Raw genomic sequence first — 1,153,433 nt, 5'->3', positions numbered from 1 at the left:
TTCTGCCACACCTGCATGCTTTCTCCCCTCAGGGTTTCAGGTGCTCATATTCTGCCACACCTGCATGCTCTCTCCCCTCAGTGTTTCAGGTGCTCGCATTCTGCCACACCTGCATGCTCTCTTCCTTCGGTGTTTCAGGTGCTCGTATTCTGCCACGCCTGCATGCTCTCTCCCCTCAGTGTTTCAGGTGCTCGTATTCTGCCACACCTGCATGCTCTCTCCCCTCAGTGTTTCAGGTGCTCGTATTCTCTCTGCTCTCTCCCCTCAGTGTTTCAGGTGCTCGGATTCTGCCTGCTCTCTCCCCTCAGTGTTTCAGGTGCTCGTATTCTGCCTGCTCTCTCCCCTCAGTGTTTCAGGTGCTCGTATTCTGCCACACCTGCATGCTCTCTCCCCTCAGTGTTTCAGGTGCTCGTATTCTGCCACACCTGCATGCTCTCTTCCCTCAGTGTTTCAGGTGCTCGCATTCTGCCACACCTGCATGCCTTCTCCCCTCAGGGTTTCAGGTGCTCGTATTCTGCCACACCTGCATGTTCTCTCCCCTCAGTGTTTCAGGTGCTCGTATTCTGCCACACCTGCATGCTCTCTCCCCTCAGTGTTTCAGGTGTTCGTATTCTGCCACGCCTGCATCCTCTCTCCCCTCAGTGTTTCAGGTGCTCGTATTCTGCCACACCTGCATGCTCTCTCCCCTCAGTGTTTCAGGTGCTCATATTCTGCCTGCTCTCTCCCCTCAGTGTTTCAGGTGCTCGCATTCTGCCTGCTCTCTCCCCTCAGTGTTTCAGGTGCTCGTATTCTGCCTGCTCTCTCCCCTCAGTGTTTCAGGTGCTCGTATTCTGCCACACCTGCATGCTCTCTCCCCTCAGTGTTTCAGGTGCTTGTATTCTGCCACACCTGCATGCTCTCTCCCCTCAATGTTTCAGGTGCTCGCATTCTGCCACACCTGCATGCTCTCTTCCCTCAGTGTTTCAGGTGCTCGCATTCTGCCACACCTGCATGCTTTCTCCCCTCAGGGTTTCAGGTGCTCGTATTCTGCCACACCTACATGCTCTCTCCCCTCAGTGTTTCAGGTGCTCGCATTCTGCCACACCTGCATGCTCTCTTCCTTCGGTGTTTCAGGTGCTCGTTTTCTGCCACGCCTGCATGCTCTCTCCCCTCAGTGTTTCAGGTGCTCGTATTCTGCCACACCTGCATGCTCTCTCCCCTCAGTGTTTCAGGTGCTCGTATTCTGCCTGCTCTCTCCCCTCAGTGTTTCAGGTGCTCGCATTCTGCCACACCTGCATGCTCTCTCTCCTCAGTGTTTCAGGTGCTCGCATTCTGCCACACCTGCATGCTCTCTTCCCTCAGTGTTTCAGGTGCTCGCATTCTGCCACACCTGTATGCTCTCTCCCCTCAGGGTTTCAGGTGCTCGTATTCTGCCACACCTGCATGCTCTCTCCCCTCAGTGTTTCAGGTGCTCGCATTCTGCCACACCTGCATGCTCTCTCCCCTCAGTGTTTCAGGTGCTCACATTCTGCCACACCTGCATGCTCTCTTCCCTCAGTGTTTCAGGTGCTCGCATTCTGCCACACCTGTATGCTCTCTCCCCTCAGGGTTTCATGTGCTCGTATTCTGCCACACCTGCATGCTCTCTTCCCTCAGTGTTTCAGGTGCTCGCATTCTGCCACACCTGCATGCTCTCTCCCCTCAGTGTTTCAGGTGCTCGTATTCTGCCTGCTCTCTCCCCTCAGTGTTTCAGGTGCTCGCATTCTGCCACACCTGCATGCTCTCTCCCCTCAGTGTTTCAGGTGCTCGCATTCTGCCACACCTGCATGCTCTCTTCCCTCAGTGTTTCAGGTGCTCGCATTCTGCCACACCTGTATGCTCTCTCACCTCAGGGTTTCAGGTGCTCGTATTCTGCCACACCTGCATGCTCTCTCCCCTCAGTGTTTCAGGTGCTCGCATTCTGCCACACCTGCATGCTCTCTCCCCTCAGTGTTTCAGGTGCTCACATTCTGCCACACCTGCATGCTCTCTTCCCTCAGTGTTTCAGGTGCTCACATTCTGCCACACCTGCATGCTCTCTTCCCTCAGTGTTTCAGGTGCTCGTATTCTGCCACACCTGCATGCTCTCTCCCCTCAGTGTTTCAGGTGCTCGTATTCTGCCTGCTCTCTCCCCTCAGTGTTTCAGGTGCTCGCATTCTGCCTGCTCTCTCCCCTGTGTTTCAGGTGCTCGTATTCTGCCTGCTCTCTCCCCTCAGTGTTTCAGGTGCTCGTATTCTGCCACACCTGCATGCTCTCTCCCCTCAGTGTTTCAGGTGCTCGTATTCTGCCACACCTGCATGCTCTCTCCCCTCAGTGTTTCAGGTGCTCGCATTCTGCCACACCTGCATGCTCTCTTCCCTCAGTGTTTCAGGTGCTCGCATTCTGCCACACCTGCATGCTTTCTCCCCTCAGGGTTTCAGGTGCTCGTATTCTGTCACACCTACATGCTCTCTCCCCTCAGTGTTTCAGGTGCTCGCATTCTGCCACACCTGCATGCTCTCTTCCTTCAGTGTTTCAGGTGCTCGTTTTCTGCCACGCCTGCATGCTCTCTCCCCTCAGTGTTTCAGGTGCTCGTATTCTGCCACACCTGCATGCTCTCTCCCCTCAGTGTTGCAGGTGCTCGTATTCTGCCTGCTCTCTCCCCTCAGTGTTTCAGGTGCTCGCATTCTGCCACACCTGCATGCTCTCTCCCCTCAGTGTTTCAGGTGCTCGCATTCTGCCACACCTGTATGCTCTCTCCCCTCAGGGTTTCATGTGCTCGTATTCTGCCACACCTGCATGCTCTCTCCCCTCAGTGTTTCAGGTGCTCGCATTCTGCCACACCTGCATGCTCTCTTCCTCAGTGTTTCAGGTGCTCGTATTCTGCCACACATGCATGCTCTCTTCCCTCAGTGTTTCAGGTGCTCGTATTCTGCCACACCTGCATGCTCTCTCCCCTCAGGGTTTCAGGTGCTCGTATTCTGCCACACCTGCATGCTCTCTTCCCTCAGTGTTTCAGGTGCTTGTATTCTGCCACACCTGCATGCTCTCTCCCCTCAGTGTTTCAGGTGCTCGTATTCTGCCTGCTCTCTCCCCTCAGTGTTTCAGGTGCTCATATTCTGCCACACCTGCATGCTCTCTTCCCTCAGTGTTTCAAGTGCTCGCATTCTGCCACACCTGCATGCTTTCTCCCCTCAGGGTTTCAGGTGCTCATATTCTGCCACACCTGCATGCTCTCTCCCCTCAGTGTTTCAGGTGCTCGCATTCTGCCACACCTGCATGCTCTCTTCCTTTGGTGTTTCAGGTGCTCGTATTCTGCCACGCCTGCATGCTCTCTCCCCTCAGTGTTTCAGGTGCTCGTATTCTGCCACACCTGCATGCTCTCTCCCCTCAGTGTTTCAGGTGCTCGTATTCTCTCTGCTCTCTCCCCTCAGTGTTTCAGGTGCTCGGATTCTGCCTGCTCTCTCCCCTCAGTGTTTCAGGTGCTCGTATTCTGCCTGCTCTCTCCCCTCAGTGTTTCAGGTGCTCGTATTCTGCCACACCTGCATGCTCTCTCCCCTCAGTGTTTCAGGTGCTCGTATTCTGCCACACCTGCATGCTCTCTCCCCTCAGTGTTTCAGGTGCTCGCATTCTGCCACACCTGCATGGTCTCTTCCCTCAGTGTTTCAGGTGCTCGCATTCTGCCACACCTGCATGCTTTCTCCCCTCAGGGTTTCAGGTGCTCATATTCTGCCACACCTGCATGCTCTCTCCCCTCAGTGTTTCAGGTGCTCGTATTCTGCCTGCTCTCTCCCCTCAGTGTTTCAGGTGCTCATATTCTGCCACACCTGCATGCTCTCTTCCCTCAGTGTTTCAGGTGCTCGCATTCTGCCACACCTGCATGCTTTCTCCCCTCAGGGTTTCAGGTGCTCATATTCTGCCACACCTGCATGCTCTCTCCCCTCAGTGTTTCAGTTGCTCACATTCTGCCACACCTGCATGCTCTCTTCCCTCAGTGTTTCAGGTGCTCGTATTCTCCCTGCTCTCTCCCCTCAGTGTTTCAGGTGCTCGTATTCTGCCTGCTCTCTCCCCTCAGTGTTTCAGGTGCTCGTATTCTGCCTGCTCTCTCCCCTCAGTGTTTCAGGTGCTCTTATTCTGACACACCTGCATGCTCTCTCCCCTCAGGGTTTCAGGTGCTCGTATTCTGCCACACCTGCATGCTCTCTTCCCTCGGTGTTTCAGGTGCTCGCATTCTGCCACGCCTGCATGCTCTCTTCCCTCGGTGTTTCAGGTGCTCGTATTCTGCCACGCCTGCATGCTCTCTCCCCTCAGTGTTTCAGGTGCTTGTATTCTGCCACACCTGCATGCTCTCTTCCCTCGGTGTTTCAGGTGCTCGCATTCTGCCACGCCTGCATGCTCTCTTCCCTCGGTGTTTCAGGTGCTCGTATTCTGCCACGCCTGCCTGCTCTCTCCCCTCAGTGTTTCAGGTGCTCGTATTCTGCCTGCTCTCTCCCCTCAGTGTTTCAGGTGCTCTTATTCTGACACACCTGCATGCTCTCTCCCCTCAGGGTTTCAGGTGCTCGTATTCTGCCACACCTGCATGCTCTCTTCCCTCGGTGTTTCAGGTGCTCGCATTCTGCCACGCCTGCATGCTCTCTTCCCTCGGTGTTTCAGGTGCTCGTATTCTGCCACGCCTGCATGCTCTCTCCCCTCAGTGTTTCAGGTGCTTGTATTCTGCCACACCTGCATGCTCTCTCCCCTCAGTGTTTCAGGTGCTCGCATTCTGCCACACCTGCATGCTCTCTTCCCTCAGTGTTTCAGGTGCTCGCATTCTGCCACACCTGCATGCTTTCTCCCCTCAGGGTTTCAGGTGCTCGTATTCTGTCACACCTACATGCTCTCTCCCCTCGGTGTTTCAGGTGCTCGCATTCTGCCACACCTGCATGCTCTCTTCCTTCAGTGTTTCAGGTGCTCGTTTTCTGCCACGCCTGCATGCTCTCTCCCCTCAGTGTTTCAGGTGCTCGTATTCTGCCACACCTGCATGCTCTCTCCCCTCAGTGTTGCAGGTGCTCGTATTCTGCCTGCTCTCTCCCCTCAGTGTTTCAGGTGCTCGCATTCTGCCACACCTGCATGCTCTCTCCCCTCAGTGTTTCAGGTGCTCGCATTCTGCCACACCTGTATGCTCTCTCCCCTCAGGGTTTCATGTGCTCGTATTCTGCCACACCTGCATGCTCTCTCCCCTCAGTGTTTCAGGTGCTCGCATTCTGCCACACCTGCATGCTCTCTTCCTCAGTGTTTCAGGTGCTCGTATTCTGCCACACATGCATGCTCTCTTCCCTCAGTGTTTCAGGTGCTCGTATTCTGCCACACCTGCATGCTCTCTCCCCTCAGGGTTTCAGGTGCTCGTATTCTGCCACACCTGCATGCTCTCTTCCCTCAGTGTTTCAGGTGCTTGTATTCTGCCACACCTGCATGCTCTCTCCCCTCAGTGTTTCAGGTGCTCGTATTCTGCCTGCTCTCTCCCCTCAGTGTTTCAGGTGCTCATATTCTGCCACACCTGCATGCTCTCTTCCCTCAGTGTTTCAAGTGCTCGCATTCTGCCACACCTGCATGCTTTCTCCCCTCAGGGTTTCAGGTGCTCATATTCTGCCACACCTGCATGCTCTCTCCCCTCAGTGTTTCAGGTGCTCGCATTCTGCCACACCTGCATGCTCTCTTCCTTTGGTGTTTCAGGTGCTCGTATTCTGCCACGCCTGCATGCTCTCTCCCCTCAGTGTTTCAGGTGCTCGTATTCTGCCACACCTGCATGCTCTCTCCCCTCAGTGTTTCAGGTGCTCGTATTCTCTCTGCTCTCTCCCCTCAGTGTTTCAGGTGCTCGGATTCTGCCTGCTCTCTCCCCTCAGTGTTTCAGGTGCTCGTATTCTGCCTGCTCTCTCCCCTCAGTGTTTCAGGTGCTCGTATTCTGCCACACCTGCATGCTCTCTCCCCTCAGTGTTTCAGGTGCTCGTATTCTGCCACACCTGCATGCTCTCTCCCCTCAGTGTTTCAGGTGCTCGCATTCTGCCACACCTGCATGGTCTCTTCCCTCAATGTTTCAGGTGCTCGCATTCTGCCACACCTGCATGCTTTCTCCCCTCAGGGTTTCAGGTGCTCATATTCTGCCACACCTGCATGCTCTCTCCCCTCAGTGTTTCAGGTGCTCGTATTCTGCCTGCTCTCTCCCCTCAGTGTTTCAGGTGCTCATATTCTGCCACACCTGCATGCTCTCTTCCCTCAGTGTTTCAGGTGCTCGCATTCTGCCACACCTGCATGCTTTCTCCCCTCAGGGTTTCAGGTGCTCATATTCTGCCACACCTGCATGCTCTCTCCCCTCAGTGTTTCAGTTGCTCACATTCTGCCACACCTGCATGCTCTCTTCCCTCAGTGTTTCAGGTGCTCGTATTCTCCCTGCTCTCTCCCCTCAGTGTTTCAGGTGCTCGTATTCTGCCTGCTCTCTCCCCTCAGTGTTTCAGGTGCTCGTATTCTGCCTGCTCTCTCCCCTCAGTGTTTCAGGTGCTCTTATTCTGACACACCTGCATGCTCTCTCCCCTCAGGGTTTCAGGTGCTCGTATTCTGCCACACCTGCATGCTCTCTTCCCTCGGTGTTTCAGGTGCTCGCATTCTGCCACGCCTGCATGCTCTCTTCCCTCGGTGTTTCAGGTGCTCGTATTCTGCCACGCCTGCATGCTCTCTCCCCTCAGTGTTTCAGGTGCTTGTATTCTGCCACACCTGCATGCTCTCTCCCCTCAGTGTTTCAGGTGCTCGTATTCTGCCTGCTCTCTCCTCTCAGTGTTTCAGGTGCTCGTATTCTGCCTGCTCTCTCCCCTCAGTGTTTCAGGTGCTCGTATTCTGGCTGCTCTCTCCCCTCAGTGTTTCAGGTGCTCGCATTCTGCCACACCTGCATGCTCTCTCCCCTCAGGGTTTCAGGTGCTCGTATTCTGCCACACCTGCATGCTCTCTCCCCTCAGTGTTTCAGGTGCTCGCATTCTGCCACACCTGCATGCTCTCTTCCCTCAGTGTTTCAGGTGCTCGCATTCTGCCACACCTGCATGCTTTCTCTCCTCAGGGTTTCAGGTGCTCGTATTCTGCCACACCTGCATGCTCTCTCCGATCAGTGTTTCAGGTGCTCGTATTCTGCCTGCTCTCTCCCCTCAGTGTTTCAGGTGCTCATATTCTGCCACACCTGCATGCTCTCTTCCCTCAGTGTTTCAGGTGCTCGCATTCTGCCACACCTGCATGCTTTCTCCCCTCAGGGTTTCAGGTGCTCGTATTCTGCCACACCTGCATGCTCTCTCCCCTCAGTGTTTCAGGTGCTCGCATTCTGCCACACCTGCATTCTCTCTTCCTTCGGTGTTTCAGGTGCTCGTATTCTGCCATGCCTGCATGCTCTCTCCCCTCAGTGTTTCAGGTGCTCGTATTCTGCCACACCTGCATGCTCTCTCCCCTCAGTGTTCCAGGTGCTCATATTCTCCCTGCTCTCCCCCCTCAGTGTTTCAGGTTCTCATATTCTGCCTGCTCTCTCCCCTCAGTGTTTCAGGTGCTCGTATTCTGCCTGCTCTCTCCCCTCAGTGTTTCAGGTGCTCGTATTCTGCCACACCTGCATGCTCTCTCCCCTCAGTGTTTCAGGTGCTCGTATTCTGCCACACCTGCATGCTCTCTTCCCTCAGTGTTTCAGGTGCTCGCATTCTGCCACACCTGCATGCTTTCTCCCCTCAATGTTTCAGGTGCTCGTATTCTGCCACACCTGCATGTTCTCTCCCCTCAGTGTTTCAGGTGCTCGTATTCTGCCACACCTGCATGCTCTCTCCCCTCAGTGTTTCAGGTGCTCGTATTCTGCCACGCCTGCATGCTCTCTCCCCTCAGTGTTTCAGGTGCTCGTAATCTGCCACACCTGCATGCTCTCTCCCCTCAGTGTTTCAGGTGCTCGTATTCTGCCTGCTCTCTCCCCTCAGTGTTTCAGGTGCTCGCATTCTGCCTGCTCTCTCCCCTCAGTGTTTCAGGTGCTCGTATTCTGCCTGCTCTCCCCTCAGTGTTTCAGGTGCTCGTATTCTGCCACACCTGCATGCTCTCTCCCCTCAGTGTTTCAGGTGCTCGTATTCTGCCTGCTCTCTCCCCTCAGTGTTTCAGGTGCTTGTATTCTGCCTGCTCTCTCCCCTCAGTGTTTCAGGTGCTTGTATTCTGCCTGCTCTCTCCCCTCAGTGTTTCAGGTGCTCGTATTCTGCCACACCTGCATGCTCTCTCCCCTCAGTGTTTCAGGTGCTCGTATTCTGCCACACCTGCATGCTCTCTCCCTTCAGTGTTTCAGGAGCTCACTTTCTGTCACACCTGCATGCTCTCTCCCCTCAGTGTTTCAGGTGCTCGTATTCTGCCACACCTGCATGCTCTCTCCCCTCAGTGTTTCAGGTGCTTGTATTCTGCCACACCTGCGTGCTCTCTCCCTTCAGTGTTTCAGGTGCTCGCTTTCTGTCACACCTGCATGCTCTCTCCCCTCAGTGTTTCACGTGCTCATATTCTGCCTGCTCTCTCCCCTCAGTGTTTCAGGTGCTCGTATTCTGCCTGCTCTCTCCCCTCAGTGTTTCAGGTGCTCGTATTCTGCCACACCTGCATGCTCTCTCCCCTCAGGGTTTCAGGTGCTCGTATTCTGCCACACCTGCATGCTCTCTTCCCTCAGTGTTTCAGGTGCTCGCATTCTGCCACACCTGCATGCTTTCTCCCCTCAGGGTTTCAGGTGCTCGTATTCTGCCATACCAGCATGCTCTCGCCACTCAGTGTTTCAGGTGCTCGTATTCTGCCACACCTGCATGCTCTCTCCCCTCAGTGTTTCAGGTGCTCGTATTCTGCCACACCTGCATGCTCTCTCCCCTCAGTGTTTCAGGTGCTCGTATTCTGCCTGCTCTCTCCCCTCAGTGTTTCAGGTGCTCGTATTCTGCCACACCTGCATGCTCTCTCCCCTCAGTGTTTCAGGTGCTCGTATTCTGCCTGCTCTCTCCCCTCAGTGTTTCAGGTGCTCGTATTCTGCGTGCTCTCTCCCCTCAGTGTTTCAGGTGCTCATATTCTGCCTGCTCTCTCCCCTCAGTGTTTCAGGTGCTCGCATTCTGCCACACCTGCATGCTCTGTCCCCTCCGGGTTTCAGGTGCTCGTATTCTGCCACACCTGCATGCTCTCTCCCCTCAGTGTTTCAGGTGCTCGCATTCTGCCACACCTGCATGGTCTCTTCCCTCAGTGTTTCAGGTGCTCGCATTCTGCCACACCTGCATGCTTTCTCCCCTCAGGGTTTCAGGTGCTCGTATTCTGCCACACCTGCATGCTCTCTCCCCTCAGTGTTTCAGGTGCTCGTATTCTGCCTGCTCTCTCCCCTCAGTGTTTCAGGTGCTCATATTCTGCCACACCTGCAAGCTCTCTTCCCTCAGTGTTTCAGGTGCTCGCATTCTGCCACACCTGCATGTTTTCTCCCCTCAGGGTTTCAGGTGCTCATATTCTGCCACACCTGCATGCTCTCTCCCCTCAGTGTTTCAGTTGCTCGCATTCTGCCACACCTGCATGCTCTCTTCCTTCGGTGTTTCAGGTGCTCGTATTCTGCCACGCCTGCATGCTCTCTCCCCTCAGTGTTTCAGGTGCTCGTATTCTGCCACACCTGCATGCTCTCTCCCCTCAGTGTTTCAGGTGCTCGTATTCTCCCTGCTCTCTCCCCTCAGTGTTTCAGGTGCTCGTATTCTGCCTGCTCTCTCCCCTCAGTGTTTCAGGTGCTCGTATTCTGCCTGCTCTCTCCCCTCAGTGTTTCAGGTGCTCGTATTCTGCCACACATGCATGCTCTCTCCCCTCAGTGATTCAGGTGCTCGTATTCTGCCACACCTGCATGCTCTCTTCCCTCAGTGTTTCAGGTGCTCGCATTCTGCCACACCTGCATGCTTTCTCCCCTCAGGGTTTCAGGTGCTCGTATTCTGCCACACCTGCATGTTCTCTCCCCTCAGTGTTTCAGGTGCTCATATTCTGCCTGCTCTCTCCCCTCAGTGTTTCAGGTGCTCGCATTCTGCCACACCTGCATGCTCTGTCCCCTCCGGGTTTCAGGTGCTCGTATTCTGCCACACCTGCATGCTCTCTCCCCTCAGTGTTTCAGGTGCTCGCATTCTGCCACACCTGCATGGTCTCTTCCCTCAGTGTTTCAGGTGCTCGCATTCTGCCACACCTGCATGCTTTCTCCCCTCAGGGTTTCAGGTGCTCATATTCTGCCACACCTGCATGCTCTCTCCCCTCAGTGTTTCAGGTGCTCGTATTCTGCCTGCTCTCTCCCCTCAGTGTTTCAGGTGCTCATATTCTGCCACACCTGCATGCTCTCTTCCCTCAGTGTTTCAGGTGCTCGCATTCTGCCACACCTGCATGCTTTCTCCCCTCAGGGTTTCAGGTGCTCATATTCTGCCACACCTGCATGCTCTCTCCCCTCAGTGTTTCAGTTGCTCACATTCTGCCACACCTGCATGCTCTCTTCCCTCAGTGTTTCAGGTGCTCGTATTCTCCCTGCTCTCTCCCCTCAGTGTTTCAGGTGCTCGTATTCTGCCTGCTCTCTCCCCTCAGTGTTTCAGGTGCTCGTATTCTGCCTGCTCTCTCCCCTCAGTGTTTCAGGTGCTCTTATTCTGACACACCTGCATGCTCTCTCCCCTCAGGGTTTCAGGTGCTCGTATTCTGCCACACCTGCATGCTCTCTTCCCTCGGTGTTTCAGGTGCTCGCATTCTGCCACGCCTGCATGCTCTCTTCCCTCGGTGTTTCAGGTGCTCGTATTCTGCCACGCCTGCATGCTCTCTCCCCTCAGTGTTTCAGGTGCTCGTATTCTGCCACACCTGCATGCTCTCTCCCCTCAGTGTTTCAGGTGCTCGTATTCTGCCTGCTCTCTCCTCTCAGTGTTTCAGGTGCTCGTATTCTGCCTGCTCTCTCCCCTCAGTGTTTCAGGTGCTCGTATTCTGCCTGCTCTCTCCCCTCAGTGTTTCAGGTGCTCGCATTCTGCCACACCTGCATGCTCTCTCCCCTCAGGGTTTCAGGTGCTCGTATTCTGCCACACCTGCATGCTCTCTCCCCTCCGTGTTTCAGGTGCTCGCATTCTGCCACACCTGCATGCTCTCTTCCCTCAGTGTTTCAGGTGCTCGCATTCTGCCACACCTGCATGCTTTCTCTCCTCAGGGTTTCAGGTGCTCGTATTCTGCCACACCTGCATGCTCTCTCCGATCAGTGTTTCAGGTGCTCGTATTCTGCCTGCTCTCTCCCCTCAGTGTTTCAGGTGCTCATATTCTGCCACACCTGCATGCTCTCTTCCCTCAGTGTTTCAGGTGCTCGCATTCTGCCACACCTGCATGCTTTCTCCCCTCAGGGTTTCAGGTGCTCGTATTCTGCCACACCTGCATGCTCTCTCCCCTCAGTGTTTCAGGTGCTCGCATTCTGCCACACCTGCATGCTCTCTTCCTTCGGTGTTTCAGGTGCTCGTATTCTGCCATGCCTGCATGCTCTCTCCCCTCAGTGTTTCACGTGCTCATATTCTGCCTGCTCTCTCCCCTCAGTGTTTCAGGTGCTCGTATTCTGCCTGCTCTCTCCCCTCAGTGTTTCAGGTGCTCGTATTCTGCCACACCTGCATGCTCTCTCCCCTCAGGGTTTCAGGTGCTCGTATTCTGCCACACCTGCATGCTCTCTTCCCTCAGTGTTTCAGGTGCTCGCATTCTGCCACACCTGCATGCTTTCTCCCCTCAGGGTTTCAGGTGCTCGTATTCTGCCATACCAGCATGCTCTCGCCACTCAGTGTTTCAGGTGCTCGTATTCTGCCACACCTGCATGCTCTCTCCCCTCAGTGTTTCAGGTGCTCGTATTCTGCCACACCTGCATGCTCTCTCCCCTCAGTGTTTCAGGTGCTCGTATTCTGCCTGCTCTCTCCCCTCAGTGTTTCAGGTGCTCGTATTCTGCCACACCTGCATGCTCTCTCCCCTCAGTGTTTCAGGTGCTCGTATTCTGCCTGCTCTCTCCCCTCAGTGTTTCAGGTGCTCGTATTCTGCGTGCTCTCTCCCCTCAGTGTTTCAGGTGCTCATATTCTGCCTGCTCTCTCCCCTCAGTGTTTCAGGTGCTCGCATTCTGCCACACCTGCATGCTCTGTCCCCTCCGGGTTTCAGGTGCTCGTATTCTGCCACACCTGCATGCTCTCTCCCCTCAGTGTTTCAGGTGCTCGCATTCTGCCACACCTGCATGGTCTCTTCCCTCAGTGTTTCAGGTGCTCGCATTCTGCCACACCTGCATGCTTTCTCCCCTCAGGGTTTCAGGTGCTCGTATTCTGCCACACCTGCATGCTCTCTCCCCTCAGTGTTTCAGGTGCTCGTATTCTGCCTGCTCTCTCCCCTCAGTGTTTCAGGTGCTCATATTCTGCCACACCTGCAAGCTCTCTTCCCTCAGTGTTTCAGGTGCTCGCATTCTGCCACACCTGCATGCTTTCTCCCCTCAGGGTTTCAGGTGCTCATATTCTGCCACACCTGCATGCTCTCTCCCCTCAGTGTTTCAGTTGCTCGCATTCTGCCACACCTGCATGCTCTCTTCCTTCGGTGTTTCAGGTGCTCGTATTCTGCCACGCCTGCATGCTCTCTCCCCTCAGTGTTTCAGGTGCTCGTATTCTGCCACACCTGCATGCTCTCTCCCCTCAGTGTTTCAGGTGCTCGTATTCTCCCTGCTCTCTCCCCTCAGTGTTTCAGGTGCTCGTATTCTGCCTGCTCTCTCCCCTCAGTGTTTCAGGTGCTCGTATTCTGCCTGCTCTCTCCCCTCAGTGTTTCAGGTGCTCGTATTCTGCCACACATGCATGCTCTCTCCCCTCAGTGATTCAGGTGCTCGTATTCTGCCACACCTGCATGCTCTCTTCCCTCAGTGTTTCAGGTGCTCGCATTCTGCCACACCTGCATGCTTTCTCCCCTCAGGGTTTCAGGTGCTCGTATTCTGCCACACCTGCATGTTCTCTCCCCTCAGTGTTTCAGGTGCTCATATTCTGCCTGCTCTCTCCCCTCAGTGTTTCAGGTGCTCGCATTCTGCCACACCTGCATGCTCTGTCCCCTCCGGGTTTCAGGTGCTCGTATTCTGCCACACCTGCATGCTCTCTCCCCTCAGTGTTTCAGGTGCTCGCATTCTGCCACACCTGCATGGTCTCTTCCCTCAGTGTTTCAGGTGCTCGCATTCTGCCACACCTGCATGCTTTCTCCCCTCAGGGTTTCAGGTGCTCATATTCTGCCACACCTGCATGCTCTCTCCCCTCAGTGTTTCAGGTGCTCGTATTCTGCCTGCTCTCTCCCCTCAGTGTTTCAGGTGCTCATATTCTGCCACACCTGCATGCTCTCTTCCCTCAGTGTTTCAGGTGCTCGCATTCTGCCACACCTGCATGCTTTCTCCCCTCAGGGTTTCAGGTGCTCATATTCTGCCACACCTGCATGCTCTCTCCCCTCAGTGTTTCAGTTGCTCACATTCTGCCACACCTGCATGCTCTCTTCCCTCAGTGTTTCAGGTGCTCGTATTCTCCCTGCTCTCTCCCCTCAGTGTTTCAGGTGCTCGTATTCTGCCTGCTCTCTCCCCTCAGTGTTTCAGGTGCTCGTATTCTGCCTGCTCTCTCCCCTCAGTGTTTCAGGTGCTCTTATTCTGACACACCTGCATGCTCTCTCCCCTCAGGGTTTCAGGTGCTCGTATTCTGCCACACCTGCATGCTCTCTTCCCTCGGTGTTTCAGGTGCTCGCATTCTGCCACGCCTGCATGCTCTCTTCCCTCGGTGTTTCAGGTGCTCGTATTCTGCCACGCCTGCATGCTCTCTCCCCTCAGTGTTTCAGGTGCTCGTATTCTGCCACACCTGCATGCTCTCTCCCCTCAGTGTTTCAGGTGCTCGTATTCTGCCTGCTCTCTCCTCTCAGTGTTTCAGGTGCTCGTATTCTGCCTGCTCTCTCCCCTCAGTGTTTCAGGTGCTCGTATTCTGCCTGCTCTCTCCCCTCAGTGTTTCAGGTGCTCGCATTCTGCCACACCTGCATGCTCTCTCCCCTCAGGGTTTCAGGTGCTCGTATTCTGCCACACCTGCATGCTCTCTCCCCTCAGTGTTTCAGGTGCTCGCATTCTGCCACACCTGCATGCTCTCTTCCCTCAGTGTTTCAGGTGCTCGCATTCTGCCACACCTGCATGCTTTCTCTCCTCAGGGTTTCAGGTGCTCGTATTCTGCCACACCTGCATGCTCTCTCCGATCAGTGTTTCAGGTGCTCGTATTCTGCCTGCTCTCTCCCCTCAGTGTTTCAGGTGCTCATATTCTGCCACACCTGCATGCTCTCTTCCCTCAGTGTTTCAGGTGCTCGCATTCTGCCACACCTGCATGCTTTCTCCCCTCAGGGTTTCAGGTGCTCGTATTCTGCCACACCTGCATGCTCTCTCCCCTCAGTGTTTCAGGTGCTCGCATTCTGCCACACCTGCATGCTCTCTTCCTTCGGTGTTTCAGGTGCTCGTATTCTGCCATGCCTGCATGCTCTCTCCCCTCAGTGTTTCAGGTGCTCGTATTCTGCCACACCTGCATGCTCTCTCCCCTCAGTGTTCCAGGTGCTCATATTCTCCCTGCTCTCCCCCCTCAGTGTTTCAGGTTCTCATATTCTGCCTGCTCTCTCCCCTCAGTGTTTCAGGTGCTCGTATTCTGCCTGCTCTCTCCCCTCAGTGTTTCAGGTGCTCGTATTCTGCCACACCTGCATGCTCTCTCCCCTCAGTGTTTCAGGTGCTCGTATTCTGCCACACCTGCATGCTCTCTTCCCTCAGTGTTTCAGGTGCTCGCATTCTGCCACACCTGCATGCTTTCTCCCCTCAATGTTTCAGGTGCTCGTATTCTGCCACACCTGCATGTTCTCTCCCCTCAGTGTTTCAGGTGCTCGTATTCTGCCACACCTGCATGCTCTCTCCCCTCAGTGTTTCAGGTGCTCGTATTCTGCCACGCCTGCATGCTCTCTCCCCTCAGTGTTTCAGGTGCTCGTAATCTGCCACACCTGCATGCTCTCTCCCCTCAGTGTTTCAGGTGCTCGTATTCTGCCTGCTCTCTCCCCTCAGTGTTTCAGGTGCTCGCATTCTGCCTGCTCTCTCCCCTCAGTGTTTCAGGTGCTCGTATTCTGCCTGCTCTCCCTTCAGTGTTTCAGGTGCTCGTATTCTGCCACACCTGCATGCTCTCTCCCCTCAGTGTTTCAGGTGCTCGTATTCTGCCTGCTCTCTCCCCTCAGTGTTTCAGGTGCTTGTATTCTGCCTGCTCTCTCCCCTCAGTGTTTCAGGTGCTTGTATTCTGCCTGCTCTCTCCCCTCAGTGTTTCAGGTGCTCGTATTCTGCCACACCTGCATGCTCTCTCCCCTCAGTGTTTCAGGTGCTCGTATTCTGCCACACCTGCATGCTCTCTCCCTTCAGTGTTTCAGGAGCTCACTTTCTGTCACACCTGCATGCTCTCTCCCCTCAGTGTTTCAGGTGCTCGTATTCTGCCACACCTGCATGCTCTCTCCCCTCAGTGTTTCAGGTGCTTGTATTCTGCCACACCTGCGTGCTCTCTCCCTTCAGTGTTTCAGGTGCTCGCTTTCTGTCACACCTGCATGCTCTCTCCCCTCAGTGTTTCACGTGCTCCTATTCTGCCTGCTCTCTCCCCTCAGTGTTTCAGGTGCTCGTATTCTGCCTGCTCTCTCCCCTCTGTGTTTCAGGTGCTCGTATTCTGCCACACCTGCATGCTCTCTCCCCTCAGGGTTTCAGGTGCTCGTATTCTGCCACACCTGCATGCTCTCTTCCCTCAGTGTTTCAGGTGCTCGCATTCTGCCACACCTGCATGCTTTCTCCCCTCAGGGTTTCAGGTGCTCGTATTCTGCCATACCAGCATGCTCTCGCCACTCAGTGTTTCAGGTGCTCGTATTCTGCCACACCTGCATGCTCTCTCCCCTCAGTGTTTCAGGTGCTCGTATTCTGCCACACCTGCATGCTCTCTCCCCTCAGTGTTTCAGGTGCTCGTATTCTGCCTGCTCTCTCCCCTCAGTGTTTCAGGTGCTCGTATTCTGCCACACCTGCATGCTCTCTCCCCTCAGTGTTTCAGGTGCTCGTATTCTGCCTGCTCTCTCCCCTCAGTGTTTCAGGTGCTCGTATTCTGCGTGCTCTCTCCCCTCAGTGTTTCAGGTGCTCATATTCTGCCTGCTCTCTCCCCTCAGTGTTTCAGGTGCTCGCATTCTGCCACACCTGCATGCTCTGTCCCCTCCGGGTTTCAGGTGCTCGTATTCTGCCACACCTGCATGCTCTCTCCCCTCAGTGTTTAAGGTGCTCGCATTCTGCCACACCTGCATGGTCTCTTCCCTCAGTGTTTCAGGTGCTCGCATTCTGCCACACCTGCATGCTTTCTCCCCTCAGGGTTTCAGGTGCTCGTATTCTGCCACACCTGCATGCTCTCTCCCCTCAGTGTTTCAGGTGCTCGTATTCTGCCTGCTCTCTCCCCTCAGTGTTTCAGGTGCTCATATTCTGCCACACCTGCAAGCTCTCTTCCCTCAGTGTTTCAGGTGCTCGCATTCTGCCACACCTGCATGCTTTCTCCCCTCAGGGTTTCAGGTGCTCATATTCTGCCACACCTGCATGCTCTCTCCCCTCAGTGTTTCAGTTGCTCGCATTCTGCCACACCTGCATGCTCTCTTCCTTCGGTGTTTCAGGTGCTCGTATTCTGCCACGCCTGCATGCTCTCTCCCCTCAGTGTTTCAGGTGCTCGTATTCTGCCACACCTGCATGCTCTCTCCCCTCAGTGTTTCAGGTGCTCGTATTCTCCCTGCTCTCTCCCCTCAGTGTTTCAGGTGCTCGTATTCTGCCTGCTCTCTCCCCTCAGTGTTTCAGGTGCTCGTATTCTGCCTGCTCTCTCCCCTCAGTGTTTCAGGTGCTCGTATTCTGCCACACATGCATGCTCTCTCCCCTCAGTGATTCAGGTGCTCGTATTCTGCCACACCTGCATGCTCTCTTCCCTCAGTGTTTCAGGTGCTCGCATTCTGCCACACCTGCATGCTTTCTCCCCTCAGGGTTTCAGGTGCTCGTATTCTGCCACACCTGCATGTTCTCTCCCCTCAGTGTTTCAGGTGCTCGTATTCTGCCACTCCTGCATGCTCTCTCCCCTCAGTGTTTCAGGTGCTCGTATTCTGCCACGCCTGCATCCTCTCTCCCCTCAGTGTTTCAGGTGCTCGTATTCTGCCACACCTGCATGCTCTCTCCCCTCAGTGTTTCAGGTGCTCGCATTCTGCCACACCTGCATGCTCTCTTCCCTCAGTGTTTCAGGTGCTCGCATTCTGCCACACCTGCATGCTTTCTCCCCTCAGGGTTTCAGGTGCTCGTATTCTGCCACACCTACATGCTCTCTCCCCTCAGTGTTTCAGGTGCTCGTATTCTGCCTGCTCTCTCCCCTCAGTGTTTCAGGTGCTTGCATTCTGCCTGCTCTCTCCCCTCAGTGTTTCAGGTGCTCGTATTCTGCCTGCTCTCTCCCCTCAGTGATTCAGGTGCTCGTATTCTGCCACACCTGCATGCTCTCTCCCCTCAGTGTTTCAGGTGCTTGTATTCTGCCACACCTGCATGCTCTCTCCCCTCAGTGTTTCAGGTGCTCGCATTCTGCCACACCTGCATGCTCTCTTCCCTCAGTGTTTCAGGTGCTCGCATTCTGCCACACCTGCATGCTTTCTCCCCTCAGGGTTTCAGGTGCTCGTATTCTGCCACACCTACATGCTCTCTCCCCTCAGTGTTTCAGGTGCTCGCATTCTGCCACACCTGCATGCTCTCTTCCTTCGGTGTTTCAGGTGCTCGTTTTCTGCCACGCCTGCATGCTCTCTCCCCTCAGTGTTTCAGGTGCTCGTATTCTGCCACACCTGCATGCTCTCTCCCCTCAGTGTTTCAGGTGCTCGTATTCTGCCTGCTCTCTCCCCTCAGTGTTTCAGGTGCTCGCATTCTGCCACACCTGCATGCTCTCTCCCCTCAGTGTTTCAGGTGCTCGCATTCTGCCACACCTGTATGCTCTCTCCCCTCAGGGTTTCATTTGCTCGTATTCTGCCACACCTGCATGCTCTCTCCCCTCAGTGTTTCAGGTGCTCGCATTCTGCCACACCTGCATGCTCTCTTCCTCAGTGTTTCAGGTGCTCGTATTCTGCCACACATGCATGCTCTCTTCCCTCAGTGTTTCAGGTGCTCGTATTCTGCCACACCTGCATGCTCTCTCCCCTCAGTGTTTCAGGTGCTCGCATTCTGCCACACCTGTATGCTCTCTTCCCTCAGTGTTTCAGGTGCTCGTATTCTGCCACGCCTGCATGCTCTCTCCCCTCAGTGTTTCAGGTGCTCGTATTCTGCCACACCTGCATGCTCTCTCCCCTCAGTGTTTCAGGTGCTCGTATTCTGCCTGCTCTCTCCCCTCAGTGTTTCAGGTGCTCGTATTCTGCCACACCTGCATGCTCTCTCCCTTCAGTGTTTCAGGAGCTCACTTTCTGTCACACCTGCATGCTCTCTCCCCTCAGTGTTTCAGGTGCTCGTATTCTGCCACACCTGCATGCTCTCTCCCCTCAGTGTTTCAGGTGCTTGTATTCTGCCACACCTGCATGCTCTCTCCCTTCAGTGTTTCAGGTGCTCGCTTTCTGTCACACCTGCATGCTCTCTCCCCTCAGTGTTTCACGTGCTCGTATTCTGCCTGCTCTCTCCCCTCAGTGTTTCAGGTGCTCGTATTCTGCCTGCTCTCTCCCCTCAGTGTTTCAGGTGCTCGTATTCTGCCACACCTGCATGCTCTCTCCCCTCAGGGTTTCAGGTGCTCGTATTCTGCCACACCTGCATGCTCTCTTCCCTCAGTGTTTCAGGTGCTCGCATTCTGCCACACCTGCATGCTTTCTCCCCTCAGGGTTTCAGGTGCTCGTATTCTGCCACACCAGCATGCTCTCTCCACTCAGTGTTTCAGGTGCTCGTATTCTGCCACACCTACATGCTCTCTCCCCTCAGTGTTTCAGGTGCTCGTATTCTGCCACACCTGCATGCTCTCTCCCCTCAGTGTTTCAGGTGCTCGTATTCTGCCTGCTCTCTCCCCTCAGTGTTTCAGGTGCTCGTATTCTGCCACACCTGCATGCTCTCTCCCCTCAGTGTTTCAGGTGCTCGTATTCTGCCTGCTCTCTCCCCTCAGTGTTTCAGGTGCTCGTATTCTGCGTGCTCTCTCCCCTCAGTGTTTCAGGTGCTCGTATTCTGCCTGCTCTCTCCCCTCAGTGTTTCAGGTGCTCGCATTCTGCCACACCTGCATGCTCTGTCCCCTCAGGGTTTCAGGTACTCGTATTCTGCCACACCTGCATGCTCTCTCCCCTCAGTGTTTCAGGTGCTCGCATTCTGCCACACCTGCATGGTCTCTTCCCTCAGTGTTTCAGGTGCTCGCATTCTGCCACACCTGCATGCTTTCTCCCCTCAGGGTTTCAGGTGCTCGTATTCTGCCACACCTGCATGCTCTCTCCCCTCAGTGTTTCAGGTGCTCGTATTCTGCCTTCTCTCTCCCCTCAGTGTTTCAGGTGCTCATATTCTGCCACACCTGCATGCTCTCTTCCCTCAGTGTTTCAGGTGCTCGCATTCTGCCACACCTGCATGCTTTCTCCCCTCAGGGTTTCAGGTGCTCGTATTCTGCCACACCTGCATGCTCTCTCCCCTCAGTGTTTCAGTTGCTCGCATTCTGCCACACCTGCATGCTCTCTTCCTTCGGTGTTTCAGGTGCTCGTATTCTGCCACGCCTGCATGCTCTCTCCCCTCAGTGTTTCAGGTGCTCGTATTCTGCCACACCTGCATGCTCTCTCTCCCCTCAGTGTTTCAGGTGCTCGTATTCTCCCCGCTCTCTCCCCTCAGTGTTTCAGGTGCTCGTATTCTGCCTGCTCTCTCCCCTCAGTGTTTCAGGTGCTCGTATTCTGCCTGCTCTCTCCCCTCAGTGTTTCAGGTGCTCGTATTCTGCCACACCTGCATGCTCTCTCCCCTCAGTGTTTCAGGTGCTCATATTCTGCCACACCTGCATGCTCTCTTCCCTCAGTGTTTCAGGTGCTCGCATTCTGCCACACCTGCATGCTTTCTCCCCTCAGGGTTTCAGGTGCTCGTATTCTGCCACACCTGCATGTTCTCTCCCCTCAGTGTTTCAGGTGCTCGTATTCTGCCACACCTGCATGCTCTCTCCCCTCAGTGTTTCAGGTGCTCGTATTCTGCCACACCTGCATCCTCTCTCCCCTCAGTGTTTCAGGTGCTCGTATTCTGCCACACCTGCATGCTCTCTCCCCTCAGTGTTTCAGGTGCTCGTATTCTGCCTGCTCTCTCCCCTCAGTGTTTCAGGTGCTCGCATTCTGCCTGCTCTCTCCCCTCAGTGTTTCAGGTGCTCGTATTCTGCCTGCTCTCTCCCCTCAGTGTTTCAGGTGCTCGTATTCTGCCCCACCGGCATGCTCTCTCCCCTCAGTGTTTCAGGTGCTCGTATTCTGCCACACCTGCATGCTCTCTCCCCTCAGTGTTTCAGGTGCTCGCATTCTGCCACACCTGCATGCTCTCTTCCCTCAGTGTTTCAGGTGCTCGCATTCTGCCACACCTGCATGCTTTCTCCCCTCAGGGTTTCAGGTGCTCGTATTCTGCCACACCTACATGCTCTCTCCCCTCAGTGTTTCAGGTGCTCGCATTCTGCCACACCTGCATGCTCTCTTCCTTCGGTGTTTCAGGTGCTCGTTTTCTGCCACGCCTGCATGCTCTCTCCCCTCAGTGTTTCAGGTGCTCGTATTCTGCCACACCTGCATGCTCTCTCCCCTCAGTGTTGCAGGTGCTCGTATTCTGCCTGCTCTCTCCCCTCAGTGTTTCAGGTGCTCGCATTCTGCCACACCTGCATGCTCTCTCCCCTCAGTGTTTCATGTGCTCGCATTCTGCCACACCTGTATGCTCTCTCCCCTCAGGGTTTCATAATCTCGTATTCTGCCACACCTGCATGCTCTCTCCCCTCAGTGTTTCAGGTGCTCGCATTCTGCCACACCTGCATGCTCTCTTCCTCAGTGTTTCAGGTGCTCGTATTCTGCCACACATGCATGCTCTCTTCCCTCAGTGTTTCAGGTGCTCGTATTTTGCCACACCTGCATGCTCTCTCCCCTCAGTGTTTTAGGTGCTCGCATTCTGCCACACCTGCATACTCTCTTCCCTCAGTGTTTCAGGTGCTTGTATTCTGCCACGCCTGCATGCTCTCTCCCCTCAGTGTTTCAGGTGCTCGTATTCTGCCACACCTGCATGCTCTCTCCCCTCAGTGTTTCAGGTGCTCGTATTCTGCCTGCTCTCTCCCCTCAGTGTTGCAGGTGCTCGTATTCTGCGTGCTCTCTCCCCTCAGTGTTTCAGGTGCTCGTATTCTGCCTGCTCTCTCCCCTCAGTGTTTCAGGTGTTCGTATTCTGCCACACCTGCATGCTCTGTCCCCTCAGGGTTTCAGGTGCTCGTATTCTGCCACACCTGCATGCTCTCTCCCCTCAGTGTTTCAGGTGCTCACATTCTGCCACACCTGCATGCTCTCTTCCCTCAGTGTTTCAGGTGCTCACATTCTGCCACACCTGCATGCTTTCTCCCCTCAGGGTTTCAGGTGCTCGTATTCTGCCACACCTGCATGCTCTCTCCCCTCAGTGTTTCAGGTGCTCGTATTCTGCCTGCTCTCTCCCCTCAGTGTTTCAGGTGCTCATATTCTGCCACACCTGCGTGCTCTCTTCCCTCAGTGTTTCAAGTGCTCGCATTCTGCCACACCTGCATGCTTTCTCCCCTCAGGGTTTCAGGTGCTCATATTCTGCCACACCTGCATGCTCTCTCCCCTCAGTGTTTCAGGTGCTCGCATTCTGCCACACCTGCATGCTCTCTTCCTTCGGTGTTTCAGGTGCTCGTATTCTGCCACGCCTGCATGCTCTCTCCCCTCAGTGTTTCAGGTGCTCGTATTCTGCCACACCTGCATGCTCTCTCCCCTCAGTGTTTCAGGTGCTCGTATTCTCTCTGCTCTCTCCCCTCAGTGTTTCAGGTGCTCGGATTCGGCCTGCTCTCTCCCCTCAGTGTTTCAGGTGCTCGTATTCTGCCTGCTCTCTCCCCTCAGTGTTTCAGGTGCTCGTATTCTGCCACACCTGCATGCTCTCTCCCCTCAGTGTTTCAGGTGCTCGTATTCTGCCACACCTGCATGCTCTCTCCCCTCAGTGTTTCAGGTGCTCGTATTCTGCCACACCTGCATGCTCTCTTCCCTCAGTGTTTCAGGTGCTCGTATTCTGCCTGCTCTCTCCCCTCAGTGTTTCAGGTGCTCGCATTCTGCCTGCTCTCTCCCCTCAGTGTTTCAGGTGCTCGTATTCTGCCTGCTCTCTCCCCTCAGTGTTTCAGGTGCTCGTATTCTGCCACACCTGCATGCTCTCTCCCCTCAGTGTTTCAGGTGCTCGTATTCTGCCACACCTGCATGCTCTCTCCCCTCAGTGTTTCAGGTGCTCGCATTCTGCCACACCTGCATGCTCTCTTCCCTCAGTGTTTCAGGTGCTCGCATTCTGCCACACCTGCATGCTTTCTCCCCTCAGGGTTTCAGGTGCTCGTATTCTGCCACACCTACATGCTCTCTCCCCTCAGTGTTTCAGGTGCTCGCATTCTGCCACACCTGCATGCTCTCTCCCCTCAGTGTTTCAGGTGCTCGTATTCTGCCTGCTCTCTCCCCTCAGTGTTTCAGGTGCTCGCATTCTGCCACACCTGCATGCTCTCTCCCCTCAGTGTTTCAGGTGCTCGCATTCTGCCACACCTGCATGCTCTCTTCCCTCAGTGTTTCAGGTGCTCGCATTCTGCCACACCTGTATGCTCTCTCCCCTCAGGGTTTCAGGTGCTCGTATTCTGCCACACCTGCATGCTCTCTCCCCTCAGTGTTTCAGGTGCTCGCATTCTGCCACACCTGCATGCTCTCTCCCCTCAGTGTTTCAGGTGCTCACATTCTGCCACACCTGCATGCTCTCTTCCCTCAGTGTTTCAGGTGCTCGCATTCTGCCACACCTGTATGCTCTCTCCCCTCAGGGTTTCATGTGCTCGTATTCTACCACACCTGCATGCTCTCTTCCCTCAGTGTTTCAGGTGCTCGCATTCTGCCACACCTGCATGCTCTCTCCCCTCAGTGTTTCAGGTGCTCGTATTCTGCCTGCTCTCTCCCCTCAGTGTTTCAGGTGCTCGCATTCTGCCACACCTGCATGCTCTCTCCCCTCAGTGTTTCAGGTGCTCGCATTCTGCCACACCTGCATGCTCTCTTCCCTCAGTGTTTCAGGTGCTCGCATTCTGCCACACCTGTATGCTCTCTCACCTCAGGGTTTCAGGTGCTCGTATTCTGCCACACCTGCATGCTCTCTCCCCTCAGTGTTTCAGGTGCTCGCATTCTGCCACACCTGCATGCTCTCTCCCCTCAGTGTTTTAGGTGCTCACATTCTGCCACACCTGCATGCTCTCTTCCCTCAGTGTTTCAGGTGCTCGTATTCTGCCACACCTGTATGCTCTCTCCCCTCAGTGTTTCAGGTGCTCGTATTCTGCCTGCTCTCTCCCCTCAGTGTTTCAGGTGCTCGCATTCTGCCTGCTCTCTCCCCTCAGTGTTTCAGGTGCTCGTATTCTGCCACACCTGCATGCTCTCTCCCCTCAGTGTTTCAGGTGCTCGTATTCTGCCTGCTCTCTCCCCTCAGTGTTTCAGGTGCTCGCATTCTGCCTGCTCTCTCCCCTCAGTGTTTCAGGTGCTCGTATTCTGCCTGCTCTTTCCCCTCAGTGTTTCAGGTGCTCGTATTCTGCCACACCTGCATGCTCTCTCCCCTCAGTGTTTCAGGTGCTCGTATTCTGCCACACCTGCATGCTCTCTCCCCTCAGTGTTTCAGGTGCTCGCATTCTGCCACACCTGCATGCTCTCTTCCCTCAGTGTTTCAGGTGCTCGCATTCTGCCACACCTGCATGCTTTCTCCCCTCAGGGTTTCAGGTGCTCGTATTCTGCCACACCTACATGCTCTCTCCCCTCAGTGTTTCAGGTGCTCGCATTCTGCCACACCTGCATGCTCTCTTCCTTCGGTGTTTCAGGTGCTCGTTTTCTGCCACGCCTGCATGCTCTCTCCCCTCAGTGTTTCAGGTGCTCGTATTCTGCCACACCTGCATGCTCTCTCCCCTCAGTGTTTCAGGTGCTCGCATTCTGCCACACCTGCATGCTCTCTTCCCTCAGTGTTTCAGGTGCTCGCATTCTGCCACACCTGCATGCTTTCTCTCCTCAGGGTTTCAGGTGCTCGTATTCTGCCTGCTCTCTCCCCTCAGTGTTTCAGGTGCTCATATTCTGCCACACCTGCATGCTCTCTTCCCTCAGTGTTTCAGGTGCTCGCATTCTGCCACACCTGCATGCTTTCTCCCCTCAGGGTTTCAGGTGCTCGTATTCTGCCACACCTGCATGCTCTCTCCCCTCAGTGTTTCAGGTGCTCGCATTCTGCCACACCTGCATGCTCTCTTCCTTCGGTGTTTCAGGTGCTCGTATTCTGCCATGCCTGCATGCTCTCTCCCCTCAGTGTTTCAGGTGCTCGTATTCTGCCACACCTGCATGCTCTCTCCCCTCAGTGTTCCAGGTGCTCATATTCTCCCTGCTCTCCCCCCTCAGTGTTTCAGGTTCTCATATTCTGCCTGCTCTCTCCCCTCAGTGTTTCAGGTGCTCGTATTCTGCCTGCTCTCTCCCCTCAGTGTTTCAGGTGCTCGTATTCTGCCACACCTGCATGCTCTCTCCCCTCAGTGTTTCAGGTGCTCGTATTCTGCCACACCTGCATGCTCTCTTCCCTCAGTGTTTCAGGTGCTCGCATTCTGCCACACCTGCATGCTTTCTCCCCTCAATGTTTCAGGTGCTCGTATTCTGCCACACCTGCATGTTCTCTCCCCTCAGTGTTTCAGGTGCTCGTATTCTGCCACACCTGCATGCTCTCTCCCCTCAGTGTTTCAGGTGCTCGTATTCTGCCACGCCTGCATGCTCTCTCCCCTCAGTGTTTCAGGTGCTCGTAATCTGCCACACCTGCATGCTCTCTCCCCTCAGTGTTTCAGGTGCTCGTATTCTGCAAGCTCTCTCCCCTCAGTGTTTCAGGTGCTCGCATTCTGCCTGCTCTCTCCCCTCAGTGTTTCAGGTGCTCGTATTCTGCCTGCTCTCCCTTCAGTGTTTCAGGTGCTCGTATTCTGCCACACCTGCATGCTCTCTCCCCTCAGTGTTTCAGGTGCTCGTATTCTGCCTGCTCTCTCCCCTCAGTGTTTCAGGTGCTTGTATTCTGCCTGCTCTCTCCCCTCAGTGTTTCAGGTGCTTGTATTCTGCCTGCTCTCTCCCCTCAGTGTTTCAGGTGCTCGTATTCTGCCACACCTGCATGCTCTCTCCCCTCAGTGTTTCAGGTGCTCGTATTCTGCCACACCTGCATGCTCTCTCCCTTCAGTGTTTCAGGAGCTCACTTTCTGTCACACCTGCATGCTCTCTCCCCTCAGTGTTTCAGGTGCTCGTATTCTGCCACACCTGCATGCTCTCTCCCCTCAGTGTTTCAGGTGCTTGTATTCTGCCACACCTGCGTGCTCTCTCCCTTCAGTGTTTCAGGTGCTCGCTTTCTGTCACACCTGCATGCTCTCTCCCCTCAGTGTTTCACGTGCTCCTATTCTGCCTGCTCTCTCCCCTCAGTGTTTCAGGTGCTCGTATTCTGCCTGCTCTCTCCCCTCTGTGTTTCAGGTGCTCGTATTCTGCCACACCTGCATGCTCTCTCCCCTCAGGGTTTCAGGTGCTCGTATTCTGCCACACCTGCATGCTCTCTTCCCTCAGTGTTTCAGGTGCTCGCATTCTGCCACACCTGCATGCTTTCTCCCCTCAGGGTTTCAGGTGCTCGTATTCTGCCATACCAGCATGCTCTCGCCACTCAGTGTTTCAGGTGCTCGTATTCTGCCACACCTGCATGCTCTCTCCCCTCAGTGTTTCAGGTGCTCGTATTCTGCCACACCTGCATGCTCTCTCCCCTCAGTGTTTCAGGTGCTCGTATTCTGCCTGCTCTCTCCCCTCAGTGTTTCAGGTGCTCGTATTCTGCCACACCTGCATGCTCTCTCCCCTCAGTGTTTCAGGTGCTCGTATTCTGCCTGCTCTCTCCCCTCAGTGTTTCAGGTGCTCGTATTCTGCGTGCTCTCTCCCCTCAGTGTTTCAGGTGCTCATATTCTGCCTGCTCTCTCCCCTCAGTGTTTCAGGTGCTCGCATTCTGCCACACCTGCATGCTCTGTCCCCTCCGGGTTTCAGGTGCTCGTATTCTGCCACACCTGCATGCTCTCTCCCCTCAGTGTTTCAGGTGCTCGCATTCTGCCACACCTGCATGGTCTCTTCCCTCAGTGTTTCAGGTGCTCGCATTCTGCCACACCTGCATGCTTTCTCCCCTCAGGGTTTCAGGTGCTCGTATTCTGCCACACCTGCATGCTCTCTCCCCTCAGTGTTTCAGGTGCTCGTATTCTGCCTGCTCTCTCCCCTCAGTGTTTCAGGTGCTCATATTCTGCCACACCTGCAAGCTCTCTTCCCTCAGTGTTTCAGGTGCTCGCATTCTGCCACACCTGCATGCTTTCTCCCCTCAGGGTTTCAGGTGCTCATATTCTGCCACACCTGCATGCTCTCTCCCCTCAGTGTTTCAGTTGCTCGCATTCTGCCACACCTGCATGCTCTCTTCCTTCGGTGTTTCAGGTGCTCGTATTCTGCCACGCCTGCATGCTCTCTCCCCTCAGTGTTTCAGGTGCTCGTATTCTGCCACACCTGCATGCTCTCTCCCCTCAGTGTTTCAGGTGCTCGTATTCTCCCTGCTCTCTCCCCTCAGTGTTTCAGGTGCTCGTATTCTGCCTGCTCTCTCCCCTCAGTGTTTCAGGTGCTCGTATTCTGCCTGCTCTCTCCCCTCAGTGTTTCAGGTGCTCGTATTCTGCCACACATGCATGCTCTCTCCCCTCAGTGATTCAGGTGCTCGTATTCTGCCACACCTGCATGCTCTCTTCCCTCAGTGTTTCAGGTGCTCGCATTCTGCCACACCTGCATGCTTTCTCCCCTCAGGGTTTCAGGTGCTCGTATTCTGCCACACCTGCATGTTCTCTCCCCTCAGTGTTTCAGGTGCTCGTATTCTGCCACTCCTGCATGCTCTCTCCCCTCAGTGTTTCAGGTGCTCGTATTCTGCCACGCCTGCATCCTCTCTCCCCTCAGTGTTTCAGGTGCTCGTATTCTGCCACACCTGCATGCTCTCTCCCCTCAGTGTTTCAGGTGCTCGCATTCTGCCACACCTGCATGCTCTCTTCCCTCAGTGTTTCAGGTGCTCGCATTCTGCCACACCTGCATGCTTTCTCCCCTCAGGGTTTCAGGTGCTCGTATTCTGCCACACCTACATGCTCTCTCCCCTCAGTGTTTCAGGTGCTCGTATTCTGCCTGCTCTCTCCCCTCAGTGTTTCAGGTGCTTGCATTCTGCCTGCTCTCTCCCCTCAGTGTTTCAGGTGCTCGTATTCTGCCTGCTCTCTCCCCTCAGTGATTCAGGTGCTCGTATTCTGCCACACCTGCATGCTCTCTCCCCTCAGTGTTTCAGGTGCTCGTATTCTGCCACACCTGCATGCTCTCTCCCCTCAGTGTTGCAGGTGCTCGTATTCTGCCTGCTCTCTCCCCTCAGTGTTTCAGGTGCTCGCATTCTGCCACACCTGCATGCTCTCTCCCCTCAGTGTTTCATGTGCTCGCATTCTGCCACACCTGTATGCTCTCTCCCCTCAGGGTTTCATAATCTCGTATTCTGCCACACCTGCATGCTCTCTCCCCTCAGTGTTTCAGGTGCTCGCATTCTGCCACACCTGCATGCTCTCTTCCTCAGTGTTTCAGGTGCTCGTATTCTGCCACACATGCATGCTCTCTTCCCTCAGTGTTTCAGGTGCTCGTATTTTGCCACACCTGCATGCTCTCTCCCCTCAGTGTTTTAGGTGCTCGCATTCTGCCACACCTGCATACTCTCTTCCCTCAGTGTTTCAGGTGCTTGTATTCTGCCACGCCTGCATGCTCTCTCCCCTCAGTGTTTCAGGTGCTCGTATTCTGCCACACCTGCATGCTCTCTCCCCTCAGTGTTTCAGGTGCTCGTATTCTGCCTGCTCTCTCCCCTCAGTGTTGCAGGTGCTCGTATTCTGCGTGCTCTCTCCCCTCAGTGTTTCAGGTGCTCGTATTCTGCCTGCTCTCTCCCCTCAGTGTTTCAGGTGTTCGTATTCTGCCACACCTGCATGCTCTGTCCCCTCAGGGTTTCAGGTGCTCGTATTCTGCCACACCTGCATGCTCTCTCCCCTCAGTGTTTCAGGTGCTCACATTCTGCCACACCTGCATGCTCTCTTCCCTCAGTGTTTCAGGTGCTCACATTCTGCCACACCTGCATGCTTTCTCCCCTCAGGGTTTCAGGTGCTCGTATTCTGCCACACCTGCATGCTCTCTCCCCTCAGTGTTTCAGGTGCTCGTATTCTGCCTGCTCTCTCCCCTCAGTGTTTCAGGTGCTCATATTCTGCCACACCTGCGTGCTCTCTTCCCTCAGTGTTTCAAGTGCTCGCATTCTGCCACACCTGCATGCTTTCTCCCCTCAGGGTTTCAGGTGCTCATATTCTGCCACACCTGCATGCTCTCTCCCCTCAGTGTTTCAGGTGCTCGCATTCTGCCACACCTGCATGCTCTCTTCCTTCGGTGTTTCAGGTGCTCGTATTCTGCCACGCCTGCATGCTCTCTCCCCTCAGTGTTTCAGGTGCTCGTATTCTGCCACACCTGCATGCTCTCTCCCCTCAGTGTTTCAGGTGCTCGTATTCTCTCTGCTCTCTCCCCTCAGTGTTTCAGGTGCTCGGATTCGGCCTGCTCTCTCCCCTCAGTGTTTCAGGTGCTCGTATTCTGCCTGCTCTCTCCCCTCAGTGTTTCAGGTGCTCGTATTCTGCCACACCTGCATGCTCTCTCCCCTCAGTGTTTCAGGTGCTCGTATTCTGCCACACCTGCATGCTCTCTCCCCTCAGTGTTTCAGGTGCTCGTATTCTGCCACACCTGCATGCTCTCTTCCCTCAGTGTTTCAGGTGCTCGTATTCTGCCTGCTCTCTCCCCTCAGTGTTTCAGGTGCTCGCATTCTGCCTGCTCTCTCCCCTCAGTGTTTCAGGTGCTCGTATTCTGCCTGCTCTCTCCCCTCAGTGTTTCAGGTGCTCGTATTCTGCCACACCTGCATGCTCTCTCCCCTCAGTGTTTCAGGTGCTCGTATTCTGCCACACCTGCATGCTCTCTCCCCTCAGTGTTTCAGGTGCTCGCATTCTGCCACACCTGCATGCTCTCTTCCCTCAGTGTTTCAGGTGCTCGCATTCTGCCACACCTGCATGCTTTCTCCCCTCAGGGTTTCAGGTGCTCGTATTCTGCCACACCTACATGCTCTCTCCCCTCAGTGTTTCAGGTGCTCGCATTCTGCCACACCTGCATGCTCTCTCCCCTCAGTGTTTCAGGTGCTCGTATTCTGCCTGCTCTCTCCCCTCAGTGTTTCAGGTGCTCGCATTCTGCCACACCTGCATGCTCTCTCCCCTCAGTGTTTCAGGTGCTCGCATTCTGCCACACCTGCATGCTCTCTTCCCTCAGTGTTTCAGGTGCTCGCATTCTGCCACACCTGTATGCTCTCTCCCCTCAGGGTTTCAGGTGCTCGTATTCTGCCACACCTGCATGCTCTCTCCCCTCAGTGTTTCAGGTGCTCGCATTCTGCCACACCTGCATGCTCTCTCCCCTCAGTGTTTCAGGTGCTCACATTCTGCCACACCTGCATGCTCTCTTCCCTCAGTGTTTCAGGTGCTCGCATTCTGCCACACCTGTATGCTCTCTCCCCTCAGGGTTTCATGTGCTCGTATTCTACCACACCTGCATGCTCTCTTCCCTCAGTGTTTCAGGTGCTCGCATTCTGCCACACCTGCATGCTCTCTCCCCTCAGTGTTTCAGGTGCTCGTATTCTGCCTGCTCTCTCCCCTCAGTGTTTCAGGTGCTCGCATTCTGCCACACCTGCATGCTCTCTCCCCTCAGTGTTTCAGGTGCTCGCATTCTGCCACACCTGCATGCTCTCTTCCCTCAGTGTTTCAGGTGCTCGCATTCTGCCACACCTGTATGCTCTCTCACCTCAGGGTTTCAGGTGCTCGTATTCTGCCACACCTGCATGCTCTCTCCCCTCAGTGTTTCAGGTGCTCGCATTCTGCCACACCTGCATGCTCTCTCCCCTCAGTGTTTTAGGTGCTCACATTCTGCCACACCTGCATGCTCTCTTCCCTCAGTGTTTCAGGTGCTCGTATTCTGCCACACCTGTATGCTCTCTCCCCTCAGTGTTTCAGGTGCTCGTATTCTGCCTGCTCTCTCCCCTCAGTGTTTCAGGTGCTCGCATTCTGCCTGCTCTCTCCCCTCAGTGTTTCAGGTGCTCGTATTCTGCCACACCTGCATGCTCTCTCCCCTCAGTGTTTCAGGTGCTCGTATTCTGCCTGCTCTCTCCCCTCAGTGTTTCAGGTGCTCGCATTCTGCCTGCTCTCTCCCCTCAGTGTTTCAGGTGCTCGTATTCTGCCTGCTCTTTCCCCTCAGTGTTTCAGGTGCTCGTATTCTGCCACACCTGCATGCTCTCTCCCCTCAGTGTTTCAGGTGCTCGTATTCTGCCACACCTGCATGCTCTCTCCCCTCAGTGTTTCAGGTGCTCGCATTCTGCCACACCTGCATGCTCTCTTCCCTCAGTGTTTCAGGTGCTCGCATTCTGCCACACCTGCATGCTTTCTCCCCTCAGGGTTTCAGGTGCTCGTATTCTGCCACACCTACATGCTCTCTCCCCTCAGTGTTTCAGGTGCTCGCATTCTGCCACACCTGCATGCTCTCTTCCTTCGGTGTTTCAGGTGCTCGTTTTCTGCCACGCCTGCATGCTCTCTCCCCTCAGTGTTTCAGGTGCTCGTATTCTGCCACACCTGCATGCTCTCTCCCCTCAGTGTTTCAGGTGCTCGCATTCTGCCACACCTGCATGCTCTCTTCCCTCAGTGTTTCAGGTGCTCGCATTCTGCCACACCTGCATGCTTTCTCTCCTCAGGGTTTCAGGTGCTCGTATTCTGCCTGCTCTCTCCCCTCAGTGTTTCAGGTGCTCATATTCTGCCACACCTGCATGCTCTCTTCCCTCAGTGTTTCAGGTGCTCGCATTCTGCCACACCTGCATGCTTTCTCCCCTCAGGGTTTCAGGTGCTCGTATTCTGCCACACCTGCATGCTCTCTCCCCTCAGTGTTTCAGGTGCTCGCATTCTGCCACACCTGCATGCTCTCTTCCTTCGGTGTTTCAGGTGCTCGTATTCTGCCATGCCTGCATGCTCTCTCCCCTCAGTGTTTCAGGTGCTCGTATTCTGCCACACCTGCATGCTCTCTCCCCTCAGTGTTCCAGGTGCTCATATTCTCCCTGCTCTCCCCCCTCAGTGTTTCAGGTTCTCATATTCTGCCTGCTCTCTCCCCTCAGTGTTTCAGGTGCTCGTATTCTGCCTGCTCTCTCCCCTCAGTGTTTCAGGTGCTCGTATTCTGCCACACCTGCATGCTCTCTCCCCTCAGTGTTTCAGGTGCTCGTATTCTGCCACACCTGCATGCTCTCTTCCCTCAGTGTTTCAGGTGCTCGCATTCTGCCACACCTGCATGCTTTCTCCCCTCAATGTTTCAGGTGCTCGTATTCTGCCACACCTGCATGTTCTCTCCCCTCAGTGTTTCAGGTGCTCGTATTCTGCCACACCTGCATGCTCTCTCCCCTCAGTGTTTCAGGTGCTCGTATTCTGCCACGCCTGCATGCTCTCTCCCCTCAGTGTTTCAGGTGCTCGTAATCTGCCACACCTGCATGCTCTCTCCCCTCAGTGTTTCAGGTGCTCGTATTCTGCAAGCTCTCTCCCCTCAGTGTTTCAGGTGCTCGCATTCTGCCTGCTCTCTCCCCTCAGTGTTTCAGGTGCTCGTATTCTGCCTGCTCTCCCTTCAGTGTTTCAGGTGCTCGTATTCTGCCACACCTGCATGCTCTCTCCCCTCAGTGTTTCAGGTGCTCGTATTCTGCCTGCTCTCTCCCCTCAGTGTTTCAGGTGCTTGTATTCTGCCTGCTCTCTCCCCTCAGTGTTTCAGGTGCTTGTATTCTGCCTGCTCTCTCCCCTCAGTGTTTCAGGTGCTCGTATTCTGCCACACCTGCATGCTCTCTCCCCTCAGTGTTTCAGGTGCTCGTATTCTGCCACACCTGCATGCTCTCTCCCTTCAGTGTTTCAGGAGCTCACTTTCTGTCACACCTGCATGCTCTCTCCCCTCAGTGTTTCAGGTGCTCGTATTCTGCCACACCTGCATGCTCTCTCCCCTCAGTGTTTCAGGTGCTTGTATTCTGCCACACCTGCGTGCTCTCTCCCTTCAGTGTTTCAGGTGCTCGCTTTCTGTCACACCTGCATGCTCTCTCCCCTCAGTGTTTCACGTGCTCCTATTCTGCCTGCTCTCTCCCCTCAGTGTTTCAGGTGCTCGTATTCTGCCTGCTCTCTCCCCTCTGTGTTTCAGGTGCTCGTATTCTGCCACACCTGCATGCTCTCTCCCCTCAGGGTTTCAGGTGCTCGTATTCTGCCACACCTGCATGCTCTCTTCCCTCAGTGTTTCAGGTGCTCGCATTCTGCCACACCTGCATGCTTTCTCCCCTCAGGGTTTCAGGTGCTCGTATTCTGCCATACCAGCATGCTCTCGCCACTCAGTGTTTCAGGTGCTCGTATTCTGCCACACCTGCATGCTCTCTCCCCTCAGTGTTTCAGGTGCTCGTATTCTGCCACACCTGCATGCTCTCTCCCCTCAGTGTTTCAGGTGCTCGTATTCTGCCTGCTCTCTCCCCTCAGTGTTTCAGGTGCTCGTATTCTGCCACACCTGCATGCTCTCTCCCCTCAGTGTTTCAGGTGCTCGTATTCTGCCTGCTCTCTCCCCTCAGTGTTTCAGGTGCTCGTATTCTGCGTGCTCTCTCCCCTCAGTGTTTCAGGTGCTCATATTCTGCCTGCTCTCTCCCCTCAGTGTTTCAGGTGCTCGCATTCTGCCACACCTGCATGCTCTGTCCCCTCCGGGTTTCAGGTGCTCGTATTCTGCCACACCTGCATGCTCTCTCCCCTCAGTGTTTCAGGTGCTCGCATTCTGCCACACCTGCATGGTCTCTTCCCTCAGTGTTTCAGGTGCTCGCATTCTGCCACACCTGCATGCTTTCTCCCCTCAGGGTTTCAGGTGCTCGTATTCTGCCACACCTGCATGCTCTCTCCCCTCAGTGTTTCAGGTGCTCGTATTCTGCCTGCTCTCTCCCCTCAGTGTTTCAGGTGCTCATATTCTGCCACACCTGCAAGCTCTCTTCCCTCAGTGTTTCAGGTGCTCGCATTCTGCCACACCTGCATGCTTTCTCCCCTCAGGGTTTCAGGTGCTCATATTCTGCCACACCTGCATGCTCTCTCCCCTCAGTGTTTCAGTTGCTCGCATTCTGCCACACCTGCATGCTCTCTTCCTTCGGTGTTTCAGGTGCTCGTATTCTGCCACGCCTGCATGCTCTCTCCCCTCAGTGTTTCAGGTGCTCGTATTCTGCCACACCTGCATGCTCTCTCCCCTCAGTGTTTCAGGTGCTCGTATTCTCCCTGCTCTCTCCCCTCAGTGTTTCAGGTGCTCGTATTCTGCCTGCTCTCTCCCCTCAGTGTTTCAGGTGCTCGTATTCTGCCTGCTCTCTCCCCTCAGTGTTTCAGGTGCTCGTATTCTGCCACACATGCATGCTCTCTCCCCTCAGTGATTCAGGTGCTCGTATTCTGCCACACCTGCATGCTCTCTTCCCTCAGTGTTTCAGGTGCTCGCATTCTGCCACACCTGCATGCTTTCTCCCCTCAGGGTTTCAGGTGCTCGTATTCTGCCACACCTGCATGTTCTCTCCCCTCAGTGTTTCAGGTGCTTGTATTCTGCCACTCCTGCATGCTCTCTCCCCTCAGTGTTTCAGGTGCTCGTATTCTGCCACGCCTGCATCCTCTCTCCCCTCAGTGTTTCAGGTGCTCGTATTCTGCCACACCTGCATGCTCTCTCCCCTCAGTGTTTCAGGTGCTCGCATTCTGCCACACCTGCATGCTCTCTTCCCTCAGTGTTTCAGGTGCTCGCATTCTGCCACACCTGCATGCTTTCTCCCCTCAGGGTTTCAGGTGCTCGTATTCTGCCACACCTACATGCTCTCTCCCCTCAGTGTTTCAGGTGCTCGTATTCTGCCTGCTCTCTCCCCTCAGTGTTTCAGGTGCTTGCATTCTGCCTGCTCTCTCCCCTCAGTGTTTCAGGTGCTCGTATTCTGCCTGCTCTCTCCCCTCAGTGATTCAGGTGCTCGTATTCTGCCACACCTGCATGCTCTCTCCCCTCAGTGTTTCAGGTGCTCGTATTCTGCCACACCTGCATGCTCTCTCCCCTCAGTGTTTCAGGTGCTCGCATTCTGCCACACCTGCATGCTCTCTTCCCTCAGTGTTTCAGGTGCTCGCATTCTGCCACACCTGCATGCTTTCTCCCCTCAGGGTTTCAGGTGCTCGTATTCTGCCACACCTACATGCTCTCTCCCCTCAGTGTTTCAGGTGCTCGCATTCTGCCACACCTGCATGCTCTCTTCCTTCGGTGTTTCAGGTGCTCGTTTTCTGCCACGCCTGCATGCTCTCTCCCCTCAGTGTTTCAGGTGCTCGTATTCTGCCACACCTGCATGCTCTCTCCCCTCAGTGTTTCAGGTGCTCGTATTCTGCCTGCTCTCTCCCCTCAGTGTTTCAGGTGCTCGCATTCTGCCACACCTGCATGCTCTCTCCCCTCAGTGTTTCAGGTGCTCGCATTCTGCCACACCTGTATGCTCTCTCCCCTCAGGGTTTCATTTGCTCGTATTCTGCCACACCTGCATGCTCTCTCCCCTCAGTGTTTCAGGTGCTCGCATTCTGCCACACCTGCATGCTCTCTTCCTCAGTGTTTCAGGTGCTCGTATTCTGCCACACATGCATGCTCTCTTCCCTCAGTGTTTCAGGTGCTCGTATTCTGCCACACCTGCATGCTCTCTCCCCTCAGTGTTTCAGGTGCTCGCATTCTGCCACACCTGTATGCTCTCTTCCCTCAGTGTTTCAGGTGCTCGTATTCTGCCACGCCTGCATGCTCTCTCCCCTCAGTGTTTCAGGTGCTCGTATTCTGCCACACCTGCATGCTCTCTCCCCTCAGTGTTTCAGGTGCTCGTATTCTGCCTGCTCTCTCCCCTCAGTGTTTCAGGTGCTCGTATTCTGCCACACCTGCATGCTCTCTCCCTTCAGTGTTTCAGGAGCTCACTTTCTGTCACACCTGCATGCTCTCTCCCCTCAGTGTTTCAGGTGCTCGTATTCTGCCACACCTGCATGCTCTCTCCCCTCAGTGTTTCAGGTGCTTGTATTCTGCCACACCTGCATGCTCTCTCCCTTCAGTGTTTCAGGTGCTCGCTTTCTGTCACACCTGCATGCTCTCTCCCCTCAGTGTTTCACGTGCTCGTATTCTGCCTGCTCTCTCCCCTCAGTGTTTCAGGTGCTCGTATTCTGCCTGCTCTCTCCCCTCAGTGTTTCAGGTGCTCGTATTCTGCCACACCTGCATGCTCTCTCCCCTCAGGGTTTCAGGTGCTCGTATTCTGCCACACCTGCATGCTCTCTTCCCTCAGTGTTTCAGGTGCTCGCATTCTGCCACACCTGCATGCTTTCTCCCCTCAGGGTTTCAGGTGCTCGTATTCTGCCACACCAGCATGCTCTCTCCACTCAGTGTTTCAGGTGCTCGTATTCTGCCACACCTACATGCTCTCTCCCCTCAGTGTTTCAGGTGCTCGTATTCTGCCACACCTGCATGCTCTCTCCCCTCAGTGTTTCAGGTGCTCGTATTCTGCCTGCTCTCTCCCCTCAGTGTTTCAGGTGCTCGTATTCTGCCACACCTGCATGCTCTCTCCCCTCAGTGTTTCAGGTGCTCGTATTCTGCCTGCTCTCTCCCCTCAGTGTTTCAGGTGCTCGTATTCTGCCTGCTCTCTCCCCTCAGTGTTTCAGGTGCTCGCATTCTGCCACACCTGCATGCTCTGTCCCCTCAGGGTTTCAGGTACTCGTATTCTGCCACACCTGCATGCTCTCTCCCCTCAGTGTTTCAGGTGCTCGCATTCTGCCACACCTGCATGGTCTCTTCCCTCAGTGTTTCAGGTGCTCGCATTCTGCCACACCTGCATGCTTTCTCCCCTCAGGGTTTCAGGTGCTCGTATTCTGCCACACCTGCATGCTCTCTCCCCTCAGTGTTTCAGGTGCTCGTATTCTGCCTTCTCTCTCCCCTCAGTGTTTCAGGTGCTCATATTCTGCCACACCTGCATGCTCTCTTCCCTCAGTGTTTCAGGTGCTCGCATTCTGCCACACCTGCATGCTTTCTCCCCTCAGGGTTTCAGGTGCTCGTATTCTGCCACACCTGCATGCTCTCTCCCCTCAGTGTTTCAGTTGCTCGCATTCTGCCACACCTGCATGCTCTCTTCCTTCGGTGTTTCAGGTGCTCGTATTCTGCCACGCCTGCATGCTCTCTCCCCTCAGTGTTTCAGGTGCTCGTATTCTGCCACACCTGCATGCTCTCTCTCCCCTCAGTGTTTCAGGTGCTCGTATTCTCCCCGCTCTCTCCCCTCAGTGTTTCAGGTGCTCGTATTCTGCCTGCTCTCTCCCCTCAGTGTTTCAGGTGCTCGTATTCTGCCTGCTCTCTCCCCTCAGTGTTTCAGGTGCTCGTATTCTGCCACACCTGCATGCTCTCTCCCCTCAGTGTTTCAGGTGCTCGTATTCTGCCACACCTGCATGCTCTCTTCCCTCAGTGTTTCAGGTGCTCGCATTCTGCCACACCTGCATGCTTTCTCCCCTCAGGGTTTCAGGTGCTCGTATTCTGCCACACCTGCATGTTCTCTCCCCTCAGTGTTTCAGGTGCTCGTATTCTGCCACACCTGCATGCTCTCTCCCCTCAGTGTTTCAGGTGCTCGTATTCTGCCACACCTGCATCCTCTCTCCCCTCAGTGTTTCAGGTGCTCGTATTCTGCCACACCTGCATGCTCTCTCCCCTCAGTGTTTCAGGTGCTCGTATTCTGCCTGCTCTCTCCCCTCAGTGTTTCAGGTGCTCGCATTCTGCCTGCTCTCTCCCCTCAGTGTTTCAGGTGCTCGTATTCTGCCTGCTCTCTCCCCTCAGTGTTTCAGGTGCTCGTATTCTGCCCCACCGGCATGCTCTCTCCCCTCAGTGTTTCAGGTGCTCGTATTCTGCCACACCTGCATGCTCTCTCCCCTCAGTGTTTCAGGTGCTCGCATTCTGCCACACCTGCATGCTCTCTTCCCTCAGTGTTTCAGGTGCTCGCATTCTGCCACACCTGCATGCTTTCTCCCCTCAGGGTTTCAGGTGCTCGTATTCTGCCACACCTACATGCTCTCTCCCCTCAGTGTTTCAGGTGCTCGCATTCTGCCACACCTGCATGCTCTCTTCCTTCGGTGTTTCAGGTGCTCGTTTTCTGCCACGCCTGCATGCTCTCTCCCCTCAGTGTTTCAGGTGCTCGTATTCTGCCACACCTGCATGCTCTCTCCCCTCAGTGTTGCAGGTGCTCGTATTCTGCCTGCTCTCTCCCCTCAGTGTTTCAGGTGCTCGCATTCTGCCACACCTGCATGCTCTCTCCCCTCAGTGTTTCATGTGCTCGCATTCTGCCACACCTGTATGCTCTCTCCCCTCAGGGTTTCATAATCTCGTATTCTGCCACACCTGCATGCTCTCTCCCCTCAGTGTTTCAGGTGCTCGCATTCTGCCACACCTGCATGCTCTCTTCCTCAGTGTTTCAGGTGCTCGTATTCTGCCACACATGCATGCTCTCTTCCCTCAGTGTTTCAGGTGCTCGTATTTTGCCACACCTGCATGCTCTCTCCCCTCAGTGTTTTAGGTGCTCGCATTCTGCCACACCTGCATACTCTCTTCCCTCAGTGTTTCAGGTGCTTGTATTCTGCCACGCCTGCATGCTCTCTCCCCTCAGTGTTTCAGGTGCTCGTATTCTGCCACACCTGCATGCTCTCTCCCCTCAGTGTTTCAGGTGCTCGTATTCTGCCTGCTCTCTCCCCTCAGTGTTGCAGGTGCTCGTATTCTGCGTGCTCTCTCCCCTCAGTGTTTCAGGTGCTCGTATTCTGCCTGCTCTCTCCCCTCAGTGTTTCAGGTGTTCGTATTCTGCCACACCTGCATGCTCTGTCCCCTCAGGGTTTCAGGTGCTCGTATTCTGCCACACCTGCATGCTCTCTCCCCTCAGTGTTTCAGGTGCTCACATTCTGCCACACCTGCATGCTCTCTTCCCTCAGTGTTTCAGGTGCTCACATTCTGCCACACCTGCATGCTTTCTCCCCTCAGGGTTTCAGGTGCTCGTATTCTGCCACACCTGCATGCTCTCTCCCCTCAGTGTTTCAGGTGCTCGTATTCTGCCTGCTCTCTCCCCTCAGTGTTTCAGGTGCTCATATTCTGCCACACCTGCGTGCTCTCTTCCCTCAGTGTTTCAAGTGCTCGCATTCTGCCACACCTGCATGCTTTCTCCCCTCAGGGTTTCAGGTGCTCATATTCTGCCACACCTGCATGCTCTCTCCCCTCAGTGTTTCAGGTGCTCGCATTCTGCCACACCTGCATGCTCTCTTCCTTCGGTGTTTCAGGTGCTCGTATTCTGCCACGCCTGCATGCTCTCTCCCCTCAGTGTTTCAGGTGCTCGTATTCTGCCACACCTGCATGCTCTCTCCCCTCAGTGTTTCAGGTGCTCGTATTCTCTCTGCTCTCTCCCCTCAGTGTTTCAGGTGCTCGGATTCGGCCTGCTCTCTCCCCTCAGTGTTTCAGGTGCTCGTATTCTGCCTGCTCTCTCCCCTCAGTGTTTCAGGTGCTCGTATTCTGCCACACCTGCATGCTCTCTCCCCTCAGTGTTTCAGGTGCTCGTATTCTGCCACACCTGCATGCTCTCTTCCCTCAGTGTTTCAGGTGCTCGCATTCTGCCACACCTGCATGCTTTCTCCCCTCAGGGTTTCAGGTGCTCGTATTCTGCCACACCTGCATGTTCTCTCCCCTCAGTGTTTCAGGTGCTCGTATTCTGCCACACCTGCATGCTCTCTCCCCTCAGTGTTTCAGGTGTGCGTATTCTGCCACGCCTGCATCCTCTCTCCCCTCAGTGTTTCAGGTGCTCGTATTCTGCCACACCTGCATGCTCTCTCCCCTCAGTGTTTCAGGTGCTCGTATTCTGCCACACCTGCATGCTCTCTCCCCTCAGTGTTTCAGGTGCTCGCATTCTGCCACACCTGCATGCTCTCTTCCCTCAGTGTTTCAGGTGCTCGCATTCTGCCACACCTGCATGCTTTCTCCCCTCAGGGTTTCAGGTGCTCGTATTCTGCCACACCTACATGCTCTCTCCCCTCAGTGTTTCAGGTGCTCGCATTCTGCCACACCTGCATGCTCTCTCCCCTCAGTGTTTCAGGTGCTCGTATTCTGCCTGCTCTCTCCCCTCAGTGTTTCAGGTGCTCGCATTCTGCCACACCTGCATGCTCTCTCCCCTCAGTGTTTCAGGTGCTCGCATTCTGCCACACCTGCATGCTCTCTTCCCTCAGTGTTTCAGGTGCTCGCATTCTGCCACACCTGTATGCTCTCTCCCCTCAGGGTTTCAGGTGCTCGTATTCTGCCACACCTGCATGCTCTCTCCCCTCAGTGTTTCAGGTGCTCGCATTCTGCCACACCTGCATGCTCTCTCCCCTCAGTGTTTCAGGTGCTCACATTCTGCCACACCTGCATGCTCTCTTCCCTCAGTGTTTCAGGTGCTCGCATTCTGCCACACCTGTATGCTCTCTCCCCTCAGGGTTTCATGTGCTCGTATTCTACCACACCTGCATGCTCTCTTCCCTCAGTGTTTCAGGTGCTCGCATTCTGCCACACCTGCATGCTCTCTCCCCTCAGTGTTTCAGGTGCTCGTATTCTGCCTGCTCTCTCCCCTCAGTGTTTCAGGTGCTCGCATTCTGCCACACCTGCATGCTCTCTCCCCTCAGTGTTTCAGGTGCTCGCATTCTGCCACACCTGCATGCTCTCTTCCCTCAGTGTTTCAGGTGCTCGCATTCTGCCACACCTGTATGCTCTCTCACCTCAGGGTTTCAGGTGCTCGTATTCTGCCACACCTGCATGCTCTCTCCCCTCAGTGTTTCAGGTGCTCGCATTCTGCCACACCTGCATGCTCTCTCCCCTCAGTGTTTCAGGTGCTCACATTCTGCCACACCTGCATGCTCTCTTCCCTCAGTGTTTCAGGTGCTCGTATTCTGCCACACCTGTATGCTCTCTCCCCTCAGTGTTTCAGGTGCTCGTATTCTGCCTGCTCTCTCCCCTCAGTGTTTCAGGTGCTCGCATTCTGCCTGCTCTCTCCCCTCAGTGTTTCAGGTGCTCGTATTCTGCCACACCTGCATGCTCTCTCCCCTCAGTGTTTCAGGTGCTCGTATTCTGCCTGCTCTCTCCCCTCAGTGTTTCAGGTGCTCGCATTCTGCCTGCTCTCTCCCCTCAGTGTTTCAGGTGCTCGTATTCTGCCTGCTCTTTCCCCTCAGTGTTTCAGGTGCTCGTATTCTGCCACACCTGCATGCTCTCTCCCCTCAGTGTTTCAGGTGCTCGTATTCTGCCACACCTGCATGCTCTCTCCCCTCAGTGTTTCAGGTGCTCGCATTCTGCCACACCTGCATGCTCTCTTCCCTCAGTGTTTCAGGTGCTCGCATTCTGCCACACCTGCATGCTTTCTCCCCTCAGGGTTTCAGGTGCTCGTATTCTGCCACACCTACATGCTCTCTCCCCTCAGTGTTTCAGGTGCTCGCATTCTGCCACACCTGCATGCTCTCTTCCTTCGGTGTTTCAGGTGCTCGTTTTCTGCCACGCCTGCATGCTCTCTCCCCTCAGTGTTTCAGGTGCTCGTATTCTGCCACACCTGCATGCTCTCTCCCCTCAGTGTTTCAGGTGCTCGTATTCTGCCTGCTCTCTCCCCTCAGTGTTTCAGGTGCTCGCATTCTGCCACACCTGCATGCTCTCTCCCCTCAGTGTTTCAGGTGCTCGCATTCTGCCACACCTGCATGCTCTCTTCCCTCAGTGTTTCAGGTGCTCGCATTCTGCCACACCTGTATGCTCTCTCCCCTCAGGGTTTCAGGTGCTCGTATTCTGCCACACCTGCATGCTCTCTCCCCTCAGTGTTTCAGGTGCTCGCATTCTGCCACACCTGCATGCTCTCTCCCCTCAGTGTTTCAGGTGCTCACATTCTGCCACACCTGCATGCTCTCTTCCCTCAGTGTTTCAGGTGCTCGCATTCTGCCACACCTGTATGCTCTCTCCCCTCAGGGTTTCATGTGCTCGTATTCTGCCACACCTGCATGCTCTCTTCCCTCAGTGTTTCAGGTGCTCGCATTCTGCCACACCTGCATGCTCTCTCCCCTCAGTGTTTCAGGTGCTCGTATTCTGCCTGCTCTCTCCCCTCAGTGTTTCAGGTGCTCGCATTCTGCCACACCTGCATGCTCTCTCCCCTCAGTGTTTCAGGTGCTCGCATTCTGCCACACCTGCATGCTCTCTTCCCTCAGTGTTTCAGGTGCTCGCATTCTGCCACACCTGTATGCTCTCTCACCTCAGGGTTTCAGGTGCTCGTATTCTGCCACACCTGCATGCTCTCTCCCCTCAGTGTTTCAGGTGCTCGCATTCTGCCACACCTGCATGCTCTCTCCCCTCAGTGTTTCAGGTGCTCACATTCTGCCACACCTGCATGCTCTCTTCCCTCAGTGTTTCAGGTGCTCGTATTCTGCCACACCTGTATGCTCTCTCCCCTCAGTGTTTCAGGTGCTCGTATTCTGCCTGCTCTCTCCCCTCAGTGTTTCAGGTGCTCGCATTCTGCCTGCTCTCTCCCCTCAGTGTTTCAGGTGCTCGTATTCTGCCTGCTCTCTCCCCTCAGTGTTTCAGGTGCTCGTATTCTGCCACACCTGCATGCTCTCTCCCCTCAGTGTTTCAGGTGCTCGTATTCTGCCACACCTGCATGCTCTCTCCCCTCAGTGTTTCAGGTGCTCGCATTCTGCCACACCTGCATGCTCTCTTCCCTCAGTGTTTCAGGTGCTCGCATTCTGCCACACCTGCATGCTTTCTCCCCTCAGGGTTTCAGGTGCTCATATTCTGCCACACCTACATGCTCTCTCCCCTCAGTGTTTCAGGTGCTCGCATTCTGCCACACCTGCATGCTCTCTTCCTTCAGTGTTTCAGGTGCTCGTTTTCTGCCACGCCTGCATGCTCTCTCCCCTCAGTGTTTCAGGTGCTCGTATTCTGCCACACCTGCATGCTCTCTCCCCTCAGTGTTGCAGGTGCTCGTATTCTGCCTGCTCTCTCCCCTCAGTGTTTCAGGTGCTCGCATTCTGCCACACCTGCATGCTCTCTCCCCTCAGTGTTTCAGGTGCTCGCATTCTGCCACACCTGTATGCTCTCTCCCCTCAGGGTTTCATGTGCTCGTATTCTGCCACACCTGCATGCTCTCTCCCCTCAGTGTTTCAGGTGCTCGCATTCTGCCACACCTGCATGCTCTCTTCCTCAGTGTTTCAGGTGCTCGTATTCTGCCACACATGCATGCTCTCTTCCCTCAGTGTTTCAGGTGCTCGCATTCTGCCACACCTGCATGCTCTCTCCCCTCAGTGTTTCAGGTGCTCGCATTCTGCCACACCTGCATGCTCTCTTCCCTCAGTGTTTCAGGTGCTCGTATTCTGCCACGCCTGCATGCTCTCTCCCCTCAGTGTTTCAGGGGCTCGTATTCTGCCACACCTGCATGCTCTCTCCCCTCAGTGTTTCAGGTGCTCGTATTCTGCCTGCTCTCTCCCCTCAGTGTTGCAGGTGCTCGTATTCTGCCTGCTCTCTCCCCTCAGTGTTTCAGGTGCTCGTATTCTGCCTGCTCTCTCCCCTCAGTGTTTCAGGTGTTCGTATTCTGCCACACCTGCATGCTCTGTCCCCTCAGGGTTTCAGGTGCTCGTATTCTGCCACACCTGCATGCTCTCTCCCCTCAGTGTTTCAGGTGCTCGCATTCTGCCACACCTGCATGCTCTCTTCCCTCAGTGTTTCAGGTGCTCGCATTCTGCCACACCTGCATGCTTTCTCCCCTCAGGGTTTCAGGTGCTCGTATTCTGCCACACCTGCATGCTCTCTCCCCTCAGTGTTTCAGGTGCTCGTATTCTGCCTGCTCTCTCCCCTCAGTGTTTCAGGTGCTCATATTCTGCCACACCTGCATGCTCTCTTCCCTCAGTGTTTCAAGTGCTCGCATTCTGCCACACCTGCATGCTTTCTCCCCTCAGGGTTTCAGGTGCTCATATTCTGCCACACCTGCATGCTCTCTCCCCTCAGTGTTTCAGGTGCTCGCATTCTGCCACACCTGCATGCTCTCTTCCTTCGGTGTTTCAGGTGCTCGTATTCTGCCACGCCTGCATGCTCTCTCCCCTCAGTGTTTCAGGTGCTCGTATTCTGCCACACCTGCATGCTCTCTCCCCTCAGTGTTTCAGGTGCTCGTATTCTCTCTGCTCTCTCCCCTCAGTGTTTCAGGTGCTCGGATTCTGCCTGCTCTCTCCCCTCAGTGTTTCAGGTGCTCGTATTCTGCCTGCTCTCTCCCCTCAGTGTTTCAGGTGCTCGTATTCTGCCACACCTGCATGCTCTCTCCCCTCAGTGTTTCAGGTGCTCGTATTCTGCCACACCTGCATGCTCTCTTCCCTCAGTGTTTCAGGTGCTCGCATTCTGCCACACCTGCATGCTTTCTCCCCTCAGGGTTTCAGGTGCTCGTATTCTGCCATGCCTGCATCCTCTCTCCCCTCAGTGTTTCAGGTGCTCGTATTCTGCCACACCTGCATGCTCTCTCCCCTCAGTGTTTCAGGTGCTCGTATTCTGCCTGCTCTCTCCCCTCAGTGTTTCAGGTGCTCGTATTCTGCCACACCTGCATGCTCTCTCCCCTCAGTGTTTCAGGTGCTCGTATTCTGCCACACCTGCATGCTCTCTCCCCTCAGTGTTTCAGGTGCTCGCATTCTGCCACACCTGCATGCTCTCTTCCCTCAGTGTTTCAGGTGCTCGCATTCTGCCACACCTGCATGCTTTCTCCCCTCAGGGTTTCAGGTGCTCGCATTCTGCCACGCCTGCATGCTCTCTCCCCTCAGTGTTTCAGGTGCTCGTATTCTGCCACACCTGCATGCTCTCTCTCCCCTCAGTGTTTCAGGTGCTCGTATTCTCCCTGCTCTCTCCCCTCAGTGTTTCAGGTGCTCGTATTCTGCCTGCTCTCTCCCCTCAGTGTTTCAGGTGCTCGTATTCTGCCTGCTCTCTCCCCTCAGTGTTTCAGGTGCTCGTATTCTGCCACACCTGCATGCTCTCTCCCCTCAGTGTTTCAGGTGCTCGTATTCTGCCACACCTGCATGCTCTCTTCCCTCAGTGTTTCAGGTGCTCGCATTCTGCCACACCTGCATGCTTTCTCCCCTCAGGGTTTCAGGTGCTCGTATTCTGCCACACCTGCATGTTCTCTCCCCTCAGTGTTTCAGGTGCTCGTATTCTGCCACACCTGCATGCTCTCTCCCCTCAGTGTTTCAGGTGCTCGTATTCTGCCACGCCTGCATCCTCTCTCCCCTCAGTGTTTCAGGTGCTCGTATTCTGCCACACCTGCATGCTCTCTCCCCTCAGTGTTTCAGGTGCTCGTATTCTGCCTGCTCTCTCCCCTCAGTGTTTCAGGTGCTCGCATTCTGCCTGCTCTCTCCCCTCAGTGTTTCAGGTGCTCGTATTCTGCCTGCTCTCTCCCCTCAGTGTTTCAGGTGCTCGTATTCTGCCCCACCTGCATGCTCTCTCCCCTCAGTGTTTCAGGTGCTCGTATTCTGCCACACCTGCATGCTCTCTCCCCTCAGTGTTTCAGGGGCTCGCATTCTGCCACACCTGCATGCTCTCTTCCCTCAGTGTTTCAGGTGCTCGCATTCTGCCACACCTGCATGCTTTCTCCCCTCAGGGTTTCAGGTGCTCGTATTCTGCCACACCTACATGCTCTCTCCCCTCAGTGTTTCAGGTGCTCGCATTCTGCCACACCTGCATGCTCTCTTCCTTCGGTGTTTCAGGTGCTTGTTTTCTGCCACGCCTGCATGCTCTCTCCCCTCAGTGTTTCAGGTGCTCGTATTCTGCCACACCTGCATGCTCTCTCCCCTCAGTGTTGCAGGTGCTCGTATTCTGCCTGCTCTCTCCCCTCAGTGTTTCAGGTGCTCGCATTCTGCCACACCTGCATGCTCTCTCCCCTCAGTGTTTCAGGTGCTCGCATTCTGCCACACCTGTATGCTCTCTCCCCTCAGGGTTTCATGTGCTCGTATTCTGCCACACCTGCATGCTCTCTCCCCTCAGTGTTTCAGGTGCTTGCATTCTGCCACACCTGCATGCTCTCTTCCTCAGTGTTTCAGGTGCTCGTATTCTGCCACACATGCATGCTCTCTTCCCTCATTGTTTCAGGTGCTCGTATTCTGCCACACCTGCATGCTCTCTCCCCTCAGTGTTTCAGGTGCTCGCATTCTGCCACACCTGCATACTCTCTTCCCTCAGTGTTTCAGGTGCTTGTATTCTGCCACGCCTGCATGCTCTCTCCCCTCAGTGTTTCAGGTGCTCGTATTCTGCCACACCTGCATGCTCTCTCCCCTCAGTGTTTCAGGTGCTCGTATTCTGCCTGCTCTCTCCCCTCAGTGTTGCAGGTGCTCGTATTCTGCGTGCTCTCTCCCCTCAGTGTTTCAGGTGCTCGTATTCTGCCTGCTCTCTCCCCTCAGTGTTTCAGGTGTTCGTATTCTGCCACACCTGCATGCTCTGTCCCCTCAGGGTTTCAGGTGCTCGTATTCTGCCACACCTGCATGCTCTCTCCCCTCAGTGTTTCAGGTGCTCACATTCTGCCACACCTGCATGCTCTCTTCCCTCAGTGTTTCAGGTGCTCACATTCTGCCACACCTGCATGCTTTCTCCCCTCAGGGTTTCAGGTGCTCGTATTCTGCCACACCTGCATGCTCCCTCCCCTCAGTGTTTCAGGTGCTCGTATTCTGCCTGCTCTCTCCCCTCAGTGTTTCAGGTGCTCATATTCTGCCACACCTGCATGCTCTCTTCCCTCAGTGTTTCAAGTGCTCGCATTCTGCCACACCTGCATGCTTTCTCCCCTCAGGGTTTCAGGTGCTCATATTCTGCCACACCTGCATGCTCTCTCCCCTCAGTGTTTCAGGTGCTCGCATTCTGCCACACCTGCATGCTCTCTTCCTTCGGTGTTTCAGGTGCTCGTATTCTGCCACGCCTGCATGCTCTCTCCCCTCAGTGTTTCAGGTGCTCGTATTCTGCCACACCTGCATGCTCTCTCCCCTCAGTGTTTCAGGTGCTCGTATTCTCTCTGCTCTCTCCCCTCAGTGTTTCAGGTGCTCGGATTCGGCCTGCTCTCTCCCCTCAGTGTTTCAGGTGCTCGTATTCTGCCTGCTCTCTCCCCTCAGTGTTTCAGGTGCTCGTATTCTGCCACACCTGCATGCTCTCTCCCCTCAGTGTTTCAGGTGCTCGTATTCTCTCTGCTCTCTCCCCTCAGTGTTTCAGGTGCTCGGATTCGGCCTGCTCGCTCCCCTCAGTGTTTCAGGTGCTCGTATTCTGCCTGCTCTCTCCCCTCAGTGTTTCAGGTGCTCGTATTCTGCCACACCTGCATGCTCTCTCCCCTCAGTGTTTCAGGTGCTCATATTCTGCCACACCTGCATGCTCTCTCCCCTCAGTGTTTCAGGTGCTCGCATTCTGCCACACCTGCATGCTCTCTTCCTTCGGTGTTTCAGGTGCTCGCATTCTGCCACATCTGCATGCTCTCTTCCTTCGGTGTTTCAGGTGCTCGTATTCTGCCACGCCTGCATGCTCTCTCCCCTCAGTGTTTCAGGTGCTCATATTCTGCCACACCTGCATGCTCTCTCCCCTCAGTGTTTCAGGTGCTCGCATTCTGCCACACCTGCATGCTCTCTTCCTTCGGTGTTTCAGGTGCTCGTATTCTGCCACGCCTGCATGCTCTCTCCCCTCAGTGTTTCAGGTGCTCGTATTCTGCCACACCTGCATGCTCTCTCCCCTCAGTGTTTCAGGTGCTCGCATTCTGCCACACCTGCATGCTCTCTTCCCTCAGTGTTTCAGGTGCTCGCATTCTGCCACACCTGCATGCTTTCTCCCCTCAGGGTTTCAGGTGCTCGCATTCTGCCACGCCTGCATGCTCTCTCCCCTCAGTGTTTCAGGTGCTCGTATTCTGCCACACCTGCATGCTCTCTCTCCCCTCAGTGTTTCAGGTGCTCGTATTCTCCCTGCTCTCTCCCCTCAGTGTTTCAGGTGCTCGTATTCTGCCTGCTCTCTCCCCTCAGTGTTTCAGGTGCTCGTATTCTGCCTGCTCTCTCCCCTCAGTGTTTCAGGTGCTCGTATTCTGCCACACCTGCATGCTCTCTCCCCTCAGTGTTTCAGGTGCTCGTATTCTGCCACACCTGCATGCTCTCTTCCCTCAGTGTTTCAGGTGCTCGCATTCTGCCTGCTCTCTCCCCTCAGTGTTGCAGGTGCTCGTATTCTGCCTGCTCTCTCCCCTCAGTGTTTCAGGTGCTCGTATTCTGCCACACCTGCATGCTCTCTCCCCTCAGTGTTTCAGGTGCTCGTATTCTGCCTGCTCTCTCCCCTCAGTGTTGCAGGTGCTCGTATTCTGCCTGCTCTCTCCCCTCAGTGTTTCAGGTGCTCGTATTCTGCCTGCTCTCTCCCCTCAGTGTTTCAGGTGTTCGTATTCTGCCACACCTGCATGCTCTGTCCCCTCAGGGTTTCAGGTGCTCGTATTCTGCCACACCTGCATGCTCTCTCCCCTCAGTGTTTCAGGTGCTCGCATTCTGCCACACCTGCATGCTCTCTTCCCTCAGTGTTTCAGGTGCTCGCATTCTGCCACACCTGCATGCTTTCTCCCCTCAGGGTTTCAGGTGCTCGTATTCTGCCACACCTGCATGCTCTCTCCCCTCAGTGTTTCAGGTGCTCGTATTCTGCCTGCTCTCTCCCCTCAGTGTTTCAGGTGCTCATATTCTGCCACACCTGCATGCTCTCTTCCCTCAGTGTTTCAAGTGCTCGCATTCTGCCACACCTGCATGCTTTCTCCCCTCAGGGTTTCAGGTGCTCATATTCTGCCACACCTGCATGCTCTCTCCCCTCAGTGTTTCAGGTGCTCGCATTCTGCCACACCTACATGCTCTCTTCCTTCGGTGTTTCAGGTGCTCGTATTCTGCCACGCCTGCATGCTCTCTCCCCTCAGTGTTTCAGGTGCTCGTATTCTGCCACACCTGCATGCTCTCTCCCCTCAGTGTTTCAGGTGCTCGTATTCTCTCTGCTCTCTCCCCTCAGTGTTTCAGGTGCTCGGATTCTGCCTGCTCTCTCCCCTCAGTGTTTCAGGTGCTCGTATTCTGCCTGCTCTCTCCCCTCAGTGTTTCAGGTGCTCGTATTCTGCCACACCTGCATGCTCTCTCCCCTCAGTGTTTCAGGTGCTCGTATTCTGCCACACCTGCATGCTCTCTTCCCTCAGTGTTTCAGGTGCTCGCATTCTGCCACACCTGCATGCTTTCTCCCCTCAGGGTTTCAGGTGCTCGTATTCTGCCACACCTGCATGCTCTCTCCCCTCAGTGTTTCAGGTGTTCGTATTCTGCCATGCCTGCATCCTCTCTCCCCTCAGTGTTTCAGGTGCTCGTATTCTGCCACACCTGCATGCTCTCTCCCCTCAGTGTTTCAGGTGCTCGTATTCTGCCTGCTCTCTCCCCTCAGTGTTTCAGGTGCTCGTATTCTGCCACACCTGCATGCTCTCTCCCCTCAGTGTTTCAGGTGCTCGTATTCTGCCACACCTGCATGCTCTCTCCCCTCAGTGTTTCAGGTGCTCGCATTCTGCCACACCTGCATGCTCTCTTCCCTCAGTGTTTCAGGTGCTCGCATTCTGCCACACCTGCATGCTTTCTCCCCTCAGGGTTTCAGGTGCTCGCATTCTGCCACGCCTGCATGCTCTCTCCCCTCAGTGTTTCAGGTGCTCGTATTCTGCCACACCTGCATGCTCTCTCTCCCCTCAGTGTTTCAGGTGCTCGTATTCTCCCTGCTCTCTCCCCTCAGTGTTTCAGGTGCTCGTATTCTGCCTGCTCTCTCCCCTCAGTGTTTCAGGTGCTCGTATTCTGCCTGCTCTCTCCCCTCAGTGTTTCAGGTGCTCGTATTCTGCCACACCTGCATGCTCTCTCCCCTCAGTGTTTCAGGTGCTCGTATTCTGCCACACCTGCATGCTCTCTTCCCTCAGTGTTTCAGGTGCTCGCATTCTGCCACACCTGCATGCTTTCTCCCCTCAGGGTTTCAGGTGCTCGTATTCTGCCACACCTGCATGTTCTCTCCCCTCAGTGTTTCAGGTGCTCGTATTCTGCCACACCTGCATGCTCTCTCCCCTCAGTGTTTCAGGTGCTCGTATTCTGCCACGCCTGCATCCTCTCTCCCCTCAGTGTTTCAGGTGCTCGTATTCTGCCACACCTGCATGCTCTCTCCCCTCAGTGTTTCAGGTGCTCGTATTCTGCCTGCTCTCTCCCCTCAGTGTTTCAGGTGCTCGCATTCTGCCTGCTCTCTCCCCTCAGTGTTTCAGGTGCTCGTATTCTGCCTGCTCTCTCCCCTCAGTGTTTCAGGTGCTCGTATTCTGCCCCACCTGCATGCTCTCTCCCCTCAGTGTTTCAGGTGCTCGTATTCTGCCACACCTGCATGCTCTCTCCCCTCAGTGTTTCAGGGGCTCGCATTCTGCCACACCTGCATGCTCTCTTCCCTCAGTGTTTCAGGTGCTCGCATTCTGCCACACCTGCATGCTTTCTCCCCTCAGGGTTTCAGGTGCTCGTATTCTGCCACACCTACATGCTCTCTCCCCTCAGTGTTTCAGGTGCTCGCATTCTGCCACACCTGCATGCTCTCTTCCTTCGGTGTTTCAGGTGCTTGTTTTCTGCCACGCCTGCATGCTCTCTCCCCTCAGTGTTTCAGGTGCTCGTATTCTGCCACACCTGCATGCTCTCTCCCCTCAGTGTTGCAGGTGCTCGTATTCTGCCTGCTCTCTCCCCTCAGTGTTTCAGGTGCTCGCATTCTGCCACACCTGCATGCTCTCTCCCCTCAGTGTTTCAGGTGCTCGCATTCTGCCACACCTGTATGCTCTCTCCCCTCAGGGTTTCATGTGCTCGTATTCTGCCACACCTGCATGCTCTCTCCCCTCAGTGTTTCAGGTGCTTGCATTCTGCCACACCTGCATGCTCTCTTCCTCAGTGTTTCAGGTGCTCGTATTCTGCCACACATGCATGCTCTCTTCCCTCAGTGTTTCAGGTGCTCGTATTCTGCCACACCTGCATGCTCTCTCCCCTCAGTGTTTCAGGTGCTCGCATTCTGCCACACCTGCATACTCTCTTCCCTCAGTGTTTCAGGTGCTTGTATTCTGCCACGCCTGCATGCTCTCTCCCCTCAGTGTTTCAGGTGCTCGTATTCTGCCACACCTGCATGCTCTCTCCCCTCAGTGTTTCAGGTGCTCGTATTCTGCCTGCTCTCTCCCCTCAGTGTTGCAGGTGCTCGTATTCTGCGTGCTCTCTCCCCTCAGTGTTTCAGGTGCTCGTATTCTGCCTGCTCTCTCCCCTCAGTGTTTCAGGTGTTCGTATTCTGCCACACCTGCATGCTCTGTCCCCTCAGGGTTTCAGGTGCTCGTATTCTGCCACACCTGCATGCTCTCTCCCCTCAGTGTTTCAGGTGCTCACATTCTGCCACACCTGCATGCTCTCTTCCCTCAGTGTTTCAGGTGCTCACATTCTGCCACACCTGCATGCTTTCTCCCCTCAGGGTTTCAGGTGCTCGTATTCTGCCACACCTGCATGCTCCCTCCCCTCAGTGTTTCAGGTGCTCGTATTCTGCCTGCTCTCTCCCCTCAGTGTTTCAGGTGCTCATATTCTGCCACACCTGCATGCTCTCTTCCCTCAGTGTTTCAAGTGCTCGCATTCTGCCACACCTGCATGCTTTCTCCCCTCAGGGTTTCAGGTGCTCATATTCTGCCACACCTGCATGCTCTCTCCCCTCAGTGTTTCAGGTGCTCGCATTCTGCCACACCTGCATGCTCTCTTCCTTCGGTGTTTCAGGTGCTCGTATTCTGCCACGCCTGCATGCTCTCTCCCCTCAGTGTTTCAGGTGCTCGTATTCTGCCACACCTGCATGCTCTCTCCCCTCAGTGTTTCAGGTGCTCGTATTCTCTCTGCTCTCTCCCCTCAGTGTTTCAGGTGCTCGGATTCGGCCTGCTCTCTCCCCTCAGTGTTTCAGGTGCTCGTATTCTGCCTGCTCTCTCCCCTCAGTGTTTCAGGTGCTCGTATTCTGCCACACCTGCATGCTCTCTCCCCTCAGTGTTTCAGGTGCTCGTATTCTCTCTGCTCTCTCCCCTCAGTGTTTCAGGTGCTCGGATTCGGCCTGCTCTCTCCCCTCAGTGTTTCAGGTGCTCGTATTCTGCCTGCTCTCTCCCCTCAGTGTTTCAGGTGCTCGTATTCTGCCACACCTGCATGCTCTCTCCCCTCAGTGTTTCAGGTGCTCATATTCTGCCACACCTGCATGCTCTCTCCCCTCAGTGTTTCAGGTGCTCGCATTCTGCCACACCTGCATGCTCTCTTCCTTCGGTGTTTCAGGTGCTCGCATTCTGCCACATCTGCATGCTCTCTTCCTTCGGTGTTTCAGGTGCTCGTATTCTGCCACGCCTGCATGCTCTCTCCCCTCAGTGTTTCAGGTGCTCATATTCTGCCACACCTGCATGCTCTCTCCCCTCAGTGTTTCAGGTGCTCGCATTCTGCCACACCTGCATGCTCTCTTCCTTCGGTGTTTCAGGTGCTCGTATTCTGCCACGCCTGCATGCTCTCTCCCCTCAGTGTTTCAGGTGCTCGTATTCTGCCACACCTGCATGCTCTCTCCCCTCAGTGTTTCAGGTGCTCGCATTCTGCCACACCTGCATGCTCTCTTCCCTCAGTGTTTCAGGTGCTCGCATTCTGCCACACCTGCATGCTTTCTCCCCTCAGGGTTTCAGGTGCTCGCATTCTGCCACGCCTGCATGCTCTCTCCCCTCAGTGTTTCAGGTGCTCGTATTCTGCCACACCTGCATGCTCTCTCTCCCCTCAGTGTTTCAGGTGCTCGTATTCTCCCTGCTCTCTCCCCTCAGTGTTTCAGGTGCTCGTATTCTGCCTGCTCTCTCCCCTCAGTGTTTCAGGTGCTCGTATTCTGCCTGCTCTCTCCCCTCAGTGTTTCAGGTGCTCGTATTCTGCCACACCTGCATGCTCTCTCCCCTCAGTGTTTCAGGTGCTCGTATTCTGCCACACCTGCATGCTCTCTTCCCTCAGTGTTTCAGGTGCTCGCATTCTGCCACACCTGCATGCTTTCTCCCCTCAGGGTTTCAGGTGCTCGTATTCTGCCACACCTGCATGTTCTCTCCCCTCAGTGTTTCAGGTGCTCGTATTCTGCCACACCTGCATGCTCTCTCCCCTCAGTGTTTCAGGTGCTCGTATTCTGCCACGCCTGCATCCTCTCTCCCCTCAGTGTTTCAGGTGCTCGTATTCTGCCACACCTGCATGCTCTCTCCCCTCAGTGTTTCAGGTGCTCGTATTCTGCCTGCTCTCTCCCCTCAGTGTTTCAGGTGCTCGCATTCTGCCTGCTCTCTCCCCTCAGTGTTTCAGGTGCTCGTATTCTGCCTGCTCTCTCCCCTCAGTGTTTCAGGTGCTCGTATTCTGCCCCACCTGCATGCTCTCTCCCCTCAGTGTTTCAGGTGCTCGTATTCTGCCACACCTGCATGCTCTCTCCCCTCAGTGTTTCAGGGGCTCGCATTCTGCCACACCTGCATGCTCTCTTCCCTCAGTGTTTCAGGTGCTCGCATTCTGCCACACCTGCATGCTTTCTCCCCTCAGGGTTTCAGGTGCTCGTATTCTGCCACACCTACATGCTCTCTCCCCTCAGTGTTTCAGGTGCTCGCATTCTGCCACACCTGCATGCTCTCTTCCTTCGGTGTTTCAGGTGCTTGTTTTCTGCCACGCCTGCATGCTCTCTCCCCTCAGTGTTTCAGGTGCTCGTATTCTGCCACACCTGCATGCTCTCTCCCCTCAGTGTTGCAGGTGCTCGTATTCTGCCTGCTCTCTCCCCTCAGTGTTTCAGGTGCTCGCATTCTGCCACACCTGCATGCTCTCTCCCCTCAGTGTTTCAGGTGCTCGCATTCTGCCACACCTGTATGCTCTCTCCCCTCAGGGTTTCATGTGCTCGTATTCTGCCACACCTGCATGCTCTCTCCCCTCAGTGTTTCAGGTGCTTGCATTCTGCCACACCTGCATGCTCTCTTCCTCAGTGTTTCAGGTGCTCGTATTCTGCCACACATGCATGCTCTCTTCCCTCAGTGTTTCAGGTGCTCGTATTCTGCCACACCTGCATGCTCTCTCCCCTCAGTGTTTCAGGTGCTCGCATTCTGCCACACCTGCATACTCTCTTCCCTCAGTGTTTCAGGTGCTTGTATTCTGCCACGCCTGCATGCTCTCTCCCCTCAGTGTTTCAGGTGCTCGTATTCTGCCACACCTGCATGCTCTCTCCCCTCAGTGTTTCAGGTGCTCGTATTCTGCCTGCTCTCTCCCCTCAGTGTTGCAGGTGCTCGTATTCTGCGTGCTCTCTCCCCTCAGTGTTTCAGGTGCTCGTATTCTGCCTGCTCTCTCCCCTCAGTGTTTCAGGTGTTCGTATTCTGCCACACCTGCATGCTCTGTCCCCTCAGGGTTTCAGGTGCTCGTATTCTGCCACACCTGCATGCTCTCTCCCCTCAGTGTTTCAGGTGCTCACATTCTGCCACACCTGCATGCTCTCTTCCCTCAGTGTTTCAGGTGCTCACATTCTGCCACACCTGCATGCTTTCTCCCCTCAGGGTTTCAGGTGCTCGTATTCTGCCACACCTGCATGCTCCCTCCCCTCAGTGTTTCAGGTGCTCGTATTCTGCCTGCTCTCTCCCCTCAGTGTTTCAGGTGCTCATATTCTGCCACACCTGCATGCTCTCTTCCCTCAGTGTTTCAAGTGCTCGCATTCTGCCACACCTGCATGCTTTCTCCCCTCAGGGTTTCAGGTGCTCATATTCTGCCACACCTGCATGCTCTCTCCCCTCAGTGTTTCAGGTGCTCGCATTCTGCCACACCTGCATGCTCTCTTCCTTCGGTGTTTCAGGTGCTCGTATTCTGCCACGCCTGCATGCTCTCTCCCCTCAGTGTTTCAGGTGCTCGTATTCTGCCACACCTGCATGCTCTCTCCCCTCAGTGTTTCAGGTGCTCGTATTCTCTCTGCTCTCTCCCCTCAGTGTTTCAGGTGCTCGGATTCGGCCTGCTCTCTCCCCTCAGTGTTTCAGGTGCTCGTATTCTGCCTGCTCTCTCCCCTCAGTGTTTCAGGTGCTCGTATTCTGCCACACCTGCATGCTCTCTCCCCTCAGTGTTTCAGGTGCTCGTATTCTGCCACACCTGCATGCTCTCTTCCCTCAGTGTTTCAGGTGCTCGCATTCTGCCACACCTGCATGCTTTCTCCCCTCAGGGTTTCAGGTGCTTGTATTCTGCCACACCTGCATGTTCTCTCCCCTCAGTGTTTCAGGTGCTCGTATTCTGCCACACCTGCATGCTCTCTCCCCTCAGTGTTTCAGGTGTGCGTATTCTGCCACGCCTGCATCCTCTCTCCCCTCAGTGTTTCAGGTGCTCGTATTCTGCCACACCTGCATGCTCTCTCCCCTCAGTGTTTCAGGTGCTCGTATTCTGCCTGCTCTCTCCCCTCAGTGTTTCAGGTGCTCGCATTCTGCCTGCTCTCTCCCCTCAGTGTTTCAGGTGCTCGTATTCTGCCTGCTCTCTCCCCTCAGTGTTTCAGGTGCTCGTATTCTGCCACACCTGCATGCTCTCTCCCCTCAGTGTTTCAGGTGCTCGTATTCTGCCACACCTGCATGCTCTCTCCCCTCAGTGTTTCAGGTGCTCGCATTCTGCCACACCTGCATGCTCTCTCCCCTCAGTGTTTCAGGTGCTCGCATTCTGCCACACCTGCATGCTTTCTCCCCTCAGGGTTTCAGGTGCTCGTATTCTGCCACACCTACATGCTCTCTCCCCTCAGTGTTTCAGGTGCTCGCATTCTGCCACACCTGCATGCTCTCTTCCTTCGGTGTTTCAGGTGCTCGTTTTCTGCCACGCCTGCATGCTCTCTCCCCTCAGGGTTTCAGGTGCTCGTATTCTGCCACACCTACATGCTCTCTCCCCTCAGTGTTTCAGGTGCTCGCATTCTGCCACACCTGCATGCTCTCTCCCCTCAGTGTTTCAGGTGCTCGTATTCTGCCTGCTCTCTCCCCTCAGTGTTTCAGGTGCTCGCATTCTGCCACACCTGCATGCTCTCTCCCCTCAGTGTTTCAGGTGCTCGCATTCTGCCACACCTGCATGCTCTCTTCCCTCAGTGTTTCAGGTGCTCGCATTCTGCCACACCTGTATGCTCTCTCCCCTCAGGGTTTCAGGTGCTCGTATTCTGCCACACCTGCATGCTCTCTCCCCTCAGTGTTTCAGGTGCTCGCATTCTGCCACACCTGCATGCTCTCTCCCCTCAGTGTTTCAGGTGCTCACATTCTGCCACTCCTGCATGCTCTCTTCCCTCAGTGTTTCAGGTGCTCGCATTCTGCCACACCTGTATGCTCTCTCCCCTCAGGGTTTCATGTGCTCGTATTCTGCCACACCTGCATGCTCTCTTCCCTCAGTGTTTCAGGTGCTCGCATTCTGCCACACCTGCATGCTCTCTCCCCTCAGTGTTTCAGGTGCTCGTATTCTGCCTGCTCTCTCCCCTCAGTGTTTCAGGTGCTCGCATTCTGCCACACCTGCATGCTCTCTCCCCTCAGTGTTTCAGGTGCTCGCATTCTGCCACACCTGCATGCTCTCTTCCCTCAGTGTTTCAGGTGCTCGCATTCTGCCACACCTGTATGCTCTCTCACCTCAGGGTTTCAGGTGCTCGTATTCTGCCACACCTGCATGCTCTCTCCCCTCAGTGTTTCAGGTGCTCGCATTCTGCCACACCTGCATGCTCTCTCCCCTCAGTGTTTCAGGTGCTCACATTCTGCCACATCTGCATGCTCTCTTCCCTCAGTGTTTCAGGTGCTCGTATTCTGCCACACCTGTATGCTCTCTTCCCTCAGTGTTTCAGGTGCTCGTATTCTGCCTGCTCTCTCCCCTCAGTGTTTCAGGTGCTCGCATTCTGCCTGCTCTCTCCCCTCAGTGTTTCAGGTGCTCGTATTCTGCCTGCTCTCTCCCCTCAGTGTTTCAGGTGCTCGTATTCTGCCACACCTGCATGCTCTCTCCCCTCAGTGTTTCAGGTGCTCGTATTCTGCCACACCTGCATGCTCTCTCCCCTCAGTGTTTCAGGTGCTCGCATTCTGCCACACCTGCATGCTCTCTTCCTTCAGTGTTTCAGGTGCTCGCATTCTGCCACACCTGCATGCTTTCTCCCCTCAGGGTTTCAGGTGCTCGTATTCTGCCACACCTACATGCTCTCTCCCCTCAGTGTTTCAGGTGCTCGCATTCTGCCACGCCTGCATGCTCTCTTCCTTCAGTGTTTCAGGTGCTCGTTTTCTGCCATGCCTGCATGCTCTCTCCCCTCAGTGTTTCAGGTGCTTGTATTCTGCCACACCTGCATGCTCTCTCCCCTCAGTGTTGCAGGTGCTCGTATTCTGCCTGCTCTCTCCCCTCAGTGTTTCAGGTGCTCGCATTCTGCCACACCTGCATGCTCTCTCCCCTCAGTGTTTCAGGTGCTCGCATTCTGCCACACCTGTATGCTCTCTCCCCTCAGGGTTTCATGTGCTCATATTCTGCCACACCTGCATGCTCTCTCCCCTCAGTGTTTCAGGTGCTCGCATTCTGCCACACCTGCATGCTCTCTTCCTCAGTGTTTCAGGTGCTCGTATTCTGCCACACATGCATGCTCTCTTCCCTCAGTGTTTCAGGTGCCCGCATTCTGCCACACCTGCATGCTCTCTCCCCTCAGTGTTTCAGGTGCTCGCATTCTGCCACACCTGCATGCTCTCTTCCCTCAGTGTTTCAGGTGCTCGTATTCTGCCACGCCTGCATGCTCTCTCCCCTCAGTGTTTCAGGTGCTCGTATTCTGCCACACCTGCATGCTCTCTCCCCTCAGTGTTTCAGGTGCTCGTATTCTGCCTGCTCTCTCCCCTCAGTGTTGCAGGTGCTCGTATTCTGCCTGCTCTCTCCCCTCAGTGTTTCAGGTGCTCGTATTCTGCCTGCTCTCTCCCCTCAGTGTTTCAGGTGTTCGTATTCTGCCACACCTGCATGCTCTGTCCCCTCAGGGTTTCAGGTGCTCGTATTCTGCCACACCTGCATGCTCTCGCCCCTCAGTGTTTCAGGTGCTCGCATTCTGCCACACCTGCATGCTCTCTTCCCTCAGTGTTTCAGGTGCTCGCATTCTGCCACACCTGCATGCTTTCTCCCCTCAGGGTTTCAGGTGCTCGTATTCTGCCACACCTGCATGCTCTCTCCCCTCAGTGTTTCAGGTGCTCGTATTCTGCCTGCTCTCTCCCCTCAGTGTTTCAGGTGCTCATATTCTGCCACACCTGCATGCTCTCTTCCCTCAGTGTTTCAAGTGCTCGCATTCTGCCACACCTGCATGCTTTCTCCCCTCAGGGTTTCAGGTGCTCATATTCTGCCACACCTGCATGCTCTCTCCCCTCAGTGTTTCAGGTGCTCGCATTCTGCCACACCTGCATGCTCTCTTCCTTCGGTGTTTCAGGTGCTCGTATTCTGCCACGCCTGCATGCTCTCTCCCCTCAGTGTTTCAGGTGCTCGTATTCTGCCACACCTGCATGCTCTCTCCCCTCAGTGTTTCAGGTGCTCGTATTCTCTCTGCTCTCTCCCCTCAGTGTTTCAGGTGCTCGGATTCTGCCTGCTCTCTCCCCTCAGTGTTTCAGGTGCTCGTATTCTGCCTGCTCTCTCCCCTCAGTGTTTCAGGTGCTCGTATTCTTCCACACCTGCATGCTCTCTCCCCTCAGTGTTTCAGGTGCTCGTATTCTGCCACACCTGCATGCTCTCTTCCCTCAGTGTTTCAGGTGCTCGCATTCTGCCACACCTGCATGCTTTCTCCCCTCAGGGTTTCAGGTGCTCGTATTCTGCCACACCTGCATGTTCTCTCCCCTCAGTGTTTCAGGTGCTCGTATTCTGCCACACCTGCATGCTCTCTCCCCTCAGTGTTTCAGGTGTTCGTATTCTGCCATGCCTGCATCCTCTCTCCCCTCAGTGTTTCAGGTGCTCGTATTCTGCCACACCTGCATGCTCTCTCCCCTCAGTGTTTCAGGTGCTCGTATTCTGCCTGCTCTCTCCCCTCAGTGTTTCAGGTGCTCGTATTCTGCCACACCTGCATGCTCTCTCCCCTCAGTGTTTCAGGTGCTTGTATTCTGCCACACCTGCATGCTCTCTCCCCTCAGTGTTTCAGGTGCTCGCATTCTGCCACACCTGCATGCTTTCTCCCCTCAGGGTTTCAGGTGCTCGTATTCTGCCACACCTACATGCTCTCTCCCCTCAGTGTTTCAGGTGCTCGCATTCTGCCACACCTGCATGCTCTCTTCCTTCGGTGTTTCAGGTGCTCGTTTTCTACCATGCCTGCATGCTCTCTCCCCTCAGTGTTTCAGGTGCTCGTATTCTGCCACACCTGCATGCTCTCTCCCCTCAGTGTTTCAGGTGCTCGTATTCTGCCTGCTCTCTCCCCTCAGTGTTTCAGGTGCTCGCATTCTGCCACACCTGCATGCTCTCTCCCCTCAGTGTTTCAGGTGCTCGCATTCTGCCACACCTGCATGCTCTCTTCCCTCAGTGTTTCAGGTGCTCGCATTCTGCCACACCTGTATGCTCTCTCCCCTCAGGGTTTCAGGTGCTCGTATTCTGCCACACCTGCATGCTCTCTCCCCTCAGTGTTTCAGGTGCTCGCATTCTGCCACACCTGCATGCTCTCTCCCCTCAGTGTTTCAGGTGCTCACATTCTGCCACACCTGCATGCTCTCTTCCCTCAGTGTTTCAGGTGCTCTCATTCTGCCACACCTGTATGCTCTCTCCCCTCAGGGTTTCATGTGCTCATATTCTGCCACACCTGCATGCTCTCTTCCCTCAGTGTTTCAGGTGCTCGCATTCTGCCACACCTGCATGCTCTCTCCCCTCAGTGTTTCAGGTGCTCGTATTCTGCCTGCTCTCTCCCCTCAGTGTTTCAGGTGCTCGCATCCTGCCACACCTGCATGCTCTCTCCCCTCAGTGTTTCAGGTGCTCGCATTCTGCCACACCTGTATGCTCTCTTCCCTCAGTGTTTCAGGTGCTCGCATTCTGCCACACCTGTATGCTCTCTCCCCTCAGGGTTTCAGGTGCTCGTATTCTGCCACACCTGCATGCTCTCTCCCCTCAGTGTTTCAGGTGCTCGCATTCTGCCACACCTGCATGCTCTCTCCCCTCAGTGTTTCAGGTGCTCACATTCTGCCACACCTGCATGCTCTCTTCCCTCAGTGTTTCAGGTGCTCGCATTCTGCCACACCTGTATGCTCTCTCCCCTCAGTGTTTCAGGTGCTCGCATTCTGCCACACCTGCATGCTCTCTTCCCTCAGTGTTTCAGGTGCTCGCATTCTGCCACACCTGCATGCTTTCTCCCCTCAGGGTTTCAGGTGCTCGTATTCTGCCACACCTGCATGCTCTCTCCCCTCAGTGTTTCAGGTGCTCACATTCTGCCACACCTGCATGCTCTCTTCCCTCAGTGTTTCAGGTGCTCGTATTCTGCCTGCTCTCTCCCCTCAGTATTTCAGGTGCTCGTATTCTGCGTGCTCTCTCCCCTCAGTGTTTCAGGTGCTCGTATTCTGCATGCTCTCTCCCCTCAGTGTTTCAGGTGCTCGCATTCTGCCACACCTGCATGCTTTCTCCCCTCAGGGTTTCAGGTGCTCGTATTCTGCCACACCTGCATGCTCTCTCCCCTCAGTGTTTCAGGTGCTCGCATTCTGCCACACCTGCATGCTCTCTTCCCTCATTGTTTCTGGTGCTCGTATTCTGCCACGCCTGCATGCTCTCTCCCCTCAGTGTTTCAGGTGCTCGTATTCTGCCACACCTGCATGCTCTCTCCCCTCAGTGTTTCAGGTGCTTGTATTCTGCCTGCTCTCTCCCCTCAGTGTTTCAGGTGCTCGCATTCTGCCACACCTGCATGCTCTCTCCCCTCAGGGTTTCAGGTGCTCGTATTCTGCCACACCTGCATGCTCTCTCCCCTCAGGGTTTCAGGTGCTCGTATTCTGCCACACCTGCATGCTCTCTCCCCTCATGTTTCAGGTGCTCGCATTCTGCCACACCTGCATGCTCTCTTCCCTCAGTGTTTCAGGTGCTCGCATTCTGCCACACCTGCATGCTTTCTCCCCTCAGGGTTTCAGGTGCTCATATTCTGCCACACCTGCATGCTCTCTCCCCTCAGTGTTTCAGGTGCTTGCATTCTGCCACACCTGCATGCTCTCTTCCTTCAGTGTTTCAGGTGCTCGTATTCTGCCACACCTACATGCTCTCTCCCCTCAGTGTTTCAGGTGCTCGTATTCTGCCTGCTCTCTCCCCTCAGTGTTTCAGGTGCTTGTATTTTGCCTGCTCTCTCCCCTCAGTGTTTCAGGTGCTCATATTCTGCCTGCTCTCTCCCCTCAGTGTTTCAGGTGCTTGTATTCTGCCACACCTGCATGCTCTCTCCCTTCAGTGTTTCAGGTGCTCGCTTTCTGTCACACCTGCATGCTCTCTCCCCTCAGTGTTTCAGGTGCTCATATTCTGCCTGCTCTCTCCCCTCAGTGTTTCAGGTGCTTGTATTCTGCCAAACCTGCATGCTCTCTCCCCTCAGTGTTTCAGGTGCTTGTATTCTGCCACACCTGCATGCTCTCTCCCTTCAGTGTTTCAGGTGCTCGCTTTCTGTCACACCTGCATGCTCTCTCCCCTCAGTGTTTCAGGTGCTCGTATTCTGCCTGCTCTCTCCCCTCAGTGTTTCAGGTGCTCGTATTCTGCCTGCTCTCTCCCCTCAGTGTTTCAGGTGCTCGTATTCTGCCACACCTGCATGCTCTCTCCCCTCAGGGTTTCGGGTGCTCGTATTCTGCCAAACCTGCATGCTCTCTCCCCTCAGTGTTTCAGGTGCTCGCATTCTGCACACCTGCATGCTCTCTCCCCTCAGGGTTTCAGGTGCTCGTATTCTGCCACTCCTGCATGCTCTCTCCCCTCATGTTTCAGGTGCTCGCATTCTGCCACACCTGCATGCTCTCTTCCCTCAGTGTTTCAGGTGCTCGCATTCTGCCACACCTGCATGCTTTCTCCCCTCAGGGTTTCAGGTGCTCGTATTCTGCCACACCTGCATGCTCTCTCCCCTCAGTGTTTCAGGTGCTTGCATTCTGCCACACCTGCATGCTCTCTTCCTTCAGTGTTTCAGGTGCTCGTATTCTGCCACACCTACATGCTCTCTCCCCTCAGTGTTTCAGGTGCTCGTATTCTGCCTGCTCTCTCCCCTCAGTGTTTCAGGTGCTTGTATTTTGCCTGCTCTCTCCCCTCAGTGTTTCAGGTGCTCATATTCTGCCTGCTCTCTCCGCTCAGTGTTTCAGGTGCTTGTATTCTGCCACACCTGCATGCTCTCTCCCTTCAGTGTTTCAGGTGCTCGCTTTCTGTCACACCTGCATGCTCTCTCCCCTCAGTGTTTCAGGTGCTCATATTCTGCCTGCTCTCTCCCCTCAGTGTTTCAGGTGCTTGTATTCTGCCACACCTGCATGCTCTCTCCCCTCAGTGTTTCAGGTGCTTGTATTCTGCCACACCTGCATGCTCTCTCCCTTCAGTGTTTTCGGTGCTCGCTTTCTGTCACACCTGCATGCTCTCTCCCCTCAGTGTTTCAGGTGCTCGTATTCTGCCTGCTCTCTCCCCTCAGTGTTTCAGGTGCTCGTATTCTGCCTGCTCTCTCCCCTCAGTGTTTCAGGTGCTCGTATTCTGCCACACCTGCATGCTCTCTCCCCTCAGTGTTTCAGGTGCTCGTATTCTCCCTGCTCTCTCCCCTCAGTGTTTCAGGTGCTCGTATTCTGCCTGCTCTCTCCCCTCAGTGTTTCAGGTGCTCGTATTCTGCCACACCTGCATGCTCTCTCCCCTCAGTGTTTCAGGTGCTCGTATTCTGCCACACCTGCATGCTCTCTTCCCTCAGTGTTTCAGGTGCTCGCATTCTGCCACACCTGCATGCTTTCTCCCCTCAGGGTTTCAGGTGCTCGTATTCTGCCACACCTGCATGTTCTCTCCCCTCAGTGTTTCAGGTGCTCGTATTCTGCCACACCTGCATGTTCTCTCCCCTCAATGTTTCAGGTGCTCGTATTCTGCCACGCCTGCATGCTCTCTCCCCTCAGTGTTTCAGGTGCTCGTAATCTGCCACACCTGCATGCTCTCTCCCCTCAGTGTTTCAGGTGCTCGTATTCTGCCTGTTCTCTCCCCTCAGTGTTTCAGGTGCTCGCATTCTGCCTGCTCTCTCCCCTCAGTGTTTCAGGTGCTCGTATTCTGCCTGCTCTCTCCCCTCAGTGTTTCAGGTGCTCGTATTCTGCCTGCTCTCTCCCCTCAGTGTTTCAGGTGCTCGTATTCTGCCACACCTGCATGCTCTCTCCCCTCAGTGTTTCAGGTGCTCGTATTCTGCCACACCTGCATGCTCTCTTCCCTCAGTGTTTCAGGTGCTCGCATTCTGCCACACCTGCATGCTTTCTCCCCTCAGGGTTTCAGGTGCTCGTATTCTGCCACACCTGCATGTTCTCTTCCCTCAGTGTTTCAGGTGCTCGCATTCTGCCACACCTGCATGCTTTCTCCCCTCAGTGTTTCAGGTGCTCATATTCTGCCTGCTCTCTCCCCTCAGTGTTTCAGGTGCTTGTATTCTGCCAAACCTGCATGCTCTCTCCCCTCAGTGTTTCAGGTGCTTGTATTCTGCCACACCTGCATGCTCTCTCCCTTCAGTGTTTCAGGTGCTCGCTTTCTGTCACACCTGCATGCTCTCTCCCCTCAGTGTTTCAGGTGCTCGTATTCTGCCTGCTCTCTCCCCTCAGTGTTTCAGGTGCTCGTATTCTGCCTGCTCTCTCCCCTCAGTGTTTCAGGTGCTCGTATTCTGCCACACCTGCATGCTCTCTCCCCTCAGGGTTTCGGGTGCTCGTATTCTGCCAAACCTGCATGCTCTCTCCCCTCAGTGTTTCAGGTGCTCGCATTCTGCACACCTGCATGCTCTCTCCCCTCAGGGTTTCAGGTGCTCGTATTCTGCCACTCCTGCATGCTCTCTCCCCTCATGTTTCAGGTGCTCGCATTCTGCCACACCTGCATGCTCTCTTCCCTCAGTGTTTCAGGTGCTCGCATTCTGCCACACCTGCATGCTTTCTCCCCTCAGGGTTTCAGGTGCTCGTATTCTGCCACACCTGCATGCTCTCTCCCCTCAGTGTTTCAGGTGCTTGCATTCTGCCACACCTGCATGCTCTCTTCCTTCAGTGTTTCAGGTGCTCGTATTCTGCCACACCTACATGCTCTCTCCCCTCAGTGTTTCAGGTGCTCGTATTCTGCCTGCTCTCTCCCCTCAGTGTTTCAGGTGCTTGTATTTTGCCTGCTCTCTCCCCTCAGTGTTTCAGGTGCTCATATTCTGCCTGCTCTCTCCGCTCAGTGTTTCAGGTGCTTGTATTCTGCCACACCTGCATGCTCTCTCCCTTCAGTGTTTCAGGTGCTCGCTTTCTGTCACACCTGCATGCTCTCTCCCCTCAGTGTTTCAGGTGCTCATATTCTGCCTGCTCTCTCCCCTCAGTGTTTCAGGTGCTTGTATTCTGCCACACCTGCATGCTCTCTCCCCTCAGTGTTTCAGGTGCTTGTATTCTGCCACACCTGCATGCTCTCTCCCTTCAGTGTTTTCGGTGCTCGCTTTCTGTCACACCTGCATGCTCTCTCCCCTCAGTGTTTCAGGTGCTCGTATTCTGCCTGCTCTCTCCCCTCAGTGTTTCAGGTGCTCGTATTCTGCCTGCTCTCTCCCCTCAGTGTTTCAGGTGCTCGTATTCTGCCACACCTGCATGCTCTCTCCCCTCAGTGTTTCAGGTGCTCGTATTCTCCCTGCTCTCTCCCCTCAGTGTTTCAGGTGCTCGTATTCTGCCTGCTCTCTCCCCTCAGTGTTTCAGGTGCTCGTATTCTGCCACACCTGCATGCTCTCTCCCCTCAGTGTTTCAGGTGCTCGTATTCTGCCACACCTGCATGCTCTCTTCCCTCAGTGTTTCAGGTGCTCGCATTCTGCCACACCTGCATGCTTTCTCCCCTCAGGGTTTCAGGTGCTCGTATTCTGCCACACCTGCATGTTCTCTCCCCTCAGTGTTTCAGGTGCTCGTATTCTGCCACACCTGCATGTTCTCTCCCCTCAATGTTTCAGGTGCTCGTATTCTGCCACGCCTGCATGCTCTCTCCCCTCAGTGTTTCAGGTGCTCGTAATCTGCCACACCTGCATGCTCTCTCCCCTCAGTGTTTCAGGTGCTCGTATTCTGCCTGTTCTCTCCCCTCAGTGTTTCAGGTGCTCGCATTCTGCCTGCTCTCTCCCCTCAGTGTTTCAGGTGCTCGTATTCTGCCTGCTCTCTCCCCTCAGTGTTTCAGGTGCTCGTATTCTGCCTGCTCTCTCCCCTCAGTGTTTCAGGTGCTCGTATTCTGCCACACCTGCATGCTCTCTCCCCTCAGTGTTTCAGGTGCTCGTATTCTGCCACACCTGCATGCTCTCTTCCCTCAGTGTTTCAGGTGCTCGCATTCTGCCACACCTGCATGCTTTCTCCCCTCAGGGTTTCAGGTGCTCGTATTCTGCCACACCTGCATGTTCTCTTCCCTCAGTGTTTCAGGTGCTCGCATTCTGCCACACCTGCATGCTTTCTCCCCTCAGTGTTTCAGGTGCTCGTATTCTGCCACGCCTGCATGCTCTCTCCCCTCAGTGTTTCAGGTGCTCGTAATCTGCCACACCTGCATGCTCTCTCCCCTCAGTGTTTCAGGTGCTCGTATTCTGCCTGTTCTCTCCCCTCAGTGTTTCAGGTGCTCGCATTCTGCCTGCTCTCTCCCCTCAGTGTTTCAGGTGCTCGTATTCTGCCTGCTCTCTCCCCTCAGTGTTTCAGGTGCTCGTATTCTGCCACACCTGCATGCTCTCTCCCCTCAGTGTTTCAGGTGCTCGTATTCTGCCTGCTCTCTCCCCTCAGTGTTTCAGGTGCTTGTATTCTGCATGCTCTCTCCCCTCAGTGTTTCAGGTGCTTGTATTCTGCCTGCTCTCTCCCCTCAGTGTTTCAGGTGCTTGTATTCTGCCACACCTGCATGCTCTCTCCCCTCAGTTTTCAGGTGCTCGTATTCTGCCACACCTGCATGCTCTCTCCCTTCAGTGTTACAGGAGCTCGCTTTCTGTCACACCTGCATGCTCTCTCCCCTCAGTGTTTCAGGTGCTCGTATTCTGCCACACCTGCATGCTCTCTCCCCTCAGTGTTTCAGGTGCTTGTATTCTGCCACACCTGCATGCTCTCTCCCCTCAGTGTTTCAGGTGCTCGCTTTCTGTCACACCTGCATGCTCTCTCCCCTCAGTGTTTCACGTGCTCGTATTCTGCCTGCTCTCTCCCCTCAGTGTTTCAGGTGCTCGTATTCTGCCTGCTCTCTCCCCTCAGTGTTTCAGGTGCTCGTATTCTGCCACACCTGCATGCTCTCTCCCCTCAGGGTTTCAGGTGCTCGTATTCTGCCACACCTGCATGCTCTCTTCCCTCAGTGTTTCAGGTGCTCGCATTCTGCCACACCTGCATGCTTTCTCCCCTCAGGGTTTCAGGTGCTCGTATTCTGCCACACCAGCATGCTCTCTCCACTCAGTGTTTCAGGTGCTCGTATTCTGCCACACCTGCATGCTCTCTCCCCTCAGTGTTTCAGGTGCTCGTATTCTGCCACACCTGCATGCTCTCTCCCCTCAGTGTTTCAGGTGCTCGTATTCTGCCTGCTCTCTCCCCTCAGTGTTTCAGGTGCTCGTATTCTGCCACACCTGCATGCTCTCTCCCCTCAGTGTTTCAGGTGCTCACATTCTGCCACACCTGCATGCTCTCTTCCCTCAGTGTTTCAGGTGCTCGCATTCTGCCACACCTGTATGCTCTCTCCCCTCAGGGTTTCATGTGCTCGTATTCTGCCACACCTGCATGCTCTCTCCCCTCAGTGTTTCAGGTGCTCGCATTCTGCCACACCTGCATGCTCTCTTCCTCAGTGTTTCAGGTGCTCGTATTCTGCCACACATGCATGCTCTCTTCCCTCAGTGTTTCAGGTGCTCGTATTCTGCCACACCTGCATGCTCTCTCCCCTCTGTGTTTCAGGTGCTCGCATTCTGCCACACCTGCATGCTCTCTTCCCTCGGTGTTTCAGGTGCTCGTATTCTGCCATGCCTGCATGCTCTCTCCCCTCAGTGTTTCAGGTGCTCGTATTCTGCCACACCTGCATGCTCTCTCCCCTCAGTGTTTCAGGTGCTCGTATTCTGCCTGCTCTCTCCCCTCAGTGTTTCAGGTGCTCGTATTCTGCGTGCTCTCTCCCCTCAGTGTTTCAGGTGCTCGTATTCTGCCTGCTCTCTCCCCTCAGTGTTTCAGGTGCTCGCATTCTGCCACACCTGCATGCTCTCTCCCCTCAGGGTTTCAGGTGCTCGTATTCTGCCACACCTGCATGCTCTCTCCCCTCAGTGTTTCAGGTGCTCGCATTCTGCCACACCTGCATGCTCTCTTCCCTCAGTGTTTCAGGTGCTCGCATTCTGCCACACCTGCATGCTTTCTCCCCTCAGGGTTTCAGGTGCTCGTATTCTGCCACACCTGCATGCTCTCTCCCCTCAGTGTTTCAGGTGCTCGTATTCTGCCTGCTCTCTCCCCTCAGTGTTTCAGGTGCTCATATTCTGCCACACCTGCATGCTCTCTTCCCTCAGTGTTTCAGGTGCTCGCATTCTTCCACACCTGCATGCTTTCTCCCCTCAGGGTTTCAGGTGCTCGTATTCTGCCACACCTGCATGCTCCCTCCCCTCAGTGTTTCAGGTGCTCGCATTCTGCCATACCTGCATGCTCTCTTCCTTCGGTGTTTCAGGTGCTCGTATTCTGCCACGCCTGCATGCTCTCTCCCCTCAGTGTTTCAGGTGCTCGTATTCTGCCACACCGGCATGCTCTCTCCCCTCAGTGTTTCAGGTGCTCGTATTCTCCCTTCTCTCTCCCCTCAGTGTTTCAGGTGCTCGTATTCTGCCTGCTCTCTCCCCTCAGTGTTTCAGGTGCTCATATTCTGCCTGCTCTCTCCCCTCAGTGTTTCAGGTGCTCGTATTCTGCCACACCTGCATGCTCTCTCCCCTCAGTGTTTCAGGTGCTCGTATTCTGCCACACCTGCATGCTCGCTTCCCTCAGTGTTTCAGGTGCTCGCATTCTGCCACACCTGCATGCTTTCTCCCCTCAGGGTTTCAGGTGCTCATATTCTGCCACACCTGCATGTTCTCTCCCCTCAGTGTTTCAGGTGCTCGTATTCTGCCACACCTGCATGCTCTCTCCCCTCAGTGTTTCAGGTGCTCGTATTCTGCCACGCCTGCATGCTCTCTCCCCTCAGTGTTTCAGGTGCTCATATTCTGCCACACCTGCATGCTCTCTCCCCTCAGTGTTTCAGGTGCTCGTATTCTGCCTGCTCTCTCCCCTCAGTGTTTCAGGTGCTCGCATTCTGCCTGCTCTCTCCCCTCAGTGTTTCAGGTGCTCGTATTCTGCCTGCTCTCTCCCCTCAGTGTTTCAGGTGCTCGTATTCTGCCACACCTGCATGCTCTCTCCCCTCAGTGTTTCAGGTGCTCGTATTCTGCCACACCTGCATGCTCTCTCCCTTCAGTGTTACAGGAGCTCGCTTTCTGTCACACCTGCATGCTCTCTCCCCTCAGTGTTTCAGGTGCTCGTATTCTTCCACACCTGCATGCTCTCTCCCCTCAGTGTTTCAGGTGTTTGTATTCTGCCACACCTGCATGCTCTCTCCCTTCAGTGTTTCAGGTGCTCGCTTTCTGTCACACCTGCATGCTCTCTCCCCTCAGTGTTTCACGTGCTCGTATTCTGCCTGCTCTCTCCCCTCAGTGTTTCAGGTGCTCGTATTCTGCCTGCTCTCTCCCCTCAGTGTTTCAGGTGCTCGTATTCTGCCACACCTGCATGCTCTCTCCCCTCAGGGTTTCAGGTGCTCGTATTCTGCCACACCTGCATGCTCTCTTCCCTCAGTGTTTCAGGTGCTCGCATTCTGCCACACCTGCATGCTTTCTCCCCTCAGGGTTTCAGGTGCTCGTATTCTGCCACACCAGCATGCTCTCTCCACTCAGTGTTTCAGGTGCTCGTATTCTGCCACACCTGCATGCTCTCTCCCCTCAGTGTTTCAGGTGCTCGTATTCTGCCACACCTGCATGCTCTCTCCCCTCAGTGTTTCAGGTGCTCGTATTCTGCCTGCTCTCTCCCCTCAGTGTTTCAGGTGCTCGTATTCTGCCACACCTGCATGCTCTCTCCCCTCAGTGTTTCAGGTGCTCACATTCTGCCACACCTGCATGCTCTCTTCCCTCAGTGATTCAGGTGCTCGCATTCTGCCACACCTGTATGCTCTCTCCCCTCAGGGTTTCATGTGCTCGTATTCTGCCACACCTGCATGCTCTCTCCCCTCAGTGTTTCAGGTGCTCGCATTCTGCCACACCTGCATGCTCTCTTCCTCAGTGTTTCAGGTGCTCGTATTCTGCCACACATGCATGCTCTCTTCCCTCAGTGTTTCAGGTGCTCGTATTCTGCCACACCTGCATGCTCTCTCCCCTCAGTGTTTCAGGTGCTCGCATTCTGCCACACCTGCATGCTCTCTTCCCTCGGTGTTTCAGGTGCTCGTATTCTGCCACGCCTGCATGCTCTCTCCCCTCAGTGTTTCAGGTGCTCGTATTCTGCCACACCTGCATGCTCTCTCCCCTCAGTGTTTCAGGTGCTCGTATTCTGCCTGCTCTCTCCCCTCAGTGTTTCAGGTGCTCGTATTCTGCGTGCTCTCTCCCCATAGTGTTTCAGGTGCTCGTATTCTGCCTGCTCTCTCCCCTCAGTGTTTCAGGTGCTCGCATTCTGCCACACCTGCATGCTCTCTCCCCTCAGGGTTTCAGGTGCTCGTATTCTGCCACACCTGCATGCTCTCTCCCCTCAGTGTTTCAGGTGCTCGCATTCTGCCACACCTGCATGCTCTCTTCCCTCAGTGTTTCAGGTGCTCGCATTCTGCCACACCTGCATGCTTTCTCCCCTCAGGGTTTCAGGTGCTCGTATTCTGCCACACCTGCATGCTCTCTCCCCTCAGTGTTTCAGGTGCTCGTATTCTGCCTGCTCTCTCCCCTCAGTGTTTCAGGTGCTCATATTCTGCCACACCTGCATGCTCTCTTCCCTCAGTGTTTCAGGTGCTCGCATTCTGCCACACCTGCATGCTTTCTCCCCTCAGGGTTTCAGGTGCTCGTATTCTGCCACACCTGCATGCTCCCTCCCCTCAGTGTTTCAGGTGCTCGCATTCTGCCATACCTGCATGCTCTCTTCCTTCGGTGTTTCAGGTGCTCGTATTCTGCCACGCCTGCATGCTCTCTCCCCTCAGTGTTTCAGGTGCTCGTATTCTGCCACACCTGCATGCTCTCTCCCCTCAGTGTTTCAGGTGCTCGTATTCTGCCTGCTCTCTCCCCTCAGTGTTTCAGGTGCTCGTATTCTGCCTGCTCTCTCCCCTCAGTGTTTCAGGTGCTCGTATTCTGCCACACCTGCATGCTCTCTCCCCTCAGTGTTTCAGGTGCTCGTATTCTGCCACACCTGCATGCTCGCTTCCCTCAGTGTTTCAGGTGCTCGCATTCTGCCACACCTGCATGCTTTCTCCCCTCAGGGTTTCAGGTGCTCGTATTCTGCCACACCTGCATGTTCTCTCCCCTCAGTGTTTCAGGTGCTCGTATTCTGCCACACCTGCATGCTCTCTCCCCTCAGTGTTTCAGGTGCTCGTATTCTGCCTGCTCTCTCCCCTCAGTGTTTCAGGTGCTCGTATTCTGCCTGCTCTCTCCCCTCAGTGTTTCAGGTGCTCGTATTCTGCCACACCTGCATGCTCTCTCCCCTCAGTGTTTCAGGTGCTCGTATTCTGCCACACCTGCATGCTCGCTTCCCTCAGTGTTTCAGGTGCTCGCATTCTGCCACACCTGCATGCTTTCTCCCCTCAGGGTTTCAGGTGCTCGTATTCTGCCACACCTGCATGTTCTCTCCCCTCAGTGTTTCAGGTGCTCGTATTCTGCCACACCTGCATGCTCTCTCCCCTCAGTGTTTCAGGTGCTCGTATTCTGCCACACCTGCATGCTCTCTCCCCTCAGTGTTTCAGGTGCTCGTATTCTGCCACACCTGCATGCTCGCTTCCCTCAGTGTTTCAGGTGCTCGCATTCTGCCACATGTTAGGCAGAAACCTGTGCAGTTCCCTTGGGGAACACTGCAAAAGATTTAAGACTACAGGTATAGCAGTAAACCCACTTGGTAGCAGTCTGCACCACCCAGATTTACCTGGTAGCTGTGGCTGAGCAGTCAGACTTCCCTCAAGAAGAGTTAGGCAGTATGCAAAGTATACACAGTATGTACTCAGACACAATAGCACAAGCAAACACTGACCAGAGCTTGGTTTCAAAAGTATATAGTTATTTATTTTCAAGAACACATAAGTTGAAAACACTCTAGCAAAATATAGTAAAACACTCTAAACACAGTTATAAGGAAAGCAGTCCTAATCCTTATTCCTATCTAGACAACTCTAAGTTAACACCACATAATTCAAACAGAGGTGAGTGCTTAACGTTAGATGTTAGAAGTAAAAAATAGGGAGAAGGAGCAGAATTAGGATAAACACACCACTCTAAGGTTAAGAACACTTTTTGTAAGCTCAAAGAAGCACAAAGTCACAGGTGAGCAAAAGTCACTCAGCAGGGCACACTCTTAGAGCAGACAGAGCGAAAACGTGCCCAAGATCACACAGTTGGTAGAGATTCAGAGTCTTGCAAAAGAGTTCGGAAAGAGTTAGAGAGGCTTAGAAAGTTTAGCCAAAGTGTCCCAGGCAATCCCAGGATCGAAAGCCGGGGGCTAAATCTACCCCGTACAGTCGGTGGCAAGGGAAGCCAGGCGGAACACGGTACCTTAAGCGGAAAGGGTCCTCCAGCGGGGGCAGTTGTTCCAGGCAGTGGCAGCAAGGCTCGACGTCGGTCAGGGGAGAAGAAGTTCTCGCTGAAGAGCAGAAGAAGAAGGTCGTTGCACTGCCCGGGAAGAAACCAGCCGCGGAGTCCTCCGGTTAAAGGGTTGTACCGACTTTCGTGGTTGGGGTAAAAGTGGTGGGGTTCCGGTTGCCGGGGTGCTTGGGACTGGCAAGGCGGCCACGAGATACCTCGAGAAGCGAAAAGAAGGCGAAAACTGGTTGTCCCCACCAGTCAAGGGAAGGAGCCACTCCGTTAAGAGTTCTCCTCGGTCGTCGGGAAAAGTGGTGAGACGGTTCAGCAGGGCTCCACCGGGTGGTGTCGTCGAAGCAGGTCGGCTCAGCTCTTCCCTCGTCGGATTCTTGGTCCTGTGGCGACTTCTGAAGTTCCAGTCCCCAAAGCCCTGCTTTTATGCAGCAAACCCCCATTCACCCAGCCTAGCTGTCACTCAAACATGCTAAGTGGTGAGCCGGCCGGCTCACCACTTGGGCCAATCAGGACGGAGTGCGACTCGAGTTACCAAGGTAACTCAGTCCAGGGTGCCTAAATCCCCCTCCACCCCTCCTAAGTACCCCAGACAGAGTGGCACCACTTTGGAGGGCTTCTGTGGAGAAGCCCGCCAAAAGTGGAACAAAGGGCTCCACTTTGGGTCAGAGTTACAGAGGCGAACGCCAACGCCATTTTAGAATCAAGTTTTGGCAAAAAGTCCCAACCGGAGTTATAATAATAAATATATAAACCGGCGGTATGTTTAAGGCTACCGTAAATAAATAATTAAATGTGTTAGCCTAAAACAATGGGAAATCCCATAGGAAAATATTCGCGGTCGAATATAAAACGTAGTTTCCACTGCCACCAGCCAAAACTCGATCAGGGGGGACGGAGACGTGCCCCCTCGACTAACAGACCCTGGGGCAATCGAATTGCCCCAGCCAGTACGTCCACAATATGATGGTTTGTACTGGTTCTGTTCAGGATTTAAGACTAGTAAAGTCTTTGGTGACTTTACATGTCCTGGGAGACAGTAGTCAGTCCCAGGGCATGGAGTCTATGTTGGGGAGTCCCTAGGACACCCCTGGGTCACGGCACAGAGGGTGCTGGGTAACCCACATCACAAAAATACATGAGGCCCTATGGAGTAAAAGACCCCATAGCCCATTCAACACAAGGTTTAACCAAGAAAACACACTTCAACATGTCCAAGAGTGAGGGTAAAAGAGTCTCACTCTTGGCAGGAGAAAAAAAAGAAACCCCTGAAATCCAGCAAAGCTGCTGGGGGACTCACTAGGTAGGGAAATTCAGCCTAAACAGAGAATTCTCCCTAACACCACACCTGCATGCTTTCTCCCCTCAGCGTTTCAGGTGCTCATATTCTGCCACACCTGCATGTTCTCTCCCCTCAGTGTTTCAGATGCTCGTATTCTGCCACACCTGCATGCTCTCTCCCCTCAGTGTTTCAGGTGCTCGTATTCTGCCACGCCTGCATGCTCTCTCCCCTCAGTGTTTCAGGTGCTCGCATTCTGCCTGCTCTCTCCCCTCAGTGTTTCAGGTGCTCGTATTCTGCATGCTCTCTCCCCTCAGTGTTTCAGGTGCTCGCATTCTGCCACAACTGCATGCTCTCTTCCCTCAGTGTTTCAGGTGCTCGCATTCTGCCACACCTGCATGCTCTCTCCCCTCAGTGTTTCAGGTGCTCGCATTCTGCCACACCTGCATGCTCTCTTCCCTCAGTGTTTCAGGTGCTCGCATTCTGCCACGCCTGTATGCTCTCTCCCCTCAGGGTTTCAGGTGCTCGTATTCTGCCACACCTGCATACTCTCTCCCCTCAGTGTTTCAGGTGCTCGCATTCTGCCACACCTGCATGCTCTCTTCCCTCAGTGTTTCAGGTGCTCGCATTCTGCCACACCTGCATGCTTTCTCCCCTCAGGGTTTCAGGTGCTCGTATTCTGCCACACCTGCATGCTCTCTCCCCTCAGTGTTTCAGGTGCTCGCATTCTCCCACACCTGCATGCTCTCTTCCCTCATTGTTTCTGGTGCTCGTATTCTGCCACGCCTGCATGCTCTCTCCCCTCAGTGTTTCAGGTGCTCGTATTCTGCCACACCTGCATGCTCTCTCCCCTCAGTGTTTCAGGTGCTCCTATTCTGCCACACCTGCATGCTCTCTTCCCTCAGTGTTTCAGGTGCTCGCATTCTGCCACACCTGCATGCTTTCTCCCCTCAGGGTTTCAGGTGCTCGTATTCTGCCACTCCTGCATGTTCTCTCCCCTCAGTGTTTCAGGTGCTCGTATTCTGCCACACCTGCATGTTCTCTCCCCTCAATGTTTCAGGTGCTCGTATTCTGCCACGCCTGCATGCTCTCTCCCCTCAGTGTTTCAGGTGCTCGTAATCTGCCACACCTGCATGCTCTCTCCCCTCAGTGTTTCAGGTGCTCGTATTCTGCCTGTTCTCTCCCCTCAGTGTTTCAGGTGCTCGCATTCTGCCTGCTCTCTCCCCTCAGTGTTTCAGGTGCTCGTATTCTGCCTGCTCTCTCCCCTCAGTGTTTCAGGTGCTCGTATTCTGCCTGCTCTCTCCCCTCAGTGTTTCAGGTGCTCGTATTCTGCCACACCTGCATGCTCTCTCCCCTCAGTGTTTCAGGTGCTCGTATTCTGCCACACCTGCATGCTCTCTTCCCTCAGTGTTTCAGGTGCTCGCATTCTGCCACACCGGCATGCTTTCTCCCCTCAGGGTTTCAGGTGCTCGTATTCTGCCACACCTGCATGTTCTCTTCCCTCAGTGTTTCAGGTGCTCGCATTCTGCCACACCTGCATGCTTTCTCCCCTCAGTGTTTCAGGTGCTCATATTCTGCCTGCTCTCTCCCCTCAGTGTTTCAGGTGCTTGTATTCTGCCAAACCTGCATGCTCTCTCCCCTCAGTGTTTCAGGTGCTTGTATTCTGCCACACCTGCATGCTCTCTCCCTTCAGTGTTTCAGGTGCTCGCTTTCTGTCACACCTGCATGCTCTCTCCCCTCAGTGTTTCAGGTGCTCGTATTCTGCCTGCTCTCTCCCCTCAGTGTTTCAGGTGCTCGTATTCTGCCTGCTCTCTCCCCTCAGTGTTTCAGGTGCTCGTATTCTGCCACACCTGCATGCTCTCTCCCCTCAGGGTTTCGGGTGCTCGTATTCTGCCAAACCTGCATGCTCTCTCCCCTCAGTGTTTCAGGTGCTCGCATTCTGCACACCTGCATGCTCTCTCCCCTCAGGGTTTCAGGTGCTCGTATTCTGCCACTCCTGCATGCTCTCTCCCCTCATGTTTCAGGTGCTCGCATTCTGCCATACCTGCATGCTCTCTTCCCTCAGTGTTTCAGGTGCTCGCATTCTGCCACACCTGCATGCTTTCTCCCCTCAGGGTTTCAGGTGCTCGTATTCTGCCACACCTGCATGCTCTCTCCCCTCAGTGTTTCAGGTGCTTGCATTCTGCCACACCTGCATGCTCTCTTCCTTCGGTGTTTCAGGTGCTCGTATTCTGCCACACCTACATGCTCTCTCCCCTCAGTGTTTCAGGTGCTCGTATTCTGCCTGCTCTCTCCCCTCAGTGTTTCAGGTGCTTGTATTTTGCCTGCTCTCTCCCCTCAGTGTTTCAGGTGCTCATATTCTGCCTGCTCTCTCCGCTCAGTGTTTCAGGTGCTTGTATTCTGCCACACCTGCATGCTCTCTCCCTTCAGTGTTTCAGGTGCTCGCTTTCTGTCACACCTGCATGCTCTCTCCCCTCAGTGTTTCAGGTGCTCATATTCTGCCTGCTCTCTCCCCTCAGTGTTTCAGGTGCTTGTATTCTGCCACACCTGCATGCTCTCTCCCCTCAGTGTTTCAGGTGCTTGTATTCTGCCACACCTGCATGCTCTCTCCCTTCAGTGTTTTCGGTGCTCGCTTTCTGTCACACCTGCATGCTCTCTCCCCTCAGTGTTTCAGGTGCTCGTATTCTGCCTGCTCTCTCCCCTCAGTGTTTCAGGTGCTCGTGTTCTGCCTGCTCTCTCCCCTCAGTGTTTCAGGTGCTCGTATTCTGCCACACCTGCATGCTCTCTCCCCTCAGTGTTTCAGGTGCTCGTATTCTCCCTGCTCTCTCCCCTCAGTGTTTCAGGTGCTCGTATTCTGCCTGCTCTCTCCCCTCAGTGTTTCAGGTGCTCGTATTCTGCCACACCTGCATGCTCTCTCCCCTCAGTGTTTCAGGTGCTCGTATTCTGCCACACCTGCATGCTCTCTTCCCTCAGTGTTTCAGGTGCTCGCATTCTGCCACACCTGCATGCTTTCTCCCCTCAGGGTTTCAGGTGCTCGTATTCTGCCACACCTGCATGTTCTCTCCCCTCAGTGTTTCAGGTGCTCGTATTCTGCCACACCTGCATGTTCTCTCCCCTCAATGTTTCAGGTGCTCGTATTCTGCCACGCCTGCATGCTCTCTCCCCTCAGTGTTTCAGGTGCTCGTAATCTGCCACACCTGCATGCTCTCTCCCCTCAGTGTTTCAGGTGCTCGTATTCTGCCTGTTCTCTCCCCTCAGTGTTTCAGGTGCTCGCATTCTGCCTGCTCTCTCCCCTCAGTGTTTCAGGTGCTCGTATTCTGCCTGCTCTCTCCCCTCAGTGTTTCAGGTGCTCGTATTCTGCCTGCTCTCTCCCCTCAGTGTTTCAGGTGCTCGTATTCTGCCACACCTGCATGCTCTCTCCCCTCAGTGTTTCAGGTGCTCGTATTCTGCCACACCTGCATGCTCTCTTCCCTCAGTGTTTCAGGTGCTCGCATTCTGCCACACCTGCATGCTTTCTCCCCTCAGGGTTTCAGGTGCTCGTATTCTGCCACACCTGCATGTTCTCTTCCCTCAGTGTTTCAGGTGCTCGCATTCTGCCACACCTGCATGCTTTCTCCCCTCAGTGTTTCAGGTGCTCGTATTCTGCCACGCCTGCATGCTCTCTCCCCTCAGTGTTTCAGGTGCTCGTAATCTGCCACACCTGCATGCTCTCTCCCCTCAGTGTTTCAGGTGCTCGTATTCTGCCTGTTCTCTCCCCTCAGTGTTTCAGGTGCTCGCATTCTGCCTGCTCTCTCCCCTCAGTGTTTCAGGTGCTCGTATTCTGCCTGCTCTCTCCCCTCAGTGTTTCAGGTGCTCGTATTCTGCCACACCTGCATGCTCTCTCCCCTCAGTGTTTCAGGTGCTCGTATTCTGCCTGCTCTCTCCCCTCAGTGTTTCAGGTGCTTGTATTCTGCATGCTCTCTCCCCTCAGTGTTTCAGGTGCTTGTATTCTGCCTGCTCTCTCCCCTCAGTGTTTCAGGTGCTTGTATTCTGCCACACCTGCATGCTCTCTCCCCTCAGTTTTCAGGTGCTCGTATTCTGCCACACCTGCATGCTCTCTCCCTTCAGTGTTACAGGAGCTCGCTTTCTGTCACACCTGCATGCTCTCTCCCCTCAGTGTTTCAGGTGCTCGTATTCTGCCACACCTGCATGCTCTCTCCCCTCAGTGTTTCAGGTGCTTGTATTCTGCCACACCTGCATGCTCTCTCCCCTCAGTGTTTCAGGTGCTCGCTTTCTGTCACACCTGCATGCTCTCTCCCCTCAGTGTTTCACGTGCTCGTATTCTGCCTGCTCTCTCCCCTCAGTGTTTCAGGTGCTCGTATTCTGCCTGCTCTCTCCCCTCAGTGTTTCAGGTGCTCGTATTCTGCCACACCTGCATGCTCTCTCCCCTCAGGGTTTCAGGTGCTCGTATTCTGCCACACCTGCATGCTCTCTTCCCTCAGTGTTTCAGGTGCTCGCATTCTGCCACACCTGCATGCTTTCTCCCCTCAGGGTTTCAGGTGCTCGTATTCTGCCACACCAGCATGCTCTCTCCACTCAGTGTTTCAGGTGCTCGTATTCTGCCACACCTGCATGCTCTCTCCCCTCAGTGTTTCAGGTGCTCGTATTCTGCCACACCTGCATGCTCTCTCCCCTCAGTGTTTCAGGTGCTCGTATTCTGCCTGCTCTCTCCCCTCAGTGTTTCAGGTGCTCGTATTCTGCCACACCTGCATGCTCTCTCCCCTCAGTGTTTCAGGTGCTCACATTCTGCCACACCTGCATGCTCTCTTCCCTCAGTGTTTCAGGTGCTCGCATTCTGCCACACCTGTATGCTCTCTCCCCTCAGGGTTTCATGTGCTCGTATTCTGCCACACCTGCATGCTCTCTCCCCTCAGTGTTTCAGGTGCTCGCATTCTGCCACACCTGCATGCTCTCTTCCTCAGTGTTTCAGGTGCTCGTATTCTGCCACACATGCATGCTCTCTTCCCTCAGTGTTTCAGGTGCTCGTATTCTGCCACACCTGCATGCTCTCTCCCCTCTGTGTTTCAGGTGCTCGCATTCTGCCACACCTGCATGCTCTCTTCCCTCGGTGTTTCAGGTGCTCGTATTCTGCCATGCCTGCATGCTCTCTCCCCTCAGTGTTTCAGGTGCTCGTATTCTGCCACACCTGCATGCTCTCTCCCCTCAGTGTTTCAGGTGCTCGTATTCTGCCTGCTCTCTCCCCTCAGTGTTTCAGGTGCTCGTATTCTGCGTGCTCTCTCCCCTCAGTGTTTCAGGTGCTCGTATTCTGCCTGCTCTCTCCCCTCAGTGTTTCAGGTGCTCGCATTCTGCCACACCTGCATGCTCTCTCCCCTCAGGGTTTCAGGTGCTCGTATTCTGCCACACCTGCATGCTCTCTCCCCTCAGTGTTTCAGGTGCTCGCATTCTGCCACACCTGCATGCTCTCTTCCCTCAGTGTTTCAGGTGCTCGCATTCTGCCACACCTGCATGCTTTCTCCCCTCAGGGTTTCAGGTGCTCGTATTCTGCCACACCTGCATGCTCTCTCCCCTCAGTGTTTCAGGTGCTCGTATTCTGCCTGCTCTCTCCCCTCAGTGTTTCAGGTGCTCATATTCTGCCACACCTGCATGCTCTCTTCCCTCAGTGTTTCAGGTGCTCGCATTCTTCCACACCTGCATGCTTTCTCCCCTCAGGGTTTCAGGTGCTCGTATTCTGCCACACCTGCATGCTCCCTCCCCTCAGTGTTTCAGGTGCTCGCATTCTGCCATACCTGCATGCTCTCTTCCTTCGGTGTTTCAGGTGCTCGTATTCTGCCACGCCTGCATGCTCTCTCCCCTCAGTGTTTCAGGTGCTCGTATTCTACCACACCTGCATGCTCTCTCCCCTCAGTGTTTCAGGTGCTCGTATTCTCCCTTCTCTCTCCCCTCAGTGTTTCAGGTGCTCGTATTCTGCCTGCTCTCTCCCCTCAGTGTTTCAGGTGCTCATATTCTGCCTGCTCTCTCCCCTCAGTGTTTCAGGTGCTCGTATTCTGCCACACCTGCATGCTCTCTCCCCTCAGTGTTTCAGGTGCTCGTATTCTGCCACACCTGCATGCTCGCTTCCCTCAGTGTTTCAGGTGCTCGCATTCTGCCACACCTGCATGCTTTCTCCCCTCAGGGTTTCAGGTGCTCGTATTCTGCCACACCTGCATGTTCTCTCCCCTCAGTGTTTCAGGTGCTCGTATTCTGCCACACCTGCATGCTCTCTCCCCTCAGTGTTTCAGGTGCTCGTATTCTGCCACGCCTGCATGCTCTCTCCCCTCAGTGTTTCAGGTGCTCATATTCTGCCACACCTGCATGCTCTCTCCCCTCAGTGTTTCAGGTGCTCGTATTCTGCCTGCTCTCTCCCCTCAGTGTTTCAGGTGCTCGCATTCTGCCTGCTCTCTCCCCTCAGTGTTTCAGGTGCTCGTATTCTGCCTGCTCTCTCCCCTCAGTGTTTCAGGTGCTCGTATTCTGCCACACCTGCATGCTCTCTCCCCTCAGTGTTTCAGGTGCTCGTATTCTGCCACACCTGCATGCTCTCTCCCTTCAGTGTTACAGGAGCTCGCTTTCTGTCACACCTGCATGCTCTCTCCCCTCAGTGTTTCAGGTGCTCGTATTCTGCCACACCTGCATGCTCTCTCCCCTCAGTGTTTCAGGTGCTTGTATTCTGCCACACCTGCATGCTCTCTCCCTTCAGTGTTTCAGGTGCTCGCTTTCTGTCACACCTGCATGCTCTCTCCCCTCAGTGTTTCACGTGCTCGTATTCTGCCTGCTCTCTCCCCTCAGTGTTTCAGGTGCTCGTATTCTGCCTGCTCTCTCCCCTCAGTGTTTCAGGTGCTCGTATTCTGCCACACCTGCATGCTCTCTCCCCTCAGGGTTTCAGGTGCTCGTATTCTGCCACACCTGCATGCTCTCTTCCCTCAGTGTTTCAGGTGCTCGCATTCTGCCACACCTGCATGCTTTCTCCCCTCAGGGTTTCAGGTGCTCGTATTCTGCCACACCAGCATGCTCTCTCCACTCAGTGTTTCAGGTGCTCGTATTCTGCCACACCTGCATGCTCTCTCCCCTCAGTGTTTCAGGTGCTCGTATTCTGCCACACCTGCATGCTCTCTCCCCTCAGTGTTTCAGGTGCTCGTATTCTGCCTGCTCTCTCCCCTCAGTGTTTCAGGTGCTCGTATTCTGCCACACCTGCATGCTCTCTCCCCTCAGTGTTTCAGGTGCTCACATTCTGCCACACCTGCATGCTCTCTTCCCTCAGTGATTCAGGTGCTCGCATTCTGCCACACCTGTATGCTCTCTCCCCTCAGGGTTTCATGTGCTCGTATTCTGCCACACCTGCATGCTCTCTCCCCTCAGTGTTTCAGGTGCTCGCATTCTGCCACACCTGCATGCTCTCTTCCTCAGTGTTTCAGGTGCTCGTATTCTGCCACACATGCATGCTCTCTTCCCTCAGTGTTTCAGGTGCTCGTATTCTGCCACACCTGCATGCTCTCTCCCCTCAGTGTTTCAGGTGCTCGCATTCTGCCACACCTGCATGCTCTCTTCCCTCGGTGTTTCAGGTGCTCGTATTCTGCCACGCCTGCATGCTCTCTCCCCTCAGTGTTTCAGGTGCTCGTATTCTGCCACACTTGCATGCTCTCTCCCCTCAGTGTTTCAGGTGCTCGTATTCTGCCTGCTCTCTCCCCTCAGTGTTTCAGGTGCTCGTATTCTGCGTGCTCTCTCCCCATAGTGTTTCAGGTGCTCGTATTCTGCCTGCTCTCTCCCCTCAGTGTTTCAGGTGCTCGCATTCTGCCACACCTGCATGCTCTCTCCCCTCAGGGTTTCAGGTGCTCGTATTCTGCCACACCTGCATGCTCTCTCCCCTCAGTGTTTCAGGTGCTCGCATTCTGCCACACCTGCATGCTCTCTTCCCTCAGTGTTTCAGGTGCTCGCATTCTGCCACACCTGCATGCTTTCTCCCCTCAGGGTTTCAGGTGCTCGTATTCTGCCACACCTGCATGCTCTCTCCCCTCAGTGTTTCAGGTGCTCGTATTCTGCCTGCTCTCTCCCCTCAGTGTTTCAGGTGCTCATATTCTGCCACACCTGCATGCTCTCTTCCCTCAGTGTTTCAGGTGCTCGCATTCTGCCACACCTGCATGCTTTCTCCCCTCAGGGTTTCAGGTGCTCGTATTCTGCCACACCTGCATGCTCCCTCCCCTCAGTGTTTCAGGTGCTCGCATTCTGCCATACCTGCATGCTCTCTTCCTTCGGTGTTTCAGGTGCTCGTATTCTGCCACGCCTGCATGCTCTCTCCCCTCAGTGTTTCAGGTGCTCGTATTCTGCCACACCTGCATGCTCTCTCCCCTCAGTGTTTCAGGTGCTCGTATTCTGCCTGCTCTCTCCCCTCAGTGTTTCAGGTGCTCGTATTCTGCCTGCTCTCTCCCCTCAGTGTTTCAGGTGCTCGTATTCTGCCACACCTGCATGCTCTCTCCCCTCAGTGTTTCAGGTGCTCGTATTCTGCCACACCTGCATGCTCGCTTCCCTCAGTGTTTCAGGTGCTCGCATTCTGCCACACCTGCATGCTTTCTCCCCTCAGGGTTTCAGGTGCTCGTATTCTGCCACACCTGCATGTTCTCTCCCCTCAGTGTTTCAGGTGCTCGTATTCTGCCACACCTGCATGCTCTCTCCCCTCAGTGTTTCAGGTGCTCGTATTCTGCCTGCTCTCTCCCCTCAGTGTTTCAGGTGCTCGTATTCTGCCTGCTCTCTCCCCTCAGTGTTTCAGGTGCTCGTATTCTGCCACACCTGCATGCTCTCTCCCCTCAGTGTTTCAGGTGCTCGTATTCTGCCACACCTGCATGCTCGCTTCCCTCAGTGTTTCAGGTGCTCGCATTCTGCCACACCTGCATGCTTTCTCCCCTCAGGGTTTCAGGTGCTCGTATTCTGCCACACCTGCATGTTCTCTCCCCTCAGTGTTTCAGGTGCTCGTATTCTGCCACACCTGCATGCTCTCTCCCCTCAGTGTTTCAGGTGCTCGTATTCTGCCACACCTGCATGCTCTCTCCCCTCAGTGTTTCAGGTGCTCGTATTCTGCCACACCTGCATGCTCGCTTCCCTCAGTGTTTCAGGTGCTCGCATTCTGCCACATGTTAGGCAGAAACCTGTGCAGTTCCCTTGGGGAACACTGCAAAAGATTTAAGACTACAGGTATAGCAGTAAACCCACTTGGTAGCAGTCTGCACCACCCAGATTTACCTGGTAGCTGTGGCTGAGCAGTCAGACTTCCCTCAAGAAGAGTTAGGCAGTATGCAAAGTATACACAGTATGTACTCAGACACAATAGCACAAGCAAACACTGACCAGAGCTTGGTTTCAAAAGTATATAGTTATTTATTTTCAAGAACACATAAGTTGAAAACACTCTAGCAAAATATAGTAAAACACTCTAAACACAGTTATAAGGAAAGCAGTCCTAATCCTTATTCCTATCTAGACAACTCTAAGTTAACACCACATAATTCAAACAGAGGTGAGTGCTTAACGTTAGATGTTAGAAGTAAAAAATAGGGAGAAGGAGCAGAATTAGGATAAATGTTAAGACGGATTTCTGAACTCTGTCCTGGTGGCGCAGAAGTTCAGAAGGCCAACCTAATTACTTGGAACAGGGTAACCTCTGGACAAGCCAGACCAATCAAGGTAGCGATCGCGGCGGTCAAGACTAGGTCTCAAGAGGGGTGAGGGTGACTGAAAGCCCACAGTGAGCACACAAAGCAAGAGCGCTTACAAACTACTCCAAACAGTTGTTTATATCAAAAATAGATACACATTTATTATAAGGCCTTGAAACTAATAACCACAGTAAAAGCAGCAATATACAACGATATTAAACCAACACATACACTATCCACCCAATATATATACAGAATACACAGTTTCACAGCATTAGCAGCACGAAATATGTTATCCACCTGCAGGGGAAGGAAAACAGGCAGTGCGAACCAATGCGAGTGATATGTCCGCCTTCTGAGGCCCCTAACTGGATGGTAGTCCAATCCCTACGAAGAGTGGAGCCTAGCGCTCAAAAGTACCTGCACACGCCGGTGCCAATGGGCAGAAGGTGAAGCTCTTCGGAGGACGTTGAACAGCTCTGTAGGGAGCTCTAATGAAGGAGAACACGGTCCGCGACTCTAGCGCAGCCTCCACTGTGAGGCAGAAGCAGGGCGCGAGTACGGACAAGGGGTGCTGTATTTACAGCGGGGAAAAGCAAGGGGCACTGCAGGAGGGCGACCAGATCCTAGCTAATCTACTCACCGGTCCCCGAAGCAAGCAGGCCCGAGCTTCTCCTCGATAGATGCAGCTTCTGGCAGGTTCTGAAGAGCAGGGAACGTCTCGTCGTCGTGCCGAGTAAAAAGACGTCCCAATCGAAGAAACAAGCACAGTTTTGTCGCCACGGCAGGGCAACGGAACGGCCGGGTGTATTCAAGCCAAACGAGCACTGCCCACCTCTAGCTTAGGACTGCTAAGCAAACGAAGCGTGTGAGCATGCCCCGGACTCAGAATACCACCCAACCTGTCGGCGATTACAGAGCAGGACTCCTTAGTAAGCTGGTCAGTCAACTGGATGGCCCAGAGACACTTCCGAAGGCTTACGGCAGGAGTTGATGAAGGTGCCGGGAATAGCTGATCCTGCTATTCCAATAGGTCGAAGCGCCAGTACAGGCCTTCTTGTTCGATCTTAGGTGGAAAGGGCTTCACCGGACGACAGCAATGAGGAGCAGAAGTTCTTCAGGGGGTCCCCAGTGATTCCTCGGTCCAGCCTCGTGTTCGCAGGATACTTGGCTCCTGTATCCCTGGGTTCGTAAGAACTCAGGAGATCGACATGGCAGTGGTGTTTCCAGCTCCCTCTTATCCACGGTTCCCTTCGCGCCAAAACGGAGGGGAGCCAATGGGAGATCCGCTCATCAACACACATACCATACGTGGACCAATCACGGACCACAGTGGTCCCAGGCATTCACACCACCCTAGACTCTCTGGCACCCAGGATGTGTATTGGGACCAGACAGCCCAGCCCACATCCTGGGGGCACTCAAACGACATGTAGAAGCCCGCGAAAGCAACCGTGTTTCGCGGGAAACTACATGCCCAAATAAGGAAGGCCCCGGGTCGCCTGACCCGGGGGAAGGTAAAGGGAGCAAGACGGACAGTGGACGAGACAAAGGAGCCTCGTGGTCCGGCCATTTTGGGTAGCCGGGCCACCCTTTTGTGTTCGCGGCAAAAAGGTGCTCAGAACGGCAAAAGGAGCTCAAAATAAACCAAATGATCGCTGCCACCAGCCCAGTCCCTGAATGACTTGCACCGATCCAAAAACCATCCTACAAGAGTGTCTAGGGTCTGTAGAAGGCTAGAGACCCAAGAGAGCTGTAACTTAGCTTACAGTGCCCTCTTGTGTCGTGTTGCACTAAAATGGCGACACGATAAAAGAAACTACGGGAAACAGCGTTCCCCGGTACTGACTGTCTTAAGGGCATGTCAGTTTCCCCGTAAGAAAGGAGCGAAAGCCCAGAGGAGTACGGCAGAAGGCTGCACTTCTCTGGCAAAGTCAAGAAACCAGGTTGAAAACAATAGCAACAAGTTTAGGGGTTGCCACATGGAAGGAAAGTTCCCTACAATAACGAAATCTTTCCTAACAATAAACACACCACTCTAAGGTTAAGAACACTTTTTGTAAGCTCAAAGAAGCACAAAGTCACAGGTGAGCAAAAGTCACTCAGCAGGGCACACTCTTAGAGCAGACAGAGCGAAAACGTGCCCAAGATCACACAGTTGGTAGAGATTCAGAGTCTTGCAAAAGAGTTCGGAAAGAGTTAGAGAGGCTTAGAAAGTTTAGCCAAAGTGTCCCAGGCAATCCCAGGATCGAAAGCCGGGGGCTAAATCTACCCCGTACAGTCGGTGGCAAGGGAAGCCAGGCGGAACACGGTACCTTAAGCGGAAAGGGTCCTCCAGCGGGGGCAGTTGTTCCAGGCAGTGGCAGCAAGGCTCGACGTCGGTCAGGGGAGAAGAAGTTCTCGCTGAAGAGCAGAAGAAGAAGGTCGTTGCACTGCCCGGGAAGAAACCAGCCGCGGAGTCCTCCGGTTAAAGGGTTGTACCGACTTTCGTGGTTGGGGTAAAAGTGGTGGGGTTCCGGTTGCCGGGGTGCTTGGCACTGGCAAGGCGGCCACGAGATACCTCGAGAAGCGAAAAGAAGGCGAAAACTGGTTGTCCCCACCAGTCAAGGGAAGGAGCCACTCCGTTAAGAGTTCTCCTCGGTCGTCGGGAAAAGTGGTGAGACGGTTCAGCAGGGCTCCACCGGGTGGTGTCGTCGAAGCAGGTCGGCTCAGCTCTTCCCTCGTCGGATTCTTGGTCCTGTGGCGACTTCTGAAGTTCCAGTCCCCAAAGCCCTGCTTTTATGCAGCAAACCCCCATTCACCCAGCCTAGCTGTCACTCAAACATGCTAAGTGGTGAGCCGGCCGGCTCACCACTTGGGCCAATCAGGACGGAGTGCGACTCGAGTTACCAAGGTAACTCAGTCCAGGGTGCCTAAATCCCCCTCCACCCCTCCTAAGTACCCCAGACAGAGTGGCACCACTTTGGAGGGCTTCTGTGGAGAAGCCCGCCAAAAGTGGAACAAAGGGCTCCACTTTGGGTCAGAGTTACAGAGGCGAACGCCAACGCCATTTTAGAATCAAGTTTTGGCAAAAAGTCCCAACCGGAGTTATAATAATAAATATATAAACCGGCGGTATGTTTAAGGCTACCGTAAATAAATAATTAAATGTGTTAGCCTAAAACAATGGGAAATCCCATAGGAAAATATTCGCGGTCGAATATAAAACGTAGTTTCCACTGCCACCAGCCAAAACTCGATCAGGGGGGACGGAGACGTGCCCCCTCGACTAACAGACCCTGGGGCAATCGAATTGCCCCAGCCAGTACGTCCACAATATGATGGTTTGTACTGGTTCTGTTCAGGATTTAAGACTAGTAAAGTCTTTGGTGACTTTACATGTCCTGGGAGACAGTAGTCAGTCCCAGGGCATGGAGTCTATGTTGGGGAGTCCCTAGGACACCCCTGGGTCACGGCACAGAGGGTGCTGGGTAACCCACATCACAAAAATACATGAGGCCCTATGGAGTAAAAGACCCCATAGCCCATTCAACACAAGGTTTAACCAAGAAAACACACTTCAACATGTCCAAGAGTGAGGGTAAAAGAGTCTCACTCTTGGCAGGAGAAAAAAAAGAAACCCCTGAAATCCAGCAAAGCTGCTGGGGGACTCACTAGGTAGGGAAATTCAGCCTAAACAGAGAATTCTCCCTAACACCACACCTGCATGCTTTCTCCCCTCAGCGTTTCAGGTGCTCATATTCTGCCACACCTGCATGTTCTCTCCCCTCAGTGTTTCAGATGCTCGTATTCTGCCACACCTGCATGCTCTCTCCCCTCAGTGTTTCAGGTGCTCGTATTCTGCCACGCCTGCATGCTCTCTCCCCTCAGTGTTTCAGGTGCTCGCATTCTGCCTGCTCTCTCCCCTCAGTGTTTCAGGTGCTCGTATTCTGCATGCTCTCTCCCCTCAGTGTTTCAGGTGCTCGCATTCTGCCACACCTGCATGCTCTCTTCCCTCAGTGTTTCAGGTGCTCGCATTCTGCCACACCTGCATGCTCTCTCCCCTCAGTGTTTCAGGTGCTCGCATTCTGCCACACCTGCATGCTCTCTTCCCTCAGTGTTTCAGGTGCTCGCATTCTGCCACGCCTGTATGCTCTCTCCCCTCAGGGTTTCAGGTGCTCGTATTCTGCCACACCTGCATACTCTCTCCCCTCAGTGTTTCAGGTGCTCGCATTCTGCCACACCTGCATGCTCTCTTCCCTCAGTGTTTCAGGTGCTCGCATTCTGCCACACCTGCATGCTTTCTCCCCTCAGGGTTTCAGGTGCTCGTATTCTGCCACACCTGCATGCTCTCTCCCCTCAGTGTTTCAGGTGCTCGCATTCTCCCACACCTGCATGCTCTCTTCCCTCATTGTTTCTGGTGCTCGTATTCTGCCACGCCTGCATGCTCTCTCCCCTCAGTGTTTCAGGTGCTCGTATTCTGCCACACCTGCATGCTCTCTCCCCTCAGTGTTTCAGGTGCTCGTATTCTGCCTGCTCTCTCCCCTCAGTGTTTCAGGTGCTCGTATTCTGCCTGCTCTCTCCCCTCAGTGTTTCAGGTGCTCGTATTCTGCCACACCTGCATGCTCTCTCCCCTCAGTGTTTCAGGTGCTCGTATTCTGCCACACCTGCATGCTCGCTTCCCTCAGTGTTTCAGGTGCTCGCATTCTGCCACACCTGCATGCTTTCTCCCCTCAGGGTTTCAGGTGCTCGTATTCTGCCACACCTGCATGTTCTCTCCCCTCAGTGTTTCAGGTGCTCGTATTCTGCCACACCTGCATGCTCTCTCCCCTCAGTGTTTCAGGTGCTCGTATTCTGCCACACCTGCATGCTCTCTCCCCTCAGTGTTTCAGGTGCTCGTATTCTGCCACACCTGCATGCTCGCTTCCCTCAGTGTTTCAGGTGCTCGCATTCTGCCACATGTTAGGCAGAAACCTGTGCAGTTCCCTTGGGGAACACTGCAAAAGATTTAAGACTACAGGTATAGCAGTAAACCCACTTGGTAGCAGTCTGCACCACCCAGATTTACCTGGTAGCTGTGGCTGAGCAGTCAGACTTCCCTCAAGAAGAGTTAGGCAGTATGCAAAGTATACACAGTATGTACTCAGACACAATAGCACAAGCAAACACTGACCAGAGCTTGGTTTCAAAAGTATATAGTTATTTATTTTCAAGAACACATAAGTTGAAAACACTCTAGCAAAATATAGTAAAACACTCTAAACACAGTTATAAGGAAAGCAGTCCTAATCCTTATTCCTATCTAGACAACTCTAAGTTAACACCACATAATTCAAACAGAGGTGAGTGCTTAACGTTAGATGTTAGAAGTAAAAAATAGGGAGAAGGAGCAGAATTAGGATAAACACACCACTCTAAGGTTAAGAACACTTTTTGTAAGCTCAAAGAAGCACAAAGTCACAGGTGAGCAAAAGTCACTCAGCAGGGCACACTCTTAGAGCAGACAGAGCGAAAACGTGCCCAAGATCACACAGTTGGTAGAGATTCAGAGTCTTGCAAAAGAGTTCGGAAAGAGTTAGAGAGGCTTAGAAAGTTTAGCCAAAGTGTCCCAGGCAATCCCAGGATCGAAAGCCGGGGGCTAAATCTACCCCGTACAGTCGGTGGCAAGGGAAGCCAGGCGGAACACGGTACCTTAAGCGGAAAGGGTCCTCCAGCGGGGGCAGTTGTTCCAGGCAGTGGCAGCAAGGCTCGACGTCGGTCAGGGGAGAAGAAGTTCTCGCTGAAGAGCAGAAGAAGAAGGTCGTTGCACTGCCCGGGAAGAAACCAGCCGCGGAGTCCTCCGGTTAAAGGGTTGTACCGACTTTCGTGGTTGGGGTAAAAGTGGTGGGGTTCCGGTTGCCGGGGTGCTTGGCACTGGCAAGGCGGCCACGAGATACCTCGAGAAGCGAAAAGAAGGCGAAAACTGGTTGTCCCCACCAGTCAAGGGAAGGAGCCACTCCGTTAAGAGTTCTCCTCGGTCGTCGGGAAAAGTGGTGAGACGGTTCAGCAGGGCTCCACCGGGTGGTGTCGTCGAAGCAGGTCGGCTCAGCTCTTCCCTCGTCGGATTCTTGGTCCTGTGGCGACTTCTGAAGTTCCAGTCCCCAAAGCCCTGCTTTTATGCAGCAAACCCCCATTCACCCAGCCTAGCTGTCACTCAAACATGCTAAGTGGTGAGCCGGCCGGCTCACCACTTGGGCCAATCAGGACGGAGTGCGACTCGAGTTACCAAGGTAACTCAGTCCAGGGTGCCTAAATCCCCCTCCACCCCTCCTAAGTACCCCAGACAGAGTGGCACCACTTTGGAGGGCTTCTGTGGAGAAGCCCGCCAAAAGTGGAACAAAGGGCTCCACTTTGGGTCAGAGTTACAGAGGCGAACGCCAACGCCATTTTAGAATCAAGTTTTGGCAAAAAGTCCCAACCGGAGTTATAATAATAAATATATAAACCGGCGGTATGTTTAAGGCTACCGTAAATAAATAATTAAATGTGTTAGCCTAAAACAATGGGAAATCCCATAGGAAAATATTCGCGGTCGAATATAAAACGTAGTTTCCACTGCCACCAGCCAAAACTCGATCAGGGGGGACGGAGACGTGCCCCCTCGACTAACAGACCCTGGGGCAATCGAATTGCCCCAGCCAGTACGTCCACAATATGATGGTTTGTACTGGTTCTGTTCAGGATTTAAGACTAGTAAAGTCTTTGGTGACTTTACATGTCCTGGGAGACAGTAGTCAGTCCCAGGGCATGGAGTCTATGTTGGGGAGTCCCTAGGACACCCCTGGGTCACGGCACAGAGGGTGCTGGGTAACCCACATCACAAAAATACATGAGGCCCTATGGAGTAAAAGACCCCATAGCCCATTCAACACAAGGTTTAACCAAGAAAACACACTTCAACATGTCCAAGAGTGAGGGTAAAAGAGTCTCACTCTTGGCAGGAGAAAAAAAAGAAACCCCTGAAATCCAGCAAAGCTGCTGGGGGACTCACTAGGTAGGGAAATTCAGCCTAAACAGAGAATTCTCCCTAACACCACACCTGCATGCTTTCTCCCCTCAGCGTTTCAGGTGCTCATATTCTGCCACACCTGCATGTTCTCTCCCCTCAGTGTTTCAGATGCTCGTATTCTGCCACACCTGCATGCTCTCTCCCCTCAGTGTTTCAGGTGCTCGTATTCTGCCACGCCTGCATGCTCTCTCCCCTCAGTGTTTCAGGTGCTCGCATTCTGCCTGCTCTCTCCCCTCAGTGTTTCAGGTGCTCGTATTCTGCATGCTCTCTCCCCTCAGTGTTTCAGGTGCTCGCATTCTGCCACACCTGCATGCTCTCTTCCCTCAGTGTTTCAGGTGCTCGCATTCTGCCACACCTGCATGCTCTCTCCCCTAATGTTTCAGGTGCTCGCATTCTGCCACACCTGCATGCTCTCTTCCCTCAGTGTTTCAGGTGCTCGCATTCTGCCACGCCTGTATGCTCTCTCCCCTCAGGGTTTCAGGTGCTCGTATTCTGCCACACCTGCATACTCTCTCCCCTCAGTGTTTCAGGTGCTCGCATTCTGCCACACCTGCATGCTCTCTTCCCTCAGTGTTTCAGGTGCTCGCATTCTGCCACACCTGCATGCTTTCTCCCCTCAGGGTTTCAGGTGCTCGTATTCTGCCACACCTGCATGCTCTCTCCCCTCAGTGTTTCAGGTGCTCGCATTCTCCCACACCTGCATGCTCTCTTCCCTCATTGTTTCTGGTGCTCGTATTCTGCCACGCCTGCATGCTCTCTCCCCTCAGTGTTTCAGGTGCTCGTATTCTGCCACACCTGCATGCTCTCTCCCCTCAGTGTTTCAGGTGCTCGTATTCTGCATGCTCTCTCCCCTCAGTGTTTCAGGTGCTCGCATTGTGCCACACCTGCATGCTCTCTCCCCTCAGGGTTTCAGGAGCTCGTATTCTGCCACACCTGCATGCTCTCTCCCCTCAGGGTTTCATGTGCTCGTATTCTGCCACACCTGCATGCTCTCTCCCCTCATGTTTCAGGTGCTCGCATTCTGCCACACCTGCATGCTCTCTCCCCTCAGTGTTTCAGGTGCTCGCATTCTGCCACACCTGCATGCTTTCTCCCCTCAGGGTTTCAGGTGCTCGTATTCTGCCACACCTGCATGCACTCTCCACTCAGTGTTTCAGGTGCTCGCATTCTGCCACACCTGCATGCTCTCTTCCTTCAGTGTTTCAGGTGCTCGTATTCTGCCACACCTACATGCTCTCTCCCCTCAGTGTTTCAGGTGCTCGTATTCTGCCTGCTCTCTCCCCTCAGTGTTTCAGGTGCTTGTATTTTGCCTGCTCTCTCCCCTCAGTGTTTCAGGTTCTCATATTCTGCCTGCTCTCTCCCCTCAGTGTTTCAGGTGCTCGTATTCTGCCACACCTGCATGCTCTCTCCCCTCAGTGTTTCAGGTGCTTGTATTCTGCCACACCTGCATGCTCTCTGCCTTCAGTGTTTCAGGTGCTCGCTTTCTGTCACACCTGCATGCTCTCTCCCCTCAGTGTTTCAGGTGCTCGTATTCTGCCTGCTCTCTCCCCTCAGTGTTTCAGGTGCTCGTATTCTGCCTGCTCTCTCCCCTCAGTGTTTCAGGTGCTTGTATTCTGCCACACCTGCATGCTTTCTCCCCTCAGGGTTTCAGGTGCTCGTATTCTGCCACACCTGCATGCTCTTTCCCCTCAGTGTTTCAGGTGCTCGTATTCTGCCACACCTGCATGCTCTCTCCCCTCAGTGTTTCAGGTGCTCGTATTCTGCCACGCCTGCATGCTCACTCCCCTCAGTGTTTCAGGTGCTCGTATTCTGCCACACCTGCATGCACTCTCCCCTCAGTGTTTCAGGTGCTCGTATTCTGCCTGCTCTCTCCCCTCAGTGTTTCAGGTGCTCGTATTCTGCCTGCTCTCTCCCCTCAGTGTTTCAGGTGCTCGTATTCTGCCTGCTCTCTCCCCTCAGTGTTTCAGGTGCTCGTATTCTGCGACACCTGCATGCTCTCTCCCTTCAGTGTTTCAGGTGCTCGCTTTCTGTCACACCTGCATGCTCTCTCCCCTCAGTGTTTCACGTGCTCGTATTCTGCCTGCTCTCTCCCCTCAGTGTTTCAGGTGCTCGTATTCTGCCTGCTCTCTCCCCTCAGTGTTTCAGGTGCTCGTATTCTGCCACACCTGCATGCTCTCTCCCCTCAGGGTTTCAGGTGCTCGTATTCTGCCACACCTGCATGCTCTCTTCCCTCAGTGTTTCAGGTGCTCGCATTCTGCCACACCTGCATGCTTTCTCCCCTCAGGGTTTCAGGTGCTCGTATTCTGCCACACCAGCATGCTCTCTCCACTCAGTGTTTCAGGTGCTCGTATTCTGCCACACCTGCATGCTCTCTCCCCTCAGTGTTTCAGGTGCTCGTATTCTGCCACACCTGCATGCTCTCTCCCCTCAGTGTTTCAGGTGCTCGTATTCTGCCTGCTCTCTCCCCTCAGTGTTTCAGGTGCTCGTATTCTGCCACACCTGCATGCTCTCTCCCCTCAGTGTTTCAGGTGCTCACATTCTGCCACACCTGCATGCTCTCTTCCCTCAGTGATTCAGGTGCTCGCATTCTGCCACACCTGTATGCTCTCTCCCCTCAGGGTTTCATGTGCTCGTATTCTGCCACACCTGCATGCTCTCTCCCCTCAGTGTTTCAGGTGCTCGCATTCTGCCACACCTGCATGCTCTCTTCCTCAGTGTTTCAGGTGCTCGTATTCTGCCACACATGCATGCTCTCTTCCCTCAGTGTTTCAGGTGCTCGTATTCTGCCACACCTGCATGCTCTCTCCCCTCAGTGTTTCAGGTGCTCGCATTCTGCCACACCTGCATGCTCTCTTCCCTCGGTGTTTCAGGTGCTCGTATTCTGCCACGCCTGCATGCTCTCTCCCCTCAGTGTTTCAGGTGCTCGTATTCTGCCACACCTGCATGCTCTCTCCCCTCAGTGTTTCAGGTGCTCGTATTCTGCCTGCTCTCTCCCCTCAGTGTTTCAGGTGCTCGTATTCTGCGTGCTCTCTCCCCATAGTGTTTCAGGTGCTCGTATTCTGCCTGCTCTCTCCCCTCAGTGTTTCAGGTGCTCGCATTCTGCCACACCTGCATGCTCTCTCCCCTCAGGGTTTCAGGTGCTCGTATTCTGCCACACCTGCATGCTCTCTCCCCTCAGTGTTTCAGGTGCTCGCATTCTGCCACACCTGCATGCTCTCTTCCCTCAGTGTTTCAGGTGCTCGCATTCTGCCACACCTGCATGCTTTCTCCCCTCAGGGTTTCAGGTGCTCGTATTCTGCCACACCTGCATGCTCTCTCCCCTCAGTGTTTCAGGTGCTCGTATTCTGCCTGCTCTCTCCCCTCAGTGTTTCAGGTGCTCATATTCTGCCACACCTGCATGCTCTCTTCCCTCAGTGTTTCAGGTGCTCGCATTCTGCCACACCTGCATGCTTTCTCCCCTCAGGGTTTCAGGTGCTCGTATTCTGCCACACCTGCATGCTCCCTCCCCTCAGTGTTTCAGGTGCTCGCATTCTGCCATACCTGCATGCTCTCTTCCTTCGGTGTTTCAGGTGCTCGTATTCTGCCACGCCTGCATGCTCTCTCCCCTCAGTGTTTCAGGTGCTCGTATTCTGCCACACCTGCATGCTCTCTCCCCTCAGTGTTTCAGGTGCTCGTATTCTGCCTGCTCTCTCCCCTCAGTGTTTCAGGTGCTCGTATTCTGCCTGCTCTCTCCCCTCAGTGTTTCAGGTGCTCGTATTCTGCCACACCTGCATGCTCTCTCCCCTCAGTGTTTCAGGTGCTCGTATTCTGCCACACCTGCATGCTCGCTTCCCTCAGTGTTTCAGGTGCTCGCATTCTGCCACACCTGCATGCTTTCTCCCCTCAGGGTTTCAGGTGCTCGTATTCTGCCACACCTGCATGTTCTCTCCCCTCAGTGTTTCAGGTGCTCGTATTCTGCCACACCTGCATGCTCTCTCCCCTCAGTGTTTCAGGTGCTCGTATTCTGCCTGCTCTCTCCCCTCAGTGTTTCAGGTGCTCGTATTCTGCCTGCTCTCTCCCCTCAGTGTTTCAGGTGCTCGTATTCTGCCACACCTGCATGCTCTCTCCCCTCAGTGTTTCAGGTGCTCGCATTCTGCCACACCTGCATGCTTTCTCCCCTCAGGGTTTCAGGTGCTCGTATTCTGCCACACCAGCATGCTCTCTCCACTCAGTGTTTCAGGTGCTCGTATTCTGCCACACCTGCATGCTCTCTCCCCTCAGTGTTTCAGGTGCTCGTATTCTGCCACACCTGCATGCTCTCTCCCCTCAGTGTTTCAGGTGCTCGTATTCTGCCTGCTCTCTCCCCTCAGTGTTTCAGGTGCTCGTATTCTGCCACACCTGCATGCTCTCTCCCCTCAGTGTTTCAGGTGCTCACATTCTGCCACACCTGCATGCTCTCTTCCCTCAGTGATTCAGGTGCTCGCATTCTGCCACACCTGTATGCTCTCTCCCCTCAGGGTTTCATGTGCTCGTATTCTGCCACACCTGCATGCTCTCTCCCCTCAGTGTTTCAGGTGCTCGCATTCTGCCACACCTGCATGCTCTCTTCCTCAGTGTTTCAGGTGCTCGTATTCTGCCACACATGCATGCTCTCTTCCCTCAGTGTTTCAGGTGCTCGTATTCTGCCACACCTGCATGCTCTCTCCCCTCAGTGTTTCAGGTGCTCGCATTCTGCCACACCTGCATGCTCTCTTCCCTCGGTGTTTCAGGTGCTCGTATTCTGCCACGCCTGCATGCTCTCTCCCCTCAGTGTTTCAGGTGCTCGTATTCTGCCACACCTGCATGCTCTCTCCCCTCAGTGTTTCAGGTGCTCGTATTCTGCCTGCTCTCTCCCCTCAGTGTTTCAGGTGCTCGTATTCTGCGTGCTCTCTCCCCATAGTGTTTCAGGTGCTCGTATTCTGCCTGCTCTCTCCCCTCAGTGTTTCAGGTGCTCGCATTCTGCCACACCTGCATGCTCTCTCCCCTCAGGGTTTCAGGTGCTCGTATTCTGCCACACCTGCATGCTCTCTCCCCTCAGTGTTTCAGGTGCTCGCATTCTGCCACACCTGCATGCTCTCTTCCCTCAGTGTTTCAGGTGCTCGCATTCTGCCACACCTGCATGCTTTCTCCCCTCAGGGTTTCAGGTGCTCGTATTCTGCCACACCTGCATGCTCTCTCCCCTCAGTGTTTCAGGTGCTCGTATTCTGCCTGCTCTCTCCCCTCAGTGTTTCAGGTGCTCATATTCTGCCACACCTGCATGCTCTCTTCCCTCAGTGTTTCAGGTGCTCGCATTCTGCCACACCTGCATGCTTTCTCCCCTCAGGGTTTCAGGTGCTCGTATTCTGCCACACCTGCATGCTCCCTCCCCTCAGTGTTTCAGGTGCTCGCATTCTGCCATACCTGCATGCTCTCTTCCTTCGGTGTTTCAGGTGCTCGTATTCTGCCACGCCTGCATGCTCTCTCCCCTCAGTGTTTCAGGTGCTCGTATTCTGCCACACCTGCATGCTCTCTCCCCTCAGTGTTTCAGGTGCTCGTATTCTGCCTGCTCTCTCCCCTCAGTGTTTCAGGTGCTCGTATTCTGCCTGCTCTCTCCCCTCAGTGTTTCAGGTGCTCGTATTCTGCCACACCTGCATGCTCTCTCCCCTCAGTGTTTCAGGTGCTCGTATTCTGCCACACCTGCATGCTCGCTTCCCTCAGTGTTTCAGGTGCTCGCATTCTGCCACACCTGCATGCTTTCTCCCCTCAGGGTTTCAGGTGCTCGTATTCTGCCACACCTGCATGTTCTCTCCCCTCAGTGTTTCAGGTGCTCGTATTCTGCCACACCTGCATGCTCTCTCCCCTCAGTGTTTCAGGTGCTCGTATTCTGCCTGCTCTCTCCCCTCAGTGTTTCAGGTGCTCGTATTCTGCCTGCTCTCTCCCCTCAGTGTTTCAGGTGCTCGTATTCTGCCACACCTGCATGCTCTCTCCCCTCAGTGTTTCAGGTGCTCGTATTCTGCCACACCTGCATGCTCGCTTCCCTCAGTGTTTCAGGTGCTCGCATTCTGCCACACCTGCATGCTTTCTCCCCTCAGGGTTTCAGGTGCTCGTATTCTGCCACACCTGCATGTTCTCTCCCCTCAGTGTTTCAGGTGCTCGTATTCTGCCACACCTGCATGCTCTCTCCCCTCAGTGTTTCAGGTGCTCGTATTCTGCCACACCTGCATGCTCTCTCCCCTCAGTGTTTCAGGTGCTCGTATTCTGCCACACCTGCATGCTCGCTTCCCTCAGTGTTTCAGGTGCTCGCATTCTGCCACATGTTAGGCAGAAACCTGTGCAGTTCCCTTGGGGAACACTGCAAAAGATTTAAGACTACAGGTATAGCAGTAAACCCACTTGGTAGCAGTCTGCACCACCCAGATTTACCTGGTAGCTGTGGCTGAGCAGTCAGACTTCCCTCAAGAAGAGTTAGGCAGTATGCAAAGTATACACAGTATGTACTCAGACACAATAGCACAAGCAAACACTGACCAGAGCTTGGTTTCAAAAGTATATAGTTATTTATTTTCAAGAACACATAAGTTGAAAACACTCTAGCAAAATATAGTAAAACACTCTAAACACAGTTATAAGGAAAGCAGTCCTAATCCTTATTCCTATCTAGACAACTCTAAGTTAACACCACATAATTCAAACAGAGGTGAGTGCTTAACGTTAGATGTTAGAAGTAAAAAATAGGGAGAAGGAGCAGAATTAGGATAAACACACCACTCTAAGGTTAAGAACACTTTTTGTAAGCTCAAAGAAGCACAAAGTCACAGGTGAGCAAAAGTCACTCAGCAGGGCACACTCTTAGAGCAGACAGAGCGAAAACGTGCCCAAGATCACACAGTTGGTAGAGATTGAGAGTCTTGCAAAAGAGTTCGGAAAGAGTTAGAGAGGCTTAGAAAGTTTAGCCAAAGTGTCCCAGGCAATCCCAGGATCGAAAGCCGGGGGCTAAATCTACCCCGTACAGTCGGTGGCAAGGGAAGCCAGGCGGAACACGGTACCTTAAGCGGAAAGGGTCCTCCAGCGGGGGCAGTTGTTCCAGGCAGTGGCAGCAAGGCTCGACGTCGGTCAGGGGAGAAGAAGTTCTCGCTGAAGAGCAGAAGAAGAAGGTCGTTGCACTGCCCGGGAAGAAACCAGCCGCGGAGTCCTCCGGTTAAAGGGTTGTACCGACTTTCGTGGTTGGGGTAAAAGTGGTGGGGTTCCGGTTGCCGGGGTGCTTGGCACTGGCAAGGCGGCCACGAGATACCTCGAGAAGCGAAAAGAAGGCGAAAACTGGTTGTCCCCACCAGTCAAGGGAAGGAGCCACTCCGTTAAGAGTTCTCCTCGGTCGTCGGGAAAAGTGGTGAGACGGTTCAGCAGGGCTCCACCGGGTGGTGTCGTCGAAGCAGGTCGGCTCAGCTCTTCCCTCGTCGGATTCTTGGTCCTGTGGCGACTTCTGAAGTTCCAGTCCCCAAAGCCCTGCTTTTATGCAGCAAACCCCCATTCACCCAGCCTAGCTGTCACTCAAACATGCTAAGTGGTGAGCCGGCCGGCTCACCACTTGGGCCAATCAGGACGGAGTGCGACTCGAGTTACCAAGGTAACTCAGTCCAGGGTGCCTAAATCCCCCTCCACCCCTCCTAAGTACCCCAGACAGAGTGGCACCACTTTGGAGGGCTTCTGTGGAGAAGCCCGCCAAAAGTGGAACAAAGGGCTCCACTTTGGGTCAGAGTTACAGAGGCGAACGCCAACGCCATTTTAGAATCAAGTTTTGGCAAAAAGTCCCAACCGGAGTTATAATAATAAATATATAAACCGGCGGTATGTTTAAGGCTACCGTAAATAAATAATTAAATGTGTTAGCCTAAAACAATGGGAAATCCCATAGGAAAATATTCGCGGTCGAATATAAAACGTAGTTTCCACTGCCACCAGCCAAAACTCGATCAGGGGGGACGGAGACGTGCCCCCTCGACTAACAGACCCTGGGGCAATCGAATTGCCCCAGCCAGTACGTCCACAATATGATGGTTTGTACTGGTTCTGTTCAGGATTTAAGACTAGTAAAGTCTTTGGTGACTTTACATGTCCTGGGAGACAGTAGTCAGTCCCAGGGCATGGAGTCTATGTTGGGGAGTCCCTAGGACACCCCTGGGTCACGGCACAGAGGGTGCTGGGTAACCCACATCACAAAAATACATGAGGCCCTATGGAGTAAAAGACCCCATAGCCCATTCAACACAAGGTTTAACCAAGAAAACACACTTCAACATGTCCAAGAGTGAGGGTAAAAGAGTCTCACTCTTGGCAGGAGAAAAAAAAGAAACCCCTGAAATCCAGCAAAGCTGCTGGGGGACTCACTAGGTAGGGACATTCAGCCTAAACAGAGAATTCTCCCTAACACCACACCTGCATGCTTTCTCCCCTCAGCGTTTCAGGTGCTCATATTCTGCCACACCTGCATGTTCTCTCCCCTCAGTGTTTCAGATGCTCGTATTCTGCCACACCTGCATGCTCTCTCCCCTCAGTGTTTCAGGTGCTCGTATTCTGCCACGCCTGCATGCTCTCTCCCCTCAGTGTTTCAGGTGCTCGCATTCTGCCTGCTCTCTCCCCTCAGTGTTTCAGGTGCTCGTATTCTGCATGCTCTCTCCCCTCAGTGTTTCAGGTGCTCGCATTCTGCCACACCTGCATGCTCTCTTCCCTCAGTGTTTCAGGTGCTCGCATTCTGCCACACCTGCATGCTCTCTCCCCTCAGTGTTTCAGGTGCTCGCATTCTGCCACACCTGCATGCTCTCTTCCCTCAGTGTTTCAGGTGCTCGCATTCTGCCACGCCTGTATGCTCTCTCCCCTCAGGGTTTCAGGTGCTCGTATTCTGCCACACCTGCATACTCTCTCCCCTCAGTGTTTCAGGTGCTCGCATTCTGCCACACCTGCATGCTCTCTTCCCTCAGTGTTTCAGGTGCTCGCATTCTGCCACACCTGCATGCTTTCTCCCCTCAGGGTTTCAGGTGCTCGTATTCTGCCACACCTGCATGCTCTCTCCCCTCAGTGTTTCAGGTGCTCGCATTCTCCCACACCTGCATGCTCTCTTCCCTCATTGTTTCTGGTGCTCGTATTCTGCCACGCCTGCATGCTCTCTCCCCTCAGTGTTTCAGGTGCTCGTATTCTGCCACACCTGCATGCTCTCTCCCCTCAGTGTTTCAGGTGCTCGTATTCTGCATGCTCTCTCCCCTCAGTGTTTCAGGTGCTCGCATTGTGCCACACCTGCATGCTCTCTCCCCTCAGGGTTTCAGGAGCTCGTATTCTGCCACACCTGCATGCTCTCTCCCCTCAGGGTTTCATGTGCTCGTATTCTGCCACACCTGCATGCTCTCTCCCCTCATGTTTCAGGTGCTCGCATTCTGCCACACCTGCATGCTCTCTCCCCTCAGTGTTTCAGGTGCTCGCATTCTGCCACACCTGCATGCTTTCTCCCCTCAGGGTTTCAGGTGCTCGTATTCTGCCACACCTGCATGCACTCTCCACTCAGTGTTTCAGGTGCTCGCATTCTGCCACACCTGCATGCTCTCTTCCTTCAGTGTTTCAGGTGCTCGTATTCTGCCACACCTACATGCTCTCTCCCCTCAGTGTTTCAGGTGCTCGTATTCTGCCTGCTCTCTCCCCTCAGTGTTTCAGGTGCTTGTATTTTGCCTGCTCTCTCCCCTCAGTGTTTCAGGTGCTCATATTCTGCCTGCTCTCTCCCCTCAGTGTTTCAGGTGCTCGTATTCTGCCACACCTGCATGCTCTCTCCCCTCAGTGTTTCAGGTGCTTGTATTCTGCCACACCTGCATGCTCTCTGCCTTCAGTGTTTCAGGTGCTCGCTTTCTGTCACACCTGCATGCTCTCTCCCCTCAGTGTTTCAGGTGCTCGTATTCTGCCTGCTCTCTCCCCTCAGTGTTTCAGGTGCTCGTATTCTGCCTGCTCTCTCCCCTCAGTGTTTCAGGTGCTTGTATTCTGCCACACCTGCATGCTTTCTCCCCTCAGGGTTTCAGGTGCTCGTATTCTGCCACACCTGCATGCTCTTTCCCCTCAGTGTTTCAGGTGCTCGTATTCTGCCACACCTGCATGCTCTCTCCCCTCAGTGTTTCAGGTGCTCGTATTCTGCCACGCCTGCATGCTCACTCCCCTCAGTGTTTCAGGTGCTCGTATTCTGCCACACCTGCATGCACTCTCCCCTCAGTGTTTCAGGTGCTCGTATTCTGCCTGCTCTCTCCCCTCAGTGTTTCAGGTGCTCGTATTCTGCCTGCTCTCTCCCCTCAGTGTTTCAGGTGCTCGTATTCTGCCTGCTCTCTCCCCTCAGTGTTTCAGGTGCTCGTATTCTGCGACACCTGCGTGCTCTCTCCTCTGTGTTTCAGGTGCTCATATTCTGCCACACCTGCATGCTCTCTCCCCTCAGTGTTTCAGGTGCTCGCATTCTGCCACACCTGCATGCTCTCTTCCCTCAGTGTTTCAGGTGCTCGCATTCTGCCACACCTGCATGCTTTCTCCACTCAGGGTTTCAGGTGCTCGTATTCTGCCACACCTGCATGCTCTCTCCCCTCAGTGTTTCAGGTGCTCGCATTCTGCCACACCTGCCTGCTCTCTTCCTTCGGTGTTTCAGGTGCTCGTATTCTGCCACGCCTGCATGCTCTCTCCCCTCAGTGTTTCAGGTGCTCGTACTATGCCTGTTCTCTCCCCTCAGTGTTTCAGGTGCTCGCATTCTGCCACACCTGCATGCTCTCTCCCCTCAGGGTTTCAGGTGCTCGTATTCTGCTACACCTGCATGCTCTCTCCCCTCAGTGTTTCAGGTGCTCACATTCTGCCACATCTGCATGCTCTCTTCCCTCAGTGTTTCAGGTGCTCGCATTCTGCCACACCTGCATGCTTTCTCCCCTCAGGGTTTCAGGTGCTCGTATTCTGCCACACCTGCATGCTCTCTCCCCTCAGTGTTTCAGGTGCTCGCATTCTGCCACACCTGCATGCTCTCTCCCTTCGGTGTTTCAGGTGCTCGTATTCTGCCACGCCTGCATGCTCTCTCCCCTCAGTGTTTCAGGTGCTCGTATTCTGCCACACCTGCATGCTCTCTCCCCTCAATGTTTCAGGTGCTCGTATTCTGCCTGCTCTCTCCCCTCAGTGTTTCAGGTGCTTGTATTCTGCCTGCTCTCTGCCCTCTGTGTTTCAGGTGCTCGTATTCTGCCTGCTATCTCCCCTCAGTGTTTCGGGTGCTCGTATTCTGCCACACCTGCATGCTCTCTCCCCTCAGTGTTTCAGGGGCTCGTATTCTGTCACACCTGCATGCTCTCTTCCCTCAGTGTTTCAGGTGCTCGCATTCTGCCACACCTGTATGCTCTCTCCCCTCAGTGTTTCAGGTGCTCGTATTCTGCCACACCTGCATGCTCTCTCCCCTCAGTGTTTCAGGTGCTCGCATTCTGCCACACCTGCATGCTCTCTTCCCTCAGTGTTTCAGGTGCTCGCATTCTGCCACACCTGCATGCTTTCTCCCCTCAGGGTTTCAGGTGCTCGTATTCTGCCACACCTGCATGCTCTCTCCCCTCAGTGTTTCAGGTGCTCGCATTTGCCACGCCTGCATGCTCTCTTCCCTCATTGTTTCTGGTGCTCGTATTCTGCCACGCCTGCATGCTCTCCCCCCTCAGTGTTTCAGGTGCTCGTATTCTGCTGCACCTGCATGCTCTCTCCCCTCAGTGTTTCAGGTGCTCGTATTCTGCCTGCTCTCTCCCCTCAGTGTTTCAGGTGCTCGCATACTGCCACACCTGCATGCTCCCTCCCCTCAGGGTTTAAGGTGCTCGCATTCTGCCACCCCTGCATGCTCTCTCCCCTCAGGGTTTAAGGTGCTCGTATTCTGCCACACCTGCATGCTCTCTCCCCTCAGTGTTTCAGGTGCTCGCATTCTGCCACACCTGCATGCTCTCTTCCCTCAGTGTTTCAGGTGCTCGCATTCTGCCACACCTGCATGCTTTCTCCCCTCAGGGTTTCAGGTGCTCGTATTCTGCCACACCTGCATGCTCTCTCCCCTCAGTGTTTCAGGTGCTCGCATTCTGCCACACCTGCATGCTCTCTTCCTTCGGTGTTTCAGGTGCTCGTATTCTGCCACGCCTGCATGCTCTCTCCCCTCAGTGTTTCAGGTGCTCGTATTCTGCCTGCTCTCTCCCCTCAGTGTTTCAGGTGCTCGTATTCTGCCACACCTGCATGCTCTCTCCCCTCAGTGTTTCAGGTGCTCACATTCTGCCACACCTGCATGCTCTCTTCCCTCAGTGTTTCAGGTGCTCGCATTCTGCCACACCTGTATGCTCTCTCCCCTCAGGGTTTCATGTGCTCGTATTCTGCCACACCTACATGCTCTCTCCCCTCAGTGTTTCAGGTGCTCGCATTCTGCCACACCTGCATGCTCTCTTCCTCAGTGTTTCAGGTGCTCGTATTCTGCCACACATGCATGCTCTCTTCCCTCAGTGTTTCAGGTGCTCGTATTCTGCCACACCTGCATGCTCTCTCCCCTCAGTGTTTCAGGTGCTCGCATTCTGCCACACCTGCATGCTCTCTTCCCTCAGTGTTTCAGGTGCTCGTATTCTGCCACACCTGCATGCTCTCTCCCCTCAGTGTTTCAGGTGCTCGTATTCTGCCACACCTGCATGCTCTCTCCCCTCAGTGTTTCAGGTGCTCGTTTTCTGCCTGCTCTCTCCCCTCAGTGTTTCAGGTGCTCGTATTCTGTGTGCTCTCTCCCCTCAGTGTTTCAGGTGCTCGTATTCTGCCTGCCTCAGTGTTTCAGGTGCTCGCATTCTGCCACACCTGCATGCTCTCTCCCCTCAGGGTTTCAGGTGCTCGTATTCTGCCACACCTGCATGCTCTCTCCCCTCAGTGTTTCAGGTGCTCGCATTCTGCCACACCTGCATGCTCTCTTCCCTCAGTGTTTCAGGTGCTCGCATTCTGCCACACCTGCATGCTTTCTCCCCTCAGGGTTTCAGGTGCTCGTATTCTGCCACACCTGCATGCTCTCTCCCCTCAGTGTTTCAGGTGCTCGTATTCTGCCTGCTCTCTCCCCTCAGTGTTTCAGGTGCTCATATTCTGCCACACCTGCATGCTCTCTTCCCTCAGTGTTTCAGGTGCTCGCATTCTGCCACACCTGCATGCTTTCTCCCCTCAGGGTTTCAGGTGCTCGTATTCTGCCACACCTGCATGCTCTCTCCCCTCAGTGTTTCAGGTGCTCGCATTCTGCCACACCTGCATGCTTTCTCCCCTCAGGGTTTCAGGTGCTCGTATTCTGCCACACCTGCATGCTCTCTCCCCTCAGTGTTTCAGGTGCTTGTATTCTGCCACACCTGCATGCTCTCTCCCCTCAGTGTTTCAGGTGCTCGTATTCTCCCAGCTCTCTCCCCTCAGTGTTTCAGGTGCTCGTATTCTGCCTGCTCTCTCCCCTCAGTGTTTCAGGTGCTCGTATTCTGCCTGCTCTCTCCCCTCAGTGTTTCAGGTGCTCGTATTCTGCCACACCTGCATGCTCTCTCCCCTCAGTGTTTCAGGTGCTCGTATTCTGCCACACCTGCATGCTCTCTTCCCTCAGTGTTTCAGGTGCTCGCATTCTGCCACACCTGCATGCTTTCTCCCCTCAGTGTTTCAGGTGCTCGTATTCTGCCACACCTGCATGTTCTCTCCCCTCAGTGTTTCAGGTGCTCGTATTCTGCCACGCCTGCATGCTCTCTCCCCTCAGTGTTTCAGGTGCTCGTATTCTGCCACGCCTGCATGCTCTCTCCCCTCAGTGTTTCAGGTGCTCGTATTCTGCCACACCTGCATGCTCTCTCCCCTCAGTGTTTCAGGTGCTCGTATTCTGCCTGCTCTCTCCCCTCAGTGTTTCAGGTGCTCGCATTCTGCCTGCTCTCTCCCCTCAGTGTTTCAGGTGCTCGTATTCTGCCTGCTCTCTCCCCTCAGTGTTTCAGGTGCTCGTATTCTGCCACACCTGCATGCTCTCTCCCCTCAGTGTTTCAGGTGCTCGTATTCTGCCACACCTGCATGCTCTCTCCCCTCAGTGTTTCAGGTGCTCGCATTCTGCCACACCTGCATGCTCTCTTCCCTCAGTGTTTCAGGTGCTCGCATTCTGCCACACCTGCATGCTTTCTCACCTCAGGGTTTCAGGTGCTCGTATTCTGCCACACCTGCATGCTCTCTCCCCTCAGTGTTTCAGGTGCTCGCATTCTGCCACACCTGCATGCTCTCTTCCTTCGGTGTTTCAGGTGCTCGTATTCTGCCACGCCTGCATGCTCTCTCCCCTCAGTGTTTCAGGTGCTCGCATTCTGCCACACCTGCATGCTCTCTTCCCTCAGTGTTTCAGGTGCTCGCATTCTGCCTGCTCTCTCCCCTCAGTGTTTCAGGTGCTCGTATTCTGCCACACCTGCATGCTCTCTCCCCTCAGTGTTTCAGGTGCTCGCATTCTGCCACACCTGCATGCTCTCTTCCCTCAGTGTTTCAGGTGCTCGCATTCTGCCACACCTGTATGCTCTCTCCCCTCAGGGTTTCAGGTGCTCGTATTCTGCCACACCTGCATGCTCTCTCCCCTCAGTGTTTCAGGTGCTCGCAGTCTGCCACACCTGCATGCTCTCTTCCCTCAGTGTTTCAGGTGCTCGCATTCTGCCACACCTGCATGCTTTCTCCCCTCAGGGTTTCAGGTGCTCGTATTCTGCCACACCTGCATGCTCTCTCCCCTCAGTGTTTCAGGTGCTCGCATTCTGCCACACCTGCATGCTCTCTTCCCTCATTGTTTCTGGTGCTCGTATTCTGCCACGCCTGCATGCTCTCTCCCCTCAGTGTTTCAGGTGCTCATATTCTGCCACACCTGCATGCTCTCTCCCCTCAGTGTTTCAGGTGCTCGTATTCTGCCTGCTCTCTCCCCTCAGTGTTTCAGGTGCTCGCATTCTGCCACACCTGCATGCTCTCTCCCCTCAGGGTTTCAGGTGCTCGTATTCTGCCACACCTGCATGCTCTCTCCCCTCAGGGTTTCAGGTGCTCGTATTCTGCCACACCTGCATGCTCTCTCCCCTCATGTTTCAGGTGCTCGCATTCTGCCACACCTGCATGCTCTCTTCCCTCAGTGTTTCAGGTGCTCGCATTCTGCCACACCTGCATGCTTTCTCCCCTCAGGGTTTCAGGTGCTCGTATTCTGCCACACCTGCATGCTCTCTCCCCTCAGTGTTTCAGGTGCTCGCATTCTGCCACACCTGCATGCTCTCTTCCTTCAGTGTTTCAGGTGCTCGTATTCTGCCACACCTACATGCTCTCTCCCCTCAGTGATTCAGGTGCTCGTATTCTGCCTGCTCTCTCCCCTCAGTGTTTCAGGTGCTTGTATTTTGCCTGCTCTCTCCCCTCAGTGTTTCAGGTGCTCATATTCTGCCTGCTCTCTCCCCTTAGTGTTTCAGGTGCTTGTATTCTGCCACACCTGCATGCTCTCTCCCCTCAGTGTTTCAGGTGCTCGTATTCTGCCTGCTCTCTCCCCTCAGTGTTTCAGGTGCTCGTATTCTGCCTGCTCTCTCCCCTCAGTGTTTCAGGTGCTCGTATTCTGCCACACCTGCATGCTCTCTCCCCTCAGGGTTTCAGGTGCTCATATTCTGCCACACCTGCATGCTCTCTTCCCTCAGTGTTTCAGGTGCTCGCATTCTGCCACACCTGCATGCTTTCTCCCCTCAGGGTTTCAGGTGCTCTTATTCTGCCAAACCTGCATGCTCTCTCCCCTCAGTGTTTCAGGTGCTCGTATTCTGCCACACCTGCATGCTCTCTCCCCTCAGTGTTTCAGGTGCTCGTATTCTGCCACGCCTGCATGCTCACTCCCCTCAGTGTTTCAGGTGCTCATTTTCTGCCACACCTGCATGCACTCTCCCCTCAGTGTTTCAGGTGCTCGTATTCTGCCTGCTCTCTCCCCTCAGTGTTTCAGGTGCTCGTATTCTGCCTGCTCTCTCCCCTCAGTGTTTCAGGTGCTCGTATTCTGCCTGCTCTCTCCCCTCAGTGTTTCAGGTGCTCGTATTCTGCCACACCTGCATGCTCTCTCCTCTGTGTTTCAGGGGCTCGTATTCTGCCACACCTGTATGCTCTCTCCCCTCAGTGTTTCAGGTGCTCGCATTCTGCCACACCTGCATGCTCTCTTCCCTCAGTGTTTCAGGTGCTCGCATTCTGCCACACCTGCATGCTTTCTCCACTCAGGGTTTCAGGTGCTCGTATTCTGCCACACCTGCATGCTCTCTCCCCTCAGTGTTTCAGGTGCTCGCATTCTGCCACACCTGCCTGCTCTCTTCCTTCGGTGTTTCAGGTGCTCGTATTCTGCCACGCCTGCATGCTCTCTCCCCTCAGTGTTTCAGGTGCTCGTACTCTGCCTGTTCTCTCCCCTCAGTGTTTCAGGTGCTCGCATTCTGCCACACCTGCATGCTCTATCCCCTCAGGGTTTCAGGTGCTCGTATTCTGCCACACCTGCATGCTCTCTCCCCTCAGTGTTTCAGGTGCTCGCATTCTGCCACATCTGCATGCTCTCTTCCCTCATTGTTTCAGGTGCTCGCATTCTGCCACACCTGCATGCTTTCTCCCCTCAGGGTTTCAGGTGCTCGTATTCTGCCACACCTGCATGCTTTCTCCCCTCAGTGTTTCAGGTGCTCGCATTCTGCCACACCTGCATGCTCTCTCCCTTCGGTGTTTCAGGTGCTCGTATTCTGCCACGCCTGCATGCTCTCTCCCCTCAGTGTTTCAGGTGCTCGTATTCTGCCACACCTGCATGCTCTCTCCCCACAATGTTTCAGGTGCTCGTATTCTGCCTGCTCTCTCCCCTCAGTGTTTCAGGTGCTTGTATTCTGCCTGCTCTCTGCCCTCTGTGTTTCAGGTGCTCGTATTCTGCCTGCTATCTCCCCTCAGTGTTTCGCGTGCTCGTATTCTGTCACACCTGCATGCTCTCTCCCCTCAGTGTTTCAGGTGCTCGTATTCTGCCTGCTCTCTCCCCTCAGTGTTTCAGGTGCTTGTATTTTGCCTGCTCTCTCCCCTCAGTGTTTCAGGTGCTCATATTCTGCCTGCTCTCTCCCCTCAGTGTTTCAGGTGCTCGTATTCTGCCACACCTGCATGCTCTCTCCCCTCAGTGTTTCAGGTGCTTGTATTCTGCCACACCTGCATGCTCTCTCCCTTCAGTGTTTCAGGTGCTCGCTTTCTGTCACACCTGCATGCTCTCTCCCCTCAGTGTTTCAGGTGCTCGTATTCTGCCTGCTCTCTCCCCTCAGTGTTTCAGGTGCTCGTATTCTGCCTGCTCTCTCCCCTCAGTGTTTCAGGTGCTCGTATTCTGCCACACCTGCATGCTCTCTCCCCTCAGGGTTTCAGGTGCTCATATTCTGCCACACCTGCATGCTCTCTTCCCTCAGTGTTTCAGGTGCTCGCATTCTGCCACACCTGCATGCTTTCTCCCCTCAGGGTTTCAGGTGCTCTTATTCTGCCACACCTGCATGCTCTCTCCCCTCAGTGTTTCAGGTGCTCGTATTCTGCCACACCTGCATGCTCTCTCCCCTCAGTGTTTCAGGTGCTCGTATTCTGCCACGCCTGCATGCTCACTCCCCTCAGTGTTTCAGATGCTCATATTCTGCCACACCTGCATGCACTCTCCCCTCAGTGTTGCAGGTGCTCGTATTCTGCCTGCTCTCTCCCCTCAGTGTTTCAGGTGCTCGTATTCTGCCTGCTCTCTCCCCTCAGTGTTTCAGGTGCTCGTATTCTGCCTGCTCTCTCCCCTCAGTGTTTCAGGTGCTCGTATTCTGCCACACCTGCATGCTCTCTCCTCTGTGTTTCAGGTGCTCGTATTCTGCCACACCTGCATGCTCTCTTCCCTCAGTGTTTCAGGTGCTTGCATTCTGCCACACCTGCATGCTTTCTCCACTCAGGGTTTCAGGTGCTCGTATTCTGCCACACCTGCCTGCTCTCTCCCCTCAGTGTTTCAGGTGCTCGTATTCTGCCACACCTGCATGCTCTCTCCCCTCAGGGTTTCAGGTGCTCATATTCTGCCACACCTGCATGCTCTCTTCCCTCAGTGTTTCAGGTGCTCGCATTCTGCCACACCTGCATGCTTTCTCCCCTCAGGGTTTCAGGTGCTCTTATTCTGCCACACCTGCATGCTCTCTCCCCTCAGTGTTTCAGGTGCTCGTATTCTGCCACACCTGCATGCTCTCTCCCCTCAGTGTTTCAGGTGCTCGTATTCTGCCACGCCTGCATGCTCACTCCCCTCAGTGTTTCAGGTGCTCATATTCTGCCACACCTGCATGCACTCTCCCCTCAGTGTTTCAGGTGCTCGTATTCTGCCTGCTCTCTCCCCTCAGTGTTTCAGGTGCTCGTATTCTGCCTGCTCTCTCCCCTCAGTGTTTCAGGTGCTCGTATTCTGCCTGCTCTCTCCCCTCAGTGTTTCAGGTGCTCGTATTCTGCCACACCTGCATGCTCTCTCCTCTGTGTTTCAGGGGCTCGTATTCTGCCACACCTGTATGCTCTCTCCCCTCAGTGTTTCAGGTGCTCGCATTCTGCCACACCTGCATGCTCTCTTCCCTCAGTGTTTCAGGTGCTCGCATTCTGCCACACCTGCATGCTTTCTCCACTCAGGGTTTCAGGTGCTCGTATTCTGCCACACCTGCATGCTCTCTCCCCTCAGTGTTTCAGGTGCTTGCATTCTGCCACACCTGCCTGCTCTCTTCCTTCGGTGTTTCAGGTGCTCGTATTCTGCCACGCCTGCATGCTCTCTCCCCTCAGTGTTTCAGGTGCTCGTACTCTGCCTGTTCTCTCCCCTCAGTGTTTCAGGTGCTCGCATTCTGCCACACCTGCATGCTCTATCCCCTCAGGGTTTCAGGTGCTCGTATTCTGCCACACCTGCATGCTCTCTCCCCTCAGTGTTTCAGGTGCTCGCATTCTGCCACATCTGCATGCTCTCTTCCCTCAGTGTTTCAGGTGCTCGCATTCTGCCACACCTGCATGCTTTCTCCCCTCAGGGTTTCAGGTGCTCGTATTCTGCCACACCTGCATGCTTTCTCCCCTCAGTGTTTCAGGTGCTCGCATTCTGCCACACCTGCATGCTCTCTCCCTTCGGTGTTTCAGGTGCTCGTATTCTGCCACGCCTGCATGCTCTCTCCCCTCAGTGTTTCAGGTGCTCGTATTCTGCCACACCTGCATGCTCTCTCCCCACAATGTTTCAGGTGCTCGTATTCTGCCTGCTCTCTCCCCTCAGTGTTTCAGGTGCTTGTATTCTGCCTGCTCTCTGCCCTCTGTGTTTCAGGTGCTCGTATTCTGCCTGCTATCTCCCCTTAGTGTTTCGCGTGCTCGTATTCTGTCACACCTGCATGCTCTCTCCCCTCAGTGTTTCAGGTGCTCGTATTCTGCCTGCTCTCTCCCCTCAGTGTTTCAGGTGCTTGTATTTTGCCTGCTCTCTCCCCTCAGTGTTTCAGGTGCTCATATTCTGCCTGCTCTCTCCCCTCAGTGTTTCAGGTGCTCGTATTCTGCCACACCTGCATGCTCTCTCCCCTCAGTGTTTCAGGTGCTTGTATTCTGCCACACCTGCATGCTCTCTCCCTTCAGTGTTTCAGGTGCTCGCTTTCTGTCACACCTGCATGCTCTCTCCCCTCAGTGTTTCAGGTGCTCGTATTCTGCCTGCTCTCTCCCCTCAGTGTTTCAGGTGCTCGTATTCTGCCTGCTCTCTCCCCTCAGTGTTTCAGGTGCTCGTATTCTGCCACACCTGCATGCTCTCTCCCCTCAGGGTTTCAGGTGCTCATATTCTGCCACACCTGCATGCTCTCTTCCCTCAGTGTTTCAGGTGCTCGCATTCTGCCACACCTGCATGCTTTCTCCCCTCAGGGTTTCAGGTGCTCTTATTCTGCCACACCTGCATGCTCTCTCCCCTCAGTGTTTCAGGTGCTCGTATTCTGCCACACCTGCATGCTCTCTCCCCTCAGTGTTTCAGGTGCTCGTATTCTGCCACGCCTGCATGCTCACTCCCCTCAGTGTTTCAGATGCTCATATTCTGCCACACCTGCATGCACTCTCCCCTCAGTGTTGCAGGTGCTCGTATTCTGCCTGCTCTCTCCCCTCAGTGTTTCAGGTGCTCGTATTCTGCCTGCTCTCTCCCCTCAGTGTTTCAGGTGCTCGTATTCTGCCTGCTCTCTCCCCTCAGTGTTTCAGGTGCTCGTATTCTGCCACACCTGCATGCTCTCTCCTCTGTGTTTCAGGTGCTCGTATTCTGCCACACCTGCATGCTCTCTTCCCTCAGTGTTTCAGGTGCTTGCATTCTGCCACACCTGCATGCTTTCTCCACTCAGGGTTTCAGGTGCTCGTATTCTGCCACACCTGCATGCTCTCTCCCCTCAGTGTTTCAGGTGCTCGCATTCTGCCACACCTGCCTGCTCTCTTCCTTCGGTGTTTCAGGTGCTCGTATTCTGCCACGCCTGCATGCTCTCTCCCCTCAGTGTTTCAGGTGCTCGTACTCTGCCTGTTCTCTCCCCTCAGTGTTTCAGGTGCTCGCATTCTGCCACACCTGCATGCTCTCTCCCCTCAGGGTTTCAGGTGCTCGTATTCTGCCACACCGGCATGCTCTCTCCCCTCAGTGTTTCAGGTGCTCGCATTCTGCCACATCTGCATGCTCTCTTCCCTCAGTGTTTCAGGTGCTCGCATTCTGCCACACCTGCATGCTTTCTCCCCTCAGGGTTTCAGGTGCTCGTATTCTGCCACACCTGCATGCTCTCTCCCCTCAGTGTTTCAGGTGCTCGCATTCTGCCACACCTGCATGCTCTCTCCCTTCGGTGTTTCAGGTGCTCGTATTCTGCCATGCCTGCATGCTCTCTCCCCTCAGTGTTTCAGGTGCTCGTATTCTGCCACACCTGCATGGTCTCTCCCCTCAATGTTTCAGGTGCTCGTACTCTGCCTGCTCTCTCCCCTCAGTGTTTCAGGTGCTTGTATTCTGCCTGCTCTCTGCCCTCAGTGTTTCAGGTGCTCGTATTCTGCCTGCTCTCTCCCCTCAGTGTTTCAGGTGCTTGTATTCTGCCTGCTCTCTCCCCTCAGTGTTTCAGGTGCTCGTATTCTGCCACACCTGCATGCTCTCTCCCCTCAGTGTTTCAGGTGCTCACATTCTGCCACACCTGCATGCTCTCTTCCCTCAGTGTTTCAGGTGCTCGCATTCTGCCACACCTGCATGCTCTCTTCCCTCATTGTTTCTGGTGCTCGTATTCTGCCACGCCTGGATGCTCTCCCCCCTCAGTGTTTCAGGTGCTCGTATTCTGCCGCACCTGCATGCTCTCTCCCCTCAGTGTTTCAGGTGCTCGTATTCTGCCTGCTCTCTCCCCTCAGTGTTTCAGGTGCTCGCATTCTGCCACCCCTGCATGCTCTCTCCCCTCAGAGTTTAAGGTGCTCGTATTCTGCCACACCTGCATGCTCTCTCCCCTCAGGGTTTCAGGTGCTCGTATTCTGCCACACCTGCATGCTCTCTCCCCTCAGTGTTTCAGGTGCTCGCATTCTGCCACACCTGCATGCTCTCCTCCCTCAGTGTTTCAGGTGCTCGCATTCTGCCACACCTGCATGCTTTCTCCCCTCAGGGTTTCAGGTGCTCGTATTCTGCCACACCTGCATGCTCTCTCCCCTCAGTGTTTCAGGTGCTCGCATTCTGCCACACCTGCATGCTCTCTTCCTTCGGTGTTTCAGGTGCTCGTATTCTGCCACACCTACATGCTCTCTCCCCTCAGTGTTTCAGGTGCTCATATTCTGCCTGCTCTCTCCCCTCAGTGTTTCAGGTGCTTGTATTCTGCCTGCTCTCTCCCCTCAGTGTTTCAGGCGCTCGTATTCTGCCTGCTCTCTCCCCTCAGTGTTTCAGGTGCTCGTATTCTGCCACACCTGCATGCTCTCTCCCCTCAGTGTTTCAGGTGCTTGTATTCTGCCACACCTGCATGCTCTCTCCCTTCAGTGTTTCAGGTGCTCGCTTTCTGTCACACCTGCATGCTCTCTCCCCTCAGTGTTTCAGGTGCTCGTATTCTGCCTGCTCTCTCCCCTCAGTGTTTCAGGTGCTCGTATTCTGCCTGCTCTCTCCCCTCAGTGTTTCAGGTGCTCGTATTCTGCCACACCTGCATGCTCTCTCCCCTCAGGGTTTCAGGTGCTCGTATTCTGCCACACCTGCATGCTCTCTTACCTCAGTGTTTCAGGTGCTCGCATTCTGCCACACCTGCATGCTTTCTCCCCTCAGGGTTTCAGGTGCTCGTATTCTGCCACACCTGCATGCTCTCTCCCCTCAGTGTTTCAGGTGCTCGTATTCTGCCACACCTGCATGCTCTCTCCCCTCAGTGTTTCAGGTGCTCGTATTCTGCCACGCCTGCATGCTCTCTCCCCTCAGTGTTTCAGGTGCTCGTATTCTGCCACACCTGCATGCTCTCTCCCCTCAGTGTTTCAGGTGCTCGTATTCTCCCTGCTCTCTCCCCTCAGTGTTTCAGGTGCTCGTATTCTGCCTGCTCTCTCCCCTCAGTGTTTCAGGTGCTCGTATTCTGCCTGCTCTCTCCCCTCAGTGTTTCAGGTGCTCGTATTCTGCCAAGCCTGCATGCTCTCTCCTCTGTGTTTCAGGTGCTCGTATTCTGCCACACCTGCATGCTCTCTCCCCTCAGTGTTTCAGGTGCTCGCATTCTGCCACACCTGCCTGCTCTCTCCCCTCAGTGTTTCAGGTGCTTGTATTTTGCCTGCTCTCTCCCCTCAGTGTTTCAGGTGCTCATATTCTGCCTGCTCTCTCCCCTCAGTGTTTCAGGTGCTCGTATTCTGCCACACCTGCATGCTCTCTCCCCTCAGTGTTTCAGGTGCTTGTATTCTGCCACACCTGCATGCTCTCTCCCTTCAGTGTTTCAGGTGCTCGCTTTCTGTCACACCTGCATGCTCTCTCCCCTCAGTGTTTCAGGTGCTCGTATTCTGCCTGCTCTCTCCCCTCAGTGTTTCAGGTGCTCGTATTCTGCCTGCTCTCTCCCCTCAGTGTTTCAGGTGCTCGTATTCTGCCACACCTGCATGTTCTCTCCCCTCAGTGTTTCAGGTGCTCGTATTCTGCCACACCTGCATGCTCTCTCCCCTCAGTGTTTCAGGTGCTCGTATTCTGCCTGCTCTCTCCCCTCAGTGTTTCAGGTGCTCGTATTCTGCCTGCTCTCTCCCCTCAGTGTTTCAGGTGCTCGTATTCTGCCACACCTGCATGCTCTCTCCCCTCAGTGTTTCAGGTGCTCGTATTCTGCCACACCTGCATGCTCGCTTCCCTCAGTGTTTCAGGTGCTCGCATTCTGCCACACCTGCATGCTTTCTCCCCTCAGGGTTTCAGGTGCTCGTATTCTGCCACACCTGCATGTTCTCTCCCCTCAGTGTTTCAGGTGCTCGTATTCTGCCACACCTGCATGCTCTCTCCCCTCAGTGTTTCAGGTGCTCGTATTCTGCCACACCTGCATGCTCTCTCCCCTCAGTGTTTCAGGTGCTCGTATTCTGCCACACCTGCATGCTCGCTTCCCTCAGTGTTTCAGGTGCTCGCATTCTGCCACATGTTAGGCAGAAACCTGTGCATTTCCCTTGGGGAACACTGCAAAAGATTTAAGACTACAGGTATAGCAGTAAACCCACTTGGTAGCAGTCTGCACCACCCAGATTTACCTGGTAGCTGTGGCTGAGCAGTCAGACTTCCCTCAAGAAGAGTTAGGCAGTATGCAAAGTATACACAGTATGTACTCAGACACAATAGCACAAGCAAACACTGACCAGAGCTTGGTTTCAAAAGTATATAGTTATTTATTTTCAAGAACACATAAGTTGAAAACACTCTAGCAAAATATAGTAAAACACTCTAAACACAGTTATAAGGAAAGCAGTCCTAATCCTTATTCCTATCTAGACAACTCTAAGTTAACACCACATAATTCAAACAGAGGTGAGTGCTTAACGTTAGATGTTAGAAGTAAAAAATAGGGAGAAGGAGCAGAATTAGGATAAACACACCACTCTAAGGTTAAGAACACTTTTTGTAAGCTCAAAGAAGCACAAAGTCACAGGTGAGCAAAAGTCACTCAGCAGGGCACACTCTTAGAGCAGACAGAGCGAAAACGTGCCCAAGATCACACAGTTGGTAGAGATTCAGAGTCTTGCAAAAGAGTTCGGAAAGAGTTAGAGAGGCTTAGAAAGTTTAGCCAAAGTGTCCCAGGCAATCCCAGGATCGAAAGCCGGGGGCTAAATCTACCCCGTACAGTCGGTGGCAAGGGAAGCCAGGCGGAACACGGTACCTTAAGCGGAAAGGGTCCTCCAGCGGGGGCAGTTGTTCCAGGCAGTGGCAGCAAGGCTCGACGTCGGTCAGGGGAGAAGAAGTTCTCGCTGAAGAGCAGAAGAAGAAGGTCGTTGCACTGCCCGGGAAGAAACCAGCCGCGGAGTCCTCCGGTTAAAGGGTTGTACCGACTTTCGTGGTTGGGGTAAAAGTGGTGGGGTTCCGGTTGCCGGGGTGCTTGGGACTGGCAAGGCGGCCACGAGATACCTCGAGAAGCGAAAAGAAGGCGAAAACTGGTTGTCCCCACCAGTCAAGGGAAGGAGCCACTCCGTTAAGAGTTCTCCTCGGTCGTCGGGAAAAGTGGTGAGACGGTTCAGCAGGGCTCCACCGGGTGGTGTCGTCGAAGCAGGTCGGCTCAGCTCTTCCCTCGTCGGATTCTTGGTCCTGTGGCGACTTCTGAAGTTCCAGTCCCCAAAGCCCTGCTTTTATGCAGCAAACCCCCATTCACCCAGCCTAGCTGTCACTCAAACATGCTAAGTGGTGAGCCGGCCGGCTCACCACTTGGGCCAATCAGGACGGAGTGCGACTCGAGTTACCAAGGTAACTCAGTCCAGGGTGCCTAAATCCCCCTCCACCCCTCCTAAGTACCCCAGACAGAGTGGCACCACTTTGGAGGGCTTCTGTGGAGAAGCCCGCCAAAAGTGGAACAAAGGGCTCCACTTTGGGTCAGAGTTACAGAGGCGAACGCCAACGCCATTTTAGAATCAAGTTTTGGCAAAAAGTCCCAACCGGAGTTATAATAATAAATATATAAACCGGCGGTATGTTTAAGGCTACCGTAAATAAATAATTAAATGTGTTAGCCTAAAACAATGGGAAATCCCATAGGAAAATATTCGCGGTCGAATATAAAACGTAGTTTCCACTGCCACCAGCCAAAACTCGATCAGGGGAGTCGGAGACGTGCCCCCTCGACTAACAGACCCTGGGGCAATCGAATTGCCCCAGCCAGTACGTCCACAATATGATGGTTTGTACTGGTTCTGTTCAGGATTTAAGACTAGTAAAGTCTTTGGTGACTTTACATGTCCTGGGAGACAGTAGTCAGTCCCAGGGCATGGAGTCTATGTTGGGGAGTCCCTAGGACACCCCTGGGTCACGGCACAGAGGGTGCTGGGTAACCCACATCACAAAAATACATGAGGCCCTATGGAGTAAAAGACCCCATAGCCCATTCAACACAAGGTTTAACCAAGAAAACACACTTCAACATGTCCAAGAGTGAGGGTAAAAGAGTCTCACTCTTGGCAGGAGAAAAAAAAGAAACCCCTGAAATCCAGCAAAGCTGCTGGGGGACTCACTAGGTAGGGACATTCAGCCTAAACAGAGAATTCTCCCTAACACCACACCTGCATGCTTTCTCCCCTCAGCGTTTCAGGTGCTCATATTCTGCCACACCTGCATGTTCTCTCCCCTCAGTGTTTCAGATGCTCGTATTCTGCCACACCTGCATGCTCTCTCCCCTCAGTGTTTCAGGTGCTCGTATTCTGCCACGCCTGCATGCTCTCTCCCCTCAGTGTTTCAGGTGCTCGCATTCTGCCTGCTCTCTCCCCTCAGTGTTTCAGGTGCTCGTATTCTGCATGCTCTCTCCCCTCAGTGTTTCAGGTGCTCGCATTCTGCCACACCTGCATGCTCTCTTCCCTCAGTGTTTCAGGTGCTCGCATTCTGCCACACCTGCATGCTCTCTCCCCTCAGTGTTTCAGGTGCTCGCATTCTGCCACACCTGCATGCTCTCTTCCCTCAGTGTTTCAGGTGCTCGCATTCTGCCACGCCTGTATGCTCTCTCCCCTCAGGGTTTCAGGTGCTCGTATTCTGCCACACCTGCATACTCTCTCCCCTCAGTGTTTCAGGTGCTCGCATTCTGCCACACCTGCATGCTCTCTTCCCTCAGTGTTTCAGGTGCTCGCATTCTGCCACACCTGCATGCTTTCTCCCCTCAGGGTTTCAGGTGCTCGTATTCTGCCACACCTGCATGCTCTCTCCCCTCAGTGTTTCAGGTGCTCGCATTCTCCCACACCTGCATGCTCTCTTCCCTCATTGTTTCTGGTGCTCGTATTCTGCCACGCCTGCATGCTCTCTCCCCTCAGTGTTTCAGGTGCTCGTATTCTGCCACACCTGCATGCTCTCTCCCCTCAGTGTTTCAGGTGCTCGTATTCTGCATGCTCTCTCCCCTCAGTGTTTCAGGTGCTCGCATTGTGCCACACCTGCATGCTCTCTCCCCTCAGGGTTTCAGGAGCTCGTATTCTGCCACACCTGCATGCTCTCTCCCCTCAGGGTTTCATGTGCTCGTATTCTGCCACACCTGCATGCTCTCTCCCCTCATGTTTCAGGTGCTCGCATTCTGCCACACCTGCATGCTCTCTCCCCTCAGTGTTTCAGGTGCTCGCATTCTGCCACACCTGCATGCTTTCTCCCCTCAGGGTTTCAGGTGCTCGTATTCTGCCACACCTGCATGCACTCTCCACTCAGTGTTTCAGGTGCTCGCATTCTGCCACACCTGCATGCTCTCTTCCTTCAGTGTTTCAGGTGCTCGTATTCTGCCACACCTACATGCTCTCTCCCCTCAGTGTTTCAGGTGCTCGTATTCTGCCTGCTCTCTCCCCTCAGTGTTTCAGGTGCTTGTATTTTGCCTGCTCTCTCCCCTCAGTGTTTCAGGTGCTCATATTCTGCCTGCTCTCTCCCCTCAGTGTTTCAGGTGCTCGTATTCTGCCACACCTGCATGCTCTCTCCCCTCAGTGTTTCAGGTGCTTGTATTCTGCCACACCTGCATGCTCTCTGCCTTCAGTGTTTCAGGTGCTCGCTTTCTGTCACACCTGCATGCTCTCTCCCCTCAGTGTTTCAGGTGCTCGTATTCTGCCTGCTCTCTCCCCTCAGTGTTTCAGGTGCTCGTATTCTGCCTGCTCTCTCCCCTCAGTGTTTCAGGTGCTTGTATTCTGCCACACCTGCATGCTTTCTCCCCTCAGGGTTTCAGGTGCTCGTATTCTGCCACACCTGCATGCTCTTTCCCCTCAGTGTTTCAGGTGCTCGTATTCTGCCACACCTGCATGCTCTCTCCCCTCAGTGTTTCAGGTGCTCGTATTCTGCCACGCCTGCATGCTCACTCCCCTCAGTGTTTCAGGTGCTCGTATTCTGCCACACCTGCATGCACTCTCCCCTCAGTGTTTCAGGTGCTCGTATTCTGCCTGCTCTCTCCCCTCAGTGTTTCAGGTGCTCGTATTCTGCCTGCTCTCTCCCCTCAGTGTTTCAGGTGCTCGTATTCTGCCTGCTCTCTCCCCTCAGTGTTTCAGGTGCTCGTATTCTGCGACACCTGCGTGCTCTCTCCTCTGTGTTTCAGGTGCTCATATTCTGCCACACCTGCATGCTCTCTCCCCTCAGTGTTTCAGGTGCTCGCATTCTGCCACACCTGCATGCTCTCTTCCCTCAGTGTTTCAGGTGCTCGCATTCTGCCACACCTGCATGCTTTCTCCACTCAGGGTTTCAGGTGCTCGTATTCTGCCACACCTGCATGCTCTCTCCCCTCAGTGTTTCAGGTGCTCGCATTCTGCCACACCTGCCTGCTCTCTTCCTTCGGTGTTTCAGGTGCTCGTATTCTGCCACGCCTGCATGCTCTCTCCCCTCAGTGTTTCAGGTGCTCGTACTATGCCTGTTCTCTCCCCTCAGTGTTTCAGGTGCTCGCATTCTGCCACACCTGCATGCTCTCTCCCCTCAGGGTTTCAGGTGCTCGTATTCTGCTACACCTGCATGCTCTCTCCCCTCAGTGTTTCAGGTGCTCACATTCTGCCACATCTGCATGCTCTCTTCCCTCAGTGTTTCAGGTGCTCGCATTCTGCCACACCTGCATGCTTTCTCCCCTCAGGGTTTCAGGTGCTCGTATTCTGCCACACCTGCATGCTCTCTCCCCTCAGTGTTTCAGGTGCTCGCATTCTGCCACACCTGCATGCTCTCTCCCTTCGGTGTTTCAGGTGCTCGTATTCTGCCACGCCTGCATGCTCTCTCCCCTCAGTGTTTCAGGTGCTCGTATTCTGCCACACCTGCATGCTCTCTCCCCTCAATGTTTCAGGTGCTCGTATTCTGCCTGCTCTCTCCCCTCAGTGTTTCAGGTGCTTGTATTCTGCCTGCTCTCTGCCCTCTGTGTTTCAGGTGCTCGTATTCTGCCTGCTATCTCCCCTCAGTGTTTCGGGTGCTCGTATTCTGCCACACCTGCATGCTCTCTCCCCTCAGTGTTTCAGGGGCTCGTATTCTGTCACACCTGCATGCTCTCTTCCCTCAGTGTTTCAGGTGCTCGCATTCTGCCACACCTGTATGCTCTCTCCCCTCAGTGTTTCAGGTGCTCGTATTCTGCCACACCTGCATGCTCTCTCCCCTCAGTGTTTCAGGTGCTCGCATTCTGCCACACCTGCATGCTCTCTTCCCTCAGTGTTTCAGGTGCTCGCATTCTGCCACACCTGCATGCTTTCTCCCCTCAGGGTTTCAGGTGCTCGTATTCTGCCACACCTGCATGCTCTCTCCCCTCAGTGTTTCAGGTGCTCGCATTTGCCACGCCTGCATGCTCTCTTCCCTCATTGTTTCTGGTGCTCGTATTCTGCCACGCCTGCATGCTCTCCCCCCTCAGTGTTTCAGGTGCTCGTATTCTGCTGCACCTGCATGCTCTCTCCCCTCAGTGTTTCAGGTGCTCGTATTCTGCCTGCTCTCTCCCCTCAGTGTTTCAGGTGCTCGCATACTGCCACACCTGCATGCTCCCTCCCCTCAGGGTTTAAGGTGCTCGCATTCTGCCACCCCTGCATGCTCTCTCCCCTCAGGGTTTAAGGTGCTCGTATTCTGCCACACCTGCATGCTCTCTCCCCTCAGTGTTTCAGGTGCTCGCATTCTGCCACACCTGCATGCTCTCTTCCCTCAGTGTTTCAGGTGCTCGCATTCTGCCACACCTGCATGCTTTCTCCCCTCAGGGTTTCAGGTGCTCGTATTCTGCCACACCTGCATGCTCTCTCCCCTCAGTGTTTCAGGTGCTCGCATTCTGCCACACCTGCATGCTCTCTTCCTTCGGTGTTTCAGGTGCTCGTATTCTGCCACGCCTGCATGCTCTCTCCCCTCAGTGTTTCAGGTGCTCGTATTCTGCCTGCTCTCTCCCCTCAGTGTTTCAGGTGCTCGTATTCTGCCACACCTGCATGCTCTCTCCCCTCAGTGTTTCAGGTGCTCACATTCTGCCACACCTGCATGCTCTCTTCCCTCAGTGTTTCAGGTGCTCGCATTCTGCCACACCTGTATGCTCTCTCCCCTCAGGGTTTCATGTGCTCGTATTCTGCCACACCTACATGCTCTCTCCCCTCAGTGTTTCAGGTGCTCGCATTCTGCCACACCTGCATGCTCTCTTCCTCAGTGTTTCAGGTGCTCGTATTCTGCCACACATGCATGCTCTCTTCCCTCAGTGTTTCAGGTGCTCGTATTCTGCCACACCTGCATGCTCTCTCCCCTCAGTGTTTCAGGTGCTCGCATTCTGCCACACCTGCATGCTCTCTTCCCTCAGTGTTTCAGGTGCTCGTATTCTGCCACACCTGCATGCTCTCTCCCCTCAGTGTTTCAGGTGCTCGTATTCTGCCACACCTGCATGCTCTCTCCCCTCAGTGTTTCAGGTGCTCGTTTTCTGCCTGCTCTCTCCCCTCAGTGTTTCAGGTGCTCGTATTCTGTGTGCTCTCTCCCCTCAGTGTTTCAGGTGCTCGTATTCTGCCTGCCTCAGTGTTTCAGGTGCTCGCATTCTGCCACACCTGCATGCTCTCTCCCCTCAGGGTTTCAGGTGCTCGTATTCTGCCACACCTGCATGCTCTCTCCCCTCAGTGTTTCAGGTGCTCGCATTCTGCCACACCTGCATGCTCTCTTCCCTCAGTGTTTCAGGTGCTCGCATTCTGCCACACCTGCATGCTTTCTCCCCTCAGGGTTTCAGGTGCTCGTATTCTGCCACACCTGCATGCTCTCTCCCCTCAGTGTTTCAGGTGCTCGTATTCTGCCTGCTCTCTCCCCTCAGTGTTTCAGGTGCTCATATTCTGCCACACCTGCATGCTCTCTTCCCTCAGTGTTTCAGGTGCTCGCATTCTGCCACACCTGCATGCTTTCTCCCCTCAGGGTTTCAGGTGCTCGTATTCTGCCACACCTGCATGCTCTCTCCCCTCAGTGTTTCAGGTGCTCGCATTCTGCCACACCTGCATGCTTTCTCCCCTCAGGGTTTCAGGTGCTCGTATTCTGCCACACCTGCATGCTCTCTCCCCTCAGTGTTTCAGGTGCTTGTATTCTGCCACACCTGCATGCTCTCTCCCCTCAGTGTTTCAGGTGCTCGTATTCTCCCAGCTCTCTCCCCTCAGTGTTTCAGGTGCTCGTATTCTGCCTGCTCTCTCCCCTCAGTGTTTCAGGTGCTCGTATTCTGCCTGCTCTCTCCCCTCAGTGTTTCAGGTGCTCGTATTCTGCCACACCTGCATGCTCTCTCCCCTCAGTGTTTCAGGTGCTCGTATTCTGCCACACCTGCATGCTCTCTTCCCTCAGTGTTTCAGGTGCTCGCATTCTGCCACACCTGCATGCTTTCTCCCCTCAGTGTTTCAGGTGCTCGTATTCTGCCACACCTGCATGTTCTCTCCCCTCAGTGTTTCAGGTGCTCGTATTCTGCCACGCCTGCATGCTCTCTCCCCTCAGTGTTTCAGGTGCTCGTATTCTGCCACGCCTGCATGCTCTCTCCCCTCAGTGTTTCAGGTGCTCGTATTCTGCCACACCTGCATGCTCTCTCCCCTCAGTGTTTCAGGTGCTCGTATTCTGCCTGCTCTCTCCCCTCAGTGTTTCAGGTGCTCGCATTCTGCCTGCTCTCTCCCCTCAGTGTTTCAGGTGCTCGTATTCTGCCTGCTCTCTCCCCTCAGTGTTTCAGGTGCTCGTATTCTGCCACACCTGCATGCTCTCTCCCCTCAGTGTTTCAGGTGCTCGTATTCTGCCACACCTGCATGCTCTCTCCCCTCAGTGTTTCAGGTGCTCGCATTCTGCCACACCTGCATGCTCTCTTCCCTCAGTGTTTCAGGTGCTCGCATTCTGCCACACCTGCATGCTTTCTCACCTCAGGGTTTCAGGTGCTCGTATTCTGCCACACCTGCATGCTCTCTCCCCTCAGTGTTTCAGGTGCTCGCATTCTGCCACACCTGCATGCTCTCTTCCTTCGGTGTTTCAGGTGCTCGTATTCTGCCACGCCTGCATGCTCTCTCCCCTCAGTGTTTCAGGTGCTCGCATTCTGCCACACCTGCATGCTCTCTTCCCTCAGTGTTTCAGGTGCTCGCATTCTGCCTGCTCTCTCCCCTCAGTGTTTCAGGTGCTCGTATTCTGCCACACCTGCATGCTCTCTCCCCTCAGTGTTTCAGGTGCTCGCATTCTGCCACACCTGCATGCTCTCTTCCCTCAGTGTTTCAGGTGCTCGCATTCTGCCACACCTGTATGCTCTCTCCCCTCAGGGTTTCAGGTGCTCGTATTCTGCCACACCTGCATGCTCTCTCCCCTCAGTGTTTCAGGTGCTCGCAGTCTGCCACACCTGCATGCTCTCTTCCCTCAGTGTTTCAGGTGCTCGCATTCTGCCACACCTGCATGCTTTCTCCCCTCAGGGTTTCAGGTGCTCGTATTCTGCCACACCTGCATGCTCTCTCCCCTCAGTGTTTCAGGTGCTCGCATTCTGCCACACCTGCATGCTCTCTTCCCTCATTGTTTCTGGTGCTCGTATTCTGCCACGCCTGCATGCTCTCTCCCCTCAGTGTTTCAGGTGCTCATATTCTGCCACACCTGCATGCTCTCTCCCCTCAGTGTTTCAGGTGCTCGTATTCTGCCTGCTCTCTCCCCTCAGTGTTTCAGGTGCTCGCATTCTGCCACACCTGCATGCTCTCTCCCCTCAGGGTTTCAGGTGCTCGTATTCTGCCACACCTGCATGCTCTCTCCCCTCAGGGTTTCAGGTGCTCGTATTCTGCCACACCTGCATGCTCTCTCCCCTCATGTTTCAGGTGCTCGCATTCTGCCACACCTGCATGCTCTCTTCCCTCAGTGTTTCAGGTGCTCGCATTCTGCCACACCTGCATGCTTTCTCCCCTCAGGGTTTCAGGTGCTCGTATTCTGCCACACCTGCATGCTCTCTCCCCTCAGTGTTTCAGGTGCTCGCATTCTGCCACACCTGCATGCTCTCTTCCTTCAGTGTTTCAGGTGCTCGTATTCTGCCACACCTACATGCTCTCTCCCCTCAGTGATTCAGGTGCTCGTATTCTGCCTGCTCTCTCCCCTCAGTGTTTCAGGTGCTTGTATTTTGCCTGCTCTCTCCCCTCAGTGTTTCAGGTGCTCATATTCTGCCTGCTCTCTCCCCTTAGTGTTTCAGGTGCTTGTATTCTGCCACACCTGCATGCTCTCTCCCCTCAGTGTTTCAGGTGCTCGTATTCTGCCTGCTCTCTCCCCTCAGTGTTTCAGGTGCTCGTATTCTGCCTGCTCTCTCCCCTCAGTGTTTCAGGTGCTCGTATTCTGCCACACCTGCATGCTCTCTCCCCTCAGGGTTTCAGGTGCTCATATTCTGCCACACCTGCATGCTCTCTTCCCTCAGTGTTTCAGGTGCTCGCATTCTGCCACACCTGCATGCTTTCTCCCCTCAGGGTTTCAGGTGCTCTTATTCTGCCAAACCTGCATGCTCTCTCCCCTCAGTGTTTCAGGTGCTCGTATTCTGCCACACCTGCATGCTCTCTCCCCTCAGTGTTTCAGGTGCTCGTATTCTGCCACGCCTGCATGCTCACTCCCCTCAGTGTTTCAGGTGCTCATTTTCTGCCACACCTGCATGCACTCTCCCCTCAGTGTTTCAGGTGCTCGTATTCTGCCTGCTCTCTCCCCTCAGTGTTTCAGGTGCTCGTATTCTGCCTGCTCTCTCCCCTCAGTGTTTCAGGTGCTCGTATTCTGCCTGCTCTCTCCCCTCAGTGTTTCAGGTGCTCGTATTCTGCCACACCTGCATGCTCTCTCCTCTGTGTTTCAGGGGCTCGTATTCTGCCACACCTGTATGCTCTCTCCCCTCAGTGTTTCAGGTGCTCGCATTCTGCCACACCTGCATGCTCTCTTCCCTCAGTGTTTCAGGTGCTCGCATTCTGCCACACCTGCATGCTTTCTCCACTCAGGGTTTCAGGTGCTCGTATTCTGCCACACCTGCATGCTCTCTCCCCTCAGTGTTTCAGGTGCTCGCATTCTGCCACACCTGCCTGCTCTCTTCCTTCGGTGTTTCAGGTGCTCGTATTCTGCCACGCCTGCATGCTCTCTCCCCTCAGTGTTTCAGGTGCTCGTACTCTGCCTGTTCTCTCCCCTCAGTGTTTCAGGTGCTCGCATTCTGCCACACCTGCATGCTCTATCCCCTCAGGGTTTCAGGTGCTCGTATTCTGCCACACCTGCATGCTCTCTCCCCTCAGTGTTTCAGGTGCTCGCATTCTGCCACATCTGCATGCTCTCTTCCCTCATTGTTTCAGGTGCTCGCATTCTGCCACACCTGCATGCTTTCTCCCCTCAGGGTTTCAGGTGCTCGTATTCTGCCACACCTGCATGCTTTCTCCCCTCAGTGTTTCAGGTGCTCGCATTCTGCCACACCTGCATGCTCTCTCCCTTCGGTGTTTCAGGTGCTCGTATTCTGCCACGCCTGCATGCTCTCTCCCCTCAGTGTTTCAGGTGCTCGTATTCTGCCACACCTGCATGCTCTCTCCCCACAATGTTTCAGGTGCTCGTATTCTGCCTGCTCTCTCCCCTCAGTGTTTCAGGTGCTTGTATTCTGCCTGCTCTCTGCCCTCTGTGTTTCAGGTGCTCGTATTCTGCCTGCTATCTCCCCTCAGTGTTTCGCGTGCTCGTATTCTGTCACACCTGCATGCTCTCTCCCCTCAGTGTTTCAGGTGCTCGTATTCTGCCTGCTCTCTCCCCTCAGTGTTTCAGGTGCTTGTATTTTGCCTGCTCTCTCCCCTCAGTGTTTCAGGTGCTCATATTCTGCCTGCTCTCTCCCCTCAGTGTTTCAGGTGCTCGTATTCTGCCACACCTGCATGCTCTCTCCCCTCAGTGTTTCAGGTGCTTGTATTCTGCCACACCTGCATGCTCTCTCCCTTCAGTGTTTCAGGTGCTCGCTTTCTGTCACACCTGCATGCTCTCTCCCCTCAGTGTTTCAGGTGCTCGTATTCTGCCTGCTCTCTCCCCTCAGTGTTTCAGGTGCTCGTATTCTGCCTGCTCTCTCCCCTCAGTGTTTCAGGTGCTCGTATTCTGCCACACCTGCATGCTCTCTCCCCTCAGGGTTTCAGGTGCTCATATTCTGCCACACCTGCATGCTCTCTTCCCTCAGTGTTTCAGGTGCTCGCATTCTGCCACACCTGCATGCTTTCTCCCCTCAGGGTTTCAGGTGCTCTTATTCTGCCACACCTGCATGCTCTCTCCCCTCAGTGTTTCAGGTGCTCGTATTCTGCCACACCTGCATGCTCTCTCCCCTCAGTGTTTCAGGTGCTCGTATTCTGCCACGCCTGCATGCTCACTCCCCTCAGTGTTTCAGATGCTCATATTCTGCCACACCTGCATGCACTCTCCCCTCAGTGTTGCAGGTGCTCGTATTCTGCCTGCTCTCTCCCCTCAGTGTTTCAGGTGCTCGTATTCTGCCTGCTCTCTCCCCTCAGTGTTTCAGGTGCTCGTATTCTGCCTGCTCTCTCCCCTCAGTGTTTCAGGTGCTCGTATTCTGCCACACCTGCATGCTCTCTCCTCTGTGTTTCAGGTGCTCGTATTCTGCCACACCTGCATGCTCTCTTCCCTCAGTGTTTCAGGTGCTTGCATTCTGCCACACCTGCATGCTTTCTCCACTCAGGGTTTCAGGTGCTCGTATTCTGCCACACCTGCCTGCTCTCTCCCCTCAGTGTTTCAGGTGCTCGTATTCTGCCACACCTGCATGCTCTCTCCCCTCAGGGTTTCAGGTGCTCATATTCTGCCACACCTGCATGCTCTCTTCCCTCAGTGTTTCAGGTGCTCGCATTCTGCCACACCTGCATGCTTTCTCCCCTCAGGGTTTCAGGTGCTCTTATTCTGCCACACCTGCATGCTCTCTCCCCTCAGTGTTTCAGGTGCTCGTATTCTGCCACACCTGCATGCTCTCTCCCCTCAGTGTTTCAGGTGCTCGTATTCTGCCACGCCTGCATGCTCACTCCCCTCAGTGTTTCAGGTGCTCATATTCTGCCACACCTGCATGCACTCTCCCCTCAGTGTTTCAGGTGCTCGTATTCTGCCTGCTCTCTCCCCTCAGTGTTTCAGGTGCTCGTATTCTGCCTGCTCTCTCCCCTCAGTGTTTCAGGTGCTCGTATTCTGCCTGCTCTCTCCCCTCAGTGTTTCAGGTGCTCGTATTCTGCCACACCTGCATGCTCTCTCCTCTGTGTTTCAGGGGCTCGTATTCTGCCACACCTGTATGCTCTCTCCCCTCAGTGTTTCAGGTGCTCGCATTCTGCCACACCTGCATGCTCTCTTCCCTCAGTGTTTCAGGTGCTCGCATTCTGCCACACCTGCATGCTTTCTCCACTCAGGGTTTCAGGTGCTCGTATTCTGCCACACCTGCATGCTCTCTCCCCTCAGTGTTTCAGGTGCTTGCATTCTGCCACACCTGCCTGCTCTCTTCCTTCGGTGTTTCAGGTGCTCGTATTCTGCCACGCCTGCATGCTCTCTCCCCTCAGTGTTTCAGGTGCTCATACTCTGCCTGTTCTCTCCCCTCAGTGTTTCAGGTGCTCGCATTCTGCCACACCTGCATGCTCTATCCCCTCAGGGTTTCAGGTGCTCGTATTCTGCCACACCTGCATGCTCTCTCCCCTCAGTGTTTCAGGTGCTCGCATTCTGCCACATCTGCATGCTCTCTTCCCTCAGTGTTTCAGGTGCTCGCATTCTGCCACACCTGCATGCTTTCTCCCCTCAGGGTTTCAGGTGCTCGTATTCTGCCACACCTGCATGCTTTCTCCCCTCAGTGTTTCAGGTGCTCGCATTCTGCCACACCTGCATGCTCTCTCCCTTCGGTGTTTCAGGTGCTCGTATTCTGCCACGCCTGCATGCTCTCTCCCCTCAGTGTTTCAGGTGCTCGTATTCTGCCACACCTGCATGCTCTCTCCCCACAATGTTTCAGGTGCTCGTATTCTGCCTGCTCTCTCCCCTCAGTGTTTCAGGTGCTTGTATTCTGCCTGCTCTCTGCCCTCTGTGTTTCAGGTGCTCGTATTCTGCCTGCTATCTCCCCTTAGTGTTTCGCGTGCTCGTATTCTGTCACACCTGCATGCTCTCTCCCCTCAGTGTTTCAGGTGCTCGTATTCTGCCTGCTCTCTCCCCTCAGTGTTTCAGGTGCTTGTATTTTGCCTGCTCTCTCCCCTCAGTGTTTCAGGTGCTCATATTCTGCCTGCTCTCTCCCCTCAGTGTTTCAGGTGCTCGTATTCTGCCACACCTGCATGCTCTCTCCCCTCAGTGTTTCAGGTGCTTGTATTCTGCCACACCTGCATGCTCTCTCCCTTCAGTGTTTCAGGTGCTCGCTTTCTGTCACACCTGCATGCTCTCTCCCCTCAGTGTTTCAGGTGCTCGTATTCTGCCTGCTCTCTCCCCTCAGTGTTTCAGGTGCTCGTATTCTGCCTGCTCTCTCCCCTCAGTGTTTCAGGTGCTCGTATTCTGCCACACCTGCATGCTCTCTCCCCTCAGGGTTTCAGGTGCTCATATTCTGCCACACCTGCATGCTCTCTTCCCTCAGTGTTTCAGGTGCTCGCATTCTGCCACACCTGCATGCTTTCTCCCCTCAGGGTTTCAGGTGCTCTTATTCTGCCACACCTGCATGCTCTCTCCCCTCAGTGTTTCAGGTGCTCGTATTCTGCCACACCTGCATGCTCTCTCCCCTCAGTGTTTCAGGTGCTCGTATTCTGCCACGCCTGCATGCTCACTCCCCTCAGTGTTTCAGATGCTCATATTCTGCCACACCTGCATGCACTCTCCCCTCAGTGTTGCAGGTGCTCGTATTCTGCCTGCTCTCTCCCCTCAGTGTTTCAGGTGCTCGTATTCTGCCTGCTCTCTCCCCTCAGTGTTTCAGGTGCTCGTATTCTGCCTGCTCTCTCCCCTCAGTGTTTCAGGTGCTCGTATTCTGCCACACCTGCATGCTCTCTCCTCTGTGTTTCAGGTGCTCGTATTCTGCCACACCTGCATGCTCTCTTCCCTCAGTGTTTCAGGTGCTTGCATTCTGCCACACCTGCATGCTTTCTCCACTCAGGGTTTCAGGTGCTCGTATTCTGCCACACCTGCATGCTCTCTCCCCTCAGTGTTTCAGGTGCTCGCATTCTGCCACACCTGCCTGCTCTCTTCCTTCGGTGTTTCAGGTGCTCGTATTCTGCCACGCCTGCATGCTCTCTCCCCTCAGTGTTTCAGGTGCTCGTACTCTGCCTGTTCTCTCCCCTCAGTGTTTCAGGTGCTCGCATTCTGCCACACCTGCATGCTCTCTCCCCTCAGGGTTTCAGGTGCTCGTATTCTGCCACACCGGCATGCTCTCTCCCCTCAGTGTTTCAGGTGCTCGCATTCTGCCACATCTGCATGCTCTCTTCCCTCAGTGTTTCAGGTGCTCGCATTCTGCCACACCTGCATGCTTTCTCCCCTCAGGGTTTCAGGTGCTCGTATTCTGCCACACCTGCATGCTCTCTCCCCTCAGTGTTTCAGGTGCTCGCATTCTGCCACACCTGCATGCTCTCTCCCTTCGGTGTTTCAGGTGCTCGTATTCTGCCATGCCTGCATGCTCTCTCCCCTCAGTGTTTCAGGTGCTCGTATTCTGCCACACCTGCATGGTCTCTCCCCTCAATGTTTCAGGTGCTCGTACTCTGCCTGCTCTCTCCCCTCAGTGTTTCAGGTGCTTGTATTCTGCCTGCTCTCTGCCCTCAGTGTTTCAGGTGCTCGTATTCTGCCTGCTCTCTCCCCTCAGTGTTTCAGGTGCTTGTATTCTGCCTGCTCTCTCCCCTCAGTGTTTCAGGTGCTCGTATTCTGCCACACCTGCATGCTCTCTCCCCTCAGTGTTTCAGGTGCTCACATTCTGCCACACCTGCATGCTCTCTTCCCTCAGTGTTTCAGGTGCTCGCATTCTGCCACACCTGCATGCTCTCTTCCCTCATTGTTTCTGGTGCTCGTATTCTGCCACGCCTGGATGCTCTCCCCCCTCAGTGTTTCAGGTGCTCGTATTCTGCCGCACCTGCATGCTCTCTCCCCTCAGTGTTTCAGGTGCTCGTATTCTGCCTGCTCTCTCCCCTCAGTGTTTCAGGTGCTCGCATTCTGCCACCCCTGCATGCTCTCTCCCCTCAGAGTTTAAGGTGCTCGTATTCTGCCACACCTGCATGCTCTCTCCCCTCAGGGTTTCAGGTGCTCGTATTCTGCCACACCTGCATGCTCTCTCCCCTCAGTGTTTCAGGTGCTCGCATTCTGCCACACCTGCATGCTCTCCTCCCTCAGTGTTTCAGGTGCTCGCATTCTGCCACACCTGCATGCTTTCTCCCCTCAGGGTTTCAGGTGCTCGTATTCTGCCACACCTGCATGCTCTCTCCCCTCAGTGTTTCAGGTGCTCGCATTCTGCCACACCTGCATGCTCTCTTCCTTCGGTGTTTCAGGTGCTCGTATTCTGCCACACCTACATGCTCTCTCCCCTCAGTGTTTCAGGTGCTCATATTCTGCCTGCTCTCTCCCCTCAGTGTTTCAGGTGCTTGTATTCTGCCTGCTCTCTCCCCTCAGTGTTTCAGGCGCTCGTATTCTGCCTGCTCTCTCCCCTCAGTGTTTCAGGTGCTCGTATTCTGCCACACCTGCATGCTCTCTCCCCTCAGTGTTTCAGGTGCTTGTATTCTGCCACACCTGCATGCTCTCTCCCTTCAGTGTTTCAGGTGCTCGCTTTCTGTCACACCTGCATGCTCTCTCCCCTCAGTGTTTCAGGTGCTCGTATTCTGCCTGCTCTCTCCCCTCAGTGTTTCAGGTGCTCGTATTCTGCCTGCTCTCTCCCCTCAGTGTTTCAGGTGCTCGTATTCTGCCACACCTGCATGCTCTCTCCCCTCAGGGTTTCAGGTGCTCGTATTCTGCCACACCTGCATGCTCTCTTACCTCAGTGTTTCAGGTGCTCGCATTCTGCCACACCTGCATGCTTTCTCCCCTCAGGGTTTCAGGTGCTCGTATTCTGCCACACCTGCATGCTCTCTCCCCTCAGTGTTTCAGGTGCTCGTATTCTGCCACACCTGCATGCTCTCTCCCCTCAGTGTTTCAGGTGCTCGTATTCTGCCACGCCTGCATGCTCTCTCCCCTCAGTGTTTCAGGTGCTCGTATTCTGCCACACCTGCATGCTCTCTCCCCTCAGTGTTTCAGGTGCTCGTATTCTCCCTGCTCTCTCCCCTCAGTGTTTCAGGTGCTCGTATTCTGCCTGCTCTCTCCCCTCAGTGTTTCAGGTGCTCGTATTCTGCCTGCTCTCTCCCCTCAGTGTTTCAGGTGCTCGTATTCTGCCAAGCCTGCATGCTCTCTCCTCTGTGTTTCAGGTGCTCGTATTCTGCCACACCTGCATGCTCTCTCCCCTCAGTGTTTCAGGTGCTCGCATTCTGCCACACCTGCATGCTCTCTTCCCTCAGTGTTTCAGGTGCTCGCATTCTGCCACACCTGCATGCTTTCTCCACTCAGGGTTTCAGGTGCTCGTATTCTGCCACACCTGCATGCTCTCGCCCCTCAGTGTTTCAGGTGTGAGTTTACTGATTTGAATCTTGCGGCCGCTATATTCTGCCCTCCCACTATGGCTAACAGTGCCACAATTAAAGGCTCCAACAAATCAGACACTACCCTTACATGACGCCACCTCCCGTCCAACCTAGCGCTCATGAGAATCCACAACCTCTGCCCCCCACCTAGGCTGCCTTCCCGGTTCTCTCCCTCCCACCAGGCTTACCCCAATTCTGACCACGCTACTCCCACCCCCGTCCGCCCTCCAGCACAACGGCAAAGAGTACAGGCTAAGGGCAGCTTCCTTAGGGCACCCACCATCCCTGCTGGTCTGGTGCCCCTGGCCCTGCATGACTCCACGCTCTCCTTCAGCAGCTACTTACAGGCAAGGGACGTCTTCATTGAATCTTACCACTACTGTATTTTGCCACTCCTACGTAGTGCTCCCAGGGTGTACATGGGGGGTTGGTTGCATTGTATCTGGCCACTGTTTGTATTTTGCCACTCCTATGTAGTGCTCCCAGGGTGTACATGGGGGGTTGGTTGCATTGTATCTGGCCACTGTTTGTATTTTGCCACTCCTATGTAGTGCTCCCAGGGTGTACATGGGGGTTGGTTGCATTGTATCTTGCCACTGTTTGTATTTTGCCACTCCTACGTAGTGCTCCCAGGGTGTACATGGGGGTTGGTTGCATTGTATCTTGCCACTGTTTGTATTTTGCCACTCCTGCGTATTGAGCCGAGGGTGTACATGGGGGTTGGTTGCATTGTATCTTGCCACTGTTTGTATTTTGCCACTCCTGCGTAGTGTGCCGAGGGTGTACATGGCGTTGGTTGCATTGTATCTTACCCCTACTGTATTTTGCCACTCCTACGTAGTGTGCCGAGGGTGTACATGGGGTTGGTTGCATTGTATCTTACCCCTACTGTATTTTGCCACTCCTGCGTAGTGTGCCGAGGGTGTACATGGGGGTTGGTTGCATTGTATCTTGCCAGTGTTTGTATTTTGCCGCTCCTGCGTAGTGTGCCGAGGGTGTACATGGGGGTTGGTTGCATTGTATCTTACCCTACTGTATTTTGCCACTCCTACGTAGTGTGCCAAGGGTGTACATGGGGGTTGGTTGCATTGTATCTTACCACTACTGTATTTTGCCGCTCGGGTTGGTTGCATTGTATCTCGCCACTGTATTTTGCCACTCTTACGTAGTGCAGTGCTCCCAGGGTGTACATGGGGGTTGGTTGCATTGTATCTCGCCACTGTAATTTGCCACTCTTACGTAGTGCAGTGCTCCCAGGGTGTACATGGGGGTTGGTTGCATTGTATCTCGCCACTGTAATTTGCCACTCTTACGTAGTGCAGTGCTCCCAGGGTGTACATGGGGGTTGGTTGCATTGTATCTGGCCACTGTTTATGTTCTGGCACACTTGTGTTGGCTTCACCATTTGTCACAGCACCCGTCCCACAGCTGAACTGCTGTGAGGGACCTCGCCATTACCTACATACCTCCGATCAGTCTATGAACTCAGACTACGGTCTTCCAAAGGGCGTTCATCCTCACAGCGCTTTGAAGCCATACCAATGGCAGTAGGCGCTATAACAATGCTGAATGACATAAATTGAAAGCAGGGGACTAAAGGGACGGTGGTGGTACGAAGGAGGCGGGGAAGGGCTTGTGAACTGAACTGAACGGAGGCGTATGTTGGTCTTCTGCTCTTTCAAGCAAGTGAACTAAGCAGCGCAGCACAGCGCCGAGGCAAGCTTTAGCCCCAGCCTCGCGTCTGCCAGGATTTAAGCAAGTGAACTAAACAGCGCAGCGCCGAGGCAAGCTTTAGCCCCAGCCTAGCGCCCGCCAGGATATAAGCAAGTGAACTAAGCAGCGCAGCGCTGAGGCAAGCTTTAGCCCCACCCTAGTGCCCGCCAGGATATAAGCAAGTGAACTAAGCAGCGCAGCGCTGAGGCAGGCTTTAGCCCCAGCCTAGCGCCTGCCAGGATTTAAGCAAGTGAACTAAGCAGCGCAGCACCGAGGCAAGCTTTAGCCCCAGCCTAGCGCCTGCCAGGATTTAAGCAAGTGAACTAAGCAGCGCAGCGCTGAGGCAAGCTTTAGCCCCACCCTATCGCCTGCCAGGATTTAAGAAAGTGAGCTAAAAAGCGCAGCGCTGAGGCAAGCTTTAGCCCCAGCCTAGTGCCTGCCAGGATTTAAGCAAGTGAACTAAGCAGCGCAGAGCCGAGGCAAGCTTTAGGCCCAGCCTAGCGCCTGCCAGGATTTAAGCAAGTGAACAAAGCAGCGCAGCGCTGAGACAAGCTTTAGACCCAGTCTAGCGCCTGTCAGGATTTAAGCAAGTGAACTAAGCAGCGCAGCACCGAGGCAAGCTTTAGCCCCAGCCTAGCACCTGCCAGGATTTAAGCAAGTGAACTAAACAGCGCAGCGTAGAGGCAAGCTTTAGCCCCAGCCAGGCGCCTGCCAGGATTTGTGCAAATGAACTAAGCAGTGCAGTGCTGAGGTAAGCTTTAGCCCCAGCCGAGCACCCACCAGGAACTAAGCAAGTGAACTAAGCAGCGCAGCGATGAGGCAAGCTTTAGCCCCAGCCTAGCGCCTACCAGGGTTTAAGCAAGTGAACAAAGCAGCGCAGCACTGAGGCAAGCTTTAGCCCCAGCCTAGCGCCTGCCAGGATTCAAGCAAGTGAACTAAGCAGTGCAGCGGCAAGCTTTAGCCCCAGCCTAGCTCCTGCCAGGGTTTAAGCCAGTGAACAAAGCAGCGCAGCGCTGAGGCAAGCTTTAGCCCCAGCCTAGCGCCTGCCAGGATTCAAGCAAGTGAACAAAGCAGTGCAGCGGCAAGCTTTAGCCCCAGCCTAGCACCTGCCAGGATTTAAGCAAGTGAACTAAGCACCGCAGTGCAGAGGCAAGCTTTAGCCCCAGCCTAGTGCCTGCCAGGATTTAAGTAAGTGAACTAAGCAGTGCAGCGCCGAGGCAAGCTTTAGCCACAGCCTAGCGCCTGCCAGGATTTAACAAGTGAACTAAGCAGCGCAGCACTGAGGCAAGCTTTAGCCCCTGCCTAGCGCCTGCCAGGATTCAAGCAAGTGAACCAAGCAGTGCAGCGCCAAGGCAAGCTTTAGCCCCAGGCTAGCGCCCACCAGGATTTAAGTAAGTGAACAAAGCAGCACAGTGCCGAGGCAAGCTTTAGCCCCAGCCTAGCGCCTGCCAGGATTTAAGCAAGTGAACTAAGCAGCGCAGCGCCGAGGCAAGCTTTAGCCCCAGCCTAGCGCCTGCCAGGATTTAAGCAAGTGAACTAAGCAGCGCAGCGCCAAGGCAAGCTTTAGCCCCAGCCTAGCGCCTGCCAGGATTTAAGCAAGTGAACTAAGCAGCGCAGCGCCGAGGCAAGCTTTAGCCCCAGCCTAACGCCTGCCAGGATTCAAGCAAGTGAACTAAGCAGTGCAAAGGCAAGCTTTAGCCCCAGCCTGGCACTTGCCAAGATTTAAGCAAGTGAACTAAGCACCACAGTGCAGAGGCAAGCTTTAGCCCCAGCCGAGCGCCTGCCAGGATTTAAGCAAGTGAACTAAGCAGCGCAGCGCGGAGGCCAGCTTTAGCCCCAGCCTAGCTCCTGCCAGGATTTAAGCAAGTGAACTAAGCAGCGCAGCGCGGAGGCCAGCTTTAGCCCCAGCCGAGCGCCTGCCAGGATTTAAGTAAGTGAACTAAGCAGCGCAGCGCCGAGGCAAGCTTTAGCGCCAGCCTAGCGCCTACCAGGATTTTAGCAAGTGAACTAAGCAGTGCAGCACTGAGGCAAGCTTTAGCCCCAGCCTAGCACCTGCCAGGATTTAAGCAAGTGAACTAAACAGCACAGTGCAGAGGCAATCTTTAGCCCCAGCTAGGCGCCCGCCAGGATTTATGCAAATGAACTAAGCAGTGCAGTGCTGAGGTGAGCTTTAGCACCAGCCTAGCACCCACCAGGATCTAAGCAAGTGAACAAAGCAGTGCAGCGCTGAGGCAAGCTTTAGCCCCAGCCTAGCGCCTGCCAGGATTTAAGCAAGTGAACTAAGCAGTGCAGCGGCAAGCTTTAGCCCCAGCCTAGCACCTGCCAAGATTGAAGTAAGTGAACTGAGCAGCGCAGCGCCGAGGCAAGCTTTAGCCTCAGCCTAGCACCTGCCGGGATTTAAGCAAGTGAACTAAGCAGCACAGCGCTGAGGCAAGCTTTAGACCTAGCCTAGCGCGTGCCAGGATTTAACAAGTGAACTAAGCAGTGCAGCACTGAGGCAAGCATTAGCCCCAGCCTAGCGCCTGCCAGGATTCAAGCAAGTGAACCAAGCAGCACAGCGCCAAGGCAAGCTTTAGCCCCAGCCTAGCGCCTGCCAGGATTTAAGTAAGTGAACTAAGCAGCGCAGCGCCTAGGCAAGCTTTAGCCCCAGCCTAGCGCCTGCCAGGATTTAAGCAAGTGAACTAAGCAGCACCACACTGAGGCAAGCTTTAGCCCCAGCCTAGCACCTGCCAGGATTTGAGCAAGTGAACTAAACAGCGCAGCGCAGAGGCAAGCTTTAGCCCCAGCCAGGCGCTTGCCAGGATTTATGCAAATGAACTAAGCAGTGCAGTGCTGAGGTAAGCTTGAGCCCCAGCCTAGCACCCACCAGGATCTAAGCAAGTGAACTAAGCAGCGCAGCAATGAGGCAAGCTTTAGCCCCAGCCTAGTGCCTACCAGGGTTTAAGCAAGTGAACAAAGCAGCGCAGCGCTGAGGCAAGCTTTAGCCCCAGTCTAGCGCCTGCCAGGATTCAAGCAAGTGAACTAAGCAGTGCAGCGGCAAGCTTTAGCCCCAGCCTAGCGCCTGCCAGGGTTTAAGCAAGTGAACAAAGCAACGCAGTGCTGAGGCAAGCTTTAGCCCCAGCCTAGCGCCTGCCAGGATTCAAGCAAGTGAACTAAGCAGTGCAGCAGCAAGCTTTAGCCCCAGCCTAGCACCTGCTAGGATTTAAGCAAGTGAACTAAGCACCGCAGTGCAGAGGCAAGCTTTAGCCCCAGCCTAGCGCCTGCCAGGATTTAAGTAAGTGAACTATACAGCGCAGTGCCGAGGCAAGCTTTAGCCCCAGCCTAGCGCCCACCAGGATTTAAGTAAGTGAACTAAGCAGCACAGTGCTGAGGCAAGCTTTAGCCCCAGCCTAGCGCCTGCCAGGATTTAAGCAAGTGAACTAAGCAGCGCAGCACTGAGGCAAGCTTTAGCCCCAGCCTAGCACCTGCCAGAATTTAAGCAAGTGAACTAAACAGTGCAGCGCAGAGGCAAGCTTTAGCCCCAGCCTAGCGACTGCCAGGATTTAAGCAAGTGAACTAAGCAGCGCAGCGCCGAGGCAAGCTTTAGCCCCAGCCTAGCGCCTACCAGGATTTAAGCAAGTGAACTAAGCAGCGCAGCACTGAGGCAAGTTTTAGCCCCAGCCTAGCACCTGCCAGGATTTAAGCAAGTGAACTAAACAGCGCAGCACCGAGGCAAGCTTTAGCCCCAGCCTAGCGCCTGCCAGGATTTAAGCAAGTGAACTAAACAGCGCAGCGCAGAGGCAATCTTTAGCCCCAGCAAGGCGCCCGCCAGGATTTATGCAAATGAACTAAGCAGTGCAGTGCTGAGGTAAGCTTTAGCCCCAGCCTAGCACCTGCCAGGATTTAAGCAAGTGAACTAAACAGCGCAGCACAGAGGCAATCTTTAGCCCCAGCCAGGCGCCTGCCAGGATTTAAGCAAGTGAACTAAACAGCGCAGCGCAAAGGCAAGATTTAGCCCCAGCCTAGCGCCTACCAGGGTTTAAGCAAGTGAACAAAGCAGTGCAGCGCTGAGGCAAGCTTTAGCCCCAGCCTAGCACCTGCCAGGATTCAAGCAAGTGAACTAAGCAGTGCAGCAGCAAGCTTTAGCACCAGCCTAGCGCCTGCCAGGGTTTAAGCAAGTGAACTAAGCAGCGCAGCACTGAGGCAAGCTTTAGCCCCAACCTAACGCCTGCCAGGATTCAAGCAAGTGAACTAAGCAGTGCAGCGGCAAGCTTTAGCCCCAGCCTAGCACCTGCCAAGATTTAAGCAAGTGAACTAAGCACCGCAGTGCAGAGGCAAGCTTTAGCCCCAGCCTAGCGCCTGCCAGGATTTAAGCAAGTGAACTAAGCAGCGCAGCGCAGAGGCCAGCTTTAGCCCCAGCCTAGCTCCTGCCAGGATTTAAGCAAGTGAACTAAGCAGCTCAGCGCCGAGGCAAGCTTTAGCCCCAGCCTATTGCCTGCCAGGATCTAAGCAAGTGAACTAAGCAGCGCAGCGCTGAGGCAAGCTTTAGACCCAGCCTAGCGCCTGCCAGGATTTAAGCAAGTGAAATAAACAGCGCAGCGCCGAGGCAAGCTTTAGCCCCAGCCTAGCGCCTGCCAGGATTTAAGTAAGTGAACTAAGCAGCGCAGCGCCTAGGCAAGCTTTAGCCCCAGCCTAGCACCAGCCAGGATTTAAGCAAGTGAACTAAGCAGCGCAGCGCCGAGGCAAGCTTTAGCCCCAGCCTAGTGCCTGCCAGGATTCAAGCAAGTGAACTAAGCAGTGCAGCGGCAAGCTTTAGCCCCAGCCTAGTGCCTGCCAGGGTTTAAGCAAGTGAACAAAGCAGCGCATCGCTGAGGCAAGCTTTAGCCCCAGCCTAGCGCCTGCCAGGATTCAAGCAAGTGAACTAAGCAGTGCAGCGGCAAGCTTTATCCCCAGCCTAGCACCTGCCAAGATTTAAGTAAGTGAACAGAGCAGCGCAGCGCTGAGGCAAGCTTTAGCCTCAGCCTAGCGCCTGCCAGGATTCAAGCAAGTGAACCAAGCAGCACAGCGCCAAGGCAAGCTTTAGCCCCAGCCTAGCGCCCACCAGGATCTAAGCAAGTGAACTAAGCAGTGCAGCGCTGAGGCAAGCTTTAGCCCCAGCCCACCGTCTGCCAGGATTTAAGCAAGTGAATTAAGCAGTGCAGCGGCAAGCTTTAGCCCCAGCCTAGCGCCTACCAGGATTTAAGCAAGTGAACTAAGCAGTGCAGCACTGAGGCAAGCTTTAGCCCCAGCCTAGCACCTGCCAGGATTTAAGCAAGTGAACTAAACAGCGCAGCGCAGAGGCAAGCTTTAGCCCCAGCCAGGCGCCCGCCAGGATTTATGCAAATGAACTAAGCAGTGCAGTGCTGAGGTAAGCTTTAGCCCCAGCCTAGCACCCACCAGTATCTAAGCAAGTGAACTAAGCAGCGCAGCAATGAGGCAAGCTTTAGCCCCAGCCTAGCGCCTACCAGGGTTTAAGCAAGTGAACAAAGCAGCGCAGCGCAGAGGCAAGCTTTAGCCCCAGTCTAGCGCCTGCCAGGATTCAAGCAAGTGAACTAAGCAGTGCTGCGGCAAGCTTGAGCCCCAGCCTAGCGCCTGCCAGCCTTTAAGCAAGTGAACAAAGCAGCGCAGCGCTGAGGCAAGCTTTAGCCCCAGCCTAGCGCCTGCCAGGATTCAAGCAAGTGAACTAAGCAGTGCAGCAGCAAGCTTTAGCCCCAGCCTAGCACCTGCCAGGATTTAAGCAAGTGAACTAAGCACCGCAGTGCAGAGGCAAGCTTTAGCCCCAGCCTAGCGCCTGCCAGGATTTAAGTAAGTGAACTAAGCAGCGCAGTGCCGAGGCAAGCTTTAGCCCCAGCCTAGCGCCAGCCAGGATTTAAGCAAGTGAACTAAGCAGTGCAGCGGCAAGCTTTAGTCCCAGCCTAGCGCCTACCAGGATTTAAGCAAGTGAACTAAGCAGCGCAGCACTGAGGCAAGCTTTAGCCCCAGCCTAGCACCTGCCAGGATTTAAGCAAGTGAACTAAACAGCGCAGCGCAGAGGCAAGCTTTAGCCCCAGCCAGGCGCCCGCCAGGATTTATGCAAATGAACTAAGCAGTGCAGTGCTGAGGTAAGCTTTAGCCCCAGCCTAGCACCCACCAGGATCTAAGCAAGTGAACTAAGCAGCGCAGCAATGAGGCAAGCTTTAGCCCCAGCCTAGCGCCTACCAGGGTTTAAGCAAGTGAACAAAGCAGCGCAGCGCAGAGGCAAGCTTTAGCCCCAGTCTAGCGCCTGCCAGGATTCAAGGAAGTGAACTAAGCAGTGCTGCGGCAAGCTTGAGCCCCAGCCTAGCGCCTGCCAGCCTTTAAGCAAGTGAACAAAGCAGCGCAGCGCTGAGGCACGCTTTAGCCCCAGCCTAGCGCCTGCCAGGATTCAAGCAAGTGAACTAAGCAGTGCAGCAGCAAGCTTTAGCCCCAGCCTAGCACCTGCCAGGATTTAAGCAAGTGAACTAAGCACCGCAGTGCAGAGGCAAGCTTTAGCCCCAGCCTAGCGCCTGCCAGGATTTAAGTAAGTGAACTAAGCAGCGCAGTGCCGAGGCAAGCTTTAGCCCCAGCCTAGCGCCAGCCAGGATTTAAGCAAGTGAACTAAGCAGCACAGCGCTGAGGCAAGTTTTAGACACAGCCTAGTACCTGCCAGGATTTAAGCAAGTGAACTAAGCAGCGCAGCACTGAGGCAAGCTTTAGCCCCAGCCTAGCGCCTGCCAGGATTCAAGTAAGTGAACTAAGCAGCGCAGCGCCAAGGCAAGCTTTAGCCCCAGCCTAGCGCCCACCAGGATCTAAGCAAGTGAACTAAGCAGCGCAGCGCTGAGGCAAGCTTTAGCCCCAGCCTACCGTCTGCCAGGATTTAAGCAAGTGAACTAAGCAGTGCAGCAGCAAGCTTTAGCCCCAGCGTAGCGCCTGCCAGGATTTAAGTAAGTGAACAAAGCAGTGCAGCGCTGAGGCAAGCTTTAGCCCCAGCCTAGCACCTGCCAGGATTTAAGCAAGTGAACTAAGCAGTGCAGTGGCAAGCTTTAGCCCCAGCCTAGCGCATGCCAGGATTTAAGCAAGTGAACTAAGCATTGCAGCGCAGAGGCAAGCTTTAGCCCCAACCTAGCGCCTGCCAGGATTTAAGTAAGTGAACTAAGCAGCGCAGCGCCGAGGCAAGCTTTAGCCCCAGCCTAGCACCTGCCAGGATTTAAGCACGTGAACTAAGCAGTGCAGCTGCAAGCTTTAGCCTCAGCCTAGTGCCTGTCAGGATTTAAGCAAGTGAACTAAGCAGCACAGCGCCGAGGCAAGCTTTAGCCCCAGCCTAGCACCTGCCAGGATTTAAGCAAGTGAATTAAGCAGCGCAGTGCTGAGGCAAGCTTTAGGCCCAGCCTAGCGCCTGCCAGGATTTAAGCAAGTGAACTAAGCAGCACAGCGCTGAGGCAAGCTTTAGACCCGCCTAGCGCGTGCCAGGATTTAACAAGTGAACTAAGCAGTGCAGCACTGAGGCAAGAATTAGCCCCAGCCTAGCGCCTGCCAGGATTCAAGCAAGTGAACCAAGCAGCACAGCGCCAAGGCAAGCTTTAGCCACAGCCTAGCGCCCACCAGGATCTAAGCAAGTGAACTAAGCAGTGCAGCGCTGAGGCAAGCTTTAGCCCCAGCCTACCGTCTGCCAGGATTTAAGCAAGTGAACTAAGCAGTGCAGCGGCAAGCTTTAGCCCCAGCGTAGCGCCTGCCAGGATTTAAGTAAGTGAACAAAGCAGTGCAGCGCAGTGGCAAGCTTTAGCCCCAGCCTAGCGCCTGCCAGGATTTAAGCAAGTGAACTAAGCAGCGCAGCGATGAGGCAAGCTTTAGCCCCAGCCTAGCGCCTACCAGGGTTTAAGCAAGTGAACAAAGCAGCGCAGCTCTGAGGCAAGCTTTAGCCCCAGTCTAGCGCCTGCTAGGATTCAAGCAAGTGAACTAAGCAGTGCAGCGGCAAGCTTTAGCCCCAGCCTAGCGCCTGCCAGGGTTTAAGCAAGTGAACAAAGCAGCGCAGTGCTGAGGCAAGCTTTAGCCCCAGCCTAGCGCCTGCCAGGATTCAAGCAAGTGAACTAAGCAGTGCAGCGGCAAGCTTTAGGCCCAGCCTAGCACCTGCCAGGATTTAAGCAAGTGAACTAAGCACCGCAGTGCAGAGGCAAGCTTTAGCCCCAGCCTAGCGCCTGCCAGGATTTAAGTAAGTGAACTAAGCAGCGCAGCGCCTAGGCAAGCTTTAGCCCCAGCCTAGCGCCAGCCAGGATTTAAGCAAGTGAACTAAGCAGCGCAGCGCCGAGGCAAGCTTTAGCCACAGCCTAGCGCCTGCCAGGATTTAAGCAAGTGAACTAAGCAGTGCAGCACTGAGGCAAGCTTTAGCCCCAGCCTAGCACCTGCCAGGATTTAAGCAAGTGAACTAAACACCACAGTGCAGAGGCAATCTTTAGCCCCAGCCAGGCGCCCGCCAGGATTTATGCAAATGAACTAAGCAGTGCAGTGCTGAGGTAAGCTTTAGCACCAGCCTAGCACCCACCAGGATCTAAGCAAGTGAACAAAGCAGTGCAGCGCTGAGGCAAGCTTTAGCCCCAGCCTAGCGCCTGCCAGGATTCAAGCAAGTGAACTAAGCAGTGCAGCGGCAAGCTTTATCCCCAGCCTAGCACCTGCCAAGATTGAAGTAAGTGAACTGAGCAGCGCAGCGCCGAGGCAAGCTTTAGCCTCAGCCTAGCACCTGCCGGGATTTAAGCAAGTGAACTAAGCAGCACAGCGCTGAGGCAAGCTTTAGACCCAGCCTAGCGCGTGCCAGGATTTAACAAGTGAACTAAGCAGTGCAGCACTGAGGCAAGCATAAGCCCCAGCCTAGCGCCTGCCAGGATTCAAGCAAGTGAACTAAGCAGTGCAGTGGCAAGCTTTAGCCCCAGCCTAGCGCCTGCCAGGGTTTAAGCAAGTGAACAAAGCAGCACAGTGCTGAGGCAAGCTTTAGCCCCAGCCTAGCGCCTGCCAGGATTCAAGCAAGTGAACTAAGCAGTGCAGCGGCAAGCTTTAGGCCCAGCCTAGCACCTGCCAGGATTTAAGCAAGTGAACTAAGCACCGCAGTGCAGAGGCAAGCTTTAGCCCCAGCCTAGCGCCTGCCAGGATTTAAGTAAGTGAACTAAGCAGCGCAGCGCCTAGGCAAGCTTTAGCCCCAGCCTAGCGCCAGCCAGGATTTAAGCAAGTGAACTAAGCAGCGCAGCCCCGAGGCAAGCTTTAGCCACAGCCTAGCGCCTGCCAGGATTTAAGCAAGTGAACTAAGCAGTGCAGCACTGAGGCAAGCTTTAGCCCCAGCCTAGCACCTGCCAGGATTTAAGCAAGTGAACTAAACACCACAGTGCAGAGGCAATCTTTAGCCCCAGCCAGGCGCCCGCCAGGATTTATGCAAATGAACTAAGCAGTGCAGTGCTGAGGTAAGCTTTAGCACCAGCCTAGCACCCACCAGGATCTAAGCAAGTGAACAAAGCAGTGCAGCGCTGAGGCAAGCTTTAGCCCCAGCCTAGCGCCTGCCAGGATTCAAGCAAGTGAACTAAGCAGTGCAGCGGCAAGCTTTATCCCCAGCCTAGCACCTGCCAAGATTGAAGTAAGTGAACTGAGCAGCGCAGCGCCGAGGCAAGCTTTAGCCTCAGCCTAGCACCTGCCGGGATTTAAGCAAGTGAACTAAGCAGCACAGCGCTGAGGCAAGCTTTAGACCCAGCCTAGCGCGTGCCAGGATTTAACAAGTGAACTAAGCAGTGCAGCACTGAGGCAAGCATTAGCCCCAGCCTAGCGCCTGCCAGGATTCAAGCAAGTGAACCAAGCAGCACAGCGCCAAGGCAAGCTTTAGCCCCAGCCTAGCGCCCACCAGGATCTAAGCAAGTGAACTAAGCAGTGCAGTGCTGAGGCAGGCTTTAGCCCCAGCCTACTGTATGCCAGGATTTAAGCAAGTGAACTAAGCAGTGCAGCGGCAAGCTTTAGCCCCAGCGTAGCGCCTGTCAGGATTTAAGTAAGTGAACAAAGGAGTGCAGTGCAGTGGCAAGCTTTAGCCCCAGCCTAGCGCCTGCCAGGATTTAAGCAAGTGTCCTAAGCAGCACAGCACTGAGGCAAGCTTTAGCCCCAGCCTAGCACCTGCCAGGATTTAAGCAAGTGAACTAAACAGCGCAGCACAGAGGCAAGCTTTAGCCCCAGGCAGGCGCTTGACAGGATTTATGCAAATGAACTAAGCAGTACAGTGCTGAGGTAAGCTTGAGCCCCAGCCTAGCACCCACCAGGATCTAAGCAAGTGAACTAAGCAGCGCAGCGATGAGGCAAGCTTTAGCCCCAGCCTAGCGCCTACCAGGGTTTAAGCAAGTGAACAAAGCAGCGCAGCGCTGAGGCAAGCTTTAGCCCCAGTCTAGCGCCTGCCAGGATTCAAGCAAGTGAACTAAGCAGTGCAGCGGCAAGCTTTAGCCCCAGCCTAGTGCCTGCCAGGGTTTAAGCAAGTGAACAAAGCAACGCAGTGCTGAGGCAAGCTTTAGCCCCAGCCTAGCGCCTGCCAGGATTCAAGCAAGTGAACTAAGCAGTGCAGCGGCAAGCTTTAGCCCCAGCCTAGCACCTGCCAGGATTTAAGCAAGTGAACTAAGCACCGCAGTGCAGAGGCAAGCTTTAGCCCCAGCCTAGCGCCTGCCAGGATTTAAGTAAGTGAACTATACAGCGCAGTGCCGAGGCAAGCTTTAGCCCCAGCCTAGCGCCCACCAGGATTTAAGTAAGTGAACTAAGCAGCACAGTGCCGAGGCAAGCTTTAGCCCCAGCCTAGCGCCTGCCAGGATTTAAGCAAGTGAACTAAGCAGCGCAGCACCGAGGCAAGCTTTAGCGCCAGCCCTGCGCCTGCCAGGATTTAAGCAAGTGAACTAAGCAGCGCAGCGCCGAGGCAAGCTTTAGCCCCAGCCTAGCGACTGCCAGGATTTAAGCAAGTGAACTAAGCAGCGCAGCGCCGAGGCAAGCTTTAGCCCCAGCCTAGCGCCTACCAGGATTTAAGCAAGTGAACTAAGCAGCGCAGCACTGAGGCAAGTTTTAGCCCCAGCCTAGCACCTGCCAGGATTCAAGCAAGTGAACCAAGCAGCACAGCGCCAAGGCAAGCTTTAGCCCCAGCCTAGCGCCCACCAGGATCTAAGCAAGTGAACTAAGCAGTGCAGCACTGAGGCAAGCTTTAGCCCCAGCCTACCGTCTGCCAGGATTTAAGCAAGTGAACTAAGCAGTGCAGCGGCAAGCTTTAGCCCCAGCGTAGCGCCTGCCAGGATTTAAGTAAGTGAACAAAGCAGTGCAGTGCAGTGGCAAGCTTTAGCCCCAGCCTAGCGCCTACCAGGATTTAAGTAAGTGAACTGAGCAGCGCAGCGCTGAGGCAAGCTTTAGCCTCAGCCTAGCGCCTGCCAGGATTTAAGCAAGTGAACTAAGCAGCACAGCGCTGAGGCAAGCTTTAGACCCAGCCTAGCGCGTGCCAGGATTTAACAAGTGAACTAAGCAGTGCAGCACTGAGGCAAGAATTAGCCCCAGCCTAGCGCCTGCCAGGATTTAAGCAAGTGAAATAAACAGCGCAGCGCCGAGGCAAGCTTTAGCCCCAGCCTATTGCCTGCCAGGATTTAAGCAAGTGAACTAAGCAGCGCAGCGCTGAGGCAAGCTTTAGACCCAGCCTAGCGCCTGCCAGGATTTAAGCAAGTGAAATAAACAGCGCAGCGCCGAGGCAAGCTTTAGCCCCAGCCTAGCGCCTGCCCGGATTTAAGTAAGTGAACTAAGCAGCGCAACGCCTAGGCAAGCTTTAGCCCCAGCCTAGCACCAGCCAGGATTTAAGCAAGTGAACTAAGCAGCGCATCGCCGAGGCAAGCTTTAGCCACAGCCTAGCGCCTGCCAGGATTTAAGCAAGTGAACTAAGCAGGGCAGCGCCGAGGCAAACTTTAGCGCCAGCCTAGCGCCTACCAGGATTTTAAGTAAGTGAACTAAGCAGCGCAGCACTGAGGCAAGCTTTAGCCCCAGCCTAGCACCTGCCAGGATTCAAGCAAGTGAACTAAACAGCACAGTGCAGAGGCAATCTTTAGCCCCAGCCAGGCGCCCGCCAGGATTTAAGCAAATGAACTAAGCAGTACAGTGCTGAGGTAAGCTTTAGCACCAGCCTAGCACCCACCAGGATCTAAGCAAGTGAACAAAGCAGTGCAGCGCTGAGGCAAGCTTTAGCCCCAGCCTAGCGCCTGCCAGGATTCAAGCAAGTGAACTAAGCAGTGCAGCTGCAAGCTTTAGCCCCAGCCTAGTGCCTGCCAGGGTTTAAGCAAGTGAACAAAGCAGCGCAGCGCTGAGGCAAGCTTTAGCCCAAGCCTAGCGCCTGCCAGGATTCAAGCAAGTGAACTAAGCAGTGCAGCGGCAAGCTTTATCCCCAGCCTAGCACCTGCCAAGATTTAAGTAAGTGAACTGAGCAGCGCAGCGCTGAGGCAAGCTTTAGCCTCAGCCTAGCGCCTGCCAGGATTTAAGCAAGTGAACTAAGCAGCACAGCGCTGAGGCAAGCTTTAGACCCAGCCTAGCGTGTGCCAGGATTTAACAAGTGAACTAAGCAGTGCAGCACTGAGGCAAGAATTAGCCCCAGCCCAGCGCCTGCCAGGATTCAAGCAAGTGAACCAAGCAGCAAAGAGCCAAGGCAAGCTTTAGCCCTAGCCTAGCGCCCACCAGGATCTAAGCAAGTGAACTAAGCAGTGCAGCGCTGAGGCAAGCTTTAGCCCCAGGCTACCGTCTGCCAGGATTTAAGCAAGTGAACTAAGCAGTGCAGCGGCAAGCTTTAGCCCCAGCGTAGCGCCTGCCAGGATTTAAGTAAGTGAACAAAGCAGTGCAGTGCAGTGGCAAGCTTTAGCCCCAGCCTAGCGCCTGCCAGGATTTAAGCAAGTGAACTAAGCAGCGCAGCACTGAGGCAAGCTTTAGCCCCAGCCTAGCACCTGCCAGGATTTAAGCAAGTGAACTAAACAGCACAGCGCAGAGGCAAGCTTTAGCCCCAGCCAGGCGCCCGCCAGGATTTATGCAAATGAACTAAGCAGTGCAGTGCTGAGGTAAGCTTTAGACCCAGCCTAGCACCCACCAGGATCTAAGCAAGTGAACTAAGCAGCGCAGCGATGAGGCAAGCTTTAGCCCCAGCCTAGCGCCTACCAGGGTTTAAGCAAGTGTACAAAGCAGCGCAGCGCTGAGGCAAGCTTTAGCCCCAGTCTAGCGCCTGCCAGGATTCAAGCAAGTGAACTAAGCAGTGCAGCGGCAAGCTTTAGCCCCAGCCTAGCGCCTGCCAGGCTTTAAGCAAGTGAACAAAGCAGCGCAGCGCTGAGGCAAGCTTTAGCCCCAGCCTAGCGCCTGCCGGGATTCAAGCAAGTGAACTAAGCAGTGCAGCGGCAAGCTTTAGCCCCAGCCTAGCACCTGCCAGGATTTAAGCAAGTGAACTAAGCACCGCAGTGCAGAGGCAAGCTTTAGCCCCAGCCAGGCGCCTGCCAGGATTTAAGTAAGTGAACTAAGCAGCGCAGTGCCGAGGCAAGCTTTAGCCCCAGCCTAGCGCCTGCCAGGATTTGAGCAAGTGAACTAAGCAGCACAGCGCTGAGGCAAGTTTTAGACCCAGCCTAGTACCTGCCAGGATTTAACAAGTGAACTAAGCAGCGCAGCACTGAGGCAAGCTTTAGCCCCTGCCTAGCGCCTGCCAGGATTGAAGTAAGTGAACTAAGCAGCGCAGCGCCAAGGCAAGCTTTAGCCCCAGCCTAGCGCCCACCAGGATCTAAGCAAGTGAACTAAGCAGCGCAGCGCTGAGGCAAGCTTTAGCCCCAGCCTACCGTCTGCCAGGATTTAAGCAAGTGAACTAAGCAGTGCAGCAGCAAGCTTTAGCCCCAGCGTAGCGCCTACCAGGATTTAAGTAAGTGAACAAAGCAGTGCAGCGCTGAGGCATGCTTTAGCCCCAGCCTAGCACCTGCCAGGATTTAAGCAAGTGAACTAAGCAGTGCAGTGGCAAGCTTTAGCCCCAACCTAGCGCCTGCCAGGATTTAAGCAAGTGAACTAAGCACCGCAGCGCATGGGGCAAGCTTTAGCCCCAACCTAGCGCCTGCCAGGATTTAAGTAAGTGAACTAAGCAGCGCAGCGCCGAGGCAAGCTTTAGCCCCAGCCTAGCCTAGCGCCTACCAGGATTTAAGCAAGTGACCTAAGCAGAGCAGCGCAGAGGCAAGCTTTAGCCCCAGCCTAGCGCCTGCAGGATTTAAGCAAGTGAACTAAGCAGCGCAGCGCCGAGGCAAGCTTTAGCCCCAGCCTAGCCTAGCGCCTACCAGGATTTAAGCAAGTGAACTAAGCAGCGCAGCACTGAGGCAAGCTTTAGCCCCAGCCTAGCACCTGCCAGGATTTAAGCAAGTGAACTAAGCAGCGCAGCGCCGAGGCAAGCTTTAGACCCAGCCTAGCGCCTGCCAGGATTTAAGCAAGTGAACTAAGCAGCACAGCGCGGAGGCAAGCTTTAGCCACAGCCTAGCTCCTGCCAGGGTTTAAGCAAGTGAACTAAGCAGCGCAGCGCCGAGGCAAGCTTTAGCCCCAGCCTAGCCTAGCGCCTACCAGAATTTAAGCAAGTGAACTAAGCAGCGCAGCACTGAGGCAAGCTTTAGCCCCAGCCTAGCGCCTGCCAGGATTTAAGTAAGTGAACAAAGCAGCGCAGCGCCTAGGCAAGCTTTAGCCCCAGCCAGGATTTAAGCAAGTGACCTAAGCAGCGGAGCGCCGAGGCAAGCTTTAGCCCCAGCCTAGCGCCTGCCAGGATTTAAGCAAGTGAACTAAGCAGCGCAGCGCCGAGGCAAGCTTTAGCCCCAGCCTGGCCTAGCGCCTACCAGGATTTAAGCAAGTGAACTAAGCAGTGCAGCACTGAGGCAAGCTTTAGCCCCAGCCTAGCACCTGCCAGGATTTAAGCAAGTGAACTAAGCAGCGCAGCACCGAGGCAAGGTTTAGCCCCAGCCTAGCACCTGCCAGGATTTAACCAAGTGAACTAAGCAACGCAGCGCTGAGGCAACCTTTAGTCCCCGGCTAGCGCCTGCCAGGATTTAAGCAAGTGAACTAAGCAGCACAGCGCTGAGGCAAGCTTTAGCCCCAGCCTAGCGCCTGCCAGGATTTAAGCAAGTGAACTAAGCAGTGCAGTGGCAAGCTTTAGCCCCAGCCTAGCGCCTGCCAGAATTTAAGCAAGTGAACTAAGCACCGCAGCGCAGAGGCAAGCTTTAGTCCCAGCCTAGCGCCTGCCAGGATTTAAGTAAGTGAACTAAGCAGCGCAGCGCAGAGGCAAGCTTTAGCCCCAGCCTAGCACCTGCCAGGATTTAAGCAAGTGAACTAAGCAGTGCAGCTGCAAGCTTTAGCCTCAGCCTAGCGCCTGTTAGGATTTAAACAAGTGAACTAAGCAGCGCAGCGCCGAGGCAAGCTTTAGCCCCAGCCTAGCACCTGCCAGGATTTAAGCAAGTGAACTAAGCAGTGCAGCTGCAAGCTTTAGCCTCAGCCTAGCACCTGCCAGGATTTAACCAAGTGAACTAAGCAACGCAGCGCTGAGGCAACCTTTAGTCCCCGGCTAGCGCCTGCCAGGATTTAAGCAAGTGAACTAAGCAGCACAGCGCTGATGCAAGCTTTAGCCCCAGCCTAGCGCTTGCCAGGATTTAAGCAAGTGAACTAAGCAGTGCAGTGGCAAGCTTTAGCCCCAGCCTAGCGCCTGCCAGGATTTAAGCAAGTGAACTAAGCAGCACAGCGCAGAGGCAAGCTTTAGCCCCAGCCTATTGCCTGCCAGGATTTAAGCAAATGAACTAAGCAGCGCAGCGCTGAGGCAAGCTTTAGACCCAGCCTAGCGCCTGCCAGGATTTTAGCAAGTGAACTAAACAGCACAGCGCTGAGGCAAGCTTTGGCCCCAGCCTAGCGCCTGCCAGGATTTCAGTAAGTGAACTAAGCAGCGCAGCGCCTAGGCAAGCTTTAGCCCCAGCCTAGCGCCTGCCAGGATTTAAGCAAGTGACCTAAGCAGCGCAGCGCCGAGGCAAGCTTTAGCCCCAGCCTTGCGCCTGCCAGGATTTAAGCAAGTGAACTAAGCAGGGCAGCGCCAAGGCAAGCTTTAGCCCCAGCCTAGCCTAGCGCCTACCAGGATTTAAGCAAGTGAACTAAGCAGCACAGCACTGAGGCAAGCTTTAGCCCCAGCCTAGCACCTGCCAGGATTTAAGCAAGTGAACTAAGCAGCACAGCGCCGAGGCCAGCTTTAGACCCAGCCTAGCGCCTGCCAGGATTTAAGCAAGTGAACTAAGCAACGCAGCGCTGAGGCAACCTTTTGCCCCAGCCTAGCGCCTGCCAGGATTTAAGTAAGTGAACTAAGCAGCGCAGCGCCTAGGCAAGCTTTAGCCCCAGCCAGGAATTAAGCAAGTGACCTAGGCAGCGCAGCGCCGAGGCAAGCTTTAGCCCCAGCCTAGCGCCTGCCAGGATTTAAGCAAGTGAACTAAGCAGCGCAGCGCAGAGGCAAGCTTTAGCCCCAGCCTAGCCTAGCGCCTACCAGGATTTAAGCAAGTGAACTAAGCAGCGCAGCACCGAGGCAAGGTTTAGCCCCAGCCTAGCGCCTGCCAGGATTTAACCAAGTGAACTAAGCAACGCAGCGCTGAGGCAACCTTTAGTCCCCGGCTAGCGCCTGCCAGGATTTAAGCAAGTGAACTAAGCAGCACAGCGCTGAGGCAAGCTTTAGCCCCAGCCTAGCGCCTGCCAGGATTTAAGCAAGTGAACTAAGCAGTGCAGTGGCAAGCTTTAGCCCCAGCCTAGCGCCTGCCAGGATTTAAGCAAGTGAACTAAGCACTGCAGCGTAGAGGCAAGCTTTAGCCCCAGCCTAGCGCCTGACAGGATTTAAGTAAGTGAACTAAACAGCGCAGCGCCGAGGCAAGCTTTAGCCCCAGCCTAGCACCTGCCAGGATTCAAGCAAGTGAACTAAGCAGTGCAGCTGCAAGCTTTAGCCTCAGCCTAGCGCCTGTCAGGATTTAAGCAAGTGAACTAGGCAGCGCCGTGCCGAGGCAAGCTTTAGCCCCAGCCTAGCGCCTGCCAGGATTTAAGCAAGTGAATTAAGCAGCGCAGCGCTGAGGCAAGCTTTAGACCCAGCCTAGCGCCTGCCAGGATTTAAGCAAGTGAACTAAGCAGCACAGCGCGGAGGCAAGCTTTAGCCCCAGCCTAGCTCCTGCCAGGATTTAAGCAAGTGAACTAAGCAGCTCTGCGCCGAGGGAAGCTTTAGCCCCAGCCTATTGCCTGCCAGGATTTAAGCAAATGAACTTAGCAGCACAGCGCTGAGGCAAGCTTTAGACCCAGCCTAGCGCCTGCCAGGATTTTAGCAAGTGAACTAAACAGTGCAGCGCCGAGGCAAGCTTTAGCTCCAGCCTAGCGCCTGCCAGGATTTAAGTAAGTGAACTAAGCAGCGCAGCGCCTAGGCAAGCTTTAGCCCCAGCCTAGCGCCTGCCAGGATTTAAGCAAGTGACCTAAGCAGCGCAGCGCCGAGGCAAGCTTTAGCCCCAGCCTGGCGCCTGCCAGGATTTAAGCAAGTGAACTAAGCAGGGCAGCGCTGAGGCAAGCTTTAGCCCCAGCCTAGCCTAGCGTCTACCAGGATTTAAGCAAGTGAACTAAGCAGCACAGCACTGAGGCAAGCTTTAGCCCCAGCCTAGCACCTGCCAGGATTTAAGCAAGTGAACTAAGCAGCGCAGCACCGAGGCAAGCTTTAGACCCAGCCTAGCGCCTGCCAGGATTTAAGCAAGTGAATTAAGCAACGCAGCGCTGAGGCAACCTTTAGCCCCAGGCTAGCGCTTGCCAGGATTTAAACAAGTGAAATAAGCAGCGCAGCGCCGAGGCAAGCTTTAGCCCCAGCCTAGCGCCTGCCAGGATTTAAGCAAGTGAACAAAGGAGCGCAGCGCCGAGGCAAGCTTTAGCCCCAGCCTAGCGCCTGCCAGGATTTAAGAAAGTGAGCTAAGCAGCGCAGTGCCGAGGTAAGCTTTAGCCCCAGCCTAGCACCTGCCAGGATTTAAGCAAGTGAACTAAACAGCGCAGCGCAGAGGCAAGCTTTACCCCAGCCTATCGCCTACCAGGGTTTAAGCAAGTGACCTAAGCAGCGCAGCACCGAGGCAAGCTTTAGCCCCAGCCAGGCGCCCGCCAGGATTTAACCAAGTGAACAAAGCAGCACAGTGCTGAGGCAAGCTTTAGCCCCAGTCTAGCGCCTGCCAGGATTTAAGCAAGTGAACTAAACAGCGCAGCGTAGAGGCATGCTTTACCCCAGCCTAGCGCCTACCAGGGTTTAAGCAAGTGACCTAAGCAGCGCAGCGCCGAGGCAAGCTTAAGCCCCAGCCTAGCACCCGCCAGGATTTAAGCAAGTGAACTAAGCAGCGCAGCGCAGAGGCAAGCTTTAGCCCCAGCCTAGCGCCTGCCAGGATTTAAGCAAGTGACCTAAGCAGCGCAGCGCCGAGGCAAGCTTTAGCCCCAGCCTAGCGCCTGCCAGGATTTAAGCAAGTGACCTAAACAGCGCAGCGCAGAGGCAAGCTTTACCCCAGCCTAGCGCCTACCAGTGTTTAAGCAAGTGACCTAAACAGCGCAGCGCCGCGGCAAGCTTTAGCCCCAGCCTAGCTCCTGCCAGGCTTTAAGCAAGTGAACTAAGCAGCGCAGCGCCGAGGCAAGCTTTAGCCCCAGCCTAGCACCTGCCAGGATTTAAGCAAGTGAACAAAGCAGCGCAGTACTGAGGCAACCTGTAGCCCCAGCCTAGCACCTGCCAGGATTCAAGCAAGTGAACTAAGCAGTGCAGCGGCAAGCTTTAGCCCCTGCCTAGCGCCTGCCAGGATACTTGATGAGGGTGACTATGCATTGAGTGCTAAACCACGTGAAATGGCCCTTACTGCGACCGACCGTGGTAAATAAACAGATGGCCAGAGTCCATTCCTGTAGCCTCAAGGGTACTATTAACCGGTTCCATGTGTTAATATCCCCGCAAAAATATCGTGTTACAAAATTATCACCATATTTTTGCGGCGATATTGACCCATGGACCCTGCGAAGGATACTCCTGCAACCCTCGCTCCCACAAAATATCCTCCCCAGAAATATCGCCTATGGCGAGACAAACGGCCATATGTACGGCGATATTTTTGGTGGGGATATTTTGTAGGGATACCGTTTAACCATAGTGGCAATTATAAAAGTGTATTGCTCATAGGATATACCAGTGTATAGTTGCACATGTGTGCACGCACGTCTTTAGTGATATGCTGTGTAGATATTCCTTTGTGTCCTTCTGTGAGTGTAATAACACCCCTTGCTTGCTCTGGCAGCTGCCACTAGGACTCTGGGGTACCCTCTGCAAACCCTGCCCAGCACAGCTGGCCAAGTCCTCGCCAGCACACCCTGCCAGCACAGCTGGCCAAGTTTTCACCAGCACACCCTGCCCAGCACAGCTGGCCAAGTTTTCACCAGCACACCCTGCCCAGCACAGCTGGCCAAGTCCTCACCAGCACACCCTGCCCAGCACAGCTGTCCAAGTCCTCACCAGCACACCCTGCCCAGCACAGCTGCGTGGCCGTCCAAGTCCTCACCAGCACACCCTGCCCAGCACAGCTGGCCAAGTCCTCACCAGCAAACCCTGCCCAGCACAGCTGGCCAAGTCCTCACCAGCAAGCCCTGCCCATCACAGCTGGCCAAGTCCTCACCAGCACACCCTGCCCAGCACAGCTGCTTGGCCGTCCAGGTCCTCACCAGCAAGCCCTGCTAGACACAGCTGGCCAAGTCCTCGCCAGCACACCCTGCCCAGCACAGCTGCTTGGCCGTCCAAGTCCTCGCCAGCACACCCTGCCCAGCACAGCTGCTTGGCTGGCCACCTCCTCCTCCTCGGGCGACTTGCCAGCGACACACAGACACGTGCACAGCCGGACTGCCAGGTTCCTCTGTCCAGTAAGACTCCTGGGTGCCCAGTCTACCTAGACACACCGGAAACGACCATCTTGCCAGAAGAGATGGCAGACTGCCCCCAGCCTCACGAGATGGAGCCGCAATCAGAGGCTGCAGGCGAGGAGGCAGCCCAAGGGTGGCAGGGAGCGTGGGCTGCGTTCCAGACCCATAGTCCCCCCTCCAGCTCCCTGGGTCCCTCTCAGGACCCCACCCTCCTCTCCTGCCCATGCCATGGGTCTCCCCGCCATAGTCCCCCCTCCAGCTCCCTGGGTCCCTCTCAGGACCCCACCCTCCTCTCCTGCCCATGCCATGGGTCTCCCCGCCATAGTCCCCCCTCCAGCTCCCTGGGTCCCTCTCAGGACCCCACCCTCCTCTCCTGCCCATGCCATGGGTCTCCCCGCCATAGTCCCCCCTCCAGCTCCCTGGGTCCCTCTCAGGACCCCACCCTCCTCTCCTGCCCATGCCATGGGCCTCCCCGCCATAGTCCCCCCTCCAGCTCCCTGGGTCCCTCTCAGGACCCCACCCTCCTCTCCTGCCCATGCCATGGGCCTCCCCGCCATAGTCCCCCCTCCAGCTCCCTGGGTCCCTCTCAGGACCCCACCCTCCTCTCCTGCCCAGGCCATGGGCCTCCCCGCCATAGTCCCCCCTCCAGCTCCCTGGGTCCCTCTCAGGACCCCACCCTCCTCTCCTGCCCATGCCATGGGCCTCCCCGCCATAGTCCCCCCTCCAGCTCCCTGGGTCCCTCTCAGGACCCCACCCTCCTCTCCTGTCTCTCCTGTCCATGCCATGGGTCTCCCCGCCATAGTCCCCCCTCCAGCTCCTGTCCATGCCACGGTGTCCATGCCATGGGTCTCCCCGCCATAGTCCCCCCTCCAGCTCCCTGGGTCCCTCTCAGGATCCCACCCTCCTCTCCTGTCCATGCCATGGGTCTCCCCGCCATAGTCCCCCCTCCAGCTCCCTGGGTCCCTCTCAGGACCCCACCCTCCTCTCCTGTCCATGCCATGGGTCTCCCCGCCATAGTCCCCCCTCCAGCTCCCTGGGTCCCTCTCAGGACCCCACCCACCTCTCCTGTCCATGCCATGGGTCTCCCCGCCATAGTCCCCCCTCCAGCTCCCTGGGTCCCTCTCAGGACCCCACCCTCCTCTCCTGTCCATGCCATGGGTCTCCCCGCCATAGTGTCCCCTCCAGCTCCCTGGGTCCCTCTCAGGACCCCACCCTCCTCTCCTGTCCATGCCATGGGTCTCCCCGCCATAGTCCCCCCTCCAGCTCCCTGGGTCCCTCTCAGGACCCCACCCTCCTCTCCTGTCCATGCAATGGGTCTCCCCGCCATAGTCCCCCCTCCAGCTCCCTGGGTCCCTCTCAGGACCCTACCCTCCTCTCCTGTCCATGCCATGGGTCTCCCCGCCATAGTCCCCCCTCTCAGGACCCCACCCTCCTCTCCTGTCCATGCCCTGGGTATCCCCGCCATAGTCCCCCCTCTCAGGACCCCACCCTCCTCTCCTGTCCATACCCTGGGTATCCCCGCCATAGTCCCCCCTCCAGCTCCCTGGGTCCCTCTCAGGACCCCACCCTCCTCTCCTGTCCATGCCATGGGTATCCCCGCCATAGTCCCCCCTCTCAGGACCCCACCCTCCTCTCCTGTCCATGCCCTGGGTATCGCCGCCATAGTCCCCCCTCTCAGGACCCCACCCTCCTCTCCTGTCCATGCCCTGGGTATCCCCGCCATAGTCCCCCCTCTCAGGACCCCACCCTCCTCTCCTGTCCATGCCCCTGGTATCCCCGCCATAGTCCCCCCTCTCAGGACCCCACCCTCCCCTCCTGTCCATGCCCTGGGTATCCCCGCCATAGTCCCCCCTCCAGCTCCCTGGGTCCCTCTCAGGACCCCACCCTCCTCTCCTGGCCATGCCCTGGGTATCCCCGCCATAGTCCCCCCTCCAGCTCCCTGGGTCCCTCTCAGGACGCCACCCTCCTCTCCTGTCCATGCCCTGGGTATCCCCGCCATAGTCCCCCCTCTCAGGACCCCACCCTCCTCTCCTGTCCATGCCCACCCTCCTCTCCTGTCCATGCCCTGGGTATCTCCGCCATAGTCCCCCCTCCAGCACCCTGGGTCCCTCTCAGGACCCCACCCTCCTCTCCTGTCCATGCCATGGGTATCCCCGCCATAGTCCCCCCTCCAGCTCCCTAGGTCCCTCTCAGGACCCCACCCTCCTCTCCTGTCCATGCCATGGGTCTCCCCGCCATAGTCCCCCCTCCAGCTCCCTGGGTCCCTCTCAGGACCCCACCCTCCTCTCCTGTCCATGCCATGCCACCCTCCTCTCCTCTCCTGTCCATGCCCTGGTACCCCCCTCCAGCACCCTGGGTCCGTCTCAGGACCCCACCCTCCTCTCCTGTCCATGCCATGGGTATCCCCGCCATAGTCCCCCCTCCAGCTCCCTGGGTCCCTCTCAGGACCCCACCCTCCTCTCCTGTCCATGCCATGGGTATCCCCGCCATAGTCCCCCCTCCAGCTCCCTGGGTCCCTCTCAGGACCCCACCCTCCTCTCCTGTCCATGCCATGGGTCTCCCCGCCATAGTCCCCCCTCCAGCTCCCTGGGTCCCTCTCAGGACCCCACCCTCCTCTCCTGTCCATGCCATGGGTCTCCCCGCCATAGTCCCCCCTCCAGCTCCCTGGGTCCCTCTCAGGACCCCACCCTCCTCTCCTGTCCATGCCATGGGTATCCCCGCCATAGTCCCCCCTCCAGCTCCCTGGGTCCCTCTCAGGACCCCACCCTCCTCTCCTGCCCATGCCATGGGTATCCCCGCCATAGTCCCCCCTCCAGCTCCCTGGGTCCCTCTCAGGACCCCACCCTCCTCTCCTGCCCATGCCATGGGTCTCCCCGCCATAGTCCCCCCCTCCAGCTCCCTGGGTCCCTCTCAGGACCCCACCCTCCTCTCATGCCCATGCCATGGGTCTCCCCGCCATAGTCCCCCCTCCAGCTCCCTGGGTCCCTCTCAGGACCCCACCCTCCTCTCCTGCCCATGCCATGGGTCTCCCCGCCATAGTCCCCCCTCCAGCTCCCTGGGTCCCTCTCAGGACCCCACCCTCCTCTCCTGCCCATGCCATGGGTATCCCCGCCATAGTCCCCCCTCCAGCTCCCTGGGTCCCTCTCAGGACCCCACCCTCCTCTCCTGCCCATGCCATGGGTCTCCCCGCCATAGGCCCCCTCCAGCTCCCTGGGTCCCTCTCAGGACCCCACCCTCCTCTCCTGCCCATGCCATGGGTATCCCCGCCATAGTCCCCCCTCTCAGGACCCTACCCTCCTCTCCTGTCCATGCCCTGGGTATCCCCGCCATAGTCCCCCCTCTCAGGACCCCACCGTCCTCTCCTGTCCATGCCCTGGGTATCCCCGCCATAGTCCCCCCTCTCAGGACCCCACCCTCCTCTCCTGTCCATGCCCTGGGTATCCCCGCCATAGTCCCCCCTCTAGCTCCCTGGGTCCCTCTCAGGACCCCACCCTCCTCTCCTGTCCATGCCATGGGTATCCCCGCCATAGTCCCCCCTCTCAGGACCCCACCCTCCTCTCCTGTCCATGCCCTGGGTACCCCCACCATAGTCCCCCCTCTCAGGACCCCACCCTCCTCTCCTGTCCATGCCCTGGGTATCCCCGCCATAGTCCCCCCTCTCAGGACCCAACCCTCCTCTCCTGTCCATGCCCTGGGTATCCCCGCCATAGTCCCCCTTCTCAGGACCCCACCCTCCTCTCCTGTCCATGCCCTGGGTATCCCCGCCATAGTCCCCCCTCCAGCTCCCTGGGTCCCTCTCAGGACCCCACCCTCCTCTCCTGTCCATGCCATGGGTCTCCCCGCCATAGTCCCCCCTCCAGCTCCCTGGGTCCCTCTCAGGACCCCACCCTCCTCTCCTGTCCATGCCATGGGTCTCCCCGCCATAGTCCCCCCTCCAGCTCCCTGGGTCCCTCTCAGGACCCCACCCTCCTCTCCTGTCCATGCCATGGGTCTCCCCGCCATAGTCCCCCCTCCAGCTCCCTGGGTCCCTCTCAGGACCCCACCCTCCTCTCCTGTCCATGCCATGGGTCTCCCCGCCATAGTCCCCCCTCCAGCTCCCTGGGTCGCTCTCAGGACCCCACCCTCCTCTCCTGTCCATGCCCTGGGTATCCCCGCCATAGTCCCCCCTCTCAGGACCCCACCCTCCTCTCCTGTCCATGCCCTGGGTATCCCCGCCATAGTCCCCCCTCCAGCTCCCTGGGTCCCTCTCAGGACCCCACCCTCCTCTCCTGTCCATGCCATGGGTATCCCCGCCATAGTCCCCCCTCTCAGGACCCCACCCTCCTCTCCTGTCCATGCCCTGGGTACCCCCGCCATAGTCCCCCCTCTCAGGACCCCACCCTCCTCTCCTGTCCATGCCCTGGGTATCCCCGCCATAGTCCCCCCTCTCAGGACCCAACCCTCCTCTCCTGTCCATGCCCTGGGTATCCCCGCCATAGTCCCCCTTCTCAGGACCCCACCCTCCTCTCCTGTCCATGCCCTGGGTATCCCCGCCATAGTCCCCCCTCCAGCTCCCTGGGTCCCTCTCAGGACCCCACCCTCCTCTCCTGTCCATGCCATGGGTCTCCCCGCCATAGTCCCCCCTCCAGCTCCCTGGGTCCCTCTCAGGACCCCACCCTCCTCTCCTGTCCATGCCATGGGTCTCCCCGCCATAGTCCCCCCTCCAGCTCCCTGGGTCCCTCTCAGGACCCCACCCTCCTCTCCTGTCCATGCCCTGGGTATCCCCGCCATAGTCCCCCCTCCAGCTCCCTGGGTCCCTCTCAGGACCCCACCCTCCTCTCCTGTCCATGCCCTGGGTATCCCCGCCATAGTCCCCCCTCTCAGGACCCCACCCTCCTCTCCTGTCCATGCCCTGGGTATCCCCGCCATAGTCCCCCCTCCAGCTCCCTGGGTCCCCCCTCCAGCTCCCTGGGTCCCTCTCAGGACCCCACCCTCCTCTCCTGTCCATGCCATGGGACCCCACCCTCCTCTCCTGTCCATGCCCTGGGTATCCCCGCCATAGTCCCCCCCTCTCAGGACCCCACCCTCCTCTCCTGTCCATGCCCTGGGTATCCCCGCCATAGTCCCCCCTCCAGCTCCCTGGGTCCCTCTCAGGACCCCACCCTCCTCTCCTGTCCATGCCCTGGGTATCCCCGCCATAGTCCCCCCTCTCAGGACCCCACCCTCCTCTCCTGTATCCATTCTGCTGCTCCTTTCCCCTCCTAGTCCCAGAAGTGGCCATGTTGGTTTGTAGCCCCTCTCCCCGAGGAGCCTTTCTTTCTCATTGGATCTATCCAAGGAGCCGTGCCGTACTTGCTCCCCCCCCCCGACCCCCACTGAGCCGTCGCGTGCTTTACTCTCCAGTCTGGACCATGCCAGGCAGCTGGTGCCTGCGGCCTCCCCCTGGCACACGCCCCACGATGGGACATGGAGAGGTTCCTCCTGTTCGCCCTGGTCCCCCTGTGAGGCTCGTGCTTATTCATTCCCTCTGCTTGCATTAAGTGGAACCAGGCCACACTTTGGAAACACCTGCAAAATAACAGGAACAACCCTCCCCCCCACGGGGCTCGGCCTTTCTGTTAGGGAGAATTCTCTGTTAAGGCTAATTTCCCAAACCTAGTGAGTTCCCCAGCAGCTTTGCTGGATTTCTGGAGTTTGTTTTTTTCTCCTGCCAAGAGTGAGTCTCTTTTACCCTCACTCTTGGACATGATTTGAGTGTGTTCCTTTGACTCTAGATGTGTTCTATGGGCTATGGGGTCTTTCACTCCATAGGGTCTCATGTGTTTTTACTATGTGTGTTACACAGCACCCTCCGTGCAGTAACAAGGGGTGTCATAGTGACTCCCCAGTATAGACTCCATACCCTGGGACTGACTACTGTCGAGTTTCTGGCTGGTGCAGTGGATACCACGCGAAATATTCCACCAGAATATTTCCTATGGGATTTTCCCATTCATTTTAAACGCACCACTTTTTGGTGCAATGTTAAAGATACCGCCGGGTTATTTATTCAATATTTATTCCCCGGTTGGGTCTTTTTGCCAGGACTCGGTTTTAAAATGGCGTTTGTGTTCGCCTCTGAAACTCTAACCCAAGTCGAGCCCTTTGTTCCACCTTTTGTCGGGCTTCTCCACAGAAGCCCTCCAAATTGTGCCACTCTGTCTGGGTCTACAGGAAGTGTGGGAGGGGGGGGTTTAGGCACCATGGACTGAGTTGCATTGGCAACTCAAGTCACACTCTGGTGTGATTGGCCCAGTGGTGAGCTGTCCGGCTCACTACTTAGCATGTTTGAGTGACAGCTAGGCTGTTGAATGGGGGTTTTTCTGCATAAAAGCAGGACTTTGGGGACTGGAACTTCAGAAGTCGCCACAGGACCTAAAGAATCCAAAGAGGGGAGAAGCTGAGCCATCTACAACGACAACACCACTGGTGGAGCCCTGCTGTACGAACTCACCACTTTCCCGACGACGGAGACAGAGGAGATCTTCTTCCAGGATAGTCTTCTTCCCTTTGAGCTGGTGGGACCAACCAGTTTGCCTTTTTCACCTTCCTGGATCGTCTCGTGGTCGAATCGCGCCTGTGCCAAGCACCCCGGCGGCCAGATAGCCACGCTTCACCACTACCACGAATAAAAGGGTAGTACCTTTTAACCGAGAAACTCCGCGGCTGGTTTCTTCCCTGGCAGTGCAACGACCTCCAGCTTTCCTCCACGTCGAGATCTACTCTTCCCCTGGACAACGACGAGACTTGCACCCACTGCCAGGAACAACTGCCCCCGCTGGAGCTTTCTCACCATTTCAGGTACTGTGTCCCGCCTGGTCTCCCTTGCAACAGACTGTCCAAGGTGTCCCGTAAATCCTTGACTCTCTATCCTGGGGTGACCTTGGACCTGCTAACATTACCTTTCTGACTCGATCCAACCTCTTTTGACTTTTCTGCAGAGACTTTGAGTGCATTTCCACTGTGTGATCTTGGGCACATTCCGCCTTGCTCTCTCCAAGAGTGGGCCTGGCCTATTAACTTTTTGCTCTACAGTAGACCCTGCCTTTCTTGACTTGCTGTGGTTCCTTAAAAGTGTTGGTACTGTGTGTTTTCCTATTTCTGCCTTTTCTCTCCCTTTTTAAACAAATTATTGGAGTGCCATCTATGGTTACGCCCTCACCTCTGTTTTGCTAAATAAGTGGTGTCTTAACCTAGACTTGTCAAATAATTAATTAGGGAGGTGTATATACTTCTAGTGACTGTGTTTGAACTTGCTTGACATATTAGTGCCAGTGTATTTTTACAAGTGTGTTTTTAAATAAATAATGATATACTTTTATACCAAAGCTCTGGTCAGTGTTTGCTTGTGCTACTGTATCTCTGTACCTATTGTGTATACTCTGTATACTGCCTAACTCATCTTGAGAGAAGTCTGACTGCTCAGCCACAGCTACCAAGTGAATCTGTGTGGTGCAAACTGCTACCAATTGGGTTTATTGCCAAACACCTGTAGTCTTAAATCTTTTGCAGTGGTCCCTAAGGGAATTGCACAGGTTTCTGCCTAACACTTTCCAAAACACCTGTTGCAGCAGCGAACCTCACTGTGTGCACAGGGCAATGCCGCAGGCAGCCCAGCAACAGGGTGCAGGTAACCCAGCAACAGGGCAATGCCACAGGAAGCCCAGCAACTGGATACAGGCAGTCCAGAAACAAGGCAATGGCACAGGCAGCCCAGCAACAGGGCGCAGGCAGCCCAGCAAAAGGGCAATGCCCCAGGCAGCCCAGCAACTGGACACAGGCAGTCCAGCAACAGGGCAATGTTGCAGGCAGCCCAGCAACCGGGTGCAGGCAGTCCAGCAACAGGGCACGCCAGACTTCTCAACACCCAGGGGTGCTGCTTACTGGCCATGCTGCCGGTTCCTGCCTTCCTGGAAGAACTCTCCCCAGGGGGGCACACATTAGATTCATGGCCACTGAGGCAAAGGTCCCTATTCCAGCCGGTGCAATGGGAACCCCAGGCTTTTATAAACCAGAGAAACACACAAAGTTGTGCGGCTTATTAAGTCCCCCCACCCACCCAGGCCAGGCGAGGTTCCAGTTTCTGCTTAGCTAAACCTTTGAGAACGCCCCACGGGTTGGCCCTGCCTGAGTGAGCTTTAGTGAAGCCGCACGCACTGGCCCAGCCTAGTGGAATGTCCTACAGCACTATAACAGGGCCTGCGACATTCCTCCCCAGTCGGGTCACGCCCGCTGCCTCCGCTGCCTCCTCTACTGCAGCACGCCCACGGCTTTAGCAAGGCACCGAACACACAATCCAGATTTGTACTGCAGAGTACTTCCTCGTCGGGCCACTGAATCTTGCAGGTGAGGAATCTGTCCATAAGGGAGTCAGTGCCCGTCGTCCGAGTCTGGCCATCGGGAAACCTGCCCACGGTTCAAGCCGTGGCGTTACTCTCCTCCCCGGCTAGGACTGCCCCAAACTCTGTCATGCTTTGAGGGTGCCTCTCCCCCGCTGCCCCCAATGCCCCTATGCTCCAAAGCAACTTACCATTGTTCTAGCTGCAACCGGCCGTTAAGAGGGACCCCAGAATCGCTGTGAGGAACAGGTCATTCCCTTTATCCGACAGGTGCACCCTGTCTGTCGTATAGTGGGAAGGGAGCGAATTTAGGCAGGTGTGTCTTACAAAACCAAAGCCCTCAGCTCTTGTACATTTTTCAATCCCTCTGTTGAGCCTACGCCTGGATTTCTCCATGCCCGTGTGCGAGTCCGTCCCGCTCCATTGCAACCTTGACACCACCTCTGGCCAGATAATGTTGGTTCACAGCAGTTCTTGTGCCAGTGCGCATAGACCTACCTGGATCTGAGCCCATAATCGGCTCCTTCCCATGGTGTCAAGGTCATTGCCTCCCAAATGCACCATCAGCACCCTGGGCACAGGCCTCCACTGCCTCTGTCTGTGCACTGCTGGTAAAAATGAGTGCCACCTCATACCTGATGCCCCCAACCAGACATCCCTGTTCTTTTCCAATCCTAGGTTGGGGCCCAGGTGCCATCGCTGAGCCACTACCTCTGCCTGCATTATAAATAAATGGTCTACCATCCAAACAGCCTCATCTGTTGGTACAAAATATTGGATTTTAGAAAAACATTTTGAGAAACATCAGGTATGACCACCATCAAATCAGTTTGTTCTGGCATGCAGAAAAAACACACCCTACGTCCCCCCTGCCACGGACTCTATAGCCTCCTGTGGCCTTACATAAAGCTGAAAGTGGTTTGACTGCCACCTCCCTATCCTTTGAATTGCAGGTGCCGGCATGCCCTGCAAAAAGGCTGCTGTGGCAGCACCTATCCGGAAACTGTGGTAGGACCATCCCGTCCCCTTAATCCCCACTGCCCCCAGAATCTTCCTAAACCGGTACCTGGTGAGTGGTGTCCCACTTAAATGCACCAGGAGGGGGCCTGGCTGCTGCGATCTCAAAGTCGGGTACCCTTTTAACAAACTGACCGGGCAACTGCTTCTGTGGCTGGATTGGTGGAGCACCACCCACTTCCCCTTTCCTCCTTGGTCGGTCTTACAGAGGCGCAATTTAATTGTCAAAACCTCCCTGTCCGGCTTAGGACAGAACTGCACATCCCACAAAGCTAGAGCCCGACCAGCGAGATCCCCTTTGCCCGCTGCCACTAATTCGCAGATGCTAAAGGCCCCAAAAAAGGACAGTGAAAACGCTGCCCTGAGCAGTGCCACCTCAAAACCATTAAATCATATCCCGGGCAATGCACACAGCAGTTTCTCCAGCAATTCGAAGTCGATGGGCTTCCGGGTGTCCCGCTTGGGTCCCTCCACCCGGCCTCATCCCTTCAAAGCCGTGCGTACCAAAAACCCTTTGCTAGGGTCCCCCAACCCCTTCAACTTGCAATGGAATGCAATGGCCACCAGTTGATCCACCGCCCAACTCCTGTTCTTACCGTTACCATGTGTCCAGACAACAAATGCTGGCACCTGTTCCTCCAATGAACCTACAGATATTTTCTGTGTCTGAATCATGCAGACAAACTTACCGTAGCCCTGCCGGTACCGGGATCTAATGCCTGGTGTGAGCGAGCGTTCCCCCAAGTTCCAGAGCGCCTGGTCCACGTCACCAGTTGCCACCACTCGCTCCTGAACGCCATCCCCTCCTTCCTTGCATTCGGGTGTGCCGCCCGGGACTTGCGCCACTGAAAACGAGAAAGCATCATTCACCACACTTTGTACATGCCGTGCCCTGAATTCGAAATTACCTCATAGGCACACCTCCACCAACCTCCTGAATAGGCTCAATAGGCTGAAGAGGCTGACTGCAGGTTAAAGGTCTGAACCATGGCCTTGTTGTCACACCAGAAGCGCACCCACTTGTTACACAATTCCTTGGGCCATAGTGTGAACACAAGGATAATGGGAAATAGCTCTAACGCCATCATATTCTTAGTCATGCCCTTCCTGTGCCACTGCCCCGGCCATTTCTGAGCGCACCACTCCTGCCTCAGTATGACCCCAAAACCTTCACTCCCTGAAGCATCAGAGTATAACTGCAGTTCCTCACAGGACTGCCAAGAGCCCCTCCACAGCAGAGAAATGCCAGCCACATGTGCAAATCCTCCTTTAAACCCGCCCCTAGGCAGACGTGCTGGTGGGCCACTGTCACCCCTGCTGTTGCCCTTGCCAACCTACGGGCGAATACCCTCTCCGCCGGGATGACATTGGCTGCAAAATTCAATTTCCCCAACAATTGCTGCACCCCTTCTAGTGTGGTCCTGTCCTTCACCAAAGCAGCCTCTATTTCCTGGTTCAGTTCAGACACCTTCTCCTGGAGCAACCTGCATGACCCCTTTATGGTGTCTATCTCAATACCCAGAAAAATCAACACTTCCGTGTGTCCCTGCTTTTTCTCTGGTGCCAGTGGGATACCCATCCTGGCCATCAAACTTTGAAATGAAGATAGGGCAAGCCCACAATCGCCGGAGCCTTCCTGTCCCATGAGCATGACGTCGTCCAAATAATGGATGATGCCTCCCCGTGGTTCCACCTTGCGAGCCGCACACTCGAGAAATGTGCGAAAGGCCTCGAAATATGCACAAGAAACTGAGCAACCCATTGGCATGCATTTATCAATGAAACCCCCAACAAGTGAAAACTGTCTGGGTGGACTGGCAAAAATTGGAATGCGGACTCAATGTCCACTTCGGCCAAGAAGGACTGTCGCCCCGTGGCAAAGACCATCAGCATGGCTTGGTCAAATGAGGCGTAGTGCACTGAGCACCGGTCCTGGTCTAGCCAGCCATTTACCCAATCCCCTTTCGGGTAGGACAGGGGGTGAAGGAATCTAAACTTGCCCCTCTCTTGCTTGGGCATGATCCCAAGGGGGGAGACAATACAATTGGGAAGCGGGGGCGGGGAGAGGGCCCGGCACCCTGACTACCCCTCCTCCAACATTTTCTCTGCCCAGTCCTTTCCCCTTTTGCGCATCTGTTCCTGAAACCATGCAAACAACCTGGCCTCTTCCTCAAATTCATCGCAAGAACTGTCCAAAACGATATCAGTCCCAGAAAACATGTCTGGTGATCCTAACTGAGACTTGTCCAGCAACGTGCAGTTGGGCAAAACAAGCAGTTAATCCATGTGTTTTATCCCTCCCCCCACTGCCCACCTATTGACTAGTAGGTGCCTCAGCTGTATTTTGTCTTTTAGTCTCTCCTGTTATGGGGTATTTGGAGAATACATTCCGTTTAACCACTTCCCCAATAACAGCTCTCCATGGTCTGCCATGCAACCTTGCCCTCCCTCTCCTCTCTTATGGCAAGTTAATCAAAGCTCTCTGTGGTTTGCCCTGCCACATTGCTGCCCTCCATGGCCAGTTACATGCAGTGCAATCCGTCAAATGAACCACCAGACCGATGAGTCTGCTCTCTCCACCATACCTTGCTCCTTTCCACACAAGCACTCTTTTCAGGTGGCCTAAAAACCTGTTTGAGGGTGGCGAAATTGGCAAATTATTACTTTCCAACCCTAGTTAAAATTAATTATTAGACCAACCTTTTTCCCACTGGACACCGCTAAATAGCACACCTCATTGCTCTGTGTCGACCTGTTTCCAGAATTTGGCACGCTTTGACGCTTGCAAGCCGCCAGCGTAACCCTTTTCTCTTAACCATGTGAGGACTACTCTGTTGCTCTGTGTCATCCTGTTTCCAAGATCATCGCCAACTTCACGACATTACCCTAGCTTTGCTTCATACTAGTGTTGCAGCATGCGGGCCTGAGGCCCCCCTCCCTTCCAGCCCTTAATTACGTCAATCATGAGCAAATTGCAAAGCTACTGGCCGCTGAAAAAGCTAGCTTCAATCTAATACAACGCTCAATTTCACCAAGGGGAGCCTATTGCGCAATGCTGATGGACGCGGTAGTGCTAATGGGCGAAAATGGGGTCTCTTGTAGGGTCTGTAGCAGCTCAGGAAGGTGGGTGAGGTGATACAGAATAGGTTTGCACTGTTTGTGGAGAGTCTCTCCGTGAGGACAGAACAGGTTCCAGAAGTTAGGAATAGTGTGATAGCTCAGGCTATCTGTGGAAAAGAGAAGGGCCCCTGAGGGGCCACTTATGCATAAAAAAGGATGGATGCACTAGGGGGCCACCGGTAAGGGTTGCAATTACTCACCGAGACCTGGCGCACTCCGGACCAAACTTCGGCAGTCGAGTCCAATTCGGTTGCAGGTTCAAATGCAGCAATCGCATGTCTATGTGGCTTTCAGCGATGAAGTTACATCGTTGATTTCCAAATGGGACAGTGACGATTTTGCTGCTCCTGGTGGATGGATCAGGCCAGTTTTACTGTAGCAGGCTCCAGGGCACAGAGGGGCACAGCTGCAAGGCACCTGCAAAGTTCATCACCACGGCTGGGCGACATGGTAACTGCGTGTACTCTGGTTCGGGCACTCTCTCTTTACTCCAGATCTGGGAATGGCAAGTGTACGAAATTTGCTGTGAGAGTCCCGTGAACACAGAGCTTGCAAGGTACTAAGTTTCAAGGGCCTCCTTGAAACGGTGGCAGCATCAGAGCAAAGGTCCTGCGCAAGCTGGTCAGCCCACTGGTTAGCCCAGGGATACTTCCGAGAAGACTTACTTGCAGGGTGTCATGTGCCCTTCCTGGAAACTATGGGACTACTGGAGGAACCAGTGCATGTTCCATCACGTATCCAGCCGTTACTTGATTAACGGTCTAGTTGTCAACACCAAGATGGCCGCCGCCTCTGTATACGGACTCCCTTGCTGCTGCCCGGTGCGTTGCACCTTCGGAAATTTCTCTTGTAGGTACGCTAGTTTTCTTTCTTTCTTGAGCCAACACTTTGTGTTTAATGTTTAATCCACACCCTTTGGTTCTCCCCTTTTCGGGTGTCCCTTTGCCTGATTTCAGTTTCTTTTCCTCTCGCTTCGTGCAAGTATTTCCAGCTCCCTCTCTCACGCGCGTCTGTGCGAGTGTTCCGGCTGCTTTTCCTTCTCGTGTGTGTGCGAGTAGCTTGTTTCTCCTTTTGTTTCGAGCCTGCCTTTTGTTCTCTTGTTTTCTTCTCATTCTGCTTCCTGTAAGCCTTGGATTCTTGCAGTCCTGCACTGCCACTTTTCATGGCACAGGATTTCCAGAGACGTGTATTCTGATCATTCCAAGATCTACGATATCGCTGCATCACTACTGTATTACCAGGCACAGCTTGGGAGCTTATCATTCAGGAAATCTGCTACTGCAACTTTGGTTTAGAAACTCAGCTATCTCCTCATATTGGAAATCCTTCAACTGGACTCTACCACTTTTTTTTTTTATCCGGAAGGCTTTTTTCCGTTCAGAGGCTTTGCTCCGGGGTTACCCCATGGTCAGTTGTGCCAGTACATCAGACAACGTGGCCTCCAACGGAGCACATCCATATCTTCACGACAAGAAGACAAAGACCAAGAAGAAGCATAGTGAAAAGCATACCCGTAGAAGAAGGAAGACAGAAACTCAAGAAAGCTCTTCTAAAGATCAAGGTGAGGGGAGTGGGGGAAAGGTACCTTGAAGTTTGACACAGGGTTTTATGAAGGTGCTGAGAATAGTTAGACACACTATTCCAATGGGTCGAAGCGTGTTCGCAGACCTTCTAGTTGGATCAGATGCAGAGAGGTCCAGCGGGACGACAGTGGGCTCAGGGCGCCAAACCTTCCAGCGGGTCACCAGCTGTTCCTTGACTCAGCTTCTTAGTTTGAGGAGACTTGGAACCTATCCTTCGTTCAGTGTGAACTCAAGAGATTGACCTGGTAGGAGTGTTTGGAGCTTTCTCTTATCCAGAATCTCCTTCGTGCCAAAACAAAGAGGACCCAATGGGAGATCTGCTCACATACACGCACACCATACGTGGACCAATCATGGACCAGGGTGGTCCCAGGCATCCACAGCACACCAGACTCTCTGGCACCCAGGATGTGTATTGGAACCAGACAGTCCAACCCACATCCTGGAAGCACACACACAAGGCATGCAGAAGCCTGCGAAAGCTTGGCGTTTCACAGGAGAATGCATGCCCAAATAAGGACTGACCTGGGTCGGCTCGACCTGGTGAAGGGGCAAGATGGGCAAAGAACAGGACAAAGAACCTCATGGCATGGCCATTTTGCAGCCAGGCCACCTAATTGTGCCAAACGCGGTTTACCTGGCAGCAAAGGGTTAAACATATTTGAAGAGAGAAGCTGCCACCAGCCCTTTCCAAGGCACATCTGCACTTCTCCTAAAAAAATTCCTTTGACAGTGTCTAGGGCCTTTAGAAATGACAGGAAGACCCAAGGGCATGGTACTGTAAGGTACATTGTGCACTTGCAACTTTTCACCAACATGTTGCAACATTGACAAGGACTAAGGGAAACAAAGTCTCTCACTACTGACTGTCTTTAAGGGCATGTCAGTTTCCCCATAAAAAGTGAGCTAAAGCCCAGAGGAGTGCAGCTGAAGGCTGTGCTCCTCTGGCAAAGTCAGACTATGGTGTTAAACAGCACCAAAAAGTTGGGGTGGGGTACACAACTAGAAGGAAAATTTCACATAATTGGGAATCTTTCCTAACACTCACCCCTCCCAGACCAAGGACAGGGGGAATTAATCCACCCCTGGATGAGTCTCATGTTCAGGTCGGTTAAACATTCTGGACAACCCATCAGCATTGCTATGTTGGACACCTGGCCTATGCTCAATAGTGAAGTCAAAGCCTTGCAGATTTATGGACCACCTGAGCACCTTTGGATTCTCCCCCTTCATGTTCATTAGCCACTTTAAGGGCTTATGGTCAGTTTGCACAGTGAAGTGGGTCCCATAGAGGTAGGGCCTCAGCTTCCCTAGGGCCCACACAACAGAGAAACATTCTTTCTCTACTGTGGACCATCTGAGCTCTCCGTCCTTAAACTGGCGACTAATGAAGCCAATAGGGTGTCCCTTACCCTTCTCATGTACTTATGATAGTACAGCTCCTATCCCAGTGTCAGAGGCATCTGTCTGCACAATAAAAGGTCTTTGGTAATCAGGGGCCCTGAGCACAGGGGCCTGGCACAAGGAGTCTTTTAAGCCATTGAAGGCCTTCTCACACTCTTCAGTCCAAGTTACCTTCTTGGGTTTCCTTGGAGTGGTGAGAGCAGTCAGAGGGGCAGCTATGGTGCCATAGTCTGCTATGAAATTTCTGTAGTACCCAGTGAGTCTTGAAAAAGGCTCTCATTTGGGTTTGTTTAGTGGGGGTAGGCCAGTTTTGTACTGCTCGTACTTTACTGGGTAGAGGCTGTATCCTCCCTCCACCTACTTCATGTCCAAGGTAGACCACTGATCCTTGTCCAATCTGGTACTTACTGGCCTTTATGGTCAAGTGGGCCTTCTGAAGAGCCTGTAACACAATCCCGAGGTGTTTCACATGGTCTTCCCAGGTGGCACTGAAAACTGCTATATCGTCCAGATACGCAAGACAGAATTCATCCAACCCATTCAACACATGATTCACAAGCCTTTGGGAAAGTGGCAGGGGCATTCTTCAACCCAAAAGGCATTACCCTGAACTGGTAAAGACCCTCTGGTGTTGAGAAGGCTGTCATCTCCTTGACATGTTCTGCAAGGGATATTTGCCAATAGCCTGCAGTGAGGTCAAATGTGCTGAGGTATCTGGAGGCACCCAAAGTATCCACCAGCTCATCTGTTCTAGGCAAGGGGTGTGCATTTGTCTTGGTGACAGCATTTAGAGCCCTGTAATCCACACAGAGCCTCAACACAGAGGCACCTGTCTTTGGAACCAAAACCACTGGGCTGGACCAAGGACTACTAGAGGTAGATGACCTCTGTTTTAATGTAAGACCTTACCTTGTCTGACATCCTGTATCCCCTACTTTTAGTAGGTACACTATGTCCTGTGTCAATGTCATGTTTGCATCAAGGTGTCAAACCAGCAGCTTGTGAGAACAAGGGGGAAAACTGCCTGAGCAAACTTTTCACCTCAGCTTGTTGATCAGAAGTCGGGTGAGGGGCCACTTTAGCACCCTCCATGGAGCTATCTGAAGGACTGCCCTGGAGCAGGTCAGGGAGAGGTTCTGACTCCTCATCCTCAACATCTGAAGCCAGCAGCAGTGCAGCGATTTCAACTCTTGGGATGAAAGCCTTCAGCCTATTCACATGGAACACTTTTGGAGACTGACCAGCACTTCCAGGGTCCACTAAATCGTTAACCTCACCCAGTGACTCCACCACTGTGTAAGGGCCAGACCATTTGTCCTGTAGAGCTCTAGGCCTTAAAGGATTCATGATCAGACTTGCTGACGTGGTGTGGAATTGATGAGGGCAGCCTTCTGGTCATACCAATGTTTTACCAGTGCTTGCCCTGCCTTCAGTTTCTCACTAGTCAGACCCATCAGGAGTACCATCCTCTTTCTGAGTCCTAGCACATAGTCTATTACATTGGTGTGATAAGGGGAGTGGGCAACTCCCACCCCTCCTTGACTATTGCTAAGGGTGCCCTCACATGGTGACCAAACAGAAGTTCAAACGGGCTGAAGCCAACACCCTCCTGAGGTACCTCTCTGTAGGGAAACAGTAAGCATGGTTGTATAAGATCCAGTTTTCTTCTTTGGGGCTCATGTTCTTTAAGGTTCTGTTAAACCTTTCCAAGAGACCATTGGTTTGTGGCTGGTATGTGGATGAAAACGTATAGGTGACACCACATTTCTTCCACATGGCCCGCATATACTTTGACCTAAAGTTGCTGCCCCTATCAGACACAACTTCTTTAGGGAAGCCAACCCTAGTAAATATGCCAAGTAAAGCTTTTGCAACTGACTTGGCAGTCAGTCTTTAATAGGATGGTGTCAGGATACCTTTACTTTAATTTTCACTTTAATCAATTTATATTGTGCTGCCATGAGCCCTGAGGCATGAGGGTGCATACAAGACAAACAAGCTCAATAAACAAAAATGGTCAGAGTCATCAGCAAGTGAAGAGAAAGGGCAGATAAGTGGTGGGTATAAAGGTCAGAGGTCAATAAAAGAGCCAGGTCTTAAGGGCCTTCTTGAACGTCGTGATGGAGGAATGCTGTCTAAGGGTGTGTGAAAGTGAGTTCCAGAGCTTAGGTGCAGCAATGTAGAAAGCCCCATTCTCGACCTTCTTCAGTTTGCATTGCGCGAGTACTAACAGGCTCTGGTTGCTTGATCTTAATGCCCTACTGTTGACCTTATCTAGGATGTGGTCTTGCAGATATTTGGGCATTATGCCAAGTCTTCATTTGAAGACTATCATCAATAGTCTGAATTTAGAGCGTGCCTCGACAGGCAGCCAATATAAGGTACGTCGGGAAGCTGAGACATGATCCCGCCTGGCTAAACCCGCTGTTACTCAGACTGCTCCATTCTGAACTACACAGGGTCTGTTGGAATCAGCTGTACACAGACCGACAAGGAGGCTGCTGTAATAGTGTATATTTGCGCCAACTATGGCTCTGGCAATGGTTTCAGTGTTCGCTTGCAAGATGAGGGGTCTCAGATGGGCTAGTAGTTTCACATAGTAGAAGGAGGCTGAGACGACGCTGCTCACATGTGCTCTCATATTGAGGGACTGATCCAATACCACGCCTAGTATTTTGGTTGAGGGAGAATTTCCACTAGTTCTAGCATGAATAATTTGTAAGTGGTCGACCAGCACCAGGATAAACCTATTTTGTGAGGATGTTTGGGGGTCAAGGGGACCAACAATGTCGATACCTACCCTCTCAAATGGTACCCCCACAACTGGAAGTGGTACCAATGGAGCTTGGATTATTGAGCCACTCTTACCAGATAACTGGCAGGAGGCACAACTCCTGCAGTGGCTTTTTATTTGCACCCCTATCTTGGGCCAGTAGAAGTGCACGGATAACCTTTGCTTGGTTCTCTTGATGCCAAGGTGACCAGCAAAGGGGACTTTATTTGCCACCTGCAAGAGGAAGGGTCTGACAGCAAGGGGAACCACCAACCTCACATGGTCTCCTTCTGTAGGTTCACTGTAGAAGAGCCCACCTTCCCAATAAATCATATGCTTCCCAGTAGGTTCACCCTCAAGCTGGGAGCAGGCCTGTCTCCTTAGGCCTTCCAGAGATGGGCACTCACGTTGCACCTTACTGAATGCATCCCTCTCAGGACCACCTTCGACTAACAAACCTTGTAGTTAAGGATGGTCATTGGGATCAAAGATTTCAGGTAACACCTCTTTCTCGTCGTTGGTTGGCTCCTATGTAGATGGAATTGAAATAGCCCAACCTGGGCAAGAGGAGGGCTTTGAAAGGGGAACTCACTAGACCCTGCTCCAAAAACAGAGAATGTTGTATCCCAAATCTGTTATATATTCACTTGCAGTGAGCAGTCCTGCCGGACAATGTTTCTGCCCATGCTGAAGAGGTTGTGTCCACTCTGCTACAATATGAGTGTCAACGACAAGGTCCTCACTCACAGTGATTACTGTATTACTGTATTATGAACTGTGTATACCAGCAATGGGAGTCTGGGCTCTACAATCAATCCTCTCGCCTAAACCCTAAGATTTCCATCTTCATTCCGTTTAATGCAAGCGTTCAGGTGTTGACATACTACCTCCACCTCAGTGGTAGGTGAGTTAGGGGGGATACTCCCTTTCCCTCTTTTGTCTTTCTTGACTCATTTAGCCTTGGATTTCCCCTTTGGCTTGGGCTTGGCCTTGGACTTGGCCAATGCAGCCCTTGTTTGTGTCATGAACTGTTGCCTATGTCCCTTTTGGACCTCGTGGTCCCTGACCCATAGAGCACTGAATGCAGTAACCCTCCCAACATGGCCGTCGAGTACGAAATGCAGCTTGCCAGCCTTTACGTTCCACGCTCGGCGCACTACTAAACAGACACACCCCCGCGGCTCTGCGTGTCTCAAAGCTACTGCTCGCCGTAAGTGGACGTGTACTGCCGGAGTTCGCTCGGGGATATTTTCTTGAATTCTCTATTCCCGATTCCTTGATTCCTCCTCCTTTCCTTTCATCCTTCAAACTTACCGAACTTTCCTGGATTTTCGCCCGCGCTCGAGTCATGACTTCCGTGCCTCTGCGCGTGGACATTGTTCCTTCCAGGTTCCGTCCTGGACAATCTGAACGAAGCGCGCTGGAATCCGAAGATCCACGCACAGGCTTATATAAATCCAAGACCGTGCAGAAGAAGACACAAAAGAAGGTCGCACGCAAACAGGAAAAACAGGTGAGAAGGGGAGAGACTTGTGATAGATTGAGATGCCTAAAAATCGATACGGATACAGGGATGGAAGCCGCGGTTCAAGACCTCATGCGAGACATGCAGGAACTCACCACAGAAGTTCAAAACCTTAAAGCTGAGAACGCTGCCTTAAAGCAGTTGGTATTGTCTCGTGATTCTGCTACCAAGGAAAGTGTGTTATTGGGAGGAGTGATGGACAAATATGATGGCTCTCCAAAGACCCTTCGTGCCTTCCTAGATTCATGCTGGGTGCATTTCACCTTCAAGCCCTACTACTTTTCCACCCCTAGAGCAAAAGTAGGGTTTATGATATCACACCTCACTGGCAACACATTAACCTGGGCAACTCCCCTAGTCAATTCAGGTGACGCCCTCCTGGATGATTACAATGGATTTGTGGAAGCCCTAAAGGCCATGTTTGATCGCCCAGAGCAGGTTTACAGTGCTCCTTGATTTTCGACAAGGATCCCAGGATATGTTTACCTACGTCACCCGTTTCAAACAACTTATGAAGGAAGCTGATTGGTCCCAAGAGGCTAGCTTCACTCTCTTTCGCAGAGGGTTGAATGAAGAAATAAAGGACGAGCTAGCCAGGGTAGCTCGCCCAAATTCCTTCCAGGCCCTCTTGGAACTTTCCTTGCAAATTGATTTTCGAATCCAGGAAAGAAAGGCGGAGAAAAAGAAGTCGAAATCATCATTCCCAAAGGCTGTCATAGACCACCCTTCTAGCCCAGAACCCGCAGTTTCTCCGACCTCAGATCCAGAACCCATGCAACTGGGGGCATTCCGTGGACCTATTACCCCACAAGAAAGGATGCGCTGGATTCACACCGGTCTCTGCATGTATTGCGCCTCCGATAAACATCTTGTCAGAGAGTGCCCTATTGCTCCTCCACGGCGTTCGGGAAACGCCAGCTCCCGATCCTAGATGGGGCACAGTTTCGGGAGAATGATGTCTGCTCCACATCAATTCCTTCCTTGAACGCTCCTGGACAAAATAACCTTCTGATTCTACAGACCTTTTGTTAACTTAGTCAAATGATACACTTCTGAGATTTCACTTGATGATAGGTTTATTCAGGATAAGATACATCCAGGAGAACGGCCCCCAGCAGTGGACCTATACTCTCCTTCAGCTCTCAACCTCCCTCTGGAATCTGGAACCCCTGCTGAGTAAACACAGCCAAGGTTCTCTTGTAGCTAAGAATCACACTGTCATTAATGACAACAAAATTGCAAAGGAATTAGATCTCAAGTTGCCACTAAGCATCTCCTAACATCATTCTTTCGCCTTCCAAGAAAGAATCCTACCCCATCCTGGCATTAGTGGATTGCGGAGCCATGGGCATATTCATAGATCATGATTGGGTCACTGCTCACAACATTCCACATGAAACTCGAGAGACTATGCAACCTGTAGAGGCTATTGAGGATAGACCCCTGTCTTCAGGACCCATAACCCTTCAAACTAAAGAGATCTTACTCTCTATAAACCACCATCAAGAGAGGATCAAATGTGACAATATAAGATCTGCCCACTATCCAATGGTTCTAGGCATGCCCTGGTTACAGAAGCACAATCCTTATATCAAGGGCAGCAGGCTCTCTATTTCTTGGTTCGGAACATTGTATGTCCCACTGTTTGTCCTTGAACACCTTACCAAAAGCCTCTGAAGACTTCCAAAAAAATCAACAAATACCAGTCACCGTCTCTAACGTCATCCAGATTCTCAGGGCCTATCAGGCGTACACAGATGTGTTTTCAACAGCCCTATTTCAAGCTCTACCACCCCACAGACCTGAAGATTGTGCCATCGATACTGAACCTTCAGCAGTAATTCCGTTTGGAAGAATGTTTATCTTGTCAGAACCTGAAAAGAGGGCCCTCCGGGAATACCTGGATACCAATCTGGAAAAATGAACTATTCGACCATCCAAGTCCCCGGCGGGCGCCTCCCTATTTTTTGTTCCCAAGAAGGATTCCAAGGAGCTTAGGCCATGTCTCGATTACCGTGGTCTTAATCAAAGCACTCTTAAGGACCGTTATCCATTGCCTCTCATCTCAGATATCCTGGAAGCCGTCAGAGGTGCTGTCATCTTCACAAAACTAGACCTCAGGGGCGCCTACAACCTTATTCGTATAAAGGAAGGTGACAAATGGAAGACAGCCTTTAGAACACCCTTCGGCCATTTTAAATATCTAGTCATGTCCTTTGGACTTGCTAATGCCCCAGCAGTCTTCCAACGCTTCATGGATCGGGTATTTTCTGATATGCTGTTCCTCTTAGTCATTGTATATCTAGACGACATACTGATCTACTCCAAGGACCATCAAAAACATGAAGAGCACGTAAGGGCAGTTTTACAACGTCTACGGGAACATAAACTCCTGGCCAAACCCGAGAAATGCCTTTTTCACATGTCTACTGTTCACTATCTCAGATTTGTTCTTAGCCAAAGGGGATTGGAATGGACTCTTCGAAGGTTGACTTCATTCTATCTTGGCTTGTTCCCACTAGCGTAAAGCATTATCCAAGCCCGCATCTCTGAGGCATCTAACAACTCGGCCGAACTCTTTAAAATCTGCAAGGAGCTGGCCAACCCTGCTGCAGTCTCTACCTCTCCTGTCCCCTCCCAGGCCCTCTGCACTGCACTGGCCTCGCACTTCATCTCAAAAACTCAGGACATCCTGTCCTCGCTCTCCTCCTCTCTCCTCCCTCCCTCTCTTCCCGGCTCTTCCTCTTGCTCTCTTGCAGCCGCCCCTCCACCCTCCTTCTCTGCTTTTCCACCTTTTTCTGCTGATGAGGTTTCCAGACAAGTCCGATCTATGAAAGCCTCGTCTAAACAGGTTCACCCCTGTTCCTCCAAAACCATCAAGGACCACATCGACTCCCTGGCTCCTGCCCTGGCTGACTTTTGCAACCACTCATTCGCCTCTGGAGTCTTCCCATCCCCCCTCAAGCACTCCCTTGTGCACCCCCTCCTCAAGAAACCCTCTGCCGACCCCTCCTGCCCGGCCAATTATCGCCCAATCTCCATTACTCCCTTCCTGGGTAAGCTCCTGGAGAAACTGGCCATCTCCCAGCTTAACCTCCATGCTGAATCTGTTGGTAATCTTCATGACCATCAATCCGGCTTCAGAGCGGCCAGAAGCACGGAAACTGCTCTCCTGAACATCCGTGAGGACCTGCTCCTGAACCTCGATTCCAACACTCCCTGTGTTCTCATTCTGCTCGATCTCTCCTCTGCCTTTGACACTGTCAACCATGCCATCCTGCTCAACTGTCTCCGTGATAACCTGGGTATCACTGGTCAGGCTCTGGCCTGGCTGACTTCTTTCCTCTCCGGTCGACCCTCCCAGGTCCAAATGGGCTCCTTCCTCTCTGACATCTTTTTCTCCACCTGTGGTGTCCCCCAGGGATCCAACCTCTCTCCCTGGCTTTTCAACCAGTATCTGGCACTCCTTGCTCACCGCATCGCCGCTCTCTGCCCCTACTTCCAGTGCTATGCAGACGATACCCAGCTCATTTTCAGGCTACCCTCGGCCTCCTCCTCTCCTTCCCTCATCTCCGACTGTCTGTCTGCTATCCAGGAATGGTGTGCCGCCAATGACCTCTGCCTCAACGCCAGTAAGACTGAGATTCTACTCATCGGCACACCCACTCCCTCCTTCCCTGCAGCTCTCTGGCCGGCCTCCCTTGGCCCCCTTCCTGCCCCTACCTGCAAGGTTAAAAACCTCGGGGTCATCTTCGACTCCACACTCTCCTTCTCTCCTCATATATCTGACGTCTCTAAGAAGTCACACTACCAGCTGCACCTCCTCAGAGGTATTCTTCCCTTCCTCTCCTTCCCCCAGAAGCTCACTGTCTCCCGAGCCCTGGTTCTCTCAAGGCTGGACTACTGTAACAGCCTCTATCTTAATCTGCCTGCCTCCACTCTCCGCCCTCTGCAACTTATCCAGAACAGAACTGCGAGACTTGTCCTTGGCCTCAAGCCCAGGGACCGTATCTCTCCAGGACTGAAATCTCTTCACTGGCTCCCAGTGGCTGCGAGGATTAAGTTCAAAACCCTCTGCATTGTCCACAAGGCCTTCTGGGGCCTGGGACCTAAATACCTTCAACTCTCCCTAAATATCTTCCTTCACGAGCCCTTCGCTCATCCGTCTCCAACTCCCTCATGGTCAGCCGCTTCTCGAAGCAACGAGCTGGGGGTAGATCTCTCTCCGCAGCAGGGGCCTCCCTCTGGAACAGCCTTCCTGCCTCCCTGAAACTTGAGGAGAACCATCTCCGGTTCCGGAAGCACCTCAAAACCTTCCTCTTCGCTTCTGCCTTCTCTCTCCCTCTCCCCTGCTAATCCTGCTTAACTCCCCACTGAATTCAGCACTAAACCTGCATCTGGGCCACTCTCAGCAACCTCGGTCCAGGGCCCAGCCACTCTCCACTTGCACTGCCTCCCTGGCTCCCCCTGCACTGTGGGACTGTCACTGTATCCCTACAGCCCCCTTCCCAGCACTTGCTCTGCACTTACCTCGCACTTGCCACCAGCTGGCCCTTTTTATTTATTATTTATTATTTATTATTTTTTACGCTACTTACCTTGTACTGCACTTCCCCCCCACCTCCTCCCCCTGCACTTCCTCCTTTTCCCCTTACCTCTGCACTTGCGCGATCTGAATGACACCTGGCCTAGTAGGATCGTTTGTCTGTCTTCCCCTTGTTTCCCTCCCTCCCTGCCTCGTCGCGCCTTGAAACACTTGTGTATAGGCGCGTTACAAATACCATATCATATCATATCAATCCTTCCTGCGGCTTGCTAACTTCTACAGAAAGTTTATTCCAGCATTTTTGGAAATTGTTAATCCTATTGTTACATTGTTAAAAAAGGACACCCCCTTTCAGTGGACCTCAGTCCAAGATTCAGCGTTTCAACGATTAAAGTCGTTTACATAAGCTCCCATCCTTCCTCAACCTGACACAGACAGACCCTTCATTGTCAAAACTGATGCTTCCAACTACGCCATTGGGGCAGTCCTGAAACAGGAACTTGGAGACAAACTAGAACACCCCATCGCCTATCTCTCCTGCACCTTGACTCCCAGTGAAACCCATTATTCCGTCCTGGAGAAGGAATTGTTAGCCATCCGTCAGGCCTTCACTGATTGGGGTCATCTCCTTCTGGGAGCTAAACACCCGGTTCAAGTTCGCACAGAAAATCGGAATCTCTAAGTACTACAATCCCTAGAATGTAGAAACAGTCGCCAAGCCCGCTGGGCTTTCTTTTTTGCCCAATACCAATTCCAAATCCAACACTTCCCTGGAACACATAACATTATAGCCGATGCTTTATCCAGGCGTCCTGACTATGAACCCCTTGAGGATCGGACCTTTCCTAAGATGTTTCCCCACACAATATTTGTTGCCCAAGCAATTACTCTCCTAGAGGATATTCGAATTCAAACCCAGTCCTCTGAACCTTGGAAGGAGTTTAAGAGAAACAATCAATGGAATCTTAAAACTAAGGACGGATATCCATTCAAGGACAATCGCTTGGTCATTCCCACTCCTGGACTGAGACAAAAGATCCAAGCCTATGTCATGATACTTTCCATTCAGGACACTGTGGCATCACCAACACTCTCTGTCTAATACAAAGACAGTTTGGTGGCCAAAGATGAAGGATGATATCAAGATCCATATCCAGACATGTGCAGTCTATAATCAGAACAAACATAACAAAAGACCAGCAGGTCACCTGCTCCAACCGGCGATACCAACAAGACCCTGGGAAATCATTGCCACGGATTTCATTGTGGAATTACCTCTTCCAGGGGCTACACAACTATAATGGTTACCATTGATTTGTTCACTCATATGGCTCATTTTACACCTTTATGTAAACTGCCATCCTCATCTGAACTTGCAGGAATTTTCCTGGAACACATATTCCGGCTTCATGGGCTACCTTCCAAGATCATTTCTGATAGAGGGCCCCAGTACATATCCCAGTTCTGGAAACAGTTATGTCGTATACTGGGAATCCAGCGTGCTTTGTCTTCGGGTTATCATCCACAGACCAATGGAGCTACTGAGCGGGTAAACCAAACTCTGGAACAATATCTTCGCTGCTTCGCCACCAGGGTCCAGGATGATTGGTCACTCTTAATACCTGTGGCCGAATTCACATACAACAATTCGGATCATTCAGCTATCAAAACCATCCCCTTTTTCTGTAGTCAAGTATTTCATCCTTCAGTCCTACTGCCCATTCTTCCACATTCAACCCCAGATCCTACGGTTGATTCCTGGATTGAAACGCTAATCAATGTACATAAAGAAGCTAAAGAAAACCTAGAAAAGGCCTGAAGAGACGTGAAACATCATGCTGACTCCAAAAGAAGACCAAGGCCTTCCTATTCAATAGGCGATAAGGTCTGGTTATCCTCAAAACTCCTCCCACGTCACCTACGACCAAATAAATTGGCCCCCAGGTATTACGGTCCCTTTACTATAAAAGAAATCGTCAATCCAATGGCCTTTCTACTCCGACTACCAGAATCATGGAAAAGGATCCACCCAGTCTTCCATACTTCTCTGTTGAAACCATATTTACAACCCTCTCGAACTGCTCCAAGATCTACTCCAGTGATTGTCAATGACCAACTCGAATACAAGGTCTCCAGAATTTGTTATTGTAGGTACCGACGTGGTCAGCTGCAATATTTGGTCGAATGGAAAGGATATCCACCTAGTGAGCGCACCTGGGAACCCATATCAAACATGAATGCCCCCAGGCTGATTCGAAGATACCACCTTATCCATCAAGGCAAACCCGGAGGAGCTGGGCTTCAGAGGAGGCATGCTGTCATGAACCGTTGCCTATGTCCCTTTTGGACCTCGTGGTCCCTGACCCACAGAGCACTGAATGCAGTAACCTTCCCAACATGGCCGTCGAGTATGAAACGCAGCTTACCAGCCTTTACGTTCCATGCTCGGCGCACTACTAAACAGACATACCCCCACGGCTCTGCGCGTCTCAACGCTACTGCTCGCCGTAGCTGGACGTGTGCTGCCGGAGTTCGCTCGGGGCTATTTTCCCGAATTCTCTATTCCCGGTTCCATGATTCCTCCTCCTTTACTTTCATCCTTCAAACTTACCGAACGTTCCTGGATTTTCGCCCGCGCTCGAGTCACGGCTTCCGTGCCTCCGTGCGCGGACATTGTTACTTCCTGGTTCCGTCCTGGACAATCTGAACGAAGCACGCTAGAATCCGAAGACCTGCGCACGGGCTTATATAAATCCCGGACCGTGCGGAAGAAGTCACAAAAGAAGGTCGCAAGCAAACAGGAAAAACAGGTGAAAAGGAGAGAGACTTGTGACAGTTTGTGACCTTGTGCAGGGTATCTCTGCTGTGTCTCCCACAAGCCCTAAAGCTCTGAGATCAATCCCCAGCAAGACCTTTCCTGGGACATCTCTCTCAAAGATCACTGGAATCCTGACCACTGTACCATTGATAGTAAGATTTACAGGTATAACTGGGAACTTGAGAGGTGGGCCATCAGCCAAAGTAGTGAGTAACAGAGGAGCTCTGGCAACTTTCTTTGGGTCTACCAAGGTAGAATCCACTACAGGTCTGCTGCACCCACTATCCCTAAGGGCAAGAGTATCTACTCCATTAATCTGCATACTGTCCTTAAAGTAGTGCTTGGTATTATCAGGAATCTTAGCATACACCTTTGAGACCTTAGGCTCCCAGAAACCCAGGGAAAAAAAGACTACCTCAGCTTCTATCCCACTGGGGAAGAAGTCTGAGGCGAAGGATGTTCCTGTGATCTCTTCCTCTTCATAAGAGGAGAAGGCCAGATTAGCAGAGTGGACCCCCAAGGTTTTGACCTTACATCTGGGGTCCCCTTCACATGGTCTGTTGCTACACAAGCTACACAAGATCCACTGGGTCTTGGGACATAGTGAGGCTTACTGTAACTAGAGTTCTGTTTAGGAGGATAACCTCCACCACCCTGTGTATTCTCTTGTGACTTACCCTTGCATTTATTTTCGTGGCTCTTTTGGCAGGACATTTTATCAGACCCCCCACCCTCCTTATCTGTGGGCTTTTTCCCCTGCTCCTGCTTACCAGGATGAGTCATGTCCTTATGGGACACTCTATGTGACACCCATAAATCTAATGCAATGCCTAGCTTCTTAGGATCTAACTCCTTTGAATCTGCCAAATGCTGCTTATGCTCAGGGGAACAAGATGCAAAGATATGTTCAAGCATGACTAGACATATCATACCCTCAGAGGTGGAGACCTTATAGCCTTCGACCCAGCCAGTCAGGTTTTTTAAAGAGTCAGTCACATATGACACCCAAGTACTTCCTTCTTTCTATTTATACTCTCTGAACCGTTTAAGGTATTGGGCAGTAGTCTTCCCAAATTTCAAAATGAGAGTTTGCTTTAACATTGCAAAATCAACTCTTTCAGCTTTGGACATCTCCATAACGGCGCTGCAGCCAGAATGGGGCAGTCTGCTGAGTAACCAGGCAATCTTTTCAGAATTTACAACCTCTTGAACTTCACATGCATTCAGCCAGTCCATAATGTCATTCTTCTCATCATACACACTGAGCAGACCTTTAGGAAATCTTGCATGAGAGGAGGCCCCAGACCCATGTCCACATCCCCTGGATCCTGGTGACACTTGAAGCTTGACCAGTTCCAACTGGTGATCCCTGTCGTTCTGTTTTTCTGCCTGCTCTATCTTCAGCTTAGCTCCTTCTGCCTAAACAGCAGCACTTGCTTCTTGAATTCCTGCATGGCCTCAGCATCAACACTTGCAGAGGAAACATTAGACATTACATCATCCACATCCTCATGGGCACCATGAATGAGGGCAGCGGCAGAACTGTCAGTTCTGCCAGTGGGAGCAGCCCCACCTCCTTCTGCACCTTCATCAGAAGCTATTGCCCTGAGTTGCAACTCTTGCCATTCCATGACTCTCTGGATCATTTCCAATGTTGTGCCTTGAGCAGGTAAACCCTTCTCAGTACACATCTTTCTCAATGTTACTGATCTAGAAGCATTTAAGGTTATAAAGGTAGTTGTTTTCATTATATTAGATAGGTCGATTGCCTTTACAGTTATCACTATCAAGCCACTATGTGTCCTGGGTAGGAATAACTTGAAATGCCTTTACTAGTGTGCGACACTGGATACCTTCAGTCCTATCCCACCGCTGTACACCAATTTGTTAAGATGGATTTCTGAACTCTGACTTGGTGGGCAGAGGTTCTGAAGGTGTCACGCCACTTACCTGGAGACCGGGATCCTCTATGCCAGTCCGCTCCGCTTCCTCTTGGCGGCTCTATCTGCGCTTTCGCACCTGGGGGTCTGCCACTGGGAGAGTATCGGGGGTCCGTGCTGGTGTGTCTCTGCGCATGCGCGGACGACCATGTTCCCGGCTCCGCGCATGCGTAGTAGACTGGGCCCTCGCTACTGCTGCAGCTTGCGTTCCAAGCCTCATTTTGGGTTCGCCAATACCAGGCAACGAGACGGCTTGCGCCTCAAGCCTCTCGGTTCCTGACGGCCCATAAGAGGAGTCGAGATCGAGAGCTAGTTGCGTCTCAACGCGGTTTGTTTATCGCGTTGCTCGCTCGACCTTCAAGCTGTTCCTGCTCAGTTTCCTGTTCCCTGCCTTGTTCTTGCTTGGGTCCTGGTTGTTGTCCCGCTTGTCCTCCTTGCTTGCCTCCCTTGTGGGTTCCTTAGGTCTCCCACCTTGGCTTCCTCCCGGGGGTCTTTTCCTCAGTCCTCTTGGGTTCTTGCTGGTTCTCCCTTCTCCTGAGTCAGTTCCTCGCCCTCTTGCTTGTCAGCCTGTACTCCTTGGACTCTCCTCAGGCTGCCTCCCTTGGCCTGACCAGACCTCTTCAGCTACGTTTGCCTTGGTCTTCGTTGGATCTACGACCATTCCCAGCATCAGTTCCGTTGTTTCCTGGACTTGCTCTGCTGGACATCCCACTCCGGCAATCAACCTCTTCGGACATTCAACTACACAGAACATCTGCCTCTCCTGTCAGTGCTTGCACTGTCCTGACGTCACGCTAATCAGGAGAGAGCACCCCGTGACGTTGGGAGTCGGTCCATCTTTCACCCAGTACCATTTTGGGTGGTGGAAGGGTCAGTTCCTCGCGTCATACGTCCGTCTGGAAACATATGTCAGTCTGGCTGCCACATCAAGATCTACAACCAAACCAACAGGTACTCGAATTTCTCGTGATAAACACCATAAAAGAAGGCCAGCTTAGTTTCTTGGAACAAGGTAACCTTCTGGACAAGCCAGACCAATCAAGGTAGCATTGGCGGCGGTCAAGACTAAGTCTCAGGAGGGGTGAGGATGACTGAAAGACCTCAATGAGCACAAAGAGTAAAGGACACTTACAAATCACTCCCAGTCAGGTGTAGATATATTAAAAATACAAATACATTTATTTCAATGCCTTTGAGTAGTTTCAATACAATAGTTATTAACAGTAACACTTTTAAACCAACACAATCCTACTAAAATACATATTTACAAAACCAAGGGGCCTAAAGGGTTAATGCACGAAATGGGTCCACCACCTAGAAAAGGGAAGGAAAGGTAGTGCAAAGAGTCTTTAAGCAATTTCTGCAGTAATCCTAATCCTAACTGAAAGGCAGTCCAGTCACTAAGAAGAGGGGAGCCTATTGCTCAAATGTACTTGCAATGCTGGCGCACGAGGTAGTGCAGATGGGTGAAACGGGGTCTCTTGTAGGGTCTGTAGCAGCTCAAGAAGGTGGGTGAGGTGATGCAGAATAGGTCCCCACTGTTCGTGGAGGGTCTCCCCCTGAGGACAGAACAGGTTCCAGAAGTTGGGAATAGTTTGATAGCTCAGGCTATCTGTGGAAAGGAGAGGGGCCCCTCGTGCAAAAAAATGGATGGATGCACTAGGGGCCACTGGTAAGGGTTGCAATTACTCATCGAGCTCTGGCACACTCCGGACCAAACTTCGACAGTCGAGTCCAATTCGGTTGCAGGTTCAAATGCGGAAATTTCGTGGCTATGCAGCTCTCAGCGATGAAGTTACAGCGTTGATTCTCAAATGGGACAGTGGCGATTTCTCTGCTCCTGGTGGATGGATCAGGCCAGTTTCACTGTAGCAGGCTTCAGGGCACAGAGGGGCACAGCTGCAAGGCACCTGCAAAGTTTGTCACCACGGCTGGGCGACGCGGTAAACGCGTGTACTCCGGTTTGGGCGCTCTCTCTTTACTCCACACTTGGGAACGGCAAGTGTACGAAATTTGGTGTGAGAGTGCCGTGAACACAGAGCTTGTAATGTACCAAGTTTCAAGGGCCTCCTCAAAACGGCGGCGGTATCAGAGAAAAGGTCCTGCGCAAGCTGGTCAGCCCACTGATTGGCCCAGGGACAGTTCTGAGAAGGCTTGCTTGCAGGATTTGATGAAGGTGTCGAGAATAGTTAGTCCCACTATTCCAATAGGTCAAAGCGTCTTCGCAGACCTTCTGGTTCGATCAGTTGCAGAGGGGCCCAGCGGTACAACAGCGGGCTCAGGGTGCCAAACCTTCCAGCCGGGTCACCAGCTGTTCCTCGACTCGGCTTCTTGTTGCAGGATACTTGGATCCTATACTTCGTTCAGTGAGAACTCCAGAGATCAATATGGTATTTGTGTTTGGGGCCTTCTCTTATCCATAATCTCCCTCGCACCAAAACAAAGAGGACCCAGTGGAGATCCACTCACATACAGGCACACCATACGTGGACCAATCATGGACCACAGTGGTCCCAGGCATTCACGGCACTCCAGACTCTCTGGAACCCAGGATGTGTATTGGGACCAGACAGTCCAGCCCACATCCTAGAAGCACACACACAAGGCATGCAGAAGCCTGCGAACACTTGGCGTTTCATGGACGAATGCATGCCCAAATAAGGACTTACACATGAAATGAAAATCTTTCCTAACTACAGTATGCCTACTTTCCCCGTGCCATTTCCACCCCAGCCATGGCTCACACCTGATCTCCTTTCTCGTTGATCATTGCTACGGCATACCTCCTTCCCCCGTGCCATTTCCATCCCAGCCGTGGCTACACCGGATCTACTTTCTCGTTGATCATTGTTATGGCATGCCTACTTCCCCCGTGCCATTTGCATTACAGCCATGGCTCACACCGGATCTCCTTTCTCATTGATCATTGCTACGGCATGCCTACTTCCCCTGTGCCATTTGCATCCCAGCCAAGGCTCACACCGGATCTCCTTTCTCGTTGATCATTGCTACGGCATGCCTACTTCCCCCGTGCCATTTGCATCCCAGCCATGGCTCACACCGGATCTCCTTTCTCGTTGATCATTACTACAGCATGCCTACTTTCCCTGTGCCATTTCCACCCCAGCCGTGGCTCACATCGGATCTCCTTTCTCGTTGATCATTGCTATGGCATGCCTACTTCCCCCGTGCCATTTGCATCCCAGCCATGGCTCACACCGGATCTCCTTTCTCGTTGATCATTGCTACGGCATGCCTACTTCCCCCGTGCCATTTGCATCCCAGCCATGGCTCATACCGGATCTCCTTTCTCGTTGATCATTACTACAGCATGCCTACTTTCCCTGTGCCATTTCCACCCCAGCCGTGGCTCACACCAGATCTCCTTTCTCGTTGATCATTGCTACGGCATGCCTACTTCCCCTGTGCCATTTGCATCCCAGCCATGGCTCACACCGTATCTCCTTTCTCGTTGATCATTGCTACGGCATGCCTATTTCCCCCGTGCCATTTCCATCCCACTCGTGGCTCACACTTGATCTCCTTTCTTGATGATCTTTGCTATGGCATGCCTACATTCCCGTGCCATTTTCTTCCCAGCCGTGGCTCACACCGGATCTCCTTTCTTATTGATCATTGCTACAGCATGCCTACATCCCCCATGCCATTTCCATTCCTGCCATGGCTCACACCGGATCTCCTTTCTTGTTGATCATTGCTACGGCATGCCTACATCCCCTGTGCCATTTCCATTCCTGCCATGGCTCACACCGGATCCCCTTTCTCAATGATCACTGTTACAGCATGCCTACTTCCTCCGTGCCATTTCCATCCCAGCCGAGGCTCAAATCTGATCTCCTTTCTTGTTGATCATTGCTAAGGCATGCCTACTTCCCCCGTGCCATTTCCATCCCAGCCGTGGCTCAAACCGGATCTCTTTTCTCATTGATCATTGATACGGTATGCCTTCTTCCCCTGAAGAACGATGGTCGGGAGGGTTGCCCAGAGCAATGCCAGAGGTTAAGATTGATTCTAAACCTTCCAGCCATCACCTCTTTTGTTTTGCCATTTCTATCCCAGCCATGGCTCACACGTAATCTCCTTTCTTGATGTTCATTGCTACGGCATATCTACTTTCCCCGTGCCATTTCCGTGTCAGCTGTGGCTCACACCTGATCTCCTTTCCCACTGATCATTGCTACAGCATGCCTACTTCCCCTGTGCCATTTCTATCCCAGCCGTGGCTCAAACTGGATCTCTTTTCTCATTGATCATTGGTACGGCATGCCTTCTTCCCCTGTACCATTTTTATCCCAGCCGTGGCTCACGCGTGATCTCCTTTCCCACTGATTATTGCTACGGCATGCCTACTTCCTCTGTGCCATTTCCACCCCAGCTGTGGCTCACAGCTGATCTCCTTTCTCATTGATCATTGCTACGGCATGCCTACTTCCCCTGTGCCATTTCCATCCCAGCTGTGGCTCACACCTGATCTCCTTTCTCGTTGATCATTGCTATGGCATGCCTACTTCCCCTGTGCCATTTCCATCCCAGCCGTGGCTCACACCGGATCTCCTTTCTCGTTGATCATTGCTACGGCATGCCTACTTCCCCAATGCCATTTCCATCCCAGCCGTGGCTCACACCGGATCTCCTTTCTCGTTGATCTTTGCTACGGCATGCCGAATGATGTTGGGAAAAGTTGCACTTGTCTGCTGGTCTTATCTACCAATCTGATCTACACTCCTATGTCTCTGGACTCACTGCTGCAAAACACTGTACTGCTCACTCCCCTCATCCCTGGTGCCTTCTCTAACTAAATTACCTCCTCTCACCCCTTATGCCCAACACCTCTGTCTTCTCACCCCCCCTGACTACGAGCCTGTCTCCTCCAGCCCCAAATCTCCTGTGATCCTTCTTCCTTTAGTCTCTTGCTCTTATTTCTTTCTTCACCGCTCGCCGACTCCGATACAGCTTCCTTTCTGTCTCATGCTCAATCCACCACCTCCCCTGCAATCCCTTACCTTCCGTCCATCATCATCATCATCACGCTTCTATACCACAACTAATCACCAAGGGCATCTAGGCTCCTTATTCCTTAAGTCTATCCCCACCCTCTTCCCTTCCTGACCACACTCATTAACATGTCTCTTTATTTGGCGGTCTTCCTTCTGGACTGCAAACATATGGTAATACTCCTAATTTTAAAGACACTGTCTCTTGGTCCTTCCCTCCTGCACAAGTTCATTCCATCTATTTTCTACCCTTTGTTTCTAAAATCTCAGAATGTGTTATCTACTCAGAGACTGCTTTATATCTTCTTCCCCGCTTCCTGAACACCAATCTGGCTTTCGTCCTCTCCATTCTACCAAAAAGGCCCTTCTCTCTAATTCACTTGCTCGACATTCCAAACTTTCTTTTATTCTGAATCTTCTGGATCTTTTAGCCACTGTTGACTTGGTTGATCACCGCACTCTTCTTTGCACTCTTTCTTCTGTGGGGCTTTCAGGGACTGCTCAGCAATGGTTTCAGTCTTATCCAACTGAGAGTTTGTTCTCCATTTCCTGGGCAGGTAAACGTTCCTCCCACTTTCCAGCTAGAACATACCATCCCTGATGGTTCAGTCTTAGTTCCTGTTCTCTTTTTCGGAATAGAGTGCCCTTCCTTGGTTAAAAAATCAACCATTACAAGAATGGTGGTACACCCCTGAGCCTACGGAAGGTCAACTCCAAGATCTGGGATAAAGAATACCAAGGACGCGTGTTACTAGGTTTGCAAAAGATCTGGGGCTACGCTAATGTCGGGACTGTCAGGACTCGGGGCTAGCTAGCATTTTGGATGTAGCCCCTGAGCTATCGGGGCTTTCAACCGAAAGATCAGGGGCTATAGCCCCCTCAGGCACCCCCTAGCAATGCCTCTGCACGTGTGGACTAGGCAAGGGTTCCAAAAATACTGCTGCCCCCTACAGCCTTAGACCTTGCACAAACCTCAAAGGTCTTCACAAAATGTAATGCATCTTCTCTCATTGTTTTCCACCTGAAATTTCTCTGCACCAACTCCAAAGTTTTCCGGAAACCAGGATGTCCAGCCAGGACTGATTCATGACATTCTCTGAGGACTCTTTCCCACAGACATTCCTCTGGAAGAAACAAACTGGTGTCCATGTCAGGTAAACCTTCTGAAATAGATCGAGCTGGGTCCTGGCGTGCCTATTCCTTCATCTGATCCAAAGACATACTCTGTTGAATCTCACAGAACAAGACATTATCCTTTGTGGTACTGACAGAAACAAAATGTTCTTCCTAGATCAAAGGCTTTGGGCACAATTTAACCTCTTGTTCACATCCAAAAAAACATTCTAGATAGAGCGTCTGCCTTTCCTTTCAATCATCCAGGCCTGAAAGTCACAATGAAATCATAATCAGCAAAAACACGGACCAACGCAATTGCCTTGGGGATAGGGTTTTGGTTGACCTTCGGATTACTATGATCCGTAAGCTCTGACTGTATGCTGAACTCCCATAAGCTAGTGTCGCCACTCGGCAAACGCAGATTTAATGGCTAGCAGTTCCCTGTCCATAATAGTGTAATTACATTCTGCTCCAGAAAATGTTCTTGAAAAATAGGCCACAGGATGTGATATATGATTGGTTATTTATAATGCGCTTAATACCCAGAGGTTTCTAAGCGTGGACCCGGGGATTGAACCCCTGTTGCTCCGTGTCGTCTTTCTTCCAAGGCGAGCATATTGCTGCTGAGCTATCCTCCCGAGACAGTTGACCCTTGATGGAGTTCACCCTTCTCACCATGCTGTTGCAACAAAAGTGCTCGCATCACTGAATTCAAAACATCATCCTCAATAAAAAAGACTTTAATGGGATCCGGATGAAGCAAAATTGCTCCTGAAACAAATCTGTTTGAAAGGCTTTCTCCACCTCCAGACTCCAAATGAACGTAACCCCCTTCTTAAGAAGCTTAGTGATGGAAGGTATGATCCGTGAAAATCCTTTGATGAATCGCCTATAAAAATTGGCGAACCCCAAAAATCTTTGAACTTTGTTTACCCGGGTGGGAGCTGGCTTATCCTTCACAGCCTGCACCTTCTTCGAATCCATCTCTATGTTAGGAGTCCTAGCCATACAAGGTATGCCCCCGCTCCTGCCAGGCAGCCTGTAGCAGCCCTGATGAACTTGCCGCTATATTGCAGCCCTTGCTAGGTTTACCCGTTGTTTGATAAATTAACAATGTGCCACCTCCAAGATGGCCGCCAGGTCGGGTCGTAATACCCAACCCAAGATGGCTGCCGCAATCATGTCTCAGCGTGCAGCAGCTGCCAGCAAGCCGACATCATAAAAGCAGGACAGCCGCCGGATGCAGTGTTGCCAACGTGGCGACTTTCTCCCTATATTTAGCGAGAAAGCACAGCCCCTGGCGACTTTTTTTGGAAAAAGCGGCTAGCGAGAAATCTAGCTACTTTTTTTTATTGGTTTGGAGACTTGTGTCATTTACACAAGTTTCCAAACCAATTTTAAAAAGTGGGGCCGTGCTTTCTTGCTAAATACAGAGAAAGTCGTCTTGCTGGCAACACTGGTTATATGGCCTTGCATGTGTGCAATGGCTGCTTGTTGTTGCTTTGGCTCATCTTGAAGGCTTTCCCGCTCTGACCAATAGGAGAATGTCCTTGCCCTGCACCTTACTCTGCATTCATAGATTTGTCTGCTAATTTTTTCTTTGTTTAATAATAAATATATTTTCTCTAGACTTGTCAAACTAATGCAATATTGTGACAATGTGTTTACATATGTAGAATAGCTGGATTATAAAATACTATCGTATTAAAAATGGCAGTACACGTTTAAGAAGCTACAACAGAACATGCATTCCATTATATTAATAACAACCAAAATACTACTGCATTAGCATGTCCATGTATGCATATGGATGTAATGAGTTTGCATCTGTGCATTCAGACTTTTATTACAAAAAAGGGGTGGGTTCAATGAGAGGCTATAACAACCATGCCCTTGGCAATCACCCATCATGCACCTGGTAAATTATGCAAATTGGGTAATGACGTCACTTAGCTACTTCTAGCTACTTTCTGGACGGCCAATAGCTACTTTTCTTACTGAGGAGTTGGCAACACTGGCCGGATGCAGTGTATTTAGCCGCTCTTGTTAACACAGACCACTTCCCTGTGACTCTGTGCCTTGTCCATGCTAACTTGGGTCCTGTTGGTCCAAGAATCCCCATATCTGGAAATCAAGTCAAAAGTCTTTTAAAGGCACAGCTCTCAACCATTTGTGTCGCAAAGGCGGGTGAAAACACCTGATTTTAGTTTTGGCGGGTGAGAGGCCCATTGAAACGAACGGGCGTGCTGGAGGCTTGGCGGGTGAGTCAGCTGTTTACAAGGCGGGTGACACCCGCCAGAAGCGTGTGAGTTGAGAGCTGTGTAAAGATGCCCTTCTGGTCTATGCTCCAAGACTGGAGCTTAAGGTAAAGCTGTTACTTTAGGGAGGGGGAAAAGAAATGAAAGATGCATAAAAGAGTACTGTTACTAAGTGGCTATTGTTGTTCCCACTGCTCCTGCTTGAGGTGCCAGAGTACCTGCATGAAGCGCCTGTTCTAAGTCGCCTCTATTTTGAGTCACAGTCACTTCCCTGTCCATACTCGTAGCAGGGAGTAGTCTCCGACTTCCAATAAGGACTTGACCCTTCCTTGTGACTCCCAGGAGGACTTTGCTTCTTGGCATAACCTACAGTCCTGATAGATTGCAAGACCTTGTTACTTCTCTGGGTTATGGAGGAAGTAGTAAAAGAATTAGCTGCAGCCCTACAGAAACTATAACCTGCTGCTGCCTGTAGGCAGGAAAATGCAATGTCGTTGTTCCAAACTATGACTACCATACAGGGTACAATGGAGTCTTGGAGGCCTAAGTCTCCAGCTGTGGGAAATCCTTGGGGCATTAAGGGTGGAGGGATGGCAGGACCTTCCAGGCCACAAGTCGCACAATCTCATACTCGCCCCATCATAACACCAGCCATATTACCACACCCAGCGATGCGCCCGTACATTCCCTCACCCCCCTATGCCCACTAAGTTTGGAGTTCCATGTGAATTCAAAGCCTTCTTAACACAATGCAGAATTCATTTTCTAAATCGATCTACCCTGTATGCCTCTGATCAAGCTAAAGTCCTTTTCCTGTTACTAAATTTCGATAAGATTGCGTTAGCCTGGGTTACTCCCTATGTAGATAACAATGATAGAATACTCCAAGACTAAACAGCCTTCTTGCATGCTTTTTTGGGCATGTTTGATAGGCAATAGGCCACCCAAAGAGTACGCAATGACCTTGTGGAAATAAGACAAGGTAGTAAAGATCTCCTGGTGTACATAGCCAAGTTTAGGAAACTTGCAGCACAAACTATGTGGGTGGATGCCGTGCAGTTTACTCTCTTCTACAGAAGACTCAGCATGGACGCCATGGGCCCGGTAGTGACACCTCTTTGTCTGCATAGACCAACACATGGGAGAAAGGAGAGGATCCCCTATCTTGGTTGTGTCCTACCCCTGAAGAAATAGAGTTGGATCCCACTAAAATTGTTGCCATCCTCACATGACCTGTAACCCGAGGAGTTCTTGGGATTTGCCAATGTTCATAGGCGATTCATCCCTGACTACTCCTGGGTACTTGTCCCTCTCAGTCACTTGCTCAAGAAAAACACCCTTTTCTTTTTGGACCAGAACACCCAGCAGGCCTTTTCAGAACTCCTAGGTCAATTCACGTCTGCCCCATCTTGCTCCTTCCGATCCTAGTTTCCCATTTGGAGTGGAGGCAGATGCATCTAATTCGCTATCAGAGCCTTACTCTTACAAAGAGACCCTGAAACAGGACTGATATGCTATATGATATGGCATTTGCAACGCGCCTAAACACAAGTGTTTCAAGGCGCGACGAGGCGGGGGGGGGGACAAGGGGAGACAGACAACGATCCTACTAGGCCAGGTGTCATTCAGATCGCGCAAGTGCAGGGGTAGGGGGGAAGGGAAAAGTGCAGTACAGGGGTATTATCATACAAGATAAATAACAAGGGCCAGCTGGTGGCAAGTGCGAGGTAAGTGCAGACAAGTGCTGGGAAGGGGGGCTGTAGGGATGCAGACACAGTCCCGCAGTGCAGGGGTTGCCAGGGAGGCAGTGCAGGGGAGAGTGGCTGGGCGAGGACCGTGAACGGTGGGTGGCCCAGTTGCAGATTCAGTGCAGTTTCAGTAATTTTTGCAGGGGAGAGGGGGGGAGAAAGTGGAGGCAAAGAGGAAGGTTTTGAGGTGCTTCCGGAACCGGAGATGGTTCTCCTCAAGTTTCAGGGAGGCAGGAAGGCTGTTCCAGATGGAGGGCCCTGCAGCAGAGAGAGATCTGCCCCCAACTCGTTGTTTGGAGAAGCAGCTGACCCTGAGGGATTTGGAGGCAGATGAGCGAAGAGCTCGAGAAGGAAGATATTTAGGAAGAGAGAGTGGAAGGTATTTTGGCCCAAGGCCCCAGAAGGCCTTGTGGACAATGCAAAGGGTTTTGAACTTGATCCTCGCAGTCGCTGGGAACCAGTGTAGTGATTTCAGTCCTGGAGAGATACAGTCCCTGGCCTTGAGGCCAAGGACAAGTCTTGCAGTCCTGTTATGGATGAGTTGCAAAGGGCGGAGAGTAGAGGCAGGCAGATTTAGATAGAGGCTGTTACAGTAGTCCAGGTTCGAGAAAACCAGGGCTCTAGAGACAGTGAGTTTCTGGGGGAAGGAGAGGAAAGGAAGGATACCTCTGAGGAGCTGTAGCTGGTAGTATGACTTCTTAGAGACATCGGATATGTGAGGAGAGAAGGAGAGTGTGGAGTCGAAGATGACCCCGAGGTTTTTTGCCTTGCAGGTAGGAGCAGGAAGAGGACCAAGAGAGGCCGGCCAGAGAGCTGCGGGGAAGGAGGGAGTGGGTGTGCCGATGAGTAGAATCTCAGTCTTACTGGCATTAAGGCAGAGGTCGTTGGCGGCACACCATTCCTGGATAGCAGAAAGACAGTCAGAGATGAGGGAAGGAGAAGAGGCGGCCGAGGGTAGCCTGAAAATGAGCTGGGTATCATCCGCATAGCACTGAAAGTTGGGGAAGAGAGCGGCGATGCGGAGGATGAGAAGTGCCAGATAGTGGTTGAACAGCCAGGGAGAGAGGTTAGATCCCTGGGGGACACCACAGGTAGAGAAAAAGATGTCAGGGAGGAAAGACCCCAGTTGGACCTGGGAGGGTCGATTGGAGAGGAAAGAGGTCAGCCACGCCAGATCCTGACCAGTGATACCCAGGTTATCACGGACACAGTTGAGCGGGATGGTGTGGTTGACAGTGTCAAAGGCAGAAGAGAGGTCGAGCAAAATGAGAGCACAAGGGGTGTTGGAGTCAAGGTTAGAGAGCAGGTCCTCACGGATGTTCAGGAGAGCAGGTTCCGTGCTTCTGGCAGCTCTGAAGCGAGACTGATGGTCATGAAGATGCATCCGGTAGCTTACCATACTCACTTTCCCAGGCTGAACAGAACTATAATATACTTGAAAAAAGAACTCCTTGCTATTAAAGATGCTTTCATTGTGTGGAGGCATCTGTTGGAAGGGGCTCGACATCCTATCACGGTTCTCACTGACCATAGAAACTTGGAATTCCTGAGGACCGCCACAGCAATGAAGACCGAACCGCTTGATCCATTTTTTCTCACATTTTGATTTTGTTGTCACGTACAAACCGGGCAACACCACCACAAAAGTAGACGCTCTGTCCAGATACTATGCCATAGAACAAGAGGAAACTAATGGTGTTCCGTTTGTTTCACTGGACAAAATACTCATGCTCGCTATAGGACCATTTCTGTTATGGGAAGAAGAGCTGAAGATGCTTACTCACAGAAGGTGGGAGAGGAGTTCCCAGTGGCTCATCCCTCTCTTTATCTGAGACAAGGGCTGTTCTTCAAGGGGAAGCAATTATGGCTACCCACAAAAAAATACCATTTAACCGCACTCTGTTGGTGTCATGACCTACCTTGTGCAGGGCATTTTGGGATCGCCAAAACCCTGAAAAACGTGGAAAGATACGTATGGTGGGATAGTATTTGATGTGTGGTCATCGGGCCAAGAACACAGGCGGGGCCCGGATGGACACAGTCCTGGCGCCTTTGGCGCCAGGCTCATAAATAACAGTCAACAAGAACATTTATTCGGGAAAAAATGCTTTTATTACAATCATAGCACCTCATTCCGGGTGCAGGGTGCATTCAATGTGGGAACTTCCATCACTTAAAGCAGCCCCACGTGTACTCTGGGTGGGGCCGATATTACTAGGTTGCCTGGCACGTGCTGACTCACTAGGAGTGGCAGGGTGTGGCAATGCTCACCGCCACCTGAGATTAAACCTTACCTTGGAAATCCTGCTTCCTGCTTCCATACTTACCATCTGGGGAATCTGCTCTCACCTGTGCGCATCTTCTTCAAATCTTCCGGGGCGCCCCCATCTTCATCTTGGCACCGCAACTAACCTTCAAACCTTCTGCAGCGCTGAGCTCTTCATCCGGGGACCGCAGCTCATCTTCTCGGCTTCGAGGACGTTGAAACCACCTTCTTGGCACTGCAGCATTACGCGCTTCGTCCGCGACCGCAGCGCCTGCAAGTAAAAGCAAAAGGCAAGGTTAGACATCAAAAAGACATTCAGTTTAAGGTCGCGCTGCCACCGCATCTCGCGCTTTTCCTTAAACCATCACTCACCTGTTGTCGGACATTGCGGTTCCATCTATCTTCCTCCCGGCCGCATTCCACACCTCCACAGTTTCCGTTGAGCTGCAATTCAATCTATTGGGAAGGAAACAGAAGAGAAAACGTTATTCAGGAATTAACAACAAATCGAAGCAAGAATACAAGACAGAAAGCGAGAAGGGGACAAAACAGAAAGAGGAAAAGACAAGAGACATTGAGAAACACTCACTACCAAACAAGAGAAGAATAGTCACAGCTGGACTAGACTATTACTCACCAGGGATCAGTGAAGGAATTAGATCCCATTGACAAGCGCCCCTGCCAGAAGTAGCAGGACAGAGAGCTCACCATCAATAATTAACAGGTGAGCCTTATGGGCAGGTAGTACATGCCCACAGAAATCGCACCTTGGGTAGAAGGGTTTGAGAGGGACCATAGTCACCCATCAGCGCACTCACGTTTTCTCATATCCGCGCAGGAGCAGTGTCACCAATTGTTACAACCCACAGCCAGTCCGCAGGGGGAGAGATCCAATGGGGGTGATCAAATTCCTGGGAGGGATGCAACCGTGCCCCAACGCCTCTGCAGAGACCAGGTGAGCGTAACAGTCAAATTTCTTTTCTGCCTTTTGGAAAGCTATCGCAAGGGCATTGACAATATTCCTCCTTTTTACCTACACCTATCATCCCCAAGGAGATGGACAGACTGAAGGAGGCAATCAGACCCTAGGCTAATACTTACAGTGTTGCCCCACGAAACATGAAGGGAACTGGATCTCGTTCTTACACTTGAAAGAGTTTGCATATAACAATGCTTTCCACACAAGACACTTCTTTTCATGTATCACGAGGCTTACACCCCATCTCCCTTCGTTTAATCACCCATATACCACTGCTATACCAGCTGCTCAAGGCATGATCCTTCTATTAAAAGCTGGTCACAAAGCCACATTACACCATCTGACACATGCACAAAAAGAGATTAAGAAATATGCAGATAGAAAGAGAAACGTGGGCCCTACCTATCCACCAGACATACTGGCATTTCCGCTTAAACCAAAACCCTGTTTTCTTGGACCCTTCCCAATTAAGAAGGTAATTAACCCAGTGGTAGTGCAGTTGTCACTCCTGGATTCTTACAAGATCAACCCAGTGTTTCACATATCACTGCTGGAACCAGTGAGTCATTCTGACTCTTTCCAGACCGACTACACCCTGATACTCCAGCAGATGGATCAGACGAAGAATATGAGGTCTCTAGATTATTGGATTCCAGAATGTACCAAAATAGGGTGGAATATTTGGTGGACTGACAAGGCTATGGCCCAGAAGACAGATCATGGGTACCTGCCATAGATCTTCATGCCCCAAGACTCCTTCGACAGTTCCACAAGGCCCGCCCAGGTAATCCAGGGTGGTATACTATTCCTTCCCAAAAATGAGGCCCTAGAAGGGGACGTGCTGTTAGGAATCCTATCCATACAAGGCATACCCCACTCTGGCAGGCCACCTGTGGCAGCCCCAATGGACTCGCTGTTATATTGCAGCCCTCTCTAGGTTTCCCTGTTTTTTGAGAAATGAACAACATGCCATCGCCAAGGTAGCTGCCTGTTTGGTCATAGTACCCAACCCAAGATGGCTGCCACAATCACATCTCAGCGTGCTACAGCTGCCAGCAAGCCAACATCATAAAAGCAGGACAGCCGTGTGATGCAATGTCTGGCAATGCAGATTCGGAGAGATGGCCTGCGTCTGAAACCATAGGTATTTAGCCGCTCTTGTTAACACAGCCCACTTCCCTGTGACTCTGTGCCTTGTCCATGCTAACTTGGGTCCTGTTGGTCCAAGAATTCCCTAATCTGGAAATCAAGTCAAAAGCTGTTAAAAGGTTCCCTGGTGGTTTATGCTCCAAGACTGTCCATACTCATTGCGGGAAGTAGGCTCCGACTTCCAATCAGGAGTAAACCCTACTTCGTGACACCCAGAAGAACCTTGGGGAAAAAACTAATATATTGTCTATGTATACAACGACAAACATTTCTTAAAACTCCCTGAGGAAATAATTTATAAAAAACTGAAACGCTACGGGGGTATTGCACAAACCTAACGGCATCACCTGATATTCAAACAACCCAAATCTAGGTTTGAACGCACTTTTCCATTCATACTCTGACTCTGACCAAATGATAAGCTTCCCTCAAATCCAACTTAGAAAAAATGGTTGCTCCTTGAATTTGGTCTAGAGTTTCAGAAATCAATGGCAGTGGGTAACGGTTCTTGGTGGTGATCTTATTTAAGGAACGATAGTCAATGCATGTCCTTTCTTAGGGACAAAAAACAAAGGAGAGGCTACAGGAGACTGAGAATGTCTCATGAAGCCTTTTGCTAGATTTTCTGCTAGGTAATCTTTAAGATAATCATTCTCCTTTTCGGTTAGTGTGTATACCCTACTACAAAGCAAGGAAGCCCCATCCTCCAGATCGATCTTGCAATCATATTACGTATGTGGGGCTATCTCCCCTGCCTCCACCTCATCGAAAACATCCCTGAATTCCCTGTAGTACTCCGGTAAAACTCCTAACACAGCCCCTATGGAATGACCTGGCCCTCCTCCATGCACCAAAGCTAGCAACCTTTTCTTCTCATCCCAACTAAGTTCTTCTGATTCCTCAAATATAAGACCATGCTCCTTGCAGAAATCCGACTTAAATTCCACCACCCTCCTGCACCAGCCAATTACAGGGTTATGGAGGGTTAACCAAGGCATTCCAAGGATGATCTGCAGCTGAGGTGCATCGATTAGTTCAAAAACAATAACCTCCCATGATTCCCCACCATGGTCATAACCAATGGAGCGGTCTCATGATAATGGGTCCTGAAGTCAGAAGAGAACTATCCAATGCCCTCACCTGTCCTACCATCTCCTTCTGAACTAGAGGAATACCCTAGGACTTAGCCAACCCTCAGTCCATGAAGTTCCCAGTTGTCCCTGAATCAATCATCACTGGACCCAGGACCCTTCAACATACCCCGTAAATGGAAGGATATGTCAATAGTGATGTGAGGCACTGCAGCCTGCAGCGTGTTGGCAACCTGCTGAATTATGTTGATGGACGACTAACCTTTTTGGAGTATTCTGACAGTTTCCCAGGAAATCCCCACTCCTTCCACAGCACAAATATGAATGTTTTGCTCCACGCCTGCCTTTCTCCTCTTTGGAGAGCAGACCCTGAACCTTCCCAACTTGCTCCACTACCATACCTCTCTCCTCTCTGCTCGCTGTATCCAACTTAGGTTTATCTATCCTCTGAGGAATCTTTACGTCACTCTCACCCCTCCTGGGCTCACTCTTCCTTTCTCATAGACGAAAATCCAACTGCATTACTAAGTCGATTAAAGTATTACAAGAAGTTGGTCGATCAACAATTACCACCAGAGCATCCTTCAAATAATCCCTCAAACCTCAATAGAACAAGGAAGCCCTCTTTTCTTCAGGCCCCTGACTCACAAGAACCAGGGACCTAAATGGTGTGATATAACTCAATAATTCCCTGTTACCCTGTCTCAATTCAAGTAATTGCTCATCTACTTCCAAAGAAATCTGTCTCTTGTCGAGCATCTTTTTGAACTCTTTTTTAAACTCGGTGAAACTCCTCAAAACCGGACTTCTCTGACCGACCAGCAGGACTGACCAAACCGGTAGGAGAGTACGAAAGCTACCGTGACTGCCTCATTTGGAAATCCCTCAGGTCTACCGAGAAAATGCAACTCATCTTTTCGGATCCCCATCAAAACGTTCCAGAGGTGCTAATGGGACGGACACTTGGAAACCTCCCTGACCACCTACCAGTGTCCGAATCTTCCCTAACTCCTTCTCTAACCAACAAGGTTGGTTCCACCTAATCTCCACCCTCAGGTGGTAGTTGCAGTCTAAGTGTCCCCTGCATTCGAGACATTTTTTCCCCAAAATGTTCGACCTTCTTATTCAACTTAACATTCTCCTGGTGAGCTGCTCTCAACTCCTCCCTTAACTCCTTAATCTTGGCCCCCAACCAAAGATTCCATTGTAACTTCTGCAGGGTTCATAAGCTCAGGCAGATTTTACATTAATGGCCTTTCATTCGGTCCGGTCCTGAATACCTTGTTCCGCAGGAGCTGTAGAACCTTGCAGACCCTCAAAGGCGTTTGGTCAACAACTCAATCTACTACAGCTGAAATACAAAACACCCCTGAGGGAAAAGGGAAGTGGAGAAAATAACAAACAACAGATTTCTGTCTTCAACTCTCATGGAAATATGCAGGGGGTGAGAAAACACAAGGCTCAAGGATTATTTCTATTCTCTTTCTCAGGTCCCTCCTACCCAAATCCTAGTCACAGCAAATACCTGAATTGCCTCCTCAAAGAGCTGGAAGGAATGAATGACTTCTTGTCTGATGAGAGTAAACTCCTAGTAAACTTTTCAGAGGTTTTATACGTTTGATTGCTGAAGAGTCTTTTAAAACGTGCTTTATTGAAGAGTTAACCTTGAAGAGCTTTATCTCCTTGGACCTATCTAAAACCTACTTATGAATATTTACAGACTAAGGTGAGTTATACACTATAGTTGGAGATTTTAGATCTGATTCTTTATTTGACCACCTTAAGTTCATGCCCTTTCTAGAGGACTACCCCTTCTGAGTTGAGTTTGTTACAAAACATTGCCGTACACTTAGAAGAGCTGGAGACACGTTTCCTTATTGCCGTGACTGCTGCCTAATATTGAAGCGATGCACTCCTCCCTCGCGGACTACAGTGCTCTAAACAGTTACAAATCTTTTGTAATGCAGCGCGTTTGTGCGAGCTGGAATACTGATCTCGCTCAGCGTTGAAAGCAGTCTTCCTTCAAATTGCGAAAGCATGGTACACTACTAGTACTGGTAACACTGTTCACTTCCAGGGAATACGCATGGAGTCCCTTAATTTCGGAGACACTGATCTCCTCGACAATGCGCAATCAGTCACAACCTACTGAGGCACTGGTCTCCCTGTTAATGCACGGGCGAACAAGACACTGGTCTCCCTGTAAATGCGTGATCAAATGAAGCCTTTTGAACGTCGCTTGGCCTCCTTGCAAAACAGTCCATGAGAGAGTGTGCAAGCTAACAAGAGAAATTATTTTTCTGTACTGAAATCTTTTCAGAACATTTAACAACTATACAAAACAAAATGGAAGTCCAACTGGGACATAATAATACTCTGAGAATCCCTCTCAATCCTAATACAGTCACTAAACTCTGATTTGGGAATTCTGCACCCCCACCTTAAATCTTAATGTCCCACGTACAAGTAGACGGTTACTCAGGCAAGTCTTCCTTCTTAAATTAACTCCTACCACTCCTGAGTTTAGACCTTGAAACTGGAGCATCACCAAAACAGGACCTTTCTGCTGAAAATGGACAGGGCTTCAAGAGCTGACGCCCCACCAATTAGCTCACAGTTCCATTGCCTCCATGATGGTTTGGGAAACTCTCCTTCTACAGAGAACAAAATTAAAGCCCAAACAAGAATAAGCTCCAAAGAACATAACCAGTGAATAAATGAATGAATAAACAGAACACATTTGCTCAGATGGCAAGTCATTTGCCACGATGGAGCATGATGTGGAAGGACTGAAATGGACAGTTTTGTGGCAATTAGAAAATACCAGTAATAGTGAGGTTGATTTGAAAAAACTACAGTATAAAGAACAATGGTTGATCTTTTTAACAGACTCTGCAACAAAGGGGCTTAATGAACAAGTCAATTGGAAACATTAGCTGTACATCCTATAATTGTTATGTGCAACGTTATGATGTACTTACTTGGTGTGAATGAAAGTCCTATTTTTCTGATGGATGGTAACTTTGTGAGGCATCGGTTGCTGTAGGTTGTGACTTTGGAGCTTTGACAGAAGTATGTCCGTGCAGGCTAACAGGCAGTAGCGTGTCCATACGATATACAGAGCAGGCATAGTAGTGAGCTCCGGATAAGTAAGAGTGAACATCCTAATACACGATGGAAACGTGATACGTAATGCGTGACTAGGGCAGTTTGTTACAGTCACGTGATGAGACACACGGAAATTACACACTGATGTGCGTGAGCCATAATAACAACAATGATTGAAAAAGGCATAGGTGCGAGTCCCAGGTACAAAAGAGTTAACGTTCTGATGCACGATTGACACGTGATACGTAACACGTGACCAGTACGTTTTGGTTATAGTTACGTGAAAGGACTCACAGGAGATGCGAAGGAGCTGTGATGACAACAACGATCGTATTGGCATTCAGTAGGAGAGCTATTCGAAATACAGTGAGTCCATTGGACCTATATGCAGAGGTATATAGCTGTAATTAAACAGGAATTGAAGCCGCTGGTGGCACAGTGATTAAATGTGCTTCCATTATGATATTTCAGAAATTCGTTAAGTTAACAGTACAGCGATTCCAAGTTAACAGATCGACATAAAAAGGAGTAGGGATTTGTTGATTGCCAAAATGCGGGTGTATGCTGAAATACACATTCCGTAAAACGCCAGCAGCAATGAGCCAGAGATATATAATGACCCGGAAGTAGGATACCGTTCAGTGTAAATAGTGGAATGGATCATGTATCATGGAAACAGTAATTTGAACAGAGGACGAGAACTATCGACAGTAAAAGTTTGTTGTTTTTGATGACGCATAGATGACATATATTAATTAATTCTGACTCAAAGAATGTGGAGTGTTTTTGTCTAGTGATAGAGACAAAGATAGGCATGAATAGGGCAAAATGACTGTCTTCCTCCCCCGATAACATACCCTCTCAGTTTGTCTTCCTCTTTTGTGTTTTTCAGAAATTGAGTGGTCCGACATAGGTGTTGTGACTCTCCCCTAGAACTGTGGTCAAGAGACTATGTTGACTTGTAGTACACGGTAAGCCTTAGACTGGCAGATAAAGGTGCCTACTAAGTAGAGCAACAGTATGAGACATTTACTGACTGTTGTTTTTTCTGTTTTTTTCCCTTGTCTGTTTTCCTAGGTCGAAAGTTGTTTTGAGTGAAGTTATACTTTACAGACTTGACAGTACACTGAGTTGTGTTGTGAGCAGTGTTTACTCACCCTATCAACAGGATAGTTGTAACAAGGGTACATATTTTCCCCCTGATGAAGTTCAGAATAGCTGTGTAAAACAATATTTTGATGAACGAAACATGTTGGGTTGTTGAGATATGGTATTATGAGTTGTTAACAAAACAGTAGATTAACATATTCAGTTGGAATAAACCCCAGGGTGCAAGAAATGGGGATGATTATTACTCTGATCATGGTAAGATAAATGTGAGGTATCCTGAATAGAAAGGAACCCCATGAGCTACCGACCATTGTGTTACTTTATGTATGACTAATGTGGTGTATAGTTTTGTATAGGCAGGGTGTTAAAGGGTGTAGCACGTTAAATGTTTTTTTTAAAAAAAACATATTTTTGTTTTCCACTATTGGTGATGTACTTAATTTTAGAATTTTTTGTAAATGTTTTAAAAGCATATGAAGTTTTACACATGTTTTACCTAAATGTATGAAGTTGGTGTATGAGTGGTTTATTTGTAATTTATATGAAATAAAATTGTAAACATATATTTGTGTTGTGATTATTGTTTGTTGACTTAGTACTTATTTGGTCTATGTACTAAGTCACCTACGCCTAGGAGACTACAAAAGGGAAAACCAAGTGGACGTTTTTGTTCTTTTGTTTAGTGATTGTCCGTAACTGGTTCGAAGGCGCATGATCTAAAAATGTCGATAAACAGCTCCTTGTCTCTTTCTGGGTTTTGTAATAAATGAAGTGTAACCTGGCCCCTGCACATAACCGGGGATGCAATGAAGTGTAATGTACTGTGAGGGGCCATTCCTGTGAGGCGGACAACTTCTTGAAGTTTTCTCAAAATATGACATTTTATTAAAGTAAACCTTTTCAAACAAAGCCTTGCTTGCCATACTCTACCGAGGGATCCCCTACCTAGTCTAAAGGCTAAGGGAACAATCTCTAACATGGGTTAACTGGCCCTCACTCTAAACGACAAAACATACAAAGAAAATGATATAGCAATACAATGCAATGACCAATGTTAAACAACATCTGAACGGCCTTCACCTGTCGTGGGCAAGAGCCCTTCCCCAGGCTTTAAAGTCAGCTTCAAAACGTTCAAAGAAAAAGAAAAGCCTTGAGCCAATTCTTGGCAACGCCAAATCAAAGAAAATGTTCATCAAACAACAATCCACTGGTAACACGCCTTTGTTCCTGGATGAAAAGATCCCGTTCCAATTTCAAGTAAAGAAAATAGCACCAATGGTAATCCCGGTTGTGATGATAAATTGTCTCTTCTTAAAGATCATTTGTCACAGTTCAAAAGACGATGCAATATTTCTAAAATGACAATAATACACAGTTCTTCAGAACCTCTTCAATTACCACTTTACATTTGGTTAGGACTTATTCAGTATAGTTGGTATATTTGTCAGGATGCTTCTCTTTGGCCTTCTGCTTCCCTTTCAACAACCACTCGTCTGCTGTTGTTACTATGATAACAGTCACCTTTGTCCCACAGTACTTTGCAACTTCAAACCACTACAATGTGACTGTTAGGCAGAATCCTGTGCAGTGCCCTTAGGGACCACTACACACAATTAAGACCACAGATGGCAATACAAGTTTTACTTTTGGTACAAGCCTGCACTACTATGTCAGAGTGGTAGCAGTGGCGGAGCAGCCAGGCTTATTTCAAGAGTATTTGAGCAGTAGCAGAGATTACACAAAGGGACCACAATTACTGTGACTCAAGCAAACACTGACTCAAGGTTTCAGGTAGAAAAATATAAGTACATTTATTTTTAAACCATTCATTATAAACACAACACTTCTATAAAACTTAAACAAAAACCACACGTTAAATATACTACACCTAACCAATTCACTTTGTATAGTAAGTCTCAAGGTAAGTACCCTGTGAACCGGTGTTACGAACAAAACACGTTACTGCGAATATGATTGCGATCACTTTTTGACAGTTCGGTCTACTAAATAAACACGTATACGTGACATGAAATGCTACCGGGGAAAAACACACTTAGCACCTGGGATACCCAGAGGGAGTTGGAGGCAAAAATCACAGGCAATATTTTGGTTAGGCAGGCAGAATCAAGAAACACCCAAAGACAGGAGTTCAAAAGTCAAAGGGCCGGAGCCAGGGTCGAAAGACGCCAGGGCCTGTTGCCGAAGATCACACAGTCAGACAGTTCACGATTCAACGTAGCCAAAAAGTACTTCGATATTGTCAGTGTTCTGAAGCAAAAGTTATAAGAAGGAGGGAAGACACGGGCAAGCCTTGGAAATGAAGAAAAGGGATTCACCCAGTTTCCTCGAGTAGAACACAGTACCTTACTTCCACAATGCAGCTGGTGCCCTGGCAGTTGTTCCTGTTGGTTCCTCCCGGCAGCAGCGATGAAGAATAAAAGGTGTGCTCCTTAAAAACAGGAGAGGCTCTTCAGATGGCTATTTGGACCACTACAGCAGCGTGCAGTGATTTCGACCAAGAAATGGGTTCCTTTGGCTGTAGAAGATGAGCTGGTTGTTCCCACCAAGCTCAAGGGAAGAAGACTCCGGACTGGATCTTCACTAAGTCGGTGAAGGGAAGATAGCTCAGGACTGCAGCAGGGCTTCACCGGGACGGGGTAGTTACAGCAGCCGTCGTTCTCTCTGCTTCTCTTCGGTTCCTTGTAGTTCCAGTGGCGACTCTCTGACTTCTAGCCCAAGAGACCTTTTTTTATGCAAAACCCCCCCATTCACACAGCCTGGCTGTCAATCACCCAGCAGGGGTGTTGTCCAGTCCGGAAAACTACCCTGGCCAATCATGACAAAGTGTGACTTGGGTTTCCTAGGATACTCTGTGCAGGGGGTGACTACACCCCTCCCTCACATTCAGCCCACCTAGACACCCAGGTGCCTTGAGGAGGGCTACTGAGCAGAAGCCCGCCAAAAGACAGTGAACAAAGAAGTCAAACCTAGTTTGCCGCGCAAAGTAAAAGACAAGAAGGACTTTAACAAAAAGAAATGGTGAATAAACCCAACCGGAGCCAAAAGAAAGACGATTTGGTCAAGCGGGTTTATGTTCGAGGCTAATATAATAGGCAAGAACAGTACCACGTTTAAATAATATGATCGCGGTAGAAACGTTAGGGTAGATACCACTGCCACGTCTAAATGTTAAGAGTGAAACAGTGCTCTAGGAGGTGCAGATACAAAGGGATACAACTTAACCCTTTCCAGTACTCCATGGAAGATGGGGTGTACTGGATCTGTGGTAGATTGACTAAGAAAAGTTAATGGTAACTTTACCCTTTTCTGGGGGACAGTAGTCGCCTCAGAAATGGGGTCGAGAGAAGTCTCAAAGACAACCCTGTGCCACGGCACTGAAGGTGCTGTGTGACCCACAAAAAGAAGGTGGCTACTGAAGTAGTGTACTTCAGAGTCCACAATCACAAAAACAGGTAGAAACACATAGCAAAAACACAGGTAAGAGTGGGGGGAAAGCTCTCACTCTTACCAAGTGGAAAATAATAAACTCCAGAAGTCCAGCAAAGCTGCTGGGGGACTCACTAGGTGAGGGAAATTAGCCATAGAAAGAGAATTCTCCCTAACAGTGACATCCGCTGACAACTTAATATACCACCACAGTTCAAGTACTACTAGTTCGTACTTTTGAGTTATTAGGAAAAATCTGATAAGACGCTTTGACTTCTTCAGGTAGGCAAGGCACTCTATCTTTTAATGACTTTCTAAAAATGGGCAGCCCCTTTGGGTCTTCTGTCTGTCTGACGGCCACCAGAACAACCTGCTTCTGCCACAAGACGTTCTTCTCTCTATCGTCAGTAGTCCTAAGCCCCACGGGATGTAATTTACTTCTGCGTGTTCTTCACAAGCGTTATGCTCCCCTTCCCCAGCTTTACTCACACCTCTTCTGCCCATGTAATCACCCAGAAGCTGTAGTACCACTCTTTCAGCTTCAGGTGGCAAGGCCACACTTGTATCGTAGGCCACTTGACTGCTGACGGCTTCACAGCGTAGCTCGTTAGCAAGCACACAATCACACGGTACACCTATTTTAGAGAGCGGCACAACTCTGTATAAATAACAAGGGAAGACGTCCCTCCCCTTCTTGTACTTTGAATCTGTTTGATGCCACGCCTTCCTTACATTGTACACAAGTGTTTCTGTGCTATTTGGTACCTTGCCTTGAATGCACGCTCCCATGATGTATAATCATTATTTTCACACCGTTAACATTGAGGTTGGTTTTGTACTTGAAAAACACACAGCCTCATTATGAGTTAGGCGGCAAGTGATAAAATTGGCGGTAAGTGAGTTACTGCCAATTTAACCACTATGCCAAATTATGAGGTTGGGTTTTGAGTGGAGGATTTCCCTCTAGAAAAACCCTGGAGGGAAATCTTCCCACTCAATTCCAAAAAAATCGGCAAAATTAGTGGAATTATTGCCAATGAACCCGAAATATGTGGGGAATTTCATCGCCGCCGCCATTTGTAATCAGGTGGAAATTCTGCGTGACGAAGTGGTGGTAACAGTAATTTCATAGGGCAATTTTTAGGTAGATTTACTGCCAAATGTCCACCTACATTGTGATGAATGAAGTGCCCCTGATGAAGGGATCTGGCATGCCGAAACGCGCTGTGCTGACGACCTTGAATACGAAGAGACAGACCTCATGGGATTACTGATATTCTGCTATTGAGCCTGTAGGCCACAGGCCACGTATTGTTTATACAATGTTCTGAATGTTGGTCATTCTCTCAGCATTCCGGCACCCTTCAGTTGCCTCTGATATCCATCCTCGTGTCAAGGTTGTGTTATCTCCTCTGCGCCCTTAACTACTCCTGAGACTGTACTAGAAAGAAGGGGCGCATGTATACCACGTGGATGCTCAGAGCCTGGCAGCGACAGTGTGCTGCGTGCACACGCTGCCGCTTCTCTCTGCATCACGCACCCACACGCCCGTGTAATGCACCCTCCTCCCCCCTCACACTGAGGGCAGAGCCCCCTCCCACGGTCACGGTGCAGTGCAGGGGCTGCTTGAAAGTGAAGGAGGCGTGTGCTGGGAGACGTTCGGTGTGTCCCACCTCCAGGTTCACCCCCGGGGCTTCTGGGTGCTAATTGCAAGAGCTTAGCCCAGCTGCAGGCGCTGTGCTCCACACACAAACTCAAGGGGAGACAGTTTGTGCCCCTATTCTTGGTTCTGCAGGCGCAAGGCAGAAAAAAAGCAAGGGGCCTTGTCCCCCGGGGCTCAGCAAACCCGGTGCCAGCCCTGTGCAAGGCCAGGGGTGTGTTGCTACCCAGCCTCTCCTGGACCAGTGGGGGCCTCCATCAGTAGCTCCCCCAGTCTCACACACCGTGGGGGGTGGCGGGGTCATTCCACTGCACACTGCAGCCATGATGCACGACGAGCCACATGATCCGATGCGAAGTGGCGCCACCGAGGACCACTCCCATGCGAGCCACCAAAGCCCCCAGGGCCAGGGGGCGGGGGCGGGGACGGGAGGGCTGCACTGGTGCTGCTCATCGGATCTAGTACCAGAGACGTGCGGTGTGGTGCAGCCGAGCCTATCTGCACCGTGCACCCCCGGTCTCACGCTGCCCTTCTGCGGAGGGTCACGCGGGAAGCGTGCAGCTGCTCCGTCTAGAAACGTCCCAGGCCAGACCTGAGTAAATAGACCCCAGGTGCCATCCCACCCACAACCCCTTTCATAGACTCGGAAACGTTAGCAAAGGAAGTTTTATTTACAGACCCATATTGGCTTTATCAGAGATTGATCACATACTTAGACCCAGACGAAAGCCCTCAAGTGACTCACCCACTCGTACGTACTGGACGGACCATACCCAGACCGGCAAACGCATTTAGACAGAAGTGGGAATATTAGCACGGCCACACTTAGATGGAGTTGTGGATATTAGCCTGCGTCGCATGTAGATGGGATTGATTGAAGGACAACATGCCCGCGCCTAGATGAAACTTGAATTCTAGCAGGTGCCACACTTAGAATTGTGAACGCCAGCCTGAGTAGCATCCAGATTAAGTTATGAATGTTGGCATTCCCACACCTGGACAGATTTCTAGACGCTAGCCTGCGCCGCACCTGGAAGGGTCTGTGAATATAGGCATGCCCACATGTGAAGGCCAACAAGTGCCACACTTACTCAAAACTGTAACTGTTAGCAGGTTAAAGGTCATGTAACCCACTAACCAATATAAGCTCAAAATCTGCATACTTATCTCACTCAAAAAACTCACACAACCATCTCTAGCACAACAAGCCGCACGCACTTCACAATGCTACAACAACACATAAGCTGCACCAACAGCACACGCGGACCGACACCGATCCAATACCCGCACCAAAGCTCAGCACCCGCTGTATACCGAGTTGAAGCTGCCAACAGAACACCACTCCTCTCACTATCCTACTCTCTCTTCACCTTACTAACCCATCCCACCGCCCCCTTATCGTTTACAGATCCGCCAGAGCGCCTGGGGACCAATTCTGTTGGTGACGGTACGCGGTACAAATACCTTTAATACTTAACATTACTGAAATACAAATAATTATAAAAGCCCGAAGACATTTCCCCAAATCATATACCATACATGCTTTTTAAATCTTGGAATGGAACGATGGAAAGCTGAGCTGATTCTGACAAAATGGATGCAATGATGCCAAGCCAGGCCTGCTGCCTACAGGGGAAATCAGATCCTGGCACACCTGGCACAGCTGATGGGTCTTACACAGTCTGAGGGTGAGCAAGGGTGGGTATAACACAACACATGCCAACATCTGTAACTATCTATTGAAAAAGTAACACTCTTCCTCTGTTTGATGTACACACAGAACCTACGTCTTGGACCTAAGATGTGCCAGAGATAAGGCACACAAGGATGAACTGAGTTACCCAGGATCACACCTTGTAGTTAAAAGATGAAGCTAGGATTTGAGACCAGTCCCCACTGAGGGACTTGACCTCATATTGTACGAGCAAGATGGGAACTGAGCTGCTGAGCTGATGACTCTGCTTTGCACAGGTTCGACTCCCGACTGGGGATCCACGCATTATAGCTTAATCCCCTACCCCACCCCCTGAGATGGCTGCACTCGCCAGAAATCCATAGGTCTCTCCCTCTCCCTGGAGAACGTCTGGAAACCCCAGAGTCTCCGGGTCAGTCCCGGAGGTTAGGCAGCTCTGTACCAAGTTGTTCAGATTTTATCAAGATGTGCATTAACCCACTTGTCTATCTTGCAGGATCAATACATGGCACTGATCATTTCATTTCTAACACAATGTTATTGGTTCTAGAAGCAGCTGTAAAATCATTGCTAGGAGCTTTATGTTAAGCTTTGAACGTCAGAAAATCCTTAGAATAGCTCAGTGGGCTACGAACCTGCAGCACAGATGTAGCTGCAGGTTTCAGAACCCAAAGCAGCTGACACGTTAATCTACCAATCCTACATTCCAAAAGAACTTCATGGGGAGAAAAGTTTCTTCAACCATTTTATAAAGCGCACGTCCACAGCAGAATGGTCTGTTGAAGATGTTAAGAAATATTATCCAACCAAATGAATGTTACAGGAGCAAGAACGTTTCAAAGCTGATTTGGGCGCAGGTAGCATTAAGCAGACTCTTCTCAAACCCTACCAACCCTTAGAGGTAGAGGCCAGTCATACAATCCTGCTAGAGAATATTTCTACCAGAATCTATTCATTTTGTGAGATGAGATAAGAGGCTGTGCCGGGGACACTGACTTGTGAATGGCTCTTCCTGTTCTACCTAGACTTTCCTTGAACAAATTGGCCTTTTATTAAATCTTCCCATTTTATCTTTGTTGTTAAACTTGTCAATCATATGTATCCTACAGAGCGATGCATAGAAAGCAGTGCTCCCTTACACAACACTGGCGTTCATTTTCTCAAAGGAAACACAGGTCTACACGCAGCAGCTTAAAGGCTGATGTGCGCCTGGTGCCATGAATGCTGGAACTCTCACTAGACATTAGTTAGCTTGATAATCCTACAGCAGTGCTCTGTAACCTCTGGACTACAACCCCCATCAGCCCCAGCCAGCATAGTCAATGGTGTAGGTTAGTGGAATTTGGAGAGCAGCAGGTTGCATACCCCTGTCAGCTTCTTTGCCAGCGTTGCCTCCATGCTCTGTGTGGTGGTTGTGGGACAGAGATGTGTATTCCACCGCACGCACGTGTGAGTAGTGCATCCTGTATTGAGGGTTTGCATTCTGATTGGTCGTCCTTTCTTTTCTTTTGTTATTGCAGAGAAGTAATTAACACAATACGAAAAGGAGCCAGGCCTGGATGCCCTATTTGTGGTGTCACGTGTCCCGGAATAGCAGGGTCACGTGACACTACGGGCGGATGCGGAAATAAAGGCATCACCGGAACTGGCGTCGGAACGCCAGTCCGGGTGTAGGCATCGACACCTGTGGTCCCGTGTCCTTATTGCTGCGCAGCTCCCGCGCCCCGCGACAGCCTTACGACCACGGAGCGAGAGCCCCGCTCCGTGTCAGTCACGCCGGCTAATCCTGCAGGCTCACCATCACACTGGCGACGAGGCGGTGAGTGGATTGCGAGCCCCGACAGCTACGGAGGCCATCGCACCCACGGATCCGCGTGTGTACGATCACGGAGCCGGCACAACAGCAACGCCGGCCCCGCCCACCATCACGTCCTACTCCCGTTGGCGGCGGAGAGTAGGCCCAGTGCCCAGGGCCCCAACAAGGAAAGAATAGGCCCAGTGCCCCAGGGCCCCAACGAAGACAAAAAAAATAAATAAATAAATAAATAAAACTTCAGCATTTCTGGTAACACCCCAGGCAGCAACCCCAGCCCTGGCAGCTGCATCCAACAGAAACCACTAACCCATGACAAGTGGAAAAAGGCAATCAACACAGGAAAACCCACGGCCTACCCTGCCAGGGCGCCGCACGTGGGACCACGCGCTGCACGCTCACCAGGCCCAACTGCCAAAACACGGTAAGCCGCAACACAGCACAACACACCATGTCAGACCCGACATCCAGCCCATCAGATACCAGCGCCAGGTCCACGTCAAGAAGGAGCCTCACCGAGGAACGCGCCGACCCCTCGCTAACCACGTTCATGCCGCCTTTCGACCCGTTTGCCAATGGAGCAGCCATCAGATGGGAGATATGGTTACAACAGTTCGAGATGCACCTCGACGCAAGAGATATCACTACGCCCAAAAAGATGCAGACTTTTCTCCTCCTCAACATAGGATCTGCCGCCCTGCGCTTATTTAACGCCACACCAAACAGAGGTACTGATGCCAACTACGCCGCAGCCAAAGCTGCCCTCTCCAACATGTTCAAACCGGACCTCAACCCCGACTATGAGAGGTTTCACTTCTGCATGGCGAGGCAACGGGAAAAAGAGACAGTGGACAAGTTTCACGCTCACCTTCGCGAAATGGCTGTAGGCTGCGAATTTCCAGACGAAGAATTCGCCATCCGCCTTCAGATTATCAACGGTATCTCGTCCGAGAAGCTGAGTAGGGCGATACTATCAGAGAAGAATGTAAGGTTATCACGCATCCTCGAGATGGCAAGACTCCGTGAGCAAACGGAGGACCAAGTAGCAGTAATGGAAGCAGCCATTCAGAGACTACCGCTTGACAACCCTGGACCAACAGAAGAGGTAGCGGCCATCTCCCGACACCAGGGCACCCGCCCGAAACAAAACACAAGAACACAACCACCGCAAAGGCGCGACCAATCGTGTAAGTGGTGCGGAGGCCCATGGCATAAAGGGGATTCCTGCCCAGCGTGGGGATCAACATGCAGAAAATGCAACCGCCTGAACCACTACGCCGCAGTCTGCCTAAATCCACCGAACAAGAACGACCGGGACGCAGACTCGCGGCCACCACAAGAACCACGCAGGAGATTCGCGCCCAAAGAGCCCCGCCAACCAACGCGGAGAGGAAAAGCTAGGGCAGTCAACGAATCACACAGATCCCAAACCACGAGCGAAAGCGACGAAAGTAACAGCGACTCATCCCCCGAAAGGCAAGACAAAGAAAGGAGGAAGAAAGGGAAGAGGCGAATACACCGAGTGCACCTAATATCGGCAGTGGACCCACGGAAATCACGACAGAAGAGGAGACCAACATGCACCATCCTCTCCAACGGAGACCCACTGAAAGTTATCATTGACACCGGTGCCACAGTAAATGTTATGCCCGTGACTGCATTCAACAGTCTCAACCCCAGACCAGAACTCTTGAAGAAGAAAGTCAGGCTATACGCCTTTGGATCAAAGAAACCCCTACCTGTGCGAGGATCATTCAAATCCAATTTCGCTCACAGTAATGCCAGCTGCCGAGCCCGAATCTATGTAGTGGACGCCGGGTGCGAAACCCTCCTAAGCTGTAAAACAGCCGAAAAGCTGGAGCTGGTACACTTCGCCTTCAGTGCACAACACGATGAACTACACGACTTCCTAGGGCGACATAAAAAGCTGTTCTGAGGCATCGGACGCCTCAAAGGGAGAACGGTCAAGCTGCATATAGATCCCACCATCGAACCCAAAGCTGTGCGGCACAGGCGAATCCCATTCCACCTGAGAGAAGCCGTGGAAAAGGAATTACTCAAGCTCGAAAACACAGGGATCATTGAGAAGACGTCTGGACCAACCCCGTGGGTTTCGCCGAGGGTAGTGGCTCAGAAACCAAAACAACCAGGTGCAGTGAGGATTTGCATCGACATGCGACTCCCCAACATAGCTATCGGTCGTGAGCGCCATGTCACTCCCACCATTGACGAGCTCATTGTAGATCTCACAGGGGCGACGGTCTTCAGCAAGCTCGACCTCCGGTCCGGCTATCATCAGCTGAAACTATCAAAAGAGTCCAGATACATCACAACATTTTCATCCCATCTTGGCCTGATGCGATACAAGAGACTCAACTTCGGGATATCCTCGGCGGCGGAAGTATTCCAGCATGAGATCCGGAAAGTCATCACAGGCCTCGAAGGAGCAACCAACATCAGTGACGACATCCTTGTTTATGCGTCAAACAAAGACGACCACCACCAACGCTTGGCAGCAGTCCTAAAGAGGCTCGAAGAGGCCGGTCTGACCCTCAACGCAGACAAATGTGAGTTCAACAAAAAAGAACTCTGTTTCTTCGGATACATCTTCAGTGCGGCAGGAGTGTCCCCAGACCCATCAAAGGTACAGGACATAAAAGAATTCGAACCACCACAATCAGCCTCAGAGGTGAGAAGCTTTATGGGAATGGCCACATACTGTGCCCGATTTATCCCTGATCTTGCAAGCATCGCCAGCCCACTCAGGGAGCTAACCAAGAAAGATCAAAAGTGGGAGTGGACGGAGGTCCACCAACAGGCTTTTCAACAAATAAAAGACTCCCTGTCCACCTCCACCACCATGGCGTTTTTCAACGTAGACCGACAGACCGAACTTCTTGTTGACGCCAGCCCAGTTGGCCCAGGAGCCGTACTGACCCAAACAGATAAAGATGGCACAATATTTCCAATCGCGTTTGCCAGCAGAGCCCTCACCAAACCGGAACTAAATTATGCCCACATCGAGAAGGAAGCCCTAGCCATTCTGTGGGGATGTCGCCACTTTAAGGTCTACCTGTTAGGAAAACAGGCGAAAGTCTTCACCGACCACAAACCCCTTATCCCGATATTCCGAGGCTCCGCCCCACATCCGCCCGCCCGCATTGAGAAGTGGATGTTGCAGCTTCAACCCTACAACATTGAAGTAGAATACCGCCCAGGTTCGGATAATCCGGCGGACTACCTGTCCCGCCACCCGCGGCCAGCCACTGACAAAGAACAGCGCCACGCAACAGAAACGGACGAACACGTCTGTCACGTGATAGCATGCGCCGACCACGAGCTTTGACACTGCAGGAAGTGATACAAGAAACAGCGGAGGACACCGTCTTAAAACATACAGCCGCAGCCATACAGTCAGGCAACTGGAAAACGTACCTCATGTCAATGTCCCACCGAACAAACACTGCCCAAGCCAAACTCAGAGCCCTGTTCGGCATCAGACATGAACTATCGGTGGCCCCTGAGGGAATAATACTGAAAGGACACAGAATCATATTACCAGAATCCCTTGAGGACAGAGCGCTCAAGCTGGCACACAGCGGACACCAAGGAATTGTCAAGTCGACCGCCTACCTAAAGTCCCGTATGTGGATACCAAACATGCACCAGAGAATTACGGAACTCGTAGAATCCTGCACGGCATGCCAAGCCTCACGGAGACCAGCAAACCCAGAACCACTCAGCTGCGCCCCCCGAAGCCAAAGACGATGGGAGGCCGTCAGCATGGACCACTGCACCATCGCTGGAGAAGGATACCTGCTAGTGGTGATAGATGAGTTTAGCAGATACCCAGAAGTAGAGCATGTCGCCTCGACGAACGCAGAAACCACCATCCTCACACTGGAGAAAATATTCGCCACTCATGGCATTCCCAAGAAAATAAAGAGTGACAATGGCCCATCGTTTGTCAGTCAAGAACTAAGGGAATTTTTCAAAGAGGTCAACGTCAAACATCAACGCATCACCCCAAGATGGCCTCAGGCAAACGGTGACGCAGAGCGCTTCATGGGATCCCTGAACAAGATCATCAGGATCGCAAAGGAACAAGGGCACCCCTGGCTGAAGGCTGTATATCGGTTTCTGAGGACACACCGACAAACCCCACACACAGCCACAGGAGTCAGCCCGGCGGCCCTCATGTTCGGGGTTCCCATCCAGGCAGAGCTACCGATACACCCAGACTGGACAGCGCCAGACCCCGATATCATCGGGATGGAAGCAAGACGGGAAAGACACAATGAGCGAGAAAGCATTGCTCGACGAGCACACCACAGAGACATAAACCCGGGAGACACAGTCCTCGTCAGAAACCGGGCACCACCGAAGAAAATGTCCCTCAACTTCGAAGCGCGCCCGTGGACTGTCGCGACCACTAACCACAGCATGATTACAGCAACCCGCGGAAAAGAGACAGTAACCAGGAACGTCTCCCATTTCAGGAAAGTGCCCCCAGAAATGTGGGAAGAACAACGGTCACCCCAGAGGGAGGAAGTAGTACACCCACCTCAAACACCCACGACACCGCAGACCCTCGAAGTACCGGAAGGAGGAAGTGGTGAAGGGGAGGCCGCCACGGAAAACGCGCCACGAGAGAGAGGCACCCGATACAGTCTAAGAGAAAGGCCCAAACCATCTTCCCGCCTTCAAGGATATGTGGTAGACGAAGTATACCAAGGAAGACGACAGCAGAGGCAGAGACATTCACTCACCCAGAAGTAAGACTCTATGTAAAATGTTATGTTAACTCATGGGAGTCTCACCTCCAATTTGGGGAGGAATGTGGTGTCACGTGTCCCGGAATAGCAGGGTCACGTGACACTACGGGCGGATGCGGAAATAAAGGCATCACCGGAACTGGCGTCGGAACGCCAGTCCGGGTTTAGGCATCGACACCTGTGGTCCCGTGTCCTTATTGCTGCGCAGCTCCCGCGCCCCGCGACATCCTTACGACCACGGAGCGAGAGCCCCGCTCCGTGTCAGTCACGCCGGCTAATCCTGCAGGCTCACCATCACACTATTCACACGTGACACTGCCACAACGAGGAGGCTGACGTCTGCTGTGGGTTACTTCTATTATTAATAAATGGTTTTCATTTTTGAAAACTGGGGCTCAGCATATAGTTTTGCTTTCGAACAAGCAGGAAGGCTTAAACCTACAATTGACCTTGTGTTTTTCTGTAAAGCTGTAGATCCAGCGCTGCCAAGGGGGGGCGCACGTAGCAGTTGCGCAAGTAATGTGGTGAAGTCACAAGTAACGTGGTGGGTGACATTGGAGGTGAGGACATCATTGAATGCAGCACTGCTTGCATACAATGACATAGAATTAGGCGCAGCACGAGAAGTCCCGGGGTGGAATTCAAGGAGGGGTGGGCACTTTGGGGGCAGTACGGGGTAGTCGCACAGAGCGGGCACAGGGTGGGGATGCAAGATGTTGATGGGGCTTACAGTATGGGGGCCTTTCTTTGAGCAATATGTGAACAGTAGAGAAGCCATTCTGTTCATGGGCCCATGTTAAGGAAGCATTTCTCAGAGACAGCTCATAAGCAACGAGCTGCAGCTGCATGTCCTTGTGTAAGCAACGAGCCGCATGCCCTTGTGTAAGCAATGAGCCGCATGCCCTTGTGTAAGCAACGAGCCGCATGCCCTTGTGTGACAGTAGAATGTATTGTTTGCTGCAATGATACATGGCGGAAGGTTCCCAGGAGAAAGCAGCCGAGGCAAACTTATTCTAAATGATACTTTCAAGGCCAACGAGCCAGGTACCTGAGTGTGCAATAAAATCGGCAGAGAAATAGAAATGAAATACTGTTATTTAAACTCCAGCCACGGTGTGGTCAGACTACACTTTCCAGCAAGAAGTGAGCAGGAAGCTGGGGGCGGGAGGCACAACATTTAGGTTTGTGGTGCTGCCCCGTGTGGGACGCGCACGCAGCGGCGTGACGTTGCACGCAGCCGCATGCTGTATAAATAAACGGGGCATTCCCGGCCGCCGCAGAGCGACCGGGAAGCCGAACTTGAAGGACGTGTGAGCAGTGTGGTCCTTTCAGGGTGGGGGCTTGTGGGCACGCATGGGTCAAGGACAAACCCAGAATTTTTCCCTGAAACTGAACATTCTGATGTTTCGTTTCACGCTGTGGCTGCGGATCGTACACGCGGCTGGCGGCCATTTTGTCTCTGAGGCCGTGGAACTTTATCAGGCTCCGGTTTGGAGGGTGAAGGTGATCCAGGTCTAATTTTTTGATATTCTGCTTGCAGGCAGACTAACCTGCACACCCATGCCTGGTTTGTGAATTTTACTCCAGTTTTGGGACTCCTACATCGAGTGAAAGCTAGGGGAAGGACTAACATGGCAGGGCCTGTCTAGTCCACTCCACAATTGTAGCTTAATTTTTGGAACATCCACACCCCTGTGGACTACGGCAAGGTGGAAACACAGCGTTTTTCTTTGTCCCCTTCATCATCAGGACGCTGTGGCTTCTTCTTTGTCCCCTTCATCATCACGAGGTTGGCTGCAGTGGGTGTCTTCTTCTCCTCCGGTGGTCTTGTGGCTGGAAACTGTCCCAGGTGAGCGAGGAACAAGTCACCACCGCCTCTCCCCCAGGTTGGACAGTTGCTGTGCCTGGAAGAGGGGGAGGGGGCTCTTTGTCTGCATGGTGGTGGTGGGTGGTTGAGTTGCGGCCCTCAGGACACTAGGTGGGGGTGCCTGTGCGCTCAAGCCCATGATTGACATTGATGATCAGGCGGGTGAGGCCGCCGTAGCTGCACAGCTTCCTCAGGATGGTGGCCAAGCGGCGCAACATCAGCAGGTTTTGCAGCCCCCAGTGCTTCCAGTTCAACAACCAGCGGCGGCTCTACAGCTGCCCTCACAAGTAGGTGTTCAGGCTCCTGTACCCCAGGTGCTGCCGGTGGCCCAGCCGGGTGCTCAGCAAGGACTCCCTGTCATGGCTCAGGCACGAGCCAAGGCTGCCCTGCAGCCCATCCCCGAATTTGATGCATCTGGCCCATCTTCCAGCATGGGGCCCCGGTGGAGGAGGTGGGTTGGCCGCCTGGACATGTATTTTAGGGCTGGTCAGGTGACGGACGACGACAGCATGGTGGCCACTATGCTGTACTCGGCGGGTCCTGCGGTCCAGGAAATTTTTTGAGTCGCTTACTCCGGTGGACCAATCCTATGAGGCGGCCAAGGCGGTGATCCTTGCGCACTTTCTGCCCCTTGCCAACGTGGACTATGAAAGATTTGTCATGCTGTCGGCCAAACAAAAGGACGGTGAGACACTGGACACCTTTTATGGTCGCCTGCGCCACCTCTCCCTGGGCTGTGCATGGGGGGATGCGGAGGACATGATGCGCACGATGCTGATTCAGGCATGTTCCTCCGGCAAGCTCAGGAGGCAGGTCCTGAGAGAGCCGGGCATCACTCTGCCCCGCATACTGGAACTGGGACGATGTCATGAGGTGGCAGAGGCTCGCGCGAGCAAGATGGAGGCGGGGTCCCGCTCAATAAAGTCGGAGGAGGTGTGTGCTGTGTGGCAAGGCGACAGAGGAATGAGAAGGCCGGGCGGAGGACCCCGGGACAGAGCAGGAAGATCAGGGGAGTCGTGCCAGAAGTGTGGCTATGACCTTCCCCACCCGACGGAGTGCCCGGCAGCGGGAAGGACATGTGGCAGGTGCGGCCTGCCTGACCATTTCTCTAGAGTGTGCAAGGCGGCCCTGCCCGTGATGGTACCTAGAGGTCCAGCCCAGACATGGACTCCGCGCCAGAGCCGACCACCAAATGTGGCCCAGGTGGAGCAAGGTGAAGAGGAGGCCCAGGTGGACGAGGCAGATGAGGAAGAGGAAGAGAACATCTTTTTTGTTTCGAGTGTGGAAGTCCTGAAGGGGAAGAGCAGGAGGCAGCCGAGGTGTGTGGTGGAGGTTAACCACTCTCCGGTCCCGGTGCTGGTGGACACGGGTGCGTCGGTCAATGTAATGGCCAGGGGACACTATGACGCCCTTGACCCGCCCCCGGACTTGGCTACGCCGAGAGCCTGCATATTCGCTTTTGGAGGACTACAACCAATACCGCTGGACGGTGCCTTCATGGCAAGTGTGGAGCATGAGGGCTCCCGGATCAGGGCTCAGTTCTATGTGACCCCTTTGAGTAACAACACTCTCCTGAGCTGTGCTGCTTCCGAGGCTCTCGGAATTGTCAGTTTCGCATACACGGTGTACTTGGAAGACATCAATGACCTCCTGGACAAGTATGCTGCCCTCTTCAACGGCATTGGAAAGATGACCGGTGACCCGGTCCGGCTGCACATTGATGACTCTGTACAGCCCATTGCCCTGAAGCACCGCAGGGTGTCGTTCCATCTCAGGGAGCAGATGGACAAGGAGTTAGACAACCTGGTGAATCTGGACATTATCGAAAAGGTCAAGGGCTCGACGCCCTGGGTGTCCCCCATTGTGGTGGCTAGAAAACCTAAACAACCTGACTCTGTCCGGATTTGTCTGGACATGAGTCTACCCAATAAGGCCATTAAGAGGGAGCGGCATCTCACCCCTACCATCGACGACATTATCGCTGAAGTACAAGGGGCCCGTTTCTTCTCCAAGTTAGACCTCCGAGCAGGAAATCATCAGGTTGTCCTCTACCCCGAGTCCTGGTACATAACAACGTTTACCACCCACCGTGGGCTATGCAGGTACAAGAGGTTGAGTTTTGGGGTGTCATCGGCTGCAGAAGTATTTCAGAACATTATACGGGGCGCCCTAGCAGATCTGGAGGGCGTCCTTAATATCAGCGATGATATTTTGGTGTTCGCTAGGACAGAGGTGAACCATCTGAGGAGGCTTGGAAAGACTTTTGAGAGGCTGCAGTCCCTGGGCCTCACCCTTCATAGGGATAAATGTGAGTTCCTGCGCCCCTCCATCGAATTCTTCGGGTTCGTGTTCAAGGAGGGGGGGTGTCGCCCGATCCGAGGAAGGTTCAGGACATTAAGAAGGTGCAGCCCCCCGAGTCGGTGCCCGACATGAGGAGCTTCCTTGGTATGGTGACATACTGTGGGCGCTTCATCCAAAATCTTGCGTCAAGGTCCAAGCCGCTCAGGGCGTTGACGAAGAAGGAGTTGACCTGGCAGTGGGGCCCACTTGAGCAGTCGGCTTTTGAGGACATTAAGAGCGCCTTAACAGCTGAGGACACCATGGCATTCTTCGACCCGGCGCTGGCGTCCGAGATCATTGTGGATGCCAGTCCGTTCGGCCTGGGGTCTGTACTGACTCAGGTGGACCGGGACGGGAGCGTCCGCCCAGTGGCATACGCCAGCAAGGCGCTCTCGGAGACAGAGCAACGATACTCCCAGATCGAGCGGGAGGCGCTGGCGGTCCTCTGTGGTTGGAGACATTTTCGACTCTGTCTTGGGGCGTCCAGTGACCGTGGTAACAGACCACAAGCCATTGCTTCCCATTCTGGCTGGGTCATCCTCGAAGCCCCCGGCTAGGATTGAGAGGTGGATGCTTGCCTTGCTTGAGTATGGAGAAACCCTGGTGTGTCGGCCCGGGGCCAATAACGCAGCAGACTACCTCTCCTGGCATCCTGGAGTGCATGGGGGAGAGGAGTACGACCATGTTCGAATGGTGGTGGAGGGAGCCACGCCGAATGCAATGCCCCTGTTGGACCTGGAGGCGGCCGCGGCCGAGGATGAGTGCTTCCAGATCCTAAAGCACTCAATGCAGCACGGCTCCTGGAAATCCTTCTTGGAGGCTCTGGCGGGGCGGACCCAGGAGGCGAGGACAGGGCTCGAGCAATTGTGGAAGGTCAAGGACGAGCTGTCCTTCTCGGAATCGGGCCTCCTACTCCGAGGTGATCGCATAGTGGTCCCCCAATCCAAGATAACGGAGGTAATCACCTTGGCCCACCATGGACATCAGGGCGCCGCCAAGACCAAGGCGAGGCTGCGGCTGAAGGTCTGGTTCCCGTAACTGGAGAGAAGGGTGGATGACTTTGTGGCGGCCTGTGTGTGGTGCCAGGCGGCTTCTCCCATGCAACGAGAGCCGGCCATCGAGGCGATGCCCCGGGGGATCCGGTCCTGGGAGGTCATCCATGCAGACGTCCGTAGGCACCCATTTTCTCGTAATCGTGGATGAGTACTCACGATACCCGGAGGTGGAGTTTGTGGATTCGGTGGCCTTCGAGCACGTGGTCGTGGCCGCGGAGAAGGTGTTTGCGGCCCATGACTTCCCCATCACTTTGTGCTCGGACAATGGGTTGCCATTCCAAAGTGAGCGGTTCTCGGAGTTCCTGGAGAGCTGCGGGATTCAGCACAGGAAGATATCCCCGCTGTGGCCCCGAGCTAATAGTGACGCTGAAAGACTGATGCGGACACTCAATAAGACCTTCATGATTGCCCATGGATAAGGGCAGCCACTCCAACGAGCCCTCTACCAATTCCTGCAAGTGTACCGCACCACCCCACATGCCTCCACGGGGGTAGCCCCGGCGGAGGCTCTGTTCAGGCGATGTCCCCGGGGCCTACTGCCCGAGGTCCGGGAGAAGGAGCCGGGAGTAATTGACAACCAGCAGGTTGAGGCCGACAGGCGGGTCAGGATTGATCAGGAGTACTTGCGAAGGGGTCTTCGCCCCCAGCAGCTGGAACCGGGAGACGAGGTGCTCATTCGAAGCCGACATCCCCATGGGAAGCTCTCCCTCCCCTATGAGCCGTAAAGGGGTCCATGGTGACGGCCTCGGATGGAAAATCTGCCGTCACCCGAAACATCAGTTTCTTTAAGAAGCTGGATGATCCACGAACTGAACCACCACTGGACCCGGATGTGGCGGAGATGCCGGAGGACGCTGGAGGTCCCTTGGGCACACCACATTCCCCTGTCCGGGGAACTGCTGCGGAAGGACTTCCCGTGCCGGAGGTAAGCGAGAGGTACCCCCAGAGGGCTGGGCGAGGGAAACCCGCTTACCTCAGCGAATACGTGCTGGGACATGTGGACAGTATCCCCGGCTAAGGGGGACCCGGGCGGCTGACAATAAAGGGGTATGGGCGTAAAATGTTATTGTTATTGTGTTGTGTGGTTTGTAGTGTTTAGTAATAAAAGCAGTTGTGTGTCCTCCCGAAAAAGGAGGAGTGTGGCGCTGCCCCGTGTGGGACGCGCACGCGGCGGATTGACGTTGCACGCAGCCGCATGCTGTATAAATAAACGGGGCGTTCCCGGTTGCCGCAGAGCGACCGGGAAGCCCGAACTGGAAGGACATGTGAGCAGTGTGGTCCTTTCAGGGTGGGGGCTTGCGGGCACGCATGGGGCCAAGGACAAACCCCCAACAGGGTTGGGGCTCTGGGGCCCAGGACAGGGAGCCAGTCAGCGGACGCAGGCAACATTGTGCAGGCTCCTCGCTGATGTCCGTGGGACACAACAAACAAACAAACATCACTGATCAGCATCTCACCCCATGCCATCTCAAACTATTTTCGATATTGGACATTGACAACCAATGGCAAATGAATATTTTTTGACTGTTCAGCACAATCACGTAATTGAGGGGCGGTGTGTGAAAGGTTGTGTCATTACCAGGGGTGTTAAAGTAACTGAGTACAAAAGTTGTAGCAACCCCAATTAGGATCATTTAACATATATCTGGATACAGTGGCCTATCATAGTCCCACCATTCAACTCCTGTGGCCTGCCTTAAAAATGTAACCAAAATGTTGTATGATCATTTCGACATTTTGTATAAAAAGTCCAGCCGCAGTGGGTGGCGTTGACAGCTCATCTCATTCAGTTCACTTGCACAGGGCTGTCTGAACCAAGCTTCCCCATTCAGTTCACTTGCACAGGGCTGTCTGAACCATGCTTCCCCATTCAGTTCACTTGCACAGGGCTGTCTGAACTGTGCTTGCCAGCTGTTTGGGTCCAAATAATTTGCGTTACTTCTTGCTTGGTGTACGCTGATTTTGTGGATTACTTTTTCTTTTGTTGAATTACTTTTGACGGAGGTCCCCTAGTACACTTTCACAAACAAAACAAATAGGCTGGGAGACCTGTTGTCTGGACTCGTCTTGAAAATGCAAATAAGCTTTCAACATGAACAGTCCTAACGTTAGCACTTTACAAGCAGAGTTGGAGTTCTGCCCATGAAAGGGTCACTGAAGGCAAATTTGCCACCACAACCAATTTTACATGAATTGATGCCGACTGGCTGTTACACACTTAAAAGAACACAGGACGCTCCTGCTGAAACCTCAGCTCTGGCTGGCACACACCTAAAAGAGCACAGGCCGCACCTGCTGAAACCTCAGCTCTGGCTGTTACACACTTAAAAGAGCACAGGACGCTCCTGCTGAAACCTCAGCTCTGGCTGGCACACACCTAAAACAGCACAGGACGCTCCTGCCGAAACCTCAGCTCTGGCTGGCACACACCTAAAAGAGCACAGGCCGCTCCTGCTGAAACCTCAGCTCTGGCTGGCACACACCTAAAAGAGCACAGGCTCCTGCTGCTGAAACCTCAGCTCTGGCTGGCACACACCTAAAAGAGCACAGTCCGTTCCTGCTGAGACCTCATCCCTGTCTGGCACACACCTAAAAGAGCACAGGCCGCTCCTGCTGAAACCTCAGTTCTGTTTGGCACACACCTAAAAGAGCACAGGCCGCTCCTGCTGAAACCTCAGCTCTGGCTGGCACACACCTAAAAGAGCACAGGCTGCACCTGCTGAAACCTCAGCTCTGGCTGGCACACACCTAAAACAGCACAGGACGCTCCTGCCGAAACCTCAGCTCTGGCTGGCACACACCTAAAAGAGCACAGGCCGCTCCTGCTGAAACCTCAGCTCTGGCTGGCACACACCTAAAAGAGCACAGGCTGCACCTGCTGAAACCTCAGCTCTGGCTGGCACACACCTAAAAGAGCACAGTCCGTTCCTGCTGAGACCTCATCCCTGTCTGGCACACACCTAAAAGAGCACAGGCCGCTCCTGCTGAAACCTCAGCTCTGTTTGGCACACACCTAAAAGAGCACAGGCCGCTCCTGCTGAAACCTCAGCTCTGGCTGGCACACACCTAAAAGAGCAGAGGCTGCACCTGCTGAAACCTCAGCTCTGGCTGGCACACACCTAAAACAGCACAGGACGCTCCTGCCGAAACCTCAGCTCTGGCTGGCACACACCTAAAAGAGCACAGGCCGCTCCTGCTGAAACCTCAGCTCTGGCTGGCACACACCTAAAAGAGCACAGGCTGCACCTGCTGAAACCTCAGCTCTGGCTGGCACACACCTAAAGCAGCACAGGACGCTCCTGCCGAAACCTCAGCTCTGGCTGGTACTGTTACGCTTACCTGGCTCCCACAGGGGCATCGATCTGAACTGGACAGCTGCGGTCTCCACCAATGTGACGCGTAGTGCCGAGATGACGGACTAGACTGGCCCACCTAGCTTCGTTTGTTTGGCCCGTAGGAATATTCTTCTGCAAATGGAGAAAGGGAATTAACCACCCATGGAGTTGAGCGTTAACCCTCCCCCACTCCCGCTGTTCTCCCCACTGATCACCTTTGATGTCCCCTCTTATAGTCTCACCTGATGGTTTGGAAAGATGAGCTCTCCATCCTGCATTGAGCGCAGGGGCGTGTTGATAACCAGTTGCTTCACTGGCTCGAAGGAATTGGTGAGTTCCAGAACAATATTGACTCTGAGATCCCCGGCAAGACGCCGTACGTATTTAGTTCGTAAGAGTTCAAATGTCTGACTTTCACTCTTGTCCGATTCCTTGCAGGTTGCAGCTTGACCCTACTGAAGAGTTCCTCGTGGCAACCGGTAATATTCAGGTAAGGATTTGTATTATCCAACACGGTTCGATAAAATAATGTCAATATGTAACCTGTTGCTTTCTCCCTTATTCAGGTGCGAAAATATGAAGTCTCGGTGAATAATGCCTCCGGCGGTAAAATCAGGAAAGTCTATTATTGTGAGGAGGTTTCCCCTTGTTTGTCCCTTTGTTTCACCTTGCTGTCCTTTTGTTTCCCCTTAGGGGCCCGGGTTCGGCGAGGATGCAGTGGAAGCTGCGCCGAAACGTGAAGAGAAATAGTACCCCCGGTGGTAAAATCAGGTAAGTCTATGGGGGGTAACTAATATTGCCTCTGTGTATTCTCTTGGCTCACCTTGCTGTTCTTGTCTTCCCCTTAGGTGCCGGAGTGCGTCGGGAGCATGCAGAAGGATGCGGTGGAATGTGAAGATGCTGCGAAGGCTGGTGAGTTCAGCGCGGCGCTGCTGCTGGCGAGGCGACGCGCATGAAATAACTTCTTTCTTCCAGCTGGAAGGCGCGATGGATCGGGAATTCAGGTAAGGATCAAAGGTATTGCTCTTGTTCTAACGTTTTCTCCTTCTCTCCCCTTTTTCTAGGAGCTCTGGACTCGAGGTGGGCGTGGCAGAAGACTGGATGCAGACTTGCAGGCACAGTGAGCGTTACGCTGCTGGATGCAGAATAACGCGAGCTGTGTGCTGCTCTTCGGGTGTGGTTTAAATAGCCTCCAAAGTAGTCCCAGGTAAGTATTCCTCCCCAGCCCCACCCAAGTAAAAATAATAGTCCCTTAGGTAAAGTAGTCCCTTCCAAGCCTCCTTTGGCTTGGAGCTCTTGCAGCATGGTCTGCATCAGGTGAGTTTGCAGCATGGTCTGCATCAGGTAAGTTTTAATCTATGAGCCTGGCGCCAGGACTGACTCTCCATATGAGCCTGGCACCATAGACGCCAGGACTGCACCCAAATAGCCCCTAGCAGGGGTTGTTGGGCTTGCTTGGAATAACTTGATGCCTGCTTCCGGGGTTGCTGGACTTGGTCTGGGTCCCCGGGGGTAGGCATCATGACAGGTACACACCTAAAAGAGCACGGGCCGCTCCTGATGAAACCTCAGCTCTGGCTGGCACACACCTAAAAGAGTGCAGGCCGCTCCTGCTGAAATCTCAGCTCTGGCTGGCATTCACCTTAAAAGAACACATGCTGCTCCTGCTGGAACCTCAGCTCTGGCGTACATTCATCTTAAAAGAACACATGCTGCTCCTGCTGAAACCTGAGCTCTGGCTGTCACACACCTTAGAGCACCAGCCGCTCCTGCTAAAACCTTAGCTCTGGCTGGCACACACCTAAAAGAGAAGAGGCTGTTCCTGCTGAAACCTCAGCTCTGGCTGGCACACACCTAAAAGAGCACAGGCTGCTCCTGCTGAAACCTCAGCTCTGGCTGGCACACACCTTAGAGCACAGGCCGCTCCTGCTGAAACCCCAGCTCTGGCTGGCACACACCTAAAAGAGCACAGGACTGCTCCTGCTGAAACCTCAGCTCTGGCTGGCACACACCTAAAAGAGCACAGGCTGCTCCTGCTGAAACCTCAGCTCTGGCTGGCACACACCTAAAAGAGTACAGGCAGCTCCTGCTGACACCTCAGCTCTGGCTGGCACACACCTAAAAGAGCACAGGCCACTCCTGCTGAAACATCAGCTCTTACTGGCACACACCTTAAAAGAGCACATGCCGCTCCTGCTGAAACCTCAGCTCTGGCTGGCACACACCTAAAAGAGCACAGGCTGCTCCTGCGGAAACCTCAGCTCTGGTTGGCACACACATTGGAGCACAGGCTGCTCCTCCTGAAACCTCAGCTCTGGTTGGCACACTGCTGCTGATACCTCAGCTCTGGCTGGCACACACTTTAGCACAGGCTGCTCCTGCTGAAACCTCAGCTCTGGCTGGCACACTCCTGCTGAAACCTCAGCTCTGGTTGGCACACACCTTAGAGCACAGGCCCCATCTGCTGAAACCTCAGCTCTGGCTTTCACACACCTAAAAGAACGCAGGCCGCTCCTGCTGAAACCTCAGCTCTGGCTGGCACACACCTAAAAGAGCACAGGCCGCTCCTGCTGAAACCTCAGCTCTGGCTGACATTCACCTTAAAAGAACACATGCTGCTCCTGCTGAAACCTCAGCTCTGGCTGACATTCACCTTAAAAGAACACATGCTGCTCCTGCTGAAACCTCAAATCTGGCTGACACACTCCTGCGGAAACCTCAGCGCTGGCTGGCACACACCTTAGAGCACAGGCCGCACCTGCTGAAACCTCATCTCTGGCTGGCACACTCCTGCTGAAACCTCAGCTCTGGCTGGCACAGACCTTAGAGCAGAGGCCGCTCCTGCTGAAACCTCAGCTCTGGCTGGCACATTCCTGCTGAAACCTCAGCTCTGGCTGGCACACACCTTAGAGCACAGGCCGCTCCTCCTGAAACCTCAGCTCTGGCTGGCACACTCCTGCTGAAACCTCACCTCTGGCTGGCACACACCTAAAAGAGCACCGGCTGCTGCTGCTGAAACCTCAGCTCTGGCTGGCGCACACCTAAAAGAGAGCAGGCCACTCCTGCAGAAACCTCAGCTCTGACTGTCGCACACCTTAGAGCACAGGACACTCCTGCTGAAACCTCAGCTCTGACTGGCACACACCTTAAAAGAGCACATGCCGCTCCTGCTGAAACCTCAGCTCTGGCTGGCACACACCTAAAAGGGCACAGGCTGCTCCTGCTGAAAACTTAACTCTGGCTGGCCCACTCCTGCTGGAACCTCAGCTCTGGCTGGCACACACCTTAGAGCACAGGCCGCTCCTGCTGAAACCTCAACTCTGGCTGGCACACTCCTGCTGAAACCTCAGCTCTGGCTGGCACATTCCTGCTGAAACCTCAGCTCTGGCTGGCACACACCTTAGAGCACAGGCCGCTCCTGCTGAAACCTCAGCTCTGGCTGGCACACTCCTGCTGAAACCTCAGCTCTGGCTAGCACACACCTTAGAGCACAGGCCGCTCCTGCTGAAACTTCAGCTCTGGCTGGCACACTCCTGCTGAAACCTCAGCTCTGGCTGTCACACACCTTAGAGCACCAGCCGCTCCTGCTAAAACCTCAGCTCTGGCTGGCACACACCTAAAAGAGAAGAGGCTGTTCCAGCTGAAACCTCATCTCTGGCTGGCACACACCTAAAAGAGCACAGGCTGCTCCTGCTGAAACCTCAGCTCTGACTGGCACACACCTTAGAACAAAGGTCGCTCCTGCTGAAACCCCAGCTCTGGCTGGCACACACCTAAAAGAGCATAGGCTGATCCTGCTGAAACCTCAGCTCTGGCTGGCACACACCTAAAAGAGCACAGGCAGCTCCTGCTGAAACCTCAGCTCTGGCTGGCACACACCTTAGAGCACAGGTCGCTCCTGTTGAAACCTCAGCTCTGGCTGGCACACTCCTGCTGAAACCTCAGCTCTGGCTAGCACACACCTTAGAGCACAGGCCGCTCCTGCTGAAACTTCAGCTCTGGCTGGCACACTCCTGCTGAAACCTCAGCTCTGGCTGTCACAAACCTTAAAGCACCAGCCACTCCTGCTAAAACCTCAGCTTTGGCTGGCACACACCTAAAAGCGCACAGGCTGCTCCTGCTGAAATCTCAGCTCTAGCTGGCACACACCTAAAAGAGCACAGGCAGCTCCTGCTGAAACCTCAGCTCTGGCAGGCACACACCTAAAAGAGCACAGACCGCTCCTGCTGAAACCTCAGCTCTGGCTGGCACACACCTAAAACAGCACAGCACGCTCCTGCCGAAACCTCAGCTCTGGCTGGTACTGTTGCGCTTACCTGGCTCCCACAGGGGCATCGATCTGAACTGGACAGCTGCGGTCTCCACCAATGTGACGCGTAGTGCCGAGATGATGGACTAGACTGGCCCACCTAGCTTCGTTTGTTTGGCCCGTAGGAATATTCTTCTGCAAATGGAGAAAGGGAATTAACCACCCATGGAGTTGAGCGTTAACCCTCCCCCACTCCCGCTGTTCTCCCCACTGATCACCTTTGATGTCCCCTCTTATAGTCTCACCTGATGGTTTGGAAAGATGAGCTCTCCATCCTGCATTGAGTGCAGGGCGTGTTGATAACCAGTTGCTTCACTGGCTCGAAGGAATTGGTGAGTTCCAGAACAATATTGACTCTGAGATCCCCGGCAAGACGCCGTAAGTATGTAGTTCGTAAGAGTTCAAATGTCTGACTTTCACTCTTGTCCGATTCCTTGCAGGTTGCAGCGTGACCCTAGCGAAGAGTTCCTCGTGGCAACCGGTAATTTTCAGGTAAGGATTTGTATTATCCAACACGGTTCGATAAAATAATGTCAATATGTAACCTGTTGCTTTCTCCCTTATTCAGGTGCGAAAATATGAAGTCTCGGGGAATAATGCCTCCGGCGGTAAAATCAGGTAAGTCTATTATGGTGAGGAGGTTTCCCCTTGTTTGTCCCTTTGTTTCACCTTGCTGTCCTTTTGTTTCCCCTTAGGGGCCGGGGTTCGGCGAGGATGCAGTGGCAGCTGCGCCGAAACGTGAAGAGAAATAGTACCCCCGGTGGTAAAATCAGGTAAGTCTATGAGGGGTAACTAATATTGCCTCTGTGTATTCTCTTGGCTCACCTTGCTGTTCTTGTCTTCCCCTTAGGTTCCGGAGTGCGGCGGGAGCATGCAGAAGGATGCGGTGGAATGTGAAGATGCTGCGAAGGCCGGTGAGTTCAGCGCGGCGCTGCTGCAGGTGAGGCGACGCGCATAAAATAACTTCTTTCTTCCAGCTCGAAGGTGCGATGGATCGGGAATTCAGGTAAGGATCAAAGGTATTGTTCTTGTTCTAACCTTATCTCCTTCTCTCCCCTTTTTCTAGGAGCTCCGGACTCGAGGCGGGTGTGGCAGAAGACTGGATACAGACTTGCAGTCACGGTGAGCGTTACGCTGCTGGATGCAGAATAACCCGAAGCATGTGCTGCTCTTAGGGCATGGTTTAAATAGCCTCCAAAGTAGTCCCAGGTAAGTATTCCTCCCCAGCCCCACCCGAGTAAAAAAAATAGTCCCTTAGGTAAAGTAGTCCCTTCCAAGCCTCCTTTGGCTTGGAGCTCTTGCAGCATGGTCTGCATCAGGTGAGTTTGCAGCATGGTCTGCATCAGGTAAGTTTTAATCTATGAGCCTGGCGCCAGGATTGACTATCCATATGAGCCTGGCACCATAGACGCCAGGACTGCACCCAAATAGCCCCTAGCAGGGGTTGTTGGGCTTGCTTGGAATAACTTGATGCCTGCTTCTGGGGTTGCTGGACTTGGTCTGGGTCCCCGGGGGTAGGCATCATGACAGGTACACACCTAAAAGAGCACGGGCCGCTCCTGATGAAACCTCAGCTCTGGCTGGCACACACCTAAAAGAGTGCAGGCCGCTCCTGCTGAAATCTCAGCTCTGGCTGGCATTCACCTTAAAAGAACACATGCTGCTCCTGCTGGAACCTCAGCTCTGGCGTACATTCATCTTAAAAGAACACATGCTGCTCCTGCTGAAACCTGAGCTCTGGCTGTCACACACCTTAGAGCACCAGCCGCTCCTGCTAAAACCTTAGCTCTGGCTGGCACACACCTAAAAGAGAAGAGGCTGTTCCTGCTGAAACCTCAGCTCTGGCTGGCACACACCTAAAAGAGCACAGGCTGCTCCTGCTGAAACCTCAGCTCTGGCTGGCACACACCTTAGAGCACAGGCCGCTCCTGCTGAAACCCCAGCTCTGGCTGGCACACACCTAAAAGAGCACAGGACTGCTCCTGCTGAAACCTCAGCTCTGGCTGGCACACACCTAAAAGAGCACAGGCTGCTCCTGCTGAAACCTCAGCTCTGGCTGGCACACACCTAAAAGAGTACAGGCAGCTCCTGCTGACACCTCAGCTCTGGCTGGCACACACCTAAAAGAGCACAGGCCACTCCTGCTGAAACATCAGCTCTTACTGGCACACACCTTAAAAGAGCACATGCCGCTCCTGCTGAAACCTCAGCTCTGGCTGGCACACACCTAAAAGAGCACAGGCTGCTCCTGCGGAAACCTCAGCTCTGGTTGGCACACACATTGGAGCACAGGCTGCTCCTCCTGAAACCTCAGCTCTGGTTGGCACACTGCTGCTGATACCTCAGCTCTGGCTGGCACACACTTTAGCACAGGCTGCTCCTGCTGAAACCTCAGCTCTGGCTGGCACACTCCTGCTGAAACCTCAGCTCTGGTTGGCACACACCTTAGAGCACAGGCCCCATCTGCTGAAACCTCAGCTCTGGCTTTCACACACCTAAAGGAACGCAGGCCGCTCCTGCTGAAACCTCAGCTCTGGCTGGCACACACCTAAAAGAGCACAGGCCGCTCCTGCTGAAACCTCAGCTCTGGCTGACATTCACCTTAAAAGAACACATGCTGCTCCTGCTGAAACCTCAGCTCTGGCTGACATTCACCTTAAAAGAACACATGCTGCTCCTGCTGAAACCTCAAATCTGGCTGACACACTCCTGCTGAAACCTCAGCGCTGGCTGGCACACACCTTAGAGCACAGGCCGCACCTGCTGAAACCTCATCTCTGGCTGGCACACTCCTGCTGAAACCTCAGCTCTGGCTGGCACAGACCTTAGAGCAGAGGCCGCTCCTGCTGAAACCTCAGCTCTGGCTGGCACATTCCTGCTGAAACCTCAGCTCTGGCTGGCACACACCTTAGAGCACAGGCCGCTCCTCCTGAAACCTCAGCTCTGGCTGGCACACTCCTGCTGAAACCTCACCTCTGGCTGGCACACACCTAAAAGAGCACCGGCTGCTGCTGCTGAAACCTCAGCTCTGGCTGGCGCACACCTAAAAGAGAGCAGGTCACTCCTGCAGAAACCTCAGCTCTGACTGTCGCACACCTTAGAGCACAGGACACTCCTGCTGAAACCTCAGCTCTGACTGGCACACACCTTAAAAGAGCACATGCCGCTCCTGCTGAAACCTCAGCTCTGGCTGGCACACACCTAAAAGGGCACAGGCTGCTCCTGCTGAAAACTTAACTCTGGCTGGCCCACTCCTGCTGGAACCTCAGCTCTGGCTGGCACACACCTTAGAGCACAGGCCGCTCCTGCTGAAACCTCAACTCTGGCTGGCACACTCCTGCTGAAACCTCAGCTCTGGCTGGCACATTCCTGCTGAAACCTCAGCTCTGGCTGGCACACACCTTAGAGCACAGGCCGCTCCTGCTGAAACCTCAGCTCTGGCTGGCACACTCCTGCTGAAACCTCAGCTCTGGCTAGCACACACCTTAGAGCACAGGCCGCTCCTGCTGAAACTTCAGCTCTGGCTGGCACACTCCTGCTGAAACCTCAGCTCTGGCTGTCACACACCTTAGAGCACCAGCCGCTCCTGCTAAAACCTCAGCTCTGGCTGGCACACACCTAAAAGAGAAGAGGCTGTTCCAGCTGAAACCTCATCTCTGGCTGGCACACACCTAAAAGAGCACAGGCTGCTCCTGCTGAAACCTCAGCTCTGACTGGCACACACCTTAGAACAAAGGTCGCTCCTGCTGAAACCCCAGCTCTGGCTGGCACACACCTAAAAGAGCATAGGCTGATCCTGCTGAAACCTCAGCTCTGGCTGGCACACACCTAAAAGAGCACAGGCAGCTCCTGCTGAAACCTCAGCTCTGGCTGGCACACACCTTAGAGCACAGGTCGCTCCTGTTGAAACCTCAGCTCTGGCTGGCACACTCCTGCTGAAACCTCAGCTCTGGCTAGCACACACCTTAGAGCACAGGCCGCTCCTGCTGAAACTTCAGCTCTGGCTGGCACACTCCTGCTGAAACCTCAGCTCTGGCTGTCACAAACCTTAAAGCACCAGCCACTCCTGCTAAAACCTCAGCTTTGGCTGGCACACACCTAAAAGCGAACAGGCTGCTCCTGCTGAAATCTCAGCTCTAGCTGGCACACACCTAAAAGAGCACAGGCAGCTCCTGCTGAAACCTCAGCTCTGGCAGGCACACACCTAAAAGAGCACAGACCGCTCCTGCTGAAACCTCAGCTCTGGCTGGCACACACCTAAAACAGCACAGCACGCTCCTGCCGAAACCTCAGCTCTGGCTGGTACTGTTGCGCTTACCTGGCTCCCACAGGGGCATCGATCTGAACTGGACAGCTGCGGTCTCCACCAATGTGACGCGTAGTGCCGAGATGATGGACTAGACTGGCCCACCTAGCTTCGTTTGTTTGGCCCGTAGGAATATTCTTCTGCAAATGGAGAAAGGGAATTAACCACCCATGGAGTTGAGCGTTAACCCTCCCCCACTCCCGCTGTTCTCCCCACTGATCACCTTTGATGTCCCCTCTTATAGTCTCACCTGATGGTTTGGAAAGATGAGCTCTCCATCCTGCATTGAGCGCAGGGCGTGTTGATAACCAGTTGCTTCACTGGCTCGAAGGAATTGGTGAGTTCCAGAACAATATTGACTCTGAGATCCCCGGCAAGACGCCGTAAGTATGTAGTTCGTAAGAGTTCAAATGTCTGACTTTCACTCTTGTCCGATTCCTTGCAGGTTGCAGCGTGACCCTAGCGAAGAGTTCCTCGTGGCAACCGGTAATTTTCAGGTAAGGATTTGTATTATCCAACACGGTTCGATAAAATAATGTCAATATGTAACCTGTTGCTTTCTCCCTTATTCAGGTGCGAAAATATGAAGTCTCGGGGAATAATGCCTCCGGCGGTAAAATCAGGTAAGTCTATTATGGTGAGGAGGTTTCCCCTTGTTTGTCCCTTTGTTTCACCTTGCTGTCCTTTTGTTTCCCCTTAGGGGCCGGGGTTCGGCGAGGATGCAGTGGCAGCTGCGCCGAAACGTGAAGAGAAATAGTACCCCCGGTGGTAAAATCAGGTAAGTCTATGAGGGGTAACTAATATTGCCTCTGTGTATTCTCTTGGCTCACCTTGCTGTTCTTGTCTTCCCCTTAGGTGCCGGAGTGCGGCGGGAGCATGCAGAAGGATGCGGTGGAATGTGAAGATGCTGCGAAGGCCGGTGAGTTCAGCGCGGCGCTGCTGCAGGTGAGGCGACGTGCATAAAATAACTTCTTTCTTCCAGCTCGAAGGTGCGATGGATCGGGAATTCAGGTAAGGATCAAAGGTATTGTTCTTGTTCTAACCTTATCTCCTTCTCTCCCCTTTTTCTAGGAGCTCCGGACTCGAGGCGGGTGTGGCAGAAGACTGGATACAGACTTGCAGTCACGGTGAGCGTTACGCTGCTGGATGCAGAATAACCCGAAGCATGTGCTGCTCTTCGGGCATGGTTTAAATAGCCTCCAAAGTAGTCCCAGGTAAGTATTCCTCCCCAGCCCCACCCGAGTAAAAAAAATAGTCCCTTAGGTAAAGTAGTCCCTTCCAAGCCTCCTTTGGCTTGGAGCTCTTGCAGCATGGTCTGCATCAGGTGAGTTTGCAGCATGGTCTGCATCAGGTAAGTTTTAATCTATGAGCCTGGCGCCAGGATTGACTCTCCATATGAGCCTGGCACCATAGACGCCAGGACTGCACCCAAATAGCCCCTAGCAGGGGTTGTTGGGCTTGCTTGGAATAACTTGATGCCTGCTTCCGGGGTTGCTGGACTTGGTCTGGGTCCCTGGGGGTAGGCATCATGACAGGTACACACCTAAAAGAGCACGGGCCGCTCCTGCTGAAACCTCAGCTCTGGCTGGCACACACCTAAAAGAGCGCAGGCCGCTCCTGCTGAAATCTCAGCTCTGGCTGGCATTCACCTTAAAAGAACACATGCTGCTCCTGCTGGAACCTCAGCTCTGGCGTACATTCATCTTAAAAGAACACATGCTGCTCCTGCTGGAACCTCAGCTCTGGCGTACATTCATCTTAAAAGAACACATGCTGCTCCTGCTAAAACCTTAGCTCTGGCTGGCACACACCTAAAAGAGATGAGGCTGTTCCTGCTGAAACCTCAGCTCTGGCTGGCACACACCTAAAAGAGCACCGGCTGCTCCTGCTGAAACCTCAGCTCTGGCTGGCACACACCTTAGAGCACAGGTCGCTCCTGCTGAAACCCCAGCTCTGGCTGGCACACACCTAAAAGAGCACAGGACTGCTCCTGCTGAAACCTCAGCTCTGGCTGGCACACACCTAAAAGAGCACAGGCTGCTCCTGCTGAAACCTCAGCTCTGGCTGGCACACACCTAAAAGAGTACAGGCAGCTCCTGCTGACACCTCAGCTCTGGCTGGCACACACCTAAAAGAGCACAGGCCACTCCTGCTGAAACATCAGCTCTTACTGGCACACACCTTAAAAGAGCACATGCCGCTCCTGCTGAAACCTCAGCTCTGGCTGGCACACACCTAAAAGAGCACAGGCTGCTCCTGCGGAAACCTCAGCTCTGGTTGGCACACACATTGGAGCACAGGCTGCTCCTCCTGAAACCTCAGCTCTGGTTGGCACACTGCTGCTGATACCTCAGCTCTGGCTGGCACACACTTTAGCACAGGCCGCTCCTGCTGAAACCTCAGCTCTGGCTGGCACACTCCTGCTGAAACCTCAGCTCTGGTTGGCACACACCTTAGAGCACAGGCCCCATCTGCTGAAACCTCAGCTCTGGCTTTCACACACCTAAAATAACGCAGGCCGCTCCTGCTGAAACCTCAGCTCTGGCTGGCACACACCTAAAAGAGCACAGGCCGCTCCTGCTGAAACCTCAGCTCTGGCTGACATTCACCTTAAAAGAACACATGCTGCTCCTGCTGAAACCCCAGCTCTGGCTGACATTCACCTTAAAAGAACACATGCTGCTCCTGCTGAAACCTCAAATCTGGCTGACACACTCCTGCTCAAACCTCAGCGCTGGCTGGCACACACCTTAGAGCACAGGCCGCACCTGCTGAAACCTCATCTCTGGCTGGCACACTCCTGCTGAAACCTCAGCTCTGGCTGGCACACACCTTAGAGCAGAGGCCGCTCCTGCTGAAACCTCAGCTCTGGCTGGCACATTCCTGCTGAAACCTCAGCTCTGGCTGGCACACACCTTAGAGCACAGACCACTCCTGCTGAAACCTCAGCTCTGGCTGGCACACTCCTGCTGAAAACTCACCTCTGGCTGGCACACACCTAAAAGAGCACCGACTGCTGCTGCTGAAACCTCAGCTCTGGCTGGCGCACACCTAAAAGAGAGCAGGCCACTCCTGCAGAAACCTCAGCTCTGACTGTCGCACACCTTAGAGCACAGGACACTCCTGCTGAAACCTCAGCTCTGACTGGCACACACCTTAAAATAGCACATGCCGCTCCTGCTGAAACCTCAGCTCTGGCTGGCACACACCTAAAAGGGCACTGGCTGCTCCTGCTGAAAACTCAACTCTGGCTGGCCCACTCCTGCTGGAACCTCAGCTCTGGCTGGCACACACCTTAGAGCACAGGCCGCTCCTGCTGAAACCTCAACTCTGGCTGGCACACTCCTGCTGAAACCTCAGCTCTGGCTGGCACATTCCTGCTGAAACCTCAGCTCTGGCTGGCACACACCTTAGAGCACAGGCCGCTCCTGCTGAAACCTCAGCTCTGGCTGGCACACTCCTGCTGAAACCTCAGCTCTGGCTAGCACACACCTTAGAGCACAGGCCGCTCCTGCTGAAACTTCAGCTCTGGCTGGCACACTCCTGCTGAAACCTCAGCTCTGGCTGTCACACACCTTAGAGCACCAGCCGCTCCTGCTAAAACCTCAGCTCTGGCTGGCACACACCTAAAAGAGAAGAGGCTGTTCCAGCTGAAACCTCATCTCTGGCTGGCACACACCTAAAAGAGCACAGGCTGCTCCTGCTGAAACCTCAGCTCTGACTGGCACACACCTTAGAACAAAGGTCACTCCTGCTGAAACCCCAGCTCTGGCTGGCACACACCTAAAAGAGCATAGGCTGATCCTGCTGAAACCTCAGCTCTGGCTGGCACACACCTAAAAGAGCACAGGCAGCTCCTGCTGAAACCTCAGCTCTGGCTGGCACACACCTTAGAGCACAGGTCGCTCCTGCTGAAACCTCAGCTCTGGCTAGCACACACCTTAGAGCACAGGCCGATCCTGCTGAAACTTCAGCTCTGGCTGGCACACTCCTGCTGAAACCTCAGCTCTGGCTGTCACAAACCTTAGAGCACCAGCCGCTCCTGCTAAAACCTCAGCTTTGGCTGGCACACACCTAAAAGCGCACAGGCTGCTCCTGCTGAAATCTCAGCTCTAGCTGGCACACACCTAAAAGAGCACAGGCAGCTCCTGCTGAAACCTCAGCTCTGGCAGGCACACACCTAAAAGAGCACAGACCGCTCCTGCTGAAACCTCAGCTCTGGCTGGCACACACCTAAAAGAGCACAGGCTGCTCCTGCGGAAACCTGAGCTCTGGCTGACACACACCTAAAAGAGCACAGGCAGCTCCTGCTGAAACCTCAGCTCTGGTTGGCACACACCTTAGAGCACCGGCCGCTCCTGCTGAAACCTCGGCTCTGGCTGGCGCACACCTAAAAGAGAGCAGGCCACTCCTGCTGAAACCTCAGCTCTGGCTGTCGCACACCTTAGAGCACAGGCCACTCCTGCTGAAACCTGAACTCTGACTGGCACACACCTTAAAAGAGCACATGCCGCTCGTGCTGAAACCTCACCTCTGTCTGGCACAAACCTTACAAGAGCAGATGCCGCTCCTGCTGAAACATCAGCTGTTACTGGCACCCTCCTGCTGAAACCTCAGCTCTGGTTGGCACACACCTTAGAGCACAGGCCCCTCCTGCTGAAACCTCAGCTCTGGCTTTCACACAGCTAAAAGAGCACAGGCCGCTCCTGCTGAAACCTCAGCTCTGGCTGGCACACACCTAAAAGAGCACAGGCCGCTCCTGCTGAAATCTCAGCTCTGGCTGGCATTCACCTTAAAAGAACACATGCTGCTCCTGCTGGAACCTCAGCTCTGGCGTACATTCATCTTAAAAGAACACATGCTGCTCCTGCTGAAACCTGAGCTCTGGCTGTCACACACCTTAGAGCACCAGCCGCTCCTGCTAAAACCTTAGCTCTGGCTGGCACACACCTAAAAGAGAAGAGGCTGTTCCTGCTGAAACCTCAGCTCTGGCTGGCACACACCTAAAAGAGCACCGGCTGCTCCTGCTGAAACCTCAGCTCTGGCTGGCACACACCTTAGAGCACAGGTCGCTCCTGCTGAAACCCCAGCTCTGGCTGGCACACACCTAAAAGAGCACAGGACTGCTCCTGCTGAAACCTCAGCTCTGGCTGGCACACACCTAAAAGAGCACAGGCTGCTCCTGCTGAAACCTCAGCTCTGGCTGGCACACACCTAAAAGAGTACAGGCAGCTCCTGCTGACACCTCAGCTCTGGCTGGCACACACCTAAAAGAGCACAGGCCACTCCTGCTGAAACATCAGCTCTTACTGGCACACACCTTAAAAGAGCACATGCCGCTCCTGCTGAAACCTCAGCTCTGGCTGGCACACACCTAAAAGAGCACAGGCTGCTCCTGCGGAAACCTCAGCTCTGGTTGGCACACACATTGGAGCACAGGCTGCTCCTCCTGAAACCTCAGCTCTGGTTGGCACACTGCTGCTGATACCTCAGCTCTGGCTGGCACACACTTTAGCACAGGCCGCTCCTGCTGAAACCTCAGCTCTGGCTGGCACACTCCTGCTGAAACCTCAGCTCTGGTTGGCACACACCTTAGAGCACAGGCCCCATCTGCTGAAACCTCAGCTCTGGCTTTCACACACCTAAAAGAACGCAGGCCGCTCCTGCTGAAACCTCAGCTCTGGCTGGCACACACCTAAAAGAGCACAGGCCGCTCCTGCTGAAACCTCAGCTCTGGCTGACATTCACCTTAAAAGAGCACAGGCCGCTCCTGCTGAAACCTCAGCTCTGGCTGACATTCACCTTAAAAGAACACATGCTGCTCCTGCTGAAACCCCAGCTCTGGCTGACATCCACCTTAAAAGAACACATGCTGCTCCTGCTGAAACCTCAAATCTGGCTGACACACTCCTGCTCAAACCTCAGCGCTGGCTGGCACACACCTTAGAGCACAGGCCGCACCTGCTGAAACCTCATCTCTGGCTGGCACACTCCTGCTGAAACCTCAGCTCTGGATGGCACACACCTTAGAGCAGAGGCCGCTCCTGCTGAAACCTCAGCTCTGGCTGGCACATTCCTGCTGAAACCTCAGCTCTGGCTGGCACACACCTTAGAGCACAGGCTGCTGCTGCTGAAACCTCAGCTCTGGCTGGCACACTCCTGCTGAAACCTCACCTCTGGCTGGCACACACCTAAAAGAGCACCGGCTGCTGCTGCTGAAACCTCAGCTCTGGCTGGCGCACACCTAAAAGAGAGCAGGCCACTCCTGCAGAAACCTCAGCTCTGACTGTCGCACACCTTAGAGCACAGGACACTCCTGCTGAAACCTCAGCTCTGACTGGCACACACCTTAAAATAGCACATGCCGCTCCTGCTGAAACCTCAGCTCTGGCTGGCACACACCTAAAAGGGCACAGGCTGCTCCTGCTGAAAACTCAACTCTGGCTGGCCCACTCCTGCTGGAACCTCAGCTCTGGCTGGCACACACCTTAGAGCACAGGCCGCTCCTGCTGAAACCTCAACTCTGGCTGGCACACTCCTGCTGAAACCTCAGCTCTGGCTGGCACATTCCTGCTGAAACCTCAGCTCTGGCTGGCACACACCTTAGAGCACAGGCCGCTCCTGCTGAAACCTCAGCTCTGGCTGGCACACTCCTGCTGAAACCTCAGCTCTGGCTAGCACACACCTTAGAGCACAGGCCGCTCCTGCTGAAACTTCAGCTCTGGCTGGCACACTCCTGCTGAAACCTCAGCTCTGGCTGTCACACACCTTAGAGCACCAGCCGCTCCTGCTAAAACCTCAGCTCTGGCTGGCACACACCTAAAAGAGAAGAGGCTGTTCCAGCTGAAACCTCATCTCTGGCTGGCACACACCTAAAAGAGCACAGGCTGCTCCTGCTGAAACCTCAGCTCTGACTGTCACACACCTTAGAACAAAGGTCACTCCTGCTGAAACCCCAGCTCTGGCTGGCACACACCTAAAAGAGCATAGGCTGATCCTGCTGAAAACTCAGCTCTGGCTGGCACACACCTAAAAGAGCACAGACAGCTCCTGCTGAAACCTCAGCTCTGGCTGTCGCACACCTTAGAGCACAGGACACTCCTGCTGAAACATCTGCTCTTACTGGTACACACCTTAAAAGAACACATGCCGCTCCTGCTGAAACCTCAGCTCTGGCTGGCACACACCTAAAAGAGCGCAGGCTGCTCCTGCTGAAACCTCAACTCTGGCTGGCCCACTCCTGCTGAAACCTCAGCTCTGGCTGGCACACACCTTAGAGCACAGGCCGCTCCTGCTGAAACCTCAACTCTGGCTGGCACACTCCTGCTGAAACCTCAGCTCTGGCTGGCACACACCTTAGAGCACAGGCCGCTCCTGCTGAAACCTCAGCTCTGGCTGGCACACACCTTAGAGCACAGGACGCTCCTGTTGAAACCTCAGCTCTGGCTGGCACACTCCTGCTGAAACCTCAGCTCTGGCTGGCACACACCTTAGAGCACAGACCGCTCCTGCTGAAACCTCAGCTCTGGCTGGCACACTCCTGCTGAAACCTCAGCTCTGGCTAGCACACACCATAGAGCACTGGCCGCTCCTGCTGAAACTTCAGCTCTGGCTGGCACACTCCTGCTGAAACCTCAGCTCTGGCTGGCACACACCTAAAAGAGCACAGGCAGCTCCTGCTGAAACCTCAGCTCTGGCTGGCACACACCTAAAAGAGCACAGGTCGCTCCTGCTGAAACCTCAGCTCTGGCTAGCACACACCTAAAAGAGCACAGGCTGCTCCTGCTAAAAACCTGAGCTCTGACTGACACACAACCTAGAGCACCGGCCGCTCCTGCTGAAACCTCAGCTCTGGCTGGCGCACACCTAAAAGAGAGCAGGCCACTGCTGCTGAAACCTCAGATCTGGCTGTCGCACACCTTAGAGAACAGGCCAGTCCTGCTGAAACCTCAACTCTGACTGGCACACACCTTAAAAGAGCACATGCTGCTCGTGCTGAAACCTCACCTCTGTCTGGTACACACCTTACAAGAGCAGATGCCGCTCCTGCTGAAACATCAGCTCTTTCTGGCACACACCTAAAAGAGCACAGGCTGCTCCTGCGGAAACCTCAGCTCTGGTTGGCACACACATTGGAGCACAGGCTGCTCCTCCTGAAACCTCAGCTCTGGTTGGCACACTGCTGCTGATACCTCAGCTCTGGCAGGCACACACCTTAGCACAGGCCGCTCCTGCTGAAACCTCAGCTCTGGCTGGCACACTCCTGCTGAAACCTCAGCTCTGGTTGGCACACACCTTAGAGCACAGGCCGCATCTGCTGAAACCTCAGCTCTGGCTTTCACACATCTAAAAGAACGCAGGCTGCTCCTGCTGAAACCTCAGCTCTGGCTGGCACACACCTAAAAGAGCACAGGCCGGCTCCTGCTAAAACCTCAGCTCTGGCTTACATTCACCATAAAAGAACACATGCTGCTCCTGCTGAAACCTCAGCTTTGGCTGGCACACACCTAAAAGAGCACAGGCTGCTCCTGCTGAAACCTCAGCTCTAGCTGGCGCACACCTAAAAGAGAGCAGGCCACTCCTTCTGAAACCTCAGCTCTGGCTGTCGCACACCTTAGAGCACAGGACACTCCTGCTGAAACATCTGCTCTTACTGGTACACACCTTAAAAGAACACATGCCGCTCCTGCTGAAACCTCAGCTCTGGCTGGCACACACCTAAAAGAGCGCAGGCTGCTCCTGCTGAAACCTCAACTCTGGCTGGCCCACTCCTGCTGAAACCTCAGCTCTGGCTGGCACACACCTTAGAGCACAGGCCGCTCCTGCTGAAACCTCAACTCTGGCTGGCACACTCCTGCTGAAACCTCAGCTCTGGCTGGCACACACCTTAGAGCACAGGCCGCTCCTGCTGAAACCTCAGCTCTGGCTGGCACACACCTTAGAGCACAGGACGCTCCTGTTGAAACCTCAGCTCTGGCTGGCACACTCCTGCTGAAACCTCAGCTCTGGCTGGCACACACCTTAGAGCACAGACCGCTCCTGCTGAAACCTCAGCTCTGGCTGGCACACTCCTGCTGAAACCTCAGCTCTGGCTAGCACACACCATAGAGCACTGGCCGCTCCTGCTGAAACTTCAGCTCTGGCTGGCACACTCCTGCTGAAACCTCAGCTCTGGCTGGCACACACCTAAAAGAGCACAGGCAGCTCCTGCTGAAACCTCAGCTCTGGCTGGCACACACCTAAAAGAGCACAGGTCGCTCCTGCTGAAACCTCAGCTCTGGCTAGCACACACCTAAAAGAGCACAGGCTGCTCCTGCTAAAAACCTGAGCTCTGACTGACACACAACCTAGAGCACCGGCCGCTCCTGCTGAAACCTCAGCTCTGGCTGGCGCACACCTAAAAGAGAGCAGGCCACTGCTGCTGAAACCTCAGATCTGGCTGTCGCACACCTTAGGGAACAGGCCAGTCCTGCTGAAACCTCAACTCTGACTGGCACACACCTTAAAAGAGCACATGCTGCTCGTGCTGAAACCTCACCTCTGTCTGGTACACACCTAAAAGAGCACAGGCTGCTCCTGCGGAAACCTCAGCTCTGGTTGGCACACACATTGGAGCACAGGCTGCTCCTCCTGAAACCTCAGCTCTGGTTGGCACACTGCTGCTGATACCTCAGCTCTGGCAGGCACACACCTTAGCACAGGCCGCTCCTGCTGAAACCTCAGCTCTGGCTGGCACACTCCTGCTGAAACCTCAGCTCTGGTTGGCACACACCTTAGAGCACAGGCCGCATCTGCTGAAACCTCAGCTCTGGCTTTCACACATCTAAAAGAACGCAGGCCGCTCCTGCTGAAACCTCAGCTCTGGCTGGCACACACCTAAAAGAGCACAGGCCGGCTCCTGCTAAAACCTCAGCTCTGGCTTACATTCACCTTAAAAGAACACATGCTGCTCCTGCTGAAACCTCAGCTCTGGCTGACATTCACCTTAAAAGAACACATGCTGCTCCTGCTGAAACCTCAACTCTGGCTGGCACACTCCTGCTGAAACCTCATCTCTGGCTGGCACACTCCTGCTGAAACCTCAGCTCTGGCTGGCACACACCTTAGAGCAGAGGCCGCTCCTGCTGAAACCTCAGCTCTGGCTGGCACATTCCTGCTGAAACCTCAGCTCTGGCTGGCACACACCTTAGAGCACAGGCCGCTCCTGCTGAAACCTCAGCTCTGGCTGGCACACTCCTGCTGAAACCTCAGCTCTGGCTGGCACACACCTAAAAGAGCACCGGCTGCTGCTGCTGAAACCTCAGCTCTGGCTGGCGCACACCTAAAAGAGAGCAGGCCACTCCTGCAGAAACCTCAGCTCTGGCTGTCGCACCCCTTAGAGCACAGGACACTCCTGCTGAAACCTCAGCTCTGACTGGCACACACCTTAAAAGAGCACATGCCGCTCCTGCTGAAACCTCAGCTCTGGCTGGCACACACCTAAAAGAGCACAGGCTGCTCCTGCTGAAAACTCAACTCTGGCTGGCCCACTCCTGCTGAAACCTCAGCTCTGGCTGGCACACACCTTAGAGCACAGGCCGCTCCTGCTGAAACCTCAACTCTGGCTGGCACACTCCTGCTGAAACCTCAGCTCTGGCTGGCATATTCCTGCTGAAACCTCAGCTCTGGCTGGCACACACCTTAGAGCACAGGCCGCTCCTGCTGAAACTTCAGCTCTGGCTGGCACACTCCTGCTGAAACCTCAGCTCTGGCTGTCACACACCTTAGAGCACCAGCCGCTCCTGCTAAAACCTCAGCTCTGGCTGGCACAAACCTAAAAGAGAAGAGGCTGTTCCAGCTGAAACCTCATCTCTGGCTGGTACACACCTAAAAGAGCACAGGCTGCTCCTGCTGAAACCTCAGCTTTGGCTGGCACACACCTAAAAGAGCACAAGCTGCTCCTGCTGAAACCTGATCTCTGGCTGTCACACACCTAAAAGAGCACAGGTCGCTCCTGTTGAAACCTCAGCTCTGGCTGGCCACACCTAAAAGAGCACAGGCTGCTCCTGCTGAAACCTCAGCTCTGGCTGGCACACCCCTTAGAGCACAGGCCGCTCCTGCTGAAAGCCTGGTTCCGAGACTTGAGACTCAGACTGTTGTCCCAGGAGCAGTGCTTTAAGTGGGCCGTGGCCTGCCGGGGCAGTCTCCAGAAAGTGGGGCAGAGCTGGGGCCCTGCCCGGGGCCCCCAGTCCCACACAACATTGGCGGGACTCATTATCCCGCTGCAGCCCCAATGGCAGATGCGCCCGTCATTATGGCGGGCAAGCTGACAGAAGTGCCAGCCAGGGTCATCAGAGGAAGTTACTGTCCCTTTGTTTGCACCTCCCCAGGTCACTGACCCTCGCGGGCTCCCTCAACACTGGGCCGCAGGTTTGCAGAGGGTGAAAGGCGCCCCGGGCTCAGAGAAGAAAGATCACGGAGCACGAGGCGCCTTTCTCCGCTGGCAAAGCTTTATAAAAGATGCCTTGCACTGTGAACGTTCCAGCCATCTTTTATAAACGTAGCAATATATTACAAATGTCTATGGTTATAAAAGATGGCTTGAAAAGTACACAAACCATAGTAGTACGCATACAAACATATAAATGCTCACATAGATTTATATATTTGTTTGCGCACCTTACTATGATTTGCGCACTTTAGGCCACGCTCACAATGAAAGCCACGCCCCCGAACGAGGCCCCCCCTCAATTTCTTACCCCACTTAAAGCACTGCCCATGAGACTGATAACATCCGGATGTATTGTTTGTAAAGCTGACTGAGCTCGAAATAACTCATGTATCCCACACTGCATTCCCTGCACCCATGCAGCAGTGTCTGTGTGTGTGTGTGTGTGGGGGGGGGTGCTTCACCAGGCCCCATAGGTCCTACCTGCTCCAGTGGAGGGTGACATAGGCACAGCCCCTATCCACGCCACTAAGAGGAGGGGCCCCCAGAGCTCCTATCGACTCTAGTGCTCAAATAAGAAGGGGTAACTCCGCAGCCCTTGCCCAGTACAGGGGGTGGATGTCTGCAGAGGGGGGGGGGAGTTCCTAATCGCTCCAATGAGGGGAGGGGGCCCTAGACCAGGGGGAGTGCACCTTTGGGTCTTCAAAGAGCCACCTACCCCACCAAGAAGGGGGCGCGCCCTGGAGCGTCGCGTGCACCTGTAGGACTGGGGGCAGGGGGGAGGTCCTGTCACAAGGCCATGTGCCCTCCTCTCTGTTTGTGAAATTACACAGCGAATAACCTTCGTCCTACCTGCCCCTCCCATGGCACCCGCATGTCTGTGTGTGTCGTGGGGGGGGGGGGAGGCGAGCGGGAGGGGGTAAGGGGTGAGACTTGCACTACACACAGTGACTGGCACATGCTAAGCATTCTTTCTCACTGTCCCAGCGCCGCACACACCTTCCCTGGGGCTGCAGCCAGCTGGTGCCATCCCAGGGCACCGCAGCTTTCAGCGGAGGCTCGGGTAGCCTGGCACGATCACTGGCAGAGCACGTGTCTGCCAGCACTGCAGGGGGGCAGCATGGGCACGGAGGCAGGGAGCTGCTGGCAGGGAAGACGCTTCCAGGTAGGGGCACAGGTAGGGGGTAGGGGGTAGTGGGGGCGTGCCTGGGCACATGATTGCCGATGAAAGCATGGTGTATGGGCGGGCACTTAAAAGTAATAAGCAGGGAGCACTGTTGCAGACAGGAAGTCATGTGTATGTTAATTATTCTCTGTCTAAATGAAGAGCACCCGCTCTCTCTGCTCCCAGCCGAGTGTGCAGCTCAGCCAATCGCCGTGCTGCTCCCCAGAGGCCCGTCCAAAAGCTCCAGGGGAGGGAAGTGAGGGAGCGGAGACTTCAAAGCGCTATGGGGGCAGAGTAGCGAAGCAGGCGGTCCAGAGGTGAAGCAGCCATGTTGCCATACGCGGTAAGTACTTGCATCTGCCTCATGATGAGAGCCCCTGCGCACAGGATGACGAGATCTGGAAAGTGGCACGAGTACTCGGGCATATACTGGCATGGGCGGCCTAATGCTGTGGGTGCACGGCGGGTGCACAGCTCGCGTTCCACCTGCTCGCTGCCAGTAGGGCAGTGCCATGCGGGTGGGGGGTTAGACACTTCATCCTTCGAGTACCCCAAGTGGGCAACCACGAACCTGATTACTACGATATTAATCACCACATTCTCATTGCTGGGGTATTCATTGAGCGCTGACTAGCGCTGGGAAGCAACAGAGCGCTTTACAATCAATCTATTTTAGGGCCATCAAAGTACTTACGGATGCAGGACACAGAAATAGTTACAACACTTGTCACAGTCTAACCCTTCCAACAAAAAAACAAAACAAAAGGAAAGCCAATGACTGGAACCCAGGGCCCTTTCCAAGGGCACACACACACTCTAATCACTTGAGCAAGTGAGCGTCCCCTCCTCTGCCATTCACAGGTTCCCAGGACCCTTTCCCAGGCCCGCAAACACTCTAATCACTTGAGCAAGTGAGCGGCCCCCCCTGTGCCATTCACAGGTTCCCAGGACCCTTTCCCAGGGCACACAGACTCTAATCACTTGAGCTAGTGAGCGGCCCCTCCTCTACCATTCACAGGTCCTGGCACCCTTTCCCAGGGGACGCACACACTCTAATCCCTTGAGCAAGTGAGCGGCCCCTCTCTGCCATTCACAGGTTCCCAGGACACTTTCCCAGGGCACACACACACTCGTATCACTTGAGCAAGTGAGCGGCCCCTCCTCTGCCTTTCACAGGTCCCCAGCACCCTTTCCCAGGGCACACACACTCTAATCACTTGAGCAAGTGAGCGCCCCCCCTCTGCCATTGACTGGTCCCCAGGACCCTTTCCCAGGGCACACACACACTCTAATCACTTGAGCAAGTGAGCGGCCCCCCCTGTGCCATTCACAGGTTCCCATGACCCTTTCCCAGGACGCGCACACACTGTAATCACTTGAGCAAGTGAGCGACCCCAACTCTGCCATTCACAGGTCCCCAGGACCCTTTCCCACCAGGGCACACACACACCCTAATCCCTTGAGAAAGTAAGCAGCCCCTCCTCTGCCATTCACAGGTCCCCAGGACCCTTTCCCAGGGCCCGCGAAACACTGTAATCACTTGAGCAAGTGAGTGGCCCCTCCTCTGTCATTCACAGGTCACCGAGACCCTTTCCCAGGGCACACACACTCTCATCACTTGAGAAAGTGAGCGGCCCCTCCTCTGCCATTCACAGGTCCCCAGGACCCTTTCCCAGGACACACACATTCTAATCACTTGAGCAAGTGAGGGCCCCCTCTCTGCCATTCACAGGTTCCCAGGACCCTTTCCCAGGGCCTGCACACACATGCTAATCACTTGAGCAAGTGAGCGGCCCCTCCTCTGCCATTCACAGGTCCCAGGACCCTTTCCCAGGGCACACACACTCTAATCACTTGAGCAAGTAAGCGGCCCCCCCTCTGCCATTCTCAGGTTCCCAGGACCCTTTCCCAGGGCCCGGACACACTCTAATCACTTGAGCAAGTGAGCGGCCCCTCCTCTGCCATTCACAGGTCCCAGGACCCTTTCCCAGGGCACACACACTCTAATCACTTGAGCAAGTGAGCGGCCCCTCCTCTGCCATTCACAGGTTCCCAGGACCCTTTCCCAGGGCCCGGACACACTCTAATCACTTGAGCTAGTGAGCGGACCCTCCTCTGCCATTCACAGGTCCCCGGACCCTTTCCCAGGGCACACACACTCTCATCACTTGAGCAAGTGAGCGGCCCCTCCTCTGCCATTCACAGCTTCCAGGACCCTTTCCCAGGGCCCGCAGACACTCTAATCACTTGAGCAAGTGAGCGGCCCCTCCTCTGCCATTCACAGGTCCCCCAGGACCCTTTCCCAGGGCGCGCACACACTCTAATCCCTTGAGAAAGTAAGCGGCCCCTCCTCTGCCATTCACAGGTCCCCAGGACCCTTTCCCAGGGCCCGCGAAACACTCTAATCACTTGAGCAAGTGAGCGGCCCCCCCCTCTGTCATTCACAGGTCACCGAGACCCTTTCCCAGGGCACACACACTCTCATCACTTGAGAAAGTGAGCGCCCCCTCCTCTGCCATTCACAGGTCCCCAGGACCCTTTCCCAGGGCACACACAATCTAATCATTTGAGCAAGTGAGTGGGCCCTCCTCTGCCATTCAAAGGTCCCCCAGGACCCTTTCCCAGGGCGCACACACACTCGAATCACTTGAGGAAGTGAGCGGCCCGTCCTCTGCCATTCACAGGTCCCCAGGACCCTTTCCCAGGGCACACACACACTCTCATCACTTGAGCAAGTGAGCGCCCCCTCCTCTGCCATTCACAGGTCCCCAGGGCCCTTTCCCAGGGCACACACACATGCTAATCACTTGAGCAAGTGAGCGGCCCCACCTCTGCCATTCACAGGTCCCCAGGACCCTTTCCCAGGGCACACACACTCTCATCACTTGAGCAAGTGAGCGGCCCCTCCTCTGCCATTCACAGGTCCCCAGGACCCTTTCCCAGGGCCCGCACACACTCTAATCACTTGAGCAAGTGAGCGGCCCCTCCTCTGCCATTCACAGGTCCCCAGGACCCTTTCCCAGGGCACACACACTCTAATCACTTGAGCAAGTAAGCGCCCCCCCTCTGCCATTCGCAGGTCCCCAGGACCCTTTCCCAGGGCCTGCACACACTCTAATCACTTGAGAAAGTGAGCGGCCCCTCCTCTGCTATTCACAGGTCCCCAGGACCCTTTCCCAGGGCACACACACACTCGAATCCCTTGAGCAAGTGAGTGGCCCCTCCTCTGCCATTCACAGGTCCCCAGGACCCTTTCCCAGGGTAGACACACTCTCATCACTTGAGCAAGTGAGCGGCCCCTCCTCTGCCATTCACAGGTCCCCAGGACCATTTCCCAGGGCCTCGAAACACTCTAATCACTTGAGCAAGTGAGCGGCCCCCCCTCTGTCATTCACAGGTTCCCAGGACCATTTCCCAGGGCCCGCACACACTGTAATCACTTGAGCAAGTGAGCGGCCCCTCCTCTGCCATTCACAGGTTCCCAGGACCCTTTCCCAGGCCCGCAAACACTCTAATCACTTGAGCAAGTGAGCGGGCCCTCCTCTGTCATTCAAAGGTCCCCAGGACCCTTTCCCACCAGGGCACACACACACTGCAATCCCTTGAGAAAGTAAGCGGCCCGTCCTCTGCCATTCACAGGTCCCCAGGACCCTTTCCCAGGGCACACACACTCTCATCACTTGAGCAAGTGAGCGGCCCCTCCTCTGCCATTCACAGGTCCCCAGCACCCTTTCCCAGGCCACACACACTCTAATCACTTGAGCAAGTGAGCAGGCCCTCCTCTGCCATTCAAAGGTCCCCAGGACCCTTTCCCAGGGCACAGACACACTCGAATCACTTCAGCAAGTGGGCGGCCCCTCCTCTGCCATTCACAGGTCCCCAGCACCCTTTCCCAGGGCACACACACTCTAATCACTTGAGCAAGTGAGCGGCCCCCCTCTGCCATTCACAGGTCCCCGGACCCTTTCCCAGGGCACACACACACTCTCATCACTTGAGCAAGTGAGCGGCCCCTCCTCTGCCATTCACAGCTTCCAGGACCCTTTCCCAGGACCCGCACACACTCTAATCACTTGAGCAAGTGAGCGGCCCCTCCTCTGCCATTCACAGGTCCCCCAGGACCCTTTCCCAGGGCGCGCACACACTCTAATCCCTTGAGAAAGTAAGCGGCCCCTCCTCTGCCATTCACAGGTCCCCAGGACCCTTTCCCAGGGCCTCGAAACACTCTAATCACTTGAGCAAGTGAGCGGCCCCCCCTCTGTCATTCACAGGTCACTGAGACCCTTTCCCAGGGCACACACACTCTCATCACTTGAGAAAGTGAGCGGCCCCTCCTCTGCCATTCACAGGTCCCCAGGACCCTTTCCCAGGGCACACACAATCTAATCATTTGAGCAAGTGAGTGGGCCCCCCTCTGCCATTCAAAGGTCCCCCAGGACCCTTTCCCAGGGCGCACACACACTCGAATCACTTGAGCAAGTAAGCGGCCCCTCCTCTGCCATTCACAGGTCCCCAGCACCCTTTCCCAGGGCACACACACTCTCATCACTTGAGGAAGAGAGCGGCCCCTCCTCTGCCATTCACAGGTCCCCAGGACCCTTTCCCAGGGCACACACACATTCTCATCACTTGAGCAAGTGAGCGGCCCCTCCTCTGCCATTCACAGGTCCCCAGGGCCCTTTCCCAGGGCACACACACATGCTAATCACTTGAGCAAGTGAGCGGCCCCACCTCTGCCATTCACAGGTCCCCAGGACCCTTTCCCAGGGCACACACACTCTCATCACTTGAGCAAGTGAGCGGCCCCTCCTCTGCCATTCACAGGTCCCCAGGACCCTTTCCCAGGGCCCGCACACACTCTAATCACTTGAGCAAGTGAGCGGCCCCTCCTCTGCCATTCACAGGTCCCCAGGACCCTTTCCCAGGGCACACACACTCTAATCACTTGAGCAAGTAAGCGCCCCCCCTCTGCCATTCGCAGGTCCCCAGGACCCTTTCCCAGGGCCCGCACACACTCTAATCACTTGAGCAAGTGAGCGGCCCCTCCTCTGCTATTCACAGGTCCCCAGGACCCTTTCCCAGGGCACACACACACTCGAATCCCTTGAGAAAGTGAGTGGCCCCTCCTCTGCCATTCACAGGTCCCCAGGACCCTTTCCCAGGGTAGACACACTCTAATCACTTGAGCAAGTGAGCGGCCCCTCGCTGCCATTCACAGGTCCCCAGCACCCTTTCCCAGGGCACACACACTCTAATCACTTGAGCAAGTGAGCGGCCCCCCCTCTGCCATTCACAGGTCCCCAGCACCCTTTCCCAGGGCACACACACTCTCATCACTTGAGCAAGTGAGCGGCCCCTCCTCTGCCATTCACAGGTCCCCAGGACCCTTTCACGCACACACACTCTAATCACTTGAGCAAGTGAGCGGCCACCCTCTGCCATTCACAGGTTACCAGGACCATTTCCCAGGGCCTGCACACACTGTAATCACTTGAGCAAGTGAGCGGCCCCTCCTCTGCCATTCACAGGTTCCCAGGACCCTTTCCCAGGGCACACACACTCTCATCACTTGAGCAAGTGAGCGGCCCCTCCTCTGCCATTCACAGGTCCCCAGGACCCTTTCACGCACACACACTCTAATCACTTGAGCAAGTGAGCGGCCACCCTCTGCCATTCACAGGTTCCCAGGACCATTTCCCAGGGCCCGCACACACTGTAATCACTTGAGCAAGTGAGCGGCCCCTCCTCTGCCATTCACAGGTTCCCAGGACCCTTTCCCAGGCCCGCAAACACTCTAATCACTTGAGCAAGTGAGCGGGCCCTCCTCTGTCATTCAAAGGTCCCCAGGACCCTTTCCCACCAGGGCACACACACACTGCAATCCCTTGAGAAAGTAAGCGGCCCCTCTTCTGCCATTCACAGGTCCCCAGGACCCTTTCCCAGGGCACACACACTCTCATCACTTGAGCAAGTGAGCGGCTCCTCCTCTGCCATTCACAGGTCCCCAGCACCCTTTCCCAGGGCACACACACTCTAATCACTTGAGCAAGTGAGCAGGCCCTCCTCTGCCATTCAAAGGTCCCCAGGACCCTTTCCCAGGGCACACACACACTCGAATCACTTCAGCAAGTGGGCGGCCCCTCCTCTGCCATTCACAGGTCCCCAGCACCCTTTCCCAGGGCACACACACTCTAATCACTTGAGCAAGTGAGCGGCCCCCCCTCTGCCATTCACAGGTTCCCAGAACCCTTTCCCAGGGGCACACACACACTCGAATCACTTGAGCAAGTAGGCGGCCCCTCCTCTGCCATTCACAGGTCCCCAGCACTCTTTCCCGGGGCACACACACTCTAATCACTCGAGCAAGTGAGCGGCCCCCCCTCTGCCATTCACAGGTCCCCAGCACCCTTTCCCAGGGCACACACACGCTAATCACTTGAGCAAGTGAGCGGCCCCCCCTCTGCCATTCACAGGTTCCCAGGACCCTTTCCCAGGGCACACACACCCTCATCACTTGAGCAAGTAAGCGCCCCCCCCCCTCTGCCATTCACAGGTCCCCAGGACCCTTTCCCAGGGCCTCCACACACTCTAATCACTTGAGCAAGTGAGCGGACCCTCCTCTGCTATTCACAGGTCCCCCAGGGCACACACACTCTCATGACTTGAGCAAGTGAGCGGCCCCTCCTCTGCCATTCACAGGTCCCCAGGACCCTTTCCCAGGGCACACACACACTTGAATCCCTTGAGCAAGTGAGCGGCCCCTCCTCTGCCATTCACAGGTCCCCAGCGCCTTTTCCCAGTGCCCGCACACACTCTAATCACTTGAGCAAGTGAGCGGGCCCTCCTCTGTCATTCAAAGGTCCCCAGGAACCTTTCCCACCAGGGCACACACACACTCGAATCACTTGAGCAAGTGAGCGGGCCCTCCTCTGCCATTCAAAGGTCCCCAGAACCCTTTCCCAGGGCACACACACACACTTGAATCACTTGAGCAAGTAAGCGGCCCCTCCTCTGCCATTCACAGGTCCTAGGACCCTTTCCCAGGGCACACACACACTCTAATCACTTGGGCAAGTGAGCGGGCCCTCCTCTGCCATTCACTGGGCCCCGTAACTCTTTCCCAGGGCACACACACACGCTAATCACTTGAGCAAGTGAGCGGGCCCTCCTCTGCCATTCAAAGGTCCCCAGGACCCTTCCCAGGGCACACACACACTCGAATCACTTGAGCAAGTGAGCGGCCCTCCTCTGCCATTCACAGGTCCACAGGACCCTTTCCCAGGGCACACACACTCTCATCACTTGAGCAAGTAAGCGGCCCCCCTCTGCCATTCACAGGTTCCCAGGACCCTTTCCCAGGGCCCGCACACACTCTAATCACTTGAGCAAGTGAGCGGGCCCTCCTCTGCCATTCAAAGGTCCCCAGGACCCTTTCCCACCGGGGCACACACACACTCTAATCCCTTGAGAGAGTAAGTGGCCCTCCTCTGCCATTCACAGTCCCCAGGACCCTTTTCCAGGGCACACACACTTACTCTCATCACTTGAGCAAGTGAGCGGCCCCTCCTCTGCCATTCACAGGTCCCCAGGACCCTTTCCCAGGGCACACACACTGTAATCACTTGACCAAGTAAGCGGCCCCCCCTCTGCCATTCACAGGTCCCCAGGACCCTTTCCCAGGGCCCGCACACACTCTAATCACTTGAGCAAGTGAGCGGCCCCTCCTCTGCTATTCACAGGTCCCCAGGACCCTTTCCCAGGGCCCGCACACACTGTAATCAATTGAGCAAGTGAGTGACCCCAGCTCTGCCATTCACAGGTCCCCAGGACCCTTTCCAACCAGGACACACACACACACTCTAATCCCTTGAGCAAGTAAGCGGCCCCTCCTCTGCCATTCACAGGTCCCCAGGACCCTCTCCCAGAGCACACACACTCTCATCACTTGAGCAGGTCAGAGGCCCCTCCTCTGCCATTCACAGGTCCCCAGGGCCTTTCCCAGGGCACACACACTTGCTAATCACTTGAGCAAGTGAGGGCCCCTCCTCTGCCATTCACTGGGCCCCGTAACCCTTTCCCAGGGCACACACACACGCTAATTACTTGAGCAAGTGAGCGGGCCCTCCTCTGCCATTCAAAGGTCCCCAGGACCATTTCCCAGGGCACAAACACACTTGAATCACTTGAGCATGTGAGCAGCCCCTCCTCTGCCATTCACAGGTCCCCAGCACCCTTTCCCAGGGCACACACACTCTCTAATCACTTGAGCAAGTGAGTGGCCCCTCCTCTGCCATTCACAGGTCCCCGGGACCCTTTCCAACCAGGACACACACACACACACTCTAATCCCTTGAGCAAGTAAGCGGCCCCTCCTCTGCCATTCACAGGTCCCCAGGACCCTCTCCCAGAGCACACACACTCTCATCACTTGAGCAGGTGAGAGGCCCCTCCTCTGACATTCACAGGTCCTCAGGGCCTTTCCCAGGGCACATACACTTGCTAATCACTTGAGCAAGTGAGGGCCCCTCCTTTGCCATTCACTGGGCCCCGTAACCCTTTCCCAGGGCACACAAACACGCTAATTACTTGAGCAAGTGAGCGGGCCCTCCTCTGCCATTCAAAGGTCCCCAGGACCCTTTCCCAGGGCACAAACACACTCGAATCATTTGAGCATGTGAGCAGCCCCTCCTCTGCCATTCACAGGTCCCCAGCACCCTTTCCCAGGGCGCACACACTCTCTAATCACTTGAGCAAGTGAGCGGCCCCTCCTCTGCCATTCACAGGTCCCCGGGACCCTTTCCCAGGGCGCGCACACACACACACACTCTAATCGCTTGAGCAAGTGAGCATCCCCCCCTCTGGCTTTCACAGGTCCCCGGAACCCTTTCCCAGGGCCGCAACACACTCTAATCACTTGAGCAAGTGAGCGGCCCCTCCTCTGCCATTCACAGGTTCCCAGGACTCTTTCCCAGGGCCGCGACACACTCTAATCACTTGAGCAAGTGAGCGGCCCCTCCTCTGCCATTCACAGGTCCCCGGGACCCTTTCCCAGGGCACACACACTCTCATCACTTGAGCAAGTAAGCGCCCCCCCCTCTGCCATTCACAGGTCCCCAGGACCCTTTCCCAGGGCCTGCACACACTCTAATCACTTGAGCAAGTGAGCGGACCCTCCTCTGCTATTCACAGGTCCCCCAGGACCCTTTCCCAGGGCACACACACACTTGAATCCCTTGAGCAAGTGAGCGGCCCCTCCTCTGCCATTCACAGGTCCCCAGCACCTTTTCCCAGTGCCCGCACACACTCTAATCACTTGAGCAAGTGAGCGGCCCCCCCTCTGCAATTCACAGGTTCCCAGGACCCTTTCCCAGGGCCCGCACACACTCTAATCACTTGAGCAAGTGAGCGGCCCCTCCTCTGCCATTCACAGGTCCCCAGGACCCTTTCCCGCACACACACTCTAATCACTTGAGCAAGTGAGCGGCCCCTCCTCTGCCATTCACAGGTTCCCGGGACCCTTTCCTAGGGCCGCGACACACTCTAATCACTTGAGCAAGTGAGCGGCCCCTCCTCTGCCATTCACAGGTCCCCGGGACCCTTTCCCAGGGCCGCGACACACTCTAATCACTTGAGCAAGTGTGCAGCCCCTCCTCTGCCATTCACAGGTCCCCGGGACCCTTTCCCAGGGCCGCAACACACTCTAATCTCTTGAGCAAGTGAGCGGCCCCTCCTCTGCCATTCACAGGTTCCCAGGACCCTTTCCCAGGGCCGCAACACACTCTAATCACTTGAGCAAGTGAGCGGCCCCTCCTCTGCCATTCACAGGTACCCGGGACCCTTTCCCAGGGCCGCGACACACTCTAATCTCTTGAGCAAGTGAGCGGCCCCTCCTCTGCCATTCACAGGTTCCCAGGACCCTTTCCCAGGGCCGCAACACACTCTAATCACTTGAGCAAGTGAGCGTCCCCCCCTCTGGCATTCACAGGTCCCCGGGACCCTTTCCCAGGGCCGCAACACACTCTAATCTCTTGAGCAAGTGAGCTGCCCCTCCTCTGCCATTCACAGGTTCCCAGGACCCTTTCCCAGGGCTGCAACACACTCTAATCACTTGAGCAAGTGAGCGGCCCCTCCTCTGCCATTCACAGGTCCCCGGGACCCTTTCCCAGGGCCGCGACACACTCTAATCACTTGAGCAAGTGTGCAGCCCCTCCTCTGCCATTCACAGGTCCCCGGGACCCTTTCCCAGGACCGCGACACACTCTAATCACTTGAGCAAGTGAGCGGCCCCTCCTCTGCCATTCAAAGGTCCCCGGGACCCTTTCCCAGGGCACACACACTCTAATCACTTGAGCAAGTGAGCGGCCCCTCCTCTGCCATTCACAGGTCCCCAGGACCCTTTCCCAGGGCACACACACTCTAATCACTTGAGCAAGTGAGGGCCCCCTCTGCCATTCACAGGTTCCCAGGACCCTTTCCCAGGGCACACACACTCTAATCACTTGAGCAAGTGAGCGGCCCCACCTCTGCCATTCACAGGTCCCCGGTACCCTTTCCCAGGCCACACACACTCTAATCACTTGAGCAAGTGAGCGGCCCCCCTCTGCCATTCACAGGTCCCCAGACCCTTTCCCAGGGCACACACAATCTAATCACTTGAGCAAGTAAGCGGCCCCCCCTCTGCCATTCACAGGTCCCCAGGACCCTTTCCCAAGGCCCGCACACACTCTAATCACTTGAGCAAGTGAGCGGCCCCCCCTCTACCTTTCACAGGTTCCCACGACCCTTTCCCAGGGCCCACACACACTCTAATCACTTGAGCTAGTGAGCGGCCCCTCCTCTGCCATTCACAGGTTCCCAGGACCCTTTCCCAGGGCACACACACACTAATCACTTGAGCAAGTGAGCGGGCCCTCCTCTGCCATTGAAAGGTCCCCAGGACCCTTTCCCAGGGCACACAAACACACACACACACATGCTAATCACTTGAGCAAGTGAGCAGCCCCTCCTCTGCCATTCACAGGTCCCCAGCACCCTTTCCCAGGGCACACACACACTGTAATCACTTGAGCAAGTAAGCGGCCCCCCCTCTGCCATTCACAGGTTCCCAGGACCCTTTCCCAGGGCACACACACACTCTAATCACTTGAGCAAGTGAACGGCCCCTCCTCTGCCATTGACTGGTCCCCAGGACCCTTTCCCAGGGCAGACACACTCTAATCACTTGAGCAAGTGAGGCCCCCCCCCCCTCTGCCATTCACAGGTCCCCAGCACCCTTTCCCAGGGCACACACACTCTAATCACTTGAGCAAGTGAGCGGCCCCTCCTCTGCCATTCACAGGTCCCCAGCACCCTTTCCCAGGGCACACACAATCTAATCACTTGAGCAAGTAAGCGGCCCCCCCTCTGCCATTCACAGGTCCCCAGGACCCTTTCCCAAGGCCCGCACTCACTCTAATCAAATGAGCAAGTGAGCGGCCCGCCCCTCTACCTTTCACAGGTTCCCACGACCCTTTCCCAGGGCCCACACACACTCTAATCACTTGAGCTAGTGAGCGGCCCCTCCTCTGCCATTCACAGGTTCCCAGGACCCTTTCCCAGGGCACACACACACTAATCACTTGAGCAAGTGAGCGGGCCCTCCTCTGCCATTCAAAGGTCCCCAGGACCCTTTCCCAGGGCACACACACACACACACACACACACATGCTAATCACTTGAGCAAGTGAGCGGCCCCTCCTCTGCCATTCACAGGTCCCCAGCACCCTTTCCCAGGGCACACACACACTCTAATCACTTGAGCAAGTAAGCGGCCCCCCCTCTGCCATTCACAGGTTCCCAGGACCCTTTCCCAGGGCACACACACACTCTAATCACTTGAGCAAGTGAGCGGCCTCTCCTCTGCCATTGACTGGTCCCCAGGACCCTTTCCCAGGGCAGACACACTCTAATCACTTGAGCAAGTGAGGGCCCCCCCCTCTGCCATTCACAGGTCCCCAGCACCCTTTCCCAGGGCACACACACTCTAATCACTTGAGCAAGTGAGCGGCCCCTCCTCTGCCATTCACAGGTCCCCAGCACCCTTTCCCAGGGCACACACACTCTAATCACTTGAGCAAGTGAGCGGCCCCTCCTCTGCCATTGACTGGTCCCCAGGACCCTTTCCCAGGGAACACACACTCTAATCACTTGAGCAAGTGAGCGGCCCCCCCTGTGCCATTCACAGGTTCCCAGGACCCTTTCCCAGGGCACACAGACTCTAATCACTTGAGCTAGTGAGCGGCCCCTCCTCTACCATTCACAGGTCCTGGCACCCTTTCCCAGGGGACGCACACACTCTAATCCCTTGAGCAAGTGAGCGGCCCCTCCTCTGCCATTCACAGGTCCCCGGGACCCTTTCCCAGGGCACACACACTCTAATCACTTGAGCAAGTGAGCGGCCCCTCCTCTGCCATTCACAGGTCCCGGGACCCTTTCCCAGGGCCACGACACACTCTAATCACTTGAGCAAGTGAGCGGCCCCTCCTCTGCCATTCACAGGTCCCCGGGACCCTTTCCCAGGGCACACACACTTTAATCACTTGAGCAAGTGAGCGGCCCCTCCTCTGCCATTCACAGGTCCCCAGGACCCTTTCACGCACACACACTCTCATCACTTGAGCAAGTGAGCGGCCCCTCCTCTGCCATTCACAGGTCCCCCAGGACCCTTTCCCAGGGCGCGCACACACACACACACACTGTAATCAATTGAGCAAGTGAGCGACCCCAGCTCTGCCATTCACAGGTCCCCAGGACCCTTTCCAACCAGGGCACACGCACACACTCTAATCCCTTCAGCAAGTAAGCGGCCCCTCCTCTGCCATTCACAGGTCCCCAGGGCCTTTCCCAGGGCACACACACTTGCTAATCACTTGAGCAAGTGAGCGGCCCCTCCTCTGCCATTCACTGGGCCCCGTAACCCTTTCCCAGGGCACACACACACGCTAATTACTTGAGCAAGTGAGCGGGCCCTCCTCTGCCATTCAAAGGTCCCCAGGACCCTTTCCCAGGGCACACACACACTCGAATCACTTGAGCATGTGAGCAGCCCCTCCTCTGCCATTCACAGGTCCCCAGCACCCTTTCCCAGGGCACACACACTCTCTAATCACTTGAGCAAGTGAGCGGCCCCTCCTCTGCCATTCACAGGTCCCCGGGACCCTTTCCCGGGGCGCGCACACACACACACACACACACACACACACACACACACTCTAATCACTTGAGCAAGTGAGCATCCCCTCCTCTTCCATTCACAGGTCCCCAGGACCCTTTCCCAGGGCACACACACTCTAATCACTTGAGTAAGTGTGCAGCCCCCCCTCTGCCATTCACAGGTCCCCGGGACCCTTTCCCGGGGCGCGCACACACACACACACACACACACACACTCTAATCACTTGAGCAAGTGAGCGGCCCCTCCTCTGACATTCACAGGTCCCCGGGACCCTTTCCCAGGGCCGCGGCACACTCTAATCACTTGAGTAAGTGTGCAGCCCCCCCTCTGCCATTCACAGGTCCCCGGGACCCTTTCCCAGGGCCGCGACACACTCTAATCACTTGAGCAAGTGAGCGGCCCCTCCTCTGCCATTCACAGGTCCCCGGGACCCTTTCCCAGGGCACACACACTCTAATCACTTGAGCAAGTGAGCGGCCCCTCCTCTGCCATTCACAGGTCCCCAGGACCCTTTCCCAGGACTAACACACTCTCATCACTTGAGAAAGTGAGCGGCCCCTCCTCTGCCATTCACAGGTTCCCAGGACCCTTTCCCAGGGCACACACACTCTAATCACTTGAGCAAGTGAGTGGCCCCTCCACTGCCATTCACAGGTCCCCAGGACCCTTTCCCAGGGCACACACACTCTAATCACTTGAGCAAGTGAGGGCCCCCTCTGCCATTCACAGGTTCCCAGGACCCTTTCCCAGGGCACACACACTCTAATCACTTGAGCAAGTGAGCGGCCCCACCTCTGCCATTCACAGGTCCCCGGGACCCTTTCCCAGGGCACACACACTCTAATCACTTGAGCAAGTGAGCGGCCCCCCTCTGCCATTCACAGGTCCCCAGGACCCATTCCCAGGGCACACACAATCTAATAACTTGAGCAAGTAAGCGGCCCCCCTCTGCCATTCACAGGTCCCCAGGACCCTTTCCCAGGGCCCGCACACACTCTAATCACTTGAGCAAGTGAGAGGCCCCCCCTCTGCCTTTCACAGGTTCCCACGACCCTTTCCCAGGGCCCACACACACTCTAATCACTTGAGCTAGTGAGCGGCCCCTCCTCTGCCATTCACAGGTTCCCAGGACCCTTTCCCAGGGCACACACACACTAATCACTTGAGCAAGGGAGCGGGCCCTCCTCTGCCATTCAAAGGTCCCCAGGACCCTTTCCCAGGGCACACACACACACACACACACACATGCTAATCACTTGAGCAAGTGAGCGGCCCCTCCTCTGCCATTCACAGGTCCCCAGCACCCTTTCCCATGGCACACACACACTCTAATCACTTGAGCAAGTAAGCGCCCCCCCCTCTGCCATTCACAGGTTCCCAGGACCCTTTCCCAGGGCACACACACACTCTAATCACTTGAGCAAGTGAGCGGCCCCTCCTCTGCCATTCACAGGTTCCCAGGACCCTTTCCCAGGGCCGCGACACACTCTAATCACTTGAGCAAGTGAGCGGCCCCTCCTCTGACATTCACAGGTCCCCGGGACCCTTTCCCAGGGCCGCGACACACTCTAATCACTTGAGCAAGTGTGCAGCCCCCCCTCTGCCATTCACAGGTCCCCGGGACCCTTTCCCAGGGCCGCGACACACTCTAATCACTTGAGCAAGTGAGCGGCCCCTCCTCTGCCATTCACAGGTCCCCGGGACCCTTTCCCAGGGCACACACACTCTAATCACTTGAGCAAGTGAGCGGCCCCTCCTCTGCCATTCACAGGTCCCCAGGACCCTTTCCCAGGGCTAACACACTCTCATCACTTGAGAAAGTGAGCGGCCCCTCCTCTGCCATTCACAGGTTCCCAGGACCCTTTCCCAGGGCACACACACTCTAATCACTTGAGCAAGTGAGCGGCCCCTCCTCTGCCATTCACAGGTTCCCAGGACCCTTTCCCAGGGCACACACACTCTAATCACTTGAGCAAGTGAGGGCCCCCTCTGCCATTCACAGGTTCCCTGGACCCTTTCCCAGGGCACACACACTCTAATCACTTGAGCAAGTGAGCGGCCCCACCTCTGCCATTCACAGGTCCCCGGGACCCTTTCCCAGGGCACACACACTCTAATCACTTGAGCAAGTGAGCGGCCCCCCTCTGCCATTCACAGGTCCCCAGGACCCTTTCCCAGGGCACACACAATCTAATAACTTGAGCAAGTAAGCGGCCCCCCTCTGCCATTCACAGGTTCCCACGACCCTTTCCCAGGGCCCACACACACTCTAATCACTTGAGCTAGTGAGCGGCCCCTCCTCTGCCATTCACAGGTTCCCAGGACCCTTTCCCAGGGCACACACACACTAATCACTTGAGCAAGTGAGCGGGCCCTCCTCTGCCATTCAAAGGTCCCCAGGACCCTTTCCCAGGGCACACACACACACACACACACATGCTAATCACTTGAGCAAGTGAGCGGCCCCTCCTCTGCCATTCACAGGTCCCCAGCACCCTTTCCCATGGCACACACACACTCTAATCACTTGAGCAAGTAAGCGCCCCCCTCTGCCATTCACAGGTTCCCAGGACCCTTTCCCAGGGCCCACACACACTCTAATCACTTGAGCTAGTGAGCGGCCCCTCCTCTGCCATTCACAGGTTCCCAGGGCACACACACACTAATCACTTGAGCAAGTGAGCGGGCCCTCCTCTGCCATTCAAAGGTCCCCAGGACCCTTTCCCAGGGCACACACACACACACACACACACATGCTAATCACTTGAGCAAGTGAGCGGCCCCTCCTCTGCCATTCACAGGTCCCCAGCACCCTTTCCCAGGGCACACACACACTCTAATCACTTGAGCAAGTAAGCGCCCCCCCCTCTGCCATTCACAGGTTCCCAGGACCCTTTCCCAGGGCACACACACACTCTAATCACTTGAGCAAGTGAGCGGCCTCTCCTCTGCCATTGACTGGTCCCCAGGACCCTTTCCCAGGGCAGACACACTCTAATCACTTGAGCAAGTGAGGCCCCCCCCCTCTGCCATTCACAGGTCCCCAGCACCCTTTCCCAGGGCACACACACTCTAATCACTTGAGCAAGTGAGCGGCCCCTCCTCTGCCATTCACAGGTCCCCAGCACCCTTTCCCAGGGCACACACACTCTAATCACTTGAGCAAGTGAGCGGCCCCTCCTCTGCCATTGACTGGTCCCCAGGACCCTTTCCCAGGGCACACACACTCTAATCACTTGAGCAAGTGAGCGGCCCCCCCTGTGCCATTCACAGGTTCCCAGGACCCTTTCCCAGGGCACACACACTCTAATCACTTGAGCTAGTGAGCGGCCCCTCCTCTACCATTCACAGGTCCTGGTACCCTTTCCCAGGGGACGCACACACTCTAATCCCTTGAGCAAGTGAGCGGCCCCTCCTCTGCCATTCACAGGTCCCCGGGACCCTTTCCCAGGGCACACACACTCTAATCACTTGAGCAAGTGAGCGGCCCCTCCTCTGCCATTCACAGGTCCCGGGACCCTTTCCCAGGGCCACGACACACTCTAATCACTTGAGCAAGTGAGCGGCCCCTCCTCTGCCATTCACAGGTCCCCGGGACCCTTTCCCAGGGCACACACACTTTAATCACTTGAGCAAGTGAGCGGCCCCTCCTCTGCCATTCACAGGTCCCCAGGACCCTTTCACGCACACACACTCTAATCACTTGAGCAAGTGAGCGGCCCCCCTCTGCCATTCACAGGTCCCCAGGACCCATTCCCAGGGCACACACAATCTAATAACTTGAGCAAGTAAGCGGCCCCCTCTGCCATTCACAGGTCCCCAGGACCCTTTCCCAGGGCCCGCACACACTCTAATCACTTGAGCAAGTGAGAGGCCCCCCCTCTGCCTTTCACAGGTTCCCACGACCCTTTCCCAGGGCCCACACACACTCTAATCACTTGAGCTAGTGAGCGGCCCCTCCTCTGCCATTCACAGGTTCCCAGGACCCTTTCCCAGGGCACACACACACTAATCACTTGAGCAAGGGAGCGGGCCCTCCTCTGCCATTCAAAGGTCCCCAGGACCCTTTCCCAGGGCACACACACACACACACACATGCTAATCACTTGAGCAAGTGAGCGGCCCCTCCTCTGCCATTCACAGGTCCCCAGCACCCTTTCCCATGGCACACACACACTCTAATCACTTGAGCAAGTAAGCGCCCCCCCCTCTGCCATTCACAGGTTCCCAGGACCCTTTCCCAGGGCACACACACACTCTAATCACTTGAGCAAGTGAGCGGCCCCTCCTCTGCCATTCACAGGTTCCCAGGACCCTTTCCCAGGGCCGCGACACACTCTAATCACTTGAGCAAGTGAGCGGCCCCTCCTCTGACATTCACAGGTCCCCGGGACCCTTTCCCAGGGCCGCGACACACTCTAATCACTTGAGCAAGTGTGCAGCCCCCCCTCTGCCATTCACAGGTCCCCGGGACCCTTTCCCAGGGCCGCGACACACTCTAATCACTTGAGCAAGTGAGCGGCCCCTCCTCTGCCATTCACAGGTCCCCGGGACCCTTTCCCAGGGCACACACACTCTAATCACTTGAGCAAGTGAGCGGCCCCTCCTCTGCCATTCACAGGTCCCCAGGACCCTTTCCCAGGGCTAACACACTCTCATCACTTGAGAAAGTGAGCGGCCCCTCCTCTGCCATTCACAGGTTCCCAGGACCCTTTCCCAGGGCACACACACTCTAATCACTTGAGCAAGTGAGCGGCCCCTCCACTGCCATTCACAGGTCCTCGGGACCCTTTCCCAGGGCACACACACTCTAATCACTTGAGCAAGTGAGGGCCCCCTCTGCCATTCACAGGTTCCCTGGACCCTTTCCCAGGGCACACACACTCTAATCACTTGAGCAAGTGAGCGGCCCCACCTCTGCCATTCACAGGTCCCCGGGACCCTTTCCCAGGGCACACACACTCTAATCACTTGAGCAAGTGAGCGGCCCCCCTCTGCCATTCACAGGTCCCCAGGACCCTTTCCCAGGGCACACACAATCTAATAACTTGAGCAAGTAAGCGGCCCCCCTCTGCCATTCACAGGTTCCCACGACCCTTTCCCAGGGCCCACACACACTCTAATCACTTGAGCTAGTGAGCGGCCCCTCCTCTGCCATTCACAGGTTCCCAGGACCCTTTCCCAGGGCACACACACACTAATCACTTGAGCAAGTGAGCGGGCCCTCCTCTGCCATTCAAAGGTCCCCAGGACCCTTTCCCAGGGCACACACACACACACACACACATGCTAATCACTTGAGCAAGTGAGCGGCCCCTCCTCTGCCATTCACAGGTCCCCAGCACCCTTTCCCATGGCACACACACACTCTAATCACTTGAGCAAGTAAGCGCCCCCCCCTCTGCCATTCACAGGTTCCCAGGACCCTTTCCCAGGGCCCACACACACTCTAATCACTTGAGCTAGTGAGCGGCCCCTCCTCTGCCATTCACAGGTTCCCAGGACCCTTTCCCAGGGCACACACACACTAATCACTTGAGCAAGTGAGCGGGCCCTCCTCTGCCATTCAAAGGTCCCCAGGACCCTTTCCCAGGGCACACACACACACACACACACACATGCTAATCACTTGAGCAAGTGAGCGGCCCCTCCTCTGCCATTCACAGGTCCCCAGCACCCTTTCCCAGGGCACACACACACTCTAATCACTTGAGCAAGTAAGCGCCCCCCCTCTGCCATTCACAGGTTCCCAGGACCCTTTCCCAGGGCACACACACACTCTAATCACTTGAGCAAGTGAGCCGCCTCTCCTCTGCCATTGACTGGTCCCCAGGACCCTTTCCCAGGGCAGACACACTCTAATCACTTGAGCAAGTGAGGGCCCCCCCTCTGCCATTCACAGGTCCCCAGCACCCTTTCCCAGGGCACACACACTCTAATCACTTGAGCAAGTGAGCGGCCCCTCCTCTGCCATTCACAGGTCCCCAGCACCCTTTCCCAGGGCACACACACTCTAATCACTTGAGCAAGTGAGCGGCCCCTCCTCTGCCATTGACTGGTCCCCAGGACCCTTTCCCAGGGCACACACACTCTAATCACTTGTGCAAGTGAGCGGCCCCCCCTGTGCCATTCACAGGTTCCCAGGACCCTTTCCCAGGGCACACACACTCTAATCACTTGAGCTAGTGAGCGGCCCCTCCTCTACCATTCACAGGTCCTGGTACCCTTTCCCAGGGGACGCACACACTCTAATCCCTTGAGCAAGTGAGCGGCCCCTCCTCTGCCATTCACAGGTCCCCGGGACCCTTTCCCAGGGCACACACACTCTAATCACTTGAGCAAGTGAGCGGCCCCTCCTCTGCCATTCACAGGTCCCGGGACCCTTTCCCAGGGCCACGACACACTCTAATCACTTGAGCAAGTGAGCGGCCCCTCCTCTGCCATTCACAGGTCCCCGGGACCCTTTCCCAGGGCACACACACTTTAATCACTTGAGCAAGTGAGCGGCCCCTCCTCTGCCATTCACAGGTCCCCAGGACCCTTTCACGCACACACACTCTCATCACTTGAGCAAGTGAGCGGCCCCTCCTCTGCCATTCACAGGTCCCCCAGGACCCTTTCCCAGGGCGCGCACACACACACACACACTGTAATCAATTGAGCAAGTGAGCGACCCCAGCTCTGCCATTCACAGGTCCCCAGGACCCTTTCCAACCAGGGCACACGCACACACTCTAATCCCTTCAGCAAGTAAGCGGCCCCTCCTCTGCCATTCACAGGTCCCCAGGGCCTTTCCCAGGGCACACACACTTGCTAATCACTTGAGCAAGTGAGCGGCCCCTCCTCTGCCATTCACTGGGCCCCGTAACCCTTTCCCAGGGCACACACACACGCTAATTACTTGAGCAAGTGAGCGGGCCCTCCTCTGCCATTCAAAGGTCCCCAGGACCCTTTCCCAGGGCACACACACACTCGAATCACTTGAGCATGTGAGCAGCCCCTCCTCTGCCATTCACAGGTCCCCAGCACCCTTTCCCAGGGCACACACACTCTCTAATTACTTGAGCAAGTGAGCGGCCCCTCCTCTGCCATTCACAGGTCCCCGGGACCCTTTCCCGGGGCGCGCACACACACACACACACACACACACACACACTCTAATCACTTGAGCAAGTGAGCATCCCCTCCTCTTCCATTCACAGGTCGCCAGGACCCTTTCCCAAGGCACACACACACTAATCACTTGAGCAAGTGAGCGGGCCCTCCTCTGCCATTCAAAGGTCCCCAGGACCCTTTCCCAGGGCACACACACACACACACACACATGCTAATCACTTGAGCAAGTGAGCGGCCCCTCCTCTGCCATTCACAGGTCCCCAGCACCCTTTCCCATGGCACACACACACTCTAATCACTTGAGCAAGTATGCACCCCCCCCTCTGCCATTCACAGGTTCCCAGGACCCTTTCCCAGGGCACACACACACTCTAATCACTTGAGCAAGTGAGCGGCCCCTCCTCTGCCATTCACAGGTTCCCAGGACCCTTTCCCAGGGCCGCGACACACTCTAATCACTTGAGCAAGTGAGCGGCCCCTCCTCTGACATTCACAGGTCCCCGGGACCCTTTCCCAGGGCCGCGACACACTCTAATCACTTGAGCAAGTGTGCAGCCCCCCCTCTGCCATTCACAGGTCCCCGGGACCCTTTCCCAGGGCCGCGACACACTCTAATCACTTGAGCAAGTGAGCGGCCCCTCCTCTGCCATTCACAGGTCCCCGGGACCCTTTCCCAGGGCACACACACTCTAATCACTTGAGCAAGTGAGCGGCCCCTCCTCTGCCATTCACAGGTCCCCAGGACCCTTTCCCAGGGCTAACACACTCTCATCACTTGAGAAAGTGAGCGGCCCCTCCTCTGCCATTCACAGGTTCCCAGGACCCTTTCCCAGGGCACACACACTCTAATCACTTGAGCAACTGAGCGGCCCCTCCACTGCCATTCACAGGTCCCCGGGACCCTTTCCCAGGGCACACACACTCTAATCACTTGAGCAAGTGAGGGCCCCCTCTGCCATTCACAGGTTCCCAGGACCCTTTCCCAGGGCACACACACTCTAATCACTTGAGCAAGTGAGCGGCCCCACCTCTGCCATTCACAGGTCCCCGGGACCCTTTCCCAGGGCACACACACTCTAATCACTTGAGCAAGTGAGCGGCCCCCCTCTGCCATTCACAGGTCCCCAGGACCCTTTCCCAGGGCACACACAATCTAATAACTTGAGCAAGTAAGCAGCCCCCCTCTGCCATTCACAGGTTCCCACGACCCTTTCCCAGGGCCCACACACACTCTAATCACTTGAGCTAGTGAGCGGCCCCTCCTCTGCCATTCACAGGTTCCCAGGACCCTTTCCCAGGGCACACACACACTAATCACTTGAGCAAGTGAGCGGGCCCTCCTCTGCCATTCAAAGGTCCACAGGACCCTTTCCCAGGGCACACACACACACACACACATGCTAATCACTTGAGCAAGTGAGCGGCCCCTCCTCTGCCATTCACAGGTCCCCAGCACCCTTTCCCATGGCACACACACACTCTAATCACTTGAGCAAGTAAGCGCCCCCCCCCCTCTGCCATTCACAGGTTCCCAGGACCCTTTCCCAGGGCACACACACACTCTAATCACTTGAGCAAGTGAGCGGCCCCTCCTCTGCCATTGACTGGTCCCCAGGACCCTTTCCCAGGGCACACACACTCTAATCACTTGAGCAAGTGAGGCCCCCCCCTCTGCCAATCACAGGTCCCCATGACCCTTTCCCAGGGCACACACACTGTAATCACTTGACCAAGTGCGCGGCCCCCCCTCTGCCATTCACAGGTCCCCAGCACCCTTTCCCAGGGCACACACACTCTAATCACTTGAGCAAGTGAGCGGCCCCTCCTCTGCCATTGACTGGTCCCCAGGACCCTTTCCCAGGGCACACACACTCTAATCACTTGAGCAAGTGAGCGGCCCCCCCTGTGCCATTCACAGGTTCCCAGGACCCTTTCCCAGGGCGCACACACATACACACACACTGTAATCACTTGAGGATGTGAACGACCCCAACTCTGCCATTCACAGGTTCCCAGGACCCTTTCCCAGGGCACACACACTCTAATCACTTGAGCTAGTGAGCGGCCCCTCCTCTTCCATTCACAGGTCCCCAGGACCCTTTCCCAGGGCACACACACTCTCATCACTTGAGCAAGTGAGCGGCCCCTCCTCTGCCATTCACTGGGCCCCGTAACCCTTTCCCAGGGCACAGACACACGCTAATCACTTGAGCAAGTGAGCGGGCCCTCCTCTGCCATTCACAGGTCCCCGGGACCCTCTCCCAGGGCCCTCCCAAGTGGGATTGCATTGGCTCCAGACAGCAGCGGGGTGAACATTGGTATAAAGGGGTTGGGCACTAGTAGGAACTGTACTGCGTAGTGGTGGCCGGCGTCTCATAGCAATACCCAGTATACTACTGGCCACTCTCTGTTCCTTCAGTTCAATGGGTATAGAGTCAAAGGCATAGTGGTGCCCGTGCCATCCCCCAATGCCCACCTCCGTTTCTGGGGGGGCAAAAAAGACATCATGCACTAGCTATACCTCCTCAGAAAAATACAGACAACGGTTTATATTTGGAAACACAAGATCACATTTATTTGGGCAGACAAGAATACGGGGGGCAGTCCTAGCCCTAGGTAACTTCACATTTCAATTCCTTAGACTTCTAAGGTGTCCCATAGACCAGGAAATGTCATTGTCTTAATGTTCCTGGGGACACTTGTCACTTCTGGTCTAGCAGAGTAGTGGACATACGTCTCTGATTATAACTGTCAAGCAGTGCTTCATCGGGGCCACTGAATCTTGTTGACAAGGAGTCTCAACTGTCCCTAAGGAACTCGGTGCCCGTCGTCCAAATTTGGCTTGAGTGCGGCCATCGGGAAACTGCTCACGGCCAAAACCACAGTTTCAAACTCCTCCCAGGCTAGGACTGCCCCGAAACTCTGCCACACTTTGGGGGTGGTCCCCCCGCTCCGCCCCAATGCCCCCACACAACACTCCTACTTACCAAATGGTCTAGCTGCAGCCAGCCTTCATCCGTGCCCCCAGTATCGCTGTGAGGAAGAGATCCTTTCCTTTGTCAGATAAATGCCCCCCACCACCTCAAGTGGGAAGGGAGTGAATTCAGGCAACTGTGTCTAACATCCCAGGCCCTCCGCCTGGACTTTTCCATCCCTAGGTGAGACGCAGTCCCCCGCCACTGCAGCCTGGGCACCAGCTCTGACCAGATTATGTCAGTGCCAGGCAATTCCTGCACTAATGTGCGCAGGCCCACTTGTATCTCGGCCCATAGTCGGCCCCTGCCCCCGATGGCGAGGTCGTTAACCCCTAAATGTACCACTAAATCTCTGGGCGCCGTCATCCACTGCAGCTGCCTATGAAATGCTGGAAACAAAGAGTGCCACCTCATACCCGGTGCCTGAGCCAAACCACCCTGTTCATTTGTAATCCTAAATCTAGAGTCTGCATCTATTGACGGGCTGTGTTCTCAACCATATCGCATCATCTGTTGATATAAAATTGCATAGTTGAGAAATGTTTTGGAAAGCATATTTAGTCATAATCAACCAAGTCAGTGCTTTATCATGCTGAGACCTCCCTCAAATCAGTGCCTGAACTGGACTCAGGCTCGCCCTGTGGCCTAACATAAAGCTGGAAGCGGTTTGACTGCCATCTGCCTATTTTCTGAATTGCGGGTGCTGGCACGCCCTGCAGGAAGGCAGTTGTGGCAGCACCTATCCGGAAACTGTGGGAGCACCACCCCTTACCATGAACGCCCACTGCCCCCAGCGTGGTTGACATAATTCTTTCAAATTGATAGTTGGTCAGTGGGGCTTCGCTAGGCTGCATCAGGAGGGGGCCTGGCTGCTGGGCCCTCTTAGCCAAGGAAGCCTTCAAAAGCACAACTGGACAACTGTCGCTGGGGGTGGCTTTGTACAGTAGAACCCACTTCCCCTTGCCCCATGGTCAGTCTTGCACTGTCGCAACTTGATGTTCAAAACCCTCCTGTCAGCCCCTGACCCAGAATGCACATCCTTCCAGGCTACAGCCTTCCCAGAGCGGTCCTCCTTACCCGCTGCTACTAATTCACTGATCCGAAACCCCCCAAAAATGCATACCCTAGGAAACTCAAAGGTGAAGGGTTTCCAACCATCCTGCTTGGGTCCTTCTGACCGGCCCCATGCCTTTGCTGCCATGCGTACTAGAAAGTCTTTGGTGGAGTCCTTCCTTCCCTTTAATTTGCAATAAAAAGCATTGGCTGCCAGATGCCCCATCGCCCAGCTACCATCCCCATGTGCCCATGCCACAAACGCACACAACTGCTCCTCTAGTAAACAGTCTGTTTTTTGTAATGCTTCTGACACACTCAAAAACTTTCAGTAGCCCTACCGGTACCTGGACCTAACGCCTGATGTGAGTGATCGCTCCCACAAGTTCCAGAGCGCTTTGTCCACGACACCAGCTGCCACCAATCGGTCCTGAACAACGCCCCCTCCTTCCTTGCTGTTGGATGGGCCTCCCGAAACTTGGGCCACTGAAAACGAGAAAGAGTGTCAGCGACAACATTCACCACACCCTGTACATGGCAAGCCCTGAACTCGATATTCCTGTGTAAGCAGATGTCTACTAATCTCCTGAAAAGACTCAGAATCGCCGGGCACAATGCAGACTGCAAATTTATGGCCTGAACCACTGCCTTGTTATCACACCAGAAGCGCATACTCTTGTTTCCAATTCCCTGGGACACAATGTGAGCGCTGCGTCAATGGGGAAGAGCTCGAGTGCCATCATGTTCTTTGTTCTCCCCTTCCTGTGCCACTGGGTCAGCCATTCTTGTGCACACCACTTTTGACCCAATTTAGTGCACCTAGCCTAGGCCAAATGTGATACTTGCACCTTGACTGTGCTCCTTGCCCTGTTTTTTTGCACCTAGCTTAGGCCAAACGTGATACTTGCACCTGGACTGTACTGTTTACCCTGTTTTCTGCTCCTAGCCTAGGCCAAACGTGATACTTGCACCTGAACTATACTGTTTACCCAGTTTCTTGCACCTAGCCTAGGCCAAACGTGATACTTGCACCTTGGCTGTGCTGTCTACCCTATTTTTTGCACCTAGCCTAGGCCAAACGTGATACTTGCACCTTGGCGGTGCTGTTTACCCTGTTTTTTGCACCTAGCCTAGGTCAAATGTGATACTTGCACCTTGACTGTGCTGTTTACCCTGTTTTTTGCACCTAGCCTAGGCCAAACGTGATACTTGCATCTTGACTGTGCTCCTTGCCCTGTTTTTTGCACCTAGCCTAGGCCAAACTTGATACTTGCACACCTAGCCTAGGCCAAACGTGAAACTTGTACCTTGACTGTGCTGTGTACCCCTCTTTTGTGCACCTAGCCTAAGCCAAACATGATACTTGCACCTTGACTGGGCTGTTTACCCCTGTTTTTTGCACCTAGCCTAGGCCAAAGGTGATACTTGCACCTTGACTGGGCTGTTTACCCCTGTTTTCTGCACCTAGCCTAAGCCAAACGTGATACTTGCACCTTGACTGGGCTGTTTACCCCTGTTTTATGCACCTAGCCTAGGCCAAACATGATACTTGCACCTTGACTGTGCTGTTTACCCCTGTTTTTTGCCCATAGCCTAGCCTAGGCCAAATGTGATACTTGCACACCTAGCCTAGGCCAAACGTGATACTTACACCTTGGCTGAGCTGTTTACCCTGTTTTTGCACCTAGCCTAGGTACTTGCACCTTGGCTGTCCTGTTTACCCTGTCTTTTTCACCTAGCCTAGACCAAACGTGATACTTGCACCTTGACTGGGCTGTTTACCCCTGTTTTTTGCACTTAGCCTCGGCCAAATGTGATACTAGAACCTTGCCTGTGCTGTTTACCCCTGTTTTTTGCACCTAGCCTAGGCCAAACATGATACTTGCACCTTGACTGTGCTGTTTACCCCTGATTTTTGTACCTAGCCTAGGCCAAACGTGATACTTGCACCTTGACTCTGCTGTTTACCCCTGTTTTTTGCCCCTAGCCTAGGCCAAACTTGATACTTGCACACCTAGCCTAGGCCAAACTTGATACTTGTACCTTGACTGTGCTGTTTACCCCTGTTTTTTGCACCTAGCCTAGGCCAAATGTGATTCTTGCACCTTGACTGGGCTGTTTACCCCTGTTTTTTGCACCTAGCCTAGGCCAAACGTGATACTTGTACCTTGACTGTGCTGTTAACCCCTCTTTTGTGCACCTAGCCTAAGCCAAACATGATACTTGCACCTTGACTGGGCTATTTACCCCTGTTTTTTGCACCTAGCCTAGGCCAAACGTGATACTTGCACCTTCACTAGGCTGTTTACCCCTGTTTTTTGCACCTAGTCTAAGCCAAACGTGATACTTGCACCGCTCCTGGGCTGTTTACCCCTGTTTTTTGCACCTAGCCTAGGCCAAACGTGATACTTGCACTTTGACTGGGCTGTTTACCCCTGTTTTTTGCACCTAGCCTAGGCCAAATGTGATTCTTGCACCTTGACTGGGCTGTTTACCCCTGTTTTTTGCACCTAGCCTAGGCCAAACGTGATACTTGTACCTTGACTGTGCTGTTAACCCCTCTTTTGCGCACCTAGCCTAAGCCAAACATGATACTTGCACCTTGACTGGGCTATTTACCCCTGTTTTTTGCACCTAGCCTAGGCCAAATGTGATACTTGCACCTTCACTAGGCTGTTTACCCCTGTTTTTTGCACCTAGTCTAAGCCAAACGTGATACTTGCACCGCTCCTGGGCTGTTTACCCCTGTTTTTTGCACCTAGCCTGGGCCAAACGTGATTCTTGCACCTTGACTGGGCTGTTTACCCCTGTTTATCGCACCTAGCCTAGGCCAAATGTGATACTAGAAACTTGCCTGTGCTGTTTACCCCTGTGTTTTGCACCTAGCCTAGGCCAAACATGATAATTGCACCTTGACTGTGCTGATTACCCCTGTTTTTTGCCCCTAGCCTAGGCCAAACTTGATACTTGCACACCTAGCCTAGGCCAAACGTGATACTTGCACCTTGGCTGTGGTGTTTACCCTGTTTCCTGCACCTAGCCTAGGCCAAACATGATACTTGCACCTTGGCTGTGCTGTTTACCCTGTTTTTTGCACCTAGCCTAGGCCAAATGTGATACTTGCACCTTGACTGTGGTGTTTACCCTGTTTTCTGCACCTAGCCTAGGCCAAACATGATACTTGCACCTTGGCTGTGCTGTTTACCCTGTTTTTTGCACCTAGCCTAGGCCAAACGTGATACTTGCACCTTGACTGTGCTGTTTACCCCTGTTTTTTGCACCTAGTCTAGGCCAAACATGATACTAGAACCTTGCCTGTGCTGTTTACCCCTGTTTTGTGCACCTAGCCTAGGCCAAATGTGATACTTGCACCTTACCTGTGCTGTTTACCCGTTTTTTGCACCTAGCCTAGGCCAAACGTGATACTTGCACCTTGATTGTGCTGTTTAACCCTGTTTTTTGTACCTAGCCTAGGCCAAACGTGATACTTGCACCTTGACTGTGCTGTTTACCCCCTGTTTTTTGCCCCTAGCCTATGCCAAACTTAATACTTGCACACCTAGCCTAGGCCAAACGTGATACTTGTACCTTGACTGTGCTGTGTACCCCTCTTTTGTGCACCTAGCCCAGGCCAAATGTTATACTTGTACCTTGACTGTGCTGTTTACCTTGTTTTGTGCACCTTGACTGTGCTGACTGTGCTGTTTGCCCCTGTTTTGTGCACCTAGCCTAGGCCAAACGTGATACTTGCACCCTGACTGTGGTGTTCACCCTGTTTTTTGCACCTAGCCTAGGCCAAAGGTGATACTTGGACCTTGACTGTGCTGTTTACCCTGTTTTGTGCACCTAGCACCTAGGCCAGACGTGATACTTGCACCTGGACTGTGCTGTTTAACCTGTTTTGTGAACCTAGCCTAGGCCAAACGTGATACTTGGACCTTGACTGTGCTGTTTACCCTGTTTTTTGCACCTAGCCTAGGTGAAACGTGATACTTGCACCTTGACTGTGCTCCGTGCCCTGTTTTGTGCACCTAGCTTAGGCCAAACGTGATACTTGCACCTGGACTGTACTGTTTACCCTGTTTTTGCACCTAGCCTAGGCCAAACGTGATACTTGCACCTTGACTGTGCTCCTTGCCCTGTTTTTTGCACCTAGCCTAGACCAAACTTGATACATGCACACCTAGCCTAGGCCAAAAGTGAAACTTGTACCTTAATTGTGCTGTGTACCCCTCTTTTGTGCACCTAGCCTAAGCCAAACATGATACTTGCACCTTGACTGGGCTGTTTACCCCTGTTTTTTGCACCTAGCCTAGGCCAAAGGTGATACTTGCACCTTGACTGGGCTGTTTACCCCTGTTTTCTGCACCTAGCCTAAGCCAAATGTGATACTTGCACCTTGACTGGGCTGTTTACCCCTGTTTTATGCACCTAGCCTAGGCCACACGTGATACTTGCACCTTGGCTGTGCTGTTTACCCTGTTTTTGCACCTAGCCTAGGTACTTGCAACTTAGCTGTGCTGTTTATCCTGTCTTTTGCACCTAGCCTAGGCCAAACGTGATACTTGCACCTTGACTGGGCTGTTTACCCCTGTTTTTTGCACTTAGCCTCAGCCAAATGTGATACTAGAACCTTGCCTGTGCTGTTTACCCCTGTTTTTTGCACCTAGCCTAGGCCAAACATGATACTTGCACCTTGACTGTGCTGTTTACCCCTGATTTTTGTACCTAGCCTAGGCCAAACGTGATACTTGCACCTTGACTGGGCTGTTTACCCCTGTTTTTTGCACTTAGCCTCGGCCAAATGTGATACTAGAACCTTGCCTGTGCTGTTTACCCCTGTTTTTTGCACCTAGCCTAGGCCAAACGTGATACTTACACCTTGACTGTGCTGTTTACCCCTGTTTTTTGCACCTAGCCTAGGCCAAACGTGATACTAGAACCTTGCCTGTGCTGTTTACCCCTGTTTTTTGCACCTAGCCTAGGCCAAATGTGATACTTGCACCTTACCTGTGCTGTTTACCCCTGTTTTTTGCACCTAGCCTAGGCCAAACGTGATACTTGCACCTTGATTGTGCTGTTTACCCCTGTTTTTTGTACCTAGCCTAGGCCAAACGTGATACTTGCACCTTGACTGTGCTGTTTACCCCCTGTTTTTTGCCCCTAGCCTATGCCAAACTTAATACTTGCACACCTAGCCTAGGCCAAACGTGATACTTGTACCTTGACTGTGCTGTGTACCCCTCTTTTGTGCACCTAGCCCAGGCCAAATGTTATACTTGTACCTTGACTGTGCTGTTTACCTTGTTTTGTGCACCTTGACTGTGCTGACTGTGCTGTTTGCCCCTGTTTTGTGCACCTAGCCTAGGCCAAATGTGATACTTGCACCCTGACTGTGGTGTTTACCCTGTTTTTTGCACCTAGCCTAGGCCAAAGGTGATACTTGCACCTTGACTGTGCTGTTTACCCTGTTTTGTGCACCTAGCACCTAGGCCAGACGTGATACTTGCACCTGGACTGTGCTGTTTAACCTGTTTTGTGAACCTAGCCTAGGCCAAACGTGATACTTGCACCTGGACTGTACTGTTTACCCTGTTTTTGCACCTAGCCTAGGCCAAATGGGATACTTGCACCTGGACTGTACTGTTTACCCTGTTTTTTGCTCCTAGCCTAGGCCAAACGTGATACTTGCACCTGAACTATACTGTTTACCCAGTTTTTTGCACCTAGCCTAGGCCAAATGTGATACTTGCACCTTGGCTGTGCTGTTTACCCTGTTTTTTGCACCTAGCCTAGGCCAAACGTGATACTTGCACCTTGGCTGTGCTGTCTACCCTATTTTTTGCACCTAGCCTAGGCCAACCATGATACTTGCACCTTGGCGGTGCTGTTTACCCTGTTTTGTGCACCTAGCCTAGGTCAAATGTGATACTTGCACCTTGACTGTGCTGTTTACCCTGTTTTTTGCACCTAGCCTAGGCCAAACGTGATACTTGCACCTTGACTGTGCTCCTTGCCCTGTTTTTTGCACCTAGCCTAGGCCAAACTTGATACATGCACACCTAGCCTAGGCCAAACGTGAAACTTGTACCTTAATTGTGCTGTGTACCCCTCTTTTGTGCACCTAGCCTAAGCCAAATGTGATACTTGCACCTTGACTGGGCTGTTTACCCCTGTTTTATGCACCTAGCCTAGGCCGCACGTGATACTTGCACCTTGACTGTGCTGTTTACCCCTGTTTTTTGCATATAGCCTAGCCTAGGCCAAATGTGATACTTGCACACCTAGCCTAGGCCAAACGTGATACTTACACCTTGGCTGTGCTGTTTACCCTGTTTTTGCACCTAGCCTAGGTACTTGCACCTTGGCTGTGCTGTTTACCCTGTCTTTTGCACCTAGCCTAGGCCAAACGTGATACTTGCACCTTGACTGGGCTGTTTACCCCTGTTTTTTGCACTTAGCCTCGGCCAAATGTGATACTAGAACCTTGCCTGTGCTGTTTACCCCTGTTTTTTGCACCGAGTCTAGGCCAAACATGATACTTGCACCTTGACTGTGCTGTTTACCCCTGATTTTTGTACCTAGCCTAGGCCAAACGTGATACTTGCACCTTGACTCTGCTGTTTACCCCTGTTTTTTGCCCCTAACCTAGGCCAAACTTGATACTTGCACACCTAGCCTAGGCCAAACGTGATACTTGTACCTTGACTGTGCTGTTTACCCTGTTTTTTGCACCTAGCCTAGGCCAAACGTGATACTTGCACCTTGACTGGGCTGTTTACCCCTGTTTTTTGCACCTAGCCTAGGCCAAACGTGATACTTGTACCTTGACTGTGCTGTTAACCCCTCTTTTGTGCACCTAGCCTAAGCCAAACATGATACTTGCACCTTGACTGAGCTGTTTACCCCTGTTTTTTGCACCTAGCCTAGGCCAAACGTGATACTTGCACCTTCACTGGGCTGTTTACCACTGTTTTTTGCACCTAGTCTAAGCCAAACGTGATACTTGCACCGCTTCTGGGCTGTTTACCCCTGTTTTTTGCACCTAGCCTAGGCCAAACGTGATACTTGCACCTTGGCTGTGCTGTTTACCCTGTTTTTTGCACCTAGCCTAGGCCAAACATGATAATTGCACCTTGACTGTGCTGATTACCCCTGTTTTTTGCCCCTAGCCTAGGCCAAACTTGATACTTGCACACCTAGCCTAGGCCAAACGTGATACTTGGACCTTGACTGTGCTGTTTACCCTGTTTTTTGCACCTAGCCTAGGTGAAACGTGATACTTGCACCTTGACTGTGCTCCGTGCCCTGTTTTGTGCACCTAGCTTAGGCCAAACGTGATACTTGCACCTGGACTGTACTGTTTACCCTGTTTTTGCACCTAGCCTAGGCCAAATGGGATACTTGCACCTGGACTGTACTGTTTACCCTGTTTTTTGCTCCTAGCCTAGGCCAAACGTGATACTTGCACCTGAACTATATTGTTTACCCAGTTTTTTGCACCTAGCCTAGGCCAAATGTGATACTTGCACCTTGGCTGTGCTGTTTACCCTGTTTTTTGCACCTAGCCTAGGCCAAACGTGATACTTGGACCTTGACTGTGCTGTTTACCCTGTTTTTTGCACCTAGCCTAGGTGAAACGTGATACTTGCACCTTGACTGTGCTCCGTGCCCTGTTTTGTGCACCTAGCTTAGGCCAAACGTGATACTTGCACCTGGACTGTACTGTTTACCCTGTTTTTGCACCTAGCCTAGGCCAAACGTGATACTTGCACCTTGACTGTGCTCCTTGCCCTGTTTTTTGCACCTAGCCTAGACCAAACTTGATACATGCACACCTAGCCTAGGCCAAAAGTGAAACTTGTACCTTAATTGTGCTGTGTACCCCTCTTTTGTGCACCTAGCCTAAGCCAAACATGATACTTGCACCTTGACTGGGCTGTTTACCCCTGTTTTTTGCACCTAGCCTAGGCCAAAGGTGATACTTGCACCTTGACTGGGCTGTTTACCCCTGTTTTCTGCACCTAGCCTAAGCCAAATGTGATACTTGCACCTTGACTGGGCTGTTTACCCCTGTTTTATGCACCTAGCCTAGGCCACACGTGATACTTGCACCTTGGCTGTGCTGTTTACCCTGTTTTTGCACCTAGCCTAGGTACTTGCACCTTGGCTGTGCTGTTTATCCTGTCTTTTGCACCTAGCCTAGGCCAAACGTGATACTTGCACCTTGACTGGGCTGTTTACCCCTGTTTTTTGCACTTAGCCTCAGCCAAATGTGATACTAGAACCTTGCCTGTGCTGTTTACCCCTGTTTTTTGCACCTAGCCTAGGCCAAACATGATACTTGCACCTTGACTGTGCTGTTTACCCCTGATTTTTGTACCTAGCCTAGGCCAAACGTGATACTTGCACCTTGACTGGGCTGTTTACCCCTGTTTTTTGCACTTAGCCTCGGCCAAATGTGATACTAGAACCTTGCCTGTGCTGTTTACCCCTGTTTTTTGCACCTAGCCTAGGCCAAACGTGATACTTGCACCTTGACTGTGCTGTTTACCCCTGTTTTTTGCACCTAGCCTAGGCCAAACGTGATACTAGAACCTTGCCTGTGCTGTTTACCCCTGTTTTTTGCACCTAGCCTAGGCCAAATGTGATACTTGCACCTTACCTGTGCTGTTTACCCCTGTTTTTTACACCTAGCCTAGGCCAAACGTGATACTTGCACCTTGATTGTGCTGTTTACCCCTGTTTTTTGTACCTAGCCTAGGCCAAACGTGATACTTGCACCTTGACTGTGCTGTTTACCCCCTGTTTTTTGCCCCTAGCCTATGCCAAACTTAATACTTGCACACCTAGCCTAGGCCAAACGTGATACTTGTACCTTGACTGTGCTGTGTACCCCTCTTTTGTGCACCTAGCCCAGGCCAAATGTTATACTTGTACCTTGACTGTGCTGTTTACCTTGTTTTGTGCACCTTGACTGTGCTGACTGTGCTGTTTGCCCCTGTTTTGTGCACCTAGCCTAGGCCAAATGTGATACTTGCACCCTGACTGTGGTGTTTACCCTGTTTTTTGCACCTAGCCTAGGCCAAAGGTGATACTTGCACCTTGACTGTGCTGTTTACCCTGTTTTGTGCACCTAGCACCTAGGCCAGACGTGATACTTGCACCTGGACTGTGCTGTTTAACCTGTTTTGTGAACCTAGCCTAGGCCAAACGTGATACTTGCACCTGGACTGTACTGTTTACCCTGTTTTTGCACCTAGCCTAGGCCAAATGGGATACTTGCACCTGGACTGTACTGTTTACCCTGTTTTTTGCTCCTAGCCTAGGCCAAACGTGATACTTGCACCTGAACTATACTGTTTACCCAGTTTTTTGCACCTAGCCTAGGCCAAATGTGATACTTGCACCTTGGCTGTGCTGTTTACCCTGTTTTTTGCACCTAGCCTAGGCCAAACGTGATACTTGCACCTTGGCTGTGCTGTCTACCCTATTTTTTGCACCTAGCCTAGGCCAACCATGATACTTGCACCTTGGCGGTGCTGTTTACCCTGTTTTTTGCACCTAGCCTAGGTCAAATGTGATACTTGCACCTTGACTGTGCTGTTTACCCTGTTTTTTGCACCTAGCCTAGGCCAAACGTGATACTTGCACCTTGACTGTGCTCCTTGCCCTGTTTTTTGCACCTAGCCTAGGCCAAACTTGATACATGCACACCTAGCCTAGGCCAAACGTGAAACTTGCACCTTGACTGGGCTGTTTACCCCTGTATTTTGCACCTAGCCTAGGCCAAAGGTGATACTTGCACCTTGACTGGGCTGTTTACCCCTGTATTTTGCACCTAGCCTAGGCCAAAGGTGATACTTGCACCTTGACTGGGCTGTTTACCCCTGTTTTCTGCACCTAGCCTAAGCCAAATGTGATACTTGCACCTTGACTGGGCTGTTTACCCCTGTTTTTTGCATATAGCCTAGCCTAGGCCAAATGTGATACTTGCACACCTAGCCTAGGCCAAACGTGATACTTACACCTTGGCTGTGCTGTTTACCCTGTTTTTGCACCTAGCCTAGGTACTTGCACCTTGGCTGTGCTGTTTACCCTGTCTTTTGCACCTAGCCTAGGCCAAACGTGATACTTGCACCTTGACTGGGCTGTTTACCCCTGTTTTTTGCACTTAGCCTCGGCCAAATGTGATACTAGAACCTTGCCTGTGCTGTTTACCCCTGTTTTTTGCACCGAGCCTAGGCCAAACATGATACTTGCACCTTGACTGTGCTGTTTACCCCTGATTTTTGTACCTAGCCTAGGCCAAACATGATACTTGCACCTTGACTCTGCTGTTTACCCCTGTTTTTTGCCCCTGGCCTAGGCCAAACTTGATACTTGCACACCTAGCCTAGGCCAAACGTGATACTTGTACCTTGACTGTGCTGTTTACCCTGTTTTTTGCACCTAGCCTAGGCCAAACGTGATACTTGCACCTTGACTGGGCTGTTTACCCCTGTTTTTTGCACCTAGCCTAGGCCAAACATGATACTTGTACCTTGACTGTGCTGTTAACCCCTCTTTTGTGCACCTAGCCTAAGCCAAACATGATACTTGCACCTTGACTGAGCTGTTTACCCCTGTTTTTTGCACCTAGCCTAGGCCAAACGTGATACTTGCACCTTCACTGGGCTGTTTACCCCTGTTTTTTGCACCTAGTCTAAGCCAAACGTGATACTTGCACCGCTCCTGGGCTATTTACCCCTGTTTTTTGCACCTAGCCTAGGCCAAACGTGATACTTGCACCTTGACTCTGCTGTTTACCCCTGTTTTTTGCCCCTAACCTAGGCCAAACTTGATACTTGCACCTTGGCTGTGCTGTTTACCCTGTTTTTTGCACCTAGCCTAGGCCAAACATGATAATTGCACCTTGACTGTGCTGATTACCCCTGTTTTTTGCCCCTAGCCTAGGCCAAACTTGATACTTGCACACCTAGCCTAGGCCAAACGTGATACTTGTACCTTGACTGTGCTGTGTACCCCTCTTTTGTGCACCTAGCCTAAGCCAAACATGATACTTGCACCTTGACTGGGCTGTTTACCCCTGTTTTTTGCACCTAGCCTAGGCCAAACATGATACTTGCACCTTGACTGTGCTGTTTACCCCTGATTTCTCTACCTAGCCTAGGCCAAACGTAATACTTGCACCTTGACTCTGCTGTTTACCCCTGTTTTTTGCCCCTAGCCTAGGCCAACCTTGATACTTGCACACCTAGCCTAGGCCAAATGTGATACTTGCACCTTGACTGTGGTGTTTACCCTGTTTTCTGCACCTAGCCTAGGCCAAACATGATACTTGCACCTTGGTGTCACAGTTTAGACAAACTTTATAAAAGGATACAGCAGTGTAAAGGATACAGTCAGCATCCACTCTCGGGGAGCCCTTCCGCTCTGGGGTAGCTTGAACGTGCAGCGAACCAGATTCTTCCGGGACACCTTGCGCGTGATGCTAAACAAGACTTCCCCCCCAAGGGCATAGCCTGTAGGAAATTTAATAATAACTAACTGGCCAGGGGCTTGAGCGAAAAGGCAGTAGCAGCGACAACAGAGCTAAGGTAGCAAAGAAAACAATGATTCAATAGAATAACTAAGGTTACCCAAAATGCAGCGACCAGCCACCCACAATTACCCTCTCTTACCTGCTTAGCCAGAAAGATATCCCACAACCTTATGTGAGTCCAAACACACCACGGAAACCAGGTGATGCAGGAAGAAGGTCCCAGTTGGTAGAAGTTAGTGCAGAAATTCACCTAACCCGAACGGCACGAGGGCGCCGCTAATGTCCAAAAAGAAATCCCTTGTTCAATTCAGCAAAGCGTCCCTGAAGTGATGGTAAGCAATCCAGGTAGTGACCAGCAGAATCAGGAAAGCGTCCATATAGTCATGTTGATGCGTAGAGTGATGTGTCTTGTGACAAAATGAAAAGTACCATTAAACAATCCAGAATGCGTAGAATATTGAAGGGGAATTAGGAAGTCTGTGGAGATAGCAGCCAGAGATAAACAAAGCTTAATTGGAAGTTCAGTGATGAGGAAGCAAATCCGAAAGCGTCACAACAAACAGGAGCAGGAGAGAGCAATCCGTATACAAAGCCAGGGGTTCGATTACCAAAGGGAAAACAGTCGAGGGTTTTAGCGCCAGAAATGGTAAGGGAGGAGACGTATGGAATAGTCCTTAAAGCAAGAGCCGGGTCCAGGAGATTCAGAAAACAGGATAACGAGAATCGGGCACTTCAACTAACTGCTTAGTTTTAGGAGCACCCGTTGCCTGGACAATCTGAGTTAAGTACGAGTATCTTTCCCAGGACGTGAGACGCGTTGTCGGCGTGTCATGTGACCGCAAAAAGGGGAAATGCTGGGAAATGTAGTGCGGCGTGTCCCGCGGCTTGGAAATAGTCGCCAGGGCAACTTCCACATGGAAACGGATGACCCTAGTCGTCCGTGTGCAGGAACACGGGGCATGACAGTACCCCTCCGCAAAGAGCGACTACCCCTGCGGGCACGCAATCTTTCCAAAAAGAAGGCACGCAAAAGCCGGGGTGCATACACATTTGAGGCCGGTTCCCAAGTTCTATCTTCGGGGCCGTAACCTTTCCAATCAATCAGGTAAGATCGCACTCCGTGACGCAGACGAGTGTCCAGTATAGCATGCACTTCGTATTCGTCTTCCCCCAGCACATCGATGGGAGCGGGAGCAACAGAAAGCCGGGTACCAGGTACAAAGGGGCGGAGGAGGGAAACATGGAAAACAGGGTGAATCCGCCAATGAGATGGAATGTCCAAACGGATTGCAACAGGATTGAGACAATGCAGTACCTTATAAGGACCTACATAGCGAGGCAAAAGCTTTCGTTTACCCCGAATGTTAAGATGCTTGGTCGAGAGCCAGGCACAATCACCCGGTGCATAAGAGGGGGCAGGTGAACGATGCCTATCCGCTTGTTTTTTTGTCCGAGACTGCGCAGCCAGTAGATGAGACATAATCGAATCGCGGATAGCAACCAATGTGTCTCTTGTAGATTTTGCCTTAGGCGCCAGGCTCATAGAAGAGGATATGTGTTTAAGTGCTTGGGTGCACACTTACCTGATGCAGACCTTGCTGCTTCATCCAGGCCCTCTTGAGGCCTGAATGGGACTACTTAACCTGTAGGACTACTTCACCACCCGGGTGTGGTCGGGGAAGGATACATACCTGATTGGTGGAAGGATACATACCAGGAACTTCTTCCAAGGCTATTTAAACCTCACCCGAACAGCCACACATGCTTCGCGTTGTTCTGCACCTAGCAGCTGGACGCTCACCGTGTCAGCTCCTGCATCCTGACTTCAGCCACGCCTGCCAGCACCCTGGAACACCTGCAAGGGGAGAAAGGAAGAGAATAGGAGAAGAAAAGCCCTTACCTGCTAAATCTGCATCCCAGAGTCATTTCTCCAATGGCCCTGAAAAGGAAGACATCATTTTAAAGGCATTTCGTTTCGATCGCTGCAGCGCTGCATTTTACTCACTTTTGCAAGGCGCTTCCATCTTCAGCAGCGATCTTCCGGATTCAGCTACGCCCCGGCGCCTAGAGGAAAAAAGACAAGAACAAAGGTGAGAGGGAGAAAAGGAATAAGGAAAGCTCAGTTTCCTTTTAAGTCTTACCTGTTGGATTATTCCCACTGCATTTCGGGTCCTGCCGCTTCCTGGCATCTCCGGACCCCGGCCCCTATGGGGAAAAAAGACAAAGACATTGAATGAACGAATGCAAAGACATTACCTGAGCGCTCATCCAGAACTGTTTCACTTCGGGTCGGCGCCATATCTCCGGCACTCCGAACCCCAGCCCCTAAGGGGAAAAAGACATAAGCATTAGCGCTTGCTGCAATTAGACAACGAACATTATTATTAAGCTTGAACTTTTGAACAGAACTTGTACAGCGCCTTACCTGAACAGTCAAGCTTACCTGAACTCCCATCAATCCTCAATCCAGTGAAGTAACTGGGTTTCAACGCGCCCCTGCATCAGAAGCAGGATGGAGAGCTCATCCTTCCAAACCCTAAGGTGAGGCTTCACGGGGAATCGTGGAGGAGGTATCGTGGAGGGTTGGAAGGGAGTGGGAGGCTTGAGCATTGTTCCACAGTTGGTAATACTCCCTTTTCACGCACAGGAGGGTATCCAACGAGCCAGGGAAGCCAGAATAGAGGGGCCCTTCCTGTCCATCTTCAGAGTTCTGCGCCTTCGACGCCGCGCCTCCGTGGGAACCAGGTGAGCGTTACAGAACGCGAAGCCTTACCACAATTTCCCACCTGGGCGCTATGGAGACTTCCGAGACAGATCAGCTGGCCCATCTTTTAGGGGAATTACTGGCAGAAGTGCACTCAGCCCGCCAGGAGACTAATGCTCTCAGAAGGGAACTAATCCTATCCAAGGAAAGAACTGATGATCTGGCCAAAAGGTTATTGCAGGGCCAGGCAGAGCACACTCCTTTACCTGTTTCCGGAGATATTTCTACAACAATGGGTTCGAATAACCCGGTACAAATCAATCTACCTGGACACATGCCTTTGGCCCCGCCGGAACGTTTTGCGGGGGATCCCAAGAAATATGCCGTTTTTATGAACCAATGCCGTTTACACTTTTTATGCAGGCCCGGGGCCTTCCCCAACGACCAGACCAAAGTAGCCTTTGTACTATCTTACCTCAGTGGCTGTGCTGCCGATTGGTCTATTCCATTGGTAAATCAGGATGATCCCATTCTCTGGGATTTCCAGGGCTTCCAGGCCAGCATGGAAAGATTGTTCGCTCGACACTCGCAGGGACAGGCCCTTGACAACGAACTGCTATCCTTACGACAAGGTAATCAGGATCTTTTGTCCTATATCGCCACCTTTAATAGACTAGTTGTGGAAACCGGATGGCCTGAAAATAAAAGGATCACATTGTTTCATCGAGGCCTGCGCGGAGAGCTTAAAGATGTTATAGCTCAGATAGTAGATCCACCCCAGGCCTGCGCAGACTACATAGACTTAGTGGTTCAACTTGATCACAGACTTCAAAATAGAAAAGCAGATCGGCTCAAGTATGAAACCAGAGTACCTATCAAGACCCACGTTAACTCCAAGAGTACTGACGTTTCCGAACCTATGCAAATTGGCAGTGTTAAAGGACCATTAACGCAGAAGGAACGAGAGAGAAGGCGACAAATGCAACTTTGTCTGTATTGCGGAACTTCCGGTCACTTTCTTCAAAGTTGTCCAGTTATACCACCCAAGAAGGTGGTTGGAGCCACTGATAACGAGTTATTGACACCTGGTTCGGGAAACGACCTAGCCCGACAAGCGTAGGGGTCCGCTTGCCGAGCTTGAAAACAAACTCTTTGACCTCGCATTTTGTCATGCCAATGGTGCTTGTGAACCCAAAACAGCCTCAGCAGTTGCATTCTATAAAAGCATACATAGACAGTGGAGCTATTGGAAATTATATAGACCGTGAATTGGCTTCCAGGATTAAGCTTCCTCCCCGCCCGAAAGTAGCCCAAGATGTAATTACTACAGTTGATGGAACCGAAATAGCCTCAGGGCCTGTAACGCATTCCACAGTTGAAATCACTCTGGTGGGTCAGGACGGACATCGGGAAGCAATCGTGTTTGATGTGATCAAGGCCCCACAATTTCAAGTACTTCTTGGAATCCCTTGGTTAGAAACACATAATCCGAGAATAGACTGGCAGCAAAGAAGATAAGTTTTCCTGATTGTGAACCAACCTGTTACCCAAGGAATCCAGCTATGGGTCTAGCCTCTGTAACTTCCACCCCTGTACAGCTACCATCTGAATACCAAGAATTCCAAGACGTTTTTCAGAAAGAGCAGGCTAACACCTTACCTCCCCATCGATCTTACGATTGCCAAATCGACTTGGTACCCAATGCACAACTACCTTGTAGTAGGATTTATGCTCTTACTGAACCTGAGAACCTGCATTTGCGCCAGTATTTGGATCAATACCTGGCCAATGGTTTCATTCGCCCATCAAAGTCACCAGTCTCTTCCGCTTTGTTCTTCGTACCTAAAAAGGAAGGAGACCTTAGGGCCTGTATTGACTACCGCGCCCTAAATCAGATAACGATTAAGAATCGTTACCCTTTGCCCCTGATACCTGAGCTTATCGACCAAGTAAAAGATGCTCGTGTGTACACCAAGCTAGATCTCCGAGGAGCTTACCACCTGGTACGTATAAAAGCGGGCGACGAGTGGAAGACTGCATTCCGCACCAAATTTGGGCTCTTCGAATATCAAGTAATGCCCTTCGGTTTGTGCAACGCACCTGCCACCTTTCAGTACTTCATGAATGATGTTCTTCGGGAACTTATCGATGTTTGTGTCATCGTTTATATTGACAACATCCTGGTGTATTCCTCCTCAGAATCTGATCACAGAAACCATGTTAGGGCAGTTCTTGAGAAATTGCGCCAGCACAAATTATTTGCCAAGCTCGAAAAATGCGTTTTTCATACCACAGAAGTGGAGTTTCTCGGATTCATCCTGACACCTCAAGGAATCCGAATGGACTCGCGGAAAGTGGACGCCATTCTCAAATGGCCATCTCCTAGCTCTGTGAAGGGAGTGCAAAGCATGCTTGGCTTTGCCAATTTCTATTGAAGGTTCATCCCGGAATTTTCTCGAACTGTTCAACCCATCACAGCTCTCCTAAAGAAAAACAAACGCTTTGAATGGACTCTTGAGGCTGAACAAGCCTTTCAGGACCTGAAAACCAAATTCACCTCTGCACCTGTATTGAAGCACCCGCGCCCAGATCACCCTTACATCGTGGAAACCGATGCATCCAGTTCGGCCATGGGAGCTGTCCTGTCGCAAAGAGACCCAGAAACTAACCAACTACACCCTGTAGCCTTTTGGTCCAGAAAATTCTCTCCACCTGAACTCAATTACGCAATTACCGACAAAGAACTACTGGCTATTAAATCAGCTTTCAAGGCTTGGCGTCACTATCTTCTCGGTGCAAGACACACCATCACCGTAATTACGGACCACAGAAATTTGCAGTATTTAAAGACGGCCAAAGCTCAATCTTCGCGACAACTCCGATGGGCTTTATTCTTTGCGGAATTTGATTTTGTAATTACCTATCGCCCTGGCTGCAAGAATGTTAAGGCAGATGCCTTATCCCGGATAGGCATGGAAGAACCCAATTCGAGTTTAGAACCTGTGCCAATCATACCGGAACAAAGAATTCTGGGCTTGACTTCATTGCAAACCATTGAGGACATCCAAGCTCAAGTAAAACAGCTTTTTGACTCTTCTGCCTTACTGGAATGGAGTCAAAAGGGTCCTCACTACACCGTTAAGGATGATTTACCCTACTTCCAAGAGCGGTTATTTCTGCCAAGTAAAGAATTGCAGGAACTTGTCATTACCCGTCATCATGAATCATTAATGGAAGGACACCCCGGTATCGCGAAAACAGAAGAAAAGATCAAACGCCACTTCTGGTGGCCTTCTTGGAGAAAAGACATAAAGTCATTTGTGTTGTCTTGCGGAATCTGTGCCCAAAATAAGAGTCAACAGAAAAGGCCAGCCGGCCTACTTCAACCTTTGGACATTCCACCAGCACCTTGGCACACCTTGTCAATGGACTTTATAACTGACCTGCCTCCTTGTGGTGGTTACAACACGATTCTCGTAATAGTGGATCTATTCTCCAAAATGGCCCATTTTATCCCTTTAAAAGGATTGCCGTCAGCTTCCACCTTGGCCAAGGAGTTTATGGAAAATATAGTGCGGTTACATGGTTTCCCTTCCATATTAGTCTCAGACCGTGGAAGTCAATTTATCTCCCACTTTTGGAAGAAATGTTGCCAACTAGCACAAATAGACGTGCGGTTATCCACCAGCCACCACCCCCAGACCGACGGACAAACCGAGAGAACCAATCAGACTCTCGAGCAATATCTGCGGTGCATGTTACACCAATCCGAGTTGAGTTGGAAGGACATCCTTTGGATTGCAGAATATGCATACAACAATTCAGTGCATTCTGGAACCGCACAGACTCCTTTTTATACCCTGTATGGTCACCATCCTCGGACCTCTGACCTAGATCCACCTCTGACCCTGGAGATGCCTGCAGTAAATCACCTACATTCCACAATAACCCAAGCCTTCAAAGAAGCTACAGCCCACTTACAGCAAGCCAAGAAAAAGTATAAAGAAAACGCTGATTTGCACTGAAGTAAAACTCCTCCTTACCAAGTAGGAGATCCGGTATGGCTAGCAACTAAACATCTACCCCTCAAGGGTCAGTGAACTTTTAATCCCAGATTCATTGGGCCTTACCCCATCAAAGCTATTATCAACCCAGTGGCCTTTAAACTCGATTTACCATCCAACATGCGGATTCATCCCGTTTTTCACGCATCTCTTCTAAAACCAGTACAACCTGGAACCAGACTGTCTGAGCCCCCAGGCCCTGTCCAAATTGATGGAGAATTAGAATTCGAAGTGAAAGACATTTTAGATTCCAAGATAGTTAAGTCGAAACTCTTCTATCTTGTTGATTGGAAAGGATATTGACCTCAGGAAAGATCTTGGGAACCCAGTAACTTATGTTCACGCACCACGATTAATTCAAAGATTCCATCGAAGATTCCCGCACAAACCAAAACCTCCGGAGGAAAAGACCTTGGGAGGGGCCTTGAGGGGGGGTACTGTCATGATGCCTACCTCTAAGGAGCCAGGCCGGGCCCAGCAACCCCAGAGGCAGACATCATTTTCCCCAGGGAAGTCTCAGCGGGCCCAAGTCGGGGCCCTTTGGACTCAGTCCTGGCGCCTTAGGCGCCAGGCTCATAGCGGACCCCAGTCCTGGCGCCTTAGGCGCCAGGCTCATAGAAGAGGATATGTGTTTAAGTGCTTGGGTGCACACCTACCTGATGCAGACCTTGCTGCTTCATCCAGGCCCTCTTGAGGCCTGAATGGGACTACTTAACCTGTAGGACTACTTCACCACCCGTGTGTGGTCGGGGAAGGATACATACCTGATTGGTGGAAGGATACATACCAGGAACTTCTTCCAAGGCTATTTAAACCCCACCCGAACAGCCACACATGCTTCGCGTTGTTCTGCACCTAGCAGCTGGACGCTCACCGTGTCAGCTCCTGCATCCTGACTTCAGCCACGCCTGCCAGCACCCTGGAACACCTGCAAGGGGAGAAAGGAAGAGAATAGGAGAAGAAAAGCCCTTACCTGCTAAATCTGCATCCCAGAGTCATTTCTCCAACGGCCCTGAAAAGGAAGACATCATTTTAAAGGCATTTCGTTTCGATCGCTGCAGCGCTGCATTTTACTCACCTTTGCAAGGCGCTTCCATCTTCAGCAGCGATCTTCCGGATTCAGCTACGCCCCGGCGCCTAGAGGAAAAAAGACAAGAACCAAGGTGAGAGGGAGAAAAGGAATAAGGAAAGCTCAGTTTCCTTTTAAGTCTTACCTGTTGGATTATTCCCACTGCATTTCGGGTCCTGCCGCTTCCTGGCATCTCCGGACCCCGGCCCCTATGGGGAAAAAAGACAAAGACATTGAATGAGCGAATGCAAAGACATTACCTGAGCGCTCATCCAGAACTGTTTCACTTCGGGTCGGCGCCATATCTCCGGCACTCCGAACCCTAGCCCCTAAGGGGAAAAAGACATAAGCATTAGCGCTTGCTGCAATTAGACAACGAACATTATTATTAAGCTTGAACTTTTGAACAGAACTTTTACAGCGCCTTACCTGAACAGTCAAGCTTACCTGAACTCCCATCAATCCTCAATCCAGTGAAGTAACTGGGTTTCAACGCGCCCCTGCATCAGAAGCAGGATGGAGAGCTCATCCTTCCAAACCCTAAGGTGAGGCTTCACGGGGAATCGTGGAGGAGGTATCGTGGAGGGTTGGAAGGGAGTGGGAGGCTTGAGCATTGTTCCACAGTTGGTAATACTCCCTTTTCATGCACAGGAGGGTATCCAACGAGCCAGGGAAGCCAGAATAGAGGGGCCCTTCCTGTCCATCTTCAGAGTTCTGCGCCTTCGAGGCCGCGCCTCCGTGGGAACCAGGTGAGCGTTACAGCACAGACAACGAAGGTACTGCTCCATGGTGCCATTGGTGCGTTCGGTTTGTCCGTCCGTTTGAGGGTGGTAGGATGATGAAAGCCGTGCATCTATGCCCAAGGAATGGGTAAGGGCTCTCCAGAACCGTGAGGTAAACTGGGTGCCCCGATCGGAAATCATGATTGTAGGAAGACCGAAGAAACGTACCACATGATCGAAGAATAGTTTAGCCAACAATGGAGCAGTAGGTAGACCAGAACATGGTATAAACCGTGCCATCTTTGTGAAAACATCCACTACTACAAGCACAGTTGACATCCCCCTGACCAAGGGGAGTTCCACCACGAAATCTAGAGTAACCGTATGCCACGGATGTGGTGGGAGAGGCATCTTCATCAATAGACCGAAAGGTTTCCCAGGTTGTCTCTTGCATTGAATACACACCGCACACTTGGATACGTATGAATCAGAATCTTTCCTCATGCCCGGCCACCAGCACCATCGATGTAACAGGTCATAGGTTTTAAGCTGACCCGGGTGCGCAGCCAACGGGGTATCATGTGCCCATTCCAAGGCCTTCCGTCTGGTTTGGTCATCAGGTAAATACAAAAGCCCATGAACATAAGGAAGACCCGTAACGATTCGGGCATCCAAAGTATTGAGAAAAGAAGCATGATCTTTGGTCCACTGTCGTACTCGGTCAAGGAGTGAGGCGGAGACCGAACAGACACATACTACTGAACCCGAGGGCAATATAGGCGACACCGAGTCCTGGGTAATAAAATCGGTACTGACACGGGATAGGGCATCCGCCTTCCCATGTAGAAGGCCAGGGCGATATGTAACCGTGAAATCGAATAGTGTGAAGAACAAATGCCAACGTATTTGGCGGGCATTAGTACATTTTGCATGTGAAAGAGCTTGGAGGTTCCGATGGTCAGAGTACACCGTTATGGTGTGTCGAGCACCCAGGAGATGGTGCCTCCACTCCTTGAAAGCCGCTCGAATTGCCAGAAACTCTCTCTCCATAACGGTATAGTTGCGTTCAGCCGGGGACAGTTTTCGGGAGAAATAGGCCACCGGGTGCAACCGCTGCGTAGCAGGGCAGGTCTGAGACAGGATGGCCCCCACCGCTATTGCGGAGGCATCAGCCTCCATTATAAAAGGGAGAGAGGAGTTTGGGTGTTGTAGAACAGGAGCTGTGGTGAAGGCCTTTTTTAATGCCTCAAAGGCCGACTGGGCTTCATTGTCCCAAACAAAGGGGACTTTGGGACTAGTGAGACGAGTAAGAGGTGCCACTATTTCAGAGAAGGAGGCAATAAAGCGTCTGTAAAAATTTGAAAAACCCAGAAAAGACTGGAGCGCTTTTACAGAGTCCGGAACCGGCCAGTCCATCACAGCTTTGACTTTGGAAGTGCACATGAGCACCCCTTTTGCTGATATTTGGAACCCTAAGAACTCAACTGAGGCGGCGTGGAACACACCTTCCTCTAGCTTAGTATAGAGGGAGTGAGTACGTAAACGCCGCAGCACGGAGCGGACATGCTGGATGTGTTGAGTGAGTGAATCCGAGAATATCAGGATGTCGTCGAAGTAGATCACTACATAACAATCCAGCATGTCCCCAAAGATGTCGTTAACGAAGTGCTGAAAAGTGGCGGGGGCGTTACAAAGCCCAAAGGGCATGACACAGTATTCGTAGAGCCCAAACTTCGTCTTAAAAGCGGTTTTCCATTCATCACCACTTCGCATTCTAACCAAATTATATGCCCCTCTGAGATCTAATTTGGTATAAATGGTGGAAGATGTCATCTTGTCAAGTAGTTCCATTATGAGGGGTAGTGGGTACTGGTTTTTTATTGTTATCTTGTTCAAGGCCCTATAATATACGCAAGGGCGTAGGTCCCCCTCCTTTTTTGGCACAAAAAATATGGGAGAGGCAGCAGGGGACCGGGAAGGTCGAATATGTCCCAGACGCAATGCTTTATCCACATACTCCTTTAGATGTTCCTCTTCTTGGACGGTTAAGGAGTAGACACGACCGTGAGGCACCACTGCCCCAGGCACTAAGTTGATGGGGCAGTCGTAACAACGGTGTGGAGGGAGTTTCTCTGATAGTCCCTTGTCAAAGACATCAGAAAAGTCCTTGTATACCGTCGGCAGTTCGGACGTTGGATCACTCCGCGTGGCATTAATGGAGGGGACATTAGCCACCAAAGCCAAACAAGGAGAAACAGATGTCGTATCTGGGTTTTGAAGACAATGTTGGGTACAAAACACAGAAGAAAAATGCACCGTCTGTTGGATACAGTTTATTTCAGGGTTGTGAGTCCGAAGCCAGGGGAGACCAAGAATGATCCCAAACTGAGGGGCCGAAATAAGGTCAAACACTATATTTTCAGTGTGGCCTTCTGTGGTGGACATGCAAAGCGGGGTTGTCTGTTCCATTACCCATTCGGATACCAGACGAGAACCGTCTACAGCATGCACCTCCTCAGGTCTAACCTTAGGAACTACCATTAAACCATGGCACCGAGCCAACTGTATATCCATAAAGTTACCGTTAGCCCCCGAATCAATCATGACTGGATTGGTGAAAGGCTCCACACCAGGGATCACAAAATACATAGCCAGGTAGATGTGTGAGGAGGGGGAACGTTGTTCCGAGCCATCCGTTTGGTGACTCATCCTTAGGGCTCGGCTTAAGGACGAGTCTTGGCGTTTCCCGCCGTCTTGACAGGTCGCCTAGGGCATACACGGATGTAGTGGCCTGACTGGCCGCAATAGAAACATAGATTGTTAACCATACGCCGTTCCCGTTCGGCTTTGGTTAATGGACCTCTGACCGCTCCTATTTGCATCGGTTCGACCTCTCCAGGAGAGGCAGGAGAGGAGGTTTCTGACTTGGCTGGAAGACGAAGATCAGGGATACGTCGTTCGCCACGTCTCTGTCGTAGCCTAGCATCGACCTGTAAAACCAAGTCTACCAGTTCCGGAAAACTGGACGGTAGAGCCGGTACCACTGATAGAGCGTCTTTTAACTCTTCCGAAAGTCCCTTATAGAAGACGGCTGCTTTCTTCTGTTCGAGCCATGTAGTTTCCGCTGCTAACTGATTAAAGCGGGCAAGGTAAGATAAAAGGTCCGTTTTGCCCTGGCTGATAGCAAGGAACTCGAGGTCGGAGGTTTGTGCCTTGTAACGCATGTCGAATACTCTATTCATGGATTGAATAAGGGTATCAAAATCATACAAGGCTGGGCCGTTGGCTTCGAGTAACGGGTTAGCCCAAGCCGCTGCTGTTCCTCCCAAATGGGAAAGAAGGAACGCTGCTTTAGTAACAGCATCAGGAAATGCCAGTGGCCGACACAGAAAATGCAGACGGCACTGATTTATGAAGGTCTGATATGTTTTTGGATCTCCAAAAAAGCGTTCCGGAGGGGCCAAGGGGAAAGGTCCAGGAAGTACAATGGGGGCTGAAGCAGGAGGTTGAACTTGGGGTGTAGGAGGAGCTGCCGCTGCAACAGCATCATCAAACTCCTCATCGGGTGGTAGTGGCTGCACGAAACTCTGTAGTACATCCATGCGCTGATGGAGGGTCGCATGTGCTGATGCCATGTCGGTACGCAAAGCCGCAAAGGCTTGCATCAAAGTAGCCATTTGATCAGCTCCGGTGTCCTTGACCGACAGGCAAAATAGAATAGGCTCCTAAATCTGTCACAGTTTAGACAAACTTTATAAAAGGATACAGTCAGCATCCACTCTCGGGAAGCCCTTCCGCTCTGGGGTAGCTTGAACGTGCAGCGAACCAGATTCTTCCGGGACACCTTGCGCGTGATGCTAAACAAGACTTCCCCCCCAAGGGCATAGCCTGTAGGAAATTTAATAATAACTAACAGGCCAGGGGCTTGAGCGAAAAGGCAGTAGCAGCGACAACAGAGCTAAGGTAGCAAAGAAAACAATGATTCAATAGAATAACTAAGGTTACCCAAAATGCAGCGACCAGCCACCCACAATTACCCTCTCTTACCTGCTTAGCCAGAAAGATATCCCACAACCTTATGTGAGTCCAAACACACCACGGAAACCAGGTGATGCAGGAAGAAGGTCCCAGTTGGTAGAAGTTAGTGCAGAGATTCACCTAACCCGAACGGCACGAGGGCGCCGCTAATGTCCAAAAAGAAATCCCTTGTTCAATTCAGCAAAGCGTCCCTGAAGTGATGGTAAGCAATCCAGGTAGTGACCAGCAGAATCAGGAAAGCGTCCATATAGTCACGTTGATGCGTAGAGTGATGTGTCTTGTGACAAAATGAAAAGTACCATTAAACAATCCAGAATGCGTAGAATATTGAAGGGGAATTAGGAAGTCCGTGGAGATAGCAGCCAGAGATAAACAAAGCTTAATTGGAAGTTCAGTGATGAGGAAGCAAATCCGAAAGCGTCACAACAAACAGGAGCAGGAGAGAGCAATCCGTATACAAAGCCAGGGGTTCGATTACCAAAGGGAAAACAGTCGAGGGTTTTAGCGCCAGAAATGGTAAGGGAGGAGACGTATGGAATAGTCCTTAAAGCAAGAGCCGGGTCCAGAAGATTCAGAAAACAGGATAACGAGAATCGGGCACTTCAACTAACTGCTTAGTTTTAGGAGCACCCGTTGCATGGACAATCTGAGTTAAGTACGAGTATCTTTCCCAGGACGTGAGACGCGTTGTTGGCGTGTCATGTGACCGCAAAAAGGGGAAATGCTGGGAAATGTAGTGCGGCGTGTCCCGCAGCTTGGAAATAGTCGCCAAGGCAACTTCCACATGGAAACGGATGACCCTAGTCGTCCGTGTGCAGGAACGCGGGGCATGACACTTGGCTGTGCTGTTTACCCTGTTTTTTGCACCTAGCCTAGGCCAAACGTGATACTTGCACCTTGACTGTGCTGTTTACCCCTGTTTTTTGCACCTAGCCTAGGCCAAACGTGATACTAGAACCTTGCCTGTGCTGTTTACCCCTGTTTTTTGCACCTAGCCTAGGCCAAATGTGATACTTGCACCTTACCTGTGCTGTTTACCCCTGTTTTTTGCACCTAGCCTAGGCCAAACGTGATACTTGCACCTTGATTGTGCTGTTTACCCCTGTTTTTTGTACCTAGCCTAGGCCAAACGTGATACTTGCACCTTGACTGTGCTGTTTACCCCCTGTTTTCTGCCCCTAGCCTATGCCAAACTTAATACTTGCACACCTAGCCTAGGCCAAATGTGATACTTGTACCTTGACTGTGCTGTGTACCCCTCTTTTGTGCACCTAGCCCAGGCCAAACGTTATACTTGTACCTTCACTGTGCTGTTTACCTTGTTTTGTGCACCTTGACTGTGCTGACTGTGCTGTTTACCCCTGTTTTGTGCACCTAGCCTAGGCCAAACGTGATACTTGCACCCTGACTGTGGTGTTTACCCTGTTTTTTGCACCTAGCCTAGGCCAAAGGTGATACTTGCACCTTGACTGTGCTGTTTACCCTGTTTTGTGCACCTAGCACCTAGGCCAGACGTGATACTTGCACCTGGACTGTGCTGTTTAACCTGTTTTCTGAACCTAGCCTAGGCCAAACGTGATACTTGGACCTTGACTGTGCTGTTTACCCTGTTTTTTGCACCTAGCCTAGGTGAAACGTGATACTTGCACGTTGGCTTTGCTGTTTACCCTGTTTTTGCACCTAGCCTAGGCCAAACGTGCTACTTGCACCCTGTCTGTGCTGTTTACCCTGATTTTTGCACCTAGCCTAGGCCAAATGTGACACTTGCACCTTGACTGTGCTGTTTACCCTGTTTTGTGCACCTAGCCTAGGCCAAATGTGATACTTGCAACTTGGCTGTGCTGTTTACCCTGTTTTTTGCACCTAGCATAGGCTAAACGTGATACTTGCACCTTGACTGTGCTGTTTACCCTGTTTTTTGCACCTAGCCTATGCCAAACGTGATACCTGCACCTTGACTGTGCTGTTTACCCGTTTACTACACATAGCCTAGGCCAAATGTGATACTTGCACCTTACCTGTGCTGTTTACCCTATTCTTTGCACCTAGCTTAGACCAAACGTGATACTTGCACCTTGACTGTGCTGTTCATCCATGTTTTCTGCACCTAGCCTAGGCCAAACGTGATACTTGCACCTTGACTGTGCTGTTTACCCCTGTTATTTGCACCTAGCCTAGGCCAAATGTGATACTTGCACCTTGACTGTGCTGTTTATCCTGTTCTTTGCACCTAGCCTAGGCCAAACGTGATACTTGCACCTTACATGTGCTGTTTACCCTGTTTTTTGCACCTAACTAGGCCAAACGTGATACTTGCACCCTCACTGTGCTGTTTACCCTGTTTTTTGCATCTAGCCTAGGCCAAACGTGATACTTGCACCTTGACTGGGCTGTTTAGCCCTGTTTTTTGCACCTAGCCTAGGCCAAACATGATACTAGAACCTTGCCTTTGCTGTTTACCCCTGTTTTTTTTGCACCTAGCCTAGGCCAAATGTGATACCTGCACCTTGCCTGTGCTGTTTACCCCTGTTTTTTGCACCTAGCCTAGGCCAAATGTGATACTTGCACCTTGACTGTGCTGTTTACCCCTGTTTTTTGCCCCTAGCCTAGGCCAAACGTGATACTTGCACCTTTGCTGTGCTGTTTACCCCTGTTTTGTGCACCTAGCCTAGGCCAAACGTGATACTTGCACCTTGACTGTGCTGTTTACCCCTGTTTTGTGCACCCAGCCTAGGCCAAACGTGATACATGCACTTTTGCACTTTTCCCTTCCCCTCTACGCTTGCACTTGCGCGATCTGAATGACACCTGGCCTAGTAAGATCGTTGTCTGTCTCCCCTTGTTCCCCCCCTGCCTCGTCGCGCCTTAAAACACTTGTGTATAGGCGCGTTACAAATGCCTTATCATATCATATCATATCATACTTGCACCTTGAACGTGCTCTTTACCCTTTTTGTTGCACCTAGCCTAGGCCAAACGTGATACTTGCACCTTGAATGTGCTGTTTACCCTCTTTTTTGCACCTAGCCTAGGCCAAACATAGCCTAGGCCAAGTGTGATACTTGCACCTTGACTGTGCTGTACCTAGCCTATACCAAGCGTGATACTTGCACCTTTACTGTGCTGTTTACTCTGTTTTTTGCACCTAACCTAGGCCAAATGTGATACTTGCACCTTGGCTGTGCTGTTTACCCTGTTTTTTGCAACTAGCCTAGGCCAACCTGATACTTGCACCTTAACTGTTCTGTTTACCCTCTTTTTTTCACCTAGCCTAGACCAAACATAGCCTAGGCCAAGCGTGATACTTGCACCTTGACTGTGCTGATTGCGCTGTTCTCTGCAACTAGCCTATGCCAAACGTGATACTTGCACCTTGACTGGGCTGTTTACCCTGTTTTTTGCTCCTAGCCTAGGCCAAACGTGATACTAGAACCTTGCCTGTGCTGTTTACCCATGTTTTTTGCACCTAGCCTAGGCCAAATGTGATACTTGGACCTTGACTGTGCTGTTTACCCTGTTTTTTGCACCTAGCCTAGGTGAAACGTGATACTTGCACATTGGCTTTGCTGTTTACCCTGTTTTTGCACCTAGCCTAGGCCAAACGTGCTACTTGCACCCTGCCTGTGCTGTTTACCCTGCTTTTTGCACCTAGCCTAGGCCAAATGTGACACTTGCACCTTGACTGTGCTGTTTACCCTGTTTTGTGCAACTAGCCTAGGCCAAACGTGATACATGCACTTTTGCACTTTTCCCTTCCCCTCTACCCTTGCACTTGCGCGATCTGAATGACACCTGGCCTAGTAAGATCGTTGTCTGTCTCCCCTTGTTCCCCCCCTGCCTCGTCGCGCCTTGAAACACTTGTGTATAGGCGCGTTACAAATGCCTTATCATATCATATCATATCATACTTGCACCTTGAACGTGCTCTTTACCCTTTTTGTTGCACCTAGCCTAGGCCAAACGTGATACTTGCACCTTGAATGTGCTGTTTACCCTCTTTTTTGCACCTAGCCTAGGCCAAACATAGCCTAGGCCAAGTGTGATACTTGCACATTGACTGTGCTGTACCTAGCCTATGCCAAGCGTGATAATTGCACCTTTACTGTGCTGTTTACTCTGTTTTTTGCACATAACCTAGGCCAAATGTGATACTTGCACCTTGGCTGTGCTGTTTACCCTGATTTTTGCAACTAGCCTAGGCCGACCTGATACTTGCACCTTAACTGTTCTGTTTACCCTCTTTTTTTCACCTAGCCTAGGCCAAACATAGCCTAGGCCAAGCGTGATACTTGCACCTTGACTGTGCTGATTGCGCTGTTCTCTGCAACTAGCCTATGCCAAACGTGATACTTGCACCTTGACTGGGCTGTTTACCCTGTTTTTTGCTCCTAGCCTAGGCCAAACGTGATACTAGAACCTTGCCTGTTCTGTTTACCCATGTTTTTTGCACCTAGCCTAGATCAAATGTGATACTTGGACCTTGACTGTGCTGTTTACCCTGTTTTTTGCACCTAGCCTAGGTGAAACGTGATACTTGCACGTTGGCTTTGCTGTTTACCCTGTTTTTGCACCTAGCCTAGGCCAAACGTGCTACTTGCACCCTGCCTGTGCTGTTTACCCTGCTTTTTGCACGTAGCCTAGGCCAAATGTGACACTTGCACCTTGACTGTGCTGTTTACCCTGTTTTGTGCAACTAGCCTAGGCCAAATGTGATACTTGCACCTTGACTGTGCTGTTTACCCTGTTTTGTGCACCTAGCCTAGGCCAAACGTGATACTTGCAACTTGGCTGTGCTGTTTACACTGTTTGTTTGCTCCTAGCATAGGCTAAACGTGATACTTGCACCTTGACTGTGCTGTTTACCCTGTTTTTTGCACCTAGCCTATGCCAAACGTGATACTTGCACCTTACCTGTGCCATTTACCCTATTCTTTGCACCTAGCTTAGACCAAACGTGATACTTGCACCTTGACTATGCTGTTTATCTATGTTTTCTGTACCTAGCCTAGGCCAAACGTGATACTTGCACCTTGACTGTGCTGTTTACCCCTGTTTTTTGCACCTAGCCTAGGCCAAATGTGATACTTGCACCTTGACTGTGCTGTTTATCCTGTTTTTTGCACCTTGCCTAGGCCAAACGTGATACTTGCACCTTGAACGTGCTCTTTACCCTGTTTGTTGCACCTAGCCTAGGCCAAACGTGATACTTGCATCTTGAATGTGCTGTTTACCCTCTTTTTTGCACCTAGCCTGGCCAAACATAGCCTATGCCAAGCGTGATACTTGCACCTTTACTGTGCTGTTTACTCTGTTTTTTGCACCTAACTTAGGCCAAATGTGAAACTTGCACCTTGGCTGTGCTGTTTACCCTGTTTTTTGCAACTAGCCTGGGCCAACCTGATACTTGCACCTTAACTGTTCTGTTTACCCTCTTTTTTTCACCTAGCCTAGGCCAAACATAGCCTAGGCCAAGCGTGATACTTGCACCTTGACTGTGCTGATTGTGCTGTTCTCTGCAACTAGCCTATGCCAAACGTGATACTTGCACATTGACTGGGCTGTTTACCCTGTTTTTTGCTCCTAGCCTAGGCCAAACGTGATACTAGAACCTTTCCTGTGCTCTTTACCCATGTTTTTTGCACCTAGCCTAGGCCAAATGTGATACTTGCACCTTGCCTGTGCTGTTTACCCCTGTTTTTTGCACCTAGCCGAGGCCAAACGTGATACTTGCACCTTGACTGTGCTGTTTACCCCTGAGTTTTGTACCTAGCCTAGGCCAAACGTGATACTTGGACCTTGACTGTGCTGTTTACCCTGTTTTTTGCACCTAGCCTAGGTGAAACGTGATACTTGCACGTTGGCTTTGCTGTTTACCCTGTTTTTGCACCTAGCCTAGGCCAAACGTGCTACTTGCACCCTGCCTGTGCTGTTTACCCTGCTTTTTGCACCTAGCCTAGGCCAAATGTGACACTTGCACCTTGTTGGTGCTGTTTGCCCTGTTTTGCGCAACTAGCCTAGGCCAAATGTGATACTTGCACCTTGACTGTGCTGTTTACCCTGTTTTGTGCACCTAGCCTAGGCCAAATGTGATACTTGCAACTTGGCTGTTCTGTTTACACTGTTTTTTTGCTCCTAGCATAGGCTAAACGTGATACTTGCACCTTGACTGTGCTGTTTACCCTGTTTTTTGCACCTAGCCTATGCCAAACGTGATACTTGCACCTTGACTGTGCTGTTTACCCGTTTACTACACATAGCCTAAGCCAAACGTGATACTTGCACCTTACCTGTGCTATTTACCCTATTCTTTGCACCTAGCTTAGACCAAACGTGATACTTGCACCTTGACTGTGCTGTTTATCCATGTTTTCTGTACCTAGCCTAGGCCAAACGTGATACTTGCACCTTGACTGTGCTGTTTACCCCTGTTTTTTGCACCTAGCCTAGGCCAAATGTGATACTTGCACCTTGACAGTGCTGTTTATCCTGTTTTTTGCACCTTGCCTAGGCCAAACGTGATACTTGCACCTTACATGTGCTGTTTACCCTGTTTTTTGCACCTAACTAGGCCAAACGTGATACTTGCACCCTCACTGGGCTGTTTACCCTGTTTTTTGCATCTAGCCTAGGCCAAACGTGATACTTGCACCTTGACCGGGCTGTTTACCCCTGTTTTTTGCACCTAGCCTAGGCCAAACATGATACTAGAACCTTGCCTGTGCTGTTTACCCCTGTCTGTATTTTTGCACCTAGCCTAAGCCAAATGTGATACCTGCACCTTGCCTGTGCTGTTTACCCCTGTTTTTTGCACCTAGCCTAGGCCAAACGTGATACTTGCATCTTGACTGTGCTGTTTACCCCTGTTTTTTGCCCCTAGCCTAGGCCAAACGTGATACTTGCACCTTTGCTGTGCTGTTTACCCCTGTTTTGTGGACCTAGCCTAGGCCAAACGTGATACTTGCACCTTGACTGTGCTGTTTACCCCTGTTTTGTGCACCTAGCCTAGGCCAAACGTGATATTTGCACCTTGACTGTACTGTTTACCCCTGTTTTGTGCACCTAGCCTAGGCCAAACGTGATACTTGCACCTTGAACGTGCTCTTTACCCTGTTTGTTGCACCTAGCCTAGGCCAAACATAGCTTTGGCCAAGTGTGATACTTGCACCTTGACTGTGCTGCACCTAGCCTATGCCAAGCGTGATACTTGCACCTTTATTGTGCTGTTTACTCTGTTTTTTGCACCTAACCTAGGCCAAATGTGATACTTGCACCTTGGCTGTGCTGTTTACCCTGTTTTTTGCAACTAGCCTAGGCCAACCTGATACTTGCACCTTAACTGTTCTGTTTACCCTCTTTTTTTCACCTAGCCTAGGCCAAACATAGCCTAGGCCAAGTGTGATACTTGCACCTTGACTTTGCTGATTGCGCTGTTCTCTGCAACTAGCCTATGCCAAACGTGATACTTGCACCTTGACTGGGCTGTTTACCCTGTTTTTTGCTCCTAGCCTAGGCCAAACGTGATACTAGAATCTTGCCTGTGCTGTTTACCCAGGTTTTTTGCACCTAGCCTAGGCCAAATGTGATACTTGCACCTTGCCTGTGCTGTTTACCCCTGTTTTTTGCACTTAGCCTAGGCCAAACGTGATACTTGCACCTTGATTGTGCTGTTTACCCCTGTTTTTTGTACCTAGCCTAGTCCAAACGTGATACTTGCACCTTGACTGTGCTGTTTACCCCTGTTTTTTGTACCTAGCCCAGGCCAAACGTGATACTTGCACCTTGAATGTACTCTATACCCCTCTTTTGTGCACCTAGCCTATGCCAAGTGTGATACTTACACCTTTACAGTGGTGTTTACCCTGTTTTTTGCACCTAGCCTAGGCTAAATGTGACACTTGCACCTTGACTGTGCTGTTTACCCTGTTTTGTGCAACTAGCCTAGGCCAAATGTGATACTTGCACCTTGACTGTGCTGTTTACCCTGTTTTGTGCACCTAGCCTACACCAAACGTGATACTTGCACCTTGGCTGTGCTGTTTACCCTGTTTTTTGCACCTAGCGTAGGCCAAACGTGATACTTGCACCTTGACTGTGCTGTTTACCCTGTTTTTTGCACCTAGCCTAGGCCAAACGTGACACGTGCACCTTGACTGTGCCGTTTACCCTGTTTTTTGCATCTAGCCTAGGCCAAATGTGACACTTGCACCTTGACTGTGCTGTTTACCCTGTTTTGTGCACGTAGCCTAGGCCAAACATGATACGTGCACCTTGACTGTGCTGTTTACCCTGTTTTGTGCACCTAGCCTAAGCCAAACGTGATACTTGCACCTTGGCTGTGCTGTTTATCCTGTTTTTTGCACCTAGCGTAGGCCAAACGTGATACTTGCACCTTGACTGTGCTGTTTACCCTGTTTTTTGCACCTAGCCTAGGCCAAACGTGACACGTGCACCTTGACTGTGCTGTTTACCCTGTTTTTTGCATCTAGCCTAGGCCAAATGGGACACTTGCACCTTGACTGTGCTGTTTACCCTGGTTTGTGCACCTAGCCTAGGCCAAATGTGATATGTGCACTTTGACTGTGCTGTTTACCCTGTTTTGTGCGCCTAGCCTAAGCCAAACGTGATACTTGCACCTTGACTGTGCTGTTTACCCTGTTTTTTGCACCTAGCGTAGGCCAAACGTGATACTTGCACCTTGACTGTGCTGTTTACCCCTGTTGTCTGCACCTAGCCTATGCCAAACGTGATACTTGCACCTTGACTGGGCTGTTTACCCTGTTTTTTGCTCCTAGCCTAGGCCAAATGTGACACTTGCACCTTGACTGTGCTGTTTACCCTGTTTTTTGCACCTAGCCTAGGTCAAACGTGATACTTGCACCTTGGCTTTGCTGTTTACCCTGTTTTTGCACTTAGCCTAGGCCAAAGGTGATACTTGCACCTTGACTGTGCTGTTTACCCCTGTTTTGTACACTTAGCCTAGGCCAAACGTGATACTTGCACCCTGAATGTGCTGTTTACCCTTTTTTTGCAACTAGCCTAGGCCAAATGTGACACTTGCACCTTGACTGTGCTGTTTACCCTGTTTTGTGCAACTAGCCTAGGCCAAATGTGACACTTGCACCTTGACTGTGCTGTTTACACTGTTTTGTGCACCTAGCCTAGGCCAAACGTGATACTTGCACCTTGGCTGTACTGTTTACCCTGTTTTTGTCACCTACCGTAGGCCAAACGTGATACTTGCACCTTGACTGTGCTGTTTACCCTGTTTTTTGCACCTAGCCTAGGCCAAACGTGATACTTGCACCTTGACTGTGCTGTTTACGTGTTCACTACACATAGCCTAAGCCAAACGTGATACTTGCACCTTAGCTGTGCTGTTTACCCTGTTTTTTGCACCTAACCTAGGCCAAACGTGATACTTGCACCCTGACTGTGCTGTTTACCCTGTTTTTTGCATCTAGCCTAGGCCAAACGTGACACGTGCACCTTGACTGTGCTGTTTACCCTGTTTTTTGCACCTAGCCTAGGCCAAACGTGATACTTGCACCTTGGCTGTACTGTTTACCCTGTTTTTTGCACCTAGCCTAGGCCAAACGTGACACGTGCACCTTGACTGTGCTGTTTACCCTGTTTTGTGCAACTAGCCTAGGCCAAATGTGATACTTGCACCTTGACTGTGCTGTTTACCCTGTTTTGTGCACCTAGCCTACACCAAACGTGATACTTGCACCTTGGCTGTGCTGTTTACCCTGTTTTTTGCACCTAGCGTAGGCCAAACGTGATACTTGCACCTTGACTGTGCTGTTTACCCTGTTTTTTGCACCTAGCCTAAGCCAAACGTGACACGTGCACCTTGACTGTGCTGTTTACCCTGTTTTTTGCATCTAGCCTAGGCCAAATGTGACACTTGCACCTTGACTGTGCTGTTTACCCTGTTTTGTGCACCTAGCCTAGGCCAAACATGATACGTGCACCTTGACTGTGCTGTTTACCCTGTTTTGTGCACCTAGCCTAAGCCAAACGTGATACTTGCACCTTGACTGTGCTGTTTACCCTGTTTTTTGCACCTAGCGTAGGCCAAACGTGATACTTGCACCTTCACTGTGCTGTTTACCCCTGTTGTCTGCACCTAGCCTATGCCAAACGTGATACTTGCACCTTGACTGGGCTGTTTACCCTGTTTTGTGCTCCTAGCCTAGGCCAAATGTGACACTTGCACCTTGACTGTGCTGTTTACCCTGTTTTTTGCACCTAGCCAAGGTCAAACGTGATACTTGCAACTTGGCTTTGCTGTTTACCCTGTTTTTGCACTTAGCCCAGGCCAAAGGTGATACTTGCACCTTGGCTGTGCTGTTTACCCCTGTTTTGTACACTTAGCCTAGGCCAAACGTGATACTTGCACCCTGACTGGGCTGTTTACCCTGTTTTTTTAAAGTAGCCTAGGCCAAACGTGATACTTGCACCCTGACTGGGCTGTTTACCCTGTTTTTTTAAAGTAGCCTAGGCCAAACGTGATACTTGCACCTTGACTGGGCTGTTTACCCTGTTTTTTTAAAGTCGCCTAGGCCAAACGTGATACTTGCTCCTTGACTGTGATCTTTACCCCTTTTCTTGCACCTAGCTTAGGCTAAACGTGATACTTGCACCTTGACTGTGCTGTTTACCCGTTTACTACACATAGCCTAGGCCAAACGTGATACTTGCTCCTTGACTGTGCTCTTCACCCCTGTTTTTTGCACATAGCCTAGGCCAAACGTGATACGTGCACCTTGACTGTGCTGTTTACCCTGTTTTTTGCTCCTAGCCTAGGCCAAATGTGACACTTGCACCTTGACTGTGCTGTTTACCCTGTTTTTTGCACCTAGCCTAGGTCAAACGTGATACTTGCAACTTGGCTTTGCTGTTTACCCTGTTTTTGCACTTAGCCTAGGCCAAAGGTGAAACTTGCACCTTGACTGTGCTGTTTACCCCTGTTTTGTACACTTAGCCTAGGCCAAACGTGCTACTTGCACCCTGCCTGTGCTGTTTACCCTGCTTTTTGCACCTAGCCTAGGCCAAATGTGACACTTGCACCTTGTTGGTGCTGTTTGCCCTGTTTTGCGCAACTAGCCTAGGCCAAATGTGATACTTGCACCTTGACTGTGCTGTTTACCCTGTTTTGTGCACCTAGCCTAGGCCAAATGTGATACTTGCAACTTGGCTGTTCTGTTTACACTGTTTTTTTGCTCCTAGCATAGGCTAAACGTGATACTTGCACCTTGACTGTGCTGTTTACCCTGTTTTTTGCACCTAGCCTATGCCAAACGTGATACTTGCACCTTGACTGTGCTGTTTACCCATTTACTACACATAGCCTAAGCCAAACGTGATACTTGCACCTTACCTGTGCTATTTACCCTATTCTTTGCACCTAGCTTAGACCAAACGTGATACTTGCACCTTGACTGTGCTGTTTATCCATGTTTTCTGTACCTAGCCTAGGCCAAACGTGATACTTGCACCTTGACTGTGCTGTTTACCCCTGTTTTTTGCACCTAGCCTAGGCCAAATGTGATACTTGCACCTTGACAGTGCTGTTTATCCTGTTTTTTGCACCTTGCCTAGGCCAAACGTGATACTTGCACCTTACATGTGCTGTTTACCCTGTTTTTTGCACCTAACTAGGCCAAACGTGATACTTGCACCCTCACTGTGCTGTTTACCCTGTTTTTTGCATCTAGCCTAGGCCAAACGTGATACTTGCACCTTGACCGGGCTGTTTACCCCTGTTTTTTGCACCTAGCCTAGGCCAAACATGATACTAGAACCTTGCCTGTGCTGTTTACCCCTGTCTGTATTTTTGCACCTAGCCTAAGCCAAATGTGATACCTGCACCTTGCCTGTGCTGTTTACCCCTGTTTTTTGCACCTAGCCTAGGCCAAACGTGATACTTGCATCTTGACTGTGCTGTTTACCCCTGTTTTTTGCCCCTAGCCTAGGCCAAACGTGATACTTGCACCTTTGCTGTGCTGTTTACCCCTGTTTTGTGGACCTAGCCTAGGCCAAACGTGATACTTGCACCTTGACTGTGCTGTTTACCCCTGTTTTGTGCACCTAGCCTAGGCCAAACGTGATACTTGCACCTTGACTGTACTGTTTACCCCTGTTTTGTGCACCTAGCCTAGGCCAAACGTGATACTTGCACCTTGAACGTGCTCTTTACCCTGTTTGTTGCACCTAGCCTAGGCCAAACGTGATACTTGCACCTTGAATGTGCTGTTTACCCTCTTTTTTGCACCTAGCCTAGGCCAAACATAGCTTTGGCCAAGTGTGATACTTGCACCTTGACTGTGCTGCACCTAGCCTATGCCAAGCGTGATACTTGCACCTTTATTGTGCTGTTTACTCTGTTTTTTGCACCTAACCTAGGCCAAATGTGATACTTGCACCTTGGCTGTGCTGTTTACCCTGTTTTTTGCAACTAGCCTAGGCCAACCTGATACTTGCACCTTAACTGTTCTGTTTACCCTCTTTTTTTCACCTAGCCTAGGCCAAACATAGCCTAGGCCAAGTGTGATACTTGCACCTTGACTTTGCTGATTGCGCTGTTCTCTGCAACTAGCCTATGCCAAACGTGATACTTGCACCTTGACTGGGCTGTTTACCCTGTTTTCTGCTCCTAGCCTAGGCCAAACGTGATACTAGAATCTTGCCTGTGCTGTTTACCCAGGTTTTTTGCACCTAGCCTAGGCCAAATGTGATACTTGCACCTTGCCTGTGCTGTTTACCCCTATTTTTTGCACTTAGCCTAGGCCAAACGTGATACTTGCACCTTGATTGTGCTGTTTACCCCTGTTTTTTGTACCTAGCCTACACCAAACGTGATACTTGCACCTTGGCTGTGCTGTTTACCCTGTTTTTTGCACCTAGCGTAGGCCAAACGTGATACTTGCACCTTGACTGTGCTGTTTACCCTGTTTTTTGCACCTAGCCTAGGCCAAACGTGACACGTGCACCTTGACTGTGCCGTTTACCCTGTTTTTTGCATCTAGCCTAGGCCAAATGTGACACTTGCACCTTGACTGTGCTGTTTACCCTGTTTTGTGCACGTAGCCTAGGCCAAACATGATACGTGCACCTTGACTGTGCTGTTTACCCTGTTTTTTGCACCTAGCCTAAGCCAAACGTGATACTTGCACCTTGGCTGTGCTGTTTATCCTGTTTTTTGCACCTAGCGTAGGCCAAACGTGATACTTGCACCTTGACTGTGCTGTTTACCCTGTTTTTTGCACCTAGCCTAGGCCAAACGTGACACGTGCACCTTGACTGTGCTGTTTACCCTGTTTTTTGCATCTAGCCTAGGCCAAATGTGACACTTGCACCTTGACTGTGCTGTTTACCCTGGTTTGTGCACCTAGCCTAGGCCAAATGTGATATGTGCACTTTGACTGTGCTGTTTACCCTGTTTTGTGCGCCTAGCCTAAGCCAAACGTGATACTTGCACCTTGACTGTGCTGTTTACCCTGTTTTTTGCACCTAGCGTAGGCCAAACGTGATACTTGCACCTTGACTGTGCTGTTTACCCCTGTTGTCTGCACCTAGCCTATGCCAAACGTGATACTTGCACCTTGACTGGGCTGTTTACCCTGTTTTTGCTCCTAGCCTAGGCCAAATGTGACACTTGCACCTTGACTGTGCTGTTTACCCTGTTTTTTGCACCTAGCCTAGGTCAAACGTGATACTTGCACCTTGGCTTTGCTGTTTACCCTGTTTTTGCACTTAGCCTAGGCCAAAGGTGATACTTGCACCTTGACTGTGCTGTTTACCCCTGTTTTGTACACTTAGCCTAGGCCAAACGTGATACTTGCACCCTGAATGTGCTGTTTACCCTTTTTTTGCAACTAGCCTAGGCCAAATGTGACACTTGCACCTTGACTGTGCTGTTTACCCTGTTTTGTGCAACTAGCCTAGGCCAAATGTGACACTTGCACCTTGACTCTGCTGTTTACACTGTTTTGTGCACCTAGCCTAGGCCAAACGTGATACTTGCACCTTGGCTGTACTGTTTACCCTGTTTTTGTCACCTACCGTAGGCCAAACGTGATACTTGCACCTTGACTGTGCTGTTTACCCTGTTTTTTGCACCTAGCCTAGGCCAAACGTGATACTTGCACCTTGACTGTGCTGTTTACGTGTTCACTACACATAGCCTAAGCCAAACGTGATACTTGCACCTTAGCTGTGCTGTTTACCCTGTTTTTTGCACCTAACCTAGGCCAAACGTGATACTTGCACCCTGACTGTGCTGTTTACCCTGTTTTTTGCATCTAGCCTAGGCCAAACGTGACACGTGCACCTTGACTGTGCTGTTTACCCTGTTTTTTGCACCTAGCCTAGGCCAAACGTGATACTTGCACCTTGGCTGTACTGTTTACCCTGTTTTTTGCACCTAGCCTAGGCCAAACGTGACACGTGCACCTTGACTGTGCTGTTTACCCTGTTTTGTGCAACTAGCCTAGGCCAAATGTGATACTTGCACCTTGACTGTGCTGTTTACCCTGTTTTGTGCACCTAGCCTACACCAAACGTGATACTTGCACCTTGGCTGTGCTGTTTACCCTGTTTTTTGCACCTAGCGTAGGCCAAACGTGATACTTGCACCTTGACTGTGCTGTTTACCCTGTTTTTTGCACCTAGCCTAAGCCAAACGTGACACGTGCACCTTGACTGTGCTGTTTACCCTGTTTTTTGCATCTAGCCTAGGCCAAATGTGACACTTGCACCTTGACTGTGCTGTTTACCCTGTTTTGTGCACCTAGCCTAGGCCAAACATGATACGTGCACCTTGACTGTGCTGTTTACCCTGTTTTGTGCACCTAGCCTAAGCCAAACGTGATACTTGCACCTTGACTGTGCTGTTTACCCTGTTTTTTGCACCTAGCGTAGGCCAAACGTGATACTTGCACCTTCACTGTGCTGTTTACCCCTGTTGTCTGCACCTAGCCTATGCCAAACGTGATACTTGCACCTTGACTGGGCTGTTTACCCTGTTTTGTGCTCCTAGCCTAGGCCAAATGTGACACTTGCACCTTGACTGTGCTGTTTACCCTGTTTTTTGCACCTAGCCAAGGTCAAACATGATACTTGCAACTTGGCTTTGCTGTTTACCCTGTTTTTGCACTTAGCCCAGGCCAAAGGTGATACTTGCACCTTGGCTGTGCTGTTTACCCCTGTTTTGTACACTTAGCCTAGGCCAAACGTGATACTTGCACCCTGACTGGGCTGTTTACCCTGTTTTTTTAAAGTAGCCTAGGCCAAACGTGATACTTGCACCCTGACTGGGCTGTTTACCCTGTTTTTTTTAAAGTAGCCTAGGCCAAACGTGATACTTGCACCTTGACTGGGCTGTTTACCCTGTTTTTTTAAAGTAGCCTAGGCCAAACGTGATACTTGCTCCTTGACTGTGATCTTTACCCCTTTTTTTGCACCTAGCTTAGGCTAAACGTGATACTTGCACCTTGACTGTGCTGTTTACCCGTTTACTACACATAGCCTAGGCCAAACGTGATACTTGCTCCTTGACTGTGCTCTTTACCCCTGTTTTTTGCACATAGCCTAGGCCAAACGTGATACGTGCACCTTGACTGTGCTGTTTACCCTGTTTTTTGCTCCTAGCCTAGGCCAAATGTGACACTTGCACCTTGACTGTGCTGTTTACCCTGTTTTTTGCACCTAGCCTAGGTCAAACGTGATACTTGCAACTTGGCTTTGCTGTTTACCCTGTTTTTGCACTTAGCCTAGGCCAAAGGTGATACTTGCACCTTGACTGTGCTGTTTACCCCTGTTTTGTACACTTAGCCTAGGCCAAACGTGATACTTGCACCCTGAATGTGCTGTTTACCCTGTTTTTTGCAACTAGCCTAGGCCAAATGTGACACTTGCACCTTGACTGTGCTGTTTACCCTGTTTTGTGCACCTAGCCTAGGCCAAACGTGATACTTGCACCTTAGCTGTGCTGTTTACCCTGTTTTTTGCACCTAACCTAGGCCAAACGTGATACTTGCACCCTGACTGTGCTGATTACCCTGTTTTTTGCACCTAGCCTAGGCCAAACATGACACATGCACCTTGACTGTGCTGTTTACCCTGTTTTTTGCACCTAGCCTAGGCCAAACGTGATACTTGCACCTTGGCTGTACTGTTTACCCTGTTTTTTGCACCTAGCGTAGGCCAAACGTGATGCTTGCACCTTGACTGTGCTGTTTACCCTGTTTTTTGCACCTAGCCTAGGCCAAACGTGATACTTGCACCTTGGCTGTACTGTTTACCCTGTTTTTTGCACCTAGCGTAGGCCAAACGTGATACTTGCACCTTGACTGTGCTGTTTACCCTGTTTTTTGCACCTAGCCTAGGCCAAACGTGATACGGGCACTTTGACTGTGCTGTTTACCCCTGTTTATTGCACCTAGCCTAGGCCAAACGTGATACTTGCACCTTGACTGTGCTGTTTACCCTCTTTTCTGCACCTAGCCTATGCCAAACGTGATACTTGCACCTTCACTGGGCTGTTTACTCCTGTTTCTTTAACCTAGCCTAGGCCAAACGTGATACTTGCACCTTAGCTGTGCTGTTTACCCTGTTTTTTGCACCTAACCTAGGCCAAACGTGATACTTGCACCCTGACTGTGCTGATTACCCTGTTTTTTGCACCTAGCCTAGGCCAAACGTGACACATGCACCTTGACTGTGCTGTTTACCCTGTTTTTTGCACCTAGCCTAGGCCAAACGTGATACTTGCACCTTGGCTGTACTGTTTACCCTGTTTTTTGCACCTAGCGTAGGCCAAACGTGATGCTTGCACCTTGACTGTGCTGTTTACCCTGTTTTTTGCACCTAGCCTAGGCCAAACGTGATACTTGCACCTTGGCTGTACTGTTTACCCTGTTTTTTGCACCTAGCGTAGGCCAAACGTGATACTTGCACCTTGACTGTGCTGTTTACCCTGTTTTTTGCACCTAGCCTAGGCCAAACGTGATACTTGCACCTTGACTGTGCTGTTTACGTGTTCACTACACATAGCCTAAGCCAAACGTGATACTTGCACCTTAGCTGTGCTGTTTACCCTGTTTTTTGCACCTAACCTAGGCCAAACGTGATACTTGCACCCTGACTGTGCTGTTTACCCTGTTTTTTGCATCTAGCCTAGGCCAAACGTGACACGTGCACCTTGACTGTGCTGTTTACCCTGTTTTTTGCACCTAGCCTAGGCCAAACGTGATACTTGCACCTTGGCTGTACTGTTTACCCTGTTTTTTGCACCTAGCCTAGGCCAAACGTGACACGTGCACCTTGACTGTGCTGTTTACCCTGTTTTGTGCAACTAGCCTAGGCCAAATGTGATACTTGCACCTTGACTGTGCTGTTTACCCTGTTTTGTGCACCTAGCCTACACCAAACGTGATACTTGCACCTTGGCTGTGCTGTTTACCCTGTTTTTTGCACCTAGCGTAGGCCAAACGTGATACTTGCACCTTGACTGTGCTGTTTACCCTGTTTTTTGCACCTAGCCTAAGCCAAACGTGACACGTGCACCTTGACTGTGCTGTTTACCCTGTTTTTTGCATCTAGCCTAGGCCAAATGTGACACTTGCACCTTGACTGTGCTGTTTACCCTGTTTTGTGCACCTAGCCTAGGCCAAACATGATACGTGCACCTTGACTGTGCTGTTTACCCTGTTTTGTGCACCTAGCCTAAGCCAAACGTGATACTTGCACCTTGACTGTGCTGTTTACCCTGTTTTTTGCACCTAGCGTAGGCCAAACGTGATACTTGCACCTTCACTGTGCTGTTTACCCCTGTTGTCTGCACCTAGCCTATGCCAAACGTGATACTTGCACCTTGACTGGGCTGTTTACCCTGTTTTGTGCTCCTAGCCTAGGCCAAATGTGACACTTGCACCTTGACTGTGCTGTTTACCCTTTTTTTTGCACCTAGCCAAGGTCAAACGTGATACTTGCAACTTGGCTTTGCTGTTTACCCTGTTTTTGCACTTAGCCCAGGCCAAAGGTGATACTTGCACCTTGGCTGTGCTGTTTACCCCTGTTTTGTACACTTAGCCTAGGCCAAACGTGCTACTTGCACCCTGACTGGGCTGTTTACCCTGTTTTTTTAAAGTAGCCTAGGCCAAACGTGATACTTGCACCCTGACTGGGCTGTTTACCCTGTTTTTTTTAAAGTAGCCTAGGCCAAACGTGATACTTGCACCTTGACTGGGCTGTTTACCCTGTTTTTTTAAAGTAGCCTAGGCCAAACGTGATACTTGCTCCTTGACTGTGATCTTTACCCCTTTTTTTGCACCTAGCTTAGGCTAAACGTGATACTTGCACCTTGACTGTGCTGTTTACCCGTTTACTACACATAGCCTAGGCCAAACGTGATACTTGCTCCTTGACTGTGCTCTTTACCCCTGTTTTTTGCACATAGCCTAGGCCAAACGTGATACGTGCACCTTGACTGTGCTGTTTACCCTGTTTTTTGCTCCTAGCCTAGGCCAAATGTGACACTTGCACCTTGACTGTGCTGTTTACCCTGTTTTTTGCACCTAGCCTAGGTCAAACGTGATACTTGCAACTTGGCTTTGCTGTTTACCCTGTTTTTGCACTTAGCCTAGGCCAAAGGTGATACTTGCACCTTGACTGTGCTGTTTACCCCTGTTTTGTACACTTAGCCTAGGCCAAACGTGATACTTGCACCCTGAATGTGCTGTTTACCCTGTTTTTTGCAACTAGCCTAGGCCAAATGTGACACTTGCACCTTGACTGTGCTGTTTACCCTGTTTTGTGCACCTAGCCTAGGCCAAATGTGATACTTGCACCTTAGCTGTGCTGTTTACCCTGTTTTTGCACCTAACCTAGGCCAAACGTGATACTTGCACCCTGACTGTGCTGATTACCCTGTATTTTGCACCTAGCCTAGGCCAAACGTGACACATGCACCTTGACTGTGCTGTTTACCCTGTTTTTTGCACCTAGCCTAGGCCAAACGTGATACTTGCACCTTGGCTGTACTGTTTACCCTGTTTTTTGCACCTAGCGTAGGCCAAACGTGATGCTTGCACCTTGACTGTGCTGTTTACCCTGTTTTTTGCACCTAGCCTAGGCCAAACGTGATACTTGCACCTTGGCTGTACTGTTTACCCTGTTTTTTGCACCTAGCGTAGGCCAAACGTGATACTTGCACCTTGACTGTGCTGTTTACCCTGTTTTTTGCACCTAGCCTAGGCCAAACGTGATACTGGCACTTTGACTGTGCTGTTTACCCCTGTTTATTGCACCTAGCCTAGGCCAAACGTGATACTTGCACCTTGACTGTGCTGTTTACCCTCTTTTCTGCACCTAGCCTATGCCAAACGTGATACTTGCACCTTCACTGGGCTGTTTACTCCTGTTTCTTTAACCTAGCCTAGGCCAAACGTGATACTTGCTCCTTGACTGTGCTCTTTACCCCTTTTTTTTGCTCCTAGCCTAGGCCAAACGTGATACTTGCACCCTGACTGGGCTGTTTACCCTGTTTTTTTAAAGTAGCCTAGGCCAAACGTGATACTTGCACCCTGACTGGGCTGTTTACCCTGTTTTTTTAAAGTAGCCTAGGCCAAACGTGATACTTGCACCTTGACTGGGCTGTTTACCCTGTTTTTTTAAAGTAGCCTAGGCCAAACGTGATACTTGCTCCTTGACTGTGCTCTTTACCCCTTTTTTTGCACCTAGCTTAGGCTAAACGTGATACTTGCACCTTGACTGTGCTGTTTACCCGTTTACTACACATAGCCTAGGCCAAACGTGATTCTTGCTCCTTGACTGTGCTCTTTACCCCTGTTTTTTGCACATAGCCTAGGCCAAACGTGATACGTGCACCTTGACTGTGCTGTTTACCCTGTTTTTTGCTCCTAGCCTAGGCCAAATGTGACACTTGCACCTTGACTGTGCTGTTTACCCTGTTTTTTGCACCTAGCCTAGGTCAAACGTGATACTTGCAACTTGGCTTTGCTGTTTACCCTGTTTTTGTACTTAGCCTAGGCCAAAGGTGAAACTTGCACCTTGACTGTGCTGTTTACCCCTGTTTTGTACACTTAGCCTAGGCCAAACGTGATACTTGCACCTTAGCTGTGCTGTTTACCCTGTTTTTTGCACCTAACCTAGGCCAAACGTGATACTTGCACCCTGACTGTGCTGTTTACCCTGTTTTTTGCACCTAGCCTAGGCCAAACGTGACACGTGCACCTTGACTGTGCTGTTTACCCTGTTTTTTGCACCTAGCCTAGGCCAAACGTGATACTGGCACTTTGACTGTGCTGTTTACCCTGTTTTGCACCTAGCCTAGGCCAAACGTGATACTTGCACCTTGACTGTGTTGGTTACCCCTGTTTTCTGCACCTAGCCTAGGCCAAACGTGATACCTGCACCTTTACTGGGCTGTTTACCCTGTTTTTTGCACCTAGCCTAGGCCAAATGTGATACTTGCACCTTCACTGGGCTGTTTACTCCTGTTTTTTTAAACTAGCCTAGGCCAAACGTGATACTTGCTCCTTGACTGTGCTCTTTACCCCTTTTTTTGCTCCTAGCCTAGGCCAAACGTGATACTTGCACCCTGACTGGGCTGTTTACCCTGTTTTTTTAAAGTAGCCTAGGCCAAACGTGATACTTGCACCCTGACTGGGCTGTTTACCCTGTTTTTTTAAAGTAGCCTAGGCCAAACGTGATACTTGCTCCTTGACTGTGCTCTTTACCCCTTTTTTTGCACCTAGCTTAGGCTAAACGTGATACTTGCACCTTGACTGTGCTGTTTACCCGTTTACTACACATAGCCTAGGCCAAACGTGATACTTGCTCCTTCACTGTGCTCTTTACCCCTGTTTTTTGCACATAGCCTAGGCCAAACGTGATACGTGCACCTTGACTGCGCTGTTTACCTTGTTTTGTGCACCTTGACTGTGCTGACTGTGCTGTTTTCCCCTGTTTTGTGCACCTAGCCTAGGCCAAACGAGATACTTGCACCCTGACAGTGGTGTTTACCCTGTTTTTTGCACCTAGCCTAGGCCAAATGTGACACTTGCACCTTGACTGTGCTGTTTACCCTGTTTTGTGCAACTAGCCTAGGCCAAATGTGATACTTGCACCTTGACTGTGCTGTTTACCCTGTTTTGTGCACCTAGCCTACACCAAACGTGATACTTGCACCTTGGCTGTGCTGTTTACCCTGTTTTTTGCACCTAGCGTAGGCCAAACGTGATACTTGCACCTTGACTGTGCTGTTTACCCTGTTTTTTGCACATAGCCTAGGCCAAACGTGACACGTGCACCTTGACTGTGCTGTTTACCCTGTTTTTTGCATCTAGCCTAGGCCAAATGTGACACTTGCACCTTGACTGTGCTGTTTACCCTGTTTTGGGCACCTAGCCTAGGCGAAACATGATACGTGCACCTTGACTGTGCTGTTTACCCTGTTTTTTGCACCTAGCCTAAGCCAAACATGATACTTGCACCTTGACTGTGCTGTTTACCCCTGTTGTCTGCACCTAGCCTATGCCAAACGTGATACTTGCACCTTGACTGGGCTGTTTACCCTGTTTTTTGCTCCTAGCCTAGGCCAAATGAGACACTTGCACCTTGACTGTGCTGTTTACCCTGTTTTTTGCACCTAGCCTAGGTCAAACGTGATACTTGCACCTTGGCTTTGCTGTTTACCCTGTTTTTGCACTTAGCCTAGGCCAAAGGTGATACTTGCACCTTGACTGTGCTGTTTACCCCTGTTTTGTACACTTAGCCTAGGCCAAACGTGATACTTGCACCCTGAATGTGCTGTTTACCCTGTTTTTTGCAAATAGCCTAGGCCAAATGTGACACTTGCACCTTGACTGTGCTGTTTACCCTGTTTTGTGCAACTAGCCTAGGCCAAATGTGACACTTGCACCTTGACTGTGCTGTTTACCCTGTTTTGTGCACCTAGCCTAGGCCAAACGTGATACTTGCACCTTGACTGTGCTGTTTACCTTGTTTTTTGCACCTAGCCTAGGCCAAACGTGATACGTGCACCTTGACTGTGTTGTTTACCCATTTACTACACATAGCCTAGGCCAAACGTGATACTTGCACCTTAGCTGTGCTGTTTACCCTGTTTTTTGCACCTAACCTAGGCCAAACGTGATACATGCACCCTGACTGTGCTGTTTACCCTGTTTTGTGCACCTAGCCTAGGCCAAACGTGATACTTGCACCTTCGCTGTACTGTTTACCCAGTTTTTTGCACCTAGCGTAGGCCAAACGTGATACTTGCACCTTGACTGTGCTGTTTACCCTGTTCTTTGCACCTAGCCTAGGCCAAAAGTGATACTTGCACCTTGACTGTGCTGTTTACCCGTTTACTACACATAGCCTAGGCCAAACGTGATACTTGCACCTTAGCTCTGCTGTTTACCCTGTTTTTTGCACCTAACCTAGGCCAAACGTGATACTTACACCCTGACTGTGCTGTTTACCCTGTTTTTTGCACCTAGCCTAGGCCAAACATGACATGTGCACCTTGACTGTGCTGTTTACCCTGTTTTTTGCATCTAGCCTAGGCCAAATGTGACACTTGCACCTTGACTGTGCTGTTTACCCTGTTTTGTGCACCTAGCCTAGGCCAAACGTGATACTTGCACCTTGACTGTGCTGTTTACCCTGTTTTGTGCACCTAGCCTAAGCCAAACATGATACTTGCACCCTGACTGTGCTGTTTACCCTGTTTTTTGCACCTAGCGTAGGCCAAACGTGATACTTGCACCTTGACTTGGCTGTTTACCCTGTTTTTTGCTCCTAGCCTAGGCCAAACGTGATACTTGCACCCCAACTGGGCTGTTTACCCTGTTTTTTGCACCTAGCCTAGGCCAAACGTGATACTTGCACCTTGACTGGGCTGTTTACCCAGTTTTTTGCACCTAGCCTAGGCCAAATGTGATACTTGCACCTTGACTGGGCTCTTTACTCCTGTTTTTGCACCTAGCCTAGGCCAAACGTGATACTTGCTCCTTGACTGTGCTCTTTACCCTTTTTTTTGCACCTAGCTTAGGCCAAACGTGATACTTGCACCTTGACTGTGCTGTTTACTGCCTTTTTTTGCACCTAGCCCAGGCCAAATGTGATACTCGCACCTTGGTTGTGCTGTTTACCCTGTTTTTCGCATCAAGCCTAGGCCAAACGTGATATTTGCACCTTGACTGTGCTGTTTACCTTGTTTTTTGCACTTAGCCTAGGCCAAACGTGATACTTGCACCTTGACTGTGCTGTTTACCTTGTTTTGTGCACCTTGACTGTGCTGACTGTGCTGTTTACCCCTGTTTTGTGCACCTATCCTAGGCCAAATGTGATACTTGCACCCTGACTGTGGTGTTTACCCTGTTTTTTTCACCTAGCCTAGGCCAAACATGATACTTGCACCTTGACTGTGCTGTTTACCCTGTTTTGTGCACCTAGCACCTAGGCCAGACGTGATACTTGCACCTGGACTGTGCTGTTTACCCTGTTGTGTGAACCTAGCCTAGGCCAAACGTGATACTTGCACCCTGTCTGTGCTGTTTACCCTGTTTTTTGCACCTAGCCTAGGCCAAATGTGACACTTGCACCTTGACTGTGCTGTTTACCCTGTTTTGTGCAACTAGCCTAGGCCAAATGTGATACTTGCACCTTGACTGTGCTGTTTACCCTGTTTTGTGCACCTAGACTAGGCCAAACGTGATACTTGCACCTTGACTGTGCTGTTTACCTGTTTACTACACATAGCCTAGGCCAAACGTGATACTTGCACCTTACCTGTGCTGTTTACCCTGTTTTGTGCAACTAGCCTAGGCCAAATGTGATACTTGCACCTTGACTGTGCTGTTTACCTGTTTACTACACATAGCCTAGGCCAAACGTGATACTTGCACCCTGACTGTGCTGTTTACCCTGTTTGTTGCACCTAGCCTAGGCCAAACGTGACACGTGCACCTTGACTGTGCTGTTTACTCTGTTTTTTGCATCTAGCCTAGGCCAAATGTGACACTTGCACCTTGACTGTGCTGTTTACCCTGTTTTTTGCACCTAGCCTAGGTCAAACGTGATACTTGCAACTTGGCTTTGCTGTTTACCCTGTTTTTGCACTTAGCCTAGGCCAAAGGTGATACTTGCACCTTGACTGTGCTGTTTACCCCTGTTTTGTACACTTAGCCTAGGCCAAACGTGATACTTGCACCCTGAATGTGCTGTTTACCCTGTTTTTTGCAACTAGCCTAGGCCAAATGTGACACTTGCACCTTGACTGTGCTGTTTACCCTGTTTTGTGCACCTAGCCTAGGCCAAATGTGATACTTGCACCTTAGCTGTGCTGTTTACCCTGTTTTTTGCACCTAACCTAGGCCAAACGTGATACTTGCACCCTGACTGTGCTGATTACCCTGTTTTTTGCACCTAGCCTAGGCCAAACGTGACACATGCACCTTGACTGTGCTGTTTACCCTGTTTTTTGCACCTAGCCTAGGCCAAACGTGATACTTGCACCTTGGCTGTACTGTTTACCCTGTTTTTTGCACCTAGCGTAGGCCAAACGTGATGCTTGCACCTTGACTGTGCTGTTTACCCTGTTTTTTGCACCTAGCCTAGGCCAAACGTGATACTTGCACCTTGGCTGTACTGTTTACCCTGTTTTTTGCACCTAGCGTAGGCCAAACGTGATACTTGCACCTTGACTGTGCTGTTTACCCTGTTTTTTGCACCTAGCCTAGGCCAAACGTGATACTGGCACTTTGACTGTGCTGTTTACCCCTGTTTATTGCACCTAGCCTAGGCCAAACGTGATACTTGCACCTTGACTGTGCTGTTTACCCTCTTTTCTGCACCTAGCCTATGCCAAACGTGATACTTGCACCTTCACTGGGCTGTTTACTCCTGTTTCTTTAACCTAGCCTAGGCCAAACGTGATACTTGCTCCTTGACTGTGCTCTTTACCCCTTTTTTTTGCTCCTAGCCTAGGCCAAACGTGATACTTGCACCCTGACTGGGCTGTTTACCCTGTTTTTTTAAAGTAGCCTAGGCCAAACGTGATACTTGCACCCTGACTGGGCTGTTTACCCTGTTTTTTTAAAGTAGCCTAGGCCAAACGTGATACTTGCACCTTGACTGGGCTGTTTACCCTGTTTTTTTAAAGTAGCCTAGGCCAAACGTGATACTTGCTCCTTGACTGTGCTCTTTACCCCTTTTTTTGCACCTAGCTTAGGCTAAACGTGATACTTGCACCTTGACTGTGCTGTTTACCCGTTTACTACACATAGCCTAGGCCAAACGTGATTCTTGCTCCTTGACTGTGCTCTTTACCCCTGTTTTTTGCACATAGCCTAGGCCAAACGTGATACGTGCACCTTGACTGTGCTGTTTACCCTGTTTTTTGCTCCTAGCCTAGGCCAAATGTGACACTTGCACCTTGACTGTGCTGTTTACCCTGTTTTTTGCACCTAGCCTAGGTCAAACGTGATACTTGCAACTTGGCTTTGCTGTTTACCCTGTTTTTGCACTTAGCCTAGGCCAAAGGTGAAACTTGCACCTTGACTGTGCTGTTTACCCCTGTTTTGTACACTTAGCCTAGGCCAAACGTGATACTTGCACCCTGAATGTGCTGTTTACCCTGTTTTTTGCAACTAGCCTAGGCCAAATGTGACACTTGCACCTTGACTGTGCTGTTTACCCTGTTTTGTGCACCTAGCCTAGGCCAAACGTGATACTTGCACCTTAGCTGTGCTGTTTACCCTGTTTTTTGCACCTAACCTAGGCCAAACGTGATACTTGCACCCTGACTGTGCTGTTTACCCTGTTTTTTGCACCTAGCCTAGGCCAAACGTGACACGTGCACCTTGACTGTGCTGTTTACCCTGTTTTTTGCACCTAGCCTAGGCCAAACGTGATACTTGTACCTTGGCTGTACTGTTTACCCTGTTTTTTGCACCTAGCGTAGGCCAAACGTGATACTTGCACCTTGACTGTGCTGTTTACCCTGTTTTTTGCACCTAGCCTAGGCCAAACGTGATACTGGCACTTTGACTGTGCTGTTTACCCTGTTTTGCACCTAGCCTAGGCCAAACGTGATACTTGCACCTTGACTGTGTTGGTTACCCCTGTTTTCTGCACCTAGCCTAGGCCAAACGTGATACCTGCACCTTTACTGGGCTGTTTACCCTGTTTTTTGCACCTAGCCTAGGCCAAATGTGATACTTGCACCTTCACTGGGCTGTTTACTCCTGTTTTTTTAAACTAGCCTAGGCCAAACGTGATACTTGCTCCTTGACTGTGCTCTTTACCCCTTTTTTTGCTCCTAGCCTAGGCCAAACGTGATACTTGCACCCTGACTGGGCTGTTTACCCTGTTTTTTTAAAGTAGCCTAGGCCAAATGTGATACTTGCACCCTGACTGGGCTGTTTACCCTGTTTTTTTAAAGTAACCTAGGCCAAACGTGATACTTGCACCTTGACTGGGCTGTTTACCCTGTTTTTTTAAAGTAGCCTAGGCCAAACGTGATACTTGCTCCTTGACTGTGCTCTTTACCCCTTTTTTTGCACCTAGCTTAGGCTAAACGTGATACTTGCACCTTGACTGTGCTGTTTACCCGTTTACTACACATAGCCTAGGCCAAACGTGATACTTGCTCCTTCACTGTGCTCTTTACCCCTGTTTTTTGCACATAGCCTAGGCCAAACGTGATACGTGCACCTTGACTGCGCTGTTTACCTTGTTTTGTGCACCTTGACTGTGCTGACTGTGCTGTTTTCCCCTGTTTTGTGCACCTAGCCTAGGCCAAACGAGATACTTGCACCCTGACAGTGGTGTTTACCCTGTTTTTTACACCTAGCCTAGGCCAAATGTGACACTTGCACCTTGACTGTGCTGTTTACCCTGTTTTGTGCAACTAGCCTAGGCCAAATGTGATACTTGCACCTTGACTGTGCTGTTTACCCTGTTTTGTGCACCTAGCCTACACCAAACGTGATACTTGCACCTTGGCTGTGCTGTTTACCCTGTTTTTTGCACCTAGCGTAGGCCAAACGTGATACTTGCACCTTGACTGTGCTGTTTACCCTGTTTTTTGCACATAGCCTAGGCCAAACGTGACACGTGCACCTTGACTGTACTGTTTACCCTGTTTTTTGCATCTACCCTAGGCCAAATGTGACACTTGCACCTTGACTGTGCTGTTTACCCTGTTTTGTGCACCTAGCCTAGGCGAAACATGATACGTGCACCTTGACTGTGCTGTTTACCCTGTTTTTTGCACCTAGCCTAAGCCAAACATGATACTTGCACCTTGACTGTGCTGTTTACCCCTGTTGTCTGCACCTAGCCTATGCCAAACGTGATACTTGCACCTTGACTGGGCTGTTTACCCTGTTTTTTGCTCCTAGCCTAGGCCAAATGAGACACTTGCACCTTGACTGTGCTGTTTACCCTGTTTTTTGCACCTAGCCTAGGTCAAACGTGATACTTGCACCTTGGCTTTGCTGTTTACCCTGTTTTTGCACTTAGCCTAGGCCAAAGGTGATACTTGCACCTTGACTGTGCTGTTTACCCCTGTTTTGTACACTTAGCCTAGGCCAAACGTGATACTTGCACCCTGAATGTGCTGTTTACCCTGTTTTTTGCAAATAGCCTAGGCCAAATGTGACACTTGCACCTTGACTGTGCTGTTTACCCTGTTTTGTGCAACTAGCCTAGGCCAAATGTGACACTTCCACCTTGACTGTGCTGTTTACCCTGTTTTGTGCACCTAGCCTAGGCCAAACGTGATACTTGCACCTTGACTGTGCTGTTTACCTTGTTTTTTGCACCTAGCCTAGGCCAAACGTGATACGTGCACCTTGACTGTGTTGTTTACCCGTTTACTACACATAGCCTAGGCCAAACGTGATACTTGCACCTTAGCTGTGCTGTTTACCCTGTTTTTTGCACCTAACCTAGGCCAAACGTGATACATGCACCCTGACTGTGCTGTTTACCCTGTTTTGTGCACCTAGCCTAGGCCAAACGTGATACTTGCACCTTCGCTGTACTGTTTACCCAGTTTTTTGCACCTAGCGTAGGCCCAACGTGATACTTGCACCTTGACTGTGCTGTTTACCCTGTTCTTTGCACCTAGCCTAGGCCAAAAGTGATACTTGCACCTTGACTGTGCTGTTTACCCGTTTACTACACATAGCCTAGGCCAAACGTGATACTTGCACCTTAGCTCTGCTGTTTACCCTGTTTTTTGCACCTAACCTAGGCCAAACGTGATACTTACACCCTGACTGTGCTGTTTACCCTGTTTTTTGCACCTAGCCTAGGCCAAACATGACACGTGCACCTTGACTGTGCTGTTTACCCTGTTTTTTGCATCTAGCCTAGGCCAAATGTGACACTTGCACCTTGACTGTGCTGTTTACCCTGTTTTGTGCACCTAGCCTAGGCCAAACGTGATACTTGCACCTTGACTGTGCTGTTTACCCTGTTTTGTGCACCTAGCCTAAGCCAAACATGATACTTGCACCCTGACTGTGCTGTTTACCCTGTTTTTTGCTCCTAGCCTAGGCCAAACGTGATACTTGCACCCCAACTGGGATGTTTACCCTGTTTTTTGCACCTAGCCTAGGCCAAACGTGATACTTGCACCTTGACTGGGCTGTTTACCCAGTTTTTTGCACCTAGCCTAGGCCAAATGTGATACTTGCACCTTGACTGGGCTGTTTACTCCTGTTTTTGCACCTAGCCTAGGCCAAACGTGATACTTGCACCTTGACTGTGCTGTTTACCTTGTTTTTTGCACTTAGCCTAGGCCAAACGTGATACTTGCACCTTGACTGTGCTGTTTACCTTGTTTTGTGCACCTTGACTGTGCTGACTGTGCTGTTTACCCCTGTTTTGTGCACCTATCCTAGGCCAAATGTGATACTTGCACCCTGACTGTGGTGTTTACCCTGTTTTTTTCACCTAGCCTAGGCCAAACATGATACTTGCACCTTGACTGTGCTGTTTACCCTGTTTTGTGCACCTAGCACCTAGGCCAGACGTGATACTTGCACCTGGACTGTGCTGTTTACCCTGTTGTGTGAACCTAGCCTAGGCCAAACGTGATACTTGCACCCTGTCTGTGCTGTTTACCCTGTTTTTTGCACCTAGCCTAGGCCAAATGTGACACTTGCACCTTGACTGTGCTGTTTACCCTGTTTTGTGCAACTAGCCTAGGCCAAATGTGATACTTGCACCTTGACTGTGCTGTTTACCCTGTTTTGTGCACCTAGACTAGGCCAAACGTGATACTTGCACCTTGACTGTGCTGTTTACCTGTTTACTACACATAGCCTAGGCCAAACGTGATACTTGCACCTTACCTGTGCTGTTTACCCTGTTTTGTGCAACTAGCCTAGGCCAAATGTGATACTTGCACCTTGACTGTGCTGTTTACCCTGTTTTGTGCACCTAGACTAGGCCAAACGTGATACTTGCACCTTGACTGTGCTGTTTACCTGTTTACTACACATAGCCTAGGCCAAACGTGATACTTGCACCCTGACTGTGCTGTTTACCCTGTTTGTTGCACCTAGCCTAGGCCAAACGTGACACGTGCACCTTGACTGTGCTGTTTACTCTGTTTTTTGCATCTAGCCTAGGCCAAATGTGACACTTGCACCTTGACTGTGCTGTTTACCCTGTTTTGTGCACCTAGCCTAGGCCAAACGTGATACATGCACCTGGACTGTTCTGTTTACCATGTTTTTTGCACCTAGCCTAGGCCAAACGTGATACTTGCACCTTGGCTGTGCTGTTTATCCCTGTTTTGTGCACCTAGCCTAGGCCAAAAGTGATACTTGCACCTTGACTGTTCTCCTTGCCCTGTTTTATGCACCTAGCCTAGGCCAAACATGATATTTGCACCCTGCCTACTTGATATTAGACACTTGGTAGTTATCATACTACGCACACCTGGCCCACGCCCAGTCACTCAGCTATGCATATCAAACATCAACCCATCATCAGCCACCACAGGCAACACAACAACACCTCCTCTATCAATACCACTATCGCCCCCTCCATCCTACAGAGAAATGAAAGACTCAGTCCCAAAACTATTCATCATACTAAGAACACTCACCAACCCAAGGAAAGAAACCTTATCAAACCTATAGCAAACAGGACGCACAACAAGCCCCAGGAAACAAGCTCGCTCCCCGCACTCAAAGGAGGTCTCATTAACGCCCGATCTCTACCCGCGCACGCTCTAGATATATCCGACCTTATCACCGCCAACAACCTAGACCTCATTGCCATAACAGAAACCTGGCTACACCCAGCACCTGGCCCATCCCTTGCACCCGCCTTACCAGATGGCTACTCCATTATCAGAAGGGACAGAATCACTTCTCAGGGAGGCGGAGTCGCCTTCATCTCCAAAAAGAACCTAAGCATAAGAGAAATACCCAACCAAGCCCTTCCATCAGGAGAATTACTGACTGCTAAAATAACCCTCTCTGCTACAGCCTCTCTCCTTCGCCACCTAATCTACAGACCCCCTGGCCCTACCTCATCATTTGAAGAGGACATAGCCACACTACTACCATCAGACCTCAAACCTGCATCCCCGGCCATCATCCTAGGAGACTTCAATCTGGGTCTCACTGACAACAACGACACCGAAGCCATAGCTCTAGCCAACACCATAGATGCACTAGGATTCTCCATTCGTTCTGCAGGCCCCACCCACATCAAAGGCCGCACTCTAGATTGGCTTACCGACCACAACTGCACCATCAACATATCTAACATCGACCCCTGCCTGTGGTGAGACCATAAAACAATGTTGATTACCATCAACACATCCACCCACTCTAGCTTACCCACCATCTTGGCTCCAGCAAATCAAGTTCGCAACAACCACAACATCACACCTAGCCTAGGCCAAACGTGATACATGCACCTGGACTGTTCTGTTTACCATGTTTTTTGCACCTAGCCTAGGCCAAACGTGATACTTGCACCTTGGCTGTGCTGTTTATCCCTGTTTTGTGCACCTAGCCTAGGCCAAAAGTGATACTTGCACCTTGACTGTTCTCCTTGCCCTGTTTTATGCACCTAGCCTAGGCCAAACATGATATTTGCACCCTGCCTACTTGATATTAGACACTTGGTAGTTATCATACTACGCACACCTGGCCCACGCCCAGTCACTCAGCTATGCATATCAAACATCAACCCATCATCAGCCACCACAGGCAACACAACAACACCTCCTCTATCAATACCACTATCGCCCCCTCCATCCTACAGAGAAATGAAAGACTCAGTCCCAAAACTATTCATCATACTAAGAACACTCACCAACCCAAGGAAAGAAACCTTATCAAACCTATAGCAAACAGGACGCACAACAAGCCCCAGGAAACAAGCTCGCTCCCCGCACTCAAAGGAGGTCTCATTAACGCCCGATCTCTACCCGCGCACGCTCTAGATATATCCGACCTTATCACCGCCAACAACCTAGACCTCATTGCCATAACAGAAACCTGGCTACACCCAGCACCTGGCCCATCCCTTGCACCCGCCTTACCAGATGGCTACTCCATTATCAGAAGGGACAGAATCACTTCTCAGGGAGGCGGAGTCGCCTTCATCTCCAAAAAGAACCTAAGCATAAGAGAAATACCCAACCAAGCCCTTCCATCAGGAGAATTACTGACTGCTAAAATAACCCTCTCTGCTACAGCCTCTCTCCTTCGCCACCTAATCTACAGACCCCCTGGCCCTACCTCATCATTTGAAGAGGACATAGCCACACTACTACCATCAGACCTCAAACCTGCATCCCCGGCCATCATCCTAGGAGACTTCAATCTGGGTCTCACTGACAACAACGACACCGAAGCCATAGCTCTAGCCAACACCATAGATGCACTAGGATTCTCCATTCGTTCTGCAGGCCCCACCCACATCAAAGGCCGCACTCTAGATTGGCTTACCGACCACAACTGCACCATCAACATATCTAACATCGACCCCTGCCTGTGGTGAGACCATAAAACAATGTTGATTACCATCAACACATCCACCCACTCTAGCTTACCCACCATCTTGGCTCCAGCAAATCAAGTTCGCAACAACCACAACATCACACCAGCCAACATGCTCCCACTGCTCGCTACAATCACAGATTACAATGATAAGATGACCGCCACACTTGCTTGGTAGCCACCTACAATCAGACCATGGAGGCAGCCATTAACAAATTGGCCCCCCTTGGCACATGCAAAGCTAAACCCAGAGGCCACATCAATCATTGGTTCACCTCAGATCTTAAGAACATGCGCAACAAAAAAAGAAATGCTGAAGCCAACTGGAAAAAAAACCTAGCTACAACAACAAACTTCCTTTGGTCACCTTAGCCTCAGACTACAAAGAAGACACCCTCCAAGCTAAGAGCAACGCGTATAACAAACGCATCAAGAACGCCAATTCTGGCCCCAAAGAGCTTTTCTCTGTCCTCCGTGAATTAGAATCACCCTCCCAGGCCCCCGAAGGGTAACCAAAGATCAGGCGTGGTGCGAAAGCATACAAAAAGCACTCTTGGACAAAATCACCTCCCTACAACAGAAGATCAACCTAAAAAAAACAGAAACCCGCCCCCTCAGTCCAAACATATACTGCTGAACGCAACCCCCCGAAATTGCACCCCGGGATTGAATTTTCACCCATTATGGTAGATGAGACCATCAAAATCATAAAAGGCCTCAAACCCTCAAAATGTCAAGGAGACATCTGCCCGGCCACGCTGATCAAAGATTGTGCTGACAATCTAGCCCCTTTTATCACATCCCTAATTAACAACTCCGTTACCTCTAATAAAGTACCAGAAAACCTGAAGGAAGTTTGGGTACTTCCCCTATTGAAGAAACCCGCACTGGACCCTAATGTAACAACGAACTATAGGCCCATCACCACAGTGCCCTTTCTATTAAAAATCCTAGATAGAGTGGCCTATGTACAAATCCAGAACTACCTCGAAAAGCACAATCTTCTTGGCCTTCGCCAGTCAGGATTTAGACCCAGCCACAGCACAGAAACAGCCTTGGTAGATCTCAAAATCCAAATGGATCATTTCAGAGACAGAGGTGATCTTGCCATCCTCCTCCGTCTGGACCTCTCGGCAGCCTTTGATCTGGTGAATCATAACATCCTATGCCACCACCTATCCAGCGACGCCCACTTCTCTAATAATACCATAAACTGGATCTAATCATTCCTATCAAATCGCTCTATGAGTGTCTTCTCCCTGACAGCAGCAGCACCCCCCGCCCCAGTCACGTGCAGAGTCCCACAAGGATCCTGTGTCTCCCCCAGGCTCTACAACGCGTTCACGAAACCACTCTTCGACCGACTAGACAAATTGGGTGTCACATACACAAATTATGCTGACGATACTCAGATACTCATACCTATCACGGGCAATCACAACGCCAACTTCAAATCCCTGAACGCCATCTACTCTGCCAAGCCTGGATGACTCAATATGAACTCTGTCTTAATGACGATAAAACAGAGATTCTGATCATAGGCAGCCCATGCAGGCTGAAGAAACTCCCATCCACCTACATATCCTTTGTCATTGATGGGAACATAATCACAGTGGCCAAAGAGGTCAAAACGCTGACATGTCTGGAATCGAGCTGTAGTCAGTTAGATGCAATGACCTTGAAGTATCCTTTTAGCCTTTGTCTGCATCACCAGGTGCACATTAGGTTAGAGATACAGCACTTGTATCATTCAAAGAACACCTGAAAATAAAAACTGACAAACCACTCAACATCCTCAACTGCGAAACCATGGTAATACACCTAATAGCGAGCCCAAAAACCAACATCACATTCATCCTGGTATACAGAACACCAACATATGGTGCAACGTTCGTCGATAACTTCATAGAAGCCATCACCAATTTAGCCATCAACCACGAACACCTAATCATCCTGGGGGACTTCAACATCTGGTTTGATGACAGCCACGCCAACTCCCAAAACTCACTAATTGATCAACTCAGCACCATGAAACTACAACAACTAGTCAATGGAGCAACGCACTCGGCAGGACACACCCTAGAGCAAATTTTTGCCAAAGAAAAACTCATCACCATAGCACCTCTGATACAAATAGTATGGAGCGACCATCTCATCATCCCATTCGTGATCACTCTGCCTACCCAAGCCTACATCCACCATCCGAAACTCACAACCACCACCAAAAGAAACTGGAAACACGTCAAAGAAAGCAACCTATTCGAACAACTGGAATTAACTAAACCCTCAACTACAGAACTGGAGCTAGCTGACCTATACGGAAAAGCAGAGATACTGCACAAATGGATTGCAGATACTATAGACAAGAACGCCCCAGAAAAACCGTTCACCCCATCAAAAAAAAGAGCAATGGCAAAATGGTTCACCCCACTACTAAACGACATGAAAAAGGAAAACAGAAAGATGGAATTGGAATGGAGGAAAGAATACAACCCAGGGAAAAAAACACAGTACCAGAAACAAATCCGTGCATACAAGAAGGAAATTCAAAAGGCAAAGAAAAGACATTACGATGACAGAATCAACAATGCCACCAACACACAAAAAGAAATGTTTAACATCATTGAAGAAATGAGAAACCCACCAGGCTGCGATAACACCCCAACCCCCTCTGAAAAACTAGGCAACGACCTGGCAGATCACCAAAAAAAAAAATCAATGACATCAGTCAAACCATACAAAAGCGACCAACCAACCTCAACATACAACCCAATGAACCCAACTCGGAACCACAACACAAACTCCGAAGCTTTCCTGAAATATCAGCAGAGGCATTCGCAATGCTGGTTAAGCGAAGCAAGAAAGCGGGATCACCCATGGACCCATGTCCCCCAGACATCTACAAATCAATCCTCGCGCAAGGATCGCCAGCAGAACACTACAGAAACCTTCTAAATCTATCACTTTCAACAGGGACTGTACCAAAGATCTTCAAATCAGCATACATCAAGCCACTCTTAAAAAACACAAGTGGTGACGTAGATGACCTTTCTAACTACAGGCCGATCTCCAGCATCCCCTACCCAGCAAAACTTCTAGAAACCTATGTATATAAACTAACCCAAGAACACATGGAAAAACACCACCTGCTGGACCAAGCTCAAATTGGTTTCAGACCAGCGAGAGGAACGGAAACAGCACTACTATCCATCTGGGCGACCTCAAAACTAACGAAGACTCAAACACTACCTCAGCCCTTATTCTGCTCGACCTCTCCGCAGCCTTTGACACAGTTAGCCACGACACCCTGACCAAAAGACTAGAAGACATAGGCATAACAGACACAGCACTACGCTGGACCAAATAATTCCTAGCAGACAGAACAGAAACCGTATGGATAAAACCTTTCAAATCCCTCCACGAGCTAACGACTGTGGAGTGCCTCAAGGATCCTCACTATCTCCACTATATTTCAACATCTATCAGACTCCGGTCATCAGAATCTTCAAAAAATCAACTACGCAGATGACACTCAGATCATCTACAAAATCAAAGACACCGACCATTCAACCCTTACCGACTGTCTAAAAGAAGTCTTCAACTGGATGGATGCCAACAACCTGAAAATCAACCCAGGAAAGACAGAAATCATGATCGTATCCAAAGACCAAGAGAACGAAACCACCATCCCGTGGCCTACGGAAATGGGAAATGCACCAACCCCATTGAAGGTAGTAAAAAATCTGGGAGTCCTAATGGACAACAACCTAACTCTGGAACCACAAAATAATACAACAGTGAAGAAATGCTTTTCCCTCCTCCGCACGGCAAGAAGAATTCTACCTTTCCCCCCCTTCGCGCACAAAACACTCACTATCGTCGCCCTAATCATATCTAAAATCGACTATGCAAACAGCCTCTACCTCGGAATACCAGAATACTTCCTGAAGAAACTGCAACGGATCCAAAATGCAGCAGCAAGACTACTCCTCAAACCATCCAGAAGAGACCACATCACTCCAGCCCTAAAAACATTACACTGGATCCCAGTAAAACATCGCATCACCTTCAAAACAATGTGCATAACGCACAGGGCAATCAGCGGACAAGGAGCAGAATTCCTACAAAAGAAAATAACAGTCTACAAACCAACGAGACCCCTCCGATCAAGCAATGAAATCTGCCTGGAACTCAAACCATACCATAAGAAAAAACTTGGAGGCACCTCCTTCTACCACTTAGCCGCAAAAACCTGGAACAACATCCCAAAAGAAATAAGAAACACTGAAGATCACCTAAAATTCAGGAAATCACTAAAAACCTGCCTCTACAACACCACAGACTATACCACGAGACCAAAACTAGAAAAGGATGACTAAACCAAAAAGACACGGACATCCCAGACCCGAGAGAGTAACACCCACGGCACCTGGATGGGTGACACCGGCTAGACCGGAACACAGCCGATACGCACGCAGACTGAGTCAACTAACCCAGACAATCCCACCAACACTTTCGCCCGCCCCTTAATTATTTACCGCCAAGTACCACATGGGTGTGGAATTACCGAGATATTGGCAATCACCTCACTACCTGAGAGGTTGTCATTGGCAGGTGCAATGGCCACAGGAGTATGAATGGAAGATAAGGGGAGCTATGAGAGAACATGTTAGAGGCCTGAGCTAGAGCAGTAAGGAACCTGTATGCCAGTCAGACCCAGATCAGGACAGAGCCGCAACAGGGGAGACCACGCAAGCTGAGCGCTTCAATTCAGGACAGAGATGCAAACTAACCAACCCCTACTAACAATTTCCCCTTCTGCATACACCTCTCAAACTCCAAACCAAACACAGCCAAACCCTACAGCACAACAAACCGCACAAACTTCACTACACTGCAACAACAAAACAAGATTACACATAGCCTTGCACAACAGTACACAATGACTACCGGCCGCAAACACCCCAGGCCCAGCCAACGGACCCACTGGGCTGAGGCCGCCAACAGCACATCACTGCTCTCGTGCACTCTTCCTGCTTCTTCTCACTAACTCAACCTCCCCTCCTGTTTCAGAGCAGCCAGAGCGACAAAGGACCACTCCGGTGGTGATAGTGCGCGGTACAAATGTCCTTTAACATTAACATTAACATTGTACGTGATGATGTGCAAGGAGGAGCCCAGGTGGAAGAAAATGGACAGATGGGGCCGGGACCAATAGCCTGGCATCCCTTATGGAGCAAGTAGCCTATGTATCGGGTTGCACCAACCAGCCCTTTGGATTTGTACATTATGTAATTTACGTCACTGATGAGGCTGTGTGCCTTCATAAAGTGTTGCTCGTACTGAATTTTCCAGAACGTTCGGTGGCAGCAGAGTTTTTGCTAGCTCACTTCTATTTTTGTGGAATAAAACTTTGTTCTCCTGTTGCATTTTCTCTGGTGTGAGAGTTGAGGGGTATGTCTACATTTTTGGTGATACTGACGTGATGCCAGCAACCCCTGCGAAGACGGATGCTTCCAGGCTGCATCTTTGGAGGGGCAGCGCCCACCTACAATGACCAGTCCCAAGCGTGCAACCCTCAGTGGTGTACAGGAGCCGTTTTCACAGAATTCCTATCTGCTGTTTGGAGCGGGGCGCAGATCCTAGGAGAGTGCAGGTGCAAGAATGGGAGAACGAGAGAAGGAAATGGCTCAGAGATTGCAGGCCGAGGAAGCAAAACTAGTGCAGACAAAATTTGCTAAAATAGCACTTGAAGGGGTGGTAACAACAAGTACAGAGACTGATTCGGTGAAGCAGGCTGCAGCGCGCACAGATGTGCGGATAGCAGCGTTTTGGCCAGTCGGAGGACAGGGACTGTCGGGCGGCAGACCTCTGCATCAGTATCCTGAATGGCAACAAGGAGGTCATCAGTGAGGAAGGGGAGGATTCCAAGGGGGCAGAGGGGGCTTCGGTGGGATGGGGCCCAAGGGTGGTATCGGGTCATCCCAGTGTTGAAGCTGTGTTAAATGGGGTCATTTTGTAAGAGAGTGTAGAATTAGGCAGGGAGAGAGGTACTACCCATACAACCAACCTGCCCCTGCACCGCCACAGCCATGTACCCACCCACCTCTGATGTTTACCTCTATACCCATCGAAATACACCAAGCATGAATACAGTTGCCACCAAAATCCCCACACATCCAGCAACAAGTACTGCCTAATGTGCAACCGCACGCGGCTCAGCAGAACACCTTGTACAGAGGCCAAATGCCCCCTCCCAATGCAGTGCCAAATGGGACGGAAGCACCTCACAGAGGGGCCAGTGTCATGGGAGATAACCCCTTCATGTACTCAGGTACTAACACGTATCCTGATTAGGACAGCCCACAGAAAGCTCTTGACTACCCAGCCTGACGAGGAACCCTTGGTGGGCGCTGAGATCGGTAATAAGCAATTGATCTTTATGGTCAACACAAGTGCCACTAAAACATGCATCAGTGAGGGAGACTTTCCATTATCAGGTGAAACTCTTGACAAGCAGGGATTCTATGGGGCTGTCCCCCAGTTGCCCACACAGAAGAGGTAGCTATTGTAAGGAAGGCATGGTATCAACAGTAAGACAGACACAAGTAACCACACTTCAAGGGTGTTTATTGAACTTTCACACAGGTGTGATGAATGCCTATCTAAACCTACATCTACAGATGGGATCAAGCTACGTCCATCAAATAATAATAATGCAGTCCTACTGGTGTCTTGTCAAAATAAAAGGGCCAATACTAAAAAACCTATTGACAATCCTTACCTCAAAATACAAATAGTGTGGGAAACAATGTTATGCAAAAGAAAAGTGTTCAAGAAATGATATGGCAGGATATTCAAGCTGTTGGAGTGTTGGAATTGAAATAATATTATGCCTCCTATCGCAGTAATTGAATGTGTATTGGCCTACGCCAAGTTGTCTTAAATATCCTGTCAATAGATTCCGCGGCAAGGTCTTGACCTTAATGAAAAGCAATGTAAGTCGCTATCTTAGATTTAGCCGCCATTTTAGGTTCTCTTGTAATGTGGAAGTCACCCTGAACATCAAAATGGAGGCTGAATGACATTCTGAGTGAGATTTTGGCCGTTGTGACCTCCGCACACACGAATAATTTATATGCCTGCAGGCCACTTGTCGGGGTCGCGAACTGAGACCTTGTCCTATTGCTGACCTATGTGTAAATGAACAACTGTATCAGCGGAACTGATCAAAACGCATAAATTATAGGATTGACCTGGCAAGGAACTCTAGGCTTGATCTCAAGAATGGTTAACCCGCGAGGGGGTTGGCCAAGGGCTGGATAAAGGATATAAAAGCCCAAGTATTCCGAATGTACAGTCTCTCTACTAATGCATCGAACACTCGTTGAAGTTCGTTACGTTACTCTGAGAGGCGAATAGCTATCCGTTTGTCAATTGACTTTGGTAACTGTTGTAGCTTTTAAATAAAGCACTTGTATGTCCTTTGTAACCTGTGTTGGTGTGTTTCTTTCGGGCTTCCCAGCCTCATATCAATTTTTATGTTTTCACAGTTGGCGCCCGAATAGGAACCCTCAATATTGATGCCAGATCATTGAAGGTTGACGCAGACTATCGAACTGGGATCGGACGGTGTGATTATGCGGGCCCGACCGAACGAGACGCGATACCTCGGCAGCGCTGCACGATCCGATCCTTGGACGATAGTCGTGTGGTCTGACACGGCATCTTGACGAGGGTCCATTTTTGAGGCGGGCAGATTTGTCGAAACCACCAAACACAAGGTAAAATTCGTTAGGTAAGTTCTTTGATAAACCGTACGGTCCTCCTTAGGTTTGGTCAGGTGTAGTCATGACCCGGCTCTTAATTTAACCCTGACAATTTGAATTTGGCGTATTGTATCTGCAGACACAATTATTGACCAGGTAACACCAATTTTTTGTGAAATGCCTGGGAAATTGTCTAGCTGCTTTAGGGCTCTGTTCCGCAGCGATCAACAATCTTTGGAATTTAGCCGCCAGGCACCACAGGAGGGGTCGCCGGCATGTACTATGTACGGTAAGTATGGCATTGGTAGTATAGTATTTAATGATATTTGGCACAGACAGACCAGACATGCCTCCGAATTTCAGTGGCCAATCAATGGCAGTTTTGAGATTTCCCGTATTGAATACCTAGAATCGGTCTTGCTAAAAAAGAAGGCTAGACCTGCAGCCTTTGATGTTTTACAGAATTGGAAAAAAGAAGCGTTACAGCAGCTTAAAAGTAGGGATAAACATGCACGCCGTCATAAAACAAATGCCGAAAAGGCGTTGTTATATGATAAAGAAAAGCATTCAGAATCAGTTAAAAATATGGATAGGGCTTTTTCACTTGGAATCCAGAAAATGTACCCCTCTAAAGATTTTCATGTTTCCGAAGAATTTATTGAAAAATTGTTAAACGAACGCAGGCCTGGTGCCTCTGTGTCACGTCCTCGATCTTGCCCTCCTCCCGACACTTACCCGGCACCATCCGTTCCCGTACCCACCACCCACATCAACAGGGAAGACACGGCAGGCGGGATGTCCAAGGGGGCAGAACCACCTCTTTCCACCCATTTCCGTGTTGGCGCTTGCCCTGGCGTCTCATCCATGCCCGACGGCTCCGGTGTCGTCGGCTCCAGCTCCCGCGCACGGGGGAACCCGATCGCGTCTCGCTCAGACGATCACGTGACTAGTCACGGGATCATCTGTAGCCGATGCCGGCGTCCACATTGGACAAACACCAATCACTGATGGCGTCCGACCTCACGTGACGCTCCTGTGCGGTCATGTGCCCTGTCACGTGATCTAACTTTCCTTCAAAAGGAGCTGAGAGGAAACACTCAGTGCTTCACAGCTGTTTCTACCAGAGACCTGTTCGGCATTACCCTCTTTCTTCTTGCTACAGTTTGGAACTCGACCACGGAACGTTACTTGGACTTGTCTTGGATTTCCCTTTGGATTCGACGTATCTTCTGGACCCTCGGAACTCTTGACCCCCCTTTCTGGCCCTGGAATTGCTCTGGATTACCCTTTTGTCTTGGCGAACTTCTAACCACACAATTCCTGTCTATCACGTTTTGCCTCCTGAGTCATTTGGGGTTCACCACCTGGACCTTGGATGGACTTGCTATCTGGTCACGCTATGGCTATCGGTGTGAGTTGGAGGAACTGCAGTACATCCCAGCCTGCTGTTGGTCTTCCCTCGTTGTCTATTCAGGTTTCCCACCTGTCCTATCATCCCCAGGGTAAGCTTTGTCGTTTTTCCTTGTTTGCTTGCACTGCCATTATTGTTCAGAGTATACCTGATCCTAACCTTTGCCTTACAGCACTCAGGGGTCCTTCCGGTGTTCCCGGTATCTGACTGACGACGCCACTCATCACCTGTGGCCTCAAAGATTGCTAGGGCAGTATACTTTACCTGCTCGAGCGGTACTTGGGGACGGAGGTAGTTTATAGCTGCACGACCATCAAGGCGGATCACCAAGATCAGAACAGACTGTGAAGCCTATTGGTCGTCCAGCTATGGACACCTCAGCCGGGGACCCCGTGACGGCTTTAATGCAGGCAGTGACAGCACTCAGGGTCGACATGGCAACCGCTACTGCAACCCTACGCGCTCATATGACCGCTGCCACCACCGCATTACACCACCGCCTCGACACCGTACTAAGTGCACGCCATCCCTTACCTGCAGAAGCTGAATTTGATGAAGCCATTCCTCCCCAAAACCCTCCTCCTGTCATACCCCCTTCCTTCCCGGCCGCTCCTGTGGTGATCCAAAACCCTTTTCCCTTGGCTGCTCCCGAAAGATACCAGGGCGACCCAAAGAAATACCGTACTTTCATCAATCACTGTAAACTTCATTTCATGTGTCGTCCTCAGGCTTTCCCCGATTCCGTATCAAAAGCAGCCTTTCTTCTCTCCCATCTATCTGGGGTAGCCGCCACATGGGCCAATCCATTGCTGGAAAACAACCACCCTGCGTTGTATGATTTTGAGTTACTGACCCAAGAGATGGCAAAAGTATTCAACACCAGGCACAAAGCACAGTCTAGAGATATGGAATTCCTAGATCTCACGCAGGGTCGGTCAACCCTCATAGAGTACATCACCAGGTTCAATCAGTTGTCTGCTGAGACCTCCTGGCCAGAAAATAAAAAGGCTGTGGTGTATTACCGGGGTTTATCTGGGGTCATGAAAGATGCCTTATCTGTAGTGCCTACCCTTCCCACAGTATATGCTGATTTGGTGGACTTAACATTACAAGTCGATGCCAGACGATCGGAGCGACGCGGAGAAGGTCCATCCTCGTTCCCACTTCCATCCACGGCCATTGCTACTCCCGAACCCAAGCAGATAGGCGGGATCCGCAGCCCTATCTCACACGTCGAACGAGAGCGCAGGAGAACGGACAATGCCTGTTTTTACTGCGGTCTTAACGGGCATTTCGTAAAGGAGTACCCTCCCCATTCCAGACTTCTCCTCTTCCAACACCCCCGCCGCATCGGCTTGTGCCCGAGACATCGTATCTGTCCACGCTCATACCTTGGTCCACTTACGTGAGGCACAGGCTTCCATGAAGACGGCTGCTGACAAAAAAAGGGCTGTTCTGCCCGTTTACGGGGTGGGGGATAGGGTTTGGCTGTCCACTCGTCATCTACATATCCCTGGCTGCCGCAAGCTGTTGCCTCGTTTTGTGGGTCCTTATAGAGTGGTCAAGGTTCTGAACCCGGTGGCGTTGCGTCTGGCGGTACCCTCCGCCTGGCGGATCCACCCGGTTTTCCACGTTTCTCTCCTTAAGCCTTGCCTTGGCCCTACCCGTTTGGTTTCTCCTCCTGCTCCCGTCTCTGTCTCTTCTCCCGATGTATTTGAGGTCCGGGCTATTTTGGGTTCTCGTGTCCATAGGGGTGTCCTGCAGTACTTGGTGGACTGGTTGGGTTATGGCCCTGAGGATCGATCGTGGGTTGCTTCCCAGGATGTTCATGCCCCCCGTTTGTTGGCCCGTTTTCATCATGACCATCCTTCGAGCCCACGCGGTTGTGGGCCTTTGGGGGGGGGCTCTGTCACGTCCTCGATCTTGCCCTCCTCCCGACACTTACCCGGCACCATCCGTTCCCGTACCCACCACCCACACCAACGGGGAAGACACGGCAGGCGGGATGTCCAAGGGGGCAGAACCACCTCTTTCCGCCCATTTCCGTGTTGGCGCTTGTCCTGGCGTCTCATCCATGCCCGACGGCTCCGGTGTCGTCGGCTCCAGCTCCCGCGCACGGGGGAACCCGATCGCGTCTCGCTCAGACGATCACGTGACTAGTCACGGGATCATCTGTAGCCGACGCCGGCGTCAACATTGGACAAACACCAATCACTGATGGCATCCGACCTCACGTGACGCTCCTGTGCGGTCATGAGCCCTGTCACGTGATCTAACTTTCCTTCAAAAGGAGCTGAGAGGAAACACTCAGTGCTTCACAGCTGTTTCTACCAGAGACCTGTTCGGCATTACCCTCTTTCTTCTTGCTACAGTTTGAAACTCGACCACGGAACGTTACTTGGACTTGTCTTGGATTTCCCTTTGGATTCGACGTATCTTCTGGACCCTCGGAACTCTTGACCCCCCTTTCTGGCCCTGGAATTGCTCTGGATTACCCTTTTGTCTTGGTGAACTTCTAACCACACAATTCCTGTCTATCACGTTTTGCCTCCTGAGTCATTTGGGGTTCACCACCTGGACCTTGGATGGACTTGCTATCTGGTCACGCTCTGGCTATCGGTGTGAGTTGGAGGAACTGCAGTACATCCCAGCCTGCTGTTGGTCTTCCCTCGTTGTCTATTCAGGTTTCCCACCTGTCCTATCATCCCCAGGGTAAGCTTTGTCGTTTTTCCTTGTTTGCTTGCACTGCCATTATTGTTCAGAGTATACCTGATCCTAACCTTTGCCTTACAGCACTCAGGGTCCTTCCGGTGTTCCCGGTATCTGACTGACGACGCCACTCATCACCTGTGGCCTCAAAGATTGCTAGGGCAGTATACTTTACCTGCTCGAGCGGTACTTGGGGACGGAGGTAGTTTATAGCTGCACGACCATCAAGGCGGATCACCAAGATCAGAACACTCTGCGCCGCCTCCGTATGATCCTTTCTTGGGCGCTCTGCCCATTCCTGCTGTTGTTCCTGCTGTTATTCCTGTTCCCCCTGAACAACCTATTGTTCGTATTCCTTTAGTTGTTGTACCTCCACCTATCGCACCTCCCCTTCCTTCTGCGCCGATAGTTGCACCTTTATTAAATTTACCTGCACCTCCGCTCCCGAGTGGTCCCGTATTGACTGAAGTTGATCAAGGTGCAGGATCAAAGATCGTCACTCGTAATACTGTTTCTGCAGACAAGAAACGGGAATTGTTTGCATGGGCTAGACACTGTATGGAGAAAGGTGATCAAGTTAACGTTTTTTCCACATTATCTAATTTGAACAGTTTTCCCGAGAAAAATGTTTTTATCGAAGGTTTGGGGACTCATTTATGTGTGATGTGGGGTAGATTGCAAAATTCGGATCTTCCACAAAGGGTGAGAGATCTAACTGCTTTGGCACTTTCGAGGGACACAGAGCAGAAAGTACATGGTCATGTTGAAAGATTGTTTGAGTATAGGAGGGACTTTGAGAAATCACGAGATGAGGATGATGAAGACGACAGTATGTATGTACAGAAACGGTTCCTTCCTTGTCGTAGATCGGCACCTGAGGAAGTACGAATTTGTACCAAAGATGCGATTCGATGGATCGCGGATTCATCGATTCCGCCAGATGAAGTATATGACACGTATAGTCAGTATACAGTAGAAATGCAAAGAAAGGTAATTCAGGTAATGGTACAGTACCTGCAAGAAGAATGTGTAAGAAAGAAGGTTAGTTGCCCCATAGAATTGTTGGGGATTTGTAAAAGGGCTTTTTTGCCCGACACTTCATCGGCTGCCTTAGCGCTCGACCTGGCTCTGTTGCTTAGTAAGCGGCCGGAGGTACCTATATCTCAGTTGCCTATGAGAGAGGTTCCTCCGACCTTTGTCCCAAAAGTTGAGATTCCCGCCAACGCTGGGACTGGTGCCCCCGCTGTGGATATCCCTGCACATTATGTATCACAATTCGTTCACGTCCCGTTTTCACGACAGGAAGTGAACACTATTAGACAATCAGTTCCCGATATCAGGAAAAACCCGACAGGGTTTTACAAAGAGATAGAGTCCGTCTTGCAGTCCTCTGTGTTCACCTAAAGTGATATTGACTTGTTATTCCCTGTACTCCTACCCGTAGATGTATGGAAGCAGGTTCGGACAATAGACAATGTGCTAGGGTTGGGAGATACGTGGGCTAATATGATTAGGTTTGATGGGGAAAACCAGCAGGTGAGAAATCACCACAGGTAATACTTACTTTGCCTGATAGAATTGTCGCAAAATTAAAAACTATAATTCCAGAGAAAAGAATTATTTCGGACAAGCTTACGGCCTGTGTTCAAGGGAAAACTGAAGGCGCCACCGAATTCTTTAACAGATTCGAGCAGGTATTTTCTGACTTCAGTGGGCAGGATTTGGGTACAGAGTCTGGGAAAAGGTTGTTTGTGGACAAATTTGTACGTGGATTGTTGCCCGACATCCAGTCACAGATTATGTCCTCTGAGAGCGCTTGGCAGGCAAAATCTCAATCTGAGGTTTTGCACATGGCTCAGTATTATGAGAACCGTGTTAATAATGAGAAGGAGAAAATAGAAAAGAGGAAAGGAGATTTGAAAACCAAAGTATTACTACAACAAATTGTTGGAAACCCCAGAGGAGGCACGACACAGACCAGAGGTCAGTATGTCCCAAAAGGAAATGCTCCTTTGGGTCCTGTGAATATTAATCAATGTGCTTATTGCCGCCAGGAAGGTCACTGGCGAGCACAGTGCCCCGTCCTTCGACAAAGGTCAAACAGTGCGTTTGGGAGTATGGGTAGATGACCTAGGGGCCGCCCTGGAGCAGGGGGCCCTGATAGAGGTCAGTTTTTGCAAGATCCTCAGCAACCTTTTTCACGGGAAAATCAGACCTCGAGTGTGGACTCGAGGAACATATTTGATCACCCTTCTGCTGCCTACCTTTCTGAAGAGCTTCTTTCCGACGATACTCTATTTCATTAGGACTGCCCGAAGCAGGGTTTGGAACCTTCACCTATTCCCGTTAATCAGAAAGGCCCCTACGTTGAATTATTAGTAGGGAATAGGAAACACCAGTTTTTGATAGACACTGGAGCACAGAAGTGCTCCATTGACCATTCTCGGGTTCCAAACATTCCACTGTCAGGGCAAACAAATGTTTCCGTAGGGTTTTCTGGCATACCAATTGTCTGTCCGGTTTCTTCACCGGTGTCTGTTTCTTTGGGTCCCTTTACGGACCATTGCCCTTTTCTTCTCACTTCGAACTGTGGAGAGAATTTGCTGGGGTTGAATTTGTTAAAGAAATTGAATGCAGTAATTCATTGTTCCTCTGATGGAGTACGGCTGACGGTTTCACCACAGCAACTTCCTAATTCTCAGTTTCTGATTCGACCTTTACCTCCCGAGTTTAGCATTGTCCCGGAATGTTTATGGGCAGTTGACGACAATGATGTCGGGGTACTGCAGATTGAGCCCGTTAAGATAGTTTTGAAACATGGAGTTAAACTACCACGCATTCCGCAGTATAAAATATCAGTTGAGGGCGAGCGTGCTTTGAAATGCATTGTCTCCGATTTTGTGCATTGTGGGGTGATCGAGGAGATTACAGGTAGTTTGTGTAACAGTCCGATCTTGCCTGTATATAAGAAAGGCGACAATGCAATCCCATACTGGTTCATAATTGATCTTCGTGCTATTAACAGAGTTGTCGCCCCACAATTTCCAATCGTGCCTGATGTGATGACGATATTGACAATGATCCCTGCTACGGCTACGCACTTCAGTGTTGTGGATTTAAAAAATGCTTTCTTTAGCATTCCTATACATAAGGAAAGTAGATATTTGTTTGCGTTTACCTTGGGGGGACGCTCATTTACATTTACTAGGGCACCTCAAGGGTATACTGAAAGTCCAAGCATTTATAGTAGAGCTTTGAAAGAGCAGCTCGACACCCTTGAATTGCCACCTACTTGTACACTGCTTCAATATGTTGATGATTTGCTTTTGGCTGCAGACTCTGAGAGTGCTTGTAAAGAAGGCACTGTACTGTTGCTTGTTCATCTAGCCAAAAATTGTCATAAAGCTTCGCTCAAAAACTTTCAATATTGTTGTCAGGAGGTCGCCTATTTAGGGTACCTCCTGTCAAAGGAGGGGAGAAGATTGACACCTGAAAGAATAAAACACATTTCTGGCATGTCTGTTCCAAATACACAGAAGGAAGTCAGAGCCTTAATAGGTATGGCTTCTTATTGTAGGTTGTGGATCCCGAACTTTTCGCTAGTGATAAAACCGATGTTGGCTTTGACGAAGAAGGGCATTTCTCTGCCACTGCCATGGAAATCGGAACATCAACGATCATTTGAGCTTCTTAAAAACGCGTTATGCTCTGCACCGGTTCTGGGTACTCCAAATTATGACAAGGCCTTTGTGTTGTTTGTGCATGAATGTGATGGATGTGCTTTGGCTGTGTTAACACAGGAACACGGAGGGAAGAATAGGCCGTGCGGCTACTACTCCTCCGCCCTTGATCCTGTCGCATGCGCTTTGCCAAGATGTTTGCGAGCTGTCGCTGCTGCTGCCGCGTCTGTAAAACAGAGTGAGGGAATGGTCCTAGGCCATGATTTGATTTTGATGGTACCTCACTCTGTAGATATCCTATTGAACAAAACCCAAACGCAACACCTCACCTCTGCACGGTTAACAAGGTATGAATTAATTCTGTTTGCCCCTCACATTCAAATTAAGAGGTGTTGTGTTCTTAATCCGGCTGAACTCTTACCTTTCCCGCCAAACACTGTTTGCGGTGACGAAGAATTACATGATTGCCTGTATACCACTGAACAAGAAACGAAGGGCAGGATAGATCTTATAGATACTCCTTTGGACAATGCAGAAGGGGAGCTGTTTTGTGATGGCTCCTGCTTCAAACTTTCAGATGGTACATCTACAGCTACTTACGCAGTTACTACATTGAGTAAAGTTGTTGAAACTAAGAGAATTTCGCATAACTCCGCGCAGGCCGCAGAGATTATAGCATTGACACGAGCTTGTGAACTCTCCGAAGGGCGTATAGTAAATATATATACTTATAGCCAGTACGCCTTTGGGGTGGCTCACAACTTTGGGAGGCTCTGGTCGGAAAGAGGGTTCCTGACCTCACATGGGACCAAGATTCAGCATGGCCCCTTGATAGTGCAATTACTCTCGGCACTCTTGCTCCCTAGGCAGTTAGCGATCATGAAATGTGCAGCACATCGTAAGGTCATAGATGATGTGGGAAAAGGGAACGCCTTTGCGGACCTGATAACCAGGCAAATGGCCACAGACCTTAGCACAGACATGTATGCGCTAAGGGAAACAAAAGATGCCTATGTAATGGATGAAGGTATTGGGTCTGTGCGGGATATTCAAACTGATGCTACAGTAGAAGAATCTAAAAGGTGGGCCGAAGGAATGGGGAGACTAGATGATGATGGGTGTTGGGTAGATACATCTGAAGGAAAATGGTTGCTCCCTGATTCATATGTACTGGCAATGGTTACGATGGCACACAGTCCTACACATGTGTGTGCTCAGCAGATCACGAAAATGTTAGAACAAGTTTGGGTGAATAACAAGATTCCGGAGACTGCCAAACATCATGTTCGGAATTGCATGATCTGCTTACAGCACAATGTGGGTAAGGGGACCGTAACTCCAAGGGGAAGCTTTGGGCCCCCTTCTGTTCCCTTCGAGGTCATTCACTTTGATTTTATTGAGATGGAACGGTGTAACAATCTGAAATATGTTCTTGTAATTATTTGTGCCTTCAGTAAATGGGTCGAGACTTTCCCCGTTAAAAATGCTACCGCCATGACCACTGCAAAGATTATGGTAAAATAATTCTTTCCTCGATTTGGGCTCCCAAGGGTAATTTGGTCGGACAATGGTCCTCATTTTGTTGCAGCAGTAATTTTGCAGATATGCACAGCATTACACATTGAGAAACGATTTCACTCAGCTAGACATCCTCAAAGCGCTGGGTTGGTGGAAAGACATAATGGTATCTTAAAGAATAAGCTTGCAAAAACATGTGCCGATACCAAGCTGAAATGGCCAGATGCCTTACCTATTGTATTACTGGCTATGCGTACAACACCTCAAACTAAGACTCCATTTGAGGTAGTGATGGGAAGACCTGCTAATATTTGGGGTCTCCCAAAACCTAAAGCCCTGAGAGAGGTTGAAAATGTATTGCTTGTAGACTACTGTAACCAGTTAACTAAAAACCTGTATTTCATTTATCACCAGGTGTTTTCAGCTTTACCTGTACGGTTCACGGGCCCAGGACACGATATACAGCCTGGAAGTTGGGTCCTAGTGAAGGCCTACGAAAGGTCTTCCTGTCTCGCTCCTCGTTGGAAGGGACCTGTGGCGTTGGCCCTTTAAGGGTATGCACGCGACGGGGTGACGTTCACTCCGTCAGGTGCGCAGTTAAATAAACAGGGCATTCCCGGTGACGACACAATCACCGGGGAGCCCACACTGCTAACACCGTTGTCTCCGTGTCTCTGTGTCACGGGGGGTGGGGGGCTCACGGACGGCGGCATCCGGAGACCGCCAACAGGACCCTACCAGGTGCTGTTGGTCACCCGGACAGCAGTGCGGGTGGCTGGGAAGAAACACTGGATCCACGCGACGCACGTCAAGAAACTTCCTCACCCGACGCCACACGTTACAGAAGAAGCAGAACCCCTCGCTGATGCGACAGTCTCTGATCTTGGAGTAGCAAACAGCGCTGTGAGTACGTCAGAGAATTTCTCTGAGCCCGTGGAGCTTGGGGAACAGTCCATTTTGTCTCCGCACTCTCTTGAAAAATCACTTCCGGAAAACACTGTTTCGAGTTCTGCGACTTCCGTTGCCTTTGATACGTCGCTTCCCTCAGGAAGTGACGACGCCTTGTTTTCGGATCAAACAGTACTGGGTACCACCAGGTACAATCTTCGACGAAGAAAATAGAACTACGACACGGGTCTTTCCGTGCATTTGGGAAAGAGAAGTGATTGAAAGTTTTCTTTTGTATAAGAAAGTTTCTGTTGAACAACAGGAAGAAAAAGGGATTCTGCTGGCTAGGGTTGGGAAGGACTAAGAAATCGCGTGACCGTAGCGTTGCCAGCAACGAACTTTGGGGTCGTCGATTGAGGAACTACAATGCCTGCCACCTCCACTGCTGCTCCCCGCACTGGACTTGTGAATAAGGGGGTGACCAACTTGGACAATGAACAATGTGCCTGGGCCCCGAAAACGTATTGCTGTGTTTTGATAATGATAATTGTTATTTTTTCAGTTACTGCTGTAGGACTTTGGTACTTTGAAGAAATCTATCCTCTAAAACCTCTACTACCGACCGAAATTGTACCAACTGCTTTGACTCCCTCTGTACACCTTCACACTCTGTCCCCTAGAGACTCCCAACATAGACAAAAGTATCATAATAACACCTTAATGATAGTAATGAATGCAACGCATGCCATTTTTAATAAGAGTAATTGTTGGATTTGCACTCATTTACCGCAACATGGGAACAAGGGACTAGGATGGTATATTCACCCTTTACCTCTAACGACTGCTTGCTATGCCTCTCTAAGAGCACTATTCTTTGGCCGTTGGAATGATAGCATCTCAGGGAATTTTGATGGAACTAATTTGAATGATTTCGAGAAACGTGAATTAACTCCCCTGGGATGCTCGCTTTTTGCAAATAGAAGTAAACCTAATGTCGCTTCTATTAGGCCATCTGATAAACTATCTCTTCCCTTTCAAACTTTAATTTCCTTTAAAATGGCTCCGATAGGCAATAAGGACGCCGTGCCTCCTTCTTACTCTATAAATCAGAGCCCTGACTCGGTCCCCTTTTGTGTACAAAGAAATGGCACTCGGCCAATGGGAGATTTTGAAGGTTGTATGAACATTGTAAATCTGACTGGAGAAAACAGGCCTCTGTATGTAGGGGGGCCTGTTTATTTTGTTTGTGGTAGTTTAGCATTTCCCTGGTTGCCCAAGGATTGGCAGGGAACCTTTTATTTAGGAATCCTGTTATCCGTGGTATTTGTAGCTAGTACATTGGAGGTTTCTAAGGCTCGCCCACGGCGGGACAAGAACGGAGATACCCCTGGGCAAGTATTGGGAGATATACCAAAATCAGTTGTGTCCTTTTGGGTACAAATAACAAACTCTGAGAACATTAGGGGATTAGCAAGGGTACTGGAGAGAACGATCAACCGGACCACGGACATACTCTACAATATGACACTAGAACAAAAAGCAATAAGATTGGTAGCACTCCAAAATCGGATGGCATTAGATGTCATTTTGGCAGAACGAGGTGGAGTATGCAAATTGGTGGGGTCCGCTTGCTGTGTTTTTGTACCAGATTCCTCGCCGACAATTTTTAAAGCAATACAGAACTTGCATACTCTTAGTTCTGAAGTACATACCCCTGTAGGAGACTGGAATCTTAGCACCTGGTTCTGGGATTCTTTACGATCTTGGGGTTGGAAGGTGCTTTCTGTTATTCTGGTTATTTTGGGGATTCTGCTATTCCTTTGTTGCTGTTTTCAATGTCTTCCGAGTATATGTGGAATGCTAGGGGGATGTTGTGCCCAAGCAGTGAGCACAATAGGGCATAGAATGTATGCCCCAGATACAGCATCCGAAGAGTTTGTGTTACAAGAGGTTCTGATGAACGACCTAATGGCTATAGATATTACAGACAATGATTTGGGATGTATGGATGACAATACATGGAGCTATTTGCAAAAGTATTAGAAATGATATTAGCACTTGGCATAGGCCAAAAGGAGGGTCTGTTGGAATTGAAATAATATCATGCCTCCTATTGCAGTAATTGAATGTGTATTGGCCTATGCCAAGTTGTCTAAAATATCCTGTAAATAGATTCCGCGGCAAGGTCTTGACCTTAACGAAAAGCAATGTAAGTCGCCATCTTAGATTTAGCCACCATTTTAGGTTCTCTTGTAATGTGGAAGTCACCCTGAACATCAAAATGGAGGCTGAATGACATTCTGTGTGAGATTTTGGCCGTTGAGACCTCCGCACACACGAATAATTAATATGCCTGCAGGCCACTTGTCGGGGTCGCGAACTGAGACCTTGTCCTATTGCTGACCTATGTGTAAATGAACAACTGTATCAGCGGAACTGATCAAAACGCATAAATTATAGGATTGACCTGGCAAGGAACTCTAGGCCTGATCCCAAGAATGGTTAACCCGCGAGGGGGTTGGCCAAGGGGTGGATAAAGGATATAAAAGCCCAAGTATTCCGAATGTACGGTCTCTCTACTAATGCATCGAACCCTCGTTGAAGTTCGTTACGTTACTCTGAGAGCCGAATAGCTATCCGTTTGTCAATTGACTTTGGTAACTGTTGTAGCTTTTAAATAAAGCACTTGTATGTCCTTTGTAACCTGTGTTCGTGTGTTTCTTTCGGGCTTCCCACCCTCATATCAATTTTTATGTTTTCACAGGAGTCCCTTCCCCACATTTTCAGCACGGACAAGGCAGCACACTCGAGCTTAGCAGAGACTCTGGCTTCTCTAACACATGGTGCAGTTCAAAACTTCAACATCATGGGCTTCTGTGCCAAAGTCTCTTTGCCCTTCAGTCTCTTCTTTCAGAGGGCCTGATGCAACAAACAACCAAAGAAGTTCCTTTCCTTTTTGTATTTCACATATACACAATGTTCTTAGGTGATTTACCATTCACCTCTGCCCCTCCGCCCCCCGCCGGGTTCTGATCCACTTTAAGAGACCGTTCTCAGGATTTTCACGTATCCAATTTCTTGGGTGACTCACGGTTCACCCCGGATATTCCTCCGCCGGGCTCAGAGCCAGTTTCACACAAAATCTTCAATCAGGCTCAGACCAATTTATCTACTTTGCCATCAACTTTCTTTACTCTATCAACATTGAAGACTTTCGATTGTCTCAAGACATGAGAGAAAGGTACCGACACCCGCTCCTGAAACAACAGAAGCCGAATAAACTCGACCCTCCCACTGTGGTTGGCACGGGTTCCTGATGGTAGAACCTACAGGTGACCACGCGGCAGCCAATGGGGGGGAGGAGGGATTAGGGAGAGGGTGTGGATGGGAAGGGGGAGTTTAGTAACACCAGAAAGAGGTTGAGGTTAACCAGTTTGGATAGGTAGGAACAAGACATATCTTAATACATGTGAAACATTGTAACACATCCTGGAATACCTGACATAACGAACACTTACACTGCTTGATACCTCCTTCCTATTGTAATACTTTTGCCACCTGTCCCATAGAACCTCTGTCACCAGAACCCCAGTACACAGTATGCCCTAAGAGCATAGCATGAGAGATTGCAGATCCTGAGTCTTGCACATGGTAGTGTCCTGGCAAACGTTTAGCATGATACAAATTCAGGTGACCTGTGTAACAACATGAACACAAAGAACAAATGGAAGACACACATGGGAATCGCTTCCCAACATAAGCACTACATTCATGGACTGATACACAAAATGATGCATGAAAGACAAGCAACAAATACATGAAGCGAGCAAGCAATCTAGTCTTTCTGGCTGGAGCGCCTACAAGTGTTATGGTCTCACATGTTTTGCAAAGTAACCATGTTTTCACTCACCCCAGCATTCACTAGTTCACATTCATTGAGCATGGAACCCTGTGTTTGCCTTCATACAGATTTTCGCTTGTTCATACCCTTAGAGCGCATAACCCTGTGTTTCCCTTCACACCGAGTTTCATAGTTGTTCCAATCCCTTAATGCCAATGGCGCCGGTATCAAGGCCCACAACCCATTCTGAAACGTGCAGGTTTGACTGGCTAAAAAACAAACAAGACCAATGTATTGCACCAGAACACTTAACTGAAGGTCCAGGAGCCCTGTAAGTCACCCTAAGCTACATGCTGTCACCGCCCCTGGGATCAAGTCTCCTGCTGCTGCTCCATGCACACACCTCGATGCATCCCCCCGTGCTGTAATAATTTTCAATAAGCCGCACCTTGCACAGACGGATGTGTGCCCTATGATGCCCTTCCCAGGGAACCTGGGTAATGTAGTCCTGCTTTGGTCCAACCCCCTCCTGCACCGCCTGCTTGAGCCTCTCGGGCCCCAGCCTCTATACCTGAGAGATTGTGCGCAGGATTTTGCTTTTACCCATTGCAGGACCACTTTGCTTCACAATCCTTTGCCACTCTTTGCCACTCTTACACTTACTCTCAGCTGGATACCTTACAGAGACCTTCGATTGAGCACCCACGCAGCATTGGACCACTCTGTTAAAAGTATTGCATCTTGGTTTCAAAGTTCAATCACTAATCTGCAGTTCAACTCTACTCGTGTTGGTTATCATATGCATCTCATACAATGTTCGTTCCAGTGCTCGCCATACAATGTTGCTGCTTGCAACCTTGGCTTCAACACAGGCCGGTCCTGCATCGGTCTCCCCCACTCACTGGCTGTGTTGATCTCACTGACGCTGCTTTGTTGTTGGAGCCAAGGACAGTACCATGGTAGCTAGCGATTCTCCCTGCCTTGATTATCGACGTAGGAAGTCCCCGGGTACCTCTGACACACAATGAAGGATTCTTCAGCCTGGTCTCCTTGTCTTACGCTTTCTATTCTCAAGGCTTTGTCGAAAAGGTCAAGGGAACTTCCCTCCTTGCAATCCCCTTCTGTTTCGCCGTCAGTGTTAAACTGCCATCTTGGAACTGCTGTTTCCTTGTGTGCTTTGCCTCACTCAGAGTGTGCTCTCGTGCTCTGCCTTTCATCTGTGTGGTGAAGTGTAATGGAAGTCAGGTGTGTGTGATGGTCAGTAATTGCCTGACCATTGTATTGAGACACATCAGCTATACGGCTCGGGTGTTAGTCCGTTTTCTCTCATTGTAGGCTGTCTGTGAAAAAGCGTTTGTGTTGTAAAAGGGGGGGGGCGTTGATTTCCTAAATATCCTACCTGGTACAATGGGCTAAAGGTGTTACAGGGAAGGGGATAATGCAGCTCACCATCCAGTGTCCCACTCCCACTTCCCAAAGACGCCTCACCCAGGTGATCCTCCTGCACTGGTCCACCCCCAGGAACTGGATCAAAAGCGATGGCCGTGGCCTGCTGTCCTTGCCAGAGCCCAGGACATCGCCTACCAGAGAGTGGGGTGAGGCAAGCTGGATCAGGCTTCCACCATTACCCCCTCTGCATTCAGAGCAAGCCATCACTCCCCCTACACAAAAAGACATGTCACTGGACATTTTATCTACTCGTACCTCTCTGGTGTCAACCTTGCAATGCCGTCTGCCTGCACCAGCCCCGGTTACAGCACCAGTCAGACAACCTTGCACGCATATCCCTGGTCCTTTCAGGGAGATGGACGGCACCCCTCCAAAAGGGATAAACACCAAAGGGGTAAGCACAAGTCAGTGCTGCAGAGGATGTCAGATACTGGGACGGACACAGACCTCGACGACGGAGACGATGGGGCCTCCACGCACATGACCCAAACTGATGAATTTGATGATTTTTTGCAGCTGATGGGGAACCAGATGACGTTCCACTCAGGGACTCACCGCCTGATGCAGTGAGGGCCTTCCACACTCTCATGTCCAGCCGGCCACTAAGTTCGATCTTGCGCCGGAGGAACAGCAAAAGGACAGTGTGCTGTACCAGCGCAGGGAGCAGCGCAGGAAATCCGTCATGTCTATCCCGCTATTGCAAGATTTCAGGGACGAAGGCCTGATCATCGTAGCACATCCTGCAACTGCCCAGACAAAAAAAGACTGGTTTGACGAAAAATACAGAGCCCCACGAGCGCTGCCGCCTGCCTCCGCACTCAACCTACGCCAGACTCTGTTGTTTCAGCTGCGGCCAGGAAAAGGTCGGCTAACCCATCCTCATCCTGCTCTGTCCCCACAGACAAGGAAGGAAAATGCCTTGACACCTTTGGTTAGAAAACAATCACAGCCACAGTCATGACTATCAGGGCGGCAATTGCAATGGCCATAGTCGCACATTACGATTGCGAGCTGTTGGTCAAGTTGCATCCCTTGCTAGAGTGCCTACCAGATGACAAGAAGCAAGAGGCCTTGGACATCTTCCATGAATGTGAGTTGGCGTCAGACCATGCCATTACGCTCTCTGTGGACATCGCCGACACTGGTTTTTGCCAGCTGGGGAATGGAGTCGTCCTACGCCGGCAGGGTTGGCTCAAGGCTACAGATTTTTGATGAAACGTCCAGTCCAGGGTTGTAGATATGCCCTTCGACAGATCTGACTTCTTTGGGAAGAAGGTGGCCGAGGCCCTACAGTTCATAAAAATGGACACAGAAACCGCTCGCTCCTTGGACAGACTACAGCAAAGGCACCAGTCCTTTCTTTCAGGAAAAAGTCTCTTTGGCAGGACTTCGCAGGATAACCGCACCATGTACCATCTTCCTCCTCTTACAAAACCCTGTACTCATCAGGGGACCAGTACAGGAAAAGGTCCAAGTCTTACAGGGGTTCACGGCAACGCCGTGGCTCAGCCCAATCAATGGGCAAGTAGACATGACCAGCCCAGGGTCAGGCCCTCCGACTTCAGCACCCCAGTGGGAGAACGCCGATCAAGGTTCGTCAAAGAATGGACCCACATCACAACCGACAAATGGGTGCTATCCCATCTCCAGCAGGGCCACTTGCTGAAATTCGTGGACTCTCCACTGGACATACTTCCCGTGCACAAACCAGAACAATTGTTGCACCTCTTGCTTCAAGAAGTACGAACTGTGCATCAGAAGGGCACAGCGGAGTAGGTTCCAAGGGACGAGCTTGGCACAGGAGTCTACCTCTCCTGCTTCTTGTAAGGAAAGAATCACTGCACAACAGGTCAGGGGTTGGAGACCCATCTTAGACCTAAGGGTGCTCAACAAGCACAAATATTCTGCATGGTCACGCTACAGCAGGTGTTGTCCCAACTACTGCAAGGAGATTTCTTGGCGTCCCTCGACCTTGAGAACGCCTACTTTCACATCCCTATTCGCCTCTCACACTGGCGATACCTACTGTTAGGAACTCCTGGTGGCAACAGTAAAGACAGGCACATGTGATCACAGTTCAAGGGTGTTTATTAAACTGTATAGGTAGGTTGGAAAAAACACCTGATCTAAACCTAAATCTAAGATGCGAACAAGCTATGACCATCAAATAATAATAAGGCAGTCCCTGTGGCGTCTTGTCTAAGAAAAAGGGCCTATACTAAGAAAAACCTATTGCCAATCCTCACGCTAAACACAAACAAAGATGGTGGGATAAAGCTCACAAGAAAGAAAGACTGAAGTGTTCACAAATGATAAGCCAGGATGTGTTAGCCAGGAGTCTCCCTTCCCCACATTTTGAGCACAGGACAAGGCAGGACTTTCAGGGCACAGCACCCGCTTAAGCTTCACCCAGCACAACATGACAGTTCTGTTCTCAGCTATCAGGACCTTCGGTGGTTAAATCTCTTTTCTACAAAAAGTCTCTTGCCTCCAAGGACCTGATATGTTCCATATAATAAATAAAAAAAGAGTTCCTTTCTGTAGGCATGTTGGGTGATGATCTTTCAACCCTGGATCCCCCTCTTCCGGGCTCAGATCCACCAAAAAGTTATTTGCAATATCAGGGCCTTCGGTAGTTATGTTTCTTGCTTCTGAGAGCCTGAAGGGTTCAAAATAATAAATAAACGTTCCTTCCTGATTGAACTTGGGGTTATAATTCTTCACCAATTAACCAGAATCACACACACCCGATTGTCCTTTCCCTTCCCCACAGGTATAAAAGGTGGCGCACGAGAGCACAATACGAGCAAGGCAGACCACACAACGAGAGAGCTAACCCAGCACAGCAGTTCAAGAGAAGGACAAAGACGGTCTAAACCCAGGGGGTGACAAGGAGAGAAGTAACCTTCCCCTTTCCGAGCCAGGCCCGTGAAACCTCCACGGAAGGAATCGTTAGGCCGCAAGAAAAAGCCAGCGTGTGTTGCAGCAGATGTCCACGGTATACAGGGCCCTCCTCTGCTGATAACCAAGCCGGGGAGAGACGATTGTCCCTGTGGTACTGGCCTTCACTCCAGAGACAAGAAAAGCCAAGTGGTTCATCACAGCCGGTGAGTCGAGGAGAGAGCGGATAAGAAACTGAACTATGTTGAACAAAAGTAGCAAATGGCTAATGGAATAAATAAAAAGAACTGTTAATGTGTGAGGGGAAAACCAGCTACAGAGGAATCCGGCACCACGTAGGTGCTCAGGGAGGAAACTCTGGGCAATTACCCGATGGTAGAAACTACCATAGCCAGAAGCCCTTGGGAAGAGGCGAGAAAAGGTCAAAGTGGACATACAGGGGTCTTGTAAAATCCTCTGTACCATCGAAAGTCTTTGAGCGACAGATGATTGCGAAGAGGAGGGACATTAGTCCCACTTGGTGAAATGAGCGTATGAACAGTGTGTAGAAGTTGGCAAGAGTGAACCTGTCAGAGGGATGGTAACGAAAAGGGGTGAGGTCTGAAGTCCCTATGAACAGTGTGTTAACCAAAGTAATCCCGACCAGGCGGTGTCCACAGTAAACTGTCCGTAAAAGTTGGCGAGAGTGAACCTGGCAGAGGGAAGCCGACAAAAAGGGGCGAAACCTGAACAATTGTTTGAAAAGACATTAAGACTGGGGAAAGTAAGAAAAGCTGCAGTGAACCCGAAAGAGGGAGGCTGACGTTTGAAAGGGGTTTGAGCCCCGAAGATGGAGATCCAGGGGTAGAAAGTTATCACCCAAAGTTAATTGAAAAAGGAAGTGTTTAGCTAAGTTGTTGAATACGATTTGTGAAGGGTCAACGCCCGGAAGAGAGGGACCCAGGGGTGAAGCCATCACACAAGGTATATGTGAAGCAGAACTTTGTGCTAGTGGATACATCAGGCATCGAAGGCAAGAGACTTTTTGTTAAAAGAGACTTAACCATCAAAGAACCTGATAGCTGGTATAAGAACTGTCGGCTCGTGCTGGGAAAGTTCGAGCGTGTGCTGTGCTCCGAAGTCCCACCTTACCCTGTGCTCAAAACGTGGGGAAGGGAGACCCCTGGGTAAAGTCCATCCTGATTTATGACTTGAGAACACTTCTTACTTTATTGAAAATCCTATCCCATTCTCTTTCTATATTTAGCTGTAAGGATTTGCCAATAGTATTTGTTTATTATAGGCCATTTATTTTGAAAAGACGCCTCAAGGACTGCCTTATTTTCGTTTTGATGGTCGTAGCTTGCTCCCATCTTAGGTTTAGGTTAGGTGTTTTTCCACCCTGCATTTATAGTTCAATAAACACCCTTGAACTATGATCACTTGTGTCTGTCTTTACTGTTGCCATCATGAGTTCCTTACATATGGTGTCAGAGTGAGATTTGATTCAACTGATAAAAATTGAAACCATGCTAATAATTGTGGTACTTCCGGAAGGGGAAAATAAAATAGTTGACCTCATAGATTCTGACGGTGCATCCACCTTAAAAGAGGAGTTGTCCTCTCAGTTTCATGGTCCATCTAGTCAACAGGATCTGTTCTTTAAGACTCAAGTCTTACTAGATATCCTCCCACTCTCTCATTATGACATCCAATCATGGAGCAGTGCTCTAAATCCTCCTCCCACCAAGCCTTTTGTTTTCTCCATGGTATTCAGTATCGATCGGCAGAGGGACCATCAGGGTTAAAACCTAATCCCTCCCAGTCCACTCCTTCGACAGACTCAGAATCAGATGAATCCCAGGATTTTGAAACCCTGTCCGACGGGGTTGAGAGGTGTTCTTTTTCTGAGTCAGACGCCACAGGGGGAACCCTGACACCTCTAGAAGAAATGGACGATCTAGCCAATATCATTGCCCAATTGGAAGCCCATGAGATACAAGCCGAAAACAGACTCCAGGAAAATCTAAATAAACTAACTTATTTGCAAGCAAGGCCGTTACTACCACAAGGCGTACTCCAACCATATCGCTAAGGTGAAGATTTGGGAAATGTTTTCCTAAACTTCGAACGTCTGGGAGAACAACTTGGGTGGGGAGAGAACTTTAAGAAATGCTATTTGGGACCCTTGTTAAAAGGGGAACTCCAAACTTCTTATCAACTTCTCAACCTTGCACAGGGTGCCTCCTTCCTATCCATCAAGGAAGGCTTGTTGAAAAGAGTAGGGCAAACCTGCAATTTTTATCGTATGAAATTACGAGCCATTAGGTTGAACCCGGGAGAACATGCTTTAGAGATGGGTGAACAGATTAAAAACACAGTGACCCAATAGACTAATAATAAAACTGAACTAGATGATTACCTTAGAACACTTTATAAATTCCTTAACCCCTTTTTTGCAAAAATCTGTCCTTCAATTAAATTGGCCTACCCTAGACATAGCCATTGAGACTGCACAAAACCACTCGGATGCAGCTAAATACTTCCAGCCAGCCCATCGGTGGGAAGATCGAAGAGATCATAAACCCATCCATCGCCCTCCACTCCAGGGAATTGATAAAAATGGGGGGTCATATAGAGCCAAGGAAGGGACGCCTCGAGAGACTTGAGATTGAGAAACCTGATCTAAGACCTAAAGATGAAAGCAGAAAGGAGGAAGTAAAAGGAAGCAAACCACCTCCTCTGGTCTGTTTTTCCTGTAGGGAAACCGAATATCTAGCTAGACACTGAGATCAGACCAAACTTTCACCAAATTCAGGCAGAACTTAATCAAATGACTCATAGAGAAAGACAAGTAATATCTCCTTCCTCCACTTCCCCCTCTTGTACAAATATTTGCTTTGTTCGCATGTATCTTTGCATCCTCTAATGTATGCTAGACAATAGTCACAATAGTCACCTAGTATGCTTGCTATCTATGATTTGATGTCGACATGTGTATTGCCACCATACCTGCTTTGATCCTCAACCTTTGTAACTTTGAGGAAATTGTTTTAATTATGTTCCGCAACCTTTGTAACTAAACTGATACGTACTCTTATCGCCTGCGCCCTGATACCCTCGGGTCCGGCGCGCACAATAAATAAATAAACAAACAAACAAACAAACACTGTCCAAAGAATATAAAAGACAAACCTATGGAAATAGGCTGCTTGAAGGGTGAAGAGTGGGAACAGCTAGATACCTTTTGGCATCTGCTTATGGCAAACCCCTACCGAGTTCACTTATGGAAAGGCTTGGGTGAATGGGAAACAGGTAAAGGCCTTAACTGACTCAGGTAGTAGTCCAAACCGCTGTACAGGCCGATTTAGTTACACCACAAGACCTAAACCATGCAACCCTAGTCCGAGTAACTTGTGTACATGGAGACAACAAAATCTATCCTAAGATACCAGTACACATAGAGATCTGGGGCAAGACTTGTGAAATACCATCAGCTATAATTCCAGGACTCCCTGAGGAAGTTATTCTGTGGCGAGACTTCCCCATCTTCTCTACTTTCTTAAAGGAATCTCCACCCCCCTTCAGAGACTTTCTGCCCCAGAGGCCCTGGCAGAAAAGTCACGACTCAAAAAACTCTCCAGTATGGGATTGGGAAAACCAAAAACCCATGAAACCCAAGACAGCCTTTGAAACCCAATTTGTGGGTTATTGTAGATGTGTTCTGTGTTATTTACTCTACAGGAGTCCATGTGGAACTCCTGGCAGTGCCAGTGCCACTCTTCCTCTTTTTGGTTGTGGTAAACAGACACTTGGGATACCCTTATGGCACCCATGGGTGGGGGTACAACCCTGTACCCCTAGTGTATGGTTTCGGGCACCTGTGTGTGGCCCACAGAGCAGGGCATGGGCTGGTGGCAGCTCCATGCTGAATTTGCCAGGTGATCTGAGTATCCTCCATTTTGGGATATCCAGGCCCTGCCATTGGAATCAGTTGATTCCTGATAGGAGACAAGATGGCCCATGTGGCCTTTTGCTTTCTAATGCCTGTTACCTTGTTTTCCCAAAGTCCTGGGAAGCCCTGACTCTGTCCCTTCCCCTGACTGGCTGTTGGGTGGAAGTTCCATATATGGTATCGTGGGGCAGTCCAGGCCAGACTGGCTGAAGCCTTCCCAATGACAATATCTTGTGAGTACACCCTTGGGGTGGGCACTGGGTGAATGGAGTGCGTGACCAATATACATTTCATGTTATGGGTGTCTGGTTTCTGGTGTGTGACCAGAGGTGTTGCTAGGGGGCTATAACCCCTGGTCTTTTGGTTGTAGCCCCGGATAGAATCCCAGGAGCTACAACCAAAATGCTAGCTAGCCCCCAGTCTCGACAGTTAGGACATTTGTGTAGCCCCGGGTCTTTTCCAGACCTAGCAACACGCCTGTGTGTGACACAATGAATGAGACAGCCCTGCCAGTTGCAGTGTGGAGTGCTGAATGGCTGGGTGCTTAAACCAATCCACATTCCTTGTTGTGAGTGTCTGGATGAAGAAGAATGGCCTGAATGCACTGTGATCCTGATTGGCTGCCTGTCTGCTGAATGCTCTTTTGAATGATTGGCTGCCTGAGCCTGGCTCAGCAGTGTGAATGAGAGACAGAACAGTATATCGGGGGACCTCTCACTGACCAGAATCGTTCAGAAGCTGAAGTCAAAACTTGATGCTTAACCTTGAAGCCCAGCTGGAAGAAGAAGGCTTTGCTGCTGCTTTCCTTCGCCGCAATCCGAAGGATGTTGTGTCTCCAAGAACTGATCCAAGAGAGAACCTGGCTAGGAGACCTCTTCCCGAGCTACGAGGGAACATCATGCACCAGCTGACCTTCCCCAATGCTCCCTGGGAGATCAGCCCTCGAAAGGCTGCCGACCAGAGACGGGGACCACCGAGGATCCTGAAGCGAAGCACCCGGACATTGAAGTCCACCGCCGTCGACGACCATCATCGCCGACCTGAGCTGCAACGCTCCATTGCCTAAGACATTTGAATCCATGGGCGTAATTGTAGGGGGGGACTGGGGTGTTTGTCCCCCCCAACTTTCATGGCACACTATTTTGTCCCCATTCATTTGAATGGGGCACCTTTTCTTCAGAGGTCATGTCCCCCCCAACATTTTCAGCAAAGTTTCTCCACTGCTTGAATCAAGGACTCCCTTGCTCATCTCCGTTGACCGATTTGTCCCGCTGGAGAAAGTCACGGTTGCCGCCGAACCGAGGAGAATCCATCGGTGGGTTTTTCCCGCCACCTGAAGTCCTCAAAGACGCTGATGAAGATCCAAAAAGCCAGACGTGGTCGAGTCCTGATCGCTGACACCAAATGCTGACCACCCGGCGCCCGTGCTGGGCCTACGGTCTTCATTGACTCTTTGCAGCAACAAACTACCATCATCGAGGTGCACTGCATGCCTCATCTTCGCAGGATGTCCACAATTGATCATCGACGAGCACCGCCAGGACCGAAGTTGCCGCCTCGACAACGTTGTTCACCTCTTCTTCAAGGGATCTCGACGATCTGTGGCTCCTGCCTTAAAGGGATTTCACTCATGAAGGATCTGTCGATGACCTGACATTGACCTCTGCTAAACCAGGTACAATGGGGTAGTAGAACCTTTTTAGAAGGGAACAAGACTCTGCTAAACAATATATGGACTGAACTTGTCAATATACTTTATTTATAGGTTGCCCAGGTGGGGTGAGGGGGTCCGCACACAGGACTGTGTCTTTGGTAGGGACCCAGTATTCTGCCATTTGTTTAACCACTTGTTTCCCTCCTATGTCTGGTGTTGGTTCACATTGCTATTAGATTTGTATGTCGTTGTAACTATCAGCGGTTGGTGCATTTTAAAGGAGTCAAGAGTGAATTGTGGTACCACATAGATGTTGTACATATTTATCATTATAGTATTGCATGAGCACAAAGTGTGTTATTGTGTGTGTATATAACTTGAAACGTATTTATGTAAAGAACTGTGTTATCACTAACATAGTGTGTACACATTCCTTTGTGGGAGGTTGGGGACTACACTGTACTTAAGAACCACCCCCCCCCCCACACACACACACACACAAACACACACACACACACCGCTCCCCCCCCCCCTTGCCCACAGGGAAAAAAAAAGGTGGCGCACAAGAGCACAGGATGAGCAAGACAGAAGGCACGACATGAGAGCTAATTCAGCACGGCAGTTCAAGAGGAGGAGAAAGATGGTGCAGACCGAGGGTGACAAGGAGAGAAGCGACCTTGCCCTTTCCAACCAAGGCCTGTGAAACCTCCCTAGAAGTAATTATAAGTCCACAAACAATAGCTAGTGTGTGTTTCAGCTGATGTCTACAGTACGCAAGACCCTCCTGCGCTGATAACCAAGCAGGGGAGAGACGCTGGTCTCTCTGGTACCAACCTTGATTTGAAGGAGAAGAAAGCCAAGCAGTTGATCACATCCAGTGAGTCGAGGGAAGAGCTGATACGAAACCAAACTGTGTTGAACGATAAATAGCCAACGGCTAAATTGGAACTTTTTTTCAGAAGCTTAATGATACTAGTGAGAAAGGAAGGGGGTAACCAGCAACAGAGGAATCCAGCACCACGTGGGTGCTCAGTTAGGAAACTCTGGGTGATTACCTGATGGTAGAAACTACTGTAAGCAGAAGCCCTTGGGAAGAGGCGAGAAGAGGTCAAAGTGGTCATGCAGAGGCCTTGTAAAATCCTCTGTACCGTCAAAAGTCTTGGACCGACAGATGATTGCGAAGATGAGGGAAATGAGTCCTGCTTGGTGAAATGAGCGTATGAACAGTGTGTTGAAGTCGGCCAGAGGGATGCTAACAAAAAGGGGCGAAGTCTAAAAGTTCCATAGTGAACTGTTTGGTAAAAGTTGGCAAGAGTGAACCCGGCAGAGGGATGCTAACGAAAAGGGGCCAGGTCTGAAGTCCCTATGAACTGTGTGTTTACCGAAGTGAACCCGACCACGGGGTGTCCACAGTAAACTGTCTGTAAAAGTTGGCAAGAGTGACCCCGACAGAGGGAAGCCGACAAAAAGGGGCGAAGCCCAAAGAACTGTTTAAAAAGACATTAAGACTTGTGAAAGTAAGAAAAGCTGCAGTGAACCCGAAGGAGGGAGGCTGACGTCTGAAAGGTGTCCAAGCCCAAAAGAGGGAGATCCAGGGATGAAGCCATTAACCAAGGTATACGTGATGCAGAACTTTGTGTTTGTCTGTTGTATACATCAGGCTTCGAAGGCGAGTTACTTTTGTTAAAAGAGATTTTTTCGTTTTTTTAATTTGTTTTATTGTTTTTTTAAGAACAAACAAACACAATACAGGTTTAACTTGCGTTCCAACAACATTCTACTATAGTCCAGATGTTGTCTGCCTCCCATTCCCCCCAACACGCCCTCCCCTGTAACAGCCTACAATTCCTGTGTCTTCTATTAATCTTCCACCCATGGGTTAAGATTCCCTACTGGCAACCTGTGTACGCCAGACGCTTCAGTTGGCATCTCCCTCTGTTATAGTAGCTGTGCCCACTGCAGCGTGCAATTATTGTAGCAATTGTCTCCAGGAATTTAAATCAATGCTTTGTTCCCCTTGGTCCCGTCGGACAGCTTCCGGCCACACCTAGGTCTCCACTAGGGTCCATTTCTGGAGGTCCCTCTGCCACCCCCCAGCATCCAGTTCTTCCTGTGCCTTCCAGCTGTTCAAAGAGACTTAACCATTGGAGAACCTGATAGCCGGTACAAGAACTGTCGGCTCCTGCTGTCAAAGCTCCAGCGTGTGCTGTGCGGAGAAGTCCCACCTTGTCCTGTGCTCAAAACACGGGTAAGGGAGACCCCTGACTAAAGCCCATCCTGATTTATGATTTGAGAACACTTCTTTCTTTATTGAAAATCCTATCCCATACTCTTTCTATATTTAGTTGTAATGATTTGGCAATATTTTTTTTTAGTATAGGCCATTTATTTTGACAAGATGCCACAAAGACTACCTTATTTTCGTTTTGATGGGCGAGGCTGTTAGGCAGAAACCTGTGCAGTTCCCTCTGGGACCACTGCAAAAGATTTAGGACTACAGGTGTTTGGCAGTAAACCCACTTGGTAGCAGTCTGTACCACACAGATTCACTTGGTAGCTGTGGCTGAGCCGTCAGACTTCCCTCAAGAAGAGTTAGGCAGTATACAGCGTATTCACAATAGGTGAAGAGTACACAATAGAACAAGTAACCACTGACCAGGGCTTGGTGTAAAAGAGATATAATTATTTATTTAAAACCACATCTAGAAAAACACACAGGCACTAATAGTAAGCAATTCAAAAACACGGTCACTAAAAGATATACACTCCCTTAAAAGAATATTAGACAAGTCTTAAGTAAAGCCCCACTTATTTTCAGACAGCGGTGAGCGCTTAACACAGATGGCACTCTAATAATTCGTTTTAAAAGGGAGAGAAAAGCAGAAAATAAATTGAAATAGATCCCAACACTTTTTCACGAACACAACAAGGGAGGAAGGCAAAGTAACACTAGGAATTCGGAGTCAGTAGGCCGGATCCGCTTAAGAGGGTCCAAATGAAATGTGTCCGAGGTCACACGGTTGCAGTGCACAAAAGTCTTGTAACGGTTTAAAAAGGAGTTGGATCAAAGAGAGGGACCAGTTAGAGGGTCAAGGCGGCCAGCCCAGTCCAGAAGGTTAAGGGGTTATAATTACCTTGTAGCAATCTTTAGAAAGGGAGTCATGGTGGACATGGTACCTTAAAGTGGTGAGAACACTCCGGCGGGGGCAGTTGTTCCTGGCAGCGGATGCAAGTCGGTGCTCCGTCCGGGGGAAGAGAGGATCTCGTCGGGGAGGAAGACAGGAGTCCGTTACACTGCCAGGGAAGAAACCAGCCGCAGAGTTTCTCAGGTACAAGGAGCGGTCCATTGATTCACGGTTCAGTGGTGAGTGGCTATCCGGCCGCTGGGGTGCTTGGCACGGGCAGTTCGACCACAAACCAGTCTGGGGTGCGAAGGAAGAAGGTAAACTGGTTGTGCCCACCAGTCAGGGGAAGAAGCCTCTCCAGCCGGGAGAAGTGGTGAGTCGGTTCCGCAGGGCTCCACCGGTGGTGTCATCGGCGTAGGTCGGCTCAGCTTCTCCCTCATCGGATTCTCAGGTCCTGTGGCGACTTCTGAAGTTCCAGTCCCCAAAGCCCTGCTTTTATGCAGCATACCCCCATTCACTCAGCCTAGCTGTCAATCAAACATGCTAAGTGGTGAGCCGGCCGGCTCACCACTTGGGCATATCACACAAGAGTGCGACTTGAGTTACCAAGGTAACTCAGTCCAGGGTGCCTAAACCCCCTCCCACACCCCCTGTGGTACCCAGACAGAGTGGCACCACTTTTGGAGGCTTCTGTGGAGAAGCCCGCCAAAAAGTGGAACAAAGGGCTCGACTTGGGTTGGAGTCACAGAAGAGAACACAAACGACATTTTAGAATCGAGTCTTGGAAAAAAATACCAACCGGCGAATTAATATTAAATAAATAAACTGGTGGTATGTTCGAGGCTATGAGAATTAAATAATTAAAGTTGGTAGCCTCGAACAATGGGAAAATCCCATAGGGAAATATTCGCGGTCGAATATAAAAAGTAGTTTCCACTGCCACCAGCCAAAACTCGATCAGGGGGGACGGAGACGTGCCCCCTCGACGAACAGACCCCGGGGCAATCGAATTGCCCCGACCAGTACGTCCACAATATGATGGTTTGTACTGGTTTCTGTTAATAATTTGGGACTAGTAAAGCCAATGGTGACTTTACATGCCCTGGGAGACAGTAGTCAGTGCCAGGGTATGGAGTCTATGGTGGGGTGTCACTATGACACCCCTGTGTTACAGCACGGTGGGTGCTGTGTAACACACATAGTAAAAACACATGAGACCCTATGGAGTAAAGGACCCCATAGCCCATAAAACACATTAACAGTCAAAGGAACACCATAAATCATGTCCAAGAGTGGGATAAAAAGAGTCTCACTCTTGGCAGGAGAAAAAAACAAAATCCAGAAATCCAGCAAAGCTGCTGGGGGACTCACTAGGTTAGGAAATTCAGCCTAAAGAGAGAATTCTCACTAACACTCGCCCCCCCCCCCCAGACTAACGGACAGGAGGATTTAATCCACTCCTGGATGAATCGCATACCTCTAGTCGATGACATACATCCTAGAGAGACCATCAGCATTTTGGTGGTGACACCCTGACCTGTGCTCAATGGTGAAATCAAACCCTTGCAGGCAGATTGACCATCTCAATAGTTTTGGGTTTTCCCCTTTCATTTGCATTAACCATCTCAAGGGTTGGTGGTCAGTCTGAATGATAAAAGTAGAACCATACAAGTATGGCCTAAACTTCTTCAGAGCCCACACAATAGAAAAACACTCTCGTTCAATGGTTGCCCACCTTGTTTCAGGATCCTTCAGTTTTCTACTGATGAAGCAAATGGGGTGCTACCTACCTTTCCCATCCAGTTGACTGAGGACTGCACCTATTCCTACATTTGAAGCATCTGTTTGCACAATGAAAGTTTGGTGGTAGTCAGGAGCTCTGAGTACTGGGGCTTGGCAAAGAGCCTTTTTCAGGGTTTCAAAGGCCTGATTGCATTCCTCATTCCACCTAACCTTTTTAGGGAATTTTGGAGAGGTGATGACATTCAGTGGAGAAGCTATGGATCCATAGTTCTCAATGAAATTCCTGTAATACCCAGTGAGACCTAAGAAGGCTCTCACCTGGGTCTGAGTAGTAGGTGTTGTCCAATTTTGCACAACTTCAATCTTACTGGGCAAAGGCCTTATTTCTCCACCTCCTACCTCATGTCCAAGGTAGACCACTTGACTCTGTCGAATCTGGCATTTACTTGCCTTTATGGTCAGATTGGCCTTTCCAAGAGCCTGCAAAACATATCTCAGGTGGTCCACATGTTCTTCCCAGGAATTGCTGAACACTGCTATGTCATCCAAGTATGCCATGCAGAAGTCCTCCATCCCATTCAGAACCTGGTTTACCATCCTTTGAAACGTAGCAGGTGCATTTTTCAATCCATAAGGCATAACCTTAAACTGGTATAAGCCAACTGGGGAAGAAAATGCAGTTTTCTTCTTGGCATTTTCTGTCAGGGCTATTTGCCAATAGCCTGACGTCAAGTCAAATGTGCTGAGGAACTTGGCTGCACCAAGTCTATCCACCAACTCATCTGTCCTTGGCAAAGGGTGGGCATCAGCCTTAGTGACTGCATTAAGAGCTCTGTAATCCACACAGAATCTAAGTTCTTTAGATCCTGCCTTTGGTACTAATACAACTGGGCCAGACCATGGACTAGTAGAGGGCTCTATTACCCTGAGATCAAGCATCTTGTTGACCTCACCTTTGATGTGGGTTCTTACATTTTCTGACATTCGATATCCTCTGCTTTGACTGGCAGACAGTCACCAGTGAGTATGTCATGCTGTCCCCAAGGGGTCAAGCCTGGTGAAAGTGAGAACAGATAGCCAAACTGATTCAACATAGATTTGCACTCTTCCTGTTGCTCAGGTGTCAGATTTGAAGAGAGATTTACTCCTTCAATCTTTTCGTCTAAAGGTAAGCCTCTGAGGAGATCAGGAAGAGCTTCACTCTCTTCTTCTTCCTCTGATGTTGCTAGAAGCAAAGCTCCTACATCAGGTCTGGGGACATACGCTTTTAGTCAGTTGGTGTGGAAGACTGTTGGAGCCTCCTTGGGGTTGCCCAAGTCCACCAGATAGTTGACCTCTCCAAGTTTACCCACAACTTTGAAGCGTCCCATCCATTTGTCTTGCAAGGCCGTCTGCCTTGTTGGAATCATAACAAGAACTAGCTGGTCCTGAGTAAACTCAACCATGTTAGCCTTTTGGTCATGCCAGTGCTTGACCAATGCTTGTCCAGCTTTCAAGTTGTCACTTGCTTCTGCCATCATTAACGACATTCTCCTTCGGAGACCTATCACATAGTCAGTCACTCTGACTGGCTTGGGGGAAGGAGCACTCTCCAACCCCTCCTTGATCAGGGCCAATGGACCTCTGACCGGATGACCATAAAGAAGTTCAAAGCGAGAATAACCTACTCCCTCCTTAGGGACTTCTCTATAAGCAAAGAGAAGGCATGGCAGTAGAAGATCCCACTTTCTTTTAAGGGGGTCCTCTAAAGCACCTATCATGCTCTTCATGGTTCTGTTGAACCTTTCAACCAGTCCATTTGTCTGAGGGTGGTATGCGGTTGAGAACTTGTAAGTAACTCTGCAGGTTTTCCACATGGCTTTTATGTAGTGGGACATAAAATTTAACCCCCTCTCAGAGATTACTTCCTTAGGAAACCCAACCCTGGTAAAAATACCAAGGAGGGCCTTAGCCACAGCCGGAGCTGTAACAGTCCTCATAGGAATTGCCTCAGGGTACCTAGTAGCATGGTCTACTACAACAAGTATAAACCTGTTGCCTGAGGAGGTTGGAGGATCAAGGGGACCAACAATGTCAATCCCTACTCTCTCAAATGGGACTCCCACAACTGGGAGAGGCACTAAAGGTGCCACATTCTTGGAGCCAACCCTACCAGAAGTCTGGCAGGTGTGGCAGCTCCTGCAGTATTTATCTACTTCAGCCCCCATAGTTGGCCAATAAAAGTAAAGTAGAGTGAGAGCCTTTCCTTAGTCTTCTTGAAACTCAAGTGACCAGCCAAAGGAATCTCATGGGCTAACTGCAAGAACTGTGGTCTGTTCTCTTGGGGGTACTACAAGTCGTTTGTTGTCCCCAGGTGCAGACTCGGTTGGTTCACTGTAGAAGAGGCCATCTTCCTAGTGTAACCTATACTTCCCAGGCTCTTGCCCTTCAGCCTGAGCATCTGCCTGGTGGCGAAGACCTTCCAGAGTTGGACATTCTCTCTGTCCCTTACTGAAGTCTGCCCTGTTGGGTCCACCTTCTGCCAGTAAAGACTGCAGCTCAGGATGGTCAACAGGATCCAGATCTCCAATGAGTTCCTGGCCTTCCACTAGCTCTTCTTCAGAGTCTAGTTCAACCACACAGGGTTTTACCTCCTTCTCAGCCTCAGCTGGAGGGGGAGTTACTGGTGTAACTTTGGACAACCTAGGGGAAGTCCTTGTTGGCTGCACTGGAGTGCTGACTGCTGGTTTCTTGCTAGAAGTCTTAGGTTTCCCTTTTGCTTCTTGTTGCTTAGAGGCAGCAGCTGACATCTCCAGTGGAGTAGGAGTGATCTCTTTCTTCATCATCTCCTTGGGAGTACCTCTCATGGTTCTCTCCCTTGCAGGTCTGGTGAGTTCATGTAACCTTTTACTAGGAGGTCTGGGGGTATGTGACACTACTCCAAGAGTTTTCAAGTCATTACCCAGCAGAACCCTTCCTGGCACCTCACTTTGTATGCTGACAGGTATCTTAACAGTCATGTCATTACACTGGATGAGAACTGGTAATTGGGGAAGCATCTGCACAGGCCCTCCAGCTAACTTGGTGAGGCATTTGGGTGCCTTAGCAACATCCTCAGCCAGAAAAAACAATTTGTCCACCACAGTTATGCTGGTCCCAGTATCCCTAATGGCAGGAGTCTCCTGACCATTCACCTGGACACTGTCCTTGTAATACTCTTTAGTATTATCTGGGATAGAATTAAATACCTCTAAGTTCTGTTGTTCCCACAAACCCAGAGATACTAAAGAAACACTGGCCGAGACTCCAATGGGTTAATCAGCCAGTAATAGAAAGTTTCCACTTGCCATTTGTACTTCCTCCTCTGGAGCGAAGGCTAAGGAGACAAGCTGGACCCCTGTAGGTTTACCCTTACATCTGGGATCTCCTTTCACATGGTCAGTAGAGCCACAAACAAAGCATTTACCAAATGCTTTCTGGAATGGTGGCTTGTTCTGACCTCCTTCTGGTTTGGCACCAGGAGGTACACTAGCCTGATTTGGTTTCCCTGTGGCTTACCCTTTTGGTTCTGTTTGGGGCTCTCTTTGGAATTGGAATTAATTGAATTCTCTTTGGAGTCCTTTTTTGGCTGTTTTCCCTCATCCTTTTTCTGAGTAGCCCCAGAATCCTTGTGAGTGGCCCTGTTGGCAACCCACACGTCAGCAGCCTTAGCTAACTTCCTGGAATCTAATTCCTTTGAATCAGCCAAGTGCTGTCTGAGCTCAGGAGAGCAGGCATCATAAATCGACTCCAACATTACACGATTCTTCATTCCTTCATAAGTGTTTACTCTGTAACCCTTAATCCACCCCTCTAAGTTTTTCAAACTTTCACTCACCCAGGTAGCCCAGTGGGTACCATCATGCTTTTTGAGGGTCCTAAACCTTTTAAGGTACTGGGAAGGGGTCTTCCCAAATCTAGCTATCAAAGCTAGTTTCACACATTCATAATCCTTCTTATCCACCTCCCCCAACTCCATTACCACATCAGTTGCAACAGGGGGAAGCCTACAGAACAACCAGGGAAGTAACTCATTCCCTGTGATGTCCTGGAGCCCATGATTATACTCAAACATTTTTAACCAATCCAACACATCCAACTTAGGTTCATAGATACCCACTAATTCCTTAGGCATCCGGGGTCTTTTGGGACTGGAACTCCTAGAAGAACCAGAGGAGAGAGAAGCATTTTCCACAGACAACTTTTTCATTTCTAGTTCATGATTAAGCTCTATTTCTCTGAGTCTTAATTCAGCTTGCTTCTGCTCAGCCTGGGCATTCATTCCTCTGAACTCTAGCTCTTGGTTTCTTTCAGATTGAGCTAAAAACGTTTGTACTCTAATTCAAGCTTCATTTTTTCAAGTTCAAAATAAGCAGGGTTACATGTGGGACCTGGTATAGGCCCAGTAGGTACAGTAGGTAAGGCAGACAGAGGCTCAGAGTGGCTAACTTCATTAGGTTCACTGTCCTCTTCTGACTCATTATCAAGACTTTGATTCAGATCAATACCATCACTGTTTTCTACATTTGCTGGGAGGTAGATTCCTCTGTACCACCCAGACTTTGGTTTTCTAACAATCTTTCTATAAGTTCCATTTTCTTGCCCTTCTCAGAGAGATTCTTATGTCTACACAATACTTTTAAGCAATCAGCAGTTTTGGCAGACAATGATTCTAGGGTATAACTCTCCATAGCAGACATAGTTAGAAAATCAGCTTTTTAGTGCTAAACTCTGTGGTTAGTTGTCCTAAAGTGTTCAACAAGCACTCTAAAGTGTATACTCAATACAAATCCCACCGCTGTACACCAGTGTTAGGCAGAAACCTGTGCAGTTCCCTCTGGGACCACTGCAAAAGATTTAGGACTACAGGTGTTTGGCAGTAAACCCACTTGGTAGCAGTCTGTACCACACAGATTCACTTGGTAGCTGTGGCTGAGCAGTCAGACTTCCCTCAAGAAGAGTTAGGCAGTATACAGAGTATTCACAATAGGTCAAGAGAACACAATCGAACAAGTAAAAACTGACCAGGGCTTGGTGTAAAAGAGATATCATTATTTATTTAAAACCACATCTAGAAAAACACACAGGCACTAATGTTAAGCAGTTCAAAAACACAGTCACTAAAAGATATACACTCCCTTAAAATAATATTAGACAAGTCTTAAGTAAAGCCCCACTTATTTTCAGACAGCGGTGAGCGCTTAACGCAGATGGCACTCTAATAATTCGTTTTAAAAGGGAGAGAAAAGCAGAGAATAAATTGAAACAGATCCCAACACTTTTTCACAAACACAACAAGGGAGGAAGGCAAAGTAACACTAGGAATTCAGAGTCAGTAGGCCGGATCCGCTTAAGAGGGTCCAAACGTAATGTGTCCAAGGTCACACGGTTGCAGTGCACAAAAGTCTTGTAACGGTTCAAAAAGGAGTTGGATCAAAGAGAGGGACCAGTTAGAGGGTCAAGGCGGCCAGCCCAGTCCAGAAGGTTAAGGGGTTATTATTACCTTGTAGCAATCTTTAGAAAGGGAGGCCTGGCGGACACGGTACCTTAAAGTGGTGAGAACACTCCAGCGGGGCAGTTGTTCCTGGCAGCGGATGCAAGTCGGTGCTTCGTCCGGGGGAAGAGAGGATCTCGTCGGGGAGGAAGACAGGAGTCCGTTGCACTGCCAGGCAAGAAACCAGCCGCGGAGTTTCTCAGGTACAAGGAGCGGTCCGTTGATTCGCGGTTCAGTAGTAAGTGGCTATCCGGCCGCTGGGGTGCTTGGCACGGCAGTTCGACCACAAACCGGTCTGGGGTGCGAAGAAAGAAGGTAAACTGGTTGTGCCCACCAGTCAGGGGAAGAAGCCTCTCCAGCCGCGAGATCTTCTCTGTCGTCGGAAAGTGGTAAGTCGGTTCCGCAGGGCTCCACCGGTGGTGTCGTTGTGGTAGGTCGGCTCAGCTTCTCCCTCGTCGGATTCTCAGGTCCTGTGGCGACTTCTGAAGTTCCAGTCCCCAAAGCCCTGCTTTTATGCAGCATACCCCCATTCACTCAGCCTAGCTGTCAATCAAACAGCTGTCAGCCGGCCGGCTCACCACTTGGGCCAATCACACAAGAGTGCGACTTGAGTTACCAAGGTAACTCAGTCCAGGGTGCCTAAACCCCTCCCACACCTCCTGTGGTACCCAGACAGAGTGGCACCACTTTTGGAGGCTTCTGTGGAGAAGCCTGCCAAAAGGTGGAACAAAGAGCTCGACTTGGGTTGGAGTCACAGAAGACAACACAAACGCCATTTTAGAATCGAGTCTTGGCAAAAAAATACCAACCGGCGAATTAAAATTAATATTAAATAAATAAACTGGCGGTATGTTCGAGGCTATGAGAATTAAATAATTAAAGTTGGTAGCCTCGAACAATGGGAAAATCCCATAGGGAAATATCCGCGGTCGAATATAAAAAGTAGTTTCCACTGCCACCAGCCAAAACTCGATCAGGGGGGACGGAGAAGTGCCCCCTCGACTAACAGACCCCAGGGCAATCGAATTGCCCCAACCAGTACGTCCACAATATGATGGTTTGTACTGGTTTCTGTTAATAATTTGGGACTAGTAAAGCCAATGGTGACTTTACATGCACTGGGAAACAGTCCCAGGCTATGGAGTCTATGGTGGGGTGTCACTATGACACCCCTGTGTTACGGCACGGAGGGTGCTGTGTAACACTCATAGTAAAAACACATGAGACCCTATGGAGTAAAGGACCCCATAGCCCATAAAACACATTAACAGTCAAAGGAACACCATAAATCATGTCCAAGAGTGGGAGAAAAAGCATCTCACTCTTGGCAGGAGAAAAAAACAAACTCCAGAAATCCAGCAAAGCTGCTGGGGGACTCACTATGTTAGGAAATTCAGCCTAAAGAGAGAATTCTCCCTAACAGACGCTTGCTCCCATCTTCTATTTAGGTTTAGGTTAAGCGTTTTTCCACCCTACATTTACAGTTTAATATCACGTGTGTCTGCCTTTACTGTTGCCACCATGAGTTCCTTACAGTAGGTTTGAAAAATGCCTGATCTAAACCTAAAACTAAGTTGGGAGCTCAACCGCCGTGCCAACCACAGCCCTAGTGACGCCAGTCCGCAACTACAATTCCCTGCCGGGGATGTTATCATCATGCATCACGTTCATCTCCAACTGCCGATTACACATGAGACCAGTGCAGGAATTCCTGGCTAACCGGTGCGTCTAGTCCTCGGGGTCCTGGAATGACTACATTGCCCTAACACTGGGTTACAGACAGAGCCTTCGATGGTGGTCAGTAAGGGAACGCCTGGTACAGGACGCCCCCTTCAGAATGTCGGACCATCAGGCTACACTCACGACAGATGCTTCACTGGAGGGCTGGGGTGCCTTTGGTCGGAGGAGGAAAAGAGCCAGCATATCAACCTGCTGGAGCTACGAGCAATTTGTTGGGCCCTGTAAGCAAGGCATGGTATCAACAGTAGGACAAACACAAGTGACGACAGTTCAAGTGTGTTTATTGAACTTCAACAAGGGTATGATAAACGCCATCTAAACCTAAATCTACAGATGTGAGCAAGTTATGACCATCAAATAATAACGCTGTCCTAGTGGTGTCTTGTCAAAATAAAAGGGCCTATACTAAAAAAAACTATTGCCAATTCTTACCTCTAAATACAAATAGTGTGGGGGTAGTGTTTATGAAAAAGAAAGAAGTGTTCACAAAGATGACATGTCAGGATGATCAGGCCGTTGGCCTCCCTTCCCCACGTTTTCAGCATGGGACAAGGCAGTTCACTCGAGCGTAGCACAATCTCTGGCTTCTTCTGCACAAGGATACAGTTCACTCACTAGCATCAGGGCCTTCGGTGCCCAAGTCTCTTTATTCAGAGGGCCTGATGTACCAAAACAAACATTTCCTTATTTTCCTCTTGCAAGCACTCAATTCAGGTGATTCACTCTTCACCCTGGATCCCCTCAGCCGGGCTCAGATCCTTCTTATTACCCAATTAGTCTTCCTCAGCCGGGTTCGGACCAATTTCAGTTCGTATCAACTTTCGAATGTGCACAGTGTTTAGCTTGACCCGTTGCAGGACCACTTCGATTTCACAATTCCTTTTTACATTTGCAACCTCTCAGTTGGATATCTAACAGAAACCTTTGAATGAGCACCCAGGTGGCGCCGGGCCATTCTGTTTACGGTATCTGTCTTGGCTTCAAAAGTTCAGTCATTCATCTGCTGTTTAATTATTCACAGAGCTCGTCACATACGCTTCACACACCGTTCTCTTCAGTTTTCTCTATACAATGTTGCCGCTTGCGACCTTGGCTCTAACACAGACCGGTCTGGTATCAGTCTCTCTGACTCACCGGCTGTGCTGCCTTTACTGGTGCTGCTCTGTTGTGGGAGCCAAGCAAAGTACCACAGTGGCAAATGCTTCTCCCCTTCTTGGCTATCGATGCAGGAGAGCCCCGGGTACCTCCGACACACAATGCAGGTTTCTTCAGTTTTAATTCCAGGTCTTATGTGTCTTATTCTCAAAGGCTCTTGAAAGTAACAGTCTTTCTCTGAAAACGTCAAGGTCACTTCCCTCCTTGCAACCCTTTCTGGTCTTGCCGTCTTTCTCCTCGTATTATACTGCCACCTTGGAACTGCCGCTTCCTCATGTGCTTTGCCTTGCTTATAGTGTGCTTTCGTGCTGCGCCTTTTATCCGTGTTGCGAAGTGTGATAGAAGTCAGGTGTGTGTAATGTAATGATCAGTAATTGCCTGACTCTGCCTGACCATGGTGTTGGGACATGTCAGGTATACGGTTCGGGTGTTAGTCCGTTTTCTCTCACAGTGAGCTGTCCATGAGAAAGTGTTCATGTCAGGAATGGCGGGGGTAGTTGAGTTCCTAAGTATCCTACCTGGTAGGATGGGGAAAAGGTGTTAAAAGCAAGGGCGTACCGCATCTCAACCGTTGGTGTCCCACTTCCACTCCCCTAAGACCTATCATCCAGGTGATCCTCCTCTACTGGTCCACCCCCAGGAACTGGATCCAATAGCGATGGCCGTGTCCAGGCGACCTGGATGACAGATCTCCGAGGACTAGCAGGTTTCTCAGTGTAAGCCTGAACACCACATGGCGGGGGCGTGAATTAATTTCATTAGTGTTTAGATTTTGTGCAGCATACCATCATTGAATTTCAACTATTTCTATAATTGCAGATGTTCCATTATTTTATGTAAGTTATTAATAATTCCTTTTCTAACATATATGAAATAACTACAATGCTCCTTTAATAAACATATTTTTTGCAGCGCATATTGATATGTGTTCCATTAGGCAGCACTTGTTGGGAGGCAAATGTTGGTTGAATTGCCTAGGGCATGAGGCTTGGCCACACCGTCTACCCCACCAAACCACACTCAATAGCCACAGGAACTAGCCAAAGGCCTGGCTCAGTGTCCACTATACACCAATACTGGGAATGTTGGTCCCTCTACATGGCTTATGACCATGGCCAGTGGGTGCAATCCTTGGGGCATGGGCTTTAGCCATGTTTGTGGTCCCGCCAAACAACCCACAGTAGAGATTGGGCAGGGAAACCGAACCATAACGTCTCTTTTACTATGTTTTTCAGTGATTTTAAAATGTTTTATTACTGAAGATGTTTCATGCTGTTCCACCACTGTAACATACAGCACTTCTCTCTATGTGGGACGACCTAAAGGCCAATGCAGACTACAACACAAACTCGGCACTGATACTACTCAACCTCTCCACAGCATTCGACAATCAACTATAACATCCTCATCAAGAGACTGGAAGAAATAGGGATTGCTGACAAAGCGCTGCTCTGGATTTCCCCATCCTAACCTGTAGGATATTTAGAAGCTCTACATCCCCCCTTTTCCAACACAAACACTTCCCTACACCATAATAAACAATGGACCAACACACGGGGCAGGCAGAGCAAGACAATTGACAATAATCATGCACAGCTGATGGCCCTTTACCTTCCCCACAGGGATAAAAGGTAGAACACGAGAGCACACTATGAGCAAGGCCGAACGCACAAGGACACAGCTATACCGGACCGGCAGTTCAAACGGAGGACAAAGGCAGTGAGACCTGGGGGGGGCAACGAAGGGGGATCTGCCCTTGCCCTTTTCAACTCAGACCAGGGAAGCCTCCGAAGGGGAGATCCTAAGACCAGGACGTACAGCTGGCGTGGTGTTACAGGTTTCAGTGTCACACAGGGCCCTCCCGTGCTAACAGTCGAAGCGGGGAGAAGCGTTTGCCGCTGTGGTGCCTTACTTGACTCCAGAGGCAGGAAACTCCAAGAGTTCAGCACAGCCGGTGAGTCGGAGGAAGCTGATAGCAAACCAAACTGTGTTGAGGCCAAGGTTGCAAGTGGCAACATTATATGAACGCAAGGAACTTGAGGAGAAAGAACTTGTGTGTGTGTTTGAACTTTTGCAAAAGCCCAGACAAGGGCAAGCTGCAGAGTGGTCAGGTGAGGCAGAAGTGCTCTGGCCCCTTTTTATTTGAAACGGTAAGTACCAGAAGGCCCGAGGAAACGGCGGCATGAGGTGTCAGAGTGGTCCTACAAGGGTCACATCAAATCCCTTGTACAATCGTAAGTCTCTGACCCATTGCTGAGAGAAAGCTTGGGGCAGGGAACCACGCTTTCTGATAAAATTGTGAACTGTGGAATAAGGCAAGTGTGAACCTGACAGAGGGATGCCAAAAGAAAGCTAGTAGAATTGGAATTCCTCCCTGTGCATATAAAACTGATCCATCCTTATGGGCTGACATTCTCAAAGATAAATTTGATATCATTGTACAGTCAGGGAACACCCCAGCAAACTGGGGAACTTCTATAATTGTACCTGTCTATAAAAAAGGTAACCATAATGATCCTAATAACTATCATCCTATTTCGTTAATTGACAACGTTGCTAAAATATTTGCGATCTTAGTTCTCCATGACCTAGACAAATGTATCTCTCAGCACAATATCCTGTCCAAATTCCAAATAGAATTCAGGAGAGATATGGGTACTGCTCTGAATGCTACTGTAATGGCTCAGATCTTGTCAGGCACTAAAAAGAAGGCAGCATATCCTGTGTATGTGGATTGTATCGATATGTCCTCGGCTTTTGATACTGTTGTGAGAGATCTATTATGGATTAAAATGGTAGAAGTAGGAATTCCATTAGCTTTGATTTTCTGGATTGCTATGCTCCATAATCACACTGCTTATAAGGTTAGAATTACCAAGGAGGGCGCGACCACAGAGTCCATCAGAACACACATTTGTTTGAAACAAGGCTGCAATCTAGTAGCTACCCTTTTTAATTTATACTTATGTGAGAATGGGCAAGCTGCGGATGAATTGGCTCGCATTCGCCAATGATCTTATTATATTGGACTCCACCCCCGCGGGGCTCCAAGCTAAGCTCTACGCATTTGAGATATATGCCCATTCTTTCAATCTATCTCCTAATGTCACAAAAACAAGCATGATTGTGTTTGATGCAGAAAGGAAATTGAAGGTGATGAATGGAACCTGGGGGGTGCCGTAATTCAACAACAGCCTGAGATAATTTACCTAGGCTATTACTTGAGCAGCAACTCCTCTGTCAAGTTGTGAAAGAAAGGCTGACTCAGAAAACTCGGCCTCTGGCAAATCAATTAAAGCTGATTTTTGCCAAATATTGTCACTTCTCTTTGATTCCCTTACGTGAATTCCTAATAATGAAAGTCCAGGCTGTGCTAATTTACACTTAAGACATGTGCTTGTTTGACTTAATCAATGAACAGTATGCGATGGACCAGCGGAAGAGAGGGATGACATCCACTAATCAGTTTATCTTTTTATAAATACCGACAATTTTAATCAATACTTCATCAAATCAGTTTAATTAAAACACAAACATTTAAAAGCAACAACAAATTCCAAACAAAAATTGGTTCACAAAGAATTTCATTCCAAATCCCTATACATGTTCTAGGGCTGGGTACAGATACCCCAACTCACCATTCAGATCTTCTACCATTTATTCATACTCACTCCAACCTCACATCCATACTAATATGTCGTTCCTCTTTCTAACAGTTTAGGTTAGATAACCCTTTTCCTAATTACACAATTCTTTTGGTTCCTAAGGTCTGCTACTTGGTAAAGTATTCTGTGTAGTGCTAATCTCACAGACTTAGATCATCTACACGTGTTTCAGTTGTCTATGGACATATTGTTTAAGTCCCCCAGTACAGCAACCTTCTTCAGGACGGGGGAGACAAAGACCTCTCCGTGTCCTGTCTCTATAGGTAGGGTAAGCCACGGCACCTCCACTATATATTCGGTAGGGGTGGTTCAGACGTTAGGATGTATCTACATTCCAAAGCAGGTTACAAAACTCCCAAATCAGTCCGACTTAGAACAGCAGGTGTACACAAGACATCTACTTCATAGATCATAGAACCCTCCGAATAATTCTTCATATAAGGATTTGCAAGAAGTACTTGAGTCTAAATGTGTTGAATCACTTAATATATTTCAAAGACGCATGCAAAGGGTGCTCGATGATCTTGCTGTAACTAATAATGATCTTTGTTTTAGACCATCCCTTGTAAAGAAAAAACAGTTTGAGAGAGATTGAATTATCACACTTGATCAGTTGAAGAGTTATCGTATGTATTCTGATTACGCAAAATATATGCATAAAAGATTGCCTTGTTGTCTCTTTTGTCCCACACCTACCTGCCTTAGCCCCCCCCCCCCAGTATCTCCATCCTCTCCTCGCTTCCACCCCAATGTCGCTTTCTGTTTCTCCCATCTTTTCCAACAGCTTCTCCATTGACTATCCTTCCCTTCTCACTAAGTCTGGCAGGAAGAAGTTCAAAAAGGATATCTTGGCCTCAAATCCTGGTCTTCCTATCGCCGACACCTACTCCAATGCTTCCGCCGGACAGACCCTCACCGACATCCTCTTTGTCGTTCCTTCGCCAGATCTATGGACTCCTCATATGGTCTCTGTGCTCTGCCCTATTTCCTCCTCTCCCATTAATGGTGGCATTAGCTGGGAAGTTCTCATGGCTTCCTTCGACTCCTCTAAAGTCATCATTAATGTCTACCTAAATGGCGCTGTCATGGTCCAAGGCCCTCAGGCCAATCTCCTCCTCTTTGATAGGCGCTTCCCTCGCCTCATCAATTTCCTCTCATCTCCTGCTGTCCCCACCGCTCCCTCCTTAGCTACCTTGCCCTCTCTCTCCTCCTCCTCGTCTGCCCCTCCTAGGGCTCTTTCTCCTCCGCAGGGCGTAACTCTGATCTGTACCCCTGCCCGGAAGGTCTTTAAGGCTGGCAACCTTCTTCATATTGCCACTCTCAACTCTCGCTCTGCTGTCAAACACTCCTCTGACATCTGCCACCTCCTTGAAGAACTAGACCTTGATGTCCTTGGTCTTACTGAGACATGGTTCACGGCCAGCTCTGTCACAAGCTTTGACACACTCCTCCCTGATGGCTACAAGATCCTCTCAGCACCCAGATCCTCCCGGTCCAGTGGGGGGGGGTAGCCCTGATCTTTCCTGAGTGGATTCCTGCCTGTATCATTCCCACTCAGACCTACTCCTGTTTTGAAGGCCTTGACTGTAGGCTTTCTCTCTCGCCTACCAATTCTCTTACTGTGGTTACCATCTACCGGCCTCCCGGTCAAATCATCTAATTTCTCTCTGAGTGGGCAGACCTCTGCTCCTCCCTCCTGGCCTCTACCACTCAACTCCTCCTCCTTGGTGACCTCAATATACATTTAGACTCTCCTTGCTCCTCCTCTGTACTCTTCCGTGACCTCTGTGACTCCCTCTCCCTGTCCATCCTCCCCTCTGGCGCGACTCTCTGCAGGGCATACACTCAATGTCTTGATCTCCTCTGACCTCCCCCTCGCCATCCCTCTGACCACTCCTCTCTCCTGGAGCGATCACTCCCTCCTCTCCTCTCATCTCTCCCTCTCTTCCCCCCAAGCCAAGCCTACCCCAACACTGCCACCTACCTTCTCGGACATCCGGCCCATGAAATTGTGTCAGTTGAGACTTTTGCCACCACTTTCTCTCCCCCCACCCACCTTTGGCTGTCTCACATTCTGACACAGCCCTGTCTCTGCTCTACTCTTCAATTTCTAATATGCTTGATGCTCTTGCCCCTGTCATGAGGATCCATTTGAAGTCCAAAGCCAAGTGCAATTCCTGGTATGTCTCTGACCTAGCTACATTTAAACGTAAGTATAGGGCGGCTGAGAGGAAACGGAGGACTTCCTGTTCATCCTCTAACAAACTGGCCTGTCGCCTGCTACAAAGGCAATACCGGCTCTCTTTCCTCACCAAGAAGAGAGTCCACATTCAAGCTTGTGTCTCTGCGGCTTCTAACAACTCGGCCGAACTCTTTAAAATCTGCAAGGAGCTGGCCAACCCTGCTGCAGTCTCTTCCCCTCCTGTTGCCTCCCAGGCTCTCTGAGATGCCCTTGCCTCTCACTTCATTTAAAAAACCCAGGACATCCTGTCCACTCTCTCCCCTCCTCTCCCCTCTCCATCTGTGCTTGCTGACCCTCCTTTAGCCACCCCCCCACCATCCTTCTCGTCCTTTCCTCTTTTCTCCCCTGACAAGGTCGCTAGACAAGTCCAATCTATGAAAGCCTCGTCAAAACAGGCTCATCCCTGTTCCTCTAAAACCATCAAGGACCACATTGACACCCTCGCACCGGCCCTTGCTGAGTTTTGCAACCACTCCTTTGCCTCGGGATCCTTCCCCTCACCTCTGAAGCACTCCTTTTTGCATCCTCTTCTCAAGAAACCCACTGCTGATCCTTCTTGTCCAGCTATCGCCCAATTTCCGTTACTCCCTTTCTGGGCAAATTCCTGGAAAAGTTTGCCATCTCTCAGCTTAACCTTCATTCCAATTCTGTTGGCTGTCTCCATTACCACCAGTCTGGCTTCAGAGCTGCCAGAAGCACCAAAACTGCTCTCCTGAACATCTGTGAAGATCTGCTCTCCAACCTTGACTCTAACATTCCCTCTGTCCTCATCCTCCTCGATCTCTCTTCTGCCTTTGACACAGTCAACCATACTATCCTGCTCAACCGTCTCTGTGAAAACCTGGGTATCACTGATCAGGCTCTGGCCTGGCTGACTTCTTTCCTCTTAGATAGACCCTCCCAGGTCCAACTTGGGTCCTTCCTTTCATCTATCTTCCTCTCTACCTGTGGTGTTCCCCAGGGGTCTAACCTCTCGCCCTGGCTTTTCAACCAATACCTGGCAACTCTCGCCCACTGCATTGCCACTTACTGCTCAAATGTCCAGTGCTACGCTGACGACACTTAACTCATTTTCAGGCTGCGCTCTGCCACCTCCTCTCCCTCTCTCGTCTCTGATTACCTAACTACCATTCAAGATTGGTGTGCCGCCAATGATCTTTGTCTGAATGCCAGCAAGACGGAGATCCTCCTCATCGGCACACCTTCACCATCCTTTCCCCTCACTCTCTGGCCTGCCTCCCTTGTCCCTCCTCACACCCCCGCCTGCGAGGCTAAGAACCTCGGGGTCATCTTTGACTCCACCCTTTCCGCTCACATCTCTGAGGTCTCTAAAAAGTCACATTTCCTACTGCACCTCCTCAGAGGTACTCTGCCTTTCCTCTCCTTCCCACAGAAGCTCATGGTATCCCAAGCTCTGGTTCTCTCTAGCTTGGACTATTGTAACAGCCTCTTTCTAAATCTACCTGCCTCTACTCTCCGCCCTCTGCAACTAATCCAGAACAGTACTGCAAGACTTGTCCTTGGCCTCAAGCCCTGGGATCGTATCTCTCCAGCTCTGAAATCTCTCCATTGGCTCCCAGTGGATGCAAGGATTAAATTCAAAACCCTCTGCATCGTCCACAAGGCATTCTGGGGCCTGGGTCCAAAATACCTTCAGCTATCCTTCCGCAAATACCTCCGCTCTTTGCTCCTCTACCTCCAACTCCCTCAGGGTCAGTCGTTTTTCAAAGAAACGAGCTGGGGATAGATCTCTGTCTTTGGCTGGGTCCTCCCTCTGGAATAGCCTCACTGCCACTCTAAAACCCGAGGAGAACCATCTCCGGTTCCGGAAGCACCTCAAGACCTTCCTCTTTTCTTCTGCCTTCGCTCACCCTCTCCCCTGCTGATCTGTTCTCTCTTGGCACTGTGCACCTGGCCACCCTCTGTCCTCCGGGCCCAGGTACCTGCTCACCCTGCCACCCTCCCTCACTGCCTCCGGGCCACCCCTTGCACTGGGGTCTGTATCTGTACCCATACAGCCCCCCCTTTTTTCTTCCTGCACTTATCAGACCTACCCTGTCTGCTGCCTTAAACTTAGCACTTGCAATTTGCTGTCTGCACTACCACTGTTGGTTGTCTTTATTATTTATTTATTGTTATTTATCTGTTTCTCCTCTGCTTTGCACTTTCCACTTCTCCCCCCTTCCATGCACTTTTCCCCTCCCCCTCTCCCATGCACTTGCGCGTTCGCAATGTCACTGGGCCTCGTAAGATCGCTGTTTGGTTCTCCCCTGTTCCCCTCCCTTGCCTTGGCGCGCTCTGAAACACTTGTGTACGTGTACGAGCGCGATAGAAATAAAATATCAATATCAATATATTAGTATCTTTCCCTGCATGTATACACGAATGTATTTTATGCGTCTCAAACTCAATCAGTTTCGAACCAGGGAACGTTGTAAACACTGGGCTAGCAGCTCAATGAGTTTGCAACAGGTGAATTGTAGATTTTATCCCTGTAAAGAGTCTTTGGAAACCCTTAAGCACCTGGTTCTTGAATGTCCTCAATTCAGATCAGCTCGTACTGATCTTTTGATAAAATGTGTCCTCTCTAATTTCGTGGATTGTCTAGAATTCCTTTGGGAAAGGATGATGACTGGGGATTACAACCCACGTAATTTTGCATTGGTGCGCTTTTTAAGGATTAGCGAATGCGAGTTGATGGTAGTCTTGTAGATACTTGCGAAGGTATTGGAAGTAACATGTAAGAGTTACCCATATGAAGGATGCTATATTAACATACTTTGGTACTGTAGTAATGCAAATGTATATTGTATTGGACCGCAACTCCTAAATGGTGCAGTTAATGGGGAGCAACTGCACAAACTACTAGTTGGTTCTCCTCCCTTTTCTTTTTTTTCTCTTTTTTCTCTTTTTTTTTTGATAATGCAACGATTTATTTAATATGCATTGTTTTTACCACAAAATGATTTTTTTAATTGTCTGATTTTGTATAAATGCATATGTACAGAATTTTAATGTAAACTATGGAACTCTTTTGTAAAGGTTTTCACTAACCATATACACGTAAAATAAATAAAAAGCTAGTAGAAAATAACCACGCTTTCTGATGAAAATGAGCAAATCATGAAATGTGTTAGAAATTCATGAACTGTGTTAAAGAAGGCTGTAGTGAAAGCCCCCCACGGAGAGAGGCCTACTTTGCAAGGAGGATCCGAGCCCGGCAGATGGAGATCCCAGGGGCGAAGAGCAATCGCCCAAGGTGCAAGAACACTGAAGGAACTTTTGTTTGTTTGTTGTTTTGGTCCAGCAGGCCTTCTAAGGCAAGAGACTTTGAGGAAAGAGACTTGGCCCTAGAAGGTTCTGGTATCATGGAGTAGACTGGTGAACCTTGTGCTGGAGAGGCAGAGGAGTGTGCCATAGCTCTCAACCTTTTTTGTCAGCAAGGCGGGTGAAAACACCCGATGTTCTTTTTGGCGGGTGAGAGGCCCATAGAAGTGAATGGGCGTATGAGGGAATTGGCGGGTGATTCATCTGCTTTCAAGGCGGGTGACACCCGCCAAAAGCGGGTGAGTTGAGAGCTATGAGTGTGCTGTACTCAGGAATCCCATCTTGTCCCGTGCTAAAAATGTGGGGAAGGGAGACCCCGCCATACCGTGCTGACTTATGGTTTTTTGAACACTTCTTTCTTTTCTGACGAATATTATCCAACACCCTTTTTGTAACTTACTGGTAAGATTGGCAATAGTTATTTTTAGTATAGGACCTTTTTATTTGATAAGACGCTACTAGGACTGCCTTATTATTACTATTTCATGGTCTTGCTCCTATCTTAGCTTTAGGTTTAGATTAGGTGTTTTCCTCACCCATGCATACAGTTTAATAAACACCCTTGAACTGTGTTCACTTGTGTCTGTCTTTACTGTTACCACCATGAGTTCCTTACAGAGGCTCAGTCGACAGAGAAGAAGGGACAGTGCTAGAAACACAGGAAGCCTGGCACCTGAAATCACACACACACACACACACACACATCCAAAAGCCCTAAAACCAACACCAGAGTTGGGGTTGGAAGAGTATAAAAAGTCCTTTCAGACAGTCAGGCAGAATAATGAGAGCCACGGGATCAGTCTTCCGATGCTCCCCAACAAACAAATAACACAGTGTAGCGGGAGACGCGCCCCTGCTAAGAGGCAGGCAGTACAGTTCCCATGAAAATAAAGGTTCTGTGCTGCCTGCTATTCAGGCGAGGTGGCGGGCCTGCCACTCTGCAGGGGGGCCGCACCCCGCTACCCACAGTCGGGGGTGCCACTGGTGTTTGTGTCATGTTCAGAAAACTGTGCATAAAAGAGGGGAATGAAGTGATTTATTTTGTCTGAATGCTCAATTCAAAAACATATAACTAGGCATGGAAATAAATATAAACCTCTTATATATTATAGCCTTAAAGACTGAGGGAGGGGTCATTATCACAGGTTAATGGCCCACCACCAGGTTATAGCCAGAGGCTGCGCTTCAGGCTATATGTTGGGGAAGGGTCATTTTCCCAAGTGATAATGACCCCTCGCAAGCTCTATGAGGCTATTTGCCACATGTTTTGGTGTTTTGGTGGTGAAGTAAAAAATGTCACTTTAATAGTGAGTAAAGTAAATACAAAAAGTGAGTTAATAAATTAAAGGCGGTTTTATTTTGTAGTATTTCAATAACATGGTTGTCTTCATAAGTTAAGCATTTTAATTGTAACTTGGTTGAAGTGGAACAGGAGATGTCATGTACAACTATACGGATTTCCAATGTTTTAGCCTTCTCTTTCGTGTGTTCAATCGCATTTGCAGGAAAAGAAGCTCCTCCCAGAGAGGAAATGTCTTGCCTGGAAATTGCATTACTGTTTCACTTACTGCTTCTGAAGGCAAACGTTCACAATGCAGTCAATACCACAAGTTATTGACTGCACTTTAAACATTCTGATTGGCCGAGAGGAGGTCACTAACGATCTCAATGTGCTAATATTATCTACTGTTTAAATATTTATATAGTGTAAATGTTAGCACATGGGCCATGAAGCGCTGTCCATAACACACCATTCATTTCAATAAAAGGACATGTAGGATACATCTAAGAGAAGCAGCAAACATCCCTTCCCTCAGGAAAAAAAATAACAGCAGCAGAACCTGATGTATCGGTTATTATGACGCAGTCTGTTGCTTGAAAACACATGTCCTTAATCCCCTTCACAACAGGAGCATAGAGGGTGGGGACAGCTGCAGAGATGCACCAATACTAAGATGGTGTGGTGGCTTGACTGTGTGAACTGCTTCACTGTGTGCCCTGCTTGACCTGCGTGCCCTGCTTGGCTGTGTGACCTGCACACCCTGCGTGGACTGTGTGCCCTGCTTGACTGTGTGACCTGCTTGACTGTGTGACCTGCTTGATTGTGTGTCCTGCATGCCCTGCTTCACCGTGTTCCCTGCTTGACTGTGTGCCCTGCTTGACATGCCTGTGCTGCTTGACTGTGTTCCCTGCTTGACTGTGTGATCTGTGTGCCTGCTTGACTGTGTGCCCTGCTTGACTGTGTGACCTGCACACCCTGCGTGGACTGTGTGCCCTGCTTGACTGTGTGACCTGCTTGACTGTGTGACCTGCTTGATTGTGTGTCCTGCGTGCCCTGCTTGATCGTGTGCCCTGCGTGACCTGCATGCCCTGCTTGACTGTGTGCCCTGCTTGACTGTGTGACCTGTGTGCCCAGCTTGACCGTGTGACCTGCTTGACCGTGTGCCCTGCGTGACCTGCATGCCCTGCTTGACCGTGTGCCCTGCTTGATTGTGTGCCCTGCTTGACCGTGTGCCCTTCTTCACTGTGTGGCCTGCTTGACTGTGTGAACTGCATGCCCTGCTTGACCGTGTGCCCTGCTTGACTGTGTGTCCTGCTTGACTGTGTGTCCTGCTTGACCGTGTGCCTTGCTTGACTGTGTGACCTGTGTGCCCTGCTTGACTGTGTGCCCTGCTTGACCGTGTGCCCTGCTTGACTGTGTGACCTGTGTGCCATCCTTGACCGTGTGCCCTGCGTGACCATGTGCCCTGCGTGACCGTGTGCCCTGCGTGACCATGTGCCCTGCTTGATCGTGTGCCCTGCTTGATCGTGTGCCCTGCTTGACTGTGAGTCCTGTGTGACCTGCGTACCCTGCTTGACTGCGTTCCCTGCATGACTTGTGTGCCCTGCGTGACTTGTGTGCCCTGCTTGACTGTGTTCCCTGCTTGACTGTGTTCCCTGCTTGACCGTGCACCCTGCTCGACTGTGTGCCCTGCTTGACTGTGTGCTCTGCTTGACCGTGTGCCCTGCGTGCCCTGCTTGACCGTGTGCCCTGCTTGACTGTGTTCTGCTTGACCGTGTGCCCTTCTTCACTGTGTGACCTGCTTGACTGTGTGAACTGCGTGCCCTGCTTGACCGTGTGCCCTGCTTGACCGTGTGCCCTGCTTGACTGTGTGTCCTGCTTGACCGTGTGACCTGCTTGACTGTGTGACCTGTGTGCCCTGCTTGACCGTGTGCCCTGTGTGACCTGCGTGACCGTGTCCCCTGCTTGACTGTGACCTGTCTGCCATGCTTGACCATTTGCCCTGCGTGACCATGTGCCCTGCATGACCGTGTGTCCTGCGTGACATGCGCACCCTCTTTGACCGAGTTCCCTGCTTGACCGTGCGCCCTGCTTAACTGTGCGCCCTGCTTGACCGTGTGCCCTGCGTGACCGTGTGACCTGCGTGACCGTGTGACCTGCGTGACCGTGTGCCCTGCTTGACTGTGACCTGTGTGCCATGCTTGACCATGTGTCCTGCGTGACCAGTGTGCCCTGCTTGACCGTGTTCCCTGCTTGAACGTGCGCCCTGCTTAACTGTGTGCCCTGCTTGACTGTGTGCCCTGCGTGACCTGCGTGCCCTGCTTGACCGTGTGCCCTGATTGACCGTGTGCCCTGATTGACCGTGTGCCCTGCTTGACCGTGTGCCCTGCGTGACTGTGTGCTCTGCTTGACCGTGTGCCCTGCGTGCCCTGCTTGACTGTGTGCCCTGCTTGACTGTGTGACCTGCGTACCCTGCTTGACCGTGTGCCCTGCTTGACTGTGTGCCCTGCTTGACTGTGTGCCCTGCTTGACTGTGTGACCTGTGTGCCCTGCTTGACCGTGTGCCCTGTGTGACCTGCGTGACCGTGTGCCCTGCTTGACTGTGACCTGTCTGCCATGCTTGACCATGTGCCCTGCGTGACCATGTGCCCTGCATGACCGTGTGTCCTGCGTGACCTGCGCACCCTGCTTGACCGTGTTCCCTGCTTGACCGTGCGCCCTGCTTGACCGTGTGCCCTGCGTGACCGTGTGACCTGCGTGACCGTGTGACCTGCGTGACCGTGTGCCCTGCTTGACTGTGACCTGTGTGCCATGCTTGACCATGTGCCCTGCGTGACCAGTGTGCCCTGCTTGACCGTGTTCCCTGCTTGAACGTGCGCCCTGCTTAACTGTGTGCCCTGCTTGACTGTGTGCCCTGCGTGACCTGCGTGCCCTGCTTGACTGTGTGCCCTGCTTGACCGTGTGCCCTGCTTGACCGTGTGCCCTGCGTGACTGTGTGCTCTGCTTGACCGTGTGCCCTGCGTGCCCTGCTTGACTGTGTGCCCTGCTTGACCGTGTGCCCTGCTTGACCGTGTGCCCTGCTTGACTGTGTACCCTGCCTGACCGTGCACCCTGCTTGACCATGTGCCCTGCTTGACTGTGTGACTGTGTGCCCTGTGTGACCGTGTGCCCTGCTTGACCGTGTGCCCTGCTTGACTATGTGCCCTGCTTGACCGTGTGCCCTGCTTGACTGTGTGACCTGTGTGCCCTGCTTGACCGTGTGCACTGCATGACCTGCTTGATCGTGTGCCCTGCTTGACCGTGTGCCCTGCTTGACTGTGTGACCGTGTGCCCTGCTTGATCGTGTGTCCTGCTTGATCGTGTGCCCTGCTTGATCGTGTGACTGTGTGCCCTCCTTGACCGTGTGCTCTGCTTGACTGTGTGACCTGCTTGAGTGTGTGCCCTGTGTGACCTGCGTGCCCTGCTTGACCGTGTGCCCTCCTTGACTGTGTGCCCTGCTTGACTGTGTGCCGTGCTTGACCGTGCGCCTTGCGTGACCTGTGTGCCCTGCTTGACCGTGTGCCCTGCTTGACCGTGTGCCCTGCTTGACTGTGTGCCCTGCGTGACTGTGTGCCCTGCTTGACTGTGTGCCCTGCTTGACCGTGTGCCCTGCTTGACTATGTGCCCTGCTTGACCGTGTGCCCTGCTTGTCTGTGTGACCGTGTGCCCTGCTTGACTATGTGCCCTGCTTGACCATGTGCCCTGCTTGACTGTGTGACTGTGTGCCATGCTTGACTGTGTGCCCTGCTTGACTGTGTGCCCTGCTTGACCGTGTGCCCTCCTTGGCCTGCCTGACTGGGACTGCACGCTTGCTTCCCTCAGGCTGACTGAACAGGTGTCAAGCTGATCCCTTTGAGATCCTGGAGAGGTCTGAAAGTGACCACAACCCGCTTAGCCCTAGATTTCCTGGGAATGTGGCCCCCTGGGTTGAAGACTTAGCAAGAGCTGCTATTCAGGGTGCTATTCAGGATTCTCTGGCTGCTCTATGGGCAGAGGGGAGCCCCGCCTTGTAGGGTGTGCGGGAATCTGACCCCCTTTATCTCATCTGGCGTGGGGGGAGGGGGGGTTCAAGTAAAGAAAAGGTTATTACAAAAAGGCAGAGAAGCCAAACACAAAATAGAAGCCTGTGTCAGACACGGTTCCAAGGTAGATAGAGCCCACCTTAGACTAACTAGGGCTGATTGCGAAAGGCGTACCTGCTGTTAGAAAGAGCAGGGGACAATTCTTTCCAAAGCAGGTGCCCCATTTCCAAACTAGAAACCGGGGCAAAAGATGGATCGCAGATAAAAGGCCTTAGGAAAAAGAAAAGGAAAAAAAGGGAAGAGGGGGCGCCCCAAACTCCGAACAGATGGACTATTAGGCTTAGGGTGCACCTGGGTAACAGGGAATAAGACCCCCACTAGGAGGGGGGCCTTGGGAGTGGGCAGCAAATGGAATGAACAAGGGCAGAGAGGGTACCGCCACTGAAGAGACCTGTTGACGACCCACACCTCGGCACCCAATATAGGAGTGTTAAATGTTGCATACCACACTGTATAACAGGGGAGGGAATATGTGCAACAAGGAGTCGAAGTGGAGGGGGTAAGAAAGAGTACCACCACCACCAACCAAAAACCCTACTAAAAAAAACTCAACCTTCTGCATACGCCTCTCAAACTCTGAACTAAACACAACCATACCTCTACAGCAAAATTGTGGGGAGTGACAAACTTTTGGACTCGAAAGGCGCTGGTTGGATTTGATAGTCCAGTGTTTGTTCGTAGGCAGTTTGCACAAAAATAAATAAATGGTCCAGGTTGTTGGTGTGTCAAACACGAGATTTTTAGGTTTATTCCTTGTTGTAATCAGCACCAATGAAAGACATCATTGGATGTAAATGTAATATTCATAGCATGATGATATGTTACACAGCCGACGCGCGTTTCAACCTAAGTCTTTTTCAAGGCCAATTGGGTTTGATGGTTGGGTTTCCAGATGGAATGGACTGGTCCTCCCAAGTGTGGGTGCCAGAGGGCTGATTAGCCGTACTTGGCCGGGTTCGGCAACACGCATTGCCGAACCCGGCCAAGTACGGCTAATCAGCCCTCTGGCACCCACACTTGGGAGGACCAGTCCATTCCATCTGGAAACCCAACCATCAAACCCAATTGGCCTTGAAAAAGACTTAGGTTGAAACGCGCGTCGGCTGTGTAACATATCATCATGCTATGAATATTACATTTACATCCAATGATGTCTTTCATTGGTGCTGATTACAACAAGGAATAAACCTAAAAATCTCGTGTTTGACACACCAACAACCTGGACCATTTATTTATTTTTGTGCAAACTGCCTACGAACAAACACTGGACTATCAAATCCAACCAGCGCCTTTCGAGTCCAAAAGTTTGTCACTCCCCACAATTCTTCTAGACAGTAGGAACCTCGGAGTTGGTTCCTTGACAAACTATGACTCTGGCTGCAGGTCTAACTCAAATAACAACCGAATAAAGGGTGCGCAGGAGAGAGGGAGTCCCGCAACAAACTCCACTCTTCCAAAAAATACCTCTACAGCACAACAAACCACACAAACTTCACTACACCACCACAACAACGAAACAAACCACACATAGCCTTGCACAACAGCACACGACGACTACCGACCGAAGACACACCTACGCTCAGCGAACGGTGTAAACCGGCCTGAAGCTGCCAACAGCACATCACAGCTCTCTTGCTCCTTTCTACCGCTCAGTCCCACTAACTTGCACCGCTGTGCCCTATTGCTTTACAGATCTACCAGAGCGCCACGGGTGCGCGGTATAAAAACATTTAACATAACATAAAGCCCTCGATGACGGGGATAATGTACTCTTTTTGAAAATGATCACTGACCCAGAATTGAACAGGGACCAGACACTACATTGCTTTATCCCAAGTGATTCTTGGCGGTCTCCCTTTGCCCAATTATACAACGGGTTTAAACAGGAAACATCAAGCGTTACCAATGTGATGCCAGCACAGAGCAGGAGGAATTTATGCCAGAGTTGGAGACAGCACTAAGGTTGCAATACGGTGGGATGGCAGCAGGTCCAGACCTGGTCCCTATTGATCTATATCTGTGTAAGATATTTAATGCTATAGTATGTCTGGGGAAAATACCAAACTCCTGGCAAAAAGCTGTTCTCATCCCAATATATGAAAAAGGTGGTAGGGATATACCAGCTAACTAAGGCCCTATTTAACTACTGGAAAGCGCTGGCAATATCTTCGGGAAAGTCTTTTTGAAGCGTCTGCAAGAGTGGGTAGATTCCAATGCCATAATCGGGGTACTCCAAGCTGGCTTTAGGAAGAATAGGAGGAGAGTTGACCAGTGCTTTATGCTCTTCCTGTTGGTCCAGAAATGCACTGCACTAAAGCAAAGCAAACTGTATGCGTTTTTTCTGGACCTCAGGACCAATGGGGTGTCGAGAAGCATCTTACGGCGCATATTATTTGCTCGGAAAGACCCGATTATTCAGATGGTTTATTCTGAGAACCAAGCTGTAGTCCGGTTTGGTTTATGAGGAGCCGTGACACCCCCATTCGATGTCAATATTGGCGTGAGGCAGGGGTGTGTGTTGGCCCTCCTGCTTTTCAGCTTATATGTTCAGGAGGTCATTTGATGCATTATTGAAGGGGCGCTTGGATTGCCCGAGGATGGGTGCCGGAAAATATCCAGCCCTATTCTATGCAGGCAATGCTATGATCTTGGCCACCTCGCAACAAGGCCCCAAGAAACCTAAGTGTCTTCCTGAATAAGTGTAATGAACTGCACCTTAATAGGATACAGAGAAGATAAAAGGTGTTGGTCTTCAGGCCACGTCCTACTACTATTCGCTGCCCCCTGAAAACGAAATTCAATGAAACGACCCTAGAACAGGTCAAATCTTTTGACTATTTGGGGGTTAGATTTCAGGAGAATGGGGTTGGTCTCCCAGATCACAAAAGCAGGTATTACACCGGGTAAATACAGGGGGCCTACAATAAACAAGGCAGCGATGCTGTCCCCCCCGCGTTAGATGTGTCTGTCCGACATCTACTTATGGTGCAGAAATGTGGGGCTGCCATAGCAGCAGCGCTTCCGACACCCTGGAACGTATGTTTTTAAACATCTGCAAATACTTCAGCAGAGCTCCCCAAGCATGTTAGTCCACCTTGAGCCTGCTACCCTCCCCACTGGAGAGATAGTTGCCATGGTAGCATATGGCGTACAGAGGGCCTGGAAAAATATCGCGAGGCATTGATCCATTTAACGACCCTGTAATTGCTCTTGAGGAGGCCGGATACTGGGATCATCGCAGAACCGATGTCCAGCCCTCACTGAGATAAAGAAAGGCCATTTTATATTAGTGTTCAGACGGTGTGATGGTTCGGAGCATTTGTGGTCCTCAGTAGACGGGCCGGTACAGACGAGTTGGGGAGCAAAATCCAAACTGACGGCAGGAGCGGCAAAGCGGTGCTTCAAGGCGCTTCGCCCAGGTGCGCAATCCTAGAGGACAGAGCATCGATATCTCTTAGCTGAGGCTCTGCCCTCCTCCCGACTCCCTCCTCTGAATGTCGTCATTATCCGGCCGAGGACCTGCTGGTGGAGAAGGCATCTAAAGTGAAACTAGGTGCAGCAGAGCTTTGCTTGAAAGGTCACTGTTCATCCGCCTCAGGATGGGGACCTTGGCCCTAGCTTCTTTCACGAGGTCTTGGACTAGCACGAGCAAGGGGGAATGCCCCGTGTGTGAGGCGAAACAGTGATTCACTTTGCTTGTATATTGGGTTTTGACCATTAAACTGAGATGAGTCTATTTGAGACCAATTGTCAGGATGGCTGGGGTGTGTGCCGCCAGTGAAGCAATGAATGCCCTTATATACTCATTGGCACCGCGCATACTTCTTGCAGCTGGACGCCACCTGCACAGAGCCTGGCAGTTAAGAAAAGAGCTATAGAGTTGGTTGGCCCTGAAAGTGGGGGTGGCATATAGCAGTATGGTCTTCTCATTCTTAGACTGTTACTTTTTTAATTAATTTTTCGTGCAATGCTGCGAGATTTCTATCCTCACAAATGTGTATGTGTCTAGTACATGAGTGCTGTTTTTATACACAGCTTTTATGAAATGCTGAACAGTATTTTATTTATTAATGCTTGTTTCCTGTCCCATCTAATTTCTAACCCATCACAGCTTCTTATATCTTGTGCCCATACTGGAAACTGTAATGAACTGAATTGCTTGGGTTGTATAGTGTACTTGAAGGGTGAATACTGCATGAAGGTTGTGTGACTGGGGACAGCAGGGGTCTGGCCTGGGTGGTGGGTACCAGGCCGATGTACTTCCCACCTTGGGGAATGTTAAAGGACTTGCCTTCTTCCTGAGTCTGTGCCATCATTACATGACAACACGGTGATCTTCTGATAGGTCCAGGGAGAGCAGAGAGCTGTAGCTATGAGGCTGTGGACAGGCAAGCAGCAGACATGGGGACACTCTGGCCCCCAGGCGTAGCCCATCACTCCCCTGCCATTGCAAACCTCACCCCTAACGGTGCCCAGTCTCACACACTGCATTTATGCCCTAAGGGGTTGAATGTATCACCCTACATTGGTTTAAGGCAGGGGTGCACAACTGATTTTGACAGAGGGCCAAAAGTACCCTACATGATGGCTATAGTGGGCCGAAAAGTAAATGTGGGTGGGGCGGTAGGCGTGGCGTGGCTTTTTCAACCCCTAATTTTTATTAAACACTATCCCCTATAGCCCCCACCCCTCAAGCAAACACTATGTCCCATAGCCCCACCCCTCAAGCAAACACTATGCCCCATGGCCCCCCTCCCTCATGCAAACATTATGCCCCAAGGCCCCCACCCCTCAAGCAAACACTATGCCCCATGGCCCCCACCCCACATGCAAACACTAGGCCCCAAGACACCCACCCCTCATGCAAACACTATGTCCCATGGCCCCCACTCCCCAACCAAACACTATGCCCCATGACACCCACCCCTCATGCAAACTCTATGCCCCATGACACCCACCCCTCAAGCAAACACTATGCTCCATGGCCCCCACTCCCCAACCAAACACTATGCCCCATGGCTCCCACCCCTCATGCAAACACTATGCCCCAAGACACCCACCCTCAAGCAAAACCTATGCCCCATGACACCCCCTCTAAAGCAAACACTATGCCCCATGGCCCCCATCCCGCCTGCAAACACTAGGCCCCAAGACACCCACCCCTCATGCAAACACTATGTCCCATGGCCCCCACTCCCCAACCAAACACTATGCCCCATGGCCCCCACTCCCCAACCAAACACTATGCCCCATGGCCCCACTCCCCAACCAAACACTATGCCCCATGGCCCTCACCCCTCATGCAAACACTATGCCCCAAGACACCCACCCTCAAGCAAACACTATGCCCCATGACACCCCCCTCAAGCAAACACTATGCCCCATGGCCCCCACTCCCCAACCAAACACTATGCCCCATGGCCCCCACCCCGCATGCAAACACTAGGCCCCAAGACACCCACCCCTCATGCAAACACTATGTCCCATGGCCCCCACTCCCCAACCAAACACTATGCCCCATGACACCCACCCCTCATGCAAACTCTATGCCCCATGACACCCACCCCTCAAGCAAACACTATGCCCCATAGCCCCAACTCCCCGACCAAACACTATGCCCCATGGCCCCCACTCCCCACCAAACACTATGCCCCAAGACACCCACCCCTCATGCAAACACTATGCCCCAAGACACCCACCCCTCATGCAAACACTATGCCCCAAGACACCCACCCCTCATGCAAACACTATGCCCCATGACACCCACCCTCATGCAAACACTATGCCCCAAGACACCCACCCCTCATGCAAACACTATGCCCCAAGACACCCACCCCTCAAGCAAACACTATGCCCCATGCCACCAAGCATGCACCATGCATACATACTCATACAGACCCCAACCCCCACCCCTGCATACACACTAACAAGCATACACCATGCACCCATACAGACCCGAACCCCCCACCCCCAACTCAGCACACAAATCCACAAGCATACACCATGCACCCATACAGACCCGAACACCTCACCCCCAACTCAGCACACAAACTTACAAGCATACACCATGCACCCATACAGACCCCACCCCCAACTCACCATAAAAACTCACAAGTATACACCATGCACCCATACAGACCCGAACCCCCCACCCCCAACTCAGCACACACACCCACAAGCAAACACCATGCACCCATACAGACCCGAACCCCCTACCCCCAACTCAGCAGACAAACCCACAAGCATACACCATGCACCCATACAGACCCGAACTCCCCACCCCAAACTCAGCACACAAACCCACAAGCATACACCATGCACCCATACAGACCCCACCCCACCCCCAACTCAGCACACAAACTCACAAGCATACACCATGCACCCATACAGACCCCACCCCCAACTCACCATACAAACTCACATGCATACACCATGCATCCATACAGACCTGAACCCCCCACCCCCCAACTCACCAAACAAACTCACAAGCATGCATGCATACAGACCCGGACCCCCCACCCCCACACCTCAACATACACTGAACGTGCACACAACAAAAACAAACATTCAGGCAGACCCGACCCCTCCAACCTCCACCCCCCCCCTCCCCAGCATCTCAGCATACACTTCACTTGCACACAAACACATTCAGGCAGACCCGACACACACCCCACCCCCGCATCTCAACACACACTGCACTTTCACACCAACACATTCAAGCAGACCCGACACACACCCCACCACCCCATCTCAACATACACTGAACTTGCACACAAACACATTGAGGCAGACCCGACCCCCCCCCCCCCTCCGCATCTCAACATACATACAAAAACAAAAAACACAGTCAGGACGGACCCGAGACAGACACACACACACACAAACATACAGCCCCCCCACCATGTACTTACCCAGAAGTGCTGGAACGCTGGCGAGGCTTCTGGCACTACGGCTGGCGTGGCAAGCAAGGCTGAAATGCCTTCCGGCATCAAGCTTTACTGGCCACGCCAGCCGTAGTGCTGGCACTCCATTGGTGCAGCATACAGACACTACGTGACTCGTAGGAGCTGCGTGGTTCGTGTGCACTGAGCCAATGAGGGCCAGTGCTTTGTCCGGCCCTAAAGACAACAACGACTTTCCTAATGGAGGGCGGCCGATGCTGCTTGCGGGCCGCCCTCCATTAGGAAAGTCTTTGTTGCTGGCGGGCCGGACAAAACGGCATGGCGGGCCGCAACTGGCCCGCGGGCCGTATGTTGTCAACCCATGGTTTAAGAGAATAGGTTAGTGGCAACTGTATTTTAGTTTTGGCTCCACCAGGTGTGAAAGCCATTTTACCAAATTGGTAGCCCAATGTAGTTTTGGTAGCCACTGGGATGCCACCGTGTTTTTGTAATCCTGCTCCTGGCCATGTTGTTTTTGAGGGCTTGTTTTGTTCAGGGCAACCATGAGGTAGCCTTAAAAGGGCCGTTTTGGGCTCTTTGTGGCCCTACAATAGCAACCTCCATATTGGCCCTAACTAGTTTAGGCCACTATAAGTCCCTGCGCCCCCCCCTTTCACTTCCTGTCGAGGTGGTCTACACTGGGTTGCAGTCCTACTGATCAACTAGTATCGTTGGTCATCTGACCCTTTGTCCCCAGACTCCTTTAGTGATTGGTGGCCCCTTTTTGCTGTGGGCGTAAGGCGCTGCCTCGTCTCTGCTTCCCTCTCTTGCTGCTTTGTTCCGCTACATGGAGGAGGCCGGTCTGACCACCTGCTGAAGGAGCGTTTACCTGACCCTCCCTTGTTGCCAACTCAAACTACATTGCTCGTCTCATTGATCTCACCTGATAAAGTCAGTGCTACCCTCCAGCTCTAAGCAGGCTCGTCTGAGGACACAAACCTTACCTTCATTCCTTTCAGCTAATCACTTTGCCATTCACTGATCATCTAACATATCCAAGATTCATGACATCATAAGCCGCTCCCCATCCTACCTCCTCCACTCACCCACCCGTCAACCCACTACTATGTCTTCTACCTTCACACGTTGCCCACCTAACCTTTTGAACTGGCACTCATCCTCCTGTCATCCACCCCTTTGCAAGCTCTTGTCCACCCCATTGCTCAGAAAACTGTCAAAGAGCTCGACCAAATTGCCTGCTCCCATCTCTCATCCCTGTTCAACCTTTCCCTCTCTACTGGAACCTTTCACCACTTGCTTCAAGGTAGCCACATTGCTACCAATCCCCAAGAAGACCACTGTGGATCTTGACTGCCCTGCCAACGATATACTTGATGGTTCTCAGTGATTTCATTGCAAAGTGTTCAACACACACATTTTCTACAATGAAATTCATTGACCATGTACAAATGAAAAATGTGATCAATGATCCTGGAGTGTATTGTCTTCAAGAGGATCACTAACCACCTTGAGACTAATGATCCCTCTAATCCCCACGCCCTCAATCCGTATCCTACCGCCATCTCTTCAGTGAAACACTTGATCCACATTGGTGACATTTTGTAGCTCCTTCACTATTCCAAGCTCTCCTTCATCCACATTCTCTTCGATCTCTCTCCCTCTTTCAACACTGTTAACCATTCTTCTGTCCTGTAAACCCTCTCCAACCTTTGGCTCTCTCACTTGGATTTCCTGCTACTTTGATGGACGCCTGGTCACTGTATCCTGGATTGTGGATGCCTCCGATCTACAGCTCTTCCAGGTCCGAAGCTCCCCCACGACATCGCCTCGGAGGCCACTGCTACGAGGATCAATGTCCTCCCTACTCCCACGATCCGTCCCCTCCTCACCTCTCCTTCTGCAAAAACTCTTATCTCCACCCTGGTCCTCAGTCAGCTTAAGTAATGCGCGAGCCCGCTCTACTCCCCTTGACAAAATCCTCAACTTTGCCATCCGCTCCTCCCCCACCTCTCCACAAGTTCTGATACGTGTGGGCTCAATATCCATGAAAACGGTCACTTATAAAATACTTCTTCTTGTCTTCAAATCCTTTAATGGTTACCTCATCTCTGGCAACTCTCCAACTGGCTCCTTATGTTCTAGCACCCTCCTCTGGGAGAGAAGGTTTCACAGTGACAACATGCCATTAAATATTTAAGCATTAGGAAAATCTCATCTTTGGAAGAGGATGAATATCGCGTCTCTCCTAACAAAATCACGCTTTCTACTTTCCCTTGACAGCCGTCTCCTCCCATGTGATCCTCCCTCCTCATACCACCCCCAGGGTTAGGATCAGGTAGCGACGGCCTTACCCTAGCCATATGGGAGTGGACTTTAGGCATCACCCATAGTGTCAGGATCAGGCAGCGGCTGCCGTCCCCTGGCCACGTGGGAGGAGACTTTAGGCATCAACCCCAGGGTTAGCATCAGGTAGCGACGGCCTTGCCCTGGCCATATGGGAGGGGACTTTAGGCATCACCCCCAGGGTTAGCATCAGGTAGCGACGGCCTTGCCCTGGCCATATGGGAGGGGACTTTAGGCATCACCCCCAGGGGTTAGGATCAGGTAGCGGCTGCCGTCCCCTGGCCACGTGGGAGGGGACTTTAGGCATCACCCCCAGGGTTAGCATCAGGTAGCGACGGCCCTGCCCTAGCCACATGGGAGGAGACTTTAGGCATCACCCCCAGGGTCAGGATCAGGCAGCGGCTGCCGTCCCCTAGCCACGTGGGAGTGGACTTTAGGCATCACCCCCAGGGTTAGCATCAGGAAGCGACGGCCTTGCCCTGGCCATATGGGAGGGGACTTTAGGCATCACCCCCAGGGTTAGCATCAGGTAACGACGGCCTTGCCCTGGCCACGTGGGAGGGGACTTTAGGCATCACCCCCAGGGTCAGGATCAGGTAGCGACGGCTTTGCCCTGGCCACATGGGAGGGGACTTTAGGCATCAACCCCAGGGTCAGGATCAGGTAGCGACGGCCTTGCCCTGGCCACATGGGGGGAGACTTTAGGCATCACCCCCAGGGTCAGGATCAGGTAGCGACGGCCTTGCCGTGGCCACGTGGGAGGGGACTTTAGGCATCACCCCCAGGGTTAGCATCAGGTAGCGACGGCCTTGCCCTGGCCACCTGAGAGGGGACTTTAGGCATCACCCCCAGGGTTAGCATCAGGTAGCGGCTGCCTTGCCCTGGCCACATGGGAGGGGACTTTAGGCATCACCCCCAGGGTTAGCATCAGGTAGCGGCTGCCTTGCCCTGGCCACATGGGAGGGGACTTTAGGCATCACCCCCAGGGTTAGCATCAGGTAGCGGCTGCCTTGCCCTGGCCACGTGAGAGGGGACTTTAGGCATCACCCCCAGGGTCAGGATCAGGTAGCGACGGCCTTGCCCTAGCCACATGGGAGGGGAATTTAGGCATCACCCCCAGGGTCAGGATCAGGTAACGACAGCCTTGCCCTGGCCTCATGGGAGGGGACTTTAGGTATCACCCCCATGGTTAGCACCAGGTAGCGACGGCCCTGCCCTAGCCACATGGGAGGAGACTTTAGGCATCACCCCCAGGGTCAGGATCAGGCAGCGGCTGCCGTTCCCTGGCCACGTGGGAGTGGACTTTAGGCATCACCCCCAGGGTTAGCATCAGGTAGCGGCTGCCTTGCCCTGGCCACATGGGAGGGGTCTTTAGGCATCACCCCCAGGGTTAGCATCAGGTAGCGGCTGCCTTGCCCTGGCCACGTGAGAGGGGACTTTAGGCATCACCCCCAGGGTCAGGATCAGGTAGCGACAGCCTTGCCCTAGCCACATGGGAGGGGAATTTAGGCATCACCCCCAGGGTCAGGATCAGGTAACGACAGCCTTGCCCTGGCCTCATGGGAGGGGACTTTAGGTATCACCCCCATGGTTAGCACTAGGTAGCGAAGGCCCTGCCCTAGCCACATGGGAGGAGACTTTAGGCATCACCCCCAGGGTCAGGATCAGGCAGCGGCTGCCGTCCCCTGGCCACGTGTGAGGGGACTTTAGGCATCACCCCCAGGGTTAGCATCAGGTAGCGACGGCCTTGCCCTGGCCATATGGGAGGGGACTTTAGGCATCACCCCCAGGGTTAGCATCAGGTAGCGACGGCCTTGCCCTGGCCATATGGGAGGGGACTTTAGGCATCACCCCCGGGGTCAGGATCAGGCAGCGGCTGCCGTCCCCTGGCCACGTGGGAGGGGACTTTAGGCATCATCCCAGGGTTAGCATCAGGTAGCGATGGCCTTGCCCTGGCCATATGGGAGGGGATTTTAGGCATCACCCCGGGGGTCAGGATCAGGCAGCGGCTGCCGTCCCCTGGCCACGTGGGGGGGACTTTAGGCATCACGCCCAGGGTTAGCATCAGGTAGCGACGGCCTTGCCCTGGCCATATGGGAGGGGACTTTAGGCATCACCCCCAGGGTTAGCATCAGGTAGCGACAGCCTTGCCCTGGCCATATGGGAGGGGACTTTAGGCATCACCCCCAGGGTTAGCATCAGGTAGCGAAGGCTTTGCCCTGGCCATATGGGAGGGGACTTTAGTCATCACCCACAGGGTTAGCATCAGGTAGCGACGGCCTTGCCCTGGCCATATGGGAGGGGACTTTAGGCATCACCCCCAGGGTTAGCAGAAGGTAGCGACGGCCTTGCCCTGGCCACGTGGGAGGGGACTTTAGTAATCACCCCCAGAGTTAGCATCAGGTAGCGACGGCCTTGCCCTGGCCACGTGGGAGGGGACTTTAGTCATCACCGTCAGGGTTAGCATCAGGTAGTGACGGCCTTGCCCTGGCCACGTGGGAGGGGACTTTAGGCATCACCCCCAGGGTTAGCATCAGGTAGCGACGGCCTTGCCCTGGCCACGTGGGAGGGGAATTTAGGCATCACCCCCGGGTTAGCATCAGGTAGCGACGGCCTTGCCCTGGCCACGTGAGAGGGTCTTTAGGCATCACCCCCAGGGTCAGGATCAGGTAGCGACGGCCTTGCCCTGGCCACATGGGAGGGGAATTTAGGCATCACCCCCAGGGTCAGGATCAGGTAACGACGGCCTTGCCCTGGCCACATGGGAGGGGACTTTAAGTATCACCCCCATGGTTAGCATCAGGTAGCGACGGCCCTGCCCTAGCCACATGGGAGGAGACTTTAGGCATCACCCCCAGGGTCAGGATCAGGCAGCGGCTGCCGTCCCCTAGCCACGTGGGAGTGGACTTTAGGCATCACCCCCAGGGTAGGCATCAGGAAGCGATGGCCTTGCCCTGGCCATATGGGAGGGGACTTTAGGCATCACCCCCAGGGTTAGCATCAGGTAACGACGGCCTTGCCCTGGCCATGTGGGAGGGGACTTTAGGCATCACCCCCAGGGTCAGGATCAGGTAGCGACGGCCTTGCCCTGGCCACATGGGAGGGGACTTTAGGCATCAACCCCAGGGTCAGGATCAGGTAGCGACGGCCTTGCCCTGGCCACATGGGGGGAGACTTTAGGCATCACCCCCAGGGTCAGGATCAGGTAGCGACGACCTTGCCGTGGCCACGTGGGAGGGGACTTTAGGCATCACCCCCAGGGTTAGCATCAGGTAGCGACGGCCTTGCCCTGGCCACGTGGGTGGAGACTTTAGGCATCACCCCCAGGGTTAGCATCAGGTAGCGACGGCCTTGCCCTGGCCACCTGAGAGGGGACTTTAGGCATCACCCCCAGGGTTAGCATCAGGTAGCGGCTGCCTTGCCCTGGCCACATGGGAGGGGACTTTAGGCATCACCCCCAGAGTTAGCATCAGGTAGCGGCTGCCTTGCCCTGGCCACATGGGAGGAGCCTTTAGGCATCACCCCCAGGGTTAGCATCAGGTAGCGGCTGCCTTGCCCTGGCCACGTGAGAGGGGACTTTAGGCATCACCCCCAGGGTCAGGATCAGGTAGCGACGGCCTTGCCCTAGCCACATGGGAGGGGAATTTAGGCATCACCCACAGGGTCAGGATCAGGTAACGACAGTCTTGCCCTGGCCTCATGGGAGGGGACTTTAGGTATCACCCCCATGGTTAGCATCAGGTAGCGAAGGCCCTGCCCTATCCACATGGGAGGAGACTTTAGGCATCACCCCCAGGGTCAGGATCAGGCAGCGGCTGCCGTTCCCTGGCCACGTGGGAGTGGACTTTAGGCATCACCCCCAGGGTTAGCATCAGGAAGCGACGGCCTTGCCCTGGCCATATGAGAGGGGACTTTAGGCATCACCCCCAGGATTAGCATCAGGTAACGACGGCCTTGCCCTGGCCACGTGGGAGGGGACTTTAGGCATCACCCCCAGGGTTAGCATCAGGTAGCGACGGCCTTGCCCTGGCCACGTGGGAGGGGACTTTAGGCATCACCCCCAGGGTCAGGATCAGGTAGCGACGGCTTTGCCCTGGCCATATGGGAGGGGACTTTAGGCATCACCCCCAGGGTTAGCATCAGGTAGCGACGGCCTTGCCCTGGCCACCTGAGAGGGGACTTTAGGCATCACCCCCAGGGTTAGCATCAGGTAGTGGCTGCCTTGCCCTGGCCACATGGGAGGGGACTTTAGGCATCACCCCCAGGGTTAGCATCAGGTAGCGACGGCCTTGCCCTGGCCACGTGGGAGGAGACTTTAGGCATCACCCCCAGGGTTAGCATCAGGTAGCGATGGCCTTGCCCTGGCCACGTGGGAGGGGACTTTAGGCATCACCCCCAGGGTCAGGATCAGGTAGCGACGGCCTTGCCCTGGCCACGTGGGAGGGGACTTTAGGCATCACCCCCAGGGTTAGCATCAGGTAGCGACGGCCTTGCCCTGGCCACGTGGGAGGGGAATTTAGGCATCACCCCCGGGTTAGCATCAGGTAGCGACGGCCTTGCCCTGGCCACGTGAGAGGGTCTTTAGGCATCACCCCCAGGGTCAGGATCAGGTAGCGACGGCCTTGCCCTGGCCACATGGGAGGGGACTTTAAGTATCACCCCCATGGTTAGCATCAGGTAGCGACGGCCCTGCCCTAGCCACATGGGAGGAGACTTTAGGCATCACCCCCAGGGTCAGGATCAGGCAGCGGCTGCCGTCCCCTAGCCACGTGGGAGTGGACTTTAGGCATCACCCCCAGGGTAGGCATCAGGAAGCGATGGCCTTGCCCTGGCCATATGGGAGGGGACTTTAGGCATCACCCCCAGGGTTAGCATCAGGTAACGACGGCCTTGCCCTGGCCATGTGGGAGGGGACTTTAGGCATCACCCCCAGGGTCAGGATCAGGTAGCGACGGCCTTGCCCTGGCCACATGGGAGGGGACTTTAGGCATCAACCCCAGGGTCAGGATCAGGTAGCGACGGCCTTGCCCTGGCCACATGGGGGGAGACTTTAGGCATCACCCCCAGGGTCAGGATCAGGTAGCGACGACCTTGCCGTGGCCACGTGGGAGGGGACTTTAGGCATCACCCCCAGGGTTAGCATCAGGTAGCGACGGCCTTGCCCTGGCCACGTGGGTGGAGACTTTAGGCATCACCCCCAGGGTTAGCATCAGGTAGCGACGGCCTTGCCCTGGCCACCTGAGAGGGGACTTTAGGCATCACCCCCAGGGTTAGCATCAGGTAGCGGCTGCCTTGCCCTGGCCACATGGGAGGGGACTTTAGGCATCACCCCCAGAGTTAGCATCAGGTAGCGGCTGCCTTGCCCTGGCCACATGGGAGGAGCCTTTAGGCATCACCCCCAGGGTTAGCATCAGGTAGCGGCTGCCTTGCCCTGGCCACGTGAGAGGGGACTTTAGGCATCACCCCCAGGGTCAGGATCAGGTAGCGACGGCCTTGCCCTAGCCACATGGGAGGGGAATTTAGGCATCACCCACAGGGTCAGGATCAGGTAACGACAGTCTTGCCCTGGCCTCATGGGAGGGGACTTTAGGTCTCACCCCCATGGTTAGCATCAGGTAGCGAAGGCCCTGCCCTATCCACATGGGAGGAGACTTTAGGCATCACCCCCAGGGTCAGGATCAGGCAGCGGCTGCCGTTCCCTGGCCACGTGGGAGTGGACTTTAGGCATCACCCCCAGGGTTAGCATCAGGAAGCGACGGCCTTGCCCTGGCCATATGAGAGGGGACTTTAGGCATCACCCCCAGGATTAGCATCAGGTAACGACGGCCTTGCCCTGGCCACGTGGGAGGGGACTTTAGGCATCACCCCCAGGGTTAGCATCAGGTAGCGACGGCCTTGCCCTGGCCACGTGGGAGGGGACTTTAGGCATCACCCCCAGGGTCAGGAAGCGACGGCTTTGCCCTGGCCATATGGGAGGGGACTTTAGGCATCACCCCCAGGGTTAGCATCAGGTAGCGACGGCCTTGCCCTGGCCACCTGAGAGGGGACTTTAGGCATCACCCCCAGGGTTAGCATCAGGTAGTGGCTGCCTTGCCCTGGCCACATGGGAGGGGACTTTAGGCATCACCCCCAGGGTTAGCATCAGGTAGCGACGGCCTTGCCCTGGCCACGTGGGAGGAGACTTTAGGCATCACCCCCAGGGTTAGCATCAGGTAGCGATGGCCTTGCCCTGGCCACGTGGGAGGGGACTTTAGGCATCACCCCCAGGGTCAGGATCAGGTAGCGACGGCCTTGCCCTGGCCACGTGGGAGGGGACTTTAGTCATCACCGCCAGGGTTAGCATCAGGTAGCGGCTCCCTTGCCCTGGCCACCTGATAGGGGACTTTATGCATCACCCCCAGGGTTAGCATCAGGTAGCGGCTGCCTTGCCCTGGCCACGGGGGAGGAGACTTTAGGCATCACCCCCAGGGTTAGCATCAGGTAGCAACGGCCTTGCCCTGGCCACATGGGAGGAAACTTTAGGCTGGGATTTCGTGATGACTCTGCAGGAATCATCACACTATTCTGTGACCAAGTCTCCTGCATAAAGCTGGTGTTACCATGAGTGGTATCACAGGGCACCCACCCCGGGGCTCTGCAAAAGGCCAGACGTTTGTCACAATTAGCAGGACTAGAGTCCCACACGCCAATAGTAAATTGCTGTTGGACAGGCATATTAGGGAAATCTCACTGAAAGGTGCAAGTTGGGGGCGGGCGAGGGAGGAATGGGTGGATCTTCAATGTATCAATTTCATTAGTCGTATCATGTACTTAGTGGCTTCCCCTGACCCATGGAGCTCCTAGCCGCCCCCCTCTCCCGATCTCCACAAAGGTTACCGTCACACAGGGTAAATGTAAACACCTGCTTGATCTGGATTGATGAATCTTCTATTTCTTCGTGTTGAATCAAAGATCTAATTGCAATCTGTGACATAACAGCATTGTCAGAGGTTTTCATTTCCATAAAGTTTGTTCTACAAAAAAAAAGACCTTACAAATATATGTCTACAAATCAGAGTATGAGTAAACCCAAATTCTACTGTATCCTGCAACAATGCAGGCAGACCTGCACATCAGTCATAGGGAAGTGTGACTGACTATATTAATATGAAAGCACGAACATTTGGTTTGTGTTTTGTTTGTATAATGCTTATCTTTATAATAACCAGTACGTACAAATTCCCCATCTTGCAAAAAGACTCATCCGCCTTCCACCTTTTCTGCACACCACATTGCACGTGTAGTACCTTCAGAGAGATCAAGGACTTAATCTTGACAGCCTCAGTGTTGCAAGAAAATAACATCTTTTATGGATGGTCAAATCCACCTGGGACCCACCCACCCAAGCAAGAGTGAAGCTCTATTACCCATAGCTGAACTGGTAGGCCTACTTCAACATGTGCTCCCCCCACTTATGTTTCCAGAAATACACTTGATCTAATCCCCTTCTCCACCACCCTCCTGAACTGTGCTGACCCCATTGCTCCGGACTGGTCAGATCACGCGGTCATCCCCTTGTCCCCAATTCACATAGCAGCCCATAAGAACCAGGGTAAATGCCATATACTCGCCAAGGATCACTGAAAGCCTTCCTGGTATACAACATGGAAGAAATATTCTCTTAACTTTCCTTCCTTCTGGATGACTTTTGCCAAACCTGAAACTAGTTATCTGACACCTACGCACCAATCAAACTAAGCAGGGCCAGGACATAACCATCAATAAAATGTATGGCAGCGAGGAAGGGTGTAAAGAGACTTGCATTTCCACCGCCCCCTTTCCTCTTCGTCATACAAATGATCCAGCATTTGCACCAGCGTACATTGTCATGCCGGTGAAAATGCTGGAGATCCCTATGGGGTCCGCCAGCATTATGCAGCAACATAAAGCAGTCGGACAACATACGGATCTATTGTACATGCTCTCTGTCATGCTTGCATGGCAGGCAGTAGGTACAAGTACAATTAAACCCTGCCCGATATGCTTGCAACTAAAAGTAAAGCTGCCCTGTATTTATTCACGTTGCACAGCGAAGTGCAAAAGTGCAGTGCAAAAGGTGGTGTACAAACATGCCTGTCACCTTTCCCCCTGCCGTGCAAATGAAGAAAATGTGGGGGTGGGGAGCTGCCTTTGTTAAAGTTAACACGTAACGGCTCCCTAGTGCAAAATTACACTTTCAATGAACATGAGCTCCTGTGTATTTGGAACTATCTATAAATAAACATTAGGACACACCAACACATCATTTGAAGCATAAGGGGGCCATAGACAATGGACGAAATAGTAAGTTTGCCTTTTATGTGGAAGCTAGATTTGCGTGGTAGAGATCCTGGTCACTGGTTTATGCTGCATATCCAGATGCTGGTTTTCGCTCCTGTTTATGCAATCTTAATTTCAAACCCTAAAAACACCATGGCCCTCATTCTGAGTTTGGAGGTAAGTACCGGTCATTACCGGCATGGAGCAAATACTGTGTCCGAGCTGGTAATAGACCGCTAAAAGCAGCCTATTACGACTTCGCGGGTACGAGCTTTGTGCAATGCCGGTAATGTACCTAGCGCCATGCCGCAAAAGGGCCCCAAAAAGCTCTTACCGGCATGAAGCGCACCGTACATAACACTAACGCCATAGAGTAAAGCGGCAATAGCGGTGACTGTAAATTACGGCTACCGTAAATTATGGCCACCGCTAAATAGCGGAACCGGAAATAGCGTCATCGCACATGAACGGGAAGGAGCGTGGGGGCCATCTTTAAAAACACAATCCATTGCCATCCTCACCAGGCAGGACCCCTGGGAGCATTGTGAATCTTGGAAAAGCCTAACAGAAGCACCAGGAAAGCCAAAAGCACCCAAGAAAAAAAGCAGACCGGCTCCGCAAGGAGCGCTTCAGCCCCGACGAACTGCAGATGATGGTGGACACCCTCGAGGAGCATGCCGACATCGTCTTAAGCGGACACATGCGGAGAGGGCCGATGCTTAGGAAGAAAAACATCTGGCCACTAGTGGGCCAGAGGGTGAGCGCAGTCGGCAACAACCTCCACATCCCCCGGACTGCAGCAAGCGGTGGGACAACCTGCGGCTGAGGGTGCGGAGCATCCTCTCGGCAAACCGCAGCCAGGCCCAGGAGACTGGAGGGGGACCAAGTTCCCCCATTAAACTGATTCCGTGGGAGGAGACGTGTGCTGGCTTGATCGGCCAAGAATCAATTGAAGGGATCGACAACATGGAGTGTGGGGCAATGTCGTCCGCTGACAATGCCATGACATACACTTGAAAGGCCTGGCCAAGGAGTCACGGCATGGTGCCCCCCCCCCTAAATTCACGCCGAAGCAACTGCGACCCAAGCAAGTTCAAAGTGCAAGGGCTTAACGCACATTACACATACTGCACAAAGTGGCCTATCCCATGAGGCACACTGGGCAGTTGTTGTGGACAGTGTGCTAGTCAGACAGCACAGTACCCGGCCAACATGAGTGACACCGACACCTGCATGCATATCCCACCCATAAATTGATTGTAGTACCGTTGCATACCCAAATGCCCATAACCCCCAAATGACTGAATATGTGATTGTAGCCATGTATGAAAGTTGGCTCTCAAATCATCACTAATGCCGTCCCTCTCTTCTACCCCCACAGGCAGTGAGCATGACAGCGAGGACCAGGAGACCAGCTATCCCACCACCTCCAGGGGCAAAGGCAAGGTCCGCCGCATCCCAGCCAGGAAGCGCACACCTGGAAGCGCAACACCGGCTCCTGCAAAGCCCATGGAGGGTGCACCACCCCCACCCCTCCCTGCATTGGTGCCAGGAACATCGGCAACGCCAAGGTCTGAGGAGTCAAGCGTGGCTGGGTAGTTGGCAGCCACGGCCCCCCTGTAATCTGTAGACAGCCCCTTTTCCACCTGTGGAGCGGCAGAGGAGGACACATTTTCAGTCGTCCACACCCCAGAGGCCAGCTCTTACCCACAGGTCTCATGCAGCGACTCGGGCGAGACAGACACACCTGGCCAATGTGCCCGTGGACCATCACAGGAACAAGCCAGTTCTGTGCCCAGTCCCCCAGGCGAAGCCCTGGCAGGTCATGGCAACACAATCCCCTGCAGGGACAACACACCATCGGCTGACGCGCAGTGTGCAGCGCAGCTCACGCCCTCATCACTGAGCTGATGCAGGAAAATCGGCAGGGCAGGGAGGAGTGGCGGGAGGAATTAAGGGCAATGCGGCATGTGGTGACGGACAGCACCAACCATCTATGTGAGGTCCTCGGCCGCATTGCTGATGCCCTGGAGGCTGCACATCCTTCACAACAGGCCGAGCATGGGGACACCCCGTCGACCAGTAACTCGACACGGACGAGCCCACTGCGTTGGTCACTCCGTTCCCAGCACCGCCGGGACATGCCTCCCCCTGCCCCCGGGAGCGCAAAGTAACTTGCCTACCAGCCACATGTGGACTACGTGGACACCATGTTAGGAAAGATTTCGTAATTGTAGGTAATTTTCCTTCCATGTGGCAACCCCTAAACTTTTTGCTGTTGTTTTTCACCTTGTTCTTGACTTTGCCAGAGAAGTGCAGCCTTCTGCCGCACTCCTCTGGGCTTTCGCTCCTTTCTTACGGGGAAACTGACATGCCCTTAAGACAGTCAGTACCGGGGAACGCTGTTTCCCGTAGTTTCTTTTATCATGTTGCGGCTTTCGTGCAACATGACACAAGAGGGCACTGTAAGCTAAGTTACAGCTCTCTTGGGTCTCTAGCCTTCTACAGGCCCTAGATACTCGTTTAGGATTGTATCTGATCGGTGCAAGTGATTCAGGGACGGGAATGGTGGCAGCGATCGTTTCTTGTGTTTTGAGCTCCTTTTGGCGTTTCTCGCGCTTAACCCAAAATGGTGGCCTGGCTCCCAAAATGGCCAGACCACGAGGCTCCTTTGTCCTGTCCGCTGACCGTCTTGCTCCCTTCACCTTCCCCAGGTCGAGCCGACCCGGGGCCTTCCTTATTTCGGCATGTACTTTCCCGCGAAACACGGATGCTTTCACGGGCTTCTACATGTCTTGTGTGTGCCTCCAGGATGTGGGCTGGGATGTCTGGTCCCAATACACATCCTGGGTGCCAGAGAGTCTAGGGTGGTGTGAATGCCTGGGACCACCGTGGTCCGTGATTGGTCCACGAATGGCGTGAGTGTTGATGAGCGGATCTCCCATTGGGTCCCCTCCGTTGTGGCGCGAAGGGAACCGTGGATAAGAGGGGGCTGGAAACACCACTACCATGTCGATCTCCTGAGTTCTCACGAACGAAGGAATACAGGAGCCAAGTATCCTGCAACCAAGAGGCTGGACCGAGGAATCGCTGGTGACCAGCTGAAGGACTTCTCCTCTGCACTGCTGTCGCCTTGTGAAACCCTTTTCACTTTTGATCGAACCAGAAGGCCTGTACTGGTACTTCGACCCTTGGAATAGCGGGAACAGCTATTCTCGGCATCTTCACCATCTCCTGCCAGTAAGCCTTCGGAAGCGTCTCTGGGCCATCCAGTAGACTGACCAGCTTACACGGGAGGCTTGCTCTGTAACCGCCGCCAGGTTGTGTAGTATTTCGAGTCCTTGTCACTCTCACACGCTTTATACTCTTGGCGTTCCCAGGTCTGAAGTGAGTAGTGTACATTTGGCTCAGATACACACGGCCGCTCCGTTGCCCTGCTGTGGTAACAAACTGTGCCGGTTTCTTCGATTGGGACGTCTTTTTACTCAACACGACGACGAGGCGTTCCCTGCTCTTCTGAACCTGCCAGCTGCTGAAACTGACGCGGAGAAGCCTAGGTCTGCTTGCATCGGGGACCGGTGAGTAGCATAGCTAGGATCTGGTCGCCCTCCTGCAGGAGCCCATTGCTTTTCCCTGCTGTGTCAAACAGCACCCTTTTCCGTACTCGCGCTCTGCTTCTGCCCACTGTGGAGGCTGCGCTTGAGTCGCGGAACTTGTTCTTCTTCTTTTGTGCACTAAACTGAACTGCCTGATTTTCCTCGAAGAGCTTCTCCTTTTGCCCGTTGGCACCAGCGCGTGCAGGTACTTTTGAGCACAAGGCTCCGCTCTTCGCAGGGCTCGGACTTCCATCTAGTTAGGTGCCTCTGAAGGTGAACTGGGTCTAAGCATTATTTCGCACTGCCTGTTTTCCCTCCCTTTTAGGTGGACTCCACATTTTGTGCATATAACGCTTGAGACTGGTTGTATTTGTATATATATTGTGTTGATATGGTATGTGTTGGTTTACTATCGTTATATTGTGATTTTCTCGCTACGGTCATTGTTTTAAAGGCCTTGAAATAAATGTGTATATATTTTTAATATAACAACTGTTTGGAGTAGTTTGTAAGTGATCTTGCTTTGTGTGCTCATTGCGGGCTTTCAGTCACCCTCACCCCTCTTGAGACCTAGTCTTGACCGCCGCGATCGCTACCTTGATTGGTCTGGCTCGTCCAGAGGTTACCCTGTTCCAAGTAATTAGGTTGGCCTTCTGAACTTCTGCGCCACCAGGACAGAGTTCAGAAATCCGTCTTAACAAATTGGTGTACAGCGGTGGGATACGACTGAAGGTATCCAGTGTTGCGCACGAACTAAGGCATTTCAGGTTACTCCAACCAGGACACGTAGTGAATTGTTGTAGTATAACTTTAAAAAAGCCATAGTCCTATCTAACAGTATGGAAACAAATACCTTGTTAACTTTAAATGCTTCCAAATCAGAAACATTGAAAAAGATGTGTGCGGAGAGAGGTGTTTCCTCTCAAGGCACGAAATTGGAAATGATCCAAAGAATCGTGGCGTGGCAAGAAGCGCAGCTTGACGCTATAACTTCTGAGGACAGTGCGGAAGGAGGTGGGGCTGCTCTCACTGGTAGAACCGACGGTTCTGCCGCTGCACTGATCCATCGCGACCACGAGGACAGGGAGGACGAGATGTCTAATGTTTCCTCTGCCAGTGCTGATGGGGAGGCTATGCTTGAATTCAAGAAGCAAGAGCTGCGGTTAGGCAGCAGGAGCTTGAATTCAGCATAGCCAAACTAAAAATCGAACAGGCAGAAAAACAAAAAGACAGGGATCACCAGTTGGAACTGGCCAAGCTTCAGTTTGCAAATGGGTCCAAGGGTCCTGGACATGGGTCTGGGGCTTCCTCTCATCCACAGTTTCCGAAAGATCTGCTCAGTGTGTATGAAGAAAGGAATGACATTATGGACTGGCTGAATGCGTTTGAGTATGCATGCGAAGTTCAACAAGTTGACAATGCTGATAAGATTGCCTGGTTACTCAGCAGACTGCCCCATTCTGGCTGTAGTGCCATTATGGAAATGCCAAAGGCTGAGCGAGCTGATTTCGCAATGTTAAAGCAAACTCTCATTTTAAAGTTTGGGAAGACTCCGGCCCAATATTTGAAACGTTTCAGAGAGTATAAGAAAAAGGAAGGTGGTACTTGGGTATCTTATATCACTGAGTCCTTGAAAAACTTAACTGGCTGGGTCGAAGGTTATAAGGTTTCTACCTTCGAAGGCATGATAAATCTTGTCATGCTGGAACACATTTTTGCATCTTCTTCCCCGGAGCTTAAGCAGCATTTGGCCGATTCGAAGGAGATAGATCCTAAGAAGCTGGCCATTGCAGCAGACTTATGGGTGTCACATCGAGTGTCCCATAAGGACAAAACTTATCCTGGTAAGCAGGAGGAAGGGAAAAAGTCCAAAGATAAGGAGGGTGGAGAATCTGATAAATCTTCTTCTCATAAGGGCCACAAAAAGAAAAATAAGGGTAAGACACAAGAGAACTCACAGGGTAGTCGAGGTCAGCCTCCGAAACAGAACTCTGGTTACAATAAGCCTCCCTATGTAAACAGACCCAATGGATCTTGTTTTGCTTATGGAGCAACTGACCACGTGAAGGGGGATCCCCGGTGTAAGGTTAGACCTTTGGGGGTCCACTCCGCTAATCTGGCCTTCTCCTCCTACGAGGAAGAAGAGATTACAGGAGCATCCTTCTCCTCAGACTCATTTCCCAGCGGGATAGAGGCTGAGGTAGTTTTAGTTTCCCTGGGTTCCTGGGAGCCTAAAGTCGCAGAGGCTTATGCTAGGATTCCAGATAATACCAAGCACTACTTTAAAGACAGTGTGCTGATCAATGGAGTAGATACTCCAGCTCTTAGGGATAGTGGGTGCAGTCGCACTGTAGTGGATTCTACCTTGGTAGACTCAGAGGAAGTTGCCAGAGCTACTCTGATGCCCGCTAAGTTGGCTGACGGCCCACTCCGTATATTCCCAGTAATACCTGTAAATCTTACTTTAAATGGTACAGCAGTCAGGATTCCAGTGAGCATTCAGAGAAACGTCCCGGGAAAGGTCTTGTTAGGTAATGATCTCAGAGCTTTATGGCTCACAGGAGACACTGCCGAAAGACCCTACACACGGTCTCAAGCACGGGCAGCATTGGCCAAGACCAATACGCCGCCCCAGCCGAAGGTGAAACCCAAGGCGAAAGGAGTCGACAAGTCAAGACGAGGGAAAGAGAATATTCCCCCGAGCTTGCCTACCACTGCGGTGGAGGAAGTTGGTCAATCGCCCGGGCCTGACGAGGAGGTGGCGATGCCTGAAGTATTTGACCCCAACGATCATCCTGAACTAAAAGACTTGTTAGTTGAAGGAGGTCCTGATAGGGACGAATTAGTAAAGGCCAACGTGAGTGCCCATCTCTGGAAGGCCTAAGGAGACAGGCCTGCTCCCAGCTTGAGGGTGAACCTCCTGGGACGCATAGGATTTATTGGGAAGGTGGACTCCTGTATAGTGAGCCCACAGAGTCTACAGAAGGAGACCATAGGAGGTTGGTGGTTCCCCTTTCTGTTAGACCCTTCCTCCTGCAGTTGGCGCATGGTCACCTTGGTATGAAGAGGACCAAGCAAAGGTTATCCATGCACTTCTACTGGCCCAAGATGGGGGTGCAAGTAGAAAGTCACTGCAGGAGTTGTGCCTCCTGCCAGTTGTCTGGTAAGGTTGGCGCGACAATCCAAGCTCCGTTGGTACCGCTCCCAGTTGTGGGGGTACCATTTGAAAGGGTAGGGATCGACATCGTTGGTCCCCATGACCTGCAAACATCCTCGGGCAATAGGTTTATCCTGGTGCTGGTCGACCATGCAACCAGATATCCTTAGGCCATCCCATTGAAAACTGTAACTGCCAAGTCAGTTGCAAAAAGCTTTACTTGGCATATTTACTAGGGTTGGCTTCCCTAAAGAAGTTGTGTCGGATCGTGGCAGCAACTTTATGTCGAAGTATATGCAGGCTATGTGGAAAGAATGTGGGGTCACCTACAAGTTCTCTTCTGCATACCACCCCAGACCAATGGTCTGGTGGAACGTTTCAACAGAACGTTAAAAAGCATGATTGGGGCACTGGAGGAACCTCAGAGAAGAAAATGGGATCTTCTTTTACCATGCTTACTGTTTGCCTACCGAGAGGTACCACAGGAGGGTGTTGGCTTCAGCCCCTTCGAACTTCTGTTCGGTCATCCCGTACGGGGACCCTTAGCCATCGTCAAAGAGGGATGGGAGATGCCCACTCCACCTGTTACTACCAACGTAGTTGATTATGTGCTAGGGCTCAGGAAACGGGTGGTACTTCTGATGGGCTTGGCTAGTGATAAATTGAAGGCAGGACAAGCGCTGGTGAAACATTGGTACGACCAGAAAGCTTCCCTCATCAACTTTACACCTGGTCAGCAAGTCCTGATCATGAATCCCTTAAGGCCTCGGACTTTACAGGACAAATGGTCAGGCCCTTACACAGTGGTGGAGCCCCTGGGTGAGGTTAACTATTTGGTGGACCTTGGAAGGCCTGGACAGGCTCCAAAAGTGTTTCACGTGAATAGGCTGAAGGCTTTTGTCCCAAGAGTCGAAATCGCAGCACTGCTACTGGCTTCAGATGTTGAGGAAGAGGAGTCTGAACCTCTCCCCGACCTGTTCCAAAGCGGTCCTTCAGATAGCTCCTTTGAGGGTGTCCGAGTGGCCCCTCACCTGACTTCTGATCAGCAGGCTGAGGTGAAAAGTTTGCTTAGGCAGTTTTCCCCCCTGTTTTCACAGTCGCCTGGTTTGACACCTTGGTGCAAACATAACATTGACACAGGAGACAGCATACCTACCAAAAGTAGGGGATACAGGATGTCAGACAAAGTACGGTCTTATATTAAGACCGAGGTCAACAAGATGTTAGACCTTGGGGTGATTGAACCCTCTAGTAGTCCTTGGTCCAGCCCTGTGGTTTTGGTTCCAAAGGCAGGCACTTCTGAATTGAGGTTCTGCGTGGATTACAGGGCTCTGAATGCTGTCACCAAGACAGATGCACACCCCTTGCCTCGAACAGATGAGCTGGTGGATACTTTGGGTGCCTCCAAGTACCTCAGCACGTTTGACCCCACTGCTGGCTATTGGCAAATAGCTTTAGCAGAACATGCCAAGGAGAAGACAGCATTTTCTACTCCAGACGGCCTTTACCAATTCCGGGTAATGCCGTTCGGGTTGAAGAATGCACCTGCCACTTTCCAGAGGCTTGTGAATCATGTGTTGAATGGGTTGGACGAATTCTGTCTTGCATATCTGGACGATATAGCAGTTTTCAGTGCCACCTGGGAAGACCATGTGGAACACCTCGGGATTGTGCTCCAGGCTCTTCAGAAAGCCCACCTGACCATAAAGGCTAGTAAATGCCAGATTGGACAAGGCTCAGTGGTTTACCTTGGACATGAAGTAGGTGGAGGGAGGATACAGCCTCTTCCCAGTAAAGTACAAGCAGTACAAGACTGGCCTACCCCCACTACGTAAACCCAAGTGAGAGCCTTCTTAGGACTCACGGGGTATTACCACAATTTTGTGGCAGACTATGGCACCATAGCTGCCCCTCTGACTGCCCTCACAACTCCGAAGAAACCCAAGAAGGTAACTTGGACCGACGAGTGTGAGAAGGCCTTCAATGGCTTAAAAGACTCCTTGTGCCAGGCCCCTGTCCTCAGGGCCCCTGATTATCAAAGACCTTTTATCGTGCAGACGGACGCCTCTGACACTGGGATAGGAGCTGTACTATCACAAGTAGATGAGAAGGGTAAGGAACACCCTATTGGTTTTATTAGCCGCCAGCTTAAGGACAGAGAGCTCAGATGGTCCACGGTAGAGAAGGAATGTTTCTCTGTTGTGTTCCCTAAGGAAGCTGAGGCCCTACCTCTATGGGACCGACTTCACTGTGCAAACTGACCATAAGCCCTTAAAGTGGCTAATGAACATGAAGGCGGAGAATCCAAAGTTGCTTAGGTGGTCCATAAGTCTACAAGGCTTCGACTTCACTATTGAGAATAGGCCAGGTGTCCAACATAGCAATGCTGATGGGTTGTCCAGAGTGTTTAACCGACCTGAACAAGAGACTCATCCAGGGGTGGATTAGTTCCCCCTGTCCATAGTCTGGGAGGGGCGAGTGTTAGGAAAGATTTCGTAATTGTAGGTAATTTTCCTTCCATGTGGCAACCCCTAAACTTTTTGCTGTTGTTTTTCACCTTGTTCTTGACTTTGCCAGAGAAGTGCAGCCTTCTGCCGCACTCCTCTGGGCTTTCGCTCCTTTCTTACGGGGAAACTGACATGCCCTTAAGACAGTCAGTAACGGGGAACGCTGTTTCCCGTAGTTTCTTTTATCATGTTGCGGCTTTCGTGCAACATGACACAAGAGGGCACTGTAAGCTAAGTTGCAGCTCTCTTGGGTCTCTAGCCTTCTACAGGCCCTAGATACTCGTTTAGGATTGTATCTGATCGGTGCAAGTGATTCAGGGACGGGAATGGTGGCAGCGATCGTTCTTGTGTTTTGAGCTCCTTTTGGCGTTCTAAGCGCGTTTCTCGCACTTAACCCAAAATGGTGGCCTGGCTCCCAAAATGGCCAGACCACGAGGCTCCTTTGTCCTGTCCGCTGACCGTCTTGCTCCCTTCACCTTCCCCAGGTCGAGCCGACCTGGGGCCTTCCTTTTTTGGGCATGTACTTTCCCACGAAACACGGATGCTATTGCGGGCTTCTACATGTCTTGTGTGTGCCTCCAGGATGTGGGCTGGGATGTCTGGTCCCAATACACATCCTGGGTGCCAGAGAGTCTAGGGTGGTGTGAATGCCTGGGACCACCGTGGTCTGTGATTGGTCCACGAATGGTGTGAGTGTTGATGAGCGGATCTCCCATTGGGTCCCCTCCGTTTTGGCGCGAAGGGAACCGTGGATAAGAGGGGGCTGGAAACACCACTACCATGTCGATCTCCTGAGTTCTCACGAACGAAGGAATACAGGAGCCAAGTATCCTGCAACCAAGAGGCTGGACGGAGGAATCGCTGGTGACCCGCTGAAGGACTTCTCCTCTGCACTGCTGTCGCCTTGTGAAACCCTTTTCACCTTTGATCGAACCAGAAGGCCTGTACTGGTACTTCGACCCTTGGAATAGCGGGAACAGCTATTCTCGGCATCTTCACCATCTCCTGCCAGTAAGCCTTCGGAAGCGTCTCTGGGCCATCCAGTAGACTGACCAGCTTACACGGGAGGCTTGCTCTGTAACCGCCGCCAGGTTGTGTAGTATTTCAAGTCCTTGTCACTCTCACACGCTTCATACACTTGGCGTTCCCAGGTCTGAAGTGAGTAGTGTACATTTGGCTCAGATACACACGGCCGCTCCGTTGCCCTGCTGTGGTAACAAACTGTGCCGGTTTCTTCGATTGGGACGTCTTTTTACTCAACACGACGACGAGGCGTTCCCTGCTCTTCTGAACCTGCCAGCTGCTGAAACTGAAGCGGAGAAGCCTGCGTCTGCATGTATCGGGGACCGGTGAGTAGCATAGCTAGGATCTGGTTGCCCTCCTGCAGGAGCCCATTGCTTTTCCCTGCTGTGTCAAACAGCACCCTTTTCCGTACTCGCGCTCTGCTTCTGCCCACTGTGGAGTCTGCGCTTGAGTCGCGGAACTTGTTCTTCTTCTTTTGTGCACTAAACTGAACTGCCTGATTTTCCTCGAAGAGCTTCTCTTTTTGCCCGTTGGCACCAGCGCGTGCAGGTACTTTTGAGCACAAGGCTCCACTCTTCGCAGGGCTCGGACTTCCATCTAGTTAGGTGCCTCTGAAGGTGAACTGGGTCTAAGCATTATTTCGCACTGCCTGTTTTCCCTCCCTTTTAGGTGGACTCCACATTTTGTGCATATAACGCTTGAGACTGGTTGTATTTGTATATATATTGTGTTGATATGGTATGTGTTGGTTTACTATCGTTATATTGTGATTTTCTCGCTACGGTCATTGTTTTAAAGGCCTTGAAATAAATGTGTATATATTTTTAATATAACAACTGTTTGGAGTAGTTTGTAAGTGATCTTGCTTTGTGTGCTCATTGCGGGCTTTCAGTCACCCTCACCCCTCTTGAGACTTAGTCTTGACCGCCGCGATCGCTACCTTGATTGGTCTGGCTCGTCCAGAGGTTACCCTGTTCCAAGTAATTAGGTTGGCCTTCTGAACTTCTGCACCACCAGGACAGAGTTCAGAAATCCGTCTTAACACACCATGGGACTACTGTTGGGGAGTTGGGGGGGGGGGGGGGGTGAGGGTGTGTGGGGGAGTTGGGGGGGAGGGGGTGAGCGGGTGAGGGTGTGTGGGGAGTAGGGGGGAGGGGCGGGTGTGTGGGGGAGTTGGGGGGAGACGGAGAGCGGCGTGTGGTGGTGGAGGGTTTGTTATTCACTTAGGCATTTTCAATTTCAATACACCGTTTGTGTTGCAAAGGTAAACCAGTGTGGACATTCATTGTTGCGCATGTGTCTTTTGATATCTGACAGTGCATAGTGTACATGTATCCCCACACCCAGTGCCCTATGTCCTCATGTCATGACACCCTCTGCTGACTTGTGTGTCAGTAATATTGTCCAATCAATGATTGCCGCATGGCACGTCCCTCCTGTGCATCGGCACCATGATGCTGTCCTGCCCCTTCTTCCTCCTCCTACCCTTCATCATCATCTGGTGGTAGCAGTCCCATGTCGGGGGGTAGGGGCAAGTTCTGACTCATGCACATATTGTGCAGCATTACACATGCCATGGTGATCTTGGCCACCTTCTCATGGCTGTAGATGGGTGCCCCACCCGACCGGCTGAGGCAACGAAATCGTGCCTTCAACAGGCCACACGTGTACGGGTATGGGAACGATTGCAGTCCTCCTCGTGCCTGTTCTGTGGGTTTCAGACAGGGGTCATGAGCCACGGTGTCAAGGGATAGCCACCATCACCTGCATGAGAGGGGAATGAAGGTAAGTGCTTGTACATTCATGGACAACTGAACTAGTCTTACATGGCAGCAGGTGATTTCTGCCCATGCGCACATGTCCCTGGATGCATTGACCCCATTCCTGGCCCCGCTATGTGTCCTGTGAAATGGAATGATGGAGGGGGTAGCATCTTCAAGATGGTTTATGGTGTGCACTCACATCTTGTAGAACATGTATCGTATATGCATGCAGCAGTTTTGGGGTAAAATCATTGAAGTGCTGTGTTCTGTGAGATTTGGTAGTAGGGAGTGTTGGCTGTAGTCAGTAGCATATTCGTCATTCTGCACTGATCCGTACTATGGTGACTTACAGCACTCCTATGGGTGTGCAGTACCAGTGACACGCTGTGGTATCCCTGTTGGGCTCACATCAATGCACTCCCAGGGATGACTGTCCTGTGTGGTGATATGCTGGAGGCAGTGACATAGTGCATATGGAGTGGTATTGCTTGCGGTTGCGAAATGCCACCTCCATGGCATGTGGGACCACCAACTCCACGTGGGTGCAGTCGAGGGCAACTATACAATTTGGCATGCCTGCCAACTGCATGGAAGGCAACTTTTGTATCGAATATCTCCTGGGGAGTCCGTGGTGGGGATATGTAATCCCTTGTGTGCTTGTGTAGAGTATCCAGTACTTGGTTCAGTATCCGGGAAAATAAGGGTTGTGATATGCCATGCATGTGCCCCACTGTGTACTGGTAGGTGCCTGTGGCAAGGAAGTGGAGCACAGACACTACCTTCAGTAGAGAGGGGATGACGGTGCATATTTCTATGAGGCTCACTATGTTGTCATGGATCAGGTCCACTATGGTGGTGATGGTGTCACGGTCAAGCCGGTACAGGGTGTGCATCTGCTCTGGTGTTAGGTTGAAGGGGGTGACACTGATGCGAGGGATTGGGGGCTGCCGGCATGGTAACTGGGGCTGCACTGGTGGGGCATGCTGGGCCTGTCTCACCCTCCTTCTCCTCCTGTGTCTCCTCTGTGGTGGGGGCTGTGGTGGTGGTTGTTCTTCTTGCTGCCTTGCAAGCAGGGCCTCCAGCTCCTGTAATGCCACTATTGGTATCATCTTGGTGTGGGAGGGGTTGTGGTGTGTGGGTGTGCTCCTTTTGTGCTGTGCCAGACTCCATTGCCTCCACCTGTGCTGATTGTGTACACCTGTGGCTCTTGGTAACACTGCTCAGGGTTCTTAACACCTTCTCTGAGATGCCGGTATTTACTCCATGCCGGTAAGCTACTTTTCGGCCTTCTGTAGGCCGTTGTTTGCATGTCCGCAGGGCTTGTGATCAGCTCCGGTTTGCCGGTAATTGCGGCATGTTGTGTCGCGCGCGCGCATGGACCGCTATTTACGGCATCGTACTTTACAATGCAGTAAATAACGGTCTGGTTGGTCAGAATAAACCGTAGCGGAAAGCGATGCCGGTAATCCTTTACCGGCATCGTTTTTACCTTATCTCCAAGCTCCGAATGACCCCCCCATGTGACCCTGTTACAAATCCCCATATAGATGCTACACTGTCACATTTCAACTTGTTCCTAGTCCTTTGGAGACTGCTCTACACAGATCCCACATCCAAAATGTAACATGATTTACTCCATTTTGCCTCTTTCTATAAAACTATAAGAAATCCGCCCCTCACCCTATAGGGAAAATCCACCATTCTGCATAGGGACACAAAATATCTGTGCAGAAACATGTCGCTCTGCAAAGGACAAAGAACATCCCATCCCAGCCTTATGCATACATGCCAACCCCGCCCCGGATTATGGCAGGAGACTCCCGATTTTTATGTGAAAAATATTGCTATTTTTCACGGTCTCCCGCCTAAAATAACTGTAGCCCCCAATGCATTCCTATGGGAAAATATGCATCTCCCGATTTCCTTCTGGAAATCTCCCTCCCAGGGGCATCTGAATGTTGGCATGTATGCTTATGCTGTACAGAACACATCTCCAAATACCTCCGGAGGGCAGAGAAATCGAATCCTACTCCCTGCATCAAGCAAATCCTCTACTCTGTACCTTTGTAAAGTACGCCCGTCCCCTATGACAAATACACCTCACTGTGCACAGCACAAATACCTAATGTGCCACTGCAAAAAAACAATAGCCCCCTCTGCTACATATTACAAAGGGGCAAACACAGCATATGTATACAAAAAATTGCTTCTTTATACTGGCGCACAATCAGTCTGCCATGCTTTACTACCAAATGTGCCCCTTTGCACAGGCTTAGTGCTCCAAATTGCCAACCTGCAGGAGAAAACAATCCCATTTGTGTCACATTGGCGGGTGAAAACACCCGATTTTATTTTTGGCGGGTGAGAGGCCCATTGAAACGAATGGGCGTGCAGGAGGCTTGGCGGGTGAGTCAGCCCTATACAGGGCGGGTGACACCCGCCAGAAGCGTGCGAGTTGAGAGCTATGGCATAACCAACAGAACAAATTCCCCCATATACGCTAAAATACCCCTGCCTGGGAAAGGCCTTGTCACCACTCTCCAATAAAATAATAATAATTTCCAAAATACCCCCTCGCGGATTTGTGGGCCTTATCACCCCTCTCCACTAAAGTAACGACCACTGTGCGACATTTCACACTGGCTAGGTGAGGGGGGAATGGCCACGAGGCTGCGCCAGCCTTCCCGCTCACCACCGTGCGTAACCTCAGGCACGTGACTCCCCAGACACGTCGCAGCGTGCCCGAGTCACGTGATGACGAGCGGCGCGGCGTATCGCGCATGGCTGCGAGCGAGCGAACGAGACAGTGCCGAGCTAGTAGCCGTGTGACGCGAGGGGGGCGCGGCGGGCACGTGACTGCCCGGACGCGCCGCAGCGTGCCGGGGACACGTGATGACGAGCGGCGCGGCGCGGCGTATCGCGCATGGCTGTGAGCGAGACACTACCGAGCTAGCAGCCGTGCTGACGCGTGGGGGCGGGGCGGGCACGTGGCTCTGTGGGTGGGGGGCCGCCCAGCATGGCTCCCCGGCTCTGCGTGAAGCACGCGGCACTCCTGCTGCTGTGCGCGGGGAGAGGAGCGGGAACCCGGGGATACAGCAGCAGCAGCAGCCCGGCCGAGGCTCGGGCCCTCAGCATGGAGTACCAGGTGAGGGCGTCCGGGGCCTGGTGCATGGCGCTCATGCCGAGGCGGGAGCCGGCCTGGCAGGAGCACAGGCCCGGGGGCGTGTCCAGCCCCAGAGCATGCACACCAGAGACACCGCGAACCGCTCCTGGCTGCTCCCGTTGCATGCTGGGGCTTGGAGGCCCTTGCTTAAAATTGAACTTCAGTTCCCAGCATGCAACGGGAGCAGCCCAGGCCTGCTGTCTGTCTCACTCATGGCAGGCAACTTGAGAGTTATGCATGTACCATACTCCCACCCCAGCATGCAGTGCAGCACAGAAAGCACGTGACATATCCCCCCACAGTGAAACACAGTGCAGCACTATTACACGACTAGCCACAGCATGGTATCCCACCATGCTCAGATTAAACTGTGACTCACAAATAGAAGCAAGATCTTCGGAGGAACTGCCTTCTCCATTCTCATAGCCAACTAGCAACTCTATGAAACCTTCCGGAAGTCCATCTTAACAGATCCACAAGTACTACATATTGCCCCGGGCCCCCTCCGTAGTAAGGCCCAGCCCCCTGTACCTTAATGAGCATTCAGACACGACTGCTTGTTAGAGGATCCCGGCGGCAACTGCCTAGCACAGGCATCCCCTTTATCTAACACGCATGCGCGACCCTTGCCCAGGCGTCGTGCGTCCGTACGAACCCCTCACTCCGTAACATCCCTTCTTTTTCGTAACGAACAAACCTAGTCAGAACTTAACTTAAAACAGATGTCAACGTGACACACAAATCAGTACGCAGTATGTAAACCAACATAGGGCCCAGTGTAGCGGTTACCGTCCCATCTGGCGCGCAGGGATTCGGGTCCAGAATGTAGTCCTTGAACCTGGTCGGACATCTTAGGCCTATGCGGCGGGGGTAGCGTCACCCCTCTCTGCCCAAGTCACAGGAAGGTTCCTCAGGTGCCGGGTCCTTGGCGTCTTCTTCGAACCCCGGTTCTGTGCTAGAAGTGTGAGCAGGTGCCCCACACTTGCAAGGTTCATCCGGGGCATCTTGGGCGTCGACTTTCTTATAGAAACAAGATTTCCTAGTGATTGTCCCCTTCTGTCCGATGCCGCCACCATCGACCCGTTGGCATGAATCACACCCATGGGGGAGGGGTCATAGTTGAGGGACAACTTCCCTTCGGGATGTCGGTTTCACATGAGGACAGTGTCCTCCACAACAGTGCTTGCCAGCTTCAGATGTCTCCGGGTGTTTTCACGGTCATTGCGCACTCGCTGTTTTTCCAGGGTCCTTTGGTCCTCAATGACCCGGGAGGTTGTCCCTTGGCTCCGGGTGTCAAATCTCTCAGGCACTGGCTGAACAGGGCCTCCGCTGGGGCCACCCCTGTGGACTGATGGGGTGTGTATCGATACTCGCGGAGGGATTGGTACAGATTTTGTCTCAATTTCCCCCCCCCTTGGCCCTGAGTGATCCGGAATACCTTATTGAAAGTCTGCATGAAGCTTTCCACCTCCCTGTTGGCTCTCGGCCAGCCAGGAGTTACCCTCCTGTGTGTGACCCCGCATCCGTCCATGAAGGCGGCAAACTGGCGGCCATGAAATGGGGGAGCATTGTCCGAACACAACTCCCGGGGAAAGCCATGGGTTGTGAAGATCTTGTCCATCGCTTGAATGATTTGGTCACTGGAGGTGGACTCCACCAGCTCCACCTCTGGGTAGTGGGACCACTGGTCAATGAATGAGGACTAGAAAGTACATGCCTCTTTCAGTGGATCCAAAGTCTGCATGTACCGTACCCAAGGGCTTGTCGCTCCTTTCCATTGACTCGATGCATGGTTCTTTGATCACTGGTGCGGCAGCTTGACACCAGAGGCAGCAGTGTACATACTCATCGACCCTCCTTTCGAGGTCTGGGAACCAGACTTTGGCTCTCAGTCGTGCTTTAGTCTTGGCCGTGCCCTGATGGCCAGTGTGTGCAAGTTCCAACACCCTCTCCACCAATGTTCGCAGGATCACAATCTGCCTCCCCCTCAATAACGGGCCCTCGTCGGACACGGATAGCACGTGACACGCGTGCCACAGCGACTGTAGGTCCTGTGGGGCGTCTTTTGCTTTCCGGGGACATGTCTGCCAGGGTTGACTTCCAGTCCCCGCTGCCCATGGCGGTTTGGATCATCTGAAAACACCCATCGGCCTTTGAGGCTTTGGCCAATTCCTCCATCTTTAGAGCTATCGACATGGCTGCCTCCACCAAATGCCGAATGACCTCGGCACAGTCCCCTCCTGACTGACCTGTCTGCAAGCTGCTGCCCCCGGGATGGCGGGATAGGTAGTCTGCCGGGTTGTGTGTGCCTGGCCTGTACTGTAACTTCACACCGTATACCATGAGGGTGAGGACCCACCTCTTTATCCTCAGTGGTGGTTTGGAGGATGCCCCTGTCATGATGGGGATCAGGGGCTTGTGGTCCATGATGACAGAGACTGGTTTTCCTAGGATGTAAATTCAAACATGCATGCAGCCCCACAGTATGGCTATTGCTTCCCTTTCAGTTTGAGAATACCTTTGCTCAGTGTCCGTTAGATCTTTACTGGTGTATGCGATAGGCCGCATCTGTCCCTGGAGATCGGGTTGGAGTAGCACCGCATCGAGTCCCACGGGGCTGGCGTCTACGACCAGCTCAGACTCCCTCTTTGGGTCCAAAAAGGCCATGGTTTCCTCAGCAGTGAGTGCAGCCTTGATGGCATCAAAGGCCTCCTGTTCCTTTCTGACCATATCCAGGTGGCCTCCTCCTTCGTGAGGGCCCTAAGTGGCTCGGAGATTGAGGCAAGGTTCTTGATAAACCTCCTGCAAATAATTCACCATTCCTAGGAAGCTGGGCGCCTCGGACGGAGTGATGTCTTCGCTTTCTGGGGGTCTGGTGAGATCCCTCCGGAGTGGAAAATGAATCTAAAGAACTCAATGCTCTCCTTCAGAAACTTGCATTTCTCGTTATGCAGGGTCAACCCCAGATCACGGATCCTCTCCAACACCTTCTCCAGCCTGATCATGTGCTCAGTTTTGGACGTGGCATAAACCAGGATGTCATCGCTTAGGTTGATTACTCCTTTCAGTCCAGCGATGGCACCCCTGATAACGTTCTGAAACACCTCTGCAGCTGAGGAAATCCCAAAACATAGCCTTTTGTACTGGTACAGGCCGTTCTGTGTGGTAAAAGGGGTGATGTAATGGGAGTCTGGACGCAGCTCCAGCTGGTGGTATCCCGAGCGCAGATCTAGCTTCGAGAATACTTTGGCACCCTGCAGCTCCCCCACCACATTATCTAGCGTTGGCATCAGGTGGCGTTTCCTCTTGATGGCCAGGTTGGGTAGCCTCATGTCCACGCAAATACGTACCGCCCCTGGCTGCTTGGGTTTGGTTGCCACAACGATTGGAGACACCCACAGAGAAGGGCCCTCCACCCTCTCGATAATGTCTAGATCTACAAGGTTTGTCGGTGCTTCAACGCCGATGGGTGCACCGACTCGTTGATATGTAGGCGGCTGGGTTCCCCTTTCAGCTTGCCAACTCCTTTGAAGACGTCTGCAAATTGGGTGGTGATGCCTTGGATATAGGCTTGGTACAGAGAGAGCGCTAAGTGTACTATGTCCAGTGCCTCTGACGCGGCGCAACTCAGGAGCGAGTGCAGGATTACATTTGTCACAAAGAACCTAGCCTTGATCGATCGGTTGGCGTGTGTGATGGATTTTGTGAACACCCCTTGAAGTGGATGATCACCCCCAAATGTGTATATTCTAGCTTTGATTTCAGCCAGCGCTGGTGGTCCCCTGATTATCAAAGTGCCTCGTAGTGCCGTGTTGCCATCACAGATGCACCTGTATTGATTAGTACCGGGAGGGGGTGGGGGTCTCAGATGTCTGCCACACACGTTGGCTGGCAGCGCTTCTGGAGATGGAATTGATGTTTAATATGAAAAATACTACTTCCTCCTCCTCCTCTTCAGCAATGTCTAGCTCCTGGAGTCCAGTTCCACGGCGGCCACACTTTTCTGTTTGCACGGGCCACTGCTGTTCGATCTGCTCGAACCTCGCTAGATGATAACTGGATTTGCCGCCCGGCACATTCTGGAAAAGTGGCCTGCGGTCCTGCATTGCCCACATACCCTCGCTTTTGCAGGGCAGTTGCTGAAGTGCGGCAGGTCGTACTCCCATTTCTGACATTGCTGTGGCGAGTCAGTTTTCTTTTGCGTCCATCTCGGGCTTTGGGGCCCATTGTTTGCTGTCCGCCCGACGGCGTAGGCCTCCTCCCTCTTCCCCGATCGAGCTGCTGCATCCATCCTAGTGGCACAGGGGTTGGCCAGGGGTAGGAAACGTTCTTTGAGGGCGTTCTTCACCGTCTGGTGCGTAACCACTGGAGAGTTCAGCGACTTGAAGACCCGATGGACTTCAGAACCAGCAGTGTTGCCACCTTAGCATCGTCCTCCGTCTCCCCAGTGGCCCAGAAGTACATTTCTAGCTTCTTGACCCACAAGAGCCACCTTGGGCCCACCTTCGATGGAGGGCCCGACATGTCAAATTCTGGCACGGGAGCCAGCATGCCCTGTTGCCTGGGAATTGGTCTGACAGGAGGCTGCGCACCAACTGGAGGTGGGGCCCCTACTCCTTTGGCGTCACCAGCATTGTCAACCATGGCTGCGGCCCGCACAGGCACCTCTCACACCATCAAAGTCCGCAGCAGCGAAGATGTCCAGAAGCAGCAACAAGTTCTGGCGTAGTTGTCTGCACTAGGCCCAGTGCGAGGCGTGTCCCACCCTTGGCGTTGTGTGCAAGGATGATAGCGCAGCAAATTGTCCCTATACAAGGGTAAAGTTCACTCCCAGGCCTGCAGATGTCCCAACTTGCCCAGGAAGACGATGAAGAAACCTCGGCTCAGGACAAATGTGAACAGAAAGCACAGCATTGTACATAGTTTCCTGTTTTCCTCCAAACTTGCTGAAAACCCCCATGTAAGGGCTCCACAATAGCAGGGAGAAGGGAACAATTGTCTCTTTTAGTTAGAATCTGCACCAAGTGCATGCAAATGTTCTTGAAGTGTCTGTAAAGGCTCCCAAAATTGGAAAGGGTCTTTTTTTTGTTTTGTTGTTGTTGAATCTATTGAAAGGCCTGCCAGAGGCTCCAAAATTGCTCTTATATGGCGCACGAGCACCCAATGAGGGGCCACAACCGTCAGGCACACAAGATGGCGGTCACACTAGTGAGCGTGAGAAAAATGCTCTGAAATAGTCGGATAGATGGGCGGCGTCTCTCCCCAATCAGCGGCGTCTTCAACACCAGTGTTATAGGATAGAATATGCCCCGGACCCCCTCCATAGTACGGCCCAGACCCCTGTACATTAACGAGCACTCGGACACAGGTCTGCTTGCTACGGGATCCCGACGGCAACTGCAGAGCATGGGCGTCCCCTTTATTTAACATGCGTGCCCCTCGCCCAGGTGTCGCGCATACGCACGAACACCTCACTCCGTAACAGTAGCCATTGTACTCTACCACCCTCTCCCACCACACACAGAGGAGACTACTGAACCACCCTGCTAAAACGCCCACACCATAACCAACTCCATGCCAAAAAGCCTCCAACATCCAGCAAGACAATCGCTGGACGCCGCCCAGAAACAAACGTTGCACGCACAAACGCCAGTTACTTGTGGTCCTACATGCATCGACATATGAGCACAAAACATGTCTTAACCCTCTCTATCCAACGCACCCCACTTTTACCTTACAGAGCCACAACAGCAGCTGTAGACCATGGAAATGGCAGTTGTGTGCGGTATAAAGCAACTTAACGACCACCTCAGCACAGAGTACAGTACCGAAAGTACGTGTTAAACCTCCCCACTGTGGAACACTGAATAAATGATACTACCACTACAGCACACCATGTATCGCACCACTGCATCAGCACACAGTACCGGACTGTAGGCTTGCATTAAACACCATACAATGAGACACTGAGTACATAATGCCACCATCGGAGTGTATAGTGCCGCCCTGAGTATGTGAATCAGATCCCCACCTCAGCACACAGTACAACACTATTACACCAAATACAGCGAAGCACTGACTGCATGCCACTTCACCACTTCAGCACATAGTGCAGTAGTGAGAGCATGCATTAAACCACCATAGAGGGAAATGTTGTCTGCTTTTCACCACCACTTGAACACACAGTGCAGCCCCGGTTGTATTGGTCCTACACGCCACTAGCACAACAGAGTGCAGCACTGACTCAGCACACAGTGGTAGGGTAAGCTCTCTTATATAGTGCCCTTCTGCCAATAGTGATGTCCTCGTTGCATATGACCTTTTAAAAGTGTGGTAGAATAAGTTAGTCGGAAAGTGGCAAGGCAGATGCGAAAAACATGTGGTGCTGATGCGTGCAGGTCTGAAGTACCAGTTAACTACGTGGGTCAGATGGGCGCAAATCAGCCAAACGGCCAGTACCGAGTTGCGTAAGTGTCAATTGAGATTCAGATGGTTGTGGATAGACGCTTGGGTAGCATAGGCGTGTGTACATGAGACATTGTTGGTCGTTGTGAGTGAAGTGCTAGCTTGAAACCTTTAGTTATCAAGGAGGTAATTCAGGAATAAAAGGGTGGGTGTGCAGGGTTTTGCTGGTGGTGGATAAAGGAAGGTGTGACAGAATGCCATCTGGGGAGGGTAGGATATACCAAGGTTGTTTGATTTTTATTAACGCAAGATTATGCAAGTAATTCTGTTACTGAAAGGGTGGTATGGTAATTTGCCCCCCCCCTCCCCCTTGAAAATGCTCCATGCCAAAATGATTGTGCACACTTGTGTCTTCCTGTAGTAAACTGACATCTACAGTGCCAGCTCTGCAGTGGCACAGAGCAGGTTCAAACATCACATGCTTCCCTGGCAGCTGCTGGGTCACACATTCCCAGCTGGCAAAGGTGGCATTTAAATTCCCTGCACCTCTGATTTAAATTCAAATGATTGTGGAATGTGTTTATTTTTACATTTGTAGAAGCGTGCAAGCCCTTGGGCATCTAGGCACTGGTTACAGTCATGATAAATTCAACGGGTACAAACATCATTAGGTTAGTTGAACCAATATGTCTTGAGTGTTTTTCTGAACAAAGCGTGGGAAGGATCGGCTTATAGGTACAGTGGTAGATTGTTCCAAAGGTTGGCTGCCACCACCGGGAAGCTGGATCGCCTGGCTCTTTTGCATCTGAATCTTGGGATCGTGAGGCAGTGGCTGTGGGTGGATCTCCGGGGTCTGGAAGTTGTGCGTATGTCAAGTATCTGAACTAGATAAGAATGGGCTTTGTTTGACAGCAATGGTAATGTAAATACAGTCTGATGGCATGTAAATCTGTAAACAATTATACGGCCACAGAAATATGGTATCACACCAGTGTCTCTTCCTTTCCCTGTCCCCTTCCTTTCCCTGTCCCCGCCCTTTCTTTTATGCAAGCTACTCTGCGTGTGATCTCGTCGAGAAGCGCACCAAGCTCTCTATTTCTATTCCTGAGATTTAAGGGATGTTGTAGGGTGCAAAGGAGAAGAACAATCTTGACACTAGGTTGTATGATTAACTAGAAGAACAGCAGATGGCCACACACGTGTGGAACACTCCTGTCCCCGGCTCACCTGTTTGTATTGTAAACCAAACAATATATTTTTTCGCTTTCCTTTTGTTTTTCTCTTTCCTTCTTGAATAGGAAAGAAAAATAAGAACTTGTTGTAACAGAACCCTTGCAGCAGGCTTGCTTTTGGCAAATCCCATATGGCATTTTACCTTTCAAAGGAGAGGGGCAGCCCCTTGTTCTTTGCTTTAAGCTCTGAACTACCACAAGGACGAGAAGCATTAATCTGGACCTCTATTGGGGATACAGTCTATCCCAAAGTACGCATCGATGAAGGTGAAGATGGAAGCTATCTGAGAGCTCTTTTCCCTGGCAATCCCTAGGGAACATTGCAGGGTGATTGCTGCTGGACAAATACCTCTTTGCTGGCTATGCTCCTGCTTACTAGAGCTGAAGCATCCCCTGTAATTTGCCAGCCTAGTTCCCTGGAATGGGAGTACGACTGAAGGCCTTGCCATGGAGGCTCTGGATTGCAATTGGCAGCAACTGCAGGACCAAAAAAGCGACCTCTGGCTGCACCTTCAACACCGCCCAAGCTGTTTCATGTGAATGACCAAATGTATCCTTAACCTTGATGCTCAACTGCCTCTCCGAATATGCTCGACGCCGAATCATCTCCGAATTTGAGGTCAGTCGAGTCTTCTAGCATCCCCAACTCGACAGTCGCCGAGGCACCAGCTTTTTAGAGCTTTTAGCCTATGTCACTGCTTTACCCTGACTGTGTCGTGCCTGCTTGCCCCCAAACGCCATTTGAGACCACAGTGACTTTTAAGCCTCCATTCTCTACTTTTTCTGCAAAGACATAATCTTGAGCATTGACATTGTGCCAATAAAGTAATTCTTGGATTCCCTGCTGGCTGCTTCCACTTCCACAGACCCGGTTTTGGTGCTGCAGGGAACCATCATAGTGTGGAAACTTTCTTTTGCAGCAGAGGGATCTTCCTTCCACGGCAGGAGCAGTGGGCGATGTACATGATTTTATAATGGACCCATTTATTCACCAGCAGTCAGTGGAGAGAATGTAATGCTGGCGTAATATGTTCAAATGGTATCCAGTCATTGCATCGAATACAAAGCATTGAAGGCCAAAAGCATAGAAAAACATGCATAGAAAAAAAGCTTAAAATGCATTTTTTTCAAAGGGAAAGGTTTTATTTTTATTCTAATGGGGTTTAAGGGGTAAAAAACGGGTTGGGGGGACCCCCACCCCATTAAAGGAAAATGGAGAAAAAATGCATTCAATGTGTTTTTTTTTTTGTGTGCTTTTTTTAGATGCCAAAGCATTCGATGCAATCACTATAAACCGTTCATATCTCTTCATCCTGCGGAGTTAACTCGCTACTGCCTTTTTGGACTCTTAGTTTTCTCATCAGATAATCTGAGAGACCGAGATAGAGGCTGTTTGCACTTGCACTATCCAGATTAGATTATGCAATCATTGTTATGGCTCTGTTTGTGAATGTTAGGTAAGGCAGGATGTTGCGAAGAGTGCAGAGTTGGAAAAAGAAGGTTTTGACAAAGGCTTTGACCTGCTGTTCTCGTTGCGCAAACTCAATGACACCTTGCCTAGTAAGATCGTTGTCTGTCTTCCCTCTGTTCCCCCCCCTCCCTTGCCTCGTCGCGCCTTGAGACACTTGTGTATAGGTGCGTTATAAATGCCATATCATATCATGCAGTAAAGTACAGAGTATATGTATGACACAGAGTTTTATACCACCAGTTGTGTAAAGCACTGAGAGCAGGTACACCACCACCTCAACACACCGTGCAGCATCGAGTACATGCATTCCTCCACCACCTCAACACACAGTGCAGCATGGAGTACATGCACTCCACCACTACCTCAACACACAGTAAAACACAGAGTAAATGAAAGGCACAACCGCACCAAGACACAGAGCAACATTGAGTACACGTATGACACCACCACCTCAGGACACGGTGCAGGGCAGTGGACATGTTTTACACCACCTAAGCGCAATAAGATTACACTTTATTGCTGTTACCGCCTCCTACGTGTATAGACATTCCACTGACGACATAGACGTTTTTTTGTAACCGGGCTGCTAGTTATTCAGTGATTTACAAGCTAATTGTGGAATTCTACTTATCCTGTGCCAGATGAGACCTGCATCGGCATTTTCTTTTTTTAAGCTTCAGTAACACAATTCCCCATCACTCTATTCTGCGATGTTTAAACCTATTCTTTCTGCGGTAAGGTGCACATGTCGGCCACCATATTGATTTATATGTGGGTAACCCATTGGAATTGCTGTAGTGTCTGGCAGTGGTGCCAGCCTTCCTCTAGCTGTTTCCTTAGTAAACACTGGCTACACCTTATCTTGGTCACCATGTTTCTCATCTGTATTTTGAACATTTAAATAAGGTTTGCCTTCACTATAACCCTTGTACGGGATGCAGTCTTTTACCACTGATGATTGAGTCTTTTAGCTTTTTTTTGGTATACAGTGGAGAATTTTTTCATAGGAGTGATGTAAATGCTTCCCAGTAATGAGTGCGAGCGACTGACTTTAGGAAGGGAGGGGGTATCGTGTGTACTGTTGAGTGTACCTGTCTGCCCCTTCTGTGTGTCACCTACTATGCCCCTGCCCTCAGCAAGGGCTGTGCATCTCTCCTCTCTTCCACTCCCTCCTACTTCATCCTCGCAACCTCTATGGTGCTTTCCATCTCCCCTATCTTCTCTAACTGCTTCTCTATCTCCTAGCCTTCTCACTAAGTCAGGAAGGAAAAAGTTCAAGAGAGACATCCTAGTCTCCAACCCGCATCTCCCTATTGCTGATACCTACATCAGTGCTTCCTCCAGACAGACTCTTACCAACATCCTCTTTGTCGTTCTCTCTGCAGACCTATGGACCCCTCATATGGTCTCTGTTCTCTCTCCTTCTTCCTCCCGTCACATTAATGGGTGCACTCGGTGTGAGGTCTTCTTGGCCTCCTTCCTGTCCTCCAAAACCATCATTTATGTCTATCTGAATGACACTGGCTTGGTCCAGGGCCCTCAGCCCAGTCTCCTCCTTTTTAATAGTCATGTCCCGCGCCTTATCAACTCCTTGCTTCTAATGCTACTCCTGCCAGCACCTCTGTGGCTGCTCTGCCACTTCTTCCACCTCCCTGGTACCCTCCTCATCCTCTGACTACCTTGCCATCTCTTACCTCCTCTGCCCACTCTCCGGCCCCTCTACCCCCTACGCAGGGCATACCTCCAGTCTGTACCCCTCAACGGAACTCTTACAAATGTGGCAACCTGCTTTACATCACTGCTCTCAACTCCGGCTCTGCTGTCAAACATTCCTCTGACATCTCCTTGAAGAATTTGACCTGGATGTCCTCACTCTGTGAGACATGGTTCATGGTCAGCTCTGTCACATGTTTGACACTCTCCTCCCTGATGGCTATAATAGCCTCTCAAAACTCGGAGTTAACCGCCCTAGAGGTGGAGTAGCTCTGATCTTTCCAGAGTGGGTCCCTGCTGCTTTCATTCCTACGCAGGACTCTTCCTTTGAATGCCTGGTCTGCAGGCGCTCTATCTCTCCAGGCCTCTTCTGACTGTGGCCACCATTTACAGGCCTCTTGGCCAGGTCGCCCTCTTCCTCTCTGCGTGGGCCGAACTCTCTGCTTCTCTCCTTCTCTTTACCTCTCCACTTCTTCTCTGCGGAGACCTCAACATCCACCTGGATGCTTCGAATCCCTCCTCCCTATTCTGCAATACACTCTTTCCATTCTACCCTCTGGTCCGATGCACTCATCTTGGATGCTCTCATCTCCTCAGACATACCTATCATGGACTGACCACTTTCTGCTCTCCTCTCACCTGAAGCTCTCTGTCCCCCAGGCGAAGCACACCCCAGCACTGCCGCCTACCTTCTCAGTCATTCGGCCCATGAAGCGTGTGTCAGTGGATCCCTTTGCCTCCACTTTCTCTGCTCCTCCTGCGGCTGACTCTCACTCTGACACAGCCCTCTGTAACCTGCAGCTTTCTACTTTCAACACTCTGGATGTCCTTGCCCCTTTCATGAGAATCCGCCTGATGCATACCTCCAAGTGCAACCCTTGGTATGACTCCGACCTCTCCATCCTGAAGCGCAAGTGTAGCGTGGCTGAGAGGAAGCCAAGGGCATCAGGGGCATCCTTTGACAAACTGGCCTGCCGCCTGCTCAAGAGCAATACATACTCTGTCCTGTCCAAGAAGAGAGCCCACATCCAAGCCCGCATTTCTGCGGCCTCTAACAACACAGCCAAACTCTTTAAAATCTGCAAGCAGCAGGCCAATCTTTCTGCAATCTCCACCTCTCCTGTTACCTCCCAGGCCCTCTGTACGGCTCTGGCTTCTCAATTCACCACTAAAACTCAGCACTTCGGGTCCCCACTCTCTTCTTCTTCTACCTCTCTCGGCCCCCCTCTGGCCACCTCTCCCTCTTCACTCCGGTCACACCTGACGATATTTCTAGACCAGTCTGATCTATGAAAGTGTCATCCAAACAGATGCTCCCCTGTTCCTCCAGAACCATCCAGGACCACATTGACACTCTCGCTCCAGCCTTGTCCGATTTTTGCAATCACTCTCCCGTCTAGTTCTCCCTTGTGCACCCCGTCCTGAAAGAGCCTTTTGCTACCTGTCCGCCAAACTACCGTCCGATCTCCATAACTCCTTTACTGGGCAAACTACTGGAAAAGCTGACCATCACCCAGCTTACTTTCCACACTGAATCTGTTGGTTGTCTCCATGACCATCAGTCTGGCTTCAGAGCAACCAGAGGCACGGAAACCGCTCTCCTGAACACCCGTGAAGATCTGCTCACTAATCTCGATTCCAGCCTTCCTTCTGTCCTCATCCTCCTTGACCGCTCATCTGCTTTTGATACGGTCAATCACGCCATCCTTATTAATCGTCTCTGTGAGAACCTGGGCATCACGGATCAGGCCCTGGTGTGGTGGAACTCCTTCCTCCTGGACCGTGAAACCCCCCCCACCCCCGCCCACCCCGGTCCAAGTTGGGTCCTTTCTCTCCACCACCTCTGTCTCCCCATATGGTGTTCCCGAGGGCTCCAAGCTCTCATCTTGGCTCTTTAATGTCTATGTGGCCCCTTTGGCCCACCTTATCTCTACCTTCTCTAACTTTCAATGTTATGCAGATGACACTCTGCTCTCAAGTTCCCCTCAGCCTCCTCTCCTCTATCGCTTATTACAGATTGTCTATCCGCCATTCAGGATGGGTGCGCCTCCAGCGTCCTTTGCATTAATGCCAGTAAGACAGAGATTCTTCTCATTGTGACCGCTGCTCCCACTTTCCCTCTCACTCTGGCCACCCTCCTTGGGCCCTCTTCCTTCCTGTGAGGCAAGAAACCTTGCTGTCATCTTCGACTCCACTCTCTCCTCACATCACAGACCTTGCCAAGAAGGCCCACTACCAGCTGCACCTCCTCAGAGGTATTCTTCCTTTTCTCACTTCCCCCAGAAGCTCAGTGTCTCCAGAGCCCTGCTCGACTACTGCAACAGCCTCTTTCTTAATCTACCTTCCTCTAATCTCCGCCCTCTGCAACTAATCCAGAACAGGACTGCAAGACTTGTCCTTGGCCTCAAGCCCAGAGACCGCATTTCTCCAGCCCTGAAATCTCTGCACTGGCTCCCGGTAGCTGCAAGGATCAAGTTTAAGACCCTCTGCATCGTCCACACGGCTTTCTGGGCCGGGGCTCGCACTACATCCAACTCCCTCTTCTTAAACGCCTTCCTTCTTGAGCCCTTCGCTCAGCCACCTCAAACTCTGAGGGTCAGACGCTTCTCCAGCCAGAGAGTGGAGGGTAGATCTCCTCTGCAGGAGCCTCCCTCTGGAAGGGCCTCCCTGACCTTCTCAAACTTGAGCTGGACCACCTAAAGTTCCAGAAGCTGCTCAAGACCTTCCTTTTTGCCTCTTCTCTCCCTCTCTCCCCCCCCTCTCCCCTGACCTAACTGGTTGCCTGGCTTCCCTCGGAGTCTCATAGGGTACCAGGTTCTTACACAACTAGTAGCCCCAGCACTGCCTCTGGGCCTACCGCGCACTTAGGGGCTGTAACTCGAACCCTACATTCCCCTGCTTACTTGCACTTACCAGAGCTGCACCCCCCCCCCTTGCCTCCCCTGCACTTGCATGATCTGAATGACACAAGGTCTGGTAAGATAGTTTGTTTTATTCTCCCTCCCTTGTCTTGTCACGCCTAGAAACACTTATGTACAAGCACATTATACATGACTTGTTATATCATAGCTCTCAGCAGACAGGCCAACGTTTGATGTGTCTGCTTGATCTAGCTAGCTCAGAGTTCCCAGGACAATCTGGGAATGGCCATTTGGATTAGCATGGTTGTGGGGAGTCAATGGGTGGGTAACTAGCCAAAGAACATGCTCAAGGTGTGTCCCCCTCCTAGCAATACCAAAATGCAACAGTTTCAGTTTATATGTGTCACTTTAGTGCCACCTCATAGCCAAAACTAAAGTAAAAATACATGTGTTGATGATGGCACGTGTCCACGGCTTTATTGCTTCTGTAGTAACAAGTTTGTGTATTAGAGCATTGACAGGCTCTTTGGTGCAGCAGTGGCATGTTTTAATGCTGCTGCAGTGACTGGGCCAGTGTGTCCCAATTAAGCGCCCCTGCTCCCCCGATAGGAGATGTAGGCTCTTTTGGCCCATTCCAAGATGGCTGCATCGCGTAGAGGTGTGTGATGTCACAGCAGAAAATAAATGGTCACCAGGACCACTGCTTCCTTGCGTCTTATCGCTCTGCTTCTTCCAAACGGACTCCTTCCCCCCCCCCCCTCCCAAAGGGATCCTGTGTGTCGCTCTTCCTTCACCTTTCGCGCGCTCTCTCGCTCTCTTCACGCTGGCTGACATATCCTCACTTCCAGACAACTTTCTCAATACCACTTTCTGTACTTCTGCTACTGTACCTGTGTTTGTCCAGAGGAGATTTTTTCACGACATTCGTTTTTCCTCCTCCTTCCTGCGTTCTCGGGAGCTTACTTCGCCTTGAGTGTTCAGCTAGTCAATCTGACCGAAGTGGCTTCCTGGAGGGACAGGCCTTAACCTCAGTCAACCCCATTGTCATCCCCTACAAGTGGTAAGACCTGTCACTGACAGTATAAGACTCCACAAAACCCAAGCGATATGGACCAGTTCCAGGATTTTGTGGCCGCGGTACAAGGGCTCTCCACTGATTTTCAAGCGCCGAAGCTGGAGAATGCCTCTCTACAACAAGCTGTTGCTCAAGGGGTGCTGCTCCATCATGAGCCCAACCCGCCTCTGGCTATCGGAGCCTTTGATGGCAATCTTAAACGTTTACAGCAGTTCCTGCATGCCTGCACCTTCCAATTTACATTTTGTGCTATATCCTTCCCTTTGGATCGCAGCAAGGTGGGCGTCATGATCACCAACATGGCGAAAAGTGCCTTGTCCTAGGCCACCCAGTTGGTGAACGCCATTGGTGGACAACTGCGTGAGACTTATCAGTGCCTTGAAATGGATGTTTGGGCAACCCAATTTGACCTGTGAGGCCCAAAAAGCCTTGTTGGAATGTTCACAGGGCTCACATAAAGTTCTGGCCTATGTGACTAGATTCAAATTGCTTGCTACCGAAGCATCCTGGCCCGAGGATGTACAATATTCTCTCTTTCGCAGAGGACTGTCCAAGGATCTTAAGGACGTGCTACCTCATGTTCATAGACCTCCTACCTTGAAAGACTGACCACCCTTGTTCTGCAGTTGGAATATCGCTGGCACAAGTGTAGATTTGAAAGAATGAAGAACCAGCCGAGTGGGCTCTTAACCTTTCGATGAACAGTGAAGGAAAAAGAGGCGCTCCCTGAACTAGCACCCATCGGGCCTATGCAAATCTGAGCTGCTCGTCGTCCACTTATCTAGAATGAACGGGTGAGGTGCCATCAGCAGGTTTTATGCATGTATTGTGCTTCCTGTGACCACATAGTGTGCAGCTCTCCTATCGCTCCTCCAGGAAGATCGGAAAATGCTGCCACCCGCTTCTAAATGGGACAGAGGATAGGGTTAAACCTATGGGTCCTGTTCATCCTACCCTGTTTCATGTCGGTGTAATTTTTCAGGACCAGGTCTGGACGCAAGCTCCCTGTCTTCCTGCTGCTATACAAAGAACACCAGTCGCTTCAGTAGGAGTGGATGGATGCCCTCTACTTTTGAGTCCTGTCACCTATCGAACAGAACCTATAGTCGTGACCGTAGCTGCGCACCAGGAAACTCGTTTGACCTGATCACCATAGTACATTTCCCAATAATGCTCAGAATACCCTGGCTCAAGTATCCTAATCCCTACATCAACTGGACAGCTGAGACTCTTTCTGCGGTCCGAATGATGCACAGGATCTTGTACCTTTAAATGGATCTTTTGCCCACTCCGCCTACAATACAGTAACCAAAGCTAGCTATGCCGCAGTGTGGTTCCTGTCAAGAAGTAGTATGAAGAAATCTTCAAAGCGGAAGCTAGCAGGATGCCACCTTCTCATCTAGAGATGAGGAGGCGACTCTCACATTCTTCTTCCCAATCTTTTGACCTGTATAGATGAACCTGATGCCAGTGCTCTAACAGCCAACATCTTGGCTGCCTACGTCCACACACTGCCTCCTGAGCACCAGTAAGCTTTTTACTGACACTCCTACAGTGCACACCTCTGTGCACTTTAATAAAATCTGTTGGGAAGCTGTTTGATATGGAAACCGTCTCTCTTGTATCTGCAACGCTGTGCAGAACTATCATCCTGCACAGTCTCCCTGGTTCTCCTGGAATCCTTGCAAATTGTTCGGTGGCTACCTATTCTTGCGGACCTGCAAAGATGGCCGCTTCGTTTTGCTTCTACAATGCACTGCTGCCTACAGAGCCTGCACCCCCTCCCATTGGCTGGTTTGGTCCTTCTTTAATCAATCCCAGCAACCGGAAGGTGTGAGCCGGCCCAGTTCAACTATGGCCCAAAGCGAAGGCCCTGCCTGTCCCCTCTCCGTTGCCTGGCCAGGTCTGCGGGTCCTCTTCTACACCCCCCCCCACGTGTACATAGAGGCTGAGGAGAACCCCACACGTTCCAGACACATTGAATTATGGAGCTTCTGCATTTCTCTCAAGGTCAGTTCCCTCAACTAATTCTGTCGATCCTCTTCCTTCGCCCCTGGGACTGTCCCGCCTCTGACTCCATCCCATCTGGATTCCCACTAATTTGACTGTGCCCAGATGTTGCATGTGTTTTCACCTTGTCCTGCCTAAAGTCGAATTTAGCTCTGCCATCTGCAACCTCTAATTCCTGCCTTTGTTTTTCCTCCCCCTGACCCCCTCTGTCCCATCACACTTTCTATCCTCCTTGTATTGTTGGTGTATTGCCCCCCCCACCTCTGCTTTTAACCATCCCCCATCCCACCCTTCTTAACTTCTCGGAGCGTAGTTGGCCAGTAGTATACCCTTCCCACACGCCTCTTCCTTCCCCCTCATCCACTCACCCCCCTCCACTGTATTTTTGTCATGCCGCTATATAGTTGTACGATTACCATTGTATAGTAGCGTGTCTGTTCTACCCTGCCACCGCCCCATCCACCTTTGCCCTATTTGTGTAAGGCACTTTGAAAAACTAAGGACTGTTGTCAGACATGAAAGTTATCTTCACTGTTATATGTATTATTTACGCTTATTCCTGCACTTACCCTGCTTTGTGCAGGCCTGTGTCATTCAGAAAGTCAGGGGCTCTGAATGACTTGTATTTTCCCCACTGCCCCCCACCCCACCTGTCCGAGCGCTTTGAAACACTTCTTTGTGTATAGGCGCTATACAAATACACAATAAATAAAAAATAATAGAGGATGACTGTTGGTATCACGACCTGGGGAACTTGGCGTGTGTGGAACCGATGGAAACATCTGCCATTGAAGGTTCCATCGCGTACTACACAGCGTCGCGTACAGGTCTAGTTGTTTGTTGCTGCACGTCCGACGCCGGTTGTTATCTATCGTCACTTCCGGCTATCGGACGCGTTGCAACGCTCCTAGGTTTTCTGCCTGCCCGGTTGCCTTTGCTCTCGTGTTCCTTGCTCCCTTTTCTGAGTTCCACCCAGCCGTTTTTCCTCTTTTCTTTTTTTCTGTTCCTCCCTTTGAATTTACCCTTCCTCCTTTTTCGACTTCCCGTCTTTCGCCTCCCTGTTTCCTTTCCTTTACCTGTTTACCTGTTTTCCTCTGCATTTCTTTTCTGTTCCTTCCTTATCTTCTAGTCTCCCGTGTACCAACGCTTGGCCTGTCCTTGGATTGCCTCTGATATTCCATTGTCTTTGTTCGCCCATCCTGTGTACCTGACCTCGGCCTTCCCCCTGATTGCCCTCTCTGGATCCCTTGGTACTGTTTCCTGTTTGGTATACCTTTCCCGAACAGTCGGCGGATTCTGCTGATACTCCTTGTTGTTCTACTGATCTCCAGCACCTCTACTCTTGGCCGGTCCTCGTACTTCAGCCTTCTCACGTGGATAAGTACACCAGGATAGTCGGAACCCAGTTTCACCTTCGTCCCGCCCTGAAGACTCCGTTGGGGTTTTTTATGCCTCTGGCTTTTTCCCCACTTCGGCGACCACAGAGGATTGCCCACAGACCACCTATTAGGTGTCACTGTGGCGTCATTCCGTGGGCGCCCATATCTTCATTAAAAAATCAAAAAAACGATCCCGTCATCGAACGCGAACTGCTAGCTATGAAATTAGCCTGTCTTGAGTGGCGTCATCTGCTACAAGGAGGTGAACATCCCTTCACCATCCGGACCGATCACAAAAACTTACACGTTTTACATCAGTTTGAATGCCTTAATACCCGCCAGGCGAGATGGGCTCACTTCTTTGCCCAATTTCACTTCGACATCACCTACATACCAGGCGAACAGAATTTGATAGCAGATGCTCTTTCCAGACGCAGTGATTACACCTCCGAAGCCGACCGTGCCAAAGAGATGATGTTCCTAAAGACCAAGAGGATTGGAGTACTAGCCACATTCCTTCAGCAAGTAAGGGTCCTGAGGGCGCTTTGAGGTCGAAAAACACCATACTAATATCTATGATATCCAGGACGGACTGTACTTTGTTCAGGGAAAACTATCTGCCTACACAAGCTTTGAGGAAGACCGCCTTGACGTGGTGTCATGACTCCAAAATCGCAGGGCTTCGAGGCAACAAAGGAACCCTCGCCTATCTTCGAAGACACTTCTATTGGCCAGGTATGAGAAGATACCACCCTATATGTGCAGTCTTGTCCTACTTGCCTCCGCAACAAGTCACCTACTCAAAAGCCTTTGGGATTATTAGAGCCATGTGCCATAGCAACTAGCCCCTGGAGTACCATATCAACGGATTTGTTTGTCGAATTACCCAGATCCCAAGGGTGTACCTGCATAATGGTCGTGGTGGACTTTTATTTTTATTTATTTATTTTTTAAATTGGCAAACTTTTCACCTCTGCCGGGAATTCCCTCTGCTACAGAAATGGCAGAAGTCTTCCTGAAAGATGTGTTCAGACTTCATGGGATACCCACCAAGGTTATCTCGGATCGAGGTAGCCAACACACCTCCTGTTTCTCGAAAGCCTTCTGTAAAGGATTGGGAATAGAAGGAGCACTTACTTCCGGTTTCCATCCCCTGTCAAATGGATAAACCGAACAACTTAACTGCACCCTTGAACAATATCTTCAGTGTTTTGTTAATCAGCAGCAGGACAATTGGGTCAGACTCCTTCCCACTGCAGAATTCTCTTACAATACTCCATTCATTCCACTCTTGGGAGGAGTCCTTTTTTCTGTACTTATGGTTTCCACCCACGTTCGATTCTCCCCTTAGCAGGCCTTACGTCGAACGTTCCCTCGATTGATTCTTCCCTTGCACTCATCCAGGAAGCCCACAACAAAGCTGAGATGAGTCTCCAGGAGGCGCGAGATCGCAACAAGACTCACGCTGATAAACACCGTAGGCCGGTCCCAGATTGGGAAGTCGGTTCTCGTGTACTGCTTTCTACCAAAATTTTAGCACGCTGGGTTCGCCCTTCCAAGTTGTCCCCAAGGTTCATCGGGCCTTATAGTATCACCCATAAGATAAACCCTGTGGCCTTTCGTCTACAGCTCCCTGCGGGTCTACATACAATACACTCGGTTTTTCACACCTCACAGTTGAAACCCTTTCAGGTCAATAAGTGGGCTTGTGTCTCCCGTAACACCCCCTTATCCTCAGATGCATCCAGGGAAGAATACGAAGTAGCGCATATTTGTGACTCAAGATATCGTCGGAATGATTGGAGTATTTAGTACATTGGAAGGGATACCCTTGGTCAGAAAATTCATGGGAACCCAAATCCCATATCAATGCCCCACTTCTATTACATAAGTTCCACCGGTATCCGGGTAAACCTGGGGGAGTGAGTCACGGGAGGGGCCATACTGTCACGACCTGGGGAACTTGGCGTGTGTGGAACCGATGGAAACAACGTCCGCCATTGAAGGTTCCATCGCGTACTACACAGCGTCGCGTACAGGTCTAGTTGTTTGTTGCTGCACATCCGATGCCGGTTGTTATCTATCGTCACTTCCGGCTATCGGACACGTTGAAATATTCCTAGGTTTTCTGCCTGCCCGGTTGCCTTCGCTCTCATGTTCTTTGTTCCCTTTTCTGAGTTTCACCCAGCAGTTTTTCCTCTTTCTCTTCCAGTTTCCTGGTCCTTTTTTTTTTTCTGTTCCTCCCTTCGAATTTACCCTTCCTCCTTTCTCGCCTTCCCGTCTTTCGCCCCCCCCTGTTTCCTTTCCTTTACCTATTTTCCTCTGCATTCTTTTTCTGTTCCTTCCTTCTCTTCTAGTCTCCCGTGTACCGACGCTTGGCCTGTCCTTGGGTTGCCTCTGATATTCCATTGTCTTTGTTCGCCCATCCTGTGTACCTGACCTCGGCCTGCCCCCGGATTGCCCTCTCTGGATCCCTTGGTACTGTTTCCTGTTTGGTATATCTTTCCCGAACAGTCGGCGGATTCTGCTGTTACTCCTTGTTGTTCTACTGATCTCCAGCACCTCTACTCTTGGCCGGTCCTCGTACTTCAGCCTTCTCACGTGGATAAGTACACCAGGCTAGCCGGAACCAAGTTTCACCTTCGTCCCGCCCTGAAGACTCTGTTGTTTTTTTTTTTTTATGCCTCTGGCTTTTTCCCCACTTCGGCTACCACGGAGGATTGCCCACAGACCACATATTAGGTGTCACTGTGGCGTCATTCCGTGGGCACCCATATCTTCATTTAAAAAAAAAGGAGAGACCCGGGCCAAGAGGGAAAAAGAAACCGGCACTCAGGTGGATAAACAGAGGTGAGGAGGTAGGGGAGGCGGGAGACTCGGAGTCCTCTATTGAGGAAGAGGACATCACTGACTTGTGTGACAGTTTGTTACCAGGTGCGGCAGTACCTTTTATGCGCTTGTTTGCCTTGTCTGAACATTAGAAAAATGCCCTCTGGAAAAATCAGGATAACTTTGAGTTGGGAGCATTGCATTGGTTGTCGTCCCAAAAAAGGACACCACAGAGTTATGGGCCTGCTTGGACTACACAGGATTCAATCAGATAACTAACTATCCCTGGCCACTAATACGGGATATCCTTACCTCCATCCAGGGGGCCTCAATTTTTCCCAAGCTTGACCTGAGGGGAGCTTATCATCTGATCAGTATTCGCCTAGGTGACTTGTGGAAGTTGGCCATTTTGAGTACCGGGTCATGCCCTTTGGAATAGCCAATGAGCCAGCAGTGTTACAACTTAGTATGAACCATCTCCATCCCACCCTGTGGGTGCACACTACCATTGTGTACGTGGACGATATATTGATCTATTCCAAAGACCGACTTTTACACACCGAACATGTCAAGGAAGTTCTTCAAAGCCTCCAAGCTAACTGCCTATTAGTCAAATTGGGACTCCAGCTCCCTTGCTCTCCCTTTCTCCCTCCTACACTCTGGCTGCCCTCCTTGGGCCCCCTCCACTCACACTCCTGTGAGGCAAAAAACCTTGGTGTCATCTACGACTCCTCTCTCTCCTTCTCTCCTCACATCTTAGACCTTGCCAAGAAAGCCCACTTTCAGCTGTACCTCCTCAGAGGCATTCTCCCTGTCCTCTCCTTCCCACAGAAACTCAATGTCTCCAGAGCTCTGGTCCTCTCCAGGCTGGACTACTGTAACAGCCTCTTCCTCAACCTATCTAACTCCCCCCTTTGTCCCCTTCAACTAATCCAGAATAGGACTGAGACATATTCTTTGTCTCAAGCCCAGGGACTGCATCTCTCCAGTATATTATATGATTATATTATATGATATATAAATATCTCTCTGCTAGAGCCCTTCGGTCTTCTAGCTCCAACTCTCTGCAGATCAGATGCTTCTCCAAGCAGAGAGTGGGGGGTGGGTCTCTCTTTTGCAGGTGCCTCCCTCTGGAATGGCCTCCCTGCCCCGCCCAGACTTGATCCAGATCTCCTTCATGTCTGGAAGCTTCTCAAGACCCTCCTTTTCTCTTCCTCCTTCCCTCTCCCCTGATAATGTTCCACCTCTGGCTCTTGACTGGCTGCCTGGTTCCTTCAGATCAGATTCTTACAGGGCACCAGGCCCCTCCCCTACCAGCCTACCCCTGCTCTTGGTCTCCTCTGATTTCCCCCCCCCCCCATTGCCTTCTAACCGGCACTTGTCCTTCTGGGCTCCTGGCATTAGCCTGCCTGGGCCTGCACCCCCCTGAGCCCTTCAAGTTCCGTTCCTCGCACTTAGCATGTGGACCTTTCTACCCCTGAACTCTCAACTCCCTGGGCTCTGTTCACCTGGCCTTCCCTGGCACTCACTTAACCCTCCGCTCCCCCCCACCACCTTGTACTTCCGTTTACTGCACTTGTATGATCTAAATGTCACAAGGCCTAGTAGCACCATTTTTGATTTGTTATCCCTGCCCCCAATCCCTTGTCTTGTTTCTTCTTGAAACACATTGTTGATATGTGCTTTTATAAAAACCCAATAAATAAATAAAATTAAAATAAACTAGAAAAGTGTGACTTTGATGTTCCTTCTGTCTTATACCTAGGCTTCTGTCTGTCCAAAGAAGGGTCTAAGGGTGCAGTAGCAAGACGCTGACACAGAGGGGGTCATGGTGGTTGGCATAAACTTTGATTAAAGTGAAAAAATGAAAAGAAAATCCTCTCGCTCTAACAGGTTTTCCTGCCTCACCCAGAATTATGAATGCCACGGTCAGGATGTCAAAAGCAAAAGTCCCAATGTCTGAATCCTAGCTCTGCCCCTTACACTCTTAAGTTTAAGGACTTCCTAGCACAGTTTTGGCTTTATCAGTTCCTCAAGTGTTGGGGTAATGTCTCCCTTCCCCAGCCTTCCATAGGCTTGTATCACAGGTTAACAATTAGTGGGGAAGTTCCCCAATTGGCCCTTCTCAGGCTTCTTCTCTGTCTCTGGGGTCCCCGACCCTGATTGGCAGACCTGTTTTTTTCCCCCCAACAAGCACTGTGACAGAAGAGGAGTTTGGATGCTTCTCCAAGTTATGGTGGGTCCCGGACCCAGGTTGGCAGACCTGGTTTCCTCCTACCGAGCACTTAGAACGAAACACAGACTTGTTTACTCTCCTACCAAGCTCTGTGTTATTGTAAAGTAAGAGTTCAAACACTGTGTGGCCGACCTCGGGAACATGCCTCCCTTCCCATTTCTCAGGCTTTCAAAACAGTTTTTGCCAGGCTTCCCCAGTGCCTTTCAAGGGGAATGTATCCCCCTCCTGCACCCCCCTTTCATCTTTCTCAGGCTTCAGTCACCTCGCTTCCCCAGTCCGCCGGGTACTGTTCCTAATCTGGGCAATCTAGATGCTTGATGCTCTATGCGTGCGGGTACCATCTCGCATTGCGGGTTCTCGACCGTATCCCGCTAAACTTGGTTCAATATCCTGCCAAGTGTTGTTAGTTCGTTTAGTTTTCGAAATGTCTCTTGACATCCATCAAGGTCCCAGACCCAATCATGTAGTGTCTGTCAGTCTATAGGGGCCCCAACCCCGACGTGAAAATGTCCTTTGCAACAGTGACTTCTCCAACCTCTCCAACGGAAGCAAGAGCCGTAATTGTTGGGCCCGATGGGTTCAGAGCTCCCAGGTGTAGCGTGGGAAGTAATAGGAGTGAGGTTCCACCCGTTCCACCCCATAGCAGGACAGGGCTAGAAAGTCCTAGCTATACCTCTGCCATGCCTGTTTAGTGGAATTCTGACCAAGGACCGTCGGCTTCCCCTAGTGTGGTGGGATTGGGAGAAGTCCCAGAAATAACTTGGCTTACCTCAGTCTTTGCTTTTCTGGAGCACTTGCACTCATTTGCGGGCTTTGCAAAAACTTTAAACCTCCCTCACGCCCTCCAAGGTGCTAACTTTTGGGACTTGTGGCACTAGCGTGTAAAAGCCAGGGGCCCTATTGCGTAATGCAGCGCACACTTCTTCTGCAGCGTGTCGGCCGTGCGTAGCAGCAGCAGCACCCGTGGCGAATGTGTGAATCTGCATAGTGTGAATTCCGCGATATTACGTCATTTTCATTGTAAAAAGTGTGCCATGCCAAACAGTCCTTTTTATTTTTATACTTTACTATCTAACTTTAATGATTAAGAGAGCACGTGTCTCCTTGGACCATTTACCACCCCACACTCTCTCCCGAGGCTAGGCGCCACTGGTCAGTCGCCTATCCAGGTAGTTTGGCTAGGAGTCGTGCCTTTCCCTGTTCCCCAGACTAGGCTGTCCACACACGGGGCTGATTCTGAAAATCCACCTCACCTCCCTCGGATACAGACCCGTAGGCAGTAGTGCCCCTCCCCCCATACTCGCATGGGGACCAGGTACACACACAGATGTCACGAGCAGGCATGAAAAGTTGCCCCCTAGGTTTCGGACTACAGAAAAGATTGGGATCCATATAGCGGTGGCCTGATGCTTCGACCTTTCCGCCGTGCCCCTGCGTGCTTGCAGTATCGTGTGTCCACAAACCAAAGGCTTAAAGCACACGTTGCTTACATCCATGTTGGAAGATTTTTTTGTGTAAACTAAAGTGCACAGTGCATGCTGTCCCAGAACTCGTGTAGAGGGCACGTTGTTTGTTGGGGGGGATGGGAGGGAAGCCTGGGTCTTTGGGTCTGTGGGGCGCTGAATCCAGCAGCCCCAGAGGTTCTAAGAAAAAAAAGGGTGTTCGTCCAGTCCAAGGCACTAGTGAAGGAGATTGAGACCCACCCCGGGGTGCCTGTACCTCCATTGGCAGTTTACAAAGGGAGTCTGCAACAAGGAATCGATGCACTGCTCGGGTCACTCCCTGTTGGCACCGGAAATTCGTGTTTTTGCTTCTATGGGGGGAGAATGTGAGGTTGCATGTGCATCCGGGCGATAGACTGCCTGTGTGTTCCCCTCTAGAGCTTCACAAGAGCAGGGACTCCTGACCTATCCCAGTCTCTAACATAAGAGGTCGCCAGCAACCAGCGGGGAACATACTGGAGATGCCAACTGAAGAGGCGCAGGCGGCCAAGAAAAGTCAGAATGTGGAGGGAGGAACGGGCGAATAGGCAAGGCTATGGTGGGAAAAGGGAGAGGACGGAACCCACTCGAGGCTTGAGTGGGAAGGTGCGATTATTAGACAGGCAGAATACTCAAAGGCACCATAGCTAAAGGGGTACACGCAGATGGGAGACAGAATAAGCAAGCAAAGGGCTGGACGTGTCCTATACAAGTGGCCTCCTTCATAACATTGGCTTACTGTGCACTATGCTGCCCAGGCCAACGAATGAAATCATTGCTTTGGGTTTTAAGGATGACCTTCAGCCCAGTACAGACACTTCTCTAGTTTATAAATGCTTCTGAGCCCTGGGCGGACATTCCACTGATGTACCTGCAATGCCACTGTTGCAGGGTTCGAAATTGAGGGGAGCAGAGTTATTTAGCTCCTGCTTTAGACCAGAGGAACCTGATTAGTTGGACAGCAATAGCTACCAGGAGCTACATTTGACTCCCCTGCTGTCTGAAGCTGAGCAAACGCACCTATGCAAATTTAACTTTGTGTCTTTGCGACAATCTAGCCATAAGCATTAGGACACATCTATACAACATTTAAAGGGTAATAATAATTTGACAAAATGAGACATTTACATTTTATGTGCAGGTTAGATTTGTGGAGCTCTATGTACTAGCTCTTCATTCTCCAGTGGTCACTGGTTAATGCGGGATACCCAAGAGGTGCTTTTAGCTCCTGCTTTTCCAACTGCATTTGGCTCCCCCGATTCTTTTTAGTTTAGGCCATTAGGTGGCGCAACGCTTATAAGCCAAAACTATTGCATTGGGGTACTGCGAGATAGAAATGGAAAATGATGAGGGACAGAAAGCTTGTAGGTGTTAGGTTTTCTGCTAAACCCTATGGCCATTCCCACCCAGTTTCTGCCCCACCCCGCCCAAAGCACTTCCCCATTGGAATTCTTTGAGCTTTCTTTAATCAAGCTTTGCCATCAACCTTTGTACTCGGTGCCTAACAGTATTTTCTCAAAGCAGTCTTCTGAGAGTTAATGACTTAATTGGAGTTGTAAACGCACTACTGGTCTCCCCAGACTAGTGGGACGTTCAAGGCTGGTGCGTGCCTCTGATTCAGACTTCCTGGACCAGTGGAAAATGCATTGCTCGTGCACGCCACAGTGCCGAATTCCTAGACCAGTGCAGGGTCGGACTGGGACATGAAGTAGGCTCAGAAACCTAAACATTTAAAAAAAAAAAATTAAAAACTAAAATAAGTGGCCCATCCCTCCCCTCAAAAAGAGGGTCCCTCTAACCATCATCTGTGAATCGCGTCAATTTGCGACTTTGCATGCACCGGTAAGATAACCAAATGGGCGCCTACACCTGCTGCCGACATCTGTGGAGCCGTGTTATGGTATCTGGGGTGACCTGCCGCACAGAGGCATCTCGCATCCTGTAAGCTGGACTTGAGTACCTGACACACACTGCCAACATCTACCCCACTTCATGGATGCCACCTGTTACAGTTGGCGATCCCGCAACTCTCTGAACCTGCTGGGCATAGCTCCTGCAAGAACAGGTTATGCTTGATAGCATGCACCAGTATGATAATCCATTGGGTGAACACACTTGCTGCAGAAATCTGACGAATTAGGTTGTGTGTCGCACAGGCATCACCCGCTGTTACAGAAGAATCACAGATGCATCCCTTGTTCTGGATGCGAGTACCTGGGCTGGTTCACGCTGCCTGAATCTACCCCTCTCCATTGGTGCCACCGGGTACCCCAAGGCAGTCTGACGACTCACTCCCGCAAGAACAGGCTATGCATGAAAAGGAGTGGGTTAATGCATGTGATACAATTCTGGGGACTGTGATGTGTGCAGTGGTGGAAGTGGAAAAAAGAAACTAGTGTACTCTGACTGCATCCAAAAAGGAGGGAGTGGGCTGGCCAAACAGCTGGTGGAAGGTGTTGGGGGAATGTAGTAGGTGGATCACAAACTTAACTGAACAGCAAAACACCTCATATATAGACCCCCAGGCACCCCTGGGACCTTTGAAGAAGACCTCACATCCCTCATCCCCGAAAATTCCAAACCATCAGCACAAATCATGATCCTCGGAGACTTCAATCTCGGCTACCAAGACCCGAACGATGCACATGCTGCATCCCTAGCCAATGTCCTAACCGATCATGGTCTTAACTCATTGGACTCCCCACCCACCAAAAGGGCAGAACCCTTGATTGGGTAGCAACTCACAATTGCAACACAACCTGCAAAGACCCCCAACCTCTGGCATGGACCGATCACCACTTGATCCCTCTTGAGGTCAACACCAATCGGGCACTGCCCAATAAGCACTCCATGGCACCAGCATGTCCCACCAGGAATAAACGCAACATTACTGCTGAAGCCCTACTGCCACTGGTCTTACTACCCTCAATGCTCTCCCAGCTAACGCTGACTTAAACCTGCTGATCGACACCTTCAATAATTCCATGGCTAGAGCAATGGACACCGTTGCCCCCTAAAAAAAGCTAAACCTAAAGCTCATCTGAACTCGTGGTACACCCCTGAGCTCAAACTACTCGGGAAAGAGAAAGCGAAGGCCCATCACACCTGGAAGACTAACCCCACCGCGGAAAACAAATCCAACCTCACTAACTTATCCTCACTTTACAAAAGCGAGATAATCCGGACCAAAAAAGATGCATACAACACCAGGATCACCCAGGCAGGATCCTCCACTAAAGAATTATTCAAAATTCTGAAGGAACTAGAAAACCCTATTTCACCTCCAGAAACCTGCCTGACAAATCCTGGTGCACCAACATCCAGAACGCCCTCAACAATAAAACGTTAGGGCTCCAAACTAAAATCGAAGACAAACGGCAACAACTCTTCAACAATAAGGTCACCAACCCTAGCCCATCCACACCCAACAACACTAGCGCAGGCTTCTCGTTTTAAGAAAGTCACCATCCCGGAAGTTCAAAAAATCATCACCTCCCTGAAACCCTCTAACTGTAAAGGAGACGGCTGCCCGGCACAGATCACAAAAGATGCAGCCAGAGAGCTCTCCCCCTTCATCACCAAACTCATCAACCTATCCTTCACCAATAACTCCATCCCCAGTAACTTAAAACAATCATGGGTTCTCCCACTCCTGAAAAAACAATCCCTCGACCCGGCCATACCCACTAAGTACAGGCCCATCACCACAGTCCCGTTCCTACTGAAAATCCTGGTCAGAGTTGCCTACATCCAAATTCAGGAACGCCTGGAATCCAACCAACTGCTAGGAATACGTCAATCTGGCTTCAGACCTCAACACGGAACTGAAACCGCCCTTGCTGATCTCAAAAGCCAGATTGATGAAATTAAAGACAAAGGCAATGCCGCTATCCTACTCCTACTAGACCTCTCAGCGGCCTTTGACCTGGTCAGCCATGAAGTCCTCTGTAATCACCTTGCCACCGCAGCCCACTTCTCCTCCTCTGCCATCACATGGATGCAATCCTTCCTGGCAAACAGAACCATGCGAGTCTTTTCCACTACAGCTGCAGCAGACCCCATCCCCATCACATGCGGGGTCCCACAAGGATCCTGTGTATCCCCCACTTTGTACAACATATTTACAAAGCCTCTATTTGACCAACTGGGCCGTCTGGGGGTCACCTACACAAACTACGCAGATGACACCCAGATACTCCTCACAATCTCTGGTAATTACCAAGAAGACTCGGCCCGGATCAACAAAATATTCTCCATCATTCAGGCATGGATGGCCCCCCATGGTCTCTGCCTGAACGATGAGAAGACAGAGCTCCTAATCGTCGGCTCCCCCAACACTCTAACTAAACTTGACCCTAGCTATAATAACATCACCATCAATGGTCATGCCATCCCCATAGCCAAAAGCGTGAAAACCCGTGGTTTCTATCTAGATGCCAACACCAACCTTAGCAAACACACCAATATGACCGCCTCAGCCACTGCCTATACCGGCAAGCTCATTAGGGCCAGCAGACCTTTCCTATCACCCAACAGCTGCCTCACCCTTGCCAGGGCCCTAATACAATCCAAACTGGATTACTGTAACAGCCTGTACCTAGGTGCTAATCAATCCGTACTCCACAAGCTGCAGGTTATACAAAACGCCTTGCGTGCAGCCCTCAACATTCCCAGACAAGAGCATATCTCTGCTACTAGGAAAGCCTGCAAATGGCTCTCCATACGCCAAAAAATCGATCTAAAAACCATCTGCCTCACGTACAAATCCCTCAATCACCTAGCACCACCATATCTAGCTAATCAATTCACCCTGAAACCTGCCACCAGATCCTCCAACAATCTTTGCTTATCAGTGCCCAGGTTCCACCTAAAAGAGCCGGAGGGGTAAGTTTCACAGTGCTTGCCCCCCAACTCTGGAACTCCCTACCGCTTAACATCAAAACTGTCGAATCCTTCCAGATCTTTAGGAAGCAGGTAATCAGCTGGCTTCTAAACAAAGAATAACGCCATTAACACCAGACCCGTGCGGTAACTGGCTTAGACACTGTATTTATATTGAAAATTGTATATTGTACGTACTGCATATGCCTTGTTTATTATTCACTGTATATATATGTATATATTATAAACTTGTATGAAGTATGCAACACAATGATACTTCTCAACGCTGTAACCAAATTCTTAAGCGCGCTTCTACCTCTGGGTTTGGAGCACCATACAAATAAATAAAAACAAACAAACCACTCTTCAAATGTAATCGCATACCTTCCAAACTTGACTGGGTACAAATAGTTTGGATTTCAAGGCCTTCAGTAATAATGTTTTATAGCGTTTACTTAGAAAAAATAGAAATGGCATAATCGAGGCAAATTACAACATGTAAATCCTTATAGCAACATGTTAAGCCAAAAGAATAGGTGTCCAGTCATAATATCGAAAAAATAAAGTCGAATGACAAAAAAGTCGAATCAATAATGTCGAAAAAAAAAAAGTCGAATTTGTTTTTTTATTATTTATATATTTTTTTTGGGTTTGGTAAGTAAAAAAAAGGGGTAAAATAAAAAAAATAGAAAAAAAGGGGGGTTGGGGGGAACCCCCCCATTTCGAATAAAAAACGTATTAAAAAAAATTCGACTTTTTTTTTTTTTTCGAGATTATTTTTTCGACATTTTGACTTTCGATTTTATTGATTTCGATTTTATGTCTAGGAACCAAAAGAATATCATTGTGGCTTTAAATTTCACATCCTGAATTGTAAACTATAATTCCCAGAATGCAAGATAATGCCAACCTGAAAAATCTATGTAAGCGCACTGTACCTTCAGTGATTTAAGATATGCAATAAAATAATTTGTGTAATAAACTCAGATATGGAGATTCTTTATCATAAACCTCCAGCTCACGTCTGCCCATCCATCCATCCATGGATCCATTAATATATACACCAACCTATGCCGTCCATCCTTCCATTCATCCATCGGTCAGGTTTCTCCATAGCGCATAAACGAATTCAGGTGGTAATGCATGAACCTTGAAGAGCGTTTTCTTTTAAACTTGTGCTTTTGGTCGGTGAAACTCTGTTGCTGGCACACAGATAAGAGCAGGAGATTAAATATGTAAACTTAGTGCCTCGATGCTTCTGAGCTTTTCTCTGTTGACGGAGTCCACTTAATAAATGCATATAATTAGGATAACACATGCACTTCCAGGCTCCATATTTAGTCTTGTTCGCAGGATTGAGCAACATTTGCAATGAACTGCATGTACCTGCAGTTTTTGGGGAATTTCTGTGTAAAGTGCACTCACATGCTGAGCTGCGATGCATGGGGACTCTATGCCTGCAAAGTTCACATTGCCATCAACTCAGATCCTCCAGCACACAGCTGGCACTTGCAGCAGCAGTAGTGGTGAAAGAAGGGTGCATCACACTGGCTGTGAGGCCAAAACTGTGTGGATTGTGCTCAGCGCTGACTGAACGAGCCATGTTTCAAGACAGCTAAAACTGCGCAGATCTAATCTTTGGCCCTGCATTTGCATGCACTAATTAATTCAACTTATCTTTTCATCAGAAGCATGCACATTGAATTATCATTCTGCAATCTGCCTACCTACCCCTGGCGAACCACAAGGTGCTTTCCCCTTAGAACCTGACCTGATGCATCTGCAGATTAATAATTGCTGGAATGCCTCATCTACTCGTTGTCCATGAAGGTGATGTTGAAAACCTTTGATTAGCGACATAAAGAACTATCTTTTGTGCACATATCAAGATATTAGCAATCATGTGGAGCGTGTTGTGTTGCTGACCTCCACCGACGATGGTAGATCGGTGTCCAGTCAAAGGATCGATTACAAAAGGCTTGAATGCAAAAGGTGACCGTCAATAAGGTCGAAAACCAAAGGTTTGAATTTTTATTTTATTAATATATTTATTTTTTGGGTTTCCGTGTAGGTAAAAAAGTGGTTTTTGCCACAAAAACAGGGTTGGGGCGGGGGCCCCCCAAAAAAATATATACATTTCTTTTTTTTTTCTCCGAACCATTTGTTTTCGAGACTATTGACTCAAACCTTTTGTCATTCTACCCTTTGCAGTCGATCCTTTGACCTATAACCGTGAAGATCACCTCATGTAAAAGGGAAGTTTAGAAATTAAATGTTTGTATGCATTGTTTTTGTGTGCGTCTCAAATTGATCTCGGCACAGGGTGGAAGAGTCCCTCCAGAACATCTCTGCGGTCGGAGACCTGGTCTCGGACGATTTAAATGAACATGAAACGCCCCGATTTGTGGAGGCGTGTGGTCCGTTTGCAAACACTTCCATGTACTGCAAAATCGTACAGAGAGAGAGTTACAGAATTGGGCATAGCCAGCCGCACAATGGAACTTAATTGTTTTGAAAAGAAACTAGACTCGAAGCAGGAATTCTTGAACTACACAGAATGGAACAGACAGTGTACTAGATGTATTAGATCAAACGAATAATTGAACGCTGCCATGCGTACACTTTAGTGTATTCATTGTTAGAAATGTTGTAAAAGGGGTGGCTGCATGCGAGCAATCTCTGAAACGGTGGGATCCAAAATACCGCTAGATCCAAAAGTGATACTGCTTGGGATTTGGGGGGAGCTGGGCCTCACTAAATATGAAAAACTGTTTACGGCCTTTGCACTGGGTGTGGGTAAGAGGTTGATTGCTGCCAATTGGGGGTCCGCTGCAGCACTGAGCCTGACCCGATGGTCCAACAAAGTCACTAGGTGCGCTTCCTTGGAGAGGAGAATTTACACTGAAAGAGGGTGCCCACGCAAGTTTCAAAAGGTCTGGGGGAGATGGATGGACAATCTGTGAGACTCAGTCCCTTATACCCCCCCTTCCCTTATTTTTTTTTTATTTTTTATTTTTGCCCCCCCCCTGTTCTTGCTGCCCGAGGCAACCTATGTTTACGCTTGACGCAACACTGCATGTAATTTGGTTGTATGTATTAACGCATTTACTGCCCTTTACTCACCTCACCTCTATGTTTCTTGCACTTGTTAAAATTAATAAAATATGTTATATAAAAAAAGAAATGTTGTAAAAGATAAGGAAATGGGGTTTTAGGGCACATATTTTTTTAAGATATATAGATTGCTACTGGGACATTCTGTTAAAAAGACTGTTTAATAATGCCATGTTCCATTGAAGCATGTCTACATTGGGCAATTTGCCCGCTGGGTATGTCATTTCAGTCATACACACTATCAGGTGCTGAGATTTATTTTCTTGTTCATTCAGTTAACTTAATAGAGGTGTATTTTGAACAAATAAATATATTTTTTGACTTACCGGTAGCACTAGGAATACTAGTAACGAGAACAAAGGTGCATTGCAAAACTGCAAAATAAACCCTGTCCTCTTAGCGGCATACTACAGTGACTTCTAAAAGCAGCAATGCTACAACGGGTCTAGGGCATGGTTCGGTGCCCTGCTTTCTTTCTTCCTTTGACCCTCAGCACATCTGTCTGTTTTAAGGAGTAGCTGGGTAATTTCTATTTGTTTTAAAGAGGTTTTAGACTGGCCTCAAGCCGCCGCCGCAATCACTAGTTAATGTAAGTCGCTTTACAGCAGGGATAGGGATCTCTGCATGGAGTGGTTGTGCCTCGAGGACTGGGCTTGCACACTGTCTACAAGCCCAGTCCAGTCATCCAGAGATAAAAACGCTATAAAGTGTAGATGACCTGGCAGGCACCGGGCCCCTTCATTTTATGTTTTTATCTTGACTTACTTTGTGTGATCATGCCGGCTCTTGTACGTGCACAAATGTCTTCTGCGGTCCACCAGGCCTTGTCGTCGTCGCACTTGCAAGTTGCACGTGCTTTGCTTTGCCGCAGCCAGAGAGTCAGTGGCCTGCAGGCTGCTGCTCCATGTCAACAGTTCCTTCCTTGCTTCCTAAATGTGTGGGGGGTGTCGTGGTGAGTGACTGACTGCACCTGTACCCAGCACCACAACACACCATGCGCATGGGGCCTGCTCACCTGATTGGTTGCCAAGCCAGCCCAAGCCACATATAAACAGCAGGCCCCTGGCAGTTGCCTGGCCCCTGTTCCGAGGCTCAGTGTGAGGAGGACACTACTCTAGGCAGGCCACCCCGCCTGACGCCCTCCCCCAAAACAAACATGCACACAACACAGGACAGGAGCCGCCCACAGCAGGAGGCAAGCTCTCAGTTCACTCCCTCCCAACCCCTCAGGACAATACTTTACAATTTGTTGTTTAATCAAAGTGCAGTTGCCTCCTGGCGCCACGCCAGCAGTTGGCTGGGGGGGGGGTCGACACACACTGCCCAGCACGTCCTCTGCTATTGTGTGCATTCATCAAAGCAAAGTTAACACTTAAAGTGTTAACTTTCTTTGATGAATGCCTGCTACATACCATCCGCTGTGCAGCGGTGAGCAATAAGTTACGTTACCTAAAGTAACTTTAGTTACTTAATCACAAAAATGTTATGTTCTAAACCGGCCCCAGGGTGGCTTGTAAAACCGGCTCAGGCCATCCGAAGTCCAAATTGCATTCTGCTGGGGGCAGAACGTCCGATGGGGCCATCTGCCCCTGGACTAGTGGGACATGGAACGCTGGAAGCGTGCTTCTGATGCAGACTTCCTGGTCCGGAGGAGCATGAGGCTCCATTGCCTGTCTCTGGCGCCTGAAACCCGCGCTGCAGCCCCTGCCAATGAATGTCATAGCCAGCAACGTTCTCTACTTGGGACTCACTCAGATAATGATAGTGTTGTTTCAAGAATGGCTTTCGTAGGTAATACATCAGAGTGATTTCCGCTTTCTTTTTAGGAAGGAAACATTTTAATTCTTAAAGGGACAGCACTGCCTGTACATTGGCGAGCACAGCAGTGTGTTGAGGTAGGCCAGAATCAGGAGGCAGGCAAGGAGGCGACAAGGAGGCATGACTTTCACAAGTTTTATTCTTTCTTCAAAGAAAGATTGCCCTATCTTTCCCCCAGCTTGCGTTACCAATCCCTACTAAATACAAAGAAAGTAAAGAGGTGCCCTTTAAGATGGCTAAACAGAAATGTAGTCCTCTGTCCTGATTTTTATTCTAACCTGGTTTCTTTCCGTGCTTCTCAAAAAGAAAACTAAAACAACCAGGACATGCTTTAGGCCATTGCCCTAAAGGATGGCTTCTGACCCCCACCCTTGTGTCTTTTTAGCATAGGCCATTGCCTGTGTGAACAGTCCCCTGCGTGCAGTTTGTGTTTTGCTGGAGTGTCATCTCAGGTCTCCAGCGAGGTCTTTCTGTCTCTCAAATCAGTCTTTCTCCCCACTGCGGGGCTCTTCTCCTTTTCTCACGCCACCTTGGGGTTTCTTAATTCTTTCCCCACTATGCAGCTACACTCTTTCTCCCCACTGTGGGGTTTCTTGGTTCTCTCCCCCACATGGGGCGTGTCTGTCTTTCAATGGATTCCTTTCCTCCAGCAGATTCCTCATCTTAATAGATATCCATCATCCTGCTCTGCTGTTCTGAAACATTTCGACAGGAGGCGTAGTGGACCTCGGCTCAGTCGCCAACCCGCCTTGCTTGGTGCTCGATCGTTCGGTCTGGAATTGACGCCAGGAGTTATAACACGTCACTACGCACCATGCTTCACTTCCTTTTTTCTGCACACTTACACGCTGCATTGGGATCACGACTCGAGTTTACTCAACATTTTTTCTTCATTAAATGTTTATTTTTTTGGTAAAACCTCGACACGATTCCCACTCACGGTCTCAAGCTTTAAATGGTGCACCGATTGCGAGGCCAAAATGTTGGCAACCGACCTTCACAATGTTTGTCTCTGGTGTTTGGGTCCGACTCACGACACAGAGGTCTGTGTGTTGTGTGCTAAAATACAACCCAAGTCCCTGCGTCAGAGAGCCGGTAAACTGACTCTAGGCCGACCACCCTCAAAATCTCCTTTGCGGTCTCACATACGGTCTTCTGAGGCCGAAACTGAGGAGCTCACCCCCAAGAAAGGTGAAGACAGACCTCTGAAGAAAACTCAGAAATGGTCCCAATCTAGGATCCATTCCTCTTTGTCTTCCTCGCGGAAGAAGAATTGACGCCACCACCATCGGCGGGAATCAAGCTAGTCTTTGCAACGAGGTAAGCCCTCGAAGGGACGCACCACTCGCGAAGAGTTGGAATGTTTTAAACAAGAAATGCTTTCCATGTTGAAACGGGCGCCTGTAGGTGCTGTATCCCCCTCGCCCCCAACCAGCAGGCCTTGGCAGCAAAAGCGGTGCTCGGCAACTCCGACCCCACTCTAGCCACTAAATCGACGTTGTCAAGTTCGACAAAGTTTTCAGGCTTGACAAAAAAGGCGGCGGAAAAAATGCCTTCGGAAAACAAGCCAAAGGCTGCCTCCCACGGTGACCATCGTCTGTCGGAGCAGTCAGCACCGAAAACTATGCCGTCGGTGGCACCGGCCGTACTGCTGATGTTGCTTTGGGGGACAAACCCTCAAGGTTGACTAACGGTGACCATTCCTTTCAGCTGCTATCGGGTTCTTCGATTCTATGTGGTCAATCTTCGGTGTCGACCAGCCCAATGACCACGGTGACGTCGACCCAATTTACATGGGAGCCGGCGGTGTTGATTATTTCGATGATCAAGCAGATGTAATGGCACTAGCCCAAGGGCTGGAAGATGCCAGTGGTCTAGACATGTCCCCAGACCTTGATATGCAGCAAAACCAACCCTACACTCATGCTAATGTTAAGTATAGGGCATTGGTAGAGCGGGTTGTAGACACCCTTGGGCTGAAGTTGTCCACCACAAGGGGTACGACCGGACACGCATCCTTGATGACGGTCCGGCAGTGTATAGTAACATTTCTTTCAATCAAGCCATAGCAGACCCTCTGGCCTCCTTATGGCAACACCCCTGCACTTCTCCCCCCCCGTGAATGCCAATTTCATTGGGAAGTACAGACCGGCAAGAGGGATCCTTCTTTCCTCTCTTCACACCCTACACCAAAAGTGCTTGTTTTATTTATTTGGTAATGCGCACCAAACCCTTGGGTAGCCGAGCGCAGCAATATACACAAGTCTTAAGCTTAGTTACAGTACTTAGCACAAGTATATACAACAGAGATGCAGAAATGGGCCATTGTACAAGCTGCCACGATATCCACCAGACCCGTGGAATCCACGTAAAACCTTCTCTAGATAGGGAGGGAAAGAAGTTATATGCTTTAGCCAAGAAAGTTTTCACTTCTGGCAACATGGCACTTAAGGCCACAAACGTAGATTGCAGGTTCGTAAAATATTCCTATGGTTTGTGGAAAGCTGTGGAACATGCAGCAGAATACGTCCCTTAGGGTGCTATGTGGGACGGATTTATACAGTTGGTGGAGCATGGGAAGGAGGTAGCCAAGCAGTCATTGAAGAGGGGACTGGGCGTTGTGGACTGCATTGGCTGCTCAATGGGCTCGGTGGTAGTTATGAGGAGGCAATCCTATTTAACCTGTGGGCTTTTCCCTAATGTTCAAAACCGCCTACTGGACATGCCTTTTGAGGGAGATATGCATTTTGGACAAATGGCGGATGACTCTTTAGAAACATTCCAAGAGTCTAGAATTGCAGCTAAGTCACTGGGCCTAGCTGCTCAGCCGGTCAAACTTGCTTTCAGCTTTGCCTCAAGGGTCAGAGGCTATAGGTGCTATGTACCCTATGGAGGAAAAGCGCAGCTCCCGCAAGCCAGGTAAGACGCAGATGCGTTTCTTGCGTCTCGGAAAGGGGCAGAGGGGCTTCTAGAAGACAATAGGCAGCGACGGGGTGGCCACACCCTCTAAGCCACTTTGATTTTCCCCTCCCACGACTTACTGGGTGGTGGACGGTTGGCAGCGTATTGGCCCCTGTGGCAGGAGATTACCTTCGATGCCTGAGCCCTGCAAACAATTTGTTGGGGTTATTGTCTGCCCTTCTTAAAAAGGCCACCAAACGCACGCCCCATCCCCTAATCCAAACGGGATAGGATCTCCAGGAAGAACGGACAGCCTTGTTATCAAAGGGTGCTGTGGAAGAGATACCTCCCGAACAGAGAGGGTTGGGCTGGTATTCCTGGTATTTCCTGGTGCCCACAAAGGGAAGAGGTCTTTGTCCCAATCTGGACCTCAGGGCCTTGAACAAAAGTTCCTGAGGAAAGACAAGTTAAGGATGGTGATGTTGAGAGAGATTCTCCACGCTCTTGAACTTCAGGACTGGCTGGTGTCAATGGACCTACAGGACGCCTATTTCCATGTGCCGATGCATCAAAAGCAAAGGAAGTTCCTACGGTTCCTCATGGGGGACAGTCGCTATTAGTTCAAAGTGCAGCCCTTTGGGTTGACCTCCGCTCCAAGGGTCTTCACTAAGCTCATGGCGTTAGTCCCAGCTCACCTCAGGAGATCCGGGGTCCACGTATTTCTTTACCTGACGACTGGCTCATCCGAGGGAAGTAAGCAGGACAAGTTCTGTCTCACTTGGAGGACACCAGTCTGCTACTGCACAGGCTGGGCTTCTCTCTGAACTTTAAGTCCCAGGTAACACCAGTCCAGAGGCTCCAGTTCACCGGAGCAGTCCTAAACACTCGACTGGGGAAGACCTTTCACCCCGAAAAAAGAGCTGAAAGCATAGAGCCGATGGTACATTTGTTCCGGAACCACACCACTTCACCTGCCGCTTCCTTCCTACGCCTCATGGCCTACTGTATTTTTCTAGTGCCAGAGGCCAGGCTATGGAGGAGATCCCTTCAGTGGCTCTTACAAGATCAATGGTCTCAGTATCTGGGAGCCCTCATGGATCCTCTCCATGTGTCCAACCAAGTGGTCCACGACCTAGGCTGGTGGGACAACCGCAGCAACCTTATGGCGGGGGAACTCTTCTGGCCCCCTTGGCCTCAGACCTGGGTGGTCACGGATGTGTCATTGAAGGGTTGGGGGTGCTTGCTGTGTGGACTTGAAGGTGAGCGGCCTTTGGTCCACGACAGAAGCCAAGTGGCATATCAACAGACTAGAGTTGCAAGCCATCAGGCTAGCCTTGAGGGCTTTCGCCCGTCTCTCAAGGGGAAGCATGTCCTCATTCTGATGGAAAACACAGTGGCCACGCACTATCTAAATAAAAAAGGTGGCATTCACTCCTGTCACCTTTGCACAGAGGCAATGCTACTGTGGTTCTGGTTGCTAGAGAACACGATCTTGGTCTCAGCAGTTCATCTGGCAGGGACGGAGAAAGGTCTGGCGGATGCTCTGAGCAGGCAGTGCACAGTCTTGCATGAGTGGGAAGTATCAGGAAGTCCTGGAAGAGGTCTTCTCTCTGGGGTACGGCAGCGGTGATCTGTTCACCAGAGTCAAACAGGAAATGCAAACATTTGTGTTTGAGGGAATTCCCAGTGAAGGGCTCACTGGGGGATGAGTTTCTCGGGGATTGGACCTTCCCTCTCCACTACGCCCCTCTCACCCCCCGATTCCCATCATTCCTTGGGTTCTCATGAGGTTGAAGAGATTCCGAGCATCCATGATTCTGATAGCCCTTGACGGGGTGAGGAGAACGTGGTCTTCTGATCTCTTGGATCTGTCAATCTGTCCACCTCACTGGTTGTCTTCGCGCCGAATCTCCTGACCCAGTGGAAAGGTCGGGTACTCCACCCGACCCTGGAGTCCCTCAACCTACATGGATGGCTCTTGAGAGGATGAGGTATGATGACTGGGACCTCCCAGAGGAGGTACTAGAGGTGTTGCTGGCTGCACGCAGACGGTCTACAAAATATCTGTAAACGTGCAGGTAGCGAAGATATGAGGCGTTGTGCAGGGAACGCAAGATCAACCCCATCTCTTGCCCCACCACTACAGTGATGGAGTTCCTTCTGTCACTGGCCACAGCAGGCCTTCAGGTTACCACAGTAAAAGGGTATTTGGCGGCCTTGTCTGTGTTCAAAAGGTCCCTGGATCAGGGCTCCTTTACAATTCCGTTTGTGCTTCAATTCTTGAAGGGCCTTCTTAACAAGTTTCCACCAACCCCTTTTGTTGTCCAAGATCGGGACCTTAATCTGGTTTTGACCTTTCTGTTGGCGGTTCTGTTTTCGAGCTTATACAATCCTGTTCTTTGAGGTTATCCCTTAAAAACAGCTTTCTTGGTTGCAATCCAGGAGAGTTAGCGAACTGCAGGCGTTATGCTGCAAACCGCCATTTTTGCAGTTTATTAGAGAAAGTTTCTTTCAAAGTCAGGCCTGGCTTCCTTCCAAAAGTTGTTTTTGCATTCCACCCAATCCATTGATTTACTGGTGTTCTACACCCCTCGAAAGAGTAGGAACGTTTTCACTGTCTTGACCCAAAAAGAGCCTTGAGCTTTTATGTTGCCCGTACATCTGACTTCCGGAAGACGGAACAGTTGTTCATAACCCATTCTCTATCTCGCAAGGTTCTCACCATAACAAAACACACTTTCACAGTGGATTATTTTATGTATATCTGAATGTTACCAGTTGCAGTCAAATAACGTCCGCCAGGGATCTGAGCGCATTCAACCCGAGGGGTTTCAGCTTCCACAGCCCTACAAAAGGGGTGTTCCTGTTAGGCACATTGGCCGTGCTGTCACATGATCTTCTTTGCATACATTCCATTATGCTTTGGATGTTGCCCGCGGGACAGACACGCATTTGTAGGGCAGTTCTGCAGAACCTACTTGTTTAATACTTTCTGCCCTCCTCCTTTAGCCTAACCGCTTGAGGAGTCTATCAAGATGAGAAATCTGCGGGAGAAAAGCAATCCTTTGAAGGAGCAATTACTTACAGTAATGATCTTTTATGGATTCTTCATTCACAGTTTCTGAATCACCCCTCCCAGCGGTCCGTGCTCGGAAAGTGTTGTGGCTCAACGCTTCTAAGTGAGAAAGACGTTGGTGATGGCTCAGGGGTGTCTGTTCTCGCTCATTGTTCTAAAAATAAATAAACTTTTTTATTCTCTAATTATATGGGTTCACCGTTTCGGATGTATCCTGTATGTTTTTTGCAGGTTAGTTAGCCTCCTCCTGTTGGTCTTCCTCTGCAGCGTTCAAGTGACTGGGGGGGGGAAAGGGAGGAACTGAAGAATGCAGCGTAGTAACGTGTTATATATACAACGCCTGATGTCCCTTCCAGAGCCGACGATCGAGCACAGAGCAGGGCGGATCGCCAATCGACGGGCGAGTCGAGGTTCACGAACGCCCCCTGCCGTAAAGTTTCAAATGGCAGAGCTGGACGATGGATATCTCTCAACATGAGAAATCTGCATGAGAAGAATCCATAGAAAGATCATTCCGGTAAGTAATTTCTCCTCCTCCCCACTCTGGGGTTCCTCTACACCTTCCACGCTCGGGGGCTTTTCTCTGTCTGTTGCCTTACCGTTTGTGACGGGCATGCTCCCTTGGAGGCTAGTACGCTCTAGGCATTGCAGAGAGATGTATGGGACTCGTATGTTCCCCATTCGTCCTAGTATCGAAACTCAATGAAAGCATTCCGTTCTGTATGGTCTTCCACCGTCTCAACATCTCTAAATTTGATGCGTGTCCTATGCCGTGGATTGAAGACCTATTGACCCACTGGGAAATGCCTGATTTATAACTACTATTGCTCTCTCCAAAGGGTACTGATACCCCTGTGTCCGAAGGACAATGAGAAAACAGCGTTTGCGTCACCCGAAGGTCTGCACAAGTTCACTGTAGTCCCCTTCGGACTCCATGGAGCCTGCTACGTTTTAGAGATGCGTGAATAAAATCTTGAACGTCCACCAACAGTACATGGACGCTTATCTACCTAAATGGCATAATAGTCCACAGTGCATCCTGGGAAGAAAACGCAGACGTGTACCTCGATCGGATTTGCCATGCCCTGACCCCGGCCGGCTTACAGATCAATCTGAAGAAAACAAATATCTGGGCTAACACATCGGGAATAGGGTTCTGTGACCACAAGACACAGCCGAGGCCGTTAACCCATTCATCCCATTTCCTTCCTGATGACGCCAAAACAAATCGGAGCTTTTCTTGGATTTGTCAGGTACTACCGCCTGTTCATGCCATACTTTGCTAACTAGGCTGCTCCCTTGAAGAAGGGGCCTGCTACGACTGTACCAGGGAGGTAGCCTAGGGCTGCAGAAGCATTCATATCCCTGGAAGGTGCCTTGCCTTGGGAGGATAGCTCGGGGGCAACGTGCTTGCCTTGGAAACAAGACGACACGGAGCAACACAGGTTCCATCTTCGGGTCCGCACTTGGGTATTAAGCGTGCAATAAATAACCTATCATATCATGCAGTCCTACATTGCCAATACTTCTCGGGGCCTTTCTACTTGCATATGGATGCCTCAGGAACTGGCCTTGGTGCTGTTTTATCTTTAAAGGATTGATGGAGTGACCTGTGTTGTTCATTAGCAGAAAGCTACTCCCGCCTGCGATTGGGTATGCTACAATCGAGAAAGAATGTTTAGCTGTGAAATGGACCATTGAGTTGCTGCAATATTATCTATTGGGTCGTCATTTCACCTTGGTTACGAACGACACCCCCCTGGTTTGACACAAATGCCTGGAGTTTGTGTTGGTTTCTGTCCCTTCAACTTTTTTTGTTTACTCCTGTCCACCTTTTGGGCTGCCGGTTGATGCAGGCAGACTTCCTGTCTCGTTCTTCTGCCATGCACCGCCACGGCTCCAGCACGTTGTGTCTTCGGCAGGGACAAATGGTCAATGGACACCGCTGCAGCACCTCACTCCCCAGATGGGGGTCAGGCAGGGACCACAGAAGCACATCACTCCTCTGATGGGGAAGTCGAGGACGCAGGAGGACCGGCCCCGCCTAGAAGGCGGCTCCCACAACACGGCAAACACCTGACGAGACATACCAGGGAGAAGGACGCGCCAGGAGTCCATCGGAGACCAGGCACCAGGATGTGTGCAGAAACGTGATTGCCTTCAGAGGGAGCCAGGGTTGGGGCCTCACCACGTCAATGAACAGTTGGTGGGCAGGGCTTCTGGGAGAAAATCCAGGAAGGAAAGAATGCAGCTCTCTATTGGTTGGGGTGAACCAAGTGACCAATTGGGGTTAGCGGGTGAGATGGGGATAATGACTGGTCTTATCAGACGGATGGGAGGGGCATTCAAAGCAGGTAAACTAAACAGATGAGACACTTCTTGTCATTCCAGCAAGAAGATGAAGAGGAAGTGGAGATGGTCAGCAGCTAGGGGCTTTTTTTTGGATCAGCAGGACCTCGGTTTCAGCGCTTGGTAAGCAGCAGCACCTCCGTGGATACCGGTTGGGCTTCCTTCTATCCTTGGGTCCTGCACTCTGGTGAGGGGACTCGATCTCTGGCCCTCCTGCTTCAGGAGGGTCTTTGGGAGACTTCTGGAGCTTCTGGCTGGATTGCAGACGTTGCACTAGACTACAGATTTCTGGACCCCTGGTACTAGCTTCTTGCAGCAGCGAAGAAGTGCAGCCAATCAGGGAAGATGGCCCAGTGGCGTTACTCTTGGGGTTAGTTGGTCCCACTAACCCAAGTGAAGAAGTTGTCCATTCTGGAGCTTCTCTTATCGATCACAAAAAGGAGTTTCAGCACAGCAACAGGGCTTCGCCGGGCAATTCGAAGGTCCAGGAAGATGCAGCAAGCTTCGTTCACGGTTTCTTCGTCGGGTGTTTTGTGGTTGCCTCTAGTCTCAAAACCCTTGCCTTTTTAAGCAGGTTTCTCCCATTCATGCACAGCCTAGGCTGTCAGTCACACAGCAGGGTGGCTGTCCTAAAAGGACGTCCAGCCGGCCAATCAGGACTGGTTGCATTCATGCACTTCTAGGCGGGTTTGAAGACTGAAGCATGGCAAAGGCAAAAACTAACAAAGGGCTCAAACATTGAATGGTAGGAACATTAAACCACTGCCACCAGCCATTTAAAGTAGTGAGGGTAACATACATTTTTTTACATGAGAATGTAGGATAAAGGGCTACTAGGTAACCCCCCCAGCACTCCACGTAAAATTGTGTGTGCTGGACCTACAAAGAGAAAATGTAAGTAAAGTAAATTTCACTTACTATTCTTGGGAACTGTAGTTCACACAAAAGGTATTTCTCTGCGACACTGCATTGAAGGTGCTGTGTGTCACCATACAAAAGGTAGATGCCTATGGAGTTTGTAAGACTCCAAAAAAAGAGGAAACCTAATCCAAATCAGGTCAAAACACATAGTGAGCAAAAGGTCTCACTCACTCCAGGGTTGAAATTAAAGTCCTAAAGTCCAGCAAAAGAGCTGGGGGTCTCTAAGGTTGAAGGGAATTAGCACAGAAATAAGAATTCCCACTAACAAGGGACAGGAGGATTTAATCCACTCCTGGATGAATCTCCTAATCCAGTCGGTCATGCTTTCTGGAGAGACCATCAGCATTTTGGTGATTACACCCTGGCCTGTGTTGTATGGTAAAATCAAACCCTTGGAGGCTGATTGACCACCTCAACAATTTTGGATTTTCCCCCTTCATCTGCATTTACCATCTCAAGGGTTGGTGGTCTGTCTGGATAATGAAAGTAGAAAAATGAAAGTATGGCCTGAACTTCTTCAGAGACCACATAATGGAAAAACATGTACGCCCACCTTGTCTCAGTCCTTCAGTTTCCTACTAATGAAGCAGATTGGGTGTTGCCTGCCTTTCTCATCCAGTTGGCTCAAAACTGCACCTATCCCTTTGTTAGAAGCATCTGTTTGTACAATGAAGGATTGGTTGTAGCTGGGAGCTCTCAAGACTGGAGCTTGACAAAGGGTGTTCTTCAGTCCTTCAAAAGTCTTAGTGCACTCTTCATTCCACCTGACCTTCCTGTGGAATTTGGGTGAGGAGATCATTCAAGGGCGAGGCTATGCTCCCATAGTTCTCTATGAAGTTACTGTAGTACCCAGTGAGACCTAGAAAGGCACTCACTTGGGTCTGAGTAGTCGGGGTGACAGTCTTGTACAGCTTGTACCTTGCTAGGCAATGGCCTTATTTCACCTCCTTCTACCTCATGTCCAAGGTAGACCACTTTACTATGACCAATTAGACATTTACTAGCCTTTATAGTCAGATGGGCCTGTTCCAGAGCATGCGAAAAATATCCTTGGTGGTGAAGATACTCTTCCCAAGTGGGACTGAACACTGCAATGTCATCCAAGTATGCCATGCAGGAGTCCTCTAGCCAATTCAGAACTTGATTCAAAATCCTCTGAAATGTAGCAGGTGCATTTTTTTTAGTCCAAAAGGCATAACCATAAACTGGTATAAACCTCTTGGGGTGGAAAATTGAGCTTCCTCCCTGGCATGGTCTGTCAGAGGTATTTGCCAATAGCCTGAGGTCAGGTCAAATGTACTGAGGTACTTTGCTGAACCAAGTCTGACCACCGCTTCATCTGTTCTTGGTAAAGGGTGGGCATCAGTCGGGGTGACTGCATTACGAGCTCTTTAGTCCACACAGAATCTCAACTCTTTGGGTCCTGCTCTGGGCACTAGTACAACTGGCCTAGTCCATGGACTTGTAGATGGCTCCATTACCCCGAGATCAAGCATCTTCTTTACCTCTTTTTAATATGTGTTCTTACATGATCTGACATTCTGTAACCCCTGCTTTTGACAGGGAGACTGTCGCCGGTGAGCATATCATGCTGGCCCCAAAAGGTCAAGCCTAGTGTCAGTGAAAACAGGGAGACAAACTGATTCAACAGAGCCTTTCACTCCTCCTGTTGTTGCAGAGTCAAATCTGAAGAGAGTTTTACTCCTTCAATGGTCTCATCCGAGGGTTGTCCCCTGAGGAGATCAGGGAGAGGCTCACTCTCCTCCTCTTGATCAAAGGCTAGAATCAAAGCTCCTAGTTCTGATCTGGAAACATAAGCCTTCAGACGGTTAGTGTGATAAACCCTAGGGACCTCCTTGGGGTTGCCCAAGTGCACTAAATAATTGACCTCTCCAGGTTTACCCTCAATCTTGAAGGCTTCAATCCATTTTTCCTGTAAGGCCCTCTGTCATGTAGGTACCATAACCAAGACAAGCTGGTCTGGAGTAAAGTCCACCATGTTGGCCTTCTGGGGCCAGATTACAGAAACTTTGCCCCGGTGCAAGGGCAAAGTTGCACGGTATATTTTTAAAAACACTAGGACATATTAGAAAACTATTGCACTACTGGGGCCTGGGTCCAAAATACCTTCAGCTACCCCTCCGTAAATACCTCCCCTCTAGAGCTCTTCGCTCCTCTACCTCCATCTCCCTCAGGGTCAGTCGTTTTCCGAAGAAACAAGCTGGGGTAGATCTGTCTTCGGCTGCGGAACAGCCTCCCTGCCACTCTGGCGCTTGAGGAGAACCATCTGATTCCGGAAGCACCTCAAGACCTTCCCCTTTGCTTCTACCTTCTCTCTTCCTCTCCCCTGTTGATCTGTTTTCTCTCAGCACCGTGCACCTGGCCTACCATCTGACGCCCGGGCCCGGTACCTGCTCACCTTGCCACTCTTCTGCGCTGCCTCTGGCCACCCCTTGCACTGGGGTCTGTATCTGTACCCATACAGCACACCCCCGCCCCCTCATGCACTTATTGGACATACCCTGTCTGCTGCCTAAACCCAGCACCTGCCACTTGCTGGCTGCACTATCACTGTTTGTTGCCTTATTATTTATGATCTGTTTCTCCTTTGCTCCGCACTTACCAATTCTCCCCCCCCGTGCACTTTTCCCCTCTCCCATGCACTTGCGCATTCTCAATGTCACTGGGCCTAGTAAGATTGTTGTACCGTTTCTCCGTTTCCCCTCCCTTGCCTTGTCGCGCTCTGAAACATGTGTATGAGCGCAATAGAAAAAAAATATTCATTCATACTACCCAAACTTTGGTGATTTAACAATCTTGTAATCAATTCATTGTTTTCCTTTCAGAGTCGGGCCCCTGGAGTTACACGTCTTTCAGTTGATCTACTGTGAGACAGTCACGGTTGCCTCATTAAAGTTATCCATATTTGGCATGTTACAATTGCTTAACTTTGTGGCGGAGCTTAGCCTTGTGGATGATTTAGTTGTGCACAAGTATAGCAAATAGTCGCTGTAACCACTCTATGCCATTCCCACCGCCTGCCACCAGTGTTGGGTAAGAATTGGTGCAGTCACACTGTGTGAGACTATACAACACGTATCTGCTTGGTATTAGGTAACCCACCTTTTGGTATAGGTCTGTACTACACAAGTTGGTAGTGTGACTGAGCAGCCAGGCTTATCTCAAGAGGGGTAAATGTGAGCTGTAGCATTGAAATTCGCAAATACAAGTAACACTTGCACTCAAGGTTTCAGTTATAAATTATTTAACACCAATTTTTGAAAAAAGCGTTCTTTAAAAAGGGCAAGATGTGTAACAATCAAATATACTTTTCCAGAATCAGCAAAAGTTTAGTGGATACTCTTAAGAGATGCTTTTCACACTTACTACACTCGGAGGTGACTTCACAAGGACAGTAATGGCACTTATATATCACTGGTTATACTTTGCAGATTCGGAGGTTGCAGAAAGGAAAGTTTAAAGGAAGGGAAACAGTTAAACAGGTTCTCAGGGCACGTGAGTAAATCTTCCAATGAAGTCTCGACACAACCTTTCCAAGCAATAACCGTTTAAAAACATGTTACCACTTCTGAGGGACAGAAATATCAAACTCGATGGACTAGAAGAGTCTGCAGGGAGCCAGGACAGCCAAAGTCAATTGGAGCACAGTCTATGGAAAGTTAGAGAGTTTTGTAGAAATCACTTGTAGGGTCACAAGCTATTAAGCCTGTGAAAAGCAGAGTTAGAATCAATTCTAAGGGTAAGCCACTGCAAGTATCAACTGGGAAAAGCAAAGCTCAAGACAATGAGGTAAGTACCCCAAGTCTAAACAGGATCTCTGGTTTGAAGAAGTGGTACAGCTGGATTCAGTCCTGTTGCAGCGATGCAGATCCTGGGTTCTCCAGCATGGGTTCTGGCATGGATTCACATGCTCATGAATATTCCCTGTCGTCTGGCTGGGAATCCTCGGTAACAGAAAAAAACAGTTTCCATTTAAAACTTTCTTTCTCCTATAAACCAATCACTGAGCTCTGGGTCATACTGCCCCAGCCAATGACTGCCCTCTAACCAAGCCCCTCGTCTGGCAGCCGTCTTCAGATTTTTACCGCACGTTCAAGTGTTGAGGTGCTTTTTGCTGCATTTTTCACTTTAATAGAGTTAAACTCTATTTTTCGGTCCATCGGGCCCTTGTGCTCCATCGATCATCCTTCCGACTAACGGGGATCCTTTTTTTAAATTTTATTTTAGCGCCCATCAAGGGCTATTTTCGTCGAATATTCTTCTTGGAGGCTTCTAGAAGATTCTTCAGGACAGAAAGGAAAAGGCCAAACCAAACAAGGGACCCAGCCTTTCTGTGAAGGTCAGGTGCACCAAGCAAAATCGTCGCCCTCCATCGAGGTGGTGGTGGCGTCTCTTTCGAACGCCGTAGGGGCGGACCTGGCCCAGGGTACACAGACAGTCTGGGAAGCTCTTCCTCCAAGAAGGGAGACTTTGATCATGCGAGTTGAGAGACGACCTCAGAGAAGAGGATGCCAGACCTCAGTCCGAGACAGACCCCTCAGGACCTGAAGAAAGGGGACGGCGACGAAGGCCTCCAGGGCACAGACATTTCTTCTGCGATGACAACGAGGGGAACGCCGGGGGCAATGGAAGCTGGGTTACCATCTATGGAGGCAACAACGAGGGCCCTGAACCTAGTGCTCCTACACCCCAGACCTTTCACTGGACATCCTCTCGACCCACCACATGCTGCTGTCTGAGATACAGAGGAGGATGCCGGTGCCGCCACCTGCCGCTCCTCACGTGGTGCCAGTTCCGGCCACCCTATACACCGGGGGGACATGCCGGCCAAGAAGAGGCGGCACCCTATGCCTCCATGCCACCCATCACTCCCCTCTCTCAACTACCCCTCTCCCCAACCAAAGGAGACTGAGTCGGACACAGCGACAACAGGTACAGATGACGGCAGGAAGAACCCCTGCTACAGCCCCAGCGAAGAGAGACTGGCTAGAGAAAAAGTGCAGGGTGCCGGACTCTGCACCCAAGTGCTTGCGGTCTCAATCGTTGCTGGACTCGGTGGTCTCGGCGGCCGTCAGGAAGAAATAGTCAAGTTTAGCGTCCTCTTCTTCCTCTACCCCGCTGGAAAACGAGGTAAAGAAATTGGATTCTATGGGTAGAAAGGTTATCTACTTGGCAGTGACGACGGTCAAGTCTGCCAATGCCCTCGTGGCCAGATACGACCGGGAGCTCTAGTTCAAGTTGGCTCCTATACTGGACTTCGTCCCTGATGACAAGCGGGTTGAGGCTTTGGAGATCCTTCAAGATAGATGGCGTCGGACCACGCCATGACTGTGGCCCAGGACATTGCGGACACAGGTTGCTACCAGATGGGCAATGGAGTCTATCTTCGTTGTCGCTGGCTCAAAGTCACCAACTTTAGATGAGAGGTCCCGACAAGGGTATGGACATGCCCTTTGATGGGGACAACCTGTTTGGGAAGGCTGTGGATGAGTCTCTCCAGGCCATCAAGACTTGAGACGGCACGTGCCCTGGGCACTGTACAGCAATGACAGCCATCCTTTAGTTCCTCAAGAGGGAAGTCTATCCGTTCTTCAAAGGGTTTTGGCGGGGGCTCGTCTTCTTACCACAAGCCCTCCCGCTCCTTGACCGAGGAAGCCAACAGGGGTCGATCCAAGGCCTTCGGGGGTGGATGCCGTTGTTGTCCAGGGCCGCAAGGCAGCCAGTCTACTTCCAAGCAAGATTGAACTGGCCAGGACGTCAGGCCCCCACCCGCCCACCCCAGTTGGAGGCCGGCTGGCGATCTTCGTCGGAGTGTAGGAGACCATCTCCACCGGCAGATGGGTGCTGGACGTCTCTTGCCCACGAACACACCTTGCAGTTTCATTGAAAGTGTCAGCGAATATCACCGGTGGCCCGGCAGGAAAACTACGTCCCTCAGCTGCAGCTGGAGGTTTGGGCCATGTTACGAAAAGGGGCGATAGAGCTGGTTCCGCAACGACTTTGGGGCTCCGGAGTTTACTCGAGGTACTTTCTCGTAAGAAGACTGGGGGCTGGAGGCCAATTCTCGACCTACGACGGCTCAACAGAAAGTCCCAGAAGTCAGGATGGTCACACTGCAGCATGTGCTTGGCCATCTGGAGGAGGGGGACGCGTATTTCCATGTCCCCATACACAAAGGACACCGCATATTTCTGCACTTCGTCGTTCAAGGTAAGCATTATCAGTTCAAGGCACACCCCTTCGGACTGAAGTCGGCGCCCAGAGTCTTCAAGTGCTTGGCGCCGGTGGCGGCTCATCTATGACTGCAAGGGATCCACATTTACTCCCATCTGGACGACTGGCTCATCCGGGCCAGGTCGAGGGACATCGCCGTCAACCACATGGCATGGACCGTCAGTCTGCTGTTGGACTTGGGGTTCTCGTGAATTATGCAAAGTCCTTCACTCCATCACAGGACACTCTGTTCTTGGGATCCAGGCTCAGCACGGTGTCATGCCTGGCGTCGCCGTCGGAGGAAAGGATATCGGCCCTCTTGGGCAAGGTGCAACGGTGGTTGGCACTGCAGACTGCCACCGTGAGGACCATCAAGTCGCTGCTCGGCCTTTTGTCGTTGTGCATATACCTGATATACTCTGCAGGGTGCGGATGCGGCCGCTGCAGGAGTTCCTCAACACCCGTTGGGTCCAGTTGTCCGGAAGCTTCCAGGACCGGATCACGCTCGACGAGAGTTCTGCCGAGTGATCAGATGGCGGGGCGTATGCTCCAGTGTCACCGGAGGCACGGATTTCCAGAGCCCCCCCCGTACCAGGAGCCGCTCATGACGGATCAGTCTCTGGAAGGATGCTAAGCCCACACCGGACGTCTTCACGCCAGAGGCCTGTGGCTGCCGGAAGAGAAGACGCTACACAACGTACTGGAACTAAGGGCAGTGTTTTGGGCCCTCAGATACTGCCGTCCCTCAGATACTGCCGTCCCTCAAGGGCAAAGTGATGAGGGTCTTTACAGACCATACCACCATCATTTTTTGCATCCGGCAGCAGGGGGGGCACCAGATCCCCAGCGGCCCAGGGAGGCGTGGGACTTGTCCCAACATCCCCTGGCCATCGCCCAGGGGATGTTCCTCATTCCATTGCACCTGGCAGGAGTAAAGAACGCAGTCGCTGACTCTCTCAGCAGGGAGCTACGCTCTTGCCATGAGTGGGAGCTTCACCAGGACCAAGTGGACAACCTGTTTGACAAATGGGGCAATCCCCAGATCTATTTGTTTGCGACAACGATGAACACCATGTGCCAGAGGTTTCGCCAGCAGGTTTCCCCAGCCGGGAATATATTCTCATTCCCCTGGGACGGCCTGTTTCTGTATGCATTCCCTCTGTTGTTGCTGCTTTGAGTCATCAATCAACTCAGACGGTACCGGTTCAGGATGATCCTCGTCGCACCAGCGTGGCGAGGCAGATCTGGTACCCGGACCTTCTCAGCATGTCAGCGTCCCCTTCAGTAAAGCTGCCAGTGATGGCGGATCTTCTTGCCAGGGAAGGAGGCGCAATTCTGCACCACGATCCAGGATCGCTGAACCTGAAGGCCAGACTCCTGCAACGGTAGAGTTCGGGGGTTTTATCATCTTCCAGCGGACTGCAAGGAGGTTCTAGCCAAGGCCAGGGCATCATCTACTTTGAAATGCTACAGACACAAATGGAGGAGATTCCCAATTTGGTACCATTATCAGAAGATCGACCATCTGAGGGTTACGACCCCTCAAGTACTTCCATATTTTCTGTCATTAGCTAAATCAGGGCTAGCTCACGCCTCCATCAAGGTTCATCTGGCGGCTATCTCCCACTACACCAGGTCTCCGGGACGGTCCTCATTGTGGTCGCACTGCCTAGTTAAGGAATTAATCAAGGGGCTGTGCCACTCGTTCCTGCCGGTGAAGGTGCCGGCCCCGGTGTGGGAACTCAATGTGGTACTTACTAGGCTCATGGGAGCCGTTCGAGCCTATGCATTCTGTTCCGCTCAGGTTTCTGTCTTGGAAGACAGCTTTTCTCGTGGCCATCACCTTTGCACGACGAGTGGGTGAGATCCAGGCCCTATCCTGTAAACCACCTTACTTGACTTTCCACGAGACAATGGTGGAACTTGGACTTTCATCTAAACAAGCCCTTGGTGATGCCTGTTTTTTTTCTGACTCCTTCGTCGCCGGCTGAGAGGCCTTTGCACTCGTTGGATGTGGCTAGAGCGCTGATGTTTTATGTGGCCTGCACGAAGAGTTTCCGGAAAACTTCTCTGCTTTTTGTGGACTTTGGTCCTGTGAACCATGGGAAGGCCCTGTCCAAGGCTTCCCCATTTCCAGGTGGCTCTCCGGCTGTATCACTGTCACCGGTTGGCAAACCGACCGCTGCTTGGCCGTCAGAGCTCATTCCACCATAGCGATCGCTGCTACTACGGCGTTCCTGTCTGGTGCGCCCCTGCTCAACATCTGCAGGGATCGTACGTGGAGGTCGACGCGCACCTTCACGAGATTCTACTGCGTAGACAGGGATTCCAGGGAGGAGTCCAGAGTCGGCCAAGTAGTGCTGTGCAACCTGTTTTCTTGATGGTGAGCCTGGTGAGGAAGTAAGAGATGCTCCTGTTGAGCCTTGCCACCTCCCGTGGTTGTGCATGTGTTTACTGCTATGTATTCTTTATTCATGAGCATGTGAACCCATGCCAGACCGGAACAAGTTACTTACCTATAACTGTCGTTCTCCAACATGGGTCTGGCATGGATTCACATGTGAACCTGCCCCTCTGCAGCTCTTCTCTTGGTCCTACTGCCACTTTACGTTCTACCAAATCTGAAGATGGCTGCCAGAGTAGGGGCTTTGGTAGAGGGCAGTCATTGGCTGGGGGGTGGGGGGGGGGGGGCAGTATGACCCAGAGCTCAGTGATTGGTTTATAGGAGAAAGACAGTTTTGACACGAAACTGAAACAGTTTTTTCTGTTACCGTGGATTCCCAGCCTGACGATGGGGAATATTCATGAGCATGTGAATCCATGCCAGACCCATGTGGGAGAACAGCAGTTACAGGTAAGTAGCTTGTTCCTTCCTGAGCCTCCGTCGTGGAGACAAGAGGGAGGGCGTCTGGAGGACTCCTGCAGCAGCAAGTTGGAAGTTGGAGGTCGTCAGCAGCTACTGGCTCTTTTCAGATCAGCAGCACTTCGCGGTTTCCGCACTTGGTTAACAGCACCACAGCGGATCTCGGATACCGGCTTGGCTTCCTTCACTCCTTGAGTCCTGCACTCTGGTGAGGGGACTTTAGCTCTGTTTTATTATGGGTGTGGGAGGATGGTGGGACGTATGGAGGAAAGGCATCTATGGACTAGGAGTACTATGGTGAGTACCTCATTACCCCTTACTTTCTGTCTCCTTTCCTCCATACTGTATGGGCAAGTACAACTGAATGTAGCCCCAGGGTGGAGAGGTGCTCTCTTACGAAAACAAGTTAAGACTGCCTGACATGTAAGCAGTAGTGCTTGCTGAAGGCCAAGGCCGTAGCCCAGGTAGTCGCTTGCTGAGAACCTGCCATGGGACATTCCTCTGGATAGATAGGTTTTTGTTACTGAAAATAAGTCGATAACCACCACCATGCCACCTTTTGTGCCTGCGTCCTTCTTCACCCCTACCATGCCAGCTTTGCTTCCACGTCCTCCTTGACCCCCACCATGCCACCTTTGCGTCAGCATCCTTCACCCCCACCATGCCACCTTTGTGTTACAGTTGCCCCTGTGTATTAAGCATTAACCAGTAATGGGAGCTACACTGGGGAACGAGGTGCTAGAACAAAGCGTTCCACAAATCTAACTTCCGCATAAAATGGAAACATTTAATTTGCTCTATTAAGACCCTTTATGCTTTAAATGTCAGATTCCCAGACACACAGTTCAATTCACATTGGTCGGGGGGGTGTTAGTGGGGGGAGGGTGTGTGTGTGTGTCTGTGTCATCTGTTGGCCTGGCGAGCCAAAAGTATTTCCTGGTAGGCATAGGATAAATGGCTCCCAGCTCGCGTCAATTTCACACCCTGCTAATGTAAGTCTACAAAACATCTTTGCTGGGCCATGCCCACCTGCCCATATGTAGGCCAGTGTTTCCAAGTGAAAGGCACCTTGCCTTTCACCTATTTAATCGGGGTCAGGTCCAGCTTGGCGCAGTGGGCAGGTACTGGGGTAGTTCAGCCGGTGTCTTGGACACCACCTGCTGATTCTCGTGAGGAAGCTGAGGGCAGGATGCCCGTTGCATAACGTTGCCAAACAGATTGCTAAAGTTGGAAATGGGAGCCCTTATTCTTTTCTCCTATACCCTCTTGTGCGTTGATGCTGCAGAGCTAGAATCGAAAAACCATAGTCCTGCAGTTGTCTATTAGCTCTGATTTGACGAGCATCTTTAAATTGGGTAATACAAACTTCCATTTGCAGCCCTTAGAAGTGGGATCAGTCTGGCATTAAGCGCTATATTAAAACATACCGTCATCTATTCTGCCCACTAATAAACTCCTGTGCTGATGCTGGCCAGCATAGGCTTCAGGGGTTGCCACAGTTTTGGCTGTGTGTTTAGACGGACTGTACAGTGTGGCAATCATTGGTAGTCTACATGAAGAGGTAATGAGCAGCAGCGAGGAGCAGCTCCTGTGTATCCGGTGTGACTCAGCGAGAAGCAGCTCCTGTGTGTCCAGTGTGTATCAGTGTGACTCACCGAGAAGCAGCTCCTGTGTATCCAGTGTGACTCGGCGAGAAGCAGCTCCTGTGTATCCAGTGTGACTCAGCGAGAAGCAGCTCCTGTGTATCCAGTGTGTATCCGGTGTGACTCACCGAGAAGCAGCTCCTGTGTATCCGGTGTGACTCGAGGAGAAGCAGCTCCTTTGTGTCCAGTGTGTATCAGTGTGACTCACCGAGAAGCAGCTCTTGTTGATCCAGTGTGACTCAGCGAGAAGCAGCTCCTGTGTATCCAGTGTGTATCCGGTGTGACTCACCGAGAAGCAGCTCATGTGTATCCGGTGTGACTCAGTGAGAAACAGCTCCTGTGTATCCAGTGTGTATCCGGTGTGACTCTGCAAGAAGCAGCTCCTGTGTATCCAGTGTGTATCCGGTGTGACTCAGCGAGAAGCAGCTCCTGTGTATCCGGTGTGACTCAGCGAGAAGCAGCTCCTGTGTATCCGGTGTGACTCAGCGAGAAGCAGCTCCTGTGTATCCGGTGTGACTCAGCGAGAAGCAGCTCCTGTGTATCCGGTGTGACTCAGCGAGAAGCAGCTCCTGTGTATCCGGTGTGACTCAGTGAGAAGCAGCTCCTGTGTATCCGGTGTGACTCAGTGAGAAGCAGCTCCTGTGTATCCGGTGTGACTCAGCGAGAAGCAGCTCCTGTGTATCCGGTGTGACTCAGCGAGAAGCAGCTCCTGTGTATCCGGTGTGACTCGGCGAGAAGCAGCACCTGTGTATCCGGTGTGACTCAGCGAGAAGCAGCTCCTGTGTGTCCAGTGTGCATCAGTGCGACTCACCGAGAAGCAGCTCTTGTGTATCCAGTGTGTATCCGGTGTGACTCAGCAAGAAGCGGCTCCTGTGTATCCGGTGTGACTCAGCGAGAAGCAGCTCCTGTGTATCCGGTGTGACTCAGCGAGAAGCAGCTCCTGTGTATCCGGTGTGACTCAGCGAGAAGCAGCTCCTGTGTATCCGGTGTGACTCAGCGAGAAGCAGCTCCTGTGTATCCGGTGTGACTCAGCGAGAAGCAGCTCCTGTGTATCCGGTGTGACTCAGCGAGAAGCAGCTCCTGTGTATCCGGTGTGACTCAGCGAGAAGCAGCTCCTGTGTATCCGGTGTGACTCAGCGAGAAGCAGCACCTGTGTATCCGGTGTGACTCGGCGAGAAGCAGCTCTTGTGTATCCAGTGTGACTCAGCGAGAAGCAGCTCCTGTGTCCAGTGTGTATCAGTGCGACTCACCGAGAAGCAGCTCTTGTGTATCCGGTGTGACTCAGCAAGAAGCGGCTCCTGTGTATCCGGTGTGACTCAGCGAGAAGCAGCTCCTGTGTATCCGGTGTGACTCAGCGAGAAGCAGCACCTGTGTATCCGGTGTGACTCAGCGAGAAGCAGCTCCTGTGTATCCGCTGCAAAATGGGGAGCTAGTACATAGCGTGCCACAAAACTGGCTTCCGCATAAGATGCAAACTATACCATTTTGCCGTTTTATATATGCCTCCGTATGCTGTAACTGCCCTTTGTGTTTTGGTTTCCAAGGTGCGTTTCCATAACACGAGTTGGCTACGTTTCAAGCTAGCCTTGCCCTTCCTTCTAGGCTTCAAGCCGATGCCTACAGCCGGAAAGCGGCAATGTTCCCGAGTGTGCCCAACAGAACACACGGAAATGTATATAGAGCCGTGTCAGATAAGGTGTTGTACGAGAGACCAGAATAAAATACAATGCAGTTTGAGAACCAACCAAGAAGAGTCCATTTCTCATGCAGGCTGGGCAGACTGTGGCTGCCTTGTATCAGAAACGCAACGTTTACATAGAAACTAGAAGGTCCCACAAATCAGACCATGCGGGAACCGAAGACACGTGAGACTGCATATTTAGAATGCACACTGGATTGTAGATTGTACAGTGTAGCCTACTCAGATTGTGACATCTGTCTATTTAACGTTGACTGCAAACCAGGTATTTTGAAGATGTCTCCCTCAGATCGGAGTTGGTGGGTAACCCTAGAGGTTGTGTGTCGTCGACTCAAGAACATTGAGATTCGGGCCGATAAAGGGATCCGCATTTCAACAGAAAATGGGCCAAGCCCTCAGGACGAAAAAGGAACGAGTGAGGGCAGTAAACTGGGGTGCATCAGTCAATGTGGGTTGTCTGTGGTTCCCAGCAGGAGTAGACGAGCCCAGTAGAAAGTGTGGGTGTCGGGTCGCTCGAGCACAAGCACAATGTGGCAATATTTAACAGGCAGGACAGAGGAATAGAATGTCTGTAGATGAGGCCTCTACAGTTTAAATTAAATTTCTACAAGATGTGGGTGCTTTCTGCCTGTGCTGTTGGTAGAATCCCACCGACAAGCAGATGCTAAACGGCTCCAGGCAATCTTGAACTCTTCTTGTTGCCGGCACACTCCCACCCCTTTGAGCCCAACAAAGAATACACCCGAGGGATTGTTGTCGCTGAAATGAACCTGGAACTCCCCATTTCTGTGTCCTGTCTTAAGCGTATGTTCTGCCCTCTGGAATCCTGCCCCTCCCCTTTTCTCCTGCTCACACATTGCTATTTTGCTAGTAGTTCGTCTTAAGGCTTCAGTGCTGGTAACACCCTAGTCACACACCGGCCCACGGTGGGTTTTTCTAGAGGCCCTCTCCAGAACACCCATGCCACCACAGGCTTCTTCTGGAATGCTCCAACAGTCCCCCGAGGGTTTCGCCAAGTCCACTGAACACCTAGCACCAGGCACTGAGGCCCGGTGGGGAAGGGGTCCCAGGTCATGGAGGCGGACCCTAGAGTGGGCAGAGTTGCACAATGATGGACTTTTGGGCATAAATGCTGCATTTTGTAAAGTTTTTTTTTTTTTTTGTTTTGTTTTGTTTTGTTTTGTTTTGTTTTGTTACAGTTCTCGTGTTGGGGGGGGGTGGGTCTGGCTCTAGCTAGAGACAGCTGGCCCTCCTCGCAGGTTTTCCTGTCAATGGTGGCAATCGTGAATGATCGTGACCTGAAGCTAATGTTGGAAACGGTGGGGTTCAAGGCAGAGGGCAATGGCATGGGCAATGGAAGGGTCATTACAGGAGGTGATATCACAGGATCATTCCCACATCGGGCAGAACCATCTTCTGCATGTCCCCAGTGTTCTTAACCCACACACTTGAAATGTCATTGAACACCACAGGCTTAAAGGGGTTCACTTTTTAGTCTCAAAACCTACCACGGGTTATTTTTTTTATGGGTGCTGCTTGTGACCCTTGAAGGACCCCTCGGCTCTACCTCCCCACCTCCCCATCTCCAACTCCACAGGGCCCTGTGCAGGGCAATGAATGGAAACGGAATAAGGCCAGGATAGTGAGGAAGAAAAGTAGAGGAGGAGCAGGTAACCTGAACACTGGGACATGAAAGTGGAGAATGAAGGAGGGCAGAAGCGTGAGCGATCGATTGAGAGATTGCGATTGAGGGAAGGCAGGGGATAAGGTGATTGAAAGTGAGGGTACATGGGTACAGAGAAGGTACGACGAAAAGGAGAATGGGGCAATAGTTAATGAGGCAAATGAGTGAGGGTAAAGAGGATTAAGGGAGGGGTTCAGGAGTGTAAGGAGAATGGGGGAATAATTGAGGTCGAAAGACTCGGAGGAATGCAGAGTGAGGGGAGGGCAGGAGAAAAGAGCGGGGAGGTGAGAGGGATGGGGAATGGAGGGGCAGCAATCTAAAGGCAAATGGTGTGTGACATGGGTTCATGAGGGAGGGAAACATGGAGTGAAGCATGGCAGGGGAATATGCATATATCAGCACATGTGGAAGAGAGCAGGATATTTAGAACAAAGAACCTTTGCCAGAAAAGGAGAAAAAAAAGGCAGTAAAGATTAACGGCATGTGGCAAAAACGGGGTACATGTTTAAAAAGAGCAATAAATAGGATAGTAGAGGAAATTGCTAGTAAGGAAAAAAGAGGGGGGCAAAAAAAATGCTGTGTTAGGGAGAATTCTCTCTTGAGGCTGAATTTCCTAACCTAGTGAGTCCCCCAGCAGCTTTGCTGGATTTCTGGAGTTTGTTTTTTTTCTCCTGCCAAGAGTGAGACTCTTTTTCTCCCTCTCTTGGACATGATTTATGGTGTTCCTTTGACTATTAATGTGTTTTATGGGCTATGGGGTCCTTTACTCCATAGTGTCTCATGTGTTTTTACTATGTGTGTTACACAGCACCCTCTGTGCAGTGACACAGGGGTGTCATAGTGACACCCCACCATGGACTCCATACCCTGGGACTGACTACTGTCTCCCAGGGCATGTACAGTCACCATTGGCTTGACTAGTCCCAAATTATGAACAGAAACCAGTACAAACCATCATATTGTGGACGTACTGGTCGGGGCAATTAGATTGCCCCGGGGTCTGTTAGTCGAGGGGGCACGTCTCCGTCCCCCCTGATCGAGTTTTGGCTGGTGGCAGTGGAAACTACTTTTTATATTCGACCGCAAATATATCCCTATGGGATTTTCCCATTGTTCGAGGCTACCAACTTTAATTATTTAATTCTCCTAGCCTCGAACATGCCGCCGATTTATTTATTTAATATTAATTCGCCGGTTGGTATTTTTTGCCAGGACTCGATTCTAAAATGGCGTTTTGTGTACTCTTCTGTGACTCCAACCCAAGTCGAGCCCTTTGTTCCACTTTTTGGCGGGCTTCTCCACAGAAGCCTCCAAAAGTGGTGCCACTCTTTCTGGGTACCACAGGGGGTGTGGGAGGGGGTTTAGGCACCCTGGACTGAGTTACCTTGGTAACTCAAGTCGCACTCTTGTGTGATTGGCCCGAGTGGTGAGCCGGCCGGCTCACCACTTAGCATGTTTGATTGACAGCTAGGCTGAGTGAATGGGGGTGTGCTGCATAAAAGCAGGGCTTTGGGGATTGGAACTTCAGAAGTCGCCACAGGACCTGAGAATCCGACGAGGGAGAAGCTGAGCCGACCTACCACGACGACACCATCGGTGGAGCCCTGTGGAAACGACTCGCCACTTCCCGACGACGGAGAAGATCTCCCGGCTGGAGAGGCTTCTTCCCCTGAATGGTGGCCACAACCAGTTTACCTTCTTTTCTTCGCACCCCAGACCGTCTTGTGGTCGAATTGCCCGTGCCAAGCACCCCGGCAACCGGATAGCCACCTACCACTGGACCGCGAATAAAAGGACCGCTCCTTTTACCTGAGAACCCCGCGGCTGGTTTCTTCCCTGGCAGTGCAACAGACTCCTGTCTTCCTCCCCGACGAGATCCTCTCTTCCCCCGGACGAAGCACCGACTTGCACCCGCTGCCAGGAGCAACTGCCCCCGCTGGAGTATTCTCACCACTTTAAGGTACCGTGTCCACCAGGCCGCCCTTTCTAAAGATTGCTACAAGGTAATAATAACCCCTTAACCTTCTGGACTGGGCTGGCCGCCTTGACCCTCTAACTGGTCCCTTTCTTTTGGTCCAACTCTTTTTGAACCTTTGCAAGACTCTTGTGCACTGCAACCGTGGGACCTTGGACACATTTCGTTCTGATCCTCTTAAAGTGGATCCGGCCTACTGAACTTTAACTTCACGGTTTTATTTGCCTTCGTCTTGCTTTGATCTTACGAAAGTGTTGGGATCAGTTTCATATTCTCTGCTTTCTCTCCCTTTTTAGACAAATTATTAGAGTGCCATCTGCGTTAAGCGCTCAACGCTGTCTGAAAATAAGTGGGGCTTTACTTAAGACTTGTCTAATATTCTTCTAAGGGAGTGTATATCTTTTAGTGACTGTGTTTTTGAATTGCTTACTATTAATGCCTGTGCGTTTTTCTAGATGTGGTTTTAAATAAATAATTATATCTCTTTTACACCAAGCTCTGGTCAGTGTTTACTTGTTCTACTATGTTCTTTTGACCTATTGTGAATACTCTGTTACTGCCTAACTCTTCTTGAGGGACGTCTGACTGCTCAGCCACAGCTACCAAGTGAATCTGTGTGGTACAGACTGCTACCAAGTGGGTTTACTGCCAAACACCTGTAGTCCTAAATCTTTTGCAGTGGTCCCAGAGGGAACTGCACAGGTTTCTGCCTAACATGCTGTATGGGATAAAAATGAGGCAGGAGGGAAAGGTGTAAAAGGGGAGCTTATTTGATGTGCGGTGGGCAGGGCTTGCCCTGGTTGCTCACCTATACCTAGCTGCTCACCTATACGCAGTCACGTGTGCAATAGATAAATGAACGGGGAAACAATTAAAACACAGCTACTTGGGATAAGGTTGCATTGAAATGGGCCAACAAGATCCACATGGCTGACGAAAATCCCCTTTGTGCGAGTTCACAGTGTTTACCTTATGCCAAGTTGGCAGCTAAACAAGCCCAGATGCCACCCACGGTCTGGGAACAGGGCTGGGTGTGTCTGGGGGTGGCCAATCCTCCTGCATTTTGCTAGACTGTCCCAATTTCTTGAACCATGTCTCGCACACAGCCAGTTTCGATTAGGAATAAGCCCTGACTTTTCTCCTCGGAAGTAGTATCAGCTGTTCAAAGTCGTCCCAGCTCACCCTTTTCGTGTGACAGTTAAAAGGGCAGGGGAGCACATCACCTTTCCCAGTGCTCCACCAACGCCCCTAGGTTCAACTTTGAATCAACCTCATTTCAATAAACAGATTAGAGGTTGATGACCCAGACACAGAGGTGCTTGGGTTAGGATTGTTGTCCATTAAAAGGTACGATTGGAGTGCGATGATAAACGGGAGGGGAGTAGAATGCTGCATGCTGTGTACAATAATGGCTCAAGCAGATTCCGTTTTATTGCATACTCTTTCCCTGTGAACACCTTTTTTAAAGTAAATGGTATTGTTTTTAGGTCCACATTCCTGGCAGGCTGCTACTGCAATCTTGCATTCAGGGTGGTGAAAATAAAGCAATACATGGGCCTCATTACGACCCTGGCGCTCCCGGAATGAAGGGGGCCGGTATGGGACCGGCCCCCTTGATTACGGGAGCGCTGATTACGAGGTTCCCTTTGCGGGACCCGGATCAGACGTCTGGTAAAACCAGATGTCTTTTCCGGGTCCCACGAGGTGAAGAGGGAGGTAATAACGGGCCATTCTTAACGTGCACGTTGTTACCTCCCTCCCCATTCCCATTGAGCCCTATGGGGGCTCAAATGGGAATGGTTCCTGCAAGTAGGAATTACCGGGTCCCTCCTATGTCGGAATGAACCGGTAAGTCCCCATTGCAAGAACCCGGTAATGGAGCCTCGTTTGGAGGGCTGCCTCCAAACTCGTAATGAGGTTCCATGTCTCTTTTCTTGATCTAATTTTTTAAGTATGTATATGTCAGGTTGGTTTCTTATGATTTTGTTTATTTTTCAAGGCATTGATGGAAAAAGTAATTATTTCATTTTTGGAAACTCAAACCTTAAAAAATATTGATGAGGCCTATCAATGGGGATATGTGGTGAAGTGCTTAAATCGCAGCCTAGGTCCGAATACTGATTTCACCACTTTAACGAAATGTGTGATCCTGGACAAATCATTAAATCTCACTGTACCTGATCTGCTGACACTGAGTAATGCCAGAAGTGATTTAGTTTGCAATACACAACACCCTAGGGGGTGTTTCTCAATCTTGATTGGTCAATCTGCAGGCTATACAAACTGGTATAGCCCGCCGATTGATTACAGCCCGCAAATCTTAGACATTGGTATCAACGAATTTGCTGACCAAGCTGTTGAGCATGTTGCTATTCGGGGGCCAACGTTGTTTGACAATGCAGACAGCGTTGTCCATCAAACCTGCGACGCATCGTTGCCTGACTCTTCGTCGGATCTTATCAATTTAATTGATAGGTAGTCCATCACCAATGAACCCAAAGGTCATGCCCGGGTCTGATGACCGCTCCCCTGAGGTTGATCAACATGAAAATCGTGCTATGCATCATACACTCAGGGAAGTTGATGAAAGAATTTGTTTGACCCACCCGACGGTCTCTGCCCTTAATGTGGTTTTGAGTTCTTTTGTATCTCGCTATGACGATATCTGGACTGAGCTAAAGTCAACAAATTCCCTGATACCTGAGGTAAATGGTAAACTGGATTTTGTTGGATCCGAGCTGCGTTTCCATGCAATGGGATCTGATCTGAGTGCATTCAGAGTACCTCTTGGTGGGTCAAATACTAAGTGTGAGGTTGTGGAGGATATAATTGAAATAATTAAAATTTCAGATATTACTATTCCAACGGTTATTGAACAAACCCTGTTAACTTTATTCCTTCTGTGCCAAAGTTGTCTCACCTCGGACAACTTGCTCCAGAAAGGCAGTACAAGGGACACGCTAAGTATTGATCTGATGGATTAACCCTCTGTACCTGTGGAAGTTCCCTCTGTTCCTCTGGTTTCTGGAGCAGCTGATGTGGCTCCGCCCCCAAATTAACCCTTGCAAGGGAAATCATTTAAACGTATAAAAGACCCTTGCAACGAAAGCCTCTGCAAAATGGTGTGAGACTGAACTACAAGAACCAGCTTGCCTCCTCTTTTGAAAGAGGGCGCTCCATTAGATTTGGTGACAAATAAGGTTTTAACTGACTCCATAGCACAGACTGACCCGGTTCTTCCGGTTCCCTCTGTGCCTGTATACACACCCCTTCCAAATGGGGTTGGGGCGGCCTTGTCTGCTTCAACATGTATGAGGGTGGGAGCCTCTCGGGCGTCTGACATCTGCAGGGGCCCACTCTGGGGAATTCTGTTCATGCAGCAGCCTCCCCGCTGTTGCCTGTCACTCTCCTCCGCTCCCATCAATCAGGCTGGGGATTCCTGTATAATTGATAACCAAACTAAGGAAAGTGGCCGGAGTCTGTCTGGACCATGTCCAATTCTAAACCACCTTGAGGGAAGAGAGGGGTTCCGCCAAGCTGAAGGGATTTGCTGCTGAGATCTATCGGTCTTCCATCTATGGAGGAGATCGAGGTAGCTTTGAAACCAGCTGACCCATGCCCATGCCCAGGGCGCTGGGTTTCTGAATCTGAAACTGGGGCTGCTCAGATTCGGAGCAAATTGCCAACTAATCTTGACCCAACAGTAGCGACTGGTGTGGGCCACCTGCTGCAACGTTTGCATGTACCTACCACCAAGGTGCCATAGGATCGCTCTACTGAGTGGCCCGTCCCTCAACGGGGTAAGTCATGTAGCATCTTGCAACATGCTAGATGATCTGATGTAATGGAGGAGAGGTTTAATGGGAACCCAGGAGGGAGGACTAATTAATCATTTGTGGGCAAAAGGGAGCTCAGACGTAAGATGTTGTGTGTCCTTGGCTCTAACTTTCCCATTTGCCTTCATCAAATATCCTGTTGATTTTTGCTGAAATCCCAACCCTGGGCCTTTGCTCTTCAGATATTGATGGGGTGGCTTTCCCGGATAGGAGTCGCCTGGATACTAGCATTATCTACCTTAACTCCATCCTGGTAAAGGAACTTGCCCTTATCAGGTGTATAAATCGATGCAGACGAGGGGCAGTCGTGTCAATAGAGGGATGACTGCCTTCCTAGAAGACCAGGGAACATGGCATTGCAGACGAGGGGCACTCCGTGTCCAGGGAACATGGCAATGCAGACGAGGGGCACTCCGTGTCCAGGGAACATGGCAATGCAGGCGAGGGGCAATCCATGTCTATAGAGGGATGACTGCCTTCCTAGAAGACCAGGGAACATGGCAATGCAGACGAGGGGCAGTCCGTGTCAATAGAGGGATGACCGCCTTTCTAGAAGATCAGGGAACATGGCAATGCAGACGTGGGGCAGTCCATGTCTATAGAGGGATCTATAGAGGGATGACCGCCCTCCTAGAAGACCAGGGAATATGGCAATGCAGACGAGGGGCAGTCCATGTCTATAGAGGGATCTATAGGGGGATGACCGCTTTCCTAGAAGACCAGGGAACATGGCAATGCAGACGAGGGGCAGTCTGTGTCAATAGAGGGATGACCGCCTTCCTAGAAGACCAAGGAACATGGCAATGCAGACGAGGGGCAGTCCGTGTCAATAGAGGGATGACCGCCTTCCTAGAAGACCTGGGAACATGGCAATGCAGACGAGGGGCAGTCCGTGTCAATAGAGGGATGACCGCCTTCCTAGAAGACCAAGGAACATGGCAATGCAGACGATGGGCAGTCCGTGTCAATAGAGGGATGACCGCCTTCCTAGAAGACCAGGGAACATGGCAATGCAGACGAGGGGCAGTCCGTGTCCAGGGAACATGGCAATGCAGACGAGGGGCAGTCCGTGACTATAGAGGGATGACTGCCTTCCTAGAAGACCAGGGAACATGGCAATGCAGACGAGGGGCAGTCCGTGTCAATAGAGGGATGACCGCCTTTGTAGAAGACCAAGGAACATGGCAATGCAGACGAGGGGCAGTCCATGTCTATAGAGGGATGGCCGCCTTCCTAGAAGACCTGGGAACATGGCAATGCAGACGAGGGGCAGTCCATGTCTATAGAGAGATGACCGCCTTCCTAGAAGACCAGGGAACATGGCAATGCAGACGAGGGGCAGTCCGTGACCAGGGAACATGGCAATGCAGACGAGGGGCAGTCCGTGTCAATAGAGGGATGACCGCCTTCCTAGAAGACCTGGGAACATGGCAATGCAGGCGAGGGGCAGTCCGTGACCAAGGAACATGGCAATGCAGACGAGGGGCAGTCCATGTCTATAGAGGGATGGCCGCCTTCCTAGAAGACCTGGGAACATGGCAATGCAGACGAGGGGCAGTCCATGTCTATAGAGGGATGACCGCCTTCCTAGAAGACCAGGGAACATGGCAATGCAGACGAGGGGCAGTCCGTGTCCAGGGAACATGGCAATGCAGACGAGGGGCAGTCTGTCAATAGAGGGATGGCCGCCTTCCTAGAAGACCAGGGAACATGGCAATGCAGACGAGGGGCAGTCCATGTCTATAGAGGGATGACTGCCTTCCTAGAAGACTAGGGAACGTGGCAATGCAGACGAGGGGCAGTCTGTGTCTATAGAGGGATGGCCGCCTTCGTAGAAGACCAAGGAACATGGCAATGCAGACGAGGGGCAGTCCGTGTCAATAGAGGGATGGCCGCCTTCCTAGAAGACCAGGGAACATGGCAATGCAGACGAGGGGCAGTCCGTGTCCAGGGAACATGGCAATGCAAACGAGGGGCAGTCCGTGTCTATAGAGGGATGACCGCCTTCGTAGAAGACCAAGGAACATGGCAATGCAGTCGAGGGGCAGTCCGTGTCAATGCAGAAGAGGGGCAGTCCGTGTCCAGGGAACATGGCAATGCAGACGAGGGGCACTCTGTGTCAATAGAGGGCCGGCATTCCACTGGGGCAGGGGTAAAGGGAGAAGAGCAGTGGAAGCAGGGTCCCGTCAGGGGGGCTCAGGGCAATGGTTGCAGCCCTTCTATTACTGTTTATGATTGGTGGCATTACTTTACATCTGCCTGGAGTCTGTCAGGGGAGGGGGCGTCTGCGTATGCACTGCAGGGGAGAGGATTTGTGGGAGGCACATACCAAGCTGCTCCGCGGAACTGCAGGAGCTGCTGAAAGCAGAGAAGGCATGCAAATATACTAGGGAATGAGGATGGACCAGAATAAAGGGGCTACTGGAATAGGAAGAGGTCTCCAGGGAGAGCAGAGAAAACCACTGCATACAGAAGCGCCATGAAGGGTGCGCTGAAAAGCCTGTTGTGATCAATGTACGGGTAAAACTGGAGACCATATACTGGGACAGGGCTACACAGAGGTAACGGAAGTATTTCCGTTATCTGATCTTGGCAGAGACCAAGGCAGAGTTCATAGTTTATATGGAAAGAGCTGATGCGCAAAGTGGACACATTTGCGATGAAGGCCGAAAAACAGAGCGGATAGAAAGATCCAGGTAAAGGAAAGGATTGGCAGATAAAGGAAGCACAAAGCATAGACTAAGGCTGTAGATGTAAGCTATACATGTACTAACATAAAAGGCACAAGAGATGCTGGTACAGAGGAAGTACTGGCTCAAGAATCGGGGCAGGTCAGGAAAGCTGCTACCCAGGCACTCATACTATGGACTGAAGTCTAGTAATAAAGCAAAAGAAACTGGAAAGTAGAAGCGGAAGGTTTCTGTTAACTCAGCAAATACATGGAGTTTGAGGTCAGTCGAAATTGACAAAGGGAGAAACAAGGACCACAGAGAGAAAGAGAGGAAACAGCCTTTGAACAAACGAGGTGGGGGGTTTATGCTGGAGCAAAGTCATAAGAAAACGGGGTGCTTGAAGAAAGGCAGCACAAACGCATCAGAAAATGAAGTCTTTAACAGCAAACTAAATAGGAGCTGCAAAAGCAGGCAACAGTCAGCCAGAAGCAGGCTCTAAAGGAAAGGTTCAGCCTCTGCACACATTATTCAGTTGCGTACGAGAACTTCACGGGGCAATTGATTGCTTTGACGTCCCCACAAAGCCTCCCCCCTGGTTCCAACCAGATAAAGTAATCTTAACCGCAATATGCTCAATGGATCCAGGGCGCATGCTAACAGGGGTGACCTCTGTATTCGTGACAGGAAAAGGGTGTTAAGAGGTGAACTTAGATGTGCAGCTATGTCGCATCTAGAGCCCCACACTCGGGCAATACGCAGTAGGATTTAAAATCCTAGATCTAGAGAGTGTCTATGGAACTATACATGTGCTCAGCGCCTGGAACACCTGAGGAATTTGGTGCAGATATGTAATCGGAAAGATGCACCTTCATTCTAGAGTCTACTGAATGGTACCTCTGGCCTTGTCAAGCTGGCTATAGGTGCATCTAAGGAGTTTTGGGAAACCTTTATGAAAGATCCCCTCCGGCCCGCCACAAGAGACGGAGGCACGACCACATTCGTCATTCACGCATAAAGTGGAGGATTAGTAAGGATTCTAGAGCACCAGACTGAACCAGATATCTGGGGGCATTGGCACGACGTGCATCCTCCCAGAGTCCTGGAAAAACATCATTGCCATCTGTCTACAAACGCAGCCGCCATAGCGACCCAAAGAGCTACCGCATACTGGTGGTGCTGGAGAGTAGTACTCATGGGCCTGATGGACTGGGTTGACCAGAGGCAAATGTTGCCAATCAAGCTGGCTTCTGCAAATCCTACTCCACAATTGATAGCATCCCATCATTGGTTACTATGGTAGAGTGCTTCATGTCTCCTTGACCAAATGTTTTACGCAGCGCATATAGACTTCAGCGCTGCATTGGATACCGTGGACAGATACAAGCTTTGGCAAAAGCTTAATGAATGGGGTATGCCTAAAAGTATCTTTACTTCTATACCAAACCGCCTCCATTAGAGTAAGGCTGGACAGACATGAAGGGAACATTAACTGCCCCAATCTCAATGTATCCAGACCTAAAACAAGGCTGTATTTCATCTACACTTTTATTTGAGGTTTACTTTGCTGGAACACTTAATTAAGGTACAATGAAATCAAGCCAGAATGGGCAGCACTCAATGCTTTGGCTAGGATACCTTGATGACTTCCTACCCATTAACTTGACACCTAGAGGAGTGCGGCCCCTATTGGTACAACTAGCAGACTCTGCAAGCACACATAACCTGAAAATCAAGTCCTCGAAAACTAAGCTTATGACTTTTTTGAGGGGTTAGAAAAAACCTCACCAGCCTGTAAGGGCTTAGAAGTAAGACTGACATGGAGGGGGTTGTGGTGGTTGGCATACACCTTTTATCAAGTGAGAAAATTAAAAGAAAACCCTACCTTCCCTGAATTCTCAGAGGGTTTTCCCTGCCTCAACCAAAATTATTAATGTCACGGTCAGAATGTCAAAAGCATAAGCCGCAATGTCTGAATCCTAGCTCTGTTCCTCACACTCCAAGTACAAACTAAATACAAATTAGTTCTTCCTAGCCCCGAGCAATGACTCCCTTTCCCTAGTCCCTAGACAAAAGGACAGTGTTGGCTTTATCAGTTCCTCAAGTGCTGGGTTAATGTCTCCCTTCCCCAGCCTTCCTTAGGCTTGTATCACAGGTCACCAATTGGTGGGGAAGTTCCCCAATTGGCCCTTCTCAGGCTTCTTCTCTGTCTCTGCGGTCCCCGACCCTGATTGGCAGACCTGGTTCTTTTCCCACCAGGGACTGTGAGACAGAAGAGGACTTTGGCTGTGTCTCCAAACTGTAGTGGTTCCCTGACCCTGGTTGGCAGACCTGGTTTCCGCCTACCGGGCACTTGGTCCCAAACATAGACTTGGTTTACTCGCTTAACAAACTCTGTGTTAAAGTAAAGTAACAGTTCCAACACTGTGTGGACTACCTTGGGGGAAATGCCTCCCTTCCCCAGGCTTCCAAAATACAGTTCTTATCAGATTTCCTGGGTGTCTTTAATAACGTCAAGGGGACTGTCTCCCTCCCGCCTGGTCTTTCCCAGGGTGCAGTTACCTTGCTTCATGGATAGATTTGTACACAAGGTGCACTTTCAGAGTGACTTTTGAATGGAGAACCCTCCAGCATAGTCAGTGGTCTAGATGTTGGGGGAGGGGCGGGGGCAGGGTAGTTTGTAGAGGGTGCGAGTAGCATAACTGAGAACTTTATTCTGACCAGAGGAGTAGAAGGAGAGGCAAAGGAGTATGCCTGAACAGTAAGCCAGTTTGCTGGGCACAAGGGTATGTTATGTTATGTTTGGATTTGTATCATGCACTGCAACCGTTCTCATGGTCTCCAGGCTCGCTTGTGGATCTGTAGAAAGAAGAGGTAGGTGGGACGGTTAGGGGGTTGGCAGAAGACGTTGTGCTCAACCGTTGGTGTTAGTGGAGACATGAGAAACTGGCATCTGTGCTAGCGTGTCCTCTAGGTGGCTTGTGGTGTTTTTCCATTACGTATTTCTTTCCCTGTAGGAGACTTGAGGCTTGCAGGGCAAACTGTGCGTTTTTGGTTCGTTTTAGCAGTTGGGTTGAGAGGTGTAGCATTTTGACTAGGTTGTGATGGCCTAACGTGTATGATGTCGAATTAGTGTGCGTGTGCTGACTTGGGTGTTTAGGTGTTTGAAGAGTGGGGTTGTTTGTGTAGATCTGGTTGGCTTGGATATGTTATGTGGGGTCTTTGGAGTGTGTTTCTATTGGTATATTCCTCTATTTGTGCAGAGATGTGTGTTTTTTTATTTTAATGGGTTGTATATTAAGAATGTGTTATGTGCAGTGGTTGCCTTGGTTGTGGTTCCATGTATTTGAGTTATGGGTGTATTTCTATCTTGCTTTGTTGTATAGCCTGGTTTTTAGGAGTTTCGGGAACGCCAGATGGTCTTCCGTTGGCCTGATTTGGGATCGGTGCCATATTTTTGCTTTGGGGTGAAAAATGCAGTCCTTCCGTACTTGCTTTTCTCATATTGCCTTGATTCTAGAAGTATGTCGCTGCTTGATCTCCATTTTCTTCTCGGTTGGTGGAGGCTAATTTTTGAGAGAGGAGGCATTCTGCTTCCTGCTCATGTAGTGCCCTGTAAGCTATGAAGAGATTAAGTGTATTCTTTTCTTTACCTATAACCAATGTAGGCTTCTCAAGGCCGGGGCAATGTGTTCTCTCCTGTTTAGTCTTGGCAGACGTCTTGCTGCCCTGTTTTGGACATGTTGTAATTTCTTGATGAGGTAATCTGCGATTCCTAGTGTGATTAATACTTAGATGTTTTCCCTTCTCCCCTGTGGGAATCCCAGCCCATGAGGCCAGGGAGGTGATTCCGCTACCCGAAAGTTCCCCTGGGGGGGGGGGTACTCAGCAGGTGGATCTCATGGAGAGGGATTACCCCTAATGGCACTAAGGCTGACTGTCCAGGGAGAATGCAGTGTGCCCAGACAATAGCCCAACTTCCCTCATCCTATACAGGGTACCATAATTCCACACACTTCCATGTACTTGTGTAAGGTAGATAATTGGATCTCAAAAGTACTGCGACGAGGAAGAATAGGCACTACCTACGTGAGTCATATGTGGAAACTGGGATGAAGAAGAATCCAAGTGACCCAGTTAAGAATGATAACATCAGTACCAAGTTGAAGAGGCTGCAGAGTAATGCATAACACTCTGCAGAACCAAAATCGGCAATCTTGTCCACACTGACAATATGTAAGCCAGCGGAACATGAAAAGGGAAGGACTGAAGATGGCAAGCAGGTCGATGGTGCCGCAAAGTGAAGACCGGGGAACTTGAGACCCGAGGCGAGAAGATGTAAAGCCTCCGTAAAGGGTCAAGAGAGAAAGGACCTTTCTCCTGACTGGAAGCACGCTGCCGCTGCTGACGGAAGAGAAGGGACCACGCAGTCCACGTTGGAAAGGTAGATCAGCGTATAACAGCAGACGATGCTGAGTGTGGAAAGGAAGAGAACGAGATCTGGGACTGAACCGAAGCTCCCTGGCAGTAGGGACTTGCCGGGGCTAGCTGGTGGGGACAGAAGGGTGGAAGTACCCTAGAGCTGAGGGCTAAGAGGAAAGCCTGGAAAGAGACTTTGAACAAATAACTGCACCGAAAGTAAGGGTCTTGTACCCCCAATTACAGAAGTGTAACAGTTTTACAGACAATAGCATCCCCTGACAGAGTAGGGGTACCAGGTCTTCTATATACTCAGCAAAGAAGTCTGAGAGAGACACCAGGGGAAGGGAGTTATACGACCTGGTGTTACAGGAAGCTGGAGAAAAGCCAGAGAAAAGGGGAGTCATTCCCCCTGGCATTGTGCGAAACCTCAAGACAACCAGGGGAAGGGAGTCATTCCCCCTGGCGCCGTGGACAGTGTGAGAACAAAACCATACTTGGCAGGTTAGTGGACCAAGTTGGTACAGGTCTGGGGAAGGGAGATATTCCTCTGCAACTTGCGTGAACTGTGGCAAATGTTATGTTAGGTTATGACAATTTGTAAAGCGCAACATTCACCCGAAGGCATCTTGGAGCTAGACCAGAGGTAGACAGAAAAACAGGCTAACCGAATGGAGAGTTTAGAAGAGATAGGACTTCAGTGCACAACGAAAGGACAAATGATGTTCCATTTTACGCAGGACAAAACGTGGGGAATTCCATGCTCTCGATGCAGTCACAGAGAAAGCATGCCCACTAATATGAGAATGTTTACTCCAGGGAATTTGAATAGTCTGAGGTTTGAGACCGAAACGCTCTAGATGGAATATAGGGGGGACATTTGGCCTGTAGATATTCTGCCCCCTTCTTAGAAAAAGCTTTATGCACGATGCACAGAGACTTGAATAACACCCTCTTCTCAAATGGAAGCCAGTGCATTTGGTGAAGAATAAATGACATGTGAGCAACAAAAGGAGGGTGGACAAGTGCTCTCGCAGCCCTGTTCTGTAGCAGCTGGAGTCAATTTATAAAATAAACAGGTTGTGCTAGATGGAGCACATTTCAGTAGTTAATACCGCTCATTACCAAAGAGGAAACTACAGGAGCATGAAAATGTAATGGAATCCTGGGAAGAACCTTACGAAGAACCATGGCCTTTGTGGCAAATAGATGATACCTGATCAGACATTGAAAGAGTTAGAAATTTTAACACCAAAATCCTTCACTGCAGTGACCGGAGAAGGAAAGGAATCCAAACCAGAAGGCCAGAAATCGGGAGTCCAGAACAATAGAGGATCGGCTGTACCCACAACTAGCATCTCTGTTTTATCAGCATTTAGTTTCAGCCAAATCCCGGGCATCCGTCCACCCACAGCCTCCAGGCACCGCCTAAACCGAACGGCATAATCAGAACAGGACAGATCGTGCCGAAGGAGGATCTGTGTGTCGCTGGCATAGGAGTAACAAAGGAAGCAGTGGGACTGGATGAGACAGAGAAGAGGCTGGATATAGATGTTGAACAGACTAGGTGAAAATGCAGAGCCTTGAGGGACTCCTCAAGACCGAGGGGCTGGTTTGGATTTAAAAGGAGGAAGAGAAACATGAAAGAAAAGAAGTACACCACTTGAGCACTATGCCAGATAGACCAGCAGAGGAAAGGCGGTCAACCAGGGTGGGTGTCAAAAGCAGCTGATGGATCTAAAAAAAATCAGTAACCCAGCCCCACCCTGGTCCACCAACTGGGCCAGATCATCCACTAACGCCAATAGCACTGATTCAGTACCCTTGCCAGGGCGAAAACCAGACTGGAAGGGATCTAGAAAGTGAGACGATTCAAGAAAGGCACGGAGTAGTGGAGAGTCCATGGATTCAAGCACCTTCATAGTGAACGGGAGGAGAGAGAAACGAAAGTTAGAGAGAACTGCCGGATCCCAGAAAGGCTTTTTAAGTAAAGGAATTACAAGAGCGTGTTTTAGATCATTGGGAACATAACCTGAAACAAGAGACCAATGTCTGTAGAGATATCTTTCAGAATAGAAGGAGAAATGGGGTCAAGGGGAGAAGCAGACTTAAGCCCATTTATAGCAGAAAGCACATCTTGGAGGGAAAAGGTAGGAAATTATGACCAGTCCGCCATGGACCCAATGTCAGCATAGGACACATTCGGTAGATTAACAGGAGAACATACACTGTTAATGTTATTACGAATGGAAAGAATCTTCATCAAAAAACAAAGACCAGGAATCAGAGAGCTTGAGAAGATATGAGGTTAGAGTTTTTTGCGATGTGGATAATGACTTTGCTAACTCAGAGCTTTAGGTTGGTTAATGGCACCTGCAACATTCTCACTAAAGTAAGATTGTTTCGGCAAGAAAATTGCTTCCCGATATTTGGTGGAGGCTTGATGATGAAAGACTTAATCCGCTGGCTTATAATGTAGTCCATCTTCTTTACGCCTGCCTACGGAGAAGCTTTAGCGCTTTTAAATCTTCAGTATACCATGGTTCAGAAGGGCAAACTTTAGATACACAGCTTTTTAAAGGGGCAATGAAATCAGCCGCATTGCCAAAAGCCTGCAATAAGGTGGTTAATGTGCAGGGAGCTGCCCTGCCACAATGTAACTCAGTTTCAGTGCATAGATCTTGGTGAGGAGTAGAACGCCAGCCACGTTTCCACAAAACCTGTGTCAGTCGGGTTTCAGGGCAGAGCATCGCACGGATTGAGAAAGGAACAGCTTAATGATCAGACCAAGTGAGTGGTAATGCAGAAAAGATACTAATAACCTCATTAGCAGCAAACACAAGATCTAAGGTATTACCAAGATGGTGGGTTGGATAAGCAACTTGTTGCAGTAGGCCTAAATCCAGCATAGTGGCGAACTGTTAAGATCTCAAATGCTCACTGGTTCTAGTAAACAGAAGGTTAAAATCACCAACAATGAGCAAATTAGAATGCTTTAGTATGAGTTCAGAAACAAATGGGGAAATCAACAAAAAAGGAGCGGTCGTAGCCTGGAGGGCGATAAACCAATAGCAAAACTAGGGACATGGAGGCAGATACTGGAACACACACCAGTAAGGATTCGATTTTGATGCTTTGATCAATTTGCATAGGGGAGAAATTGGATGTAGATTTAAAAATCACTGCAATACCTCTACCTGAATGGGTCGACACTCGATCCCGATGGAGAATGCCATAATTAAAGGGGGTAAATCTAAAATTACAAAGGGGTCGGAGTGCTCATGCAAAGAGCCTAAAAGGAGCCTGGGGAAGGAAGTAATTCCCCCCCCCCCCTCACCCCTCAGCCTTCGGGAACTGTGGAAGCGCGCCTGAGAAGTGCCAGGGGAAAGCCGCTCCCCCTATTATGGTGAAACTACAAACCAAGAGAGATCATGGGCAGGGAGCTGTACCCCCTGGTGTTGTCTACTGCAAAGCCAAGAAAGACCCGGAGAAGGAGTCATTCCCCTGGCACTGTGAAAATACTGGGAACAAGATGCCTGTAGAAAGGAGTCCTTCTCCAGGGCACTGTGAAAATACTGGGAACAAGATGCCTGTAGAAAGGAGTCCTTCTCCAGGGCACTGTGAAAATACTGGGAACAAGATGCCTGTAGAAAGGAGTCCTTCCCCTGGCACTTGTGGTGAAGAACCACCACAACCAATAAGGAATGTTGATCTTTTGGAACACTGGTTTATAAGTGAACTGACACTTTCAAGCTGGGACTTTGTGTTGTGACTTTGAAAGGGCTTGCGACCTGGGGAACTGCATCATTCCCCCAGGACATACCACTGGCAGCGTAGACCACTCTCCAGAAGAAGGGAGCCATTCTTCTCCAACACGAAGACTCGCCAATTGTTTAGTTACAAGTGTAAGGGAAGGAAATGGGTTTTGACACGGGGCGTTGGATGTTAAGTTAGGGACATCCTGACACATCCTTAGTACTTGGTTAAGGCAGGGGCAACCCCTCTCAGAAGATAGGGAAAGTTGGGTTTTTCTCTTTATTTCTATGACAAAATAAGTAAGTCTGTAGCCATAAGAATGCCACCTGTTGGTCTGTTTCCTTCTTCCACATCCTTAGACTAGGTATAGAGTGTTGGTGTAATCTATTCTTGATGATTTTAGTGAGATTATCACAAGGGTTCGGTGTGGGAAGCTTAGGTATAGAAAAATGCACCTGATTGAGCGTAGTTGGTAAAAGCATCTTCGTACAATTGAGTTGATCTGCGGTATCTAGTAAGAAGTCTGCTGTGCATGTGTATTCCTATGTTTTGTGTTAGTATGGATGTTTCCGGTCTTATTTTCATTTGTTGTCTACCGGACTGAAATCTCTGGATGTTTGCCATTGGGTGGATTGATCGGTTTTGTTTGGGTTCATTTTCAAATTGTTGATCATTCAGAGGTGTATCTCGTTGAGGCCTTAGTTGAATGAGTTGAGTCCATGTTAGAAGCCATCTTGAAAATCGGTTGTCTGTGCAGTTGTAGTGTGTTAATTCATGTTTTTTGTTGTTTCATGACTAGGGTCATATATAAGAGAAGTGGGTAGAGGCTTGATCCTTGCGGGACACCACAGTTGCTGGTTGTGGTTGTAGAGGTGAAAAGGGATAAGAATATTGTTTTAGTTCTGTCTGTGATAAACTATTTTAAGCATTGGTGTGCCAGATTCCTGTAGTCTTTTGATTAATGTTGTGTGATTGATGGTGTCGAAGGCTGCTGATGCGTCTAGTAGAAGAAGAGCTGATTGTATGTGGTCCGCATTCATCTTAAGGTCACCCCATATGGAAAGGAGTGCTGATTCTCTTCCTCTCATTGGTCGTAACCCTACCCGGGATTTGTCTATTAGTTTTTTGATTCTACACGCTTAAGCATGGGTTTGCTTATGTGGCTTGCTAGGATTTTGGCCGGGTAGGGTATGTTAGCTGTGGCCCTGTAGTTTGTTGCATGATCTGTTTTTTCCACTTGGTACTTTGGGAGCGGTTTGATGGAGGCCATTTTGAAGGCTTTTGGTATGATCCCTGTTTCCAGTGATGATTGATCAATATTTGGAAGTAGAGGGCTGAGGTTTCTTTGGCGAGTAGGTTTTCTGGTGGGCGAGGGTTATTGGGTGACCCATACTTGTTGCTCTCCTTTACTAGCTTGTTCAACATGTCTTTTGAGATTGTGGGTATATAGTTTCCTGCATCTGGTGGGTTGGTGGTTGTGTTTGTAGTTGTTGCGTCGATCTGTTGTATTTTCTCTATTTTGCTTCTGAGGTGTACTGTACTATTGTCGCATAACTGGGTAGAGCGTTAGCCAAAATGTGTGTGAGGTGCAGGCCCATCTTCCTTATGTTGAGTAGGTTAATCCTGGCATTGCTTATAAAGAGATCCCCTAGGTGGCCAGTGTTTGGTGCTGGAGTGACGGAGTCTGGATGAAAGGTGATATTTTAGTGGGGTTAGCATTGGTGACTGGGAGAACAGTGACTTCGGTATTGAAGGAATCGAGCCTTAGCGAGTGTAAGGTCATCTAGTGAAGCATGGCTGTGAGGCAGCTTCTCATGCATTCTGAAATAGCAGGGGTGCAGGGGAGCAAGGGTGTTATTTGGGTGTCATCATTGAAGACGGGACACAATGAGTTTGCCTCTGGAGGGGGTTTAGAGAGTAAAGCAGAGTGGGTTGAAGACTGATCCTTGGGGGACTTCCATAGGTACGGGTACGCAGAAGGTGGTCTTGGAGTTCCAAGAGCTGGAGAAGCAGCTCAGAGAGAATGAGAACACCCCTCCTGCCCCCGTCAAGTGCAATGTCCTTGAAGCCAAGGATGGGTTTGAAGGAATGAGGGTCTACTGAATCAAAGGACGCAGAGAAGTCTGGTAGTAGGATGATGAAGTGGAGAGCTTGTGAATTGGCTAGAGACTTGGATACGTTGGTCTGGGCAGGTTCGGTGAGTGTTTTCTTCGGCAATCTGATTGTAAGGGGATTTAGCAATGCGTTTGCAGAACGATGTCTGGAGATTTTTGGTGTAGTGGGGATGAGGGAGACTAGTGCCAAGCAAAAGGTTCTTACCCTCTGGTTTTTTAACCCTGGGAATTATGCTGCCTACTTTGCAGTTGGCAGGGAAGAAGCCATTCAAGAGGCAGAAGTAGTGGGCGGGGATTGTTGCAAAGGGAGTCGTTGGGTAGAAATTTAGTGGGGAGAATGGAGAGCAGTGTGATAGTGAGGCAAGGGTGGGTATAACGGGAGGTGGTTTGCAGGCTCTCTCTCATTTTGATTAGGTTGTGGTTTCTGTGAGGAGTCGCAGCACTGCCAAAACCTCAAAAATTCAAATTGTATGTGGCTAGAGAATGGCTGGTGTAAAATGTGGTTTCTGTATTGCTAAATTCGGGGTCTTGTAAGGTTTTTTACATGCTGTTGGTGGGCGCCCAATCTGATGGAAGGTCTATGTGTGCCTTTGGGTGGCCCGAGGCAAATCCCAGAGGTATTCTGCTATTTTGGTGCCAAAGCTCCCCTAAGAATGTATTGTTCTCTGTCCGAAGGAAAAGTATACAAAACCATTTGCGACCTACATATGAGACCCAAGTGAAGGTAGATGCGCAATCTAAAAGAAGGTTGTGGTCAACCATATTGAAGGCAGCCGATTGGTCCACCATCCCCAAAAGTGCTAATGTTCCTTAATCTACTGAGGAGCAGTCTCCATTGACACCAGACTGGAGCAGATTGAGAATTCCTTGTCCCCCAACAAGCTGATTGTGGCGACCTTTTCCGATAGCTTAGCAGGCTTGTCTCCGGACTTATGAATCCAAATTTGGTTTCTTGAGGAAAGGTGTGGGGGTCGGGACTGGGAATCCCACCCATCCTTAGCGATAAGTAAATGAACAGTCATCATTGGGACAATGATGGAAGGATGCTGTTTATCTGCAATAGCTGGGAGAGCATCCAGCATGAGGCAGGCTGGGCGTAAAGGTTGCAAAAGGAAGGATATCCAGTTTTGAAGGGGTGGAAATTGAGTATTTTGAAATTAGTGTGTGGAATAGTTTGCAGGTCCACTTCAGGAGGCTGTCATGGTAATTCGCTATTTCAGCTTGAGTCGTCTTCACTTTATTAACGAATAATGGGTCCCGGTGAGTTGCTGCAAGCGCTCCAGTTTCTCTTGACTACGTTGGCGCTAGAACATTCTGCTAGTAGGGGTTTTCGAAGTCACTATCTGGGGTGAGACTTGTGAATAAACCTGCGGTTGACTTTTCCAACTCTTGTTGAGCAAAGCCACTCTCTTGTAATGTTGAGCAAGCAGCTACGCTGAGCTAAGGAGGAGGGGATACTGTCATGTAGTGTAGTTGACACTTTATAAGGAAAATACCTGCACATGTAGGTTATAACAATTGGCGTATTTACATTGCTACACTAAGGCACACTTTAAATATGTCGAGGTAAGTAAAAATACTTTAGTACATATGCACAACTCAGTTTGTAATGGATTACACACTATTTTAAAATCTGAATGCATTTACTAAAGTAGGGAGAACACATTTAAGCACACATCAATACACAGGCCTAATAATTATAAGACACCCAGCACCATATCGTATAACTTCAGAAGTGTAGCCCTAGCCTGGTTCCTGGGGGAAGAGGTGAGTAGCCAGGAGGATCCACTCAGCTAGTGCAAGTAAAGTATTGAAGTTCAGTTAGTGGAGGGCAAATGCAGCAATACAAAAAAGCGACTTGAGCGTGTTATGTCAAGTTACAGAAATAAGAGAAGCAACTATGAGCCCTGTGGTTCTTAAGGAGCACCCACAGAAGTACCTACACCAACATCCTGGGCCAGCCCCAGATAGCGCTACGGTGAGCAGGACTTCACATCCAATGCAAACCAAATGGGGAAGGGGGCGCTTCAAGAGATATAAGGGATTACTGGCTCCTTAGCACCTATAAAGTGAGAAACTGTCCCAGCCTACAGTACCAGGCTCACTGGTGTAGTCGATGTGCAGCAGCGTTTGGTCGTGAGTTCGAGTTTGTTCCCTGCGTTCGTCTTTTAGGTTCCTCTGGTGACCTCAGATTGAAGGGGGCGGGAGCACCCAGATTCGGTTCCTTGACAAAAGAGAGACTCTCACAGAGCTATTCACAAATACATTTCTTTTACTGGCCCAGTACGGATTCAGGAGTCATCGGGCAACTTGGCGGTTGGACTTCAGTCTTCCTGCAGGATCGGCAGCTCAGCAGATTTCCAGAGTCCTACCAGAGCCTCGAGGACACCCACTAAGAGCTCCAGCCATTTGGCCAGCTAGAAGCGCTTGCTACAATGAACAACTGATTTCGGATCTTGCAGAGAAGATGTGAATATGCAAGCTTGTGCGACCGAAAACTGATGTACATGGAGCACGACAGGTGACTGCTTGTCCCACGAGTCTAAGGGAGGGAGGCACATCGTAGGAGTCTAGAATATATATTTGAAGGTATAGGTTCGCAACGCAGTGGTATTGCCTGAGCCAATGCTGGTTTCTGCTGCAGTCCTCAGGTGTCCCTCAGTCGTCTTGTTCTTCGGGTCTTCAGCTCTGGTGTTAGATTTGGATTCTGGGTCTGGCTCGTCTCCTCAGAAAATGGGTTGCAGGCGACCCAAGCCCTCCAATAAGGATACTTTGCAAGATTGAAACTGGCAGGTGGTTGTCCAGTAGTGGAGAGCCAACCCTCCAGTATCTGCCCAGCAACAGCCACGCCCCGGGAAGGAATATGGATTGGGGAAGACCGCCCCTTCACTTCCTGCCAGCGCACATACAAAGGAGAGCCACCTTGGGCTTCTTGCAAGAAGCCTGCCAATGTGTATGAAGAAAGGAGCTTGAGACCTCTACTCTGGCTCCAATGGGTTTGTCCTGCAGGACGGCCGCAGCCCTACCCTTGCTCTGCTGTTCACATTCCATTCTGGTTTTGCAGACCCAAAGCTCGATACAGTTAAACTATTATCTGTTCGGCGTGAATGCCACTATTCTCAGTTTCACTACTGGGGCTTGGGAAAGGGAAAATGCTCCAACAGGCAAAACAAAATGCTAGGCCTCACTTCCAATATGGCGATGCTTCAGTATTTACTGCACCCAGGCACTGTGTCTACATCATCATCGTTTACACATTATATTTCGATACCGCTCCATAATATCACCCGTGCCCTACAGCTGGCCCGGCCTATGCTTCTATGACTACTTATAAAACTAATGCAATTTGTTGTTCTCATTTGCGCTCTCCACCCCCCTGTGGCCTTGCACCTTCACTTTCTAGTGCGCTGATAGGTTTTTCTAAGCCTGAATCGTTTGCGAGGGCATGGGAGCTGTGTGTGCATTCCAACAACCCTAATAGGACAAACACACATCATGATAGGGGGGAGAACACTCGCAACACCTAAAAATGAGATCTTGAAAAGGTGGTTGATGACTCTATAAATACTTTAAAAGTAAAATCCAATGTCCAAATAGCAAATCGACATGTCATTATTACAGTTTACATCTTGCCAACCACGCTCAGTATATGCATTTTGCCACTCTGTATACTTTAGCCTTATTGTCCGTTTGCTTACAAAACTCTTAACGCTGCAGAAGCCGAATGAATCCCAGCTCTTCTTAGGATTGGCTTTAAGTAAGTGCATCTGAGTGCTCTTAGACACAAAGAAAAAGGAAGTGAATTTCAGTTTCTTCACTGGTACCACAAAGTGGGCAAATATATGAATTATTAGCACCCCAGAATTGAGTAAAGGTATCTAGCATGAGGCTGCCCATCCTAAAATTTAAATCAAGTGCTAGTGCAAATGGGGGGTTTATAACGTCGAGACATTCTCTGAAACCAATTTTTTTTTTCTTTGCCAACAGGAGCCCAGGGTCAACCTTTCGCACGCATTCGTTATAATCTTCAGAGTATAGGATACTGACTTTTTCTTTTTGAAACTATTTGTCGCGGGCCTGGTTATACCTTCAGGATTTACCGACAAATCCTGCGCACGTTTCACAAAGAATTTATTTAACATGGGCCACCCATGGAAGCTTTGTCCACCTTCCAAACCGATCTGGTGCAATAACTCATTGCAAAATCTTGTAAGAGTTGGAAATTGCCATAAACGTAGCCAATACAGTACTGGTTTCAAAGAAGCCATCACATCGACAGGCCGGAGATTAGTTTCTAGATGTATTAAAAAGTATAAGGCGATGGCCTTAATAAATAGCGGACTCCAACAGCGTTTTAAGAGTTTTATTGAAATAGCGTACAGGTTTTGACTGTTAGTTTGGTCAATGAGTATATGCTCCTGGATAGAGACCGGGCAGACAGTTCAAGCAAAGGTGCTGGCCGAGATGAGGTTTGGGAACTGGTGCTAAGGCTGCCCCCCCCCCTTCCTGTCTCTTGTGGAACCTCCCACCCTGACCCAAGTGACAGGCCTGGTTACTACTACCAACCTGTAACCCTGGTTGTCTCATCTCTAGCTTTCTCTTGAAGGTGTCATGACTACACCACCCGGGCACCAATTGGCACTCATTGTGGAATATTTGGGACTCATTCATCACCATAATCCACCCTGGACAATGCCTATTAATATATTTTTTTTAACTTTCCGTTGCAAGATTTTGGTGCTTAATTTCACAAACTACATACCCCATAATGCACCGTGTGGCAGTTCTTATTCAATGGCTATTCCTATGCAGCAGTCTTAGAACTGCAATCCCCAGAAGCCTTCGAGATCAATGCTGCTTTCACTTTCCCAGCACCAGAGAGGGAGGAGGCAGATTACCTTCAGGTGTGGTTCTCCAGGTGCTGCTAACGAGTCTGCTTCCGCACAGGGCTGGTCTATATTTAAGCAGCTGCCTGCAGGAGCACAAGGCTATTGCATTGAGTTTGATCCTAGCACTTTGTGCTTTGATCCTTGGATTTCTGTTTCCTGTTGCTTCCAGAGCCTGCTCCTGTTCCAGTGCCATGTGCTCCCTGCTTTGCAGCCCTGCTACTCTGCCTACTCTCTCCTGCCTTCTGTCCTTCACCTCTGTGCTTCCTGCACTGCAGCCCTGCTCCCCTGCTTGCGATCCTCTGTCTGCAGCCCCTTGCTGTATACCACCACCAGTGATCTTGTTCCTTGCTTGCAGTTCCTTGTCCTATGCCTATAGCCCGTGTTAACTTGCTTTAGGGTCCAGAGGTTCCAGTCCTGACTTTCCTTGCTATCCGTCTGCAGTCCTGCCTTTGTTAGTCCAGTTCAGATTTACAGTTCCTTGAATTCTGTGTTACCGGTCTGCAGCTCAGTCCCTGTTTTCAAAGTTCAGAGTTTGTCTTCAGTATTCTTATTCCTGGTGTATAGTTCGATTACAGTCCTTAGTTTCTAGTCTGCAGTTTCAGTCTCCTGTACAATTGCCCTTATTTTCTTCTTTCTTTTCCTCTCTCATTGCTTGTCTCTGTCCTGAACCGTAATTACTTTGACTTCCTATTCTTCCCTGGATATTTCTGTTACTGTTCTTGTCCTCACTTGTGCCCTGTGTAACTCCTTTGTTCCCAGTTTGAATGCTGGGTTTCCCAGCAGGCAATCTCTGCCCCTTTCGTTTTTATTTGCGTTTCAGTATTGTCCCTTGTGCTATATTGTTAATAGTTTGCTGGTTCCTGCTTCAGGAGGCAGTCATTGTTCAGTTCCTGCTGGACCCGTACAGGCTTCAGTCTTGTTTCATTGTTCTTGCCTTAGGGTCCAGACACAGACCGCAACTGCTGCTCTTTTCTAGGAGCATTCAGAGTGGGGCCCTGTAATAGTAACCAGCTCAGAAGGATAGTTTCCCCAGACCCGGTGGGAAACTCTACCCCATTCTGTGTACACCCCGAGTGGAAACCTAATGGGGTTTCTTACTTGTACTCCCTGCCCCTTTCTGTTCACTGCCTTTGTTGCCTGTCTGTAGTTATTGCCTATCCTTTCTTGTGTGCAGGACTCCTTACACTCCTGTCTCTTGTGCACTTTTCTCTGCTTGACTTTTTGTGCACGTCATTGCCTGCAAGTCCCTTCCCGAACTGTGTGCTAGCTGATCTCCCTCAGGGACTTCCAAACTAGCCCTACGATACCAGTGGTTGGTGCTTGAGGATGGCGTGTGTGTGTGTGCGCGCGCCATTGGAGACTCAACCCCCCCAGATCTCCTTGTTTCTCTTCCCTGCTCCTAGTCGCCCCACCTTCTCTCTCAGATGTTTCTCCTTCTACCACCTCTGATGTTACTATCCCCTCTCTGATCTTAACGCCCCTTCTTCATACTACTTCACTCTCTGCATTGCATTACACTCCCCTCTCAAATTTAGGGATATGGTTCTCTGATTACCCTTCCACTACTCTTGTTCTCACTAATCTCGCCCCCTCCTTACTTCGCTCCTACACCCCTCTCTACTAGCCTCACTCTCTCCTAGCCTCACTCTCTCCTAACACTCCCTCTTAACAGCACACACTATCCTTCTCCTTTGCACCCTAGTTCCTAAACTGCACTTCACTTTACACAGCTGGTGCCACTCTCTCACCATTACCCAACTTATATTGAACTCTGCCATCAATCCCCCAAAACTCTGCTCCTCAATCCATCCTACGCCTGGTCTCTTGGTCCACCTTCACGTGTGACCGCACCAGAACAATCAACACCATGTCTCTCCTTCTGTCTCCCATTTATATCGTGGTTCTGTATCTCCCCCCCCCCCCTTCTCATTGGTTACAACACTCATCTGACTCTGCACCAATCGGTGCCTGCCTTTTCCACAGGGGTTGGATTACACAGTAAGCCCATCCCCCTTTTTGAAGCACGGTTTTGGAAATAGCCTCTGGTGGGTTAGCAGCCAGTGGCCCAGGCTGCTTGTTCTTCTGATGGCTTTCCTCTGATGTTGGCGAGTGTTTTTGTAATTTCGAGTTGGGGAGGGCCTCTTTTCACTCCAAGTTCAATTTCTGCAGATGTCCCATTGGCCTGGGGTATCTCTGGGAAGGTTGGTGTGGGTGCTGGCTGTCTCACGCGTGTTCAGTGAGAAGGTTCTCGGTCCATTCCCTGGTTTTGTTTGATTCTGCTCTCCTGTCTCAGTTCAGGATTTTCTGTATTGCTCTCATGGCAATTCTGGGAGTTGTGGTTCTGAAACAGACAAGAGACCTGGCCAGCAAATGTACTAGGAGGTTTTGGGAGATCAGTGGTACCACAGGTGACATTCAAGGTGCTTTAGGCGGGAGGGTGTTCGGGACTGGGGCCCCTCCCAATTCGTATATCTAGGGGAGGGTTGATTCTAGCTTTTGTCTGCGTGAGCCTTTTGCCTTACGTTGAGATGGGTCCCACTGCCCCTTAAGCATTTTGGGAGCACACAAATGACCACATACCTTTTGTTTGACAGAAGGGTTGTAAGCTTCAATCAGTAAATAAATAATGCGCCCTGGCCCAGCTGCTGATGCTGGCCCTAGATGCACGCATGTGAGGATGGAGTGGCATCATTAGAAAATGCTCTCATATGATAGCATTTGGTATTTATGACGCGCCTTTGCACAGGTGTTTCTTCTTGCAGAATGGTTACTGCTTCCCGGGATAAGGCTGGCTCTGCACATGCTCAGTTCCAATGCACAGACATCCCGAGCGGGATATAGTCAGTGAAAAAACGTTGAGACAGTTTGTGTGAACCAATTTATTGCAATCACCGCCCACTCTCACCCCTTTTAGTATCATGCATGATGTCATGTATGTGTCATGGGATGAGCCTCTGTCGAGGGGGGGGATGGGAAGGTGTAGCGAATGTTGGCTCAGTATTGGTTCAATGGTTTGCGTGGTTGGCTCGTGCCTTGACACGGTTCATTCTGCATGTGCCGCGATATAAATATGTATTACAGTTCCGAGTTAAGGTAATTGTCATTTACTCCACCTGCTGAATTTTATGTGTTTTGTTGCAGTAAAATGGTTCACTTTAACTGGCGTTTTGTCACATTTTTGAAGGGTTTATTAATCCTAAATCGTCTCCAGGACTAGTGGCCACGGTCCTTGTCCTGTGGCTGGCTCTTGTCCAGTGTGACTTCAACCCATCTTCAACATTCACTCTTCCTTTTGGGCGGGGCTCCTCTCCAAGCCAATCCCCTCGTTAGACGCAGAATCCTGTTCTCAGGACCGAATGTGGCCGGGGACAAGGTAGGAAACCTGCATCAGGGGCAACCGCTTACTCGCCTTTCTACTCCTCTGGCACCACCCCCAGACCAGGCAATACGTGCATCGAGAATAATCGTTCTTTCCATGGGCCTTGGGGGTCCTTTCTGCACCAGTGTGACGTTGCTGGAGCCCTTGGTGGTCCCTGACCAATTTGCACAGCAACCGCCCACCGCATCCTATTGCTTACCTGATCCTCCTGTGCTGCTGGAGAGTAGTTTCTTTGTACATTTCTTCATTCCTGGGTCCCTTCTTCATTTTCAAAGAACTCTTGAGGGCTCTCCTCCCACTGAGCGCCAGGAACTGCCCCTTGGGGCACGTTCGCACAAATGTAACTCTTTGCTGACAAATACTGCCCCTAGTCCCACTACTAGTCTGCCTTAGTCTCCTTTTTAACTTGCCAGCCTAAATAGAAAAACCTTTTATGTATCGGTTACTGGTGGTTTCTTTCTAGGAGGGGATCTGGTGACTCTAAAGAACTCTTACCCTAGACTGTATCACTACTTGATACATTAAAGCACTACCTTCTTTTTCACTGAGTGTGTTACCGGTCAGCATATTGCTTTTTACTTTGCCTTTTCTTACTTAATAATCTTTTTTTAAATAAAAAATAGTGTGTGTGGACATGTCTTACTTGGTATTAACGAAAGGTGTTTACTGTACCAGTGAGCCCCCTACTCCCCCCCCCCCCCCCTTCCTGGGAGTAGTTAGACCTGGGCTATGTCACGACTGCAAATTAGTGAGCCTGGTGAGCTTGAGGGAAACGATAGGAGTACCTACGTCGGGAAGATATGCCTACAAATTCTGACACGGAGGGCAAGGAAAATCTCCCTAAAATGTCTGCACATAAGGTGCTATATAACCCTCATGGTACTAAGAAAGGCGCATGCACTGCATGTTTAGAGACTGCGCCGCAGAGCACTGCACTGTACTGTACACTACTCGGGAGGGGACAGCGGGAAGACCACGCATGCACTGCATGTTTAGAGACTGCGCCGCAGAGCACTGCACTGTACACTACTCGGGAGGGGACAGCGGGAAGACCACGCATGCACTGCATGTTTAGAGACTGCGCCGCAGAGCACTGCACTGTACACTACTCGGGAGGGGACAGCGGGAAGACCACACATGCACTGCATGTTTAGAGAATGCGCCGCAGAGCACTGTACACTACTCGGGAGGGGACAGCGGGAAGACCACGCATGCACTGCATGTTTAGAGAATGCGCCCCAGAGCACTGTACACTACTCGGGAGGGGACACCGGAAGACCACGCATGCACTGCATGTTTAGAGAATGCGCCGCAGATCACTGTACACTACTCGGGAGGGGACAGTGGGAAGACCACGCATGCAGTGCATGTTTAGAGAATGCGCCCCAGAGCACTGTACACTACTCGGGAGGGGACAGTGGGAAGACCACGCATGCAGTGGATGTTTAGAGAATGCGCCCCAGAGCACTGTACACTACTCGGGAGGGGACAGTGGGAAGACCACGCATGCAGTGCATGTTTAGAGACTGCGCCGCAGAGCACTGCACTGTACACTACTCGGGAGGGGACAGCAGGAAGACCACGCATGCACTGCATGTTTAGAGAATGCGCCGCAGAGCACTGTACACTACTCGGGAGGGGACAGCGGGAAGACCACGCATGCACTGCATGTTTAGAGAATGCGCCCCAGAGCACTGTACACTACTCGGGAGGGGACACCGGAAGACCACGCATGCACTGCATGTTTAGAGAATGCGCCGCAGATCACTGTACACTACTCGGGAGGGGACAGTGGGAAGACCACGCATGCAGTGCATGTTTAGAGAATGCGCCCCAGAGCACTGTACACTACTCGGGAGGGGACAGTGGGAAGACCACGCATGCAGTGCATGTTTAGAGAATGTGCCCCAGAGCACTGTACACTACTCGGGAGGGGGCAGGGGGAAGACCACGCATGCAGTGCATGTTTAGAGAATGCGCCGCAGATCACTGTACACTACTCGGGAGGGGACAGTGGGAAGACCACGCATGCAGTGCATGTTTGGAGAATGCGCCCCAGAGCACTGTACACTACTCGGGAGGGGACAGGGGGAAGACCACGCATGCACTGCATGTTTGGAGAATGCGCCCCAGAGCACCGTACACTACTCGGGAGGGGACAGGGGGAAGACCACGCATGCACTGCATGTTTAGAGAAAGCGCCCCAGAGCACCGTACACTACTCGGGAGGGGACAGGGGGGAAGACCACGCATGCACTGCATGTTTAGAGAATGCGCCCCAGAGCACTGTACACTACTCGGGAGTAGGGATGTAACGGTATAACGGTATACCGTTAAAGATACCGTGAACCACTTAATTGAACAATAATGACCGTCACATTGTTTATACCGTTATACCGTAAAGTGTGCTTTTCAATCTGATTTGGAAAGGCTGCAGTAAGCAATTGCTGCGCAGTCTTGGTCTTGCACTGTTGGATGTGCCGTCTGCCAAGTAGTTTCAGTTGGAGCAGTTTTTAATGCCATTCCATAAACCACACGTGCCTTACACAAAATCAATATGTTAGCAATAGCAAGAATAGATACAGTGCCAAGAAGGAATAGGGTTTACTTTGGGGTGGCGGCTTTGGGGTTTATATATTTATAATGGATAATATTCTCTAAACATATGGCAATGGGGGATTTCCCTGGTTCTATCATTGAATTTACATGTAATAAGTCACACTGCGAAATTCACTCATCTCTGTGGGTATTCCCTGCTGCAATACCAAAGGGTAACATGTCAGTGGTGAGTGAGTGAGTGTGTGAGTGTGAGTGTGAGTGAGTATATATATATATATACACACACACACATATACACACACACTACCATCAGCCTCCATTGATCGGTGGCATGCAGGTTATCAAGATGGCAACATGTTCATCTTCACCAGTAGCCAGTGGGGAAGCAAAAAGCCTAAATGACCACTTAAGAAAAGCTATTCAGTTTGCTTTGCCAGTTGCAGCAGGCCTCCACCCCATCCCCTCCTCTCCACACGTGTGTTTGGTGCAAGCAAGGCATTTCAGTGGAAAGTATGTTGCAAAAAGCCCAATTCTGGCCCTGGGTGCCTGGTTTTGTTTGTGATGATACATCTGTCAATTTATGACCTTTTCGAAAATATTTGTTCAGATCAGTTAACTCCACCTGCTATACCGCGATAACCATGATATACCGTCATTTGGCAAGAAGGTTATCGTACCGTCATAAAACTAATACCGTGACACCCCTACTCGGGAGGGGACAGTGGGAAGACCACGCATGCAGTGCATGTTTAGAGAATGCGCCCCAGAGCACTGTACACTACTCGGGAGGGGACGGGGAAGACCACGCATGCAGTGCATGTTTAGAGAATGCGCCCCAGAGCACTGTACACTCCTCGGGAGGGGACAAGAAGACGACCACTCTTGCCAAAGCTGGAGGTACTCCCCAGGTTCAGCTGTTTCATGATCCTTTTCCTACAAGTCCTAGTGTTCCTAATACCAGCCTTTTTGTTTTTTCTGCTCCAGGATGCCATCCGGACTCTGAACACTCTGCAGACCAATGCCAGCTACCTGGAACAGGTGAAACGTGAGCGTGGGGACCCCCGGGTGCAGCTGGAGGCTATGGGAGGATTCCTGGAGAGGAGTGGCCTCAAGGTGAGTGGTCAGGGGTATGAAGGAGAGGAGATAATGTAGTCTAGGCCTCTGCAACACTTTAGAAAGGAGGTTGAAAAAACTATTGCTGCCTGGTACTTGACAGGGCTCTAGAGAGGTAGATGGATGGGGTAAAGTAGGCTGGGGGCTTGGCAGAGTTACCTAGAGAAGACTTGGGGGATTTAATCCTGCCTGGTGGCTTGGCAGACATCTGACGAGGTGGAAAGTAGGGGTATAGCAGGCTGGGGGGGCTTGGAGAGTTAGCCTTGGGAGGTAAGGCTGCTTGTGGGGCACAGAAGAGCTCCAGAGAGGTTGTAAAAAGGGCTATTGTTGCCTGTGGACTAGACAAAGTTCAGGTAATGATGATGGGAGGGGTACAAAAGGCTGGGAGTGTGGCTGAGCTATGGACAGGACGCACAAGGGTATAATGCTGCCTGAGGGCTCAGCACTCTGGAGGGGAAGGATGAGCAGGCCTTGGACTTTGTAAAGCTGTGTAGACTAGGTTTATGGGTGTTATGCTGCCTGGTGCCTCAGCAGATCTCTGGAGAGGTGGATGGAACGGCTTGTATGGAGAGGATGTTTATTTTCTGTTGCTTTGTTGCATGGTCTTCTGACCTGACAGCTTGTTCTTGGCAGGTTGAAGACTTGAACCAGTTGAACATTATCCATGTGACCGGTACGAAGGGCAAGGTAAGGAAACTGGATGTGAGCCCTTTCCCGCGTTCACTGCTCCATGCTGGAGTTGGCGATTTCCCAGGCTCCGCGCACCCTCTTTCCTTTTAAAAAAAATACTTATGTGCATCTTTATGAAAATGTCCAGAGAAAGGGTTTGAAACGGAGTCTGAGTTTTTAGACTTTTTATTGGAGTCACTGAATATAGTTTGCAGAGATGGTATTTCAATTAGCTTTCGAAGTCCCAGCTCTTCTTCAACAGATGGTGGTCTCAGATGAATTAGCAGCAAAGAAAATCATTTTTACATTTAAAAAGGACAAGGAATTCTCTCACTTCAAACTCCTTGGCCGCAGGAACAAGAATGCAAGGAATTCAGTCCTGCATGGCCCCTTTAGCTAAAGGGCCATAAAATGGAACGGAAGAGACATACTTGCACACAAGGAAGCCGATCTCCATGGTGAGGAATTACATTGCAAGCGGGGCCATGTCATTCCCCCCAATGTTTTGCACGTAGTCCGTAATGTGTCGACAGGGAGCCTAATCTGTGGAACCCAGTATGAAACAAACGGCTCTTGTCGAGAATTTCGAAAGGCTCACAGTTTGAGAATGCCCTTTCACACCATCCCCGCGCAGTACGTTTTTCACATCTACAGTGGTCTTCAATTTCAAGGAGCCTGACGTTTTTTAAACTACAGTGTGAGAGCATCTTCCTGGCAGGGCATTACTTGGCTGTGGCTGGCAGGAATTTAGTAATACCAGTCGGGCATTACACACAGTGAAACCAGTGCAAATGGTGAAATGAAGAAATCGCCACTCTAGAAGCTGCCACCCTCAATCCAGCCAGGAGAAAGAAAAGGCGCGTGAAAGAGGAAACCGCAGACATCCTACCTAAATACCTGAAGGAATAACTAGAGCTCGCACCTGGCGAGACCAGTGTGCTGCCAGTGTTAGTCCAGCCACCTAGGCCCTTCGCCAGGTGCCGCTATCTTGATTGTGGTGAGGAAATGGGAAGTCCCTCCACTCCTCCCTATCCCCCCCAACACATCCTGCACCCTTCTGCCACTCTACTCCCTCCCCACTTACCTGTTGGAGAAGAGGTGTGTGCCCCAGTCCCAGCGCTCTGTCCCATCCACAGCTCGCATAGAAATTAGCTATGGCAGAGGCCAGCTTGGAGTTTTTTTTTTTTTTTAACTGGACATTTGGCTCATGCAATGTGCACAAAGCGTTCTCCAATGATAAAATAGTAATCCCACCAGTTTAGGGCGGCACACAGGGTCGTATTGTTCCTTAGCCCTTGCTGAGCACTAAGCTGGAGTTTGCCTAGACACAGGCTGGCATGCAACCTCCCCGCCCGCCTAAGCAGGGCTGCTTGTTACAATCTACAATGGTGTTATGAAAGACTTTCTTTTTGCACCCTTCCCTCCATAGGTTCCTGCGAGACCCCCAGTATGTTTGCTTATTCTCTAAAACTGTCCTGATTTGTGGAGGTCAGTTAAGCTCCTGCTTTACTTCCCTTGCCTGTTTTGCTCATTCTTATGGGAAAACTGACTAGTCCCTAAGACTCTCTTTTGGAATGCCTGTATATTTTCAATTGCACACCTCACTATTGTAAGGAAGGCCTGGTATCTACAGTAAGACGGACACAAGTGACCACAGTTCAAGGGTGTTTATTAAGCTTCAACAAGGGTATGATAAACACCTGTCTAATCCTTAATCTACAGATGGGAGCAAGCTACGATCATCAAATCACGCAGTCCGAGTGGTGTCTTGTCAAAATAAAAGGGCCTATTCATAAAAACCTATTGCTAATCCTCACCTCTAAATACAAATAATGTGGGGGTAACGTTTATGAAAAAGAAAAGTGTTCACAAAATGATATGTCAGGATGTTCAGGCTGTTTGCCCACATTTTCAGAATGGCATAAAGCGGTTCGCTCTAGCGTAGCACAATCTCTGGCTTCTTTAGCACAAGGGTACAGTTCAACCATTCGCATCAGGACCTTCTGTACGCAAGTCTCTTTGCCTATCAAAGTCTCTTCATGCAGAGGGCCTGATGCATCAAAACAACTCCTTATTTTCCTCTTGCAAGCACTCAATTCAGGTGATTCACTATTCACCTCGGATCCCCCTCAGCCGGGCTCAGATCCCATTAATGCAATGTTCGTTCCCTTTCCCTCTCATTTGGGATCAGATCCTCTTTCACATGTTCGTAGGTTATTCTTTGTCAGGTGACTCTCTCAGCCGGGTTCGGGCCAATTCCAGTTAGCAGCAACCATCAAAGACTTTTGAATGTGCACCGGGTTTGCCTTGACGTGTTGCAGGACCACTTTGATTCACAATTCCTTTTGACATTTTCCACCTTTCAGTTGTATACCTAACCGAAACCTTCGAATGAGCACCCAGGTGGCACTGGACCACTCTGTGTACGGTATCTGTCTTAGCTTCAAAAATTCAGTCACTCATCTGCTGTTTAATGATATTTGCGTCTCTCGTTTCATACGCTTCACACAATGTTCTGTTCAGTTTTCTAATACAATGTTGCTGCTTGTAACCTTGGCTTTAACACAGACTGGTTTGGTATCAGTCTCCCCAACTCACTGGCTGTGCTGACTTTACTGCTGCTGCTTTGTTGTAGGAGCCAAGGACAGTAATCATGCGGCAAACGATCCTCCTCCCCGTGTTGGCTATCGACACGGGAGAGCACCAGGTACTTCCGACATACAATGCACATTTCTTCAGCTTTGGCTCCGGGTCTTCGGTTTCTTATCCTCATAGGCTCTTGAAAGTAAGTCTTTCTTTGAAAAGGTCAGGGACACTTCCCTCCTTGCAACCCTCTTTGGTCTTTTCGTCTTTCTCCTTGTGTTAAACTGCCATCTTGGAACTGCTGCTTCCTCGTGTGCTTTGCCTTGCTCAGAGTGTGCTGTCATGCTCTGCCTTTTATCCTTGTGGGGAAGCGTGATGGAAGTCAGTTGTGTGTAATGATAGTGATTGTCTGGACCTGCCTGAACATTGTATTGGGACATGTCAGGTATACAGCTCAGGTGTTAATCTGTTTTCTCTCACAGTGAGCTGTCCGTGAGGAAGTGTCTGTGTCCGAAAGAGGTCCGGGGGGCTGAGTTCCTAAGTATCCTATCTGGTAGGATGGGCAAAAGGTCTTGTTAGGAAGGGGATACCGTGTCTCACCTTCCAGTTTCCCACTTCCACTCCCTGAGGGCCCCCCCCATCCAGGTGATCCTCCCGTACTGGTCTTCCCCAGGAACTGGATCCAAAAGCGATGGCCGTGTCCTGGCCGCCTGGATGACCGATCCCCGGGGACTAGCGGGTGAGACACCTTCAGGCTTCTCGCACCTTCCAGCGTACTTCAGTTAGAATACTTTGCATCCTTCTAATTGTTTACCACTTGGCTTTTTGATTACTTTAATGATGTACCTAAGACAAGCTGGTGGCAGCTGTGTGATTTTTACAATTGTTCTGATATTTTTCTCATGTTCTTTTGCATTTACTGAGACTGGCTACTAAAGGTGGCTAGCACCCTAAAATGGCTGTGCCGCAAGATTTCTGCTTGTTCTTTGGCCATCTTGTTTTTGTTTTATTGGACATTTGTATGGTGCATATACAGTGTTTCCAGGCGCCATAAGGCAAGAGGGGAGGGGGTGGGGGTCTGAGCATGGTAAATCAAAGGAAAAAAACAGGGTGGGGGCGGGTAAGTGCTATTCAGGCCAGTGCGGCAAAGTGCCCAGGGAAAGAAGTGGGGAGGAAAAATGCAGTGGACAGGAGGACTGAGTAGGGATAGCCCGGGAAAGGACGCCTGGGGGCAAGTGCTGACATAGGAATCTGGCAGGGAACTGGTAGGTAGGGGTAGTCTGGTCCCTGTATGACTCTGAAGGGACCAGGCCCCAGTCGCAGCGGCAGGTGGATAGCTTGGCACGGGAGGGGGAGAGGGAAGGAGGAGGAGAAAAGGAAAGGAATGTCTTGAAAAGTTTCCGGAACTTAGTAAGATCCGGTTCATGTTTGTGGGGGGGGCTGTGCCAGAGGGAGGTGCCAGCCGAAGAGCGGGATCTACCTCCCACTCGGAGAAACGTTTGACCTGCAGAGAGTTGGAGCCAGAGGATTGAATGATTCTGGCTGTGGGGTATGTTAGGATGGGAAAGCTTGATGTAGAGCGGTCCCAGACCCCAGACAGCCTTGTGGAGGATGCAAAGGGTTTTGAATTTGATCCTTGCAGTCACCGGGAGCCAGTGGAGAGAATTTACGGTTGGAGAGATGCGGTCCCTGGTTTTGAGGCCAAGGATAAGTCTTTCAGTCCTATCTGGGATTAGTTGGAGGGGGCGAAGGGAGGAAAGAGGAAGGTTTAGGAAGAGCCTGTTGCAGTAGTCCAGCCTAGAGAGAACCAGGGCGCTGGAGACATTGAGCTTCTGGGGGAATGTGAGGGAAGGTAGAATTCCCCTGAGGAGATGAAGTTGTGAAATTGGACTTCTTGGCAAGGTCTGTGACGTGTGGGAAGCAGAAGAGAGAAGAGTCCAAGATGATCCGAGGTTTTTTTCCTCACAGGCGGGTGAGGGGAGGGGACCCAAGCAGTATGGCCAGAGAGTGAGGGGGAAACTAGGAGCAGACATCGCAGCAGATATGTATAAGGTAGGAAGAGGCGGAGGAGGAGGGAGGGGGAAGGCAGCCAGAAAGTGAGCTGTGTCGTCTGCGTAACAGTGGAAGTGAGGAGAGTGGGTGGAGATCAGGTGGGACAGAGGGGCCAGGTAGATGTTGAAGAACCATGGCGATAAGCTAGAACCCTGAGGGATGCCACAGGTAGAGAGAGAGGTGGGGGAGAGAAAAGGACCCATTTGAACCTGGGAGGGTCTGTTGGAGAGGAAAGAGGTAAGCCACGCCGGTGCCCTCTCTGTGATGCCTAGGGTATCACGGAGATGGTTTGAGGATGGAGTGGTTGATGGTGTCAAAAGCAGAGGAGAGATAGAGTAGGATCAGAACAGAAGGAGAGTCAAATTAGAGAGTAGGTCTTTTCAGGTATTCAGGAGAGCAGTTTCAGTGCCTCTGGCTGCCCTGAAACCAGACTGTTGTGAAGGGTCAGTTGGGGGATGACCAGCTTTCTCAAGAAAGGGGTGATAGAGGTAGGTTGATACTTTGCTGGGCCTGAAGAGGGGGGCGGGGTCTGCAGATGGCTTTTTTAGGACAGGGTGCACAAGGGAGTGCTTGAGGGGTTGAGGGAAAGAGCCTGTGGCAAAAGGGGCAAGAATGTCGATGTTGTCCTTGATGGTTCTGGAGGAGCAGGGTAGCACCTGTTTAGAGGAGACTTTCATAGAGCGGACAACTCTAGAGATCTCATCTGGTGTAGGGGGACAGTGGGGGGTCAAAAGAGGAGAAAGAAGGGGGTAGGTGGGGGTAAGGAAGCAGGTGACCGCGGACAGGATGTCAAGAGTTTTTGAGGCAAAGTGGGAGGCCAGTTTGGAGCGTAAGCCTGGAGGGAGAGGCGAAGACTGTGGTAGGATTGGCGAGTTCCTTGCATATTTTAAAGAGTTCAGTCGTGTTGTTAGTGGCTCCAGAGATGCAGGCTTGGACATGAGCCCTCTTCTTGGAGCAGATGGAGAAACGGTTTTGCCTTTGCAGTAGTAGACAGGTCAGTTTGTTAGAGGATGAGCTAGATGCCTGCCACTTCTGTTCTGCTGCTTTGCACTTTTCTTTCAAAGCGGCTAATTCAGAGTCGTACAAAGAGTTCCATTTGGAGGCAGGCTTCATGACGGAGCGGGCTTGTGGAGGGGAGGGGCAGGGATGTCCAGGGTGTTGGTGATAGAAAGATGGAAGTTAGAAAGTTCCTTGGCCCTCACTTGCCTTCCCAGGTCAGGAAATACCATACATTGCAACCCTTTATCAGTGAAAGCTGTTGCTTTCGTGGGCAAGTGGGCGTTGTGTGAGAGCCAGAGGTGGTGGCCTGGACTCTCTGGCCCCAGTCTACCTCCTCTGGCGCCCGAAGGTTTGTTGCTGGACGGATTTGATGATCAGTGGTTCTCCAGGATTGGATAACCATGGGCTATGTGAATGGTGCAGATCCTTTACCATTGGTAGGCTTGGGCTACTTCCCAGCCTGAATCTTGGTTAAAATGAGGACTCCTGCAGCTATTCAACAGATCATACGAACAAGAGCAGCCCACTGGCGATCCGAGGACGACTCCAGCAGCTCGACCAGCATGGACTCCAGTGATTGGTCCGGTGAAGCCCTGCTCCTCTGCCTGATCACATAAGAGCCTCGATCCTTGGACCGGAGTGAACAAGTGTATGAGGATGGGGCTATTGTGTGCTCTGGCTCCATATCCCAGGGTCATGGTTTTATGGGAGCGTCTGCAGGTGGTGCTATTGTGTGCTCTGGCTCCATGTCCCAGGGTCATGGTTTTATGGGAGCGTCTGCAGGCGGTGCTATTGTCTGCTCTGGCTCCATGCCCCAGGGTCATGGCTTTAGGGGAGCGTCTGCAGGTGGTGCTATTGTGTGCTTTGGCTCCATGTCCCAGAGTCATGGTTTTATGGGAGCGTCTGCAGGTGGTGCTATTGTCTGCTCTGGCTCCATGTCCCAGGGTTATGGCTTTAGGGGAGCATCTGCAGGCGGTACTATTGTGTGCTTTGGCTACATGTCCCAGGGTCATGGTTTTATGGAACTGTCTGCGGGTGCTGCTATTGTGTGCTTTGGCTCCATGTCCCAGGGTCGTGGTTTTAGGGGAGCGTCTGCAGGTGCTGCTATTGTTTGCTTTGCCTCCATACCTTATGGTGATGGTTTTGGGAGCATCTGCAGGTGGTGCTATTGTGTGCTTTGGCTTCATGTCCCAGGGGCACGGTTTTATGGGAGTGTATGAGGTTGAAACTTTACCTCTCGGCTGTATGGAATATGTTCGGAGTCCTGCATTGTGAAATTGGATTTAATCCATTATTCTAGAGACACATCAACATGCTTTTGTGCACTGTTGAATGCTTTCATATGCATTGTTTATTTTTTTATAATAGCCTTTTTTTTGTTGCCAAATGAACATCTCCTTTATTTGCAAATGGCAGAACCAGAAACCATCTAAATGTACAGACTGTTCCTGCCTCTGATGGCCTTATTATTCTGAAACCCAGGGCAATCACCAAAATAAAATCATCTGGAAACAAATCTGCTGCAATCTCATGATTATTGTTATGCTTTTTGAAACTAATAAAATAACTGGAATATGATTATTTTTCTTTTTTCCCCAGGGATCAACATGTGCTTTTGCTGAGCAAATTCTCAGAAATTATGGACTCAAAACTGGATTCTACAGGTATTCTTCTTGGTCTGGATTATGCACCGGCTATTTCAGCTTTTCTTTTCAGAGATTTCCTTGCTGGGATTGTGAGGTTCCCAGTGCGTAGCTTGTTTGAGCCTTGACTGTGACGGGCTTTGGTGTCTGCTGTGCCTGATCCGGGACTGGCCTGCAGTCTTGCTTGAGCCTACTGTGACAGGCTTTGGTGTCTGCTGTGCCTGATCCGGGACTGGCCTGCAGTCTTGCTTGAGCCTACTGTGACAGGCTTTGGTGTCTGCTGTGCCTGATCCGGGACTGGCCTGCAGTCATGCTTGAGCCTACTGTGACAGGCTTTGGTGTCTGCTGTGCCTGATCCGGGACTGGCCTGCAGTCTTGCTTGAGCCTACTGTGACAGGCTTTGGTGTCTGCTGTGCCTGATCCGGGGCTGGCCTGCAGTCATGCTTGAGCCTACTGTGACAGGCTTTGGTGTCTGCTGTGCCTGATCCGGGACTGGCCTGCAGTCATGCTTGAGCCTACTGTGACAGGCTTTGGTGTCTGCTGTGCCTGATCCGGGACTGGCCTGCAGTCTTGCTTGAGCCTACTGTGAGGAGTGAGTAATGGGAGGCGGACACACAGTTGTAATGTTTTGAACATAAGACATCTTTATTAAAATAAAATGGGTTGGATAATGGCCTTTCTATCCCTATCCTAAAGAGTTTCCCTACCTAGCACACCTAAACTAAAGATAAGTCTGTGCCTCGTCGTCAACCATATAAACTGTCCTTGTGTCCAAACCCATACTAATCTGACCCTCACATATAAATGATCAACTAACAGTGCAATGAAGTAACTTATGTTTGGCAAAAAGTGTTCATAATTAAAAATAAATAATTAGTCCAAAAAAAGTATTTTCTCCACGAATAAATCTTTGAATAGAGAATTTGGTTCCCTTCCCCTGGATATTTAGGCAGGATGTCAAAATGTCTCTTTCAAATAACAGTTCCTTAAAGATTACAAAAGGGTATTTTTCAAACAGTTCCTTGAAGATGGCACAACTGTCTTATCTCAAACAATGGTTCTTTTAGGGTGTCAAAAGTGTCTCTGGTGCACTTCTTTACCATATACTTAGAAAAATAAATGAGTTTCTTTATAGAACCTTTACTGGAACTCTTGGTACACTCCCCTGCCAGGAATCCTTTTTCTGGGTCTTGCACATCACCTGGTATACTCTCTTGCTAGGTATCTTGCCTCCCAAAGTTCATTGCGTAGTGTTACTTTTCACCACGACTACTTCTCGAGTTCACTGTTCTTTAATTCAGCACCGTTGTATTACTTCACTGTGCTCCGCTCATTGGCTTGAGGCTACTAGTTCCAGCTTTCCCCACACTGACATCTCATGTATGATATGATAGGTAATTTATTATGTGCTTAATACCCAGAGGTTTCTAAGCGCGGACCCGGGGATCGAACCTGTGTTGCTCCGTGTTGTCTTGCTTCCAAGGCAAGCACATTGCCCCTGAGCTATACTCCTGAGACAAATGGAGACTAGTTTTGCCTTTTTATATTTTCATTAGTATTCATTTACTTAGGGTAATACTTGATCCAACTTTCCCCATATTGATATCTTGAGTATGGAGATTTGTTGAAGGTCTATCTTTGTATTTCACTAGGTCGCTATTCAAATATCTTTATCTGCTTACATGCCTGTCAGTACGCCACGGGTCCCCAGTAGCTCTGGGTGGACTCACCGGTGTATTGCAGTATTTCCGACCCGTGGCACGTTGCTGCAGTAACGCTCCAGCTTCGGAATGGTCTTTCTCGCATTGCAGACCTCGTTCTAGCTTTCGAGACCACTTTGCGTTCACCCACCAGCACGACCACTGCGTCTCTACACAAACAGTTCCCGACAGCTCTGCAGTTGCTGCCAGCTCCTAGTCGTTTTTTTTCCCCAGTGCCTATGGTGTCCCTTCTGGCCTCGCACCACACTGGTATGTCTCTCTTGTGAGCAGCGGAGTAGAAGTTCCTGTTTTCACCAGCACAGTCCGTCGCCGGACTGCTGTCTGCATTGGCTCTGCTTCTCTTATCTACGGCTCTGCTTCCTTCTTCTCCGGTTCACCTGATCTGAATGCAGATATCATCTTCAAATGTCCCACTCACTCGGGCCTCCTCAAGACCAATAGTCTGCATGCTTAACTTTGTGTTTCTTCTGATCCCAATTAGCTCCTTTCTGCTCTTCCTCGTCCTATTACCTATGGTTTTCTGGGAATTTGAGTCCACAGTATTTCTATGATTTCCAATGTAATATTGTTCAGCATTTCTATTCAGAAACCCATTGGAGAAAGAAGAAGATGAATGTGTGTTAGGAGTATATGAGGTATGAATGTTGTTTGCCTACAGTGATTTTCAAGAAGGTGTTTTGGGGGTTTACAATGAGAAAGTCTTGTATAGTGACAACAAGCCATCAAGAATTTAGGAATAAGTCTTCTTCTCTTGGAAGGAAAGAATACTGCATCCCACCTGATAGGGTCACCACCTTTCCTCAACAGCCATCTCCTCCCCCTTGATGCCACCCCTAGGGCTAGGATCAGGTAGAGCCCCCTGCACACATGGGGGAGATCTTTGTTGAGGTGTCACTGATGACATGGGATTCATCACTCTAGCCTTTCGTTGGCTTCTTATCTCGTTGAACCTGGTCCATAACTGGGCTGGTGTGAGCGGTTCTGTGGCTTGCCTGGTAGGAGACTGGCCAAAGCCTGTTGCAGAGAATTCTCAGAAATGTGCCAATTCCCTTCTACCGTAGAGACCCCCAGCTCTTTTGCTGGACTTTAGTACTTTTCATTTTTATCCTGGAGAGAGTGAGACCTTTTTCCCTCTCTCCCATGTATTTTTCTTTGATTTGAACACTGTTTCTTTTGGTTTTGGTGTATGACAAACTCCATAGGCATAATCTTTTTACATTGTGACACACAGCACCTTCAGTGCAGTGGCACAGGGAGGTCTTTCAGATTTCCCAAAGGTTTAAAGACATTCTCTTGGTTAAACTACGCTTTCCAAGAGCAGTGAAGTGAAATTGACTTTACTTGCCTTTTGTAACTTTCTAAACCCAGCACACACTATCTACCATAGGGTGTTGGAGGGGTTACCTAGTATCCCCTTTGTCTTCTTCATGTAACATTTGTATGTTACCCTTTCTACAATTAATGGCTGGTGGCAGTGGTTTACTTTTTTCTTCCATACTGTGTTTTTACCGCGGACTGCGTTCGCTGCTGCAGTATAGCATACATAGGTGTCCATTTTGTCAAAATGTTCCTGGTCTTCTTTGATCACCATTTCTTGTTGGAAAGGTCATTCTTGAGATTTACTCTGCGCGCCAACCAGGTTTGGTCCCTTTGTTTGATTTGTCTTTGGCACGGTTAACTGGTGAAGCCCGCCTCTGGCTCCAGCGTGTCTGGCAGGGCAGAAAGCGAGGGAGGTTCCCAAAACTCCCTGTACTTGGTCTCCTTGGTCACAAAAATGCACCTAAACGTGATTGGCTGACTGGCTGTCCTTGCAGGACATCCAACCTCCTGTGTGAGTGACCGCTAGGCTGCAAATGAATGGGAGAGACTTGCATAAAAGGCGAGGTATTTTGCAAGGAAGGCAGAGTTGACCACTGGAGGAAGGAATCAGAAGAAGATCTTGGAAGAGAAGCTTGCTGCAACTCCTGGACATTTGGTTTGCCCGGTGAAGCCCTGCTGCAGTGGTAAGCTCTGAATTCGCATCGACTAGAGAAGCCCTACAAAGGACGACTTCTCCCCTTGGGTTGGTGGGACCATTCGACCCCAAGACTTAATTCATCTGGAAATCCTCTTTGCTGTCTGTACTTCCATTGCTGCTGCAAGAAACGAGTGCCGAGGGACAGGAACACCACAATCGAGTGCATTGTTTTTAGGCCGGACCCAAGCTCCAGGAAGATCCTCTGGACTCCCTCGAAGCAGGGCTGACCAAGCCTGAGCCACCTCAACAAAGTGCTGTACCCCAGAAGCAAGGAAAGTCCACAAGGTGTCCAAGAACCGCGATGGTGCTATTCGTGAGAAGCTGAAACCGCAAAGTGCAGCTGATCTGAACTTTGCCCATTGCTGCTGCCAACCTTCGAATCGTAGTGCAGGAGTCCCCAGACGTCCTCCCTCTTGTTCCCACAACTGAGGCCCAGGAACTGAGGCCATACTGCAACAGGAACAGAAGCCAGCTGGAACCAATTTCGTCAGATCTATGGTACTGTGAACTAAGGGGGTATTTACCTCTCGTTGTGTAGCTTGCTTCCTCTCAGTTGAGACTTGGATTTGCTGCCTTTTGCAGAGTTGCTTGCATCTTTGCCCTCCACAAGCCTCTCAGCTTTTGGCCCAACAGTGATTTCTTTTTCTACAAAACTCTCTAACATTGTGCAAGACTTTCTACTTACCTTCAAGAAGTGCCTTAGCTCCCCTAGACTTTGCTAAAGTAACATTGGCTGTCCCGGCTCCCTGAAGACTATTCAAACCTCTGACTTTGTGTTTTGATCGGTCCCTCCAAAAAAAGTCATACATTCTTTACTTGTATAGCTGGGAAAGGGTTAATCTACATTGCATTGGGGGTTCAAAAGTACCACTGTTTGAGAAACATGTTAATCGTCGTTTCCTTCCCTAACCTTTTCCTTTTTGACACCAACCTCAGTATTGCTCTAAATGTACCAATGATATATCCATGTCCACAGTGTCCTAGCAATTGAAGTCACCGGAGTGTGTCGGAAGTGTATGTGTGCCATCTCAAAAGGGTATCTACTGATTTATTGAAACAGAGTGTGTATTTAAGTGTTACATATTTGCTCCTTTCTAAAGAAGGCTTACTGAACTGACAGTTAAATGACTAAATAATTGTTTAATCAAGAAACCTTGAGTATAAGTGTTATTTGAATACTTGTCACTGTGAATCTCTATTTTGCAACGCTACAGCTCACACTGACTCCTCTTGAGCTAAGCCTGGCTGCTCAGTCACTCTACCAACTTGTATAGTACAGACTTGTACCAAAGGGTAGGTTACCTACTGCCAAGAGGACAAGGTTGGTGCAGTCTCCCACAGGGAGACTGCATACAATCTTGCCTAAGACTGGCTTGCTGTTTACTTGGTGCATGGCTCCCCTGGTGTCTTGTGGGATCCTAGTCAGTGATTGGCCAAGCTTGACATGGATTTTACAGCTCAGGGAACATGGCCAATCTTTGTCTCAGTACTGACCTGCTTGTCCTGGGACACAGTTCCTAGGCCGAGTTCAAGGGTAGTTGGGGGGGTGCCCAGGCATTTTGCTTTTTATTTTAGTTCTCCTTCGTGCGTGTTAGGGCAGAATTTCCTTTTTGGAGTTCTTGTTCCTTAACTTTGTAGGAGCCCTGCTCCCATCCATTCTGTTTCGGGCATTTATTTGTCTGTGTGGACCTTGAGGCTCTACCAGAATAGTTGTTTTCCTGACATAGGCCAAAGCCTGAACCTACAAAGGCACTGCCGGTTTAGTGTTGGGCCAATTCAAACTGCTTTAAAGTCCCTCAAACAACCCTGAACCACATCCAGCATGGTAGTCCCTTTGTGTTTTCCATTTCATATGGCCCACCTCATAGACGGTCCGCCAAACCCTTGGTTTGCTTCCTAGCGTGCAATTGGTAGGCTGGCTTTGGCCAGCCCCTGAATTGACTGTGCTATTGTTTGGATACTGTGCATTCCTCGGCTCCATTCCTGATCCTTACCTGAATACTGCTGTAAGAATGGCTGTTGACAGGGACCCTGGTTTGGCCATACTGGTTGGGCCCCTGCTCCTTTTTTCCTGTGCATTGTGTGAGAAACCAGAAGGTGTCTCACCCACTGGTCCCTGGGGATCTGTCATCCAGGTGGCCAGGACACGGCCATCACTTTTGGTTCCAGTCCCTGGGGATAGACCACTGCGGGAGGATCACCTCGCTGAGGGGTCTTCGGGGAGTGGGACACCGGCTGGTGAGAAGCGGTATCCCCTTCCCTGTAACGCATTTGCCCCATCCTACCAGGTAGGATATTTGACAACCAACAAGCTAAAGGTTGGGTGATCTGCGCACAATTTTTGCTCGAGGTGGCGAACCAAAAGGAGAGCACAGATGGTGCATTCAGGGAAGAATCCCCGGGGTAATGTGAATACAAATTCCCGACCGAACATAACAGCAAAGGTGGCGTTGGTGAACTCGCAGGGGGACTGGAGTTGCAGGCATTGTCTTTCCCGTAGTGAGGCCAAAGCGGAGTGCTGCAGCTGCTGTTTTGCCAGAACGCGGAAAGCCACGGCAACCCACTACCTATTTGATATACGGACCGCCAGCACTTGAGAGCAGACACTTGAGCACGGATAGTGCTCGTAAAGCAAGCCCACATTGGACACATGGTAAGCCTCAGGAAAGATGTGGGAACACCAGGGGCAATTGTGACCAGAGAACGGGTGGTGGTTCTCAACTGTCCTGAAAGCCGGAGCTAGGGAAGAGCTTTACCCAACGCACTGACTCGACAGTGGTTTAGGGGCTGAGAGGCCTGCTGACGATAGGACACAGACCATAGCAGCTGGTACTTGCAACACAGGAGGATGCAGCTGCTTTCCTGAAAACCGTCTGGAAACCGGTGAGTAACCCTGAGACATTGGTTGTTGTGGGGTAAGCTACAAAACTTGCATGAGAAAAGGTACGGCTGGGAGAGAGAGAGTGAGCCCTAAAAAGGGGATTGCATGGTAAAAAGGATGAACGGGACAGTAAACGGTCCTAAAGAGTGGTCTACTAGGGAAAACACATGTAGTTTAATATACCACTTGTTTCGGACCAGGAAAATAAATACATAGATCTGAGCAGGGAAGCACCAAATACCAACAACAGGAAAGTCCGGGGAAGGGCTTGTTCCTCTGACCTGGCATTGAAGGTCCAGGTAAGGGCTTGTTCCCCTGACCTGGCATTGTAGGTCCAGGTAAGGGCTTGTTCCCCCTGGCATTGTAGGTCCAGGTAAGGGCTTGTTCCCCTGACCTGGCATTGAAGGTCCAGTTAAGGGCTTGTTCCCCTGGCATTGAAGGTCCAGTTAAGGGGTTGTTCCCCTGGCATTGAAGGTCCAGTTAAGGGGTTGTTCCCATGGCATTTAAGGTCCGGGAAGGGCTTGTTCCCATGGCATTGAAGGTCCGGGAAGGGCTTGTTCCCATGGCATTGAAGGTCCGGGAAGGGCTTGTTCCCCTGGCATTGGAAGTCTGGGGAAGGGCTTGTTCCCTTGGCATTGAAGGTCTGGGGAAGGGCTTGTTCCCCTAGCAGTGAAAGTCCAGGGAAGGGCTTGTTCCCCTAGCAGTGGAAGTCCAGGGAAGGGCTTGTTCCCTTGGCATTGGAAGTCCAGGGAAGGGCTTGTTCCCCTAGCATTGGAAGTCCAGGGAAGGGCTTGTTCCCCTAGCATTGGAAGTCCAGGGAAGGGCTTGTTCCCCTAGCATTGGAAGTCCAGGGAAGGGCTTGTTCCCCTAGCATTGGAAGTCCAGGGAAGGGCTTGTTCCCCTAGCATTGGAAGTCCAGGGAAGGGCTTGTTCCCCTAGCATTGGAAGTCCAGGGAAGGGCTTGTTCCCCTAGCATTGGAAGTCCAGGGAAGGGCTTGTTCCCCTAGCATTGGAAGTCCAGGGAAGGGCTTGTTCCCCTAGCATAGCATTGGAAGTCCAGGGAAGGGCTTGTTCCCCTAGCATTGGAAGTCCAGGGAAGGGCTTGTTCCCCTAGCATTGGAAGTCCAGGGAAGGGCTTGTTCCCCTAGCATTGGAAGTCCAGGGAAGGGCTTGTTCCCCTGGCATTGGAAGGTCCAGGGAAGGGCTTGTTCCCCTGGCATTGAAGGTCCAGGGAAGGGCTTGTTCCCCTGGCATTGAAGGTCCAGGGAAGGGCTTGTTCCCCTGGCATTGAAGGTCCAGGGAAGGGCTTGTTCCCCTGGCATTGAAGGTCCAGGGAAGGGCTTGTTCCCCTGGCATTGAAGGTCCAGGGAAGGGCTTGTTACCCTAGCATTGGAAGTCCAGGGAAGGGCTTGTTCCCATGGCATGAGAAGACCAAGGAAGATGATCACTTCCTGGACAACAGTGCACAGTCATCACTGGGCCAAATAGGCAATGAGAGACCAAAGGAGAAGAACAGCTGGAGGAAAGCAGCCCGCGTATTTTTCCCTTATAGTAGTTTTGAGAGTGAGAGTCAGAGTACGTTCAGGATACAGGACTGTCTCATTGGTTAGTTTGGTTGAGGCAGGGAAACACCTCGTAGAGCTACTGAGGCATTATTCCAAACCCTCCATCTGTCTCCTTACTTCTGGTTCCTCACAGCACCCTGCTCCTCTTTTGCTTCTTGCCATCTTCCTAGCTGGTTTTTCTTTCAATCCGTGCTGGATGCTTCTTTGTCACCAGATGCAGAACACCTGGTGAGCACCTTCTTGCCCAAGTGCTTCTGGTAGGGGATCCCTCCTGTGTTTCCAGGCTTGGAAATCTTGAGTAGTTTGCTGCGAGACCATTCTCAGCAGTGTCTGGAACGTTGGGGCTTCTGATTGGTGTCCCTCAAATCCATAAACCAGCATGGAACCATACGAGGAAGGCTTAACAAAAGAGAAACCCAGAGAGATGAGACACGAGGTGAAGAGCTTGCCAAAAACAGCAACAGGAGCCCTGCAGGCCCCATCAAAGATTATCGATGGTTCAGGGTTCAAGTACTGGTTCCTTGTCTCAGCCTTGTAAAAGAAGCCCTGTACTTCCCAGGTTCTTCTAGCGTTTGAGGGAAACCCTCATTGACTGCCACTGTAAATACGTGTTGCTGGGTCTTGACCTATTCCTTGGAACAGTCTTTAAGCCCGGGAGTAGATGTATTTTACAGGCCCTCCTCTACTGTGGTTTACCATTAATTCTTATATGTTCAAAACCTGCTTGACATCCCTCCTTTTTCGGCTGGGTGGGTCTCGAACCTGCAGCTCTTTGGGAGGGGGGGGTTCCTCTGGTGTTCCCTGGTTTGGTTGCTTCTTTGTCTAGACTTGTCGGGCAGAAGGAGTACTTGCCTGGCCTTAATTCATAACTATGGCTTGCCTGTGGGCAATGGGATCTGTGTGATTTGTCCGCGGGTAAATTACCCATGACGGAAATGTTTGCATGGGAAATGTACGCAATTCAAAATGTTCGCATGGGAAATGTACGAATATTTCCATTACAAATCAACACTAAAACCATACTAACATACACCCCCACCCCAACATACCCCCACCTACACCCCACTTACCTGTCAGTGACGCGCTGTGTCCCTGTGGCGCCGGTTCCCTTTCCCTTCCCTGATCGGGAACCGGTGCCGCAGGGTACTTTTACTTTTTTTCTCAGGCAGCTGCGGGGGTTTACCCCTCAACCCCTGCTCACTATACTGTGTAGTATAGTGGGTGGGGCGTTGCGGAGGACACCCCCGCAGCCTGTTTTTTTTTTTTTTTCTTTGTTTTTTCTTTCTTTGTGGGGTGTGCTGCGGGTGTGTTTTTTTTTTTTAAACCGGCCTCACCAAAAGACCTAAACACACACCACAAAAAGTTCAAACTTTTCGTAGTTATACATTTTCGTGGTGTGTTTTAGGTCTTTTGGTGAGCTCGGCCATTTTGGGTTAGGTAATTTCGTGCAATTTCAGGCATTGCACCATAAATGTATTCCTATGGGGAAAAGTATCCAAACTTTTAAACTCCTGTAACTTAAAAAGGTACTTAACTGAACTTTATTTTTCATGGATTGCCCTCGAGTGCCTTTAGTTTTACACCAAAAACCTTTCTCATTTTTTTCTTCTACCTGTGAATTATTAGGGAGTTTAAAGTAATAAGTCTCTGCACTCCTGCTCATAGAAATCTTTTGAGGGTTACAAAAGCTAACTATGGCTATTTGTTTGTCCATTTACAGCAGCATATTGAGACCATGTAGGTGTAGTGTTAGACGTCTAACTTTATACTACATTTTCGTGGCCCTATGGTCATTGCTAAGATTGTTTAACCGCTTTACTGCTTTCTTTTAGGCACTACTCATGTGTAGGATTTGCTTCTGTGTAATGTTTTTTTCTGTGAACTAGAGGTGGAGCTAGTGAGGAACCTATGTGTATTGGCTTTTGTCCCGCTCATTTCTAGGGATCCCTTTTTCTCCCCACCCCTTAATATTCTAATAGCCTGGTTGGCCACCAGGGATAGGTCTGGTATTATCTATACGAGTGGCAAGAGTCTTGCACATCTAGTGGCTTGTTGGGTAACTAGTAAAGATGTAGATTTTGGATTATACTTGGGTGTAGTCAATTCTTTAGGTTGCTTATTGGGACTCGCTGTATCTGCCTACCTTTCTCCCTGCTCCTGACTGAAACAAGACTCCTCTGCTCCATTACCAATAGACAGAGTTCAGAAGGTTGTTGTGGTTACGCGGTGTGTCCCTTGGAGAAGGTTTCCCTCACTTTCACGCAGAGGGCTGTGAAAACCTCCCACTAACAAGTTGATATGTCGAGGATCACTCATGTGACGGGGTGTCCGCCACAAATAACCACTCTGACTCTCCAGTAAGGTTCAAAGGGTGTTTACTTGGTCAGTAAAAGTGTCACAAGAAGGCCTCCATCTGTGGCCACAGGTGCCATGCCGCTTCCTGTTGTGGGTCCGGTGCGTGACTGACTGCACCCTGCTGCGGCTCTGCAGTTCCTTTCGTCCCGCCACTGACGGTGACCAGGTTAGGTGGGGTTGGGAGGGGGTCCCGCACTCACCCTACAAGGGGCAGGGTTTGTGCTTCCCCCTCCCTCCCCTGACTGGGTTATGAAACTGGCCCTGTCACATACTGTTAAGCAAGATTGTATGCAGTACCCTTTGAGTGCACTACAATAACCTTGACCTCCTGGCAATAGGGACCCAACCTTTGGTATAAGTCTGAAATACACAGGTTGGTAGTGTGGCTGAGCAGCCAGGCTTACCTAAAGAGGGGTTAATGTGAGCAGTAATGTTGTGACACAGAGTTTTACAGTAGCAGTTATTTAAATAAACATTTGGACGCAAGGTTTCTTGATAAAAAAAAATGTATTTCAGTCATTTGTATAAGCCTTCTTCAGAAGAGAGCAATCTATGTAACAATTAAAATACACTTCAAAACACACTCATATTTTCTCTACCTTAGACGATACCCGTTGGGGACGGCACACACACTTCTACACCCTAAGGTGACTTAAATAGCTAGGACATTGTGGACATTGATTTATCACTGGTACATTTAGAGCAATACTGAGTTTGGTGTAAAAGATAGAATAGAGGAATAAAACAAAGGTTAACAAATAATTCATGAACAGTTAAGTACTTTTGAAACCTTCCAATGTTCAGTAAATTAACCCTTTCCCGGGGAAACGATAAAGCACGGAGTCAGAGGTTAGAAGAGTCACTCATGGAGCCAGGACAGCCATTGTTAATTGCACAATGTCAAGGGGAGCTGAAGATCTTCTTTGCAGGTAGGAAAAAAGTCTTGCACAATGTTTTTCGAAATGTTTGTTGAGAATAGAACACATGAAGGGCCGCAAGATGGGAGGCTTGTGAGGGGCAAAGCTTTCGCAACTCTGCCAGTTAATCTAATAAAACATACAGGTAATCCTCTTCTTCCTTCAAACCTTCGTCCTGTTTCTCTTCTACCTTATCTATCCAAGCTTCTGGAGCGCCTGGTAAACTCACAAAGCTCAACATTTGATCTATCTCTCCTTCCTCCTTCTCAGTCTGGCTTTTGTCCTCGTCACTCTACTGAGACGGCCTTAACCTCCTTACAGCCGGTTATTCTAGACACTCTTCTGTACTTATTCTTCTTGACATATTTGCAGAGTTTGACACCGTGGATCATTCTTTGCTTCTGCAATCGCTCTCTTCTCTTGGTCTCTGGGGGTTTGTTATATCTTGGTTTTCTTCTTACTTATCTAATCAAACTTTTTATGTCTCCTGTGGTGGCACGACTGCTGCACCTCTTTCTCTTGATCACGGTGTCCCTCAAGGGTCGGTTCTGGGCCCTTTTCTATTTTCTCTATACACTTCACTACTTGCTCCTGTAATTTTGGACTATCACATATTTTTTATGCTGACGATCGTCAGCTTTTTCTCTCGTTATCGTCTTTCACTCGTGATATTGATCACACTCTTTCGACATGTCTTTCTGCCATCACATCTTGGATGGCTTCTCTTTTCCTCACATTAAATGCAGGGAAGACTGAGGTCTTATTCTTTCCTGCTCACACTCTTCCTCTACACCCCCCTCCTCTGTCTATTTCTTTTCCTCTCTCCATTCTTCCTATTTCTCTTACTGTGCGTAACCTTGGTCTCACAAGTGACCACAAAGGTTTTGAAAAACGCCTATCTAATCCTAAATCTACAGATTGGAGCAAGCTACAGCCATAAAATATTGTAGTCCTAGTGGTGTCTTGTCAAAATAAAAGGGCCTATACTAATATGCCTATTGCCAATCCTTACCTCTAAATGCAAATAGTGTGGGAAACAAGGTTATGAAAAAGAAAGAAATGTTGACAAAATGTTGTCTGGATTTTCAGGCCATTGGCTTCCCTTCCCCAAGTTTTCAGCATGGGGCAATGCAGTACACTCCAGCTTAGCACAGTCTCTGGCTTCTCTAGCACAAGGATACAGTTCAATCATTGACATCCGGGCCTCCCGTGCTCAAGTCTCTTTGCCTCTCAAAGTCTCTTCCTTCAGAGGGCCTGATGCAACAAACAAAAACAGTTCCTCTTAGGATTCCACTAGTACTAAATTTCTCAGACGATTCACTATTCAGCTCGGATCCCCCTCAGCCGTGCTCAGATCCCCTTTAACACAATGTTCAATTAGTCTCCCTCCGCTGGGCTCGGACCAATTCCAATTTAATATTTTAACACAAACTTGCTTTAACCAAAAGCTCTCAGCTGATCTCCCTACGCCTTGCTCGCATCAACTTCAACCTGCTACTGATCGTTTTCGCTTGCTGTTCATGTATAATAATTGTACCTTTATTACCACTGAACCTGTATGATGAAATTATGTCTGTATGACTCTAGCTTGACTAGTAGTCTCTCACCTGCAATAGCACCTTAATGGCTCTGGGTTGTTTGCGCGCCATACAAATGAAATAAATAAAGAAATCTACTTTGTCATCAACTTTCTTTACGCTATTAACATCAAAGGCTTTCGATTGTGCACAGGCTTTTGCTTGACCCATTGCAAGACAACTTTGATTCACAATTCTTTGTCACTCTTTCAGTTGGATACCTTACAGAGACATTCGAATGCGTACGCACGCTGTGCCGGACCACTCTGTCTAAGGTATTGGTCAATCAATCATCTGTTCAATTTGTTTTGCGTAGATTTTCGCATACGCTTCATACAATGTTCGCTTCCGCGTTCACTGTAAAATTTTGCCGCTTGCAACCTTGGCTACAACACAGACCGGTCTGGTATCAGTCTCCCAAACTCACCGGCTGTGCTGACTTCATTGGCGGTACTTTGTTGTAGGAGCCAAGGACAGTACCACAGCGGCAAGCGTTTCTCCCCGCCTGGACTATCAACGCAGGAGTGCCCCGGGTATCTCCGACACACAATACAGGATTATTCGCCTTTGTTTCCTGGTCTAAGTTTTCTATTCTCGAAGGTTCATGAAAGTAACGGTTCCTCTTCGAAAAGATTAAGAGCACTTCCCTCCTTGCGATCCTCTTTAGTTTTGCCGTCTTCCGCCTTCTATTAAACTGCCATCCTGGAACTGCTGCTTCCTCGTGTGCTTTGCCTCGGTCAGAGTGTGCTCTCATGCTCCGCCTTTTATCCGTGTGGGGAAGTGTTATGGAAGTCAGGTGTGTGTAAGGACCATTGATTGCCTGACCCTGTCTGACCATTGTATTGGGACATATCAGGTTTACAGCTCGGGTGTTAGTCTGTTTTCTCTCATTGTGAGCTGTCTGGGAGAAAGTGTTTGTGTTGGAAAGGTGGTATGGAGTTCCTAAGTATCCCACCTGGTAGTGTAGAGGTGGAAACAAGTACACCCACCCAAAGCTCCTCCCCCGTGCTGCCTATAAGTTGGGAGCCAGAGTGTGAGGCACGTGCAGTACCAGTGAATACCCATAGCAAAGAGAAGCCTGGAAGTAAGGTTCTCATTGATGAAGCCATACATGCATTCACAACAATATAATATGACGGCCATTTGAATGAAATGCCGGAGGAAGTATGAAAACTGAGCAAAAGAGAAGATCGGTGATGTCATGAAAAGCAGAACTGACGCACCTATGGAAGAAGAAGAGGCTGAAGAGTATGGACATTCTATAGAAACAAAGGTGGAAGTGGTAAAGATGAGCAACATTTCAGGCTCGAGATGCTCATGCTACAGAAATAATGAAGATGTCAAGTCATTTTTACGATTGTACAGATGCAGTAATGCAAGTAGACCCTTGATCACTCCATCGCCTCTCCTCTCTCTGCCTCTGATCTTGCCACCTTCTTTTCTAACAGTCCGCCAAACTATCCTCTTCCCCTTCTTTTTCTCCTCCTCCTCCTCCGTTTTCCATGTCCTCATTCTCCCCTATCTCTCAATCTGAAGTTGTCCTCCTCCTCTCTAAAACTCATCCCACTGCTTCTCCCTCTGACCCAATCCCCACTGCCCTCATCCCTAAAATCTACCCCCTCCTCATACCCTATCTTACCTCCTTTTTCAACATCTGTTTATCCACATCCTCCTTCCCCACTCCTTTCAAGCACGCTACCATCATACCCATTCTCAAAAAACCTTCAGCTAATCCCCTTCTTGCCTCCAACTATCGCACCATCTCTCTTCTTCCCTTCCTATCTAAACTTCTTGAGCGCATTGTCTATTCTCAACTTTCCACCTTCATCTCCAACCATTCTCTCCTCCCCTCTACCCAATCTGGCTTCCGCCCTCTACACTCCACGGAAACCGCTCTCATCTCTGTCCTCAACTCTCTCCTTTCTGCCCGCTACTCTAAGCATTCCTCTATCCTCATCCTCCTTGATCTCTCTCCTGCCTTTGATACCGTCGACCACCCTTTACTCCTCAGATCTCTCTTCTTTTGGCCTTATAGACTCTGTACTTAATTGGTTCTCCTCCTATCTTTCTAACCGCTCCCTCTGTCTCCTGGGGTGGCCACACCTCCCCTAGCTTTCCTCTCAACCACGGTGTTTCCCCAAGGTTCTGTCCTTGGCCCCTTTCTTTTCTCTCTATACACTTCCTTCTTGGCTCCCATTCTCTCCTCCTTTGGTGTCTCTCACCATTTCTATGCTGACGATACACAGCTCTTCCTCTCTTTCTCCTCCTTCTCTTCTGACATCCATCATAAGCTTTCCTCTTGCGCCTCCGCTACTAAATCTTGGATGTCCTCTCACTTCCTTACTCTTAATTCTGACAAAACCGAAATCCTGTTCTTCCCAGCCAATACTCTTCCTGCTCCCTCCCCTCCTCCTTTTCTTCTCTTCCCCCCCTTCCCAATTCCCCTTCTCTTCCCACGCCCGCAACCTAGGTCTCCACATTGACTCCCACCTCTTCCCCCTTTCGCCGCATTTCTCTCACTGCTAGATTTTGCCATTTCCACCTCCATAACATTCGTAAAGTTCGCCCCTTCCTAACCTTTCACGCTACTAAACTCTTCTCCAGCATGGGGTCTGGCATGGATTCACATGCTCATGAATATTCCCCGTCGTCAGGCTGGGAATCCTCGGTAAAGAAAAAATCAGTATCAGTTTCGTTTCTGATCTGTCTTTCATAGTAGTAACCAATCACTGATCTCTGGGTCATACTGCCCCCAGCCAATGACTGTCCTCTCCCTAAGCCCCGCCCCTGGCAGCCATCTTCAGATTTTTACCGCACGTTCAAGTGTTGGGATCCTCGTGCTATTCTCTCGAGCGTTAGTGCTATTTTTTCACGTTTTTTCTCAAAAAACATCTATTTTTCGGTCAAAAGAGCCTCAAGCTCCACCGTTTCTTCATCCGATCAACGGGGACCCGTGTCGGATTCGTCTACGCCCCTCAAGGGTGAAGATTTCATCGAGCCACGCTTTTGGAGGACTCCAGAAGTTTCTCAGGCCCATCTCGGACATGGCCCAGGAGAAGGGAAGCTCGACGCCCGGAAAGCTGTTCAGGGTCTGCCCTGGATGCCAGCTTCAGAACGTCTTTAAGGAGGACAAACACTCCCTTTGTCTTTACTGCCTACATGAGGACAAGACGCACGTGGAGAAGGACTGTGCGTTTTGCGGCAATATGTCGGAGCGGACCATGAAGGACCGCCATCAACGTCTCGCCAACTGGCTGGAAGGGAAGAGCCCGTCAGGCGAGAAGAAGTCCGAGTGGTCTTCTAAGACCTTTGAGGACGCCCCGGCGACGGGTGTCCAACACAAGGCCAAGCACTGCGAGTCCGCTGGCACCGGGAGCGCCGAACGGTCGGGCTCTACGGGCGCCAGGCAGGGCGCATCCTCCCCGGCGCCATCAACCACGAGCCAACGCTCTGGTTCGGGTAAGAGGAAGGCCGAGCACCCGGCGAAGCTCCTGGAGAGACCCCGGTCGAGCTTGAAGGCCCCATCGGAGGGGGAGCGAGGCAGTGACCCTCCCCCCAAGGAGAAGGCGGTGAGGGCACCTAAGGTGGTGAAAGCCTTAATCCATCCGGCCAAGGCCTCTATCGAGACAGTCGCGGCGGCCCTGGCTCAGCCTGTGGAGGCTACACCAGTGGTGGCGACCTCGGGGCTCAGAGTCTCCCTGCCACCGCGTAGGGAGTCCTCTTTTATGCCCATCGACAGGACCCCTGTGAAACCTCCGACGGAGAAGAAAAAGGGGGCCAGGAGGTCGTCGTGGATTCGGCCTCAACCTCTGAGGAAGAGCTGATCGAAGTCTTAAGCCACAGCGTTGGCGTGGAAGAAGACCAGCCCGTCGGGAAGGACCCCGACGTAGGAGACGAAGAAAACCTCGAGGGTGCCGACGGGGCCCCTGACCGCCCGTCGGACTCCCCTCAACCAGTGCCGCAAGACAACTCGGCGGCCATTTTGTTGGCTATACAGTCCTTATGCTCGGAGATAAGGAAGAGACTGCCGTTACCACCAGCGGAGGAACCGCTCCTGACGGGGGACCCGGAGCCAGGCCCTTCTGGGAGCCCTCCCCCTAAGAGAAGGATTCATCCTCCACCTCCTTTTCAGCCATCGCGCCCTGTTCAGCCCTCCTCCCCGTCCACGACTCGTGGGGATGGTACGGGGACTGACACGGCTGCGACGGGTACAGACGACAAGGTCTACGACGAGGATCTGCCGCTGTCACCTCCCACCCGGGCTTCCCCGCCTGACGAGATTGGATCGTTTCACTCCATGATCGCCAGGGCATCCGAGCTTTTCCAGCTCTGCCCGGAAGAGGAGAAGAAGGAAGGTTTCCTTTATCAACGGCGCGAGGCCAAGAGGAAGACGGTCCTCTCTGTACCTCTACTGGACGATATTTAGGTTGAGGGCCTCGCCCTCCTCAAGAACCCATCCATGACGCCGGCTAGAAGGGATCGGTACGAGAAGAAGTACCGGGTCCCGGATGCGGCCCCCTTGTGCCTTCGGGCACAGCCGACCCCGGACTCGGTCGTCTCTGCGGCGGCCAGGAAGAAAGCGGGGGGGGGCGCGGCCTCTACGTCGACCTCCCCGCCGGACGGCGAGGGAAAGAAATTAGATACGATGGGACGCAGAGTCATCTCGTCTGCAGCGACGGCGATAAAGGCGGCCAACGCCTTGGCTATTGTAGCCCGCTACGACAGGGAGTTGTGGTACAAACTGGCCCCCCTGCTGGACTTCCTCCCGGACCACAAGAGGGCTGAAGCCCTAGAGATCTTGCAGGAAGGAGAGGTGGCGTCTGACCACGCCGTTACGATTGCGACGGACATCGCTGACACTGGATTTCGCCAGTTGGGCAATGGCGTGTGCCTTAGGCGGCGTGGATGGCTCAAGGCTACTGACTTCCGTCAGGACCTGCAGACCAGAGTCTTGGACATGCTGTTCGACGGAAACAACCTGTTTGGGAAAACAGTGGACAATTCCCTTCAAGCCATCAAGGCAGACAGAGACGGCCCGGGCTCTTGGGGTTCTCCAGCAACGGCGGCCGCCCTTTCGGAGCGGCGGAGGCAAACAGGGTGCCTCCAAAGGTTCCGGCGGTGGATTTTCCACCTACCGTCAAGCGGCCCGTTCGTTGTCGCAGGAAGCTTAGAGGGGACGAGGCAAGCAGGCGGACCCCGCCGTCGTCGCCAAGGAGGACAAGGCGGCAAAGCCTCGTCGAAGCAGGACTGAACCGGCCGTGGGATTGGGCCCCCACCGAAGCACCCCGGTGGGAGGCCGGCTGGCGAGCTTCGTCAGCGTGTGGGAGTCCATCTCCTCCGACCGTTGGGTGCTGGACGCCCTAGCTCAGGGTCACGCGCTCGAGTTTCTAAAGAGGTGCCCGCGCATCCCCCCTGTGGCCAGGAAAGAACATCACGTCCCTCAACTTCTCTTGGAGGTAAAGGCAATGCTCAAGAAGGGCGCCATCGAGCTCGTCCCAAAGAGGCTTTGGGGCTCCGGAGTTTACTCAAGATACTTCCTCGTGAAGAAGAAGACGGGAGGATGGCGTCCCATCCTGGACCTACGACGACTGAACAAATTCATCAAGGCACAGAAGTTCCGGATGGTCACCCTCCAACACGTCCTGGGTCAGCTGGAGGAGGGCAATTTCCTGTCGTCGTTGGATTTGGAGGATGCCTACTTCCATATTCCCATCCTAAAGGGACACCGAAAGTTTCTCAGGTTCGTGGTCCAAGGGCGTCACTACCAGTTCAGAGCCCTTCCCTTCGGACTGAGGTTGGCACCCAGGGTGTTCACCAATTGCCTCGCACCGGTGGCGGCGCAGCTGCGCCGAGAGGGGATCCACGTCTACCCCTACCTGGACGACTGGCTCATCCGAGCGAAGACGAAGGAGCTCGCCGTGGAGCACACGGCAAGGACCGTCCAACTTCTCACGGACCTGGGATTCTCCATAAACTACGCCAAGTCCCACCTGGTGCCCACGCAAGACGCACTGTTTCTGGGAGCAAAGCTCGACAGTGTCGCTTCTGGCCTCAACGTCGGAGGAAAGGACGAGGGCCATCTTGGGCAAGGTGCAGCGGATGCTGGTTGCGGACGCGGCCAGAGTGAGGTCCATCAAGTCCCTTACCTCATCCGCCTGTGCAGGCTCTGGATGCGCCCGTTGCAGGAGTTCCTGGACGTGCGCTGGATCCAGACGACCGGCAGCTTCGAGGAGAGGATCACACTCGACGAGAGTTTCCGACGAGCGATCCGGTGGTGGGGTACCCGCGCGCATCTGACGGCGGGCATGGACTTCCAGACCCCCGGCCACCAGGAGACAGTGACCACGGATGCCTCCCTGGAAGGGTGGGGAGCGTACACCGAAAATCTGAACGCGAGAGGCCTTTGGCTCCCGACGGAGAAGTCCCTCCATATCAACGTCCTGGAGCTCCGTGCAGTGTTTTGGGCCCTCGGGTCCTTTCTTCCGTCCCTCAAGGGCAAGGTGGTGAGGATCTTCACCGACAACACCACCACCATGTTCTACATCAGGAAACAGGGCGGAACCATGTCCCCAGCCCTGTCCATGGAGGCGCAGGATCTGTGGCATTGGGCCGTCGCCCAAGGGATGTTTCTGGTGCCGTTTCATCTGGCACGGATAAAAAACACCATCGCCAACTCGCTCAGCAGGGAGCTGCGCTCGTGCCACGAGTGGGAACTACGACAGGATCTAGTGGACCGCCTCTTCCGATGGTGGGGCACACCCCAGATCGATCTGTTCGCAACGGCGACGAACTCAAAGTGCCAGAGGTTCGCCAGCAGGTTTCCCCAGCCGAGGAGCATGGGCGATGCTTTATCGTTCCCCTGGGAGGGCCTGTTTCTATACGCGTTCCCTCCATTGCCATTGCTGATCCGGCTCATCAACCAGCTCAAGAGGTCTCGGTGCAGGATGATCCTCGTCGCACCTGCGTGGCCGAGGCAGATATGGTTCCCGGACCTTCTGGACTTGTCAGCCTCCCCGTCAATCAAGCTGCCAGTGGACGCGGATCTTCTCTCCAGGGAAGGAGGCGCCATCCTCCATCACGACCCGAAGTCGCTGAGCTTGCAGGCCTGGCTCCTGCAGCGTTAGAGTTTGGAGGATACGACATACCGGCTGACTGCAGAGACGTTCTTGCAAAGGCCAGGGTGTCCTCAACTCTTGAATGCTACGGACACAAATGGAAGAGGTTCTCTGTCTGGTGCCACGCACAGAAGATTAACCCTCTACGGATTATGGCTCCCCAAGTACTGCCGTACCTACTGACTCTGGCCAAAGCTGGACTGGCGCACGCGTCCAAGTTTCATCTTGCTGCGATCTCCCGATACACCAGAACCACGGGGCGGACGTCTTTGTGGTCTCATTGTCTGGTGAAAGAGTTCATGAAGGGACTGTTCAGATCGTCCCCGGAGTGGGAGCTCAACGTGGTGCTGACCAAGCTCATGGGACCTCCGTTCGAGCCTCTGCACTCTGCTCCGTTGAAGTTCTTGTCGTGGAAAACAGCGTTTCTTGTGGCCATCACCTTCGCACGACGGGTGGGAGAGATCCAGGCCCTTTCCTGCAAGGCCCCGTACTTGACTTTTCACGACACAAGGGTAGTGCTCAGGACGCACCCCTCCTTCATGCCCAAGGTGCCGTCGGACTTCCACCTCAACGAACCCTTGGTGTTGCCTGTTTTCTTCCCGTCGCCTTCGTCGCCGGCTGAAAGGACTTTGCACTCGCTGGATGTCGCTAGAGCGCTGAAGTTCTACGTGGACCGCACGAAGTGTTTTCGGACGACGTCACAACTCTTTGTGAACTTTGGACCTGTCAATCAGGGGAAGGCTTCCATTTCCAGATGGCTCTTCGGCTGTATCATGTACTGTCATCGGTTGGCAAACCGACCGCTGCCTGGCCGTCCGAGAGCCCATTCCACCAGAGCGATTGCAGCTACCACGGCGTTCCTATCTGGGGTGCCCTTGCTGGACATCTGCAGGGCTGCTACGTGGAGGTCGACGCACGCCTTCACGAAATTCTACTGGATTGATCGGGATTCCAGGGAGGAGTCCAGGGTCGGCCAAGCAGTGCTGCGCAACCTGTTCGCCTAAGGTGAGCCTGGTGAGGAGGTAAGAATTGCTTAATGTTGAGTTTGATGTAATGCTTAATGTTGAGCCTTTGCCACCTCCCGTGGTTGTGCATGTGTGTACTGCTATGTATTCTCTTATTCATGAGCATGTGAATCCATGCCAGACCCCATGCTGGAGAAGGAACAAGTTACTTACCTGTAACTGTTGTTCTCCAGCATGGGTCTGGCATGGATTCACATGCGAACCCTCCCGCCTACCCCTCTGCGGCTCTTCACTTGGTCATACTGCCACTTCACGTGCTACAAATCTGAAGATGGCTGCAAGGGGCGGGGCTTAGGTAGAGGGCAGTCATTGGCTGTGGTCAGTATGACGCAGAGATCAGTGATTGGTTACTTCTACGAAAGACGGATCAGAAACGAAACTGATACTGATTTTTTTCTTTACCGAGGATTCCCAGCCTGACGACGGGGAGTATTCATGAGCATGTGAATCCATGCCAGACCCATGCTGGAGAGCAACAGTTACAGGTAAGTAACTTGTTCCTTAGTCACCTCCCTTATCTTCTCCAGGCTCTTCTATTCCTCGACTCTTCTCTACGGACTCGCCTCCTCTCACCTCTCCCCCCTCAAATCCATCTACCACTCTGCCATCCGCTATCTCTGCCTTATCTCTCCTCATGATTCCATCTCCTCTTCTCTCAACTCACTTGGCTGGCTCTCTTTTCACTCACAGCTTAAATTTAATTTCCTCTGTCTAGTCTTCAAATCCCGCTACGCTCTTGCCCCTCCCTATCTATCCTCCCTTCTCACTTTTTATACTCCTTCTCGTTCTCTCCGTTCTGCTGATCGATCTTCTCTCTCCTCCTCCACCCTGTGCCCCTTCCCGCTTCCGCTCCTTCCAACTTCTCGCTCCCTTCCATTGGAACCGCCTACCCCTTCCTGTCCGTTCTATTACCTCCTACCCTTCATTCCGCACTTCTCTAAAATCTTCTCTTCCACTCACCCCCTAGCTTCCTTTTTTCCTCTCTCACTACTGACTCTACCTCTTTCCACTCCTCCCACCCCCTCCCTCACTTAGCCCCTCTCCTTCAGCGCCCTTCCAATCTATATTTGTAAATTGTTCCTTGTACTGTTCTCTGGTTCAGATTCAATTGTCATGTATTGCTTATTGTATTATGCTTGTTCCTCTTGTTAAGCACTTTGGATTAAAGCGCTATATAAATACAAAAATATACAGTGTTCTTAAAAGGCTAGCTATGTAGTGAATAGCTTGCGGCGATGCGCCAATGTACATGCATAGGAATGTATGGACTATGGATGATTCCACAACGCACTTTAGCAGAGCTGAATCCAGTGAAAAGAAAGGCCTTCAGTGTGTCGCAGTTGGGAAAGCAATCGACATTCAGAGGTGAATCAAAGGAAAGCTTGGCTGGCCTCGCTCCAGGAAGTCAAGGCCACTGTGAATCTGAATGTTCATGCAGTAGTTACAGAACGTGTGAAAAGAACAAAACTCCTGTCTTAGATGAGAAGTGAGAACATCAAAGACGTCAGAGGTTCATCATTTAATAGTATTTTAAATACAGAAAGGCTCTCAAACATGGCCTGCTGTCACGTGGTTGGATGAAAGTAGACACTGGACGAGCTGTATCGAAACCAAGAGACAGAGTTTGCCTATACTCCCTCTTGTTCCTGGGCGCAGAGAACATTTCCTAGGCCAATGTTCAAAGAGCTAATTGACTGGCAGACTGCAAGAATGATGATGGATGACAGGCTAATTGGTGGGAAGCTATGGTTATGACCAGCCCAACCAGCACCTGGATGTTAGCCTCTGTGCTGCTAGCGTGAGTGGAATATTACAGAGGGGTGCGAGGGTGCCAACCAATAATAGAGGGCCACGTAATAGAGAGCCCTATAGCTTGTATAACCAATGGGACGTCGTGTATTTGATGACGTTTGTAGTAACCTGCACTAGAGGAGGGCTTAGTTGCCCCACCTGATGATAGAGACACAATCACCATCCCGACCAGTATGGAACGTATACCTAGAGGTTCCCTGTAAGGCTATCACTTTCCAAGTAGATTTTTGTAGATTGACGTCAATGACAAGTTTTTAGTATATGTTACATTTTTTATGAAATCCGTTGAGTGAGAAGATTGACCTTGTTCGTTGATGTTCGTTATACTCCCTGTTTTAGATAATTGATATTAAAACAGACGCACTTTGCCAACTTCCTGAGTCCGTTTGATTATTGATGTTTTATTCTGCATCCCCATCAATCTCAAAGTATTGTTACCTTGTCTTAAAGGGCTTGTGTTGGGCACACAAGTTCAGTAGGATGGGGTAAAGGTATTACAGGGAAGGGGATACTGCATCTCGTCATCCGGTGTCCCACTCCCCGAAGACCCTGCATCCAGGTGATCCTCCCTCACTGCTCCACCCCCAGGAACTGGATCCAAAAGCGATGTCCGGGTCCTGGCCACCTGGATGACAGATCCCTGGGGACTAGCGAGCGAGACACATGCTGGTTTCTAACACCACCTACAATGAAAGAATCACCAATGCTCCAAACCCAGCTCTTGTGAACTTTTATTATCCGCGATCTAGAAACTCCCATCTCCCCTCCATCCTCTTTCACGAAAGACAATGCCAGGTACAACATGATCCAAGACACCTTCACAGATTAAATCACTCGCAATAGAAAATAAAAGCTAAACAAGTTTCCATATCAACTGCCTGCCACCCACCATCTCCAGCCGGTAGCAACATCCCTCTGTTCAAGTTCCAACGGATCAGCACTACCACCCTCGCCAACACTAGCACTGAGCTCAAACAATCCTGCTGTAAGGGGGGGGGACACATGCCCGGCCTCCCTGGTCAAGGAATGCGCTGATCCCTTACTCCCACTCATCGCCACCATCATTAACTCCTCTTTCACCGCCTGCATGGCCCCACCTGCCTTGAAAGAATCCTGGGTTTCACTGCTGCTCAAAAAACCCACCCTAGACCCAGCCAGCCCCACCAACTAGCGACCCATCACAACAGTTCCTTTCCTCCTGAAAATCATGGACAGAGTGTCCTACTTATAAATCCAGGCCTTCCGAGAACAACACAAAAAACGAGAGAATGGGGGCACCAGGTATGTTGAACTCCGGTCGTACGTGGTCCGCACCGGTGTATATATAGGGGTACAAAAGAGGCTGGAGTTGGTATGCTTCTGTGTTGTAAAATACAAGGTAACAAGACTGTCATAGACACATAATCGTGTGTCTAATCGATAACCAGATACCAACTAGATAGAACATGAAAAAATTCAATTACACATCCTGTAAGTGACTTATACAATAAATTTATTATTTTCATTAAATAATCCATTAATGGAATCTTAAAATGTCATACTTCAAATGTGGTTTGTCAAATACAAAAGTAAATATCCAACAAGCATCTATTTTTAAATAATAAATGTTTAGTACAATAAATGTCACGTGTACAGAAAAGAATAAAACTGCAAGCACCTCAAGAAAACTCTCATACACTCATCATTCACATGGCATATCCATACCAAACAATCAACTGAATCAAATTCAACAAAATAAATGGCAATTAAAAAATAAATCAAAAACTGGAGACTAGAATATGAATTTAATTGTTAACAAACTAAACATAATACTCCAGAAAAAACAAAAGTTAAATTCAATAATTCATTTGACTAGTCGATTGCTGTTAATATTAAGTCATGATTACTAAAATCGAACAAGAAAACCCAACATGCTGCTTTCCATATCCGTCATCATTTTCAATTGTGTGGAAATTCGTCTGGAGTTGGGTGACATAAAAGTCTTCAAGCAATGGCAATACTTAACTATTGCGCTGTACACCGTTATTCTGTACCTCGGATTTCACATTCAAAAGTCGTCACTTAAACCATATGTGTCACAATGGTTGATTCGTAATAACTTCAGAGCCGTAGGTTGCGGACATAAACTGCTGGTACGTCACCATTCGCAGTCCTGGTCTTGATCATGTATATATTGTGAATGGTATGCTGAGCCGGACAAAGAAGGAATCTCTGTAGTCCTGAATGTTTATAGAAACTAGAAATGTTTCACGTGTAAGTGCACCATGCATTCATGGACCATGAGTGTATTGTGAACACCGGCCTCGGTCGTTAATCCGTATCGGTCATAATAAAACCAACCACCTTCCTAGAACACCACCACATCTTGGGGGCCCGTCAGTCATGTTTCCTCCCAAAGCATGGGACTGAAACAACTCCCCTAGATATAAAAAAAACAGCTTGATTACGCCAACGACCTGGACGCCCTCTCGCTTCTCCTACTTCTCGACCTCTCTGCAGCTTTTGACCTCATGGACCACAAGATCCTCGGTCAAGCCCTTACCTCCTCAGCCTACTTCTCCACTGAAGCCACTAAATGGATCCCCTCATTCCTATATGACAGATCCTTGATAGTATTTGTTGGAGAGGCTGCAGCCACACGTATGCCTAGATCCTGTGGAGAACCCCAAGGCTCATATGTCTCCCCCACCCTGTACACTGTGTACACTAAGCCGCTGTTCAACTCTTTGCTGACCATGTCTCGCCAGGTCATCCACATTGCCTCCTCATCGGGCTATGCTATCAAGGTAATCAACGCCAGCAAACCCTTCCTCGCTGCTGTGAACCGACTTGAAGTGGCCTGGGCAATTGTAGGGTCAAAACTAGACTATTGTAACTCCTTGCTTTGCGGCTTCTCTGAAAAGAACCTGCGCAAACTACAAACCACCCAAAACAATGCCCTCAGCAAGGCACTCTACATTGGTTAACGGGACCACATCTCAAAGGCTAGACAAGATGCACACTGGCTCCCAGCCAATGACAGAATCCACTTTTAAGTTTTTGTCCCTCACCCATCGTTGTCTTTTCGAATGATGCACCACACTACCCAGCAGATAAGCTAAAAAAACACGCCCCAGCAAGGCCTACAAGGTCTGCCTACAAACATTGCCTGATCACGTCTAGGTTTAAGCGGTCCAGAGCAGGTGGCTCTAGCTTCCCGGTTCGCGCACCTACACTGTGGAGCAAGTTATCCCCCACCTGAGATATGAACACTCTTAAAACACCTTCAGAAAAGCAGCTCAAGACTTTCCTATTCAGCTGACATTCCCCAGCCCTTTTTTTTTTTTTTTTTTAACCACTTCACCACTTTTATTACACTGAAACTAGCGCCTAGATGCCCACGGGCTATGCGCATTGCTATAAATGTACGAATAAATATATCTCGTAGGAACTCTCCCAGGGTGAATTCCTAGACTGCATATAGGCATTACTGGTCATAGGTTGAAAAATCAGACCGGCAACTGTGGTTCTTGGTGGTAACTGCTTGAATGGATACTCCTGTGGGTGCGTCCCTCTGCTCTGAGTCGTCCTCGCACGACGTTGATGGGTGATTTCTGTATTGGGATCTAATTGATCCCACTTTGACTCCATAGTGGAGCCAGATGGCGGAGCCGTCTGAGAAGCAAGGCTGCTATTTAAGGCCTGTGTTGGTCTCAGCCGCATCAACAGCCCCTGAGCCCCTCCTAGGACCCCCCCCAGCCTGATGTTGATCCCCACTGCACACTGGAAGTGCAACAAAGCTGAATCCTTGGAGATGGCCGCTGCCCCACACGCACCGCAGACAGCAATCTTGCCTGGTCATGCGCTGCACCCTGATTGTGCAGAAGCTCCTCTCAAGGTAGAAGTGCGCCGGAGCTGGATGGTGGAGCCAGCTATGAAGCAAGGCCGATATTTAAAGCCTGCGTCGGTCTCCGCTGCACGAAGCCGCACATCACCATGCCTTCTATAGCCTACTTGGTTCCGCACCGTCTGCTGATACAGTGAAGGTAAACTGTGCAAAGTTTTGCGCATGACACTCCCTATTTCACCTGATACCAAGTTCGCAGTCATCAGCCTTGCAGAGGCCCCCACCTTAACCCTGCCACCGCCCAACCCTTCCTCATGCCGTTCAACTCCACTATTCAAGGAGGCATGAGAGACCCATACATAATCCGCAACCCATCCCTGACTCCAAAGGCCACTACGAGTGCCTAAGAAAAGGTTGGCAATATATTCTAACGCACTGAAGCGCTACCCTACTACTAAGGATCGCCTGTCTTCCTGTTGGCACACCCTGTACCGCGCTGAAACAACCGCCTGCGCACCTGGCCTAATCCCCCATACCTTTTGTCTGTCCCAGCACTGCCTTGACCACAGCCTCCCCTACCACAAACCCCCATATGAAATCACATGGCCAAAGCAGGATGCTGCTCTTGATGCTACGACCAACGCATCCAATCCATGTGCAACTATGATTGACTGTACCGTGCCCATGTACAGCGAGACTCCCATTGATGCTACTGAGTTTCATACATATGCCACTGTGAGTGAATGTATTGCGCCCATGCACCATGATGCTCTCAATGCTGCTGGGAATGTACTCCATCTCTATGCCCCCAGGTACCCTGACCCCTACAAGAGACTAGGTAACGCACCCAATCCTGCTGCCCTTCTGAGTGATGACCCCATCCCCACGCCTACCGTCTCAACCAATATCAATATTCACTCCAGCGGCCATTGCTCGCCGGCTAATCCGGACATTAGACCTGCATTCCCAACCCACGACAACTGCCCCGCTATTAACTCTTACCCCATACTAGAGACTCCACTCACTCCCAAAACGAAGGTAACCACCTTATGCTGTGCCCTCGTCAACACCCGCTCCATTCCCACACATGCTCTAGACATTGACAACCTCCTCACCAATAAAAACCTCGACATATATGGGGCTCACGGAAACATGGCTCCATAGTGCCTCAGGCGTCTTACTCTCCCTAGCGATACCTGATGGATACTCCATCCTCAGAAAGGACAGAACTAAGTTCAAAGGTGGCGGAGTAGCCATCATAGCAAGAGACACCCTACTCTGCTATTGATAACTGCGACATCTTATCCCTGAAGCTGACCGCCTCCCCCACTATCACCATCCACATCTACCGACCCCCAACCCCCACACATTCCTTCGAGGGAGACCTTCTCCTAACCATCAACAACAACCTTAAACTGCTCTCTAAAGTCATCCTCCTTAAAAACCTGAATTTGGGATTTAATGACCCCCATGACCAACAGGCCTTCTCGCTTGCCAACTCCTTAAATGCGCTAGGATTCAGCCACTGCATCAATGCCCCCGCACATGCCAAGGGTTGATCGCTAGATTGGATCTCAGACATGAACTGCCCGGGCTCCATCTCCAACACTCTATGCCCATGGTCTGACCACCACATTATTGCCTTCACTATCCCGCCAGGCCAAACCCCCCCCCCCCTCTTCACTGCCCCATCCATGGCCCACAGCTCATGCAAAGTCACCAAAGAGCGCCTCTCACCCCACCTTGCTTCCCTCAAACACGAGAACCTACATTCTACGGACCCAGATATCCTAGCTAACCTCTGACACTACACTCACCACTGTGGTCGACCTCCTCGCCCCACTCCTACCCAAAAAAGCCAAACCCACAGGCCCCACCAGTGCCTGATTCACCCCAGACCTACTTTACACTTACTGGAGTGGAAGTCTAGTGGAAACCAACTGGAGAAAAAAAAACCTCACGTCCTCACACTAGCATTCTCTAGAGTGGCCAAACAGTATAAACTTGCTATCATGCACACGAAAGCTGCGGCTTTCAACACCAGAATAGCCAATGCTAAATCCAATTCAAGAGAACTATTCACCATCCTCAAGGAACTTGAAACGCCCACTGCTCCTCCCTCTACCATCATCCAAGATAAAACTTGGTGCACAAACATTCAGACTGCGATGTCACTAAAAATAGACTCCCTACACAACAAAGTCAACAACTGGCCTTGAAACCCTTTGAACCGACCGTTACTGCCCCCACCTCACCGAACTCCAGCAGTTCCAAGAACCCCCTTTTTCGATTCATCATGGTCAGTGATCTAGAAACCATGGACATCTTGAAGGTCCTCACACACTCCCGATGCAAAGGTGATGCATGCCCAGCCCGACTCATAAAAGACTGCACAGAAGTGCTTGCGCCCTTCATCCCCACCTTCATGAACGCCTCCTTTCAGGCAAGCGCCACACCCTCCATCCTTCAGGAAGCTGGGTTCTTCCCTTACTCAAGAAGCAACTCTTGATCCGGCCCTGCCCAACAACTACAGACCAATCACCACAGTCCCCTTTAAGAATTCTAGGTCGAGCAGCGTATTTACAAATCCAGCGCCATCTGGAAGCTAAGCTAGTCTTAGGACCCCGACAATCCGGATTCCCCCCAGGCCATGCCAATCCTCAATCTGAAAAAACCAGATGGATGAGATTAGAGACGAAGGTAAACCCGCACTTCTCCTCCTCCTGGACCTCTCCGCCGCCTTCGACCTAGTTGACCACACAATCCTTTGCCACCATCTGACCACATCTGCGTCCTTTTCCCCTGAAGCCACTATGTGGATTACTTCTTTCCTTGATGGCAGCGTAACAAGTCTCTTCTCTGACCAAGCAAATGCCTCCCCCATGCCAATAAATTGCGGAGTACCACAGGGATCCTGTGTCCCCGACATTTTACAACATATTCACCAAACCCCTATTCGATCTCCTGGGCTTGCTCGGCATAGCATACACCAACTATGCCAACGAGACTCCTACTCCTCCCCCTCTCCAGCAACTACGTCAAGGACACTGAATCACTCCATAAAGTCTATACTACTGTCCAAGCCTGGTTGGCAATACACAGTCTCTGTCTTAATGAAGAAAAGACCAAATTCCTCCTAGTCAGCCCAGCAATGGTCCTAAAAACAGTTGACCCGCATTACGCCACTTTCAACATCGATGGTACCACTATCTCAGGCTCCCCGGCAGTAAAGACTCTGGCAGTCTACCTATACTCCACCCTATCCATGACCTACCAAGTCAACGTCATCTCCTCTTCAGCAGCATACACCGCCAAACTGATATGCTGCCATACCCTTCCTCTCCACCAAAATGTTGCCTCACAGTTGCCCCCACAGTGGTAGGTGCCAGGCTGGATTATTGTAATGCCTTCTTCGCAGGCACCTCAACACACAACATACGGAAACTGCAGACCATCCAGAAAACTCTCGGAGAGCTGCCCTGAGCATCCCAAAGCACAAACACATCTCGGCGACCCGTAGAGCTGTCCATTGGCTTCCCATCCAAAAAAGGATCAAGTTCAAGACCCTCTCGATCACGCACAAATGCAAATCCAACTCATTCCCACCATACCGGTCCCAGAAATTTACCAAGGCATCCTCCTCCAGACTCACTAGAGTGGCATACTTCCACCGGCTAGCCCAGCCTAGAGTCGACCGGTCCAAAGCAGGCTGCTCCAGTTTCCCATCCATTGCAGCCAAACAATGGAACAGCCTGCCACACGCACTTGGAGTGGAAGAATCGTATTGGACATTCCGCAAAGCGCAAAAAAACTGGTAGTTTAAGTAATACACCTGCCCTTCCACCACCTCCCCTCACCTGAGTGTATTCTCGGTCCCTATTACTCGACCACTGCCTATGGCTCCCAACCCCTTCACTCCTCCTCCCGCACGCCTGCTCCTTCCTAACCCATCCACTGCCTACCTAACTGATTTGATGCGATTTACTGTGTTCAAAGCACAATCATGTACTCTATATGTTATGTACTCCCATCTGACCCTAGGCCTAATGGCCAAATGTAACTGGTACCCTGTAACCGCGCCGAGATTCCTCCGGGTGTTGTGCATGTTATGAATGCAAAATTAAATAAATGTGATCGGTTGTCTGCCACAAATAACCACTCTGACGCTCTAATAACGTTCCAAGGGTGTTTATTGGGTCATTACAATTAGTTTGGGCCAGGTCCCTGTTACTGTCATGGCCACAGGCCTCAAACACAAAAACCATACCATCTAGTGATGGGGCAATGGGTCACTTGACTCACTTATGTCCCTTTGGGACCTATAAACACGGGCCCTGGCTGGACTCAGTCCTGGCGCCAGGCTCATATAGAGATGTGAGCAGGAACACTTTATTTCAGTGCACGAGTGCTTTTTACTTTATTTCAGAGCAGGAGTGCTTTTATTTTTCAAGAACTTTCCAGGAGCTGAAAGCCTTTATTCCAGAGAACATCCTCATGTGCTGACTCATCGGGAGTGGCTCCCTAGGCATGGTCTTCATATGCTGACTTATTGGGTGTGGCAGGCAGGCCGAACCTGGTGGGCGTGGCTTCAGAAGCTCCGCTATATAAGCTGCTCCGTCCTTAAGGCCGGTGCTTCGCGTTACTGTGCACTCGCGTGCAACGTGATGCTCACCGCCGCTTGGACCAGTTTACTTACCTTTGGAAACCAGGCGTTCTCCTGCATACTCACCTCCAGGAAACCAGTGCTTCATCGCTTCATCTGCAGAGTCATCTCCTGACATCCAGTGATCTTGATCCCGACACTGCAGAACTGCACTCCGCATCCACAAACTCGGACCCTGTGAAGAAGAAAGACAAGGTTAGAACATCCGTCCTAGGGCCGCGCCGCATTTGAACCCGCACGCCCCCTAGTTAACAACTTACCAGCTACTGTACTGCTGCAGCTTCGTTCCTCATTCCCTCTGGCTGTCGCCTTGAGCTCTGCAGCTTCTGCCGGGCCGGCATCATCACCTGCAAGGGAAGAAAGCATAAGAGCAAACATCAAAAGTGGAACGGATAGCAATACAAGACAACACACTTTACAATACAACAAAAACAGACGAGGAAAGACAAAGGCAAACAGGAACACTTACCTGAAGTATAGTGGCTTAGTCGCAGCAGGACTGGACTACCACGTGCAAGGGACCAGTGAAGGAACTCTGTCCATATCATACAAGCACCCCTGCCAGAAGCCGCAAGACTGGGTGCTCGCCAAAACTAATCAACGGGTGAGTTTTCCAGGGACAGCGCATCCCACGGGTACCACTGTTTGGGAGACTGGGTCTGGAAGGGGATCAGGCGCACAAGCTGGCATATTCACGCCCCCTATTCTCCACGCAGGAGCAGTCCCGCGCAGCATCACCACAGAAGCGCAGAGGGCGAAGTTGGATCTGAGCGACCTCACCCCCGGGAGGGCTGCAACCGTGCCCCAACGCCTCCGCAGAGACCAGGTGAGCGCAATAGGTACGCTCGCGCCAGAAAGAATACAACCCTCTAGGGAAAAAGGCCAAGAGATTGCTTGCAAGGCTAACGAGGTTTAATTGTACAAAAGGCAAAGGGTTCAGCAGAGGACTCTGCTGCTCAAGAACTTTCTAACTCCAAAAAAGATAATTAGTCCATTAGTCACTAAAGACGTCATACATAGGGTCGAAACCCGCACAGATGATTGGTGGGACAGTATACATGGTCCTGCTCCATAGGGGATGCCAGGCTATGATTGGTTCTCGCCTCCGCTGTCTGTCTCCACGTGGGTCAGCTGGGCTCATCTCTCCAGGGAAGGAAGGTCAGGATCTTCGCATATTGCTGTTCCAAGGCTACGATTGTGAGCGAATGCTACTACATTATTATGGCATGCACCTAGGAGGACTGGCACCAGGGGGAAGGGGAGAAATATAATCATGCTGACCCACACATCGTGTGGTACCTTCTCCAGCATGTGGTCTGGCATAGATTCACATGCTCCTGAATATTCCCTGTTGTGAGGCCAGGAATCCTCTGTAGAAGTAAAAACAGTTTCACTTTCACTTACAAACTGTCATTCTCCTATAAACAAATCACTGAGCTCTGTGAATCAATCCTGCCCCCAGCCAATAACTGCCCTCTCAGTAAGCCCTTCCTCTGGCAGCCACCTTTGGATTTTTATCGCACGTTCAAGTGTTGAGTCCTCTTGTTTTGCTCTGTAGAATGTTTCTGCGTTTTTTCGAGTTTTTTCTTAAAAATTTCCAGATTTGTCAAATAGAACCCTTGTGCTCTTTCGTGCTTTCGACTGGCAAACGGGGATCCGTTTGTCAGCATCTTTTGTCACCCATCAAGGACAAGAATCAACGAGTTTTCACTGAAGATTCCATAAGGTGATGAGGCCTACCCTGCACACCGGACCATGTTGGAGAAGGACAAAGGTTCTCTCTTCAAGCTCTGCACCAGCTGCGGACTAAGGAACGTATTTGTGGAGGAAAAACACTCTCAGTGCCTCTACTGTCTTCACCTGGATCGCAAAGAACCGGATTGCAAGCGGGTCGAGGCGCTGGAAATCCTCCAGGAGGGTGAAGTGACATCGGACCATGCAATCACCGTGGCCCTGGACATCGTGGACACAGGGTTCCGCCAGATGGGGAACGGTGTCTGACTCCATCGTCGTGGCTGGTTGAAAGCCACCAACTTTCGGCAGGAAGGTCAAACGAGGGTCCTGGACATGCAGTTCGACAGGGACAATCTCTTTGGGAAGGTTGTCGATGAATCGTTGCAAGCCATCAAGTCCGACACTTGAGACGGCCTGGGCCCTAGGCATGCTTCAGCAACACCTTCCTTTCGTGCCTCAGGAAGCAAGTCCGGAAGATCGTCAAAGGGTTTCGGCGGCGGATCGTCAACTCTCCCGTTCCACGACCCAGGAGGCCTACAGAGGTCATTTAAAGGCTTTTGGAGGTGGCTGCCGTCATCGCTCACAAGGCGGCACGCAGGACTGAACCGGCCTGGACGTCGGACCCCCACCCATGCACCCCGGTGGGAGGCCGGCTGGCGGGCTTCGTCAGCAAGCTGAAGATCATCTCCACCGACCAATGGGTACTGGATGCTCTCGCCCACAGACGCACTCTAGAATTCAAGCCAAAGCATCCGCAGATACCACCGGTGGCCCGGCAGGAGCAACTCATCCCTCGGGTCCTGCAGGAGGCACGGGCCATACTAAGAAAATGGGCGATAGTGCGTGTTCCAAAGCGACTCCGGGACACCAGGGTTTACTCCTGATACTTCTTAGCAAGAGAGAAGACCGGGGGCTGGAGGCCCATTCTCGACCTGCAGCGACTAAGTTCCTCAAGTCCCAAAAATCAGGATGGTCATGTTGCAGCACATGCTCAGCCAACTGAGAAAGAGGATTTCCTAACGTCGCTGGATCTAGGGGATGCTTACTTCCACATCCCCATTCACGAGAAGCATCAGCAGTTCCTGCGCTTCGTCGTACAGGGAAAGCACTATCAATTCAAGGCCCTTCCCTTAGGACTGAGGGGTCCAGGGTATTTACGAAGTGCCTGGCACCAGTGGCGGCCCATCTACGTCTGCAAGAGATACATGTGTACCCGTACCTCGACGACATGCTCATCTGGGCCAAGTCAAGGGAAATCGCTGTCGACCACACAGGCAGGACTGTCCGGCTGCTGACTGGTCTAGGGTTCTCCTTGAATTAGCCTTAGTCCTGCTTGATTCCTTCGCAGGACGCTCAGTTCCTCGGCTTCAGGCTCAACACGGTCTCCTGCCTGGCGGCCACCTCAGAAGATAGGATCGCAGCCATCTTGGGCAAGGTACAACAGCTGATGGCACTGAAGATCGGCATTGTGCGAGCCATCAAGTCACTACTCGGCGTGATGTCGTCGTGTATCTACCTGATCAGACTCTGTAGGTTGCGGATGCGACCACTTCAGGAATTCACGGACGCCCGGTGGATCCAAGTGTCTGGAAGCTTCACGGACAGAATTGTTCTAGACGAGGAGTTCCGTCTGGTGATAAGGTGGTGGGTCGTGAGCTCCAACATCGCTGGGGGCACAGACTTCCAGTGGCCCCCGTACCAGGAGACGGTCACCACGGATGCTTCACTGGTGTTAGGCAGAATCCTATGCAGTACCCTTTGGGAACACTACACTAAATTAAGACTAAAAGTGTAAGTACAATTTCACCTTTGGTACAAGCCTGTACTACACATTAATGTGGTAGCAGTGGCTGGGCAACCAGACTTCTCTCAAGAGTAAAGTGAGCAGTACAACAGATTACACAAAGGACTAACAAATACAATGATTCAAACAAACCCTCACTCAAGGTTTCTTGGTAAAAGAACATACATTTCTGATGCTTGTTAATCTGCTTAGAATCACATGCTGTGCATGGGTCCGACATCCAGTGGTCACTGCGGAGTATTGCATTTTGTTTTTCGTAGTCAAAAAGGGACGTCGACAAGGCGTGTCTGAAATAGTATCCCTATAGTGACGTGTGTTGTACCCACAATCCCTCACGCGTCGAGGTCCCTCAGATTGTTTTTTTCCGCCCAGCTACTGGTCGCCTTTACGCGGAGCTCCTCGAGAGACATTGCAGATTCCATCTCCTCGACCTTTGGTCGTTTTTTCCTGTTTAAAGATTTAATATATCGATCCCTCCCTCGACGCAGTTGTGAAGCTGTCTCCGCCGAGCAAGATCTTCGACGGAGGGGACGAGCGGAGGAGATCCTTCGGCGTTGCCGAACACGTGGCCTGGCCTCGCAGGCCAAATACAGTAGGGAGAGTGGGGTCGTGGGACATCTCTGATTCTTTTTCTGAGAATGCCTTTCCTTTTCCCCTTCCTTTCCCTTGGGGTAGTTATCACGGTTTATTGCCTCGGCTATGGAGAGGACACCCTTTAGGTTTTGCCCACTTTGTAAGGGCAAGTTTACTTGGAAGGACAAGCATTCACGGTGTAACCGCTGCTTGCCCCTCGATCACGTAGAGGAGGGTTGCTCGGCTTGTCGGCTTCTAAAGCCAAAGACTCTAAAAGACCGTAGGGTCAAGAGGTGGGCGGCCTACGCTATGTCAAAGGCCGGGTCTTCACCCGCCGCTGCTACCACCGACAGTGACGAGGAACGTGATAACACGACCTCCGCTACGGAAGTCGTACACCCCTCTAAAGAGCGTTCGCGCTCTTCTTCGTCTGTCCCCGGCCCCGACGGGCTTGGCTCACGCCCTGCTTATGGGGATGAACACCCCGGCGACACTGACGCACACGATACAACACATAAACACACAACCCATAGCTCTTCTTCGTCGAAGACGAAGAAAGCATCAGTGCCCAAGGAGACTCAGGTTACACCGGCGGCCTCCTCGGGCCGTTCGGGTTCAAAGCCCCTCTCGCAACCGCAGCCGCGACCAGCGACTGGGCTTTCGGCAAATAAGGGCGCCGCCCCCAAACAATCGGCCGGCGCGCACCAGCAGAGAGCGCACGCCGCCGTAAAATGTTCGATACCCGTAACGTCGAAACCACAGCCCTCCGCTGACAAACGAGTCACAGAGAGCTTGGTGAGGATCGTTGTGGCCGACGCCCAGAAGCGTACGCCGAAAGACACGTTGAGCGCTACGCAAAGGTCGAAAGACACGCCGAAAAAGCCCAAAGAAAAACAGGGACTACCCCCTTCAGTCGAGGGGACCCCCAGCATACCGGAAGGCTTTTCGGAGGGCGACGGGACACTTTCCTCGACGTTGTGGGAGAGGTCGAGCCGTTTTCAGCAAGATGACACTAATTTTCCCCCGCTAGACCGCTCTGGGGTACCCCATGAAACCATGGAAAGGCTCCATCTCTGCATGGAGAGAATGGAGAGGTTTATGAACACCCAGAACCCTCCCACTCCCAAGAGAAGGGCCTCAGGAGGACCCCCGGGCCAAATACCCGAGGCAGGACACACCCTTAGACTTCCATAATGTGTAGACCTCACTGGTGAGGAACAATACTTAGAAGAGGAGGATGATTTTGTGGACAATGAAGGACAGAACCAAGAGGAAGGTCTGGAAGACAGCCCAGACATGGTAGGAGAAGGCTTCGGAGAAAATCCAGAAGAAGGACCTTCTCGTCCCTGGCAATCCCCATCAGTATATTCGGACACTGATGTCCTGAACCTAAATCCTCCTGACAATTCACCTGTTAGAAACACGTCTCCCATTGATGATCAGCCCCCATTCAATGCCCTGTTGCGCAGAGCAGCAGCGCATTTCGAACTGGACACTGGGGAGATCTCTCCGGAAATAGACTTTGTGGAAAGAGTAATTAAGGAGAAACTCCCAGTCAGCCAGACCATTCCCCTCCTCGCTTCAGTGAAGAGAAGAATCATCCCTTCGCTATACACACCTGCACTAATAAGAGGAGTCAATCCAAGGATTGAAAAACTTTTCACTCCTTCACCCTCAGACCCGCTGTACATCAGGGGACATTCCATTCCGGATTCCCTTGTAGTAACTAATACAAGGAAGAGGGCAGGGGTGCCGCTGTCCACCAGTGAGGCACCACCTGACAAGGAGGGCAAGAAGTTATATGCCCTTGCTAAGAGTCACATCCTCGGCTGCCTTTTCGGCAAGAATTGCGAACGACAATTCTTTGTTAGCTAGCTACGCGGACGCGCAGTGGGCCAAACTGCGCAAGGACGCCGAAGAAGCGCCGGAACCATTACGTACACGCCTGCTTTCAACTATTGGCGAAGGAACCCAGGTCAACCAGAGTATTGTAAAGAACTCTCTGGATGCTGCTGAGACAGCGGGACGTTCCCTGGTTCAGGGAATACTCCTAAAACGCCATGTATGGCTGCGCAACTCAGGGTTCAAACCGGAGACACAGGCGTCTTTAATAAATAAACCTGTTGAAGACTCAAACCTCTTCGGGAAGGCGGTGGATGAGGCTCTGGAAATGGCTAAAAAAGAGTTTGATACTATCAAGACTCTTGACCAGATCTCTAAGCCCACTACCAGACGCGGCTATGGCAACAAACGCTTTTTTCGTGGCCAACGCCCACAGCAGAATCAGCAGCAACAGTACCCTGCCACCAGTTACCAGACCAATAGTAGGCAGTACAGCCAAAGAGGACAGCGCAGGGGCAAAGGGAGAGGGCGGGGGTCCACCCCCAGAGGCTCCCAAGCCCCCAACAACACCAAGTGACGCGAAGATTCACGTCCCCTCCCATGCAACACCGGTCGGGGGCCGGATAACATCCTTTCTTCCAGCATGGGAGGGAATAACGTCAGACCGCTGGGTACTTTCCACCGTAGCCCACGGATACTGCATCGAATTCAACAGTTCCCCAACATACAGACCCCCGAGGGGACGACGCATGACACCGGAACACCTTGCCATCCTTCTCCAAGAAGTACAACAACTGCTGGAAAAAGGCCATAGAGGTCGTGCCTCTATCTCAGGTAACGGAAGGTATTTATTCAGTGTACTTCCTTGTACCCAAAAAGGATCTAACCATGCGCCCTGTATTAGATCTGCGCCCAGCGAACAAGTTTATCAAACCCCAGAAGTTTCGTATGGTGACCTTACAGGAAGTGATCCCACTGCTATCACAGGGAGATTACATGACAACATTGGACATGAAAGATGCATACTTTCATATTTTAATGTTGCCAGCGCACAGAAGATACCTCAGGTTTATGATAGAGGGCAAACACTATCAGTTCAGAGTGCTACCCTTCGGCATAGCATCAGCACCAAGGGTATTCACGAAGGTAGTGGCAGCGGCCCACCTGCGCAGGTTGTCCATCCCAGTTTACCCTTACCTCGACGACTGGCTCATAACAGGGGATTCTTACGAAACATGCTTCTCCAATACCCAAAAGACTGTAGACCTTTTGTTCCAGTTGGGCTTCTCCATCAACGAAAAGAAGTCCAGCCTAGACCCCAGCCAAATCAAACAATTCCTAGGGGCTCTAATTCAAACAAAGGGCGGCCTCGTCTTCCCCTCCAACGAGAGGGTCCAAAACATGCTGTTTCAGATCCCTCAATATGTGACCGGTCGAGAGGTGACGGTACGCAAAGCAATGCGCTTGCTAGGCATGATGGCGTTGTGTATTTATTTGGTAACTCGCGCGCGCCTGCGCATGCGCCCTATGCAAGAGTGGCTCAACAGCAAGTGGTGTCAGGCCAGCGGATTATGGGACGATCCAGTGGTGGTCTCGCAGGCCTTAGTTCTCTCGCTACGATGGTGGACAAAGGAAAACCTGGGAAAAGGGAAACCCTTTGCCACACCCGCGGCAGAAGCCACTCTAACCACAGACGCATCCCTAACAGGATGGGGGGCTCACCTATCCCATCAGACTGCTCACGGAGTGTGGACTCCGAAAGTAACATCCAAACACATACATCTACTGGAGCTACTAGCTGTGTTCAAGGCGCTAAAAGCCTTCCAGGAACACCTACAAGGCAAAACTGTGTTGGTCCTTACAGACAGCACCACAGCTATGTACTACATCAACAAGCAAGGGGGCACCCACTCTCCAGGACTGTCCAAACTGGCCCAAAATATATGGAAGTGGGCTCTCAAACAAAACATGTTCCTACTGTCAGAACATGTACCAGGGGAACTCAATCTGCTGGCAGACAAACTCAGCAGATCCCCCCCTGCCCGAAGAGTGCGAATGGCGACTGCACGAAGACATCGTCTTCGACGTCTTCATACAATGGGGATTCCCAGAAATAGACCTGTTCGCAACCCTGGAGAACTCACAATGCCGAAGTTACCCCTCCAGGTACCCCCAGAACCAATCCAAGGGGAACGGTCTGTCGATGCAATGGTCAGGGAAATTTGTTTACGCTTTTCCCCCCCCGACTCCCCTTCTCAACAAGGTGGTGCACAAGATGCACCAGGAACAAGTAACCATGATACTGGTGGCCCCAATGTGGGCCCGACAGCCATGGTTCGCTCACTTGATGGAGATGTCTCTATCTCCCCCAGTGAAACTCCCCTGCCCGTACAACATGCTGTCACAAGACAAGGGAAGGACTCTGCATCCATGCCCCCAGAACATGAACCTAGCAGCTTGGCTCCTGAGATCATAGAATTTGGACATCTACAGCTCCTGCAGAGATGCATGGACATCCTCAGGGAAGCCAGAAAACCTAACACTCGCCACTGCTACTCTAGCAAGTGGAGGAGATTTGTCATCTGGTGCAGAGGAAAAAGCATCAACCCGATTGACTGCTCTCCCACACATATTGTTCTATACCTGACCCACTTATTGGATTCAGGTCTAGTGTTCAATTCCATTAAAGTCCACCTAGCGGCACTTTCTGCATACACCACTTCCCAACTCAAGGTGTCGTGGTGGAAGATCCCTGTTATAAAGGCCTTCATGGAGGGAATAAAGAGAATACACCCCCCGATAGCTGACCCAGCTCCCGGATGGGACCTTAACGTGGTACTTACCAGACTCACGGGCTCACCTTTCAAACCCATGCACAAAGCATCTCTTAAAGACCTCACTCTTAAGACTGCTTTTTTAATAGCTATCACCTCCATCAGGAGGGTAAGTGAACTACAGGCTCTTTCTGTTCTAGACCCCTTCGTTACAGTTCACAGAGATAAGGTGGTTCTACGCACGCACCCAAGGTTTGCTCCGAAGTTCATATCGAAATTCCACGTAAACCAGTCTATAGAACTGCCAACGTTCTTTCAAAATCCTTCCAACTTGGGAGAAAAAACTCTACACACACTAGATGTGCGCAGAGCGGTCATGTTCTACATGGAAAGAACGAGACCACTGAGGAAGACTAATCAGTTCTTCGTCTCGGTGGCAGCAGGAAGAGAAGGGGATGCAGTTTCAAAGTCCACTATTTCTAGATGGATTGTTCAATGCATCACTCTCTGCTATACTCTTGCTAAGAGAGAACTACCCTTTAAGCCTAGACCACACTCTACTCGAGGCACAGGGGCGTCCATAGCATTCATTGCAAATGTTCCCCTTGAGTCCATCTGCAAAGCGGCTACCTGGAGTTCTGTGCACACCTTTACAAAACACTGTCTAGATGCACACTCGAGATCTGACTCCCAGGTGGGTCAGGCAGTATTAAGACATCTTTTCTCTACTGTTCCTTCTCATAACCCACCGCCAACTCCGGGTACTGCTCGCTAGTCTATGCACAGCATGTGATTCTAAGCAGATTAACAAGCATCAGAAGACAATGCATTACTTACCCTAAAAGCATTTCTGATGGTTGTATCTGCTTAGATTCACATGCACCCACCCTTCCTCCCCGCTCGGATGGAAGGAACATAGACTTCCTTTTTATATCTCTCTTTTCTGTACTCACTCACGTCTAGAAGGCTCCCTCAGGGCAGAAAAATACAAACAGAGGGACCTCGACGCGTGAGGGATTGTGGGTACAACACACGTCACTATAGGGATAGTATTTCAGACACGCCTTGTCGACGTCCCTTTTCGACTATGAAAAACAAAATGCAATACTCCGCAGTGACCACTGGATGTCGGACCTATGCACAGCATGTGAATCTAAGCAGATACAACCATCAGAAATGCTTTTACGGTAAGTAATGCATTGTCTTATTTACACAGTCATATGGAAAACATTCCACTAGTAAGAGCAGCTCAATATCACCATCTAATATACTACAATACACAGCCAATCAGCTTCTGAACAAGTTCAGCTCCCCTGAAGTGGGAGCAAAATGGCACTTCAGTTACTTTAAAAAGGGGTAAAAAGACAAGGCTATAAGAATCAACAGCACAAATACTTTCATAGGCAGGGCAAAGGGTTTCAGTTCACTTCAACCAGCAATTCAATTCAATAGACCTCAGCCAAAGTCAATGGTTGAGTCTTGTATAGGAGAGCACAGTTCTGGTAGTAAACGGTTAAGTCTTTGCCACGGATCTTAGAAGAATTTGGTCAGGCGAAAAGTTAGATGTTGGTTTAGGGAAGGACAAGCCTTCAAAGTCGGGAAAGTTTAACAAACTTTCACCGCGGCCGAACTGAGTTCTCCACCGCACTTGCACAGTACCGTGTAAGTGAAGAAAAGCTGTAGCTGAGGCAGTTGTTCCTGGTAGTTCCTGCAGATCTCGCTGTTCCTGAGCTTCAGTCGTGGGGACAAGGACGTCAGGAATTTCCTGCACTTCCCTGGGAGGAGGCCACAAGCTTGGCAAAATGTTGGTTTAAGGTGTTAGTGCCTTAAAGTCCACGACCTGGTTTCCTTCCCCCTGGCTATCCGGTTTTCAACAGCACTCTGAAGAAAATTCGACCAGGTTGGGGACGGTGTCCAGGTGGCTTACGAGTTGGTTGTTCCCACCAAATTCAAGGGAAGAAGTTAACCTTGAAGGGCTTCTCTGTCGATGGAGTTTCAGGCAATTCAGACCTACAGCAGGGCTTCACCGTTAGACCAGGAGTTGCATCAGTCGTCTTCCTTCAGCTCGTCTTCGGTTCTTTCGTTCCAGTGGTCGACTCTGCTTTCCAAGTGCCAGAAGCCTGGTTTTAAACAGTTTTCCCCCATTCATTCTAGCCTGGCTGTCACTCACACAGCAGGGTGGCTGTCCTTGCCGGACAGCCAGCCGGCCAATCACACCAGAGTGCATTCAGGTCTCCTAGGAGACTAAGCACGGGGAGTTTCAGGCACCTCCCTCACATCCTGTCCACCCCAGACACTCTGGCGCCAGAGGAGGGCTTCAGCACTGAAGCCCGCCAAAGGCCAACAAAGGGACCAAACCTGGTTTGGCGCGCAGAGACAAACACAAGAAGGACCTTTCCAAAAAGAAATGGCGAAAAAAGTTGACCGGAGTCTGTTTTTACAGATAGGTCTTGGGTGCCATATTGGGGAAAAAAACATGGCTGGCCCGATTTTTAGCTACCGGTGTTCGCGGTCGGAAAGAATCATGGTAGTTTGTTTAAAACCACTGCCACCAGCCATTTCAAGTGGGAAAGGGTAACATTTGACTTTTACGTGAGTGTTTAGACTCAGGGGAAGCTATGTAACCCCTCTAGCACTCTATAGGAAGATAGTGTGTGCTGGGTCTGTAAATTTAAAAAGACTAGGAAAGTCAATTTAACATTACATGCTCTGGGAGACAGTGGTCAGTCCCAGAGAAGGTATTTAAATCTTGGGTAGTCTGAAAGACACCCCTGTGCCACTGCACTGAGGGTGCTGTGTGACACACAGAAAAATATGATGCATATGGACTCCATATCCAAAGAAAACGCACATCAAAATACATGAAAGAGTGGGGAAAACAAAAAGGCTCCCACTCTTTCCAGGTAGAAATTAAAATCCCGCAAAGTTGCTGGGGGTCTCAAAAGGTAAGGGAAATTAGCACATTCTTGAGAATTCTCCCTAACACCTGCAGGGCTGGGGAGCCCTCACCGGACTTCTCCACGCCAGAGGCCTGTAGCAGCCAGAGGAGAGGGATCTCCACATCAATGTCCTGGAGCTGCAGGCATTGTTCTGGGCCCTCAAGTCTTTCCCTCCGTCCCTCAAGGGCAAAGTGGTGAGGATCTTCACGGACAATACCTCCACAGTGTTCTACATCAGGAAGCAGGGGGGCACCAGATCCCCAGTGCTTTCCAGAGAGGAACAGGACTTGTGGCACTGGGCCGTCGCCTAGGGGATGTTTCACATTCTTTTTCACCTGGCGGGAGTCAAGAACACTGTCGCCGACTCTCAGCAGGGAGCTGCACCCTTGCCACGAGTGGGAGCTTCGGCAGGATCAAGTGGAAAAACATTTCCTCATTTGGGGCAGACCACAGGTCGATCTGTTTGCGACAGTGACGAACCCCAAGTGCCAGAGGTTCGCCAGCAGGTTTCACCAGCTGGGAAGCATTGGGGACGCGTTCTCCTTCCTGTACGCGTACCAGCCATTGCCTCTGCTACTATGAGTAATCAGTCAACTCAAACAGTGCCGGTGCAGGATGATTCTCATCACCCTGGCGTGACTGAGGCAGATTTGGTACCCAGACCTTCTCAGCCTGCCGACGTCGCCTCCAGTCAATCTACCAGTGGTCGTGGATCTGCTAGCCAGATGAGGTGCAATCCTGCACCACGTCCCAGGATTGCTGAACATGAAGGCCTGGCTCCTGCAGCCTTCTAGTTCGGTGGGTACGAGGTACTGGCGGACTGCAGGGAAGTCCTTGCCAGGGCCTGAGCATCGTCGACTCTCAAGTGCTACAGGCAAAAATGGAAGCGTTTCGCGACTTGGTGCCGGTCGCAGAAGATCAACCCTCTGAGAGCCAGAGCCTCTCAGATCCTTGTGTATTTGTCGTCACTGGCTAAGGCAGGGCTGGCACACGCCTCCATCAAAGTGCATCTGGCGGCTATCTGCTACACCAGGTCTCCGGGACGGTGTTCTGTTTGGTCACACCGCCTAGTGAAGGAGTTCCTCAAAGGACTGTTTCGATCGTTCCCACCGGTGAAGGCACCTGCCCCAGCGTAGGAACTCAACGTGGTACTGACAAGGCTCATGGGTGGGGCCCCCTTGGAGCCTATGCGTCAAGCTCCTCTCAAGTTCCTTTAGTGGAAGACATTTTTTTTATTCGTGGCATCACCTCTGCCAGAAGGGTAGGTGAGATCAAGGCCCCCCTGCAAGCGGCCTTATTTGACTTTCCCCAAGACAAGGGTGGTGCTGCGGACTCACCCCTCCATGTCAAAGGTCCCATTGGAATTCCATCTCAACAAACCTTTGGTGTTGCCTGAGTTTTGTCCGACACCTTAATCGCTGGCTGAAAGGACTTTACACTCGCTGGATGTGGCTCGGGCGCTGAAGCTCTGTGTGACACGCACAAAGACTTTACGGAAGACGTTGCAACTTTTCGTTTAGGGCAAATTCTCATAAATGGCTAATTTCCCTTACCTAATGAGTCCCTCAGCAGCTTTGCTTGATTTCTTAGATTTATTTTTTTCACCTGGTAAGAGTGTGAGCCTTTTTTCCGACTCTTACATGTGTTTTGCTGTGTGTGTGTTCACTTTTTGTGTGATCTTGAGCACTGGAGCCTCACCTACTCCATGGCCTCATATTAGTGTGTTAGTCACTTTAAACCACAGTCCCAGCACACCACATCTTACATGGAGTATTGGAAAGGGTTAATTCTTATCCCTTTTTGTCTGTGTCTCTTGGAGCCTCGTTTCGCTCCCTTTAGATCAAGACTTGGCTGGTGGCAGTGGTAACTACCCTAACTTTTCTACTGCGATTATCTTATATAAATGTGGTAATGTTTTAGGCTATTATATTAGCCTCAAACATAAACCTGCTTGACCAAATACATTTTATTTTGACTCTGTCTGGGTTTATTCGCCAATTCTTTTTCGTTAAAGTCTTGTGTTTTTCTCTGCGCAGAAGCCCTCCTTAAGGCGCCTGAAAGTCTGGGTAGGCAGGATGTGAAGGAGGGATCTTCGGACCCCTGCCATGGGTTCCCTTGGTAACCCAAGTCGCACTCCTGTTTGATTGGCTGAGGGGACTGTCCTTGCCAGGACAGCCACCCTGCTGTGTGATTGACAGCCAGGCTGTATGAATGGGGAAAACTGCATAAAAAGCAGGTCTCTGGAACTGTAAAGGCAGTGTCGCCACTGAGACGAAAAAACCAAGGAGGAACTGGCAGAAGAGGACCCCCTACAACAACTGAACCGCCCGGTGAAGCTCTGCTGCAGGTCCAAATCTTCAGAATCTGATGACAGAGAAGATCCTCCAGGAAACTCTTCCCTTGAGATGGTGGGACCAACCAGTTCGCCCAAACTGTAAGCCAGAACCCCTTCTCTGGTCGAATTCGCTGTACAGAGCTACAGTCTGGACAGCCAGGAAGGTCGGACCCTGCTTGGGTTTTAAGGAAGCGCGCCTTTTATTCATTGCTTTGCTATGCTGCTGGTTTCTTCCCTGGGTAGTGCAGGACCCTCCAGTCTTCCTACTTTGTGTCAGTCCGACAGTCGCTTCAGGAACTTTGAGCCTGCAGGAACTACCAGGAACGTCCACCTCCGCTACAGCTCCCTCTCCGTTTTAAGGTACTGTGCAAATGCGGTTGTTTCGTTCACCCGCTGTGAAAGTGTTTGAAATCTTTTTCCAATCCGTGGGCTTGTCCTTCTCTTCTCATTTGAACTAACTTTTCTCTCAACCAACCTCGTCCGGAAATCGTGCCACGAACTTTACCGCAAACTACCTGAACTGTGTGATCTTGAGCAAAAGACTTTGGACCTATTGACTTTGGCCTTAAGCCTTTTCTATCTGATTTCCTCGCTGTAGTTCCTCTTGTTCAATTGCCCTGACTACTTACCTGTTGGTTTGAGTTAATTTCTAAGAACTTTGTCTTTCCCTCCCTTTTAAATTGTTGGAGTGCCATTTTGCTCCCACTTCATTTTGTGAGCTTAACTTGTCTGGAATTTATGGGACGTGGTGTGGTGTATTAAGATTGTGATCTTTAACTTGCTTATAATAGTGTAATGTTATACAACTGAAGAGTGAAATAAATGTATATTCTTTTACTTGAAAACCTGAGTCAGTGTTTACCTGAATCATAGTAATAGCTGTCCTTTGTGTAATTTTCTGATACTGCTCACTTACTCTTGAGATAAGTCTGGCTGCTCTGCTACTGCTACCACTGTAATTGTGTAGTACAGGCTTGTACCAAAGGTGAATTTGTACTGTCATTTGTAGGCTTAATTTTGTGTGGTGTTCCCAAAGGGTACTGCATATAATTCTGTCTAACATTCGTGAACTTTGGTCCTGTGAACCATGGAAAAGCTTTGTCCAAGGCTTCCATTTCCAAGTGGCTCTCCGGCTGTATCACTCACTGTCACCGGTTGGTAAACCGACTGCTGCCCGGCTGTCCGTGAGCCCATTCCACCAGAGCGATCACTGCAACGACTGCATTCCTGTCTGGTGTGCCCCTGCTGGACATCTGAAGGGCTGCTACGTGGAGGTCCACGTACACCTTCTCGAGTTTCTACTGCGTCGACAGGTATTCCAGAGAGGAGTCCAGGGTTGGCCAAGCAGTGCTACGTAACCTGTTCGCTTGATGGTGAGCCTGGTGAGGAGGTAAGAGTAATTGCTTCTGTTGAGCCTTGCCACCTTCCGTGGTTGTGTATGTATGTACTGCTATGTATTCTTTATTCATGAGCATGTGTATCCATGCCAGACTCCATGCTGCAGAAGGAACAAGTTCTCCAGTCTTGGGGTCTAGCATGGATTCACATGCTCACGAATATTCCCCGTCATCGGGCTGGGAATCCTCAGTAAAGAAAAAATCAGTTTGTTTCATTTCTGAACTAACAACCAATCACTGGTCTCTGGGTCATACTGCCCCCAGCCAATGACTGCCCTCTACCTACGCTCCTCCTCTGGCAGCCATCTTCCGATTTTTACTGAAAGAGTTTTACTCTATTTTTTCATCAATCGAGCCTCACGCTCCATCGATCTACCTTCCGACCAGCGGCGACCTGTTTTTCGAATTCTTGAGCGCCCCTGAAGGGCGAATTTCATCGAGTTTCTTCGTGGAGGATTACAGAAGTTTCTTCAAGGCTTGCGCCGCGTGGACATGTCGTAGAAGAATGATTCAGCCCCCCTTTTCAAGCTTTGTTCCAACTGTGGCTTACGGAATGGGTCTTGGACGACAGGCATTCCAAGTGCCTCTACTGCCTGTACCCGGACGCAAGGCACGTGGAGGAAGACAGTGCATTTTGTCGGGAGATGGTGCCCCGCACACTGAAGGATCGGCATAGGAGGCTCACGAAGTGGCTGCACACTAAGGCCCCTGCTCAGGGTGGGTCCCATATGCATGCTTCCCTTGCTCCCAAGAAAGCCGAGTGGTCTTCTAAGACCTTTTGAGGGCGCACCTCCCGCAGGGGCCCAACAAAAGGCTAAGCACTGTGAGTCCACTGTCATCGGGCGCGCCGTTGCAACGGGCTCCTCAGCGATCAGGGTGAGTACAGCGTCTCCAGCGGCTTCGGTCACCAGCCAACATTCAGGATCTTCGTCGAAGAGGAAGTCGGACCATCCGGGCAAACTCTTGGAGCAGACCCAGTCCGGCCCGCTGGAGAAGGGGGAGCGGGGCTCTGACCCTCCCCCTAAGGAGAAGGGCGTGAAGGGCGTGAAGACCGTGAAGGCCCGGGTACATCTGACGAAGGCCCAACCTTCCATCAAAGGGGTGATAACGTCCCTCGTGAAGGCCGCCGTGGCGGATCCTCAGGGCTCATCCCCGAAGGCAAGAATGTCCCTTCCTGCAAGGAGGGAGTCCTCTTTTCAGCCCATAGAGAAGATGCCGGAAGAGATGATGCATATCATTTCACTGAAACTGCTCCCCCCCCCCTCCTCCCCGACCCCCTGGTTGTAGGGAGGTGGGGTGCACGGTGACCCTCCAGGGCACGGATATCTCCTCTGAGGAGGAGCTTACCGGTCTCCAGATCATCCAGGAGGAGCGGTGCATCCAGAGCGGGGATGAGGGCAATGATGTAGACGATGACGAATAGACCGACGAGGAACGGCAGGGTGAAATTTCAGTGGACATTATTTATTTCGGCGCCGGTTCTGACGGGAACCACCGGCCAAGAAGAGGAAAGTTCACCCTCCACCTCCTTGTCACCCCTCGCCTCCCTCTCCCTCCCCGAGGGATGAGACCGACCCTGACTGTGCGACAGGCACTGGCACGGAGGATGGCGGCGGCTTGGGGGACCTCCTGTCGCCACCTCCCAGATAGTCACCACCCAATTCATGCCATGATCACCAGGGCTTTGGAGCGCTTCCAGCTCGTCCGTGAGGAGGAGGAGGAGGAGAAGAAGAAAGAGGGTTTCCTAAACCAGTGCCGCGAGGCAAAGAGGAAGACCGTCCTTTCGGTTCCACTCCTGGATGACATTTGGGACGAGGGGTTGTCCCTCATGAAGAATCCTGCCTTGGCGAAGAGGGGCCGTTGTGAGATGAAGTACAGGGTGCCGGACTCTGCGCCCAAGTGCTTACGGTTCCAACCGTCGCCGGACTCTGTGTTATCGGCAGCAGCCAAGAAGTCGTCTTCAGGCTCCTCCTCTTTCAATGGCATCAACCCCCATAAACCAGCCCCCCCGGACAGTGAGCGGAAGAAGTTGGATGCCAGGGGATGACGAGATATCACATCATCAGCGGCTACTTCCATATCAAGGCCGCCAACGCTCTCCCCATTGTGGCGCATTACGACCGGGAGCTGTGGTTCAAGATCGCTCCCATCCTGGACTTCCTTCCCGACAAGAGGGCAGAAGCTTTGCAGATTCTACAAGAAGGTGAGGTGGCGTCGCACCACGCCATCACGGTGGCCAACGACATCTCCGACACGGGGTTCCGTCAGATGGGCAACAGTGTTTGCCTTCGGCGGGGCTGGCTTAGGGCCACCAATTTTCGCCAGGACGTTCAATTGAGGGTGTTGGACATGCCCTTCGACTGGGACAATTTGTTCGGGAAGGCTGTAGATGTGTCGCTTCAAGCCATCAAGACGGACACAGAGACGGCTCGTGCCTTGGAAACGCTTCAACAGCAACAGCTGTCATTTCGGACCTCCGGCGGCAAATTCCAAGGATCCTCCAAAGGCTTCAGTGGAGGTGCCTCGTCTTACCGTCAACCCTCCTGCTCTTCGGCCCAGGAGCTCCACAGGGGACCGGGCCAAGTCTGGAGTTGGACATCATCGTTGCCAGGGTCCCCAAGGCGGCGCTTCGATGTCCAAGCAGGATTGAACCGGCCGTGATGTCGGGCACCCACCTGTGCACCCCAGTGGGAGGCCGGCTGGCGAACTTCGTCACCGTGTGGAAGACCATCTCCACCGACTTTTGGGTGCTGGACGCTCTCATCCACGGACTGGAATTTCAACAGACGTGTCCCCATATGCCACCAGTGGCCTGCAGGAAAACCACGTCCCTCAGCTGCTGATGGAGGTGCTGGCCATGCTAATAAAGGGCTCGATAGAGCTCGTCCCCAAGAGGCTCCGGGGCTCCAGAGTGTACTCTCGTTACTTCCTCGTCAAAAAGACGACCGGCGGATTGAGGCCCATCCTAGACCTGTCGTCTAAACAAGTATCAAGTTCCAGATGGTGACTCTTCAGCACATACTCAGACAGCTGGAAGAAGGGGACTTTCTACCGTCGCTGGATTTGGCGGATGCTTACTTTCACATCCCCATCCACAAGGGACACCGCAGGTTTCTGCGCATCGTGGTTCAAGGGCAACATTACCAGTTTCGGATTGAAGTCAGCGCCAAGGGTTTTCACCAAGTGCCTGGCGCAGGTGGCGGCGCAGCTGCGTGTCTGCTAGGGATCCACATCCACCCTTACCTGGACTACTGGCTCATCTGGGCCAACGCGAAGGACATCGCCGTCGACCACACAGCCAGGACCATCTGACCCCTCACCTATCTGGGGTTCTCGGTGATCTATGCAAAGTCCTGCTTGACTCCATCGCAGGATGCGCTGTTTCTTGGATCCCCACTGAACACGGTGTTGTGCCTGGCTTCTCCATCGGAGGAAAGAATAGCGGCCATCTTGGGCAAGGTGCAAAGTCTGTTGGCACTGAAGGTCGCCACAGTGAGGACCCTCGGGTCTCTGCTCGGCATGATGTCGTCCTGCATCTACCTTATTCGACTATGCAGGCTGCGGATGCGTCCACTAAAGGCGTTCCTCGACGACCGTTCTATACAAGTGTCGGGAGGCTTCCAGGACAAGATCAAGCTCAACGAGGGCTTCTGTGGAGCGGTACGGTGGTGGGGAGTTCGCTCTTATCTGTCCGGAGGTGTGGATTTTCAGACCCCACCGCACCAGGAGATGGTCACGATGGATGCTTATCTGGAAGGTTGGGTTGCTCACACCAGAAGTCTTCACGCAAGAGAGGCCTGTGGCTGCCGGTGGAGAAGATGTTGTACATCCATGTTCTCGAGCTGCGAGCAGTGTTTTGGGCCCTCAAGTCCTGCCTTCCTCCCTCAAGGGCAAGGTGGTGCGGGTTTTCTCGGACAATGCCACCACAAGGTTTTACATCAGGAAACAGGGGGGCACCAGATCCCCCGGCGCTCTCCAAAGAGGTGCAGGACCTATGGCACTGGGCCATGTTCCTCATCCCGTTTCATCTGGCAGGAGTGAAGAACACACTGCGCTCTTGCCACGAGTGGGAACTTCGACAGGACCAAGTGGATCACCTGTCCCGCAAATGGGGAAATCCCCAGATTGATCTGTTTGCGACGGCGACACACACCAAGTATTGGAGGTTCGCCAGCAGGTTTCCGCAGCCGGGGGGCATGGGGAATGCATTCTCATTCCCCTGGGACGACATGCTTCTGTATGCGTTCCCTCCATTGCCGTTGCTTCTTCGACTCATCAATCAACTCAAACGGTCCCAGTGCAGGATGATCCTTGTCGCACAGACGTGGCCGAGGCAGATATGGTACCCGGACCTTCTGAGCATGTCAGCACCCCCTCCCCTCCCTCCCCCAGTCAAACTTCCAGTGTTTGCAGATCTTCTTGCATGGGAAGGAGGTGCAATTCTGCACCACGACCCAGGATCGCTGAACCTGAAGGCCTGTGTCATGATGCCTACCCCCGGGCATCCGGACCAAGCCCATCAGCCCCGGGAGCAGGCATCCAGGCGCTTATTAAAAACCCAGCAGCCCGGCTAGGGGCTGTCTGGGTACAGTCCTGGCGCCGTAGGCACCAGGCTCATATACATTACTTACCTCATGCAGACCAAGCTGCAATGAATCCAAGCCAACGTGTGGCCTGAATGGGACTACTTTACTTCAGGGACTATTTTTTTTTACTCGGGTGTGGTTCTGGGGGAACTTCTTACCTGGGACTACTTTGAAGGCTATTTAAACCACGCCCGACTAACAGCAGCTTCGCGTTATTCTGCTTCCAGCGGCATAGCGCTCACCGTGCCTGCAGTCAGCATCCAGTCTTCTGCCACGCCCGCCCGCCTCGCATCCAGAGCTCCTAGAAAAAGAGGAAAGAAGGAAAGGTTAGAACACGAACATTATTTTAATTCCTCACCTTATTCCGGATCCATCATGTCTTTGAACCTGGAAAGGACATTACTTCTGTACGTGTTGCATCGCCAGCTGCAGCGCCGCTCCATACTCACCAATACTCACAGCATTTTTCGATTCGGCGCTGCCTCCATCATTTTCTTCACCGAACTCCAGCATCTAGGGGACAAAAGAAATCACAATCTCTCTTTACCACCATAGACTTACCTGATTTACCACTGGAGGCATTATTCTTTAACACGCCATATCTTCCTAGGCCGCACCTGTAAGGAGAGAGAAAACAACAAGTTAAATACACGCTCGTTCTACCGGGCAGCGTTGGGTAATACAGACTCTTACCTGAAAGCCATCAGCTGCCACAAGACCATCCTCTCTTGGACCCAGCTGCAATACAAGGAGGGAAAAGGACAAGAGTGAACATCAGACATATTGAACTCTTTGAATTTACACACACAGGTCCCCGCCAAGATCCTTGGAGTCAATATCCATCCGGAACTCTTCCAACGCCTTCAAACCAGTGAAGTAACTGGTATCTACGCGCCCCTGCCTTCCACGCAGGATGGAGAGCTCATCTTTCAAAAACATAAGGTGAGATTACTGAAAGGGAATATCGGAGGTGATTAGTCGAACAGTGGGGTGCGATCACTAGAATCCACAGGTGGCTAAATCCCTTTCTCCACTTGCAGGAGAATACTTCTACGGGTCAAGCAGACGAGAGTAGGCGGGCCAGTCCAGTCTGTCATCTCTGCACTACACGTCACGTAGGAGACCGCAGCTGTCTGGGTCCAGGTGAGCGTAACAGCCTGGCTCCTGCAGCGTTAGAGTTCGGGGGTTACGATCTCCCATAGGACTGAAAGTAGGTGCTTGCCAAGGCCAGTGCGTCGTCTACTCTAAAATGCTATGGACATAAATGGAAGAGGTTCGCTGTCTGGTGCCATGCACAGAAGATCGATCCTCTACGAGTCACGGCTCTGCAGGTGCTGCCATATTTACTGTCATTGGCCAAGGCTGGACTGGCCCATGCCTCATCAAAGTTCATCTGGCAGCTATCTCCCACTACACCAGATCTCTGGGGCAGTCGTCATTGTGGTCACACTGTCTGGTTAAGGAGTTTGTCAAAGGACTGTTCCGTTCATTCCCGCCTGTGAAGGCTCCAGCCCCGACGTGGGAACTCAATGTGGTGCTGACTAAGCTCATGGGTCCTCGTTGGAGCCTATGCATTTTGCGCCACTGAAACTTTTGTCGTAGAAAACAGCTTTTCTTGTGGCCATCACCTCTGCACGACGAATAGGAGAGATCCAGGCCCTCACCTGTAAACCACCTTACCTGACATTCCACAAAACAAGAGTAGTGCTACAGACGCATCCCTCCTTCATGCCCAAGGTGCCGTCAGACTTTCATCTAAACGAGCCCTTGCTGTTACCTGTATTCTTCCTGACGCCTTAGTCGTCGGGCTGAGATGACTTTGCACTCGCTGGATGTGGCTAGAGTGTTAAAGTTCTATGTGGACCGCACAAAGAGTTTCTGGAAGATGTTGCAACTTTTTGTGTACTTTGGCCCTGTGTACCATGGGAATGCCCTCTCTAAGGCTTCCATTTCCAGTGGTTCTCCGGCTGCATCACCCATTGTCACCGGTTGGCGAACCGACCGTTGCCTGGCCGTCCGATAGCCCATTTGGCCAGAGCGATCGCTGCAACTACGGCGCTCCTGTCTGGTGTGCCCCTGCTGGGCATCTGCAGGGCTGCTATGTGGAGGTCGACACACACCTTCACGAGATTCTACTGCGTCGACAGGGATTCCAGGGAGGAGTCAAGAGTCGGCCAAGCATTGCAGTGCAACCTGTTCGCTTGAAGGTGAGCCAGGCGAGGAGGTAAGAGATGCTTCTGTTGAGCCTTGCCACCTCCCGTGGTTGTGCATGTGTACTGCTATGTATTCTCTTATTCATGAGCATGTGAATCCATGCCAGACCCCATGCTGGAGAAGGAACAAGTTACTTACCTGTAACTGTTGTTCTCCAGTATGGGTCTGGCAAGGATTCACATGCAACCCCTCCCACCTACCCCTCTGCGGCTCTTCTTTTCGTCCTACTGCCACTTTACATGCTACCAAATCTGAAGATGGCTGGCAGAGGAGGGGCTTAGGTAGAGGGCAGTCATTGGCTGGGGGCAGTATGACCCAGAGACCAGTGATTGGTTGTTAGGAGAAAGACAGTTCAGAAATTAAACTGATTTTTTTCTTTATCAGGGATTCCCAGCTTGACGGGGAATATTCATGAGCATGTGAATCCATGCCAGACCCATGCTGGAGAACAAAAGTTACATTAGTAACTTGTTCCTTCATCTCCATTGGGGGATAGGGACCATGTGGGGAATGGGGTGGTCGATTTGACCTTCTATCTCCCTTGTGCTACGAGGTACTTTTGGAATGCTAATCAACACCACCATCACTGAGCTATTAGGCACTGCAGAACACCGGAGACCCAACGGGCACGTGCAGAAGGTGACCAAGGCAAACACGATGATGGGCACCAGCATCTTCACCACTGTTCTGAGCCAGGACGGGGCCAAACTAAAAACAAGTGCGAACCAGTCTTCCTCCTGGACGCCAGCCTCCTTTTTCATCTTGGCTCCTACATCATGCACGGCACCTATTATGTGCGACAAAGTCCTATTCTCAGCATCTTCCGAAGGTACAAATGTGCAACATGAACTCCCCATCTTTTTGCACACATCGCCGTCAGCATATCCATAACTTATGTTTTGTATCATCATCAGCCTTGGGGCGCGCTGCTCGACCCTTATGACATTGAAACCTTTCTCAGTGTCGTTCGCCAACTGGACATGTTCCCAGCATACAATTCTGAGCCATTTGTCATTGGCCCGGGCTTGCACTCTGGGCAGCGATAAGGATGCAAAAAAATTATATTTGTCAGGTATTTGTTAGAGCAGTTTCAATGAGTCTTTCGTTGGGTAGTTCGGTGCTCTATTTTTTTTCTCTGCAGCTGGCCATACGGTTCTTTCTCAGGGAGAATGTGAAAGTCTGGGGTTGGCAGCGTATGTTGAGCTGCGATTGTTGTGGGCATTGTGGGTGCTTCGTTGGGTTGGGGCCTCCCTTTCAAGTGTTCTTCTGGGATTACTAACAGGGCCGAGTGTAGCGTAGCTAGCGAACAATAGCCCCTCGATGAGGGCAGGAGGTGCAAGTATGCATGTTGGCCACAGACCCAGTAGTAGTCCATCAGCGCTGCTGTGCCGTTCTTTACGTCTGGAATCAACACTGTTCTGTTGCATCGCTCATTGGAGCCGACAACGACCGTTCCTTCACTGAAAAAGCACAGTTCATAAGTCTTTTCTTGGTGCACTTTCACTGCCTTCTCCAAGACTGCAATCCATGTCTGTTTTGTAATGTGCTCTGTCCATATTTGTGCCCATGTTCGTTCCACGAGGGCCACAGTTTCTTCTGGAAACCCTAGAAGACCTTTGGTTCTGCAAGTGAGGGTCGTTTCTTGCCACTTGTTGACATATTTTGCTCCTTCGATCACCAAATAGGGTTGTTTTAGACAGTTGGTGTTGGTCAGACTCAGAAGAGAGACATTATTGCGGGCAGAAATTGGGGCAACATATAAAGACATTAAACAGAACAAACAGCATCACAAGAGCTCAAGAAAGACTTACCAATCATAAGGAGAAGCATAGTCGCAGTTGGACTGGACTAATCCTTATCAGGGACCAGTGAAGGAACTAGATCCCATTCGACGCGCCCCTGCCAGAAGTAGCAGGACGGAGAGCTTATCTTTCATAATTCACAGGTGAGTTTTATGGGCCGGTGTATGCTCACAGAAACCGTACTTTGGGGTGAAGGTTTCGAGAGGTACAACAATCGCAGATTGGTGCACTCACACATTATCTCCACGCAGGAGCAGTACCCCCACGTACCACCGCTCACAGCTTTTCTACTGAGGGAGAGGCCTGAAGGGGGTGATTCAAGTTCAGGGAGGGCTGCAACCGTGCCCCAACGCCTCTGCAGAAACCAGGTGAGCGTAACAGGGATATAGTATGGCATGTGCTCCCCGGACAGTAGTGGCATTCAAGGTTCATGTCGCAGCAATAGGCCAAACAATGGGATATCACCCCTGTTGGGCATCAGAGCAGAATTGTCCAAGGAGATGCCCAGTGCGTCAGTAGATCTGCAGGCTATAGGTCGGCTGCGATCATAGTATTTGGTTGTTTACTGCATGCAGTGATGTCCGGGCTATGCGGTTGATAGCTGAGTGGTAGTGGTAGAATGACTGATGCACGGCACAGTCTGCTGTGTTTTAGGCATTAGGGCCCCCGTACCTTGTATCCCGGCGCAAGGATGGAGCAACACCTTATGGCGTAGTCTTATCCTTACCCTCCTGGACGACATCCGCTCCAGCGAAGAGAGACCGGCTTGAGAAAAAGTACTGGGTGCCAGAGTCTGCACCCTCCACCGTCGCCGGACTGTCTCGACGGCCGCCATTCAGAAGTCATGAAGTTCGTCTTCTTCATCTGCACCCCCGGATAACGAGGGGTAGAAATTGGATTCCATGGGTGGTCTACTCGGCGGCGACTACGGTAAAGGCGGTCAATGCCCTGGCGATCGTGGCCAGATACAACCGGGAGCTTTGGTACAAGATGGCTCAGCTCCTGGATTTCCTCCCCAATGACAAGCGGGTCGAGGCCTTGGAGATCCTCCAGGAAGGTGAGGTGGCGTCGGACCACGCCATCACGTTTGCACTGGACATTGCGACAGGGTTCTGCCAGATGGGCAACATGGTTTGCCTTCGCCGTCGTGGCTGGCTCAAGGCCAAAAACTTCAGGCAGGAGGTCCAGACGAGGGTCCTGGACATGCCGTTCGACGGATACAACCTGTTCGGGAAGGCCGTCGATGAATCACTCCAGACCATCAGGACCGACACAGAAGACGGCCCTTGCTTTGGGCAACCTGCAGCAACACCGGCCGTCCTTTCGTTCCTCGGGAGGGGGGGAGGTCCAGCAGGTCTTTGAGAGGTTTCGGCAGCGGTTCATCCTCTTACGGCCAACCCTCCCGTTCCTCGAACAAGGAAGCCAACGGGTCGCTCCAAGGCCTTCAGAGGTGGCCGTCATCAAGGGCCCTAAGGCGGTCCGATGACCTCCAAGCAAGATTGAACTGTCCAGGAGACCGGGCTCCCACCCATGCACTCCGGTGGGAGTCCGGCTGGCAAACTTTGTCAGCTTGTGGGAGACCATCTCCACTGATCGATGGGTGCTGGACGCTCTTGCCCACGGACACACCTTGAATTTTCAACGAAGTGTCTGAGAATACCACCGGTGCCCGGCAGGAAAATGACATCCCTCAGCTGCTGCTGGAGGTTTGTGCCATGTTACAAAAAGGGCCGATAGAGCTGATTCCACTGTGGCTCCGGGTCTCCAGATTCCACTCAAGATACTTTCTTTCTCGTAAGAAAGAAGACTGGGGGATGGAGGCCCATTCTCGACCTACGATGACTCAACAAGTACATAAAGTCCCAGAAGTTCAGGATGGTCCCGCTGCAGCACATGCTCGGCCAACTGGAGGAGGGGGACTTTCTGTTGTCGTTGGATCTAGAGGACGTGTATTTCCACATCCTCATACACAAAATACATCGAAAGTTTCTTCCCTTCGCACTGAAGTCAGTGCCCAGAGTTTTCACCAAGTGCTTGGCGCCGGTGGCGGCCATCTACGACTGCAAATGATCCACGTGTATCCTTACCTGGATGGCTGACTCATCGGGCCAGGTCAAAGGACATTGCCGTCGACTGCTGACGGAACTGGGGTTCTTTGAATTTTGTAAAGTCCTGCTTGACTCCATAGCAAGACGCGATGTTTCTGGGATCCAGGCTCAGCCCGGTGTCATGCCTGTGGTCGCCGTCGGAGGAAAGGATATCGGCCATCTTGGGAAAAGTGGGCCCAGGTGTCCGGAGGCTTCCATGACACGATCACGCTCGACAAGGAGTTCCGTCGAAAGATAAGATGGTGGGGCGTGCGCTCCAATATTGCCAGAGGCACAGATTTCCCGAGTCCCCTGTACCAAGAGACTGTTACGACGGACGCTTCCCTTGAAGTACGGGCAGCCCACACCGGACATTTTCATGCAAGAGGCCTGTGGCTGCCAGAGGAGAAGACGCTACACTTCAATGTACTGGAGCTATGGGCTGTGTTTTGGGCCCTCAGGTCGTTTCTGCCGTCCCTCAAGCGCGATAGTGGTGAGGGTCTTAACTGACAATACCACCACAATGTTTTACGTACGGAAACTGGGGGGCACCCGATCCCCAGCGCTCTCCAAGGAGGCGCAGGACTTGTGGCACTGGGCCATTGCCCAGGGGATGTTCCTCATTCCGTGTCCCCTGGCAGGGGTGAAGAACACTGTCGCCGACTCCCTCAGCAGGGAGCTGCGCTCTTGCCATGAGTGGTAGCTTCGGCAGGATCAAGTGGACGACCTTTCCGTCAAACGGGGTAGTCCCCAGATCGATCTGTTTGCTACTGCGACGAACACCAAGTGCCAGAGGTTCGCCAGCAGATACCCCCAGCCTTGGGAAGGCATGTTTCTGTATGCGTTCCCTCTGTTGCCGCTCTACCTCAAGTCATCAGTCAACTCAGACGGTACTGGTGCAGGATGATCCTTGTCACACCAGTGTGGCCTAGGCAGATCTGGTACCCGGACCTTCTCAGCATGTCGGCATCCCCTCCAGTGAAGCTGCCAGTGGTTGTGGATCTTCTTGCCAGGGAACGAGGCGCAATTTTTAACCATGACCCAAGGTCTCTGAAACTGAAAACCTGGCTCCTGCAGCATTAGAATTTGGTGGCTACGATCTTCTGGCGGAGGTACTTCTGGAGGTACTTGCCAGGGCGTTGTCTACATTGAAATGCTACGGACACAAATGGAAACACTTTGCGACTTGGTGTCGGTTGCAGAAGATTAACCCTCCGAGGGTCACGGCCCCTCAAATACTGCTGTATTTACTGTCATTGGCTAAATTGGGACTGGCCCATGCCTCCATCAAAGTACATCTGGTGGCGATCTCCCGCTACACCAGGTCTCCGGGACGGTCTTCACTGTGGTCACACCGTCTAGTCAAAGAATTCATCAAAGGACTGTTGCTTGTTCACGCTGGGGAAGGCTCCGGCCCCGGTATGGGACCTCAACGTAGTGCTGACTAAAGCTCATGGGGGCTTCGTTCGAACCTATGCATTCAGCCCCGCTCAAGTTTCTGTCGTGGAAGACTGCTTTTCTCATGGCCATCACCTCTGCAAGAAGAGTAGGTGAGATCCAGGCCCTGTCCTGCTAGCGGCCTTACTTGACTTTCCACGAGACAAGGGTGGTTCTGCGGACGCACTTCTCTTTTATGCCCAAAGTTCCATTGGAATTTCATCTCAATGAGCCCTTGGTGTTACCTTTGTTTTTTCCGATACCTTTGTTGCCGGCTGAAAGGACTTTGCACTCGCTGGATGTGGCTAGAGTGCTGACGTTTTGTGGCCCGCACAAAGAGTTTCCTGACAACCTCTCAACTTTTTGTGAACTTTGGTCTTGTTAACTATGGGAAGGCCCTGTCCAAGGCTTTGATTTCCAGGTGGCTCTCCAGCTGTATCACTCACTGTCACCAGTTGGCAAACCAACCATTGCCTGGCCGTCCGAGAGCCTATTCTACCAGAGCGATCGCTGCTACTACAGCGTTTGTCTGGTGTGCCCCTGCTGGACTTTTGCAGGGCTGCTACGTGGAGGTTGACACACCTTCATGAAATTCTACTGCATCAACAGGGTTTCCAGGGAGGAGTCCAGAGTAGGCCAAGTAGTGCTGCGCAACCTGTTTGCTTGAAGGCGAGCCTGGTGAGGAGGTAAGAGTAATTGCTTCTGTTGAGCCTTGTCACCTCCCGTGTTTGTGTATGTACTGCTGTGTATTCTTTATTGATGACCATGTGAATCCATGCCAGACCCCATGCTGGAGAAGGAACAGGTTACTTATCTTTAACTGTTATTCTCCAGCATGCGTGAGGCATGGATTCATGTTCAAATCCTCCCTCCCCTCTGCGGTGGCTCTTGGTCATACTGCCACTTTACGTGCTACCAAATCTGAAGATGGCTGCCAGAGGAAGGGTTTAGGGAGAGGGCAGTCATTGGCTGGGGGCAGTATGACCCAGAGCTCAGTGATTGGTTTGTAGGAAAAATACAGTTTATAAACGAAAGTGAAAGTTTTTTCTTTTACCGAGGATTCCCAGCCTGAAAGGGAATATTCATGTGCATGTGAATCCATGCCATACCCATGCTGGACAGTTACATATTTCCTAGCTTTCCCTAACCTATCACGTTTAGTGCTTACCATCTGGAGTTAGCGATGGTGCCTCCTTTAACCTGGTGTCACTATCACTTCTCTCACACCCGCTCGTACCTATACTGGTCTCCAAGGTGTTCATCTTTCGCCGTCTGCTGTCCCTCGCCTCACACTCAGCCTACCTCCTCCCTTTGATATTTTTCCTCCTCCCGTTTCTTCCATCATCTACTCCTGTCGCCAGTTCCTAGTACCTCAGATGGTATCCTCTTCTCCCTCCTACACTACCTCGTTTCCTCTACTACTCCTCTGCTGCTATCACTTCTTCGTTCTTAACATCACTCCTTATTCCACTCACTGGTTCTGCCTCTCTTCTAGTCCTACTAGCTCGCACTACCGCTGCTCCCACTCTATTGCTACTACCACTTTGTTAACATCACTTTTACAGCACTACCTCGCCTCCCTCTAGACTTATGGCCTCTACTATCTACCTACCTTTCTCTATCGGCTACTCTGCAGCTGCCACTACAATTTCTTCTACTCCCAACTACTACTATTATTACCACCACCACCTCTTACTCTATTGCTGTTCCAAACACTCCTTACTCTCGCACACAACATTAGACTCCCTCTCTCCAATAGCCTCTGCACTCATTTTGCTCTTACTCTCCTCTTCCACCTCCTGTCCTCAACCATCTAACCCACACAAAACCACTCTCCTTCTTTTTTTTTTTTTTTTTTTTAAACTTTGTTTTATTAGCATTTTTTATAATACAACAAACGGGCTCAAGGCAAATTCAAAAAGAAATGCAAATAACTGGCCCAACAACCCTCCCCACCGTCCCCTCTCCCACCCCGAACAGGACCACCCCACCCCCCTGAAACCTTGACCCAGATGGGTCTCCTTGTTTGGGGAGACGCTGCGGTAATTTTATTTGTCCGGAGCACGCGAAAAAAGTAGTACTTTGACTATGTTTGTGGCTGCACATCGTCCACCAGTCCCCGGGCCGTGGGCGCCCGATCCCTCCTTCTTTCATCCTCGTGGGTCAATGAACGTCCCATCCCCAGGTCTGCTGTACCCCGAACCAGTTCGCTTGGAATGTGCCCAACTTGTTATTCATCATTGCCGTCAATTTGTCCATCAGAAACATGTTCTTGACTTTTTTCAACCAGACCTCCTTCGTTGGGGTCTCCGGGCTCTTCCATTTTTGTGCCAGGGCCACCCTCCCCGCCCTCAACATGGTTTCCCACATCCTTGGCTATCTGGATATGTCTGTGTCCTCTGGGGGGAGGCCCAGCAACATTGTTAGGGGGTTCTGGGGGAGCAGTTCCTCAGTGATTTCAGCGATCCAGCCCCGTACCTCTGCCCAATATGTCTGGACTTTCGGGCAGTGCCACCACATGTGACCTCTTGTGCCAACCTGATCACACCCCCTTGGACATGCGGGGGACACTCCCGTGAACATTTTCGCCAGCTTTGCAGGCTCCCTGTGCCATCCCTGCAGGATCTTGAAATTATGTTCCATGTCCGCTGTGAATAAATTCCCATGGAAAGCTATCTTAAATATCCTTGCCCAGGTGTCCTCAGATCTCCTCCCCCGCCAAATCGTTCCAGAAGGTGCGGAACCTCCTCCTCTCCCCTAGGTTGACAGTGTTCAATATTCTATACATCCCTGATGCCGCCCCCTTCCTAGAGGTCGCTGTGCCCACGCGTTTTTCGAAGGGGTCAGCTGCCTTTTCAAGTTCTGTCCCCAGGATTGGTCGCACAAGATCCCCTTCAGGCGGAGATATTCGAAAATGGAGAGGGTCCCCTGACCCAGGGCTTCTCTCATTTCCTCATAGGGGCGGAATGCCCCCTCCTTGAACATTTGCCCCGCCCATTCCATCCCCGAATCGGACCAGGATTGAGCGTTGCGAAACCCTCTGCTTCCCAGTCTAAGGGGGTGACCCCAGAGCGATGACATCGGTGACGGCCATGACTTTAGATGCGCTGTCTGGGGGCTTTCCCGCCAGATCGCCCAGAGGACTCCCAACGTTGGGGTGTGATCTTAGTCTGTTCGGAATGAATTTGCTTGGGGCCCACAGGAGGTCTCTGACTTTGATTGGGTGGGCGTCCATGTCCTCCAAGTACGTCCAGTATGTACCCATCCCCTCCTTCATGTGTTCGAGAAGTACGCGCAACTGGGCAGCGCGAAAGTAGAGTTGGAAGTCCGGCAGCCCGAACCCTCCCTCCCTCCCTCGGAAGGGTCAGGATTGCTCTAGCTGTCCTCGGGGTCCTACCCTGCCATATGAACTCACGCACCGCATTCTGGAGGACCCTGAAAGTTTGGTCGGGAACGCTGGTTGGGAGGGCAGTGAAGAGATATAGTAAGCGCGGGAGTATGTTCATCTTCACAGCCGTCATACGGCCGTACCAGGACAGGATCATTGACCCCCATCTCCTCAAATCCGCAGTGACCCTTGCCATTACGGGGTCATAGTTAGCTGGGGCGAGGCTGGAGAGGTCCCGGGTGAGGAAGACGCCCAAGTATCGGATGGAAGACCTACCCACTTTTATCCCTCCCAGGCTGGACAGGGGGTCCAGGGTCGGGTCCCTTGTTCTCATGGGGAGCAGGACTGATTTAGAGGCATTTATCTTGAGCCCCGAGAGGCGACCATATGCTGCCATCAGGGACATGAGGGGGGGAGCGAGGATCCCGGGTCCACCAAGTAGGCCAGGATGTCATCGGCAAACAGGGAGAGTTTAAATTCTACTTCCCCTCTCTGGATCCCCCCGATGTCTGGGTGTGCTCTGACCGCTATGGCTAGGGGTTCCATGGTGAGGACATAGATGAGGGGGGAGAGCGGGCAACCCTGCCGCGTTCCCCGTGAGAGGGGGAAAGGCTCCGACAGCCTGCCATTCACCTGGACCCTGCCCTTTGGGGCCCTATATAGCGCCGCCACCCAGCCCATGATGTGTGCCCCTAAGCCCATTTTCTGGAGGGTGAGTTCCATAAATCTCCACTCCACCCTGTCGAATGCCTTTTCTGAGTCGAGTGATAAAACGCACGCGTCAGGGTCTGACACCTGGGCGTAGTGGAACAGGTCTATAGTTTTTCGGATATTGTCAGAGCCCTGTCTCCCCCTGATGAACCCCACCTGGTCTCCGTGGACCAGCTTCGGAAGGACCCCCTCCATGCGCCCCCCGATCACCTTAGCCAGGATCTTTACATCGGTGTTCAGCAAGGAAATTGGACGGTAGGAGGAGCACTCCGAGGGGTCCCTGCCGTCCTTGGGGAGCACCACTATTATCGCCTCCATCATGGAGTCCGGCAGGGGTCCCCCTTCCAGCACTGCATTGAATACCCTAACCAAGTAGGGGGATAGGGTTGAGCAAAACCTTTTGTAAAAATAGACCGAGTAGCCGTCCTCGCCGGGGGAAGTACCCCCTTTCATCCCTCTGATCACGCGCTCCACCTCCTCCTCCGTTACCGGGCCCTCCAACCCCTCCGCCGTCTCTCTTGATAGGGCCGGAATCTGTATTGAGCTCAAAAACCCCTCAATCTCCGCCTCCCTCCCGTTGAATTCAGACGAGAATTCAGACGAGTATAGTTTCTCGTAGTATTGGCGGAAGGCCTCCCCAATGTTGGTTGTGTCGTAGCCTATCTCCCCCTCTCACTCCTGACCGCTTTCACTAATCTGCCCCTCTGTACCTCCCTCAGCTTCCAGGCTAAAATCCTGTCCGCCTTGTCCCCTTTTTCATAATACTTTTGTTTGACCAATTGGAGGTTTCTCTCTGTCTGGTGGAGGAGGAGGTCCCTCAGCTGGAGTCTACAGTCCTCCAGGGCGGTCACCTGGCCTCGGTCCAAGGGGACCGTGGAGAGCCCCCCCGGTTGAAGTTGGGCTATTTTCTCCCTCAGTAGTCTTTCCTGAGCCTCCCTTTCCCTCTTTTTCTGGGCACCCATTTTGATCAGGACTCCTCGTAGAGTGGCCTTAAACGCATCCCAAAGGCACCCCTACCTCCCCATTAACGTTAAGGTCAAAGAAATCCGCGATGGCCTCGAGAACTACCTGGGCTAGTACCTCCTTTAACAGGGAGTCGTTGCACTTCCACCTCCCCCTGCGTTCGCTTAAACCTCCCCTTGCTATCGTGATTCGGACCAGATCGTGGTCGGACCAGGGAATGGGGTCAACCCTATGACCTGAGGTGAATGGGTGCAGGATCTCGTCCACCAAGATATAATCTATCCTGGAGAACGATGCATGGGTGGCTGAGTAGTATGTGAAGGGGGGGGGGGGTGTTCGTTCTGGGGATCGGGATCGTATCCATCAGTCCCAAGTCTTAATTAACCCCTTGGAAGCTACGCGCCATGGTCTCGTCTGATGCCCTGGAGGGCTGCGGGCCTGTGCGTTTTCTGTCCCGGGTAGGGTCCAGGACCATGTTGAAGTCCTCCCCCCCCCCCCCCCCCCCACCACCACCGAACCATGGGCAAAGTGTTTGAGTTTGTCCCCTACCCTTTTCCCAAAATAGGGTCTGGCCTTCATTTGGGGCATAGATTACGACTAGGGTGAGTGGGGCCCCCCTGAAGGGACCCCCGTAACATCAGGTAGCGGCCCTCCGGGTCTTTCAACGTGGCCTCGTTCTCGGAGCCTGTATTCCTTGATACTAAGATGGCAACCCCTCTCTTTTTGCCTTTATGGGAGGCACTGAAGATCTCCCCTATTCCTCCTCCCCGCATTTTGGGCTCGTTACCCCGCGGCCAATGAGTCTCTTGCACAAAGAGAAAGTCGAGGTTGGCCCTTCTAAATTCCCTGCAGACCAGGGACCTCTTCGTGGGGGTGTTTAAGCCCCGTACATTTAGGGAGCCCACACCCAGGGGGGGCAGACTGTCGGCCATAATCTAAGACTTCCTCTCTCTCGGTCAACGTACTCGACATACTCTTCCTGACGTGCTCCCTTGGTTCGATTTTTGGTCCCCGAACTCCCCCCTCCCCTTCCCTCAGGGTGGGCCAAGAACAAAACCCCAACTGCCCCCCTTACCTGAACCGTAACTGAACAACCCCAACTTCGTGTCCCCCCTCCCCTGGCCAAATAGTTCTGCCATCCCTGGCTACTGGCCGAACCACCAGCTTACCCGCTGCAGCCGGGCATTCTGTGGAAAGCGTGTTTCTGTGAGCCCCCCCCCTCCCTCCTAGCCTTGCTGTCCCCTTCATGGCTCCCCCATACTTGCTGTTCGTAGGGACGCTGTTAATGATGAATCCGCTGGCTTTTCTTAATATCCCACATGACTCGGTGGGTTTCCCCAGGTCTCAACCCTCGGGATCGTTCCGCTCCCCCTCCTTGACTGGCGATGGGGTATTCATTTTCCTAGATTTCCTTGCTCCAGTTTTACGTCTCCTGTCCTTCGACGGGCCCGGGCTCCCCGGGGTCTCCCTCCCCGGCCCCGACGGGGCCCTCCTGGGATCCGAATCCCCAACATAGTCCTGGATGGCCATTCGTATGTCATCCTCCGTGGTCAGGGTTGACCGCTGGCCCATGTACTCAAAGGTCAGAGAGAAGGGGTAGCCCCAGCGGTAGCAGACCCCCTTTTCTTTCAGCAGGAGTGTTAGTGGGTGACACATCCTGCGTTTGGCCAGGGTGTAGGCGGAGAGCTCTTGGTAGATTGAGATCTGAGCGTTGTAAGTGATCTCCCGAGCCTTTCTGGCTTCCTCCAACACCTTTGTTTTTTCTGAGTAGTAGTGGAACCGGACCAGGACAGAGCGGGGGCCCCCTGCCCTCCCCCCAGCCCTGTGCACTCTATCGAATGTGGGTTCCGTGGTCATCTATTCGGCAAAGAGGAGGGTGATGTCTCTCTCCGTTTCCCCGACCTGTTCTGGTATCCCGAAAATTCTAAGATTGTTCCTCCTCTCCCTATTTTCGAAGTCGTCCATCTGCCTTGACCTTTCCTCCTCTTTTCGCCAGGGCCGCTATCCTAGGTCCATCTCTAGGGACGTCGATGATGTCTGGTTGGCCTCCACCTGCAACAGTCTGTCTTCGACCTTGTCCACTCTTCGATCTATTTTTTCGAATTTCTGGGCAATGTCCGATCGCATGTCCCTGATCTCCTGTAATATGGAGGCAAAACCTCTTTCCATGGCGGACGTGGGGGGACCTGGGGTCTCTGACTGTGCAGGACCCTTGGGGGGGGCTTAGGCTTCTATTGCTGGACGCCATCTCCTGAAAGCGGAATTCCTGTAGGGTTTGCCGCCAGTCCATCTAGCTTTCCCCCCTGGGTTCGCCAGCGGCCCCCCCCCCCTGGGGCTCTCAGATCGGGGGCGCAACGGCAGGTGGGGATGGAGCCCCAGGGCAAGGCGCACCCCTCCCTTACCGTCGCGTGCTGCTGCAAGGGGTCTACACCGGGCGGGCACACGCCCCACCGTCCCCAGGCGGGGGCCACACACCCGGGTCGAAGGGGCCGCAGTCCGCTTAGGCCGCCACTGGTCTTTATGGGCCAGGATACATGGGCTGCCCAGCTCCCAAGTGTGGGGGGGGGGGGAACGCTGTCGTCCCGGGCGGGCACACGCCCCACCAAGGTCTGGCGGGGGCCTCGCTCCCGGGGACCGTGTGTTGCTGCCAAGACTCCCCTCGTGGGGACGGCGGGGCTCCGAGTTCAACACGGGCGGAGCACCACACTTGCTCGACCCCGAAGGATCTTCCCACTCCGGGCCTTGCGTTTTCACGGCGTGCGGCCGCCCAGTGGATCCTCATCTGGGCTCTTCACGTTGTGGCGTGGGGTCGGTTGTCCTGCTGGGGGGGGGGGGGCGCGGGTCCGCTGTGCTGATCACTCCGACCCCCACAATCTGCCCCGGACCCAGTGCTCAATCGGGTTGAGGGGTCCGTTGAGGGGGCTGTCGAGGAGGGCGGCAGAGGAGGGCGCCCCCTCCGCTTGTGCGTGGCTTCCCTGGAGCTCCTCCACGCTTACTCGGCGCCGCGGTCGCCGAGACTTGGAGCGGCCTCGTCCCCGCCCGATACTGCGGGTCTCGTTCTCGCTGGTCCCGGGGGCCCCGAGCATCGCTCCTTCGCTCGATGGGTGCCCGGGGGGGGGTTCCTCGCGCCCCTCCGTCCTACTTCGTCTGCCTGGGGGGTATCGGGGGGGCTCAATCCCCTGTTACAGCCCAGCTACGGCGGGAGCGGCACAATCGGTCAGCCATTGCCTGCGCGCCCCCTGGTGGCCTCCCACCACTCACCTTCTTAAATAACCCAACCCCTCCCGGGATTGGATGCTTAACCTGTCCAATCACTTGTCTTTCTTGTGGGGGTGTGACAGGGGAAGGCTATGGGCAGGTTTAAAAAGGGATTGTAAGCCTCTGTACCCTTTCTTCATGGTTTGGCCGTGTTCTTAACATGGGCCCTGATGGGGTCTAGGGATGTTTGGTGCATCAGGACTTTTTGTAGGCCAAACGTTGACCCATATGTTCCTGGTGGGCCAGTGGAATGATAATGACCTTCATGGAGGCCCTAATTTGTCAAATATATTCCCTTCTGGATTACTGGACTTGTCTTTATTTAATACAAATAGTCCCTGGTGGTGTAGTGGGTGCTCTCCTTCGTGCAGGCTCCAGCAGATGTCTGCTGGAGCTGCGCTTGGTTCCACGATGCTTTGCTGGCCCAGGAAGCCTCTGCAATGTCAGTCTCTGCGGCAGCCAGTGTTGTGTTGGGGCGGTGCTGTTACTCTTGTTGCGTCCCCTCTGCTGCTCTGGTGTGGCCACAGCTGATATGCTGGGCCGCGCTGCCTTGCCCAGCCCCTATAGATTCCTGTTGTGGCCCGCCGTGGTCTGCCTGCACCATGCTGTGGCTCTACAGCTCCTCTTGTTGCAGCACCGGCACCGCTGTTGCCTTCTTCACCCGGGCGAAGCTGGGACGGCGACCAGCTAAGGAGGGTTTTGGAGGGAGTACCGCACTCGGGCACATAAAGGCACGTTGGGTTTATGCCTCTACTGTCTCCGTGAGGACAAGACGCACACGGAGAAGGACTGCATTTTGTGGGAACATGTCGGAGCGGACCATGAAGGATCGCCACCTCCGTCTCGCCAACTGGCTGGAAGGGAAGAGCGCGTCAGGCGAGAAGAAGAAAAAGAAGTCAGAGCGGTCTTCTAAGTCCTGTGAGGGCGCCCGGCGACAGGGGCCCAACAAAAGGCCAAGCACCGCGAGTCCGCGGGCACCGGGAGTGCCGAACGGTCGGGCTCCTTGGCTACCAGGCAGGGCGCATCCTCCCCGGCGCCATCAACCACGAGCCAACGCTCTGGCTCGGGTAAGGGGAAGTCCGAGAACCCGGCGAAGCTTCTGGAGAGGCCCCGGTCGATCTCGAAGATTCCGGCAGAGGGGGAGCGAGGCTCGGACCCTCCCCCCAAGGTGAAGGCCCCAGGCGTACAGAAGGTGACGATGGCCTTAATTCACCCTGCTAAGACCTCGATTGAGGATGTCGCAGCGGCCCTGGCTCAGCCTGTGGAGGCTACGCCAGTGGAGGCGACCTCGGGATCCAGAGTCTCCCTGCCACCGCGGAGGGAGTAGTCTTTCAGGCCCATTGAGAAGACCCCACAAAGTCCTCGTTGGAAAAGGTGGGGGAGGGGCAGGTGGCCATCGTGGATACAGACACGACCTCAGAAGAACTCATCGAAGTCATGGAAGAGGCCCAGCCCTTCGGGAGGGATCCCGACAAGGGCGACGACGAGAGCGACGGTGTCGCCGACGAGGTTCCTCAAGAGCCCTTGCGCCCGTCGTTTACGGCGCCGCAGGACACTTCGGCAGCCATTTTGTCAGCGATTCAGTCCTTATGCTCAGAGATAAGGACAAGGTTGCCCCTCCCCCCGACGGAGGTACCTGAGCCAGACCCGACGGGGGAACCGGAGCCGGGACCTTCGGAAAGTCCACCGCATAAGAGGAGGATGACGCATCCTACGCCACCTCTCCCACCTCTGTGGCCTGCTCTGCCTTCCCCCCCGGGCTACTACCCATGGGAATGATACAGGCACGGACACGCTACTACAGGTACAGATGACGACAGAGGCGACGACGGGACGTGTCCCCCGTGGCCCCCTGCTCGGGCATCCCCGCCCGACGAGATTGGATCCTTTCATGCCATGATTTCCAGGGCATCCGAGCTCTTCCAGCTCTGCCCAGAAGAGAAGAAGGAAGGGTTCCTTTACCAACGGCGCGAGGCTAAAAAGAAGACGTTCCTCGCCGTACCACTTCTTGATGACATCTGGGATGAGGGGCTCGCCCTCCTCAAGAACCCTGCCACGGCGCCGGCAAACAGGGACCGGTACGAGAAGTAGTACCGGGTCCCTGACGCTGCCCCCTTGTGCCTTCGGTTGCAACCTACCCCGGATTCGGTCATCTCGGCGGCGGCAAGAAAGCTGGGTGGGGGCATCGGCCTCGACATCAACTTCCCCGCCGGACAGCGAGGGCAGGAAGCTGGACACGATGGGACGAGGGGGTCATCTCATCCGCAGCGACGACTATCAAGGCGGCCAACGCCCTGGCTATCGTAGCCCGCTACGACAGGGAGTTGTGGTTCAAAATTGCCCTTCTGTTGGACTTCCTTCCGGACGCCAAAAAGGCTGAGGCCCTTGAAATCCTACAGGAAGGTGAGATTGCTTCGGACCACGCCATCACGGTGGCAACGGACATCGCCGACACCGGTTTCTGTCAGTTGGGCAACAGCGTTTGCCTGAGACGACGAGGATGGCTCAAGGCGACGGATTTCCGCCAGGACGTACAAACCAAGGTCTTGGACATGCCCTTTGACGGGAACAACCTGTTTGGGAAGGCGGTTGATGAGTCCCTTCAGGCCATCAAGACAGACACAGAGACTGCCCAGGCACTGGGAGTGCTCCAACAACGACGGCCGTCCTTTCGGAGCTCCGGAGGCAGACAAGGTGCCTCCAAGGGATCCGGCAGTGGCTCATCCACGTACCGCCAAGCGGCAAGATCTTCATCCCAGGAAGCCTACAGGGGACGCTGCAAGTCAGGTGGTCCCCGTCGTCGACAGGGCGGTCAAGGAGGCGAGGCGGCCTCCAAACAAGATTGAACCGACCGAAGCACCCCTGTGGGAGGCCTGCTGGCGAGGTTCGTCAGCGTGTGGGAGTCCATCTCCACCAACAGTTGGGTGCTGGACGCCCTGGCCCAAGGGCACGCCCTTGAGTTTCAGAAGAAGTTCCCTCGCGTTCCACCCGTGGCCAGGAAGGAAAATCACGTCCCTCAACTACTGTTGGAATTAAGGGCGGTGCTCAAGAAGGGTGCCATCGAGCTCGTCCCAAAGAGGCTTCGGGGCTCCGGAGTTTACTCAAGGTACTTCCTCGTAAAAACGAAGACAGGAGGATGGCGCCCCATCCTGGACCTGCGACAAACTGAACAAGTACATCAAGGCACAGAAGTTCCGTATGGTTCACCCTCCAGCACATGCTGGGACAGCTGGAGGAGGCGATTTCCTGTCGTTGCTGGACTTGGAAGATGGGTACTTCCACATCCCATTCTAAAAAGACACCGAAAGTTCCTCAGTTTCGTGGTCCAAGGGCGGCACTACCAGTTCAAGGCCCTCCCGTTCGGATTGAAGTCGGCACCCAGGGTGTTCACCAAGTGCCTCGCACCGGTGGCGGCGCGGTTGCACCTACAGGGGATCCACGTCTACCCCTACCTGGACGTCTGGCTCATCCGGGCAAGGACAAGGGAGATCGCCGTGGAGCACACTGCGAAGATCATCCAGCTGCTCACGGACCTGGGATTCTCCATCAACTTTCCAAAATCCCACCTGGTTCTGTCGCAAGTCGCCCTGTTTCTGGGAGCCAAGCTCGACACAGTGGCGCGGCTGGCCTCGCCATCGGAGGAAAGGACCAGGACCATTCTGGGCAAGGTGCAGCGTCTGCTGGCCACGGACATGGCCAGGGTAAGATCTATCAAGTCCCTCCTCGGGATGATGTCCTCCTGCATTTATCTGGTGCGCCTTTGCAGGCTTCGGATGCGCCCCTTATGAGAGTTCCTCTACACCCGCTGGGTCCAGTCGATGGGCAGCTTCGAGGACAGGATCTCTCTCAATGAGACGTTCCGTCAGGCGATCCGGTGGTGGGGTACCCGCTCTCATCTGTCAGCGGGCATGGACTTTCAGGCCTCCCTGGAAGGTTGGGGAGCGCACTCCGGAGATCTTCACACGAGAGGCCTTTGGCTCCCGGAGGAGAAGTCACTCCACATCAACATCTTGGAGCTCCGCGCAGTGTTTTGGGCTCTCAGGTCTTTTCTTCCGTCCCTCAAGGGAAAGGTGGTGAGGATCTTCACCACCACGATGTTATACATCCGGAAGCAGGGCGGAACCAGATCCCCTGCCCTATCCAAGGAAGCCCAGGATCTATGGAATTGGGCCGTCGCCCAAGGGATGTTTCTGGTGCCTTTTCATCTGGCAGGAATAAAAAAAACACGATCGCCGACTCACTCAGTAGAGAGCTGCGCTCATGCTACGAGTGGGAACTACGCCAGGATCAAGTGGATCGACACTTTCGACGATGGGGTGAACCCCAAATCGATCACTTCGCGACGGCGACGAATTCCAAGTGCCGGAGGTTCGCCAGCAGGTTCCCCCAGCCGAGGAGCATGGGCGATGCTTTCTCGTTCACCTGGGACGGCCTATTTCTTTATGCGTTCCCTCCGCTGCCGTTGCTGCTCCGGCTCATCAACCAGCTCAAGAGGTCCCGGTGCAGGATGATCCTCGTCGCACCGGCGTGGCCGAGACAGATTTGGTTCCCAGACCTTCTGGACTTGTCAATGTCCACACCAGTCAAGCTGCCGACGGACGCAGATCTTCTCTCCAGAGAAGGAGGCGCCATTCTTCACTACAACCCGGAGTCGCTGAACTTGCAGGCCTGGCTCCTGCAGAACTAGAGTTTGGAGGGTACGACATCCCGGCCGACTGCAGAGAGGTTCTTGCAAAGGCCACGGCGTCCTTAACTCTTGTGCTACGGACATAGATGGAAGAGGTTCTCTGTCTGGTGCCGTGCACAGAAGATTAACCCTCTGCGGATTACGGCCCCTCCAGTATTGCCATACTTACTGTCATTGGCCAAGGCTGGACTAGCTCACGCTTCCATCAAGATGCATCTGGCCGTCATCTCACGATACACCAGAACTACGGGACAGGCGTCCTTGTGGTCTCATCGACTGGTGACAGAATTTATGATCATTCCCGGAGGTGAAGGCCCCGACCCCGGCGTGGGAGCTCAACGTGGTGCTGACCAGGCTCATGGGGTCCCCATTTGAGCCTATGCATTCGGCACCGTTGAAATTTCTGTCGTGGAAGACAGCGTTTCTCGTGGCCATCACCTCCGCACGACGAGTGGGAGAGATCCAGGCCCGATCTTGCAAGCCACATACTTGACGTTTCATGACACGAGGGTGGTGCTGAGGACGCACCCCTCCTTCATGCCCAAGGTGCCGTCGGACTTCCACCTCAACCAACCCTTGGTGTTGCCAGTTTTCTTCCCGTCCCCTTCGTCTCCGGCTGAAAGGACTCTGCACTCGCTGGACGTAGCTAGAGCGCTGAAGTTCTACGTGGACCGCACAAAGAGTTTCCTGAAGACATCACAGCTGTTTATGAACTTTGGGACTGTGAATCAAGGGAAGGCTCTCGAAGACTTCCATTTCCAGATGGCTCTCCGCTGCATCATGCACTGTCACCGGTTGGCAAACCGACCGTTGCCCGGCTGTTCGAGAGCCCATTCGACCAGAGCGATCGCTGCTACCACGGCGTTCCTGTCTGGTGTGCCCCTGCTGGACATCTGCAGGGCTGCGACATGGAAGTCGACGCACACCTTCATCACAAGATTCTACTGCGTCGATCGGGACTCCAGGGAGGAGTCCAGTGTCGGCCAAGCAGTGCTGAGCAACCTGTTCACTGAAGGTAAGCCTGGTGAGGAGGTAAGAGATGCTTAATGTTGAGCCTGTTGCCACCTCCCGTGGTTGTGCATGTGTGTACTGCTATGTATTTTCTTATTCATGAGCATGTGAATCCATGCCAGACCCCATGCTGGAGAAGGAACAAGTTACTTACCTGTAACTTGTTCTCCAGCATGGGTCTGGCATGGATTCACATGCGAACCCTCCCGCCTACTGTTAAGCGGAAAACCTGTGCAGTTCCCTCTGGGACCACTGCAAAAGATTTAGGCTTGCAGGTGTTGGCAGTAAACCCACTTGGTAGCTGTCTGTACCACACAGATTCACCTGGTAGCTGTGGCTGAGCAGTCAGACCTCTCTCAAGAAGAGTTAGGCAGTATGTGGACTATACAAAATAGGGCAATTTACACAGTAGAACAAGCAAACCTGGAACAGAGCTTGGGTGTAAAGATATATAGGTATTTATTTATAACACATCTATGGAAAACACTCTGGCACTAATACGGCAAACAACTTCAATTACTATAAGTAAATCAATCCCCCTAACAATAGTTCGACAAGTCTAGGTTCAACGGCACCACTTATCTGCAGACAGAGGTGAATGCTTTAACCTAGATGGCACTCTAATATTCGTTAGAACGGGAGAGAAAAGGCAGGGTATGAAATCAACTCGGTACCAACACTTTTACGAACAAATGCAAGGCAAGTAAGGCAGGGTCTACTGTAGATCGCAGAGTTCAGAGGCCAGGCCCACTCGGAGAGAGGCAAGGCGATATGTCCCAAAAAGTATCACAGTGGAAATGCACTTTGAGTCTTTGTCGCAAATTGTTATAGAAAGATTGGACCAGTTCAGAACAGAAAGTTAACAAAGCTTGGAGGCGACCCACTGGAGAGGCGAGGATTAAGACACCTCACGCTAACCGTCACAAGGGAAGCCAGGCGGACATGGTACCTTGTATGTGGAGAGACAGCTCCGGCGGGGGCAGTTGTTCCTGGTGGTGGATGCAAGTCGGGGCTTTGTCAAGAGAAGATCTCGTCGTCGAAGGAAAGTTGAAGATCGTTGCACCACCAGGGAAGAGACTAGCCGCGGAGTGCTCCGTCACAAGGCACCACCTTTTGGTCGCGGTACGGGCTAGTGGCTATCCGGTTGCTGGGGTGTTCAGCACGGGCAATTCGACCACTATGTCCTGGAACGAAGAAAAAGCAAAGGGGACTGGTTGTGCCCACCAGTCAGGGGAAGAAGACTCTCCGGCTGGGAGATCTCCTCTGTCGTTGGGAAGTGGTGAGTCGGTTCAGCAGGGCTCCACCAGAGGTGTCGTCGTTGCAGGTCGGCTCAGCTTTACCCTCGTCGGATTCTTAGGTCCTGTGGCGACTTCTGAAGATCCAGTCCCAAAAGACCTGCTTTTATGCAGAAAACCCCCATTCATTCAGCCTAGCTGTCAATCAAAACACGCTAAGTGGTGAGCGGGGTGGCTCACCACTTGGGCCAATCACACCAGAGTGCGACCTGAGTTGGCAAGGCAACTCAGTCCAGGGTGCCTAAACCCCCTCCCACACCCCCTGTGGTACCCAGACAGAATGGCACCACTTTGGAGGGCCTCTGTGCAGAAGCCCGCCAAAAGTGGAACAAAGGGCTCAACCTTTGGTTTAGGAGTCACAGAGACGAACAGACGCCATTTTAAAAACCGAGTTCTGGCAGAAAATACCAACCAATAGATTTATTTAAGACAAATAAACCGGTGGTATGTTAGAGACTAACGAGAAAAAGTATTAACCTCCAACAATGGGAAGAATCCCATAGAGTTATATTCGGGGTCGAATATAACAAGTAGTTTCCACTGCCACCAGCCAAAACTCGACGAGGGGGGACGGGACAGTGCCCCCTCGAATAACAGACCCAGGGGTAATCGAATTACCCCTACCAGTACCTCCACAATAGGATGGTTTGTACTAGTTCTGTTAGTAAATTTAGGTCTAGTAAAGCCAATTGTGACTTTACATGCCCTGGGAGACAGTAGTCAGTCCCAGGGTATGGAGTCTATGGTGGGGGTCCTCTAGGACGCCCCGGTGTTACGGCACGGAGGGTGCGTTGTAACACACATGGCAAAACATATTGGACCCTATGGAGTAAAAGACCCCATAGCACACATTGACATCCAAAGGAATTAACCACATTCATGTCCAAGAGTGGGAGAAAAGAGTCTCACTCTTGGCAGGATGGAAAAAAACAAACTCCAGAAATCCAGCAAAGCTGCTGGGGGACTCACTAGGTTAGGAAATTCAGCCTAAACAGAGAATTCTCCCTAACGCCTACCCCTCTGCAGCTCTTCACTTGGTCATACTGCCACTTTACGTGCTACCAAATCTGAGGATGGCTGCCGGAGGCGGGGTTTAGGGAGAGGGCAGTCATTGGCTGGGGGCAGTATGACCCAGAGACCAGTGATTGGTTAGTACTAAGAAAGACAGATCAGAAACGAAACTGATACTGATTTTTTCTTTACCGAGGATTCCCAGCCTGACGACGGGGAATATTCATGAGCATGTGAATCCATGCCAGACCCATGCTGGAGAACAACAGTTACAGGTAAGTAACTTGTTCCTTCACACTGACTGTGACCTCCCTCTCCATTTAGGATTCCACAGAAAGCACTCCATCAAAACTGCACTCTTAAACTTTCTAAGCACTGCTTATCTCTTCAGCATTCTAATCCTACTTGATCTCTCTGCAGCCTTTGATGGCAAGGACCACCCTCTCTCCATCCTTGACGTAAGACACTGCACTTAACTAGCTACCTCTGACCAATCCTCGTGGAACTGTAGTACTTCCTACTCTGCACTTTCTACTCCTCTTCATCATGCTTCACCACCCCCTTGTCAGATACACCCCGTTAATGTCCAGAGGTTGTGTACCTACTAGCAGTTGAACTCGTTGTGTAGATGACAAATTCTTCCTGGCAATAAACTCTCAGGAATACAAAAGGACAGACTGAAGTCTATTGACCGATGGATGAACACCCCGGAACACAGCTTGCTGCCAGAAGAGATGCACACAATCAGCACCAAGAATAATACCAAAACAGGTAATGCAGATAAGAGTAGTTATGCTCACTTGTGAGTCAAGATAGGAGTCCCCTTGATAATCAGAATGGTATGGAATCCCTGTTCCCAATCAAGAGGGGCGTAACCCTGTAGGCAGATAAGGCAATCTATAAGCACCTTACTAACAACGGAACAAACAATGGGGCTGGTAGTCATTAATCCATATTTTGGGCAAGGAGATTGCTTGAATGGCTTACCAACAGGATGCATGCAGCAGAAGTGTAGACAAAGAGTTCTTGTGGAATCGAGGACTTGAAGAGACGTGAGGAAATCCCCTACCCCACCAGCACGAGGACGCCTGAAGCGATGACCAAAGTAACAGAGGTAATACCCAACACCGACGGCATGAGGGCGCCTAAGGTCCAAGACCAGTGCTCAATCCGGAAGTCTCTACTCCGAGCACGTACAGTACCAAGGTCTTAGATCAGCAATATACGAATGTACCAAAGGTTCAGTGAATACAAAGCAAAACTGAAACTATCCACGAGGCAAGAGGAGTCCCAAATCAATCCTGGTCGTAACGTCGCTTGAGGTAACAGTAACAAAAACAGATGGCACTAGCAGTCTGAGAAGGATACCGGGTGATGAGGTATTGGCTGACACAAAACAGGACGTAAGGCAAAGCGAATGCGAGAGACGGTCTGAGTCAATTAACCTAAGTTTCCGTAAAGCAGACAAGGACAAAATGAGGAGCAGAATCCGGTATGCAAAATAGATTTTAAAAAACCACAATATCAAAAAGATGCTTATAACAAGAACGCTGCTGAGTTTCAAATTCAGAAGCACTGTTGAATTGTTTGGGCGTAGCTTATATCTAGAATCACCTGGCCCGCTGTATGCGGCGCTGCCGCAGTTGCGTGCATGACAGCCAGTGTTCAGGGCACCACCAGCTCCAAGGCAACCCCCAACGTGCACGGAAAGACATGCTGCGCGTTGATGGTTTGCCGAGACTCATTTTAGCACGGAAACGTTTCCTTTTACCTCGGCAATAGGACAGGGACGGGTATAGCCACTTAAATGAGTGCGACGTGCCTGAAATGAGGATAACAGTGATTTCCTGACACCTCTGTTTTCCTAGATAATCTTCTCATTTCCATTCTTCAGCCCTGATCTCTATTTAATTTTCTTTTTTATAAAGCGCTTAATACCAGAGTTCAGTTTCTAAGCGCAGATCCAGGATTCAAACCTCTGTTTCTCTGCGTGGTCTTGCTTCCAAGACCAGCACATTGCCCCTGTGCTACCTCTCCACATCACCTTCAGTCTCTAGCCATCCAAGAGTGGATGGATCTATGCTGCCTGATGCTAAACATTTCCAAAACAGAAGTCCTTTTCCTACCTACCTCAAGTGCAAATCATAGTCTCCCACTGCCTATCTCCTTCCCTTCTGGGATGTTCTCACCAGGACCCAAGGCTCACAGCTTTGGTGTGTACGCCTCAAACATGAGCAGTTCTGCTGGTGTTAACCTCAATATATAAAATCTCCCCGCACTATCCCCTTCTCATTCAAAACACTAATCAATAATTATGCCCTTAGCAAACATGACTACCACTGTAGCTTACTTTTTGGTCTACCGATTACTCTCTCTCCATAAAGTCCTGACTTCGCTACTCAGACCTTCTAGAACTTAACCGCAATCATCCCCTAACCCTACATACCACCACAACGGTGGATGGCTCTTAATACAAAATTGCTCTTAAAATTCCTACCTTTCGTTTGCAAAATATTGCCCTCTTATACATCTGTCCCCCACCCCAACGCTGCTGAATGATCTCCTTGTAGTCTACGTTTCTCTTCTCTCCTGAGGGTCTTTCCCAAGCACAACCTATTTCCCCTCCCACTTCTGCTCCTTCTCCCTACTCTCCTCCCGCCACTGGAATGCCCTCTCCCTGTACAGCAAAGCATCCCTACTATTGAACAGTTCAAAACTAAACTAAAGCTCTACCTTCTGACGATTGAAGGGGCTTCTCCCTCCCTTCCCTATATCTGGCCCCAGTTCACCTCTCCCTTGTAGACCCCACTTCTGTGTCTGTTGCAAAAGTGTTCACTACATCTTCAATGGCTCTAGGCCTGTAGTGTTGTACTTTTCTGTTCCTTTGTGCAAGTCCCGGGTTTATGTCCCTTCACCCTTCCCCCATCACCAAACAGTTACTCAAACTGATATCCTGAACCGATTGTAGAGGGACTCTACCCAGGTTTTTCCTCTGCATTGTTTCCTTTGGATGTAATTTCTGTGCGAAAGCACACCCTATATTCAGTAAAAACAATACCACCTTATCCCAAGACGACACTGTGGAAGTTCTGCCGCAGCATTTTGCACAGGATCACACTCTGTAGGCAAAGCCCTGCTGAGATCGGTGGATTAAAGCCTTCTCCGCTGACCAGAGGTACCCAGGCTTGATGCGTATGCCCTATAACCCGGTGGGATCAGTTCAGGAATCCTCTGCTCTCAAAAGATGCCTTGCTGCTTGCCCTGCTCAGCCACAGTATCTGCATGCAAGAAACATTTACACAAGGCCATTGAGGCTCGAAGGAACTCCAGGCTATTCCCGGGACCCAAAGGAACTCCAGCCTTTCCCGATCTTCTTTTGCCAGGCTATTGGACCTGTGTTGCTGACTACTGGAGTCGTGCACCGTACTGGAGCATCAGATCCTACTAGCCTCTGACTCTGCAACACTTTGGGGAACTCGGAAGTCTCCCCCCCTTTCTCCTCACCACTAACAGAGGATGTCAGATAGTGGTGACCTTTTGACTTCCCAAATGGGTTGGAAACTTAAGACTCTGGTTGTATTTGGTGGGGGCTGGGAAGGCATGGCAGATCCTGTTACCTTGAGTCCATTTGAGGCGATCCTGAGGACTTTGGTACAGTTGGCAGTGGGATACTATGTGCTTGGGGTATCGGAACTTGGCTACTTTTTGGACAGGGGGGGGTCATTCTGGAGTCTTGGATACAAAGTTGTGTCCTGGGGACACTTGGTGTGGGACCTTGTGGCTTTGCATCCATTTGTTTGTTTTATTTATTTCTATAGCGCACCTTAACCCGCAGGTATCTGGGTGCATTTGACAGTTACAAGTGTTAGATATGCAAGGTCATGGAATACAAAAGTGTCCAGTCATAGGTTCAACATTGGAGGTTCAGGCATGAATAGTATACAGTAGGAACGGAGTTCTATTTTTGATGTTATTACTTCTCAGATTGATTTGAGTTCTATAGCTGTGCAGCCATAACTGGGAAACTACCCCCCCCCTTAATTTTGTAGGGGACTATCAAGCCGAAGGTGTTAGATGAACTGGTGACCTGTGTTGATGATCTGAAGTAGAACTATTCCCTTAAGTATCGAGGGGCTGCATGGTTCAGGGATTTATGCGTGAGGGACATAGTTTTGAGTTGGATCTTATCCTTGATCGATAGCCATTTATGTCTTCTTGTTTCAGATATGTGAGCTCTCCTTGAGATGCTCAGAGCAGTCCTAAGAGCGTTGTTTTTCAGAGTTGTTCATTTATTGAAACATATTTACTTGCTCCCAAGTAAAGTCTGTTACAATAATCCAACTTGGACAATATTAACGCTCTGGCGAGTGTAATGCAGTTCTCCTAATAAAGCAAAGGTTTGCATGCCCTGACCAATTTCCCTGTATAGGTAGTAGCCGAGGCCGTGGCGTTCACTTGTTTATGTACATTTAGTGTGCCGTCAAGATAAAAATCTAATGGTTTTTACCTCTTTAGCCACTGGGATCTTGTTCCCATCAATGTTGAAGGAGGCGTAATCTGTATTCAGTTTGTTCTGGTTAGCTGTAGATCCTACGATCAACAGCTCCGTTTTATCGTCATTCAGGCAGATGTTGTGAGAGTCCATCCATGCCTGAATGATTAGATACATTTTGTTCACTAGTAATACATTACTGTCATAAATACCCATCAGCGGAAGGTGGATTTGGGTGTCATCTGAATAGTTAGTGTAGGTGACACCCAGATGGTCCAGATCATAGAATAAAGGCTTTGTGAAAATGTTGTACATAGTGGGTGATACACAAGAGCCTTGCATGGGGTCAGCTGCTGCTAATGGAGAGAAGACTCAAGATTGTATCCAAGTAATGTCGTTCTGGGAGAAATGGGCTGCTGAAGCAAGGGGATTTCATAGTACTCTATGGTCAACCAGATCAAACGCCGCCGATCGGCCCAACAGTAGTAACAGGGCAATGTTGCCATTGTCTTTGAGTTCGTCAATCTGTGCGTTTAAATCCATCAACGCCTTTTCGGTCCCGTGTTGAAGTCTAAACCCAGATTGGCCAGTCCCTAGGAGGTGGTTAGTCTCTAAATATTCCTGGATCTGTAGGTAAGCTACTCAAGTCCAGTATCTTCAGTAAGAATGGTACTGTGGTAATTGGCCTGTAGTTTGTAGGGATGGTGGGGTCCAAGGATTGTTTTATTAAGGAGGGGTAGAACCCACAATTCCTTTAGGTCACTAGGTACTATACCTGAGGTGAATGTGTTGATTAGTTTTGATATGAAAGGTGCCAGGTCTCTAGCGGCATCTTTGATTATTTGCGCCGGGCAGCTCTCACCTTGACGGTTTAAGTGAGCACTTATTTTTTTGTACCTCCAGGACAGAGACTTTGGAGGATTTAAAGCATTGGGTTGGTTTAGTAGGAGGATTTGTGTTGTGGTGGAGGTTGCCTGAGTTTTGAAGGTTTAGAAGTTTTTCAGCAATTTTAGTTTGCAGTGTGGCTATTTTATTGGTGAGAGCATTCTGAATGTTTGTACACCAGAGTTTATCCTTTACGATCGGATCAGTGGGGGTAATAGGCATCTCCATCTCTCTGAGGATCACAAAGAGCTCTTTAGCACTAGAACTAGCTTGGTTTATTCTGTTGTTGTAAGACTCACATTTAGTACAAATTATTTCTTCCTTATATTTTACAGATAAGTTCATTAGATTAGTTTTGTTCTCTACGAAAGGGAGGTGTTTCCAAAGAGGTTCCAGTTTTCTTTTTTTCAGCACCTAAGGTTTTTAATTCTGGAGTGAACCAAGAGTTCAAGTGAGCTTTTGGTTTGCCTTTACATAAATTGAGGGGGGCGATGATGTTCCAGTGCTTTAGTCATAGAGGAATTATAGATTTCTACTAACTTGTTCGGGTCAGTGATTTCCTCTAAGGAATTCGGCGTTGGGATCACATGTGGCAAGATAGCATCCACTGTGATGTTTCGTTTGTTCCTTGTAGGACATGGAGGTGCTATCAGGTTCTGTTTAGATTTTAGAGCGTTTACTGAAAGGGTAAATGACAAGCCGGTCGGACAGCACAGCGAGTACAGCGCTCGCTTTCACATCCGCACATGAGCCTGCTGACGCAGGTTCAAATCCCGGCAGGGACAAACTCAGCCTTTCATCCTTCCGAGGTCGATGAATGAGCTCCACACACTGGGTAATAACAAGCAGCGCTCAGATGCCTCAGGGTTCGCAGCGCTATATAAATGCAAAATTAAATCTGTCTGCAATTGGGGAGTGATGGCAGTAATTTTGGTGTCCGTTATGGTCAGCTACCCAATCAAGGGTCCTGCCTTTGTCGTGAGTGGGTTGGGCGACTTTTAGGTTAAAGCCTTGATCTGTAAGGGTGCTGGCAACTGCTAGTGCTTGGTGATCATTCGGGTCGTTCAGTCCTAGATCGAAATCACATAGTACTAACATTTGAGAGGATGTTTCAGTGTTATCCGTCAGTAGCATCAGATCTTCCTCGAAGGTGCCAATAGGCCCTGGAGGTCTGTATACTAGTTGGACGGTTATGGTATGGGAATTGGCCATTGGTATTTTGGCTGTTTGCAAGATGAAAATGTAGGCGTAGTAGCTAAGATAAGGTCTAGGTTTGATTTTGCTATGATGGCGAAGCCGCCACCTCTGGCATCTACCCTGTCAGCTGTTAAAATGGAGTATTTGTCAGGTACAGCGAGTAGGAGCGAGGGTCCTGCTGTAGCATGCAGCCAGGATTCTGTAATGGCCAAGAAGTCTACATTTTCGGCTGTGATTAGATCAGCAATGTCGGTTGCGTGCACTACCTAGGATCTGGCATTAATTAATTCCTCGGTGCTAGGCTACTAGCAGCCTTTTCATCTGCCCATATCCGCTGGCAGGCAGAAGCGCCGGTTGCCACACAAAGGCCCATACTAAGCCCCTTGAGGCCCCAAGGTATGGTGTTATGGCACTCTGCTCATTCATGCCTACCATGCTCTAGGCATACAAAGTAAAACTCGGATCTGCCTATTGTGCTTCTCTATGTTTTTATAATACTTTGCTTACTTTGCACAGTTCCAAGGCCCAGCCAAAATCGAATCTGCCTATTGTGATTTTCAATGCTTTTATAATACTTTGCCTACTTTGCACACTGTGTTCCAGGGCCTATTTGGCCAAATCGATTCTGCCTCTTGTAATTTTCTATGCTTTTATAATACTTTTCCTACTTTGCACACTGTGTTCCAAGGCCTACTTAGCCAAAATCGAATCTGCCTATTGTGACATACTGGATCCTTATCGGATCCTATGACACTCTGTCTACCTGGCATATTCGGTTTAAGCCCGACAAACAAGTTATACGACCTCCTGATCCATGGCTAATATGCTAGGCCAAAGCATCCTTCTCCCCATCCGGGTATTAGTGGCTTTACAACTCCTTGCCAGTAGCACCATAGTCCATATTAACAATGCCATACTAGAAGAGATTAGATCCCACCCATCTAACTTGCCAATCATGGCTCCCAACTCTAGTAGCCTTGCCCTCTCTAATCGCCCCTCGTGCAAGTCTCCAGGAGACTACACCTCCGTCCCATGCACGACGACCAATAGAAATCTCAAACTGCGCGCTAGACTTCCTAAACTATACGAGCCTCGGACTAGATCCCTACCTCCCACCAACAGGGAAACTGTTACCGTCTCACGACATCCAATACTGCCAAATGGCTTTCCTCCCCACCCTACAAGTGACCCCTCTCTAAAGTTACAGCGCATACCAGCCTTACTCTACGCTCAACTACAACCAAAATAGACAATCGGCCCCTTCAAGGTGCCCTCCTTAATGCAAGATCTCTGGTAGTTCATGCTATTGACATAGCCGACTTAATCACAAAAGACAGCCTGGACTTCCTAGCCATAACGGAATCCTGGTTACACGATGCGGCAGGACCCGCACTCATGCTAGCCATCCCGGAAGGATATACCATCTCCAGACAAGACAGAGTTGGAACCCGAGGCGGTGGAATAGCTATCATATCTAGAGATAGCCTATCAATGAGAATAGTCCCTCCCCAAACTTTGCAATCCTGCAAATTCCTCTATCAAATTCCCATGAAACAATTCCCAATCACTTACCATGCATGTAATAGACCCCTGGGGCCTATTGGAAATTTTGAGGAGGACCTGCATAATATACTTGCCAGCAATCTCAAACCTACGTCCTAAGTATTTCTGCTTGGAGACTTTCATTTAGGTTTTAACGATCCTTTGGATAAATAGGCCCTTCAAATTGCTAACTCCCTCAATGCACTAGGAATAACGCAAAAAGTAAACGAACCCACCCACATCAAGGGCAGAATTCTGGACTGGGTAGCTGACTACAATTGCACAGCTACCATTACCTCCATTTCCAACCTCTCATGGACGGACCACTCCCTCGTGCCCATGACTCTCTCCACCACCAGACCAATAATTATAGCTCCTCAAGTAGCGCCACCTTGCCCAGCTAGAATGAAAAAGAACATCACAGTGGACAGTGTGATTCCTTATAGTCTACCTACCTTAAACTCTCTGCCGGATAATCTCGACCCTAGCACCTTGGTGCAGGAATATAATAAGATTATGCTCTCTACATTGGACAAAGTTGCACCCCTCAAACTGAGACCAAGCAAAGCCAAAGCACACCTCAACAAATGGTTCACTCCACAACTCAAGGACCTGTGACTACTAAAAAGAAAATGTGAAACCGCCTGGCGGCTTTGCCCCTCTAGCCCCTCTAGCGAGAACAAAAAGAAGCTAACTTCCACGGCATCACACTACAAAAATTAAATTTGTCTAGTAAAACGAAACTCATACAATGAACGTATTGCTAATTCCAACTCTAGTATGAAAGAACTATTCACAATACTAAGAGAACTAGAGTCCCCCATCTCCACACAAGAGATCTGTATTAAAAACAAGATCTGGTGTTCAGAGATCCAACAAGCCCTAACTGATAAAATAATAAAGACGCTTTGAATTTACCACAGCCAACCAACTCTCTCCCACTGAACAAAAAAACCATTGATCAAAATAACAGATTCTGTTTCACTAAAACTTCCATCCTAGGAGTTGAAAAAACTAGCCTATCACTTAAACCTTTCAATTGCAAAGGAGATGTCTGCCCAGCACATACCATAAAAGATGCCGCTAGAGACCTCTCTCCATTCATATCCAAGTTGATCAATGCCTCATTTGTCTCTGGCACCGTCCCAGTCAACCTCAAACAATCCAGAGTTCTCCCACTTCTGAAGAAGCAAACATTAGACAGACATATCGCCACTAATAACCGTCCCATCACAACGGTACAATGTTTACTTAAAATCCTGGACAAAGTTGCTTACTTAAAGATCCAAAAATACCTCGAGCTACACAAACTCCTAGGGGTCAGACAATCAGGATTCCGTCCGTTGGATGGGACAGAAACAGCATTGATGGACCTGAAAACACAGATCGATGAGCTGAGAGACAAAGGGAAGACGGCACTACTGTTGCTACTTGATCTCTCAGCTGCATTCGATTTGGTGGATCATAAAGTCTTCTGTAGGCATCTCGACTCAGCAGCCCACTTCTCCACAGATGCCGTCAAGTGGATAGAATCATTCCTGAGCGACAGAACCATCAGCGTATTCTCCAATTCAGCGGCGGACGATCCTACCCCTATCGTATGCGGGGTCCCTCAGGGCTCATACGTATCTCCAACTCTGTACAACATATTCACCAAGCCATTGTTCGATGATTTGGACCTTCTGGGAATCACCTGTACGAATTACGCAGATGATGCACCGATTCTCCTCCCACTTTTCGGGGATCATGGCAAGGACTTGACGCTGGTGAATAGGATCTACCTTATCATTCAGGCATGGATGGCGACACACGGCTTATGCCTGAATGATGACAAGACAGACCTGATAATTCTTGGTTCCCCTTCCAACATCTCTAAATTAGGTCATGAATATGCTTCTTTCATCATTGATGCCAACAATATCATAGTCTCAAAGGAGGTAAAAACCCTAGGTTTCTACCTGGACGCCACTATGTCTTTCAATAAACAACTGAAATCCCTGGCCTCCACAACAGCCTATACGTGCAAGCTTAGGAGGGCACGGAAGCCCTTCCTGTCCAACAACAGTCGCATTATACTGGCTAGAGCATTAATCTTGTCCAGAGTAGACTACTGTAATGCCCTATACAGTAGTGCCAACAAAGCTAGCATCCATAAATTACAAATACTACAAAACAACTCTCTTCAAGCTGTACTAGGCATCAACAAAAGAGTGCACATGACTGGAATCAGACGCCAATATAAATGGCTATCCACTCGTAATAAAATACAACTAAAAATCGCCTCCCTGACACACAAAGCATTACACAATGCTGCCCCCAGTTACCTAATTGACAAACTGTCAAGAAGAACCTCTAGTAGGCCTACCAGAGCTGTCAATACAAACTGTCTGGTGGTTCCAAGATTCAAATCCTCCAAGATCGGCGGCAATAGCTTCCCTGTGAAGGCCGCTAAACTTTGGAACTCTTTGCCACACGAGCTGAGAGCGGACCAACCCTTTCCACTTTTCAGAAAGAACCTGATCACCCACCTAAACCTGATTGAAGACTAGACTCAACTGAAACTACTGCACATGAGCACACCTCACCTCCCAATATTGTAAACTTTTGTATAGTATTGCACATTATGATGTAAATAACCTTTTTTGTTTGAAATCTACTACTTGTATATTCTGAGCCCTACATACTTTGTATTTCATGTGTCAATTTACTTTATTGTTTGCTATTATGTAACCTTGTAAGCCGTGTATAACCTTTTGCTGTGCCCTGCTACCCCTGGGTCTGGTGCGCATAAGAAATTCAATAAACAAACAAACAATTAGAGCACCCTTAATAGTCTGTGTAGAGACTTTGGTTGGAATGGTACTTGGTTTATTCTGTTTTGGTGTCTTATTATAGTTAGTATTTTTTGTTGCGACTTTCCTAGGTACAGTAAGGATTTTGGGGCTATTTGGCAGTCTAGCGCAGAGTCCGAGATTTCCCTCATATTGTTGGGTCAAGGATAACTTGAGGACACAGGCTTGATATGCGATCCATTTGTGTACAGGTTTGGTGAGGGAGAGTTCACGCCGCTCAGGGGACCTGTATATTGAATGTTAAGGTCTAAAATTAGCCTAGGTAAGAAGTAAGAAGTACCTTAGCCTAATGGTTGAATCTAGGAAGTTGTAATTGAACGCAGGTAAGAAGGGTGTGGCCTGGATTTCCTGAGAATAGCGATTCATGATTAGACACAAGTCGTACTCGGGCCAGGCAGCATGTGCAGTAGTAAAAAACTCGTTAGGCACAATGAATATGCCTACCAGTGATAGGAGCAGGACGTACATAATAGTTGGATAGCTAAAACGCTGTAGTATGCATGACTCGGATTAGATAAGATAGCGTCCGGAATCCAAGGTAAGGCGCAGGAGCAGACCTAATGCGGTATAATTCTAAGTATATTCAGGAAAGTAGTGGAGGAAGCCTCATTTTTAGTACGAGGTAGTAACGGGCAAAATGGCACTTGATGCAACTTTTAGCGATTATTGAATGTGTCTCTTGGTTTCGTTGGTACGTTGTTGGGGCAGGAGCTTTATGAATTAGGGTTTGAGGACCTTTCTTGCAGCTGGTTAGTTCTAACACTGTTCCCCTTCCACCTTCATGCAGTTCTCCACACTTGGTCCAGGTGAGAGAGAGAATCCGAATTAATGGGCAACCAATCGGGAAAGATCTGTTCAGCAAGTACTTCTGGCAGGTGTACAACCGCTTGGAGGAGACCCAGGTAACATCTTTTCAGAAATGTGGCCCTGACAGACAATGCCATGTATAACTAGTGTGTTCGGTGTGGGAACTGTTGGGCAGAGCCATTTCCTTTTATTATTGTGTATTAGTTTGCAAGCAAACCTTACACAAGATGCTTACAAAACTATGATACATTTAAACATGCCAACACATTTCATATTTAGTTGATCAAAACATAGTAAAAGGTCTCCTTTTTCAAATGAGTTGGGCAGAGATCTGGTTATCCTACTAGTGCTTCCACAGTAGGGCTAGCGCACGGCTGCCGCTACGCTTGCATGCCAACCACGGCTGACACTACGCTTGCATGCTAGCACACGGCTGTTGCTACGCTTGCATGCCAGGCTAGTGTAGGTTCTGTCCTTCTATTTCCGTTTCATTTTTCTTATTACAATTGTTGTCTTTATCCCTCTACTGTCCTTTCTATTTGTGTTTCTTTAAGTAACTGATGAGGCTGCATGTGGTGCCTAATAAATCACTCATGACATCAATGCACGCGGCACTGCAGAGCTAGGGCAGGTGCTGTTTATTCATGCCAGACACCACTGGCAGGGCTATGACACATGCTTTCCTAATAGGGCTGGGTTATTGTGGGTGCTGTCTTACTAGTGATGACTCTGCGGGGCTGGGTTAGTGTGGGTGCTGTCTTACTAGTGATGACTCTGCAGGGATGGGTTAGTGTGGGTGCTGTCTTACTAGTGATGACTCTGCAGGGATGGGTTAGTGGAGCTGTTGGCTTACTAGTGTTGGCTGTGGAGGGTTGGGTTAGTGTAGGTGCTGGCTTTTTAGTGATTTATTATTTAATGTTTGTATTGCGCAGCACGCCCGAAGGCCTCAGTGCGCATAAAGACAAGACCTGGTCAGAGAGAGAAAGGAGGTCCGAGCCGTGGGTTAAACGGACAGAAAGAAAGAACTAGTCGTTAGAGATGTGTTTTAGGCTCTCTTAAAACCTGAGACTCCAAAGTTTCCCCGGATCCAGGGGAAAAAAATTCCATACATTTGGAATTCAGGTGCCAAAATTCTTCAAATTGTGTCTTGGTACAAAATGTTCGTTGACCCTACTTGAGTGAAGAATGCACCCAGTTATTGCCTTACCTGGGAGCCTTGTGCGTCATGCATTTGTATGCTAGAGTGAGCATTTTATATGCAATGCGTTGGCTAGCTGGAAGCCAATGCAGCGCTCTCCTTGAATCAGAGACCTAGTCTTGTGGGTTAAGATGGCAGACAACTCTTACAGCCCCACTTTGGGCTGTTTGAAGACTTCTCAAATTATGTTTAGATCTACCTGCAAGGAGGCTATTGCAATAGTCGAGCCGAGAGTTAACAAGTGCTGTAGCCGGGGAAGAAAGATGTTCAGAGGCATATGTCGCCAGCACCTATTGTGGGTTTAAACCCATTCACAATATCAGTCGGGGGCTTTTGCGTAACAGAGCTCAGACTGAATTCAGTCACTGAGTGATTATTGGAGCTCTATTTCTAGACCTACTTTCAGTACTATGGGCTATTGCTAGCCTATGGCTGGCGATGGTGGGCTGCGTAATCTTTATTTTGGCGGAAAAACGGTCTTGGATTTCTTGACACCAAGAATCACTAAGATACACTTAGTTGGTGGTGTTTTTTCTTCTCCACCAATTCACACTAAATGAAAAAAAATGTTTTGTTTGCAGGGATGGGTTAGTGCAGGTACTGTCCTACTAGTGATGACTCTGGAGGGCTGGGTTAGTGTAGGTGATGGCCTAATAGTGATGGCTCTTGGGGGGATGGGTAAATATGGGTGCTGGCTTCCTAGGGATGTCTGTGGAGGGGTTGGTGTTAGGGAGAATTATCATTCTATGGCTAATTTCACTCACCTAGTGAGTCCCCCAGCAGCTTTGCTGGATTTCTGGAGTTTATTTTTTCCACTTGGTAAGAGTGTGAGCCTTTTTCCCACTCTTACATGTGTTTTGCCATGTGTATTTCTACTGTTTGTGTGATCTTGGGCTCTGGAGCATACCACTCCATGAGACCCACCATTTGTGTGTGTTACACATCACCTTCAGTGCAGTGACAAAGGGTTGTCCTTGAGACTTCCCACTGACTCCATTTTTCTGGGGTTGACTACTGTCCCCAGAAACAGGTAAAGTGTCATTTACTTAATGTAGTCATTTAAAACTACAGACCCAGTACACCCCATCTTACATGGAGTACTGGAAAGGGTTAATTCCTGACCCTTTTCGTCTGTGCCTCTCTGAGCTTTGTTTTGCTCTTTTAACATTTAGACTTGGCTGGTGGCAGTGGTATCTTTAACTTTTCTACTGCGATTATACTATATAAACGTGGTACTGTTCCAGGCTATTATATTAGCCTCGAACATAAACCCGCTTGACCAAATACTCTTTCGAAGGGATTGTGTCCTCCGACGTATTCCTCAACTTAGATATATCCTTCCAGCTCTGCTGGCCTCGGAAAATTTTTTTCTCTAGAGGGCGCTGCGCGTCGACGTCCCTCGAGTCGATGTCCCTCGACAGCCGCCGTATCGACGCTCGACGCCATCCTGCCTATAAAGGCCGCACGCAGCGTCCGTTTCTCAGGTCCGTTTTTCCGCGCTTACTCTGTGCCTCGGAATACCGTTGCTCAGTTCTTAGTCAGATTAATCCTATTTACCTCGAGTTATTCGATCCATACTCGATGGCTTCCTCGTCGGAACCGACAACTCCTCGATCCGGCTTCAAAAAATGTCGAGATTGTGGGAAAAAGATGTCGTTGACCGATCCTCACAGAAATTGTCTGTGGTGCTTGGGAGCTGAACACCATTGTTCGGAATGCGAGGACTGTATGTCCATGACTGCTAAGGCCCTGAAGGAGCGTAGGGGGAAGCTGGAGAAAGGTAAGACTTTTAAAGCTTCTTCTTCGTCGACGAAGTCGAGACATTCGTCTCCTCGTCACCATTCGCGCTCCAGGTCTCGGACTGGGTCTCATCACTCCTCGAGATCGAAGCATTCGAAGAGGAAGCGTCGAAGATCCCCTTCTCCGTCTTCCTCTTCCTCTTCCTCTGTTTCGCCAAAAAGAATCCCTTGCCCCACGAAACATAGTTCCCGGGCTGAATGGGAGGAATTCCGAAAGAATATGATGAGCGTCTTCGAGAAAGCGGCCTCGACCCCCTCGAAGACTGCCGAGAGCGATGCTCTGGTCGAAAGACCCGAAGGTCAAAAACGCCGCGAGTCGCAGTACCCGGCGAAAGAAACCTCTCGAGCGCATTTCGAACCCTCGAGCAGGACTATGACCTCCAAACCTTCCTCGAAGGTTCCGTCGACACCGTCGACGAGGGTCCCGTCGAGGTCGATGTCTTCGGCGCCGTTGTCGAGGGGACCTTCGACACACGGGTCTGTCGACTCGACGCCGGCCTCGACACCGGCGTTGACGCCAAGAAAAGTCACGGTGACCACACATCCAGTGACTATCCCCAGGCCCTCGACGTCGATGGCGTCGATATTGTCGAGTAGAATTCCAATTCTGTCGAGGTCCTCGAGGCCTCCACCTCTGTTTTCGACGCCACGCTCGAAGCCTTCGGCGTCGACGACATCGACGTTTTTTCGAGGCCAATAATGACAAGTTCGGCACCCTCTGCCTTGGAAATGGGATTTACTCCCTTTATGAGTTCAGAACAATTGAGAACTATATCCCCAATTGTGGAAGAGGGTGATTTGTCTGAACAAGACACATTTGAGTTACAGGGACCTGTAACCCCAGTTAGAGGAATTTTCCTCTGAAGAGCGCAGATTAAAGGATCTTCATGATTCTTTACATGAGGCAAGTGGGTTAGACACTTCCCCTGAGGTGGATTTTGCTAAGCCAGACCCGGGGGAGCATGCTGAAACCCCCTACAGAGCCTTAATGGCCAGGATTAGAGCTCACGGGGTGGTCTGCACCTTCACAATCTTTCCAGCAAGATGACCTCACGGATATTCTTGACAAAGGCCCACAAGAGGATCCTGTGGTGCCCTTTCATAAAGCTCTTCAGAGAAAGATCATGACAAACTGGGAAACCCCAGATGTAATCCCAGCAGTAAATAAAAAACTGTCTGCAAAGTACAGGGTATCTTCCACAGTCCCAGAGTTTTTGTCTAAACATCCATCCCCAGAAAGTCTGGTGGTACAAGCAGCATCCTCTACCGATGTCAAGACAGCTTATCCTACCGTCCCACAGGACAGGGACGATAAAAAATATGATGCTATGGCAAAGAAAGTCTTTTCAGCATGTAGCATGGCGTTAAAGTCTGTTAATGCTACTTGCACCCTTGCTAGGTTCAGCCATACACTTTGGGAGTGTGCTTCTACAGCGGCTGACTGCATCCCGGAGGGAGAAGAAAGGGATGCGTTCCTGAATATCATACAGGACGGTAAAGACGCTATGTGCGAATCCCTCTAGACGGGCATTGATTCAGCTGACAGTATCAGCAGAGCAATGGCGGCAAGTACATCAACCAGGAGATTCGCTTGGTTGAGAAAGTCTGGTTTTGCCCCAGATGTGCAAGCCAGGCTCTTGAACATGCCATTCGATGGCTCTTCTTTGTTCGGGAAAAAGGCGGATGACAGTTTAGAGAAACTGAAAACTTCAAAAGCTGCAGCAAAATCCCTAGGAGCTGCAATCCGTCAGACTCCTTTTCATCCCACAGGAACCTCTGCGAGGGGCAAGTCCTTTAGCTTCTACTCCGCATTCGGAAGAGGTAGAGGACGACCGGCTCAAAGGGGTCAAAGAAGAACTACCCGAGGTGGACGGGGTAGATATTCTAAAGCCGCAGCAACAGCAGGTGCCTCTTTACCATCAGCACCTGCATCAGCCGCCCCAAAACCACTCTGAGGACTCCCCTCACAGGACAACTGTAGGAGGCAGGTTGACTCAACATCTGACGGTATGGCAGGCTATCACGTCAGATGCTTGGGCATTGGAAACAGTCGCCCAAGGTTACTGCCTGCCTTTCCTACGTATACCTCAGTCATCCACCGGGGATCAGCTCTCAGAAAGCTCCAGATCCGCTCCTCTTGCAGGAAATTTTGGACCTGCTAGAGAAAGGTGCCATAGAACCGGTACCTGTAGCGGAGAGGGACAAGGGCTGGTACTCCCCTTACTTTCTCATTCCGAAGAAAGACGGAGGACTGAGACCCATCTTGGACTTGCGAGAATTGAACAAATTCCTCAGAAAAGACAAATTCAAGATGGTCACTCTTTCTCAGATCCTCCAGGCCCTTCAGTTTCAGGACTGGTTGCTATCTCTGGACCTTCAGGACGCTTATTTCCATGTGCCTATCCATCTCAAACACAGGAAATACCTGAGGTTCGCAATTGGCAGCTCTCACTATCAATTTCGAGTTCTGCCATTTGGGCTGACCTCCGCCCCGAGGGTCTTCACCAAGTTAATGTCGGTAGTGGCTGCAAGTCTAAGGAGGGAAGGGATTCACGTCTACCCCTACCTGGACGATTGGCTGATCAGGGATGTTTCTCCGGAGCAAGCTCAGATCCAGCTAAATCACGTGTGCCATTTCCTTCAGACTGGGCTTCTCCCTCAATTTAAAGAAGTCACAAATGATACCATCGCAGAGACTCCAGTTCATAGGAGCGATCCTGGATACTTCCCTGGGAAAAGCCTCGCCACCAGAGGTGAGGGCTCAAGATATTCTACAGATGGTTACCAAGTTCCAGCATGCCCAACGTCTCCCAGCCTTCGACTTTTTGAGGTTGCTAGGCCTCATGGCATCCTGCATTTTCCTTGTGCCAGAGGCTCGCCTGAGAATGAGATCCCTCCAGTGGGCACTGAGGACTCAGTGGTCACAATTCTCAGGGAGAATGACAGATCTTCTTCAGGTTCCCGGCAGGGTGGCTCGAGACCTTCAGTGGTGGGCCTGTCAGGAGAACATTCTGAAAGGAGAACAGTTTTGGCAGCCCTGGCCGGAGATAACAGTAGTCACGGATGCCTCACTCACGGGGTGGGGAGCCCACGCCAACGACTTGACCATCAGCGGTCGTTGGTCTCCATCGGAGTCCAGACTACACATCAACCTGTTAGAGCTGAGAGCCATCAGACTTGCGTTGAAGGCTTTCCTGCCAGCTGTACAAGGGAAGAACGTCCTGATAATGATGGACAACACGGTGGCCATGCATTACCTCAACAAAAGAGGAGGCGTAGCATCACTACCCCTGTGCAGAGAGGCGATGCAGCTCTGGTTTTGGGCAATCCAAGAAGGAATCTCTCTATCGGCAGTTCACCTAGCCGGAGAGAAGAACTTGACAGCGGACGCTCTGAGCAGGCAGAACACAGTCTCCCACGAGTGGGAGCTAGCTCAGGAAGTCCTTCAAGAGATCTTCACCCTTTGGGGAACCCCTCAGGTAGATCTGTTCGCCACCAGCCTAAACAGGAAATGCGACCTGTTCTGCTCAAGGGAATTTCCTCCGAGAGGAGCTCTGGGAGAAGCGTTCATAGTGGACTGGGAGTTTCCTCTTCTGTACGCGTTCCCACCGGTCCCTGTCATTCCTCAAATGATCAGGAGGTTGAGAAGATTCCGGCGAACCATGATCCTAATTGCCCCGGATTGGGCCAGGAGAACGTGGTACCCGGACCTTCTAGACTTGTCCATCTGCCCTCCAATTCGACTTCCTCTCAGAGAGAACCTACTCTCACAGAAGGGAGGTCAGGTTCTCCATCCAGACATCAAAACCCTCAACCTTCACGCTTGGCTTCTGAACGGCTGAGGTACAAGGATTGGGACCTCCCTGATAATGTTATGGAGGTGTTGCTTTCGGCAAGGAGGCCAGCAACAAAGTCTTTATACCGCTGCCGTTGGAACAGATTTTGCAGCTGGTGTAGAGAACAGAATATCGACTCATTTTCATGTGGTACACCAATGGTTTTGTCCTTCCTACTATATTTGGCAAATTCAGGCCTTCAAGTTGGCACCATTAAGGGCTATCTCGCAGCGCTATCCATCTTTAAGCGTACTGCGGAAGAACCATCCTATTTCAAATTACCCTTGGTAATACAGTTTCTAAAGGGGTTAACCAATGTTTATCCCCCAAGACCATTCCAAGTTCCCATATGGGATTTAAACTTAGTACTAACTTTCCTGATGGGTACACCTTTCGAACCTCTCCATTCTTGTTAGTTAAGATTCCTTACCCTTAAAACTGTTTTATTAATAGCACTTACATCTGCTAGAAGGGTGAGCGAATTACAAGCTCTTTCTTGTAAACCCCCTCATACAATCTTTCACAAAGACAAAGTTGTCCTGCAAGTGAAGCCTAATTTCCTCCCAAAGGTGGTTTCTGAATTCCATATCACTCTGAAGATTACCCTACCATCTTTCTATCCTCCTCCTCACCCGGGGAAAGAGGAAGAGAGGTTACACAGACTAGACCCTAGGAGGGCTTTAAGTTTTTACATTAGTAGACTAGCCAGGATAAGACAGGAAGACCAGCTGTTTGTAGGTTACGCAGGTCACAAGCTGGGGTTACCAATAACTAAGCAGACCATTTCCAGATGGATCATTCTTTCCATTCTGGAATGTTATAAACTGGCAGGGAAAGAGCCCCCTCAAAACCTTAGGGCTCATTCGACCAGAGGTATTGCAGCTTCATCGGCCCTCAAAAGAGGCGTGCCGGTTAAAGACATATGTGCGGCCGCTACATGGTCGTCTGTCCATACCTTTACACGTTTTTACAATCTGGATTCCTCCTCCAGTCAAGAGACTAGGTTTGGAAGGGCTGTACTTCATTCTATTCATCAATAGAAGACAGCGTGAAGTCAGTACTCCCTCCTCCGAATATAGAATACTGCTATGGGAGCCTATCTAAGATGAGGAATACGTCGGAGGACACAATCCCTTCGAAGAACAAGTTACTTCTTACCTTGTAACGTTCTTTCGACGGGATGTTCCTCCGACGTATTCCTCATCGACCCTCCCATCCATCCCCGCAGTTCTACTTCCCTTGTTGTTGCAGCTTATGCTCCTTCAGGGTGATTAGTCTAGTCCAGACAGTAATACTGTGGGCTGCAAAACGGAACTGAGCAACGGACGCTGCGCGCGGCCTTTAGGCAGGATGAGGTCGAGCGTCGATACGGCGGCTGTCGAGGGACATCGACCCGAGGGACGGCGACGCGCAGCGCCCTCTAGAGAAAAAATTTTCCGAGGCCAGCAGAGCTGGAAGGATATATCTAAGATGAGGAATACGTCGGAGGAACATCCCATCAAAAGAACGTTACAAGGTAAGAAGTAACTTGTTCTTCTTTTGGCTCTGGTCGGGTTTATTCGTCATTTCTTTTTTGTTAAAGTCCTTCTTGTGTTTTACTTTGCGTGGCAAACCAGGTTTGCCTTCTTTGTTCACCGTCTTTTGGCGGGCTTCTGCAAAGAAGCCCTCCTCTTGGCGCCTGGGTGTCTAGATGGGCTGTATGTGAGGGAGGGGTGTAGTCACCCCCTGCACAGGGTATCCTAGGAAACCAAGTTGCACTTTGCCATGATTGGCTGAGGTGGTTGTCTGGGCCGGACAACCCCCCCCTGCTGCATGATTGACAGCCAGGCTGTGTGAATTGGGGATTTTCCCATAAAAGGCAGGATTCTTGGGCTGGAAGTCCGAGTCGCCACTGGAACTACAAGGAACCGAAGAGAAGCAGAGAAGAAGACGGCTGCTGCAACTACCGAGTCCCAGTGAAGCCCCGTTGCAGTCCTGAGCTATCTACCCTTCAACGACCAGAGAAGATCCAGTCCGGAGTCTTCTTCCCTTGAGCCTGGTGAGGTCAACCAGCTCATCTTCCACAGCCAGAGGATCCTCTTTGTGGTCGAAATCGCTGCACACTGCTGTAGTCGTCCGGATAGCCATCTCAAGAGCATCTCCTTTTTTAAAGGAGCGCACCTTTTATTCACTGTCGCTGCTGCTGGCCTCATCCCTGGGTAGAAAATAGACAGGGTGAGGTGTGCCAGGGAGTGGAAGCGCTTGAGCAAATAAATCACATGAAAACCACTTTGTAATCAACAACAGCTAGCTGCTGCACTCTGATGAAACAGGTAGGCACCTCAAACCTACTCCGCGTAGAAAAGAAACAGTAATTGTTTCACCATGTGAATGCGCTGCCAGCTAACACAAAAGAGCAAATCCTTAAATAATAAGGTTCAAAGTCGCCAATAGTACAGGTGCTCAAAGAAGTCTCAAACATATATTTCAATGTTTAATTGTGTCCATTCAAAAGTCAGAGTTTTGTGCACACTTTTTTGTGTTAGCTGGCAGCGCATTCACATGGTGAAACAAATACTGTTTCTTTTCATCCCTGGGTAGTGCAGCTCACTCCAGACGTCGTCCTTCTTGTCCCCACGACTGAAGCTCCAGGAACTGTGAGTCTGGGAAAACTACCAGGAACAACTGCCGTGGCACCAGCTTCTTCAAAGAATAAGGTACTCTGTCCAGCTTCCAGGAACTAGGGTGAACCCTTTTCTCCTCACCCAAGGCTTGCCCTAGTCTTCCTTCCCTCTTATAACTTTTGCTTCTTCTGTTGACAATATCCAAGTACTCCTGGCAACGTTGAATCTTGATCTTGAACTTGAACTGCCTGTGTGATCCTCGACAACAGGAATCCGGTTCCACTTGACATTGGCGCAGGCCTATTGACTTTGATCTTCCTATCCGCAAGTGTTCTCTGATTCTGTCTGCCTTGACAAAAATATTGCCTAAGATTTTTGCCCCCAACTCTCTTTTGCTAGCTCAGGTGCTAAGTGTGTTTTTATCCCGGTAACATTTCTTTCCGCGGATGTGCGTATCTCTAGTAAGACCGAACTGTCATTCCTGTCAAAAAGTGCTTGCAGATGTATTCCCGGTAACGTCTTTTGTTTCACAACACCGGTCCGTCAAATCATAAGGTACTTACCTTGAGTTGTTCTGCACAAAGTTAACTGGTTGTGTGTAGTGTATTTTTTGTGTGGTTTTGATTTAATAGAAGTGAAGTGTTTTGTGAACAGATGGTTTAAAAATAAATGTACTTTTACTTTTTAACTAAAAAACTTGAGTCAGTGTTTGCTTGAGTCACAGTAATTGTGGTCTTTTGTGTAATCTCTGTTACTGCTCATTTGCTCTTGAGATAAGCCTGGCTGCTCCGCTACTGCTACCACTTTAACAGTGTAGTACAGGCTTGTACCAAAGGTGAACTTGTATTACCACTTGTAGTCTTACTTGTGTGTAGTGGACCCTAAGGGCACTGCACAGGATTCTGCCTAACAATGGGTTAGTGAAGGTGGCGGCTTACTAGTGATGACTGGCGGGAAGGGTTAGTGTAGGTGCTGACTTACTAGTGGTTACTCTGGGGGGCAGGGTTAATGTAGGCGATTTTGTTTATGGTTTATTAGAAAATTAAAACCTTTACGTACGATCCACATAGTAAAATGCATTCAGTATCTCATGGAGGAAAGTATCATCTTATACCCTTTACACAGTTCCATAAGCTTGCGTTCAAAGGCTCCTGCCATACCAGAGACAATTAACATCAATTTATCTTTAGCATCACCTGTGTAATGGAGGAAAACCTCCTTTTTAAAAAGACCCTCCAATGGAATGGTATCAGTCCGTTACCTATTTCCCCTCTCAAATTCCTTTTTAAGCTCCAATTCCACAAAAGACATCACCGCTAAGACTAGTCTAGTCTTACCCCCAAGGAGTAACCAATTACCATTCTTTGGCTGTTGGGGATTGGGCTTGCAGAATACATTTCCCCACAAATCGCCCTTGCACCTCTGTCAATGTCTCACAGTGTGTTACCAAATGGATGTCTCGCTCTCCACGGGGTCACCAAAGTATCTGCATCTAGCATCTGCTTCCATAATCTGCTTCCTAACTAGGAGCACCTCCTTTGTCGGCACAATATGTAAGCAGCATTGCATAAACAAAGCCCGATAATGGGCAGAGGGTAATTTTTGCAGGTATTCCGCGATTTGATTTCCGACCCCCACCTTTTGTCAGGAAGCACCATAGAGAGCCTAATGGAGTGTCTGATATGAGAAGTATTAATCCAGTCGAGCTCCTGTGTCCTCTTTTTAGCCTTCAATGGGTTGTTAATTAAAGTGTCTAGCGTTTTGTTACATTCCTTCAGATGGCTATCACATTTCTCTGTCCATCTTTGGAACCCCCTATCTGACCGGGCTGATTTCAAAGGGAGGGGTGTTATCTGAAGACACACTTCCTATATAGGGAGATGATTTTCCACGCCACTACTGACTCCAATAATTACAGTCCCATCTCATAGCGAATGCAAGCGGTTGAAAGCGAGTTTTGAAGTTGCTGGACCTTCCTCCGAAACCACCCTTCTAGGATCCCCCACTGTTTCCATGCTATATTGAAGATTGGCTCTGCATGATAGGCGAGTATCTGGACAACTTTGTTATAAAATATCGTCACCGGTTGTAACCAGCAGGCACTGAATTTCCTGTGCATCACAATCACCTGAGTCGCAAGTCACCCAACCTTAGCCTGCTGCTTTACTAGGTGAGCCCTTTCATCTAGGTTTTTATTAATGTTTGTCCCTAGGTATGTTATCACTTCTACCTTCTCTATAATCTCATGCTCCACTCTCCATGATGGACCTCCCTTGTAGGTTTTCCTAGCAGAGGACATGAGGACTTTCGATTTTCTAGCGTTTACCCCCATATCATTCATTTTAAGATGGGTTATAAAGCTATTTAGTCTGCGTTGAAGGCCAATCTGCATCTGGTCAATTAAGACTAAATCGTCAGCATACAAGACCCAAGGAAGCTCTATCTCCTCAAATTTGGGGTGGGAAGCACGGACCCCTTGTTGGGGCACCCTCAGATCTGACATATAGAGGTTTAAAAGGATCAGATCTGAAGAGCATCCTTGCTTTGTGCCCCGATATATTGCTGGATTTGTTCTGAGAGCAGCCCCCATGAGGAGAGCCTAAACTGGATCGATGTATCCGATTTCAGAAGCCTAATTGCTTCTTCCAGATCGGAAGGGCAGTTCCATGCTAGAAGGTTGTTCCAGAGCTGTTCACTATTGACGGAATCGAATGCTTGCTCAAGGTCCACGAAGTCCAGGTACATATTCCTACTGGTTTTAATCGATCTGAGAGTCAGTAGGTTTAGAATGAAAAGATTTTATGAAGTACCCACCCCCTTCAATAAACCCTGTCTATCTTGGGTCTAAAAGACCAGACTGGGCAGCCCACTGGTTCAGATCTCTGAATAGAAGGCCTGCAAATTGCTTTCCAAAGGTGTCTAATATGGCTCTGATTGCCTTTCTTAAAGATCGATATTAATATTGCCTCTTTCCAAGTTGAGGGAGGGATCTGCTTAGTTGCCAAGACTTGTGTAAAGATTTTTACCACAAGCTCTGCCCAGGCCCAACATTTTCCTTCAAAATATGGTTTGCCAGGCCATCCGGACAGTCCGCTCTCGAGGAACTTAACTTGCTGATCATCATTCTAACTTCTTCCATATCCAATTGAAATGCCCAGCTTCCCCTCAAACGTGAGGACACCTGTGGGGCACCCTTCTCCCCACTGGAGAAGAGCTTTGAACCGTGCGGGATACTAGTGATGTCCCTGAAGGGCAGGGTTAGTGTAGGTGCTGTCTTACTAATGATTCTCGAGGGCAGGGTTGGAGCAGGTGCTGTCTTACTAGTGAGGACTGGAGGGGCAGCGTTAGTGCAGGAGTGTTCCTTCTGATGCTGACTCCAGCGTTGGCGCAGGAGTGGTCCTTCTGATGCTGGCTCTGGTGGCAGGACTAGTGCCTAAACTCCAGTACATGGCTATTGCATGTGCTGTTCTTCTAATGCCAACACTGCCTATCAGGTCTAGTATAGATACTGCCTTGCCAATACCTTTCTATGGGGTGATGTGAGTGCAGGTGCTTTTCGGCCAGTGCTGACACTGTAGTTCAGGGCTAGTGCATGCTGCTTCTCCAGCATGGGGTCTGGCATGCATTCACATGCTCATGAATATTCCCTGTCTTCAGGCTGGGAATCCTCAGTAAAAGAAAGTTTGTTTTGTTTCTAAACTGTCTTTCTCGTATAAACCAATCGCTGAGCTCTGGGTCATACTGCCCCCAGCCAATGACTGCCCTCCTCCGGCAGCCATTTTCAGATTTTTACAGCACGCTCAAGTGTTGGGAGTCCTCACGTTTCGCGCTTCGAGCTATGTGTTTTTTCGTGTTTTTTGGTAGGAAATCTGTTTTCGGTTCAATTGAGCCTGTGTGCTCCATCGCTTATCCTTCCGATTAACGGGGACCTGTTTTCTGGCATCTTTCATTGCCCCTCAAAGGCAGAAAATGTTGAGTGTTCTTCTTGGAAGCTTCCTGAAGTCTTCAGGCCGACACTGTGCCGTATCATGTCGGAGGAGGAGGACGGAGCTTCTCTCTTCGCTGTGCACCAGCTGCGGTTTGCGGAATGTTTTTACAGATGACGGCCCTCCCAGTGCCTGTGTTGTCTACACCCGACGCATAAAGAAGATGGTGAGATCTGCCGTGGCTTCATCAAGTGCACAATGAAGGATCGACACGTCCGGTTGGCAGCGTGGCTCAAGACCAGGGCTTCTACCCCCGGTGATTAACAGGGGCATGCCTCTTCCGGATCCAGCCAAACTGAGCAGGCTTCTAAGTCATTTGAGGGCGCTCCATCCGTGGGGGCCCAACACAAGGCCAAGCACTGCGAGTCTGCATCTGCCGGGGTCGCCGTTTCAGCTGGTTCTGTGACGGTCAGGGCGCTTTCGTCTCCGCCTGCCTCAATCTCCAGCCAATGTCCAAGAGGAAGTCAGCTACCCAGGGGAAGCTGCGGGAGAAACCGGAGGACGCCAAGCAGGACAAGGTGTTGGTCCTTTCTGCTAAGGCCCTGCCGGTCCTGACCAAGATTTTCTCTTCCATCGAGATGGTTGCTATCACCCTCTCGAGGACGAGGGGGACCTGCGCGGTCCAGGGTGCCCTGGCTGCAGCCATAATGGTACTTCCTCCCAGGCGGGAGGCTTCAGCCAAGCCAGTGGAGAAGATTCCGAAGAGCTTAGCCCAGGACTGACCCCTCAGGACCCGAAGAAGGGGGCTCAGAACAACTCCAATGCATGACCATTTCTTAGACCGACAAGGAGGAGATACTTTTACTTTCTGTCCACACCATCCAGTGTGGTGACGGTGTCGATGATGGAAACTGGGGGTGTGGGGGCGCACCCGCCAGAGGCGATGTCGACGACATGGGCGCTTTGCCCAGTGACCCTGTCCCCAGGTGCCTCTGAGGGATGTATCGCAGGACATCCTCTTGACCCTCCACACGCTGGTGTTAGAGATTCAGAGGAGGATGCCGGTGGTGACCCTGTTGACACCAGGGCAACCACCGGCGAAGAAGAGTAGGAGGCATCCTACACCTCTGTTCCAACCGTCACTTCCCCACCCCCAGGGAGACGGGAACAGACACAGCGACAACGGACACGGATGACGACGCAGGGATGGGAGATCCTGCATCACCGCCGCCGAAAGCTACTCCACGCGATGAAGTGGAATCCTTTCATTCCATGATCACCCGTGCGTCAGAGCTTTTCCAGATCACCCAGAAAAGAAAAAGGAGGGCTTCCTGTAACAGCACCCAGCGGAAAAGAGGAAGACCATCTTGTGGGTCCCGATCCTGGACGACGACTGGGATGAAGGGCTGGCTCTGCTGAGGAACCCCACCTCATTCCCAGCAAAAAGAGCCCAGCTTGAAAAGAAGTGCAGCACCCGAGTGTCTATGGTGTCAGCCGTTGCCAGACTCGGTAGACGTCGCCGGACTTGGTGGCCGCCAGGAAGAAGTCATTGAGTTTATCGTCTTCTTAATCTGCACAAATGGACGACGAGAGGAAGAAATTGGATTCCATTGGTAGAAAGGGCATCTACTCGGCGGCGACAGCGGTCAAGGCGGCCAATACCTTAGCAATCGTGGCCAAATACGACCGGGAGCTTTGGTACAAGATGGCTCCACTCCTGGATTTCCTCCCTGATGACAAACGGGTCGAGGCTTTGGAGATCCTCCAGAAAGGCGAGGTGGCGTCGGACCACGCTATCACGATGGCCCTGGACATTGCAGACACGGGCTTCCGCCAGATGGGAAACAGGGTTTGCCTTTGCTGCTATGGTTGGCTCAAGGCTACCAACTTTAGATAGGAGGTCCAGGCGAGGTTTCTGGACATGCCGTTCGACAGAGACAACCTGTTCTGGAAGGCCATAGATGAATCCCTCCAGGCCATCAAGACCGACACAGAGATGGCCCGTGCCTTGGGCACCCTGCAACAACACCGGCCGTCCTTTCGTTCCTCAGGAGGGAAGTCTAGCAGAGTTTCAGTTGGGGCTCATCCTCTTATCGCCAATTCGCCCATTCCTCGACCCAGGAAGTCAACAGGGGTCTCTCCAAGGACTTATGAAGTGCGTGCCGACCGCCAAGCAGGACTGAACCGGCCAAGACATCGGGCCCCACCCTGATCCTCGGTGGGAGGCCAGCTGGCGCATTTAGTCAGCGTGTGGGAGACCATCTCCACAGATCGATGGGTGCTGGATGCTCTTGCCCTTGGACATACTTTAGAGTTTGAACGGAAGTGACGGCGAATACAACCCGTGGCCCGACAGGAACAACACATCCCTCAGCTGCTGCTGGAAGTTCGGGCCATGTAGAAAGAAAAAGGAGCTCCAGAGTTCCAAAGAGTCTCCGGGGCTCCAGAGTTTACTCAAGGTGCTTTCTCATAAGAAAGAAGACCGGGGCTGGAGGCCCAATCTCGACCTATGACAGATCAACAAGTACATAAAGTCCCAGAAGTTCAGGATGGTCACGCTGTAGCATGTGCTCGGCCAGCTGGAGGAGGGGGACTTTCTGTTGTCGTTGGATCTGGAGGACATGTATTCCACTACAAAAATACACAAAGGAATTTGCAAGTTTCTGCGCTTTGTCGTTCAAGGGAAGCATTATCAGTTCAAGGCTCTCTCCTTGGGACTGAAGTCGGCGCACAGTCTTCACCAAGTGCCTGGCTCCGGTGGCGGCCCATCTACAACTGCAAGGGATCCATATGTATCCTTACCTGGACGACTGGCTCATTCCTCGCCAATTCAAAGGACATCGCAGTCGATCACACGGCAAAGACCACTCCGACTGCTGATGGACCTCAGAGATTCTCGGTGAATTATGCAAAGTCCTGCTTGACTGCAGATCAATCTGTTTGCGACAAACACCAAGTGCCAGAGGTTCGCTAGCAGGTCCCCCCCCCAATCCGGTGAGCTTGGGGGACACATTCTCATGGGAAGGCCTGGTTCTGAATGTGTTCCCTCCGTTGCCGTTACTAGTACAAGTCATCAGTCAACTCAGACGGTACAGGTGCAGGATGATCCTCGTACCAGTGTGGCCGAGGCAGATCTGGTACCCGGACCGTCTAAGCATGTCAGCGTCTCCTCCAATCTAGCTGGCAATGGTCGCGTCTCTTCTTTCCAGGGAAGGAGACGCAATTCTGCACCATAACCCAGGATTTCTGAAACTGAAGGCCTGGCTCCTGCAGCATTAGAGTTCGGTGGCTACGATCTTCCGGCGGTCTGCATGGAGTTTCTCGTCAACGCCAGGGCATCATCTACTTTGAAGTACTATGGACACAAATGGAAGCATTTTGCGACTTGATGCCAGTTGCAGATGATCAACCCTCTGAGGGTCACGGCCCCTCAAGTACATCTGTATTTACTGTCATTGACCAAATTTGGGGCTGGCTCACGCCTCCATCAAGGTACATTTGGCGGCTATCTCCCGCTACACCACCGGGACGGTCTTCACTGTGGTCGCACCGTCTAGTCAAGGAGTTCAAGGTAATGTTCCGCTCGTTCCTGCCGGTTAAGGCTCTGGGAACTCAGCGTGGTGCTGACTAGGCTCCTGGGGCCCCCATTCAAACCAATGCATTCAGACCCGCTCAGGTTTCTGTCATGGAAGACCGCGTTCCTCATGGCCATCACCTCTGCAAGACGAGTAGATGAAATCCAGGCCCTGTCCTGCAAGCGGCCTTACTTTACTTTCCACGAGACAAGGGTGGTGCTGCAGACGCACCCCTCCTTCATGCCCAAGGTTCCATCAGAATTCCATCTCAACGAGCCCTTGCTGTTATCTGTGTTACTCTTACGTCCTGTCCCCTTTCCTCCACACTGCATGGGCGTCCCTTCCAAGGGCCCAGAGACTGAACCTTTTTCACCAGAAAAAACTTTCTTCCCCTTTTAAATTTAGTGGCGTTCGGCCCAGGGAACATGCGCTGCCCTGACTCCGCCCTCTGGCACCACACCTCAGTCCCCTTTTCCACACTGATGGGTATGGGGCAAATTCACCAGCGCTCCTGGGCTTGGCTTTGGCCTTGTAATTCCACGCGCAGATACTTCTGTCTTTTTTTGTCTTTTTTTATCATTCAAGTACTCTGTCCTCAGGCGCCACAATCCTCCCCGGCGCATGTAGGCTTCGCAGGGTTCAGCAGGTATCCATCCTGCAAGGGGCTCTTCCCAACTTCAGACCCCCACGGCCTCTACCTACGTTGCCTTAGCCCAAACGACGGTTGGCAAGCTTGTTCAGCGCGTGGCTCGCTGTCATCGAAAGCGCTGAACAGACTAGCCAGGTGGAGGGAGCTCTTCCAGATGTCGCCTCCAGAGGACCTCAAGAACTTCATGAAACACAGAGCCAGGGCCAAGGAAGGGCCGCTATTTTCCATCGCACCCCGCAAAGGAAACTCCTTCCTAAGGAGGGACCGCTCAGGTCCTTGTACCAGCACGTGCACCGAGGCCTATCCTTTTGCGCAGTGCAGCTTCCCACTGCGTCCATACGGCCAGGGTATGCCCCCGGCTACCCCGTTAGTACCCCTAGCCCCCTCAGACCAGTGAAGAGTGGTTCTTGGAGAGGTTCCTTGTGCTTATGAAGTTACCTCAGATGGGGGTTATCCTCAAGGACGCCATCAGGGAAGTCCTCCCGACTATGCTAGCGGCAGCACAAGTGCCTCCGCCGATGCCCCTGGCCCCAGTGCAGCCGCTGGTCCCGGCTCCCCAGCTGACTCCTCAGGCGGTTCTGTACCAGCCTCCTCAGCCCCGGCGGCGGTCCCTGTACCCCAGACTCCGGCTCCAACTACTCCTCCACCTTCGCAGGATCCTCCTGATCCGCAGGACACGGATGATGATGATGATGATGATGAGGAGGATCCGGACACACCATCCTCAGCCAGGGCCTTCCACAAACGTCTTGCTGGGCTGGCGGAATACCTGGGCCTACCCCAGCCCGAGGTCGAACAGCCAGCAGAGGGGGATCTGGCGAAAGTCCTCACGCAACGCCCCTCTGCCAAAACAGGGATTGCTCTGCAGAACGATGTAGTCTCCCTGGCCAAGAAGGGTTGGCTTAAACCCCACTCTGCCCAGCCGGTCAATCGACGCCTGGACTCCAGTACAGGCAGATGGAGGGGGATACACTCTTGCTTTCGGCCCATCCTCGACCACACTCCTCAGTAATCGCTGCAGCATCACTATACTCCAAGGCTCAGTCGTCCTTGGCCTCCTCCTCTGCGGCTCTACTAGGCAAGGAGGAGAAGATCTTGGAGGCGTACGGAAAGAAACTCTATTCCAGCGCGTCCCTGCACCTTCGTCAAGCCAATGCTGATGCCATGCTGGCTGCCACTAATCAGAGGTTATGGCGGGAAATTGCGGACTTCCTCCTGGAACTCCCTACGCAGAGCCAATCGCGTTTTAAGGTGGGGCTGGAGGAGGCCAAGCTGGTGGCGCATGACCTCATGGAATCCACCGTGGCCCATATCGACACCTCTGGCCGTGCCATCTGTTTCGCCACGGATATGAGAAGGACGGCCTGGCTCCAGGGCCACAAAATACATATTAGATCTACCGTTCGAGGTGGGGGGGGGGGACCTCTTCCACTCCACCACGGACAAAGAGCTGGACAAGAAGCAAAACCACTCGCAAACGGCAAGTCTTTATCCATCTTGACAAAGACCACGCCTAAGTTGTACACCCAGTCACAGCAGCGCTCCCACAGGGGACGTACGTATGGAGGGTTCCGCGGCTTCCAGGAACGGAGATCCAGGCAGCCGGACCGCTTTCCGTCTCAGAACCGGCACAAGCAACAAAAAGGAGGGGGGTGGGGAGTAAGGGCTTTTTCCAGTCCCCCTCCTCTGCGCCAGCCTCAGAGGGAAAGGAGGCATCACACGCCCCTTCGGGTCCACGTGTCTCCAGTGGGGGGGGGGGGAGGGATTGCTCTCCATGCACATTTCTGGCTCCAGAATTTTGTGGACCCCTGGATCCTCTCCGTAGTATCCAGAGGGTACCGCCTACCTATCCCAGCCTCCCCTCCCCTCCACTCCCTCATGTTGGGACAGCAACTCCTCTGGTGGAGAACCGGTTGTGCGTAGAGAGCCTGGCAGTGGAGGAAGTCCCAGCGAGGCTTTGGCTTTTACTCCAGGATTTTTGCCATTCAGAAGAACCAGGCGGGCCTGAGAGTTGTGCTGGACCTTTCCACCCTCAACCTCTCCTTACCCCTTCAGAAATTCAAGATGGTTACGCCAACTGTTATAGCGGAGACATTGTGCAAGGGAGACTGGATGTGCTCCTTGGATCTGAAGGACGCGTACCCATAAGTCCCGATTTGGCAGCCCCATCGTTCCTTCCTACGGTTCAGGATCATGGGCTACCATTTTCCATACAAGGTCCTTCCTTTTGGCCTCAATTCGGCCCCTAGGGTATTTACCAGGCTCATGAATACAGTGGCTGCCCTCCTCAGAGCGCAGAGCCTCCATCTACCCATACCTCGACGGCTGGCTCGTCAGGGCTACATCTCCGGAAGCGGTTCACCACTCTTCCCGTGCTCTTATGAGCACACTGCACAATCTGGGCTTCTTGCTCAATCTCAAGAAGTCGCAGCTGCAGCCCACGCAGACTCTGACATTCTTGGGCCTCATCTGCAGTACGTGTTGCGAGAAGGTACTCCTGTGGGAGGACAAGATCTCGGCCATCAAAAGGGCCACCACCCACTTCCTCAGCAGAGAGGTGACCTCGGCATGGTGGTACCAGCATCTCCTTGGTCTCTTGGCAGCGGTCCTATTAGCCGTCCCACACACGAGATTGAGGAAGAGGAGGATTCAGCTCACTTTGCAGCCTCATGGAACCAGGAGCGGGGCTCCCAATCCGAGATGATCAACGTTCCTCCATCTTTCCACCCGGACCTAACATGGTGGTCGAGGGACTGCAACCTACGGACAGGCAAGTCCTTTCGGCCCCCACCCGCAGGCCACCATCACCACAGACTCCTCGCTCGAGGGCTGGGGAGCCACTCTGGAGGATCTCTTGGTCCACGGCACCTGGACTAGACAGGAGCAGGAATACCACATCAATTGGTTAGAGCTGAACACCATCTGGCTAGCGCTCAGAGCATTACTACCACTTCTCAAGGGCAAGGTTGTCCTCATCCAGACAGACAATTCGACCAGCATGTACTACGTCAATAAGCAGGGAGGCACCAGATCACATCCTCTGTGCAGACTGGCAATCAGCATGTCGGAGTAGGCCCTGGAAAACGACATCTACCTCACGGCAGTCCACCTCCCGGGGGACTCCAATCTGGAAGTCGACTGGCTCAGCAGGTTGGGAGCGGACAATTACGAGTGGCAGCTAAATGACCTTGTTATTCAGGAGATCTGCAACAGGTGGGGTATTACGCAGAATTTTATGCAGTACCCTTTGGGAACACCACACGCAATTAAGACTACACAGTAAAGTGGTAGCGATGGCTGAGCAGCCAGACTTATCGCAAGAGTAAAGTGAGCAGTATCAATAGTTACACAAAGGACAACAATTACTATGGTTCAAACAAACACTGACTCAAGGTTTCTGACTAAAAGAATATACATTTATTTACACATCAGTTGTAAAACAATTCACTAAAGTAAAGCAGTAGAAAAATCACTCTTAATATACTACACACCACCCAATAGATTCTGGACAAGTTAAGCTCAGAATGAAGTGTGAGCAAAATGGCACTCCAGCAATTTAAAAGGGAGGGAAAGACAAGGTTGTACAAATTTAAGCAGCACCAACAAGTGAGTAAGCAGGGCAATCTAGAAAAGGCTACTACGGTGAGGAAATCAAATCAAGAGGCCTGAGCCAAAGTCAATGGACCAGAGTCTTTGCAGAGGATCACACAGTTCAGAGTAGTTTGCGGTTAAGTCTTTGCCAAGAGTTCAGAACGAAGTTGGTCGGAAGAAAAGTTACTTAAGAGTAGAGAAGGACAAGCCCTCGGATTGGCAAAAGATTTCAAACTCTTTCACTGTGGCCGAGCGGAACGAACAACCGGGTTTGAACAGTACCTTAAGTGAAGAAGAAGGCTGTAGCTGAGGCAAACATTCCTGGCAGATCCTGCAGGCTCACAGTTCCTAAAGCGACTGTCGGACTGACAAGGAGGAGGAAGACTGGAGGGTCCTGCAGTGCCCAGGGAAGAAACTGGCAGCAGAGCAAAGCAACAAATAAAAGGTGCGTTCCTTAAAACCCAAGCATGGTCCGATCCTCTTGGCTATCCGGTTCGCTGTAGCTGTGCACAGCAAATTCGACCAGAGGGAGGCCTGGCTTGCAGTTTGGCAAACTGGTTGGTCCCACCAGCTCAAGGGGAGAAGATTCCTTACAGATCTTCCCTGTCATCGAAGTTTGGAGATTCGGACCTGCAGCAGGGCTTCACCGGGAGGTTGTCATGGTAGAGGTCCCCTTCTGTCAGCTTCTCTTCGGTTCTCTCGATCCAGTGGCGACTCTGCCTTCCTAGTCCCAGAGACATGCTTTTTATGCAGTTTTCCTCCATTCACACAGCCTGGCTGTCAATCACACAGCAGGGTGGCTGTCCTGGCGGGACAGTCAACACAGCCAATCATACAGAGTGCGACATGGGTCTCCAAGGAGACCCTGTGCAGGGAGTCTCAAACCCCTCCCTCACATCCTGTCCCCCTCAAATATTCAGACGCCTAAGGAGGGCTTCTGTGCAGAAGACCGCCAAAGGACAGCGAACAAAGGAACCAAACCTGGTTTGGCGCGCAGAGTAAAACACAAGAAAGACCTTTACAAAAAGAAATGGCGAATAAAACCAGCCAGAACCAAATAATGGGGTCCAGCGGATTTAAGTTCAAGGCTACTAACTTAGCCTAAAACAGTACCAGGCTATTTAAATAAACCGCGGTAGGATAGATACCACTGCCACCAGCCAAATCTTAAAGAAAGGGGAACAAAATAATGTTCCATGAGAGACAGACAAAAAGGGATAACTATTCACCCTTTCCAGAACTCTATGTAAGATAGTTTGTACTGGGTCTGTGAATTTAAAAAGACTAATAAAGTCAATGGCAACTTTACATGTTCTGGGAGACAGTGGTCAGTCCCAGAAAATGGAGTTTAAAGTGGGAAGTGTGAAAAAAGACAACCTTGTGTCACTGCACTAAAGGTGTTGTGTGACACATAGTAAAAAGATGATGCCTATGGAGTAGGTGGGACTCCACAGTCTATGAACACAAAAATGTTAAACGCACAGCAAAACACATGTAAGAGTGGGGAAAAAAGGCTCACACTCTTACCAGGTGAAAAAAAGAAATCCTAGAAATCCAGCAAAGCTGCTGAGGGACTCAGTAGGTAAGGGAAATTAGCCATTCTGGAGAGTTCTCCCTAACATGGGGTCATCACCAGGTGGATCTCTTTGCCACCTGGCACAACAAGAAGTGCCCTCAGTACGCCTCCTGGCAGGGACAGAGCCCCGGATCCCTGGGCGACTAATTTCTGCTTCAGTGGAACGGCATTAGGGCTTACGCCTTTCTGCCCACACCACTAGTTCAGAGTGATTTGCAAGATCAAGGAGTCTCGCCAACTCAAAATCATTCTAATATCTCCATGTTCGCCGGCCAGGCCACAGTTTTCAGAGCTGCTCAGCCTCTCTGAGAGGCCTCTGATTCATCTCCCGACGGGCCCAGCACATCTTCTGGCACAGCAGGGGGCAGGGTCATCCATCCCGCACCACAGAAACTAGCCCTCACAACGTGGTACCTGAGCAGGTAATGCTGCAGCACCTCAGCCTCTCCCAGGCCAATCTGAAAATCATACAGGGCGCAAGGAGCAAGGCTACCAGGGTCCAGTATAAAAGAAAATTAACTAGATTCTGCCACTGGGCAGACTCCAGGGAAATCGACCCCCTGGCATGTACCTTGGACGACATGCTCTCCTTCTCGGCTCAGCTCGCCCTCTCCGGTGTGCAGGTGGATACCTGCCATACATACCTCGCAGTCATCGGGGCTTACAGAAAGTCAGTGGAGGGGACCTTCTCCTCCAATCCTATAGTCGAGAAGCATTTGGAAGGGCTTGCAAGGCTCTACCTGCCTGTTAAAAGGCTGCACCCCGTATGGGACCGCCACATTGTCTTGGGCCCCCTGGCCTACAAACCGTTTGAGCCAATGGCGTCCGTGGACATCCGGATGGTCACCTTCAAGACGGCTTTGCTAATCGGCCTCACCTCTGCTCGTAGAGTAAGCGAAATCCAGGCACTGTTCACCTCGGAACCGAATACTACCTTTCACACGGGCAAAGTATTTCTGCAGACACACCCAGCATTTCTGCCCAAGGTACAGTCTGCTTTCCACTTGAACGAGGAAATAGTCCTTCCTACGTTCTTTGCTGATCCGAAGGACGAAGCACAGAGAGTGCTGCACTGCCTGAGTGTCGGACGTGCCCTGAAATTCTACTTGGACAGGACCAAGGGCTTCTGCAAATCGGACGCCCTGTTTGTCATTTTCGGAGGACCAAGACCAGGCTATCAGGCCTCGAAGGCCTCCATATCCTGTTGGATGGTGCGGCCATCAAGGAGGCGTACGAGGCCCAGCACAAGCCGCTTCCGGCCAACATGCACGCCCACGCAGTCAGGGCCAAGGCAACGGCCATCGCATTCCGGCGCCATGTTCCTTGGCAAGTCATAAGCAGGGTGGCCACTTGGGCCACTCCCTCAGCTTTCTGCAAGTATTACTGTTTGGATGCCGGCTCTCGAGCAGGCGGTTCTCAGGAACCTATTTGCTTAAGGAGGCTCTCCTCTCCACCCTGGGGCTACATTCACTTGTAATCGCCCATGCAGTATGGAGGAAAGGGGACGGGACGTAAGAGTAATTATAAGTTACTCACCGTAGTGACTAGTCCTTAGTCCCCTTTCCACCATAGGTTCCACGCCCCCCAAGCCCCCTAATACTGGTGTCATTAGGCAATGTTAAATCTATTGTCGATGTGTCAATTTGGGGTGAGGTGTGGCGCCGGAGGGCGGAGTCTGGGCAGCGCATGCTCCCTGGGCTGCTCCCCCGCGCGCCTCTAAATTTAAAGGGGAAGAACGTTTTTTCTGGTGAAAAAGGTTCCGTCTCCCGTCCCTTGGAAGGGACGGCAATGCAGTATGGAGGAAAGGGGACTGTTAGTTACTACAGTGAGTAACGTATAATTTTTTCTGACACTTTCGTCAACGGCTCCTGGAGAAACTGGCCATCTCCCAGCTTAATCTCCATGCTAATTCTGTTGGTAGTCTTCATGACCATCAGTGTGGCATCAGAGCTGCCAGAAGCACGGAAACTGCTCTCCTGAACATCCGTGAAGACCTGCTCTCCAACCTTGACTCCAACACCCCGTGTGTTCTCATTTTGCTCGATCTCTCTTCTGCCTTTGATACTGTCAACCATGCCATCCTGCTCAACCGCCTCCGTGATATCCTGGGTATCACTGGTCAGGCTCTGGCGTGGCTGACCTCTTTCCTCTCTAATCGACCCTCCCAGGTCCAACTGGGGTCCTTCCTCTTTGACATCTTTTTCTCCACCTGTGGTGTCCCCCAGGGATCTAACCTCTCTCCCTGGCTGTTCAACCAGTACCTGGCACTCCTTGCCCACTGCATCACCACTCTCTGCCCCAACTTTCAGTGCTATGCGGATAATACCCAGCTCATTTTCAGGCTACCCTCGGCCTCCTCCTCTCCTTCCCTCATCTCTGACTGTCTGCTATCCAAGAATGGTGTGCCGCCAATGACATCTGCCTTAATGCCAGTAAGACTGAGATTCTACTTATCGGCACACCCACTCCCTCCTTCCCTGCAACTCTCTGGCCGGCTTCTCTTGGCCCTCTTCCTGCTCCTACCTGCAAGGCAAAAAACCTAGGGGTCATCTTCGACTCCACACTCTCCTTCTCTCCTCACATATCTGACGTCTCTAAGAAGTCACACTACCAGCTGCACCTCTTCAGAGATATTCTTCCTTTCCTCTCCTTCCCCCAGAAGCTCACTGTCTCCAGAGCCCTGGTTCTCTCTAGGCTGGACTACTGTAACAGCCTCTATCTAAATCTACCTGCCTCTACTCTCCGCCCTCTGCAACTCATCCAGAACAGGACTGCAAGACTTGTCCTTGGCCTCAAGCCCAGGGACCGTATCTCTCCAGGACTGAAATCTCTACACTGGCTCCCAGTGGCTGCGAGGATTGAGTTAAAACCTCTCTGCATTGTCCACAAGGCCTTCTGGGGTCTGGGGCCAAAATACCTTCAACTCTCTCTTCCTAAATATCTTCCTTCTCGAGCTCTTCGCTCATCAGCCTCCAACTCCCTCAGGGTCAGCCGCTTCTTCAAGCAACAAGTTGGGGGTATATCTCTCTCTGCGGCAGGGGCCTCCCTCTGGAACAGCCTTCCTGCATCCCTGAAACTTGAGGAGAACCATCTCCGGTTCCGGAAGCACCTCAAAACCTTCCTCTTTGCTTCTGCTTTCTCTCCCCCTCTCCCTGCTACATTCCTACTGAAACTGCACTGATTCTCCAACTGGGCCACTCTCACCGATCTCAGTCCTTGGCCCAGCCACTCTCCCCTTGCACTGCCTCCCTGGCAACCCCTGCACTGCGGGACTGTCTCTGCATCCCTACAGCCCCCCTTCCCAGCACTTGTCTGCACTAACCTTGCACTTGCCACCAGCTTGCCCTTATTATTTATCTCGTTATTCTTCTACCCCTGTACTGCACTTTCCCTTCTCCCTTTACCCCTGCACTTATCCCTTCCCCCCTACCCTTGCACTTGCGTGATCTGAATGACACCTGGCCTAGTAGGATCGTTGTCTGTCTTCCCTTTGTCCCCCCCCCCCTCCCTGCCTCGTCCCGCCTTGAAACATTTGTGTATAGGCGCGTTACAAATGCCATATCATATATACAGTAGGGAGAGTGGGGTTGGGGTGGACATTTCTTTTCAAACTGAAAATGCCTTTCCCTTTCCTTCCTCTTTCCCGTTTGGTCTTAGTCACTCTGTGTGCCCTCAGCTATCGAGAGGACTCCATTAAGATTTTTCCCTATTTGTAAGAGCAAATTCCCATGGAAGGATAAGCACAGACAGTGTAACCGGTGCTTGCCCCTCTGTCACAAAGAGGAAGGGTGGGCAGCTTGTAAGCTCCTCCGCCCCAAGACTTTAAAGGAGCGTAGGGTAAAACGGTGGCCAGCCTACAGTATGTCCAAAGGCGGGAATTCTCCCACTGCCGCTACCACCAAATGTGATGATGGCGAGAGTGACTATCGGGTCTCCGAACCGGAGGTTGTTGACATTTCCATGGAACGCTTGCGTTCTGCATCGTCTGTCCCCGGCCCCGATAAGCACGGCATAAACTCTGCAATGGGGGAAGTCCCACCCCGGCGACAGACGTGCAGGGCACTAAGCATACAACCACCAGCCTTACTTCGACTACGTCAAAGATGACTTCGGCGCCAACGGGTACACTGATGCCTCCGGTGATACCCGCCGACCGCCAGGATCGGCAGCCCTCCCCGCAGCCACATACGCGCCTAGCGACTGGGCAATCCAAGACAAAGGGCGCCACCCCAAAAATGCATACTTCCGTGACACCCATCACAAGAAAGCGTACGGCGATAAGGTATCAGCTTCGCCGAGAACTACTCAAGACAAGGCCTTAGATATGGGTGACCCTCAACCATGACAGTCCCCAGATCCACAAGATCCAGATACAGATATTCTGGCTTTGGAACCCCTCAAACCACCCCTACAATAAACCCCTCTCCAATTGATGATCAGCTGACGTGTAATGTTACGTAAGGCAGCTGAACACTTTAAGATTGCCACTGAAGAGGCAGCCCCTGAAGCCATCTTCAGATTTGGTAGCAAGTGAAGTGGCAGTATGACCAAGTGAAGAGCCGCAGAGGGTTAGGTGGGAGGGTTCCCATGTGAATCCATGCCAGACCCATGCTGGAGAACAACAGTTACAGGTAAGTAACTTGTTCCTTCTCCAGCATAGGGTCTGGCATGGATTCACATGCTCATGATTAAAAGAATACAGAGCAGTACACACATGCACAACCACGGGAGGTGGCAAAGGCTCAACATTAAGCATTACATCCAAAACCCAACATTAAGCAATTCTTACCTCCTCACCAGGCTCACCTTAGGCAAACAGGTTGCGCAGCACTGCTTGGCCGACACTGGACTCCTCCCTGGAATCCCGATCGACGCAGTATAATTTCGTGAAGGTGTGCGTCGACCTCCACGTAGCAGCCCTGCAGATGTCCAGCAAGGGCACGCCAGATAGGAACGCCGTGGTAGCTGCGATCGGTCTGGTGGAATGGGCTCTCGGACGGCCAGGCAGCGGTCGGTTTGCCAACTGATGACAGTACATGATACAGCCGGAGAGCCATCTGGAAATGGAAGCCTTCGAGAGAGCCTTCCCCTGATTGACAGGTCCAAAGTTCACAAAAAGTTGTGACGTCTTCCGAAAACTCTTCGTGCGGTCCACAAAGAACTTCAGTCTCTAGCCACATCCAGCGAGTGCAAAGTCCTTTCAGCCGGCGACAAAGGCCACGGGAAGAAAACAGGCAACACCAAGGGTTCGTTGAGGTGGAAGTCCAACGGCACCTTGGGCATGAAGGAGGGGTACGTCCTGAGCACTACCCTCGTGTCGTGAAAAGTCAAGTACGGGGGCTTGCAGGAAAGGGCCTGGATCTCTCCCACCCGTCGTGTGGAGGTGATGGCCACAAGAAATGCAGTTTTCCACGACAAGAACTTCAACGGAGCTGAGTGCAGAGGCTCGAAACGGAGGTCCCATGAGCTTGGTCAGCACCACGTTGAGCTCCCACGCCGGGGCCGGGGCCTTCACCGGCGGGGAACGATCTGAACAGTCCCTTAATGAATTCTTTCACTAGACAATGAGACCACAAAGACGTCCGTCCCGTTGTTCTGGTGTATCGGGAGATCGCAGCAAGATGAATCTTGATGGAAGCGTGCGCCAGTCCAGCCTTGGCCAGCGTCGGCAGGTACGGCAGTACTTGAGGAGCCGTAATCCGTAGAGGGTTAATCTTCTGTGCGTGGCACCAGACAGAGAACCTCTTCCATTTGTGTCCATAGCATTTAAGAGTTGAGGACGCCCTGGCCTTTGCAATAATCTCTGCAGTCGGCCGGTATGTCGTAACCTCCAAACTCTAACGCTGCAGGAGCCAGGCCTGCAAGTTCAGCGACTTCGGGTCGTGTTGGAGGATGGCGCCTCCTTCCCTGGAGAGAAGATCCGCGTCCACTAGCAGCTTGATTGACGGGGACGCTGACAAGTCCAGAAGGTCCGGGAACCATATCTGCCTCGGCCACGCAGGTGCGACGATCATCCTGCACTGTGACCTCTTGAGCTGGTTGATGAGCAGGATCAGCAGCGGCAATGGAGGGAACGCATATAGGAACAGGCCCTCCCAGGGGAATGAGTAAGCATCGCCCATGCTCCTCAGCTGGGGAAACCTGCTGGCGAACCTCCGGCACTTGGAGTTCGTCGCCGTCGCGAACAGATCGATCTGGGGTGTGCCCCACCGTCGGAAGAGGCAGTCCACTAGATCCTGTCGTAGTTCCCACTCGTGGCACGAGCGCAGCTCTCTGCTGAGCGAGTCGGCGATGGTGTTTTTTATTCCTGCCAGATGAAACAGCACCAGGAACATCCCTTGGGCGACGGCCCAATGCCACAGATCCTGCGCCTCCTTGGACAGGGCTGGGGATCTGGTACAGCCCTGCTTCCTGATGTAGAACATGGTGGTGGTGTTGTTGGTGAAGATCCTCACCACCTTGCCCTTGAGGGACGGAAAAAAGGACCTGAGGGCCCAAAACACTGCACGGAGTTCCAGGACGTTGATATGGAGGGACTTCTCCGTCGGCAGCCAAAGGTTCCTCGCGTGCAGATTTTCGGTGTGCGCTCCCCACCCTCCCAGGGAGGCATCCGTGGTCACTGTCTTCTCGTGGCCCGGGGTCTGGAAGTCCATGCCTGCCGTCAGATACGCTCGGGTGCCCCACCACCGGATCACTCGGAAGCTCTCGTCGAGTGTGATCCTGTCCTCGAAGCTGCCAGTCGTCTGGATCCAGCGAGCGTCCAGGAACCCCTGTAACGGGTGCATCCGAAGCCTGCACAGGCGGATGAGATAAATGCAAGAAGACATCATTCCGAGGAGGGACTTGATCGACCTCACCATGGCCGCGTCCGCAACCAGCATCCGCTGCACCTTGCCCAAGATGGCCCTCGTCCTTTCCTCCGACGGAGAGGCCAGAAGCGCCACTGTGTCGAGCTTCGCTCCCAGAAACAGTGCGTCTTGCGCGGGCACCAGATGGGACTTGGCGTAGTTTATGGAGAATCCCAGGTCCTTGAGTAGTTGGACGGTCCTCGCCGTGTGCTCTGCGGCAAGCTCCTTTGTCTTTGCTCGGATGAGCCAGTCGTCCAGGTAGGGGTAGACGTGGATCCCCTCCAGGGGCAGCCGCGCCGCCACCGGTGCGAGGCACTTGGTGAACACCCTGGGTGCCGACCTCAATACAAAGGGAAGGGCTCTGAACTGGTAGTGACACCCTTGGACCACGAATCTGAGAAACTTTCAGTGTCCCTTTAGGATGGGGTTATGGAAGTAGGCATCCTCCAAATCCAACGACGACAGGAAATCGCCCTCCTCCTGTTGACCCAGGACGTGTTGGAGGGTGACCATCCGGAACTTCTGTGCCTTGATGAATTTGTTCAGTCGTCGTAGGTCCAGGATGGGACGCCATCCTCCCGTCGTCTTCTTCACGAGGAAGTATCTTGAGTAAACTCTGGAGCTCCGAAGCCTCTTTGGGACGAGCTCGATGGGGCCTTTCTTGAGCATCGCCTTTACCTCCAAGAGAAGTTGAGGGACGTGATGTTCCTTCCTGGCCACCGGGGGGGGCGGGACGCGCGGGCACTTCTTTAGAAACTCGAGCGCGTGACCCTGGGCCAGGGCGTCCAGCACCCAACGGTCGGTGGAGATGGACTCCCACACGCTGACGAAGCTCGGCAGCCGGCCTCCCACCAGGGTGCTTCGGTGGGGGCCCGACAACACGGCCGGTTCAGTCCTGCTTCGACGAGGCTTTGCCGCCTTGTCCCCCTTGGCGACGACGGCGGGGTCCGCCCGACTTGCCTCGTCCCCTGTAGGCTTCCTGTGACGACGAACGGGCCGCTTGACGATAGGTGGAAAATCCGCCGCCGGAACCTTTGGAGGCACCCTGCTTGCCTCCGCCGCTCCGAAAGGGCGGCCGTCGTTGCCGGAGAACACCAAGAGCACAGGTCGTCTCCGTGTCCGTCTTGATGGCTTGTAGGGAATCGTCCACTGTTTTTCCAAACAGGTTGCTCCCGTCGAACGGCATGTCCAAGACTCTGGTCTGTACGTCCTGCCGGAAGTCAGTTGCCTTGAGCCATCCACGCCGTCTAAGGCACACGCCGTTGCCCAACTGGCGAAATCCAGTGTCAGCGATGTCCGTCGCTATCGTAATGGTGTGGTCCGACACCACTTCTCCTTCCTGCAAGATCTCTAGGGCCTCCGCCCTCTTGTCTGGTAAGAAGTCCAGCAGGGGGAGATTTTGTACCACAACTCCCTGTCGTAGCAGGCTACGATAGCCAAGGCGTTGGCAGCCTTAATCGTCGTCGCTGCCGATGAGATGACTCTGCGTCCCATCGTGTCCAATTTCTTTCCCTCGCCGTCCGGCGGGGAGGTTGACGTAGAGGCCGAGGCCCCCCCCCCGCTTTCTTCCTGGCTGCCGCGGAGACGACCGAGTCCGGGGTCGGCTGTGCCCGAACGCACAAGGGGGCCGCGTCCGGGACCCGGTACTTCTTCTCGTACCAATCCCTTCTCGCAGGCGTTGTGGATGGGTTCTTGAGGAGGTCGAGACCCTCATCCCAGATATCGTCCAGTAGAGGTACAGCGAGGACAGTCTTCCTCTTGGTCTCGCGCCGTTGATAAAGGAAACCTTCTTTCTTCTTCTCTTCCAGGCAGAGCTGGAAAAGCTCGGATGCCCTGACGATCATGGCATGAAACGATCCAATCTCGTCGGGCGGGGAAGCCCGGGGAGGAGGTGACAACGGCAGATCCTCGTCGTAAACCTAGTCGTCTGTACCCGTCGCGGCCGTGTCAGTCCCCGTATCATCCCCACGGGTCGTGGACGGGGAGGATGGTTGAAAAGGAGGTGGAGGATGAATCCTTCTTCTCTTAGGAGGAGGGCTCCCAGAAGGGCCTGGCTCCGGGTCCCCCGTCGGGAGCGGTTCCTCCGTTGGTGGTAACGGCAATCTCGTCCTTATCTCCGAGCATAAGGACTGTATAGCCAACAAAATGGCTGCCGTGTTGTCTTGCGGCACTGGTTGAGGGGATTCCGACGGGCGGTCAGGAGCCCCGTCGGCACCCTCTACGTTCTCGTCGTCTCCTACGTCTGGGTCCCTCCCGACGGGCTGGTCTTCTTCCACGCCAACGCCGTGGCTTAAGACTTCGATCAGCTCCTCCTCCGAGGTTGAGGCCAAATCCACGACGACCTCCTGCCCCCCCTTTTTCCTCTCCGTCGGAGGTTTCACGGGGGTCCTGTCGATGGGCATGACAGAGGACTCCCTCTGCGGTGGCAGGGAGACTCTGGGCCCCGAGGTCGCCAGCACTGGTGTAGCCTCCACAGGCTGAGCCAGGGCCGCCGCGACTGTCTCGATAGAGGCCTTGGCCGGGTGGATCAAGGCTTTCACCACCTTGGGTGCGCTCACTGCCTTCTCCTTGGGGGGAGGGTCACCGCCTCGCTCCCCCCCCGATGGGAGCGACTCTCTGATGTGGCCAATGTCTGTCATAGAAACCTCCGGTAGATATTTCTCATACATTTGAGTGGATCGGGGTAATGTTGTGGCTGCTGGGGCCCGTCTGCGGAAAAGATTACCAATCGGGCCATCTGCCTGGTGCAAGCTGGTTCCTGCCTGGTGCAAGCTGGTTCCTGCCTGCACTAAGGCACGCGCACAAATTCATGTGCCACATCTTTTTCCTCATCCCGTTTTCTTTTAAAACGCGTCAGTGTCTCTGTAAGGGACATTTGGCACAGACCACTCTCAAATTTTGGTGGATCTTTCAACCTTAAGTGGGTCTTTGAAGAAACATGCTCAGCGATTCGGCTTGAAGTCTTTCCTTTGACTAATACAATTGTTACTCTGCAAGCCTTGCAAATTAACAATTGTTTTCCGTTGTTTTCCTCTACTGTAAAATCTTTGTGTTCCCGGGCGTTATCCTCAGCGTTCTTGCTTTTGCGGGGCATTGCTCGATGTCTGAGAAGCCTATTGGAACAATTAAAAGAGGAGACTACTTACACATAGCAGAAGCATGACATTAACTGTGTCCTTCTGATTCAGTCTCGGGACCTTCCCCTGCAACATGTGGTCTTCAATTCACATTCTCTCACCCCATGCCCTGCGCTCTTAATTTTTGCAGGTGTTTTTGTACCAAAAGTGTATTGCTTTCCCTGTGATTTCTATAAATAATTAAATACAATGAATTAGAAAGACCTCAGCTACCTACATAATGTCACGTAGTGATGACACGTGACACCACTAATGTTCCCTATTTGGCTGCTGTCTTTTATGGCTAGAGAAGAGCTGCCATGCAGTAATGAAGATAACAGCGAAGGATATCACAACACAACAGCAAGTGCTCGGTCAAATGAACATGGCTGGGCAAACTTTCTGAGCCCTCACAATACACCCCCTTAACTGGTCCTGCCCTGTATGAAGACCCACTACCGACACATGACCACCTGTCAGCTGTCAGTGCCAAGAGGCTGTGAGTAGGAGATGCAGCGCTGTTATCTGCTATGTCATGCTATGCTATGATGTGTTGCTGTTTTGTCTGGAAAGGACCATTGGCCCAAAAGTGTTGCCTGGTGACCTTTCGGTGACCTATGCCTTATTATGAAAGTTAAACAACTTTATTCAGTGGCTGAACTGTACTTCTCAACTTGTTCATCTAACCGACACACATGCAACTCTACACAACCGGCATCACCTGCCAGCCACTCTCCATGCAACACACAAACCAAGCACTCGCTCCCCAGCTGCACCCCCACCCCCAATAAATACCCCAACTCCTAACGGCTCAAAAGACCACCTGCACTAACTCGCATGCAGGCACCTGGCTCTCGCCATCACTCAGCGAAAACTTGAACACACGATGCGCAGTCATGAGCCGGCAGTGGCAACTCCCTGCCTGCCTTACCTCGAAACATTGAAAATGGCGATCCCAATCCACACCCGCCCCCCTCAAAATCTATATTTTCACAAAAATGCGAGTAAAAAAAAACATGTTCTGGGAATTGCAGTAATGTGGTTGGATGTTTTGTTATGATACCGCCCAGCCAATCAAATCGCAAACATTTGGTCTGCTCTCACTAACCCATCCGCATCCCCATCCTTTTTTTTGTTTGTTCTCAAAGGGTCCAAAGTGCCAAGAGGCCAGGTAAATGGCAGAAAGGGCGCTATATTAAGAGTATTTAGATAACCTGCCGCAGTTTTCCAGGTGACGACCCTCGCCCGCTACACGCAGCTTGCATAGGTCGTGGTGTGCCCCCCTCGTCCCCGATCTGAAAGCGGGGCTGGGGAACTCTGGGCACACGGGGGCCTGGGGGCACTTTGGAGGAAAAACGCATGGAAGGGGGCTGGGGAGCTCGGGGCACACGGGGGTCTGGGGGCACTTTTGGAGGAAAAACGCATGGAAAGGGGCTGGGGAGCTCGGGGCACACGGGGGCCTGGGGGCACTTTTGGAGGAAAAATGCATGGAAGGGGGGTGGGGAGCTCGGGGCACACGGGGGGCCTGGAGGCACTTTGGAGGAAAAACGCATGGAAGGGGGCTGGGGAGCTCGGGGCACAAAGTGGTAAAAAGCGGAACACACATGACTCACTTACCTTACTGAAGATACTGAATGGGGGGGAGGGGGGCGTGTCGCGACTCCTGGGCAGGCTGCAGGCTGGATCCTCTGGGGACTGACGGTGATGCCGGGCAGGAGCAAAACAAAGAAGCTGGCTCAGGCTCACTGGAGACGGCAGACGAGTGGCAAGTGGCTGCTGTCAGTGCTCTCTGCTCTGTTAGTGACACTGGGGTGTTTTTAAGCGCTTTTTACGCGGGCAAACTGGTGCTGGTATGAATGAGTCAGAGTGTTAACTGAGGACAGTTGCACACCTGCAGAGAGGTAAAGCTGCCTAGAATGCAGGCCCACTCCCCATGCACCAGCACACCTCCCCTACCATTACAATAACAGCACGAAACCATTCAGTGACTAATGGCCCATCATTAGCAGTTTGGTGCTGGCATTGTAATGGGAGCGGCTGATCTTAGGTGCAGGGAGAACTGAAGTGTTCTTATTGTTGTGCTTATGAAGAAATAAGCATAACAATAAGCGACTAAAACACACGATAAGCGGACAAAACCCTCGACAAGCGACCTATGAAAAAAACACGCGACTTGCTTCAAAAACAAGCCCAAAGTTTGCAATGTGAGGTCCTTATGACCAGGCAGTCAAATCGGCATTTGGCCACAAGGTGGCAATATGGGATAATAAAAAATGATCATTGCAGCGTCAGTAGCAATGTCCGTTCCAATAGACAATGCTTTAACAGAGCTGCTAGGATAGCTCATTGGCAACGTGTGTGTCTTGGAAACAAGACACCATGGTTTCGAATCCCGCTCCCAGCACTATGAAATACGGGGTTTATCGGATAACCCTGAGAATTTTTAAATTTTAACGGGGGTCACATATCAGGCACTTTCCGGTTATCCCCGAAAACCGGACACCCTAATTATACTCTGCTACACTCTTGCTAAGAGAGAGCTGCCCTTCAAGCCTAGAGCACATTCCACTCGAGGCACTGGGGCGTCAAATGTTCCCCTCGAATCTATTTGCAAAGCGGCAACCTGGAGTTCTGTACACACCTTTACAAAACACTATTGCCTAGACACTCATTCTAGATCTGATCCTCAGGTGGGACAGGCAGTACTAAGTCATCTTTTCTCTACTGTTCCTTCTCATAACCCAACTCCCGGTACTGCTCGCTAGTCTATGCACAGCATGTGATTCTAAGCAGATTAACAAACATCAGAAGACAATGCATTACTTACCGTAAAAGCATTTCTGATGGTTGTATCTGCTTAGATTCACATGCGCCCACCCTTCCTCCCCGCTCGGATGGAAGGAACATAGACATCTTACTACTTTCTCTCTCTTTTCTGTACTCAGGCACGATAGTCATAAGGTTCCCTCTTGGCAGAAAAAATACAATCGGAGGGACCTCGACATGTGAGAGATCTTGGGTACACTACACGTCACGTAGGGATAGTTTTACAGACACGCCCATGTCGACATCCCCTTTCGATTCTCGAAAGACAAGATGCAATACTCTGCGGTTACCACTGGATGTCAGACTATGCAAAGCATGTGAATCTAAGTAGATACAACCATCAGAAATGCTTTTACGGTAAGTAATGCATGTCTTATTGGTCAGTTAGAATAAGCCTTCTTCAGAAGGGAGCAATATAACAGTAACGCCCAAATAGACTTCATGAAATACACACTCTAAATATCTCTAAATCAGTAAATACCCTTTTGGGATGGCCCACACAGACACTACCTACACCCTCAGGTGACTTCAATTGCTGGGGTGCTGGGGACATTAATAGATCCCTGTTGCATCTAGAGTCGTATAGTAATAAGTAAAAGGAAAAGATTATTTAGAACATACTAGAGACCACAAATATTCTTAAGCAGACGAATGCTTTCAGATCCCTCCAGAGTCATTCAGTCATTAGAAGTCTTTGAAGAAAAAAAGAATCCAGTATAGGACCACAAGCTGATTAGGCTTGTGAGTAGTAGAAGATGGAAGCAACTCTACAGTTAGAGGTAAGTTCTCTCAGACTTTACAGTACCTTTGTATTGAAGAAAAAGTGCAGCAGATGACTTCGGTTCTTGTGCAGCTCTGCAGATCTCACCGTTCTGGGCCTTGGACGTGGGGACAAGAGGGAGGACTACTGGGGACTCCTGCACCACAACGGGCAATCTTCAATTCAGTGGCTGTTCAGTGTTTCAGCACCTCGCGTCTACCGCAAGTAGTAACCCTGCGGTTCCTGTCTGTCGAGATGGACTTCCTTGCTTCTGGGGTCCCGCACTCTTTTGAGGGGGCTCAGGCTCGGTCAGTCCTGCTTCCTGGGAGTCCGGAGGATCTTCCTGGAGTTCTAGCCCAGCTTAAAAGCAACGCACACAATCTGGTGTTCCTCTCCCTGCCTATACGGTTTCCCGCAGTAACTCTGTGGATAGTCAACCAACTCCGAGATGGATGTCCAGGTGGCTTACTTTGGAGTTGATTGGTCCCACCAACTCAAGGGGAGAAGTCGTTGTTGCAGGGGCTTCTCTGTCGATACGAATTTGGAGTTTCAGCACAGCAGCAGGACTTCACCTGACAAACCAACGGTCCAGGAGTTGTAGCAGGTGTCCTTCAAGTTCTTCTTCTTCGGTTCCTTCGTCCAGTGGTTGACACTGCCTTCCAAGCCAAAAGCCTTGCCTTTTTCTCAGTGCTCTCCCATTCATTCCAGCATAGCTGTTAGTCACCCAGCAGGGTTATAGTCCTTGCCGGACAGTAAGCCGGCCAATCACCGCACAGTACATTTGGATCTCCTAGGATACTAAGCACAGGGAGTTTTGGGCACCTCCCTCGCTTCCTTCCTACCCCAGACACCCTGGAGCCAGAGGCAGGCTTCACTTGTGAATCCCGCCAAAGGCAAAGCGAACAATGGGACCAAACCTGGTTTGGCGCGCAGAGTAAATCTCAAGAATGACCTTTCCACAAAGAAATGGCAAAAAAGAAGACTGGGGCCATTTTGACAAAAATGGCACCCTTGGGTGCTTTACTGCAGCTGCAAACGCAGCCCGCGGTAAATGCACACCGCGATAGTTAAAACGAAACCACTGCCACCAGCTATTCAGTGAGAAAAGGGTAACATAACAATGTTACTTGAGAAGTTAGTCAAAGGGGATACTTGGATAACCCCTCCAGCACCCTATTGTAAGATAGTGTGTGCTGGGTCTAGAAAGTTACAAATGTAAGTTAAGTTAATTTCACTTCACTGCTCTTGGAAACAGTAGTTTATCCAAGAGAAGTTAGTTAAACCTTTGGGAAATCTGAAAGACTTCCCTGTATCACTGCACTGAAGGTGCTGTGTGACACAATGTAAAAGATGATGCCTACGGAGTTTGTCAGACTACATAACCAGAAGAAACAGAGTTCAAAATCACATTAAAATACATGAGAGATTGGGGGGAAAAAGGGTCTCTCTCTCCAGGTAATAAAATTAAGTCAAAATCCAGCAAAGTTGCTGGGGGTCTCTAAGGTGGAGGGAATTAGCACATTTCTGAGAATTCTCCTTAACGTAAGCCCCCTCAGGTACAGGCAGGAGTGGCAGGAGAGGATAGAGCAGTAGCGGGAAGCAGAAACGGAGAGTGCAAACTGGGAAGATAGAGAAGACGCCAGGACCATTGCGTGGCAGAAAGCAGCTGTTGGTCCTGATAGGGTCTGTGCCTCTTAAATCTTGAATTGTAGAGGCTGCGCAGCACGAAGTGAAGACCAGGGAAGTGTTCCCTTCACAGGTGACTTGGCGTGCACCAACCAACCACAGGAGCAGCGAAGGGGCCGTTTCCTCATGGCGTCAGTGGCGGTCATCTCGAAGGAAGGGTTTACCACCGCGTGAGAAGCCAAACAAAAATGAATTCTGCAAGCGGCGAGAGGAAGAGGAGAGCCTGCCTTAGCTAATGAGTTCGGAGCTTGCTTGTTACCACGGAGCACTCTTTCCCCGTCTGCATCTGTTCGGAAAGTGTTTTCATCGAATGAGAGACGCTTGCATGTGATTGAAGGAGACTGGAAGAGCACTTTTGAAACTCGTGCTATGTAAGCCAAGCGAAAGCTGTGTGAGGGAGAAAGCCTTACAAAGTACTTTTGAATACCAGAGTTCTAAAATGCAGCGAAACCACATCGGACAAAAGCCTACAGACTGATATTTTAAATGTGAGTTTATGGAAACCCCAACACTATAACAGGGTAACATGGCAAAAAGGCAACAAACATTGCCCAAGGCAAAAGCGAGCTAAAACCAGGCAATTTCCAAATAACCAGTATTGCCAATTGCAGAAAAGGGCCATTGAAAGATTGATACAGTGGCAAGTGTTGTTCATGTTATCCAACCTGTGGAGAAAGTTCGTTGGAACTCACTTTATCCAAGTCAAACAGAATGCAAGTACAAAGCCCTTTTCATATCTATCCTTGATAACTTGTGTGGTGGGGAAACAAGAGTGTCACAACGGCTACCCTTCTGAGAGAGCGATCCAGTGGGAGTGGATCATTATTGGGTACACTACACCTCACGTTAGGGATAGTGTTACAGACACGCCTATTCCGACGTCCCCTTTCGGTCCCCGAAAGACGAGATCCAATACTCCGCGGTTACCACTGCATGTCGGCCCATATGCACAGCATGTGAATCTAAGCAGATTCAATCATCAGAAAATGCTATTACGTTGAGTAATGCATGTCTTCACAAAGCACTAAAATAAGTCTTTATTTTCCCTAAAGAGTTGTTGGGAGTTTTTTTGGACGGTTCAACTTTAAGTTGTGGTTAAAGTTGGGGTTCAGTATTTTGGGGTTATACTGAACCCCAAAATCAGCAGTGGCTGTGAATTGCTGTTCAGGCAGGGGAGTAAACCTGAACTGCAAACTATTGAAGTGGGCCTGTCGTGGAAGCACGCCAGGAGGACGTGGAATAAGTGCTTAAAGGGGTGTTGACCAATGCCATCTATGTTGAATGTGAAGCTAAATGTAATTGTGACAAGTCATCTTGACTGAGATGCAATCTGTTGGTTGTGATACTAAAGGTAACCCAAAGTGAATGGCATCTGCCAATTAAGAAGCTGAAGCCGGTAAAGGGAAGCCAAGTTGAGTTCTGTTGACAAGTTACAAACTACTAAAAAGCTTGTGGCAAGTCATCCTGACCAAGGTCATTACTATGACCATTTATCCATCGAACGATTGTTCAAAGAACGAAAGAAACCTTCTATTTTCTGAGCTGAAGTACTCTGTTGATGAAGTGAAGTTAAACCAAGTGGAGTTGGAACTTCTGTTGACAAAGTGGAACTGTACCACACTAACTTATTTTTATTTATTTATTGAACACTTGTATGGCGCCTATACATCAAAAAGTGTTTCCAGGCGCCACAAGACAAAGTCGGGTTTAACAGAAGGGAGAAAATGACACTAACGGTCCTACTAGGCCTTGTGAAATTAGGATCGTCCAAGTGTAGTAACAACTTTGGAACTTTATATAGAATTGAAGTGGAAACAGATTGTGGTTGAACATTACTGTAAGTCGGAATGTCCTTGTTTTCTTTTCCAGAACTGTGAAACAAAGACCACGTTTAAACTTGAGGAAGAAGAATTCACCCACGTTACAAAACCAGACCGGTTACATCATTAGTATTTGTTGAGAATTGCTAACATTTCCTTGTTTATTTTCTGTATGTAGGAGGGCCAGATATCCTTTATTAAAGTGTTTCCTATAGTTATTGTAGGCGGGGAAATCCTCGGGGTAGGGATAGTGAGGCGTTCATCCAACCTAATTTGCAAAACAAATGGCATTTGTTAAGAAAACTTTACAAAGTTGTTCGCCTCATCTTTCTGACCCCTCAAATGATCACTCCTCGGAGAGGAGTGGAGCTCCCCCGTTTCCCACCACTGGTGATCTGAGAAAAGTGTCACTTTGGACCCACTGTATCGAGAGTACTTGTGGATGGGAGTCTCAACTAACATGACGTTTAATATCCCCTCAACTAGTTTAATGCATGCACCATTGTTTTTGTTGTTGCCAGGCAACTCTGCCGGCAGGCTGCACCTGCAAGACAGTTTTATTGCTCACTGTGCTTGGGGATGCACAGCTTCCACCTCAGTGGTGAGGCCCTACTAGGCCGAAACACGTGTCTGGGGTTGCTGTTGGTGCTCTTGTTCAGGGGAAAATCGCCCAGCATTTCAGTGCTGGACTGCCTAAGTGGGTGGGACCAGACTGATATGCAAATGGTTATTTCTCCTCTGAAAGGTACTCCCAGACCTTTCCTTTTTCCTCAAGGGAATACTGTGTGAGCATTTGAGTCTGCGTCACTGTGATGCTCAAGAGTTACTTCGAGAACCGCTTAATACTCCATGTTAGGGAGAATTCTCAATTCTGTGTTAATTCTCTTCTCCCCTTAGAGACCCCTAGCTCTTTCGCTGGACTTTAGGACTTTTAGTTTTTATCCTGGAGAGAGTGAGACCTTTTTCCCACTCTCTCATGTATTATTCTTTGATTTGAACCCTGTGTTTCTTTTGGTTTCGGAGTCTGACACAAACCCCATAGGCATCATGTTTTTACATGGTGACACACAGCGCCCTCAGTGCAGTGGCACAGAAAAGTCCTTTGGATTCCTGCAAAGGTTTAAATGCCTTCTCTTGGATAGACAACTGTTTCCAAGAGCAGTGAAGTGAAATTGACTTAAACTTACCTTTTCTCTTTCTAGACCCAGCACCCACTATCTTACCATAGGGTGCTGGAGAGGTTACTTAGTATCCCCTTTGTCTACCTTCTCATGTAACATTTTTATGTTACCCTTTCTATAATTAATCGCTGGTGGCAGTAGTTTTCTTTTTCCTACCATTGTGCGTTTTTACTGCAGGTGGCAATCGCAGCTGCAGTATTGCACCCATGGGTGCCCATTTTGTCACAAGGGCCCTGGTCGTCTTTTTTTCACTATTTCTTGTTGGAAAGGTCCTTCTTGAGATTTACTGTGCACGCCAAACCAGGTTTGGTCCCTCTGTTCGTTTTTTCTTTGGCGGGATTCACGAGTGAAGCCCGCCTCTGGCTCCATAGTGTCTGGCAGTGCAGGAAGCAAGGGAGGTTTTCGAAAACTCTGTGCTTAGTCTCCTTGGTTACAGGAATGCACCCAAAGGTGATTGGCAGGCTGGCTGTCCTGGGAAGACAGCCACCTGCTGTGAGTGACAGCTAGGCTGCGAATGAATGGGAGAAACTTGCATAAAAGACAAGGCGGGTCATTACGACCCTGGAGGTAGCCATGCCGCTACTTGCGGCATGGCTACCCCCATTCTGGGTACCGGGTTCCTGGAATGGGGAAATACCGGCCATTCCGACCTTGGAGGGCCCGGTATTTCCCCATTCCAGGAACCCAGACCCTGTACATCCCCTTTCCTATTGGAGCCCCCATAGGGCTCAATGTGAATGGGGAGGATGTAAACAATGGGCCCGTTAATGACGGGCCCGTTGTTTGCATCCTGGTCTGCTTGCGGGACCCACGTCCTTAGCGGGTCCCGCGAGGAGACCTTGTAATGAGGCGATAGGGGGTTAACGGGGGCGGCAGCTCTACTGGCCCTGTTAACCCCCCTACCGCCTTCCGTGTAATGGGGCCCAAGGTCTTTTGCAAGGAAGGCCGAGGTGACGACTGGACGAAGAAACCGAAGAAGAAACTGGAAGAGAAGCTTGATGCACCCTCCTGGACCGTTGGCTTGCCTGGTGAAGTCCTGCTGCAGTGCTGAAGCTCCGAATTTCTAATCGACTAGAGAAGCCTGGAAAGAACAACATCTCCCCTTGGGTTGGTGGGAACCAATCAGCCCCAAGACCAACTCGACTGGAACCCCTCTCTCCTCGGGCTGTACTTCTTTGCTGCTGCAGGAACTGAGTGCCAGGGGACAGAAACACCAGAATCTAGTGCATTGCCTTTAAGCCGATCCCGAGCTCCAGGAAGATCTTCAAGACTCCCTCGAAGCAGGACTGCCCAAGCCTGAGCAACTGTTAGGGAGAATTCTCAAAAATGTGCTACGTCCCTTCTACCTTAGAGACCCCTAGCTTTTTTTGATGGACTTCAGGATTTTTAATTTCTAACCTGGAGAGAGTGAGCCCTTTTTCTCACTGTTGTGTGTTTTTATTGTGATTTAGACTGTTTCTTTTAACTTTGTAGTCGGACAAACTCCATAGGTATCATCCTTTACATTGTACCACACAGCACCTTCAGTGCAGTGGCACAAGGAAGTCTCTTAGATTTCCCAAAGGTTGAAATACCTTCTCTTGGTGAAACTAGTGTTTCCAACAGCAGCAAAGTGAAATTGACTTTCCTTACCCTTTCTACAATTAATGGCTAGTAGCAGTGGTTTACTTTTTACTACCATTGTGTGTTTTTACTGCGGGCTGCGTTCGCGGCCACAGTAAGGTACCCATGGGTGCCCATTTTGTCAAAATGGCCCGGTCTTCTCTTTTCACCATTTCTTGTTGGAAAGGTCTTTCTTGAGATTCACTCCTCGCGCCAAACCAGGTTTGGTCCCTTTGTTCATTGTCTTTGGCGGGATTCGCGAGTGAATCCCGCCTCTTGCTCCAGTATGTCTGGCAGGGGCAGAAAGTGAGGAAGTTGCCCGAAACTCCCTGTACTTGATCCCCTTGGTTACAGGAATGCACTTGAAGGTAATTGGCCGGCTGGCTGTCCGGCAAGGACAGCCACCCTGCTGTGTGATGGACAGTTAGGCTGGAATGAATGGGAGAAACCTGCATAAAAGGCAAGGCTTTTTGGCTTGGAAGGCAGAGTCGACCACTGGACGAAGGAATCCGAAGAAGAACTTGGAAGAGACACCTGCTGCAACTCCTGGACCATTGGTTGCCCGGTGAAGCCCTGCTGCTCTGCTGGAGCTCCAAATTTGCCTCGATTAGAGAAGCCGTGCAAGGACGACTTGTCGAGACATCCTCTCGGAGTTGGCTGTACTTCTGCTGCTGCTGGAACCGAAGCACCAGGGAGAGGAACACCAGATTGTGTGCGTTGCTTTTAAGTCTGACCCTAGCGCTAGGAAGATCCTCCGGACTTCCCTGATGCAGGACTGACCAAGCCTGAGGCACCTCAACAGAATGCTGGACGCCAGAAGCAAGGAAAGTCTGAAGTGGTATCCGAGAACCGCAGTGTTGCTATTTGCTGTCGGACGCGAGAAGCTGAAACACTGAAGCACAGCTGAATTGAAGTTTGCCCATTGCTGCCGCTGACCTTCCCATTGCAGAGCAGGAGTCCCTAGACGTCCTCCCTCTTGTCTTTACGACTGAGGCTCGGGAACAACAGGATCTGCAGAGCTGTACAGGGACAGTAGCCAGCTGGAACCATTTCTTCCAACCAGATGTACTGTAAAGTCTAAGAGAACTGACCTCTTGTTGTGTAGCCTTGCTTGCTCTCAGTTGAGACCTGTCGTGGTGACCCTGCAGAATTGCTAAAGCTTTGCCCATCACAAGCCTCCCAGCTTGTGGCCCTTCAAGTGTTCTATTTTCTACAAACATTTCTAAAAACAAAACTTTTTACCTACCTGCAAAGAAGATCCCCCCCAGATCCCGTTGACATTGTGCAAATAACATTGGTTGTCCTTGATCCCTGAGAGACTCTTACCTTTGACTCTGTGCTTTATCTTTTCCCCCAGGAAAGGGTTAAACGTATTTGACATTGGAAGGTTTTTAAAAGTGCTTATCTGTTTGTGAATTATTTGTTAACCTTTGTTTTAGTCCTCTATTCTATCTTTGCACCAAACTCAGTATTGCTCTAAATGTACCAGTGATAAATCAATGTCCACAGTACCCTAGTTATTTAAGTCACCCGAGGGTGTCGGAAGTGTCTGTGTGCCATCCCCAATGGGTATCATCTAATGTAGAGAAACAGTGTTTTTAGAAGTGTATTATAAGTGTTATATATATTGCTCCCTTCTGAAGAAGGCTTATACAACTGACTGAAATAAATTAATAATTGTTTTATCAAGAAATCTTGAGTGTAAATGTTTATTTGAATAACTGCCACTGTGAAACTCTGTGTCACAACATTACAGCTCACATTGACCCCTCTTTAGATAAGCCTGGTTGCTCAGCCACACTACCAACCTGTGTAGTCCAGACTTATAGGTTGGGTCCCTATTGCCAGGAGGTCAAGGTTATTGTAGTGCACCGAAAGGGTACTGCATACAATCTTGCCTAACAGCCACCTCAACAGAGTGCTTGACCCCAGAAGCAAGGGGATCCCATAAGGTGTCCAAGAACTGCGGTGGTGCTATTCTTGGGAAGCTGAAACCGCAAAGTGCAGCTGATCTGAATTGTGCCCATTGCTGCCGCGGACCTTCAAACCGTAGTGCAGGAGTCCCCAGACGTCCTCCCTCTTGTTCCCACGAGTGAGGCCCAGGAGCAACAGGATCTGCAGGACTACAACAGGAACAGAAGCCAGCTGGAACATTTTCTTCAGAATCCAGGTCCTGTGTAACTAGGGGTACTTACCTCTGGTTGTGTGTAGCTTGCTTTCTCTCACTGGAGACTTGCATTTGCTGCCCTTTTCAGAGTTGCTTGCAGCTTTGCCCTTCACAAGCCTGCCAGCTGTGATTCGTTTTCCAACAAAACTATTTTACATTGTGCACAACTTTTGTGCTATCTTCGAGAAGTGCCTCAGCTCCCCTAGACTTTGCTCAATTGACATTGGCTGTCCTGGCTCCCTGAAGACTCTTCTTACCCTCCTGACTTTGTGTCATTAACTGCCACTGAAAACGTCATACATACCTTACTTGTATAGCAGGGAAAGGGTTAACCTATATTTCATTGGGGGGATTCTAAAGCACTTACCTTTGAGAACTTGTTAACCATTGTTTCCTTCCCTAACCCTTTTCATTTTTTCATAACTTCACTAGTGCATTTTAAGTGTGAAAAGTGATATATTAATGACCACAGTGTCCTAGCAATTGAAGTTACCTGAGGGTGTAGGAAGTATGTGTGCCATTCCAAAAGGGTATCTGCTTACTTTATTGAACTGAAGGTGTGTATTTGTTCAATTAATAAATAATTATTTTAATCAAGAAACCTTGAGTATACGTGTTATTTGAATACTTGTCACTGTGAATGCCTATGTTGCACCTCTACAGCTCACATTGACCCCTCTTGAGATAAGTCTGGCTGCTCAGTCACTCTACCAACTTGTCTAGTACAGGCCTATACCGAAGGTTGGGTTACCTATTGCCAAGAGGACAAGGCTGGTGTAGTCTCCCACAGGGTTACTACATACAATCTTGCCTAACACCCTTCCCCAAGTTCAAGGCAGTTCCACAAAGGCCTCGGGGTTCCCTTCCCCAAGGTAGCAACAAAGTTCAGAAAGTCTTAGGTTTCCACAAAGTCTCTGGGTTCCCTTCCCGAAGAGACAGCTTGCCAACTCACTCCCTGTCTCTCAATACTCAAAACCGGTTCCAGATTAACTTTACACTCCTTTCGATTCCTTAATGATTTACACAGATTGCTCTCTTCGTTCACTTCAGCAGTCTCTTTCATAAGTGAAGATCTGTATTTTCCTTGGCTTTCACAAACAGGGTATCCTTGGTCTAGGCGCAGTTGTTGGACCACACAGTCCACCCATTACAGGTCATGCAACCGATAACCCTAAGCTTTCTTGCCCACACAGATTTTCCTGTCACTGCACATGGGTTCTGATTCACATTCTTTTTTTAAAATTGTATTTATTTGTATTTGGTTTTAAAGGAACCTTTACAAACAGTTACTTTTCCTCAGCGACAACATACATTTACAGCTTTCACTGTTTAAAATTAATGTTTAAAATATAGAACATTCCTACTCCATTACGAGTGCCGTACAGCTTGATACTAGATCAAAACACCAACAGAGTTGGTTTTATCACAATATAAAAATCCGTTCTCCAGCATGGGGTCTGGCATGGATTCACATGCTCATGAATATTCCCCGTCGTCAGGCTGGGAATCCTCGGTAAAGAAAAAATCAGTATCAGTTTCGTTTCTGGTCTGTCTGTCATAGTAGTAACCAATCACTGATCTCTGTGTCATACTGACCACAGCCAATGACTGCCCTCTACCTAAGCCCCACCCCTGGCAGCCATCTTCAGATTTTTACCGCACGTTCAAGTGTTGGGATCCTCGTGCTATTGCTCTCGAGCGTTGGTGCTATTTTTTCATGTTTTTTCTCAAAAAACTTCTCTTTTTCAGTCAAAAGAGCCTCAAGCTCCACCGTTTCTTCATCCGATCAACGGGGACCCGTGTCGAATTCGTCTACGCCCCTCAAGGGTGAAGATTTCGTCGAGCCACGCTTTTGGAGGACTCCAGAAGTTTCTCAGGCCCATCTCGGACATGGCCCAGGAGAAGGGAAGCTCGACGCCCGGAAAGCTGTTCAGGGTCTGCCCTGGATGCCAGCTTCAGAATGTCTTTAAGGAGGACGAACACTCCCTTTGTCTTTACTGCCTACATGAGGACAAGACGCACATGGAGAAGGACTGTGCGTTTTGCCGCAATATGTCGGAGCGGACCATGAAGGACCGCCATCAACGTCTCGCCAACTGGCTGGAAGGGAAGAGCCCATCAGGCGAGAAGAAGTCCGAGCGGTCTTCTAAGACCTTTGAGGACGCCCCGGCGACGGGGGTCCCCAACACAAGTCCAAGCACCGCGAGTCTGCTGGCACCGGGAGCGCCGAACGGTCGGGCTCTACGGGCGCCAGGCAGGGCGCATCCTCACCGGCGCCATCAACCACGAGCTGACGCTCTGGTTCGGGTAAGAAGAAGGCCGAGCACCCGGAAAAGCTCCTGGAGAGACCCCGGTCGAGCTCGAAGGCCCCATCGGAGGGGGAGCGAGGCAGTGACCCTCCCCCAAGGAGAAGGCGGTGAGCGCACCTAAGGTGGTGAAAGCCTTAATCCATCCAGCCAAGGCCTCTATCGAGGCAGTCGCGGCGGCCCTGGCTCAGCCTGTGGAGGTGACCTCGGGGCTCAGTCTCCCTGCCACCGCGGAGGGAGTCCTCTTTTATGCCCATTGACAGGACCCCCGTGAAACCTCCGACTGAGAGGAAAAAGGGGGGCAGGAGGTCGTCGTGGATTCGGCCTCAACCTCTGAGGAAGAGCCGATCGAAGTCTTAAGTCACGGCGTTGGCGTGGAAGAAGACCAGCCCGTCGGGAGGGACCCCGACGTAGGAGATGACGGTAACGTCGAGGGTGCCGACGGGGCCCCTGACCGCCCGTCGGACTCCCCTCAACCAGTGCCGCAAGACAACGCGGCAGCCATTTTGTTGGCTATACAGTCCTTATGCTTGGAGATAAGGACGAGACTGCCGTTACCACCAGCGGAGGAACCGCTCCCGACGGGGGACCTGGAGCCAGGCCCTTCTGGGAGCCCTCCCCCCTAAGAGAAGGAGGATTCATCCGCCACCTCGTTTTTAGTCATCGCACCCTGTTCAGCCCTCCTCCCCGTCCACGACTCGTGGGGATGATACGGGGACTGACACGGCCGCGACGGGTACGGACAACGAGGTTTACAACGAGGATCTGCCGTCGTCACCTCCCACCCGGGCTTCCCCGCCTGACGAGATTGGATCGTTTCACTCCATGATCGCCAGGGCATCCGAGCTTTTCCAGCTCTGCCCGGAAGAGAAGAAGGAAGGTTTCCTTTATCAACGGCGCGAGGCCAAGAGGAAGACGGTCCTCTGTACCTCTACTGGACGATATTTGGGATGAGGGCCTCGCCCTCCTCAAGAACCCATCCACGACGCCGGTTAGAAGGGATCGGTACGAGAAGAAGTACCGGGTCCCGGATGCGGCCCCCTTGTGCCTTCGGGCACAGCCGACCCCGGACTCGGTCGTCTCCGCGGCGGCCAGGAAGAAAGCGGGGGGGGGGCGCGGCCTCTACGTCGACCTCCCTGCCGGACGGCGAGGGAAAGAAATTAGATAAGATGGGACGCAGAGTCATCTCGTCTGCAGCGACGACGATTAAGGCGGCCAACGCCTTGGCTATCGTAGCCCGCTACGACAGGGAGTTGTGGTACAAACTGGCCCCCCTGCTGGACTTCCTACCGGACGACAAGAGGGCTGAAGGCCTAGAAATCTTGCAGGAAGGAGAGGTGGCGTCGGACCACGCCATTACGATTGCGACGGACATCGCTGACACTGGATTTCGCCAGTTGGGCAACGGCGTGTGCCTTTGGCGGCGTGGATGGCTCAAGGCTACTGACTTCCATCAGGAGGTGCAGACCAGAGTCTTGGACATGCCGTTCGACGGAAACAACCTGTTTGGGAAAACAGTGGACGATTCCCTTCAAGAGACGGCCCGGGCTCTTGGGGTTCTCCAGCAACGGCGGCCGCCCTTTCGGAGCGGTGGAGGCAAACAGGGTGCCTCCAAAGGTTTCGGCGGCGGATTTTCCACCTACCGTCAAGCGGCCCGTTCGTCGTCGCAGGAAGCTTACAGGGGACGAGGCAAGTCAGGCGGACCCCGCCGTCGTCGCCAAGGAGGACAAAGCGGCAAAGCCTCGTCGAAGCAGGACTGAACCGGCCGTGGGATCGGGCCCCCACCGAAGCACCCCGGTGGGAGGCTGGCTGGCGAGCTTCGTCAGCGTGTGGGAGTCCATCTCCACCGACCGTTGGGTGCTGGACGCCCTAGCTCAGGGTCACGCGCTCGAGTTTCTAAAGAGGTGCCCGCGCGTCCCCCCTGTGGCCAGGAAAGAACATCACGTCCCTCAACTTCTCTTAGAGGTAAAGGCGATGCTCAAGAAGGGCGCCATCGAGCTCGTCCCAAAGAGGCTTCGGGGCTCCAGAGTTTACTCAATATACTTCCTCGTGAAGAAGACGACGGGAGGATGGCGTCCCATCCTGGACCTACGACGACTGAACAAATTCATCAAGGCACAGAAGTTCCGGATGGTCACCCTCCAACACGTCCTGGGTCAGCTGGAGGAGGGCGATTTCCTGTCGTCGTTGGATTTGGAGGATGCCTACTTCCATATTCCCATCCTAAAGGGACACCGAAAGTTTCTCAGGTTCGTGGTCCAAGGGCGTCACTACCAGTTCAGAGCCCTTCCCTTCGGACTGAGGTCAGCACCCAGGGTGTTCACCAAGTGCCTCGCACCGGTGGCGGCGCAGCTGCGCCGAGAGGGGATCCACGTCTAACTCTACCTGGACGACTGGCTCATCCGAGCGAAGACTAAGGAGCTCGCCGTGGAGCACACAGCAAGGACCGTCCAACTTCTCACGGACCTGGGATTCTCCTTAAACTACGCCAAGTCTCACCTGGTGCCCGCGCAAGACGCACTGTTTCTGGGAGCGAAGCTCGACAGTGTCGCTTCTGGCCTCTCCGTCAGAGGAAAGGACGAGGGCCATCGTGGGCAAGGTGCAGCGGATGTTGGTTGCGGACACGGCCAGAGTGAGGTCCATCAAGTCCCTCCTCGGAATGATGTTGTCTTGCATTTACCTCATCCGCCTGTGCAGGCTCCGGATGCGCCCGTTGCAGGAGTTCCTGGACGCGCGCTGGATCTAGACGACGGGCATCTTCGAGGAGAGGATCACACTCGACGAGAGTTTCCGACGAGCGATCCGGTGGTGGGGCACCCGTGCGCATCTGACGGCGGGCATGGACTTCCAGACCCCCGGCCACCAGGAGACAGTGACCACGGATGCCTCCCTGGAAGGGTGGGGAGCGCACACCGAAAATCTGCACGCGAAAGGCCTTTGGCTCCCGACGGAGAAGTCCCTCCATATCAACGTCCTGGAGCTCCGTGCAGTGTTTTGGGCCCTCAGGTCCTTTCTTCCGTCCCTCAAGGGCAAGGTGGTGAGGATCTTCACCGACAACACCACCACCATGTTCTACATCAGGAAACAGGGCAGAACCAGGTCCCCAGCCCTGTCCATGGAGGCGCAGGATCTGTGGCATTGGACCGTCGCCCAAGGGATGTTTCTGGTGCCGTTTCATCTGGCAGGGATAAAAAAACACGATCGCCGACTCACTCAGCAGGGAGCTGCGCTCGTGCCACGAGTGGGAACTACGAGAGGATCTAGTGGACCGCCTCTTCCGACGGTGGGGCACACCCCAGATCGATATGTTCGCGACGGCGACGAACTCAAAGTGCCAGAGGTTCGCCAGCAGGTTTCCCCAGCCAAGGAGCATGGGCGATGCTTTCTCGTTCCCCCTGGAAGGGCCTGTTTCTATACGCGTTCCCTCCATTGCCATTGCTGATCCGGCACATCAACCAGCTCATGAGGTCACGGTGCAGGATGATCCTCGTCGCACCTGCGTGGCCGAGGCAGATATGGTTCCCGGACCTTCTGGACTTGTCAGCGTCCCCGTCAATCAAGCTGCCAGTGGACACGGATCTTCTCTCCAGGGAAGGAGGCGCCATCCTCCATCACGACCCGAAGTCGCTGAGCTTGCAGGCCTGGCTCCTGCAGCGTTAGAGTTTGGAGGATACGACATACCGGCCGACTGCAGAGAGGTTCTTGCAAAGGCCAGGGCGTCCTCGACTCTTAAATGCTACGGACACAAATGGAAGAGGTTCTCTGTCTGGTGCCACGCACAGAAGATTAACCCTCTACGGATTACGGCTCCCCAGGTACTGCCGTACCTGCTGACGCTGGCCAAAGCTGGACTGGCACACGCGTCCATCAAGATTCATCTTGCTGCGATCTCCCGATACACCAGAACCACGGGCCGGACGTCCTTGTGGTCTCATCGTCTGGTGAAAGAGTTCATGAAGGGACTGTTCAGATCGTTCCCGCCGGTGAAGGCGCCGGCCCCGGCGTGGGAGCTCAACGTGGTGCTGACCAAGCTCATGGGACCTCCGTTCGAGCCTCTGCACTCGGCCCCGTTGAAGTTTCTGTCGTGGAAAACGGCGTTTCTTGTGGCCATCACCTCCGCACGACGGGTGGGAGAGATCCAGGCCCTTTCCTGCAAGGCCCCGTACCTGACTTTTCACGACACGAGGGTAGTCCACAGGACGCACCCCTCCTTCATGCCCAAGGTGCCGTCGGACTTCCACCTCAACGAACCCTTGGTGTTGCCTGTTTTCTTCCCGTCGCCTTTGTCGCCGGCTGAAAGGACTTTGCACTCGCTGGATGTGGCTAGAGCGCTGAAGTTCTACGTGGACCGCACGAAGTGTTTTCGGAAGAGGTCACAACTCTTTGTGAACTTTGGACCTGTCAATCAGGTGAAGGCTCTCTCGAAGGCTTCCATTTCCAGATGGCTCTCCGGCTGTATCATGTACTGACATCGGTTGGCAAACCGATCGCTGCCTGGCCGTCCGAGAGCCCATTCCACCAGAGCGATCGCAGCTACCACGGCGTTCTTATCTGGTGTGCTCTTGCTGGACATCTGCCGGGCTGCTACGTGGAGGTCGACGCACACCTTCACGAAATTCTACTGCGTCGATCGGGATTCCAGGGAGGAGTCCAGGGTCGGCCAAGCAGTGCTGCGCAACCTGTTCGCCTAAGGTGAGCCTGGTGAGGAGGTAAGAATTGCTTAATGTTGAGTTTGATGTAATGCTTAATGTTGAGCCTTTGCCACCTCCCGTGGTTGTGCATGTGTGTACTGCTATGTATTCTTTATTCATGAGCATGTGAATCCATGCCAGACCCCATGCTGGAGAAGGAACAAGTTACTTACCTGTAACTGTTGTTCTCCAGCATGGGTCTGGCATGGATTCACATGCGAACCCTCCCGCCTACCCCTCTGTGGCTCTTCACTTGGTCATACTGCCACTTCACGTGCTACCAAATCTGAAGATGGCTGCCAGAGGCGGGGCTTAAGTAGAGGGCAGTCATTGGCTGTGGTCAGTATGACGCAGAGATCAGTGATTGGTTACTACTACGAAAGACAGATCAGAAACAAAACTGATACTGATTTTTTCTTTACCGAGGATTCCCAGCCTGACGACGGGGAATATTCATGAGCATGTGAATCCATGCCAGACCCCATGCTGGAGAACGGATTTTTATATTGTGATAAAACCAACTCTGTTGGTGTTTTGATCTAGTATCAAGCTGTACGGCACTCGTAATGGAGTAGGAATGTTCTATATTTTAAACATTAATTTTAAACAGTGAAAGCTGTAAATGTATGTTGTCGCTGAGGAAAAGTAACTGTTTGTAAAGGTTCCTTTAAAACCAAATACAAATAAATACAATTTTAAAAAAAGAATGTGAATCAGAACCCATGTGCAGTGACAGGAAAATCTGTGTGGGCAAGAAAGCTTAGGGTTATCGGTTGCATGACCTGTAATGGGTGGACTGTGTGGTCCAACAACTGCGCCTAGACCAAGGATACCCTGTTTGTGAAAGCCAAGAAAAATACAGATCTTCACTTATGAAAGAGACTGCTGAAGTGAACGAAGAGAGCAATCTGTGTAAATCATTAAGGAATCGAAAGGAGTGTAAAGCAGCCAGACTTATCCTAAGAGTAAGTGAGCAGTATCAGATAGTTACACAAAGGACAACAATTACTATGATTCAGGCTAACCCTGTGTTAGGGAGAATGCTCTGTTTAAGCTGAATTTCCTAACCTAGTGAGTCCCCTAGCAGCTTTGCTGGATTTCTGGAGTTTGTTTTTTCTCTCCTGCCAAGAGTGAGACTCTTTTCCTCACACTCTTGGACATGATTTGAGGGGTTCCTTTGAATGTTAGTGTGTTTTATGGGCTATGGGGTCTTTTACTCCATAGGGTCTCATGTGTTTTTACTATGTGTGTTACACAACACCCTCAGTGCCGTGACACAGGGGTGTCATAGTGGCACACCACCATAGGCTCCATACCCTGGGACTGACTACTGTCTCCCAGGGCATGTAAAGTCACCATTGGCTTTACTAGTCCCAAATTTAATAACAGAACCAGTACAAATCATCCTAATGTGGAAGTACTGGTAGGGGTAATTCGATTGCCCCTGGGTCTGTTTTTCGAGGGGTTACTGTGCAGTCCTCCCTCTGCGAGTTTCTGGCTGGTGGCAGTGGTTACCACGCGGAATATTCCTTAAGAATATTCTCTATGGGATTTGCCCATGTATTTTAAACACACCCCGCTTTTTGGTGCAATGCTCAAGATACCGCCGGGTTATTTATTTAATATTAATTCACCAATAGGGTCTTTTTGCCAGAACTCGGTTTTAAAATGGCATTTTGTGTTCGCCTCTGTAACTCCAAACCAAAGGTCGAGCCCTTTGTTCCACTTTTGGCAGGCTTCTACACAGAAGCCCTCCAAAGTGGTGCCACTCTGTCTGTTTACCACAGGGGGTGTGGGAGGTGGTTTAGGCACCTTGGACTAAGTTGCCTTGCCAACCTAAGTCGCACTCTTGCGTGATTGGCCCCAGTGGTGTGCCGCCCCGCTCACCACTTAGCCTGTTTGATTGACAGCTAGGCTGAATGAATGGGGGTCTCTTGCATAAAAGCAGGGCTTTTGGGACTGGAACTTCAAAAGTCGCCACAGGACCTGAAAATCCGCAGAGGGAGAAGCTGAGCCGAACTGCAACGACGACACCACCGGTGGAGCCCTGCTGAACCGTCTCACCACTTCCCGACGACAGAGGAGATCTTCTTGCCGGAGAGTCTCTGCCCCTTGAGCTGGTGGGGACAACCCGTTCGCTTTCCTTTTCGCCTACCAGGACGTCTAGTGGTCGAATTGCCCGTGCCAAGCACCCCGGCAACCGGATAGCCACTTACCACTGAACCGCGAATAAAAGGACCGCTCATTTGAATCGAGAACTCCGCGGCTGGTTTCTTCCTTGGCAGTACATCGACATTCTGCTTTCCTCCCCGACGAGATCTTCTCTTCCGCCGGACGAAGCACCGACTTGCAACCGCTGCCAGGAACCACTGCCCCCGCTGGAGTGTTCTCACCATTTCAAGGTACTATGTCCGCCTGGCCTCCCTTTCTATAGATTGCTACAAGGTGACAGTAAATCCTTAACCTTCTAGACTGGGCTGGCCCCTTGACCATCTAACTGGTCCCTTTCTGTTGATCCAACTTCTTTCCGAACCTTCTCGAGACTCTTGTGCACTTTCCAACTGTGTGACCTTGGACACTTTTCGTTCTGATCCTCTTAAAGTGGATCCGGCTTTCTGAACTCTAACTTCACGGTTTTTATCTGCCTCCTCTCTTGCTGTGTTCTTTTGAAAGTCTTGGGATCTGTTTCAATGTATGCTCTGCCTTTCTCTCCCTTTTAACCGAATTATTAGAGTGCCATCTGCGTTAATCGCTCACCGCTGTCTGAAAATAAGTGGTGCTTTACTTAAGATTTGTCTAATACTCTTTTAAGGGAGTGCGTATATACTTTAGTAACTGTGTTTTTGAAATTGCTTGATATTAGTGCCAGTGTGTTTTTATAGATGTGTTTTTAAATAAATAATTATATTTCGAGGGGATTGGGTCCTCCGACGTATTCCATATCTATGACATGTAATCACCACAGCTGTGCTGCTTCGGAAACTTTTTTCCTGGCGTCTGCGTCCTGCGTTGATGACGTCGATGCGCCGTCGTCGAGGACCTCCTACGACGTCATCCGATGTGATGAGTAGGACGCACGACGCCCGTAGCCTCAGTTCCGTTTTTTCCGCGAACGTGTTGCTTTGTGTTTCTCGGTTAAACGCCTCGACTCTTTGGAGTTCTGTTCTTCTCGGTTCTTCGAACCTGTTCGCTTTGTGAAAATCCTTCGTGTGAAGATGTCTTCTACTTCGTTTTCGACCCCGCATCCGGGCTTCAAGAAGTGCGGGGAGTGTGGGTCCAAGATGTCGGTGACGGACTCGCACGACGCCTGCCTCTGGTGCCTCGTGGAGGCCCACGACACGGATGACTGTATCGACTGCCAGTCGCTCACGTCCAAAGCCTTATGCGAACGTAAGAAGAAGTTGTCGGTAGGTCGGGTGTCCAAGCCCCGGAAGTCGAAGTCTGCTGGGCTTTCGACGGATGATTCGAGGGGTGACTCTCCGCGTCATCGTCGGAAGTCTCGTGGGTCTCCTTCTAGGAGTCGGTCTTGCCACTCCTCGGCCTCTTCGAGGCATTCTCGGAAGTGCCGACACCGGTCGTCTTCCAGGTCCTCTTCGGAGCACTCTGCCCGGCACGTCGCTTACCCCACCAGCCGTGCGACGCCGGAGGAATGGGCTTCCTTCGGGAAGAAAATGCTGGCGATTCTTGAGTCGCAGGGTACTAAGCCGTCCGCGCCCCCGAGTGGGGTCGGCCGTGAGAGGTCGAGAGACACCGCTCGCAAGAGTGGTCGGCACGAGTCACGGGAGAGGTCCCGTTCGGACAAGGAGACTCGTTCTCGACATACCCGTTCCAGGTCCCGGTCCTCGACGCGTTCGAGACTGTGTGCACCTGTGAGGTCTTCGAGGATGACATCGACGTCTGAGGCGTCGAGGGCGTCGACAGGCTTTCTCGAGGCTCCGGCTCCAAGGAAGTCATCGAAGCCGTCGACGCTCAGGTCGTCGAGGGACACGCTCGGGGCTCCGGCTTCGAGGGCTGTCGACGCCGCCGATGCTGGAGGCGCTGCATCTGACGTCGACGCCGATCCTCTCGACGCCGCTCCTCTCGGTGCCGATGCCGGTTCTCTCGACGCCGGCGCCGATTCGCTCGAAGCCATCGAGGCCTTTCGTGTCGGAGGTACCCCGTGGCACGGGAGAACCCCCTAGGAAGGCTCTGGTTAAGAGCAAGCACTCTCGGGTGCCTTCTTTTCGCCACCTGGAGTATATTTCAGAGGCGGATGAGGATTCTGATGGCCTGGTTCCTAGTCAGGTTCCAGATGAAATTGTCTCGGGCCATAGTCAGTTTGACGATTTGAGGCAGTCACTGCATGATGCCAGTGGACTGGACACCTCTCCGGAGGTGGAGTTTTGTAGGCCTGAGCCTGGCTCTCATGCTGATTACTCGTACCGGCGCCTTATGGCTAGGGTTTCTGAGTACTTGGGATGGTCTGCTCCCCCAGGGGAGTTTGTGCAGGATGATCTGACGGACATCCTTGATGTTGGTCCCCCAACTGACCCGGTACTGCCGTTCCGTATGGCTTTACAGAGAAGGGTGGCGGCGGCTTGGACTGCTCCGGAGAGTCTCCCGGCGGTGGGCAGATCCTTGTCGCGAAAATACCGTTCAGCCAGTAGCGACCCCTGCTACTTGACCAGGCACCCCACTCCGGAGAGTTTGGTGGTGCAGGCGGCCACGGCCCCGGCAAAGCAGGCGTCGTTACCCTACCATCCCTCCTGATAGGGACGACAAACGTTTTGATGGCTGGGCGAAGAAAGTGTTTTCTTCTGGTGGTATGGCGCTTCAGGCGGCCAACTCCATTTGTGCCTTGTCTCGTTTCACGCACACTCTGTGGAACTGTGTTGCATTAGCGGCTAAACATATTCCCGAAGGGGACGAACGGGATGGTTTCCTTGCTATGGTCCAGGATTGTAAGGATGCCATGTCTGAGTCCGTTCAGTCGGATTTGGACTTAGCTGAATGCGTCAGTAGGTCCATGGCGGCGAGCACCGTGATACTGCGTGGTTGCGGAAGTCGGGGTTTGCTCCTGATGTGCAGTCCCGGCTCCTCAACATGCCCTTTGACGGTGAACACCTTTTTGGCAGCAAGGCTGACGAGAGCCTTGAGAGGTTGCAGACCTCAAAAGCTGCAGCGAAGTCGTGGGGCGCTGCAGTTCGCCAACATCCGCCTTTTCGTCCTGGGGACAGCAGTGGAGGGGTGGTTCCTTTCGCTATTGCTCGTCCTTCAGTAAAGCGAGAGGAGCTGGCAGTCAAAGGGGCCCACGCAGGGGTACCAGAGGTGGACGACAGGGTACCCGTGGTGCCAAGGCCGCTCGGGCAGTTGCCTCTTTGCCCTCAGGTAACGCCGCAGCCGCTCCCACTCAGTCATGAGGCCATGTACCATGGTTCGCCGGTTGGGGGAAGGCTGGCGCAGCATCTTGTAGAGTGGCAAGCCATTACTTCAGATGTGTGGGTTCTGGAGATCATAACCCACGGCTACTGTCTTCCTTTTCGGCACAGGCCTCGCGACAATCCACCGGGGAACCTCTCTTTGCAGAGTCCGGATCCGCTCCTTGCGCAGGAAATTCAAGCCCTGCTGGAGAAAGGCGCCATAGAACTGGTGCCTGTAGCGGAGAGGAACAAGGGATGGTATTCCCCTTATTTACTCCTCAGGAAGGACAAGTTCAAGATGGTTACTCTCTCTCAAGTCCTCCAGGCCCTTCAGCTTCAGGACTGGTTGGTGTCTCTCGACCTCAAGGATGCTTACTTCCATGTGCCGATCCATCCCAAGCACAAGAAGTACCTGAGGTTCGCGGTTGGCGACTCGCACTTTCAGTTTGGGGTCCTGCCGTTCGGATTGACCTCCGCCCCGAGGGTTTTCACCAAGCTCATGGTGGTGGTGGCAGCGCATCTCAGGCAAGGGGGGATTCACGTCTACCCCTACCTGGACGATTGGTTGATCAGGGGGAGCTCTCCCTAGCAAGTCCTGGATCATCTGTCCGTCACCTGCCACGCCCTTCACAGGCTGGGCTTCTCCCTCAATTTAAAGAAGTCCCATTTGACGCCAACACACCGGCTCCAGTACATCGGAGCAGTGCTCGACACTTCCCTGGGGCAGTGTTTTCCTCCCCAGGTGAGGGCTCTTCACATTCAGCAGATGGTGCACAAGTTTCAGCATGCCCAGACGCTCCCAGCGTTCGAGTTCTTGAGGTTGCTCGGCCTCATGGCATCTTGCATTCTTCTGGTGCCAGAGGCTCGCCTGCGGATGAGATCTTTGCAGTGGGCACTCAAGAGCAATGGTCGCAGTCTTCCGGCAGGATGTCGGACTCGGTTCAGGTGCCGCCCTCGGTCGCCCGGGACCTTCTGTGGTGGGCCGTCGAAGGCAACTCGATGAAGGGGGCTCCATTTTGGCTTCCCTAGCCGGAGGTGCGATCGTGACGGGTGCATCCCTCACGGGATGGGGAGCTCATGCCAACGGGCTGACAGCGGTCGTTGGTCTCCGTCGGAGTCCAGACTCCATATCATTCTGTTGGAGCTGAGGGCCGTCAGGCTAGCCCTGAAGGCTTTTCTGCCGACTGTGCGAGGAAAGAATGTCCTGATCCTGACGGACAACACAGTGGCCATGCACTACCTCAACAAAAAGGGGGGGGGGCAGAGTCACTTCCTCTGTGCAGGGAGGCGATGCAGCTCGAGTTCTGGGCCATCCAGCAGGAAGTTTCTATCTCGGCAGTTCATCTGGCCGGAGACGAAAACGTGATGGCGGACGCTCTGAGCAGGCAGAGCGCGATCTCTCACGAGTGGGAGTTGGCTCAGGAGATTCTCCTGGAGATCTTTGCCCTTTGGGGGACCCCTCAAGTGGATCTCTTCGCCTCCAGTGTCAACCGAAAGTGCGAAAGGTTTTGCTCGCGGGAATTTCCTCCAAAAGGAACCTTAGGAGACACGTTCGTGGTGGAGTGGTCATTCCCGCTGCTGTCCGCGTTTCCTCCAGTCCCCGTCATCTCACAAGTGCTGCGGAGGTTACGGAAGTTCGGTTCCTGGATGATCCTCATTGCTCCGGCGTGGGCTCGGAGGACGTGGTACCCGGACCTTCTCGACTTGTCCATCTGCCCTCCACATCGTCTTCCCTACCGAGACGATCTGCTCTCACAGGAGGGGGGGTCAGGTTCTCCATCCAGAGGTCAGATCGCTCAAACTTCACGCTTGGCTTCTGAAAGGTTGAGGTATGAGGATTGGGACCTCCCTGAAGACGTGATGGAGGTGTTGCTTTCAGCCCGAAGGCCAGAAACAAAGTCTCTGTAACGTTGCCGTTGGCGTAAGTTTTGCGACTGGTGCAGGATTCAGAATGTGGATCCTTTTGCATGTGACATCCCCATGGTTCTGTCCTTTTTACTTTCTTTGGCCCACAGGGGCTTGCAAGTGGGTACCATTAAGGTTACCTGGCGGCGCTGCCCATCTTTAAGCGCTCGTCTGAAGAGTGTTCTTACTTTAAAATCCCTTTAATTTCACAGTTTCTGAAAGGGCTCACTAATGTGTTCCCTCTGTCACCTTTCCTGGTGCCCGGTTGGGATTTGAACCTTGTTCTTAAGTTTCTTATAGGTGCTCCGTTTGAGCCTTTACATTCTTGCCCTTTGAGGCTGTTAACTCTGAAAACTGTGTGTTTAGTTGCGGTTACTTCCGCTCGCAGAGTGAGTGAGTTACAGGCACTTTCAGTTAAGCCACCCTTCACTGTATTTCACAAGGACACGGTTGTCCTTAGAGTTCGTCCTTCTTTTCTTCCGAAGGTAGTGACGGAATTTCATTTGGCCCAGAAGGTGGTTGTTCCGGCATTCTATCCTCCTCCGCATCCTGGTAAGGAAGAGGAGAGGATCCATAGGCTTGATCCTAGGAGAGCTTTAAGCTTTTATGTTTCACGCATGTCCTGGGTCAGAGTGGACGATCAACTCTTTATTGGTTACGCTGGAAAGCGTTTGGGGCAAGCTGTGACGAAACAGACTTTGTCTCGCTGGATTATTTTAGCCATCTCGGAGTGTTACCGCTTGGCGGGTAGGGACCCACCGGCTGGCTTGCGGGCCCATTCTACCAGGGGTGTGGCTGCATCTACTGCCCTGCAGAGGGGTGTTCCTATTCGCAACATCTGTGATGCAGCCACCTGGGCTTCAGTACATACATTTGTACGTCACTATTCCCTCGATTCCATCCGAGGGCAGGATCTGGCCTTTGGCTAGGCGGTCCTTTGCTCTGCTATTTGATTGGCTATTCTAAATTTTGATTCTAAATTCTTTCCCTCCTCCTTGCTCTGGTACTGCTTTGGGAGTCTGTCATAGATATGGAATACGTCGGAGGACCCAATCCCCTCGAAGAACAAGTTACTTTCTTACCTGGTAACTTTCTTTCGATGGGATGGTCCGACGACGTATTCCATATCGCTCCCGCCCTGCCTTCCCCGCTGCAGAATTTCTTTTGCGATTGCAGCTTACGTTCCGCAAGGCTTTGTGTCTGACTGGCAGTTGACTAATGTCACACGTTATGGGGGAAAAAACTACAACTACAACTGAGGCTACGGGCGTCGTGCGTCCTACTTATCACATCGGATGACGTTGGACGTCGGAGGAGGTCCTCGACGATGGCGCATCAACGTCATGGACGCAGACGCCAGGAAAAAAGTTTCCGAAGCAGCACAGCTGTGGTGATTACATGTCATAGATATGGAATACGTCGTCGGACCATCCCATCGAAAGAACGTTACCAGGTAGGAAAGTAACTTGTTCATCTTTTACACCAAAGCTCTGGTCAGTGTTTGCTTGTTTTACTGTGTTTACCTGCCCTATTGTGTATGCTCTGTATACTGCCTAACTCTTCTTGAGAGAAGTCTGACTGCTCAGCCACAGCTACCATGTAAATCTGGGTGGTGCAGACTGCTACCAATTGGGCTTACTGCTAACTCCTGTGGTCTTAAACTTTTTGCAGTGGTCCCTAAGGGAACTGCACAGGTTTCTGCCTAACACCCTGACTCAAGGTTTTCAAGTAAAAGAATATACATTTATTTCACTCTTCAGTTGTTTAACATTACACTATTATAAGCAGTCTAAAAATCACACTCTTAATACACCACACCACTCCCATATTCCATTCCATACTAGTTAAGCTCACAAAATGAAGTGGGAGCAAAATGGCACTCCAGCAATTTAAAAGGGAGGGAAAACAAAGTTATTAGAAATTAGGTTAAACCAACAGGTAAGTACTCAGGGCAATTGAACAAGAGGAACTACAGAGCTTGAATCAGGTAGCAAAGGCTTGGGGCCAAAGTCAATGGGTCAAAAGTCTTTTGCTCAAGATCACACAGTTCAGAGTAGTTTGCGGCAAAGTTCGTAGCACGGTTTCCGGACGAGGTTAGTTAAAGTTAGTTCAAAGAGTAGAGAAGGACAAGTCCTCGGATTGGAGAAAGATTTCGAACACTTTCACAGCGGTTGAACGAAACGGACAACTGGATTTGCACAGTAACTTAGAACGGAGAGGGAGCTGCAGCGGAGGTGGACGTTCCTGGTAGTTCCTGCAGGCTCACGGTTCCTGAAGCGACTGTCAGACTGACAAGAAGTAGGAATACTGGAGGGTCCTGCACTACCCAGGGAATAAACCAGCAGCAGAGCAAAGCAACAAATAAAAGCTGCGCTCCTTAAAACCCAAGCAGGAGCCGACCTTCCTCGCTGACCGGCCCACTGTAGCTCTGTACAGCGAATTCGAACAGAGGGGTCCTGGCTTGTAGTTTCAGCGAATTGGTTGGTCCCAACAGCTCAAGGGAAGAAGTTTCCTGGGGGATCTTCTGTCGTTGGATTCTGGAGATTCGTTCCTACAGCAGGGCTTCACCGGGCGGTTCAGTCGTTGTAGGGGTCCTCTTCTGCCAGTTCCTCGATGGTTCTTTCGTTCCAGTGACGACTCTGCCTTTCCAGTCCCATAGACCTGCTTTTTATGCCTTTTTCCCCCCATTCATACAGTCTGGCTGTCAATCACACAGCAGGGTGGCTGTCCTGGCAAAGACAGTCCCCTCAGCCAATCAAACAGGAGTGCGACTTGGGTTACCAAGGGAACCCATGGCAGGGGTCCAAAGACCCCTCCCTCACATCCTGCCTGCTTAGACTTTCAGGTGCCTTAAGGAGGTCTTTGACAGCGAACAAAGGAGTCATCCCCGGTTTGGCGCGCAGAGAAAAACACGAGAAAGACTTTAACAAAAAAAAATGGCGAATAAATCCAGCCGGAGCCAAAATAAAAAGTATTAGGTCAAGCGGGTTTATGTTTGAGGCTAATATAATAGCCTAAAACAGTACCACGTTTGTACAAGATAATTGCAGTAGAAAAGTTAGGGTAGATACCACTGCCACCAGCCAAGTCTTAATGTAAAGGGAGCGAAACACTTCTCCAAGAGGCACAGACAAAAAGGGATAAGAGTTAACCCATTCAAATAATCCATGTAAGATGGGGTGTACTGGGCCTGTGTTTTAAAGTGACTAAGGTAAAGTTAATGGCAACTTTACCCTTTTCTGGGGGACAGTAGTCGGCCCCAGAAAATGGAGTCGGTGGGAATTCTCAAAGACAACCCTGTGTCACTGCACTGAAGGTGCTGTGTAGCGCACATAAAAATATGAGGCCATGGAGTAGGTGAGGCTCCAGTGCTCAAGATCACACAAATTGAAAACACACACAGCAAAACACATGCAAGAGTGGGAAAAAAGGCTCACTCTTACCAGGTGAAAAAAATAAATCCCAGAAATCCAGCAAAGCTGCTAAGGGAAATCAGCCATTTATGAGAATTCTCCCTAACCCCCTTGCGCCGCTAAAAGTGTGCTTGAACATCACTAAGGTAATGATTGTCACTCAATTCTGGAGCAAGAGCGGACGACAGACTAGAACCGAGGGGGAGATCAGCCAGATATATATTATACCAGTATACATCCTCGCTTCACTCCCCTGGAAATCAAAAGAATTTCAGTCTTATTAACCGAGTCATCCAGTATCATGCGCCCCCCTGTATTATGGTGCAGGCCCTTCTGGACACACATGAGTCAGTTAGGGCAACCCCAACCTTCCATTTTCTTCCATAACTTTTCCTGATTTTTTTTTTTTATCTTATCAAAAGCTGCCCAAAAATCTACAAAAATAGTATACAGGGCCGACCTACCCAGTGCCGAAGCCCTTCAAAACAACATATCCAAGGCCCTCAGGTTGTGGGTGGTGGAACTGCCCGGAGGAAACCCAGTCTGTAAAAATTGCAGCAGCTGCTTATCCTCCACCCATGACTGCAGAGCCCTCAGGACAAAAGTTGAAAAGATTTCCCCGTTGCGTCCAAAAGGGACAGCCATCTATAAGTCTCTGGCATTAGCCTGTCTCCCTTTTTGTATACCGGAAGAAGCATAGATTGCTGCCATGACACCGGGATTTCCTGCGTTAGGCATACCATATCGAATACGATTTTTAAAATCTTTGCCCATCTACTAGGATCTTGTTTTAGGACAACATTAATAAACCCATTCAGGCCAGGTGCCCTGGAGTTCTTGAGTTTCTGAATTATTAATTGTAAGTCATCTTTACTGGCTGACAGAGGCCAACGCCCTGGTATGTTCTGCAAATCAGCCTCCCTTGTGGGAGTATGGTCTTTTTACTTTAAATACTTAAGCCACTTGTTTTCCTTAATAGGATTTAAGAAATGCGTCCTGCTGTCCCCCTTGGCCCTTGCTAAAGTCGACCAGATGTTTCTGCTTTTGCCACTTCTAAGAGCACCAATCATTTTTTGCCAATGGCGATTCTTGATTGAATATCTCGAGAGCTTAAGCCAATACTTGTATCCTCTTTTGATCACCAATGACTGGTGACACATCTCATGATCCGAGCAACAAGCACTACGCACCACTCTGTTTCTATTTTTGCGTCACATATATTGCTATCGAACTTATTGGCGTGCTTGTCCACCATCAGTAGATGTCCTTCTGAGATAGGTCGCGTTTTTTGGTGGCTCCATTTTTCAATCATTCTTAAATTCTGTTACCATTTAGCCTACCCAGCAACTCTATATCACTACCGGTAAGCTGTGCTAGGGATGCACACGCCTTTTGGATGTGCCGGGCTGTCCAGCATGGTTCAATTATATGCTAGAGCAACTGTGGGGCAGTTCTTCAGGGTTACCAATGGTAAGGGCCAATATATTGTGGTCACTATAATCATTCAGTGCCACCTTAAGTTCAACTGTAGCCATCAGACATAACCTATTCCCAAAGAAATAGTCCAAGGTAGCTATTTTTCCCGCCCCATGTATATCCCCCTTGGTTCTACCATTCAACTGTATGAGGTCCCAGTTTCTCAGGAAATTAACCCATGTGGCTCCCTCGCTATTACTGCTCTTCTGTACCATTTCACATTTTATTTATGACTATAGGTGGCACACTCTTGTTCATCAAAACGCTGTGCATTCAAGTCTCGGGAGGATAGCTCAGGGGCAACATGCTCGCCTTGGAAGCAAGATGACACAGAGCATCACAGGTTTGATACCTGGGTCCGCGCTTAGAAACCTCTGGGCATTAAGCGTGTTATAAATAACCTATCAAAACAATCCTAAAACAAGTAGCTGGTTATGGTGGGACCCTCACCATACCACAAAATGTCTTCCAAGTGTGCCTGTTATTTCTTCCGGGCATTTAGTTTCTGGGGTGATATATAAATTTATAATCGGTGCCTTCCCACTCTCTACCTAACATCGGGCCACAGATCAAGCGCTTGTACCATCCCACCGACCAATGGTAGCCCGACTTGTCGCGAGCCAATTTCCTAGCTCACACCAATAATCATATTCACATTAATTCACATTCACTTTGGCTTCTCCTTGTCAGGCTCTTGGCTTTGCCACAATGTGTTTCTCTCCTTGCCAGTATCTTGCTTTTGCCACAGTGTGTGCTTTTCATACAATTTACTCTGTGGTGTTCACTTTCCTTCACCACATTACTTTAACACTCTTCAGTAATGTTCATTACTTGCTTTACACTTTTTTCCACAAGATTGACTCTGTCCTTCAATATTTATCACATTTGCTTTGCACTTGCTTGTATGCCCTTCGTAGGCTTATCAAAGCTTCCTTTTTGTTTGGTATTCAATAATGCTTCAGTTACTTTCTTTCACTTACAGTTCAATTTGATCGTATTGTTCACAACAACACCTCGCTTTGGGTTCACTTTTCATTGCACATCTATTTCCTTTCATCCGGCCATCACATTTGCCCTGTAGTAGCCCCAGGCGCGCCCGATATGTGCGTTCCGTCTGTTTCACTCACTGCTCCATGGCGGCTCCTCCGGCAGTCGTCTTCTCTCATTTTCCGCTCAGTGCACACATCTGTGTAGCGTTGTGAGCCCCGCTCGCATATCGGAAATCTTTCTCGGTTGCCGGCAGCTCCGCCCGTCACTTGCGGACGCTGCTGCCCACAGCTCCGGCTGTGGGTACCCGAACAAGAAGGCTCTAATAGCTTTGAGCCTCTCACAACCCCCGCAGGCCTCAGCGTTGCAGTCTCTCCTTGATGATTGCCAGCATCTTGTCCTCCAGGCAGGAGCCTTCTCATCAGCCTCCTTCGTGACAGGATTTCTGTCCTCTCAGGCCGGCACCTCCCGGCTCGGCTTCTCTCCTGCTGGTCTCCCCTTCCTGACTGTCGGCTCCACCTTTTATACACCTGCAACCTATTAACAGGTAGCAGTTGTGAGTCCTGAATGCATTTGCCTGATCATAATCGCTGGTGTTTCCTGGACATGCCTGACCCTCACAAGGGTCTTCAAACGTCTTCCTTGTCGCAGAGTGGTGTATTTGCATGATAGTGTGTACTGCTCCTAGTCGCCTCTTCCTCTTCCCAGAACTAGCGTTCTGACTGAGGGAAGCTAGGCACACATCTTGGTAGTTTGTGTTCTTTTGGCCTGATGGTTTTCTGAAACATTAGGGGTGACGTGGTGGATATGTGTTCACCTTTCCTGGATAAAAAAACGTCTTCCTATTTATCCTTGTTCTAGTGCAAATACATTGAGGGCATTTTCCAGGATACTCTTGAAAGGTGGAGAATGAGAACGGATGACAATACCCCATAAAGGCTGCTGGGACTGAAGGTTCATCATGAAATGGAAATGGGGGAAACCATGTCTCACCCAAGGAAATCCCCCTTCCATTGCCACCTGAGCAGAGGATCTTGAGGAACAGGAAGTGAGAACACCCTTGGGTTCCACAGAAACACACCCCTTCTATGCAACAATATAGATTACAAATTTAAGAGGGTGTCTCTGAGTTAGGGATGTCCCTCTCTGCTGCCACTGGAGTGGGAGGAAGAGGGTAATACGGACACACCTCTTATACATATTTCTACAGCGTCGGGGAACGGAGGGAAGGGGGCCAGTTACTCCTCGACACCAGCAGCAATGGTCCATGAAAGATTTCAGGGAATACATGTGGTAAATTGTTTCTTTCATGAAACAACATGAATGAGCTGGAAACGGGCAACATGAATGAGCTGGAGACAGGCAGACAGTTCTGCCTCAAGGGCAACCACTGAGAAATAAATGGAGATCCGAGGACCAGCCTGACATTCATGCTGACTCTATACTTTGATCAGAACACAGGGGACACTGACTCACATCACCTCTGTCACAACTTTTGACACTGTCCTCCCTGATGGCTACAAGATCCTCTTTGTGCCCAGAACCACCGACCCTGAGGAGGAGTAGCTCTCATCTTTCCAGAGTGGGTTCCTGCCTCTATCATTCCTACGCAGGCCTACTTTTCCTTTGAATGCTTTGTCTGCAGGCTCTGTCTTGCTCCTGGCCTCTCTGACCTTTGCCACCATCTACAGGCCACCTGGCCAGGCTGCCCTCGTCTCCTAAGTGGGCTTACCTCTCCATATCTCTTTGCCTCTACCTAGCTCGCAACACCTGCTCCTTGGAGACCTCAACATCCAACTGGATACTACTGATCCCTCCACAGGACTCTTCCACAACCTCTGTGGCTCTCTCGCCATTCTACCCTCTGGGACGACACACACTGCCGGACACATCTTGGATGTTCTCATCTTCTCAAACATCCCTTTCTCTAATCCTCTGTTGGATTGACCACTTTCTTCTTTCCTCCCACCTGACACTCTGTTCCCCAGGCAAAGCCCACCCCAGCACTGCCACCTACCTTCTCCAGCATGGGGTCTGGCATGGATTCACATGTTCATGTTCGTCAGGCCGGGAATCCTCAGTAAAAGAAAAAAAAAATCACTTGCAACTGTCTTTCTCCTATAAACTAATCACTCAGCTCTGGGCCATACTGCCCCCAGCCAATGACTGCCCTCTCCCTAAGACCCTCCTCTGGCAGCCATCTTCAGATTTGTACTGCACGTTCAAGTGTTGAGAGTCCCTGTGTTTTGCTCTGAGAGGTTTTCTATGTTTTTGTGCTTTTTCGATATGAAAGTTCTTATTTTTGTCAAATAGAGCCCGTGTGCTCTTTCATTCCTTTGACCGGCAAGCAGGGATCGGTTTGTCGATGTCTTTCAACGCTCCTTAAAGGCAAGAATCGGCGAGAGTTTAATTGAAGATTCCAGAAGGCCCTCTGGCCTACACCGCACACCGGACCATGTCAGAGGAGAAGGAGGGAGGCTCCCTCTTCAAGCTCTGCTCCAGTTGCGGGTTGAGGAACGTGTTTGTGGAGGACAATCATCCCCAGTGCCTCTACTGTCTCTATCCGGACCACAGGGAAACGGATTGTGAAATCTGCTTTGGGTTCTCCAAGCGCACCGTCAAGGTTTGTCACAGGAGGTTGGCAGCATGGCTCAACGCCAAGGCCTCTTCCCCCCCCCCCCCCCATCCCCCCTTGCGGCAAGCAGGGGCATGGCCCACCCAGGTCCGGCCGGTCCGAGGAGCAGGTTTCTAAGACCTTTGAGGGCCCTTCATCCGTGGGGGCCCAAGACAACGGCAATCACTGCAAGTCTGTTTTCGTTGGGGTCGCCGTGCAAGCGGGTCCCATAACAGGCAGGGCGCGCTCATCTTCACAGTCTGCCTCCATCTCCAGTCATCGCTCTAGCTTCCCCTCGGAGAGGAAATCGGCTAACCCAGGGAAGCTGCTGGAGAAGACCCAAGGCGCAGGGAAGGGTGTCCGACCTGCCCCTGAAGGGCCCAGGTGGTCCAGACAAAGTCATCCTCGACAATCAAGCTGGTGGCGGATGCCATCTCGAAGGCGAAAGGGGCTGACACAGTACAGAGGACCCCGATGACGCCCAGGTTGACGTCGGCCAGCTGGTGGAGAAAACGCAAGAGAAGAGAATGCCACCCCTAAGCCCGAGACCAACACCTCCGGACGCAAAAAGGGTGGGGGACGGGAGTGGAGACCTCCACCGTGCTCCAGGGCACGGATATTTCTTCCTGGGTCAAGGAGAACCTGATGCCTGTTCACACGGTCCTGGAGGATGTGGGGAACGACGGCAGGAATGCCAACGACAATGTGGGCACTGGGCCCAGCAAGCCTACCCCTTCTCCACCAACGCCTCCCAGGGACGTATCGATGGACATCCTTTCAACTCTCATACACTGGTGTTGGAGATCCAGATGAGGATACCGACGGCGCCCCCGGCACCAGCCTTGGTGGAACTTGGCCCCGCCGCCGGCAAAGAGAAAACGGCACCGTACGCCACCTCATCAACTGCCGCACATGCCCTCCCCCCAGGGATACAGGGAGGGATACAGTGACTACAGACACGGCCGACGACGGTAGCGTTTCTCCGCCAGCGAGGGCTTCTCCCCCGGATGAAGTGTGGTCGTTCCACGCCATGGTCGAAGGCACGTCTGAGCTCTTCCAGCTGACGCCAGAAGAGACCAAGAAGGAAGGTTTCCTTAACCAACAACGTGAGGCCAAGAGGAAGACCGTTCTGGTGGTCCCTCTCCTAGACGACGTTTGGGATGAGGGCCTGGTGCTGATAAGAAACCCGGCCTTAGCCCCGGCAAAGGGGGACATGCTGGAAAAGAAGTACCAGGTGCCGGAGTCCATGCCGAAGTGCCTACGGTCGCAGCCTGGTGGTCGTGGAGGCTGCAAGGAAGAAGTCTTCTAATCCCTCATCTTCAGCCTCCGTTCCCCCGGACAGCGAGGGGAAGAAGTTGGACGCTGTGGGTAGGAAAGTGATCTAGTCAGCGGCAACGACGACAGTCAAGGCAACAAATGCGCTTTTGATCCTGGCCAGATACGACCGAGAGCTGTGGTATATGGTGGCCCCACTGCTGGAATTTCTCCCCGACAACAAACTGGTCGAGGCGCCTGTGATCCTCAGCGGCCCTGGACATCGCAGACGCAGGGTTCCGTCAGATGGGGAACAGTTTGCCTCAGTTGTCGTGGCTGGTTGAAAGCCACCAACTTTCGGCAGGAAGTCCAGACAAGGGTTCTCGACATGCACTTCGGGGACAACCTCTTTGGGAACGCCGTAGACAAATTGTTGCAAGCCATTCAGACAGAAATACACGGCACGTGCCCTTGGCACGCTTCAGCAACATCATCCTTCTTTTCGTGCTTCAGGAGGTTAATCCAGCAGGTTGCAAAGGGTTTCGGCGGGGATCCTCTTCGTACCGCCAGCCCTCTCGTTCTATGACCCAGCAGGCCTACAGGGGCCGTTCCAAGGCTTTCAGAGTGGGCCAGCGTCACTCCCAAGGAGGCACGCAGACCCAGAAGCAAGATTGAAGCGGCTGAGATGTCAGGCCCCCACACTTGCACCCCAGTGGGAGGCTGGGTGGCAGTCTTCATCAGCTAATGAGAAAAAATCCCCACCGACCGATGGGTGTTGGACGCTCTCGCCCACGGACACACTCTGGAATTCCAAAGGGTCCGCGGATATGCCACTGGTGGCCCGGCAGGAGCAGCACATCTCCCAGCTCCTGCAGGAAGTATGGGCCCGGCTAAAAAATAAGGGGGCGATGAGCTGGTTCCAAAGCGACTCTGGGGATCCCGAGTCTACTCCAGATACTTCTTGGTAAAGAAAGAAGACCACTGGGGGCTGAAGGTCCATTCTAGACCTGCAGCACTTAACATATACCTTGAGGCCCAAAAATTCAGGATGATCACGTTGCAGCACGTGCTCGGCCAACTGGAGGAAGGAGACTTCTTGTCGCTGGATCTGGAGGACGCATACTTAACGCATCCCATTCACGAGAAGCATCGGAAGTTCCTGTGCTTTGTGGTATAGGAAAGGCACTACCAGTTCAAGGCCCTTTCCTTCGGACTGAAGACGTGTCATGATCTCTGCTTCCAAAAGATCAGGACTTGCCCGACTCCCTTGGAAGCAGACCCATAACCCCGGTTCCGAGTGCCAGCCAGTCCCAATTGGGACCTTTTGGACCCTGTCCTGGCGCCAGTGGCACCAGGCTCATAAAGATGCCCAGTCCCAGCGCTGGGAGCGCCGGGCTCATAATGCTTGGGTGGACTTACCTGCAGCAGACCATGCTGCTTACTTACCTGCCAGTTGAACCCCTGATCCTCTTCTGTTCGGGACTACTTTTCCTGTTGGGTGGGGCAGGAGCCACTCCCTAGGTTCAGAACACTGGAACTGTTCTGGAAAGCAGGAACTCTTTTCTTACCTAGGCGTGGCTGTGGAAGGAGACACCTAAGCACTACAGGAGGCTATTTAAACCACACCCGATGGATGAATCTTGCTTTGCGTTATTCTGCATTCTCTGCAGCAGAACGCTCATCGTGTCTTCTGCTTCTGATCCTGGGCCTAAGGGAACAAAGGATTACCATCCTGGAATCCAGTCTTCAGCAGCACCTGTAAAGACAAAGAAAGAACAGGTTAGCACTACGGTCTTCAGTGGCAGCGCATCTCTTACCTGGTCCATCGGCTGTCACCAACGCCTCGCGCTGCATTCCGGCATCTGAAAGACAAAGGCTTACCTACTCTTCGCATGCTCCGGAGGTCTTCGCACTGCATTCCGGCATCTGAAAGACAAAAGCTTACCAGCTCTTCGCACGCTCCGGAGGCCTTCGGCGCTGCATCCCGCATCTGAAAGACAAAAGAAGGTGCGTTTAAAGATATTGGGCAACTTTATTACTCACGTGCCATTACTCCTTCCCACGCCGAATCCAGTGGGTATTCCAGCACCCTTCAGCTTCTCTAAAGCTCTGAACTTGTACCTGCAAGATAAAAGGGACAGTTAGTGCGCATCGTGAAGCAGGCTACAAGCGCTTACTTACGTGCTTCCAGGCGCTTCTATTCCTCACGCGGGTTCGATCCTCAACTCTCATCAGCCCGCCATCCGCCATCGCCAGAACCCTGCAAAACAAGAGATATCATTACAAAAGACTTTTAAGACATTTGAAGTGCCCAGAACTTACCGTTCGTGCAGTTAACGACGGACAGCAGTCCTCTGAGGTCAAGGCGCCTGCACCCTTATCCAGTGAAGAAACTGGTTACGGCACCCTGCCCCGAGGCAGATGGAGAGCTCGGCGTTCACTTACCTAAGGTGAGGGCGTTAACCTTTGGGGTTCTACAGGAGAAGAGAAAGGGAAGAGGAGAGAGGCACCCAATAACCCCAGTTCATTAATCCCATATTTTCTATCTGCAGACATCTTACTCTTCGAGTCAGACATACAGTGCACAGAGGTCCAGCCCAAAGAGCCAACCGTGTGTTACACATCACCTTTGAAGATATGGCATTCACCCAGTCAAGACCGGCGCCTCTGCGGGAATCAGGTGAGCGTTACAAGACGGCACCCAGAGTGTTCACGAAGTACCTGGCGCCAGTGGTGGCTCATCTGCATCTACAAGGGATACATGTGTACCCGTACCTCGACAACTGGCTCATCCGCGCCAAGTCCAGGACCAAGTCCACATAAGTAGCCGTCGAACACACGGAGAGTACCGTCCGGCTGCTGACAGATCTGGGGTTCTCTGTCAACTATCCAAAATCCTGCTTCATACCATCGGAGAACATGCTAGTCCTGGGGGCCACGCCCAATGCGGTCTCTTGCCTGGCAGCCCCCTCGAAAGAGGATTGCGGCCATGCTGTGCAAGGTGCAATGGCTGTTGGCACTGAAGACTGCCACGGTGCGGACCATCAGTGTTCTGGGCCCTCAAGTCGCTCCTTCCATCCCTCAAGGGCAAGGTGGTGAGGGTCTTCATGGACAATACCGCCACAATGTTCTACATCAGGAAGCAAGTAGGGATCAGATCCTGGCGCTTTTCAGAGAGGCGCAGGACTCGTGGCACTGGGCTGTCACCCAAGAGATGTTCCTCATTCCTTTCAACCTGCTAGGAGTCAAGAACACCATCACTGACTTCCTCAGCAGGGAGCTGCGCACTTGCCATGAGTGGGATTTTCGACATGATTAAGTGGACAGTCTCTTCCTCAAATGGGGCAAACCCCAGATCGATTTGTTTGCGACAGCGACAAATTCGAAATGCCAGAGATTTGTCAGTAGGTTCCACCAGCCGAGGAGCATGGGGGGTGCATTTTCCTTCTGTGGGAAGGCAGTTTCCTGTACATGTTCCCCCCCCGTTGCCTCTCCTGCTGCAAGTCCTTAATCAACTCAAACAGTGCCGATATAGGATGATCCTCGTCGCCCTGGCGTGGCCGAGGCAGATTTGGTACCCGGATCTTCTCAACATGTCAGCGTCACCCCCGGGCAAGCTGCTGGTGGTCATGGATCTGCTAGCCAGAGAAGGAGGCGCAATCCTACATGACAACCCAGGATCGCTGAACCTGAAGGCTTGGGGTCTGCAGCTTTAGAGTTCGGAGGGTACGAGCTGCCGGTCGGAGGGAACGAGCTGCCGGCAGACTGCAGGGAGGTCCTTGCCAGGGTGTCAACTCTCCAGTGCTATGGGCCCAAGTGGAAATGTTTCGCTAGGTGGTGCCTGTCTTAGAAGATCACCCCTCTGAGGGTCACGGCACCGCAGATTCTTGCCTACTTGTTGTCTTTGGCCAAGGCGGGGCTGGCGCATGCCTCTATCAAGGTGTATCTGGCGGCTAGCTCCCGTTACACCACCTCTCCATGACGATTTTCTCTTTGGTCCCACCGTCTCGTCAAGGAAATCCTAAAAGGACTGTTGCCATCTTTGCTGCCGGTGAAGGCTCCTGCCCCAGCGTGGGAACTCAACGTGGTGCTGACGAGGCTCATGGGAGCCCCCTTCTAGCCTATGCATCAGGCCCCTCTCACGTTCCTCTCGTTGAAGATGGCGTTCCTTGTGGTCATCACCTCTGCCAGGAGGGTGGGTGAGATCGTAGCCCTATCCTGCAAACAGCCGTATTTGACTTTACACGAATCGAGGGTGGTGCTGCAGACGCACCCCTACTTCATACCAAAGGTTCAGTTGGAATTCCACCTCAACAAGCCTTTGGTGTTACCTGTGTTTTTTTCCGAAGCCTTCGTCACCGACTGAAAGGTCCTTGCATTCTCTGGACGTTGCTCGTGCTTTGAAGTTCTACATGGCACGCACAAAGAGTTTTCGGAAAACGTCTCAGCTGTTCATTAACTTTGGTCCTGTAAACCATGGGCTGTGTCACACCATGTCATCGGTTGGCCAAACGGCTGCTGCCTGTCCGTCCGAGAGCCCATTCAACCAGAGCGATCGTTGCGACGACGGCGTTCCTATCTGGTGTGCACATGCTGGACATCTGCAGGGCTGCTACGTGGAGATTCACGCCTACCTTTGTCGACAGCGATTCTAGGGAGGAGTCCAGAGTCGGCCAAGCAGTGCTGCGCAACCTGTTCGCTTGAGGTGAGTCTGTTCCAGAGGTAAGAGTAATTGCTTCTGGTGAGCCTTGCCACCTGCTGTGGTTGTGTAATGTTGTACTTCTATGTATTCTTTATTCATGAGCATGTGAATCCATGCCAGACCCATGCTGGAGAACAATAGTTTCAGGTAAGTAACTTGTTCCTTATGCTCATTTGTACATTTTCTTGCAGTTCGGTATTTATAATGCATTTGTCATATATCATTTCAAGTTTCATCTCGTTTCGGTATTCAATAGACATATAGTGTACTTGTTTCGACGTCGAATGACACGCTCGGGGCTCTGGCCACGAAGCCGCTGTCGAAGTTGTCGGCACCTGTAACGATGTCGACGCCACTCATATCAATGCCCTCAACGCCTTTTGAGGAATTTTTGCTGGAGGTACCCCGGAGACCTGTAGAGCTCCTAGGAAGGCGCTCAGCAAGTCTGTGCTGCCTGTTCTCGACCCATACTCCTCCCAGGTTGGACTTGTTCCAACCCTTGGAGTACATTTCAGAGGTTGAGGAAGGGTCTGAGGATGAGGTGCCTCCTGAGGTTCCTGATGACCTGTTGTCTGTACATAGCCAGCTGGAAGACCTGCGTCAGTCTTTGCACGACGCCAGTGGTCTGGATACCTCCCCCGGAGGTCGAGTTTGGCAGGCCCGAGCCTGGTACGCATGCTGAATCATCGTACAGGCGCCTCATGTCCAGGGTGGCGGAGTATCTGGGGTGGTCTGCTCCACCTGTGATTTTCTGCAGGATCACCTGACAGATATCCTTGACCAAGGTCCACCCACTGACCCGGTGTTGCCATTTCATATGGCTTACAAAGAAGGGTGGCGGCAGCTTGGACTGCTCCAGAGAGTCTTCCGGCAGTCAAGAAGTCATTGCCGAAAAAATACCGTCCAGCTAGTGGCGTCCCCTGCTACTTGTCCACGCACCCCACTCCAGAGAGTTTGCTGGTACAGGCGGCTACTGCCCCACCAAAGCAGGCAGCGTACCCTACAATCCCTCCTGATGGGGACGACAAATGCTTTGATGGTTGGGCGAAGAAGGTATTTTCTTCTGGGGGTATGGCTTTACAAGCAGCCAACTGATTCACACACACTCTGTGGAATTGTCTTTTTGGCGGCTGAACATATTCCCTAAGGGGAGGAGCGGGATGGTTTTCTTGCCCTCGTTTCGGATGGCAAGGATGCCATGTGTGAATCTGTTCAGTCGGGTCTGGACATGGCAGACTTCCAGCCAGTCCATGGCTGCGAGCACCGTGATGCACAGGTTTGCGTAGTTGCGGAAGTCGGGGTTTGCTCCTGATGTACAGTCCCGGCTTCTCAACATGCCCTTGGATGGTGTCCATCTTTTTGGCAGCAACGCTGACGAGCCTTGAGAGCCGAAGTCGTTGAGTGCTGCAGTACTTCAACCTCCGCCTTTTCATCCTAGGGGACAGCAATGGAGGGGAGGTTCCTTTCGATACTACTCTTCCTTTAGTAGATCGAGGGTGGCTGCCAGTCAAAGGGGCCAACGTAGGAGTACCAGAGGTGGACGACAACGTACTCGAGGTGCCAAAGCCGCTCGGGCAGTTGCCTCTTTGCCCTCAGACGCTACCGCAGCCGCTTCCGCTCCATCATGAGGCCATAGCCCATGGTTCACCGGTTGGGGGAAGGCTGGTGCAGCTTCTTGTAGAATGGCGTGCCATTACTTCAGATGTGTGGATTCTGGAGATCATTGCCCGCGGCTACTGTCTTCCTTTCCGGGAGAGGCCTCGTAACAATCCACCGGGGAAACTTTCTTTGAAGAGTCTGGATCCGCTCCTTGCACAGGAAATCCAATCCCTGCTGGAGAAAGCCGCCATAGAACTGGTGCCTGTAGCAGAGAGGAACAAGGGATGGTATTATCCCGAAAAAGACGGGGGATTGAGAGCCATCATGGACTTGTGTGGCTTGAACAAGCTCCTCAGAAGGACAAGTTCAAGATGGTTACTCTCTCTCAAATCCTCCAGGCCCTTCAGCTTCAGGATTGGTTGGTGTCTCTCGACCTCAAGGATGCTTACTTTCATGTGCCGATTCATCCCAAGCACAAGAAGTTCCTGAGGTTTGCGGTTGGCGACTCGCATTTTCAGTTTCGGGTCCTGCCGTTCGGATTGACCTCCGCCCCGAGGGTCTTCACCAAGCTGATGATGGTGGTGGTGGCAGCGTATCTCAGGAAAAGGAGGATTCACTTCTAACCCTAGCTGGACGATTGGCTGATCAGAGCACGTTCTCCCGAGCAAGCCCTGGATCATCTGTCCGTCACCTGCCACTCCCTTCACAAGCTGGGCTTTTCCCTCAACTTAAAGAAGTCTTATTTGACACCTACCCAGCGGCTCCAGTTCATCGGAGCAGTGCTCGACACGTCCCTGGGGCAGTGTTCGGATCCCCAGGTGAGGGCTCACCACATTCTGCAGATGGTGGACAAATTTCAACGTGCCCAGAGTCTCCTGGCGTTAGATTTCTTGAGATTGCTCGGCCTCATGGCATCCTGCATTCTAATGGTGCCAGAGCCCAGACTGCGGATAAGATCTTTGCAGTGGGCTCTCAAGATGCAGTGGTCTCAGTTCTCCGGCAGGATGTTGGACCTAGTTCATATTCTGCCCTCGGTCGCCCAGGACCTTCTGTGGTGGGCCGTCGAAGGAAATCTGTTCAAGGGGCTCCGTTTTGGCAACCATGGCTGGAGGTGACGATTGTGACGGACGCATCCCTCACGGGGTGGGGGGGGCTCATGCCAGCGAGCTGACAGTCAGCGGTCATTGGTCTCCGTCGGAGTCCGGACTCCACATCAATCTGTTAGAGCTGTGGGCTGTCAGGCTAGCCCTGAAGGCTTTTCTGCCATCTGTGCGGGGGCAGAATGTCCTGATTATGACGGACAATACAGTGGCCATGCACTCCCTCAACAAAAAGGGGGGGGGTCCACTCCCACTGTGCAGGGAGGCGATGCATCTCTGGTTCTGGGCCATCCAGCAGGAAATTTCGATCTCGGCAGTTCATCTGGCCGGAGACGAAAATGCGGCGGCGGACACTCTGAGCAGGCAGAGCATGGTCTCTCACAAGGAGATCTTCAACCTTTGGGGGACCCCACAAGTGGATCTCTAACCGGAAGTGTGAAAGATTCTGCTTGTGGGAATTTCCTCCAAGAGGAGCCTTAGGAGACGCGTTCATAGTGGAGTAGTCCTTTCCACTGCTGTACGTGTTTCCTCCAGTCCCCGTCATTCCGCAGGTGTTGCAGAGGTTGCGGAGGTTAGGTTCCTGGATGATCCACATTGCTCCGGCATGGGCCAGGAGAGCATGGTACCCGGACCTTCTAGACATGTCCATCAGCCCTCAACGTCGTCTTCCCTACCGAGACGATCTGCTCTTACGGGAGGGGTGTCGAGTTCTCCATCCAGAGGTCCGGTCTCTCAGCCGCCCTGCTTGGATTCTGAAAGGCTGAGATATAAGGATTGGGACCTCCCTGTATTTTATGGCTAATTTCCCTTACCTATAAGAGGCCCCCAGCAGCTTTGATGGATTTGAAGGGTTTGGTTTTTTTCTCCTGTTAAGAGTGAGACTCTTAGGCATGTCTCCTATGTGTGTTCTAGGCTATTTGTTGTGTTTAATGTCTATGGGGTTTTTCTCACCCTCATAGGAACCATATTTATGCACATGTTACACAGCACCCTCAGTGTAGTAACACAGGGCTGTCAGTGACTCCCAAACATAGATTCCATAACCTGGGACTGACTACTGTCTCCCAGGGCATGTAAAGTCCCCATTGACTTTACTAGTCAATCTTTATGGACTAAACCAGTACAACCCATCTTACTATGGAAGTACTGGAAAGGGTTAATAGTTTTTCCCTGGTGTTCATTTTCAAGAGGGTACCGTACAGTCCCTCTCTCAAACGTTTGTCTGGTGGCAGTGGTTACTACCAAAAATATTGGACCGCAAATGTTTTCCCTATGGGATTTTCCCATTGTTCGAGGCTACCACTTTTACTGACAGCCTCTAACATACTGCCGGTTTATTTTTATATTAACTTTACTCCGGTAGGTTTTATTTGCCAGAACTTTTATAATAATTCTTTCTCGTGTCTTTCTCTGAGATCCTAACCCAGGTCGGGGATCCTTTGTTCGTCCTTTTGGATGTTCGTCCTTTTGGCGGGCTTCTGCCAAGAAGCACTCCTTTCTGTGCTACTGAGTCTGGGGTGGACCCATTGTGTGGGAGGGGGGGGGGGAGTAGGCCCCCTGGACAGGGTTGTCTAACCAACCCAAGTCGCACTCTGCCCTGATAACCTGGAGGGTCTCCCACCAGGATGACCACTCCACTGTGTGAGTGAGAGCTAGGCTGTATGAATGGGGGTCTTTCTGCATAAAAGCAGGGTCCTGAGGACTGGAAGAGCAAGACGTTGCCACTGGAACTAAGAAGCCGAAGAGCAGAGAAGCCAAAGACATCTGCAACAACTGAACTGAACCACTGGTGAAACCCTGCCACTCGCCACTTTTCTCCACACGACAAGAGAAGATCTTCATCTGCAAGAGCCTTCTTCCCTTGAGCTGGTGGGGCCAACTAGTTTACCAATCGCCTTCCAGGACCTGCCTTGGTCGAATCGCCAGTGCCCTGCACTCGGAGACCAGATAGCCAGGCACCCGTCCACCATGACTGCTATTTAAAGGAACGTACCTTTTAATCCGTTTCGGCATCACCACGGCTAGCTTCTTCCCTGGGCAGTGCAGTAACTCGAATCTTCCTCCACGACGAGAGCCTCTCTTCCTCTGCTGGACAACACGAACTGCAGGAACCACCGCCACCGCAGGAGCCGCTTCCACTTTTTCAGGTACATTTTCCCCCAGGCCTCCCGTTTCGCGCAGGGTACTGCTAAAGGTGTTTGAAATCCTTTATCATTATCTTTTACCTTCTGCACCCTCCTTTTGAATTGATAATCCAAAGTATTGACTGCAGCGACTAGAACACTTAGTGGTACAGGCCAATGTGCCCAGGATCAAACTCTGGCAAGGCCTATTGACCTTGGCTAAATCTGTTACAACTGCCTTCACTAGATTGCATTTCACCCTCAACTGTGTTGGTGCACCAGAAACTCTTATAACCACTCTTTTTCCCTCTTAAGTATTGTTGAAGTGCCATTTTGCTCGGTTTTCACCTATATATGACTATTGCTAAAGTACTACCTTGCCTAACTTGTTCACAATCCACTTGGGAAGTGTTGCTAGTATGTTTAAGAGGTTAACTCTGTATAACTTGTCCTTTCCCTCCCTTTTGAGAAATTGTTAGTGCCATTTCTGCTTAGTTTGCACTGTGCCATTTTGCTCAGTTTTCACTCTGGCTCAAACTTGTCTACAATTTAATTAGGGAGTTGTGTATACTTTTCTTGACTAATTGTAACTTGCTTTAATAACTGTGATTGATGTGTTGAACTAGAAGTGATATATATTCTTTTTAATACAAAGCTTTGGTCAGTGTTTCCTTGTTCCATAGTGCTGAAGCCCTAATGTGTAAACCCTGAATACTGCTCATCTCCCTCTTGAGATAAGTCTGACTGCTTAACCACAGCTACCAACTAAATCTTTGTGGTACAGACTGATACCATAGGGGATTTATTGCATGTACCTGTAGTCTTAATCTTCTGTAGTGCTCCCTAAGGGAATTGCACAGGATTCTGCCTAACACTTCCTGAAGACGTGATGAAGGTGTTGCTTTCGGCCAGAAGGCCTGCAACGAAATCCCTGTACCATTGCCGTTGGAAGAAGTTCTGCGACTGGTGCAGGGTACAGAATTTGGATCCTTTCCAATGTTCCATTCCTTTGGTTTTCTTTTTTGCTTTCTTTAGCCCACAAGGGTCTGCAAGTGGGTACCATTAAGGGTTACCTGGCGGCGCTGTCCATATTTAGGCGCTTGTCTGATGAATGTTCCTATTTAAAAATTCCTTTGATTTCTCAGTTCTTGAAAGGGCTAACATGTGTTTACACCGTCGCCTTTCCAGGTGCCGGGATGGGATTTGAATTTGGTTTTAAAGTTCCTAATGGGAGCTCCGTTTGAGCCCTTACATTCTTGTCCATTGAGACTGTTGTCCTTTAAAACTGTATTTTTAGTTGCAGTTACTTCCACACGCAGAGTGAGTGAGTTGCAGGCACTTTCCGCCAAACCACCCTTCACTGTGTTCCATAAGGACATGGTTGTCCTTAGGGTACGGCCTTCCTTTCTTCCGAAGGTTGTGTCGGAATTGCATCTGAGCCAGAAGGTAATTCTTCCGGCATTTGTAGGGGAGGAGTGGTCCAAAAGACCCCCCTTGCCTACACCTCCACCCCAGGTGAGGGCCATGGCTCATCGGGCGTCCCCTCCTTACCACCAGGGCCCAGGTGGTGGATGGCTCACCTGCTGAAGACATTGCCCGCACGTATCGAATTTAGCTAGGCCTCAGAAACCATTTTGTCTACTAAAGATGGTGTGAGCTCAGCGCACTGTAGCGCGGCCCCCACCCTCGGAGAGTTTCAGTTATCCCTGTCGCCGCAGCACCCTGGCAGATCCGCTGTGAGCCCGTTCCCACGAACAAGACGGACATGAGCCAGCATAAGATACTAACATTGTAACAGTTCACCTTCCGCAGTGTATCATCGCTCCCAGCATGACCCGGCCAGCCGGCCTGGGCAATGAAAAGAACAGTAAAATGGTCATCAGATGGCAGAAAGTCTCTACATATTAATGCCAAGACCACTTGCAAAGTATGCTTTTATCCACAAAATCTCTTACATTACAAAAACCTGTAAAATGTATAAACATAAGAAAGCATGCTTCCATGATATAAGCAATGGCGAGCCCACACCATTGCAGTTGGGTACTAATAATGAAGGAGCGTTCCAGGGATCTATTTGTTACGTGTATCACTGGGAAACCTACACTCCATGGTTCTGCGCCATAACCGAACTAATGCTGCTAGAGTACACGAGAAGACGAATGTAACCATACGTAAGGCTCATGTGTAGGATGCGCGAGAATGCACTCGTCATGTGTGTATGTCTAAGCCCCTTATGTACCACCACCGTCACGTACAGTGACGGGTCACCTTCTATGTACTCCACCAACCTCGCTACTACCTCACTTACTGCAAATGTATAGGCATATAACTAAATACTGTAGTTGTTAAAACATAGTGTACGAATAAGGTGCTCAGACTAGATATAATCGAGACACATCCAGCAAAGTTGAAATGCATGCTTTAAAGTGATTTGAATAAGTATTATAGAGTGTTCAAATGTTTGTGATGTTTTTACCTAAAGTCTGCAACACACGAGGGAGATACCTTTGTGAATATGTGCAAGGCCATTCCCCCTCCCACCCTGCGAAGACTGCCAAATATGAGAGCAGAGGCCCGCACCGCGCTGCTCCACCTCCCCCAACCAGACTGGAGCCGCTTCAAAGATTTGTAGCCCCCTCTGCAGCACCCAAGGCCGCGACCCGCCACCTGCATTATTTACAGCACAGCAGTAAACCTCTGCCTGAACACACACTTCCGAAGGCGCCCCCTCGTAAACCCCACAACCCACCGGATCATCTTAAACTTATGGCCCTGTGCAATCAGGACACCCAATACTTTGACAACACAGCGGCACACTCCTAACAACTTCTAACAAGACAGAAAGACCTGTACCGCCCGTCCCAGGCCCTGAAGCTTAGCACCTCGACCTATGGCCCCGGTCAACAGGACACTGGTAACCATGTCCTGACGTATTACCATCAGACCCCTCACAAGGTACATTCCTCCTGTGTTGCATTAATCTGTGGAATAACCTATCGGAAGATTTACTAAAGAAGATAATATTGCAATGACTGAATGACTGCGGTGTGCATGGCCCAGGGCAAATAAGTCAGGAAAAGACATTCATCTCTGACACTGGCCGCAATGGCACAACAACACCGCCCGGATGAACTCGGCCAACCTGCCAGGCCCAGCCCAACCCACGAGGCTAACCAGTGACGTCTTCCAGCCAAAGCCAACCGCATCGCAGCAGCACCTATAGTTAGTCATCGCCACCCAATCTCATCAAACTTGTGCCCCCTATAGTATGTAGGTTCTTATGACGTTTTTTGTAAATATATACGCCTGTCTTTGCTATTGTCAGACAGAGCGCTCTCGGAGTTTGCAGAGTTCTTTGCATGCCCTATTCTGATTGATAAACTCCCATTTAAGCTCACCCACACTCTGTCTTGGCTTTATTCCCGATTTGGGAGAGTCCATCATTGTCTCTCATTGCGGGGAGGATCGTGCTGGCTGGGGACGCTTGCCTTCACATTCTATCGTCCTCCACATCCTGTAAGGAAGAGGAGAGGCTTAATAGGTTGGATCCTAGGAGAGCTTTGAGTTTCTATCTCTTACGGATGTCCCGGGTCAGAGTGGACGATCAGCTCTTTATTGGTTACGCTAGAAAGCATTTAGGTCAGGCTGTTTGTAAGCAGACTTTGCCTAGATGGATCATTTTGACGATCTCTGAATGTTATTGTTTGGCAGGGAAGGACCCTCCTGTAGGTTTGCGGGCCCATTCTACTAGGGGTATGGCTGCCTCCACTGCACTGCAGAGGGGTGTTTCGATTCGCAATATTTGCGAAGCGGCCACATGGGCCTCTGTCCATACTTTTGTGAAACATTATTCCCTGGACTATATCCATGGGCAAGATTTGGCCTTTGGCAAGGCAGTCCTCTATTCTGCAATTTGATTGGGCCTTCTAACATTTCTAAATTCTTTTCCCACCTCCTTATGTTGGTACTGCTTTGGGAGTCTGTCAAAGATGTGGAATACGTCGGAGGAACAAATCCCCTCGAAGAACAAGTTACTTTCCTACCTGGTAACGTTCTTTCGATGGGATGTTCCAACGACTTATTCCACATCGAACCCTCCCTACCTCCCCCTCTACAGAATATCTTATGCGATTGCAGCTTCCGTTTCCGCAAGGCTTTCTGAAGTCATACTGGCAGACGATTGGTGCCTCACATTCTGGGGGAAAAAACTACAACTGAGGCTACGGGCGTCGTGTATCCTACTTGTAACATCCGGTGACGTCGACCATCAGAAGAGGTCCTCGAGGGAGTGTATCAACGTCATCGACACAGGATGCCTATGCCGAAAAAAGTTTCCGAAGCAGCACAGCTGTGGTGTAATTACCTGTCAAAGATGTGGAATACGTCGTCGGAACATCCCATCGAAAGAACGTTACCAGGAAAGAAAGGAACTTGTTCTTCCGTTCCGGCACCTCCCAATATTAGGTGGAAAGATCCCAGGTCAACAAGGAGCCTCTACCACAACTACTTCTCGTTCTCACACTCTTTATATTGGACAGAGAGACCTCAGGCCCACTAAATATACAGAGCCTCTATCTGTAATGTTTGCTCCATCACACAGCACTTTCCTCTTCCCTTGTAATAGGAAGGGTCTTGTTGCACCACAACCCTATATATTATAATCAAAACAACCTATGTACAATACCACATAGTCGTCTACACTTCACGCCCAATCCTCACACACTCCTCTTCCTTAACCCACTTGTTGTTTGCTGCAAAAAGGTGCACTTGCATCTAAGTGCTCCCCCAAAATCTGTCGTCACGGGGCCCCATCAACGGCCTGCACAATCCGGGGACAGCGCACTGCTCCAAAGAACAGACAGGAATAGTGATAAACACTGCTCCTGTAAACCTCTCCAACGTGCGTGCAAGCGGACTGGTCACTGCAGGTGGGCGCGGACCCGACTTGTGCAGCCAGGAATCCTCTGTCCTCGCCAGGGCGTCTGGGATCACGTCACGGGTCACCAATTTTGTAGGTTAAACCTCCAACAACCAGACGATAAATGACAACCGTCTAGGGTAAAAGACTCGGTGCACCCCTTTGTGAGAAGAACAAGAGCTTTATCTGTGTACAAAAAGGAAATGGGACAGGGTATTATAAGTCCTCTGCCGCAGAGCTCTCACTCTTCCTTAAAGCAAACAGCAAATTATAACTATAAAAATCATCTGTGACACACACGATATACAGTTCATCCCCCACCCTCATTGGCTACCACCTATACAAATACTACTTATTACATATGGTCCCCTTCATTGGCCACATCCTCTTCGACTCCCAACTTCTTCATGTGGGTTTCAATCTCGTCACCTTGGGTTACAGCTAGGTGATTGGTTAAGTTACTGAAGTCACTGCCCAGCCCTGAGGCCTAATAACGTGATGTGCACCTGGCCGTCAACATGAGCTCAGTGGATAACTTCAAGGTCAGTCTGGTCCTTGCAAATAAATCAACTCTTTTCTCATACCAGACACACCGACTCCCCCACCATTCCTCCCCGTCACATTCTTATGTGAGTTGGCATCACCCTTTGCTCTCCGTGATAAAAATCACAGCCCCAGTTCTCTGCTCCCTTATCGGCTACACCTCCCGACTGGGGTAGGCCTGGTTCTCCTGCGGGTCCCACTAATCAGTCTAATTTGTGAAGGATATTCGTGCTTTGCTCCGACATCTGGTAGTTCAAATGGGATGGTCATCATTCTGGTGGGCGCTGGTGTCCTAAATCTGGACTTATGTTTTGGCTGCTCAAGACCTCTGCAATGGCTCCCGTGGGTTTGTCCTTCACTACCAGCTGCACCCCTACCCGTTTAAGGCCATTCATATTTCTTTCTAATTTCGCAAAGCTCTAACAGAATACATGTGTGTACGTGTTCCATACATGTGTAAAGCGCTTTGGATTAAGGCGCTATATAAATAACACATCATTATCATCATTATACCTCGCCTGGTGTGGGGGGTGAAATATTGGCACGCAGGGTCTCGCTGTTCTGTATTCTCAACGTGGCCTGCGAGGACCCAGGCCTAACTTCGTGCATGTTGACACTTCTATATTTCTCATCAATGGATAGGGACGTGTAGCATATGTAATGTACACACTTGGTATATCTACTTGACACTCTATAGGGTTGTTTTTAATTTACCTTAAACCCATCTAATTTTCTACACTCAATGCACCCACACTACTTGATTATGCCCACAGAACTCCCCCAGGACCCTGTACCCGCTCATATTTATTTCCTGTGTATTCATATATTTTCTGCAGTCTGAATCATCTGGGAGGGGCTGGGATCTGAACGTGCATCCTAACACAAGCACAAGGTGGTTTTAAGAACTCGCCCTTGCTTCTCACCAAAATACATTTGGAAATCACAGATTTAGCTTTATTCGGATAATATGTATTTAAGTACAAAAACTATACAGTAATTTGACGAATATCACATTGTAATTAGCATACAGACACAATACAAGATATAAAACTAAGATAAAATAGTTCTGACTCTTTCATTACATTTTCTCCCCTTCTTAGGGCAGAATGCAAAAAAGAAACCAAAGTTCAGGCTACCCGAGGGAGTTTCAACCGACAACAGAAACAGTAGAGCACATCAGCATTGTGCAAAGTACATGTTCACCGTGAATCTAAGAAGTCACACCCCAGAAGATGAATATTATCTACCAAGTAATCATCTTTCTGTGGGTTGTATCTGCTTAGAATCACCCGCGCCAAACCCTCAATCCCCCGCATGGGGGCAATGAGACGGTAAAAGACATGAGAAACACGCCCAGTTAGATTCTCAACAATATACAGATGTCATGCCTGAAAAACAATCCGAAGACGTTGACACGTGAATGGTTGAGGGTCTTTGTACAGGTAGGATAGGGATAGTGCGACAGGAATGCATGCCCCTGTCGATACTGTTTTTGAATTCAACAAAATATGTAATACTCTGGGCCAAGCATTAGATTGCAGACTGTGCAAAGCAAATAACTCTAAGCCGGTACAAAAGACAGACCTTTACAGGGTAATATTTTCATTCTGATACAATGGATAACTGTGCAAAAAAAAAATCTATAATTGTGGTAGGACTAATATTGAAAAATGGACTCATTAAGGAACAAATTATATATTGTAAACAAGAGAATTGTTGTACATTGCCTTAAAGTGTGTTTACATGAAACACTGGATTGTTTTCTTATTAAACTGTGAAGATTCCATTGTTCCCTTTGTTCTATTTTTTTGTTTTTGTTTACCCATCTGTCGGAATACTTGTTACCAATTGTGGATCATTTTTGCTCATTGATATATCTTGCTATAGATGTCACAAAAAAGCTCGAGACACCCGAGAACAGTTCAGGGGTTTTTAGTAGTAATTAGTGGGCACGAGGTGTTAGTAAAGGTTCCTTTTTACTGCGCATTTCCTTCCATTTCTATGGACCCCCTAACTTTTTGCTTTTATTTTTGTCCGAACCTGTACTTTTTACAGTGCAGTGAAGCCCTACGCTTCACTGCACTGGCCTTTGCTCACATGTTATGGGGAAACTGACATGTCCTTCAGGCTGTTGGTACTGGGAAACCTTGTTTTGGCTTAGTCTAGTTACTTTATCATTTGTGGTAACTTTATCATTGTGCAGTGCAGTACGATGGGGGTACACTATTTGTTTTGCCCTAAATTAACACTCTGAAGATTTTTGGTTTCTCTAGGTGTGCCTAATGGACAAGCTGGTGGCAGCAGTGACTTCATACACATTTTTTTGGTGCATTTCATTTTAGCCTTCCCACATTTGGCTACCAACTGTGGCTAGTGACTAGACATGTTTATTTTTATATATTTTTGCATTTTTTATAGCGCACATACAGCCCAGGGGCATTGCGGCGCTGTTACTTGTGGCAGGCTTAGTTACATAATTACAGGGAATGCAGTACATTGCCATAGCATACTAGAACAGAGAATAAAACCGCACTGTTCATGCATTCTGACATCCCTCATTTATATGGGGATAAGTGCAGTTTTCTTTCCGGGCAGTGAATTTCGGGCAGGATTTAAATGAAGAGCAATGTTTTCATAGCTTTAGGGAATGCTATCCAACAAAAGAGAATAAATGAGGGTAGGTTTCCAACAAATCAATGATCAAAAAATCTCATTTAATAATTGCAAATTGCTGCAATTCGCTGGCTCCTACACAAACATGTTAAAAACTAATTGGTCAACACAAATTGCATACGACACATAAGGCATAGAGAAGAGTAGAAGGAATAGAAATAAAAGATGCACACGGTTTGGGAACAATACACACAAGTGTTGAAAACTAAATCACATCAATGTCATAAACAATTTAATGGGGTTCTGAACAAGATACTCCTCTTGATAAACAATCTAAACTGTGGTTGCCCAAATATTGGCAACCACAAAGATCCGCTGTAATGTTGTTGCCATCAATGGAATCCAAATGATAAAACATAAACAGAAATACACTCCTATGCAGTGGATACTGTCGTATGCAATCTACTAGGAGAGACAAAGTACAAACATTTAATTTACATCTTTGTCTTCATACATATTCAGGTAAAGTGCTAAAAAGTCCTAGTTTCAAATAAAGCCCTAGTTGGGTTAGTTTTCTTCAATTTTGGATTTCTTGTCTTTCATGGGATCTAAAGCAATGTGCAGGAATTGTCAGTGGGAGTACTGGGATATGATGTATGATATGGTATTTCTAACGCCCCTTTACACAAGTGTTTCAAGGTGCGACGAAGCAAGGGAGGGGAAACCGAGTGAAGACAAAGACAGCGATCCTACTAGACCAGGTGACATTAAGATTGCACAAGTGCATGGGAGGGGGGGGAAGTTAAAGGGGGGAGAAGGCAGGGCAATACATGGGATCAACAGTGAAAAGAAAAAAAATAGGTAAAAAGTGCAGCCAGCCTGTGGCAAGTGCAGGGGTAAGTGCAGACATAAAGTGTCAAGAGCTACTAGGGGACTGTATGGATACAGAAACAGCCCCCAAGTGCAGAGGTTGCCCAGGAGGCAGTGCAGGAGTGCAACTGGCAGGAGAGGGGACTTGGGCCCGAGATCAGAGGGTAGCCAGGTGACCAGTGCAGTTTCAATCAGGAGTTCAGCAGGGGAGAGGAGGAGAGAAAGCAGAATCAAAGAGGAGGGTCTTGAGGTGCTTTCGGAACAGGAGATGGTTCTCCTCAAGTTTCAGGGAGGCAGGAAGGCTGTTCCGGAGGGAGGCCCCATCTGAAGATCTATCACCAACTCGTTGCTTGGAGAAGCGACTGACCATGAGGGAGTTGGAGGTGGAGGAGCAAAGAGCTTGAGAAGGAAGATATTTAGGAAGAGAGAGTTGAAGGTATTGAGGCCCCAGAAGGCCTTGTGGACAATGCAGAGGGGTTTGAACATAATCCACGCCGCCACTGGGAGCCACTGCAGAGATTACAGTCCTGGAGAGATGCGATCCCTGGGCTTGCGGCCAAGGACAAGTCTCGCAGTCCTGTTCTGGATGGGTTGGAGGGGGCGGAGAGTAGAAGCAGGCAGATTTATAAAGAGGCTGGTAGTGCAACTTAGAGAGAACCAGAGCTCTGGAGACAGGAAGAGGGCCAAGAGAGGCCGGCCAGAGAGAGACAGGAAAGGATCACCCATGTAGACACGCCATGGTGACTGGAGGGTCCTGTAAGGCGAATCAGCTGTATGACCGGAGGTACACAGGGATAGTGAAAGCTGGCTAAACATGGCCATGCCACAAGATTTTCTGATTGTCCTTTGGCGATCTTGTCTTTTAGCCTTCTTCCTGGCCTGTGAGGCTAGGTAAATCCTTATATGGACTTCCAGTACCTGGGAAAGCAGGGGCCTTTGGTGGGCTACTGGAGCGCTATGGGTTTGTGCTGCCAGGAAGTAGGCTGGGACTGTCTGGTCCCAATCCACATACTGGTGCCAGTACCTGCCTCTACGCTCCGCCCTCTGCAACTAATCCAGAACAGGTCTGCGAGACTTGTCCTTGGCCTCAACCCCTGGGATCATATCTCTCCAGCTCTGAAGTCTATCCACTGACTCCCAGTGGATGCAAGGATTAAATTCAAAACCCTCTGCATTGCCCACAAGGCTTTCTGGGGCCTTGGTCCAAAATACCTACAGCTATCCCATCGCAAATACCTCCCCTCTCGAGCTCTTCGCTCCTCTACCTCTAATACCCCCAGGGTCAGTCGTTTTTCAAAGAAACTAGCTGGGGGTAGATCTGTCTTCGGCTGGGGCCTCCCTCTGGAACAGCCTCCCTGCCACTCTAAAACTTGAGGAGAACCATCTCCGGTTCCGGAAGCACCTCAAGACCTTCCTCCTTTCTTCTGCCTATGCTCCCCCTCTGCCCTGCTGATCTGTTCTCTCTTGGCACTGTGCACCTGGCCACCCTCTGTCCTCCGGCCCCCCTTTTTCTTCCTGCACTTATCAGACCTACCCTGTCTGCTGCCTTAAACCTAGCACTTGCAAATTGCTGGCTGCACTAACACTGTTTGTTGCCTTATATTTATTTATCTGTTCCTGTGGGAACTGCATTTTTGTGGCATTTGAACGTTAGTTTGCTGCTGCTGCCATCATCATTTCTGTTACCACAGCATTGCGAGCCGTAGGGGGCTTTTGCTGTGCACCGGCCGCTTCCTGGAGGAGGCGGAGCTTACTTTCGCCCACGTGACCAATCACGTGACTTCCTGGTCTACAAAGAGCAGACCCAACCACCCTTGCGGCGTTAAGCCCGACAGGAGTAAAGCCCAGTGACTGTTGAGCGATTGTTTGGCGCACTGGGGACGCAGCACATAGGCAAATAAATCCAAGGTACATTTATTCACCATCCTAACAACATTTTACAACCTACGCTTATAATGAGATTACAGAGTTCTCCTTCCGAGGAAGAGATGGCTACCCAGGATGGCTCATACCTGGAGACAGGGAGCGAGGCTGGGCAGGAGATCCTAAATGTCTCTGACCCTGCCCCAGCACAGCTGGATCCAACTGCCAGCCACCCACCCAGCCACACAAACAACCAGCAAATCCCTGAGGTGGCATTCCCAAATATCCATATTCAGAAGGGCTGGAAACGAGGGTTAGTGTACACCCTGACGACAAAGATAATTCAGAGCAGAATCAATGATCACTTCCCAGAAAAAGAAATAAGAGTGTTAATGACTTGGTCGAGATTATGGATACCATCTGCCAGCTACCTGACTATAATCACACGAATCTGGGAAATACTCCAACCATAGAGAGTTCCCAAGTTATCCCAATGACCACAGACACTATTCAAGAAAATAGGGCTAGCTCGCCTATTCCCCAAGATCAACAAGAAGGGCAAATGGCCTCCTTTCCTGACAGATCATCCTCAGCTAACGAAAGCACATTGGCAGCCCTGAGCTTTGTTCTAAACTCGCTGGTCTCCGTATTTGAGCTTCTAAAAACATAAGTTCAAAGTCAAGCAGGCCTGCTTTTGGAAATATCACACGAGATTTCTAAGAATGAATCTACATTGGTTGCCACAAATAACATCATGAATACTATTCTGATCCCAACTTTAAAAGAAACACAAATAGAGGGAGTTAAACAAGGCTTGGACATTGCCCAAATTTACAATCTTCTGAAAGGGGGCAAAAGGCAATATCACAACTCACGAGCTTCTAAAGAAGCTCCCTCTGGAAATCCAAAATCCTCAAAGCCAGACTGACACTCTGGAAGGAGAGTGTGCCAAAGACTGTTTTGATGACACCCCGCTCGCGGATTCAATCCTGGAAGAATTTCGAAGATTGGCAAATGTTGACATCGACGTAATTGAAGAAACTGAAGACAATAACCAAAAAATTCAAGGAGGAAATTCACAAGAGCATCCGACTAGTAGTTCGAGTCAGAATTCAGAAGCACTCCAGAAACCCAAGAGCAAAAAGTGGCAAAAAAGGAGTAAAGAGGGCAGAACAAAAAAGACCATCCTTTACACACAACTGGACAAAACTATGAAGAAATCGAAAAACCAGGTCCCAAAAAAAACAGGAAAAATTTTTTTGGGGGAAAACCTGACAACTCCTGTAAGTGATAAAATGGCTGACTCTTCTGTAACCGTATCCCCAGTCACCAATTCCTCGCAGACTTCAAACTCGACCGATCCCCAGGCCAGCAAGCGGGTACCTGGGGAAAAACGGGAAAAAGAAGGCACCCAAATCACACAAGGAGTGTTTCAGTGACACCAGAGTTCAAACCTCAAACTTCGGCATGCAAACCGAACCCATAATCCGGTTACCTGCTACTTCCAATAACTTAATCCAAAAACCGGCCCACACAAACATTAAGATTGCCCCAATATTTCTATAACAAAAATCGCACAAGGGGAAAACAATTGAGGCTAATGCGGAGAAAAAGCAAGTTGCCACAAAACTGGCACCAATTTTTTTAAAACCATTTGGGAAACCAGTTTCTGCATTACCCCCATCCAATGAATCTTCCCCATCAGTCCCTTGAGCTGAGACGCCATCAAGTTCCACACCAGTAGAAGAAGACTGTTGGAATGGGACAGGGAAATTCAAAAACCTTGACATACGTCCTCAGTATGGAGGTAGTGAGAAACTTGAAAGAAATCAGTATTATTCTGCCACAAACAAAGAAGAAACTGCGATGCCAAACTTTACAATTCCAAAATTATGGCTTAGATTAGAGACACAGAACAAAATGAAATCTCTCTATAGATCTGCTTTATTGTCGGAAATTAAAAGGAATTCCAACCTGTTTCTCTTTTCCTCAGAAGATATCGAGTACCTCTCCTTTCCGATAAGCGAAGACAAGTTCTTCGTGGAGATAGCCCTTACCTCAAGAAAGCCACAGCAGGCACTCATTTGCAACAAAGATGACCTGGCTAAAGAAGGCCTCTGGGTATATGAATCGGAGGAGGAAGGCAGGTGCGGAAATCGACTGGGCTCAATACACACATGGGGGGAGGACGTACCAACCAGTATGGCCATCGCCGGAACGTCCAGTGAGCTCCAAAGTTAAAGTTTCTTCTGGGTTTAAACTAAATGAAAACTTGATGACAAAACTTCCAGAAATCATTACTCAAATCTTTTTGAAACTTGGCGAGGAACAGACCAGTCTTTAGACAAAGAGGCCTTAGGCTAGTCTCCTGGAACACTAGAGGCCCGAGCTTCCTGAGGAAAAAGAAACTCAAAAACGATCTTTTTGAACATAATGATATTTTGTTGCTCCAGGAGACTTGGTTGGCTAACTCCATCGAGATAGAGGGATTTACAGTATTAAATCTCAAGGCCTCACAAAAATTAAAAGGGAGACCAGCAGGAGGCTTGTTAACAGTAATTAAAAACTCCAGTAGCAAAGAAATAGTTCCATTATGTAACACAATGGGCATTCAAGCCTGTAAAGTAGAGATGGGACAGAACTCCTCTCGACTTACTCTAATTGTGGTCAACATCTATTGGAATCCAGCCAGTTCGAAACTTCAAGACTTCATAGAAATACTTCATACCCTATTTTCAACGGCAAAGATCAACTACGAGGGAGCACAGATCATAGTTGCAGGGGACTTGAATACAGACCATATTCACCTAGAACACGGGAGAAACGGCCAAACCAAACATAGCACCATACGAAAAAGCAAACAATGGTGGGACTTTCTTCAGTCATGGGATCTAGATATGATAAATGGAAAAAACAGGTGCGGGGGGATGGCTGGGCCAACCTGGCGCCAAGGGGTGCGGCAATAAACTCTGGACTACTTTTTCGTCTCATCGTCCCTCACCCTGTTTTGCCCTGGTCTTACTCTAGACTGGGAAGGGGGAAGTGATCATGCCAGGTTGGAACTTTTCTTCCCTGAAATCCAGAGATCCTCCAACTCATACATCATACAGGTTTAAAGGGTAGACTGAAAGTGGTCAAATACAAACATGGGGGGAAAAAGCTGAACAACCTTTTGGAGGAAGTCCCCTCGTCAGTATGGGCCGAGGAAACCCATCCAGAAAAATTTGGAAAGTGTGTGTGGTCTATTTGCAAACCAAGTGAAGTAAAGAGCGGAGGGAAACAGATGCACCTCCATCATTTTGATGAGGAAACATACAATAAGAAAAGAATTCTGCGACAGACACTATGCCATATAAAACAGAATGCAGCAGAAGACCCCTTTGGATGTACGCAAAAAATTAAAAACGCCAAACCAGTCTACCGGAACTGGACAAAGAACCACAAACACCAAAAACTCCAAGAAGACTGGGAAAGAATGCTTTTTCTCCTCAATGCAAATAACTGCAAACATTTCTGGGCAGCATTAAATCAACTTGAAACCGGCCAAAACAGTTCCTTTTGCAACCTAGTCTCGGAGCGTAAGTGGGTAGACTTACCTTTCCAAAAACTTCGAAGCAACCGGCACAAGAGACTTTATTCTTCCCAACATCTCCTGGTCCCTGGCATTCACCGAAAAAGAAATCGAGGACCTCATTACATCATCTTACGCCTCTAAAGCGGCAGGTCCCAATGGCCTCACTTACCAGGTGCTACAAAACCAGCCAAAACTATGGGCTAAGTTACTCTTTCATCTGTATCAAGAAATTCTAAAGAATTCTTTTTTTCCATTTTTTAAGGGGGGGCGATAGGCTAAGCCCAGCATGTTATCGACCGATCGCCCTTCTGGATATAGATAGCAAAATCTTTATGAGAATATTACTGAAAGAACTTACCTTATGGGTGGACTCTAGACAGATTCTTCCCCCGCTCCAAACAGGCTTCAGGAAAGGTCTTTCTACCAGTCTTAATGGACTCATCCTGAACTTGCTGAGCAAAAGATCAAATGAGAAAGAAGGCTCACCGTTGTATGGGGTATGGGTCGATCTGTCCAAAGCATTTGATCTCGTGGACAGATCCATCCTCTGGCAGAAACTTCACAACTGGGGGATTCTGGCCCCTCTTCTGGCTATGCTCATAGAGCTTCATAAGAACAGTACCACCAGGGTGAGGTTGGATGACCTCGGCAACCTATCAGAGACAATCCAGGTTCTTAAGGGAGTACGACGAGGATGTTTGGGTGCACCGTTATTCTTCAACCTATTTCTATAAGACATTGGAGACTTTTTAGCCTCTGCATCGCTAATCTGTCCTAGGATTAATGGTAGAAAACTCTATTGGTTGGCTTACGCGGATGACCTAGTGCTCCTGGATGGTTCAGCGATAGGGTTGCAGCAACTCCTGTCCAAACTTAACGAATATGCCAAACTAAACTGTCTGATAATTAATCCATCAAAATCTAAGATCCTCATCTTTAAACATCAGAAAAAAAAGGTGACTTCAAGGAACTGGGTCTTGGACTGCAAAGTAATTCCACGTGTGGATGAACTGACATACCTGGGATATGAAATCCATGCTCACCCAACTTTTAACAAGGTGATACCTTCCATCCTTGGAAAGACCAAACATTATAGCACAAATGAAAAACCTGAATAGAAGATTCTGCAAGTTCTCAATACTTCCACTGAAGACGTTTTATATAGGCAAAGCAGTCCCGGTCCTCCACTATGGCCTTGAGGCAAAGCCCTTGCTGTGGAACTACGACTGGAGTAAAATTGAGGGCCTCTTATGGAAATCTTCGATTTATCTTCCAATGTGTACTCCTCTTGCAAGTCTGAGATTTGAATTGGGACTGATCTCTTTGAGCTGCCGTGCAGAGTGGAAACCTCCGTCCCTCTCTCACAACATAATCACAACCAGTATGCCTACTCTCTTCTTTGACATAAATCAACATCTAAAAGCGGCAACATCAAAGCAACTTTTAGGCTTAGAAAAGAAAATGGGACATATTTTGTACAGACTGGAACTAACTACAGAAACACTCATGCAGAATCCCATGAAAGTGAAAAAAAAACTAGAGACGACCGACTGGATCCAAACAATTGCTAGAGTCAGAAGTCTCAAAATCCCAAACCATTTCCTGAAAGAGGACAGAAAACTCGGCACCATCCCACGCTATTTGGAAAGGTTTCCTGATCAAAGAATAAGAAACAACTTCCTCAGACTTAGATTGAATATAGCCCATACTGGCGAAATTTTGACCCAAAGAAACCAGGGAGAGAAGGCATTGAGACTCTGCAAGATCTACCACTCTCCGAACTTACAATCTCTGAAGCATCTGCTGATGGAGTGCGAAGGTACATGGCCCACTAGAGTGTCACTACTGGGGAGATTTGTAACTAGAGAGGAGAGCTTAGTCCAAGATGCATTCTGGGATAGACTGATTTCTGGCCAAGAAGTCCTGCTCACTGCAGCAACAGTAAAAGTCTTGGAGAGACAGGTTAAGACAGTGAGCTTCCTCGGTTATTTTGGACCAGAATTTTCAGTTAAATCCCTGGTTTCTGTGCCTTGATTCTACTTTATTTTTAAATATGAAATGTAAAATCGAGTTTTTTTATATGAAATTTGTATCCTGATTTTCGCTTTGTAAAGGTTTTCTGGCAAAACCAAAAACAAATAATAAAAAATAAAAATATATTTATCTGTTGCTCCTCTGCTTCGCACTTTCCACTCCTCCCCCCTTGCATGCACTTTTCCCTTCCCCCTTTCCCAAGCACATGCGCGTTCTCAATGTCACTGGGCCTAGTAAGATCGCTGTTTTGTTCTTGCCTGTTCCCCTCTCTTTCCTTGTCGCGCTCTGAAACACTTGTGTACAAGCGCGATAGAAATAAAATATCAATATCTGGGTGGAATTAATTAGTTTTGCCGCCAGCGGTCCTGATTGGACCACTGCTGGGGTGTGTGGGTGAGCCAGATCTGTCATTGGTCAGTAGGGGCATCTGCTCTTTCCTGGCTTTTTGGATGAGAGGAGGACCCCTGAACCCACTCTAGAGAGATCCTGGAAGAAACTGAAGGGCACAAGACTCCTGTCCATCTACAAGACTTGCAAGGAGACCGTGGACCTGTCTGAAGGAGGCCTGGTGACCAACTTCTGCTGCTGCCCTGGTAGAGTCCTGTCATGTGGAAGATCTCCAGCAGTCCTGCGAAGGAGCTGCGACCCTTGGGAGTGGCGTTAACATCCATTCTCGATGTCAGCTCGGAGTCCTACGAAGAAGAGCCTTTGGAAGTCAATCAGGAACGCTTTGTTGCTGATCAGCTTTTAGTGTGGGCTACCATGCTGCAGACATCGCCGTTCTGAGTTGAGTCCTGGAACTTGGGGGGATCCTCAGCTTGTCCTATAAGATTTACAGCTGCATAATTTCATGGTCCTAGCATCAAGGGGACCCGAGATAGGAGGGAAAGTTCGACCGTGGCAGGGGAATTCCTTTGCGTCGCCGTGCATCAGTGGCCGTCCTCTGAAATTGCTTATCTGCTCCCATTCCTGTCCTGAGAGGGGCCCTGTATAGTGTTTTGCTGCATTCGTCCACTCAAAGTCCTTGCACCAGCATCAGACAATGACCAGAGATCTGCTCGAACCTGCAACCCAGGGGGAATCAAGGGTTGAGGCTGACAGCCGGAAAAGTGGCCTCGGACCTTCTTGAACCGACCTGCCAAGTCTCCTGAAGAATCGGAGTACGGTGGGTGAGTTATAGCGATACTTACCTGCCCCCTAAAACTCCCTTTAAAAGTTGACTAACTTGTATAAAACCTTTCTAACACCTTGGCATTGCCATTCCTTGTTCACACAAGCACTCCGGAAGTTGGGAACACGTTTGTTACTTAGATTAACTTATCCCTAACCATTCAAACTGTTCACTGTAGCCCAGAGACACTACCTTCATGTTTTCCAGCTTCACAAACTGTGTGGTAACTTTGCTGAACTTTTGGGCGAAAGGCCCCAGACAACTTAGGGTTGGACTTCTGAAGATGGGGGTTATTCTCTGTGGACTTGTAGTGCTAATACTAATCTGTACCTTCCTTTTCAGGGATTTGATATGCATTTTTCCCTACACCAGTATTTGTATATATGTATCTAATTTTAGCGTTGTAATATTACCTGTTAGTAGTCATTTCTCACTGTTATTTTGGCCAAAGTATTTTTATACCTGTTTGACTAAGTGTGTTCCTTGACATCTTTGTTGTGTGTGCTCATTGTGGAGCCCTTACAAGCTCACCGCCACTTGGGACTTAGCCTAGACCAATCGCCTTGCTACCTTCAACTGGTTTATCTACAGCTCCCCAGAGTTGTCCCTGTCACAATATAGGTTGGCCTTCTATACATCTGTCCACCAGGCCAGAGTATAGAAAATCAGTCCTAACACTAGGGCCATCCCTCTCTCCCTTGGGATCCCTCCCTCACTCAGACAACCGCAAGCCTTGGTTAGTGCTGCAGAACGGTAACTCTGGCCTAATTTGAAGCTTACACTACATAATTACTCCCTAAAATGCTGACTCGCTAACTCCTTAGTTCACTTTAAGCAAGGTCACTCGCGCACACCTCTCACGCTCTAATCCCACCCCTCTTCGAACTCCTCCCACCAATCCTCTCTTCCTTCGTTGTTTCACTTCTTGGAATTCTCGCTGCCACTGTTTCTTACCACTCTTCCCACTCCACTTTACTACTCCCCTCCTCGACCACTCCCACTGGTACTACTCTACTCCTCCCATGATGACTCTCCTCCCACTTTGACTCACCTCCTCACACTCTGACTCCATCTCCTACTCTCCTCCTCACTCGTACTCTCCTCCTCCCTTTACCCTTTACTTCACATCCACTCCCTACATTAAATCCTCACTTGCCAAACAAACGCTCATACTGCAGAACCCCTTTCACTCCTAAGACAATACTTCACCTGTGGCATAAATCTCCTCCACATGCTACCTGTCTCCTCCTGGTCCTCCACCTTCATCTCCACTGACCTCAGCTGGATAACCCACACGTCCTGTCTGTTCCCTGCTGTTAGCCTTTGTCCTCTCTTGGGATTGGACAGCTATCCCTGGCCAATCAGACCCAGTCGCCCCTTCCCTCGGTGTGAATACATGAGGAAATGGCATAATTAGGGGGCTAATCCCCACTCACTTCGTCCGTGCGTGCTTGCCGAATGTGATTCATGGTGGCCAGTAAAGTCCAAAGCATATGCCTGTTTGGGGCACTTTCTTGGTATGTAGCTTGGGGAAGGTGGATCCCTTTCTGCCTTTCGACCCTGATTGTCTAGGGGGCCTTTTAGTTCGCTAGCGGATTTCTCTGGTCCCAGCTTTTGTGTAGTGATTGCGTGCTGCTGCTGCTGCTGCAGACGTCCCCCTCCGATCACCCTGTGGGCCATTCTGGGTCTTGTTCTCACTGCCTTTCGCAGAGGTTGTACTTTGCATGTTGCTGCTGACTCCCTGCAGTGGCCTGGTGGACTCTGAGAATAAGCAAGAACACTGGAATGTTTCGGTTCCAGGAGGCACAGCTGGAGACCCGCGTTTGCAAACATAAATGTTGGCAATAAGGGAAGGGATAGAAACCGGGTTCCTCCAGCTGGCATTTTGAGAATCTGGACTGGGCCAAGATTACTTGGTGACAGGTCTTCCCCTCCGTCTCTTGGCAAGTTCATTGTCCTTACCTTGTCACACTGTGCAAAAATCAGTAATTGATATTAGGTTTGATATTTGGAGATGGCTCAGACATTCGTTCTTCAGGTTTTTCTTTTTTTAAATCGGTTGTATTTAGAGATAAAAAGGCTATTGCAAACCAAAGGCATCCCACCAATTAAGTTAAGAGAACTTGTAGGGCTTGCATATCGATATTTATAGCAATAAAAGGTCGACCCTGCATGGCCAAGAATGCACTTGGTAATTTCTAAATAACTAAAAATGAGAACATTTTGGGGCCCACCAGCCTAGACCTGTCGGCTCATCTGGGCTAATGCTGGTGCCTTGCTTAGTATGGCCTTCTAACCTTGCTCTGCTTTGTCTCCGCAGGATTCGGGTCATGCCACCATGCCTGCCTACTTCCGCTTCCTCACCATAATGGCTTTCCATGTATTTCTGCAGGAAAAGGTGGGTCTTTGTTTCCTGGATGGATCTTTGTGCCTCTTCTGCCCAAAAACCTCCCTCTGTCTATTCTTTAGGGCCTCTCCTGGCACCATGCTGTATTAGTTACAGCGCTGGGCTTGGTGCCCTTAGTGTACACAATCATCTTGGACTGGTCTGACCCGGTTAATTCCCCTCCTTTGTTTCACAGGTGGATCTGGCGGTTGTGGAAGTCGGTATTGGTGGAGCCTATGATTGTACAAACATCATCAGGTACTTCTCTTTGATGCGCTGGGATGTCTCACACCCAGAGAATGTCCAGATCCTGCTATTTATGTTTTATGCATGTCACACTACGCTCTGCTTGATAATTTGGTTATTTATAATGCACATTTCTGATGCTTGTTTATCTGCTTAGAATCAACATGCTGTGCATATGGTCCGACATCCAGTGGTAACCGTGGAGCATTGCATCTTGTCTTTCGGGGACGTCGGCATAGGCGTGTCTGTAACACTATCCCTATCGTGACGTGTAGTGTACCCAAAACCCCTCACGCGCCGAGGTCCCTCTGATTGTTTTTTCCGCCCAGATAACTGGTCGCCCTATAGCGGAGCTCTTACATAAGAGACACTGTTTATCCTAAACCGACTTGTCAGTTATTTTCGACACCAAGAACAACTTTGATGAAGACTACGGGGGACTTGTCTACAACGGTGGATTTTAACGCCTATGATCCGGCAGCTGAGGCATTCACGTGGCCGGGCCTTCTGGCCCGCCTTTACAGTAGGGAGAGTGGGGTCGGGGTGGCCATATTTCCGGTATGTCTTTCCTCTTTCCCCCTCTTTACCCTCTAGGTCTGGTCATCTTCCCCTTTTGCTATGGAAAGGACTCCTTTTAGTTTCTGCCCTAAGTGTAGGGTCAGATATCTTTGGAAGGACGAACACAGGACGTGCAACTCCTGTCTACCTTATATCATGACGGTGTGTGGCTTGTAAACTCCTTCGGCCCAAGACCCTTAAGGAGCGCCATGTAAAGCGGTGTGCTGCGTACGGTGTGTCGCGGGTGGATCTCCCTTCCCCCAAGCCATACCTGCCGAAAGTGATGAGGCTACCTCCAATGACCAAATATCTGTTGCGGATGTGATCAACCTCGAGGCGGACACTTCTGGGTCCGCCACGCCCGTTCCCGACCCTTTAAGGCCTGACTGGTCTTGCTTCAGGGACCACACCCGGCGACAGGGGCGTACAATCGCATTTCACTAAGCACACAACCCCTACACCTATTTCGACAGGTATGTTGAAAAAGGTGAAAGCGCCAGCAGGGCCGTCAAAAACCGGACAAACCTCAGGAAGCCCCGCATTTTACCCTCCAAGGGGTCAGCCGACGCGGCAAAGCCAGAGGTAGAGGCCCCAGTCCTAGAGGAGCCGAAGCCTCCGGTCAGAAATGTCCAGCAGATCCAGGACCCCTCCCATGTCGCCCCGGTCGGGGGGCGCTTAACATCTTTCTTCACGGCATGGGAGGGGATAACTTCAGACCAGTAGGTCATAAAAACGGTTACCCACGGGTCCTGCGTGGAATTCGCCCGACCTCCACAATTCAGTCCACCGTGCTCACGGCGCCTTTCACCAGACCATCTGGTGATCCCGAATCAAGAGGTGGAAGCGCTGCTGGGAAAGGACGCCATAGAAGCCGTCCCTATTCTTCAGGTAAACAAGGGTATTTATTCAGTGTACTTCCTTGTACCCAAAAAGGACCTCACCATGCGCCCTGTTGTAGACCTGCGCCCAGAGCACAAGTTTATAAAATCTCAGAAGTTACGCATGGTAACACTATAGGAGGTGATCCCACTGTTGAAACAGGGGGACTACATGGCAACATTGGACATGAAAGATGCATACTTTCATATTTCCATGTTGCCAGCGCACAGAAAATATCTAAGGTTCATGATAGAGGACGGGCATTAACAATTCAAGGTACTCCCCTTCGGCATCACCTCGGCGGTAAAGGGTGTTTACGAAGGTCCTGGCAGTAGCTGCAGCACACCTGCGCAGGTTATCCGTCCCGGTTTACCCTTACCTCGACGACTGGCTCATAACCGGGGACTCGTATGACACATGTTTTTTTGAACACCCAAAAAACCGTAGACCTTCTCTCAGTCTGGGGTTCTCTATCAACGAGAAGAAATCCAGTCTAGTACCCAGTCAAATAAAACAATTTCTGGGAGCTCTAATCCGGAAGAAAGACGGCCTCGTCTTCCCCTCCAACGAGGGGTTCAGAACATGCTTTTTCAGATCCCTCAATACGTAGCCAGTCGGAGGTGACGGTGCGCAAAGCCATGCGCTTGCTAGGAACAATGGCGTTGTGCATATACTTGGTTCCCCACGCGCGGCTGCGCATGCGGCCCATGCAAGAGTGGCTCAACAGCCAGTGGTGTCAGGCCAGCGGACAATGGGAAGGTCTGGTAGTTGTCTCGCCAGCCCTCGTTCTCTCTCTGCAGTGGTGGTCAAGAGAAAACCTTTCGAAGGGGACCCCTGCAGCCACTCTCACCAGACGCATCTCTCACTGGGTGGGGGGGCTGCCTTGCTTCAGCAGACAGCGCATGGAGTGTGGTCCCCACAAGTAGCGGCCAATCATATAAACTTACTGAAGCTATTAGCGGTGGTCAAGGCTTTTCAGATGCAACTGCAAGGGAAGACAGTGCTGATTCTAACAGACGGCACTACAGCCATGTATTACCTGAGCAAACGGGGGGCACTCTCCAGTGCTATCCAAGCTGTCCCAAAACATTTGGATATGGGCTCTGACACAAGATGTTTCGTTTCTGTTGTCCCAACATGTTCCAGGGGAACTCAATCGTCTGGCAGACGTGCTCAGCAGAGATTTTCCTCTGCCCGAAGAATACGAATGGCATTTGCACGAAGACATTGTGTCCAACATCTTTGCAGAATGGGGCTTCCCAGAGATCGACCTGTTCGCAACCCAGGAGAACGCCCAATGCCAAGACTACACCTCCAGGTACCCCCAGAACCGCTCCAAGGCGAACGGTCTCTGGATAACATGGTCAAGGAAATGTCTATGCTCCCCCCCCCCCCCCCACTCCCCCCCCTCCCCCCCCAGAGTCCCCTTCTCAACAAGATAGTGCACAAGTTGCACCAGGAACCAGTTAAAATGATACTGGTGGCCCCCATGTGGGGCTGCCAACCCTGGTTGTCCATCTGATGGAAATGTCCCTCTCCCCACCAATAAAACTACCCTGCCCATACAACATGTTGTCTCAGGACAGGGGGGAGACCCTACACCCATGCCCACAAACTCTGAACTGAGCAGCCTGGCTCTTGAGGTCACAGAGTTTGGACACCTACAGCTCCCTCAGAGGTGCATGGACATACCCAGGGAAGCCTGAAAACCTAACACGTTATTGCTATGCCAGTAAATGGAAACGTTTTGTCATCTGGTGTAATTCCATGGACATCAATCCCATGGATTGCTCACCCACACACATTGTGTTGTACCATACCCATCTGTTTGACACTGGGTTGGTCTTCAATTCCCTAAAGGTTCATCTGGCTGCTCTCTCAGCCTACACCACATCACAACAAAAAGTGTTCTGGTGGAAGATACCAGTGATTAAGGCCTTTATGGAAGGGTTTAAGAGGATTTATCCTCCCATTTCTCACCCAGCTCCTGGGTGGGACCTAAATGTGGTTTTGACCAGGCTCATGGAGCTCCCTTTGAGCCAATGCATAAAGCAAGTCTAAAAGACCGGACTTATAAAACGGCCTTCCTAGTGACTATCGCTCCTATCAGAAGGGTTAGCGAACTACAGGCTATTTCTGTTCTAGACCCCTTTGTACAGTCCACAGGGATAAGGTAGTTCTGCACACTCACCCCAGATTTGCACCTAAATTCATTTCGAAGTTCCATGTGAACCAATCGATTAAACTACCTACTTTTTTCCAGAATCCCACTAGCATGGCCGAAAGAAGCCTGCACACACTAGATGTGCGCAGGGCAGTCATGTTCTACCTGGAAAGAACTAAACCACTGAGGAAAACAAACCCTTTTTTGTCCTGTATTTGGTTTCCCATTTTCATTCCTGCTCTTTTTTGATGGGGAGGTCCATTCTTCTTCACTTTCCGAGATCGATGCTACGTATGAGCAATCCACATACTTTGGTATTTCTCTTGATCGAGTCATCAGGATTTCTTTCTCCATGATCTCTCTTTTGGCCGATGAACTCGTTTTATTTGATGGTAGTAAGTCTGTTACTTCCACCTCCTTATTACTTTGGGCTAAGTTTTCTGTATGTTTCAGCCCAGTTGTGGGCTGCCTGTTGGCGTTTTCCTGGGAGGGGCTCTTTAAATCTTCCACTTTGTTTTATGGATGTACCTCAATCTGCACATTGTTGCACTGAATTGGGTTTTTTGAAGCTTTTTGGCGGTCCGGGGAGTTTTCTGACTCCAGGATCTCCGGCTCGCAAGCAGCAGGCACACGGATGAAAACAGGGGGCTCTTTGCCCACTGTGCCCGCTGAGTCAGCTTTGATGGAGATGGAATTTCCCTCCCGCGGGAGGGAAATCCCTCCAGCTATCTCCTCTTTCTGGGCGGGCCCCGTGTTTTGGACCCTCCCTCCAACGTCCTCCCCATTCTGCTCACCCCGTGTGCTCGCCGGAGCTCCGATGACATCTTGGGTGTCTGGGGAATCTCGGGAGCTGCACCGACACCGGCAAGCAACCCAGGGAAGACACCGGTGCCCAGAACAGCAGGTAGGGAGTTTTCCGCTAACCCTTTATCCTCCGTGTTCACTGATGGTTCGAAACTCCTTTTCTTGGCAGCCAGCTGCTTTCTCCGCTGAGGGCTAGCCGTCTCATGAGGCTGACTCTGTGAGAGTAGCAGGGTTTCTCCCTCCGCGGGGTGGGGGTCGGGCAGCACAGCAGTTTCAGGCAGTTTATTCGAATCACCCTGTAAAAGCGGGAGCCCATTGGAATTTAAATTGGAATTTTCGCTTACTTAGATTGTTTCCGGATATGTCTGGACAATGTCTGCGCTTTCAATGCTTTCAATGCTTTCAATACTTTCAATGCTTTCAATGCTTTCAGCGCTTTCCGTGCTTCAGATTAGTAACGTACCTGTCTCCTCGTCTTGGGCCGGCATTTGCATACAGGTTGGAGCAGATGTCAGCCGCTTTGGACGAGAAGATGGTTTTAAGGGGCTACGAGGTTCCATACCCCAGTCTTCCCGTGATGGGCGGCTGCTCCGTAGCCATCTGTCGGATAGCTCAGACATTTCCAGGTGGTCGCACCGTCAGCGCACCACACCCTTAATGCCGTGGAATCTTGATGCCACTGACGACTGCAATTCGCTCCGCAATTCACTCCGTGGTCCGCTCTGCGGGGAAAGCAGCTTTAAAGGTTGCTAATGGGTCCTCCCACAACAATTGCCACTGAAAGCAGACTCTGGAGAGACTTGCTGTTTTTCTGAGGAAAAGTGGAGGATTTTCCTCTGTTAGGCAGAAACCTGTGCAGTTCCCTTTGGGAACACTGCAAAAGATTTAGGACTACAGGTGTTAGCAGTAAACCCACTTGGTAGCAGTCTGTACCACCCAGATTTACCTGGTAGCTGTGGCTGAGCAGTCAGACTTCCCTCAAGAAGAGTTAGGCAGTATGCAAAGTATACACAATAGGCACTCAGACACAATAATACAAGCAAACACTGACCAGAGCTTTGGTATCAAAGTATATCATTTATTTATTTAAAAACACACTGTTTGAAACACTCGAGCACTCTTATTGTAAAACACTCTAAACACAGTTACTATTATAATATATACAACCCTTATTCCTTATCAGATAAGTCTTAGTTAACACCGCTTATTTCCATACAGAGGTGAGCGCTTAACTATAGATGGCACTCCAATAAGTTTATGAAGAAGGGAGGGAAAAAGACAGAATATGTGAGGATACACCACTCTAAGATTTAGGAACACTTTTAGCAAGGCAGAAGAGCAAAAGTCACTGGTGAGCCAAAGTCCATAGGCTGGGCCCACTCTTAGAGAGAGCAGAGCACAAATGCGCCCAAGATCACACAGTTACACTAGGCTTAGAAAGTCTTGCAGAAAGTTCGAAAAGAGTTTAGAGAGGCTCAGAAAAGTTTAGCCAGGGTGTCCCAGGCTAGCCCAGGTTCGAAAGCCGGGGGCTAAATCTACCCCGTACAGTCGGTGGCACGGGAAGCCAGGCGGGACACGGTACCTTAAGTGGGAAGGATCCTCCAGCAGTGGCAGTTGTTCCTGGCAGCGGGTGCAAGTCTCGTCGTCCAGGGAAAGAGAAGATCTCGACTTGGAGGAAAGATGAAGGTCGTTGCACTTCCAGGGAAGAAACCAGTCGCAGAGTTTTCCAGTTAAAGGTAATACCCTTTCCCCAGCATGGGGTCTGGCATGGATTCACATGCTCATGAATATTCCCCGTCGTCAGGCTGGGAATCCTCGGTAAAGAAAAAAACAGTATCAGTTTCGTTTCTGATCTGTCTTTCGTAGTAGTAACCAATCACTGGTCTCTGCGTCATACTGACCACAGCCAATGACTGCCCTCTACCTAAGCACCGCCTCTGGCAGCCATCTTCAGATTTTTAGCGCACGTTCATGTGTTGGGATCCTCGTGCTATTGCTCTCGAGCGTTAGTGCTATTTTTTTTCACGTTTTTTGCTCAAAAACTTCGTTTTTTTGTGTCAAAAGAGCCTCAAGCTCCACCGACTCTCCATCCGATCAACGGGGACCCGTGTCGGATTCGTCTGCGCCCCTCAAGGGTGAAGATTTTGTCGAGCTACGCTTTGGAGGACTCCAGAAGCTTCTCAGGCCCGGACATGGCCCAGGAGAAGGGAAGCTCGACGCCCGGAAAGCTGTTCAGGGTCTGCCCTGGATGCCAGCTGCAGACCGTCTTTAAGGAGGACGAACACTCCTTTTGTCTCTACTGCTTACATGAGGACAAGACGCACGTGGAGAAGGACTGTGCGTTTTGCGGCAACATGTCGGAGCGGACCATGAAGGACCGCCATCAACGTCTCGCCAACTGGCTGGAAGGGAAGAGCCCGTCAGGCGAGAAGAAGAGGAAGAAATCCGAGCGGTCTTCTAAGACCTTTGAGGACGCCCCGGCGACGGGGGTCCAACACAAGGCCAAGCACTGCGAGTCCGCTGGCACCGGGAGCGCCGAACGGTCGGGCTCTACGGGCGCCAGGCAGGGCGCACCCTCCCCGGCACCTTCAGCCACGAGCCAACGCTCTGGGTCGGGTAAGAGGAAGGGCGAGCACCCGGCAAAGCTCCTGGAGAGGCCCCGGTCGAGCTCGAAGGCCCCATCGGAGGGGGAGCGAGGCAGTGTCCCCCCCCTCCCCTCAAGGATAAGGCGGTGAGCGCACCTAAGGTGGTGAAGGCCTTAATCCATCCGGCCAAGCCCTCTATCGATACTGTCACGGCGGCCCTGGCTCAGCCTGTGGAGGCTACACCAGTGGTGGCGACCTCGGGGCTCAGAGTCTCCCTGCCACCTCAGAGGGAGTCCTCTTTTGTGCCCATCGATAGGACCCCCGTGAAATCCCCGGCGGGGAAGAAAAAGGGGGGGCAGGGCGTCGTCGTAGATTCGGCTTCAACCTCGGAGGAGGAGCTGATCGAGGTCTTAAGCCACGGCCTTGGCGTGGAAGAAGACCGGCCCGTCGGGATGGATCCCGACACGGGTGACGACGACATCGTCGAGGGTGCCGACGGGGCCCCTGATCGCCCGTCGGATTCCCCTCTGCCAGCGCCGCAAGACAACTCGGCGGCCATTTTGTTGGCTATACAGTCCTTATGCTCAGAGATAAGGACGAGACTACCGTTGCCGACGGAGGAACCTCTCCCGTCGGGGCATCCGGGACCTTCTGGTGTTCCCCCGCCCAAGAAAAGGAGGATTCACCCTCCACCTCCTTTTCAGCCGTCGCGCCCCGTCCAGCCCTCCCCGTCCACCCGAGGGGATGATACAGGGACTGACACGGCAGCGACGGGCACGGACAACGAGGTATACGACGAGGATCTGCCCTCGTCACCTCCCACCAGGGCTTCTCCGCCCGACGAGATTGGATCGTTCCACTCCATGATCGCCAGGGCATCCGAGCTTTTCCAACTCTGCCCTGAGGAGAAGAAAAAGGAAGGATTCCTTTATCAACGGCGCGAGGCCAAGAGGAAGACTGTCCTCGCGGTGCCTCTACTGGACGACATTTGGGATGAGGGCCTCGCCCTCCTCAAGAACCCTTCCACGACGCCAGCTAGAAGAGACCGGTACGCGAAGAAGTACCGGGTCCCGGACGCGGCCCCCCTGTGCCTCTGGGCGCAGCCTACCCCGGACTCTGTCGTCTCCGCGGCGGCCAGGAAGAAAGCGGGGGTGGGGTGCGGCCTCCACATCGACTTCCCCACCGGACGGCGAGGGAAAGAAATTGGACGCTATGGGACGCAGGGTCATCTCGTCTGCAGCGACGACGATTAAAGCGGCCAACGCCTTGGCGATCGTGGCCCGCTACGACAGGGAGCTATGGTACAAACTGGCTCCCCTGCTGGACTTCCTACCGGACGACAAGAGGGCGGATGCCCTGGAGATCCTACAGGAAGGTGAGGTGGCGTCGGACCACGCCATCACTATTGCGACGGACATCGCTGACACTGGGTTTCGCCAGTTGGGCAACGGCGTGTGCCTTAGGCGGCGTGGATGGCTCAAGGCTACGGACTTCCGTCAAGACGTACAGACCAGAGTCCTGGACATGCCGTTCGATGGGAACAACCTGTTTGGGAAAACAGTGGACGACTCCCTTCAGGCCATTAAAGCGGACACTGAGACGGCCCGGGCCCTTGGGGTTCTGCAGCAACGACGAACGCCCTTTCGGAGCAGCGGAGGCAAGGGCGCCTCCAAAGGTTCCGGCGGCGGTTTCTCCACCTACCGTCAAGCGGCCCGCTCGTCGTCTCGGGAGGCCTACAGAGGACGAGGCAAGTCTGGCGGACCCCGCCGTCGTCGCCAAGGAGGTCGAGGCGGCAAAGCCTCGTCGAAACAGGATTGAACCGGCCGTGGGGTCGGGCCCCCACCGAAGCACCCCGGTGGGAGGCCGGCTGGCGAGCTTCGTCAGCGTGTGGGAGTCCATCTCCACCGACCGTTGGGTGCTGGACGCCTTAGCCCGGGGCCACGCGCTCGAGTTTCAAAGAAGGTGCCCGCGCGTCCCCCCCGTGGCCAGGAAAGAGCTTCACGTCCCTCAGCTTCTCCTGGAGGTAAGGGCGATGCTCAGGAAGGGCGCCATCGAACTCGTCCCAAAGAGGCTTCGGGGCTCCGGAGTTTACTCGAGATACTTCCTCGTGAAGAAGAAGACGGGAGGATGGCGCCCCATCCTAGACCTGCGACGTCTGAACAAGTTCATCAAGGCGCAGAAGTTCCGGATGGTCACCCTCCAGCACGTCCTGGGTCAGCTGGAGGAAGGAGACTTCCTGTCATCGTTGGATTCGGAGGATGCCTACTTCCATATTCCCATCCTAAAGGGGCACCGAAAATTCCTCAGGTTTGTGGTCCAAGGGCGTCACTACCAGTTCAAAGCCCTCCCCTTCGGACTACGGTCGGCACCCAGGGTATTCACCAAGTGCCTTGCACCGGTGGCGGCGCAGCTGCGCCGCGAGGGGATCCACGTCTACCCCTACCTGGACGACTGGCTCATCCGAGCCAAGACGAGGGAGCTCGCCGTGGAGCACACGGCAAGGACCGTCCAACTTCTCAGGGACCTGGGATTCTCCGTGAACTACGCCAAGTCCCACCTGGTACCCGCGCAAAACGCACTGTTTCTGGGAGCGAAGCTCGACAGTGTGCCTTCTGGCCTCCCCGTCGGAGGAAAGGACCAGGTCCATCCTGGGCAAGGTACAGCGGATGTTGGCTTCCGACGCAGCCAAGGTGAGGTCCATCAAGTCCCTCCTCAGAATGATGTCTTCTTGCATCTACCTCATTCCCATGTGCAGGCTCCGGATGCGCCCGTTGCAGGAGTTCCTGGACGCGCGCTGGATCCAAACGACGGGCGGCTTCGAGGAGAGGATCACACTCGACGAGAGTTTCCGCCGAGCGGTCCGGTGGTGGGGCACCCGCGCGCATCTGACGGCGGGCATGGACTTCCGGACCCCAGACCACCAGGAGACAGTGACCACGGATGCCTCCCTGGAAGGGTGGGGAGCGCACACCGAAAATCTGCACGCGAGAGGCCTTTGGCTCCCGAAGGAGAAGTCCCTCCATATCAACGTCCTGGAGCTCCGTGCAGTGTTCTGGGCCCTCAGGTCCTTCCTTCCGTCCCTCAAGGGCAAGGTGGTGAGGATCTTCACCGACAACACCACCACCATGTTTTACATCAGGAAACAGGGCGGAACCAGGTCCCCAGCACTGTCCAAGGAGGCGCAGCACCTGTGGCATTGGGCCGTCGCCCAAAGGATGTTTCTGGTGCCGTTTCATCTGGCAGGGATAAAAAACACCATCGCCGACTCACTCAGCAGGGAGCTGCGCTCGTGCCACGAGTGGGAACTACGGCAGGATCTAGTGGATCGCCTCTTCCGACGGTGGGGCACACCCCAGATCGACCTGTTCGCGACGGCGACGAACTCCAAGTGCCGGAGGTTCGCCAGCAGGTTTCCCCAGGCTAGTAGCATGGGCGATGCTTTCTCGTTCCCCTGGGAGGGCCTGTTCCTCTACGCGTTCCCTCCTTTGCCACTGCTAATCCGGCTCGTCAACCAGCTCAAGAGGTCACGGTGCAGGATGATCCTCGTCGCACCTGCGTGGCCGAGGCAGATATGGTTCCCGGACCTTCTGGACTTGTCAACGTCCCCGCCAATCAAGCTGCCGGTGGACGCAGATCTACTCTCCAGGGAAGGAGGCGCCATCCTCCACCACGATCCGAAATCGCTGAACTTGCAGGCCTGGCTCCTGCAGCGCTAGAGTTTGGAGGATACGACATACCGGCCGACTGCAGAGAGGTTCTTGCAAAGGCCAGGGCGTCCTCGACTCTTAAATGCTACGGACACAAATGGAAGAGGTTCTCTGTCTGGTGCCACGCACAGAAGATTAACCCTCTACGGATTACGGCCCCCCAGGTACTGCCGTACCTGCTGACGCTGGCCAAAGCTGGACTGGCACACGCGTCCATCAAGATTCATCTTGCTGCGATCTCCTGATACACCAGAACCACGGGGCGGACGTCCTTGTGGTCTCATCGTCTGGTGAAAGAGTTTATGAAGGGACTGTTCAGATCGTTCCCGCCGGTGAAGGCTCCGGCCCCGGCGTGGGAGCTCAACGTGGTGCTGACCAAGCTCATGGGACCTCCGTTCGAGCCTCTGCACTCGGCCCCGTTGAAGTTTCTGTCGTGGAAAACAGCGTTTCTTGTGGCCATCACCTCCGCACGACGGGTGGGAGAGATCCAGGCGCTTTCCTGCAAGGCCCCGTACTTGACTTTTCACGACACGAGGGTAGTGCTCAGGACGCACCCCTCCTTCATGCCCAAGGTACCGTCGGACTTCCATCTCAACGAACCCTTGGTGTTGCCTGTGTTCTTCCCGTCGCCTTCGTCGCCGGCTGAGAGGACTTTGCACTCGCTGGATGTGGCTAGAGCGCTGAAGTTCTACGTGGACCGCACGAAGTGTTTTCGGAAGACGTCACAACTCTTTGTGAACTTTGGACCTGTCAATCAGGGGAAGGCTCTCTCGAAGGCTTCCATTTCCAGATGGCTCTCCGGCTGTATCATGTACTGTCATCAGTTGGCAAACCGACCGCTGCCTGGCCGTCCGAGAGCCCATTCCACCAGAGCGATCGCAGCTACCACGGCGTTCCTTTCTGGTGTGCCCCTGCTGGACATATGCAGGGCTGCTACGTGGAGGTCGACGCATACCTTCACGAAATTCTACTGCGTCGATCGGGATTCCAGGGAGGAGTCCAGGGTCGGCCAAGCAGTGCTGCTCAACCTGTTCGCCTGAGGTGAGCCTGGTGAGGAGGTAAGATGCTTAATGTTGAGTTTGATGTAATGCTTAATGTTGAGCCTTTGCCACCTCCCGTGGTTGTGCATGTGTGTACTGCTATGTATTCTTTATTCATGAGCATGTGAATCCATGCCAGACGTCATGCTGGAGAAGGAACAAGTTACTTACCTGTAACTGTTGTTCTCCAGCATGGGTCTGGCATGGATTCACATGCGAACCCTCCGGCCTACCCCTCTGCGGCTCTTCACTTGGTCATACTGCCACTTCACGTGCTTCCAAATCTGAAGATGGCTGCCAGAGGCGGTGCTTAGGTAGAGGGCAGTCATTGGCTGTGGTCAGTATGACGCAGAGACCAGTGATTGGTTACTACTACGAAAGACAGATCAGAAACGAAACTGATACTGGTTTTTTCTTTACCGAGGATTCCCAGCCTGACGACGGGGAATATTCATGAGCATGTGAATCCATGCCAGACCCATGCTGGAGAACAACAGTTACAGGTAAGTAACTTGTTCCTTATTTCGCGGTCGTGGTAAAACATGGTATTCCGGTTGCTGGGGTGCTTGGCACAGGCAAGGCGGCCACGAGATGCCTCGGGAAGGCGAAAAGACGGTGAAACTGGTTATCCCCACCAGTCAAAGGAAGAAGACTCTCTGGCGGGAGATCTCCTCTGTCGTTGGGAAAAGTGGTGAGTCGGTCCAGCAGGGCTCCCCCGGTGGTGTCGTCGTGGCAGGTCGGCTCAGCTTCTCCTTCGGATTCTTAGGTCCTGTGGCGTCTTCTGAAGTTCCAGTCCCCAAACCCCTGCCTTTATGCAGAAAACCCCCATTCACTCAGCCTAGCTGTCACTCAAACATGTTAAGTGGTGAGCCGGCTGGCTCACCACTTGGGCCAATCAGGACAGAGTGCGACTCGAGTTGCCTAGGCAACTCGGTCCAGGGTGCCGAAATCCCCCTCCACCCCTCTTAAGTACCCCAGACAGAGTGGCACCACTTTGGAGGGCTTCTGTGGAGAAGCCCGCCAAAAAGTGGAATAAAGGGCTCAACTTGGGTTGGAGTCACAGAAGAGAACACAAACGCCATTTTAGAACCGGGTTTTGGCAAAAAATACCAATACCAACCGGAGAATTAATATTAAATAAATAAACCGGCGGTATGTTCTAGGCTATCGTAATTAAATAAATAAAGATAGTAGCCTCGAACAATGGGAAAATCCCATAGAGAAATATTCGCGGTTGAATACAAAAAGTAGTATCCACTGCCACCAGCCAAAACTCGATCAGGGGGGACGGAGACGTGCCCCCTCGACTAACAGACCCCAGGGCAATCGAATTGCCCCAACCAGTACGTCCACAAAATGATGGTTTGTAATGGTTCTGTTCAGAATTCAAGACTAGTAAAGTCAATGGTGACATTACATGCCCTGGGAGACCGTAGTCAGTCCCAGGGTATGGAGTCTACACTGGGGGATCACTATGACACCCCTGTGTTACTGCACTGAGGGTGCTGTAACACACATCACAAAACCACATGAAGCCCTATGGAGTAAAAGACCCCATAGCCCATTAAACACATCTAGATTCAAAGAAACACACTCAAATCATGCCCAAGAGTGAGGGTAAAAGAGTCTCACTCTTGGCAGGAGATAAAAATAAACCCCAAAAATCCAGCAAAGCTGCTGGGGGACTCACTAGATTAGGAAATTCAGCCTAAACAGAGAATTCTCCCTAACATCCTCCAGCTGTCTGCTGGGGGTAAATCATCCACTTCCACCAGAAACGGCAGATTTACCGCACAGTAATTCTGCCAAAAATTCCCATGGAGTCCTATGGACTTCAAAAGTGGGCAATTACCATCACTTGTAATCAAGTGGTAACTCCACGGGACCAAGTGGTAACAGTAATTTAGTTTGGCGCTATATCGACGGATTTACCACCAGACTACTGCCAATATCTTGATGAGGCCCATAGTCTCTCAGTACTGATAGTCTTATGGACTGATGAGTTTTGCCATAAGAATGAACAAAAGGGAAGTGAAGCAGAAGGATAAATTCAAAACAAGCAAAAGGAAAGGGTGTCCGTAGAAATCTATGGGAGGAAAGCAGCAAAAAGAACGTCTTTCCTAAAGCCACACAAGAAATCTGCAGATGGATATATTAGATGCAGCGCATCACTCTAACCCAAAGAAAGAGGAAGCCAAACAAATGGCACGCTGAGAAAAGCAGGTAGCGGAAACCAAATATTCCATCTCTGCTTAATAGCACAGTGGCAGGTGCTTCACAAGCACAGGGCCGGCAACCATTACATGACTCCATGACCATAAGTCTGATTAGAACATTGCCACCCCTCCCCAGTCGTGGGCCTGTTTCTTATTGCAGGTGCCTCACAGGCATTATTTGGTGGTCCTGCTTGATGGCTTCTGCTCAGACTTTGGGCCTGTTCATATCACATGGGTGCATGCAGTTCTACAGCCTTTCTGCCAGTGGTCTTGATTTTCATTGTTCTCTGACCACAGCCATTTTGTACCGGGCATGGCCAGCGTGACGGAGCTCCCATGCCTCTTTGTATATCAGTCTGTAGCCCTTTTGTTGGTCTTGTTTAGTTGGTAATGAGAAGCTGTGTGGGATTCTTGTGTCTGATGTACTAGTTAAGAATTGGTTATGCAGCACAAGAGCCTGATTTTCTTTTTTTTTATTCAACTGCTCTGCATAAGACTCATCACTGTTCACTCTCCTTAGGAAGCCTATCGTATGCGGAATCTCCTCTCTGGGCATCGACCACACAAGCATCCTGGGGGACACCATCGAAAAGATTGCCTGGCAGAAGGGTGGCATCTTCAAGGTAAGGCTTGAGGGAGACGGCACCAGAATGGTTATTGTCTATAGCAGGTAGGCGGGTGGGCAAGGGGGGCGATTTTCAGTTTGCGAAACTGGGTATCGAGACAAATGAGTTTGCTGTTTTCAGTAACTGTCAACATTGCAACATGCACTAACCACACCTTAGTCGTTGATTTGGCAGTCTAGCTGTGAATTAGGTTAGTGTGTCTTTCATGCTGGAGGAGTGGATTGCTGTGTTGCTCTCTTAAGGGAGGTGAAACATGTGACAATCGATTGAGGCTCTGCTCACAGAAACATTTGTGAGTGCAGGTGCTGCTGAGGAAGGGAGGGAGTATGGTTTGTGTATATCCCAGAGGTGGCACTCCAAGCATAAGGGTGGGGTAAGTACTAATAGACCAGCGTTGCTAAGTGTGCAGACTTCCTTGTCCCTGCCTAGAAATGTGGACTCCAGAGTGTGGGGACCACCCAGATGCCATAGGCAACCAAGGTTCATGGTCTCCATTAGTTTCACTGTTGCCTTGCGTAGTGCACTTAGCACCCAGTAGAGGCCGCCTCAGGACACATGCCCCTTTACTACATTAAGGCTGTTGAAGGATGAATTCACTTTTTTAAAAGAAATTTGTTTTTATTGCCATTTTCTTATACCTCAACATAATAATGCAACCCCACAACTCTCCTCCCAAGCCCCTTGTTCCCCCCACTCTCCCCAATGTGAGACCAACTCTCTTCCCCCCTCGTGCCCACCACTCTCCCCAGTTTGAGGGGGGATGTGATGCCTCGATGCGAATGCCTGCAATGCAAATGCCAGTAACTGAGTGAATCCCCAGTGCAAATGCCCGCAAGTATGTGATACTCCAATGCAAATGACAGTAAAAATGAGTGATGCCCTAGTACAAATGCATGCAATTATGTGATGCCCCAATGCAAATGACAGTAACTATGAGTGATGCCCAATGCAGATGCCCACTATTGTGATGCCCCCATGCAAATGCCTGTATCGAGTGATGCCACAGTGCAAACGCCCACTATGTGGTGCCCCAATGCAAATTCCAGTAACAATGAGTGATTTCTGTAAGGAAGGCATGGCATCAACAGCAAGACACAAGTGACCACAGTTCAAGGGTCTCCAGCATGGGGTCTGGCATGGATTCACATGCTCATGAATATTTCCTGTCGTCGGGCTGGGAATCCTCTGTAAAAGAAAAATCAGTTTGTTTCCTTTCTGTACTGTCTTTCTCCTAACAACCAATCACTGAGCTCTGGGTCATACTGCCCCCAGCCAATGACTGCCCTCCCCTTAAGCCCCTCCTCTGGCAGCCATCTTTAGATTTTTACCGCACATTCAAGTGTTGATAGTCCTTGTGATTAGTTCTGCTTTACTGTGATTTTTGTTTTTTGAAGTTATACTGTATTTTTCGGTCAATCGCGCCTGTGTGCTCCATCGTTACAGCCTTCCCATTAATGGAGGCCAGTTTTTCGGATTCTTCAGCGCCCCTCAAGGGCGGTTTTTCGTCGAGGTACTTCGTGGAAGCTTCCAGAAGATTCTACAGTCCTGCACTGTGTGGATCATGTCGGGCAAGGATTCCCTTTCCCTTTTCAAGCTTTGGTGGTAGCGTCCCTTTCGATGGCTGCAGGGGCACACCCGCAGGGTGCCCTTCCGACGGCAAGGGTGTCCCTTCCCCCCCCAGGAGGGAGGCTTTGTTTAAGCTAATTGAGAAGACCCCGGTGAATAGGCTGCAGGCATCTCCCGAGACCGTCCCCTCTGGATGCGAAGAAAGGGGGTGGGGGGAAGACGTTGAGGGCCTCCAGGGCACGGATATCTCTTCTGCTGAGGAGGATGAACTCGTTTTGTTGACGACGAGGGAGACGTCGGAGTCGCGCCCTACAACTAGGGCTACGAGGACATCGCAGAGGAAGGAGAGCCTCAGGATGATGAGGGCCTTGGCTCTGCTTCCGCGCCCCAGCTGCCTAGCCCTACGCCTCAGCTGCTACCTAGAGAACTTTCAATGGACATTCTCTCGACCCTTCATACGCTGGTATCCGAGATACAGAGGAGGATGCCAGCGACACCGCCACCCGCTCCACTGGCGGCGCCGATGCTGGCCGCCATGCTGACGACAGAGGAACTGCCAGACAAGAGGAAGAGGCACCCGCTGCCTCCTTGCTACCCTTCACCTCCTTCTCCGCCACCCGGCGCAGGTGAGATGGGGTCAGACACAGCAACGACTACGGGCAGGGATGACGACGGCGGGATGGGGCACCTCCCGTTGCCTCCGCCCAGACCCTCCCCGGCAGACGAGATGGGATCGTTCCATGCAATATCTCCAGAGCATCAGAGCTTTTCCAGCTCACGCCGGAAAAGGAGGGCTTCTCATACCAGCGCCGCAAGGCGAACAGGAAGACCGTCCTTTCAGTCCCGCTCCTGGATGACATTTGGGATGAAGGACTGACGCTCATGAAGAACCCTTCTACAGCCCCAGCAAAGAGGGACCACCTAGAGAAGAACAGGGTGCCGGACTCTGCACTTAAGTGCTTGTGGGCCCAACCGTCACCGGACTCTGTAGGTTCTGCAGTGGCCAAGAAGAAATCGTCAAGCTTGCCGTCTTCTGCAGCGTCCACCCTTCCTGACAATGAGGGGAAGAAGTTGGATGTGATGGGTAGGAGAGTTATCTGCTCTGCGGTGACGACCATCAAGGCCGCCAACGCCCTCGCTATCGTGGAGCTGCGGTTTAAGCTCGCCCCTCTACTGGACTTCCTCCCCAACGATAAGAGGGTAGAGGCTTTGGATATTCTACAAGAGGGCGAAGTGGCGTCAGACCACGCCATCACGGTGGCCACGCACATCGCGGACCTGGGTTTCCGCCAGATGGGCTATGGTGTTTGACTTTTCTGTCGTCGCTGGCTCAAGGCCACCAACTTTCGACAGGTGGTCCAGACAAGGGTTTTGGACATGCCCTTTGACAGAGACAATCTTTTCAGGGAAGCGGGGGATGAGTCCCTACAGACCTTCAAAGCAGACATGGAGACGGCATGTTCCCTGAGCACGCTACAGCTGCGACGGCGGTCCTTTTGGTCCTCAGGAGGCAAGTCTACCCGATCTGTGAGGGGTTTCGGCGGGGGCTCCTCTTCTTAACGCCAACCCTCCCGCTCCTCGGCCCAAGAAACCAACAGGGGCAGCTCCAAGGCCTTCGGAGGAGGACGCTGTCGTAGTCCTGGACTGCAAGGCGGCCCGTCGACCTCCAAGCAAGAATGAACTGGCCAGGACTTTGGGCCCCCACCCGTGCACCCTGGTGGGAGGCCGGCTAGCGAACTTCGTCACCGTGTGGAAGACCATCTCCACCGACCGTTGCGTGCTGGACGCTCTCGCCCACGGACACACTCTAGAGTTCCAACAAAAGTGTCCCCAAATACCACCGGTTGCCCAGTACAAAAACCACGTCCCTTGGCTTCTGGAAGTTTCGGGCCATGCTAAAGAAAGGGGCGATAGAGCTGGTTCCAAAGCGGCTTTGGGGCTCTGGAGTTTACTCAGGGTACTTCCTCGTGCGAAAGAACAACTGGGGCTGGAGGCCCATTCTCGACCTGCGGCGACTGAAAAAATACATAAAGTGCCAGAAGTTCTGAATGGTCACTAAACACGTGCTCGGACAACTGGAAGAGGGAGATTTTCTGTTGCCGTTGGATCTGGAGAATGCGTACATCCCCATTCACAAACTATACCGCAAGTTTCTGCGCGTCGTCGTTCAGGGGAAGCATTACCAATTCAAGGCCCTTTCTTTCAAGGGTGAAGTCGGTACCCAGAGTCTTCACGCAAGATCAAAAGACATCGCCGTCGACCACATGGCGAGGGCCGTCCATCTACTGACGGATCTGGGGTTCTCAGTGAATTATGCAAAGTCCTGCTCGAAAGAAAGGATAGCAGCCATCCTGGGCAAGGTACTACGCGTGTTAGCTCTGAAGATCGCCACGGTGAGGGCCATCAAGTCTCTGTTAAGCATGATGTCATGTATTTACCTCATCCGGCTCTGCAGGTTGCAGATGCGCCTGCTGCAGGAGTTCCTAGACACCCGTTGGATCCAGGTGTCCGGGAGCTTCCAAGACAGGATCGCGCTCGACAAGGGGTTCCATCGGGCGAGAAGGTGGTGGGGCGTGCGCTTGCATCTGACGGGAGGCGCAGATTTCCAGGCCCCACTGCACCAGGAGATGGTCATGACGGACGCTTCCCTGGAAGGATGGGTAGCCCACACCGGAAGTCTTCACGCCAGAGACCTGTGGCTGCCGGAGGAGAAGACATTGCACATCAACATTCTGGAGCTACGGGTGGTGTTTTGGGCCCTCAAATCGTTCCTGCTGTCTCTCATAGGCAAGGTGGTGCAGGTCTTCTCAAACGATACCACCACAATGTTTTACATCAGGAAACCGGGGTGCACCAGGTCCCCGGCGCTCTCCAAAAAGGCGCAGGACTTCACTGGGCCGTCCCCCAGGAGATGTTCCTCATTCCGTTTCATCTGGCAGGAGTAAAGAACACTGTCGCCGACTCTCGGAGCAGGGAGCTTCGCTCTTGTCACGAGTGGGAACTTCGGCAGGACCTAGTGGAGAACCTTCACGTCAAATGGGGCAATCCCCAGATAGACTTGTTTGCGACGGCGACAAACGCCAAGTCCCGGAGATTTGCCAGCAGGTTCCCCCAGCAGGGGGAACATGGGGGACGCATTGTCGTTACCTTGGGAAGGCCTCTTTCTGTATGCGTTCCCTCCGCTGCCGTTGTTACTTCGAATCATCAGTCAACTCAGCCGGTGCCGGATGATGCTAGTCGCACCAGTGTGGCCGAGGCAGATCTGGTACCCGGACCTTCTCAGCCTGTCGGGGTCCCCACCAGCCAAGCTGCCAGTCGTCTCGGATCTTCTCGCCAGGGAAGGAGGCACCATTCTACACCACGATCCAGGGTCTCTGAACCTGAAGGCCTGGCTCCTGCAGCACTAGAATTTGGTGGCTACGATCTCCCGGCGGACTGCAAGGAAGTTCTCGCATAGGCCAGAGCACCATCTACTTTGAAATGCTACAGAATCAAGTTGACGAGATTAGCTATTCAGTGCCGTTCCCAGAAGACCCCCTGAGGGTCACGGCCCCTCAGGTACTTTCATATTTGCTGTTGTTGGCTAAATCGGGGTTTGCTCACGCCTCCATCAAGGTTCATCTGGCTGTTATCTCCCGCTACACCAGATGCCCAGGACAACCCGCCTTGTGGTCGCACCAGTCGGTCAAAGGAATTCGTCAAGGGACTAATCCGCTTGTTCCCGCCGGTGAAGGTTCCGGCCCCGGCGTGGGAGCTCAATGTGGTACTTACATTTTGTTCCACTCAAGTTTCTATCGTGGAAGACTGCTTTTCTCGTGGCCATCACCTCTGCACGACAAGTAGGTGAGATCCAGGCCCTATACTGTAAGCCACCTTACATGGCTTTCCACGAGACGAGGATGGTGCTGTGGACGCACCCCTCCTTCATGCCCAAGGTGCCGTCAGACTCCTCTAAACAAGCACTTGGTGTTACCTGTGTTTTTTTCCGACGCCTTCATCACTGTGTTACTGCTATGTATTCTTTATTCATGAGCATGTGAATCCATGCCAGACCCCATGCTGGAGAAGGAACAGGTAACATACCTGTAACTGTTGTTCGAAGAGATTGTGTCCTCTGGCGTATTCCTTATCTTTGATATACGTTTCCAGCTTGCTGGCCTCAGACATTTTTTCTGTAGAGGGCGCTGCGTGTCGACGTCTGCCGAGTCGATGTCCCTCGACGGACACCGTATCGGCGCCGACCTCACCATACCCATAAATATACACGCGCTGCGTCCGTTGCTCAGTTGTTTTTCCGCGCTTCGTGGGGCCTCGGAACGTCGTTGCTCAGTTCAGTCAGGTTTATCTAAATCTATTTCGATGAATATTCCTTAACGTTCTCGATGGCTTCTTCATCAGAACCGACGACGCCGCTATCCGGCTTCAAGAAATGTCGAGACTGCGGTAAAAAAATGTCAATAACGGATCCACACAGGGTCTGTTTATGGTACTTGGGGTCCGAGCACCATTGTTCGGAGTGTGAGGACTGCATGTCCATGACGGCGAAAGCTCTGAAGGAGTGAAAGGGGAAGCTCGAGAGAGGTAAGTCAGCCAAATCCTCCTTGAAGGTTTCGTCGGCCGGGTCGAGGCATTAGTCTCCTCGCCGTCAAACACTCCCATTCCAGATCTCGAAGCAGCTCCCACCATTCGTCGGGATCTAGACACTCAAAAAAGAGACGTCGAAGGTCCCATTCCTCGTCTTCGGTGTCCCCAGAAAGAGATTCCTGTCCCACCAAGCACAGTTCTCAAGCTGAGTGGGAGGAATTCAGAAATAAAATGTTAACCGTCTTCGAGAACGTGGCCTCGACCCCCTCGAAGACAGCTGAGGGTGATACTCCGGGTGAAAAACCCAAAAAATCAAAACGCCGCGAGTCGCAGCACCCGGCGAAACATTGAAACCCGAGAGCGCCATGAGCCATCGGGTAAGAAGGCACCGTCTTCGTCGTCGAGGGTTCCTTCACCGTCGTCTAAGATTCCTTCGACGCACAGGTCGGCGCCATCAACGCCGTTGTCGAAGGGTTCCTCAACGCATCGGTCGATCGACTCGATGCCATCGTCGACTTCGATGAAAGAGAGGACCGAGGCTCCACAGCCAACGGTGTTTTCAAGGGCCTCTGGCACGACGCCGAGACCGTTGTCGATGCCCTCGAGTAGGATCCCGATCCTCTCGAATTCTTCAAGGGCCCCTTCCAGTTTTTTCAATGCAATTTTCGGAGCCTTCAAGGCTGGTTACATCGGCGTCGACGACTTCGACATTTTCTCGTCCAATAATGACGAGTTTGGCTCCTTCAGCCCTAGAAATGGGCTTTACTCCATTTCAGAGATCAGAATACCCTGGTCTTTCTTCAATTTATGAAGATAGAGAAGACTCTGACCAAGAAACTTTTGGTTTACAGAGATCGTCAGTGCCTGCTGCAGAGGATTTCACCTCTGAAGAAAGGAGGCTGAAGGAACTACAGGACTCACTTCATGAGGCCAGTGGACTTGACACTTCCCCCAGAAGTGGAATTTGTAAAGCCAGACCCAGGGGAACATGCCGAAACACCATATAGAACTCTGATGGCAAGAATAATTGAGTCTTTGGGCTGGTCTGCGCCTTCACCTGTTTTCCAACAGGATGATCTAATGGATATATTGGACAAAGGCCCACAAGAGGACCCGGTGGTCCCCTTCAATGCAGCCCTGCAAAGAAAAATTGCATCCAATTGGGAGACTCCCGAAGTCATCCCAGCAGTCAATAAAAGACTGTCGACAAAGTATAGGGTAGCGGCTGCTGACCCTGAATACCTGTCAAAACACCCGACCCCAGAGTGCCTGGTGGTTCAAGCGGCAACTTGATCCAGCAGTAGGACTGCTTACCCTACTGTCCCACAGGACAGGGATGACAAGAGGTACGACTCTATGGCAAAGAAAGTCTTCTCTGCCTGTAGTATGGCGTTGAAGTCCATCAACGCCACCTGTACGCTCGCCAGGTTCAGTCACAGATTATGGGAGTGTGCTTCATCAGCAGCTGACTGCATACGCGATGGAGAGGAGAAGGAAGCCTTCCTTAACATCATTCAAGATGGCAAAGATGCCATGTGCGAGTCTCTTCAAACCGGCATCGATTCCGCTGACCGTATCAGTACAACAATCCGCAGGCATACGTGGTTGCGAAAGTCTGGCTTTGCTCCAGATGTACAGGCCAGACTTTTGAATATGCCCTTTGACAGCTCTTAGTTATTCGGAAAAAAGGCTGATGACAGTCTGGAAAAGTTAGACTTCCAAGGCAGCAGCAAAATCTTTAGGAGCTGCTATCCGCCAGACTCCTTTTCGCCCCTCGGGAACCTCTGGGAGAGGAAAGTCCTTTCGCTATTATTCCGCATTCGGGAAAGGCAGAGGACAGCCGGCTCAAAGAGGCCAAAGAAGATCCACCCGAGGTGGACGGGTCAAGGGTACCAAGACCGCAGCAGCAGTAGGTGCCTCTTTACCCTCGGCATCTGCATCAGCCGCCCCCAAACCACTCTGAGGCCTTCGCACACGACACCTGTGGGGGGGGCAGGTTAACTCACCATCTGAGGGAATGGCAGGCTATAACGTCAGATGCTTGGGCGTTGGAGACAGTTGCCCAAGGTTACTGCCTACCTTTTCTACACATCCCTCAGTCATCCACCGGGGAACAGCTCCCGAAAAGTTCCAGATCCGCTCCTCTTGCAGGAAATTATGGACCTGCTAGAGAAAGGTGCCATAGAACCGGTACCTGTAGCGGACAGGAACAAGGGCTGGTACTCCTCTCCCCCCACCCCCCCTCTACTTTCTCATACCAAAGGAGGACGGAGGACTGAGACCCATCCTGGGCTTAAGAGAATTGAACAAGTTCCTCAGGAAGGACAAGTTCAAGATGGTAACTCTCTCTCAGATCCTTCAGGCCCTCCAGCTCCAGGACTGGCTGGTATCTCTGGACCTTCAGGATGCTTATTTCCATGTGCCAATCCATGTCGGTAGTGGCGGTGAGTCTAAGGAGGGAAGGGATCCACGTCTATCCCTACCTGGACGATTGGCTGATCAGGGCCGTATCTTCGGAACAGGCCCGGACCCAGCTAGATTGTCTGCCTCTTCCTTCACAGACTGGGCTTCTCCCTCAATTTAAAGAAGTCACAGATGATACCATCTCAGAGACTCCAGTTCATTGGAGCGGTCCTGGACACTTTCCTGGGAAAAGCCTTGCCACCAGAGGAGAGGGCTCAAGATATTCTACAGATGGTCACCAAGTTTCAAATTGCCCAACGTCTCCCAGCCTTCGACTTTTTGAGGTTGCTAGGCCTCATGGCATCCTGCATCTTTTTTGTGCCAGAGGGTCGCCTGAGAATGAGATCTCTTCAGTGGGCACTGAGGTCAGTGGTCACAATTCTCAGGGAGAATGTCAGACCTCCTCCGGATTCCGGACAAGGTAGCCCACGACCTTCAATGGTGGGCCTATTCAGAGAACATCTTGAAAGGAGAACTGTTTTGGCAACCATGGCCGGAGATAACAGTAGTCACAGACGCCTCGCTCACAGGGTGGGGAGCCCATGCCAACGACTTGACCATCAGCGGTCGTTGGTCTCCATCGGAGTCCAGACTACATATCAACCTATTAGAGCTGAGAGCGATCAGACTAGCGCTGAAAGCTTTCCTGCCATCAGTACAGGGGAGAAATGTCCTGATAATGACGGACAACACGGTGGCCATGCACTACCTCAACAAAAGAGGAGGCGTAGGATCACTGCCACTGTGCAGAGAGGCAATGCAGCTCTGGTTTTGGGCAATTCGGGAAGGACTCTCTCTATCGGCAGTCCATCTAGCCGGAGAGAAGGACGCTCTGAGCAGGCAGAGCACAGTCTCCCATGAATGGGAGCTAGCTCAGGAAGTCCTTCAAGAGATCTTCGCCCTTTGGGGAACCCTTCAGGTGGATCTGTTCGCCACAAGCACCAACAGGAAGTGCGATCTGTTCTGTTCAAGGGAATTTCCCCCGAGAGGAGCTCTGGGAGACGCGTTTGTAGTGGACTGGGAGTTTCCACTCCTACGCGTTTCCACCAGTTCCTGTTATTCCTCAAATGATCAGGAGGTTGAGAAGATTCCGGAAAACCATGATCCTAATTGCCCCGGACTGGGCCAGGAGGACGTGGTACCCAGACTTTCTAGATATGTCCATCTGTCCTCCAATCCGTCTCCCACTCAAAGAGAACCTTCTCTCGCAGAAGGGAGGTCAGGTTCTCCATCCAGACATCAGAACCCTCAACCTTCATGCTTGGCTTCTGAAAGGTTGAGGTACAAGGATTGGAATCTCCCTGATGACGTCATGGAGGTGTTGCTTTCGGCCAGAAGACCACCAACAAAGTCTTTATACTGCTCCCGTTGGAACAAGTTTTGCAGCTGGTGTAAGGAAGAGAATATTGACCCTTTTTCATGTGATACACCAACGGTGCTATCGTTTCTACTCTACTTGGCAAACTCAGGCCTTCAAGTTGGCACTGTAAAAGGCTATCTCGCAGCGCTTTCTATCTTCAAGCGCACTGCGGAGGAACCATCGTATTTCAAAATTCCTCTAGTGGTACAATTTCTCAAGGGTCTGACTAATGTTTACCCTCAAACTATTCCAGGTTCCATTATGGGACTTAAATTTAGTCTTAAACTTCTTAATGGGCACTCCATTCGAGCCACTTCACTCTTGCGCATTAAGATTTCTCACACTTAAAACTGTCCTACTTGTAGCACTAACATCGGCTAGGAGGGTGAGTGAGCTACAAGCTCTCTCCTGTAAACCCCCTCATACAATCTTCCACAAGGACAAGGTTGTCCTCCAGGTGAAGCCTAATTTTCTCCCAAAGGTGGTACTTAGAAAATTACCTTGCCTTCATTCTACCCTCCTCCCCATCCGGGGAAAGAGGAGGAAAGGCTACACAGGCTGGACCCTAGGTGAGCTCTCAGCTTTTACATCAGCAGAATGGCTAGAATCAGGCAAGCAGACCAGCTGTTTGTAGGATACTCAGGTCACAAGTTGGGACTACCCATAACAAAACAAACCATCTCCAGGTGGATTATCTTGGCCATCCTGGAATGTTATAGACTAGCAGTGAAAGAGCCACCACAAAACCTCAGGGCTCATTCAACCAGGGGTATCGCAGCTTCTTCGGCTCTCCAGAGAGGGGTACCGGTCCGGGACATATGTGCGGCTGCCACATGGTCGTCCGCACATACATTCACAAAATTTTACTATCTGGATTCCTCCACTGCTCAAGAGACCAGATTTGGCAAAGCCGTATTACACTCGGTCCATCCCTAAAGGGATACATAACACTATCCCTCCCTCCTCCAATTACATACCACTGCTATGGAAGTCTATCAAAGATAAGGAATACGTCGGAGGACACAATCCCTTCGAAGAACAAGTTACTTTCTTACCTGGTAACGTTCTTTCGATGGGATGTTCCTCCGACGTTTTCCTTATCGCCCCTCCCATCCATCCCCGCAGTGATAACTTCCCTTGTGGTTGCAGCTTTCGCTCCTTCAAGGTTACTAACCGATTCAGGCATGTCTTTCTTATACTACAAAACGGAACTGAGCAACGGACGCAGCGCGTGTCTATTTATGGGTATGGAGACGTCGGCGCCGATACGGTGGCCGTCGAGGGACATCGACTCGGCGGACGTCGACGCGCAGCGCCCTCTACAGAAAAAATTTCCGATGCCAGCAAGCTGGAAATGTATTTCAAAGATAAGGAATACGTCGTCAGAACATCCCGTCGAAAGAACGTTATCAGCTAAGAAAGTAACTTGTTCTTCTCCAGCATGGGTCTGGCATGGATTCACATGCAAACCTCCTGACTACCTCTCTGCGGCTCTTCTCTTGGTCCTACTGCCACTTTACGTGCTACCAAATCTGAAGATGGCTGCCAGAGGAGGGGCTTATGGCGAGGGCAGTCATTTGCTGGGGGCAGAATGACCCAGAGCTCAGTGATTGGTTGTCAGGAGAAAGACCGTTCAGAAAGGAAACTGAAACTGATTTTTTTTTTTACCGAGGATACCCTGCCTGACAGGGAATCTTCATGAGCATGTAAATCCATGCCAGACCCATGCTGGAGAACAGTATTTACAGGTAAGTAACTTGTTCTTTACGTGAAGACTAAAGCAAGCCACCAGGAGAAGGGAGTCATTATTCTGGTGAAGGAACTTTACTTTTGTTATATACTTTTGGTTCACGTGTTAGGGTTAGATTGCTAGGTTTCTGACAGAGGACGTAGATCATACGGTTTTTGGACAGGCATTCTGACTGGTCATTAGGCTGGGGCAGGGCCTTAGAAGTAGGGAGAGAGGTTATTTCATTCATAATAAAAGTATGAATCCCCAAACATGACCCGTCCTTGTCAGTCACCTTCTTCTACAACTCACAGCCTCCTAACACAAATTCCTCTAATTTGGACAGTACCGATCTCAGAAATCCATCTTGACCTGTATTTGGAGCATCTAGCGTTGCGATCGTAACAGTATGGTTCCCCAAATGTGCCCTGACAAATCGATACTGCCCCCCTTTGTCCTTGAGAATTTCTAAGCATTTTAAGTTTGGTGTATAGTAAGCATGCAATAAGAACCCCGCCCTCCCCAGTTTTATTCACTGCATGAGCTTGGTAGATATGTGGATGGTACCGCAGCTTCAATTTTCTTTTATCAAGTTTACGAATGTCTGTCTGTTTTAGCGCTACTATGTCTGGTTTTTCCCTTTGAAGAAATGATTCCCCTTTTTTCTCTTCATCAGGGAATTCATTCCCCGCATCTTCTAAGTTAGTGCTTTGAACGGCCCACCTCAGTATCCTCACAACCCTTCTTCCAGGTCACTACCCATCTACCCGGGTTCTCACGTGCCTCTGTTTCTGTGGGGGTATTTTAATGGCCCATCTGATGGTCTGAATAGGATCATCTTGTCAGCATTTTTGGATCTCCCCGTCCGAAACCCCAACCCCTTTTGCCTCTCCCGAACCCCCCCCCCCCCAAACAAACCAACGTAACATACCCCCTCCCTGGGTCGAATCAAAGTTCCTAGTGGCCCCACAGGTACAATACCCCTGGAATTGAGCAGATGGAATACCCTGCAAAATAAACTGTCGGTACTCTAAGACCCGCATCTTCGGTCTGGACCCCTCCCCACCCCCCACAGCTCGGGGCTTATTGCTTAAATAGACACTCATGAGTTCGATGACGACACTGATTTTGTCAAGAACATCCTCAATGAGAAGAAGCAGATAATACATCCCATTATTACAGACCTTCAAAAGACGTCTCATACCCTTACTTTCTACACCTGCTCTAATGAGAGAAGTCAACCCGTCCATAGAAAATAGCTTTAATCCTGCACCCACAGACTCCTCTTCAGAATCTGATTCCATAGTGGTGACTACCACCCGCAAAAGAGCCGGCATGCTGCTAATCACCAACAGATAAGGACAGCAAGAGAATGTATGCTCTTGGGAAGAAAGTTGCAACGTCGGCTGCTTTCCAGATCCATATTGCCAACAATACAACCCTTATGGCTAGCTTCAATAGGGCAAAATGGGATCCAGTAGAAGAACAAGTTACTTACCCCTGGTAACGTTCTTTAGACTGGATGTTCCTCCCACGTATTCCTCTTTAGAAATCTGCCTTCCAGAGTCAGCTGCTTCGGTAAAACATTTTCAGCAGAGTGCACTGTGCACTGCGTTGTCGTGTTAGACTCGGATGTTCCTCGAGGACCTCCATCTCAAGGTGGACATCATCGATAGTATAAATAGCACGGACTGTGCCCATTCCTACAGTTCCGGTTTTTTGCTTTCTTGTCAAAGGATAACCAGCATTATTGTAGTCAAATGAGATCGGACGCTTAAGGAACCCGAAGTGTAATGCACAGAAAGGAGAGCGGTGAGTAACATCAGTCGAAAGAACGTTACCTATGGTAAGTAACTTGTTCTTCAAATGGATTGTGTCCTCCCAACGTATTCCTCATCTTTGAATAACCTGCCAAAGCAGTATGAAAAAGGGAAGGAGTGCACATTTTCAGAAATTAATAATTCATTCCAGTGTTTGTCATGAATGGAGTATAGGACTGCCTTTTCCAAATCCTGCCTCCTGGCTTAAAGCAGGGTCTAAGCAATAGTAATTTGTGAAGGTATGAACGGACAACCAAGTGGCTGCCGCACAGATGTCATGAATCCGCACCCCTCTTTGTAAGGCAGAAGTAGTAGGCATGTCTCTTGTGGAGTGATGTTGTGAATCTACCAGCGCTTACTTCCCCGCTAGCCTATAACATTCTGTTATGCATAGAATTAGCCACCTGGAGTGTGTTTAGTAACTGTCGGACCCAATTTACGTACAGTGTAACCGACAAAAAATTAATCATCCTGCCTTCGTTTAGTAAGACTTGAGATGTAGAAGTTGAGAGCCTTTTTAGGGTCTAGTCTTTGCAGTCTTTCTTCCTCCTTACTAGGATGTGGAGGAAGGTAAAAAGTTGACATTGCAATTTTTTGCAAAATATGAAAATCTGTAACCACTTTCGGTAAAAAGGTAGGTCTAACTCTCAACACAACTTTGTCTTTGTAAAAAGGACATGATAAAGCTTGTAATTTGCTCACCCTGCGGGCAGATGTGAGAGCCATTAACATGATTGTCTTTAGTGTAAGTAGCCTCAAAGGGCAAGAATGAAGAGGCTCAAAAGGCGCACACATGAGTAACTTGAATACTCGATTTAAATCCCAGACAGGGTCCACAACTGGGACTGGAGGGAACACATTGGCGAGTCCCTTTAAAAATTAAATAATCAGCCACATCTTAAAGTAAGACATTTCTTCAGACGTGCGCTTAGAAATCGAAAGCGCCGCTAAGTAGCCCTTGACCATGCCAATTTGGAGCCCCAAATTAGCTAGATGCAGTAGGAATGAAACACGTGTGTCGTATTGAAAAGGATCCACAGTCTTCTCTCTGCTGTTATGGAGAATTCTCATTATATGGCTAATTTCGCTCACCTAGTGAGGCCCCCAGCAGCTTTGCTGGATTTCTGGAGGTTATTTTTTCAACTTAGTAAGAGTGTGAGCCTTTTTCCCACTCTTAGATGTGTTTTGCCACGTGTATTTCTACTGTTTGTGTGATCTTGGGCTTTGGAGCACACCGCTCCATGAGCCCCCCTTTTTTTGTTACACAGCACCTTCAGTGCAGTGACACAGGGTTGTCTTTGAGACTTCCCACTGACTCCATTTTTTCTGGGGCTGACTACTGTCCCCCAGAAACAGAAAGTGTCATTTAATTTATGTAGTCATTTAACACTACAAACGCAGTAACCCCCATTTTACATGGAGTACTGGAAAGGGTTAATGCCTATCTCTTTTTGTCTGTGCCTCTCTGAGCTTTGTTTGGTCTTTTAACATTTAGACTTGGCTGGTGGCAGTTGTATCTACACTAGCTTTTCCACCGCGATTATAATATATAAACGTGGTATTGTCCCAGGCTATTATATTAGCCTCAAACATAAACCCGCTTCACCAAATACTCTTTCTCCAGCATGGGGTCTGGCATGGATTCACATGCTCATGAATATATTTCCCGTCATCAGGCTGGGAATCCTCGGTAAAGAAAAATGAATCAGTATCAGTTTCGTTTCTGATCTGTCTTTCTTAGTAGTAACCAATCACTGGTCTCTGGGTCATACTGCCCCCATCCAAGGACTGCCCTCTCCCTAAGCCCCGCCCCTGGCAGCCATCTCAGATTTTTACTGCACGTTCAAGTGTTGGGAGTCCTCGTGCTATAGCTCTCAAGCTTTTTCTGCGTTTTGCGTTTTTTTTTAAAGCGTTTTATCTCATTTTTTTGGTCAATCGAGCTTCAATCTCCACCGTTTCTACTTCAGATCAACGGGGACCTGTTTCAGAATTTTCTACGCCCCTCAAGGGCGAAGTTGCATCGAGTTACGCTTCTTGGAGGATTCCAGAAGTTCTCCAGCATGGGGTCTGGCATGGATTCACATGCTCATGAATATTCCCCGTCGTCAGGCTGGGAATCCTCGGTAAAGAAAAAAACCAGTATCAGTTTCGTTTCTGATCTGTCTTTCGTAGTAATAACCAATCACTGGTCTCTGCGTCATACTGACCACAGCCAATGACTGCCCTCTACCTAAGCACCGCCTCTGGCAGCCATCTTCAGATTTTTACTGCAGGTTCATGTGTTGGGATCCTCGTGCTATTGCTCTCGAGCATTAGTGTTATTTTTTCACGTTTTTTCTCAAAAACTTCGTTTTTTTCGGTCAAAAGAGCCTCAAGCTCCACCGACTCTCCATCCGATCAACGGGGACCCGTGTCGGATTCGTCTGCGCCCCTCAAGGGTGAAGATTTCGTCGAGCTACGCTTTTGGAGGACTCCAGAAGTTTCTCAGGCCCAGACATGGCCCAGGAGAAGGGAAGCTCGAAGCCCGGAAAGCTGTTCAGGATCTGCCCTGGATGCCAGCTGCAGAACGTCTTTAAGGAGGACGAACACTCCTTTTGTCTCTACTGCTTACATGAGGACAAGACGCACGTGGAGAAGGACTGTGCGTTTTGCGGCAATATGTCGGAGCGGACCATGAAGGACCGCCATCAACGTCTCGCCAACTGGCTGGAAGGGAAGAGCCCGTCAGGCGAGAAGAAGAGGAAGAAATCCGAGCGGTCTTCTAAGACCTTTGAGGACGCCCCGGCGACAGGGGTCCAACACAAGGCCAAGCACCGCGAGTCCGCTGGCACCGGGAGCGCCGAACGGTCGGGCTCTACGGGCGCCAGGCAGGGCACACCCTCCCCGGCACCTTCAGCCACGAGCCAACGCTCTGGGTCGGGTAAGAGGAAGGGCGAGCACCCAGCGAAGCTCCTGGAGAGGCCCCGGTCTAGCTCGAAGGCCCCATCGGAGGGGGAGCGAGGCAGTGTCCCCCCACCCCCTCAAGGATAAGGCGGTGAGCGCACCTAAGGTGGTGAAGGCCTTAATCCATCCGGCCAAGCCCTCTATCGATACTTTCGCGGCGGCCCTGGCTCAGCGTGTGGAGGCTACACCAGTGGTGGCGACCTCGGGGCTCAGCGTCTCCCTGCCACCTCGGAGGGAGTCCTCTTTTGTGCCCATCGATAGGACCCCCGTGAAACCCCCGGCGGGTAAGAAAAAGGGGGGGCAGGGCGTCGTCGTAGATTCGGCCTCAACCTCAGAGGAAGAGCTGATTGAGGTCTTAAGCCACGGCCTTGGCGTGGAAGAAGACCGGCCCGTCGGGATGGATCCCGACGCAGGTGACGACGACCTCGTCGAGGGTGCCGACGGGGCCCCTTATCGCCCGTCGGATTCCCCTCTGCCAGTGCCGCAAGACAACTCGGCGGCCATTTTGTTGGCTATACAGTCCTTATGTTCAGAGATAAGGACGAGACTACCGTTGTCGACGGAGGAACCTCTCCCGTCGGGGGATCCTGAACCGGGACCTTCTGGTGCTCCCCCGCCCAAGAAAAGAAGGATTCACCCTCCACCTCCTTTTCAGCCGTCGCGCCCTGTCCAGCCCTCCTCCCCGTCCACTCGAGGGGATGATACGGGGACTGACACAGCAGCGACGGGTACGGACGAGGTATACGACGAGGATCTACCCTCGTCACCTCCCACCAGGGCTTCTCCGCCCGACGAGATTGGATCGTTCCACTCCATGATCGCCAAGGCATCCGAGCTTTTCCAACTCTGCCCTGAGGAGAAGAAAAGAAGGATTCCTTTATCAACGGCGCAAGGCCAAGAGGAAGACGGTCCTCGCGGTGCCTCTACTGGACGACATTTGGGATGAGGGCCTCGCCCTCCTCAAGAACCCTTCCACGACGCCAGCTACAAGAGACCGGTACGAGAAGAAGTACCGGGTCCCGGACGCGGTCCCCCTCTGCCTCCAGGCGCAGCCTACCCCGGACTCCGTCGTCTCCGCGGCGGCCAGGAAGAAAGCAGGGGGGGTGCGGCCTCCACATCGACTTCCCCACCGGACGGCGAGGGAAAGAAATTGGACGCTATGGGACGCAGGGTCATCTCGTCTGCAGCGACGACGATTAAAGCGGCCAACGCCTTGGCTATCGTGGCCCGCTAAAACAGGGAGCTATGGTACAAACTGGCTCCCCTGCTGGACTTCCTACCGGACGACAAGAGGGCGGATGCCCTGGAGATCCTACAGGAAGGCGAGGTGGCGTCGGACCACGCCATCACTATTGCGACGGACATCGCCGACACTGGGTTTCGACAGTTGGGCAACGGCGTGTGCCTTAGGCGGCGTGGATGGCTCAAGGCTACGGACTTCCGTCAAGACGTACAGACCAGAGTCCTGGACATGCCGTTCGATGGGAACAACCTGTTTGGGAAAACAGTGGACGATTCCCTTCAGGCCATTAAAGCGGACACTGAGACGGCCCGGGCCCTTGGGGTTCTGCAGCAACGACGGACGCCCTTTCGGAGCAGCGGAGGCAAGGGCGCCTCCAAAGGTTCCGGCGGCGGTTTCTCCACCTACCGTCAAGCGGCCCGCTCGTCGTCTCAGGAGGCCTACAGAGGACGAGGCAAGTCTGGCGGACCCCGCCGTCGTCGCCAAGGAGGTCAAGGCGGCAAAGCCTCGTCGAAACAGGATTGAACCGGCCGTGGGGTCGGGCCCCCACCGAAGCACCCCGGTGGGAGGCCGGCTGGCGAGCTTCGTCAGCGTGTGGGAGTCCATCTCCACCGACCGTTGGGTGCTGGACGCCTTAGCCCGGGGCCACGCGCTCGAGTTTCAAAGAAGGTGCCCGCGCGTCCCCCCCGTGGCCAGGAAAAGAGCTTCACGTCCCTCAGCTTATCCTGGAGGTAAAGGCGATGCTCAGGAAGGGCGTCATCGAACTCGTCCCAAAGAGGCTTCGGGGCTCCGGAGTTTACTCGAGATACTTCCTCGTGAAGAAGACGGGAGGATGGCGCCCCATCCTAGACCTGCGACGTCTGAACAAGTTCATCAAGGCGCAGAAGTTCCGGATGGTCACCCTCCAGCACGTCCTAGGGCAGCTGGAGGAAGGAGACTTCCTGTCGTCGTTGGATTTCGAGGATGCCTACTTCCATATTCCCATCCTAAAGGGGCACCGAAAATTCCTCAGGTTTGTGGTCCAAGGGCGTCACTACCAGTTCAAAGCCCTCCCCTTCGGACTACGGTCGGCACCCAGGGTATTCACCAAGTGCCTTGCACCGGTGGCGGCGCAGCTGCGCCGCAAGGGGATCCACGTCTACCCCTACCTGGACGACTGGCTCATCCGAGCCAAGACGAGGGAGCTCGCCGTGGAGCACACGGCAAGGACCGTCCAACTTCTCAGGGACCTTGGATTCTCTGTGAACTACGCCAAGTCCCACCTGGTACCCGCGCAAAACGCAGTGTTTCTGGGAGCGAAGCTCGACAGTGTCCCTTCTGGCCTCCCCGTCGGAGGAAAGGACCAGGTCCATCCTGGGCAAGGTACAGCGGATGTTGGTTTCCGACGCGGCCAAGGTGAGGTCCATCAAGTCCCTCCTCGGAATGATGTCTTCTTGCATCTACCTCATTCCCATGTGCAGGCTCCGGATGCGCCCGTTGCAGGAGTTCCTGGACGCGCACTGGATCCAAACGACGAGCGGCTTCGAGGAGAGGATCACACTCGAGAGTTTCCGCCAAGCGGTCCGGTGTTGGGGCACCCGCACGCATCTGACGGCGGGCATGGACTTCCAGACCCCAGACCACCAGGAGACAGTGACCACGGATGCCTCCCTGGAAGGGTGGGGAGCGCATACCGAAAATCTGCACGCGAGAGGCTTCTGGCTCCCGACGGAGAAGTTCCTCCATATCAACGTCCTGGAGCTCCGTGCAGTGTTCTGGGGCCTCAGGTCCTTCCTTCCGTCCCTCAAGGGCAAGGTGGTGAGGATCTTCACCGACAACACCACCACCATGTTTTACATCAGGAAACAGGGCGGAACCAGGTCTCCAGCGCTGTCCAAGGAGGCGCAGGACCTGTGGCATTGGGCCGTCGCCCAAAGGATGTTTCTGGTGCCGTTTCATCTGGCAGGGATAAAAAACACCATCGCCGACTCACTCAGCAGGGAGCTGCGCTCGTGCCACGAGTGGGAACTACGGCAGGATCTAGTGGATCGCCTCTTCCGACGGTGGGGCACACCCCAGATCGACCTGTTCGCGACGGCGACGAACTCCAAGTGCCGGAGGTTCGCCAGCAGGTTTCCCCAGGCGAGGAGCATGGGCGATGCCTTCTAGTTCCCCTGGGAGGGCCTGTTCCTCTACGCGTTCCCTCCTTTGCCACTGCTAATCCGGCTCGTCAACCAGCTCAAGAGGTCATGGTGCAGGATGATCCTCGTCGCACCTGCGTGGCCGAGGCAGATATGGTTCCCGGACCTTCTGGACTTGTCAGCGTCCCCGCCAATCAAGCTGCCGGTGGACGCGGATCTACTCCAGGGAAGGAGGCGCCATCCTCCACCACGACCCGAAATCGCTGAACTTGCAGGCCTGGCTCCTGCAGCGCTAGAGTTTGGAGGATACGACATACCGGCCGACTGCAGAGAGGTTCTTGCAAAGGCCAGGGCGTCCTCGACTCTTAAATGCTACGGACACAAATGGAAGAGGTTCTCTGTCTGGTGCCACGCACAGAAGATTAACCCTCTACGGATTACGGCTCCCCAGGTACCGCCGTACCTGCTGACGCTGGCCAAAGCTGGACTGGCACACGCGTCCATCAAGATTCATCTTGCTGCGATCTCCCGATACACCAGAACCACGGGCCGGACGTCCTTGTGGTCTCATCGTCTGGTGAAAGAGTTCATGAAGGGACTGTTCAGATCGTTCCCGCCGGTGAAGGCGCCGGCCCCGGCGTGGGAGCTCAACGTGGTGCTGACCAAGCTCATGGGACCTCCGTTCGAGCCTCTGCACTCGGTCCCGTTGAAGTTTCTGTCGTGGAAAACAGCGTTTCTTGTGGCCATCACCTCCGCACGACGGGTGGGAGAGATCCAGGCCCTTTCCTGCAAGGCCCCGTACCTGACTTTTCACGACACGAGGGTAGTGCTCAGGACGCACCCCTCCTTCATGCCCAAGGTACCGTCGGACTTCCATCTCAACGAACCCTTGGTGTTGCCTGTGTTCTTCCCATCGCCTTCGTCGCCGGCTGAGAGGACTTTGCACTCGCTGGATGTGGCTAGAGCGCTGAAGTTCTACGTGGACCGCACAAAGTGTTTTCGGAAGACGTCGCAACTCTTTGTGAACTTTGGACCTGTTAATCAGGGGAAGGCTCTCTCGAAGGCTTCCATTTCCAGATGGCTCTCTGGCTGTATCATGTACTGTCATCGGTTGGCAAACCGACCGCTGCCTGGCCGTCCGAGAGCCCATTCCACCAGAGCGATCGCAGCTACCACGGCGTTCCTTTCTGGTGTGACCCTGCTGGACATATGCAGGGCTGCTACGTGGAGGTCGAAGCACACCTTCACGAAATTCTACTGCGTCGATCGGGATTCCAGGGAGGAGTCCAGGGTCGGCCAAGCAGTGCTGCGCAACCTGTTCGCCTGAGGTGAGCCTGGTGAGGAGGTAAGATTGCTTGATGTTGAGTTTGATGTAATGCTTAATGTTGAGCCTTTGCCACCTCCCGTGGTTGTGCATGTGTGTACTGCTATGTATTCATTATTCATGAGCATGTGAATCCATGCCAGACCCCATGCTGGAGAAGGAACAAGTTACTTACCTGTAACTGTTGTTCTCCAGCATGGGTCTGGCATGGATTCACATGCGAACCCTCCCGCCTACCCCTCTGCGGCTCTTCGCTTGGTCATACTGCCACTTCACGTGCTTCCAAATCTGAAGATGCCTGCCAGAGGCGGTGCTTAGGTAGAGGGCAGTCATTGGCTGTGGTCAGTATGACGCAGAGACCAGTGATTGGTTATTACTACGAAAGACAGATCAGAAACGAAACTGATACTGGTTTTTTCTTTACCGAGGATTCCCAGCCTGACGACGGGGAATATTCATGAGCATGTGAATCCATGCCAGACCCATGCTGGAGAATAACAGTTACAGGTAAGTAACTTGTTCCATCTGAGGCCTACCTCGTGGATATGGCCCAGGACAAGGGAAGCTCGACACCCGGATCCAAGCTGTTCAGGAACTGCCCTGGATGCAGATTACTGAATGTTTTCAAGGAGGATGAGCTTTCGAGATGTCTCTACTGCCTTCACGAAGACAAGACGAACGTGGAAAAGGACTGCGTTTTGCAAGAACCTGTCGGTACGGACTATGAGGGATCGTCGGACCCGCCTCGCCAGCTGGCTGGAGAAGGGCTCAGCAGGTGAGAAGTCCGAGTGGTCCTTTAAGTCCTGTGAGGGCGCCCCAGTGACGGGGGCTGAACGGAAGGCAAAGCACCACAAGTCCGCGGGCACCGGGAGCGCCGAAGGGTCGGGCTCCTTGGCTGCCAGGCAGGGCGCACTCTCACCGACGCCATCAACCATGAGCTGACGCTCTGGCTCGGGGAAGAGACAATCTGAGAACCCGGTTAAGCTTCTGGAGAGGCCCCAGTCGATCTCGAAGGGATCAGCCGAAGGGGAGCGAGGTGGTGAGCCCTCCCCCAAGGTGAAGGTCTCAAGCATGTTCAAGGTGGTGAAGGCCTTGATCCACCCAGTGAAGGCCTCTATTGAGGGAGTTGCGGCGGCCCTGGGAATCCTCTTTTCAGCCCATCGATAAGACCCCGGTGAAAAAAAGGGGGGGGGGGGCGGTTACTGTCACGGACACGGATACAGCCTCTCACGAGGAGCTGGTTGAAGTCGTGAAGGGCCTCAACAAGAGGTTCGAGGAGGTCCGGTCCCACGAGGGGAACCCCGAGGAGGCGGACGAAGAGAGCGACGGTTGTGCCGACGCAACTCCCGTGGAGGAGGAGCGACTCGCACCCGTCGCAGCCAGTCCCCGAGCCTCAGGACAACTCGGTGGCCATTTTGATGGCAATCTAAACCTTATGCACGGAGATGAGGACGAGGTTCCCCCTCACCCCTACGGACGACCCGACAGAACCGGACCCGTCGGGAAGCCCTCCGAACAAGCGGAGGAGAGTTCACCCCCCCTGCTGTTCCAGCCATCGCGGCCCGCTCAGCCTTCACCTCCTTCCCCTGAGCTTAGGGATGACACGGGAACGGATACGGCCACGACGGGGACGGATGACAGCGGTGGTGACGATGGGATGGGCCTTCCATCACCACTCCCTTGGGCCTCCCCGCCCGACGAAATTGGCTCCTCCACGCCATGATTGCCAGGGCATCCAAACTTTTTCGGCTCTGCCCGGAGTAACAGAAGAAGGAAGGTTTCCTGTATCAGCGGCGCAAGGCCAAGAGGAAGACTGTCCTCGCGGTACCACTGATTGACGACATCTGGGAGGAGGGACTTGTGCTCCTGAAGAACCCGTCCACGACGCCTGCCAAAGGGGCCGGTACGAGAAGTAGTACCGGGTCCCCCATTCCGCCCCGTTGTGCCTTAGGGCACAGCCGACCCCGGATTCGGTCATCTCCGTGGCAGCCAAAAAGAAGGCGGCGGGGGCGTCCTCTTCAACTTCGACCTCCCCACCGGACGGCGATGGAAAGAAGCTAGACGCCATGGGACGACGAGTCATCTCGTCTGCGGCGACGACAATTAAGGCGGCCAGCGCCCTAGCGATTGTGGCCCGCTACGACAGGGAGCTGTGGTACAAAATCGCTCCCCTGCTGGACTTCCTACCGGACGACAAGAGGGCAGAGGCCCTGGAGATCCTACAGGAAGGTGAGGTGGCATCAGACCACGCCATAACGGTGGCCACGGATATCGCTGACACCGGATTTCGCCAGTTGGGCAACAGTGTTTGCCTTCGATGGTGGGGATGGCTCAAGGCAACTGATTTCTGCCAGGACGTGCAAACCAGAGTTTTGGACAAGCCCTTCGAGGGGAACAAGCTGTTTGGAAAAACAGTGGATGAGTCACTTCAGGCCATCAAGACCGACACGGCGACGGCTCGGGCCTTGGGAGTGTTGCAGCAACGACGGCCGCCCTTTCGGAACACCGGAGGCAGACAGGGGGCCTCCAAGGGATCCGGCGGCGGCTCCTCGACGTAACGCCAGGCAGCCCGCTCTTCGTCGCAGGAGGCCTACAGAGGACGCGGCAAGTCAGGAGGATCTCGTCGTCGCCACCTTGGCAAGGCTGCCTCCAAGCAGGACTGAACCGGCCGTAGCGTCGCTGGATGCCCTGCCCAATGACCGTTGGGTGCTGGATGTCCTGGACAACGGGCACACTCTTGAATTTCTAAAGAAGTGCCCCCGCATTCCTCCCGTGGCCCGGAAGGAAAATCGCGCCCTTCAACTTCTGTTAGAAGTAAGGGCGATGCTCAAGAAAGGTGCCATCAAGCTCGTACCGAAGAGGCTCCGGGGCTCTGGAGTATACTCAAGGTACTTCCTTGTCAGAAAGAAGACAGGCAGTTGGCGCCCCATCCTGGACCTGCGGGGGTTAAACAAATACATCAAGGCGCAAAAGTTCAGGATGGTCACCCTCCAGCACGTGCTGGGACAGCTGGAGGAGGGTGACTTCCTGTCGTCGCTGGACTTGGAGGATGCTTACTTCCACATCCCCATTCTAAAAGGGCATTGCAAGTTCCTCAGATTCGTATTCAAGGGGCCGCACTACCAATTCAAGGCCCTGCCATTCGGGCTGAAGTCGGCACCCAGGGTGTTTACCAAGTGCCTCGCACCAGTGGTGGCGTGACTGCGCCTGCGGAGGATCCATGTCTGCCCCTACCTGGACGATTGGCTCATCCGTGCAAGGACAAGAGAACTCGCAGTCGAACACAGAGACTGTCCAGCTTCTCACGGACCTGGGATTCTCCAACTATTCGAAATCCCACCTGGTCCCGTCGCAGGTCGCACTGTTTCTGGGAGCCAAGCTCGATACAGTGGTGCGATTGACCTCGCCGTTTTTATTTATTTATATTACGCAGCCTGCCCACGGGCATCAGGGCGCATGTTTGGAAAGGTAGTTACAGGAAAGTGTTACAGGGCAGTTGCAGATTACAGATTATATACAAGTATTGCGGATTATATATACAGAGTACAACAAATATATAAATTCATTTTACATGTGGAAGTCGGTCAGCTACAGTATCTACAAAGGTAATCGATAGGGCGCAATGGGGAGCAAGAGTTAGACGAGTGCCAGCACATCATCCGGCACATCATCGAAGGCCATCTTGAGCAAGGTGCAGCGCCTGCTGGCCACGGACGTGGCCAGGGTGAGATCCATCAAGTCCCTGCTCGGAACGAGGGGTTTTCCGCCAAGTGATGCGTGTGGGTGCCCCACCATCGGATCTCGTGGCGGGCAAGGACTTTCAGACCCCGGTACATCAGGAGACGGTGCCGACGGACGCCTCCTTGGAGGGATGGACAGGGCACATCGGAGATCTGCATGCGAGAGGCCTTTGGCTCCCGGAGGAGAGGTCACTCCACATCAACATCCTGAAGCTCTGAGCCGTGTTCTGGGCCCTCAGGTCGTTCCTCCCGTCCCTAAAGGGCAAGGTGGTGAGGGTCTTCACCGACAACACCACCACAATGTTCTACATTCGGAAGCAGGGAGGCACCAGATCCCCAGCCCTCCCCAAGGAGGCCCAGGATCTGTGGCACTAGGCTGTCGCCCAGGGGATGTTTCTGGTGCCCTTCCATCTAGCAGGAGTAAAGAACGTCATCGCCGACTCACTCTGCAGGGAGCTGCAGTCGTGCCACGAGTGGGAGCTGCGTCAGGATAAAGTGGATCGACTTTTCCAACGATGGGGCAAACCTCAGATCGACCTGTTTGCGACAGCGACAAACTCCAAGTGCCAGAGGTTCGCCAGCAGGTTTCCCCAGCCGAGGAGCATGGGAAATGCTTTCTCGTTCCCCTGGGATGGCCTGTTCCTGTAGGCGTACCCCCCCACCCCACCCTGTTGCTGTTGCTGCTCCGTCTCGTCAACCAACTCAAGAGGTCCCGGTGCAGGATGATCATCTGCGTGGCCGAGACAGATCTGGTTCCCGGACCTTCTTGACTTGTCAGCGTCCCCCCCCCAGTCAGACTGTCGACAGACGCAGATCTTCTCTCCAGTGAAGGAGGCGCCATCCTCCATCACGACCCGGAGTCGCTGAACTTGCAGGCCTGGCTCCTGCAGCACTAGAGTTTGGAGGGTAGGATATCCCGGCGGACTCGACTCTAAAGTGCTACGGACACAAGTGGAAGAGGTTCTCTGTCTGGTGCCGTGCACAGAATATTAACCCTCTGCGTATTACGGCCTCAAGTGCTACCGTACCTGCTGTCGCTGGCCAAGGCGGGGCTAGCTCACGCTTCAATCAAGATCCATCTTGCAGCGATTTCCCGTTACACCAGAACTGCGAGACGGTCATTCCTGTTGTCTCATTGCCTGGTGAAGGAATTTATGAAGGGACTGTTCCGATCGTTCCCGCCGTTGAAAGCTCCGGCCCTGGCGTGGGAGCTCAACGTGGGGCTGACCAGGCTCATGGGGCCGCCATTCGAGCCTCTGCATTCGGCACCGTTGAAATTTGTGTCGTGGAAAACAGCGTTCCTTGTGGCCATCACCTCCGCACGACGAGTGGGAGCGATCCAGGCCCTATCCTGCAAGCCTCCATACTTGACTTTCCACGAGACAAGGGTGGTTCTGAGGACGCACCCCTCCTTCATGCCCAAGGTGCCATCGGACTTCCCCCTCGACGAGCCCTTGGTGTTGCCAGTTTTCTTCCCGTCGCCCTCGTCGCCGGCCGAGAGGACTTTGCACTCGCTATAAGTAGCTAGAGCGCTGAAGTTCTACGTGAACCGCACGAGACATAACAGCTTTTTGTGAACTTTGAACCTGTGAATCAAGGGAAGGCACTCTCGAAGGCTTCCGTTTCCAGATGGCTCTCCGGCTGCATCATGCACTGTCACCAGTTGGCAAACCGACCATTGCCCGGCCGCCTGAGAACCCATTCGACCAGAGCGATCACTGCTACTACGGCGTTCTTGTCTGGTGGCCCCTGCTGGACATCTGCAGGGCTGCTACGTGGAGGTTGACGCATACCTTCACGAAGTTCTACTGTGTCGACAGGGATTCCAGGGAGGAGCCAGAGTCGGCCAAGCAGTGCTGCGCAACCTGTTCGCCTGAAGGTGGGCCTGGTGAGGAGGTAAGAGTTGCTTAATGTTGAGTTTATGTGATGCTTAATGTTGAGCCTTGCAACCTCCCGTGGTTGTGCATGTGTATACTTGTATGTATTCTATATTCATGAGCATGTGAATCCATGCCAGACCCCATGCTGGAGAAGGAACAAGTTACTTACCTGTAACTGTTGTTCTCCAGCATGGGTCTGGCATGGATTCACATGCAAACCTTCCCTCCTACCCCTCTGAGGCTCTTCACTTGGTCATACTGCCACTTTACATGCTACCAAATCAGAGGATGGCTGCCAGGGGCGGGGCTTAGGGAGAGGGCAGTCATATGACCCAGAGACCAGTGATTGGTTAATACTAAGAAAGACGGATCAGAAACGAAACTGATACGGATTGTTTCTTTACCGAGGATTCCCAGCCTGACGACGGGGAATATATTCATGAGCATGTGAATCCATGCCAGACCCATGCTGGAGAACAACAGTTACAGGTAAGTAACTTGTTCCTTCTTTTGGCTCTGGTCGGGTTTATTCGCCATTTCTTTTTGTTAAAGTCCTTCTTGTGTTTTACTTTGCGCGGCAAACCATGTTTGCCTTCTTTGTTCACCGTTTTTTGGCGGGATTCTGCAAAGAACCCCTCCTCTTGGCGCCTGGGTGTCTAGGTGGGCTGTATGTGAGGGAGAAGGGTAGTCACCCCCTGCACAGGGTATCCTAGGAAACCCAAGTCGCACTTTGCCATGATTGGGTGAGCCCCCCTGCTGCGTGATTGACAGCCAGGCTGAGTGAATGGGGGATTTTCGCATAAAAGCCAGGACTCTTGGGCTGGAAGTCAGTCGCCACTGGAACTACAAGGAACCGTAGAGAAGAGGAGAAGACGGCTGCTGCAACTACCGAGTCCCGGTGTAGCCCTGCTGCAGTCCTGAGCTATCTACCCTTCAACGACCAGAGAAGATCCAGTCCGGAGTCGTCTTCACTTGAGCCTGGTCGGGTTAACCAGCTCCTCTTCCACAGCGAGAGGATCCTCTTCGTGGTCGAAATCGCTGCACACTGCTGTAGTGGTCCGGATAGCCATCCGAAGAGCCTCTCCAGTTTCAAAGGCGCACACCTTGTATTCACTGTCGCTCCTGCTGGCTTCATCCCTGGGTAGTGCAGCTCACTCCAGACGTCCTACTTCTTGTCCCCACAACTGAAGCTCTAGGAACTGTGAGTCTGCGGGAAACTACCAGGAACAACTGCCATGGCACCAGCTTCTTCAAAGAATAAGATACTGTGTCCAGCTTCGAGGAACTAGGATGAACTCTTTTCTCCTCACTCAAGGCTGGCCCTTGTCTTCCTTTCCTCTTATAACGTTTGCTTCCTCTGTTGGAAATAACCAAGTACTCCTGGCAACGTTGAATCTTGAACTGTCTGTATGATCCGCAACAACAGGAACCCGGTTCCACTTGACATTGGCGCAGGCCTATTGACTTTTATCTTCCTATCAGCAAGTGTTCTCTGATTATGTCTGCCTTGACAAAAGTATTGCCTATGATTTTTGCCCCCAACTCTCTTTTGTTGACTCAGGTGCTAAGTGTGTTTTTACCCCGGTAACATTTCTTTCCGCGGATACGCATATCTTTAGTAAGCCCGAACTGTCATTACTGCCAAAAAGTGCTTGCATATGTATTCCCGGTAACGTCTTTTGTTTCACAACACCGGTCCATCAAATCATAAGGTACTTGCCTTGAGTTGTTATGCACAAAGTGAATTGGTTGTGTGTAGTGTATTCTTTTGTGGTTGTGATTTAATAGAAGTGAAGTGTTTTGTGAACAGATGTTTTAAAAATAAATGTACTTTTACTTTTTAACCAAAAACCTAGAGTCAGTGTTTGCTTGAGTCACAGTAATTGTAGTCCTTGGTGTAATCTCTACTACTGCTCATTTGCTCTTGAGATAAGTCTGGCTGCTCCACTACTGCTACCACTTAAACAGTGTAGTACAGGCTTGTACCAAAGGTGAACTTGTATTGCCACTTGTAGTCTTAATTGTGTGTAGTGGTCCCGAAGGGCACTGCACAGGATTCTCCCTAACACCTGCACAGGCTGCAGAACTTGTTCCAACGGCAGCGATACAGATACTTTTTTGCTGGCCTTCTGAATGAAAACAAAATCTCCATCACGTCTTCCGGGAGGCCCCAATCCTTGTATCTCAACCTCTCAGAAACCATACGTGAAGGTTGAGAGTCTTGACCTCTGGATGGAGAACCCGGCCCTCATCTTGTGAGAGGAGGTCCTCACTTTGTAGAAGACAAATTGGAGGGCAGATGGACATGTCCAGAAGGTCCGGATACCACCACCTCCTGTCCCAATCCGGAAAATCCATGATTCCAATTGCTCCGAACCTTCTCAACCGCCTGATGACTTGAGGAATGACTGGTACTGGAGGAAACTTGTACAGGACTGGGAACTCCCAGTCCACTAAGAACGTGTCCCCTATCAATCCTCTCAGAGGAAATTCCCTGGAGCAGAACAGTTTGCACTTTCTTTTGAAACTGGACGGCAACCAATCTACCTGAGGGGTACCCTAAAGGGCGAAGATCTCTTAAAGCACTTCCTGTGCTAGTTCCCAGTCTTGGGAGAATGTGCTCTCCCTGCTCAGAGCGTCTGCCACTGTGTTCTCATCTCCGGCTAGGTGAACTGCAGACGGGGAGATTCCTTCTTGAATTTCCCAGAACCAGAGCTGCATTGCCTCACTGCACAGTGGTAGTGACCTTACACCTCCTCCTTTTTTGAGGTGGTACATGGCCACTGTGCTGTCCATTTTTTTTTTATTTTTACAACAAACAAAACCTTACCATCACGCCCGACATTTTCGGTTACAAGCTTCCTTCGTATACATTTTCATATTGTTTGTCAGTCCCCCCCCCCCAAACCCCCCTTTAACTCGAGCTTCCACCTCCATTGGTCGGATTATCCTTCTTCTGTGGTTGATCCGTTTCACCGTCCTCGGACATGTCATATCCACTAGAATTGCCGTGGATGGGTCTCGACAATGTGGCTACCATTAGTCTCCATGCTATCAGAGGTTCCACTTCGTCATCTTCCCCTCTGCTGGCTCCCTCCCACCACACCACTATCTCGGCTTCTGCCCATTTCAGGAGGTCGCGCCACCATACCTCTAGTGTGGGTCTGTGGGCTGCTTTCCAACTCATGGCTATTCTCCTTTGGCCAGGATGAAGGTCAGGTCTTTGAGTTTGCAAACATGTTTTAGGTTACATGGTCTAGTAAATCCCCCTCAAAATGCATGCCCATATAGATTCCACATCTAGATTGATTCCCTTTTCAGTTAGTCGTAGCTTAACTTCCTCCCAGAATTTTCCCACCTCCAGGCACGCCCAAAACATATGAATCATCCCAGCATCCACCTCCCCGCACTTGGGGCATTTTTGTTCTTTACTTCAGAATCTGGCGATCTTTTGGGGGGGTCATGTATGCCCTGTGGGTGACATATAATTGTATCTGCTGCAGTCGGCTTTCCTAGACACCTTTTTGTGATATCTCTGGGATCTTTCCCACTGCCCGTCTTGCATAGGTTCACCCGCTTCCTCCTCCCAGTCCCGTCTCAGTTGGAGTAACTCCTTGCCCACTCTGGACATCACCAGTTCATAGATCCGGGATGTTTCGTGCACTCCCTCTGAGATATCCTACATCGTTTCTATGGCGGTGTCAGGTTGGTCTGCTAGTGTTATTTTGGACCACATTTCTTTGAACCGTTTAATTATTCTAGTATATGTGATATATTGCCCCATGTGTACTCCAGTCTCGTCCACTATCGTTTGGAAGTCCAATGCCTTCCCTTCTTGCCATATATCCCCCAGGGTCGCTAGGCCTACCGGCTCCCAGTATTTGCAGATCCCTCTCCGCAGCTGCTCATCTACCCCGCATAGCGCCACAAGTGGCGCCTGCAGGGGACATGGGGTCGGGCTTCCCATAGCTCGACACGCTTTGTGCCATGTTTTCCAACCCAGTTCCAGCAATCTCGATAGCCCATGCAGCTCTCATTTGTGTAGCCATATCATTAGGAAATAAGGGTCACATTCATCCTTCAGCAATCTAAATTCTTCTGTCTCATCTTCCAACAGCCACTTAGCGACATATTGTAACTACCCTGACAGGTGGTTTTTCTCAAGGTTCGGCACGTTTATGCCCCCCCTGCCATACGTATTCTGCAGTTTTCATAAGGCCACTCTATTTCTGGAATTGTGCCACAAAAAACCCCTACCCAAACCCTTGAGTTTAATGAAAAACTGTTTCGGCAACATGTGTGGGATGTTAACGAAAAAATGTAGTAGCCTAGGTAAAACCACCATCTTGAGCAAGGCCACCCTTCCTACCATGGCCAGGGCGAGCTTTGCCCAGAGTCCCATGCTGTTCTTGATTCCCTCCACTGCTTTCACCGTATTATATTTGTGCTCGTCTTTGATTGTGTGATATGTCAATCACCAGGTACCTGAATGTTTTGGTCTCCCAGGCTATCTGCAAAATCGGTAAGTTCTTCCGTGGGGCTCCCCTGTACCTCCCCAAGGGGAACATGCAAGATTTTTTGGGGTTCACCGATATGCCCGACAGTCGCGTAGTGCTCATCACCTCCAAGATGTATTGCATGTTCTCTTCTGGGTGCCTCAGGTATAGCAACATATCATCCGCATACAATGATATCAAGTGCGGTCCCCCCTTAGTATGTACCCCTATTTCTTCATACTGCTGTCTCAGATCGCTAATGGTTCTAGTGCGAGGATGTACAGCATCGGAGACCATGGGCAGCCCTGTCTTGTGCCTCTGCTAAGGTGCCATTTGTCTGAGATGATCGCTCCCGTTTTAGCCCTGGCTGTTGGGGAGCTATACGCCATTTTCATCCACCGCAGGTACCCTGGTCCCATCCCGTATTCTTTCAAGGCCGCCATCATCCAAGACCACCTTACAGAGTCAAAAGCCTTCACTGCATTTAGCGAAACTATTGAAATTTCACTTGGGTCACCCTCCACCTGTTCTATAACATGGTGGAGCCTCCTATGGTTATCGGATATGCTTCTGCCTGGGACATATCCAGTTTGGTCGAGGTATATGAGTTTATTTATTACCCTCTTCAGTCTATTCGCCAGTACGGCTGTGAGAATTTTACTATCCTGTAAGCATGGCTAGGGGTCTGTACGACCCACGTTCTGTGCTTGGCTTGTCAGGTTTGAGAAGCGGAATAATTACAGCTTCCGTCAGATTCCGGCAGTCTCCCTTTCTCAAAGGCCTTGTTTAGCTTTGCAATAACGGGGGGAGCACTTCTTGTCTAAACGTTTTATATAATTCACTGGGGAGCCAGTCTGTCCCAGGGGTTTTGCTCGTGGGTAGGTGTATTACCACTGTCTCTAATTCCTCTATTGTGATTGGAGCGTCCAGGTTCTCTCTGTCTCCCTCATTCAATTTAGGTAATTCTATGTCTTCTAGCGTTTCCTGAATCTCCTGCTTTGCATTCTCCCCTGCATCTTCATAGAGGTTTTTATAGAATCTAAGAAATCCCTCATTCACACTCTCTTGCGTGTTCCAGGCTTGGCCCGCTTCTCCCGTTATCTCCCTTATCGCTGATCTTGGTGTCTCGTTTTTCTATAGTCATGCAAGCAGCCTCCACGGTTTATCTCCCCCTGCGTGTTGTCTTTCAATGTATCTTTTGTAATTCAGGTTGCATAGCCTCTCCCAGAGCCCACTACAAGCCTGTTGCAATTGGCTCACCTGTTCGGCGTCTTCCTGTGAGGTACCCCCTCTTTTCATAATTACTTCTAGCTTCTTTTCTGTCTCCTGTAACTCACGCACTATACCCCTTGGAGCCCTCTAGATTTAGATCTGGCCGCCCCCCTCACCACCACCTTGAAGGCCTCCCACAGGGTTCCCTCTGACTCCACGCTTCCTGTGTTATTTTCAAAATACCCGATTTATCTCCTCCCTCAGGTCCTCTCGGAATGCAGTGTCCTTCAGTGCCTCGGCTCTAAGCCTCCATGTTAGGATTCTGGCTCTAGGGGGCTGATGTCTCTTCAGGACCAGAGTGGAGTGATCCGATAATATCCTTGCCTTATTTTCTTAGCCCGTAATTTCCCCAGCAAGTTCCGACATGGCGAACATATAGTCCAGTCTCGTGTACAGGTTGTGTGGGGCGGCATGGTGTGAGTACTGCCTATCATTCGGATGTTGCTGCCTCCATACATCTTCCAGCCCAAAGTCTCAGCAGAGCTTGTAGCGTTTTTGCTGCAGGGTTGGGCTCATCTAATTTAGTGTCTGACCTATCCATTTCGGGGTTCAGCGTGCAGTTGAAGTCCCCACCCCATATAACCGTTCCTTCTATGTGGGGGCTGATCTTACTGTATAGTGTCTTGAAGTAGGCCACTGTGTCTTGGTTAGGGGCATAAGTATTTATGATGCACAGTTCTCTGTTCTCTAACAGCCCTCGAATCACTACCATCCTCCCGTCTGGCTCCTCTGTGGCCTGTAGCATCTGGAAGGGCACATGTGGCGCCACCCAGGTGATTACTCCCCTCGCATATGCCGAATATGTTGCTCCTGTGGTAGTCCCCCTCCATTTCTTGCAATAAGGCTATGTCTACTTTTGTCTTCTCGGGTACATCATCACCTTGTTTCTCTTCAGTTAGCTGTTGAGACCTCTGACATTCCAGGTTACTATTCTAAGGTCGCCCATTGTCATCCATTTCCTGACCCTTCCCCCTCCCTCCTTGTCCTTCCCACAGAATAACTTGGCGTGGATGTGAGCTAGCTCCCTGTCTAATACCAACATAAAACCCCAACTACCCCTCCACCCCCCCAATTTCCCCATCTAAATGCACTGCACACCTCCCAACTCCCTCCCCTCCCCCGCACCCAACCCATTCCCAACTGTTGCCCAGCTCCATCCCTGGATCTTAGGCTATCACGCATTTGGTCCTTTCTCGGTGTTACCAATATTAGGATCTATCGGTGACCTAACTAAGCTATCTATGGTGGTGTGAGAGCGGGTTCATCGAGATTCCAGCATTTTTATACTTTTGCGCCATGCCCGGTCATATCTCCTAAATTAACCCAGCTCTTGTCTATCCCCGCTGGCTTCGCCCTGGTTTATATTCAAGTCCCAATAACTGGTCTTACAGCACCTCAATCACTGCCGTCGCTGCCTTACTTGTCTGATTCATCTTCTTTCTGGTTGTCTGTTTCCGATGTGCAGTTTTGGGCATCCAACCACTCTATCGCTTCCTGAGGGGTGTCAAAGAGCAGAACTCTGTTTTTGTGATACTTTCAGTCTCGCCGGATACATCAACATATATTTGTATCCCGCCTCTCGCAGTCTTTTCTTCTCAGACCTATAGTTCATTCGTCATCTTTGCACCAAGAGTGTGTAATCCAGGTATGCTGTAATGTTCGTAGAAGCTCTTTGTATCGTGCCATCCTTCCAAAAGTCTTCTAGGATCTTTTCCCTATCCCGATAATTCAGGATATTGGAGATTATTTGTCTGGAGGGGACGGGGGCTCCTGGCAGTGGCCTCCTTGTCAAGGCTCTGTGCACTCTTTCCACTGCAAATCCTTGGGTGAGCGTCCCTCCCCTATTTCTTGCAGCAACATCGTCTCGACATAGTCCATTGGGTTTGATCCCTCTGCGCCTTCTGGTAGTCCCACGATACGCATGTTATTTCTCTGAGCACGTCCCTCCGCTTCCTCCGCTCTATTTTCCAGGTTAACCACATGTTGTTTCAGGATGTGGCTCTCCGATGTGTGTGACGCACATGCAGCTGTATTTGGAGTCACTTCTTTTTCCAGTTCGCCTGTGCGTTCTGCTAGCGCTCTGACATCTTTTCTGAATAGATTAACTTTCTCCTGGACTGCACCAACTCTAAGTTCCAGTGCTGCCTTAAGTTCGACCATGGCTGACTCCAATTTAGTTTCCCACGTTAGTTTCAGGTCTGCGATCGCGTCCAGGATCTGCTGATCTTTGCACATCAGTGTGGTGTCCGTGGGAGGGATTTTCTCCTTGCTCCTTGCCCCTTCTGTCAGCTTCGTGTTCTTGCATATTCCTCCAGCATAGGTTGTTTACCTTTTGTTTTCGTCTGTTTACTCGCCATCTCAATGTTGGCAAGTGACTCAATTCGGGTTGTCTGGGGTGTAGTCTCCGGCTTTTCAGATGTATTATATAGTTAACTGTGGTTCATGGGGGTGGCTTGGGTTTAAGTCTGCTTATGCTTTTTGCATTGTCCCGCGAATGGGTTGTGCTCGCCCTCGTCTCCCAGCTGCTGCCACTACTATTGTCTCTGTATACCGGTCCTCATTGGGTCGTGTCACCACATCCGCACTTCTGGGTTTGTGGTCCTATGACGGCCTTGCGTCTGACCAGTCGGTTTTCGCGTGCCTCAGGGCATCTCTGCTGCGCTCTTTATTTTGCTGTAATGCTCACAAATCCATTTCCAGCCCCGGCACTAAATGTACCGTAATTGTTATACCATTTGCTGTGTGCGCTAGCACTGTCTTCTCTCTTTCAGCTGTCCCAGGTTGCGTCTGAAGCGTGCCGCAACTACACCTTGTCTGGCGAATTATAGTGGGTCTCTGGTCAGCAAGTACATTGGCTGTGTCCGTTTGTACGTCCTACCCCGTCTAGGGGAGTCAGATTGCAGGTCCGCTTACTGTTGGGGTCATGCCCAGATCAGCCTGTCCTGGAGTCGTAGGGTTCCCTGCAGGTTAGTGTCTGAATGTGGCTGCTAGGCAGAATCATCTGCACTACCCTTTGGGAACACTACAGACAATTAAGACTACAAGTGATAGTACAATTTCACCTTTGGTACAAGCCTGTAATATGCAGTAAAGTGGTAGCGATGGCTGAGCAGCCAGACTTAACTCAAGAGCAAATGAGCAGTAACAGGGATTACACAAAGTTAGGATTTGACAGATCAGTATTTGGAAACAAAGACATTACCGGCGGTTAATACGCGATCACTTTTGACAGTAATGACAGTTCGGTCTTACAAAAGGAAAGCGTACCCGTGGGAAGAAATGTAACCGTAGTCAAACATACTTAGCACATTGAATAAAACTAGGAAATAATGGATAAAAATCATAGGCAATACTTTTGTCACGGCAATACTTTTGTCACGGCAATAGAATCAGAGGAGGTTCTAGAAGGCAGATGAGTCAATAGGCCTGCGCCAGTGTCAAATGGAGCATGAGCTCTGTTGTCGAGGATCACATGGTGAGAACCGCTCAAGATTAACGTTGCCAGGAGTACTGGATATTGTCAAAGGGAAGCAAAAGTTATAAGAGTGAAGGAAGAAAGGACAAGCCTTCGGCAAGGAAAAGGGTTCACCCCGATTCCTCAAGATCGGACGGAGAGAACAACCAAATGGTCACAGTACCTTATTCGGATGAAGAAAGCTGGTGCTATGGCAGTTGTTCCTGGTAGTTCCTGCAGACTCACGGTTCCTGAAGCTTCAGTCGTGGGGACAAGGACAACGTCTGGAGCGATCTGTACTACCCAGGGATGAGGCCAGCAGCAGCAAAGCTACAATTAATAAAAGGTGCGCTCCTTAAAAACCGGAGAGGGCTCTTCTGATGGCTATCCAGACCACTACAGCAGTGCAGTGATTTCGACCCAGAAGAGGATTCTCTGGCTGTAGAAGGTGAGCTGGTTGATCCCACCAAGGTCAAGGGAAGAAGACTCCGGACTGGATCTTCTCTGTCGTTGAAGGGTAGATAGCTCAGGACTGCAGCAGGGCTTCACCTTGATCCAGGAGGTGCAGCAGCCGTCTACTTCTCCACTTCTCTTCTGACTTCCAGCCCAAGAGTCCTGCCTTTTATGCCAAACTCCCCCATTCACACAGCCTGGCTGTCAATCACACAGCAGGGAGGTTGTCCAGCCCAGACAACCCCCTCAGCCAATCGACACAAAGTGTGACTTAGGTCTCCAAGGAGATCCTGTGCAGGGGTTGACTAAACATTGAACCCGCCTAGACACCCAGACGCCAAAAGAGGGCTTCTTCGCAGAAGCTCGCCAAAGGACGGATAACAAGGAAACCAAACCTGGTTTGGCGCGAAAAGCAAACAACAAGAAATACCTTTCCAACACGAAGTGGCGACAAACCACGCTATGAGCCAAAATAAAAATATGGGTTAGCAGGTTTTATGTTCATGTCTTTAACCACAGCCAGAACACTAACACAGGAATCCATGTAAAAATGTTAGTTTCCACTGCCACCAGCCATGTCAAGTCGGGAAGGGGGGACACAAAGTGCCCTTTGAGGTACAGAAGGACAGGGGAAAGATATTCCCCTCCAGTACTCCATTGTAAAATGGTTGGTACTGGATCTGTATTTAAAAGGACTAGTAAAGCCAATGTTATTTGTATATTTTGTATTTGTTTATTTATATATGCGCAGCCTGCCCAAGGGCATCAGGGCGCATATTTGGAAAGGTGGTTACAGTAAAGTGTTACAGAAGGCAGTTACAGATTACAAATTATATATACATAAAACCTAAATACATACATATATTTACAAGGGGGTGTCAGTCAGATCCAATATATACAAAGGTAATCAGGAGGGCGCAGCAGGCAGCATATGTTACAGAGGGGTGGCCGGGGCATCGTCTTGCTCATAGAAGGATTGGAGGGAAGGGATATTCCTGAGATCATTGGGTAGGGAGTTCCAGAGCTTCGCTGCCAGGACTGGGAAGCTCGAACCTCTGGCAGTCTGAAGCTTGAAACTGGGAATGATGAGTGTGTGTGCTTGTGCAGATCTTAAAGGTCTGGAAGCTGTGTGTTGAGTGAAGCGCGTTGAGATGTAGGCCGGTGCCACATTGTTCTGTGCTTTGTGGCTTAGAACAAGTGTTTTAAGGGCGATACGCTGTGAAATGGGGAGCCAGTGTATGTTGCGTCTGGTGGATGAGACGTGGGCGCGCCTGGGTATGTTAAGAGCAGCCCTGATGGCATTATTCTGGGTTACCTGAAGTTTATCCATGTTTCTTTGGCTCGTTCCGAGGTAAACGGCGTTGCAGTAGTCAGTTTTAGATAAGATGAGGATTCTGGCGAGGATCAAGCAGTTGTCCATTGTTAAGGGACAGCAAGCAGTGATTAGTTTACACGTATACGCAGATGATGAGACTACTGAGTTGGTTTGTCTGTTGAGAGAGAGAGGGTGGAGTCTAGGTAAATTCCGAGGGTTTTAGTGACATTGGTGACCTTGATGATGTTACCATCAATGTCGAAAGCTTCATAGTTACTGTCAAGTTTAGAGAGTTTGGACTGAGAGCCTAGGATGAGTAACTCAGTTTTCTCATCGTTTAGGCAGAGACCGTGGTGGGCCATCCACGCCTGGATGCCGGTGTGAACTGCGTTGAGAGCTTTGACGTCGGTTACATAGTCACCAGTGAAAGGGCTGAGTATCTGGGTGTCGTCCGCATAATTTGTGTAGATAACACCCAGATGGTCAAGAATATCATAGAGTGGTTTGGTAAATACATTATAGAGCGTAGGTGATACGCACGAGCCTTGTGGGACTCCGCAGGGGACGTGAGCTGGGTCAGCAGCGGCAAGAGGACCCTCATGGATCTGTTAGCAAGGAATGAGCTGATCCAAGAGGTAGCTGCATCGGAAAAGTGGGCGGCCGTTTTGAGGTGCTGGCAAAGGATTTGGTGATCAACCAGATCGAAGGCGGCGGACAGATCCAGTAGGAGCGCTTGTTTGCCCTTGTCTTTCAGATCTTCAATTTGAGTTTTTAGATCTATTGGAGCTGTCTCTGTGCCGTGTCTCGGACGGAAATCAGATTGCCTAAGTCCTAATAGGTTGTTTGTATCGAGATAATCTTGAATTTGGAGATATGCAGCATGGTCCAGGATTTTAAGGAGGTTAGGCACTGTGGTAATAGGCCTGTAGTTGGTGGGATTGCTAGGGTCTAAGTTGGGTTTTTTGATTAAGGGGATTACCCAAGCATCCTTGAGGTTATTTGGTGCTATGCCAGATTTAAAGGAGGAGTTGATGAAGGAGGTGATGAAGGGAGCGAGGTCAGGCGCTGCTTCCTTTACGACTGGTGCTGCGCAGGCATCACCTTGACAGTTGGATGGTTTTAACTTCATGATGATATTTTCCACTTCCCTAATGGAGAGAGGTGAGAAGCTAAAAGGTTTGAAGGAGTGTTTAGGGGATGGGGATGTTGTAGGATTGGGTATTACCTGCTAAGTCAAGGAGATGGTTTTTTTTGGTGTTGATTTTAGCTTGGAGTGTAGTGATTTTGTTTAGTAGTGGTTTTTGTATATTGGCGCACCATTCGGTGTCGGAGGTACACGTGTCAAGGGGGGCAACTGGGGACTCGAATGCCTTGAGGATTTTAAAGAGTTCCTTAGTGTTGCATTGAGCTTGTATGATCCTGTTATACACTTCTTTTTTGGCCGCTAGTATGGCTTCTTTGTACGAAAGGGTGATGGATAAGAGGTTAATTTTATTTACTGCCGTAGGTGAGCTTCTCCAGAGAGAGACTCAGCTTTTCGTTTATCTTTACGAAGTTCTCGTAGGTGTGGGGTAAACCAGGTGTTAAGGTGGTTGCGCGGTTTTTCTTTGCGCTGTTTAAGTGGGGCAATGGAATCCAGAGCTTTTAACATAGCTCGATTGTAGGTGTTCACAAGGACAGTAGGGTCAGCACAGGTGGAGGAAACTGAGTTTAATAGAGGGAGGATGAGTGGAAGTAGTTTCTCAGTTGTGATATCCTTGTTGCGAGTGAAGGTGGGTGGCGCAGTACATGGTTTGTCAATGGGTGGGCAAGTGTTGATGGAGAATGTTATTTTATGATGGTCAGACCATGCACTTGGTGATACTGAGATTACATTTAATGCGCAATTCATGTTTGAAACCCAGTCCAATGTGCATCCCTTGAAATGGGTAGGTACATTGACATGCTGCTTGAGGCCAAAGTCGGATAGGACACTGGCTAGGTCACAGGCTTTGGTGGTGTTCGTATCTAGGTAGCCTAAATTGAGGTCACCAAGTATAATGATTGGGGATTTAGGCTTAGTGCTAGCTGCTAGGATGGATGAGATATCCTCTACGAATGTGGAAGTCGGACTGGGTGGCCGGTAGAACGAGGTGCACTGAGGGTGTGTGATTAGGTGAGATTCAGAGTTTAATCGTGAGTAGTTCCGCGGAGGGCAACTGTTGGCTGTTGACAACTCTTAGATTAAGAGAACCCTTGACTATGAATGCTAATCCACCCCCGTTAGTTTGATTGGTGTCCCTGTCGCACCTAATGATGGAATAGCTGTCGGGGATGGCGAGGGTCAGGGCAGGACCTGACGCCGCATGTAACCAGGTTTCTGTGATTGCCAGAAAGTCAAGGTTTTCAGTCACAATGAAGTCAGCGATGTCTAACGCGTGAGAGGGGACAGAGCGGGTGTTAATGAGCGGGTGTTAATGAGCGCCCTTTGGGGATGTTGGCTGGGGAGGCCTCTACTGATAATGGGGCAGCTGGTAGCTAGTCTAGCTAGTAGATTTGGCGGAATTATCCCTACTGTCTGTGTTCAGGTGGTATAACCATTGGTGAGATCTGGTTGCTAGTCTTTGGTTCCGGACTGGAGTTGCACAGAGTTTGCTCTGGTGACTTTACATGTTTCTGGGGGACAGTAGTCATCCCCAGAAATTGAGTTCACAAGGGAAGCCTAAAATGACATCCCTGTGTCACTGCACTAAAGATGCTGTGTGACACACAAGTAAAAAGATGATGCCTAGGGCGTTGGTGACACTCCATAGACCATGCGCACAAAAAGTACAACACGCACAAAAAATACACTGTAAAGGTGGGAAAAAGACTCGCACTCTTACCAGGTGGAAAAATAAACCCCAGAAATCCAGCGAAGCTGCTGAGGGACTCACTAGGTAAGAGAAATTAGCCATAAATGAGAATTCTCCCTAACAGTGGCCAGGTACACTCGTAAGCTTGTGAGGCCGCTCTGATATCTGACTGCGCCATGTTTTTATAATCCCAGCTCATGAGCCGGGTTTGTCTCAATAGTGTTGGCTGCAGAAGTTTTGTTTCATCGTGCTCGTTGCGGCGGGCTCCGTTCGGCCTCTGCCGTTTAGTGTCGCCTTAGTCCCCCACTCCAAACCTTCTGCGGACTGTTTGTGGGCTATTCCGCTGCCTCGCCGGGCTCCCCAAAGGCGGTTGGCGTGCGCCTTCTATCCTTGGGTGCACAACGCTTCCCGTTAATGTTCCGCGGTTCCTCCTTTCATCCGTCGGGGTCACTTGCGTAGGGATCCTCGGTGTCTTACTCTGTTGGGGCCAACAGAACGCGCTCCTCGTGATCAGCTGGGCACTTGTGGGTCGCTTTTTCGGCCGTCTCTGATCAACTTTCTTTTCTGTTGCGACCACCTCTGTAGCAGGTAGACCCGAGCGGTCACTGGTGCCGTCCCCTATCCGTTCCCTGACCAGGGTTTGCCTTCGTTTGGCCGCGGCGCGGCTTTGTCTGTTTCTTACAGCCGTATCACATTGTATTTCTTTGTCCTCCCTCCGCCGCCATCTTGTTTGTCGCCCTTGTCTGGTACTGTGATCTTCTGCAGTCCGCGGTTCGCATCGCTTGCTGTGATTTTCACCAGGGTTTCGACTGCAGTGTGCTCTACATCTTTACGCTACTGTGGGTATTGGTTCCTTATTCGCAGCTGCCTCTGGGCATGTGTATTTTGCAGGATCCAGAGTCAGATCGGAGGGAGCTCCACGGGGCCACGTCCTACTCCGTGGCCAAGTAGCCACGCCCCCCCTGTGCTGCTCATCATTATGAGCACATTCTTTCCCTGCACAGAGGGCAGAAAGGCCTTTAGCGCTAGTCTGATTGCCCTCGGCTCCAAAAGATTGATGTGTAGTTTGGACTCCGATGGATACCAAAGATGGATACCAACGACCGCTGACACCCTGTGAGTGAGGCATCCGTAATTACTGTTATCGCTTGCCCTGTCTACCAAGAAGGTCCCCCTTCAGAATGTTGTCCTTGCAGGCCCTCCACAGGAGTGGCTGTGCGACCCTGTTCGGAAGATGAAGTAGTTCTCCAGCATGGGGTCTGGCCTGGATTAACATCTCATGAGTATTCCCTGTCGTCAGGCTGGGAATCCTCAGCAAAAGAAAAAAGTTTCACTTTCACTTAAAAACTGTATTTCGAAGGGATTGTGTCCTCAGACGTATTCCTTATCTATACGTTTCCAGCTTGCTGGCCTCGGAAATTTTTTCTGTAGAGGGCGCTGCGCGGCGATGTCTGCCGAGTCGATGTCCCTCGACGACCATCGTATCGGTGCCGACGTCACCAGGCCCATAAATAGCCACGCGCGGCGTCCGTTGCTCAGTACCCTTTTTCCGCACTTCGTGGGGCCTCGGAACATCGTTGCTCAGTTCAGTCAATCTAATCTACATCTACTCGTATATACCAACTCGTTCTCGATGGCATCTTCATCGGAACCGACAACGCCGCGATCCGGCTTCAAAAAATGTCGAGACTGCGGTAAAAAAAATGTCTAACGGATCTGCTAGTGGTGCTTGGGAGCCGAGCACCATTGTTCGGAGTGTGAGGACTGCATGTCCATGACGGCGAAAGCCTTGACAGAGCGCAAGGGGAAGCTCGAGAGAGGTACGTCAGTCAAAACCTCCTCAGTTTCTTCGGTCGAGGCATTAGTCTCCTCGCCGTCGAAAACATTCCCATTCTAGATCTCGAAGTAGCTCCCACCATTCGTCGAGATCAAGACACTCAAAGAAGAGATGTCGAAGATCCCCTTCCTCGTCTTGTGTTTCCCCAGAAAGGGTCTCCTGCCCCACAAAACACAGCTCTCGGGCTGACTGGGAGGAATTCAGGAAGAAAATGTTAAGCGTCTTCGGGAAAGCGGCCTCGACCCCCTCGAAGACAGCTGAGGGTGATACCCTGGGTGAAAAACCCAAAAAATCAAAACGCCACGAGTCGCAGCACCCGGCGAAACATTCCACCGAGAGCGCCACGGGCCATCGGGTACGAAGATCCCTTCGACGCATGGATCGGCGCCATCGACGAAGGGTTCTTCGACGCATCAGTCGATCGACTCGACGCCATCGTCGACGCCGATGAAAGAGAAGACCACGGCTACTCCACAGCCAACGGTGATTCCAAGAGCCTCTGGCACGACGCAGAGACCGTCGTCGATATCCTCGAGTAGGATCCCGATCCTCTCGAGTTCTTCGAGGCCTCTTCCGGTTTTCTCGACGCAGTTCTCGGCGCCTTCAAAGCCTGTCACATCGGCATCGACGACATCAACGTTTTCTCGCCCAATAATGACGAGTTTGGCTCCTTCTGCCTTAGAAATGGGTTTTATACCATTTCAGAGGTCAGAGTACCCTGGATTATCTTCAATTTATGAAGAAGTGGAAGATTCTGACCAGGAAACCTTCGGGTTGCAGAGGACCACACTACCTGTTTCAGAGGATTTCACCTCTGAGGAAAGAAGGTTGAAAGACCTACAGGAGTCATTACATGAGGCAAGTGGGCTAGGCACTTCCCCAGAAGTGGATTCTGTTAAGCCAGACCCAGGGGAACATGCCAAAACACCCTTTAGAACCATGATGGCAAGAATTATTGAATTCATGGGTTGGTCTGCGCCTTTGCCTGTTTTTCAACAGGATGACCTGACAGACATATTAGACAAAGGTCCACAGGAGGATCCTGTGTCCCCCTTCCATACAGCCTTACAAAGAAAGATTGCATCTAACTGGGAAACTCCTGAAGTTATCCCTGCTGTCAATAAAAGATTATCAGCCAAGTATAGGGTAGCTGCAGCTGACCCTGAATACTTATCGAAACACCCGACTCCAGAGAGCCTGGTGGTCCAAGCGGTAACTTCATCAAGCAGCAGGACTGCTTACCCTACTGTCCCACAGGATAGAGATGACAAGAGGTACGATTCTATGGCAAAGAAAGTCTTCGCTGCTTGCAGTATGGCGTTGAAGTCCATCAACGCCACTTGTACGCTCGCCAGGTTCAGTCACACACTGTGGGAGTGTGCTTCATCAGCAGCTGACTACATACCCGAAGGAGAGGAAAAGGAAGACTTCCTTAACATTATTAAAGATGGCAAAGATGCCATGTGCGAGTCACTTCAAACTGGCATCGATTCCGCTGACAGTATCAGCAGGGCCATGGCGGCAAGTACAACAATCCGCAGGCATGTGTGGTTACGAAAGTCTGGCTTTGCTCCAGATGTACAAGCCAGACTTTTGAATATGCCCTTTGACGGCTCTTCGTTATTCGGAAAAAAGGCTGATGACAGTCTGGAAAAGTTGCAGACATCTAAAGCAGCAGCAGAATCTGTAGGAGCTGCTATCCGCCAAACTCCTTTTCGCCCCTCAGGAACCTCTGGGAGAGGAAAGTCCTTTCGCTATTATTCCGCATTCGGGAAAGGCAGAGGACAGCCGGCTCAAAGAGGCCAAAGGAGATCCACCCGAGGTGGACGGGTCAAAAGTACTAAGGCCGCAGCAGCAGCAGGTGCCTCTTTACCCTGGGCATCTGCATCAGCCGCCCCCAAACCACTCTGAGGCCTTTCCACACAAAACACCTGTAGGGCGTAGGTTAACTCACCATCTGACGGAATGGCAGGCTATTACGTCAGATGCTTGGGCATTGGAGACAGTTGCCCAGGGTTACTGCCTACCCTTTCTACACATCCCTCAGAGTCATCCACTGGGGAACTGCTCTCTAAAAATTTCCAGATAAGCTCCTCTTGCGGGAAATTATAGACCTGCTAGAGAAAGGTGCCATAGAACCGGTACCTTTAGCGGACAGGAACAAGGGCTGGTACTCCCCCCTACTTTCTCATACCAAAGAAGGACGGAGGACTGAGACCCATCCTGGACTTACGAGAATTGAACAAGTTCCTCAGGAAGGACAAGTTCAAGATGGTAACTCTCTCTCAGATCCTTCAGGCCCTCCAGCTCCCGGACTGGCTGGTATCTCTGGACCTTCAGGATGCTTATTTCCATGTGCCAATCCATCTCAAACACAGGAAATACCTGAGGTTCGCAATTGGCGACTCATTATCAATTTCGAGTTCTGCCATTTGGGCTGACCTCCGCCCCGAGGGTCTTCACCAAGCTAATGCCGGTAGTGGCTGCGAGTCTAAGGAGGGAAGGGATCCACATCTACCCCTACCTGGACGATTGGCTGATCAGGGCTGTATCTTCGGAAAAAGCTCTGACCCAGCTTGATTATGTCTGCCACTTCCTTCACAAACTGGGCTTCTCCCTCAATTTAAAGAAGTCACAGATGATACCATCACAGAGACTCCAGTTCATTGGAGCGGTCCTGGACACTTCCCTGGGAAAAGCCTCGCCACCAGAGGTGAGGGCTCCAGATGGTCAACAAGTTTCAAAATGCCCAATGTCTCCCAGCCTTCGACTTTTTGAGGTTGCTAGGCCAGATGGCATCCTGCATCTTCTTTGTTCCAGAGGCTCGCCTGAGAATGAGAGCTCTTCAGTGGGCATTGAGAACTCAGTGGTCGCAATTCTCAGGGAGAATGACAGATCTCCTCCGGATTCCGGACAAGGTAGCCCGCGACCTTCAATGGTGGGCCTATCCAGAGAACATCTTGAAAGGAGAACTGTTTTGGCAACCATGGCCGGAGATAACAGTAGTCAGGCGCCTCACTCACGGGGTGGAGAGCCCATGCCAACGACTTGACCATCAGCGGTCGTTGGTCTCCATCGGAGTCCAGACTTCACATCAACCTATTGGAGTTGAGAGCGATCAGACTAGCGCTGAAAGCTTTCCTGCCATCAGTACAGGGGAGAAATGTCCTAATAATGACGGACAACACAGTGGCCATGCACTACCTCAACAAAAGAGGAGGCGTAGGGTCACTGCCACTGTGCAGAGAGGCAATGCAGCTCTGGTTTTGGGCAATTCAGGAAGGAATCTCTCTATCGGCAGTCCACCTAGCCGGAGAGAAGAACTTGACAGCGGACGCTCTGAGCAGGCAGAGCACAGTCTCCCACGAGTGGGAGCTAGCTCAGGAAGTCCTTCAAGAGATCTTTGCCCTTTGGGGAACCCCTCAGGTGGACCTGTTCGCCACAAGCACCAACAGGAAGTGCGATCTGTTCTGTTCAAGGGAATTTCCCCCGAGAGGAGCTCTAGGAGACGCGTTCGTAGTGGACTGGGAGTTTCCACTCCTTTACGTGTTTCCACCAGTCCCTGTTATTCCTCAAATGATCAGGAGGTTGAGAAGATTCCGGAAAGCCATGATCCTAATTGCCCCAGACTGGGCCAGGAGAACGTGGTACCCGGACCTTCTAGATATGTCCTTCTGCCCTCCAATCCGTTTTCCACTCACAGAATCTTCTCTCGCAGAAGGGAGGTCAGGTTCTCCATCCAGACATCAGAACCCTCAACCTTCACGCTTGGCTTCTGAAAGGGTGAGGTACAAGGATTGGGATCTCCTGATGATGTCATGGAGGTGTTGCTTTCGGCCAGAAGGCCAGCAACAAAGTCTTTATACCGCTGCCGTTGGAACAAATTTTGCAGCTGGTGTAGAGAAGAGAATATCAACCCTTTTTCATGTGGTACACCAACGGTGTTATCGTTTCTACTCTACTTGGCAAACTCAGGTGTCTTCAAGTTGGCACTGTACAAGGCTATCTCGCAGCGCTTTCAATCTTCAAGCGCACTGCGGAGGAACCATCGTATTTCAAACTACCTCTAGTGATACAATTTCTCAAGGGATCAACTAATGTTTATCCTCAAAGGCCATTCCAAGTTCCCTTATGGGACTTAAATTTAGTCTTAAACTTCCTAATGGGCACTCCATTCGAACCACTTCACTCTTGTTCGCTGAGATTTCTCACGCTTAAAACTGTTCTATTGGTAGCACTAACATCTGCTAGGAGGGTGAGAGAGCTACAAGCTCTCTCCTGCAAACCCCCACATACAATTTTCCACAAGGACAAAGTTGTCCTACAGGTGAAGCCTAATTTCCTCCCAAGGGTGGTTTCTGAATTTCATATTACTCAGAAAATTACCTTACCTTTGTTCTACCCTCCTCCCCATCCAGGGAAAGAGGAAGAAAGGCTACATAGGCTGGACCCAAGGCGAGCTCTAAGCTTTTACATCAGCAGAATGTCTAGGACCAGGCAAGCAGACCAACTGTTTGTAGGATATTCAGGTCACAAGTTGGGATTACCCATAACAAAACAAACCATTTCCAGGTGGATTATTTTGGCCATTCTGGAATGTTACAAACTGGCAGGGAAAGAGCCACCCCAAAATCTTAGGGCTCATTCAACCCAGGGTATCGCAGCCTCTTCGGCCCTCCAAAGAGGGGTACCGGTCAGAGACATATATGCGGCTGCCACATGGTCGTCCGCACATATTCACAAAAGTTTACAACCTGGATTCCTCCACTAGTCAAGAGACCAGATTTGGCAAAGCCTTATTACATTCGGTCCATTCCTAAAAGGGATACATGACATTCTTACTCCCACCTCCAATTACATGCCACTGCTATGGGAGTCTATCAAAGATAAGGAATACGTCAGAGGACACAATCCCTTCGAAGAACAAGTTACTTCTTACCTGGTAACGTTCTTTTGATGGGATGTTCGTCCGACATATTCCTTATCGCCCCTCCCATCCATCCCCGCAGTAATACTTCCCTTGTGGTTGCAGCTTACGCTCCTTCTAGGTCAATAACCAATTCAGGCATGACTTTTCTTATGCTACAAAACGGAACTGAACAACGGACGCCGCGCATGGCTATTTATGGGCATGGTGAGGTCGGCGCCAATACGGTGGCCGTCGAGGGCCATCGACTCGGCAGACGTCGACATGCAGCGCCCTCTACAGAAAAAATTTCCGAGGCCAGCAAGCTGGAAACATATTATCAAAGATAAGGAATACGTCGGAGGAACCATCCCATCAAAAGAACGTTACAAGGTAAGAAGTAACTTGTTCTTCTTCTCTAAACCAATTACTGTACTCTGGGTCATACTGCCCTGTCCACTGACGGTCCTCTCCCTAAGCCCCTCCTCTGGCAGCCATCTTCAGATTTGTACTGCACACTTGAGTCCTCGAGTTTTGTGTTTTTTTTTTCTTCATGTTTTCGACTGAAAGTTATTTTCTTGTTTCAAAGAAGCCTGTGTGGTGTTTTCTTCATCGGCCGACAGCGGGGATCAGTTGTCTGTGAAGATCTGCAACCCTCAAGGGCGAAGATCATCAAAGATTCGACAAGGCCTCTTGGGCCTCATTCACGCCCTCTGACCCTGATGTGTTTGTGGAAGACAAGCACCTGCAGTGCCTCAACTGCCTGCACCCAGACCACACGGAAGTAGAGTGCAAGATATGCCTCGGTTTTTCCAAGAACAGGCATAGTAGTCTGGCGACATGGGTTAACGCCAAGAACTCTGACCCGTGCTCCTAGCAGGGTCATCCCTCACCCAGGACCAGCCGCTCCGAGGAGCGGTCTTCTAAGTCTTTTGAGGGCACCTCATTCGTGGGGGCCCAAGATAAGGATAAGAGCTGCAAGTCCGAGTCCACTGGGTCTGCTGCGGAAGCAGATTCCAAAGTGGATAGGACACGATCAGCATCACCTTCTGCCTGCATTGCCACCCTACCATCAAGCTCCTCTTCAAAGAGGAAGTCATCTACCCTGGTTAAACTTCGTGAGAAGTCTTAGGAGCAGATGAAAGCTGCGCAGGCTCAACAGGCACCGGCGAAATCCTTGTCTGTGGGGGCTGCCGACTACTACTACCACGGCAGCTACGGGCGCTGATCCTAAGACTCCCACGGATCAGAAAGTGTCTCCGCCCCCAAGGCGCGACACCACCGCAGTAAGTTAGGCAAATACTGCATTCACACCAGAAGGGGTGAACCCGCCCAGGACTCAGAGGGAGGGGAATGGGGGAGAGGCGAGGAGGCCCCAAAACGGCCCTCCCGTGCCATCCCCCAAACCATGGACGACGAAGATCAAGAGTCCTTATATACGATCCATGAGGACGTTGAAGAGGACGATGGCGGTGCAGGGTATAGTTTTCCTATTCCGCCTTCCCAGCTGTTTGGGAGAATTAATTCTGTGCTAATTCCCTTCAACCGTATAGACCCCCAGCTCTTTTGCTGGACTTTAGGACTTTTAATTTTTATCCTGGGGTGAGAGATCTTTTTTTCACTCTCGTATGTATTTTCAGTCTGATTTGGACTCTGTGTTTCTTTTGGTTTTGGAGTCTGACAAACTCCATAGCCATCTACTTTTTTTAAAAAAAATTTTTATTTACTTGTGTATAATCATAAGAGACAATGATTTTTACAAGGATGATCAGAATCCGGGCTAGCCGCGTGTGCTTCTGCTCTCGTATGAGTACACCAGCTCACACATTCCGTTGCAAGAAGTTAGGGTCCTTTGCGAGTTGACCGGGCTGGTCAGGCCCAGAAGGTCTGAGTGTGACTGTGGGTCCGAAGGCCAGACCTTGCTACACCAGAGGTGGTGCTGTCTGTCTCAGTGAGAGGCCGTGTTTTCGCCTGCCTAGTGAGAAGATTCTATGGCCTTTATTTTTGTGAAGGCGACTTTCAGTAATTTGCATGCCGCTACAGCCCAGCGTGTTTTTTCACCCGAGATGTGGCGGCACCACCACGTGTCTTCCTCCACCAACACTGATTTGACCCATAAGGGTTCCATATAGGCTACACGTTCTGCGTTGAGTGTGGCAGTTTAGCAGAAGATGGTGAATTGTCTCGATTGCGTCGTCGGATTGACATAATCTGCATGTGGTTGCCGCGGCCAAGCTTCTTATCGCCATGATTTCTCTGGTATGGAGCAAGTTAAGCCTTGCTCTTAGGAAGTATGTTCGAAGATTTCTGTTTGGAAATTTTACAGAGTAGGCCAGTGGGCAGTTGAGCTGGTTGAATGTCGGTGGCAGATGCTTTAAGAATTTGATCGCTCTGGTTTGGTCGGCTGTGGTGATCCAATCTTGATTTTTCAATTTTTGAGAGACTCTTTGTGGGTTGGTTTTCAGGTCCTCTGTAGAACATGCCACTTGTTCCAGATTGTTTGCTTGGCAGGCGATCCACTTCTTGATCCCCGAGCATTTAGTTGATTCCAGCTCTTTGTTGATAATGTTAAAGATTGGAAGACCATCTTGAATAAGGGTCTTTCTGAAGATAGCCATGGAGGCAAGGCTGACCGTAGCACCCAGCGAGAGTAGGCCCAGGTCTCTTCTGATGGCTGCGATCGGGATGGAGTTCGGAAGACCCAGAGTTGTCTTCCAGATGTAGCCTTCCAGCTTAGGCCATATTGAACTAGGCATGTTAATGGTGGCGTCCATGCCATAGGTTAGCGCAGGGACTACTTTGCCTTTGTAGAAATTGATGACGGGCATCCAAGAGAATTTGCCGAATTTGCGGTCAATCATCTTCATTTGCGAGGTTAGGTTTTTTGCTTTCTCCCAGAGATGCAGTTGCATGTTTGTCTCCTTTGGAGACCCGTCGATGTAGACTCCCAAGTATTTGAAATGTGGGACAACTTCAATGCTGCAATTATTCACTGACCAGGAATGCGCTGCTTTCTTCGGCTGACGCTTCTTGGCCAGTATCATGATTTGTCTTGCTGTTGTTTATTGTAAGGTTGTTGACGGCCATGTACTCTGCCAGGTTATCTAGCTGGCGTTGAAGGCCTTTTTGTGTCTGGTCTAGAAGGATCATGTCGTCCGCATAGAGAATACGGGACAGGACGGTGTTACCCAGCTTCGGAGGAAAGCTGCGGACCGTCACTTCAGATTCTTGGAAGTCTCCCAGGAAAGCAACAAAGAAGGCCGGCGCCAGCGGGCATCCTTGTTTCACTCCTCTTTCTGATGGAATTTCTTTGGTGAGAGAGCATTGGTTGTTCAAGCGGACACGTAGGGATGTCTTCGAGTGGAGAGCTATGATCGGTTGGAGGATTTTGTCTGGGCAGCTCCATCCTTGAAGCTTTTTCCATAGGTGCGTTCTATCGACTCTGTCGAAGGCCTGTGACAGGTCTATAAAAGCTGCATAGACAGTTGGAGCGCCCTGCTTTATCTTAGCCTTTAGAATGCTGAGGATGAGGATGTTGACTGCTGTCCCGCCGTTCTTCTTAAAGCCCATCTGGAATTGATCTTCGCATGGGGCGGATTTGGCCCATCGACGAAAGTGGTCGAGGAGAAGAGTGGCAAACAGTTTACCCATGATGTCAAGTAGGGCTTTAGGCCTGTAGCTTGCCGGGTCTTCTCTGCTTCCCTTTTTGAAGATCGGAATCACAGTGGCTTCTGTCCACGACGATGGTATCATTCTGCTGATTCTACAGTGTGTAAACAGAAGACTGGTAAAATCTGTCCACTCATCGATGTTTTTTTTTTTTTTAGGTCAATGTTCGTGAGCCCATCAGGTCCCAGAGCTCTGGATGATTTAAGCTTCTGAATCCCCTCGTAGATGTCAGCTTTCGTGGAAAGATCAACCCAGGGGGTCCTGTTGAATTCCGGCTCTTGGGTCATGTTCAAAGCAGGAGTAGCGAAGAGCTTTGTGAAGAAGTGTACCCAGGAGGCTGCCGGAACCAAGTCGATCATGTTTGCTCTAGTGTTGTCTTGCACGGTGTTGGTCAGGGCCCAGAAGTCTGCAGATTTTTTTGACGCCAGTGTTCTCAGCATGGTTTCTGCGTCATTTTGGTACATAGTGGCCCTTCGCAATCTTATTCAAGCTTTGTAGGTTTTGTTTTCTTTTGCCCAAAGTGCCCATCCCGATGTGGTATTTTCAGCTTTTGCAGTACGTTTCAGTTTCCTCAGAGCCTTTTTGTTATCCGCTATGAGTTTGTCATACGTGTGGTTGAAAATAGTGGGATGTGTGTGTGTCTCTTTTTCTGGATGGACTTGTGATTGATCAGAAGCGGAATATAGTTGGGTCTCAACAGTGACTCAGCCGTTGTTGGATCGGCCCAGGTTGTAGCGTATTGCTTGGTCATGGCTCTGACGCTGGCCGCTGTCAAGCGTAGACGAGTTTGTTGGGGGTTTACCTCTACCGACAATTTGTAGTTGCTGGGTTCTTGAGAAACAGAAGAACAGACGACGATGAGCATGTTGTGATCGCTCTGGCGCGTTTTGGAAACCTTGAAGTTTTCGATCTCTGGCCACATCGGTTCAGAAATAAAGATGTAGTCCAACGTAGCCTTTGAAGAACCTCTTTCCCAGGTTGGGATTTGCGGGAGCCAGTCTTTGATCCATGCTGCGTTGTGTATGTTCCTGGCCGACATCAGTGTCATCCAGGCCTGTCCTCTTGAATCCGTTGACGCATCAGCTGGCGATTGCGACGGGCTTCTTTTGGATGGCGGCAATTAGCGTTCAGGTCACCGCATATTAAGAGGTGGACGGTTTTACACTCGATTACAATTTTGTCGATAGTTTCAGCCATAGATTGACAGAAGGCCATGGACGACGTTCTTTGAGGGTTCCAGTACACCGTGACAATTGCCAACGAGGTCACTGACCGTTGCTTTGATGATTCCGTGAAGTGGGTCCATTCAATGAGTGATGCGAGTATCCCGTAGGATCTCACGATGGTTTTGACAATTTTTAGGTTGTGGCCTGTTTTTACAACGATGAGTAGGCCAGCTGAGGGGCGGCCTAGTAGGCCCCTAGCCGCCGGGGAAGTCTCGATCTCGAATCCATCCATGGATGGTTTTTCTAGGAGCCATGTCTCTTGGAGACAGAGGATGTCAAAGCGGCCCAGATCCTCAATATTGGCATCGGTTAAGTGTGCATGGCCTCTGGTATTCCGCGAGGCCAGTGACAGCGTCTTTGTTAGGGAAGGTGGATTGGCTCCGGTGGGTAGTTGGTATCTGCTTAGATTGGCGGTTAACGCTCCTTTTAGCCAGTTCCATGGGCCGCCTGCCGACGAATCTTTGTTTAAGTGGGCCGATGTTTCCGGAACTCTGAGAGATGGTGATTGCTTCCTAAGATTTCTGTAGCTGTTGAGTCGTCTTCGTTGCGGGGAATGCTCTCGTTTCCTCTCGCTTCTTTGCAGGTCGTGGTGTCTCGTGAAAGACTGTTGGGGCGGGCTGTGCCTACTTCTGTGCCGAAAGTCTCGAGGTGAAAAGCCCTCAGAATCATCAGTCGGGTAATTTCGGCGGACGGACACTCCTAGTCGCCTCGTGGAAGAAATCGGGTCAGTTCTTCTGGATGTCTTGCTATCTTCGTCATGACGGGCGGGTTCCCTGTATGGACTCACCCGGAAATGGGCTCTTAACTCCGCTTTTCGAGTGTGGTGGTGATCTGGTGAGGTTGTCTTATCTTTTCTTTTGCTGACTATGTTCTCGTCCTGGATTCCTTTCTTAGGTGATGGAGCTGAGCTTTTAATCTCAGATAGGAGAAATCCGGTTGCTTTTAGTTCAGATCCGACTTTCCGAGTTAACTGTTGGATTGCATCTGATTTGATGTGGAGATATGCTTTCGCCTTGTTGTCTCTATGGTAGGGCTCAATTAGTGTGAAGTCGTCTGTTTTCAAGTTCTTTAGCTCAGATGTGGATGCTATGATCTGTAGCACCGTTCTGCGATTGAGAACCATGTATTTGCCTCTGTTTCAGGACTGTTCAATTTTGAATATTCGAGTGGTTTTGACATTTTTGACAAAGGCTTTAGTATTTCCTGTAGCTCTGAGTGGTGTCGTATGATGTGACGACAAGTTTCCTTGTGCAGAGTCAGTTATTGGGGTTGTGGAGCATTTATTCGCTGAAGGAATTTGTGTGGATAGGAGGTGGGCTTCATCGTTCCTGGGTTGTTGGCTTGGAGGGCCGTCCCTTTTTTGGGTTTTTGAGGGTAGATGGGTTGTTATCTTCTCCGTGGGAGTTGTGGGCCGTCTTACTTCGTTTTGTGGGATGTCCTCCAAGTGCCCGGAGGCCGTGTGGGTCTCTGGATCAGGATGCTGAGAGAGGTTGCTTAGAGGGCTGGAGTCTGAAAATTCCCTAGCAGTTTTGGGTGAGTGAGTTAGGTCTATCGCGTCGGCGGCAGACGTTTGCAGTGGTTCTAGGACGGCGTTATCGTATGTTACAGTTTTCCTTGTGAGCGATGGGTAGTTCGCGTTGAGAAGGTGACGAGTTGGAGGGTTTGTTTGCTCCTTCTCCGCAAGTTTAAGAGCTTTTTTCCCCGGCTCCTGGTTTTGCAGTAGGCCCACGTTGTTGGTGGTCGTGGCAACGATCTTCGTAGATGCTCTGTTCGGGGTTGCAGCCGGTTTGTTTTTGCTGAGAAAAATGGAAGCAATTCCATCGTTCTCTTTTGGCCTAAGAGTCTGAGTTGATTTTGATTCTTGCGGGCTTGGTGACACGAGTTTTGAGCTTGTGATGGCCGGGCCGTGTTCCGCATCGAGGTCGCTTCTGTCTCTTTTCCTTTCTGAGATGTCGTATTTCAGGTCAATGGCCGTGATAAAGCCTTCCAGATAGGACAGGTTAGATTGGATGATTGCCAAAGTAGCAGTGTTGTCTTTCGAAGCGTCTCCTATGGCTTCATAGAGTTTGCAAAAAGGCGCCATGGCAATTGTTATGGCTGACATTATCGTGGTCATGTCTCTCTTGTTATGTGGCGAAACTTTTAATGTAGATTTTTGAGATTCAGTTGTGCTTCCCTTTTTTGGGGAGAGTTCTCTGCTGCCTGTTGGTAAAGTGCTCGAGACTGAGTGCCGCCGTCCCGGTGTAGTAGCGGCTGGCTCTGGTAAATTAGCAATCCTTGGCGAAGAGTTCCAGGGACCGCGTCTTGAGGCTGATTGTGGTAGAAGATCAGTTGAGTAGGAATGGGCGGGCGGCCGTTGGATGTCGATGTGTGAGCTTTGGTCCCGGGTTGCGGCTCGTTCCTTTATGCGCAGGGTATACTTTGGGCTGAAGTAGTTTGATTATGTCCAGCATTCCATGCTGGTGCAATTGCGCTTCTGTTAGCGATGTTTCAGTTGATTTACTGATTATAGAAACCTCTGGGTTTGTTGGCTTCAGGCCTGGGGCTTCTGGGTGGTGGATTGGATTTGTGATGACCAGTGCGTCTGTCTTGCCCAGTTTTGGTAGGGATTGATCAGTGGGAGCCGTAATCGGGAGGTCTAGTTGGGCGGCGGACACGGGGTCTGTGTGTTTTACTTGCAGATGTTGTGCTGGCGTGTCAGCTATTTTGGCCGTAGCTTCTGATTGATTGCAGGGCGCTGTCTTTGAGCTAGGTTAGTCAGTGGCTGAACAAGGCAAGTGTTCTGTGGTCAACACGTTTGTGTATTTGGTCACTTGTGTTTTTCTGCATTTGGCTGATGGAGGAGTCTCTTCCAGTGCCTCAAGAATTTCTGCGTCCGACAACTCGGAATCGTTGGATAGTTTGCGCTTTCCTTGTGTTTTAAAGAAATTCAGCAGAGCATTGGAGAGGAGCGGAACAGGTAGCAGCCGTTTCCCAGTACTCCGTTTTTTGAGAGGTACTAGTGTGGCCAAGCTTGTGGTTGATTTAGTTTCTTTTGTTTTCAGATCTGCCTTTCTTTTTTGTACAGTGGTGTTGTCCCCGGATCCTTGGGACAGAGGGAGTTTGGGTTTGGGCTTCCCTCTCTTAGAATGCTGCAGTCTTTTCTTGTTTATCACCGAGTTCGGTTTGGAGATTAGAGTGGGTGCGGCCTTAATCTGATCATCGTCGTCTTGGTCTGAGTTAGATGTAGACATATCACTGTGGGTGTGGGAATCCGAGTCTAAGTCGTGGCCCACGGACTCTGCTTGTACCAGATCCAGAAACTGGTTCACTGGTTCTGCGGGCAGACACAGGTTAGAGTTGGCAATTAAGCCTGTGAGGATGGGAACAGCGGAGAGTGGCAATGGAGGTGGGACTGTATCGGGTTGTTCTGACAGTCCTCCCTGCGGATAGTTGTGGACCAAGGCCGGGACAGTACGAGACGGAGTTCCATTTGGGCTTTGCTGAAGTGCCTTGGCCGAGCCTTGTTTGGGACACTTTTCCTGGTTTGGGTTGCAAATCTGGGTTGCCAGACCGGGATGTGCTTCTGATTGACCCTCTAGATTCCCTTGAAATGAGGGTGTAGTGGAAGAGACGGGTTGAAGTTGAGTCGTCTCTTCACTGTGACCCCTGAGTGGGCCGTGCAGCTCCCCTGCGGGCATCAAGTCGTCGGCAACCGCCTTGGCCCCCGCCCTCAGACCTGCCGCGAGGGATCCTCCGATCCTCTCGTCGGTTAGGTCACTCGCCGAAGCGGTAACGGGGCGGGAGGCATTGACGGAGAGAACCTCTGTTGCTGTGGGTGTCCCGACCTCCGAGTCGAGCGCGTTAGGCGGATCAAGCTCCATCGCGATCTCCGGAGGAGCCGGAATTTGCTCCGTGGGTGAGAGGCAGGGTGTGCTGTCTTTTCGTCCGGTGTGTTCAGATCGAGATGGGGACTGTGTGAGGTTTGGTCTGCTGGCTGTGAGCTGAGAGAGAAGAAAGCGGTGGTCTCCCGATGTAGTGGGAGATTGGCAGTCCAGAATGGGATCGGACGCGATCCTTGTTTTGGGCGTAAAGAATGGGTTTGTCAGAGTGGGAGGTTGCAGCGTGAGCAAAGAGTTTTTTTTCACGTGACTTCTGAGGATACGTGAATCTGAGTCGTCCTCCATGTTTAGGCGAGTCGCGCACTGTGCATCGAGGGGGAACAGAGAGCGGGGCTCGTGGATAAGTGGGAAGACAGAGGTGAGGTAATTATAGATCTATGTAGATCGTGTACAAATTCACTCGCAGTTCACAGGACACAGATCACAGTTCGAGTAGTTTTCCCACGGCAGAATCGTTCTCTTTCTCACCTCTGTAGCACCTCTGTAGCAGGACTCACTGGCAGGCACGGTGTCGGTGGCGAGGCTCGCGTCCGGCGCGGACTGGTGCAGACTGGTACTCTGCACGGTACTCCGCGCGCGCTCTGCGCTGTAGAGGTGTTTTTAAAGCCAGTGGAGGTTGTATTCCTTAAAGAAACATGTCGAGAAAGCAGCAGCACAGCAGAACACGTCCTCTCCCTCTGGTGCAGACTGGTACATCTACTTTTTGTGTGGTGACACGCAGCACTTTAAGTGCAGTGGCACTGGGAAGTCCTTCCAAGAATAGTAAAGTGAAATTGACTTTACTTACCTGTTTTTCCTATGTAGGTCCAGTACACCCCATTTTATGTGGAAGTACTGGGGGCTACTTAGCCCCTTTTCCTACTTACTCATGTAAACATCTTTGTTACCCTCACTACTTTAAATGGCTGGTGGCAGTGGTTTAATTTTCCTCCCATTGTGGGTTTTACCGTTGGCTGAATCCAGTATTGCACCCATGGGTACCCATTTTGTCAAAATGGCCCAGTCTTCTTTTTTCGCCATTTCTTGCTCGTGAGGTCTTTATTGGGTTTTACTCTGCGCACCAAACCAAGTTTAACCCTTTTGTTTGTTTTGCCTTTAGCAGGCTTCAGTGCTGAATCCTGCCTCTGGCTCCAGTGTGTCTGGCAGCGCAGGAAGCGAGGGAGGTGCCTGAAACTCCCCTGTCCTTAGTCTCCTTTGTTACTTGAATGCACCCAATGCTGATTGGCTGTCCTTGCAGTGAGTGACAGCTAGGCTGTGTATGAATGTGTGAAACCTGCATAAAAGCGAGGCCTCTTGAACAGAAGGCAGAGTCGACCACTGCAAGAAACATCCGACGAAAGAAACTGGAAGAGAAGCTTGCTCTACCCTCCTGGACCGTTGAACTGCCCAGTGAAGCCCTGCTGCAGGGCTGAAGCTCCAATTTTGTATCGACTAGAGAAGCCAGGAACGGACCACTTCTTCCCTTGGGTTGGTGGGACCAACTGACCCCCGACAAATTTTAATGGAACCCCTCTCCCAGCTGGCTGTGCTTCCTTGCTGCTGCTGGAACCGAGTGCCAGGGGTCAGGAACACTAGAATCGAGTACATCGTCTTTAAGCCGGACTCGAGCTCCAGGAAGATCCTGAGGACCCTCCCGAAGCAGGACAGCCCAAGCCTGAGCCACCTCAACAGAGTGCTGGACTCCAGAAGCAAGGGGAGCCCATCAAGTGTCCGAGAACCTCGGTGGTGCTATTGACCGGTAGCTGAAACCGCAAAGTGCAGCTGATTTTGAAAGAGCCTGTAGCCGCTGACGACCTTCAAACTGCAGTGCACGAGTCCTCCAGACGTCCTCCCTCTTGTCCCAACAACTGAGGCCCAGGAACCCAAGATCTGCAGGACTGCAACCAGAAAAGAACCAGCTAAATCCTCTTCTTCCAACCTAAGGTACTGTCTTGACTAAGGGGTTCTTGCCTCTTGTGTCTGTAGCTTGCTTGTTTTCACTTGTTCTCATTGGAGACTTGCAGTAGCTGTTTTTTGCAGAGTTGCTTGCAGCTCTGCCCCTTACAAGCCTAGCAGCTGAAGAAGTGCTTCAGCTCCATAGACCCTGTGCAAAGGGACTTTGGTTGTCCTAGCTCCCTGCAGACCCTTCTGACACATTAACTTTGGTTTTAACTGTCCCTCATAGGTGGTACATAGGTTTACTTGTATTGCTGGGAAAGGTCTTACCTAGGCTTCATTGGGAGATTGGAAAGTATTCACATGCTCTGAGAACCTTTCAACCTTTTTCCTTCCCTAACCTTTTCCTTTTCCACAATCTCAGTATTGCATTAAGTGTGAAAAGTGATGCACCCACAATGTCCTAGAAGTTGAAGTTAGCGCAGGGTGTAGGAAGTGTGTGCGACATCCCAAAAGGGTATCTACTTGCTTATCTTAAATGGTCTGAAGGTTTATTTTATTGTTGTACATTGCCCATTCCAAAAAAGGCTTATTTAAAACCAACCGCTAAATAAATAAATTCTTTCACTAGAAAACCTTTAGAATAAGTGTTATTTGGATACTTGTAACTGTGAACCTCTGTTGCATTTCTACAGCTCACATTGACCCCTCTTGAGATAAGCCTGGCTGCTCAGTCAATCTACCATCTTGTGTAGTACAGACCTACACCAATTGGTGGGTTACCTATTACCAAGAGGACACGGCTGGTGTAGTCTCCCACAGGGTTACTGCATACAATCTTGCCTAACAGCCGCGCGATATTTCCTTGGATATTCTGTCGCGACTACACACCTTGGTGTAAGAGATCTAGATGAAGATGCCTCCGGCTCTGGTATCTGTGGTACCTCAGGTCCCCGATCAGCCACCAGCGAAGAAGAGGAAGCATCATCCGACTCCCCCTTTTCAACTTCCTCCACCAGGTCGGGCCCTTACTCCCCCAGCAGACACGGGTACGGCCACGATGACGGATGATGACCAAAACATTGTCACAGTGGACGGTGAATCGCCACATTTGGATGCTCCACTTAGTGTCCCCACTGGATGAGGTGGGATTGGTCCACTCCATGATCGACAGAGCTATTCCTGCTGGTGCAAAACAAGAAGGAGGGCTCCTTGTATTAGAGGCGCGAGGCCAAGTGGAAGACTATCATTGCAGTTCCTTTTCTGGACGATGTTTGGGAGGAGGGCCTGGCCCTCATGAAGAACCCTTGCAGGGCTCCAGCTAAGCTGGAGAAGAAATGGTGCTGGACTCTGCACCCAAGGGCCTGAGGTCGCAGCCATTTCCAGACTACGTGGTGTCGGCAATCACGGGGAAATGGTCTGCAAACCCTTCCTCGTCCTCTTTGGTCCCTCTGGACAGCGAGGCGTTAAAGATGGACGCCATGGGAAAGAAGGTGATTTACACGGTGGCTTCCACTATCGAAACGGCCAACGCACTGACGATCCTGGCCAGGTACTACAGTGAATTGTAGTACAAGCTGGGACCAATCTTGGAGTTCCTCCCCGGTGATAAGACTATGGAGGCCATCGCTCTCTTCCAGGAAGGGGGAAGTGGCGTCGGGTCACGCCATCACAAGGGCTTTGGACGTCGATGACACAAGGTTGTTGGCTAAGAATTGGTGCAGTCACAAAGTGTGAGATTACACAACACTTATCTGCTTGTTATTAGGTAACCCACCTTTTGGTATAGGTCTGCACTACACAAGTTGGTAGTGTGACTGAGCAGCCCGGCCTATCTCAAGAGGGGTAAATGTGAGCTGTAGAGCTGTACAATTGATATCCGTAAATACAAGTAGCCAAGTAACACTTACACACAAGATTTGAGTTATAAATAGTTATTTAACGTCTGTTTTAAATAAGCATTCTTTAAAAAGGCAATTCATTGTAACAATTCAAATATACTTTTTAAAATTACTTTTCAGAATCAAAACAAGTTAGTGAATAATCTTTGGATATGCTTCATACACAATTCCTACACCCTGAGGTGACTTCAATCACAAGGACATTAATGGCATTAATATATCTCACTAGTATACTTTGCAGATTCTGAGGTTGCCAAAAGGAAAGGGTTAGGGAAGTAGAAAGGTTACATACAACAGTTTCTCAGTAAATATGAGGACAACTAAATCCTCCAATGACGTCTAAATAAGCCTTTCCTCCCAGCAGTACCAGTATACACAAGCTACCACCTATGAGGGACTAACAATATCAAAGTCAATGGACTAGAAGAGTGCCTTTAGGGAGCCAGGTCAGCCAAAGTCATTTGGAACAGTCTATGGATCTGATGCACTTCTTCGATCAAAAGTCTTGAACAAAGTTAGAGTTCATTAAATCACTTGTAGTACTCCAAGCCTAAACAGTACCTCTGGTTAGAAGAAGAGTGGTCCAGCTAGATTCCGTCTTGCTACTGTGGTGCAGACCCTGGTTCCTGAGCCTCAGTCGTGGGGACAAGAGGAAGGACGTCTGGAGGGCTCCTGCAGCAGTACTTGGGAGGTCGTTGGAAGCTACAGGCTCTTTTCGAGTCAGCGGCACTTCATGGTTTCATCGCTGAGCAAACAGCACCAATGCGGATTTCGATCACTGGTTGGACTCTCTACTGCCTCAGTCCTGCACTCTGATGAGGGGACTCTGGATCTGGAGTTCCTGCTTCTGGATGGTCCTTAGGAGTCTCCTGGAGCTTCAGGCCTGATTTGTTCCATGGCAGACATCGTAGTAGAGTACAGACACTCGACTGCTGTCATTGGGCTCTCACAGCAACAGAGAAGCACAGCAAGTCGGGGATGGTGGCCCAGTGGAGTTCGTCTCTGGGTTAGTTGGTCCCAATAACCCAAGGGGAGAAGTCGTTCATCCGGGGCTTCTCTGTCGAGGCGAAAAAGGAGGTCAGCACAGCAGCAGGGCTTCACTGGACAATTCAAAGGTCCAGGAGGTTGCAGAAAGCTTCGTTCAGGGCTTCTTCGTCGGGTGTTTCTCCCAGTGGTCGACTGTAGTCCCAAAACCCTCGCTTTTTAAGTAGGTTTCTCCCATTCATGCTGTTAAACAAGATTGTATGCAGTACCCTGTGGGTGCACTACAACAACCCTGACCTTCTGGCAATAGGATCCCAACCTTTGGTATAAGCTTGTACTAAACAGTTTTTTTGTAGCGTGTTGATCAGCCAGGCTTATCTCAAGAGGGGTCAATGTGAGCTGTAGGGGAGTTACACAGAGATTCACAGTGACAAGTATTCAAATAAACTCTTACCACAAGGTTTCTTGATTAAACAATGATTAATGCATTTAATAGTCAGCTTGCGTAACCCTTCTTCAGAAGGTACAATATTATAGTAACGCACAAATACACTCCAAAATACACACACTTAGTTTCTCTAAATCAGCAAATACCCATTAGGGATGGCACACACACTTCCTACACCCTCAGGTGACTTACATAGCTAGGACACTGTGGACATTAATAGATCACTGTTGCATTTAGAGCAATACTTAGACATATGCCAAAGAAAAAGGTTACTAGAACCAAACAAGAGATCTCACATATTCTGAAGCAGGTAAGTACTTTTGGTAACTCCCAATGCAAAGAAAGTTAACCTCTTCCTGGAAGAGACAAAACACACCGTCAGAGGGAAGAAGAGTCATCCAGGGTGCCAGGCCGGGCCAAAGTCAATTGGACAAAAGTCTAGGTGAACTGAAGCACTTCTCAGAGGTATGTAAAAGTCTTGCACAATGTTTTAGAAGTCTTTGTAGAAAAGAAAAAATCAAAGCAGGTCCACAAGCTGATTAGGCTTGTGAGGTAAAGAAGCTGTTAGCAACTCTACAGAAGCAACCAAGACAAGTCTCAACTGAGAATGAGTGAGGTTGCACAACAAGAAGTAAGTTCTCTCAGACTTTACAGTACCTTCGTTTTGGAGGAAAATGGTTCCAGCTGGCTTCTGTTCCTGTGCAGCTCTTCAGATCCTGTGTTTTTGGGTCTCAGTCACGTAGACAAGTGGGAGGACCTCTGGAGGACTCCTGCACTGCAACGGGACGGTCGGCGAGAGAAAAGGACCAACTTCTATTCAGTGGCACTTTGCGGTTTCAGCTCCTTGCGTCTCAGTGAATAGCACCACTGCGGACTCTTAGCTGTTGAGAAGGGCGTTCCTTGCATCGAGGGTCCAGCACTCTGTTGAGGTGGCTCAGGCTTGTTTAGTCCTGCTTCCTGGGAGTCTGGAGGATCTTCCAGGTGCTCTTGGCCAACTTAAAAGCAACGCACACAATCTGGTGTTTCTCTCCCTGGCTCTTTGGTTACAGCCGCAACGGCAGTGGAAATACAACCAGCTTCGAGAGGATGTCCAGGTGGCTTAATTTGGAGTTGATTGGTCCCACCAACTCAAGGGGAGAAAACGATCTTGCAGGGCTTCTTTAGTCGAGAAGAATTTGGAGCTTCAGCACAGCAGCAGGCCTTCACTGGGAAAACCAACGGTCCAGGAGTTGCAGCAGGCGTCTCTTCCAAGTTCCTCTTCGGATTCCTTTGTCCAGTGGTCGACTCTGCCTTCCAAGCCAAAAAGCCTCTCTTTTTAGGCAGGTTTCTCCCATTCATTCCAGCCAGCTGTCAGTCACCCAGCAGGGTGGCTGTGCTTGCCGGACAGCCAGCCGGCCAATCGCCTAGGAGTGCATTCCTGTCTCCTAGGAGACTAAGCACAGGGAGTTTCGGGCACCTCCCTTGCTTCCTGCTGCCGCCAGATGCTTTGGAGCCAGAGGCTGGCTTCACTCGTGAATCCCGCCAAAGACAAAACAAACAAGGACCAAACCTGGTTTGGCGCCTAGAGTAAATCTCAAGGAGGTTCTTTCCACAAAGAAACAGCGATAAAAGACCTGGCCATTTTGACATAAATGGCACCCTTGGGTGCTTTACTGCAGCTGCAAACGCAGCCCGCAGTAAAAGCACACCACAGTAGTTAAAAGTAAACCATTGCCACCAGCCATTCATCGAGGAAAGGGTAAGATAAAAATGTTACATGAGAAACTAGACAAAGAAGATACTAAGTAACCCCTCCAGCACCCCATTGTAAGATAGTGAGTGCTGGGTCTAGAAAGTTACAAATGTGAGTAAAGTCAATTTCACTTCACTCCTCTTGTAAACAGTAGTTTATCCAAGAGAAGGTATTTAAACCTTTGGGAAAGCTAAGACTTCCCTGTGGCACTGCACTGAAGGTGCTGTGTGTCACAATGCAAAGATGATGCCTATGGAGTTTTAGACTCCATACAAAGAAACAGAGTTAAAATCACATTAAAAATACATGAGTGGGAAAAGGGGTCACACTCACTCCAGGTTAAAAATTAAAGTCCTCAAAATCCAGCAAAGTTGTTGGACGTCTCCAAGGTAGAGAGGAATTAACAGATTTCTGAGAATTCTCCCTAACACATGCACAGCCTAGGCTGACGATCACAAAACAGGGCTGCAGCCAGACAGCCAATCAGTACTAGTTGCATTCAGGCATTCCTAGAGACAAAGGACGGGAGGTTCGGGACACTCCCTCACATCCTGTCCTTCCAGACACACTGGAGTCCAGGGCAGGCTTCAGGGCTGAAGCCCACCAAAGGCAAGACAAACAAAGGGCTCAAACCTGCCTCAATGTACAGAGTAAAAGCCAAGAAAGACTTCGCAAAGAGAAATGGACAAAAAAGAAGACTGGGCCCATTTTGACAAAATGGTCACCCATGGGTGCTGTGTACTGCAGCTTAGGGTTTAGCATGTGGCTGAAAAGCACAATGGTAGGAAAAAGTAAACCACTGGCACCAGCCATTGAGGGTGACATAAATATGTTAGGAAAGTAGGATAAGTGGCTACTAAGTAACTCCCCAGCACGCCACATTAGATGGTGTGTGCTGGACCTACAAAGAGAAGGTAAGGAAAGTCAATTTCACATTATCATTCTTGGGAACAGTAGTACTCACAAGAAAAGGTATTTAAACCTTATAAGAAATCTAAAGCATTTCTCTGTGACACTGCACTGAAGGTGCTGTGTCTCACCATACACAAAGTTAGATGCCTATCGAGTTTGTCAGACTCCAAAAATAGTGAAAACACAAAATCGGGTAAAAACACATTCGAAAAAGGTCCCACTCAATCAGGAGTTAAAAATAAAAGTCCTAAGTCCAGCAAAATAGCTCGGGGTCTCTAAGGTGGGAGGAATTTAGCACTAAATTGAAAATTCTTCCCAACGGGTTCTGGCAAATGGAGAATGGTTTCCGCCTTCGTTGACGAGGTTCGATGAAAACCACTAATTTCAGTCAGGAGGTCCAAGCGAAGGTGCTGGACATGCATTCGAGGGAGAGAATCTATTTGGGAAGGCAGTCGATGAGTCCCTCTAGGCCATTAAGACGGATATGGCTGTTCCCTGGGCACTCTCCAGCAGCAGCGCTCGTCTTTACGCTCCTCCATGGCAAAGTCGAGCACCTCTTCAAAAGAGTTCTTTACATCGTACCATCAGCATTCCAGATTCTCAACTCAAGAAGCCTAAAGAGGCTGTTCCCAAGCCTACTTAGCGGAGGACAGCGTCACCGTTGCCCTCCAGGGCAGGATGCAGGCGCCGAAGCAAGACTGAACTGATTGGGATGTTGGGCCCCCACTCATGCACTCCGGTGGGAGGCAGGCTGACGAGGTTAGTCAGTGAGTGGAGAAAGATCACAGACAGATAGGTGCTGGACACTCTCGTCCAAGGACACACGCTGGAGTTCCAAAGCAGATGTCCGCGGATCCCTCTGGTTCCCCGTCAGGAGCAGCACTTCCCTCCGCTTCTGGAAATGGTGCGAGCCATGCTGCAAAAAGGGGCGATAGAGCTGGTTCCTCAATAGCTCCGTGTCTCTGGGGTCTATTCCAGATACTTTTTTTTTTTATTTTTTTTTTTTTTATTGGTTTGTTCAACCTTTAAAAAAAAAACTAACTAAGCAAACAACACAAAAACAAAAAAAAAGACATCACATGTGAATTCTTTTTTGTTTCCCTCCCTCTCTCCCTCCCTCCACCATTTCGTCTTAACAACTCTTTTAACACTTCCATCGTGTCATATTGAGGGATAGTATCATGACAGCTACCAGAGAGTTCAAGACTTTACTTGCACCAGATTTGCTTATTGGTCGTCCAGGCGTCCTTTTACTACACGAAGAAAATTTATTAGTGCAAATAAAACTGCTCTGTTGGATCCCTCGAATAAAGCTGCCCACCAGTCATCAGCCGTCATATGTAGATGCTCATTAATCAGCTCTCCAAAGTGGATTTGCCTTTGATGTTGAAAAAATTGGCAGAACAATGTTAGATGTTTTAAGGTCTCCTTATCCTTGTTACAGAAACTACACCTTAGATCGATGTTCGCGCACTTCGCCCAGCAGTTCATACGCTCCTTTGTTTTTAGCATGTTTAGCCTAAAATGCATATATAGAGATCTTGCATGATGATCTGGAAAAAGGGTTAGGTAGGTGTGCCTCTGATGATATGCTTTGGCTTCTCCTGGGACCTCTTGCATTAGAGTTGAATTAACTTTAAGTCGCAGGTTTTAATCCAGTCAGCTCTCCAGATTTTAGTTTTTGCCAACTCGGGATTCTCAGATAACATTGTGACCGGAATGTCAAACTCCTTTAAAAGTGTTTCACAAAGGAGATTCCATTGAAATAAAATCGTATGTTCTTTAGCAGTATCCGGCCTGTGTAATATTTGAAATTGGATCGCTGGATTTTTTAACAGTGTTTTCCTAAAGAGATTCAATAGATTCCAGCTGACTCTTGCGTTTATCGAAATGAGGCTCAATTCATATCGGAGACAAACCGTCGAGGTACCTTTGGGAAGCTGTAGAACTCGCGTCCAGAATATATTTTCAAGTGAGTTCCACAGGTCACTTGAACAACCAAATGCGTTTTCACCGCCATAGATTAAGGCGGGTACCACTTTTTGTTGGTATAATTCAATTACTGGTTTTAGGGAGAAATTTCCAAATTTTTTGTTAATTAGAATCGCTTGACAAGCCATCTGTCGGCATTTGCTCTTTGCCAATTCTGCCCATGGTGCATCGTTTCTACTGGCACTGATCTTCATACCCAAGTATGTCGAGTTTTTTACAGTCTGAAGCTGTTCGTTAGCAAGACACCATCTGTTCTTTTTCCTTCGAATGCTGCGGCCTTGCAGTTTCTCCAAAATTAGAATTTCGCATTTTTGTTTGTTGATTCGAAGGCCGTTATCTGTGGTATAACTGTCGAGACAATTTAGTTTCCTCTGAAGACCTATAGGAGTCAGATCGAGTAGAATAAGATCGTCAGCGTAGACCAAGTAGTTGATCGGCGAGCCATGTAGTTTCGGAGGAAATGTTGTTACACCAGTGAATGCCTCATTTATATCAGATATAAAGAGGTTGAAAATACTGGCTGCCAAAGGGCAGCCTTGTTTCACTCCCTTCTGTGTACTGATGGGGGCAGATAACGTGCCTTTGGTGTCCAAGCAGATCTGGATAGTGGTATCCGTGTGTAGTTCACGAATCGCTTCCACTAGACTTAGAGGGCAGTTCCATCTAGTGAGTTTCTCCCATAACAGCTCTCTGTCTATGCTGTCAAACACATGGGACAAATCTATCAGAGCCAAATAGATCTTTGTGTTAGTTCTGATTGCTTCCATCTTTATGAGGTTCAATATCAATAGGTTCAAGCCGCATCCAACTCCCTTTACAAACCCTGCTTGTCTGGGGTCTACATGGTTATGATCTTTAGCCCATTTTAACAGTTTCTGTTGCAAAAGGGTGGCATAAATCTTTCCCAACACGTCAAGCAGAGCTATGGGCCGGTAGTTTTTTGGATTTAGACGGTCTCCCTTTTTAAAGATTGGGACCACTACAGCGCATTTCCAAGACTTTGGAGTTGATCGACTCGCAATGACTCGGTCAAACAGAGTAACACAAAAGTCTGTCCATAACGCTGGAGTTTTTTTCAGTGTATAATTTGTTAGGCCATCAGGGCCGGGCGCTCTAGAGTCGTGCACATTTTTGATTATATCCAAAATGTCACTTCTCTCAAACGCTAGGTCCCACTTGTTTGACGTCGTAGGTACCCAAGATGGTACGGGTTTGTCACTGCCAAAAAGTTCTTTGAAGAAGGTCGACCACTCAGCTTCAGTTACTGCTATGGCTTGAAGGGCTTGCTGTGGAGCCATAGTGTTATTTATCAGTTTCCAGTATGCTGCTGAGTTTTTACCAGCCATTCTTTGCAGCATCTCTTCTGAGTCGTTTTGAAGCATAATAGCTGCATGTGATTTAAGCCAGTTTCGGTATTTGGCCTTGATCACTCTTTTACTCTCTTTCATGTTGTCGGTATATGGACCTTTAAGTTTTCTTAGTTCTTGTCTCATCTCTCTTTTGCGTTGCAGAATAGAAACGTCGAATTTATGTTTTGGGCGAAACTTGGCGTGTTTTTGCTTACGTTTATGTTCCTCAAAATTTGACAGAAGGTTTTGATATTCCAGAGAATTAACAGTGTGTTGAAAGGCATTAGAGATAGCCGCTACTTCTGAATCCAAGAGATTTAGACGTATTCTACTAGTCCCGGTGCACACCGCAAACGGCCAACAGATCTGCTCGCTCACACAAGGGTGGTGAATTGATAATTTTACCATGTCGTGATCATTGTGTTGCATTTTAATGACTTCCAGTTTCGTTGCTCTCTTGTGGATATTTTCAGTCACAAATATGTAATCAATGACCGATTTTTGATCGTTTCTTCTCCACGTAGGGCATGCCGGAATATCACCAACCGTTTGTCCATTGAGCATGTGCAAGCCTCTAAGATCTAGTTCCAGACACCATTGAGCTGCAGCTTGTTCGCGTTTGCAATTGCCTCTCTTATTTTCCTCAGTTTGTGCAATATCTGGAATACAGACAAAATTTAGATCTCCACATACAATTAAATCTATCGGTTGCTCCTTTGTAAGTAAATCATCGATCAACGTTGTTACAGTATCGATAAAGGTACGCTCTTCATTGCGTTTGTGGTTCCAGTATAAGTTGATAATGTGCAAGCAAGCTTCCTTGTTTGTTTCTTTCTGGTAAACACCAACGGCAGAGACCTGAATAAATGGTGAAGGGTTATATGAGTTGAGGATCCGAAATCCAACGCCTTTCCTCACAGCCAAGAGGAGTCCAGCCATCGGCCTTCCCTGTGTTTGTTTTATAGCGGGATTAATAGCTATTTCGAATCCTTCCAACAACGGACTTTGAGAGAGCCATGTTTCTTGTAAACACAGGATGTCCAATTCTGAGGCCCATGTTGTTTCAAATAGATGCATAAAGCCTCTGGTATTCCAAGAACCTATATTACATATATTGGTACTTCTCGGTTCCTGGCATTATGCCATCGGTTCAGTGTTTAAGGTTTTGGCCAACCAGGACCAATCATCGCATATGTTTGCTTTGACAGCAGGATTCCTTTCATTGTCTCGTCTGGTTGATGAATTTACCATTCCATTAACTGTAATTCTTATCTGATCACACCCATGTGGAGAAGCTGCTGAGTCCCATATTCTCGGAGGACTAAACACTTGGCTTTCCTTTGGTTGATTCCCGGTGCTGTTCGCCAGATCTTGAGTAGATCTTTGTTCACGTTATTCATTGGTCTACTGCGGGACTTTTCTTGGGAGTCAACAAGCAGAACACCACTTTCTGCGTTAGTTATGTCGAATCCTAGGGACATCAGTACAGGACCGGCGTCCAATAGTGCATCTGCTATGATCTTAGAATGCAAATGTAAAATCACAGCGTCAGTTTTCGTTTCATTCGGAAATTCCACAATTTTTTGGTCTTCAGAAGTTATCGCACGAAGACTGGGAATCAGCTGACGCAGCCGCAGCACGTTAAATCGGTTTAGTATCAGGTCATCAGAAGATTCTATGCGTTCCAGTATTAGGCGGTGAGATGCTTGCCGCGTCTCTGTTTGGTGTGTTTTCTCCTTTGTCATTGGTTTTTGAGGTTGTTTAGTAGATCGGTTCACCTGCTCTGTTTGATTTTTGTTTTTATCTGTAGGCAGAGGCATTTTGAACCCAGCATTGCTCACTGTATGAGCCTTGATAGGTGCAACCTGTGTCAGGCGTGTAGAAGCTTGCAACACTTTAGCCACGGTAGATGGTTCAGTCCCGACCTGCGGGCCTAGAAATGGGCCATTTGTACGGAGTTTGGCATCAAGCATCCGTCTTTTTTCATCCAGGGTCACAAAGCGGGTACTCTGCAGAATATCATCTGTGTTCTGCACCGGGGTTGTTTTAATCAATTTGCAGATTCTAGACATTCCTTCAAACGCTTTCTCGTTAGTAGGCCTATGTTGACTGAGCTTCAAAAATGAGGTACAAGGGCTCTTGACTTCTTCCTGGGATGTAATGTCAGGCACGTCTGAATCAATGTAGGTAGGTGCAGCCGAGCCTAATTTGAGTCCATCTTGCGAAGATACCACAAACCTATCTCTGACGGTAAGTTCTTCCTCATCATACACAGATACATTCAGTAAATCGTCGGAACTATCACTAACACAATTTGATGTCTCTTTGAGATCTAATGGCATAGATTTTGTTGAGCTTACGACCATCTTATTTCTACTAGTGGTGTCTTTAGTGATGGCTCCATTGACGGTTACGTTGACTGTTTTGATGTTACGTAAAAATCTTCGAGCGTCGATTCCTCTTCTCGCCTTCCTTGCAGGTTGGTTTTTAGATTTTTTTGAGTGAACCACCTGTGGTTTGTTGGGTGCGGGAGGGTTTTGTGCAGCAATTGGTTTCTTAAAGATGTCGTATATTGCAGACACATGATTTGCCCTTGAAGGTGGAAACATCGCTTGCGGTTGTGAACAAGTCGAATCTTGATTAGGAGTCAGCTTAGAGGTTGATGCTTCTTGGGGATTTTGTAATGCCAGGTTCGTAACTGCTTGGCTCTCTTTTAGAGCAGTTGCAAATGGAGTACTAGGCTGGCATTCTTCTACCGCGGTGGTGGCAACCTGCGGATTTGTAGGCGGTCTCCTAAGTTTCTCAGGTGACAAGGTAAGATCTATTGAATTTGCAGTGGCGATACAAGGCACTATATACTCTGGGGTTTCCTTATTGCTTAAAGTAGGCTCTTTTTGCTCGTTGGCAAGCCCGCATAATATGTTGGCAGCAGTAGTGTTGTCGCTTCCATCTTCGTTCTCAGGTGGGTTAGTTAGTGTACATCTTTTGGTGCTACATGAGGATACTGACATGACTTGTGACTGATTCGCCTGTATTGCGGCATGGGGGGAGCCTACCCCCTGGTAGCCGTGTTCTTTTTTTTGCTGTTGAAAGATACTCAGCGCTTCTTTAACTACTTCAGCTAAAAGTTTTTTGTCTAAATTTGCATTTTTGGCGTGATCTGATAATGTTTCGAGCGCCCAATCTGTTTTTTTGTGTAGCTCTTGTAACACTTCCTTACAGTGGAGGTTTTTGTTTCCCATGCTCTCCAATTTGTGATTCATGGCAGTAACCACCGTAGAAAGCTCTTTTATGTTGTCATTAAGATTCTCATACATTTTGATGAAAGGTGCGATGGAGATGGCCATAGAGGAGATTATAGTTGCTTGTAGGTCCTTAGTGTACTGAACAGTTCTGGGACCTACTGTATTTATGGAGTCAAGTGGTGGCATTCGCCTACCGCGGTGTGCCGATCGTCGAATCTTGGGGTATGGTCGTTCCATTATGGATGAATCCGTTGAACTTTGCTCAGATAAGGAATCCGTTGTACAAGCGGTATCTTCATTAGCATGCCTTGGCGTTAAGACTGTAGCTGGTGACCCCATTGCGTTGCTAGGCTCTGTCGAACTTCTTTTAAGTTTCTTATTTTGCGAGCAGCTCAAACTGGGGGATATGCTCCCCCCCAAGCCTCCTTCGTTTATGCAATGAGCTTGACCTCAAGGTGAGCAATATGGGTTGCGTGGTAGAGGAACACGCCCCCGAGCCAGAATGATTTTTTGCGGGGTCCTTTACAGCCAGGTTACCGTTTGTATTGTTTTTAACAGCTCTTTCTTTGTTTAAACGAGTAAGGTCCAGTAGCAGTTTGTTAGCTACCTCAAGTGAGTTTCTTCTCTCAGCTCCTATTATGGGTTTGGCAGTGGCAGGGCTCGGTGTAAAATGAGGCGAGGCGCCACTCAAGACATTATTCAGACCCCTCTTCAACTTGTCGTGCTGCAAGACACACGGGCACCTTGGTCCCACACATGACTTCACTAAAAAGTACATCTGGTTCTCCAAATGAAAAGGCTTCTTTGCTGTTGTGTGCTGCAGAGATGTCGGGGTTTCCAGGTGAGGCCAAGGCACTATAGAACCCGGATCGAGGTGACTCATGAATTATGTTTATCTGTCCATTAGCAGTTGGACTAATAGTTCCGGGAGGCTTGAGAGGAATCCCGGAATCCAACTGCGAGTCACTCGAAACGGCCACGGCGTCCAAAAAGCAGACCCCGCCAGGTACACATAGCTCTCTGCTCAAGCAGGGCTGCCGCAAGACAGCGCCCTTTGTAACAGGCAGAGACGATCCCTCCGCCCGCCCAGCAAGATCTGCTTCACGCGGGGCGACCATTCCGACCCCGGGCGGCTCCAGGCATCCAGCGAGGGCGGGGACCTCCAAAGCAGCAACGGAGGCTTTGACGTCCACGTTGCCAACGTCGCCGCAGTCAGTAGCGTCAATACGCACATCGGACCCACAAGACCAGCCGGCCTCCTCGACACTCAACAAGGTAGCGTAAAATGATGGATGTATACAGGTGACGGGGGTTTCAAGTGTCTCAACGCGTTTGCAGATACAGTTACAGTTACTGTGTGTAGCACAGTATTTATGCTGGGAAGCACTCTGGCATCGGTGCAGCCCGTGCAGATGAGCATAGTCTTGATGGTGATGTGGCTGCAGCCGCACTAGCCGCACCTCGAGCGTCATAAGACGGTGCGTGCACGGCAAGGTCCCAAGGGCTATCACCAGAAACAGTCTTTGCTGTCGATCTTGGAGAGATCAATTTTCGTTGAGTGCGAGTTTCGCGCATTCTCACGCTGAGGCTGTGACCGCAAAAATGGGTGTCGGACCAAGAGGGCTACACCCCTCCACTCCTCCAATCCTCTGACTCCTCAGACTCTGCCCTGACTCCGCGCCCGCTCCGCGGGGGGAATGAGTCTTTGTAGGCAGACACACCCACAGCGAACGATAAGAGCAAACAGACTTTTCCGCTCCACTCTCCACAGCTCCTCAGACTCTGCCCTGACTCCGGATACTTTCTAGTCCGAAAGAAGACAAGGAGCTGGAGGCCCATCCTAGACCCACGACGTTTGCACAACTACCTTAAGTCCCCAGGATGGTCATGTTGCAACAAGTGCTCGGCCAACTGGAAAAAGGAGACTTCTTGATGTCGTTGGACCTGGAGGACGCCTACTTCTACATCCCCATTCAGTGACAGCCCATCTGCCTCTACAAGGCATAAACTTATACCCGTACCTGGACGACTGGCTGATACGCTTGCAGGAGCTGGCCGACGGACACACAGAGATGACCGGCCGGCTACTGACGGATCTGGGATTCTCCGCCAGCTATCCTAAGTCCTGCTTAACGCCATCGCAGAATGCACTGTTCCTAAGCGCCAGACTCCATACAGTGTCTTGCCTGGCGTCGCCCTCGGAGGCTAAGCTAACAGCCATTCAAGGAGAGGTGCAGCAGCTGTCGTTGGCCAAGCCGGCCCAGGTGCGTGCCATCAAGTCGTTAATGGGCATGATGTCGTCCTACATCTACCTTGTCCGTCTCTGCAGGTTGCAGATGCGACCGCTACAGGCATTCCTGTGTTTCCGCTGGATACAGGTGTCCGGAAGCTTCATGGACAAGATCTCTCTCAATGAAGAGTTCCGTCAGGCAGTAGGATGGGGGGGGCAACATCGCCGAGGGCACTGGGTTGCAAAACCCACATAACAGGAGACTGTCACCACGGACGCCTCCCAGGTGGGTTGGGGAGCGCACACCCAATGTCTACACACCAGGGGCCTGTGGTTGCCGGAGGAGAAGGATCTTCATATCAACATCCTGGAGCTACGGGCAGTCTTCTGGGCCCTCAAGTCGTTCCTCCCGTCTCTGAAAAGCAAGGTAAGGATCTTCACGGACAAAGCAGGGGGCACTGGATCCCCGACGCTCTCCAAGGAAGCGCAGGATTTAAGGCGCTGGGCTGTCGGACAGGGGATGTGCCTCGTACCTCTCCTCCTGGTGGGAGTCAAGAACACCATTGCAGACTTCCTCAGCAGGAAACTGCGATCCTGCCATGGGTGGGAGGTTCATCAGGATCAGGTGATCTGCCTGTTTGTGAAATGGTGCAGACCCTGACAGCTGTGAATTCAAAATGTCAGGCATTTGCCAGCAGATTCCACTAGCCGAGGAGCCTGGGGGCCACATTCTACTTCCCGTGGGAAGGGCTGTTTCTGTACACTTTTCCTGCGTTCGCTCTCCTGCTACGAGTCAGACGGTGTCAATGCAAGTTGATACTCATCGCCCCAGCTTTACCAAAGCAGATTCAGTATTTGTAAGGACTGGAGGGGGGCGGGTCTGTACTTCTGCTCTCTATATGGCAGAGGAGAGGCACAGAAGACCCCAGCCAAGATTCTCTATTATTGGTAACGTAGTTGAGCAATCAAGGCCTAGTTTCTCAGGTGATGCAGGCTGGTTCTTAAGTACAGTGTAGTCCCCAAACCCCCACAAAGGAATGTCCACACACTGTATTAGTTAAAACAGTCTTTAATTAAGTTCAAGGTTCTATACACAATCACAGTAACTCACTTTTGCTCAGTAAATCTACAATGGCAAATATATACAGTTCTAAGTGGTACCACAATTATCAGATTTCACTCTACTTTGGTCAAATTTCACACAAATCACTTAATAAAGGTTTACCAACTATAGACGTAGGAGGAAAAGCAGTTGGTTAGAACAATTGATGGAATACTGGCCCCTACCACTAGACACAGTTCTATGTGGAGATCCCCACACCCACCCACCTGGGCAACCTCTAAAATAAAGATATACTACAAGCCCAGTCCATATAATGTTTCCTGGAATAGCAGAGTCGACGAATCCTTCTTGAGCGGCTCTCTTTAAAGCAGGAGCCACGGATCGTCGAGATCCCTCGAAGAAAGTGAACTCGGCGTTGAGACGGCAGCTTCGGTCCCAGTGGTGATGGTCGACGATGGAGCGAAGACGTCCTGCAAGGAAGAGGTATGCGGGACACCTCGATGTCGATAGTTTAGGACCGCAAAGAGTTTGTGAAGAACTGTGGCCCAGCAAGGGCGTCGAGTCGTCCGACGTGTCTACGGTCTTTGGGTGGTGGAAAACCCACCGGCGGATGCTCCTCGGTGCGTCGACGGCCTTGCCTCTGGCGGGATAAGGCAGGCGGCGGTGCGGACAAGCGCATCCGTGAATCAAAAGTCTTAGCCAAAGGAGCGTTGCGGCTCTGGTCGTCGATGGCACAGCATCAAACGGTCCACTCTTCTGGGCAACACGGCTTCGACGGGCCTCCAGCGGTTATGCAAACCCTGGTCGACGACGGTGGACGGAATGTCCGGTGCTGATCTTCCTTCTCCTTGGCGGTCCCAGTCTCTGGTCGGCAGCCTTTCGAGGGTCTGACTTCCAGGGAGCTTCGGCGTCCCTCTGAGCACTGGAAGAGGGCGCCTAACAAGGTCCTCTCTTTGATCAGCCTCGACGGCTTTCGGATTTCGGCAAAGGAAGACAGCAGTCAACCTTCTTCTTCAGGCTCTGCTTCGAGATTAAGCGTCAGTTTCAACTTGAGCTTCTGAACGATTTCTAGCAGTGAGAGGCCCCCAGATTTACTAGTTGATCTCCCATTCATTCTGCTGGGTCACATTCAGGCAACCAATCACTAAGAAAGGCATTCAGCAGGCAGGCAGCCAATCAGGCGCACAGTGCATTCATGCCATTCACTCCTCTCAAGACACTCACAACAATATGTGTATTGGGACAAGTACCACACCATTCAACACTACACACTGCATTCATACCAGTTTCGGGCAGGGCTGTCTGTCATTGTGTTTCATACTAGAAACCAGACATCCACCACAAGAAGTGCATATTCATCACACACTCCATTCACCCAAGTCCCACCCCAAGGGTGTACCCACAACATAGTCACTGGGAAGGCTCCAGCCAGTCTGGCCTGGACTTCACAACAACACCATATATGGAACTTCCACTCAACAGCCAGTCAGGGGGAAGGGATAGAGTCAGGGCTTCCCGGGACTTTGGGAAAACAAGATAACGGGCAATAGAAAGCAAGAGGCCACAGGGTCCATCTTGTTTTCTATCAGGAATCAACTGATCCCAATGGCAGGGCCTGGATATCTCAAAATTGAGGACACTCAGAGCACCTGTCAACTTCAGCGTGGAGCTGCCACCAGCCCATACCCTGGTCTGTTGGCCACACACAGGTGACCAAAAACATACACTAGGGGCACAGGGTTGTACCACCACCCACGGGTGCCATAAGGGTATCCCATGGGTCTGTACACCAAAACAAAAATAGAAGGAGCTGCAATGCCAGGAGTCCCACATGGACCCCTGGACAGAAAACAATACAGAACACAAATGAAAAAGGACTACAGGATAAGGACAGGGAGACCCTGTCCCTCCAATGCATTTCCAGCATTACAGTATTCAGACCTTAGCCTGTCGGCGGCGCCTCCGGTCAAGCTGCCAGTGGTTCTGGATCTTCTTACCAGAGGAGGTGTAATCCTTCATCACGACCCAGGATTGCTGAACCTGAAGGATTGCCTCATGCAGCCATAGAGTTTGGAGGGTATGAGGTAGCAGCGATTTGCAGGAAGGCCCTCTCCAAGGCCAGGGCGTCATCAACCTTGAAGTGCTACGGTCACAAGTGGAAGCGCTTCGCTATGTGGTGCTGGTCACAGAAGATTCCTCCTGAGGGTCACGGCCCCACAGCTACTTCTGTACTTGCTATCCTTGGCCTAGGAGGGACTTGCTAACGCATCCTGCAAGGTGCATCTGGCGGCTATCCTGCTACATCAGGTCCCCAGAAAGATCGTCACTTTGGTCCCACCGACTCGTCAAGGAGTTCCTCGGAGGACTTTTCCGTTTTTTACCCAACAGTGAGTGCTCCTACCCTGGCGTAGGAACTCAAAGTGGTTCTGACGAGGCTCATGGGGGGGCCCCCCTCGAGCCTATGCATCAGGCCCCAATCAAGTTTCTCTCGTGGAAAACGGCTTTCCTTGCGGCCATCACCTCTGCCAGGAGGGAAGGTGAAATCCAGGCCCTATACTGTAAGCAACCGTACCTGACTTTCCACAATGGAGGGTGGTGCTGCGTATGTATCCCTCTTTCATACCAAAGGTTCTGTCGGAATTCCACCTCAAAGAGCCTTTGGTGTTACCTGTTTTTTTCCCAAAACCTTTGTCGCCGGCGGAAAGGGCCTTGCACTCCGTGGACGTTGCTCGTGCCCTGAAGTTCTACGTGACGTGCACAAAGAGTTTTTGGAAGATCTCACTTTGTCAACTTTGGTCCTGTGAACCATGGGAAGGCCTTGCCTAACGCATCCCTTTTGAAGGTGGCTTTCTGGCTACATCACACACTCTCATCGGTTGGAAAACTGACCACTGCCTGGCCGTCCGAGAGCCCACTCCACCAGAGCGATCGCTGCGACAATGGCGTTCCTGTCTGCTGTGCCCATGCTGGACATCTGCAGGGCTGCTACATGCAGGTCCACGCACACCTTCACGAAGTTCTACTGCGTCGACGGGGATTCCGGGGAGGAGTCCAGAGTCGGCCAAGCAGTGCTATGCAACCTGTTCGCTTGAGGTGAGTCTGTTCCAGAGATAATAGTAATTGCTTCTGTTGAGCCTTGCCACCTCCCGTGCTTGTGTGATGTTGTACTGCTGTGTATTCGTTAATCATGAGCATGTGACTCCATGCCAGACTCCATGCTGGAGAAGGAACAAGTTACTTACCTGTAACTGTTGTTCTCCAGCATGGGTCTGGCATGGATTTACATGCGAACCCTCCCTCCGACCCCTCTGCGGCGGCACTTGGTCATTCTGCCGCTTACCAAATCTGAAGATGGCTGCCAGAGGAGAGGCTTAGGGAGAGGACTGTCATTGGATGGGGGCAGTATGACCCAGGGGACAGTGATTGGGTTAGAGGAGAAAGACGGTTTTTAAGGGGAAGTGAAACTTTTTTCTTTTACCAATGATTCCCAGCCTGACGGGGAATATTCATGAGCATGTGAATCCATGCCAGACACATGCTGGGGCACAATAGTTGCAGGTAAGTAACTTAAACCATCCGACATCTTGCCCACAAACTGAGACCACTGGGACCTGAGGGCCCACTGGAGGGATCCCATTCTCGGGTGAGCCTCTGGCACCTGAAAAATGCAGGATGCCGTGAGCAACCTCAAAAAGTCGAGCTTTTGGGAAGAGATCATGTGGGACTTCTTGAAATTAAGGGATATGCCCAGTCTGTGGTGAGTGGCAGGTGATGCTGAGATGTTCCACTGCCTGTTCAGGACAACTGGCCCTGATCAGCCAATCGTCCAGGTAGGGGTAGTCCTGAATTCCCCCCCCCCCGCCCGCACCCTCTTGAGAGACTCGCTCACACTACTGCCATCAACTTGGTGAAAATCCTCGGGACAGAGGTCCACCCGAATGGCAGAACTCAAAACTAATGAGAACCACCAACGGGGAGCCTTGGGTACTTTCTTTGCTTGGAATGTATTGACACATGAAAGTAAACCTCCTGTAGGTCCAATGATTCCATCCAATCCTGGAGCTGGAGGGCCTGCCTGAGGGATCTGAGAAAGTGTGACCATCTTGAACTTGTCCTCCCTGAGGAACTTGTTCAAGATCTCCTGTCCAAGATGGGTCTCAGTCCTTCTGGGGGATTAGAACGCAAGTGGAGTACCACCCCCTGTTCCTCTCCGTCAGAGGTACTGGTTCAATGGCACCTTTCTCTAACAGATTGAAAATCTGCAAGAGGAACAGATCTGGAATTTTTCGTGGGAGTATAAGGTACATAGACACTTAAACCTTTTTCACTTTTCTTTACTTCTCTTATACTGGACTGTGCATTTCATGCAACCTCAGGTCAGAAACAAAACAATCAAGGACAAGTATTACAAATACGCCCTGTCCACAAGTCATATAATCCTCTGCACCAACCACTAGATGTCGCCCTATGCATGGCGTGTGAATCTAAGCAGATGCAAGCAAAGGCGAGTACATGGATATAATAAACCCAAATGGAATCGGTTTTGGTCTATTCCCATTCTCCCTTTCAAAAATAGTTTTGCGTGTCACCTCTAGGCTGATATTCTCCCATCTGCTGTTCCATTCCTTTAACAGTTGCAGCAAATGCACAGCAATCAAAATAGAGCCACTAAGCATGACTGTTGTATTTTTACGGTTTCATTGAAAAGTATAAAACCTCAGTATAAGTGCAAGGGAAGCCCCTGCAGTAGTGTGTAATAATTCTCTGTCCATATTTCATGGAACACCGTTTGGTGTTAATGCGATCTTGCATGTGAAAAGCCCTTGCAGTATAGTGCTCAGAGTTTAGGCTGCAGCATACTCTGTGCATTCCATGACAGCTCTGAATCCTTCCATATTTCATTCCTGTCCACAGCCTGGTGTTCCAGCGTTCACTGTACCGCAGCCATATGGGCCTTTGGAGGTACTCAAAGAGCGAGCAGCCGAGATTGGGGTAAGTGCCCATAACTTCCTTCCAGACTTGCAGTCCATGTGTGTGCATGGCAGTTCATGTAGGGCTCTTTACTTTCACACAGTGCCCTCTGTCGCTGTGCCCACATTTGGATGCATATGAAGAGGACGATAAAGCGATCATCTTGGGACTGGCAGGAGAGCACCAGCGATCCAACGCTGCCCTAGCACTGCAGCTGTCCCAGACCTGGCTCAAGCGGCAAGGCTACCGAGGTGAGGGCGACAGTGGGTTCCAGATGTGGCTGCTTGGGCAGGTCTGCTATGCAGATCATGGTATTGAGTGAACAGAGGTCCTGGGTGATGTAAAGGATGGCTCTGAATGTGTCATTGTGATCCAAGACGGTGTGCTTTCCAGAAGGCTTTTGAGGTAGCTCGGCTCCTGAACCTTGTGGTGAAGCTGCTGTGGTGGGAAGCCCCGTTATGGAGGCACGGGCCTGTTGCAATCCTGTGTTTGAGATACTATTCTCGTTCGTTCCCCTGCTGCTACCTGTAACGTGCTAGAACTGTTTTCAAATCTTTGCGATAGATGTTGGCGAACCCAAGGATCCATGGAGGAACTGCCAAGTGCCTACAAAGTCGCTCCTGCCCCTGGCCACAGCCTTCCGGCCCAGTCTGTCAATGGTGCAAGGTAAGAGTTCCCCTTACTCATAGTAATGTGTGAAGGGCCCAGTGTAGTGTAGTGTGTGTGGAGTGTTGCAGTGGGCTCAGGGGAGAGGTTCTGCAGCGGATGTCTGGTGCGGTTAGAGTTTCGTAGGAGAATGGAGAGTTTGGGGCTCTTATCGCTGATCAGTTTTGTGGTTGGTATAGCAGCGAGATAAGAATTTGGCCTGGCGCAAGTGCCAGTAACACTCCTTTTCCCCCCCCCCCCCCGTTTGTTTTTTTTTACCTCTCTCGCTTTCTCTCCCTCCTGTCCTTTTTATCTCCACTATTTCCAATCGCAAGTCAAAACACAACTCTCATTCCCTTCTCCATAACCTGGCGGCGCGCTGATCCACCACGCGCGCTCTTCTTTCCATGCACGCTCTGTTCTTTGCATGCACGCTCTGTTCTTTGCATGCACGCTCTGTTCTTTGCATGCACGCTCTGTTCTTTGCATGCACGCTCTGTTCTTTGCATGCACGCTCTGTTCTTTGCATGCACGCTCTGTTCTTTGCATGCACGCTCTGTTCTTTGCATGCACGCTCTGTTCTTTGCATGCACGCTCTGTTCTTTGCATGCACGCTCTGTTCTTTGCATGCACGCTCTGTTCTTTGCATGCACGCTCTGTTCTTTGCATGCACGCTCTGTTCTTTGCATGCACGCTCTGTTCTTTGCATGCACGCTCTGTTCTTTGCATTCGTGCTTCTCTGTTCTTTGCATTCGTGCTTCTCTGTTCTTTGCATTCGTGCTTCTCTGTTCTTTGCATTTGTGCTTCTCTTCTCTTTGCATTCGTGCTTCTCTTCTCTTTGCGTGCGCGCGTCTCTTCCTTCCGTGCGTCTCTTCCTTCCGTGCGTCTCTTCCTTCCGTGCGTCTCTTCCTTCCGTGCGTCTCTTCCTTCCGTGCGTCTCTTCCTTCCGTGCGTCTCTTCCTTCCGTGCGTCTCTTCCTTCCGTGCGCGCGTCTCTTCCTTCCGTGCGCGCGTCTCTTCCTTCCGTGCGCGCGTCTCTTCCTTCCGTGCGCGCGTCTCTTCCTTCCGTGCGCGCGTCTCTTCCTTCCGTGCGCGCGTCTCTTCCTTCCGTGCGCGCGTCTCTTCCTTCCGTGCGCGCGTCTCTTCCTTCCGTGCGCGCGTCTCTTCCTTCCGTGCGCGCGTCTCTTCCTTCCGTGCGCGCGTCTCTTCCTTCCGTGCGCGCGTCTCTTCCTTCCGTGCGCGCGTCTCTTCCTTCCGTGCGCGCGTCTCTTCCTTCCGTGCGCGCGTCTCTTCCTTCCGTGCGCGCGTCTCTTCCTTCCGTGCGCGCGTCTCTTCCTTCCGTGCGCGCGTCTCTTCCTTCCGTGCGCGCGTCTCTTCCTTCCGTGCGCGCGTCTCTTCTTTTAATGCACGCTCTTCCATCCCAGCTCCCCCTCCTCTCTGCCCCAGCTCTCTCTGTCCGTCCCAGCTCTCTCTCTCTGTCCCAGCTCTGTCTCTCCCCGTCTGTCCCAGCTCTGTCTCTCCCGCTCTCTGTCCCAGCTCTGTCTCTCCCGCTCTCTGTCCAAGCTGTCTCTCCCGCTCTCTGTCCAAGCTCTGTCTGTCTCTCTCTCTGTCCCAGGCTCTCTCTCTCTCTCTCTCTCTGTCTCTCTCTCTCTCTCTCTCTCTCTCTCTCTCTCTCTATCTCTCTCTATCTCTCTCTCCTAGTCCTTTAGCAACATTGATCTGGTTTTGAGTACCCCTTTCTTTTATGAACTTGTCATTAACCTCACAGAAAGGCAACTGTCCATCCAATTGAACCTGTAGGTGTTATTATTCCTTAGGAGGATGGCGTCTGCTTGGAGGAGGATTTGTCTTTATTCCCATGCTCTTGGTAAAGCATAATATTCAAGAAACCCATTCTAGAAAATGTGCGGTTCATGTCATTCTTTGTACACAAGTCGAGAACTTTTACCTGCAAACAAATGTTTAAAAAGAAGATGTGCAGCATAACCCCCTGGTCTCTGAGTCATGTATTGAACCTTCTCCCTCCCCATCCCTTCCATGGGTTAGCCTTTCTCATTTGTGAGGATTCGAGTGTGTGCCCCCTCAGAATGGGGAAGTGCGATTGTTGGGTTGATATGCTCTTCGGTCCTATGGAATTCGGCGGACGACACAATATATGGGGATGTTTCCACTCTTATCATTGCTGCTCTTGTTGACTTTCCAGATGTTTTGGACTACAACTCCCAACAGCCCTGCTCACCAAAATGAGTGGAGAAAGACCATGGGAGTTGTAGTCAAAAACATCTGGTGAGCCACATGTTGTTGATGAAACCCCCTCCATCTGTTGAAGCCAAGTTTGGTGGAAGTGGGCTGAATTAGCAGTTTTCTCCATTTCTGTGAGACATCCCCCCGCCCCCCTCCATCTTTGCCCACCACATCCCTTATGTCACTACACCAGTTTTCAGCCCGAGGACTTTGATGCATTTATTGAATGCTGTGGCAGAAATCTACATGAAGTACAGGGTCCAGCTCCGTAACCTAACACCATTGCTAATGGGGACCTTTCCATCTCAGTCCCTTTAATTTCTGACAATTCAGCTCTTTCTGCTCTTACTGCTTCTTTATAAAGTTGAAGTTGGGGACAAGTCCAAAATATATATGGCTGTTTTTCTCATACATGACAGCCCCTCACAGGCATCACAATGTGCACACCCCACTAGCCACTGGCTAGTGATAATTGGCTCTTGGCAATTAAGAAATTGTGTACATGCGGAGAACCGAAGGGCTCAGTGACTTTTTATGTCAGGCTACTAGTTTGCAATTTGAAATTGTACCTCTTGCTGTGTGAGGGCATCCCTAATTATAAGGGTACACCTAATGAACGCTCACACCAGAGTGAAGCGCCCCCATCTAGGCAAGTAAGGCCAAAGTCTATCTTGCAAGGATAACAAATGTATTCTTCATAGAAATGAGGATAAGAGCAAATAATTCTGCTGCCTGTACTATCTCTTCTGTCCCTCAACCGTTACTTTCTCCTTCCAAACTGGTGCCAGGCAGGAGCTTTTATACTCTTGGCTTGGTCACTGGATACGGGCTATGGCTCCATTCCAAACCATCTTTCTTCCATACAAGGGATGCTCCAGTCTTCCTTTCTTCATCAGCGATTTCTGTCAGGCCATACTACTTAACATTTTTTTACCTTAAATACACACTGCAGCCCTGCAGACTTTTACAGACCTTGAGGCCTAGAACCCAAAAAAACTAAACATTTCTAGAACTAATTTTCATTCATACTCCATTCATTGTACTCGTATTTTGGTCTTGTAATTTCTTTTAAACCTGGTTTTCCATAATTCTGCATTGTTTGCATTGAGCATGTTAAAATCTCCTTTTAGCATGTGTGGGCTTTTGACAGACACCAGACAGCTGCTAAATTACGTGCTGCTCTGCTAGAGCTAGCCTCAGTGAAGCAACACCGCATGAGCCCTGTGATCCATTTTTAGCACAGGCCACATTCCTTTTGGCAGAGCTTCTGTCATGCTTTGAGATTTTGAAAACTAAATAGGATTTTGCAAATGTATTCAGCTAATAGTTATTTGCACCTTATATTTAAATAACTGCCTTCTTTTAGTACCTACCAATGTATGTGTATATGATTATATTTGCATGAAAACAGCTTATATTTGCATGAAAACAGCTTTCTCAGTGCTCCTCCTCACCCCTGGTCTCTTGTAGTGCCTAGAAACAGTCAAAAGAAGTCTTGCCTAATTCTAAAGCGCTTGGCAATGAAGGAAAGCGCTCACTCCTTCCCAACATCGCCCCATATCGTTACTTCTACAGTAACAAACTCTTCCCCACCCGACATACCTACAATCCCAGAAATAATAGTTTGAGTTTCGCTGTTTATTGTATGGCAAGGTGTTTGTTAGGCAGAATCCTGTGCAGTTCCCTTAGGGCGCACTACATAAGATTAAGACTACAGCTATATGGAATAAATCCCCTTTGGTATCAGTCTGTACCACACAGATTTAGTTGGTAGCTGTGGCTAAGCAGTCAGACTTCTCTCAAGAGGGAGATGAGCAGTATTCAGGGTTTACACATTATGACTACAGTACTATGGAACAAGAAAACACTGACCAAAGCTTTGTATCAAAAAGAATATACACTTCTGATGCTTGTTAATCTGCTTAGAATCACATGCTGTGCATAGGTCCGACATCCAGTGGTCACTGCGGAGTATTGCATTTTGTTTTTCGTATTCGAAAAGGGACGTCGACAAGGCGTGTCTGAAATACTATCCCTATAGTGACGTGCGTTGTACCCACAATCCCTCACGCGTCGAGGTCCCTCAGATTGTTTTTTTCCGCCCAGCTACTGGTCGCCTTTACGCGGAGCTCCTCGAGAGACATTGCAGATTCCATCTCCTCGACCTTTGGTCGTTTTCCTATTTAATATCTAACATATCGATCCCTCCCTCGACGCAGTTGTGAAGCTGTCTCCGCCGAGCAAGATCTTCGACGGAGGGGACGAGCGGAGGAGATCCTTCGGCGTTGCCGAACACGTGGCCTGGCCTCGCAGGCCAAATAAAGTAAGGAGAGTGGGGTCGTGGGACATCTCTGGTTCTTTTCTGAGAATGCCTTTCCTTTTCCCCTTCCTTTCCCTTGGGGTCGTTATCACGATTTATTGCCTCGGCTATGGAGAGGACACCCTTTAGGTTTTGCCCACTTTGCAAGGGCAAGTTTACTTGGAAGGACAAGCATTCACGGTGTAACCGCTGCTTGCCCCTCGATCACAAAGAGGAGGGTTGCACGGCTTGTCGGCTTCTGAAACCAAAGACTCTAAAAGACCGTAGGGTCAAGAGGTGGGCGGCCTACGCTATGTCGAAGGCCGATTCTTCACCCACCGCTGCTACCACGGACAGTGACGAGGAACGTGATAACACGACCTCCGCTACGGAAGTCGTACACCCCTCTAAAGAGCGCTCGCGCTCTTCGTCGTCTGTCCCCGGCCCCGATGGGCTCGGCTCACGCTCTGCTTATGGGGATGAACACCCCGGCGACACTGACGCACACGATACCACACATAAGCACACAACCCATAGCTCTTCGTCGAAGACGAAGAAAGCATCAGCGCCCAAGGAGACGCAGGTTCCACCGGCGGCCTCCTCGGACCGTTCAGGTTCGAAGCCCCTCTCGCAGCCGCGACCAGCGACTGGGCTTTCGGCAAATAAGGGCGCCGCCCCCAAACGATCGGCCGGCGTGCACCAGCAGAGAGCGCACGCCGCCGTAGAACGATCGACACCCGTAACATCGAAACCACAGCCCTCCGCTGACAAACGAGTCGCAGAGAGCTTGGTGAGGATCGTTGTAGCCGACGCCCAGAAGCGTACGCCGAAAGACACATCGAGCGCTACGGAGAGGTCGAAAGACACGCCGAAAAAGCCCGAAGAAAGACAGGGACTACCCCCTTCAGTCGGGGGGACCCCCAGCACACCGGAAGGCTTTTCGGAAGGCGACGGGACACTTTCCTCGACGTTATGGGAGAGGTCGAGCCGTTTTCAGCTAGATGACACTAATTTTCCCCCGCTAGACCGCTCAGGGGTACCCCATGAAACCATGGAAAGGCTCCATCTCTGCATGGAGAGAATGGAGAGGTTTATGAAGACCCAGAACCCTCCCACTCCCAAGAGAACAAGAGAAGGGCCTCAGGAGGACCACAGGGCCAAATATCCGAGACTAGTCAATCCCCAGCTGGACACAGCCTCAGACTTCCATAATGTGTATGACCTCACTGGTGAGGAACAATACTTGGAGGAGGAGGATGAATTTGTGGACGATGAAGAGGGACAGAAACAGGAGGAAGGTCTGGAAGACAGCCCAGACATGGTAGGAGAAGGCTTCGGAGAAAATCCAGAAGAAGGACCTTCTCACCCCTGGCAATCCCCATCGGTATATTCGGACACTGATGTCCTGAACCTAAATCCTCCTGACAATTCACCTGTTAGAAACACGTCTCCCATTGATGATCAGCCCACATTCAATGCCCTGTTGCGCAGAGCAGCAGCACATTTCGAACTGGACACTGGGGAGATCTCTCCTGAAATAGACTTTGTGGAAAGAGTAATTAAGGAGAAACCCCCAGTCAGCCAGACCATTCCCCTCCTCGCTTCAGTGAAGAGAAGAATCATCCCTTCGCTATCCACACCCGCACTAATCAGAGGAGTAAATCCAAGAATTGAAAAACTTTTCACTCCTTCACCCTCAGACCCGCTGTACATCAGGGGACATTCCATCCCGGATTCCCTTGTAGTAACTAATACAAGGAAGAGGGCAGGGGTGCCGCTGTCCACCAGCGCGGCACCACCTGACAAGGAGGGCAAGAGGTTATATGCCCTTGCAAAGGGCATATAACCTGACAAGGACGGCCTCGTCTTCCCCTCCAACGAGAGGGTCCAAAACATGCTGTTTCAGATCCCTCAATATGTGACCGGTCGAGAGGTGACGGTACACAAAGCAATGCGCTTGCTAGGCATGATGGCGTTGTGTATTTATTTGGTACCTCGCGCGCGCCTGCGCACGCGCCCTATGCAAGAGTGGCTCAACAGCCAGTGGTGTTAGGCCAGCGGACTATGGGACGATCTAGTGGTGGTCTCGCAGGCCTTGGTTCTCTCGCTATGGTGGTGGACAAAGGAAAACCTGGAAAGAGGGAAACCCTTTGCCACACCCGCGGCGGAAGCCACTCTAACCACAGACGCATCCCTCACAGGATGGGGGGCTCACCTATCCCATCAGACTGCTCACGGAGTGTGGACTCCGAACGTAGCATCCAAACACATACATCTACTGGAGCTACTAGCTGTGTTCAAGGCGCTAAAAGCCTTCCAGGAACACCTACAAGGCAAGACTATGTTGGTCCTTACAGACAGCACCACAGCCATGTACTACATCAACAAGCAGGGGGGCACCCACTCTCCTGGACTGTCCAAACTGGCCCAAAATATATGGAAGTGGGCTCTCAAACAAAACATGTTCCTACTGTCACATGTACCAGGGGAACTCAATCTGCTGGCAGACAAACTCAGCAGAGATTTCCCCCTGCCCGAAGAGTACGAATGGCGACTGCACAAAGACATAGTCTTCGACGTCTTCACACAATGGGGATTCCCAGAAATAGACCTATTCGCAACCCTGGAAAACTCACAATGCCCAAGTTACGCCTCCAGGTACCCCCAGAACCAATCCAAGGGGAACGGTCTGTCGATGCAATGGTCAGGGAAATTTGTTTACGCTTTTCCCCCCCGACTCCCCTTCTCAACAAGGTGGTGCACAAGATGCACCAGGAACAAGTGACCATGATACTGGTGGCCCCAATGTGGGCCCGACAGCCATGGTTCGCTCACTTGATGGAGATGTCTCTATCTCCCCCAGTGAAACTCCCCTGCCTCCATGCCCCCAGAACATGAATTTAGCAGCTTGGCTCCTGAGATCATAGAATTCGGACATCTACAGCTCCCGCAGAGATGCATGGACAACCTCGGGGAAGCCAGAAAACCTAACACTCGCCACTGCTATTCTTGCAAGTGGAAGAGATTTGTCATCTGGTGCAGAGGAAAAAGCATCAACCCGATTGACTGCTTTCCCACACATATTGTTCTATACCTGACCCACTTATTGGATTCAGGTCTAGTGTTCAATTCCATTAAAGTCCACCTAGCGGCACTTTCTGCATACACCACTTCCCAACTCAAGGTGTCGTGGTGGAAGATCCCTGTTATAAAGGCCTTCATGGAGGGAGTAAAGAGAATTCACCCCCCGATAGCTGACCCAGCTCCCGGATGGGACCTTAACGTGGTACTTACCAGACTCATGGGCTCACCATTCAAACCCATGCACAAAGCATCTCTTAAAGACCTCACTCTTAAGACTGCTTTTTTAATAGCTATCACCTCCATCAGGAGAGTAAGTGAACTACAGGCTCTTTCTGTTCTAGACCCCTTCGTTACAGTTCACAGAGATAAGGTGGTTCTACGCACGCACCCAAGGTTTGCTCCGAAATTCATCTCGAAATTCCACGTAAACCAGTCTATAGAACTGCCAACGTTCTTTCAAAATCCTTCCAACTTGGGAGAAAAAAACTCTGCACACACTAGATGTGCGCAGAGCGGTCATGTTCTACATGGAAAGAACCAGACCACTGAGGAAGACTAATCAGTTCTTCGTCTCGGTGGTAGCAGGAAGAGAAGGGGGATGCAGTTTCAAAGTCCACTATTTCTAGATGGATTGTTCAATGCATCACTCTCTGCTATACTCTTGCTAAGAGAGAACTGCCCTTTAAGCCAAGAGCACACTCTACTCGAGGCACGGGGGCGTCCATAGCATTCATTGCAAATGTTCCCCTTGAGTCCATCTGCAAAGCGGCTACCTGGAGTTCTGTGCACACCTTTACAAAACACTACTGTCTAGATGCACACTCGAGATCTGACTCCCAGGTGGGACAGGCAGTATTAAGACATCTTTTCTCTACTGTTCCTTCTCATAACCCACCGCCAACTCCGGGTACTGCTTGCTAGTCTATGCACAGCATGTGATTCTAAGCAGATTAACAAACATCAGAAGACAATGCATTACTTACCGTAAAAGCATTTCTGATGGTTGTATCTGCTTAGATTCACATGCGCCCACCCTTCCTCCCCGCTCGGATGGAAGGAACATAGACTTCCTTTTATATCTCTCTTTTCTGTACTCACTCACGTCTAGAAGGCTCCCTCAGGGCAGAAAAATACAAACAGAGGGACCTCGACGCGTGAGCGATTGTGGGTACAATGCACGTCACTATAGGGATAGTATTTCAGACACGCCTTGTCGACGTCCCTTTTCGACTACGAAAAACAAAATGCAATACTCCGCAGTGACCACTGGATGTCGGACCTATGCACAGCATGTGAATCTAAGCAGATACAACCATCAGAAATGCTTTTACGGTAAGTAATGCATTGTCATTTATTTTACACACTCTGATGTTCGCACACAAATCACTATTATTAAAGTAAATTAAAACAGTCTGGAAAAAGTATACACACTCCCTTTTTAAATTGTAGACAAGTTTGAGCAAGAGTGAAAACTGAGCAAAACGGCACAGTGTAAACTAAGCAGAAATGGCACGCTAACAATTTCTTCAGAGGGAGCTAAAGGACAAGTCATACAGGGTTAGACTCCAAAACACACCAGCAACACTTCCCAATTAGATTGTGAACAAGTTAGGCAAGGCAATACTTTAGTATCAGCAATACTTTGATAAAAACTGAGCAAAATGGCACTTCAACAATATAGAAAGGGGAAGGAAAGGTGGTTATAAGAGTTTAGGTGCACAAACACATTTCTTAGTGAGAATCAATCCAGAGAAGGCAGTTGTAACAGATTTAGCCAGAGTCGATAGGCCTGTGCCAGAGTCAGTGGTACAAGGCAAGTGCCCAGGATCAAACTGTTCTAGTAGCTGCAGTCAAGTCTTTGGTTAACGAGTTGAAAAGGCGGTAGCAGATGTAAAAAGATAATGTTAGACGAAAGGGACGGCCAACCCAGAAGATAAGTAAAGGATTTAAAACACCTTTAGCAGTACGCAACGAAATGGGAAGCCTGGTGGAACAATGTACCTTAAAGTGGAAGAGGCTCCTGCAGTGGCAGTAGTTCCTGGCAGTTCCTGCAGTTTGGGAGATCCAGCAGAGGAAGAGAGGCTCTCGTCGTGTAGGAAGGTTAGAGTTTCTGCACTGCCCAGGGATGAAACCAGCCGCGGTGATGCCAAGGCAAATAAAAGGTACGCTCCTTTAAATCGCGGTCGTGGTGGACAGGTGCCTGGCTATCCGGTCCCCTAGTGCTTGGCACTGGTGATTCGGCCAAGGCAGGTCCTGGAAGGCGATTGACGAACTGGTTGGCCCCACCAGCTCAAGCGAAGAAGACTCTTGCAGAGGAAGATCTTCTCAAGTTGTTGGAGAAAAGTGGTGAGGATCTGCAGCAGGGCTTCACCAGTGGTGCAGTCGTTGCAGATGTCTTCAGCTTCTCTCCTCTTCGGTTTCTTAGTTCCGGTGGCGACGTCTTGTCCTCCAGTCCTCGGAGCCCTGCTTTTATGCAGAAAACCCCCCATTCATACAGCCTAGCTGTCACTCACACAGTGGGGTGGCTATCCTGGCGGGCTAACCCCCCAGCCTATCAGGGCAGAGTGCGATTTGGGTTGGCTAGGTAACCATGTCCAGGGTGCCAACTCCCCCTCCCACACATCCTGTCTACCCCAGACTCAGTGGCGCCAAGAGGAGGGCTTCTGTGCCGAAGCCCACCAAAAGCACGAACAAAGGATCCCCGACCCGGGTTAGGATTTCAGAGAAAAACACAAGAAAGAAATATTAACAAAGATCTGGCAATAAAAACCTACCGGAGTAAAGTGCCACCAGCCAGAAACTTTGTAGAAAGGGACTGTACGGTACCCTCGAAAATGAACACGAGGGGGAAAACTATTAACCCTTTCCAGTACTTCCATAGTAAGATGGGTTGTACTGGTTTAGTTCACAATTATTGACTAGTAAAGTCAATAGGGACTTTGCATGCCCTGGGAGACAGTAGTCAGTCCCAGGGTATGGAGTCTGTTTGGTGGTCATTATGACACCCCTGTGTCACTGCACTGAGGGTGCTGTGTAACACACATGTTAAAAAGGATTCCTATGAGGGTGAGAAAAAGCCCATAGGCCATAAGCACACAAGATAGCCTAAAACACAAACTAGCAATCTGTCTGAGTGGGGAAAAAAGGTTCTCACTCTTAGCAGGAGAAAAAAAATAAACCCTTCAAATCCAGCAAAGATGCTGGGGAACTCTAAAGGTGAGGGAAATTAGCCCTAGAAGAGAATTCTCCCCAACAGTGTTTTAGATCCCCCCCCCCAATTGATAGCGTCATCTTTGCACTATCAGGGACTATATTGACACATCGGAAACCCAATTGGCACGTGCAGAAGAGGACCAAGAAGAATACCATAACAGGCACCAGTATTTCTATTGCTGCCCCCAACCATGACGGGGCCCAATCAAAGGCAAACGATGGCCAATCCTTGTTCTGAACTCCACCTTCTTTCTTCATTTGAACACCTAGTTTGTGCCTTGCCTCAATGAAGTGGGATAGTGACCCATTCTCCGCATCCTCCGGGGGTAGAAAAGTGCAGCAGCTGCTTGTACCTCAGGAGCCAAAAAAGATGAAAAGAAAGTCTCTGCTGAGCTAAAAAGTCGATGCTCATCAGGTATTCCTCTGAGCAGTGTGGAAGAGTCTTTTGAGACATAGTTTGATCTCTTCTTTCTCCCCCGCTGTTGAAAACGTCCTTTTTCTGGCAGCATATGAAATTCCTGTGTAATCTGCAAGTTTCTTTCTGCTTCTTTAGTTGCTGGAAGTGCTGTTGGCACCTTGACAGGCATTTCTTCTCCCTTCAGGTGTTCTTCCGGGATTACTAGTAGCACTGAGTGCAGTGTGGCCAATGAACACTTGCCCCTCCAAGAGAGTGGGAGGTGCAAGTAGGCTTGTCGGCCACAAACCCAGTAGTACTCCACTGCTGCTGTACCTTTCGTCATATCAGGGATCACAAGAGTGTGGTTGCACTGTGTTTGCGCCAACAGGACTGTTCCTTGATTGCTAAAACAAAGTTCATAGTCTGTCTCTATGTATTCGCACTGGCTTTTCCATAGTTGCAATCCATGTCAGCCTTGTAATGTATTGGGACTATATTTGTGCACACATAATCCCTGCTTGGGCTATTGTCTCTTCGCTGTACTCCATCAGTCCATCTCCCGGGCACGTCACTGTGGTGCCCTGCCATTTTTCGTTGACGTTTGAGTACCCTCCCAAAGAAAAATATGGTACTTGTAGACGCTTGCGGTACTTCGTATTGCCATTCCATAAGCCTGGATCTAGATCAATGCTCCTCAACTGCACGCTGTGTGCCTGGAATGTGTCCTTTATTCTCCAGCATGGGATCTGGCATGGATTCACAATCTCATGAATATTCCCTGTCAGGCTGGGAATCCTCGGTAAAAGAAAAACCAGTTCCGTTTCTGAACTGTCTTTCTCCTTGTGATACTGGAAATGCATTGGAGGGACAGGGTCTTCATGTCCTTGTCCTGTAGTCCTTTTATCATGTTGTTCTGTGTTCTTTTCTGCACAGGAGTCCATGTGGGACTCTTGGCAGTGCAGCTCTTCCTCTTTTTGGTTGTGGTGAACAGACCCTTGGGATACTCTTATGGCACCCATGGGTGGGGTACAACCCTGTACCCCTAGTGTATGTTTTTGGGCACCTGTGTGTGGCCCACAGAGCAAGGTATGGGCTGGTGGCAGCTCCATGCTGAATTTGACGGGTGCTCCGAGTATCCTCCATTTTAGGATACCCAGGCCCTGCCATTGGAATCAGTTTATTCCTGATAGGAGACTAGATGGACCCTGTGGCCTCTTGCTTTCTTTTTCCTGTTACCTTGTTTTCCCAAAGTCTTGGGAAGCCCTGACTCTGTCCCTTCCCCTTACTGGCTGTTGGGCGGAAGTTCCATATACGATACGGTGGGGAAGTCCAGGCCAGGCTTGCTGGAGCCTTCCCAGTGACTGTATGTTGTGGGTACGCCCTTGGGGTTGGACCTGGGTGAATGGGGAGTGTTTGACCATATACATTTCATGTTATGGTTGTCTGGTTTCTGGCGTGTGACACAATGAATGAGACAGCCCTGCCCGAAACTGGTATGAATGCATTGTGGCGTGCTGAATGGCTGGGTGCTTGTCGCAATCCACATTCCTGGTTGTGTGTGTCTGGATGGAGAAGAATGGCCTGAATGGACTGTGAGCCTGATTGGCTGCCTGCCTGCCTGCATGAATGCCCCACTGAAAGATTGGCTGCTGAGCTTGGCCCAGCCGTGTGAATGAGAGACAGAACAGTGTATCTGGGGACCTCTCACTTGCTGGAATTGTTCAGAAGCTGAAGTCGAAACTTGATGCTTAACCTTGAAGCCCAGCTGGAAGAATAAGGCTCTGCTGCTGCTTTTCTTCAACGCAATCCGAAAGCTGTCGTGTCTTCAAGAACTGATCCAAGAGTGGACCTGGCTAGGAGACCTCTTCCCGAGCTATGAGGGACCATTGTGCACAAGCTAACTTTCATCAAGGCTCCCTGGAAGTCAGTATTTGAAAAAGGCTGCGGACCGGAGACCGCGACGCCGAGGAATCTGAAGGGAAGCGCCAGGACGTGGAGGCCGGTGCCGCAATGCTCCATTGCCTAAGACACTTTGAAATCAAGTGCTCCCTTGCTCATCACCGTCGACCGCTTTGCCCCGCAAGAGAAAGTCAAGGTTGCTGACGAACAGAGGAGATCCGAAAGCTAGCGTGGTCGTGTCCCAATCGCTGGCACCAAATGCTGACGCCCTTGCTGGGCCTACGTTCTTCATTGACTCTTTTACAGCAACAAACTCTCGTCATCGAGGTGCACCGCATGCCTCATCTTCGCAGGACATCCACAACCTATCGCAGACGTGCACTGCAAGGACCGAAACTGCTGCAGCGACGAGTGTTAACCTTTTCTTCAAGGAATCTAGACGATCCGTGGCTCTTGCCTTAAAGGGTGTTCACTCAAGAATGATCCGTCTTCGACCCAAAGTCAAACTCTGCTTTACCAGGTACATTGGGGTAGTAGAACCTTTTTAGAAGGAACCAAGACTATATTGAACAATATATTGACTGGGCTTGTTGGTGCACTTTATTTACAGGTTGCACAGGTGGGGGGGTGGGATCCTCACACAGAACTGTCTAGGGGTAGGGACCCAGTATTCTGACAGTTGTTTAACCCAACTTGTCTTCCCTCTTGTGTCTATTGTTGATTCACTTTACTATTTGATTTGTATGCCATTGAGACTGTCAGCAGTTGCTGCATTTGAATAGAATCCAGAGTTAACTGTGGTACCACATAGATATTGTAGTATTGCCTGAGCACAAAGCGTGTTAATGTGTGTGTATATCTAACTTGAACCTTATTTATATAAAGAACTGTGTAATCACTAACATAGTGCGTGGACATTCCTTTGTGGGGGCTTGGGGACTACACTGTACTTAAGAACCAGCGCGCATCACCTCCTGAGAGCTAAGCCTTGATTGCTCGTCCATTGCTACCAACAATAGAGAATCTTGGCTGGGGTGCACTGTGCTTTTACTCTGCCATACAGAGGGCAGGAGCACAGATAACCCCCCTCCAGTCATTACACTCCTATAGTACAAACTCTATTTTTCGGTCAATCGAGCCTGTGTGCTCCATCGATTATCCTTCCGATTAACGGGGATCCGTTTTTTGCCTCTTTTCAGTGACGCTCGAGGGCTGATTTCATTGAGCATTCTTCTTGGAAGTTTCCAGAAGTTCTTCAGGCTTACACCGTGTGGATCATGTCTGACGAGAAGGACATGGCTTCCCTTTTCAATCTTTGCTCCGGCTGCGGTTTGCGGAATGTGTACATGGACGACTAACATTCCCAGTATCTGTATTGGCTGCGCCCGACGCATAAGGGTGTCGGAGATGCAGAGGATGATGCCGACTGACCTGCTGCCCACAGCCCCAGCTCTGGCCACCCCGTTGATACCGGGGGAACCTCCGGCAATGAAGAGGAGGAGGCATCTCACGCTTCCATGCCACCCATCGCCACCCTCTCCCCCAAAGGAGACTGAGTCGGATACGGCGACAACGGGCACGGATGATGGTGGGATGAGTGGACCTCCCGTCGCCTCCGCCCAGGGCCTCTTGGCCGGACGAACTAGGATCCTTCCATGCAATGATCGCCTGAGCATCTGAACTTTTCCAGCTCACGCCAGAGGAAAAGAAGGAAGGCGTCATATCAGTGCCGGGAGGCGAAGAGGAAGACCTTCTTTTCCGTCCCACTCCTGGACGATATTTGGGATGAAGGCCTAGCTCTGATGAACCCCTCAACAGCCCCAGCGAAGAGAGAACGGCTACAGAAAAAGTGCAGGGTGCCAGACTCTGCACCCAAGTGCCTACAGTCTTAACCGTCGCTGGACTCTGGTCTCGACGGCCACCAGTGTCGTCGTCTTCCACCACTCCGGACAACGAGGGGAAGAAATTGGATTGTATGGGTAGAAAGGTTATCTTCTCTGCAGCGACGACGGTCAAGACTGCCAACGCCCTCCCGATCAAGGAAACACCAAGAGCTGTGGTTTAAGTTGGCTCCGCTACTGGATTTCTCTCTGATGACAAGCGGGTAGAGGGTTTGGAGATCCTTCAAGAAGGTGAGGTGACGTCGGACCATGCCATCACAGTGGACCTGGACATTGCGGACACAGGTTTCTTCCAGATGGGAAACCGTTTCTGCCGTCGTGGCTGGCTCAAGGCCACCAACTTTAGACAGCAGGTCCAGACCAGGGTTTTGGACATGCCCTTTGACAGGGACAACCTGTTCGGGAAGGCTGTGGATGAATCCCTCCAGGCAATTAAGATGGACACAGAGACGGCACGTGCCCTAGGCACTCTACAGCAACGACGACCGTCCTTTGATTCCTCAGGAGGGACGTCTATCCGGTCTTCAAAGGGTTACGGTGGGGCTCTTCCTCTTACCTCCAGACCTCCCAGTCCTCGCCCCAGGAAGCCAACAGGGGTTTCTCTAAGGCCTTCTGGGGGCAGACGCCAATGTCGTCAGGGACCACAAGGACCCCAAGGCGGCCCGTTGTCCTCCAAGCAAAATTGAACCGGCCAGGACGTCGGGCCCCCACCCATGCATCCCGGTGGGAGGCTGGCTGGCGAACTTAGTCAGCCTCTGGGAGACCATCTCCACCAATCGATGGGTGTTAGACACTCTCGTCCACGGACACACTTTGGAATTTCAACAGAAGTGTCCGAATACCACCAGTGGCCCGGTAGGAACAACACGTCCCTCAGCTACTGCTGGATGTCCGCGGCATGTTACAAAAAGGGGCGATAGAGCTGGTCCCACAGCAATTCTGGGGCTCTGGAGTCTACTCTAGATACGTTTTCGTCAGAAGGAAGACTGGGGGCTGGAGGCCCATTCCTGACCTATGGCGGCTCAACAAGTGCATCAAGTCCCAGAAGTTCGGGATGGTCAATCTGCAGCACGTGCTCGGCCAGCTGGAGCAAGGAGACTTTGTCGTCATTGGATCTAGAGGACACCTACTTCCACGTCCCCATACACGCAAAACATTGTAAGTTTCTGTGCTTCTTCGTCCAGGGGCAGCATTACCAATTGAAAGCGCTCTGGTGGTGGCCCATCTGCAATGTCAAGGGATCCACGTGTACCCTTATCTGGACGACCGGCTCATCCGGGCCAGGTCGAAAGACATTGCCGTCAACCACACGGCGCGGACCGTCCAACTGCTGACGAACCTGGGGTTCTCAGTGAATTATGCAAAGTCCTGATTGACTCCATCGCAGGACGCCCTGTCTCTGGGATCCAGGCTCGACACAGGCTTGCCTAGCAGCTCAGTCGGAGGGGATATCTGCTATCCTGGGCAAGGTGCCACGGCCGTTGGCACTGAAGATCACCACGGTGAGGACCATCAAATCGCTGCTCGGCATGATGTTGTTGTGCATATACCTGATTCGGTTATGAAGGCTGCTGATGCGTCCACTCCAGGAGTTCCTCGACGTGCGTTGGGTCCAGGTGTCCTGAAGCTTTCAGGACAAGTTCCGTCGAGCGATAAGGTGGTGGGGCGGGCGCTCCAATGTTTCCGGAGGCTCGGACTTCCAGAGTCCTCATACCAAGAAATGATCACGACGGACGCTTCCCTGGAAGGATGGGGAGCTCACGCCAGAGGTCTGTGGCTGCCAGAAGAGAAGACGCTACACATCAACGTCCTGGAACTATGGGCAGTGTTTTGGACCCTCAGGTCATTTCTGACATCCCTCAAGGGCAAGGTAGTGAGGGTCTTCACGAACAATACCACCACAATATTTTACATCCGGAAGCAGGGGGGCACCAGATCCCCTGCGATCTCCAAGGAGGCACAGGACTTGTGGCACTGGGCCCTCGTCCACGGGATGTTCCTTGTTCCTTTACATCTGGCAGGAGTAGAGAACACTGTCGCTGACTCTCTTAGCAGGGAGCTGCGCTCTTGCCACGAGTGGCAGCTTCGGCAGGATCAAGTGGACAACCTTTTCCTCAAATGGGGCAGTCCCCAGATCGTTCTGTTTGCGACAGCGACGAACACCAAGTGTCGGAGGTTTCCAGCAGGTTCTTCCAGCTTGGGAGCATGGGGGACGCATTCTCATTCCTTTGGGAAGGCCTGTTTCTGAATGCGTTCCCTCTGTTGACGCTACTATTTCGAGTCATCAATCAACTCTAGACAGTACCGTTGCAGGATGATCCTTGTCGTACCAGCATGGCTGAGGCAGATCTGGTATCCGGTTCGTCCCAGCATGCCGCCGTCCCCGCCAGTCAAGCTACCAGGGATGGCGGATCTTCTAACCAGGGAATGAGGTGCGATTCTTCACCACGATCCGGGATCGCTGAACCTGAAGGCCTGGCTCTGCAGCATTAGGGTTCGATGGTTACGAGCTCCCGGAGGACTGCATGGAGATACTCCCCAGGGCGGCTTAGATATTGAAGTGCTATGGGCACAAGTGGAAACGCTTTGCGACCTGGTGCCGTTCGCAAGAAGATCAACCCTGTGAGGGTCACGGCACCTCAGGTTCTTCCGTACTTATCTTTTGGCTAAATCGGGACTGGCACACGCCTCCATCAAGGTACATGTGGCGGCTATCTCCCGCTACACCAGATCCGCAGGACGATCCTCCTTGTTGTCGCACCGGTTGGTCAAGTAATTCATCAAGGGACTGTTCCGTTCGTTCCCGCCGGTGAAGACTCTGGCCCCGGCTCAATGTGGTGCTGACTAGGCTCATAGGGGCTCCATTCGAACTGATGCATACAGCTCTGCTTAAGTTTCTGTCGTGGAAGACCGCTTTCCTCGTGGCCACCACCTCTGCACAACGATGGGTGAGATCCAGGCCCTATCCTACAAACCACCTTACCTGACTTTGCACGAGGCAAGGGTGGTGCTGCAGACGCACCCCTCCTTCATGGCCAAGGTGCCGTTGGACTTACATCTTTACAAGCCCTTGGTGTTTCCTGTTGTTTTTTTTCCGACGCCTTTGTCGCCGGCTGAAAGGACTTTGCACTCGCTGGATGTGGCTCGAGCAATTAAGTTTTATGTGGCCCACACAAAGAGTTTTCGGAAAACTTAGCAGCTTTTTGTGAACTTGGGTCCTGTGAACCATGGGAAGGCCCTGTCCAACGCTTCCATTTCCAGGTGGCTCACCGGCTGGATCACCCATTGTCACTGGTTGGCAAACTGACCGTTGCCTGGCCGTCTGAGAGCCCATTCTACCATAGCGGTTGCTGGTACGACTGCATTCCTGTCTGGTGTGCCCCTGCTGGACATCTGCAGGGCTGCTTCGTGGAGGTCGACACACACCTTCACGAGATTCTACTGTGTCGACTGGGATTCCAAGGAGGAGTCCAGAGTCGGCCAAGCAGTGCTGCGCAATCTGTTCGCTTGAAGGTGAGCCTGGTGAGGAGGTAAGATATTGCATCTGTTGAACCTTGCCACCTCCTGTGGTTGTGTGTGTGTATGTACTGCTATGCATTCTTTATTCATGAGCATGTGACTCCATGCCAGACTCCATGCTGGAGAAGGAACAAGTTTCTTACCTGTAACTGTTGTTCTCCAGTATGGGTCTGGCATGGATTCACATGCGAACCCTCCTGGCTACCCCTCTGCAGCTGTTCTCTTGGTTTTACTGCCACTTTACGTGCTACCAAATCTGAAGATGGCTGCCTTGGGAGGGGTTTAGGTAGAAGGCAGTCATTGACTGGGGCAGTATGACCCAGAGCTCAGAGATTGGTTTATAGGAGAAAGACAGTTCAGAAACGAAACTGAAACTGTTTTTTCTTTTACCGAGGATTCCCAGCCTGACGACGGGGAATATTCATGAGCATGTGAATCCATGCCAGACCCCATGCTGGAGAACAACAGTTACAGGTAAGTAACTTGTTCCTTCTACATAGTGCAAGATGGACCAGGCATGGTGCCTCTGTAATTTGGACTGGATGTGGAACTAAAACTTTAGCAGCCACTGATGCATGTGGGTTAAGTGCACACACGTAACAGCTTTCATTGATCACATTCCTTCGGGTACCAGCTATTGGAGGATTCTGGGTACTCGATATCAGAACGGGCGTCAAAGCCCAACCCCTTAAATAAACCCTATGCCATTCACACTTCCTGTTTTATTCGTTGAAGAAAACTTGTAGAGGTGGCCCACAAAAAGTGAGCCATTTTGTGATTGTGATATTTTTTATAGACATATTCATACTATCATTATTTTCCAACTGTCCATCCCCCCCCTTTAATATGGCCACCCCATTTAACAGACATACCTTCGCCCACTCCAACAACCACGACCAGTGTCATACAAAACAATATACTACTAAAAAGATATCATGCATACTACCTAGAACAAATGGCATTCTTTTAATCATTATCCCTAAATAACAGAGAGGTTTGAACACGTCTGTCAGGCATCCTTGCTTATTTCTGGAGAGGAGAAAAAAGGTTATCGAGAAAGGGGGAGAAGGAGAGGGAGAAAGGGAGAGGGAGAGGGAGAGAAAGAGGGATCGGAGGAGACCCTTTTCCCACCAGGGCCGACCGGGTTTTGGACCTTCAAAAATAGAAAAATTGAAAAAAGTTACAAAAGAAAAAAAAATGAGAAAATTACAGAGAGAAAAAAGATAAAATCAGGCGTGTGCCACTGCACACCACCCTGACATGGATCCTTTATCTAACTCTGTTGATTGAACTTTGCGTTGTCTCAGGTGCCCTTCGAACATCTGAGAGGTGCACCCAATATTTTAACTCCTTCACACGGGCTGCGAGAGGAGTACAGAATACCACCTCATAAGGACCTTGAAAACTGGGGCCGATCAGTTTCCCAGGTAGTAATGGTCCAGTTGTAATATGGGCAATGCCCGCTTCCTATAGGAGTGGTCACTTTTTCTCCCCTCCCCCCACCTTACTGCGTGCCACTACCGCCCCTGTGTGCCTCCGTCCTGTCTACTGGTCAATAATTGATGACCCATCAACATATAGTATGTCTCCTTCCTGGTCAATTATTGATGACCCATATACATATAGTATGTCTCCTTCCGTAAATGCATGAGTCGTTCATCAGAGTAGGAAAATAAATAAAACTACTGTGTATAATCCGTAGTTGCTAAAACAGGGGCCGTGCAAATAGCTTCTCTTAAATCCTCAAATTGTCTAGTTATTTTGTCAGTCAATTGCAATTTACTTAAGTCCTCTGTCCTTCCCTGATACTTTGTAACAGTGGTCTTATGTAGACTGCGTACTCTAGGATCCATGCCCTACAATAATTACATAGGCCCAAAAAACTGCTACATTCCTTCACAGTACTGGGCCTAAGGGTGGCGCGTACTGCTGCTGCCTTATATGGTAATATAATTTTCCCGTTTGCAGAAATAAGTTGACCCAAGTATAGTCCCTCCTGTTGGCTGTATTGTAGCTTCTTTTCATCTGCCTTGTATCCTTTGTGATCCAGCAATTGCAATATTGCAACACAATCCCTCCTGCACTGATGTTCATTTTCCCTACATACCAACCATCCCTTCCACGTACTGGATGATTGTGCTAGGCACCTGACCTCAATGTAATCTGTGCTGGCGTCACAGCTCTCAGCAACTCCACATCATGTCGATTAACAGTCCATAATTATGCAGGCACATATCGCATGTCCTCCTCAAAAAATAAAGACGGGGTCACCACTGCCATCTGGGGTGTCGGGCAAGATTGTATGTAGGAACCCTGTGGGAGACTACACCAGCCTTGTCCTCTTGGCAATAGGTAACCCAACCTTTGGTATAGGCCTGTACTACACAAGTTGGTAGAGTGAATGAGCAGCCAGGCCTATCCCTTTTGGGATGTCAGACGCACTTCCTATGCCCTCATGTGACTTCAATAGTTAGGACACTGTGGACATTAATATATCACTTTTCACACTTAAAATACACTACTGAAGTTATGGCAAAAAGGAAAAGGTTAGGGAAGGAAACGATGGTTAACTTGTTTCTCAAACAGGTAAGCACTTTAGAATCCCCCAATGAAATATAGGTTAACCCTTTCTCAGCTATACAAGTAAGTTATGTATGACTTTTTTGAGGGACCGATAAACACAAAGACAGAGGGTAAGAAGAGTCTACAGGGAGCCAGGACAGCCAATGTCAGTTAAGCAAAGTCTAGGGGAGCGGAGGCACTTCTTGAAGATGGCACAAAAGTTGCACAATGTTGAAGAGAGTTTTGTTGTCAAACGAATCACTGTTGGGACACAAGCTGGGTGGTTTGTGAAGGGCAAAGCTGCAAGCAACTCTGAAAAGGGCAGCAAATGCAAGTCTCCAGTGAGAGCAAGCAAGCTACACACAAGAGGTAAGTACCCCTAGTTACTCAGTACCTTGAGTCTGAAGAAAAGGTTCCAGCTGACTTCTGTTCCTGTTGTAGTCCTGCAGATCCTGTTGTTCCTGGGCCTCAGTCGTGGGGACAAGAGGGAGGACGTCTGGGGACTCCTGCACTACGGTTTGAAGGTCAGCGGCAGCAATGGGCACAATTTACTTCAGCTACAATTTGCGGTTTCAGCTACTCGCAAATAGCACCATAGCGGTGCTTGAACATCTTGTGGTCTTTCCTTGCTTCTCGAGTCCCGAACTCTGTTGAGGTGGCTCAGGCTTGGCTAGCCCTGCTTCGAGGGAGTCTTGAAGATCTTCCTGGAGCTCGGGTCCGGCTTAAAGGCAATGCACTAGATTCTGGTGTTCCTGTCCCCTGGCACTTAGTTCCTGCAGCAGCAAAGAAGTATAGCCAGAGGAGAGAGGGGTTCCAGTCGAGTTTGTCTTGGGGCTGATTGGTCCCACCAACCCAAGGGGAGATGTTGTCCTTTCCAGGCTTCTCTAGTCGATTAGAAATTCGGAGCTTCAGCATTGCAGCAGGACTTCACCGGGCGAATGCAGCCTGCAGTAAAAACACACAATTGTAGGAAAAAGTAAACCACTGCCACCAACCATTAATTGTAGAAAGGGTAACATGAAAATGTTACATGGGAAGGTAGACAAAGGGGATACTACGTAACCCTTCCACCACTCTATGTAAGATGGTGTCTGCTGGGTCTACAAAGAGAAAAAGGTAAGTAAAGGCAATTTCACTTAACTACTCTTGGAAACAGTAGTTTATCCAAGAGAAGGTATTTAAACCTTAGAGAAATCCAAAGGACTTCTCTGTGACACTGCACTAAGGGTGCTCTGTGTTGTCACAATATAAAAATATGACACCTATGGAGCTTGTCAGACTCCCAAACCAAAAGAAACCCAGGGTTCAAACAAAGAAACATACATCGGAGAGTGGGGAAAAAGGTCTCGCTCTCTTCAGAGTAAAAATGTAAAGCCTGCGCTAGACAACGGCGCGTGACTTTTGCAGCGACTGTTTCGCTGTTTGCTGCGCTCACTGCTGTGCCTACCTCATTTGCCCACTTCTTCATCCGCGCCCACACGAGCTCTAATTGGAACTGAGAGTTTGTTATTGCGGAGCGCTGGGCACTGGAAAACAAAGCCTATTCCTTTAAGAGACTGGAGTCTCGAAGCCCCGCCCATCCAGGAAGCAGGAAACAAAACACCGACCGAGCCGCCCTTGCGGCGATAAGCCCGCGCTAGACAAGGGCGCGTGACTTTTGCAGCGGCTGTTTCGCTGTTTGCTGCGCTCACTGCTGTGCCTACCTCATTTGCCCACTTCTTCATCCGCGCCCAGACAAGCTCTAATTGGAACTGAGAGTTTGTTATTGCGGAGCGCTGGGCACTGGAAAACAAAGCCTATTCCTTTAAGAGACTGGAGTCTCGAAGCCCCGCCCATCCAGGAAGCAGGAAACAAAACACCGACCGAGCCGCCCTTGCGGCGATAAGCCCGCGCTAGACAAGGGCGCGTGACTTTTGCAGCGACTGTTTCGCTGTTTGCTGCTTTGCTGTCTGCTGGCAGCAGGAAACAGGTTCTTATCTTTAGCGTCCCCAAAGTCCTCTGCGGTCACAAAGGGACGATCGAGTAAGAGGAGCTGCACAACACACTGCAGATGGAGCCGCTCCCAGACAATGTCCTAGAGGCGGTGCCGACAGACGGCGGACCGCATACCCGCAATAGACTACAACAGTTAAAACGGCAAAAATTGAAGACTTCAACTGCAAAGGTAAGCGCTCAAAACTGCATTGTCACTACAGCCCTACCTCACCACAGCCTTAAGCCACCAGAAACATCTGTTGTACCAATACTAGCACAAATTTCAAGTCTGGGCCGAGCTTCTGACCTGACTTCACCGCATAAGATGCAAGTTAATACGCTCTGAGGCAGAGATAGCGAGACCAGTGACTCTAATAGATTCAGAAGCCTGCATTCAATCGTCGCCCGCAGGCGTACTTTTGAAAACTCCGAGCGAGACTATTAATGGAAATAGAACGGCCAACAAAGGCAAAGAACTTACATTGTCAAAAGACAGTGCTATAATCCATCCCTCTAACCAATCAAAACACGCCCAAGTAGCAAACATGAACATAACAGATGTTAGTCAAAGATCGGAAAAGCGACTGTCCTCCAGTCTGCGTTCTCCATCAATTTATGTTGATGCGTCAGATGTCACCTTTGACTTCGAAATAACCGATGCCGATCTATTAGCTATACGCTCACCGTCAGAGAATATACAAATAACCCCCTGCCGGTTCCTGACACAAAAGAAGCTGCTTCGCAACCCCTTAAATCAACATTGTTCAACGAAAGATCATCCATTGACGAGCAGGGACTAGGAAAAAAAAAAAAAGAGTACCTCCTCAGCCGATAAGGGATTGCTAAAAAGCACTAACGCAGGCGAAAACAACAAATACGCCTCATTACCTCTTAAAGTTCCTGCAAAATCAAATCATGAAGTAAAAATGGATAAAAAAGAAATGGCGGATGCTCGACCTTGAAACGAAGTTGGAACTGTAGACTGTAAATATCACCACGTCCTATGAGGTGGTGGCGAGGGAAGCGCGTCTGACAGAACGTCTAAAGGCAGATTTCGTGCTGATGCGCGATTGCCTAAATTTATTTATTTTTATTTAATTATTTAAATTTATATAGCGCGCAAGTAACCCATGGGCATTGAGGCGCTGTTACTTGCAAGCGCTTAGTTACAGGCAAAGAGGCATTCAGCAGTACATTATGTATTCACAGGCATAGAGCTGCTATTTTGGTTGGTACAGTTGGTCATTAAAAACAGTTTATGCACTGGAACATAAGAGATGTATTCAACTGGTGCGAGGAATCTTATGTGAATAAGATGGTTTTTATGGATTTGCGGAAGGTGCAAAGGGAGGCCTCACCTCGGATTATAGGAGGTAGGGCGTTCCAGTGAGTGGGTGCGAGATATGGGAAGCTGGAACCGCCAGCTCTGGCTTTTTTTACTAATGGCACAGAAAGTATGTTAGTATATGGTGATCTGGTTGGCCTCGTGGAAGAGACTGGGTGGATCCTTTGGGAGAGGTAGTCGGGGGCAGTAAGGTGAAAGCACTTGTGAGTCAGTGTCAGCGTTTTGAAGATGATCCTTTCTTTTATTGGGAGCCAGTGTGCTCGTTTTCTGGCTTCCGAGATGTGTTCTCTGTTGGCAATGCCTTGGGCTGCCCGGAGAGCGCTATTCTGCATGATTTGTAACCTCTCTAGGTTTTTGTTGGATGTACCTAGGAAGAGTACATTACAATAGTCAAGCCTAGATCCAGTGATGGCTCTGGCTATGTTAGTGTAGTTCTCTTTGGAGAGAAAGGGCCTGACTGCGTTGATTAGTTTGGCATGATATGCAGCTGCAGAGGCTATAGCGTTGACTTGTTTATCCATGGATAGGTTGGAATCTAAGTAGACTCCAAGGGTTTTGACTGATTCTGAGACAGGTATTTTGATGGAGTCTATGGTGAAATGACTAAACTGGGAGTCTAGATTTTTCAGCGTGTCGGGTGAGCCTACCAGGAGGAGTTCAGTCTTGTCTGAGTTGAGGCATAGTCCATTGTCTGCCATCCAGGCTTGGATGGTGTTGTAGAGGTTGTTGAGGGTCATGGAGTCAGTGTCGTAGTTGCCAGTGAGGGTGAGGAGGATCTGTGTGTCATCGGCGTAGTTGGTGTATGAAATGCCCATGGCGTCAAGGATGAGAAAAAGGGGTCGTGTGAAGATGTTGTAGAGGGTGGGTGAGAGGCAGGAACCTTGGGGCACACCGCAGAGTATGATAGTAGGTGAGGCGGATGCTAGGTCCGAGAATACTTGCATGGTTCTGTCTTGTAAGAAGGAAGTGATCCATGCTGTGGCTTCAGGGGAAAATTTGGCCGTAGAGGAGAGGTGGTGACATAGGACGTCATCATCCACGAGGTCGAAAGCCGCGGATAGGTCAAGAAGTAGGAGAAGTGCTGGTTTGCCCATGTCTCTGGCATCGTCCATTTGGTTTTTCAATTCAATTAGGTCAATTAGGGCGGTTTCGGCCCCGTGTCTGGGGCGGAAGCCTGATTGTCGGAGTCCTAGGAGTTTGTTCTCTTCAATGAAGTGTTGAACCTGCAGGTAGGCTGCTTTGTCTAGTATTTTGAGGAGGAAGGGGACAGTGGTGATAGGTCTATAGTTGTTGTGGGAGGTGGGGTCGAGGGTAGGTTTTTTTAGGAGAGGGCGGACCCAGGCTTCCTTGAGGGAGGCAGGGACTTTCCCTGTAGCAAAGGAGGCATTTACAAAGGCTGTAAGGAAGGGAGCTAATGCTTCGGCGCAGTCTTTGATAATGGTGGCTGGGCATACATCACCTTTGCAATTGGAGGGTTTGATGTTCCTCATTATGTTGGTGATGTCTTTTTCTAGAATGGGTTTGAATGAAAAGGGTTGGGGGGAGGTCCGGGGCTGGTGGTGGGACAGGGGTGTGTGTTGGGTAGGGCTTGCTTTGTGGCTAGTATTTTGTTTTGGAGCAGACTCAGTTTATTTTTCATGGCTGCTTGTATATCGTCACACCAGGCCTTGTCTTTGGTGAAGTTCTGGGGGGCAGGCGCGGGTGTCTCTAGCTCCCTGAAAATGGCAAAGATTTCTTTAGTGCTGGATTGGGCTTCAGAGATTCTGGATTCAAAGGATTTGGCCTTAGCTAGGGTGATTGCTTTTTTATATCTAGTGGAGCATGATTTAAAAGTCATCTTGTCTTTGTCAGAATGAGACATTTGCCACTGAGTGAGAGCATCCTTTTTTTCAGTGCGGAGTGCGAGGAGGTCTGGGGTGAACCAGGAGTTAGAATGGGTGGTGGGTTTGGATTTACAGGGTTTAAGGGGGGCAATGGAGTTAATGGCTGCTTTGATGGCTGCTTCGTAGGCTGTTGCGAGTGTTTCTGGGTCTGTGGAGAAAGGGGGTCTGAAGGCTGGGCCTTGGAGGAAAGGCAGTAGCCTTTCCTTAGTGAGTTGGCGGGAGCTTCTGGCGAGGCAGGGTGGCAGTGGTTGGGATGGAGGGGTGGTGGAGCAGGTGGTGAGGATGCTGAAAGTGATGATGTGGTGGTCTGACCATGGGGTGGGAAGGTTTCCAGTGATGATGAGTGGGCAGTTATGTTGCGCAATCCAGTCAAGGGTTCTGCCCTGGCCGTGGGTTGGGCTAAAGATGGTGTTGTTGTAGCCCAGAGCCTTGAGGGCTGAGTCGAGAGATTTGGCTGCTGGGTCCTTCTTGTCCAGGAGACCTAGGTTAATATCCCCCAGGAGAATGGCTTGAGATTGTTTCTTGAGGTTGTCAGAGAGGAGGTGGATGAGGGAGGCTTGGAAGTCACCTGTTGGGCCTGGGAGGCGGTAGACAATGTGGACAGCAATGGTACATTGGGGAGATAGGTTAATTTTGACTTGGAGGTAGTCACTGTTGTGCAGGGATTTCTCTACCTTCCTGATAGAAAGGCAGTCTTTGGCAATAATTGCTACACCTCCCCCTTTGGTTAGACGATCTTGTCTGGTGATGGAATATCCAGGTGGTAGTGCGAGGGTGAGTGCCGGGCCAGATGCATCTTGTAGCCATGTTTCACAGATCATGAGTAGATCGAGGTCATGGGTGGTTAGGAGGTCGTGGATGTCTAAAGCGTGGGCATTGATGGATTTAGTGTTAATCATGGCGCATTTAAGATGGGGTTCGGTAGTGGCTCGGATGTGGGTGGACATAGGTGGTAAAACATTTGGCACAGTAGCATTCAAAATGGTGGTAGAAGAATTGCTAACCACAGATTTTACACTGGGGGCCTAGTTTCAGAAGTGGTGGACACAGGTGGTAACACATATGGCACAGTAGCATTCAAAATGGTGGTAGAAGAATTGCTAACCACAGATTTTACACTGGGGGGCTCACTTTCAATAGAAGTGGACACAAGTGGTGACAAGTTTTGTTCGGTTGTGGCACACCTGTGGATGTGGTACAGTACTTTATTTTCTGCTTTGTTGTCTGTATTCATCGACGCTGTAGGCTTTGGGTGGATGAGTCTTGCAGTGATCAAATATGGCGAGGGCGGTGAGGTGCGCGAGCTTAGCCGGGCATTGCGGGTGTTCGTGGGTAGGGGATGGGAGTAGAGAGTGGCCTGCAGCGTGCAGGTGCGTAATCTGATGAATCTACTATGCAGGCATGGGTATGAGCGAGGTGAGTTGTGGTTCTGGCTCTTACCTCCGGAGTGCGGCATAGATTGCTGCTCGTCTGCCGTCTGCCAGAAAAGAGCTGATAAGAGCATGGGAGGCCTTTCCTCACGGCCTTTGCTGCTCGGCTTTGCCTCTCGGCCCTCTCCCCCTCCGTTTAAAGCAGGAGGGGAGGGGCAGGCAGAGAGAGGCAGCAAATGGGCGCTCGGGCCCGCGGCGGTGATGTCGGCTGGCTTCTTTGTTGGGATGACGTCCATGGCAACCATGGACGCCATTTCGAGTCATTGTGGAGCCATGAGACACGCGGCGAATGGCGCTGTGTGTGTGGAACACATGGTTGTTCCGACTTCCATTCGTTCGGCTCCCAGCTGATGCGATCGCGTTGGTCCTAGCAGCAGAGCTGATAAGAGCATGGGAGGCCTTTCCTCACGGCCTTCCCTGCTCGAATCGGCTAAATGAAAGCTTTGTAAACAAACATGATGGAAAATTAGATAAACAACGAAAAACAAGTACTACAATCAAGGATGCGCCCATTCTAGGCAAGAACGCACGATTGCGAAAAGATTCAGTTCCTGTTGCCCGGCTAATAAACTTAGATTCAACTGACGCCTGTCAAACGATGGGTCATCAAAGCAGTGCAGATGGCCTACACGGAAACAGAGATGACACAAATATGACGATTGAAAAAGAAACAGCAGACCCAGGAACAGGCAATCATCCAGAAGCTGAACACTCTGGAGACTCCACTGAAATAAAAGGAAACATCTCCATCGCCGCAGGGCTACAAATTCATAACAATGTTCTGGCTGCCACCTCCATTGCTTTAATGCCATTTATGAAATTATATGAGACATTAAATGATTCGATACGAGACCAAAACTCCTTGATCTGTTCAACCAACAGTAAGTTACTTGAATTGGAAAAATTTAATGAACATCTTGTACAACGCCTCAATGCAGAAGCTGCTGCTTCCCATGGATGGCACTCTCGCCTAAACGAAATAACGAAAAGAGAAGTACAAGAAAAAGTTGATCTGAGTGAAGCAATAATAGAATGCACAAAGTGGATCAGGCACAACGTTGTAGTACAACCCGTGACAAATTGCCGGTTAACAAATGCACTTGTCAAATGCCGGCCACGGAGGCGCTGAGGTCGCCGCAAAGAAGCATCCAGCCAAAGGCACATTTAAACACAGAAGTGCCAGTAAACGACGAAATTGCACACGAGGCAAAGAAATCATTAAAGTCCAACAACCGGAAAAACAATCAGGATAAAAAAGGTGTAAAAGAAAATCCACAACCAAAAGGAGGAAATACAGGAAATGAAAGGCCCCTGCTAGCAGTAAATGATCTGCTAACTCCGCAACAACCAATTGCTGAGCCTGCTCGTGTACAAAACAACAACTCAAAGGAACTTTTAAAGTCAGCAGTTCCCCAAGAGTCTAAAGGACAACCGACGTTGGTGGCTCCAAAAGTGTCCTTTGGAATTTTCTCTGGCTCTGCAAAATCGTTTGAGGCAAAAACTGCTGAAAAGAAAACTAATCAAAACACAAAAAACTACTTCTAAAGGGCCCCCGCTAAAAAGACCACGATCAAATGAGGCAAAGAAGTTTATTAGAAATTTGACAACTCCACCGCGCCTCGAGGCAGCAACATCCACTGTAGCTGCAAATGCTATAGAAAAGTCGAAGAACAATACTAACAGTGATCAAATTCCACAAAAATCCAAATACATATCAATAAAATGAGGACGCGTCTTCTTGTCCTCCTCGTCTGCAAATGAGACATATACTTCGATTGATTTATGCGACCTATCTACATACTCAATCGATGACGAGGACGCTTTGGAAGGCATTGAGGAAACAACAGAAGACGGCCCAGTAATATCTTACGATGCCGAGGCCAAACTGAAGATAGGTAAAAAAAATCGGCATGGCACTCCACGAAATCCTTCTAGAAACCTAGCTGTAGTAAAAAAAAAACAACCCGCACATTGTTAAGGAGTCATCATCATGGGTAAGACGGAAAGCAGTAACGTCATTTGCTTCCAAAACAACAACCTTGAACCCGAAACAAACAACAACACAATTGCAAAAACAATTGCACCGAAAAACTAAAGAAAAAATCTCCACCCGTGAGTTTGTGTACCCCAACTGGGTAAGATTGGAACTGGAAAACACCTTGGAAGATAAGAACGAAGTCAATCTCAACAGAGCAAATGTAATGAGATTATTACATTATATACCAGCTTTACGCAATATAACATCTGATATTGCGATCGTAGAATATAAATCTGAAGCAAGATCAGACTGGGTGATACTTCATATGAAGTCGACAAAACTTGCAAGACCTCTTATCGATGCCAAGGACGGGACGATTTATTATTCTTTGGCTTCGATCTATCGATATGCGAAGAGGAGAATCCACACAGATCTATCACGCCCACCAACAAATGCTCAACGAACACAAAAAATGCGAATCGAGTAGAACTTTGGAAAGAGCTGAAAGCCCAATCTGATCCCATAAACGCTACAAGAAACACCAGGAAAAACGTTTAGGATAAAGGGTCAAGAAGCTTGGCCCAGTTACTAACGTCATGGAACACTCGTGGCTTCGCCCATCTTTTTCAAGGACAGTGCCATAATCAGCTAAAAAGCACAATAATCTGTCTGCAGGAAACATGGCTACAAGAAACACCCCTAAGTGATGATTATTCCGTCTATCTAAATGCAGCCGGGAAAAACTTATTTGGACGTCCTTTCTCCGGCTTAATAACCATGATTGATAATACAGCAGGATGGAATGTAATAAGAATGTCCAATCCAAATCTTTGTGCAGGCTCTAGTTATAGAGAGGAAAAACAACAACAAAGACAACATCCCCAATCAATAAATGCTGATCATAAACACTTATTGGAATCCGGCAATGATAACAGATTCCAATTATTTAGCGCCCATTACCACGCAAAGTCATTCAACCAGATACGGCTACAATCACAAGCTGAACACATGTTACAACTAATTATTCATAACAGCCGGAACATCTGGCAAATTATTAACTCAGATCATTTAACCCAGGCATTTGCGCTATCTAATGGTGTAAGCGAATCAGAGTGGGTAAAACATTATTCCAACGTTTTTAATAACCAAAATTTAACATCTACTCCAACAATAATAACGGAACCCTGTGACTGGTCAGTAACGGAAACTGTGGAGGTCATTGAAAATGCTATCCAACATCTAAAGACCTGGAGAGCAGCAGGGCCCGGCGGCATTTCCAATTCAATGCTAAAAGCCAATAAAGAAAACTGGGCGAAATTTATTAAGGTGTTATTTGATCAAATAGCACTAGTAGCAAAAATCCCAGATTCCTGGCGGAGTGCGATCGTGGTCCCAATTTTCAAAAAGGGCAACCGTGAAGATCCAACAAATTATCGTCCAATTGCCTTATTGGATACCACGGGAAAAATCTTTGCATCCTTTCTTCAGCAGAAAATCGCAAATTGGGCTAACAGTGCCAATATAATTGATGAAAGACAAACAGGCTTCACAAAAGGAGTCGGGGTGGAGCTCAACTTGGTACTGTTGAACATAGCGAAATTGGAAACCCCATGACGCAAAAAAAGACTTTTTCTTGCTTTTGTTGACCTAAAACAGGCATTTGATAGTATAAACCGTGAACTCCTGTGGAAAAAGATATGGGGTTGCCCATTAGACCTATTATCGCAACTTATGGCATGGTACGCAAATACCAAAATCAGAGTGCGCTTAAATGCCGAGGGCACTTTGTCGGATGAAATAAAAACATCTAAAGGCGTAAAACAAGGCTGTCCTCTGGCGGCTCTACTGTTTAAACTTTTTATCTCTGACCTCCCAGTGGCACTTGAAAAAACAAAGACCTTTCCACCTAAAATTAATGGCAAGCCCATAAGTCATGTGATCTATGCCGATGATGTAGTACTCCTAGACTCAACGGAAATTGGGCTCCAACGGCTATTGACAACACTGCAAGCCTACTTAGTCGGAAACCAGCTTGAAATAAATGTGACGAAATCCCAGATCATTGCAATTGGCTCAAATCCAGGTATAAAGAAAGAGTTTCAAGTGGAAGGTGCAAAATGAGTCCTTGGCTAAAGTCGAAGCCATCCGCCATCTAGGAATTTCCTTTAACATCTCGATAAGAGAATGGAGCTGGATAAATGACATAACTCGCATGAAAACCTTCGCACAACAAGGAGCAAGATTGCACGCTAATTATGGGCTCTTCTCTCTCCAACCTATAATAACGTTCTACTTGTAAAAGGTTGCGCCAGCGATCTGTTTCGGAACCGAAGCAGGCTGGAACATTGACGAAAATATCTGGCCGACCCTAGAGGGTCTGTTTTGGAGAAAAATCCTGAAACTCCCACAAAGTACATCCATGGTAGCAGTAAGACACAAACTTGGCCTGGACTCTTTACATTCGATGATGCAGTGGAAATCAATATTAGTATTGCGCAAAATGCGCCTGACGCCAACCGCGAAATCGTATCAAATACTACACAAAAAAAGCACAGATCCGTCAGCATTCTTACTAAATATCTGGGAGACGAAAATACTGAAGACCCTAAAAGCAGCGGATCTAAGTTTGTCTCTAGTCCTGCAAATTCCACAGGTGGCGAAAGTCAAATTTAGGAACTGGCACTGGATAACAAACATAGAAAAACGTAGCCAACAATCATCGGTAATTGATCTGGGACATTCGTGTCAAAAAATAGGTGAACCACCAAGATACCTCAGCAAATTTCCTTCTCGATATCATCGGAACCAGTTCCTCAGATTACGCCTAAACCTCTATACCACCAATGAGGTTCTATGGAGAAGAAAAGACGGAAACACGTAAAGTGACAAATGTCGCTTCTGTGCAACAAGTATTGAAACAAGCAAACATCTGATAATAAGATGTCCAAAAATAGTAGCTCAGCGTTCACTTCATCTTGGGAGTTACGCACCAAAAAATGGGAACATGGGAGACTGGTGGAATTACCTAATCTCAGGAACCAACAGCCAACTGACTTCATAGACATGATCCTACCACAGCATCTCTAATAATGACATAAAATGACTAGAAATAGTGTGAAATGTTGTGAAAGTTGAGCTTGAAGCTGAAGTTGAAAGGAACGACTAAAAAGTTTGTCCTTTTTTGCAAACTAAATGTAAAAAAAAATAATAATAAATAAATAAAATGAAGTCCTAAAGTCCAGCAAATGACCTGCGGGGCTCTCTAAGGTAGAAGGGAATTAACACAGAATTGAAAATTCTCCCCAACACCCACCAGTGTCAAACCACAGAGGGGGCAATACTGAAGCAAGCTAATTATACCAATTCTTGCCAAAGCCAGGAAGAGGCAACAGTTGAGCAGGACATCAGCAAGCATTGCCTAAACTAAAGAGGGGCAAGCGTATTTGTTAGGGAGAATTCTCAGGAATGTGCTAATTCCTCTCTACCTTAGATAGAGACCCCCAGCACCTTTGCTGGACTCTAGGACATTGTTTTTTTTACCTGGAGAGAGTGGGACCCTTTTTTCCCCACTCATGTATTTTAATGTGATGTGGACTGTTTCTTTTGGTTGTGGAGTCTGACAAACTCCATAGGCATCATCTTTTACATTATATCACACAGCGCCTTCATCCCTATTTGGCCCACCTGCGAGACCCACTGGTTGAACTGGGATATGCTACTCCCTATAACTTATCTGGGCCGGTAGGTTGGGGATTACTGTCATCGTGACCCACAGTTTTTTACCTAAGATAGTTTTACCATAGAGCTCACAAGCCCGCACCCCAGCCAGGCTTTCCTTTTCGGCTTGGGAATAGGCTTGTTCTGCCATGCTGAGTTGGCAGCTCACATATGAAGTTTGCGGCATGGAGAAGGACGAGTCTGCCCTGTGCTGAGCCAGGATGGCGTAAAGCCCTACAGGAGCAACATCCATCCTAGGTTCTGTGGAGAGATCTGGATTGTAATAGGCCATGCATGCAGCCGATGCAATGATTTCTGTTGGGGAGAATTCTCAGAAATGTGCTAATTCCCTTCTACCTTGGAGACCCCCAGCTCTTTTTGCTGGACTTTAGGACTTTTAATTTCTAACCTGGAGAGAGTGAGACCTTTTGGAAGTACAGCCAGCTCTGAGAGGATTTCCAGATGAGCTCTTCTTGGGGTGATTGGTCCCACCAACCCAAGGGGAGAAGTCGTCCTTTGCAGGTCTTCTCTAGTCGAGGCGAATTCGGAGCTTCAGCACTGCAGCAGCGCTTCTCCGGGCAAACCAACGGTCCAGGAGTTGCAGCAAGCGTCTCTTCCAGGTTCTTCTTCAGATTCCTTCGTCCAGTGCTCGACTCTGCCTTCCAAGCAAAAAGCCTTGCCTTTTATGCAGGTTTCTCCCCTTCATTTGTAGCCTAGCTGTCACTCACACAACAGGGTGGCGATCATCCAAGGATAGCCTTCCAGCCTATCACCCTTGGGTGCATTCCTGTAACCAAGGGGATTAGGCACAGGGAGTTTCAGGCACCTCCCTCGCTTCCTGCCCTGCTAGACAAGCTAGAGCCAAAGGCGGGCTTCACTCGTGAATCCCCCGCCAAAGACCAAACAAACAGAGGGACCAAACGTGGTTTGGCGTGCAGAGTAAATCTCAAGAAGGACCTTTGCAACAAGAAATGACGAAAAAAGAGGACAAGTCCATTTTGACAAAATGGGCACCCATGGGTGCTATACTGCAGCTGGGAACGCAGCCCGCGGTAGAAACACACAATGGTAGTAAAAAGTATACCACTGCCACCAGCCAATAATTGTAGAAAGGGTAACATAAAAATGCTACATGAGAAACTAGACAAATGGGATACTAGGTAGCCCCTCCAGCACCCTATTGTAAGATAGTGTGTGCTGGATCTAGAAAGTTACAAAATGGTAAGTAAAGTCAATTTCACTTCACTGCTCTTGGAAACAGTAGTTTCCCCAAGAGAAGGTCTTTAAACCTTTGGTAAATCTAAGACTTCTCTGTGTCACTGCACTGAATGTGCTGTGTGCCACAATGCAAAGATGATGCCTATGGAGTTTGTCAGACTCCATAACCAAAAGAAACACAGAGTCCAAATGACAGAAAAATACATGAGAGAGCGGGAAAAAAGGGTCTCACTCTCTCCAGGTTAGAAATTAAAAGTCCTAACATCCAGCAAAAGAGCTGGGGGTCTCTAAGGTAGAAGGGAATTGGCACATTTCTGAGAATTCTCCTTAACAGAGAATGCCCCAATAGTTTTAAGCAACTTGTTTTATCATCATAACATTGTTCAGCGTTAAACCATGAATGTTTTCACATCGGATACAATACATCAGATATAAACCAAAAATAAAACGCTCTGTGAAATTTGTCGGGCGTAATCAATCAAGTAGAAAGCAGCATTGGGATGGGTGTGGTCAAACTAAGGCCCAATGACATCACACAGATGGCTAAACTCAAGAGAAATACAGCTCAGGACAGGGCAAAGAGTGTGCCAGTGAGGTCAATGCACCATGTACCTTGGGATTCTAGACCAAAAAACGTGTTTTATGGTAGCCTCAATATGCTATTTAATTTGTTGTTACTGAAATGGAAGTTAAATGATAAAGGTATTTGTACCGTGCAGCGTTGCCAAAGGAGTTGGTCCCCAGGCACTCTGGTGGATCTGCAAATGGGAAGGTGGGATGGGTTAGTAGGTGAAGCGGTGAAGCGGGAATAGGATAGTGAGAGGGGTGGTGTTATGTTGGCAGCTTCAACTCAGTATACACCGGGTGCTGAGCTTCAGTGTGAGTATCGGATCGATGTCAGTCCTCGTGTGCTGTTGGTGTTTCTTATGTTGTTGCGGTGTTGTGAAGTGCGTGCGGGTTGTAGTGCGAGAGATGGTTGAGGTTTTTGGGTCAGATAAGTCTTTAGAGTTTTTTGTTAGTTGGTTGTATGATGTTTAACACAAGTTCAGAAGTCTGTCCGAGAGTGGCGCTCGCCAAGCCTCCCAATCTCATCAGGAAGGGCAAAAACGAGGTCATGCCTGGCAGTGTTTGGTTTGTGTGGGGCACTCCCTGTGCTATTCTAACGTGCACTGTAAGTGTTCTAATTGCTCCTCGCCGTTCTATTCTAGCAAGCTCTGTAGATGTTCTAATGCTGATGGATTGATTAATGTGGATTGGGTGTCTATTCTCCTCCTTGGGTGCTGGGGCTGGTGTAGTGGACTCTTCTGACAAACTTTCTATCTAAATGCATCTGCCGGTTTGGATTTGGTGTGTCCGGTACGTACGAGTGGATGAGACACTTCAGGGCTTTCGTCTGGGTCAAAGTATGTGATCAGTCTCACTGATGTGAGAGTGGCCGAGGTTAGAGTTATTTTCATTGTTTTAATGGCTGGGCGTTCTGGTGCGTCTCTGCTGTGGTTATGCTGTGAAGAGCCATGATTTGAGGAGTTTCCTGAATGCTAGGTGGTTTGTTGTGTTCTTTATTCTTCGGTAGGTCATTCCAGGTTTTAGGTGCCTGGTGAGTTTTTTTCTGTTGTAGGGTTTTGGTTCCAGGCATATGTCGGTGCTTGATCTCAGTGTTCTTGTCGGTTGATGTAGGCATAGTTTATCGCTTAGGAATTCTGCGCCTTGTTTGTGTATTGCTATGTCCGTGATGCACATGGACTTGAACTTTATTCGCTGTTTTAGTGAAAGTGAAATAATTTCACAACCATGTCCTTTGTGTTCGACGTGCAGGCCGTGAAGCGGCGATGGAGCATGTGTACACAGCCTCCTGTGACATCTTTTTTAAGGATATAGCAATCTTGTCTTTGGAAGAGCAGGTCGCTGAGAAGACACCTTAGCACAGGAGCACACAGGTGGTGCCATAGGGGTGGATAATGAAGTAAATGTCATCGGTGCTGTCGCGGATGATGTTTCCTGTGGCCCCTCTATCAGTAAGGAAGTCCAATGGCTTGCCGTTCAAGAGACCACGCTATGTTTGATGGCAGTGGGCTTTCCTAGTGCAAACACATGTCCTGGTCTGCTTCACCACTGGACGAGGATTGATAATCTTGATAGTAGTGTGATTGGACTTCAGGGTATCGTACTTTCTGATGTGACTTGCGCAGGGTAGGTGCCGGCCTGGATCTCCTTGTTGCACCCTGAGCGAAGATTGCAATACATCACTAATGCATTTAAAAAGACAAACCACACCTCCTCTTACCTTCGAGAGTATAAGGCCATTCTTGAAGACTGCAATAACCTGATGTGGAGGTGCCTTTCGACAGCAGCGGCGGTCACACTCATGAGCCCTTTAACAACTGAAACGAGTAATTTAACACTCGTGGACAATTAAGCAAATTATGAAGCAGTCACTTGAAGGCGTCGGCTTCATACGTGGCGTGTATGTGGCAGTTCATGCTTTCCCATCTATTTCACACCGAGTTCATCCTATTTTAATGTTACAGATTCTCAGTTGGTTCCATGAAACATATCATGTATGCACTTTTCCATTCCTCGACTGACAGCAATCACCCTTGAAACTGGATCAGTGATGTGAACAGGCCTGCTAGCTATCCTTGTTCCATTGTACCACACGCTGGATGTTTAAGAATACCTCCTTTCATATACTCCAGCCTCTGAGAGCAAAATCTGAATGGCACAGTCCCAAGAATTCAAGTTTGCTGGGAGAAGCTGCACATTGATTTAGACCTTCAGAGAATAATGCAAGCATTTGTGAGTCCTGCAGGATTGCCTTTGGTGTGGTTATTTCTTTCACCCGCCGACCCTTCCTCTGTGTTGAGGACAAACATCTATTTCTTGGGAGTGGGAATGTTTCGTTGGTTCCGTATTCAGTGCCTCGTTATGGCTGATCTGTCAGTTACGAACACTGGGTTTTCGTTTCTGAATTTTGTGTCTTGTTCACTTATGCATATTTTGCTGCAAGCACATTTTATTGTATAAATCATTACTGAAAATGCAAAAGTGGTATTTAACACTAGCGTAGGAGGCTTACATTTGAGAATACAGCTGCCTGCTGTGTAGTTGTGCAGGTGTGTGCAGGGCGGGGGGTGGGAGTACCTTTTTGGTGCAGCGGTGCGTTCATTTGAGTGAATAACCAGGTTATTTCTAATCAAGCTAATGTTTCTCCTAAGCTTCTAACAAGGTTGGTTAGCGGATAGTCCATTAGATGTTAATATTGGAGCCAATTCCCTGTCTGTTTGAAGTTTTGGTTATATTGCCATATTGAATGGATTACCATGATATCATCGAATCCGAAATGATCGAGGGAGAAATAACCAAAAGTGATGTTTTCAAAAATAACTTTCGGTTTTTCCTCCCACGTTAATTTCAGACAACCCGGTACACCACACCCCCTTACTTACCTTCTGGCGGCACACAGTCCTTTCCTTTTTATTTTTTCTTAACTTGTCCCTCGCTTTCCTTTTTATGGAAGCGGGGACACCCCTCCACCTCCAGGAACCCCTGTTTTCCTTGATTGGCATTTGGTTTTTTCAATACCCTATTCGGCATTTTTACCATATTGAATGGGCACTTGAAGGCCCGGCGCCTTGCCTGTGTCTGACTGATCATTTCCATGTCTCATGTGTCACACATTGCCATTCCTAAAGGTGAAGGGCGAGCGGCACCCTGCAGAGGGCATGCTCTGGGCACTGGAGGAGGAAGGGCTATGCACTAGGCGTGCAAGAGTCGGAGAACCGTAGCCTGTAGTTTTGTGGTGTGGGCGAGATTGAGCGCACCTTTCAACTGGCAGGTTGCCAGGATGGCACATAGGTATGTGTGTTTGGCATATACCTCTGGAAAGGAATTTGGGCAGCCAGGGTCTTCATGCCTCTAAATGAAGGATTGGAATGAGATTTTTTTGTGCTTTTGCTCTAGTGCCACTGTTTGGGGCCTGGGGACTTTTCTGATCTCTGCTGCTTCCCTGCATCCACTGGCAGAGCCTTGCTCACTTTTTCATTCCTACCCTTATACTGGAAGTGGGGGGGGGGGGGACAGGAGAGAACCTGGTAGATGTGAGTATTTTAAGTCACTTGCTCTGTATTTGGGGGTGCGGGCACAGTGTGTGCTTTCTAACAGAGTGTTTTTCTTTTGGCACAGGGATGAACGATACAGAATGGTTGGGCCGCACACAGATCCTGCAGCGCGGACCTGTCTCTTACTACATCGATGGCGCGCACACCAGCAGCAGCATCCAAGCCTGTGTCCGCTGGTTCCGCCATGTGGCGCTGCACGAAGAAAAGCCATCCATGTAAGGTCCAGCATAGGGGTTGGCCACTGCCCTGCTTGATTGTGCTACGATTTACAGAGCTATTTGCAAGTGTGTAGTAGGAGTCCCTCCATCTTCCATTCCTCTGTGGGGGTTCTGAGATTTGATTGCTAGAATGCCCCTCGGGGGCTGCTTAGGAAGCCTCTGCTGCATGTGTGTTATCTCTGGTTGCTACTGTGATGAGAACATATGTGGGTTAAGAGTGTTTTATCGCTCTTGGGTTGGGTGTTTGCATGTTGCAATATTTGTATTTTTGGTTGACCTCTGTGCTGTCCCAATGGACCGCCACTGTGTGCGTGCTACACCCTCAGCCTTTTGTTGCGAGTTGTTTGTTTTGAGGTTTGTGACTGCTGGATAATCTATGGCCATTTGGTCGGCGTGTTGGAGTGTGAATGTTACAATGTTTGGGATTTTTGTGTGAATGGGTCTTAATTTGATTGGTTGCCCCCATTGAGTTGTCGGTTTGCTTGCATTCCTTAGTGGATACACAGCATTGCATGTGCCAATTCCTCTTTAACCTTAAGACCTAGGTTTCCAATGGTCTAGTGGTCTGCTAAATACTGATTGCATCTCTCTTGCTTCTTCTCCTAAAACCTACACTGCCTTTTGCAGTTGGCAGCCAGCTTGTGTCAAGCCCCGGCTGCCTGCCTGTGCCAGCCCAATCCCCCAAAATCCCCTCTCCCTCAGCCTGCTTTGGTTTGACCATGGTGAAGTCTTTATAGCCGAGTCATGAGGTTGTGGAGCTCCGGTAACCTCCATTTTCCCATAATCCTTAGTTTCTGTTGTATGCTGTGTGTGGGGCACATCTAGCGTGGGCAGTGTGCTGAATCACGTTGAGGTGCTGGGCAGAGATTGCATAAGAATAAGTTATGTTCACACTAGTGCACAAATAACCTGCGCTGCCAGCCAGCGAGCGCATGGTGGGCTTGTAGATGCAGGGGTGTGGAGAAGGGCAGGGGGGGCAGTTTGGGAAAAGACATGCACAAGGCCAGGTCTTAACTCTTGTTAGGGAGAATTCTCAGAAATGTGCTAATTCACTTCTACCTTATTAAGGACTTTTAATTTCTAACCTGGAGAGAGTGAGACTTTTTACCCACTCTTTCATGTATTTTTCTGTGATTCCGACTGTGTTTCTTCTGACTTCAGAGTCTGACAAACTCCATAGGCCTCATCTTTACGTTGTGACACACAGCACCTTCAGTGCAGTGGCACAGGCAAGTTTTTTAGATTTCCCAAAGGTTTGAATACCTTCTCTTGGTGAAACTACTGTTTCCAAGAGCAGTGAAGGGAAATTGACTTTACTTACATGTTGTAACTTTCTAGACCCAGCGCATACTCTTACTGTCATGATTCCTGCCCCTCTTGTCCCCAGCCCTCATGTCTGGCTGGAGCCAGGCCACAATCGCCTACATGGCCCTCAAGGTCCTCTCCATCCCTCCAAAGACTCACTTGGAGTCAGACTTGGCGCTTGTGGCACCAGACTCACTCACACTCACTCTCATAGGATAACAGTGGGGATTGGACTTGTAGTGCATTGATGGGGACAAGATGGATGCCCCCACATATTTCGGTTCCCAGAACTGCATGTGCGGTCTAGTCTTTTGGGTGTGGTTCAGCCCAGAGGCACCTGGGATACCCAGACTATTTAAGCCACACCCTGGCTGAGAAGCATGCTTTGCGTTTTCTGCACCTGCAGCGTGACCCTCACCGTGTTCGGATCGGTCTCCAGTGGGCCTGCATCTTTCGTCTGCGCTCAGCTCCTGCAAGAACAAGAACACTGTTAGGAACAGCCTTACCTTGCGGCGCTTCTGCCCATCATTCAACTCTCCTTCTGTTCTGCGGGCATCTTCGGCGGTGTCATTCCCATCCCGGAACGCTGCTTCCTAAAGAAGAGGAAAAGAACAGAAAAGGCATTAGTAAGCATTCTACAGCTCTTCGCTTATTTTTTTTTCAAATACTGTAAGAGCTTCAAACGCTTACCTGAATCTGTCTCCAGAACTTCTCATCCATCTGCGAGGGGGGAAAAGACACTCCAGGTTAGCGTGGAAACATCTAGAGGCGCCGCATACCGCGCTTACTCACCGCATTTGTTCTTCATAACCGGCATCCTTGCTGACAACGTCGCGGCACCTAAAAGACACAGAAAAAGAACTCGGTTCAATACAAATACGAAAAGGGTGCATAGCGCATCACGCTCTCACTCACCTTCAGCGCCACTCATCTCAGCAGCACGCGCCATGCCCGGACGCCGGCCATCATCTAAGAAGGAAAGGAACGAAGTTGGAGAACTGTTCAAAGACTCATTAAACTTACCAGTCGGACTCTTGCCATTGAAGTAACTAGGTACCAACGAGCCCGCATCAATCAACGTGCCGGAGTGCTGAAAGCAGGAAGGAGAGCACACCATCCAAGAAAACAAGGTGAGCTGTGGATCAAAGGGAAGAGTTGGACCGCGGGGAGGAAGGGGTTCAAGCATACAGATACAATGGGGAGTTAAACTCTACCAATCCTGTGTTTCAGGCCCAGTCGCCAGTTGGATATCCTCCAGGGAAGGGTTTGAGGTCGTAAGAGACCAGGACCGGCTGAGTGACGTCCCCGTGGATACCAGGTGAGCGTTACTTACAATAGGGTGCTGGAGGGGTTACTTGGTATCCCCTTTGTCTAGTTTCTCATGTAACATTTTTGTTACCCTTTCTACAATTAATGGCTGTTGGCAGTGGTTTAATTTTTCCTACCATTGTGTGTCTACCGCAGGCTGCAATTGCGGCTGCAGTAAAGCACCCATGGGTGCCCATTTTGTTAAAATTGCCACAGTCTTCTTTTTTCACCATTTCTTGTTGGAAAGGTCCTTCTTGAGCTATACTCTGCCCACCAAATCAGGTTTGGTCCCTTTGTTTTGTCTTTGGCGGGATTCACTGGTGAAGGCCACCTCTGACGCCAGCGTGTCTAGCATGGCAGGAAACGAGGGAGGTGCCCGAAACTCCCTGTGCTTAGTCTCCTTGGTTACAGGAATGCACCAAAGGGTGATTGGCTGGAGGGCTGTCCCTGGTGGACAGCCACCCTGCTGTGTGATTGGCAGCAAGGCTGGAATGAATGGGAGAAACCTGCATAAAAGGCAAGGCTTTTTGGCTTGGAAGGCAGAGTCGACCACTGGACGAAGAAATCCGAAGAAGAACTTGGAAGAGACGCCTGCTGCAGCTCCTGGACCGTTGGTTTTCCCGGTGAAGCCCTACTGCAGTGCTGAAGCTCCGAATTCGCCTCGACTAGAGAAGACCTGCAAAGGACGACTTATCCCATGGGTTGGTGGGGCCAATTGACCCCAAGACAAGCTCATCTGGAAATCCTCTTGGAGCTGGCTGTCCTTCCATTGCTGCTGCAGGAACAGAAGTGCCAGGGAGAGGAACACCAGAATCAAGTGAGTGTCTTTAAGTAGGACCCAAGCGCTAGGAAGATCCTCCGGACTTCCCTGAAGCTGGACTGACCAGGCCTGAGCCCCCTCGACAGAGTGCTGAACCCCAGATGTAAGGAAAGTCAGTAGTGGGTAGCCAAGCTATTTGCGAGAGCCGCTAGGAGCTGAAACCGCAAAAGTCCTGCTGATCTGAAGTTTGCCCATTTTTGCCTATGACCTTCAGTTCGTAGTGCAGGAGGCCCACGACTGAGGCCCAGGAACAACAGGATCTGCAGGCCTACACAGGAACAGAAACCAGCTGGAACCAATTTCTTCTAACCAAAGGTACTATAAAGGTAAGAGGATTTACCTCGTGTTGTGTAGCTTTGGTAGTTCTCAGTTGAGACTTGTCTTGGTTGCTTTTGCAGCGTTGCTTGCAGCTTTGCCCCGCCCAAGCCTCCCAGCTTGTGGCCCTATTTTTTTTCTACAAAGACCTCTAAACATTGTGCAAGACTTTACTTACCTGCAAGAAGTGCTTCAGCTCACCTAGAGTTTTGTTCAATTAACATTGGCTGGGCTGGTTCCCTGAAAGACTCTTCTTACCTCTGACTCTGTGCTTTACCTTTCCTCCAGGAAAGGGTTAATTTACTTTGCATTGAGGGGTTCAAAAGTACTACTTGCTTCAGAATATTTGTTTAACCTTGGTTTTATTCCCAAACCCTTTTCTTTGACAACATACTCAGTATTGCTCTAAATGTACCAATGATATATTAATGTCCACAGTGTCCTAGTTATTTAAGTCACCTCAGGGTATGGGAAGGATCTTTGTGCCTTCTCAAATGGGTACTTGCTGATTTAGAGAAACTAAGAGTGTGTATTTTGAAGCGTGAGTAATTGTTTAATCAAGAAACCTTGAGAATGAGGGTTTATTTGAATACTTGTCACTGTGAATCTCTGTGTGAAAACCCTACTGCTCCCATTGACCCCTCTTGAGATAAGCCTGGCTGCGCAGCCACACTACCAACTTGTGTAGTACAGACTTATACCAAAGGTTGCGTTACCTGCTATCGGGAGGACAAGGTTGGTGTAGTCTCCCAAAGGGTACTGCATACAATCTTGCTTAACAACTCTTATTAGCTATGGCCCGGAGGCCGAAGATTAGATCTAAACTGAGGCTGCCCTTGGAAGCTGGCTGGGGTGGTTCCCTGAGAGTTGGGACATTGGGGTGTTAGGCTGCTTAGATTAGTCGCCCATCTCCTTATATTGATTGTTGTGCTGTGGATGTTTGCGGAGTAGACTGGAGTTCGGAGTCTGATGCAGTGTCGGGTGTGGGGCCTAGGGTTAGAGAGCTCACGGGTCTGGGGCTTATTCTGGGCTGCAGTTGGTTATGCGACATGAATACTGTGCACATTAACAGGCGACTTTTATTTCTACATAAGATGGTTGGGTGCAGATATAACGCTGTGTTGCTTGTTTTTAAAGATGGTTGTATGGGTATATCTGTACTGTGATGCTCCAAGGACCTTGACCAAGCTATACTAAAGATCACCCTTAAGTTAGGCACCATCTTCAGATTTTATTTGCGATAGTGGGCATAGATGGACAGTTTTAACATAGATTAAAGTTGGGGGAACCCTTTGAAGTAGACAAACACTTAGCATTTTTGATTAACCTTCAGCAAGTGTGACGGGTCAGATGACAATTACTTTTATTCACAATTTCAGGTTCACAACTTCTGTGTATGTTGGTTTCATCGAGAACACTCACTAGTCCCCGGGTATCTGTCATCCAGGTGGCCAGGACACAGCATCGCTTTTGGATCCAGTTCCTGGGGGTGGACCAGTGCGGGAGGATCACCTGGGGGAGCAGCCTTCGGGGAGTGGGACACCAGATGGTGAGACGCGGTATCCCCCCTCCCTGTAACACATTTACCCTATCCTACCAAGTAGGATATTAAGGAACTCCAACCCCCACACGCTCCCATCCCCCTTTACAACCCAAACACCTTCTCACAGACAGCCCTCTGAGAGAAAACTAACTTAACACCCAAGCTGTATACCCAACCTGTCCCAATACAAAGGTCAGACAATTCTCCAGCACAGGGTCTGGCCTGTATTCACATGCTCAAGAATATTCCCTGTCAGGCTGGGGATCCTCAGTAAAAGAAAACCGTTTCACTTTGAAACTGCATTTCTCCTCTAAATCAATCGCTGTCCTCTGGGTCATACTGCCCCCATCCAATTACAGTCCTCTCCCTAAACCCCTCCTCTGGCAGCCGTCTTCAGATTTGGTAAGCACGTTAAGTGGCAGTATGACCAAAAAGAGCTGCAGAGGGATGGCGGGAGGGTTCGCATGTGAATCCATGCCATAGCCATGCTGGAGAACAATAGTTACAGGTAATTAACTTAAAACTTCTCCAGTATGGGGTCTGGCATGGATTCACATGCTCATGAATAGCAAATACATAGCGGTACCACATTACACAACCACGGAGGTGGCAAGGCTCAACAGAAGCAATTAACTCTTATCTCTGGAACAGACTCATCTCAAGCGAACAGGTTGCGTAGCACTGCTTGGCCGATTCTGAACTCCTCCCTGGAATCCATGTCAACGCAGTAGAACTTTGTGAAGGTATGCGTGGACCTCCACGCAGCAGCCCTGCAGATATCCAGCAGGGGTACACCAGACAGGAACGCTGTCACCGCAGCGATCACTTTGGTGGAGTGGGCTCTCGGGTGGCAACAGTAAAACAGACACAAGTGACCACAGTTCAAGGTTGTTTATTGAACTTTCGCAAAGGGTATGAAAACGTAAATCTACAGATAGGAGCAAACTACAACCATCAATTAATAATAATGCAGTCCTAGTGGAGTCTTGTCAAAGAAAGAGGGCCTATACTAAAAAACCTATTGCCAATCCTTGCCCCTAATTTACAAATGGTGTCGGGTAGTGTTCATGAAAAAGAAAGAAGTGTTCACAAAATGTCAGGATGCTTGGCCCGTTGGCCTCCCTTCCTCACGTTTTCAGCACGGGGCAAGACGGTTCACTCGAGCAAAGCACACACTCTGGCTTCTGCGGCACAAGGATACAGTTCCATTACCAGCATCAGGACCTTCTGTGTCAAAGTATATTTACTTCAAAAGTCTCTTGACTCAGAGGGTCTGATGTACAAAAACAAAATGCAAAAGTTATTTTGTTTTTACAAGTATTCAATTGGGTGTTCACCCTGAATCCCCTCAGCCGGGCTCAGATCCCTTTCAAAAACAAAAGTTCAACGTTGGATCCCCCTCTTCCGGACTCAGATCCCCTTATTACAATGTTCAGAGAATATTCTTTCTCCAGTGACTCATGGTTCATCCCGGATCCCCCTCAGCTGGGCTCTGAACCCTTTACATTTCCCAATTCGTCTCCCTCAGTCGGGCTCTGACCAATTCCAGTGTACATTAAACCATCAAAGACTTTCGAATGTGCACAGGGTTTAGCTTGACCCGTTGCTTGACCACTCTTGTCTACAGTATCTTTTTTTGTCCTCCCAAAGATGACTCTTTTGGTTTCCAATTATATTTGCATCGCTCGCTGTTGGGGAGAATTCTCATAAATGTGCTAATTCCCTTCACCTTAGAGACCCCCAGCAACTTTTCTGGATTTTGAAGACTTGATTTCTTGACCTGCCGAGAGGGTGAGCCTTTTTTCCCCACTCTCTCGTGTATTTTGATGTGTATTTTACTCTTGTGTTCTTTGATTATGGAGTGGGATCATCTTTTCGTGTCACACAGCACCCTCAGTGCAGTGCCACAGGAAAGCCATTTAGGCTCTCCCAAGGTTTAAACACCTTCCCTGGGATAAACTACTGTTTCCCAGAGAATGTAAAGTTAAATTGACTTTTCTAGTCTTTTTAAATCCCTAGACCCAGCACACACTATCTTCCAATAGAGTGCTGGAGAATCTAAGTGATTTTACCGCCGAACCCAAAGGTTCGACTTGCCAAAAGTTTGACTTTTTAAAATGTATTTTATTTCCCACAATCTTATATGTGGGGGGAGACTCCATAGCCCTCCCCACATTACCCCTATACATTTTTATATACTTTACCTCCCCACATATATATATGCGGGAAATTGGGGGTCGAACTTTTGGGGTTAGGTAAAATTGTTCTAAACCGTGCTGGAGGGGTTACCTAGTATCCCCTATGTCTAGATATTCATGTAGCAGTCAAATGCTACCCTTTCCGATCGAAATGGCTGGTGGCAGTGGTTTTACAACAAACTGCCATGATTTTTCCCGACTGCGAACACCAGTAGCAAAAAATTGCGGGATCCATGTTATTCAAGATGGCGTCTGAGCCCCCTTTGTTTAAACAGGTCCCGGTCTTCTTTTTTCAGCATTTCTGTTTGGAAAGGTCCTTCTAGAGTTTGTCTCTGCGCGCCAAACCAGGTTTAGTCCCTTTGTTCCTACGCCTTTGGCGGGCTTCAGGACTGAAGACTGCCTCCGGTGCCCGAGTGACTGGGGTGGGCAGGAAGTGAGGGAGGTGCCCGAAACTCCCTGTGCTTAATCTCCTAGGAGATCCAAATGCACTCTGGCGTGATTGGCTGGCTGACTGTCCGGCAAGGACAGCCACACTACTGGGTGAGTGGCAGCTAGGCTGGAATAAATGGGAGAAAACTGTTTTAAAGGCGAGTCTCTTGGCTTGAAAGGCAGTCGACCACTGGAACAAAAGAACCGAAGACGAGCTGGAAGAGGACGGCTGTTGCAACTCCTGGACCATTGGTTTGCCTGGTATGCCAAATTCATCTCGAAAGAGAAGCCCTTCAAGGACGACTTCTCCCTTTGAGTTGGTGGGACCAATCAACTCGTAAGCTACCTGGACACCATTCTCGGAGCTGGTCGTATTTTCCTCAGCGTGCTGCAGGAAACCGAATAGCCAGGGAGAAGGACACCAGTTTGTGTGCTTCACGACAGCTACCAGAATCAAAGATTTTCCAGTTTGCCAGGTTTGTGACCAGTCCCCGTGGAGTGCAGGAGTCCCCCGACGTCCTCTCTCTTGTCCCCACGACTGAGGCTCAGGAACATCGAGATATGCAGGTACTGCCGTGACCAGAAATCTTCAGCTACATCTTTTTCTTCAACATAAGGTACTGTGAAAACCCGACCGAGAGAACTTACCTCTCACTGCGAAAGTGCGTGAAACTTTGGCAACTTGCAGGCCTAGTCAGCTTGTGACCCGACATATGAATCTTTCTTCTACAAACTACTTCTGAGAACCGTGGCAAAGACTTTTCTGTTTAACTACCAGTACCGTTTTTACCTATACAAGACACTAGCCCTTTGACTTTGGCCTACCTATTGCATTGAGTCAACTGCTCTGGTGAACTCAAACTATTTGCACTGTTTAAGAGTAACTGTAACATTCGTTTTATTATCTTATGCATTTTTGCTCCTAATTGAAATGCTCTGAATGCCATTTTGCTCCTACTTCAAAGTAATTTAAATGTCACAGAACCGAATAGTGTTAAGTATTGTAGTATATTTTTGTGTAATATTGATTGCCTCCTTTTAGTGAATGTTTTCTAACTGATTGTGTAATAAATGAAGTGTTAATTAAGAAGGCATTTTGAATGCTGAACGAAATGAAAGCAAGTTGGAGTATCTCTTGCATCGTGAAAGGAGTGAAAGAAAGATTGTGAATCTTGCTGAAAGTTTTGAACTGTGTTGAAACTATGAACTGCATTAACTAAAAACAAGTGCTAGCAAAGCCAAGAGAGCACAAGGAGTTGTATGCATGATATGAGAAATCCAGAATGGGCCAAAGCCAATAAACAGAAAAGAACTGTATGATATCAGGAGAAACCAGTATTGGCAGGAGCCAAAGGAACGTGTAATGAGTGTATGGTGACCAGCCAAGCCATAATACAGGGTGATACATGTGAATGAAGCAAGTTTCACTGCTAAGAAGCAGCATTAGACCGGTGTCACTGGAAAAGCATTCAAGGAAGGGTACCGGTTGCGTGACCTGTAATGGGTGGACTGTGTGGTCTGACAACTGAACCTTGAGTATAAGTGTCTATCTGAATACTTGTGATTGTAGACCTCTGTGTAACACCCTTACAAGCTCACATTCCCTCTTGAGATAAGCCTGGCTTCTCAGCTCGCTACCAAAAACTGTGTGGTACAGACTTAAGGTTGATTTTTGCTTACACCTGTACTCATAGTTGTGTGTAATGATCCCAGCGGGTACTGCATGCAAACTTTGCCTAACACTCGCCACTTACGTCTCAACGTCTCACACATTGTTCTTTCTACAAATCTTCATACAATGTTGCTGCTTGCAACCTTGGTTCGAAACACAGGATGGTTTGTTATAGGTCTCTCCGACTTACCGACTGGGCTGTCTTTACTTATGCGGCTTTGTTGTAGGAACCAAGGACAGTACCACAGCGATAATCGCTGCTCCCCGCCTTGGTTATCGACACAGGAGAGCTCCAGATACTTCCGACACACTGCAGGTTTCCTCACCTTTAGTTCCTGGTCTTAGGATTTTTACTTTACCAGGTTCACACAAGTAACGGTCTTTAAAGGTTAAGGGCACTTCCCTCCTTGGACCCCCTCTGGTCTCACCGTCTTTCTCAGCATATTAAACTGCCATCTTGGAACTGCTGTTTCCTCATGTGTTGTGCCTCGCTCAGTGTGCTTTCGTGCTCTGCCTTTTATCCTTGTGGGGAAGTGTGGTGTGTAATGATCCGTAATTGCCTGACCTTGCCTGACCATTGTATTGGGACATGTCGGGTATACGTCTCTGCTGTTAGACCATTGTCGTTCATGATGAGCTGTCCATGAGAAAGTGTTTGTGTCAGGAAAGGGGTGGGGGTTGAGTTCTTGGGTGTCCAATCTGGTTGGATGGGGAAAAGGTGTTACAGGGAAGGGGATATAACGCATCTCACCATCCGGTGTCTCACTTCCACTCCCCGAAGCCCCCTCAACCCCAAGGATCTGGATCCAAAAGCGATGGCCATGTCCTTGCCACCTGGGTGACAGATCCCGGGGACTAGCGGGTGAGACAACTCCCTGTTTCTCACAAACCCCATACATTTCTGAAAAGAAGACACCAGAGAATCCAACGCGGTCTGACTTTTGTCCATCGCCCTAGAATGTATTACCCACAAGGCCCAGCAAACTCCAAAACGTAGAGAAGAAAATGTTCACCACCAGGAAACCACTGAAACACGCCTGCAACAACACATGTCCTACCATCCCATGTTCTCACAGGTGTCCCGACGAAAACGGTACCTCACATGTGTGGGTGCAAAGGGGAAAGGCTAAACCACTGGTACAACAGAGGGCCTGGGAAGACCAACATTTTTACTGTATTCAGTCTTGTGGACAACCCATATATTTGGGCCTGGAGTGTTGCAGCCACCGAGGAAAACAGGGAACCCCATGCATTTCTGAAACAAAGACCCCCCTGGGAATCCAAAGAGGTCTGACTTGCATGAATCACCCTGGAATGTATTACCCATAAGGCCCAGCAAAGTACAAAATGTAGGGAAAAAAACACAATTTTAAGACATTTGCTACCAGGAAACCACTGAAACACGCCAGCAACCACACATGTCCTATCTTCCCACGGTCCCACTGGTGTCCCGATGAAATCTGTACCTCACATGTGTGGGTGCACTTATCTGGGTAGAAAAGAAAAGGGTATACTGTCCCCAAGTCCAGCGGCGGTCCCATGGAGCCCCGGCAGGGTCCGCATTCCTCCCTGGAGGGAAAAGCTGTAAAGGAGCCCAGCCAGAGGTCCAGGGCAGCTGAGGGTGCTGCCCCTGGCATTGGGCGCCTGCCTCCCATGTGATTTGACTGTCCCCAAGCCCAGGGGTACTCCCAGGGAGCCCCGGCCAGGTCCACAACCCTCCCTGGGATGGGGACATCACTTCCGACCATTCAGGATTTCTGGTTGGCCTGCGTTACAGGTTTTTCCCTCCGGGGAGGGATGGGGCCTTTACCGGGGCTCCCTGGGACCGCTGCTGAACTTTGGGACGTCCAACCAACAAGGGAGACAGTCGCCCAAGGCCAGAGACATCACCCCGGCTGTTTTATATCTCTGACTGGCCATTTTAATTCAATCAATTTGGGTAATTTGCTCACTGCATACTTTCCCAATGTCCATGGCTTTAAGTGAGCTGGAGCTAGCCAGGGTGCCTACAAGAATAGGTCATGCTCCCTGCATCTAAGGTGGCAGGACCCAGATGTGAAAGGGGGAAGAGAGAGAGATTGATATCTGTTGGCCAGGAAGGAAAAGAACCAGGCTAGCACTTGACCAGATATTCCGATCTGGGCCAGGGGGGACAGCAGGGTAAGATGGTCCTGTCATGACCGCAGCCTCCAAGGAGTCAGGTTTAGCCCAACTGCCTCGGAAGCTGGGTCACAACTTCATTTCCAGGCACCCATCGGCTCCCATAGGGGCCTTATGGACCTTGTCCTGGCGCCAGTGGCGCCAGGCTCATAAGGGGACCCAGTCCCGGCACAGGACGTGCCGGGCTCATGATGTAAGGAATGGTGCTTGGGTGGACCTACCTGCTGCAGACCATGCTGCCCACTCACCTGCAGGATGAAATCCTCATCCATCCATGGCTGGAACTACTTTACCTTCTGGGTGTGGCCAGCACCACTCCCTGGGACTGGATACTGGAACTATTCTGGAAGCTGGGACTTCTTACCTGGGCGAGGCTGCTGTGGAAGGAGACACCTAAGCACTCCAGTAAGCTATTTAAACCACGCCCGATCAGAGCAACGTGCTTCGCGTTATTCTGCAATAGCAGCAGGACGCTCACCGTGTCCGCTCCAGAGAATCTTCAACTTCTGCATCTGGGGAAGAGAAATCCGCAATCTTACCTTCCGAAATACCATCTTCGTCTCCAGCAGCATCTGAAAAGGGAAAAGAACACCAGGTTAGCACGAGATAAAAACCAGCGCAGCACTTACCCAGTCCATCGGTGCATCTCAAGCCACGGGCTGCAGCTTTCCATTTTTTCCGGCACCCTGTGGAAGCAAAGACATTGGTTAGTAAACCTCCGTGAAACTTTCCTTACCTGCGCTGCATTCTTCTCGCCTCCGCCGACGCTGCTACTCGCATCTGCAAAACAAAAGGACATCATTAAGAAATACAAAACTCCATCTATACGCACGTGTTTTGGGCAGCGCTCATCTTTCTCACTCCTCGGTGCATTCCTCGACATCCATTTTTCTACCCAGCTGCTTCTGCGACCTGAAAAAGGAAAAGAGACATTAAGAAGTGCTTTTAACTTCGAATTGACATTTTCTACTTACTTGCCTGCAATACCTTCGCCATTCCATCGCTCTCCAGATCTCCATATTCAAGCAACCGCCGTTCGTGCTGCTAACAACGGCCTAGCTCCAAATCTTCATCCTCTGCAACCAAGAGGCTGGACAATTAACCAGTGAAGTAACTGGCTTCGGCGCCCCTGCACAGACGCAGGATGGAGAGCTCCGCTTTCACCTACATAAGGTGAGCACATTTAGCCTACGAACTACTTGGGAGTACCAGGAAGGGGAGGCAGCTTACCCAGTCAGGCTTATATATCCATATTAGCCCCTTGCTCTCATAATTGCAGACACCTCACCCTTCAGATCAAGATCTCGGTGAGGAAAGGGCCTTTCCAGGGTGGCATTCGAGGCCTGTGCGTGACCCTAGAAGACTCCGAGAACCCCCAGCCCAGACCTGCGCCTCCGAGGGATTCAGGTGAGCGTTACAGAACGCGAAGCCTACCGCAATTTTCCCACCCAGGCGCAATGGAAACCTCGGACACAGATCAACTGGCTCAATTGCTTGGGGAACTAAGGGCAGAAGTACACGCATCTCGCCAAGAAACAAACGCTTTACGAAGGGAGTTGATCATTGCCAAGGAACAGACAGATGATCTGGCCAGACAGTTGCTACAGGCTCAAGCAGGACAGACGCCACTGCCTCCCTATGGAGGGGGCGGCACTCCTACAACCTCAAGTAATCCGGTACAAATTAATCTGCCAGGGAATGTGCCTTTGGCCCCACCCGAACGTTTTTCCAGTGATCCAAAGCGATATGCAGTATTCATCAATCAATGCCGCTTGCACTTTCTGTGTAGACCCGCTGCATTCCCAACGGACCAAGCCAAGGTAGCGTTTGTACTTTCCTATCTTAGCGGTAGTGCTGCAGATTGGTCCATTCCTCTCGTGACACAGGATGACCCGCTCCTCTATAACTTTCAAGACTTTCAGACCAGTATGGAAAAGTTGTTCGCAAGACATTCACAGGGGCAGGCCTTGGACAATGAGCTCCTGTCACTCAGACAAGGTAATCAGGATCTCCTGGCTTACATAGCGTCCTTTAATAGACTGGTGGTTGAGACCAGGTGGCCTGAAGATAAGAGAATCACGCTCTTCTACAGAGGTCTACGTGGGGAACTTAAAGACGTTTTAGCACAGGTGGTTAATCCGCCGCAAGACTGTTCAGATTATATCGACCTAGTAGTCCAATTAGATCATCGGCTACAGAACAGGAAGACCGATCGATCCAGATTTGAAACCCGGGTACTTTCAAGTCCTCAGAGCTCCGCTAAAGGGAATGACTCCGTGGAACCAATGCAAATAGGAGTAGTAAAAGGACCATTAACTCAGAAAGAACGGGAAAGAAGAAGGCAATTACAGCTGTGCCTATACTGTGGGAATTCTGGACATTTCCTTCGTGATTGCTCAGTGAAACCGGTCAAGAAGACCGTAGGAGTTTCTGATAAAAATGCTGAGAAACTGGAATCAGGAAACAACCTCGCCCGACAAGCGTAGAGGTCCGCTTGCCAAGCGTTAAAACCAGTTCCTTGACCTGGCATTTGGTAATGCCTATGGTCCTCATAAGTCCCAATAGACCAGATCGCATGCATGCTATCAAAGTATACATTGATAGCGGAGCAATCGGTAATTATGTGGACCAAGACTTGGCTATCAGGATGGATCTTCCCCTACGTCCCAAGATGGTAAAGGACGTAATCACAACAGTGGATGGTACTGAAATAGCTTCCGGACCAGTTTCTCATACCACCATGGAGGTAACGTTGTTATGTCAAGACGGACATCGGGAGAAGATTGTGTTTGATGTAATCAAGGCCCCGCAGTTTCAGGTGATTCTGGGAATGCCTTGGTTGGAAAAGCACAATCCTCAGACTGGCGAGCCAAGGTAATTCGGTTTCCAGAATGCGCTTCAACCTGTTATCCTCAGCCCGAAATCAAGCTAGCAGCCATCACTTCCGAGGACCCCCGATTACCTCTGGAATACCAAGAGTTCAGCGACGTCTTTCAGAAAGATCAAGCCAACACCCTGCCTCCTCATCGGTCATATGACTGCCAGATAGACCTAATACCTGGGTCCACAGCTCCATGCAGTAGAATATATGCCCTCACTGAACCAGAAAACCTCCATCTCAGGCAATACTTGGACCAGTACTTGGCTAACGGATTCATCCGCCCCTCGAAATCCCCGGCTTCCTCAGCTTTGTTCTTCGTCCCGAAAAAGGAAGGTGACCTAAGAACTTGTATCGATTATCGCGCCCTGAACCAGATTACAGTCAAAAACCGATACCCGTTGCCCTTGATTCCTGAATTATTGGACCAGGTAAAAGGCGCCTGCATATACACAAAGTTAGACCTCAGAGGAGCTTACCATTTGGTACGCATTAAGGAGGGCGACGAATGGAAGACGGCCTTTCGCACTAAATATGGATTATTTGAGTATCCAGTAATGCCCTTCGGACTATGTAACGCACCGGCCGCTTTCCAGTTTTTCATGAATGATGTCCTCAGAGAACTTATTGATGTGTGCGTAGTCGTTTATATTGACGACATCCTGGTATACTCAGCCTCAGAAACTGATCATCGTAGACACGTCACAGCGGTTTTACAGAGACTTCGCTAACACCGCTTGTTTGCTAAACTGGAGAAGTGCACCTTTCACGCAAAGGAAGTGGAATTTTTAGGGTTCATCTTGTCACCCAACGGAGTTCACATGGACTCAAGAAAAGTGGATGCTATCACCAAATGGCCTTCCCCAACTTCCGTGAAAGGTGTACAGAGCATGCTGGGCTTCGCTAATTTTTACCGAAGGTTCATTCCTGAATTCTCTCGGGTAGTCCAACCTATCATGGCTCTTCTGAAAAAGAATAAAAAATTCGAGTGGACTCCAGAAGCCGAACAAGCCTTCCAAGAATTAAAAGCCAAATTTATCTCTGCTCCAGTCTTAAGGCATCCCCGTCCAGAACTTCCCTACATCGTCGAGACAGACGCTTCCAGTCTTGCAATGGGGGGCGGTGCTGTCACAGAGACCCGAAACGCACCAGTTACACCCTGTAGCCTTTTAGTCTCGCAAATTTTCGGCTCCTGAGATCAACTACACAATTACGGACAAAGAACTCTTGGCAATTAAGTCCGCCTTTAAGGCCTGGCGGCATTATCTTTTGGGAGCCCGGCACACAGTAACTGTAATCACGGATCACCGTAACCTCCAGTACCTGAAGTCAGCTAAAGCTCAATCCTCGAGGCAACTACGCTGGGCTTTATTCTTCGCAGAATTCGATTTTGTAATCACATATCGACCAGGCGTTAGGAACGGAAAAGCAGACGCCCTTTCCCGGATAGGGGTAGACGAACTTACAGCTAATCCGGAGCCGGTGCCAATAATTCCTGAACAAAAGATACTAGGAGCCATCAACACACTATCCCTCGAAGAGATTAAAGCAAGGGTCAATCAACTCATAACTCCCGAAGATTCATCGAATTGGCAATTGAAAGGAAAGGATTTTACAATAGATCAGAACCTATTGTATTTCCAAGGAAGACTATTCTTACCCTGCGTTGGCTTACAAAAACAGGTCATCACCTGCTACCATGATTCTCTAATGGAAGGACATCCTGGAGTTGCCAAAACCTCAGAGAAAATTAAAAGGCATTTTTGGTGGCCATCTTGGAGGAAAGATGTTAAAATGTTTGTGGCTTCTTGTGGTATCTGCGCACAAAACAAGAGTCAGAAGGAAAAACCAGCAGGATTACTACGTCCAATAGACATTCCACCAGGCCCTTGGCACACGCTCTCGATGGATTTTATCACGGATTTACCCCCTTGCTCCGGATACAACACAATTCTAGTGATCGTGGACCTTTTTTCAAAAATGGCTCATTTTATCCCACTGAAGGGTTTACCTAGAGCTTCCATTCTAGCCCGAGAATTTCTTGAAAACATTGTCCGGTTGCACGGTTTCCCTTCAGTACTAATCTCTGACCGAGGGAGCCAATTAATTTCCCATTTTTGGCGGAGTTGTTGTCGTTTAGCACAAATTGATGTACGACTTTCCACCAGCCATCACCCTCAAACCGACGGGCAGACTGAGAGAACTAACCAAACTTTAGAACAATATCTGCGCTGCATGTTGCATCAATCCGAGGGTACTTGGAAGGATGTCCTTTGGATTGCTGAATACGCTTACAATAATTCAATCCATTCTGGGACGGGAAAAACCCCTTTTTTCCTGCTGTATGGAAGTCATCCTCGAACCTCAAATCTGGACCCACCTCAAGCTCTCGGAACACCTGCTGTTGACCATCTGCATTCGACGATAGCTCAAGCATTTAAAGAAGCCACAGCTCATCTTCAACGAGCTAAAGAATCATACAAAAAAGGAGCAGACCAACATCGAAAAGAGGCTCCTCAATATCAAAAAGGAGATCAAGTCTGGCTGTCCACTAAACATTTATCTTTAAAAGGGCCACGCACCTTCAATCCAAGATATTTAGGACCCTACTCGATCACGGCCGTGATTAACCCAGTGGCTGTCAAACTAGAATTACCTACTCGAATGAAGATACATCCTGTCTTCCATGTTTCTCTCCTGAAACCTGTGCAACCCGGAACCCGTTTGACTAAACCTCCTGAGCCAATCCAAGTTGACGGAGAATCCGAATTTGAAATTCGAGACATCTTGGACTCCAAAATTTCCAAATCAAAACTATACTACTTGATTGATTGGAAGGTATATGGACCCCAGGAGAGATCATGGGAACCCTCAGAATATGTACATGCACCTCGTCTAGTCCGAAAATTTCATCAGGCTTTTCCCAACAAGCCAAAACCTCCGGAAAAGACAAGCTTGGGAGGGGCCTTGAGGGGGGTGCTGTCATGACTGCAGCCTCCAAGGAGTCAGGTTTAGCTCAGCTGCCTCGGAAGCTGGGTCACAACTTCATTTCCAGGCACCCATCGGCTCCCATAGGGGCCTTATGGACCTTGTCCTGGCGCCAGTGGCGCCAGGCTCATAAGGGGACCCAGTCCCGGCACAGGACGTGCCGGGCTCATGATGTAAGGAATGGTGCTTGGGTGGACCTACCTGCTGCAGACCATGCTGCCCACTCACCTGCAGGATAAAATCCTCATCCATCCATGGCTGGAACTACTTTACCTTCTGGGTGTGGCCAGCACCACTCCCTGGGACTGGATACTGGAACTATTCTGGAAGCTGGGACTTCTTACCTGGGCGAGGCTGCTGTGGAAGGAGACACCTAAGCACTCCAGTAAGCTATTTAAACCACGCCCGATCAGAGCAACGTGCTTCGCGTTATTCTGCAATAGCAGCAGGACGCTCACCGTGTCAGCTCCAGATAATCTTCAACTTCTGCATCTGGGGAAGAGAAATCCGCAATCTTACCTTCCGAAATACCATCTTCGTCTCCAGCAGCATCTGAAAAGGGAAAAGAACACCAGGTTAGCACGAGATAAAAACCAGCGCAGCACTTACCCAGTCCATCGGTGCATCTCAAGCCACGGGCTGCAGCTTTCCATTTTTTCCGGCACCCTGTGGAAGCAAAGACATTGGTTAGTAAACCTCCGTGAAACTTTCCTTACCTGCGCTGCATTCTTCTCGCCTCCGCCGACGCTGCTACTCGCATCTGCAAAACAAAAGGACATCATTAAGAAATACAAAACTCCATCTATACGCACGTGTTTAGGGCAGCGCTCATCTTTCTCACTCCTCGGTGCATTCCTCGACATCCATTTTTCTACCCAGCTGCTTCTGCTACCTGAAAAAGGAAAAGAAACATTAAGAAGTGCTTTTAACTTCGAATTGACATTTTCTACTTACTTGCCTGCAATACCTTCGCCATTCCATCGCTCTCCGGATCTCCATATTCAAGCAACCGCCGTTCGTGCTGCTAACAACGGCCTAGCTCCAAATCTTCATCCTCTGCAACCAAGAGGCTGGACAATTAACCAGTGACGTAACTGGCTTCGGCGCCCCTGCACAGACGCAGGATGAGAGCTCCGCTTTCACCTACATAAGGTGAGCACATTTAGCCTACGAACTACTTGGGAGTACCAGGAAGGGGAGGCAGCTTACCCAGTCAGGCTTATATATCCATATTAACCCCTTGCTCTCATAATTGCAGACACCTCACCCTTCAGATCAAGATCTCGGTGAGGAAAGGGCCTTTCCAGGGTGGCATTCGAGGCCTGTGCGTGACCCTAGAAGACTCCGAGAACCCCCAGCCCAGACCTGCGCCTCCGAGGGATTCAGGTGAGCGTTACAGGTCCACGGTGTCGAAAGCCGCGGATAGATTTAATAAAATCAGGGCTCCGACTCCCCCTGCGTCCAGCAGCCTGGCCATATCGTCCTGGACGGAAACCAGGACACTCTGTGCCCCTGCCAGGTTGAAAGCCTGACTGGGCTGGGTCAAGAAATCAGATGACTCAAGAAAAGAGGACAGAAGAGGAGAGACCAACGATTCCAGGAGTTTCATAAGAAAAGGCAAGAGGGAGATGGGACAGAAATTTGATAGAAGAGGGGGGATCAAGTGCAGGGTTTTGAAAAAGGGGGATCACTTGCAGCCTTTAGCTCTGGAGCGATGATTCCAGACTGGCAGGAGGGGTTTCAGGCTACAAAGGTCAAAAGAGATCTCCTTCATGACTCCCATTGGCACTAAATCAGAATGAGCGCTAGACTTAATTTGTTGAATGGCCTTAAATACTGACTCTCCAGAAAAGAGAGGGAAGGAAGACCACCCCGACAGCAGCACACATCCCACAATCAGGGGTGCATAGATGTTGTTACCACTGGTGCAGAGCTAGCTGAAATATTGGCACGAATAGTCTCAATCTTCTTAATGAAAAACTGAGATAAAGAGTCACAAAGCTCCTGGGTAGGCCTAACGCCAGGGACGCATTTGGTTGAAGACAAGGATTCGACTTTGCCGCTTAAATCACAGCCGAGTAAGCACCTGAGCAAACCCTGTACTGGGTCTTAAGAATAGGATCATAGTCCATGCGCCATTTCCGTTCTGCCTGTCTTAAGTTTCAGTTGGGTGGATTTCAACTGCTCTGAAAACCACAACTCAGAATAAAGCCTACGTGGTTTGATGAGCCGTAGTGGGGCCATTTCATCAGCTGCTACCTGAAGAGCATAAAACAGGAGCGAAAAGGAGGAAGCAGTAGCCGCTATGCACTTTGCTTTGACAGAAGATACAAGGCCCTGTAAATTGGCCGAGCGCCAGCCATGCTGACACTCTACCAGGCAGTATCTTAGGCTGTACTCGCACAATTTAGGGAGAGAGAGTTGGATGTAGCGGGGCCCGAGGCCGCAGAAAACCCTGTGGATGACGCAGAGGGTCTTGAACTTGATCCTTGCAGCAATCATGAGCCAGTGGAGAGCTTTAAGCGTTGGAGAGTTGCAGTCCCTGGGCTTGAGGCCAAGGATAAGTCTAGCTGTCCTATTCTGGATTAGTTGAAGGGGGCGAAGGGAGGATGAAGGTGGATTGTGGCAGAGGCTGTTGTAGTAGTCTGCTTAAAGAGGGCCAGAGCTCTGGAGACATTAGGTTTCTGGGGGAAGGTGAGGAAAGGGAGAATGCCTCTGAGGGGGTGCAGCAGTAAGTGGGCCTTCTTGGCAAGGTCTGCGATGTGAGGAGAGACGGAAAAAGGAGTAGAAGAGGAGGCAATGGTTTTTTGCCTCACAAGAGGAGGTGGTGAGGGAACCCATGGAGGGAGGCCAGAGAGGAGAAGGGAGTAGGGTTCCCAATGAGAAGGATCTCAGTCTTACTGGCATTAAGACAGGGGTTGTTAGCAGCACACCATGCCACAGAAGCAGACCTCTTTCACTTGAGCTGTGACCCTCAAGACCCCAGCTAATGGTACAGGGTTTCCTGTTCCCTTGCTATCTGCTGTGTTTAGGCCTGTTATGGGTGGTTATAGTTTAGGGTCATGGTCCTATTGATGAGTCGTCCGGGTGTTTCTGTCTTTGTCTTGCTATGGATTTGGTCTTTGGTCCTATTACGGCTGTCTCCCGGTAAGTCGTTTGGTATGTCGTGGGATATTTTATTTAAGGTTTTTCCATTGATTTCTTGGTATGGATAAGGGTCTGTCTCTTCGTTCATAGATGTTTTAATTGTGTGTGTGCCCCTGTGGCCGGGCTTTCTAGTTATGACGTGAAGAGCCAAGTTTTGAGTAGTTTCCTAAATAGTAGGTGGTTTCTTGTGTTACGGATGTACTTTAGGAGATCTTTCCAGTTTTTCGGCGCTTGTTGAAAGAAGGAAGATCCTCCAAGTTTTTTGTTGTAGGGTTTCGGTTCCAGGCAGATGTCAATGCTTGATCTGAGCTTTCTTGTTGGTTGATGTAGACGCAGTTTGTCTCTCTGGAACTCAGCGCCTTGGTTGTTCTATGCGTGATGCACATTGTTTTGAATTTTATTCGTTGTTTTATTGGTAGCCAATGTAGTGTTTTCGGCGCTGGTGTGGTTTGTTCTCTTCGGGGTAGTTTCAGAAGCAGTCTGGCTGCTGCATTTTGTATGCATTGTAGTTTTTTTAAGTCTTTCAGGCATGCCTAAGTATAGGTTGATGGCGTAGTCTACTCTGGACATGACGAGTGCGATGATGGTGGTTGTTTTGTTGTCGAACGATATGAACGGTAAGATCCTCTTTGCCGCTCGCAGGAGGAAGAAGCATTTCTTGAGAAGAGCCTTTACTTGTGGCTCTAGCGTGAGATTATTGTCCATCAGAACAAGTTTTTTACAATCGGTGAGGGTGCTGGGGTTGTCCCGAGTTCCCTTGGCCAAGGGAGTTTTCTCGTCCATTTTTTGTGATTATCATTATTTCTGTTTTGCCTGGGTTGATTTTGAGGCAGTTGGAGTTCATCCAGTTGAATACATCGCAGAGGCAGTTTTCTAGCATTGTTTATTTTCTACTAACTACTGTTCCCAAGAATAGTAAGGTGACATTGACTTTACTTACCTTTTCTCTTTGTAGGTCCAGCACACACAATCTTATGTGGAGTTCTGGGGGGGTTGCATAGTAGTCCCTTATCCTACATTGTCATGAAACATTTTTTGTTACCCTCGCTACTTTAAATGGCTGGTGGCAGTGGTTTAATGTTCCTACCATTGAGCATTTCTACCGCGGGCTGAATCGTCAGCTGCTGTATAGCAGCCATGGGTGACCATTTTGTCAAAATGGCCCTGGTATTCTTTTTTCACCATTTTCTGTTGTGAGGTCTTTCTTGGGGTTTACTCTGCGCGTTGAGCCAGGTTTGAGTCTTTGTTCGTTTTGCCTTTTGCGGGCTTCAGCCCTGAAGCCCGCCTCTGGCTCCAGTGTGTCTGGAAGGACAGGATGTGAGGGAGAGTCCCGAAACTCCCATGTCCTTTGTATCTAGGAATGCCTGAATGCAACCAGTCCTGATTGGCTGGATGTCCTTTCAGAACAGCCACCCTGCTGTGTGACTGACAGGCTAGGCTGTGCATGAATGGGAGAAACCTGCTTAAAAGGCAAGTGTTTTGGTACTAGAGTCAGAGTCGACCACTGGGAGAAACACCCGACAAGGAAACCGTGAACAAAGCTTCCTGCATCCTCCTGCACCTTTGAATTGCCCAGGGAAGCCCTGCTGCTGTGCTGAAACTCGTTTTTCAATTCGACAAAGAAGCTCCGGAAGGGACAACTTCTTCCCTTGTGTGAGTTTAGAAAATACCCTACCAAAGCATATAAGGTATATTATGTTGGCTGAAAACTAATCATCATCATATACCCTACATCGCCAGTACAGAATCGTCAGCATAACCATAGAGTGTCCATTTTGTGCCCTAGATCCGCCATTTGCTTTCTTTGCCTTTCGGTTCAAACGCTTTGCAAAATGTTTATTTCATTCTGCTCATGCACGGAGCAAGGCCACAAGTTACATGTTGAGAGACGGGCCCAGACAGAAATTCCAAACAGTACAGAAATACGTTGTTTTCCTCCCTCACAAGTCCTTGAAGGCGAGCAGAGAGGCATTTAGTCACCAAGCCAGGTGCCAGCCGGTGTCGCTGAAACTGTAGAAACAGGCCATTAAAGCATGAATTATACTTTCCTAGCGGCCCCCCTTTCGGGGCTCTCTTTAGATCAGGCTGATCCCTAGTTCACCAATAGAAACCAGAAGATAACATGCTATGGAATGTCTCTCCTACGAACACAGCCTCCTCGCGAAAGAAGTGCTTTGTGTTCTTCATAACAAAGAACTGTCTGCTTACTGAAAATTACAACTTTTGCTAAACCAAGTAATATAGATTAAGAAAGAAACGTGTCATGATGTGTCATAATTGTCAATTATCGAACCCTAGCTCAAGAAGATACATTATGGGGGGTTTTGATGTGTCACAAAGAGATTGTATTTTCATATATATGATACTGTTGTAGAGTGTTTGCTCTCTTGCGTCTCACGAGGTCTGGGTGATCACACGTTGCAAGACGTTAGACCCAGTCAGCCAACTGAGAATACTTGCTTTGCAATAAACCCTAGTACTTGGAAATCGATCCTCGTGTCTGACGTATCACTGGGTGTATGGTGATTGTGCCTTGTTTCCATACGCGAGGGTCTTCAGGGCCTAGCACTTGGGTTAGTGGGACCAACAAAACCCCGAGACGAACTCCACTGGACCATCTTCCCAGACTGGCTGTACTTCTTTGCTGCTGCAGGAACAGAGTGCCAGAGGTCAAGAAATCCATAGTGAAATGTAATGTCTGAAATCCAGCCAAAAGCTCCAGGAGTCTCCTAAGGGCCTTCCAGACGCAGGACGACCAGAGCTAGAGTCCCCTCACCAGAGTGCAGGACCCAAGGAGTGAAGGAAGCCCAACCGGTATCCGAGATCAGCGACAGTGCTGTTTATCAAGCGCTGAAACCGCAAAGTGCTGCTGAACCGAAACAAGCCCGTAGCTGCTGACGACCTCTAACTGCCGCCGCATGAGCCCTCCAGACGTCCTCCCTCTTGTATACACGACTGAGGCTCAGGAACCCAGGGTCTGCATCACTGCAACAGGACAGAATCCAGCTTTATCACTCTTCTTCAAACCAGAGGTACTGTTGAGACTTGGGGTACTTGAAGGAATATTGCGCTCAAAAATGTCATTGTCCCGAGCGTTCGGGCATGTGGTTTTAAGCAAAATGTGATAAATCGTAAAAACATTTCTTATGCACCTTACCTTAGTTTTCCACACTTTTACAATGCTGTTGCTGCTTGCGTTCCCTCAAGGCTACGAGCAGTCAAGCAGGCATTGTGTACGGGCATGTCACACGTTGTGAGGGGAAAAAACATGAACTGAGGCTATGGGTGCCGTGCATCCTATTTATAACATCCGGTGACGTCATCCCTCGACGGAGGCCCTCGAGGGACACCGACCTGACGCAGGACGCCCTCTGCTGAAAAATTTCCAAAGCAACACAGCCGTGGACATTACATGTCAAAGATGTGGAATAAGTTGGAGGAACATGCAGTCGAAAGAACGTTACCAGTTGGTAAGTAACTCGTCGAACACGGAATCCAACCCTCCCATAAAGCCACCCTGTAAATGAACGGTAGTCCACCAGCCTCTACCACCTGTGGAAGCGAAACATACATACTGTATTTAAATGAACGTGATAGGCCTCTCTTGGCCCTCTTCTGGCCGGCCTCTCTTGGCCCTCTTCCTACCCCCACCTGCAAGGCTAAAAACCTTGGGGTCATCTTTGACTCTGCACTCTCCTTCTCCCCTCACATCTCTGACGTCTCCAAGAAGTCATAATACCAGCTGCACCTCCTTGGAGGTATTCTTCCTTTCCTCTCCTTCCCCCAGAAGCTCACTGTCTCCAGAGCCCTTGTCCTATCTAAGCTGGACTACTGTAACAGCCTCTATCTAAATCTGCCTGCCTCTACTGTCCGCCCTCTGCAACTTATCCATAACAGGACTGCAAGACTTGTCCTTGGCCTCAAGCCCAGGGATTGTATCTCTCCAGGACTTAAATCTCTTCACTGGCTCCCAGTGGCTGCGAGGATTAAGTTCAAGACCCTTTGCATTGTCCACAAGGCCTTCTGGGGTCTGGGGCCGCAATACCTTCAACTCTCTCTTCCTAAATATCTTCCTTCTCGAGCTCTTCGCTCATCCGCCTCCAACTCCTTCAGGGTCAGTCGCTTCTCCAAGCAACGAGCTGGGGGTAGATCTCTCTCTCTTCGGCAGGGGCCTCTCTCTGGAACAGCCTTCCTGCCTCTCTGAAACTTGAGGAGAACCATCTCCGGTTCCGGAAGCACCTCAAAACCTTCCTCTTTGCTTCTGCTTTCTCTCCCCTGCTGAATTCCTGACCGCAACTGCACTGGCTACCTGGCCACCCTTTCTGATCTCTGGCCCTGGCCCTGTCAATTGCCCACCTGCACTGCCTCCCTAGCAACCCCTGCACCTGGGGATCACTGTTCTGTATCCCTACAGTCCCCCTACCAGCACTTATGTCTGCACTTCTTTGCACTTGCCACTAGCTGGCAGTTTATTTATCTTTATTTATTCCACTTTCCCATGTACTGTACTTTCCCCTCCCCCTTACCCCCCCCGCTCTTTCCTTTCCCCCCTTCCCATGCACTTAATGACACCTGGCCTAGTAGGATCGTTGTCTGTCTTCCCTTTGTTCCCCCTTGCCTCGTCGCGCCTTGAAACACTTGTGTATAGGCGCATTATAAATGCCATATCATATATTATATCATAAGTGTACAAACCTTACTTGAAAATGCACCCTGCATCCTATGGCATAGTTGCCCGTACAAAAGTTACTTCATGGATCAATGAACTTGGGCATTAAAAAAGTGAACACACATGCAATGCATAACGTGTGGGGCATAGAGAAATATTCTTTTAGTTTAACGTGAAAGTCACATAAAATGAACACTCTTTCCCAAAAGCGCAAGAAATGTATTAAATTAGCAGACTATATTCATTTGGCAGTGATGGATCAAAGTTACGACAATATAGGAGACAGTGGCCTCAGTGGTCAAAATGACATCACATCTAGAGTCCACTTACTCGTTACTTGGATTGCGAGGGAGAACTGTTTCGCGAAGTTCGTGCATAAGCACCATCATAATCCTCAAAACTGACCTTGTGAGGCGGGCTGCCTTGAAGACGTGCAGCTCATTAACGCATAGCGGTGGTGTGTATTGTTCCGATATGTAGGCCAAGCATCCAGAGTTTGCTTTGCTGCAGCAGTTCTCCTCCTCGGTTGGCATGACCTTTTACCGATTGCAGGTACACCAGGTCCAAACGTCTTCCATGCAAGTAGGCTCAGGATCCTATGATTAGTCTTCCTAACTGTAGTCCGATGCCCCATCGTTTCCTCCTCTTTCTCTATCGACTAATTCCACCTCTGAATACTCCAGCCCGTAGTTATAGGGCTGTATTGTTGCCATTATATGATAAAATGTTTAAATCAAATGCAAGTAACGATTTAAATCAATAGGAATGCTAGTATAAGTATCTGTTTGTGGGGGCTTCGTGCAACGAAGTTAGCTGAACAGAGCAGAAACTAGTCACAGGCTATATAAAAAGACAAAGACAGTGAAACGATTTAAAAGGCAACTCTGATGTCTGATGAGAAGCGGTCTGTTTATATTTATTGAGGCAAGAGGCATCCTGCCATTTCAATGGAGACACGTTGTTAGCTTGCGCACAGACAACTTTGAGACAAGACTGGTGTTTGCATTGTGAAATGGGCCGTACGCGTCTAGTGATGTCAGCTTCAGGGGCGGGTGATATGATTTAGTGCCTCAGGAGCACTTGAACTTAGGGCGATCGATCCACGGATAAGATTACCACAAGATGGTCGCGTCCGACTCGTTGATTTTGCATGTGTAAAAGTGAGGAAAACTAAAGTAAGGTGCATAGGAAATGTTCTTAAGATCGATCAGTTTGCTTAAAACCACATGCCCCGAACGCTCTGGACAAAGACATTTTTGAGCGCACTATTCCTTTCACTTGGTGTCTTTGAGCTTTGCTTTTCTCAGTTGAGACTTGCAGTAGCTTACCTTTTTAGAGTTGATTCCAACTCTGCTTTTCACAGGCTTAACAGCTTGTGAGCCTACAAGTGATGTTTCTACCAACTCTCTAACATTGCAAGACTTAATCTAAGAAGTGCCTCAGCTCCATAGACTGTGCTCCAATTGACTTTGGCTGTCCTGGCTCCCTGCAGACTCTTCTAGCCCATTGGCTTTCATATTGTTTGTCCCTGATAGGTGGTAACTTGTTTAAGACTGTTATTGCGGGGAAAGGCTTGTCTAGATTTCATTGGAAGATTTAGTTGGCCTCACATATACTGAGAACCTGTTTAACCTTTTTCCTTCCTTAAAGCTTTCCTTTCTCCAGCTGGGGGTCTGGCATGGATTCACATGCTCATGAATATTCCCCGTCGTCAGGCTGGGAATCCTCGGTATATAAAAAAATCAGTATCAGTTTCGTTTCTGATCTGTCTTTCTTAGTAGTAACCAATCACTGGTCTCTGGGTCCCCAGCCAATGAATGCCCTTCTCCCTAAGCCCTGCCTCCGGCAGCCATCCTCAGATTTTTGCCGCACGTTCAAGTGCTGGGAGTCCTCATGCTGTAGCTCTCGAGCTTTTGCTGCGTTTGGCTCTTTTTTAGGGAGATTTTTCTCATTTTTCGGTTAAATAGAGCCTCAAGCTCCACAGTTTCTACATCCGATCAACGGGGATCCGTTTGGGAGTTTTCTACGCCCCTCAAGGGTGAAGATTTCGTTGATTTACGCTTTTGGAGGATTCCAGAAGTTCGGAGGCCTACCCCGGACATGGCCCAGGAGAAAGGAAGCTCGACGCCCGGGAAGCTGTTCAGGACCTGCCCTGGATGCTAGCTTCAGAATGTTTTCAAGGAGGACAAGCATTCGTTATGCCTCTACTGTCTCCATGAGGACAAGACGCACACAGAGAAGGACTGTGCGTTTTGTGGGAACATGTCAGAGCGGACCATGAAGGATCGCCACCTCCGTCTCGCCAACTGGCTGGAAGGGAAGAGCCCATCAGGCGAGAAGAAGAAAAATCCTGTGAGGGCGCCCGGCGACGGGGGCCCAACAAAAGGCTAAGCACCGGGAGCACCGAACGGTCGGGCTCCTTGGCTGCCAGGCAGGGCGCATCCTCCCCGGCACCATCAACCACGAGCCAACGCTCTGGCTCGGGTAAGATGAAGTCCGAGAACCTGGCGAAGCTTCTGGAGAGGCCCCAGTCGATCTCGAAGATTCCGGCAGAGGGGGAGCGTGGCTCGGACCCTCCCCCCAAGGTGAAGGCGCCAGGCGTCCAGAAGGTGACGATGGCCTTAATTCACCCTGCTAAGACCTCGATTGAGGATGTCGCCGCGGCCCTGGCTCAGCCTGTGGAGGCTACACCAGTGGAGGCGCCCTCAGGACCCAGAGTCTCCATGCCACCGTGGAGGGAGTCATCTTTCAGGCCCATTGAGAAGACCCCCACAAAGTCCTCGTTGGAAAAGGTGGGGGAAGGGCCATCGTGGATACGGACACGACCTCTGAAGAAGAGCGCATCGAAGTCGTGGAAGAGGCCCAGCCCATCGGGAGGGATCCCGATGAGGGCGACGACGAGAGCGACGGGGGTCGCCGACAGGGCTCCTCAAGAGTCCTCGCACCCGTCTTTTCCGGCGCCGCAGAACACTTCGGCAGCCATTTTGTCAGCGATTCAGCCCTTATGTTCGGAGATAAGGACAAGGTTGCCCCTCCCCCGATGGAGGTACCTGAGCCAGACCCGGCGGGGGAACCGGAGCCAGGACCTTCGGAAAGTCCGCTGCATAAGAGGAGGACGACGCATCCTACGCCACCTCTCCCACCTCTGCGGCCTGCTCTGCCTTCCCCCCGGTCTACTACCCAAGGGGATGATACAGGCACGGACACGGCTACGACAGGTACAGATGACGACGGAGGCGACGACGGGACGTGTCCCCCGTCGCCCCCCTGCTCGGGCGTCCCCACCCGACGAGATTGGATCCTTTCAAGCCATGATTTCCAGGGCATCTGAGCTCTTCCAGGTCTGCCCAGAAGAGGAGGAAGGGTTCCTTTACCAACGGCGCGAGGCTAAAAGGAAGACGGTCCTCGCCGTACCGCTTCTTGATGACATCTGGGATGAGGGGCTCGCCCTCCTCAAAAACCCTGCCACGGCGCCGGCAAAGATGGACCGGTACGAGAAGAAGTAGCAGGTCCCCGACGCTGCCCCCTTGTGCCTTCGGGCGCAACCTGCCCCGGATTCGGTTGTCTCGACGGCGGCAAAGAAGAAAGCTGGGGGGGCATCGGCCTCAACATCATCTTCCCTGCCGGACGGCGAGGGCAGGAAGTCGGACACGATGGGACGGCTTATCATCTCAACCGCAGCGACTATCAAGGCGGCCAACGCCCTGGCTATCGTAGCCCGCTACGACAGGGAGTTGTGGTTCAAAATCGTCCCTCTGTTGGACTTCCTTCCGGACGCCAAAAGGGCTGAGGCCCTTGAAATCCTACAGGAGGGTGAGATTGCTTCGGACCACGCCATCACGGTGGCAACGGACATCGCCGACACTGGTTTCCGTCAGTTGGGCAACAGCGTTTGCTTGAGACGACGAGGATGGCTCGAGGCCACGGATTTCCACCAGGTACGAACCAAGGTTTTGGACATGCCCTTCGACGGGAACAACCTGTTTGGGAAGGCGGTTGATGAGTCCCTTCAGGCCATCAAGACAGACACACAGACTGCCCGGGCACTGGGAGTGCTCCAACGACGGCCGTCCTTTCGGAGCTCCGGAGGCAGACAAGGTGCCTCCAAGGGATATCCGGCAGTGGCTCCTCCACGTACTGCCAAGCGGCAAGATCTTCATCCCAGGAAGCCTACAGGGGACGCGGCAAGTCAGGTGGTGCCCGTCGTCGACAAGGAGGCAAGGCGGCCTCCAAGCAAGATTGAACCGACCGTGGGGTCGGGCCCCTGCCGAAGCACCCCGGTGGGAGGCCGGCTGGCGAGGTTCGTCAGCGTGTGGGAGTCCATCTCCACCGACGGTTGGGTGCTGGATGCCCTGGCCCAAGGGCACGCCCTTGAGTTTCAGAAGAAGTGCCCTTGCATTCCACCCGTGGCCAGGAAGGAAAATCCTGTCCCTCAACTACTGTTGGAAGTAAGGGCGATGCTCAAGAAGGGTGCCATCGAGCTCGTCCCAAAGAGGCTTCGGGACTCCGGAGTTTACTCAAGGTACTTCCTCGTAAAAAAGACAGGAGGATGGCGCCCCATCCTGGACCTACGACGACTGAACAAGTACATCAAGGCACAGAAGTTCCGTAAGGTCACCCTCCAGCACTTGCTGGGACAGCTGGAGGAGGGCGATTTCCTGTCGTCGTTGGACTTGGAGGATGCGTACTTCCACATCCCCATTCTAAAAAGACATCGAAAGTTCCTCAGGTTTATGGTCCAAGGGCGGCACTACCAGTTCAAGGCCCTCCCGTTCGGATTGAAGTCAGCACCCAGGGTGTTCACCAAGTGCCTCGCACCGGTGGCTGCGCCTACATGGGGATCCACGTCTACCCCTACCTGGACGACTGGCTCATCCTGGCAAGGACAAGGGAGCTCGCCGTGGAGCACACTGCGAAGACCGTCCAGCTGCTCACGGACCTGGGATTCTCCATCAACTTTCCAAAATCCCACCTGGTTCCGTCGCAAGTCGCCCTGTTTTTGGGAGCCAAGCTCGACACAGTGGCGCTGCTGGCCTCGCCGTCGGAGGAAAGGACCAGGACCATTCTGGGCAAGGTGCAGCGTCTGCTGGCCACGGACATGGCCAGGGTAAGATCTATCAAATCCCTCCTCGGGATGATGTCGTCCTGCATTAATCTGGTGCGCCTTTGCAGGCTTCAGAAGAGTTCCTCGACGCCCGCTGGGTCCAGTCGACGGGCAGCATCGAGGACAGGATCCCTCTCAACGAGAAGTTCCGTCAGGCGATCCTGTGGTGGGGTACCCGCTCCCATCTGTCGGTGGGCACGGTCTTTCAGTCGTCGGTGACGACGGACGCCTCCCTGGAAGGTTGGGGAGCGCACTCCGGAGATCTTCACGCGAGAGGCCTTTGGCTCCCGGAGGAGAAGTCTCTCCACATCAACATCTTGGAGCTCCGCGCAGTGTTCTGGGCCCTCGGGTCCTTTCTTCCATCCCTCAAGGGCAAGGTGGTGAGGATCTTCACCGACAACACCACCACGATGTTCTACATCCGGAAGCAGGGCGTAACCAAGTCCCCGGCCCTATCCAAGGAAGCCCAGGATCTGTGGCATTGGGCCGTCGCCCAAGGGATGTTTCTGGTGCCTCTTCATCTGGCAGGAATAAAAAACACAATCGCCGATTCACTAAGCAGGGAACTGCGCTCGTGCCACGAGTGGGAACTACGCCAGGATCAAGAGGATCGGCTCTTACGACGATGGGGCGAACCCCAAATCGATCTCTTCGCGACGGCGACGAATTCCAAGTGCCGGAGGTTCGCCAGCAGGTTCCCCCAGCCGAGGAGCATGGGCAATGCTTTCTCGTTCCCCTGGGACGGCCTATTTCTTTATGCGTTCCCTCCGCTGCCGTTGCTGCTCCGGCTCATCAACCAGCTCAAGAGGTCCCGGTGCAGGATGATCCTCGTCGCACCGGCGTGGCCGAGACAGATCTGGTTCCCGGACCTTCTGGACTTGTCAACGTCCCCACCAGTCAAGCTGCCGACGGACGCAGACCACCTCTCCAGAGAAGGAGGCGCCATTCTTCACCACAACCCGGAGTCCGGAACTTGCAGGCCTGGCTCCTGCAGCACTAGAGTTTGGAGGGTACGACATCCCGGCCGACTGCAGAGAGGTTCTTGCAAAGGCCAGGGCGTCCTCAACTCTAAAGTGCTACAGACATAAATGGAAGAGGTTCTCTGTCTGGTGCCGTGCACAGAAAATTAACCCTCTGCGGATTACGGCCCCTCAAGTACTGCCGTACCTACTGTCGCTGGCCAAAGCTGGACTGGCTCACTCCTCCATCAAAATACATCTGGCTGCAATCTCCCGATATACCAGGACTACGGGACGGGTGTCCTTGTGGTCTCATCGCCTGGTGAAAGAATTCATGAAGGGACTATTCCGATCATTTCCGCCGGTGAAGGCTCCTGCCCCGGCGTGGGAGCTTAATGTGGTGCTGACCAGGCTCATGGGGGGGCCCCATTCGAGCCTATGCATTCAGCGCCTTTGAAGTTCCTGTCATGGAAGACAGCTTTCCTCGTGGCCATCACCTCCGCACGACGAGTGGGAGAGATCCAGGCCCTATCTTGCAAGCCTCCATACTTGACTTTTCATGACACGAGGGTGCTGCTGAGGACACACCCCTCCTTTATGCCCAAGGTGCCGTCGGTCTTCCACCTCAACAAGCCTTTGGTGTTGCCAGTTTTCTTCCCGTCGCCTTTGTCGCCGGCCAAGAGGACTTTGCACTCGCTGAATGTAGCTAGAGCGCTGAAGTTATACGTGGACCGCACGAAGAGTTTTCGGAAGACGTCACAGTTGTTTGTGAACTTTGGGATTGTGAATCAAGGGAAGGCTCTCTCGAAGACTTCCATTTCCAGGTGGCTCTCCGGCTGCATCATGCACTGTCACCGGTTGGCAAACCGACCGCTGCCCGGCCATCCGAGAGCCCATTCGACCAGAGCGATCGCTGCTACCACGGCGTTCCTGTCTGGTGTGCCCCTGCTGGACATCTGCAGGGCTGCGACATGGAGGTCGACGCACACCTTCACAAGATTCTACTGCATCGATCGGGACTCCAGGGAGGAGTCCAGGGTCAGCCAAGCAGTGCTGCGCAACATGTTCGCCTAAGGTGAGCCTGGTGAGGAGGTAAGAGTTGCTTAATGTTGAGTTGTTGTATTGCTTAATGTTGAGCCTTTTGCCACCTCCCGTGGTTGTGCATGTGTGTACTGCTATGTATTCTCTTATTCATGAGCATGTGAATCCATGCCAGACCCCATGCTGGAGAAGGAACAAGTTACTTACCTGTAACTGTTGTTCTCCAGCATGGGTCTGGCATGGATTCACATGCAAACCCTCCCGCCTACCCCTCTGCGGCTCTTCACTTGGTCATACTGCCACTTTACGTGCTACCAAATCTGAGGATGGCTGCCGGAGGCGGGGCTTAGGGAGAGGGCAGTCATTGGCTGGGGGCAGTATGACCGAGAGACCAGTGATTGGTTACTACTAAGAAAGACAGATCAGAAACGAAACTGATACTGATTTATTTCTATACCGAGGATTCCCGGCCTGACGACGGGGAATATTCATGAGCATGTGAATCCATGCCAGACCCATGCTGGAGAACAACAGTTACAGGTAAGTAACTTGTTCCTTCTGCAACATCAGAATCTGCAAAGTATAACTAGTGATATATAAATGCCATTACTGACCTTGTAAATGAATTCACCTCGGGTGTAGGAAGTGTGTAAGAAGCATATCCAAAGAGTATCCACTAACTTGTTTGATTCTGAAAGTTTTTAAAGTATATTTACAGTGTTAAATATCTTGCCCTGTTTAAAGAACGCTTATTTAAAAATGTATGTTAAATAACTAGAACTGAATCCTTGAGTTTACTTGGCTACTTCTATTGGTGGATTTCATTGCTACAGCTCTATAGCTCACATTTCTGATGCTTGTTAATCCGCTTAGAATCACATGCTGTGCATACGGACCAACATCGAGTGGTAACCGCGGAGTATTGCATCTTGTCTTTCGGGGGGAACGAAAGGGGACGTCGGCATAGGTGTGTCTGTAACATTATCCCGATCGTGACGTGTGTAGTACCCAAAATCCCTCACGCGCCGAGGTCCCTCAGATTGTTTTTTTCCGCCCAGATAACTGGTCGCCCTATAGCGGAGCTCTTACTAGAGACATTGTTTATCTTTACCGAATTGTTGGTTTATTCCCTGTTAAGTCACTTCGCCCAACGAGAACATCTTCGACAAAGACTACGGGGGAATCGTCTACGGCTTCCTTCCCTTGGTTTAAGGACTGTGGTTTTTCGAATATTTCAAACCACTCATGTTCAGTGGACTTCTCTTTTGGCGGCAATTGCTTTTGCGGGGTTTCCCTTGGCACACTTCCCGTCCACTGGGATTATATTAACCATTTCTGCTGGTACACTTTAGAGTAGATTCAGTCCCTCAATTGAGAGCACAAGTAGCTCATCCTCACTTGGGGAGTAGTGGGGCTCCAAATGCACACTTGCGTCTCCATTGCTTGATGTATTAGCGACTGTCTCTAGTTGCTCTTTCTCTGCCAGCAGGCTGGTCCTTTTTGTTTCATTTAACTCTTAGTCTTTGGCAGGGCTCTCTGTTCTTAGAGCAGACTTTAATCCTCCTTTATCATACTGTGTGCTCATGTCTTGTTGGTCTCTTGGAGGTATATTAATGAGAACTAGCTCATTTCTTTGTTTTGGCTGATTTTTATTCTTTTGAGCTTCATGTCCTGCGGTCCACTGAATGTGATTTTGGGCTCTTCCACTCATGTCTTGTATACTGGAGAGCTCCGATCTCCTCTCTTGCTCTTTGTTCAGTATCGTTGAAGCATGTTTTGCAACGTCTGCTAGCAGGCTTTTGTCCTCGGCATTATTTTTTAATGCTTCTTTTAGGGCTGAGATCGAGTGTTCGTTTCCACGCCGTGCCATTTTGTTTTGTAAGGTCATTTCGAGCAGCTAACTTTCTATTTTTATCACTTTAGCACTCAGTAGGGCGATCAAGGTGTTTTGGTCCTTGCATGTCTCATTTAGTTGCTCATATAATTGTGTCAGTAGTGCTACCGCAATTGTTGTGGCTGACATCAGTATCGGGTGTAGTTCGTTGACTAATTTTTCAATTACTGCTTTAGAGGCCATCATCCCATCTCGTTCTTTTCGGGAGAGCAGCTTTAGGTTTTTGTCTTTCTGTTGCACTTCAATTGATTTTTCTGAGTCAAACTCTGTAGTTGATGATGCTGTTGAGACCACTCTCTCGGTTGGGCCGCTAGTCCTATTCTGCTGTTTTGTTATAGCGGCTTTTGGCATATTATTCTCCACAATTTGATTTTTCGCACGTTTCTGCGAGTGATAAAATTCACTCTCCGAACTTGCTTCATTACGGGTCCTTTTTGGCTGTCCATTGTTCTTTGCCTCTATCATTTTCTAAATTTGATGTCTTGGTGCAGCCGTGTCTAAGGGAGTTATAAATCTATGAGCAAGGTTGATTTTATTCCCTTCCTCCCCATCTTGCACTCTGCTACTTTTATACATCGGGACCGGTGTCGCCATTTTCGCGTTCAAGAGTGTCAGATCTCTAATCACTTGGTCCGCTATTGAAATTGAGTTTCTTCGGGGTTGTTGCTGAAGGCTTGTGACTATCTCAGTTTGCACACTCTAGGTGGAAGCCGGTACCCATGTTTCTGTCTCTATTTGTTGGTGCGTGGGGGCTGGAATTGACTTTTCCTTTTGTGTCATATCGCCCTCATCAAATGGATTATTCCACTCTTGTTCATCTGATGAGGCTTGGCCCGATGATGATTGCCCTTGGGTGTGCCTCCACCGCCACTTGTTCTGACTTCTTGCAGCTTTTTCAGCGCTCAAATGGGGTATGGCTCCCCATCTAGCATTCAATGAAATCTTCTCTAGACAATCTCGGCTGTTTTCACCTTTATCTGTGTTTATTTGCTCATTTAGAGCTGAGTATTCAAGTGAGCACCCCCTTTCTTTACAATTTTCAGAGTCACTAAGTGGAGATTTTCTGTTTTCTTTCCTATTGCCATGTCCACTCATGGCATTTCCTTTCTTCCTTTTATTTCTGTTTCCCTCCTCAACCTTCTTCCACGCCAATGTTTTCAGAGAGCTGATATTTGTCTTCTGGATTTCCAGCTGGCTCAGAGGATCTACGGACTTATTAGTCAAATTATTTTGATTGGCTTCAGCTTCATCATCTGTACCTCCTGACTCCGACAGCTCGGAGATCTCTCTCTTGCTGTTATGCACACTTCCATGATCCAGAGCTACACTGGGTCGGCCGCAGTGCACCCTCGCTCTCTCACACCCCTCCACTGACGCCGCCTCCTCACTCACTTCACACACGGCCCCTCCCAGCTCTGGCTCGTTCGTGCCGCGGGCCGCTGGCGTTCTCTGCACCCTCTGTTTCCAGCTCCTGGAGCCCACTCGCAGTGCAGGAGGCACCTTTCGGGTCTTTTTTTTTTTTTGGTAAGTACGTTATTTCTGGAGGGTAATTGTGCGATTTGAACTGCCGTACTTAACAGGCTTTTGTTGCTGCTTTGGTCCGTGAGGGGCAGGGGGAGAGAGTGAGGAGCAGGCGTCTGCTCTGAGGCTTCCAGTGCTTCAAGAGCTTTGATGTCAGTCACGGGTTCAGTGGGTGAACAGTGAAGGACGGCCTTCTCATGCAGACCCTCTGCCGGCCTGCGGTCCTCGCTCTGCATCTCCATCCCTTCCGCTGCCAGTTCGCCCTCATTCTCTTCTCTCTTTCTCATTCGTATGTGTGTATGGCTGACTGCTTCGTTGTTTATTCACATCCCTCACTTCTCCATGTTGGTATGCAGGGAGGACTCCGGAAAAGGGTGGAAGGGTGGAAGGGGGGGGTGGCAGGGGGTGGAAGAGGGTGAACAAAATGCGAAGGGACTCGCCGCATTTGCATGGGCGGGATGGATTCGAATTCCTTTGCTGGATCCAGCACTGGTCTCACCACGCTCCACTCGCCTCAGCTGTGCACGGGTCAGCGGTATCCCTGTTCTCCCTGCCATTTTCCCCTGGCCACACCAGCGCCCACGGCTCCCAGGGAACACAGGCAACACGCTCCTGCCACACTCCGCAACGCTCTGCGTCTGGCCAGGGGTTTTACTAGTTCAGCTCCTCCCTCAGCAATGGAGCAGGAAAAAACACTCAGCTTGATCCACAGGCAACACACTCCTGCCACACTCCGCCGTTTTAATTTTGAGATGATAGCGGAGTGTATGTCATTGGCGGCATTGTGGAAGTGCAGTAATAAGGTGTCATAAAGGGCTTGGGAGATTGGAGGGGGTGGCTCGAGCATGCCAGGGATTTGAATTTGGATATGATTCTATGTAGTTCCTTGCTTGGGTTACGAGCATTTAGGATTCTGTTGCTATAGACATTTTTCTTGCTTTTTTTGATTTCCAGTCTATGTTCCAGTTGTTTTTGCTATGGTGATTTTGTTCTGACCCGAGGGGTCAGCTCTCCAGGTCCGTTCAAGACGGTGCTTGAGACTTTTGAGTGATTTGAGATTGGCGGTGAACCACCTGGGTGTTGGTCCTGATCTCTGGGAGGCCCGTTTTGTTGGAGTGAGCGGTGTGAGGGTGTTTGTAAACCAGAGGTCGAAGGATTCTATCGCTGGAGGTCCTTCCTGGAGGCCAAGTGAATCAAGAGGTTTGAGGCGTGCGTGTGCTAGATCTGGTGTGATTACGTCTTTGTTCCATGGTGGGGGGGGCAGGTGGGTGTTGGTTGTGAGTGGCATGGAATGTTTAGCGGTATGCAGAAGTTAATTGCTGAGTGATCAGTCCATGATGGGTGTTAGGCAAGATTGTGTGCAGTACCCTTTGGAAGACTAGAGCAACCTTGACCACCTGGAAATAGGGAACCCAACCTTTGGTATAAGTCTGTACTACACAGGTTGGTAGTGTGGCTGAGCAGCCAGGCTGATCTCAAGAGGGGTCAATGTGAGCTGTAAGGTTGTAACACAGTTTCACAATGACAGTTATTCAAATAAACACTTATAGTCAAGGTTTCTTGATTAAACAATTATGAATTTATTTCAGTCAGTTATATGTCTTCTTCAGAAGGGAGCGAAATATGTAACAATTATAATACACTTCAAAACACACTCTGTTTCTGTAAATCAGAGGATACCCATTGAGAATGGCACACAGACACTTCCTACACCCTCAGGTGACTTAAATAGCTAGGGCACTGTGGACATTAATATATCACTGGTACACTTAGAGCAATACTGAGTTTGGGTGTAAAAAATTACATATAGGAATAAAACAAAGGTTAACAAATAATTCATAAACTGGTAAGTACTTTTCAAACCCTCCAATGCAAAATAAATTAACCCTTTACTGGAGGAAAGGCAAAAGCACAAAGTTAGAGGAACAAGTCTCTCTCGGGGAGCCAGGACAGCCAATGTTAGTTGAGCAAAGTCTAGGGGAGCTGAAATTCTGGCAGGTAAGTAAAGGTCTTGCACAATGTTTTTAGAAACGTTTGTAGAAGTAAGATTCACTTGAAGGGCCACAAGCTGGGAGGCTTGTGGGGGCAAAGCTGCAAGCAACTCTGCAATGGCAACCAAGACAAATCTCAACTGAGAACAAGTAAGGCTACACCACAAGAGGTAAGTCCTTGGAAGCAAGACGATAAGTACAGTACCTTTGTTTAGAAGAAATGGTTCCAGCTGGCTTCTGTTCCTTTGTGGCTCTGTAGATCCTGTTGTTCCTGTGCCTCAGTCGTGGGGAGAAGAGGGAGGACTTCTGGGGACTCCTGCAACACAATGGGAAGGTCACCGGCAGCAAAGGTCACACTTCAATTCAGTGGCACCTTGCGGTTTCAGCTCCTCGCATCTCAGCAAATAGCAGCACTGCAGGCTCTCGGATGCCACTCTAGACTTTACTCGCATCTGGGGTCCAGCTCTCTGTTGACTTGGCTCAGGCTTTGTCAGTCCTGCTTCCTGGGAGTCCGAAGGATCTTCCTGGAGCTCTGGTCCGACTTAAGTGATGCACTCGATCTGGTGTTCCTCTCCCTGGCACTTTCAGCAGCAGTGGAAGTACAGCCAGCTCTGAGAGGATGTCAAGACAAGTTCACTTTGGGGTTGATTGGTCCCACCAACCCAAGGAAGTCACTCTTGCAGGGCTTCTCTATTCGAGGCGAATTTGAAGCTTCAGCACAGCAGCAGGGCTTCACCGGGCAAACCAATGGTCCAGGAGTTGCAGCAGGTGTCTCTTCCAAGTTCTTCTTTGGATTACTTCGTCCAATGGTGGACTCAGCCTTCGAAGCCAAAAAGCCTCACCTTTTATGCAGGTTTCTCCCATTCATTCCAGCCTAGCTGTCAATCACACAGCAGGGTGGCTGTCCTCTGTTAGGGAGAATTCTCATTCTATGGCTAATTTCCCCTCACCTAGTAAGTCCCCCAGCAGCTTTGCTGGATTTCTGGAGTTTATTTTTTCCACTTGGTAAGAGTGTGAGCCTTTTTCCCACTCTTACATGTGTTTTGCCATGTGTATTTTTACTGTTTGTGTGATCTTGGGCTGTGGAGCACACCACTCCATAAAACCCACCTGTTTGTGCGTGTTACACAGCACCTTCAGTGCAGTGACACAGGGTTGTCTTTGAGACTTCTCACTGACTCCATTTTTCTGGGGCTGACTACTGTCCCCCAGACACAGATAGTGTAATTTACTTTACGTAGTCATTTAAAACTACAGACCCAGTACACCACATCTTACATGGAGTACTGGAAAGGGTTGATGCCTATCCCTTTTTGTCTGTGCCTCTCTGAGCTTTGTTTTGCTCTTTAAACATTTACACTTGGCTGGTGGCTGTGGTATCTACCCTACCTTTTCTACCGCGATTATACTATATAAACGTGGTATTGTTCCAGGCTATTCTATTAGCCTCGAACATAAACCCGCTTGACCAAATACTTTCTTTTGGCTCTGGTCGGGTTTATTCGCCATTTCTTTTTGTTAAAGTCCTTCTTGTGTTTTACTTAGCGCGACAAACCAGGTTTGCCTTCTTTGTTCACCTTTTTTTGGCGGGCTTCTGCAAAGAAGCCCTCCTCTTGGTGCCTGGGTGTCTAGGTGGGCTGTATGTGAGGGAGGGGTGTAGTCACCCCCTGCACAGGGTATCCTAGGAAACACAAGTCGCACTTTGCCATGATTGGCTGAGGTGGCTGTCCGGGCCGGACAACCCCCCTGCCGCGTGATTGACAGCCAGGCTGTGTGAATGGGGGATTTTCGCATAAAAGGCAGGACTCTTGGGCTGGAAGTCAGTCGCCACTGTAACTACAAGGAAACGAAGAAAAGCGGAGAAGAAGACGGCTGCTGCAACTACTGAGTCCTGGTGGAGCCCTGCTGCAGTCCTGAGTGATCGACCCTTCAACGACCAGAGAAGATCCAGTCTGGAGTCTTCTTCCCTTGAGCCTGGTGGGATCAACCAGCTCATCTTCCACAGCCAGAGGATCCTCTTCGTGGTCGAAATCGCTGCACCCTGTTGTAGTGGTCCAGATAGCCATCTGAAGAGCCTATCCTGTTTTCAAGGAGCGCACCTTTTATTCACTGTCGCTGCTGCTGGCCTCATCCCTGGGTAGTGCAGCTCACTCCAGACGTTGTCCTTCTTGTCCCCACGACTGAAGCTCCGGGAACTGTGAGTCTGCGGGAAACTACCAGGAACAACTGCCGTGGCACCAGCTTCTTCAAAGAATAAAGGTACTGTGTCCAGCTTCGAGGAACTAGGGTGAACGCCTTTTCTCCTCACCCAAGGCTTGCCCTTGTCTTCCTTCCCTCTTATAACTTTTGCTTCCTCTGTTGACAATATTAAAGTACTCCTGGCAACGTTGAATCTTGAACTATCTAACTCTGTGATCCTCGACAACAGGAACCCGGTTCCACTTGACATTGGCGCAGGCCTATTGACTTTATCCTCCTATCAGCAAGTGTTCTCTGATTCTGTCTGCCTTGTCAGAAGTATTGCCTATGATTTTTGCCCCCAACTCTCTTTTGCTAACTCGGGTTCTAAGTGTGTTTTTACCCCGGTAACATTTCTTTCCGCGGATACGCGTATCTTTAGTAAGACCGAACTGTCATTACTGTCAAAAAGTGATGATATATGTATTCCCAGTAACGTCTTCTGTTTCACAACACCGGTCTGTCCATAATGTACTTACCTTGAGTTCTTCTGCACAAAGTGAATTGGTTGTGTGTAGTGTATTTTTCATGTGGTTTTAATTTAATAGAAGTGAAGTGTTTTGTGAACTGATGGTTTAAAAATAAATATACTTTTACTTTTTAACCAAAACCTTGAGTCAGTGTTTGCTTGAATCACAGTAATTGTAGTCCTTGGTGTAATCTCTACTACTGCTCATTTGCTCTTGAGATAAGTGTGGCTGCTCCGCTACTGCTACCACTTTAACAGTGTAGTACAGGCTTGTACCAAAGGTGAACTTGTATTGCCACTTGTAGTCTTAATTGTGTGTAGTGGTCCTTAAGGGCACTGCACAGGATTCTGCCTAACACCCTCCAAGGACAGCCCTCCAGCCAATCACACTTGGATGCATTCCTGTAACCAAAGGAGACTAAGCACAGGGAGTTTCGGGCACCTCCCTGACTTCCTGGTCCTGCCAGACAGAATGATGGAGTTAAAGGCCGCTGGAGCCAGAGGCGGGCTTCACTCGTGAATCCCGCCAAAGACAAAACGAACAAAGGGACCAAACCTGGTTTGGTGTGCAGAGAAAATCTCAAGAAGGACCTTTCCAGCAAGAATGGCAAAAAACAAGACTGGGGCCATTTTGACAAAATGGGCACCCATGGGTGCAATACTGCAGCTGCGCGGGCAGCCTGCAGTAAAAACACACAATGGTAGGAAAAAGTAAACCACTGCCACCAGCCATTACTTGTAGAAAGGGTAGCATGAGAAGGTAGACAAAGGGAATTCTAAGTAACCCCTCCAGCTCTCTATGTAAGATAGTGTGTGCTGGGTCTACAAAGAGAAAACGGTAAGTAAAGTCAATTCCACTTCACTGTTCTTGGAAACAGTAGTTTATCTAAGAGAAGGTATTTAAACCTTAAGAAATCTAAAGGATTTCTCTGTGACACTGCAATGAGGGTGCTTTGTGTCACGATGTAAAAATATGCCTATGGAGATTCAGACTCCAAAACCAAAAGAAACACAGGGTTCAAATCAAACGGAAATACATGAGTGGGAAAAAGGTCTCCCTCTCCAGGATAAAAATTAAAAGTCCTGAAGTCCAGCAAAAGAGCTGGGGTTCTCAAATGTAGAAAGGAATTGGCACATTTTCCGAGAATTCTCCCAAACACACCCCTGATGTTTCTTGACAGGTCCGTACTATGAAAGTCTTGTCAAAGCAGCTTCTCCCCAGCTCATCCAGAACATTCAAGGACCAAATCGACACCCTTGGCCGATTTCTGCAACCACTCCTTTGCCACTGGAAGTTCCCCTCCCCTTTAAGCACTCTCATGCGCACCCCCTTCTACAGAAGCCCTCGACCGATCCTTCCTCTCCGGCTATCACCCGATCTCCATCACTCCTTTCCTGGTCAAACTGTCAAGAATTGAACTCTGCATCGACTATGTATACCTCCGTCCCCAAGCACCAGTTAGGGAGATGAGAAATAACTTGCTGACCGGTTATTGATGCCACAGGTGGCTAGAACAAGAACACCGGGTCCCCAGGTAGCTGCAATGGAAACAGGAAGTTAATGTATCAATCGCTTGGCAGTACAATGCAGAGAACCAACAAAAAGATATTTTAGAAGAAAGGGCACCTACCAGTTGGAAAGCTGGGGAAGTTGTGTAAGGCAGGAGGTTAAACAGGATCTCTGCCTGTCCCCCCCAGGGTGGTGCAATGTTATGATCAATGAAGGACCAGCAACTGTGATACCAGGTCCCAACAGGCAGTTGACGTGTTACCACCATAAACTGAAGCTCGACTGAGAAGGACCCCAGGGACGGAGGTTTAGGGCAATGCCTGATGCAAAAAGGAATATCCAACAGTAATCCAGTTAAGTGTCCGAGGTCGGTAAATGTCCGGGAGTACAAAAGAGGAGCGCCGTAGCAAAATGTTATGAATGAGGCAGTCCGTAGAGCCGTAGCCAAAGCAGTAGCAGTTTGTGTAAACCAAGCGGGTAGAAATCGTTGTTGCCAAATGGTCTTTCAAGAGGTAATCCATGAAATGAAACGAGGTAAAAAAATCCAGTGGAGCCAAGAGTCAGAATCTCAAAAACCCTACGAGTTGGGGAAAAACACAGCTGATTCTGTTGCTATGGCTATTCGGTCACGTGAGTGAGTCCATGTCACGTGAGCAGGTAGCCACGGTGTACGCGCATTCCCCAATCTCCATGGTAACTGCCATCTAAGACACGGCCGAAGCCGCCACGGTCACCGCAGCTGAAGCGAAGTAGCAGCCTTTGTTGGTGGGATTTTGTAGAGACGTGCCACTTGATCACCATGTTGCTGCTGGGTCGAACGTCCTTGAACACTGTGAGTGATGTGATCACTGGATGGGTCTTGATATGCTGAGTGTGTGACACAAACTCCTGGAAAAGCTAGCCCTCTCCCAGCTTAATCTACATACTGAAATTGTTGGTTGCCTGGCTTCAGAGCAGCCAGAAGCACAGAAAAACTGCTCTCCTGAACACCCGTGAAGACTTGTTCTCCAATCTTGACTCTAATCTCCCTTCTGTCCTCATTATCCTCGATCTATCCTCTACATTTGACAGTCAACCATGCCATCCTGTTAAACCGTCTCCATGACAACCTTGGTATTACTGATCAGGCCCTGGCCTCGTTGACCTCCTTTCTACCGGCCAACTCCCACAGGTCCAACTGGGGTCTTTCCTCTCTTCTATCCCTCACTCTACTCGTGATGTTCCCCAGGGGTCTAACATGGCTCTTCAACCACTACCTGGCACCTCTTGCTCACTGCATTGCTATTTTCTGCTCCAATTGTCAATGTTATGCGAATGACACTGAGCTTTCTTTCCGGCTCCCCTCAGCCACCTCTGTTTATTCTCTCATACCAGACTGTCTGGCCACAATTCAGGAATGGTGTGCCACCAATGATCTCTGCCTTAATGCCAGTAAGACTGAGATCCTCCTCATTGGGACACCTGCTCCCTCCTTTCCTCATTCTCTCTGGCCGCCCACTCTGGGCCCTCTTTCTGCTCCTTCCTGTGAGTCTAAGAACTTTGGTGTCATCTTGAACTCCACTTTATCCTTCTCTTCTGACATCTGATGTCTCTAAGAAGTCAAACTCCCAGCTGCACCTTCTCAGAGGTATTCTTCCTTTTGTCACTTCCCCCAGAAGCTCACTGTCTCCAGAGCTCTGGTCCTCTCTAGGCTGGACTATTGCAACAGCCTCTTTCTATATCTTCCTGCCTCTACTCTTCGACCTTTACAACTTATCCAGAACAGGAATGTAAGACTTGTCCTTTGGCCTCAAGCCCAGGGATCGTAATCCTCCAGCTCTGAAATCTCTTCACTGGCTCCCTGTGGCTGGAAGGATCAACTTCAAGACCCTCTGAATCATCCACAAGACTTTCTGAGGCCTGGGCCTGCTCTACCTCCAACTTTCTCTTCCAAAACATCTTCCTTCTCGAGCTCTCTGCTCATCCACCTCCAACTCTCTGAGGGTCCGAAGCTTCCCCAAGCAGAGAGTTGGGGGCAGATCTCTGTTCTCGGCTCGGGCCTCCCTACTGGAACAGCCTCCCTGCCTTTCTCAAACGTGAGCAGAACCACATCTGCTTCTGGAAGCAACTCGAGACCTTCCTTTTTGCTTCCGCTCTCTCTTCCTCTCCCCTGCTGATGCACCTGACTTCTCCGTGCACTGGTCACCTGTTCACCCTCTGAACTGGGGCCCAGGCTCCTGAATTTCCAGTTGACCTCTCACTGCCTCCGGCTCCCCAGCTCTTAAAGGCATGGTCTAGTAAAAAATGTTATTTAAAAAAATAGATAGGCAACATAAAAAAAAATACTAGCATTCACTTTTTTAAAACTTCCTATGTAAACTTTTGAGCTATTCAAGCTCAAAATTCGCAAAAGCAAGCACATGGGCGCATCCATTTTGTGAAATGGATGCCCTCCTGTGCTGGCTTTTGCTTTTGCAGCACTAATGAAGGAAAAGCCAGCCAGCTGTAGTAAACAAAAGCTACCGCTGGGTGGCTTTCCCTTCATTAGTGCTGTACGCGGAGGACGGGGACCGGAGACCAGAGCAGGAAAGCTGCAGCTGAATCTCGGTAAGTGCTATTTATTTTTTTTAAAAAATAAGCACTAGCTGCAGCTTTAAAAACGTTGTATTTATGTTTGCGGTCGCTTTTGAAGCGACCGCAAACATAAATGCAACGTTATTGTGTTGGAAAACGCTGCGTTTTTTCTTTCCAAGTTTCTCAGGCTCCTCCAACTCGGAGGAGCCTGAGAAACTCGGAAAGAAAAACCGCAGCGTTTTCCAACACAACCGCAGCGTTTTCCAACACAACCGCGTTGTTTCTGCCTGAATCTGCTTTCCCATTTGGGGCTCTCGAGCTCCCCACGGGGAGCCCAAGAGCCCCAAATGGGAAAGCAGATTCAGGCAGAAACAACGCAGCATTTAGCATTTCCCATTTGGGGCTCTCCGATAGCCCCAAATGGAAAATCAGCTGTAGGCAGAAACACTACGCGGCATGTAACCGCGTTGTGTTTCTGCCTGCTGTGGCTATCACTTTGGGTCTCCGGTCCTCCGAGCCGGCGGAGCCTGAGAAACTTGGAAAGAAAAACCGCAGTGTTTTCCAACACAATAACGTTGTATTTATGTTTGTGGTCGCTTCAAAAGCGACCGCAAACATAAATAAAACGTTTTTAAAGCTGCGGTTTTATTTCTAAGTTTTCCAGGCTGCTCCAGCACGGAAAACTTAGAAAAAAAACTGCAGCTAGCGCTTATTTTTTAAAAAAAATAAATAGCACTTACTGAGATTCAGCTGCAGCTTTCCTGCTCTGGTCTCCGGTCCCCGTCCTCCGCGTACACCACTAATGAAGGGAAAGCCACCCAGTGGTAGCTTTTGTTTACTACAGCTGGCTGGCTTTTCCTTCATTAGTGCTGCAAAAGCAAAAGCCAGCACAGGAGGGCATCCATTTCACAAAATGGATGCGCCCATGTGCTTGCTTTTGCGAATTTTGAGCTTGAATAGCTCAAAATTTTACATAGGAAGTTTTAAAAAAGAGAATGCTAGTATTTTTTTTTATGTTGCCTATCTATTTTTTAAATAACATTTTTTACTAGACCATGCCTTTAAGGGTCTGTATCTGCAACCCTCCAGTCCCTTCTCTCTGCACTTATGAGCCCCCCAAGGGCTGCACTTGCGAGCTAACTGCATTTCCCCACTGACCCTTTCAGGGAGAATTCTCAGAAATGTGCCAATTCCTCTCTACGTTAGAGACCCCCAGCAACTTTGCTCGATTTTGAGGACTTGAATTTTTAACCTGGAGAGAGTGAGACTCTTCTCCCCCTGTCCCCCACTCTCTCGTGTATTTTTAATGTGATTTGAACTCCGTGCTTCGTTTGGTTGTGAAGTCTAACAAACTCCATAGGCATCATCTTTTACATTGTCGCACAGCACCTTCAGTGCAGTAGGCACAGGGAAGTCTTGCAGATTTCCCAAGGTTAAATACCTTCTCTTGGATAAACTACTGTTTCCAAGAGCAGTGAAGTGAAATTGACTTTACTTAAATTTTTAACTTTCTAGACCCAGCACACAGTATCTTACAATGGGGTGCTGGAGGGGTTTGTCTATTTTCTCATGTAACATTTTTATGGTACCCTTTCCTCGATGAATGGCTGGTGGCAGTGGTTTACTTTTAACTGCCACGGTGTGCTTTTACCGCAAGCTGCGTTCGCAGCTGCAGTAAAGCACCCAAGGGTGCCATTTTTGTCAAAATGGCCCTGGTCTTTTTTCGCCATTTCTTTGTGGAAAGGTCCTCCTTGAGATTTACTCTGTGCACCAAATCAGGTTTTTCATTTTTGTCTTTGGCGGGATTCACGAGTGAAGGCCGCCTCTGGCTTCAGGATGTCTGGCGGGGGCATGAAGCGAGGGAGGTGCCTGAAACGCCATGTGCTTAGTCTCCTGGGAGACAGGAATGTACTCCCAGTTGATAGGCCAGCTGGCTGTCCTGCAAGCACAGCCACCCTGCTGGATGACTGACAGCTAGGCTGGCATGAATGGGACAAACCTGCATAAAAGGCAAGGCTTTTTGGCTTGATAGGCAGAGTCGACCACTGGACAAAGGAATCCGAAGAAGAACTTGGAAGAGACGCCTGCTCCAACTCCTGGACCGTTGGTTTTCCCGGTGAAGCCCTGCTGCTGTGCTGAAGCTCTGAATTCTCCTCTACTAGAGAAGCCCCTGCAAGGACGACTTCTCCCCTTGAGTTCGTGGGACCAATCAACTCCAAAGTAAACCACCTGGACATCCTCTCAGAGCTGAATTGAATTTCCACAGCCGTTGCTGCTGGAAACCGTAGAGCCAGTGAGAGGAATACCAGATTGTGTGCGTTGCTTTTAAGTTGGCCAAGAGCTCCAGGAAGATCCTCCGGACTCCCAGGAAGCCGGACTGGCCGAGCCTGAGCCACCTTAACAGAGTGCTGGACCCCAGATGCAAGGAAAGCCCATCTCAACAGCCAAGAGTCCGCGGTGTTGCTATTTGCTTAGACACGAGGAGCTGATACTGCGAAGTGCCACTGAAAAGAAGTTGGTCCTTTTCTGTTGCTGACGGTCCCTTTGCAGTGCAGGATTCCTCCAGATGTCCTCCCTCTTGTCCCCACGACTGAGGCCCAGGAATACAGGATCTGCTCAAGAACAGATGTCAGCCAAAGCCTTTTTCTTCTAACCAAAGGTACTGTAAAGTCTAAGAACTTACCTCTTGTTGTGTAACCTCACCTTTTCTCAGTTGAGACTTGTCTTGGTTGCTTTTGTAGAGTTGCTATCAGCTTCTTTACCTCACAAGCCTAATCAGCTTGTGGTCCTACTTTGATTTTTTCTTTTCTACAAAGACTTCTAAAACATTGTGCAAGACTTTTAACTACCTGAAAGAAGTGCTTCAGCTCACCTAGACTTTTGCTCAATTGACTTTGGCCTAGCCTGGCTCCCTGAATGACTCTTCTTCCTCCTGACATTGTGTTTGGTCTTCCTTCAAGGAAGGGGTTAACTAACTTTGCATTGTGGGGTGGTGGGGGGGTTCAAAAGTACTTACCTGCTTGAGAATATTTGTGTGATCTCTTGTTTTGTTCTAATAATACTTTTCTTTGACTTACTCATCAGTATTACTCTAGATGCAACAGTGATATATTAATGTCCACAGTGTCCTGTCACCTGAGGGTGTAGGAAGTGTCTGTGTGCCATCCCAAATGGGTATTTGCTGGTTTAGAGAATCTAGGACTGTGCATTTTGGAGTGAATTTGTGTTACTATAATATTTCCCCTTCTGAAGAAGGCTTACTCAAACTGACCGTTAAATTAATAATTGTTTAATCAAGAAACCTTGTCTGTAAGTGTATTTGAATACTGGTCACTGTGAATATCTGTGTAATCCCCCTACTGCTCACATTGACCCAGCTTGAGATAGGCCTGGCTGCTCAGCCACACTACCAACATGTGTAGTACAGACTTATACCAAAGGTTGGGTTCCTATTGCCAGGAGGTCAGGGTTGTTGTAGTGCACCCAAAGGGTACTGCATACAATCTTGCATAACACGTCTCCCCTTACATCTTCCCCGCACTTGCCCGGTCTGAATTACGCAAGGCCTAGTAAGATTGTTATTTTGTCCTCCTTTTGTTGCCCCCTCCTTCTCGCATCACGCCAAGAAGCACTTGTGTACAGGCGCGTTATAAATGCCACATATCATTTCAGTTATTTAATTACTTTAATTATATGACCGTGCCCCTGGCAGGGTTCAAGGCCAGTAGGTCCAGGCACCATTGGAGCCATGTGGCAACATCCTGGGGCTTGGTGTAGTGCGGGTCAGTTGCATACCTGCCTACATTAGAGAAACAAAAACCCAGAGAATGAAGTCACCCGAGCCATGTCCACGACTCAAAGCTCTGCCCACCGGCCATGCTCATATATTGCAACAAAAAAAGACTACCAAAAAACATGAAAAATTGCTTGCAATTGCAATAGAAACAGGAAAACTTGATAAATGATACATTTGTTTTCTTCCTTGCCAGACTTCACTTTAACTTTATACACAATTTTCCGCACTCAGCCAACACGCCCAGGCAGCATCTCAGACGTGCATTGTTTATATTCTATAACTTGACAACGAGTCCACTGGATTTTCAGGGACAGTTGTAACATTCAGTGCAAAATACTGGAGACCTGGAGAAGAGCTTTAAAACTCAGAAGTCTCCTAAACCCATAGTTTGGGCAGGTATGGACTGTGTTGTTTGGGTTTTAGAATGGGTTAAGGGTTGTGGTGAGGTAGAGTAATACCTTGGCTGGCTCGTTGCGCTGGTTGCCGGTTTAGCAGGCGGTGGCCTTTGGTGGTGTGGTTTGTGGTCTGGTTGTGGGGCAAGGGGTCTGGAGAGTGGTAGGGCTTTGAGTTTCCTTGGTGATTGATCCCTTTCTTCGCTCATCTCTACCCTTCTCTTAGGGGGTCAGTTGTCCGTGTGCTGCTGTTCAACGCCACAGGGGAGCGCGATACTGGAGCCCTCCTGAAACTGCTGCAGGTAGGTACGAGAGCAGAAGTGGTGTTGCTTGGTGGGCTATGAGGCTACTGGCCTGTATTTTAGGGTGCCTTGGAATTTGCACTGTTAGGGCAATGCTCATTTATGTGGGCTCTAAGGATCCTGAGCTTTGGGTAGTGCTGTAGGGTGGATATAACTGCACCGTGACAGGAGGCCAATGACCTGGTCCCCAGCTTCTGTGCACTGGAGGATAGGTTGCCATTGTGCCTTCAATGTAAGCAGCAACAGCGGGTCCTTTTCCTTGTTTCTCTGCAGAAGGTGGTAGGGGGACGGTGTGAGCCCAAAAGCTCCTTCGGTACAGGTGTAATTAAGCTGGAGGGTGGAGGCAGGGCTGTGCTCCCAAGGATTCTTGTGGAAACCTTTTTTTTTTTCGGCGGCCAGCGTGCATGTGCTCTACTAGCGGCCACAAGAGGGCACTCTTATCAAAGGTTTCACATATTTGTAATGGTCATTTGTCCTTTTTTTACCACTATTCTATTTGTGTATATTTTTGCTGCACCCTTCGTCTTCTACTATAAATGTGCTTCTTTCTTTCAGCCCTGCCAGTTTGACTATGCAGTCTTCTGTCCCAACATTTCTGAGGTGTCGTCTGTGGGGAACGCCGGTGAGTGGCCGCTCTCCATCTGTTGGTACCTACACACAGGGTGGCGGTGGCCACGGCATCCTTAATCGCACTGGGGACCACTTTCAGTTGGGTACTGCACGCAGAAACTGCCCTTCTCCACAGTGCTCAATTCCCCCATGTCCTCCACCTTCCCTGACGATGGCTTGCCTCTCGTGTCCTGAAAGCTCAACCAGAGCATGCACTGTCCATCTCTTCCACTCTATATTGAGCTCCTACCCGTGCTGCCCTCTGGCAGCACATATTGTGCCCCGATTCGTCTCTTTGCACCTCGGAATATTGGGATCCTGCTCCAGCCACTTGTGATCCTCTCTTTAATCTCGGTCTCCTGGCATACTTCCAGCCTGCTGTAATGTGGCCATCATACAAAAATACTGCCACGGACTCGAACGATACCTTCCCCACAATACCTTGAGGAACACTCCTGTCTGACCTTCTCGCAGTAAACACTCCAGTGAAACTGCTTTCACTACATCTTCAACTCTTCCCAAGGCGCACCACTCCCAGCTTTCTCCGTCCTTGGTCTACTGGATCTCTCCTGCCTCCAGTAATCTGGAACCATATTCCTAGACTCACGACCCAAGCACTAACAGGACCTATGAGTTTGATCAATGCCATGCAATTGACACTAAGCTATCAGTCCAAGAACTGCCCATGCCTTCTAATCCTACTCCTCTGGAAATCCATGAGCAGAGCTAGATTCCCCAGGGGCCATCGAGCACTTATTTTGGTAATCTCACATATCTGGGAATTTGTTTAGCAGAACTACCTACCGGGAATCTGTTAGGGGTGTCACGGTATTAGTTTTATGACGGTACGATAACCTTCTTGCCAAATGACGGTATATCATGGTTATCGCGGTATAGCAGGTGGTTAACTAATCTTAACAAATATTTTCTAAAAGGTCATACATTGTCAGATTCATCATCACAAACAAAACCAGACACCCAGGGCCAGAATTGGGCTTTTCAACATACTTTCCACTGAAATGCCACCCCTTGCTTCCAGCAAACGCATGTGTGGAGAGGAGGGGGTGCTGGGGGAAGGGAGCCCTGCTGCGACTGGAAAAGCAAACTGAATAGCTTTTCTTAAGTGGTCATTTAGGCTTTTAGCTCCCCCACTGGCTACTGGTGAAGATGAACATGTTGCCATCTTGATAATCTGCATGCCACCGATCAATGGAGGCTGATGGTAGTATACGCTTGTGCGCATTCTCTCTCTCTCTCTCTCTCTCTCTCTCTCTCTCTCTCTCTCTCTCTCTCTCTCTCTCTCTCTCTCTCTCTCTCTCTCTCTCTCTCTCTCTCTCTCTCTCTCTCTCACACACTCACACACTCACACACTCACACACTCACACACTCACACACTCACACACTCTTGCGGGCCAAAAGGTGTTCAGCAATCACGGACATGTTTCCCTTTGGTATGGCAGCAGGGGCTACCCGCAGAGATGAGTGAATTTTGCAGTGTGACTTATTATATGTAAATTCAATGATGGAACCAGGGAAATCCCCCATTGTCATATGTTTAGCAAACCATATCCATTATAAATATATGAACCCCAAAGCTGCCATCCCAAAGTAAACCCTTTTCCTTCTTGGCACTGTATTTATTCTTCCTATTGCTAATATATTGATTTTATGTCAGGCACGTGTGGTTTATGGAATGGCATTAAAAACTGCTTCAACTGAAACTACTTTCAAGACCAAGACTCTGCAGCACTTGCTTACTGCAGCCTTTCCAAATCAGATTGAAAAGCACACTTAATGGTATAAACGGTATACCGGTATAAACAATGTGACAGTTATTATTGTTCAATTAAGTGGTTCACGGTATCTTTAACGGTATACCGTTACATCCCTAGAATCTATCTAGCAGTACTACCAACCCAAGCACTAATGGCACTTGTGAACTTGATCATTGATCTATCAGTCCAAACCTACACATCTGGAAATCCCTGAGCACATCTATATACCGAGGACCGTCTAGCACTTAATCTTTGCTAAACCCCAACCATTTGGGAATGTATTTAGCAGAACTACCTATCGGGATCTATTTAGCAGAACTACCAAACGAGGACTTCTCTAGCATCTACCCAATAACGACATGAGTTGGGACATATGTCTGTCACCACCAGTCATTCTTCGCCAAAGCAATTTGACCCAATAAGACACGGGGAGGACCTAGGCCTAAAAGCCCAAAGCACACTCAACATTTTGCTTACTCTTCCCTTTGCACCAATAAACCGTAGAATGCAGCTATACCCCTCGATTTATTTGGCCTAGCTGCACACATACTAGTACACCTCAACAGTCTTTAGAACAAAGCTATACCCCTCGAAATCGGCCTAGCTGCACACATCTCATTCACAAACTGTGCCGTAATGCAGATACCCAAGTCAGTTGGTCTTGCTGCACACATTCTACTTAACTCACACAACCACTGCACCGCGCATAGCACTAGTATGCAGCTGCACACCACTTATTCCGCACTGGCTGCACACATACCGAGTGCACCAGCACGTTTTACTACATTACTCTCTCCACTAACTTAGACTCTGGTCCCCGAGGATGTTCAACCGACAGCGCTTTGAAATCATACCAATGGTAAAAGTTGCTATACAAATGCCTAATAACATAGCATAACATTGCCTGATCGTCCTGATCGTTCCCACCCTGGGCATCTGTAGCACATTACATCTTTGCCATCAGTTACTAGATGGCTCTGTGCTGCCGGATGCTCAACTCTTGCCACACAGATGTCCTCTTACTCGTGGCCTCGGTTTCAATATGGGGCCTACGAGAAACTAGAGGGCATTCTCAATCCTGTTACCCCTGAATGATCTTCTCAGATGACCAGGGGACGGCCATCACTGTTGGATCCAGAACCTGGGGGTGGACAAGCTGGGGACGATCACCTGGGTAGAGGCTCCTTGGGGGTTAGGATTGGGGTATCCAGGGATGAAACACGGTATCCCCTTTGTTGTAGCAATCTGCCAATACCCCTCCCACCACCTCTTTAGGTTGCGCTAAAACCTAAAACATCTTCCCTCATTTTCCCACATGTAACATCTACTGGTACAGAGACAGTATCCCCCATTTTCCTTTTCCTGTGAACAGAACATTTCCCAAGCCTTTGTAGGCTATTGTAAATTCTCTCAGCCCAATATTAAAAACCACTTTGGTACTGGAACGAGGAAGAGGGCCTCAGAGAGACGCCATTTTCAAAGTCAGGCATGTCACATTATTTGTTGTCAGGCAGGGAAAAGAAAGGGACTCTCACCTGCCGGCAATCAACCTGTCTCAGGTGTAAAAAGACTGGCAGTTAGGAGATGCCGTTCAGAAGGAGAAGCACAGAGCTGGAGAGAAGCAAAGAGGCGATGTCGGAGAGTGTTGTCCCATGGAGGCTGCGACCATGGAGGACTACAGAAGTAGGTGGTCATGGAGGGTCTGGAATCAGAGCAGGAGCTCCAAGGTCGTGAGGCTGACAGAAAGAAGGAAGCTGAGTGAAGAATCTTCCGTCCCCCTGCAAACACGTGCTTGTTCTCCCATGGCATGGAAAAGACAAAGGAGGGGCAGATGTGAAACCCCAGAAGAGCTGTAAGCATTAGGCGCGATAAGGAGAAAGGCTGAAAAGGGAGCCAGGAAGTGCTATAGGTTGAAAACCCTTGTCTTGTATTAACCGCAAGTGAAAACTTTCAGTGATGTTTTAAAAAATATGTGAATACAGTGTATCAGGAGTGGAGTTTTCAACTTATATAAGGATACAATTTAATTGTTCAAGACAGGCATTGATCGCCTGTTAATTCTAAAAGGAAATAATGCTTTCTGAGTATCGTACAATTTGAAATTGAACAGAATGAAAAGTGAGCTGAATACTTTGGCGAACCCCGAAGCAAATTGAAGAGCTGAAACTAAAACGTGTGAATAGTGAGACATTTTATGGACTGTTGAACATTTGGAAAGCCGTATGAATATCGAAGCAAAAGCTAAAATCCAAGGAAACTGTTTGAGTTTATATAGCGCTTTAATCCAAAGCTCTTTACAGTATAATCTTGAAACAAAACCTTGACCCAACGGAAGAGGGGCATTGTGGTACATGTTGTGAAAAGACAAGTTAAAAGGCATTCCAGAATTGCCTATAAACTAGGGGAAGGAAAACCCTGATATTCTGTTGAAATGGAATGCGAACAATGAACTACTGAAACATAGTATCAAAGTGGTCGCGCCTAGACAAGGGTGTTCTCGAAAGTGTCTTAACAGGACAATGAAAGTATCCATGTTATTAATTAAGAAGTTGTTTAAAAAAAGCAAGTTGTTGAATGCGAGCAACAGAAGGGGAGCTACTTGTTGAAAACTAAGTGGGAGCAAAACCCCAAAACAATCAGATAAAGAAATAAAAGTAAAGAAGGAATTGTGCAAGAGGCACAATAAGGAAAACACAGGTGCACGGATGCACGAAAGTAAAGAAGGAAATGTGCAAGAGGCAGGGAACGTAAAGCAGAAGGTGCAAGTGTGCATGACAAAAGGGTGCGGGAATCACCTGAAGATGAAAGACGAAAGGGAATACAAGTGCATGAAATAAAGAGAGGGGCCAAAAATCAGAATGGTTGCGCTTGTGAGGAGCAAAGTGTCGCGCCTTCATACTCTTGTGTATAGGTGCGTTATGAATGCCATATCATATCGAAGAATCTGGCGTTTTCGAAAGTCTGAATTTTACCCCGTGAGGTGTGTGAAAGGAACTGTATTTTTGATGCTTGTTAATCTGCTTAGAATCACATGCTGTGCATATAGTCCGACATTATTCGTAATCGCAGAGTATTGCATCTTTCTTTCGAAGATCGAATGGGGATGTCAACATGGACGTTACTGTAACACTATCCATAAAGTGACGTGTAGTCTACCCAAAATCCCTCACGCGTCGAGGTCGCTCAGTTTTTTTTTTCTGCCCAACTAGTTGGTCGCCTTATGTGAAGCTCGAAAGAGATATATTGCAAATATTGATGCTTCTTTGTCACTCGACCAATGGTCGTATAGTCTTCGACTTTCCACTTCGAAGGGTACTTCATGGACCCCTACGCCAAAAATATCCACTGCTTTCGGCTACTAGACTGCCTGGCTTCGGGCAGGTCTAAACAGTAGGGATAGTGGGACCGGGGGCTGATTCTCTGAGAATGCTTTTCCTTTTCCCCTCTTTCCCTTTCTGGTCTGGCTACCGCCTTTCACCTCTGCTATGGAGAGGACTCCATTTAAGTTTTGTCTGTCTTGCAACGGAAAATACCCCTGGAAGGACACCCATCGCAAGTGCAATAGGTGCTTACCTCGTGTCCACAACAAGCGATCCTGTAAGTCCTGCAAACTCTTTCGTCCTAAGACTTTAAATGGTAGGCAGACAAAAAGGTTGGCGGCCTATGCGATGCAGGCCGAGAGTTGTTCCCCCGTCGGCGCCGTCGCCTCAAGTGACGAGGATTCCAGCAGCAGCCATGGCTCTGATGTGGAGGCCATAGACCTTTCGGCTGAATCGTCCGGTTCCCAGGTGCCCGTCCCCGACAGGCAGGCCGCCGGAACTGCTATGGGGAGATCACACCCCAGTGACAGGGGCACACACGCACCACCCAAGGATAAGCATACAACCCCCCCGAGCTCCCTCGACGGATGTGTCGAAGAAGCGTCAGACGGCAATTGCCGAACCTTACGATTCAGCGCCCTCCCCGCATCCATCTACTCGGCATGCGCCGGGCCTTCCTCTAACAAGGCCATCTCTTCCAGAAAGCACACGAGTGCCAACACACCGTCTAAGAGCATGTCAGCCCCAAAGCTTTTGGCAGAGCCGGTAACCGCAATGACACCTGTAGGCACGCCAAAATCCCTCTCACAGCCATCAAAGCTAAGCGAGAGTCTCGCAGCTATTGTCTCGGTGGCAGAACAACAAAAAAGCACCCCCTCTCGTCTAGAGGAGTCTTTTGAGGGGCCCCAGACCCTCTCTATGGCTTTATCTGATAAGTCCTGTCCTTCTAGGGAACCTTTCCCTCCGAGAGACCCCCCTCCCCCATCCTCTCCAGATCCCTCTGGTTCATCCCTGTGGACCAGAGTGAGCTTTGAGACCTACATGGACCTACATGGACAAACTGTCACAATTTGTAGACTTTTCTTCAAAGTTTATTACTTCCAAGAGACCGAAGGGGGAAGATTCCAGCCCTATTTTACCAAAGGTCCAGAAGCTTTCAAGCCAAACTCAAACTCACCAAGAAGAAGCATTTGAGTTTTCAGAACCAGAAGAGACTTACAGGGATACTTATGGTCATGAGGACAATCCTTTTGGGCAGGAAAAAACTGACCAGTGCCCAGATTGAGGTCAAGATCAGCCGGCAGAGGAAGCTCCTTGGCTCTCCCCCACTCCGACTCCTGACCCAAACGCCCTTGGTCTGGATCCTTCCTCCTCGCCTCAACAGTGACTGGCAAACCCTCGGTTTGAGAAACTGTTCTGCCCCTCTCTGTCTGGCTCGTTGTACATCCAGGGGCATGCCACATCAGACTCCCTGGTTGTTACCACCACCTTGAAAAGGGCTGGAGTGCCACTGTCTACTGCAGAGGTGCCCCCGACAAAGATCGCTAAAAACCGTATTCCTTTGGCAAACGTATCACCATTTCGGCAGCATATTCTACAAGAATTGCAAATACTACTCTTATTGCGAGTTATAGTGATGTGCAGTGGAACCTGCTTCAGGAGGGCCTCCAAGAGTTCCATGAACCCGTGAGATCATGCCTGCTGGCGGTCGTCTGAGGGAAGACAGGTTACCCACAACATCCTTTAAAAGTACGCTAGACGCTGCTGAGACGGTGGGGCGTACTCTGGCTCAGGGTACTTTTTTATAAAGGCACGCCTGGCAAAAAAAAAACCTCTGGGTTTAAGCCAGAGACTCTGGCCTCTTTAATAAACAAACATGTGGAAGAAACACATTTGTTCGGTAAGGCTGTGGACGGCCTCTTGGAAACAGCAAAAAAGAGCATGAAACTCTTAAATCTCTCAATCAAATCACAGCCAAACCTTTTCAACAACAGGGAGGGGCAAACTCTCGCTGTTCCTTTTGGGGCCAGTCTTTTTCCCGATCTCCACAGGGTCAGTATGGCAGAGGAGGTGCCCCATGGTGGTGTAGACCAGGCTCAGCTGGCAGCACCCAATACCAGCAGAGAGGACAACGAAGAGGCAACGAAGAGGCAAAGGTAGAGGCAGAAACTCAACCCCAAGAGGCTTCAAAATTATTCACCAGTCGGGGTCCCCTCCCATGCCTCCCCGGTCGGGGACGTTTGTCATCATTCCTTCAAGCATGGGAGGGGATCACTTCAGATCAGTGGGTGCTCAAGACAGTCACCCACAGTTATTGCATCGAGTTCCACAGGCCACCTCGATACCATCCACCAAAGAGCAGATGCCTATTACAGCAAAGCTGCAAATCCTGCTGCAAGAGGTGCAGATCCTTCAGGAAATGGGCACCATAGAAGTCGCCCCCATTCATCAGGTAAACAAGGGTATTTATTCAGTGTACTTCCTTGCACCCGCAAAGGATCTCACCATGTGCCCTGTGTTAGACTTGCATCCAGCGAACAATTTTGTCAAGCCACAAAAGTTCAGAATGACAACATTACAGGAAGTAATCCCACTGTTGACACAGGGGGATTACATGGCAACATTGGATATGAAAGATGCATACTTTCATATTTCAATGTTGGCAGCGCACAGAAAGTACCTAAGGTTCATGATGGAGGACAAGCACTATCCTTCCCTTCGGCATTGTCTCAGCCCAAAGGGTGTTTACAAAGGTACTGGCGGTAGTAGCTGCTCACCTGCGCAGGCGGTCCATTCCAGTCTATCCTTACCTCAACAACTGGTTAATAACTGGGGATTCGTATGGAACATGTCTATCAAATACCCAGAAGACGGTAGATATCCTCTTCAATCTTGGGTTCTCGATCAGCGAGGAAAAAGGTCCAGCCAGACCCCAGCAAAGTCGAGCATTTTCTGGGGGCTCTAATTCACTTCCAGATCCCTCACTATGTAGCCAGTCGCGAGGCGACCGTACACAAAGCCATGCGACTGTTTGGGATGGTGGCCTCCTGCATTTATCTAGTCCCACACGCACGTCTGCGCATGCGCCCATGCAAGAGTGGCTCTTGAGCCAATGGTGTCAGGCCAGCAGACAATGGGACGATCTAGTGGTTGTCTCTGCAGCCCTCGTTCTCTCTCTGCAGTGTTGGTCAAGTGAAAGCCTCTTGCAAGGGAAAACCTTCACCACCCCCGCAGTAAAAGCCACTCTCACCACGGACGTATCTCTGACGAGCTCACTGCCTTCATCAGACGGCGCACTGCATTTGGTCCCCATCAGTAGCACCCAACCACATAAACCTGCTAGAACTGCTAGCAGTGTTGAAGGCCCTGAAGGCTTTACAGTCCTAGTCCTCATGGACAGTACCACAGCCATGTATTACCTGAACAAGCAAGGGGGCACTCACTCTACATGGCTATCCAAACTGTCTTGGAACCTATAGAAATGGGCTCTCAAACACAAGATGTTCCTCCTGTCACAACACGTTCCAGGGGAACTCAATCTTCTGGCGGACGTGTTCAGCAGAGACTTCCCACTACCCGTAGAGTACGAGTGGCGATTTCACAAAGGTATTGTTCTCAACGTCTTCGCAGACTGGGGCTTCCCAGAGATAGACTTGTTCGCAACCCTGAAGAAAGCACAATGCCCAGATTATGCCTCCCAGGTACCTGCAGAACCGCTCCAAGGGGAACAGACTCTGGAAAAACATGGTCAGGGAAATGTGTCTAAGCTTACCCCCCACCCCCTGACTCCCCTACTCAACAAGATAGTGCTCAAGATGCACCGGGAACCGGTCACAATGATTCTGGTGGCCCTGATGTGGGCCCGCCAACCTTGGTTCTCTCATTTTATGGCAATGTCTGTTTGCCCCTGCGAGGAAGCTGCCATGCCCGTACAACATGCTGTCCCAAGTCATGGGAGGGGAACACTTCATCCGTGCCCGCAAACTCTCAATTTAGCAGCCTGGTTCCTGAGGTCACAGTTTGGACACCTCCAACTCCCTCAAAGATGCATGGACATACTTTCAGAAGCACGAAAGCCTAATACCAGACATTGCTACTCCAGCAAATGGAAACGCTTTGTCATCTGGTGTAATGGCAAGAGCATCAATCCTATTGAATGCTCACCAACACACATTGTCTTGTACCTGACGCACTATTAGATTCAGGCCTGGTTTTGGATTCCTTGATAGCCCACTAAACTGCACTTTTAGCTCACACCACGTCCCAAAAGAAGGTTTTGTGGTGGAAAATTCCAGTAATCAAGGCTTTTATGGAGGGGGTTAAAAGACTTCATCCCCTTATCGCCAACCCAGCTCCCGGATGGGACCTGAACGTTGTACTTAATAGACTAATGGGGCCTCCCTTGGAACCTATGCATAAGGCAAGCCTTAAAACACCTACTTACAAGACTTCCTTCTTGGTGGCAGTCACATCAATAAGGAGAGTTGGTGACCTTCAAGCCCTTTCAGTTCAAGACCCATTTGTCATGATTCACAAGGATAAGGTGGCCCTGCGCACCCACCCACGATCTGCACCCAAATATATTTCAAAGTTCCATGTGAACAAATCAATAGAACTACCCACTTTTTTTTCCAGAACCCCACAAAATGGCAGAAAGCAGCCTCCACACATTTGATGTAGGGAGAACAGTGATCTGTTTTCTGGAAAAAAATAAGACCACTAAAAATAAAGAAAAACAGTTTTTTGTTTCAGTGGCAGCGGGTAGAGAAGGGGACCCTGTTTCTAAATCGGCTATTTCAAAGTGGCGCATGCCCCAGGGGCATGTCGACTTCAGCAGGTGTCCAGATTGCGGGGGTCTTATCCCCACGTCCGACGCCCACTCCCTTTGCCTCCGCTGCCTTGGCCCTGACCACGGCTGGGAAGGTTGTTCTGCGTGCGATGCGCTGACTCCACGTGCCCTGAAGAACAGGCTAGCTAGGTGGAGGGAGCTCTTTGTTAGGGAGAATGCATCTTTATGGCTAATTTCCCTTACCTAATGAGTCCCTCAGTAGCTTTGCTGGATTTCTGGGGTTTATTTTTTCCACCTAGTAAGAGTGTGAACCTTTTTCCCACTCTTACATGTGTTTTGCCATGTGTATTTCTACTTTTTGTGTGATCTTGGGCTCTGGAGCCACACCACTCGATGAGCCCAACTTTTTGTGTGCGTTACACAGCACCTTCAGTGCAGTGACACAGGGTTGTCTCGAAGACTTCCCACTGACTCCATGTCTCTGGGGCTGACTACTGTCCCCCAGAAACAGGAAATGTTACCATTTACTTTATGTAGTCATTTAACCTACAGACCCAGTACACCCCATCTTACATGGATTATTGGAAAGGGTTAACTATAATCCCTTTTTGTCTGTCCCTCCTGGAGCCTTGTTTTGCTCCCTTAGCACTAAGACTTGGCTGGTGGCAGTGGTATCTACCATAACTTTTCTACCGCAATTATAGTGTATAAACGTGATACTGGTTTAGGCTATTGTAATCCAGGTTTGCCTTCTTTGTTCGCCGTCCTTTGGCGGGCTTCTGCAAAGAAGCCCTCCTTTGGCATCTTGGTGTCTAGGTGGGCTAAATGTGAGGGAGGGGTTTAGTAATCCCCTGCACAGGGTCTCCTTGGAGACCCAAATCGCACTTTGTGTCCATTGGCTGGGGTGGTTGTCTGGGCTGGACAATCCCCCTGCTGTGTGATTGACAGCCAGGCTGTGTGAATGGGTGATTTTGGCATAAAAGGCAGGACTCTTGGGCTGGAAGTCAGTCGCCACTGGAACAACAAGAACCGAAGAGAAGCAGAGAAGAAGATGGCTGCTCCAACTCCCGAGCCCCAGTGAAGCCCTGCTGCAGTCCTGAGCTGTCTACCCTTTAACGACAGAGAAGATCCAGTCTGTAATCTTCTTCCCTTGAGCTTGGTGGGATCAACCAGCTCACCTTCTACAGCCAGAGAATCCTCCTCTGGGTCGAAATCGCTACACAAAGCTGTAGTGGTCCTGATAGCCATCAGAAGAGCCCTCTCCTGTTTTAAAGGAGCACACCTTTTATTCACCGTTACTTTGTTGCTGCTGGCCTCATCCCTGGGTAATGCAGATCGCTCCAGACGTCGTCCTTCTTGTCCCCACGACTGAAGCTTCAGGAACCGTGAGTCTGCAGGAACTACCAGGAACAACTGACGTGGCACCAGCTTTGTTCATTCGAATAAGGTTCTGTGTCTATTTGGTCTTTCTCTCCGTCCGACCTTGAGGAATCGGGGTGAACCCTTTTCCTTGCCGAAGGCTCGTCCTTTCCTCCTTCCCTCTTATAACTTTTGCCTCCCTTTGACAATATCCAAGTACTCATGGCAATGTTAATCTCAAACTGTTCTAATCGTGTGATCCTCGACAACAGAGCCCTGCTCCATTTGACACTGGCGCAGGCCTATTGACTTTATCTGTCTCTTAGAATACGTCCTCTGATTCAAGTGCCTCGACAAAAGTATTGCCTATGATTTTTATCCCCTTTTCCTTGGTTTTTATTCAATGTGCGAAATGTGTTTTGACTACGGTTACAATTCTCCCCGCGGGTACGCTTCGAGTGGATTGTGTCCTCCAACATATTCCTCATCTTAGATATGTATTCCATCCAGCTTTGCTGCTCTTCGGAAAATTTTTTGTCAGAGGGCGCCGTGCGTCGATTTCGTCGAGTCTATGGTCCCTCAAAGGCCTCCGTCGAGGGTGACAATATCGGGTATATAAGAAGCATGCGCAGCGCCCGTTGGCCTCAGTTCTGTTTTTCCGCAGTATACGTTGCTTCGGAGATTCGGCGCGCCTCGAGTTCTGTGAATAAATATACCGAAATATGTCCTCGTCATCAACGCCGACCATGCCCCCAAATCGGGTTTCTAAAAGTGCAAGTCGTGGGGTTCAAAAATGTTGATCACGGACCCGCACCGAGAGTGTTTGTGGTGCCTCGGAGAAGGCCACGACATGGAGGCCTGTACGAAGTGTCGGGCGATGACGGGAAAGGCCTTGCGAGAAAGGAGAGGAAAGCTACAGGTAGGTCGCAAAACCGATCGTAAAGCCTCTAGCGTCGAGTCGAGATCCCGTGAGGAGAAATCTCCTCGACGCGAAAGGCATCGATCCAGGTCCCGAAGCGATTCCCAACGCTAGTCTTCGTCAAAAAAATCGAAGAAACGACGCCACAGGTCTCCCTCCACCTCGTCGTCAGACGAGTCTCCGAAAAGGATGAAATGCCCCACGAAACATTCGTCTCCCGAAGAGTGGGAATCATTCAGGGTCAAAATGATGGAGGTGTTTGAGAAAGCGAAGCCTCGGTCCGCGCCTTCTTCGGAAGCCGACCGGGAGCGTCATCACTCCGACACTCGCACACCCTCGAGCCCGGGTGATCGAAAGAGGAAGGATCGAGAACCTTCCAGGACGCTGAGCGAAAAATGCTAGAGTCGAGTTGACCGTTCGAGGTCACCGCCGCCGTCTGAGATCCATCACACCTCGAAGGGAAAATCTTCGAAGACCGCCTCGACGATCACTATGTCGTCGACGCCCTTATCGACGTCGAAGCCCTCAGCGCAAAGGCTCCAGCCAAGCCAGGGAAGCCAGAAAAAGGGAAGGATAAGGTTACAAGACCTGTAATATCCTCAGACCCCTGTAACACACCTCTTCCTCCTTCTCTGGGAGAGAAGGTTTTCAAGCCTCTCCCCAGGAAGGAGTTTTTCAAGTCCCTGACCTCAATTTTTGAGGAACAGGAGAGATCTGATGAGGAAAATGTACCTTTCGGGCTAGAATATGGCACCCCAAATGTCCCAGAATGCTTGATCTCAGAAGAAAGCAGAATGAGGGATTTGGTGGAATCTTTACACAATGCAAGTGGCATTGACACATCTCCTGAGAATTACTTTGGCAGACCAGAACCAGGAGAGCATGCCAGTCCATCATACCGTCAATTAATGACGAAGGTAGTAGATTACTTAGGATGGGCTAGACCATCATCCCAATTCATCCAGGATGATTTAACAGATATATTGGACCATGGTCCCACCGAAGACCCAGTACTACCCTTTCATGTAGCCCTGCAAAATAGGGTGGCCAAGAATTGGGACACTCCGGATTCTATTCCTCCGGTAAATAAATCCCTCACCTCAAAATACCGCCCGGCCAGTAGCGACCCTGGCTATCTGTCCAAACATCCAACTCCCGAGAGTGTGGTCATACAGGCAGCCACAGCTTCTAACAAACTTGCGTACCTTTCTATTCCTCTAGACAGGGACGATAAGTGTGTGGATGGCTAGGCACGGAAGTTATTTTCAGCTGGGAGTATGGCTTTAAAATCTGCCAACTCCACATGTGCCTTGGCAAAATTTTCGTACACTCTGTGGGAGTGCATCGCAATGGCAGCGGAGCACATACCAGAAGGGGAAGAAAGGGAAGGGTTCCTAGCCATCATTAGAGATGGAAAGGAAGCCATGCAGGAATCCCTTCAATCTGGATTGGACACTGCGGATAGTGTAAGCAGGTCCATGGACACTAGCACGGTAATGCGCAGATTTGCGTGATTACGGAAGTCGGGTTTTGCACCGGACGTACAGAACCGCTTTCTGAACATGCCTTTTGACGGGGTCTTACCTTTTTGGCAACAAGGCTGACGAGAGCCTTGAGAGGTTGCAGACCTCAAAAGCAGCTGCCAAATCTTTAGGAGCTGCTATTAGGCAACCTCAGCCTTTTCGTGCGCAAGGACAATCGTGGAGGGGACGATCCTATCGTTACTACTCCTCATATGGAAAGGTGAGAGGAATGGCCAGTCAAAGGGGTCAGAGAAAGGCCACTCGCGGTAAACGTGCAAAGCCAGCTCCAGCTGCAGCCTCTTTGCCATCAGCGGCTGCAACAACCGCCACAAAACCACTTTGAGGACTTGCATCACAAAACACCTGTAGGAGGCAGGCTGTCACAGCATCTGCAAGAATGGCGAGCCATTACTTCAGATGTTTGGGCTCTGGAAATAATAGCCCAAGGCTACTGCCTTCCTTTTCTAACGCAACCTCAAAGCAATCCACCAGGTAGACAACCGTTGAAGTCTTCGAACCCGCTCCTACAGCAGGACGTTATAACCCTACTGGAGAAAGGTGCTATAGAACCAGTACCGGCAACGGAGAACAACAAGGGATGGTACTCCCCATATTTTTTGATCCCCAAAAAGGACGGAGGACTGAGAAACTTGAACAAGTTCCTCAGGAAGGACAATTTCAAGATGGTTACCCTTTCTCAGATCCTTTAGGCCCTTCAACTTCAGGACTGGTTGGTGTCATTGTACCTCCAGGATGCTTATTTTCATGTGCCGATTCATCTCAAGCTCAGAAAATACCTGAGGTTCGTAGTTGGCGACTCACACTATCAGTTTTGAGTCCTGCCATTCGGATTGACCTCCGCCCCGAGCGTCTTCACCAAGTTAATGGTAGTGATGGCAGCACACCTCAGGAGTGGGGGGGATTCATGTCTACCCCTACATGGACGATTGGTTGATCAGGGCGCGTTCTGCCGAGCAAGCACTGGATCATCTGAAAGTCACCTGCACTTCCTCCACAGACTGGGCTTCTCCCTCAATTTCAAGAAGTCGCAAATGACACCTTCCCAACAGCTCCAGTACATAGGGGCTGTATTAGACACATCCTTGGGAAAGAGATTGCCTCCCAAGTCGAGGGCTCAAGACATTCTCCAAATTCCAAAATGACCAAAATCTCCAGGCTTACAACTTTTTAAGGTTGCTCGACCTCATGGCATCCTGCATCTTCCTGGTGCCAGAGGCACGCCTGAGAATGAAATCCCTTCAATGGGCCCTAAAGACTCAATGGTCCCAGTTCTCGGGTCAAATGACGGATCTTCTTCAGATTCCGAACAAGGTTCGTCAGGATCTTCTGTGGTGGACTTGTACAGAGAATATCCTAAAAGGAGAACCTTTTTGACAACCATGGCAGGAGATCACAGTAGTGACGGACGCCTCACTCATGGGGTGGGGAGCTCATGCCAACGATTTGACAATCAACGGTCGTTGGTCTCCATCGGAGTCCAAACTACACATCAACCTTTTAGAGCTGAGGGCAATCAGACTAGCGCTGAAGGCCTTCCTGCCATCTATCAGGGGAAAGAATGTCCTGATAATGACAGACAACACAGTGGCCATGCACTACCTAAACAAAAGAGGAGGTGTAGGGTCGCTACATCTGTGCAGAGAGGCAATGCAGCTCTGGTATTGGGCAATTCAGGAGGGAATCTCTTTAACGGCAATTCATCTAGCCGGGGAAGATAATATGACAGCAGATGCTCTGAGCAGGCAGAGCACGGTGTCTCACGAATTGGAACTGGCTCAGGAAGTCATTCAAGAGATCTTCGCCCTTTGGGGAACCCCTCAAGTAGACCTATTTGCAACCGGTGTCAACCGAAAAAGCGAAAGGTATTGCTCAAGGGAATTTCCCCCGAGAGGAGCCCTGGGGGACGCGTTTGTGGTGGAGTGGAATTTCCCACTATTGTATGCGTTCCCTCCGATTCCTGTCATTCCTCAGGAGGCTGAGACGCTTCGGGAGCCGCATGATCCTAATTGCCCCGGATTGGACCAGGAGAACGTGGTACCCAGACCTTCTAGACATGTCCATCTGTCCTCCAGTACATCTTCCTCAGAGAGAGAACCTTCTCTCTCAAATGGAGGTTCAGGTTCTCCATCCAGAGGTCAAAACGCTCAACCTTCATGCTTGGTATCTGAAACGCTGAGATACAGGGATTGGAACCTTCCAGATGTTATGGAGGTGTTGCTTTCGGGAAGAAGGCCAGCAACAAAGTCTCTGTACCGTTGCCATTGGAAAAAGTTGTGCAACTGGTGCAGAGAAAAGAATGTCGATCCTTTTCTATGTTCTATTCCAGAAGTACTATCTTTCCTTCTTACCCTAGCACATAGAGGTCTGAGTGTTGGAACAATAAAAGGTTACCTTGCAGCGCTTTCCATTTTCAAGCGCTCGTTCGAAGAATGCTCCTACTTCAAAATTCCTTTGATAATACAATTCTTAAAAGGACTCGCTAATGTGTTTCCTCCTCACCCTTTTCAAGTACCGATTTGGAATCTCAATTTAGTCCTAAAATTGTTAGTGTGCTCCTTTTGAGCCTATGCACACGTGTCCATTAAGATTACTATCCTGGAAAACTGCCTTCTTAGTTGCTTTAACATCTGCAAGAAGAGTGAGCGAATTGCAGGAAGTGTCTTCTGGGCCACCCTATGCTGTGTTCACAAAAGAACAGAGTTGTATTGAGGGTTAAACCATCATTTTTACCGAAAGTAGTATCTGATTTTCATTTAAGTCAGAAAATTGTTTTACCCGCATTCTATCCTCCACCCCATCCTTCGAAGGAGGAGGAAAGATTACACAGGTTGGATCCGAAAAGAGCTTTAAGCTTTTACATCTCTCCACTTTCCAGACTTAGAGTGGACAACCAGCTGTTTATAGGTTACACAGGAAGGAACCTGGGTCAGTCGGTGACAAAACAGACAATTTCACGCTGAATTGTTCTTTGCATTTCAGAATGCTACAGACTAGCACAAAAAAACCCACCAGAAGGGTTAAGGGCTCATTCCACCAGAGGCATCGCCTCTTCGACAGCCCTTCAAAGAGGTGTTCCAATAAGGTCCATTTGTGAAGCAGCAACTTGGTCTTCACTACACACCTTTTCAAAATTCTATAGCCTGGATGCTTCCCAGTCTAAGGAACTGACTTTTGGAAAAGCAGTGTTTTATTCTGCCATCTAAGGGCATTGAAAAATCTAACCCCTCTTCCAGAGAAATGATACATACTGCTTTGGGAGTCTATCTAAGATGAGGAATACGTTGGAGGACACAATCCACTCGAAGAACAAGTTACTTAACAACTGGTGAAGTTCTTTCGATTGGATGTTCCTCCAACGTATTCCTCATGGCCCTCCCAGCCTACCCCTCTGTAGATTTTTCCGGGTTATTGCCAGCTCAAATCTCGCAAGGCTGATACCTGTCTGCCGGCAAAATCAAAAATAAAAAAGGGGAACAACAGAACTGAGGCCAACGGGCGCTGCACGTGCTACTAATATAACCGATGACGTCACCCTCGACCGAGGCCTTCGAGGGACCATCGACTCGACGACATTGACGCATGGCGCCCTCTGCCGATAAAATTTCGGAAGAGCAGCAAAGCTGGATGGAATACATATCTAAGATGAGGAATACGCTGGAGGAACATCCAATCGAAAGAACCGTTACCAGTTGGTAAGTAACTTGTTCTTTTCTTTCGTAAGACCGAACTGTCATTACTGTCAAAAAGGGAGCGCTGCTTAACCCCCGGTAACGTCTTGTTTCCCAACACTGGTCTGTCAAATCTTAATGTACTTACCTTGAATTGACCTGAACCAAAGGAATTGGTTGTGTGTGGTATATTTAGAGTGTGGTTTTGTTTAATAGAAGTGAAGTGTTTTGTGAACAGATGGTTTAAAAATAAATGTACGTATATTTCTTAACTAGAAACCTTGAGTCAGTGTTTGAGTCACAGTAATTGTAGTCCTTGGTTTAATCCCTATTACTGCTCATTTGCTCTTGAGATAAGTCTGGCTGCTCTGCTACTGCTACCACTATAACTGTGTAGTACAGGCTTGTACCAAAGGTGAAATTGTACTACCATTTGGAGACTTAATGGTCTGCAGTGTTCCCTATGGGTACTGCAGAGGATTCTGCCTAACACTCTTCCAGAAGAGGACCTGAAGGACTTTGTGAAACACTGCTCGGGTTCTCATACCAGCACACGTACCAAGGGTAGTCCAGCTACCGGCTTTACTGCCGAGGGGTCTCTGGATCCTTCCGGTGCTAGTGCTGAGGGACAGTAAAGTTCTTTTACCGGGGTTACTCCAGAGGGCAACTCCCTGCTAACAGCATCATGTCCGAGGGGGCCCCTTCACTCAGCACTGCCGACAGTTCAGACGAGGGCAATAGGCCTTCCAGGTCTAGACCTGAGGTGCGGGATAGGCCTTATGTTCCAACACCAAGTGTCTTGGACGGGGCTGGGTCCGATGAGCCAGGCACCACGACTTTGGCACGCAGCTCGACAAAATGGCTGCCACGCCAGACAAGATGGCTGCTCGTCCGATACCCCCGCTAGAGGAGCGGGTGGAAGAACGTTTCACAAGGTGGGACTGATGTCAACCAGGTACGTGGTGTAACGCTCACCTGATTCCCGTAGAGGCGCCGGTCTTGACTGGGCGTATACCGTATCTTCAAAGGTGATGTGTAACCCACGGCTGGCTCTTTGGGCTGGACCTCTGTGCACTGTATGTCTGGCTCGAAGGGTAAGATGTCTGCAGATAGAAAATGTGGGATTAATGAACTGGGTTATTGAATGTCTCTCTCTTCTTCCCTTTCTCTTCTCCTGTAGAATCCCAAAGGTTAACGCTCTCACCTTAGGTAAGTGAACGCCGTGCTCTCCATCTGCCTCGAGGCAGGGTGCTGTAACCAGTTTCTTCACTGGATAAGGGGAGCAGGCCTCTTGACTTCAGAGGACTGCTGTCCGTCGTTTACTGCACGAACGGTAAGTTTCGAGTAATTCTAATGTCTTTAAAGTCTTTAGTAATGATGTCTCTTGTTTTGCAGGGTTCCGGCGATGGCAGGCTGAAGTGAGTTGAAGATGGAGCCCGTGTGATGAATAGAAGCGCCTGGAAGCACGTAAGTAAGCGCTTGTTGCCTGCTTCACGATGCGCTCTAACTGTCTTTTTATTTTGCAGGTACAAGTTCGGGGCGGCTGCAGGGTGCCGGAATACCCACTGGGTTAGATGTGGAAAGGAGTAATGGCACGTGAGTATTAAAGTTCCCCAATGTCTTTAAACGCACCTTGTTTTGTCTTTCAGATGCGGGATACAGCGCCGAAGGCCTCCGGAGCGTGTGAAGAGTTGGTAAGCTTTTGTCTTTCAGATGCCGGAATGCAGTGTGAAGACCTCCGGAGCGCACGAAGAGTAGGTAAGCCTTTGTCTTTCAGATGCCGGAATGCAGCGCGAGGCGTTGGTGACAGCCGATGGACCAGGTAAGTGAAGAGCTGTCACTGAAGACCGTAATGCTAACCTGTTCTTTCTTGTCTTTATAGGTGTTGCTGAAGACTGGATTCAGGATGGTAAGCCTTTTTCCTTAGGCCCGGATCAGATGCAGAAGACACGATGAGCGTTCTGCTGCTGAGGATGCAGAATAACGCAAAGCAAGATTCATCCATCGGGTGTGGTTTAAATAGCCTCCTGTAGTGCTTAGGTGTCTCCTTCCACAGCCACGCCTAGGTAAGAAAAGAGTTCCTGCTTTCCAGAAGAGTTCCAGTGTTCTGAATCTAGGGAGTGGCTCCTGCCCCACCCATCAGGAAAAGTAGTTCCAAACAGAAGAGGATCAGAGACTCAACTGGCAGGCAAGTAAGCAGCATGGTCTGCTGCAGGTAAGTCCACCCAAGCATTATGAGCCCGGCGCTTCCAGCGCTGGGACTGGGCATATTTATGAGCCTGGTGCCACTGGCGCCAGGACTGAGTCCAAAAGGTCCCAATTGGGACTGGTTGGCACTCGGAACCTGGGTTATGGATCTGCTTCCAAGGGAGTTGGGAAAACCCTGACCTTTTGGAAGCAGAGATCATGACACGTGGCCTACAGTTCATCCATCAGCAGCGCAGGGCAGGTTTCCCCTGCACCCCAGACAGAACATGCCCCGGCTCCAGCAGTCTGCAGCCACTCCATCAATATCACCTGCCACCTCTTCAGCCTCCGAAGACGGGTTCTTCGAAAGGTTCCTAGCGCTAATGTGAACCCCCAGATGGGGGCCATCCTTCGGGATACTATCAGGGACATGCTCCCTCCGGCCCTCCCACCGGCACCCATAGTCATTCCTGCATTGGCTCCGGTGCCTCAGGCCCCAGCGCAGCCCCTGTCGGCTCCTCTGATTCCGGCACCCCTGCAGGCAGTTCCACAACAGCCCCCGGAGCAGCCACTGGCTCGGATCTCCACACTGCAGTCCACGGCGCCCAGTACCCCTCCACCTGATCCAGATCCTCCGAGCACTCAGGTAGACACAGATGAAGAGGAGGACCCTGACACGCCATCTTCAGCCAAGGCCTTCCACGAACGCATGGCAGCGCTGGCATTCCTCAACCCGAGGTCGAACAGCCCAAGGAGGTGGTCTTGGCAGATGTCCTCACCCTAAAACCCCCTACCAAGACAGGGATCCTGATGCAGAAGGACGTTGTTGTCCTGGCCAAAAAGAGGTGGCTCAAGCCGCACTCGGCCCAGCCTGTCAATCGGCGTCTTGACGCCAAGTACAGGCAGATAGAGGGGGATACACTCTTGCTTTTGGCACACCCCAGACTGTATGTGCTCCCTGGATCTGAAGGATACGTATCTATATGTCCCTATTTGGCAGCCACATCAGTCCTTTCTACGGTTCAGGATCATGGGCTGCCATTTCCAATACAAGGTGCTACCCTTCAGCCTCAACTCAGCCCCCAGGGTATTTACCAGGTTAATGAATGCCGTGGCAGCCCTCCTCAGGGTCCAGGGCCACACGTGTACCCATACCTGGCTTGTCCGGGCTTCAACTGAGGGGGGCGTTCGCCACACCTCCTCCGCACTTACGAGCACACTCTACGACCTGGGGTTTATGATCAATCTCAAGAAGTCTTGGCTGCACCCCACGCAGAACCTGACCTTACCGGACCTCATCTGGGACACCGGCTCCGAGAGAGTCTTTCCCTCGGAGGACAAGATCACGGCTATCAAGAGAGCCACTACTCACTTCCTCTACAGGACAGTGACCTCGGCCTGGTGGTTCCAACACCTGCTGGGTATTATGGCGGAAGTCGTGTTCGCCGTACCCCACACAAGTCTCAAGATGAGATTACAGCTGCACTTCGCAGCCTCAAGGAATCGGGAGCGGGGCTCACAAGCGGAGCCTGTCGACATTCCTACTTCTCTCCATCCAGACCTCACGTGGTGTTCTGTTGATTGCAACCTGCGGCAGGGCAAGCCCTTCCGGCAGCCTCTCCCACAGGTCACCGTCACTACAGACTCCTCCCTAGTAGGATGGGGAGCCACGCTGGACAGTCAGTGTCCATGGAATCTGGACGCTGCAGGAACAGGAGTCCCACATCAACTGGCTAGAATTGAAGGCCATATGGCTGGCCCTGAAGGCCTTCCTCCCTCTGATAGAGGGCATGACAGTACTTATCCAGACGGACATCTCCACCAGCATGTACTATATCAACAAGCAGGGGGTACGCTCATCTGTGCAACCTAGCTGTCCGCATGTGAGATCGACTCTGGAGAACAAAATCTACCTCACAGCTGTCCACCTCCAGGGGGGACTACAACCTGGAGGCAGACAGGCTCAGCAGACTGGGGGCGGACAATTATGAGTGGCAATGGAACGACCTGGTTCTGAAGGAGATCTTCCGCAGGTGGGGGCAACCCCAAGTGGATCTGGCTGCCTCCCGGGACAACAGAAAATGCCAGCAGTTCACCTCTTGGCAGGGAACAGGGCTCGGGCTCCCTGGGCGATGCATTCCAGATACAGTGGAACTACATGACGGCATGCACCTTCCCTCCCACACTCCTGGTACACAGGGTGATCTGCAGGATAAAGGACTCTTGTCACCTCAGCATCATTCTGATAGCTCCCTGGTGGCCGACGAGACCGTGGTTCTCCGAACTGCTCAGCCTTTCGGACAGGCCCCCCATTCACCTACCGCTGGTTCCAGCTCCTCTCCTGACCCAGCAGGGGGCAGGGAACTCCACCCTGCTCCTCACAAGCTAGCCCTCGCAGCCTGGTTCCTGAGCAGGTTACACTGAAAAACTTGAACCTATCTCAGGCTAACCTGGAGAGGCAAATCGAATGAAAAGCACGATATTAATATATACATGGCATAAATTATAAAATTGCAAGATCTTCTTTTTTCAAGTTGAAATGCAGCAAACAAGGGAATTATATCATCTATAGTTGGCGCAAAAAAACATTTCTCCCTAATCTACATCATTCTAACCTGGAGATCATCCAGGGCGCCAGAAGCAAAGCTACCAGGAGCCTATAAGAGCAAATGGTCCACATTCTGTCATTGGGCAGACTCTAAGGAGTGACCCACTTAAGTGCACGTTGGACAACATACTCTCCTTCTCAGCACACCTCACCCACTCCGGAGTGCAGGTGGGACACATGCTGCACCTATCTGGCTGTCATGAGCCTATCCCCAAGGCGCCTGTGGCCTCGGGTGTGTGTTGGCGGCCATTAGGATGTTCCTCCACATTCGTTTTCCACGTAGCTGCAGCAGTCTAGTTGTTGCAACCTTTGAGGTTTTCTTCCTTGGCTTTTGGTCCGCTAACGCTTGTGTTTCTTTCGTTCCTTTTTGGAACCTTGCAGCCTGAATTTCTCTGCTGCCTCTCGTGCCTGGGAGCTCTCTCTCGCTCTTTTCGCTCTCCCGGCGCTCACACCCGGGTCCTCTTTCTCTCCTTCTTTCACTCTCTTACTCTGCGCCACAGCGCTCCAGCCGCTGTTCTACCCGCGGGCCGTTTTCCTGTACGACACCTTTCTTCAGTGCTTTCTTTCTCTTTTGTGCTTTTTTCATCTCTGTTCCTGTTCTTTTGTCCCATTTGCTATCTTGATATCAGTATCACTGCTCCACGTCCTCCTGTCTTGGGACTTGCCCATTGGATTCCGGTGGAATCAGAACACCCGCTATTACTGATTTACATTTTACCATCTTGTGAGTGAAGTTGGAGCCTACCTTCCATTGGATTACTACTGACGTTGCGTCTGAAGTCATCATCAACTTTACAGCCTTTGGGGTTTTTTCTGCCGTAGTTTTGCTTTTTCCCCCTACGCCGATCCCAGAAGAGGAGTCAGGTCTGCACTTGGATAGGCATTCACTGTGGCTTCCTCCCAGAGTAGGCCCTATCTTCAGAAAAAAAAGACTACCGATCCTGGCGTCCACTGGCCAAAAGCAGCCCGGAAACGAGTCTCTCAGGTGTGGAGGAGGAGAGTGGGGAGTCCGGGAGGACCAGGCCAAGGGATTTGACACTGGCAGTCATTGGACCCTACAGAAATTCGGAGGGGGGTCTCTTCTCTGCTAACCCAGTGGTCAAACGGCATTTGGCGGGCCCCCATGGGCTCTACCCGGCTATAAAGAAGCCGCACCCTATATGCGACCTCCATGTAGTCCTGGGCGCCTTGGCACACAAACCGTTCGAGCCAATGGCGTCCGTGGACATCAGGCTGGTCACCCTAAAGACAGCGCTGCTCGTAGGCCTCACCTCCGCTCAGCCCTACAGATAAGGTGTTTATCGGTGACTTTTACTCACTAAAAATTGGCAAATATTCCCAAAAATAAAAATAGAGAGTAAAAATACTCACAACAAAAAAACGGAAAAAGACCTGTAGAATCTTGCGCCCCTGCTTTCACCCTCACAGCTTCATGGATATGTTGGAACCATTAATGTACGCAGTACCACAGGAAGAAACTACTATTTTAACTGCTTGATTGGAAGAAGAAACCATGTATCTTTTAAGGTGAAAATAAATAAATATTACAAAAACATTTACTCGCTTATAAAATACTCTTATTGGGAATCGGACTTATATTTTTTTACTCTCTAAAAAATACTTTTACTCACAACTTTCAAAAATGGGGAGTAAAATACTCTCCCTTTCAAATCTTATCTGGAGCACTGCCTCCGTTAGTAGAGTCAGCGAAATCCAGGCTATCGTGGCATCAGAGCCCTACACTACCTTTCAGAAGGCCATGGTGGTCCTCCGGACGCCCCGGCGTTCCTACCCAAGGTGACCTCTTCCTTCCATCTGAACGAGGAAATAGTCTTACAATCCTCCTTCGCCGACCATAAGGATGAGCCTCAGAGGGTCTTGCACCGTCTGGATGTCAGACACGCGCTGCAACACTACCTTGACAGGACCAAGGACTTCCGCAAGTCACATGCCCTCTATCACTTTTGGTGGTTCAAGGCCCGGCTATCGAGCCTCCAAGGCCTCCATAGCAAGGTGTATGGTCGCTGCCATCAAGGAAGCCTATGAAAGGCAGCACAAACCAGTGCGGGCCAATTTGCATGCCCATGCGGTCAGAGCCAAAGCCACGGCCATCGCGTTTCAACGGCACGTGCCGTGGCAGGTCATCACCAGGGCTGGGCCACCCCTTTGGCTTTCTGTAAGCACTAGTATTTGGACGACGCCTCCAGATCAGACGCAGCGTTTGGGCAGGCGGTTCTAAGAAACCTGTTTGCTTAAGGAGGGTCTCCTCTCACCCTGGGGCTACATTCAGTTGTAATCGCCCATACAGTATGGAGGAAAGGGGATGGGACGTAAGAGTAATTAATAGTTACTCACTGTAGTGACTAACGTACTCTTAATCCATAGTCCCCTTTCCTCCATGCGTCCCACCATCCTCCACCCTAATACTACAATGTTAAATATTGTCAATGCCTCAGTGTGGACTGAGGAGTGGCGCTGGTGGGCGAAGTCAGGCGAGCGCATGCTCCCAGGGCAGTGCCCCCATGCACCTCAAAATTGAAAGGGGAAGAAGATTTTTCTGGTGACAGTATGGAGGAAAGGGCACTATGGACTAAGAGTACGTTAGTCACTACGGTGAGTAACTATTAATTTTCTTCTCACATCCCACGACCATCTCTAAGTACTGCTCACTAGTCTATGCACAGCATGTGATTCTAAGCATATTCACAAGCATCGGAATATGTGCGTTACTCACCGTAATAGCATTTCTGATGATTGTATCTGCTTAGATTCACATGCGCCTACCCTTCCTCCCCTCTTGGAGTAGAAGGAACGTAGACATCTTCCCTCCTCTTTACTCGCTCACGCGGACTATAAGGCTCCTTCATGGCCGAACAAAACACAACCAGAGGGACCTCGATGTGTGACGGATTTTGGGTACACTACACGTCACATTATGGATAGTGTTACAGTCACGCCCATGTTGTCGTCCCCGTTCAATCTTCAGAAGAAAGATGCAATACTTTGCGATTTCCACTAGACGTCGGACTAAATGCACAGCATGTGAATCTAAGCAGATACAATCATCAGAAATGCTTTTACGGTGGGTAATGCATGTCATAAGTGGGAGGTACATTCTGACAAACTGAGCTTGGCGTAGGGAACCCTAAGAGGCCTACCAAAGTTGAATGCTTATTTTGTGAAACAGAGAGGCATACGCTTGGGGAAGGGAAGCCTGAGAGGAACTGTTATATTTTTGTTTTGTTTGAAACTTGGAAGGATTGAAGCTTGTGCAAGGGAATCCCCAGGAGCTAAAGACATTGGAGTTGTTGGAACAGAGTGCAAGAACCTTGTGGAGAAGAGTTAACAAACAACCTCTTTTTGATTGTACTGAACTTTGATGATAACGGACTGAACCACTCCTGGTGAGAAGACTAGTATTTCTTTTTGAATCACTATTTTCCTTTAAAGACATTTCCTATCACATTTTTTCAAAGAGTAAGGGCAAGCATATGTTTAGACACAGACAGATTTTGGTTTTGGACTTTCAGACATCGACGGCCTTTACAAACATCAATTGATGGAACAATCCCTGTAGAGTTAGGGCCAGTTAGGGATTACACCAATCCCACCATTCTAGTAAATAAAGGTTTTGAAACTATAACACTCTAGTCTGTGGGCCTCATTACACGGTAGGCGGTAAGGGTTTACCGGTATTTTACCGGTACCGGTAAACCCTTACCGCCTTACTACGAGGTCCCTTTGCGGGTTGGGGAATTTAACACCTGCTTTTTGCAGGCGTTAAAAACCAATCCGCAAAGGGACCAGGGAGCTAATTACGGTACCGCAATTTGCGGTACCGTAATTAGCACCTTCCCCTTTCCCATAGAGCCCTATGGGGCAAAAATGGGAATGGGGAAGGGCAATGGGGGAAGGGGGAATTACCGCCCCACCAACCTTGGAGTAGGGCGGTAATTCCCCTTTCCACCAAGGCGGTGCCGGTATTTTACCGGCATGGACCAAGGTGCTAATAGCACCTTGGTCCACCGCCATACGTATAATGAGGTCCTGTGTCTCTTTGGATACCATGCTTGTCTCACAGGCCCAACACGTTTTACAATACAACTCCCAATATCTTCCACCACTGCCTGCTGGCAAAGGCTGATGGGAGTTGGAGTACATGAGTAATCCCTCTTGTTCGCTTCACTCCGTAACCTTGGGAACTCAACCTTCATATCCTCTTTGACAGCGTACACAAACCAAAATATTTCATCACTGCCCTTTCAGCCATTACAGGCCTCCCCCGTACTCGCCCTCCCACTCAGCCCTCTCGCAATGTCTTGTCATACCCCACGGCCTCCACTACTCGTTTGTGGCCTCTCCCTCTCTGTGTGACCAGTTCTCTTGTGCTATATTTTACATTGTTGCCTACGCTCTGTCTCTCTCTGTATCTCGCTGTAATCCTGGCTCCATTTATTATCTGCCCGGCTTCTCCTTAGTGTGTGCCCTCTCGCGCACTGCTCCCTGTTGCTGCCAGTTCTCCTGTTGAAACCTGACCACACCATTATGGTCTGGCACTGCCTTCTAGATGCCTTGCCACCTTTCGCATCTTCGTTTCCTTGCAGCAAACAGTCACTTTGGTTAGCTCTTTAAGGCTTTATTGTATTGGGCTACAGAAAAAATGGTCCCTCCTTCTGTCAGTCCTCATTGTAGCAAGCTGATAAAATGTCTGGCAGCCATTTTGACTCCAGGCGGAGGTCCCGCGCTCTTATTGCTTAATGCTAATCTCATTTCAAGATTGCTTCGTGGCACCCCAAGCCGGGAGGGTAGTTCAAGCTTAATGTGCCTTCTGTCTAGCCAATAAGTTAATGCTCTGTGTAATAGGTTAGATAACCTGGTCGGGCCAGCTCTGCCTTGTTCACATCCCAAGCCCCCACTTGATAAGCTGAATATGGTTATAAGTAACATCAATCATCAAGCCCTGTGAAGCTGGTGACGGGAGGGAAGGGGGAACCAAGACACAGGAGCGCTTCACTTTAAAGGTCATTCAGATCTTTGTACTTTCTTACTAGTAGAAGTGCAAGTGGGCTGAAGGGGATTGGCAAAGTGCAGATATGCAATAGTGAGCCCGGTGGACACAGTACAAGTGCTAGAAAGTGAAGCTACAGGACCGGGAAACGGATTCTTCACAGGAGCTATCCACATATGTGCTCCATGCGGAGCAGGGGGGAATACGTTGAATTTTCAGGTCCTCATAGCCCACTTGAATAATTATAGCAAGTGTAGTAAAGCCATTTGTGGAAGGGATAAGTGTTGGGCAAAGTTTGTATGCAGTACCCTCTGGGAACACGACAAACAACTCTGACTACAGGTATAGGAAAGCCACCCTTTGGTATTAGTCTGTACTACACAGAACCATCAATCCGACCCTGAACCATTCAAAACCTCAACACACCAGTGTGACACCAGATAACGAGAGAATAGAGATATTACCAACCCAGTCCCACACCGGAAGAAAGGTTCAGATGCACCTATCAATCCAAACAATACTCACTATGATACAGCGGGGTCAGCGCAGCACCAACAAAGCGAGTCAGCCCATGAGGAACCAGCATCAACTGGGAGACAGCTGCAATACGTTCCATTAGAGTTGTATCCCAACCCACAGGGATACAACTCTAACGGAACCAGAAAGTACCTGAATCAGGACACAGACCCACTAACCTAACCCTCAGTCTTCTGCATACTTGAACCACATAAAGCCACACAACCATCTCTCTCCCAGCAATACACACGCACTTTACCACACCGCATCAACAACACATAAACATCACCTACAGCACTCGAGGTCTCGCCCAATCCGATACTAGCACCAAAGCCCAGCACTCGGTGTATACCGAGCTGAAGCTTCCAACAGCACATCACTTCTCCCACTCTCCTGCTCCCCTCCTCCCGACTAACCCCACCCGTCCTTCCTGTTTACAGCCGCCAGAGCGCCTGGGGACCAATTCCCTTGGTGACGGTGCGCTATATAAGTACCTTTTAACTTAACACGGGTTGGTAGTGTGTTGAGCAGCTAGGCTTATCTCAAGAGGGGCCAATGTGAGCTGTAGGGGAGTTACACAGAGATTCACAGTCTCAAGTATTCAAATAAACTTATACCCAAGGTTTCTTGAATAACCAATTATTAATGAATCAGTCAGTTATAATAAGCCTTCTTCTGAAGGGAGCAATATAACAGTAACACTCAAATAGACTTCATGAAATACACACTCTAAATATCTATCAGTAGATACCCTTTTGGGATGGCCCACAGACACTACCTACACCCTCAGGTGACTTCAATTGCTAGGGTGCTGGGGACATTAATATATCACTGTTACATCTAGAGTCATATAGTAATAAGTCTAAGATTCTAAAGCAGGCAAATACTTTTGGATCCCCCCAGAAAGAGTCATTCAGTACAATAGGCTAAGCCAAAGTCAATGGGCAAAAGTCTTATATAGGATGAAGCACCTCTGGTAGGTAAATGGAAAAGTCTTTGCACAAGTTCTTAGGAGTCTTTGATAAAAAGAAGAATCAAATGTAGGGCCACAAGCGGATTAGACTTGCGAGTAGTAGAAGATGCAAGCAACTCTACGACCAGAGGTGAGTTCTCAGACTTTGTACAGTACCTTTAAAATGAAGAAAAGATGCAGCACATGATTCCTGTTCCTGTGCAGCTCTCGCTGTTCCTGGGCCTCTGTCGGGGGGGACAAGAGGGAGGACGCCGTGGAACTCCTGCAATGCACTGGGACGGTCAAAACTTGCAACCAGCAAACTTCACTTTCAGTGGCTGTTCAGTGTTTCAGCTCCTCGCGTATACCGCAAATAGCAACACAGCGGTTCCTGGCTGTCGAGATTGACTTTCCTTGCTTCTGGGGTCCTGCACTCTGTTGAGGGGGCTCAGGCCCGGTCAGTCCTGCTTCCTGGGAGCTCTTGGCCAGCTTAAAAGCAACGCACACTGTCTGGTGTTCCTCTCCCTGGCTATACGGTTTCCAGCAGCAACTCTGTGGAAGTTCAACCAGCTCCGAGATGGATGTCCAGGTGGCTTACTTTGGAATTGATTCGCCCAACCAAATTACAAGGAGAAGTCGTCCTTGCAGGAGCTTCTCTGTCGATGCAAACTTGGCGTTTCAGCACTGCAGCAGGCCTTTACCGGGCAAACCAATGGTCCAGGAGTTGCAGCAGGCGTCCTCTTCAAGTTCTTCTTCGGTTCCTTCGTCCAGTGGTTGTCTCTGCCTTCCAAACCAAAGGACTCTCCTTTTATACAGTTCTCTCCCATTCATTCCAGCCTAGCTGTCAGTCACCCAGCAGGGTGGCTGTCCTTGCCGGACAGCCAGCCGGTCAATCACCTAAGAGTGCATTCCTGTGTCCTAGGAGACTAAGCACAGGGAGCTTCTGGCACCTCCCTCGCTTCATGCCCCCGCCAGACACCCTGGAGCCAGAGGCGGGCTTCACTCATGAACCCTGCCAAAGGCAAAACGAACAAAGGGACCAAACCTGGTTTGGCGCGCAGAGTAAATCTCAAGAAAGACCTTTCCACAAAGAAATTGCAAAAAAAGACTGGGGCCATTTTGATTTAAAAAAAAATAGCACCCTTGGGTGCTTTACTGCATTTGCGAACGGAGCCCGCGGTTAATGCACATCACGATAGTTAAAACAAAACCACTGCCACCAGCCATTCAGTCGGAAAAGGGTAATATAAAAAAATGTTACATGAGAAGCTAGACAAAGGGGATACTAGGTAGCCCCTCCAGCACCCTATTGTAAGATGGTGTTTGCTGGGTCTAGAAAGTTATAAATGTAAGTAAAGTCAATTTCACTTCACTGCTCTTGGAAACAGTAGTTTAACCAAGAGAAGGTAGTTAAACCTTTGGGAAATCTGAAAGACATCCCTGTGCCACTGCACTGAAGGTGCTGTGTGACACATGTAAAAGATGATACTTATGGAGTTTGTCAGGCTCCATAACCATCACATTAAAATACATGAGAGAGTGGGAAAAAGTGTCTCACTCTCTCCAGGTTGAAAAAATCAAATCCTCAAAATCCAGCATAGTTGCTGGGGGTCTCTAAGGTGGATGGAATTAGCACACGTCTGAGAATTCTCCCTCACAATAAACTCATAGTTTGTATGCCTCGTGGTCCAGCAGAGTCAACTGGGAGTGGGTTCATTTATATGAGGGGGTATTTCGGGGCCATTTTGCTTAAGGATACGACCAGAGAGGTTCACGGGGCCCCTTTTTCTGAAGGACAACTTGTAGACTGCTAGAGACTCCGGAGGTGGCCCGCTTAAGAGGTGTACGTCTCTGGCTTCATGCTTGCCCCCTTCTGTGCTGTCCTGGTACCCCGCATTTGACTTGACTTTGTGGTGCTCTTTGGCTGCCCCTGCTTCTCTCCTCAGCCTCCACAGAATGGAAGGGTGCACGTCTCTTAAGGTTTGTGAGCGGGAGATTGTGCTGAACTGCATCTTCCTTCCTTGAGCACTGGATATGTTTTGCTTGAATTCTAGGCTCTCTGCTGGCATCTGGTCATGGCTTTCTCCATCTCAACTTCCCTTGTTATATTGGGCTACTGTTCTCCAGCTTGTTCTCATAACTGGTTTTTAGCCCACTAGACCTGGATTGAGGCGTCACTCATTCACTGACTTGCATGTAAGCTTTAAGATTGTATCCTGTTAGCTGAAGAATGATTGGCTCTTTAGTTATGGACATGACATCGTCTGGGCACAAAGCCGTTGATAGAGGGGGCGGGGGTCTCTGTAGTTCCTGCAGGTGGCTCACTGCTCTGGCACTGCTCTCCTGTGCTGCACTAGACCCCTCATCACATAAGGACGGCCGCAGCGGGATAGCCCATACTGGAGGACGGAAGAGTGTGGCCGTTCAGGATTAACTGTGTCTAATGTGAATCATTTCTCTCTCTCCCTGCAGACCAGCAGAACTTCAATGTGACCCTGGAGAACGTGCTGACCCGGTGCCTGGAGAACCAGCGGAAATGGAACGGGCTGATGGAGGAGGAGAGGACGTCAGATGTGTGGATGGAAGAGGTGCAAGAAGTGCATGGCCTGAGGAAGCAGGAACGCCTCCGTGGCGGGCCGCTGCTCTATGTCCCTTCTGCCGAGCGACTTCTGAATTCCAACTCCTTGGTCTTTCCGTCTATTTCGCATGCATTGCAATGGATCACGCAGGGTCGTGACCCAGAGTTTCAGCGTCCTCCTGCCAAAGGACTACACCAGCACACAGTGGCCGCCAGCGGCTCTATCCTGCTGACTGAGGCTGCTAGCATACAGGTGTTGGTCACAGGAAGTTTGCACCTGGTGGGAGGCGTGTTGAAGCTGCTAGACCAATCTCTCTCTCAATAGTCCCACGCCTAGAAACCCCTGGACTGCGGACGCAGCTGCTGTCCTCTGAAACGCCTTTTTTTAATATTTCCAGTGATCGTACTTGAATATTTATCAGACTCGACTTGTGACCTGAGCAGTACTGCAGTAGTGGGCAGAGGAGTGTCCCAAGGTGGGTGGGAAGGAGCAAAAGGATGCATTTTTGTAAAACCCAAACAGTAAACAGAGCCTATTGTGGTCTTGCAGTTTTGTGGCTCAGCAACCTCTTTTGTTACAGTCATGGCAAATGCCCAGATTGATGGATTCTGGAGTCCTGGAGTGTGTGACATCGGGGGTGAATGTATGGATTTCTGTGGTCTGCAGAATTGGAGAATAGATGCATTGTGTAGGACACGATAAGGAGCATGCTGCAGACTTGGTACAGGAAGCAGGGAATGGTGCATAATGCCATTTCTAGACACGGTGAGTGTGCAGGTTTTTGCTGCAGGACACAGTAAAGGGAAGGGTATAGAATATTTCTGCCAGACACAGCATTCAAGCTTTGAGCAATGCCATCTTCTGCCTGCTAGCTGCACCCCTACTAAAGGTACATAGGTTCTGGGCTTGCGACACTGCTTAGATGAACATGCTTTGCATAGGTTCCCATCTAGTGGTTGATGATTCTGACATTGAGTATTACATATTGTTTTTTCCAATTTGATAATGGGCGTCAACAGGGGCATGCCTGCAACAATATCCCTATCCTATGTGTGTCGCTACCCATGATCCTTAATGCGTACTTCCTTAGATCGTTTTTTTTCCCGCCATTAATGGTGGATGCTAAATGTGAAGTGTCTGTACAACAGCACAGGTGGCAGCATTCGACAACAAAGTCCTGTGGAAAGGCGCATCACGACGAAAGGGGATGCAATATGGAGACTGGAGCAGAGCCAAGTCACACATTCTCATACCTGTTCAGAGAATTCCTTTAACCCTTCTGTTATTTCACGTACATTAAATATAAGGAGCTTGCACTTTACTTGGCTTCCCAATGGAGAACTCCATTAAAGATTGCCCGCACCAGATGCGCAATTGTTGTCTCCCAAGGGATCTCAACGACTCTCTGTGCAAAGCTTACAAACTCTTAAAACCAAAGACCTTTAAAAGAGCATCATACAAAATGTTAGGCAGCCTACCCAATGCAGGCGGAAAAGAAGTTGGGATGAAAAATATTCAGGTCGATGAAGCGGGCGGGCATCAGCCTGTAGACGCCGAAGAGCAGGGAATCAAGGAAACGTCAAATGTTTCCTTGCAGCTGGCCCCAGATCCATAGGTCCGACGTCTGGTCATGCTGTGGAGACAACCCCTGGTGTCCATAACGCTGCGCAAGACAAACTTAACTCCAGAAAAAGAATCAGACGCCAGCTCTCCCATTGATGAACATTTGTCCGTGATGTCGACATTCACCCTGAAAATGGAAACATCCGAACACACCAGTTTGACGCCTACGCTGTCAACTGATCTGGGAGGGTGTTTGCATAAATAGAAAAGTACGGCGGAATACTCAACTCTTACATCGAAGCCAAAGCACAAACCGACCAAACAACATTGCAAGTCGAGTGGGGTCAAATCTATTTCAAAAGACACTTCTGCGCCTGTAGAAGGAAAGGATACACACTTTTCAACATTGGTGGAGGGGAAAGGAACTCTGTCATCTGCTATGCAGAAAAAGGGTAACATCTCTTTGGATCGGAATTAGAGGAAGAGGTAGTACAAAACAATCTTTCTCCAGCATGGGGTCTGGCATGGATTCACATGCTCATGAATATTCCCCATCGTCAGGCCGGGAATCCTTGGTAGAAGAAAAACAGTTTCACTTTCACTTACCTAACTGTATTCTCCTCTAAACCAATCACTGCCCTTTAGGTCATACTGCCCCAGCCAATGACAGTTCTCGCCCTAAGCCCCTCCTCTGACAATCATCTTCAGATTTTTACCGCACACTTCAGTGTTGCGAGTCCTCAAGTTTTTCGGGTGAAAAAAAGGTTCTATTTTTGTTCTAAAGAGCCCGTGTGCTCTGAGTTCCAACTGCCGACAGCAGGGATCTGTTGTCTGTGAATTTCAGCGCCCCTCAAAGGTGAAGATCGTCAAAGTTTCCAGAAGGCCATCAGGCCTACTTTGACGGACGAGAAGGAAAGAAGGAAGATCCCTTTTCAGGCCCTGCACGAGATGAGGTCTATGGAACGTGTTTTTAGAGGACAAACTCCTCCAATGCCTCTACTGTCTTCATTCGGACCACAAGGAAGGAGAGTGCAAGATCTGCCTGGGCTTCTCCTAGAAAACGATGAAGGATCGGCACACTAGACTGGTGGCGTGGCTGAACGTGAAGGTCTCTGTCCTGTGCTCTGAGCAGGGTCATGCCTCACCCAGGACTGGCCGGTCCGAGCAGCGGGCTTCTAAGTCCTTTGAGAGTGCCTCATCCGTGGGTGCCCAAGAAAAGGCCAAGCGGCGCAAATATGGTTCCATCCGGGTCACCGCGCAAGCGGGTCCTGCTATGGACAAGGCGCAATCACCATCCGCCTACATCGCCAGCCAGTGATTGAGCTCCTCCTCGAAAAGGAAATCGTCCAATCCGGCTAAGCTGCGAGAGAAGCCAAGGACGAAGGACAAGGCGGCCGACCTGCTCAAGAAGGCCCAGGCGGCTCAGGAGAAGTCTTCATCGAGGATTGAGCTGATGGCAGCTGCTCTCAAAAAGGCGAAAGGGGCTGAGTCTTTGGCAAAGTCTGCTGGCACGCCAGAGAAAAGGATGCCTTCTCTGAGCCCGGCTCCGACCCCTCAGGGTGTAAAAAGGGGAGGGGGGCAGGAGTCAGACCAGCCCCAGTCCACAGAAGTTTCGTCCACAGATGACGAGGACCTGGAGTCCCTACACTCAGCCCAAGGGGACGTGGAGGAGGATTGCGTGGGCCTAGTGTTCCAATCCCGCTAGCACAGCCAAGGGATGTATCTCTGGACATCCTGTCAACCCTACACACTTTGGTTTCGGAGATCCAGAAGAGGATGCCACAGGGCCCGATTCCTATGGCCCCCGATCAGTCTCCGGCAAAGAAGAGGAAGCGTCATCAGACGCCCCCGTTTCCACATCCGCATCGGGCGCCCTCTTCCCCGGTGGCCCCGGACGACGGAAGATATCGTCACAGCAGGCGGATTCCCGCAGCCAAGGGCATCCACACTAGATGAGGTGGTGTCATTCCATTCCATGGTCACCAAAGCTTCCGAGCTTTTGTAGCCTACATACGCCCAAGGAGACCAAGAATGAGGGCTTCCTGCACCAGAGGCGCTAGGCCAAGAGGAAGACCATGGCGGTACCTCTTCTGGACGACGTGTGGAAGGAGTGGGCCTGGCCCTCTTGAAGAACCCTTGCAAGGCTCCGGCCAAACGGGATAGGCTGGAGAAGAAGTACTGGGTGCCGGAGTCTGCACCCAGATGACTACGGTCGCAACCATCGCCGGACTCTAGTTTCGTGAGCCGCGAGGAATCAGTTGCCAAACCCTTCCTCATCCTCAGTCCCTCCAGACAGCGAGGGGAAGAAGGTTATTTACACTGCGGCGCCCACCATCAAGGCGGCCAACGCATTGGCGGTCCTGACCAGATACGCCAGGGAGCTGTGGTACAAGCTGGGCCCTATTCTGGAGATCCTCCCCGACAACAAGAGGATGGAGGCGATCGCCCTCTTCCAGGAGGGAGAGGTGGCTTTGGACCATGCCATCACGGTGGCGCTGGACATCGCCAACACAGGGTTCCAGCAGATGGGGAACGGTGTCTGCCTTTGTCGTCAACGCTGGGTGACAGCCACGAATTTCCACCGAGAGGTCCAGGCGAGGGTACTTGACATGCCGTTTGACGGCGATAATCTTTTTGGGAAGGTCCTGAGTCCCTACAGGCAATCAAGGCAGCGGATACAGACACGGCCCGCCCCCTGGGCACGCTCCAGCAACACTGCTTTTCCTTTCGCTCCATGGGAAAGTCGAGCAGATCGGCAGAAGATTTCTCCTTGTCCTACCCTCAGCCTTCCCGGTCCACGATGCAGGAAGCCTACTGAGGCCTTTCCGGGCCTATGGTGAAGGTGGTCAGTGTCGCCGTCGACCTCATGGCCGGACGCTGATGCCGGAGCAGGCCTGAACCGGTCAGGGCGTCTGGCCCTCACCCGTGCACCCCGGTGGGAGGCCCACTGACAGGATTCATCAGCAAATGATTCTTTACCGAGGCTTCCCAGTCTGGCGACTGGGAATATTCATGTGCATGTGAATCCATGCCAGACCCCATGCTGGAGAACTGGTTGAAGTTGAACGGTGCAAAGACCGAGATTATGGTAACAGGTGCCGCTGAATCGCAGGCAGCCTGGACCACTGACTTTGGCCCATGTCCAGCTCTTGTCAATTCCACCAAAAGTATTGGTGTTAAAGTTCAGTCCTAAGGCTCCAGGTAGCTGCTGATTGCATCAGTATGCAACTCTGGGTTCTTAAAGCTTAAACTGTTGAAGACGCCACAATTTGTACCCTCTTAGTCTAGCAAAGGTTGTTGCAGGCTGAATTCTTGGGTCTGTTGTCTACTGCAATGGAATCTATCTTGGTCAGCCAGCTTTCTTGGTTCAACGATTGTAGCTCCTTCAGAAAGCTGCAACCCGGCTGGCTCTTGGAGTTGGTTGAATGTCCTAAGATCATCTTCGTCAATATCATTGGCTTCCTGTGTGTAGTCGCATAGAGGTTAAGACTCTCTGCATTTCTCATCAGGCCTTCTATCAGCTGAGTATCTGCAGATGAAACTTCTTCCGTACACTCACTCAATGGGGCTCCGTTCAGTCTCAAAAACATCTGGGGGTCCCTCGCTCCAAAGAGCACAGGTCGGTGGACATGCTTTTTCCCCTCTCGCACCTGGTTGGTGGAACTCACTACCAAATCATTTACAAAGCATTAATGAGCATTTAGCATTTCAGAAAGCTCTTAAGACTTACCTTTTTTAGTTTCTTGCTATTCTCTCTCCGGAGTGGACTATCACACAGACTGTTTCTTAGCGCCTAGATGCCTTCTGGCCTTATTGTCGCGCTTCATAAATGCTATTACATTACATACATTACAAAGCCTGATCTTCAGCAGGTGACAATGAGGTTGTTGGTTCTGCCATGTATTGTGAAGGAAGAGTATATTCATCAGGATCAATCATGATGTTTTCATCCTTATTCACAATAATTTCCTCATCTGTATGAATGCCTTCTGTTATAGCTTCAACCTCATGTACCTGTTCAACCTGTTCTTGTATCATCTTTTTGCTTTTTGAGATCCTTTTCATTTTGTTGGTAATTTATCACAACAATCCATGAAAGACTGCATTTTTCCCATAAGCAAGGCACACATTTCCTCTGACCATGGTGTTCCCAGAGGTGTTGCTAAGGGACAAGTTTCTTACCTGTAACTATTGTGCTCTTACGTCCCGTCCCCTTTCCTCCATACTGCATGGGCGTTATTTCCAAGGGACGGTAGACAGAACCTTTTTCACCAGAAAAACTTTCTTCCCCTTTAAATTTAGAGGTGCGTGGGGGTGCGGCTGTCCCTGCCCTGACACTGCCCTCCGGCGCCACACCCCAGTCCCCTTTTCCGCATTTACGAAAGCAGGCCGAATAAACCAGCGCTCCTGGGTTTGGCTTCGGCCATGTAATTCCACGCGCTGATACTTCTTCTCTTCGTCTTTTTATCATAAAGGTACTTGATCCTCAGGTGTCGCGCTCCTCTCCTGCGCATGTCGACTTCCACAGGGTTCAGCAGGTGTTCATCCTGCGATGGCCTCTTCCCAACTTCAGACCCCCACGCCCTCTGCCTACGTTTCCTTGGCCCAGACCACGGTTGGCAAGCTTGTACTGCATGCAACGCCCTGTCATCTAGGTCTCTGAAGAACAGTCTTGGCAGGTGAGGGAGCTTTTCCAGAGGTCGCCGCCAGAGGACCTGAAGGACTTCGTCAAACATCGATCCAGGCCCAAGGTAAGGCCTTTGTTCTCCATCGCACCCCACAAGGGAGACTCCTTCCCAAGGACTCGCCCGCGCATGAGGGACCGCCCAGGGTCTGTTACCAGCACGTGCACCGAAGCCTCCCCGGTTACTGGCCTATGGGTCGAGGGATCCTCCCGGTTACAGTGTTGAGGGACCGGAAGGTTCTTGCACCGGGTCTTCACCCAAGGTGCTAAGCCCTTGTACCGAAAATGTCAGAGGGGCCACACCCTAATACCGGCAATACGTCCGAGGGGCACCTAAACGCGGCTCTACCGGGCTGGGGGCGTTCCGCCTACCAGGCCTTGGTCTGAGGAGCAGGGCAGGTCTCATGATCCACACAAGAGTCCTGGAGGAGGCTAGGCCCAGTGAGCCAAGCAACACGGCGCAGGCACGTGGAGAGCAGCTCGCAAGATGCCTACCATGCCAGACATCACCGGTCCGACGCCGCACCAGGATTGGTAATTCGGCGAAGAACAAGTGTCAAGGTGGGACTGTGTCAACCAGGTACGTGGCCTACAGCCTACCCTTAATTTGCGCTGGGCAGGTTCCCGCTATGTCCATATGGGCAGGGTATGCAGCGCCTCCAGCAGCCGTCCGCTACTCTGTCTAAATCCCCTACCACCCCTCCATCCTGTCAGGACAGGTTCTTTGAGAGGTTCCTGGGACTCATGAACCCCCCCCCCCCCCTGGATGGGTGTGATCCTCAGGGATGCCATCAGGGAGGTGCTCCCGCTAATGCTTCCAGCACCTTGGGCTCCTCCGCCCCTGGCCCCGGCACAGCCTTTGCCATCTGCTCCGGCCCCCCAACCGATTCCTCAGGCGGTTCTGTACCAGCCTCCGGCTCCGGTCCCAGTACCCCAGCCTCCGGCTACCGCTACTCCTCCACCCGGTGCAGGATCCTCCGGACCCCCAGGTGGACACCGACGAGGAGGAGGACCCCGACACGCCATCGTCAGCCAAGGCCTTCCATGAATGTCTTGCAGGGCTGGCTGAGTACCTGGGTCTTCCTCAACCCGAGGTCAAGCAACCAGCAAAGGGGATCCTCGCAGAGGTTCTCACGCGACGCCCCTCTGCTAAAACGGGTATTCCACTGCAGACCGATGTAGTCGCCCTGGCCAAGAATCGTTGGCTCAAGCCCCACTCTGTCCAGCCGGTCAATCGATGCCTGGATGCCAAATACAGGCAGATGGATGGGGATACACTCTTACTATCGGCCCACCCTCAGCCGCACTCCTCAGTGATTGCTGCGGCATCACTATACTCCAAGACTCAGTCATCCTCAGGCTCTTCCTCTGCGGCGCTGCTAGACAAGGAGGAGAAGATCTTGGAGGAGTACGGGAAGAAGCTGTATTCCAACGCGTCCTTGCACCCTCGTCAGACCAACACCGATGCCAGGCTGGCGGCCGCTAACCAGAGCTTGTGGCGGGAAATTGCTGATATCCTCCCAGAGCTTCCTACGCACATCCAATCCCGTTTCAAGGCGGGACTGCTGAGGCCAAGTTGGTGGTGCAGGACATGGAGTCCACCATGCCCCACATTGACACCTGTCATGCCTACCTCCAAGGAGCCAGGCCGGGCCCGGCAACCCCAAAGGCAGACATCATTTTCCCCAGGGAAGTCTCAGCGGGCCCAAGTCGGGGCCCTTTGGACTCAGTCCTGGCGCCTTAGGCGCCAGGCTCATAGCGGACCCCAGTCCTGGCGCCTTAGGCGCCAGGCTCATAGAAGAGGATATGTGTTTAAGTGCTTGGGTGCACACTTACCTGATGCAGACCTTGCTGCTTCATCCAGGCCCTCTTGAGGCCTGAATGGGACTACTTTACCTGTAGGACTACTTCACCACCCAGGTGTGGTCGGGGAAGGATATATACCTGATTGGTGGAAGGATACATACCAGGAACTTCTTCCAAGGCTATTTAAACCCCACCCAAACAGCCACACATGCTTCGCGTTGTTCTGCACCTAGCAGCTGGACGCTCACCGTGTCAGCTCCTGCATCCTGACTTCAGCCACGCCTGCCAGCACCCTGGAACACCTGCAAGGGGAGAAAGGAAGAGAATAGGAGAAGAAAAGCCCTTACCTGCTAAATCTGCATCCCGGAGTCATTTCTCCAATGGCCCTGAAAAGGAAGACATCATTTTAAAGGCATTTTGTTTCGATCGCTGCAGCGCTGCATTTTACTCAACTTTGCAAGGCGCTTCCATCTTCAGCAGCGATCTTCCGGATTCAGCTACGCCCCGGCGCCTAGAGGAAAAAAGACAAGAACAAAGGTGAGAGGGAGAAAAGGAATAAGGAAAGCTCAGTTTCCTTTTAAGTCTTACCTGTTGGATTATTCCCACTGCATTTCGGGTCCTGCCGCTTCCTGGCATCTCCGGACCCCGGCCCCTATGGGGAAAAAAGACAAAGACATTGAATGAGCGAATGCAAAGACATTACCTGAGCGCTCATCCAGAACTGTTTCACTTCGGGTCGGCGCCATATCTCCGGCACTCCGAACCCCGGCCCCTAAGGGGAAAAAGACATAAGCATTAGCGCTTGCTGCAATTAGACAACGAACATTATTATTAAGCTTGAACTTTTGAACAGAACTTTTACAGCGCCTTACCTGAACAGTCAAAATTACCTGAACTCCCATCAATCCTCAATCCAGTGAAGTAACTGGGTTTCAACGCGCCCCTGCATCAGAAGCAGGACGGAGAGCTCATCCTTCCAAACCCTAAGGTGAGGCTTCACGGGGAATCGTGGAGGAGGTATCGTGGAGGGTTGGAAGGGAGTGGGAGGTTTGAGCATTGTTCCACAGTTGGTAATACTCCCTTTTCACGCACAGGAGGGTATCCAACGAGCCAGGGAAGCCAGAATAGAGGGGCCCTTCCTGTCCATCTTCAGAGTTCTGCGCCTTCGACGCCGCGCCTCCGTGGGAACCAGGTGAGCGTTACAACACCTCTGGCCGGATCATCTGCATCGCCACGGACATGAGAAGAACAGCCTGGCTCTGTGCGACTAAATTCAACCCGTCCGTCCAGGAACGCATATTAGACCTGGCGTTCGAGGGGGGGGGGGGGCCTGTTCCACTCCACCACAGACTAGGAGCTGGGCAAAAAGAAAAACGGCTCAACCGGCCAGGTTTTTATCCATCCTGACAAAGACCACGCCCAAATCGTACACCCAGTCACAACAGTGCATATGGAGGGTTCCGCGGCTTCCAAGAGCGGAGGTCCAGGCAGCCGGATCGCTCACCAACTCCCCGTCGGCGCAAGCAACAAAAAGGCGCGGGGGGAGTAATGGCTTTTCCAGTCCCCCTCCTTTGCAACAGCCTCTGAGGGAAAGAAGGCATGACACGCACCTCTGGGTCCACGTGTCTCCAGTGGGGGGCAGGTTTGCTCTCTATGCCATTTCTGGCACCAGAATTTTGCGGACCCCTGGATCCTCTCCATAGTATCCACGGGGTACCACCCATCTATACCAGCATCTCCCTCAAGTTGGGACAGCAACTCTTCTGGCAGAGATCTGATTGCTCGTAGAGAGCTAGGCCGTGGAGGAAATCCCAGCGAGGCTTGGCCTTTTACCCCAGGATTTTTGCCATTCAGAAAAAGAACCAGGCGGGCCTGAGAGTTGTGCTGGACATTTCCACCCTCAACCTCTCCTTACCTCTACAAAAATTCAAGATGGTTACGCCACCTTTTATAGCAGAGACATTGTGCATGGGAGACTGGATGTGCTCCCTGAATCTGAAGAACGTGTACCTACACATCCCGATATGGCAGCCCCATCATTCTTTCCTATGGTTCAGGATCATGGGCTACCATTTCCAATACAAGGTTCTTCCTTTGGCCTATACTCGGCCCCCAGGGTCTTTACCAGACTCATGAATACTGTGGCTGCCCTCCTCAGGGCTTAGGGCCTCCACATCTACCCATACCTTGACGACTGGCCCGTCGGTGCACCATTGCCAGAAGAAGTCCACCACGCTTCCCAGGCTCTTATGAACACACAGCACAATCTGGGCTTTTCGCTCAATCTCAAGAAGTCGCAGCTACAACCCACGCAGACTGTGACATTCTTGGGACTCATCTGGGACACGTGCTCCGAGAGGGTGTTTCCTTCAGAGGACGAGATCACAGCCATCAAAAGGGCCACCACCCACTTACTCAGCAGAGAGGTGACCTCGGCCTGGTGGTACCAGCACCTCCTGGGTCTCCTTGCAGCGGTCCTATTAGCCGTTTCCCACACGAGACTCCGGATGTGGAGGATACAGCTGCACTTCGCGGCATCATGGAACCAGGAGCGGGGTTCTCAATCCGAGATGTTCATCGTTCCTCCGTCTCCCCACCCGGACCTCACATGGTGGTCCAGGGACTTCAACCTACGGACGGGCAAGCCCTTCCGGTCGCCCACCCCGCAGGTCACCATCGCCACGGATTCCTCTCTAGAAGGATGGGGAGCCACCCTGGATGATCTCTCGGCACCTGGACCTGTCACGAACAGGAATGCCACATCAATTGGTTGGAGCTGAACGCCTTCTGGCTAGCGCTCAGTGCTTTCCTCCCGCTTATCATTGGCAAAGTTGCCCTCATACAGACGGACAACTCGACCAGCATGTACTATGTCAACAAGCAGAGGGGCACCAGATCCCATCCACTGTGGAGACTAGCAATCAGCATGTGGGAGTGGGCACTGGAAAACATCTACCTCCTGGCAGTCCACCTTCTGGGGGAATCCAGCCTGGAGGCGGACAGGCTCAGCAGGCTGGGAGCAGACAACTACGAGTGGCAGCTAAACAACCTTGTTATTCAGGAGACTTCAGCAGATGGGGTTCCCCCCAGGTGGATCTCTTTGCCACCTGGCACAACGAGAAGTGCCCTCAGTTTGCATCCTGGCTGGTACATGACCCCGGCTCCCTGGGCGACGGATTTCGGATTCAGTGGAACAGCATGACAGCGTATGCCTTCCCGCCCACTCCGCTGATTCACAGAGTGGTTTGCAAGATCACGGAGTCTCGCCAGCTCAACATCGTTTTGATAGCTCCATGGTGGCCTACAAGGCCATGGTTCTCGGAGCTGCTCAGCCACTCTGAGATGACTCCGATTCACTTCCCGATGGGCCCAGCACATCATCTGGTGCAGCAGGGGGCAGGGTCATCCACCCTGCTCCACAGAAGCTGGCTCCGACAGCATTGTTCCTGAGTTGATAACCCTAAGGCACCTCGGCCTTTCCCAGGCTAATCTGGAGATCATACAGGGCGCTAGGAGTAAGGCTACCAGGGCCCAGTATAAAAGTAAGTGGACCAGTTTCTGCCACTGGGCAGACGGCAAGGACATCAACCCCCTGGCATGTACTTTGGATGACATGCTCTCCTCAGCGCACCTAGCCCACACAGGCGTGCAGGTGGAAAAGGCGCCATCACACACAAACTACAACTAACAGTAGAACCAAGGAAGTCACCCCACGGGAACTTAAAACCAATTGAAATATAGTCATGATAGGAGGAAACTAACGAATAAATACACAGGCTGACCAAGAAGGATGCACTGGGACGCCCCATCAACAGCACTCGTACCCTGAACCATTCAAAGCCTCTACCAACCAGTGTCACAGTAGATAACAAGAGAATAGATATTACCAACACAGCTCCACACCCGAAGTAAAGGCTCAGACACACCTATCACTCCATACAATACTCACTATGATACAGCTGGATCAGCGCAGCACCACCACAGCGAGACGGCCCATAAGGAATCGGCAACAACCCCACCCGCAGGGATACAGCTCTAACGGAACCAGAAGTACCTGAATCGGGATACAGACCCCACTAACCCAACCCTCAATTTTCTGCATACTTAACCCACACAAAAGTCACACAACCACTTCTCTCCCAGCAACTTGCACGCACTTTACCACACCGCATCAACAACACATAAACAGCACCTACGGCACACAAGGTCTTGCCCGATCCGATATTTGCACCAAAGCCTAGCACTCGGTGTATACCGAGCTGAAGCTGCCAACAGCACACCACTTCTCCCCCTCTCCTTCTCCCCTCCTCCCGACTAACCCTTCCCGTCCTCCTTTTTGTTTACAGATCCGCCAGAGCGTCCGGGGACTAATTCCGCTCCCTCGGCTTTCTGCAAGCATTACTGTTTGGATGCCGGGTCCAGATCATTCTGTATACAGAAACCCATTTCCATTCCATCCAGGCCAATAAAGAAGTAAGGCCCAGTTCATATATTATACAGACAATTGGAGCAGAGGTTTGGGAGGCCCAAAGTTCTTTTCCCTAGCTTTGCTTCAGCCATATCCCAATCGATATCAAAGGCTTGGAAATTTGAGTCTAGGCCGAATAGGCGTATAGGCACAACTTGTCCAATATAGTATTTTACCACAGGAAGCATGGACAATTTGTAGTATTTGATGTACATTTTCATCATTTGTGATCCCATACTTTTAAATCCAATACCAAGAGGAGCTGGGTTTTAGTCGGGTATTATTTAATTTGTGTTCCCAAATAAGTAACTTCATTTGTGACTGGAATTAATTGACTAGCCATATGCCAATAGGGCTTTCAGGAGACGCTGGAGTCCAATTTGTGTATGATCCAATACAACTAGATCGTCTGCATATGCCATCCAATTTAGTTTTACATTGCCAAGTTTTGGACTAATCAAACCAGTTTCTTCCAGCCACGGAGGTAAGTCTGAGAGATACAGAATAAAGAGGATGGAAGCGATCAGACAACCCTGTCTAACTCCTCTTTCAATATCAATTTTACGAGACAAATTACCCTGCCTGTTCATTCTGACTCATAGTCTAATTATGATGTAATTCTATTAAAATGTCTAATAGGTTATCGGGAAGCCCCCACCTCCTCGGTTTTCCCCATAGGCGATCTCTTTTAATGGTGTCGAAGGCCTGAGATAAATCTATCCAGGCTCCGAATAAGGGTATCTCTCCCTTTTTGAAGGCCCCTTAGCTAACACAGGTAAGAATGAGGCCATTTAGAGTGGTGGAGAGGCCCCTCCTAAAGCCGGTCGGGTTAATCTATGAAATGTTAATCTATTGTCGACGCATCTAAGGGGACTGAAGCGTGGCGTCAGGGCATCGCATGCTCACAGGGCGGCACCCCTGCGCACCTTTAAATTTAAAGGGGAAGGTTTTTCTGGTGGAATAGGTTTCACCTCCCGTCCCTTGGAAGGGGGGATGCCCATGTAGTATGGAGGAAAGGGGACTGTTAGTCACTATGGTGTGTAACTTATAATTTCTCCGGCATGGGTCTTGCATGGATTCACATGTTCATGAATATTCCCCGTCGTCAGGACGGGAATCCTTGCTAAAAGAAAAGGTTTCACTTTCACTTACAAACAGTTTTTCTCCTCTAAGCCAATCACTGTACTCTGGGTCATTCTGCCCCCAGCCAATGACAGTCCTCTCCCTAAGCCCCTCCTCTTCAGATTTTTACCGCACGTTCAAGTGTTGGGGAGTCCTCGACTTTTGCTCTGTGAGCTATACTATGGTTTTTCACACTTTTTTAGACAGAAAAAAAAATATTTTGTCCGAAAGGGCCTGTGTGGTGTTCTCTCCATCTGCCGACAAACGGGGATCCGTTTGTCTGTGAATTTCAACGCCCCTCAAGTGCAAGGATCGTTGTTTTCATCGAAGTTTCCAGAAAGGCCATCAGTCCTACACCACATCTCCGACCGTGACAGAGGAGAGGAAGGAAGTTCCCTTTTCAAGATCTGCACCAGATGTGGACTGCGCAACATGTTTGCGGAGGACAAACACCTTCAGTGTCTCTACTGCCTTCACCCGGACCACAAAGTAGGATATTGCGAGATCTGCCTCGGCTTCTCCAAAAGAACGTTGAAGGATCGACACAGTAGACTGGCAATGTGACTAAGTGCCAAGGCCTCTGCCCCGTTCCCCAAGCAGGGTCATGCCTCACGCGGGACCGGCCGGTCCGAAAAGCAGGCTACTAAGTCCTTTGAGGGTGCATTATCCGTGGGGGCCCAAAACAAGGCAAGCGCAGCGAGTAAGCTTCTGTCGGGGTCACCGCACAAGCGGGTCCCTCGATGGGAAGGGCGTGATAAAAGTCACCATCTGCCTCCATCGCCAGCCATTGGTCGAACTCCTCCTCAAAAAGGGAGTCGCCCAACCCGTCTAAGCTGCGGGAGAAGCCAGAGAAGCCTAGGGTGGTGGAAAAGACAGCCGACCTGCCCAAGAAGGCCTCGGCACCAAAGGAAAAAATTGTCGACGATTGAGCACGTGGCGGCCGCTCTCTCGAAAGCCAAAGCGGCGAACCTGTGAAGGTAGCCCCCACTACGCCCAGCATGTGCCTGCCTCCGAGGCGGGAGGTGTCGGCCGGGGCAATGGTGAAGTCTGCTGGCACATCCTAGTAGAGGATGCCGTCGCTTGGCCCAGCTGAGAGCCCTCATGGTGCAAAAGCGGCACGGAGGGGATGAAGTCCCAGACCAGCCACAGGCCGTACCCCAAGACATGGATGTTTCGTCTTCGGACAATGAGGACCAGGGGTACCTGCACACGGTCTACCAGGACGTGGAGGACGCCGGCGGCAACAACGAAGATGACAATGGTGCAGGGCCTACTGTGCCCACCACTCCTGCTCAGCCGAGAGATGTAACCCTGATCATTCTTTCGACTCTACACATGCTAGTGTCTGAAATTCAGAAGAGGATGCTGACTAAAAAGAGGAGGCGCCATCCTACACCCCCATCAACGTCCACAACCACGCCAGGTGCCCTCCACCCCAATTGACCCAGGGACAGACATGGCGACGACTGACCACGACATTGTCACGACGGGCGATCGCCGCCACCAAGGGCGTCCCCACCAGATGAAGTTAGGTTGTTTCATGCCCTGGTCGCCAAAGCTTCAGAGCTTTTCCAGCTGACCCCAGAGACAAAGGAGGGCTTCCTATACCAGAGGCGCAAGGCCACGAGGAAGATCATCATGGCAGTGCCCCTCCTGGACGACGTGTGGGAGGAAGGCCTAGCTCTCCTGAAGAATCCTTGCTTGGCCCTGGCCAAGCAGGATATGCTGGAGAAAATGTACCGGGTGCCGGAGTCCGCACCAAAATGTCTACGGTTGCAACTGTCGCCGGACTCTGTGGTCTCTGCAGCTGCAAGGAAAAGGTTGCCTAGCCCCTCATGGTCCTCAGTCCCTAGAGACAGCGAGGGTATGAACTTGGACGCCATGGGGAGGAAGGTCATCTACTCTGCAGTGCCGACCTTCAAGGCAGCCAACGCATTAGCGATTCTGGCCGGCTACAACCGGGAACTGTGGTACAAGCTGCCCCTGATTCTGGAGTTCCTACCCGACGACATGTAGGTGATCGAACTCCTCCAGGAAGGTGAAGTGGCGTCGGACCATGCCATCACGGTGGCACTGGACATCCCCCAAAACAAGTTTCCGGCAGATGGGGAACGTTGTCTGCCTCAGTCGTCGAGGCTGGCCGAAGGCCACCACTTTCCGCCAGGAGGTCCAGACTAGGGTACTGGACATGCCCTTCGACGGGGATAACCTCTTCGGGAAGGCTGTCGACGAGTCCTTGCAGGCCATCAAGACGGATACGGCTCGTGCCCTGGGTACTCTCCAACAGCACTACTATTACTATTCTTTTTGCGCCTCCAGCGGAAAGTCGGGCAGATGAGTGAAATGTTTTGGTGGAGGTCTCCTCGTGCCGTCAGCCCTCCCGGTCCACGAATCAGGAGGCCTACAGAAGCTGCTCCAAGGCTTTCGTGGAGGGGGTCAGCGCCGTCGTCGCCCCCAAGGCAGAATGTGAAGTCGAAGCAGGACTGAACTGGCCTGGACATCAGGCCCCCACCCATGCACCCTGGTGGGAGGCCGACTGATGGGATTCGTCAACGACTGGGAAAAGATCTCCGCCAAAAGATGGGTTCTTGACGCTCTCGCCCCCATACATACCCTGGAGTTTCAGCAAAAGTGTCTGGATCCCTCTGGTGACCCTGCAGGAGTAGCACATCCCTCAGCTCCTGCAACAGGTACAGTCCATGCTAAAAAAAAAAGGGGGGCGATAGAGCTGGTTCCAAGAGTAGGCTACTCCGGATACTACTTAGTCAGAAAGAAGACCGGGGGCTCAATGCCCATTCTAGACCTGCAGCGTCTCAACAACTACCTCAAGTCCCAAACATTCAGTATGGTCATCTTGCAGCACATGCTCGGCCAACTCGAGGAAGGAGATTTCTTGATCTTACTGGATCTGGAGGACTCCTACTTCCACGTCCCCACACCCAGGAAGCATCGAAGTTCCTACGTTTCATGGTGCAAGGAAGGCACTATCAGTTCAAGGCCCTCCCTTTTGGCCTGAAGTCAGCTCCCAGGGTGTTCACGAGGTGCCTGGCACCAGTGGCGGCCCATCTACGTCTACGAGGGATACACGTGTACACGTACCTCGACGACTGGCTCATCCGGGCCAATTTGAGAGAAGTAGCTGTCGAACACACAGAGACGACTGTCCAGCTGCTGGCAGATCTGGGATTCTCCGTCAATTATCCGAAGTCCTGCTTGACACCATCGCAGAACACACGGTTCCTAGGAGCCAGGCTCAACACGGTCTCCTGCCTAGCGTTGCCCTCGGAGGAGAGAATAGCGACCCTGCTGGGCAAGGTGCAGTGGCTGTTGTCACTGAAGACTGATATGGTGCGGTGATCTTGTTGTGCATCTACCTTATCTGACTATGCAGGTTGCGGATGCGGCTTCTTCAGGAGCTCATGGATGCTAGCTGGATACAAGTGTCTGGAAGCTTTGCAGACAAGATCCCGCTCGACGAGTTCCGTCGAGCTATGAAGTGGTTGGGCGTGCACTCCAACATTGCCCGGTGCACAGGGTTTCAAAACCCCCCATACCAGAAGATGGTCACCAAGGACGTTTCCCTGGAGGGCTGGGGAGCCCATACGGACGTCTGCAAGCCAAAGGCAAGTAGCTGCCGGAGGAGATGGATCTCCACATCTGTATCCTGGAGCTGCTGGCAGTGTTCTGCGCCCTAAAGTCATTCTTTCCGTCCCTGAAGGGCAGGGTGGTGAGGATCTTCACGGACAACACGACCAGGATGTTCTACATCAGGAAGCAGGGGGGCACCCGATCCCCAGTTCTCTCCAAAAAGACGCAGAACTTTTGGCACTGGGCCGTTGGAAAAGGTTCCTCATCCCCTTTCACCTGGTGAGAGTCGAGAACACCCTTCGCCGACTCCCTGACTACCTCAGCAGGGAGTTGTGCTCCTGCCACGAGTGGAAACTTTGGCAGGACCGGGTGGACCACATCTTCATCAAGTGGGGCAGGCCCCAGATCGAACTGTTTGCAACAGACACAAACTCCAATTGCCAGAAATTTGCCAGCAATTTCCACCAGCCGAGGAGCATGGGAGACTTGGTCTCCTTTCCATGGCAAGGCCCGTTTCTGTAAACGTTTCCCCTGTTTCTGCTACGAGTCATCGGTCAACTCCGTGGCGATGCAGGATGATACTCGCCGCGGCGTGGCCGAGGCACATTTGGTACCCGGACTTTCTCAGCCTGTCGGCGTCACCTCCGGTCAATCTGCCAGTGTTTGCGGCGGACTGCAGGGAAGTGCTTGCCAAGGCCAGAGCGTCGTCTAATGCTACGATCACAAGTGGAAGATTTTCTCTATGTGGTGCCAGTTGCAGAAGATCACCCCTTTGAGGGTCACTGCCCTGCAGATTCTTCCATACTTGTTGTCCTTGGCCAAGGAAGGGCAGGCGCACGCCTCTATCAAGGTGCATCTGGCGGCTATCTCCCGCTACATACTCCATTCGACTTCAGTTGTTGTTGAGGATGTGTGGATCCCCCTTCACATCTTCACATAGAGATAGCAAAAAGTGTCTTTTGAGGAATCGCAAAAATTTCTCGTTTACACAACTTTTAAGGATGGTCAAAAGTGTATTTTTTACAAAACAGCTTCTTCAGTAGATTCTTTAGATGTTAATGTTATGTTAAAGGATATTTGTACCGTGCACTATCGCCCCCGCAGTAGTCCCCTGGCGCTCTGGCGGCAAGAGAGGAGGGGGGGGTTAGTGGGAATAAGCGGTAAAGTGCAAGAGAGCAGTGATGTGCCATTGGCAACCTCAACCCGGTTAGCACAGTTCGCTGGGATTGGGGCGTTTTCCAGCCGGTAGCCGTAGTGGGCTGTTGTGCGAGTCTGTGTTATGTTTTGTTGCAGTGTAGTGAAGGTTGTGTGGATTGTTGTGTTATAGGGCTGTATTTGGGGTTGAAATTGTTTGTGGATTGGTTAATTGACAATGCTGTCTGGAAGCGAAGTGCTAAAGTTCCACATTGCCTCCAGTTGCAGCGCGCAAACATCTCCGCACCTCCCACCAGATCCCGCACCTGCCGAAACCCACAATCCCTTCCACACAACGCCCAACACCCGTAACTATGTCCAGGCGCAGCACCTGCTGTGATTCACAACTCCATCCGGGCCCGGCACATGCCAACGTCCACAACTCTGTTCAAGTGTGGCAACCACGAACATTCACACAACTCTATCCAAGTATGGTAGCTGGTAGCATTCATGGAGAGGGTGATGTTGTTTGATGTATTTGGGCAGGGATGCAAATGTATGTCCTCATGGGGGTGTCGCTTGTGTCCTGTCCTGTCTGCCGTCGTCTCTCTTGTTATTGTAGAAGTTTCCCTTAGTAGGTTCTGGGTGTTGTCAGTGTCTTCCTAGATTCTGTCATCTTGTTCTTTGAGGTTCCTGTTTGATAGTTTAGTTTCAATTTGAATCTGTGGTGTTGAAGAGCCAGGTTTTTAGTAGTTTTCTGAATTGTAGGTGTTTTTTGGTGTTTCTTATTTCAATCGGGGGGGGGGGGGAGAATGTTCCAGGTTTTTGCGGCTAGGTGGGAGGAGGAGCCCCCTAGTTTTTCCTTGAGGTATCGTTTTGGTTCAAGGAGGATTTCATTGCTTGATCAGAGGAGTCTCGTTGGCTTGTAGATCATTTTCTTTTGTAGGAGTTCAGCTCCCTGTCCGCTGATTGCCCTGTGTGATATGCATATTGTTTTGAAGGTGATGCAATGTTTGACTGGGAGCCAATGTAGTATATTTAGTGGTGGTGATGTGGTCTCTTCTGGATAGTTTGAGGAGGAGTCTGGCTGCTGCATTTTGGATGCGTTGTAGTTTCTTCAGGAGGTATTCTGGCATCCCGAGGAAGAGGCTGTTGGCGTGGTCGATTCTTGACATGATGAGGGCGACGATTGTGAGTGTCTTATGGGTGGAGAGGAAAGGTAAGATTCTTCTTGTGTGAAGGAGGAAGAAGCATTTCTTGTTTATTGCTTTTATTTGTGGTTCTAAGGTTAGGGTGTTGTCCATCAGGACTCCCAGATGTTTTACTACCTTAGATGGTGTTGGCGCGGTTCCCATTTCCGTCGGCCAGGGAATGTTCTCCTGGTTTTTGGATATAATCATGATTTCTATCTTTCCTGGGTTGATTTTCAAGTTGTTGGCGTTCATCCAGTTTAGACACTCAATTAGGGTTGGATGATCGGCATGAGTGTCTTCGATTTTGTAGATTGTCGTCTGCGTAGTTGTAGCTTGTAATTTTGTATTTTTTGAAGATTCTGATTGCTGGAGTCTGGTAGATGTTGAAGTATAGTGGTGATAGCGAGGATCCCTGTGGTACTCCACAGTCGGTAACTCGTGGAGAACATTTGAAAGGTTTTATTCGTACGGTTTCTGTTCCGTCTGCTAGGAATGATTTAATCCAGAGTAGTGACATGTCAGTTATACATATATCTTCCAATCTTTTTGTTAGGGTGTCATGGCTAACTGTCGAAGGCTGCGGAGAGGTCGAGCAGAATCAGCTGAGGTTGTGTTGGAGTCTGCGTTTGTTTTTATGTCGTCCCAGATGGATAGTAGTGCCGATTCTGTTCCTCTTGCGGGTCTGAAGCATCTAGGAGGTGGTGTTTTTCTTCATGTTTGGTTAATTTGTTTACGTATGTTTCTAGGAGTTTTGCTGGGTAGGGAATGTTTGAAATCGGTCTGTAGGTCTTCAACGTTGCCACTTGTGTTTTTTAAAAGCGGTTTGATATATGCTGATTTTAAGGATCTTGGTAGACTTCCTGTTGTAAGTGAGAGATTTAGGAGGTTTCTGTAGTATTCTGATGGTGTTCGAGGATTGATTTTTAGATGTCAAGGGGGCAGGGATCCATGGGTGATCCTGCTTTCTTGCTGCGTTTTACCAGCTTGGCGAATGCCTCTGCTGATATTTCAGGAAGGTTTTGCAGTTTTTTGCTGTGGCTCTTCGTTAGGTCCGGTTCGGTCAGTGTTATGGTTGGTAGGTCTGTTTTGTATGATTTGTCGGATGTTGTTGATTTTGTTCTTGACATGGTCTGTCTGCTAAGTTGTTGCAAAGTTTCTCTGAGAGAATTGGAGTGTTGTCGCAACCAGGTGGGTTTCTCATTTCTTTAATGATGAACATTTCTTTTTGTGTGTTAATGGCATTGGTGATTCTGTCATAATGCTTTCTCTTCACCTTTTGTATTTCCTTCTTGTATGCACGGATTTGTTTCTGGAACAGTATTTTCTTGTCTTGGTTGTATTCTTTCCTCCATTCCAATTCCATCTTCTTGTCCTCTTTCATGGTGCTTAGTAGCGGGGTGAACCATTTTGCCATTGCCTTTTTTTTGAGGGGGTAAATGGGTTTTTCCTGGGGGGGCAATGTTTTCAATTGTATCAGCAATCCATTTGTGGAGTAGCTCCGCTTTTCCATCTAGGTCAACCAGCTCTAGTTCTGTAGTTGAGGGTTTGGTCATTTCCAGTTGTTCCATTAGGTTGCTTGCTTTGACGGTTTTCCAGTTTCTTTTTGTGATGGTTGTGAGCTTGTGGGGCTGGATGTGGACCTGAGTTGGTAGTGTGATCATGAATGGGATGATGAGATGGTCGCTCCACAGTATTTGTATCGGTGGTGCTGTGGTGATAAGTTTTTCCTTAGCGAAGATTGCGTCAAGGGCGTGTCCTGCCGAGTGTGTTGTCCCTTTGACGAAATGTTGTAGTTTCATGGTTGTTAGCTGCCCAATTAGTGAGTTTTGGGAGTTGGTGTCTTTTTCTTCGAACCAAGCGTTAAAAGTTCCCCAGTATTAGATATTCGTGCTTGATGGCTATGTTGGTGATAGCTTCTATGAGGTTGTCGACGAAGGTTGCATCGTATGTCGATGGTCTGTAAACCGGAATGAATGTGATGTTAGTTTTTGGATTCGCTGATAGGTGTATGACCATGGTTTGGCTGTTTTTTTTTACAGGTGTCCTTTGAATGCTATTGCGAGGCCTCCACCTTTTTATATTTTTCCTGTGCATTTGAAGTTGGTCAGGAGGCACCTTTGGAGTGTGATTTTGTAGTTGTCGTCCAGCCATGTTTCTGTGATGAATAGGATGTCAATGCTGTTGTCGCAGAGAAGGTCAAAGATCTCTGTTAAGTGTTTCATCGATCTTGCATTTATTAGGTTTATGGATTTTAAAGGTGTAGTTTGGTTTGTGTTTTATTGTCGGTGTTGTTTTCTGAGTGGTGGTGCGATTTCCTTCCAGGTCGGTCTCTTGTTGAGGTGTTGGTACAGTTGTGTCTGTTTAGTTTAGTTTATTCATTTGTATTGCGCGCCAGACCTGAGAGTATGAGGGCGCAGGAGCAGTAGGGTTATTCTCAGCTTGGTTACAGTGCTGTACAGAATTTACAGTGTGTGCATAGGTTAATACAGTTGCGATGGATACAATGATATACAGTTCATTAATATACTTATATACATAGAAGCATAGATTACAAAGGCAGGGTCAGTTATTGGTCATTATTCTTTAACCACTGAATGTAGTTGCGTCTAAAGAGGGGGTAGGTTTGGGGTGTCCTCAGGGCTAGTGGTAGGGAGTTCCAGTGTTGGGCTGCTTTCACCTGGCAGCTGTTACCGCCCATTTTGGTTCGATTGAATCTGGGAACTGTAAGTAAGTTAGCATTGGAGATTCTGGTGGTCCTGTTGGGGGCTGTATCTTTTTATTCTGTCAGCTAAGAAACGTGGGGCTGCATTATTGAGGCATTTGTGTGTTAAGGAGGCTACTTTGAGCCAGATTTTGTCGTTAGTGGTGGGCCATTTATGGGATCTCCTGATGTTGGAAATGTGTGCGCTCTTGGCGATGCGGAGCGCTGCTCTGAGAGCATTATTTTGTAGGGTCTGGATTTTATTAGTGATCTGTTTGTTGGCTCCAACATAGAGGGCGTTGCAATAATCAAGTTTTGATAAAACAAGGGCTCTGGCTATGGTGATGCAATTCTGAGTGGATAGGAAAGGTTTGGCTGCTCTTATAAGCTTACATGTGTAGTCTTGGAAGAGCCCATGCAGCTAACCTGTCTATCGAAGGAGAGGGCGGCGTCTAGGTAGATTGCTAGGGTTTTCACTACCTTTGCTACCTTGATGTGGTTGCCGTCTATAATGAAGCTTGAGTAGTTGAGGTCTAGTTTGTTTAGATTTGGGGTGGATCCGAGGATGAGTTCAGTCTTGTCATCATTCAGGCATAGACTGTGGGAGGCCATCCATACCTGGATGATGAGGTACACCCTGTTCACCAAGGTCAAATCCTTGTTGTAATCTCCCGTCAACGGGATGAGGATCTGGGTATCAGCATAGTTAGTGTAGGTGATACACAGAATGTCAAGATCATCAAACGGGGGCTTTGTGAACACGTTGTAGAGTGTGGGGGAGACACATGAGCCTTGAGGGACCCCACGTGATGGGGATGGCGTCAGCAGAGGCTGAGGTGGAAAAGACACACATAGATCTGTTGCTCAGGAATGACTCAATCCAGCCGATGGCTTCTTGGGAGAAGTGGGCAGCCGAGTCCAAGTGGTTGCAAAGAATTTTGTGATCAACTAGATCGAATGCTGTGGAGTAAAGCCGTTTTCCCATTATCTCTGAGTGTAGATTTGGGCCTTAAGATCAATGAGAGCTGTCTCTGTCCCATGTTGGAGTCTAAAGCCTGATTGCCGAATTCCGAGGAGGTGGTTTTGCTCAAGATATTTTTGTATTTGTTGATAGGCTGTCTTGTCTAGTATTTTGAGCAGGAAGGGGACAGTGGTAATGGGTCTGTAATTAGTGGGTATGGTCGGGTCTAGGGAACGTTTTTTGAATAGAGGGAGAACCCAAGATTCTTTGAGGTTGTTGGGGATGGTACCTGATGAGAAGGAGGCGTTGATAAGTTTGGTGATGAATGGTGAGAGGTCTCTTGCTGCGTCTTTGATGATTTGTGAGGGTCAGGGGTCGCCCTGACAGTTGGATGGTTTAAGGCTGAGGATGATTTTTTCCACTTCTAACTTAGAGACTTTGGAAAAGCTGAAGCGGGGGAGTGGGTTAGGTATCTGGTTCTTAGGCGTGAGGTGAGGTGCGGGTGTGTAGGAGTGTTAGTGAGGTTGGTGGAGTTGGTTAGGGAATTTTTCTTGTTGGTGATTTTGATTTGAAGGCCTGCTACTTTGTTGGACTGGGCATTTCGGACACTGGTGCACCATTGTTTATCTTTCACACATGTATCTGGGACTAGGACAGGTGTTTCCAGCTCTTTGATAGTAAACAGTTCCTTAGTACTGGATTTGTCTTGTGATATTCTCTGGTTGTATGATTCTTGTTTAGCGATAATGATTTCCTTTTTGTAAGTGGAGACTATTTTGTTATCTGCTTATGGATGTCTGTGGAAGATTGTCTCCAGGCTTGTTCCTTTATGCGCTTCTCTAATCTGAGGGCTTTTAGATGGGCAGAGAACCATGAGTTCAGATATTTTTTTGGCTTGCATTTTCTCAGTTTTAGGGGTGCGATAGAGTCTAAGGCTAAGCGCATGCTATTGTTGTAGCTTTCTACGAGCTAGTGGGGGTTGGAAGTAGCTGAGAGTTGGTTCAAAGTTGGGAGGATAAGGGGAATGAGTTTTTCCGCTGTGATGTTTTTCTTGCTTCTTCCAGGTTGAAGGTGAGGAGGTGGTGGTCGGACCATGGTTGGGGGGGTGTTGGCTGTGATGGAGGCCACACAGTTGTGGTCAGCTACCATGTCAAGGGGTCTTTGTTATGGGTAGGGGTGGACACTCTTTAGGTAAAGCCTAATTCTAACAGGGTGTTGTTAATGAGGGTAGCCTGGGGGTCTTTGGGGTCTTTGAAGCCAAGGTTCAGGTCTCCTAAGAGGAGGCTCTTGGAGGAGTTTTTTAAGTTGTTAGTGAGGGTGGTGGTGAAGTCTTCCTCAAAGGAGCCTAGCGTTCCCCGGGGGGTCTATAGAGTAGATGGATGGTGATAGTTTGGGGGTTGGTGGTGAGAAGTTTAGCTGTGAGAGATTTGCATGATGGGAGGTGGTTAGTGGTGTCTAGTCTAATGTTGTGGTGTGTTTTGGCAATTATGGCGAGGCCTCCACCTCTGGATTCTGTTTTGTCCGCTCGGAGGATAGTATAGTCATCCGGGATGGCTAGTGAGAGAGCAGAGCCAGCAGCTGCATGGAGCCGGGACTCGTGATGGCTAGGAAATCTAGTTCTTCTGCTAGAATAAGGTCTGCTAGATCTGTGGCATGGGCTACTACAGATCGTGCGTTAATTAAGGCGCCCCTTATGAGAGGGGTGATATTTAGTACAAGTGGTTGTGGCGGTTAAGTTGTGAGCCTTATGCTTGGTCGTATTGGTTAGGCTGAGCTTGGGTGTGTCTGTGGGGCAGTTGGTGGGAGGGACCGAGTGCATAGGTAGGGACCAATTAGAGTTTGGTTTGGGTAATCTAGCACGTAATTTGGAGTTTCTGGCGGCAAGGCTACCTGGTGTAGAGAGGTGCATCATGAGTGGGGAAGTGGTGCCTATGGAGGCTGAGCTAAAGGTGAGGCTGGGGTGGCTGGACAGGTAGATGAGGTGGAGAATTACTCTCAGCAATGTTGAGAAGATGCCTGGTAGGTACATTCTGTAGGTATACGTGTGGTGTGGTATTCAGATGGCAGGGCAAGTAGCTGCCTAGTGCATCTTGGGTGGCCGGTGTAGTTATTCGGTCGGCCGGAGTAGATTATTCAAGAGCGGGGCAGCTGGGTACAAATAATGTGGCAGCAGGGTCTGTCTAGATGTGACCATCACAAATAGGGTAAAATACACTGTGCAGGCAAGTAACAACCAAAATGGCAGCAGGGTCTGTCTAGATGTGACCATCACAAATTGGGTAAAATACACTGTGCAGGCAAGTACCAAACAATGGCAGCAGGGTCTGTCTAGATTCGACCATCACAAATTGGGTAAAAATACAATATTTTCATAGTGAGCTGGCAGGTGCCAGTAATTTAACAGTTTTTGAGCAGTCTGAGAGCGTTTTTCTATTGTGCGATGGTGTGGGTTGTGAGAAGCAGGGTACTAGCACTGATGGTAAAGTCATTTAGGCGACTTAACTGCGCGAGTGAGGTTCTTGTGGGAGTATCGTTAAGACGGAGGCATCTTTACTATTGTAGGATAGCTGGGTGTTGCAGTAGCAGGGGTCGGCGCAACAATGCAGAGGGACGAGGGATAGCTTAGTGTTTACAACCTGTGTGCAGTTTAGTGTATATTGGGTATGTAGGCGCTGCGCCGGAGGAGGATAGCTTTCCTTATTAAGCAGGAGTCATCCCTAACGGACGGAAGGTTCATAGGTAACAATGCTCACACAGCGGAGAAAGTAATTGCTTAGAGTAGGCGAACGCCCGCATGTAGACAGTAAGGCAGAGTAAACGGACTTCAGTTGGGTGAAAACACGTGAGAGGCGTTAACATTTGGAGGCACAGGGTAGCCGTGGTAGTAAGCCAGTCCAGTGATAGTAGAGCGGTGGTTGGGCTGGAATTGCAGTGTTACCTTTGATGGGGTCAGTTGCGAGAGCCAGGGGGGCTGGCAGACATGGCAAACGGGTGTAAAACAGGCGATGGCCTTGTCTCCCGTGGGTGTACAATCCCCATGTCGTGGGACTTTTCATGGCAGGTTTTTTTGGCGCTGTTTTTTCATCGAAAAAAAATGTTTTTTTGGGGGGGTTTACATTTTTTTATAAATGGGTGTAAGGGAATATAAAAAAAAAGAAAAGAGGGGGTTTGGAGGGTAACCCCCCCAAAAATAAAATCAAGTTTTTCGATGAAAAAACAGCGGCAAAAAAACCTGCGATGAAAAGTCCCATGACGATAGAACGTAGAACACTCCCGTGGGCCTTGGAGGGAGTGGGCCGGCTTTGCCTTCCTGCGACCAATGGGGATGGAACTAGGCCAAGTAGCCAATCGGCAGGCTGCTGGTAGCCTCGTTAGGCAGAAGGGGCTGCAGGCATGATACGGTCGGCCATCTTGGAGCGGCTAGGTTCCTCGTGTACCTTAATGATGGTGAAGGGCGCACTTGTTGGCCTTTCAGACAAAATTGTGCAAATATGGGATTTACTTTTGCAGGCTTCAATGATCGCTTGTCTGCAATAAAGCACGGGCTTGGATGACGATTTTTGCAAAAAGTAGCGCTGGGAACAGAATTCGTGGGCTGGTCAGGCGGCTTCCTCAGTAGGCCCGCTGCTCTTGCAGGGACGTTACCTGGAGCTCCTGCTCCTCAGGTTACCTGGAGCTCCTGCTCCTCAGATGGGTGGTGGGGACGTCTGTGTTAAAGTTCTTCTAGGTTCAGTCTCGGGTTTTTGTTTTCATCAGGTTCCTCTTAAACATTTTGTGGCTGTCGAGTGGAGGTTCCTGTTGTTTTGGTGATGTAAGGTGTTAGTGCGTTGATTATGTTCTTGTTATTTCTAGTATTGTCCGTTCTTCTGTGTAGTTGTGTTTGGTTGTCTGCTGTTGTTGATTCATAGGTTGGGTTGGCTCGTTCTGGTGATTGGTTATTTGCGAGGTATGGAGTCAGGTAGAGGGATTTTTCTCTTCTCTTGACGTTCTGTTGTCGTTCCTGTCTTTGGGAGTGTGTTCTGCAGTTGTGAATCTTCGGTGATGTTCAGTTGTTTGTTCTTTCTGGTCTTTGTCTTTCCTTTGGTCCAGTTCGTTTGCGCAGCATTTTGAGCTTGAGCGGTTTTTGTTGGTCTTTATTTCTGTTTGTTGATGCCGAGTTAGTTTGCTTTGCTGGCTTACGGTGTTGAACTTGGTGTGGGGGATTGTCCGGTACAAGTTTGGGCTAGGTCTATTGGTGGTCTTGTCAGCTGATATTGCTGGCTTGTTCAGTCGCTTTCTCGAGTTAGGTAGGGGAGGTTTGCTAGGGTTATATGGTCTCCCTGGAAGAGGCTTACTGCAGTAAACAAATTATGTCGTGTGAAGAAGGGTATAGCTAGTAATGACTGAATTGTCCTAATAGGCGTACCTGACAAACACTGTCACCTACAGCTAACAACGCAATTTGAATCCCAGACAATGCAATTTGGTAATGGGGCAGAGCTAAATTCGAGAGCCCCGTATAGTGGGAGAGAGGCCTACAGTCAACCATACAATTTGAAATGGGGCACAGCTAGATTTGAGTCCTTTATAGTGGGAGAGAGGCCCACAGTCAACCATGCAATTTGAAATCGAGCACAGCTAGATTTGAGAGCCCTGTACAGTGGGGGGCAGACCCACAGCTAACAATGCAATTTGAAATGAGGCACAACTAGACTTGAGGGTCCTGTGGGGTAGTAGGAAGGAGAAGGTGGAATTAATCACAGTATTATTGAACTGGTGTAGGCAAGTTTGACAGTGGATCGGCTTCTTAACATTAACAAAGGAGCACTGCCTGATGTGCTTCTTTCACCAGGACTTCCTACAATGTTTTCTTTCAGTATAACAAAGTTGTACTCCTTCACTGTTTATACTTCATTGACTTTAGGCATTACGTGTACCAACTTCCCCCATATTGACATCTCATATATGGAGACTTGTTCAAGTTCTGTCTGGTAACTTCTTCACTGGTATTCATTTGCTTGTGGCAATATGGAGACTTGTTCAGATTTTGCCTTTCAGCCTCTTAATTAATGTTCGTCGGCTGGTGATATTTACTCCAGCTTTCCCCATATTGACTTCTTTTACATAAAGGGTTGAGACGCTCACTGCGACGACTTGCAGGTGAACAGCCTTTGGTCAGCAATGGAAGCCAGGTGTCACATCAACAAGCAGGAGTTGCGAGCCATCGAAACGCCTTGAAACACTTGTGTATAGGCGCGTTATAAATGCTATATCATATCATCAGGTTGGCTCTGCGGGCTTTCACCCTGTCTCTGAAGGGAAAGCATGTCCTGATTCTGACAGACAATACGGTAGCCATGCACTACCTGAACAAGCAAGGTGGTGTGCGCTCCCTCACCTTCTGCAGAGAGGCGATGTAGCTGTGGTTCTGGTTGCTGAGAACCAGATCTCGGTCTCGACAGTTCATCTGGCGAGGAGAGAGAATAGTTTGGCAGATGCGCAGAGCATGGTCTCTCACGAGTGGGAAGTGTGCCATGAAGTCCTAGAGGAGCTCTTCTCTCTCTGGGGTACCCCAGCAGTAGACCTGTTTTGCCATGGAGTCCAACAGGAAGTGCAGACAGTTTTGCTCGAGAGAATTCCCAGCGAATGACACACTAGAGGACATGTTTCAGGTAGACCTGACATTTCCTCTCCACTGTGCCTTCCCTCCGATCACCGTCATCCCTTGGGTTCTCAGGAGGTTGAAGAGGTTTTGAGCAACCATGATCTGGGCGAGGAGGGCATAGTACTCAGACCTTCTGTATATGACCATCTGCCCACCTTTCCGGTTGCCTCGTCGCCCAAATCTCCTTAACTCAGCCGGAAGGTCGGGTGCTTCAACCGAACCCGGAATTCCTCAACCTACATTCGTGGCTCTTAGGAGGATGAGATATGATGACTGGGACTTCTCTGGGGAGGTGCTTGAATAGTGAATACAATTACAGAGAATGCTAAAACAGACAAAAAATCTAAACCTTTAAGAAATAGATATGGCGGGTGGGGTAACGGGCTAAAACGGGTGGGGTTAGGGTTGGTTTAAGCACATGGAGAAACGGGTGGTGGCCCCAAAAAAATAGATATTTTTTCACTGTTATTGTTTTCGCTGAAAAAGCATTCTCTGTTATGTATTCTCTGTAGTCACAAAGAACCATGCTCGAGGCGTTGCTGGCTGCACGCAGACCATCTACAAGATCCCTGTATGCGTGCAAGTGGAGAAGATATGGTGCAGGGAATGCGAGATTGACCCTCTCTTTCCCCACCACTTCAGTGGTGGAGTTAATTCTGTCACTGACCTTAGCAGGCTCTCAGGTCACCACAGTGAAAAGATATTTGGCGGCCTTGTCCGTGTTCTGAAGGTCCCCAGATCAAGGTTCCTTTTTTACGATCCCGGTTATAGCCCAATTCCTGAAAGTCCTTGTGAATAAGTTTCCGCCAACTTCGTTTGTTGTCCCAGATTGGGATTTAAATCTGGTTTTGACTTTCCTTATGGCGGCTCCTTTTGAACCCATACACCCTTGTTCTTTGTGGCTGCTTGCTCTAAAGACAGCCTTCTTGGTGGCCATAACTTCCGCTAGGCGGGACAGCGAATTGCAGGCCATTTGTTCTAAACCCCCATTTTTGTGATTCTTTCATGAGAAGGTCTTGCTTAAAGTAAGGCTGGGGTTCCTGCTGAAGGAGATTTGAGTTTCATCTTTCACACGCCATAGACCTGACAGTCTTTTACCCACTTCCACACCCTTCTAAGGAATTTGAGCACTTCCATGGGTTGGATCCCAAAAGGTCCTTTAGTTTTTACGTCACAAGGACGACAGACTTTCAGAAGACTGATCAATTATTTGTGCCCTTCTCTTTAGCCACGAAAGGTCTAGCTGTGACTAAGCAGGCTCTGTCCTGATGGATCATCTTATGCATTGTAGAATGTTATCAGTCCGCATGCAGGGAACTGGCAACAGAGCACACTCGACCAGAGGGTTCTCTGCATCTACAGGCTTGCAAAGTGGGGGTCCCAGTTAGGGACATTTGCTGAGCGGCAGCTTGGTCCTCACTCCATACATTTGAGGTACTACAGGCTAGACGTCGCCCGTGGGGGTGGGGCTGATGTGCGTTTTTTCAGGGCAGTGCTACAAACCCTGTTACTGTGAACTTTCTGCCCTCCATTGTTCCAAGTCACGGTCCACTACGCCCCCTGTCGAAGAATTCTCCGAGCAGCAGGGCTGGATGAGGATATCTATCAGATGGTTCTATGTCAGACCACCAACAGTAATTTTTACAATGGGTGTTTTTACTAAATCATTTAGCCGGAAAAAAAACCCAAGTTTTCAATTGTTCATCGTCCTTTCAGCATGCTCCAGGGCTCCCAACACCTAATGGAAGACTCACTGGTGTTTGATGGCATTTCCGAATTGTGGTACGTTAATGCAGCAATGTTTTTACTCTGGGAAGGCTTCCCCTGCTTTGCAGACCCTCATTCAGCTCTCTCGTCGGCGCCGTTTCCCTTTGCCGGTAGAACTGCTGCTGCTCATCAAGACCCTGTCTCCAACAGCCTCGCTGCTGCTGCCGGTCTTTCAGCGATTCCTCCAAGGTATCTGCTGCGCTACTTCCAGTATTGAGTCCCTCCAGTAAGTTATGCTCACATGCGATTGCTTGGAAGCGCCTGCCTCTCTTCGCTTAGGTGCATCTGCTTCTGCGTTTGGTTCTGCTTCCCGCTTCGCCCGCTCTGAATTCCTCGTCTCCACCTTCACTTGCAAATTGAAGGTGTCCAGCCTATTTAAATGTCCTACTCAGCTGATTTCTTTTGTAACAATCGGTCTGCAAGCTCAACTTGGTGTTTCCTTCAATCACATTAACTCCTTCTCCTCGTCTTAGTACTTGAGGCTTTTTGGGAGTTGGAGTCCATAGGAGTTTTAGACTTTTTAAAGTTATATTGGTTTGAATTCTTGTTTAAATCAAAACCATCAGAGACATGAGATATTAAGTGAGTATTGTGTATATGATGTAGGAATTGTATTCTGCTCTAGATTGTTTTGAAAAAATTGGTTTTGGAGTCTTACAACAAGAGGGATTTGCAAAGTGACAATTGAAAATAAGCCATCAAGAAACTCTGGAATTATATGATCTTCTTCATTTGGAAGGGAAGAATACAGCATCTCATCTGATGGGGTCACCACATCTCCCTGACAGCCATCTCCCCCATGTGATCCTCCCTCAGAATACCATCCCCAAGGTCAGGATCAGGTAGTGGCTGCTGTCCACAGGCCATATGGGAGAATCATTTAGGCTGTGGACCAGTGATGACTTCACAGGATTGCTCACAATACTCGCTTAGATAAATGTACAAAGCAGGATCCTCTTTGCATGTTGTGTCCATGCCTAGCCCTAAAACACACACAATCAATTTGCTAATAATAAAGATAACCATTAATTTCAAATGGGAGCACTTGATCTAATATTGCCAATGAATTTAGATTCTTCTGCCACCTGAAACCTATAAATGAAGGTTATGTTCCCAATTAATGCAGAAAAACAAGACCACGGAGGCCTCAATCACTCTTTCGCTTCACTGAAGAGCGATAACAATGTGTGGCACATTTATGAAAGTTTTTCCAGGCTAAATGTTAAAGATTTTTCCAGCCTTGCAAATATTCTTGACCTTTCCCCCTTTTTCCTGCTGCACCTGTCTACACCCAAGAGTAGCTTGTTCATGGTCTTTTATCCAGCATGGGGTCTGGCATGGATTCACATGCTCATGAATATTCCCTGTCAGGCTGGGAATCCTCGGTAAAGAAAAAATCAGTATCAGTTTCGTTTCTGATCTGTCTTTCTTAGTAGTAACCAATCACTGATCTCTGGGTCATACTGCCCCCAGCCAATGACTGTCCTCTCCCTAAGCCCTGCCTCCGGCAGCCATCCTCAGATTTTTACCGCACGTTCAAGTGTTGGGAGTCCTCGTGTTTAACTCTCGAGTTTTTTTTTTATTGCATTTTCACATTTTTTCAGGAGATTCTCATTTTTCCGGTTTAATCGAGCCTCAAGCTCCACCGTTTCTACTTCTGATAACGGGGACCCGTTTCCAAAAGAAGTGCCCTCGCATTCCTCCTGTGGCCAGGAAGGAGAATCACGTCCCTCAACTGCTGTTGGAGGTAAGGGCGATGCTCAAGAAAGGTGCCATTGAGTTCGTCCCCAGGAGGCTCCGGGGCTCCCGAGTGTACTCAAGGTACTTCCTCGTCAGAAAGACAGGCGGTTGGCGCCCCATCCTGGACCTGCGTCGGTTAAACAAATACATCAAGGCGCAGAAATTCAGGATGGTCACCCTCCAGCATGTGCTGGGACAGCTGGAGGAAGGCGACTTCCTATCATTGTTGGACCTGGAGGATGCTTACTTCCACATCCCCATTCTAAAAAGGCACAGGAAGTTCCTTGGGTTCGTGGTGCAGGGACGCCACTACCAATTCAGAGCCCTACCGTTCGGATTAAAGTCGGCACCCAGGGTTTTCACCAAGTGCCTGGCACCAGTGGCGGCGCGGCTGCGCCTGCAAGGGATCCACGTCTACCCCTACCTGGACGACTGGCTAATCCGGGCAAGGACAAGGGAACTCGCCGTCGAACATACGGCGAGGACCGTCCGGTTACTCACGGAGCTGGGGTTCGCCATCACTACCCCAAATCCTACCTGGTTCCATCGTACGTAGCACTGTTTCTGGGAGCGAATCTAGATACAGTGGGGCAATTGGCCTCCCCTTAAGAGGAGAGGACCAGGACCATCCTGGGCAAGGTGCGGCGCCTGTTAGCCATGGACGTGGCCAGGGTGAGATCCATCAAGTCCCTTCTCAAGATGATGTCCTCCTGCATCTACCTTGTACCCCTTTGCAGACTTCGGATGCGTCCGCTACAGGAGTTCCTCGACGCCTGCTGGTTTCAGGCTACGGGCTGCTTCGAGGACAGGATCCCTCTCGACGAGGAGTTCCGTCGGGCGATCCTTTGGTGGGGCACCCGGGCTCACCTCACTACAGGCACTGACTTTCAAACCCCGGCGTTTCAGGAAACGGTGATGACGGACGCCTCTCTGGAGGGTTGGGGGGCCCACACCGGAGATCTCCACGCAAGAGCCCTTTGGCTCCCGGAGGAGAGGTCTCTCCACGTCAACATCCTGGAGCTCCGAGCAGTGTTCTGGGCGCTCAAGTCGTTCCTTCCGTCCCTCAAGGACAAAGTGGTGAGGATCTTCACCAACAACACCACCACAATGTTCTACATACGGAAGCAGGGGGGGCACCAGATCCCCAGCCCTATCCAAGGAGGCCCAGGATCTGTGGCAGTGGGCCGTCGCCCAGGGGATGTTTCTGGTTCCCTTCCACTTGGCAGGAATAAAAACCATCGCCGACTCACTCAGCAGGGAGCTGCGCTCGTGCCACGAGTGGGAACTGCGACAGGATCAAGTGGATCGGCTCTTGCAACGATGGGGCAAACCCCAGATCGACCTATTTGCGACGGCGACGAACTCCAAGTGCCAGAGATTCGCCAGCAGGTTCCCACACCCGAGGAGCATGGGCGATGCTTTCTCGTTCGCCTGGGACGGCCTGTTTCTATACGCGTTCCCTCCGTTGCCGTTGCTGCTCTTCCGCCTCATCAACCAGCTCAAAAGGTCCAGGTGCAGGATGATCCTCATTGCACCGGTGTGGCCGAGGCAGATCTGGTTCCTGGACCTTCTGGACTTGTCAACGTCCCCACCAGTCAAGCTGCCGGCGGATGCGGATCTTCTCTCCAGGGAAGGAGGCGCCATTCTCCATCACGACCCACAGTTGCTGAACTTGCAGGCATGGCTCCTGCGGCACTAGAGTTTGGAGGGTAGGATATACCGGCTGATTGCAGAGAGGTTCTTGCAAAAGCCAGGGCGTCCTAAACTCTCAAGTGCTATGGACATAAATGGAAGAGGTTCTCTGTCTGGTGCCGTGCACAGAAAATTAACCCTCTGCGGATTACGGCCCCTCAAGTACTGCCGTACCTACTGTCGCTGGCCAAAGCTGGTCTGGCTCACGCCTCCATCAAAATACATCTGGCTGCAATCTCCCGATATACCAGGACTACGGGACGGGCGTCCTTGTGGTCTCATTGCCTGGTGAAGGAATTCATGAAGGGACTATTCCGATCATTCACGCCGGTGAAGGCTCCTGCCCCGGCGTGGGAGCTTAATGTGGTGCTGACCAGGCTCATGGGGGCCCCATTCGAGCCTATGCATTCGGCACCTTTGAAGTTCCTGTCATGGAAGACCGCGTTCCTTGTGGCCATCACCTCCGCACGACGAATGTGAGAGATCCAGGCCCCATTTTACAAGCTTCCATACTTGACTTTTCATGACACGGGGGTGGTGCTGAGGACGCACACCTCCTTTATGCCCAAGGTGCTGTCGGACTTCCACCTCAACGAGCCCTTGGTGTTACCAGTCTTCTTCCCGTCGCCTTCGTCGCCGGCCGAGAGGACTTTGCACTCGCTGGATGTAGCTAGAGCGCTGACGTTCTACGTGGACCGCACAAAGAGTTTTCGGAAGACGTCACAACTGTTTGTGAACTTTGGGTCTGTGAATCAAGGGAAGGCTCTCTCGAAGACTTCCTTTTCCAGATGGCTCTCCGGCTGCATCACGCACTGTCACCGGTTGGCAAACTTACCGCTGCCCGGCCGTCCGAGAGCCCATTCGACCAGAGCGATCGCTGCTACCACGGCGTTTCTGTCTGGTGTGCCCCTGCTGGACATCTGCAGGGCTGCTACGTGGAGGTCGACACACACCTTCACAAGATTCTACTGCGTCGATCGGGAGTCCAGGGTCGGCCAAGCAGTGCTGCGCAACCTGTTCGCCTAAGGTGAGCCTGGTGAAGAGGTAAGAATTGCTTAATGTTGAGTTTTGGATGTAATGCTTAATGTTGAGCCTTTGCCACCGCCCATGGTTGTGCATGTGTATACTGCTATGTATTCTTTATTCATGAGCATGTGAATCCATGCCAGACCCCATGCTGGAAAAGGAACAAGTTACTTACCTGTAACTGTTGTTCTCCAGCATGGGTCTGGCATGGATTCACATGCGAACCCTCCCACCTACCCCTCTGCGGCTCTTCACTTGGTCATACTGCCACTTGGCGTGCTACCAAATCTGAGGATGGCTGCCTGAGGCGAGGCTTAGGGAGAGGACAGTCATTGGCTGGGGGCAGTATGACCCAGAGATCAGTGATTGGTTACTACTAAGAAAGACAGATCAGAAACGAAACTGATACTGATTTTTTCTTTACTGAGTATTCCCAGCCTGACGACTAGGAATATTCATGAGCATGTGAATCCATGCCAGACCCATGCTGGAGAACAACAGTTACAGGTAAGTAACTTGTTGCTTCTGCGACACCACAACATTTACAGACTCTCTCCAGGTGACATTTACTCCATTTACAATCAGGCCTTTCCAATATAATGAGCCTAATGCAGCCTGTTTTAATGTCCATAAAATGTCTTCTGTCATTTCATCTTTGAAGGCTTATGTGATGAATTCAGTGGAGTCATCACAGATTCCCAGGTGGTAACGTCCTCCCATGTGGCCAGGGGACGGCATCCGCTACCTGATCCTGACACTGGGGGTGGTTGTATGAGGGAGGAACACATGGGAAGAGACAACTAGCGGGGAGATTGGTCAAAACGTGTTATTGCCCCCTTTCCTGAGAGGAAGACCCTCTCATACCAGAGTACCTAATGGCCTATTTTCATTCTAGTCCGGTTTCCACCTTGGGCCCAAACACCCGAAAGTGAACCCCATCTTACAGGGGCACCCCTTAAATATATTGGGGTACCCCTGATCATGCTCACACCAGAGCAAATGCACCCCTCTAGGGAATGAGGACCATGAGTCTTCATCTTGCAAGGATAACACATTTAATCTGTACAAACATGAGGATTGGGGGGAAGAGCAGAGGACTCTGCCCTTCCGACCAGCATTCTGTCTTACTTGGCTGGCTCCTGCAGACTAAATGGCAAGCAGGCGCCTTTATATACTCTTCAACTTGGTCACTTTATAACGGCAGAGCTCATCCAAAACGGTGGTTCTTGCCATACAAGGGATTCTGTAATCGTCCTCCTTGCATGGCCAGGTTTACATTTAGGCCAACCTACTTCAACATACTGCTGCCTCTGCAGGAATACTTTGTAGCTCCTATTTAACATAATGTTCTATATTATAAACATTCATACATAAACACACCTTCCCGCCATACTTTCAACACTTCACTGGATATAATTATATTTTTTCTGGACCCATAATTCTCCTTAAAACTCTGCTTTAACATAATTCAGCATTGTATGTGTGAGCCCCAGCCTGCTTGTGCATTTTGATAGACAGTGAGCAGCTGCTCAGTTACCTTGTGCTCTCTGCTAGAGCTAGCCGGGCCCCACGCAATGCCTGTAGCCTACTTTTAGCACAGGCTGCATTCCTTCTGGCAGAGAGCCTACTTTGAGATTTGATTTTAAAACTACACAGAATAAAATGTATGCGTGCTTTCAACTAATGTTATATGCTCCTAATATGTAATACTGTTTTCATATAGCGGCTGGCCATACCTGTATGTGATTATATTTGCATGAAAAAAGCTTTCTCAGTGCTATAGTTTTTAGAGACGTCTTGCCTAATTGTAAAGTGCCTGATGGGTGCAGGAAGGCACTAGCTCCACCCCAACACACCCACAACTCACACATACCACACATATCACCTTCTGTTTCTAATATGCTTTAGTGTAAACATCCTGAGAAGAACCATTTGAGAAGTAGAAGCCCAATAACATTCATGGACTCCAACTCCCATAATCACTCAGATACTGAGACAACGAGGATGAGTTTGTGCAAAGTGATGGGTGCCCAAAGCACAACGTGCAAGCTGGTTTTTTAAAGCTTACAGTACGCTAGGCATTTAAAAATGGTGACCGCACTCAGAGGTCGAGCAGTGCAGGAGAGGATGATGAACACCAGGCAGAGGTGCGCAAGACACACAGAGAAGTTACCGGGACAGAAGTGTTCCCTCACCTAGTGAGACCCTCAGCAGCTTTGCTGGATTTCTAGGATTTATTTTTTTCCACTTAGTAAGAGTGTGAGCCTTTTTCCCACTCTTTCATGTGTTTTGCCGTGTGCATTTGTACTGTTTGTGTAATAGTGGGCTCTGGAGGACACCACTCCATGAGCCCCACTTTGATATGTTACACAGCACCTTCCGTGCAGTACCACAGGGTTGTCTGAGACTTCCCCCTGACTCCATTTTCTGGGGCTGACCACTGTCCTCCAGAAAACGGGTAAAGTTGCCATTTACTTTACATAGTCATTTAAAACTACAGACCCAGTACACCCCATCTTGCATGGAGTACTGGAAAGGGGTAACTCCTGTCCCTTTTTGTCTGTGCCTCTCTGAGCTTTGTTTTGCTCTTTTAACATTCAGGCATGGTACTGTTCTAGGCTATCATAGTAGCCTCGAAAATAAACCTGCTTCACCAAATGCTCTTTCTTTGGGCTCCGGTCGATTTTATTCGCCATTTCTTTTTGTTAAAATTCTTCTTGTGTTTTACTTTGCGTGGCAAACCAGGTTTGCCTTCTTTGTTCACCGTCTTTTGGCAGGCTTCTTCCAAGAAGCCCTCCTCTTGGCACCTGGGTGTCTAGGTTGGCTGTATTTGAGGAAGGGGTGTAGTCCCCCCCCCTCCTGCACAGGGTATTCTAGGAAACCCAAGTCGCACTTTGTCATGATTGGCTAAGGTGGTTGTCCGGGCCGGACAAACCCCCTGCTGGGTGATTGACAGCCAGGCTGTGTGAATGGGGGATTTTCGCATAAAAGGCAGGACTCTTGGGCTGGAAGTGAGTCGCCACTGGAACTGCAAGGAACCGAAAAGAAGCGGAGAAGAAGACGGCTGCTGCAACTCCCGAGTCCTGGTGAAGCCCTGCTGCAGTCCTTCGCTATCTACCCTTCAACGACAAGAGAAGATCCAGTCCAGAGTCTTCTTCCCTTGAGCCTGGTGGGATCAACCAGCTCATCTTCCACAGCCTGCTGGCCTCATCCCTGGGTAGTGCAGATCACTCCAGACGTCGTCCTTCTTGTCTCCACGACTGAAGCTCCAGGAACCGTGATTCTGCAGGAAACTACCAGGAACAACTGCCGTGGCACCAGCTTCTTCAAAGAATAAGGTACTGTGTCCAGCTTCGAGTGACTAGGGTGAACCCTTTTCTCCTCATCCAAGGCTTTCCCTTGTCTTCCTTCCCTCTTATAACTTTTGCTTCCTCTGTTGACAATATCCAAGTACTCCTGGCAATCTTCAATCGTGAACTATATGACTGTGTGATCCTTGACAACAGGAACCCGGTTCCACTTGCCACTGGCGCAGGCCTATTGACTTATCGTCTCATCAGAAAGTGTTCTCTGATTCTGTCTGCCTTGACAAAAGTATTGCCTATGATTTCTGTCCCTAACTCTCTTTGGTTAACTCGGGTGCTAAGTGTGTTTTAACTCCGGTAACGTTTCTTCCCGTGGGTACGCGTATCTTTAGTAGGACCGAACTGTCATTACTGTCAAAAAGTGATCGCATATGTATTCTCGGTAACGCCTTTTGTTTCATAAGACCGGTCTGCCAACTCCTAAGGTACTTAACTTGAGTTGTTCTGCAACTATTTAGAAGTGTGCCCAAGATCCTCTGTGAAAGATGCATTTAGAAGTGTGCCCAATAGCCACTCTGTGAAAATTGCCTTTAGTAGTGTGCCCAATAGACACTCTGGAAAGCTACATTTAGAAATGTACCCAAAAGACACTCTCTCGAAAGTTCCATTAGAAGTGTGCCCAATAACCCCGCTGTCAATTTAGTAGTGTTCCCAATAATCACTCTGTGAAAGTTGCTTTTAGAAGTTCCTAATAGCCTCGCTGGAAAACTGAATTTGGAAGTATTCCCAATAGCCTCGCTGGAAAATGGATTCTAATAGTGCGCCCAGTAGCCTCTCTGTGGAAAATTGGATTTAGATATGGGCCCAATATCCTCTGTGAAAGCTGCATTTAGAAGTGTACCCATTAGCCACGCTGTGAAAGCTGCATTTAGAAGTGCTACCAATAGCATCTGTGAAAGTTGATTATAGAAGTGTATCCAATAGACACTCTGGAAAGTCGCATTTAGAAGTTTGCCCAATAGCCTCTCTGGAAAATTGAATTTAGAAATGTGCCCAGTAGACGCTCTGTGAAAATTGCATTTAGAAGTGTACCCAATAGCCTCTGCGAGAGTTAAACTTAGAAGTGTGCCCAGTAGCCTCACTGATAAATTGAATTTAGAAATGTTCCCAATAGCCTCGGTATGGAAAATTGTACTTAGAAGTTCGCCCGGTAGCCTCTCTGGGAAAGTTGATTTTAGAAGTTTGCACATTGAAAGAGCATATAACCACTCTTACCACACCCCACGCTTACTCTCCCCTTTACATCACCACTCAACTAGAACACAGTGATACTATGACACCATTCGGTATAACTGTTCTCATACGAACATCCGCCGCTTACTCCACATCATTCTTTGTAAACACTGCCGGTCTCACACCCCCAGCCAGGCGTTTTCCTCAGGCCTAACGCAGCCACATCCGTTCCGGATAAATCCTGCCTGAACGAACACATTCTCCTGATCTCTCAACCACCACACCTACCAATAAGAATCAGCTATTACACGTGTACCGCACAAGCTGCACACATATCCGGTGCACACATGCACCTTTTGACTCTCCCTACTCTCTCTACTGATCTGAACTTCGGTTCCCAAGGGCGTTCAACCTACCAGCGCCTTCAGACCATACCAATGGTATATAAGGCGCTATATAAGTGCAAAATAACAATAACAATAACAAAGAGAATTGGTTGTGTGTAGTGTATTTGAAGTGTGGTTTTACATTAATAGAAGTGAAGTGTTTTACGAACAGATGGTCTAGAAATAAATGGACTTTTACTTTTCAACCAAAAACCTTGAGTCAGTGTTTGCTCGAGTCACAGTAATTGTGGTCCTTTGTGTAATCTCTACTACTGCTCATTTGCTCTTGAGATAAGTCTGGCTGCTCTGCTACAGCTACCACTTTAACAGTGTAGTACAGGCTTGTACCAAAGGTGAACTTGTATTACCACTTGTAGTCTTAATTGTGTGTAGTGGTCCCTATGGGCACTGCACAGGATTCTGCCTAACAAGGAGGAGGGGTGCCGTAGACGAGCAGGAAAAGCTGTGGAGACACAATGAGCTGTGCAGAAGCTCCTGGGTGTCGGGCAGCTTTTGGAGGCATTGTTCGTCAGTCCAGAGTGAGAGAGGAAGCTAGCGTAGGACCACAGAGCTGCTCAGAAGACTGTAGAGATGTCTGCTGACTCCAGAGTAGAAAGAAAATGAAGCAGCTGTTTCACAAACGCGTGGGCCGAGTCGGAGACGATGGAAGGGACCTGTAAATCTTCTCAATGCAGTAGGGGGACCCCTGGGTGTTCTGACAAGCACGCACGTCCATATTTGATAAATATGAGATTGCCATCGATGAAAAGAGCATTAGAAGAATGTTTGTATGCAGACAAGACACAGTACAAAGAAAAAACCCAAATCAATACAGGTGTATGAGATGCCAGTGTGGAGAACTTTGAACAAATGTTACCATAGGCAAATATGCCACGTATCTCACGGTATAGGCCATTTTGGTATAACCAAGTAACTGTGAATAGATCAAGAGAAGTCCTGGCAGGCGAGTACACCCGACAGTTGAAGTTAGGTAAAGATCCCTGGCAGACTAGTATAGCAGGTGATCTTGCAGGCGAGTATACCAGGTAATTGAGACTGATTGAAGATTCCTGGCAGGGGGGTATATCAGGCAATCTACAGAGTTAAAAGAAATCCTGGCAGGTGAATGGACCAGGTCGTTGAGATTGATATAAGGGGGTCTACATTATTATGGTGCCGAAAATCTCAAATCCGAAAAATTCTAATTTGAAATGTGTGGCACCCATAATCGCATACATCAACCCTGCCTGAAATCCCCCTACCCGCCACCCCTTTGCCCCTATATCTTACCTGCAGCACAATTACTTGATCTGCTTTCCCGCGGCTCTCTACCTGCAATGAGTGTTCCGCTTCCCCATTGTGGGGCGCAACTTCTGCCGCAGGGTCAGTTTTTCCCATGTTTTTTTCTCATTTCCTATTGCCCCGAAGTAGGGGGCACCCCCACAAACCCTGAATTCCCATGTCGATCAAGGGTGGCGGGGGACACCCCTGCTGCCCTTGTTCGATATTTTGTGAATTCATAATTTTCTCATGCTGAATGTGCATAAAAAGCACATTCAGCTTTTTAAAAAAAATCTTTTTGGCATAAACTGATTGAAGGAACTATAAAAGAAATCCTGGCAGGCGAACCTACCAGGTGGATGAGATTGAATGAAGGTTCCTGGCAGGGAGTACACCAGGCAATCTGCAGAGTTAAGAGACTATTGCAAAACTTGTGGTTTAAAGTAGAACTTTGTGAGTCCAGTGAAGATACAAAGGAACTATTAATTAAAGTGGAACTTTTGCCATCCTATTTAAGAAACCAGGGGAAGGGAATCCGAGGGTCTGTACCGTGAGAACATTTTTGTTGGAGTAATTATTACATTTTGGTTTTGAACACTTTGCTAACATCAAGAAACAGACATTTCCTTTCACCCGTTTGTTCTGTTTTAGGGCGAGTGTCAGGATAAAACGTTTTGGACACAAGGACAACTTTTCAGTTACAGACTTTCTGACATAGACGGATCCTTGGTTTTGCTTTTTAGGTAACAAAATTTATCTCAGGATAGGGCCAGTTATCCAGTTTCCCAACCCATTTTTGTTTTAATAAATGTCTTTGCTTGAGAATATGAATTTCTTGCGTCCGACTTTCATTTCTGATCCCTCGCACTTAGCAACTTGCAACAACTTCCTACACCCCGCTTATCAAAGCGTTGTAGGCCCACTTTGAGCAAGCAAAGCACAATCCATTGCCTTTGCGTCCATGTTTGTTTTCCTCCCTTAACCAGGTCCCTGAACAAGGGACAGCTAAACTCTGGCAAAATGCTTTGTGCCCTGTTTAGCAACAGCCATGATATTCTCTGTGGGCCTCAGGCATTCAAGTTTGCGCCTTGAAACACTTGTGTATAGGCGTGTTATAAATGCCATATCATATCATAAACACCCCCCCCCCCCTCCTTCCCTAGAATGCAAGTCTCTGCAGTGTGTGGCCGTTCTATGGCCAGACCCAAAGGCTCCTATTATGCTTTAAACTTTGTTAACCTAAAACACAGCAGCATATTTAAACAAATTGAGATGTAGAACAACAATTTAATATGAGACCATGGACCAATCTGGTCTAGGGAGTAGTTCTAGGAAGCACGGATTTATTTATTGTTTTATAAGGCTCCATCAGTGAACAGCCACTTTGCACTATGGCAGTAAAGATTACACATTGTGGAGACCTATGAAGTTCTCTTTCTTTGCTGCTTGTTGCATCAATGTGTGTATTTTGTTACTCTGGTAACATGCATTATTGCTGTTATCTATGATTTAAATCCAGTGTTACTGTGGTATTGTATTGGTTCTGCTACTGGTAATTCAGGGTTGCATTAGTCTACAGCTGACTTGTACCTCTAGTCTTTGACCCACAGGCACCATTACCTACTTGAAGCCGCTTCCTTTCTCGCCTTGTTCCGCACAGTGTTTCTCCGCTCTAACCCTGTCTTTCCGTGGTGCAACTACATGCTGCAGCGCTGTAGCAATTGTCAGTCTGCTTTTTTGTGACGCGGCTCGATACATGCACGCCCTCCAAATCTCCATTTTCGGTTACTTTGTTGCACAGCTCCTGGTGCTCAATCACCACCCTTCATTTTACAATGGGTCACCCACAGCTGCCAGCTACATTGTATCCGACCCCGTAGCCTCCGCAGAAGACCATTTCTTTTGCATCATGGATTGTATTCTTAACATCTCCGTTTCTGCTGGGCTCTTGCCGATTTGTCGAAGGATTGAAAAACGTATATTTCGAATGGATTGTGTCCTCCAACGTATTCCACATCTTTGACATGTAATGTCCACAGCTGTGTACTTGGGGAAACTTTTTTGGCAGAGGGCGTCCTGCGTCGAGGGCGACGTCACCGGATGTTATAAACAGGATGCATGGCACCTGTAGCCTCAGTTACGTTTTTTCTGCAAACGTGTTTGCTTCGGAGAATCGGCACGCCTCGTGTATTCCTCGTGCATATGTCTTCTTCTTCTAGCCCTCCGACTCTGCAAGTCTGGTTTCAAGACTTGCCGGGACTGCAAGTCGAAGATGTCGATTACCGACCTGCATCGCATTTGTTTGTGGTGCTTGGGCGAGAGTCACTGCACCGACAACTGTTCCAAATGCCAGTTGCTGACTGCTAAGGCCTTGCAGGAGCGTAAGGGAAAGCTTCAGGTAGATAGGGGTTCTAAGCCCAGTAAGTCCCGTAAATCCAAGTCCAAGGGTATGTCCACCGATGATTTGAGGGGCGACTCTCTGCGTCGGAAGAAGTCCCGGGGGGTCTCGGTCCGGGAGTGGTTCCCAGCCATTCGTCCTCATCGTCTGGGGATTCTAGGAAGCGCCGTCACTGGTTGCCTTCCCCGTCCGCAGAGGATTTAGCCACGAGGAAAGTGGCTTGTCCAACTAAGTCCTCGACTCCGGAGGAATGGGCTGCGTTCAGGGAGCATATCTTGGTGATTTTCCAATCGCAGGGAACAGTTCCATCTGCGCCTTCTAACTAAGCCGGCAAGGAATGGTCTCCATCCGTGGTTCGTACGCCTTCGTGCTCGGGTCCTCGGCGCGATCCTCGTCAGGGAACCTTCAAGGTCCCATTCGGACAAGGCTCAGGATGGTCGCAAGAGACGTGCTTACAGGTCTCGGTCCTCATCCCCAGCGAGACCGCAGAAACCTGCTAAGGGCTCGAGGTCGGCGTTCACTCCGCCGCCGTGTCCGTCGGCTACTGATGTCAAAGCTTTGCCTTCGTACCAGCCATCGGCATCGTTGTCGACATCGACACAGAAGCCGGCGGCGCCTTTGGGGCCTTTTGGCCGGGATTTGCCTTCAGAGGTCCCTGGTACAGTGGATCCTCCAAGGAAGGCTACTTCCAAGTCTGTAAGGCCTGTTAAGGACTGCAGACCCTCGACTGTCCCGAGACAGGACTTTTACCTCCATCTGGATGTCATCTATGAGGAGGAGGAGGAGAGGTCAGATTTAGATTTTGACCCTGATGTGGCTCCTGCCTTTTCAGGGGATAGTCAATTGGAAGAGTTAAGGCAATCTCTTCATGATGCTAGTGGCCTAAACACTTCTCCTGAGGTGGAATTTGGCAGGCCTGAGCTTGGGGCTCATGCTGAGTCGTCCTACAGGAGACTGATGGCTAGAGTCACGGAATATCTTGGTTGGTCAACTCCTGCTGAAGCTTTTGTTCAGGATGACTTGACAGATATTCTGGATCAAGGTCCGTCCTCTGACCCGATGTTACCTTTTCATTTGACCTTGCAGAAAAGGGTGGTGGCTGCTTGACGGACCCCGGAATCTCTTCCGGCAGTTTACAAATCATTAACTAAGAAATACTGCACTTCCCAGCTACCTTTCATCTCACCCCACTCCCGAGAGTTTGGTGGTTCAGGCGGCTACGGCCACCTCGAGGCAGGCGGCGTACCCTACCAGCCCTCCGGGTAGGGACACCAACCGCTTTGATGGTTGGGCACGCAAGGTGTTTTCTGCGGGGCGTATGGCGCTGAAATCGGCCAACTCCACTTGTGCGTTGGCAAGATTTTCACAGACTCTGTGAAATTGTTTTTCTCTTGCGGCTGAGCATATTCCCAAAGAGGAAGAAAGGGATGGGTTCTTTGCTCTTGTGCAAGATGGCAAGGATGCCTTGTGTGAATCCCTTCAGTCGAGTTTGTACACGGCAGACAGTGTTAGCCGGTCCATGGCTGCGAGCACCGTTATATGCAGATTTGTGTGGTTGCAGAAGTCGGGTTTTGCTCCGGATGTGCAAGCCCGTCTTTTGAACATGCCCTTTGATGGTGGGCATTTGTTTGCCAGCAAGGCTGATGAGTCTTGAGAGGTTGCAGACCTCAAAAACTGCTGTGAAATCTTTAAGCGCAGCTGTGCGTCAACATCTGCCTTTTCGTCCTAAGGGACAGCAGGGGAGGGGAGGTTCTTTTCATTACTACTCCTCCTTTGGAAGAACGAGAGGAGCCGCCAGTCGATGGGGTCAGCGTAAAAGTACCCATGGTGGTCGGGTAAATGGAGGTTTCAAAGCCGCTCAGGCAGCTGCCTCAAAACAGTCATGAGGCCATGTCCCATGGTTCGCCGGTTGGGGGCAGACTTTCTCAGCATCTCGAAGAATGGCGAGCCATTACTTCGGATGCGTGGGGTCTCGATACCATAGTCCATGGCTACTGCCTTCCCTTCCTACAGCGGCCTCATGACAATCCACCGGGGAATCTCTCTTTGAAGATTCCAGATCCGCTCCTTATGCAGGAAATCTTGACCCTCCTAGAGAAAGCGCTATAGAACTGGTGCCTGTAGCAGAGAAGAACAAGGGATGGTATTCCCCATATTTTATTATTCCAAAGAAAGACAGGGGATTGAGACCCATCTTGGACTTGCTTTGGTTGAACTTCTCAGTAAGGACAAGTTCAAGATGGTCACTCTTTCTCAAGTCCTCCAGGCCCTTCAACTTCAGGATTGTTTGGTGTCTCTGGACCTACAGGATGCTTACTTTTATGTGCCTATTCTTCCCAAGCACCAAAAGTATCTGAGGTTTGCGGCTGGCGACTCACACTTTCAGGATTCGGATTGACCTCTGCCTGAGGGTCTTCACCAAGCTCATGGTGGTGGTGGCAGCGTATCTTAGGTGAAGGGGGGGATTTACCCCTACCCCTGCCTGGACGACTGGCTGATCGGTGTGCGTTCTTCCGAGCAAGCATTGGATCCTCTCGGTCTCACCTGCCGCTCCCTCCACAAGCTGGGCTTCGAATGGATTGTGTCCTCCAACGTATTCCACATCTTTGACATGAAATGTCCACTGCTGTGCACTTTGCAAACTTTTTCAGCAGAGGGCGTCCTGCCTCGATGATGTCGGGTCGATGTCCCTCGAAGGCCTCTGTCGAGGGCGACGTCACCAGATGTTATAAATAGGACGCACGGCGCCTGCAGCCTCAGTTCTATTTTTTCCACGAACGTGTTGCTTCGTGAAACTCGGCGCAGTTTGTGTGTTCATCGTTGAGATGTCTTTTGCTTCGACGCCTCCGATTCCGCGGTCTGCCTTCAAGACCTGCCGGGACTGCAAGACGAAATTGTCCATCACCGACCCACATCGCATTTGTTTGTGGTGCTTGGGCGAGTCGCACGACACTAACCACTGTTCGAAATGCCAGTCACTGACTGCCAAGGCCTTGCGGGAGTGTAAGGGGAAGCTCCATGTAGGTAGGTGCTCCAAGCCTAGTAAGTCCTGAAAATCTAAATCGTCCAAGGGGGTTTCCACCAACGACTCGAGGTGCGACTGTCTGGGTCGGGAGGTGGTGTGGGGATCTCGGTCCCAGAGTGGTTCCCGCCATTCTTCTTCCTCGTCCCGGCACTCAAGGAAGCGCCATCACCGGTCGCCTTCCCTGTCCTCCTCGGAGGATGGTGCCTTGAGGAAAGTGGCATGCCCGACAAAGTCCTAGACTCTGGAGGAATGGGCTGTCTTTAAGGAGATGTTAGCTATATTCAAATCACAGGGCACGGTTCCGGTAGGCGACTTCTAAAGAAGCCGGCAAGGAACGGTCTCGTACTGAGGCTCACACGCCTTCGGGCTCGGGTCCGTGACGCAACTCTCACCGGGAACCTTTGAGGTCCCGTTCCGACAAGGCACAGGAAAGTCACCAGAGACGTGCCTCCAGGTCTCGGTCCTTGTCTCCAGCGAGACCGTTGCAACCTGCTAAGGGCTCGAAGCCGGCATCAACTAGGTCGGCGCTGTGTCCGTCCGACTCGGACGTCGACGCTTTGCCGTCATTTCAGCCCATGGCACCATAGGCACCTGTGTCGACGCCAAAGCCTTCGGCGATCACAACGTCGAGGTTGTCGACACTCTCGACATCGACGCCTTCTGGTATTTTTGCCTCCAATTTGCTTGCGGAGTACTTGGATCTCGCGGATCCTCCTAGTAAGGCTACTGGAAAGTCTGTGAGGCCGGTCTTTGACTCCAGGCCCTCTTCTGTCCCCAGGCCTGGGTTTCAACTCCCTCTGGATGACATTTATGAAGAGGAAGAAAGGTCTGATTTTGAGGACCCTGGTGAACTTGATGTAGCCCAATTTTTTTCTGGAGACAGTCAATTGGAGTTGTTGAGGCAAACCCTTCATGACACCAGTGAGTTGGACACTTCTCCGGTAGTGGAATTTGGTAGGCCTGAGCCTGGGGCTCATGCTGAGTCTTCATAGAGGAGGCTCATGGCTAGGGTCTCGGAGTACCTGGGCTGGTCCAGTCCTCCTGAAGACTTTGTGCAGGATGATCTAATGGACATCTTAGATCAAGGTCCATCTTCTGACCCAGTGTTACCGTTTTTTCTCACCATGCAGAAAAGGGTGGCAGCTGCTTGGCAGTCCCCGGAATCTCTTTCGGCTGTTAATAAATCTTTGACAAAGATGTACCGCCCTTCCGTTAGCGACCCCAGCTATTTATCTACTCACCCCACTCCCGAGAGTTGGGTGGTTCAGGCGGCTACGGCCACCTCAAGGCAGGCAATGTACTCTACCATCCCTCCTGATGGGGACGACAAGCGCTTCGACAGTTGGGCTCGGAAGGTATTTTCTGCTGGGAGCATGGCCTTGAAATCGGCCAACTCCACTTGTGACTTGGCAAGGTTCTCACACACTCTGTGGAACTGTGTTTCTTTAGCGGCTGAGAATATTCCCGAAGGGGAAGAAAGGGATGGGTTCCTCGCTCTCGTGCAGGACGGCAAGGATGCCATGTGCGAATTCCTTCAGTCGGGTTTGGATACGGCCGACAGTGTTAGCCGATCCATGGCTGCTGTTAGGGAGAATTCTCATTTATGGCTAATTTCCCATACCTAGTGAGTCCCTCAGCAGCTTTGCTGGATTTCTGGGGTTTATTTTTTCCACCTGGTAAGAGTGTGAACCTTTTTCCACTCTTACATGTGTTTTGCCATGTGTATTTCTACTGTTTGTGTGATCTTGGGCTCTGGAGCCACAACACTCCATGAGCCCAACTTTTTGTGTTACACAGCACCTTCAGTGCAGTGTCACAGGGTTGTCTCTAAGACTTACCTCAATTTATCTGGGGCTGACTACTGTCCCCCAGAAACAGCTAAAGTTGCCATTTACTTTATGTAGTCATTTAAACTGCAGACCCAATACGCCCCATCTTACATGGAGTATTGGAAAGGGTTAATTCCTACTCCTTTTTGTCTGCGCCTCTTGGAGCTTTGTTTTGCTCCCTTAACACTAAGACTTGGCTGGTGGCATTGGTACCTACCCCATCTTTTCAACCGCAATTATAGTATATAAACGTGATATTGTTTTAGGCTATTGTATTAGCCTCGAACTTAAACCCGCTTGTCCAAATACTTTTTATTTTGGCTCCGGTCGGATTTTATCGCCATTTCTTTTTGTTAAAGACCTTCTTGTGTTTTACTTTTCGCGCCAAACCAGGTTTGCCTTCTTTGTTCACTGACCTTTGGCAGGCTTCTGTCCAGAAGCCCTCCTTTGGCGGCTGGGTGTCTAGGTGGGCTGAATGTGAGGGAGGGGGTTTAGTCACCCCCTGCATAGGGTCTCCTTGGAGACCCAAATCGCACTTTGTGTCGATTGGCTTAGGTGGTTGTCCGGGCCGGACAACCCCCCTGCTGAGTGATTGACAGCCAGGCTGTGTGAATGGGGGATTTTGGCATAAAAGACAGGACTCTTGGGCTAGAAGTCAGAGTCGCCACTGGAACTGCAAGAACTGATGAGAAGCGGAGAAGACAGCTGCTGCAACTCCCGAGTCCTGGTGAAGCCCTGCTGCAGTCCTGAGCTGTCTACCTTTCAACAACAGAGAAGATCCAGTCCGGAGTCTTCTTCCCTTGAGCCTGGTGGGATCAACCAGCTCACCTTCACAGCCAGAGTATCCTCTTCTTGGTCGAAATCGCTGCACACAGCTGTAGTGGTCCGGATAGCCATCTGAAGAGACTTTCCTGTTTTAAAGGAGTGCACCTTTTATTCACCGTTGTTTCGCTGCTGCTGGCCTCATCCCTGGGTAGTGCAGATTGCTCTAGACGCCGTCCTTCTTGTCACCACGACTGAAGCTCCAGGAACCATGAGTCTGCGGGAACTACCAGGAAAAACTGCCATAGCACCAGCTTTTCTTCAAACAAATAAGGTACTGTGTCCAACTTCGAGGAATTGGGGTGAACCCTTTTTCCTTACCAAAGGCTTGTCCTTGTCTTCCTTCCCTCTTATAACTTTTGCTTCCATTTTTTGACAATATCCAAGTACTCCTGGCAATCTCGAATCGTGAACTGTTCTAACCTTGTGATCCTCGACAACAGGACCCCTGTTCCATTTGACATTGGCGCAGGCCTGTTGACTTTTATCTAGTATCCTCTGATTCTATTTCCTTGACAAAAGTATTGCTATTGCCTATGATTTTTATCCCTTATCCTCTTGTGTTAATTCATGTGCTAAGTGTGTTTGACTTCAGTAACATTTCTTCTCGCGGGTACGCCTTTCTTTCATAAGACTGAACTGTCATTACTGTCAAAAAGTGATCGTGTATTAACCCACGGTAACGTCTTTGTTTCACAACACCAGTCTGTCAAATCCTAAGGTACTTACCTTGAATTGAGCTGCACAAGGGGAATTGGTTGTGTGTAGTATATTTGGAATGTGGTTTAATTGAATAGAACGGACGTGTTTTGTGAACAGATGGTTTAAAAATAAATGTACTTATATTTTTTTACCAGAAACCTTGAGTCAGTGTTTGCTTGAGTCACAGTAAGTGTAGTCCTTGGTGTAATCTCTACTACTGCTCATTTGCTCTTGAGATAAGTCTGCTGCTCAGCCATTGCTACCACTTTTTCTGTGTAGTACAGGCTTGTACCAAAGGTGAAATTGTACTACCACTTGTAGTCTTAATTGTGTGTAGTGGTCCCTAAGGGCGCTGCACAGGATTCTGCCTAACAGCTGCGAGCACCGTTGTACGCAGATTTGCGTGATTGCGGAAGTCGGGTTTTGCTCCGGATGTGCAGGCCCGTCTTCTGAACATGGAGAACAATGGGTGTGGAGGTGCACTCAAGTTCAAGGTAATTGATTTCTTTAGATGTAACAGTACAATTTAAAAAAAAAGTAAGATTACTGTTCAAGGTGCTCCCAGTTAGTAAAGTGCTACCTTTACTGAAATGAATGCTCAACTGGATGGTTCACCGTCAGGAAAACGAGGAACAAAGTGAGGCACAGCATATGGGAAAAATATGAATTTTTTGCAATATAATTCAAACCAATCAGTTGCGTCATTCAATTTTGTATGAGTCAAAAAGTATAAGAATGCTTTGATACTTTCTTCTGGATTTCTTTCAATCAATAAATCATATATACACATACATTGGTAATAACCAATTTTACCAAGAACATATATTTCATCTCTGTAATAATATACAGGTAAACATCAAGTTTTCTTACAAAGTAACAGACAAACCTATTCACATATTCTCTTCATATGAAATAACTTGTAATTTCCATAGATTAGTCCCAATATCTTAATAGAAGTTAATGAATACTCTCATATGATTAATTAGGAGTATTACGTCCAATCTCTAACTACGCGTTTCGGGTGCTTTTCGCCCTTCTTCAGGTTTAGATATTGGGCTTTTCTTTACTGATTTCTATAAAAAAAGTGAAGCATATATTCTTGATTAGTATTCAATAGGGCTTTCTAATGTACCAAAATATCATAGTGTTTAATAGCTCGTACTGCAGGCCACTAACCTTGTGATTGGTCTTCTGTCCAAGGTAGGAAGCCTCAACAGGTGAGATGTAATATTGTCACTTCAAAACATAGTATGGTACAACTTTAGTTTTCTATTCTGTGAGGTGACGGTGTGCAGAGGGACAAAGCACTTGGAATAGCGCTGGGTCCCCATGCACATCGTCTGAGTTCCGAAATACTGTAGCAGGATTAATATTGAATCGTAATGGGCTTAACCGAGTCGCTAGCTAGGGCAATCTTGTAAATGAAGGTGCTCAAGCGCTTGTCATACCCTAGGGGGAGTAATGATAACTGTATCAGTTATAACTATACTGCAAAGCCACACTGGTAGGTAATGTTATTAGATGTAATTGGGGCCTATCTTGCTAAGGAAATGGTTTGGAATTCTGCTTTTTCTTCTTGCGTTGCCTCAGTAACGTGCAGCGTCTTGCTGGGGCAACGTGTATTACTCTGTCGCTTCTTGGAACCAGTTATCAGAGATCCTATAAATGGAATGAGGGATAAGTGTGTTTGATTTGTGGGATCTGGCACGCATATCTAAGTGCGATAAGAATCGCTGAGAATAGAATTACCTCTATCGCGTGCAAGCAGCAGGGACTGCTCGGTGCTCCGCGTTCCGCGTTGGCCGCCGCTCTACAACAACTAGTTGCTAAGCAACCAGTCAGCGCTGACCTATATCAATGCGTACTCTTGTTTCTAATGTGTATGAATCCCGGCGCCATTTTGGTTGAGTGCATGTATCACTAACTCTCAGTGCTATGCATCCACAAAGACACATTTAAGGTGTCATGTATTGTAATGTGTGTTAGGGTGTGCCAAAGCAATATACTACCGTGATCACACTGATCACTGAACTATTTATAATCCGGTGCAAGAATAACAAACATAGTTAAGTGACATTATGTACATGAATGCCCTCCAGAGAATTCAAATTCTAACAGAAAAACAGAACTTAAATAAATCACAAAAAACAATTCAGATCCCAATCAATGCTCATCCCTCGAGGGTGCATTGTGTCCAGTTTTTCTATCCAGTATATTTCTCTCTGTTGGAACAATTTGTCCAAATTCACTCCTTCTTGGTAGTCTTACAGATTCGAAAATCACAAATTGGATCTGAGCAATTGAAAGTTTTAGTGAGTTAAAATGTTGAGCTACTGGGGATGTCACTGAAAGATTGCGGATGTTGGATTTATGTTCCCCCCCCCCCACCTTATTTTGGCTTTCCTGCTTGTTAGTCCAACATAGTAAAGGCCACATGGGCACTTAATGCCATATACAACGTTCATAGTATCACAGGTGGAGGTGTGCATTAGTGATCTCTTCTGTCCATTATATGGATGATAAATAAAGTTGCCCTTCAAAACATTATTGCAACAACTGCAATTGTTGCAGGGTAGAGTGCCTTTGTATTGTTTTTTAGATTTGTCTTTCTAATTGAAGTCTGATTTAATCATATGATCTTTCAACAATCTGCTTTTATTGTAAGCAAACAATGGAGGAGTTGGGAACAGATTAACCAATGACGGGTCAAGAGATGGTACTCCCCAATTTTTCTTCACAATTTTTTTGATTTTATTACTTTGTTGTGAGAAAGTAGTAACATAAACCAGATCTGTATTGGTACTTTTTTCTTTGGGTTTTAAGGCTTCGGTTCTCTGAATTTTATTTACTGTTGCGGAATGCTTCACTGTATCCTCTTTTTTGGAATTTCTCCTTGATTTCTGTGGATTTAAGATCATATTCCCCTTCTTCCAAAATTATTTGTCTATATCTCAGAAGCTGAATAAGAGGGATGCTCGATATTGTTTTTCATTGGATGTAAGCTTGTTGTGAGAAGCAAACTATTCCCGTCAGTCTTTTTCGTAAAGATCGTTGTCTCCAATTTGTCTGCCTTCAAATATACCAGGAAATCCAGAAATTCAATGGAGGATTTACTGTATTTATGTGTAAATTTAATGCGTGGGGCCAAGTTGTTCGTGAAATCAAAGAATTCCAGTAACTCATCTTCCGTGCCTTCCCAGATGCCAAACAGGTCATCGATGAATCTTGACAAACATTTGAGTTTGTTCCTCCATCTAGGGTTGTTGATGACTTGTTTCTCTTCTAGATACGCCATGTAGATGTTGGCATAACTAGGGCCATTGCGGACCCCATTGATGTGCCCGATATCTGGACAAAGTATCAATCTTGAAATGAGAAGAAGTTATTGTTTAAAACAATGGTTAGGAGTTTCATAATGAAAAGATGGTCACTTTTGACTATTTCCTCAGTGTTCAACAACATCGACTCCATGGCTTAAAGACCTGCTTGATGGGTAATGTTTGTGTAGAAACTAGTTACATCCATGGTGAATAAGAAATCCATATTGGGATTGAAAATGGTGTTCTCCAATCTCCTCAGGAAATGATTAGTGCCTTTGATGTATGTGGCACATTTATATGTGTGTGTGTGTGTGTGTGTGTGTGTGTGTGAATCACCTTGTCTATATATTGAGCAATTGATTCCAGTAAGCTATTGTTTGCCGCAATTATGCCCTTTGATGGCGCAAATTTGTTTGGTAGCTAGGCTGACGAGAGCCTTGAGAGGTTGCAGACCTCGAAAGCTGCGGCTAAATCTTTTAGCGCAGCTGTGCATCAACATCCGTCTTTTCATCCTAGGGAACAGCAATGGAGGGGAGGTTCTTTTCATTACTACGCCTCCTTTGGTAGAACGAGAGGGGCCGTCAGTCAAAGGGGACAGCGAAAAAGTACCCGGGTTGGTCAGCAAAATCGTGGTGCCAAAGCCACTCAGGCAGCTGCCTCTTTGTCTTCAGGCACTGCCGCGGCCGCTTCCAAACAGTCATGAGGCCATGTCCCATAGTTCGCAGGTTGGGAGCAGACTGCCTCAGCTCCTCGAAGATTGGCGAGGCATTACTTCAGATGCGTGGATTCTGGATACCATAGCCCATGGCTACTGCCTTCCCTTCCTTCAGCAGCCTCACGACAATCCACCAAGAAAACTCTATTCGAAGCTTCCGGATCCGCTCCTTGCGCAGGAAATCCGAACCCTGCTGGAGAAAGGTGCTATAGAACTGGTGCCTGTAGCGGAGAGGAACAAGGGATGGTATTCCCCCTTATTTTTTGATCCCGAAGAAAGACTGGGGATTGAGACCCATCATGGACTTGCGTTGGTTGAACAAACTTCTCAGGAAGGACAAGTTCAAGATGGTTACTCTTTCTCACGTCCTCCAGGCCCTTCAACTTCAGGATTGGTTGGTGTATCTGGACCTACAGGATGCTTACTTTCCGATTCATCCCAATCACAGAAAGTACCTGAGGTTTGCGGCTGGCGACTCACACTTTGTTTCGGGTCCTGCCATTCGGATTGACCTCCGCCCGAGGGTCTTCACCAAGCTAATGGTGGTGGTGGCAGCGTCCCTCAGGCGAGGGGGGATTCACGTCTACCGCTACCTGGATGACTGGCTGATCCATGTATGCTCTCTCGAGCAAGCGTTGGATCACCTCGGTCTCACCTGCCGCACACTCCACAGGCTGGGCTTCTCCCTCAATTTCAAGAAGCCACATCGGACACCTTCCCAACAGTTCCAGTACATCGGGGCTCTGTTAGACACGTCCTTGGCGAAGTGCTCGCCTCCCAAGGTGAGGGCTCATCACATTGTGCAGATGGTTGACAAGTTTCAACATGCCCAGAATCTCCCAGCTTTCGAATTCTTAAGGTTGTTCGGCCTCATGGCATCCTGCATTTTTCTGGTGCCAGAGGCCAGGCTGCGGATGGGATGCCTGCAATGGGTCCTCAAGACGCAGTGGTCAGTTCTCAGGCAAGATGTTGGAACCCTTTCAGATTCCACTCTCGGTCTTCCAGGATCTTCTGTGGTGGGCCAACGAAGGGAACCGGTTTGGCAGCCGTGGCCGGAGGTGATTTTAGTGACGGATGCTTCCCTCACAGGATGGGGCGCTAATGCCAACGACTTAACCGCCAGCGTCGTTGGTCTCTGTCGGAGTCCAAACTCCACATCAATCTGTTAGAGCTGAGGGCCATCAGGCTAGCCCTGAAGGCTTTTCTGCCGTCTGTACGGGGGAAGAGTGTCCTGATCCTGATGGACAACACAGTGGCCATACATTATCTCAACAAAAAAGTGGGCTTAGGGGGAGGGGATTACTCCCGTTGTGCAGAGAGGCAATGCAGCTCTGGTCCTGGGCCATCCATCAGGGATTTTCGATATCGGCAGTTCATGTGGCTGGAGCTGAAAATGCGGCGGCGGACGCTCTGAGCAGGCAGAGCACGATCTCTCACGAGTGGGAGTTGGCTCAGGAAGTCCTTCAGGAGATATTTGCCCTTTGGGGAACTCCGCAAGTGGATCTCTTCTCCACCATTGTCATCCGGCAGTGCGAGAGATTCTGCTCAAGGGAATTTCCTCCAAGAGGAGCCTTAGGAGACGCGTTCGTAGTGGATTCGTCATTCCCACTGCTGTACGCGTTTTCTCCAGTCCCCGTCAATCCTCAAGTGTTAAGGAGGTTCGGGTCCCACATGATCCTCATTGCTCCGGATTGGGCCAGGAGAGCGTGGTACCTGGACCTTCTAGAAATGTCCATCTGCCCTCCATGCCGTCTTCCCTACCGAGAGGATCTGCTCTCTCGCACGAGGGGTGGGTGGGTTGGTTGGTTGGTTGGTCGGGGGAGGGAGGGTCAGGGATCTCCATCCAGAGGTCAAGACTCTCAACCTTTGCGCTTGGTATCTGAAAGGTTGAGGTATAAGGATTGGGACCTCCCAGATGACGTGATGGAAGTGTTGCTTTCGGCCAGGCGGCCTGCAACAAAATCCCTGTGCCGTTGGCGTAAGTTCTGTGACTGGTGCAGGGGTCAAAATGTGGATCCTTTTCAGTGCTCCATTCCTATGGTTTTGTCTTTTTCTTTGGCCCACAGGGGCCTTCAAGTGGGTACCATTAAGGGTTACCTGGCGGCGCTGTCTATCTTGAAGCGCTCGTCTGAAGAATGTTCTTACTTAAAGATTCCTTGGATTTCTCAATTTCGTGAAGGACTGAGTTTCGCCCGTCCCCTTTCCAGGTGCCGGTTTGGAATTTGAATTTTGTTTTGAAATTTCTCATGTGTGCTCCGTTTGAGCCTTTGCACTCTTGTCCTTTGAGAGTACTGCCCTTCAAGAATGTGTTCTTGTTTGTGGTTACTTCCGCTCACAGAGTGAGTGAATTGCAGGCACTTTCATCTGAGCCACCCTTTACTGTTTTTCACAAGGACAGGGTTACACTGCGGGTACGTCCCTCCTTTCTACCTAAGGTAGTATCTGAATTTCATTTAAGTCAGAAGGTGGTTCTTCCATCTTTCTACCCTCCTCCTCATCCTGGTAAGGAAGAGGAGCGACTCGATCCTAGGAGAGCTCTGAGCTTTTACATTTCTAGCATGTCCAGGGTCAGAGTGGACGATCAACTCTTTGTAGGATATGCTGGACACCGAATGGGCCAGGCTGTTAGCGAACAGACCTTGTCCAGGTGGATTATCCTCACCATTACTGAATGTTACCAATTGGCGGGTAAGGACCCTCCTGAGGGGTTGCGAGCTCATTGCACTAGGGGCGTGGCTAATTCCACAGCCCTACAGCGGGGGGGGTTCCTATTAGGAATATTTGTGATGCAGCCACATGGGCTTCAATCCACACCTTTGTTGAACGTTACTCCCTGGATACAATCCATGGTCAGGATATGGCCTTTGGAAAGGCAGTTCTTTATTCTGCAATCTGATTGGGTACTCTAAATTCTTTTCCCTCCTCCATTTACTGGTACTGCTTTGGGAGTCTGTCAAAGACGTGGAATACATTGGAGGACACAATCCATTCGAAGAACAAGTTACTTACCAACTGGTAACGTTCTTTCGACTGGATGTTCCTTCAACTTATTCCACATCTCCCTCACAGCCTTCTCCTCTGGAGAATTTCCTATGTGTTTGCAGCTTACGTTTCCGCAAGGCTATGTGCAGTCTAGCAGGCATGGAACTGGTGCCACGTGTTCTGAGGGAAAAAACATAACTGAGGCTGCTGGTGCCTTGTGTCATATTTATAACATCCGTTGACGTCGCCCTCGATGGAGGCCTTCGAGGGACATCGACCCAACGTCATCGACGCAGGACGCCCTCTGATTAAAACGTTTCCAAAGTGCACAGCTGTGGACATTACATGTCAAAGATGTGGAATACGTTGGAGGAACATCCAGTCGAAAGAACTTTACCAGCGGGTAAGTAACTTGTTCTTCCCTCAATTTCAAGAAGTCGCATCTGACACCTTCCCAACAGCTCCAGTACATCGGGTCTGTGTTGGACACGTCCTTGGGGATGTGCTCACCTGCCAAGGTGAGGGCTCATCACATTGTGCAGATGGTGGACAAGTTTCAACATACCCAGAGTCTCCTGGCTTTCGAATTCTTAAGGTTGCTTGGCCTCATGGCATCCTGCATTCCTCTGGTGCCAGTGGCCAGGTCTTCCCTACCGACAGGATCTGCTCTCGTGTGAAGGGGGTCAGTTTCTCCATCCAGAGGTCAGGACTCTCAACCCTCACGCTTGGTATCTGAAAAGTTGAGGTATAAGGATTGGGTCCTCCCGGATGATGTGATGGAGGTGTTGCTTTCGGCCAGGAGGCCAGCAACAAATCCCTGTACCGTTGCCGTAAGTTTTGCGACTGGTTCAGAAAACAAAATGTTGATCCTTTGCAGTGTTCCATTCCTGTGGTTTTGTCTTTCTTACTTTCTTTGGTCCAAAGGGGCCTTCAAGTGGGTACCATTAAAGGTTGCCTGGCGTCGCTGTCCATATTTAAGCGCTCATCTGAAGAATGTTCTTTCTATAAAATTCCTTTAATTTCCCACTAATGTGTTTGGTTTTGGAATTCCTGATGGGTGCTGCGTTTGAACCTTTGCACTCTTGCCCTTTGAGATTGTCTTTCAAAACGGTGTTCTTGGTTGCAGAGTGGGTGAATTGCAGGCACTTTCATCTAAGCCACCCTTTACTGTGTTTATCAAGGATGATAGGAGGACACAATCTATTTGAAGAACACGTTACTTACCAACTGGTAACGTTCTTTCGATTGGATGTTCCTCCAACATATTCCACATCGCCCTCCCAGCCTGCCCCTCTGGAGAATTTACTATGCAATTGCAGCTTACGTTTCTGCAAGGCTATGTGCAGTCAAGCAGCATATAGCCACATTTTATGGAGGAAAAAACATAAACTGTGGCTATGGGCGCTGTGCGTCCTATTTATAGTGACGTCGCCCTCAACGGAGGCCTTCGTGGGACATCGACTGGACGCAGGACGACCTCTGCCGAATAAAGTTTCTGAAGTACACAGCTGTGGACATTACATGTCAAAGATGTGGAATATGTTGGAGGAACATCAAATCGAAAGAACGTTACCAGTTGGTAAGTAACTTGTTCTTCACAACACCCCCCACGTCCCCTGCTGTGCCCACTGCCCATTAAGTTTGCGACATGCCCCACAGGCAGGCATTGGACCACACTCTCTCTGGCTCAGAGGGTAGCTTCCCTTTGGCTTTCACTCCCCCTGGAGGAGTGGACCCATCCAGACTTCTGCTTCTTCACTTTAGTTGAGCTTTCACTAGAGATTGTTCCAAAGAAGGTGAGTAAGAAGAGGAAGCATGCTGTCGCAGCTTGCTTCAACAGCGTCTCAGATAACAGCACACTGTCAAGAAATGCTTCAACAGAGTCTCTGATAACGGCATGCTGCCACAGCATGCTTGAACGGTGTCTCTGATAAGAGCAAGCTATCGCAGCATGTTTCAACAGTCTAATAATGGCATGCCCACCACGCTCCCATTGGTTAGCTGGGGGCCACTTTTCACTATCCAGCCCCTGCTGTGGCAGCCCCCTGCGGCGGAGGACCCTGAGCCAAAGGACAGTCCCACAATAGAAGCAATCCCAGATGGTGTCAGCCGGGGAAGCATGAAGCTGGCAGCCATCAACCTGCTGCGACCGACAAGGTAGGTGCAGTGCGGATAGGGAGGACTGCAATCACTGCACCCCTCTAAACCGACCCACCCCTGCCCCCAATTACCCTCTTTCCTCTTATTACACCACCCACAGGCATCTCAGTGAACTGTATTGTTTAGCCATTTCCAGGAAAGTCGCATTTCTTGCATGGCTGCTTTAAGACTAGGCTTTTCCCTCTTTTTACGAAAGTCGAATCTGGGTGTTTTGCCGTGCGCTGTAGCCCCTGCCCTCCGTCCACACTACTACTTTGTTCCCCCTTGCTGTGTTACCTGCTTGCTACCTCCTGTGTGAACCCACCCCCTCTGGTGCCGGCTGTGGGCTGTTTCTTTCCTCCCTCGCCCCTCTTGCCTCCTCGCACCCTCTATGGTGCCCTCCATTTCTCCCATCTTCTCAAACTGCTACTCTTATCTCCTGTCCTAACCCTCTCACTAAGTCTGGAAGGAAAAAGTTCAAAAGGGATATCCTGGTCTCCAACCCAGGCCTCCCTATTGCTGAGACCCACATCAGCGCTTCCTCCAGACAGACTCTCACCTAGATCGTCTTTGTCCCTCTCCAGACCTATGGACCCCTCATCTGCTCTCTGTTCTCTCTCCTTTCTTCTGCTCTCCTATTAATGGTGGCACCTGATGGGAGGTCCTCTTGGCCTCCTTCCATGCCTCCAAAATCATCAATATTTATCTAAATGGTGCTGTCTTGGTCCAGGGATCTCAGCCCAATCTCCTCCTTTTCGATAGGTGCGAAATGTATGTGGGCAGACCCAACCCAATGGACCTGTCTCCCTCTTTTTGATAGCTGTGTTATCGCTAAGCGCCATCTTTGTGTGGCTGCCTAGCCTGCAGCTGTGTCGGCTATGTGGGTACCTGGTCTCCACCCCATTGTTTACGCCAGCTACTATTCCATTTTAGTAATAGCACCTGAATTCAGTTGCAATACTAGTTTTTTACAATAACTACTGTCATCACCCAATAAGACACATATTTTCTATACATACAACAATACATACTAGTATACTGCAATACATTGTAGAACCTCTGTATACATAGTGACTGCCAAAGGATTGTCTTCCAAGGTATTGCTTCTCCTTTTCTGGGGTTGGTCTGCCCAATACGAGGGACACACAGTTTGAGAGATATCCAGAGCAGCCACTCTGGACAGAGTTGGCCCAACAATGGAATTTAGTGTACTATGGTATTTTCATTCTCCAAAGACATTTTCGCTTTTAACTTATAAGAATAGGGTTTGGCAATTTATACAATAGGAATGGGTTTTGGCGATATCAGTTTCGACCACTATAATCGGGCGTGTGTTTGGGAATACTGCAGCAACGGGCGCATATAATGTGGGGGAGACCAGGTCCCCAATAAGACCAGGACAACATAGATGGGTGGTTGGTGAGCAGCACTGCAAAGATGGCGCTCTGCGATAAAACAATACCAACAAGAGAGATACAGGCTCTCGGGTTATCTTGCCCTGCCACGTGCAAACACTGAACAAACAAGGACCTGCTACATCGGCACTGTGCTATCATTTGGAAGCCGTCCCAGGACAAGAGCATCCACACCGTGTACCAAGGGGGTAAGGAGAAAGCAGCGCCCCACAGCACTAGAACGAGCACTTCAAACAAAAAGAGCCTGCACCCTTAACAGCAGGACAAGCTAATGCAGGCCCCTTATTCTTTCTAGACTGCCAGGATCTAGGTGAAATCACGGGTGATTGTGCAGTACAGAGAACACACTATGGACATCTAAGTGAATGGAGGTGACCAATGCTATACTGTTATGAAATTAATGCATGGGTTCAGAACATTGTAGATATATTTTGCATTAGAATGTTGGCCTATGCACATACACGTACACATTGAACATACACATTGAACCGCGTCATTGCGGTTTCCGAAAACGCCATCTTGGCTGCTTTGCTCTCATTTCTGAGTTTTCATTCTGAACGTGGTGAAAGCACAAAGTCACCACTTTGGAAGCTTCCCTAAAACCTGCCCCCACACAGGAATGCTAAGAATCACAGAGCACGCTGAACTCTGCAACAGAGAACCTTGAAGCACTGGCACGAACGTAGCTAATCTGTAAATTAGGTGCCATTCTGTCTTTCCTGACTGTCTTTGTTTTCGGCAGTTAATTGTGAATGTGCATCCAGACTATTAAAGCAAAGCAGGATTTACAGCATATTCTGTTGCTAAAATGAACAAACCACTTAATAGACATGCAGACTGACCTTTTAGCTTAGTAAAACATAAAGTAGCGCAAAGAATGTTACCTTGTACTGAAGAACACAATATCTTCCTACATCCTTGTTGCTCTGCTTCCCAGACAGTAATTAGTCTGCAGGGTGGCATGGAGTATTCGAGCACGTTACCATGGAGAATTTCCCATGTACACGGGTCTTTGGGTCATGAGTAATTATCACGTGATGAGCTAGCCCACATTTGTCATGATATTGTGGAACTGTATATAATATTCCTATGCCCACAAATTGGGGCTCACTTTCTAATGCTTTTATGCTGTGCATTTGTAAAGTCAGTCCGTGCTCGAGTACGAATGAACTGTTTATACCTTTGTTTTTCATGACTGGCATGTCTTCATGGTTTTACTGTAGCCTCTGATATTTTGATTGACAGAATGGCGCCCAGAACGTGAGCTTTTACGACCAGGACCCATTGCTTGGCGAGGACGGAGTGGATGGACTGAGATCGGGGGCCCTTGTGTCATGATCCCAGTGAATGAGCACAGTTCCCATTCAGGCATATTGGGGAAGCAAAGGGCAACACATCAGTCATCAGATTTACAGTGGCTACAAGCCTGGCACAAATGGCATTTGTATATTTCATAGTATTGCACCCATAGGCTATCATAGTGCTTACATTGGTTTTCGTACATTAAACATGGCCGCCGCCAGGTCCACAGATAACTCACCGCACATTACATGCCTTCTGCGGAGGGAGCTACTTAAGCCCTGCCTCCGCTGGAGCGCTCGCTTCACGTCTGCTCCACTGACAGCGGGTAACGCTACCATCGTCTCTCCTCACAGAACCTGTCAAAAGAAAATGAGGAAGATAGTCCTTTCCTCAGAAAAACAACATAATTCCATTCTATTTAAAAGGCTTACCGAACCAAAGTATTTTCCGAAGCGTTTCTTCAGTCAGCTGTTGTTCCTTAGCCGCAGAATCTTCTGTCAGAAGTTCCCTCACAGCCGCAGCATCTTCTTCGCAGCAGTCTTTGTTCACGGTCGCAGTACCTTCATACAGAGGTTTTCCTCAGCAGACTCTGCAGCTTCCGAAGGTATTTTCTTCTACAACTTTCCGAAAACCTGTTAGGGAGAATTTTCACTTATGGCTAATTTCCCTTACTAGTGAGTCCCTCAGCAGCTTTGCTGGATTTCTGGGGTTTATTTTTTCCACCTGGTAAGAGTGTGAACCTTTTTCCCACTCTTGCATGTGTTTTGCCTAGTGTGTGTCTACTGTTTGTGTGATGGTGGGCTCTGGGGGACACCACTCCATGAAACCCACTTTTATGTGTTAGACAGCACCTTCATTGCAGTGACACAGGGTTGTCTCTGAGACTGTTAGGCAGAATCCTGTGCAGTGCCCTTAGGGACCACTACACACAATTAAAACTACAGGTGGCAATACAAGTTTTACCCTTGGTACAAGCCTGTACTACTATGTCAGAGTGGTAGCAGTGGCGGAGCAGCCAGGCTTATCAAGAGTATATGAGCAGTAACAGAGATTACACAAAGGGACCACAATTACTGTGACTCAAGCAAACACTGACTCAAGGTTTCAGGTAGAAAATATAAGTACATTTATCTTTAAACCATTCGTTATAAACACAACACTTCTAATAAACTTAAACACAAACCATACGTCAAATATACTACAACTAACCAATTCACTTTGTACAGTATGTCTCAAGGTAAGTACCCTGTGTTGGAATGAACCGGTGTTATGAACAAAACACGTTACTGTGAATACGATTGCGATCACTTTTTGACAATTCGGTCTACTAAATAAACGCAGATCCGTGACATGAAATGCTACCGGGGCAAAAACACACTTAGCATCTGAGATACTCGGAGGGAGTTGGAGGCAAAAATCACAGGCAATATTTTGGTTAGGCAGACAGAATTGAGAAACGCTCAGACAAGAGTTCAAAAGTCAAAGGCCCGGAGCCAGGGTCAAGTGACACCGGGGGCCTGTTGCCGAAGATCACACAGTCAGATAGTTCACGGTTCAATGTAGCCAAGAGTACTTCGATATTGTCAATGTTAGGAAGCAAAAGTTATAAGGAGGGAAGACCAGGGCAAGCCTTGGAAATGAAGAAAAGGGGTTCATCCAGTTTCCTCAAGCAGAACACAGTAACTTATTCCAATTGTGCAGCTGGTGCCCTGGCAGTTGTTCCTGTTGGTTTCCCGCAGACCCACGATTCCTGGAGCTTCGTTGTGAAGGATGACGTCTGAAGGGGGTCTGCACCACACAGGGATGAAGCCGGCTGCAGCAACAACGAATAAAAGGTGCGCTCCTTAAAAACAGGATAGGCTCTTCAAATGGCTACCCGGACCACTGTAGCTATGTGCAGCGATTTCGACCAAGGAAGAGGATCCTCTGGCTGTGGAAGATGAGCTGGTTATCCCCACCAGGCTCAAGGGAAGCAGACTCCAGACTGGATGATCTTAGTCGTTGAAGGGTAGATGCTCAGGACAGCAGAAGGGCTTCACCGGAACGGGATAGTTGCAACAGCCGTCGTTCTCTTCGGTTCCTTGTAGTTCCAGTGGCCCAAGAGACCTGCCTCTTATGTGCAAAACCCCTATTCACACAGCCTGGCTGTCAATCACCCAGCAGGGATGGGTTGTCAAGCCCGGACAACCACCTCAGCCAATCATGGCAAAGTGCGACTTGGGTTTCCTAGGATACCCTGTGTAGGGGGTGACTACACCCCTCCCTCACATTCAGCCCACCTAGACACCCAGGCGTCTGGTGGAGGGCTTCTGAGCAGAAGCCCGCCAAAAGACGGTGAACAAAGAAGGCAAACCTAGTTTGCCGCGCAAAGTAAAACACAAGAAGGACTTTAACAAAAAGAAATGGCGAATAAACCCAACTAGAGCCAAAAGAAAGACTATTTGGTCCAGCGGGTTTATGTTCGAAGCTAATATAATAGCCAAGAACGATACCACATTTATCGAATATAATCGCGGTAGCAAAGTTAGGGTAGATACCACTGTCACCAGCCAAGTCTAAATGTTAAGAGTGAAACAATGCTCTAGGAGGTACATTTAAAAAGGGATACAAATTAACCATTTCCAGTACTCCATGGAAGATGGGGTGTACTGGATCTGTGGTAAATTGACTAAGTAAAGTTAATGGCAACTTTACACTTTTCTGGGGGACTGTAGTCAGCCTCAGAAATGAAGTCAGGGGAAGTCTCAAAGACTAACTTTTCTACCGCGATTATAGTATATAAAAGTGGTACTGTTTTAAGCTATCGTATTAGCCTCGAACATAAACCCGCTTGACCAAACACATTTTATTTTGGCTCTGGTCAGGTTTAGTCGCCATTTCTTTTTATTAACATCCTTTTTGTGTTTTACTTTTCATGGCAAACCAGGTTTGCCTTCTTTGTTCGCCGTACTTTGGTGGGCTTCTGCGAAGAAGCCCTCCTTTGGCGTCTAGGTGGGCTGAATGAGAGGGAGGGGTTTAGTAACCCCCTGCACAGGGTCTCCTTGGAGACCCAAGTCGCACTTTGTGTCCATTGGCTGAGGTGGTTGTCCGGGCTGAACAACCCCCTTGCTGTGTGATTGACTACCAGGCTGTGTGAATGGGGGATTTTGGCATAAAAGGCAGGACTCTTGAGGTGGAAGTCAGAGTCGCCACTGGGACTGCAAGAACCGAAGAGAAGCAGAGTAGAAGACGGCTGCTGCAACTCCCGAATACCGGTGAAGCCCTGCTGCAGTCCTGAACGATCTACCCTTCAATGAAAGAGAAGATCCAGTCCGGAGTCTTCTTCCCTTGAGCCTGGTGGGATCAACCAGCTCACCTTCTGCAGCCAGAGAATCCTCTTCTGGGTCAAAATTGGTGCACGAAGCTGTAGTGGTCCGGATAGCCATCAGAAGAACCCTCTCCTGTTTTAAAGGAGCACATCTTTTATTCACTGTTGCTTTGCTGCTGCTGGCCTCATCCCTGGGTAGTACAGATCACTCCAGACGTTGTCCTTGTCCCCACGACTGAAGCTCCAGGAACTGTGAGTCTGCAGGAACTACCAGGAACAACTGCCGTGGCACCAGCTTTCTTCATTCGAATAAGGTACTTTGTCCATTTGGTTGTTCTCTCCGTCCGACCCAGAGGAATCGGGGTGAACCCTTTTCCTTGCCGAAGGCTTGTCCTTTCTTCCTTTCCTCTTAGAACTTTTGCTTCCCTTTGACAATACCCAGTACTCCTGGCAACGTTAATCTCGAACTGTTCTAATTGTGTGATCCTCGACAACAGAGCCCTGCTCCCTTTGACACTGGCGCAGGCCTATTGACTTTTATCTGTCTCTTAGAACTCGTCCTCCGATTCCAGTGCCTTGACAAAAGTATTGCCTACGATTAATTTTTTATCCACTATTCCTGGTTTTAATTCAATGTGCTGAATGTGTTTTGACTACGGTTACAATTCTTCCCGTGGGTACGCTTTTCTTTTGTAAGACCAAACTGTCATTACTGTCAAAAAGTGAACGCTTCTTAAACCCCCAGTAACGTCTCTTGTTTCGCAACACTGGTCTGTCAAATCCTAATGTACTTACCTTCAATTGACCTGAACCAAAGGAATTGGTGATGTGTAGTATATTTAAAGTGTGGTTTTGTTTAATAGAAATGAAGTGTTTTGTGAACAGATGGTTTAAAAAATAAATGTACTCATATTTTTTAACCAGAAACCTTGAGTCAGTGTTTGGTTGATTCACAGTAATTGTAGTCCTTTGTGTAATCCCTGTTACTGATCACTTGCTCTTGAGATAAGTCTGGCTGCTCAGCCATCGCTACCACTTTACTGCATAATACAGGCTTGTACCAAAGGTGAAATTGTACTATCACTTGTGGTCTTAATTGTCTGTAGTGTTCCCTAAGGGTACTGCAGAGGATTCTGCCTAACAAAACTTGCAAAACAAAAGCTATTTCATTAAGTACTTGAAGTGTCTTCAAGTGTTCACCGCTTTTTTTCCACGCTCTTCCCTGAAGTCTACAGTCTTGTGCATAATGTTAAGTTTCTTCATACAGAGATTAGTTGCAGTCTTTCCGCAGCCATAAACTTTTCCCGACATCCAAGAACCTGTTAAAATAGGGAATAATATTCAAAAGATAGATCTCTCCAACGTAGGGACAACGCTGAAATTAACCTTCAAGGGGATTGTGTCCTCTGATGTATTCCACATCTATGACAGGTAATGTCCACAGCTGTGCTGCTTCGGAAAATTTTCAGCAGAGGGGGTCCTTCGTTGATGCCGTCGATCCGTTGTCCCTCGAGGGCCTCCGTCAAGGGTCGACGTCACCGGATGTTGTATATAACATATATAACTGACGCTATGGGCACGGTGCCCGTAGCCTCAGTTCCATTTTTTCTGTTTGCTTCGGAATCTCAGCGCGCTCGATTCTTTCTTCGTGTACGATGTCTTCATCCTCTTCTACTAACCAGAGGTCGGGCTTTAAAAAATGTCAGGACTGCGGTTCGAAGATGTCCATCACAGACCCGCACGACATCTGCCTATGGTGCCTCGGCGAAAGCCACGCCACTGACGACTTCGAGGATTGCCAGTCCCTGACACCTAAGGCCATGGCGGGAATGGAAAGGGAAATTGAAGGTAGGTAGGGTGTCTAAGCCCCGTAAATCGAAGTCCGCTGGGCTTTTGACTGATGACTCGAGGGGCGACTCTGCGTCGGCGAAAATCCAGGGGGTCTCGGTCTAGGAGTGGTTCCTGCCATTCCTCTGCCTTGTCGAGGCATTCTAGGATGTGCCTTCCTCGTCCGAGGAGGACTACGAGAGACGGTTGACTTGTCCCACCAAGTCTTCGCCGGCTGAATGGGATGCATTCTGCCAGCAGATGTTAGCGATTTTTCAGTCGCAATGCACAGTTCCGTCCGCGATTTCGAAAGAAGCCGGCAAGGAACGGGCTAGGTCCACCACTTGCATGCCTTCGGACTCGGGAGGTCAGCACCATCATCGGGAGCCGTCAAGGTCCCACTCGGACAAGGGAGATTGCCAGAGCCGTGCCAGATCCAGGTCCCGGTCCTCAATGCCATCGAGAGCATCGGAACCTGTGAAGCCTTCGAAGAAGTCATCAACGCCATCAGCGCCATGGCCGTCGAGGGACACTCTAGGGGCTCCGCCCTCGAAGAAGTTGTCGACGCTGTCGGCGCCTTGGTTGACGTTGATTCCTTCGGCACCCTCAACGCAGTTTATGGAGGATTTGCCGGAGGTGCCCCTGAGAGCTGTCGATCCATTGAGGAAGGCTGTCAGTAAGTCTGAGGCCCATTTTTTAGCCCTATTCTGTTACTCCTCCTAGATTGGAGTTTTTCCAACCTTTACAAGATATTTCCGAGGTTGAGGAACTGTCTGTTGTGGAGATGGCCTTGCCTGTGCCTCATGATGTCCCTGATGACCTTTTGTCTGGGCACAGTCAGATGGAGGAACTCCGTCAGTCATTGCATGACGCTAGTGGCCTTGCCACCTCTCCGGAGGTGGAGTTTGGCTGACCTGAGCCTGGGGCGCATGCGGATTCCTCCTATTGGCGTCTCATGTCCAGGGTGACAGAATACTTTGGGTGGTCTGCTCCACCTGTTGATTTTGCTCAGGATGATTTGATGGACATCCTGGATCAAGGTCCACCCACTGACCCGGTGTTGCCGTTTCACATGGCTTTGCAAAGGAGGGTAGTGGCGGCTTGGACTGCTCCGGAGAGTCTACTAGCAGTTAATAAGTCGCTTCCGAAAAAATACTGGCCATCTAGTAGTGACCCCTGCTACTTATCGTCGCACCCTACTCCGGAGAGTTTGGTGCTGCAGGCAGCTACGGCCTCCTTTAAGCAGGCTGCTTACCCCACCATCCCTCCTGATGGGGACGATAAGCGCTTTGATGGTTGGGCGAGGAAAGTATTTTCGGCTGGGGGTAGGGCATAGAAGGCGGCCAACTCCTTGTGCCTTGGTGAGATTTACATACACGCTATGGAACTGTGCATCTTTGGCGGCTGAGCATATTCCCAAAGGGGAGGAACGGGATGGTTTTCTAGCCCTCGTGCAAGATGGCAAGGATGCCATGTGCGAGTCCGTTCAGTCGGGTTTGGACACGGCAGACTGTGTCAGCCGGTCCATGGCTGCGAGCACCGTGATACGCAGGTTTTCGTGGTTGCGGAAGTCGGGGTTTGCTCCTGATGTGCAATCCCGTCTTCTGAACATGCCCTTTGATGGTGTCCATCTGTTTGGCAGCAAGGCTGACAAGAGCCTTGAGAGGTTGCAGACCTCCAAAGCTGCAGCAAATTCTTTGAGCGCTGCAGTACGTCAACCTCCGCCTTTCGTCCTAGGGGACAGCAATGGAGGGGAGGTTCCTTTCAGTACTACTCTTCCTTTGGTAGATCAAGAGGAGCTGCCAGTCAAAGGGGCCACCGTATGTGTTCCTGGGGTGGAAAGCAAGGTACTCGGGGTGCCAAAGCCGCTCGGGCAGTTGCCTCTTTGCCCTCAGGCACTGCTGCAGCCGCGTCTGCTCAGTCATGAGGCCATGTCCCATGGTTCGCCGGTTGGGGGCAGACTTGCGCATCATCTTGGGGAATGGCGGGCCATTACTTCAGATGTGTGGGCTCTGGAGATGATAGCCCACAGCTATTGTCTTCTCTTCCGGCAGAGGCCTCACGACAATCCACCGGGTAAACTCTCTTTGAAGCGCCCGGATCTGCTACTTGCGCAGGAAATCCTATGCCTGCTGGAGAAAGGAGCCATAGAACAGGTGCGTGTAGCGGAGAGTAACAAGGGATGGTATTCCCCTTATTTTTTGATCCCGAAAAAAGACAGAGGATTGAGACCCATCATGGACTTGTGTGGTTTGAACACGCTCCTCAGGAAGGACAAGTTCAAGATGGTAACTCTTTCTCAAGTACTCCATGCCCTTCAACTTCAGGATTGGTTGGCGTCTCTGGACCTCAAGGATGCTTACATTCATGTGCCGATTCATCCCAAGCACTCGGCGACTCGCATTTTCAGTTTCGGGTCCTGCCGTTCGGATTGACCTCCGCCCCGAGGCTTTTCACCAAGCTGATGGTGGTGGTGGCAGCGTATCTCAGGAAAGGGGGATTCAAGTCTACCCCTACCTGGACGATTGGTTGATCAGGGCGCACTCCCCTGAACAAGCCCTGGATGATCTGTCCGTCACCTGCCACTCCCTTCACAAGCTGGGCTTCTCCCTCAATTTAAAGAAGTCACATTTGACACCTAAGCAGCGGCTCCAATACATTGGAGTAGTGCTCGACACATCCCTGGGGCAGTGTTCGCCTCCCCAGGTGAGGGCTCATCACATTCTGCCGATGGTGGACAAGTTTCAACGTGCCCAGAGTCTCCCAGCGTTCGATTTCTTGAGATTGCTGGGCCTCATGGCATCCTGCATTTTCCTGGTGCCAGAGGCCAGGCTGCGGATGAGATCTCTGCAGTGGGCTCTCAAGATGCAGTGGTTGCAGTTCTCGGGCAGGATGTCAGATCCCGTTCAGATTCCGACCTCGGTCACCCAGGATCTTCTATGGTGGGCCGATGAAGGCAATCTGATGAAGGGAGCGCCATTTTGGCAGCCATGGCTGGAGGTGACGATCGTGACGGACGCATCCCTTACAGGTTGGGGAGCTCATGCCAATGAGTTGACAGCCAGCGGACGTTGGTCTCCGTCAGAGTCCAGAGTCCACATCAATCTGTTAGAGCTGAGAGCCGTCAGGCTAGCCCTGAAGACTTTTCTGCCATCTGTGCGGGGGAAAAAATGTCCTGATTAGGACAGACAATACAGTGGCCATGCACTACCGCAACAAAAAAGGGGGGGCAGGGTCACTCCCGTTGTGCAGGGAGGCGATGCAGCTCTGGTTCTCAGCCATCCAGCAGGAAGTTTCGATCTAAGCAGTGCATCTGGCCAGAGCCAAAAACGTGGCGGCGGTCGCTCTGAGCATGCAAAGCACTGTCTCTCACGAGTGGGAGCTGGCTCAGGAAGTTCCTTTGGAGATCTTCACCCTACAAGTGGATCTCTTCACCACCAGTGTCAACCAGAAGTGTGAGAGATTCTGCTCGCAGGAATTTCCCCCAAGAGGAGCCTTAGGGGACATGTTCGTAGCGGAGTGGTCCTTCCCACTGCTGTATGCGTTTCCTCCAGACCCCGTCATTCCGCAAGTGTTGCGGAGGTTCGGTTCTGGAATGATCCTCATTGCTCCAGCATGGGCCAGTAGAGCGTGGTACCCGGACCTTCTAGACATGTCCATCTGCCCTCCACGCCGTCTTCCCTACCGAGACGATTTGCTCTCACGGGAGGGGGGTCGGGTTCTCCATCCAGAGGTCAAGTCCCTCGGCCTTCATGCTTCGTACCTGAAAGGTTGAGGTATAAGGATTGGGACCTCCCTGAAGATGTGATGGAGGTGTTGCTTTCGGCCAGAAGGCCTGCAACGAAATCCCTGTACCTTTGCCGTTGGAGAAAGTTCCGTGACTGGTGCAGGGTACAGAATGTGGATCCTTTCCAATGTTCCATTCCTTTGGTTTTCTTTTTTGCTTTCTTTAGCCCACAAGGGCCTGCAAGTGGGTACCATTAAGGGTTACCTGGCAGTGCTGTCCATATTTAAGGGCTCGTCTGAGGAATGTTCTTATTTTAAGATCCCTTTGATTTCTCAGTTTCTAAAAGGGCTAACCAATGTGTTTCCAATGTTGCCTTTCCAGATGCCAGGATGGGATGTGAATTTGGTTTTAAAGTTCCTAATGAGAGCTCCGTTTGAGCCCTTACATTCTCGTCCGTTGCAACTGTTGTCCCTTAAAACTGTGTTTTAGTTGCGGTTACTTCCGCACGCAGAGTGAGTGAGTTGCAGGCACTTTCCGCCAAGCCACCCTTTACTGTTTTCCATAAGGACCGGGTTGTCCTACAGGTGCGACCTTCTTTTCTTCCGAAGGTTGTGTCGGAATTTCATTTTAGCCAGTAGGTGATTCTTCCGGTGTTTTATCCTCCTCGACATCCTGGTAAGCAAGAGGAAAGGCTCCATAGGTTGGATCCTAGAAGGGCTTTGAGTTTCTATCTCTCACGGATGTCCCAGGTCAGAGTGGACGATCAGCTCTTTCTTGGTTATGCTGGAAGGCGCTTGGGTCAGGCTGTTTCCAAACAGACCTTGTCCAGATGGATCATTTTGACGATCTCTGAGTGTTATCGTTTGGCAGGAAAGGACCCTCCAGTTGGCTTACGGGCTCACTCTACTAGGGGTGTGGCAGCCTCCACTGCTCTGCAGAGGGATGTTCCTATTTGCAATATTTGCAAAGCAGCCACATGGGCCTCTGTCCATACTTTTGTGAGACACTATTCCGTGGACTCCATCCATGGGCAGGATTTGGCCTTTGGTAAGGCAGTCCTCTATTCAGCCATTTGATTGGGCATTCTAAAATTCTAAAATTGTAAATTCTTTTCCCACCTTCATAAGTTGGTACTGCTTTGGGAGTATGTCATAGATGGGGAATACGTCAGAGGACCCAATCCTCTCGAACAACAAGTTACCATATCTGGTAACGTTCTTTCGATGAGATGTTCCTCCGACGTATTCCACATCGCCCTCCCAGCCTGCCCCTGTACTGAATTTCCTATGCGATTGCAGCTTATGTTTCCGCGAGGCTTTCTGCACATACTGGCAGGAGATTGGTGCCGCACGTTCTGGGAAAAAACTAAAACTGAGGCTACGGCGCCGTGCGTCCTATATATAACACCGGTGACGTCGACCCTCGACAGAGGCCCTTGAGGGACAACGAATCGACGCAGGACACCCTCTGCTGAAAATTTTCCGAAGCAGCACAACTGTGGACATTACCTGTCATAGATGTGGAATATGTCGAAGGAAAATCCCATCGAAAGAACGTTAGCAGATATGGTAAGTAACTTGTTCAACTATACTATTTGTCTCAAATACTTACCCAAGACAATTTGGAAATGCAAAGACATTATTAAAGACAAGAGTCCTTTGAACACCGCAGCCTTCCAAGTAAAAGCTCTCATACCAACGCGCCCCTGTAGACTACAGGATGGAGAGCTCCACAAAACATACACACAGGTGAGAAGGGAGGGATTACCAAAGGCACACTACTGCACAGTATTTTCCCCAGAAAAGAGGTATTGCAGTAGTTCTATTGTATTTATTGTTTACACAGGAGAAGAATCATAAGTCCCCAAGTATCAGATCCACTGGCCAAGAGCGACATTACTCTCCCGAGGAGACAAGGTAAGCGTTACACCCTGCACATCTTGAGACGCGACTCCTCAGCAGTCTGCTGCTTACGATCTCCGTATGCACGCTTCACCTAGAGGTCCTGGCAGCAAGAGACTCGGACTAGAGGCTTTTTGGAAAACGGCCAGCCACGACGAGTTGATTCGATACGAGAGATCTCTTTTTTGAAAATCAGGTGAGTCTCTTTAAACCGACAGTTGCTCTGCCGGATGTTGTTTTGATTTGAACACGTTCAAATATAGGCCTGGCGGAACTGCTTGCTTAGACTTTCCAGCCTTCAGTAAATTGTCATCCTGTTGGGCAACGCTTTGTTGCAGAGGAAGACAAGTGAATGATTTGGAACATACTCAACCAGCGCCGCCGCCGGTATACGATATGTTCATCAAATATGGTATAGGAGCTGTAGTGTTTAATACTATTTGGCATTGTCAAACCAGACATGAACCAAAACTTCAGTGGCCAAAATTGGGGGGTTTTGAGATGGTGAGAATTGGGTATCTAGAAAATGTATTGTTGCAGAAGAAAGCAAGACCGGCAGCATTTGACGTTGTCCGGTATTGGAGGAAGGAAGCAACCCAACGTCTTAGAAGTAGGGAGAAACAGGCATGCAAAAATACTACACAAGCTAGCAAAGCATTAGCGCATGACCAGCAGAAAGAGGAAAAGGCCATGAGGAAAATGGATAGGGGTTTTCAATTAGAAGTGCAGAAAATATATCCGTCACAGGATTTGCGTGCATCCGACAAATTAATTGGTACATTTGTACATGAAAGGAGGACGTCTCCTACTGCACCGCCTCCATATCTATCGCCACAACCACAGCTACCAGCACCACAAGTGCAACCAACTTTGCCTACACCAGCTACACAGTCTGATCGTTTTCCCTTGCTTCCCAGTCCATGCAATTTACTATTGCTTTCATTACCGGCCACTTCCAGCACCCTATTGTTGGCACATGATGATATTGTCGACGATACAAGAATTGTAACTCGTAGCACAATATAGTCTTCGCGAAAGAAGGAATTACGGGTTTGGGCACAGAAGTACATAGAAGGGGTGACGAGGAAGCGGCGTCGCATTCTCTATCAAACCATGGAGGTATTCCCGAGCAAAAGATTTTGATAGAACAGATGGGGTTATATTTAGCAGAGGTTTAGGGTGATTTGACTGATTCAACAGTACCGCAAGAATTGCGGGTTTTTAATTTTTTATCTCGTACTAGAGATACTGCGTTGAAAGTGCACGATCATGTGTCAAAATTATTTGTCTATAAACAAGAATTAGATCGCCTACATCAAATAGCGTTAGACGAAGGCACGTGATTGCCATTGTTTGTTAAGATGAAATTTTTGCCATCCTCAAACAGGGAAGAAACACGCATATGTACAAGAGATTCTCTTAGATGGATTTTAGGTGCTTACATTACACCCATTGAAGTACATGACATGTTCAATGAAAAAATTCTCCATCCATGCAGAGAAAGGTATTACTAGTAATGGTAGAATATTTACAAGATGAATGTTTGAAAAATAATTTGTGCTGTCCTGCTGACATCATGGTGATCTATAAATGTGCGTTATCTGCTGACACCACACTAATTTCATTGTCACTCCATTTAGCTTTACTCCTTAATAAACATTTAAACATTCCCACAATGGAATTGCCTATGAGAGAGGTTCCTCCAACTCTTGTCCCGAAAGTAGAAATACCTGTGATAGGGGGAGCACCTGCCACGACTATCCCAGCCCATTATATTTCCCAATTCGTTTATGTTCCCTTTTCACGACGGGAAGTAAACACTCTTAAACATCAATTCCAGATATTCTAAAGAATCCTACAGAATTTTACAAAGAAATAGTCTGTTTTCAATTAATCGGTCTTCAGCCTAGGTGATATTGATCTATTGTTTCCTGTACTTTTACCGACAGATCTATGGAAGTAAGTTAGGACCATAGATGATCGAGCTGCCATGAGAGATACCTGGGTTGCCCTGGAATTAGCTGATAGATCTAGGAACGCTGAAGAAAAGCCCCCGCAGAACATATTAATGTTACCGAAACACATAGTGACGAAACTTAAAACTTTAGTACCTGAGAAGAGAATTAATTAGGATAAGCTCACAGCATGTATGCAAGGCAAAACGGAAGGGGCACTGAATTCTTTGGGCAACTGAATTCTTTCATAGGTTTGAACAAGGGTTTTCAGATTTTAATGGTCAAGACTTGAGCACGGAGCCAAGAAAGAGATTTGTTGACAAATGTGTGCGAGGTATATTGCCGGACATTCAGTCGCAGATCACTGCTTCTGAGAGTGCATGGCAGGCGAAATCTCAGTCAGAAGTTTTACATATGGCTCAGTACTACGAGAATAGAGTAAATAATGAGAAAGAAAAGATAGAGAAGAAGAAAGGAGATTTAAAGACTAGGGTACTGCTGCAACAGATTGCTAGAGGACGAGCACAGGGTGGAAATGATGGGAATACACAATCGAGAAACCAGTTCATGCCACAAACTGGGCCAGTACATGCAAACCAATGTGCCTATTGTAGACAAGAGGGTCACTGGACGGCACAGTGTCTGGCCCTCCAGCAAAGAGCACGAATGGAAAGAGTGGTCTGAATAGAATTCAGTTTACTCAAAATCAACAGAACCAGCCACTGGATAATAATGCAAATAATCAGGGAGGCCAGCAACAGAATAATACTGGTAATACGAACGTATTTGACACCAATTCTCATTCCTATTTTACTGAAGATTTTACATCTGATGTTTTGTTTCAGTAGGACCACCCGAATCAGAGTGTGGAACCTATTCCTATTCCCGTAGACCAGGAAGGACCATGCGTTGAAATGAAAGTCGGGAATTGAGAGCATGTTTTTCTAGTAGACACAGGGGCACAGAAGTGTTGCATTGACCATCTGCGGGTTCCAGATATCCCATTGTCGGGGAAAAATAATGTTTCCGTAGGGTTTTCTGGTACACCGGTAATAAGTCCGGTTTCTCGACTGGTGCCGATAGCTTTGGGTCCGTTCACTGACTCATGTCAATATTTGTTGACTACGAATTGTGTTGAGAATCTTCTGGGATTAAATCTGTTGAAAAAATTGAACGCAGTGATTTACTGTTCGCCTGATGGATTATATTTAGCCATTTCACCCCAGCTGAATTCGACTTCACAATTTATGACTTTGCCTTTACTGAGTTAACTACAGCAAGTACCTACGCATTTATGGCCAGTAAATGACAATGACGTAGGGATACTGAATGTTCAACCTGTACGAATAGTATTAAAATCCGGTATTACAGTGCCACATATTTCGCAGTATAAAGTTCAGTATAAGGTGAAGATTAAAAGTATTGTCTTGGATTTAATACATCGAGGCGTTATTGAGAACATTTCAGGTAGTATATGTCATAGTCCGGTTCTGCCTGTCTATAAGAAAGGTGATAATGCTTTACCCTACCATTTTGTTATTGATTTGCGCATGATTAATAAGGTAGTAGCACCGTAATTTCCCATTGTTCCTGACATTACCACCATTTTAACTATGATTCCTGCTACGGCTATGCATTTTTCCGTATTAGATTTGAAGAATGCATTTTTTAGCATACCCATTGATCCAGACGGTAGATACTTGTTCGCATTCTCGCAAGGAGGACGCTCTTTTACTTTCACACGCATACCACAGGGATACACTGAGAGTCCTAGTATTTACAGTAGAGTACTCAAGGAACAACTCGACATGCTTGAATTACCTTCCACTTGCACATTAATACAGTACATTGATGACCTACTTATAGCTGCTGATTCCGAGGAAGCTTGCAAGGAGGGTACTGTTTTAGCTGCACATGGTCATAAAGCTTTTTTGAAAAAGTTCCAATATTGTCGACATGAGGTCGCCTATTTAGGCTATCTCCTGTCAAAGGAGGGTAGATGGATTGCACCTGAATGTATACAAAGTATTTCTGGTATAACTGTTCCAAATACTCAGAAAGAAGTTAGGGCATTTATCGGCATGGATTCCGAAAGTTTCACTTTTGATTAAGCCAATGTCGGCATTGACGAAAAAGGATGTAACTATGCCGTTACCTTGGGATACAGATTGTCAAGAAGCTTTTGATCTGCTCAAAACTGCGTTATGTTCGATGCCGGTTCTGTGCAGACCAAATTACAGAAAGGATGTTGTCTTGTTCATGCATGAAAGGGACGGGTGTGCCTTGGCTGTGTTGACGCAGGAACATGGGGGAAGAAGCAGATAGTGCGGTTATTTTTCCTCCATGTTAGACCCTGTTGCATGCGCTTTGCATAAATGTCTAAGGGCTGCTGCTGCCTCAGTGGAACAATGTGAGGGTATGGTCTTGGGTCACTCCTTGACTGTAATGGTATCCCACTCAATGGATGTTCTGTTAAATAGAACGGACTCTGCATCTCACATCTGCCAGACTCACAAGGTATGAATTGATTTTATTTGCACCTCATATCAAAATTAAGAGATGCTGTTCTTTGACTCCGGCTGAACTATTGCTGCTTTAAACAAGGTGTAGAGAAGGAGCTAAGTACCCCCATGTCAATCACCCCGCCCATATTACCTGTCTGTTGGAAACCAGAGAATTAAACATACACAGAGCAGTTGAACAAACAAAGAGCTGAGTATGGACTCTGTGCAATACTAGTGAAAGTACCAATATCTCAGAGAATATGGGAGGCAAGGTACCCATTGAGAAAACCGTACCTTCGTACAAGAAAATATGATGGCCATTTGAATGAGATTTCTGAAGAAGCAGAGCAGATAAATGGCAAGGATGAGTGGTGATGTCACACAGAATCAAGCTGACGTCTACAGAAGAAATGCAGATGTTCTATAAGGCATCAAGAATGCACCAAGGATAAGTGACATCTTGGGATCAAGATGAAGAAGCTTATGCCATAGAAACAGATGAAGATATTAAGCTAGTTTATACGTGGACAGATTCAAGAGAAACGCAAACAGACGAAGTAATCATAAGGCTAGCTTTATAGTGAATAGATTGTGGCAAGCGCATATATATATCTATAAATATAGATATATATATATATATATATTTTTTTTTTATTAATTATTATTTATTTTTTTCATCTTGAATCCGTGGGCGACGAACGGGGAGAAATACAAGTTTGGCAAGTGTGTTGGTGTGTAAGAGTGCTTGGGGAGGGTGGGGGAGTAAGAGATGGGTCAAAGGGTCAAATGCTGTGTTTGTTTAGGTGTTTTGGGTGCATGGTCATAGGCCGTAGGCCATGCACCCAAGACTCTAGGCCCTGGCCACAACCACTGCAGCATGACACACCCATATAATCAAATACATATAATCAAATATCTATCAAATATCCACAAATCTACAGTTTATGTACTGTTTGATTTGTATAGTTTGTATGTGAAGTTTTGGCTACGCCATGTCAATAAGATTGTAGAATTTGATAACAAGCACTGCAGTGTAACATATCCATGGAAGTAAACATTTTGTATTGTGGTGTATGGTTAGATGTTTGCTTCAATGGTTGCGATATGGAGCTGTCATGCTTTCAGACTCACCCAATCACGACCGGGTGATATGCAGGCAGTGGAGAGAAACATGGACCCCTCCCGCAATCACCTCTGCTCGATCGTTAGTGGGACGCTACACTCTGAGGCATCCCTGGTGTCGATTTCCACGCCTGCAGTGGGGATTGCCTTGGAGACTGCAAGCGCGGAGGAGATCACCACTCCATACTGAGGTCCTCCGCTCGACGCGGATCACCGCTAAGAAGGGGTCATGTGACATGGCTTTCAGGAAACAGGCACCAAATGAACCACTGGATCATGTGACCAAGTGAAAGATCACGTAACCAGGAAAATGGATCATGTGACCAAGTGAAAGATCATGTGACCAGGAAATTGTCCCTGATTGGCCAACGAATAAGGAAGACTGCAATAAAAGGGGCTTGGCCTTTGTACACATTGCTTCTCAGCTGATCTTTCGGCGTTTAGCGATTTCCTGTGTTTTGAACTTCATGCTTATCGAATTTCTTGGATTTTGGACTTCGTTTTTCTTCTGGATTGCCCTTAAATTTTGGCGCTTGGATTTCTTCTGACCTGTATGACTGGATTATCTGAACTTTGAACTGTTTTCTTGGATTGTTTATGGATTGACCTTTGGATTTGGCGCTTGATAAACCTTCAGCAACCTTTTGAACTCTTGGAACTTTGTCAAGAACTGTGCACCTACAATGAAATCCTCTCCTCTCCCCTTCAGATCCCGTGGTCCCGTTATCCCTTCTGCACTACTCATCTGACCCTTGGGGGGAAAATTCACTTCGGTTCAACTCACTCATCATTCTCCTCCAGGGTAGGTCTTTCTTATTATTTGTTTGTGCTTGTTGTGAATACCGTGTAGCCATTAGCTAACCTGGTATTTTCTTTGCAGCCACCCGGAACCTGGAGTTTCCTGTTTCCCCCATCTGTGACTCCAATAACCGGTCAGCGAGTACTGGTGCTCGGGGACAGAGGTATACTAATCCACGTGGCCCTCAGGATTTGACAGGAGCAATATTTATGAGTTGCTTTTATAATAATATACTTACTGTTTGATATTTTTGTGATTGGATATATTTTTTTCATGATGTGGGTAACTGGAGTATATATATTTTTTGTCAATTTCTGAGATAAAAGAAAAGATCATGTTAGTGTAGGTAGTTTATAAAGACTTACTACATTGCATATTAGACATTTCTGCTTTATTCCGACCCTCATATTTAGTAGTTTACAAACCAGTGTACTGTGCAATTTGCTCAGTTTCTGTGTTTGTTGCTTAAATCATTGGGCTTGTGGGAAAGAAAAATCCATGTTCGATTTTAAAAAAAAAAAAAAAGAGAAAAAAAATACTTTTTTTTGTTATGGTACAGTACATTTGTTTTTCAGTGTTTAATTGTTGTTTCTGGCTAATGTTCTATCTGTTGGCTTGTTGCAGATTGTTAGATACCTGTTGTTGAATTGTAGCTGATTATAGTTTTTTATTTATATCCTCAAGTTGCTAATCTATCTGTTGGGTTGTTGCAGATTCTCGGGGCAGTTAGATACATGTTGGCGTATTGTAGCTGTTTATAGTTTTCTAATTGAAGTTTTATTAATGTTTATGCACAGATTAGTTATTGGTGGTATTGATTTATTTGTTTGGTTGTTGTAAAATCTTGGGGCAGTTAGATACCTGTTGGCATATTCTAACTGTTTATAGTTTTCTAATTGAAGTTTTATTCATGTTTATGCACAGATAAGTTATTACATTTTAGTTTTAAGAATATTAAAAAGGCGTTTAAGATTTGCTGGTAATCGTTGCTTTAGAGTAATGGTACTATTATTACATTCGAACCATCCACAATTCTTTGTTACAGAAGGTTGACTACTATTAGGAGTGTCCTTATCTAGTTGGGCCTGCAGTTCTTCTTCGTGTTGCTGTTCATTGTGCAACATTGTTTTGTACTGTGTAAAGTTTACATCAGTTATAGTGCTTTCATTTGCTTTGAAAGCGTCTTCATAGGAGTCATAAATATCTAGTATCTCTTCTTCTTTTCTACATAGTTTAAAAAGTTGTAGCAGGGACATGTAATATAGTTTTTTATGTTGAGAAGTTTTTAATGACTCTTTGATATGATTAATTAAGCTTTGTTTAAGTTTCACTAAGCTGCCTTCACAATTTGTCAATCTGTATCTACCTTTTTTTCATCAGGTTTTATATTATTTTTTTATGTGAAGTTTTGGGCTATGGTGGTATAGACACATGGTTTCCAAAGTGGTACTCCTGTTTGGGTTGTATGTGTCTAGTAAATTGTTTTTCAAAATGTCTTGGCTGTTGGGATAATTTTTGGCTATTGTTTCTATGTCGTCGTATGATTTGAGAGCTTTTTCTAGATTTAGCAGGACTATATTTTCAGATTTTCCATACAAAGCAGTACTGGTTAAACGATCTGCAGCTTCATAGCAGCAACATTCTCTATGAGAGCATTTTTATGCCTAAACTGTACAATTTCTGAGACAGTGTTTTGTCTGATGATGGGTCATGCCAGAGGTCTTGAAGCTCTGTTTTTTCTGCTTTGGTTAAGTAGGCTGTAACATATCGTGCAACTGCAGTGGAATTGTCTGCAATGTACTGAACATCTATGTTTGTATTCCATAAGAGGGCAATCATTGCATCGTAATCATTGATATATTTTGCTTCTTCTGTTCTTTTTATGTAATATGTGTTCTTAGGTAATTTAGCTTTAACACTATGTCTAACTGAAGAAATGAAGTTGTTCACTTCACCTGTTTCTGTAACTGATCTAGGGAAACCAAAGCAGCATTTGGTGTAGTATTTCCCTTTGTTTTTGTATTTGCAACGACAATATTTCCCACATTTGTGTCTATGAAATTGTACAATTTGTGCATGAAGATCACTATTTGTTGCTTCTGATGGAATTTCATAAGTGACATATTTTTCGATAAACTGTAAAACAGTGGCATCACTGTCTTGACCAAATTTAGGAGCATCTTTAATCCATAAAAGCATGTGGTTATGTGGTGCTCCTCTGGCTTGGTAGTCTTTTCTCCAAAAGAAGTGTTGCACTTCTTCGAGGGAAGGAACAGTTTTATTGCAAATTAAGTGTAGCATAGCAATGAAGCGATGGAAATATCTTGAAACATTAACAGGATCTAGAGAGCAAAGTTCTCCAGGTGTTAGTATATCTCTGTTTTTGTTTGATATGCGTAGGAAATCATACAATTCTTCGCATGCATATTCTGCACAACTTAATGTAACAAACCAAGTGGGTGGGCCAAGGTTTCTTATCATACAACGTACATCTCTGTGAGATCGGAACCAGTACTCTTTAGTACCACACATGTTTGCTAACAGATTTGTAATGTTTGATTGTAAAACCTTTTTCTTGCACTTTTTGTAGTAATTGCGTAGCTGACATATTTTCAAAGTGGGTTCCTGATTTCAATGTGTGTGCAATTCCGTAACATAGAGTTGCTAGTTCACTTTCAAAGAGTAGGTGGAATATGTATTCCCAGATTTAGACAAAATGTGGATCTTCAGAATACATTCGTAACGAGCGGTATTCTGATGCTGTTATCTGAATGGGACTATCATCGTACCTTCCTCCTTTCCCAGTAGGAAAGAGTAGATGAAAAGCATGTGCTTCTATACTTTTTTCCCATATGCTGATTGGTGATACTTTGGTTTGTCGCATTTGGTACGTTTCTAGTACATCGTCTATGGTGTCATTAGAGTGTAATGGATGAATTGTATAATGGTCTAAAATATTGGATACTGTAGCAGGATCTAGAAGTTCAAATTGATCAGTTTCTGGTGACTTGAATTATTTCAGTTTCCCTTAAGTTTTCTTCAATATTCATTTCTTTGTAGTATTAATTATTGTCTGTTAGATATTGCAAGGCTTGTCTAACTTAATTTAAGTCTACGAGTTGTTCCCAATTTTCTTTGTCTTTTGTAAGTACACCATTTACTAAGACAATTAAAGGTTGCTCTATTGGATGTTGCACTCCCAGAGTGTGCACATTTTCTTTTACATCTAATGGTAAATAAACTTCTTTGCAACAAATTCCTTTCACTAATTCAGAGGGAGGTAATTTTTCTGTTTTTGGTTGAAGACATATTATTGCTTGAAATGGGAGCACTGTTTCAATTATGATGCTTTCATATAAATTGAGTTGTTGCAGGTGTTTTGATAGTGGGAATAATTTTAAGTTATTTGTGATAGCACATGAAGGAGTTTGGTTGTTAAGTTTTGTAGTGCAGTAACTGCAAAGTATTAAGGTGTCAGTTATTTCGTATTTGCTTTCTGCTATAAGGTAGAGAGCTAATTGAAACCATTTGGAATCTTCATTTTCTTCCATTTTGTATGTTATTTCTATAGTTTTTGTTACTTTTATAAAAAGTTCTGCGGCAACACACACACATGGTTTGGTACTTCAGCGGATGTACTTTTAAATTTTAGTATTACTTTTTTTGTATGTGTGTAGTAGAAGGTTGCCATCTGTACAATTGTTGCTAGTCTGTTGTAAAGCTATTGCATTTTGTAAGTGGCTTTCACTTACAAAATATTTTCTCTGGATATGCTCTATTTTTTTCCGAGTAGGCCTTTGGCTGCACCATGTAGAAGATTATTTAAATTGGCTAGTGCTAAAGCAGGACCGTTAGCATAGTACAGTTTATACACTAGATTTATTATAGTTGAATGATGTGTTGATATTTTGATATGATGGAAGGTGCTTTTGCAAATAGGTCCTGAAATGCAGTCTAATGAATGTCCTTGTAGTCCTGTGTATTTGCGCACTGGACAGGTATCCATATTTTGTAGCAGTTTCATTTTGATTTTGTCTTTGCCTTTCACATACTGATTGAGGAACTGGTGTAAAGATTTGAAAGATTTTTTGGCAATGTTACACATTGACGTGCATGGCCATTTGTATACCGAACGTTCTGGTCCAGTTGAATGGAGAGGTGATACTGAGTTTTCTGGGGATATTTTTGTAAGCAGTATTTCTTGTTGCATTATGGGATTAGTTTTTCATACCCTCGTCGACTGCTATGTATGGCAATTGTGTTTGCTTTTGTTTGTATGCTTCTTTGAAATATGGTTCTGTGCTCGTGGTGTGACTCCATTCGCCTCCACAGATATTTAAGAAGTTAATTTTGTTTACATTCCGTTTATTGAGAAGTCTTTTTTGTAATTTAGTAGTTAGTTTTGTTAGTGGTTTCGTTCTGTTTAACACTAAAATAAATAACTTCCTTTTGAGAAGGATTGCACTGTCTATCAAAGCTTCTAAGATTAATTTTCTACGGTAGATTTTAAGGGTTGTGTATGATTTGTCTCCTGTTTTTATAAGATTCTGAAGGACTCTGTGGCGGAAATTGTTTGCTAAAATACTTTTTTTGGTATGGTTACTTGCCACTACATCAAGATTTATAGGAGCAGTGTTAGCAGTAGTGGTGGCTGAATTCTTGTTAATCACTGTTTCGTTTTACATTTTGATAGAGGAGGCAAAGTTTGTGTTTCTGTACTGGAAGCTTGTTTTCTTTCGCTTAATGACTGTATTAGCTGTTTTGTTTTAACTTTTTGTACAAATTTTGCTAGAGATGGATGCTTATTTTGGACAATTTTATTTTCATTTGCTGTGTTACTATACTGCTGTTCAGATGACAGTAGAAAGTAAGCTAGTGGTGAGGAGAAGCATTAATACTAAATCTAATGGTATAGAATTAAAACAGTTCTTTGTTCTGTAATACTAACATTCTAGGGGCTTAGTTATGTCATTTGTGCACCGAATAAAACGGGGATTTGTGCGCCATTCTGCTGGTAATCCCTGTTTAACAAATGTTTTTTTTTTTTGGGCAGAATGGTGCACAAATTCCATGAATCAACCCCACAGTGTGTTTGAGTAACAGTAAGAATATTACAGATGGTGCTGCTTTTCAGGAGAGTGGTCTTCACTGCAATTGTAAAAGAAAGAAGTTAGTAATTTTGTGTGTTTATAGCACTGATGTTAATTTAGACTTTGATTTTTATGTTTTTGTAGTCGTATTCTTGTTTGATTTGTATTTCATTTATTTATATTGCGCACCTAACCCCAAGGGGTAGCAAGGCGCAGGGGCAACAAGAGGATTGCAAAGCTTGGTTACATACAGGGCAGAGAAGTCCAGCCGTGGTTACAATGCTGGACACGCCAAAAAGAAACAACGCGCGCCGAAGAGGCATGGTTTACAGAAGTATACAACATAGGCAATACTATTTACAATACATCGGTTGTCTAGTGACAAGGTATCTGCACTGATCAGTTGGCAACCTAAATATACATATTTACAAACCTAGTAGTGGAGTGTCAGGGCAGAGCTTGTTAGGTGTCATGAAACTTGAGCCAATGGATGGTCTTAGTTCTAAATATGTGGTAGGGGAGGTCCTCCCTGCAAGGAGGTGGAAGGGAGTTCCAATATTGTGCTGCTTTAACCGGAAAGTTGTTCCCACCCGACATGGAACGCTTAAACCTTGGCACCAGGAGGAGATTAGAATTGGTCATTCTAGAGGGGCGAGCAGAGGTGGGTCTGGTGAATCTAGAGATAAGGTATTGAGGGGCTGCTTGGTGGAGGCATTTGTGGGTCAGGGAAACCGATTTGAGGAGTATTTTGTCTTTGGTGGAAAGGCAGTTGACTGACCTTCTAGTATCAGAGATGTGGGTTTTCTTTGGGATACTGAGGGCCGCTCTTAGGGCATTATTTTGAAGGATCTGAATTTTGTTTGTGATGTATTTGTTGCAGCCTACATAAAGTGCGTTGCAATAGTCCAACTTGGACAAGATCAGAGCCCTGGCTAAGGTGATACAGTTAGACGGAGAGATAAAAGGTTTGGCTGCTCTGATGAGTTTGCATGTGTAAGAAGTGGCGGATGCCATAGCATTAACTTGTTTTTTAAAGGTGAGAGTGGAGTCTAGGTAGAAGCCAAGGGTTTTTACCTCCTTGGCTACCGTGATCTTATTGTTGTCCATTACGAAGGAGGAGTAGTTTTGGTCTAGTTTGTTCAGGTTATGAGTGGACCCTAGAATGAGGAGTTATGTTTTGTCATCATTCAGGCATAGACCGTGTGAGGCCATCCATGCCTGGATGATGAGGTACACTTTGTTGACGAAGGCCAAATCCTTGTCATAATCCCCCGTCAACGGGATGAGGATCTGTGTATCATCGGCATAGTTGGTATAGGTGATACCCAGACCGTCTAGATCATCAAAAAGGGGCTTCGTGAAGATGTTGTACAGGGTCGGGGAGACGCAAGATCCCTGAGGTACGCCACAGGTGATGGGTGTTGGGTTGGCTGCTGCTAGTAGGGAGAAGACTCTCATTGTGCGATTGTTTAGAAAGGATTGGATCAAGTCAGTTGCCTTATGAGAATAGTGGGCGGCTTTTTGAAGGTGGTCGCATAGGATCTCGTGGTCGACAAGGTCGAATGCAGCAGAGAGATCAAGAAGAAGCAGTAGTGCCACTTTACCCTGATCTCTCAGCTCATCTATCTGTGCCTTGAGATCTATGAGTGCGGTTTCGGTGCCGTGTTGAGGCCTGAAACCCGATTGTCTGACTCCTAAGAGATGGAAGTGCTCAAGGTAATGTTGGATTTGTTGGTATGCTATTTTGTCGAGGATTTTAAGAAGGAAGGGTACTGTAGTGATGGGACGGTAATTGGTGGGAGTAGAGGGATCTAGATTCGGTTTTTTAAGCAGGGGGAGGACCCAAGATTGTTTGAGATTATTAGGTACGCTGCCTGATGTGAATGACGCATTTATTCGTTTGGTAATAAATGGTGCGAGATCACGAGCCGCATCCTTTATCAATTGTGCAGGGCATAGGTCCCCATGGCAATTCGAAGGTTTGAAGGTGAGGATGACCTTTTCTACCTCTTTAGTAGATACTCTGTGGAAGTTAAAGTGGGGAATATGCACAGGGGGGGGTGTCTGAGTAGGGTGTCTCTTTTTAGGGGTGGGGATACTGGGTTTGGTAGAAGAGAGAAGGGAATCTTTTTTAATGTTTATCTTAGTCTTGAGAGAGGAGATTTTGTTAGCTAAGGCATTTTGTATACCCGTGCACCAATTTTTGTCCTTGAGGCACAAATCAGAAGCTTGGATAGGAGATTCAACCTCTTTTAGTATTGTAAAGAGCTCTCTAGTGTTGGATTTGGCTTGTGAGATTCGAGTACTGTAGGACGTTTGTTTGGCCAGGATGATTTCTTTTTTGTAGTGAGAGGCTAGTTTACTCAAATTTTTCTTATTTTTTTCTGAGGGGTGTGATCTCCAGATTTTTTCACAGCGTGGCTTTTCTTGTCTGAGGGCTTTAAGATGAGGAGAAAACCAGGCGTTGATATGTTTTCTGGGTTTGCTTTTTTTTTTAACTTCAGTGGGGCTATGGCATCAAGAGAAGAGAGCATGACACTATTATATATGTCTACCATCATTGAGGGATCTGTGTGGTCCGGAATGGCATTCAAGGTCGGTGCGATTAAAGGGATCAAATTTTCAGGGGTGATGTTCTTTTTATTTCTAGTCTGAACAGCTGGAGCTATACTGTCAATTTGCGCTGGTGTTGCCTTTAGGGTGAACGAGATCAAGTAGTGGTCTGTCCAGGGCTATGGGAGTATAGAAGAGGTCAAGACTGGGCAGTTGTGCACAGCTAGCCAGTCCAGGGTTCTGCCTTTGGTGTGAGTGGGTTCTGTGATTTTTTGGGTAAAGCCTAGTTCCTCTAAAGTATTATTAATTATTGTGGCGTTAGCATCTGTGGGGTCGCTAAAACCAAGGTTAAAGTCACCTAATACGATACTTTGTGAGGAGGTCTTAAGTTTATTTGATAGGATGTTTGTGAGGTCTTCTCCAAAAGATCCTAGGGGGCCAGGTGGTCGGTAAATGAGGTGAATGAAGATGGATTGTGTATTGGATAAGGATAGCTTTGCAGTTAAGGATTCACAAGATCCTATGTTGGCTGGTGACTCAATGGTCAGAGGGAATTTAGTTTTTGCTATAATGGCAAGACCTCCACCTCGAGAGGTGGTACGATCGAGTCTTAGTAGCTTGTAGTCATCTGGTAAGGCTAACATAATTGCGGGGCCTGCAATTGGATGTAGCCAGGATTCAGTGACGGCTAAGAAGTCCAAGTCTTCATTGTGGAGTAGGTCAGCAATGTCTGTAGAGTGGGCTACCATGGAGCGGGCGTTTATCATTGCTCCCTTGGTCTCAAATTGTATTGGTTTTAGAAGTGTTAGTGAGGGTTTATGCGTGTCTTTCTGGGCGTGGATTGGTTCACGATAGAGTCTACTGCTTAGTTGAAGAGGGTGCTGGGAGGGGCTGTGAGGGCTGGAAGTAGCCTTGCTATGGGCTGATTTGGTTAAAGGGTCATAAAGCCTTGGGAGCCTGGCACGTAGTTTGCGGTTTCTCTGGAGGACAGTGCAGGGTACAGAGATCATATCAGTTGGTTTGTGAGAATTCGGTAGGGACTTGTGTGAAAGTGAGTTTGGTAACATGGTCGGGTATTGGGTATTCATAATATAAAGAAGTGATCTAAGTAGCACAGTATAGAGCGTATGGAGATACATTGTGTGCGTAGGTGGGATAGGAGAGTTTCAAGGTGGTTGTGGGCAGTTAGCATGCAACCGTGAAGCACCTGGGTATGAGAGAGCAGTAGTATGAGTACAGGGGCAGTAGCACACCACAGATGGGTTAGATGCAATTCTGGGAGCAGGCACCTCTAGGCTAGTCAATGCAATCATAGATAGGCTAAATGCAATTCTGGGGGCAAGGCACCTCTAGGCTAGTCCATGCAATCATAGATAGGCTAAATGCAATTCTGGGGGCCAGGTACCTCTAGGCTAGTCAATGCAATCATAGATAGGGTAAATGCAATCATAGATAGGCTAAATGCAGTTCTGGGCGCAAAGCACCTCTAGGCTAGTCAATGCAATCATAGGCTAAATGCAATCATAGATAGGCTAAATGCAATTCTGGGGGCAAGGCACCTCTAGGCTAGTCAATGCAATCATAGATAGGCTAAATGCAGTTCTGGGGGCAAAGCACCTCTAGGCTAGTCAATGCAATCATAGATAGGCTAAATGCAATTCTGGGGGCCAGGCACCTCTAGGCTAGTCAATGCAATCATAGATAGGGTAAATGCAATCATAGATAGGCTAAATGCGGTTCTGGGGGCAAGGCACCTGTAGGCTAGTCCATACAATCATAGATGGGCTAAATGCAATTCTGGGGGCCAGGCACCTTTAGGCAAGGCAATGCAATCATAGATAGGGTAAATGCAATCATAGATAGGCTAAATGCAGTTCTGGGCGCAAAGCACCTCTAGGCTAGTCAATGCAATCATAGATAGGCTAAATGCAATTCTGGGGGCAAGGCACCTCTAGGCTAGTCAATGCAATCATAGATAGGCTAAATGCAATCATAGATAGGCTAAATGCAGTTCTGGGCGCAAAGCACCTCTAGGCTAGTCTATGCAATAATAGATGGGCTAAATGCAATCATAGATGGGCTAAATGCAATTCTGGCAGCGCACGTGGCTGTGTAGTGGCATGGTCATAGCGTTCAGGCTGCATAGGCATAGGCAGGACCAATAGATCATGAGGAAAAAACGTGTTCACACATAGGTACATTAAGGCAAATTTGGACTACTGTGACAGATTGGTGGCTGACGACGGATGCAAGAGTACCTTATCTAAAGAGGGCCAGGGGGTCTGGCAGACGGCAGTCACGGCACCAAACAGGCACAAAACGGGTGCAAGTGCAAGGTGCACAGTGGTTATGCAAGATGCAAATCAGGCAGGATGCAATACAAGGCTAAGGAGCAAGAATCACATGCGTGGCAGTTTTAGCTAGGTAGTACATACATGCAGATGACTATTTATCAGTGTGTGTGTATATATATGTATGTATATATATATGGAAGGAGGGCAGAAGTTATTGGAAGTGAGAGTAGTACAGGGGGGTGTCTATCAGAGTAAACAAGAGGCTCAGTATTCCTAGCGCGTAACCCACGAAGGGTGGGGACAAGAGGCAACAGCATGGGTGGCTTGTTCCATGTGGCAGGCAGTCATTTAGAGAAGCATACCATTAGGTGAGGGATAGCATGCATCGGCAGGTTAATCAGTGACAGGTGAGGTATGCAATTTAGTCATTAATGTAGGCGGGTGCTCGTAGGTGGGAACTTGAAAAGTCTCATGTCTCGAGTTGTGAGAGTGATGTGGTGGTCACTTTCGTGCAAATTGTAAAATCTGATATCTGAACATAGTGTGTGCATGCAGTTTCCTTTGACTATGTGCAGCCTTTATATTTTACTTACAATTTGTTAGTTCAGCATGCTTTGCAAATGAGTAGAATACTAAGTGTATGAAACGCACTTGTTTTTTTAAGGCTGTGTTATTGAATGTTATGAGAAAGAAGAAATAATATACTTATTTTGCAATTTTTATAAGGTAAATGGCAGACTATAGAAAAGCATGGAATGTATGCATTTGTGAAGGTGTGGGTAATAAATCAGAAGGATGTGATGTACAGGCAGTGGTGTTATTTCAGCTGCGAGCTTTTCAATGATAGTGACGATCTCCGTGAGTGTATGAAGATGCATGACCTTATCCTGGCTGCGTGTCATTGTATAATACACTACTAAGTGTTTTTCTACAATTATACTGTTATTTCTCCCATCTTCTGATATTATATATTTTTTAAATAGCTAGCTGTGTGTGTAAACATTTTTTTAGATAGCAGACAGGTTTGGAAGTGACAGTTGATTATAGCAGATGGGAAAAATGACAGTAAGTTCATTTTATAGGTTATACAGCTTAAGTGGCAGTTACTCTGCTTATATGCATTTATAAGAGTTGTACATGTACTGTGCAGAAAATATGCATACCTGTAGTTTGTATTCATGCATGTGGATATGCATGGAGCTTCAAGTAGAAATCTTGGAGACTTGTAGTTTTTGTAGTAGGCGCTTTCCAATGATATGAGACTTGTACTCTGAGTGATCAACAGTACGTTTGAAGTGCTCAACTCTGATGATGGAGTTAGATGTAAAGGTCTTGGATGTGATTGGTTGATTGGTGGATGGTTGTGTGACTGCTTAGCTGTATCCAATGAAGGAATGGTACAGAGAGTGATGTGGAAAAGGTAGAAGGGCTGTCTAAGACAGGGCGTGCCACATCCGGGGTTTTCCAGCAAATCCAGCATGGAAAGGGTACTGTAGGGATCAGCCAATCAGATGTTGAGGTTGTGAATTTGTGTTGAAAGAGGCTGTGTGTAGTGAAGATGGCAGAGGTGGGGAAAGTCAGGGTGCTGGTGCTTGGAGATATGTTTGTGCATGCTTTACAGCAGTATGCTCAATGAAGGCATGTGGAAAACAATTTTGATGTTAAAGGAATGGAGGTGGTGTGGAGCACTGTGCCTGATTGCGATGTACAGGGAATTGTACAAGTTTGTGAAGCTATGGGCAGGATGAACAGTCCCCATGTGGTAGATTTGCACTATGGTGCTTTCCATTTGGGCTATGACAGTGCCCCTACTTTATTGGCAGATTTGGAACACTTGGTTCAAGCAGTAATGAACATCCTTCCAAATGCCAAAGTAATTTATTTCTGGATTAGTACCTAGGGCAATATGGGACAATAGTTCTGTGTTTTGTCCTCAGCAAAACATTGCTAGGTGTGCAATCAACCGAGGCATGTGTGCTTTCATGCTTAGAGCTGGTATGTTCTTCTGTAATAATGAGAATATTGATTCCAGTAATGCTGTTTATTTTAAAGAAGATGGCATTCCCTTATCTTTTATGGGAAGTGCCATTCTGTTTTGGAATGTAAGGGTTGCTTTGGAGAAGGTTATGTTAAGGTTGTAGGAGTAAAGTAAGAAAAAAAAACAGGTGTCTGTCAAGCATCTGCAAAAAAAACAAAGAAAAGTGGAAATGGGGCACACTATTTAAATTTACATTCACCACGCTGAGATTTTCGATATGTCCGTGGACATGGCGGTAGTCCGCGGACAGCGCGTATTACATACAGGGATTTTGGGGTGGAGAGGTATGCAAATGAGAATGAACAGAGCAAGGGATTGGTCAGTAAAGTTTACTGGGTGTGTTGTGTAAGGAGAGAGTTTGTCAGAAAATATTTTTCCTAAGAGAAGAACGGATAGCTATGGCTGTGTGTTTCAGAAAACAGATTATCTGAATTTTGGGAGACTCGTGGATACATTGGTTGGAGGTGCATGCAGAATGCTGTGGAGTAGCTGTAGATCTTGGATTCCCACATGTGGAAGAGCACTGGCATGGAGTGCGTGGAATGAAGTGGCTGGACTTGGTACCTCTCTGCTACATTGGAGACAGAGCATCATCCAGACATAATTATAATTCATTGTGGAGGCAACAGTTTAGGACATGTGTCTGGAATGTCATTGCAATTTGCAATGAAAGAAGGATTTGGGAGGGTCATGGACATGTTTCCAAATTCCCAAGTAATTTTTTCTCGTATTGCGCAGAGACAAATGTGGCTGCGTTCTTCTTTATTTGGTCCACAAATTGAGAAAGTGAGGGGCAATGTCAATAAGGCTGTTTGTGCCTTATTGATGTTGGCATGTCCTCTTTTCACAATGAAAATATTATGTTTCGTAGCACATACATTTTTCGCAGAGATGGAGTCCATCTTACTTATGCTGGCAATCAGATTTTTCTGAGAAATGTACAAAATGCATTGCAACCTTTTTTGGAATTACAGCCATCTATTTTGCAGTAGATGTTGACCATTTCAAGTTTTTTAAACGCACAAAAACACCAAAAGGCTTTTTTCAGAGCCACCACCTCCCCCCGGAGAAAAGTGCAATGGTTTCGATATGGCAGCACCCTAAAATATTAGATGTCCGCAGACTTCTAAAAAATGCACAGGGCCCTGCACCATTTATTTGCGACTTCTATTTTTAAACTGTGAAAGGTGGCTCTGAAAAGAGCCTTTTTTTGGGGGGATTTTTGTTGTTTTATATTTTTCTTTTGTTTTTTTACACACGACACACTAGGAGAGGAGGGGAAAGGAGGGTAAGGAAGGGACACCAACCACGGGAAAAAGAAAGGGCAGGTGGAGAGAGGAAGATGTAGGGTGGGCCTTATTTAGGTAAGTAGCAGACCTTCTGGTGCTCCTTGACCGCAGTCTCGAAAGCACTTTGAAGATTCTCCCCCCTGCAGAGTACTGCGTTGCAGTACATACACAATATTGTGAACCTCGAAAGGTAAGGGTCAACAGCATTGTGAATGGCCTGTGAGGCAGCTGGAGGGATGTGCTCTCCCACAGGAGTGTCTCTTGTGGTGAGAGGAGTGGATCACAAGGTACAACCTTGCGAATGGCCCCACCGTGGAACGACCTTAGATGTCGCTTCATGGATGTCGTACCAAAGCTGTACGAACCACGCCTCTCACGACTCAGCACCATTTTGCACTGGTTGCAGGAGACCTTGTTCGCACATGCTTTTGGTACGTCACCATGAATGGTAAACCGCCACACCCAAGACTTGCGGCGAGTGCTGGTAGTAGGGACTTCCACTACCTCATCCTCTTCATCCTCCTCCTCTACATCCTCATGCCTGTTCCCCTCTGCAGGCCCTTGGGGAGGTGGTGGTGGAGGGGTTGGTGGTGGAGGGGTTGGGGGTGGTGCTGAGGCAGATGTAGCACCAGCTGGAGCAGCAGCAGCCATGGATACCATCAGGGTTGATGAGATAATCTCAGCAAGAGCAGCAAAGGCTGCAAAAGTCAATCTGCAATAGCCAGAAGCACAATGAAGATCAGCTCTGGGGTGTGGCCTTTTATAGGGGTGCTGGTGCGTGCTTCGCGAACACCCGCGCTGGCCGCAGACAGATCGAGCAACCAAAAAAGGCTCAAAAAGTTCCAAAAAGTATGTAGAAAGCCATGGTCATTGTCTGGGACATGTGCAATGGTGAATGTTTACTGTAAAATACTTTGGATTGTCTGAAAAAGTACTTTTAAAATGTTCGGGGAACCGGACAGTGTCCGCAAATCAGGACACACGCTCAGCGTGGGTGCAGTCACATGATGACGCCGCGAACACGTCTGCGAAGGGAACGGGTGTCCGCAGGACACCAAATGCACAGGCACGGTCGTGCGCATGCACGCGGGTGTTCTACGGACAGTGTTCAGGTCCTCAAACTAATTAAAAGTGCGACACAAGTGAGACAGACAGTTACAGACAGGCGCGATGTTCGTAGGATTTATGGGTGTGGTGCGCATGTGCGTAGATGTTCTACAGACTGTACAGACAGGTTTGGTGTCCTGAGAAACCCTCATTTGGGTTAATTGCGAACATTCCGGACATCGGGTGTGTTCTAAGAACAGTTCCATTCTGCTTGTGTACAGTACGGACAGGTAGAGTGTCCTTAGGACACCTCCGTTTTGTTTACTTACGGACATCCCGGACACCGGCGCTGTCCGCAGACAGCCCAACTGCCTTTTTAAAAAAATAGGACACAAAGGACTGAATTAAAAGATAAATCATATTTTTTTTTATTACATTCAGATACAAAATTTATGAAAGAGAGGGGGGAAGCAGAAACTGACACAAATACAGGGGAATTAAAGGTTTGGGGAGGATGGATGGGAGGGGATGAAGGGTTGGAAGTCGCATCAAAACATTTTTCTTGGTGTTGAGGGTTTGGGGATAGTTGACTGGGACATGGAGAGGGAGAACAGGTGCATGTGTGACAATGATATTTATTTTTTTCTTTAATGTGGTCCGCCACAAAATGTTTGAAAAGATTAACATTTTCCATAAGCATGTCCATTTTTTGTTCCATGTGCTGCAGAGTATTTTCTAATGTCTCTTTTGGTGTATTATTTTCAATGTTTGTATGGTCTGTTAAAAATATATATATATGTTAAGTGCCCATAAAGTAATGAATATTAATTTGCTTATTAAGAGAAGTGTCTTCCATTAGTATCACGGTCTTCAGACATTTCCTCACATGGGAAATTTTCCTCAAGCCATTCCAAAGTACTGGACATTTCTGTGTAAAAAGAAATATATTACTTTTAGTGTACCTAATACAGAAAGGTTAGAAATATATAAGAAAAATGAAGTTTAATTACTAGTTTCTGGTAAATTGTGTTCTTACTGTTGTGTAGCTCTGCTGTTGCTCCTAGCTGTGCAGATTCTGTGAGGTCATTATGTTGGGAGAATATCTTTTTTGTTTTGGTATATTCCATTTTATTACATGTGGTATTTAAATGGATGGTTGATGTGTTACATATATAGGTTTCAATTCTTATTTATTATTACATATAATATGTTTATATGCTGCTTTTTCAACTTGTTGAGTGTTTATATAGTATGATGGAACAGTCTAAGATACCCCCTAAGTTTTTGGGTAGTGTTGCTGTTGTCCACGTCTGCCGCGGACATACGCACAGTCCGCGGACATCAAAATCACTAGCAGGGGGTTTGGTATGTTCTATGTTACATGTATATAAAGTAAGGGAATCCTAGTAAACATCTATCAAATTCACACTATGTATATGTGTATTCAGTAAAAAAAACTTTGATAAACTGAGGTTATGGTTAAGTTGCGCTACTATAAACCTATGAAATTCAGTAAAAAAACTTTGTTAAAGGGACATTATGGTTCAAAGTAAAACCGGAAAACCCCTGAAATTCGCTAGTTATGGTAAGCTAAGCAACCATAACTCGTGCCACCAACGTGCATTGCTAAGACTAACACCCAGGGCATCAAAGATGACATCACACATGTCATTGATGACATCACTGATGACATTACATGTACTTTTCATGAAAAGGCTGTACAAGGGATTCTTATTATAAGGTTGACAAAGTGTCAAGGAGCATTGGAATAAATGTCATGAGCTAAGTAGTGCATTAAGCAATGCATTGATATAAATAGCATTCTATTATGAAGTTCTTTACAGTATAATGTACTCTTGTATAAACATAAGCATAGTGTGCAGCAGACATGATGGAGGTGCAATATTCATAATCTTCCCATGTTAAATAGTGAAATGCTAAATGCTTATTAGTGTTTTGTGTACTTTGCAACATGTTATAAGTAGCTAATGTAACCCACTTCATATATAATTTCATTATTACATACAAAACACAGAAACACATACAAATATGAGCATATACAGAGAAAGTGAAGTACGCAAAAAAGCAGCAGTAGAACCAGAAATTGTTCATAACCTACCTGATTATCTTTATGGAGCAGTTTTTGCAGGAGACCCCAGCCTGCCTCTCTCTCAGCACTCCTCTCGGCAGCCTACCATTTTGTGGGAGGACCTACAAAACTTACCCAGCACCGCAGAGCGGTCACAGAGTTTGAGCAGAGTTGAGCAGTCTTTGCAGGAGACCCCAGCCTGCCTCTCTCTCAGCACTTCTCTCAGCAGCCTACTATTTTGTGGGAGGACCTACAAAACCTACCCAGCACCGCGGAGTTTGAGCAGAGTTGAGCAGTCTTTGCAGGAGACCCCAGCCTGCCTCTCTCTCAGCACTCCTCTCAGCAGCCTACTATTTTGTGGGAGGACCTACAAAACCTACCCAGCACCGCAGAGCGGTTGTGGAGTTTGAACAGAGCTGAGCAGTCTTTGCAGTCCTTGTCAGGACTGAAGGGCTGCTGGGCTGCTACACAAGGAAAATAATGAACTCACAATGCTCGTCAACAGAAACCGAAGAAGCTGAAAAAAGACGCCTCAGAAGTTCACGTCCAACACTTCAATCAATCAGCAACCTGCCCCCAAAACAAACTGCCAGAGCACGTCTCCCAGGCCTATCTAACACGGGCCTGAAATCCCCGCTCCCTAAGTCCTCAGCACCAAGTGGGGGCAAAAACTGTGTGGCCAGTGCGGTAACAATGGACAAAACCACTTCATCGGGCGCAGCTTGCCAAATCAAGCAGGCGACGCTACAAGAACAAGCACGTCTGGCAACATGGTAAACCACCACCACGCAGCAGAAAGCGAGGGGGAAGCGGCCAGCGAGGAAGGTTGGGCTGAGGGGGAGTTTGAGCCTCACACTGCTCACCCTCCCCACTCCCCGCTGCCGTCCTCGGACCCTCCGTCTCCCGGAAATGCACCCCTAGGGGCGATAGAAGGAAGACACCCGATTAATGACGGGGAAAAATCCGCTCTAGCCAACAAAGGTTGGCAGGAAAAAGCATGCGAGGAAAAGGCAAAAACAATCGAAATACACCAGACAAAAAAATGTTCGGCTCACAGTGGATCAAAAACACACAAAACAATGTCCACAAACGGCCCTCAAGAAAAAAGAAAACCCTCAAAAAAATCGGAAACAAGGCAAACTAAAGCAAGCCAAGTTAGATCCAACAAAGGAAGCTCTACTAAAAACCACATTCTGCAATTCGCTGAAAGACTTCTTCTCAAGGCAAGGCAAAAGGAAACACAAAGTCCTTAATGAATTAATGGACGACGAGATACTGGAAGCCTTCAACGACCCTGTACCAGCTCCAAAAGCATGCAAAACGAACTCCAAACACTCTGAGATCGAAACAAAAACAACAATCGGTGCAAATTCAGATATCCTCCTCAAACAAAACTTCAATAATCCTCCATCTGAATCTTTGGAACCAGCTGATACAACTCATTTGAACTGGTCAACACTGCAAGCCCCGAGCCCAGGAGCTCAACCATTGCCTCTCTGAGCCCCCTACACAAGACAAAACCAATACACCTCTGGTAGCAAAATATCCCCCCCCCCCCGTGCAGCCAGTATGGAGTCGGAGACCGAGCAAAACACCAACTCACAAAGCAAGCACCCGCAGGCTAGAACACTCAAAGATTCTTGCAAAGAAACTGAGCAATCCTATGCTCTCCCAGCAATAGAAGCAGCAGTTGACTGGACGCCAAGGCCCCCGATTACAAGCTGTTCAACGAGGGCACAAAGAGAAAGTCATACAGCACAAAATCACCCTTCAGAAAGACCAAGACCAGAACAAACTCAAACAACGCCAGTAAGACACGGAAGAAAAAGTCAATCGATACCAACCGACACCCCCTCAAGAAAACCGGACATGATGACTATAATGTCAGCTATAACTATAGCCCTATCGCCGTTCGGAAAACTCTGAGGCACTTAATGACACGCTAAAGGACCATACGACCCTAACCGCCCTCATGCATAACAAACTAACTTTCCTAGAAGGATTCATCATGGCCAAAGAACAATAGATAAAACTAAAGATAATACCACAAGAATTGAATGTGAAGTTCAAAAACATCAGTTAACCGCAGAAACCCAAACAGAGCAGCTGCCAAGCCACCAGATCTTCACCTTCCGCAGCAGGCCACAAGAAGGCCCAAAAACAAAGAGAACCCCAGGAAACAAAAACAAATGCATAGGAATCAACAATCGCCCAACCAAGACTGCATAACAATAGGATCACCACCAAAGACTGATGCCTCTCACAGGCCCCAGCAACCTCAAAAATACATTCCAGTGGTACAAAAAAATAAACCGACCAAAGAAACAGAGTATGATTACAGGGAAGGCCGGTTTAGTTAAGACTCAACCCAGCAACCGTCCCTCTTCCATTCACCAACGACCAAGCCCACTGCCATCACAACAACCACCAAAACATCAATCACAAAAATCCCCACGATCAACAGAAGACTTCATGGTGGACAAAAACTCAATGGATCTGACAACACACTCAACACCGGTCCTAGACGCCAAAAATGACACAGAAATCAATACAAAACCCACACCACCGAAATCGATTTGGAAAACATCACCCAAAAAAAGAAGGCGAAACAGCCCAACACCACAACGTCGAACTCGAGAACGAGCTTGAGATATCCAAAAGGCCCAACCGGCATGTACCAACAAGAAACAGACACTCCAGCTCAACAACAAAGACAAGCAACGCCCCCAAACAGACGAGACCTCAAACCCAAAGAAAACGACCATCACGTGAGAAACGCCTCTATAAGACCGAAAGAGAGGGCACCTACTCAGACAAATAAGCCGCTCTCAATCAAGACAAAAAAGCCTTGCGGGCCAATCCCAGGAAAACGTGGATCTCTCAAACAGAAAAGAATGGGCCCAGACAAAAACTTTCAAAATAGAACAAACAGACCAAAACTCCGAAGCAGTAATTCTAAACAGAGGGACGCTAATGAAGATCTTCAGAAACATCAGAGCCCTCAAATATCTGAGACCAGAGGACATCACCTTAGTAGAAGCATATCACAAAGCCCACAAGGCAAAAGCCTACATACACATAAAAGAAACGGCAGAAATAAATCAGTCCAAAGGCACAAATGAGGATTTGCGCCAAAGAGGTTATCGGCTCACGGAACTCAAAGTAGACTCTGAATTCGCCAATCAGCAGACCTCTGGCTTTCCAAACAGCCCCCAGTCGACTCACCCCAGGTCAAAAACAAAAGCAATCTACAACTCGGCAAACAGCTTTCAAAACGCACACCGACTACCCTCTTACCGAGGTCCCCTAGATAAAAAAGAAAAGGAACCACCAAAACCACAAGATGGCAAAGAAATGGAGAGCAACAATCTAGATAAAGAAAAAAAACCGCGAAAACGCTAGAGAATCGGGGGCAACACCAATCACCAAAGGACAGAGACAACAAACCGGACTCTCCTTTGTGCCAATAAAGCCACTATGGGCATGGTTGCCAAAATCATCCTCAGATATGGCCACTAAATAGCAACGACCAACGAGAGCAGAAAAGGAATTATCTACAGGAAAAACAACAAGACTTCTTTCGACCCTGTCAACTTTGATAATGGCCTCGTGGAACACACAAGGCTTTAAACACCTGATGAGAACAGGAAAAACAAACCTGGGAGATTTCGACATTTTAGCACTGCAAGAGACCTGGCTCACATCCACGCTGGCGATGGATGGATATGAAATAACAATGTCCCCAGCTTCAAGAGGCAAAACAGGCCACCCGTCATCTGGTCTCTTAATCGCAGTTCGGTCAGGCAGTGGCCTGTCCATAGGAAACGAACTATCCGCCTCGCAGAGCCATCCATTGGTCCAGGTGAGTTGGGCCCGTCTAAACCAAAAAACAAACAAAACCTGGGAGACTCAAATTGTAATAACCTCCTACTGGAACCCAGATAAAATCGAAGACGACAAATTCCTACGATTAATCAAATCAGAAATAGATGAGATACAAGTAAAATGCGAGAACACGCAAATAGTTATCTGCGGTGACTTGAATGCCAAATGCTCGAGCACCATCCCTCCTCTATCAACAGCGAACACCTCCACCAGAGGACATTTAAAAGGCCAGAAATGGTTAAAACTAATGAATTCAAGAAACCTCCATAACACGGCACAGCTGTCAACAAGTCTCCAAATACCAGCCTGGGAACGAGAAGCTCAAATGGAAACAATTGACTACATATTCACTTCCGAAGAAATGCTAAACCTCATAACCTCGTTTGAGGTGCTACGAACAGAGGCAAGCAACCATAACATTCTACAAATAACATGGTCCACACAACACCTGGAAAATCCAACAATGACGGAAGTGGTGGAAGTGTCTGCCCAAGGAAACCGCTTAAAACTCACCGGAGAAAGGATAGCTGAGTTGACATACAATTACAAAAAGAAACTGGGAAAATAACCTGATAGGTGCAGAGCAGAAATAGAAGACCAACCACTGCTGATAAAGTATAAGGCAAATCCCATCAAACATCAAAAAAAAAAGTAACCCTCAAGGGACCCACCGGTATGACAAAACACTGGTAGACAGGCGCCGGGAACTAAGAAAACTAAAACGCCAGGCCTCAAAATCCAGATCAATAACCATCAAAAAAAGTCTGAATGAAGAAATAAGAAAGTATAGATCCTGGTTGAAATCTTACCGCCTGAAACTCTACCAACATGACTCGGAGGAGATGCTCAGAAAGGTAGTGGGAAGAAACTCCAGAGAATTCTGGTCACTCATAAAACAACGGACGGAAAACGAGACCACAAGCAAGCCGACGCAGTGAGCAAAGAAAGATGGAAGAGCCACTTCTCTGCCCTGTTTCAAATCCCTCAAGGCTCATGCACAGCAAACACTCACATAGGGTCCTCTGCCTGGGAAGATCTCTCAAATGTTGAAGACATAGAAGAAGCAATCAGCAAATTAAAATCAAGCAGAGTGCAAGGTCCAGATGGAATAACCAACATCGACTTGAAAAACAGCCCCAAGGAATGGGCCGAGTTCATAAGCCTCGTCTTTGAAGCAACAGCCAGCACAAAGGCGATACCCCGGTCCTGGACAACAGCGATGGTGGTCCGATCTTTAAAAGGGAGATAGATCCTATCCCAGCAACTATCGTCTCATAGCTTTACTGGACACAATTGGGAAAATCTACGGCTCACTGATAATAAAGGGCTTCCAAAAATGGGCAAAGAACTCACCCAGCTGGGGCCCTTTTCAATCAGGTTTCACGAAGAATGTTGGAACATCAGTAAAAATCATGATACTAAACATTGTAAAGAACAAAACCCGTGCGAAACACCTTAAGGTCTTCGCAGCTTTTGTCGACCTAACACAGGCCTTCGACAAGATCGACCATGGCAGGTTATGGGCGAAACTTGAAGAATGGCAATTCACAAACAAGCTCCTCGATCCAATAAAAGCCCTCCACCAGGACACATCAATGAGGCTGAAGCTAAATCACGCAGGAGCCCTATCAGAAGAAATCAAAACCAAAAGAGGCATAAAGCAAGGATGCCCGTTAGCACCAGCCCTTTTTACAGCTTTCCTCAGCGACTTCAAAGACTCCGGCAAAGAGCTCAGAACCTTCGCACCAAAAATAGGAGGTATTCCGGTCCCAAGGCTGCTATACGCAGACATCATCCTCCTCGACCAAACCCCCATAGGGCTGCAACGCCAACTAAATAACCTCACATTTCCAAAACCAACCTTGAAATAAACACAGGAAAAACAAAAATACTGATCTTCGAAAAAACGGCAGCCCGAAGGAAAACACACCACTGGAACATCGAGAACATCAAATTCGAAGTTGTAAAAGACTTCAGATGCCTAAGAGTGGTGATCGACAGCACGGGGAACGAGGCAACAATGCAACACAACCTATGGGAAAAAACCAGGAAACCTGCGGCCCAGGGACGAGCCACGGACAGGAAATTTGGCCACTTCTCGTTACTGCCGGCCATAAAGTTCTTCAAAGCCAAAGTGACCCTCTCCTTGAAATATGGGGGGGAGAAGCTTTTCTCAAAATCCTCCAGGCATCTGGGACAAGCTGGAGGGCCTCTTCTGGAGAGAAGTGTTGCAATTCCCGAAATCTACACCAATTGCAGCAATCAGAAGAGAACTAGGACTATCCTCACTGAAAGCGGCAGTAGACACAAACGAAATGGCACTATACAGAAAAGCAACCATGCTGGAAGCTCCCCCACAATACAAACTGATTGAACAGGAAATCCAGAGGTCAATGCGAGGCACTATCAGCCTGGGCAGCAGAAAAGGAAAACATCCTGGAAGAAATCGGTTTCTCGAAAGAAGACCTCTTCCTAAATCCCACAAAAGTTAAGAAAAAGATGGACTTGCGTGACTGGATACTCACACAAGACAAAGCAGAATCAATCAAACTCCTTGCCCACTTGACACAGCAAAATAAAAAACTAAACGAGAATGCACCAGTCATCAAAAGATTCCCAGACAAGACATTAAGACAAACTTTTATAAGGGCAAGATTAAACCTCCTACCAACAAACAAAATCGGAGCAATAAGAGGTCTATCAAAAGCCAGCACTTGCAGATTCTGCAACGACCCCACACAAATCGAAACAGTCAGCCATCTTCTTACAAAATGCATGAAAACCTCTGCCCTGAGGGAAGCCTATCTAACGCCACTATTAAAACCTTTTGATCTATGGGAAGAAGAGACCTGGTGGAACAGACTCATAAGTGGAAACAAAACCAGCTGGACAATCGCGGCAGCGAAGATTCTGGAAGCGGCCCTTGCAAACTGTCTTAGAGCAGAAAACCCACCAGAAATACTGTCAGTTGAACACTGACACACTACTCCAGAAAGATAAATAAACCACGCACAAAACGACAATCCCTCGGACGGGCAGACTTGAAGAGGTACTCACCTGTGGTCCAGTTTGTAAAATCAAAGAAATTTGATAAACACAAAAAGAAAAGTATCTTTATGCACAGAAATGATTGTTCCGCTTCAAACCTACTACTTCCCTATGTATACCTATCACATGATGTGACTGCACCCTAAAGAGAGTAATGCAAATAGAAATATGAGCATATCCAGAGAAAGTAAAGTAATAAAAAAAACAGCAGAACAATAAGTGTTCATAACCTTACTGATTGTCTTCATACACAGAAAGCATTGGTATCTTTCAAGTGCGTATTCTCTCTATGTATGTTTCATATGCTGTGAGTGAACCCCAAATGTATTACTGTAAGAACATATTTGAAGTGTAAGTCTACAAATCTACTACTTTTCGATTCATTTGTTTTTGTTTCTAAGTATTACTGGCTAAGATATATTACTAAAGGAAAAACGAGGGAGCCAGACATGTGTTATCAGTGAGGTCATCAATGACATTTGTGATGTCATCTTTGATGTCCTGGGTGTTAGTCTTAGCAATGCACGTTGGTGGCGTGAGTTATGGTTGCTTAGCTTACCATAACTGGCGAATTTCAGGGGTTTTTCGGTTTTACTTTGAACCATAACGTCCCTTTAACAAAGTTTTTTTACTGAATATATATATATATATATATATATAACATGGCCCGCGGTAGCGGCGCTGTAGTTATGGTTAAGTTGCTAAACCCATAGGAAGAGCACTTTTTTGGCGGCTTATAACTTCGCTCCCCCTGGACAAATCCTCACCAAACTTTGCAAAAGACGTATATGGCCCACTCTGAATAGTTTTGCGTGAGGTTTGGTCAAAGTTATAGGGGGGGGTCCCAAAATTTATTTTTTTCCCATAGACATAATTGGAAAAACTTTGCTCATCCCAAACCGCTGGATGGTTTTCACCAAATTTGCAGCAGGAGCGGCTGCTTGGTCCTGAAAGCGTGCTTTTGTTAATTTGGTGTAAATCCATCCAGTAGTTATTTTTTTTAAATGACCAAAACGTAAGGCAAAAAAATGTGTGATATCTATGTCCGCTCTGTGGACTCACTTCCCTGTGCTGTCCGCGGACTGGCCTCTGATTGGCTGTGCTGTCTGCGGACTGGCTTCTGACTGGCCAGAAAATGTGCAGACTTTTGCGTGGTCTGCGGACATAGGGACGCAGCATTTCACTTGTCAAACTCAACAAAAAATCTCTGGGGATGTGGGGCGGGGGTGAGGATTGGATTGGATATGGCCATAAGAAGCCAAAAGACTGGTTGATTCACCACCCGGAAGTCCGCGAACACTCCAGATGTCCTGGGGCAGTCCTGTGGTGTTCGCGGACACTCCAGATGTCCTGGGGCAGTCCTGTGGTGTTCGCGGACACTTCAGATTTCCTAGGACTTCTGTACCTATTTCTGCATTACAGGGTTGGGGAAAAGCAGTTTTTGGATGACATAACTTTTGCACCACTCAATGAAACTGCATGTAATTTTTTAATTTCATTCTGGAACTGATCCTGAATGGTTTTGCAAAGTTGTGTGGAATTCTGTCAAGAGGGGGCAAAATTAGAGGGGGTCCCAAAATATTGTAAAGGCATATAAATGTGGTGTCATTTGACGAATCTGCACAACATTTGACAAAACAATTCAGGACCAAGATATAAATGGTTTTCTAAAGTTTGGTGGGATTTTCTCAAGAGAGGGCAAAATTAAAGGGGGGGGGGGGTCTCAACATTTTTAGATGGCTTATAACTTTGTTGCTATTTGACGAATGTGGAAAAAAGTTTTGAGAAAAATTATAGACCCAAATCTTCAATGTTTGTGTAAAGACTGAATGGATTTTGTCAAAAGGGGCTAAGTTATATGACTGTTGTATGTACATGCATTTTGACACTTTAAAAAAAATAAAACATGGGCGGATTTCGAGCAAACTTGTGAGGAGCATTGGCAAGGACATTAAAGCATGGTTTTGCAAATGTGCCCGTGTTTTATTTTTTGACAAGTGTAATAATGTAGGTAGAAAAAATTCTCATATACCTTTGGTGACTGAGGTATAGCTTGTGGCCGTGGGCAGTAGCCACATTTTCTGGGTCATGCCATAAAGTCATGACGAGGACAATCTGGCTAGTGGCCATGACTGATAGGGTTGAAAAATGGTGTTAAAGTGGCTATGTCGGACGGCCACCAGGGGGCACAGAGACAAGCATGCTCTCTGCGTGAGCTCCGCTGCTAGGGCCCCCCAAAGTGGATTGAGCCCCCACATGTGGACCCCCCCGTGGATGAAAATTAGATGACTACTGGCGGAGGATCCCCCCCCCCTCTTTGGGAGAAATCCCGAGCAAAATTGGCAGAGGAAACCCCAAAAAAAGAACACTTCAAGTTACGGCCTGCCAGACCTGGGAAGGGAGGGTGTCAGCAAGAAAGCAAAAGCACACGTGTGCTGCCGGACACCAGCGGACCCGCAAGAAGCAACAGAGTGGTGTGGTCGCCGGCAGCAGAAGTACAGGAGAAGTCTCTAGCGGCCGTGTGAGCTGAGGAAGTAGGTGTCGCTTTCTGAAGGGCACCCATCCCGCCGCTGCCTGCGTCTGACACCGTGGGCTGGGAGGACTCCTCAGGAGAGAGCCCGGCCGCCCGCAGCTCTGCTTAGGCCTGTAACGTAGTGTGCGGGGCGGAACGGTGCAGCGGGTGCGACTGGTGCCCCTCCTCCCCCCCGTCCCGCCCGACAAAGACTGATACGTGGAGCCCTCTGAGTATCCACGCACGCGTCGGGCCCTCCTGCAGTTCCAACAATACAGAGCACACTGCCGAAGAGACCGCCGTGATCGACTGTGAAGAAAACCCAAAACAGACAGAAGACGGTGTGTTTTGCCACCGGAACCCTCTCTGACACCATAAACACTGAGAACAAGCGTGAGGATACTACGAGTGCTCACACCCCGTCACCCTGCGACATGCAACATACACGGAGGGGCCCTGAGCCCACTGCAGTGGCTCTGGGAGACTGGTGGACAGAGTGAGGGGCCAAAGAAGGAACGGTGACCTCATAAATACGAGTGAGGGGCAGGGCCCTGATAGTACACCCAAAGGGGAATCGTACTTTGCCCGCTTCCAGATGCCACCAATTTAATCACATGGGAAAAGGTGTAACCTAAACATCCTGACAGCACCAGCCTTTGGAGTCCAGACAGACCCCAGCCAAACCAATTGTTGGGAGAAAAGAACGTTGAATACCCTCTTACAGCAGGCGAAGAGGAGTGACCGCACTGCGACCCCCACTCCCAATCTGTGCCAATAGACCGGAGTGGGAGAGGGCACACTTCAGGAGCCAATTCTTTTCTGCACCCTGGCTTCCCGAGAGTGGACAACAAACTAAAACCACTCCAACTCCAACCTAAATACAAGTGAAAACGGACCCGACAAAGCCTCACTATTGCATCCAAGTCCTGGAACCATTCTGAAATAATCTTCTAACACAAGTACCCACCGTGATCCCACGGCTCATCCGCCCCTCGAGCACGTACAAAAAGGAGAAGACCTCGCAACATAAAAGACAAAAGGAAAAAAGGCAGTAAGGGGAGGTGGGGCACTAAGAGAACAGGCTGAAGAGACAGTGAAGAACCATCCTAGTCACTAAGCATTCACCTGCACAACGGAACACCTCCCTAAACAACGCTGATGTACCTCTGAAAGGAGCAGGACTAAGTGCCCAATCCCTCTCAATGTAGGGACAAGACACTATCACACCAGAACTTCTATCAGACCAGCAGTCCCGCTCACTCTTTTGGAACCACCACGCAACACCAACGCTACCCCGCCAACGCCACATGAGCGCAAAGCAAAAATTAGCCCCATTTGCTTACACCTCCAAACAGACGGTACCAGCGATCCCAACATGGCTGCCAACGACACCACAGGAAGCGAATCAGCAGCCGCAAAGGGTGACATTGCTGCCCCACTAGGAGAAATAAAGAACATGGGGGCCAACATAGGGGGCAAAATAGATAAAATTACACAACGTTTGGACAACATGGAGGAAAGTTTTGACCGAGTGGAGAACAACCAAGCGTCCATAGATATTCTGGAGGCACAGCTCGATCAGAGGATGACGGAATTGGACAGCTTAAAGAAGACTTCAAGCTCAAGCTCGATGACTTGGAAAACCAAGAAAGACGGAACAACCTACGAATATTCGGGATTCCAGAACGAGAAGGTAAGAAAGAGATCTTAGGAAAACCCTTCATGACATTATCAAACTCCTACTCGCCGACGACACAATAGATGAACCCGTAACAGAACGGATCCATAGGGCCAGCGGCCCCCCGGGCAGACCAAAATCAGTCCTAGTGCGATTCCATCACTTTCAGGACAAGGCCAGGGTGCTCGAAAAGGCAAGAGGCAGCGAGGCGATCACTCTAGGGGGTGCCCAGATCTCAATATATCAAGATCTATCCTCCTTGACGCTGGCCCTCAGGAGGATGTGCGGACCCCTCACAAAGCATCTTAATGAAAAAAATGTATGATACAGGTGGGGCTAGCCTTTCTCCCTCTCCTTTGAATACAAGGGCACCAAGATGAAATTGCGATTGGAAAAAGAAATCAAGACATGCATCTCTAAGCTCATTGGGCCGTGCAAAGAAGAAGGCAACTGCGATGAGCCGAGAAGATCGACGTTGGCGCATCCAGGGCCCCAGGAGTAAACATGTGAAAGGCTTCAGGAAATACCAGAGGGGTAATGTCTCCCCGGAGGGAGACAACTGATCACCCACAAATCTGGTAATATGGAACTAATTCCACTATACTAAAAGTGACCTGATCTGGGTATCAAGTTTAGAACTATACTATGGTCACAGTATGAACACAAGGGGGGGGGGAACACAGGAGGGGCTCAATTAAGACTGAGGTACCACATTAAGTCAAGGGGCGTGAAGCAACGGCCCCCACAGGTGGTTCGATGCAGGACCGGTGCTATCGACCATGTTCGGTCGGACGCCATCAACTGGGAAAGGGAAAAAGGGGAGAGGGACAGACAAAGGGAAAGGGTCGAAGCAACATCCGTAGCGGTTCAAGTTATTGGAAACAGTGTCAGGGGCGTTGCTAGGGGGGGGCTAACGGGGCTATAGCCCCTGATCTTTTGGTTGTAGCCCCTGATAGAATCTCAGGAGCTACAGCCAAAAGACTAGCTAGCCCCCAGTCCCAACAGTTCCGAAATCAGCTTAGCCCCGGGTCTTTTCCAGACCTAGCAACTCCCCTGAACAGTGTGTCTCTCAATGGACAAAGCTATCTCCCAATGAGAACACTCTATGGCATTGACTGCTGATCCATGGGAAAAGGACTCTCTAAGGGTGGGAACACTTAATGTGAAAGGCCTTAACTCACCAACCAAGAAGTCACTCGTAGCCAGAGAGTTCCGCAGATCCAAAATAGATTTCCTCCTGCTACAGGAGACGAAGTACGCTAAGGGGGAAGAGCGGTACATCCTAGGGAAACGGGCAGAAAAGGAGTTCTGGGGATCTGGTCCACTTAGAAAAGGAGGCGTGGGAGTCCTTATCAGAACTGGTATAGACTTTGTGGTGGATAAGACCTGGTCCGATGTATAAGGGCGCGCCCTATTGGTAACAGGGACAATTGCGAAAGTAAATGTAACGATTGCCACAATCTACTCCCCCAACACAGGGCAGACCAGATTCATCGCCAAAACAATTCCTAAACATATTGGAAGCCTCAGGGAATATCATCCTGGGGGTGACTTCAATCAATGGGCAGACCCAGCAAAAGATTGGAAACCTGGCAATCCCGAAGCGAAAAACCAGATCAGAGATGATCGTACAGTAATGGCAGACATGATGGAAACACATGAAATGAAAGACACGTTGAGGATCATGCACCCAAATGACCCAGGCTACTCTTTCTACTCCAACCCACACAACACAACACATTCACCTGAATTGACTATATGTACCTATCCAAGGATCTCAATGATACCACTACGCACTCAGATAGTCCCGATCACAGGGTCAGACCACAATATGGTGTTGGTGGACATGAGGTGGGAAAATGTACCAAGCAGGGGAGGGAAATGGCGGTGTAATGAAAGTCTCTGGAAAGATGTAGTCTTAAAGACAGAAATGGAGACTGAAATAGAAGAATACCTTAAAATGAACAATACCAGTGAGGTATCTAAGCATGTTGTCTGGGAAGTGGGGAAAGCTACTTGGAGGGGTATCCTAATAAGGGAAGGGTCTTCTAAGAAGAGGGAACGAAAGATCATTGAACATACTCAGAACAGAAATCTGTCAACTGGAGCGGGATATCGGGAGAGATGAACAGACTGACTCAGACAAAATCAGTGAAACAAAAAAGAAAAAGGGAGGAACTGAAACTGTTGGAACACGAACAAATAGCCCGCAAGCTCTGACTCCTAAAACAGAAATCCTATGAAAAGGGAGACCAGGCTGACGCATTGCTGGCCGCCAGAGTAAGGGAACAGAGAGCTGAGCGAAAAGTAGCAGAAATACTCGAGGATAACCCCAACAGGACCCACATTCCCCCCACCATCCTAGAGCGTTTCGCCAACTTCTACGAGGCCCTGTACACCTCCAAAACCAAACCCTGGCCAATCAGATACAGAGTCTTTCTTGTCCTCAATCAAAATGCCCAAGATTTCATCTCCAACACAGACCTGTTAGAATCCCCTATATCTGAACAAGAAGTTAAAGCCATTTATGGCGGAGTTCTTTAACGAGATATTAAAATCGGGGAAAGCCCCAGACTCCTTCACGCGAGTATTGATCACGGTAATCCCCAAAGAAGGGAGAAATCCCAAAAAATGTGGGTCATGCCGCCCCATCTCCCTACTCAACCTAGATGCAAAAATGTACACAAGAGTTCTGGCCGCTAGATTAGAAACACTAATGCCCCAACTTATACACCCGGATCAGGTCGGATTCATACTGGGAAGGCAAGGAGCGGATACAATGTGCAAAACACTCTACCTCATTCACACATCACAGACTGTACCGAATGACCCTGTTCTTCTCTCAAACCATCCATATTTGTAAACCGAGAATACTCCAGGTGGTTCAAATTAGAGCGTGGAACCCGACAGGGATGCCCTCTCTCCGCAATCCTTTTTGCACTTTCCCTTGAACCCCTGGCACAGAAAATGAGAACCAACACCATAGTAGAAGGCATTTGGCTCAGAGCAATTGAAATACAAGGTAGCACTGTATGCCGACGATATACTTCTGCACATAGCCAACCCTATGACATCCATCCCCCGAGCCCTTCACATACTAAAAGAATATGGTCGACTCTCCGGGTTTAAGGTGAACAGAACAAAATCCACACTATATCCCTTACAGAGATCGAAAGAAGAAAATGAAATTGGGTTCCTCCCACTTGGCCACCAGATTGAAAATGCTAAATTGAAATGCCTGGGCATGCAGATCACCAGAGCCCTGACTGACCTATACAAAGCTAATTTCCCTCCTCTTCTCCAACGATTCTCCGCCGATCTAAGTAAATGGAACAGGTTAACGATCTCCTGATTAGGGCGACTTGACGCCATTAAAATAGTATGCCTCCCCCGGTTCTTGTACCCCTTTCAAATGCTGCCTATTGAGATACCAAAAAGTTTGTTTCTCGAGGCCAAAAAATGATAGTGAATTTCCTCTGGCAGGGGAAGAAGGCGAGAATCTCATATGATTCCCTAACGCTTCCCAAAGACAAAGGCAGTGTAGGACTCCCTGACTTGAGGAAATATTATGAAGCGACACAACTACACGTCCTGCTCCCCTCCCCCACCTACGTAACCAAATGGATCCACATGGACAATCATTATTTATTACCAGCCATGGTGTCGGAGTGGCTATGAGCCCCCCAAAAGAAACTCCATAACAGAATCAAACACCACCCAATATTAAGTACCAAATGGAGAAAAGGGAAAGGGATGCATAGAATCTCCACATGGCCATCCCCACTGAGCCACCTATGGTCACCAGGAATCAATGACCACATTCCCAATGTAGGGAGATTCCAATCATGGTATGAAGCTGGCCTAGAAAGGGTGGGAAGACTACGGAAAAAGGACTCTTTTATTTTGCTCCCAGACCTGACAGAATCCCTCGGAATAGGCCCACTGTCCACCTTTCAATTCATACAGATAAAAGGCATCCCATCAAAACCTGCATGGAAAGATAAACTGATGAGACTTTACTCCCTTTGAAACATTATTGGACTCTAGGACAGAAATGAAGGCACTGATATCAGCAATGTATAAAGAACTGATAGAGGCAGGGGGTGGGTCCACAGAACCATTGAAAGACAGATGGGAGAGAGATCTGGGGGAACAGATAAGCTCACACTTGTGGGAACGAATATGTAAAACAGCATCACAAACATCCATATCAAGCTAATAAAAACTGCACGCAATCAGACTATTACACAGGTGGCAATATGACCCATTCAGACTCTCTAAAATGTTTCAAACAGCCAACCCAAGATGCTGGCGGGAATGCGGGGAGGTGGCTGACTACTGGCACATGTGGGGGGGCTGACCCGGATACTAGTATTTTGGGAAGAGGTCCTGGGTTGGATCAAAGACACAGACAGTAGCCAAAGGGTGGCTGACCCCGACCTTATACTATTTGGCCTTGAATAAAATGAAGACGAATGGAATAGGATTAAAGGGCTGGCCCCCCACCTACTGCTAGCCTCTCGTGCCACGCTAGTAATAAAATGGAAGTCCACAACGGTCCAGGGTAAAAATGAATGGATCAATATAGCCTCTAACATATGCACAATGGAAATGATAACAGCGTCGCTACATGGAAAATCATCACAAAGTGAGGCTCTATGGATGGACTTTACAAATAAACACCTCAAGTGAACCAAAGCGTCAACCTGACGGATGCTCGGAGCAGTAATGCAACCGAGAGAAACTGAGGGATTACGGATCAAGTTAACAAAGACCCATCCAAGGGGAGACCCCTTTAATGATAGAACTGTGACCACCTATTGACACACACAGAAAAAGTTCATGGGATGTATGCTCAACCAATAGGGAGGAGAGGGGAGGGTGAAGGGAAAGTCATATTAATCTGTTGAAGTGAGGGAGTCGAAGCATGTATGAACATGGAGCAGTACTAAAATGCTCCGGTCTCGCTCTGCAAACATGTGTTCGTAATTTTTCAGTATGTAATGTGACCGGCAATGAAAAAATTAATAAAATCAAATAAAAAAATTTAAAAAAGTGACGGTCTACCTGGGACCGGCTATGTGATAGTTATTCGAAGGTAGGGTAGTTTTGAAAGGGAGAAAAAGTGCTTGTGGTAATATGTTCATAGGGTTTTGCAGGCTGCCATGGCAAGGGAAGAGGGGCTGTGTATGGAGCCCCGCCTTCTCTTTCCATGTTGGCTGTCTTGGAAAAGGATTTTCCTTCCTACAGCGGGACACTGCAGGCGTCCCGCTATAGGAAGAATAATCTGTTTTAGCACCCTGTGTTCCCGCTTTGGGAACCAGGAATGCTAATGGCCTTTATCCCCCATTTCAGGGGCTGCAATGGACGATAAAGGTCCGTAGCCCTCCTTATTTATTTATAACGCACCAATGCCCGCAGACATCAGGCTGTGTGGTTATAGTATTTGTTCAGGAAGATGAGGTGGAGGAAGACAGCTTACTACTTGCTGAGAAAGGAACGACGTTTCTGAGAGAATTGCGGTCATTGGATTTGGTGTGGCGACGGCCCATGGAGGTGATTCTGTAGGAGTACTGTCCAGGTAGTCTGCGACTGAGAATTGTACTCCGTGCATTTCAGTTTGGTAGCTTTAGCCTTTGGTACACTCCCAACAGTAGCAAAGAACTGGCACACCCAAGATTCAATCTTGGTGCTAGAAGTAGGCACTTCCTTTACCTCATCTTCTTGGTCCTATTCATGTCTTTGAAAGTACTGCGCTTTTTTTGTTGTGAATATCCTCCAGCTGGTGGTGGCTCTTGGGGAGGAGGGATGGCAATAACTGATGCTAAATAGCAGTTTTGATAAAATTCCTCCAAGTATGTACTGTGTACTAGATTGGTAGTGCATAATGAGTACGAAAAGGTGTAGGTGGTCAAGGGAAGTTGAAAGTTCCTAGATCAGTAGAAAATGCAGTTCCGAAATGTCCGCGAAGGACGGATCTTATCGTGAAGTGCGGACGGGTTCTCGGACACATCGTCATGCCACGTGCCAGGGTATGGTCATGTGGCACTGTCCGGAAGGTCCGCAATGAAGTCAGATGTTCGTAGACGTCTACGGATGCAAAACTAGTTGAAATAGTTGCAAAAAGTGTATAGAAGTTGTATGGGAGGACAGGTCGGTAGGACCCCACTCACCTACATTGCCCACCTACGTGAAGCTCATGACTCGTCGGCAGCTCCTCATGCACCTGGGCCCGGGAGGCAGGGCGGCTGCATCGACGCGTGAAGCTGCACAACCAGTAGCCTGGTATAACATAGACACCATTTTGTAATAAGCAAGACTCCATTTTAAGTGTGCTAAACCCCGACCCATGCAGAATAGCTTGCATACAGAGCTGCAGCTTGGCCCCCACTTGACCGCACACGGAGCGGCCTGCACTTCCCCCAGCCTCCACCTCATGGCAGATCCGCTGAAGGCCTGTTCTCACGAGCAACCAGACGCGAACAAATAACAGAACAAACACTGTATCATTTACCTTCCGCAGTACATCATTGCCCCAGAAGTGACCAGACTCGTAGTCGGAGTCTGGAAAATAACAGAAACCATCCCAATCCGGCATGCCCCGACCCTGCGCCTAACCCCCAGCGTATGTGATAGATGGTGTCCATGACCCCCGGCCCAGTTCCCCCAGATGAAGTGTTAACCATACATACTAAACCATCGACTGTCACAGCCTTATCCATGATTGCTAAGATATGTGTTGGGAAGAGCTAAAACATATAATGCTATTAAAAGCATGATGACCCCTGCCCACCCCAAGACACTGTGTGCTTTGATACCTAATGTATGATCACTCGAAAATCCATTTTGTGCTGACTAACGTTTGCTGCTATTGTAAAAAGGGTAATTAAGAAGCAATATATAAAATTGCCTGTATATGATGTGACATCACATGATTGTACTGTATGTAGGCCATCTAGGGCACTGAGCCAGTTTTTACTATAATCGAAATGTTAAATTAAACACATTGCCCTCTTGTTTCTAAGCACATAACCCAACCTAACACTACCTCTCATTTGTTATATCGTTATCGTTCTCATGAACTGCAAGCATAAGGTCGACAGATGACATGTACTGTTTGTGGTAATGACAAATCTCCATCGTTGTGAACCTACTAATGTAAGCATATGTAAAACTGACGAAATGTGTAATTTCCCTAATGCTTCCAGCTTAACACTCGTCCCCTCCAAGGGTACAGTGTGCAGTCCTGTGAATAAGGGAATCACTCAGAGTTACAAGGCCATCTTACCTCCTCCCGCCAAGGCCCGCTGGAGCTTGTTGGTGTTCAAGCAGCACAGCCCCACCTCCCCACATTCCTGCTGGACCCACTTCAAGTATTCACCTCCTCCATGTCAGAGGCCGCCATGGCCTGGCCAAGTGAATTATGAGCTACCTGGTCCTAAATCCCACCGTCTTAGAGGGGCCAGATATGTATCCTTATTGACCCGATGGTATTCCAGCTCACCCCAAGTTAACGATCCATGAAGATAGTTATTCACCCCGTACCAACATATCGTAAAACCATCCCTCATTACATCTAACGGAATAGAATGACAAAAGCAGCTTGCCCTGTGCCCCCCTGGTAGGGCACCTGGACTCATGAGACAAGGCCCCTCGGTAGGGGTGACTTCACACTGATGTATTGGTGAAACTTCACGTTGCATACTGTTTTTCTCTGTCTCCCTCTGATCTTAGATTAACGTATCGTAGGATTTACAGGACATCTTGAAGCTGTGTATTGTAATGAATGTGTGTGTGAGTGGCCACAAGGGCAAAGCATTAGTGCAGCCACCAATCATCAATGCAGACAGCGTCGGGCCTGGCAGCTCCACCCCGAAGGGCCCAGCTGACCTGTCCACCCCACGTTGGCACCACACAGACGTCCACCAATCGTGGAGCAGTACATGTATACAATGTATATAGCTTAGCCAACGCCACCCAATCCCTCAGACTATGTGCCCCCTATAGCTTACATCATGCATGACGTATTTTTGTAATAAGTAGGACTGTCTTTGCTATTGTCAGACAGAGCGCTCTCAGAGTTTGCAGAGTCCTTTGCATGCCCTATATTGATCTATATAAAACCCTTTTAACTTCACCCGCACTTGGTCGTAGTCTCATTCCCTCCTGGGGTGTGTCCTTTACTGCCTCTCATTAGGGGAGGGTTTACTGCCTTATTGGGGGACGCTTACTTTCATAGTGTTACAAATTATTCTAGAAGTTGGGAAATGGCAGAGTTTTAAGGTGACACTTTGTAAATTGGACACAAATATTGTTATATGTGGTAATTATGATATTAGTAAGTTGTAGGAAAATAGTATGCACTGGTAAAAACCCATGAAATTCACTGAAAAGACGTTGTTAAAGGGACTTTATGGATAAGTTACACTAATAAAAACCTATGACATTCAGTAAAAAAATGTGTTAAAAGGACGTTCTGGTTACAAGTAAAATCGAAAAAATCCTGAAATTCGCCAGTTATGGTAAGCTAAGCAACCATAATTCACGCCACCACCGTGCACTGCTAAGACTAATACCCAGGACATCAGAGATGACATCACAAATATCATTAATGACATCACTGATGACATCACATGTGCATTTACTTTTCATACAAGGGGTTGTGAATGTAATGTTGGCAAAAAAGTATCAGGGATTATCGGGAGATCTTTAATAAACTACAAACTTCATTACGCAATGTAGTGTTCTAAAGAACATTCCATTGCAGTGGTCTTTCTAGTACAGGAACCTACTCATACAGAAATGTAGGTATTGGCTGCAGCATACACCACAGAGGTGCTATATTTGTAATTTTCCAAAGTTATATAATAAAACGGTGAATGCTTCTGTATCAGACTTTTCCGGTCTGTGAAACATGTACTAAGTAGCTAATAAGGCATCACTTACTACATATGTCTACTAATACCCACAGAACATAAATAGACTACAATGCATACAAATATGGGGCTTATATATGGAGAGTAAAGTAAACAAACAAGAGACTGTATCATTAGCAACTGTGTATAATCTACATGATTGGATTCACGCACAAAAATGATTGCTGTGTTTCAGGCCTGCTTCTTCCCCTATATATGTACATCACAAGATGCAATTAAATTCTAAGGAAAGTAGTGTAAGAACATGTGAGAATATCAATATCTATAAATGTAATACCTTTTGAAAGTTAAGTTTATGACTGTCAGTAAATAAAATCACCTGGCCTAGATATGGCAGTGCACAAAAAAGAAGGGGCTAGACATGTGATGTCATCAGTGATGTCACCTTTGATGTCCAGGGTGTTAGTCTTAGCAGTGTACGGTGGTGGCGCGAGTTATGGTTGCTTAGCTTACCATAACTGGTGAATTTCAGGGGGTTTTCGATTTTACTTGTAACCATAATGTCCTTTTAACAATGTTTTTTAATGAATTTCATAGGTTTTTATTAGTGCAACTTAACGTCCCTTTAACAAAGTTTTTTTTCATTGCATATATATATATATATATATATATATATATATATATATATATATGAAAAAAACTTTAAGGGGACGTTATGGTTCCAAGTAAAACCGGAAAACCCCTGAAATTCGCCAGTTATGGTAAGCTAAGCAACCATAACTCGCGCCACCACTGTGCACTGCTAAGACTAACACCCAGGACATCAAAGATGACATCACAAATGTCATTGATGACATCACATGTGCATTTACTTTTCATGAAAACTCTGTACAAGGGATTCTTATTGTAATGTTAATAAAGAAGTGGTAATGATCATTGGAATAAATATCATGAGGTACATAGTGCATTAAGCAATGCATTAATCCAAATAGCATTGTATTATGCAGTTTTTCCCAATATACTAAGGTAAACATGTAGTAACATAGGCATAGTGTGCAGCAGACATGGAGATGCAATATTAATAATCTTGCCATGTTAAATACTAAGATTATAAATGCTTTCTTATTAGAGTTTTGCATACTGTGAAATATTCAATAAGTACCTAATCAAACCCACTTACTACATTATTGCATTACTGCACACAAAACACACACACAACAACACATACAAATAGAACTTATACAGGGAAAGTGAAGTAAACAAAAAAAACAGCAGTATTGCCCGACAATCTTCATAACCTAACTGATTATCTTCATGCACTGAAATGATTGCTCTGCTTCAAAGCTTCTTCGTCCCTATGTATAACTATCACATACTGTGAGTAGACCAGAAGGAAAGTAGAGAACGTGCAATGTGTGCAAATATGAGCATACCCAGGGAAAGTACAATTAAAAAAAACAGAACTATAAAACAGTGTTGATAACCTTACTAATCATCTTTATACATAGAAAGCATTGCGTTGCGGTCTTCCAAGTCTGTGCTTTCCCCTTTGTATATGTTTCACATGCTGTGAGTGGACCCTAAGTGCATTACTGTAAGAACATATTTAAAGTATAAGTCTACAAATATAGTACTATAGTACAGTGAATTTTTACTTCCTGACTGTTACTGGACTAGATATATTAGTAAAGGAAAAAAGAGACAGACATGTGATATCAGTGATGTCATCAATGACATTTGTGATGTCATCTTTGATGTCCTGGGTGTTAGTCTTAGCAGTGCACGGTGGTGGCGCGAGTTATGGTTGCTTAGCTTACCATAACTGGTGAATTTCAGGGGTTTTTCGGTTTCACTTGGAACCATAACATCCCCTTAACAAAGTTTTTTCACTGAATTTCATAGGTTTTTATTAGTGCAACTTAACCATAATGTCTATGAACATCTGACTTCATTGCAGACCTTCCGGAGAGTGCCACATGACCATATGCTGGCGTGCACTTCACGATAAGATCTGTGCTTTGCGGACAATTCAGAACTGCATTTTCTACTGATTTAGGAACTTTCAACTTCAAAATTTCCCTTGCACAGCTCCAACACCATCTATTTATAATCTAGTACACAGTACATACTTTTAGCAAAACTGCTATTTATCTTAAAATAGAATCAGCTAATGCCATCCCTCCTCCCCAAGAGACACCACCACAGCAGTAATCAGGGAGCATGAGAAACACTGCCCCCTACCTTAGAAATAACACATGCGCAACATTTTCCCCTGTCCACCTGCCCCTCCATGCTAGTGTTTGGTGCCTCTTCCCTAATTTCCCTCCCCACCTTTCGTTCTAAGCTCACCTGCCAAAAAAAAAAAATGAATCCAAAAACAAAATAAATGTTCCTTTTAGGAACCACCTTTCACAGTTAAAAAATAGAACTAAAAAAAAAAGAAAAGACACCATCTACTTTATATTTCTCAGTAAAGTACATAAACTCAAGATTTTCCAACATTTCCATTTGCATTTTGTGTTATGCTAATGGGAATATTGTGGCGTTCATGCTCCGTTCCAGGGACTGGAACAGTGGATACCGGCCCAGAAGCCCAAGTTATTAGCCCAAGCGAAGCGAGTGTGGATAACAAGGTCTCTGGACCATTATCCCCCTGTTCCAGCCCCTGAAATGGGGTATTAAGGCCATTAGCAGCCTAGGTTCCCAAAGCGGTAACCTGAGGTACTAAAAAAGAGGATTTTTCTTCCTACACCAGGACGCCTCTGGTGTCCTGGTGTGCGAAGGAAAATCCTTTTCCAAGATAGCTACCACGGAAAGAGAAGGCGGGGGTTCCATACAGGGTCCTCTTCGCTTTCCATGGCAGCCTGCAGAAGGCAAAAAGAGAACCCTATGACCATATTACTACAAGCACATTTTTCTTCCCTTTCAAATCTATCCTAATTTCGAATAACTTTACCACAAAGCCAGTCCCAGGTGGACATGGCCACTTTAATCCTATGTTTTGTCCCTCGTGGTCATGGCCAGTAGCCAGATTGTACAGATCATGACCTTATTCCATGACCCAGACAATCTGGCCACTGCCCATGGCCACAAGCTACCCCTCAGTCACTAAAGGTATACCGCTATTTTTTGTAACTACATTATGACACTTGTCCAAAAATAAAACACTGGCACATTTGCAAAACTATGCTTGTAGGTCCTTGCCAATGCGCCTTAAGCAAGTTTGCTGGAAATCCACCCACGTTTTATTTTTTCAAAAGTGTCAAATGAATGCACATACAATCGTCATATAACCTAGCCCCCACTTGACAAAATCCATTCAGACTTTATGAAAACATTTATATCTAGATCTATAATCTTTTTGCAAACCTTTGTGTAGATTTGTCAAATTACACCACATTTATAAGCCTTTACATTATTTTGGCACCCCCCTCTAATTTTGCCCCCTCTTGACAAAATCCCACCAAACCTTGTAAACTCATTCGAAATCAGGTCAGAAATATCCCTTCATCACCTCTCACTTCCCCAGCGATTATTTGATAAGTTTGACAAGTGCAATGCTCAGAAAATATTATTGTCCCGACGGTTCGGGCATGTATTTTTATGCATACGTTGATCGATTGCACAAACAATTCCAATACACCTTACCTTAGTTTTCCTCTTTTCTAAACATGCAAAATCTGCCAGCAGGGCATGGCCATCTTGTGCTAATCTTATCCATTGCTGCATTGGCCTGAGGTAAACTGCCCTGACGTCACTAAATTGTATGCCCTGCCCCTGAGCCTCACATCACCAAACCCAGTGATATTCTCCGCCTTTCTCGTTGACGTTTCTGGGCAGCGTAGCCAAACGCGCCCAGTCATCACCTACATGACGTGACGCAGAACCTGAAAATCAACACACATCGACTGACAACACAGCACGTCACAAATCAGAATATCAAACTTTAAAAGAAAACACTGTACAATTTGCAAAGTACTTTTATTTCACAATAAACGTTCTGAGAACATCCGACTATTACCATAGTCAATCAAATTGCAAATTTATTTCTTCGCTCGCGATCCAAAATGTTTATCGTGAGTCACACTTTGTTCTTTTTGCATACATAAGGTGTTCATTTTCGGTAAAAGAAGCGCTTGGGTCCCACAGTGAATTCCAAGGCTTGTGCATCAACTTGGGGCTAGACCACCGTAAAGAATGTTATGTTGCTCCTAATCGCTAGTACAGCGTAAGGGCACATTGGCCCTGGGCGATCGTCCCAAAAAAGAGTCACTGTGATCCAGTTGTTCACAACTATTTGCAGCTGGCGATTTAAAAAATCCATCAGATGGCATCTGGAATCTATGACAATCACAGAATGGCAAGATGTACCTGTTTCGAAAACATAACAGAAACGTGTCTCACTAGCTGATCTTTATTACAATTTATCTATTGACTAATTTATTCGACATAGAGTTTAAATTAATAATTAGCACAGACATGAAACAATCTCAACAGAGAGAAAACAACGTGGAAAGTGGTACACAATTCGAGGTGCTCATACATAGCATTTTAATAAAATATTAGCGTTGAACCTGGGGGAACAGAGTGGTGGTCTACAAGCACCTCGATACTGCACTGCCCATATGCACGTTAGAAAGACCACTACACACAAAGGTACTTCAGTTTCATTCCAATATGCCACACAGAAAAAACGGGTAGAATGTAACCCACAAATAATGGTCAGATAATAAGTTCATGCTCGTTCAGGTATAAAATCGTCGAAAATCAAACTTACATTATATTCACCATTTCCATTCTCTTTGTGTAACACAGACTCCGTTCGCACCAACAATTTTTCATAAACAGAATTTACATGTTCCTTAGTCCACTTTTTCAATGTACAACCTTATCATACCTTCATTATTACAAACCTCCTTTCATTCCATTCCTTTTGGAATGGTCCCTTTCTCTCAAGGTCAAAAAACAATTGAACCTTATACTGTGTGTCCGATCCGTGGGCTTCCTTACCTCGCAAGCAAAAATTCAAAGCTGGTGACCTTCACTCAGAATCTATGTTGACAAGTCCACCATTTACGTTTCTGCCTCACCATGTCTGTTCTCACTGAAATAATGCAATCAACTTGAAAATTAGTGAAGGTTGCTGACTAAAATCACTGTGCATAGAAGTGATACAGCACCCACATGCAGTTATATATTTTGTGAATCGTCCTCGCTTTCCTAGCACTCTGCAATCAGTCTTAAATGTGCCCCAAGCCAGGCTTTCCCATGCTGCTTTGTTTTGCTAAGAGACTGCACAGGACACACACAGACACAAAGCTGCACCCATCATGACCAATGTAAAACATTTTATAGTTATCACCTGCAATCGTATGCATAGATTTTTAGGTAATTGAAATCAGATGGGTGTTCATTCTTGCATGTCAGGGGACTGATTGTAAGTGTAGGGGCAGGAGGCTGTTTATTTTTACAGCAGAGCTTAAGTGTGCGGTTTCTGAGTGGTTTTATAAGTGAAAGACAGATATAACTGATTGTAACTTTGAAGCTGCACTACAATAGTCTCATTAGAATGTGTAAAGAAGTTAGATGCCCCCACACAAGTAAGTTTGCCCCTCCCCATCGTCTCTGAAGTTAGCACCTCTGCCAATATTTTGGGGGGGTGCCAATGATGCTTCCTGCCTGGGGTGCAATCTGATCTAAGACCGGCCCTGTGCATGTGCACAGTAGGAAAAATGTGGGGGCTGCCCTTGCTCGATGATCGTGGCGCTGCTAAGGGGTAGGGAAAGTTTGCAATGACAGAATGCGCCCTACTCCAAAACACCTGTTTTTTTGCTTCTTGCACCCATATCCCATCACCCCTCACCTCCCCAGAGATTATTTGATAAGTTTGACAAGTGCAATGTTGTGTTTTTTAATATTTTTACTCCGATGTCCGCGGACACGAAATACGGATCCAAGATGGCGGGCGCATCGAAACAATCCGACGCACCTCACGCTTCATCCCAGCCAATCAGCGGACACGATGCGTATCCGCGGACATAACGCAAGACGATTACACAATCTGTGTCCTTTCCGCAGAGCGAATAGGGAAGTGTGTCTGCGGAGCGGACATAGATATCACTAATTTTTTGTCACCTATTTTTTTAGTCGTTTTAAAAAAAAAACTACTGGACGGATTTGCACCAAATTTACAAAAGCACGCTTTTGGGACCAAGCCGCTGCTCCTGCTGCAAATTTGGTGAAAATCTGTCAACCGGTTTGGGCTCTAGGCATGAGCAAACTTTTTTCCCCATTCAGTCTATGGGGAAAAAAAAGAAATTTTGGGATCCCCCCCCTATAACTTATCCCCCCCCGGACCAAACCTCACCAAACTTTGCAAAATAAATTCAAAGTGGGCCATATACTTTTTTTTGCAAAGTCTGGTGAGGATTCGTCCAGGGAGAGCGAAGTTATAAGCCACCCAAAAACTGCTCTTCCTATGGGATTAGCAACTTAACCATAACTACACAGCCACTGCTGTGGCTGTGTAATAATATATATATATATATATATATATATATATATATATATATATATATATATATATGATCAAGCACTCAGTTGAGTGTGGGTCGCGCTAACGGGCGTCCTGCCTCTGTTTTTGCTGCTGCCTTCCAGCCGTATCTTTTATTTATGTCCCCTCCCTTTTTTTTTTGTATGACATATTAAATATTATTCAGACCTACTTTTTTGTGAGCTGTGCCATTTTTTCATCAACCATGGCTTTCTAACTGGCCGCGGAGGGTGTGGTTCACTTTTTCATCTTTTTTCTTTCATATATATATTGCCACTACGCATTATAGCAGTGCTGGACAGTAATAAGGCGTCATTTCAGTGAATCGCAGTTAAAAAAGCAGAATTTAATTACAAAATGAATCTCAACAGAAAGAGTTGGATGAGTCAAAGAAGCCACGGTCTTATCAAACTGGAGTGAACTGACATTGGATACAAATCATGTGAAAGAACAGAAACTCCTGTTCAGAAGGCATGATCAAAATAAAAGACGTCAGAGGACTATTAGAAAATAATATTTTAATACACTAAAAGCTCAATTCCATGGTCTCCGGTCACGTGGAAGAAAGAAGCTGGGTGAACGACGTGGTCACACCTATGCACGAGGGCAGAGTGTGCCCACACTCCTTCAAAATTCTCAGAGCATAGTACAAACTTAAGGCCAAGCTTCAAAGCACTAATTGACATTAGACCACTGAGGTGATGATGGATTGATATGCTAATTGGTGGGACGCTAGTGTTAAGGCAAGCTCCCCAGCACCTGGATGTTCAGCCTGCCTGCTGCTATAGACGTAGGTGGAAAGGTACTGACGGGGGTTAGAAGCCAACCAATTGTAGAGGACCGCGTAATTAAGGGTCCTATAGTTTGTGTAGCCAATGGGAAGTTGTGTATTTAGTGACATTCATAGTGCCATTTTGTGGGGAGGGCTTAGTTGCCCCACCTGATAAGTACCCTATTACTTTCATTCATTGTCCCATACTGATATGGAACGTATACTTAGATATTCACTGAGAGCCTATCACTTCTTTCAATATGTTTTTGTAGTTTGCCACGGAGGATAACGTTGGTAATGACGCAGGTCAAGACGTCACTGATGACAATTTTTCAGATTATAACCTCTGTTTTTTTTATAAGATTCGTTGAGTAAGAGGATCGAACGAGTGCTGATGTTCGTTGTACTCCCTGTTTTAGATAATTGACATTAAAACAGCTTTCCATTTGCCAAACTACCCGAGTCATTTTGATTATTGATGTATATATACAATCTGCATCCCCATCCCTCTCTAGGGTAATTGCTACTCATCAAAGGGACTGGGATATCCAGTTCAGAGGATTGCACTGATAGTGCATCCCATAACTGTCTGTACATTACTGAACAAGATACAAAAGGGAGAATCGATCTGAGCGATACACCATTACCATCGCCAGAAGGAGAGCTGTTCTGTGATGGCTTTTGTTTTAAAGTATCTGATGGCACTTCTACTGCTGCATATGCAATTACTACTTTAGACAGCCTTATTGAAAGTAAAAGAATTCCACACGACTCCGCCCAGGCTGCAGAGATTTTTGCCTTGACTAGAGCTTGTGAGATACTGACAGTCAGTATCCCTTTGGAGTCGCTCACAACTTTGGCTGATTATGGGGCTGAAAGAGTATTTTTAACATCTCATGGTACAAAAATTCAGCATGGTCCTTTGATAGTTCAACTGTTGTCTGCACTAGCCCTTCCCAAACAATTAGCTATATCGAAATGCGCAGCACACCAGAGGGTGACTGACGACATAGGAAAAGGAAATGCCTTTGCAGACAAAATAGCTAAACAGACTGCTACTGATCTCCATTCACGGATGTATGTGTTAGACTCCACAAAAAATGGGTTGTTGAAACTGGGGTGATTGAGGAGGGTGTTAGTAGTGTGAAAGAGATACAGGCTGAGGCCCAGAAGGAAAAGATTGACAGTTGGGCTTCGGGACTTGGGAATTTCGACAAAGAGGCATGATGGGTAGACCGGGAAGAACAGAGATGGATGCTGCCTAACGCATACGTAACAGCGATAGTTACTATGGCACATGGACCAGCACACATTAGTGCAAAGAGCATTTGTAAACACTTAGACGCAGTTAGGTATAACAATAACATTCCCAAAGCTGCAGAATAACTAGTTCAGAACTGTGTGATTTTCTTACAACATAATATTGGTAAAGTTGCACCAGCACCTACGGGTAGTTTTGGACCTCCCAGGATGGCGTTTGAAGTAATCCATTTTGACTTTATTGAGATGGAAAGATGCCAAAACTACAAATCCGTGTTGGTAGTGATATGTGCCTTAAGTAAATGGGTCAAAGCCTTCCCTCTGAAAGATAACCGCCATGTTAACTACCAAAGTAATGTTCAAGGAACATTTTCCACGGTTTGGCCTACCCAGAGTAATTTGGTCCTACAATGGACCACATTTTATAGCGGCTATCCTGCTACAAGTATGTGAGGCGCTACAGATAGATAAGAGATTTCATTCAGCACAACATCCTCAGAGTGCCGGTTTGCTGGAATGCCACAAAGGTATCCTTAAAAATAAACTAGCAAAGATATGTGAATACAGTAAATTAAAATGGCCCGATGCTTTACCCTGAGCCTTATTGTCAATGAGAACCACAGCAGATTCTAGAACAGGACTTTCTCCTTATCAGATCATCATGGGGAGACCAGCTGATATATGGAATGCACCTAGACCAAAGAAGTTGAATGAGATAGAATACCCATTATTAATGGACTATTGTGATCAATTGACTCAAAACCTGCGTTTGATTCACCAATAGGTTTGAGCTGCTTTGCCTGAGAAATACAAAGGACCTGGTCACTGCATTTGACCCGGGGACTTCGTTTTGGTAAAGGACTTCGACAAAGTCCTGCCTTGCAGCTCGCTGGAAAGGACCATATCAGGTACTACTAGCTACTCAGACGGCTGTTCGAGTCGATGGAAAGAGACACTGGATACATGCAGCGCACCTGAAACAAGTACCTTTTCCCTGCAAAAAAGGGGTTAAGGTGGGGGTGGTTTATAACATTGATCACATGGATGTGCCCATGGACAAGGGCCATCCTAGTCAGTGGCTAAATTTTGAGCCCAAACCATTCAAGGATCCACCGTATTCTTTATTATTCTCCGATCACACTGTACCTGGAGTCACAAGGTACAATCTTCGACCACAGAACTAGATAGGAATCACATTTCTGCTAGATTAGGAAAGTGTAATTTGTATACTGCACCCACAAGAAACCAACAAACCAATGGCTTTCCCTCCAATCCCCTCAAAGACGCAGGAACATTGTTTTGTTTCTGAGTAGCAGAGGGGCAGGGAAAAGAACATTGAGACATTCATCAATCCAGAAGAAGTCTATAAGCAAGATGGGCCACGTGGTCAAGTGCCATCAATGGATGAACTTATAAAACCTGTTTAGTGAGGCTTCATAACGGACACTAAAAAGAAGAGAATATTCCTATGTTTGGGGCATGTGTAAATGAGGACATATGCAAAATCACTACTGGAAAGTCCCCATCTAGAGGGCTATGGCCAACGAATGAAAAATGAATCGTGGTAATGCTTACAGCATGTGTAATGATAATTTTAATACCTGTATTATGGTACCTAGAGAATTCACATCCGCTTAGTATACTGATGCCTACTGCCAACCCCACTTTATCTCCCCTTTATGTGCATTCTCATACTCTTCAACCACATGACTTGAAACATCAAGAGGGTTACCACAATAACACACTCGTACAGATTGAGTGCCACCATTCGATTTTGAATAAAACCAACTGCTGAGTATGTTCTCACCTACCACAACATGGTGAGAAAAGTTTGGGATGGTACATCTATCCACTTTCACTGTCAACTGTTAGGCATTGTTTAGAGCCCTATTCTTTGGCAAGTGGAACGATAGTGCCACTGGTAACTTTGATGTGACAAACATCAATTAATTCGATCGTTTGGTATTGATACCCATAGGATGCTCTGTCTTTGCAAATAAGAGTATGACGAATATTGCATCTACTAGGAATTCTGATAAACATTTTAAACCCTATCAATCTATGATCTCTTTTAAAATGGCACCTGTAGGGAACCGGGTTGCAGTCCCTCCCTCTTACACCATTAATCATGATCCAGATATAATACCATTCTGCTTAAGAAAAGAAGGGTCCCAGTATATTGGCACATATGTTAAATGTGTGGATACTGCTGTCCTAGTAAATGAGAATAGGCCCTTATACATTGGGGGACCCATATATTTTGTTTGTGGGAGAGAAGCATATCCATGGTTACCTAAAGATTGGAAGGGGACTTGTTATCTGGGGATATTGTTGCCTGGGGTTTATGTCACATCGACTGCAGATTTCCTGAAACCTAGGCCTAGGAGGGGAATAGATGATGACACCAACCCCTCCAGGTATTGGGTGACGTAGCAAAAGCCATGGTTCCTTTTTGGGGACAAGTTCTTAACTCCTGCGATATTAGGAGGGTAGCCAAGCGTATTAGAAAATACTATTAATGAAACTACTGACATATTGTTCAACATGACCCTGGAGCAAAAAACAATTAGTAGCTCTTCAGAATAGAATGGTCTTAGACGTCATGTTAGCTGAACGTGGTGGTGTATGCAAAATGGTCGGGTCCTCGTGTTATGTGTACGTACCTGACTCCTCCCCCGCGGTGTTCCAAGAGATAAAACGACTACACATACTCAGTACTGAAGTTCACATTCCTGATGGGATTGGGGCATAGGAACATTGGCTTGGAATCTGTTGAAAACCTGGGGTTGGAAAACCTTCTCAGCACTTGCTATTGTCATTGGGATAATAATATTTTTCTGTTGCTGTATTCAGTGTCTGCCCGTCTTAGGTTCTGCCCTAGGTAGTTGTGCTAAATCACTAATGAAACATAGGCGTGGTCCCCATCCTTCTGTAGAGGTAACTAATGCCTTGATAATGCAGGAAGCCACTACCAAACAATTCATGTCTATCGATATAGAGGATAGTGATGGTTGTTCTGATGATGACAATGATACCTGGTCACTTGTTTCTAGCAATGTGTTTGCTTAGGCCAAAAGGAGGGTTTGTAAAAGTAGATATATTTTGCATTATAATGTTGGCCTAAGCACATACACATACACATTGAACATACACATTGAACCGCATCACTGTGGTTTCCGAAAACGCCATCTTGGCTGCTTTGCTCTCATTTCTGAGTTTTCATTCTGAACGCGGTGAAAGCACAAAGTCCCTGCTCCGGAATCTTCCATAAAACCTGCCCCCACACAGGAATGGTAAGAATCACAGAGCACGCTGAACTCTGCAACAGAGAACCTTGAAGCACTGGCACGAACGTAGCTAATATTTAAATTAGGTTCCATTCTGTCTTTCCTGACTGTCTTGTTTTCCACAGTTAATTGTGAACGTGCCATCCAGACTATTAAAGCGAAGAGCGATTTACAGCATATTCTGTTGCTAAAATGAACAGACTAAGGAGTAGACATGCAGACTGACCTTTTAGCTTAGTGAAACATAAAGTAGCATAAAGAATGTTGCCTTGTACTGAAGAACACAATATCTTCCTACATCCTTGTTGCTCTGCTTCCCAGACAGTAAATACTCTGCATGGTGACATGGAGTATTCGAGCACATGTAACCATGGAGAATTGGCCACGTACACAGGTCTTTGGGTCACGAGTAATTATCACGTGATGAGCCAGCCCACATTTGTCATATTGTGGAACTGTATATAATATCTGTATGCTCACAAATTTTGGCTCACTTTCTTATGCGTGTATGCCGTGCATTTGTAAAGTCAGTCCGTGCTCGAGTATGAATAAACTGTTTATACCTTTGTTCCTCGTGACTGGCGTGTCTTCATGGTTTTACTGTAGCCTCTGATATTCGGATTGACAAGTGCACATGCAATTATCATTCCTATTGTAGATGACAAGTCACTAAAAGAAACCTGAAGTATTTGCATCCCTAATACCGCAGGGAACAGTGAGATTTAGACACTAGCAATGGAGAGTATTGTGGAGAATCACAGATAAAGGTTGGATTGCCTATATGTGCCCACAGGTGAGGGAAACATTCAGGAGAAAAGTCTGAATAGTGCACAGACATGTAAGTAAACACCTGTGTTATGTAGTATGTTAGTGCTACAAGGCTCACTAGAACAGAGTGCAATTGAGGTCTTTTATGATGTATCCACAGAAAGTGTTGGGTGTTGAACAGCAACAAGCAGGACGGTGCTGCGTTTTGCATGGCTGACTAGGAGAGCCAACACAGCACCTAAATAAAAGAGGCTGTCTCCTAATTAGAAATAATATTGAGGCAGAATAAGTAGCCCCTGATCGTGTAGAAGAGGATAACCTGCTGTAACTACTGTGAAAGGGGCAAAGGTGTAGGATTGGACGGCTCCTAGCAGTACAGTGGATAATGCATTGTTCACCCTAGATAGCATTTTTTGTGTGTGCAAGGGTTCAGGAGGAGCATTATCCCTGAAGAAGTTCTATGGATTGATTTTAGTATTGAGAGAACGAAGCATGTTGGGCTGATGATATGTAGGTAGATCTGCAATAGGGTCTACAAAATAATTGCAATGTTTGCACAGTGGTTAATTGGAGTTCACATGAGTCAGGACTCAACACGTGGACATTGGGGCACATGAGTCAGGACTCAACACGTGGACATTGGGGCACGTTGCACTTTATTATTGGTTTTATGATATGTGTTTTAATGTTGTGTTGGTTTTATGTTAAGGTCGTATGTAATGTTTCCTTTATGTTGAACCGAAGGGTACAAACGTGTTTTATAAATTGTTGAACTATATTTTTTCTAAATAAATCCTTATGAGCAAAATGAATGGTGCCCTCACCCTATACTAGCAGTCCAGACAGGTTTCAAGTGTTCAGGAGGGGTGTTTAAGCGCTGCTAAAGCATTACTAAGCCATTTATAAAGCTATGGTTACCAGCATTTAGTACTCTTCGAATAAGCTATCTGCCTGCCTTCCTTATGCAGCAGGCTATAAGCCTGATATACAATATAGTTGGCTCAGTGGGTTTATGCACCTAAGCACGTTTTGCTCATTACACTACACCGCCTTCCTTTTCGGTCATTCGGCACATTGAGTGTTAGTGGAAGCTTTGCCTCTACTTTTCTCTGCCCCCCTTACTCTCGGCTCGTACTCTGACACCTCCCTATCTAACCTGCATTTTTCTATCTCCAACGCTCGGGACACCCTTGCCCCTGTCATGAGAATCAGTCTGAAGCCTACCTCCAAGTGCAACTCTTGGTATGTCTCCGACCTTGCCACCCTGAAACGCAAGTGCAGGGTGGCTGAGAGGAAGTGGAGGGCTTCAGCTGCATCCTCTGATGAACTGGCCTGCCGCCTGCTCTAAAGGTACTCAAGCACTGACTGACTTTACAAATGCACGACATACAAGCATAAGAAAGTGAGCCAAAATTTGTGAGCATACGGACATATACAGTTCCACAATATGACAAATGTGGGCTAGCTCATCACGTGATAATTACTCGTGACCCAAAGACCCGTGTACGTGGGCAATTCTCCATGGTGTCCTCTCCAAGAAGATATCCGAGCCTGTCTCTGCAGCATCTAACAACACCACCAAACTCATTAAAATCTGCAAGGAGTTGGTCAATCCTATTGCAGTCTCCACCTCTCCTGTTCCCTCCCAGGCCCTATTCACGGTGCTTGCTTATCATTTCAACAAAAAAGCTCAGGCCATCCTATCCTCACTCCCCTCTTCCTTTATCTCTCTCAGGCCTCCTCTGGCCGCCTTTCCCTTTCCTCTTCCTTTTTCCTCCTTCTCTATGACAACACCAACAATGTTTCTATACCAGTCCGACCTATGAAAGTGTTGTCCAAACAGGTGCTTCCCTGCTCTTCCAGAACTATCAAATACCACATTTCCACCCTTGCTCCAGCCTTGGCCGATTTCTGCAATTACTCTTTTGCTACTGGACCTTTCCCCTCCTCAAGCACTCCTTTGTGCACCCCTTCCTTAAAAAGCCTTCTGCCGAATCCTACCTGTCCGGCAAACTATCGCCCAATTTCTATCACTCCTTTCCTGGGCAAACCTTTGGAAAAGCTAGCCATCTCCCAGCTTACTCTCCACACTGAATCTATTGGCTGTCTCCATGAAAATCAGCCTGGCTTCAGAGCAGACAGAGGCACGAAAATTGCTCCCCAAAACACATGTGAAGATCTGCTCTCTAATCTTGATTCCTGCTCTCCCTATGTCCTCATCCTCCTTGACCTTTCCTCTACTTTCGACACGGTCAGTCATGCCACCCTGATCAATAGACTCTGTGAGAACCTGGACATCACGGATCAGGCCCTGACGTGGCTGACCTTCCACCTGGACCGATCCTCCCAGGTCCAACTTGAGTGCTTTCTCTTCACCACCTCTCTCCCTCCACAAGTGGTGTCCCCGAGGGCTCTATCTTTTCACCCTGGCTCTTCAAAGTCTATCTGGCCTCTTTGGCCCACTTAATCTCCACCTTCTCTTCTAACTTTCATTGTTATGCGAATGACATTCATCAGAAGCTTCTCTAGATAGAGAGTGGGGGGGTTGATCTCTCGCTCCTCAGCAGGGGCCTCCCTCTGGAACAACCTCCCTGTCCCTCTCAGACTTGATTCGGGTCACCTGAAGTTCCGGAAGCAGCTCAAGACCTTACTTTTTGCCTCTGCCTGCGCTCTCTCTCGCTTCCCTGCTAACTTTCCTGTCTGCTGCACGGACTGGTTTCAGGGTACCCTCAGAGTCTCACTGGGTACCAGGCTCCCAGACCAGTCTTCCTTGCACTACCTGGGGTACCCTGCACATAGGGGCTGTAAACCTGTACAGCCCCCCTGCTTCCAAGCACTTACATAGAGCTGTGCTGCCCTGTTTGCACTTCCCCTCTCCCTTACACTTCCCACTCTCCTTTCCCCTTGAACTTCTCATTGCACTTGCACGATCCGAATGACACAAGGCCTAATAGGATTGTTTGTCTTGTCTTCCCTCTGTCTTCTCTCCCTTGTCTTGTGGCGCCCAGAAACACTTGCGTACAGGTGCAATATAAATGCCATATTGAACGTTGGGTCCTTTTTAAAGGAGAAAATGCGTTATTGCATGTATGGGGGTGCAGAATAGCTCTCACACCAACAACCAGACCGACTCAGGAAGTTGGCAAAAAATAACTTATTTTCAATTGTCTAAAACAGGGAGTACAACAGACGTCAACGGACATCTCGCAGCATAATCTCAACGTATTATATGAAAAAAACTTATTTTTATAGCAAAAACTCATAAGTGACATCCCACTACGTGGCAAACTAAGAAAACTTACTTGGGATTGTGATAAGTCAATGGGGAACATCTAAGTATACTTTCTATAAGGGATTGGGTTGTGATAGGGTCTCTATTATCAGGTGGACACTTATGCCCACCCCTTGTGCAAGTCATCCTCAATATTTGATAGCTACACTACACATCATTGGCTCCCAAACTATAGGGCTCTTCAATACGTGGCCCTCTATGATTGGTTGGCACGCTTGTACCCTTCTGGAATATTCGACTTGCTAGCAGCACGCAAGCTGGTACCGGTGGGTGGACTTAACCATGCCTCCCCACCCAATTAGCCCACCATTTATCATCGCTCATTCCGTCTGACAAATTATCTTTGAACTTGGCCTTGCAGAGTATCACTGCGCCTGAGAATACAAGGGAGTGTGAGCACGTTCTTATCTTCCATCTCAATGTAGCTTGCCCAAAGTCTATTTCCATCCGTCCAACGTGACAGGAGACAGCATTTGAGCTCCTTTCCTCGCATTTAATGATATTAAATGAGTAAAACTTGGCATTCATAGTGTTTCCATCGCACCTTAACAGGAGCTCGTCTTGCTTCTCACATTCATTGTATCTCCTTGAATAGATAACTAGTTCTTGGCTGCCCCAACCCTTGACACTGGGCCAGCCAGCCTTCTTGGTCCTTCCTTGATTTGAAGCTGCTTTTCTGCTGCACCACACTTTCAGCCCTTCTCAGTCCTGACTTACTAAAGTTGCGACGTCAAACATCCAGACTCTATACATATATGTATTTTGGTGGCACCGCCTACAGTCTATTCACTACGTATAGCCAGCCTTCATGATTACTTAGCCTACTTGCATTACAGCATCTGTACAGTTATGAAACGACTTATATTTTCTTCAGTGTTCTTCGTACATGCAATCTTCATTTCGCACATGAAATGTTACTCAAGTCTTTATTTAGTCATCAGTTTTCATAAGGTTGATGCATTCTCTTCCAGGATTATCCTTCTTAGTGTGTCACTCTAATTTCTTGGGATGTTACCAACCTCTTGTATTCATCGCTTCACACTTTTTCAGGGACTTCCCTTAGACAGTCATTTCTCCATGGGTACCTCATGCAGGGCTTTCTCAATGGATACCTGGTTTTGAGAATTGTTTATGCAATGGGTACCATTATGGGCGTTGTGTAAGTCACAATTTCCCGACTTCCAACATGTAGGCTAAATAGGGGCAGGAATTCTGGAAGAAGCATTGGGCTCCTTCTCTACACTATCATATCATATGCTGTCACGGCATGCTTCAACAGTATCTCTAGTATGCTTTAACAGTCTCTAATAACCATTTCGGCTTTGGCTGGCAATGTTATTTCACCCTGAAGACTGTAACGCATAGATTGTGTCTATCAAGTGTCCAAACAGCTAAAAGAATAAAGGAAATTTAAAGTGTTCATTATCGAGTCCTCTTTCTCTACCCACTCTTCTGGCTTTGACGACGAAGAGTCTTTTCTCTCCAAACCAAATAAATGCCGGTCGTTGCTGTCCATGAACATCTTGATACCATGATCCAGGCGGTTTTGCCGGAGTGCTTTTTTGGCGATCTGGGTGAGCTTACATTTCTCCCGGAAGATCTCCCTCCTAATTCTTCCCAGTGGCGCCCTTCAGACCATCTTACACTGTACTTTTGCCTGGAGTAATTCACACGCTGCCTTCCATCTTTTCCGCTCCTCGTTTCATTGTGGAGAATCACTTTCAGGTTTGCAGCATCACTCTGATATGATATGGCATTTGTAACGCGCCTATACACAAGTGTTTCAAGGCGCGACGAGGCAGGGAGGGGGGAACAAGGGGAAGACCGACAACGATCCTACTAGGCCAGGTGTCATTCAGACCGCGCAAGTGCAGGGGGAGGGGGAAGGGAAAAAGTGCAAGGGGAAGGGGAGGGGGGACGTGCAGTACAAGTAAGTAGAATAAAGTAAATAAATAGGGCCAGCTGGTGGCAAGTGCAAGGTAAGTGCAGGCAAGTGCTGGGAAAGGGGGGGCTGTAGGGATACGGAAACAGTCCCTCAGTGCAGGGGTTGCCAGGGAGGCAGTGCAAGAGGAGAGTGGCTGGGCCCAGGACCGAGGTCGGTGAGAGTGGCTCAGTTGCAGATTAGGTGCAGATTCAGTCGAGAATTTAGCAGGGGCGAGGGAGAGAGAAAGCAGAAGCAAAGGGGAAGGTTTTGAGGTGCTTCCTGAACCGGAGATGGTTCTCCTCAAGTTTCAGGGAGGCAGGAAGGCTGTTCCAGAGGGAGGCCCCTGCCACAGCGAGAGATCTACCCCCAGCTCGTTGCTTCGAGAAGCGGCTGACCCTGAGGGAGTTGGAGATGGATGAGAGAAGGGCTCGGGAAGGAAGATATTTAGGAAGAGAGAGTTGAAGGTATTTAGGCCCCAGGCCCCAGAAGGCCTTGTGGACAATGCAGAGTGTTTTGAACTTAATCCTCGCAGCCACTGGGAGCCAGTGTAGAGATTTCAGTCCTGGAGAGATACGGTCCCTGGGCTTGAGGCCAAGGACAAGTCTCGCAATTCTGTTCTGAATGAGTTGCAGGGGGCAGAGAGTGGAGGCAGGCAGATTAAGATAGAGGCTGTTACAGTAGTCCAGCTTCGAGAGAACCAGGGCTCGGGAGACAGTGAGCTTCTGGGGGAAGGAGAGGAAGGGAAGAATACCTCTGAGGAGGTGCAGCTGGTAGTGTGACTTCTTAGAGACGTCAGATATATGAGGAGAGAAGGAGAGTGTGGAGTCGAAGATGACCCCGAGGTTTTTTGCCTTGCAGGTAGGAGCATGAGGAGGGCCAAGCGAGGCTGGCCAGAGAGCTACAGGGAAGGAGGGAGTGGGTGTGCCGATGAGTAGAATCTCAGTCTTACTAGCATTAAGGCAGAGGTCATTGGCGGCACACCATTCCTGGATGGCAGACAGACAGTCAGAGATGAGGGAAGGAGAGGAGGAGGCCGAGGGTAGCCTGAAAATGAGTTGGGTGTCGTCCGCATAGCACTGAAAGTAGGGGCAGAGAGCGGCGATGCGGTGGGCAAGGAGTGCCAGATACTGGTTGAACAGCCAGGGAGAGAGATTAGATCACTGGGGAACACCACAGGTGGAGAAAAAGATGTCGGAGAGGAAGGACCCAAGTTGGACCTGGGAGGGTCGATTGGAAAGGAAAGAGGTCAGCCACGCCAGAGCCTGACCAGTGATACCCAGGTTATCACGGAGACGGTTGAGCAGGATGGCATGGTTGAGAGTGTCAAAGGCAGAAGAGAGATCGAGCAGAATGAGAACACACAGAGTGTTGGAGTCGAGGTTCAAGAGCAGGTCCTCACGGATGTTCAGAAGAGCAGTGTCCATGCTTCTGGCCGCTCTGAAGCCAGATTGATGGTCATGGAGACTACCAACAGTTTCAGCATGGAGGTTAAGCTGGGAGATGGCACTCTGCGACCGAAGGCCTGGTGCCACGTCAAAACCTGGAGAGTTGTGGCTGTTGGTGGCGAGGGATGGGGGAGGATTTCATGTTTGGACCGAGAGAAGAAATTGGGGCTTGTGGGAAATGGCAGGGTAGACCTCTGTGCAAAATGGGCAGGGCTTCTGGCTCCTACCTTGACCAATGCCTGACTAATGCTTTGCCCTGCTTCTAACAAGCCCTGCCCTCAATGGGCAGTAGAAGTCCCAGCACGCCACTGAGCATAGCACCTGAGCATGTTAGAGTGAAATTTGAGGCATATCTCAGCCTACTAACCAACATGTTCAGGAAGATTAAATGGGTGACTACCCATCCACTGAAACCTACGTTCTTGCCTCCCAGACCCCTTAGCAGATTATGGTAATGTCTGAGTTTCCACATGTCACGCTTTGCCCGTGGAAGAAGTGGTCGCAATGGCAGTTCCTCCAGTTGCTGCCACGCACACCACGTTAATGCAGACACGGTCTAGTTGTTGCCTCCAATATGGCCACCGACTGTATTTTCCCATACAGCCCTCTGCGCCGCGTGTTGCAACCTTGGAAGTTCTTTCTTCCACCAGTTAGACGCTAGTGACACTCCTCTGACTCCTCTCATTCTCCAGTCCTTTGTTTGGCCCCTTTGCCTCTCGTTTTCCCTGTGCCGCTCGCTTCTGCTCAGCGGTCACACTCCCTCCCTCCTTGGCTCTTTGTGAATTTTCCTTGCAGCTTTTTGACCCGCCTGGCTTTGTGTTTTGTCTCTCTGTGCTTTGCTTGGACATATACCGCGAGCGAGGGAGGAGCCATTGTGCATTCTCGCTCTCCCCTTTTTTCTCGCAGCCGACCGCCGCCTTCAGCTGCCCTTTAAGGCATGTTCTCTTCCTTTCTTGGAACGGCTCTCCATTTGGAATACTTTGGAAGATGGTTCTCCATGCTGCAATTGCCTCAGCAATCCTCCTCATCTACCACCCGGCAACAGTAGACTTGAGCATCTGCAATCCGAAGACTTCCATAACAGGATTTATTCAGCTGAAAGGCCTTTTCCCTGAAAGGGGGTGTGCTCCCTAGGGTTCCCTTTGTCCGGGGCTTCTTACCCAGCAGAGGTGGCCTCTGGGGGAGAACGTCCTTATTTCTACAAGAGGAAGCACCGTAAGGCAGAAAAACCGAAGAAGACGGGCAAGAAAAAGAACACCAATACCTCCGTCAGCACCACAGAGGATTCGCGTGAGGAGAAGGAGCAGTGGGAAGACGCTCACATGCTTGAGACCGCACCACACCTTTCCCTCTTCTGCCAACTCGCTGATGCTTGGTTTGTTCCTTATGCGGTATAATGTACCTGTTTAAGACAGACCGAGAGCGAGGCAGCATTGGTATCTAGAGAAATGGGGCATGTATTGAAATGGCCAGTGGTGGCAGTGCCGGGGTGCAGGTTGTTTTGCTTTGTAATGCCTACTCCCACCTTTCCCTGACTAACCGACTCCCCTCTAATATCTGCTTACACTACACCCACCGCCCACAGACGGCCACCACAGGCATAGCCGCTAGCACATCAATACTAACTGAGCCACGACTAAACTCTCCCCTCCTAGCCCTGCCGCACTCTCCCACATCTGCAGCAAACCAGACCCAAAGCACTGTAGCCTATGCGATCTTGGACTTTTCCCTTTGGATGACACTCAGAAAGCGGACTGGCACTCCGGAACCGGGTCCTTCTGACCTGCATCCATCAACGCCACAGGTTTGGCATCTGCCTTCCCCACTGCCCCCATAGTGAATCCCACCCACTTCTTTCTTAAGGAGCCAAGCGCAGCGAGGCTACCAATAGTGGCATGCGGGTGCTATACAAGACCACTTATATTACATCCCATCCAGCTCTGGATTTGTGATGCTATGGATAAACCCTTCCACAGTAAACTCAGACATGCATGCCCTAGACAGGCCATTGAGGACATCATTGCCAGTTTGCTACTGATCCATCTGGAGCCAATAAGGAATTGACCGAGCCAGGGCGGCTCACAGCACTCTGTACACCCCTCTCTTCCCAACCCAGCTTCTCACCCTTACCCGGGGATGCAGTGCCCTGCTTGCCCTTCCAAGGATAAAGTGCCCTGCTCACTCTCCCAATACACTCCCTCTTCTCACTCCTCACTTGTGCACCCTTCTCCTCACACCCCAATCCATCCCCCTCTAATATGCATACTCTCTCCCAACACCCTCTCCCCTACTATCCTCATTCCCTACTCCTCTCTCCTACACTTCCCGCATTATTGACCTCATCTTCACAAACATTCATCCCCTGCTTCACTCACAAACTGATACCATCTCCCGCACAAATACCTCACCTTGCACACTGCCTGAATAATCTACCTCTGCACCATCCATCCTTTGCATGGTCTCTTTGCCTCCTCTAACCTCAGCCAAACGATCCGAAATCTGCCTTTCCTTGTCTCCTTTTATACTGTGGTTCTGTCTCCCCCTTTGATTGACTGCAGCCCTCACCTTACTCTGAACCAATCAATGTATTTGTATTGTTTGCTTGTTAGGCGCTTATACAGCAAGTGCATCCTGTTTCAAAGCTCCCATGGGGCAAGGGATGGAACAAGGGAGCGATACATATTGAATACACAACAGAGGAGGGGAAAGGAAAAGGAAGAACATGCTATGCTTTGTGAGTAATTCAGAATGTGCAAATGCAGCAAGCAAAGGGACGAGGAGGTAGGTGCTAGAGTGTAGGTGCTCGTGAGTGAGCAACAGATGAAGTGCATGGAGGGGTAAGTGCTACACACCCAGGATCCGTGTTGGGTGCAAGTGCAAGCCTCCAGGCAGAGGAAGTGCCAAGGCAAGTGCTGAGAAGACAGAAGCTGGGGCAGTTGGGTGTGGGAGGTCCGGGGCCCTGAGGATGCATAAGGGCCCAGCATACCGATCACAGCAACTGTGAGATTAGCAGAGGAGAGCAGATTGGAAGGAGGAGGTGATGAGGAGGGTCTTGAGCTTCAAATTTAAGGAAATCCTGCTCAATGTGTAGAGAGGGGGGCAGGCTGTTACATAGTAGGGAGCCAGCTGAGGAAAGCAATCGACCTCCTGCCCTTTGTTAAGCAAAGCGCTTTACACACAGAGTTGGTGCCAGAGCAACGTAGAGGTCTGGAGGGGAAGTATTTAGTGAGATAAAGTTAAAGATAGTAAGGACCCGGGCCCAGAAAGCCTTGTGAATGATGAAGAGGGATTTCAATTTAATCAGTACAGCAACCGGGAGCCAGTGAAGACTTTTATGGCCAGGAAAGATGGGGTCCCTGGGCTTAGTGCCAAGGATAAGTCTTGCTGCCCTATTCTGGATTCGCTGGAGAGGTTGCAGAGTGGAAGAACGTAGATTCAGGAGAAGGCTAGTGCAATAGTCAAGCCTAGAGAGAACCAGGGCTTGGGTAACTGAGCCTCTGGGGGAAAGTGTGAAAAGAGAATTCCTTTGAGAAGGAATAGCTGAAAGTGTGACTTCTTGGCAATGTCCTGAGTGTGAGGTAGGAAGGAGAGAGAGTTGTCGAAGATGACTCCAGGTTTCTGGCTTCAGATGAAGGAGCAGGGGGAGAGCCCATGGAGGAAGCCCAGAGTGAAGGGAATTAAGAGGGTGCAGGGGTCCTGATGGGAAGGATCTCAGTTTTGCAGGCGTTGAGGCACAGATCGTTGGAGGTGCACCAGGACTGGATGGCAGATAGGCAGTCTGGGATGATGGAATGTGCAAGTGCGTCAGAAGGAAGTTTGAGAAAGAGTTGTGTGTTATGTGCATAACACTGGAAGTTGGGGAAAAGGTAGAGATGAGGCGTGCAAGCTGAGCAAGGTAGATGTTAAAGAGTCAAGGGGAGAGGATAGAAACTTGGGGTACACCACAAGTGGAGAAGGAAGTAGGAGAGGAAAAGGAGCCCAGGATGACTTGGGTTGAGTGGTCAGTTGGGAAGGATGTCAGCCAGTCCAGTGCCCGATCCGAGATACCCAGGGTATTACAGAGTCTTTTTATGAGGAAGGAATGGTGACCGTGTCAAATGTAGAGGAGAGATCAAGTAAAATGAGGACAGCTGGCCAGTTGGAGTCAAGAGATGTGAGCAGTTCTTCATGGGTGTTCAGAAGAGCAGTTTCCGTGCCTCTGGATGCTTGGAATCCAGATTGATCGCCGTGGAGACCGCCAACAAGTTCGGTGTGTGAGCTGATTTGGAGCAAAGCCATCTTCTCCAGCAGTTTCCCGAGGCACAGGGTGATGGAGATAGGGCGGTAGTTGGCTGGACTGGTGGGGTCTGCTGAAGGTTTTTTCAGGAGTGGGCGCACAAGGGAGTGCTTGACGGGGGAGGGGAATGATCCAGTGGCAAAGGAGTAATTGCAGAAATCAGCGAGTGAGGGGGCAAGAGAGACAATGTTTTCCTTGATGGTTCTGGATGAGCAAGGGGGAACCTGTTTGGAAGAGACCTTCATGGAGCGGACAACTCTGGTAACTTCATCAGGTGTGATGGGTGAGAAGGAGGTGAGGGTGGAAGGCGGAGGGAGAGGGGCTAGGGGAGACAAGGGGGATTGGGAAGGGTTAGGGGGAGAGTGACATGGGAGTTTAGGATGTCCTGAGTTTTGGTGGCAAAGTGAGTTGCTGAGGGTTGGCAGGAGGGTTGGCTGGTTCCCTGCAGATCATGAGAAATTCAGCCATGTTGGATGCACCGGAGAACCGTGTCCGTAGGTGGGCTCTTTTCTTGGTACGGATAGAGAGTCTGTATTGCCTTTGGAGCAGGCTGGATGAGCCTGAGGTTTGCCACTTCTATTCCGCTGCTCTGCACTTTCGTTTCAGGGCTGCAAGATCGGAGTCATACCAGGTGTTACGCTTTGAGGCAGGTTTCAGGTGGATTCTCATGACTGAAATAAAATGATATTTTATTTATATGGTGCTCGTACACAAGTGTTTCAGAGCGCAACCAGGCAAAACAAGGGAGAACAAAAGCAAAATCAGCGATCTTACTAGGCCCAGTGACATCTAAGAAGGCGCAAGTGCATGGAAAAGGGAAAAGGGGGAAGTGCATGGAATGGAAAGGGTGCGGGGGGAGGGGAGTGTAAAGTGCGGAGCAGAGGAGAGAAAACAGAATAAATAATAAATAAAATAAATAAATTTTTGCGATAAAACCATGGTAGTGCAGCCAGCAAGTGGCAGGTGAAAGTTGGTCAGATAAGGTATCTGATAAGTGCAGAAGAAAAGTGGGGGGGGGGGCTGTATGGGTACAGATACAGAACCCTAGTGCAGAGGGTGGCCAGGACGCAGTGCAGGAGGGTGGCAAGGTGAGCAGGAACCTGTGCCCTAATGACAGAGGGTGGCCGGGTGCACGATGCAAATAGAAGAAACAGATCAACAGGTGAGAAGGGGGGCAGAGGCAAAGAGGAAGGTCTTGAGATGCTTCCGGAACCGGAGATGGTTTTCCTCAAGTTTCAAGGTGACCGGGAGCCTGTTCCAAAGGGAGGCACCAGCCGAAGACAGAGATCTACCCCCAGCTAGTTTCTTTGCAAAACGACAGACCCTGAGGAAGTTAGAAGTAGAAGGGCTCAAGACGGGAGGTATTTACGGAGGGATAGTTGAAGGTATTTTGGACCCAGGCCCCAGAAAGCCTTGTGGACAATGCAGAGGGTTTAAAATGTAATCCTTGCATCCATTGGGAGCCAATGAAGGGATTTCAGGGCTGGAGAGATACGATCCCAGGGCTTGAGGCCAAGGACAAGTCTTGTAGTCCTGTACTGGATTGGTTATAAAGGGTGGAGAGTTGAGACAGGTAGATTTAGAAATAGGCTGTTACAGTAATCCAGTCTGGAGAGAACCAGAGCTTGGGAGACAGTGAGCTTTTGAGGGAAGGAGAGGAAAGACAGAGTACCTCTAAGGAGGTGCAATAAAAAGTTAGACTTTTTGGAGATGTCAGAGATGTGTGCGGAGAAGGAAAGTGTAGAGTCAAAGATAACCCAGAGGTTCTTAGCCACGCAGGTGGGGGTAGGAGGAGGGCCAAGGGAGGCCGGCCAGAGAGTGAGAGGAAAGGATGGAGATGGTGTACCAATAAGGAGGATCTCGGTCTTGTTGGCATTTAGACATAGATCGTTGGTGGTGTTGAGATGAATTTCTGAACTCTGACCTGGTGGGCAGAGGTTTACAAGGCCAGACTAGTTTCTTGGAACAGGGTAACCTTCTGGACAAGCCAGACCAATCCAGGTAGCTTGGCGGCGGTCAAGACTAGGTCTCAGGAGGGGTGAGGGTGACTGAAAGACCTCAATGAGCACACAGAGCAAAGGACACTTACAAATCACTGTAAAGAAACACACTGGTGGGGGGGCGTCTGTACTCCTGCTCTCTATACAGCAGAGACGAGGCACAGAGGACCCAAGCCAAGATTCTCTTAAGGGTAGCTATGGTTCGAGCAATCAAGGCCTAGCTTCGCCGGAGGTGATGTGGGCTGGTTCTTAAGTACAGTGTAGTCCCGAGCACCCACAAAGGAATGTCCACACACTGTATTAGTTAAAACACAGTCTTTATATAAATAAGGTTGAATGTTTTATACACTATCACGATAATACACTTTGTGCTCTGACAATTCTAAAATGGTAAATATATACAGTTCTAGGTGGTACCACGATTACTCTGATTCCATTAAAATGCATCAACTGTACTCAGTTCAAATAGCATACGAATCAACACAGCAAAAAGATATCAACCATAGACTTGGGAGGAAGATAAGTTGGTTAGGCAATTGGCAGAATACTTAGCCCCTACCGTCGGGCACAGTTCTGTATGTGAATCCCCCCACCTGGACAACCTGTAAATGAAGATGCACTACAAGCCCATTCCAGATATTGTCTATTAGTCTTATCTTCTTCTATAATTCTGCAACCCAAATGCACCTTGTGATGTAGAGTTCTTCGAGGGGGAATCAATGGTCCTCCTTGAGTGCGCTACCTTTCAAGTGGGAGCCACGGGCCGTCGAATTTCCGAGATGAAGAAAGGGTGAATGTTGTCATTGAGGCAGCAGCTTCGTTCCTTGCGGTGCTCGTTGACGAGTGATTGAAAACGTCCTGCAACAGGGGAGGTGTGCGGTGCACCTCGACGACGATGGTTCGTTGCTGCAAAGAGTTAGTGAATAACTTTGGCCCAGCAACGGAGTCGGGTCATCGGCGTCTGGCGTCAACGAGCGCGGCGTGACCAGGGCTGGCTTCAGTATCTTCGTCAGCATCTCTGAGGTCTTGGGTGACGAGAAACCCACCGGCGGATTCACCTCGGTCGTCGGCGGCCTTGACTTTCTCTGGCTGGACGAAAGTGGTCGACAATGATGAATAAGGGAGTCATTGAATCAAAAGTTCTTAGGTAAACGGGAGCACGGCAGCTCCGGTTGGCGACGGCGGTCGTGGACGGCTGTCTGGTGCTTTTCTTTCTCCTCGGCGGTCCCCTTCTCCGATCAGCAGCAGGGTCAGACTGGGACAAGAAATGGGTCTAGTCACCCAAAAAAAATGGCCCACCCCTTGCCTCATGACCCTTGACCTCTGATGACATCACCAGAAGTGATGTCATTTGACCCCACCCCGAAGTGACATCCCGGGAAGCAATAGAACACGACCTTTCACCCCTTGACAAAACAGAAAGTGGCACCAAATAGCATTGTTCCTAAGTACACTAAATTACTGTGAATCCAAGCAGACGTCCAAGGCCAAATGATAATGTTATTGTATAGCACTTACACTTAAGCTCTTTTTTATGGAACAAATACACATACAATATCACCCAACCTGTGTTGGTACTCATTTATCGACCTAAGAAGGATGAAAAGCTTTTTGAAAAAAATAAAAAGAAATTTGAAAAAAATAAAAAAGATTTCAATTTTTATTTTCTTCCTAAACGGCCCAGGCATGGCCAGAAACCGACCCCTAACTCCTCAGGAACGATTTTGGCCCGGCCACGGGGCGAAAGGTGAGGGGCCAATCTGACCCTGGTCGGCAGCCTTTAGTAGGTCTGTCTACCAGGGAGATTTGGCAAAGATCAGCTGGTGCACAATGGTCCCTCGTAGCTCGGGGAGAGGTCTCCTCACCAGGTCCTCTCTTGAATCAGTTCTTGAAGGCACAGCAGCTTTCAGATTACACGGAAGGGAACAGCGGTTCACCTTCTTCTTCCGGCTCGGCTTCGAGAGTAAGCATCAAATATCGACTTCAGCTTCTGAATGATTCCCATCAGTGAGAGGTCCCCAGATATACTGTTGATCTCCCATTCATTCTGCTGGGTCACACTGAGGCAACCAATCACTCAGAAGGCATTCATGCAGTCAGGCAGCCAATCAGGTGTATGGTGCCACGCCATTCAACACTCCACACTGCATTCATACCAGTTTCGGGCAGGGCTGTCTCGGTCATTGTGTCAAACACCAGATACTAGACGCCCACAACATGAAATGGGTATTTGTCACACACTCCATTCACCCAGGTCCCACCCCACGGGCGTACCCACAACATACAGTCGTTGAGAAGGCTACAGCCAGTCTGGTGGGCACTTCCCAACACTACTATATATGGAACTTCCAACCAACAGCCAGTGAGGGGGAAGGGACAGAGTCACGGCTTCCCGGGACTTCAAGAAGACACAGTAACAGGCGATAGAAAGCAAGAAGCACTGGGGGCCATCTTGTCTCCATTAGGAATCTACCGATTCCAATGACAGTGCCTGGGCATCCCAAAATGGAGGCCGCTCAGGGCACATGTCAATTCAGCACAGAGCTGCCACCAGCCCGTACCCTGCTCTGTGGGCCACACACAGGTGCCCAAAAACATGCACTAGGAGTACAGGGTCGTACTCCCACCCATGGATGCCATAAGGGTATCCCAAGGGTCTGTTCACCAAACCAAATACAGGAAGAGCCACACCGCCAGGAGTCCTACATGAACTCCTGCACGGAAAACAAGTGGGAACACATGATACAAAGCAGTAAAGGACCAGGGTACGGAGACCCTGTCCCTCCGAAGCATTTCCAGCATCACAATCACTCCCAGTCAGGTGTATATATATATTAAAAATACAAATACATTTACTTCAAGGCCTTTGAGTTTCAACACACAAATCAAATCACAGTAATACTTATTAGACAAACACAATCATATCTAAATACATATATACAAGACCAATGAGTTCTAAAGGGTTAATGCATGAAATGGGTCCACAACCTAAAAGGGGAAGGAAACAGGCAGTGCAAGTAATCTTTAGTCCCTTCTGCATCCAACACACTCCTAACTAAGAGGCAGTCCAATCCCTAAGAAGAGTGGAGCCTATCGCTCAAATGTACTTGCAATGCTGGTGCACGCGGTAATGCAGATGGGAAAAACGGGGTCTCTTCAAGGGTCTGTAGCAGCTCAGGAAGGTGGGTGAGGTGATGAAGAATAGGTTCCCACCATTCGAGGAGGGCCTCCACTTGAGGGCAGAGACGATTCCAAGAGTTGGGAATAGTTTGCTAGTTCGCACTAGGAGTGGAAAGGAGAGGGGCCCTCAGGGGCCACTCATGCATAAAAATGGATGGAGGCGCTAGAGGCCATCAGTTAGGGTTGCGATTACTCACCGACCCACGAACCAAACTTCACTAGTTGAGTCCACTTCGGTTGCAGGTTCAAGTGCAGCAATTTGGCGGCTCTGGAGCTTTCAGCAACGAAGATACAGCGATGATTCCCAAACGCGACAGTGGTGATTTCTCCGCAGTTTCCATGCTTCTGGCAGCTCTAAAGCCAGATTGGTGGTCATGGAGGGAGCCCACACAGTCGGAATGAAGATTAAGCTGAGAGATGGCCAGCTTTTCCAGGAGCTTACCCAAAAAGGGAGTAATGGAAAGTGGGCGGTAGTTTGCCGTACATGATGGATCAGCAGTGGATTTCTTGAGGAGAGGATGCACAAGGGAGTGTTTAAGAGGGGAGAGGAAAGATCCAGAGGTGAAGGAGAGGTTGCAGAAATCGGCAAGGGCCGGAGCAAGGGTGTCAATGTGGTTTTAGAGGAACCAGGGATGGACCGGTTTTGATGAGGTTTTCATAGATTGGACTTGTCTAGCTACCTCATCAGGGGAGAAAAGAGGAAAGGAAGAGAAAGGGGGAGGAGGGCAGCTGAGGGAGGGTCAACAAGATGAGAAGGAGAGGTAGGAGGAGGGGGAGTGGAGGAGAGGGTGGACAGGATGTCCTGGGTTTTAGAGATAAAGTGAGAGGCAAGGGCATTGCAAAGAGCCTGGGAGGCGAGAGGAGGGGTGGAGACTGCAGCAAGGTTGGCCAGCTCCTAGCAGATTTTGAAGAGTTTGGCCGAGTTGTTAGATGCCGCAGAGACACGGGCTTGAATGTGGGCTCTCTTGTTAGTGCTGACAGAGAGTCTGTATTGCCTTTGGAGCAAGCGGCAGGCCAATTTGTCAGAGGATGAGCAAGAAGCCCTCCATTTCCTCTACACCGCCCTACACTTTGTTTAAGTGTAGCTAGGTCAGAGTCATACCAAGAATTGCACTTGGCTTTTGACTTCAAACAAATCCTCATGACGGAGGCAAGAGAATCAAGAGTAGCAGAAATAGAGGAGTAGAGAAGAGAGAGGGCTGTGTCAACGTGTGAGTCAGCCAGAGGAGGAGGTGGGAGAAGGTTGCAGCAAAGGCCTCAACTGACACACTCTTCATGGGACAGATATCCGAGAAGGTGGGTGGCAATCTAGGAGTGGACTTGGCTTGGGGGGAGGAGATGGAGAGGAGGCAGTGATCACTCCAGGAGAGAGGAGTGGTAAGGGGGGAAGAGAGGGAGAGTCCGGATGAGATCAAGACATCAAGTGTGTGCCTAGCAGAGTGAGTCGGGCCAGAGGGAAAGATAGAGAGGGAGAGTGAATCGCAGAGACCTTAAAACAGTGCGGATGAGGGACAGGTAGAATCAAGATGGATGTTGAGTTCACCAAGGAGGACAAGTTGAGTGGTTGAGGATAAGAGGGAGGAGGAGAGGTCAGCACACTCAGAGAGAAAAGAGGTGGTTCCACCAAACGGCCAGTAGAGTGTAGCAACAGTAAAAGAGTGGCTAGGAGATAGAGAGAGCCTGCAGACTAGGCATTCAAAAGATGAGTAAGCTTGAGTGGCAAGGCAAGGGTATCGAGAGTTTTAGTGATGGCCATTTGGAGGTTGCTGAGAGCAGAATCGGTGGTAGAGTCCGAGGTAGGGGGGAAAGGGGTGGATGAAAGTGGAGGCAAAGGCAGCAGCTGACACTTGTTTCATTGAGCGGATGTTGATGAGCAAGGTTGGCAGGGCTTTAGGAGGTGCGGTCAGAGGGCCCCAGGGGCCTAAGTGGGAGGAAAGGAAAGAATGGTCTGACCAGGATAGAGGGGTGACCAGTGGGAAGAGAGAGGGAGGTCAGTGTGTGTTAGGCAAGATTGTATGCACTACCCTTTGGGTGCACTACAACAACCCTGACCTCCTGGCAATAGGGACCCAACCTTTGGTATAAGTCTGAATTACACAGGTTGGTAGTGTGGCTGAGCAGCCAGGCTTATCTCAAGAGGCGTCCATTTAAAAAAAAAATGTATTTAAATGTTTTATTGGTTTCATAAATCAGACAGAACGGTGAAAAAGAAAGTAAATTCGCAAATGAAAAAATAAAAGTAAATTATCATTTACAAAAATAAACCTTTAACATTATCATGAATCCTATTCACACACACAATCCAGATGTATTCCAGAGCCACCCCTACTTCTGAGGTTGTTGATAACACTGCTTCCAACATTTTCATAGTAGCAACTACAAGCTTGGTTTTATCCTCTACTAGCACCCAATTCCACCATTCCCGCAGGGTAAGAGTAGCTCCCATAGCTTTAAATTCTTCCAAGAAGCAGCGTCTTCTTTCTCTTCGCAATGCATCACTAAATGCTCCCGGGTTTCCACAGACATCCTGTTCTTGCAGTAACGGCAAGCAGCATTTTCAACCCCAGGAGGTTTCCTCATAAACAAGACCTCTCTTGTATTTAAGATGTTTAACCTGCACCTGAGGAGAAGGTCTCTTTATTTAGGAGAGGGAAACTTCAATAGAAATTTGGGCAGGACATTCATCCTCCCACTTTCCAGGGTTAAGGATTGCCTAGATTTAAAATTAGCGCATTGATCCGCAGTAGTGATCCAATCCCACATCATTAATTTTTTTTCTTCGATTTCCAGAGCTCAAAGGACACCTCTAGCGGACTTTTACCAAAAGCCAAGATTTCAAAAGGCTTTTTCACTCCCTCCAAAGCACATTTTCTATAAAGGGAGATAGATTTCCAGGCCACCATGGACTCTAAAGATTGAAGCCTAAGTTCGAACCTAATAGCACAAGGTGACAGAGAATGAGGCAGTTTTAAGATCGATCGCCAAAAATGGTCCTCCAGTTTCTCCCACCACTGCCAAGGTAGGCAGATTGTAGACTCTGCTCCATAAGTTAAGATTTGGGCCACCTTCTGCTTATAGAAGGATAATATGGGTGCCAGTGTATATTTGCCAAATCTACGCTGCAAGACTCTGTCTTGATTGATCAGTGGAATCAGTCTTGACCGTAGGTACTCTAATTGAGCTGCATCATTACTGTTCTTACTCAACGTACCTCCCAGATAAACTATTGATTCCAGCGTTTCGAGTGGGACACCCTCCACCCTCCACATATGCTTCTCTACCTTGGTTTTACCGCTCTCTTCATGGGCAGAATTTTAGATTTATTTGTTATTGATCTTCATACCGTTCACCTTGAGATACCTTTCAAAGGCTTCTAAGCGTTTCTGGAGGCCTATCGGAGTTTGATCCAGAAAAACCAAATCCTCCGCAAAAAGGATCCAGGGAACCTCCATTCCATTAATTTTAAGCAGAAAGGCTTGAATCCCCATCTGGGATGATACTAAATCTGCTATATACAGGCAGAATAGCAGGGGCGCAACAGTGCACCCCTGTTTCAGCCCCCGGTAGGTAAAGATCTTATGGGATAGATTTCCCTTAGCTGCAACCCTGATTCTAACCGAGGTGCCCGTATATAGGGCTTCAATAGCCTCAAACAAGTCCCAGGGGCAGCCCCACTTCCGTAGTTTTGACCATAGATGTCCTCTAAGGACACCATCAAGGTCCAGGAAGGCCATGAACAGGGTTGATCCATCGCCCATAGTTTTTTCCTTGAGGAGGTTTATGATGAAAATATTTAAGGCCGTAACCCACCCCCTTAACACAGCCTGATTGTCTTGGGTCCATTATCCCACTCACCTCCGCTCAGTTATTTAGATCCCGCAGCAGGACAGTGGCAAACAGTTTTCCAATAGAATCCAAAAGGGCAATAGGGCAGTAGTTTTTGGGATTTATTTATTGTTGCACAGGGTAAGCACATACCGAATTATGAATAAACAGCATTTAACAGTGAGTGTATACAGGTTATGTTGCTTCTACTTCAGAATTCTCAGTCTCAGCTTTGTCTGTTAAGTATTGTTTGTACCTGGCCCATATATTTCTGGGTCTGGTCGAGGTCAGCACTGAGTCTATATATAGCTCCTCTGTATCGCTTGTCCATAGCATGTCACTATCGCAATCCGCTTTAGTTGGGGGATTAACATTTTCCACTTCATGAGTATTGCCCTTTTGGCTATCAGCAAGCTAAGATTTAGCAGTTTTACCCGTCGCACCCAGCAGGCACAATCGTGGCGTCCATTCAACAGGCTGATCTGCCATGTCATCCAAAGCGGAGCAAACCTCCTTCCAATAGTCTCTCAGTCTTATGCATTCCCAAAGCATATGGTGTATGTTTGTGTCCAGGGCGGAACACCTCGGACATGTTCCCGACATGGCAGGGTAGAGTAGTTTAAGCCTGGCTGGGGTATAATGGGTCCGATGTATTATTTTATAATGTATTATTTTGTACCTGGAATTACATGATACTTGTTTGGTCAGTTCACAGATCAGTGCCCATTCGTGGTCTGTTATTTGTTGCCCCAGATCTTGCTCCCATTTGTTCCTAGCCGTGTGCTTTCCTACTGGGTGTGTTTGCATTATTGCTTTGTACAGTGCGGAGGCTGTGATTTTCTGTCCCCCCCCCCTGTGAACATATAGCCAAGCCCCATGTTTATTTCTGGTTCATTAGGGAAGGTGGGGCATACATTTTGTATCGCGGTTCTTATCCGTGCATACTGTAGTTTGTATTTGTTAGCGTTTCCTACTCTATCTTTAATGTCTTCCCATTGCACAAAGTATTTCTCGGGGAATAACTGTCCCCACTGTGCAATACCTCTGGAACTCCAATGCAAGGCCACCTCCCCATCTAGAGTAAATGGTGTTTGGGGGTCCCCCCCCAGAGCGGCAAACTTGGATGGTATAACCTGTCTGTCCCATATATATCTGCCAGTTTGGCCCACGCTGTGCTCGTTACCTTCATGGAGTCTATGGAATTGTGGTGCTTAGGGGTAGATAGATCTAGTCATCTTATGTAGCGCTATGGTCGCCTCCCGCTCTCTTACATCAGGCGGGGGGATCCCTGGATTGTTGAACGTTGTGGCCCACTGGGCGGCATAGTGTGGTTGTGCCGTCAGATAGTATAACTCCAAGTCAGGTGCCATCAGGCCGCCTCTTGTGTATGTGTTAGTTAATGTCCCCCAACTCAGCCTCGGGTGCCCTCCCCACACAAATGAAGTACATGCACTCTTTATTTTGGCAAACGGGGCGCGACCAGGCCAAACCAGGACTGTGTTGAACAGGTAAAACAACTTAGGCAATACTATCATTTTGACTAGGGATACCCTTCCCATCATTGAGATCGGGAGAGCATTCCAGGCTGTCACCCAGAGCACTGTAGTTTAGGGCCCGAGCGAGCTGGGCTGTCCTAGCTATATAAGCTCCTAGATACAATATACGCATCGGGCTCCAGATGAGACCATGTAAGTCATGAGGTGCCACTGAAGGGGGCGTGGCCTGGAGCTCATGGCGAGTGGAAGCTGAGTCGCCGTGCTCCAGCCGAGATTCCATATCTCGATCCTTTTGCCTGCCTGAAATTACATCTGAGACAGAAAGAACCAGTTCCGAGGGAAGGAGAACCGGCCCGGACACGATCCTGTGGTTTTCTCCTGGGTTTGGACCTCCCGACCCACGGATTTTCCCCTGCATTTTCCCCATCTCTTGAAGCCGGCGCCGGAGGAAAACACTAACCGCCTTCGCAGCGAAGCCGACCCACAAGCTGCTGCCACGACCGAAAAAATAAGGAGGAGCCTGCCCCTCCACCCGGGTCTGATCTGCTGTTGCTGCAGCGGCTGACCGGAGAGACAAGTGGGCGCTTCCGCCCGGGGAGACTGGGCCTGGGCCCTGGGCTCCGGCCTCCGTAGCGGCCGAGGAGTGAGAACCGGAGAGACACCGTGAGAGGACACGCTGACCCCTTGGTGCGGGGAGCCCCGCCACCGACAGCAAAAGAAGGTGGAGGTGAGGAGAGCACTGGGTGGGGGCATAAATCAATCGACTACCACCAGCATAGGGGACCACAGCGCCGCACCATCGGCGTGCTGTTGTATGCCCCTCCGAGAACTTGAACACTGATCCCAACAGGCTGATGCAGCCTTTACAGAGGGGCGCCCATCCGCTGCCTCCATGTTGATCCCTGGAGACCCGCAAAAAACAGTCCCCACACGCTGCATGCTGACCATCCCACCCCTGGAACCATAAGCTCCCCCAGCCCGCACACTAAAATCACCGGGCTGATGGGGGCATTGCTGAGGAGGCGACGTCCACTATCATCTACCCACACATAACCGAGTGGCGTCTCTGAACGTTCCTCATCATGGCGGCCAGGAATAAGTCAAAAACGAGCACCATGGACACCTATGTATCCGCTAAAGCGAAAACTCCTCTGCAGCCACGCACTTCCACCCCCATACCTCCCCAAGCAAAACCAGCGGACTCCCCCGCAAATCAAGCCCAGGTATTGGAGGCAATTGCCTCACTGCGCTCATTTATAGATTCCAGAATCGGGGAGTTCAAATCGGAGCTACAACTCATGTGCCAGGATGCCGCAACTTAACAGAAAGAGTAACCACTGCCAAAACGACCATAAAAGAAACGTTGAGACGACACAGCGGAGCTGAAAGCCAAGGTGCTGGACCTGGAACGAAAGGTGTTCACACTTGAGGCCAGAGCTGAGGAGGCTGAGGGCCGGGCCAGACGCGCCAACATCAGAATACTTGGGGTCCCGGAAGGAAGCAAGGGCTCGAATCCGACAGCCTATATAGAATCCCTGATACAACAGGAGGTGGGCGCTGGAAGACTAACGCAAGGATTCTCGATCGAAAGGGTGCATAGATAACTTCAGCAGAAGAGACCCCCGCCGGGCTCGCATCCTTGCCCTATAATCGCTAAAGTACTCAACTTCCAGGATAGAGAGACCATCCTCCGGCACTCCAGAGAAGAGGGCCCCATTGACCGTGGGAGCTCCAGGAAAACAATCTACCCCGATTACACACCGAAGGTCCAACGAGAGAGGAACTCATTTGTGCCGATTAAAGCCCGGCTCAGGCAACTGAACCTGAAGTACATGCTATTGTGCCCCTCCAGACTGAAAGTGATCCACAAGGGGAGGGCGATTTTCCTGGAATCCCCAGTAGCTGCCAACATGTGGCTGGAAGACAACCATCTAGCTGCAGATAAGGATCCTCAACCCACGGAAAACTGAAGAATCACCTGCGCTTGAGACATGGACGGATCCATGACTCACAAAGCTAACTCAGACGCAAGGCAAATAACCAAAGAGAAAGTAAAATCACCCAACAGTCAGCTACATAGATGCGGCCCTCGCTCGGCCCACGTCAGGCACAGAGCCCTACCCCCACGAACAGTTCAGGACAGGCCAGTTGCCTAACCGACCTCACTCGTGCCTGACACCCGGATGGGTCCTGACGGTACGAGAGCGCCTGAGCACCAGCAGGAACTTGTCGTTGCTGGGCGTACCAGTTCCAGTTTTGTTAATCGTTTCGTTCACACCACAGTCCTCGAAAGATTAAGAAAGGGGAAGCACGGGACCGGAGGGGGCCGAGGATGAGAAAACACCGGAACCCAGGAGGAGAGCCTCATCACCTGGAGAAGGGGCCGCCCCATGAAATCTGGGGCAACCGGAAAGATGAAACCAAGACACCAACTCAATGGCACTCCAACTTATGGTGATGACGTGGAATGTGAGGGGTATGGGCACGTACCTGAGAAGGAATCGAATCCACTCTTACCTGCGCTGGAAAAAGGTATCGATCGTGATGCTTCAAGAGACCCATCTCACGGAAGAATCCACAGCCAAATTATCCGAAAGATGGGGTGGGATCGGAAGAGGGGCGCCATACTCCAAATTTGCTAGAGGAGTGTTCACGTGGGTAAACCCGACAGTGCCCTTCCAGCTACTGGACTATGAAGCCGACAAAGAGGGCAGATATCTAATACTATGGGGAACTATCGAATCCACGCCAGTGTGCCTGGTGAACTCATACTTACCACAACACGGAATACCCTCACAGCTCAAAATGCTTAGTGCTAAAATGATTCTTCGCAGAGAGAGTGCATTCATGTGGGGTGGTGACTTGAATTGCATCAGGAACGGAGCTATGGACAGATCGGATCCCCCCATCTTTTAAATAGCCCTGCATCTAACGTGCTAAACACCACAATAGAGCAACTCGACCTAGTGGACATCTGGAGGGAACAACATCGCACCGAGAGGAGCTATTCTTATTACTCGGCCCCGCACAAGGTCCATACGAGGATAGACTGTTCATTGTTCATAGATCGTGAGCTGGCTCAACAAGTAGACTCCACAATGTATCTAGGCAGAACCATATCCGATCACTCTCCGCTGATTATGCAATGGGGACCTAGAGGACCCAGACCGCCAATCCCATCATGGAGAATGCCACCGGCAACACTCACAGACCACGCATTTAAGGAGGAACTTGGTGCTAAACTCGAAGAATACCTAGACATTAACACAGGCTCAGTGTCAAGTTGGAGCACAGTATGGGAGGCCATGAAGGTTGTGACACGGGGAGAAGTCATATCCGGAGCTGGTGGCATCCGCACGCATCTGAAGTCGGAACTGGAGGATCTGGAGAATAAGATTACACACCTGGAATCCGAAATCGACATCATGCCGGATGCTGAAACAGAACTGAAAGGCACCCGGGAGGAATGCCTTTTGGCCTGGAATAGACTGTCTAAATTCGACTACACAACCTACATAGCCAGTGTGCACAAAGAAGCGGATAAGCCTGGTAGAATGTTGGCCTGGCTGTGTAAGCGCGAGTTCCCAAGACACCTCCCAACCGAAATAACTGATGAAAGGGGGACAACCCACAGGACGCAACAAGATATTAACTCTGCGTTTGCGGCCTTCTACTCCAAACTGTATGCCCACGTGGAGGACATAAGGGCTACACTGGCAGAGATTGAGCTCCCAAGACTGACGGAGGCCCAAAGTGAGCTACTGGATGCGGAAATCACTCCAGAAGACGTGATGGAGGCGATTAGATCGCTAGCTACCTGCAAAGCCCCCGGGAGTGATGGGCTTCCGCCAGAATTCTATAAAGCGTATGAAGCGACCCTCACCCCGATACTACACAAGGTGTATATGGAGGCATACGAAAACGGAATCCTACCCAACTCCATGAAAGAAACAATTATCATCCCTATACTTGAAACCAACAAACCTGTCGACAACTGTGAATCATACCGCCCAATCGCCATGCTAAACTATGACTGCAAGATCCTGACCACAATACTGGCTAAGAGGCTGGCGAGGGTGGTAGGAACCCTGATTCACGAGGACCAGAATGGTTTCGTTCCAGGACGCAATACTACCGCAAACATGAGGAGGCTCCAGCACATCATGGCAGAGACCTATGATCGGGACGAGGACCTAGCGGTGCTATCGCTAGACGCCATAAAAGCTTCGATTCCATCTACTGGGAGTGGCTGATCGAAGTACTAAGGGAATTCGGCTTTGGCGAGGGCTTTGTAAAATGGGTCGAGGTACTGTATAATTCACCGGCAGCGAGAGTGAAGACTGGAGGGACGGTGTCCAAAGCCTGGGCGATACAGCGGGGCACGAGGCAAAGATACCCACTGTCCCCGATGTTATACATACTGGGCCTGGAGCCAGTAGCCGCCTATTTCAGGAAACAACACTTTGACGCGGGCATTGGGCTGGGCAGTGACCATTCCATAATATCTATGCACGCGGATGATGTCCTCCTGTATTTAAACAACCCTCAGCTCAATGCACAAGTCGCGTTGGACATCCTAGACAACTATGCCCGATACTCTGGGCTTAACATTTAGCAAGCTAAAGTCGTGTGCGTTTCCACTGGCCAGACTCAGGGGTCTGGATAACTCTGATCTACCAGACATCGGGATACAATGGCAATTAGAGAAGTTTAAGTACCTAGGAGTCGGTGTGTCATACCCCTGCACTCACGCATGAACACAACACTGAAAAAGCAGTGGGTGCCCTCTGCAAATCCATGAACTTTTGGTCGAAGCTACCACTGGCAGTGATGGGCAGAGCGGCAATAGTCAAGATGATAGTTCTCCCCCGTTTTTTATATCACTTCACAAACGTCTGCTTCTACATCAGACCTCCCTTCTTCAGAAAACTGGACTCTCTAATCAAGGACTTCATTCATCCAGACACAAGCTCTCTTTACCTACACTTACACTCCCGTACAAGGAAGGAGGGATACAACTACCCGATCTGCAAAGGTACTATCTAGCTGCACAGCTCAGCCACGTGACGAAATGGCTCTCCGATGACCCGTCAGCTGAAGTGGGGCTCCTGCGACATGCAACCTCCAAGCTATTCCCCAAAGAAATGCTCTGGAACCCAACGAAACAAACATCTGAAGTTCCCATGATTGTTACCCTGGGCAGGCAGATATGGGCAAGAACTGGCCTCCTTCGACAATTAAAACATCCCTACAATCCCAACACCCCTATTCTGGCGGATGTATGCAAAACTCAGGCGGACCTAGCGACAGCCAGGAAATGGGAGAGAGCCGGAATCTACACATGGGGAGACCTGTTTGAAGACGGCATGTTCAGAGAACTTGAATCGCTACAAGCTAATGAAGGCATCTCGAACACCCAATTCCTGTGGTACCACCGCCTCAAGAAGATAGCTAGGGCACAATGGCCTGTCTGGCCATAGGAACCCCCACCGGACCCCCTCCTCCAGGAAATGTACGACCTAGCAGATGGTTGGAAGCCAGTCTCCCGCTTATACATCAAACTGAACGATAGATCCAATCCAAAAAGCGCATCCCTGAGACAAAAATGGGAAACCGAATTGGGGATCACACTATCTGACAGTGAATGGGAGCGGATATTACTATACCCCAAAGAGGTGTCGAGGAACATTACATTCAAACAAGTTCAACTGAATGTGCTATACAGAACATACATGACCCCACTAAGAGTTGCTACCTTTAACAAACAAGCATCTCCGAACTGTCCCTGGTGCGGAAATGATAAAGCGGACATGATCCACATGTTCTGGACCTGCACCAAAAGGGCGAAATTCTGGTCCATGGTAGAAAGCACCTGCACCAAAACGGGACTCACAAGATATGAATGGAACCCAAAGGAATGCTTACTGGGAGCCCAGCCCAGACTGAGCAAACACAAACACCTGGTCAAACTAATGGACCTAGCCTGCATCCTCGCAAAAAGGTCCATAGCTATGGCATGGAAATCACCAGGGGGCCCGAGGCACGGACGTTGGCTTAAGGACCTGGAAAAGTGGACAGAGGCAGAGACCAGAGCCTGGCAAGATGGAATCCACTCAAGCGATGATAACTCCAATGACACCCTAGAATCATGGAGGGCCCTCTTGCGCAACATCCAATACGCTTCGGATCACAAACCCCCCTGTGTTCTCACCCCTACCAGAGACTTGCCTGGGGTTTACCCCCAAGAATTGACAACCCGAAAACTCAACCCCGTGACCTTGGGTACACCGACCACCGGCCCCCCTTCCCCCTCACCACAACTAAGAACAATACTTTGAGCTATGAAGACTGTGGTAGTTAATTGGTTGTTGTTCGTTTGTTATGTTACCGTTTGATGGTTATGTACTTATATAAATGCCAATAAAATACTTTAAAAAAAAAAAAAAAGAAATGAGGTGCCACTGTATTTTCGGTGAGTGGGAACATTTTGGATTTATTATGGTTGAGCCTTAGGCCGGAGTATTCACCAAATTCTTTTACTTTCTCTAGCACCTTGCCCAATGTGCGATCTGGGTTCCAGAGATATAGTAAGATATCATCGGTGTAAAGGGTTATAATTGTTAGTCTGCCCTTGAGCCACAACCCATATGCGCTGTATCGCGATCGCAGAATGTCGGCTAGGGGTTCTATCACTAGAGCAAACAGCAGAGGTGACAATGGGCATCCCTGTCTGGTGCCTCCGAGTAACTCTAGTATATCTGACAGGGCGCCATTGACTCTTATCCTGGCATGAGGGTGTGCATATATAACACTCAAATCCATTTTATGATGTTAGGGCCAAATTCATAGTTTTTAATTACACCAAATAGGAAGGGCCAGGAGACACTGTCGAATGCTTTTTGCATATCGAGAGATACCACTACACCTTGAGCTTCGAGGGTTATTTTAGCCAGAATATTGTAGCATCTCCTTACATTGGTGGCTGTGGACCTGCCCGTGATGAACCCAGCCTGGTCTTCATGCACCAAATGGGGCATCAGCGGTGTTGACCGAGTGGCTAGTATTTTTGCAAAAATCTTTGCATCCGTATTTATTAGTGATAGCGGTCGATACGAGCCGCACTCCTCGGAGGGCTTCCCTGGTTTGAGTACTAGTGTAATCACCGCCTCTCTGGTAGTCTCGGGTAGTTCCCCTTTATTTAGGGCCTCCCTCCATACGGCGTGCAATCTGGGCACTAAGAGATGGCTGATTTCTTTATAGAATTCCGCCCAAAGGCCGTCTGTCCCGGGGTCTTTTCCATTGGGTAGAGTTTTTATGGCCACAGTTATTTCTGCCTCGGTTAAAGGGCTTTCTAGTGATTCTCAAGTGGCGTCTGCAAGCAGCGTCGTTGGTATTTGGGAGAGGTAATGATCTAGCTCTTCCTCAGTGGCCAGACCTTGAGGGGCGTATAGTTCTTTGTAGAACTCATAGAACGTCTCTTTAATTTTATTGTTGTCCGTGGTGACTGTGCCGTCTGCTAGTTTTATACATGGTATGTTTGTGGGACCTCTTTCCCCTCTTATTGTTCTAGCCAATAGTCTCCCAGGACGTTCACTTTCCCTATATCTGCGTGCCGCCATGGGTCTATCGAAATATCGGATCTCCTGTTCCGCCGCCTCCTTGTATTCGTCAAGTTTAAGTTTAATCTCTAAGCTCAGTTGAGGTGATGCGGCATGTGCATGCAGTGACTGTAGGGAGGAGAGTTGTGCTTCTAAGCGTGTTAGCCTACCCCTGATATCTTTGAGGACTCCGCCTTCTATGGATATTGAACTGCCTCGTATGCAGACTTTAAATGCCTGCCACAGAATTGTCTGACTGGAGACCGAATTTTCATTTATTTCAAAATATTCCTGTATTTGTTTCGTCAGTGCGGTTTTGTATATCAGGTCTTGTAGGGCCGCGGGTTCAAATCTCCATGGGGGTCTGTTTACCGTGGCGTCAGGCATACGTAGTGTTAGCTGTATTGGTGAGTGATCTGAATATGTTCTGGGATAGATGCGAGCACTATCAACCCATGTCAGAGCCACGTTGTCTACCAGCCATAAATCTATCCTAGAGTGCATATCATGCACTGTGGAGTAGTATGTATATTCCCTTTTCGAGGGGTTCAACGTTCTCCACACATCTTTTATATTTAGATCTGCCATATTGTGGATTCAGAAAATACAATATTAAGGTTTTTACACCATGCAAAGAGAAATACACCAACACAGGCTTGTAAAGATTCCCAGAATCTTTATTGCAATACTGAACTGTTTATAAAACAAAGTACACAAATAGCTATTTGCCCGTCAGTACATCAGAAACCACCAGCAGGTTCAATGTGAGCAGTGAACAGGAATTGCTAGCTGGACATCGGCATATTTATACAGTTTCTTCATAACGATGTCCAGCCTCCTACAAGTTAATCATGTACTGGGCTAGGGTTCGCGCCAGGTTCATTCCTAATTTACATATCTCGCGCATGCGGTTTACTACTTAATACATTTACAAACAAACACAATTATTCTCTGGGTTTAACTTTTACACTCTTTACACATTTGCTTTAATGCAGGTCAAACAGATGTTTCGCATGTCATGTTTAAATAGCGTTATTGTTCTTGTATACTTGTAGGTTAACATTGCTGATTCAAGTAATTCCCTGATCCCGAGGTCAACAAAGGACAGGGTCTACATGACCCTAACATGTAGCCTGCAGGCAGGTTGGACATTAACTCTCTTACAGAGGTTGAAGAGGTTAAAGTAAGAACAAGGGAACACAGGTCGGCCATTTTAGGCCACAGGGTGACTTTGCACGATAAACTAAAATGGGGGCTTTAACCTAAAATGGAGGCTTGATTAACTTAAGGTCACGACCTTGCAATACGGATTTCCTCGCAAAGCGACTGGGCATAGGCCAACCTATACAATGAGGATGAAACAATATTATATCAGTTTTAACAAACCCTCCTTTTGGCCTATGCCAAGCGCTAAACTACCTTCAATCACTTTGCGACTAACTCCACATTTCAACGTCTATACACCCCGAATCATTATCAGACATATCTATTGCCATTAGATCAGACACTAAAGTTTCTTTCGACACATACTCCTTGGAAACCTTATCTGGGGTGTATATTTTATGCCCTAATACACTTGTTGCTTGTGCCAACACCCCCCTAATATCGAACATATACCAGGGAGACACTGTATACAAAAACAAAGGAACAGAAAGCTACCCAAGATAATCAGCAGGGCCGAAAACAACTTCCATCCCCACGACCGTAGGAGGTCCCAAAACCATGCACTAAGTTCCTAGTTTTCCTCAGGAACATGCACTTCCGAACTAAGAACATGTAGATTTTGGATCGCCCTAAAGATCGTTGGAGAGGAGTCTGGAACGTAAACGCAGCAAGCGGACCCCACTAATTTACATACTCCTCCACGCTCAGCCAGAATGACATCTAATGCCATCCGGTTCTGAAGAGCTACTAATCTTATCGCTTTATGTTCTAACATCATATTATAGAGTATGCCAGTGGTCCGGTTGATGGTTCTCTCCAGTACTCTCGCTAGTCCCCTGATATCTTCTGAATTCATAATTTGCCCAAGAAATGGCACAAAGGATTTCATGTCTCCTAGAGTTTGCGCTGGAATATCCCCCTTCAAATCTCGTCGTGGACGAGTCTTCGAAATTTCTGCAGTACTGGCAATAAATACCCCAGGTAATAGAATCCCTAAATAGCGAGTTCCTTGCCAATCCCTGGGCAACCATGGAAATGCCACATTACCGCAAACGAAATAGACAGGTTCGCCTACGTACAGAGGTCTGTTCTCACTAGTCAAATTCGCAACCTTGGCGCATTTTCTAAAATTACCCATTGACCGTGTTCCATTCCTCTGTATGCAGAAGGAAACTGAATCGGGGCTATGGTTAACAGAATAAGATGGAGGCGTGGCATCCTTATTGCCTATAGGAGCCATTTTGAAAGAGATCAAAGACTGAAAAGGATGAGACAATCTATCAGAGGGCCTAACAGAAGCAACGTTTGGCTTACTCCTATTTGCAAAAAGCAAGCATCCCAGGGGCATCAAAACACGTTTTTCAAAACTATTCAAATTTGTACCATCAAAGTTCCCTGCGATGCTGTCATTCCAACGGCCAAAGAACAGTGCTCTAAGAGAAGCATAACAAGCAGTTGTCAAAGGTAAAGGATGAATGTACCAACCTAGCCCCTTATCCCCATGTTGCGGTAAATACGAGCAGATCCAGCAGTTGGTCCTATTAAAAATAGCATGAGTGGCATTCATTATTAACAAAAGAGTATTATTCTGATAGTTCCGTCTATGCGAAGAATCTCTAGGCAACAAGGTATGCAATTGCACGGAAGGAGTGGGTAAAACAGATACATTTTCAACAGGTAAAAAGTCCTCTAGCAGATATGCTTCCTCCAGGTACCATAACCCAAAACCAATAGTTACTAAAAACCCAGTAATTATTACAAAAAGGCAACAATACATTTTCAGGGTCCCCTTACACGCTTGATCATTGTCTCTGCTAGTCACATATTTATCTAAAAGTTCGGTACGAGCGGTAGCGGGTGCAGGCATCATAGTCTTCAATCAAAAAATACCAATTGTTCGTTTGCTGGCGACTCCAGTCGCGCGTCTTCTTAATGTCTTTCCCACAACCCTTAGCCAACAGAATCCTTTCGTACAGTCGGGCCAAAAGGCAAGCCCTCAAATGATTTCCTCAATCGCACAGTCAAACCGTGCCGTACGTCTATCTTCTTGGACATAAATTATATTTCACAATTTCCGGTGCCGAAGGATCGGAAAACAGTATGTCGTCACTTCCCACTGCAGATGGCGAGTGAACGGAAATGGGATCAGAAAATGGATGATCCGGAAGTACCACTGTTGGAGAGTGCGGAGACAAGATAGCCGTTTTGTCTGGCCTTACGTACTCTGGAACGGTCTCCGATACTCTTGTGTCGTTTGTTGCTGTTTCGGGCACATTGGTTACAACATTGGAAAGGGATTCTGTGTCTTCTGTATCGTATGGCACGGGCTGCAGGATCCGTTTGGTGTGTGTTGCATGTATCCAGTTCTTCCGCCCTGCTACCCGCACCGCAGTCTGGGTGACTAGCAGGACCTGGTAGGGACCCCTCCACCGAGGTGCAAGGCAAGACGACCTTTCGAAAACTTTCGTGAGGATCCAGTCCCCCGGTCGTAGACTGTGACCGGGACCCTCGTACCGTACAGGTAATGCCTCTCGCACCTGGTGATAAATTGAAAATAGATTTTTAGTCAACTGGTTACAGTAATCTGAAAGAAGTACATTCTCTATATCCCGCAATGAGCGACTTTTTGGCATACCCCAAATATTAGCAGGCCTCCCCATTACCACCTCAAAGGGAGAGAGCCCAGTCTTAGTTTGAGGGGTTGTTCTCATCGACAGTAACCCGATCGGTAAGGCGTCCGGCCATTTTAACTTGGTGCCAGCACACGTCTTAGCGAGCTTGTTCTTTATAATGCCGTTATGCCTTTCCACTAATCCGGCACTTTGGGCATGTCTGGCCGAATGGAACCGTTTATTAATCTGTAATCCTTCACATATTTGTAGGATTACAGCAGCGATAAAGTGTGGCCCATTATCCAACCAGATGACTCTCGGCAGCCCGAACCTAGGAAAGAACTCTTTCAACAGAGTTTTTGCCGTGGTAATGGCCGTTGCATCTCTAACAGGGAAGGCCTCAACCCACTTGCTAAATGCACAAATGACAACAACACGTATTTAAGATTGTTGCAACGTTCCATCTCAATAAAATCAAAGTGGATAACCTCAAACGGAACAGAAGGCAGAGCGAAACTTCCTCTAGGAGTCGAGGTACCTTTTCCTACATTGTGCTGCAAGCAGACCATGCGCCCTTGGACAAAGCGCTCCGCAATTTTGAAAATTTTATCATTGGCCCATACACTGTGTAACATTTTAGTCAATTTACGCACACAGACATGGGTTGGACCATGAGCCATAATGACCATCATTGTAATATAGGCGTCAGGGAGTAACCATTTTCCTTCAACACTGTCCACCCAACACCCATCACCATCCAATCTCCCTGCACCCTCGACCCATTTCTTGGTCTCCTCTACAGTAGCATCTGCTTGAATGTCTTTTACAGAATCGATACTTTCACCAAAAGTGCAAACATTTACAGTTTCCCTTACAGCATACATTTCTGAACTAAAATCAGTGGCAGTTTGTTTAGCTATCTGATCAGCAAAAGCATTCCCTTTTCCTATATCATCTGTAACCTTTTGATGTGCTGTACACTTTACAATGGCTAACTGAACAGGGAGTGCGAGCGCTGAAAGTAATTGCACTATTAAAGTGCTGTGCTGTATTTTTGTGCCATGTGAGGTCAAGAAACCTTGTTCTTTCCAAAGTCTACCGAAGTTGTGAACTACCCCAAAGGCATACTGACTGTCGGTATATATATTTACTGTAAGCCCTTCAGAAAGTTCACAAGCTCGAGTTAATGCTATAATTTCTGCGGCTTGCGCGGAATTATGCATAATTCTTTTGCTTTCCACAATTGTGCTTAAGGTAGTGACGGCATAAGCAGCCGTGGAGGTACCATTCGGAAGTTTGAAACAAGAGCCCTCACAAAATAGCTCTCCTTGTGGGCTATTCAAAGGCGTGTCTTTCAAATCGATTCTACCTTTAGTCTCTTGTTCTGTAGTGTAAAGGCAATCGTCTGACGTTTCGTCACCATCAACAGTATCTTGCGGGACAGGTAAAAGTTCAGCCGGATTTAATACACAACACCTCTGAATTTGAATGTGGGGAGCAAACAAGATCAATTCATATCTTGTCAATCGTGCGGAGGTAAGGTGTTGCATTTGAGTTCTATTCAATAAAATATCTACAGAGTGAGGTACCATTAGGGTTAACGCATGACCCAGGACCATTCCCTCGCTCTGTTTTACAGATGCAGCAGCAGCAGCGACAGCTCTCAAACATCTCGGCAAAGCGCATGCAACAGGATCAAGGACGGATGAGAAATAGCCGCACGGCCTATTCTTCCCTCCATGTTCCTGCGTTAACACAGCCAAAGCACATCCATCACGTTCATGCACATACAACACAAAGGCCTTTTCATAATTTGGAGTTCCTAAAACCGGCGCCGAACACAGCGCGGTTTTGAGCAAGTCAAATGCTGTCTGGTGTTCCAAAGTCCATGGCAATGGCAAAGAAATGCCCTTTTTTGTCAAAGCCAGCATTGGTTTAATCGTTAACGAAAAGTTAGGGATCCACAATCTACAGTAAGAAGCCATACCTATCAGGGCTCTAACTTCCTTCTGCGTATTTGGGACAGACATGCCAGAAATAGTTATTATTCGTTCAGGTGTCAACCTTCTTCCCTCCTTTGACAGGAGATAGCCTAAATCCTCCTGACAACAATGTTGGAATTTTTTGAGTGAAGCTTTGTGGCCATGGTTTGCTAGATGACAAAGCAACAACATGGTGCCTTCTTTACAGGCACTCTTAGAATCAGCAGCCAAGAGGAGAACATCTACATACTGTAGTAACGTGCAAGTAGTAGGCAACTCGAGAGTATCAAGTTGCTCTTTTAATGCTCTACTATAAATACTTGGACTCGCAGTGTACCCTTGTGGTGCACGAGTGAATGTGAACAAGCGTCCACCCAGGGTAAACGCGAACAAATACCTACTATCCTTGTGTATAGGAATACTGAAAAACGCGTTTTTTAGGTCAACAACGCTAAAGTGAGTGCCAGAAGCCGGAATCATAGTTAGTATCGTTGTAACATCAGGTACAATGGGAAATTGAGGAGCCACAATTTTGTTAATGGCACGCAAATCAATTATAAAACGAAAAGGAATCGCATTATCACCTTTTTTGTATACTGGCAAAATCGGGCTGTTACACAAACTACCTGTAATTTCCTCAATTACTCCACGATGTACAAAATCAGAAACTATACATTTCAAAGCCTGTTCACCTTCAACTGAGGTCTTATATTGTGGAATGCGAGGCAATTTTACTCCATGTTTCAGAATAATTTTAACAGGTTCAATTTGAAGAATGCCCACATCATTATCATCAATTGCCCATAAGCATTCTGGAATATTACTGAATTCTGGCGGTAAAAGTCGAGTCAAAAACTGAGAGGCGAGTGATTGCTGAGGTGAAATTGTTAACCGAACTCCGTCCGGGGAGCAATGTATTACTGCATTCAATTCCTTCAACAAATTTAACCCCAGCAAATTCTCCCCACAGTTTGTAGTAAGTAGAAATGGACACTGCTCCGTGAAGGGACCCAGTGTTATCGGTACCGGCAAAGAGACCGGACAAACTAAGGGTGTGCCTAAAAACCCTACAGAGACGTTGGACTGCCCTGACAGGGGAATGTTTGAAACCCGTGAATGGTCAATGGAACACTTTTGTGCTCCCGTATCTACTAAAAATAGATGCTTCCTATTTCCCACCGCCATCTCAACGTAGGGACCTTTCTGATGAACGGGAATAGGCGTTGGTTCCAAATCCTGCTTCGGGCAATCCTAACGAAACAGAATGTCATCAAAGGGAAGCTCTTCAGAGAGGTACGCGGCAGAAGGGCAAACTGACCTCTGCCAGGGCCCCCTACACCTGGGCGACCTCTGGTTCATCTACCCATGTTCCCAAATGACCTTTGCTGCAAGGCCGGACATTGTGCGCGCCAGTGACCTTCCTGTCGACAATAGGCACACTGGTTAATGGTTACCGGAGCCAGGGGCATACTTTCCTATGGAATGTATTGACCTCTAAATTGCGTATTACCCCCTCTAGGGCTTCTAACAATCTGTTGTAATAGTACTTTTGTTTTCAGGTCACACTTTTTTTTTTTCAAGTTTTTCCTTTTCATTATTCACACGATTTTTGTAGTACTGAGCCATGTGCAGTACTTCTGATTGAGACTTCGCCTGCCAAGCGCTTTCGGAGGACATAATCTGTAACTGGATGTCAGGCAGCAATCCACGTACAAATTTGTCGACAAACAGACTTTTCCCTGACTCTGTGCCTAAGTCTTGTCCACTGAAATCTGAAAATACCTGTTCAAACTGATTGAAGAACTATGTAGCACCCTCAGACTTTCCTTGGACACAGGCCGTAAGCTTGTCCCAAATGATTCTTCTTTCAGGAACTATAGTTTTTAATTTTACAATAATCCTATCAGGCAAAGTTAATATCACTTGAGGCGGTCGCTCGCCAGCTGGTCTTTCTCTGTCAAGCCTAACCATGTTATCCCATGTATCTCCTAACCCAGGTACATCATCTACAGTCCTAATCTGTTTCCACAAATCAACTGGCAGGAGTACGGGAAATAATAAATCAATATCACTTAAGGTGAATACCGATGATTGTAAGACCGACTCTATTTCTTTATGGAACCCGGTCGGATTCTTTCTTATATCAGGAATAGATTGCTTTATGGTGTTCACTTCCTGTCTCGAGAACGGGACGTGAACAAACTGCGATACGTAATGTGCAGGAATGTCCACAGCGACTATTCCTCGTGCAGCATCGGCCGCAATCTCAACTTTTGGGACAAATGTCGGAGGGACCTCTCTCATAGGCAACTGAGAAGTAGGTAGCTCTGAACGCTTACTAAGCAACAGAGCCAAATCAAGCGCTAAGGCAGTCGAAGAAGTATCAGCCGAAAAGGCTCTCTTATAAACACTCAACAATTCTGCGGGACAACAAATTTTGCTTTTTACACACTCATTCTGCAGGTATTCTACCATAACCTGTATCACTTTCTTTTGCATTTCTAACGTATACTGACCATATGTGTCATATACTTTATCTGGAGTTATTGACATATCCGAAATCCATTTTATCGCATCCTTTGTACAAACTCGCGCTTCCTCACCTATCAATTCACGGTGAGGAGAAAACCGTTTCTGTAAGAGCATAGTACCTAAACTACCACCATCTGCTTCTTCATTCTGTAACTCTTCCAACTCCTTCCTATACACAAAAATCCTCTTGACATGCTCATATACTTTCTCTGCAGTATCTCTAGACAACGCTAAAGTGTTCAAATCCCGTAACCCTTGTGGGAGATCTACATTGTTTAATCTATTCCACATTATACTCAAATCAATCCCTAACCCTTCAATAAAAACATTTTTCTCAGGAATACTTTTTAAATTTTCGTGTGTGGAAAAAACATCAGCTTGTTCACCCTTCTCCATACAATGTTTAGCCCAAGCAATCAATTCATTCTTTTTATCTGGGGACACAGTATTACGAGTCACAACCCTTGATCCTGCTCCCTGGTCTACTACAAGTAGATGCAGAATCACTTGGAAGAGGAAGGGTAGGCACATTCTGAATATCAACAGGTGGAGGCAAGGGGGCAGGCAAAGGAGTGACGGCTGGAGGAACAGGAAGAACAACAGGAAGGAGCGGAAGAACTATAGGAGGAGGAATAACGACAGGAAGGGGCAAAGCACCAAGAGGAGGGACGTACGGGGGTGGCGCAGAGGCATCGGGCCTTCGTTCATGCAAAAGCTTGTTAATCAGTTCATCGGACGTATGAAAATCTTTTGAAGGGTACATTTTCTGAATGCCTAATGGAAATGCTCTGTCCGTGTTCCTAACTGATTCCAATTGTTTATTTTGATCATATAACAGTGCCTTTTCGGCATTCGTCATATGTTGACGCATGTGTTTCTCTCTACTCTTTTGTTGCTGTAAAGCTTCTGTTTTCCAACTGTGCAGTGCGTCAAATGCTGCAGGTCTAGCCTTTTTCTTTACCAATACAGACTCTAGAAATTCGATATGAGGGATTTCAAAGCTACCATTGGTTGGCCAGCGAAGATTAGAGTTATGTCTGGTCTGTCTGTGCCAAATATCATTAAATGCTATACTACCAAACCCTTTCTTACAGTACATAGTACATCCCGGCGACCCCTCCCGTGGTGCGTGATGGCTATCTTCCAAAGATTGTCTGTCGCTGCGGAATAATGCCCTGAAGCAGGCAGACAATTTCCCAGGCATATCAGAATTCTGGTGTTACCTGGTCAAATAATTGTGCTCGCAAGTACAATGCTCCAAATTCAAATTGTCAGGGTTAAATTAAGAATAGGGTCACGATTCACCTGACCAAAGGACTGGGAGGCCCGATCGGGTTACTAAGGACAATTCTAAGGACCCACGTGCCTGGTGATTTCGGCAAATTTACCCACCTCGATATATGGGCCCTCATCAAGATGTCGTCTCGGGCTACAGCTCACCGTTCAGGGATCGGATCGTGCTGTTCTGTCAAGGAATTCGCTTCTCGTCCAGAGGGGCCGTTTTTGTTGGCACCGTCTGATCCCGGTCCCATTGCCGAGCCAACCTTCAACGAGACGAAGTCCATCTTTAGGGTCCCTATTCAGGCGCCATCTGTGGAATCAGTAAATACAATATTAAGGCATTTACACCATGCAAAGGAAAAATACACCAACACGGGCTTGTAAAGATTCCCAGAATCTTTATTGCAATACTGAACAGTTTATAAAACAAAGTACACAAATAGCTATTTGGCCATCAATACATCACAGAGACCACCAGCAGGGTTCAATGTGAGCAGTGAACAGGAATTGCTAGCTGGACATCAGCGTATTTATACAGTTTCTTCATAAAGATGTCCAGCCTCCTACAAGTTAATCATGTACTGGGCTAGGGTTCGCGCCAGGTTCATTCCTAATTTACATATCTCGTGCATGCGGTTTAAACACTATTATTTTCTGGGTTTAACTTTTACACTCTTTACACATTTGCTTTAATGCAGGTCAAACAGATGTTTCGCATGTCATGTTTAAATAGCGTTATTGTTCTTGTATACTTGTAGGTTAACATCGCTGATTCAAGTAATCCCCTGATCCCGACGTCAACAAAGGACAAGGTCTACATGACCCTAACATGTAGCCTGCAGGCAGGTTGGACATTAACTCTCTTACAGAGGTTGAAGAGGTTAAAGTAAGAACAAGGGAACACAGGTTGGCCATTTTAGGCCACAGGGTGACTTTGCACGATAAACTAAAATGGCAGCTTTAACCTAAAATGGAGGCTTGATTAACTTAAGGTCATGACCTTGCAATACGGATTTCCTCACAAAGCGACTGGGCATAGGCCAACCTATACAATGAGGATGAAACAATATTATATCAGTTTTAACAATATGGATTAGTATCTTTTGTGCTGATTTGGACAATGCTCTTGGCTGTGTTGAGGTGCGATCTAGGTGTGTGTCAAGGATTGTGTTGAAGTCTCCACCAATTATCAAGCTGGACGTGGGGTAGGATGCTAGTTTCTCGAATAGCGTGGAATAAAACTCTGAGTCGTCTAAATTTGGGCCATACACATTCAGTAGGACTATCTCTTGGTCGTATAGGGTACCGTGAAGCAATACATATCTGCCCTCAGAGTCGCATTCAGAGGCAGTGCAGGTAAACAGGAGGGTTTTATGGATTAGAATTGCCGTCCCTCTAGCCCTTTCTGAGTATTTTGTGTAGTATTGGTGATTCCCCCAGTTCGGCATCAGATGCCTCTCATAGTGAGGCCCTATATGCGTTTCTTGTAGGAAAATGATCTTGTGGTTCTGCCTGTTGATGTATGCTAGAATCTTCCTTTTCTTAACTCGGGACCGCAGGTCACGTACGTTCCAACTCAGAATATTAATTTTATCCGTACCTTGTTCAGCCATTGTCCGTGACGTGGTAGTAGTTGTAAGCTTGCTGGCTAGATTTCAGTTTGTGCTCAGACCTCTGTGTGCTTAGTACCTCTGTGCTTTTTGTTTTAACTTCCCATTTAGCATAACTAAGTCCCTCCAACCCCTTCCTGGCCCCTCCCCCCTCCCTCATAGTTCCCCGAACTTCAACTATGCTTTTCATTATCCCCCCCCCCCTCTCCCCTCCCAACAACATTTCGTGCACCTGCTACAGGTGGTACTGCGGCAAGTCCAAGTGCCCAAACCTTGTCTGGTCTTTCGACGTATTCCAGGTTCAACATGTTACTCTCACTAGTATTAACACATTCGGGATGATGTCTCGCATTTTGTTGCCTAGCATTAGTCATGGTTTCCCGTTATGCAGGCTCCATAGCGGCCTCAGCTTTCATGCTTCTGTTCTTTATCTTTGACATGCTAGTTATTACATAGCTTCAGGTTCAGGAGTTCTCTCACTTATTGGTCTTTCAGGCAGAGCTGGGATGTGCGTTTCCACGAAGTTTGCGGCCTCCTCTGGGAATGTGAAAGAATATATTTTGTTCTGATAATGAACTTTCAGTCTCGGCGGGTATAGCATTGCATATTGTACTTGACGTTCTCGAACGAGTTTCTTGACCCCTGTGAATAACTTCCTCTCTTGTTGTACCGCTAGTGTGAAATCTGGAAAGGTGCGCATGATGTTTGCCTCCCATCTCAATTCCTGCTTTTCTCTGGCCGTTTTCAGAATTAGATCTCTGTCTCTGTAGTTTATCATGCGTGCTATTATAGGTCGAGGATATGCGCCAGGTTTTGGCCTTGGGGCGAGTGACCTATGTGCACGTTCCACTTTAAACATAGTTCACCATCTGGGGTCTCCTAGGAGGTTACGTAATAGGTCTTCCACTGCTTTTTCCATGGATCCCTTCAGTGCTTCCTCTGGAACTCAGACTATACGGATGTTGTTCCGCCGGGATCTGGCCTCCAAATCTTAACACTTGGTTTTCACTGTTCCCAGCTCTATTGCCATTGTGGACACCGTGTTCTTCAAGGTCTCCAGCTCATCTTCTGCGGCAGATATCCTCGTCTCCGCTTCTGTTATCCGTGATGAAGTTTTGCCCAATTGGGCTTTAATGGAGGCAACATTCGCCATTATACCATCCAGTTTATCATTGAGGGAGGAAAAGCCTTGTTGCATGGCCAGAAAAACTGTCTGTGGGTCCATCATTGGTCCCGGGATAGCCAGTTGCTCTTGTGGGGGTGGTTCCTCAGCCATTGCTTGCTCCATTTCTTTCCTTACTGGTGTTGTGTACTTATCAATGGCTCCTTTACTTCTCTTGGAGCCAAAGCTTTTGGGCATTGTTTACTCCTTGTCTTCCCTTCCAGATGGAGTGGGCTCTGGGGGAAATACCTGTGCTTTTGTGTGCGTATGGTGGTGAGCAGCAGTGTATTAGCAATCGACTATGAGGTCCACTGTTCGAGGATCGGTAGTCTGTAGCTCTATCTTTGAGGTGGCCTCAGGGTTGTATGTTGGCCAGTTGAACGTGATTTAGAGTTCAGTGGTAAGCTTAGGTGTCGGCGAGGCATGAATTGTCTGTGGTCCTTGCTGACGAGTAAATGTGCCTGTTATGCATAAGTGTAGTGTCTCTCAAGCCGCGTTGCCCCTATGCATCAGCTCGCTTGCCTGTACTGCTATGGTGATTTTCGTATCTCCAACCCGTGTTGGGGGCAAAGATACATTCCCTCTGCGTAAGGCGGCAGCCACAGTTCTTTGAGGGCTCGATTTTCAGGGTTGCGCGGTCGGGGGGGCACTCTGGTACCCCCGCCGTCCGCCCCTTACATCATTGAGGGGAGCCTTGGTTTGCTTCTGCTTGTGGCCAAATGTGTGTTGGGCCGCGTGGGTTAACGATTGGGTTGCGGGCCGACCCCACGCAGGCGGGAGGTCTTCATAGAGTTTTTCTGGGGTTGTGGTGAGTCCTTATACCACGCCCCAGTCCTGAGCGAAATCCGATCGCTTGCTTCCCATCTCCTTACCTCTGTATGTGCACAGGGGCCCACAAAATGTCAGATGGCTACGACTTCAGCTGAGCACCGTGGCTCACGTCTATGTTCCTACTGCAGCGGTTCCCGGGGCCGCCACCGCTGTTCCGTTCACGCGTTGTCGATGCTGGAACTGAAGTGGGGCTGTCCGCAGGTGCTCGAGGGCCTCCGCGCGCCCGCGACCCGCCCCACGTCTCTCCGTTTTCAGCCGCCGCTCGAGTTTGCTGGCGCCGGGCACCTCTGCCCCGCCCGCGGCGCATCCTGGGGTTGCTCCCGCCTCAGCGCGTGGGATGTTGTGCTAGCCGCCGTGCAGACGCCTCCGCAGCTCCGTCTCTGAAACTTCGCCTGACAATTCTGTAGTTATTGCTGCATGTCTCCCGCTAATTTAGAGAAGAACTGGAATCCTATGACGAATATTGTGGCTTTACGGCCCTCGTCCTCGCCGGAGCTCACGCAGGAGTGGCCATTTCCACTCGAGCGCAACAGCACCCCCCTATCGCCCTTTTTAAGGATAGGCACAATATGCGCCTCCCTCCATGAGGGAGGGATCATCTTATTAATCATAATTTGCTCGAACATAATCACTAATATTTTTGCCCAGTGGTCTCTATTTTTTTTCAATTCTTGATTACAGAGACCATCGGGCCCGCTGCTCGTCAAACACAAAATTCACCTCCCCAGACCAGCTTCTTTAATCTCCTCTTTAGCCCCACCCAGATCCGCAAATAGAGCTGAGTAATGCAGGAGCCAATCTTTTTCCGCTACCATGGTCGTGATACATGCCTGCCTGAGTACACCACCAATATTTAATAGCTCCCAAGTATTTTTTGAATTTTTGGAATATACCACTCTAAGGATCCTCTCGCCATCCTTCTGCAAACGCAATAACTGCGTGCACGTCTGCCAATTCCTATACCCTTGAAGAGCTCTCCTTATCCTTTCCCTTTTATTATCATTAACATCACCTCTAATCTTTAACTGTCTTTCTCAAACTTTTCCTCCTTTCCACCAATTCTCGGTCGTACACATGCTTTTGTGATGAAGTTGATTTAGCACCAAGGGCATTTTCCTGGGAGAATTCTTTTAGCAAGCCAGTGTCGTCAATAGCAGCAGGATCTTCACATAACTGAGCCTTATACACCACATTTATTTTCCTTAGATCCTGCACCTTCAGTCATAGGCGAATCCCACAGGAGCCTGGGACCACCTCTCCCATCTGTTCCCTAGGCTTCTTATCATACCACTTCCTCAAGTGGATAGCCAGCAGATCATGATCGCTAAATTGCTGGGGCCTAATAGAGAAGCTCTCAATCCCTTCCCTTAAATTCTCAGAGATAAAACAATAGTCTATACAAGATACTCTTTCCCCAGAGTGCCACGTTGGACACCCCGGGATATCCCCATCGGTTTGACCGTTGACCATAAACATGGCTCTGGCTTCCATATTCCTCATCCACACCACCTCTCTTTCCTTCCATTTATTCTTCTCTAAAACTCACCCCTCATTATCAAGGAGCCTGATATTAAGGTCTCCACAGACCAAAATCTTCACTCCTTCTGCTTCACATATCACCTCATCAATCGCACTTGTAATGGACATCATAAAATTCACATCATTCCCCATGTTAACATGCCAGTAAATGTTCATCACCAGCAGGGAGACATCCCTATGGTCCTTGTGTTTTAGATATAAAATTTGAACATAGGGGTTTGGGCTTTTAGTTTCAACCATCGCCCATCCCAAGTCATTTTTCAGTAACATAAGGAGGCCTGCATACGGCCGCCCCATCACCCCCTTTGGTGCAGGATTTAGGAAGGCTGAGTAGCCATTGCAGTGTGGGGATTCCCTTAGCCTGAAATAGCAGCATATCAAACAGTTCACAGAAAGAGTTCTCAAGCCACGAGTGTTCCAACATTCGATCTTCAAAGGCTCCTGTCCTCTTCCATCGGGATCTAGCAACCACCGTCGCGGCCCAAAGCTCCTGCCAGCCAGGACCAAGAAGATTCCTCCATTGTCGCACCATTGCCAGTGCTTTTGGGAGCTTCCATTGCCTTTCTTTGATTAGCCACCGTATATTTCAGGGAGTGGAGCTCTTTCTGAGTAGGTACAATCACCTCCTCACTTATAGAGGTTTTAGGTACAATTTTTCCCCCATCTTCAATCGTTGCAAGTTTTGCAGGGGGTCCACCTTTCTGTTCATCCTTCGTATCAGTGGCTTCACTCCACCTTACTTTTAATTGCGTACGGTAATCTGAAACTTCATACCCCAAGCACATATACTTCTCTTTAAATGCCAGTATTGAATCCTTCTCAGCATGGGAGAATAAATGTAGTACGACCCAGTCGGTTTTTTTTTCCTCCACAAATTCAACAATCTTGATATCACTCGATGCAAATTTGCGATCTGGGATAACGCACTCAAACAATTGCAAAACGTTTCCTCTATTCAGCATGATCATATTAGCATTGGGCTTGATTCTTTCAAGACATAGCTTTGGACTCAACCTATCCCGACTCCTAAGAAGCTCCCCTTTGGTCTCAGGCCACCTCTGAGCGCGGGCTGAACAATCTTTCATGGGTAATCTTCGAATTTTTCTCCTAGGAGCTTCGTACTTTTCATTGTACAATCTCTTACCCATTTTTCTTTCCTCCTGGGTCTTAGAGTTCTCATATGCCTTTTGAGATGTTTTACCCGCCTGGTTGGATCTCACAGGTCCATCAGCAGCTTTTATTGGCCTTCTAACGGCCCCTCAAGTATCCACAGATCTGGGGCCCCTGAAATTCACCCTCACGTTTTAAACATTAGGGTCTAAATCTTTTTTTGCTGTCGGCAGGCTGGTCTCTCGAATAAGACCCTCCATTTTTTCCCACTCCGAGTTACTCACATCTTTCCATCCGGCATCCTCTTCCACTCTCTCCAGTTCTTCCACCAGCAAGCTCAACTCACCCAAGATGGCAAACGCTCACTCGTTTCCAAGTCAGCGTCCAGGTCTAACGGTGGTTCAGCCCCTCCATCACTTAGTGGGGAGCTCTATTCTGGGTTTTTGGCAGAGGGGATATTGGGCAATAACAGGGGGAGACCTCATGTTCCTTAGGAACGCTGTGAACCCCTTGACGTTCCTTCTTGTCCTGGCTGGCATGTTTCTTTTTTTTATTTAGCTGCTCAGGTATGATCTTATTTATTCCATCTGCGATAGGGCCATTTCTGGAAGCACTTTTTGGGAAGCTCTTCTCTCCACCTGCTATCTTTTCACATTAAAGACTGAAAAAACATTCTTATCCGGGAGATAGCTTGGCTGAGTACCAGCTCCAACTGTCAGATCCTCTCCCTGGCACTTCGGTTCCAGCAGCAGTGGAAGTACCGCCAGCTCTGAGAGGATGTCCAGACGGGCTTACTTTGGAGTTGATTGGTGCCACCAACTCAAGGGGAGAAGTTGTCCTTGCAGGAGCTTCTCTAGTCGAGGTGAATTCGGAGCTTCAGCACAGCAGCAGGGCTTCACCTGTCAAACCAACGGTCCAGGAGTTGCAGCAGGCATCTCTTCCAAGTTCTTCTTCAGATTCCTTCGTCCAGTGGTCGACTCCGCCTATCAAGCCAAAAAGCCTTGCCTTTTATGCAGGTTTGTCCCATTCATTCCAGCCTAGCTGTCAATCGCACAGCAAGGTGGCTGTCCTTGCTGGACAGCCAGCTGACCAATCACCTTTGGGTGCATTCCTGTCTCCTAGGAGACTAAGCACAGGGAGTTTCGGGCACCTTCCTTGCTTCCTGCCCCCACCAGACACTCTGAAGCCAGAGGCGGGCTTCACTCGTGAATCCCGCCAAAGACTAAACAAACAAAGGCACCAAACCTGATTTGGCACGCAGAGTAAATCTCAAGAAGGACCTTTCCAACATTAAATGATGAAAAGAGAAGACCGGGCCATTTTGACAAAATGGGCACCCATGGGTACCTTACTGTGGCCGCGAACGCAGCCCGCAGTAAAAACACACAATGGTAGTAAAAAGTAAACCACTGCCACCAGCCATTAATTGTAGAAAGGGTAACATAAAAATGTTACATGAGAAAGTAGACTAAGGGGATACTAAGTAAACCCTCCAGCACCCTATTGTAAGATAGAGTGTGCTGGGTCTAGTAAGTTACAAAATGTAAGGAAAGTCAATTTCACCTTACTGCTGTTGGAAACACTAGTTTCACCAAGAGAAGGTATTTCAACCTTTGGGGAATCTAAGAGACTTCCTTGTGCCACTGCACGGAAGGTGCTGTGTGGTACAATGTAAAGGATGATGCCTATGGAGTTTGTCAGACTCCAAAGTTAAAAGAAACACAGAGTCTAAATCACAATAAAAACACACAACAGTGAGAAAAAGGTCTCACTCTCTCCAGGTTAGAAATTAAAAATCCTGAAGTCCATCAAAAAAAGCTAGGGGTCTCTAAGGTAGAAGGGACTTAGCACATTTTTTAGAATTCTCCCTAACAGTTGCTCAGGCTTGGGCAGTCCTGCTTCGAGAGAGTCTTGAAGATCTTCCTGGAGCTCGGGATCGGCTTAAAGGCAATGCACTAGATTCTGGTGTTCCTGTCCCCTGGCACTCAGTTCCTGCAGCAGCAAAGAAGTATAGCCAGAGGGGAGAGGGGTTCCAGTCGAGTTGGTCTTGGGGCTGATTGGTTCCCACCAACCCAAGGGGAGATGTTGTCCTTTCCAGGCTTCTCTAGTCGATTAGAAATTCGGAGCTTCAGCACAGCAGCAGGACTTCACCAGGCAAGCCAACAGTCCAGGAGGGTGCATCAAGCTTCTCTTCCAGTTTCTTCTTCGGTTTCTTCGTCCAGTCAGCTCGGCCTTCCTTGCAAAAGACCTTGGGCCCCATTACACGCAAGGCCGTAGGGGGTTAACAGGGCCAGTAGAGCTGCCGGCCCCGTTAACCCCCTATCGCCTCATTACAAGGTCTCCTCGCGGGACCCGCTAAGGACGTGGGTCCCGCAAGCAGACCAGGATGCAAACAACGGGCCCATTATTTACATCCTCCCCATTCCCATTGAGCCCTATGGGGGCTCCAATAGGAAAGGGGATGTACAGGGTCTGGGTTCCTGGAATGGGGAAATACCGGGCCCTCCAAGGTCGGAATGGCCGGTATTTCCCCATTCCAGGAACCCGGTACCCAGAATGGGGGTAGCCATGCCGCAAGTAGCAGCATGGCTACCTCCAGGGTCGTAATGACCCGCCTTGTCTTTTATGCAAGTTTCTCCCATTCATTTGCAGCCTAGCTGTCACTCACATCAGGTGGCTGTCTTCCCAGGACAGCCAGCCTGCCAATCACCTTTGGGTGCATTCCTGTAACCAAGGAGACTAAGCACAGGGAGTTTTCGAAAACCTCCCTTGCTTCCTGCACTGCCAGACACTATGGAGCCAGAGGCGGGCTTCACTCGTGAATCCCGCCAAAGCAAAAACGAACAGAGGGACAAAACCTGGTTTGGCGTGCACAGTAAATCTCAAGAAGGACCTTTCCAACAAGAAATAGTGAAAAAAAGACGACCAGGGCCCTTGTGACAAAATGGGCACCCATGGGTGCAATACTGCAGCTGCGATTGCCACCTGCAGTAAAAACGCACAATGGTAGGAAAAAGAAAACCACTGCCACCAGCGATTAATTACAGAACGGGTAACATAAAAATGTTACATGAGAAGGTAGACAAAGGGGATACTAGGTAACCTCTCCAGCACCCTATGGTAAGATAGTGGGTGCTGGGTCTAGAAAGAGAAAAGGTAAGTTTCAGTCAATTTCACTTCACTGCTCTTGGAAACAGTTGTCTATCCAAGAGAAGGCATTTAAACCTTTGCAGGAATCCAAAGGATTTCTCTGTGCCACTGCACTGAGGGCGCTGTGTGTCACAGTGTAAAAACATGATGCCTATGGGGTTTGTCAGACTCCGAAACCAAAAGAAACACAGGGTTCAAATCAAAGAATAATACATGAGAGAGTGGGAAAAAGGTCTCACTCTCTCCGGGATAAAAACTAAAAGTCCTAAAGTCCAGCGAAAGAGCTTGGGGTCTCTAAGGGGAGAAGGGAATTAACACAGAATTGAGAATTCTCCCTAACATGGAGTATTAAGCGGTTCTCGAAGTAACTCTTGAGCATCACAGTGACACTGACTCAAATGCTCACACAGTATTCCCTTGAGGATAGCAGTGTTTTCAGATCACTCACACCCACCCCTCTTCCAGGTACATGACAATTTTAATTTCTCAGGACAACCGACAGCCTTACTCCATCAAATAATGGGGGGATGATCAAGTCTAAACCAAAAAATAAAACTGAATTGAAAAAGGAAAGGTCTGGGAGTACCTTTCAGAGGAGAAATAACCATTTGCATATCAGTCTGGTCCTACCCACTTAGGCAGTCCAGCACTGAAATGCTGGGCGATTTTCCCCTGAACAAGAGCACCAACAGCAACCCCAGACACGTGTTTCGGCCTAGTAGGGCCTCACCAGTGAGGTGGAAGCTGTGCGTCCCCAAGCACAGTGAGCAATAAAACTGTCTTGCAGGTGCAGCCTGCCGGCAGAGTTGGCCTGGCAACAACAAAAACAATGGTGCACGCATTAAACTAGTTGAGGGGATATTAAACGTCATGTTAGTCGAGACTCCCATCCACAAGTACTCTCGATACAGTGGGTCCAAAGTGACACTTTTCTCAGATCACCAGTGGTGGGAAACGGGGGAGCTCCACTACTCTCCGAGGAGTGATCATTTGAGGGGTCAGAAAGATGAGGCGAACAACTTTGTAAAGTTTTCTTAACAAATGCTATTTGTTTTGCAAATTAGGTTGGATGAACGCCTCACTATCCCTACCCCGACAGGATTTCCCTGCCTACAATAACTAAAGGAAACACTGGATATCTGGCCCTCGTACATACAGAAAATAAACAAGGAAATGTTAGCAATTCTCAACAAATACTAATGATGTAACCAGTCTGGTTTTGTAACGTGGGTGAATTCTTCTTCCCCAAGTTTAAACGTGGTCTTTGTTTCACAGTTCTGGGTAATGTTCAACCACAATCTGTTTCCACTTCAATTCTATATAAAGTTCCAAAGTTGTTACTACACTTGGACGATCCTCATTTCACAAGGCCTAGTAGGACCGTTAGTGTCATTTTCTCCCTTCTGTTAAACCCGACTTTGTCTTGTGGCGCCTGGAAACACTTTTTGATGTATAGGCGCCATACAAGTGTTCAATAAATAAATAAAAAATAAGTTAGTGTGGTACAGTTCCACTTTGTCAACAGAAGTTCCAACTCCACTTGGTTTAACTTCACTTCATCAAGAGAACTTCAGCTCAGAAAATAGAAGGTTTCTTTCGTTCTTTGAACAATCGTTCGATGGATAAATGGTCATAGTAATGACCTTGGTCAGGATGACTTGCCACAAGCTTTTTAGTAGTTTGTAACTTGTCAACAGAACTCAACTTGGTTTCCCTTTACCGGCTTCAGCTTCTTAATTGGCAGATGCCATTCACTTTGGGTTACCTTTAGTATCACAACCAACAGATTGCATCTCAGTCAAGATGACTTGTCACAATTACATTTAGCTTCACATTCAACATAGATGGCATTGGTCAACACCCCTTTAAGCACTTATTCCACGTCCTCCTGGCGTGCTTCCACGACAGGCCCACTTCAATAGTTTGCAGTTCAGGTTTACTCCCCTGCCTGACAGCAATTCACAGCCACTGCTGCTTTTGGGGTTCAGTATAACCCCAAAATACTGAACCCCAACTTTTTTAACCACAACTTAAAGTTGAACCGTCCAAAAAAACTCCCAACAACTCTTTAGGGAAAATAAAGACTTATTTTAGTGCTTTGTGAAGACATGCATTACTCAACGTAATAGCATTTTCTGATGATTGAATCTGCTTAGATTCACATGCTGTGCATATGGGCCGACATGCAGTGGTAACCGCGGAGTATTGGATCTCGTCTTTCGGGGAACGAAAGGGGACGTCGGAATAGGCGTGTCTGTAACACTATCCCTAACGTGACGTGTAGTGTACCCAATAATGATCCACTCCCACTGGATCGCTCTCTCAGAAGGGTAGCCGTTGTGACACTCTTGTTTCCCCACCACACAAGTTATCAAGGATAGTTACGAAAAGGGCTTAGTACTTGCTATCTGTTTGACTTGGATAAAGTGAGTTCCAACGAACTTTCTCCACAGGTTGGATAACACATGAACAACACTTGCCACTGTCTATCAATCTTTCAATGGCCCTTTTCTGCAATTGGCAATACTGGTTATTTGGAAATTGCCTGGTTTTAGCTCGCTTTTGCCTTGGGCAATGTTTGTTCCCTTTTTGCCATGTTACCCTGTTATAGTGTTGGGGTTTCCATAAACTCACATTTAAAATATCAGTCTGTAGGCTTTTGTCCGATGTGGTTTCGCTGCATTTTAGAACTTTGGTATTCAAAAGTACTTTGTAAGGCTTTCTCCCTCACACAGCTTTCGCTTGGCTTACATAGCACGAGTTTCAAAAGTGCTCTTCCAGTCTCCTTCAATCACATGCAAGCGTCTCTCATTCGATGAAAACACTTTCCGAACAGATGCAGACGGGGAAAGAGTGCTCCGTGGTAACAAGCAAGCTCCGAACTCATTAGCTAAGGCAGGCTCTCCTCTTCCTCTCGCCGCTTGCAGAATTCTTTTTTGTTTGGCTTCTCACGCGGTGGTAAACCCTTCCTTCGAGATGACCGCCACTGACGCCATGAGGAAACGGCCCCTTCGCTGCTCCTGTGGTTGGTTGGTGCACGCCAAGTCACCTGTGAAGGGAACACTTCCCTGGTCTTCACTTCCTGCTGCGCAGCCTCTACAATTCAAGATTTAAGAGGCACAGACCCTATCAGGACCAACAGCTGCTTTCTGCCACGCAATGGTCCTGGCGTCTTCTCTATCTTCCCAGTTTGCACTCTCTGTTTCTGCTTCCCGCTACTGCTCTATCCTCTCCTGCCACTCCTGCCTGTACCTGAGGGGGCTTACGTTAAGGAGAATTCTCAGAAATGTGCTAATTCCCTCCGCCTTAGAGACCCCCAGCAACTTTGCTGGATTTTGACTTAATTTTATTACCTGGAGAGAGAGACCCTTTTTTCCCCCCAATCTCTCATGTATTTTAATGTGATTTTGAACTCTGTTTCTTCTGGTTATGTAGTCTGACAAACTCCATAGGCATCATCTTTTACATTGTGTCACACAGCACCTTCAGTGCAGTGATACAGGGAAGTATTTCAGATTTCCCAAAGGTTTAACTAACTTCTCTTGGATAAACTACTGTTTCCAAGAGCAGTGAAGCGAAATTAACTTAACTTACATTTGTAACTTTCTAGACCCAGCACACACTATCTTACAATAGGATGCTGGAGGGGTTACCTAGTATCCCCTTTGACTAACTTCTCAAGTAACATTGTATGTTACCCTTTTCTCACTGAATAGCTGGTGGCAGTGGTTTCGTTTTAACTATCGCGGTGTGCATTTACCGCGGGCTGCGTTTGCAGCTGCAGTAAAGCACCGAAGGGTGCCATTTTTGTCAAAATGGCCCCAGTTTTCTTTTTTGCCATTTCTTTGTGGAAAGGTCATTCTTGAGATTTACTCTGCGCGCCAAACCAGGTTTGGTCCCATTGTTCGCTTTGCCTTTGACGGGATTCACAAATGAAGCCTGTCTCTGGCTCCAGGGTGTCTGGGGTAGGAAGGAAGCGAGGGAGGTGCCCAAAACTCCCTGTGCTTAGCATCCTAGGAGACCCAAATGTACTGTGTGGTGATTGGCCGGCTTACTGTCCGGCAAGGACTATAACCCTGCTGGGTGACTAACAGCTATGCTGGAATGAATGGGAGAGCACTGAGAAAAAGGCAAGGCTTTTGGCTTGGAAGGCAGTGTCAACCACTGGACGAAGGAACCGAAGAAGAAGAACTTGAAGAGGACACCTGCTGCAACTCCTGGACCGTTGGTTTGTCAGGTGAAGCCCTGCTGCTGTGCTGAAACTCCAAATTCGTATCGACAGAGAAGCCCCTGCAACAACGACTTCTCCCCTTGAGTTGGTGGGACCAATCAACTCCAAAGTAAGCCACCTGGACATCCATCTCGGAGTTGGTTGAATATCCACAGAGTTACTGCGGGAAACCGTATAGGCAGGGAGAGGAACACCAGATTGTGTGCGTTGCTTTTAAGCTGGGCTAGAACTCCAGGAAGATCCTCCGGACTCCCAGGAAGCAGGACTGACCGAGCCTGAGCCCCCTCAAAAGAGTGCGGGACCCCAGAAGCAAGGAAGTCCATCTCGACAGCCAGGAACCGCAGTGTTACTATTTGCGGTAGACGTGAGGTGCTGAAACACTGAACAGCCACTGAATTGAAGATTGCCCGTTGTGGTGCAGGAGTCCCCAGTAGTCCTCCCTCTTGTCCCCACGTCCGAGGCCCAGAACGGTGAGATCTGCAGAGCTGCACAAGAACCGAAGTCATCTGCTGCACTTTTTCTTCAATACAAAGGTACTGTAAAAAGTCTGAGAGAACTTACCTCTTGCTGTAGAGTTGCTTGCATCTTCTACTACTCACAAGCCTAATCAGCTTGTGGTCCTATACTTGATTCTTCTTTTCTTCAAAGACTTCTAATGACTGAATGACTCTGGAGGGATCTGAAAGTATTCGTCTGCTTAAGAATATTTGTGGTCTCTAGTATGTTCTAAATAATCTTTTCCTTTTACTTATTACTATATGACTCTAGATGCAACAGTGATATATTAATGTCCCCAGCACCCTAGCAATTGAAGTCACCTGAGGGTGTAGGTAGTGTCTGTGGGCCATCCCAAAAGGGTATCTACTGATTTAGAGATATTTAGAGTGTGTATTTCATGAAGTCTATTTGGGTGTTACTGTTATATTGCTCCCTTCTGAAGAAGACTTATTTTAACTGACCAATAAGACATGCATTACTTACCGTAAAAGCATTTCTGATGGTTGTATCTACTTAGATTCACATGCTTTGCATAGTCTGACATCCAGTGGTAACCGCAGAGTATTGCATCTTGTCTTTCGAGAATCGAAAGGGGATGTCGACATGGGCGTGTCTGTAAAACTATCCCTACGTGACGTGTAGTGTACCCAAGATCTCTCACATGTCGAGGTCCCTCCGATTGTATTTTTTCTGCCAAGAGGGAGCCTTATGACTATCGTGAGTGAGTACAGAAAAGAGAGAGAAAGTAGTAAGACGTCTATGTTCCTTCCATCCGAGCGGGGAGGAAGGGTGGGCGCATGTGAATCTAAGCAGATACAACCATCAGAAATGCTTTTACGGTAAGTAAAGCATGTCTTCTGATGTTTGTTAATCTGCTTAGAATCACATGCTGTGCATAGACTAGCGAGCAGTACCCGGAGTTGGGTTATGAGAAGGAACAGTAGTGAAAAGATGACTTAGTACTGCCTGTCCCACCTGAGGATCAGATCTAGAATGAGTGCCCCCTTGTGACTGTCTTTTTTTAATATAATGGTTTTGTAGCTTGTAAATAGTGTTTTGTAAAGGTGTGTACAGAACTCCAGGTTGCCGCTTTGCAAAAAGATTTGAGGGGAACATTTGACGCCCCAGTGCCTCGAGTGGAATGTGCTCTAGGCTTGAAGGGCAGCTCTCTCTTAGCAAGAGTGTAGCAGAATATAATTAGGGTGTCCGGTTTTCGGGGATAACCGGAAAGTGCCTGATATGTGACCCCCGTTAAAATTTAAAAATTCTCAGGGTTATCCGATAAACCCCGTATTTCATAGTGCTGGGAGCGGGATTCGAAACCATGGTGTCTTGTTTCCAAGACACACACGTTGCCAATGAGCTATCCTAGCAGCTCTGTTAAAGCATTGTCTATTGGAACGGACATTGCTACTGACGCTGCAATGATCATTTTTTATTATCCCATATTGCCACCTTGTGGCCAAATGCCGATTTGACTGCCTGGTCAGAAGGACCTCACATTGCAAACTTTGGGCTTGTTTTTGAAGCAAGTTGCGTGTTTTTTTCATAGGTCGCTTGTCGAGGGTTTTGTCCGCTTATCGTGTGTTTTAGTCGCTTATTGTTATGCTTATTTCTTCATAAGCACAACAATAAGAACACTTCAGTTCTCCCTGCACCTAAGATCAGCCCCTCCCATTACAATGCCAGCACCAAACTGCTAATGATGGGCCATTAGTCACTGAATGGTTTCGTGCTGTTATTGTAATGGTAGGGGAGGTGTGCCGGTGCATGGGGAGTGGGCCTGCATTCTAGGCAGCTTTACCTCTCTGCAGGTGTGCAACTGTCCTCAGTTAACACTCTGTGACTCATTCATACCAGCACCAGTTTGCCCGCGTAAAAAGCGCTTAAAAACACCCCAGTGTTACTAACAGAGCAGAGAGCACTGACAGCAGCCACTTGCCACTCGTCTGCCGTCTCCAATGAGCCTGAGCCAGCTTCTTCTTTGTTTTGCTCCTGCCCGGCATCACCGTCAGTCCCCAGAGGATCCAGCCTGCCCGGGAGTCGCGACACGCCCCCCCCCCCCATTCAGTATCTTCAGTAAGGTAAGTGAGTCATGTGTGTTCCACTTTTTATCACTTTGTGCCCCGAGCTCCCCAGCCCCCTTCCATGCGTTATTATGGCAAAAGTGCCCCCAGGCCCCCGTGTGCCCCGAGCTCCCCACCCCCTTTCCATGCGTTCTAATGCTAAAAGTGCCCCCAGGCCCCCGTGTGCCCCGAGCTCCCCAGCCCCCTTCCATGCGTTTTAATGGCAAAAGTGCCCCCGAGTGCCCCGTGCTCCCCAGCCCCCTTCCACGCGTTTTTCCTCCGAAGTGCCCGCAGGCCCCCGTGTGCCCTGAGCTCCCCAGCCCCGCTTTCAGATCGGGGACGAGGGGGGCACACCACGACCTATGCAAGCTGCGTGTAGCGGGCGAGGGTCGTCACCTGGAAAACTGCGGCAGGTTATCTAAATACTCTTAATATAGCGCCCTTTCTGCCATTTACCTGGCCTCTTGGCACTTTGGACCCTTTGAGAACAAACAAAAAAAAGGATGGGGATGCGGATGGGTTAGTGAGAGCAGACCAAATGTTTGCGATTTGATTGGATGTTTTGTTATGATACCGCCCAGCCAATCACATTACTGCAATTCCCAGAACATGTTTTTTTTTTACTCGCATTTTTGCGAAAATATAGATTTTGAGGGGGGCGGGTGTGGATTGGGATCGTCATTTTCGATGTTTCAAGGTAAGGCAGGCAGGGAGTTGCCACTGCCGGCTCATGACTGCGCATCGTGTGTTCAAGTTTTCGCTGAGTGATGGCGAGAGCCAGGTGCCTGCATGCGAGTTAGTGCAGGTGGTCTTTTGAGCTATTAGGAGTTGGGGTATTTATTGGGGGTGGGGGGTGCAGCTGGAGAGCGAGTGCTTGGTTTGTGTGTTGCATGGAGAGTGGCTGGCAGGTGATGCCGGTTGTGTAGAGTTGCATGTGTGTCGGTTAGATGAACAAGTTGAGAAGTACAGTTCAGCCACTGAATAAAGTTGTTTAACTTTCATAATAAGGCATAGGTCACCGAAAGATCACCAGGCAACACTTTTGGGCCAATGGTCCTTTCCAGACAAAACAGCAACACATCATAGCATAGCATGACATAGCAGATAACAGCGCTGCATCTCCTACTCACAGCCTCTTGGCACTGACAGCTGACAGGTGGTCATGTGTCGGTAGTGGGTCTTCATACAGGGCAGGACCAGTTAAGGGGGTGTATTGTGAGGGCTCAGAAAGTTTGCCCAGCCATGTTCATTTGACCAAGCACTTGCTGTTGTGTTGTGATATCCTTCGCTGTAATCTACATTACTGCATGGCAGCTCTTCTCTAGCCATAAAAGACAGCAGCCAAATAGGGAACATTAGTGGTGTCACGTGTCATCACTATGTGACATTATGTAGGTAGCTGAGGTCTTTTTAATTCATTGTATTTAATTATTTATAGAAATCACAGGGAAAGCAATACACTTTTGGTACAAAAACACCTGCAAAAATTAAGAGCGCAGGGCATGGGGTGAGAGAATGTGACTTGAAGACCACATGTTGCAGGGGAAGGTCCTGAGACTGAATCAGAAGGACACAGTTAATGTCATGCTTCTGCTATGTGTAAGTAGTCTCCTCTTTTAATTGTTCCAATAGGCTTCTCTGACATCGAGCAATGCCCTGCAAAAGCAAGACCGCTGAGGATTACGCCCGGGAACACAAAGATTTTACAGTAGAGGAAAACAACGGAAAACAATTGTTAATTTGCAAGGCTTGCAGAGTAACAATTGTATTAGTCAAAGGAAAGACTTCAAGCCGAATCGCTGAGCACGTTTCTTCAAAGACCCACTTAAGGTTGAAAGATCTGCCAAAATTTGAGAGTGGTCTGTGCCAAATGTCCCTTACAGAGACACTGACGCGTTTTAAAAGAAAACGGGATGAGGAAAAAGATGTGGCACATGAATTTGTGCGTGCCTTAATGCAGGCAGGAACCAGCTTGCACCAGGCAGGAACCAGCTTGCACCAGGCAGGAACCAGCTTGCACCAGGCAGGAACCAGCTTGCACCAGGCAGGAACCAGCTTGCACCAGGCAGATGGCCCGATTGGTAATCTTTTCCGCAGACTGGCCCCAGCAGCCACAACATTACCCCGATCCACTCAAATGTATGAGAAATATCTACCGGAGGTTTTTATGACAGACATTGGCCACATCAGAGAGTAAGTCCAAGGCAACGTAAACATTTCAATCACTGTCGATGCAACGCCCGAGATGCACGATGATCCAGCAGTGGCAGTCCTCTTCACATTTTGTGACCCAAAAGGTGGATGGGCGCGCCGTACTATCATGGCAGATTTAGAGGTGGTTGAAACTTGCAATGCAGTTTCAGTAGCGGCATTACTCCAGAAAGTCCTCAGCAAGTTTGGGAAGGACTGGAGAGATGTAGTGTGCGTTTTTAGTGATTCGGCAAGTTACATGAAAAAGTTATGTGATGATCTGTCCAAGGGTAATGCCGATTTCAAGGCATTCCCCATGCGAGACCCCTGCCACTTACTTGATGGAGTTTTAAAAGCAGCCTTAAAGTCCTCAGATTTGGTTAGGGGTGTAGTTGACTTTGTGGTCCATTCTGGTGCTCTATTTAGATATGCACGTGAACTCAAACGCAAATACCTATCATTTTGCACTTTGTATGGCATGAAAGGAAAGGTTATCCCAACTGTCTCCTTTAGTCGGTGGTTCTCTGTATTAGAGGCAGTGAATGCCATACTATTGATGTGGCAACCTTTTACCGATTTCCTCCTTAGTGATGATGCCTCAGGCAAGAAATGTGAGGATCTGAGGGCGCACATTGATACTGAGGTGAATAAAAGTACAGTCTACTGTGTTGTCCGATTTTTGCAGGAGAACATGACCGCTGTCGTTGATATAATGAAGAGGCTGCAATCCGAAAACACATACGTTTACCAAGTGTACAATGTCATTGGTGTGGAGGTCAAACTCTTATTTGAAAGAAAGTTGGGTGACACTTTCACTGACTTTGGTCCAGTAACATGTGCACTTTTGGAATGTCTGCCACTTGGAAAACAAAGGACTGTTGAGGAAAATTTTAGGATATTCTACGCAACAATGCATGTAAAATGGAAAGCAATGCTGTGTCGAAACATCGCATCAGCCACCATGTCATTCGAAGTGAGTGAAGCCTCTTTGTGGTATGCCGTGCAAGTACTAGATCCCTTCCGCAAAAAAGAATTTAGTCAAAACTTTGAAAAATATCCATTTATTTTTAACCATTTTAAAGCCACTGAGACTGTGTGCAGCCAGTTTAACGCCTATTTGGCAGAGCCTGTGCCTGAGAATATGCAGCTTCGGGTGCATGAGTATTGGGTGGGAAAGCGCCAACAGTGGGCAGATTTATCAGCTTGTGTGGTGGATATTTTGGCCCTGCCCGTGTCTAGTGCCAATGTGGAAAGGTCGTTTTCCCAAATAAAAGTCTTTATGGGAAGAAAAGAAAAGGCACGGATGGGCAAAGAGTCCTTGAAGAAATATTGTATGATTTATTACAATCATTTTGACTTGTAGGAATGCAACATATTACTCGATTAACATGAAATTGCTTAGAACATCTTGCACTGAGAGATTACCCTACATATGCACGCAACAAAGCAATAAAAGAACATTTCTGTGTGTACACCTGAAAAAACAGTTGTCCGCGATTTTTTGAAAGGGGCAAACGGGAAAACACTGATAAACACAGATTCCCAAAGTTTTTGAAAACACTGGAAAAACACCCCCGGAAGTAAAAAAAAAAAAACAACCCCCGAAAACAGGAAACCCTAAGTATAATGCATTTGACAATCCATCTAGAGATAGTTGATTTGGAGACTGCGTCTCCCTCTCTTCCTGCTGCCACCAAAACGAAAAACTGATTCGTTTTCCTAAGTGGGCGAGTTCTTTCCATGTAGAACATGACAGCTCTGCGTACATCCAGTGTGTGCAGGGTTCTTTCTCCCAGGCTTGAAGGATTTTGAAAGAACGTTGGTAGTTCTATTGACTGGTTCACATAGAACTTTGAAATGAATTTGGACGCAAATCTAGGGTGAGTGCGCAGAACCACCTTGTCTTTGTGAACTGTTACAAAGGGATCCTGGATCGAGAGCGCTTGTAGTTCACTTACTCTCCTGATGGAGGTAATAGCCATTAAAAAAGCAGTCTTATGGGTGAGGTCTTTAAGACTTGCCTTGTGCATGGGCTTGAAAGGAGCCCCATAAGCCTAGTTAACACCACGTTTAGGTCCCATCCGGGAGCCGGGTTAGAAATGGGAGGGTGAATTCTTTTCACTTCCTCCATGAAAGCTTTAATAACTGGTATCTTCCACCATGACACTTTGTTGTGCTGTAGTGTAGGCTGAAAGTGCAGCTAAGTGCACTTTTAAGGAGTTGAAGACCAGTCCTGAGTCAAGTAAATGAGTGAGTTATAACACAATGTGTGTGGGAGAGCAGTTAATCGGGTTAATGCTCTTTGAGTTGCACCAGATGACAAACCGTTTCCATTTGCTGGAATAGCAGTATCTGGTGTTCGGCTCCTTGCTTCCCTGAGAATGTCCATACATCTATGAGGGAGTTGCAGGTGTCCAAACTCTATGACCTCAGGAGCCAGGCCGCTAAATTCAATGTCTGTGGGCATGGGTGAAGCGTCTCCCCCTCCGTCTTGCAACAACATGTTGTACGGGCAAGGCAGTTTGATTGGAGGAGATGGGGACATCTCCATCAGATGAGCCAACCACGGTTGGCGGGCCCACATAGGGGCCACCAGTCTCATCGTGGCTGGTTTCTGGTGCATCTTGTTGCACAATCTTGTTGAGAAGGGGAATCGGGGGGGGGGGGGGCGGCGAAAGCGTAGACAAATTTCCCTGACCATGTTATCCAGAGTCGGTTCCCCTTGGAGCGGTTCTGGGGTACCTGGAGGCGTAATCTTGGCATTGAGCGTTTTCCAGAGTTGCGAATAAATCGATCTCTGGAAAGCCCCATTGTGCGAAAACATTGGCGACTATGTCTGTGTAATAGCCATTCGTACTCCGTGGGCAACGGAAAGTCTCTGCTTTGTACGTCTGCCAGAAGATTAAGTTCCCCTGGAACATGTTGTGATAATAGGAACATGTTGCGTTTGAGAGCCCACTTCCAAATGTTCTGAGACAGTTTGGACAGCCCTGGAGAATGGCCTCCCTGATTGTTCAGATAGTACATAGCCGTGGTGCTGTCTGAGAATTAGGATCGGCTTTCCCTGCAGCTGTGTTTCGAAAGCTTTCAGTACTTTGAACACTGCCAGCAGTTTCAGAAGATTTATGTGGTTGGACGCTACGTCTGATGACCAAACTCCGCTTGTTTTCTGAAGCAGGTGGGCTCCCCAACCTGTAAGGGAGGCGTCTGTAGTTAAGAGTGGCTTCCACTGCGGGGGTGGTGAAGGATTTCCCTTTCAAGAGGTTTTTCCTCGATCATCACCGCAGCGAGAGAACTAGGGCCGGCAAGACCACTACTAAATCCTCCCACTGTCCGTTGGCCTGACACCACTGGCTGCTTAGCCACTCTTTTGCATTGAGCGCAGGCACGCGTGAGGAACTAGGTAGATACATGACGCCATCATTCCCAGCAGACGCATAGCCTTGCGTACTGTTACCTCTCGACTGGCTACATATTGAGGGATTTGAAATAACATGTTTTGAACCATCTCGTTGGAGGGGAAGACAAGTCCGTCCTTTGTTCGAATTAGAGCCCCTAGGAATTGTTTGACTTGACGTCTAAGGTGGATTTCTTCTCGTTGATGGAGAAACCCAGGCTGAATAACAGATCTATCGTCTTTTGGGTATTTGCCAGATATGACTCATAGGAGTCCCCTGTTATGAGCCAGTCGTCGAGGGAAGGATAGACCGGGATGGATTGCCTACGCAGATGTGCTTCTGCCACCGCTAGTACTTTTGTAAATACCCTCAGTGCAGAGGCTATGCCAAAGGGTAGTACCTTGAACTGATGTTTGTTCTGTATAATAAATCTGAAGTATTTTCTGTGCGATAGCAACATCGAAATATGAAGGTATGTATCTTTCATGTCCAGAGTTGCCATGTAGCCCCCTGTGTGACCAGGGGAATTACTTCCTGTAGGGTGACCATGCAGAACTTTTCTGGTTTTACAAACTTGCTCGCTGGGCGCACATCTAGAACAGGGCGCTTGTTTAGATCCTTTTTAGGTACAAGGAAGTACACTGAATAAATACCTTCTTTTACCTGTGATAGGGGTAAGTTATGGCTCCTTTCTGTTCCAGTATCTCAACTTCTTGCAGAAGTATGCAAAGATGTTCTGGTGTTAAGTCTTCGTTGTCATGGAGGTCTGAATTGTGGGGACCAGTTGAACTCTACACAGTACCCGTTACCTGTGGTCTATGGTTTTTAGCACCCATTGGTCCGTGGTTATTCCCTCTCATGCCTGAAGGAACGATGTAAGCCAGCACCCGACCGGGGAGGCATGGGAGGGGACCCAAATCCTTGAGTCATTTGGAACCTGAGCCTGGGGAACCTCTAGGGGTAGGGTTCCTGCCCCTTCCTTTACCACAGCGTTGTTCCCTTTGGGGGTAAGGGGTGGTGTAAGTGTTGGTTCCCTGCGGAGAGATCCGGTTGTTTCCTGAAGAGTATTGTTGGTGACTGAAGCGTTGGCCACGAAAAAACCTTCAGTTTCCAAAACCTTGCCTTATGGAGGGTCGAGTAATTTGGTCCAGACTCTTTAGGGTGTCATGTTCCTTTTTTGCAGTCTCTAAGGCCTTGTCGACCGCCTTCCCAAACTAGTTGGACTCCTCCACAGGTTTGCTTATAAGCAACGACTGCGTCTCAGTTTTAAATCCCGAGTTACAAAGCCATGCATGTCTTTTGAGGAGTATGCCCTGAGCCAGGGCTCGACTGGCCGTCTCGGCAGAATCCAAGGTGTTCTTTAAAATGCTCTGGTTAACTTGCCTACCCTCAGATACTGTGGTGAGGAGACGGGTTCGTAGAGGTTCTGGAGCCTCTTGTAGGCCTTCTTGCATTAAAGCCCATTGCGCATAGGCGTAACTGGCCAATAAGGAACAAGTTACTTACCTGTAACTGTTGTTCTCCAGCATGGGTCTGGCATGGATTCACATGCTCATGAATATTCCCTGTCATCAGGCTGGGAATCCTCGGTAAAAAAAAATCAGTATCAGTTTTGTTTCTGATCTGTCTTTCGTAGTAGTAACCAATCACTGATCTCTGCGTCATACTGACCACAGCCAATGACTGCCATCTCCCTAAGCCCCGCCTCTGGCAGCCATCTTCAGATTTTTACCGCACGTTCAAGTGTTGGGATCCTTGTGCTATTGCTCTCGAGCTTTAGTGCTTTTTTCGCGCTTTTCTTAGGAAAATGTTCTCTTTTTCGGTCAAAAGAGCCTCAAGCTCCACCGTTTCTTTATCCGATCAACGGGAACCCGTGTTGGATTCTTCTACGCCCCTCAAGGGTGAAGATTTCGTCGAGCCACGCTTTTGGAGGACTCCAGAAGTTTCTCAGGACCATCTCGATCATGGCCCAGGAGAAGGGAAGCTCGACGCCCGGAAAGCTGTTCAGGGTCTGCCCTGGATGCCAGCTTCAGAATGTCTTTAAGGACGACGAACACTCCCTTTGCCTCTACTGCCTGCATGAGGACAAGACGCACGTGGAGAAGGACTGTGCGTTTTGCGGCAATATGTCAGAGCGGACCATGAAGGACCGCCATCTGCGTCTCGCCAACTGGCTGGAAGGGAAGAGCCCGTCAGGCGAGAAGAAGAAGAAGTCCGAGCGGTCTTCTAAGACCTTTGAGGGCGCCCCGGCGACAGGGGTCCAACAGAAGGCCAAGCACCGCGAGTCCACTGGCACCGGGAACGCCGAGCGGTCGGGCTCTACGGGCGCTAGGCAGGGCGCATTCTCCCCGGCGCCATCAACCACGAGCCAACGCTCTGGCTCGGGTAAGAGGAAGGCCGAGCACCCGGCGAAGCTCCTGGAGAGACCCAGTCGAGCTCGAAGGCCCCATCGGAGGGGGAGCGAGGCGGTGACCCTCCCCCCAAGGAGAAGGCAGTGAGCGCACCCAAGGTGGTGAAAGCCTTGATCCACCCGGCCAAAGCCTCTATCGAGACAGTCACGGCGGCCCTTGCTCAGCCTGTGGAGGCTACACCAGTGGTGGCGACCTCAGGGCCCAGAGTCTCCCTGCCACCGCAGAGGGAGTCCTCTGTCATGCCCATCGACAGGACCCCCGTGAAACCTCCGACGGAGAGGAAAAAGGGGGGGGCAGGAGGTCGTCGTGGATTCGGCCTCAACCTCGGAGGAGGAGCTAATCAAAGTCTTAAGCCACGGCGTTGGCGTGGAAGAAGACCAGCCCGTCGGGAGGGACCCAGACGTAGGAGACGAGAACGTCGAGGGTGCCGACGGGGCTCCTGACCGCCCGCCGGAATCCCCTCAACCAGTGCCGCAAGACAACACGGCAGCCATTTTGTTGGCTATACAGTCCTTATGCTCGGAGATAAGGACGAGATTGCCGTTACCACCAACGCAGGAACCGCTCCCGACGGGGGACCCGGAGCCAGGCCCTTCTGGGAGCCCTCCTCCTAAGAGAAGAAGGATTCATCCTCCACCTCCTTTTCAACCATCCTCCCCGTCCACGACCCGTGGGGATGATATGGGGACTGACAGGGCCGCGACGGGTACAGACGACTAGGTTTACGACGAGGATCTGCCGTCGTCACCTCCTCCCCGGGCTTCCCCGCCCGACGAGATTGGATCGTTTCATGCCATGATCGCCAGGGCATCCGAGCTTTTCCAGCTCTGCCCGGAAGAGAAGAAGAAGGAAGGTTTCCTTTATCAACGGCGCAAGACCAAGAGGAAGACTGTCCTCGCTGTACCTCTACTGGACGATATCTGGTATGAGGGTCTCGATCTCCTCAAGAACCCATCCACAACACCTGCGAGAAGGGATCGGTACGAGAAGAAGTACTGGGTCGCGGACGCGGCCCCCTTGTGCCTTCGGGCACAGCCGACCCCGGACTCGGTCGTCTCTGCGGCGGCCAGGAAGAAAGCGGGGGGGGGGGAGGGGGAGGGCCTCGGCCTCTACGTCAACCTCCCCGCCGGACGGCGAGGGAAAGAAATTGGACACGATGGGACGCAGTGTCATCTCATCGGCAGCGACAACGATTAAGGCTGCCAATGCCTTGGCTATCGTAGCCTGCTACGACAGGGAGTTGTGGTACAAAATCGCCCCCCTGCTGGACTTCTTACCAGACGACAAGAGGGCGGAGGCCGTAGAGATCTTGCAGGAAGGAGAAGTGGCGTCGGACCACGCCATTACGATAGCGACGGACATCGCGGACACTGGATTTCGCCAGTTGGGCAACGGCGTGTGCCTTAGACGGCGTGGATGGCTCAAGGCAACTGACTTCCGGCAGGACGTGCAGACCAGAGTCTTGGACATGCCGTTCGACGGGAGCAACCTGTTTGGGAAAACAGTGGACGATTCCCTACAAGCCATCAAGACGGACACGGAGACGGCCCGTGCTCTTGGTGTTCTCCAGCAACGCCGGCCGCCCTTTCGGAGCGGCGGAGGCAAGCAGGGTGCCTCCAAAGGTTCCGGCGGCGGATTTTCCACCTATCGTCAAGCGGCCCGTTCGTCGTCACAGGAAGCCTACAGGGGACGAGGCAAGTCGGGCGGACGCCGCCGTCGTCGCCAAGGAGGACAAGGCGGCAAAGCCTCGTCGAAGCAGGACTGAACCGGACGTGGGGTCGGGCCCCCACCGAAGCACCCCGGTGGGAGGCCGGCTGGCGAGCTTCGTCAGCGTGTGGGAGTCTATCTCCACCGACCGTTGGGTGCTGGACTCCCTGGCCCAGGGTCACACGCTCGAGTTTCTAAAGAAGTGCCCGCGCGTCCCCCCCCCGTGGCCAGGAAGGAACATCACGTCCCTCAACTTCTCTTGGAGGTAAAGGCGATGCTCAAGAAAGGCCATCGAGCTCGTCCCAAAGAGGCTTCGGGGCTCCGGAGTTTACTCAAGATACTTCCTCGTGAAGAAGACGACGGGAGGATGGCGTCCCATCCTGGACCTACGACGGCTGAACAAATTCATCAAGGCAAAGAAGTTCCGGATGGTCACCCTCCAGCACGTCCTGGGTCAACAGGAGGAGGGCGATTTCCTGTTGTCGTTGGATTTGGAGGATGCCTACTTCCATATCCCCATCCTAAAGGGACACTGAAAGTTTCTCAGATTCGTGGTCCAAGGGCGTCACTACCAGTTCAGAGCCCTTCCCTTCGGATTGAGGTCGGCACCCAGGGTGTTCACCAAGTGCCTCGCACTGGTGGCGGCGTGGCTGCGCCTGGAGGGGATCCACGTCTACCCCTACCTGGACGACTGGCTCATCCGAGCAAAGACAAAGGAGCTCGCCGCGGAGCACACGGCGAGGACCGTCCAACTACTCACGGACCTGGGATTCGCCATAAACTACGCCATGTCCCACCTGGTGCCCGCGCAAGACGCACTGTTTCTGGGAGCGAAGCTTGACAGTGGCGCTTCTGGCTTCTCCGTCGGAGGAAAGGACGAGGGCCATCTTGGGCAAGGTGCAGCGGATGCTGGTTGCGGACGCGGCCAGGGTGAGGTCCATCAAGTCCCTCCTCGGAATGATGTCTTCTTGCATTTATCTCATCCGCCTGTGTAGGCTTCGGATGCACCCGTTACAGGGGTTCCTGGACGCTCGCTGGATCCAGACGACGGGCAGCTTCGAGGACAGGATCACACTCGACGAGAGCTTCCGACGAGTGATCCGGTGGTGGGGCACCCGAGCGCATCTGATGGCAGGCATGGACTTCCAGACCCCGGGCCACCAGAAGACAGTGACCACGGATGCCTCCCTGGGAGGGTGGGGAGCGCACACCGAAAATCTGCACGCGAGGAGCCTTTGGCTGCCGACGGAGAAGTCCCTCCATATCAACGTCCTGGAACTCCGTGCAGTGTTTTGGGCCCTCAGGTCCTTTTTTCCGTCCCTTAAGGGCAAGGTGGTGAGGATCTTCACCGACAACACCACCACCATGTTCTACATCAGGAAGCAGGGTTGTACCAGATCCCCAGCCCTGTCCAAGGAGGCGCAGGATCTGTGGCATTGGGCCATCGCCCAAGGGATGTTTCTGGTGCCGTTTCATCTGGCAGGAATAAAAAAACACCATCGCCGACTCGCTCAGCAGAGAGCTGCGCTCGTGCCACGAGTGGGAACTACGACAGGATCTAGTGGACTGCCTCTTCCGACGGTGGGGCACACCCCAGCTCGATCTGTTCGCGACGGCGACGAACTCCAAGTGCCGGAGGTTCGCCAGCAGGTTTCCCCAGCTGAGGAGCATGGGCGATGCTTTCTCGTTCCCCTGGGAGGGCCTGTTCCTATATGCGTTCCCTCCATTGCCGCTGCTGATCCGGCTCATCAACCAGCTCAAGAGGTCACGGTGCAGGATGATCCTTGTCGCACCTGCGTGGCCGAGGCAGATATGGTTCCCGGACCTTCTGGACTTGTCAGCGCCCCCGTCAATCAAGCTGCCAGTGGACGCGGATCTTCTCTCCAGGGAAGGAGGCGCCATCCTCCATCACGACCCGAAGTCGCTGAACTTGCAGGCCTGGCTCTTGAGTTTGGAGGTTACGACATACCGGCCGACTGCAGAGAGGTTCTTGCAAAGGCCAGGGCGTCCTCAACTCTTAAATGCTACAGACACAAATGGAAGAGGTTCTCTGTCTGGTGCCACGCACAGAAGATTAACCCTCTACGGATTACGGCTCCTCAAGTACTGCCGTACCTGCTGACGCTGGCCAAGTCTGGACTGGCGCACGCTTCCATCAAGATTCATCTTGCTGCGATCTCCTGATACACCAGAACAACGGGACGGACGTCTTTGTGGTCTCATCGTCTGGTGAAAGAATTCATGAAGGGACTGTTCAGATCGTTCCCCGCCGGTGAAGGCCCCGGCGTGGGAGCTCAAAGTGGTGCTGACCAAGCTCATGGGACCTCCGTTTCGAGCCTCTGCACTCGGCTCCGTTGAAGTTCTTGTCGTGGAAAACAGCGTTTCTTGTGGCCATCACCTCCGCACGACGGGTGGGAGAGATCCAGGCCCTTTCCTGCAAGCCCCCGTATTTGACTTTTCACGACACGAGGGTAGTGCTCAGGACGCACCCCTCCTTCATGCCCAAGGTGCCGTCGGACTTCCACCTCAACGAACCCTTGGTGTTGCCTGTTTTCTTCCCGTCGCCTTTGTCGCCGGCTGAAAGGACTTTGCACTCGCTGGATGTGGCTAGAGCGCTGAAGTTCTGCGTGGACCGCACGAAGAGTTTTCGGAAGACGTCACAACTTTTTGTGAACTTTGGACCTGTCAATCAGGGGAAGGCTCTCTCGAGGGCTTCCATTTCCAGATGGCTCTCCGGCTGTATCATGTACTGTCATCGGTTGGCAAACCGACCGCTGCCTGGCCGTCCGAGAGCCCATTCCACCAGACCCATCGCAGCTAGCACGGCGTTCCTATCTGGCGTGCCCTTGCTGGACATCTGCAGGGCTGCTACGTGGAGGTCGACGCACACCTTCACGAAATTCTACTGCGTCGATCGGGATTCCAGGGAGGAGTCCAGTGTCGGCCAAGCAGTGCTGCGCAACCTGTTCGCCTAAGGTGAGCCTGGTGAGGAGGTAAGAATTGCTTAATGTTGGGTTTTGGATGTAATGCTTAATGTCGAGCCTTTGCCACCTCCCGTGGTTGTGCATGTGTGTACTGCTCTGTATTCTTTTATTCATGAGCATGTGAATCCATGCCAGACCCCATGCTGGAGAAGGAACAAGTTACTTACCTGTAACTGTTGTTCTCCAGCATGGATTCACATGGGAACCCTCCCGCCTACCCCTCTGCGGCTCTTCACTTGGTCATACTGCCACTTCACTTGCTACCAAATCTGAAGATGGCTTCAGGGGCTGCCTCTTCAGTGGCAATCTTAAAGTGTTCAGCTGCCTTACGTAACATTACACGTCAGCTGATCATCAATTGGAGAGGGGTTTCTTGTAGGGGTGGTTTGAGGGGTTCCAAAGCCAGAACATCTGTATCTGGATCTTGTGGATCTGGGGACTGCCATGGTTGAGGGTCACCCATATCTAAGGCCTCGTCTTGAGTAGTCCTCGGCGAAGCCGAAACCTTATCGCCGTACGCTTTCTTGTGATGGGTGTCACGAAAGTATGTATTTTTGGGGTGGCGCCCTTTGTCTTGGATTGCCCAGTCGCTAGGCGCATATGTGGCTGCGGGGAGGGCTGCCGATCCTGGCGGTCGGCGGGTATCACCGGAGGCATCAGTGTACCCGTTGGCGCCGAAGTCATCTTTGACGTAGTCGAAGTAAGGCTGGTGGTTGTATGCTTAGTGCCGTGCACGTCTGTCGACGGGGTGGGACTTCCCCATTGCAGAGCTTATGCCGTGCTTATCGGGGCCAGGGACAGACTATGCAGAACGCAAGCGTTCCATGGAAATGTCAACAACCTCCGATAGTCACTCTCGCCATCGTCCCATTTGGTGGTAGCGGCAGTGGGAGAATTCCTGCCCTTGGACATACTGTAGGCTGGCCACCGTTTTACCCTACGCTCCTTTAAAGTCTTGGGGCGGAGGAGCTTACAAGCCGCCCTCCCTTCCTCTTTGTGACAGAGGGGCAAGCACTGGTTACACCGTCTGTGCTTATCCTTCCATGGGAATTTGCTCTTACAAATAGGGAAAAATCTTAATGGAGTCCTCTCCATAGCTGAGGGCACACAGAGTGACTAAGACCAAACGGGAAAGAGGAAGGAAAGGGAAAGGCATTTTCAGTTTGAAAAGAAATGTCCACCCCGACCCCACTCTCCCTACTGTATATGATATGGCATTTGTAACGCGCCTATACACAAATGTTTCAAGGCGGGACGAGGCAGGTAGGGGGGGGGGGAACAAAGGGAAGACAGACAACGATCCTACTAGGCCAGGTGTCATTCAGATTGCGCAATTGCAAGGGTAGGGGGGAAGGGATAAGTGCAGTACAGGGGTAGAAGAATAACAAGATAAATAATAAGGGCAAGCTGGTGGCAAGTGCAAGCTAAGTGTAGACAAGTGCTGTGAAGAGGGGCTGTAGGGATGCAGAGACAGTCCCGCAGTGCAGGGGTTGCCAGGGAGGCAGTGCAAGGGGAGAGTGGCTGGGCCAAGGATGGAGATCGGTGAGAGTGGCCCAGTTGCAGAATCAGTGTAGTTTCAGTAGGAATTTAGCAGGGAGAGGGGGAGAGAAAGCAGAAACAAAGAGCAAGGTTTTGAGGTGCTTCCGGAACCGGAGATGGTTCTCCTCAAGTTTCAGGGATGCAGGAAGGCTGTTCCAGAGGGAGGCCCCTGCCGCAGAGAGAGATATACCCCCAACTTGTTGCTTGGAGAAGCGGCTGACCCTGAGGGAGTTGGAGGCTGATGAGCGAAGAGCTCGAGAAGGAAGATATTTAGGAAGAGAGAGTTGAAGGTATTATGGCCCCAGGCCCCAGAAGGCCTTGTGGACAATGCAGAGAGTTTTTAACTCAATCCTCGCAGCCACTGGGAGCCAGTGTAGAGATTTCAGTCCTGGAGAGAGACGGTCCCTGGGCTTGAGGCCAAGGACAAGTCTCGCAGTCCTGTTCTGGATGAGTTGCAGAGGGCGGAGAGTAGAGGCAGGTAGATTTAGATAGAGGCTGTTACAGTAGTCCAGCCTAGAGAGAACCAGGGCTCTGGAGACAGTGAGCTTCTGGGGGAAGGAGAGGAAAGGAAGAATATCTCTGAGGAGGTGCAGCTGGTAGTGTGACTTCTTAGAGACGTCAGATATGTGAGGAGAGAAGGAGAGTGTGGAGTCGAAGATGACCCCTAGGTTTTTTGCCTTGCAGGTAGGAGCAGGAAGAGGGCCAAGAGAAGCCGGCCAGAGAGTTGCAGGGAAGGAGGGAGTGGGTGTGCCGATAAGTAGAATCTCAGTCTTACTGGCATTAAGGCAGAGGTCATTGGCGGCACAACATTCTTGGATAGCAGACAGTCAGAGATGAGGGAAGGAGAGGAGGAGGCCGAGGGTAGCCTGAAAATGAGCTGGGTATCATCCGCATAGCACTGAAAGTTGGGGCAGAGAGTGGTGATGCAGTGGGCAAGGAGTGCCAGGTACTGGTTGAACAGCCAGGGAGAGAGGTTAGATCCCTGGGGGACACCACAGGTGGAGAAAAAGATGTCAAAGAGGAAGGACCCCAGTTGGACCTGGGAGGGTCGATTGGAGAGAAAAGAGGTCAGCCACGCCAGAGCCTGACCAGTGATACCCAGGTTATCACGGAGGCGGTTGAGCAGGATGGCATGGTTGACAGTATCAAAGGCAGAAGAGAGATCGAGCAAAATGAGAACACAGAGTGTTGGAGTCGAGGTTCAAGAGCAGGTCCCCACGGATGTTCAGGAGAGCAGTTTCCGTGCTTCTGGCAGCTCTGAAGCCAGACTGATGATCATGAAGACTACCAACAGAATTAGCATGGAGATTAAGCTGGGAGATGGCCAGTTTCTCCAGGAGCCGGTGACGAAAGTGTCAGAAAAAATTATAAGTTACTCACTGTAGTGACTAACAGTCCCCTTTCCTCCATACTGCATTGGCGTCCCTTCCAAGGGACGGGAGACGGAACCTTTTTCACCAGAAAAAACGTTCTTCCCCTTTAAATTTAGAGGCGCGCGGGGGAGCAGCCCAGGGAGCATGCGCTGCCCAGACTCCGCCCTCCGGCGCCACACCTCACCCCAAATTGACACATCGACAATAGATTTAACATTGCCTAATGACACCAGTATTATTAGGGGGCTTGGGGGGCGTGGAACCTATGGTGGAAAGGGGACTAAGGACTAGTCACTACGGTGAGTAACTTATAATTACTCTTACGTCCCGTCCCCTTTCCTCCATACTGCATGGGCGATTACAAGTGAATGTAGCCCCAGGGTGGAGAGGAGAGCCTCCTTAAGCAAATAGGTTCCTGAGAACCGCCTGCCCGAAAGCCGCATCAGACCTAGAGCCGGCATCCAAACAGTAATACTTGCAGAAAGCTGAGGGAGTGGCCCAAGTGGCCGCCCTGCTTATGACTTGCCAAGGAACATGGCGCCGGAATGCGATGGCCGTTGCCTTGGCCCTGACTGCGTGGGCGTGCATGTTGGCCGGAAGCGGCTTGTGCTGGGCCTCGTACGCCTCCTTGATGGCCGAACCATCCAACGGGATATGGAGGCCTTCGAGGCCTGATAGCCTGGTCCTCCGAAAGTGACAAACAGGGCGTCCGATTTGCAGAAGCCCTTGGTCCTGTCCAAGTAGAATTTCAGGGCACGTCCGACACTCGGGCAGTGCAGCACTCTGTGCTTCGTCCTTCGGATCGGCAAAGAACGTAGGAAGGACTATTTCCTCGTTCAAGTGGAAAGCAGACTATACCATGGGCAGAAATGCTGGGTGTGTCTGCAGGAATACTTTGTCCCTGTGAAAGGTAGTATTCAGTTCTGAGGTGAACAGCGCCTGGATTTCGCTGACTCTACGAGCCGAGGTGAGGCCGACTAGCAAAGCCGTCTTGAACGTGACCATCCGGATGTCCACGGACGCCATTGGCTCAAACGGTTTGTAGGCCAGGGGGCCCAAGACAATGTGGCGGTCCCATACAGGGTGCGGCCTTTTAACGGGCAGGTAGAGCCTTGCAAGCCCGGTCAAATGCTTCTCGACTATAGGATTGGAGGAGAAGGTCCCCTCCACTGACTTTCTGTAAGCCCCGATGACTGCGAGGTATGTATGGCAGGTGTCCACCTGCACACCGGAGAGGGCGAGCTGAGCCGAGAAGGAGAGCATGTCGTCCAAGGTACATGCCAGGGGGTCGATTTCCCTGGAGTCTGCCCAGTGGCAGAATCTAGTTAATTTACTTTAATACTGGACCCTGGTAGCCTTGCTCCTTGCGCCCTGTATGATTTTCAGATTGGCCTGGGAGAGGCTGAGGTGCCGCAGCATTAACTGCTCAGGTACCACGTTGTGAGGGCTAGTTTCTGTGGTGCGGGGTGGATGGCCCTGCCCCCTGCTGTGCCAGAAGATGTGCTGGGCCCGTCGGGAGGTGAATCGGAGGCCTCTCAGAGAGGCTGAGCAGCTCTGAAAACTGTGGCCTGGCCGGCCATAATGGAGCTATTAGAATGATTTTGAGTTGGCGAGACTCCTTGATCTTGCAAATCACTCTGAACTAGTGGTGTGGGCAGAAAGGCGTAAGCCCTCATGCCGTTCCACTGAAGCAGAAATTAGTCGCCCAGGGATCCGGGGCTCTGTCCCTGCCAGGAGGCGTACTGAGGGCCCTTCTTGTTGTGCCAGGTGGCAAAGAGATCCACCTGGTGATGACCCCATGTTAGGGAGAATTCTCCAGAATGGCTAATTTCCCTTACCTACTGAGTCCCTCAGCAGCTTTGCTGGATTTCTAGGATTTCTTTTTTTCACCTGGTAAGTGTGAGCCTTTTTTCCCCACTCTTACATGTGTTTTGCTGTGCGTTTAACATTTTTGTGTTCATAGACTGTGGAGTCCCACCTACTCCATAGGCATCATCTTTTTACTATGTGTCACACAACACCTTTAGTGCAGTGACACAAGGTTGTCTTTTTTCACACTTCCCACTTTAAACTCCATTTTCTGGGACTGACTACTGTCTCCCAGAACATGTAAAGTTGCCATTGACTTTATTAGTCTTTTTAAATTCACAGACCCAGTACAAACTATCTTACATAGAGTTCTGGAAAGGGTGAATAGTTATCCCTTTTTGTCTGTCTCTCATGGAACATTATTTTGTTCCCCTTTCTTTAAGATTTGGCTGGTGGCAGTGGTATCTATCCTACCGCGGTTTATTTAAATAGCCTGCTACTGTTTTAGGCTAAGTTAGTAGCCTCGAACTTAAATCCGCTGGACCCCATTTACTTTTATTTGGTTCTGGCTGGTTTTATTCGCCATTTCTTTTTGTAAAGGTCTTTCTTGTGTTTTACTCTGCGCGCCAAACCAGGTTTGGTTCCTTTGTTCGCTGTTCTTTGGCGGTCTTCTGCACAGAAGCCCTCCTTAGGCGTCTGAATATTTGAGGGGGACAGGATGGGAGGGAGGGGTTTTAGACTCCCTTGGAGACCCATGTCGCACTCTGTATGATTGGCTGTGTTGACTGTCCCGCCAGGACAGCCACCCTGCTGTGTGATTGACAGCCAGGCTGTGTGAATGGAGGAAAACTGCATAAAAAGCAGGTCTCTGGGACTAGGAAGGCAGAGTCGCCACTGGATCGAGAGAACCGAAGAGAAGCTGACAGAAGGGGACCTCTACCATGACTGAACCTCCCGGTGAAGCCCTGCTGCAGGTCCGAATCTCCAAACTTCGATGACAGGGAAGATCTGTAAGGAATCTTCTCCCCTTGAGCTGGTGGGACCAACCAGTTTGCCAAACTGCAAGCCAGGACTCTCTCTGGTTGAATTTGCTGTGCACAGCTACAGCGAACCGGATAGCCAAGAGGATCGGACCATGCTTGGGTTTTAAGGAGCGCACCTTTTATTCATTGCTTTGCTCTGCTGCTGGTTTCTTCCCTGGGCAGTGCAGGACCCTCCAGTCTTCCTCCTCCTTGTCAGTCCGACAGTCGCTTTAGGAACCGTGAGCCTGCAGGACCTGCCAGGAACTTCTGCCTCAGCTGCAGCATTCTTCTTTATTTAAGGTACTGTTCAAACCCGGTTGTTCGTTCCGCTCGGCCACAGTGAAAGAGTTTGAAATCTTTTGCCAATCCGAGGGCTTGTCCTTCTCTACTCTTAAGTAACTTTTCTTCCGACCAACTTCGTTTCGAACTCTTGGCAAAGACTTAACCGCAAACTACTCTGAACTGTGTGATCCTCTGCAAAGACTCTGGTCTATTGACTTTGGCTCAGGCCCCTTGATTTGATTTCCTCACCATAGTAGCCTTTTCTAGATTGCCCTGATTACTCACTTGTTGGTGCTGCTTAATTCCTGTCTAACCTTGTCTTTCCCTCCCTTTTAAATTGCTGGAGTGCCATTTTGCTCACACTTCATTCTGAACTTAACTTGTCCAGAATCTATTGGGTGTGGTGTAGTATATTAAGAGTGTGATTTTTCTACCGCTTTACTTTAGTGAATTGTTTTACAGCTGATGTGTAAATAAATGTATATTCTTTTAGTCGGAAACCTTGAGTCAGTGTTTGTTTGAACCATAGTAATTGTTGTCCTTTGTGTAACTATTGATACTGCTCACTTTACTCTTGCGATAAGTCTGGCTGCTCAGCCATCGCTACCACTTTACTGTGTAGTCTTAATTGCGTGTGGTGTTCCCAAAGGGTACTGCATAAAATTCTGCATAATACCCCACCTGTTGCAGATCTCCTGAATAACAAGGTCATTTAGCTGCCACTCGTAATTGTCCGCTCCCAACCTGCTGAGCCAGTCGACTTCCAGATTGGAGTCCCCCGGGAGGTGGACAGCAGGGAGGTAGATGTCGTTTTCCAGGGCCTACTCCCACATGCAGATTGCCAGTCTGCACAGAGGAGGGGATCTGGTGCATCCCTGCTTATTGACTTAGTACATGCTGGTCGAATTGTCTGTCTGGATGCGGACAACCTTGCCCTTGAGAAGTGGTAGTAATGCTCTGAGCGCTAGCCAGATGGTGTTCAGCTCTAACCAATTGATGTGGTATTCCTGCTCCTGTCTAGTCCAGGTGCCGTGGACCAAGAGATCCTCCAGAGTGCCTCCCCAGCCCTCGAGCGAGGAGTCTGTGGTGATGTTGGCCTGCGGGTGGGGGCCGAAAGGACTTGCCTGTCCGTAGGTTGCAGTCCCTCGACCACCATGTTAGGTCCGGGTGGAAAGATGGAGGAACGTGAGCCCCGCTCCTGGTTCCATGAGGCTGCGAAGTGAGCTGAATCCTCCTCTTCCTCAATCTCGTGTGTGGGACGGCTAATAGGACCGCTGCCAAGAGACCGAGGAGATGCTGGTACCACCATGCCGAGGTCACCTCTCTGCTGAGGAAGTGGGTGGTGGCCCTCTTGATGGCCGAGATCTTGTCCTCCCACAGGAATACCTTCTCGGAACACGTACTCCAGATGAGGCCAAAGAATGTCAGAGTTTGCCTGGGTTGCAGCTGCGACTTCTTGAGATTGAGCAAGAAGCCCAGATTGTGCAGTGTGCTCATAAGAGCACGGGAAGAGTGGTGAACCGCTTCCGGAGATGTAGCCCTGACGAGCCAGCCGTCGAGGTATGGGTAGATGTGGAGGCTCTGCGCTCTGAGGAGGGCAACCACTGTATTCATGAGCCTGGTAAATACCCTGGGGGCCGAATTGAGGCCAAAAGGAAGGACCTTGTATGGAAAATGGTAGCCCATGATCCTGAACCGTAGGAAGGAACGATGGGGCTGCCAAATCGGGACTTATGGGTACGCGTCCTTCAGATCCAGGGAGCACATCCAGTCTCCCTTGCACAATGTCTCCGCTATAAAAGCTGGCATAACCATCTTGAATTTCTGAAGGGGTAAGGAGAGGTTGAGGGTGGAAAGGTCCAGCACAGCTCTCAGGCCCGCCTGGTTCTTCTAAATGGCAAAAATCCTGGAGTAAAAGCCAAAGCCTCGCTGGGACTTCCTCCACTGCCAGGCTCTCTACGCACAACCGGTTCTCCACCAGAGGAGTTGCTGTCCCAACATGAGGGAGGGGAGGTGAGGCTGGGATAGGTAGGCGGTACCCTGTGGATACTACGGAGAGGATCCAGGGGTCCACAAAATTCTGGAGCCAGAAATGTGCATGGAGAGCAAGCCCCCCCCCCCCACTGGAGACACGTGGACCCGAAGGGGCGTGTCATGCCTTCTTTCCCTCTGAGGCTGGCGCAGAGGAGGGGGACTGGAAAAAGCCCTTACTCCCAACCCCCCTCCTTTTTGTTGCTTGTGCCGGTTCTGAGACGGAAAGCGGTCCGGCTGCCTGGATCTCCGTTCCTGGAAGCCGCGGAACCCTCCATACGTACGTCCCCTGTGGGAGCGCTGCTGTGACTGGGTGTACAACTTGGGCGTGGTCTTTGTCAAGATGGATAAAGACTTGGCGTTTGTGAGTGGTTTTGCTTCTTGTCCAGCTCTTCGTCCGTGGTGGAGTGGAAGAGGTCCCCCCCCACCTCGAACGGTAGATCTAATATGTATTTTGTGGCCCTGGAGCCAGGCCGTCCTTCTCATATCCGTGGCGAAACAGATGGCACGGCCAGAGGTGTCGATATGGGCCACGGTGGATTCCATGAGGTCATGCGCCACCAGCTTGGCCTCTTCCAGCCCCACCTTAAAACGCGATTGGCTCTGCGTAGGGAGTTCCAGGAGGAAGTCCGCAATTTCCCGCCATAACCTCTGATTAGCGGCAGCCAGCATGGCATCAGCATTGGCTTGACGAAGGTGCAGGGACGCGTTGGAATAGTTTCTTTCGGTCCGCCTCCAAGATCTTCTCCTCCTTGCCTAGTAGAGCCGCAGAGGAGGAGGCCAAGGACGACTGAGCCTTGGAGTATAGTGATGCTGCAGCGATCACTGAGGAGTGTGGTTGAGGATGGGCCGAGAGCAAGAGTGTATCCCCCTCCATCTGCCTGTACTGGAGTCCAGGCGTCGATTGACCGGCTGGGCAGAGTGGGGTTTAAGCCAACCCTTCTTGGCCAGGGAGACTACATCGTTCTGCAGAGGAATCCCTGTTTTGGCAGAGGGGTGTAGCGTGAGGACTTTCGCCAGATCCCCCTCTGCTGGCTGTTCGACCTCGGGCTGGGGTAGGCCCAGGTATTCCGCCAGCCCAGCAAGACGTTTGTGGAAGGCCCTGGCTGAGGATGGTGTGTCCGGATCCTCCTCATCATCATCCGTGTCCTGCGGATCAGGAGGATCCTGCGAAGGTGGAGGAGTAGTTGGAGCCGGAGTCTGGGGTACAGGGACCGCCGCCGGGGCTGAGGAGGCTGGTACAGAACCGCCTGAGGAGTCAGCTGGGGAGCCGGGACCAGCGGCTGCACTGGGGCCAGGGGCATCGGCAGAGGCACTTGTGGTGCCGCTAGCATAGTCGGGAGGACTTCCCTGATGGCGTCCTTGAGGATAACCCCCATCTGAGGTGACTTCATAAGCACAAGGAACCTCTACAAGAACCACTCTTCACTGGTCTGAGGGGGGCTAGGGGTACTAACGGGGTAGCCGGGGGCATACCCTGGCCGTATGGACGCAGTGGGAAGCTGCACTGCGCAAAAGAAGGATAGGCCTCGGTGCACGTGCTGGTACAAGGACCTGAACAGTCCCTCCTTAGGAAGGAGATTCCTTTGCGGGGTGCGATGGAAAATAGCGGCCCATCCTTGGGCCTGGCTCTGTGTTTCATGAAGTTCTTGAGGTCCTCTGGAGGCGACATCTGGAAGAGCTCCCTCCACCTGGCTAGTCTGTTCAGCGCTTTCGATGACAGCGAGCCACGCGCTGAACAAGCTTGCCAACCGTCGTTTGGGCTAAGGCAACGTAGGTAGAGGGCGTGGGGGTCTGAAGTTGGGAAGAGCCCCTTGCAGGATGGATACCTGCTGAACCCTGTGGAAGCCTACATGCGCCGGGGAGGATCGTGACGCCTGAGGACAGAGTACTTGAATGATAAAAAAGACAAAAAAAGACAGAAGTATCTGCGCGTGGAATTACAAGGCCAAAGCCAAGCCCAGGAGCGCTGGTGAATTTGCCCCATACCCATCAGTGTGGAAAAGGGGACTGAGGTGTGGCGCCAGAGGGCGGAGTCGGGGCTGCGCATGTCCCCTGGGCCGAACGCCTCTAAATTTAAAGGGGAAGAAAGTTTTTTCTGGTGAAAAGGGTTCAGTCTCTGGGCCCTTGGAAGGGACGCCCATGCAGTGTGGAGGAAAGGGGACAGGACGTAAGAGTAACACAGGTAACACCAAGGGCTCGTTGAGATGGAATTCTGACGGAACCTTGGGCATGAAGGAGGGGTGCGTCTGCAGCACCATCCTTGTCTCGTGGAAAGTCAAGTAAGGCTGCTTGCAGGACAGGGCCTGGATTTCATCTACTCGTCTTGCAGAGGTGATGGCCATGAGGAACGCGGTCTTCCATGACAGAAACTTGAGCGGGGCCGAATGCATAGGTTTGAATGGGGGCCCCAGGAGCCTAGTCAGCACCACGTTCCCAGAGCCTTAACCGGCAGGAACGAGCGGAGCATTACCTTGAACTCCTTGACTAGACGGTGCGACCACAGTGAAGACCGTCCCGGTGGTGTAGCGGGAGATAGCCGCCAAATGTACCTTGATGGAGGCGTGAGCCAGCCCCAAATTTGGTCAATGACAGTAAATACAGATGTACTTGAGGGGCCGTGACCCTCAGAGGGTTGATCATCTGCAACTGGCATCAAGTCGCAAAATGCTTCCATTTGTGTCCATGGTACTTCAAAGTAGATGATGCCCTGGCGTTGACGAGAACCTCCATGCAGACCGCCGGAAGATCATAGCCACCGAACTCTAATGCTGCAGGAGCCAGGCCTTCAGTTTCAGAAATCCTGGGTTATGGTGCAGAATTGCGTCTCCTTCCCTGGAAAGAAGAGCCGCGACCATTGGCAGCTAGATTGGAGGAGACGCTGACATGCTTAGACGGTCCGGGTACCAGATCTGCCTCGGCCACGCTGGTACGAGGATCATCCTGCACCTGTACCGTCTGAGTTGACTGATGACTTGTACTAGTAACGGCAACAGAGGGAACACATTCAGAACCAGGCCTTCCCATGAGAATGTGTCCCCCAAGCTCACCGGATTGGGGGAGGGGGGGGGAGGAGGGACCTGCTAGCGAACCTCTGGCACTTGGTGTTTGTCGCAAACAGATTGATCTGCAGTCAAGCACGACTTTGCATAATTCACCGAGAATCTCTGAGGTCCGTCAGCAGTCGGAGTGGTCTTTGCCGTGTGATTGACGGCCATGTCCATTGAATTGGCCAGGAATGAGCCAGTCGTCCAGGTAAGGATACATATGGATCCCTTGCAGTTGTAGATGGGCTGCCACCGGAGCCAGGCACTTGGTGAAGACTGTGCGCCGACTTCAGTCCCAAGGAGAGAGCCTTGAACTGATAATGCTTCCCTTGAACGACAAAGCGCAGAAACTTGCAATTTCCTTTGTGTATTTTTGTAGTGGAATACACGTCCTCCAGATCCAACGACAACAGAAAGTCCCCCTCCTCCAGCTGGCCGAGCACATGCTACAGCGTGACCATCCTGAACTTCTGGGACTTTATGTACTTGTTGATCTGTCATAGGTCGAGATTGGGCCTCCAGCCCCCGGTCTTCTCTCTTATGAGAAAGTACCTTGAGTAAACTCTGGAGCCCCGGAGACTCTTTGGAACTCTGGAGCCCCTTTTTTTTTTTTTACATGGCCCGAACTTCCAGCAGCAGCTGAGGGATGTGTTGTTCCTGTCGGGCCACGGGTTGTATTCGCCGTCACTTCCGTTCAAACTCTAAAGTATGTCCAAGAGCAAGAGCATCCAGCACCCATCGATCTGTGGAGATGGTCTCCCACACGCTGACTAAATGCGCCAGCTGGCCTCCCACCAAGGATCAGGGTGGGGCCCGATGTCTTGGCCGGTTCAGTCCTGCTTGGCGGTCGGCACGCACTTCATAAGTCCTTGGAGAGACCCCTGTTGACTTCCTGGGTCGAGGAACGGGAGAATTGGCGATAAGAGGATGAGCCCCAACTAAAACTCTGCTAGACTTCCCTCCTGAGGAACGAAAAGACGGCCGGTGTTGTTGCAGGGTGCCCAAGGCACAGGCCATCTCTGTGTCGGTCTTGATGGCCTGGAGGGATTCATCTACGGCCTTCCAGAACAGGTTGTCTCTGTCGAACGGCATGTCCAGAAACCTCGCCTGGACCTCCTATCTAAAGTTGGTAGCCTTGAGCCAACCATAGCAGCAAAGGCAAACCCTGTTTCCCATCTGGCGGAAGCCCGTGTCTGCAATGTCCAGGGCCATCGTGATAGCGTGGTCCGACGCCACCTCGCCTTTCTGGAGGATCTCCAAAGCCTCGACCCATTTTTCATCAGGGAGGAAATCCAGGAGTGGAGCCATCTTGTACCAAAGTTCCCGGTCGTATTTGGCCACGATCGCTAAGGTATTGGCCGCCATGACCGTTGTTGCCGCCGAGTAGATGCCCTTTCTACCAATGGAATCCAATTTCATCCCCTCGTTGTCCATTTGTGCAGATGAAGAAGACGATAAACTCAACGACTTCTTCCTGGTGGCCACCAAGTCCGGCGACGTCTACCGAGTCTGGCAACGGCTGACACCATAGACACTCAGGTGCGGCACTTCTTTTCAAGCTGGGCTCTTTTTGCTGGGAATGAGGTGGGGTTCCTCAGCAGAGCCAGCCCTTCATCCCAGACGTCGTCCAGGATCGGGACCCACAGGATGGTCTTCCTCTTTTCCGCTGGGTGCTGTTACAGGAAGCCCTCCTTTTTCTTTTCTGGGTGATCTGGAAAAGCTCTGACGCACGGGTGATCATGGAATGAAAGGATTCCACTTCGTCGGGTGGAGTAGCTTTCGGCGGCGGTGATGCAGGATCTCCCATCCCTGCGTCGTCATCCATGTCCGTTGTCGCTGTGTCTGTTCCCGTCTCCCTGGGGGTGGGGCAGTGACGGTTGGAACAGAGGTGTAGGATGCCTCCTCCTCTTCTTCGCTGGTGGTTGCCCCGGTGTCAACAGGGTCACCACCGGCATCCTCCTCTGAATCTCCGACACCAGCGTGTGGAGGGTCAAGAGGATGTCCTGCGATACATCCCTCAGAGGCACCTGGGGACAGGGTCACTGGGCAAAGCGCCCATGTCGTCGACATCGCCTCTGGCGGGTGCGCCCCCACACCCCCAGTTTCCATCATCGACACCGTCACCACACTGGATGGTGTGGACAGAAAGTAAAAGTATCTCCTCCTTGTCGGTCTAAGAAATGGTCTTCTGAGCCCCCTTCTTTGGGTCCTGAGGGGTCAGTCCTGGGCTAAGCTCTTCGGAATCTTCTCCACTGGCTTGGCTGAAGCCTCCCGCCTGGGAGGAAGCACCATTATGGCCGCAGCCAGGGCACCCTGGACCGCGCAAGTCCCCCTCGTCCTCGAGAGAGCGGTAGCAACCATCTCGATGGAAGAGAAAATCTTGGTCAGGACCGGCAGGGCCTTAGCAGAAAGGACCGACACCTTGTCCTGCTTGGCGTCCTCCGGTTTCTCCCGCAGCGTCCCCTGGGTAGCTGACTTCCTCTTGGACATTGGCTGGAGATTGAGGCAGGCGGAGACGAACGCGCCCTGACCGTCACAGAACCAGCTGAAACGGCGACCCCGGCAGATGCAGACTCACAGTGCTTGGCCTTGTGTTGGGCCCCCACGGATGGAGCTCCCTCAAATGACTTAGAAGCCTGCTCAGTTTGGCTGGATCCGGAAGAGGCATGCCCCTGTTAATCACCGGGGGTAGAAGCCCTGGTCTTGAGCCACGCTGCCAACCGGACGTGTCGATCCTTCATCGTGCACTTGGTGAAGCCACGGCAGATCTCACCATCTTCCTTTATGCGTCGGGTGTAGACAATACAGGCACTGGGAGGGCCGTCATCTGTAAAAACATTCCGCAAACCGCAGCTGGTGCACAGCGAAGAGAGAAGCTCCGTCCTCCTCCTCCGACATGATACGGCACAGTGTCGGCCTGAAGACTTCAGGAAGCGTCCAAGAAGAACACTCAACATTTTCTGCCTTTGAGGGGCAATGAAAGATGCCAGAAAACAGGTCCCCGTTAATCCGAAGGATAAGCGATGGAGCACACAGGCTCAATTGAACCGAAAACAGATTTCCTACCAAAAAACACGAAACAACACAGATAGCTCGAAGCGCGAAACGTGAGGACTCCCAACACTTGAGCGTGCTGTAAAAATCTGAAAATGGCTGCCGGAGGAGGGGCTTAGGTAGAGGGCAGTCATTGGCTGGGGGCAGTATGACCCAGAGCTCAGCGATTGGTTTATACGAGAAAGACAGTTTAGAAACAAAACTGAAACTTTCTTTTACCGAGGATTCCCAGCCTGACGACGGGGAATATTCATGAGCATGTGAATCCATGCCAGACCCCAAGCTGGAGAAGCAGCATGCACTAGCCCTGAACTACAGTGTCAGCACTGGCCGAACAGCACCTGCACTCACATCACCCCATAGAAAGGTATTGGCAAGGCAGTATCTATACTAGACCTGATAGGCAGTGTTGGCATTAGAAGAACAGCACATGCAATAGCCATGTACTGGAGTTTAGGCACTAGTCCTGCCCCCAGAGCCAGCATCAGAAGGACCACTCCTGCGCCAACGCTGGAGTCAGCATCAGAAGGAACACTCCTGCACTAACGCTGCCCCTCCAGTCCTCACTAGTAAGACAGCACCTGCTCCAACCCTGCCCTCGAGAATCATCATTAGTAAGACAGCACCTACACTAACCCTGCCCTTCAGGGACATAACTAGTATCCCGCACGCTTCAAAGCTCTTCTCCAGTGGGGAGAAGGGTGCCCCACATGGTGTCCTCACGTTTGAGGGGAAGCTGGGCATTTAGATTGGATATGGAAGAAGTTAGAACGATGATCAGCAAGTTAAGTTCCTCGAGAGCGGACGGTCCGGATGGCCTGGCAAACCATATTTTGAAGGAAAATGTTGAGGCCTGGGCAGAGCTTGTGGTAAAAATCTTTACACAAGTCTTGGCAACTAAGCAGATCCCTCCCTGAACTTGGAAAGTGGCAATATTAATATCAATCTTTAAGAAAGGCAATCAGAGCCATATTAGACACCTTGGGAAAGCAATTTGCAGGCCTTCTATTCAGAGATCTGAACCAGTGGGCTGCCCAGTCTGGTCTTTTGGACCCAAGATAGACAGGGTTATTGAAGGGGGTGGGTACTTCATAAAATCTTTTCATTCTAAACCTACTGACTCTCAGATCGATTAAAACCAGTAGGAATGTGTACCTGGCCTTCGTGGACCTTGAGCAAGCATTTGATTCCGTCAATAGTGAACAGCTCTGGAACAACCTTCTAGCATGGAACTGCCCTTCCGATCTGGAAGAAGCAATTAGGCTTCTGAAATCGGATACATCGATCCAGTTTAGGCTCTCCTCATGGGGGCTGCTCTCAGAACAAATCCAGCCATATATCGGGGCACAAAGCAAGGATGCTCTTCAGATCTGATCCTTTTAAACCTCTATATGTCAGATCTGAGGGTGTCCCAACAAGGGGTCCGTGCTTCCCACCCCAAATTTGAGGAGCTAGAGCTTCCTTGGGTCTTGTATGCTGACGATTTAGTCTTAATTGACCAGATGCAGATTGGCCTTCAACGCAGACTAAATAGCTTTATAACCCATCTTAAAATGAATGATATGTGGGTAAAAGCTAGAAAATCGAAAGTCCTCATGTCCTCTGCTAGGAAAACCTACAAGGGAGGTCCATCATGGAGAGTGGAGCATGAGATTATAGAGAAGGTAGAAGTGATAACATACCTATGGACAAACATTAATAAAAACCTAGATGAAAGGGCTCACCTAGTAAAGCAGCAGGCTAAGGTCGGGTGACTTGCGACTCAGGCGATTGTGATGCACAGGAAATTCAGTGCCTGCTGGTTACAACCGGTGACGATGTTTTATAACAAAGTTGTCCAGATATTCGCCTATCATGCAGAGCCAATCTTCAATATAGCATGGAAAGAGTGGGGGATCCTAGAAGGGTGGTTTCGGAGGAAGGTCCAGCAACTTCAAAACTCGCTTTCAACCGCTTGCATTCCCTATGAGATGGGACTGTAATTATTGGAGTCAGTAGTGGCGTGGAAAATCATCTCCCTATATAGGAAGTGTGTCTTCAGATAACACCCCTCCCTTTGAAATCAGCCCGGTCAGATAGGGGGGTTCCAAAGATGGACAGAGAAATGTGATAGCCATCTGAAGGAATGTAACAAAACGCTAGACACTTTAATTAACAACCCATTGAAGGCTAAAAAGAGGACACAGGAGCTCGACTGGATTAATACTTCTCATATCAGACACTCCATTAGGCTCTCTATGGTGCTTCCTGACAAAAGGTGGGGGTCGAAAATCAAATCGCGGAATACCTGCAAAAATTACCCTCTGCCCATTATCGGGCTTTGTTTATGCAATGCTGCTTACATATTGTGCCGACAAAGGAGGTGCTCCTAGTTAGGAAGCAGATTATGGAAGCAGATGCTAGATGCAGATACTTTGGTGACCCTGAGGAGAGCGAGACATCCATTTGGTAACACACTGTGAGACATTGACAGAGGTGCAAGGGCGATTTGTGGGAAAATGTATTCTGCAAGCCCAATCCCCAACAGCCAAAGAATGGTAATTGGTTACTCCTTGGGGGTAAGACTAGACTAGTCTTAGCAGTGATGTCTTTTGTGGAATTGGAGCTTAAAAAGGAAATTGAGAGGGGAAATGGGTAACGGACTGATACCATTCCATTGGAGGGTCTTTTTAAAAGGAGGTTTTCCTCCATTACACAGGTGATGCTAAAGATAAATTGATGTTAATTGTCTCTGGTATGGCAGGAGCCTTTGAACGCAAGCTTATGGAACTGTGTAAAGGGTATGACAATGCATTACTTACCGTAAAAGCATTTCTGATGGTTGTATCTGCTTAGATTCACATGCTGTGCATAGGTCCGACATCCAGTGGTCACTGCGGAGTATTGCAATTTGTTTTTCGTAGTCGAAAAGGGGACGTCGACAAGGCGTGTCTGTAACACTATCCCTATAGTGACGTGCGTTGTACCCACAATCCCTCACGCGTCGAGGTCCCTCTGTTTGCATTTTTCTGCCCTGAGGGAGCCTTATAGACGTGAGTGAGTACAGAAAAGAGAGATATAAAGGAAGTCTATGTTCCTTCCATCCGAGCGGGGAGGAAGGGTGGGCGCATGTGAATCTAAGCAGATACAACCATCAGAAATGCTTTTACGGTAAGTAATGCATTGTCTTCTGATGTTTGTTAATCTGCTTAGAATCACATGCTGTGCATAGACTAGCGAGCAGTACCCGGAGTTGGCGGTGGGTTATGAGAAGGAACAGTAGAGAAAAGATGTCTTAATACTGCCTGTCCCACCTGGGAGTCAGATCTAGAGTGTGCATCTAGACAGTAGTGTTTTGTAAAGGTGTGCACAGAACTCCAGGTAGCCGCTTTGCAGATGGACTCAAGGGGAACATTTGCAATGAATGCTATGGAAGCCCCAGTGCCTCGAGTGGAATGTGCTCTTGGCTTGAAGGGTAGTTCTCTCTTAGCAAGAGTGTAACAGAGAGTGATGCATTGAACAATCCATCTAGATATAGTGGATTTTGAGACCGCATCTCCTTCTCTTCCTGCTGCCACCGAGATAAAGAACTGATTAGTCTTTCTCAGTGGTCTGGTTCTTTCCATGTAGAACATGACAGCTCTGCGTACATCTAGTGTATGCAGACTTTTTTCTCCAGAGCTGGAAGGGTTTTGAAAGAACGTTGGTAGTTCTATAGTTTGGTTTACATGAAATTTCGAGATGAATTTAGGTGCAAACCTTGGGTGTGTGCGTAGAACCACTTTATTTTTGTGAACTGTTACGAAGGGGTCTAGTACAGAAAGAGCCTGTAGTTCACTTACTCTCCTAATGGAGGTGATAGCTATTAGGAAAGCAGTCTTAAGAGTGAGGTATTTAAGAGTTGCCTTGTGCATGGGTTCGAAAGGAGTGCCCATGAGTCTAGAAAGTACCACGTTTAAGTCCCATCCGGGAGCTGGGCTAGCTATTGGGGGGTGTATTCTCTTTACCCCTTCCATGAAGGTCTTTATAACTGGTATCTTCCACCACGACACTAAGTTGGGAAGTGGTGTATGCAGAAAGTGCCGCTAGGTGGACTTTAATGGAATTAAACACTAGACCTGAATCCAGTAAATGGGTCAAGTACAGAATAATGTTAGTGGCAGAGCAGTCAACCGGGTTGATGTTCTTACTTCTACACCAGATGACAAATCTTTTCCACTTGCTAGAATAGCAGTGGCGAGTATTAGGTTTTCTGGCTTCCCTGAGGATGTCCATACATCTCTGAGGGAGATGTAAATGTCCAAATTCTATGATCTCAGGAGCCAGGCTGCTAAGTTCATGGTCTGAGGGCATGGATGCAGTGTCCTGCCCTTGTCTTGTGACAGCATGTTGTACGGGCAGGGAAGTTTCATTGGGGGAGATAGGGACATCTCCATCAAGTGAGCGAACCATGGCTGCCGGGCCCACATTGGGGCCACTAGTATCATGGTCACCTGCTCTTGGTGCATCTTGTGCACCACCTTGTTGAGGAGGGGAGTCGGGGGAAAGGCGTAAACAAATTTCCCTGACCATTGAATCAACAGACCGTTCCCCTTGGACTGGTTCTGGGGGTACCTGGAGGCGTAACTTTGGCATTGTGAGTTCTCCAGGGTTGCGAACAGGTCTATTTCCGGGAAACCCCATTGCGTGAAGACGTTTAAGACGATGTCTTCTTGCAATTGCCATTCGTACTCTTTGGGTAGGGGGAAGTCTCTGCTGAGTTTGTCTGCTAGCAGATTGAGTTCCCCTGGTACATGTTGTGATAGTAGGAACATGTTGTGTTTGAGAGCCCACTTCCATATATTCTGGGACAGCTTGGACAGTCCTGGAGAGTGAGTGCCCCCTTGCTTGTTGAGATAGTACATGGCTGTGGTGCTGTGTGAGGACCATCACTGTCTTTCCTTGTAAGTGTTCCTGAAAGGCTTTCAGTGCTTTGAACACTGCTAATAGTTCCAGCAGGTTTATATGTTTGGATGCTAAGCTCGGAGTCCACACTCCGTGAGCAGTCTGATGGGATAGGTGAGCCCCCCATCCTGTAAGGGATGCGTCTGTGGTTAGAGTGGCTTCCACTGCGGGTGTGGCAAAAGTTTTCCCTAATAACAGGTTTTCCTTTGTCCACCACCGTAGCGAGAGAACCAAGGCCTGCAAGACCACCACTAGATCGTCCCATTGTCCGCTGGCCTGACACCACTGGCTGTAGAGCCACTCTTGCATTGGGCGCATGCGCAGGCACGCGTGAGGTACCAAATAAATACATGACGCCATAATCCCTAGCAAACGCATTGCTTTGCGTACCGTAACCTCTCGACCTGCCACATAATGGGGGATCTGAAACAGCATGTTTTGGACCCTCTCGTTGGAGGGGAAGACGAGGCCGTCCTTTGTTCGAATTAGAGCCCCTAGGAATTGTTTGATTTGGCTGGGGTCTAAGCTGGACTTCTTTTCGTTGATGGAGAAGCCCAGTTGGGACAAAAGGTCTACGGTCCTTTGGGTATTGGAGAAGCATGTTTCGTAAGAATCCCCTGTTATGAGCCAGTCGTCGAGGTACGGGTAAACCGGGATGGATAATCTGCGCAGGTGGGCCGCTGCCACTGCCAGTACTTTCGTGAATACCCTTGGTGCAGATGCTATCCCGAAGGGTAGTACTCTGAACTGGTAGTGTTTGTTCTCTATCTTGAACCTGAGGTATTTTCTGTGCGCTGGCAACATTAAAATATGAAAGTATGCATCTTTCATGTCTAGTGTTGTCATGTAATCCCCCTGTGATAACAGTGGGATTACATCCTGCAAGGTTACCAAACAAAACTTTTGGGGTTTGACAAAATTGTTTGCTGGACGCAGATCTAATACAGGGCGCATGGTTAAATCCTTTTTCGGGTACAAGGAAGTACACTGAATAAATACCTTCTGTTACCTGCGATAGGGGGACAGCCTCTATAGCTTCTTTTTTCAGTAGCTCTTCTACTTCTTGAAGAAGAATAGTGAGGTGTTCCGGTGTCATGCACCGGTTCCGTGGGGGTCTGTATTTTGGGGAACCGTTGAATTCGATGCAGTATCCGTGGGCTATGGTGGATAATACCCAGCGGTCTGACGTTATTCCCTCCCATGCTGAAAGGAACGATGTTAGCCGGCCCCCGACCGGTGATGCATGGGAGGGGACCCGAATCTTTGGGTCATTTGTTGGTATTGGGCGTGGGGCCTTTTGGACTGGAGCCGCGCCCTCTTCCTTTGCCACGACGTTGGCCTCTTTGACTGAACTGGGTGCTTTGGTTAGAGGGCCAGTTGGTAGCAGAGTAAAATTGTTGTTGACTTTGCTGCTGGCGTTGGCCATGAAAGGAGCGTCTATTGCCATAGCTGCGTCTGTTAGGTGGCCTAGAAATTTGGTCAAGAGTCTTGATGGTATCAAACTCCTTCTTCGCATGTTCTAGGGCCTCATCAACTGCTTTTCCAAACAGATGTGTTTGCTCTATGGGCTTATTTATTAGGGAAGCCTGGGTTTCTGGCTTAAATCCCGAATTGCGCAGCCAGACATGGCGTTTGAGAAGTATTCCCTGAACCAGGGAACATCCAGCTGTCTCTGCGGCATCCAAGGAGTTCTTTACGATGCCCTGGTTTACAAGAGTTCCCTCTGATATAGTAGCCAACAGGCGTGAACGCAGGGGTTCTGGTGCGTCCTCTGCTTCGCTGCGCAGCTTGCTCCACTGTGCATCTGCGTAGCTAGCTAATAGGGAATTGTTATTCGCAATCCTAGTTGAGAAGGCGGCGGAGGTCGTGATTCTCTTCCCAAGTGCATAGAGCTTCTTGCCCTCTTTGTCAGGTGGTGCCTCACTAGTAGATAGTGGTACCCCCGCTCTCTTTCTTGCGTTAGTAACTACCAGAGAGTCCGGAATAGAATGTCCCCCGATGTACAAAGGGTCAGAAGACGAAGGGCTGAAGAGCTTTTCTATCCGAGGGTTGACCCCTCTGACTAAGGCCGGATTGGAAAGGGAAGGAGTTATTCTTCTCCTTATAGAAGCCAGGAGCGGAATGGACTGACTGACCGGGGCTTTTTCTTTAATAACTTTTTCTACAAATTCTATGTCCGGAAGAGTCTCCCCTGTGTCTATTTCAAAATGCGCTGCTGCCTTGCGCAATAGTGCATTAAGTGAAGGCTGGTCATCTATGGGGGAGGTGTTCCCAATAGGTGAGTCCTTGGGAGGAGAAGGGTGAAAGACATCAGGGTCTGAGTGCACCGATGGGGATTGCCAGGGCTGTGAGGTAGCTGTATCTTCCTCAAAAGCTCCTGCGCTAGTGTAAGGGTCTTCCTCAAACCTCTCCTCCTCATGTTCTTCCTCTCCACCTAAACACTCCTCTTCCTGGAGGTATTGCTCCTCTTCAGTGAGGTCCATATGCATCTGTAGAAGGGGGAAACAGCCTAGTAATCTTGACCCTAGGGTCATCCTGGGTCCATTCTCGGTCTTTTGGGTGTGGGTGGGTTTTGGCTACCCAAAAACCTCTCCATCTTTTCCATACAAGAATGGAGTCTTTCCATGGTCTCATGGGGAACCCCTGAATAGTCTAGAGGGGGGAAATCAGTGTTATCACCTTCAAAACGCTTCGAACGCTCCCACAACGTCGACGAAAGGTTTCCGTCGCCCTCAGAAAAGCCCTCCGGTAGTTCAGAAGTGCCTTTAGATGAATGGGGCAGTTCCTGGCTACTCTTGTGCTTTTTCGGCGTTTCTATTTCCTTGGGTGCGGTATTCGACGTCTGTTTCGTCGTCCGCTTACGTTTATCCTCGGAAACAATTCTCGCCAGACTCTCGACGACGAGTTCGTGAGTCGAGGGTTCTGGAGTCGGCATTGCCTGCGCTGCGCGTTGTTTTTCGACGGCCGCTCTATGGAGCGTTACGTCGGATGTTTTTGAGGTAGCACCCGTGTTAGATGAAAGCCCAATCGCTGGTCGCGGCTGCGTTTGCGGGTGGGGCTTGAGACCCTTGCGGTCTGAGGTCGACGCCGGAGTGCCCTGCGTCCCCTTCGGCGCTGGTGGATCCTTCGTCCTTGACGAAGAAGAGCCGTGGGTTGTGTGCTTAGGCCTATGGGGTCTGTGTGCGTCCTTGTCGCCGGGGTGTTCATCCCCATAAGCAGGGCGTGAGCCGAGCCCGTCGGGGCCGGGGACGGACGTCGAGGAGCGCGAGCGCTCCTTCTGGGGGTTAATGACTTCCGTAACGGATGTCGAGTTATCACCCTCCTCGTCACTTTCTGTAACAGCGGCAGCGGGTGAGGAAACTGACTTCGACATAGCGTAGTCCGCCCACCTCTTAACTTTCCGTTCTTTAAGTGTTCTTGGTTTCAAGAGCTTACAGGCCGCGCAGCTGTCCTCTTTATGATCGAGGGGCAAGCAACGATTACAGAGCTTGTGTTTGTCCTTCCAAGTGTATTTGCCCCTACAGCGTGGGCAAAACTTAAAAGGTGTCCTCTCCATAGCTGAGGCAATAAAAACTGGTGATAACAACCCCAAGGGAAAGATAGGGGAGAAAGAAAGACATTCTCGACGAGAAGAAAAAAGTTCGAACCCCCACTCTCCCTACTGTATGTTGGCCGGCGAGGCCTGGCCACGTGTTCGGCAGCGCCGAGGGATCTCCTCCGTCTCTTCCCCTCCGTCGAAAACTTGCACGGCGGAGAAACAGCTTCACAGCTAACGTCGAGGGGAGGGATCTTTACAATAAGTATATATTAAGGACCGAGGTCCGTAGTAATTGTTTTGCAATGTCTCTCTAGGAGCTCCGCGTAAGGCGACCATAAGCTGGGCGGAAAAAAACAATCTGAGGGACCTCGACGCGTGAGGGATTGTGGGTACAACGCACGTCACTATAGGGATAGTGTTACAGACACGCCTTGTCGACGTCCCCTTTTCGACTACGAAAAACAAAATGCAATACTCCGCAGTGACCACTGGATGTCGGACCTATGCACAGCATGTGGTTCTAAGCAGATTAACAAACATCAGAAATATAATTATTTATTTAAAAACACATCTATAAAAACACACTGGCACTAATATCAAGCAATTTCAAAAACACAGTTACTAAAGTATATACGCACTCCCTTAAAAGAGTATTAGACAAATCTTAAGTAAAGCACCACTTATTTTCAGACAGCGGTGAGCGCTTAACGCAGATGGCACTCTAATAATTCGGTTAAAAGGGAGAGAAAGGCAGAGCATACATTGAAACAGATCCCAAGACTTTCAAAAGAACACAGCAAGAGAGGAGGCAGATAAAAACCGTGAAGTTAGAGTTCAGAAAGCCGGATCCACTTTAAGAGGATCAGAACGAAAAGTGTCCAAGGTCACACGGTTGGAAAGTGCACAAGAGTCTCGAGAAGGTTCGGAAAGAAGTTGGACCAACAGAAAGGAACCAGTTAGATGGTCAAGGGGCCAGCCAAGTCTAGAAGGTTAAGGATTTACTGTCACCTTGTAGCAATCTATAGAAAGGGAGGCCAGGCGGACATAGTACCTTGAAATGGTGAGAACACTCCAGCAGGGGCAGTGGTTCCTGGCAGCGGTTGCAAGTCGGTGCTTCGTCCGGCAGAAGAGAAGATCTCGTCGGGGAGGAAAGCAGAATGTCGTTGTACTGCCAAGGAAGAAACCAGCCGCGGAGTTCTCGATTCAAAGGAGCGGTCCTTTTATTCGCGGTTCAGTGGTAAGTGGCTATCCGGTTGCCGGGGTGCTTGGCACGGGCAATTCGACCGCTAGACGTCCTGGTAGGCGAAAAGGAAAGCGAACGGGTTATCCCCACCAGCTCAAGGGGCAGAGACTCTCCGGCAAGAAGATCTCCTCTGTCGTCGGGAAGTGGTGAGACGGTTCAGCAGGGCTCCACCGGTGGTGTCGTCGTTGCAGTTCGGCTCAGCTTCTCCCTCTGCGGATTTTTAGGTCCTGTGGCGACTTCTGAAGTTCCAGTCCCAAAAGCCCTGCTTTTATGCAAGAGACCCCCATTCATTCAGCCTAGCTGTCAATCAAACAGGCTAAGTGGTGAGCGGGGCGGCTCACCACTTGGGCCAATCACGCAAGAGTGCGACTTGGGTTGGCAAGGCAACTTAGTCCAAGGTGCCTAAACCACCTCCCACACCCCCTGTGGTAAACAGACAGAGTGGCACCACTTTGGAGGGCTTCTGTGTAGAAGCCCGCCAAAAGTGGAACAAAGGGCTCGACCTTTGGTTTGGAGTTAGAGGCAAACACAAAATGCCATTTTAAAACCGAGTTCTGGCAAAAAGACCCTATTGGTGAATTAATATTAAATAAATAACCCGGCGGTATCTTGAGCATTGCACCAAAAAGCGGTGCGTTTAAAATACATGGGCAAATCCCATAGAGAATATTCTTAAGGAATGGTAACCACTGCCACCAGCCAGAAACTCGCCGAGGGAGGACTGCACAGTACCCCCTCGAAAAACAGACCCTGGGGCAATCGAATTACCCCTACCAGTACTTCCACATTAGGATGATTTGTACTGGTTCTGTTATTAAATTTGGGACTAGTAAAGCCAATGGTGACTTTACATGCCCTGGGAGACAGTAGTCAGTCCCAGGGTATGGAGCCTATGGTGGGGTGCCACTATGACACCCCTGTGTCACAGCACTGAGGGTGCTGTGTAACACACATAGTAAAAACACATGAGACCCTATGGAGTAAAAGACCCCATAGCCCATAAAACACACTAACATTCAAAGGAACCCCTCAAATCATGTCCAAGAGTGTGAGGAAAAGAGTCTCACTCTTGGCAGGAGAAAAAAAACAAACTTCAGAAATCCAGCAAAGCTGCTAGGGGACTCACTACGTTAGGAAATTCAGCCTAAACAGAGCATTCTCCCTAACACAGGGTTTGCCTGAATCATAGTAATTGTTGTCCTTTGTGTAACTATCCGATACTGCTCACTTACTCTTAAGATAAGTCTGGCTGCTCCGCTACTGCTACGACTATAACTGTGTAGTACAGGCTTGTACCAAAGGTGAAATTGTACTGTCACTTGTAGTCTTAATTGTGTGCGGTGTTCCCAAAGGGTACTGCATATAATTCTGCCTAACAAAGTGGGATGTTGAACTCATTGGTCACATAGCGAAAATGACAAGCATTAAGATGAAGAAAACAAAGGTTATGTTGGTAGCGGCCAAGAGGGTCAAGCTAGTTTTATTACTGATCTGGGGATTAAGGAGTATGTGGCTAAATACCCCTATTTGGGCCTAGAAATGAATGCAAGCTGAAATTGTTATATAAAAGAGACTGAGACGGTTAAGGCCCATCGCTTGGCTCACTTGATCAAGGTATTTGCGAAGCAAACAGCAGGTTACTCTATAGGGGGGATAATAACCCTCTGTAGACAGAGTTTTTGTCCCATGGTATTGTACGGATTGGATGCCTTGGCTAGGTGTGACTTAAATTGGTTGGACAAACCTGAGGGATATATTTGGAGAAGGCTATTAAAACTCTCCTCCTCAACCCCGGTCGAATATTTGAGAATGGAGTTGGGTTTAGTCTCCCGTAGATGCCTACTGTTAGCAAGGCAGGGAGCACTACACCTAAAAGCCAACTCGCATCCTAAGTGCAAAATGCTTGCCATTGTGGGAGGTGCCAGAGTGTTAAAACATGAACACTGTGGAACTGAATTTAATAGGATGAATGATAAGTTGTATGAACCCATAAATTGGTATCTTGATTGTGTACGATGTACTAGGTTTGTTACTCTGAAACACATTTAAGAGAACATTGGTTAAATGGGATTGGGCACATAACTGTCTACCAATAGGTTTCAAATGTCACCCATAGATTTTTGCAAACCCAAAAGATACCTACGACAGTGCCCTAGCCCGGCAGTGAGGAACCCGATACTCCGACTAGGCAGAAACCAGCTTCCACTTTTAGTATTTAAGGGTGCAGAGACTAAGATTTCCTTATCCCACAGGGTTTGTCGTATTTGCAAAGTCCCAGGTAACTTCAAAACTGCAAAGCACCTATTTACCGAAAGTAGACAACTGGGTCCAGCATATAGCAGTACCCTGGGCAAATATGTGCATTACCTCGACAAAACACAAGGCCTTTTGGAACTTCTTAATAGGGAAACCGAACGCATACACATCGCCCTGTATTGGCTATGGCGTACCATTGTAAAACTTACAGAAGACAGTCAGGAATAGTTTCTAATCATTCTTTTATATCTATTCCTCCCAAATATTCGTCTCTCTATAGTTAAACAAATATTGAACACTTTTACATTGAATGAATTTAGAGTGAGGAACAAGTTACTTACCTGTAACTGTTGTTCTCCAGCATCGGTCTGGCATGGATTCACATGCTCATGAATATTCCCCGTCGTCAGGCTGGGAATCCTCGGTAAAGAAAAAATCAGTATCCGTTTCGTTTCTGATCTGTCTTTCGTAGTAGTAACCAATCACTGATCTCTGTGTCATACTGCCCCCAGCCAATGACTGCCCTCTACCTAAGCCCCGCCCCTGGCAGCCATCTTCAGATTTGGTAGCACATGAAGTGGCAGTATGACCAAGTGAAGAGCCGCAGAGGGGTAGGTGGGAGGGTTCCCATGTGAATCCATGCCAGACCCATGCTGGAGAACAACAGTTACAGTTAAGTAACTTGTTCCTTCTCCAGCATGGGGTCTGGCATGGATTCACATGCTCATGAATAAAGAATACATAGCAGTACACACATGCACAACCACGGGAGGTGGCAAAGGCTCAACATTAAGCATTACATCAAACTCAACATTAAGCAATTCTTACCTCCTCACCAGGCTCACCTTAGGCGAACAGGTTGCGCAGCACTGCTTGGCCGACCCTGGACTCCTCCCTGGAATCCCGATCGACTTTTGTGAAGGTGTGCGTCGACCTCCACGTAGCAGCCCTGCAGATGTCCAGCAAGGGCACACCAGATAGGAACGGCGCGGTAGCTGCGATCGCTCTGGTGGAATGGGCTCTCGGACGGCCAGGCAGCGATCGGTTTGCCAACCGATGACAGTACATGATACAGCCGGAGAGCCATCTGGAAATGGAAGCCTTCGAGAGAGCCTTCCCCTGATTGACAGGTCCAAAGTTCACAAAGAGTTGTGGCGTCTTCCGAAAACACTTCGTGCGGTCCACGTAGAACTTCAGCGCTCTAGCCACATCCAGCGAGTGCAAAGTCCTTTCAGCCGGCGGCGAAGGCGACGGGAAGAAAACGGGCAACACCAAGGGTTTGTTCAGGTGGAAGTCCGACGGCACCTTGGGCATGAAGGAGGGGTGCGTCCTGAGCACTACCCTCGTGTCGTGAAAAGTCAAATACGGGGCCTTGCAGGAAAGGGCCTGGATCTCTCCCACCCATCGTGCGGAGGTGATGGCCACAAGAAACGCTGTTTTCCACGACAAGAACTTCAACGGAGCCGAGTGCAGAGGCTCGAACGGAGGTCCCATGAGCTTGGTCAGTACCACGTTGAGCTCCCACGCCGGGGCCGGAGCCTTCACCGGCGGGAACGATCTGAACAGTCCCTTCATGAACTCTTTCACCAGACGATGAGACCACAAAGACGTCCGCCCCGTGGTTCTGGTGTATCGGGAGATCGCAGCAAGATGAATCTTGGACGCGTGCGCCAGTCCAGCTTTGGCCAGCGTCAGTAGGTACGGCAGTACTTGGGGAGCCGTAATCCGTAGAGGGTTAATCTTCTGTGCGTGGCACCAGACAGAGAACCTCTTCCATTTGTGTCCGTAGCATTTAAGAGTTGAGGACGCCCTGGCCTTTGCAAGAACCTCTCTGCAGTCGGCCGGTATGTCGTAACCTCCAAACTCTAACGCTGCAGGAGCCAGGCCTGCAAGCTCAGCGACTTCGGGTCGTGATGGAGGATGGCGCCTCCTTCCCTGGAGAGAAGATCCGCATCCACTGGCAGCTTGATTGACGGGGACGCTGACAAGTCCAGAAGGTCCGGAACCATATCTGCCTCGGCCACGCAGGTGCGACGAGGATCATCCTGCACCGTGACCTCTTGAGCTGGTTGATGAGCCGGATCAGCAATGGCAATGGAGGGAATGCGTATAGAAACAGGCCCTCCCAGGGGAACGAGAAAGCATCGCCCATGCTCCTCGGCTGGGGAAACCTGCTGGCGAACCTCCGTCACTTGGAGTTCGTCGCCGTCGCGAACAGATCGATCTGGGGTGTGCCCCACCGTCGGAAGAGGCGGTCCACTAGATCCTGTCGTAGTTCCCACTCGTGGCACGAGCGCAGCTCCCTGCTGAGTGAGTCGGCGATCGTGTTTTTTATCCCTGCCAGATGAAACGGCACCAGAAACATCCCTTGGGCGACGGTCCAATGCCACAGATCCTGCGCCTCCATGACAGGGCTGGGGACCTGGTTCCGCCCTGTTTCCTGATGTAGAACATGGTGGTGGTGTTGTCGGTGAAGATCCTCACCACCTTGCCCTTGAGGGACGGAAGAAAGGACCTGAGGGCCCAAAACACTGCACAGAGCTCCAGGACGTTGATATGGAGGGACTTCTCCGTCGGGAGCCAAAGGCCTCTTGCGTGCAGATTTTCGGTGTGCGCTCCCCACCCTTCCAGGGAGGCATCCGTGGTCCCTGTCTCCTGATGGCCGGGGGTCTGGAAGTCAATGCCTGCCGTCAGATGCGCGCGGGTGCCCCACCACCGGATCGCTCGTCGGAAACTCTCGTCGAGTGTGATCCTCTCCTCGAAGCTGCCCGTCGTCTGGATTCAGCGCGCGTCCAGGAACTCCTGCAACGGGCGCATCCGGAGCCTGCACAGGCGGATGAGGTAAATGCAAGAAGACATCATTCTGAGGAGGAACTTGATGGACCTCACTCTGGCCGCGTCCGCAACCAGCATCCGCTGCACCTTGCCCAAGATGGCCCTCGTCCTTTCCTCCGACGGAGAGGCCAGAAGCGACACTGCGTCGAGCTTCGCTCCCAGAAACAGTGCGTCTTGCGCGGGCACCAGGTGGGACTTGGCGTAGTTTATGGAGAATCCCAGGTCCGTGAGAAGTTGGACGGTCCTTGCCGTGTGCTCCACGGCGAGCTCCTTCGTCTTCGCTCGGATGAGCCAGTCGTCCAGGTAGGGGTAGACGTGGATCCCCTCTCGGCGCAGCTGCGCCGCCACCGGTGCGAGGCACTTGGTGAACACCCTGGGTGCCGACCACAGTCCGAAGGGAAGGGCTCTGAACTGGTAGTGACGCCCTTGGACCACGAACCTGAGAAACTTTCGGTGTCCCTTTAGGATGGGAATATGGAAGTAGGCATCCTCCAAATCCAACGACGACAGGAAATAGCCCTCCTCCAGCTGACCCCGGACGTGTTGGAGGGTGACCATCCGGAACTTCTGTGCCTTGATGGATTTGTTCAGTCGTCGTAGATCCAGGATGGGACGCCATCCTGCCGTCTTCTTCTTCACGAGGAAGTATCTTGAGTAAACTCCGGAGCCCCGAAGCCTCTTTGGGACGAGCTCGATGGCGCCCTTCTTGAGCATCGCCTTTACCTCCAAGAGAAGTTGAGGGACGTGATGTTCTTTCCTGGCCACAGGGGGGACGCGCGGGCACCTCTTTAGAAACTCGAGCGCGTGACCCTGAGCTAGGGCGTCCAGCACCCAACGGTCGGTGGAGATAGACTCCCACACGCTGACGAAGCTCGCCAGCCGGCCTCCCACCGGGGTGCTTCGGTGGGGGCCCGATCCCACGGCCGGTTCAGTCCTGCTTCGACGAGGCTTTGCCGCCTTGTCCTCCTTGGCGACGACGGCGGGGTCCGTCTGACTTGCCTCGTCCCCTGTAAGCTTCCTGCAACGACGAACGGGCCGCTTGACAGTAGGTGGAAAATCCGCCGCCGGAACCTTTGGAGGCACCCTGTTTGCCTCCGCCGCTCCGAAAGGGCGGCCGCCGTTGCTGGAAAACCCCAAGAGCCCGGGCCGTCTCCGTGTCTGCCTTGATGGCTTGAAGGGAATCGTCCACATTTTCCCAAACAGGTTGTTTCCGTCGAACGGCATGTCCAAGACTCTGGTCTGCACGTCCTGACAGAAGTCAGTAGCCTTGAACCATCCACGCCGCCTAAGGCACACGCCGTTGCCCAACTGGCGAAATCCAGTGTCAGCGATGTCCGTCGCAATCGTAATGGCGTGGTCCAACGCCACCTCTCCTTCCTGCAAGATCTCTAGGGCTTCAGCCCTCTTGTCGTCCGATAGGAAGTCCAGCAGGGGGGCCAGTTTGTACCACAACTCCCTGTCGTAGCGGGCTACGATGGCCAAGGCGTTGGCCGCCTTAATCGTCGTCGCTGCAGACGAGATGAGACTGCGTCCCATCGTATCTAATTTCTTTCCCTCGCCGTCCGGCAGGGAGGTCGACGTAGAGGCCGCACACCCCCCCTTTCTTCCTGGCCGCTGCGGAGATGACCGAGTCCGGGGTCGGCTGTGCCCGAAGGCACAAGGGGGCCGCGTCCGGGACCCGGTACTTCTTCTCGTACCGATCCCTTCTAGCCGGCGTCGTGGATGGGTTCTTGAGGAGGGCGAGGCCCTCATCCCAAATATCGTCCAGTAGAGGTACAGAGGACCGTCTTCCTCTTGGCCTCGCGCCGTTGATAAAGGAAACCTTCCTTCTTCTCTTCCGGGCAGAGCTGGAAAAGCTTGGATGTCCTGTGAATCATGGAGTGAAACGATCCAATCTCGTCGGGCGTCGAAGCCCGGGTGGGAGGTGACGACGGCAGATCCTCGTCGTAAACCTCGTCGTCCGTACCCGTCGCGGCCGTGTCAGTCCCCGTATCATCCGCACGAGTCGTGGCCGGGGAGGAGGGCTGAAAAGGGCGCGATGACTGAAAAGGAGGTGGAGGATGAATCCTTCTCTTAGGGGGAGGGCTCCCAGAAGGGCCTGGCTCCGGGTCCCCCGTCGGGAGCGGTTCCTCCGCTGGTGGTAACGGCAGTCTCGTCCTTATCTCCGAGCATAAGGACTGTATAGCCAACAAAATGGCTGCCGAGTTGTCTTGCTGCACTGGTTGAGGGGAGTCCGACGGGCGGTCAGGGGCCCCGTCGGCGACGTTATCGTCGTCTCCTACGTCGGGGTCCCTCCCGACGGGCTGGTCTTCTTCCACGCAAACGCCGTGGCTTAAGACTTCGATCAGCTCTTCCTCAGAGGTTGAGGCCGAATCCACGACGACCTCCTGCCCCCCCTTTTTCTTCTCCGTCGGAGGTTTCACGGGGGTCCTGTCGATGGGCATAAAAGAGGACTCCCTCCGCGGTGGCAGGGAGACTCTGAGCCCCCGAGGTCACCACCACTGGTGTAGCCTCCACAGGCTGAGCCAGGGCCGCCGCGACTGTCTCGATAGAGGCCTTGGCCGGATGGATTAAGGCTTTCACCACCTTAGGTGCGCTCACCACCTTCTCCTTGGGGGGAGGGTCACTTCCTCGCTCCCCCTCCGATGGGGCCTTCGAGCTCGACCGGGGTCTCTCCAGGAGCTTCGCCGGGTGCTCGGCCTTCCTCTTACCGGAACCAGAGCATTGGCTCGTGGTTGATGGCGCCGGGGAGGATGCGCCCTGCCTGGCGCCCGTAGAGCCCGACCGTTCTGCGCTCCCAGTGCCAGCGGACTTGCGGTGCTTGGCCTTGTGTTGGACCCCCGTCGCCGGGGCGTCCTCAAAGGTCTTAGAAGACCGCTCGGACTTCTTTTTCTCGCCTGATGGGCTCTTCCCTTCCAGCCAGTTGGCGAGACGTTGATGGCGATCCTTCATGGTCCGCTCCGACATATTGCCGCAAAACGCACAGTCCTTCTCCATGTGCGTCTTGTCCTCATGTAGGCAGTAAAGACAAAGGGAGTGTTCGTCCTCCTTAAAGACATTCTGAAGCTGGCATACAGGGCAGACCCTGAACAGCTTTCCGGGCGTCGAGCTTCCCTTCTCCTGGGCCATGTCCGAGATGGGCCTGAGAAACTTCTGGAGTCCTCCAAAAGCGTGGCTCGACGAAATCTTCACCCTCGAGGGGAGTAGACGAATTCGACATGGGTCCCCGTTGATCGGATGAAGAAACGGTGGAGCTTGAGGCTCTTTTGACTGAAAAATAGAAGTTTTTTGAGAAAAAACGTGAAAAAATAGCACCAACGCTCGAGAGCAATAGCACGAGGATCCCAACACTTGAACGTGCGGTAAAAATCTGAAGATGGCTGCCAGGGGCGGGGCTTAGGTAGAGGGCAGTCATTGGCTGTGGTCAGTATGACGCAGAGATCAGTGATTGGTTACTACTACGAAACACAGATCAGAAACGAAACTGATACTGATTTTTTCTTTACCGAGGATTCCCAGCCTGACGACGGGGAATATTCATGAGCATGTGAATCCATGCCAGACCCCATGCTGGAGAACGGATTTTTAGATTGTGATAAAACCAACTCGGTTGGTGTTTTGATCTAGTATCAAGCTGTACGGCATTCGTAATGGAGTAGGAATCTTCTATATTTTAAACATTAATTTTAAACAGTGAAAGCTGTAAATGTATGTTGTCGCTGAGGAAAAGTAACTGTTTGTAAAGGTTCCTTTTAAACCAAATACAAATAAATACAATTTTAAAAAAAGACTGTGAATCAGAACCCATGTGCAGTGACAGGAAAATCTGTGTGGGCAAGAAAGCTTAGGGTTATCGGTTGCATGACCTGTAATGGGTGGACTGTGTGGTCCAACAACTGCGCCTAGACCAAGGATACCCTGTTTGTGAAAGCCAAGATCTTCACTTATGAAAGAGACTGCTGAAGTGAAAGCAGAAGAGAGCAATCTGTGTAAATCATTAAGGAATCGAAAGGAGTGTAAAGTTAATCTGGAACCGGTTTTGAGTATTGAGAGAGAGAGTGAGTTGGCAAGCTGTCTCTTCGGGAAGGGAACCCAGAGACTTTGTGGAAACCTAAGACTTTCTGAACTTTGTTGCTACCTTGGGGAAGGGAACCCCGAGGCCTTTGTGGAACTGCCTTGAACTTGGGGAAGGGTGTTAGGCAAGATTGTATGTAGTAACCCTGTGGGAGACTACACCAGCCTTGTCCTCTTGGCAATAGGTAACCCAACCTTCGGCATAGGCCTGTACTAGACAAGTTGGTAGAGTGACTGAGCAGCCAGACTTCTCTCAAGAGGGGTCAATGTGAGCTGTAGAGGTGCAACATAGGCATTCACAGTGACAAGTATTCAAATAACACGTATACTCAAGGTTTCTTGATTAAAATAATAATTTATTAATTGAACAAATACACACCTTCAGTTCAATAAAGTAAGCAGATACCCTTTTGGAATGGCACACATACTTCCTACACCCTCGGGTAACTTCAATTGCTAGGACACTGTGGTCATTAATATATCACTTTTCACACTTAAAATGCACTAGTGAAGTTATGAAAAAATGAAAAGGGTTAGGGAAGGAAACAATAGTTAACAAGTTCTCAAAGGTAAGTGCTTTAGAATCCCCCAATGAAATATAGGTTAACCCTTTCCCTGCTATACAAGTAAGGTATGCATGACGTTTTCAGTGGCAGTTAATGACACAAAGTGAGAGGGTAAGAAGAGTCTTCAGGGAGCCAGGACAGCCAATGTCAATTGAGCAAAGACTAGGGGAGCTGAGGCATTCTCGAAGATAGCACAAAAGTTGTGCACAATGTTAAAGAGAGTTTTGTTGTAAAACGAATCACAGCTGGCAGGCTTGTGAAGGGCAAAGCTGCAAGCAACTCTGCAAAGGGCAGCAAATGCAAGTCTCCAGTGAGAGCAAGCAAGCTACACACAACCAGAGGTAAGTACCCCTAGCTATACAGTACGTAGAGTCTGAAGAAAGGGATCCAGCTGGCTTCTGTTCCTGTTGTAGTCCTGCAGATCCTGTTGCTCCTGGGCCTCACTCGTGGGAACAAGAGGGAGGATGTCTGGGGACTCCTGCACTACGGTTTGAAGGTCAGCGGCAGCAATGGGCACAATTCAGATCAGCTGCACTTTGCGGTTTCAGCTTCCCGAGAATAGCACCACCGCAGTTCTTGGACACCTTATGGGATCCCCTTGCTTCTGGGGTCAAGCACTCTGTTGAGGTGGCTGTTAGGCAAGACTGTATGCAGTACCCTTTCGGTGCACTACAATAACCTTGACCTCCTGGCAATAGGGACCCAACCTATAAGTCTGGACTACACAGGTTGGTAGTGTTGCTGAGCAGCCAGGCTCATCTCAAGAGGGGTCAATGTGAGCAGTAATGTTGTGACACAGAGTTTCACAGTGGCAGTTATTCAAATAAACATTTACACTCAAGATTTCTTGATAAAACAATTATTAATTTATTTCAGTCAGTTGTATAAGCCTTCTTCAGAAGGGAGCAATATATATAACACTTCTAATACACTTCTAAAAACACTGTTTCTCTACATTAGATGATACCCATTGGGGATGGCACACAGACACTTCCGACACCCTCGGGTGACTTAAATAACTAGGGTACTGTGGACATTGATTTATCACTGGTACATTTAGAGCTATACTGAGTTTGGTGCAAAGATAGAATAGAGGACTAAAACAAAGGTTAACAAATAATTCACAAACAGATAAGCACTTTTAAAAACCTTCCAATGTCAAATACGTTTAACCCTTTCCTGGGGGAAAAGATAAAGCACAGAGTCAAAGGTAAGAGTCTCTCAGGGATCAAGGACAACCAATGTTATTTGCACAATGTCAACGGGATCTGGGGATCTTCGTTGCAGGTAGGTAAAAAGTTTTGTTTTTAGAAATGTTTGTAGAAAATAGAACACTTGAAGGGCCACAAGCTGGGAGGCTTGTGATGGGCAAAGCTTTAGCAATTCTGCAGGGTCACCACGACAGGTCTCAACTGAGAGCAAGCAAGGCTACACAACAAGAGGTCAGTTCTCTTAGACTTTACAGTACATCTGGTTGGAAGAAATGGTTCCAGCTGGCTTCTGTTCCTGTACAGCTATGCAGATCCTGTTGTTCCTGAGCCTCAGTCGTAAAGACAAGAGGGAGGACGTCTAGGGACTCCTGCTCTGCAATGGGAAGGTCAGCGGCAGCAATGGGCAAACTTCAATTCAGCTGTGCTTCAGTGTTTCAGCTTCTCGCTTCTGACAGCAAATAGCAACACTGCGGTTCTCGGATACCACTTCAGACTTTCCTTGCTTCTGGCGTCCAGCATTCTGTTGAGGTGCCTCAGGCTTGGTCAGTCCTGCATCAGGGAAGTCCGGAGGATCTTCCTAGCGCTAGGGTCAAACATAAAAGCAACGCACACAATCTGGTGTTCCTCTCCCTGGTGCTTCGGTTCCAGCAGCAGCAGAAGTACAGCCAACTCCGAGAGGATGTCTCGACAAGTCGTCCTTGCACGGCTTCTCTAATCGAGGCAAATTTGGAGCTCCAGCAGAGCAGCAGGGCTTCACCGGGCAACCAATGGTCCAGGAGTTGTAGCAGGTGTCTCTTCCAAGTTCTTCTTCGGATTCCTTCGTCCAGTGGTCGACTCTGCCTTCCAAGCCAAAAAGCCTTGCCTTTTATGCAGGTTTCTCCCATTCATTCCAGCCTAACTGTCCATCACACAGCAGGGTGGCTGTCCTTGCCGGACAGCCAGCCGGCCAATAACCTTCAAGTGCATTCCTGTAACCAAGGGGATCAAGTACAGGGAGTTTCGGGCAACTTCCTCACTTTCTGCCCCTGCCAGACATACTGGAGCAAGAGGCGGGATTCACTCGCGAATCCCGCCAAAGACAATGAACAAAGGGACCAAACCTGGTTTGGCGCGAGGAGTGAATCTCAAGAAAGACCTTTCCAACAAGAAATGGTGAAAAGAGAAGACCGGGCCATTTTGACAAAATGGGCACCCATGGGTACCTTACTGTGGCCGCGAACGCAGCCCGCAGTAAAAACACACAATGGTAGTAAAAAGTAAACCACTGCCACCAGCCATTAATTGTAGAAAGGGTAACATAAAAATGTTACATGAGAAAGTAGACTAAGGGGATACTAAGTAAACCCTCCAGGACCCTATTGTAAGATAGAGTGTGCTGGGTCTAGTAAGTTACAAAATGTAAGGAAAGTCAATTTCACCTTACTGCTGTTGGAAACACTAGTTTCACCAAGAGAAGGTATTTCAACCTTTGGGGAATCTAAGAGACTTCCTTGTGCCACTGCACGGAAGGTGCTGTGTGGTACAATGTAAAGGATGATGCCTATGGAGTTTGTCAGACTCCAAAGTTAAAAGAAACACAGAGTCTAAATCACAATAAAAACACACAACAGTGAGAAAAAGGTCTCACTCTCTCTAGGTTAGAAATTAAAAATCCTGAAGTCCATCAAAAAAAGCTAGGGGTCTCTAAGGTAGAAGGGACTTAGCACATTTCTGATAATTCTCCCTGACGTAGTGGATGCAGGCATCCAGAGTGTTGCAGCCGAGTGGGTTGGACCGGAGGGGAGAATGATAGAGAGGTGCAGAGGTCAATGAATAGAGTGCAAGCTGTGATAGGGGATGCGATTGGAGGTGGACGAACAGAAATCTGCCCATTCAGAGAGGAACAGGGTGGTAGAGCCTGGAGGCCGGTACATGGTGGCATGGGTAAGGGAGAGATGACCAACTTGCACACAAGGCTCTCAAAGGAAGAGAAGAGCTTGGTGGGTAAGATGGACGAAGGAACCCAACCAGGGAAGATTAAGGCAACCCCGCCGCCAGCACAGTGAGGTTGAGACTTGAAAATGGTCTTGCACACGTCAGTGAGGAGAGAGTCAAAAGCAGTGACTGGGCTGGCATTGAACCATGTCTCGGTGAGAGCGAGAATGACAAGGTCAATGTCTTCAAGAAGGAGGGATATGTCGGAAGAGTGTTTATTGGCTGTGCGGGCGTTAAGAGTCACCAGATGGAGAAGGTCTCTGCCTTTTAAGATTTTCTGAGGTGAGGTACAGGAGCGTAGTACACCAGTCAGAGGACAGAGAGAGAGCAATAGGGGGAGATGCAGGAGAAGGAAGTAAGTTAATGAGAGACGGCAGGATCCGGTCAAAGAAATGGAGGTTAGGTTGAGGACCGGTGCCTATGTGGTAGATAATAACGAAGCAGCGTGAAGATGAGAAGTCGGCCAAGAGGACTTCCCACTTGGTTCTGCCATTAATGGGAGAGGATATGGAAGGAGAGGGAATAGAGATGAGATTGGGATGGGGGGGTCCATAGATCTTGAGAGGGGACGGCGAAGAGGATATCAGTGAAGACCTCTTTGGAGAAGCGCTGACATATGTGTCTGCGATGGGAAGGCCAGGGTTTGCACTCAGGATGTCTTTCGTGTGTCTTTTTCTTCCGGACTTCGTGAGATAAGGGGGATAGGAGATAGTGTAGCAGTTACAGAAGATGGGAGAGAAGGCGAGAGCCATGGGGTAGCGGAGGATAGTACAGGAATGGCTGCACAGCACAGTTCGAGCTAGCTCACCAGGTGGCCAAGTAGTCCCAAAGACGCAACAAATCCAAACGGTAAAGTGGATTTTTGAAAACGAAGGACCCAATTGTATTAGCAACAAAAGGTGCACAGGTGTAAGGCACACACACCCCTAAATAAAAGTTTCAAAATCTAGGTACAATGCAGAGCAAAAAGGTGCACAGATGTAAGGCGCACACACCCCTAAATAAAAGTTTCAAAATCTAGGTACAATGCAGAGCAAAAAGGTGCACAGATGTAAGGCGCACACACCCCTAAATAAAAGTTTCAAAATCTAGGTACAATGCAGAGCAAAAAGGTGCACAGATGTAAGGCGCACACACCCCTACCTATATTTCATTACTATCATTTCCCCAAGAGCTGGATTACACAGGTGAGAGGCTTTACAAATCCATCTAAGCCCCTCCCTCTTTCCCAGCACGGTTTCTAAAACAGTCTCTAGTGTGTTAGCCAGCATGGGTTCAGTTGCGTGTTCTCCCATTGGCCTTCCTCAGTTGTTTGGTGAGTTTTGTTTCCACTTCAGTGTGGTGAAGTTTTCTGTCTGTTCTGCCCCCCCCCCTGCAGTCTCTCCTAACTCACAGTTCATTTTCTGCTAGCCCCCCATTTGTCTATGATAAATCTGGCGTTGTCAGGTCGGATGTTTGGTGTCTCATTTCTGTTAGTGGAAATGTGAAGTCTGTCTCCGGGCTGTTGATTCTGTTCTCCTGCTCTAGTCCGGGGTTCCCAGTTGCACCCAGCTGCAGTGTGGGAGTTGGAGGTCTGTAATGGGAAAGAGAGAACACGGGCCATACTAGGAGGTATTTTGCGACAGATGGTGTCGCCATTGATAACAGGCATGGTGTTTTACAAAATGACTTCTGCCCCGCAGGAGTACAAGGATGAGTAGTGACTAAACCGCCCACTCAACCCTCACGCTTATACAAAACAAGTGTGATCCCAAAATAAAGGTGAAACGGGCACAGCTAAGAATAAAAATAATAGTCCATAGGCGCCCCTCTGCAAGAACAAACACGGCTAAATTACCTGTTCTTTGGGGAGGTACCCACTCGAGAGTCTGCAGCCACACTTTAGCTCACTGTACCTTTCACATATGGGAAATATCCATTTGCATATCAGTCTTTGTTGCTCTGTGAAAGGGACAGTGAGCTGAAGACTTGTTTGAGACTCTCTCCCAGGTGCCATCTACCCAAGAACAGGTCAATGGGCCGTGTTCGGTAGAGGGACTACCAGAATCCCCCTTGTTTTGCATATTAAGTAACTTTGGGTTTTAACATAAGTTACCAGGGGAATCCAGACGTGGAACCTTTGCTCACTGTTTTAGAGAGGCACAGCTCCACCTCACTGATGAGGCCCGACTAGGCCGAAACACGTGGCTGGGGTTGCTGTTGGTACTCTTGCTCAGAGGAGAATTGCCTAGTATTTCGGTGCTGGACTGCTCCTGGGCAGGACAAAGACTGATATGCAGGGATATTCCTTCTCTGTGAAAGGGACAGTGAGCTAAAGACTTGGTTGAGAGACTCCTGGGGGCCATACACTTAAGAACAGGTCGATGGGCCGTGTTCGTGCCGGTAGAGGGACTCCCACAGCCCCCCTTGTTGGGCACAGTTAAGATATGCACCTTCTTGCACTGCGATGAACCACTCTGAAGGTTCCCGCTCCAGAGCTGCAGGGCCACGTGCATGGTGATTCATGCACTTGATGAGCCACTCTGAAGGGGCCCGCTCAAGAGCTGCAGGGCCACGTGCATGGTGATTCATGCACTGTGAGGAACCACTCTGAAGGGGCCCACTCAAGAGCTGCAGGGGCACGTGCATGGTGATTCATGCACTGTGATGAGCCACTCTGAAGGGGCCCGCTCAAGAGCTGGAGGGCCACATGCATGGTGATTCATGCACTGTGATGAGCCACTCTGAAGGGGCTCGCTCAAGAGCTGCAGGGCCACATGCATGGTGATTCATGCACTGTGAGGAACCACTCTGAAGGGGCCCGCTCAAGAGCTGCAGGGGCACGTGCATGGTGATTCATGCACTGTGATGAGCCACTCTGAAGGGGCCCGCTCACGAGCTGCAGGGCTACATGCATGGTGAGTCATGCACTGTGATGAGCCACTCTGAAGGAGCCCGCTCAAGAGCTGCAGGGCCACATGCATGGTGATTCATGCACTGTGATGAGCCACTCTGAAGGGGCCCGCTCTAGTGCTGGAGGGCCACATGCATGGTGATTCATGCACTGTGATGAGCCACTCTGAAGGGGCCCGCTCTAGAGCTGGAGGGCCACATGCATGGTGATTCATGCACTGTGATGAGCCACTCTGAAGGGGCCTGCTCTAGAGCTGGAGGGCCACATGCATGGTGATTCATGCATGTGATGAGCCACTCTGAAGGGGCCCACACAAGAGCTGGAGGGCCACATGCATGGTGATTCATGCACTGTGATGAACCACTCTGAAGGGGCCCACACAAGAGCTGGAGGGCCACATGCATGGTGATTCATGCATGTGATGAGCCACTCTGAAGGGGCCCACACAAGAGCTGGAGGGCCACATGCATGGTGGTTCATGCACTGTGATGAACCACTCTGAAGGGGCCTGCTGAAGAGCTGCAGGGCCACATGCATGGTGATTCATGCACTGTGAGGAACCACTCTGAAGGGGCCCGCTCTAGAGCTGCAGGGCCACATGCATGGTGATTCATGCACTGTGATGAACCACTCTGAAGGGGCCTGCTGAAGAGCTGCAGGGCCACATGCATGGTGATTCATGCACTGTGAGGAACCACTCTGAAGGGGCCCGCTCTAGAGCTGCAGGGCCACATGCATGGTGATTCATGCACTGTGATGAACCACTCTGAAGGGGCCCGCTTCAGTGCGAGGAGTGGCTCCTCCAGGGCCCAGATGGGATGTGTGTTAGTTACCCACTGGTAATTTGCTTGTACCCGTCTCCCCAGTGTGATTTTCTACTAGATGTGTCCCTGGAATTGTGCACCGAGATATCTTCCCAGTCCTCCTCCTCGGTGTTTTTGCTCTTGAGTACCCCGTGAGCCCCCCTCCCCCCCTATAACATAACTTGCTCCTTCGTGGTCCTCGCAATATGATTGTGGGTGTCACATAGTCACTTTAATTCTTGCTCCCCCCATCCAGAATGCTTTAAGAAACACGATTTGCCAAACATCTATACAGGTCTGGACGGCCCATTCTGTCGCCTCATTCTACGCCACCGAGGACACCAACACACAGGAAAAGCGCCAGAATGCTACACCTCTCTCACCAACTTGTTGAACACAGTTTAAACCAACGCGCCATCGCACTATGCAGACAACACTCCTTTCTGGATACAGAAACCTCAAGTTCCTGCAACTGAACTCCACTCGAAGCATACCTGCAGGCAGTACCTGGGCACTCCTAACCTGCACTGGGTACTATATCCGACCCGCCAGCAGAGCCTGGATACTTCCTTCCTACAGGCAGAGCCTGGGTACTGCCTGCCTGCCTATCAGCTACACCTCCTCCGAGGTACTCTACCTTTACTCACTTTCCCCAGCGGCTAACTGTCTCCAGAGCCCTGGTTCTGTCTAGGCTGGACTACTGCAACGGCCTCTTCCTCAACCTCCCCTCTTCGGCCCTGCGCCCCCTACAACTCATCCAGAACAGAACCGCAAGACGTATCCTTGGCCTCAAGGCCAGGGACTGCATCTCTCCAGTGCTGAAATCCATTCACTGGCTCCCCTTGGCTGCAAGGATCAAGTTCATGGCCCTCTGCATTGTCCACAAGCTTTCTGGAGCCTGGGACCTACCTACTTGCAATGCTGCCTGTTAGGCAGAATCCTCTGCAGTGCCCTTAGGGAACACTACAGGAAATTAAGTCTGAAAGCCGAAGTACAATTTCACCTTTGGTACAAGCCTGTACTACAGAGTAAAGTGATAGCGATGGCTGAGCAGCCAGACGTATCTCAAGAGCAAATGAGCAATAGTAGGGATTACACAAAGGACTACAATTACTGTAACTCAAGCAAACACTGACTCAAGGTTTCTGGTTAAAAAATATAAGTATTTATTTTTAAACCATCTGTTCACGAAACACTTTATTTCTATTAAACAAAACCACACTCTAAATATACCACACACAACCAATTACTTTGGTTCAGGTCAATTTAAGGTAAGAACATTAGGATTTGACAGACCGGTGTTGTGAAACAAAAGACGTTACCGGGGGTTAAGCAGCGCTCACATTTTGACAGTAATGACAGTTCGGTCTTACGAAAGAAAAGCGTACCCGCAGGGAGAATTGTAACTGTAGTCAATACATATTTAGCACATTGAATAAAAATCCAGGAAAAGAGGATAAAAATCATAGGCAATACTTTTGTCAAGGCACTTGAATCAGAGGATGTATTCTAAGAAACAGATGGTCAGTAGGCCTGCACCAGTGTCAAATGGAGCAGGGCTCTGTTGTCGAGGATCACACGATTACAACAGTTCAAGATTAACGTTGCCAGGAGTACTTGGATATTGTCAAAGGGAGGCAAAAGTTATAAGAGGGAAGGAAGAAAGGACAAGATTTCGGCAAGGGAAAAGGTTCACCCCGATTCTTCAAGTACGGACGGAGAGTACGACCAAATGGACACAGTACCTTATTCGAATGAAGAAAGCTGGGGCTACGGCAGTTGTTCCTGGTAGTTCCTGCAGACTTGTGGTTCCTGGAGCTTCAGTAATGGGGACAAGAAGGGCGACGTCTGGAGCGATCTGCACTACCCAGAGACGAGGCCAGCAGCAGCAAAGCAACAGTGAATAAAAGGTACGATCCTTTAAAACAGGCGAGGGCTCTTCTGGTGGCTATCCGGACCATTACAGTTTTGTGCAGCAATTTCGAACCAGGAGAGGATTCTCTGGCTGTAGAAAGGTGAGCTGGTTGATCCCACCAGGCTCAAGGGAAGAAGACTCCGGACTGGATCTTCTCTGTCGTTGAAGGGTAGATAGCTCAGGACTGCAGCAGGGCTTCACCGGGACTCGGGAGTTGCAGCAGCCGTCTTCTTCTCTGCTTCTCTTCGGTTCCTTGTAGTTCCAGTGGCGACTCTGACTTCCACCTCAAGAGTCCTGCCTTTTATGCCAAAATCCCCCATTCACACAGCCTGGCTGTCAGTCACACAGCAGGGGGGTTGTCCAGCCCGGACAACCACCCCAGCCAATTGGGTCTCCAAGGAGACCCTGTGCAGGGGGTTACTAAACCCCTCCCTCACATTCAGCCCACCTAGACACCCAGACGCCAAAGGAGGGCTTTTTCGTAGGAGCCCGCCAAAGGACGGCAAACAAAGAAGGCAAACCTGTTTTGCCGCGCAAAGTAAAACACAAGAAGGATGTTAACACAAATAAATGGTGACTAAACCCGACCGGAGCCAAAATAAAGTATATTTGGTCAAGCGGGTTTATGTTTGAGGCTAACACAATAGCCTAAACCAGTACCACGTTTATATACTATAATCGTGGTAGAAAAGTTAGGATAGATACCACTGCCACCAGCCAAGTCTTAGTGTTAAGGGAAGCGAAACAAGGCTCCAGGAGGTACAGACAAAAAGGGATCAGAGTTAACCCTTTCCAATACTCCATGTTATATGGGGTGTACTGGGTCAGTAGGTTAAATGTCTACATAAAGTAAATGGCAACTTTACCAGTTCCTGGGGGACAGTAGTCAGCACCAGATAAATGGAGTCAGTGGGAAGTCTTAGAGACAACCCTGTGTCACTGCACTGAAGGTGTCATGTAACACACACAAAGTTGGGCTCATGGAGTGGTGTGGCTCCAGAGCCCAGAATCACACAAACAAGTTGCACTACACATGGCAAAACACATGCAATAGTGGGAAAAAGGTTCACACTCTTACCAGGTGGACAAAATAAACCCCAGAAATCCAGCAAAGCTGCTGAGGGCCTCACTAGGTAAGTGAAATTATTCATAAATGAGAATTCTCCCTAACACTGCCTACCTAAATACTGTCCTTCACAAGCCCTCCGCTCATCTACCTCAAACCTTCTGCGAGTGAGCCGGTTCTCCAAGCAGAGATTTGGAGACAGCTCCTCATCCTCAACAGGCGCCTCCTTCTGGAACAGCCTCCCTGCCACCGTCCGTCTTGAGCCTGATATTCTTGAGTTCTGGAAACTCCTCAAGACCTTCCTCTTCTCCTCTTCCTTCGCTTTCCCGCTACCCTGCTAACCTAGTTCTCTGCTCTCTCCATCTCTCCCTCCTTCTCCTTACAGCATGCTAACTGGCCGCCTGGTGTACCACAGAGTCTCACAGGTCCCGGCACCCTGCCAGTCCTCTCTCGTACTTGCCTCAGGGCCCTACACCCACCCACCTTCACAGCACTTAGAAATAACCCAAGAGAGTGACTCTCTCTGCACTTACCCCAGCCTCCGCCAACTGGGTGCACTTGGACCTCCCCCTCCCTGTTACCATCTACATACGTGCATGATCCAAATGCAACGTGCCTGAGGATCGTCTGTCCGTTCTCCCCTGTCTTCTCCCCTCAGTTGCACTGGGAAAACTGCAGAATCGCCACTAGACCTATTTGCTGTGTCTTAATTGTCATATGTATGTTACGCACTTACTCTGCCTGTGCAGACTATTATCGTCTCAGAATTTCAAGGGCTTTGAGCTACTGTTTGTCTTTTCCCCTTGGTCCCCCCCTCCTTGAGCGCTTTGAAACACTTTCCGGTGTATAGGCGCTATATAAATATACAATACAATGCAGGCAGATCCTGGGTGTTTCCTGCCTGCAGGTAGAACCTGGGTACTTGCTTCCTGCCTGCAGGCAGAATCTGGGAGCTTCCTTCCTGCAGTCTGAACCTGGGTACTTCCTGCCTGCAGGCAGAACCTGGGTGCTTCCAGCCTGCAGGTAGAACCTGGGTACTTACTTCCTGCCTGCAGGCAGAACCTGGGTACTTACTTCCTGCCTGCAGGCAGAACCTGGGAGCTTTCTGCCTGCAGGCAGAACCTGGCTACTTCCAACCAGTGAAGGAAGGCCAGGAGTTTCAAGTGGGAAGCAAGATCCCTCCCCTAAACAACTCCCATTGAACAAAGGGAGATACCGGACTCAGAGGACCCGTCAAGCAGCTCCAGAACCGGTACCCAGCCAGCACACAGCGTGTCCTGCTAGGTTCTGCCAGCAAGCTTCCTAGGTGGGAAGTGCCTGAGTCTCTCTGGACAAAGGACACAAGGCTGTTGCCTGCAAACACTCTCCTGAGCTTAGGGCTGTCCACCTTGAAAGGACACGAGCCCTGCGAAGAAGCTAGGAGGAGTGCCACACAAGCATCAACCAGTGTCCATCTTTTAAGGACATTTTCGAGATAGTCGAGTCTTCAAACCGCCTCCGGCTGCACCGCTAACTGTTGTCATGCTGCAGTCACCAGAGCCACCCGAGACGCTTCGCCCAGCATTCCAGACCCACCAACCAGCACAGAAAATGATTCTTGGCCCTGAGCCGCCATGCTGAACAGCCTGCAGACATCCGTCCAGCCTCGCTTGCCTAACTGCCATCCGCCTGGCACCTGCAGCTGTCTCCCACCTGGCACCTGCAGCTGTCTCCCGCCACTAACTCGGTCTCGAGGGCTGCAAAGCATCGCTGTCGAGCACCAAGAACTTCTTCATCACCAGGTACATTGTGGTCTTCCCCCTGGTCCTTCTCTGAAGGCCCCTAGAGACAGTTACGACCCTTTGCCCCTTTGGTGCTGGAACTGAATAAACTTTAACTGTAAGACCCCACTACCCTCCTGTCAG

General features: G+C 50.3%; 1 protein-coding gene across 5 annotated transcripts; it reads left to right on the top strand.

Annotated features, from left to right (window-relative positions):
• The first annotated feature begins 243,029 nt into the window (after positions 1-243,029).
• On the top strand, positions 243,030-913,005 carry FPGS (folylpolyglutamate synthase). Of its 5 annotated transcripts, none has more exons than XM_069609123.1 (16): positions 243,090-243,221; positions 504,669-504,797; positions 505,431-505,484; positions 512,700-512,764; positions 599,821-599,935; positions 609,259-609,369; positions 698,075-698,152; positions 698,337-698,398; positions 712,860-712,962; positions 791,723-791,800; positions 791,883-792,030; positions 792,344-792,445; positions 831,269-831,419; positions 880,549-880,624; positions 881,180-881,246; positions 912,351-913,005. In XM_069609123.1, the coding sequence occupies exons 1-16, from the start codon at positions 243,177-243,179 to the stop codon at positions 912,779-912,781; spliced, it is 1,815 nt and encodes a 604-aa protein (XP_069465224.1). In that variant the 5' UTR covers positions 243,090-243,176; the 3' UTR covers positions 912,782-913,005. The 5 variants fall into 5 exon arrangements, with proteins under 5 accessions (XP_069465227.1, XP_069465224.1, XP_069465226.1 ...); XM_069609125.1 differs by lacking the exon at positions 243,090-243,221 and adding an exon at positions 243,442-243,564; XM_069609122.1 differs by lacking the exon at positions 243,090-243,221 and adding an exon at positions 416,007-416,195.
• Positions 913,006-1,153,433: the final 240,428 nt, after the last annotated feature.

The sequence above is a fragment of the Ambystoma mexicanum genome, chromosome 8 (assembly GCF_040938575.1).
Source record: "Ambystoma mexicanum isolate Mex_15411 chromosome 8, UKY_AmexF1_1, whole genome shotgun sequence".
Taxonomy (NCBI): Eukaryota; Metazoa; Chordata; class Amphibia; order Caudata; family Ambystomatidae; genus Ambystoma; species Ambystoma mexicanum.
The sequence above is the reverse complement of the archived record's forward strand: the minus strand, read 5'-3'. Positions and strand labels throughout refer to the sequence as shown.

Bases quoted from the DNA above. Each gene is read 5' to 3' on its own strand.
- FPGS (XM_069609122.1), top strand. From the start codon at position 416,067: ATGGCTCCCCGGCTCTGCGTGAAGCACGCGGCACTCCTGCTGCTGTGC. The intron at 504,798-505,430 runs GTGAGTGGTCAG...TGTTCTTGGCAG, and splicing joins TGGAGAGGAGTGGCCTCAAG to GTTGAAGACTTGAACCAGTT. The intron at 505,485-512,699 runs GTAAGGAAACTG...TTTTTTCCCCAG, and splicing joins TGACCGGTACGAAGGGCAAG to GGATCAACATGTGCTTTTGC.